General features: G+C 37.6%; 3 protein-coding genes and 2 long non-coding RNA genes across 14 annotated transcripts in view; 3 read left to right on the top strand and 2 right to left on the bottom strand.

Moving 5' to 3' along the window:
- The first annotated feature begins 23,672 nt into the window (after positions 1-23,672).
- Positions 23,673-26,522, top strand: LOC111091771. The gene is made up of 3 exons (XR_005376078.1): positions 23,673-23,900; positions 24,293-24,409; positions 26,324-26,522. It is a non-coding gene; the product is annotated as an uncharacterized LOC111091771 (long non-coding RNA).
- Positions 26,523-32,377: 5,855 nt separating this feature from the next.
- NALCN (sodium leak channel, non-selective) lies at positions 32,378-354,317 on the bottom strand. Its single transcript, XM_038569986.1, is given in 45 exon segments — positions 32,378-34,070; positions 34,614-34,731; positions 36,153-36,302; positions 38,235-38,385; positions 41,753-41,910; positions 43,818-43,933; positions 44,602-44,734; positions 46,382-46,475; positions 47,564-47,712; positions 48,597-48,665; positions 51,891-52,010; positions 52,773-52,847; positions 53,057-53,163; positions 53,674-53,767; positions 59,282-59,380; positions 59,466-59,586; positions 66,397-66,503; positions 70,068-70,172; positions 71,868-72,035; positions 72,973-73,104; positions 73,200-73,320; positions 73,554-73,610; positions 77,271-77,393; positions 77,482-77,573; positions 80,321-80,390; positions 80,826-80,927; positions 100,518-100,591; positions 117,771-117,912; positions 119,691-119,827; positions 145,467-145,541; positions 159,847-159,984; positions 186,748-186,939; positions 197,243-197,410; positions 212,635-212,766; positions 230,216-230,302; positions 235,771-235,875; positions 236,007-236,132; positions 236,134-236,150; positions 289,885-290,039; positions 306,219-306,347; positions 306,430-306,569; positions 307,731-307,814; positions 331,394-331,576; positions 334,549-334,695; positions 353,882-354,317. Coding segments are annotated over 45 exon segments (5,331 nt in total). The 5' UTR covers positions 353,957-354,317; the 3' UTR covers positions 32,378-33,876.
- On the top strand, positions 352,596-359,896 carry LOC102156120. 3 transcript variants are annotated; one of them, XR_005376543.1, is made up of 6 exons: positions 352,596-352,640; positions 354,242-354,762; positions 354,844-355,030; positions 355,879-356,049; positions 356,796-356,895; positions 358,358-359,896. It is a non-coding gene; the product is annotated as an uncharacterized LOC102156120 (long non-coding RNA). The 3 variants fall into 3 exon arrangements; XR_005376544.1 differs by lacking the exon at positions 355,879-356,049; XR_005376542.1 differs by lacking the exons at positions 355,879-356,049; positions 356,796-356,895; positions 358,358-359,896 and having other exon boundaries at positions 354,844-355,095.
- A 10,234-nt stretch (positions 359,897-370,130) lies between these two features.
- On the top strand, positions 370,131-583,058 carry ITGBL1 (integrin subunit beta like 1). Its single transcript, XM_038569987.1, has 11 exons — positions 370,131-370,603; positions 371,566-371,783; positions 455,715-455,861; positions 464,684-464,806; positions 468,901-469,041; positions 471,905-472,045; positions 482,173-482,319; positions 556,928-557,044; positions 572,774-572,920; positions 579,752-579,865; positions 580,303-583,058. The coding sequence occupies exons 1-11, from the start codon at positions 370,506-370,508 to the stop codon at positions 580,392-580,394; spliced, it is 1,485 nt and encodes a 494-aa protein (XP_038425915.1). The 5' UTR covers positions 370,131-370,505; the 3' UTR covers positions 580,395-583,058.
- Positions 583,059-586,462: 3,404 nt separating this feature from the next.
- The window catches only part of FGF14 (fibroblast growth factor 14), a 601,957-nt gene continuing 34,986 nt past the window's right edge, over positions 586,463-1,153,433 (bottom strand). For 2 of the 8 annotated variants that reach the window (XM_038569992.1, XM_038569990.1), the window contains exons 3-8: positions 964,761-964,947; positions 961,719-961,849; positions 707,184-707,294; positions 701,117-701,220; positions 590,691-590,889; positions 586,463-587,610 (exon numbers count right to left, since the gene is read on the bottom strand). In XM_038569992.1, the coding sequence (XP_038425920.1) occupies positions 587,474-587,610; positions 590,691-590,889; positions 701,117-701,220; positions 707,184-707,294; positions 961,719-961,839 (672 nt within the window). In that variant the 5' untranslated portion in view covers positions 961,840-961,849; positions 964,761-964,947 and the 3' untranslated portion in view covers positions 586,463-587,473. Of the gene's footprint in view, positions 587,611-590,690; positions 590,890-701,116; positions 701,221-707,183; positions 707,295-753,043; positions 753,249-867,549; positions 868,053-961,718; positions 961,850-964,760; positions 964,948-965,287; positions 965,445-1,153,433 lie in introns of those variants that run through there. The other 6 variants (XM_038569988.1, XM_038569994.1, XM_038569991.1 and 3 more) reach the window with 5 other exon arrangements.

A 1,153,433-nucleotide genomic window follows, 5' to 3' on the forward strand; every position in this document is an offset into this window, starting at 1 on the left:
AAAACTTTATTTATGGACAATGAAATTGAATTTCATACAATTTTATGTTTCATGAAATATTATTCTTCTTTTGATCTTTCCCCATCCACTTGAAAGCATATAAACCATCCCTCTTGTGGGCTATATCAAAGCAGGCAGCAGGTCAGATTTGCTGACCTTCTACTACCACCTCCTCCCTTCCTAACTCACCTACTTACTGCATGGTTTGGTCATCATGGACTCATCATGACTGATTCTGTTGCAGTCATTGTGACTGCATTCTGGACAAAAGTAAAGAGGAAGGGGAAGAAAGGAGAAGTGGTACCTAGATCAGCTCATCAGAAGCCTTCCAGAATCCCTCAGCTTATATCTCAATGGGAAGAACTGTGTCACCTTATTTTAGCTGGGTGCACTGGAAACCTGACCAAATATGGGGTTCTGTCAGTAAGAAAAAAGAGAAAGAATGGATATTAGAAGGGCAAACAGCAGAGTGTGCCAAGGCCGAGCTTTTGCTTTTCCTTCTCATATGTGATCCAGAGGCAATATCCAAGTGTATATTTTGTATGATAGCATAGACCTCTTGAAGCCTGGTTATACAAAATACTACTTCCCAATATTTCAGTGGTAATTCATGTTATATCAGGGCCCATTGATGAGCTTCAAACATGTTGATAAGCAAGTGTTTCACAAATTTGGCTCCTGATTTTTATTATTGCCCACCAAGTTTGCAATGCATAGATGTATCACCAGGATCCAGTTAATGGGCATATTTAAATTATAGACACAGCACTAGCTGGTGTATGCAGAATGATTCTTTCCTTGGACAGCTTGTTAGGGCTCTTTTTACCAAAGTAGCAACCAAAATGCTTGCTGCAGTAGTTTGGAGTTCTTTCCCATTTTGAGTCCTTAACTTTAACAGGTTCCTTTGAAATGGATTGCAAGTTGGGAATTGAAATATTTCGTTTTTGTTGTTAGATTTTGTGCAAGCTCCACAATAGTATCTGTTTTAGGAAAGCCTTGGAGACACTGACTAACCCCACAAGAGATGGGGCAGTTAGCCTTGCTCTCACCCTGTGGATGGCTAGAAAGAAATCACAGAATCTCTTCCTGTTGGCATGGTCTACATGTGAACAGAACACCAGATTCTGTGGTCTGTAACTAGGACACTTTCTAGAAAGGAGAAACCTTAGGTGGCATTTTAAAAGTGATGGCCCTGTCACATTTACTGGGATTTGGACATTTAAAGATAAAACCTATGAATAAGATAGCATGACAAGTGTGATAATCATTGCAATACAGCTGTTGCCTTCTGGCTCTCTGACTAGCTGTGGAACTCAGACAAGCAGGTTTTCTGCTCCCATCTAGCCTTAAGATTCTATAACATAATGCATAGGTTTTGGCATCACACAAACTTGGGTTCAAGTTTTGGCTCTGCCACTTTCAACCTGGGTGAGCTTGGACACGTTGCTTGATCACCAGGAGCCTGAAGTCCTCCTACTATAAAATGGGACTAACGATCAATTTCCTACTTTATTTTCAGAATAAAATGGGAAAAATATATGTAATGCTCTTAGTATAGTACTTGACAGCTAGAAAGAACTCAAAAATTTGTCACCTACTTGGAGTCTTTTTGTAGAAGTATATAATTCTTTTACTTAATATTTACTAAGTTGCTTTATGTAACACTCTGTATATAAAACTCTGTGTTGAAGTCTTTGATCTGAGAGTTCACTTCATTAGACAAGCCTAGTCAGTCTGTGAGATATTTTAGAATTCCTTTTCCAAAGAATAGCTAACACTTATTGAGTGCTTATGATGAGCCAGGCACAGCTTTAAGCACTTTACGTGTATTATTTTATTAAATCCTTACAATTACCACATAAAGAAAAGAGTATTATTATTATATTAAACATTTGTTTGTTTATTTGAGAGAGAGAGCACACACAAGTGGGAGGGGCAGAGAAAGGAAGAAAAAATCTTAAGCAGACTCTGCCCTGAACACAGAGCCCAATGTGGGGTTTGATGTCAGGACCCTGAGATCATCAGCTGAGTCAAAAATCAAGAGATGCTTAACTGACAGTGCTACCCAGGTGCCCCAAGAAAGGAGTAGTACTAATTCCAACGTTAGGAAGGAGAGACTAGGGCACCCTGAGGTCACCTTGTCTGAGGTTATTCAGCTGGTAAGCGGTAGAATGGCAGGACCATAGGCCAGTGGTTCACAAGTGGCAGGGGGCAGTGATCTCCATCTTGACCCTCCCCATGGGATATTTAGCCACATTTTCACAGGTGTCCCCATGGGCAGGAGGGTGCTATAGCCCCCAGACCGGAATTATCCAGCACAAATATCAATAGTGCTGAGGCTGAGAAATGTTTCCTGGGCTTATTCCTAAAGTTCACGGTCCCAGCAACTTTTAATCCCATTTCCATGTATTTTTGACAGACCTACAGATCAAATAGAGGCAATTTAAAGACAAAGTGATCACACATGGGTCTCCCCAGGTTTTATATGCCAAACTTTAGGCCTGAGTAAATCTCTGAGAACGGTTATGATTTGGTTTTTCAAAGCAGTTCATTGTAGAATGAAGACTGTTAGAGATCCAAATGTCATAGAGTACCAGAAACACACAAGAAATGTACCCCCCTCCCCCAATTAGGAAAGAGCAAGTTTCTGTGAGCACATTTTGAAAAGCAACGCTGAAGTGATGCTTCAGCAAAATTGCAAAATACTCAGGGAGGTGGCCCGGTGGGCGGTGACAGTGACACAAACAGAGGCTTGCCTGCCAGCTGTCTCCTGAAGCCTGAAGAGCTAGCCAACAGGTAACAGAATTAGTAACGTCCTGGAAAAAAAAGCCAAAAACACCTTTGAAATGGAGGCATGAGAGCCAAAGAGAAGGAAAGGGAGAGCTAAGTAAGGTTCCTCCTTCATGGGGCCGATGCTTTCAGATGAGAGAATATAAACAGATGAGCGAGTAAACAAATACTTTGATATCTGATAGTGACAAATGCTAGGAAGGAAATCATAGCAGAGGAAGGTGTTACAGGATGGGAGGCTGGTACCATTTTTGGCAGGGTCTCTGGAAAGCCCTTTCTGGGAAGATGGCATTTGAGTAGAGACCCAAATCAACTGAGGAAATGAGCCACCCAATAGCATAGGGACAGATGTTCCAGAAAGTGATGCAGTCTGGGGACAGGAAAGACTAGTTTTTTTCCCTCCAGGAAGAGCATGAAGCCTCATGTGGCAAAGAGAAGTTAGCAAGGAGAGCTTGAAGCAGGGGAAGATCTGAAGGACCAGGCCAGCAGGGTCTGCAGGTGCTGGTGAGAGCTGAGGCCGTATTCTGGGTGAGGGAATAGGGGGTGGAAGGCGGTGAGCAGGGATGTGAACAAATGTGTGATTTTGCAAAAGAATCACTTTGGCTGCGCTGTGGAGAACCAGCAGGAGGGGTCAATAGTGGAAGTATGGTGATTAGTGAGAGAAATTGTTTGGTTACAGTTATTACATGGGATCCTTCTTTCATCATTAGAGGGAAAAGGCATGATGAAGATGGACTTCAGTTGCCCCTCAATCCTGGTTCTGAATCTTGGCTCTGTCATCCCACCTTGCCTACCATCTCTGAGACTTATTTTCCTCATGCAATGCGGACATGGATAGTTATCTCACATAACTATTCAGAGAATTGATAGGGAAATGTTATGGAGAGCATGTATACCACATTTCCTGGCATGTAATGTCATAGGTGTTTATTAAATGTTCATTCCCTTCCTGCATGTCTCCCCTCAGAATCCATATGTTGAAGCCTTAATCTCCAATGTGATGGTATTTGGAGATGAGGCGTTTGGGAGGTGAGTAGGTGAATAGGTCATAGTAGGTCATGAATAGGACTAGGCCTTTATCTTTATCTTTATCTTTATCCAGAGAGACCCCTTGCCCTTTCCACCTCCTGGGGACACAGTGAAAAAACTGCTGTCTATGAACCGGGACACAGCTTCTCACCAGTTACTGAATCTGCCTTCATCTTAGACTTGTAGCCTCCAGAACTGTGAGAAATAAATTTGTTGCTTAAGCCACCCACTTCATGGTATTTTTGTAATAGCAGCCTAAAAATCTTAAGATAGTCATTTTGACCAGAGAGGACATCTCTCACCATAAAATGACAACAGCATCCACTCAACACCAGGTGCCCCAAAGCTACCTCACTTGACTCTGTTTCTCTCTAAGCCCCATCAGGAATGGAGCATCATGAAGGTGAGGACTTGTTTCCTTGGTCACTGCTTTCCTACCACCTACAGTGGTGTTTGGCATAAATATTTATGCCTCAACTGATATCTGATGAGTGAAAAAAATATGAATGCATTTAGGTATATTTAAAGATGAAGACCTTGGACTTGAATCCTTGGTAGCTCCAAATGTTGACCACATCAAAAGCTTCAGTTACCACCCCAGTAAGTAGTCCAGGTTAATTGGACCAATGGGCATGATTCAGCGAGAGGCTTTCTTATTTATTCATTACTCCAGTTATATCTTTCCCAAATCTGAATGGTCCAGCAGGGTAGATGATCTTGCCTGTAGATTGTTCTTCAAACTAAAATAGACAAGAAGATTTGTCCTCTTTTTAGAATCTCTGAAAATATTTTGAAGAGAGATTTTAGATGAGTTAAAAAAAAACTACCCTCCATCCTTTATTGTCTGATATGTGAATTTGGGCTCAGAAATTGATAATCAGAATCAATTTCTGCCAATCAACCTGACAAGAGAAAGTTCAGGAAAAGAGAGATAAGCAGATGCTGGAAGTGACATTCTCACAGGACTTTATAACATCACATCTCCCCGGATCCCTCATTTGCTGATAATAATAGAAAGCAATATTTCTTGGAGTGCATTAACAAATAAGATAAATATTATTAATTATTTATCTTATTTAAGATTATTATTATTATTTTCCTCTTTTCCTGAAAAAGAGGGTATTAATAAACTTGAGGACTGAGGTTATCACATGGTTAACGATGCTCTTTCCCCCCATCTTCTTGATAGGTCATCTTTACCATTAGTAACTAGAACAAGAGTTAAAATGCACGTGGCATTTCACAATGCCATTTCTCGTTGAAAGGTTAGTACCATAATGAAGTTTCAGGGAAATATCAGGCCATATCTCTTGTTTTCTGGTAAGTATGTTAGACAAAAGGCTTGTCAACTAAGCCAAAGATTATATGATTCCAATGTTAGCAAAAGCTTGGTTTCTAAACCTTCAGTGAGATGATAGGTTAACTATCATGAATGGTTAGGGTGTTGGGAGGATGGGTTATTCTTTTTACATATGCATTCTGACTGTAGGGAGCCTCTTATTTAAGATCTATGTAGAGTGGTTTCATGGCAATTGACATAATTCTCTTTAAATTTCAAATGTATGTCAAAATATCATAAAGTTCAACACCTGAGGTATGTGATAAAAGTAAACTATTCTCATCAAGAAAAATTTTGCATGGAATAAGGGGAAAGTCCCTAAAATATTTCCTTTGACTATGAAGAACTTATTATAGAAACTATGTTTACCTGAAATTGGAAGAGGATGAAATAATTGGATTTGAAGCATCACAAAGTGGCTGATGGGACCAGCCACCTGTCATAACTGAATCAAAGTTTGAGGTTATTGCCATTTTATTTTAATGGCACACCTTCACCAACAATTATAAAGAATTAAGAAGGAATAAAATGTATAGAATGTATGAAGCACTGAGCAACGGCATATGAAATGTAGATGTTTAGCACTTTTTACTTTACAAAGTCCTTCATATCTTTTAGCTTATCAAACACTCAAAGCAACCCTCAGAGTTGATGTTTCTCTTCGACTTGTTTTACAGGTGCTCAGGTCTACTAAGGAAAGTATTCCAAACATTACTCTTAAGTGGCAGAGCCTGGAATCTCTGCATTTTTCCTACCATGTTGTGCTGAATATTTAAGTCTGGCAAGCTCTTTGCTTTGCATAAATGTCAGCTGTTTAAAGCTAGCTATTGCAGATGTGTAAATGAAGATGGCAGAAAACACTCACCTTATCACCTCAAGGAGGTGATAAAATAAATGTTTTAAAAATAATTTGGAAAACTACTATAAGGAATGAGTTCTGCCCCAAATGCTGAAGAGCAATTTGGATACAATCCTGTGTCATTTTGACACAATCCTGTGTCAGAACTTCCTTCTAGGCTAAAGTGGGCATATGCCACCTACATTTTAAAAATCATTTATTCTGAAGGCAGCTAAAAAACAAGAGAGTATAGAGGGCTTGTCATGAAAAGTAGTAATTCCTGTCACAGTTTTCTCTATATCCTCCCCTGCCTTGACCTCCTGATTTTCGGAGCTCTGCATTTACTTGGATCTTGCCAACTTGCTGACATTCACAGCCTGGGTCTTAACAGTGGTTAAGTCTTCGTGCCTTGGATACAGAATGCTTAAAAAACAAGAAAGTGCAGTAGCTTCCTAACTGTCCTGTCTGCTCCCACCTCTGCCCCTTCCAGTCTGTTCTTGATGTCACAGCCTGAATGATCATGTCACTCATTTGGCCCCATTCCCTGCCGGGGCCCCATTTACCAGGGGTGAAAGACAGAGTCATTTCAAGGGCCTAGAAAGCTAGACACAACTGCCCACCTCTCTCAGCCCAACTCCCTGCCCACCTTCCAGCACTTTTTCTCTCCGCATTTGCTCAGGATCAGCCACCGTGGCCTTTTTGCTGGGCAAGAAAGCCTAGGCATCAGAGGTTTATTTCTCACCAGATTCAGACCTTCTTCAAATGACATCTTAATATGCAGTTTGCTTTATGATCCACACTCTATCCCTTATAGCCTGATCTTTCCTTTCCCCAGTACATGTCTCATTGTCTCAATGACGACCTAAATATGTTATCCGTCTCCCCTAGGATGTACATCATACGAATGAAGCTCACAAAGAGAAGGCTCATTTGTTTTGTTTTCTTTCTTGTTTGCTGGTCTAGCCCATGTGCCCAGAGGATGCCTGGCACTTGGCAGATAGTTAACAAATGTTGGTTGAATGAACAAGTAGAATTTCTATCATTATGATCATATTAACATTGTTTATTGAGAACTGAGAATCTTCTGATTACATTTCCTTCTTTGGGTTCCAATGTCATTACCTCCATGCAACTTAAGGAAAAACATTCAAATTAATTCTGCTTTCTTGTTTTCTTATGAAGCAAGCAAATAGAATAGAAGGAGTCATGGTCCAAATAGGAGACAGTTTGAAGGTGGCATGATCTCAAGCAATTGTTCTTTTTTCATAGTATCTCTCCTTTATTGTAAAATGTCTTTAATCCAAGCTATTTTCTGACAGAGCTTGGGTATGTCCTGCAGACCCTTCCATTCTGAACAGTGCTATGGAGGCTCTCATGACATTCTTGAGGCAAGAAGTATAAGGAAAGAATATTAGCTACCCGCTTTTAGGTACCTACTACGGGCAAGATTCTCTGTATATGTAAACAAGTCTTTGTGACCCCTTCCATTTACTACATGGCAGTCGAGTGTGAACTCCTGTCCCAAATGACTGAGAAGTCACCCTCTCTCCCTATGATCTTTGGACGGTCTTCACACCTGGCTTGCATTCTATGAGCTCCCAGTGCCTTACTAGTCCAGCTCCTGGTTCTCTCTGGTCACCAGCAGCTTTCTCACCATGCCCATTGGACACTCAAGAGTGGTATAAGGAAATTAGAAACGGAAAAGAAAAGAAAGCTCTTGGTATCGTATATCATTGCATCTCAAGTCAATACACCATATTCCCACACGCATTTTCTTTTGCTAGTTCAGGCCGAAGCTCTTGCTGAATGAACCCCTTTTCCTTATGCTCTCTCCTGGGGGGACCTGGACACTCCAGCTGTGATCCTCCCTGTCTCTGTCAAATGCCTGTTTCAAATTTTTTTTGGTCTGGTTTTCCATTAGTTATCTGTCTTTTTCTTTGTAAGGAGGAGAGGGAGTGAGTTATAGGACCCCCTATTCTCCAATCTCAGACAATCAACATTTATAGGATAAATAGAACTACTAGAAGAAATTAGAAGCAATATAGCAGATATTCAAAATAACTGTTTGGCTTTAGTTTGCAATGAAGGAGAACTGGCGGGTGTAAAGCAGGCTGTACCTTCAACTTTCTCTGTTCTGTACATACTTCAGGTATATATTGCTCCTAATGTTAACTTCTGAGGAGTTAAGATACTATAGAAGTTTAGAGCTAATTGCATCATGTTGTATAATTTAAACTAATTTAATTCTTTTTCATTAGACTAATTTTCAGCTTCATAATACTGCTTAAAATGGAACTGTGTGGAGGAACATATACAAGGCGTATCAGAAAATAGCTTTAATTAAGAGCATCCTATGACACAGAAGTGATTTCTACTTGTATTTACTATTTCCCTCTGAAACCAATATGGGAATGTCATTAGTCTGCAGTTGTAGAAATCTACCCTGTTTTAAATATGGAAACATAGTGGCCATGCATTCTTTTTAAAAATAAAATTAATTCAAGTACAGTATGCATATAGAAAAAATAAAAGCACACAGTTTGATGTATTTTCATAACACATTCGTGTGTACACAATTTATATAAAGAAATAGAACATTAGCAACCAGAAGGTCTCTTCATGCTCCTTTTTAGTTATTATTTTCCCAGAGGTAACCACCATTCTGACTTGTAACATCAAGGATAATTTTGCTTGTTTTTGCCCTTGATATAAATGGAATCCTATAATATATAATTTTTGTGTGTATGTCTACTTTTGTTTTTGAGCTCAATAGAGGTAAATGCAGCATGTTTTCACTGCTGTATACTACTCTACTGAATGACTATGCCACAATTTAAAAATTAATTCTAATATGGATGGAAATGTCTTCTGTTGCACATGTGGATACAATTCTCTTGAGCATATGTACACTTTAAGCTTCAGTAGGTACTACCTAAAAGCTTACAAAAGCACTTGTATTATAGACTCCCCCCAGCATGAAATGATAGTTGTAATTGCTCTATAGTCTTGCTGACATTTGTTAGTCTTATAAAATTTTACTGATAATAACAAGTATGTAGTGGTGCCTCATTGTAGTTTTATTTTTTTTTTAATTTTTAAAAAAGATTTTATTTATTTATTCATGAAAGACACACAGAGAGGCACAGACATAGGCAGAGAGAGAAGCAGGCTCACCATGGGGAACCTGATGTGGAACTCGATCCCAGGACACTGGGATCATGCCCTGAGCCAAAGGCAGATGCTCAATCACTGAGCCACCCAGGCATCCCTGTAGTTTTAATTTTCATTTTCTGATGATTAGTAAGGTTGTTTATTGCCAATTTAGATGCTCTCTTTTGTGACGTGCCTATTGAAGTCTTACATGCAATGTTCTATTATTTATCTGTTTTTCTTTGTAAGAATATTTTAAATGGACAGGATTTAAGTCTTTTGCCAATTTATATGTATTACAAATATCTTCTCCCGCTTGTATTTTGTCTCTTCATATACTTAATGTTGATTTTTTACTTACAGAAGTTGCTAATTTTAATGAAGTCAAATTTATCAATAATTTCCCTTTAGAGTTAGTGGTTTAAGCACTTGTTAAGAACTTCTGGTTAGTCCAACATCATAAATATATCTCCTACAATATTTTCTACAACTTTGAAATTGTACTTTTCAAATTTGGCTCTACAATGAATGTAATAGGAACTTGATTTTTGTTTATGGTGTGAGGCAGGGGTCAAAATATTTTCTTCTATGTGGTATCCAATTGACTACTTAGCATAATATGCTTGACTGATAACAGTAGATTGGTAACAATTATGATGAGAGTTGAGAATTCGCAGGATGAAACTCGGAAGACTATATCACAATAAAAACAAAACAAAATAAAAAAGTCCAGCAAAGAGCAAAGACTGGGTGGTTGGCTATGAATGAAGACCATGTTAGGGTATATGATAACATATCTTCAAAATTATTCCCTATGTGGCTGGGAAATGAACAGAAAAATATCCTTTTGAAAAATAACCTGGCTTCTAAATTCATCACACTTGGTATCCCTGTGAACATGGCATTCACACAGACATTCAGAATTCTTAACCATATATAGAGCTTATTTCCTTCCTTCATTATGTTCTTTTACATCATATGATATCTTGTACATTCATGTAATATTAATTCTCTATTTCCAAGCTGCATGTAGAATCACATAATTTATCATTCTTCATATCCTATGGTCGGAGGTGAAGGCAAAAAAAAAACATCTTACACAAAAATTCACAAAGAAAAAACCTTTAAATTCTATTTTGCCAATTAGTTCAAGAGAGTCTATCTACTTTTCTTTTTTATTGAATTTTGGATTGCTATTGTGTAGTACAATAGACCCCCTTTAACCACAGGATATACCTTCCAAGATCCCTAGTGGATGCCTGAAACCATGGATAGTACTGAACCCTAAATATATACTATGTTTCTTCTTATACATATTTTCCTATGGTAAGTTTAATTTATAAATTAGGCACAGTAAGAGGTTTACAGCAATAATAATAAAATAGAGCAATTAAAACTATATACTGTAATAAAAGTTGTGTGAATGTAGGCTTTCTCATATCTTACCATACTGTACTCACCCTTCTTTTTGTGATGTTGTAAGATGATAAAGTGCCCATATGATGAGATGAATGACATAGGTATCATCATGTAGTGTTAGGCTATGACTGATCTTCTGATGATTCACCAAAAGGTTCTTCTACTTCTGGGCCACAGTTTACCATGGGCAATTGAAACCTTGGCAAATGAAACTACGAATAAGTGGAGGACTACTGTGCATGTAAATCCCCCAGCATATTATTAGGACAGTCTATTAAATTGTGCTTCTATGAGATGTAGCCATCCTTTTGCATATGAATATTATGTAAAACTATGGTCATGCATTTCATTTGCTCACCACAGTGTGACTTGTGGGGGTACAGTTTGTCTCTGAGCATTTAAAAACTAGTTACAGGCTAGTGGATCAGATCAGAGAACAAAACATTTGATAACTTGTTACTTTTTATTAAGGCTAATAAATGTAAATGCATGTTTCAAAAGTATTAAAGACTGCTATCTTCATGATTTCTATTTATCAAGGGACTAGAGGAAGCTTACATAGAATTTAAAACAAGAACCATTTATTGACTTTATAGGAAGTGTCCTTTTGGGGGTGGTGAGGGGGTTGGTGTGTGGTTGTGTGGTGCTATGCGATGGAGCGAGAGGGACTGGGTAGCCCCAGTAGAGTAGGGGGTGTAGAGCTTTAGCCCCACTCTAAGTTAAGCTGAGCTACACATGATAAAAAAAAATTATCTGTGGCTTTTCCCTTCCAGTGATTCTTCAGTGACCTTAGGAAACCTGCCCACTGGACAGATTTCAGGCATTAATTAACAGAAAGACCAAAAAAGGAGCTTATAAAAGAGGTGTGAGAATTAGATAGGAGGGAGGATCTTGTTTCTTGAGAGATTTGAGGAGATGTGTTTCTGTTGAATGGCATGTACTGAATTTAATTTAGTTTTTCTGCCGCCTTTGTTGGAGCAGACATCAACACAGAGTGTAAAATTAGGGATGACATTGGTCTTGGACTTGGCCTCATATATACATCAACCATAAACTCTACTGCCTACCACAAACAGATCTCCAACTAAAAGCAAATAAAAAATTAACTCTGTCCAGCAAGTCTTTTCTATAATCCATGACCTGTAGTTTGATCTGGCCAATGAAATATTCAAGTATTTGGTTCTTTCAAAGTCCTATTTTGTGTTTGAATTTCCTTTTACCTTCTTAAAAATTCTTACCTTGATCATACTTCTCTTTGCATCTGTGACTCGTTCTCCAGTTGACTTCCAATTTATTAAAAAGAAAAAAAAAAAAAGAAGCAATTCCCCCAAGAGTCCTGTATATTTCCCAATGTACCTTTGCTTTCTTTTTGCTTAATTTATATTTGTCCTACTTTTCAGCAGGACATACAACTCTAGGTGTAGCTAGATTTCTCTTTTCATGTAGAATTGTGATCTGACAGATGTTTTCCATAGTATTAAGTTTCACAATTGCTTTTTCAACTGTTCCCTTGCTTTATAGTATCTTCATGTGAAGCCCCAAATTCTTCTGCTAGCATTTCACATATAATTATTTTAGCTGTCCCTGAAATACTATGCCTGGAGTGAGCATCCCTTGGCCTCTTAGAATATGTATACAAATCTATTTTTTGAGGTCCATGCCTAAAAAAACTGCAGCTCGCTCTCTCTCTTGCACTCTCTCTCTCTCTCTCTCTCTCTCTCTCACTTAGGAGAAGGAAGAGACAACAGTTCTTTAGTAAGAGATATTATTACTCAGGAATAAAAATATCCAAACAACTTTGTTACCTGTATTCAAAATATGGCAATGCTGACAGAGCCTTTAGACAATGTTTGCAGGGTAAAGAACTTCTATTCCTGAGAATTGAAAAGAAAATCAGGAAAGTGGGGGCTTTCTATTGCTCTCTCCCTGAATGAGACCTCTGAAGACATGAAAGTACTTTGCAAGGACACTAACTCTGTTTGTGAATTGAGAGTCACTGAATCAACTGCTAGTAGGAATGTATTTCATGATATAAATCTATGAAGGTGTCATCTTGTGATTGAATGATAACAGCAATAACTCCCAGGGAAGACTCAAATCAGACAATTAAAACAGCTTCTGTAAGTTTCTCTGTGTTTTCCTTTCAAAGAAAAGGGGTATTTATGTTGTACTATGTATTTTTTTTTTTTACATTCTTCATTGTTGAGACCAAAACTATGGCCCCAAATAAATTGGCCACTCCCCACTGTCTCTAACAATAGAAGGGTCCGGCTATAACCGAACCCCAATGCTATTTCCCAAAAGGATTTCATATTGTCCATCAGCAGGAACTATGTGACAGGAAGCTAGCTTGCTGATGGATATCTTGGAATATTTAAATTCCTGCTTCTCAAGGGGGCAGGGGAAGAGAGTTAGTGAAACAACAACAAAAAGCTGCTGACCTCTGTCACCCCTTTGCAATTAACCTCTCAAACTCTGACGAGGCCTCCTGATCTCCCAAGTGAAGTTAGGATAGAGGACTTGCCCTTGGGTTTACCTTCCCAGAGCCTCTGTGTGGGCTGCATCTCACTGGACTGCTGGCCATTAGCAAGAGGGGATTCAATGTTCCTCTCATCTTAGGATGGGTGGGAAGAAACATGAAAATGCTGGGTGCTGGTGGCAAAATGAGGAGATGGCTAAAAACCAAAATAATCTAGCAGATGATAAGTGGCATAGAGCAGTAACATAATCTTGTTAAGGAATTTGTTCATCAGTGTGATGGGCATTCTAGGTGAGGGCTGGAAAATTCCTCTTGAGGATAGAAATGGAGGTGATGTCTCCAAGGGAGGTGGCCATGTTCCTACAGCAAATGAGCTGCAGCAGCAGTGTGGGGTGTCTGAGATTGGCTTAGGACGAAGGAGTGGAGGACATCAGCTTGCCCAAGGAACCCTACCTCTTGTGGAAGTTGGAATAATACACCAAACACCAGGAGGCACAACTATTGAGGACTGTCTTGCAACAGAAATGAGTACTGGCTGCATCCTTTTAGATATCTTATGGTTTCCTCTAGGACATTACACTTTCTCTCCCCAGATCATTCAGTTGTGTTCTATCTTCAAATAAAAAGGACAAACTGCCTCCCAGAATCCAGAGCGACCACTGTGACCACAGGATTGCTGTGGCCTCTCTTTGGCCCAGAGAAAAGGCCCACTCAGACAGCATTGGGTTGGAAGAGGAAGACTTCACTGGAAGGTCCACTACATCCTGGAAAGTCCAACTATCTCCACTTATAAGAATCTTAGGTATCTCAATAAGGTTTGGTAAGATGTCCACAATACCTACCTAGTTTTCTTCTGGTTGAGAGAATTAGGAAGTTTTGTTGTGTGAACCTAAGGGCTTGTGTAAGCCTCAAAACTTCCAGAGGTTTAGAAACCATCATGCCCAAGCAGTTATGAGGAAGCCTGTTGTCCACATTCCTTGATATTGAAGGACAAAGGTTATGTTTGCTGGAGCTTGATGGATGGAGACATTGCCTACTACTGAGAGATGTAGTGAAGTTTGGTGGGGGAATGGGGCACATTCAGGATTTCAATCTTATTGCAGTGGTCACCAATAATACAAAAAAACAGGAAGGATTCAAGGGTGATGTGGAGATTTCTAGCTTACTGAAGTGAGTAATGATGGTGCTTCTTTCCCATCAGAGGAAGATAGAGTGTGTGAGTACTTTTAGCTGCTTGGTTGCACGGACGAAGCAGGCTGATGTGCAGCTGGTTTGGGTGCGATGGCTGTAGAGGTTATGGAAATACTAACATATTTCCATGGCGAATAGCTTCCATTAAATGCCCCCATTCCATTCAATGTCATTGAAGCCTCCCAACACTGTTGTTTCCTCTGGGGTTCCTTGATTTACTTACCATTTATTAATAGGTGAATCTGTTTTGGTTGAGTAGTGCTCATGTTATGACAGTTTTAAAATATTTTGGACATTACCCTTGGTTCCAGGGGATGAGGGCATTGTGGGGAGGATGTCCATGGCTGGTATAGGAGAAAAAAAAGAAAAAAATAGAAATCTGTGTCTTAGAAGGGTGTCAAGGTGCATTAGTCTGCTTGGGCTGCCATAACAAAGTCCCACAGACTGAGTAACTTAAAAAACAGGATTTTAATTTCTCATAGTTTTGGAGACTAGACACCTAGAATCAAGGCATCGGCAGAATTGGCTTCATTCTGAGATCTCTTTCTTTAGCTTGTAGATAGCTGTCTTCTCCCTGTATCTTCAGGTGGTCTTCCCTCTGTGGGTGTCTGCATCCTAATCTTTTCTTCCTATAAGGATATGTCCTATTGAATTAGGGTCCACCCCAATGACTTCATTTAATCTTAATTACCTCTAAAATAAAGTCACATTCTGAGGTCCTGGGGGTTAGGACTTCAACATATAAATTTAGAAGGGGGGACAAGGCAAAAGACTAGAATGTAAATTCAAAAAACATTGGCAAAAACAGGTTCAAAATAAAAATACAGTATCAGGAAAGATGAGAAGGTCAGTAGGGGCTATGAAAGGGTGGCCAGGAGGAGTTTAGGAGCTAGAGTGCCAGGTAGAGTGCCAGACCCTAAATAGTTTCCTTGATTGTAGGTAATCAAGAACTATTTGAACATAGAGCAACTGAGGAACCAGGCTTGGTGGCTCTGGATTCTGTTAAGGGAAAGGTATCTTTAGGATTTGCAGTTGGAGATTTTCAGAAAGCTGTTGGAGGTCAGAGTTTGAGCTGATATTCCCCAGAGTGCAGATAAAGAATTCAGCCACACTCAGATGTTTCTGGATCTTACTCCTACCTCCGAGAGTGTGGGGGGCCTGTCTCAGGGAAATGGGCTGCTTCTGGCTTGCTTTGTGGGCTCTCATCAGCTGCCATAAATATTATGCTTATTGAGGGCTCATTGTCAGTCAGTTGATGTCACCTTGAAATAACAAGCTGGGCTTCCTGTGAGTCAGCTATAGCCATTCAACTCAGAGATGCTGCCTGAAGGGTCTAAATTCAGAACCATTAATTAATTAATTCCTTCCCAGTGTCCAGGGCATGGGGAGCTCAAGTCCTCCCATTTCCCCTTACTGCTGCTGGCTGGGTAATGTCATGCAGGTCTCCCTTTTAATTTGTCTTATTTGACAAGCATCTAGATCACCCTTACCCTGTTTTCTTGAGCAAAAGAGAGAAAACAAGAGATCAAGGCACTGATGCATCAGCCCTGCAGAAAAATGGCAAAGATTACAATATGTTATATTTAGATCCACAATTTACTTAAGGAAGATAATTGGGAAATTAAGTTGCCTGATTGGGAAGTCAGCAGTCCTTCTGTTTTTGTCTGGCTGTGCAGTCTTGTAAATACTCAGGGCTTTAATACCTTCAGGCATTTATAATTAATTTTAAAAATTGGAAGATTCTGTGTATAAACTGCCTGATTTAATGAGATAAGTCAAAAGGGAAATGGGGGGGGGTTAGTTTCTTGCAGTAATTGGTTGTTACATTTTCCACATTGCCTTTCTAATCTATTTTGTTGCAAAATGTTAGGTTTTCAGATTGTAGAAGTTGGTGGAAACAAGTGCTACTTAAGACAAAGAGACAGAAGTTTCTACAGCACCCAAGGAGTTTCCTGGGAGGTCAGCAGCCTCTTAGCCTGCCTGGTTTTGTGGGAGAGAGAATCTGCCTCCTAGAGAAGAGTTCCCAATGGCAGACCTGAGGGTGTGGAGTCATGGACTAGGGAGGGAAGTCTTAATTGGAAGTTTCCAATATTAGATTTTTCTGGGGACTCCATTTTCAGCCAACCCTTCAACGGGGAAACCAATCCTTCCTTGTACACAAATGAATTAGAAAAGAAACATCCTGTCAAATACCATCTCTGAATTGGAGAAGCCCTAGGATCATGAAGTGTGATAGTTTGTAAGGGCTGCCCTTGACAGTGTACCCAGGCTGGGGGGCTTCAACAACAGAAATTCATTTCCTCATACTTCTGGAGGCTGAGATCAGGGTGTGGGCAGAGTTAGTTTTCTCTGAAGCCTCCTGCCTTGGCTCATAGACGGCCGTCTTCTCCTTGTATCCTCACAGGGTCTTTCTTCCATGCATGTGTTTCCTAATCTCTCCTTGTAAGGATTAGGCCCACCCTTGTGACATTACTTGACCTTAATGACCTCTTTAAAGACCTTATCTCTAAATACAGTCACATTCTGAGGTGCTGACGGTTAGGACTTCAACATCTGAATTTTGGAGGATACCATAAGGGAGAGATGTGTATCTTATTTTCCAAAATAAAATTACAGAGACATTTCCTTTTGCACCTTATTCCCTTTTTCACCATTTCTGCATTTCCTGTGCAATTATAATTCAAATCTTCAGCTCTTTTTCTTCCTCCCAATTTCTTACACACACACACACACACACACACACACACAGTCTTTCTCCCTCTAAGCCATTTCTGATTATAGAAAGCAAAAATTCATTCTTCTTTCATGTACACCTTCCTACCATTTCTCTTTGGGTTCTGGAATCAAAGATGTGCCAAACAACTCTATTAGGTCATGCCTAAATAAAGAAAAATCCTTAAGTTCCATAAAAGATCTCTTTTGTTACCTCCTTTAGGATATTTCACAGAGAGAGGCCCTGGCGGAGGCTGTGGCCCCCCATCAATGATAAAGGTAGCCTGGCCATAGGTTACTGCAAGAACAAGTGACAATTTAATCAGATGCTCCTATTACTCCTTCGTCGGGGTCTGTATAAAGTTGAGGACAACATTTACCAGTTGGCCAGGTATTTCTGATGTCAACCCAAGCCTATTCTTGCAGATAGACTCTGTTAGGGCTTCACTAGGCTTGTTGATGTGGAAGTGGAGTAACCATCAGCTGCCTGGTGGTCTGTCTGATGTACATTTTAGTGTTGTCTGTCCATAGATGCCAGTTGAAGTATAGACAAACATGAAAGTTTCTCTGGGGAGAACACTTGGGATGAAAGGAAACAGAGGGCAGCCCGGGTGGCTCAGTGGTTTAGCGCCACCTTCAGCCCAGGGCCTGATCCTGGAGACCTGGGATTGAGTCCCACGTCGGGCTCCCAGCATGGAGCCTGCTTCTCCCTCTGCCTCTCTCTACCTCTCTCTCTCTCTCTCTCTCTCTCTCTCTCTCTCTGTGTGTCTCTCATGAATTAATAAATAAAATATTAAAAAAAAGAAAGGAAACAATATTGCCGGGGGAACACCAACATTTCAGATTCAGAAAAGGGGCTTACCAAACAGCTAGGAAAGCAGAAGCCAGAGAGCTAGGAGGAGCCATGGAGGTCCAGTGTAGAACAAGGTTTTCAGGGAGGGAGTGGCCAAGGGTGACCAGAGCTGCTGAGAAGTCAAGTCTGTGATTCCTGAGTAGCTAGGACCAGGCAAAGATCTCTAGAATGCTTCATCTAGTTTTCTCTGGCCTCATTTCCTGGGGACGTTCCTAAGGGCTCCCCTTAGGGGGGCCTTTTCCTGATGCTTTCATCTTGTAGTTGGCTCATGGGGAATGATGACCCTCTGGACCTCATCTTGTATTTTGGCCACTGTAGGGCAACCTATTGTGTACCAGTTCCAGCCACCTTCCAGCAGATACAGCCTGACCATCCTCACACATGGCTCTTGCTTTGGGCCTTACACTTCTCTGTTGTTCTAGCATGTGATGGAGCCATAACTCCCCAGCTGAGTTAACTCAGTGCACAGGAGTGATCTCCTTGTGGGGATCCTCTGATCAGAGCAGGGTGGAAAGCAGCCAATGGATAAATGCTTCCTCCTTTCTTTCCCTGAGACAAGAGTCCTGCAGAATTAAGCCAGCAGTTTCCTATAGTGGTGGCCAACTCCAACTCTAAAAATTCATCTTTATGTTGATTCACCTCTTTTGTGCATTGCTTGCTCTCCGCTGGCTTCTTGGATCATCCTCTCCAGTAAAATTCTTGCAACAGTTCTGGGGAGAATTTGAGACTAAGAGAGTCAGTCTGGGAAGAGTGGGATTTCTCAAGTCAGACAGCAATAAGGATAAGAGGTGATAAGAGGAGGGATGATCATCCTTGGTGGGCAATAGTTCCACATTCCAAGGGCTCTCACCTTCCCCTTAGTGTAGCTGAATGAGATGTGCTACAGATGGAAGGTGAAGCACTGGCTTAGCTCAGGGGTCATCAAATCATAACCTATGGCTTACATTTGTATGGCCTGGGAGCCAAGAATGATTTTCATATTTTTACAGTGTTATGAAAAATAAAGAATTTGGAACAGAAACTGTGGTGTGTATCCCACGAATCCTAAAATATTTACTACCTTGTCATTACAGACAAAGTTTGCTGATCCTCAGCTTAGGAGATACTGTGCCACCTGAACAATGAGAAAGTGAAAACGGCCATGGTGGCTAGTTCCTGACGTTACCAATGAAGATAAACAACACTCACAGAATACGAACCATATTTAGACAAGGCCACTCAGCTCTGTAGAACAGGACAGAGGCAAGAGCACTCCAGGACCATATAGAAATAACATAGAGACAAGGACACTCTGCAACTTACACCAAACAAGTAAATATTCCACTCTTCCAACTAACATGAAAGGCTTGGTCTTCCAACTAACATGATTGTTACTTGGTCCCTGCTTACAAATTAAAAATTACCAAGGTGCCCGGTCATTGAATTGTACACCTTCCTGTTAGCATTCAGGCTCAAACCACCTTTGCTTCCTTTTTAGAATCCTCCAGCAATGGGAAAATCTTAAAAGAAGCCTGTCTCAATTTCCCATCAATAAGATTCCCCATGGGTCTGTGGAAATAAACCACGATCACCCAAACAAGGACAAGCATGGGCTGTTTATCCAGAACCTCTGATAGCAGGAAGGCAGACACCATCACTGGCATTTGGCAGAATCAATGGGAGGCAGGGGAGTGGTCCATAGGCTGCATTGTGCCAACATCTGTCTTAAGTAATCATTCAGTCTCTCCGATTTCATTTCTACCCTGAGAGAATGAGAGTATTGCTCTCAGGCAATGCTTCTCACACTTAAGCAATCATCAGGATCATCTGGAAAGCTAGTGAAAGCACAGATTCTTGCACACTCCTCCTAGAGATTCTGATTTGAAGAGTCTGGAGAGGACGTAATGTAATTCCTGATGAAGCTGATGCTGCTGATCCAGAGACTTCCAGGTAGTGAAGGTCTGAGACAATACTTGTCATCTTTGGCTGCAGAGGAGATTTTCTTTAAGAACTGATGCCTTTGCTCTCTCTACCTGAGACAAATTCAGTTAGAAGTAGAATCAAGCTTCTGACCATTTTGGAAGTCCTCCAAAAGATTCCAATGTGTAGTCAGGGTTGAGATCCACTGGTGGAATGGAGTTCCAAAGCTCTGCACTCCTCATGTGGCTCCCCAACTAGCAGCATCAGCATCATCTGGAATTTGTTAGAAATGCAGAATCCCAGGCCTCTCCTTGACCAACTGAATGTGAGTTTGCATTTTAACGAGATCCCCAGCTATTTCATGTACATATTAATGTTTGAGAAATGGGTTCTAAAGGAAAGGATAAACTTAACATTTACAAGTTCCTTTTCTCCTGCTATGTGTCCAGCACTGGACAGGCTTCTTACCTCATTTTTTCCTAAACTTGTCTTAGTTTTCTACTGCTGCCCTAACAAGTTACGACTTAATAGCTAAGTCGTACCATACCCTCTTATTATCTCACAGTTCTGTAGGTAAGAAGTCTGGCAGAGGCAGCTGAGCTCTTTGTTTAGGGTCTCCCAGGCCCAAATTACGGTGTTGGTGGGCTGGCTCTGGGGAAGAAGCCATTTCCAATCTCATCCCAGCTGTTGGCAGAATCCAGATCCTTGTGGATATAGGACAGGGGTCCCTATTCTCTTGTGGACTGTTGGCCAGGGGTTGTTCTCAGCTTCTTGAGACCACTCTGAGTTCCTTTTCGCATTGTCCCCCTCCCCTTCCAAGATAGCAAACATGCATCAAATTCCTTCTCATGTTTCCAGTTTCTCTGATTTCCCCTTCTACTACCAGCTAGAGAAAACTCCCTGCTTAAATTTAATGAGCTTACATGGTCAGATTAAGTTCCCCTGGATAACTTTCATTTTCACTAACTCAAAGTCAACTGATTAGTAAGCTTAATATCTCCAAAATCCCTTTTGTCATGGGCATGATATTCCACTATAGTCCCCCAGTCCTGAGGGCTAGGGCTAAACATCTGGGGGCCATTGAACAATTTTGCCTTCCACACTGCCCAGACCACATGGCTTACAAGTAAGTCTTAAGAGACAGAGTTTGAATCTAGGTTTGTCTGACCCCCAAACCCACAGTAATACCACATTATAACTTGTCTTTCAGTGGGGAAAACAAATGTGTTACAGAGAACTTTATAGTTATCAATGACCATTCCCATCTATTGTATGGTTGGCTTCATAAGAAAGTCCTTAAAAGGCACTGCTATTCCTTTTTGTGGATGATGAGACCAGGGTTTGAGAATGTTTGTTTGTTCAAGATGCTAAAGGCAGAAAAAAGGAAATTGAGGACTGAAGAACAGCTCTCGGATTCCAAATCCCCTACTTTTCTCTTTAAATCATCACAATCACTTAATTTTTTGTTTAGATCATTCTCATTATCCAATTGGGAAACAAATTTACTGGTAAAGAATAAAGAAAGTAGCAAAGCACTTTCCAATTGGATGCAATGTTTGAATGCTATAGTGAATCTTTTGCAGAAAAATGGGCCCACCTGTTATGCTAATTGAAGATGAATTCTACCCAAATGCAGAGAAATACTTCATTCAAGTCCTAAAACTTATTGTTCTTAAGATAGTCAATGAGTTCTCAGACATAATTTAGAAAACAACCAATTCATGAAACAAAAACTTTTAACTGAAATTGCAAGTCAATCAAGCAATTGTTTTTGAGAAGTGACAGGGTCTTGGATATATCTACTTTGTGATTAGGGAGTTAGCCCCTCCACAGATAAAGCTTAAGAGGAGATCATGGAAACATCTTATTGCCAGTGACTCTTTTCAGTTCATTCCCTTGTTTCTATTGCAGAGAAAACAGGGTAGCCTGAAAAAATGTACCTACAGTTAAAATGCTAGGGTTCTTTTGGAGGTCAGAAGGATGGCTACGTGTTAAGCTTTTCTGGGCATGGCCAAATAGGATGCAGGCCTACAGAGTATCTCTCACCTGAACCCCCATATACTTTAATCATTTTTTCATCTCCTCTTGGGGCAAAAGTTGTATCTAGTGAAAAACTATCCTTCCACTGCCAGTTCAGAAGTTATTTTATGTTTAAAGCATGACCAATCATTTGTTCAAATAAAGAAGGCTAGGAATTCAATCGTATCCTGGGCCAATTTTCTTGTCATCATTTATAGATGTAAGGAGCTCTGTCACAATCTGAGATGCAGTCTATGACTTAAGCAAATTAAGGAAAGAATTAGGCCTCAGTCAGGTCAATTTTGTTCAAAGCCTTCAGATCTTGGAGGATCAATGAAGTAAGAGAAAGTTTAACCCCAAGGGCTCCTGGTTGGTGAGCAAACACATCAAAGGGGGAATCACCTTGTTCCCTTGGCCAACTTCTGATGTTGCTATATTCAGTTGATTTCAAGAGACTTGGAATGATAAACATGAACAGGTTACAAACATGGGACTCTTTCCTTATTTCCATTTAGATGAGACTTTTATCCCCCCCCCCCTTTTTTTTTAATAAAGTAGGGTTATTTTTAACAGTAAATGCTGGTAACAACAGTCAATACCCAATGTGTCATTTACAATACAATCTTTCCTAAGAGGATATTTCTAGCATATTTGATAGAAAGCACTATCTGTCCATCATTTTGATAGACTACTGTGGTCTCCCAGGCAGAAAAATAGGTATATAAAAGGAAGAACAGGTGGAAAAAGTAACTTTTGGCTCTTCATTTGATCTGAGAGCGCCTGGTCTTTTCTAACCATTTTTTTGGAGGGAGAATTAGTTGTGAGAACAATGTGGATGTTGATGGAGAAATAGAAGGTGGGCCAGAGTGGTCAGTAGTCTATGTGACAAATGGTGAAATGGATGTCATTATCTGAGAATGAGAGAATTCATGCCTAGTAATGCACACGCAAAGATAATTAGGACATGATACCCTCCATCAATAATATAATACTGATGGATTAACATTCTAGAATTAATATTTTAGATTTGATAATTTAGGGAAGGCCGTATATATCTCCAGCACAATCATTTAAACAACTGGATAAAATGGATCTTCCCTCTAGGGTATTTCTGATGAAATTGCTTCTGAAGGATGCAAATTGGTGCTCAAAACCCTACTGAAAAACAAATTTGGGCATTTCATTCAGGAAATTAAATGTAAAAGCTGTCATATTTATTTGGGTTTTATTTATAGCAGGGAGAAGAATTAATAAACTGACATTGCATTTGTTCCAAATCTAAACTCGATGTCTCATTTTTGGAAGATCTCTGTCAGCTTCACTCTGATAAATCAGAAAAAAACAGAGACAAAAAAAATATTAGCCCAGATACCAGTAGTGGCCCATGAACCAGTGGCCAGTCAATACAAGAATCAGCTGGCTCTTCCTCTTCCTGAGTCAGTCCTCCCCCTTCCAACCAGAGATTTTTAGGTTTCAATCTCTTGAGTCAATTGCTTTGAGAGGCAGGGATCTTCAAATTCCATTCCATAACATTCATTTCCCTTTTGTATAGATTTTTCTCTCCTCTCCCTTCCAGAGACATTGATTTTCTTCCTTGGATTTCTGAGAAAGTTTTGCTCCCCAGGCATCTTTATCCTAGCTTGCTGACTGAAGCATTATTCACATTTTCCCAAGGCCATGAGGATGTGACACTTGCTTCTAGGGGCTCCAGGCTCCTCCCTCTGAAAGACAGGGGCCATGAGAAGCCTTTGAGGGAAAGTGAGTTAAGAGCTCCGATTTCTGAGGGTGTAAAGACTCTCACCCCTGCTTGCTTTACTCGCCACTGCCTTTTAGAAGGCATCTTCTGTGAGGTTCTAAATTATTCATAATTCTTTGCAGACTGGGAATGGGCTCAGAGGGGAAAATGTGTCCCACCTCCCTCATTGTGAGGTAGACCAAGGGGCCCTCAGCATGTCCCACCATGACTTTCCACATAGCAAACTTATTACCTCTCTCTGTGAGGAACGGAGAATGTCATGAATGTCATGACAGCGAGGGTGATCTCTGAAACTCATTGTGAGCGTGGAGCTCAATGGCTGTTATCAGAGATAACAATAGCTGGCATTATTCATATGGGCTTTACAGGCTGAAAAACATACTCAGCAACACATCTCATTGGATTCTCACTCTTGATGAGAGGCAGGTAAGGCATATATCATTCTAATCTCATTTTACAGAAGAGGAAAGAGAAACCCTGGGGAAATGAGGCAGTTAGGGTGACACCTCCCTTGCGCTCCTGGAAAACAGGGGTGCTCCAGAATCCTCACCCTCTTGTGTTCTGGAAAACAGACCAAAAAGAGCCATCCTTCCTATGTGACTTATACATGACTCACAAGTGTCTCCTTGTTTCCCCTGTGAAGGGTCCAGACACAGACCCTCTACCTCCCTGTTGTTGCCTCATAAGGGATTAGCTGTTTGACCAACTGAGACAAAAATACCTGCTAATTTGACTTGGTCAAACTCTTACCAGACGTCCCTCTTTCCTGGATTTGACTTCTGAACATTGATATCTCCTCTCTCTTCCCCCCACCCCAGAGGTTGAGCCAGCATCAGGATGTGGACCAGCTGCTCCCCGTAAGAACAGGCTGACTTCAGGAAAAGACATTCCTTGATCAGCTATCTGATCAAGCCACCCAGTCATCTCACTTTCTGGTACTTCTAACCTAGCTTACCCCTCTCCAGAAAAGAAAATTGCTTTTTGCCTGGCCTTTGAGAGGATCTTGGGTGAGAGTGTTCTTCTGTCACAATTGTCACTTTGAGGGAAGTCCCTCCTCATCTACATCTTTGTATGTGATGGGGTGCAGGCTAAAGATCCAAGGTGGCCTCCTGTCACCCAGCCTTGGTCATTCTCATGGTCTACTTGCTGGGGTGAGTGGTTGAATAGTGGCCCTGCCTATTTCAGACTTGGTTCTCTTGGCTCACTTGGGGGTCCTTGCAGCATTGTGCTCTGTAGAGGTCTCTGGAATAAAACCCTTTCACAAGAAATGAAGAGCAATCTCAAAGGACACTGGTGCTTCAGGGAATGCTCATGTTGCTGTGTCTTACCTGAACCTGAGAATAAGCTGTCTATATCCCACAAATAAGTGAGTTAAAAGGAAGAATGGACAGGAATTTGGTATGGAAAAGTGGGTCATCTTCCCGGGGGTTGTATTTTGTTGAGGACGAATGCCAGGGGTGTCAGACATTCTTTTTGGAGGTGAGTTTAAAAACAATCCAAAGCAGCACCATTCTGTTCAGCTCAAAGAGCAGAGCCGAGAACCACATGTGTGCCAACATGTCATTTAGAGATGCTGGAGGTACAGGGATGGACAGGTCATCCTTTTCCTCAAAGGTTTTATGGTCTCCTTGAGGATTCATACACATGACCCGGACTGGGGAAGCAAGTGCAGAATTACCTGCAAAGTGGGAAACCAGCATTTTGGTACTTGGCTTCAGGTCTCATAGCTGTACAGCTTGTTGGCCACTTCATACATTTTTCTTTTCCATAGTGCCAACTATAGTGGAAGGCTTTCATGTGGAAATTCTGAGTTTCATCATTGTATCACTTTATAATAAGGATAATTTATGGACATTGCAGCCAGTATTTCTGTAGCTTGTTGATTCACATGTGTGGCTATGGGTTACCACTCGTTCTATACTCTCAAGTGTGCTCTGGAGAAAGCTTCTCAATGTGCCACCTGCAACATTACCTGCTTTTGTAGCTGGATTCCTCAAAATCCAATATATTCTGAAGGATGTGATCAATAAGCAGATGGTTCAAGCCCATACACATGCCAAGAAATGAGGCATCTAATTAGCAGTTAGACCAGGGTGTGAGGCAGTTGCAGAAGGGGAGTGGAACCCCTGCCTGGGCTGGGAGACCCCTGGATAAGACAATCAGGGCTAGTGGTGTGACGTGTCAACACAAGGTAGTTGTTGGAAGTGAGAACACAGCCTGGACCTTCAGGCTGTGCTCATTAGGACTTCACAGAATTCCCAATTATCTTTTGACCTGGCCCTAAGCTAGGCCCTTTCATTGCCCTGAAAAAGGAGTCAATGGATCAAAAAGAACACCCAATTTGAAATTCTACATGGGTTTGGCTCTGAAGCTAGGTTGGTAGAACACAGGAAAGTGGCATTCTCTGTGGCCAGTTGACAGCCATGGGAAGGATGAGAGGCAAGATGGAGGCAGAGGCAGGCTTCTGTAGGGGGGGCGGGCAGTTCTGTGCCCTGCACAAATGCCAGGGAGGAGACAGTTTAGGGGAAGAGGCCAACATACTCCCTGCAATGAATCACTGAGGGATGTTTCACTTAATCTTTTAGTCCCACTAATCATGTCAGGAGAGTGGTTACTCCTTCCCATTCCCATCCCCCTGTCTCTTGGCTCAGACAGGAACAGAAGGGGGCTTTTCTCTCTTCAGTACCTGGGAGAACCCACTGCTGAGTGTCCCCTGGCACCAGAAGAAGGAACTGAGCTCCCTATGACAGTACTTCCTGTGATGGGTATAGAAGACACCATCAACCCATTGCCAGCCTGTTGTTCCCTGGTTGACTGTTTTCTTATGCTTCTAATGTTTTCCTGGGTAGGACCTACATGATGTCTGTAATATGAAATGCAGATTCTGAAAGAGAAGACAGTGCCTGGAGTCTGGTCTATCCTAAGACAACTGTCCTGAATACTCCTGGGGCCAATTAAGACAGAGGAGGTCAAGGCTGTATCTGTGGGAAGTGACGTCTCTCTCAAGTCCATTGACGCAGTTTTATGAATTAGAGTTAGCACCCTGACAACGAGTAAACATATTAAAAACAACATCAGTATGACTTTTCTCTTTCTCAGTCTGCTTTCCCTTCTTCTCAGTTAGGCAAGAAGCTGAGAGAATAAAATCAACATTCTTTGCTGCTTGTTCTGGGAGAAAAAAGACAATCAGTTGGATTCTGTAGGCAGACAAGTGAGTAGACCTAAGGTTGCCCTAACCAACTATGGGTAGCAAAATGATATTCATTATCATGTTTAAATTTATGTGTGTCAACTTGGCAAGGCTATAGTGCCCAGTTGTTTGGTCAAACCCTAGTCTAGACATTGCCATGAAGGCATCTTTTAGATGTGATTAACACTTAAATCTCTAGGCTTTGAGTAAAGCCAGTTACCCTCCATAATATGTGTGAGTCTTATCCAGTCAGTTGAAGACCTTAAGAGCAAAGACTGAGGTTTCCAGAAGAAGGAATTCTACCTCAAAACTGTAAACATAGAAATCTTGCTTGAATTTCTAGTTTGTAGATTTTGGATCAACATTACTACATCAATTCTTGCCTGCATTTCAAATCTGGTAGCCTGCTGTATAGACTTTGGACTTGTCATCATCCCACAAAATCACATTAGCCAGTTCCATAAAATCAGTACCTCTCTCCTTCCATGTATCTCTCTATCTCTCTATCATCTATCCTATTGTGTCTATACCTCTGAAGGACTCTCATTTTAATACACTCATTTTGTGTATTCTAGATGAAGTGCTCTCCCTGGAGAGCTAAAATTCTAGTCTAGTTGCCTACAGACATGAGATAATATTTCCAAGAATAAAGGGTTAGAATAGAGATGACATTCCCCTCCCCCATCTTCCTGTTGCCCTATCTTCTGTCCTTATTTTGATCTTTCCAGCCTACTCTTATACAACAAGAGTGTTACCTGCATTATACTCTTATCTTTCCAAAATTAAATACAGAGTTCCTAAGAATATTCAGATAATTCAAATCAAAACAGCTAACTTTCATGGCTGTAATTAATGGGTACAACTCTCTTCCTTGAGATCTTTACTAAAGAAGACTTTTCTGGAAAATGTTACTCTGCCATTCCTGGCAGTCCTTGGTCAAATTGCTGACTTATTATTTTTAGATGGTTTTGACATGGCTTGGAATGTAAAAGAACCATTTTTTAAAATGTATTTATTTGCAGAGAACCCACGGGCTTTCGCCCATTTCTGCATGTACAATAGTGTTTGCTCTCGTTTAAATGCTAAACATCTTGGTGGCAGTCAGGCGTTGGGAATACTGTAACGGATGATGCAGCAAAACAAGTGGTTCCATTTAGTGTGATTTGGGCTTACTAGCCACACTGTAGAGGAAATGGAGTGGTAGATACCCATTTGTGAAAGGAACACAATAAAAACTACATAATTCCTCTTGTAGGTTGGTTGGTTCTGTAACCAAGCCTTAAAATTGACAGTGTCATTGAATCATTGCCCACAAAGGGAGAATGAGAAACCACTTCAAATCTGTCTCTAACAAACCATCCATAACTTAGTCCAACGGCCAGTGTGCCAGCCCTCTAAATATTCAAATGGGATTCAGATATTTACTAGGCATACTACAGGCAGATTTTTTTTAATTGAATGAGTGATATGAAGCATTTGGGATATAATTTAATATAAAATACTATATTTAAACCAGGTATACTGGTCAAATACAGAAAGCAAGTAGATATGGAAACATAATTTAAGCATGGCATTGAAAGTGCTTTGCTATTTCAATTGGGTCATTTAACTTTTGGGATCAGCTTTTCAAATTTATTTTTATTTTTGATAAAATGCATATAACATAAAATTTACCATTTAACCATCTTTAAATGTACACTTTAATAGTGTTAGTGTATTCACATTGCTATGTAAATCTCCAGAATTTTTTCATCTTGCAAAACTGAAACTCTATACCTATTGCACAACAATTTCCCTCCCTCCAGCTTCTGGCAACCCCCATTCTACTTTCTGTTTCTATGAGTTATACTACTCTTGATATCTCATATAGTGGCATCTTACAGTACTTGTCTTTTTGTGACTAGCTTATTTTACTTAGCATAATGCCCTCAAGGTTCATCAAATTGTTCCCGATATCAGAATTTCTTTCCTTTTTAAGACTGAGTAATATTCCATTGTATGCATGTACATTTTTAAAATCCACCCATCTATTGAGGGATATTTTGGGGGCTTTCACTCTTGACTATTGTGAATGATGCTGCCATAAACAGGGGCATAAAAAAAATATCTCTTTGAGACTCTGCATTCATTTCTTTTGTATATATACCCAGAAGTGGTAATGCTGGAACCAAATAGTGATTCTATTTTTAATTTTTGGAGGAACTATTATACTGCTCTCCACAGCGGCTGCACCATTTTACATCCCTGACCGTGTTCAAGGGTTCCACTTTGTCCACATCCTCATGAACATGTTATAAATTTTCTGTTTTGTTTGTTCATTTTGGGTAGCAGCCATCCTAACGAGTGTGAGGTCAAAACATACTTTTTGGAGGTAGTGATCTTTCATGAAAGTAAGTTGCTGAGCTGGGGTGGCTGGAGATGTTTTCTAGCTGTGAGCTTCCAGGCTGCAAACTATAATTTAAGGTAACAATATTTGTGGTGCCTGTTTCCTTCCTTCCTTCCTTCCTTCCTTCCTTCCTTCCTTCCTTCCTTCCTTCCTTCCTTCCTTCCTTCCTTCCTTCCACAAGCTGATTCAGAAAAGTGGACCTCCCTGAAACTCTGGATGCATGGCTGTTGTGTGTTTCTGAGCTTTGAGAAGGAAGAATACTCAGAATTGATTGTCTTGGTTAGGGTTCAGGCAGGCACAGGGCTCACCATTACTGTTCTATGAAAGGTTATTCTACAACGCCCCTGTACCAGGGAGACAGACTGTTATGGGCGGGATTGGGTCCCCCTAAAATTCATGTTGAAGTCCTAACTCCTGGTACCCAAAAAAGAGACTGTATTTGGAGGTAGGGCCTTTAAACAGGTTACTAAGGTAAAATCAGGTCATCGGGGTACACCCCGATCCAATATGACTGGTGTCCTTATAATAAGAGATTAAGATGCAGGCACACACAGGAGGAAGATGTTGTGAAGACAAAGGAAGACTGCCATCTATAAGCTAAGGAGAGGAAACTAATCCTTGCTGATGCCTTGACATTGGACATCCAGCCTCCAGAACTCTGAGAACATAAATTCTGGTTCCTTAAGCTTCCCAGAATTTGTTATGGTACTTTGTTATGGCAGCCCTGGAAGACTCCTACAGACCCTCAGACTTCCTTTCTTTGCTATGGTGCCTCCTTAGGTAATCGCATCCAGTCTAGGGATTTAAATACCATCTCTATGCTGACACTCCTAGATGTGAATCCCTCTCTGTGACCTCCAGCTTTGTCTATTCAACAGCCCAATCTACATTCTCCCCCCAGAAGTGTAAGAGACATCTTCTGTTTAATGCTTGTAACTTGTATATCTAACAAGCCTAACTCAGGCCATAGTTAAAACAGATGTCACTTTTAGTTTTCTACTATCCCTTTAAAATTTATTCAGTAACCTTCCCTTAGTCCCAAATATGAACCCCAACCCACCCTGCAACTTTTCTGGTCATCCTCATATATTAGAAACGTTCAGTAGTCACCTTACATAGCAGTACAGTCTTGAATCAGAAATTAGAATGATCCAACTTGAACTTGATTTAATGTCAGATCTTTTCTCTTCCAGAGACTCAGGCCTGCTGCAGGCTGGAAATCTGCAGTGGTAGACAGAAAAAGTGGCTGGCTAGACAACTGGCCAATTGGGGATTCTGGTTGGGAGGTCAGACAGCTACTTAATGATTTGGAGTATGATGCACATGTGCTCAGAGTAGGCCCACACAGAAGATTTCATGAAACTGTTAGGTAAATTAAGTGAATAAATTCACCTCTCCTGCCCCCTTTTTCTCTCCTGCCTTTTTTTTAAAAAGCAAGAGGCTAAGTTTTGGCCCTGATAGAATATGAAACTCATCAGAGATTGCATAAGGAATAACCAGTAAATCCAGGACTTGAAACATCTATCAAACTACAAACTCAGGATTTTTGATCTGTACTAGTGTTTTTCCAATTAGGTTCTTGGGAGTACTAGGATGGTTCAGGTCGTCTTTGGGGTTCAGTAGGTTTGGGGGTGTATTACTTTTGTAGGGCTGCTACAACAAAATACTACAAACTGGGTGACTTACAATGACAAAAATGTATCATCTCAGTTCTAGTTCTGGAGGTTAGAAATCCAAAATCAAGGTGTTGGCAGGACCGCGCTCCCTCTAATGCCTCTAGCAGAGGATCCTTTGTGGCCTTTTGCAGTTTCTTGGGGCTCTAGATGTTCCTTGGCTTGTATCAACATCACTCCAATCTCTGCCTCTGTCTTCACATGGCCATCTTACCTCAGTGTTGTCTTCACATGGCATTCTCTTCCCTGGTGATTCTCTCTTCTTATAAGGACAGCAGTTCATATTGGATTACAGGTCCCCCTCCTCTAGTATGACCTCAGCTCGACTAATTACATCTGCAAAGACTCTTTCCCCCACAAAGATCACATTTACAGGTAGGTACCGGGTGTTAGGATTTTAATGTACCTTGCGGGGCGGGGCACAATTCAATTAATACCAGGTGGTGAAAAGACACCATGTGAGTGGGATTCTCATCTTCATCCTAATTTCAATTAGGGACGCCCTGGTTTTGCCTGGTTAATATCTTAGGAACTTTTGAAGGACTCTGAGAACGAGTGCCACTGCCAACTAATCTATTGAAAGCCACCTATCTAGAGTATGCCACTTCCTACAAAGAAGCAGGCAAACACATCAATCAACTGGCTTTGAAAATGATTTTGCTTAGGGCTTTATAACTGGTTTTTCTTTTACATGCCCTTATCTTATTCATCTTGGACAGGGCACAAATGGCCAGTCGCTGAAGATGGGTGCTACTCTCAATTGACCACTGAGAATAGAGTGAATGGCATCGGTCTGGCCATTCTCTCCATCCCTGTTCCCTTTGAGTCCCCTTGAATTGCCATATGTGCAATGCATGTGTGGTCTATGCCCACTGGGGGCTCTGTGTCAACTATTCTGCCCCTTATGCTTTCTGGTGAGCTTGGAACCAACAGCGTCCTTTAATTAAAGGCAGTGGGTGGCATGATGACAGGATTAGTATCAGTGTCTGGCTCCCTAAGGACCAGGGAACATTGTGGCTGAAGTTTTCCCATCTGCATAACCGGACTGTTTGTATGTTGATGAAAAAAATCTAAGAAGGGTAGCACTTATCTTCTCGGCTTGCTGTCCTCTCTACTGGCTTCAGGAACTAGTAGAGATGGGTCCCCACAGGAATTGCTTGGCTGTCTCACTTAATTGAAAATGTAGGGTGCTATGACTTTAAATGCATTGCTATTTGGCCCTTTGCTTCACTGCAGAATGAACAACAATGATGTTCTGCTGAACACCAGTTAACAGACGTTGTAGGAAGGGCTCAGCAGTTTTGTGAGAATGAAGCTGTATTACTCAAGTGTAATGAGCCAAAAAAATAAAATCTCGTTTTCATGCAGCATGAGTACAGGCTCATGCCCCAGCCATGTAAGAGCTTTTTCTGTTTTATTGTGGGTTTGGAAGGTATTCACCCAGCCTTACGGGCACACACGTGAAAGGAACATTCTGGTTTAGGAACTGAACTGAAATGAGTATCAGGGACAGAGCTTTTGCCAACTAATTATAGACAGAATATTCAAATACAGAGTTTGCAAAGTGCCTGATTCCTAATGATCCCACTCCCCAAACCCCCTTTCTTCCTTCCACACATGAGAAAGGGTTTAGAAATGACCATCAACTCAAGAGTAAATTCTTTTACAAAGTCAATATTTATTTGATTTTCTTATGTACAAAAAGTAAACTCCAATGGAACATAAAACCAAATAAAATCCTTTTGGCTGCACTGACTTCAATTACCCATTATCCTAGACTCACAATTAATCCTATAAACAATAGATCGCACCACAATGTTAACGTTATACAGAAAGGATTCGGCTATTTTAAGAATGTTAAATACAGAAAAAAAAAGGATCATAAAGTAACCTGGGGTGTCAAAGGACTCAGAGATAATCACCCCATTAAAAGAAATCATTTAAAGAGCAAATCTCCAATCAAAAATATTGTATTTAGGGGCCTGGATGCACTTTTCCTTGGTTGATCCAGCATAAGAGGCTGAGGAACTTTGTAATCACTTTGCATTTTTATTTTCCAGAGCATGTGGTGTGTGAAACAAATATAGCTGAGTCCTGGGGTCCCTACACTGTGAGTTCCAAGCAGGATTTTACAGGGTTACCGTTATTCCCACAGGAGTCTGGCAGCAGGGAGTCAATTTGAATTGAATAGGGTACAGGTGTGTTGGGATCTACTCATAATATATCTGCCGACTTTATGGCAAAATGAACATACATACCCTGGGTAAGAAATGAACCCAATGATACCATCACACACGTGAAGATTTCTTTCATAAGCTGAATCATATAGTTTTATTCTTTTTGCTACACTTAGTTATTAAAAGGCTTTGAAAGATAAAAGAAACTCAACATCTCTATGTAACCACATCCCTGAAGCGATCTACTTTACATATTTGTTTTAAACCAGTTGGCTCCGTGGGCCCATTTCTCTGCCTGGTCCCTGCACACAGAGTTCTCTAGGAAGCAGGCAATGGTTTCATTAGAGTGACTGAAGACAGACATTGACTTGTTCTGACTTCTAAATATCTTGTGCATATTTTTAAGAATAACATGAGAAAAAGAACATACTTTTAAAAATTCGGAATCTGTAGTTTGTAAAACCACTATTATTTTAGTTATGAGCTCAGTGCTGACCTTTGCAGATCAATCATAAATAATAAATTTTCCCGAGGGAAGTATTTCTAGTGGAAGTGGGAAAAACATGAACTAAAGCTATAGCTTCTGTACCATAAATATCAGCCACTTTAGGCTTAGCACTCTTTCAGGGGGTGGTAATACTGCAGAAGAGCATATAGGAATACACACCTTAGTTTCCATAGACAGGATATATGAAATGTCTGAAAGATCTACATCTGGTATCGGGTAATATTACAAATACTGCCATGACGCACATTTCTCAAACACAGATTAACAACCCCTCATGTGTACAACTGCGACAGATCAAGTTTTACGCCTTCCTATGGCAGGACAAAAATCCACTTAAAAAAAATCTTGTGACAAGGTGGCCTTAAATGACGTCTCAAGTACGGACGGCTCACCAGTGGATGTGAGACCGTAGGAAAAAATGTGGGAAAGCAGCGTTCCCCGTTAGACCTCGCTCTGCGCCGAGTCCACCTAAATATCCAGGAGGTCATCGCCACTTTCGTCGCTTTCCACTGTCAGCTGCCGCGTCCACCACTTCTTAACCTCTGAACCACACGACGCCGTGTCGGTCATGGGGTTCATTTTGCACACTACGGATTTCATTGTTGTGCGCCCTGCAAATCGTAAGTTGACCGAAGACACTGAGTGGCTTATTGGTTTTGGTGCTGTGGAATTGACAAGAGTCCTATGAGCATTGCGGAGCTGTTCACCCCTTTGCAAGCCATTCCTCAAAAGCTCTGATATTCCCAGCAGTAACAATTAGACAAGTCCTACTGCATGCGTCCTACCCATAGATGTTCGGTATGAAACCTTTCCAGCTCTTGGATCTTTATATTCACAAACTTTATATTCACAGACTTCAAAATTATGTTCACGGACAACTAGGGATGCCATTTGAAAAAAAGCTATTTGCCCGCTGCCACACTTTGAGATAATCACAAACACTTAACAACAACCACAACACAACAAAATCACTGAATGTTCCAATCCATAGAAGTGTCATAGAAATATGGGTGAGTAGGTGTTCATGGGTATATTCAAAGAAAGAAAAAACAACAAAGTTAAAGGGCAGATGGTGTGAGCAATAATGAAGGGGGTCTAACTAACTTTAGAGGCAGACCTGAATTTGGAATCTGAGACCCAAAACCCGCAGAGTGTAGATGCGCCTAGGACGCCTGACTCAATGGAGAAAGGACTCGGGCACACACCTGAGGGCAGCCGCCACTGTCCGATCTTCCTCTGGGGCTTCCCGGGGTCCGCGGAGTCCTGCCGGCCGCCCCCCCTGTCCGACAGCGTGGGGCTGAGAAGCTGCTGCTGGCTGCTGGTCTGCGTGGGCGACAGGGCAGCGTGAGGCTCCTCCTGACCGCGGGGCGCCCCTCAACCCTCTGCACCTGTCCGCCCTCTCATTTTATTTTAAGAAAGCAAGAAAACGCCATCGGAAAACAAGTGGCAGAAACAGTATCAGAGCCACAGAGTCCACAAGGGGGAAGGGAGAAGAGAAATGGGTTCAGAGGGTCCAGGAAAGTGAGAGTCACCACTGCACACGGTGAGGAGAGGGGGCCCAGGTCTCCAGGTAGCACCTCCTCCTGGCATCCCTCCAGGATTCCTCCCCCCTCCCAGGGCCACTTCCTCCTTCATGGACTTTTTCTTTTCTTTCTTTCTTTCTTTTTTTTTTTTTTTTTTTTTCTACCTAAAACCAGAGAGCTCTGCAATCATTGCTTTGCCAACCTCATCAGCCCTGCCTGGCTGGCTGTCCTGGTCTTACCCCGCTCTACCCATCTTCACGGCAGGCAGACAGGTGGCAGGGCCATTGTAGAAGCCTCTATGTCCCTCCTCCCTTTGGTGACTGTCCCAGCACAAGTTCCTGTTGTCGGTGGCAAGTGATTCCTATGTGTTGGGGAGCCAACCACATGAAATCCACCCCTAACTGGGCTGTGGAGCAAGAGGTCCCCTTGGAGCATCCCGCTGGGCTGTGGAGCCTCAGGCTTCATTATTTACCACTGACCCCTGACTGTGTCACTACACACCACGAAGGCTGATGCTGCCAGGGGGCTCATGTCAGAATGCTGATCAACTCCAGCTGGTCCACACTGCACCCTCATAAAGGGCAGGACCTCCTGCCAGCTGCTGGTCACAGCACAAGGCTCTCTGGGATGCCTGTGCCTCTCTCTGCATTTTTATGGACATGCACATTCAATCTGGAAATGGAAATAAGCTAAGTCCTAGTAAAAAGAAGGTCCTCAGGCTAATCTTCCTGAATTCCATATGCTCTTCCCAGCTATGGAAGGACAAATCCTTAATGAGTCTGACTATAAGGAGGTTAGTGGCCAATTACAAACACTTTCACTTCTACAGCAAGTCCCTATGACTTGGTAGAAGAAAGCATTTAGGGCAGAGCTTCAAGCAAACCATGTTCTTCATTAGTACTGGACTCTGATTAAACCGTAGAGATGCAGTGTTAACTCTTTAGACAAACCCCCACAGAACTAGTGAGTTCAGGGCATTCACTTTTTTTTAGTATTCATACAACTCGGAATCAGAATCTTTTGAAATAACCCCAAAAGATTCCAAGTTGCAAAGATCCGAACATAGTCTGGATCAACATGTTCCAATTTTTTTAAGCTAAAAACTTCCAATTAGAAATACTGGCACCTTGGTTGAAATGGCTGTGTGAACAGTACCAATTTATTTTTTATTTTTAAAAATGCATGTACTATCCTTGGAGGAAGGACACCTCATACCCATACCTCAGGTTGCATATTATTATCCTGACTGTTAGCGTTCATGTCCTCACTGGGCTGGGTGGTCTCGATACTGGGAGGATTCAGGAAGCGGCTCAGCTCCTGCTGTTGGCTCTCCCTCAGGCTGTGGATGATGCTGCAGGACTGCTGCTGTTTCTATGGAAATATGATTATTCTCTGGGTAACAGAAAAATAAGCCCAATGTGCTCCTGTCCCCCACCGTTCAAATCATATTTTCTTTTCTCCTCTCCACAGCACCTGTATGCTTGGTGACCTCTTAGGAGCTTCCAAATAAGGATGCTTAACTAATTTCCCTAGTAAGTATCACACTGCTACTAAGGAGGGCCTAGAGACTTCCCAACCCATAGCATTTGCCTAACAAAGGGAATAAGTAGGTCCATTGATACAGCTTGTATTGTATTTAAAATAGAATTTTTAAACTGATAATGTAGGTATTCTATTTTTTCCCTTCTTATTTTGCTCTGTGTTCATTAAGCCAACATGGATCTCCATTTTACTCTGGGTTGTTGAAGGCAGAGAGCCTTGGGTGGATGAGTAGAACTCGTGCTCTTGCCTTTGGTTCTTGGATAGGAGCAGGCCAATCTGTCTTGTGACAGAGCATATACTCAGGAGCACGGTCTGGTGCTGATTCAGCAAATCCAGGCCTCTTGGGGCCTGTCGGGGGCAGGCTGGATCCCCAGAGCGAGCAGGGCTATGATGGGTCAGCTGTGGCTATTGCCTTGCTATAGGAGTTTGGGCTGTTTTGTTTCTCTGGGGACTTTCTCTCCTCCAATAGAAAGACATGTTTCTGCAGCTGATGTTCTGAGAAACAGGATTTTAAGAATCTGTTAAATATAAATATTTAGTGATTAATTTGATTTTTTCCTCTTGTGTGAAGCATAAGTCAAAAACATTCATAAAAGGAATTATCTAGTAGAAGTGCCTATTGTAAACACAGCCTATGCCAACATACTACATGTTCATTGATTTATGAGTCAGAGAATCTTATAAACTTATAGTTCTAATGGCAGCAGACAGATCATTAACCTCCCAGGAGAGGTGGCCTTTGGTAAAGACCAAACAACATTATCAACAGTATGGTGGAATTTTTATGAACAATTTAAAAGTACTTCTGTAAATTCAGTTGCCACTCAATATGTGGCATTTTGAACAGTTGAGTTTGATAAATGGAGATCACAAATATTTTAATATCAAGAGACTGCTTTTTTTTTTTTTTTGAGAGAGAGAGAGAGAGAGAGAGAGTGCATGAGAGAGAAGAGAGAGCATCTTAAGCAGGCTCCATGCCCAATGCAGAGCCCAACATGGGGCTCTCTCACAATCCTGACCTGAGCTGAAATCAAGTCGATGCTTAACTGACTGAGCCACCCAGGTGCTCCTCAACAAAGTGCTTTTAAAACATTTTAAACATTTATAACAAAGTGCTTACTATAAAAATGTGATTCAATGGGAACATCTATGGACTCTGCTCAAGAGGGCACATCTGGGTCTGGCTGGAGCTAAGGTTTCAATCATATGGCCATCAGAGGGATGAAGCTGATGGAGTTGAAGGGCCACAAGTTTAATCACAGGAAGGATCACATTCCATTGCTCATGATGCTCTTTCTTTCTTTCTTTCTTTCTTTCTTTCTTTCTTTCTTTCTTTCTTTCTTTCTTTCTTTCTTTCTTTTCTTTCTCTTTCTTTCTTTCTTTCTTTCTTTCTTTCTTTCTTTCTTTCTTTCTTTCTTTCTTTCTTTCTTCTTTCTCTTTCTTTCTTTCTTTCTTTCTTTCTTTCTTTCTTTCTTTCTTTCTTTCTAAGATTTTATTTATTTGGGGGGGGGGAGAGACAGAAATGAGTAGACAGGAGGGGCAGAGGGAAAGGGAGAAAGAATCTCAAGCAGACTCCCTGCTGAGCAGGGAGCCTGATGCCGCGTTGAGCCCAGGACCCAAAGATCATGACCTGAGGTGATGGCTGATGCTTAACTGACTGAGCCACCTGGGCACCCTCATGAAGCTCTTCTCTTTTGTTCCTCTTCCTTCTTTTCCTTTGAGAGGAGGAAATAAAAACCCAGACATTTGCAGTTCACTCACAGCTCTAATGCGCTTTAAGCACTTCTTCAGCCACATGCGGATGGTCTGCTTGGCCACCTCCTCCTCGATGGTGTACTCCAGCTGCTCCCTGGCCAGCAGCTCCTCCAACTGCAAACTCTTCCGGATGTCAACTGACCGGTAAGAGAGCATGCTGGTGGCGGGGACAGAAAAGTATTCCAGGTCTGACTCAGCTGGAGTTCTGGGCAGCAGAGATCTCAAACTCCAGACAGGACATCACTCAGTCCAACCAAGGTAGTGTCCCTATGCCACTGGACTAGTTGAGGGACCTGGGCTAGTTATGTCACCTCCTCTGTAAGATGTGGATAGTCACGGTACCCACCTTATTAAGTGATTGAGCTAATACTTGTGAGGTGCTTACAACAGTAAGTGCCATGTAAGTGTCTGTAAAACAAAAGATCCAGGCAGGGCCCTGATCTACATTCTCAGCTGCTTAAGGCTCTGGAACTTTCCCCATAGAAGGAAGAGTGCTCTCTCTATACTTTTGTCAGGTTCAGTTCTAATTGGGGATGGTTAGTATGCTTGGCCAAAGGTCATGTTTCCTGCTCCTTCCCCTCCCCACATTTCCCTCTCCACTGATCTCATAATTCTGGCGGATGTGAAGTCAGGGTACAATATTCACTCCCATTCTGACCTTGGCATAGCAGGTGTAGTCAGTGGCAAATAAAACCAACACAGCCGATGGGTTTGCCTCCTCAGGGCCCTGGGGTAATAAGATACTCTTTCTGTATCTGGGTTGAGAGGTCCACAGTTAAAGGAGAATGCAGCCCTTTCTGTGGCTCTGTGCTCCCTGCTGCCCCCATGGGACCCCAGGTTAGCACTCAGCCCCTGCCTGCCCCGTCTGTGAGCCCAGTACCTACCTCCACAGCCTATATCCTGGCATAGAGGTGCTGGGGGGTGCTCCCCATGCAGCACTGGTAGTTGACCTTCTCTTCTTTGCCAAGGCTCTTCTCACTATGGAGGAAGGAAATGTGTTGGCTCTTCCTTTTGTCCCTGCCTCATCCAGAATCTCATTATTGCTGAATTGTTTCTATCATTCACTGAGCAATAGGGACAGGGAGGGGCAACCAGTGCCCCCGTTGGCTTTAGCCCAGGTCCATTTTATTAAGATGTTTCACTGGGTTCTAGAGAGGCTGAGGGATAACTGCTAAGGACGGCTGTTTGTCTAGGTGCTTCACTTTCAGCCCCCCAATTTTTGTCACCAGGAGGAATGACTTGGTGACATTCTGCTAGAGATGGCATCCTTTGCTAATCATACATATTTTATGCCTCTTCCTTTTCTGCACTTTAGCCTGCTCCTGGAAGAAGTGAATAGTGGGAAGGAAAACAATTAACTTGAGAGAACATCTCCCAGGTCCTTCCTGTTCTGATCGCTTTTCAAATTTCAGTCACAAGTGTATTTCTGTATACTTGAGTGCTTCTGAATGTGTGCCACTGTACCAACACTGAACCTGTCAAGTACCTGCAACCTGACGGAAACAGGTACCGCTAGAGAAGGGCCTTGACTTCTCCTGAGGACAGACCTCTCTGAGAGCCTACGGGACTTTTCACAGAAGAACGTTTAAAATGCATAAAATAAAATATGCATTATTACAAAGGAAACCAATTGTATTGAGGTATACAGTTTTCATATTATTTTCTTTATAAAGGTGATGATAGAATGGGCAAAGAGGATGATATATATATATATATATATATTATATCACACACAATAGTTCTCAGCCATAAAAAAATAATGAGGTCTTGCTATTTGTGACAACACGGATGAACCTAGAGGGTATTATGCTAAGTGAAATAAACCAGACAGAGAAAGACAAATACCATATGATTTCACTGACATGTGGAACCTAAAAAAAAAAATAAATAAAGCAGAGACAGACACAGAGAATAAACTGGTGGTTATCAGAGGGGAGGATGGTGGGGAGATGGGCAAAATGGGTGAAGTGGAGGGGGAGGTACAGGCTTCCAGGTTTGGAATGAGTAAGTCAGAGGGATGAAAAGTATAACATAAGAAATACAGCCAATGATGCTGCAATAGTGTTGTTTGGTAACTCATGTTATCTATTCTTGTGGAGATCATAGCATAATATAGGGAGCTGTTGAGTCACTGTGTTGTACACCTGAAACTAATGTAATATTGTGTGTCAACTCTACTTCAATAAAAGAAAATTAATTTTAGAAAAAATTTAAAAAGATGATGACATAGTAACATAAATGCTTCTTTATTGTTGCATTAAATAATAACATCTAGTAGCTCAAATGACCACTATAACTTAGAAGTACTGGTAAGTATAGAGGATATTTAAATTACCAGCCACATCAGTGATGGGCTCTGAAAATATCCGTGATTTCTGTTGGTGACAAAGATGCACGTATTGTTAATACCACTGTGGTTTGCTACTCGCATTCATCACTGTAGAAAATGCAATATTTCAGAGAGTGATTTATGAAAATAAAGATGTAACTGTTTCCAAGTCCACAGGCCTCTGGATTTGATCCACGGATTCCTGTTTAAACAGCTGCTATGGACTGAATTGTTTTCCTCCTAAAAACTAGATGTTGGGGTCATAACCCCCAGTACCTCAAAATGTGTTCTTATTCGGAAATAGGTCACTGCAGATGTGATTAGTTGAGATGAGGTCATATCAGAACGGGGTGGGTCCCTAATCCAATATGAATAGTGTCCTTCTAAAAGAAGATCTGGACACACACACACACACACACGCACACATGCGCACATGCATACACAAACACACATGCACGCACACGGGGAGACTGACACGTGAAGATGAAGGCAGAGATGGGGGGATGTTTCTATAAAGATCACCAGCAAAACCCCAGAGGCTGGAACGGATTCCCCCTCCCAGCCTCAGAAGGAACCAGTCCTGCCCACCCTTTGAATTCAAACTTCCAGCCTCCAGGACTATGAGACGGTAAACTTGTTTAAACCACTTAGTTTATAGTATTTTGTTGCTTTTGTCCTGACTAGGTGCCCACTGAATGGAAAATGTGGTTTGCCACCCAAGCAGGGGCAACCATCACAGAGAGAGGCCCCATGAGTAGGAAGACTGGACGTTAGCCCCAGCTGGACCACTGAGGCTGTGTCACTGAGTGGGTCTCTTGACTCTGCCGGGCCAGCTCCTTCCTCACAAAACAAGGGGTGGCCACGCTCCCTGAGGGCCCCCTAACTGCCCCCCACCTCTTCCTGTCAGCAGCTCCCCAGTCAGTAAGGGAGACTCCTCCTGGGGATGTCAGGCCGCTGCTTCTCCCCCGCTCCTGTGTGAGGCCTGCACCCAGACACCGTCCTTATGAGACAGCGACAAAGGCCACTGGAGCCCGAGCAGTGAGACGGCACCACCTAACCTCAGTGGATGTGGCGGCTGGCAACAAACCTCCTGGCGGGTGCTACTTCGCAAGGCCCTGCACATGGCCCTGCACATGGCCTCAGGCTCTGGACGCAATGGGCTCTGGGACACACAGTTGGGAAAACCCCCTCATACCTGAGCACGTCATGGAAAGTGACATCGCCGCCATTATGCAGCCTCTCCATTTCATAGCACATGTGCTTAAACAGGAGCTTGTCTTTGTCTAGATCCACCTCCAGCCTCCCCCGCAGCAGCCTCAGCAGGAACTTTACCCGGAATGTTGGAATCACCCCCTGCGAGGCAGAGCACAGTGACTGGTAAATCATCTTGAGGCCATAACGACTGGCTTGGGATTCTGTTTTCACAGAAAAAAAAAAAAAAAAAACCCCACCCAAACCTGAAACATCAGATCTTTTTCTCAAAAGGTAGCATAATTAGCACTGGGCAGCAAGGAAGTTGTTCGCCTCCCTGGAGCCTGGGTGTGGTGTGGGCACTGAGAGCATCACACATGGAAGGCTGAGCACACTTGCATTTTCTGCTGGTGTTTCTCTGGCTCTGTGGGACCTCATAACCTGGCAGTACTGGGAGCCTAGGAGGGTACAGAGCAGGCCCTCTGCCTCCCTGGCCTCAACCCTCGCTTTACCAGGCTACTCTCCTCCTGGCCTGTTTCACTGACTCAGCCCCTGCTCATCAATTTCTCTAAAACACATGCTGAGTGGGCTGGTAATGCGTTACCACAAAAAGTAGAACATTCACATGTACGGGATCCTCCTCTTCACTTAGCCTGGATGCTACAAACTTCTAAATGTTCATGATAAGTGGTTCTTCTAAGGAATGATCACTCCCGTTTCAGCTCTTCTCCACGATCAGAACAATTACACACAAGAGAATCTGCTCAGAGCAGCCCCAGGTTCTGAAAATCAAATACACGTTGCTCCCTTATGGGCAACACCACCTAGCGTCTTTGAATGAAGGCCCCGGGCAAGAGGCAGGCACAGGAGCAACCCATGAATTCCTGTCACTTACTAACTCCTTAACATGTGACCGCTGTGGTGCTGTCTACTATTGACATGTACGTCCAAGGAAAGCCGGTTCCTACAGGCAGCAGTCTTGGAGATGCAGGTGGATCGAAATGGGAAGAGCTAGGCCAAAGGCCACATGTGTAGGTCACTGTCTCAGAGAAAGCCCCCAGGGACTGGTGCCTGGGAAAGTGGGGTGTGTTAGGGAGAGGGGGACAGAGGGAGTGGGGAAAGCCAGGCATTACTGTGCTGGCCTAGCTCGGCATGCCCCTTTCCTCAGCCTGTTCTGGCTGCTTGGTCTTCATGCCCTCTGTGAACTCTTCCTATAGCTATTTTTGGATCTTCCCCCCAGATTTCTCCACAGCAGAACTTGCCTTGTTTTTCAGATGTGGGGTCTATCAGTACCTCCTCAGCCAGACCATCAGGGCCACCCCACCAAACTAGCCTGCCCCCCAAGGTCCAATGAGTCTCTACCATATTGCCTTCTGCAAAGTACTTATAGCATCTTGAGATAGTAATCATTATTATAATTATTATTTGATTTTTTTTATTAGAACAGAGGCTCAGTGAGTATGGGGGCCTTTCCATTGTGCTCATCACTCTATCCCCAGCACCCAGAACTGGGCCTGAGTGTTTGCTAGGATGAAGAAGGATCAAGAAGAGGAGCAGCAGAAGAAGGTGCTGGAGCTTTGGCTAATTCTAGGAAATCTTGGGTAAGCTGTAGGATGAAAGCATTCAAATAATAAGTCCAAAATAATGAAAAATCATAACTTTCAGAAACCTCTAAATAACTCCTTTGCACTTGTAATCAGGCTTGCTTTTTGGTGGCTGCCTGTGGCTTTGTGTTATACCATTGCTCTGGTGATCTGAATTTCACTCCTCCTGCCCCCAGCCCAGGGCTGGTTTCTTCAGAGCTCCTTGGTTTCCTTTCCTTGGTGACTTTAAGAATGTCCAAAGAAAAGGACATCCATGGTTGGACAGGACACAAGGGCAACCATTCTGTCCCTTTCTCCTCCCAGCATATTCTGCTGAACGGCCAATGGTGGCTTTCTACAATTCACCCATGGCTGTTCCAAATTCAGTAGATGTCCACTGGTGACCAAAAGCCTGCTTAAATATCTGAGGGAGGGCAATGAGTCTCTTTGGGAGGGTGGGCATGAGGCAGCAGCCCCCTTTCCTACCTCTCGTTTATCATCCACCATATTCCATATGATTTGAAAGTGGCGGAGATCATTGTAACTTAGGAGCTGGTCCTCCTCCGTGGAATAAAACAAGGAGAAATTCTCCACAATGATGGCTAAGAAAAGAAAAAAGAAAAATGGAGAATTTAGATAATTATGCTAATCTGTCATTTTTTAGAAAAAATAAAATATCTATTATAAACAATGGATTTTATCACCTATATTATAAGCCAAATTTTTAAAGTGCTTTTAGTGTGTTTTCCAAGTTGGCATATCTTACATTTGGACTAAGCTATTTATCCAGCTCCTGCCTTTCCAAAACATGAGGGTCATGGGCATAAACAGACATTCTGTGTGTAGAGATATCCATGCCAGCTGGCTTTCACTCCTAGTTGACAGTTCCAAGGCAGTTTTTAAAGGTCAGATTGGGTTCTGGGTGGCCCCACACCTGGGTGAACACTGTGTATCTTTCAAAAACACAACTGTGATCTTTTGAGGCCATAAAGGTAGCCCTCCCTGAGATTTGTTCAACTCAATCCGTGTGAAGAGCTCTTTCGAAATTAATGATCATAATTAATAGGACAACTCTTGAAATTGCAATCAACTGTCATTTACATGCCTTTCAAAGGTCTTTTCAGCTTCTGGATTGAGAGGCAACAATTTATAATTAATGCCGTGAAACACCCACCCCAAGCAATCTGGGGTAATTACTTGCAAATTGTACATAATTATCTAAGTACCTGAGCTTAAGGATATTAAAACATATTTAGCAAACGTCACTTACCTACAAGCAGATTTAGCATGATGTAGGCAATGATGACATAAAATGAACAGAAATACATAAGCGCCCCGGCATAATTTCCACAGTCTGTTGCCCAGTATGTGAATTCATCTGGTGTGCAAAAGGGAGGCTGGACCTACAGGGTCATGAGGGAGGGGCAGCAGGGGTAAGAGTGAACAATACAAATTTCTGTGTGCCCACTGTAGTTAGTGAACTATTCCTCTGCATAGAAAACAGAATTTCAGTGTAGTCTCTCAGAAGCCACATACATCGAGGACACCATCCATGGCAAAAATCAAAGAGAATATTTCATTTATTCTATACTCCCAACCCTGTGGAATCCCAGGTTCATTGCCATTTTAGAAGCATAATGAAAATGAACCGGTTTCTTGCAAGAGACATTCTTTCAGCCACCTCTCCTAGTCTTAAGTGACTAGTCAGACTATGGTGAGTAGTCGCTCTAATGGGAACTACAGAAAGTCAATAAGGCATTTACAAATCTTCTCCAACCTAACTAATGGGTTAAGATTTATGAAGATTTGTTATATGCAGCACAGTCACATTCGAATTGTGTAAGAAGAAACCAGTAATCCCCCTTCCTGGGACACCTTTATGGGACATTACAGAAGAGCATATAAGGCTCAGGTTATCAAAAGCCTCCCCATCTTCAGGGGCCCCAATAAAATGCCAACACTTTTCAGAGACCTGGTTTCTTTCAGCCAGAGAGACTAGCTCTTTCTTCTACATTCCCATAGCACTCTGCTTGTTCTTTATTTAGAATTTATTTAATTCTGCCTTATATTATATCTGATTTGGTAAATTCGTGCATAGGGTTCTTTAGCTCCTACTATGTGCTAGATTTCTACCCAGTGTTAGAGACAGACAAGTCTAAGCAAGACATACTCTGTGGCTCCTTCATGTTGCTGACAGTCTAGAGCTCTACAGGAGCCATGGCCTGCAGGTGGCTATTAAAATGTAAATGTCTGTTAATGAACACCAAACACTGTTAGATAAAATTTAGAATTCAGTTGCTCAGTGTACTAGTCACATTTCAAATGCTCAGTAACCACATATGGCTATTGAATTGGACAGAGCAGATTGTCAGCATTGCAGACATTGTTTTTGGACAGCATTGTTCTTGAGGTTGTGAAAATGGAAATAGAGATGAAATAATCAAGCCAGTAACTCACTGCAGTTGGGCTATACACTACAAAGGAGAAATACGGAGTGCTGTAGGCAACATATCACTGCAGTCTTAGTGTGAGGCGGGACTCCTGATGGAGCCTATGTTGTAAGGGAGATGGGGTGGGGGCACAGTGAGGAGACGAGGGGAACCTAAGGGAGGGTGTAGCTCAGAGCCTGGCTCTAACCTCCTTGAGAATGCCCTGGAATCACGGGAGACCTAGCATCTGGCATATGGCCCAGGATAAACCAGGTGCTCAGTGAATATCTATTGAATAAGTTCAGGTAAAGAAGCAGGGGACACCTGGTTGTACTTGACTGCCAAAATGTTACAGGTGGGAGGGAAAGACCAATGCCCACATAATGTATATCCGCCAAATGGAACTGCAGTAGCTCAAGCTGGGTTCACTGGATATTCTTCCTGCATATGGCCATACTCCGTAATGCAAAAGAATGCAGTTTTATGAACTAAACAGCCAGGATATGTATTTTGTACACAAAGTCTTGATGCTAACAAGGATGACGCTGCTAATATTGCATTGCAAGGAGTTTCATTCAGTTCTAAGTTGAGGCACTGTTAGTGATGAAAAGAAAAGTTTACCATACAGTCATGCATAATCTTATTCCAGTCTTCGCCTGTGACAATTCGGAACAGTACGGTGATGGCTTTGCCAGCTGAAGAAAAGTTGGCATGCCTAATTAAGGAAGAAAAACCAGAATGTGGGTAATATAGTTTGTCAAGAAGTAGTAAGGTGTCACCACTAAAACAGGTAGCTTTTGGAGAAAATTTGGCTGCTAGGTTACCATGTCTAAAGGCTATACCTTCTTAATTTGTTATTCATACTTGCCCTCAAGCATAGCTGTCTGAATAACCCAAGCCTAGCATGATGCCACCAATTTATGGCCATGCATCTTGAATGACTGAGGGTTTTAGCTTTGACAAGTAAGAGTGATTCCTTCTTTCACATGGAGTTTGCTATAAAAAATAGAGCTGCCATGAATCAATTAAGTCATCTCTGGAACAAGACACATTTGTATTTAATTTGTTGTGTAATTACTTTCTCAAAAATTTTTGTAATTTTTTATTTTTTATCTTTTTAAAAATATTTTATTTATTTATTCATGAGAGACACACACAGAGAGAGAGGCAGAGACACAAGCAGAGAGAGAAGCAGGTTCCATGCAGGGAGCCTGATGTGGGACTTGATCCTGGGACTCTAGGATCATTCGCTGGGCCAAAGGCCAGCATTCAACCACTGAGCCACCCAGGCAACCCTGTTATTACTTTTTTAAAAAAGACTTTTGCTTCCAAATTTTATCTTAAAATTTAAGATAATCTTTGAAAAATGTTTTTCATATATAGTAACCATTTTGGGAGTTATAACTTCCCATGTTTTATTTAAAAAAAAAAAAAACAAAGGAGAACCCAAAGTCATCTTAAAGTGTAATTAAATAAAGAATATATTGTTTTTTGGCAGTAGATGGATAGAAATTCACCAGGATATTTAGAAGTGGTTATTCCTGCATGATGGTAGATTTGGAATTATGGATTCATGTTTCATTATGGGAATATTATGGAAATAGTTTTCTAAAGTCAATATGTAGTCTGTTTTTAGTTAGAAAAATATCATTTAAAACTTGGACATTTTATTTCATTTCAGTTTCCAACTGATCACTTCCCCTTTCCATCTTTAATAGGTAAAAGCCATTCGGATTTTTATTCATGATTTCATGACTAAAAAAGTTTGCTTGACAATGAATAAAAAGATAAATGTACACCGACCTGTTAATGTTCTCTCCATATTTCACAGTACCAAATAAAACAACTCCAGCAAAAGCATAACACAAGAGCAAAAGGAACATCCCTACTATGATGAAGAAGCTTTTATACATGCTGACAACCACTGTCAGGAGGAGCATCTTTAGCGTTACCTATATGGAGATGAAAGTGGAGAGGAGAAAATAAATATTTGTTTTGTTAACCAGGGAAGTGAATGACAAGTATGCAGATTGGTACAAGATAGTTTGCACCCTCATTTGACAACTGCTTTAAAGGGGATTAAATCTATTATTCAAAAAAGACATTAGAGAGAAATTTAACTTGTATTTCAAACTATTCAGCCCTTTTAGCCAAAATAAAAGCCTAAAATTCTGTTTTCTCTTGCTGCCTTAGTCTCTATAAGGAGAGCTGTACACTTTTGGCCTGTACCACCAAGTAGACTCAGGATTCTTCCACAGACAGATGTTTACCAAAACAAGCCTAAACCATGACAAAATACTAAATAGTATCAAACGTTGAATGTACTGAATATGAGCATTTATGAAATGTATATGAAATAATATCAGTCATGAAAAAGGGAGCAACTTTAAGAAACGAAAAAAATATGCAGAGTATATGCATGAACAAAAAAAGAATATAAAGAAATCTGGGATCACAGAATCATGAAGCTTCATTAAAGATTATTTTTCTTTGGAGCAAAGGAACTTTACTACAAATAACAACAATGAAAATAAAGAAGTGTTAAGAAAGACCATTGTTTTTGCTTTTATGCCCGATGTTATCTTATTTGATGATTGAGTTCAGTTAGCAAGTATGAAGAATAAATAAAACAACATAAATGTCAGGAAACATATTACAAGATAACTAAGCTACCGGATTCCTTTTAATATTTAATATTTGCTCATTTGGACTTTGGATGACCAGCAATTTGTTAACTTCCACCCTGAAAACCCAGAAGGACAGCTGGTCAATTGGGCATCGCTCCTTTCTTCTGTACAGGTGTAAGCTTTGATAGTATCCTTCACGACGTACTCACATGCTTTCCACAGATAGAGAAAAACCGGAAGACAATCACGCAGGCACCCATCATGTAGGTATATGCGTTCTGAAATTTAAACAGAAGAGAGCTGCTCATAATGTGCACAGAAGATCTTGTTACAGTTCCACTTTTCATTTTAAGTCTTCTGTGAAGTCTACTGAGTAATTAGTTTAATAAAATGTGAAAATTCTTATAAGAAATTTATCTTTAAAAGGTGCTGAAAAGGTCACTGCCAAAACTCATGAATAAATATTAGCTATAAAATCAAATCTTAAATGAAACTTCACTCCCTGTTTTGCTCAGCTGAATTCTGTATTTTAAAACTTATTTTACATAAAAATAGTGACCGGCTCCTTTGAGGAGCAAGAAAAACTCAGGGTAACAATGCAACACAAGGAAGTCAAGTGAGACAGGAAATGCAGGAATCCTGGCCAAGAAGGAGGTCTGGTGTTGGAAGAGATGGAGGGAGGCCAGTTTCCCCCTCTCTGAAGAAGGACTGCAGAGACTCTGGAGACCAGCTGGCCACATTCCTGTAAGCTGACTTCAGAAATGTCTATCCCACCCAGAAACACATCCAGCTCATTCTTCAAGGGTGTGATCAGCAGCAAGAGATGACTGGGTGAGTTTTATGACTAAGAAAGCTTCATCTCAGAAACAGAGATCCTAGCAGCTAGAACTGCAATAACAACTGTGGCATTAAACTCGTGCCAAAGCATGATTTTTCACGAGGAGCCTTGCCTCGCCAAATGACAATAGTCACATATGGGCCCCCAGGAAGGGGTCTGGTGATATCCTTGAGGTACAGGGAAATGAATGTGTCTGCACAGAAATAACTTGGGATAGGAGCAAGGACTGCATCTGCCTTCACAATAGACCCCTGCAAAATAGAGTGGAAGTCGAGCGTCCTTCCAGGACTGGGGGTTCTTGGAGGGGAACATCAGCAGTCAGGCAGTAGAGGCAAGTTGATTTTTTCAGTGTGAAATGTCCTCTCTGTGACATCCGGAATTAGGAAGCCTGCTCTACTCTTCTGCTTGGACTAAGTAGCTTTTGACTCCATTTGTCTAGAGAAAGATAAGAAACATGGACCTTGCAGTTTCTTTCTGCATTAGTTCCAATCTGTTATAGATGACTTCTCACTTTGCATTCTGGAAATGACGACCCCCAGTAGTTTCTAGGAGCATGATCCCCATCCTTTGCCTGGTGCTGAGAGGTCCCATCCAGATTTTGTTCCATGTCCCCCTCTGTCCTTCTACTCCAGAACTGTTTCCTTCCTGCAGCGTTCCATCACAGGGACAGCTGCCGACATGTCCCTCCTCCTACAGACTAAACCAAGCCATCACTTCCACAGGGACCCTTTCCAGGACCTCTCTGATGAGCCACCTTCCACTATTTCATGTCATTGTAGGAATGTGTGTCTCTCTGCCTCATTCTGGCTGTAACCCTCATTGTTGTGGGAGCACTCCATGAATGCCTGCCTGCAGCAGTCTCAAATTCTCCTCAACCTCTTGGATCAAGATTAAATATTCTGGCTTACACTTTAAAATAAGACAAAACACCAACTTTCCAGGCTGTGATGTCCATGAGAGTGGTGAATGCCTTTGTTTGGTTCATTGTATTCTTCTCAATTCCCAGCATGATGACTTACACATCTTTAGTGCTCAAAACCATTTGTTGTGGAAGAAAATGGATGAGGGTGACTGAGAGCCCACCTAGGCTTGGCACAGCCCCTGATGCTGAAGGTGACAGTTATTTTAGGAAGGACATTCAACGCCTACCTGCCTGAGCATGGCAATTTCATACTGAAGCCCTCTGTGATGTGTAAATGGGTTCTCTGTGTGATGGATCTTTTCCGGCATGACTCTAACATTGGAGAGGATCGAAGGATGGATAGAAGAGTGCAGGGAGATCTGATAATATTACTTTTGTCTGTGATCAAAGAAGATTAACCAAAAAAGGGAAGGTACTTATAATAACATACCATGGGTTTGTGTACTCTTTACAGTTAGAAGAACTTCATATGATCTCTATGATGCCCATATGGAATGGACAGATTATGAAGTTATATCCCCCAGTTCAGAGCAGGGAACAAAGGATCACCAAAGATAAATAACTCAATCAAGACTGGAAAATGGTGGAGCCCAGAGTAGGGGCCTCTAGAATTGTGTTGTCCAGTATGGCAGCCACCAGCCACCTGTGATTACTGAACACTTGGAATGTGGTGAGTCTAAATTAAGATGTGCTGTAAATGTAAAATACACAAAGATTTAGTACCAATAAAAATATAAATTCCTTAATAATTTTTATATTGGTGACATGCTAAAATGATAATATTGTGGCTATGGTAGGATAAAATACATTACTAAGTTAATATCATCTGTTCCTTTTTTAGTTTTTTTTTTTTTTGTATTTTTTTTATTGGAGTTCAATTTGCCAACATATAGCATAACACCCAGTGCTCATCCTGTCAAGCGCCCCCTTCAGTGCCCGTCACCCAGTCACCCCATCCCCCTGCCCACCGCCCTTTCCACTACCCCTTGTTGCCTTGTTGGTTTCCCAGAGTTAGGTGTCTGTCATGTTCTTTCACCCTCACTGATATTTTCCCACTCATTTTCTCTCCTTTCCCCTTTACTCCCTTACACTATTTATATTCCCCAAATGAATGAGACCATATAATGTTTGTCCTTCTCCAATTTCCTTTTTTAGTTTTTTAATTCAGCTCCTAGAAAATTTGAAATTACACCCGTGGCCACATTTTGTTCTAACTGGACAACAGAGTTCATTTTAAGCAAACTGGTGAAAACTCAGACACTGGGAATGACAGGCTTTAGAGAAATGACAGCTGGACATCTAGTAGGAAATAAGGCAGCAAAAGTGCCTGAGAATCCCACTGTGAAATACTACTGACTATAACGGAGTGACATGAATGCTACACTTCAGTTCAGAAAATTGGGTTTGAGTCTTCAGCTACCTGCTTGTATGTGAAGTTAGGCAGGTTTTAGCCTCTGTTTCCATTGTTCTTTCTCTTATTTTTATCCTTTGGAAAAATGAGAATTAAACTAGAGATCTTTAAGGTTCTGATTCACATACTCTAGGACACCAAGGGGCCAGATCTTGTCTGTGTGAAGACTGTGGGGGTACAGAAGCACAGCTGAGGGCCTGTCATGGTCAAGGCTGGATGTAGGGAAGTTAATCTGACACCTGAGGGTAGGCTGCATGCACTGAAATGAGTCTGGAAACAGGGTTACCTGAACCCAAGTTCTCAATTAAAATACACTCTAATTACATGCATACCAGGAGGGCAAAGTGAAGTACCACCCAGACCACACCAAGTGACGTCACCAGCAGGTCGTATCGGTTTCTTCTGCTTTGCCAGAAGCCGGCGGGCGACATGGCTATGATCTTCATTGTAACCTGGGGGAAGATATTGAAGGCAGTAAATAGAGGCTTAGTGTTTAGCATATATTTAAATGTGCAAACTCGAGGCATATTTTTTAAAGGATGTAGAACCCAAACGGAAGATTTTATTACCAAGGGATAGATACATAGATAGATACAGATCTAGAGATCTAGATCTAGATTGATCTATTTAAATTCTAAAGCTGGGGAGGTTACAAATCTATATTCTCCATGCTCTTTTCTCTTTGTTTTATGACTAGTTCTGTTGGCAGGATGTTTTTCTTCCTCAAGGAAAAGACCATAGATTTTGGGAAACATCAACCAGTACAGGGTGAAATAAAAATCTGCTTGTATCTCAAAGAAGATTACGCTGGAAAATGATATTATACAGACCGTATATTAAAATAATCTTGTCTGGGCTAACTCCCTCGGCCACTACATTGCAATTTGAGTTCCTGAATTACAGTGGTTTGTGTAGTTCAGTCAAAATATTTGAACTCACAAAACCAGACAGGCCAACATTCAGATACAATAATCAACAGCAGTTAGCAATTTCCGCAGTTAGAAAAAGCTGAAATAGCAAGTGAAATCTTTGTTCAAGTAAAGCACAACGGCCTACAAAGGGAACTGTCCTATGAGCATGCCAACCCTCGCCCCTAAAAAAGGTTTCAAAAACAACAGAACACAGAGCTGAAGGTGGGTGCCATCAACGGAGGACCCTGCTCTACTGTACGATGCCCACCACAGCCCCCAGAGCCAGCTGGCTCGTTACCATACCTCTAGAACAAAGATGAAGGTGAAAACAACTGACATGGTTGCCAAAGGGACAGTCACTGGGTCCTCCACGTCCCACTGGAAGAGAAACAGCACACTGGTCTTTGTCCGCACCCATCAGACACATCAGGACCTTCCCCTCTTTCTCTCATTAGAACATGACTATGAATTTTAATTTTTTACACTAAGGGACGTAGACTGTAAATGGATACGGCCCCTTGCGATGTTCTTGGAGGCCCCAATGAACAAACAAGTCCTTCCCACAGTTTTGGTGTGAAAGAATGTACCTTGACGGACAGCAGCACCGACTGGGCCAAAACAAGCAATGCGATTGTCCTCTTAAAGAACGGATGCTGGGTGATGTCATACATCTTAGCTCTAAAACCATCATTATCTGCAAAAGAGAGGTGGAGGCAAGGGCATTTTGGACATAGGTCACATTTACTTTCTTGTCTTTCATTTCCTTTAATGCTCATTTTAAAACTCATTACTTTTTTTTCCTCCTATAGTTCCATCTATTGTGTGGTGTTTTGCAGGAATGGCTGGTTCTGAATATTTAAAACAACGGGGCATGACGCCGTCCGTATTGGAAGGAGAACCGTATCATTCAATTTCTGTCATTTTAATACATTCCGCTCATAGGTTTAAAAGGCCAGCACAAATATATTTTATTTAAAAATTCATTTTTTCATTAGGGCTTATCCTGAGAGCACTGAAGCACAGCCTTTGGGTGGTTGATTTTAATAGCCTATGGAGAGATCTGTAGTTTGGAGCCTGTTTCTATATTAACTTATGCACAACCGCCTAGTGGTCTCCCGATTATTATTTTAATTGAAATCTTAGACTCCTGGGGAATCACGAACACTGGTGCCCAACATGAATAAAATCAGAGCATCTTTGATACCCGGGCGAGGTGGGAGATGAAGAGGCTGGGCTATCTTCAATCGGCTCTTCAGATCTTCCCATCTTCTCTGATCTACAGTCAGCAGAGCTGTCCCCTTCATAAACAAAGGAAAGCAGAAAAAGGCCTTATGTCGTCTACTCCACACCAAGGACATTGCAAATGGGGTGGTAATACCAACAGGGCTAATTTGGGGATGTAAAATAAAGATATTCTTCGAATACCATCATGGTTCGACAGACATGGTCAGACTTCTCAAATTTGGTTTTGAGAGGAGGCCCAAAAAGGGTGGCCTTCAACTGGCATCTTTGAACATGTATAATATTCGGGTTTGGAAAAAATCTAAAGAAGCTTCTCTACACAATCAAATTTTCAAAAGGGGATACCCACTCTAATAGTGGTTAGTTTGCTTTTATTTCATAGTGGGAAACACTGCAACAAAATTATAGGTTGTCAACCTGCTGCTTCTGGTTAAGGGGATTGTGTCTTTTTAAAAAAAATATTCTGATATATAATCATAAAACTATTTTCAAGTGGTATGAAATCACAGAATTTGAATCTTTAAGAATTAATGCTGTGACAAATGGCTAAATGAGATCAGATATTCTTTATTATATATATTTACAGTACTTCATTAAAATGCATATAAATATATTACATGACATTTAATTACACTGTATTATAAAGGCAGACCAGGAAAAAAAAAAACACACTCACTCTTCCCTCCCATTCTTCCTTTCTTTCCACAGAGCTAATTACTGTTCTTGAAGAAGCGTGTCTTTCTCACTATGTTTTCAGACTTTTGCTGTTGGTGTATGTATCAATACATAAGAACATGTTTGTTTTGAATTAAAAGAATGTATATAAATGGTATCCAATCTGTGCTTATTTATGCAGTTTGTTTTTATCTTCTTTGAGTACTATGTTTTGCATATAACTAAAAAGTAAGCCTAATTGGTTTAACTGCTCATAGAATATCCCACTGCACAAATGTATCAGAAGTTATTTGTTTTAGGTTTATGTACTATAAAAATGCTGCAATAAGCAAACATGTACTGTCTCATCTTGAAAGCCAATCTCTAGGAGAGGAATTGCTGGAGTTAGGAATTTATACATCTTTATGTTGGCCAGATATTGTGAAGTTGCTGTCCAAAGAGGAATAACTAAGAAAATTCACTGCTAGCAATCTTCAAGTGTTTCCATGTCCTAATATTCTTGCCAATACTTGACATTATCAGACATTTTAATTTGGCCATGATGGGTGGGAAATATATCTAATTTAGTTTTAATATCAATGAGGTGAAACATTTTTTATGTGTGTGAATGAGGAGGCAACTCCTGTATCTTCCTATGTGAATTGCCTGTTCATATTCTTTGCTCATTTTTGTATTTGGATATTTACCTTTAGATGTTTTGTAGAAATTTTTGAAATATTCTGGGTATTAATCTGTCAGTTATGTGAGTTGTAAATATTTTCTTTTAGCTTGCTTTTTAAAAAAATTTGCTTATCATTACTCTTGTCTTTCAGAAGCTTTTCATTTTAATGTAATCTAACCTGTAAATTTCTTTATGGATTCTACTTTGTGGCTAAAGTCAAGAAATCCACAACTACTCCAAGATGAAACATAAATCCTACATGGTTGAACAGTGGTTTTATCATAGCTAGGTCTTTCATTCTTCTGGAATTCATTTCTGAGTATGCTGTAAGGTAGAGATCTCTGTTTAGTTTCTCATATCCAGACACTCAATGACCCCAGTGCTACTTATTTATGGTCTCATCTCTTCCACTAATTTGTTGCACTACTTCTTTTTTATATATACCTGGTCCCTCATGAGGTTTTTGGTTCTGTTCTGTAAGTCTGACTTTCTGTCCCTGTATCATTACCCACCCTTTTGACTCACTATAGCTTGTTTATTTTCCTTCTCCACATTTTTGGTCATGCTCAACCTTGAAAAAGGTTTATTAATTTAATTTTTTAAAGCATCTGTTTTTGTCATTCTTAAATCTTTTGTAGTATCTTTGCTTTCTATATCATTAATTTTTGTCCTTAACTTTGTTATGTTCTTCCACTTTACTTTGTTGTTCTTATTATAATTTATTGATTTGGATATTTGACTTATTACTAAATGATTAATCTTTATACACTTAAAGTTGTAAATTTCTCTTTACTGAGTTATCTTTATCTTGTGACCTTTCATATATGATTTTTATAAATGATTTATCTAAATGTCTTGTGATTTTCTACTCTGATTTCTTCTGTAACTCAAATTATTTAGAATGTCGTCTTAACATCTTCAACTTATGAGGGATTTTTGTTATTTTTTATTATTAAGAGAACATGTTCTGTGCAGTATCGATTTTTTCTGCATTATCGATTTTATCAATTTTTTGTAACTATTATTTTATGACCTTGAGGGTACATTTTATACTTGAAAATTGTTGGGGTCAGGGTTCTTTTTATGTCAAGTAGGTCAAATGTTTTTACTGCATCAAATTTCATATTTTCTTTTTTTTTCTACGTGTTTCTTGGAGAAATATGTTAATATATTTCACTATGATTTTGGACTTGCTAGCTTTTAAGAATAATTTGGTTAATTTTTGCTTCATATATCTTATGGTTCTGGAGTTTGCTACTTTGCTACTTTGGTTAGTTTCTTTTGCAATTATTTAATTACTCTGTTTATTCCTAATAATGGTATTTGTCTTGAATTAATTTTTCTGATATTAATATTGTGAAATCATTTTTCTTACTAACTGCAAAAATCTACTTTGGGTTCTCTGGGTGCTATATACATTCATATTATGACTTTATTATACAAAACCAATTATTTTAGAATGCTGAACTCTGAAATGATCTAAAAGAATACTAAGCATAGTGGTATCATGTGATCATTAATATTTGAAAACCTCTGAAAGTTTATTATTGTGAAACTAAGTTTATTAATCAAACTGTTACCTCATAATTGAGATTTAAAAATATATATATTAGTAGTACATACTTTGAACTTTTTAGACAGGGTTCCATCTTCTAGGGAAAACATAATTTTGCATAATTCTGAATTGTGAAAAAGTTGCCTATTGCCTATATATTTGGAAATCTACTTACATACCTTTGGGTATGACCATTAGAATGTGAGCTCCATGAGGACAGAAATCTGTATGTGTTTAGTGTTTCATTTGTGTATTTAACTCCTTGTGTTCCCAGGGTCAAGAGCAGTGTCTGGCACCAGTAAGTGCTCAAAGAAATCTGCTGAATGACTGAATGATAAAAGAAATAAATGCTGTTATACAGCAGCTCATGTGCTACCATCTGAAAAACTTATGGAAAAAAACCCCAAAACCTCTTCTAAATGGATCTCAAATTTGGATCTCTAAACAATCAAGCTTTTAATGTTTGATAACATGATTTCTTCTACTTTTCCTCTTTCTCTAAGCATCCACTTGAGCTTATGTCCACGTTCCCTTACTCAGGCCAAGATGGTTCTTTCTTCCCTCAGACCATAAATACAAGCAGTACTGTGAGTAGACCTTCTGCCACGCTGTTTACTTCACCCATTCCTCTAAGAGCTGTGATTGATTATATATTTACCTCTAGTTGTTGAACATTTTATGTTGTTCATTTAAGTCACTGATTTGATCCTCCTGAAATTGGGTGTTTGCTCAGAGGGCCAAGCATGGTGTTGTATTTTTAATTATTTATTTTTTAAGATTTTATTTATTCATTTGAGACAGAGAGATAGAGTGAGAAAGAGAGAGCGTGAGCGCAGGGGGAGAGGGGGAGGGAAAGGGAGAAGCAGACTCCCTGCTGAGCCAGGAGCCCTATGTGGAGCTCAATCTCAGGACACTGAGATCCTGATCTGAGCCAAAAGCAGATGCTCAACCAACCAAGCCACCCAGGCACCCCCTAGCATGGTGTTCTGAGTGAGCAGAGCCCAAGCTCTCTGTTAACTGACTGATTAGCTTCTGCCCTTGCTCAGGAACTTCCAGTGTCTGCTCCATGGTGAGGCTCAAAGGCATCTATAGAGACCCATCTTCCTCCTTCTGCTTGGTATTAAATTGAACACACTATAGAGCTTAGAGACACTCATTTATGAATGTATTCTATAGTAAAATAGGGGGCTGGGCAATATGATCTCACTATCCTTCTTTTTTACTCTCAAATACTATTTCTGTGGGTTGGAGTAGTGTTGGGGCCCAAAGGGGGGATTTTTAAATCACACCCTTTGAAAGCCCAGATGAAGTGACATCCTCATTGGGTACAGATCAAAGGTGGCAACTGATTGAGTAGCTGGAACCACACATTGGGAAGCCTAGTGGGGTGGGGGACAGGAATGATACAGTCACATGCACAGCCACCCTAGCCAGCAGGCTCTGACGTGCATGTGTGTGATTTGGTCCCAGCCCTGAACACAGAAGCAGCACATCTAGCTTTAATTCAATGCAGAACAACGGTGGACATTTTTATACTCTTGAACTGAAAGACTCTCAGACTGCAGAGGAGGCACCACTTCTGAATTCTGGCCCTGGTTTGTTATACTTTAAAAGCCCCAGACAGGGGGCTGTGCCTGGGTGGCTCAGTCTGTTCAGCATCTGCCTCAGGTCATGACCTTAGGCTCCTGGGATCGAGTCCAGCATTGGGCTCCATGCTCAGTGGGAAGCCTGCCTCTTCCTCTGCCTCTCCCCACTGCTTCTGCTCTCTTGCTCATGTGCGCTCTCTCTCTCTCTCTCAAATAAACAAACAAATACATAAATAAAACCTCTTTTAAAAAAAAGCCCCGGACAAGTTATGTCACATCTGTAAGCTGTTTTTTCTTTCACTGTGCATTTCAGAATCATGAGATGTGAAAGTAGCATATATGAAACTTAGTGCACCCAAGTGCTCAAAAGCTGTATGCATCTCCATTATTAGGATTCCAGAACACTGACCCTTACATAACAGAAGGCATATCAGCCATGTCCAGAAGAATGACATAGAATATTCTCCCCCAAACTCACTTTTTGACAGGAAACTAGGCTTGGCTGGAACATAGTTCGTACTATGTGAGTTCTTGTACTGATCATTAGAGCTGTCATGATCTTAGCATGCTGCCTGAGTTCATAAAATATGTAAAGTTTTTACATGAAGTTAGAAAACCTTCTTTTTATTCAGTGAATTAGGATAGAAAATTTTCTACTGCACCTCCAACCTCATCAAAATTCTGAGTTCAAAAAAAAAAAAATTCTGAGTTCACCTCTGGAGTTACAAAGAAGCATCCAATTTACATTGTGTGCAAGTAATGTTACCTACAATCAGCACATCCCTTAGTTCAGCCATTGTATTTTCATAACTTGCTGCACCTCCTCTCTGTTTGAACAATAGGAGATGTGCTTTTCAGTTGTCAGAGAATTAATGACACCATTACCAAGAGGGGAAATTTAGCAAGAGAACTGTGCTCTTAAATAATGTGCTGGGAAGGCAGTGATAAGATCGCTTATAAAATAGTTATAGAGATTATTTACACCAGTCACATTATGGTTTAATGTGACTTCATGCCGTGGGAGAGAAAGAGAGCTCAAAGCAAGTGGCTGGAACAGAATAAACTCTGTGGTATTCAAACCAAGAAAGCTTACCTTGTTTTCATTGAAATTAGCAATAACTACTCCAACAAAAAGGGTCAGTCCAATCATGCAACCCAGGAATACAAAAACATGAATATAGATCCCATGCATCTGTATAAATGAAAAATATGGTTATTCATCAAAGCAAAGGAAAGCAGCTGTTGAAGCATTCAGAGGATTCCATGTGCTTGCTTACCGGCCCCACACGATGAATGATAACATCCCTCACTTCCACCCAGCCTTTCAGGGACAGCACTTCAAATAATGCCAGCATAGCATTTCCCACATTGTCAAAATTAAAATTCCTAGGATTTGCCCTGCAAGTCAGAAAGAGGAATGCTCTGTGAAATTCGGAGCAGAAACACCCTAGGGCAAATATCTGTAGATCTGTAACTCTTTCCCCTCTTGGGTGGGAGGTATGTTTACCACTTGGATGGTGGGCTAGATGGCATTTGTTTGCTCAATCATAAAAATGCATGAATATGTTATAATTTTTTAAAATGTAATTAATTATTAGGTAATAATGGGGTATTCTTAGCAGAAGACAATAAAAGGCAACACAACTTCTAACTCTGGATGTCTTGGCTCGTCCTGACTATACTGAGGGTTGGAAACCACTTCCTAGTTATAAACTGCATGGGAACTTCTCACAAAAGGGTGCTGGAGTTTGGGTGTGAATTTTTCTTTTTTTGAGATTTATTTAGTTATTTTAGGGAAGGGGGAGGAGCAGAGGGAGAGAGAGACTCTCCAGCAGACTCCCCGCTGAGCATGGAGCCTGACATGGGGCTTGAACACACAACCCTGAGATCACAACCTGAACTGAAACCAAGAATCCAAGGCTCAACTGACTGAGCCTCCCAGGCGCCCCTGGGTGTGACTTTTGTAATAATTTTATAATCGAAAACTCTTCTAAAGGTGTAAATTACAATTCCTGATGTTAATATAGAAAGCGTAAAGAGTAGAATCTGGCCGCTTTCCTTAATTCTGTGACATCATGGGATTATCACATTATAAAGTAGTGATGCATTTAGAGGTCACTGAGTGGCAAGAAATGTTTGCTTATAGCCTAGATGTTTCCAGAACATTCTCTCAAGTGGGATTTTTTTCTTTCATTACCTCTGGGTGTTCTCAATAGAGACTTCTTGTAGAACCCAACATTGCAATATGCTGTCTACACCCACAGTTGATTCATGGTTTCTAAAACACTTTGGCTTCACTGTTAATTTTTTTGGAGGGGGATGTCTCATTTCTTGTTTTTCTGACGTATTTTTACCTTTTTCTTCCCACAAACAAAAGTGATCTTCTCTACCATATTATATTCCCTTAGTCATTATGGGTCTTAGCTAAAATTTTTGTTGTAAGTAGAAAGATTTCTGAGTTTTTCTCTTTTTCCTCTCACTAGACTATTGAAAATAATTAAAAGATCTAGACAACTATGCACTGGAAAGTCATGACTATCACTGTATTTCTGGAATTTGATGGAGAACTGGCCCTGGGACTACTATAAAGAGTAGGCCTACAGAAGCATAGCCACATTATATTTTGATCATTTTTTCCTGCTAGCTCATTTATCAAAATTTAACCTTCACAAAAGGCGACACTCTGGGGAAATCTGGGTTAGTGTTTTTCTACCACCTTATATATATATTTTTAAAATCATAGAAATAATCATTCAATGCACCTTTATAAGTTTTCTTTTTTAAATACTAAATAAATGAGGACCTAATAAGAAACCATATAACTAAACCAACTTCCTCCTAAAGGTTTCAGGCTGATTGGTAGAAACGTTTTCCATAGAGTGCAAAAGCCCCACTCAGAAATTCCTATTTTGGGATTCTGATTTATATTTTTTAAGTATGAAAGTACGAGAATATTCTTTTGGATATTTCCCACATCCTTTCCTTTGGGGGTTTCCATTAAATTTAATATATTTTACAGCAGACAGAAGCTGCAAGAATTCTGCAGATGCCACAGTTTTCTCAAATAAGGGTTTTTTTTTAAGCCAAGCGAGCAAGCTCTCAGATCTGATGTTGAACTTTCTTACCCATCCCTTTCTTTATGTAAAAGTGCTTTTTTAGCTGAATTTGCAGCAACCCGAAGTACTTTCATATTCCACATCCTTTAGAAGTTAGAATATGTTAAAAATACACTTTTAGGTTAAACCAAGAAAAATAAAATTGAGGATTACAGAGACTTAAATAGTTGGAGGAGCACATCACATTAAAAAAATAGGCATCAGTTTTAATCATCTATAATGTTTGTTTATGCCTTGTTAATGTTACTAAAATTGTAAAGTTTTAAGCTTAGGCATAACCATAGATGACTTCAGTAAATCCCAACACAGTCCATTGTTGTCAGCTTTCTTGTTGCCCTTCCTTGATCTGGAAGTCTGTTTAAATATAATCTTTTCTGGTTAATTTAAAAAATATTATAATCTTGTCCATCCAATTCAGAATACTAAGACATGGGTTCTAACCTCACAATTTCATTAATCTTCTATCTTCCAGTAAAAGTGGTCCAAGGTCCCAAGGTCATGATAAGGAGGGTTGCTCCTCCTCTGGGAAGAGCTGGAGCTCCAGAAAGGGAGGAGCTCAGGCTGTGCCCTTGGATGGAGGCACTCCCCACATGGTCCTCCAAGACCCTGGGTCATGTTTCTGTTAGACTTAAAAAAGTAAGGAAGAGGCGCCTGGGTAGTGCCCTGTTGGTTAAGCATCTGTCTCTTAATTTTGGCTCAGGTCATGATCTCAGGGTCCTGAGATCAAGCCCCCCACATTGGGCTCCTCGCTCAGCAGGGAGTCGCTTGTCTCTCTCTCCCTCTTTCTTCCCCCTGCTCTTGTGCTCTCTCTCTCTCTTAAATGAAGGGGTAAATCTAAAAAACAAAACCAAAACCAAGAAACAGAAGAAAGATAGATTTATGTTCTTTTCCTTAAAGAGCATACTCAAATTGAGCTATAGACTACAAAGATCTCATCTCCTTCTGCCAGAATTTATTATAGTATAACTTAAAATTACCTAGGGGTAAACTCCAGGAAAGCTTCTGGTGAGGTTAGGGGCTTATTTATGTAGCATCAAAGCCTTTATCATATTATATTACATTATCTGTAATATTAATGTCTGTTCTCCAATATACTTCAAGCTCCTAGGGTTTGGGGGTCATAGCTTGTCCCCAGTGACAGCATAATGTCTGAAGATCAGTAAGCACTCAATAAATATATTTGTTGAAACTGAGTGCCTTTTTTATTTTTTTTTTAATTTTTTATTTATCTACGATAGTCACACAGAGATAGAGAGGCAGAGACACAGGCAGAGGGAGAAGCAGGCTCCATGCAGGGAGCCCGACGTGGGACTAGATCTCGGGACTCCAGGATCGCGCCCTGGGCCAAAGGCAGGCGCCAAACCGCTGCGCCACCCAGGGATCCCCCGAGTGCCTTTTTTAAAAAAAAAATATTTCAAAAAAAAATATTTCTCGGGATCCCTGGGTGGCGCAGCGGTTTGGCGCCTGCCTTTGGCCCAGGGCGCGATCCTGGAGTCCCGGTATCGAGTCCCACGTCGGGCTCCCTGCATGGAGCCTGCTTCTCCCTCTGCCTGTGTCTCTGCCTCTCTCTCTCTGTGTGTGTGTGACTATCATAAAAAAAAAAAAATTAAAAAAATATTTCTCTCATCGTTCTATGTCCTAGGCCTCTGCTTAAACAAAACACACAATATTTACAATACATATATTTTATACTTTTTACCAAGGTAATTTTTATCTCATCAAGTCTGAGTGATTCAGAAGAAAATGAATGTATTTATCCGAACAGAAATATAGAAGCCTGTCTCCTGAATTAGGTGGTGCATATTTATGTCTTTCCTAATTATAATTATCAAAGTATTCTCCAATGCCAGTTCCCTAGCTATAAGTTATTTTCTTAATCATAAATTTGCCAATATAAAATTATAACATTTTGGCTGCTGTTGATGAGCTTACTAAAGAAGGAAAATGTGAAAATTATCATGGTTATAGTCGACATTCATTTGACAGAAGATTTTTATTTTCCCAAAACTAACCCAAGTCACAATATTCTGAACAAATGGACAAGCCCTATTGTAATGGTGTTCAAGTGACGCCCCTCTATCAGCTTATGCTTTTAAAGTGCCGTCAAACTTGAAACCCTTAATAATAACTTACATGAAACACTGCGTTTCAGTTCATTTCAATTTTTAAAATCACAGGTAGCTGGTTTTATGGAACAGGCTGAATGCCAGGGATATGGTTGGAAACAGGTTTACTTTTCTCCCAACACTGCCTTCCAGTGGGTCCTAGCTCCTTTCCTGACATCTTGGAGATCCCAAAGCCTCTTGGTCACTTTCAGTTCTATTAGATGAGTTTCATTCTAAAAAGCCCACTCTGTTCTACATCAGACCTTTGTTCTCATAACCTGTACAAGAACCCCATCCTTAGCCACTCAGCCCGATCCGAGACGAGGAGGGAAGAGTGCTGGCCACTCTGTTCCCTCCTCCCCTTCAGGCCACCATCTGATTCTTACAAGGTGGGGATGTGATGCAACTGGACTTAGAAATGGAGTTCAAGTCCAGGTATCTTACATTGGTGAAAGCTGGCCACTGCTGCTCTGATCACAAAAGCTATTCTTTTCATGGAGTACATTGTCTGCCATGTTCTTAGCTTCTGTAAACTTGATAATTTAACATCTGTCCTACAAGCATACATACGGTGGACACACTTTGTTCTGGACAACTTGATAAAGTGCCGGAATCACCCTGCTTTGGCCTCCTACCTTCCTATCACCCTCCCACCTCCTTGGGAAGTGTTTTTAGGGCTTGCTTTTCAAACACAGACCCAGAGTCCACAGCCCCAACTACCTCTTTTTTTTTTTTTTTTTAAGATTTTTAAAAGATTTATTCATGAAAGAGAGAGAGAGGCAGAGACACAGGCAGAGAGAGAAACAGGCTCCCTGCAGGGAGCCTGATGTGGGACTCAATCCCGGGACTCCAGGATCAAGCCTTGGGCAGAAGTCAGGGGCTAAACTGCTGAGCCACCCAGGGATCCCCCCCCAACTACCTCTTTTATCAGGTTTCCACACTCTAGCCCATCATCCACCTGCCCTAATCACCAGTTACCAGACCACTGGGGATAGCTCCTGTGTCCCAGAGCCCACTGAAGTTACTCAACGAGCCAATACTAAACCTGGTTGCCTGGACTCATCAATCCCAACTCAGGGAAACCACAATAAAGGCTCTTGCCCACAGTAACTGGTGATTGACTCTGGTGCTTCCCTCTGTGGCCTCCCCATTCTCTTGGGAACGATGAGTAACAAACTAGCTCTTCAATGGTAATTGTCTCAATCTGTTGGCTTTACTATACCTGAAATTTTCTATTAATACACTATATTTTGAAACATCCCTCAGCATGAGGGTGCCTCATTGTGTCATTCCTGCTAAGGATAGTCTTTGGCTGATTCCTCAGTTCTCATTCCTGGAAACAACCCCATAGCCCCTCCAGTAGGAGCACCCTCTCCCCAGCCATAGCCCTTTGCAGCAGAGTTCCATCAAGATGGCTCAGAACAGGTGGCCCTAGGCAGTGATGACTTGGAGCTTCCACGAACACCCAATAACTCTGCCCTGCCAGATGGTGAAGAGCCGTTTGCCTACATGAGCATCTCTTCTTGCCTTGCCAGACTCTGACAGTCCCTGTGGGGGACCTCACTTGGCTGGGAAGACAAGCACCCCTGATCTCCTCCCATAGTGAAGGGAGAGATGCCACAGCACTGCCTACTGAATTCATTTACTTCTATGACCCTGTCTTTGAGAGTAGTGTTTCTTTTACAAGAGCGGGGTGATGGGGGTGGATAACCTTTTAGTCAATGCTGCTGGGACTGGGATGTTGCTCTCTTCTGAATATAATCAAATTCATCTCCTAGTGACCTTAGCTTTGAGGCTTTTTTTTTTTTTTCATTTTAGCTTTGAGGCTTTTTGCCAAAATTCCAAAACAGTAGGAAAAAAAATCTCATTTGATGTCTTGATATGAATAAATTATTTAAGGTGTAATAATGCATTTTCACCTCACAAAAATAAACTTTATATGCTTTAATATTTTATTTTAATGTAAATTAGATTGCTTTTCTAGTTTAGCACTAAAGATTTCTCCATGTGTTATGTACTTCCTTCTCCAGGTCAAGTCACACATCCAAATTCATCTTTTTTTCTCATAGTTCTTTGGTATTAAAAAATTAAAACCCAGTAAAAATTGTACTGAATTGTTTATAAAAGTGAATTTCACTTTAGAGAAATGCCAAAGCTAGTAACAATGAGTCCTAAGGGTACAACTGGGTGAAATGCAATTTCTTTGAAAGAGTTTTGACATTTAATAGAGCACACCAATTGTGACAAGAGCAGAGTCATTGCCATAGTTCACTTGTTATTCTAAGAGGTAAAATGAAATAAAAAGAAAACAGATGACTATTTAAAAGGATGAACGAAGTTAATAGGACACTCCGTTCATCAATGAAGCCTACTGAGAGATTTCATTCATGGTCATTAATAAAATGGATGAGAAAGAAGGTACTAGACACTTCTAGCTTTGAGGTAAATGCTTTGAAAACTCATTTTCAAGAAAAATGAATTTTAAAGGGGAAGTTAGATATTATCATTTGTGTTACTGATTATTCCTTTCCAGCGTTTCAATAATGGAAATCCTTCAATGTAAATGAGTTTTAAAATTGAAACAGCTTTATGATTTGGGCTCCTCTACAACTGTTTTGAGGATATCAGATTCTCCCTTAAATATAGAAACTCAGGACGAGTTTAGTTTTAATTTGATAGAAAATCTTTGTCTTTTAAGCCTCACTAATTTTTAATGCCATGTGAATCGAGATACATACTTCAAAGTATTAGAAAAATACTGGGGTGATAATCCATTAGTTTCATGAAGCAACACGGGACTCAGTGTACCACTTGCTTGCTCATTTACTGTATTTTTGCATCCTGTGGTAATTCAGTGCTTTGCCTTGTATTACTTAAAATAATCTTGGCACCTCTAGCAAAATTACTTTTCATGCCATATTATATTGATTTAAAACCTTATACTGACAAATATAGCGTTCTTCAGGATCTTTTTCTGATATGCTTACCAAACACGGGGCACCCAAAATCCAGGCTTTTTCTCTCCAGGTCTTAATTTTAAATTTAAGTTCTTGGACACACTTACATTAATTCTGAATATGCCGTTACAATCTTCCTAAAATAGGGAAAAAAATACAAGGAGGGGGAAGCCTGGTCAGACTGTGAACTCCTAAAAGATAAAAGATAAACACTTTTAGCCTAGGATAGCAAAGATTTTTATGTGACAACAGCGATGTGGATAGCTACCCAGCAAACAGGGACAAGAAGTGCAGAGATGAGCAGTGAAAGTTCACACTGGGAACATTTGCAAGTAGGCAGAGGATCCAAAGAACCATTCCTCCCAAGAAGACAAACAAATGGCCGATGAGCACATAAAAGATGCTCAGCATCATTAGTCAGCCAAGAAATGCAAAGCAAACCCATGATGGGATACCACATTCCATCCACTAAGAAGGCAATATACAAAAAGTTAAATAATGAGCTTTGGCAAGGATGTGCATAAATTGGAATCCCCTCTCTACCCTTACCCCCCCCTGACATCCCCATTCCTCTCATGCTGCTGGTGGGATGGTGTAGTCACTTTGGAAAATAGTATGACAGGTCTTCAAATGATTAAACAAAGCATTTCCAGAGGACCCAGCAGTTCCACCCCTAAGGTTTTTACTCAAGAGAAATGAACACAGATTTCTACATGGAAACCTGTTCATGAGTGTTTATGTCATTATCATTGTAAATAGCATTAATCATAATGGTCAAAAGATGGAAACAATTCAAGTGCCCATCAATGGACAAATACCTAAATAAAATGTGGTGCAGCCATGCAATGGGATATTATTCAGCTCTGACACTTGCTACAACATGGGTGAACCTTGAAATCACTGTGCTAAATGAAAGAAGCCAGCCAGTAATGACCACATGTTATATGATTCCATTCATATAAAAGTTCAATAGGGTCTACAGAAAGTAGAATCGTGGTTGTTTGGGGGTGGGGGTGCAAGGGGGATAAGGGTATAGAGGGGACAAGTTTAAAAGACAGTGTTTCTTTTTGAGGTGATAAAAATATTCTAAGACTGACTATTATACAACTCTGAATACACTAAAAACTACTGAATTGCATACTTCCAGTGGGTGAATTGTGTAGTAGGTGAATTCTATCTCCAATAACATTGTTTTAAAAATATTTTAAAACAGGAGTAAGAAGTTTTTCACTCATTTTTTGTCTTTATTCTCCTTTTTGTCTTATCTTTTTTTTTTTTTTTTTTTTTGTATCTTTGGCTGTCCGTGATTGTTGTATTTTGAACCTAAACACCTTTCCTGGGTATAATATGTACATACTTGGATATTTCAACAGAACTTCAAATTTTAGCCTGGTTAAAATCACCTTCAACCTTTAACCTTGTTTCCTCCCACCTTTTCCATTGCTGTCCATGAACCAGTACTTTGTCAACTCCGGCATAAAGATCTCAGAGTTGTCTATGGCTTTCCCCTATCCTGCTTGGGTCTCCTCTCCATTCTTATTTTCACAGGTTTTGTTAATGCCAACATCATTTCTGTTTGGATTACCAATAAAATCCATTAAAACAAAAGCCTTCTTACACAAATAATAACCCTTTAATGTAAAAGGCATAGACAAACTTACCCAAGGACAACACAGTTGTCTTACCAAAGACAAACACAGTTAACATTTTGGTGAATATCCTTCCAGTCTTTTTTCTACACATATATGGAATGGTACAGTTTTTACTCTTCCAAAGGCCACTTTTGCGGTTAAAATATATTGCAGTTATCGTTTCATAGTAACTTTACACGTTCATCTACGACATTATTCCTATTGATTGTGTTGTGGTGGATCAAATAGAGGCCCCATGATATACTTGGCCTTATGGCCTCTCCCAGCTTGTCTTTCTGAGCCCAGCAGGAGCCCACCTTTGATTGGGTGAGGCATCCTGGCATCCCGGTTAAAAGCATGGACGATAAGGCCAGGCTGCCTAGACATGAATCATAGCTTCCCACTTATTTTGGGGTAACCTTGGATAAGTTATTTAACCTTTGTACCTCTATCTTTAGCATGGTCTGGGTATGAGTAGATAGTATAAAATCACAATGTGCTTAGGTCATTATTAATATACTGAGTTCTGTAAGATTCCTTCTGGGCTTCATCTTGAAATGTTGTTCTCATCTTCCTGGCCTCTATTCAGTATGAATGCAAAATAACTCCTCTTTCCTTACTAGAGCTTGTGGATTAATGCACCAGCTCTTTATCACCTCCCTTGTTAGCTGATCAGTACACATGACCTTTATACCATGTTCCTTGTTCTGTCTTCTAAGGTTTATGGAAGTTCCCCAAACCTCAGGCAATACAGGTGCTGCCCAACCTAGTATGTCCCTTCTGCTCTGCCACTTCCTAAAATCCTCACTATTAACATAACTGATAATGTGTTTGACTGGACAAAGGTGTTATCTGTATTTTATAACCATCAGGGAACAAATAATTTTTATAATCAATAGCCCTAAAAATGTAGAAATTTTCATGCCAATGAAAAATCAATATTCAAGAGCCATATTTTCTGGAAATAGAAATATGTATTATAGTTAAGCTCTATTAGACCTTTTGGGTACATGCGTTTTAATGGACTTAAGGTGTTATTTTATTTGGATGAAAGAGGAAATGTTTTTGCTGTTTGTACATAAGCAGTGCTTGGCTCACTTCATTAATCTACATGAAACATGAGGAAGAATCCTAAGAGAAAGGGCACTGGATAGTGTAGCAGTGGTGGCTAATTGTGACCACACTTTCCCCGTTTTTCTGCAGGATACATCACTGAGCTACCTATTGCATTCTCCCATCTGGCCTTTGGAAGCCAAGCTCTTTCCGGTGAAATTGGCTGAAGTGAGGGTGCTCCTTCTAGGCTCAGCCCGTAACCCTCAAAACACAGGTGGTTCTGTGCTCTTATCTGCCAGCTAAATGGAGAAGACTTTGAAGACATCAAAGGGTTAGACAAGGGAGGAAGACAAAAGGAATTTTGAGTCTCCTAGAGGTCATTTGGAGGAGAACTGTTCACCTTGTCCAAGATGCAATGTGCTCATTTCATTATGTTCAGCTACCAAAACACTGGGCTTGTCCAAGAGCTGGCCTCCTCTTACTAACATTGCCTGAAGAAAGATAAGGTAAAGGACAGTGGCAGAAGTAGTCAAGCTTAGGTCTTTGTTAGCTCTCTTAGTGGGGAAGATTCGAGACTTGCCCATGGAGAGAACTGCTGAAGTGGAGAAGCAATGAACAGTGCTATGACAGTCAAACTTTGTTTCTTGTCCTTTCTGGGTGGTGGTGGTGGTGGTGGTTGCTGATAGGAGTCTTCTGTGACAACAGAGGCAGGATTAAGTTAGGGGAGGCCCAAAGGGAGAGTGTCTGAGGCTCACAGCTACGAGCATCTGGAATTTCAGGTGGCTCTGCCAGAGGTGTCAACAGAGGTTCACACTGGAACAGTAGGAGAAAGCAGAATAACCTGTGCTAGCCAGAAGAGACACATTGCCTGCCTTAAGCCAAAGGAATTGGTGGGAAGAGAATTCTTAGTTTTGTGAAGGGTTTCTCAAAGTAGTCTCACCATGTGCTGACCAGGGAGGAAAGAGGTGGCGAACCTACCCCAATTTTAATCCCAAAACACAGAAAGCAGTATCTTACCCTTCTAATAATGTTGGGATCGTTGCACTTTGCCAGTTTCCCCGCAAAAAGCTGAACTCCAAAGCTTGCAAATACAAGCATTAATGTCAACAAAAGAATGGAGACCTGGAAAAAATTGGTGAGCCATCACATGTCTTGGTAAGAAATTCTACGTAGGCTTGATTTGAACAGTGACAGGGACATGACTTTTCAGATAACATGGTATGAAATCTGTGTTCTTTTCATGATATCGTCTTTTTCACCACAGGTCATTCAATTTAGCCTTGCTGGGATGTTAAGAGAAGAGAATTAACAACCGGTTTTGAATATTTAAGAATAGAAACATATGACTTTCATGTAAGAAAATGGGCTAAGGTGTTTTTAATATGACTTGGGTTTTTCTGGTTTTGAAATCGACACGTTAATGGAACAAAAGAAAAATGCTTGAATAATTATATTTTCCCCATTGTCTCCAAATGGATTCCTATCTATATCAGCAAAGCATAAATGGTTTTGGTTTCTTGTGAGCAATGAGGGCAAACCAAAGTGCTGCACACAGAGGAGGTGAGATCATTTAGTCCTAAAAAGCAAGTCTGTGAATTGACTGGTGCTCCCTCTGCTGGACGGTGCTTTGGTCTCAGCAGAGAAAAATGGCAAAGGGTAAAAAACACGGACCCAAACCACTGGTCTGTGCTGGTTGAATAATCTAAATGTCTGCCTTAAATATACCAAAACCACAGAAACACCATCAGGAGAAAGGCACAAATAGATTTCTCTGCTAAATTCTATCATGGCTCCAAGATGCATACACATTAGCTGTCAGGTGATACCCTTTTTCCCTTCAGTTCCAGCTGTGTGAAAAACCACCGTGTTATGGCTTTAGCACAAAGAAAATATGGGATTTCAAATACGTCTTTAGAAAAATATTAGCAACTCTGTGCCTATAGAAACATCACAACCTGTCTTTAAAAATACCCTTGAATCAACAGCAACTACTGCTGTTCTTTCCCCATAGGTATGTTTCTAGAAAGCAAGATATAAAATAAGCTTATGTAAATTAATTCGTGTTTTCCATGCATGAGCAGAACTCATCAATAATAAAAAGAATCCTTTGATCACTCCTTTGTAAGGCACAGATCCTTCTGTAATGATTGTGAGCAATGGGCTTCCTACTCATCGTTTTTCTGCAACCCTGGTCTTGGAAAACCCTAAATCAGGATCGTCTAACTATAAAGAATGTTTTTGCCCCATTTCCAAGTATTCATTACTGTATCCTGAGGCTACTTAAAGTGGGCTTTACCTGTATGTTAGTTTTTTTTTTTTAAGTTATTTTATGTTAACGCTCCAAAGATCAGAGACAAGGTCTATGCTGTAAGAAACTGAGGACATACAAAATGAAATAATGAGTCCAAATGTATTAACTGCTAATATTTGTGAGGTATTGCAAAGTATTGTGAAGTATTGTGAAGGTGTTGCTGAACCTTATCTTTGATTTCTAGATAAGGAAACTAAAACCCAGAATAAAAATTAGGGTCATGAGTTAGGAATGGGAAGTGTTAGCAAATAGGACCTCTTGGGCTCTTCCTTTCATCTTACTTTTACTAAAAATGTTCAGTTGAATTAGATATTCTGACAAGTCAGGGCATCCATCGGTAAAAGTTTCCAAATGTGTATTGTGTTTTCTTAGCATCTTTATAGTCCTCTGGCAATAAATAAGATTGGGGACTTACCCGTGGCAATCAAGACTCCCTGTACCCCCTTGTTAGCTTCATCACAGAGTGGGGCTGTATGAACCAGAAGCAGAGGGTAAGTGTAACATACCAAGAAAATTTCCTTGAAGCCACTGAAAAGTTCTCGAACAACTTTCCTCATCTGGGGCACCAGTTTGAATATTCGCAGAGGTCTCAGGCACCGCAGAACCATTAAAAGCTGAGCTCCAGATTCAGCAGGCACATTTTGAGGCATCCAACAAAGAAATATCAAGCTTACCTAGCAAGTGAAAAAAAAAATCTCTAGAATTTATATAATTTATCCTTCACTATCTACACTTGTCTAAGAGCCAACTGCAGACAACTTTCCTTGAGAGATTCCAAATGGTCTATAGAACTAGGATTCACAAGCTATATATGCAATCTCTTAACTCTGAACCCAATCTAGACCTGCCAGTGGTGCCAAAGGAAAAGTCATCAGCTGTTTGCAGAAATGAAGTGGGAGTGCCCACATCGTGTGTATGTGTACCCCAGTGCATTCTCCTCCTTATTTTAACATATACGCTGGAGGCTCAGATTGAAATTCCTTTGATCAAGGATGCTCACCCTCATGCTTGACCTGATTCTCACTATTTTATTGACGATCTAATCTTACATGTTAATGGTCACAATTCTCCTTCTTAAGTTGGAAAAGACATTGATTTTATGCCTTCTTGGACATATAGAAAAAATGAAATTTCTTCAAGTCCCTTCCTATAGTTTCCCAATTTAGTTTAACTGAACAGTTGAATGGTCACCTTGTCTAGCCAGGTATTTTGTATATTGGAATTGAAAGACAGGTCCAACCACTCTCATGTTAGGTTGGTTTTTAGCAATGAGGAGCTCATCAATCAATTATGATGTAGGTTTTGTTTTTGTTTTTTAGTATGGGAGCCACAGGATTGTGAGGTGTGAATGAGATTTCTATCTTAGGCCTTATTAATGTATGTCTTACGTGGATAGGAATGTGGTTGATGTATGTGAAGCATATCCATGGAATTTCTTAATGCTTTTTATTTAGGTTTTTTGTGCATGCCTTCATTTGCCTGTAGTAGACTACCTGCGACTCAGTAATGGCATCTAAACCTCTGATACTCACATATCTTTCTCCTGGACTGAGAAAGGCGGAGAGTTCACAAAACCACAGTGTCTCACATTTAGGAAAAACAGAGACTCACAAGATATATAAATATGTCCATGACTCCACCAAAGTCTCTGATGACAGCAGTTGGAGTGAAAAATAAGCCATCTGCCATAATCTTCAGATTAAGCTCGATGCTCATGAATATCACAAACACGTACTCGGCAATCTGAAATGGGCAAGAGGCAGTTGGGTCACCAAGAAGGGACAAACTGCAGCCCAGTGTTTTCTGCTGAGCTGTGGGCTGAGATTTGGCAGCCATACCTGCAAAGTTGGGGCGTGCATGACTCTTCGAAAGGGGGACTCAAACATCATGGAAATGCAGGAACAGATGGTTACGATGATCATGACCCAGTCCAGGTAAGTCACCAAGCCCAGCAAATCACTGCCAGAGACCAAACAAGATTGAGAAACGAAGGCTCCAGGGAAGGCCATGCATGTCAGAGATGACCCTTCTGTGATTCTAGAAATGTGACTGGCATTTTTTTTAATCCCCAATTGTCTATTTCATAGCATGATATGGCAAGAAAATAAAGAGAATCTTTACATTTTTATGCAGCATAAAGCAGTACATGGAGATTTCAAATGTGCATGGAAAACGGACTTTGTAATGCTTACTAAAGTTGATGGTACTTTGTATTTTTCACAGCTCCTGTGACGGGATCTGTTTTAGATCTGGAAGAGAGAACAAACACAAAATTCTGCAACATAGCAAGCGTGTTATCACTTGGCAGCATGGGATTTATAAACATCTTATCTACCTAAAATCTCTTTTATATCCTCTATAAAATTACATTTCCAGGAACTGTGTGACTTTCAAAGGCAGAGAACATTAGGTGACAGAAAAATCCAAAGAGGTTGCGGCTGATGTTTGTGAAAGTAAAGTTTAAAATTTCTCAAAATCCTTGATTTTAGAATACATGACTCCATTCAACAATTTTTGACATGCATGTGACAAAATTCAGACTCCCATTTAAAAACACTCAGTTAAAGACCCTGCCCTAGCAGTTCAAGAATTTCCCTCAGAAAAGACCCCGAATAGCCAGGGGAGTTTTAAAAAAGAAAACCATAGCTGGGGGCATCACAATGCCAGATTTCAGGTTGTACTACAAAGCTGTGGTCATCAAGACAGTGTGGTACTGGTACAAAACCAGACACATAGATCAATGGAACAGAATAGAGAACCCAGAAGTGGACCCTGAACTTTATGGTCAACTAATATTCGATAAAGGAGGAAAGACTATCCATTGGAAGAAAGACAGTCTCTTCAATAAATGGTGCTGGGAAAATTGGACATCCACATGCAGAAGAATGAAACTAGACCACTCTCTTGCACCATACACAAAGAAACTCAAAATGGATGAAAGATCTAAATGTGAGACAAGATTCCATCAAAATCCTAGAGGAGAACACAGGCAACACCCTTTTTGAACTTGGCCACAGTAACTTCTTGCAAGATACATCCACGAAGGCAAAAGAAACAAAAGCAAAAATGAACTATTGGGACTTCATCAAGATAAGAAGCTTTTGCACAGCAAAGGATACAGTCAACAAAACTAAAAGACAACCTACAGAATGGGAGAAGATATTTGCAAATGACATATCAGATAAAGGGCTAGTTTCCAAGATCTATAAAGAACTTAGTAAACTCAACAGCAAAGAAACAAACAATCCAATCATGAAACGGGCAAAAGACATGAAGAGAAATCTCACAGAGGAAGACATGGACATGGCCAACACGCACATGAGAAAATGCTCTGCATCGCTTGCCATCAGGGAAATACAAATCAAAACCACAATGAGATACCACCTCACACCAGTGAGAATGCGGCAAATTAACAAGGCAGGAAACCACAAATGTTGGAGAGGATGCGGAGAAAAGGGAACCCTCCTGCACTGTTGGTGGGAGTGTGAACTGGTGCAGCCACTCTGGAAACTGTGTGGAGGTTCCTCAAAGAGTTAAAAATAGACCTGCCCTACGACCCAGCAATTGCACTGTTGGGGATTTACCCCAAAGATACAGATGCAATGAAACGCCGGGACACCTGCACCCCAATGTTTATAGCAGCAATGGCCACAGTAGCCAAACTGTGGAAGGAGCCTCGGTGTCCATCGAAAGAGGAATGGATAAAGAAGATGTGGTTTATGTATACAATGGAATATTCCTCAGCCATTAGAAACGACAAATACCCACCATTTGCTTTGACGTGGATGGAACTGGAGGGTATTATGGTGAGTGAAATGAGTCAATCGGAGAAGGACAAACATTATATGGTCTCATTCATTTGGGGAATATAGATAGTAGTGAAAGGGAAATAAGGGAAGGGAGAAGAAATGTTTGGGAAATATCAGAAAGGGAGACAGAACATGAAGACTCCTAACTCTGGGAAACGAACTAGGGGTGTTGGAAGGGGAGGAGGGCGGGGGGTTGGGGTGAATGGGTGACGGGCATTGAGGGGGGCACTTGATGGGATGAGCACTGGGTGTTATTCTGTATGTTGGCAAATTGAACACCAATAAAAAATAAATTTATTTAAAAAAAAAAAAGAATTTCCCTCATGATTATTCAGTTAAATTTCCAGAAATTAGATGGAGCTCTTTCCCCTGTGTTGAACCATGATCTTGAGTGATTTATATAGAATTTCTTGTCCTCCTGCCCACATTGTAAGTTTTGCTTTCAGGAAGCCGGTGCCCAAGCTTCAGTGAAGCTCCTGATGGTCTGGATGTGTGTGTGTTCCCAATTACAGTAAAGTCTTCCTCTATCCACATCAGCTGCAGAGCTGACAAAAGGAGGCTAAGTCCACACTAAATGAGGTGGAGAATTAGCAATTAGATGTTAGCATGGAGGCAGCCAACAGGATAAATCCACATGAAACACTCACTTGGGGAATTGATCAAATAAACTCTAAACTACCTGCTTCTTTCTTTCACTTTGTGAAAACTCAGGGAGGTTTTTAATCATTAGGACTCAGGTGCCTTAAATTGGGAGGGTCTTTCCAGAACGGCTGAGAGAACACTAGACTGCCAGTCAGAGAGAGCCATGCACTAGTTGGGGTCTCTGAGCAGAGCCAGGCCCTTAACCTCTGCTAATTTAAATGTTCTCCTTTGTTGGGGGTTGAGAGCAGAGGGGGAGGACATACAAATGACACCAAATAGTTTGCCAGGTGTCCTCCAACCCTGAATATTACCATGCTATCGTAACAAAGTAGCATAGACCAAGGAGCTTAAACATCAGAAACATTTTCTCTGAGTCCTGGAGGGAGAAGTCCGAGATGAAGGTGTGGGCAGGGTTGGTTCCTTCTGGGGGCCGTGAAGGAAGGATCTATTCTAGGTCTCCCTCCTTGGTTTGTAGATGGCCGTCTTCTCCCTATGTCTTCACACTGTCTGCCCTCTATAGGTGTCTGTGTCCACATGTCCTCCTCTTCTTAGGACAGTAGTCCTAAGGATAGTAGTGGATTAGGGCACACCTCAATCACCTCATCTTAATTTAATTAACTCTTGAAAGAGGATATTTCCAAATAAAGTCACATTCTGAGGTACTAGGGGTTAAGGCTTCAACATACGATTTTTTTTGGGCAGGGGGACACACATAGTTCAGTCCAAAACACATAGTGATGATCATATGCTACTAATAACAGCATCGAGGAAGATCCAACTGCTTAGATGGAAAGCTTTCACACTTCCTCCAGGACTCTTAAGGTCTTCAGGATGTTTACTAAAGTTATGCAGCACAAAAACTCCATTTTATCCACTGGTTGCCTTCTAAAATTGACTTGGGTCATCACAAATGCTGCATCCTCCTGGTCGACCAGACTGCCTGCCTCTTACACATGTCTTCCACATGGGTAGGGAAGAGACACTGGCCAGTGGGTTTATTCTCATAATAGTAATGGAAGCACTAGTCAACTTTATTTTTATTTTCCATTATTCTAGAATAAACCAATTAGGGTATTTTAGCCACAAAGAAACTCAAGAAGATGTAGGCAATGACCTTCCCTATGTCATTCAGTCTATGCTTGGTTCAGTATTTCCAAAACAAAACGTGGAGTTAGTAACACTGACAGAAATGTATTTGGTGACTGTTATAATGAGCACGTAAAGGTGGCTGTTCAGTGGTTCATAAACGTGAGTTTTATATAAATGTTAACGACTTGCAACCTTTGTTTGTTTTCCACCTGGTCGGCCACTCGGCAAAGAGGAGCAGCATGATTAATTAGCCCACGGTTTATTTTGTGACCCCATTAGGATTACATGCTCCTTCTCCCTCCTATGACAACCTCTCCTGCTGTTTGTACGACTCAGGCCAAACACCTGGCTGAAATGGAGTGTACTTACGCATTGAAGCGTGCCCGGACCACCACCCGGCAGAAGTTTCTGAACCTGTGCTCCCGTCCAACTATGAACAGTGGCTTGTCGAAGTATGGGTGATTCTCTCTCAGCTCCTCTTCCTGCACTTTCCTGGAAGTGGAAATTTATGTACAGTAATGCTGAGGGAAAGGCTGTCATTCCAGCACGAGGGCCCAGAAACAACTGTAGCACTCCGTACCTTTTCATTTCTGCTTGCTCCTTTTTTTCCTGGATCATCTTGATTTCACTGTCTTCTCTCTGTGCATTTCTGTATCTCACTGTATTGGAGTGCTAGAAATACAATAAAAGGAAGACTTTTTTGAAGGCCCAGAAAGATCATTTTTAAAAAAACTGAAGTTAATATCTTTATTTTAACATATATTTTAAATGGCCACATTCATCTTAGCAAGGGCATTTTTTTTTCCTTGTATAGGGTATTTTTTTTTTTTAATTTGTTGAGGACCTATTATGTGCCAGGCACTTTTGCAATGCTGGGGATATGGCAAAAAAGCAAAAATAGAGGATGAAATCCTGCTCTTGTGGGGCTGACATCCTAGTCAGGAGAGACAGATAAAAATTCAATCATAATATGGGATGCTGTTAGAAGATATTCAGTGCTATGTTATCAACAAAGTGGATAGAGAGTGCTAGAAGGCTCCAAGTTTGAACAGACTGGTCACAGCAGGCCTCAATAAGAAGCTGTTATTTGAGCAAAGATGAGAAGGATCTGCAGGCCGCTAGGTATCTGCAGAAATGTGCTTTTCCAGAGGAAGGGAAGTCCTCATGTGCAGGGAACAGCTGCGTGCACCTGGAACAGCCAAGATGCCCTGTGGGTGGAGTCAAGAGGGCAAGCACCAGTAGACATGAGGCCAGAGGCAAGGGAGGGGTCTGATGATGCACGACTCCGACTCTGGTTTTCACTCCATGGGACATGGACAGCTGTTGCTCAAATAACCTGATAGATATTATCAAGGATTCTTTTGATTTCATTATCTGTATCTTCTGTCATTGGAGTGAGACAGATGAAACTCTCTATTTTAGATTGCTTCTGTTATGGAGAAAAAGACATCAGGAGTGATTTCTTAGGAAATTAGCAGAGCCTCATCACCTTTTGCTATGGAGAAGATAGCACACCTCAATCACACATTTATTATATGTCTGTGTAATAAATAGAGTAAAAAAATCTTTGGGGGAGCCTGGGTGGCTCAGTCAGTTAAATATATGCCTTTGGCTCAGGTCATGATCCAATGGTCCTGGAATCGAGCCCTGCATTGGGCTCCCTGCTCGGCGGGGAGCCTGCTTCTCCCTCTTCCTCTACCTGCTGCTCCAGTTGACTGTGCTCTCTCTCTCTCTGTGTGTGTGTCAAATAATTAAAAAAAAAAGTCTTTGAAGAAGAACTAAGCCTCTGGAATTGAGACTATTCAGGTAAGGCCTTTTGTTGTGTATATTTAAACACATATTTTCAAAGCCATGTTCTAATTTGGTTCTTAAGTAGGCTATGTGTTCCTAGCCAATCACACTGAAGGAAAGTGCTTTGAACTAGTGTTGCCTCTCTGAATTTGCTTCTAGAAATTTTCTCCACACAACATGCCTGGCCCCCAGATTATACGTACTTAGGCCATATGTACTGATCACAATTCCACGTAGACCATGTGGTAGATCATATCAGACAGACCTCTGGCTTAAAAATCATGGCACTAACAGATGTGTGCACCAATGAGAACCCAGTAAAATGGGTAATGATGGTATCAGGTGTTCTCATCACCAACTTCTTCTGTTGTCAGTTGTGCCTGGAACACTTAGGATAGTTTACTCTAAGATAGCAGTTTCTACAGACTGAAAGCAGTTGGATTATTCTGGCAACTCCAGAAACTCTTAAGAAATATGAGGAAAAAGTAGTGAAAAAGACAAACAAAAACCCCAAAACCCTAAGGCTTGCTACTTTTCTTTTGCTAGGCCTCATTTCTCAAACGCCATCCTTGGCTCTGAACATTCGAGACTCTGTTTTCTTAATGAATTTAGCCAGACTTAACTGAAGACCTCTATTTTAATGAGGGTGTCACTAATGTTAATTATTTAATATGCACTTTGTAAGTCTCTTAGATACCTCAGCATGACACAGCTGCTGGTGAGTCTAACTCAGAGGCTAGACTTCTGCCTCCATGGGTTTCCCTGGGTTCTCAGGTGGCTTGTTTCTTCTCTTCGTTTGAGTCTATGGTCTAATACAGATGTGTGAACACTATCTTCTCAAACACTTCCTGCCTCCAAATCTACATCTTTGATTTCTTAACATCATTTTTGTTTTCTTTATAATGCAGAGCAAAACTGTCACAGCAATGGACACATGATGTAGAATAAGTAAAAAAACACTTCCAGAAATGATTATATATTTGTTTCCTTGCTTAGTCTTTGATCTCTTTTACTAACATCTAAGTTCCTGGAAGGCAGAGTTTTTGTCTTGTTTCCCTACTGCTCCTCATCACTTAGAACAGGGCCTGGAACATAATAAACACTTGGTAAATATTTTTTGAGTCAGTTAATAAATCAATGAATGACCTGGAGTCTAAAAGCAAAGAAATTCTTGGGAAATAGTATGCAGTCTTTGATGGAAAAATTCTTCTAGAAATAGGATTTTATTTCCTAGTATGTAAAGCCTTAAAGTTATCTAGATCTACTGGATCTAGATTCTAGAATATTTGGAAATTAATAAAGGCTTAAAGTTAATGATACAAATCAATTCTATAAAATGCTTTAAATATCTTGAACATCAATCAAAGGCAAATGACATATCACTTTTTTGTTGCTATCTTAATGAAGACATGTGCTTTGTGGAATATCTGGATTTTTGAAAGGTTAATGATCACTCTTCTGTACTGGCCATCTAATTTGCTTCCGGAGTTTCCTGATTCCCTCTGGTATAAAGTCTTATGGAGACAGGACAATGTTACAGAAGGACCCATGCTGTAGAATAGTCTAAGCAGCTATATAAATGCATTTTCATAATGTTTCCCAAATCCAAAGCATTGCTTAGAACTTACGTCTTGAGTCAGGGTTTCAAGAGATTTGCCCCTGCTGATCCTCTGGCTGTTGGATCCATGTCTCAGTGACCTAAAACAACCACAACCAACTGCTCATTACATCCAAGACCAAGTCTTTTTTTTTTTCCAAGACCAAATCTTAACTTTTAAGCAATGACCATTATAAGTCCAAAATAAAGTAACTTTTCTGATGCCGTCTCAAATGCTTATTATTTCTTTTCATAGTGAAAGCTTTCATGTATTCAAATGTCTTTGTTCTCACCTAACAAATTTCAGAATTTTCCTTTCTGATTTTAAAACAATTTGGTCATCACCAAGGAAGAAGTTTTTGAAAGAATTTTTGAATCTTTGACTCTGATTGTGAGTTTTGTTATCATTGCCATCAGCAAATAGAACAAAGTTCCTCACACACCCCTGTCTGCTAACTGGGGCTGTGCACGGAGAGCATTTCCTGTAAATCTCCTTTCCTTGGTTTCTCTGCAGCTTTGTCTCCTGGTGTATTTACCTGCGCTCCTGGCGGATATGATGCTGCACACTGAGAATTGACCTTTCCTTTGCTGGCTGCCCCTCAAATGATCCGCTCAGCATGCGCTGTCGAGTGCAAGCTCTAGGAAAAAAAAGGAGCCCGAGATAAATGCCTGATCGGTACACTTGGGATGAATAATACACAACTGCTCATTATTCTTATTATTTTTAAGGAAACAGCAATGATAGGGCAAAACACAGCAAATGACACATAACCATAAAGGAAAATGGGCTTGAGGCTCTGTGTCAAGAACACTTACAAAGCAGAACTGTCACAGCTACGGGCAGTGCTGGAAAATAAACGGAAAGCTCCTGCCTGCCACGACTTGCTTGCCCCCACCCAAGGAGAGAGCTCCCATCAGGATTCTGCAAGCAGTAGGGCTAGCCTAACCCTAGGTAAGTATGATGTTCGTTTTGAATTTAGACGAGGAGGTTTCTAAGAACAGCCCTTTGGGGAAGGATTTGTCTACCCAGGCCTCTGGGATGATAGAGTATATGTTCCAAAGAGATTTTGCGGAACTCCAGGCAAATAGGAGAACATAAAACTAGGAGCAAAACGTGTAAAGAGAAGTAATTAAAGCTGAGATTAATAACTAGAGGAACCTCAGTCCGAAGCCTGTGGATTACAGGTAACCAGTTACCACTTTTTTTGCAACCACAAAACTCTGAAGACTTTTTAAAACGTGCCCACTTGAAACCATATGTGGGCTGCTATAGTTTCAGATTTGCTAATGAGGGAAGATAATTGGGTGACTCAACACCTGGGGTGTGAATGATTGGAAGAGAAAACAAAACTCCTCTTCCAGAAAGCTCTCTCCAACTGGAAATGACAGCAATTCCCTTGATGTAGTAGTCAAGTGGAAAGAAAATAATACAGAGGCCCAGAGATCTGTGTTCCACAGGCGACACTGTCACAGACTAGGTGAGGGGCCTTTGGGCTCAGTTTTCTTATTGGTAAAGTGAGGACAAGACCTTGATCTCAAGGAAAACTCACAGACTTAAAATGCAATGATTTTACAATATGCAAATCCTATGATGCTGTATTTGTTCAATGAATCAATGATTTGTTCAGAACACATGACTTCTGTCATTGCCTTAGATAGATCTTTCATACTTATGTTTCCTAAAACACATCTCTAGACTGGCTTTGAATTAGATTTCACTGTCTGTCTTGGAGTTAAGATCTTAAAAAAGAGATCCACATCTATTTAGCATACTTTGAAGCAGTTCTTATGATATCACCTGTATATTCAAGTAGTTAAAAATGCTTTTGATGCCAATGAAGATAATTACGGTACCTATGTAAATCATGCAAATTCAATGAATGTAAATGTATTACAGGAAGCAATCCCTCGTTCCCCAAATCACTCTTCTTAGTTTAATAAGCACCATGGATCATTTCGAGATGAAATCCAAAGTCAAAATTTTATGAAATACCAAGGATTCATGGCATGATATTATTTCCAGGACTAGAATGGCATCCCACAGGAAGACACATTTATAAGTTAGGCTGAGTTCACAAAGGTTTAGCACGATCATGTACGATGTATGTATATTAAGAATTGTTCTTTAGACCAAGGACTGCAAATCACGAAGCATCCGGAGAACATCTATTTGTGTGTGTGTGTGTGTTTAGGATTTTATTGATTTATTCATGAGAGACACACAGAGAGGCAGAGACATAGGCAGAGGGAGAAGCAGGCACCCCATGGGGAGCTTTATGCAAGACTTGACCTCAGGACCCCAGGCTCATGACTTGAGCCAAAGGCAGATGCTTAATCACTGAGCCAACCAGGCATCCTTGGAGAACACCTATTTGGAGAACAGTGTTATCCTGGCACAGATGGAGAGATCTCTGCCATTTGTGTAAACGTCAAGGCTTAACCTTTGGCCACTCTCTTAGTAACCTTTATTTTTTGTCACAAGACTCCCCCCAAAGTAGTTGAGCCCCTAGGCCTTACATACAAAACACATACAAATCAATTACAGTACATCTTTTTGAGCTGGCTGTCCCTGCTCTGTTTGAAATGGAAGAATATCACTGACTTTGAGCTGCCTGTGATAAAGGTCTGTTGGAAGTTGCCTGAGAGCTCATGCTGAGCATGCCCCACCATTCTTGCTGGGGAAGAGTCAGGACTGCATCTATGGATTGCAGAACCTCATGGATGTCCCAGCAGCCAAGTCATTTTAACACACCCACACCCACTGGGGTGGCTCTGCGGATCCTGTTGAGACTCCCTCCTCTGGCTGAACAGGGAAGGTCTCCAAGGTGGGTGGAGGCAGATCCACTATTGGTAAGACTCCACATCCTGTGGCATCTCTTCTAATCACCTCCACCATCAACATGGCTGAAGTGTGGTGAGAACGCAACCCTTTTTCCTCTTTGGCTCAAGATCAGCCCTTTCTTTCCCGTTGGGGTCTAGAAAATTCAGAACATAACAGTAAAAGGAGCTGGAGTTTCAGCTATATATGGGACATATGAATCTTTGTTCTCTGTATGAGAAGGCAGGGTGATAGGGTTTTTAGCTCTACCCTGCAATCAGAAAATGTGTTTAATCAGACTGAGATGGCCACTCCTATGTGCATAATATATAAAACCATTGGCTTTATTTTTTTAAAAGATTATTTATTTATTTATTCACGAGACACACAGAGAGAGGCAGAGACATCGGCAGAGGGAGAAGCAGACTCTGGCAGGAGCCTGATGCAGGACTCGATCCCAGGACCCTGGGATCAAGACCTGAGCCAAAGGCAGGCACTCAACCACTGAGCCACCTAGGCATCCCAAAAGCACTGGCTTTCATTTCCTTTTCCTATCACTTTCTCCTGTGGATATAACAGTGCTAGTAAAATTTCAAATCAGAGAATGATGAGAAAAAGTTAAATCATGTAACAAATGACTTCAGAGTTCTGCTCCAGCCAAGCATACATCTTAGTGGTCTTCAACTCCTTACTGAGGGGACCTGCCAGAGCCTGTGTTCTCTGAGCAGAGGCTGCTTACCCACCACCTCTTTCCGTGGAATTCCAAAGATACCCACATAACCTGAGCAAAGTGAAGTCAGGCAGATGTGGCCCCTTCCCTCAGTGCCATGAGGTCACCTTTGGCCTCAGGCTCGGTGTGATGTCTCTAAGCTCCTATGCCAGCCCCACACCCCAGTGCTGCTCTTATATCTGTTCTAGAACAATGGTCAACAACCATCTCCATCTTCATTAGCAGCTCAACTCTTGCTGAGTCTCTTCTTAGACCAAATGCTCTGATATCTCACTCTTTCCTTTGAGTGTCCAATGGTTTTTGAAGTAGGAAATTCTCTAGGTATGTGCTAGAGTTTCTTAGCTGAAAACTAGGGGCAACATTCATCTAGCAAATTGCTAAATAAACATTTGGGTGAAGGCAATTTGCAGAGATTGGGGTGGGTGGGGGGCACATGAAGGGCAGCTCATTTGAAGGCTCCTGCAGGCTTTATTTCCCCTACTGAGGACAGTGGTGGATCTTACTAAAATTAAAACTCAAAATTCTCTTCTAGGCACTGTATCTATTATGGTTAATAACTAGCTATTTATCTATAATAGTTTTCACACAAAAACAACAGGTAATGGTATAAGAGAAACATCTTTTCTACAGATACATAAATCTGTCTGAAAAAACCTATGGGCAGGATACCTATGGCAGGATACCTGGGTGGTTGAGCGTCTGCCTTTGGCTCAGGGCATGATCCCGGGGTCCTGGGATTGAGTCCCGCATTGGGGTTCCTATGAGGAGCCTGCTTCTCCCTCAGCCTAGGTCTCTGCCTCTCTTTCTGTGTCTCTCATGAATAAATAAATAGAATCTTAAAAAAAAAACCTATGGGAAAAACCTAATTACATTATACAAAAGAACTATGAGTTTCCTTTGGATGAAGGCAGGAACTCAATGGAAGGACATAAATCTGGGGTGGGAGGGGGGATGCAGGGAGCAAGGGAAGGAAGCTGCAAAATACTTCTGCCCTGAGGATACCTGGACATGAAGCAGGTATAGAAAGAAGGCCACATTAGGACATTTCTGCATAAATAAAACAGCCTTATACAGAAGCCATTGTCACATTCTTTGATAACATAAAATATTTTGCTACTTTGGAAAATAACAGGCTTGGTAGAAAATTATTCACTTCAATCAGGCACAACTGGATTCCATGAAGAGGTCACATATTCTTTAATACAATGTGCCAAGGCTCACATGAAAGTATGGTAAACATTTGCTTGCTTGCTTGCTTATTTATTTATTTTTAAAGATTTTATTTATTTATTCATGAGAGACACAGAGAGAGAGGCAGAGACACAGGCAGAGGGAGAAGCAAGCTCCATGCAGGGAGCCCGATGTGGAACTCGATCCCAGGTCTCCAGGATCACGCCCTGGGCCGAAGGTGGCACTAAACCACTGAGCCACCCAGGCTGCCCCTGCTCTATTATTTTTAAAAGGAAATATAATTTTATTATATACAAGTATATATTGTAATCCAAACTGTGAACTGTGAACTAGTATTTCCAACATGTATAACAGAATTACACACTTTGACACAAATGGGTTCGGAGAAGTAAAATAAAGTGAGAAATGAATATTCACCTACGTGAAAGCACAGACAAATGTTTTATGTCCCATGTTCCTACAGCATGGAGCCAAAGTTGTTCAATGCTTATGGCATTTTGTCATCATTGGTCACCCGCCTCATTAGACGGCAAGTTCTTTAGGCACCATGTAATTGCTCATCCTTGTGTTCCCAGGAAGTGCAGCTCCTGGCATACTCCCAGGTAGAGCGATGGCCAGGAGGAGTAGGTGCTAGGTGGAGAGGAAGAAGGAGACGGACAACATAGGAGGCTGAGGGAGGTATGGGGCTGGATCTGGAACTTGCTAGTCTCAAAGTTCAAACAGCACATTAGGTTAGTACTTTCATACCCAGCAGCATAGCTCAGATACAAAGTTCTGCCTTCAACTGGATGCCTAAGGTGAAGTCAGTTTGAGAACACACGAGGTTCAGAATCATGCAATTCCAACCTCAGCTTTTGCTTGGTTGTGGGACCTCTGTCAGGTGACGAGCATTCATTCCCTGAGCCTCTGTGTCCCATATGTAAGATGGGTAACGATAGCACCTTTTCCACCAACTTCATAGGGAGTAGGGAAGATCAACTATGATTATGAATGTGCCAGTCTTTGGAAACACCGACACTTCGTTTACATTTTAGTTGCTATTATTTACTTTTCTATCTTGTCCCATACCATGGTTGGTAATAAAACATTCTACAGAGGGTGGAAGACAGAAGAGCAACTGTGACACAAGGTCATGTAGGAAGGTAAGTCTTCTCTGTTCTGAACCTGATCAACAGCGATATATGCCATGGACTACAGCTGCCATCTCTTAACCTGTCTCCATGTAGCCACTCTCAATAAACGTGGTACGTTATTATCCCCAGCAAAGTGATCTCTGAAATGAACTCCTGCAATGCTACCGTGCAGGTGTTTCTAAGATGGCCCCCAATGATCCTGCCTCCTGGTATTCATGCTTTGGCATAACCCAAGAATGTGTGCAGGACTTAATGACGTGCTCTTAACAAATATAAGGTAAATAAATGGGATAGGATAGGATCACAAAACAAATGCATTCCATCTTCCTCACTTGCTGGTTCCTCCGAAACAAGCTGCCATGTTGTCCCATGTCACAGTTGGTATTAAAACATTCTACAGAGGGTGGGGGACTCTCTGTGGAATGAAGAGATCCACTCTTTAAGGAATGACAAGGGTGGACTTCTGCTAACAGTGCACGAGGAAGGAATGGAAGCATTAATCTAACCGCTCACGGGGAGCTAAATCTTATTAAGACCAGGACAGTGATCTAGGTAGGGGGTTCCTCCCGAGTAAGTCAAAATGCCTGCAGCCCAGGGAGAGACCCAGCCAAGCCACACCCAGGTCCCCGACTGAGACTCTGAGATTAATCTGCATTGTTTCAATCACCAAGCTTTGGAGTAACTTGTTACCGGGCAATTTAAGAGTGATGATAACTAATACCGTTATCATTGCTGTCTTAAAATCTTCAACATCTTATTGCTCCTCAGAGAAAGATTAAGACTAGAAGCTCAGCACGGCATCAAAGTCCTGTAGGGTCCACCTCATCTTTCAATCGTTAGGGTAAAAGACCAAAGAGGGTGACAGCACTCCCACTGTGTCACTCTCCTTGGTCTTTTGGTTCCTTATAGGTGTCTCTCTCCAAAGAGCTCCAGGAGAGCAGGGCTTGACTTACTCATTGCTCAATTATTACTTCACCTTGCACACAGTAGGTGCTCAATAAATTTTGTGAAACCAGTAAACCTTGAAATTTTGTGAAGATCAAATATTTTATTTTTTAAAAAATATTTTATTTATTTATTCATGACAGACACAGAGTGAGAGAGAGGCAGAGACACAGGCAGAGGGAGAAGCAGGCTCCACGCAGGGAGCCCGACGTGGGACTTGATCCTGGGACTCCAGGATCACATCCTGGGCTGAAAGCAACGCTAAGCCACTGAATCACCGGGGCTGCCCAAGATCAAATATTTTAATGTCTCTTTTGATCACTTAAGGCTTATGAAGTGCGGAAATAGCATGTGTTCAAAATATGCTTTTTAAAAATTAAAACATTTTAAAAGATTTTATTTATTTATTCATGAGAGACACAGAGATAGGCAGAGACACAGGCAGGGGGAGAAGAAGCAGGCTCCCTGCAGGGAGCCTGATGTGGGACTGGATCCTAGGATCCTGGGATCAGGACCTGAGTCAAAGGCAGACTCTCAACCACTGAGCCATCCAGGTGCCCCTGAAATATGTTTTTTAAAGGGGACGTTGATCTTAATTTTATCTCCAGTTAGAACACTATGCTATGCCACTCAAAAAGTGGGCTGCACACCTATAGGAGATGAGACAGTAATAAAAAATCAGACATTGCTTCTTGCAAACCGAAAATGTACAAATCTTTATCTATATACTATGTTAAGCTATAAAGGGAAACCTGCAAGTCGATATGAAGCAGAGCTGAATTCATTTAAATTTCTTAAATGGGGGATCTGACCTGTCACTTGGAAGGAACATGGTCTTTATATATGGTGCCTTATAGGAATCTACTACTGCGCTGAAATAGTAAGTAAGGAATTTGAGGCTTTTACTAATATACCAATAAGAAGTGAGGTGTACATTTCATGAAAGTTACTCAGTGACAGACCTAGTCAGAAGGAAGAGTATTTGGATATTCAATGTTATATTTTGCCACTTGAAATTTTTTTTATTAGAATGTAGATGCTTTTTGATCTCACCTGAAGACGAATACATTTGCAGGACGAAAACATTAAAACATTCATTTATTTGCTGCCTAGAGAAAAAGTGAAGCTGCTAATATTGAAAACACACACTATGAACTTCAGGCACAGTCTGGCTTTTCTTAGGGGCCAGACCAGAGAGTCCTGATGTTAAGGTTTTAACAATGTCTTTTCCATATCTCTTGTTAATGGCAAGTACTAGAAGGCCAGTTTTTTTAGAAACTCCACCTAGTGGTTTAGTAGAGAAAATTGCTCTGCCTGCTTGTCTTCTTGAACTGAGAGGCACAAGGCTTCAAGTGTCTGGTGAAAAATAATGAAGTCTTTTGTCTTGTCTGAGTGAGGAAATTCTCCATTATGCAGGCATATGTAATCCCTTTATTCCTGCTCCCTGGAGGGGAATTACAGTGAGGCACTTTCCTTTTCCCAGTTGGGGTTAATGTTATGCCCTCTCTACCTTTGAAAGTAAAACAAGACTAGGACCCCTGATGATGATTCAAATGTGGGAATATTCTTCAGCAAACACACATTCCCAGTTGCAAAAATATTACCCCTGGTTTCTTGCCAAGCCTTTGAAAAAAACATATGAAAGATTGATTCTTTTTTTTTCTTCTCCTTCTCTCTGCATTGCCTTTGTGCTGTGGAATTTCAATTGCCCCTTATATGACAGCCATATATATATATATATATAATCTTTTATGGAGGTTGAGGGAAGAGAATCAGGTCTTAAGAAATTGTCTCTATTTTTCTTGACATTCCTCCATCTAAAATATTTTAAAATTGGCCCAAAGATTATGGTTATAAGAGAGATCTTTGGAGCTTTATTAGCCTTTAAACACCACTAGTTGTTTATAGAAATAGTAGCAGGGGGTCCTCGGTTTCTTTCTTCTTTCACTCTCTCCATATCTTCTTTCTTAATGTTCCAGAACAAGGGTGTGGGAAAAGCCTGTACATTCTGTAATGAAAGAGAGGCCTATGAGTCTTCAAATTATTTTCATTCATTATAGAAAAGTTAGATTGCATGAAACCATCTGGTATTAAACATAATTACCGTCTAAAGGAACTTCAATGTGACTTTGCAGAGCGTTAAATTTGAGGAATTTTACTCAAATCTTGAGCTCCACAAGGTTACACATTGCAAAGTATTACTGAATGTTGGTTAATATAATGTAATCACACCAACAGAAAACAGGAAAATAGTCCTTCGGTGGTAATTACATGAAACTATGGCTGTAGAACGGTGTAAGGGAATGGGGGTAATGAGTATTTCCTGGGAAGGCAGGGCTCTTACCTGACTCCAGGAAAGTGACAATGAGATCCTCCAAAGGGGAGACAACAGCAGATGCTAATAGGTGAGCTCCTCTGTAATGGCCTCTTGCTGAGATGAGGAAAAAGCTGCATTTTTATCGTAGTGAATACCCAACTCCTTTGTGAATCAACCCAGTCCTGAGTAAATGGATATAGCTCTTTACTATTAAGCGACATCCGATTTATTCTTTTCAATCTTGCGCTATTCATCAAAATGTTGTCATAAATACACATGTAAATACACGGGCAACCAGAACCTCATTGTAGATTGAAACATAAAGGAAGCCTTAATGTATTATATCATAAGTAGGTAAGATAAATAAAAAAGGAAATCAGCTCATGGGAAATCTCTGCCTTTAGTACATCTATTATAATTCAGGAAATAGAATGTCTGAAACTGCACACCACATTTGGGATTTAAAATTTAGTAATGCTCCATCTGACTCAGAAAAACATAAATTACAGTGCAAAGATTGAACTATTTATTATAACAAAAGTGAAATTTTGCAGATGTTGCATAAACCATATGAACCAATTTTTATACAGATACGGATTTTCTTATACTACTTATTACCTTATGCTCCAACGATAAAATAATAAAAGAAAAATCCTGTTCAAATATATTGCTGCATCTGTTAGGCAAAATTAATAGTAGCTCTCCTGATTCGTAGCACTATTACAGTCACTTTGTAATAATGTACAAATCATGTACAATCTCAATGTAATACAACATTTTGATTACCGCAAATCCGGAAATACTTAGGAAAACATCTTTAGATATATTATTTTACTATGTGTGGTGACAGATGTTAACTAGGTGTAAGTTTAATGATCAGTTCACAATATGCACAAATTCCCTTGAATTATGTTGTATACCTGAAATCAATATAATGCTATATGTAAATTGCATCTCAATAAAAAAATTTAAGAAAAGTTCAAGGAAAGAAAGTTTGGTTTTAAAAAAGCAAAAGATATATATTATTTTGCTTAAATTAAGTTACATTTTGCCTCTTTGAAATGTTCACCTTTTACGTTTTATACAAATGCTTACATCCACAGATATTCTTACTGCTCTCTGAATACACTTACTTTCCATATATTTACTTAGTCTGTTTCTGCAAGTGTCTTTCAATTAATCTATAAGAGTTTTTAAATGTTATGAATAAGAGAAACCAAAAACTAGGCAGCCTAAATAGAATCACAGATAAATATTTATGACATCTAATATTTGATTACATATTTGATCAATATTTAATGTTTAGATGGTAATATACTCAATATTAATAATTAGTATTCAATATATTACCATCTATAAATACATGATACATGTTAACAAATATCTTTAATAAATCAGATGTTAATAGTTATTTTATTAATGTTGAGTATATTAACACCCGATACTCTGTTTTTTGAAGACTTCAGGTTATTCTTGCCAAATGCTTGTCATGAAAAATGGCTGCTATGTCAGGAGACTGACCCAAACCCAGCTTTAGGGGTATCTGCTTCTTCTCATCCACAGGGTCTTTCCGGGTCCCCTCCCCTCCCGCAGCTGGAGCACATAATGCTGAGCAGTTGGCAAGTCTAATCCGCAGGTCTGTGAGAGGCTGCAAGGCACTCAGGTCCTCTGGGTGGGGCTGAGTGCATCTTACTAGTCGTGCCCAGAATATGGAGCTGCAGAGAACTCAGATGACCTTCTCCAAAGCTGCTGAATTGAGAGGCTAAATGATGAAACAAGAATTTGAAAAGGAGAGCTTGTCAAATGGGAAGGAGCACCCCGGGTAAGATGCTAATGCTGTGCATTATTAAGCTCTCTTAGATTTCCATTTAATAGGTCCTGCTTCAGAGAACTGGAAGCTCTGGGTCTAGACAGAAGAGAACAGAATAGGAATGAAGGAGCTGCTTGTCCTTTCCTCACATTTCCCTTGTCCTATAGCTAATGATGTGCACAGGAGCAGGTGGCCTCTTAGCATCATGGGGGTTTAATTTGAATTCCTTCCTCTAGAACACTCCATGATCTCCTTAGTCTCTGCAAAATTAGGCTCATCTGTCTTCCAGAGGAGTGTGGCCTAGATGTTTATGTTCTAGAAAGAGCTCAGGTGTCAGTTCACCTGTCCTGCGCCCTGGGAAGGTGGAGCTGGGACAAAAGGGACCTGGAAGAGGCCGCAGGGCAAAAACAAACTCCTGTAGCCTACAGCCCATGGAAAAGCACCCCTGGCTAAGTCCTCACCCACCCAGAAGTTACAGGGCTCTGAAGTGAGGTGCACACCATGTTCCAGGTAGGTGGTTACAACCCACACAGAAGACAGTGCCATGCTTGTCTCAGCCACACTAGCCATTGCTGTTCTGCGGGCGGTGCCTCTGATCGCAGGTACAGATTCTCTTCCAGCTGGTCCTTGGGCCCTGATCAAGGACCTGATCAAGCCCCTCCTCCCCAGTGATCTTGATTTAACTCCTGCTCCAACCACTTCCACCTGCCAGGTCAATCAGGCTCACCTTTGCCAACATCTGTGAGCATGCCCACACCTCTCCCTTTGGTCTTGCAACATGCTGGTCTCTAGCTGTTTGGCTAGGTCTCCTAATTCTGAGATATGACCAATTTTTCCTGGTCCATCCAAGCAGAATGGAAAACATCACAGATGCACTTCAGGTATTTCAAAGATCATGGGTTTCCATTCCCAGGACTTTCTCCTAAACCGACACAACATACTCTATATGACTGTCTGGACCTGAACAGAAATGAGGTGACCTTTGTAGGCCAGTGTCAAGGCCAATTGTCACACAATTTCAGTCCAGGTATGAACTTTCTTGACTGGCTTTTCCATCACGGTTTGGGGTTTGAGTTGTGACAAATGTCCAGCAAAAGATTTTCCATGAAGACACTTCTATTACCCCCAAGATAATTCAGAGCTGGCTCCCCTCTACAATGGGAATTTTTATGGAGGGTGTGGAGGGAGAAGGAAGAGACCAGAGAGAGTTATGGTTCTAAAGATTTAGGCTGCCCCAGAGAGCAAGGATGCTAGTAGCACCTTCGCATAAATTGGAAAAGGATGCCTCTTCCTCTTGAGGGATGTAGTCCTATGCCAGGGACACTGCCTGGCAATGAAGGTGTGTCTTAGCAGGGAAAGTACAGGCTAGATTTCAGTTTCTAATTGCCCCTTGACTTGGCAACTTTGTATGATGCATAATCTGTATGTGTACCCTGAGAAGCAATAAGAATGAGGGATCCTCTATAATTTGAAAGCATAGAGTCATAGTTAATAAACGGGTTTTGGAATTACACAGACCAGGGTTTGATTCCTGGTTCCTTGGCTCCTTGACTCACTAGACAGGGTGACTTTAGGTAATTCATCTAAGCTTCCTGAGCCTTAAGTTTCTTCATCTCAAAAACAGAGTTAATAATCACTGTCTATCAGGGGTTGCTAAGAGGACCTAGTGAGACAGAGCTGGTAAAGGAGTCCAGTGTTGAGCACACAGTCACCCTCCAGTAGATGGGAGAACTTAGTTGCATAAGTTGTTGGGGATACATAAATATGGCTGCCAAATTGGGAAATCAGGTTGTAGATGATGTCTGAGACCCAAAACCATTTCTATGGTATGTGATCTTGGGAAAAAGTACTCACCTGGTCCAAGACCCAGTTTTGTCATACATACCATGGGGGTAATAATAATATTTTTTCCTGCATAGGTGTGTTGTACAGATAGGCTGAGATAATATGCATTAAGACCTTAGCATCATACGTGGGTCTTCATAAATACTCATTATTCATTCTTTTCCCATCTCCCTTTTCCTACTCCTATCTTCATGTTGGAAAAGCATTTTCATAGCATAATGGAAATAAGTTTAAGGTAGAAAACACTTTGTTTTATGAAACATTTCAGGTAAATTATTTTAATTATCAAAGTCACTCAGTAAGGGAACTGTGACTATGCTCGGTATGAATTTTCTTGTCACAGTTGTGTTCAGAGAACTAGAGGTATTATTGAAGGTATTATTCACACCTGACTGTGTCATAAGCATGTTCTCAGAGCAAACATGAACTCCTTGAGGGAATAATCTATGTGTTTCAGATTCTCAGAAAATGCCTGGCACATAGAAGATGCTACAGAAGTATTTCTTGGATAAATGAGTCCTTTCAGGAAGAAAATCCAGCTAATGCTATTTAGGAATCTGTATCTTAAGAAATACATTCTGATTTTATTTATATTTAAGTGGTATCCAAATTGTATTTCTAATCAATAAAAAATGATTCTTGCAGAGAAAAACTACCCCCCATATCATTAATTATATTTAATTCTTTGTAGTAAGTGGCAGTCAACTAATGACCATTCCTTAGACTTTAAAAAATTATTAATACGAGTGTGCGGCAAGGAAAATTTCATCATGGATCCAAATATCAGAATCCAATCCAAATATCAGAATGCAAATATCATCCTAGACCAATCATTCAAAAAGGCTATTAAGATACTTCCTAGCTAGCGAGGTACTGATGGCAAAGGATGGAATTTTCCAAAGTAATGTAAAACGTTTAATTATTTTATTTTGACATTTCTCTATGCATTCAGCCTGGTAGGAATGATAATGCATTCGTGCTGAATTTCAGGGCTCTGAATGGGAGAAATCTCAGTAGAGGCAGCGAGGCTGCTGAAAGCACATTGCTATTTGTTTTGATTCTTCCTGATGTAGTGAAAAGGTCACTGCCTTTTGAAGGAAGCTTTCTTTAGTGGAGCTGAACAGTGTAGGCCATGTCAAAATGAGAGTGAATTTAATAGCAACCCTGGAGTTTACAATTTAGGTGGTGGAACATCCTCCTTCTTACAGTCCTCTCCAGATAAGTCTTGAAGAAAACAATACAGATGCCCATTTGTGCCAACTGAATCCCTTACAGGCAAGCATGTGACTGTATTCTCAAGTTCTGTCGAAATGCCCCACTTTTGTTTCTATCAGAGTTCCCAAATAGATGGAGAAGTTCATTTCTGTTTTGCAGAGCACGGATTAATTTTTTAAAAAAAGCGCTATGTAGAAGAACACAAATGAACAAATTAAAGATGATTATGTATAGAAGTCACTGGTGACTCCAGTGATTCAAATACCTCAGACTCTAGGCCTCTTTCTTTCTGACTTTTTCCTTTGTCGGCTTGAATTTCCTGTTCATAGTAAAGGTATATGGCATACTCTTTTCTGGAATAACGTTGATCCTGTTTCAAATGGAAATGTGGATCCCCTGAGGACTGAGACCCCAGGCAGCCCTGCCACTTAATTAGTACTAAGAACTCAGACCCCTCCATCAATATGACTTTACTATTCATTCCAGGAAATTCCTGTCCAAGAATTTAAGGCTCTTAACCAATAAGTGATCTCATCATTAGCTTTAGGAAGTTTCTGAAAAACCACTTATCTGAATTATAGACTGAGGGACTGTCTATAGATAATATGTCTCTAGACATATATGTCTAGATAATATGTCATTCAACTGGTCAAACCAATCACCTAAAAATGATTGGTTCTCATCAAGACTCAGGCCAAGACCCTGCCCAGTTCAGTCCATCAATCCTAAACACTTTTTTAAAATTTTGTTTTGTTTTCTTTTTTTTTTTTTAAGATTTTATTTATTTATTTGACAGAGATAGAAAAGCGAGAGTGCGCACAAGCAGGGGGAAGGGCAGAGGGAGAAGCAGGCTCCTTCCTGAGCAGGAGCCTGGATGCAGGACTTGATCCCAGGACCCTAGGATCATGACCTGAACTAAAGGCAGACACTTAACCAACTGAGCCAACCAGGTGCCCCTAAATGATGTTTCTAAAAATTAGTTGTAATTTATTTTTAAAGGCAATGCACGTACATGGTTAAAAATTCAAGAGAGAAGAGAATAGATGTCTAGAGTGAAGATGACAACAGAAAGTCACCCCGCATCAGGAAGGAAATTAAAAAACAGATGTGCAGACTCCCTTGGAACAACTGACAATCGAAATGTGGAGCCAAATCAGGTGGAAAGAACACTGGGGGCACAGGGAGGCAAAGGGGTGTCCCCTCTACTGTGCCCCCACCCTCAGGGCTGCCCCCCCAGCACAGTAATGGTTACCTGTCCATAACAGCTGCTTATGACTTGTGTATCCCTGAGAGTCCTCAACTATTTATTTATTTATTTATTTATTTATTTATTTATTTATTTATTTAAATTCAACTTGCCAGCATATCATCATGAGTTTCAGAGGTAGTTTTCAATAATTCATCAGCTGCATTGAACACCCGGCGCTCACCCCATCATGTGCCCTCCTTAAAATTGAGCTATAATTGACGTGTAACACTATTAGCTTCAGGTATACAACAAAATGATTCGATGTTTGTATATATTGTGAAATGATCTAAACTCTTACATCAAGAATTCTGCTCAATCTCAGTCACTGAAAACACTTAAACCTAAACCCCAAACATTATAAATATCCACTCCTGATCTATCCTTTTTGAGATGTTAGTAAGAGTGCTGAGGTGGTGGCCTCCCTCACTGTGACAAGTATTAAATTTCACTCTGATTAATCAACAGATTACTCAGACAACCAAGCTAGGCAGTCTACACTGCAAAGGCACGTAAGGGAGTTGCTTAAGGTTAGAGAGGAACAGAGTCAGATGCTGACACCAAGTTCAGTAGATTGTGTTAGACTAGGGGGGACCCTGAGGATCACCTCTTCCAATCTTTAAATTCTTAGAAAACTGAGGATTTAAATAATTTGCCTGTTGACACAGCCAGGTCTCTAGATACGTTAGATCAGAGATTTGTTTTGTATCCTTTCCCCCAAATATTTGTTATTTTTAAAAGTTATTTCTAAGACACTAATATTTCATATTATCTTCCTCATATCACATTGGATTTCAAGTTTATGTGACTTATCTCTATCTGCACCCAATTCAAAACACATGCTCACCTGTGACGTACTTGCTAAAATGGTTCAGCTGAGATCTTCTTTCTATGCCTTCCCATAATGCTCTTGCCTGCCTCCCTGGGGAGGAACCTCTTAGGTGAAATTAAGGACAGTAAATACTTGGGACTATGAAAATAAAAGACTAAGGAAAATCAAGAGTGATACAGCGCTACAGCAAGTCTCTGGTGGACTTCCATTCTTCCATAACAAGGCAGACCCATCCACGAAGATACATAATCTGTACCTCCTTGTCTTTTTAAAAAATATTTTATTTATTTATTCATGATAGACACACACACACACACACACAGAGAAAGAGAGAGAGGGAGAGAGAGGGAGAGAGAGAGAGAGAGGCAGAGACACAGGCAGAGGGAGAAGCAGGCTCCACGCAGGGAGCCTGATGTGGGACTCAATCCCAGGACTCCAGCATCACGCCCTGGGCTGAAGGCAGGCACTAAACCACTGAGCCACTCAGGGATCCCCCCTGTACCTCCTTGTCTTAAAGTTCTTTTCAAAATCTCTCTTTCAAAATGCAAATAGTCATGGGAGAGGCCATTCTTTCCCCAGCTTTACTGAAGGATAACTGATTAACAGTGTTGTGTAAATATAAGGTGTAAAGCATGATTTGAGGCATGTATATGTTTTTTTTTTAAGATTTATTTTTTTTTAGAGAGAGAGAGAGAGAGAGCACTAATGGGAGGGGCAGAGGGAGAGAGAGAGAGCCTCAAGCAGACTCCACCCTGAGCTCGGAGCCCTATCTCACGATCCTGAGATCATGACCTGAGCCAAAACCAAGAGTCCGATGCTGAACCAACTGAGCCACCCAGGCACACACCCTCATGTGTGTATGTATTGTAAAAAGACACCACAATGATGGTAGTTAACGCATTCATCACTTCCCATAATTATGATTCTGTGTATGTATGTGGTGAGAATATTTATGATTCACTCTTCTTAGCAAGTGTCAACTATACAACACAGTATTATTAACAAGAGTCACCAGACTGTTACATTAGATCCCTGAACCCATTCAGCTTAAAACTAGAAATATGTATTCTTTGACCACTATCTCCCTATTTGCCCCCCATCCCCACCTCTTGGCAATCCCCAATCTACTGTTTCTATGAGTTTGACTTTTTTAGATTCTGCATGTAATTGCCATCATGGAGCATTTGTCTTTCTACTTCTAACTTACCCAGGAACACTGCAGCTTAACGAACAAAGAGATAAGGCTGAGCCTAGGGGAGGAGTCTCTCCCCAGGGAGTAAGAAGACCCTGAGAGAATGTTAGAAACTTCTCCTTCTTTCCTATTTTGGCCTGAGGTGACTGTAACTGTAAATGTTTTCCTTTTTTTTTTTTTTTAATTTCTCTTATCTGTTCTTTCCTTCTCTTTTCCTTGTCTTGTTGTTACTCCTTGGAAAACAGCATGAAAAATGCCCATGGATCCAATCTATTCTTGACCTTTTTACTTACAGGTTACATTATAATGCAGGTATAATATTATTATATTATTATTATTGCTACTACTATATTATGAGTGAAAAGAGATAAGCCTACCCAAAGAAACTCTCAGTTTGACATCCTATTCTTAGTTCTTACAGAGACTAATGTAGCACCAACAAGGAAACCATTTTCACAGGAGAAAAGAGTTAAATGGGCTTTTCTAAAGATTAAACTTATATTCTTAAAAAATCTTAATTTTTTTTTCTCATTGTAGCCTTGTATTTCCTGAGATTGACTGGCTAACAGCTCCAGCACCCCCAGAGAGCTGCCTCTCATTTTGTGGTGTGCTGGGCTGTCGTAAAGTGAAAATGGCTCCGAGTGTCCCTGAAACTACACAATTATTGGGCAAGTCTGAGGGTGTCTCTATCCCCTGATGGTCTTAAAAATTTGGCTCAGAAAAAAAAAATGGCTCAGGTACCCTTACAAATTCTCTCTCTCTCTCTCTCTCTTTCTTAAACAAATTTTCTCTTTTTCAAAACATTTCTGTACATTTGAAAATCAACAGCTCAATTTCCCCCTTACAGTGTTAATTAGCAGTAAAGGATGTGATTCCTAGCATTATCATCTGTGCTTCAGTATGACTTTGAGAAAACACTGGCGAGTCTTCTCCATCTAACGCATTTACGTTTATGACTTTGGGCATCATGAAGTCAGCCTTCAGTGTCATGTGGATAAGCCAAATCTGCCAGAAAAAGCCTGACTTTATGTTCTAAATCTAGTAACACGTTAACACAAGCCCATGTGACATCTGCATTATTTCTAAGGCCTATCCCTAAGGTGGATGAATTCCTGGAAGGAGGTTTTCCAAAAACTTGTCACTTGGATAGACAATAAGACAGTAAGATGCCACCCAGTGGGATCCTCCTTCTGGAAAGCACTGTATGGGAATGGTCCCTGTGTTTGGCAACCCAGATCAACACACACCATAGTTTCACCTTCCTGTGTGTGTGGATGAGAGTCCTCACCTTTCTTTTGTAAACTAGGAGCAGATGACTAAGGAAGAGTTGGTGAAAAAGGAAAACCAGGAGACCAAATTTAAGAAGAGTTCATAGGTAAGTGAGGCTCCGGAAATAGCTTCTTGCAAGTATCCCTGTCTGTCTCTGCTCAGAGGTCCCTGGTGTACATTCAGGAAGGTAGTTATTCTGCGTAGGTGGGTAATGTCATCGTGGTGCCTAATTTGGCAGGTAGACTCTGAATACAGGCCAGTGCATTACAATCCCCTCATGGATCATGGTGCATTTGAGGCTGAATTCTCTTCCCTCTGAGTGCAGGGGCACTCTTGCAGGGCTGGACCTGCACAGGGTCTGTCTTACATGAACAGGGGAGTGTCTTTAAGATGCTAGGGATTGGCACTACCAGAAATTTGTCTAGGATAGTAGTTACAGCTTGATAAAGACCCTGGAATACCACATAGTGCTCAAGGCCAGCCCCATAATATCTGTTGGCAGTGCCAGGATGGAGCCAGCTGGAAGCACACCAAAATTCAGATACAGGTTACAAATTTCCTGAGAAGTTTTCCTTCCTCTATTAAACCAGACCTTTTAGGATTATCTTATCATACTTTGTGGTAATAACATACAAGCCCCAGAAATGTTTCTTTTCTTCTCAGGAAAGGTATTCTGGTGCATACTCCTATCTACGCATGAACTGTCAGCCGAGGAAATAATGAATACGCAAAATACTGTCTTGACCAGTTAGGAGCACTTTTGGCTTATGAATTTCAGGTACTGGTATAAACTCAAAATAGATTCTCAAGTCCATTATATTAGTCTTATTTCCTCATTACAGTTACCCAGGTTATAGCGATATACACTCTGGCAAAAACTCTTTAATGACTATTCTTGGAACAGAGGTAGAGTAGAAGAGAGTTTAACTCCTCCTCTTCGGCACAAGAGTGGAGGGAGGCTTCCCAGTATAAATTCATCCATTTACCTTGTCAGCCATTCTCCTTTCAGCCTCCTAGTATTTAGTTGTATCATTACACGTCTGTGGAATATGTGCACCGATAAATTACATTCCAAATGCTTATACGTTTTCAGAAAGATCATGTTACTTCATATTATGCCAGTCTTATAAAATACTCCTAAGTAGCTAGCTTGTTTTTCCTTTGATACTTCATGAAGGCAGGTTTAAGAAAGTAGCATTAAAATGACATATTTTCTTTTTTAATGACATTTTCATAAGCATTTTAAAAGGGATATGATTTTGATTCTTACAGATTTTAAATACATTTATTCTTCATAGATTAATAAATGATAATAACTTCTAAAAAGCTTACCCTTTTACTATTTCCCCCTTAGATTGTGATTTGTCCTTTAGGTATCACAAAAGACATAAAACATGGAAGAATAAAAGTAAGTTATTTTCATCTAAATGCTTATACTTACAATTTATGTGTAAGTACTTGAAAACAAATGCACAACTGATTTAATAAAACATTACTTTTCTCAGGAAAGATATTAATGATATATTTGGCATTATTTATAAATATATAGTTACCCAAACCTACTTTCTAGCAGAAAGAATATATATTTATATTCAGAAAATTAGTTCATTAAAAAGAAAGAGCCCTTCTTTGCTTAATACAAACCCGCTTGTGTTTACATATGTACTAATGTTTAATGGTGTTACCTTAAGATTTTAGTGACTGCAGTCTCCTTCTCTAGAAGATTCCTTGCCCTGATGCTGAAAACAGACTTGCGAAGCTGAAAAATTAGAAGCGTGACTTTAGTTTTGTAATGTAAAGGGATAATATATTGACAAATCATTATATACATTACATAGATAACACTATTAAAACATTAAACATGATTTTTTCACTAAAACATCACTATATGATTGATACTATAATTTATTTTTTTAAAGATTTATCTATTTATTTGAGAGAGAGAGAGAGAACAAGTGGGAGGGTTAGAGAGAGGTAGAGAGGATCTTAAGCAGTCTCTGAGCTCAGCATGGAGCCCAATGCAGGGCTCCATCTGAGAACCCCAAGATCACGACCTGAGCCAAAACCAAGAGTCAGATGCTTAATGGACCATACCACCCAGGCACCCTGATTCTATCATTTAATTTTATCTTTTATTTTTACTTTTATTTGAGCAGAAATGTAAACAAGCTTGTGGGGCCATATGGCAGTGATACATTGGCTATGTTTACCAGTAATAAATAACATCTTACTCTAAACAGGCTTTTCAGTGTTCATGGAATTTAACATTAAATAAGACATTAAAACAAATGTTGGACTCCTTCTTGCTATTGTCCAATAAAACGTTCTCTAATCCACTTTACAACTGTTGCAGGTTCTTGGCCTATGACGCAATACTAATCTGATGGATGAGTTCAAGAGTTGTTTTGCCTACAGGCATGGAGACAAATGAGATGAACTTTCAAGGCTGCTTCGTAGTTAAGAAGGGTGAAATTATTCCAAGGAAAAGCACTAAGGAAAACAAAATCCTGGAGGCTGCCTACAAACCAGAAGATTCTCCAAACTCAGCCCTGTCCTGCTAAATAGTTGCAGAAGTCAGAGGGGTGACAGGTGTACAGAGAACCAAAATGAGCAAGAACAGGACAGAAAGAACAGGGAAGCATGTCATCCTTAGAAGATTCACAAATTACTAGATTACTAGAAAGTGTAACTCCAGTAGTCAGACCAAAGATAATACTTGGACAACAACCTGCTCATCTTGATTAATAGATTAGGTTACTAAGTGCTTAGTATATTAGTGGCTATTAGATATATGGGTTAACTAGGATTAATTCAGAATTCTTGCTTATCAGAATTGAAAAGCGTAGTTACAAAGGCAGGGCTATGACGCATGACATTACCAGTAAAAAGTAGATAGTAAAGTGCTGGATGATATTTTCTAGTAGGAAAGATAAGAAGGCTATAGGACCTCAGGTGCGGAGAGAAATAGGTGTGTCTGAAATAGCAAAGATGTCATTAAAGAAGGAGAAGTCGCACTGAGACTTTAAGAATGGTTAAGATTTTTCATAGCAAAGGAGTACATGGGCAAAGGACTGCAGTTGGAAATGCTTGTATGGGGCAAAGTAATCTGGTGAAGACTATTTGCATAAGTGCTGAGCTAGGTGGAGGAAATACTGTCAGGCATAATGTGTTCCAAACAGATCTGAGGGATAAGCAAGAGACAGAACAACTCTGTGTTCACTAAAAATAGATCATTCAGTTTCTTTTAAACAAGTTAGTGACTTCAGGTGCAAAGTCACAGAGCTCCGATCTACAAACAAGCCTATAAACAACTGCTGTACTGTCAACTAGTACGTCCACATGGCCACAGCTGGAGAGGAAGTGGTGAACAAAACTGGCCTTTTCAGGCACACTTGATGACCTAGATAACATCATAACCAGCAATATAACTCATTTTTTACAGTAGATCTGCAATGAAGGGAAAGATCATTGAACACATTGGCAATTTTCCTCATAAGAGGAAAGATGGTAAACTCTTATTTTTTCAATAATGAAAAGCTGAACTGGTTTCATTATTCACCAGAACTCTTGGAAGAATAAACTAATGCATAGACAAGGAGCTAAAAGTGGGTGTAATTTTTCCAGAAACTATATTGTCAGGGTTGTATAAGAAAGGCTGTTTACTGTGATGTATCATGAAACTTTCTTAAATCTCCTCCCCTGCCCTGAAGAGGTGACTTTTGGCATTGATTTGACCTCCTAGAGCTGGCAGCCTGTGTTCCAAGGAATGTTATTTAAAGTCATTTTCAGAGACAGAAGACTCAGCTGCAGGGTCCCATCATGATGGTGCTTCTGCCTTTTGATACCTAGGCACATGCATGGTCATGGGAGAGGTCCAGGCTATGGGGGCCCTGAGACAGCAGGTTTTGGGAGAGGACTGGACCCCATCGCTCTTATTTCATCCTTTTTTAAAAAAAGATTTTATTTATTTATTCATGAGAGACACAGAAAGAGAGGCAGAGACACAGGCAGAGGGAGAAGCAGGCTCCCTGTGGGGATCCTGATGTGGGACTTGATCCCAGGACCCCGGGATCACGACCTGAGCCAAAGGCAGACTCTGTTCAATCACTGAGCCACCCAGATGCCTTAGGATGTTTTAAAAGAAGAAATATCTACATTATCTATCTATCTATCTATCTATCTATCTATCTATCTATCTATCATCTATCTATCTATCATCTATCTATCATCTATCTATATCTATGCATATTTGATAGCCTTGATATGTATTTAGATAGTTATATATTTTAACTGTTCTTCTTCACCCAGTAAATAAAGAAGGCCTATAGTGGTTATCTATTATTCTTCCAGTTTTTATTTCCACAGTAAAGCTTTGCACATTTTTTTCCAAAAAGGACACTGTCTGCTAGTCCCAAGGACTCAGAGCTACGCTGCTCTGCAGTGCTCTCTTGTGGCTCTCAAAGATACTGACAGTAATCAGAGATGATCAAAACAAGGAATACAGAAATCAATTTCAGGATAAGTAATTTTAGATCTGAAGTTTTCGATTACAGCTAAGGAAGCAATTGTTTCTTCTGGTTCTAAACATGTCAGACATGCAGGACTTAAAAGGAGGAGTATGGGTGACATCATAGGGAGTTCTTCTGGTGGTTTTATTTTGTTTCTAAAACTAATACATCCAACTACAGAAGATAACCATTCTCTGGCTGAATATCAAAAAATAAGTTTAAATGTTCAAACAATAGAGAGATGTTTTCTTTGGTCTTAAAATTTCAATTTGAAAGGTGTTTCTAAAAAAAAATGTTTCTAGAACTGTGCCCTTTAACGTGAAATTCAGGAGGTTCAAATTTGCAGTTATTTGTGGTTGAATAACTTGGAGCTGAAGGGCACAGCAACGGATGGATCTTGATGATTTTCTGGCAATTTCTTTAACATCTTTTAATCTACAGTCCCCCGTCCACCCTAAATTGAAGGACCTGGGCCATATGACCTGTACTTTCCAAGAGTCTGGATTTTCCCAAGTGCACATTCATGGCACACTTCACATGTTTCTCTGTCTTCTGTACTTCCTGCAAACTGGCAGCCGGACCCAGAGCCTCATCAGGCTCACACTTAATCGCTTTGGTAAGGCCATAGGTGGTGGTATCTTTCATTGCAAGGCATATAATGCCAGATGGTTCCTCTTTTTGTGATGTTAGTAGTATTGATATTCGTTGCTTAGATCATTGATTCATTCAGTTTGTAAAATTGCCACTTCTTTCTCACCTGCTAGTTGGAATACTTTTTATAATAAGAGACTTTCTTTCATGTACTATTTGGTTAATCAGTAATATAGTTCATATGGAAAAGGTAAGATAAATGATTCTTTACCTTTACTTATTCATTTTTATATAATTAATTGATTTTCTATCATCTTCTGAAGGCGACCAGTTACTAGTTTAAAAATGCCATTATGAACTCAAGGATTATATTTGGTTTCAATCCATTACAATCATTATCCTCATGTTAGGTCAAAGCATCCCAACTGTGCTCATTGGGAGTTTTCTCAAGATGGCCCATGGATTCTTTTGCCCTGACTCTATTGTCTAGGTTTCTTTGTTAGATATGGCAAGATATCCCACGCTTATCTTATATATGCTTCCTATTCCAAATTAACAATTTTCTCCAAAAACCCCTGGTTTATTTATTGAGAAATGGGTTTCAAGAACATAATTTAGATGCCAGTGATTCTCATTGCTACTGAGTTGTCACTGTTCTGAAGACTTTGCCTGAGTTTATTCTGATATTTTCAATTTAAATTCAGGGCATAGGGTTTTTACCTCATTTCTTCCATATGACATCTGTATCTCTTCTGTATCTGTATCCCTCCACCCTACATCTTGATTTTTCAAGTACATAGAGGATGACAGACATTAGATTGTCTGATAATAACTCATTTTTATTTCATATTTCATGGACAGGAGTCTTAGAATTACAAAACCTGTTCTAACACAATACAATTCGTGGATATTTAAAAAGCGTTTGCATATATTCTTTCCATTTTCCTCTCATTTGTACACTTGTACTGTACTCATATTAGTAGAGAAAATAGCTATTACATATTTTTCTCTTCATTGTAATCCTCATAAGTCATAGTTATACATAGTTTAAGAATGTTCAGCACCTGTTCTTTTGTCATTGTCATAGAGTCATATTTGGAATTCACTGGGGTTGTCTGAAACATGTGTTCTAGAAGTTTCCTCAGGAAAGGCTCATAGGAACAACATACATCCTTACATCTTAATAGCAGTTGTTTTTAATTCCCTCCTTAGACTTGAGAGTCAGTTTTCCTGGGTATAAAAACAACCTGGCTCACATATTCTCTCTGGATATCCCATATATGTAACTCTAATTTCTTCTGACATAAAGCATTCCTTCTTTCCTTTGTAAGACTTTTGTTTATTTTGAGCTGAATACTTATTTATTTTCTTTTATTATTATTTTTTGTTTTCAAGTTTTTGCTTAAATTCCGGTTAGTTAACATATAGCGTGATACTGGTTTCAGGAGTAGAATTTAGTGACTCATCACTTACACAGAAAACCCAGTACTCAACACGACAAGTGCCCTCCTTAATGCCCATCACTCATTTAATCCATCCCCCATGCACCTCCCTGTTAGGAACTCTCAGTTTTTTCTCTATTGTTAAGAGTGATAGCCTTTTAAATATACATTTATATTTAAAGTCCTGTAATTTGTCTGGAATATGTCTTATTTTTTGTCATTCGTGATTGATATTTTCCGTTACATGGCATGTACTTTCAATATGCAGCTTCAAATCTTATATTTCAGAAAAGTTTAATGCTTGTTCCATGCTATTGCTTTGGTTTTCTTCTTTTAGGCTCTCTATAACTTAGATGCTGGACCTTCTTTGGATTTCTTCAATTTGTCATTTTCTTTAAAATCATTTTCATCTTTCTTCATATCTTAAAATTTTCTCTTCTTCACTTTCTAGTTTTCTTTAGGTATCATCTGATGTATGTGATCACTTTATGTTCTTTCCAGTTTAGTCTTCATTGCTTTTATTTATACAGTTGGCCCTTGATCAATGCAGGGGTTAGGAGCACTGACACCCCATTCAGTTGAAAATGCACATATAGCTTTTGACCCTCCCCAAAAAACCCCTTGACTACTAAGGGGCTACTATTGACTGAATGCCTTACTGATAATATAGTAAATTAACACATATTTTGTACATCATAAGTATTATATACTGTATTCTTATAATAAAGTAAGCTAGAGAAAAGAAAATGTTACTAAGAAAATCATAGGGAAGAGAAAATACATTTATAGTGCTGTATTTTTTGTATTTATCAAAAAATCTGCACATAAGTGGATGCGCACAGCTCAAACTCATGTTGTTCAAGAGTCAACTGTACTTCTTTCCTGAGTTCTATCACCTTATGTACGAATTTATTACTTTTGTTGTTATTCTAGTCTTATGCAATCTGTATGTTTTTTAACTCGTTTTGCCATTGTATGCTACAATTTGAGCCATTTGTGAGTATGCTTTTATGGTAAGCTTTCACTGTCTATTGTGATGGTATTCTGCTCCTACTCTTTTTTTCTTACAACTTTTGTAGGAAATTTGACTTTGATAAATTTCTGTTGCTCACTTTTATGCACAGTTTTTCTGAACAGTTCAGTATTTCTTGCTAGCTTCAGAGATTCTTCTGTTGTTTTGACATAGTGGTCCATATGGCAGCCTTCTTTCTGAGATTTCCTGGCTCTGTTATGGATAACAGACACCACTGATTTTGTCTGGATCTACTTTTCCCTTCATCACTCTTGTTGCTGGCCTGTTCAATTTTGATTTCATTCCTGGATGTTTTTTTCAGTGTGGATGGAGCTAGGCAGGTGTTTTCCTGTTCTCAAAGGCATTACATGTCCTGTAACTAACCTTAGCTTCTTTCCCACAGGCACCAATACCATGTTTTATACCCCCAAATTCATATGTTGAAACTCTAGCCCTCCAAAGAGTAGATATTAGGAGGTGGGCCTCTGGCAGGTAATTACATTTAAAGGAGGTCCTGAAGATAGAGCTCCCATGATGGCAATTGTACCCTCATAAGAAGAGGAAACCAGAGCCCTTCCTCTTTCTGCTATAGGAGCACACAACAAGAAGGAAGCCATCTGTGAGCCAGGAAGAGGAACCAGACACTCAATCTGCCAGCACCTAGGTCTGAGATTTTCCAGCCTCCCAAACTCTGAGAGATAAATGCTTATTGTTTGAGTCATCCAGCCTGTCGTATTTGTTATAGCAACCCAAACAGACTAAATTACCATGCAAATCATGGGGTTATTTGTTTTGTCTATACCTGCTTTGACTTGTGGTTTGTGAATTATCTAGTTTTGTTTTAAATGTTGTCTATCGATTTTGGTTACTATCTAAGTATTGTTTACTTTCATGTGGGAATTCAAGATTAAAAAACTATGCCAATGCCTCTGTCATCATTCCAGAAGACTCCTTATTTTTTTCTTGAATTTTGATGTAGATTTATCATTTTTTATAAAGATTTTATTTATTTATTCATGAGGGACAGAGAGAGAGAGAGAGAGAGAGAGAGAGAGAGAGAGAGAGAGATACAGAGAGGCAGAGACACAGGCAGAGGAAGAAACAGGCTCCATGCAGGGAGCCCAACATGGGACTCGATCCTGGGTCTCCAGGATCCCACCCTGGGCTGAAGGCGGCACAAAACTGCTGAGCCACCCAGGCTGCCCAGACTTATCATTTTTTATTTGTTCTTTCAAAGAACAAACTTTTAGTTTTACTGATATTACTTATTGCTTCTTTTTTCCCCATTTGATTAGTATCTACTTTTATCTCTTTTTTTCTTCTGCTGTCTTAATGTTTTCTTGGTTAGTGTTTCTATAAATTCTTGAGTTTAATATTTGGACAATTTATGTTAGCCTTTATTCCTTTATTAAATATACATTCAAGGCTATAGTTTTCCCTCTGAAGATGCCTTTAGCTGCTTCTCACAAGTTTGAGCTACATCGTATTTATTAGTTTTCAGTTCTAGAAACTTTTTATTTCCATGCAGTTTCTTCTATGCTTCCTAAATTATTTAGAAGTGATTTTTAGATTTTGAAATGTGTTGGTGTTTTGTGGTTGTTATTTAGTTTCTAATTTTATTACACTTTTGTCAAATAATGTCTTCTTTAGGATACTGCTTTGGTTTATATTTAGAATTCCTTTGTGGTACATAAGTGGCCATATTTTGTAAATTATTTAGGTGTCCCTCAACCAGAATGTGCATTCTCTAGTCACTGAATGAAGGCTGGTCAAATCTTCTAAATCCTTATTAATTTTCTTGGTTTCTGTATTTCAAATCTTCTAAATCCTTAATTAATTTTCTTGGTTCTTTGATCACATGCTGAGGTATTATACACATTTTAAATTGAGTTTTCAAATTAATCCTCATTAGGTACATGCTATTCTTTTTTTACAGGTGAGAAATCTGATATTCATAGAAATTATGTTGTCTTGGCCTCCCAAATTGCAAACTGAAGAACACAATTAGAAGTCTAGACGTATACCTGCAGTGTTCAAATCTTGTTACTAAACATAATGTTCATGTCAAATGTCATTAGACCCAACAATAAAAAAAAAAGCATTTTCCAAACTATATCATGATGCAACATTTTTTGCTTGAACTCAAATTTGGTTCCTCCATAGAATTTGCTCTTATCCCAAATCCTGATACAAAATCTAAACTAGCTATGTTTTTCCTTTGTTCTATATATGCATACCTGATTTTCAGAATAATGACCCTGAAGCACTAAAGGAGATAGATAACTTTTCTAACCTATTAATGTCAGTATGATAAGAGTATTTACATTTTATATCTACTGATTCCTTGAAATCTGGGATCTATCACTACTTACAATTAAGCAGAATATTAATTCAATTTATTCAACAGCCTGCGAGTCACCCTAGAGCTAGCAAGGAATACTCGCTTCCTCTGGGATGCTGCAATGCTGGTCTGAAGAGTAATAGTTTCACTCGGATACCCTCCTTCAAAATGAAGGCATTAGAATTTACTTGAGACAGAAAACCATACATATTCTAAATATTTGAATAACTTTTTCTGATTTGGAGTTGTTAACAATGTATTTCTGTTTATAAATGAGAATAAGTTTGGGAGCCATATTTTTCTTTTTTCATTTTGAAAATATTAACAGGTTAAATATTAAATATAATAAATGGAAACACATTTATAAAAACATATGGCCATAACGCACAAAACTATGGTCCAATGAATAGGGCTTGATGAATGTCATTTCTTCTAGAAAGGTGTAGTGTAATTATTGTAATTAGCTGCCTTATTGAGTAAGTCTCCCACATAAAATGTCATAATTGGAAATAAGCAATTACTTAAAATTACATAGATTGAAGGTGGCAGGTACGTCATTCAAGTGTATTTTAATTTTTCATGCACCTATGAACTGAAAACTAACCTTAAAGTGCATATGATAGATCTTGTGTATAGCAAGATGTTTCTATAAAATAAACTTTTTATAAAATTGACATTATGCTTGGAAAGAAATAATTTTAAGAGGTGATTAGTGGCAGCAAAATTAAAATAGTCACTTACAATGTATAAAAAGGTGAATATCATTATAACAGCATGTTACAGAGCTTTGAAATTGTCTTAGAATGTAAATTGTGAAAAGGGAGTTTTAGATGATGGGTCAAGATTTTTGATCTTGTTATTTCAACATTATAAATTCTGAACCCTGAAAATACACCAGTCATAAAAGTCAAAAAATATATAAATACGTATGTAGGTGTGCATGCCTACACACACAGAGTCTTCCTTTGGGCTCCAGGGCACCCTACATGTTGTTTTCTGCTCTGTGTATGAAACAACTTATTATTTCTCTGTGAATTTCAGTAGATCATTAGCTCCATATGAGAAGGGTGGTATACTCCTTATCTACTATATTTTCCTCCACTATCCAGTACTGCCTATAACGTGTTAGTGAATATATTTAAAGAATGAATTCATTACTTAATATTAAAGATAACTTTTCTCTGTTCTAATTTTTTTCCCCTTATGAAGTGAATCCTTGAAATAACAAATGTGAATCAAGTAAAAATTACAAAGGAGGACTAATCACTTTTGAAACGCATCAATACACTTGATATATAGGACAATCTTGTGAAACTAGAAATTAAATGATTGGAAACTTAATTGGCTTGACTTTTTTGGAATTAAATTGCCCAACAATGCTTTAGTCACTAAGGTTTGTGTTGGCGATTTGGCCAAATATCCAACAACTCAGACATCAGCTAGCCTAGTGTAATGATGCCAAGGATGCAAAAGATGAAGGAAAAGCAGTATCTTCACAGATATGCTAAATATCCAGTGCTCACTGGTAAGAAGCTATGATATCCGCTGTAATATATATTTAGCATAAAACTTCATGATTATAGCTCACATAAACAGAAAGACAAAAGCTGAAACTTGTAGAGATTAAAAAAAAGATGAGTGGATTATGATTCTGGGAGAAAATACCAGATGCTTATAACCATGCAGCTGTTTGTGAATTTAAAATCCATGCCCCTCAGATAATACAAGGGAATAGGGCTTGCTCTCCAATTGATTCAACGGTATTTGGACTTTAGATCCAAATAACAAGAACAGAGCAGCCCCGGTGGCCTAGTGGTTTAGTGCCATCTTCAGCCCCGGGGTGTGATCCTGGAGACCCGGGATCAAGTCCCACATTGGGCTCCCTGCATGGAGCCTGCTTCTCCCTCTGCCTGTGTCTCTGCCTTTCTCTCTCTGTGTCTGTCATGAATAAATAAATAGAATCTTTTTTAAAAAAAACACAAAAAACGAATAACAAGAACACCAGCCCCAGCAACAACTGTAACACATTGAGATTGGCACTACACTTAATGGAAAGTAAAACTTATGAGTACAAGTATACTCCAAAGAGAAGAATGTGGAAACAGTAGAGCAAAGTGTAAATTTCACAGATAGTATTAGCTGCAAGCTCAGCGCTCTGATACCTGTTTTGGAGACAGTGAAGAAAAATTGTGGTTAAAAGCTTTCTGTGTTACTTATAGAAGATCTCTATCCTAAGACACATTTACTTTTGACTTTCAGTGGATGTACACTGAAGGAATCCAAGAAAATTATTCATAATCCCAAACCAAGAGTGATTACTCAACTAAATATGCAAATAAAATGCAAAAAAAAATCATTGATAGGGAATTAAAGCAGCAGAGTGCACTTTTTACCCAGACCCCTGCACACTGTTTGCATATAAAGGCCTTCAAGAAATAAATGTCAAATGATAAAATGTGCACTGGAACTCAGCTGTATTTTGATCTGAGCTCAAACAAATACTGCAAAGATCAATAAACATGTAAGAAAAAGTTTTCACTTGTATTTTGTATCTTTTTGTTTCCTCTCTATTATCGTGAGTAGATCAATTATCCACCAGAGCATTTCTAAGCTTTTTGAGAGTACATAGGTTTTCACATTTGGTCTGATGAACACCGTTTCTTCCCTCCCCTGGACCACACTGTCTGTAACTCTGCCAATCCAGCCCCTCTGAGTGGTGGCACCGTGTAACCTCCCACTCTTCTCCTACAGAGACATCTTGAATGGCCCTGGAGAGATGCTAAGCTATTATTTTAGAAAATTCTTTCAGAAGAGCAAAAGCCCTAAAGATGAAAATAGGCTGGTTTCTCTTTCTCAGTCTCTCTCTCTCTCTCTCTCTCTCTCTCTCTCTCTCTGTTTTGGTGAGTAGACGTTTATCCTGGAAATTATAGATCAGTAACTTGCTATGTACAGAGTTACTGAAGCAAATCATCAAACACTCTATAATCACATAGAAAAATACAAAATGCTGTCTGGCAATCAACAAGGCTTTGTGAAGAAGACATCTTTCCAGAGAAATTTAATTTACTTCGTGAGAGCCTAAGACACTATGGCAATGGGGGTAGTTACTAAAATATAAAAAAAATGAAAATAAAAAAATCAGACTCATGAACAATAAGGAAAATAAATCAGTAATTAATATACTGTGCTTAACTAGACTGTTACAATCAAAGGTTAATTTGTTTAAGTAAAAGTCCTTCATCTTGATTGATGAATATAAGTCTATTTGCTGAGTCTGAACTCATAGTCTCAACTATGGTTCAGAATCAGTATCCTATCTTACTTAGTATTAGAGGCACATAACATACATTATGCCTAGTGCAATGGGAGGCATTTAACATATATAATTTAATCCTCATAGCAAGCGGTGAAAATAAGAGTTATTTCTACTTCATAGATGAGGATCGGAACCGTGCATCACTTATCACTATGACTGGTCATAATCACTATTCTGCTTCTCACGACGAACAGTTAGGTCAAGCATCTTCTGCGTCCTGCACTTTTCTGCATGTCTCACTCTGCCTGGAGCACCTTTCCTCCTACACTGCTCAAGCTTTCTGCTCCTATAAGGGGGCCTACGGGAGTCCTGTCTCAGGTTCCTGTAACACATTTTACTTTCATGCATTTACTCATGGTCCTCTCCATTAGTCTAAAAGCTTCTAAAGGGCACCACTCACATCTTGCTCATTGTTGAAATCCCATGGCCCCGAAGAGTGCCAGATGAATAACAGGTGTTCCATAGACGTTTGTTGAATGACTGAGTGAACGTGAAGACTTATAGAAATGGGAAGAGTAAAGAAAACCTTCTATCACTTTCCTCCTTTTGTACATTTGTTAGCTGACTACGGTGAAGGCTTCCTGTGGAACTTGCTATATGCTTGGCAGAAAGGAGGCAGGTGAGAAAGCGGACAGACATTGCCCTGCTGTCAGAGAAATACTTCCTGCTCTTCATCATATGGGTTTTGAAACTATACTAGGAAGTGCACAGGGCACAAGGGGGTGGCTGGGACAGACCTTGTCCCTCTGTCTCAGGCTGATGTGACTGTGTGGTACCCTCATGTTTTTCAGACACTGTGAGGTTCTGACCCCTGAAACGGCACAGCAGACAAGACAGCAGGGCAGAAATATTGAGGAGCTCAGCTGAAAAGCAGTGAGAGTCCCCAGATCCAACCACAGCAGGGGGGACACTCTGACTTTGCTAAGATGATTCACTTGTGAGGACTGAGTGGGCTGCTTTCATTACCACGGTTACTGGAAAAGTAAGTTTACATCTCAATTTACTGACAAGCATGCTACTTAAGAAAACTCAGGGTTTAATTTCAATAATATGGACCAAAAATGAGTAGAAAGCCATTGCCTTCTGCTTGGAAACTAGAAAAACTCCTCTCAAGGGATACAGGCTTGGGGCTCCTGAGGGGCTCAGTGGTTGAGCGTCTGCCTTTGGCTCAGGCTGTGATCCTGGGGCCCTGGGATGGTGTGCCCCACAGGGAGCCCGCTTCTCCCTCTGCCTGTGTTGTTGTCTCTCTCTCTCTCTGTGTCTCTCTCATGAATAAATAAAATCTTAAGAAAACGAGAGAGAGAGAGAGAGAGAGAGAGATATGCAGGCTTGTCCTGTAATCAGGAGGAGAGGGAACTCCTGGCTGATGCCCCAAGTAGGGAGAGCAGGAGGAGAAAGGGACGGGGAATTAGCCTTGGGAATGACATTTCTATGGAGTCACGAAGGGCAGCCATTCACTCTAAGGAAGAAGTTTGAAAGCACTATTTCCTGCCTTTTTCCTTTAGGATCTACAACAACAACTTAAAGATTTTATGTTTTTGTTTGCTTGTTTTTTATGGGGAGAAGGACAGGTATTTTAAACTACGCGATAAAGATACCTATTTTGGACCTATTTTTAAGAACGTGGTTTCCGCAAAGTGAGGTTGCTATGGAGTTCCTTATGGTTGTTGGAACCTAGGGTGATGACTGGGAGAAAATCCTGCCTGACAGGTGCTTATTTGAGTTTTCACATTTCCTGCATTGCCTACTCAAAAACACCCTCACCTTCTGTTGTCAGGTTGTTGCCGTTTTTTAAAATCCCTTTTTAAAAATCCCTTTAAAATCCCTTATGATCTTCAAGTTCCTGGGCACTCAGCATTTTCCTTGGCAAGGGTAAGGGATTCCCTCTAGTGTAGTGGGAGTCAGAAGTTTCTCCTTACAGGAAATCATTAAGGGAAAAGCTTTATTTTAGTATTCTTTTCTTTCATGTCATGGAAATCACTGATAAGTCAGACTCTCATTTTCCTTTTATTTCTTACTACTCTTTGAGGAGCAACAGCCTCAATTTGTGTTGTAGAGTGCTGGGAGTGTTTCTTCACATCAAGTGAAAAACCTTGCTGTCCACTTGACCCTGCGGGGCATTTCCAAAGGCAGCTGGAGCTCTATAAGAAATTTCTAAGTGCTCGCTGAAAAATACTTTCTCAGAGGAGCTAAGAGGGGGTATGGTCTTTGTTCGGGATTTTTGTTGTGTGTTTATATAATTTTACATGGCTTTGGGGTTTCTTAATAAAAATATAAAAGGCTTGGCATATTTAAAAATACAAATACCAGATTGCTTCCTCTTCAATTTCTGCTCCCCTTATATATCCTCGGGCTGAAATTCGTGAAGTGAGTTTCTCGGTTTTGGGGTTTTCTGGCTAATGGTACTCAACAAAGACAAGTTCCAAGTATTTATGAAGAATGCCAGGAACTGATGGCAGCGGAGGCTGGAGACACTGGGAACTTGAAAAGAGTGAAGGTGACTTTCTCAGAGGCCTAAATATAGACAAAGCTTTAAGAAGGAATGGTAGCACATAACAAGTCTTCTTGCTGCTGCCATGCCAGGGCAGTGGCTACTGAGATGAAAAGAAAATATGTTCTCTACATCCCACTTTCCCAACTGGAGTGTGGACCCAGAGAATGAAGCTCATAGGGGGATAAATAATATTATCCCAATTGTAGGGTACCTACATATTGGCTAATGAGGCTTGCAGTGGATGAAGGATAGCCTACCCATCATGGATAATTTTCTTCATGTAACATCACATACGGTTTGTTGGAATCAATGAAACTTATAGTGTGGGGACTGCCTGCAGTCTTCAGAAAATTCTAGTCTCTTAAGATGTTGAATGACTTGGATGCACTGAGGAGCAGTGTCTTTGCTAGTTCATTATATTTTAGGAGACGATCAGAAAGGCTCAATTATAAGATTACAGAATAAAACCATACTGTTATCTTCCTTTCAGTTAGTAAGAAACAACTGTCAAAGGAGAAGGTAGAAAGAAGCCACAAAATATAAGGACATTAAAGAAATCAGAAATGGCATTTGAAGTTCTCCGACTGTGACTTAGCACAGGGATTGCTGCAGGAGGGACGATGGGGGGCATCCAGAGGGGAGCACTGGGTATGCCAAATTCTCCTCAGACCACTCCTCAATCCCCATGTGCCTTCCAAGAACCTTTTTAATTTTTTTCCATATCAACTTCAAAATATTCTGTTCAGGAAGTATGAGAGACATCACTTTGGTTTCAGACAGAAAATAAATGTTCATAAGCTAATTTTGTGTTTCCAGTGGGATGTTATTAGGGATTTAAAAAAGCATGCTGTAGACTTACACCCACTTTGGGCATAAGTGCTACCAGCTCTTGGCACTCTTCCTAGAGATAGCTGGTCAGAACCACAGCCTAGACTGGGGGCTCATTCTACACATCTGGCTTAAAGTCTGCTTTTGAAATAAATTTTGAAAATAAACAATCTGCATTCTGGTATGTAAACTGCATTTCGGGCTGATTGGCTGAAATCAGGCCATTATCTTCCCACTTGATTATCGACCAACAAACACATGCACTTTCATGTCCATGCCTTGTACATAGTAGAATGAAATATAACTGTGGACAACAAATGTGACAAATTTAATAATAAATTTTTTAAAAATAGTGAAAGTTCTTAAAGGAGGGTTAAGAATACTGCATGCCTATGCACACATTTTGTGATTCTCTACTCAAAATTTAAAAGCAAAGGAAGCTCTCAGTTGAGATCAGTTTAGTGATTTGGAAAATCAAGTAAAACAAATATTTCAAAGCACAGAAGAAAGATAGAGATGGCAATCATAAAGGAATTGAATAAGTAATAAACAAAAATTTCCTTGACAATATCTCAGTCTGCAAATTGAAGACTCCCCAGTTAGGCAGTTCCTTTTTTTTTTTTTTTAATTAAGATTTTTAAATTTATTTGAGAAAGAGAGAGAGTGAGAGAGAGCACAAGCAGGGGGAGGGGCAAAGGGAGCGGGAGAAGCAGATTCCCTGCTGAGCAGGGAGCCTGACATGGGGCTTGATCCCAGGACCCAGAGATCATGACCTGAGCCAAAAGCAGACACTTAACCAACTGAACCACCCAGGGACCCTTAGGTCAGTTCTGAGGAGAAAAAACATACAAAGTATATCCTGGTAAGGTTTCTGAACAACCAGGACAGTGGAGAGTTTCAAAAGCTTCCCCAAACCAGAAAACCTACCAACCAACCAACCATCAAACAAACACCTAATTACATTCAAATGAAGAAAAAAAAATGACACTGGCATCAGACTTGTCCTCTACAATGTTGGAGAAGAGAGAGAAATTACATCTGAAGAAAATAAATAAATGGAAACCCTTGAAGGAGAAGAGATACACTATAAGGGAATCATCATGATCATAGCTGAGAACAAAATCATGGAACTGCAGCAGAAGACCAGATGCTGGGGAGAGGAATGGGGTGATGGAAGGAGGTAAGAGAAAAGAAGCAGAGGAGAGAGGCACAGATAGAGCGAAAGCCTAATCTTTGTGTGGTGTGGGGAACAGAGAATCTTGAAGGATGAAGGAACTGGTATTTTATTTTCCATGATAATAAAAAAATACATATTTGATCATAAGCAACAGAAAAAGGGAAGCCATAATTCAAAAGAATAAAAAATAAACTAGGACTTCCAAAGTAAAACACTTGCATGTAAATTAGATGCTTTTGCAAACTCTAACATTCAAGATCTTTTACAAATTCTGCTATTGATCTTTCATTTTCATTTTCTTTTTTTTTTTTAAGAGGGGGAGAGAGAAAGGGTGGGAGAAGGGCAGAGTGAGAGGGAGACAGAGAATCCTAGGCAGGCTCCATGCCCAGCATGGAACCCCACACGGGACTGGATCTCACAACACTGAGATCATGACCTGAACCAAGATCAAGAGTCGGATGTTTAATCAACTGAGCCACCCAGATGCCCTAATCTTTCATTCTCTAACTGTGAAATCTGAGGGAACACATTCACTATCTGCTCTTCAATGATAAATAGATAAATCACAACATAAGACAACATACATAGAGATAATTCCTGCCACATACTAAACACTTAATAAGTGATATTTTGACTGATTTTAGAGAAACCTGCTCTGGGTTTTCTCCCCAGAGAAAATGGTCTCTTGCAAAAGGTATCATACAGGCCACTATTAAGCCGTGGCTGAATGTCAGCAACCAGAGTCCTTCTGCATGTGAGGAAATGCAGTGTTGGGAGGTTGTCTACCTATCGAAGTCACAGGGCTGATACCTGCTATGGCTCAAAAGCGGACGTGTACAGAGGCTAAATTTAAATTCATAACTGCAAATGTTAGGTTTCATGATTTCTTCTACAAACAAAATTAGTTTCTTCATTATTCTCCTGAGACATCAGATTTCAGGACCCCCCATAACCCTGCAGTTACATAGTTCTTTTCTCTAACATATATGTTTACGAAAACTTTGGCCATTTAAAGCAGTGATTCTTACTTTCTTTTAATTGAAATTTTGTTAGTTAACATAAAGAGCAATCTTCATTTCTGGAGTGGAATTCAGTGATTCACCACTTACTTACAACACCCAGGGCTCATTACAGCAAATGTCTTCTTTAATACCCATCCCCCATCTAGCCCATCCTCCACCCTCTCCCTCCACATCCCTCAGTTTGTTCTCTACTGTTAAGATTCTTACTTTTTGGTCAATGTATTTGTTGTCTTCAATTGCAGACCGTTTGGAGTGATCACACGATGAAGAAGAGGTGGACGGAAGGCTTCGTAAGAGGCAGCAGGTGTCCTGTTGCTGGCGATCAATAAACTGCTTCATGAAACTTTCCCTTTGCAAATGAAGTAGACACATATGCATCAAGCATTGTTAATAAACCAGAGCAAGTCATGGCATTTTACACTGACAGAAGTGCTTGAGCTCCGATAAACGGTAACAGAAAAGAAGTTCACAGAAAATAAGACCCATCATGCTAAGAGTGGTGTTTAGATTTAATGAGCAGAACAATGAACTTAGAGAAAGCTTCCTGAATTTTCAGTTTTGTTTAAAAAAAGTAATGTCCCTGAAATAACTTTTAAGAAATAATATTCAGTCATTGATGGTATTTCTTTGAATCTCATTGTGGTAATACTTTTTTTTTTCCCTCTAAGACTTAGAGGGATTAGTTCATCTCTCTGACTTCTACTCATCATAAGAATCCTCAAGAGATAATTTTACATTTAAGGACTCAAAATAACTCAAAAGAAACTTGTTTCATCTGATCTCTGAAGCATGGTGAGAATTCAAATAACAGCTTTTCAAATAACCCCTAATCTTGAATCTAATTTGTGGCTCTTTTATACTTCCTATTTTTAAGTTAAAATTTTTTTAAAATCAGAAATGCAAATATATTTCCATTTGAATTTTAAATATTATGGCACCATAACCAGTCTCATATTTTTATAACCCCCCCCCCCACAGAATTGTTTTTAGAACTGGTTACATAAAAATGTCATATTGTGGGGCACTTGGAATTCTCAGTTGGTTAAGCGGCTGACTCTAGATTTCGACTCAGGTCATGATCTCAAGGTTGTGGGATAGAGTCCCAACCCCATTGGAGTCCACTGCGCCTTCTCTCCCTGCCTTCCTCCACCCCTCCCCCCACTAGCACATGTGTTCTCTCTCTTTCTTTCAAGTGAATAAACAAAATCTTTTAAAAATGGCATATTTCAACTATTTTGGTTCTCTTTGTAATTTTGAGCTACAACTGAAATAGTGTCTTTTAATTTTTAAAAATAAATGTTTTAAAGCATCTTTTATGCAAATGCTCAACTGAAGGGCAAAGTGGTAGAAAATCAAATTAGTATATGTGGCAAATGCCATGTTTCTTCTTATAAAAGTGGAAGACAAGGAGCCATCAGAGCCGGAGGTGAGAGTATTGAGCAAACCCTTTCACCAGGGTTTTCCAAGGATGTATCCATGCTAAATTAAGAACAAGCTAAAGATGAGAAGGAACAAGGTACCATTCTCCCCGGATTGGTTATGTTGGTTTATGATGCATAAAGAAACAATGACAACAGACTTAACATGCTTTTAAGCAAGTCTTTATAATGCAACACTTGTTCTTTGTCTAAATGCATTAAAGAATTTTTAAACTTCAAAATAAGGTAGAAGACAAATGATACTGTAATTAGACAGACATTCTAAACAAGCACAGTAGTGCAGAAACCTGGCTGGTGGCATTTCTCTATTTACTTGACAATAAAAGGCCTCAAAAGGCAAGTTTATCCTTATAGGGTTGAAGGTCAGAGTTTGGTGTCTACTGCAACCTTGAGTACCTGTGACAGTTATCTGGGGATCCAATTCCTGAGGGGCATCTCAGGGAGAAGCAGGGGGAAGCAGCCTTCTTGCCTCAGCTTAATGCCGCTGTCGAATGACCATTCTGAATATACCACTTAAAGGGGTGAATGGTTTTTAAAATAGATAAAGAGAGTAGAAATATACATAACTTAAAAATAGAAGAAATATACCCTTCTTTGAAACACGAATTTGAAAAAAGGGCTGAATCAGATTTAAGAGAAATCGTTGACTGTGTCTGTGATATATACGATGAAAGAAATACGTTAATACCTGATTTTAGGAACTGTAAAATCTGAAGGAAGCTTTGAGATTTTCACCATTTGCGGTCTGTTTGGAAATTTTTCAAAGATTCGAAGTCGCAAGGGGAGCTTTTCTTTGGTGTCCGCATTCGCTTCACTTTGTTTTAACTAAAGAAAAAATAGAAAGAAGGAAAGGGGGGAACTTATTATACTATCAAGTCATAGACTGGATTTTTGGAATCAGAAAAACAAGGAGTTGGTACGTGGCGAACGGTAGATGGCAGCAGAGCCCCATCGAGTGCACTTTGTCACCTGGCATCTATGCTCCGTGTGTGCTCGAACTTTAACCACTCGGAAAACAAAACCACAACTAAACCAAGCAAAAAACTAAAGCAGAAAAAATTAGAAGAAAAATTTATGTTCTTTTATTCCCAAATACAAACCCCCTTTCATAACAAACGTTATTTTTGTTTGCTTATTTATCACTAGCATGTATAATAACGTAACAATAAAATCTGTTTTATGTGTGCTAGAATACAAAATCAAAAAGAATAAAAAGAAATGAAACTCCTGAGTGGTAATATTTGCAAAGAGGGAAAATGTCAGGAAAACAGGTCATTTATTCTAGCAGATTAAAGAGAAAAGCTCAAAATGGAAACAACACATTTGGTACCTACAGGAAGAGTTCTTTATTCAGTTGTAAGATGAATTATTACATTATATGCCATAACATATCTTTGCAAGAAATGACAAGCAAATGGAATTCATCATCTATGTATCATCTATCTACAAGGGTTTTGTATATATTTTATATATATTTTATAGTTCTACAAATTAGATTTCAGGGAAAGAAACTTGACAACATAAACTGGAACCGGTGCTTAGCTAAGGAGCCATCATAAGGATGGATTTGGCCTGAAAAATGAAGTAGGGTGCTTCTATCCCTTCTCACTCCACCTTCTTTCCTGTCCAAGGCTGACTTCTCTTGCAGACCTTCCTTATGTCTCTTTACTACTCCCTCCTCTCAGAGCTCTCTATAGACAGGATAACCTCTCCATATCCACCTATCTCCTGTTCTGCTCTCTAGCCTGCACCTCTAACCACTGAACCCGTTCAAAGAGTCCACCAAATTCAGACAGCCTCTCTGGTGGAGTTAGGGAAGTGTGTTTCAAAAACCAGCAGCTTCTTATTCCTTGCTGGGTATGCTCTTACTTTCTAATTACAACCTGTCTCTGGTTTGTGAAAAGATTAGCATGGGAGGCTGAGAATATTTTTATAACTTTTATAACAGGAAGGAGGGTGGCAATTCTTCCCTCCTCCCCAAGTAGGGGTATCCAAACCAGCCAGAGAGAACATGACCGTTGCATTTGGGGGAACATCCAATTTCAATATAATATATGGCTCAGTTGTCCAGTTGGTGTGAGCTCATAGTGAGATTATAGGTCTTATTTCTAGTTCAGAAAATGTGCCTCATTTTTCATAAAACTCAGAAACTGTTCTTAAATTCTTGTTTTATATAATATAAATATTTTACTGTAGCCATCTGTATGTCTTATTTAATTTGGGGGCTTGTCTGTGGATTTCTGACTTAGACAGTGACCTCATAAGAAGGGTTGACTGTCGTTCATTGCCTTCCTGTCTCCCCAAGTGGAATACAACACAACACGCTCCCAATCATTTGATGGCTGTGATGGTGACAGTGATGAAGACTTAGCTCCCAAGATGCAAAACTCCTAGCTTTTCCATGAGATGCAAGCAATCAAAAAATGGCTGCAGGGGTGCCTGGGTGGCTCCATTGCTTTAGTGTCTAACTCTTGGTTTTGGCTTATGTCATTATCTCAGGGTCCTGAGATCAAGCTCTGTGTTGGGCTCTGTGCTTGGCAGGGAATCTGCTTGGGATTTTCTCTCTCCCTCTGCTCCTCCCCAGCATGTGTACTCTCTCTCTCTCTCTCTCACTTTCTTTCTTTCAAATAAATAAATAAATCTTAAAAAAAGAAAAATGGCTCCATATATAAACAAAGAAATTCATGAGGAAGAGACTTGTTTTCTAAAAATTTATTGGCATAACTTGTAAAAAGATATTTGTCAGTAATAAGGAGAGCACACAGAAAAAGAAAAGGTGGTTTGTTTAGTCAGACTAGAGAGAAAGGCAATTATATAAGGCCAAAGACAGGCCAAGAAGATAGAGCAGAAATGAAGGATTTAATTCATGACTTTGCTGACTCATTTACTTATGTATTGGTGTAGTCACTTATAAATCAAATCCCAGAGACCAGATTCCCTGCAAAGTTCTGGGAATATAAAAATAACTAAGACACAGTATTTGCTCTCATGGAGCCCACGTTGTAATGGATAGATCGGTCCGTAAACAGATAATGACAAATAAATAGCTATTGTAGCTGAGATACAAACAAAGTGCTGGGAGCTCAAGGTGAGGAGCAAAGGGAGAAAATTAAAAAAAAAATGATGGTGCTACTTTTATTTCTAGAGACTTCTTCCAGTATCATGGAGGCTGAAAGCCCTAAATCAAAGTATCAGCAGCACCATGCTCTCTCTACAGGCTCTAGGAAAGAGTTCTTCCTTGACTCAATTTCTTGGCAATGTTCGTGTTCCTTAACCTGTAGTTCCATCACTGTGTCATCTGCCTCCGAAATCACAAGGCCTTCTTCCCTGTGTGTTTCTGTGTCTGAGTCTCCCTCACTTTTCTCTTACAAAGACATCAATAATTTAAATTAGGGCCCACCCTAAAGCAGTATGATCTTAACTGATCATATCTGAAAAAATCTAATTTCAAATAACATCCCATTCTGAGGTTCCAGGTAGACATGAATTTTGGGGCCATACTATTAAATCCACTACATAGAGTATATGAAATTCCAGCATATGGTAACTTGGACACTGTTTCTCTCCCCCCACCCACCCTTGAGACTGTCAACACTAGGAGGACAAGGATCCTTGCAGGGGTTGGGTGGGTTTCATTATTCATATTCAGAGCCTGACATACTATTTGACACAAAGTAAGCTAAACAAACATATGTTGAATGAATAATTACATAATAATCGGCAGAACTAAACTCTTTAGCAGATAACTTGGAAATAAAGGAAAGGATTTTTAGTATATTCTTAAAGGTAGAGAGAGAAGCAGAAAATACCCATTTACTGATTGAATATATTTGTTGGCATGGAGTGTAAGTATCCCTGGATTCACAGAATAGAATATAAATAGACTCTATGGCACTTAACCTGAACTTAACATCTACCATTGGTGAACTGAGTGAACTGAGAAATGTTTAGAAAAGGTTTAGACATAAAATTTTGTAATATTTATTTATTTAAAGATTTTATTTATTTATTCATGAGAGTCACAGAGAGAGAGGCAGAGACATAGGCAGAGGGAGAAGTAGGCTCCCTGTGGGGAGCCCAATGTGAGACTTGATCCCAGGACCCTGGGATCATGACCTGAGCCAAAGGCAACCACTGAGCCATCCAGGCATTCCAAAATTTTGTAATATTTTATCAAATATCCTAGAATATGATGTTAACATTGGTCGGTTACCAATATTAAAATATAGTTCCCTTGCCTTTATGTCTTTAAAATGGAGCTCATCTCATTCTACTTTGTGTTAGAGTTATTTATACCTCCTCAAACTACTCAGGGGCAAGATTCTGTTTTTAATTCACTTTCATAGTCCTTTCCAGAGAGCAGAAATATAATAGCTGTTCGTAAATAAATGAATTAGAATTCATAATGAACTGATCATGGAACTTTAAAACTATAAACAGCAAACTAGAAGCTCTTTTTGATGACACAGAAGTTTCTTGAAGATGCTGCAAATCCTCTCAGACATCAGGTGTCAAGGCTCCACATATGTGCAGAAGGGCCAGTTAAACCAGACAAAGATGAGTGGATGCATGGGTGGCAGATATATTGATCTCACTATGGAGGCACTGGATAGAATCTTCTACAAGCAGGAAGGGGCCTCTTTGTGAACGGCAGCTGCCAAGTGCTCTTTCTGCTGTTCACAGTTAAGCAGCATTGACTACAGATGAACATGTACACATCCAGTAGCCCAGCAAACCCTCTCTCAGGCACACACCCACCAGAAACATGCCCGCATGCACACCACAGCCTCGCATGCCCACAGCTGTGCAAAACGGTACTCTCCTCAAATGCCCACTGGCAGCTGGATGGAGAAGTAAACCGTGGTATATTTATGAATTTGAGTCAATAAACTCCATCCAAGCACAAGAATTAGGGTGAATTTTACAAACTAATGTTGAATGAATGAATCCTGACAATGCAAACAAATACATCCCAAATAATTCCATTTATATAAAGTTAAAAAGCAGGCAACACTACTCTATCCTGCTTATGTCTGGAGAGTGGTCATCCTGGGGTGGGGTGAAGCATCATGACCCAGAGGGCATATGGGGAAGGGCTTTTGAGGAACAGCTGGTATTCCTTTGGGTAATGGGTGTGTTCAATCAGTAAAAGTTTAGCAAAATGCCTTTTTCTATATGGAAGATAGAATCCAGTAAAAAGTTAAAAAGAAAAAAGGACAGATGATGGAGTTAAGCAAAATCATCAAATTCTTACTCCACTGCTATTAATCACCTTAACGAGAACCAATTCTCCTTCCCTGGTCTATGATTTTGGCCAAGATACAAAATGAGGGGAAAAAGGCCAAAGAGCAAGACGGGACTGGAGTGTGTGTGTAGGATGAAGATGAGGCAGCCAGGGTAAAGAAAAGTACTGCCTGGTACTTGGAAGCCACTGTTCAAGTACTTAATACACGATAAACCCTATTGTACCTTTTATCCAAATTCTTTCCCCTTCTTGCATTTAAGCACAGATTGTCCCAAGATTAAATGTACTGTGATGCAAGTGATGCAGTGTAATATGGGTTACACTGAATATACAGGATAATAATTTAAGATCATTATATTATGCCACAAAAGCAGACTTTCTAATGCATAGCAATTGTATTTGTAAATATTCACTTAAAAATCATTTCAAAGATCAAATCTCTTGAATGGAAGGCACCTAGTGTAGTGAACCCAAGATTTTAGTCTTTATGTTGAAAAAGCTAATGTAAAGAAGAGCACAAAGGAAAGTCTATAATGGCTTCAGCGGAGCACAAAGTCTGGCTGCAATGGATGGATCAGATGATAGATTTGTAACAGACTCAAATGGTTAAAAAAAAAACCACATTTGCAAAAAAGAAGTCAGAATCAAAGAGAAAAATTCAAACCTTGAGCTTTAAAATATATAAATCATCTAAGCTCAGTGCTATTCTATGGCTCAGCATCTGTCTTGTGGAGATACCATTACACATTGGGCGGCTGAAAGCCTTTTGCTTTCCTTGTGCTTCTCAAGAGAGTTAGGTGTAATTGCTCTGCATGACACATACCCTGTTCTGCCTCATTGCTTACACCTTCCATCTTCCAGCCTGTGTTCTCTTCTGTTAAAATATTCCAACATTATTCAGTTTTCCCTTGCTAAACACTGCAACAAATAAGTGAATTGAAGGATTATGTTAAATAATTTTTTTTCGGTAATTTTTGGTGGGACTTTGGAAAAGAAAACAATTTAAAAAGCATTCAGATGGGGGAAAGATTCTCGTTTTAAAATCTAGTCCATGCTGTTTGAAAAATGTGCACAGACCTATAGGTTAATGTGTCTGAAGAGTATTTTTTTGGCAGAGTTCGATATATGAAAAATGGCCACATTATGTGCAATTTGGGGAAAGAAGTTCCTCTTTGTCACCTGAGTAAATTAAGGCTGAATTCTCTTTGCTTCTTTATACAAGGGTATTATCCAGCTTTTCTGGATCTATATATGACACAGTAATTTAGAACGGAGACTCCTCCTAAAGCATGAACTATTATTTTTCAAGCAAGTTTCTCTTGCTATTTTGCACCTGTGATTTTACAACCCCAAATGCATGGTGTCTGGGTGAAGACAGACTGGATAACTGGAGTAATGATCAGACTGTTGGTCTTTATTAATATCCATGTCCCTGTGTTACTATAAAACCTTGATAAGAAATATAAAGAATATGCCTCACTAGGCTGTTGAGTCCAAGCAAGAATTTCTTAGAAGGGAGGATATTTTCTTTTTTTGCTCTGGGCAAAAGGCCGTCAGCCACATGACTGAATGTAAGACAGCTCTATTATATACTTTTAAAAATGTGTCCCTAAAAAGTGTTCAAGTTGCCAGTTCTCCCCCCTTTTACAGAAAGTCTGGAATACATCCAGCACTGCCAAGGTCACATCCAGGTTTTACTACTACAAACTGAAGGACTCTATTTCTTGGCTTGTGGGCCATAAAAGATACATTGTAATATAACAGCTGGAACCCCAAAGTATTTGTTCAAAGTAACTTTATAACATCAGTTGATTAATGGCAGGTGGTTTTCTTTTCCTACATCTCTCAATAGATTCAGAGGTGTTCCTCATTCATCCTTACAGCATGCCCCTGAAGAAAATAGGGAGAAGAGGTGTATTCTTGGAGGAGCTGGTGCCCTGGGGAATTAAGTGGCTGTTCTGTGCTTCCTGATTTGGGAGACTAGCAGGGCACTTATGAAGGGCTCTTACTCTTACCTCACCTTATGACATCTCTAAAATGTACATAGCATGGAACTTAAGATCTTACAGCTTGAAATGTCCTTCAGAAGGTTACTTTGTGACACAATGTGAATAGCAGTTACAAGGCTTAGACTACAGGAAAATGCTAACAAGTTAGTAAGAGGAAAAGAAACTATTCAAAACAAGAATACCAAATTACATTGAATGGGTAGGTTTTCCTTATATGATTGTCCCTTGAAATCCCATTAATGGACTTAATGATTTCTTAGAGACAATTGTAATGAACACAGTTTGCTTTTGTATGTTTTGGGTTTTGGGTGTTTTTTTTTTTTTTTTTTTTTTTGCCTAGGTCCCTCTATTTTACATTATATTTCTCTTGTGTTATTCAACTGAGACACAGTTGTTTCCATTAGGAAACTTACTGAATCATAGAAACATGTTCATTATGATAAAAAAATGCATTTTTTTTGCTCTACCTCAGATGAGATTATATTAGAATTCCATGTAAACTAGATAGTTGGCTCTTGTTAGGAGACGGATATTCAGTAAGTAATAGGAAAAGGCCACACCAAAGGGAATTTAGAATATGTATACTGGATGTATATGTATGTATATATATGAGTGTGTGTGTGCGTGTATACATATATTTATACTCCCATAATTGTCCTCCCTGTTTTGATTCAGAAAACACAGGAGAAAACATAGTCTAAAAAAAAGTAAGAAGATGTGGATTTCAATTTTTGTTCAGTTTTATAATCCCTTAACCACTTTGGATTTCAGTGTTCTCAAATGAGAAATGAGGATCTTCCTTCCTTCATATAAATGCCAGATAGATAAGTGAGATAGCATATTGTCTGTAATTTGAATTCCTCAAGGGAAAATGTGCTATAAAATCCAGAGCTCTCACTATGCCACCATAGCTGCTGGCCCTGCATGGAGATGCTCTCATCTCAGCCAGTGGGGAGAAGTGCAGAGGATGCTCACATGCTGTCCTGTCCAGCGCCTCTCCTCCATCCACTGTGGGACTCCCTCAACCTTTGCCACTCCCTACCTTCTGCCCCTTTGCAGTGTTGTTTGATTTATTTTCTTAAGACTCTTGATTTAAATAGAGAGTGGCGAACATTACTCCTGATCTAGTGTTTTTCCCTCTCTCTTTCCCTTTTCAAACTTTCTTCTCACAAGAGTTGCCTGCACTCGCCATGGACCATGCATGCTGCTCCTCTGCACTAACTCTCTGCTCATCTTCCATCCTCTCCCGGCGGCGGCACCGAGGGGCTGCTCTCACCAGCCACCCATATTTCCCACACTGCTGAAGTCAGCAGCTCCCCCACCCCATGCATCCTGGTTTTATCTCACTGCCACTCCTGAACTGGGTTCTATCCTCCCTAACTGCGTTTCCATCTTAGTCTTGCTCCTTGAATCCCAGTTTTCTTTTCAGAACACTCGAAAAAGAAACATAATCATGTTCCTGGTCCTTAAAGTAATTCAAGGGTGGTCAATTGTGTACATAAGAAATTTGAATCTTCTTAGCATGGCAGAAATGATACCCCCCCACCAACCTCCACCCCATGCCTTCCTTGCTCTTTACACTCCAACAATATTGGCTTGCCGGCCCCTCCCACAGTCTTTCTTGATGTGATGTATGTGTGCCTCCAAACATACAAACGTGTTGTCCTCCCACAATGCTTGCAACACACTTCCCTTTTACATTTGGTTAACTCCCTTAAAAGTCATCCCTGCTAGGAAGATTTCTCGGAATAACAATAACTGGTCGTTACTAAACATGAGTGCTAGACACTAGGCTGAACACTTTGCATCGCTAAGACTACTCAATCCCCCAGTTTGGCCCTGGATGTTGCTCCATACTCTAGCATGTTACAGATATGGAAACTGAGGTCACAGGAGCTTAAAACAGCTGCCCAAGGTCACATGGCTGGAAGTGGTAGCACTGCGGTGTGACTCCAACGTTTCTGATTCCAGAGCTTGAGCTTTTACAAACTGTTTTATACTGTCTCATCAAAACAACATTTTCAAGCAATAGATGCATTTTTCCTTCTGCAATTTTGTACCTGCCATTTCTTAAATATGGAATATTTTCTCCCACTTTGCTAACAACATTAAATTCATCATTTTCAGACACATCTTCCTTACCTGCCTCCCATCTGAATTGGGCATGACTTCCGCACCATTTCTTGCAATTTCTTCAGCCTTAGTGCTCAGGGCTTTATGCCATCATCTCCTAATTATGCATATCTGTCTCCTATTGAGGTGACACATTCTAAATTAAGAGCAGGACTCTGTGCCCTGTGGCCTCACACTGTACATTTACACACACACAGGACAAAGATAACACAATGGTGATGAGATGAATAAAAAAAGTGGCATCGGTGGAGTCCCATGAACGGGACAAAGTGGCCCATTTGTGAAGTTTCTCCTCATTTTATTATCCTCTTCTTAGGCTCTTTACAAGGTGGAAGAAGCCATATTAACCAGCACAAACAAGTCTCCCAATTTCAGATGGGTTATTTTACTGATCAAGAGGAAGAAAGAGAAATGACAAGTCTCATCAGCTTTTGCATTAGAAATAAAATCATAAAAAGTGTTTGGCTCCTGATGAGATGTATGCCCTCAGCTTTTTAAGATCAAAACATCATAATTAACTATAAATTCTATATGACATATTCACAGTATAAAGGTTCACAGATGTATATGTCTTTGAACAGGGCCACACAGCAGACAATTTATACATATATGTTGTGTTATTGGAGTTTACCATAGAAAATTCTTACCCCACTAAAAAAAAATAACACTTTATGTGGAAATCATTTTGCACTTACATAAGATTGCAAAGATAGTACAGAGAGTTCCTGGATGCCCTTGACCCAGCTTTTTCTTATGTCTGCATCTTATATAACCATAGAACATTTATTAAAACTAAGAAGTTAACCTTGGTCAAATACTTTTAACTAAAGTGGAGAACATATTTGGGATTCCCTGGTTTTTGTGTCAGCATCATTTTAAAGAGTCAATACAGGGTGCCACATTATATTTCATTGTCATGTATTTTGAGGCTGTGAATTTCTCCATCTTCCTTATTTGTGAATGACCCTGACAGTTTTAAGGAGTACTGGGCAGGTCCCTTGTAGAGTGAGGGCAATTTGGGATTGTCTGATGTTTTCTCATGACTTGACTGTGGTTATGGATTTGGGGGGGAAGAATATCAGGGAGATTATGGGCTTATCTCATCATATCAGGGGGAACATGACACCAATAGTCTTAATGTTGGTGATGGTAACAAGGGTAAGGTGTGTCTTCTGGGTTTCTCTAATGTTATAGTGTCCTCATACTACTCTTTCTTTAAACCATGAGGTAGAAGCAAGTCACCAACTCCTGCACACAGCTAAGGAGAGAAGACTTAAGGTTCTTCTCTCAGGAAGGAGGAGCATCAACGAATTTGTAGACACATATCAAAACCATCAGAATAATTTAAAAAAACAAGTTTTGAAGGGAGAACTTGGAGGTCATGCAAATATCCTATTTCTTCTTCAAGTTTAACACTAATTTCAGCATCCATCAGTAGATCCCACCTGCCACAATTATAATTGTAATGTTTTAATGGTGATTTTCTATTTCCCTCATTTATTATTCTATTATTTCTATTTCTATTTACTTGCCACTATTCTGTGAGGAAGAGTTGCCACTTCTCTAGTTTTAAATTCAATCATTTATTTATACACAAGTGTGAGTTTTGGTTGTTTATTTCACTCTCTGGATCAATAATCGAATACTATCATTATTTATTTTATTGCTCAAATTGCTCTTGCTTTGGCTATTGGGGGCTTTTTCAGTTGGCTTCTCCACTATTCTAATATACCTTTTTATTTTCCTTTCTTTTTAAAAGGTTCTTCCTTACTTTCTGGGCTCCACAAAATACTTAAGTCTTATCTTGTGTTTTCAGACTGAGCTTGACAATCAGCTATTTCTCCACAAAGAGTCCTGATTTTCTTTCCTGGAGTATGGCATTTAGAAATGAAAATCTTGGCACTGGGTTTGCTTGTTGCCACTGGTATGTCACTGCTCCTAGGCTTACTCAAAGTAAAGAAAGAGCTAGTAAATACATGTATGTATATAAAATGATGTTATACAAACATATTTATACCCAACAACTATGTATGGATGGATGGTCTTATGTAACCTTAGATCATATATATGAATCCATCCATGTATCTATATATCTGTCTATGTATCTATGTATCCATCCATCCATCTTCTATCTTAAACTGAGTTCATACTGATACTCCTACTCCAATCTGATGCTTTAGGGCTCATCTGGCATCTCCCCTTTGCTTATCTGTAACTTCTTTCTCCGACAGTGTGACATGATCTGCAGTAAATTTCCTTATTTGTTCCACCTTAGTGCATATATAACTAGTATCAGGAATGGTATTTGTCATAAAATAAATACCACACATTAAATTGGAGGTATGGAAGACACATATATTGTAGTCCCCACGTTGGGGTCTTGAACCTCAGCTGTGCTCTGTTTCCTTGGCAATTCATGCATTTTCCAAGTACCATTCCTGAATATGCTTATGGAAGATTGTAGAGTTATTCAATTTTGCAGACTTTGATAAAAAGGGCTTATTAGATGCACTATGAAAATTCACGTTAATCAACATATTTTATGCAAAGCAAAATGGAAATAGGAATAACATCAAACCAAATAGCATGCATGTATATTTCTCATTTCCTAGAAATAATTTAAGTCATTCTTTTGTTAATATCGGAGTAAAAAATATTCGATAGTCATATGGCTGTGTGAGAATGCCAGACATGCTCCACCTCTCACTGTACCTACTATTGAGCAAGCACACTGAGCGGAATGTAAAGAAAGGATAAGATGAACTCATTAACCCTCAAGTATGTGGAAGCAGAATCATGAATAAATCAAAAGAAGATGGTTGCTGCTTTTAGACAAATTCCATAACTTTCTGGCCACCTTTTATTAAAAATTAGTTCAGTTCGATCTAGTCTCCTAGGTCTTCTGGTTCAAATCTTCCCCTGACCCCTACTCCACAGAGCTACAAGTATGACTTCTGCTCTAGAACTAGGGAAGGAACGCAGTCCCATCCTTTACAGCTCCACATCTCCTTTTAGGTCTAGTTTCTCAGAGCAGAGGCCAGGGTGGAGAGTTAGGAGAATAGATTGCCTTAGGAAACCAGCCACAGTTCAGGGTGGCCCTCTTTGTGGTTTGGTCTAGATATGGACCTGTTGAAAGATGATGGTTTTCTGTATGGATGACAAGCATTGTAAGCAGTCAGGGACATGAAATTCTGGCCTAGAAGGAATAAGGCTGACTAGCTGGACCAATCAGATCTTCTCTTGTTGGGAGCTTGAACTTGAGACAGAGAGAGCGTTGATTATTTGTAACAAAACCATAAGCCAAACTGACATGGAGAAAATCGGAGAGAGATTATTTGTGCTGCCTTAATGGCAAATCACTTGGAGTTATTAAACATTTTTTTACAAGGTTATAGTATCTCTTTTCTTTCCACTCTATACAATCTCACCAGATTCACAATTTTCACTATTTTGTCTATACAGAGAACATCACTAAGACTGAAGAAGAATCAGAGAGGGTGAGGACTTTTGGCTGGTTTCTTCAATGACATAGCCCACATGCCTAGGACAGTGCCTGGCACATGGTAGGCATTGGGTATGTGAAGATTTCATTGACCATCCATGTTTGTATCTCTAGCCAGCCAGCCCTCACTCCTGAACTCTAGATGTGCATATGCAGCCATTAGGTGTCTGTCTCTGCTTAGGCCCAAACTCATCACAACATGCCCAAGGAGGAGTTGTCAATCTTTTCCTTCAGATAGGGCTCTGTGCTAATGTTTCCTGCTTCAGTGAATGTTACCATCATTCATCCAAGAGTTACCCCCAAGACTCTCTCATTTATGTTCTTAAATCCAAACTCTCACCATGTCCCTGCTGATTTTACTTCCCAAACAGCTCTCTAATTTACTATCACCTCCCACCTTCAAGCCTTCTGAGGCTTCCCATGTTCTTAGGTCAAATGTAAAATTCTTTGCATGTTTCTCAGAGTGCTGCATGGTATATGACCTGTTTGCTTTTCCATATTCACTTTAAACCACTTCACCCTGAACTTTCTATGTTCTGGTCATGCCGAACGCTCTTCTTTCTCTCTGCAATGTTCTCCTCTCCTCTCTCCCTGTCAACACCTTTATGAAATCACTGCTGCTCATCCTTTATAACTTAGCTCAAGTGTTTCTTTCTCCTTCCTCACTGCTCTCACTCCCATGTGGGTCAGTGTCCTCTATGAACTTCTCACTCAAATGGTGTTCTTTTCTGAAGAATGTTCATCTCAGTTTGTAAATATTTATTCACTACTTTGGTTATTTGATTTATGTACAACTCCTCCATTAAACCATAAGGTCCAGGAGAGCAGAGAATTTAACTGCTTATTATTGTCTCTTTAGTACCCAGCCCGGGTACTTTTGAACAATGTAGGGATTCAAAGATTTGAGAAACAAATGAATAGGCAGATAATAATGCTTTGGAAAGAATGGAAAAGTATATAGGCTGAGACTCAGAACAAAGAACAGATGGACTGTGTTAAACCTAAGTCCAAAAGGAGTTGAGGCAATGACAACCCTTCCAGTGTACTCAGATTTGAGTTTAGGTACATATCGGGTAACACTCGTTATAGTCTCCACTCCTTATAGTCCTAACATAGCTACAAAAGAATCCCTTTGCAATTCATGAAACTGAAAACCAATTGTCTGTCATGCTTTTTCCTGAAAACTGTAACAATCCAGTTTCCATACTGTGAAAGGGTCTAAAGAAAAAAAATTGCTGTTCATTAAAAAAATTTTGTTCTCTTGATTACAAAAAGCAAACAAGATAGAGTCCACACAGCTAAACAATAGGACTAAGGCTGGGTGTGCTGAATTTGGGCAGACTGAAGGGGGAGCTTCTCCTCCAGTTTGGGCATGTTTTCCCTACAAACCTTCCCATTTTCAAACTTGAGGGGTTGCCTTGTAGAGTGCTATAGAAAAAAATGTAATGAAAGTAATTTTGTGTTAGCATAATTGTAGAATGGTACAACCAACAACTCATCAATATAGGCAAGTCATTTCATATTTGTTTAAAGGCAAGAGAGCCTTAAGGTAATTCATAAAAAGTTCCAAGTGCCAGTGGAATGAGACAAAGATCAAGGTTTCTAAAAGTGATCTGGTTTGGGTCAATCATTCACAGAATGAAAGTCTGAAAAAGCTTAGAAGAACTCTTCTTCCAAGAAAGTCTCAAGCTCATAAAGCTCACTTTTTATGGACTTATTTGATTAAGGGTGAAGGTAAAGATTCCAACTGCTGAGAATGCTGCTCTTGGCTGGTGACAGCTGGTCTGTGTCCTGAGGAGTACCCGCTACCCCCCATTGTGCCATGCTCTCAGCTACTTACGTCCTAGCACCAAAAAGGAAACACTTCTTGAGGCCAGAGAACAAGGCTCTGGTGGTTGTGTTAGTTTCTGAGGGCTGTTGTAGCAAAGTACCAAAACTGGGTGGCTTAAAACAACAGAAGTTTATTGTCTCATAGTTCTAGGGGGCTGGGAGTCCAAAATCAAGGTGTATGGGGGCTTGGTGCCCTGTGGGGGTTCTGAGGGTCTGCCTATTCTGTGCCTCTCTCTTAGCTTCTGGTGATGGTCAGCAATCCTTGATGCTCCCTAGTTTGTGGACACCTCACAGTGTCTGTCTCTGTCATCACTTTGGTGTTCCCATCTGTTTGTCTCTTCTTTTCATATCAGGACACCAGTCATAGGGGATTCAGGTTCACCCTAAAGACCTCATCTTAACTTGATTACATTTGCAAATACCCCATTTCTAAATAAGGTCACCCTCTCACATACTAAAGATTCGGGCTTCAACATACCTTTTTGAGGTACACAACTGAATGCACAACCATAGGACATACATTCTAAGACATACCTTCTCTGTCTGATGCTCTGATCCCTAGCTATCATTGGTTTAACTCCAAAATTCTGGTCAGCTGTTTCCCCTTTTTGCATTGACTTCTGGATTTCTAGGCCATGTCTAATGCTGATAATTAATACCCCCAAATTCTGAGCCTCTGTTGTGACCTATTGGTTTGAACTCTGAACAGTTTGCAGCCTTAGTCACTTCATCTCTTTGAATTGATTTTACTGCTGTTCATGTCTTTCTTGACATAAGAATTTATTATTAAACAAAGGCCTAGCAATGAAGCAATTTCAGAAATAGCAGAGCAAATACTATGTAAGATGACCTCCTGAAATTTAAATTACAGAAAATTATGGGGAGCAATATGTAAATTGATGACTGTAGAGTCATTTCTGACCAAAAGATGGAGAGTGGCTTCAAGTGGAGTTACGTAACCTCAAAGGTTTCCAGGAAAGACCATTTCCCAACCCCCAGTTGCTAATGATTTGTAGCTTCTTGAGGGGATTGATCCTCTGGCTCCTGGGCAGCTCAGTGTTTCCTGGAGCAGCAGGAATTCTGGATATCTGATGCCTCCAACTGCCTGGGATTCCCAATGGTTGACCTTGTGAGTTGGGCAAACATCACTCTCCATGCATGCCACATGGAAAAGAAGGTTGCGTAGCCCTATGGTAAACAGTGTTGACATAACTAAAAACATTGGCCAATAATGAGTGGTCTGTCTGGAAGCATTGAGGATGACAAGTCGAAGAAGAAAGGATTGGTAATCAGTCTTCACTTCCTTAGCTGTCATACATTGCTCATCTCCTAGAACCCAACTTCCACTCAAGTGCCTGAGCTTGCTGTCTTCACTGTCACTTACCAACTCCTTACTGCTAATATGGTTGCTATTTTTTCATTAATTTTTTTTAAAGTTGTGATCAAAAGTTCAGTAGTGTTACAGCAAGTACATTCATCTTGTTGTGCAAAAGACCTTCAGGACTTTTTCATATTGCAGAACTAAAACTCTGTAGACATTGAATTCCCCTCTGCCTCCTCCCATTGCCCCCCCCCCCCCCGCCCCCGCCCCAGCTCCCGGCTCTCAGCAGCCACCATTTTACTGTTTCTACAAACCAGATTCTTCTAGAAACCTCACGGAAGTGGAATCATATGGTACTGGCTTATATTAGTGACCACAATATCCTCAAGATTCACCCATGCTGTAGCATGTGTCAGAATCTCCTTCTTTTTTAAGGCTGAATAATAATCCATTGTATGCCTACACATTTTCTTCATCCATTCACCTGCTAATGGACATCTGAGTTGCTTCCACCTCTTGGCTATTGTGAATAATGCTGCAACAAACATGGGTTTGCAAATATCTCTTCAAGACCCTTTTCTTTTGCATATATACCCAGAAGTGGTATTACTGGATCATATCCATTTTTAATTTTTTGAGGACCTTCATACTATTTTTCATGGTGGCTGCACATTACCGGCAATAATGCACAAGTATTCCAATTTCTCCATATCCTTGCCAATACTTTTTATTTCCTAGTTTTTTAATAGCGGCCATAATAATGACTGTGAGGTTGTATCTCATTGTGGTTTTAATGATTAGTGATGCTGAGCATCTTTTCATATGGTTCTTGGACATTCTTTTATTTTCTTTGGAAAAATGTCTTTTCAAGTCTTTCACGACTTGTTTTTTGTTGCTGTTGAGTTGTAGGATTCTTTATATATTCAGATATTAACCCCTTATCAGATAAATGATTTGTAAATATTTTCTACCATTACATAGATTGTCTTTTCATTATGTTGATTGTTTCCTTTGATGCACAGATGCTTTTAAGTTTGATATAGTCCCATTTGTCAATTTTTTTGCCTTTGTTATGTTTGATGTCATATCCAAGAAGTCATTGCCAATTTCAATGTCATGAAACTTTTTTGGAATGTTTTCTTCTTGGAGTTTTATAGTTGTAAGTCTTACATTAAGTTCTTTAATCCATTTTGAGTTAGTTTTTGTATAGAGTTTAAGGTAAGGGTCCCTCCCATATGCATGTGGACATCCAGTTTCCCAGCATCACTTATTAAAGAGACTTTCCTTTTCCCCTTGTGTGGTTTTGACATCCTTATTGAAGATCATGACATGAAGGTTTATTTCTGGGCTTTCTTCTGTTCTGGGCTTTCTTCTGATCTACAAGTCTGTCTTTATGTTAGTACTATGCTGTTTAGTTATTGTAGCTTTGTGGTATGTTTTGAGATTAGAGAACGTGAGGCCTCAACTTAGTTTGTTTTTTCAATCAAACAAAATTGTTTGTTTGTTTGTTTGTTTTGGCTATTTGGGGACTGTTGAGATTCAACATGAATTTTAGTTTTTTTGTTTGTTTGTTTGTTTCTGTTTCTGCAAAAAAGTACATTAGAGTTTTGATAGGGATTGCACTGAACCTATGGATCACTTTGGGTAGTATGGACCTTTTAACAATATTAATTCTTCTAGTTCATGAACACAGAACTTTCTGTTTACTTGTGTCTTTTGTAATTTCTTTCAGCAATATTTTGTCAGTTTTAGTGTAGAAATCTTTTACATCCTTGGTTAAGGTTACTGCTCAGTATTTCATCCTTCTTGATATTATTATAAATAGAAGTGTTTTCTATGGTGACATTTTTTTCACCTCTCTGAAGTCTTTGAGATTGTTGACCAGTTTCCTTCTTGAAACACTTTTACCTTTGGATTTGATGACAAACACATTCTGAACTTTTCTCCTACGCTTGGGCTGTGACTTCTCATCCATATTTCAAGCTCCTCCTCATGGCTTATATGATTCATTTGTTGTTCCTCAGGAGCCAGGGTAAACTTAGGAATTCTAAAGGCTTAAATTACCACCTGCATGTTGACTTTTGCTCCTCCGTAATATCTATTTCAGCTCCAACACTCTGCCTAAGCTTTCAACCTTCTATCTACCCACTGACCTTGTCTCATAAATATATCCCAGGCATCTCATGGTAAACATGGACAGCTTCCCCCCTGTCCTCCTGCTGCCAAAATAAAACATACCAAACTTCTCTTTGTTCCTTCTCTTGTGCTCTCTGTCTTGGCACACCTCGGGCAATCCAGAAACCTGAGTAATACCCTGGTCTCCTGCCTTTGCTCTTCTCTTACTTCCAACTGGTCACCAAATCTTACCCTCTGTATTCCCTTCTCTATATTCCACCACCCCTGTATATTCTCTTGTCTCAGTTTCCTTTAGTTGAGGCTGTGATCACCATCTGGCTCAGGACTGATGCTCTTATCATCAGTGTAGGGCTCCTTCAGTCTATTTTCTGTTCTGAGGCTGGAATATAGGGAACATGATGTCACTCTTGGGCTTAAATGCCCTTAGAATAATATCTAAATTCTCAGCACTGCTCATAACTTTTCACCTGTAGTTCCCTGCTCATTTTTCCAACACGCCATTTCTCCTTTGCTGAACACCTGAGTCACAGTGAACTTCTAAAGGAAGACATTTCTTGCCTAAGTTCATACAGTTTGTAGGTGCCTAAGTTGGAATAACATGGGCTCTCTGACTTGAATCCAATGTCCTCGCCAAAGAACATCATGGTATCAGTGCAGAGAACCAGTTCCTTCATTCATAGTGGTCTCCAAATAACCACTATGCTTTTTCTTGCCAAAAGTAGAAGCTTGCTGTTCTCTTGGTCCTGAATATCCTCCCTTATGCCATTTTCTTCTAATGCCTTTCACTCAGATAGGCATTACTTCAGATTTCAGTCTACACCATACTTGTGAGAAAACACCTCTGATTTCATCCTCAAAGTTGGTTGTGTCTCCTATGTGCTCCCAAGCCCCTATATTATCTGTTTATGTATCACTTTCTCCCACCACCTTATACGTAACTTAAGGCAGGAACAGTATCTTGGTAATCATTATGTCCCTTACCCCTAACTTGGTCATCATTATGTCCCTTACCCCTTCAGACCCACAATATCTGAAGCACAGTAGATAAACAGTCAGACTCCCAGATTATGAAACAGATCTAGTTTCTGAGCAGTAACATCCTATCTATGAAAGGGATACCTCATATGACCTTAGCCTGATGCTATTACATATTTGAATCATGCAGCCCTCCTCTCTCCACCCTCCCCCCCCCCGATTCCTGGCGCACTACGCTATATTCTGATTATAATTTGACCTTCAGTCTTACATCCACAGGAAGAAAATATGCTAATCTGCAAATGTAAGCACATCATCCAACCTACTTTCTAGACACGCATCTCATAATGAATGAAGGAACTGGTTCTCTGCACAGGCATCGTGATGTCCTTTGGTGAGGACACTGGATTCGAGTCAGAGAGCCTGTGTTATTCCAACTTAGGTATCTACAAACTATACAAACTTGGGCAAGAAATGTCCTTTGAGTGTTAGTTTCTGTGTCTTTAATATTCAGCATAAAATCCAATAATTTAACATGTGGTGCCTTGCATGAGGTAGTTTTCGATGGGTGGTATTTACTATCACAGAGTTACATCACTTATGTTACACTAAGTTGAATGAATTCACTCATGGGCAAAATGCTGGGAAGACTGAAGGCTTGACCCAGATCAGGAGACAGCAATCAGGGCTAAGCTGAATGGCACAATCCCCAACCATGTGTCTCTGTGCAACTGTTCTCCATCTGGAAACACCTCAATATAGACACAGAGCAGAGATGAAAACAAAAGCTCCCAGGTAAGGCTGAAGAGAAACATTCCCCTAGAGCTCATATTTTAAAAGGAATATAATTTAAAAAAACAAAGGCCTAAGAGAGAAAAGCTCCTTTACATGTTCATCCTCACTATGCAGTGGATACTACCAAAGACCAAACATCATCAAATTTGAACCAGGATTCAAATGAGACTTGTTACAGCATTGGGGAGACAGTTTTAATTTCAGAGTTTTGAATGTAATCTAAATAGACATCTATACTTCCCCTTTCAATGATTCTTTCCCCAAGGCATCTCTGTGGGGTTTTTTCCCTTAGTTTAATGAATTTTATACTGCTTGAAAGAAGACCCTTTATAGCTGTCTTGCACTGAATTTGCAAAAATAATTAAAGCTGTGAGGATTTTCTTCATTTTCAAAGTTTGCAAAACCCTACCTACATTCTCTAGTGTCTTTGCAAGGTCATTGTCACTGTTCAGAGGACAGCACTGGGTCAAGGAAATTTTTAGCTTGTATGCAAACTGATTTGGCTTCTCAGTAGCCAAATTACACATTCACAGACAACCTCATTTCTGGTCAATTTTTTTATCTTATGTAGAAAATCATTACTTGCCTGTATCTTTATTTATATCTATACTTGTGTCTATGTCTATCTCCATTTCCAGAGCCAGTGTTGGGTTTAGGGTGGTGAAAAGAGAAGCAAGATCTCTATTTAATTAGCTATGGGAGCCGTGAAAGTAATGCTACTGCTATATTGCTGCCAGGAACCAGTTGTGTCTTATATGCAACACACCCAGAAAGCAAAAGATGAATTTTACATGGAGTATCATTGGCATGGTTTTTTTAGAACATTGTTTATTTTGAAGAGTGACAAAAGAAAAGCTACCTTAGTGGCTATTAAGGCATGACACTGGTGATACCATGGGGGTGGTGGTGGTGGTAGTGCTGGTGGGAACAGGTACTTTAGAACCTCTCAAAATGTGTCCCCAAGGAGCCCTTTTAGTAAGCCCCTCTGAATCCTATTTTTTTAAAAACACTTTTCTCCTTCAAAATGCCTTTATTAAGCAATAAATAATTCAATGTTTCTTTTTTCCCTTACAAGAAGGCATATATGAAGAGACTTCAAAGCTTTGGCATAAGGGAAGTTACACTGCCACCTAGAATTTGCAGATTTCCAGCTAAAAGTTTTAAAGTTGGCATTTGAGTTGGCACACCTGGCCTGACATTGGGTGCACGGATGATTTCTTCTAGGCTTCCTGGAGTGTTAAAAAAAAAAAAAAAAAAAAAAAAAAAAAAAACAAGGCAGCTGGCTCCATACTTTCGCTTGAAGAGTTCTGCAGATCAGCAGTCCTCAGGTGGAAACCACTGTCTCAGAGGCCAAGGATGTGGCCAGAAAGTGATGGGGAAAAGATGTGCAGCATGCTGGTACTTAAGAAGAATGTGATTCCAGGATTCCACCAACAATTGATCATGCAGACTGCACCGGCCCTCAGGGAGCTTCTCCCTGGAGGGCTCTGGTGTCCTTTGCCATCTGGCAGCCTTGACTTTATTATTTTCCTAACTCTGGATTTGGTCCCTCTGCTCCCCCTCCATCACTGGGTTATGGTCATAAGTGCTCTTTCCTTTAATTTCCAATTTTGAACGCTTTCCTAGTGTCCTACTTCACTCTTGTTGCTTCTTATCCGTTCTAGTTTCTTCACTGTACCTTTTAGCTCTCTCCTATCCCACTCATCTTCAGGATATTTCCTCCTCTGCCAAGTGTGACAACAGACTTTCTCTAACAGCTTTGTGTAATGTTTCGTATTTAACCCCTCCATTTTAGAGGTGACTCGCACTGGCTTCTATTACTCTTGAAAAATGTCTATGAACCAAACATTTATATTTTAACACAACTGGTTTTTACCACAATCGTAATAAAATACATTAAAAGTCTCCGGAGGCCTCACTGAAATGTAGTATATTGCAAGCGTATTGGGTCTGTGTCTAAAGAGGCTCCTTGCTCCAGAAAGTCACTGAGAGAAGAGGTGCCTTGGGCAGCATCTGCCATCATGTGGAGTGTATGGTAAGCCTCTGAGCTCTCACCTGCTGCAAAAGTCCTAACTCCAGTGGCTCTGATTAAATCCTCTGCTTTTGCAGGGGAAACAAAGAACTATTTGGGATAATTTTAGTGATTGAGTTGCTTAATTCACCTTCATTCCTCAGAAAACTGCCCCTCACATCACCAGTTATTTCATGAATATAATGATGTTTCTGTTATCTAAAATATGATTATTTTTAGACGGGTAATTGACAGTCCTATGAGTGAGCCTCCACAATAGGCATGACTTATGTTTGGCATTTTCACAACTTTATTGTGACTCAATAATAGATCCTAGGCTTTAGGTCCGAATTACCTCCCTTCGAATCCTAACTTGGCTGCGTATTAGCTTTGTGACCTAAGATAAGTTACTTAACTTCTCTGTGCCTTGGTTTCCTCATCTGTAAGATGGATATATTAATAATACCTACATCACATGTTTGCTGTGAAATTTAAATAAGTAAAAATAACACAGCACCTGGCACTGAACGGGTCTGACAAATGTTACTGCATCTATAAGAACCTACAGATTAGTTGGTGAAAGGATAAAAGATGAAAAAAAGTTTGTACTGAATAAAGACATATTATGAAATATATAGTGTTGTCTGGAACTTAAAATGTTAAGAAAATCAAATCACTTTTACGTCTTCCCCATTCTATTTTCTATCTGGGAGTAAAAATAGAGTATATGCATTTAAATCCTTAAGGGCTGAGCCTGCACACAGAAAACTAAAAAGTATTTCGGGTCATATTTTTATTGGAGGTCTGCAAGAAGCTGTGAAAAACAGGCTGAAGTTTCAGGTATTCACACAGTTATATGCATATGTGTATGAAAATGCATATGTGTGTGTATGTGTGTGTGTGGGGTGTATTCTTGAAACTATGTAAATGAGACTCACCTCAAAAGCCAAGATCACTGGAAATAAGGGGGGATATAAAAAAAATGACACAGTTTGTAAAAACTCATGAAACAAAATATTCTTATACAAAATGGAAGAAAATGAATAGGACATTTTTTTTTTTTGAATAGGACATTTTAATTTAGTATGATAATATTTGGTGAGTTTCAAGTATGAATTAGTAAGTGATTTAATAGATAGGTAGTGCTAGTCTAATCATGACCAAAGAACAATGTGAAAAGTACTAATGAAAATAAATTTGCTGTTTTATTTATGGTTGAAATTTTCAATGTTCAAATATCTCTAAATATTCAAAGAAGATATTTCAACTTGTAGGCTGACATAATTCAATAATCAGCTCTGGTATAAAGGATTTTCAGAAATACAAAGCATCTCTAATATATAGCAAGTGATTAAACAAAAGCCATTTTATAACTAATGACAGATGCTTAAAGCAAAGCTCATATATTAAAACTATATAGCTCAGAATAAAGTCATGTCAATTAAAGTCTTGGTTTTTTTAATTGTTGGTTTTTCACTGGGGTTAGATAAAAAATATATATGTTATGTATATATTACATATAATATCAAATATTAGTACATTTGAATTCATAAACTTGAAAAGAAATTGCCATATAGATTTATTTTACTTCTTTCTAGTGGAAAAACTATTTTACAAATGTGGGCTGGAATGACATGGAATTTTAATTGGCCAATGTTTATTTAAAACCATACAGAACCTGGTCGGGATCCCTGGGTGGCACAGCGGTTTGGCGCCTGCCTTTGGCCCAGGGCGCGATCCTGGAGACCCAGGATCGAATCCCACATCGGGCTCCCGGTGCATGGAGCCTGCTTCTCCCTCTGCCTGTGTCTCTGCCTCTCTCTCTCTCTCTCTGTGACTATCATAAATAAATAAAAATTAAAAAAAAAAAGAACCTGGTTGTATCACCAGTTTAAAAAAATAGAATATTTTTCATTTTATCCATAGAATGCACATTTTAATGACCTCTTTCAGGGGATATTAAAATATCTATGCACAATAAACATGGTATACAGGAAAATCCACATCTAAATACCAAATTAGTAAGGCAAAGACTAAGGTAGTTTGCACAACAGATTTTTATTAGTTATGTCTAATGATATGGTTGGTCAGTTTCAATTTTGAACTCCCTAATTACGTATTTCTGTAACTAGAAGCTGCATAAAGCATTGCATCAATGGCATAAAAGAAGTTCCCAAATCTCATTTGAAAAACCTGTCACTGTTGCTGCAAACTGAAAAGATCTGGAAGAAATCATTTCTACTATGCCCAGAGGGCCATTTTGCCTGTGTAGCTAAACGACAGGAAAGCACTTAAATCCTTCCTTGATATGCTCACAGTGGGCATCCTTTTTATCAAATATATATTTTTTCTTTCATTGACTACCCTTGGTTAAAAGCACAGACTTTGGAGATAAACAAAAGTACAAAGATGAAATGCCTAAAGTGACTTTAAGATATGCAAATGACAACAAAACCATTTAAATAGGTTATGTCTTTGCTTTCATTAAAAAAGAAAACTCATATGCAATTTGAAAATTCTGAATGTGTAGGGTCTTCCTAGAATTCTAGGTAAGACTTGTTTTATAGCCTTCATTCTTTGTTAACATCCTAATTGTTAGTGATGGGGAGGGTGATCCAAGAATATCTTATCCCCCTTCTCAGGCAAGGGAAGCAAAAGCAAAGATAAGCTATCGGAACTATATCAAACTAAAAAGCTTCTGTATGGCAAAGGAAATCATCAACAAAATGAAAAGGCAACCAACTGAATGGTAGAAGATATTTGCAAATGATGTGTCCACTAAGAGGTTAAATATGAAATATTCAAAGAACTACTAAACATCCCCCAAACCCAAACAGTATGGTTAAAATAAGGGCAGAGAAACTGAACAGATATTTTCCCAAAGACATTTATATGGCAAACAGACAGATGAAAAGATGCCCAACATCACTCATCATCAAGGTCATGCAAATCAAAACCACAATGAGATATCACCTCACACCTGGCAGAATGGCCGAAGTAAAAAACACAACAAACAAGTATTGGCAAAGATGTCAAGAAAAAGAAATCCTTGTGCACTGTTGGTGGGAATGCAAACTGGTGTAGCCACTGTGGAAAATACTATGAAGCCTCAAAAAATTAAAAATAGGATTGCCATATGATCCAGTAATTCCACTACTGAGTATTTCCCCAAAGAAAACAAAAACACTAACTTGAAAGGATATATGTGCTCCTATGTTTACTGGAGCACTTACAAAAGTTAAAATATGGAAGCAACCCAAGTGTCCATCCATAAATGAATGGATAAAGAAAAGGTCACACACACACACACACACACACACACACACACACACAGTGGAATATTACTTGGGCATATAAAGGATGAGATCTTGCCATTTGTGACAACATGGATGGAGCTAGAGGATATAATGCCAAGTGAAATCTGTCAGACAGGGAATGACAAACACCATATAATTTCACTTATATGTGAAAGCTAATAAACAAAACAAATAAAAAAACCAGAAACAGACTCATACAGAGTACAAACTGATGGTTGCCAAGGAGGAGGTAGGGAAAGGCAAAATAGGTGAAGGAAATTAAGAGGTACAAATTTTCAGTTATAAAATAAGCCATGAGGATGAAAGGCAGAGTCTAGGGAATATAGTCAATAATATTGTAATAACTATGTGTGGTGACAGATAGAGAGTACACATATGGTGAGCATTGCATAATATATAGAATCGTTGAACCACTATGTTGAACACCTGAAGCTAATATAACATTGAATGTCAATTATATTTTAATAAAAAAGAATATCTTATCCAGTGTCCTTTTCTCACACCAACTCTACCTTTCAAAGGGTCTCTAACTCTTTGATAGAGCCAAATACTTAAGCCAAGTATCTTCCATGCAACAGAAACTATGAGAATGGTCCATCATGCCTGTATTGTTCTGCCATCAGTCATATAACCTACACACATTTTCATTTCCATTTTTTTGGATATGATTATCAATGCTATAATATCCAATCTGTTTTCATGCATAACTGGGCACACACAGTTGATCATTTATTCTATTCAATTTCTTATAATGACTATGGGCACCAAGACTAAATTCTCTTTTAGTGTCTAGAGGTCAGGCAAGTTGATGCTTAATATTTTTATGATGATGATCAAAAGTATTACACATAATTATGCAAAATGGCAATCAGGCCCTGAGGCATTTTATTTTCAAACAACCTTCACATAATGGCAGAAGAATAGTCACCAATCCAATTTCCTGTCATATGTCCATCTTATTTTTATTCAAAATAGTAATATGAAAATATTCCTAAGATAAGTATAGAGCAATAGAAAATTTTCTTTGTTGATAATGGACAAAAGTTAAAAAATTTTGCCAACTTAGACTGCCTTAATTTCTTAAAATCTATTTTTTTACTTTGAAGCTCTCTTTTAACAGTATCTGTAAGCATGTTTTACCCTTATTTTTTTTAAATGGAGATTTAAGGAATTCCCCACACATTACTTACTTGTTTAAGCTTCTTTAGATCTTCATCAAGTTCTAAGTTGTCCAAAATAACCGCAACAAACAAACTCAGGAGGATCTATAAAATGGTTAAATAACAATGAAAAAACCCACATGCCGTAAATATCAAAATATTATATAGATATGATATAGAATATCTACCTAAAATATATACTATATAGAATGCATTAAATAAAAAAATGAACCTATAGTTGTGAAGCATTGCATAGGGATTTTAAGGTATTTATCACAAATATGTTAAAGGAAATGCATATGTTACCTGAAATAAACATATAAAATATTAATTTGCTTTATGTAACCGATGTAAAATGGAAATTAAGAAAAATTTTTAATAGCTCAACAGTCCCACTTATGAGACTATATCCATAGAAAATAATTTAGGTAGTAAAAGGCTTTATATACAAAGGTGCTTGATAGTTATTTGTAATAATGAAATATTAGAAGTAACGTCTAACCTTACATAAATATATAACACAGTATGCAGATCTCGATAATAAAATTCACACAGCCATTAAAGATTCCCATTGTGGTAGCTAGTCTCCAAGAGGAGACTTGGTGTTCACACTCTTGTGAGCCTCCTCCCAAATTGAATACAGCTTGGTCTGTGTAATTGGTTACGGAAATGATTGTGGGTGACTCATGAGGCTAGGTGATAAAGACATTGTGGCTTTCAGTTGGCTGTCTTGGATCACCCACCCTGGTGGAAGCCCGGTGCCATGTTATGAGGACACACAAGTGCCCTAGGGAGAGGTCCCTATGGTGATGAACCAAGGTCTCCCACCCTGTGAATTTGGGTCCATCTTAAAAATGGATCCTCCCGCCCTTGTCAAGCCTTCAGCTGACTGCAATCCCGCCAACATCTTGACTGCAAACTCATGAGACATTCTGAGTTAGAAACACCCAGCTCAGCCTGTCCCAGATTCCTGACCCGCAGAAAATATGTGAGAAATAAATGTTTATCGTTGTAAGCTCTTATTGTCCACAATTTGTTATACAGCTAAATAACTAATGCACTCATGAATTTTAATAGTATTAAGAAAACGCTCACATTGCAATATTAAATAAGAGTGTACATGGTGGAAGTGCAAGGGGGTACAAAAAAGAAAAATAGAGAAATGCTAGAAGGAGGTACTTTGGAAATGTTAATGGAGCCTGCCTTTGTGGAAAACAGACTTCTCCCCTTTTGTATTTCACCACATTTCACAATTAAAAAAAAAAAAAAGGCTTAGGCTTCTCTCAGAATGGGTAAAAAAGGGTAAAAGAAAGCAAGCAACAAAAAAGTAGAATTAAAAAATATTTAATTTTAGTCCCTTTTCTTTTTTTACATTTTTTAATTTAAATTCAATTTGCCAACATATACTATAACACCCAGTTCTCATCCCCATCAAGTGCCCTCCTCAGTGCCTGTGAGGTTTGAATTTCCTAAGGTTCCACATTCATTGGATAAATCTTTTTCATTCTGAACTTAGGTTCCTCCTTTCAATTTCCCTCTTAAGAAATTATTCCTATTTGTTAATATTATATGGTTAAGCATGAAGGTAAGAAAGTTAAGGCAATTTAGTCATGACTTTTAAGTACCAGAGAGATTTATTATGCAAAAGTAAATAGCCAGCACTTTTCCAAACTCAATGAGTAGATAATAAAGGGAAAATGAGCCACCAAATATTATTATTTGACTTTGACAATATATGCTTGCCTTGGGACAAGTGCCAGTACCCTTCTATTTAAAAGCCAGGTCCTCTGGGATCCTACCAGGACTTAAAGAAGATACAGAATGGTCTAGATGACAGATTTTTACTGATGTCACCATGTCTGCCACAGCATGGACATCTAGGCACAGATCTATTCAGCATTCCTCTAACCAGACTTTATTCTCAACAGGACCATTCACAGTCCACCTTGCATGACCTTGATATTCTCATCAGCAGCAGTAGCAGAAGAAGAGTGTACCTTCCCCTATAGTCTCACCCCAAATTCAGATGTCCACCTGAAGGTCTCCTGCCTGGAGTAAGTGCTGTTGTAGACCATTTCCATCACTCATCGGGTATTGACCAGGCAATACTCTGTCCTAATTTAACCAATTTTCCTATCTTCCCAATAAAGGATACATACAAATCTATCTATCTATCTATCTATCTATCTATCTATCTATCTATCTATCTATCATCTATCATCTATCTATCTCTGATAAGAGGGAAAGTGATGATTCCTTCCTTTTCTTAGAGCATTTTCTTTAGAAAACTTGTCTTCTTTTGCAAATTCTTCCTTTGCCTCTTTGAGATCTTTTTAAAAGTAAAATAAGGGCAGCCCTGGTGGCGCAGCGGTTTAGCGCCACCTGCAGCCCAGGGTGTAGTCTTGGGGACCTGGGATCGAGTCCCATGTCGGGCTTCCTGCATGGAGCCTGCTTCTCCCTCTGCCTGTGTCTCTGCCTCTCTCTTGCTCTCTCTGAATGAATAAATAAATAAATCTTTAAAAAAATAAAAGCAAAATAAGTCTCACTTATTTTACAACCCAGGAATGGTTTTCTGGGGGGGGGGGGTGCAATGTCTTTGACATATGAATGTCTGGCAGACAGCACCCTATCTATTTCCCTTTTACCCTGCTCATGGAGGGAGGGGAGTGTCACTTAGCAACCTGGCGCCATGTTGCAAAACTACCCACTTGTCTTGAAGAGATCAGTTTCCTTTTTCTTCTGGATAAAAGGTAATTAGCTATCACAGATGGCCACCCCAATTACCAGGTGAATTTAGGGGGAACTCTAACAAATGGTGCTGTCAAGCCTTCTTATGTGAGGCCTAGTTATTTTCATCTTGAGGCCACAGATGTAACATGGCGATATGTATACAAGGTGAGACTGCTTTGTCTTTGCGGTCTCTTTAGCGGGTTGCCTGTGATGCCCACTGCAGTCTGGGTTAGTGCTGATTCAATAATAAAACTATTTTTTTTTCCTCATCTACCATGGTGGAGAGGTTTTCTGGGTTGGCAGGATATTTTATTTTTAATTATTTTCCCAACACCAGACAGATGGCAGGCTACTTAAGGACAGTGAGGTTATGTTATTCGATTAAATTCGACAGGCAGTTGATTGGGCTCCATCGATGTGTCAGACACTGACTGGTCAGGAGCACAAATAAGATATTGGGCTCACTGCTATGAAGTTTACAATCAAATTGAGCAGCCGTTGGTTGGCAGCTGGGAAGAAAGAATGCCATGGTGGGAGACTTCAGTTAGCCACCAGACACTGAGTTTTGGGGTCCTCGTCTGTGAAATATTATGGATAATAACAACAAGAGCTGAGTGAATTGCAGTTTATCCCCTTTATCATTTAATCTTCTGACAACCCTGTGGTGTGGTACAGCCTGTATGAAGATATACAGACATAAATTTAGATATGCAAAACTAACATAATTTTCTTGGTATTTCTACAAATGGATTTAATTTAGTCCATAAATCCTCCATTTGCTTGATGGCTGAAAACTGAATCTTGCTATATCAATTCAATTTAGTCCTTTCAAACTCAGTTACATTTGAATAAATGCTCCTTTTGCTGGCCAAAGGTCAAGGGTGTGCTTGTCATCAGTGTCTGGTCCACTGGGCCATGTGACCTGTCCTCTGTCCCCCATCACGGGCAGTGACGCTGCCTGTTTTGGGGCCTCCCTGACTTGATCACCAATTCAGCTGCTGCAGCTCCTGCTAAGATCTGATTCACAGTGACACCCTCTGTGTTAGTTTCCTAGGGCTGATATAGTGAACTGCACAGGCTTGGTGGCTGGAAACAATAGAAATGTATTCTATGATAACTCTGGAAGTGAGCTGTCCAAAATTGGGTTTGTCAGGACGACCATGCTCCTTCAAGAGGCTCCAGGGGAGGATCAACTTTGCCTCTTCCAGCTTCCAGAGGCCCTAGGTTGTCATTGGCATGTGGTGGCATCCCTGCAGCCTCTGCCTCTGTCTTCACATGGCCTTCTCTTGCTTCCCATGTCTTGTCTTCATCTATTGCCTATAAGGACACTTGCCATTGGATTTAGGGCTCACTTAGATAATTCAAGGATGTCTCATTTCAAAGAACCTTAATTAAAACACATCTGGAAAGACCTTTATTCCAAAGAAGGTCAAATTCACAGGTGTGGGGGTTAAGAAGTAGACACATCTTTTTTGGGCTCCTCATTCAAATCCCTCTACTCTCCATCTGGTCTCTAGCTTGGGCCATTGTTCTCACTCTAGTGTTGTTCCTACACACTGGCTCTCAACATTCAGGGAAGTCAGAAAGTTCTGCCATGCCAAGTGGGAATGGAGACAGACTTGTTCTTGAGCATCTTTCAGGCCCCTTTCTCTTAGAACTTTATAGACCTTCAACTCTGCGCAGGCCAACCCTCATCCATGTGGGGCCTCCAGCAGGGCTACTTCCCCTCAAAGTTCTGATGTGAAATGGTGTCAAGTCATAGATGTGGAACACACCCAGGTTGGCACCAATACTTCTGCTGCTCTAAGTGTGGCTGCCCCCCTACCTGGGACACACACTGTACCTGCCCTGCTTCCCTCAAGTTCTATCCTAGAAAATGTTATTTCTTATCAGAAAGGAAGAATGTGAAGGGAACCTGGAGTGGGGGCTGAGAGAGAGGCTCACACGAGTATGAAGACTGGCAACCAGAAAGTCAACCCAATCAGAGTTATCAACACATTTAGTCCTGTGCCACCTGAGCACTTAGACTTCTGAGAGCTGATCGGGGCCAATGGGCCCAAGTGTGTCTTCTGAATGCTACTTATTTAAGATGGTGAGGCATTGATAAAGTCCAACCATGCACTACCAAGTTATCAAGATACCAAGGAGAAAGGTGATTTTGGCAGGAAGAGAATTATAAGAAAGGATTTCCAGGTGGCACATGTGATGACAAGACCTTGGAAGCATGTGGCTTCTTAGGGGCCTGGTGGGTGGTTAAGTACCACAGAGCTCAGCTCCCAGAGACCAGAGACGTAGGCCAGAGGCATGGCAGTTTACCCCAAAGCCACGGAGCTTGGGAGGTGTGAGAGTGATTCACTAATAATCACTAAGTAATGACATTAGCTTCCTCTCTGTTAATTTTTTCCTTCCAAGTGTAATTTTTTAATGCATAATGTAGTTATTTGAAATTGGCTCACTGAAACAGTGTCTAGACAGTATAAAGTACAGTTTGACAAAGGGCTATTAAATAAATAAGGTTTTGTTACTTAAGAGAAAAAACAGTCATTTGATACATTCTTCCCAGAGGAGAGAGAAAGAAAAGATCCTCTCAGAGCAGGACAGAGAGACAGACAGACATAGGATGCTCCCTACAGTTTCTACTTCCCAGGCAGATAGGAGTTTAGTTTTCAGGGTAGAAAGAAGGCAAGTCACAAAAAGGAAAAGTTTTGGCTTTGCTAGGAAAAATGTGGAAGGGGTTGTGTGGTTTGAAAGCCTTGCATCTACAGAATGAAGCAGGTGGGAGGGAGTCTGGGTAACACAGTCACTAAGTGAATATAAGAGAAAGTTCAAAGTTTGCTTTTCATCATCATTAAACTTGAGTTCGTTCAACAAATATCTTTGCATGTTTAGGCATCACTGCTTAATTAACCTGACAACGTGATGGCACACACGTGAAGCCGTATTTAAAAATCTGTGTGGAGCTGGCATTTCCTCTGGGAACTCCACTTGGACAAGGACTTTTAGCTTGGTCCCCGTCACCGAGCATCGTGATACAGCGGCGACTTAGCACTCAGAGTGAGAGGTGAACCAGGTCTGGGTCTTTGCCTATTTGGAATGGAAATAGGGGGTGCAGGAGAGGCAGGATTAGCTGCTGCGATTGAGAAGAGGTGAGAATTACTTTGTAGTTCTTTCACAGACTCTAATAAGGTGGCAGTAACTACTGTGATGAAGAAACAGAAGTGAAGGGAGGCTGACAGGTCCACTCCTGTCTTACTTAATTTACAGTGTCAATGAGACATTCTTTTCCTACAGACCTAGTGCTGTGCATATTGGGCAGAGGGTGCGTGCTGGTCTGGGTGTTGGCCACTTCTCCCCCAGAAGTCATAGAACTGGGGGACGAGTCTTAGTTCTGAAAGCAAGAACTGTTCTCCGATTCCTTCGATTTTTTTTTTTTTGCATTTGTTGGTTCTGTTTTTATAGAAAGCTGAAATAATGGTCATGAATATTCTGAACCCATTACATTGACTCCTGAATCTTACTTCCAGTGTTTATTTACAGGTGGTACATGTACCACAAGGTTTATCACAGCCATTACATGTGATTCACAGGTTTATATTAAAATGTGATTGATATAATAAATACTTTCTATAGGGACTCACCACACTGAGTCATAAGAGCTTCATCATTTCCATAAAACACTCTTTTTACCTTTACACTTGGCCAATTCTAAATTATGCAGTCAACTTGCTCTGCTTTATTTATTTTTTTAAAATTTAGATTTACATAATACTTGAATTTATAATGTGGCACAGAATACTACATCACAATTTTTTAAATGGTGCATTTTCAGGGGGGAAAGAGGCTAATGGTATAGCTCTTCATTTCCTCTTGAGCTTTGTTAAGGCACATATAGACTTTCAATGCAGTGGTATTTAATTTCTGCAATGCCTTAATTTTTTTTTCTGCAATGTCTTAAAAAAGAAGTTCATATATATTTATGCTTTGGCTACCAGCCACTTTTAATAGGTCTATAACATTCCATTATATTAATATGCAACACAAGTATTTGTTCTACCATTTTGCAGATAGTTCTACCATCATAATAGTGATGTAATACAACTACTTTCTTATTTTATGAGCAATATTGATACATAGTGAATCACCAGTTTCAAAGAAAAACTGTAGAATAATGATTAAAATATCACAGATGTCTAATTCTTCTACTTTGCTCAGATTATAATGTTCATTCTCAAGATATTTTTAGTATTGACAATGAATTTAGTGGGGGAAATGGCACATATTAAGTCTCTGGAAGCCTGGCAAATCTTGTTCCTAGAATTTTTATGAATGACATATCAATATATTGGTGGTATTCTGACCTTCTAGCTGAGTGAATTTCAAAGCATCCATTTCCAGGTTCTATATGGCTCCTGCCCCAGTGTCGGTATTTGGCCACCACAAAATCTTATGACTGCTCTTTCCTTCTGACTGCTCCTCTCCTTCCTTAGACTCTACTGAAAAAGCCAGATTCTCTTGAACTAAGGGTTTGCTAGGTATTTGCTATTTTTAAAGTTTTATACATTCAGCTATAGACAATCTGTCTTCCTTCTTTTTTTTTTTAAAGAATTTATTTATTTATTCATGATAGACACAGAGAGAGAGAGAGAGAGACAGGCAGAGACCCAGGCAGAGGGAGAAGCAGGCTCCATGCAGGGAGCCTGATGTGGGCCTCAATCCCGGGGACCCCAGGACTGCACCCTGGGCCAAAGGCAGGCGCCAAACCGCTAAGCCATCCAGGGATCCCCTGTCTTCTTTCTTTTTACCCAGAATACATTTCAGCACAGTTTGTTAAATTACACAATGCAGAAGCAGGTGTGTTCCTAGTTTCATTAATCCCTCCAGTTTGGTTATGAAATAACTATTCTGCTCACCAGGGTTCTCATCCTCTCTACCTAACACTCAACTTTTGGGTCAGCATGACTCAGGCTGATGAAAGTCACAGTTTATTTTGATTGAAAGAGGGTGACCTTACCATTTTAGACTGGGTTTTCTTGGCTGAGAACCTCTACCTCTGTTTTGCATTCTCTCTAACTCTGCATACAGTCATCTCCTTGTCTTATACATCTTCCCCTTTCCCTTCCCACTTCTTTAAAGTTTACTTTTACTACTTTTTTTTCCCTTATGATACAGCTTAACGACAGCCCATTAGCTGAAATGTCACCTTTAGTTTCATCTCTCTCTACAGTGAACTTTATTAATACTTCCTTCATAAAAATTATTTTCAAGCAAACAATAGAAGCACAGCAGGCATCTGTGGTCAACACCCTGTAATCCGGTTTTTCTTTTTCCTTCTTACCATTTAGAATCACACTATCCTAAGTTGTCTTGTGAGCTGGAGTTGGAAACAATCTCACTTTTTACACAGGTCAACAAAAAGTCAAATGTAATCAGAGCAATGTAAAACGGGGTATGTTCAACACAGATGCACTTTTAAATGAATTCTATAAAATCAAGTTATTTAATTTACACTTTGGAGTGCCCATTTTTTGTCAGCAAAATATGACTATTCTCAGAAATCTGTCACCACAGAAGCAAAATCAAGAGATTGCTGTGTTAATTCAAGCACTTCAAAGGTAACAAAAAGACTATCCACAATGAACGGTTAATTACATTTTCACTCTTTCAGTATTCACATCACAGGGCTTTCCTTTGAAACAATAATAAAGGGAAAAACACTGAGGGAAAAAAATAGAGTCTTTCAACTGGATAAGTAAGTCTTCCATAGTCCTTATCCCCTAATCATAGGCAAAGTGGGGGAAAAGACGAATTTCACAAACACTCTGCAAACTGCAATCAGGACTGAAATACACAATACGTACCTGGCGGATGAGGGAGATATTTTAAAGAGACAATAGATAATGGTTATGAATATGCATTTGCTATACACTTAAGCTTGATTTTCATTGTGGGCTGACAAATTGGTGCCCCCAGGGGGCGATGGAATAGCCCGCTGTTTTTTATTCCAGAACAAACTGCAGCCAAACATGTTTTTTTTTTTTTTTTTTTTTTTTCTTGTTTTGCTGCTTGGCATATGCCTGTCCTTGAAAAGACTAAATCAGGAGCTCCCTGGGTTGTGCGGCACCACTGGGCCAGCATGGATAAAAACAAAGCAGAGCTTGTATATTCATGTGGACTGTTTTTCCTTTTTCTTTCTTTGGCTTAGAATGCTTTGTAGTATTTTGCAAAAAGAAGCATACAATTTAAGAAAAATGCTCATTTTAATTAAGTTCAAGCCTAAAGACAGGCTTATGGAACAGAGATTTTAACTTTTAAGTGTTCAGTTTTGTTTTGTTTTAGATTTTATTTATTTATTTGACAGAGATAGAGCACAAGCAGGGGAAGCAGCAGGTAGAGGGAGAGGGAGAAGCAGACTCCTCACTGAGCAGGGAGCCAGTGCTGGGCTCAATCCCAGGCGCCTGAGATCATGGCCTGAGCCGAAGGCAGACACTCAACCAATTGAGCCACCTAGCTGCCCCTAGTGTTCAATTTTTAAGAGAATGTGATGCATATGTCTCACAGGCCTAGGGCCTCCATCCACATATTTATATGTCAATCCACAAACGGTCTCCAGATCTTTTACCATCAGTATTTTAACTATTTCAGAGCAGGTAGGACTGGATGAGTGAGAATCAGAAGTTTACTATGTGGGCACTGATCACACAGCAATCCGTAGCCTTTTAACACTTGCATCATTTGGTTTTGAATGATAGGTTTTATTTGTTGGTTGGTTGGTTTGTGTTTACTAGTCCTATTTCTGTATTGGTTGTAGGCTCAGAAAGGGCAGGGATTAAGCTCTTGCCTAATCTGGCCAGGTTGTATGTTAGTACTTAGATACGGCAGTTGAGACTCAGGAAAACTGGGTTGAATCAGATTGAGCTAACTTGATCAGCTCAGGATAGTGAATGTGGTTTGGAAGATGTCAGGAAAAACACAGCAACTGCTGATTATGCTTAAAGCAAAATTTCCAGGGTACTGGGAAGTGACCTCAGTCCAAAGACTTTTTGGGCAGTATAGTATAGAGGTGGAAATACCAGATTTAATTTAGTTATGTTGAACATTTTCTTTCACTGAATTAGTTCTCATTAAAAAAAATCACTTATAAATTAAAAAATCTGTGTAGTTGACCTTTTGGCTTTGGTTATCACAATTGGTGAACCCAACTAAGTATCTCAAAACTTAAAAAAATTTCACATAAATCTGGTTAAGAAAAACCAACTTGAGTTTTAATGCAACAGTGTATTCTATCTGTCTCACACTACATACAAATAGTATGTTATGATTCCTTAAAGACCTAATGGTGAAAGGTAGAAATTTAAAACAGTTAGGGAAAGACAGAGGAGAACATTTTTACTACCTCAGGGTGGGAAATAATTTCTTAAGCATGAATCCAGAACAAATACTGAACGTAACTGAAAAACTCATCATTTTGACCACATCAAAATATAATGTCAAAAGCCCTCACAGACACACTGAAATAGCAAAATGCTGCCTAAGGGAGGAGATTTGTAACACCTATAGTAGTCATGGGATTACTACCCAGAGGATAATAGGTAAAGCCTATTGGGAAAATAGGTAAAGCCTACAATACAATTGGGTGAGTCACAAAGATGGCCAGTAAACTTATGAAGAAGTGCTCCCTTATTAATAATGATTGAAATTCAAAAATGCAAGTATAAGGCCAAGTGATACTACCGTCCTACTCATCAGACTGTCAAAATCTTAAGTCTAACGATATCAACTATAAGTGAGAATGTAAGAACACAGGGATTCTCAAGTGTTGCACTTGAGAGGGTGAATTAGTGCAGCTCATGCAAAGAACTAGGATAGGGATATAAGATCCAGACAGTAAATATTTTAGGCTTTGACGGCCAAGAGGCAACACTGATGAAATTCTGTGCATACATACATAGTAATTTAAAAGCGTGCAAACCATCTCTTGCTCACAGGATATATATATATATATATATATATATATATATATATATATATATATATATATATATATAAAGCTTGCGGGCCAGATTTGATATATGGGCTTGCAGACCCATGCCACAGAGCCATCTGGACCGGATCCAGGATCCTGAATTCTACTTTCTGGCCTATATCCTAGAGAAACTCTCACACAAGTGGACACAAGTTACAACAAACATATTTGTTGCAACATTATGAGAGCAAAACATTGGAGGACAACCTAAGTATCCACTAAGAAGGCCCAATGAACAAATATGGCATAGTTGGTCATATTCTATATATTCATGGCTATATGTACTAAAGACCAAATGAATTTTATGTGTCTTAAGATAAAAAGATTTCAAAAACAGTATTTGGTCGTGGGATCCCTGGGTGGTGCAGCAGTTTGGCGCCTGCCTTTGGCCAAGGGTGCGATCCTGGAGACCTGGGATCGAATCTCACATTGGGCTCCCGGTGCATGGAGCCTGCTTCTCCCTCTGCCTATGTCTCTGCCTCTCTCTCTCTCTTTCTCTCTGTGACTATCATAAATAAATAAAAATTAAAAAAATAAAGATAAAAAACAGTATTTGGTCGTAAACTTAGCTGAGAATGTATGTAGAGTTTGATACCATTTATTCTGAAAATGGCTGCTACTAATGATCTGAGGGAAGGAAACAATGATCACATATAAATTGGCCTCAGAATGGTATGTGGTCATAGCAGCGAAAGAAGTGTACAAGGACATCTCCCCCAGGGATTACCATCAGGGCACTGGAGCAGAGCTTCTCAAACTAGAAAATTAATATGAATCTTAAAAGCTAATGGTATAAAATGTTTGTCGATCATAATCTTAAACTTAAAGCACTATATGTGTTGGATGGATACATAAATATGTGGGAAACTAATGCACTTCATTGATTTTAAGACATTCATCTTCAAATTTTAACAACTCTGAAACTGGTATGCAACTTCTCATCTATGTGTCTGGTTATTTGTTGTTTTTTCTTAATGTCAAACAAAAGAAATCTTCCTATAGTTGATAGCATGTTAAATTCAGTAAAATACTTAAAACTGGTAGCTTCAGACCAAATGCACCCTAATCGTTGTCTGGGAGAAGGGGTGTCGGGAAAGAAGGAAAGATTAAGGCAGCGAAGGCCTTGGTCCAGGAAGGGGCATCATTGACAGTTTAAACTGATCAATAATCCTTTGTTTCTAGAAATTAAAAGCATCTAAACTAACATAGTAAAATTTTGACATTTATTAATGTATGCCTTTAAATGCACACACCATCTTATTTAAACTCAGTGTTGGGGAGAGCTGTGATCATCCTCACATTCCACGGCTAATACATCCTCAAAAATACAGCTCACATGTAGATGGCAATCTTGGAAAATAGGCATGTGAGGCATTATTATCCTCATTTTCAGATACAACCCGACAGAGAGGTAAGAGAAGTTGTCTGAATCTTCCAAAGTCACACATCTCGTGACCAGCAGAGCTAGAGGCTGACTCCAGACTTTGAACACCACAGCTATGCTCCTCCTTATTTACCAAAGTGCCCTTGTTGCTTTACAGATTTGGAAAAGACTATGAATAACAGAAGAAATTATTTCAATTTATAAGTTTTTGGGCAGCCCGGGTACTCAGCGGTTTAGCGCCACCTTCAGCCCAGGGCCTGATCCTGGAGACCTGGAATTGAGTCCCATGTCAGGCTCCCTGCATGGAGCCTGCTTTTCCCTCTGCCTGTGTCTCTGCCTTTCTCTCTTTTTGTGTCTCTCATGAATAAATAAGTGAAATCTTTTAAAAAAAATAATAAGTTTTAACTTAGAACCACTCTTTGAAAATCATGGTGAAAAAATTACAATAATTTTTTTGGGAAGATACTTGAATCAGTAGAATGAAAGGCACAATTACATATGGGGTTTCCAGATGTGCTCTGCGGATTCCTAGGTGTGCAGGTGAGCCCCTGGGGGTCCTTGGAAGTGCTTCAGTATTCCATGTTTTTGGCCCTATAAGGAAAATTTAGACTGCCCAAGAAGTCAAAGTACCAGATTTGATATTTTATTTCATCATATTAGTGATCTCTGTAGAAGTTCTCCTGAAAAAAAAAATTGCTTTAGTAAACAGTTTACTAGCCTGAATCATTTTCCTTCTCGCTTTCATTTTGTGTGAGACTCACTAAAGGATCAAATCTATGTGGATTCTTTTCGGCCATGAGGATTAGCAAACAAGTATACTGTTTTAATAGAAACATAATTAGATAGGTTATAACCATACATAGATGATTTCATTTAAATCTATTTTACCTTTAACCCATGATCAGTAGTTAAGCTATTCCATAGTTTTAAAGGAACTTAAACACATAGTAGATGCTTAGTAAACATTAGTTGAGTTCACAAATGAGTGAATGAATGAATGAATGAATGAATGACATAGACTTAAAGGTTCTGGAAGGGAGGAGGCAAAGCCCTCGGGGGCCACGTGTCACACAGCGCAGGCAGATCTGGCTCTGGAAGCTGGGCCTCCATTCCCTCTGTTGAATGTTCTTTCCTTTTGTGCATATTTTAAAAGTCATTCCATGTAAAAAAATGCCAAAACTACTACTTCCAGGTGATTCTACTGCTTGACTCTAAAACTTTGCACCACATTACAATGCATCCCCATATACTTCTTGACGATGAATCTCAGTTTTGAAAGAAAGGCTCTGCCTATAGCAAACGCAACCTCAAACACATCTAGTTTATGAAGCACTTATTTAATTCATATTTAGAATTGGAAGAGCCCTTAATGCTCATTTGTAATCTGTTTTATTTCATTGACTCTTGGCCAGAGGTTTGACTCCATGAAGACAATTTTCAGCAATAGTACTAGACTTCACAATCTAAGGAAACAGCAACTTAGCTGAATGGCCCACAGGCTATAAGACCAGGAAGATGTGGAACATTCTGGCTCTAGCATTTACACTCCACATGGCATTGGGCAGATTTCTTAACTCCTCTGAGCCTCAGTTTCATTATCTGTAAAGTGGGAACATTACTACCTTGGTTGTTTCAAATACTAGGAATAAAATTATAAAACATTTTGCTTTTCAATGAAGAACAGCAGGTTTTTGTTTTTTTCAATTTCATGTCTCTCTGATACAGGATAACATTTTGAATTCTTATGTTGGAACTTTTAATATAATAGCCCTTAAGTCTGCTTCTTAAACACACCACACACACATTTATTGTAAAGGAATACTGAGCTGACTTCTAACTGTGCCCTGGGATCACTTTGTCTTCAGTTTAGTCTCAGTTTGGAAAAGGAAGTGGTGACACTAAAGAATGTGTCTCTACATGATCAATAATAATAACAGCAGCAATAATAATAATGTAGTCCGGCTGGATCCTTAGATTATCTAGAGTGGGAAATGCTTAGAGATAGTTAAACAGGTACACAAATGTGTTTCCATTTTGTCTTGACTTGTTTTCTCCTATGCAGACATCTGACAGAGCCACCTTCCTTATATCTGAAATCTAGTTCCTCAAGGAGCTTGATTCATAGGAGTTGAGATTGGCAGGGACCTCATCTGGCCAGACTCTATATGGGTTCTCCCGTTCTTGCTCTGAAATGGAAACTAGGCCACAGAAACCGGCTGATGCTCACCCCATTATGGTTTTAAGATAGAATTGAAAATAAGTGCTAAACTCACCAGAGTGGCAAAGAGATGGTACAAAATGAAATAGATGGCCACCACAGGTGCCCACATGTGTCCCACAGCATTCAAGGTTTGGTCCATCACGTCTACCCATCCTTCCTGGGTGAGGATCTGGAACATGGACATAAATGCCTGGGGAGGAAGACAAGGGAAGTGTGAAACACCAGCTCAGGCGTGCATGTGCATCCAGTTTAAAACTAGTATGTAATGTTGGAGGACTCTGATCTCAATATTATTGATCTTTATCTGACTCTTGGGGAAGAACAGCCTTAATTCAACAGATGGGAAAGAGCTGAGAACTAAAGATCCTAAAAGTCTGATATCTAACTTTTCAGTGTGGAAAACTAAAATAATCACCCCGAATTAACATTAGCCTTGTGGGTGGGTAAATACTACTAAGTAAATTAAAAAAAAACATGAGGACCTTTTTTTATTTGACTTTCTTTTCTTTTCTTTCCTCTAAGCAAGCTAACGATTTAACATTTCCAACAGATAACTGTATTTTTATTTTGCTGCTAAGTGCAACTTATTTTTATAGTGAATTCCATTTGACTGTCTAAAGGCATATGAGAATAATAGCCTTAATTTTACTTTTATAGTACCCATCTATCAAATTATTTCAGTTATATTAAAAACACTAGACTCTTTAAGAAAGAAATATTTCTTTTCTTTTTTTAATAGAGAGAGAGGGGGGCACAGGGAGAGGCAGAGAGAGAATCTGAAGCAGCCTCTGTGCCCAGAGCAAGCAGGACTTGGGGCTTGATCTCATGACCCTGAGATCATGACCTGAGCTGAAATCAGGAGTGGGGGCCTTAAGGAACAGAGCCACCCAGGCACCCCAAGAAAGAAAGATTTCTAAACATGTTTTTCATAATTTTTTCTGTTTTATTTTCAAGGCACAGAGTCAAGACCATGAAAGGGGCCAAGACGTAAGTAAGTAAGTAAGTAAGTAAGTAAGTAAATAACTACATACAGAGCATGCCAACAAAATCCAGCCAAGCTAAAAGACTCATACTTTCTCTGCCAAGATCTTTGGTTAGTTCCATTCTTACACATTTTTCTTATTAAATATGGGGATGTATAGCTTTGATTCGTGCATACATTAGTGGTCATTATATGTTCCTTAATGAGAATTTATTACGATGATGATGTCTGAAGAAAGTGACAACTGGAATCTAGTGACTCTCTGAAAATGTCTTTATAGGCCTTAGTACAATGAAGATGTAAATTGGACTCTCAGATTCCAAGAAATAAGGTCGAGGATAATACGAAATGGATAGAACCCAAGATAAGAGCCCTGTTACACTGATAGAATTTTAGAGACAAATGCACACTACAGACAATCTACTCTGACTCTTTTATTTTTGAAGATAAGGAAAATGAGGCTTAGAGATGATAAGGTGATCAGGCCAAAGTCACTCTACTAATGTGTACACTGACAGGTAGCACTGAGGCATTATGACTCTGAAGTAAGTCCTTTTCCAAGTATTGCATTCTATCTGCAGTAAGGTCTTGAAACCACTGCTTTCCAGGCTGCACCCCACACAGTAAACTCTCTTAGCAGTTAGCTTTGCTAGGGGCATTTAAATGAACTGTTTTGGAAGTACAACGTTAAATGCCTAGCGCATAGTGGGCCCATTTGAACAAAGGAGCAATTAATTGTTAAATGATTCTTGTGCTAGGTTTTCCACTTATCTTTTGTCTTTGTCAGAAACACTTAACATCTCTTTGAGTTAATTTTTCTATAATCCCATTACCCTACAATGTGTTTTGTTCATGAAAGTACGAAGTAGGCTGTTATTGATGCTTGAACTCAGCATTGCCAAGGACAATATAATGCTTTCGTTGCCAGGATGCCTAAGAGAATATTAGCTCTAACTCATCCTAAAAATGCTTCAGAAGATTTTGCAACACATCATTTAACTTCATAAGTATGCCAGCACTTATCATTGATGGCAATTATTTTTTTCTGTGTTTTTTTTTTCTAATATGTATTACATCCAAAGACAAGTTCCAAAGACAATTCATATAAAAATATCAAACTGCTGTATTTTCTTCAATGAAGATGTCACCAGTGTGAAAGTGTGTGTAAATCCTAAAGGCTCAACAGCAATAGGGGAAGATCAGAACACCCACCAGTATAAAGGGAATTTTACCTAACATGGATTCTTTCCCCCAAAATGACAGGCAATCTTGTGATTAAATCCAACATTTATTCTTAGTATCTAGAGACCAAAAAAATGCAGGTGTACCTTTCAACTGCCTTGGGCACTAACCAAATTAATTTTTTTTTCATCCACTGCATTAGCTTTCATGAATACTCAGCTATTACACATTCAGTAAATGCTTGGGAACATGGAACTATGGGATTGTAACCTGTTGCTGGCAGATAAGCAATGTGGGCAAGAACACTGGGGTTATTTTCTACTCTTTTCAGAGTCTCAGAAGAAAAAAAAATCTCATTTCTGCACAGCTTAGCCACCTGAAAGTGCATGTTGTAAGATGCCATGAATTATATTTGAGAGCAATGCTTTGTTAACAATGTGAATGTTTCTACCTGCTTATGTGGATAAACCAATGAAAGGTAACGCCATGAAATACTTCTATTATAGGCCAAAAATTAATTTGTGCCTTGCCTGAAGGCTGCTATGTCAGGTTTGTTGAGATTTTATCCAGAAATTTAAATCCCAAAGATTGAGCTGTAACTCAAGTACACTTATATTTATATTGTCCAGAGAATGTGTGTCCCTTGGAGTCTGCTTAGCTTATTTATTTAAACGTGGATTATTAGTGGTTTCTGGAGGCTTGATGTGTCAGGAGTTGAGATGAGGAAGACATGGTTTCCTCTACTAAGAAATTTATAATCAAGAGTGATAGGAAAGGATGAAAATGACCAATTCTAGGAAAAGGCAAAATGGAAACTATGGTGTATAAGAGTACTATTGGTAAAGCCATCAAGGAGCAAGTTAGAAGTACCAATGTATCCCTTTTGGGTGAGGCAAGAACTGTTTGGGGAAAATTATGGCAAGTAATTATCATGATAAAAATGAAGAGAAGTATATGATGGAGAAGAGGGCAAGGAAAAAAGGCCTGGAGGAAGTCGTCTCTTTTCTCTGAGCTACCTATTCTTACATAATGCCAATTTCCTATCCTGTTGACCTTTCTCTATTGGTTTCCACCAGCTCTTTATAAATTAAGAAACCTAATCTTTTATCTGTCATATATATTTAAGGTATATTCCTCTATCCATTTCTGGTATTTTTTTGCAAACATGAATTTTAATTTCTTTGTGGTCTAATATGCTTTTTTCTTTTATCTAAGATTAAAAAACTTCTCTCACTGGAAGATTAGACTTAAATGTACTCATACTTTTATGAAGTAGTTATAGTTTCTTTCTCTTATTATGTTTAACATGCTGAACCAAAAGTCACTATTTAAATCCATCTAAATCTGGAATTTATTTTAGTATAAGAAGTGAGATAAGGAATTTATTTTTTCAAATAGGTGATCAGCTGACTCAGCACAAAATAATTGAAAAAAAAAATCTATCTTTTCACTAATTTGGAATACCGCCTTTATTAAATACTGAATACTCATATAATTTCAGCTCCAGGGATCCCTGGGTGGCCCTGCGGTTTGGTGCCTGCCTTTGGCCCAGGGCGTGATCCTGGAGTCCCGGGATCGAGTCCCATGTCCGGCTCCCTGCATGGAGCCTGCTTCTCCCTCTGCCTGTGTCTCTGTCTATCTCTCTTTCTCTCTCTCTCTCTCTCTTTCTCCTAGTCTCATGAATAAATGAATAAAATCTTAAAAAATATTTCAGCTCCATTTCTAAATGTCTATTCTTTTCCATTAATCTATCTCATGTCCAGATTGCCTAACAATTGTACATTCATTTTAATAACTGGTAGGATTCCTAGCTGCTTTTCATAATATTTTGAACTCTTTATTAATTTTAAATATTAATTCCTCAAAACATCTCTTTATTAGAACTCTATTAATTTTAAATATTAATTCCTCAAAACATCTTGTTTTATTTGTTGAGATCACATTAATCTAAGAAAAATTGATATTTCTTATTCTCCAATCTCACAGGAATGTTTACCTTTCCATTTATTAAGTTTTTATTCATGATTCTGAACAAATATCTTTTTTTATATAGTTTCCACATATTTCTGGTTAAGATGATTAATATTACTTTTCAAATTTAATCAAGGTGATACCATCTCATTAAAATGTTGCATAGTAAAGAAACTTGATGATTGGTTTCTTAATGAATGATAAGCAACAGCTGTATGCCTAAGCATGTTTTTCACTCCTAATTGGTCTTTCATGCTTGTCAATACATTGTTAATCAACAGATTGATAGTCAATCTGTAGACTATGAAAATATTGTTCACTGTTGAATCCAGTTTTGTTCCCAGATCATACTTCCTCCTCCAGTGCTCCAATGTATGACCACTATGGCAGAGGGAAAATGTTCCAGGTCGAGTGGCTCTCTTTCTCACTTTCTGCTAATTACTCAGAAGTCATGCTCAGTTTCATGTTTATTTTAATCTTTGTTTTCTTACATGATTTTCAGTTTAGTTTAGTTTTGGTTGAGATTTTCTGATTGTTTTTCACACATTTCATTCAGAAAAGAAATAGATACTATTTTTCTCTTCTACTTCTTATAGCTTCCAGTTTCTTCTGGTTTTTATCTACTGTTTGGAATAAATTCCACTGTTACACTCCTATAGCTGTTCTTCACTTTTTTTTTTTAAGATTTTATTTATTTATTCCTGAGAGACAGAGAGAGAGAGAGAGAGAGAGAGAGAGAGAGAGAGGCAGAGACACAGGCAGAAAGAGAAGCAGGCTCCATGCAGGGAGCCCGACGCGGGACTTGATCCCAGGTCTCCAGGATCAGGCCCTGGACTGAAGGTGGCGCCAAACTGCTGAGCCACCTGGGCCGCCCCTATAGCTGTTCTTCCTAAAGCTTTTGATTACCCCAAAACCATTTGATTCTTACTCTCAGGTATTTTTCTTTGGGAGTCTTATCAATTGTTTTAATCTGGACTAATTGCTTTCTAGATCTGCTCCACAGATGTCAGAATCTTCATTTTTAGCTTTCTTATCTAGATCTTTTGTTCTCTCTATTGTAGTGTCAGAAAGTGATCCCAGAATCTCATCCCCCCTTAATACTTTGCAGAGACAGAAGTATTAGCTGGGGCTATGGGAAGTTATGCTTGGAATATCAAATTTCAGGCATTTCTTCAATTCAGATAGGTCCCAGAAATGTTTATTGCTGCCAGACCTATCAGTCCCTAGGTGTTGGCATCCTCTGATTCACCAGTGCTTCCAGCCATCTCCAAGGTAGGGTAGACAGGCTCATTCTGCTGGTTTTGGTTCTCCGTGTGGAGGGAGAGGACAAGAGGGGCTCTCCTTACCACCCTGCCCCCAGGGCCACCTGTCCCCTCTTGGCTTCTGTTTTCTTCTTTCCTCTGCATACTTGCATTGTGCTAACTTTCTGTTTATTGTGAGAGACAATTCATTTTTGGAAGTTAGGATTATTTTGCTTTCACTCTCAAGCTTTCTTCCTAGCTGGGAAAAATAAAATGGTGAGATCTAGCATTTTATTTTGCCTCTGGTAAAACAGCTGGAACAAGTCACTTCTACACTTGGGGATTTCTCATTGTCTTTTTTCCAGGCCTGTCATGCTCCCATGGCCCGGTCTCCTTAAATTGAGGGAGATGAGTACATGTTTATGATTTGCTTTTCCAATTTTATTTTCTTTTCAACATCTGGAAAACAGGCTTGAGGCATGAGCCTAGAGAGTTCATCCTCTCTCTATGATATTTTTCTTTCTCTCCCCCTTGCCTCCCTCCTTTCAAGTAGCTGCTATTCAAAGATAATGGTATGAAATTGTGGCCTTGCCTCTGTGTGGTTATTACTGGTGTAATTTTTTTCTGGCTGATAATTAGCTGTTTTATTTATTTATTTTTATTAGAGTTAGGTGAAAGCAAAGCAAGAGTATTACCCTATACTGAAATAAATAGGCTATGTCTTTGTCTAGGCCTTGCAAAGCAATTCATAACCCTTTAAAAAAGATATCATGGATGTCCTTTGGTAACTTGATGCCCCAATGTATATTTTGGGTTTTGAGTATGTGTGGGTATCAGTCTAGGTTAAAAAAATAATTAAATAATTTTAAAAAGTAGGATGGGTAAGTACCTCAAGTTTTGGTCAACATATAGTGAGCAGAATACACAGTATGATCTCATACGTAATATACAAATCTAGATGTTTTCTTGTGTGCCTTAAAATGATTGAAAGCCTATAAAATAAACTTCTTAGTACTTTGGAGACTGGAATGAGGAGGACTGAAGAACCAGGAAAGGGGTAAATATTCTCCTTTGAACTTTTCAAAGTAATATCTTTACTGAGATATATTCTACATATCATAAAATTCATCATTTAAACTGTACAATTAAGTGTTGGGCTGCTGGGTGGCTCAATCAGTTAGGCAACTGACTCTTGATTTCAGCTCAGGTCATGATCTCAGAGTCCTGAGATCGAGCCCTGTGTTGAGTTCCTCACTCAGTGGGGAGTCTGTTGGAGATTCTCTCTCTTCCTCTCTCTCTGCCCCTTCCCCACTAAAATAAATAAACAAATCTTAAAAAAAAAAGTCTACTATTATGTGCTTTTAGTTTATTTGTGGAGTTGTACAACATTACTCAATCTAATTTAAGAACATTATTTCCCTTTTCCCTCAAAAACTATGTACCCATTGGCAGTCACTCCCCATTCCTCCCTCCTGCAGCCTTCAGCAACCAATATTCTTTCTGTCTCTATGGATCTGCTCATTCTGCACATCTCCTATAAATGGAGTCATACAGTCTGTGGTCAGGGTTCATCCATGTTGTAGTGTGTTATCAGCACTTTACTACCAACTGATATTTCACTGTAAGGATATACCACATTTTATCTATTCATCAGTTGATGGGTGCTTGTGTTGTTTCCACTTTTTGACTATTGTGAGTAATGCTGCTCTGAACATTCTCATGCAGGTTTCTGTGTGGACATAAAAATTCCCTTTGACTTGATATACCTTTCACTTTTTGTGTTCAAATATATGTTAAAACAGATACTTATTTTATTTTGAAAAAGATACACATCAAACATTTTAAAACTTGGAGAAGAATACCACCCATTTATTTTATCTATCTTTATCTGGTTTCAAGAACTCTTTCTCTATAATAGGTTTGCTTTTGAAATGAAATACACTTGACAGCTTATATAGTGGCTCAACCTTTTTATGGGGAGTGTCCCTGCTGTGTCTTACTACCAGTCAGCCCTAAAATAGAAGACTTGACTTGATGGTATTCACTGAGCATAAAAGTGACACCTCCTTTCGTTTTAATTGCCTTAATTAGTCACCTACTCAATGTCCTTGTTCCTTTTTTCCCCACTCAAACGGCAGTCATATGTTGGGGAGTTTTATCCTCTGAAAAACTCACTAACATCATGATCCTCTAATATTTTGTTTTATATTTTATTTAAAACTTGCTCAACAACTCAAAGCTGTAATATATTTTCAAAAGATTTATTTATTTATTTATTTTAGAAAGAGTGTATGAATGGGGTGGGAGGGGCAGAGAGAGGGAGAGAGAATCTGAAGCAGTCTCTGCTCAGCACACAGCCTGACATGGGGCTCATCCCACAACCATGAGACTATGACCTGAGCCAAAACAAGAGTCAGATGCTCAACTGACTGAGCCACCCAGGTGCTCCTAAAATCTGTAATGTTTAAAATGAAATCAAGAAATAGTAAATGTTGGACTTACCTAATGTTGGCTGGCAAAATCATGACTGACAAGATCAAGGTCTTACGGAGAATTGTGGGGGTGGGGGTGGAAAAAAACAATAAAAATGACACTTCTAATGTATTTTAAAATCTACAGTAAATAAAGCTCTAAGAGCAACACTTACTGTGGCTAAACTAAGTTATTCATAAATAAAAACTCTGTGGATTTGAAATCTGGAGTGAAGATATAGCGCTGTAATGTCAAAGCCATTGACAGTAGCCATTTCTTTACTTCAGATTCCTCCTTAATGGTCAAGACAGAATTCTGTAGTTCATCAATTTAGTTACACTTTTCCCAGTTCCCCATACTCCATTGCTCTGGTTTTTGGCAGGAAAAATGGCAGCTCCAAGGTGATGTCTGACTCCTCATGGCTGTGTCCACCCTTCTGGCTGCTCTAAGGAGAGAGTTACCCCTAGGAAAACAGGATCCCCTCCCCCTGGGGTATTGGTGCCTCAATACCATTCAGGAAGCCTTTCCCCTTTGTTTCGGTGATTCTGTTACTAGCCACAAGCTTTTCAAAACTTCTTGTCATCTGTCATCTAACTTCATCCATCTCATCTTTGCCCTCACTCTCAAGAGATAACCTTCCCAGAGGGGAGAGCTAAGAGTGTCGTTTAAAATAGAAGTTGAATGAGCTGAGTATAAGACCTCGACCTGCTCTTGGTGGCAGAGCAGTAAGGCAAAGAACCAAATGTTCAGCTCTGCAGTCACAGGGCCTGTGTGTGAGATTAAATTGCCGACCAGTTTAGTGTCTCTGGGTGAAACACCTAGCCATCCTGACACTGAGCTTCCTCCAATGTGTGATAGCATCACTCTAAAGACTGTTTTGAGAATCAAAATATGTGTGAGTACTTTATAATCATGAAAGCACCATACAAGTAATATTTTTAATAAAAATAAATCTTTCCCAAATGGGATGCCTGGGTGGCTCAGTGGTTGAGAGTCTGCCTTTGGCTCAGGTTATGATCTTGGGTTCCTGGGATCGAATCCTGCATTGGGCTCCCTACCGGGAGATTGTTTCTCCCTCTGCCTGTCTCTACCTCTCTCTCTGTCTCTCATGAATAAATAAATAAAATCTTTAAAAAAATCTCTCCCATGGAAAAACAACTTTAATAACCCTTCTTTGGATTTCAGAACTCGCATATAGTTTCTAGGACTCTTATGTTACAATGTGATTCCATTTGTATAAAGTTCAAAATTACATTGGATAAGCTACGTTTTTAAGAATATATGTCCTTTTAGATATGTGATTTTGAAAGTATGACTGTTTGGATGGCATCATTTTATTTCATCTTTGAACTTAATGATTCCCTGGATATCCTCAATAGCTATAAATGTCTCTGTTTTATGATCTATTAATTGGAACTGGCAGTCAATTTGAAAACTTTGTTTTAACACAGTATATTTTCTAGTCCAGCTTCCCAGACTATATTTTACCTATAAATTACAGAAAAAGGCTACAGTAAGTGTTTTGTTACTAATAGAGCTGATAAATTGCCTTTTGGTGCTGCTAATTCATCCATGTATTTATTGAGTAAACAGTAAAAATCATGTTGTTAGCAAATGGACTGATAACAGACCGCTAAATAAAATAGGAGCTGTTATCACATACATGGAGATCTTGAAGTTATCACATACATGGAGATCTGAAAACACAATGGGACACTGACTGGGTTTTGTTGCAGGGCCCTGTTATGGAGAGTTTTGTTACCACTGACTTTTAAATGGTAAAGGTTTTAGACCTTGTAGGTCTCTCTTTTTACGAACTCTTTTGGAATTTGAGATTTGTTGAAACCAGTTACCTTTGTTTAATAGAAGTGAAATATTTAAGACATTAATCTCTCTGTAAAATGGTTATGCCTTATTCCTTGTCATTGAGAAAGAAATAAAAATTAAAACAAGGTTTTAATTAATTCTGTGACTGCCTTTTATATTGACAAAAAAAGGTCAAGCAGCTATTTGCTTTTTTCCAAAATGAACCCACATTATTTATTTCACTTCTATAATTCCTAAAATGTGCTTGTTGCCAAGCATTCCATTTAAATGAATAAAAAGGGAGGGAGGGAGAAAAAGCCTGTTATTGGTCAAATTTTAGACCACTATGGAAAAGCCTTACTGAATCGAGACTAAGGTAATTGGCCTTAAATGTCAAAATGAGCTTGAATGTAATTAGAAGCAAAGCAGACATCAGAACGTTATGCCTACTCCGGCAGCAAATTACTTTAAGTAGAGCCTACACTTAAATATAATTTCAAGAGTAAAAGGAAGGATGGCAAAAACTCATTTGCAAAAGCCTGTGAATATTTTTCTAGTCTTAAAAGTGTCTGTAGGTGTATCCAAACATCTCTCTTCTTTCAAATGGCCATGCCTGAGTTCACTTTTACACATAATACCATAAATGACAAAGGAGACAAAATCACAGATTTGTAGTCTCCTGGGATTTCTTTCAGGATAAGATCAAAATGACATAAGGAGAGACACTGAACCATGACTAGCATTTACATGGTGCTTTACAGCTCCTGAAGCAGTTAATTGTCCATTATGCAGAGTAACTTGTACAATAACCCTGTGAATTATTATTACTGTACATATTGTAGCCCCCACTGAAGAGCAGAGCCTTACTGATTGACCTAGGCCTGCAGGGAGCAAATGGTGGTGGTAGCTCTCTAGGCTGGGATCTGTTGCTTTTAAATTCCTGCTGTCCTTTTGAGCACTGCAGGTCCAAGACATCTTAAGCTCTAATAATTGATTTCCTTTCATAACTGAAATTACTAAACCAAACAATGTAATATTTAAAACTTTTACCTTATTTGTCTAACATAGTACTGGGTACATGTCTAAAACTCCATATTATGCTCGATTGATGAATGAAACATAGGATCTTCTATTCCTTGCTAAAAATAGCTCCACTCATTAACATTTTTCCATATGGAAAGGACATAATGTTTTCCTTTTCATGAGAATCTAAAATCATAGAATTTTAATTTGTTTTAATAATAAAAATATATTAATCATTTATTATTTAAATGTTAAAGTTCCTATATTAGGAGCATTTATCTTAAGGAAAAAAATATTAAGATGAACTGAGTGAACTTAAATTTTTCCCCTAACAATCTTTCTTGCAGAGTATGATATTTTTAGTCGAAAGGTATACTTCCCACCGATTATGTTAAAATAATTTTGAAATGCAACCATCTAGCTGACAGAACAAACAGCTGTGAAAATGAGACCTGGAGGTTTATGCAAATAGGAAACTTCTGAATTAATTTTCTTCATAGAACAGACTGTCAAGTTTCTGGGAGTATTTATGCCCTATTTCTTAATTAGTGATTTTGCTAATGTCAGTCATATTAAATTTTCATGATATAAATGATGCGTTTCATTGGCAAATATGTGCTACAAAATTGCAGATGAAAGCTGACATTTTACTTTTGGTGCAAAAAAGATTTAGGAATGTATACAAAAGAAACAGGGCTCCTGAAAGGGCTGATGTGTGTCCTGTTGTTAAATAAGCTGGAGATTTATTAAGAAAACTTCTGTAAAGAAAATACCACGGAGCCTACACAGGAAGTTTCAGTGTTTTCTAGCTGTTGGTTTGTATACTAATGCTCAAGAACAAGGTTTTTCTATTTGGCCTTGAATAGAAATCAACTATGGTAAGAAAAAGCTTCTAGTTTTGCATTAAAAAAAAAAAAAAAAAAAACCCAAACCCTATACTTTAGAAGGACTTTGCCATTGTTTGGCTCTCTTTGACTGGGCTTCGATTTCCCATTTTTCTTCACTAAATTCACAAATAATGGGCTTTACTGCAAATTATATTGTCTCTTCTTCTCTATCACAAACACAGATTTCAAAGCCTTGCTTTTTTCCAGATAGTATTGTTTAGTACTCTGATACCTTCTAAATAGATTTGATAGTTGTTCATAAGTAAATGTTTAATTGAAATGATCTGACTTTAATAAAGCTGATTTTACAAGTCATGAACTAAAATTAGTCTTATTATATAACTAAAATTAGTCTTATTATATGACTAAAATTAGTCTTATTCAACCATAAGGCTCTGGTAAGAATAGATATATAAAGGGGTACATTATCTTTTTTTCTGGGCATTTATGTGTATTTGAAATAAAACTGAATTCAGCTATAAACATAATTTTTATTATGCTTTTTTGCTTAATGTTTTATCATCATCATTAGCATCACGTATGGTTTATCTCATAAGTTAGTCTGTAAAAATGTAGTTTTGATAACTGTATGACATGCCACCATATTTAAAACTTTAGATATTGCATGGTGATTGGACATTAAAGTTGTCTCAAATTTTTCACAATGGTAAATCATGTTACAAAGAGCATTTTTTTGGAGATCAATCTTTGTATGCATCTTTGGTTATTTTCTTGAAGTAGATTTCTAGAAATGCAATCACTAGATCAAAGAGAAAAAATGCTTTTTGGTGTCTTCATATATAATGAAAAACGGATTCCCAGAAGAGTTACACAAATGTTCACTGCCACGTGCAATATGTAAGAGGACTTTCTGCCAGCAGTGCACATCACCATTAGCCAAAAAAGAAAAAAACAAAAAACAAAAAACAGATCTTGTCCATTCAACACTTTCTTCCTGACATGCATTATAAATTAACGTTGTATCATCATGTTTTCCTTTGTTCTTAAAAATTATTTACGGACATTATTTTTGACTTGCTTGAAAAGTTAAATTTGTTCTTCTTTTAGGCCTAGAAAGTTCTTGACCATCCAAGGTGAAAGATGATATTTTCTCTTTGTTTTTCACATTTTCACACTTCAAATACCCTTGCTCTAATTCATCTGGAAGGTATTTTGATACATAGTACCAGGAGATTCTTGTATTCCCAATATTGCTTGTTTGATAATAATTAGTCTTGTAAGCATTCATTGGGATACATTCTTTGCCAAAGGTCTTTTTAGTGCATGTTTGCCTATTCATTTGTATGTTAACCCTAAATAACACTCTTTATTATTGTAGCCTGATACATTTTCTTGTTGGTTCTCACCAATTTTTGATGATGCTCCTCACTGCTTTTTCTTTATTTTATAACATCTATAATGTGGGGAAAATACTTCCTTAATAGGGTGTTTGGGGGATTATATTAGATATATGTGGATATCTATGTGTGTACATGTGTACGTCTTGCTCTCTCTTTTTTTTTAAGATTTTATTTATTTATTCATGAGAGACACAGAGAGAGAGACGCAGAGACATAGGCAGAGGTAGAAGCAGGCTCCATGTAGGGAGCCTGATGCGGGACTGATCCCGGGATTCTGGGATCACACCCTGAGCCAAAGGCAGACACTCAACCGCTGAGCTACCCAGATGTCCCTCTTGCTCTCTCTTTATGAAAACTTATTGTCAGAAGGCATCAAATGTAAAAAGTCGCATAGACAATTATTACTATTGATAATATTGATAATTTTTTATCACTATTACTATTATCACTATTGATAATAGTGACTATTTTAAAATTATTATTATTACTATTATTATTACTATTGATAACAATGACTCCAGGGGAAATGTCTTTCTTAACTTAATCAGGAATAATAATGTTTCTCTACAAAGTAGTTTGTTTTTACTTCATAATCATTTTTTGTCTACCTAAGTCTATATTTGCTAGAAAAACAGGAGTCCCACTTGTACATGAACTCCAGCAAACATGAACGTCCTCGTGGTGCACATCTGTGTTTGGGTTTCGTTTCTGGGTTCACTGTAACTTTGTTTTTATTTTCCTTTTAGATTAATTCTCTTAAATTTGGCTTAAATTTATTTGACCTGGCTATAATCCTTAATGGATACATCATGTTCTTTTTGGAATACGGCAAAATACAATAAACATTTCTTTGCATGTCTTGTTGAAATGGCAGCAATTTTAAGACTACTTTAATAATTTTTATATAGTTGAATAATGCAGAAATATATCTTTTCTTATATTCCAATACAGTGTCCCCTTTTTTTATTTTGCCATGTCTTTTTATAAGCCCCATTGGTTTTACTATCTCTTTTCACTCAGCCTGGAAAATGTGGCTTATCCAGAGAAAGAATATGTGGTATTGTCTACACTTTTTTGGTCATTTATATTAATATGCGTACTTTTCATCAAATTTCTAGTTTTTCTTACAGAAATGTATCCAGTACATCTCATTGGTTTGAAGTGTGATTTTTGTCCTTTGCCCACTGCTTTTTTCCTGGGGTTCTGAATTGAATTAAATGCATATGGAAAACTAAAATAACAACAACAAGAAAATGGAAGCAATATGACAGACCTAAGCCTGAACTAGCTTTCTATATCTAGTCCCTGTCTGGCCTATATTATTTTTCCCATTATATATTGCATAATACAAGATAACAAGATGTAAGCTATTTACTTTCATTTGTCTAATACAGCTGCCCTCATCTCTTCAGTCCTCAGTCTGCACACACATGTACTCGGCTCACTCACATGCATATGTAAACTTTATCCCATCATGTTTCCTGAAAATTCAGGGTTTTAAAAATTGATTTATAAAGATGTTCAATAAGGCTGGAGAGAGTCATCTGCAAGGGTAGACACCTCGCTCAGGGCTCATTAACATGCTGGGTGTTATACCCAAAGGGTGGGCAGTGAGGAAGAGTGGATCTAGGTATCACATTAAGTGGTCCTGGATTTAATCTCTTATGGAATAGTTAATTATAAGTGATTTCAGATGCTGGCAATAATTTGGCAGTTCGTTGTATCTCTCTGATATGTGTGTATCTGTGTATTACATATATATACTTATTTGTGTTTTTGTGTAGAGTACTAAGAAGAATATTTAAAATCGCAATTGGGGCTACTATCAAGATCAGGAGAAGTAGCTGACATTCCACATACATAGAAACAAACACAAAGTTAGTCAAAGAAGGTAGAGGAATATGTCTTAAATGAAAGATCAAGACAAAATCACAGCAAAAGAGATAAATGAACAGAGATAAGCAATATGCCTAATAAAGAATTCAAAGTAATGATCATAAAGATATTCACTGGATTTGAGAAAAGATGGAAGATTTCACAGAGACCTTCAAAAAAGAAAGATAGAAAATATAAAAAAATGAACCAGTTAGAGATGAAGACTCAATAACAGAAATAAAAAATATACTAGAGAGAATCACTAGCAGATTAGAGGATGTAGAAGAACAGATCAGTAATCTGGAAGACAGGGTAATGGAAAGTAACCAAGCTGAAGAGCAAAAAGAAAAAATAATAAAAAAATGAGAATAGACTTAGGGAACTCAGTGACATCATCATGCATAATAATATTTACATTATTGGGATTTTGGAAGAAGAGAAAGAGAAGGGGGCAGAAATCTTACTTGGAAAAAATAATTACTGAAATTTCCCCTAATTTGGGGAAGGAAACAGATATCTACATCCAGGAAGTACAGAGAGTTTCTAACAAGATTAATGCAAGAAGACACACAAGACACATAATAATTAAAATAGCAAAAAGTAGTGATAAAGAGAGAATTTTAAAAGCAGTAAGAGAAACCTCATAAGGCTATCAACTGATTTTTCAGCAGGAACTTTGCAATCAAGAAGAGACATGATATATTCAAAGCATTGAAAGGATGAAATTTGCAACAAGTAATCTCTACCCAGTAAAGTTATAATTCAGAATAGGAGAGATAAAGAGTTTCTCTTTGTTTAGGCAAACAAAAGTTAAAGAATTTCATCACCACTAACCCAGCCTCACAAGAAACATTAAAGGAAGTTCTTTGAGTGAAAGAAAAGGCTATAATTAGAAGCAAGAATATTATGAAAGGAAAAAAAAAAACCCTCACAGGTAAATGCTAACATATATAAATGTAGCCGATTAATCACGAATAAAACCACTATGGAGGTGAAAACACAAAAGCAGTAAAATAAATTATACTTATGAAAATCAATCAAGGAATTCACAAAATAAAAGGGGCCCATTTTTAAACTTTCTGTGCAATAAAGAAAACTGAGTACTTAGTGTTCATTTTCTAAAGCACCCTTGTACATCGGGCTATCTGATTACTGCTAGGTATTTAGTGTGTCATGATAAGAAGTTTGGTTTTCATGACATTTAAGAACACCCTGACTATACTACTTGTTGACTGCCTATTACATTACAGCTTATTCTTTAAAATATGTACTATTAGTCTTAGTCTATTTTTACTTATGGGGAATTGTAAGTAGTCATGAGAGGACAGTTGAAATGTCTAATTGTAAACTGTGTTTTTTTGTAGGCAAGGCTCAACAAAGTATTTGATAATAAAATCACCTTTTCATCAGAAAATATCCTTATAGAAGTTCATCCTGAGGCAAATGTTCCTCATTAATGGCTCTCGTTTATTTTCGAAGTTGGTGGAATGCAGTCAATTGATTATTAAAATAATATTAATGTAACATGGCAATGAATAGTTGGAAAACTGCAAATGAGAAGATTGTTAGAAAAACAAAACATGATGAGGTACAAAAAAGGTACTCTCCAAGAAGTGCTCATCTAGGATTCAGGGTTGGAATATGAGGATGCGTTATTCAAGGAATAATTCTGATAACTGCGGTTCAGTGGGCCAATGATGTCAACACACAACAGGAAAGACAGTCATCTCTGTGTGATTCATGCTGCATTAAAATTGCCCTTTATTTATTTTTTTTAAATCGTCTTTTAAAAGAAAGTGCACTGAATATTAATTTATCACTATGCCACTGATGAATCACTCACAAAAAGAAATTCAACTAGGAGAGAAAATAGCAATAAAACCCAAACAAAAAACAAATGAAAAATCTTCCAACCAACCCCTCTGATGTTACAGTGGAAAGAGAATAAAGTTAATTTTACAGTTTTGATGGTGAGATGGTTACATTAAGCTATATCACTAAATTACTTTAAATTGTAAAGCAGAGTGCTAGATTCTATGACAGATCCAGATCCAGACAAGGATGGATTTGGCCTAAAGCCTTAGATGGAACCAACTTTACGAGATTGTAGGAGACTTGACACACTAACACCCACACAAAAAAATAAAAAATTACCTCCCTTCCTCCCCTGATGGCACTGCAAATTCCTCAATTATAAATTTTTTATCTTTGGTCAATAAAAATGAATGTTGTTCATTGAAAATAACTACTCAGAGAAGTAACATTTTTTCCAGTGTAGCCCTCCTTAAAATAGCTCTTCTTTTATCCTCAGTAAGAAAATAAGAGAGTGAAATCTTCAACAGCTCCCCTGTGTCACAATCCCAACCTCTGAAAACACCTTACTGTCTGGCTCCAAACCAACACCGTGGTTCCTTTCTCATCCATCCTTCCAGGCCCTGTGATTCTCCCCGTCTCTGATTTACTCATTCTGTCTTCCTGATAAAGGATACCTCATCTAATGCCATTACCCAAATTCTTATCTGTTGAAACCATATGCAGCCCTAAAGACCACTCTTCATAAAGCTTTGCAAACCTCCATCCTTGAAGCAAACTCTTCCTTTTATTAAAATGAGGTGATATTTGTAAGCTCAGTGATTATCACACAGTAGGGTCTCAGAATTTTAAAATTCTCCATAACATCTTTGATATCATATTTCACCTTCTGGCTTATCTGAGTTCTTTCTTATGTGTCTACTGTGGGATAAGTGGACTTCTTCCTTCCACTCTTGACTATGTTACAAGTTAAAGAGGGCAGTTAGTATGTTTGTTTATGTGTGTATGCCTCATGGTTCCATCACACAGAGGATGTGGGCTGAATTATAAACAACAAAACACATACAATTTACCTAGGATTCATTGTGAATGGATCCATCTGATAGTTTGTGGAAAATGGATTTCAATGGTGTAGCAGATTAGAGGAGCATCAACAGGAAGTTACAAGAATCAAGAGGAGATAATATCTGTATGCAAACAAATATGAGGTTGCAGATGGTGAAAGCTGATGTTGGGATGGCCTAGCCTCAGGCTGCACCTCTAGGAAAAAAAGAAATCTATCCATCTCAAAGACAGTCAATGTAATGACTTTTTTTATTCTCAAAAATATATTAGTGAACCTCAGTGTTTGATCATATATAAGAAAAAACTGATTTTAAAAAACCGTCCAAATTTTGGTTAAAATGCAACAAATGCATTTGGTTAAAATGCATCCTTTAAGGGCCTAGTTAAGATCTCAAAGAAATAATGGAAACCCTAGGATCAAAAGCTAATAAGCAGTTTGGGTCAAAAAAAGGCAATCTTAGGGGGAATCCATGGTCTCTACTAGATTTCAGTTTTTCATATACTGTCAGGCACAAGGGGCAAAGTCACAGACCCTTGAAAGCTGGAGGCTGCTAACTGAGATACTTGAGTAAGGGTGGATATTCACTGGGCTTCATCAGAGATTGACCAAAAGAATTTCCATGGCAAAAGGAGATCAAAAAGTTTTTATGTCTTGATCAGGACACACACATATGGAATTCTATTCTGACATACTCAGCACAGGAGAACCATGGGGAATGGATAGACTAGTCAATAAATGATACTGCGACAATGGGTTATCCAAAGGAAATAAAATAAGATTGTTCCCTATCTCATAGCAACCACAAAAATCAATTTAGGTTAAATGAAGAGCTAAATGTTGAAAGCAAAACACAGCCTGACAAAACCAAATGTTGCTGAGTTGTGAAGCAGAGAACATTCTCATGTACTGCTGATAGCAGATATATTGAAGAAATTACACTGGAATGCAAGATTATCAATACCTGCTAAAGTTTAGTTATCTTTATTCTAAGACTCAGTGATTCTATGATTAGCTACATATCCCCCCAAAACATCCACTTGTGCAGAATTTCACATGTGTACAGCTTAATTTGTAATGTTCAGAGGAGCACTATTTGGAGTTACAAAATATTATGAGCAGCCATCCAAAACCTGCATGCATTAGTTTTTATATTTCTGTGTTACAAATTATCACAAATTCAGCACATTAAAACAATAGTCATTTATTATTTGCAGTTTCTGTAGGTTGAGATGGGGGCACAATATAACTGGGTTCTCTGATCAGAATCTCAGAAGTCAAAATCAAGGTATAGGCTGGGGTGTGGTCTCATTTGGAATTTCTTCAACCCCCATTCAGATTGTTCTCAAAATTCAATTCCTATGGTTGTAGGACTGAGGATCCTGCATTCTTGAAGCACACAGCCCCTAAAGGCTCAAGTCCTAGTCACATGGCCTTTTAACATGAAAGCTTACATCATCAAAGCCAACAAGAGACTCTTGCATCAATGCCTCTTCCAAGAGCCCCGTCCCTCTGAGTGGGTCAGGCACATCAAGATAATGGACTTTTTGATGGACTCCAAATTAACTGATTAGTAGCCTATTCACAGAAGTGAAATTCCTTTTTTTTTAAAGATTTTATTTATTCATGAGAGACACAGAGAGAGAAGCAGAGAAAGGCAAGGGAGAGGTAGGCTTCCTGAGTGGAGTCTGATTTGGTACTTGATCCCAGGACCCCAGGATCATGATCTGAGCCAAAGGCAGACGCTCAACCACTAAGCCACCCAGGTACCCCAAAGAAGTGAAATTCCACCATATCCATAAGTCCTACTGAAACCCACAGGGAGGGATCCCTGGGTGGCGCAGAGGTTTAGCGCCTGCCTTTGGCCCAGGGCACGATCCTAGAGACCCGGGATCGAATCCCACGTCGGGCTCCCGGTGCATGGAGCCTGCTTCTCCCTCTGCCTGTGTCTCTGCCTCTCTCTCTCTCTCTGTGTGACTATCATAAATAAATAAAAATTAAAAAAAAAACTTTGAAACCCACAGGGAGTACACCTACCACATAGAAGAATGGGGAAACTAATTGTGAAGGGATTATATTAATAGTGCATTATAAATATAATGCAATATATAGTTGCATATTAAACTACAAGGGAAAGAAAAACATGCAGTATAAGTACTCGTTGGTAAAAGTCACAAACATAGTGTTGAAGAAAAAAAGCAATTAGCAGAAGAAACATTACAGGATGACACCATATAAGGCAGGTTTAAATTATGCAAAAAGATGTGATTTTCAGTTGATGCCACTATATGCACTAAAAACATAAAGGAATGCACTAAGAATATTAACATCAAATGCAGAAAAGTGTTTCTCCATGGACAAAGGAAGGGAGGATGAAGAAGGGACACTCAAGGACTTCAGATCACTACTAGCATGCTTATCAAGTTGTGTGTGTCCACAGAAAAATACATTTCATTATTATTTACATACCTTTGCATTTCTGAAATATTCTATGAAAAATTAAAAATACATGAAAAGAATAAAACAAAAATTAATAAAGATTGAGCTAATAACTATAACTCATAACTAACTTTTGAAGATAAAATATACCTTGAATTTATTTGAAATATAATCAGACTATCTGGCAAAAAATAAAAAAAATTAAGGAGCAAGTTGTTTCTTTCAGTTTCTCAGTAATTCTTTCAGTACAACTAAAGGCACGATTAGCCATTTTGGCGGTGAGAGGAGACAGGAAAATTAATTTGTAATTAAGTGTTTTATAGCATTTACTGCTTATATTGTATAACTGTTTTGGGCATGATTTTATAAGTGAAAATTCAACAGAGCAAGTAATTAGCATTTAGAGAATGCAAATTAAGAAAACATATGAAATACATAATATATTAAAATTCAAGTACCTGTTCTTACAAAGGGTAATGTATTGCTTATGAATTAAAAACTTCCCATTTGTAGAACTGGGGAACAAAAGAGGCCTGTACATTACTACTTTAGTGGGAGATTTAAAGGAATAAAGATTTTGAGCTGGTGAAAGATGTAGAGTGGATGTTTACTGCACATGTTGTAGTAACTTAGAGGCAAGTTATCTGTACAATAAGTGGAGGGATCAACTAAACAAAGCCTTAGTGAAATTGCATGCATAAGCTTTTGCCAGCCAACTACGAGAAACATGCAATTTGCTTTTGTCTTGTTAAAGAAAGATTGGTGGCTCTTGCTTATGTCAACTAGTCCTTATGACCTGTACAAGCTGTAAAAGTTCATCTAATTATCCTCCTTGTAACACAAGCTATTAGTCCCCACAAAACAAAAACTGGGGGATATCTTGCCTCACAGTGGGGCTTGATCTTCCTTGGGATTTGTCTTAGCAGGGAAGTGTCTGTTTGGTCCAAATTCTGAGAGGAAGTTCTTGGTTGAGATAACAAAGCTGTTTTGTTAAATTCTATCAATATATCTTCCTTCGCTCCCCCCGCCCAATAACAAATTTCAAGCTTCTCTTCCCCAACTCACAGGACTGTATGCTGAGGTTCCACTCATTGTTTCTGCCCTGACTACTTCCTGATGCTTTGGATCCCATGGCATTGGCATCCTGGTTAATGCTTTGAGAGAGGAGAGCACAAAGCTGATACCCTCAAGTTCTCGTGGTCTTGTGGAGGCAAAAGAAGCTTGCATAAATGTTGATGGCGGGTGGTGTAACAGAAAGTGACCTCTGCCACAAAAGAGGGAGAGCAGGAATCCACTCTGTTCCAGGCCCTTTGCTGGCTGCTCTGCAGGTACTATGTGGACAAAGAGCTGGGGCCCAGATGCCTCTGTTAGGAGAGATTAAACACCAGCCCTCCTCCTAACACACGTCTATTTACACACTCTGTTTGCACCAGATGTATAAAAGCTTTGGAGATGAAAGATGCGAGAGAGAAATTTTGTCCAAACTCTGGGTCTGACCATTGTAGTGATTTTGTGCTTGTTTCTCCAACAGCCATTCCTTCCCACATGATTAAGCTAAGCCAATCCTGTTGACTCTGGCCATCTGGTCAATGATTCCTTTAGAAATGACCAAGTTACCTGATCCTGTCAGTGAGTGATGACAGCAAATTTGCTGGGGCAAGTGGAAAATGGTACTGGGAAAGGTGTCCTTGCTCCTAAGAAGGAGACCTGGGTGGAGATGACCCTCTTTTTCCTCGAGATTTTCTCAAAAATTCTGGAAATGTTGCATCTGTTTTGCTAACACTGTTAGCATCTGTTTTGTGTTGAAGACAACACACCAAGAAAGCAACTGTGGTAGTTTGCTTGGACTGCCTTTGACAAAGCACCAAAACTGCGTGGCTTAACACAAGGGAATTTATCATGTCACAGCTCAGGAGGGTGAGGTCAGAGTGTTGGCAAGACCATGCTCCCTCTGAAGGATTCTCATAGCCTCTTTTAGCTTCAGGCAATTGCCAGCAATCATGGGAGGTCCTTGGTTTGCAGATGCCACTCCAATCACAGGCTGTCTTCTCCATGTGTGTCTTCACATCATCCCCCCTCCATGTCTATCTGTGTCTAGTACCAAATTTCCTCTCTTCATAGACAATCAGTCATGTTGGATCAGGGACCACCCTAATGACCTCATTTTAACTTTATCACCTCTATTTCCAAATAAGGTCACATTTGGGGTACTTCGACATATCTTTGGGGGGCACATAATTTAACCCACAACTGAGAGAATTTTGGTGAAAGATTCAGAGTCGTGGCTTTCTGTCTCATCTACCTAATCTACCTAATCTCAAATTTTGTGAGAAATTTCCTAATTGTTCAAGTCAGTTGAACTCAAGATTTCTGCTACTTCCTGTCAAAGCTCTCTGACAGAATTATAAAGACATTTCAGATGGGCTAAGGGTTAGGGCGATGGTGGGTAGGATGGTTCCTGGAGGAGGGGAAGAGCAGTGTAAGAACAAATCTGGGATGCTGACCTTGATGCAGTGTGGAAGGATCAGGGAACTCTGCTTTGGTCTCCAGCTGTTATTCATTCCTCAATGAAAGCCTATTCACTAGCAAATGCTGTGCTAAGTGAGGGGGGATTTACTGAGCAAGATAGGTGCCCTCTCTGCCTTTGAAAGATGTGGTGGGGGAAATCCTGAAATAGGAGGTCAAAGAGTTAACTGGAGATGGAGAAAAAAAAGATACAGAAAACCATATTAATGTTTGTTATCTTGAGGGAGAGGAGGACCTTGAAACATCTTAAACAGGAGGGTGCCATGAGACAGTTTAATTTCTGCTGCAAATGGAGAATGGTTGAAGAGCAGCTACCTGAGACAGGAAGGCTCAGTAAAGAACTTGTGGAATAATGCAAGTGAAAGATCCTTTAGGATCTCATCACCTTCAAGTATTTCAGAAATTAGCTGGGAACTTTCACTGTGGCTGGAGCAGTGGGCAGGCACTTAATATGCCCACGCTGCTATTTCCTCTTCCTCTCTGCACTCCTCTTACGGAATGTGGGTTGGGAAACCATCTCCATGTGTCCATGTCAGGTCCTCTTAGAGGATTTCACAGTGGGTTGTTGGGCCCAGGATGCAATCAAGTCCAAACAGTGTTCGGTTTCATACCCGTCCTATTTCTCTAGGGAGCCTATGCCACCTGCATGGCTGAGTCAGGATCTGGTTCAAGAAAGAGTGACAGAAAAATTCTCCCCTGGGCAGAGACTGAGGCTGTTTTGCCAAGTGAGGCTGGCCCTACCTCTGCTGGACTCCTTTCTTCATGGTGGGTGCTCTCCCAGCATCTCTCAAGTGTGCACACAGTTTACTCTCCTGCATCCCATAGCTCTAAGTAGTGTAAAATAAGGTCACATGATGCGTCCCAAAGTAAAATGGGAACTTGAAAAATCAGCACTCGTTTCTATCATCTTTACTTGAGTCTGGGCCATCTTGGAGGCTGGCTCCCACCACTGATGTGCTGTGTACTCTAGCCAATACCATAGTTAACAAACCCACTTCAATATCCAACCACTGGGTAACGAGGGAGATGTCCTATAAAAAGCGAAGGGGGTAAGCCCCTCAGATGATTGCTCTAACATAAATCTAGGATCAACTGTCAGGTGTTTTTAACCATCTTCTCTGATGATTTCCTATCAGGCAAGTAGCACGAAGAATGGTGCTTTATGTGACTGGGAATGATAATGACTACTTATTTGTAGCTGCAATGCTTTTAACATTTCTTGCAAAATTTGATTATTTTTCAGGGATTTAACTCATAATTACGTTCATGTGCAAAGAAAAATCTACTCCTAGTCATTTCATACATTTAGGCTGTCAACCCTGTCAGCTGTAGAATCACTGATTAGGGGGCCCCATAGTCGCTGGGCTGCTTTCATTAAGATGGTCAAAGTAATCAGGCAGAAAGGCACAATTGAGTAATTGGAGACCTGAAAACATAATGCTACTTGATTACTATTATGGCTGGAAAATAGAGCAAATCCCAAGGGCCTAAGTTGGATGGCTTTGAAGCAGCCTGGTCTTTCACTTGGAATCTAATATACTGACTTCAAAAGTATTACATAGATTATAACATTTTAAAAATGCTTTAGAAGCTCAGAGTTGGGTCAGTTTAGTATACTATTCAACACACACACAATGCTATGAGGAAAATACTATTTTACCTAGATTTTTGATGTGACAAAATAAAAGCTTAAAGACTAATTTGGCCAGTGTCATACAGCTACATAGTGAGGGAGCAGTGATAAGAAATCAGATCTGTAAGACCAAATGTGCAGATTATCTGCAATACCTTCTTATACATGTCACAGCCCTTATTCACAACTTTGATATTAAAAAGTTCTTGAAAATACCTAAAATTAATTTCTTTTTCTTTCTTTCTTTCTTTTTCTTTCTTTCTTTCTTTTTCTTTCTTTCTTTCTTTCTTTCTTTCTTTCTTTCTTTCTTTCTTTCTTTCTTTCTTTCTTTCTTTCTTTCTTTCTTTCTTTCTTTCGCTCAGTTAGTGGCTGAAATCCAATCTGACCTAAGACTTCTTTATTGTCCTTACTTATCTTTCTTTGTCCAAAGGTTGATGTTTTGCTAAAGAAACATTAATGGGTTAATTACAGGGTGCTGGCTCAAACAATGCAGATCAACAAGGGGGTGATATCACCCTTATAACATCTGGAATATTATGAACTCCAAAAGCCATCTGGCTCAAAGAGGTTCTGGTAAGAGATATAAAATCAGTGACATGAGATTATCAGAGATGGTAAAAGATGAAGGTAAGATTAGAAATTAAGAGAAGACTGTGGACATAAAGAAGGGGACTGAGGGTGCTTTTCTTTTTAGGATCCCCTGTTGCTAGAACAAGGGCTGACCCTTAGTGGGCTTTCAATACTGTGTGAATTAACCTGGCTTCAGAGATAGATTGTGACAATGACAGTCTTGTGGCATTCTGAAAGTGGCGCTCTTCAATTTTCATTTCCCCTGTGAAGGGGCAGACTAGAGACTTAGTGACATCACTGTCCTCTCTGCTTTCATCCCCTCATCCTTGCAGGAAGAGCTGAGCCTCCTGTTGAAGACTCTGGCTCCAGGCCCACAGCATCCCATGTGGCCTGACCACTGGCACTGGTGAGGCTTTGCCTGGAGGGCTCACCGGGGAGGCTGCCATCCCCACACCTGACTTGGTGCACAGTCAATGCAGGGTCCTCTCTGGAGGAAGTTGCAGGCAGAAACTCAGCACCCTCCATTCCAGGACGCCAAATTCCTGGCCCAGGTGTTTTTACTCCAAGGGTGCATCACCTGGGAGCCTCAACTAAGGCACTTTTCTCTATTTTTCTCACCACATCTATGACCCACTTGACACTCACCCAGTGCTGTTTAGTGGGGAACATGGAATGCTGGGAGCTTGTGCTTATTTCTGCCTGCTGCTTGCACTGTGGCAGTGAGTGAACAAAGACTCCTTATGACTTTCAGTTTGGCTTGCTGTCCTACATCACCACCTGAACAAAGGACAGGTCAATATCTATCTATGGCCAGTCTTTATGCCTGGGCTCTGGACAGCCCGTTTGGGAACCTTTTGCTCCTGTCCTCTGTGTCTGATAACATCTTCAACCGTGCCCTCTACTCACTCTCTCTCAAAAGCATTTAAACCCAATCACACTTTCACCCAACTTAAAACATTCTTGGTTTTATGTCCTCCTCTCACATTGACCTTTCTTTCTTCTTTAGGTTCTGGAACAAGAATAGCTCACCTCAAACCTTTAGCATATGCTGGTCCCAAACCTGGTCCACCATGTTCCCCTACTTAGCTATGTACAAGTTCTTTAGTAACTGCCTGTTTCAAGAAGTTTTCTTGGATTTTTCCATTCCTGGTTATAGACCTTACCTCTGGGTTCCCAGAGCACCTTGTACTTGCCTTTATCTTGAAGACTAGAAACAGGTGTGGTTCTGTCTTAAGATCACCAAAACTGCCTGGCTCTTTATATGCACTCAAAAAATGCTTGGTGATATGTAACAAACTTAGCACAAGATTTAAAAAAATAACCAGGCTTCATTAGTCTACCAGTATAGACATTTTTTTTTTTTGCTCTCAAAGCTTATTTTTTAAAAATGTATTATATCCTACTATTACCCTAAAATTATCCTCCCCATATAATAGGCCTTACTATTTCAGCTTATGGTAAAAAATATATTTTCCATCTTGGTCATTATGTTTTTTCATGTTTCTAAATCCACACAGAGTTAAGTTTCAGAATCTTTGATTAGGGCTATGTTTTCTACATGAGTTCTGCTTATGAATTGATTGATTTTTAACTTCCTTTTTAGCCTAAGTGAATTCTAATGATAATGCAGAGGCATGAACTAGATAATCTTCTAAAGGCATTTCAAATCTGAAGAGTTTATGAATTTTATTACATGGAAAATCAAAAACCCCTTCTAGATTATGCTTGACATAAAATATATGAACTATATAAAACAGATTTTAAAATGATAACTCTCACAGACACAAAAAAATGATTTAAAAATTCTGCTATATTTTCATCTATAGGTGCTAAGAGCCCTAGCTTTCATCTTGTCTGGTTTCAGCATCTCATTCTATTAGACTATCCAGAATTTTAGAATTGATGTATAATCGGACAATGCTGACAATGTGTTCAAATGCCTGCCCCCTGCAGAAGAGAGCATTTTACATATCAAAACTGAATTATTCCAAGTTCTCAAAAATATAGCTATATTTTTGAACCACTGTTTAAAAGGGAAATTATTTTGATGTTAACCATTATTATTAAAATAGCAAGAAGGAATTAAATTGACTGCATTTTTTATTCTTACCCTTGGAAACGTTGTAAACCTGTCCAGTTCTTCGACAAAGCAGAACATCTGCAGACTAATTGCTGACATAACAATCAAGAGGCTGGCAGTAAATACAACCAAACTCCCAAGCTTTTTTCCAGGACCAAATATCTTGTACACAAAGTCTTCTAGTGCAGGTGAGATCTTAATAAGTCGAACTACCCGAAGAACCTGTTGTGAGACAGAAAAACATACATACTTGATCATTTTTTTTACACTGAATCTTATGTAAGTTCACACGAAAACCTAATTTTTCACAGGACTTCATAAATCGCACTTTTCCATTTGAGCAGCTATAGAAAAACAGAAAAACAGTGGTCTGGGCATATATAAAATACGCTAAGTACAAATGGCTGTCTATGCCAGGTTGGTAAGAGCTCAAGCTGTCTGTGAAATCTTCTCAGGAGAAGAAAAATGAATTGTCCATTTTCAATCCAGTAAAGAACAGGAAATGATTTAGAATCTAGATTTTAATTTTTACACAGATAAAATAACATCTTTGGATTTTTACAGCATCCTTAGCTTCCTACTCTTCCTGATTTTCCTTTGGCAAATTATTCCAGCTCCATTCTTGGTCTGTGAGGTCCCAAAGGGACTCCATGATGCCCACGATCCACACCTGGAAGTATTCACAACAACCTAGTTATCCTCAGAACTTTTGTTGGGCCTGTAAGACATGTGTCATTTTTTATTCCCAGTGGGCATTACTGTAAGGACCACAGAAGTCTCGAGCTTCCAGGAGCCATCTTTGCCACTGCATGGAGAAAGTCAGCTTAAGAATAATACAGACACAGAAGAAAGGTGAGTGAACATACAGATTGAGACCTTATGATACCATTTTGGCTTCTGCATCATGCCATGCCTGAAGCCACTTTTACTCCCCTAGAACTTGAATTAACAGCAAATACTGATGGTGAACCTTATCATTCCTATTGTCTACAGAATGCAAATGTAACCACGTGTCTAGTAAACTAAAGAACAAATGTTGAAAGAATTGAGAAAATGCATATTTCCTAGTAGTTAATTTTAATTTCTTCATGCAATATTGAAAAAAAGAAAATTTACTTGAAAAATTATGTTGTTCCAAGTAAGCATCATGCTATGGTTAAACCACCAGTCTTCCTGTTAGAAATTACATGTTCCCAAATCAGAACATATTACACTCAGGTCATCTTTCCAAATAATAAGTGAATAACTTTATCATGTGAGCTATTAAAATATTAAGATTCATATTAATATACAGGATAATAACATGGAAAGATTTCACATTCTTATCAGATTTGTTATTCTCAGACACAAATGATTCGGTATCTAATTAACAGCTGAGTCCAGGTACATTTAAAGGAACAATTTAACTGGCTTATAGCTCAACTTTCAATATAGCAGGTTTCCTCCACTTGTATTAAAATCATATTTAAAAGATTGTCTAAGTAATTTTGAATTCTATCTCAAATTATAATAAAACAGCCTCTGCACATCTGTGCAATTTTGATAAATTAATATTTCATTAGCTGGAAGAAGCAGAACTTACCACGATTCCTACATGGCCAATTTGATCAACATTTTCAAAGGGGTAAGCCTGCATCTCTGGAAAGGCAAAATCCTTATCAATGACTCTAGTTATACCTTTTCATTTGGTTGGGGATAAATATGCTTTTCACTCTGTTTAAACAGTTTTTTAAAAATTTTTTTTAATTTATTTATGATATTCACAGAGAGAGAGAGAGAGGCAGAGACATAGGCAGAGGGAGAAGCAGGCTCCATGCACCAGGAGCCTGACGCGGGATTTGATCCCGGGTCTCCAGGATCGCGCCCTGGGCCAAAGGCAGGCGCTAAACCGCTGCACCACCCAGGGATCCCTGCTTTTCACTCTGTTTATCCAATAAAGCCTTTTGATTTTGTGTTCCTGCAGATATGGAATAAAGTAAACCATATTCTCAAAGATAAGCACTGTAGAACATTTTGTGGTTGCTTCCAAAGCTCATTCTCCTGGTCATATTTCTAAGTCTGTCTCTTTAGGATCACTCTGTTAATTACAAGTGAGATACTTTAGAAATTGCATGGCTAAGAATATAGATATGAAATTGAACTTCTTAGTAATGAGTTTCCACCACTTGCCAGTTATGTGGTCTTAGGCAAGTCATCAAATGTCTTGGGACCTCAGTTTGCATGGATACTCTCTGTCTCCCAGGATTGTGGTAAGTAATGAACAGCACAAGGCACTTAGCACAGTGCCTGGCATGTGGCAAACACAATAAATACCACCCAACATCATCATGATTACCTGGGTGTTACAGTTGTAGCATTTTGTGAAACTATTTCTTCCTATAAGACAATGGTGCTCTTTGTTCATTCCAGTCCAGCCACATCGAAAACAAGCATGTTTTCACCTCAGGACAGGTGCCATGAGGTTTTCTTGGCTTGCCCCTTCACTTCTCTTAGTCTCTGCTCAAAAATGACCTCTCTGGAGAGGGCTGCCATGATGAGCAATGGATCTAAACTAGCATCCCCCCCCCCCACATCTATCCCTTTTACTCTTGTTTCTCCTTTATAACGTTTCTACCACTTTATTCCACATTCTTATGTGTACTTGTTTGTGAACTGTTTGCCCTCAAGAATGGAAGCTTACCGAGGTGGGGTTTTCCTCTGTTTGTTCATCTCTGTCCTCTGCATCTGAAACTGGGCCTGGCATATAGTAGGTGCTCAGTAAATATCAATTTGAATAAATAGATGAATTACACGAATAATTGTTCTCAGAGATAACTGATACTATAAATGGAGTCATTTTGTACTAAACTGTTGACTTCACCTAAATATGAAAATGTGAAATTCATGCCATGTTGCCAACATAATGAGAAACGGCCAAGTCAGATGAGAAGTTGAGGACTCACAAGGGAGACCAAAGTGGGCCCAAGAATAGCCATTGTGTTCAGAACAGTGGGTTCTTATCTGTGAATCTGCTAAAATCCTTGTGACACTTGAACTTCTTCAGAGATGGATATTTTAGCCATATAATAACTGAGGTAGTATTTAATTATCTCATTAGAAAAATATAAACATGGTTATGTATAGGGAAATGCAAATGAAAATCACTTAACCATTAACATAAATTAAACTATTATAGATTATAATCCAGGATCAAAGATAATGCTGAAATTACAAACTTCATTGATGACGTATTATTTGACCATACCTCTCTATATATAAAATCATTAGAACCATGAATATCAATTTTAGATATTTTGTGAAACATAGACCAGTAGAAAAAAAAACTAGAGACAATGAATCATGTCTCTAAGTAATCACAAATTCATGATAGTCATTATTTTTATGGTCAAATTTGCATATGACTTGTGAAGCTATTCCTCAAATGTTCACCATTTTAAAAGTTCTCATTTTTCTTTCACAAACAATTCCAGAATAAATAGATTTGTATTCAAAATTGTAATCTATATCTTTTTTACTAGAAAATTATCTGTGAGAAACTATAGGAATTTTAAAGGCCTGAATATATATTTTTTTTTTATTGGTGTTCAATTTACTAACATACAGAATAACACCCAGTGCCCGTCACCCATTCACTCCCACCCCCCGCCCTCCTCCCCTTCTACCACCCCTAGTTCGTTTCCCAGAGTTAGCAGTCTTTACGTTCTGTCTCCCTTTCTGATATTTCCCACACATTTCTTCTCCCTTCCCTTATTTTCCCTTTCACTATTATTTATATTCCCCAAATGAATGAGAACATATAATATTTGTCCTTCTCCGACTGACTTACTTCACTCAGCATAATACCCTCCAGTTCCATCCACGTTGAAGCAAATGGTGGGTATTTGTCATTTCTAATAGCCGAGTAATATTCCATTGTATACATAAACCACATCTTCTTTATCCATTCATCTTTCGTTGGACACCGAGGCTCCTTCCACAGTTTGGCTATCGTGGCCATTGCTGCTATAAACATCGGGGTGCAGGTGTCCCGGCGTTTCATTGCATTTGTATCTTTGGGGTAAATCCCCAACAGTGCAATTGCTGGGTCGTAGGGCAGGTATATTTTTAACTGTTTGAGGAACCTCCACACAGTTTTCCAGAGTGGCTGCACCAGTTCACATTCCCACCAACAGTGTAAGAGGGTTCCCTTTTCTCCGCATCCTCTCCAACATTTGTTGTTTCCTGCCTTGTTAATTTTCCCCATTCTCACTGGTGTGAGGTGGTATCTCATTGTAGTTTTGATTTGTATTTCCCTGATGGCAAGTGATGCAGAGCATTTTCTCATATGCATGTTGGCCATGTCTATGTCTTCCTCTGTGAGATTTCTGTTCATGTCTTTTGCCCATTTCATGATTGGATTGTTTGTTTCTTTGGTGTTGAGTTTAAGAAGTTCTTTATAGATCTTGGAAACTAGCCCTTTATCTGATATGTCATTTGCAAATATCTTCTCCCATTCTGTAGGTTGTCTTTGAGTTTTGTTGACTGTATCCTTTGCTGTGCAAAAGCTTCTTATCTTGATGAAGTCCCAATAGTTCATTTTTGCTTTTGTTTCTTTTGCCTTCGTGGATGTATCTTGCAAGAAGTTACTATGGCCGAGTTCAAAAAGGGTGTTGCCTGTGTTCTTCTCTAGGATTTTGATGGAATCTTGTCTCACATTTAGATCTTTCATCCATTTTGAGTTTATCTTTGTGTATGGTGAAAGAGAGTGGTCTAGTTTCATTCTTCTGCATGTGGATGTCCAATTTTCCCAGCACCATTTATTGAAGAGACTGTCTTTCTTCCAATGGATAGTCTTTCCTCCTTTATCGAATATTAGTTGCCCATAAAGTTCAGGGTCCACTTCTGGATTCTCTATTCTGTTCCACTGATCTATGTGTCTGTTTTTGTGCCAGTACCACACTGTCTTGATGACCACAGCTTTGTAGTACAACCTGAAATCTGGCATTGTGATGCCCCCAGATATGGTTTTCTTTTTTAAAATTCCCCTGGCTATTCGGGGTCTTTTCTGATTCCACACAAATCTTAAAATAATTTGTTCTAACTCTCTGAAGAAAGTCCATGGTATTTTGATAGGGATTGCATTAAACGTGTATATTGCCCTGGGTAACATTGACATTTTCACAATATTAATTCTGCCAATCCATGAGCATGGAATATTTTTCCATCTCTTTGTGTCTTCCTCAATTTCTTTCAGAAGTGTTTTGTAGTTTTGAGGGTATAGATCCTTTACATCTTTGGTGAGGTTTATTCCTAGGTATCTTATGCTTTTGGGTGCAATTGTAAATGGGATTGACTCCTTAATTTCTCTTTCTTCAGTCTCATTGTTTGTGTATAGAAATGCCACTGACTTCTGGGCATTGATTTTGTATCCTGCCACGCTACCGAATTGCTGTATGAGTTCTAGCAATCTTGGGGTGGAGACTTTTGGGTTTTCTATGTAGAGTATCATGTCATCGGCGAAGAGGGAGAGTTTGACTTCTTCTTTGCCAATTTGAATGCCTTTAATGTCTTTTTGTTGTCTGATTGCTGAGGCTAGGACTTCCAGTACTATGTTGAATAGCAGTGGTGAGAGTGGACATCCCTGTCTTGTTCCTGATCTTAGGGGAAAGGCTCCCAGTGCTTCCCCATTGAGAATGATATTTGCTGTGGGCTTTTCATAGATGGCTTTTAAGATGTCGAGGAATGTTCCCTCTATCCCTACACTCTGAAGAGTTTTGATCAGGAATGGATGCTGTATTTTGTCAAATGCTTTCTCTGCATCCAATGAGAGGATCATATGGTTCTTGGTTTTTCTCTTGCTGATATGATGAATCACATTGATTGTTTTACGGGTGTTGAACCAGCCTTGTGTCCCAGGGATAAATCCTACTTGGTCATGGTGAATAATTTTCTTAATGTACTGTTGGATCCTATTGGCCAGTATCTTGTTGAGAATTTTTGCATCCATGTTCATCAGGGATATTGGTCTGTAATTCTCCTTTTTGGCGGGGTCTTTGTCTGGCTTTGGAATTAAGGTGATGCTGGCTTCATAGAACGAATTTGGAAGTACTCCATCTCTTTCTATCTTTCCAAACAGCTTTAGGAGAATAGGTATGATTTCTTCTTTAAACGTTTGATAAAATTCTCCTGGGAAGCCATCTGGCCCTGGACTCTTGTGTCTTGGGAGGTTTTTGATGACTGCTTCAATTTCCTCCCTGGTTATTGGCCTGTTCAGGTTTTCTATTTCTTCCTGTTCCAGTTTTGGTAGTTTGTGGCTTTCCAGGAATGCGTCCATTTCTTCTAGATTGCCTAATTTATTGGCGTATAGCTGTTCATAATATGTTTTTAAAATCGTTTGTATTTCCTTGGTGTTGGTAGTGATCTCTCCTTTCTCATTCATGATTTTATTAATTTGAGTCTTCTCTCTCTTCTTTTTAATAAGGCTGGCTAATGGTTTATCTATCTTATTAATTCTTTCAAAGAACCAACTCCTGGTTCTGTTGATCTGTTCCACAGTTCTTCTGGTCTCGATTTCGTTGAGTTCTGCTCGAATCTTTATTAGCTCTCTTCTTCTCTTGGGTGTAGGATCTATTTGCTGTTTTTTCTCTAGCTCCTTTATGTGTAAGGTTAGCTTTTGTATTTGAGTTCTTTCCAGTTTTTGAATGGATGCTTGTATTGCGATGTATTTCCCCCTTAGGACTGCTTTTGCTGCATCCCAAAGATTTTGAACGGTTGTATCTTCATTCTCATTAGTTTCCATGAATCTTTTTAATTCTTCCTTAATTTCCTGGTTGACCCTTTTATCTTTTAGCAGGATGGTCCTTAACCTCCATGTGTTTGAGGTCCTTCCAAACTTCTTGTTGTGATTTAGTTCTAATTTCAAGGCATTATGGTCCGAGAATATGCAGGGGACAATCCCAATCTTTTGGTATCGGTTCAGACCCGATTTGTGACCCAATATGTGGTCTATTCTGGAGAAAGTTCCATGTGCGCTTGAGAAGAATGTGTATTCAGTTGAGTTTGGATGTAAAGTTCTGTAGATATCTGTGAAATCCATCTGGTCCAGTGTATCATTTAAAGCTCTCGTTTCTTTGGAGATGTTTTGCTTAGAAGACCTATCGAGTATAGAAAGAGCTAGATTGAAGTCACCAAGTATAAGTGTATTATTATCTAAGTATTTCTTCACTTTGGTTAATAATTGATTTATATATTTGGCAGCTCCCACATTCGGAGCATATATATTGAGGATTGTTAAGTCCTCTTGTTGAATAGATCCTTTAAGTATGAGATAGTGTCCCTCTTCATCTCTCACTACAGTCTTTGGGGTAAATTTTAGTTTATCTGATATAAGGATGGCTACCCCTGCTTTCTTTTGAGGACCATTCGAATGGTAAATGGTTCTCCAACCTTTTATTTTCAGGCTGTAGGTGTCCTTCTGTCTAAAATGAGTCTCTTGTAGACAGCAAATAGATGGGTCCTGCTTTTTTATCCAGTCTGAAACCCTGCGCCTTTTGATGGGGTCATTAAGCCCGTTCACATTCAGAGTTACTATTGAGAGATATGAGTTTAGTGTCATCATGATATCTATTCAGTCTTTGTTTTTGTGGACTGTTCCACTGAACTTCTTCTTAAAGGGGAATTTTAAGAGGCCCCCTTAAAATTTCTTGCAGAGCTGGTTTGGAGGTCACATATTCTTTTAGTTGCTGCCTGTCTTGGAAGCTCTTTATCTCTCCTTCCATTTTGAATGAGAGCCTTGCTGGATAAAGTATTCTTGGTTGCATGTTCTTTTCATTTAGGACCCTGAATATATCCTGCCAGCCCTTTCTGGCCTGCCAGGTCTCTGTGGAGAGGTCTGCTGTTACCCTAATACTCCTCCCCATAAAAGTCAGGGATTTCTTGTCTCTTGCTGCTTTAAGGATCTTCTCCTTATCTTTGGAATTTGCAAGCTTCACAATTAAATGTCGAGGTGTTGAACGGTTTTTATTGATTTTAGGGGGGGATCTCTCTATTTCCTGGATCTGAATGCCTGTTTCCCTTCCCAGATTAGGAAAGTTTTCAGCTAGAATTTGTTCAAATACATATTCTGGCCCTCTGTCCCTTTCGGGCCCTCGGGAACCCCAATTAAACGTAGGTTTTTCTTCCTCAGGCTGTCGTTTATTTCCCTTAATCTATCTTCATGGTCTTTTAATTGTTTGTCTCTTTTTTCCTCAGTTTCCCTCTTTGCTATCAACTTGTCTTCTATGTCACTCACTCGTTCTTCCACCTCGTTAACCCTCGTCGTTAGGACTTCTAGTTTGGATTGCATCTCATTCAATTGATTTTTAATTTCTGCCTGATTAGCTCTAAATTCTGCAGTCATGAAGTCTCTTGAGTCCTTTATACTTTTTTCTAGAGCCACCAGTAGGTGTATAATAGTGCTTCTGAATTGGCTTTCTGACATTGAATTGTAATCCAGATTTTGTAACTCTGTGGGAGAGAGGGCTGTTTCTGATTCTTTCTTTTGAGGTGAGGTTTTCCTTCTAGTCATTTTGCTCAGTGCAGAGTGGCCAAAAGCAAGTTGTATTGGGAAAAAGAGAAAAAGAGGAGAGAAAGAAGGAAAGAAAAGAGAAAGAGAAAAAAAAAAGGGAAGAAAAAGAAAAAAAAAACGAAAAAAAAAAAGAAGAAAAAGAGAAAGAAAAAGAAAGGAGAAAAAAAGGGGGTGGGGGAAGGAAACAAATCAAAAAGCAAAACAAAACAAAAACAAAAACAAAAACAAAAACAAACAAACAAAAAAGAACCACCGGGGAGTATCTTCTGATTCTGTGTACTTTAAGTCCCTTGGCTTCTCCTGGAAGTTGTCCGTCAGCTGGTGTTCTGGGGGAGGGGCCTGTTGTGCTGATTTTCAGGTGTTAGCAGTTGGGGGAGCTGCTGTGCCCCTGCCTGGTGCAGGGCTCAGTGGGGGGTGTTTACCCCGTGAGGCCGCAGGAGGAACAGCCCCAGTGGCGGGGCAGCTCTGGAAACCTGGATTCAGCTCCGGCAGGAACTCCGTCTGCAGGGCCTGGAGGCTCCGGGGCGGGGCCGCTGATGTGCTCAGCTGGGGCAGGAGCGTCCTCGCTGTCCTGGGCCCTCCCGGCCTCTGCCTGTCCCGGGGGGAGGCCGGATCCTGGGCTGTGTCCCGGCGCCCTGTGCTCCGGAGCCTGCGCTGGTGGATTCGCGCTCCCGGGCCGCGCAGCCCCCTCCGCGGAGCCGCCGCCCGAGCCCCTCCGAGCTGCTCCTGGAACCGCGCAGCCCCCTCCGCACGGAGCCTCTTCCTCTGCCCGAGCCCGGCCGAGCCTGCGCTGGTGGATTCGCGCTCCCGGGCCGCGCAGCCCCCTCCGCGGAGCCGCCCCCGAGCCCCTCCAGCTGCTCCGGGTCCCGCCGGGTCCCGCCGTGCGCGCTGCAGCCCTTAGGGAGCTCGGCGCACTCTCCTGGGCGCGCAGTTGCTGTTACTGTCCCCGGGAGCCCGAGGGCATCCCCGCCCTCCTGGGTCCTGCTCCAACTCCCCGCGAGCCCCTTTACCCCGGGAAGGTCGGTGCAGCTCCTGCGTCTCCGGGACGGGGCTCTCCTGTCCTGGGGACACTCGCCCCGGCCTCAGCCCGGCTCCTCGCGGGGCCCCTTCCCCTTGGAGGCTAAAGGCCTGAATATATTTTGCATATGTATTCTTGTTGAAATGGCCATCAATATTTTTCTTAATTTGGTAGACTTCATAGGTTTATAAAAGATATCTTGTTGTTTTGCTTATCAGGCATATTTTCTATAATTATGTACAATGATTCTCAAATGTAAGTACTAAATGCTCATGTTGATTTTGTAAATCTAGACAGCAGCACCCAAGAACATACAATGGCATGACTGGGAAGTGCATTTTGTATCAAGAGTTTTAAATGTGTGTATATCTCTTACCCCAGCCACCTCACTTATGATAACCAAGACTAAAGATATAACCCAACAAATGACAAGGGATTTATGTCCAAAAATGTTGATATACTGAAAGCTTGAACCACGATATCCTCTGTGATTTCAATATGTTTGGCAGTGATTACTAGAGCTCAGCTTTTCACTTATATATGCAGGACATTTGTTATCATTTTTGTGAATTATATTCTCAGGTCCTTTCCCAAGGTATTAGAAACAGAGTCTCAAGTTGTAATCTGGCAGCTGAAGTTAAAATTGCTCTGAAAACAACAGCTTTGGAATCACCAATAAATAAAATTAGTGAAGTTCAAATGCACTTTATTTTTTTATCTCAGAAAGTTACACCTAAAACATCTCCATTTATTACTGTGCATTTTCAGAGTTTTCATTAACTCAGTAATGAATTATGAATGAATTTTTGGTACTGAAGATGTCATTGAGCGTATCTCAAGTTTGTGTTTATTGTATAATAATTATATATAAGTACTTAATATAATTCTGTGTAGTTGTTATAGTGTTACTGCTATTTTCTCTGGAAGAAAAAAATTCTACAAATAGACATTATTCATATTACCTGAAAGTATGTGAACTGAGAATGATAAAGATCTGGATATACATGAAGAGTAGTTCCAATTACGAGTAGTAGTTCAAATTTGTGGAGAGAAGAGCTGATATATCCAGTAAATCCTAAACACCATATCTTCAGAAGTGCTTCCAAATCAAAAAGTACTGTGAAAGCCACCTGGAGGAACAAAGAGACAGTGAAACTAAAACCTAAAACTATAATTTATTTCAAAATATTTCATACACGTGTTAATGTGTGAATTTCAGCTGCTATTATATAAAATGAGAAGCCCACAAGGATCTAGAATGACATGCTATAAAAAAATGGTTTTGAAAAACACCAACTAGAGTATAACAGGTCAAATACATCTTAAGCAAGTAGCAAAATTTGTTAAAATCTTAAGTGTTTGTAAGTGGTATTTCTTTATTATTCACTTTTTGGTATTATCTAGAAGTCACCGTCATTCTTTGAATATTATATACACAGAAAGGCTGCATTTTCCCATAATTTGGATTTTCTGAAGATAGTTTCTATAATTCCCATGGTATATTATAAAATGATTTGCATATTACTAAGCATCATTAAACTAAAATAAGAAAGTGTAGATCTCATTTATGCTTTGGGCCACATAAACAAGCAAAGAAATATGGATTCTATATCAAGCAATTTATGTGTGTGTATATATACAATAATTAAGAAATTTAATAATAATTAAGAAAATTAACAATGAATATTACTATATTAATGAGTACAACCTTTTAATCTATCACATTAATTCTATGAATTTACTATTACAAATACCAATGTTATAAAATACACTTATAAACACAGCATGTTATTTTTCCTTTACTTGTCCTATGGGTTAGAAAATGCATTCTATAAAGAAGTTTGCAACTGGAATTCAGTTGTAATACATAAGATTAACTTTGAATTAAAGAGCATAAGAATGAGGGCTGGAATTAGTCAAACAAATCCCTCTGAGAAGATATCAGATGATTTAATGGAAAACAGTAATAGAGGAGAGCTTCCCTCTTTTCTTCTAGGACAACATAGAGTATCAGAAGGGATTTTTTCCTCCAATCATATTACATAATAAAGGCCATATTTGAAAAAACCTACAGGTAACATCATACTCAATGGTGAAAAACTGAGAATTATTCCCCTAAAATCACTAACAAGACAACAATGTTCGTTCTCATCACTTTTACTCAAAATAGTACTGTAAATACAAGCCAAGCAATCAGACAAGCAAAAGAAATAAAAGGCATCCAAATTGGTAAGAAATAAGTAAAAGAACTAGGACAAACAATCTTAAAATTTATATGGAACCACAAAAGACCCAGAATAGCCAAAGCAATCTTGAAAAAGAAGAAAATGGGAGGTATCAGAATGCCAGATTTCAAGATACTCTACAAAGCTGTAGTAAGCAAAACAGTATGACACTGGCTCAAAAATTAGCATATAGATCAATGGAACAGAAGAGGGAGCCCAGAAATAAACCCATGCTTATTTGCTCAATTAATCTATGAGAAAAGAGGCAAGAATATCAAATGGGAAAAAGTCTCTTTTCAATAACCCCACTGGTGTTGGGAAAATTGGACAGCTCCCATTTTGGGTGCAATATTTACAATGGTTATATCTTCTTGTTGGATTGTTCCCTTTATGATTATATTGGGTACTTCTATGTCTCTTGGTACAGTCTTTGCTTTAAAATCTATTTTGTCTGATATAAATTTTGCTACCCTAGCTTTCTTTTCACCTCCATTTGCATGATGTGCTTTTCCATCCCTTTACTTAATGTACATTAAGTCTGAAATAAGTCTCTTATAGGCAGTATATAGATGGGTCTTTTTTTTTTTTATCCATTCTCTCATGCTATGTCTTTTGATTGGAGCATTTATTCCATTTTCATTCAGGGTAATTACTGATAGGAATGTACTTATTGCCATTTTGTTTCTTGTTTTATGGTTATTTTTGTATTTCTTCTTGGTTCCTTTCTTGCTCTCTTCTCTCACAGTTTGCTGGTTTTCCTTATTGACATATTTGGAGCCCTTTCTCTTTATTTTTTGCATATATAGTACTGGTTTTTGACTTTTGGTTATCATTAGGTTTGTATCTAACATCTTATGCATATAACAGTCTATATTAAGTTGATGGTTGCTTAAATTTGAATCTATTCTTTACTCCTCTCCCCTCCATGTTTTTAGGTATATGGTGTCATACTTTATATCCTTTTATTTTATGAATCCCTTGACTGATTTTTATAGATGTTCTTAATTTTACTGTCTTTGTGTTTCCTGCTTTTCTTACTCTTACTTGTGGTCTTACTTTTCCTTCCTTCTAACACTTCTTGTAGAGCTATCATTTAATGGTCACGGATTCCTTTAGCTTTTGTTTGTCTAGGGAACTCTTTATCTCTCCTTCATTTCTGAATGATAGCCTTACTGGATAAAGTATTCTTGGCTGCAGGGTTTTTTCAGTACTTTAAATATATTATGACTCTCCCTTTTGGCCTGAAAAGTTTCTGCTGAAAAATCATCTGATAGCTGTATGGGGTTTTCCTTTTATGTAACTGCTTTCTTTTTTCTTGCTGATTTTAAAATTCTCAATTTTTCACTACTTTTTGCCATGCAGGGCAATGTCCCCTGTTCACCAGTACTTGGTGCTTCAAGGGTATCTCCTATGTATGTTGTGTGTGTCCTAGTATTATGGCTAAGCCATTTCTGCCTTCAGTCTAGTCATCTGGAATCACTCTCTTTGCCTGTTTTGGGCAGGGTTTGGTCCCTGTGTTGTTAGTGGGTTGCTCTGGGGCTACCCTGGGCTTGAGTTGAATCATATCAGGCATTTTCTAGAGATACAGTAGCACCAAACTGTAGGGTTCCCTGTGTTGTCCCCTGAGAAACTTTTGTTGGTGGTTGGGGCCAGTAGTCAGACCAGATGTCTGTCCCCAAACCACTGCTGGAACTAGCTGACTGGTGTGTGTGGTTATCTTCCCTTTTCTCCAAGGTAAGAGTCACTTGGGGTGGTGCTACCCCTATTGGGGCTGCTTAAGTACTGCCAGGCTTGTGGCACTGCTTTGGATGGGTTCCAGCCAATGGTGTACTGAAGGGGCAGATCTGCAGGAAAACTTATGGATGGGACATGCTGTTAGCATATTAGGTGGAGAATGTTTTCCCCATTCTGGTTCCCACAGTGTCTTGGCTAGGGGGTAGGGGAGGGAAATTGCACCTGTCATCTCTTTTATTCTTGAAGTCTCCCAAGGACCTTTGCTCCTCTAGCACATGCTCTATGATTAATAAACAAATCTCCCTTCCATAAACTCAGTTGCTTTTCAAATTGCTGCTTCTATGCTGTATCTCCCTGGGGCTGTTTTTGTGCTGTCTCTTTAAGGGTGGGGACTCAGTTTCCTATTGTCCTCTAAGCTCTCCCAGAGCAAAACCTGCTGGTTTTTAAAGTTCCAGGTTTTAAGCCCCAGTGATTGTAAGAACTCCTGAAATTACACCCCTCTGGTTTTCTTTTCTTTTTTTTTTTTTTTAAAGATTTTATTTATTATTTATTCATGAGAGAGAGAGAGAGAGAGAGAGAGAGAGACGGGCAGAAGGAGAAGCAGGCTCCATGCAGGGAGCCCAACGTGGGACTCGATCCCGGGACTCCAGGATTGCGCCCTGGGCTGAAGGCAGGTGCCAAACCGCTGAGCCACCCAGGGATCCCCCCCCGCCCTGGTTTTCAAAGTTAAATTATGGGGATTTGTTTTCCTTATGTGAGCTTCCTGTACCTCTGGTGTCTGGCATGAAGACACTTTCTCCACGCTCAGGCATCCCTCCCTCCCATGAACAGTCCCTCAGATTCATTTAGCTCTCTGCCCTTCCTACTGTCTTCAATGTGACTTCTTCTCTCCATTTAGTTGTGGAGAGCCTGTTCTGCTAGTCTTCTGGTTGTTTTCTGGATTATTTACACTGATGTGGGTGTTACCTACTCGTATCTGTGGGACAAGCTGAGCTTAGAGTCCTCCTACTCTGCCATCTTTACCCAGAAGTCTTCAGTGTTTATTTAATTCGACATTTTCTTTACTGATTTAATGAAGGGTACTACTTCCTTGATAGGGAATCATCAGGGGAAAATGATTAAGCATTTCACTACTTCTAAAACAAGACTACACCAACTATCTTTATGTAATATTGGTATTTTATTGGGCTTTTATATGTACACATACATTTTCAAAGCTGGCATTATTGGAGCAAAAGACAGTTTTGCATGTTTTAAATTTTAGGCAATATTAAGGGATTACTTTCAAGATATTATAGTAAGTTTTTTGCCTTCTAGCAAGGTAGGAAAGGGTTTCTTGTCCTAAATCTGTACTACCACCAGATGTAATCAAACTTAATCAAACCTTTACTTATCTGTTCATATATGTATTGATCATTTAGATTTTTCTTTTAATACAATTTTCCTGTTCATAACCTTGCCAATTTTCTATGGTGGCATTTTATCTTTCTTATCAGTTTTCAGAGCTGCTGATATTAAGGACATTAATCTTTGTCTGCTATATGAACTGCAAATATTTTTTTCCCTAGTCAATAGTTTGATTTTTAAATTTGGTGGCATTAGCTCTACAAGTACTTTAGATTTTATATGGTCACATATTTCTATCTTTATCTTTTCAAATTTTTTCTTTACCTTTTAAAACAAAATAGGACTTTAGAAGGACTACTACCGAGTAGTTCTATCCAAAACCACAGTTTTTCTATTTATTTTGGACTATGTTCTTTAATAAAAATTTCCCCCATTAAGATGTTATTGTTTGCTTGTGAAATTTATTTCTATGAATTTATTATCATGATAACTAATGTAAATGCATTTTTAAATTTTTTTTATTTTATTTTTTTTACCATTTCTGCCTAGTTAGTTCCAGTGGAGAAAAAAGCTATCGATTTATCTATATTGATTTTCTATAACCGCCTTACTAGATTCTTCTAATTCTAATATTTTAAATAATACCTCCTGAGTTTTATAGAAATATGTATATTTCATCTGCAAATGAAGATAAGATTTTTAAAGACTTATTTTGGCATTAATTGTATTAATTCATTAGCTATAATGCTGCATCTGTATTGTGATACTCACTTCTGATTAAGTGGCAGTAAGAAGGATCCATAATTTACTCCTATTTTCAAAGGAAGTTTTCCAGCATTCATGTATAATGGTTGCAATGGGTTTTGGTAATTAATTGCTACCATGTTTAAGGACATTCTTCTTCTTCCTATTCTACTTACAGGATTTTAGCTCTTAATTCATTGAGGCAATGAAATATATCACAAGGGTCTTTGATGTTGACCATTTATATATTCCTGGGAATAAGTCTTTAGATGGTAATGCTAACCTGCTGGATTTTGTTGAATAGCATGTTATTTATACTATTTGTAGTAATTGTCATATATGAAATTGGTCTATAATTTTACTTGTACTACCATTATCAGCTTTTGATTAAGCTTATGCTAGCTTTCTCAAACTTACTGTGGAGTTTTCCACCTTTTGCATGATCTGCAATTTCTTAAATAAGAATCATCTTATCTTTGGGATGCCTGGGTGGCTCATGGCTGAATGTCTGCCTTTGGCTCAGGGCGTGATCCTAGGGTCCTGGAATCCAGTCCTGCATTAGGCTCCCTGTGAGGAGCCTGCCTCTCCCTCTGCCTTTGCCTCTTTCTCTCTCTCACGAATAAATACATTAAAAAGGAATGTTTTTTAACCATTAAAAAAAGGAATTATCTCATCTTTGAGAGTAGGTACAATCCATGGGAAATCCAACCCCATGTGAGGGCAGGCTTGTGTTGACACATTTTCAGTAAATCTTACTCTTTATCTATCCATCTGTAGTCAAAGTCAAGACTGAAGCTTTCCTCATCATATTCTTCTGAGAGTGGACTTTTTCCTTCTTTCATTGAAGTACAGACCTTAGGTGTCCTATGTGATGCAGGGGTCTCTGTCCTGGCACCTCACCTTCACAGCCTCTTTTATCTTGATTATAGCTCTTAAAATGGAAAGTTTTATGTGACAAATGTTCTCAGGTAGCTGTAGTGTTAGTGCCTACCTCATATTCTGCACTCATATCACATTTAACTTTTGTCCTTGAGAATATTCCTTAATCTTTTGCATGTTCTGCTAAGCATTTTAAAGTGTTTTAATATTTTAGGTGTCACTTTTACTTGTTTCATTGAGAGATGATTTTCAGTCACCTTTTGGGGCCATCCTGTATGTGTTTCCTATGATCAATATATTTGAGTTTGTGTTTAAGCATAATCAGATTTCTATGTCATTTGAGAGGAAAATTCAACCTGTACATATTTAATGTACCATAATTAGATTTGGTCTTGGTTCCAGTTTTTTGTGTGTCATTGTTATTTCATCTTTTAATGTTTTCTTGTCTTTTCTGATGTGGTCGAACTGTTGTTGATTTCTCCTCCTTCCCTCCTCTCCCCACTAATTTCGACATTTTACTCTGCTTTTCTAATCCCCCAGTTCAATTCCCAATGGTCATAAATCAATCTATCCTTTTTTAAAATTATTGCATTGAAGTGGAATAGTAATAAGCTCCTCTCCCATACAAAGTTGCTTGCTCACCCATCCCTCACATACTTGCCATCTACAAATTTAGCAGCATGTTTATCTATTACCCCATGCTTCATGGGTGTCATGCCTCTTCTTAAATCCTGATTTTAAAAAGTTGTTTACACATTTACTTCTAGTTTCTTGAACCATAACTATCTGTTTTTCCCAAGGATTTTGTGTGACATTTTTATTGTCATCTTTCATTTGGATCTGACACCCATCTCTTTTCTTTCCTTGTCAGCCTCTATGTCTGCTTTTCCTTTGCTACTTCTCTAATATACTTACAATTAGCATACTTTGGAGTGGTTTGCTCAGATAAATATTACAGGTTGTATACTCTCTTAAACCTTCCCTATCCAAAATGCATTTTCCCCCAAATTTTTATTTTAATTCTAGTTAACATATAGTGTAATACTGATTTCAGGAGTAGAATTTAGTGATTCATCATTTACATATAACACCAAGTGCTCATCATATCAAGTGCCCTCCTTAACACCCATTACCCACCAAAATGCATTTTTAACATGGACATGACTATCCTGACTGCATACAGATTCTTTCCTCTCAATGGTCTGTGCATATATTGACTCATCGTTTTCTACCTTTTAATATTGTAGATGAACAGTATATTTATTTTGTTTTTGCAGATTATTTACGCCTGTTCAGAGGCTTAATAATTTTTTTTTATGCTTGTAACCAAGGAAGGTCACCAGGATATGCCTAGGAATGTACTTTTTTTTTTCATTTAATCTCTCTGAGATTTATTGTCTCCTTTCAATCTACTGATTTATGCTTTTCCTCAATTTAGAAACACTTCTCTCTCTCTCATTCATTATTACTTTTCTTCTATCCATTCTTTTTCCTTCAGGGCCTTGTATTGGTCACATCAGAGTGGCTAGTCTCTTTTGCTTTTTCCCCTCATGATTTCTGCCATTTCTTTGAGGTTTTCTTTCCCCACCTGATCTCCCATATTATCATTCTTTCTCAACAATAATCATCCCCTTTTTCAGTTCATTTTTTGAAAATTTTAACCAAAGCTTCAGAAAATTTGTTTTGTGCCTTAATTGCCTATGCTTGAGATATTAAAAACAAACAAACAAACAAACAAAACAAACCCTACTATATCTTCCATCAATTGTACTCGGTTGGGAAACTCTTGTACTCATTCATCTTCGTTTTCTGAGTTTCATCCTCAATTTCTGGGTCCCTTTGTAGGAGAATACTTTTTCTTTACTTATTTACCATTTTTATGGTAAGTGACCTATTAACTCAAGGTCTATCTGCTGGGCACCCACGGGAGGGAGCTGCTCCATGTCAAGGCTCCTCTTAGGCTGGTGAAATCCATTTCCAACTGCCTCTACCTAGAAGTAATTCAGCTTCTAGTAATGCTCCCTTCCTGGCTCATCAAGATCAGTGGGATTCTTTTGGTTTTCTCTGGACCACAAGCAACCACTGAGCAGGTGTAACTCCTTTGCAGGGTCAGCCCCAGACATCCAGGGGATCTAAATCTCTGCCATAGTCCTAACAAAGAGGCAAGTTTTCTCTAGCCCTGGCTTCTTAGTCCAGGTCTCATAACAATATGAAAGAAGTCCTCCAGACATTGGAGATCTCTGGAGTAACTGAAAACACAGATGGGTTCTAAAGGTCTAACCTGCAGCCTGACCTGGATGTCATATTAGCAGAGGGAGCAATGACAGGCACCTACACATCCATTTCTAGTCTTCACCTGTAGTTTCAAACTTGCATTCCAGAGGAAAGAATGAAATCCATATCAAAGTGTCTTTTTGTTTTTAAAGTTGGGAACTACTAATAAATACCTGAAATATATCCAAATAGATCATCAAATTATATATAAATACAACTAATTACTTTGCTAACTTTGCATCCGCTATCAAAAAGACAGATGGAATTATCTCTTTAAAGGATTATAATTCATGATTAAATATGCAGCTGGATCCATTTGCATTATTATTTGCTCAGTGGGAAAACCTATATGCTTTTCAAACCCTCTTATGGCCACTATAAAAGGATTTAGCAAACTGTTATGTGATTATATGTAAATACCATATTTCCACTCATATTCCTCCTGGAGTTTCTGATTCTAGTACTTGTGGGAAACAATACCTCATTTTTAACATAATTAATTACTAATTATAAGCTAATAGTCTAGTTCTCTGAGAAACTATAATCCCAAAGTGGTAAAATTTTATGAAAAATGTTATATATGGCAATATATGTAACTTACTTATCCTACGGGTTACTTTGGGGTAAGGAAGAACTATGTCAGGAATTAAAGTTGGGATTTAGGAAAATTAAATTAGCTTACTGCTCATCAGGTATTTTAGTGGAGGCTAGAAGGTTTAGTGCAGGATTTCAGTTTAGAAGGAGAGGAGAGGAGCAGTTAAGGGGGAAGCTAAAGCAACACTTCTCAGTGGGTGGCTCCAGCTTGTGTCAGCGAAATGAGCCTTGACAATAGCTGGACAGAGAGGAACTTGCCAGGGTTGTGCTGTTGGCCATACAAAAGGGAGAAGACCCCAGGGCTGCCTGCAGAACCTCAATACTTAGAAGGACTGCTCAGAAGAATCATCTGGAAATGTGTCCAGTCTTGGGCTTTCCACAAATCCCAGGCAGATGGCCTGGGAGTGCATGTGCCATTGCTGTGCTTCCTCGCGTCGCAGCCCGCCACATGGACAAGATGCCCTAGGATGTTTCCTCTGTCTCTCATCTTTGCAGCACATTATGCTATGTGTGAGTGCTTACAAGTTGAAACTCATCTTTTCAAGAGCAAAGATAAGATTTGTAAAGGGTTTTTTTTTTTGTTTTTTGTTTTTTGTTTTTTTAATTTGACAGAAAGAGAGAGTGCACAGAAGCATGGGGAATGGTAGACAGAGGGAGGAGAAGCAGACTCCCCCCTGAGCAGGGAGCCTGGCACAGGTCTTGATCCCAGGACCCCTAGATCATGACCTGAGCCAAAGGCAGAGGCTTAACTGACTGAGCCACCCAGGCGCCCTGAAGGCAAGATCTGTAAGTGTGATAAACTCTCCATAAATATTGTCACATTATTTGAAATAACTTGGAAACAGTACACAAATATTTCTCTCAAAATGTTCTCATTCATTTGGGGAATATAAATAATAGTGAAAGGGAATATAAGGGAAGGGAGAAGAAATGTGTGGGAAATTTCAGAAAGGGAGACAGAACCTAAAGACTCCTAACTCTGGGAAATGAACTAGGGGTGGTGGAAGGGGAGGAGGGCGGGGGGTGGGGGTGAATGGGTGACGGGCACTGAGGGGGGCACTTGATGGGATGAGCACTGGGTGTTATTCTGTATGTTGGTAAATTGAACACCAATAAAAAAAGAAATTTATTAAAAAAATTTTCCTATCAGTGTTTTCCAATCTTTTTTTTTTTTTTTTTAGATCACCCCCTCCTTCCCAACCAGGAGTCTTTTTAGATATTTTGTTCCTAACACCATGCCATATGGAATCTTAATACCAAAGATATTTTATATATCTGTTTATATACTTCACATATCTATTTCTACTCTATAAATAGAGCAAAAATTGGTTCTTAAGGAGGCAAAAAATCTTGAAATAGTAAGATTTTTTTTTTTGCCTCCCTAAGAACCAATTTTTACCCCTTTATAGGTGTTTTACTCCCTGTTGAAAATGCATACTTTATAGATGTATCTGGTTTAATGTCACCATAGCAAAGTTAAATATTTTCAGGAATGCAGGCTATAGGAGTTCTTCAAGCACTATATTCTATTATTTCTTTTCCACATTTTTAATTTTATAATAATACTTATGTCATTTAATATATACCATAACGTACTCTCTTGTCCTCAAGAAAATTACCAATAATGGAATATATATCTAAAAATTAAAGGAGGTATTCCAAAAAACAGTTTTAGATTTGTTTCCAGAAAAGCGCATCACTCGTGAAAATAATTTTTTAGAGTGCAAAGCATGAGAAATTAATTTAAAATGCTTGTTTTCTAAAAGAACTTGCAATTGGATTTGTGATGTGAACAGGTAAAACAGTAAGATGATTGCCAAATTTCTGACACTAAGGAGAAAAATAAGCAAATGGAAAATGACATGCATAATGTAAATATAACAATAGAAATCGTTCTGCCCTTTTAAATCAATGAATAATGTATGAACATTTATAGGTGACAAATTATAAATGAGCTGATTGTGCCATGCAGGTCTGAGAAGATAAAATGGTAGAAGTGCTGCCCAAATGTAGGAAAGATATTTGAAATGTATAATCCAAGATTTGTGTTGTGGTCTCTATCTCATATTTGCCAAGAAACACAATGGATATTATGAGAAAATGAATGCATATTTGTCACAAAAGAAGATCATAGTACAAAAGTCACAAGAAATCTAATTCAGGTAACCCTATTTTCCTAAATGAAATTCAGATTAAATTACACCAAAGTAAATGACTATCTGAACCACTCTAGAGGTGTCTGTAAATCACTTGTTCTTTATCTATACTGTACTGTCCATATTCTACATTAACAGCAAACCTTTGAAATGGATCACTGAATAGTTGAAAATGTCATTATTATATGATTTTTCACATAACACGGTACTGTCCAAGTCCTTTAGAAGAAAGGACTAAAAATGTTATTGTCAGAAAAAACTTATTTAATGAAAAATTTCCAAAAATGATATTAAACTTAATGATAATATGAAAGATTGCTGCTATGGTAAATGAGTCACTTTCTTAATTTGGTCGTTTCTTGTGATAATGAGGTGAAATATAGGTGTCAGATTTTGTTGGAAGTAAAATAAACGGGTCTTTCATTTAATTTCATTTTAGCAAATATCATAAAGCCAAATGTCTTCAGAGGGACACAGAAACTACTTTTCTAGAAAAGATGACTTTCTGAAAGATGGCAAACAGTCCAGACTTTACAAAGGCCTTTCTGCTTCAAACACACAGCTGTCATAGAAAAACAGGAAACCGAAGAGACATCCTAAAAAAGGTAAACCTCTCTCTTCACCAGAAATGCTGTTCTTCATTGCTTGCTTCATTGTGCTAGCTCTCCCATCAATTCGTGACTTTCTTAAAAGAGGAATTTTGTTGAAATTGTTAATCTTCTGTGCATAACACTGTGCTGATAAGTTTCTGTTAAACATACAGTCTTATGGGGATACACTTATATATTTATATATTTTTATATAATGGTAGAAAAGTACTGTTCAAGTTTTATTACTAAGAAAATGAGAGTATCTATTTTAACATATAATTATGTTCATTATAAAATTGATTTTATGTATAATATTAATGTATTATCTAAGATCAGAATTAAAAATTCTTTAAAAAGAAAGTAAATTTACCTTTTTATGTTTATACATAACCTAAAAAAGCAAAGAAATGTTTTTCCTTTTTCTTACTAATTTTAAATTTAGGTTCGTCCAGAGAAGCAAAACTGGTCTCCTTATACAACAGAAGCTAAGCAGCTTAATTTATGCTTAAAGGATGTGTTTTAGACTGCAAGTTGATTCTAATGGGTAGAGTGGTTTATTCTGAATTTTTGAAATTATCCTGGAATATGCGGGAACTCAAGAAATTACTTCTCTGAAAGCTCAGGGCTATTTGTGATCTATTTTTAAAATAAAGTTACTAAAATATTGTATTATGCTATTGCCTTAAATATTGAATCATTATAGCCCATACACTTGAATTTGTTATTACAGTTATTTTAAGAATTAAATGGGATAATGAAATCCTTTAAAAGTACTTGCAACATAATAGAATCTCCCCCAAATGGCAGCTATTATTGTTTAGTATTAGTCTATTTGAATTTAACATATAAAGATGTTAGTTGACATACTCTCTGTTTCTATAGTTTAACCCAAGGTTGAGCCCACTGCTTATTTTTGTAAATACAGTATTATTGGAACACCATCATTCTCAGCCCACACTCATTTTTGTACAACAGTGGTAGAGTTGAGTAGTTGAGACAAAAAGCCTGTGGCCTGAAAAGCCAACAATGTTTGTTAATCTGGTTCTCCAAGAAAAAGTTTGTTGACCCTGACTTAAAGCTCAAAATGTCCTTGTAAACTTTTAAAAAAGAGAGTATTTTATAAAAGAGTAAGTGTGATTAGAATAACTTAAGAATACTCATTTGGAACAAATTACCTGGATTCATTTACAAGTTTCTGATATACAGCAGTGATAATGCTATTGCATAAGGGCCAAATGTGCTTTGGGAAGCTCAGATACTCAAAATCAGTCAGTAGAAGTGAAATGAATTCTGAATGCTTCAGTAGTTCAAGAATAAAGCAATGTCCACATGGTTTTGAAAGTGAAGAAATTATCGCTACTTATTTTACTAAAATCAAATTTATTTTCAGTGTTTGGGAAGGAGCAATGATTTGTAGACACATAACAAATGTTAGATTCTGCTGTAGAATCCTGTCTGGTTGGCTTTTTGCTTTATTTTTTTAATTGTTTAATACTATACACAAAAAGCAAATGATAAGGATTTATCAACTACACCTGGATTCTCCTAAGGCATTTAGAGTATCAGCGAACTCTATAGTATTAAATTATTTGAAATTTTGTTGGCATTGCATGATCATAAGTTAGGTAACATACATAAACACAGTAAGAAAGAGATCAATTTTATATGTGAAAAAATTAGGTGAAATTTGCCAGAGGATTCTGTTTTCTGTGTTCCCAGTGGATGGCCCTGTGTTTATTCTACAGGACTGATTTAGTATCACTGAGTTCCCACCTTGGGCAGGGCTACAGAAGAAATGTTAATGTAATCTCCAATATCCAGGACTCCTTCACCAGCAGATACAACTCACTCCAGAGAGATTAGCATAATCCCAATCACCAATAGCCATTTCCGTTCTGATTTCCAGGCATTTTGTTATCAACCCTTTAACCTCTGGTCCTAATACTATAATTCTTCTGCCTTATGTATCTTCCTATCTCTCTCCACCCAGAGCCTTTAACTAATCTTGAGTCTGGTTCCATGTTAAGTAATTTCTTCTACATTCTCTTATTCCTATTCACTTAATCTTCCTCCTAAGTCCTTGCCTCAGCTGCTTCTGTTCCAAATGTATGGCTTCCACCACAGTCCTTTCCAGAAGATGATGCTCATGCTCCAGTTTCCTATATGGCCCATGTAGGATAGCACATGGATGAGGAAGAGATGCCCTACCCATTGCTCCTCAACACTCCTTTGAGGTATATTCCATCAGGGTTAGATGTCCTCTCACCTGACTCTCCCTGTGGCTGCCATCCCATTATGCAAGCATTAGAAATTCACCTGCAAATATCATTATTGGTCCATGTTTCCCTGTGTTTTTAATGACAATCTAATCTTTGTGTGCTAGATCTGCAGCAAAATTATACCCATTTTTCAAGTGTCAGGCTGGATATAATTTCTTCATGAGCTCCAGTCATTGGTACCCCACAGCATAAAACACTTATTGTTTACTATCTGTATTTCTTGCTAAACTGTAAGCTCCACATACCACGTAGCAATTAGGCAGCATCAAATCACGGTAAACGTTTAATATAATTGATATTTTGTTACAGGCAACAAACTTCTATGAAGAGGGGAATTCATAAGTGACTCCTTAAAACTTTCTTGTTAACATTCAATAGGTATATCCCATCAGTTCTTTTTCTAAAAAGTTTATGTGTGGGTGGATTGAATTTTTATGAACCAAATCCATTTTTAAATGTACTGGAGGAATTCTGGATATCTTAGAGAACTCAACTATATGGCAAATTGGATTTTTTACATGGAAGATGCTTTTATAATAAAAATAGTCAAATTACTGTTTTTCTGTTTTTTAAGTTTGTTTTTTCATATTTTGCGTTTCTTAAAGTGTCCTTCAGCTATATATGCTTACCTCACTTAAAAGAAAAATGGGTTTCTAAAGAGTTATATGTAAATAAGCTTTTCCATAAAAATGTCACCAGTGAATTCTGAGCTGTATTTTAGAAATAATTTTTCACAATTAAAAAAGTGGTCTCTAGATGTCATTAAATTATTTAAGAATCAGGGATACCTGGGTAGCTCAGTGGTTGAGCATCTGCCTCTGGCTCAGGGCATGATCCCAGGGTCCTGCATCGGGAGGGAGTCTGTTTCTCCCTCTGTCTATATCTGCCTATCTCTCTGTGTCTCTCATGAGTAATTAAAATCTTTTAAAAATATTTAAGAATCAACTATTAACAAAATGAGTCAATTGATAAGAAGTACTATTCCCAAACTCTAGTATGGTATGTAGGGTGCTAGAAGATGCTTGTTTAATCACTAAACCTACCTGCTCCTGACTTGGTATCTTTAGTGTAGGTGGTCACACCTCAGTTTCTAGTACAGAAATTATTGTGTTATCTGTTTCAATTTCCTTCCTGCCCTCTCCTTGGTATTACTGAGATGACTTCCTTATTTACAATCTTCTGAATCTGTGCTTGCTCATCCTTAGCAGGAAACAGACTAAACACAACTTGAGAAAGGAGAGAAAATGTGAGGTGGATAGGAAAATAACAAGCTCAAAAGAGTAAGAGCAGGGGCTGGGGGTGGGGGTTACCTTGGCAACATGACATGGTGGGGAAGTCACTCAGTCTGAGAGTTACGAAAATGAAGCAGGCAACACAGTGGCCAAAGAAACACTTCAGAAGTAGATAATGAATCAGCTTCAGTCAAAGTCAGGTAATTAAGCAATTGATATCAATTTTCATGTTTACAAAAGGCCCCATCTGAGGTTCACCTCTACCTTGAATGGTGATCTGCATCTGAGTGGGCTGCTTACCTCTGCAAGATAGAACTCATCGTACTGCCTTCTGAAGCTTTCTCCTTTGTGGTAGTTGCTTGCAGCCACTATCACATCCACAGTCACCATGCTCAGAATGAACATGTGGAAAACTGATGACCGCATCATTTGCTGAGGAGGCAAAACAGATAGACTCTTAACAAAAGCCACTGTGGGAAATTACCCCCATTTTATGGAGATGAAAACTGAGGCTCTGCGAAGTAAAATAACCTTCCCACTGTCACACAAATATTGCAGGTGGAGTTGCAATTTAACCCCAACACTACTGCCTACTCTGGGGTGAAATAATCAACCATCCAAAAATTGACTATTATTGTGATTGCTGACATGTATTCAATGCTTATGATGTTCCAGGCCATACTTTAAGTATGTTATTTATTTATCTTTTTTAATCTTCACCATAGCTCTACACAGCAGGATGTATTGCTCACTTTTTCCAGTGAGTTCAGAGATTAAGTCATTTGTCCAAGATCACACAGCAAGGACACAATAGAAGGAGGCTCCAGATCCAAGTCTGTTTAAAGTCCATTCTGGGATCCACCACCCATGGTGGGGTATACAATGTATAAAAGGAGAGAGAGTACAGGCTGAAGGCCTTGGGCAGCAAAAAAAGGAGAGAGAAGCTAACCTACTGAATGGACCTGAGCACATAACAACAAACCACGAAATCACATCCCTTGGTGCTAACTGCCCAGAGACTAGCACCATCACATGTTGAGGCCTTTTTTCTTCTCGGCACATAGGAGCACCCATCCTCACACTTGATCTGACCTGAGAATTCTTCAATTTTTGCAGTGAAAAGCACCTGACTAAAGCAGAACCTGGGGATGGGAAAAGAGAAACAGGGTTGCCTCTTCTGAGCTGCTGTCATATGCATCTACGCATGTAACTGCACATGGCCCTCAGTACCCGGCACTTATTAAGGATGTGGGCTCAGAGCCAAATTGCACGGAGTAGAGATTCCAACACATACAGATTCTGCAGTCCTGGGAAAGTTAGCTAAGCCTCTGTGAGCCTCCGTTTTCTCATCAGTAAAGTAGAGATAACAATGGCCACTCCAAAGGTGTCATCATTTTAAATGAGTCAATTTTTGTAAAATGTGTAGAACAGTGCTTGCATATTATAAGTGTTCTATAAAGATTGCAATTGCAATAAAAATAAATGCAATTTTGTGATCAGGCATATTTTTTTCTGTCCAGGAAGGGGAAATTAATTGCCCAAGGTCAAAGAATTAATTATGTTGTATATCTGACTGAGTCCAGAACCAAGGGAGATAAATAAAAGTGATAAGATCTAATAATTTGGGAGATGTCAGAGCTATTGGAAAAGCAAATATTTAGTAAGGTTCTGTGTCACTGTGGCTATGGAGGTATTACATTTACGTGCCTTTGACCTTATTTTATAGGTAATACAAAATCAAATTCCAGGACTGCCAATCAACATATTTAAATGCAAATCAATTTGTGTGCAGGAACCACTGACCTTCATAACACAGATAAGCAAATCAGTTGGCAAGTTTCTATACTTATTAGAATTTTTATTGTTATTTGGTCATTCTTGAATTGTGAGAGTTACATTCCATAATGATTATTCCTTTTATATACTCTTTTCCACATAATGTTCTATTAAAAACATTTCAAATGCTTTCTACTTTATCTGCATGACAGAAAAACCACAACTCTCTCTATTTTCCTTGGCTGTGGATTTGTGTCTTAAGTAAACTGTTATTACTGAAAGATCCAAACAAAGCTTTTAGCCATGGCTGTCAAAAAACTTTTAAATTGGTTTTGTAACTGTCACAGCTTCACTTTGGTGCTGTCATTATAATTAGGTTGTTTTTTGTCTGGATGTCTATGTGTCCCTGTTGGTACAGAGTCATTAAAATAATCACTTACAATGGATTTTGATACACTATAATCACCATTTCTTAGCTGACTTTATCCAAAGTAATAACTTTCAAATATCAAATAAGAATTAAGGTGATCAGTATGTGTAGTAGCTAAATCTGAATATGAGACCTAGAACTCTAGCTTTGAAGTGAGAGCTGGTGACATGGTCTACTTCAGCTCAACTCAATCCAAGTGATGTTGGCTGGCTGTCAGTTTCTTTAATGTGGAGGGCTAAAAATGTTACATTTAGACCCATGCTTATCTGTAGGACATTACAAATTTATACCCTTTAATTTTTTATTTTCTTATAAGAATTAATGTAAAGGGAAATGTTAAAGTTGAGTCAGTTCCATAAAATACTATATAACTTGAGATTTTTCAGAATTATTTAACATGGATGTGGATATATATATATACCTATAAACACACATATGCATGTATATATATATATTTTATACACATATGTATATATTTCTATATATAATATAAAACTCTGAATCTTGCATACATATTCAACTTTTTAAGGTTCCCTTCAATTGCAATGTCACTTTGGTTTGTATCTTTAAAAAAATCAGACAAGTTTTACATATATTTTTAGTTTGGCTTTGATCCAAGAAATAACAATTGTATTTGACAGTGGGAATTACCAAAATACAAATAAAAGACTATAGCAGAACCATCTCCAAGGTGGCAGTATCTGTCAGGAATGATCAGGAGACTTACTACTCAAAGTGTGGTCCCTGAATCAGGAGTTTCCTGGGAATATATTAGAAATGCAGGTTCTCAGGCCCTATCCCTGAGACCTACTGAATCAGAATCTGCATTTTTAACAAGGTCACTGATAAATTAATGTGCATATTAAAGTGTGAGAGGCTATGTTGTAGTGGATACTCCTTGAATGGTAGTTTAAACTGGGTGACCTACAAATTTTTTCAGAAATTCACAATTTCATGACTCTAAAAGTCTATAATCACTGAACAGATTAGAACAATACCTACTGGAATATTATGGTAATATGTTAGGATATATCATCACAAAATTAATGCTTATCTTCCCCCACTCTCCCAGATTAAAACCCAGATAAACTAGGTTCATGAAGACAAAAGTATGTGTTGACTTTTCAGTCATTGTTGGGTGGGGGGAGGATTATGAAGACCACCCCAGACTCTTTCATAAGGTTTAGGAATGCAGGTACTGTCTAGAATCTTGAAAAGGCAAGAAAATAGTTTCTTCCCTATATCTCCAGAAGTAATACAGCCTTCCTGATATATTCATTTTAGCCAGCTGAAACGCATTTTGGAGTTCTGACCTACAGAACTATATGTAATGTATTGTTGTAAGTCAATAAGTTTGTGGTAATGTGTTACAGCTGAATAGGAATCTAATACAAATATTATTTGTGATTTTGACATATATCAGTTCAAAACATCTCCTATGAAACCTGACTGTATACAAGCTTCAGTAATACAAAATTCTACCTTTTGGGTTCCACCCAACGTGATATGCCAGTAGGAGTCTCTGTAAATTTTCTAATTACAAATGTAAACTCATTAGGACAACCAAGGTTTGCATCTTACTTTGTTTCAGAATGTGTGATGAGACAATGGGTCTGCAGCATGATACTGAGCCCTACCTCAAGCAGAAAAAACGAGAAAGGTCCCTTTTCTTTATATTATTTCTGAGTCCTACCATGAAAGGAATGTTCTCAAGAGACTGTGGAGTCTACACCAAATATGGATAGGGATCCTCACTCAATTTAAATTGACAGTAAGACATATTATCAAAATAAGAGCTACTATTTGAGTGCTTGGTTTGTGACAAGTTTCATTCCAAGCATATTGCGTGCTGATATAAAAATTTCATTTAATGAACAACCCTGCGTGATAGATATTTTGTTATCCCCTTTCACATATGGAAAAAAGACAAGGTAAGGACAAGTGGACTTAGAGTTAGAAAGAGTTAAGAAGTAGTCGAACTAAAGTAGTTTTGAGTCCAAAATAGGCGCTCTCTTGCCTTCTAACAGGCAGTCAAAATGTGTCTGATGCTATTCTATGTATTAAAGAAAAGGGAACAGCAGCTCCTTCATTAAGTGTTTGTGAGTAGATAGAGGGAACAAGTTTGTGAAGCTTGTATTTGAAAGCTGAAGATGATCTGTTCTTTACAGAGGGGGTAAGATCTCCCGGGTGGGAAAAAAAATCTCAACTTTGAAGATAGGCTGAGCTGAATTCGAATATGGACTCTGTGCATGATTTAACCTCCTTGTCACTCAGTTTTCATATATGAGAAAGGGATGTCAAAGCACCTACACCTCTAGGTTGCAACATGAATATAAAGAGTCTAGCCCAAAGCTGGCATCTTGCACTCAGGACTCTTATTATTATTATTACTACAATATTTGAGAACACTCTAAGCATTTAAAGGTAGAGATACCATCAGTTGCTTGTGAGGAAGGTAAGGAGGTACAACAGGAGAAATCACACGGAAGAGATAACCAATCTTGAGAGGGACCGTGAGGGTGTATAGATTTTTGGGAAGATCCTATGCTACCCTATTTTTAGCTTGAGTGCTTTATATGAGCTATTTTTATTAATTGGTTCAGTAATTTTGCCTTTAAGATAGTGCCTTAAAGATTCTGAAGACTCTGCAGGCAAACATCCAACAAATCAAAACTGTGGCCTTGGAGGGCACAATGAGGATAAATTAGGATAATGAATAGTACGGCTCAGAGATTAAATCTTTCTTTAAATTGTTAATTGAGAGAATAAAATATCCTACCTTGGTAAACAAGTTTCATGCGCTGAAGATTGTATCATCCATGTACTAAAAACTGTGTTTTAATTAGACCTCAACATAAACATATTTGGAGAATGATGCAATTACAAGATGATATTCTCAGAAACCATCTTGCATATGCAGCCATGAGCATCAGAACAAGAACATAATGTAAAAGACCAAGTATGTAAAACCTAAAATAAATCTCTCATGTGTAACTGGAGCATTTTTTATTTCCTGCATTTAGAAGACATCTGGGTATACGTTACTTCTACAATCAATATATAAAATAATGCTGTCTGATATAGAGAATCGAGTTAAAAAAGCAAATATATTTATATCAAGACTGAAAACAGAACCAATAGATGTCCTTGGAAACTCTGCCTTTCCCATCTGCCTGCCCCTGGAGATCCAGAGGGGAGAAAGAAATCCACAAGTGGTTTCCCTCAAAGGTACTGAGATTCTGTGATACCCTTGAATAGGTCAAGTCCTGACTGGACTGCTCTCTTTCCTGGGCAGTAAGCTGGATGGCTTCCCAAAGATGGAAAACAAATTGTAGAAAGAAGGAAGAGGAGGTTAGTGACATGCCCTTCCACTCTGACTCTGGACTTAGCCACGTGACTTGTTTTGGTAGCAAGACAATAGCAGAGATAATGTGAACAGAGACACAGAAAATAGTTGTGGGTTGAGACTTCTTAAAGCTCCTGGAGCCATCACACTGACATTCCAGGCAGGCTTGCCACATGATGCCCATGGGCCCTGTAATCCCTTTTACCCCAAGAGTCAGCCATGCCCCAGAAGCAGAGAGGCTAGCTGATGAGCTAGCTAAGGATGCTGGCTGACTGCACATACAAGACAAGCCCGGCCATGATCAGTGGAGACCAGCTCAACTAGCTGCTGAGCCACAAATTCACGAGCAAAAATTAGTCTCTGTTTTATAAGCTGTTAAGTTTTAGGGGTGACTTGTTGCTTAACCAATACACCCACCAAGCCTGTTTTCTCACCCTGGGCACAGAGCAAAATGATATTGCTTAGCCTATAAGCACTGAAATGGGACAATTTTAAGTGTTTCTTCTCACCGGAATGAAAATGGAAGTGGTGTGTCATTCTAAAAGGGGCAATTAAGAAAGGGCATGCCTTCTCCAAGATTTCTCTCTCTTCCCCTCTCTAGTGACCTTGGAAACTAGGTACTTCAGATGAGATCATCAAAAATTTTACTACACACACACACACACAGACACATATCTCTCTGATTGAAGGTGGTGGGGAAACACAGTTGGCCCCATCTGTGGTGTGCTGGAGCTGCTAATGTGTACATCTCTCCCTAACTTCATGTTCAATGTCATGTTGTTAACTAGAGATTGGCCATAGTGGGAAAGCCATGTTAATTGGCAAATGTTACCAGTCAGGACTCTCCTACTTCAAGATGGTTACTAAACATTTTAAACTTTTGCAAGCACACCACTGCCCCACACCCAGCTGTCCCAGCTCTCTGGTATCTTCCTGTTACTCTAGCCTGGATGAAATATATATATATATCTATCTCATCTCATTCTGATACTTACAGACCCATCATTCCCCACAATGCCAAGGACACTCACATAGACCTTCTCACTCTTGATGCTAATTTTTTAGGTGTATTAATGCAAAGTATGTAAAAAAAATTAGGACATTGAAGTTCATGTAATATAATCTTTTTGTTGTTGTTGTTAGAGGGAGGAGGAGGAGGGGCACAGAGAGGGGGAGAGAGAGAATCTCCAGTAGGGTCCGTGCCCCATGCAGAGCCCAATGCGGGGCTCAATTTCACAATTGAGATCATGCCCTGAGCCAAAAATCACAAGTAGGATGCTTAACCGACTGAGCCACTCAGGTGCCCTTTAAGTAATATCATCTTCTATTTGCATATTCCAAGGACCTGCACCATTTATCCCTGGACACAAAAGGACCCAGAGTGATGACTGCCTTAGGAGGCCAGTGTACATATTCCAGCAATAAGCGTCCTTTAGTGACCGTCCCTTCCTCACAGCCCTCTGATTCTGACTTACAGTCAATTATAAGTGAAATGCCAGAGTGCAAGCGCTAACATTTTCTACATTCTCACTAGCACTCCACAGGTCATAGAGTTACAAGCTAGTCTCACCAGATTTTGACAAAAGGTGTTTCCTTAACCTGAGTTATCAGTATTGTGAATTCTTCTTAGTCTTCATGAGTACTTTAATGAAAAGTCAGGAAGGTCCAAACCAAGGCTGCTAGACAGGGAACACTTAAACTATGATGATATTAAGGTCTTTGGACACTTCAATTGACATTCCCAAAGCTAATTAAAATTTCTATATGTAGAATCACTTCAGATTTACTTCTATATGTTTATTTTTATTTTTAGTATTAAATGGTGGGCAGGTGAACATAAAACATTTTTTTTAATTCAAGAGGGAAATCACAAAAAAAGAGGGAAATAAATTAAAAAATGAAGTTAAATGGCAGTCATTTTAAACAAATTGTAGATCTGACACAATAAAGGACTGAGGTTGTTACATTTGATGAATGTAGAGTTAAGCAAGAATTTTTGAGTATCTCAAAGTGGGAGATTCATTTTGAGATACTTAAATTATTTAAGAAAGAGAGAAAAACAAATTTGAGGGATTGAAAAAAAATATGCAAGAACTATGCCAACTAGGAAATGACAAGTATTTTTGTACTCTATGCAAACCTGTTGTCAGCCGTAGGGCATGGTGGGGGTCACACTGCTCCTCCAAACCCTTCATCCACACTAATTGTGCTGAACGCTGAGAAAAAAATACCTAGCGATTTCAAACCATGGCTAGAGACTTGAAGGACGGCTGCATATTTAACCTCAGAAATCAGATTTGGAAGAGAAGCAAAGTATCCTTCATTTTTTCCAAAGGTGACAATGTAACAAATATCTGATGGAAATTTGTCTCCAAAGACTATATTACAAATGCCTGGCATAAGTTAGTAAATGTCTCCTGATTAATATAAATGTTAATATCAAAGAGTCATGAGACTTATGCAAACTGGAAGGTGAAAATATGCAACAATATAGGAATTTAGTTTGGGATAACCTGAAACGCAAAGACTTTTAAGATGTTCTGAGTATTTCTTTCTTCCAGAGAGGCTTAAAAATCAAAGACACAAAACCATTTAATCAACAAAAATAGTATTAATTTTATCTTATTTTTTTATTTTTTATGTCTGGTCTCTATTCTAAAAATTATTATTATTTGAAATACATATATATTCTATTTATATATATATATACAAACATGTTGAATATTTAAATATATATGTAATATTTATAATTGAAAATTTATACAATCAGCTCCTCTCTTTAGTTAATTTAGCCCTAACTGGTTTCAAGACTGTTAACAGGTCTCTTTCAATTAACTTTTTAACTACCTTCTTACACCTTTTGTTTATGCTCTTTGCCTTTAGCTATTTTATTCTTCCTATTCTTAATTCTCATTCCAGGTTCTTATAGAATACTATTTATTCCTTTTAATCCCCCAGAACTTTTCCTCCTGTACAACGGGAGGGTAAGAATTTGTGCTGCTGTGTGTGAGATTGTGTAGTTCTGTACATGAAAGCATGTATATGTGTACACTTAGATATAATCCCCCAAACATCTGCCAAGTGTTTATCAAGTGAAAGCAATAATGGAAGCAACTGGAAGTAGGGAGGAAAGTGACCAAACTGAGCTGAGGAGTCAGAGATCACTGTATTGAGGCAGTTTTGTTTGACCTGATTTGAATCTTTCTGATTCAAAGAAACCAAAAAGAATGAATTCATGACAGAATTGTGGACAAGTCAGTTTTTGGGGGGGACCTGATGGTGCCTCATAGTTTCTGGAGAGGCTGGAAAAGCCTGGTTTCTGCAAGGGAATGGGTCAGGGAGAGGTATGTTTGGTTTTCAAGAAGAGAGGGGCGTTGTGCTCATGACAAGTGGGCGCATGCCTGTTGGACTCTTACAGATGCTCCTAAGAAGGAGAAACAGGGCTGGAACAAGGCTGTGATGTCACAGGACCACATATAGGCATAAGCCTGGGCTCCCTACAAGTGTACAGAGTAGTCTGAGACAGGGAACAGTTAGAGGAGTGTGTTCACAGTAATGACAGTAATTTCTATGACCTTGTGACCACTGCATCCCACACACCACATTAGACATTTTATGTACATCATTTCCAATCCTTACAAACCCCTGAGGGATTTTATTATCCCCATTTTTCAAGTCAGCAAACCAAGGCTCTGAGAGATTTAGCAAATCATCCCAGGTACTCCAGGGTCAGTCTCAGCTGAGCCATACCATCTTGCTGTCTTGGTCTGCAAACATAGCAGAGACCTGGTTGTGGATGGAAGCTACAGTCTCTTGGGTTCAATCAGTTCTTGAGATTGTTTGCCAGTTTCTGAGAAGGTTCATTAAGAAGACAGATGTCTGAAAAGTGCCTCAGATGTCACTTTATCACTTGAAACACACATATCGCACAGTCCACCTCCCCCAATCTTTGCCTTCATTGGAAATTTTCTCAAAGAGCATTAAAACACTAGAGTAATAATTTTGCCACCGTTTGACCTACTTATGGTAAGAGCCTATTATCTCTGTTCTTTACAGATGGAGGCACACGATGTTACCAGAGCAAAACTGAGCTCGAGCATGCCAGGTCTCATGCATACTTTCATTTTCTTGTCAGTGACTTTCTTCACGGTAATAAATCACTGGGTGTGTTTTGGAAGATGGCTCAACTGTGCAGCCAAATCTGTCAATCGTCAAGAGATGAAAACTCCTACCTGAGAGGCAGGAGAGAAACTGCTTGTCACAGTGGCAGCTGAGGACCGAGGTTCCAATTTAACAGAACTTTCTACCATGCATTAGAGTTACCTCTTTGTAAAGCTGTTGCTTATGCTAAAACAGAGTTTAAACAGCTAAGTAGCTGGTTGATGTTAAAAGACTCAACTATACCTTTTCACTTTTCTGAGATGCACATGAAGAACACATTGAAGAAACTTTCTAGATAGTTTCGGTAACACCGCATAACAGAACCACACTATTGCCTTAAGAGGGTAGAGGTGTAAAACGTGCATTCAGATGCCATTAGAAGTATCTTTCTAATACTTCAGTGTCTTCTCAGATAGAAGTGATCTGCCCTTTAGAACTGCATGGAACTTCTGAAAATTGTTTGAAAAAAAATCAACACATAAATGGGTGTATCTATGGAATGAATAAGCAATCTACAGAAAATGTAAGTGGCCTATGAATCTAGACAAAAAAAATGCTCAATGTTCACAGACTAATCGGGGAGATCTAAATTTAATGTGATATCTTCACACCATCAGGTGTAAAAGTCTGATAGTAACAGCTGTGGACAAGGATGCTAAATACTGAGAATTCTTACAAGTTGCCACTAGGGGTAAAAAGTGGCACTAGAAACTGGGGAGCCATGATGCAATGTCTCAGAAAGTCTAAGGTTGTTTCTCTATTCCAACAAGTGCTCTCTGAACTACATAGGCTCAAATACTTCTCACATATGTGCACAAAAAGACATGGACAGGCAGTGGCCTCGAATTTGTGCAAGAGTGAAACAATAAAAACCATCCTCAGTGAACATCAATCAATAGGAGAATGAATAAATGGACGAACAAATTGTGGTATATTTTTATAGGAGGATGATACACCTTGTGGAAATGAAGTAGTTAAAAAATACGAGGTAGACTGCATGGGTCAAGTCCCCAGTCAGTAACCAGCTGTGTGACCTTCACCAATTACTTAAGTTCTCTGGGTCTCCATCTCATGTGTTCCACAGAGGTCACAGCAGCATCTACATCTGTGGCATTGCTATAAACATGAAATCATTTAATACCTCGAACACACAGTGTGGCTGACACATAGGGAGAGGTCCATAAATGGGAGCTGTTATTATTTCTAATGGTGGATACATAGGTAATCTTCCCATCTGTGTCCCTACGTTACTTCCTAATATTTTTAATGCAAGGAAGTGACTGAATATTATCCTGTGAAATGGTTCTGATTTACAAACTATTCACTTGTAAACATATGGAAACAAGGTGGTGTTTTTTCAAAGAAATTATCCTATGGAGAGTGATTTGAACTCCAGGTCAGACCATAATGGTCTGTGGGCCCTTAAAAGATTTCCCAAGTCCTGCAAAACTTAAAAGTTTAATAGGAAACCTACCCCTGAATAATAACTCCTGAAGTCAAGTCCCACTACTCATATGGCCAAAAAGTTATGTCCCTCCTCCACCTGTTCCATGAAGCTCACAGGGGTGTTGAGGAGTGGCTCTTATAGGCAGAGACTAGGCAAAATACTCAGAAGCCATCAAGAAGGGAAAATAACTTTGGGTTCCTCCTGTAGGAATACTTTGCTTAAGCGGACTGGCTGCTTCCTTTCCATTCCCATGATCAGCTGCCTCTGGCCTATCTCCCATTTTGGGAAACCAAAAGTCTCCCAGCTTCCAACCCATCTTTGCATATTTTCTTGGTGAGTCTCTAGAGCTATTGAATGAGAGGTCACAAAACTCAGCTGCAAACAGACACATTTGTACACTGTGCAAGAAACAGAATAAGGCCAGTCTTCAAGGAGAAAAACGGATAGATGCACAGACCAAACAAGATGAGAAACTATGTGTCTTCCCAGAGAGAGAGAGAGACAAAGACAAAGAAAGCAGAGCTGCCTGGCAGATCTGACTAGATGCAAAGGCTCCCTGTGAAGCATAAGATCCATTCTTTGCAACCAATTCTTGAGTAGGACATAAATTCTCACTTATTCCTCACAGCAGAGGAAGGAGGCACTATTCCTATTTTGCAGAAATATGCCCACGATCATACTAATAAATAGCAGAACCGAAATATGTCTGTCTCCAGAGCCTACTCTCAAAGAGACTACAACAGGGTGATTTATTCTCCCTCAGGAACAATGCTGTACTGGGTGTTACTTCATGGAGTGAAGGAAAGGTGTCTGTAGCTGGGGAGACAAGGGTGAGAGGGAAGGGGGTCAGAAGCCACGTGCTAGAGGCAGTTGTAGCACAAAAATAAAAGGAAACCGGGTCTTGGGCTTGGCTAATCCCTATTCTCAGGCTTTTTCTTGTCACTTCCACCCATCTTGTTCCCATAATAAGGACCAATGGCAGGAAGGAGCGGGACCCCAGAATGAAGAGCATATTAGCAGTGCACAGAGAAGTAAAGAAAGAAGCAAAAAGACACTCTAGACAGGGCCGAGGCAGAGAGGGGGTGTTTTAGGGGTATAGGAGATTCATTTATTTGTCCTTAGCTTAGGAATGAATTTATAAAGAATTGCATAGATTTCCTTAGTAAACGTGGTATGAATTTCATTAATAACTGGCTAAACATGAAAAACACCCTAGCAAAATTAAGTTAATGAAGTTTACACTAAGTTAATCAACTAAACATTTTAACAAATGTTACCATAGGCCTCACCACTCATAACCTAGATAGTCTTGCTCTGAACTAGTGGTTTTGCAATTAAATTTAAGAGCATATGCCTTTTCATTTATTATGAAACCAGAAAAGACCACCCTAAGGATGCCAAATTGAATCCTTTCCCTGCATGTCTATATAGGACTCTTGTTATGGTTATAATTATAGCTATGATTACACTTAAAAATTCGTGTCTCAGAACACAGTGTGGAATTTGTAGAGTTTCTAGTTGCAGACCAAAGGTGCCTAGTTTTTCTTCTACAAATGGCTCTATAGTGTCTAATATTCTGCAGAAGAGTAAGAAGACCTCTAAGTTTCCTAACTCATTTGATAGCTCCATAATCAATATATGCAAAGAGGAAGTGGAGATACTATGATTGTAACATTGGAAATGAGGTAAAATATGTGTGTGTGTGTGTGTGTGTGTGTGTGTGCAGCAATGTAGGGAAATGATAAAAAAAAAAAAAAATCCTGTTGCTCAGATCCTATCACTGCTCAGTGGAATATTTATTTCTGCAATGTAAAAAAAGTATATATACACACATACATATATACATGCATATATATTTTTACACTGCAGAAATACATAGTACATTTACATATACACATATATTTATCTTTTAGATACATGCATAAATACATACAGAGAGAGAAAAATACATCAAATACCCAGAATCACAGAAACATCAGTCCACCACATATTTAGTTTATCAGTAAGAGGGAGATTAAGCCACATCAGTCAATCTTATTTTATTAAATTAATTTCTTATGGTTGGCAGAAAAGACATGTAGATGTTTGTACCAATAAATTAGACTAGGATACAGAAAACAGAATAGAAAGTAAAAATATAAGAAGTAATACCAATGAAGAAAGTAAGCAAATCAAAGCAATGTCACCTGAAACAAGGACAGAGATGATTTTTAAATGCCCTTCACTTACAAAGGCATTCAAGCCAATCTCCATTTATTTTGAGTTGGTGGTTTTAAAATTTTGAAATTTTGAAAACATAAAATTTATGGAAAGACTATTTTGAAACAATTGAAATTTATGCATGACTTACTATTATACTATCTTTGTGAACTAATGTTATATTGTAATGTATTTCATGGATTACCTATTTTATCAAAGCAGTAAGATATATGGGTTTTTGGGTAAAATATTCTGTTTTAAACCTGGGGTCAAATTTTAAAACGAAACAGTAGGATATATGGGTTTTTGGGTAAAATATTCTGTTTTAAACCTGGGGTCAAATTTTAAAACGAAGCAGTAGGATATATGGGTTTTTGGGTAAAATATTGTTTTAAACCTGAGGTCAAATTTTAAAACGAAGTTCCACTCTCAGGACAAAATCAACAGTTCCTTTAATACCCAAATGGGGACTCTGGGTGACCAGTTTGCCAACTCTCAAATATTTATTGATACCTAATTTTTCTGATTTATTTCAATGATGGCAAAATTATTAAGTCAATTTAATTACAGCTATTCATACGTTTCATTCCAATAAATTCCACCTTTTTTTGTTAAGATAGGAATTGGCTCTGGTTCTTTTCAACTGTTATTCCTGACCGAATCTTCTTTTCTAAATTTTGATCTATTTATTTCATATGCTGGAAAGATAAAAAAAAATTCAGAAGGCTGAGGGAAATAACAGAAGTCAGGCTAGGATCTGTCAAGGCTCTGCCACCATATTGGAAAAAAGACACGCTAGCAAAAGCATCCAATGTTATCCAGCTATGACGGGTATTTTCTACAAACTCCCTATGTACTGCTTGTTTTAGACTTAGAAATAAATTCTTGTATAGAAATAATGTTATTGTCATCATCCACTCAATTTCTGGTTGCTAGAAAGAAGACCAAGAGGACAGATGGAGCTGCTTCTAAATGAGAAGCCCAATGAATACTTGCACAAGCCAAGAAGGTTCTACATCCTTCTTTCACTTTTTCTATTGTTTGGTAAACACCAACTGAGCCTCTTCCATGTGTCAGGAATACTTCTGGCAGTGATCACGACCATTGTCGCTCCTATTGCCATGGAGTTTCCTCTAAACAGACTTTAAATAATGAATTATACTATTTTAATTTATTTTATTAAAGTTATTATAAACACAAAAGATCCCTGGGTGGCTCAGCGATTTAGCACCTGCCTTCGGCCCAGGGCGTGATGCTGGAGTCTTGGGATTGAGTCCCCACATCAGGGCTCTCTGCATGGAGCCTGCTTCTCCCTCTGCCTGTGTCTCTGCTTCTCTCTCTCTCTCTGTGTCTCTCATGAATAAATAAATAAAATCTTTAAAAAGAATAAAAAATAAACACAAAAGAATGGGAAATATACAACCAGGGTAGCTGATAATCTTCTTTGAGGATGAGGAAGGCTTCCTTACGGAAGTGACTTTTGAGCTGAATTCTGAGTGGGAGAGGAAGTGTTCTAGAAAGAAGAAACATGAAAAAATGACAGTGCCTCGTGGAAGCAGAAATGCTGGTTTATAAGAGATATACAGTGTAAATGCAGGAGTAATGGGTCTTAGAAAACCTGGTTCTTACTGTTAACCTCCAGGTTACCTCTGGGAGAGGATGAGGGAGGATAAATTGGGAGGAATTAAAGTAAATACTTATTTTTAAATGTTATTTCTATAGTTTAATACATATTTTAGGAGAATGTGATGTCACATTTTGCTCATTTTAAAAAACAGAAGTGATACATTCTACTGTTTGTTCTTGAGGGTGAGAGATCATTATAGTTCTAGACAGAAGTGAGCAGATGATTCATATAAAATCTCCTTGTTACCTAGTTTTAGATGGCATTAGTCATTAGTAAAAGCCAACGAGCATTCCATGCTATTTTATTTTAAATATTTTTCTTTACTTAATTCTTTTTCTTTCTCTTTTAATTAACTGATGAATGGTTAATCAATTTTTCACTAAGACATGGAAATGTACTCTCTCTCTCTATTCATAGTTCATGCCCACTGCAAACAGATTGATCCCTTAGCCATTCCACTTTGCATTTGTACTCCTTCAAATGGGCTCTTCTGGAAAGCTTGATTTAGGGCCAAACATGGAAAGCTGAGTTAAATGGAACTATCTTCATGCTGAAATGTCAGACTTTATTTACCTTCATTTCAAACCATATGTATCATCATCCATGAAATTTATCAAGCATGCTGCCATAGTCACAAAAGTGTCTAATATGCAGGTCTCTTGGATGCCACATTGCATACTTCTAGCCTAACATCTACCCACCTCTCCACTGAACTTTATTTTCCTATATCCCTGTACGGTTCTGTCTCCTCATTGCACTCCCCTGGCCATTTATCTCTTGTCATCTCAAATCTGTGATAAAGAGGTTAACTTGCTTTCTAATTCCAGACTGCAACCCTGAGGCATCTATTCACAAGCATCTAATACATTTATTAAAGATTTTTTCTATTTATTCATTTGAGAGAAAAAGACTGAGAGCATGAGCAGAGGGTAAGGTCAGAGGAAGAGGGAGAAGCAAATTCCCCACTGAGCAGGGGGCTCTACTCGAGGCTTCATCCCAGGACCCTGAGATCATGACCTGAGCAAAAGGCAGACATTTAACTGACTGAGCCACCCAGGTGCCTTTTAAATGAATACATTTAAAGCAATGTATTCAGGGCCCCAGTAAGACTGATTTGATACTCATAGCTGGCCTGATTTTTTCTATTACAAACTTATTTCCTTGATACATATTTTTCCACTGGATAAAGCACAGGATTAGGAACCAGAAGACCCAGGTATAGGTTCTAGCTTCTCCATTTGGTTGAGATGCAACTTTAGGAGCTCACCCAGACCTTCTGGATCTCCAACTCCACATCTATGAAGGCTGAGGGGGAGCATGCCTGTCTCTCTCCATCACTGGGCTATACCGAGTGAGGGCCTTCCCTGACCTCTCAGAGAAGAAGTAAGGACTCCAAAATGTATATTCCCATAGCATCCTGCATTACTTCTTTAAAATCCTCATTAATTTTGTAATTGCTAGTTCGATGCTGGTTTTTCTCCACCCACCCTGAAGGACCCTTCAGTAAGCTCTGTAAGGGCAGAAGGGCTTTGTTTGTTTTGTTCTGGGCTCTCTTAGTATCAGCAAATATCAGATGACGGATTACTGAGTAACTTAAATGAAAGTGCTTTTTAGGCAAGAAGCTACAATTGCTGTCATTCTTTCTACTGTCAGTAGCAACGGTGATACTATGGGTAATTTTAAGAGTTAATTATTAGCACTGTCACTATCCAATATAAAACAGAAAGAGAGCCACAAAATAACATTAGATATCATCAATATTCTTGTAAACTCTTCTTCTTTTCCTTTCCATTCTTTTAACTGATAGAAACAAGTAACTATATGATTAAGTGGCCATATGAACGTACCCCCCCCCCAGTAATGGTTCAGAGTAAAATATTTTGCTTCTTATGTATCAATCCTTGAAATGCACCCTGAGCCCTCACCTAGAGAACGACCCTAAAGAAAGAAGGAAGGCATGTTCTTATCCTGAAACAGATGACAAAGCCTTCGCAAATTATGGGAAGAGATATAAAGAACAATAAAATCAGCCCTTAATGAGAAGAGGATTTGTAACTGAAAATCAAAGAGTGTGAAGAAAATAAAATTATCTGAGAGGGTCAGTTCTCAGTCCCCATGATGGCATGGCTTGACTTTTCACCCTTAAAGAATATGGAAATGGACAGAGTGAAAATGCAGTGGGGCAATAGGGATGCTGCTTCTGGAAAAGTGACATAGCTTTGAATAAGTATTACTAATATTTAGGGGCAGGCACGGGGCACAAAGCAAGAGAAGGTGTCAGTGTAGTCCACCAAAGAAAAAAAAGAGTTTATTGGGCTTTAAGTAGAGCTGAGGGAAGAATATAAGTCCAAAAAAGTCCACTGGCCCGAAACCCGATGGGACAATCCCTGATCACTTCCCAGGACCAATGCGCAATCCCATGACTTTGTATTTGCTGCAGGTGTGCTTGGTAAGGAAGCATCTTTATTATGTCATATTGTTCAGACAGCTTGCAGATGCAGAACAGACTACCTATTAAAGATGTGCTCTCCCAGGTACTTGGTAAGGTACTTAATTAAGTGAATTATGATTGTGACTGCCCCCCCCTTAAATAATTCAGGCCTTTGTGGAAGACTACTTTTATGACATTTAATATGACAACAAAATTCTTCACTGATTTAACAGTTGGCATGCCATTTTTACTTGTGTGCCTTCATGCACTTGAAATTGACCAGATCTTTGCTGCATGTCTAAAAAAAGTAAAAGGTAGGTCCTGGGAATACGGGATGGAGTAAAATATTGTCCCTGACTCCTGGACCATAAATTTAGACAGACCTAGAGTTTGGAGAGCGGTGGATTTCCTTGTATAAAATAAATTTTTAAAAATTTTAAATTAAAAATGATATTGTACTGCACCTGGAGGCAGGCTGGGGCGCGTCCCTGGGGCTTGTTGACATCCACAGCTACCAGCTGCCATCCGCCGGCAGCGTCTTCATGAAACATCTTCAAGACAAAGAGGGAGATGAGTCAGAGACACTTAATAAGGAACATCGAGAACTCCTACTTTATGTCTCCAGCTTTTACAGTCTTCATGCTATCAAAAATTTGTCTTTTTATGGATTTATATTTAGAACATGAGTCATTCCAATTATGTTCATTTGAAGACCAAAAACTTAAGTGAATAATAATCATAACAAGAATAATGGCAATTGCTAGCCTGCATTTATTGAGCACTTGCTATGCATCAGGTCCTTTCTGCTTTACATGTGCTTTGCATATAATTGCCCAAATATTCTTCTCAACAAGACTTTAAAGGAGGTATTTTATCCTTATTATGTTGGTAATTGATTATTACATATCAGACCTGGAAAAAAATGAAAATTAGAATTCTAAAGCATTATTTCTGGTGTGTTTTTAACCAGGAGTGGTACATTTTTATCATTATTTAGTGGACATTCCTCACTGAGCCAACAGAAAAGTATTCTCAGGATAAATTATATAAGAAGTGTGCATGTGGCACAAGGAAAAAGACTGGTGTTATTCTAATGGTAGGAGATTGACATATCACGTAGTAGACTCTGTGAAATTATTTTAATTGGGCCAACTTAATCTGCTCAGCAAAAATTTTTTTAAGATTTTATTTATTTATGAGAGAGAGAGAGAGAGAGAGAGAGAGAATGAGAGAGGCAGAGACATAGGTAGAGGGAGAAGCAGGCTCCATGCAGGAAGCCTGATGTGGGATTCAATCTCAGGACTCCGGGATCACGCCCTGAGCCAAAGACAGTGCTAAACTACTGAGCCACCCAGGCATCCCATAAATTTTATGTACATATTTATGAAGGCAAAAGTAGCTTTTTTTGTCTTAAAATATATGTGATGAAATTCAGAATGATATAGGATACTAAAATCTGATATTCATTGAATTGGATAACTGCATTGTTGGGTGCCTGGATTATTATTTTACTACATACTCTACCCACCTCAAAAATTAGTCATCCATCAATATTACACTAGTATATTTTCATTCCAATTCCTTAGGGGTTTGTGTGTGTAGGGGGAGGGGTGAGTTGGTAGTAAGATAAGGTGAAATTAAGGATTTTTTTTTATTTTTCTAAGACACTAACTGTAAGCTAGCTTTATTCCTGTCCAAGGCCATAATTTCATACACATAAGTAAACATTTTCTTTGCCATACTTATTCACGTCCTCATATTAGTCTGTGTTCAAAAGGGTAATTATTGATGGAAAATATGGGATGATGCAAAAATCCCATACCTAGAATTCCTGGGAAGAGAGGTAGTAGATCATTTGAAGAAAGAGAACTTGCCTTCAATAAAATAAGTGGGGTGATGAGGGACAAGTGCCAAAATTCACAGACCATAATATGTATTTTTTTATTTAGAAAACATTTTTTAGTAGTTAAATTGAGAGTTCTCAACAATGCTACCTACAAAAATCCATTCAAAAATGGTATATCAGATGTTTATGTGTCCTAGAATCAATACCTTTCAAAGATTGCACTAAGGGCTCCTTGCCAAGTATGCTACTTATTTCATACTTTCAAACATATACAGAGAGCACCTATTATATGGCATCCTACAAAATACTCTTACACATCTGCTCAATTTAATTATCCCATGAAGCATTATCATGATTTATTTTTACATTATTCTGTGCTCACCCCAACTGTAGCTCCCATCTGTCCATATACCATGTAAATATTTTTAAATGACAAAATAGAGGTACACATTTACCCATAGATTCTTTGATCAAAGATGCCAATTACAAATTGTTTTATTCAGGTGCCCACACGCAGGATTCTAATTCCCTTTAGAATGAATTTTGACAGGTATTCTTAGTGGTAGAATCAAGCACATCCCCATGAATAGGCTCATTCTGAGAATCCATACACTGGTTGAAATGCAAACCTTTTCAAGTGTCTTTTAAAGTTCCTGTCAAAATTCTGTGTGTCTCCTTAAGGAGAAATGACAAAAGCATCCCTGTCAGTCACTAGCTACAAATCTTCTGGACATGCATCCTATACTTTCTCATCATAGTACAGAGGATCCCTGGGGCATATATTTGCTTTGATCAGTAGCAGACTAATTTTCTCTGTCAAATTATTTTTTCCAGTTGACCAAAATCAAATGAATCAATTTAATTGTTAGTAAAAGTGTTCTCTCAAGGTCATTCCTTTGTATAAAATGAAGTGAAGGAAATGCAGAAATGTTCAATGTCCAGTTTCTCTTTAGTCCTCTGAATTACAAGACAGCATTTAGATTGGTTAATGTCATGGTTTATGTGAGGTAGACAACAGGATAGTCAAAGCCAGGACTATCCTCAGGGCTCAAATCCTGAGCTGCCAGTTGTCCCTCCACATTCCTTGATAGGACCCTACTGGACCATAATCAGTACATAAAGTTAAATCTGCATTGATTGCCAGAGCCTGCCCTGAGTCTCATATCAGCATACCTAACATAAACGTAGACTCTGTGGCCCTAAAGTTTAACAATCCTTTCAGTTCTTCTCCAGGCAAAGTGGAATCCCCACCGTGAGTCAGTGTGGATGGGAAGACCACATGCCTGGTGACAAATGTCTGTGGGGAAGTATCTAAGGAGTGAGAATAAAGGTCTGCGCTAGAAAGATGTTGAGTCCAGGACGTCTTCTACTAGCACGTCTGTGCATCCCAACATCTAGCTCTGGGGCAATCCCCCTACACACTTGTGGCATGGGCAGTCCTATGGTTGAGTGATGCAGGTGCCATTGTATCACAGATGCGTGAGTATCTTGGCCTTTAACCCGATATATAACTGAGCAGGTGGCGACAGTGACCCACGGCTAATAATTATGCAGGCAAGAAAGCCACTCTCGCCACCGGAGCTCAGGCAAACTGATGATGACTGCTCTGAAATTTTCCACTTCACTTTCTCTTTGTTTTCCTGTTACATGTTGTATTATGAACTCCACAAGTCCTTTGGCATTAATTTTTTTCTGTAATTTGTTTCTATGCTGTGAGTCAAAGGCGGGTTGCTTTGTTATTATTATTATTATTTTTTAAAAACCCACCCAGTTCTCATCACTGGTTCTCTTTTGCCTCTGAACAGTCCATATCAGAGACAATTCCTTTTAAACTGCCTAAGATATCAGAAAGCCTTTGACTTATCTGATTAATATGTATAATCTTCTCTCTAAACATACAGCCCTCTTGGAAAATCCATAGACCTCAAGACACCAACAAGTTCCACCAAGCCTGGGACCCTCCTAGCTCGTGGTGAAGATAACACAGAACAATTGCAAATGTGCCACCTGCTGAAGAATGGCCAGAAATGACTCCATTTCTGAAAAACCATGTGCTTTGCAATATAACCCCATCACTGTTTTATTTCCTTAATGCTTTATCTGTTTTATTACAAGTAGAAACTAATGATTTAGTGTTTTAAGCTATTCAACTAGAGGCCCTTGGGCCCAGAGTTCTCTCAGATTTTACAAATGTAACAAAATCACAGGAGACGATGCCCCCCTCCTTTCCCCAGACACAAAAGCCTCTGGGCCACTTGTCTGGTGGCTGGCAACCGGCTGGGCGGGGCCTGTTGCCAGGCAGCCCAAGTGCTGTTCTGTGGCAGGAGCTTCAGTTGCCTAGCAACTGGATCATCAGCCACAGCATTTTTCTTAATGAAGGTTTTTCATGATTCTCTGTGTGATTACCTCTGCTGAATACCTAGACGCATTACCTCTGAATTACCAACTTATTCCTCCTGATTAAGTATAATTTTGCATCAAAACCATTTTGCACAACTTTGTTGAAAGTCCCCTTCACATTTCACTTTCTATTAGAACTGCTGGCTGATTTGGTGGAGCTTCCAAACACTACTTTTACAGCTGTGGCTTTATAAATAAGAGTTACTTAATAAGCATGATGTGGTTTTAAAAACATTTTAGGTCATCTCTCAGGAACATTGAACATAAATTCTGTGCTGAGTTCATAGATCTATGCTCCATTTAGTTCTCAAAGTCTAAAGCAGAAGACACACCTTCCAGAGGTTGTCACCTGACTTAAAAGACATGCCAGAATGGATCTGGAATTTTATTATTTCTCATAGTTCACTAGATGAGATGACAGAAGAAATAAAAACTAGATGTGTTTTTTTTAACACGTCATCTGTGACATAACTTACATAACTTAAAAAACTCTCATAAAAGGTTGAATAGGTGCTTGCCAAAATTGAATAATATTAATGCTATTTCATCTATCATGAGCTGGCTAGACAATTCAAACCTTCACAACACCATAAAGATGCTGCATAGGGCTTTTTCAAATATTAGCATGTTTAATAGCATTTTAGCATTTAGTTAACAAAAGTTCAATTTGAAGATTTTCAGGGTAAAATTTTTGCCTTGGATCTTTCACAAATATCTTTGTCAACAGACTACTATTTATGAAGTTACATTAAAATATTTACAAAGTTATATTACATTTCACTTAAAAATGAATATTAAAATAATAGTCACAAGCATTAAAATTATTTCATTCTTGATTTCAGGAATTTTTTTCTCTCTCACTTATAAAGATTAAAACTAGACTAAGATATATAAACCTACCTTTCCTCTTTCTAAACACAGAAACAGAACCTCCCCCCCAAAACAAACTCAAAACAAAACCAAAATTAAAAACAAAGACATGGGATCTGGACTGCCCTCCTATGTAACAACTGCCCTGATACTTATAATTAAATTCTAGGGAAATCTCAATTACTTGGAAGCATTAGGGCCACCCTTCCGAATGTGTAGTGATTCCTCAAAAATCACAGGTATGCATTATGGAGTCTTCTTCATGATTTACTATATCGTGATGAGTTCGTGCTGAATGAAATATACTTTCTCTTTTTTTTAAGATTTACTTTTATTTATATATGATAGAGAGAGAGAGAGAGAGGCAGAGACACAGGCAGAGGGAGAAGCAGGCCCCATGCCAGGAGCCCAACACAGGACTCGATCCCGGGACTCCAGGATCGCGCCCTGGGCCAAAGGCAGGCGCGAAACCGCTGAGCCACCCAGGGATCCCCCTGAAATATACTTTCTATTCCAAAAATAATTCTAATCCTATACATAAAGGCCATTATATTGTTTTTCAGTTACATGAATAAGTATTTATAAAAATGGGAAATTCTACAGTTTCCATTTTTATCTGCAAGCCTTTTAAAGACTTAAAAAGGCCAAATCAAATCAAAAGTACATAGCAAATGTGGTGACAATCTTGGTTTTTATCAAATCTACCCTATCACTCAGAAAGGCTAACTTGATTGTTTTGGCCTTAGGCCCTTGCACCAGCATTTCTCAATACCTCCCTCTGCGGGTATAATTGTAGAAGGCCTTTCTCAGAGGGCATTCCCAAGTTCTATCAAGGCCTTTTGAGGGTTAGGCCTGATATGACTGTCTTCTGATGGGAAAGAACATCATCTTCCCATATGGTACCTGCGTCGTGGCCGTTGACGTAGTATTGCTTCTCGATCCCCACATTTGTTGAAACTGCACCCTGATTTCTGCAAATGTTTCAATGATGACAGCGATAAATACATTCTGAAAGAAAATCACAAACCACGTTTACTCAAGACTGGGGATGAGGAAGCTGTGCGCAATAGAAAGGAAACAAGAGATCTGCAGAGACTGCCAGAAAACACAGATTTTATTAGGAGGAGCTTCTGCAGTACCTTAACGAGCCAGGCCAGGAAGAAGATAAGAGTGATGAAGTAGAAGTAGGAGCGCCAGCGGGGAAAGCTGTCAATAGCTCTGTACATGAGGAACACCCAGCCTTCCTGGGACGCGGCCTCATAGACCGGTGAAGATGCTGGTGCCTGTCGGGACACAGGAGAGCAGACTGAGTTACAGGAGACTCTGCAAATGGGGCAACGCTTCTCAGAAAAACAATCACTATTCATCCATGCTCATTTTCTCAATTACAAAAACTCTTTTAAAGGGACAAAAATCATATGCAAAATTTAGTGTTCTCATTCTTAAGATTTTTGATAAAGTTGTTTCTGACTTAAAAAAAAAGTTGTTTCTGACTTCAAGCCAGGGCAATTTCACGAGCAATAAAAGAACTTTATGTTCTATCTTTAGCTGTTAAATGCATCTAAGAGCTTGGAAAAGGAAACGAACATTCAAACCAAGCTATAATAAAAAATAATGCGTACAGTCTAAGCTTGCCACTGGGGCTTAACACTTTGAGTGTGCTGAAAGCCCTTGGTATAGTTTTAGCCAGAATGAAATAAATTTGAGACCTGGGTTTTGTTTGAGGTGACTTTCCCATAGGGACACTAAAGTTCCTTAGGCTCCAAAAATTAATATGACGGAGCCTGTCTTCAGATTCTATGGTGTTTACTGAACACTGAAACATAAGACAGTAAATCATTCAATAGCACTTTGTATTGTCTGGGAGAACTGTCTCATTGAAAATGCTACTACTGATGACAGAAAGAAAGAAAAGCAAAATATATGCAGACAGGTTTTTTATATAGTTCAGAGAACCTAAAATGCCAGTCAGGAGAAAGACAGTTGTTCAATTCCCATGACATTATGAGGGATAGGTTATTATTTCCCCATTTTATAGATGGGAAAATTTAAGCATATATAAGTAATTTATCTAAAAATATACAGATAATAATAGGGGAAGTAGAATTAACCCAGCCATTCTGGAAAGAGGCCCTGCATATTTAACTATGATGATATCCTGTCTCCTAGACATCATTTCTGTGGTTTGTTTTTCCCATCTGTAAAATGGGTAAATAATATCTCACAGAGCTGTAAAGATTAAATAATTTCATTTCTGTAAAGCATTGACACAGAGTACTGAAAAAATTTTAAGTACTATTATTGTAAAAAATGAAAATATTTGCTTAATGTTATTTTGTGAGGGAAAACATAAATAAAAAGTATAGTGTTGAATTAAAGTTGTTTGCAAGAGAAATATGATACATATTGTTATTCACAAAACTATAAACATTCACACTGCAATAGATTCCATTGCTATTAAGGGGTCATTACAGGATATAAAACTAATATCCACCTATCTATGTTCTAATCACACAGAAATTAATATTGTGAAAATGTCCATGCTACCCAGGGCAATTTACACATTTAATGCAATCCCTTTCAAAATACCATGGATTTTCTTCAGAGAGTTGGAACAAATTATCTTAAGATTTGTGCGGAATCAGAAGAGACCTTGAATAGCCAGGGGAATATTAAAAAATTAAACCATAGCTGGGGGCATCACAATGCCAGATTTCAGGTTGTAGTACAAAGCTGTGGTCATCAAGACAGTGTGGTACTGGCACAAAAACAGACACATAGATCAATGGAACAGAATAGAGAATCCAGAAGTGGACCTTCAACTTTATGGACAACTAATATTTGACAAAGCGGGAAAGACTATCCACTGGAAAAAAAGACAGTCTCTTCAATAAATGGTGCTGGGAAAATTGGACATCCACATGCAGAAGAATGAAACTAGACCATTCTCTTACACCATACACAAAGATAAACTTAAAATGGATGAAAGATCTAAATGTGAACAAGATTCCATCAAAATCCTAGAGGAGAACACAGGCAACACCCTTTTTGAACTTGGCCACAGTAACTTCTTGTAAGATACATTCATGAAGGCAAGAGAAACAAAAGCAAAAATGAATTATTGGGACTTTATCAAGATAAGAAGCTTCTGCACAGCAAAAGAAACAGTCAACAAAACTAAAAGACAACCTACAGAATGGGAGAAGATACCTGCAAATGACGTATCAGATAAAGGGCTAGTTTCCAAGATCTATAAAGAACTTATTAAACTCAACAGCAAAGAAACAAACAATCCAATCATGAAATGGGCAAAAGACATGAACAGAAATCTCACAGAGGAAGACATAGACATGGCCAACAAGCACATGAGAAAATGCTCCACATCACTTGCCGTCAGGGAAATACAAATCAAAACCACAATGAGATACCACCTCACACCAGTGAGAATGGGGAAAATTAACAAGGCAGGAAACAACAAATGTTGGAGAGGATGCGGAGAAAGGGGAACCCTCCTGCACTGTTGGTGGGAGTGTGAACTGGTGCAGCCACTCTGGAAACTGTGTGGAGGTTCCTCAAAGAGTTAAAAATAGACCTGCCCTACGACCCAGCAATTGCCCTGCTGGGGATTTACCCCAAAGATACAAATGTAGTGAAACACCGGGACACCTGCACCCCGATGTTTATAGCAGCAATGTCCACAATAGCTGAACTGTGGAAGGAGCCTTGGTGTCCATCGAAAGATGAATGGATAAAGAAGCTGTGGTTTATGTATACAATTGAATATTACTCAGCCATTAGAAATGACAAATAGCCACTATTTGCTTTGACATGGAGGGACCTGGAGGGTATTATATGCTGAATGAAATAAGTCATCGGAAAAGGACAAACATTATATTATCTCATTCATTTGGGGAATATAAAAATTAGTGAAAGGGAATAAAGGGAAAGGAGAGAAAATGAGTGGGAAGTATCAGTGAGGGTGACAAAACATGAGAGACACCTAACTGGGAAATGAACAATGGGTAGTGGAAGGGGAAGTGGGTGCGGGGTTGGGGTGACTGGGTGATGGGCAATGAGGGGGGCACTTGGCAGGATTGGCATTGGGTGTTATGCTATATGTTGGCAAATTGAACTCCAATAAAAAATTTAAAAAAAAAATAAAACTAGAATATGCATACAATCAGATGTCCAAACTAAGAAGAGGGTTACTTAAGTTGGCTGATGACCAGCTGCCTCTCTGAGTCTGTGGATGCAGGAAGAATAATTAGAACATCAATGAACCAAAGTGTGCAGAACAGTAGAAAATCCTAGCAGTAAATGGGGACAAATGGGACATAGAGCAGCCTTGAAAGAAAAGCTGAGAAAGAAGGAAAGCATATTCTCATTTAGCGAATGATAAGTACTGTATATGAATTGTAACTTCATACAATCATATTTTGTACTTTGGAAAGACGTTGCCATAACAACTAGTATTTGTAAATCATATTTGGTTTCAAGGCTCTTTTACATATTTAATGCTAAGGAAACCTCTAATTAGGCAGGTTGATGGGTACGGGTGTATAAGAGCACGTATATTATCCAGCACATCCTGTTACAAAAGAGCAAAAGTGAAGGTCACTAGTTAATGAATTTGCCTGGGATGGAAAGTGTTAGAACCAGAAACTGAACCCACACCATCAGGTTCCAAGTCTTAAACTCCTTTTTCCTTTACCATCTTCCTCTTATTTTCTCTTGTTTGAGGATAGGACTTTCAAAAGAGCATATTTTCTCCTACTATCCTTAGTTGAAATGAAGTCCATTTTTTTTTCCCTGAAGGACTAGGGTGGCTAAGGATATAGCATACTGAGAAACTCATACAAGGAGATGACTTTGAAGGGAAAGATTCAGGAAGAAGAGCACGCACAAAAAATAAAATGCCAAGAGAAAACAGAAACGACTCTTTTCATTAATGATTCATATGTACTAAAAATGTCCAATGTTTTGCTTTTGTGGACTGCATACGAAAGATAATTTTCACACAAAAGAAGTAACTTATGTTCCTTATTTTCTTCTAGTTATTTGGACTAAATCAGAAATGTGAAAAAAAAAAAAAAGAAATGTGGCTACAGAAATCCATGATGAATAACTATTAAAGCTTAATCATTTCACCAATTGAGCATTTACAGGTAAAATATGAGCACTGTCAATGTAAGGTTAAATTTGAGAGGAACATGGAATTATCCTTCCAATATTTGTTCTGGTCCTTCTTTATTAAATATACAGGGAAGATGCCATTGGGAGTAAGTAAAAAAAAAAAATAGTACATTCTGATCTTAAAGAGTTTCCTTCATTTTTCCTATTGTGACACACACAGAAAAGGTAAGAAGTAGAAACCCACCATGTGGCTCAAAGAGCAGGGTCTGTTGATACAAAGAGATGAGACATTTGTGAAAATGTAACCAAATAACTCCCGGAGCAATGCTGACTCCTGAAGGAAGTGCTTCCAGAACTCTCTGTCAGCTATCCTGGATCAAAGGCTGTGAGGCAGCTACCAAGAGTTGTAGGAGCAAAGGCAACTGGATGAGACTTTCCTCATCACTTTTTGGCTCCTGACTTTGCAAAGTGTGTGAAAAGAAAATCTCTCTTGAAAAGATTTCCCAATTATTCACCAACATTTAAACTGACAAAAATCAAGCTTATGATCATCTTATTTTCTTTGGAAGTGGACAAGGCTGATGAAGGAAACTAGAGCGGGTTGCATGACTTTGCACAAACTGCTGTCTTGTTTGGCGCCTGCCCTGGTGCTTCTCTCTGGTCCACATAGCTGAATCCTGGTCAGTGAGGCAGCCCTGATCACCTCCGTTGCCCTCAAGCAACACTAGGTTCTCAAACCTCCCTGGGAGCCCGGCACCCATCTGTGTCACTTCACTTACCCTGTGTCCTGGTGTGTCATTTATCTCCCTTGCTGGCACTAATTAGCTAACTTGGTAAGCACTCAAAGTTAAAACTATCTTTCATGTCTGTACCTGGCTTTGAGAGCACTCAAGAACTGTTGATAAACTAAATAATTGTCATAGTACTAAGACATATGAAGGCTTTTCTCAAATACCTGTCTTTTTTTTTTTTTAAGCAATTCTTCTTCATTGTGAATATTGCACCAATTATTTGGAAGCCATGGTAATAATTTTATAATTGACTTTATGTTTTGCTGACTTTCAAAATTCATTTAAAACACAGACACGTATTTCAAAGTGCACACTAAATACAGACTGGAAAGTCTTCCTTTATTGTTTGATCCACTGTGGGAAGCTCCAGAAAATAGTATATATTGTACATACAAAATATTTTTCTAGATGCACTCAAGAATACTTTTGGTCCATTTTATTATAGAACTAAAAAAGATTACATTTTGTTAAATGAATACTGATTCTACAATAGCATGTGGGGATAGAAAACATTCTCTTACTACAGAACAATGTAGCTTGCTCCAAAAATATCTCTGTGAAGCTACTGGAATTATAGCATGTTCTTGGACCCCAAATCCTCAAAGCACAAATTCAAGTTGTATAGGAAACAAAATCACAATGACATCTCATCAATTCTCCTAATTCCATTCATCCTTCCTGACCTCTCCCATTGGTAGTTTGAATTCAGTGGATAAATAGACCCATTAGTCTACATCTAGAAAATAAATACTTTGGAACTTTCCACAGGCTGTATGTATTGAGACATAGTAGCAGATTTTTTTATAGCTCTGAACAAAATTATATTTCCATTGTTTTGACATCTTTAGTAACACACTTATTGCTTGGCTATCTTTGCTCTTTTTCCATAAAAAAAGTGATAAATTGTGTTCTGGGAATATTCCCTATTGTTTCTTCTAGTCATAGGTTACACAACACCACTGAGTCATTCAACTTTCAAAAACAGGGCCACAAGATTGTGGTGATAACTAATAATAAGCTACTAACCTGGGGTCCCACCATCAGACTCCTCTTCAAACACAAAATATATGTGGTGCTATTCTAATGATGGTGATACTCAATCTATTGTGGAAAAAACTTGGACAGTTAGAGCTGGTGATATACGTAAGTATATCAGGCCTTAGTATGGACAATAACGTTTACCCCCATGCTCAGAATTCCCAATAGAACCATGAAGGTTCCTTTTAGGACCATCCATTCCATCTTCTCTCTCAATATTAGGATCTTTGGGGCAACATTCCTGAACTTTAATCCCTCCACTGATATGGAACACATAACTCTTGAGGCAGCCCCATTTCAGATCAGGCAACCCATTCCATTGGATATTGGCTCTGGTTCTGTCCTTCTGGAATTTGCTCTTGGCTTTGTAAAGCATAGCATGCTACAAGAGTCTGGAAGTGGTCCCTATACTTCTAGAGTATGTCATCCCTCTTCATGTAGGTCATCCTACTACAGATATGTCTCTTCCTTTTCCCCTTCCTTTTCCCCTTCTTTCTCCTCCTCCTCCTCCCCCTCCTCCTCCCTCTCCTCGTTTTCTTATCTGGTCCTCAACCTTCTCAACTTGCTGTACCTTTCATGAAATAGATCGGATTGTCTGGCTTCACTTCCTACCAGGGCACAGATTCTCACTTAGGAGGGTATAATGACTGTATTCTTGCTACTCAAGAATATCAGTTTCCTTCAAACTTTTCTAAGTTGCTTTTTCTGTTCTTCTGGCTAACTTTAATTGGATCCCACCCTTTTTAGAGAATCAGCTCATTGGCTTTTCCTCTACTACATTCCAGTTTGAGCATCCCCCTCAGCTGGAAGGGAAAAAAAAGTGACATGTTTCTCTACCATTCTCCATGAATGGCTGTGATCTAAAAGTGCCTCAATAAACTGCACTTAACCGGTATATTTTACTGTGGAAGGATATAATCCTCATCCTAGTCTCCAAATGGATGCTTATTTTAGCGACTATGGTTGCAATGATCAAATACTAGGTCCTGAAAGGGGCTCAAATAAGAGAACACATGTAAAGAGCTTAATCTTCGCATGTTTCCATTACTAGAAATACAACTTGTTCAAGATAGGATGGGTTGTGCTTCATTGCTGTTCATTTGTTTTGTCATGTTTGCATTTATATAACTTGCTCTCCAACTAAATCTTATTTTTAAACTTTAGAACTGCTTCACAGAGCAATATTCTTATGAAACCACAAAACTAATAGGAAAAGAAGAGCTCTGCATACTTTCAGGGGGAAATTCACTGAAGCCACTGAAAGATAAGTTGTCTTGTCAGTTTGGATTTATGTAGAATTCACTGTTATTTAAATCCTGAAATATTACTATCTTGGATGATGCTCTAAACCAGGGTTCCTCAACTTTGGCACTAGTGACATTTGGGGCTAAATAACGCTTTGTTGTGGGGGCCTGTTCTGTGCACTGTAGCATCCCTGACTCCTACCAACTAGACTCCAATAGCACTTGCACCTCCCAAGTGCTGGAAGGTGTTTTTACTCCCAAGTAGTAAAAACCAGAAATGCTTGTAAACCTTACCCAGTATCACCTGATAGGCAAAATCACCCCTGGTTGAGAATCACTTTTCTAACTTGGCAATCTTTCTGATTCTGTAGCTCTACGCTGCGGTGCCTACCTAGCTCAGGGCCTCACATGATTTGTCTTTATTAAGTATTTTGAACTGAATTGAATTTCCTTTCTCGACACAGGGGAAAAAGGAACAGTTGTGGGATTTCTCAAATTTTCTCCTTAGACTTATTATGACAGTTTGGAGGTTAAACAATTTTAGGCCAAAGGAGAGACCTAAAAATACATTTCAGGACTATATTTACAATAGTCTACATTTGAATTTTATATTTTATTCATCTCTAAAGATTTTTGGAGGCTAACAGCCTAGATCCTAAGACACCATTTGTTTATAAAAGTATTTGCCACATAGTAGATAGCTCAGTGGTACCATAATATTAATATTTATGAATTTTGTTGGAAGAAAAATCTTATTTGTTTTTACTTCCTGTAATTTTACAAGATGACTGTGCACACATGCATCCCAGGTTGGGGGGAATTAGTTTGCAGAATGATATATTACAAGATATTACGTTTTAAAAATAAAAATCACATATTTTGAATGAAATAAATCGAACAAAAATTTTCTTCATCAAAAATTAGAGTGACATTTTCTGAATTATTCCAAGACAAACCACAAACACATGTTTTACAAATTTTGCATTGGAATCAAAAGGAGGAATTTGCTATAATCAAGGACAAACACAGAAAAAAATGGATTCATCTGTGGTCCATGCTCACAACTCAGGGCTGCTGGGACTGTGAAGCAGAGTGTGGAAAAGAAGGTTTTTGAACAGTGCCTGACACACGTGGGTCTAAGTCTCAACAGTGGAATCTGAGCAGCCAAGACTGAATTTCTAATAGCATGGTGGCTTCTCTGATTCAACCACAACTCATAGCTTGGGGTCACTTCTGGCAATTTCCCCACTCTCTGGTGTAAACTTTTTCCCACACATTTTAACCACATATTTCAGCTATTTTGGCCAATCGTCACTTGTGAGGTTCACTGTAACTTTCTATAATATGTCCTTCTCCCACCAAACTGCCCCACACCACCTCATCATTTACCTTTTCACGTGAACTGCACACGCAAACCCTAAGAGTTGGATCTGTGGTGGTATACATGATTCTTGGGATCATGTTTGATTTTACTAAAATGTATATGCAAAATAATTAATTCAAGTACTTTGCCTGATAGACAGTGATGTAATCTTATGATTATAATAATTTACATAGAACTTGTCTACATGCTCATATAATCTACACATACTCAGCCTGAGAATTGTCATGTGGCCATGAAAAGAACAAAACAAAACAACACATTTTATTTGCTATTCCAGAACATGGAACAAACACAAAAGGACTTCTTTTATTCTAAATGTTTTTTTAATTCTAAATATTTTAAAATGTATTTATAAAAACTTAAGTTTTTGATTGAAAAATTTTAGCTTAGTTTTTTGTTGTTGTTGTTGTTGTTTGGTTATTTTGTTTTGTTTTTATGGTTAAGCACTCTTTTGGCACCACGTTGCCTCACTGGTGAAATCACTTTATTACCTTAATCCTCACTCATAGCACTAAAGTTTTGCAGTAGATCAAAGGCCCTATAGGAAAAAGCATGTGTATGTTCCATCCATTTTCTAAGTTAAACATTTTAAATAAGTAATAAAGACTCTTGGTTGAAGTGTATTTTTTTCAGATGAAGAAAGTTTCTAAACTTCTAAGTTCTAAATATAAAGTACTTCTAGAAAAGGAGAGGTGAAAGCTTTAACTACAGTATTCACAAATGGAAAAAGAAGTGTTGACAAGGCCGGATGCTGACATTGGCAGGAAGGTTGAGGTATTAAAGTAGAACGGCTCCAAGGACGCTGAGCCCACATGCCAATGAAAACACTCTGCCTCTGGCGCTGGGCTGTTTCCATGTAGGCTGGGAATGAAAGCAGCAAAGAAGAGGTCACAACAGATACCTGTTACCCTCTGCCTTTGAGAAGCCTTGACTTCAGATCTAAAGAAATTCTTGGAAATTTGCTTTTAGTTGACTTAAAAAAAACAAAAAAAACCCTACAGTTAGCCACAATTAGCTTTTAGTTACCTTCCCTAACATTCCATTTGTCTGCTACTTCTTATCTATTGATACTGGGCCTGCCAATTAACCATTCTGAGCCTCAGCTCTCCATAGATTGAATATAGCAATGCTGATATGTGCTAGTCACCAACAATATACTAAAGGTTATTTAGTAGCCTTTTAATTTTCTCAAAAAGCAAGTAATACATATAATGCCAAAAATATGGTTTATCTTAGAGTGTTTTAGCTTTGTCACCCATCTTTGAAAAATTTATTGGAAACTACAATCAAAAGAAATGAAGGCAAAAAGGCCAGAATTTCATGTAATTTTTAGAGAGTTAATAGATATGACATTAGAATTTCATAATAATGAAAAATTAGAACCAAGTATTTGGAAAAAAGGACTAAGAGTTTCTTGTCTAGATATTTTGAGACACATATAGTCACATCTCTGTATCATCAAGCATAAGCAATGAAAAATAAGAATTAACTCTAAGGTAAACCTGGTCCATCTACCTCAGAATAGCCACAATAGTGAAAATTTGTTTTAATCTTAATAGGAAGGCTGACTGACTCAGTGATTGGCACAGGATCAGAAGATCAACCAAAATTAGAAACAAATAATTTGACATTCTTGTTCACAGAGGCATGTTAAAACTGAATCAGGTCTAAGTGGGAAGGAAGAAAGATAGCTGAGTGATATTAACCAAATGTAATTTACAATAAATATGAGTATAAATAACATATGGCTTTAACTAAAAATAAAGTTCTTATTTGTGTTATGATAAATATAAAATTCCATGATTTACAATAAAAAGATTTAAAAATTTAGATGGTAATATAAAACTAAAAACAAGATGTTGGTGAATTCTACCAAACATTTAACAAGAGTTAATACTTATTTTTCTCAAACTATTCAAAAAAATAGAAAAGGAATGAAAACTTCCAAATTCATTGTATGAGACCAACATTACCCTGACATCAAGACCAGATAAAGACACTATAAAAAGAGAGAACTGTAGGCCAATATCTGATGAACTCATATGTAAAAATTCTCAACAAAATACTAGTAAATTGAATTCAATAACACATTAGAAGAATCATTCATCAAAATCAAGTGGAATTTATTACTGGGTTGCCAGGGTCCATTTTTATTCAACATGATACTGGAAGTCCTAGCCATAGCAGTCAGGCAATAAAAAGAAATAAAAGGCATCCAACTCGGTAAAGAAGAATTAATACTTCCACTATCTGCAGATGGTGTGATACTCTCTATAGAAAACTCAAAAGACTCCATCAAATAACTGCTAGAACTGATAAATTCAGTAAAGTCACAGGACAAAATCAATGTACAGAAATCTGTTGCATTTTTATACACTAATAATGAAGCAGTAGAAAGAAATTAAGAAAACAATCTCCTTTACAATTACACCAAAAATAATAAGAGGCCTAGGGACAAACCTAACAAAAGAGATGAAAGAGCTGTACTCTGAAAACTATAAAACACTGATGAAAGGAATTGAAAACAATACAAAGAAATGGAAAGACATCTCATGCTCATAGACTGATAGAACAAATATTGTTAAGATGTCTATATTACCCAAAGCAATCTACAAATGCAATGCCACTCCTATCAAAATAGCAACAGCATTTTCCACAGAACTAGAATAAACAATCCTAAAATTTGTATGGAACCACAAAAGACTCTGAACAGCTAAAGCAATCTTGAAAACAAGAGCAAAATCTTCAAGTTACATTATAAAGCTGTATTAATCAAAACAGTATGGTACTGGCACAAAAATAGACACCTAGAACAATAGGACAGAATAAAAATCCCAGAAATAAAGCCATAATAATAGGTCAATTAATCTTCCACAAAGCAAGAAAGAATATCCAATGGGAAAAAGATAGTCTCTTCAACAAATGTTGGGATAATTGGACAGCAAATGCAGAAGAATGAAACTGAACCACTTTCTTATACCCCACACAAAAATAAAATGGATTAGAGACCTAAAAATGCCAAATATAATAATTAGGCAGTACTAACTAAAGCACAAGCAGGCAGTAACTTCCCTGACATTGGCTGTCACAACTTTTTGTAGCAACTTTTGTATATAGGTTCCCTGAAGCAAGGGAAACAAAAGCAAAAATACATTATTAGGACTACATCAAAATAAAAAGCTTCTGCACACCAAAAGAAGAAATAAACAAAACTAAAAGGCAACCTACATAATGAGAGAAAATATTTGCAAATGACATATCTAATAAAGGGTTAGTATCCAAAATATATAAAGAACTTATAAAACTCAACACCCAAAAAAAAAAAAAACTCAACACCCAGAAAACAAATGGGCAGAAGATATGAAGAGACATTTCTCCAAAGAAGACATACAGATGGTCAATAAACATATGAAAAGATACTCATCATCATTATCAGGGAAATGCAAATAAAAACTACAGTAAGATATCACCTCACACCTGTTAGAATGGCTATACTCAGCAACACAAGACACAAAATATGTTGGCAAGGATGTAGAGAAAAAGGAACACTTGTGTACTCTTAGTGGAAATGCAAATTGGTGTGACCACTGTGGAAAACAATATGTAGGTTCCTCCAAAAGTTAAAAATAGATTACCTTATGATCCAGCAATTGCACTATTAGGTATTTACCCAAAGAATACAAAAACACTAATTGAGGGATGCCTGGGTGGCTCAGTGGTTGAGTGTCTGCCTTCAGCTCAGGGTGTGATCCCAGAGTCCCGGAATCAAGTCCCATATCGGGCTTCTTGCATGGAGCCTGCTTCTCTTGTCTCTGCCTCTCTCTCTCTGCCTCTCTGTATCTCTCATCAATAAGTAAATAAAATCTTAAAAAAAAAACACTAATTGAAAAGGATATATGAACCCTTATGCTTATTGCAGCATTATTTACAATAGCCAAGATAGGGAAGCAGCTCAAGTGTCCATCAATAGATGACTGGATAAAGAAGAAGTGATACACACACGCACACACACACACACAGAACAGAATATTAAAAAAGAATTAAATCTTGGACATGGATGAGCTAGAGAGTATAATACTAAGTGAAATTAGTCAGAGAAAGACAAATACCATATAATTTCATTCATATGTGGAATTTAAAAGATAAAACGAATAAGGAAAAAGTGTGTGTGTGTGTTTGTGTGTGTGTGTGTGTGTGTGTGTGAGAGAGAGAGAGAGAGAGAGAGAGAAGCCAAGAAACAAACTCTTAATTATAGAGAACAAACTGATGGTTACCAGAGGGGAAATGGGTGGCGGGGGTGGGGGAGGGGGGGCGGGATGGGTGAAATAGGTGATGGGGATTAAGGACTGCACTTGTCATGATGAGCACCAGGTGATGTATGGAATTGTTGAATCACTGTTTGTACACCTAAAACTAATTTAACACTGGATGCTAACTATACTGGAATTAAAATAAATTTTAAAAAAACAAGAAGATGCTCTAATATTATATGCTCTAATAATATAATATTATATTAGCATCAATTATTAGTAATTGTACTAATAATATTATTAGTAATATCCATACTAATATTATAGTTGAATAGTTACAACTTAACTAATTATTAAAAATTTAAAACTAGACATGGGGAATTTTTTTGCAAAATATCTTCACATTAAAAAATATCTTCACATTGATGTATGTGCACAAAAATATTCACAACATTTTTCTTGTATTTGCTGTCTACTTTCTTCCATAAATTCTTAAGGCTAAAAACATTTTTTAAAAAATGGAGTTTTTCAACTGGGTTAGGTTTATTATTTGGATATGTCACAGATACAGTTTTAGATTTATTAAGATTATACTAAAATTGAGAAATATTTTTCATGCATTAAAAGTTGTGCTACTAAGGGATCCCTGGGTGGCGCAGCGGTTTGGCGCCTGCCTTTGGCCCAGGGCGCGATCCTGGAGACCCAGGATCGAGTCCCACATCGGGCTCCCGGTGCATGGAGCCTGCTTCTCCCTTTGCTTGTGTCTCTGCCTCTCTCTCTCTCTCTGTGGCTATCATGAATAAATAAATAAAATCTTAAAAAAAAAAAAATAAAAATAAAAATAAAAAAAATAAAAGTTGTGCTACTAAGAAAGCAAGAGCTACATATTCCTAGTTGGCCAGCATTTCTAATGTAAACCGGAACTCTGTAGGTGAGATAAGGATGTGAATAAATAGTAATAAGTTAACTATAAAACATTTAATAGGCTTCATTTACTTATAATTAGTTTTCAGTAGTTCAGGCTTACTGAAAAATTGAGTAGAGAGCATAGAGAATTCTTATTTATCCCCTCCCCCTGCACACTATCCCCTATTATTAACAAGTTCCATTAGTGGGATACATTTGTTACAACTGATGAGCCAATGTTGTTATTATTAATTCAAGTCCATAGTTTACATTAGGGTTAATTCTTTGTATTTTACAGTTAGATGGGTCTTGAAAAATACATAATTTGTATCCATCATTACAGAATCATACAGTTTAGATTCACCATGCTAAGACTCCATTATGCTCCACCTATTTGGCCCTCACCCCTTCTCATGAGCCCCTGGCAACCACTCATCTCTTCACTATCTCTACAGTTTTGCCTTTTCCAAAATGCCATATAGTTGGAAACATACAGTATATGCATAGCCTTTCAGAGTGGCTTCTCTCATTTAGAAATATGCATTTACTGCTCCTCTGTCTCCCTTGGTGGCTTGACAACTCATTTATTTTGTTTTTTGTTTTTTTGTTTTTTTTTTTTTGTTTTTCTTTTTCTTTTTTTTTTAATTTATTTTTTATTGGTGTTCAATTTACTAACATACAGAATAACACCCAGTGCCCGTCACCCATTCACTCCCACCCCCCGCCCTCCTCCCCTTCTACCACCCCTAGTTCGTTTCCCAGAGTTAGTCTTTACAGTCTTTACGTTCTGTCTCCCTTTCTGATATTTCCCACACATTTCTTCTCCCTTCCCTTATATTCCCTTTCACTATTATTTATATTCCCCAAATGAATGAGAACATATAATGTTTGTCCTTCTCCGACTGACTTACTTCACTCAGCATAATAGTTTCTTCACCTATTTTTTCACAGCTTATGTGATAGATACAGGAAAGCCAGAGGGGGCTCCAGTCGTCCACCTGCTTTCCTTCTAGATCAGACAAAACTCTGAAAAAGTAGATGTCCTTAAGAGCACGGCTTTATCATGGAGAACAGAAGGCTCTGGGTTTACTTCAGCATGGTCACTGTGCCTCTCCCCCTGTGGGAAGCATGGGGGAGAATTCATCTGATCTTCACCATAAGAACCTGGCAGGGCTCCTGATGGTAAAAGTCATGAAAATGTGCTCCCCACCTCCAAGACTGGAGGGATTTTTAACTCAAGTTAGACTATATTCAGCCTTCAGCAATTAGTCAATTATAGTATAAGTGTCTCTGGCTCTAGTGGCTTCTCCTCCTGGAGAACTATGATTCCCTGTTTTGGCTGTCTCTTCAAACTTCAAGGCAGTGCTTTGCCCTGTGACCCTAGTTCTCTATTAGACCTAAGAAGCATTGTTGATTTTCAGAATTATTGATTTTCAGTTTGTTTTGCTTGCTTTCTTGTGAAAACAGGATTGGCAAATTTGAAGCTCTTTACATGCTGGAGCAGAAACCAGAAGCTGTTGTTAACTAACTTCTTTTTGATTTAAGATATGGGTCAGAAATAGCATGGATAAATGAACATGTTTGATTAAAATGAGAATTCTAAATTAGTGTGTGCAGAGGCATGATTCTCTACTTATACGCAAGCTAGTCCACTTGATCACAATTTGACGCATATACTAGTATCAGCTTAGGAATGAAAAGGCCATTATTAGCACAAAGTTAGACTAGGTTGTGATAATTAAGCCTCCCTGGCTGGCCTCAAGTCACTATGTCAGAATCTTGCTGTGCCATGTGTCATTTCCTTCACTAATAGTTGTTTCTCTTACACCTTAACATCTGCCTGTTTTTCTGCTTGATTTTAACAACAAACTTGGGCAACATTAAACACAGACAACATAGTGATAATAAGACAGTGGAGAAAGAGGAAGGAAAAAACAGTCACTCATGGGATGTGGTTCAAGTATCCATTATATAATAGCACAACAAACTTAACCAAAGCCAAAAAGCTTTGGCCTGCTTATGCCTGGAATGAAGTCTCTCTATGCTCTCATTAGGCACACTGGCAAGACTGCTGTACCAGGCTAGAGTTCCTATGGCCAGGAATCATTCCTTTCTAGCAAGCATCTGGGCTCAGGACATTAAAAGAGCAATCAGACATTTGCACTGCGGCTGAAGGGGTGAACTTTTCATCCCTAGTCAGGAGAACTGCAGAAAAATCACCCCTGGAAATACTACTTAGTATCTAATACCCAGCAAAATATGTCTGGAGTATGGAGTATTATTTAAAGCTTTAATAATCTTTCAACTGATTATTTAGCAGGTGTATAAGCACACTCTTCCATAAGTCATTCATTATTGTTATTATCATTATTTGTTGATACAACCTGGCATTATACAATTGATAGAAGTTTTTAATGAACTTCCATCATGGATTAATTCAACAACACTGGATGTTTTATTCAACTCTCTTATCTGACTGACACCATGACTCTGCCTTTCCCATTAATGGTGATTCTTTATGGGCTTGGGAATAAGTATCTACCCATGTTAGCTGTGTTTTTATAATTGTCTTAAACTTGAATAAATTTGCTATTGTCTTCATGGACTAATAATATCACATTTCCAGCACAAATTACTAAAGTTTTTTTAAAAAGATTTTATTTATTTATTCATGAGAAACACAGAGAGGGGAGAGAGAGAGAGAGGCAGAGACACAGGCAGAGGAAGAAGCAGGCTCCATGCAGGGAGCCCGACGTGGGACTTGATCCCGGATCTCTAGGATCATGCCCTGAGCTGAAGGTGGCACTAAACCACTGAGCCACCTGAGCTGCCCAAATTACTAAAGTTTAAAGGAGTATAAGGACTTCTATCAGCGACATAGCTACTTTGATAAAAAGGCTCTTTCATTTGGCCCATTTAATCTTTCTAGCCTTTAAACCCCTGCATTTTGACTTAGAATTCTTGAATACCTCTTACTTTAAAAAGAGACAAGAGTCAAAAGACTGATATTCAAGTTCAGTCTTATTTGCATGAAAAATTCACCCCCAGAAATCTTTTGCTTTTTTTCTCCCCAAAAGCTTTGATTTTAAGGGATGCATTAATCAATCCTCTGCAATGTTGAACATACTACTATTTACCTTATTCTATGAGTAGAATGTAGTCTTTTTAAAAGTCTCTCCAAGTTTTACAGTTTAATGTTTACTTTCCCTCACCCTGTGGACTGCAAGCACGAGAGTAGTGATTTTGTCTTGCTCACCATCATGTTCCTAGAGCTCAGAGTCTGGGACATAATGTAAAGATAAACATGAAAGTAATGAAGCAGAGAGTAGGTTAGGTCAGGAAGAGGGGTTTGTGGAAACCATCAAAGAGGAAACAGGCATAAGAGGGATGGGTGTGTTGGACAATGAGAAAATAGCAATTACAGAGGTCAGCAGACTTTGAGAGCTGGCCAGGCTACTCATTTGCCATCTTGGAGGGGATCCAGATGTGGACCATTTGCATTAATTTCTAGGAAGAGATGGTGCCCAGGACCAACTGGTCACCCACAACAGCCACCAGGGCTCCCAATATTGGGACAGAAGACTTGCTTTGTCTGCCAAAGGATGCTCCGTGGCCCTTACTTAACCAGAGTGGCTGCCCATTCCCAACCCCCCTCCCATTGAGCATCACTCTAGCTTAGCAGGTCTACTTCTTCCCTGCAAGACCTTCATTTTATTGCCTCATTTGACCCTTTCCCTGGAAGGGTCTTCTGTGAGATGCAAAAATCCATCATCCTTCTCTCCGCATTGGTAAATCCTTGAGGACAGGTATTGCTGGTGCTCACAGATCTGCATCCCCCACCTTGGATTCCAAACATTACAATATGTCTTTATTCACTGACAAGGCTGATCCCTGTGACAAGTTAGCACAGGTTAGGCTTCAGTTCATTTACTCCTCACAGCCTTGTTAGTTAGTACTATTAATAACATTTTACATAGAAGAAATTGGGGCAGAGACAAGTTAAGTCATCTGCCCAAAGTAGTGTGGCTAGGCAATGGCAGGGTGGGATTTGTACACACGATCTTCAGTCCATCCTCTCCACCTGGTGGTGCCTGCCTTGATCTACACAAGTGCTGCTCAAGTACATTTTCTTGACCTTTAAGAATTCAGGCTGCTCCCTGACATTTGTGGGGTTAAAAAAGTGGGGTTTTGAAGAGATATCTCCAGTTGCTGGAAGAATTAAGTATGGGCCAGGCGGGATCCCTGGGTGGCTCAGCGGTTTAGCGCCGTCTTCAGCCCGTCTTGTGATCCTGGAGACCCGAGATTGAGTCCCATATCAGGCTCCCTGCATGGAGCCTACTTCTCCCTCTGCCTGTGTCTGTGCCTCTCTCTCTCCCTCTCTCTCTCTCTCTCTCTCTCTGTGTGTGTGTATGTCTCTCATAAATAAATAAATAAAGTCTTAAAAAAAAAAAAGTATGGGCCAGGCATGCAGCCCATGAACAAGGTTGTTCCATAAATATTGGTGGCAATAAGCAGGCATGAGCTGTCTATTCTGGGCCTTCACTACCACAAACTTCTCAGCCAGAACAAGGCCTCGGCTCCACTTTCTTGTGCCATTACGGAGATCTCTGGTTGCCTAGCTCCCCTCTGTCTCATGGGGAAAAAACCCCATGGCTCAGGATGGTTAGGCTCTCAGAAGAATGCTGATAGCCTGAGCTGCATGAGACAGCTCTTCCCAGGGAAACCAAAGATGATTCCCGGCCACAAAGCCAGAGGGACAGTAAGTTCCCTGGGACTTTCACAGACACAGGTGGAGAGAACCATCCTGCTACATGGTAGGCCTTTTATATGGTTTAATTCTATGTCAACACACTGCCATGTTCATTCTTATTGCCCCCACTTCATTAATGGGGAGAATGTGACTCAGTGAGACTAAGAAGCTTGCCCAAGTTCCCTCAGAAGTGACGGTCTGAAGCAGTATTCCCATGCTTTCCTCCAACTATGTTCTTTCCACTCTGCCACACATGTCTGAACTTTCTGAAAATTTTCTTGGCTTGGTTTTGAGGAATTTGAACAAATTCCTGTCTGGTATACTTTGTGAAAGCAAAATTCTGCTTTTAAAATTAAACAGACTAGCCCAAGGAAAAGGAAGGGAGGGGAGATGAAAATTCTTCCCTGTGTCTTTGGGTTCATAGTCGCTCTTTCATATTTGTTTGGGGTAAGAAAAGAGCATTCATTCGCCATCTCTCCACACCCACCTTGTTCTTCATATTGTCTGACAAGAGTAGATGGAGAAAGTTTCTCACTCTATATTAAACACTGAGAATTGAGCACAGTTATTCCCACATACCTAGAAAATCTATTAGATAAATCAAAATGACACAAAATTTAAAAGTGACTCATGTAGTTTTGGGGTGTACCTGCTGGCCATTTAGCTGTGCTAGCTGAAATTCTATAACTGTTCTGTGGTGCAAATATAATCATTTGAGAAGTAGAGCAGAAAATAGAGAAATGATTTACATAAAAAATAGATTTGTTTTTACTTCAATTAAATGGCTAATTTTAGAAGATATTTATAATCGACTGGGCATTTTGTCCCTTGCATATTTAAGCCTGTGGCAGATACTGCTGTCATTCCTCCAGACTCATTCTCCCCAGGCTGCTCAGCTGGAGAATATATTTCCTGGAATTTCCTGCAAGGGGGTGTGGCCCTGTGACAAAGTTCTCTCTGATGTGGGCAACTGCCAAGCCATCTACAAAAACCTTTTGCTGGACTCATTTTTCCCTTTCCTTTTATCAGCTATAAATTGAGAAGCCACAGGAAAATGTGTGTTGAGGATGGCAAGGCTTCCCCACATGCTGTCCTTTGGGATGACCTCGTGAGATAGAGCTCACCTACTCAGCCACCCAGGACTATGACTTGAGAAAGAAATGAACTTGTATTTTACTTGCACCATTGCATTTTTGAGTTCTCTTTCTCGTAAGCTTACTTTACCCCAACTATCACACAGACTAAAATTCAAAGTAGTTTATTTCATGAGCACTGTTCTCAGAAATGGCTCATGTCTGGGGGACTGTCTGTCTGGAAAAATACGGTATCTAAAACTTAATATACAGACATTTCAGGATCTCATACAAATATGTGAAGCAGATTTGATTGTTCAGGGAACTAAAACAAGGCAAAGTTCAGAAAGGCTTTCCATAAAACAGCTCTATTTTCCCCCACAAAAACCACTCTATTAACCCTGCCCTAAATTACTGGCATGCTGAACCACAGGAATCCATACTCTACATATACTCCTGGCCCAAGAATGAATTCTAACCACTGATCTTAAATAACAAGGTAAAATTAACAATTTAATGTCACATAAAGACTTGCTTAAAATTCTTTAAAATGTTCAAAGGAGATTTAAACTTTAAACATGAGATTGTTACTTTTTAAATATAGGGTTTTGGTTTCACTAAATGGTATGATTCAACAATATGAAGCAATACATTATTTCTCAAGAATAAGAATTATACTTTATCTCATTTCAGTGCTCTAAAATACTTGCCAATGGAGTGTTATTTCTTGCTGAAAGATGTTAAGATATTGGCAAAGTCCAAAGAATAACACACACACACACATACACACACACACACTGCAACATTTCTAATGTTAGTCACACCCACAGAAATTCACTTACTTGAAAGAACCATTAGTCTAAACCTTATTCATCTAGGCAAAGAAATATAAGAAACCTTTAGTACTGGAACAGGATGTATTTTGGCAAACCATCAAAAGTATTTTGAGCTCACAACTGATGATAGTAATGATGGCCATCTCTGTGAGATAAAAAACTGCTTAGGAGCTTGAACAATCACCCTACATAGTGTGATTCCCTTAACTGTCAATCACAACCTACTCATTGGCTACTTTAGCACATGAACCAACCTATATTCATTTTATCTATTAGCACAGAATTCTTAAGCAGTATTTTTGATGATTTTAGCAAGACTTGAGAATAATGTCATGTGGCTTAAGTGAAATTTGAATCATGCAGCCAAGCTTTTGCAAATCTGATCATCTTATTTTATAGGGAATATGCTCATCTCAGCCATTGTTGACTTTATTTGCCCAAGATTGAACAAGTCTCACTGGATCATTGGACAGTCAAGAATTTACGTTTTTAAGATTTAATCAGGTGCATTTTTTTTAATCAGGTGCATTTTTAATTATTTAGTCAAGGCCTCTGTTTTAAAATAGAAAAGGTAATTGAAGGAATTCTACTAGCTGTTACATTATCAATCTACTCAAATCCCTCAAATTTAAGATGTGACAAAGCTGAAATCCTCATCTCCCCTAGCACACATGTTCTTCTGGAAGTTAACAGCAACTCTATTTAATCACTCACTCTGAAAACCCAGGAGTGATCTTTCCTTTTTAATACTCAGTCTGTCAGTAAATCTTATTAACTCAATCAGCACCCAGAACCCTCCCCACAATCCCACTGCTACTACACTAGTCCAGGTCACCACCACCTCTCATGTGGATTATTACAACAGTCTCCTGACTGGTCCCCTCCTTTGCTGTTGTCAACCCAGTAACCCAGTAAGAGTGTGTTTCTCATCAGCTTCAGTATTTACCCCTGCTCAGAATTGCTCCTGTGGCTTCCCATCTTGCTTAAGAATAAAAGCCAAATGCATTGCATTGACCTGGGCGCAAGGGGTTCTACATGATCTGCCCCTTGTTGCAGTTCTGATCAGATTCTCATTTTTCTCTCAAGACACAAGCTTCTTCATATCAAGAGAAAATATAGAGCATGCTCTCCTCTCAGGGTCTTTGCACTGAAAGTTCCTGCCTGCTTTGCACATTCCTCCTCACGAGAGCCACGTGTGTGGTCCTTCCCATCTATCACATTTTTATTTAAAGGTAGCCTTCATGGTTACCTTATCCAAAATTGCAATCCCATCTCACAGCATCCCCTCTCCTTCTTCATCTGCTTTTCCTTTTCTTCTTGCCACCATTTAATGCACTGCTTATTTTACTTCTTTATCTTGATTGTTTCCTGTTTCCTCTTGCAGAATTTGTAAGCTGAACAAAGGCAAATACTTTTTGTCTCTTTTGTTCACTATATCAAAGCAGGTCCCCAACAAATAATTGTTGAATATTGAATGAATAGAACTACTTTCTCAGATAACTAATTGGCCAGGAAGGGAACTCAGAAGAATAGTAAATAAACACATCCACATCCACTGGAAAGAAAATAAGATCAGCACTGAACCAGATAATAGAATATGGAATGTGTAAAAATCTCATTAGTCATTAAGTAGCTGGATGAATCAGAGAAATAGAAAAAAAGCCCCCCAAACCATGGGAGTCCATGTGAAATTGTGAGGCAGGGGCCAGACTAATGTAAGAACAGGAGGCATTTTCCTAATGCAGGAGGCATGTGTTCTCTCTATGGCAGATGGTGTCTATAGTTTATAGCCCACATCGTTCTATCACTGAGTTTTCTAGTGACTAGTGAAATAAAACCACGCCAGGGGCAGCCACACTACAGCACATCTCTTTCCTCCATCACCCATATATGCCCAGGAATCACTCAGTTCTCTATTCTCTCCATTTGGACAAATGCATTTCAACTGAATACTTATCACAAATTATACTGATCAAAGTGAATCACCTAAGTCACAAATGCACTAACATGACAGGGACCCATCATTTAAATTCCATGAACACCAGAGCAGCAGGATCCCATATAAAGGCAGGTGAATAGATCTTTGCATTTAATGTGTCATTTCAACGCCTTTGAGATCTGTTGGGTTGTCTGATCCTTAAGATCTCATCCCACGGTATACCTGTTAGTCCCTCACACTTCCCACTGGTGGGTAGGGTACAGCACAGGGGAGGCCCAAAACCTTTGCTTCCTAGAAATCATCTCCAATGAAAACCTAAGGAAGAGATTTTCAAATATAGAGAAGAGCTTTTCAAATGAAAAGGCTGGGAGTTGGGGGGGAGACAGAGTGGGGTTTCTAGGAGTAACTCCTAGTCAATACAAAAACAAATGATCCCAATAAAGAAGCTGAAGAAATTCCTAAATAAACCAAGTTAACTACCTAGAGACTATCTGAGGAGCTCATATGTCATAAGTAAGATGTACTAATGGCAAAAGGCTGGGTATGTAACCAAAAATAAATACATTAGGTTGGCAAATGAGGTTGCAATTTGCAAAATTTCTAATAATGGTTTCTAGCAATGTGGAGCATGAATGGGGAGAAAAAAGGGAGTGATCAATCTACTGCTTCGAGAAGACCATCATCAACCTGGATAGGACACAGCCAAAAGGGAATGACTGATTAAGGGACATGATGGATACAAAAGGTATCCTAACCACATGAGTTCAAGAGCACTATGTAATAGCAAATAAATCACCAGTAAATAAATGAGTTGTAATCCTTAAGAATATTGATGAAAAGGAGAAGTATTCCTAAATACAGCAAAAAGTCGATGAGACATTGATATTGAGAAAGAAAAATGGTCAATATGAAAATAACCATGAATACTAGAAAGTCTAGACATGCTACAAACTTTTCCAAAGAGAAAATGGAACCTATCAACAAACTCACCAAGAGGACATTGATTCCAATCTTGTTTACTTTCCTTTTAAAAACTGTATTTATGTATGTATTGATTGATTAATTGTTGATAGGATTATTAGATTAGCTCTGGTAGCACCTAATTTCTTTTTTTTTAAAGATTAATTATTTATTTATTCATGAGAGACAGAGAGAGAGAGAGAGAGAAAGAGAGGCAGAGACACAGGCAGAGGGAGAAGCAGGCTCCTACTCAGCCATTAAAAACGACAAATACCCACCATTTGCTTCAACGTGGATGGAACTGGAGGGTATTATGCTGAGTGAAGTAAGTCAGTCGGAGAAGGACAAACATTATATGTTCTCATTCATTTGGGGAATATAAATAATAGTGAAAGGGAATATAAGGGAAGGGAGAAGAAATGTGTGGGAAATATCAGAAAGGGAGACAGAACATAGAGACTCCTAACTCTGGGAAACGAACTAGGGGTGGTGGAAGGGGAGGAGGGCGGGGGGGTGGGGTGAATGGGTGATGGGCACCGAGGGGGGCACTTGATGGTATGAGCACTGGGTGTTATTCTGTATGTTGCCAAAGTGAACACCAATAAAAAATAAATTTATTATAAAAAAAAAAAAGAAGAAGAAGAAGCAGGCTCCATGCAAGGAGCCCAACGCGGGACTCAACCCCGGTCTCCAGGATCACACCCTGGTCTGCAGGAGGCGCTAAACCACTGAGCCACTTGGGCTGCCCAGGTAGCACCTAATTTCAATGCCGTTTCACATTTCTATCCTTCAGAAAATACTGACAAATTCTCTTGAATGATAGATAGTAGGGCTGGCTGGATTCAGAGCTGATATTCTTTTTTATACTAAGTTTCCATACAGAAATTACATGAGAAATTCTGTGTTAAGATAAAACAGAGGAAAACAGCCCTAATAAGAATTTGCACACCATCTCATAAATATACAGCCTTTCAAAAAAGCCATTAAAATTAATTTGCTCTTACATTGATTTCTAGTGATGATTAATCAATAATAAATAGTACCAAGTCATCACTAATTTCAGTTAATCTAATGATAATGTTTCTCAATGATAATAAATGCAGATACTAGAAAGAATATACTTAGAACTGCCAATGTAGATTCGTTCTAAGCGGGGGAGAAAAATAATAATCTCTGTAGAGGTAGGTGCTCAGAGTTGGCAAGACTTGACTCCTCCTTTTAAAACTGCCAATCTTAAAATAAATAAATAAATAAATAAATAAATAAATAAATAAATAAATCTGCCAACTTGTTTTTCCTTCTTACCAACTACACTCCTATGTAGCCCAAATCCCAGCACTTCTTCTGAAATAACTGATGGACAGACAGGGTTTATTACCTTTTCCTTTGCTTTCTTTGCATGTCATTCAGTGTGGTTAAATGGCATGATAACCTAAGCCACCCAATACTCAATTTGAAACCATAACTCTGACACTAAAAAAAATGAATTATACTTTTTTAGTTGATGTATGGATATTAAGAATAACAAGTGAGGATATTTAGATTATGTGTGGAAAGGCACTATAAAGTGTAGTTGCTACCCAGTCATGTTTCTCTCATCAGAAGGTATATATCCCATCCTGTTCCTCTCCTACACAGAGGTAGATGATAATGGTCAAAATCATCATACTAGTTAGCAAGTAGATCAAATTGTATCCTTCCAAGTTCAAATGGCCCCTAATCTAATTGAACTACACAGATTCCATCAAGGAGCTCCTAGGGAAGTACCCAGGCATTTCATTTGAACCAATGAGAGAAAAACTGGTTAGAGAGTCTTCCAGGGATTCCAGATTTATTCTCCGTCTACACACCTAATTGGACAGATATTTCTTGTGATTTCTCAAAATTACCTGTTTATGTCATGTTTTCAAGAACACCTTATTTCCACATTCATCTTTCCTGACTTTCAATAGGCACTGAAAATATTATGTGAAGCCCAGCAAAGAAATTTTCCGTTTTCTGAAGCTCAAGCACTAAATTTTTCTTGGATGGAAATTTAAGCCATCTGTCAGCACTATGGTTTCTTGTAAAGAATGTACTCTTTTATACCTGTACCCTGGAAAATCCTTGTTTTAATTTTTTGTATGCATCACATGAGAAAAAACAAACAACATTAAGTTTATATGGTCCCTTTCTAAAATTCTGAAAAGTTGGGACAAAATGATCAGGATAGCCCCTACTGATTTTTAAAACTTATATAGATTTTTAAAAATTATATACAGAATACATTTATGATAAAAATTGCTTCACTGGCACATGCAGATAATTAGGTAATTTTATGCTGCTAAACATAAAATATTTGATGTAATTTTAGATTGTTTAAGGTCTTTTCATTTTTAAAATAAGTGTTATAACTACCTACCATAATTAACCTAAATGTTTCTTGTTATTCTTAAACATTTAATTGAGGTACACAATATTCGATATAATTCCTCCTGGTATCCTCACTTTAGGACTTTCTATGCATTTCCAAAGTCAAATGTAGTTTGGGTGAACTTAAAGAGCTTTCTATTACCTGAATTTGTTTAGCCAAATATTTAGAAAGGCTGTTCTGGATATGGTAAATTTGTTTCCACTTACTTTATTTTACAAAAGACTTTTTAAAGAAAACATAATGTGATGTAAATAACAATGTTGGATATGGAAAATATTTATAAGTAAGGATAATTTTATGAGATGAAGGCAAGAAATTTTAAGCATGAATTAAATATCCTCTGGAGACGCTACAGGATCAGTTGAGAATTTTGGTCTGATTCAGCCCGGTTAAGCACTAGCTCACTAATCTACGTGTGAAAAATGAAGACCAGGGCCATTGTTTGGAAGACCTGATCTCTCTCACCCATGGGAGTGCCCTTGATTTAAACCCATATGATATGGTCTAGTTAGCTCTGGTAATCAGTGTTGCTCCCTGATTACTATTTCACTACTCAGCATGGGCCTCCATGTCCACCTAGCTGGTCTATAAGATCCTATATCACTCAAGATTTCCTATGATAAAACTGATGAAACCAATTACTTAAGAGTCTTATGCTGTAATTTCTGTTGTTGTGTTATCCCCAAAATATGGAATGTGCTTAATTCTCTTTTGATCTTTCACACTTTCTCCTGGAATAGTCATCTCTATTTGGGCCATGGGCCACCCTAGGAATTTCAAGACTTTAGGAAGGTTGTATTTTAAGTTGGGTTGATGAGGTACACCTGGGTGGCAGTAGTTGAGCATCTGCCTTTGGCTCAGGTCGTGATGCTGGGGTCCAGTCTTCCCATGGGGAGCCTGCGTCTACCTCTGCCCATGTCTCTGCCTCTCTCTTTCTCTCTGTCTCTCATGAATAAATAAGTAAAAATCTTTTAAAAAATAAGTTGGGTTGATGGGTTAACCAGTGTTTATTTTTCTTTATCTTTATGCTTACATAAGCATATATGCTGCTTATGTGGACTTTTTATATGTATGAATTGTTCCATATTTTTTTGAAAAAGCTAAAGAATTCTCTACTCTCTTTTTAGACACTCACTAAAATGTCATTTCTTCTGGGATGACCCTGTGATAGTGAAGGGGAGAAAAATGCTCCTTTCTTGGTCCTTTTGTAGCACACAGAAGTACATAATTTACAAATCTATTGGCCTAAGGAGATTGCAAATTCTTTCATCTGCTCTATCCCATCCTCTTAGTCTATGTCTAATAAGAGAAGTGAAGAAAGACTCTATCCCCAGACAGACTATATACCTCAAGAGCAAGATGAGATTATGTTGGTATCAAAAACAGAAAATGATCATCCTACTGTTCCATTTGCTCTTTCTGAAGAAATTAAGACTCCCTTATCAAGGCCCTCGTTAGGTGAACACAGTGAAGCTGGTGTGTTTGGCATTTTCCACTGTCATCAGAGAATAATGTTTCTGGTTAGGGAAATCTAATTATGTGAAGAAGCATCTAGCATTCTTAGTTAGGGAGATATATCCGACATCAATTTTTTTTAATGACTTGGCTCCTAAGCAAAAAAATGCCATTAAATTCAAGATCTGTGTACTTGATGCCCATTTTACCAGTAGCAGGATGGAGGCAAGAATTATATGGAACTAAGGAAGTCCAGATCAGAAATTCCTTAAGAAAACACTACCATTTTTGGTAACTTACCAATAAGAGATCCCTAAAATTCAAAATTAATGTTTAAATTTTTAAAAAAGCCTTGTGGGTATAACTAAAATAACCCATTTGTAGAATAACTATGACACTGGGCAAGATTGTTGTCATACATAGTGGTCTTCCTCAAAGCTGACAGATGACCCATAAAAACAAATCTCCAACTACCCTTCAAACTCAATAAACTTGAACCAAAGTAAGAACCAAATGCACACCCAACTGTGGGTAAAGTGTGACCAAATGTTACCATGAGTTATATAGACTGGGAATCATAACCTGGCTCTACTTAGGGGGAAGTACCTGCAGACTTAATGCATCTCAAGCTGGATGTGAATGTGAAATAATGAAGCTGTCAGGGGAGGCTCTTAGCAGGTGAGTGGAGGCAACCCCCAAGTGTGCAGCCAGACATGAGAAGTGTTCAGAAACTCTTTTCTTTGCTGGCAGTTGGACTTTTTCACTCCTAAGCTGCTATATTCAGCAAACCTCATCATGAGGATCTTTCCGTTCCTCCAACCTCTCCTGTCTGTTCTTCTCAGCCCCCTCTGGTTTGAGCCTCACTTCACCCTGTGCCAGACCTGTGATGGTATCAGGACTGATTTGACTCAATCATACAGGCCCTCCAGACCCTCTTAAAGATCAAATGTTCTGCTTTAAATGGTGAAATGCTCAGGAAGTGTATTACCTCCAGAATCAAAGAGATTTAATCACGTTCAGAATACTGGACTAAAATATATTTTATTATATTTCATTTTTGGAAAATATATAAACCTTGCTTCCAAAAGGATTTCTTTTTGTTACACACCTTTATTTTACACTTTCAAACATTCCTAGGATATATATTTTACTCTTGTTATGAGACAAACATTTTAAATCAAGCAGCCGTGTATATTTTCTGTACACATTAGCACTCATTTAGTTAGAAAATACTCACTTGTGTAAACAAAGGATTTTCTTGTATATATAAGAAGCAAACAAGGCTGCATTTAGATGCCTTTTAAAATGTGGACTCTACTAATATTAGGAAATATATCTAGTTATAATTTTACTTTTATATTATAGTCCAATGCTATGAAAATTTATCAATATAAAATATACTTTCTTAAAAATAGTTATATATTCCCTGAGAATCTATGTATTTGTAAACAAGCATTTTTCTTTTGAAACCAATCTCAAGGCCATAACCCCTGAAATCAAATTCTTTTTATGTTTCCCTTGATAGTGACTGTCTCCCGTTCTCCCTGCCTATCTCATTTCTCATTCCTGTGTGAGATCTTTTATGGGCATCCAGATAAGTTCTATCTTCTACCCTTTTGTGCTTGTTTGTATTGCATATATGCTAGGTTATTCAGTATACTTTAGGTATTCAGCTTACAACAAGAACAAATAAGGTCTTACCTATATGTGGAGCAGCTTCTCAGTTATGAAGAATTTTATAAGACTTTACCAGCTTCCTCAAATTACAAGTCACTGAAATTAATAGAACATGAGGAAATTAGGAGTTCCCAATGTTCATAAATAAAATATGTGTTAGAAAACCTCTGGCTGTCATTTTAGGTTTGATTTTAGATTAAAGTTGGGTTCTTTCCCCCTCTGTATTTGTTTTAAAAGTAAAATCACAAATCCTGGTACATTTTCTGTGCTTAAGTCATTTGGTTTTTGGCTTTGTACCTTTTTGACACTTGAGATGCTCAATAATGCCACATAGCATAGTTCTTGCTGTGTGCTATTATTTCCAGCACCATATAAAGTTAGCTTTTTATAGGAGAATATTAGGGTGGAGGAAGAAAAAAAGGCTCTACTTTTATATCCCATTAGACAGTTTACTGCCTTTTAAGACACTGATTGTAAGGAATGGGCCATTACCAGTCTTTCATGTTCTTGAATCTGTCTCAAAGGCTTTTTGTTACCGATGGCAGTTAGCTTTCAGAGCTCCATCCTTGTTCCCAACAGATGCCCAAGATGAACTTATTCAGTATTATTTCTTATGCTATCAAATCTGCCTCTCTTGCTACGTCTATTTCTCCTTTTTTAAAATTCTTTTTTTAAAGATGTATTTGAGTGAGAGAGAGAGAGCAGGGGGAGGAGCAGAGGGAGAGGGAAAGAGAGAATCCTGAAGTAGACTCCCCACTCAGCTGAGTGCAGAGCCTGAGGTGGGGCTTGATCCCAGGTCCCTGAGACCATGACCTGAGCTCAAATCAAGAGCGGGCTACTCAACCAAATAAGCCACCCAGGCACCCCCTTTTTTTATTCTAACATCCTCTTAATATCATCTTTTGCCACATAACTTTTTCTACTCTGGCAATACTTCCCCAGGGTTAGAAGAAAGTAGTAATGGGATTTGCCAGTCTATGGAGCAGCCCTGTTGGTTTTTTTCTCAATCAGGATACAGGTGACAATATCATTCTATGGTGCTCTTACTATGACAAAATCATTACTGATTCTGCATTGCCCATTTGTGCTAAGTCTTTCATCTATGATACTTCATGTTCTTTTCTTTCCTTTCTTCCCACCAGCCAAATCCTTATTTAGAACAAGGCTTCTGCTTAGAACCCCTTGTACATTTCTGTGTTCTAGGCTTCTAGCATTTTATACTTTCATAACTGTAAAGTACTACAGCCTGAAAACAAATGACAAAGTCAAGTATCCAGAACATATATAAGAATAGGGCAAACAACCCAGGAGAAAAATGGGCAAAGTATATGAACTGGCAATTTATAGAAGAAGAAATCTGATTGGTCAATAAACATAGGAGAAGATGCTACTTGATAAAAAACCTCACCAATTACTAAAAAGGTATAGAAATATCTTTTCACACTCATTTGAGTGGCTAAAATTTAAAAGTTCGAGATCATGAAATATAGACATGTTAGAAGGAAAACATACTCAAGAATGATAATGGAAATTTATAGGACCAATTTAGAAGTATCTATAAAAAGTAAAAACATACATACCTAACACTTCTATTTCCACATATCTTTTATACAAGAAGAATCATGCAAAAATATTTAGTGCTCCAATGTTAGTAATCACACTCAAGAGAAAAAGACATCCCTCAGTTGTAGAATGACCAAATAAAATGTTTGACAGTCTTAGAACAAAAGATTACGTAGGTGCTAAACTAAATGAAGAAAATGCATATTTATTCATGAGAATAATATGGAAACAGCACTATGTATAACTTATGAAAACATACTTATGCAGATCCATATGCAGATGAATTTAAAGTCTGAAAGGATACAGTTCAAACTCATAATAATGTTATCTTAGAGATACTGGAAAGGGAAACAAAATTGGACGTAGTCATCAAAAAAGACCACTGTTTTAACATTTTTTAAAAAGAATGAAATTATTTCTTATGTAATTGAATTTTTTAAAGTTAAAGAAACATATGGATTATAAAGCAGACTCTAAAGTTTTATAGAACTCCTTCACTTTACAAGTCAAACACGTTGAAAAAATGCAATATCTATTCATATATCACTATCAGGACAACCATATGCTTATAGGATTTTTTTCCAGTCAATTAATCTTTTCAATGATACTGCCTTTGTATGTATTACCTGGATCTAGTTTTATGGAGTATGTTTGTATATGCATGTGAATGTATACTTGCATGTGGGATATACAGAATCCACACAAATGTATTTATAATTATATACCTTGATTCTCCCTATTATGCAAATCAGTTGACAATGCACAAATATACAAAGTAAAAAAGTCCAGATGATAAAAATGTGCAAATAATAGTGTGTAAATTACTTGACAGTGTACACAATACATTTTACAACATGTCACATATACAACTGCTAGATTCAAAAGTATGTAACTTCATCAGTATCAGTGTAAAATTCCTTACTTTGATGTATGATTTTATACCAACCTCAAAGAACAAGAATTTTAAAAATATTTTCAATCCATTAATTTAGTATGTTTAAATAGACTCTCAAAGAAATCATCTGTTCCATGTTTGATGTGCCTTTAATTTGAAGTCTATATCCTAGCAGAAAATCAGAGTCAATGATCTAACATAGTTTCCTCCCTCATTTCTATCGTATGTGATTTATGCAGGAATCATTTGCTTAAACAGCTATAAAATTATTGAAAATAATTTAAACATGTCTGAGTGTATATATTTTAAAGATAAGTCTGTTTTGTTGAACGAATCTTTAAAAATTCTAAAACTGTATTCCAACAAAATAACAATCATAATTCACCATCTTTCTTAACAGTTTCTTATAACATAGTAACATTGTGATTTCATTTAATACATGCTTACTTAACATAAAACAGCTGTTAATCATATCAATATACCAAACATTAGTCAAGAAATAATTAACTTGGGATAGTAGGCAGTACACCAAGATTTATTAATAATGAGCTTGCCGAATCTTAGCAGATGACAAGGCTTAAATAACTCAAATTTTTATGCGTCACTTGTCACAGCCACTTGTCCTAAATAGAATAAATATCCCTGAGTTGTCAAGATTTGCCAAACAAATTACAAATTTAATGCTATAATCTGTTGACATCACCAACCAATCTGTACTCCACAATTCTGGATGTGAACAATGCAGTGCAACCTTACTGATTCAGCAGAAGTTCTCAGATTCTATTTCCACAGGCCCCTTGTTACTATTCCATCTTTTCAAAAATTATTTCTAAGATTGTGTTTCCTGAGTCCATGGTGATTGCACTCATTTAAATCAGTTTTTTAAAATAGCCTTATACTGTAGTCATTTGGATATATATATATATATATATCACAGTGCACACCTGAAACTTACACAATGTTATATGTCAATAAAGCTGGAGAAAAAGCTAAAGACTAAAAAATACACCTGAAAGTATTTGTCTGATTTAAAGGGTAGAACAAAAAGTCTCACATGTAAATATTATCATCTGCCTATAGCCTCAGCAGGCTCAGCTCAATTATTGGTTACTATTCACAACCTATAAAAACAGAGCTTTGGGATCCCTGGGTGGCGCAGTGGTTTGGCGCCTGCCTTTGGCCCAGGGCGCGATCCTGGGGACCCCAGATCGAATCCCACGTCGGGCTCCCGGTGCATGGAGCCTGCTTCTCCCTCTGCCTGTGTCTCTGCCTCTCTCTCTCTCTCTGTGACTATCATAAATAAATAAAAATTAAAAAAAAACAAACAGAGCTTTTATAATGGACTCTAGATGGGAAGGAAAAATCAGCCTCAAATTTGCCATGAATCTGGGAGGTGAGATAAATGAGGGGTGTAGTCATATGTACTAACATGCAACTCATGAATCTATGTATTCTCATGTGATCCTTTTCCTAGGATGCTCACTTTGTGGATGGCCTATGTACATACTCACTGTCTGAAGATCTGTCTTTGGTAAGATATGGTATTTTCCCCAATCCTTATTTTTGTGTTCTGCCATTTTGCTGTGCAATATCACACCAAAGGCACGTGTCTGTACTGAATAAAAAGTGTAACGCTGAGTTCATCAAAATGCCTCATCACCCAGAGATCTAAGGGAAATGAAACTTACTCTATTAATAACTTTGTATATTAACATTGTGGGAATATACTTATCAATATAATTGTATTAATTATGCAATCAGAGGGTCAAATTTTTACTATCAGGGAAAAAATCGCTTATATACTTCACAATTCTCTTTGGGTTACTATCAATTAAAATAATTTGAGTACTCATCACACATCTCAACGTGCTTGTAGCGGAGTAAATTATGATGACATTACTTATACTACCACACAGCAAATATTCAACTCAGTAAATAAAAATGATATCAATAACATTTTAGTGGGCTTCCCTTCTGCAAAAAGAAAAGGAACCATTAAAACTTAGTAATACCGGAATTTAAAATATTTTACCAGGTTATGTAATAAATACACTTTAAGAACATTTTTTTATCCAGCAGCTCTTTTTTCCCCCCTGACAATCACCTTTACGCACGCTATATTTTTCTTCAAAGGATTAAGCTTCTGCACAAGACAGTCCCTAGCAACCCTAACACCTTGCTGTCTGTCCAGAGCCTCACGATGGCTCTGTATCAGACTAACCAATTTAGAATGGTATCAAAAGGTATGCATCTTCCACATGAAACAGTACAGACTACAGATAAGAAATGAACAATTAGGTTGATTTTATGAAATGTGTTGAACAAATGTAAAAACAGAGATGGCCAGAGGCACTTCCACCTGTCAGGCTACACTTTGACCCGTAGAAGCTAACACACGGAAGGGCTGCTTTGCACACCAGCTTAGCTGACTGACTAGGTGAAAGCACCTCTTGTGGTACTTGGCACAATGTAGGCACTGAATAAATGCTAATATCTCTTCCCTTACTAACGTGGATAATGGTCGCTGGTACAACACAACTTGTAAGTCCCCTTGAATGTCGCTCCTCAACACAAAACAGCCAGCTGCTGCCCCTTGATTCCAGGCTGTCTGCCATCAAGACTTTGCTCCCAGGTTCCATTTCCAGGGGCCTAGGGCCTCTCAACCCCTCTGTAAAAGGTCTCAGCCAACTGTGTGTTTCCCTACCAGCTGCTGCCTTCCTTTGTTCATCTTCCAGACCAGTACCAGCGGCTTTCTTGTGGCTGATTTTCTTTTTAGTCTTTGCAGACTAATCGCGGACAGCTGCAAGCTAATGAATCCCTCCAGGTGTCTGCCCTTAGGTTAGAATGTGGCGCGGCCAGAAACAAGACAGTAAGAGCAGTAAGATGTGCCATCCATTATTTTGACTCAATTTCTGTTCATTCTGGCCTCATTTTACAGAGCTTTATAAAATTCAATTCACCCCCACCACCAAAAATGAGCACAAGGCATTTCTTTTAAACTGACTGAAAGAAGAAAATAGTTTCATTTTAGAAAATTGCTTGAGACTTGAGACTTTACCAAACTCTGCTAATGCCTAAATGACCTTGTTTTATTAAATAACATGAGTTTAGATTTTATTTGTTGTTTTGGCCTACAAGTTTCCTCTTTTAAAAAAAAAAATTCAATGAAAATCCTGTTCGGCAATTTATTTCTTGAAATCAAGCGCTATCCTTAGGCTAGCCAAAAAAATTAAATACACAATTGGAGTACCAAAGCCTGAAACAAGTAATCTTTTCATGAGGAAATTAACTTACAGGCAAGAATGAATTTTTAAAAAGGTTTTATTTATTTATTCATGATAGACACACAGAGAGAGGCAGAGACATTGAGGGAGAAGCAGGCTCCCTTTGGGAGCCCCATGTGGAACTCGATCCCAGGACCCCAGAATCACGACCTGAGTCAAGGGTAGACGTTCAACCACTGAGCCACCCAGGCGTCCCAAGAATGAATTTTTAATAAAATGAAAATATAATGCCATCCATCTGTGGTTCTGTATTAGCGCTTACTTGGTGCCTTAAAGTAGCGAACATAGTACCTAACATGTAGTAGGTTCTCAATAAATATGTGCTGAATCAATAAGGAATGAATGACTATCAGAAGACTATCTGAGTGAAATGAGTCAGAGAAAGACAACTACCATATGATTTCACTCATGTGGAATTTAAGAAACAAAACAGAAGACCATAGGGGAAGGGAACAAAAAATAAAATAAGACAAAAATCAGAGAGGGAGACAAATCATAAGAGACTCCTAACCATAGGAAACAAACTGACGGTTGCTGGGGGGTGGTGGTAAGGGGATGGGCATTAAGGAGCGCATGTGATGTGATGAGTGCTGGGAGTGATATGCAACTGATGAATCACTGAATTCTACCCCTGTCACTAATAATACAGAATATGTTAACTAAATTTAACTTAAATTTAACTTTCAAAAATAATTTGAAAAAAAGAAGCCTACAATCCTCACTTGAATCATTGCTCAGAAATGGTGACCGTCCATGTCAAGTCTTTCAGACATTCCTGAGTTCAAAAACCCCAGTAAGTGCAACATAGCAATGAGCAAATTACATCTCCCAGACAAACTGTCTTCAGAAATTCTATTTTATGTTGTTTTTATTGGTCTTTTGTAAATATAATAATCTTTTCCCCTTCTTTTACTCATTTTCAGTAACTTTTTCTGGCTAGAATGAGGCACTGGGGAATAACAGTATTTTGATTCTGAGTTTCAAAGCAGATTTCTTTAACCATTAGGACTTCTCCCCATATTAAGAATACCCATCTGATTAAATCCAATCAAGATTCATTGGATTTTATATCTAGTGTGTCACCTATTCTTCAAAAATTCCTTTCTTAACACCAATCACAGATTCAGTAGCCTGTTTATTTATGAGACCACAGAGAGGAGGTGACTTTCAGAGTTATATACAACCAGGATAACCTTTCTTTGCAAATCTCCTGTTTAGAGTTTAAGGAACTTTGATTAGGGGAAGGAAGGCCAGTATTGGACTCTCATGAACCTAGACAAAATCACAGATGTGTTATGATCTCTGGCTTTCTAAATCCAAGGGATATAAGAAGAGGCAAACATGAAGATTGTCAAGGAGTCTAGGCAGCTGTGGGAAGATATAATAGATGTAATAAAAAAGAAGCATGAGGGGGCGCCTAGGTGGCTCAGTCAGTTAAGTGTCTGCCGTTGGCTCAGGTCATGATCCCAGTGTCCTGGGATTGAGCCCCGAGTCAGGCTCTGCTGCAATCAGTAAGGTGTATGCTTCTCCCTCTCCCTCCGCTATTCCTCCTGCTTATGTTCTCTTGCTCTGTCAAATAAATAAATAAAATCTTTTTTTTTTTAAGCATGACATGAGCACTTTTTCCTACCTTTAGTCTAGTCTAGGGGTTGGCAAACTTCCTCTGTAAAGATCAGATGGTAAATATTGTAGGCTCTGGGGGCCATAGGATTTCTGTTGGAACTGTAGAAACCTGTGTAGCATCATAAAGCAGCCATGGACCATAGATAAACAAATAGGCATGGAGTTGCATTAAACTTTATTTACAAAGTCAGGCAGTAAGCAGGATTTGGCCCACCAGCCATGGTTTGCTGATTCCTGCTCTAGTCAACGGCAAACATTCAACTTCAGCACTGCTTTAACTCTTTAGAAGCTTAGCAAAGACAAAGCATCTCAGCTTTGAATGGGCTTTACTGGCAGCATCTGAGTTCAGGAAATAGGAAAATATTTCTTTTTCTTTAAGATTTTATACACAGAGAGAGAGAGAGGCAGAGACACAGGCAGAGGGAGAAGCAGGCTCCATGCAGGGAGCCCGATGTGGGACTTGATCCTGGGACTCCAGGATCACGCCCTGGGTCAAGGGCAGGGTCAAGGGCAGGTGCTAGCCACCCAGGGGTCCCTAGGAAAGTATTTAACATTTTATTTCCAGAGAAAATTCCAGAAAAATGCACATGGAGGAAAGAATATACCAGTAAATGCGGCATACACTAGCACAATAAAATGTGAATATATTGTTAAATTATGTTGTATGAGCCTAAGTGTTTTGCCAAGACTAAAAGAAGGTAAGCTGGTATCTTAGAAAGAATATAGATATTGGATGATTTTCCTCTCACTTTCTAACTTGTGTGATCTTAGAATAGTGTATTTTATAATTCACTCATTCATTTACTTGATAACATATCTAATAAAAATGATAATCATGACTATAGTTAAATTTTACTGTGGGCTCTTAGGCATGAACATGAGAATAATAGAATCTACTAGTCTCTGAGATATGTATAATTATTACCCTGATTTTGCAGACAGAGGGAGGTTAAATAACTTGTCCTATGTCACCCACTACTGAGTTACAGATTGTATCCTGAAACTGAGTCCTTCTCTTATCCCCACCTGAGCACCCACAGGATGCCCACATCTGTAGCTTTATACTGGAGACTAGGAATGCAGACTTTCCCCTCATCCCCCAGGAAAGAAGTTCTTTCCTTCTCTGCATCTCAGCATTGGTTAGGTGGAGTTAATGTCATGCATGTGGTGATAGGACGAGGAGGTGATATTCCTCACCTGTGATACTTAGCCCCAAGTAGTCTTTTTTTTTTTTTTTTTTTTTATGATAGTCACACACACACAGAGAGAGAGAGAGAGGCAGAGACATAGGCAGAGGGAGAAGCAGGCTCCATGCACCGGGAGCCCAACGTGGGATTCGATCCCGGGTCTCCAGTATCGCGCCCTGGGCCAAAGGCAGGCGCCAAACCGCTGTGCCACCCAGGGATCCCCCAAGTAGTCTTTACTTAAAATTAGTCTCCTTCAGTTCAACTTCAATTTGGTGTCAAGATTTGTAGTCACTAGTAGTTTCAAAATAAAGTAATATAACTCCCTGGGCAAATATAGCTTATCTTCTATTAGACACACATGAGTAAGAATTGCCTAAGAACCTTTATTTGTTTTATATTTAGGTAAATCCCGATTAGGCTTTTTTATTTTATTTTCATTTATTTTATTTTTTTTTACTTACTTGCTAAAGCACTGACATGGTGGGAGAAGGCATATGAATATTTGCTGCAATTAATATGAAGATTAAGAACCCCAGTTTCAAACCATCAGGATTTAATTAACCTCAGTGCTCAATCCCTACTGTTGCTTATTTGCAGTCCCCACTCTCCCCCTCATAGATTTTGTCTTTACATAGCAAGTGCAGAGAGATAGTTTTACCAGGCTGCACAGAGATTAGTATAAAAATTCAAAGGCAAAAAAGAACAATGATACTGACATAGAATTTTGTAAAAATTAAAAATTCTTGTACATACTTACCAAATTTTAAGAATTCATGCTGAAAATGCATAAAGTATATTTTTGAATATAAAAATAGGTGTGCATGATCATATCAGAGAAAGAAAAACTGCATAATTATGAAAATTATCATATACATCATATATAAAATAAGGCTTCATGTCAATTTGCTGGACTATGTTTATTTAGAAACTTCCTTCCTTCATCCTCTTGACCCCGTGCCCAACCAACACAAGGAAACAGATGAATAAAGCAAAATAATTTTGGAGTGCATAAATAAGCCCAAAAGCAAGCCCAATATCCAGCGGGCAGAGAGTGTGATAGAACACAGAATGAGAGCCATGAGCAGAAGCTGAAGTCTAGATGGGTCACAGATATATACTCAGAGTCAATATGACCCTAAGGGCTGGGGGCTGGGCTTCTGCTGCTATTGGAGGACAGGAGGCTGATGCTGAGCTGAGGTGTGTCTGAAAAGCTGGAAGTTCCACAAAGGCTGCTCTGCATTTTAAATGGAGACCAGAAGAACACTGCTTTCCTGGTCAGGCAAGCAGAAAGTTGCTGGACTTCTGTCCAGATCCACACAGAGGCCAAGAGTCTCCTAAGAGACACTAGGACCCCAAACCTGAGCCAATCAAAGTGTATATTCCAAATTTACACTGTCCTCTACACTACAGTAGCTCAAGGGTCTCTCCTCTCTCCTCCCACAAGCCACAAAGGTAACATAAGGACTAGTCCAGAATTGGTTACTAATCCTGGAATTCCAGCAACACTGACCTCAGATAGAAAGAAAACTTCACTGGAATTGCACTAGAGCCAAACACACTACAAACCATTGAAGAAAATCAACTATTACAATGGATAATTAGAAGATGGGGAAGAATCATAAAGAAATTCTAAAGAAGGAGCCTCAGTGTCCATCAAAAGATGAATGGATAAGGAACATGTAGTCTATATATACAATGGAATATTACTCAGCCATCAGAAAGGACGAATACCCACCATTTGCTTCGACATAGATGGAACTGGAGGGTATAATGCTGAGTGGAGTAAGTTAATCAGAGAAAGACAATCATTATATGGTTTCACTCATACGGGGAATATAAAAAATAGTGAAAGGGATCATAGGGGAAAGGAGGGAAAATGAGTGGGAAAAATTAGAGAGGGTGACAAAACACGAGAGACTCCTAACTCTGGGAAATGAACAGGGGTAGTGGAAGGGGAGGCGGGCAGGGGGATAGAGTGACCGGGTGACAGGAACTGAGGAGGGCACCTGACAGGATGAGCACTGGGTGTCATACTACACGTTGGCAAATCAAACCTCAATAAAAATATATATATATATTTAAAAAATAAACATGTTTAAAACGTTTAAAGAGATAAATGGTTAGAAAGAAAATGGTTAAGAACAGAGCTATGACATAAAATAACAGCCATATCTGAAAACGTTAAACAGAAAATCTAGATAAACAGGTTGTAGATGTTGGGACAAAGAGTCCCATGAATAAGGTGGATAGCAGAGCAGACACACTGAGGAAGAAAATTATCCAGAGTTCAGCAAAGAAGTTGAGGAGGAAAATATGTAAAAAACTTTATGAGATATGGAAATGATACAAAAAGATGTCTAATGGAAGGGTAGAGAAGACAAATGCACTAAGTAGAGAGAAGTTAGAAGTTAGAAAGTTAGAAGACAGAAGTTAGTAAGCAAAATCTACAACATGGGAAATGGAAGAAGGTTTAACAAGCTGTAATCAGTATTCTAGAAAATAAAGAATAGAGAGAATGAAGAACAATACACCAGGATTTGTAAAGATAATACCCAAAAATCTCCAGGAAAAAAAGGCATGAGTCTCCTAGACAAAAACAAAAACAAAAACAAACAAACAAAAAAAAAAACCCCTACTAGAAAAAAGATAAAGAGCCTGCCTAAATGTAAGTAAGGCCATAACATTGCAAAGACAAGCAGTAAATCTTAAAAACTATCAAAGAAAAAACACAGATATGTTAACAACAACAACAATAACAACAACATAAAAACAAAAACACTAAAGTACTACAATTAGACTCACAGGAGGGTTGTATTCCAGAATACAAGGGAATGATGTCAAAGTTTGGGGAGAAACTAATTACCAACTAAGAGTTCTCTACTCAGTCAAGCTATTAGTAAAAAATAAGATAAAGACATTCTCAGAAAAGTGGATAAGAAGGAGGCATATCTGACCAGGAATAAAAGGATGGCAGTACACTTAATCTATGTCATTAAAAACCTTCTTTAACAAAAGCTAAAATAAAAACTTAATTCTCAAGCCAGCATTTTCGATCATCAGACATAACAAAAGCTTTGGTCTCAGAGGTTAGGCAGATTGTATAAATGTGAGAAATGTTGGATACAAGGCAAGTGGGGGGTGAAGGAGAGGATAAGACTTGCAGCAAATTAGAGCATTCATGCTTCATTTTCTTGTACTCATCCTCAACAAAGATGTGTGGGCACGCACACCGGGGCATGCGCTCTTGTACCTGGCCCATAGCTGCAAGATCTACCACAGTTAAACACCAACCCTTTCTCCCAGCTTTACTTCACCTTCATTTCTCATTTTATTTTAACATCTCATTTGGGGGAAGGAATTCGGTTATAGTGACTTACATCATTATATTTCAGGCCCTGGATGCCTGGCCTAAATACATAACAAATGTTCGTTGAGTATCTTATTTATGAAAACATCTCCTTTTCTATCTATTATGAGAATGTATTCACCAAAAATTCTCATACTTTCATGAAAATGGGAACACATCCCACTTTTTCCGTATTATCTAGAAATGAATCTGATCAACAATAATTTTCGTAATGGCAACTGTGGTAGTTATCTTTGTTCTAATAGTGGCGACTAATATTTATTAGGCATTTAAAACTTATTTTTTATATATTTATTTCTATTTTATTTGGTATCTTTATCTTGGTATATTAAGTATGTTTTAGTATCTTCAGGTTCATCCCTGAATCCCAAGGCCTAGGGGCATGGGAGCTGAGGAGTCCAGGAGCATAAAGGGGAAGAGAGGGAAGAGACTTCTTGTCTCCACAATCCAGTGGCCTCCCTCAGGGTAGACACCAACTACTTTCCCACAGCCCTGTGTGGCTCAGGGTAGAAACCCATTTTTAAGGGCCACAGAGTTTTCCCCTCAGAGGAGGAGGCTCTGCACTTGTCAACACAGTTTTGCTAAGCAGGGCTCAGGTATTAGAACATGCAACCCCAGGAGAGGTAGGAGTCAGCCCTCCTATGACCTCATTGGCCTTGAGGGAAGAGCTGGGTAGGGCTTTCCTACATGGCATTATTCCTTTTTAGTCTAGCTGATTAGTTGGTGAAATTAATTTAATTTCATAGACTGTCAAGGGAATTCTGTTCCACTGACTGCCATGACCAGCAGGGAGAGTGTCTTTGACTGTCAACACAAGACTTCTGTGCTAGTCTGTTCACATTTGTTTCATGTGAATATCTGGCATAAGGCAGATGCCGTTTAATTTCAAATGAGGAATGAACTTAAAAGCCAGGAGTTGTATCTGAATTTTATTTAAATTTTCTATCACTAAGTTGCCATAGAATGACTTAAAAAGGCAGTGTATGTAATATAAAATTCATATACGATCAATATATGATCAACCTGTCCTTGAGTATATAAAGGGCTCATTGAGCATTAGAAAGTACATTCCAAGAAGTACAGGGAGCTTTGTTCCTGCTTGAGGCTTCTGGGATCTGATGAGTTAATTGGGAAGAAAAGGGTAAAATGCAAACAGACACACACACAGGCACACAGACACACACACCAGATGTGGGAACCAAACAGAATGAAGCATTAACTTCCATGGACAAACTGTCACAGTTCAGAGAGAGGAGGGGCAAGTGTTGCTGAGGTATGGGAAGCTGCATGAACACAGGTCCTGCAGGGTGGGTCATGTATTGGTAGGAGGAGGCATTCCAGGGAAAAAGGGGAGGAAGGAATGTAAGGAAAAGAAAATGAGCAGCTGGTGTTCAGAAGAGGACAAAATACAATATGGCATCTGCTACTTCTTTTTACTTCAATATGTTTGCATATCAAAAGAGAATCCTTTATGCTTTTTAAAATTCACTCTCATACAATAAGATATTAATTCTCATAATCTTTTTGAGAAATAAAGATAGGGGCACCTGTGTGGCTTAGTGGTTGAGCATCTGCCTTCAGCCCAGGGTGTGATCCCGGGGTCCTGGGATCAAGTCCCACATTGGGCTCCCTGCATGGAGCCTGCTTCTCCCTCTGCCTGTGTCTCTGTCTCTCTGTCTCTGTCTCTCTCTCTCTCTCTGTCTCTCTGTATCTCTCATGAATAAATAAATAAAATCATAAAAAAATATGCATATCCTTCGACCTAGAAATTGTCCTAGGAACCTATTTTAAAAAATACAACACATGCACACAAGATATATATGTGTGTATGTGTGTGTGAGCATGTGTTCAACACAATTAATCACTGTAGTCAAAAACTGAAAATCATGTAAATGTCTATTAGCAGGGAGACAGTTAAAAGCATTTTATTAAAAACCATGAAACTGATAAAGATGAAAGAAGGAAGGAAGAAAGGAGAAAGAAGGGAGGGAATTATCTGTGGCAGAATTTATTACTTTCATTAAAACCTCTTATGCTATTTGGAGTATTATTTTTGTCATCTACAAATATTTAAAATGTAACTATAAACATGCTGATTTCTCGGAAACCACTAAATATTTCCAAAGAATATTGTCTTCCATGTTCAGTGTAAAAAAAAAAATCATGACTTCTGCCCTCAAAATCCACTTTTAAAATCCCTTCTTTCACTGTGCAATGGCAAATCCCTCCCCAGCTGTCTCTTCTAAATCCATTCAAAAAGAACTCCTAAGTACCTGCTGGACGCCAGACTATGGATATCCTTAAAAATCACGTCTGCAATTTCTATCTTTAGACCCCCTGCCTTCCTAATATTCTGAATAGTATCTGCATATCTAATTTCAGTTTAAGTAAGTCTGTGACCCTGTTTGAGAATCTAATGAAGCCTTAGTTCCTTTAGAAATCCTCAAGCACAAGGGGGCTTGGGTGGCTCAGTGGTTGACCATCTGCCTTCAGCCCAGGGTGTGATCCCAGGTCTTGGGATCAAGTCCCACATCAGGCTTCCTTTGGGGAGCCTGCTTCTCCCTCTGTCTGTGTCTCTGCCTCTCTCTCTGTGTCTCTCATGAATATATAAATAAAATCTTATTAAAAAAAAAAGAAATCTTCAAGCACAGATCTTTGCACATAGCCTGAGAGCATTTACTGATGCCTGGACCCAGGGATAAAACCTCTGTACTTGACCAAAAGCTTTCACAACTATTCCTCTTGTTGAAGCCTCATGATTTTGTCCATTATTTAACAAAAATATATCAGGTCTTCCTTGTCCTGTGACAAATGAATTCCTTCAGAGGGCAAGTATAGAATTGTCAAGGATTCAGGTAAGCACTTTTGGTTGAATTCTGTTACTCTAGCTCTCTCTTCAATATGTGTTTTCATAAAAATCAATAAGTAATTCCAAGAGCAACACTGCACATAAAGATTAATGCAGGGAAAACAGGTCTTTGGTGCTTTTCCACAAAGTATTATAAATCTCAATTACATATATTACAAATTAGTCTTTGCTGTGTCTTTTTGTAACTGCAATAAAAATGTACATTCTGCAATAAATCATACTTATAGATAAATAACGACTTCCTTTCTCTATTCATTTGTAAAGTTTTCTTCTGATATCACGTACTGCAGAATGAAATACAGTTTAACATCATTTAAATCTATGAATCAATTTTTAGCAGCATCATCAGCAAAGTTCAATTCACATTCTTCTATGATTGGAGTAAAAGTCATTTTCTTTCATCACATTTTATGGCCATATTTAATATCAGATTTACAGGAGACAATTATGAAAGTAATGGAATGCCAATAGAAAAAAATGGGGGAATTTTAAAGTAAAGCAAATCCTGTATTAAAACTGAAACATTAGGTCAGAATAGGTGGCTTTATGAGCAATCCCATTTCAGCAAGAAATGGGGTAGTTTCGAGCACAGAACACTACGAGTGAGGAAAGAAACCACTGATGCTATTTCTCATCAATATTTGATAAAACTGATTTATGACTCATACAGAGAGCTTAATCTGTACCTTGTCGTCAATACCACCCAAAGTCAAATAAGGAAAATACCACAAAGTGGATAACAGCTAAAATATATTTTCTGTTGGAAAAAAATATCAGTCCCAAATTCCAGTATCAATAATAGGCTTCTTCAGAAGTGACTTGGGAGTATATGAGAATCTGGCAGACTACAGTCACTGTGAATTTTTTTTTTCATTTTATTAAAAGAATATCATCACCTATCATCAAAAAATATAAAATATAAAAAATATAAAAGAATATCATCACCTATCATCAAAAAATATAAAATATAAAAAATATAAAAGAATATCATCACCTATCATCAAAAAATTTTTCAAAGATTATGAGTCATCACCTTAAATTTGTATATGCATCCCAAATCCACATAGTGACTTCTGTGATCCTAATGACCTGTAGTTATAAAGGCCTAATAATATTTTAAAGAAAGCATATAAGGAAAGCTTTATGATTTTATTAATAGAAAGGACCAATAAGGTAAATAATTTTTACATCATATACCTAATAAAGGAATTAATATGCATTTTCGAAATCACTTTAAGTAAACTTGTTGGTTAATTTGCAGTATTTAACAAGCAAAATTGATGGAACTCCTGGGTGGCTTGGCGGTTGAGCATCTATCTGCCTTTGGCTCTGGGCGTGATCCAGTTCCAGGATCAAGTCCCACATCGGGCTCCCTGTGGGGAGCCTGCTTCTCCCTCTGCCTATGTCTATGTCTCTCATGAATAAATAAAGTCTTAAAAAAATAAAAAGCAATATTAAATCTCAGAAAGAAAGTTAATTAATGCACACAGCTATAAAGTACATATAGAAAGCACATAAATCATAATGGAACTTTAAATTTACCTCAAATAAGTGTGAACCTGATTGCAATATACCAAATACCATATTTCTTATTTCTTTTTTTTAAAGATTTTTTATTCATTTATTCATGAGAGATACAGAGAGAGGCAGAGACATAGGCAGAGGGAGAAGCAGGCTCCCTGTGGGGAGCCTGATGCAGACTGATCCCAGGACTCCAGGATTACAACCTGAGCCGAAGGCAGACATTCAACCACTGAGTCACCCAGGTGCCCCATTTTTCTTGATTTCGATGTTCTCTCCCACATCTCTAGCATCTGTGTCTATCATCTCATTTTGCATCAAAAGCATACTTGCTATTTTTGCTGCCACTGCCTTGAATCTTTGCCCAAATGTTGATAACTCGGTAAATTATCTTGTAAAACTGCACTGTCTCGGGCAGCTGGGTGGCTCAGTGGTTGAGCATCTGCTTTTGGCTCAGGTTGTGATCCCGGGGTCCTGGAATCGAGTCCCACATCGGGCTCCTTGCAGGGAGCCTGCTTCTCCCTCTGCCTATTTCTCTGCCTCTGTATGTCTCTCATAAATAAATAAATAAAATCTTTAAAAAAAAACTGCACTGTCTCCCAGGTATATTCTTTCATATGTCAATTCTTACATAGAAATCAGATTTATAATGTGCCAACTCTGTCATATAGTATGCCAGGAGGGCGGGGAGAGGACAGATGGCAAGCCAGAGACCTGCACTGAGTGGTCCTCAGTTTGCCCAAGGCATCACCATCACCCTCCTCCACACTTATCCTTCTGTCCCAGAGACGTGGTGATGGGAGGGGAAAGCAGCATGTCTGGTGGATTGTCATGCTGGAGGACATGTCCCTTCCTCTATCATAATGAGACCCTCTAATGAACCAGCTGTCCTGAAAAGCCATGAGGAATGGCAGTGGCCCACTGCTGACTTCACAGATCATGCAGGCTTTGACCTTAGCACTTGGGCAGCAAGACTTGGCTCCCAACTGTGGCCCATGTGTGACTTTGGGCGAATCAGTTCTTTCTCATCTTATTCTCCTCACTTTTAATTGAGGATAATGACACCTTACGGGTTTATTGTGAGGATGAAAAACCTCAGATAGCAAACGTTTTGCCTGGTGCTAGATACATAATAAGTAATCGATAAATGATAGCTGTGCTTGTCCTAAGTTATGACAGTAATTACAATAATAAACATCATCTGTGGGTAATTATTCACCATAAGAACATAGTGTTTGTTATTTCCTGGCTTTACCTTTGACTACTGCATATAAAGAATAGGGAAAACAGTCCACTACATTCAGTCCAGGTAGCATTAAAATCATGTATAACTCTTTTTTTCTATTAGTTATTTTCAGAATGTCCTGTTTATGGTTTGATTTTGCTAATGGACTTCCTCTATCTATATTAATTATTTCAATCAGATTTAGTTTATTATAGATTTTTACAACTTTGGGCTTCTGTGTTTTCTTCATGTGATTCTGAAGGTTAATGACAAGAAATGTCTGATATCTATTTACCTCCTAAGTGACTTCTCAGGATGAATTTTATCCTTATATGTCATTTCCTGGGTTGTTCTATCAAAACTAAACCTGTTTTGATCACTTGGGTGTATACAAATCTCGAATTGTAAAGCTGTACACCTGAAATTTACATAATAAAAATAAAAATAACAAAGAAATAAGTAAAAGAAGACAGTCAACTTCTCTTCCCTCTTGGAAGCCACACATTATGGAACAAGTCTGATCATAACTTCATTCCAATTATGAGAAAACACCAGATAGAACCAAATTGAGAGACATTCTACATAGTGCTTCTGAAAGCATAGTCATGAAAGACAAAGCTGACAAACTTACAGATTGGAAGAGATTAGGGAATTAACAACTAAGTACAATGTGGGATTCTGGGTAGGATCTGAGATAGAAGAAGATCATCAGTGGATCAACTGGTGAAATTTAATAGGATGTATACTATAGTTAATAGCACTGTGTCACATTAATGTCTTAGCTGTAATGAGGTAGTACAGTTGTATAAGAAGTTACCATTCTGAGAACCCGGGTAATGTGTAAAAAGGAACTCTCTGTGCTATTTTGTCACTTTTATGTGCATCTAAAATTAGTTCAAAATAAAAAGTTTAAAAAAATAAGTAAAGACAGGAAAAAAAAACCAACAAAAAACTCTGAACATGTTTTGTTTTTACCTGACTGTTCAATGAATGGAGAGTTCAAACCTGAATAGATTTGTACTCATCTGCTGTACCCAATTTCTTACCTCTCTTGAAAGATCATGACAAGTAAATTGCCAGTTTAATGGCATTTGCTGTGATTTCCTTCCCACGTGTGATAGATGTGTTGTTGCTTTTTTTTCTAACTGGCATATCACATCTGTTGGGATAGTTTCTTCTGTACCTACTGTCTTACCAAAGATGAGTGATGCTAACCTTCTACTACAAAATTAAGATTACAACTAACTTCGCAAGGTATTCTTTTAGCTTTATTCTTAATTAAACATTGATCTAAACTGTAAAAAGTTTGCAGGAAATGGTAAGTTTTAGTGGGAGTCTATGAATCAGGAGAAGTGAGTTTAGCCCTGCCTCTGTGAGGAATTCTCTAGAACTCTGACCTTGTTCACTCTGACGCTCAGTGGCCCTCTCAATAAAACTGTGTGGGTGAACCAAATGACTACTATCTTTTCTAGTCAAAATTCCTCTAGTTTCAACTTTCAGTGCCATTGCAGAAAATCACAATTTCTTAGACTGCATACCTCCCATGTTGATAAGCATGTGGAAACAGAGAGGAAAGGAGACACTGCCTGAAAGAGGGTTTAGTACTCAGAAAATGGAAGGAAGTAAGACACATTTTCAAAACCAGATACTTTAATGTAGTGTTTTGGTTTCACCTGTAGAGTATAGTGGTTTTGGGTCTCATCTGTCCCCAAACCTTTTTACCATGTGCTTCACCCCAACCCCCACTCTCACTGCAATCACAAAATGTGAAAGTCTGCTAAACAGATTCTGTGATCTCCAAATATGTCCTTCCAATAATGTATATTCCTCCACAGGTTTGGAATGTGGGGAATATGTGATGTCTCAAGTAAACAGGCAAACATCCTGGAAAGGATTGCATTAGTTGAGGGTCTAAGAGTGGGTTGCAGGAAAGGTGCCCAGAAATAAAGATGGAAACGTATTTAAATGGAAGAGAGGGCCAGAAAAGCAAGCAGCATCTCCGTCACCATTTGGTACAGGGATTTACGGAAGGACAGAAAGTAAACCACAGAGTGACGAGGACGATGCAGGAAATAGCATGGCAGTGGCTTTTGTTCAGTGAGCCAAGGGATGCTTTTCTGAGGTCTACAGAAGGAGGGCCTATTGGCAATCTGCCTAAAGACAGGGAGTGGCTCAATGTGAGCTTGAAAACTCAAAGGCACAGGGATAAATGAAAGTATAGGCATGGAGCTCAATGACACTATAGAAAATTCCATGGCATGGCTAAGTATGGATGAGATTCTAATGAGAGAAAGGACAAAAGGAAATATATTTCTAAGAATAACAAGAGAAGAATAATTGATTAATGCAGACCAAATACTGCCAAAAATTGGCCCTCTGGAATTCTGTACATTGATCAGACTGAGATAAAATGTGGGCTGTCAGTTAATAGGAACATAAAACAAGGTGAAGTACATCTTGTCTCCATCCCCCTCTTGCTCTGAGCAATCTGAGTAGGCATAAGGGAATAACATGAGACATGGCTATGCGAATCCGAAAGCATGGTGCTCTGCTCTCTTATTAAAGTTGTCTTTTCTTCCTCAAATAAGAGATGCATTCCTATTTTGTTAGTGCAGCTCAATTTCTGGCTCATCGTGTGCTCATTCTGTGCCAAGTGTTCTAAGCACAATGTCTCAGTCACTTCTAACATCAATCCTACAAGAGAGGTATATCCTTTACGCCATCTTACAGATAAAGACATTGAGGCAGGAAGAGGTTAATTACTTTTCCAAGGTCACCACATTACTATATAGTATGACCAAACCCCAAGGTCATTATCTTGAGCTTTGAATTTTTTCTAAAATAGGTGATTTTTTACTTTGTAAGGCATTCTTGTGCAAGTGCACATATACCTCTATTATATGATTCAGATGTTGCACTAAATGATACACTTTTTATTGCTGAGTCTAAGGACACTAACATTACTACACTACCTCTCATGATCTTCTTGTCTCTCCTATGCGACAGTAAGTTTCAATATTTAGATTATACCCTGTAAATACTGAAGTTGTATTAGCTTTGGTTTTTATGGTGAGTAGATACCAGAGACTAGGTTTGATTGGTCGAGTGTCTTCATGTAAAATGAAGTTCTCTGAATTCTTGGCTTCTTCAACAGTAACTCAAATGAGCTGGACACATTATTTCTCTGAGGGCTCTGTGAGCCCTGTGTCCTCATAGCCTAGACTTGAGTTCTGACACAATTTCAGTTGTCTCTGATGGCTTCCCTTAGAACTGACTGGAGATCCTGGGTTCCCCTGGGGCTACTCCTGTTTGAGCGTTGCTCGGCAAAAAAAGAAAAGGAACCTGACTCGATAATTTTTCCTGGATGCCCATTGGATGCTTTCTTTAACTCTGAATTCCAGAAACTTTAGTAAGAAATGCCTCAGTGTTGATTGTCCTCTGCTCATTTACTGAGACAGTTGTGCCCTTTAAATCCATTTATTTAGGTTGTCTTTTTCTGCAATTTTAAAGATTATATCTCTTGCATATTTTTTCAGTTTTAAACATACTGAAAAATGCATTTCTATAGACATGGTTTTCATTCTTTTTGATTGTTACTCACCTGTGAAATCAATTTTAGAGGGCCAGGTATTTGTTAGGTAGCACTGTGGGAGAGAGAAAGGAGGTTTTTGTTTTGTTTTGTTTTGTTTTGTTTTGTTTTTCTAAGATAGGTGTGTTTGTGTGTGTACCAACCACAGCTGTCTCAGTCCAGGTGCTCATAACTGTGCATGCACATTAGAACACCTTTGAGCTCCTAAAAACCAGCTATGCCTTGGATCCTTCCAAGGTTTTCATTTAACAGGTTTGGGTGTGGTGCTTGAGAATTGGAGTGTTTTAAAAGACTCCCCAGGTCATCCTAAGGTGTAGGGTGCCTTGTATTCATCAAGGTTGGTGAGGTGCCTTGTATTGCAATTGTGCCTTGTATTCATCAACACGGGTCAGCATCATCAGGGTCCCTCAGACTGAGGGTCTATCTTCTTCTTTACTTCTCTACCAATTGCTTGTAGGAACAGGGGCCTCCACTTTGAGGTGCCACATGGAGTCCAGGAAGGTCATCCACACGCTGATTCCCGGACTCAAACAGAGGACTGTTCTGATCCTCTGGGAATATTCTTTATTTTAGAATGTCAGCATTCTGCTGGCTCTGCCTGAGGTCCCCAGTAGCCAGAACCCTTTCAGGAAGTATTCTGTTAGACACCTGGTCTTCTGCGATGTGTGGTTTATTAGTTACAGATTTTTCAGAGTCCTTGAATATGAAAATTGCATTTCTGTTTCTCAGTCTCCTTGATGTTTGATGATTTTAGAGATGTTAAGGTGTCTTTACTTTGCTATTTTATGATTGGAGCTCTGTGTAATTTTTCTACTTTAATGGCTCTAGGTTTTAATATATTTTGAAAATTCAGCTTCTCAACATCATCAATATTAAATTTTAGTGAGACACAAAGCAACTTATAAATGAACTTTTATAAGTGAATTAAAATTCAATATATTGTATGACAATTTGATTAGTAAGAAGAGGAAATGTGCTCCTTTTAAATTAAACATGCTTACTTAGATATAAAGTACATTGGTCAAATATATATCCACAATTAGGCTATAATTATTTTAAATTCAACTGCATGCAAAAAGAGATAATCATGTATGTCTAAGAGAATAATTTCTTTTCCTCATTTTTTGGGGAAAATTTTATTTTGTTTTCATAAAGCCTTTAAAGATGATCTAAAATATCACAATTTGTGTATCTACAGAGATGCATTTCAGCCTGAACTATAGTGACCATTTAAAATTTTTTTGATTATAGTACAAAGTTAACATTTCATTATGTAACCGTTAGTCATACAATGGCACTGAACTCAAGCATCATTTGAGAAAAAGAAGCAAACAGATCAAATTAAGCTTGTATAGAAAAGCAAGTCATGAGGAATAGTGAGTATTGCCAACAAAAAGAGACAAAATGGGGAGAAAGAACAACAAGAAAACAACTTAATTCTCTATTATGGCTCTATATCCTAACACAAACATGACTGGTCACCATTAAATTCAAAAGGACATATACTTTGTTCAGTCCATTAGTAAATATTTATAGAGGCTGGCAGTGCACCAGGCCCTGAAGACATGAAGATGAAAAGATGTACTTCCTGTTTTCAAGGAGCTTAAATCCTTGGGAGATAAATGTGCAAATAAACAGTAAGATTATTGCCTTAGTGGGGGCCTGCTGCCCCCAGGGAGGTTCTCTCTCTGAGTTAGGCTTCTCAAGCCAACACACTCTATGAGGAAACTCTCCCGTAATGAGAGTACCCTACATTGGTTGAAGTGGTTATAAGTCATAGCAAAGAAAGTTGAATCAACTTGAATATAATGCAGCATTTTGAATTGAGACACAATTGCTGCATTCAAAATGGCCAGGAAGTGATTTGGTTAAGAAACATGCTTCGAAAGGACTGGACGTTTTTGTGCAAGGGCAGCCTCACTACTGAATGCTGGCCACCCTCCATCTAAGACATGAGGACACCCAGTTAGCCCCTAAGAGAAAGAGTTAGAGGCTCTAACAAGCCATGCATTCTAGCTGCACCTCAGCTATTAGGATTCCTGGAGCTTGTTCCATCAGTTTACCAAATCTATATATCCCATCTCCTATTCTACACCTGTGATTTCCTGCTCATCCCTGAAAGTCATTGGTATAATGCATAAAAGTCCTCTGCTCGTAGGAGCCGAGGGGAAGAATATAAGATTGATTACAAAGCCAGATAAGTTTAAGAGAGTACAGCAAATTGAAATGCTTCCACATCTGTTGGCTTCGAAATTTTTTGACATTAAGAAATTATATCATTGGCCAAAGGGATGAAAGATTATCCGTCTAAATTCAATGCTGGAAATCCACCTCTGAGGGATATTAAAATATAAGAATAACAATTTAAGAATGTTATTTGCAAAACTCATTTTTTCAAGTACCAACTACTTGTTTTTCAGTATTCTCTTCTATCCAAAGGCTGTAGCTTTGTGGTTTAGTTCATATACCAGAAAAGCATTCAATCAGTGCAAGACCTTCACATATTCTTTCTGAAACTCCAGTACTTGGCCCAGAGCTCATTATGCCATCCTGCATGACACCATCTGGGAACTGCTATGACTGAGGCCAGGGTGAGAGGAAGATTTATTAGCCACTGTTTCTGATGTGCAAAGATTGATTGGCTAGGTTCATAGCAGTTGCCATCAGAGTTGACAGGAACTCATGCTCTCTTCCCAGGCCATGAAATCCTTCATTGTACAGCTGCCCACTGAGATATGAAACCACACCAAAAGTCACAAAATAGATTTGGCTTCCAAAGGAGTATAGCTATCACCCTGTTACACACTGAGATTTTTCTCTAAGACCCTGGCTTAAAGTGTCTAGAACTCTCTTAAATGCATCTGGGCCTTGAAACTTTAAGGAAAAATTGTTTGTTTTTTTCAAATGATTCTGATAACAATTCTGTTATGGACTTAATGTTTGTGATCCCCCCAATCCCAAATCCACATGTTGAAGTCCTAACTGCCAGGGCCATAGTATTAGAAAATGGGGCCTTTGGAAGGTTGATTCAATTTAGATAAAGTCATGAAAGTGAGACTCTCATGATGAGATTATTTCCCTTACAAGAAGAGGCCAGAGGGTCTTCTCCCTCTTCCTCCCTCCCTCCCTTCTTCCCATTCTCTTTCTCTCCACTCCCACCACCATGTAAGAACATGGTGAGAAGACAGCCATGTTCAAGCAAGGATAGGGGCCTCACCAGAACCAACCATGTTGGCACCCTGATCTTGGGACTTCCAGACTCCAGACTGGAGAAATGAATTTATGTTATTCACACCACCTGGGCTATGTTATTTTGGTATGGCAGCCTGAGCTGGCCAAGACAAATACTCAAAGCATAAAACAATTGTTTAGAATTCCATGTTCTTTTGTTTCAATAATGAAATTTGTGCAACTTGCATGGAGTTGTAATAAATGTAATGATATCAAATAAACAGCATATGCTACGTACTTTCATTACTATATATAATGGCACATTTCAGGACTTCACAGGACAAACCAGAAACAAATGCATACATTTGAGAACATCATATCCATGTGTAAGCACTTCCCACACATCTATTATACAGTTGATGGATATTCATTAAGTATTTCCTTAGCTGTCTTCTATTCCAGAAAGCTCTTATGCATTCTTCAATGGCTACTTTTTCAGAGATGTAAAACTTACCTTGCCTACTGGGGTACAGTTACATGTGGAAGGAAACCCAAGTCTTATTTATCTTTGAATCAACAAGTTCTGAACCTTGCTCAATGAAGTATTTCTAAGTACTATAATTAGGAATCAAAATAATCTAAAATCAGGGATCTTTAACTCTATACAAACACTGCTGAGTAACCATCCAGATAAGCAGGGTGTACTCTGCAGACTGCAGGGTGGAATATATTACCATCTAGGAGCACGATTAAAATCTTTAATGCTATATAGCCAATCTTAACAGAAAATATCAATCATATAAGTATTCTCTCCATTTCACAAACATTGTAAAATAGAAACTGAAAATGTGTTTTAGCGGTAAGACAGACAGACCTATCTCATTAAAGCCACTGTAGCCCAGCTCTTGCCTGCTAAGTCCCAGGTCTTCCAGGTCCATGCATTTAAATCCTGGGGGGCACTGGTAGCCCTCCTCCAGCTCTGGTGAGCAGTGCGTATCTGGGATAGCTAAGCTATTCCAGGTTACGTTTCTGTGGACAAATTACAAAAAGGTTAGTCAATTTCGACAATTGTAAATGTTGATTAAAATGAATAATGTAATCGCCCTTCACAAATAGCTGCTTCATATGGACACAGATGTAAGGTTCCTGATTACGAATGGTATTCATAGCATTGATGAGTGGTAAACATCCTCAAATGTTATCGATTCATCCTCACAATAGCACTTTATAAGACTACTATTGCCAATATTGCTTTTGTCATTAAGGATCAAGACCCAGATAAACAAAGTAAGTTTGTAAATTTGTAAGGAATGTTAATATGCTTGGGGCTTCCTTGTTATTCACAAAATGCTTAACCTAACTGTGGGCACATATTTTACTTCTCCACTTCTAAGCAATAGTAAATGATGACAGTCATTTTCCATCTGGTACGACTACTATGAATCTCATAAATGACACTAGGCCTTCTTCTGTGTTGGCAGATGTGCAGTTGAGAAAGGAAACCAGACAAAAAGGATGAGACTGAAGGAACCAAAGGGATAGCATTGGAAAAAGAGAGATTATGGGGTGATTTAGTGACAGCTCCAGGAACATGAAGGTCTTTTAGGTGGATGATGATAATCCCTGTTTCATCATTCTGGAGGGCAAGGTGGAGATTAAATTGACGTACAAGGATTTAGATAAGTAATGGCTTTCTTGGGAGCGAGTACTGGTCATCAGTGGAATGATGATTGTGGAATCTCATTCTGGGCTGACCTTTAACTGAATGGCTGAATAGCTGCTGTCTGAGGCAATTCACATGGCTTGTGCACTGGCCGAAGCTTAGGCTAGACAACTTCACAAGCCTTCTAAATCCATGATTTTATTAAAAGTCATTTCCCACTACTTCAACATTTCTAGGCATTTCCTAAGTAGGGACCATCCTCAAGACAATCTCAGGCCCTCAGCTTATGACTAAATCGAGGCAGACGAGTTGGGTCATATTTCTTCTTTAATACTCTCTTATATTCAATTGGCCACTTCTTTCCCTATACATAATATGCTTTCTCTAGAGTCTGAAACCAAACTCTCTGCGACTCCTTACCTGCTTGAGGCCACCATGCACACACACATTCCAAGCTCTACATGCACATACTCCAGGCCTGGTGACACCTCACCCACTTCTGTCTCAGTCATAAACAAAGTTCTAAAAGCCTCACCCACATTTCAGATATCCCAAGTGTATTCCTTCAGGATTCTGTTAGAGGCAAGGACATAATCTACTGGCTTAGGGAAGAAGTATTTAAAGAATTGTTCCCTCTAGTCATATGTTAAGCTTCTCTTTTGGCCTCACATTCAAAACTCAAGGGGAAAGTTCTCACTTGGAAATTACCACTTGGCTACATCAGAAAGACATGATTTTAGGCAGGTACATCATTTATATGCTCCTCATTTCACCATTTTATATACAGGTCAAGTAAGTATCCATCTTTGCTTACATCTGATCTCTTTCTCATGTGAAACCCACACATTACGGCAAAGTGGTAAGGGGACTGGACTTCAGGGTTTCAGAACAAGGTTTTCTGGGTTTGATCCCAAGATCTGCCAATTACTGGTTGTGTAATTTTTTTTTTAAGATTTTAAAAATTTATTTGTTAGAGATGGGGGGGGGGGCAGGCAGGGGGGGGGGGCAGAGAGAGAAGCAGGCTCCATGCAGGGAGCCCGACAAGGGACTTGATCCTGGGTCTCCAGGATCAGGCCCTGGGCTGAAGGCAGTGCTAAACGGCTGAGCCACCCGGGCTGCCCAGGTTGTGTGATTTGAATAAAGTTCTAAGTGTTTCTTCAGTTTCTTCGTCTGTCAGCTAGGCAAAGTAACCATATTTAGAAGCAAAGCCTTGTGTGAAGATTAAATACAGGAAACCAAGGAATGCACTTCAGCCTAGCACCCAGCATGTACAAAAAAGAAATGCTCAATAATAACAATAATGCTCAATAAAGGCTTAACATAAACAATGTAAGCAATCATTACAATAATAAAATGATGTAGCATACAATTCAAACACATGTAAAAACACAACAATAAAGATGTGTTAAAAGAACAGGAGGGCAGCCCCGGTGGTTCAGCAGTTTAGCACCACCTTCAGCCCAGGGCCTGATGCTGGAGACCCGGGATCAAGCCCCGCGTCAGGCTCCCTGCATGGAGCCTGCTTCTACCTCTTCCTGTGTCTCTGCCTCTCTCTCTCTCTCTCTCTCTCTGTCATAAATAAATAAATAAAATCTTAAAAAAAAAAAAAAAAGAACAGAAGGAACTCAGGCACATGATGCCAACAGTATTTTGTTCACAGGATTCCACAGGTGAAAGAAACTTTATAAATCACCCAAGTCTCAAGGAAGGTTAAGGTGCAGTTCAGAGAGGGAAGCCCATCAAAATCAATATTTTTTTTCATTTCTCAGACTTTAAAAAGACAACAGCAACAAGATCTCAGAAAATACTGTCTACATGAAAAAGTTTCAGAAAACATCACCTTTCAGGTATTTGGGTAGGAAACTGGATTCTAGGGCCAGTCTGCTGGAAGTGAATTCTAGCTTAGCCTTTACTCCATGTGTGATCTCCCCTATCTGTACCTCAGTTTCTTCCCCAGGCGATGGCAGGAAAATGCCTATCTCTATCTCCCAGGGCTCTGGCAAACCAGTAGTGACTTACATTTGTAAGGTACTCAAATTGGGCACTCAGTAGACACTAAGTGTGAGATGTTACCCATTGCTGAAACTTGTAGACTGCTTAGATTGGAGTCCTGGTGTGTGCTGTCTCAGTTTCCGTATTTCTAAGCCAGGGATAGCCTTTGCATCTACTTGTAGGAGCGTCTTTTTTTTTTTTTTTTTTTAAGATTTATTTATTCATTTTAGAGAGAGAGAGAGAGAGTCCAGAAGCAGAGGAGGAGAGGAAGAGGTCAGATAGAGAGGGGAAACAGATTCTCCACTGAGCACAGAGCCTGAGTGTGTGTGTGGGGCTTGATCCCAGGACCCTGAGATCATGACCTCAGCTGAAACCAGGAGTCAGACACTTCACCGACTGAGCCACCCAGGTGCCCCTGTAGGAGTGTCTTAATGATTAAATGAGCTAGGGTACAACTCTCAGAATAGCACTGGGAAAAAGTTAATCACTCAACAACTGTTAACAGTTATGCTTATGCTTTTACTGGTTTATAAGTATTACAGTATTTTTTCCTTTTTATTCCATTTATTTATTTTTCTTTTGTATTAACACTGATTCTCATTTCAAGCACAACCCTCACCAACACAGATACAATGTTGAAATCTTTTGGCTTCAGAGGCAGCTGATTTGAAACATATTATTTTTGCCAACATCAAGCTATTAGCAAATGCTTGTTAGAGACACATTTATTAGCTGATTAATTGCCCTGGAACTCATGTATCTAAAACCACATGATGATTACTCTTTTTAAAAGTGGAAATAAACATCAAAGTTTCAGAATGTATATTTGCTATTTATCTTAGTTTCATTGTCACACTTAACAAGATTCTTCTAGATTTTATTCTTATTTGTTAATGTTAATTATTTCCTTGTTCATCTTCCCTCAGATATTCATGATAAAACAAGAGGCTCTCTGGAATCAGGGAGGCTAGAATTCTTGCTACAACCAGCCAAACTCTAAATATAGACAATGATTCTTCCAGCCCTAATAAATATTCACTCATGCTTAAGTGAGTTTCAAGACCTGCATTCCTTACTCCCAGTTGGATCTCTTGAAAAAATTATCTACTTATAATCCCCCTGATTTAATTTTTAGCCTATTTTCATGATCTCTAATCCACTGAACTTGCTTTTGTTTATTTCCATGTGCCACATCCAACTGGAACATTTTCAGTTTTTATCTTCTGTGATTTCTGAGCAGCATTCCACATAGTTGTTTTGGTGGTAGCCAGAATAACAGCCCCATAAAGATATCCTGCATCCTAGTCTCTGGAACACGTGAATATATTACGTTATAGGTGTGAACAAGGCTAAAAATCTTGAGCTTGGGTGATTATCCTGGATTATGTGAGTGGGCCCAACCTAATCACATGAGTCCTTGAAAACAGAAAACCTTTCCCAGTTGTGGTTAGGGAGAGAGATGCAATGTTGCTGACTTGGAAGATGCTAGTTTTGTCCCCATTTCTCAGGTCATTCTCATTTTCCATCTTCTCCTCTAACTGGCCCTCAGTCCTGAGTTACTCTGAGCTTAGTCCTTAGCCTCTTCTCTTTTTTCATGATGTTCTCTTCCTATGCAGACAAATCCATTTTCGTAGTTTCAATTCTCTCTCATTCAAGGTGTCTTTTAGAGTCTCAGAGCTATGAGTCCAACTACCTATTAGATGTCTCCACCCAGCTACACTCCATGTGTCTCCAACTCTACACCTCTTACTGAGCACAGACTCCTTCATCAACATTCCTTCATAACAAATAGCATCATGAGACTTCATTCAAAGTACTGAGTAAGCTTGAGATTGTGGAATCTCCTTGATATCTAACTTCTCCTTTAACTCCCATAACTGGTTGTCATGTGTCTCTAAATATCCTCCAAAATATCTTTTGAGCTCATTCAGCTCCCACCATCTCCACCTCCACCTGCACCACTATCTAGTCCCATAACTGGTCGTCCTGTAGCCACTCTTAGCACCTTCTGATCTGTTAGTCACAGAGCATATAGACAGACTTTTCATAATCTCAGACGTACCTGAGGTCTGTCTTGTGCCAAATTTCATCCATAAGATCCTGAAGGATCTAGCTCCTCCCCTTTCAAGTGTCCTAGCATCCAACCATGGTGGCCTTCTCCCAGTTCTTGGCATGCTCCTCCTACTTCAGGACTTTTTCCTCTGCTCAGACATCTCTCTGGCCATCTTAGCTTGGTTAACCCACCTTTCAGCTTTTGGACCCCAGCCTGAAGGTCAGTTTCTTAGGGAGAGCCACTCCAAGTCCCTCAGACTGGGTTAGGCTTCTCGCCATAATTTATTATACTTTTCATTTCTGGCATTTGAGAAGTGTGTAATTCATGTTTGAGTGGCCAGCTGTTCATTGGATGTCTTCCAAACTCAACTGTTCCCTAGTGTAACTTCCAATTCCATATATTCCCTAATACATAGTCTGTGATGGTTAAATTATGAGTGAATTTGGCTAGATTATGGTACCAGTTGTTTGGTCAAACACCATGTAAATGTTGCTGAGAAGGTATGTTTTTAGATATGATTAACATTTAAATCAAATGATTTTGAGTAAAGCAGATTATTCTACATCATGTAGGTGGACCTTATCTAATCAATTGATGGCCTTAAGAAAAAACACTGAGGTGTTCTGAAAAGAATCCTGCCTCCAAACTGCCTTTGGATTCCAGACTGCAACAATAGCTCATTCTGAAATTTCCAGCTTGCTGGCCTGCTCTGAAGATTTTGGTCTTGCTAGCTCCCACAATCACATGAGCCAAATGAATCTCATTGGAGTGTCTGGATGACTCAGTTGGTTGAGTGTCTGACTCTTAGTTTTGGCTCAGGTCATGGTTTTGGGGACCTGGGATCAAGCCCCATGGCAGGCTCTGTGCTCAGTGCAGAGTCTGCTAGAGATTCTCTTTCTCTCTCTCTAAAATAAATAAAATCTTAATAAATAAATAAATAAATAAATAAATAAATAAATAAATAAAGAATCTCATTGCTTTCTATATACACATCCTATTGGTTCTGTTTCTCTAAGATCCTTGAGTAATACACAGTAGATGCTATCATAATTACTTTTTTGGCTAACTGAAGGAATGTGCCTTTCCACCATTATTTAAACCTATGGCAAATCTATTTATATGTTTGTTTGCTTGTAAAGTAACTACAGAGGAAATTCTTCAACAATTGGATCCTGTTGTTTTTATACAATTTTTAAGTGTGATATCTGAAAATTGGCATGGATTTTCCATTTTTTTAAACTCTGGCTTTAGTAGTTTCCACGTTTCAAAATGAATGCTGGAATGCTTTGTAGCAGTTAATTATTTTTCAAAAGACATTATCTGCTTGGCATATGCTTTAATTTTTTTTTTAATAGAGGCCAGGGGACAGGGGCAGAACGACAGAAAGAGAATCTTAAGGAGCTCCGAGCTGAGTGTGGAGCCTGATTCAAGGCTTGATCTCATGACCCTGAGATCATGACCTGAGCCAAAATCAAGAGTCAGAGGCTTAACCAATTGAGCCACCCAGGCACCCCTCTTTTTTAATTCCTAACAAAATATCCTATTTATAAATAACATTATGTAGGAGTTTGAGATCTAAGAAAATATGTTTTGAACTTGTTGCTAATATTGTATATTACAGTCCCAAACAATACCTCAGTACTTAAGAGTTGTATGGTTTCCAGTTAATCATTACTCCTGCCAGTAGAGAACACTGATTGAGCTGTGTATCAGAACACAAAGATTATCATCTCAGTTCAGTGATTAACCAACTTAATTACCTTAGGCAATTCACTTCGATCATCTGAGCCTCCGTTTCTTCATTTGTAAAATGAGAAACTTTTCAGCTATTATTAAAAAGCAATTCCCACAATGACTTCATATTCACACCTTCCTATTTTTTAAAAAAGGTAATAATTAGAGGGAACCATGTGCCCATTGTGTTCTGTTCTCAGCTATCCACAGGACTCATCAATGCCAAATGCAATAGCTTAAGACATTGTGTTTAAATTGTTCTCTCCATTACTTGCAATGTCATCTCTCTCTACTAATATCAAACTGCTGTCACTGCTTGCTGCAACACACTTAGTTTCGGCCTTTTGAACTACTGTCACTTATGAACATAAATATGCTTATCATTACTTAGCCCCTTTTCAGGAAGTGTTTTCCCCATATTCTTACTTTATTTCATTTGTCCATCCATTCATTCAAAATGATTAAATCTGAAAGATCTATTCTATGCCACACAACATGTTAAGAATGGAGATGACCAAAAAGATAATCCCAAATCAGAGCCTTTACTAGCTAGGAAAGTAATGACAACAGTAAAGCATAATGAGCACTCTCAGAGCCAGCTACCAGCTCCTAGCATTACAAGAGCATCAAGTAGAAACATCACACATAAAACTGCAGGTGGTAGATGATGAGCACGGGGAAGAGCTTCCAAAGGGGTCATTGTTTGGAGTGACCACTAAAGGATCAACAGAACTCGATTTAGGGCGGATACACGCCCTGGCATCCTGGAAAGTAGAAATGCCAGAGCCCATGTTGTATGTGCACAGGAGAGAGAGAGAATAATGTTTTTACCCTTTCATTGGTAGGTGTAGCTATTCACAGCATTTTCTCAGGGGCTGTAAACAAGCACCTGTTACCATACCAAACAATTTTCAAACTACATTTTCAGTGATTGGCATATTGGGGAAAAGACAAAAATCTGTGCTACCCCCAAACTGACACAGTGAGTCTGCTATACTTTGAACTGACTACAATCTGTCCCTCGTCTGAGAGACTGGCTAAAAGGTCAAAAACACTAACTTACAAAAGAAGTCATTACTTAAGTTATTTGCAAGATTTTCACAAAATATACTTATGATAATTTATAGTTAGATAGATATATGGATTTTTAATTATATATGTATATTTTTACTGTTTTCCCTTGAAGAACTGAACATAAGCAGAACAATGAGTTCTTGTAGCAAAATTTGGTCCATTTGGTTTAGAAAATATTCATAGAGGCTCAGCTACAACAAATGTTGTTTCTGAAGTTTGCATTCCATGAGGAGACTGTCAGTGATGCAAAGAAGGAGGTACGCAGCATAGCAAATCTATATGCAACAGATAACACTGTACACCTAAGAGCATTTTGTTATTTACTACTTCAGTAAGTTTCTCTCCTATTTATATTGTATGTTCTCAGGAAAAGTCATAGAGGAATGCATTTCTAGTTAAACCCATGGAGTGAATCTCTCTCTCTCTCTCTCTCTCTCTCTCTCACACACACACACACACACACACACACACACACACACAGAGTTTTTGCACCCTTGATACCTTAGGGCATTGCTTGCTTCATTCTTAGTGGCAGGCAGAAAAACAAGGCTCGTTTTCTTGCTAAAAGCTTAGACCTGCATTTAGAGGTGGTCCGTTTCCTGTGCTGACAATGAACCTGTTCTGGCGGCTACCCGCCTCTTGGGTTCATTCCAGAGTATCATCTGGCTTCATTTTCACTCCTATTTGGCCTCTGCTTTCAGGATTAATTAAAAGCTCTTACGAATTGGCCTGGCTACTGCTACTGCTGGATGCTTTGGAATTCTTACCCCCACCCTGGAATTTGCAGAGAAGAGACTATTGATTTTTTTTTTTAAACTTTTACTTGCTCTGTCTAGACTTTTACAGTGACTACAAAACAAGACAAATAGTCTGAGGCAGGAAATAATATTGACATCACACTACTTTCTATAAACAAGTAAATCTGGCACATTTTCTAAGAATTTCCCCTTACTACTAAGTTGAGAGTATTTTAATATGATTTTCCATTCCTTAATCCATTCCTTAATGGCTAAATAGACAATGCCACACCATAAAGAACTGAATTCATTGTGCATCAAATGGTAAAACTAAATATTTTTTTTAAAATAGTGTATGTAACTTAATTGACAAAACATTATTTTCTTTTGAAAACAAATATTTTAAATGGTCACCATACCTAAATAGTCATATCCAAATAGTTCTTTAATTATATATTTGCCCCAACTTTTTTCCCTTAATTATATCACTCACTACTTTGCTGATGCGCATAAGGGACAGCACGTGTGACAGGGATCTAGGCAAGGATTAAGCAATGAGAAGTACATGAATGTATTTCAAAGAGCATCAGAAAAATAAAGTACCAGGACACAGAGGTTGCACTGATCAGTTCCAAACTGGAAATGTGAAAACTGTTTTGAAGTCATAAGATAAAGACTACTGCCCTTGATGTTGTGAATCTAGTCCTTAAGTAGTAAATCTTTTCCCCTTTGCTTGAGAAACTACAAGATCCAGGGTGAGAAGTTATCTGTAAGGAGTCAGTAGGCATGGCAGAGAATGGCCAAACAGAATTTGGGGCTAAGATTATAGATTTTCAGTCGGTGATTTTGCCAATTAATTAATATGTGGCAAGGAGTTCTTTCCTCTTCTCTTTTATACAGCTCATCATGCCCAACTTATGTGACCACATTATGAATTAGCAACCAGGAATACAAAGTGCCTCATACATATGAGAAGCTCCAGGGACGCCTGGGTGGCTCAGTGATTCAGCGTCTGCCTTTAGCTCAGGGCGTGACCCTGGGGTCCCTGCAAGAAACCTGCTTATCCCTCTGCCTGTATCTCTGCCTCTCTCTGTCTCTCATGAATAAATAAATAACATCTTTAAAAAAGGAGAAGCTCCAAATATGTTCATGTTTTCTGGCCATGGTTTGGCTGAGGTGTATAGCTGGGGAGCAGCAGTTCTTCCCACCCCAACAGGGTTCCATCCTTTGGGGTCAAATGATGTCAGGATTCCATGGTGCTAAGAACATGGAGCTACCTTAAAAGTGAGGACCAGGGAAGGATGTAGAAAGTGCCAGAGTCCCAGTCCTCAGATACCCTCAACCACAAAGTACACCTCCCAGCGTAGTCGCTAGACCTAAGGGGGTAAGAGTCACTGAATCAGTAAAATTGAGATGACTGTCCTGCAGATCCCAGAACATATGGACAACTTGCTTCCTTGCAAGAATGACAAGAGTCTCTGATTACCTCTGGTGCTTCTTAGTCATTTCCACAGAAACAGCCTTCAGGGAAAGAAAACTCAAGTTCTCCACAGGTAGAGGTGTAGCAGCTAAAAGCTGAGCATTTCTTTGAAGACTCCAGATTTATCTTTGAAGAAGCCATGCAAAATTTGTGTTATATAGAACACATCTTTGGGAGATTTAATGTAAAACTAAGGTTTTACAGCACTGGTTTCTAACCCAATGGATTTTGAGAATCTAAGTCCTGCTATAAACATGAATCCATGGATGTGGCTGTGAGTTTGTATTTTTACAAAGCTCACCAGGTAATTCTCCCTATCAGAGAGATCGCAGCCTGGAAATGAATTGTATGCTAGTGCTATTATTATGGTCACTACACGTGACTGTGGTTTCTATTGGAGGGAAAGTAGACTGGTCAGGTTAAATCTGAGCTATCAAAATGATGCTAGGTATGATTTCTACACAGGCAACTACAGTGAATGCTGTCTGCGAGGGGCTGAATTGGCAGTGCTCCTCATTTCCCATTAATATAATATGATCAGGAGTCCCAGGACAGAATTCAGTCCTAATACAAGCCGTCCTAGCCACATACTCATCCACCCTGTTCATAACTTGTCTCCTAAGCATGTACGCCTTGTAGCCAAAGGGAAACTAGACATTTTTTTCAAATATTCTGGACACACATGCATGTTGAAGATCATCTCGTATACTGACCAAGGTATAGATATGAATGTTTAAAAGCATAGAAATCACTGTCAGGGAGAACTGGGTTTCAACCCTACTTCTGCCACTTACACATTGTTTCATCTTAAATGTCTTAAGTTAACTTCCCTAAGGCTCTATCTCTTTGGCTAAAATACAGAGTGTAGAAACAGAATATGACATAATAACAGGTCGATGCAGGTATTAAATGAGAAGATAACAGGTATCAATTGCTCAGTAAAAGTCATTTACTACTAGTAATAAGTAAGAGTTTTATGACATATGTTATTACATTCTCTTCTTTTGGTAAGTAAGGTCAAAAGAATTGCTATAGTATAACTGATCAAAAGAAATAACTCAATTTCTTTAAGACCCTTTCTCAAAATGGAGGATTTTCTTTGTTTTTTTATGCTAGAGACACAGACATATTTTTTCTGTTCTGGTGAAAATCACTTTTGTATTAATTTTCATACGAGAATTCAGTTTATTCCGAAATATTTACTTATGTTTAATTTCTTAAAAATTCATAGCATATGAAAGGTTGATTTAATTGGTGGCTCAGGTGGGCCACATCCTTGAGATGGATATGCACAATGATTTAAAAAGAGAGGCAATACAGTAATATAAATATATGGCATGCCACTATTTCAGATTTGAATGGGACACAATCCCCTGTATCAGAACTTCTACCAGGGATAGAAAGAAACCAGATATCACATGGACTTTCATTTTCTCTCTGCCATAGAAAGAGTTTATGCATATGGATGTGGATCTATATGTGCACATAGATTTATGAATATGGGATTATAATATGTAGAAGTTGCTCAAATCATAGATAAGCATGGGCTAGGAAGTCGGACTTGACTTCAATTCCTGGTGCTCTCACTTACCTACCAGATGAACATATTATTTGATCTCTTTGGGACTGTGTCTTCATCTGCAAAATGGGGGAAATAGTCCCTTTCAGGCTGCTCTAAATATTAGTTATAGAAGCAAAATATGTAAGATGTAATAGGTGCTGCACAAATGTTGCTATTAATTTAGTTAAAAATCTACATGCACCCATCAGAGTATTTTCATTTCTTATTTAAATATTTTAAAGAGGGGATCCCTGAGTGGTTTAGCACCTGCCTTTGGCCCAGGGCATGATCCTGGAGTACCGGGGATCGAGTTTCACGTCGGGCTCCCGGCATGGAGCCTGCTTCTCCCTCCTCCTGTGTCTCTGCCTATCTCTCTCTCTCTCTCTCTATCATAAATAAATAAATCTTAAAAAATAAATAAATATTTTAAAGAAAATCTTTCCAACATGCATTTATCCAAATTTGTTCTTGCATCTCCCACCCAGCAGACATCTCTGCATGAATTCTGTTAAGTTAAACATAGCCGTCTGTCTTCATCCTTCAAAAAAGGTTTAAATATAAATCAAGAAGACTTCAAAGACCTTTGCATGAATTTGAGGCAGTTATGATTTTACATATGCTACAAAATTCCCTCTTGATAAAGTCCACAGAAGTTAAAAATTAGTATTTTAAGTTCCACTGCATTTCAATTTTTAATTCTTCTGACCTTTCCATTCAAAATACTTCATTATGTTATGAACAGAATTCATAAGCCAATAATTCATTTATTTTCCAAGTACCCTAAAGCATAATCGTCAATAATATTTAGGATAGGCAATAGAAAACTAACCCAAATCCAACTCTATATTGTCTGTAGGCTAAGTGGTACCACTGAGTCCTACAAGCTGCCCTGGGTGGGATGACCATCCTGAAACTCCTCCCGTGGAAAAGAAAGCTATTAGTAATGACTCTGCCACAGCAGGGACATACTAGGATTGTCCTGAGTATCTGTGACATACTGTCTCCTACCTACACATCTCAGAACCAATGGCTCAGCCATTATAAGTATTTACTGGAAGCCCAGATTGAACCCTGTTCTCCATACAGGAAACTTCCATATACTTAATGCTTACATTTACTTACTTTAGAGTTTTTCTAATTATCTCACTCTTGGGAAGAAGATTTCATTATTTGATACTAAGCTAGGAATAAATTTCTCTCCTTTCTCAGAAATGGTAATAAGGTGGCAGAAAAGTCTTCATCTTTTCTATTTCACCTACCAGATCATTTTTACATGCTCATCTTACAGCTTCTAGGAGATTTCTGCCATCACATTTGGCATTTTGCAACACCTGTTTCTGCCATAGGCCATTGGTCTTCTCATATTTCTTTAGGATATGAAGTGCTTTGCTTAGTTAAATGACATTACCTGTTTCATAATTGCCTTATGTCGCCATTCATTATCTGAGAAGAATCCAAAGCTTTACTAGCAATGCTACCATGAACAAAGCTAAGACTCCCTTCTTTCTTCTTTAAAAGAAACCAGCTCCATCTAAAAGCAAGACTGTGTGTATTGAGTTGCTTCCTTATTTATCCTGTTTTCTTAACAGATTATACATAATCAATTCCAGGGATCAGCCTTGAAAGCAGGAGATACAGGTTCCTGAACAGACATAGCTCTGCCTGAAAGCTCTCCCATTATTAGGCTATAGCACATGCAAATCAATTAAGCAGAAATCGGACAATTGTAAAGGACAATTAAGAGAAATGAGGTCATGACAGTGACAGGCAACTCTGATTGCTGGAAACTCTGCCATCATACTGTGGCTTGATATCTGATCCAGAGATGTTTATAATAAATTCCCAGTTCAGAAGCAACAAAAGGAAGCAAAAAGGTTGGACATTTTTTTAGTTGGGACTTGTATGCATTTTATTTTGACTCTGGACAGTTTTTAAATCTCTAAAAATAAATTAATGTCTGGCTAGAACTAATGGTAAAATGGCATCAACAATTTTTCTGCTTCTAAGTAAGATGTTAAAATTGAGTTTACTGACTGAAAAGTAAAAGAAAAATGGAACAAGTGATTGGTCCTTGAAATGAATCATCAAACCTACGAAAATTGTTATTATGAGCAACATTACTACCCTGTGGCTAGTTACCTATTTTCCTCTCAAAGAGCAATTGCCACATAAAAGGAAGGCAAAATATATGTGTATGTACATAAAGCTAATGGGCAGGTTTTATAAATATGGGAAAGAGAAAATGAAATGCAGACCTTCCTCCATAACTGCTGTGTCTAGAGTAACTGAAAATTCTGCCAAATTGTATGTGATTCTTCACAGAGAACTCCATTTTTAGGATAAAATAATGAGCTGGAGCTAATATTCACAATACAAGAGGACTTTTAATATTTTTTTCAAAGCCATTCATGTCCTAGTACTGGGTATGGTAAGGAGATGGCAAAGAGCAGTTTCTGAAGTGATGCAAGGGCCCTGAGGTCAGAGGCACTCCTTTACCTCTTCCCTGTTTTGTACTGTACTTTATGCGTCACTGTTAAGTTTGCCAGCAGGATGCCTGATCTTCCAGCTAGTTTTACACTTCTAACAAGCTTTAGAATTCTCACATTCCGACTTGATTTTTAATAAAATGGAAACTTTAAATCAGCTTCCTGTGCTCGAAGCTATTAGAACACAGCAGCTTTCTCCCTTCTTCGCTTCTATTCTATTGTTTCCCGCCCACACAATATCTTTTCCTCACCTGGGTATTCATTCATGGAACAATCTAGACAGATTTTATAGCCTACACACACTTAAAAAAAAAAAAAAAAAACAACTGCCTACAGGTTTTCTTCCACGCATGTGTCTCTTCCCTCACCCACACAGGCAACCAACCTCCTTACTCACCTCTTCCTTCAACTTCCCCATTCTGTGTGTGCTAGCTTGCTGTTTCTCTCTACTTTTAGCAGTGCTTTTCTATTTTTTAACCATTTCTCCATCATCCCATTCAGCAGCTCTTCTCCCTTTGTTTTTTAAATTTCCTCTTCTATATCCATTTGTCACAATGTTACTATCATCTGTCTAAATATAATATACCATGCACTATGCCTCCAACATATCATTACTAAGTACTTACTCTGTGCTAGAAGGAGGCACCCGCCCTAAGAAGAATCTTCTTCACCCTTCCCCTTCACAATGTAATGACAACAATAGGGGGGAAATTAGCTATGAGTACCAGAGGGCTAGTTCTGGCAAACTGAGCTATATTAAATTCAACCCTTTCCATTACAAACAACTAGATCTATTGGATAAATGGTAACATTTAAAAAGGCATATCTGGGCTTACAAGAAAGAAAAACAGGTCCCCAAAGGTCAAAAGGTAAGAGAGAACTACAAATAGAGGGAGGGAAGTACATGAATTGACAAAATAGTGGTATGAATGGGGGCTAAGTGTCCAGTAGCTAAGAGCTTGAGTTTTCATGCGCACAAGAGGCAGAAAACCCTCTGGATCCTTCCAGAGCTTATGTAAGGCAGAAGCTAGAAAGTGACCCCATGCCTACAACCATGTTATAATCTAGATAAATTCCGGAGTGTAATATTGGTGAAGGGATAGCCAAAGAGATCGATTATGCACAACAGAGACAACAGGTACAAACCCAAATATGGACAGGGAATTAGTAAATGAGAAAAGTAGCATTAAATTTAGTGCATAACAGCACACAATAAATAGTGTTGGAACAACTGTTTAAATGTATGAAGAAATTTAGATTTATGCTTTACACTAAAACATTTCTAAGCTGTTTTTGTAAGATATACTTGACATACAATAAATTGCACCTATTAAAATCTACAGCTTGATAAATGTTAACATGTGCACAGAACTGCAATCAAGATAATGAACATATTACTAAAAAAAAAAAAAGATAATGAACATATTGATTAACCCCAAAGGTTTCCTTTATTTATTTTTAAGATTTTATTTATTTGAGAGAAAGAAAGAGTACGAGCAGGGGGAGGGGCAAAGGGAGACAGAAAAGCAGATTCCCACTGAGCAGGGAGCCCAATGCAGGGGTCTATTCTGGAATCAGGACCCAGATGTCTAACTGACGGAGCTACTGAGGCACTCTAACCCCTAAAGTTTCCTAATGCCTCCGGTAACCCTTTATTCTTCTCCCAACCTTATTCCCAGGCAGTCGCTGTTTTCCTTTTTGTTGTTACAGATAAGCTTGCATTTTCTAGAATTTTGTATGCACAGAATCACAGAATATGTAATCTTTTTCATCTGGCTTCATTTGCTCAGCATAATTATTTTGAGATCCATCCAAGATGTTGTATATATCAATTTCTCATACTTTTTTATTGCTAAACAGTATTCATCATATGGATATACCACTATTTGTTTATTCATTTATCTGTTGGTGGAAATTTGGGTTTTTAGCAGTTTGGGCTATTACAAATACAGTCACTATGTAAAAGTCTATTTTATGGGCATATGTTTTTATTTCCCCTGGTTAGATACCTGGAATGGAATGAATGGGATATATGGAAGGTGTCTGTTTAACTTTCTAAGAAACTGCCTAACTGTTTTTCCAAGTAGTTCTACCATTTCTCATTTCCATCTTATTTAAATAAGAAATGGAAATACTCAGATGGTATTATGATAGCACACTCCTCATTCTGTCACACTGAGGAAAATCTCCAAATGCACATTTTGAATTTGCTTAGTCTACTTTCCCATGAGGTTACATTTTTCAGTCTGACTTGCGTTGAATACTTGTCTTAAAAAAAATCAGAAAAAAACTTTGAGGAAATAGAGGATATAAAACAGTGTACATAAATACTTTTTTTTGTTCAATTTAGACAAAGTTTTCTCATAAAAACTGCAGAAACTTTCTTGTTAATCATGTAGATTATAATGCAGTTGGTGGATAAACTTACCCTGGTTTCGTGTCATTTACTACACAGTGATAGGTAAATGTTCCAAACATCTGAACTCCTAAAATTCCATAAAGAAGTAGAAAGAAAAGTAGGAAAATTGAAACGCTCCATATTTGTTCTCCTGATCGCCTAGGGGGAAAAAAAGTAGGCAAAACTTAACAAAAATGTCATAAGTTTTTTTTCCTTAACTTATAATAAAAGCAGCACTTACTTTAAAATGTTTGTAATTCTGGTCCTTGGTAGCTCAAATCGGAAATAAATCCGGAATGCCCGAATCATAATTAGTGGCCGTGGGATCCGCAACATGCCCCAAGGTGACATCTGGTCAACTATATCAGCAATTTCAAATACCTGTAAATTAAGAGGTAAGAATAAACAAGCTCAGAGCTTCCCTTAGCTTTGCCAGTAGTTATGACAAACTCAGATGGCATCAGGAGGTTCACCCTGCACTCTGAACTCTGCCCTGTATTATTTTCCACTGAAATAAATTCTCTTTTGAGCCCATCTTGAAGCTATAGCTATCTTCAGAGAAATGAATACATAAACTAATGTAAATGCTATCACTCTTATTCATCTTCCATATAATCCATTGAAGCACACTTTTTATTACAAAAACTAGTGCCAATTTAGAATAAGTATGCAGAGTCTTCCTAATGAATAATGTTCTTTGGTGGAACTTTTTAAATAGCTAGGTCATAAAGTCATGGAAAAAGGGTTAAGATTATTATAAAAAATAAAAGGGAATTGTACCATTTACTAACAGAGGCAAAATGATAATTAGAAAATGTTTTGTCAATCATATAACAGCTATTAAATGGAAAAGAACACATTAATATGCAGGATGAAATCAGATTGTTGGAGAGGTGAGCTTTATAAAAATAAGGAGAGCTCATCAATAAGCATTAAGATGACTTTGCAGGATGGACTGTGAATTTATTCTATTCTAAATTTTTTAATGAATATGGCAACTTGAGTTTAATTAAATGCAAAAATCAAGTCTGAATGAATGCATGGAAATGAATTCTATTATCTAGTAAAATCCCACCTTTAGGCCTTTTTAATATATGTTCCCATCTTGCATAGTAAGGCATTTTCTATTTGTAATATGGTATTTTATGTTCATCCAAATATATCTATATTTGCCAGCTGTTTTTAGTGAGGACTCAGTCACATAAATGACTGGAATTTTCATTTTTAAATTCATTTTTTTATTCTACAGATACATAAATATTACCATGTTCTGTCCTTTATTTCAATAAATATGTTCTTACATCTTTTTAATAAGAATAATTTGCTCTAGTATTAACTCATGTCTGATTGAGAAATAATTCATAGATGTGACTGACAATGATTAAATGTTTTTAAAGTTATAAACATTTAAAATAATGTAATGTTATAGAAAGTTTCACCATCACATCTGACATATATTCATTACTATTTTTACTTAGATTTTCAATGCAAAACAGTGCACAGTTTGGAAAATACCCCCTTGTAACTTAAAGTTTTAATTACCTGTAACACCAATGAAACCCAAAGGCAGAAGACCATAAATCCATCAAAAACACACCAGCGATCTTTCACATAGGAACTATCCCCCTAAAAATAAATTTCACATGGAATTATCATGCAAAATTAATAATTTCAAAAAACATCTGTGGAAAGAAGGATCAAGTGCTAATTGAGTATAAGCTATTCATAATTTTTGTATCATAATTGAAGAGATTTTTCAAAAGGAACACCTTTAGCATTTTAAATGGCATTTTATATGAAGAAAATAATTTATAAAACACAAGTAACTGCAGAGCTATGCATGGAAAATTTTACATTCACACAAACATAAAATATCACTATTTCTTCTCTTAGTCACATAGATACTACCATTTTAAGAAACCAGAGGTCATCCCACTCAGTAGGCAGGTAAAGTCCTAACCCAGCTTTCTTCCTACAAGAACCAAGAACAATAACGGTCAGCATGAAGGCCTTTCAACCTGTGGATCAACCACCATTAGTAGGAAATTAACCACAAATTCACCACAAGCTAAGTTAAAATGAAGGAGAAACTTGCCTTCATTATCAAATATGTCAAACATATATTGACTTAAGACATATTACTTTCATCTTTTAATAATGAATCTACTCTGACATTAGAATGCATATTTTCATCAGTGGGGATTTTAGGAAAAAAAAATCCTTTCAGATATCAAAATGGAAACCCTCATTAGATTAGAATTGGAACCCTAATTAGGAAGTCTTTTGCTTTATTGGGACTTCCCCATCAAGTCACTAACTCCATCATAATCCATGAAACTCAATTTTGAATTCAGTGACATCTATCATTACCAGCTCTTAATGAAGCAGCTTAGAGAATAAAAATGGTAACAGAAAGCCAAGATTTCAATTTCAAATAAAATGATGAAATCTGTTGTAGGATATTTAGGAAAATAAAATAATTTCCAGAATCATCTATCTTTAGTAATAAATAGGCTATCAAAAAGATTCATTGAGAAATTTTCAGGAATAGTTTATATTATTAAAAAAACTAACAGTATGATAAACCATTTAATGAACATTATCTGACCCAGATGTGAAGTATAAATTCAACTAAGTAACACTGAGGACTCGTCTACTTTACACGAGAGGATATATATATAATGCCTCCTGAAACACACACACCACACACAAACACACACAAATCCTCCGTGGAAAAAGTGATATTATACATCCAACTAATGCATAAGATGGAATAATTTATAATAAATCTATAAACAGTGATAGACAAGATAGGGAGATTAATTATATGAAGAGTTTAGAGAAAAAAATGCTAGTTCCCAAATGCCTAGTAGTAAGAGGATCAACCAAATTTGGTAATTCATATATTGGAGAAGTCACAGAAGAGATATGAAAGCAAGCCCTGAGGCTTGGAGTCTGAGTAACTAAGAGGACGATGACTCTGTTAAGTGTTATGATCATCATATGGTGATTTAAGCCTCATGAAGAGAAAAACTGCACTCGGGGTACCACTGGTTCTGAGTGTGTGTGTGCATGCAAAACATGCCTGCACACACACACACACACACACACACAAAATCACATATGAATAAATAATTTAAGGATATGATGGTTGTCCTCAAAACCTCACAAAACATCTTTTACTACAAGCATCATATTTGCCTTGTATATTTCATAGTTAGCTGAAAATAGAAATTTTTTTTCTTTTTTTTTTGAAAATAGAAATTAATTAGAATCTGAATATAGAATACGGCCAATATAAAATTGAATTTTCTCTGAGCCTAATTTTAATGGATATCCCACAAGATAATGAATACAAATTATTTAAGGTTACACTTTAAATATTCCCTTGAGTTTCTTAATATACCAAGCAAATGTTCTCTTCATTCATTCATTCACTCAATGTATAGAATACCTTCATGATCTTGACAGTGTTTAAGGCAATAATGCTACAGGAGTGAAAAGAGAAACAAAAACTCCTGCCCTTATGTGATTTACATTCTCAGTTTAAAAAATGTTAAATATACAATATATATTGATAAGTATTATGAAGAAAAATAAATGTAGTTTCAAATTGACTTTTAATAAAAAATATACTTTTTTACTGGAATGTTAGGCAGAAAGAGAAAAATATCACTTGATCGTTAAGAATTAGGCATAGCTGTGATTGTTTTTAAAAATGCAAAGAATTCCAAACACAAAAACTGAGATTTTTACGGGACTCAGCAGAGAACTCTTTTAGAGTAGTTCTATTTTTAACTTTTTGAGGAACCTCCATATTGTCTTCCTGAGTGGCTGTACCAGTTTGTACTCCCACCAACAGTATAGAAGATTCCCCTTTCTCAAATTCCTCACCACCCTGTGATCCCGCAATTGCACTACTGGGTATTCACCCAAAGAATACAAAAATACTAATTCAAAGGGATACGTGCACTTGATGTTTACAGCAGCATTATCTACAAGAGCCAAATTATTAGAGAGCCCAAGTGTCCATCAACTGATGAATGGTGTGTATACATATATACACACATATAAGATTTAAGATACAAAATAAACAATAATAGGGGAAAAAAGAGGAAAACCAAGAAACAGGCCCTTAACTAAAGAGAACACACTGATGATCACCAGAGGGGAGGTGAGTGGGGGGGGGGGGGGGCGGATGGAGGAAATAGGAGATGGGGATTCAGGAGTGCACTTGGGATGAGCACTGGGTGTTATATAGAAGTTGTATTTCAGGTAGAAATTGTACACCTGAAACTAATATTACACTACGTTAACTAACTGGAATTTAAAAACTTTAAAAAAGAAAAGAAATAAAAACAGAAAAGACCAAAAAAGAAACTATTTTAAAAATAGGAATGATTAAAAGTAAATGTTAGGCAGAAAAAGGATCACTGGGATCACTGGGTACACAGACCCCTAACAGGATGAGTTTATATGGTATTTTCCCCAAACAGTATTATTTTATTTCTTTTCTGTCATTAAAAATTATTATACATAGTATCACTATAATTAACCTCCTTTGTTCCTCATAACTTGCTTTAGTAACAAATTACATTCAGTAAGATACAGGATGAGATCTCATTATATTTAGGATTATTTAAACTGTAAAAGTGAGAATAAACAATGATAGTTCTTGTGAAAGAAAATTCACATTATACCTGTATATGTCTTTAACTGATGTTCAAATATTATGTTTTTTAAAATAGATTCTCAAAATTAAACTTATAAAAGATTTAACAGGGATCCCTGGGTGGTGCAGCGGTTTGGCGCCTGCCTTTGGCCCAGGGCGCGATTCTGGAGACCCAGGATCGAATCCCACATCGGGCTCCCGGTGCATGGAGCCTGCTTCTCCCTCTGCCTGTGTCTCTGCCCCTCTCTCTCTCTCTCTCTCTCTCTCTCTCTGTGTGACTATCATAAATAAATAAAAATTAAAAAAAAAAAAAGATTTAACATTTTAGCTTTAACAAAACTTGCCCTTAAGTTGGCACAAATAAAGTCAATTTTTCAAATTGGGGCCCCACAAATTTAGAATATAAAGCTATCAAAATAGAGTTGACTGAACTTTTATTTCTTACTTACTTTATATATTTGTTTACTAAGGAAATTGATGTTGCCACAATGACCTAAAGTATATTATAAGCTATATAAAAGGTTAGGTTATTTAAAATCACTTTAAAAGCCCTGGTGGGGATCACAAATAAAGTATGCAAACAAAGTGCTAACTCAAATGAGCTCACATTATATAAACTGGCTTAGCAAAACTTCCACTATGTAACACAGAAAACTATTTCTGAATTAGGAAGTCATTTCACAGGATGCCTGGGTGGCCCGGTGGTTGAACATCTGTCTTTGACTCAGATCGTGATCCGGGAGGTCCTGAGATCAAGTCCCAAATCAGGCTCCCTATGGGGAGCCTCCTTCTCCCTCTGCCTATGTCTCTGCCTCTCTGTGCGTGTCTTCCATGAATAAGTAAGTTAAATCTTTAGAAAAGGAAGACATTTCAGTTGCATTGTTTGGAATGTGCTCTGCTTTAGACTTTCCAGGAATTCATTGTGGCATTTACCTGTTGCCAACAAGACCACCACACACTAGATGGTATGTAATAGTTAATTAGAACTGGCTTCTTTCCACTTGTGAAATAAACCACTGGGCATAAGTTTTGTATATTACTTTTTGGCTCATGTTCCCAAGAGGCATTTAATATTATAAAAACCTTTAATAAGCAGTGGTATAGCGAGCTAGGACACAAAAACCAGTAACACTCAGATTCTCACCCCCCCACTTTAATTTTTAAGTTTTGCTTTTTAGTGTTCATTATTCTTTTTTAAAAAGAATAATTATTTTTACTTTTACTTATTTATGACAGAGAGGGAGAGAGCAGGGAGTGAGCAGAGGGAGAACGACAAGCAGACTCCTCTCTGAGCTACCAGCCTGACATGGGCTCCACCTCACAACTCTGAGATCTCGACCTGAGCTGAAACCAACAGTTGGATGCTTCACCCACTGAGCCACCCAGTCTGTGCTCATTATTCTTCATGCTTGTCTGTCTTCCTGAAAAATTCTCCCAAGTCGGTGCCAACTTTTTCCTCCAGACTCTGATCTGGCCATAGCCTAGGCTGATTAATGCTTTAGCTCACACATAATGCAACAAGCAGCCACTCAGCTCATGTGTATAAAAACTGTTCCTATTGTGTAACTTATAGAATTGTCCTTTGTAATTCCCACCTGTTGTTGAATGAATTATAGTTTACTCCCTCCCGTTTATCAATTCCAGTTGTGAAGTTTGGGTTTCCCACTTAAATCTTCTGTAAACATACTCTCTGGTGCTACATTAAAAAAAATAGTCTGTCCCCATCATAAATATTTGAGTCTTTTCTGAAGATTCGTAACAACTTGAGACTAGACAATTTCAGGCTCCTAGCACAGAGTGTGACATATAGCAGATGTTAAATGAATGAATTAGGTAAGAATTTGTACAATATCTCAGAGAGTTTCTGCAGATTACAATGTATATAGTAAGAAGTCCATTCATATGCCTCTTGAATGCATCCCATCACACATCCATTCATTGAAATTAGTATTGTTCCTTAAAAGAAATGATTCTTTGATTCCTGGCAAAGATAGAAAGATATATTATTATCTTTCTGGGTAATATGTTAAAGTTAAGACTTTTTCCCTGTATTATCATGAAAAACCACAGATGAAATTAACTTTTGGATATTTCCTGGATGCGTACCGTTTGACTACACAGAGCTGACATGCCAAGCAAACAGGAATTGGGTCTAGGCATACATAATTTGTGCACTATAATGTAATTGTAAACATGACTGAATTGAAATTTATATCATGTTAATCATTACTGAGAATCACTAAGGCTTCATAAGTCTAAATAACTTTAAATAAATAAAATATAGACTTTGAACCTGACGCTTTGAAATATAATCTCATAATATATTTTGTGTCTCACACATTTACCAAATTCTCTTTTTGATTGTTTGTTAAAAACTTTTAACCATAATTGGTGAAGTATGTCTATATTCTTTTAAAATCCTACTGTATTAATACCTGAGTTATATAATATTTGCAAATAATAAGCTGATCCTTTTCTCTACTTCCAAAATATGTAACCAAACCCTCATACACATGGTACTCAAGAAATTTTAACACCTAAATATGACAGAAAGGTTTTAATTTGCTTGTTCCATCAACAAAAATGGAGAGAATGCTAGAGCTATAAGCAGAAATCAGCATGCTGGTGGCTGAGGAGTTATTCAAGAGCTGTCTGTCAATTTTTACAAAGGTAAACACTCAGAGGCTGCCAATCAATTATGCAGTATAAGAGAGTCACTTAAATTGCCATGCAAGTATTTAATAAGCAGAGAAACCAAACACATTTATCTGAAGACATTTATAGGGATATAGTTTGCATTTACAAAATGATATGCCCTGGTATAGTTTTCCAAGCACATGATTTATTGTTCCCAGTTCCCAGGGCCCATCTGTCACTGTGCCTTAGCATTATTATTTATCACTTCAACAGTGCTCAGAGCATGCATGTTACTTTTACCTAGGTATATTGCCAGATGAAAAATAGACAACTGATAATTGTCTGCAGATTTTGCAGTCTGCAATACATGGAATGCCCTACAATACCACAAACATCTATCACTCAAATGGTTTATTTTTGTCTCCAGGGACCTGGTGAGCTAGAATGCTTCTCAGAATAGGAATTAATGGGGAGGTAATTAGAAACAAATTATTAGGGAATGGGAATGAATTGGCAGATACCTTCAAGCATGGGGAACATTATAAAGGATGTGAAATCTTTCAAACAATACGTCTTCCGGTAAGAACTGTCTTTAAAATTTTTTGAAGTCCCAAATCACTATGTAACTAGAAGAACCATGATAAAGAATCAGCGTGTGTGTTAGTGGAAACACTGAAGCTGCCCATAAATCCTGTAAGAAGGTACAGTGTACAATGCATGTATAGCTCTGTTGTTCTTTTGAGCTCAATCTTGTGCTGGCATTGATCATCCACTTAACAATAGGTAAGTGTCAAGTGCATCACGATCTTCCTTTTCCCTATCTTCCCTGAGAAGGTTAGTTTTTCACAGGACCTAAGACTGGAGTCTCCCAACTCAGTCACTTGATCTTATTTCATCAATTTTAAGACACACTACCCTCCCATCCCACCCCAACATAGTTTAACATTTCTAAATTTAGGATATATCTTGTAATCAATGCATCAATTACAATCTTACATCTTACAATCAAAGTATAATTAGCAGAACTTTTTCTTTCATAAGAAGTGTAAAGTGATGCCTCATCTTACTACTGATGACCACATAGATTCAATCAAATATGGTAGGTAGTCCTTTCATATACTATTTATTTGCTTATTTATTAAGTTCACACGCTCCCGCTTTCATTTGGTGCATACAAAACACCCACTTCTGAATTTAATATGTACAAATAATTGAGTGATAGGTGTTTTAAATGCTGTTTATTATACAGAAATGTACAAGTGGATTGTTATCTTGTGTTAGAGAGTGATTTAGTGACATTTAGAGAAGTTGGTTGGGGTTTCTGTAATGCATTATTAGTTTTCCTATTTAAATTGATGGAATATAGGCTCAAGTTTTCTGAAAATATGCTGAAATATATTTGCTGGAATAGATCAGACACAGATAATGTGGAGTGCTTATTTGTGCTTTATAGGTCTGATCCATAAAGTGGCCCAGCCATTCTCTGAGGACAGGGCTCTGCTCTTTGTCTCTTTGAGGGTGGTGAGCTCATTATAATAAGTCTTCCAATCAATGTCTGAATGATTAAAGGGAAACTTGGCAACTGTACTTGGGTTTGAGAACATAACTCTTATATTTCTATTATATCTTAAGTATCTTAAATTTATATTTATGCATATTTTAATATATTAGGCAAAACACGAGGTCAATAAAATTAGTGGGCAATACTAGAAAGTCATAGCTGCACTATGTTTGTTTTTTTGTTTGTTTGTTTTTTACTACGTTTGTTTTGAAAAACAAAGTTTCTTGGTTTGGTTTGCTATAGATGCTTCTACAAGCTAAGTTATTATTAGATCACATTACCTTAAGCATTAGGTATGAATTTCAGGTGTGCCATAACGTTGCTAAAGCAGACTAGGTATGCTGTTAGAGCACTGTATATGATTATAAGCAACAATACACTGGTTTGCTTTTATAAGCATTTTCTATGGATTAACATAGTTTTATCCATTGAAAACATTCTTTCAAAAATAAAAAACAAGCATTCCCCAAATCTCTGACATATATTTACATCGACTGACATGTTGTCTTCCATAGAAGTCATATGACATACCAGTGTTACTCACTGAATAACTAAATCTGACTGTTCCACAGAAATATATTAGTTGGAAATCAGTGCATATATTATGATTTCCATTCAAAATAATTGTACAGCTGTGTTACAAACAATGTGAAAACTTGTTAAGAAAAGTACAACCTGATGCTTAAAACACAAGATATGTGTGTATATGTGTATATATATATATATATATATATATATATATATATATTCAAAATGAGCCCATATATGTATGGGAAAAACACAGAAGTCCTACAAGTGAACAAACACAGCACGTATTTGCAAAATTTCTGGGTAAAGACACTAAAAAGTTGAATGAGTGGTAACTGTAGTACTATTGGAAAATGAATTAAGGTGGAAACCATATGGAAATATTTTATGAAAAATAAGTTTTTTAGCAGACAGGTGCTTCATAAATGTTTAAAAATATATAGTAGGGTTAACTGAGGAGAGCATAGTAATTCAAAGTTGAGTAACATGAGATCCTCTAAAAAATTATCATACAGCCCCTATACAGGCTGTTATGTTTTATTATGGAGTAACTTAAATGCCTACACTTTTCTCATGCAACTGTAAACCAAAACAAATATACAAATACAAAAATATGGAGTCAAAAAATTAAATTAGCAACACAAATGTACTGTAACAGATGCTATTTTTCTAAAACTAAGCCTTTATGAAAAGTTTATGGTTTGCTTCCAGCTTTAGTATATAATCCAAAATTGTAAGTCATATAGTATTAAGGTGTACAACTTGTTTTTTTAAAGGTATGCCACTTTATTTTTTTTAAAGATTTTATTTATTTATTCATGAGAGACACACAGAGAGAGAGAGAGAGAGAGAGGCAGAGACACAGGCAGAGAGAGGGAGAAGCAGGCTTCATGCCACGAAGCCTGACATGGGACTCGATCCCAGGTCTCCAGGATCACAACCTGGACTGAAGGCGGCGCTAAACCGCTGAGCCACCCGGGCTGCCCGAGGTGTATGACTTAGTTTTTGGTGTATGTTTACAACTCAATAGCAAAAAGAGATAAACAACTTGATTTTAAAAGGGCAAAGGACCTCAACAGACATTTCTCTAAAAAAGACATTTAGATGGTTAAGAAGTATATGAAAAGGCACTTGACTTCACTAACAATCAGGAAAATGAAAATCAAAACCACAATAAGATATCACTTCAAATGTTAGGATTTATCAAAAAGACAACAGATAACAAATGTTGGGGAGGATGTGGAAAAAAGGGAACCCTTGTGCACTGTTGCAGAGAATGTAAATTGGTACACTCATTCTAAATTATGAAGTTCCTAAAAAATTAAAAACAGAACTACCTTATAATCCAGAATTCCCACTTCTAAGTATATATCCAAAGGAAAGTAAGTTAAGTTTTAAATACAAGAATGTAATCTCAAGTCCAATATACTCTGGTCTGTGTCTGCCATAACATGCATGTTTGCAGAAATGTATATCATAAAAATGAGAACAAATTCATGACCTGGGACGGGGGGGGCCCCAAGGGTGAAAATTCAATAATATGATAAATTTAAAGCCTGGTTCAGGATAATAAGACTTCCTATTTAATTATATTTAACTCAAATCTGAGATGGCATTTGAACACTGAATATTAGTTTTAATAAGATATGAGGCTGCAATGATTATTTCCAGATAATGTTAGCATGACAGTATTACTAAAATCTGCATTATATTTGTGTTTAATCCAAGAATTCCTAAATTAAAAACAGAAAAACTGTATTTGATGTTAATTTTCAATTTTAAATTCTTACAGATTGAAAATTAAAACAACACTTTTAGTTTTAGTCAACAGCTCATCATCCAAATATTGATGGAAATCAGAAAATACTAGACGGGACTAAGAGTGTTTCAAAAACAACCTGGTCATAAATCAAATATTTTATTATTTAATGATTGCTGCAACTTTTAATATTTGAACTTTTAAAACCTTTGTTCATTTGGTGCTCAGTTCACTTGGTATGAATATATTCAGTCCACCTCTGTTCTCTTCATCATTAGACTCTGATATTGCAATGTCTACTGTCATGCTCATGATGTGAAATCCAAGTCTTAATTTATTAAATAACTTCAGAAAACAAAACTATTATTCTAGGAAATGTCATGCTTTTGTTCATTCAAGTTGGAATCTCAAATCAACACATGGTGATTTATAATCCCAATGAATATTCAAAGATTGCCATTGCCTGAATGACCAATACACACAAGCCCTGGGGTCATCCAAGGCCCTCTGGAGAATCATAGAATTCAAAACAGGGCTAGGACTGTGCTGAGAGTGAAGTTACAGTGGCATAAAGACACCTCTGGCACCTTCACAAAACCTCAAGTCCCCTGAGCTGACCTCCTGGTTTAGCTATCAATTTGGGGCACCTTGACATATCTAAACCTAATGCTCAGAGTATCTGATCTAGCAATTTTGTGAAAGACCTAGATTATCTTCAAATTACAACTGAAATCTACTGGATGAGGCATGGAAGGTGCCCACTGCACCCATAAATCAACATCTTTTCCTAGTGGGCTGTGGATCACATACTACGGCCATGCTGCCTTTCCTGGGGCCCATGCTTACTGTACTCACAATAGGCTCTCGGTGTTTCTCTGAGTTTACTTGTTTCTTGGCAAATACATTAAGATTACTGTGGCTTTGATGGTTTCTTTCAAGTTCAAATCCTGAACTGAATCTCTCTTTTGTATTTCTACCCCAATTTTCTGTGAATTACCATATAAACTTCAGAAAGTTTTTTTCAAAGCTTCTTATAAAATCTGACAATAGCAACCAGCTGGCTGGTCAAGCGGCTAGCTGAAACTAAGTCTGCAGTGAGTTGAACAGTGTGCCCCCCAAATCCATGTCCAATCAGAACCTCAGAATGTGACCTTATATGGAAATAAGGCCTTTCGAAGATGCAATTAGTTATGATGAGGTCATGCTAAATTAGGGTAAGCCCTAAATCCAATGACTAGTATCCTTAAAAGAGGAGGAGAGGATACACAGGGAAACAAGAAGTTCATGTGAAGACAGGAGCAGAAACTGAAGCAATACAGCTACAAGCTGAGGAATGTCAAAAACTGCTAGGGGCCATCTAAAGTGAGGAAGACCAAGGAGAGGTTTGTTTTCCCCTTTCCCCTAGAATCTTCAGAAAGATCATGGGTCTGCTGACATTCTAGTTTTGGACCTGTGGCCTCCAGAACTGTGAGACAATAAATTTCTGTTGTTTTAAGCCCTTGTTTGTTGTTAGTATGGAAGAAGTAGGATAACTAATACAAACTCCAAAGTATTTGTGATCTCTGTTTAAAAGCCACCTATGACAATGAAATCAGAGGACAAGAAGTCAGGCAATAACAAATTCTTTGAGAGCAGCGCTCGAGAAATTAATAAATGCATCCGCAGACAAACTTCCAAGCTCACTCCTGTCCTTTATCTCTTCACTATCAGGTGCATCGAACTGCATTTCCTCCCAAGACTTCTCCTCCAGATCCTAATGTAATCTGGCCAATCAGATATGCACTCTCAGAACTATGAACATTGACTTCTAAGGAGAAAGACAGAGATGGCCTGGAGCAATGTCCACAGTGTCAGCAGTGGTAGTATGTGGACCACACTGTTCACAGGTGTGACCTGAGCTGAGGTCATTGCAGCCCTGAGTGCAGAGCTTCCTGGAGTACACTTTTGAAGCTCAATTTCTCAGTGCCTCATTCACTCAATGTACCCAGGAGGTGTCCCTACCACTTTCTCAAAAAAAAAAAAAAAAAAAGTACAGCCAGAATTTGTTTTTTTGCATGTGTGTGTTTTGTTTTTTGTTTTTTGTTTTTTTGGGGTTTTTTTTTGTTTTGTTTTTTTGGTCATAATGTGTCTAACACAAAGTATATGCTAAATAAACTACTATAAAGGTTAAGCAGTTGACTTTAATTTGGGTAAGATCACGATGGGAGTTTTTTTGAATTTCCCAAATTTCCTAAGAAAACAAAGCAAGTGAGATAGCATAGAGAAACATATCCACAGACATAGTCTTGAATAAAACTAACTGATAATGTGTTCCAAAATGAAGATCAAACTATTGACAATAGTAATACCTACTCAAGACCCCAGTTTGGGGAAGGTGTAGAGGGAAATCATGCAGGGAAGTTGTGGCTGATCCAAGATTTTCACAGCACCAAAACTACTAACAAATACTAGCAAAACACTTAGTGGAAGTCTCAGAGAGTGAACCTGAGAATAAATGGTAAAATTCTTAGAAATGTAACATAGCAGTCTACAAAGAATATCCTAATCTTCCAATATCCTAATTCTTCCAAAGAATATCCTAATCTTCCAAGATCTAATAAAAACTCCTTTCTAGGAGACCAGAGACCCAAGCTAAAGAAAAAATTCCTGGAGTAGAATCCAAATTGGCTAGGGCAGGAATGAGAGGGACAGAGGAGATCAAGGGTTTGATAAGAGGGCCAGCTGTCCAGAGGAGGCACAGCCCAGACCTGGGATGGTTGCTATAAAGAGAAGCTATATATTTTACACTTCATGGTAACAACAGAGGAAGGAACCCTCAAACTGATAATGTATGGAAGTTACTCTACCCATTAAGCAGGAGAAACTCCATTTCAAATGAACAATAGCAAGAAAGGTAATAAAACAAAAGGATTATGAGCAAGTCCTTATGAACATATCATAATCATATATTATGATTATATATAATATGTATGATCAAGTCCATATAAATATGTAGAAGAACCCAATAACATATAAAAATATAAGACACACAAAAAAGTAAACATACAAAGCAGATAAAAACTGTAGTAGAATATAACAAAGTTATCAAAAAGAAATTAAAAATAGATGCTACAAAAGTGCCACAAAACTGGAAACAGGGAAGCAAAGAAATGATGTCTAAATAACAGGAGACTAGGAAAAAAAGACAGAGAAGTGTTCAGGAGATCATCAGAATTAGAAAGAAATGGAAAAAAAATCATTTTAGATGGAGAAGTAAACTCAAAGGAACACAAGATTGAAAAGACAGCATGGGGAGTACATACAGTAAGGGAAACAGAATACAGAAGAAATAAAATGGAAAAAAATAAAAAACACATTAAGAAAATGATGGAAATAAATGACTAAAACATGATCTGGTGTAACTGGACTATAAAAGAAATCCTGAAGAACAATGAAGCAGAATAAAATAAAATAAATATCATGTGATGAGTATATCCCATAACAGTCAACAAAAGACACATTCTCATAATTCTGCTGAGTTCACTAATAAATGTAAAGACTCTCAATATTTAAGAGAAAAGATCACATCACATAGAAGGAAAAAAACATTCTCACAGCCAGATTTATACCAAAAACGATGAAGTAACATATTTAAGAACCTCAAGAAATGAAAATGTGAAACACCTTAAGAAATCTAGAAATAGACTGAAAAAAGTAGACTAAATAAATAAAAAAGAAAGAAAGAAAGGTAAAAGCAAAAATTAATGAGTGAGAATGAATGAATAAGCTAGTACTTTTTAAAAATCAGTAAGATAAGTAAAACAATTGGCTAATCTAAAATAAAATGAAGGTTATCTGGGCGGTTCAGTTGATTAAGTGTCTGCTTTTGGTTCAGGTCATGATCTTTGGGTTCTGGGATGGAGCCCTGAATGTCGAGTTCCTTGCTCTGTGAGGAGTCTGCTTCTCCCTCTCCCTCTACTGGCCCCACCATGCTCTCTCTCAAATAAACGAATAAAATCTTTAAAAAAAATAAAGCAAAATGAAACAAAACAAAACAAACAATGCTAGCCAAGCCAGCTAAAAGAAAGTCTAATCTCACAAAAAATTCAAAATTCAGAGAAAATACAAACCAGAGAAATTAAAATTATTGTAAGCAATCTTCTGTTAATAAATGAAACAAACTAAATAGTGGATAACTTCCTAAGAAAGTATACTTCACCAAAGAGACTCCACAGACCAAGCAAGTCTCAACAGAACAACTTCCATAGAAGACACAGAAACAGAAAGGAGTCCTACCAAAAAAAAAGCACTAGGACCAGATGGTTTCATAGGAGATTTATACCAAACTTTTAAAGTTATAACAATTTAAAGATGATTCAGACTATTTTAGAGCATAGGAGTATATGCACACATGGAAAATCTAATATCAAAACCTGACGAAGATTAGACAAAATTAAAACAAGGAACAAAATAACAAATATCATCAAATAGCACATTAAACTAGAATAAAACTGTCATGACTCAACTCAGAGTTTTCTAGGAATGTAAGGATGGTTCAATATTAGGAAATCTACCCTATTATAAGAGCTTAAAAGAAAAATAATCAACAAATTTTAAAAGCTATTCATGATACAAAATTCAAAAATTGGAATATTCTCTTAATCTGATAAAATATACATTATTCAAACCCTAATCCTTCAAATTACTTAATAAGGAAATATTAGAGATGTTCTAATAAGCCCCAGGTTAAACAAAGATGTTCACTGCCTCTAATACTATTTGAAATTGAGCTGACCCAATTAAATAAGTGAAAGCAATTATAGGCATCTGAATTGAAAATAAAAAGACAAATCTGTATTTATTTCTATATGCTATAAAGATATGGAAATACCAAAAATATTAATGGAAAAACTACTATAAGTAATATAAGAATTTAGTAAATTTAGAAAAGTAGCAGGAAATAATATTAACATATAAAAGTCAAAAGTCTTCATTTAAAATAATAACAGCAAATTAGAATACTTAATAGAAGATAAGACTCCATATTGACAGCAAAAAGATGAAATAAATACCAAAATATAACATTACAAAAAATGTGTAAAATGCATATAAGGAGAAGTATCAAACAGTCCTGTAAGACTCAACAGAATGGAAAGACAGCTTATGATTTGGAATAGGAAGAAGTGTGTGTGACCAAAAAAGCCATGAGCAAAGAAAAGTGATAAATGCTTAAAGTAAATGCAATTTATGTCACAAAGAACTAATATTCCCAACACAAAAATTGCCTAAAACTTGAGTGAAAAATAGTAACAATTTGAAAATGGTCTTTGTATGCCATCAGGTTCAACCTCACTCTGAAAAGGGAAATTTAAAACTACACCGTGTTACCATTTCTCAACCATCAGATTGGCAAATATCCAAAAGTTTTACAAACTATTTTGTGGTGACCATTTGGGGAAAGAGGACACCTGTGTACATCACTGGTCAAAGTCAAAATGGTTCAGAGAATATAGAGTATACATAAACTAATAACAGAACTACCAGGAAGCAATTAGCTATATCTAGAATGTAGAATGTTCTACAAGACTCATTTTCCCAATGGATCCAAAAAAAAATTTTTTTTTTTTGCAGGATATGTGGGGCTGAGAACTAACTGGCATAAAGAGATTTAAACAGAATTTAAAAATATAACAAACACACTTTGTGAAGCTTGTTTGAATCCTGATTCAAAGAAGCTACCTTAATATAAAAAGAAATGTTTGAGACAATTGGGGAAATACCTCTATGACTTGGGTACTGGCATATATTAAGAAATTGTTAATTTTGCTAGATGCAATAATGGCATGATGGTTATGTTAAAAAGAATGTTTATCGCTCAGTAATGCATAAGGAGTTACTTCTGACATTTCAAATCTGAATTTTTCAGATTTGCTCTAAAATGAAAAGAACTGGCCACTACTGATAACTGTTGATACTGAGTTACAGGGATTCATGACAACTATAACCTCTACTTCTGTGTAAACTTAAAATTTTCCATGATAAAAAGGATTTTAGGAGGGAGGGGGAGGATGGCAGAAGAGTAGGGGTCCTCAACTCACCTGGTCCCACAAACTAGATACTAGTTACCTAGATAGCTTTTAAAACATCCTGAACACCAATGAATTCGATCTGAGATTTAAAGAGAGAACAGCTAGAATGCTATAGAGAGAAAAGTTTTCACTTCTAACAAGGGAAGAAGGTGAAAAAAAATAAAAAGAATAAAGTGGGCAGTGCGAGGAGCAGGGCTAAAGCAGGGGCAGTGAAAAGCCTCCAGGGCAGGAAAGCCCAGCCCTGGAGAAGTGGGAACTTTAAAAATCCACGCTGGAGTTTTCCCTGCCAGAAAAGTGCTCAGCAGGGAAATCGGGCACAGGACAGTGAGAACTCTCCTGTCACTGGGCGCCCCCAAGCTGTGCAGGTCAGCACTCCTGCGCCTCTGTCCCCCACCCCCCTACTGAGAGTCAGGCCAGTGTGGACTGGGAGACTGTGGTTAGTTACTCTCGGGGAGCTGACTCCAGAGCTGGAGAGCTGGCCGCTGCAATTTTTTTCCTCTTTGTTTCACCTTGCACCTGGGAGAGGCAGGCTGCTAGGGAACAGAGGCCTTCATGAGGTAAACAGCACACACACCTGAGAGCACAGCAGGCCCTCCCCCAGAAGACCAGCTGGAAGAACAGGGGAAGAGCAAGTACTTGACCAATAAGCCCTGGAAAGCTCCAGAACTGAGGGAAAATCAAGGGAAAATAGTATATAGACCTAGAGCGTCCCTTATTTTTCTTTTTTTGTTTCCTTTTCCATTATGACTTGTTTTTATATCTGACTAAAAATTTCCAATATTTTTGTCTTTTCCCACCTTAACTACAATATTTTATCAGCTCTTCATTTTTAATTTTTTTTCCTTTTTGACTTTCATTTTTCTACAATTACATGTCTTAGATATATTTTTCACTTCTGGATTCCCTTCAATGGATTCAGTTTAATTCTGGTACATATACGAAATATGGGCATTTGTTTTTTGGTTTTTGGTTTTCCTGCCTTGTTTTGTTTTACAATGGTGGAAGTTAGTACCCTCTAAAACACAACCAACATGCATTCAGAACCAAGTGGAATAATGTGTTGGTTCATTCTGTGAGATAATATTCTCTCTTCCTTCCTATTCTGCCCCCCTCTTTTATCTTGTTTATGTTTTTGTGTTCAGTATTGAGGCTTTATATAAGTATTGCTGGTTTATATAAATTTGGGATTGAGCATCTTCTAATATACAAAACAAAACACACTCAGAACTTAGAGGATCAAAAAATTAAAAAAAGAACCAAGAGGATCATCTTCTAGGACACCCCAGGTAGACTACATTCCCTCTCCACTACCACTTCCTCACTACCACCATCCCCCCTTTTTCCTCTTTTCTTTTTTCTTCTTATTTGTTTTTGTGTTTTGTGTTTTTATTTTTATTACTTTGTTTTAAAATTTGTTTTTCACTTTAGCAGTCCTTTTATTTTGCTCTGTTCTTTTTCTTTTATTTTCTGGTCTCTAACCTCTTTGGAATCATCTAGGGTGTATTTTATTTAGGTTGTGGTTGATATTTTTGACTCAGACCGCTCATACAGCCACTCTGCACTGAACAAAATGGCTAGAAGGAAGAATTTATCACAAAAGAAAAAAACCGAAAACAATACTCTCTGCCACAGAGTTACAGAATTTGGATTTAAATACAATGTCAGACATTCAATTCAGAAGTACAATTATAAAGCTACTGGTGGCTCTGGAAAAAAGTGTAAAGGACTCTAGAGACTTTGTTACTGCGGAATTAAGATCTAATCAGACTGAAATTAAAAATAAATTAAACGAGATGCAATCCAAACTGGATGTCCTAACTGCTAGGGTTAATGAGGTGGAAGAGAGAGTGAGTGACATAGAAGAGAAGTTGATGGTAAGGAAGGAAGCTGAGGAAAAAAGAGAAAAACAATAAAAGCCCAAGAGAAAAGGCTTAGAGAAATAAGTGATAGCTGGAGAAGGAAGAATATATGTCTAATTGGGATTCCAGAAGAGGCTGAGAGAGAGAGAGAGGACCACAAAGTGTATTTAAACAAATCATAGCTGAGAACTTCCCAAATTGGGGGAAGGAAACAAGCATTCAGGTCCAAGAGATAGAGAGGACCCCCCAAAAAAATTCATAAAAACCATTCAACACCTCGACATTTAATAGTGAAACTTGCAAATTTCAAAGGTAAAGAAAAAAATTCTTTTTTTTTTTTTTTTTTTTTTATTTATGATAGTCACACACAGAGAGAGAGAGAGAGGCAGAGACACAGGCAGAGGGAGAAGCAGGCTCCATGCACCGGGAGCCCGACGTGGGATTCGATCCCGGGTCTCCAGGATCGCGCCCTGGGCCAAAGGAAGGCGCCAAACCGCTGCGCCACCCAGGGATCCCAAGAAAAAATTCTTAAAGCAATGTGAAACAAGAGATCCTTAACTTATATGGGGAGAAATATAACATTAACATCAGACCTCTCCACAGAGACCTGGCAGGCCAGAAAGGGCTGGCATGATATATTCAGGGTCCTAAATGAGAAGAACATGAAGCCAAGAATACTTTATCCAGCAAGGCTCTCATTCAGAATAGAAGGAGAGATAAAGCGCTTCCACGATAGGCAGAAACTGAAAAAAAAACTGGATCTGCAAGAAATATTAAGGGGGACTATGTATAAGAAAGAGGGAGCCCAAAGAAACAATCCACAAAAACAGGGACTGAATAGGTAATATGATTGCACTAAATTCATATCTTTCAATAGTTACTCTGAGTAGTTACTCTGAACGTGAATGGGCTAAATGATCCCATCAAAAGACGGAGGGTATCAGACTGGATAAAAAAGCAAGACCCATCTATATGCTATTTACAAGAGACTCATTTTAGTCTTAAGGACACCTCCAGCCTGAAAATGAAGGGGTGGAGAACCATTTACCATTCAAATGGTCCTTAAAAGAAAGCTGGGGGTAGCAATCCTCATATCAGATAAATTAAAGTTTATCCCAAAGACTGTAGTAAGAGATGAAGAGGGACACTATATCATACTTAAAGGATCTATCCAACAAGAGGACCTAACAATTATGAATATTTATGCCCCTAATATGGGAGCTGCCAAGTATATCAATTAATAACCAAAGTAAAGACATACTTAAATAATAATACACTAATAGTAGGAGACCTCAAACGGCACTTTCAACAAATGACAGATATTCTAAGCAGAACATTACTAAAAAAAAACAAGGGCCTTAAATGATACACTGGACAAAATAGATTTCACAGATATATACAGAATTTTCCATCCAAATGCAACTGAATACACATTCTTCTCAAATGCACATAGAACTTTCTCCATAATAGACTACATAGTGGGTCACAAATCAGGTCTCAACTGATACCAAAAGATTGGGATTGTCCCCTGCATATTCTCAGACCACAATGATTTGAAACTTGAACTCAATCACAAGAAGAAATTTGGAAGAAACTCAAACACATGGAGGTTAAAGAGGCATCCTACTAAAAGATGAATGGGTCAACCAGGAAATTAGAGAAGAATTAAAAAGATTCATGGATGCTAATGAAAATGAAAATACAACTGTTAAAAACCTTTGGGATATAGCAAAAGCAGTCCTAAGAGGGAAATACATTGCAATACAAGCCTCCCTCAAAAGATTGGAAAAAACTCAAATACACAAGCTAACCTTGCACCTAAAGGAACTGGAGAAAGAACAGGCAAGTAAAGTCTACACCAAGCAGAAGAAGAGATAATAAAGATTTGAGCAGAACTCAATGAACCAGAGACCAGAATAACTGTAGAATAGATCAACAAAACCAGGAGTTGGTTCTTTGAAAGAATTAATAAGATAGATAAACCCCTAGCCGGCCTTATTAAAATGAAAAAAGACTCAATTTAATAAAATCACAAATGAAAGAGGAGAGTCACAGCCAATACCAAGGAAATATAAACAGTTTTTAAAATGTATTATGAGCAGCTATATGCCAACAAATTAGGCAATCTAGAAGAAATGAATGCATTTCTGGAAAACCACAAATTACCAAAACTAGAACAGGAAAAAATAGAAAACCTGAACAGATGAATAAACAGCGAGGAAATTGAAGCAGTCATCAAAAACTTCCCAAGACACAAAAGTCAGGGCCAGATGGCTTCCCAGGGGAATTCCATCAAATGTTGGCAAATTGAACACCAATAAAAAATAAATTTATTATTAAAAAAAGAAGAAACAATACTTATTCTACTAAAGCTGTTTTGAAAGATAGAAAGGGACAGAATACTTCCAAACTCATTTTATGAGGGCAGCATCACCTTAATTCCAAAACCAGACAAAGACTCCACCAAAAAGGAGAATTATGGAATAATATCCCTGATGAACACAGATGCAAAAATTCTCAACAAGATACTAGCCAATAGGATCCAACAGTACATTAAGAATATTATTCACCATGACCAAGTAGGATTTATCCCCCGGATGCAAGGGTGATTCAACACTTGTAAAATAATCAACATGATAGATCACATCAAGAAGAGAAAAAAACAAGAACCATATGATCCTCTCAATAGATACAGAGAAAGCACTTGACAAAATACAGCATCCATTCCTGATTAAAACTCTTCAAAGTGTAGGGATGGAGGGAACATTCCTTAGTATCTTAAAAGCCATTTATGAAAAGCCCACAGTGAGTATCACTCTCAATGGGGAAAAACTGAGAGCCTTTCCCCTAAGATCAAGAACATGGTAGGGATGTCATTCTCACCACTGTTATTCAACCTAGTGCTAGAAGCCCTACCCTCCACAATCAGAAAACAAAAAGCAATAAAAGGCATTCAAATTGGCAAAGAAGTCAAACTCTCCCTCTTCGCAGATGACATGATACTCTACATAGAAAACCTAAAAGACTCCACCCCAAGATTGCTAGAACTCATACAGCAATTCAGCAACATGGCAGGATACAAGACCAATGCCCAGAAATCAGTTCCATTTCTATACACCAACAATGAGACTGAAGAAAGAGAAATTAAGGAGTCAATCCCATTTACAATTGCATCTAAAAGCATAAGATACCTAGGAATAAACCTAACCAAAGAGGTAAAGGATCTATACCCTACAGAACACTTCTGGAAGAAATTGAGGAAGACACAAAGAGATGGGAAAACATTCCATGCATATGCATTGGAAGAATAAATATTGTGAAAATGTCTATGCTACCCAGGGCAATTTACAGGTTCAATGCAATCCCTATCAAAATACCATGGACTTTCTTCACAGAGTTGGAACAAATAATCTAAAGATTTGTGTGGAATCAGAAAAGACCCCTAATAGCCAGGGGAATATTGAAAAAGAAAACCAATGCCGGGGGTATCACAATGCCAGATTTCAAGCTGTATTACACAGCTGTGATCATCAAGACAGTATGGTACGGACAGAAAAACAGATGCATAGGTCCATGGAACAGAATAGAGAACCCAGATATGGGCCCTCAACTCTATGGTTAATATTTGACAAAGCAGGAAAGAATATTCACTGGAAAAAGGACAGTCTATTCAATTAATGATGCTGGGAAAACTAGACATCCACAAACAGAAGAATGAAACTAGACCATTCTCTTATACCAGACACAAAGATAAATTCAAAATGGATGAAAGATCTAAATGTGAGGCAAGCATCCATCAAAATCCTAGAGGAGAACACAGGCAATAACCTTTTTGAACTTGGCCACAGTAACTTCTTGCAAGATATATCTATGAAGGCAAGGGAAACAAAAGCAAAAATGAACTATTAGGACTTAATCAGGATAAAAAGGTTCTGCACAACAAAAGAAAGCATCAACAAAAATAACAGACAACCTACAGAATGGGAGAAGATACCTGCAAATGACATATCAGATAAAGGGCTAGTATCCCAGATCTATAAAGATCTATAAAGAACTTATTAAACTCAACAGCAAAGAAACAAACAATCCATTCATGAAATGGGCAAAAGACATATGAACAGAAATGTCACAGAGGAAAACCTAGACATGGCCAACAAGCACATGAGAAAATGGCTCTGCATCACTTGCCATCAGGGAAATACAAATCAAAACCACCATGAGATACCACCTCACGCCAGTGAGAATGGTGAAAAGTAACAAGACAGCAAACAACAAATGTTGGAGAGGATGTGGAGAAAGGGGAACCCTCTTGCACTGTTGGTGGGAATGTGAACTGGTGCAGCCACTCTGGAAAACTGTGTGGAGGTTCCTCAAAGAGTTAAAAATAGACCTGCCCTATGACCCAGCAATTGCACTGCTGGGGATTTACCCCAAAAATACAGATGCAGTGAAACGCCGGGACACCTGCACTCCAGTGTTTATAGCAGCAATCGCCACAATAGCCAAACTGTGGAAGGAGCCACGATGTCCTTCAACAGATAAATGGTTAAAGATGTGATATATAGAGCAGCCTGGGTGGCTCAGCAGTTTAGCGCCGCCTTCAGCCCAGGGTGTGATCCTGGAGACCCGGGATCGAGTTCCACGTTGGGCTCCCTGAGTGGAGCCTGCTTCTCCTTTTGCCTGTGTCTCTGCATCTCTCTCTCTCTCCTCTCTGTGTATTCTCATGAATAAATGAATAAAATATTAAAAAATATGTGATATATATATATATAGGAATATTAAGTCAGCCATCAGAAGAGACAAATACCCACCATTTGCTTTGATGTGGATAGAACTGGAGGGCATTATGCTGAGTGAAATAAGTCAATTGGAGAAGGACAATCATATGGTTTCACTCATATGTGGAATATAAGAAATAGTGAAAGGGACTATAAGGGAAAGGCGGGGAACCGAGTGGGAAAAATTAGAAAGGGAGACAAACCATGAGATACTCCTAACTCTGGGGAACAAACAAAGGGTTGGAAGGGGAGGTCAGTGGGGGATTGGGGTAACTGGGTGATGGGCACTGAGGAGGGTACTTGATGATATGAGCACTGGGTGTTATACTATATGTTGGCCAACTGAACTTAATAAAAAATGAAAAATAAATAAATTTTAAGAATAAAAAAATAAAAAGATTTTTAAAAGGTAAAAATGAAAAGAGTAATGCATTGACTGTGATCCCTCTCTTTTAAGAATAACACACAATGAATTACATATAAACAAAATCACTGAGCCATGAGTAACTTCATGTTATGCATCATCTCATTAGATTCTTAAAATCCTAGTACAAAATAAAGCCCTTTACCACCAAAATTATGTAACTAGAGATGCTGATACAGCCAGTAAAGGAAAGCTAAGATTTGAGTCAAATCTATCATTTGTAAACCCTTATATCCATACTGCTATTTCCTTATACCAATGGCTCCCTAAATAGCATAATTTCAAATACTTTAGAGAGACAGTATCATCTATATATTTTTATCCTCTGTGTGAAGGTTAGTAGTATATAGAAGGGATATCCTCTGACAGAACTTTTCTTCCTTTGCTTTTTCCTTCTTTTCCTTTTTCTTGTTATTTCTTATCTCTCCATAGTGCCAATTGCATGCCATACCTTCCTCTTCTTATACTCCTGCTTTCCACATCATGTCCTTTCTTTTCACTCCTTTATATCTTTAGAACACTTCAGGTTAATGACATCCTGAATATCGTCACATTGCAATTTGATCATATAACATTTATTCTGCATCCCATAAATTCCACAGGTGCCAAGCTTGGGCCAACCACAGTGCCAGGGCCATGAGTTCACCTGTAGGTGACATAACTGACCCTACTCTGGCCATGAAGCTGGCCAGTCGGACTATCTTCCTCCTTCCTGGATATCCCAAGGCTTTGTGTCTTACACAATTTATTTGATGTTTTAAATATTCTTATACATCATATTTTCACCAATTCTGGAGTTATGCCCTATTTTTAAAAACCTCAGTATGGATAAAGAGATGTTTTGTTTTGTTGAAATTAATATGAAAATATTATTAAACTAATTTAGATTTTTAGTGCATTTTGTTTACAGGACACTCACCTTGACAATACCCCGGATGTGCATTTTTGCTATCATCTCTGCTGTGTAGAGAAACATCAGTAAAGTATCCAGAGTAAAAGTCACATACTGAAGAGGGGGGTAGTGTTCGAACGTCATGGGTGTGTTCATACAGACAGAAATGACACTGATGATGGCACAGATGCGCAGCAAAGAGTGAACCCACTGAAAAAAAAATGGTCCAAAGTTATCCTTTGACACAATAAAATGAGATCTTAAACTTGTGTTATAAACCACTCTATTTGGAAAATGTGATATTGAAATTAAAATATCTCACCGGCATGGAGAAGGGAAAGTAGGAAACTTATGTCTGTTAAGTGCATACAACGTGCTAAATATTTTCACATATTTTACATCATTTAATACTGAAAGCAGCCTAATTTCCACATGAACACACTAAAATGGGAAGGTTAAAAGTCTCTTAAGACTTTTCTGTGCTCCTGGAGTTATTGAGAGCCAGGGCCTTGTTGTGAACTTAGGCAGGCTACTGCAATGCCTCTGATCTCTCCAAGGCATCGGACCACAACATAAGGAGATTCTGATCCCATTAAAACAGGAGAGTCAGTACCTTACTTATATAGAAATGTTATGTGCTATTTATTACTTTTATACTTTTTATATATTGGGTGCACCTAGAATTGGAAACTTATACTTACCATAACTTCCCTGGTAGCTAGCACAGTGGCCTATCCTCGTGGATTGCCCATGTTTTTAAGAATGACTTGATATATAGCACTTCCCATGTGTCAGGCTTTCTTTCCATTTGTATGTTATATGTAGCATTCTCAAATAAAACAACATACTTCAAAAATCTGACCACATTCCACATTCTCAAAAGATAATAAATGGACTTTCTTCCACATTTTAGAGAACATTTTGTAGAAATTTAGCCCTGATAGCTTTTCTAAAATCCCAAAAAGTGTTTGTGCAGTTCTAAGAGTGCACATGTTGTCTGAAGATTTTCCTTAACTTCAACATAAAGATAAACATGTATAGGCATGTGTTTGTGTGTGTGCATATACGTGTGTATGTGCAGGAAATACGATCCCTCATGTAGAATATTTTATTATAAAAACTAACACCTAAGCTAAAAAATTAGTAAATGGCATCTGCATGCTACCCCCACAAAATTTATATTACTAGTTAATTAGAACACAATTCTTAAACATAATTTATTTTTTTCTTAAACATAATTTAAATGTGTTATTTATTGATTATGCTGGATATATCTGCAGTCGTATTAATCCTCTAACATTATACTCCCCCTGAAAGAGATGTCACAGTTTCATGGTATATGTCTTCTCAGCTGTGCAAGCTAGAAGCATTCATGATGAAAAATTGAAGACTGTCAAGAACTTTGAGGAGATTCAGACACTTGTAGGCTAGTGAGTGGGTTATAATATTAATCTGACAGTTATAATATTTGCATGAAGACATAATGTCATTAATTCTATACCATGTAAGTCACTGATGACTCAATTCATTTTAAGGGTTGATGCACTTTTCATGCAATTTGGAAGACCTTCAATAAAGTGCAAATTTAGCTTGATCTGGATCTCCAACACAAAGGATCTAATTACACAAAAGAGCTTCAAAAGATGGGCTCTTCCACAACAAATCTATTTTGAATTTAAAGAAAGAATCCTAATTAAACATTAATCATTTTAGTTACTGCTTCCATGGCTATATCTATAATGGTACCTCTTGGAGGTTCTCAGAAAGCCTTATATTTGGTGGGCACTCAGAAAAAGTTAGTGAATGCTTTATTTTCCATCTTGATCCATTTTCTAAACATGAATGACAGACCTACTATGGGTAAGAAATTATGTAGGGCTCTGGGGCCACAAATATGTTAAATATGCTTCTGACTCATCACTACTTAGCAGTCTGATATGCATAATATACATTTATATTTATATGTAACAGATTTTTACTTACATACAAATGTAAAAATAGGAAAAGTGGAAAGAGAAGAGGTTCATTCTGCATGTTGTGGAGAGGGTTAAATGAGGAACCATTCAGAGGCTGACAGGAGTGGGCTGACATTTGAGCCAGCCCTTAATGGGTCAGGAGGACTTGACTCATCAGAGGCTGGGGAAGGCCTCTGGGCAGGGAAGCAACGTGAACTGGCTGGATGTCTTGGAGGAACGGGAAGACGCTGATGAGGCTCAAGTGGCCAGTGTGCAGATCCAGGAAAGCACAGTTGCTCTGCTGGCGGTTAGAGCCAGATTATAAAAAGTCCTCATTGTACTGCTAACACATTTTAATTTGCAATGTAGGTAAGAGAGATGTTTCAATGACTGTACAGAAGGGCAATGTGAACAGAAACGGGAATGCAGGAAGAAATGTGAGCATGCTGGACACATAGTGTGAAAGGCAGAATGGATGGAGAAGACCGCAAAGGGCCAGGAACATGGGCAGGTGATCTTTATCCTGGTCAAGGGAAAGACCATGAGTGTGAGGGTAGCAGTTCATTTCCTTACTTCAGCCTCTGCTGTGTGTTCGGTCCTGAAGTGGAGCCCATCCGCTGTGGTAGGGCTGAGCTTCCAAGACCTGTGGACATGCCATCTCACCTTCTGGCTGCTACGCTCTCTGTTCAGTGATACTGTCCTAGATGTTCGCCTCAAGTTCTCATTAGCTTCATCAGGCAGAGAAGGTGCCAGAATTCTTCAGAGACACTATCCACTATCTCATTAACTTTTACTTTTACTCAAACCTTGTGACTCAGGAGGTGACCTTTCATTCCAAACATTTGATTATCGCCTCACACATTTGTGCATGCTCAGATCTCTAAGTAAAGGAAACATGATAGAACAGATTACTCATCTGGGACTCCAGCTTTGGATCAGTCTGCGAAGTGGCATTATCACTGCATGGCATGACTCTGAGAACAGCATGTGCAGTGGGGGGAAGGAGGGAGCAGACCACCTAGCAGACCTTCCTATGTGAATAACTCCCGGTGGTACCTCTTTATTTCATCTGAATTATTCTCCACTTCCAGACTCTGAGACTCATCCATATTCTACTGCACCTCAAACAGTCATTTCAAAGCCAAAGGGATGTGATTTTTGAATTATATGTATCAAATTTCCTTTATATCAGCATGTGCTTCTCCACTCTTCAAAAAAGAAACTTACTGGCTTATTAATCCAGAGTATGTCAGCGTTGTCGGACAGAGATTCGTCGGGACCAAAGTCAGTAACTGGCTGGGCCTCCACCCTGGAGCTCTGCTTCCTTTTGAGCATGCTGAAGTTAGCTTTGGTGAGCAAGTACAAAACTGCAGTCTGGAGGAAGAAAGGCAGTTCTGTTAGTCACCTAAACCATCTTTACCCTGAGCACTTCAAAAACGGAGTCCCCCGTGTATCCATATGCATTCATTAATTATACACATGTTCTACTACACAGAATATAATAAACGCATGCAAGAAGAAATTATAAAAGGGTAAGATAAAAATATCAATCCAAGTTGAGCTTTTTTTCCTCTCAACCCAATGGATCATCCTGTGCACTGCCTAAACAGTTTGCCTGCCCGTGTAGAGAGCACTAGTCTAGTCTAACTGGGGTAGAATAGCTTTGCCTTTTTGAATATATATATTAGTAGAACATTTTTTGAGTCCTAGAGCCGTCTCTACTTAGAGGCGGTCTGTGCCAGGTTACCGATCCACTTGAAATACTAGGATCTTCCCTCAGAATTTCCCCCAGGGTTAATTCAATGTGACACTCACAAATGTCTATTTCCAATGATAGTTTCAAACAGAATTGCCAATTTTGTCCTTGACGTAGAGGATATGGGGCAGAACCTGTTCTAAATGTTTTTTTTTTCTTTTTTTTTTTTCTTTTATAAATGCTGGGGTTGCTCCAGTTCTTCCAGTTACCTTGAAGTAAATCTAAATCTCACCAGAGAGATAAGATGCCTGCTTGTGATATAATGGAGAAGAGACACAAAGGCAGGTGGCTCTGGTTACCCTGAGTCCACAGACAGATTTAGTTGACTAACACCTGGATTAGTCTCAAAGGAAAGGAGCAAGGCTACAGTTTTTTGGGTATATACTATATCTGGGACACTTAGCAATGGTATTTTACGTAAATCTTTACCACTGACAATAGACAGGAAAACATCTTGTCTTTTCCTGCCAGCTGAGAAATTCCAGCCTCAGGGTGGTTAAGAACTCAACCAAGGCTACTCCAGCAAACTTGAATCATAAAAGAATCTATATCTGACTACAAAGTCTAAGCTTTTGCCAGGGACCAAACGGATTCTGAGGACTGATCAGAATTTCACAAGGCAGATAAAGAGAAGGAAGAGGTCCGGGCAGCTCACTGCTGTGGAAATGCCAAGTCAGGAAAACACAGTAGTTTTGCCACCATGAAGGTGCACTGGCTCTCCTACCTGAGGCTACTTGGGGCTAGACACCGAACTCTAACCAAAGGACAATGAGGACCATTCAGTTCTCAAAGGAATGCAAGAACTAGAATGTGTTTGTAGTATCTGTAAATTTATGCAGGTGCAATTTTCACCGGGAAAGAGAACAAGCCCCAGCAGCTCAGAACAAATCAGCTTGGACTTTGATTCTCTGTGTTTGGGTGCCTCCTTCTATGTCCAGGCTCTCCTTGAGGTACCTAGGTAGGTGTGTCTGCCCAGCCCTCTGATTCCCAGAAGAAATCAAGCTAATTGGCTTTAAGATGTGGTAGGTGTTTCTACACTATCTTACCCAGAATATTGGATTTGAATATGGGCTTTGCAGTAGGCTGCACTAATTAATTTTATTTTACATAATTGGAGTTAGGGACTCTTGACATCGATATGTAAATATATGCAGAATATTCAAATTATGCTTATTCTCTGATTTACTATGGAGGGAAACATCTGGTGGCCTCAATTTGGGATGCTTCTTGAATGACAGTCTCCTATGTATATGAAAATGGGATACAGAATCTTTTAGAAATCCTTCAAAAATGATACAATACAAAGGAAATAAAGACTGGTTGTACAAAGTTGTTCAAAGATGATACAAGGACATTTTATAGACCTAGCCACCAACCATAATACCTTTTTCGCTGTGCCAGTGAAGAGACTCATCAATGGCCATTTATTGCTCTTATGATCTGGCCATAAGTTATAGTCTGAAAAATTTTTGATATATGAATGTTATACCTTCATATATGAATCCCATGCCCCTTTTATTATAAACATCCCAATTGAAGCAAAGCCGATTTTTGATTATGGTTTTGTTTATCTAAAGAAGTAGACATCCAGAATTATTTTTTATTAAATCCCTATGCTAGCTATTTTGACCCACCAAAATCACACATGATGAATAATATTGTCATACACTTTGACCCTAATTTTACCTACTGTGAAAATGCCACCAAATTAAACAGTGCCCAAGAAAACTATGTGTTCAAACTTCCATGGAACCTAGTTAATACACACATACACTAAAACTCAACAACTTGCTCCTGAATCACTGAAATCTTGGCTGATTCAATAATATTAAACATTATGTTAAGCACCCAAGTAGTAAAGTAAATTCAAATTACATATGAAGAACTCAAAATTAATTTGAGGCAGTTGATTATAAAAATTTTCCTTTCTACACAGAAATATGATTTTACACATTCATTCATGTTGAATCAATAAAACTGAGTACAGCAAACCTATTATTCCCCTGATAAAGACTAGCAGGGATATTTAAGTATCCTAGGAAAGCTGACTATTTTGATAGGAAATTGCTTCTGTGTATCGTAGCCTTATCACTATGATGTATTTATAACCCAATATATTTTTTTTCTGTTTACAGAAGTGCGCTTCATAAGGCAGTACACTAAATTTAAAAAGCAAGGCTTCCAGTAGTTTTTCCACCCTTATTTAAAGTAGTTGCTATTTAAATGGCTCAATAATGGGAGAAGGCTACACAGTTATAGTATATTCATTGATAAATCTTTTACTTGGAAACAGCTAATGGCAACGCCAAGAGAAAAGATATTTTGGTTCACTGCTCCCTTTTATATGGTTACAATCCAGTTTTATACTCTGTGATAGCAACGTTTTACTTCTATCAGCATACACTTTCCTTAGGACATTCCAGTTCTCACTTGACCAACTGCAATTAATATACTCAGTTTTCTTTAATTGCGAAGTGCTTGCAACACTTAGGGTCATTTCTTCTCCTTGTAACCCTCTTGGGTTTGCATTAAACTCTTTTGAATCTTCTATCTTCTAAATGATGGTTTACAGTATGTCCTTTACCTGTTGTCCCTTGGGTCTGTCCTCTGTACTTAATCCCTTAAATGAGCATCTGTTCCTACAGTTTCCATCACCATCTGTTGGCGTCTGGCTCCTGACTTGTCCATCAACACTGCTGCTTCACCCTCAGATACAGGCCGTACCAGCACCATCACCACTTGAAACTCAACAGGACAGGTGGTTATCAGTCCGGCATTCTCCTTCACCCTTTCCTCTCAATTCTCAGATCCTACTGCCCTGAGCTCTTCGGGTCCTTGAGTGCAGATGCTCACATGTGCAGAAGGACTACATAGATTCTGTGTCCTCATGAACATGGCCTTCTGCCTAAGCCCCCATTACTAGAATCCTTGCTCAGCCATGGACTTCGGGTCTGGATTGCCACCAACATCAAGCTTTCTAATATGTCCTGTCCTTTTTATCAGAAATCAACTTCCCAGAACATTGATCTGATCTCTCCTATAACACAGAAAACTTCAGCCTATCCCTTCGTTTATCATTCATTCATTCACACAGAAGAGACGGCATATCTACTTCGGTATTAGGCATTGTGACATATGCTGGGTACACACCAGGAATAGCAAAGGCATTTGGAACTCACAGACTGCCTGCCTTTGTGACTTTGTGTTGTAAAGACACTCTGCCCTACCCAGTTTTACTTGGATTTCCAGTCATACTCAAACCTACACGCTCCACTTGAACTAGCTAAGCGTCCCATCACCCCCTTACACAATTTCTCGGTAACTTCCGATCCTTTATTCCAGCTGTGTCCTCTTCGTGGTCTGCTACCAATCCCACATCAGTTCTTTATATCCCCTAGCTTAACTCATGCAGAGTTTTTAAAAGGAAATTAAGAAAACAAAATGTTCAATACTATCCTTTGGGCTCCTCACCCCAAGCTTTATTGTCAGGTCTTTGGAAGAGGAGCCTTCGTTGATAGCAGAAGTTTCTCATTCATCCATGCTTGCATAACATGCATTCATTCAAAAAAAATTGATCCAACTATTGTGTTAGTTGATATGAATTTAGCAGTAACAAAACATACTTGGTCTCTTTTCTCCTAGAATTCCAAAGCCCTGTGCTCTTGACACAGGCAACAACATGTTTAATTAAAGGCAGAACAGCTGATTAATTAAAGAGAACCTCTCGCCAATGCATACTCATCCTTCAAATCCCATCTAATGGTATTCTTATTTTTTCACTACTTACTGCTAGTTCTACACTACCTCCCTGGGCAAGGGGTATTTATTTAACAGTTGATTCCCAACATGCACCTGTATATGCACTGTCAGACATGATGAGATTCACGTGACAAGCCAGGACAGCTGACTACTGGTCTCTTCCTAGATCTCATATACCTACATCTTAAATTAAATGAAAAAAATTATTTTATTTTCATTACACAAGCAATGCAGGATAATTATGAAAAAAAAAACATAAAAACAAAATGAGGAACAAAGTGAAAGCCATCCGGAATTCCACTTCTAAGAACTCAATTGTTTTTGCAAAGTATCTGTTGAGTGCATATATTGTGGTAGCCCCAGGGCAAAGTGCTGCAGACAGAGCAATAATCGAATATACTCCCTCTCCTCATGACACTTCTTTAGCTGGGGCACTTATTCTCCAATGGCATATGGACGGTACCTCTACTATTTTCTTTTCCATATATATTTTTCCATGCATATATTTATTTTAAAATGGCTGCATAAACACTGTCTTGTAACCAGCTGGTTTTTTCCTTCATTTAGGAGTAGCTTATGAACATCTTACTCTGTCAATAAATATGCATGCATAAAAAATCCTAACTGTAAATAAACACTACCTTCAAACATCTGCCTTTCCTTGTCTTTCTTGTCTCTTAAGTTCATTTACATCATTATATGTGCAAGGCCTTGCCAGGTAAACAGATAAAAACACATCTTTCTAGATTAGGTATCAACATTGAATTTGCAGGTGAGAAAGGTATCACCACATATTTTGGAAGACAACTGAATTTGATGTTATCAAAATTTTTGAGCATTACAATCTTATTTCTTATTTCAAGTATCTCTATTTCTCTTTTTTGTTGTTGTTTTGTTTAAATGGCTGCAGAACCCGAAACAACAAACCACTGATATCCATATTTGAACAAGTTTTCTGCCTTTTTCCATATGCATATTTAAATATTCCGTTGTACTTCAGCACATCATAATAACAGTTTGAAGACAAAGGGGATGTTTATTCCTGATGCTGGAACTGCCAAATGCCATTATTTCTGTAAATACAGACTCTACATTTTGGCTGGCCAAATTTCCTTCCCAACAGAAGGGGTCCATTCAGAACAAATGAATATAGCATCACGCATTTTATGCCATGCTTGAATTAGGGAACAAACCCCGCTATTTTGGTCTTTTTTTTTTCTGTGATCCAAAATCTGCCCTGCCTCATGCTTATCCACCCTGTCCACTCATCCTTCCTCTGATCCCAGGACACAGTGGAGCCCCACTGCACCTCCTCTGCCAGCTGAGTGTCCTCTCATTCCATCTTGAATGGCTGAAACTCCTCCCTAGTTCAGCAAGCCCAGAACTAGGTTCTTGGTTCTCTGCTTTGGGAAACAAAGGTCAAAGATCAGTGTTCTGGACTGTCTCAGCAATCCACGGCCACCTCTGTGAGCTCACCCCTTATAGCCTCTGTAGCCTCATACGTAGCACTTTCCCACCCATACTCCAACGGCCCAGCATCCCTTGCTTAGTGGTGCTCAATAATTGCCTTTGATCTTAATAATCAAAACTGTTTCAGGAAAAGTATTACAGACATAATTTGATATGAAGCTGAATGTATACTTTCCAGTCTGAATGCTTTACAAAGAAGAAAACAATCCTCAAACACACATATATACATACATACATACACACACACACACAGAAATCTACAGGAAAAAAAAACCCCACAATAGTGTGATGAAATGATTTGGAAGATAAGGATTATGAGGTCATCAGTAGATTTCCTCTCAAAATCCATCAACTGCCATGTAAAAACAGACTCCTTCCAACAATGTTTACTGAGGGTTTGCCAGGTAGCAGGCCTTGTTCTAAGTACATCGTGCATCATGTCATTCCATTCTTACAAGGACCATTTCACAGATGAGGGAGTTTAGGCACAGAGGTGAGTCAGGGATAGATATTAACCAAGACAATGTGGCTTACAGAACTATTAAATTTAAAATTAACTGTAAGAGTGGTAATAAAAAGAAAACTACTTTTTCAACATAGTCTCATCATACAACCTAGTGATTATAAACTCTCTTGGCATCAATTATTTTTTGTGAAAATAGTGCAGACATTTCTATTTTTTCTATTTCTATTTTCTTAATCCATTTGTATTATATGATTCATTTTATGGTTCATTCGAGTCACACGTTTATAAAAATGTGGGGTTTTTTTTTTTCCTGGCAAGAATTTTAAAAAGTCTCATTGAATCTATCTAAATGTCATTTTCAGGTTTCTGAAGTCATTATTCATTATCCAGTCTTTTTCCTCGAGGGTGATTTCTAGAAATGTTCTATTATGTTTTTATCATCTTTTCTCTAAATTTCAAAAAAAAATGAGAAAAAAAGCATTTACCAACTCTCATTTGATAATCTTACATCTCATAGGAAACAGACAGCTGTCTTAATTTCCTACAGATGGCAGATTTCTTAATTTCCCTAGAGTTTAAGTCTTATAAATTCTTTTTTCTTTTCTTTTGTTTAGAGAGTGAGCACATACCCATCTGAGTGCAATGAGGGGAGGGGCAGAGGGAGTGAGAGAATCTCAAGTAGACTGCACACCCAGCACAAGCGGGATTCAGGGCTCAATTTCATGACCCTGAAAATCATGACCTGAGCTGAAATCAACAGTTGGAGACTTAACCAACTGAGCCACCCAGGCACCCCTAGTCTCATGAATTAGTTGACTGAATATGCTAAGAATGTGAAAATAGAAACTAGATCCCACTAATGACACCTGGGCAAAAGAGTAAATGCATTCTGCAGAGAATACACTTCTTAAATGAAGTCCTTCTGCCATACTCAAAATCCACAACTCAGAACACAATCAAGGTTGTGATATTGTTTTGTAGTGGTTGTTCTTGCAGCAAGGAAAATCCAAACTAAATGGAAGCTATCAATCAGAAGTTAGCAAGTAGTAGCTGTTTAATCTGAAAGTTTCTAATAATAATCCATTGGACCATCCTGAGAGGTGGCTGGCTGCTGTATGGATGTTCTCAGAGAGCATTACTACATTTTGTGAAGTTTGCAGATAGGATTCTTGCACCATCTGGAGTTGCAATACATTCCATCCCAAGAAACTTCCAATAACAAAATCTATTCTCACACTCTTGACGCAGCTCCTAATTTTATGCATGTGATCAATTCTTAGGGTAGGGTCATAGTCCATAAACCACTGTATATAATATTAGAAAAGAATCAAGCCTTAAGCATTCGGTATTCTCTTTTGTTCTCTCCACTTGAAAGATGAAATCAAATATTTATGGAAAGTTGGCTCTGTGCCAGGCACAATTCCAAGGCCTTAAAGTTTCTCTGAAGTAGTTTTTCGTATTATCTCCATTGTACAGATTACAAAGTCTGAGGCAAACTTGCCAAATCCATATGAGTTGGAAACAAGTTTGAATCTAGGCAATCTGAACTTCAAGAACTTTTGTAAATTTCAAACGTTTTGTAACAGTGATAAAATTCATTTGTGACTTCTTTAAAATAATACAATGTGAAAATAATTAATTGTGAAGTGTGCACAAATTACACCAAACATTTGTTGAGAGTTATGATGTTATGATGTGTGAGGCTAAGAGCTTTGCATGGATTATCTTGCCTACTTCTTGCCCTGCCCCAGTAAGGCAGGTGTTCTGTTACTCCTATTTAATAGGTTAAACTGAGAGAGATGGTGGAAGTGCCCTGCCCAAGGTCACTTTCTGATCTTTACCCCCATGATCTTCAGCTCTCTTTCAGTCTGACTTTTCCAAGGCTTGGTGACTAGAATCATCTTTCCCAGAGATCAAGGATGGAGATTCTCCAATTCTTGCCTCCTCCATGTCTGAGTAGTGAAACCAAATTTGAGCATGGCTGCCCCTAGAGCTGCAAGGTCAGTCATCACAGGCCACTCTCAAGCAAGCCTGTCATCAGTCCCCTTTGCTCATGCATTTTATGGGCCAGTCACATCTTTCCCTCTAATAGGGCTTCTGCTTGCAGAAAAGGCAGGTGGCTCTGTTGTCTCCTCTCTCAAAGTAGCCTGAGTTTTATGTCTGATCCAGCAGTCAGCAGAGCACATCACTTTAGCAGGAGAGCTAAGCCATCATTGAAATGTTGACTGCTGGGGTCACAGCAGCAAGCTCTCTCGGACTCTCTCCAAATGCACTTTTCATTTGGGTGCTTACTCATCTACAACTTGGCCTTTGCTAAATCAGGATGTAGCCCTGTAAAAACAGAGTGTTATATGCATGGTCCAGTCTCAGCAGGACTGCAGGGGCCACCCAAGTTGGGACACCAAGCAGAGGAAGTGAAACATTTCAAAAGGCCACCTCTAAACCCAGCTCTTTCTTTCTCTGTTCCTTTTGTCAGCGCACTGATTAAAACCAGAAAATGGTGCCCCACTTTTTATACTGACTCTGCTCCCCAAATCCCAAAGAAAAACAGCATATTACTTTTTTTTCTGGTTCTTTCTACGAATGCTTCAAAACTCTCATGACTTCACTAAGAATAAGAATTCTGTTTTGTTTCATTTTTAATTGTGACAATTGCATTTTCTTTGACCTTTAAAGATCACTGGATTTGGAAAGCAATTCAGGATAGACTAGGATGACCCAGCACCCCTTTGCTGTTATACCCTGCATCCCAAACTAAACTGGCCCAGCAACAGGAGAGGATGCAAGGCTGTATTTGTGTCACCTAATCACTGTATTATAAAAATTGAGGCAATAAGCCTCTCTCCAGCCTTTACTCAGAAAATCCAATCAATGCTCTTAACAAGTCCTTGCCATTCACTCCAACTTTAGAAAGGATATACATTTATAATTTTGTGACTTATTCTAGGTACGGTATAGGTATAAGAAAATTTTAGTAAAAGAATGTCAGAGTTAGAAACACCTGAGGGGGACACCGGGTGGCCCAGCCCATTAAGAGTCTGCCTTAGGCTTAGGTCACCATCCCAGGTTCTAGGATCAAGTCCCACATTGGGCTCCCTGCTCAACGGGGAGCTTGCTTACCCCTCACCCTCTGCGCCTTCCCTTGCTTGTGTTCTCTATCTCTAATAAATAAATAAAATCTTCAAACAAAAAAAAAAAAAAAGAGAGAGAGAGAAAGAAATCACCAAAGAAAGAAATCACCACTACGAGAAGGTCACATTTCTTAATCTCCAAATAGTCCTAAAGAGGTTCTCTCATTCTCCACATGGCGGCAGGGCTCTGGGTGTTTTCATCTACCAAGAGTTCAGTGACAGGCATTTAATTTTGATAAACTGCTATTATCATTTAAATATTATGAAAAATCAGAAAAGGAGATTATCTATCTTTATTGTGGTTGCTTATGCTTAATCTTGTAATGAATCTGCAAAGGACAAAGAAAATGGATGGTTTAAAATAGTGGTTTTCAAAACTTTACCATACTGTTCTTAAAGAGGATGGCAGTTCAAAAGGAGTTACCTATTTTTTTTGTTTGTGGTTATTTGATTTGATAATAAAAATCTATAAAGTTTGGACAAAGAAGGTGAAAGGTTTCCACATAGTAGTTTCCAAAGACTTCTGAGCCTTTGAATCATCCAGGGAGGTTCTTAAACATTCTACATCCCAGGCATCCTTCACATCAGGCATACTAAGTCAGAACCTTTTGGGGTGTTCTATGGGGAAATGGTATTTAAAAAAAAAAAAACCCTTCCCAGACAATTCTAACACACTCTCCCATAAGTGGTCCCAATTAGTGATGAGGTCACTGATCTAGAGGCTCAGAAGAGCATTTTAACACCTCCAGAGTTTATAGTTCAGAGTCAAGACTGGTTGCTTGGGGATAAAAATAAGAGAGACTAGTTCTAAAAAGTGGAGGCAAAATAGAATTCTGAGACAAAAATTTTGATTTATAACTATGTACACCCAGTATATTCGATTCTTAAGTTTTCCTCAGAGACCTTCAGAATTTACTAGAAAAATAACTATATGGAATATACTTTATATACAAGAATAGGATTTTGGTTTTTGTCTTACGAGAACATAACTAAGAAATCTTTTACTTGGCTTTTCTCCTACAATGTTCTAGTCTAGGATATACGTTGAAAATGGCTATTCATTTCTAGAAACAAAGAAAGCAAAACCAATTGTCTAGTTCAACTAATTGAGTTTTTAAATTTCTTTGATTTTTACTTAATAAACAGAAAATTGTTTTGAGCTTCCCCGGGGTTTAATATATTTTTCTTTATGAAGTATTGACATACCAAATTGAGAGAAATGTAAAGACTCATTCAGCAAAAGGTGTTTCCAAATCCAACAAGGCCTATTTCTAAAAATTTAAATCCCCTATTCACAATATTCGTCTTAATCTCTGTGTTCTAGCTACTGGGAGGCATAGCTAAGTAAGTTTCCTTAACTTCCTTAACTATTTGAGGATTCTTCTTCCAATTTTACACTAGCCAGGATTTTTTAACCTCAACTTTTGTGATATATATTTAATAGTATCTAAAGCCATCACTGACTTGTATGTTGTCTGATATAGGCTTCTGTAATTATCCTTTTTAGAAATAGTAATTTTTAAAAATCCTTTCTCTACTCTGGAAGTGATCCATGAAGCTGACCTATGGATTTCATAATTACAAGATAGAAGAGCAGATTTAAAAAAATAATGAAGCAAATGATTTAACCAATAGATACTGCTCCCTGAAAGATAAAGAAGTAATTAGTTCTCTGAAGGCGTAGTAAATACAAACAAATACGCCCCCAGTCAATCACATGAGCTTGAAATCCTGGATTTGTTTTCCACCTGCACCCTCCCCAGACCTCTCCCTTTCCTTCTGTTGGCTTGATCACCAGGATCTGTTAGCATTTGTTCATGTTGATAAATCTACCATTCACTTCTCAGCTTCCACCATGATAGTCTGGTTCCAGTCACTCATCCTTAGGATTGCACACCCAATTTCTCCAACACTCTCCTTCACTGATCCTCAGTGTTATTTTTCTCCTTCTTCTTGATCTCATTCTTCAGTCCGAGCTATCCACAGGTGGATGAATAAGCCTCAAAGACTGGAACACTATGGCTCTTAAGTTTTTATCTATCACGTCTAAAGCTTTCCTATTTTATAATGAATTCACCCACGATTTTTTCAATGCTAGCCTCCTCCTTCCTGTCCTCTCTAGTTCTGTTGGGTTCTTTTCTTTATTTCCTAAGCTGACATCATGATTTTCATCCCATTGTAGGTCACAGAACCCTTGAGAAAACACTGCATCTAGGGACCATGTCTCCTAAAATAGACACACATAAGAATACTTTGGGGTAAAATGATTATATTGCTGTTATCACTGGTATCGCCAGACGACTTGAAATTATAACCTTATTAAAGATACTAACTTTTATTGCTTCAAGGTCCTTTATTCTCATCTAATCACTTTTCAAACAACTGTTATTTACATTCTTCTCTTTCACCTTTTCTTTCACTTGCCTAATATGTATGCCTTCATCTTTTTTTTCTATTTCATTTCTGAGCCACATTTAATATCTTATGAGAATTGTATTCTGGTATTTTTCAGAATTATACAATTTCAGGGTATTATTTTACTGCTTGCCACTTGATTTAATTTTGGAAAGAGTATAGGAGGGCAATCTAAATGTTCCCTTTGTAGGTAGATAAACATTTGTATTTCTTTTTTCTTTTTGTTGTAATGATCACCACACTAAGTCTAGTTAACATCCATCAACATAGTTTACAATTTTTTTCTAGTCATGGGAACTTTTAAGATCTTACTGAGGAACTTTCAAATATGCAACACAGTATTATTAACTACAGTCACCATGCTGTACGTTACATCCCATGAGTTATTTATTTCACAACTGAAAGTTTATACATCTGACCCCCTTCACCCATTTTGCCCACCAGGTCTTGATTGGAATACTGATGGGATGTTTTTCCTATTTCAGTTTTTCAGATGCAAAGTGTTCACTAGGCTATAACAACATGTTAGCTACTTTCTGTTAGTCTTTCCTGGTGCATTATAACCCATCTCTATCTGCATATTTGGGTTATTTGTTTTCATCTAAAAGAAAACAGTGATTATATTTCACTTAGAATGTGGCTTGTGCTCCATTTGCTCTGATCTCCCTGTCAGGAAGAGCATTTCTTTGTGTGTCTCTGTTGGCTGTCTTCCAGACATATCATCCTGCTCCAAATAAAGTCTTTCCTCCTCTTTCCTTTGCATAATTGGAGAGAAGTCCCACTCTTGGTCTCTGCAGACTCGCTTTCCTTGGCCATGGTATGTTGATCTTTGGTCTTCTCAACTCCTGACTCTCTCCCTGGAAGCCCCAGTCCTGTGCCTTCTCTAGACAATGGGGTCAGTCCCTGTCCTTGGAACATATTCCATCGGGTATGGCTGTGCTTGCCCCAGGGTCTCATGGAGATGGTGCTTTAGAAGTCAACTTTAGACTTCACTCCTTCAGATGAAGGAGTTCTGCCTGGAGCTCTGTTCCTTATTTCTTACACAAGTAGAACGGGGACTGTGGCCTCAACCTTAACTCTGCCCATCCATCCCATCTGTCCAGTTCCATCTGTGCTGAATCTACCAGAAATGCCTCGGAGTCCACACCCCATAAGCAAATGGACTTCTCTTCCCTGTGCTTGTGGGGTACAGGTTTCTAACTATATAAAGCCCTTTGATCATTTATTTGAAGTCTGCTACTGAAGCAAAAACCAGAATTAGACTCCTGGGCTCAAAAATCATTATTCCTAAAAGACCTTGCCTTTACTTACTTCCCCCCCCCCACACTTAACCACTTTTATAACATTCTTATTTTAGTTTTACACCAAGAAGTGTATTTTATCATCTTGATTTTAGATGAATTTGTTAAAGGTCAAGTCTTTACATACTGCAAAGGTTATATGTCCAAGATATCATTTTATCGTCCTTTATTCCTGTAAAAGAGGGAAAGTAATCCACAAATACTAAAAAGAAGGCAGATTTACTGCAGAAAGCAGATAAAACATCTTACTCAAATTTATATCTTTGGAAAATTAACTCGAATATTATTTTTTGTGGAACTCAGCATATCCATAATAATTTTGAGATTCTATTTAATTTTGATTATCAAATATTTTTGATAACCCAGGAATATCATTGTCTGGAATCTATTATGAACAAAATAACATCAATAAAAATAAATCCCTATACCCTATCTACCAGGACATTATTTGTAATGATGAAAAACTGAAAATCACAAATGTCCAATGACCAGAGGTACGGCCATAGAAGTGAGGCTATATTCATGGGCATAGTCGTATACAGCTATTTCAAATTTTTTAAGTAAGAATACTGTATAGAATGAAAAAATGTTTATGCTAAGTATTAAATGGGAAGACCAGTATAAAAATTGTACAATAGCATGATTCCAACTATACAAAGTCATGTAGTTTTAAAAATACTATAGCAAATACATAGATATTATAATCATTTGTATTCAGTTATTAGGACTATGGATGTTTATTCTCTTTTGTCTATCATCTCTGTCATTGCTATCATGTCTGATTATTTTAAAATTCAAAGGATAAATTTTTAAAGGTTTGATGTTTGCATATGAAGACTTCTGAGGTGTAAAAGCTTCTTGTGTGGGTCTTTGAAGAAAGTAAAAACCATAGCCATGATAGTTAACCTTTAAAATGTTGATACCATTTTGGGGGGACAATTCATCATTTTTTTAAGTTCAAGGTCATATTTTCCAAACCCAAACCACCAAATAAGACATCTCCTTGTCTATCCAGTGATTACATATTTGTCTTTCCTGATAGATTTTAGGGTCTGGCTCTCTTTTCCTCACTGAACCCCCTGCTCCTGGCCCAATGCCTGGCTTACAAGGACGATATAATGTTGTGGATAAATGTATTTTCTTCACAAACTCGAAATCCACATGTGACTCTTCCCCTGAGATAAATTTACACAGCCATGAAAATTCTGAAATTATAGCAGCATCATTGATAAATGACAAGACAAATATGTATGTGCATGCCCAGGTGTGTGCACACACGTGCACGTGCACACATAATGAATACAGGAAAGAGAAGGAAATGGAACACACTTCAAAGCAATACCACCCTCAAAGAAGAAGAAAATGCAACTCAAACCTTCAGGTCTTTAAACTGCAAGGAAATTATATAATGTTGAGGAAGATTTTTTTTTTCTTTTTAGAGTACATCTTTCCTCTTTTGAATATCTTTCAAGTCATATCTAACGTTGTAACTATACGACCGCCACTTCACAAGACATGACCGGTCTTCAGTTTTTAGAGGTTCTAGCATGGTCCTTCTCGGGGACAGCACATCTGTTTTGCCACGATGTCGTGTCTTCTGTGAACAGGAAAGGGGTGCAAGGAGCCTGTTCACTTTTTAATTTTCTCCCAAGCCTGATTGTTCCTTCACTTCATTTGGTTTTAGCCACAGCTGAGTCAAAATGATACCACAGAAGAATAAGAATCCAAACTAGAGAGGCCCACTGCACAAAACCCCACCAATTAGGAGACAGGATTTTGTTGTAGAGATGGAGGAAGCTATGATTGTTATTTAGAACTGCTGAAACTCGGTCTCTGAATGTAAAAAGCCACTGCTGCTTTCTACTTGCCTTGGGAATAACCACCAGAGTCCACCCTGTCCTTTCCTACTTAATTTCCAATCAAATCACAGTTGTAGCTATGAAAATGGGAATCAGAAAACTGTCAAAGTATAGCCACCTGTTAATTTCTGATCCCTGCTAGTCTCCTCCATCCTTGGCCTTTTTCAAACAGTCACTGGTATCCAACTCCCATTTCAGCACCAGGGAAATCTGGGCCTAGCTGATGACTACACACACACACACACACACACACACATACACACACACGAGATGAAGACTATATACTCTTAACAGGGGCCTAAACCTGCGTGTGCACAAGTAGGCGTCCTTGATAACACATTCCCTGACAATTATGCGCGAAACTGAAAGATTGATCCTATGGTATCTCAAGAATCATAAGGACCCGAGTTCAGAGTTATCAGCCATCCTTAGGGAAAAAATTCTGAATCAGAGGGACACCCTCTTCCTTGTTCAGGGCCCTGGGCCCATCTTAAGATCCGAGCCAGCTCTTAAGGGCTCAGTGACAAAACGCTGTTGCTTTGGCAGAACACTGCTTTGCTGCCTGTGTGGCCACCCTAATGACAGCTGCTCAACCAGGCCCATTAATAAAATGAGGGCTCCGAAGCACAGAGCAAGCCGCAGGAGCGGGGTGGGGTGGGCAAGGCCCCGGCCCCCCGGGGGGACCTGCGGGAGCAGGGCTGCCTCCCCCCCCCCCCCCCCCCCCGCCGCGTGGCCCGCCCTCACGTGCCGAGAGGCCGCCGCATCCCGGGCCACCTGCCCCCGGTGCCCAGCGGGGCAGGCCCGCACCCCGCGGCCCTGGCTCGGGCGCCCACCCGAGCGCTGCCCAGGGCCCGGGCGGGGAAGGCGCATCCCGCCGCAGGGACGCAGAGGCGCCTCGCGGCCGCCCGGCCCCCGCCCATCTCCCCCTCCCCGCGGCCGCAGGAGCGCCCCGTCCGCCCCCCGCCCCCGCCCGGCGAGGGCCACCGGCGCGCGCCCGGGCCTCGGGCGGCCGCGACCAACCTGTAACCCCAGATGCTCGCAGCGGTCATGGTGCCGCGGGCGCGGCGGAGGCGGCGGCGGCGGCGGGCCAGGCGCGGCGCCCACCCGCGGGTACGCGGTCCCTCACCTCCCGCGCTCCCTCGGCGCGCGCCACCGGCCGGGGCCGCGGCTCTGCGCTCTGCGCTCGGCGTGCAGGTGCGCGCTGCTGCCGGCCGGGCGCGGGGCCTGCGGGCCACCGCTGGGGATCGGGGCTTTTTGGCTCTCGGCTTTTTTTTTTTCTTTTCTGTCTTTTTTGCTCCTTATTTTCTTTCTTTCTTTTTTTTTTTTTTTTCTTTTATTTCTCTCTCTTTTTTTTTTTTTTTTTTTTAAATCAGAGTTGCAGCCGGCTGGAGGGAGGAAATGGCAAAGCAGGCCTGAGCTGCCCTTGGAGGGGAGCGGGAGGGTCAGTGCTGGCAGGTGCCTTCCCCCCGGCTGCCACCTGCGGTGAGTCTCCCAGCAACAGCTAATTCTCCTCCGCAGGCTCCTCTTGTGGTCTTGGCCTGAGTGCACTGGAGCTGGGCACCCGCGGGGCACAGGCGGGGCTCGTGTGCGTGCGTGTGTGAGCGCGTGCGGTTGTGAGTGACCTGGTCTTCCTGGACATAGCTTCTGAGGACGCGGACTACTGTTCACCCTTGAGGATGAAATTGCAAAATAATGAGTGTATGGGTGACATTTATCATAGTCTTCTCTTTTTTTTATATAATAAATTTATTTTTTATCGGTGTTCAATTTGCCAACATACAGAATAACACCCAGTGCTCATCCCGTCAAGTGCCCCCCTCAGTGCCCATCACCCCATTCACCCCCACCCCCCGGCCTCCTCCCCTTCCACCACCCCTAGTTCGTTTCCCGGAGTTAGGGGTCTTTATATCATAGTCTTCTAAACATGATAGCATTTCCCCTTAAAATATTTCGCTATGTGGCTCAGGCGCCGATGTCCATCCAAAAATCGATGGTTACTTCCATGCACGGTAAGTGACCGGGACAAGAAGCCTCATCTGATGTCTTCTGAGGCTTCCAGCTGACCAGGTTTAGGGAAATCTTGGAATCTTCAACACCATACTGAGGCCCAGGTGACATCTCTCTGGGCTGCACTCTCTGAAAAGTTCAATCAGGGGCTGGCATCTTGCCTTGCAATGAGATAATAAACCCACCAAGGAACCCTTGAGGAGTGATTTAAACATCATACACACAGACGCATAAATAGAAGGAGAGAGAAAACGGAATGAAATCAGAACTCCTAAACAACAACAACAAAAAAATCGCCTATCAGAAAATATTATAGCCCGGGGGATGGAAGTAAAGTCACAAGCACACAGTTTTAAAATGTATTTTCTCGCTATGTATATTTAATTAAGTTACATCTAGAAAAGAAACCTAGGCACAACCCATTCACTTTAGGCCAATATTAGCACTTTATTTTTTAAAGGAAATTTAAAAATAATTGGCATTTCATGTAGAATAATTTTTTTCAAATATCTGAAAATTTCAGAAAGAACAACTATATAAAAATCTAAGTTCCCAATAAATGATGAAACCATGTGGAAATAGTCTTCACAACACAATATGGAAAGTAATTTAAACAACAATAAATCCATAAACAATTTGTTTAGAAAAACTAACAACTTGTTTAATCATCTTAAAACACGGCTCTCAATTGTTTGATTTAATGCTAGTTTATTTCAGTTTGTATCTCTAAAATATATAGCTGTGCATATTTTTTTTAGAATTCATCAAGTCAGAACAGTTAAAAAATCCTATTAATGAAATAATTAAAGATCAAGATTTACAAATGTGAATGAAGTAATAAAGGCATCAATTTTACTGATCTTAGCACCACTCCTCACCAATCAGGCGTTACACACCTTTCTCTGTCGCTGATTAAATTACGGCTGTGTAAGTATCTATAATTCACCAATAGGTGCCAAACAATCCCACGAAAGGTGTAAAAGGTTTTGGGAAACCCATGGACTGCAATGAAGTAGTAATAGAAAAGCTGACCTCAGGCCTCCTGGAATCTGTAGGAAGTCAGCATATATGGAAGTTGACATCATAGAAGGCAAATACTTAATGTTCCAAAATCACTTTATCCCTCTACCTGCTCATCATCCCTTGGGTTTTTTTGTAAGTAAAATTAGGGAAAGCCAACAGGCTCTGTACTATATTTATTGCTGTAATTCAGTGAAAATGATTTGCTATTCTCTGAGTTCAATATAATTCACAGATGTGTGTTGTTTGACTTGCAAAACAATTTTGACAAATTAAAATCAATTACTGACATTGAAAACCATGAGGTTTTTAGTTTGTCCTGAAAAATAGGAAGATCTGGCTGGGTCAGGTATACATTTCCATATGGCAAAGAGCCACTGGAGATGTCCTGTGTCTCCTTTACAGAGGCACATTCCTCCCATTTGCTCCTACCCCCGAGCCTGTTTCAATGCCTGGCCCCAGGAGGCATTTGAGTGTGAGAGCCTGTACAGTTAAATCTGTATTCAACAGTATGAGATCAGGGAAGGGACCCTGTCAACAGAGAACTGTCAAACACAGGGAACTTTACAATCCAGAGGATGAAGCCAGGCTAATGTACTACCAAGACAGTAAACTATGAATTGGAGAAAATTGTGTTCATAGTCTGGCAAGGGCTTTGGAATGGCAGTAACTATGAAACTCAAGATAGTAAGAATGTAATGAAAATGAGTTATTTTCTTCTCACTAACTCATCTGTCCCTACTGCTTATTTCCACCTAAAATTAGTATCCCACTTGACACCATAGTGAGTAGCTGAGAAAATAATAACAATTGCTAAAAGAGAAATTTAAATATCCATAGGGGATCAGGCTCCTGGGTGGCTCAGTTAAGGGCTGGACTCTGGATCTCAGCTCAGGTCTTGATATTAGGGTTGTGAGTTCAAGTCCCGCACTGGGCACCAAGCTGGATGTGGAGCCTACTTATCTAAACATAAATTAAAAAAAAAAATACTTAAAAAATAAAAATAAACATCCATGGAGGGAATGCCATGTGCTTTATGGGAATATAGGAACTTATTTGACTCCAGGATTCTGTTAGATTTATGTGTAGATGACACTGAGGTTAAGATTGATTCTAGTCTGTACACATTTGTTTATATTGTGTGATTTCAGGGTTCACGTATGGCCCACTTGCCACTAAATTTTGATATGATTAAATTTTCTCTGTTAAAGACACTTTGGGCAGGGAAATGGATGGTCCAAAAGACCTACTTTAAAAATATAAACAGGCTAAGCAGGAGGCATCTAGTGCTTGCTAACTCATAGATTAGCATGTTCAGAATTTAGTTTAGGCAGAATAGATGCATTTTGATAATAGAAAGCCTGAGGGAGGCTTACCGCAGTGTGGTTCCTAGATGTGCCAGCAGGAAGCATGATATTGAGTGTCTCTGGGGGGTCGTCTTGTCTCCTCATGAATCAGCTTCCAGGCAACCACGAAACATTCATTCACCACTTAAATATTGCAAGGCTTTGGAAGACACCTTAGATGTTACTTTTTCCTTAAGGCAATATTTCAAAACCTTTCTTGATAATAAGGATCACTAGGGTGATCTTAAATATTTCCATGGAAATTCTGCTTAAGGATCTCTGGAATGAGTCTTGCAACTATGGAGAATCTGTCTTAATCAAACAAGAATCCCTTTGAGCAAGGTCATTCCGGTAGTTGGCACTGATCTCTGATCATTTCTTTCTTAATAGACCAAAATGGACTTGCCCACTCTCTTCCCTTTCCTGTAAGCCCCATGAATCTCCATCATCATATGGACACTGGACAAGTTCTGGAATCCTGACATCATCATCATATGGGCACTGGACAAGTTCTGGAATCCTGACAGACCAACCCTGAACTTAAGTTGTAGCTATGTTATCTGAAGCACTGAAAAACATGTGAGTGCAACTAGGTGGTCAAGAACCATCTGCTGAGTCAGATTTGAGGTCTTTCCAAGATCATGAGGCCATTTACTGTTTCAAGAAGTTCCCATTTGCATTTATAAATCAGTCATAGATAGGGGGTAGGCTTATCACATGGCTCAACAGCAACTACAAGAAGGAAAGATGACATTAAACTTCAAACAGATAGAAGCTATAACTCTTAAAATGGGCTGAAATATGCTGGAGGAAGAAATTTAATCAATTAGTCTTATGAGAAGATAAGCTGCCTAATCATGGAGGACGGATTCCAGAGGACAAGCTGGAATTGGAGAATCATACAGCAAAAAGTAAGTGTGGTCCTCACATTATGCTTACTTTACAGATTAATTTTAAAAAGACTCAAAACTCACCATGTTGTTCTACTTTAGACTATGTTTTCAAGAGAAAAGACTGTGAAATAAGATATAAACAATAATACCTGTGAAGCACTTATTGGGGGAACAGAGCAGAGGTCGCCTTGTCCTGAGTGGTAACTGAGCCAATCGCCCAGAGAAGCTGGTAGATTCCTGAAAACAAAGGTCCTGCTTCAGGAGAGTCACTTGGTAATGAAATGATGTATGTACTATTTCATAATAAAAACTTCTACCAGAGAGAACTAAATCTTTCAGTTCTGAAAATAACCTTGAAGGTCTTATTTATTGTATAAAATATCTTGTAAGTTTGTGGTAACCAGGGGCCCAGGAACCACCCCCAGGTTGGTGGGCTAGGGCACTTTGCAAGGCAAGCCACCCAAAGGTCCTAGCCCACAAGTGAGGGATCTGGAAGGAGTGAGAGATAAGAGGGCTGTTGAGCATCACTTATGAGCTCTGTGGTGAGCTGCAACAGTAGGCGCTGCTCATCTTGATAATCTTCTCTGGTAAACTGTCCAGGAAATGGAACCAACTAGAATCCCAGAGAAACTGTTCCTGGATGGAATAAACAATACGAGAAGCATATAGATCTGAATGAAGAACACAGAGAAGACAAGGGAGACAGGTGCTAGATCCCACAGATGCCACACCCAAGCCTCTCTAACAGGCCAGGGCACCCATCCACAGCTGCCGTTAGGATTAGTGCGGACTTCTCATAGCTGCCCCCTTATTCAGAGAATGGTGCTCTTTCGAATGGGGGATGACTTCACTTGGAAGATGTGCCTCCGCTGCCTCCCTGGCAGCAGCAGCCTGAAGCCAAAGACAAATGGATAGGTTTGCACCAAGACCCAGCCTCTTGCTTCCAAGAGGACCAACTCTGGTATCATTCATTCCCAGAGCTCCCCACTGGTCCTGGCAGAAACCAGTGTCCATCTGATGCCTGCATCTTTCCTTGGCTCCTTCCCCTGCTCATTTGAGTTGGTCCTGGCACTTGGAGGCTCCTCGCCTCCTACCCTGTCCTAGGAATGTACATTCTGTCCACCATTCCCACAGTGAGAACCATTTTCCGGGACGCAGTCTTAAGAAAGCAAAGCATTGCTGAGACCATCTGGATAGTATACATGACTGCAACCAAAGAAGGCCTCTATTTAACCTTGTAAGATTCTGGCAAGAGGGTGTGGAGATCCACTCATCTTGTGGCCACCCAGACAAGCTTCTGGATAAGTAAGTTCCCTTGTTTATTGCCTGCCACCTACTGTTCTGGAGCGGCCTTCCTTCACTCCTGCTTTGTTCTCTGTGCTGGAGCCCATTCCACATTTCACCTGGCAACTCCTGAGGTTTCAAACCAACACATATACCAGGCCCTACTGGTATAAATAAAATTCAGGTTTTATTCTTCCCAAAACTTTGGAAACAAACAGCTGATAAAATTACGAAAATAATTATTGCTAGGTTTATCAAATGGAGAACACACGGGCATGGTTTTTATACATTTTGTTACGATTCTTGGTGTTCAAGACACAGAAGGGATACATGTTAATAATGCTACCAGCTCTGGACTTCTTATTTCACAAATGACAGCTGCTCCAAGATTCAAGTGTATTTTTTTTTTTTAAACATGATAACCTAGTTGTACAGCTTGGGTTCAGGTGAGCAAAGGTAGGAATGACGCAATCTGTTTTTTCCCTAGGTCATAGTGCAGCCTAGTGAGTAATATGGTTATCTTCAAGCTCAGTGCAATAGTAGCAATGCTCCTTGTGAAGGTTTATTTATTTTACATCACATTATTTCTACAAGTATTAACATATACATATATTAATATACACATATTTATACACACATATATATGTGTACATATATCTGTTTTGGCTGAAATTAAAAAATACAATTTAACAAGATAAAGTCAGGTTTATGCTACTTTTTAAAGTCAGTGAGTCTTGGGATAACACAGATTTCTTAATATTTTGTAGTCCTTCTATTTATGGAAGATACCCACCAAGTGAGAAAGAGAAATGAGAAAATATATCATTGGGAGGGAAAAAATGACAAAGCCATTTGGAACCAGATTAGGTAAATAAAAAGATTCTTTAAGAAATGTGCATAGTTTGTCTCCCAAACTATTCCACCTCACTAACCCTAGTGGCAACCTGCAAACTTGGTGTTGAGATGTTTACATCTGGAATCTATCAAAATACAACTATTTCTTAAAGAGTATAAGTAGCTGAGGGAAATTTGTTAAAGATACAGGAAATATATTCACCTGATAGGTTATTCTACATTAATATTTACAAAGGATGAATTGAGCCTATTCTTCTTTTTCTCCAGTCTTTTTATTAAAATTGTTTATAAACATGTATCTTGCCACTTAGATTTTAAGACACTTAGAGAAAGTAATCTAATTTTATAAGCCTCTGCATCCCTATTTTTCCTTGTTTAGTATGTTTTTTACCTGGTAAGGTATTTAATCAGTATTTATTTAATGAATTAACAAAATGCCAATTAGTTCACAGATTCAATTGTTGAAGATTTTAATGCTTTGTATGAATAATTTCCCTTGGATGCAATAGGTATTTTTAGTGAGGCAGTAGAATATTTTTATATTAGGAGCTGAAAATTTTCCATTCTCTGACCAGAAACCAATCTCAAAACACAGCCGTGATAATGTCTAATTACTGAACCACCAGGGAACCGAAGCTTCCTATTTTAGTGTGAAAATAAAATAGAGGATGATGTTGAATAAGTATGTCCTCATTAGTCTTCAAAACATTCTCACATTGTGAGACTGGAAAGAGCCTTCGGAGGCCATTGGACTCAGCATCCATATCTAGGCAGGATGGTAACTAAATTATACCAAAAACACTGTTGCTTTCTTATATAAGAATCTCCTTGGAAAAAATTTATAAAGTTTTCCCAATGTTATATAGCAAAATAAAAATTACAGATGTGATCTGTTTGCTGTGTTTTTATTACATCAAGCCATTGGTGTAATGGGTCTTTATAACTAAATTTGAGGACTCAAGCAATGGTTTTCTTGTTATCAAGAGTCTTCCCCAAATCCAATGATTGAAGAGTTAATTAATTTTCCCAAATAAGTCATCAGAAATCAAATTCTTTGACTGAAGCCTATTTCCTGCCTTTGTCATATTACAAGTGGATATAAAATGATTGCTTGACATGAATTCTGCTATGTATTTGAGTATATGTTTATGTATTATTATTATGTGTACATGATTTTTTAATTGACAAAGGAAGTCACTGAAGTTAGCCTAATCTACTTTTTCTCCAAATTAAGTAATTCATTTCCTCTTGATGAATTATTCAATATGGAGCCACAACTCGTAGATCACTGGAAATGATTACCTTTTTTGGTCATAAACAGTTGAATAATAGTAATTGCTTATGGTTTAAATTAACATATCCCACAGAATGTTAGGTGCTACATGTAGTACACAGAAAACATATATGTTATCTTAGTCTGAATTTCTCAGAAGCAGACGTTGGAATGAATATTTATGTGCAATTAATTTTAAAGCAAGTGCTCCCAGAGGAGATTGACATGGAAGTGGAGGAAGCAGCACAGCAAGAGGAAGAAGGCAGACAACTGTACAATTTTAGACAAAAGACCCACAGAGAATAAGGTTTATCATGATTACACAAAGGGATACTGGCTTTAACTTTTGCCTCAGAGTTGTCTAAATCAGGCAAATTTGCTGGGCTTTTCCCCAACTGGTTTCAGGTGAGTAAGCAAGGTCGTGGGAAGAAAGATGGTGAGGGAATAAAAATGAACAGCAGGCACTTCTGGCTGCAGGCACCTGTTGGCAGAGTGGCCCCAACAGTCCAAGGGCGGTGGCCAGAAGAATATCTGCAGGTGCTATTCTTTGAAGGTACACTAAAGGGGCTCCATCCACACTAATAAAAGTTTCGAATCTAAGGGAACCTGGGCAGGACAGCTCTGCTACTTGTAATAGATGCCATTAGGATGTTGAGAAAATGTAACCGACACATATAAGGCAGTCATATTACAACATAAAAAGTAAATAACTGTCACTGTAAGTCCAACATAAATTGAGATCATGGAGATTTTTTACATGGGCTGAAGGAGATTGAACAGACTTGTTTGTGGAAGACGTTGACGTCATATAGATTTCCAAAAAGCCAGAAGATTTAACTGCATGGAAGAGAAGAGAGGGCCTTTTTGAGTGGATGAAAAAGCAAAATTTTGCAGATGGGAAAGCACACATTGGGAAGGCATGAGGAGTCCAGAAATTTTGTTAGGGAGGAACTCCTGGGAAAAGGAAAGGCAGATAGCCGTCAGACTACTCTGCCAACCTGACATTGCTCTTTGCTAGTCCCACAGGAAGCTCTTGCGCAGTGATCATCCCTTAGAGCTTACTGTATGGGCAGAAATGGCTGCGCTTCTTACCTCATCCTTATCCAGTCAGTGATACGCTATCTCAACAAAAGCATGACCTTGGCTAGAAAGCTAAGGATTCTAAGCAAAGGTTATGATTGAATGCAAGGTGTGAGAAGTTGTGGGAGCGTGTGACACAATATCCTTGACCTGTAGGGATGGAATAGGAACCACATTTGTAATCATGAGAAATATTAGAAATTGTGAGAAACATTCCTTGGATCTGTCCTCTTTGTTGATATTTGTTCTTGGATCTCAATCCTGGTATCATTCTTGATGGCACTTAATAAATGAACACTAAATGTGTTTCTTTTGAATGAATAGCTGAATGATCACAGGCAGTGAATGTTTCTACAGCAAGGGTATGGAATGTTCCAGTGTTCAAGGTGAATCAAAGACTACTGACTTGCCTGTGGACAAGTGACAGGGAAGCAAAAGTGGCTAAAATGGAAAATGGAAGAGTGCGGGACAAATCTCACCTGCTTTGTCATTTGACCTAAGACTAATTCTGTTCCAAAAGAAGCAACTGACTTTATGCACATATGACTTATCTATAATTAACTAACATTGTCATCTTGGTTTATTTGCCTGACTTTTGTGAGCAACATATTTCCACCATATGAAGTTGTAAGAATTAAGATAAAATATCAATCTTGTTGATCCTCAGAGGCAAATATTTTTTTTCAAAATATGAAAAAATTTGGGATGCCTGGGTGGCTCAGGGCGTGGTCTGGGGGTTCTGAGATCAAGTTCCACATTCGGTTCCCTTTGAGGAGCCTGCTTCTCCCCATGCCTGTGTTCCTACCTCTCTTTCTGTGTCTCTTGTGAATAAATAAATAAAACCTTTAAAAAAGTATGAAAAAATTTTGGGGACGCCTAAGTGGCTCAGTAGGTTAAATGCCTGACTCTTGATTTTGGTTCAAGTCATGATTTCAGGGTTGTGAGATCGAGCCCCATATCGAACTCCACCCTAGGCATGGAGGCTGCTTAAGATTCTCTCTCTCTCTCTCTCTCTCTCTCTCTCTCTCTCTCTCCTTCAATACCCACCTCCAAAACTATGAATTTTTTTTCACATTTAAGAAAAATCTGAAATCAGATCAATGGCAATTGATTGCATCTTGCAGTATCTGTTGGCCAAGGCAGTCACGATAATGCACAGATGTCAAAAGCTCTAACCTTGAAATTTGCAAATGTGGTGTCAGTCTCCTGGAATAAAATCCCAGAGACAGTAGCAGAGCAATCTTGGAACCAAATGGGGGTGGTGACCAGGTATGGACCACAGTGATTCAGAATAGCTTAGCAAGATTTTGGAAGCTGGAACCGAAATTTGGCTAGCTATACAAATATGCTAATAAGCTTAGCACCAAAGAGGTTTGATTTCTTTGATAGATTGTTTTCAGCAGAATCGCATAGTCAATACTAATGATACAGAGGATGATGTAGTATAAAAAATACAGTCATACAATTCTAAGTTGAATAGTGAATGGTTGGATTTTGCAAAGGAGTTTTAGGAATATCTCAACCAATTTATTTCACTTGTGTTTTCTCTTTTATTTATAGAATACAGAGATATGATAAAAATAAATGCACTTCTAAATAAGCCTAAAAGATCTCTTTCAATAAGTATAAAATAAAACAGCTAACTGATAAGAACACATGTCACAGTTTAGTTGGCCACATTTTATCTTTCTGTATGGTACATGAAATGATGATGGATCTTGAATGGATAGCGTGGGAAGTGACAGACACATCATAGGTTCTCAATGAAAGTAAATGGACTTGAGCTTTCAATTATTTGTTACTTTCGCCAATCCTAAAGAATTCAGGTATTTAAGCCATTGCAATAAAGCTTTGGAAGAACTAACACAATAAAAATGAAAATACACTAGTTAAATCATCAAATTAAGGTTTTATTGCTTCACTTTATAGTTTTATCATCAAATGAAAGAAGTCTAGGCTACCCTTCTAACCACAGCTATAGCCAATCAACTGTAAGTAGACTTAGGAAGAAAGTTAATTAAAAATACCATAATTATGAAACAATGAACTCAATTTTCTATTTGTGTTCAATATCCTTTCCATACACCAGGAACTATTAAAGACATTTAGGTTTTCAGTTGTTGAATATGAAGCTTCATTTGGTTCTATAATGCCAAAGCAATTGATGTAGGGGGAGAATTAACTAAGGAACCTAGTTGTTTGACCATTGCAGCCAGAATTTGAAAGGCCAGTGTAATTTATAGTGTTGCTGTACACAAGGGGAAAGCAGAAGGTGGGAGGAGAAGTAGTCATCCACTGAGTTACTCAGACAAGATAATGAGCTGCTCACTCTTGAAAAACTGGCTTATCATTCCAGTTCTTACTCAGCTACTTGTTTTTTCTTCTTTTTAGTTATTGGCCTCATTTACCCCTCTCCCTTTCCCTAAAGCAATTTAATTGGTATTTACAGTAATTTATCTGTGTTGATTACCAGGCCTGTATCAATTGAAATGGTTAAGACTGAAATTCGTCATTATTTATGCAAAGAAAAGGTTTTGCTGACAATTTTCTTCACCATAGGAAAATGCTTATATGTTGTTTGGTCAAACAAATTATATCAAAGTTCACAAAATGTTTTTTAGACCTATCCTTTCAGATTATAAGTTGCATATTACTGTGGGAAAAAGTTCAGCTCTTATACAGGATCTTATACTGCTGTTATTATTCTCTCAGTACTTATCACTGCCTCAGATAACATACTCAAGGCACGACACCTGGCTCAGGAACAAGCTCACAACCTGCCAAGCATCTCTCTCTCTCTCTCTCTCTCTCTCTCTTTTTAAATTGGAGTTCAATTTGCCAACATATATCACATCACCCAGTGCTCATCCTGTCAAGTGCCCCCCTCAGTGCCCGTCACCCAGTCACCCCAACCCCGCGCCCACCTCCCCTTCCACTACACCTTGTTCGTTTCCCAGAGTTAGGAGTCTCTCATGTTCTGTCTCCCTCTCTGATATTTTCACTCATTTTCTCTCCTTTCCCCTTTATTCACTTTCACTATTTTTACCTAGGTAATCTCGTAGGTAATGCCCCTTTAGTCTGTTTATTTTTTCCTGATTGATGTAGAATGGGTCCTAGTTACATTGGAATGATAGTGAAGATAATGGAAGCACTAATGTGGATAACAGTTTTAAAAGACGGTACCCTCAGGTATACACTGCATGAAACCCCGGAGTATTGCTACAGCGAGGAAGAAACCAAGAGGTTAATGCTACTGAGCAGCTTTGTAAACCAGCCCACAAAGTGGAAAGGGCCCTGGCACAGAGTTCAAGTAAAACTACACATAAATGAAATATTTTTAACTTCTGGAGACTTCGCTATATAAACCAGCTCTATACAAAAACCCATTATCAGAAAACTAGGTACTAGTTTCTATTATTTCCATCTCTGAGGTATGTATAATTGTAAGCAAATATATATAAATATAATATATAAATATTCATATAAAATATGTGTTATTTAAATATTATTTATATTTTATATAATATGATATTATATAAATATGATATTTATATAATAATATATATTTGCTTACATATATATGTATATACATCTATATTCCTATTCCTCTTTATTCCTGGAAGGTTCTGGACAAATATATAAAGAAAATATAGTCACAGAAATTTACAATTGGAGAGAACCAACACTTCCCTTAATCATGCCACTTTGGAAACCGAAATTCATCAGGCTAAGGAAGCCAGCCAAGATCAGACAGCTACTTGATGAAAACACCAGCATCAGAAACCCTTCACTGAACAAATAGTCCAGTGTTCTCTTGACTTGTCCACCCCTGATCATATGCCCCCAGTTGTTATTAATTGATTAACAGCTGAGCATGACTTTAAGAACTGAGAGTCTATTCGTAGGGATTAAATAATATTGAAATGAGAAATTTCTTTCCCCCTAAAGTCAATGAAAACAACCTCTAGATTTTTCTTTTCCTAAAATTTCCCTTTAGCATCAATTAGAACTGCAAAAATACTCAGAAGCTGTAAGATCATTTCTTATCCCAAGGGCTCCTGATATTTCCAGGTGTTTTTACTACGTGGGAGGAAAAAAAATGCCTTCTGGTTCTGCACTAATGTCTGGAAAAGATGTTAACTAAACACCTTTTCATTCCACAGCTCTGGCCCAGCTGAAAAGTTCTTTTTCTTGGAAATTTAAACTTATTTTTATTGCTGTCCGGGAATATTTAGCCTTCTTAAGCTTTGGTGTACCTTTTACCATTTGAAAACCTGGAACCCTCCTTTTGACTAAAAATATTACCCAAGTGGGTTTTGAGTGAAAATGAGGTTATTTTTTACTTCACACTTGACTCTAAGTGATTCAACAATTAGCTTGCATACATACAGTAGGAGCTGTTCTTTATCTGACTCTAGATTACTGTTCTTGATTATTTTCATGACATATAATTTTCTTTCTGATATTTATAGTTCACTTGCCTAAACTCATCTCTTCACAACGTACTGATTCTTTCTTTCCATTAAACCCAAAATTCTCTCTTTTAGTTCAAATTGTTGAATTTAATCAAGATGTATCAAACTTCTGTAAATCATTCATTGGTTCATTCGATCGTTCTCTAAGCAAATATTTGTTGAGATTCTACTCTGCAGAGTACAGGAGTTATAGCAAAGGATGAGAGAGCAAAGATCCTTGTTCTCATGGAGTTTGCATTTAAATGGGAAGTGGTACTTGCCATCAGGGAAATACAAATCAAAACTACAATGAGATACAACCTCACACCTGTGAAAATGGCTAAAATTAACATGACAGGAAAAAACAAATGTTGAAGAGGATGTGGAGAAAGGGGAAGCCTCTTGCATTTTTGGTGGGAATGCAAATTGATACAGCTACTCTGGAAAACAGTGTGGAAGGTGCTCAAGAAGTTAAAAATAGAGCTGCCCTATTTTTAGAGATGGGGCAACTGGGTGACGAGCACTAAGGAGGGCACTTGATAGGATGAGCACTGGGTGTTAGACTATATGTTGGCAAACTGAATTTAAATAAAAATTTTAAAAAATAAATGGAGAGTGGTAGATTATACACAGTGGGTAAATAAATGGGAAAACATAATGTTAGGCCCTGGTAAAAGCCGCCAAGAAAATAAAAGATGCTTGGTCAGGAGAGCAGTTTTAGACAGGAGGGAAGGAGGGAAGAAGGGAGGAAGGATTGTAGGAAGAAAAGGAAGGAAAGGAGGTAGGGAATAATACATACATATATACATATGTGCATATTTCTAAAAATTTTTCTCATTCAGCCTAGCATCTCACATACCTTACCTTACTGCCTTCAGTTTTTGAGTGTCTCTGCCTTGTTGACATGAAGCACAGTGATGGAGCTCTACAATACCCATACGAGGGCTGTAAGGATGTCAATACTGTTACAAGTGGGGATTAGGAGACTGTCTTGTGTCTGAGTGATCAGCCTTAGTGAAGGCTGTTCCTGAAGCCTAGGGCAATTCCCAGTGGGAGGTGCAGCTGTGAGCTATCAGCTGTGGATACTGCCATCAGCCAGGGGATGTGTGTATGGGCGCTAGAGCGGGCATTTGGGTTGAGCATTCACTATAGAGATAGTCAGAATCCAAACGTAGAGTGTTTTGTGTAAAATTATAGAGTACTTAAGTTTTATGCTAATACCCAATGGAGAGCTATCAAAACATTCTTCAATAAGAAAAAAAATATTTTTCAATAAGAAAAGGAGATGATAAAATTTGTATATTAGAAGGATGTCCTAGGGAGTTGGCTAAGAGTAGACAGGAAAGATGAGACTTGATATATCCAGGCCAGCTGGGAAGCTATGGCATTGGTGCTTAAGAGAAAAACAAAAAGACAGTAAAGATGTTGAAGTGGGAGGTTGGATTACTAAGAGGAGGAATCCACATGAACTGTAGAGAGGAATCAAAGATAACAGAATTATGGCTGTAGGAATTAGGCAAAGAAATGATATAATTACTAAACCTAAGAATATAAGAAAAGAAGCTGGTGTTATTTGGATTCATGTTATATCTACATGATGTCAAGAGCTCAGAAATGTCATTTGACAACTGATCCAGAAGCCACTATATCCTCTGCATCATTGTTGGCTCGTAGATCTAGTATTCATGTTTTGCATCTTTTAATATGTTCCTGCCTCACATAGATTCAGGTGTTGGCAGAAAAGGTAGTGAAAACCCAAGTTTTCAGGGGTAAACTAAGATTAGTAACACAATTGATGGGATCTTATATATCATTCTTGTGATGAACGAAATAAAGACATGGACTGATGGTAGACAACTCTGTAACCTGGTAAGAAGATGGACTGCCTGTTCAATATATAATAATTAGGGGACTGCTATTGTCTTGAAGAACGGTCTTGCTTATGTTTGACGGTCCTCTGGCTACTTTTTTTCAACTACCTTATTAATTCTGTGGTTGAAGATGGAGGAAGTGTTCTCATCATGTTTACTTTTAAAAGGATGAGAGAAATATGAAAACAGTATCCATAATGATTTTGGATAAAATCTGATTAAAAGTGGGACACCTGGGTGGCTCAGCGGTTGAGCGTCTGCCTTTGGCTCATGGCGTGATCCCAGAGTCCTGGGATCGAGTCCCACATCGGGCTCCCTGCATGGAGCCTGCTTCTCCCTCTGCCTGTGTCTCTGCCTCTCTCTCTCTCTCTCTCTCTGTCTGTCTCTCATGAATAAATAAATAAATAAATAAATAAATAAATAAATAAATAAAATCTTAAAAAAAAAATCTGGTTAAAAGAGCTGAGCCCAGGTAAAACTTAACAAAGTAAATATCAACTTGTATTTGGGGGGAATATACTTGTACAAGCACATGATTGGAATAATGAGACAGTCAAGAAGCTAATCTTCAGCTTATTAGTAGAAACATATGAAGGAAAAATGCTGAAAGCACCAACATGTTCCTATTGGAAGAGGCCTCGGTGAAGACGTGGCAGCCGGGAGACCCACGAGCTAACTGCAGGCAATCAGAGGCTTATCACCCCCTCTCCTGTCCTTGAAATGTACGTTCTGCTCACTCTTCCCACAGTGGGAATCATTTCTGAGGACACAGCCTTGAGAGAGCCATGTGCTGTTGAGACCATCTGGATGGTGTACGTGACTGAACCCAGCTAAGGCCTCCATATCAACACTTAAGTTTCTGGCAGGCATGTGTGGAGATCTGTGTGTCTTGCAGCTGCCCAAGGCAGGCCTTGTAAGTAAGTTCTTCTGCTTATTACACCTGCTGCCTACCAATCTGGAGTGGCCTGCCTGTTTCTCAGGCTCTACTTGCCCTCTATGTTTGGGGGCCTTTTATGAAACAAAAGTTGCCCACACATCAGACCACACCTCCGCTATGGTTTCACTTGTGCATGTCACAATTTACATCTGCACCAGATACTGCAAAAAACCCCAAGAAATCAGGGTTTTGAAGGCTTGAAGTTGTACTTCTTGAAGAAGAGGTGATGGAAATGAGAATGTTTATCCCGAGAAGTGTAGAATTATTGGGGGGTGTATGTAGATAGGTAGTGGGACTGGGAAATACACACATTATATCTTAAAATATTTTAAGCAAGCCTCGTGGCCAGCATGTTATTTTATGACCATTAGGAGTGGATTTGAAGCCAAGGGGTGAGAATGTCAGAACTGTTCTCAAAGAGAAACGTGCTCCCTTTAATTTTTGTAGTCTTCTGAATCTACCTAATCATTCATCAGGTATGTTGTACATTGTAAAAAAATAATTAATTTTGGACCAATACAACCTTCGATAAAAAAGTCCCTTGAACCCTGAGATTCTATGATTTTGTGACCCGAGGACTCAAAACTAAGATGTTTTCAATTCCTAGGAACTTGATTCCAGATGCCGGGAGTCCTCCCTCCCAACATCCAATCCAAACCACTGCCTTTTCCCTGGCGCTGCCCCGAGGTCTGCAAGGTCAGTGAGAACCTCAGGGCTTTCCAGGCAGAAACTGGGCTCTGCATCCACCCTCATTAGGATGCACGTCCTTGAGGTTTCTGCACACGGGGAGAGAGGAAAAGTAGGCACTTCTAAGGCATTTAGTACTTTGGCAGAAAAAAAATAAAATAGAAGTTTGCTAAAAGGAGAAAATTTGAAGCTATTCTTTTTATTTTGATAGAGTTTCTGTGTATCCGAGACTTTCTACTGAGTCACCAAGCCAGCCATGATAGTACTATTTCAACTTATTGGGAGTATTATTTTTGAGTCACAGTAATATAATGATTTGAACATTTAAATGCTTTCTGTTACCTAGGACGTCCGATCTTTACTTCACAGCTGCACACTCATAATGATGAGATTCCAAGTTGCACACCACACTGTATGAAAATATCACAGGGTAAAAAAAAAAATTGTTCTAGTTCATGGAAGAAACGTTCAAACATCAGGTCCCTATTTCACAGCGATTCCTTTTTTCCCCTCAGAAAATACGCAAAAAGTAAGTAAGATATGACTCATTTGTTACAAGTCCCATGTTTTCACTGCAAATTCCTTGTCAGGCTTTGGAATTCATGCTTCCCTTCTACTCTTCCCATATTCTCTGAGTCACCAAGGTTTTTAGATGTTGGCAGAAGAGTGTGTTCCTATGTCTTCACAGGGTTCCACGTGGCTGGGAAAGGATAAATACCGGAAGTTAAACTAGGAGTGAGTGTAAGTATCACCCTTAGATCTGGGCATCTGTGGCCCCCGCTCCAGGCTCTGTGCTTTGCAAGGCTTCTTCTCAAATCATGATGTGCAAGTGGATTTCTTAGGATATTGTTAAAGGCACCCTGTGACTCAGTAGGTCTGGGGTTGGGCCTGAGAACTTGCATTTCTTTCTTTCTTTCTTTCTTTCTTTCTTTCTTTCTTTCTTTCTTTCTTTCTTTCTTTCTTTCTTTCTTTCTTTCTCTTTCTTTCTTCTTTTTTAAGATTTTATTTATTCATGAGAAACACACATAGAGAGAGACAGAGACATAGGCAGAGGGAAAAGCAGGCTCCTTGCAGGGATCCTGAATCAGGACTTGATCCCAGGACCGTGGGATCATGACCTGAGCTGAAGGCAGATGTTCAGCCACTGAGCCACCCAGGTATCCCCAGAACTTGCATTTCTAACAAGTTCGCAGGTGCTGCACGTGCTGCAGGTGCTGCTGGTTCACAGATTATACTTTGAGAATAGCTGGTTTAGTGACTCCTTCTGTCTACCTTCCAGAAACCCTCCCCCCACCCCCAGGATGAGTAGTTCATGTGACCCAGGGAACTTGCCGACCCAGAGACTATGTCACTCCCTCTCAACCACACTCCAAGTATCTGGGACTCCAGAATTCTGTCTAGACTACTTTCTGGCCAGTGCACACCCTTCTCCAGTCTGTCTTCCTGATGGCAATTCCCTCAACAACATGTCCGTGAAGGCTTAAGAGTTGACAAAGGGTCAACTGTACGGGCTCAGCTGTGTGGGCTAGGATGTGGCCCACATCCCCCTTGGTATAAATGGAGATTGAAGAAGCAGGAGAAAAGGAGGGGGCTCTATACAGAGGACCTTTTTGTACCTTCTTGCCTCTCAAGGCAAAAGCTGGGGTTAGTCTTATGTCTGTTTGTGTAAGTAGCAGGAAGAAATAACATCCTGTTACAGCTTATCCAGATGTTAAAACCACAGAACTGCAGCCTGGATGGTTCTAGCTGGTGAGGAACTATTGCATCTAAGGTGCTTAGAGGAAAGAAAAAATGTTTTCTATCCTTTCATGCTACCCTCCCCCTCCAGGTGATCACTTAGTGTATGGGGCTTTGAGGTCCCACAGACTTCAGCAGAAACCCCACTCTAACTTCTTGCACAAATTGGAGCAAGGCAGTCACTTTTGAGCAAGAGGTCATTCCACCCCTTCCCTAGATCCACCCAGACTACTTGTCTTCATCCCCCATTTGTAGCTCAAACGTCATCACCTTGACTGGATCAGGTACCTCCAGCTACTCTGGAAGTAACTGCATTCCTCTTTCTTGGCATTTTGTCCTTGTGTGTGTGTGTGTGTGTGTGTGTGTGTGTGTGTGTTTTAAAGATTTTATTTATTCATGAGAGATACACAGAGAGAGGCAGAGACATAGGCAGAGGGAGGAGCAGGCTCTCCATGGCGAGGCTGATGCGGAACTCAATCCCAGGACCCTGGGATCACGACCTGAGCCAAAGGCAGATGCTAACCACTGAGCCACAGATGCGGCCCTTATATTTGTGTTTTTGATTGATGTCCACTAGCCCACTGGATTCCAAGGGCAGGGATCATGTCTCTTTAATTCTCTAGTTGTGTCCTCTCTTATCTTGGCACACAGCCTGGTACCTGACAGACGCAAAACCCGTGTTTGCCAAATGAGTAAATGAATGTGTAGTTATTGTTAATATTAGAGATAAAATATACCAGATGACTGGCACATAGTAGGTGCTTAATCAATGACAGCGATGATTTTTCAGTGTAGTCAACACTATAATCAGATGTTTTACTTTGTTTCTCCATATTTTGTTCACGGGAGGGAGAATGGGGTGAATCTGGGACTCCTACATTTGAACTATCCAAGACAAGAGGAAAACGTGGTGTGATATACCACTGGCCCAAACAACCAGAAGCATGACATACTTTTCAAAGGCTTAAGAAATGAATGATTCATCATTTAAAACAAAAAGTTCAAGAAAAAGTTGTACTTGTCGATTGCGTTGGCCCCACACAACTCATACCCCAAATTGTGCACCTTCCTGAAAAGCCTCTGGTGAAAGTAATTCCCCGCCCAAGTGTCCTCGCTGACGTCACCATCCGCCGGCCCTTTCGTATCTAGGGAATTACTTTATCTGTCTCTTTGATATCAACTATCCCAAATATTCCCTTGTCAAATATTTCTGGGGCTTGCATTGCAGAAAGAAACGATTTTCCCAAATCTGTGAACAGGACATTTTTTTTTTTTAATGTCAAAATAAACCATCTGCTTGTACAACTGTTTCTAATTACTTCCCTGCCTAGACTCTGCACTTGAGGGGTTTGGTACCAGCACCCCGCCCAAAGCAGTGCCTCTGCCCAAATCCTCGCAGGCAGCTCCTCAAGGCACTCCCGGCTCCGGAGAGAGGCCGGACCCGCCCGCTCTGGTGTCCGTGGGTCGGTCTGGGTCTGCAGGCGGTCTGCTGGTGGCACCGCTCCCTGCCACCCCCCCAGGCCCCCACCGGGAGCCCCACCCAACAGGAGCGCAGCTCGACTGCAGGGCCCCAGGAGCTCAGCATGCGTCCCGCAGGCTTCAGGAACTTCTTGCTGCTGGTGTCCTCTGTTCTCATTGTGGGGCTGTCAGCTGTTCCTCAGAGCTTCTCACCATCCCTGAGGTAAGTTTGGTTTGTTATTTTTGAGAAGGATCTGCCCTGCTTTGCGTGGCAGGGCTCAAGTTTGCAGGATGGCTGCCCTAAGCCAAGAGCACTTAGGGAGTTGGACGCGGGATAAACTGTTTTCAACCTGTTCCTGTTCCTTTCCTTATATCTGCACTGTGTGTTGCTTCGTGTCTGTCCTTTTACTTTTCCTCCGGAAAAAGACAGTGAATAAATAAAAACATGTCATTTCCCCGTATTTTAATCCACCCCAAGAGGAGCTTCTGCCCTGAGGCTAAGGTAGTGCTATGTGTACCTGTGTGTGTGCTCATAGCCTAACAGACTCATTTCACAGGGTCTGTATTACATTAATGGGTTGCATTTTGAAAGAGACTTTGAGACACACAATCATAGCTAAACTTTTAAAAAATATAGTTTATAAGCACTGCTTGATGCAACTTTTAAAAATAATATGCCCCAGACTATGGTCCTCCATATTCATCTCTTCTTTTTCTTTTCTTTTTTTTTTTCTTCTTCTTTTTCTTAAAACGGCTGCCCCTGGCCATCAGATAGCAATGGGACTCTTTAAAGAGCACCGAAACGTCAGCCAAATGTCATCCTTTGCATCTATTTGCATTTAATCTAAATGTGCGCATAAGATTCAGCGGCGAGCCACCAAGAGGCTGGGCAGGATCACCTCTGTACACCTGGGAGGCGGTCCTACGCCTGGGCGTGCAGGTGTATGACCCCTCCGACACTTTGGTCTGAGTCAGGGTCATTTCCCTTGCGGTGGCCAACGGGGCCGGGCGGGGCGGGGGGGGGGGGTGCGCGGTGGCAGAGAGATGTGGAACCGCACGCTCCCTTCCGACTAGGCAGTTGCATGTCGCCGTGGGGGTGGGCACCGGGTGCAGGCGGGGACTCCGAGCAAATGCCGTAGAGTCTGCCCTTGACCGTGGCCCTGCTGTGGTTTGTCGCCCCCGCAGGAGTGGGACTGGCGCCCCGTGCAGGCTGTCCCGCGCCGAGTCTGAGCGCCGCTGCCGGGCGCCCGGGCAGCCTCCGGGGAGCGCTCTGTGCCACGGCCGCGGCCGGTGCGACTGCGGAGTCTGCATCTGTCACGTGAGCGAGCCCGGCGTGTACTTCGGGCCCCTGTGTGAGTGCCACGAGTGGGTGTGTGAGACCTACGACGGGAGCACCTGCGCAGGTAAGGGGCAGCTGGCGCACGCGGGCGCATCCCTCCCGGGGCCGCCCCGCCCCCCGCCGGGGCTCCCGGGCCCTGGAATCACCTGTTGCAATACTTGCCTCCGCCCCAGGCCCACGCGGGGAGCGGAAGCCACGCTGGTACGTTTCACCCACTTAAATTCTGACCCTCCTTATTGTGGACGGAACCTCCCGGCTTCCCCCCAAACGGACTCCATCCGGTGGGCTCTTCTGCCCCAGTCACGAATTTCAAGCATCTTTTTTGCAGAACGTAAGCCTGTATTTTCTTTTCTTTTTTTCTTTTTTCTTTTTCTTTTTTCTTTTTTTGCCAAGGAAACGCAGGAAAATATCATTTTCCTAAATGTCCCCAAAAGGGGCCCAGGTCGTGTCTTTGAATTCTGATTTCCCTTCTTATTCTAGAGTTCACAGGTAGAAGAAGCGCGTGTCCGGAAACTGTGACAAGGACAACATAAGCCAAGCGATTGCTTTTGCATTGGTTGTAGCTGCCCTGAAGTTTTCAGCTGCAGTGAAACTTGGTATTTTTTTTGTGTGTGTGTGAGGGTGGAGTAAAAAGAAACTCGTTTCTCTTGGACATTTTTAAGGAGTGATTCAGGTTGTGATACTGGAATAGGTCAAGATATTTCTTGGGAGAGAACACCCTTCTTCTTAACCACTTTCACCAGAACATGCCATTTACTTAAGGCCAGAATTTCTGTTAGGTCGCTGTGAATGAATGGTGCAGGCCCTCCCTTAGTAAAAGGACAACACAATGCATTCCAACCAGGGTTTGGCAGATTTGTAGGGGGAAAAATAATCACTTCCTTTACCCACAATGTAGTTAAGAGGAGTCCAACACTAACAGAGATGAAGAACAGGTTTGTAGCAAAATGGTTTTTTCTTGGCACCTGGGCCCGAAAATGCATAGTGAGAGGAGAGTACTTAATATGCACACTGCTTGGCCTTGGAAAAGTAGCCGTGTCAGTAATTTGGAGGGGCACAGGTGCTTCTCTGTGGTTTGTTTACCCTGTAAAGACTGTAGCTCACCCCTAATGCCACAGCTTGTTATTTTAAAGTTGTCAGTCTCATGACAAGGTGCAGTATTATTAAGGGCAGCCCTTTGGAATGAAAGCTAAGTATTGTCTAATATTTCATTCCAGACTTGACTGTTACCTGGCTTCTTTGGCTTGTACTGCCTCTGGCAAGGTCTCTTCAATATCATGAGTTCTGAACACATTTTTTTCAGGACATTTTTGAATTGTTCTTTCACTGGAAAAAGTAAGAAGTATGACACAGTCTTCAACTGGTGAAACCAGTTATGGGTGCCATCAGATAAAACTTGCCTGTTGAAGAAGTTTATCTGGTTCCTTTCTGTAAAAGCGATGCAGAGGGAATGCTATGGCCTATGGTGGTCTTGTTTATCTCCAGTGGAAAGTGATTTGCTGTTTACCCCTAACATCTTAGTCACTGCATTCTTTCCTCTTGATACAAATGCAGCACTAAGTCATGCATGGTTTTGTCTGCATATGGATACAATCCCATAGAAGGCAAAATGCTTCTTTTTACTCCAAGGCTGAATGAAATAACTGTGTGCATTTCCCATTCTCATCTTTGTGAATGATGCCAATTGGGGCCTGCACTACTGGGCCTGGTGCAGGATCTGCCCCTGCAAATTCTCTGATGGCCTTTGCCAGGCCAGTGACACCTTTATGCACAGCACTGTTGTCTGGCTACCTTGCCAGCTTGCCTGCTTGTACATTTTGAATGTAGCTTCTCAGTTCCTCTTCAAAAAGTTTGTATATTGTAGCTAAGGTAGAAACATAGCAAGTTGTCTTTGATGTTTTTATGTGCACCTGGGCCTTTACCTCTATGGTGCTTTCTAGAAATAGAGTAGCTCTCAGAAGCCTCCCCATCTTTTTGAAGAACACAGAATCCTGCTCTGATAGTGTATCAGAGAGTGGTTAATACTCTGGACTCTGGGGGGGGGGGGAATCTCAAGGAGTCAAATCCCAGCCCCACCGCTTAACAGCTGTGTTAACTTGGGCAATTAAACTTTCTGAGTCTTGATTTCTTCATCTGTAAAATAAGAATAACAAAATACCTATCTTATAGGATTGGTATGTTTTTTTTTTTTTAACACATGTAAAACATTTAGTGTTTCACAAAGTGCTCAATACATATAAATATGTGTATAAGCATATAACATTATAGTGATGCACAAAGGTGAGCTAGTATGTATGGATGAATAAATAGATAGCCTGGCTTTGTATTTGTTGGACATTTGATACAGTGAGAGCAATTTAGTTTTCTTAATGTAGCTTGGGCCTGCTATTGATCCAAAGCTCAAAAGGTCGAGCAAGGATAACTGTTTTGGCCCAGCCTTAGAGCAGCTGTATTAGATACACCATGCCCTTTTAAAGTTAAGTCCATTGGGATTCTTACACTGTGAATCATAAGAAAGATACTTATTTTAGTCTGAGGCTGTTTGAAAGTGATTACATATATATTAATGTATAACTAATGTATAATCCAGTGTCCACTTGTTCATGGCACACGAATCTTCTTCCTTGAACTTCTGTAAAGTAAAGGTCTGGCCCAGAAACTATTCCTGTGTGTGTGTGTGTGGGGGGGGGTATCAAATGAGAAGTCAACTAATTTGGGTGGAATATTTCTTCGAGAAAAGTGTTTGGTTACATAAAACAAACTTTCAGCTAATATTTCAAGAGGTCCCTGAATCTACCCCGTGAACAGATATGCTTACACTTAAATTAAATGTTGTCTTTTTAAAATCTTTTCTAATCACTTTTGAAATATATCACTTAGAAGAGTTTTAGTTTTAGTAACCAGGAAGAGCTAATTGAATTAAATTGAACAAATATTTATGAGGTGTTGTATATTTACTAGACCCTGTGCTGTTGAAGGGGACATAAAGATGAGGAAATGAGAATTTCCCCTTGAGTAGGGAGATGAAAATACCAAATGCCTGTAATGCAATGCAGAATATAATTTCTACAACTTTTCATTGTATGATATCAGTGTAAGATTCGTTTATAGTTTGAGTTGGCTAGACAAAACAGTATGGATGATCTAAGACTATGAGAGTTTTATCGAGGCAGAGATTAAATATTGTGGTTAAAATTCTTGAGAAAGAGGTAGCTTTTGCCATACATCTTTATGCATTGGGAGGTTTTTGGTCCAAATGGGGGACTGTTGGAATTCTGAGGGAAGAAAAAAATCCAAGCAGTGGTTTAGAGGCAGAAAGGCATGTGGGACAAGTGAAGTATTCTAGGTTTGGCTTGGCTGGATCTTAGGGCTGTGGGGAAAGTAGTAGAAGGTATTTTGAGTTACAGTTGGACATACTGTTGAGAGCTCTGAACCTGAATGGGAATTTTATGCTTATAGGGGCCATGGTGAGATTTGAATGTGAGAGCCATGGTTAGTACTCTGAGTCATGAAAAGTACCAGGGTAGGGTGCTGGACAGCATGGCAGGTTGAAGTAGACATCTGATGGGGAGGAGCTCAGTTTAAATGCTATTTAAATGGTAGTCCAGGAGATAGAGAATAAGATGGAACTATGATGAATTTTAAACATTGTTGAAGGTACAACCAACATGCTTTAGTACACGGATGAATAAGATGTTAAATCAGTGCCTGGGTGTATGATAGAACTGATGGAATCAGAGTCAGGAGAAAGAACCAGGTAACTCCTAATCAATGGCTAAAAACCTTTACTAAAGAAAAAATGCTTATTTTTAATCTGAAATTGCTGTAAAATGAAGAACTATGGCTAGCAGAATGAGTCCAGACTCGACTGGCAGTGGATCTAGATGGATCACGTCTGAACTGTCAACTTGGGTTCAGTTGTTTGAATCCTTAACCTTGAGCCAGTCATGATTTCTTTGAAACTTAGATTCTTTTTTTTGGACCATCTTTATGGATATAAAGAACCTTGCATCCTGCATTGTATTATTCAGAATAATTTTTATGTTTATGTATAAATATATTTAATATCCATATAATTATGCATTTATACATTTATTCAGACTATGTATAAAACATTCTTATAAACATTAATTTATGTACATAAACACACATAATATAAAAATAATTAAAATACATGGAAATACCCCTTATATATCAATATTAATTTTTTTCTTGCAGATATTTCTGACTCTTATACTGCTAAATAAATGGTAGGAGAATTGTATGTAATTCTTCATGAGAACTGGACTTACTGGGGATGCCTGGGTGGCTCAGCGGTTGAGTGCCCAACCCAGGGTGTGATCCTGGAATCCCAGGATTGAGTCTCATATCAGGCTTCCTGCATGGAGCCTGCTTCTCTCTCTCTCTCTCTCTCTCTCTCTCTGTCTCACTCTCTCTCTCTCTCTGTTTCTCATGAATAAATAAATAAAATTTTTTTATTTTTTAAAAAGAACTGGACTTTCTTGTTCTTTATAGTCTATCTTAGGACTGATTTGCTTTTCCTCACAGTTGCATTTTTCTTAGATAGTTGGGTAATTCCCTCCTAGCCTATTTTGTGGAATCGCTCTTTGGTTTTGCCTTAGTTATTTTCCATTTTTCACCCTCTCTTCCTTCCTTCAAACCATATTCTATTTTACTTGCCCACTCTTTTAACTCTGTCCAGCTACCCTGGGTACTGGGGTACTGCTACATCCTTGCTTCTTCTTTATATTCCCTCTGCGCCCCTGCGCGGGACACTGGGCACGTAAGAGCATTGTCTGTTTTTTAACATCCCATCCAATCAATGATTGTGTTGAACAGACAGACTCCAGTTTCCACATGTGTTTTCATCATGGTCTTAAAGTGTCCATAATTTTGGAGAATACACTTAGGGGTTACCCACCACTAGCTCACCTGCATGCAGGCCTCTTTTCTTTTTTTTTTTTTTAATTTTTATTTATTTATGATAGTCACAGAGAGAGAAAGAGAGAGAGGCAGAGACATAGGCAGAGGGAGAAGCAGGCTCCATGCACCGGAAGCCCGATGTGGGATTCGATCCCGGGTCTCCAGGATCGCGCCCTGGGCCAAAGGCAGGCGCCAAACCGCTGCGCCACCCAGGGATCCCACAGGCCTCTTTTCTTTGTGAATTCTGTACTTGTAGGTTGATCCATTTTGGATAAATGCATCCTGTCTTACCTCAAGTGACACAACCATTATAGATTTTCTTTAAAAAAAATTATTTACTTATTCATGAGAGACACAGAGAGAAAAGCAGAGACATAGGCAAAGAGAGAAGCAGGCTCCCTGTGGAGAGCCTGATCCAGAACTCTGTCCCAGGACCCGGGGATTGCAACCTGAGCTGAAGGCAGATACTCAACCACTGAGCCACCCAGGTGCCCCCAGAATGAAAGATTTTCATCTTCATTTTCTCTCAACTGTACTGCTTTATTTGGATCCGGTCCTCTGCAGTTCTACTGTGGAGAAACTGAGATACCTTGTCTTTGGACTGGGTCATCCCCATACTTTTTTTTTTTTTAAGATTTTATTTATTTTTTCATGAGAGACACACAGAGAGAGGCAGAGACACAGGCAGAGGGAGAAGCAAGCTCCATGCAGGGAGCCTGATGTGGGACCCAATCCCAGGTCTCCAGGATCACACCCCTGGCTGAAGGTGGCGCTAAACCACTGAGCCACCCGGGCTGCCCATCCCCATACTTTGATAATCTAGAGGAGCATATTTATAACATTAGGGTGTTTAGATCAAATAGTGTCAATATGTGAAGTTCAGTGGTTATTTTTCAGTAGAATTTTCCCAGAGAGAGAAGGGAACATATGGGAGCAAATTTATTTATGTTACAAATCTTAAATTGGCAAAGTAAAAACCTCCTTCATAGGGTTCTCAGAAGTCTTTCATATATTTTGAGATGTGATACTAAAACTGACATCCCATGTCTCTTAGTATCATAACCCCAGGTCTCTGGGCCCCAGACATAGGCTGTGAAATCTGACCTTTGAAGGAGTCATGTGATTAGATTGGATCCTATCAGATAATCCAGAATAATCTTCCCATTTCAAGATCTATAATCTTAATCACACTGGCAAGATTCCTTTTGGCATGTCATTTACAGGTTTCAGGAGCAAGGATGTGGACATCTCTGGAGGCCGTTAGTCTTTTTATCCTTCCTTTTCTTCCTCCCATCCTTCTGTGAAGTACCAGAGGAATGCTATGTATGTGTACTTGCTAAGTACATGTGTGATGCTATGCTAGGAATGTGTATGAATGGCAAGAGAGAGTGGTTCCAACTCCATTAGTACCTGGCTGTTCTTACCCTTCGTCTAGGATGCAAGTAGTGAGTCTTTTCTTTCCTTTCAGAGCTCATCTTCATAATCTAATTTCCCTGACCCTAGTCTTTCCTACACCACTGCTGATAAGGAACACCAGGCTTCTGGTCCAAGTTATGAAGAGTGATTTAGAGCCCAGCAGTGTCCTACATTCAATGCTTGATGTTATCACTTGCCAATCGTGGAGCTCTGGGCAAGTTACTCAAACATTTGCCTCTTCTGTCTCCTTATTTATGAGACAGGGGTAAGTAATAATGTTATCAATGAGGATAATAATTATGCAAAAACTCATGAGTGATTACAAAGTCATTGGAGTTATGGGCTTACTTATGTCAGATGCTTCTCTTTTATCCTAGTGTGATACTTGGTCCTAAGATATTAACTCTTCCAAAATTATTTTCTTTTTTTTTTTAAAGATTTTATTTATTTATTTGAGAGAGATAGAGGGAGCACAAGCAGTAGGGGGGAATGAGGGCAGGCTCCCTACTGAGCAAGGAATCCGACACAGGGCCGACATAGTCCAGACCCCTGGGACTATGACCTGAGCTGAAGGCAGATGCTTAACTGACTGAGCCACCCAGGTGTCCCAAGAATTGATTTTCTTTCCACAATATATCCTCCTCTGGGTTCAAGCCTATGTTTGCTTTTTCTCCTTTGACTGTGAATTTTTGGAACTGTCTCACCCCAAACAACATGTCTGCTCCACAGTGTCATGGCTGGGTGAGCTTTCAGCCATGGCCATCTCAAGCCTGATTCTCAATGGGTGATGTTCCAGCTCACTGGATGTCTAAGATTCTGACCCTAGTTTCTGTCTTTGTCTTAGGAACTTGACTTTTGTGTTCTTGTCCCTGAAATCTTCACTCTGATTTATGGTTCTAGAGTCATGCCCTAAATGGTGTGTGGCTAGTCTTTGAATCTGGAGGTTTTAGTCACTTTCTTTACTGGAAACCCTAAGATTTCTGCACATTTGCAGAGTTTACACTCAGTGTAACTGCTTCTGATTCTTACCTCCACTGAGATGTCTGTATTTCCTGACTGTTCCTTCATCTCCTCTAAAGCATTAATCTCAAGTGGGTTGATCCCAGAGCCCACTCCTTCAACTTACAAAAGTAAGAAAAGCAGTACATTACAAAACAAAATCAAAACAACTCACCTTTGCAGAGTTTTTGAGTATTCAATAAATGTTACTGAATATTCTGGAAACAGAGGAGATGGGGTAGTTTAATCACAGATATATAAACAACTTAATATTGAATAGTAATCATTCTGGTTCTTAAAACTCCTGGTTTTTGAAACCACTCCTCCTTCATAGAGCTAAGTGTGGACATGTGATGAAATTCTGGTTACAGAGATGTAAGCGGAGGTGTTGTAGATGAATTCAAAGGGAGCTGACTTTCAGGGAGGTATGTGTTTTGCCCATCTACCTTTTTTACTGCCTAGAATGTACCTACTTCTAACTGCCCCTTGGGATCAAGAGATGAATGTGGTGGCCATCTATGAGGATGACTCACTCACAAGATAGGAATCTGGCCTTCTGGAGACACCATGGAACTGCCACACCAGTCTTGGACTGCCTGCCTCTGGATTGCTTTTACACATAAAAATAACAAACTTTTGCTTAAGCTCTTGTCATTTTGGGGTTTTCTGGCAGCTGTAATATCACCTTTTGTGAAACAACAGTTTTATTCAAAAAGTTCAAGTTTATTAAAACAGGGCAAGGGTAGCATTTGTAAGGGGTTGAGAGCTTGAGCTTGTGACACCGGTAGGGCTGGGTTCCACACTGTTTTACCTGGTATGTGGACTCCAGCAGTTTTGGTAAATTCTGTAAGACTCAGTTTGCTCATCTCTAAAGTGGGATACAATTAACACTCTGGGGTGGAGTTATTGCAGAATTTAAGTGAGAAAATACACATGAGGCATCTAATAAAATAGCTGACATAATTGTCACTCTAAATGAGAGTTGTTATTACTATTATTAATCCTAGAATCTCTGAGGGGATTATGCTAAGGCAAAAGGAAATATGTCTTTGCTAGTAATTGAGTGACCAGTGATGGACGCATATTCCTTGTACCAGTTAATATATTCAACATATACTGCTTTTTTGCCTACCTATCTTCTATGAGACGATGTAAGTTTTCAAAATCTGGTAAGCAGAATTAGATTACCAGAGAGAACACAAACATTGTTTATGTATTTAAATATTTTTTTTACATTTTCCATTTATTTATCTGAACTTAACATTCATCAAAACATCACGCATGTCTGCTACAGACACTCACACAATATGTAAACGCATGGATAAAAATCAGTACAGTGGGGTTGCATTTTACGCAGAGATGAGAGTCTACATCAGCACAAAATCAAACATATGAAGTTTAAACTTACCCTGACAAATCTCCAAGGAAAGCTGTTTGTTTCCAGTCCATGACACCCTCTCTCAGTCTAGCCTGGTAAACACTAGGAAATGAATGTTTACTCCTTGGCTGGTTCTGTGTTTACTCCATTTTTAGCTTTTGGTTGGATTTGAGAGGAGTAGTAGCTGGATTGTTCTTGGGGCTCCTCAGTGGGTGGGATGCTTACCAGGAGACACAGCAAGAACATCAGCCCATGGAAGCCCCCATCTCTTTCACTTCTTCTTTGCCCCTACTTGGGGTTTCCACTCACTGAATGGAATGACAGAAGCTTACATTATTTAAATTATTGTGCTACCTTCCTTTATCACCAAGTATTAGCCTTCACTGCGTAAGCATGTGTAAAAGAATTCAGGTGAGTCAAATGTGTGTGCACTGAGACTCCTCTTTAGTATGATTTTCAGCATAACCTCTGGAGTTAATATCAAATGTAGGGTGTACTTGCCTATTTTCCCATGGTTATAATGTGTTATAAACATGTGAACACACACTCTCTGAGGCCTATTTCTCTCCCTCTCTTGCTTTTTTTTCCCCTTAAGAAAATATCACAGCTCTCATTCTAGCTTACTATAGATGATTAAGAATTTTAATATGTGTATGATGTCTTAGAGTACAGATATTTTGCTTTATTAAACAGTTTGCCTAAGTGAACATTCTGATTGCTTCCAGTTTTATTTTTTGATGTAGGAGGACTTTAAGCAGTATTTTCAAACTCCAATTTAAAATTGTGCACACGTTTGTACACATATGTGCACACAGTTCTGCAGCCCCCCTCATTCTTGCATGTACACAAAGACATTTCCACTAGAGTGAGCTGGGTCCCCGTACATGCATGAGGGACTCATCAGCCAACAGGACTGTTAATAAAAGTGTCTTCATGCATTGCTGATCTTGGCGCAGGGAGACTTCAAATCAGGTGGAACTGGGAGATCTGAAGCCTTTGTCCTTAGGGAAATTTAGATTCCAAGCATGGTGTGGAATTCAAGGTCAAGAGTCACATCTAAGAAAGAGGAGAAATAGGGTACAGCAAGGACTAAGAATGCCAAGGGGATTTACCAGGGTGTTTTTAGGCCCCCTGCACAGGTAAATTCTCAAGCTATTTTCCATTAACTCTTAAATTGATAAAGATAGAAAGCTGCAAGGAGATTGCAAATCTCATTTTCTTTGGAAAAGAGTGCTTTGTCTTTTTGAGGATCACATTTCCTGGCAAATAAGAAACTATATTTTGTAATAGAACTCATTCTTCTGTCTACTCTAAATCATCTTACTTAAGGCTGGGTAGAAGAATGATGGCTTTATAAAGGGAAAAGAAAAATAAGACCTTTATAAGGATGCTCACTGGCTTGACCTTGTGTCACCTCGGTCCTAACTCATACCGTAAGACAAGTTTCTCTGCCAAGAGCCCTATCATCCTAATTGGATATAGTCACTAGTTCAAGCATCAAATTATTCCAAATGAATCATTACCCACTCTAGTTTTCTGTTTTACTATTTTATCCGAATACTTCCTGGGGGAAAGGCAGACCAAAACCCCTCTTTTTTAAAAAAAGAGGTCAATGAATTTTGATATTGCTTATTAGAAACTTCTTTTATGGGAAGGCCTTAACTGTAAATCATGATTTAGTCAATGGGAGAGAGTAAGGAGCCAAAATCAGACAATCAAAACATGGTAAATGTATTTCCTTATTGGCCATTATCGTTCTTTCAAAGCTATCATTTTCTGCTGTGCAAAATAGTTAGATAAAACTAGTTATTTTTCTAAACAAAATGACTTGGCCACTTATGCCTTTTCCTCTCCAAAATAAAAAAAGGCGAGTTACAGACTTTTTTTTTTCTTGGTCAACATCATTAGTTATATAAGCTCTAAGAATCATCCTGACATGAAATAATTCATTTGTTTTAAGAGGGAAAATATTTGATTCTAGCTGTGTCCTGGATAGACTTCAATTGCCTGCTTGGATGGATTTGAGCTTTAAAATTAATGCTGTGTTAGTAATACACAAGAATAATGGGAAAATATCTATTTCTATTTGAGTATGCTTTGCTGGAAAATAGTTTTGTACATATGAATTTATTCAATTCTCATATAAGTTTTAAGGGGTAGTCAAAATTATTCTTCTCCAGCTATCATATTAGGGAACCCTGAAAAATATTTGCCCCCTAAATCAGTAGGAGGCTTCTCCTCAAGCATGTTAAAGTTGTCCTGAAACCACATATTTAAGGAAAATATTTTCATGAACTTGGAGTCCTGAAATAACAATTTTGAAGGACTCAAAAATGAGTCCTTCATTTTTATATTTAAAAATATATCTTATGTTGATTTTTTTCTTAGAAGAGCTGTTTTAATTCTCATTTCTACCTTGTGCCAGAGATAAGACACTGACAAGCTCCAATACGGGGCAGAAGAACACCTTATTCAGTTAGTATCAAAAGAAGTCTGTGTAGCAGAAAGCATTGGGACCAAATGTCATAGCAACAAAGAGTATTTCTCTCTGCTGTAAGTGATATTCTTAGAATGATTGTGTTTAGCACCAACCCTTATCAAAATAAGGGTTCCCCAGAGTCAGCAAGGGGAGAAATTTTTCTATAATCTTTGATTTTCCTGGTCTGTAAGAGCAAAAGAAAATGTAGAGAGGAGAGTTGAATATTTGTTACTTTCATGGACATTAACTAGTTTTATTTTGGCTATTAAGAATAAATCACTTTTTTGGGGTGCCTAGGTAGCTCAGTCTGTTGAGTGTCCAACCATTGATTTTAGCTTTGGTCATGAACTTGGTGTTTTGGGATTGAGCACCATATTGGGGTCTGTGCTTGGTGGGGAGTCTGCTTAAGATTCTCTCTCCTTTTCCCTCTGCTGTCCTCTACCCTATGTTCACTCCCTCTCAAATAAATAAATAAATCTTTTTAAAAAAGGAATACATCATATTTAAGATTATCTTTTGCTCTTTTAAAATTACTCATAATATGAAATCCAGACATTCAAATAACATGCAATTTTTTGATATAATATATAAAAATATACATGTTATACACACACACTATATTAGTAGGAATGCACAGTGAGGGAAGACAAGTGTCTATAGAAATATGGACATTTTTGACTGGATTGTCATGAGGGTGGACTTTACTCTTTGAAGGTGAGTATGTCACTTATCAGTATGCCAAGGATTCTTGAAATTCTATTTCTTTATTTCATCCCTGCTAATAAGCTAGATGTAGGATTTTAAGACTTAGGAGTGGCAATGCATTGGTCTGTTAATAATATAGTCTCTATTGAAGTTAGTAATCTTTCCTTTGGGAAAGCTAAGTGAGCAGGTTTGGATAGGTTGGAAATGCAAAGGGAACTGCTCTGGAAAGTGCCTGGGAATTGGAATTAAAAAGTAAAACAAACTATTCTTTCTCCACTGTTGTTACTTATTGTCCTTGTGTAATTCACTTGACTTCTCTGAGCTTTAGTGAAGTTGAATTCAACAAGAATTTAATAAACATCTCCAGAAAGATGACTAGCAGAAGGCAGGGCATTGGGAGCTGGAAGATTGGAGCATCAGAAAGCAGCAGGTGCTGAGTCCAGTGTCCTCTGTTTCAGGAAAGGGATGGAAAGATTTTCATTTCGGACAGTTGACCACTACAGAGAGATGTCCTATTACCTTCAGGTTACCTTGAAAGCTTTACTTTCTGAGAATTTTAAGAACTCTCACTTTCACAAATTATTTAATGAGTGTCCAATGCCTATGATACCTGCATGATATTGTAATATAGGCATTAACATTCTATTAAGTAGATTTGGTGTTTGTTAAATTCCCAACTATTGGCACATAGCCTATTAATATAAAATAAAAGAATATTTGTGCACATCTTGAAATATACCCCCCCAAATAAATATCAAAAACCATGTCAAAACCATAATAGTCAAGCCAAAAACCATGACAGTTTCTGATGCCCTTGACATGGAAGAATACTAGTCAAACTAGCAAGAGAACCAAGCATGAGGTAGAAGAATAACTGAAGGATGTTTACGGGGTCAGTTGGAGGAATTAATAATGGTTTGGAAAATAATTCCTTTCTTTTCTTTTTTTTTAAAATAATTCCTTTCTAAAAGGTCAATGTTATATGGGATACACTTTAAGAAACATCTGTTTAATTGTAATAATGTACCTCATAGTGTTATTATGGAATTGAAATAAGGTAATGATAACACAGTTACTATTTATTTAGAATTTGCTATATGCCTCTTTGTTAAATTCTCACAGTAAACCTACTGGGTGGATTGTCTTGCCTTTTTGAAGACAAAGAGCTGAGCCTGAGAAAGATTAAATGGAATGTTTAAGATTGTGTTTTGTCAGACACAAAAAACTATGCCATCAATCACCCTTGTATCAACTTATTCCATTTAGCACAATGCCACCAGGTGACAGATGCCCAAGAATATTTAAATTTCTTCAATGCCCAGAAGTCAGTGGCATTTCTATACACTAACAATGAGACTGAAGAAAGAGAAATTAAGGAGTCAATCCCATTTACAATTGCACCCAAAAGCATAAGATACCTAGGAATAAACCTAACCAAAGATGTAAAGGATCTATACCCTCAAAACTATAGAACACTTCTGAAAGAAATTGAGGAAGACACAAAGAGATGGAAAAATATTCCATGCTCATGGATTGGCAGAATTAATATTGTGAAAATGTCAATGTTACCCAGGGCAATATACACGTTTAATGCAATCCCTATCAAAATACCATGGACTTTCTTCAGAGAGTTAGAACAAATTATTTTAAGATTTGTGTGGAATCAGAAAAGACCCCGAATAGCCAGGGGAATTTTAAAAAAGAAAACCATATCTGGGGGCATCACAATGCCAGATTTCAGGTTGTACTACAAAGCTGTGGTCATCAAGACAGTGTGGTACTGGCACAAAAACAGACACATAGATCAGTGGAACAGAATAGAGAATCCAGAAGTGGACCCTGAACTTTATGGGCAACTAATATTCGATAAAGGAGGAAAGACTATCCATTGGAAGAAAGACAGTCTCTTCAATAAATGGTGCTGGGAAAATTGGACATCCACATGCAGAAGAATGAAACTAGACCACTCTCTTTCACCATACACAAAGATAAACTCAAAATGGATGAAAGATCTAAATGTGAGACAAGATTCCGTCAAAATCCTAGAGAAGAACACAGGCAACACCCTTTTTGAACTCGGCCATAGTAACTTCTTGCAAGATACATCCACGAAGGCAAAAGAAACAAAAGCAAAAATGAACTATTGGGACTTCATCAAGATAAGAAGCTTTTGCACAGCAAAGGATACAGTCAACAAAACTCAAAGACAACCTACAGAATGGGAGAAGATATTTGCAAATGACATATCAGATAAAGGGCTAGTTTCCAAGATCTATAAAGAACTTATTAAACTCAACACCAAAGAAACAAACAATCCAATCATGAAATGGGCAAAAGACATGAACAGAAATCTCACAGAGGAAGACATAGACATGGCCAACATGCATATGAGAAAATGTTCTGCATCACTTGCCATCAGGGAAATACAAATCAAAACTACAATGAGATACCACCTCACACCAGTGAGAATGGGGAAAATTAACAAGGCAGGAAACCACAAATGTTGGAGAGGATGCGGAGAAAAGGGAACCCTCTTACACTGTTGGTGGGAATGTGAACTGGTGCAGCCACTCTGGAAAACTGTGTGGAGGTTCCTCAAACACTTTTCTGCAATTTCCGATGAGTGTATGTGGTATTAATCTGCAATAATTAAATGCTTTTTCTACGTGTGAAGCTGTGAGAAGCAGAACGGTATTGAAGGAGAAGAACTGATGTAGGTTCAAAATTGACTCTGCCCATTATGAACCACATGATGTTGGGCAGTTAATAAACTTTCTCATGACTGTTTCCTCATCTCATACTGTTATTGTGAGAGTAAGGATTCAAGAAAATCCCTGGCTTATCGTAATCGCTCATCAGCAGCTACTCTTACTGTTTTTATTGATCTTATCATCAAGCCATTCCCATATCACTGCAATCAAATTATGCCCTTTTCAAAGGCAGTAGTGAATTTTCTCTAATATTATGTCTTAGGACTTTATTGTTATTGCTGCAAGAATGCTGCAAATTATCCCAAACTATCCCAAACTCAGTGGCTTACCAGAAAACACCAAAAATGATCTTTATTTCTCCTACTTGGGTGTGTAGTTCAGCTACGACTCAGCTAGGCAAGGCTGAATTCCAGGGTGCAGACTGAGCCCCAAGTTATTCTTATGCTGTTGGGGTATGCTTTGTCATGGTGGGTCACAGGAGCACTAGAGGATAAAAGGAAATAAAGGGTGTTCCTTAAGGCCTTGAGTCACTTGGACATTATGTCCACATACTGTTGGGCAAAAGGCGTGATAGTCAAGCCCTGTATCTGTGCTCTGCATTCTCCTGGACTCTGCAAGGTGACATGGCAAGAGAGGCTTCAGTTGTTGACAGCCCGTATTCTATCAGCCACAAGATTTAACATAGATAGGTATTCTGATATCGTGGCTCCTTAGTGAAATTAGTTGATTGATGTGGTTATAAATATCTGATATTTAAATTTAATTTGGAGGTAAATATGTTTCAGTTTAAAATGTAACCATATTAATTATACAGTAAATTATATAGAGTTTTCTGAAGAGGTAAGAAAATTAAAAAGAGAAAAGCAAAAATATATCCAGAGGCTAATCTTTAGTGAGGAAATTCATATCAACCTCATAAAAATGAATTCCCTAAATATAGACTTAATGTCCTATGAGTCAAAGGGTAAGTGTTTCTTTCCACTGTACTTAAATATACACAATCTGTCATTTTATGACATCTTCCAATGGGTCTTTGCATAAATGCATGCTCCAAATACTATAAAACAGTGATTTGATGATAACCAGAATATTGATATGTCATGAGGCAGGTTCAGTAGTTGTCTTTTTCATATGCACACTTAGTAAGCCACGTACCTACTTTTTGCTAAATTACTTCAATTTTCACACATTTTCTACTTTAAAAGAATGTTTTATGTAGAATAATGTGTTTGGTTACTTGAATATACTGTTTTTGGAATTTATCTTCTGAGAACTTCAAAAGTGCGATGGAATCAGTCAACATATTTGGTATTACTCAGATTTTTTGTTTTTCAGATTTTAAACAACAATAGAATTCATTTATTTAAGAAGGAGAATGTAAAAAGTTTTAGATTGTGTGAGCTGTCCCACAACTATTGATTGGTCAGTCAACCATTGTAAACTGACAACACTGTTAGGTGGATCGTTAACTTACTGAAGAATATATTTCCTATTCCTAATGAGGAACTGTAGGTCCTTTAGGGACTAATTTTTTGTAAACTTTGATTGATTTTGAAATTTAAAACAGTTTTATTGGAAGTCCATATGATTATAAATATCTTTGATAAAAATTTGTGTGTAATTATTAGAAAGTGTACCCGTATAAATTAGTCACTATCTTTGAGAGTTGAAACTCTGGGGGCACCTGGGTGGCTCAGTTGGTTAAGCATCTGACTCTTGATTTCAGCTCAGCTCATGATCTCAAAGTCAAGATAAAGCCCCACGTTGGGCTCTGGGCTCAGGGTAGAGTCTGCTTGACATTCTCTCTCCTCTTCTCCTTCTGCCCCTTCTACGCCACAAATAAATAAATAAAATCTGAAAAAAAAAATGAATTGAAGCTCTGAAAGTGGGCTGCTTCCTCATAAATAAAGTTCCAAGAATTTATCCAGAGATATGAAACAGAAGATGTAAATATTAGTGTTGTATGTATATAATTATTATGTCACTTTTATATTCAATTACCAAGTATTTTTTAAGCAATTACTATGAATTAGTCTCTGCATTGGTAGCTATAGGGGCTATAGACATGAAAAGATAGGAGTCTTTTTCTTAGAAAATGTAGTGGTAGGTTTGAAATCTACTATAATACAGTATTAAAAAGGCACAAAGTAGGGGATCCCTGGGTGGCTCAACGGTTTAGCACCTGCCTTTGGCTCAGGGCGTGATCCTGGTGTCCCGGGACCGAGTCCCACGTAGGGCTCCCTGCATGGAGCCTGCTTCTCCCTCTGCCTATGTCTCTGACCTTCTCTCTCTTTCTCTCTCTCTCTCTCTCTTTTTCCCTGTGTCTTTCATGAATAAATAAAATAAAAATCTTTAAAAAAATAAACTAAAAAGGCACAAAGTAACATGCATATGAAGAATTTAAGCTATTTTGAAAATAAGAAAGATATTAGCTAGTGGCTATGGGAGGATTGGCATTTCCGCCAGAGGGAGGAAATATGCAGAATCTAAAGCTGGAAAGTATCATGGACACTTGCTCACTTTGGTCAATGGGTGCTTTCAGAAGGGTTGTCAAGGGAAAAATCTGCAGAGATGATTGGGAGCCGCTCACAGGGAGCCTTTCAGTACCAAACCAATGATGTGTATAGCCCATGGCCTGTAATAGTGAACAGAGACTTGTCTTTTCCAGGTGGCAATTTCAGGGACATTGATCTTAGGATAAATGAAAAGAGAAAAGTCTTAAGATGGACAGAACGATAAGAAAGGTGCTAATGGTGAAAACTAATGATATTCTGAATTATGATAGTGACCATAGAAAGAAAAGGGAAAGGAAGGTGGAGATGCTAAGTAGACTGATGTGATGGAATTGGCAGGAATTGAGGGTTGAGCTGGGAGGTGGGGGCAAGACTTATTGGTAAATGTAAAATGTTGTGGTCATATCAGTTTCCAAATATTCCAAGTCCTGCAGCCTCCCTCTCCACCTCCCCCAGAGACACCTGGGCCTCTTCCTAATTGGAAATTAAAGGGTTATGTCTTGGTCTCCTGGAGAACTCCTCCCCTGCTATGGTGCTAAGCACTAATACTTCTTTCTCACCCTGGTTAAATACTTCATATATCTGCCACCTGGAAGAGTAGAAGGGGCTCCTTCTGGGCCATACATAGGAAATTGAGAAGGCAATGTTTTGAGGGCAAAAGGAGCGGAATAATGGTTTGTAGAACAGCCATCTGAAGGTGGGCATGGTGGCCAAAGGGTACATCCACTCCCAAAGATTGCAGTTTATCACAGAATGAATGGGTACTAAGACCCAGAAGACTAAAAATTTAAGGACTCCTGCACAAATGATTATATACAGATATATTTCTTGTTGCTTAATATGTATTCCTATTTTGGGGTGTCTAGGACACTTTGACTTTTTAGACATAGATAACCATATCTCTCATTAGGATTGCAAAAGATGAATGAGAAATAAAATTATAGGTTGTATGTTAAACAAACCCTAGTTGCAACTTGTTTAAGTGTAGTATTCTTACTCTATCCAAAGTAAAGTCAGCTCTGTCTTGGTAATTATATTTTTCATGCAAAAATGGCTTCAATTTAAGTTCATCAAAATAAAATTCTGAAAATATCAGAAACTTTTTGTTATACAGAAAAGAAAATCTAAGTATTAGTTTTTGTGTACCTCTAATATTTGATCACAAGATGGTATGAAATTTCATCATAACATAGAATGAATATAATATTCATAATATTAAATATATTATAAAATGTATGTTAGTCTGTGTAGTAATTGCCTTATGAGTTTCCTTCATAGGCTTTTAATGTATAAACTCTAAGATGAAGTAATTCAGGCTTATTTAGGGGGCAGGTGTCTTCCAGATACTCATAGATGTATCAGGTAGGATATCTTTTTGGGGTCCAAGTAATAGAAAACCCAACCCAAACATGCTTAAGAAAAAAAATTACAATTTACCAGCACTTAAATGAAATACCTAGACAGTGTTTCTCAAATTATGTTCTTGAGCCAGCACCAACTGGGTACTTGTTAGAAATGCAAATTCTAAGTTCTGCCCCACCCCCTTCCTGGTTTACTGAATCAGAAACTGACTGTGAAGCTCAGTCATCTCTCTGCTTTAACAAGCCCTTTAACTTATACATTGTAAAATCTGAGAAACAGTGGTCTAGAACTAAATCTATCTTTGGGTACAACTCAAAGGATACCACCAGGATCTACCTGCAGGCTCTCCCTCCCCTGGGATAGGCTTCATAGTATGACCATTGACAGCTTTTGCTACCCATCATCGCAACACCCTCTCCAGTAGACAAGAGAAATTATTTCACCTCGAACTGAGTCTTTGCTACTAGATAGAAATCTGGATTGTAACTACATGGACCAATAAAGATAATATATTTTTTATTTTATTCAGATCTCCTTAAAAGAGATAGAGGGAGAGGCATGTGATTGCAAAGAAGACCAAAAAAAAAAAAAAAAAAAAAAAGTGGTGGTGGCAAGGAGACATGGAGAAAAGCAGGAGATTAAGTGACTAGGAATAAAGACTATGTGAGAAATGAAAGATAATGGTAAATAGTGCAGATCTGCAACATAGGTTTTAATATGTTAAAAGTCTGGACCCCCTTGCAGCTTTAAAACCCTCATGAGCTATTTAATATCATGTTTGATATTGTAGAATAATACTGTAATCATTCATGCTAATTGCTATTCTCTCTGGCTCTGTTACTATTCCTTTATTTAATCATTGTGTGTTTAACACTGTAAGGGACATAAGCACACATCCACTGTTCCACATTTTACTTAGGCTCATTTTACACACAAAAAAATGGCCATTCTGCAGATTTCCAGAGTCATCTTTATTTGTTTTTGTTTTTTTTAAATGCTCTCTAAGTTGCAAATGGGGAAGAATATATATAAAATATGTAAAGAACTACCTAAATACATTCTTAAGGTCACTACTTATAATAAAATATTATTTATGATATATTTTTGTAATATCTTGCTTCAAAGTATTCCCAGTGATTTTGATAACCCATTTTACTTTTTGTGACTATATCTTTAACAGACAAATGTGCAAGTTTAGCACATTACCTGAACACATTAAATTTCATAAGAGAAATGTGTAGTTATAGCTGCAGGGCAGGTGTTGTGATCCTGTCAAATTGCTCGAGCTAATTTTGAGCCATGTCAGGTCAGTTGCTGGGAAACGTCTGAGGAGCACAGGAAATTATATGGAGCCTGTTGATAACAGCTTGTCCTTGTACTGTGACCTAAAATAATACCAAACCTGCCACATTACCAACCCTCTTGCTAAAATAGAGGACCTGCATTGGTGGTTTGCACCAACATCACTAAAAAAGAGGAAATTAGGATTTAAAAATATGGTTGTAATTGTTGAAAAGTTGGCAGGGAAAATATAAAGTTGGCAATTATAATCATATTTGCAAAAAAATTCTTTTAAAAATATATTTGATGAATAGTTAAATTATTTCAGTAGTTTTCCAAGCCCGGGTGACCCTAAGTATTAGCTGTGGTGTTTTTCTGTCATCAGTTCCTAAATCCTTCTAGAGAAGTATATTTCATAAAATGTGTCTATTGAACCAGTGTTCCGGGTAATCGTCATGCTCAGATAAAGCACTAGCCTAAATAAAGTAAGGAATTTGTGTACTTTTCAAGGAAGTGAATGTGGGAAACTTAAAAATATGTCCAAATCAACTTACACATTTTATTTCCTTCCAGTTCATTCAGGTCAGAAAGAAGGGTTAACCTCCCTAACTCAAGTAGTACCTAGAGAGATGAATAGTTAACTAAATTTATGTTCAGTGGGCAGTTGGCATAGGAGGAGCTGCCTACAACCATACAGAAAGGTCGAGACCAAGGGGGTGGTGATAATAGAAATCCTGGAGTTTCGAGGAGGAAATCAAGTGGGCCTTGGCTGGGATAGGAGAGGGGATACTGAGGAAGAAATTTATTGGGGGCCCCAAGAAATGCAGATACTGACATTTGGATTACACCACCCATGCCTTTCAAACCAGGGAGCCAGCCTGTGCACTGGCATGTGGGAGAGTACGTAATTCCAAATGAGGCTCGAGTCAAATGAGCAATAGCTTTCTGTATTATAAGGTATGGTCTTTTTCAGAGCAAACTGCTCATTCTTTTGTGTCGTTTTAAAGGGAGTATAGTTCTTAGCTTCATATACATTCAACAGACTCTACATTTTTTTTTCAGACTCTACATTTTGACTTAAAAGAGTGGATGGTATTTCAGTGTTCATTCCTTTACTTTTAAGTAGGGAGGGGCAGAGGGAGAGAGAATCTCAAACAGACCCCATGCTCAGTGTGGAGCCCAACACAAGGCTTGATCCTACAACCCTGAGGTCATGACCTGAGCCAAAATCAAGAGTCTGACACTCAACTGACTGAGTCAACCAGGCACTTCTAGGTTAAATGCTTTGTAACCAGGAAGACTTAAGCTCACTCTCAACTCTACCTTGTAAGATCTTTGTCAGGATGCAAAAGTTTCTAAACCTGCTTGACAACTTTCCTTGTCTGTAAACTGAAGAATAGGACATTTTAATAGAAGGTGCTATTTGTTGCACATATGCTACGTACCCAGACATTATGCTAGGTACCTAGCATACCATATCGCTGTTCTGACAGCAGTGATAATGTTTCTTCCTTACAAGCAATAATTAATGACACTTGGCAAACAAACAAAAATCATGTTCCAAAGTAAGGATCAAATTCCACTTCTTTTCAGACACAAACTATATACAGCTTTGAGATGACAGGTTTTTCCCCCCAACTGCCACCCATTAAATTTTTATGGAACCATTCCTCATCTATTAACACATGGCATATATATTTCAATATATTTCAGTTCCCCTTCAGTGCTTTGGCATGTGACTTGGAAAGACCAGATGGTGTAGTTGAATATTTATGGGCTTCAGGGTTAGAAAACACTGGATATATAGAATCTTGTCTATCTTGGATTGGCTTTGCAACACTGAGCAGGTTATTTTACCTCTTCTAAGCCTATTTCTCATGGGAAGAATGGAAATTATCTCACCGTATCCATATGAAGATTAAGTGAAATAATGTAAGGTGCCCCGTCATGGGAATTAATAAACATTGGATATTTTAAATGAAATATACTTGAGCGACAATGTGCAGAATAATTGTTTGTAAATGGAAATCTGCATCTGTAGCAGAAAGATTAGTTTTCTGAAAAATGTGAATGGAAATAATGTTAGAGTAGTCTACTTTCGAGGGATATCTGGCAAGATCCTTTTTGAACAAAGGGAGTTGGTGAACCTTTGTTTTATTTTTTTTACATTAAAAGAAAAAAACCTGAATGCACTGCTGGGTAAGAGGTCAGTGGCATCAAAGGACACTGAAATACTGAAGCACACAGATAAAATAACATTCAGTTTGTCTGACTCTGGTGAAAAAATAGAAACCAGTCAGAGGTGAACTAAAAGGTCTTGGTGTATAGATTGCTAGCTTTTAGAACAAGTGAAAAACAAATGTTCTCATTTTAGATTTTGTCTCAAGCACTTATTTACAGTGATGGGAGTATTTAATCAGGTAAATATGTTTAGTTCAACTTAGCATTTTATTATGGATTGAAAGTTTGTGTTCCCTCGAAATTCATGTTAAAACCTTAACAATCAATATGATGGTATTGGGAGTATGGGCCTTTAGAAGGTGAATAGATTATGAGGTACATCCCCCATGATGACATTAGTGCCCTTATGAGAAGAGAAAGACACTAGAGCTCTCTTTCTTCACCGTGTAAAGATACAGTAAGAAGGCAGCTATTTCTGGGCTGGGAAGAGGACCCTCCCCAAGAGACAAAGCTTGGGTGGACCTCTCAGCCTCTAAACTGTGAAAAATAAATTTCTGTTGCTTAAGCCACCCAGGCTGTGCTATGTTGTTATAGCAGCCTGTGCTTACTAAGACACACTTACAGAGCTGCTGTTACACACAGAGTCCTCTTAAGCAAAAAGAAAGTCTAACCCTGAAGCTCGTGAAGCTGAGACTGATTAAAATAATGCTGTTAAGAGAGGTGTGAGTAATTTGTTGTCCATGTACAGTGCAAGAGATCATTCTGGCTGGGGTTATTGTGCGGGAGTACTATTTGAGCAGGGCTTGAAGAATGAGAGGGATTTGTATCTCTGGGATGTGATAGTTTCAGAGGTGTAGGAACATGTAAATGAGTGCAGAGGAGCGACCCTACAAAAAAATACATTGACAAAATACAACAAACCTAAGATGCAATAGCTCTGACTCTGTTTATCTTCTTGCTTCAGATTTCAGTCTGACAGATTTGCAGAGAAAGTGAGCAGAGTTTCTTGGTCATTAGAGAAAGGATCATCAAGTAACATGTTCTTCTGTTGATAAGCTGGGAGTCCCTTAGTGTTCCCATCATCAGCATTGCCCAAAAGCAAAAGACATTTATTGACATTTAGTAAAGATCTTTAAAGTTTCTTTTCACACTGGCTCCATTGTTAATGAGTGGTGTACGAGTGTATTGCAGGTTTAAGATCTTTCTCCATTTCTGGCTGAAGAGTCTATAGGGATGATCTAAAGACTTTTTTGCTCAATCATTTGTACACACTTATGTATCTTCAACTTCTAACTATGTTAAAATCATTGTGAGTTAAAAGTGTTTGAATTTTGCCATTAAGGAATCTCTGTCTGGTTCTCTGTCTCTAAAGAATGTAAATAAAATGCACTGGGCTCCTTCACAGCCATTCTCCTCTGCCAGGTCAGCAGGATGGTGGAATTCTTTGGGGCCTGTCTCGACAAGCATCTTCTCCTGTTTCCTTAGACCATCTTACAGTCCCCATTATAGCACCTATTACCTTACAATGCTGAGACCTTCCAATTAACTCACTTTTTTTTTCTTTCTCATCATGAGAAGGTTTATATAAGCAGGTATAAGCTGTGAAGTTTTGTTCAAATTGTTGCATTTGAAGGGAAGTTTAGACAAACTGGTAGGGGACCCATGTCTGGACACGCATTCTAACAACTTCCACTCATCATACATTGGCATTTTCTTAGGTTTCACGTGACTTTGATGATTTTAAATATTACACTTGGACTTCAAGTGATTTATAAGATGACATGCCGAGTCACCAGGATAAACAATTTTCTTATCGAAGAATCTGATATGTACACAATGCCTTCTTTTTGAAATTCACCTGCTTCAAATACAGGACTATATTTGTGGTCATGCTCAATAGTTATTAATTTAGGATGTGATTTTGCTATTGTTTGAGAAAAGGGGAATCTACTTCCTCTATCTTGCCTTCTCTGGTCCTGCTTTTCTTTGCCTTTCTTTTCCCAGCATTCCTCAGAGCTTGAAAGCATTAGATTCTATTTTACTTCCCCTTCCAGTGCTCCTGGGAAATCCATTATATAAAACACTAGGATTAAGTCACCAGCCTCAGATGTTGGTAGGTTAAAAAGTGGCCTCCAAAAGAATGTAGAGAAGCCATTATTCAGAGCCCTGCTCCGAAGTATGTTGTCCAACCATGCAATCTTCTGAACTTCAGAGGCTAAATATTAATTCCTTTTTTCTCTTTACATCGCTTCTCTAATAATCCTAAAATTCTTCCTTCTCTTTTACCTTCCACGTTCAGATGGAGAAGCCTAAGGCTGCCTAAGGATAAATGCATTGATGAAGAAAACAATAATCCCTCTACACAGGCATTTTCTGGGAGTAAATCCTTTGCAAACACATAATAGGTGCTCTATAAAGTTTATTGCACAGTAAGTGGATAAATACATAAGCGAATGAATTAGTAGCGGGATGGATGGATTTTGTGGAATGAATAGGTTTCCAATCATCCTTAGAATTTTCAAACTTTGATTCATAGGAGTTGATATCTTGAACTAAGAGAACATATAGTAGTTCATAAATAGAGGGCTATTTGAATTCTGTTCTTTAGCTAATAACAATGGAGCTCTTGACTTTGGATCTTTTGTCCACCATCCAATGATTTGATTAAGGGTGGTTAATCTAATGAAGGCTGGGAAACTTTAAGAAGATACCAAGTTTCACTTCCTTTTTCAAAAGACAAAAATTAATAAAAAAAGAAAATAAAATAAAAAAAGAAAAAAGAAAAAAATAGGCTATGTCCCATGAAATCATTTTAATATGCCTCGCGTCATGTACTGTTACGATTCTCGACACTGCAATAATTTGTGTTTTGAGAGTCTTTGGCTAAAACTTAAATTTTTCTTTCACTTATATGGTCTGGGGTGGTTCTGACCTGTGAGCGGGGAAGTGACATCCTCACACTCTCCTCTTTGTCCAGGACAAGCTTCAACCACACAGCAACACTCCTCCAGAGTCATATGTGAGTTGGGCCTTCATCACCTGCTGCTCCTGCCAATGTATTTTCCACATCTGTCCTCCCAGTCACCCAAAGATTTATTCTACATGCCTGATGGCAAATTGTCCTTGCACCTGGGGGACTGAAGTCCATAGAGCATCAATCTCATCTTCTTCCTTTGACATGAGTCCATTAGCTTCATCTGTCTTAAGGACAGTCCCGGCTAAGAGCCTATCTGATTTGCTTCTTTGGGGACCTTTCAAAATCTCAAGGTTATAGAGAAATTGGCTTTGTGAGAAACATGCTGCCATCTGTTGCTGGTTTCTAATCTCAGATCCATTAAAGAGATTTGCCAGGCTAGATTTATATAGACATTTTAACTGATTATGTTTCTATTTAACCCAAGAGCACATATTTAGGTTTCTCTTTCAGTATCATTCACCTAAATATCTCACGATTCAGCTATTTTAGGAGGACATAGTGTTTATGTACCATCCATGGTGAGAAGATGTAACATACAACATGTGTGTATTTGGTAGTCCTAAATGAATGAATAAAGAGCAGGAAAGCAAACAAGGGATTTAGAGATTCTTCTTTTGTTTTGTTTGTTTCTGTTTTAACTGAGAAAAATGAAATCTAGCGAGCTTATGTGGCTTTCTATCAAGGTTTCAAAATTAGCTTTATGTTTCAGATGAAGTTTGTCTTCAATTTCTAAATCAGTCATCACACTGAAGTTTTGGTGACTATTCATCTATTTCTCAGATTTTGTTTTCTTCCTTGATTAGTAAGTGATTATTGAAAAAGTTATGATCATTATTTTCTAGTAAAAATTTGAAAGGGATCAAAAAATAAAACGCTTTAGTCAGAGTGTGTCACTGTATCACTCTCTACACACATACCTGTATATTGATACACACATGCCTCTACACAAATAAATTGTGTTTACAAATTTGTATTATGTTTTATGTTGCTATATTACATATGCTTCATATACACTTTCCCACATACAGAGCGCTAACTTTAGAGCCAAAAAAACTCTATTTGGGAAATTTATCCTAAGGAAATAACCCAGAAGAGGGAAAATGCTATATACATAAAGACATTTAATGCATTGATGCCTGAAATAGTGAAAGTTGTAGACAAATTATTTATCCAATGGTATAAAATAAATTATAGCACAATTGCATAGGGTGATAATAGTCATTAAAATGATAATATTTATCATCATCATATTGATGACTTTGTATGTGTACATGTGAAATCAACTCTAAAAAGCTCAAACTACTATTGTATGTCTACTCAACACTCAACTATGGGAAAGGTATGTATGCACACATGTAAACTTGAAAAATTCTGTGAAATACTAACTAGGTGGAATTGGTAAAATTATAAGTGCTTTTTTCCTACTTTATAATTTTCCTGTAATTTAATATTGGTTTATAATGCAAGATAATTACAACAGTATGATACATACTCTCAGGAAATAAGAACATGTTAGTTAAAGAGGGATGACAAGGACACAAGGCAAGTGCTATCCTTCCTCTAGTACCCATGACACCATTTCTAGTTGGTCAGGGAGGGTTTTGAACCCTCACTTGGGCCTTTGGGTCCATAAATTGATCAGGGAAGCATGGAAGGTTCTGACTATTTTTAATTCTAAATCATATATTCCAAATAAATTAATTTTTTTTGAGAGAGAATGTGCATGACCCAGGGATGGGGAGATGCAGAAGGAGAAGGAGAGAGAGCGAGAATCTTAAGGAGATAGGCTCCAAGCCCAGTGAGAAGCCTGACTTGGGCTTGATCTCAGGACCCTGATTTCATGCCGTGAGCTGAACTCAAGAGTCAGACACTTAACCGACTGAGCCACCCAAATGTCCCAAATAAATTAATATTTTAGGAAGACTATTGAATCTAAAATATTTAAATAGCAGGAATGATGATGAGGATAAAATCCCCTGGAGTCCATTCCTTAGAAATATGTGATACTGAAGGCATAGGGATGGTAGGGACTGAGTCGCTATTGACATAACTGTGAAATAGCTCACATTTGCTTCCAGCCCCCACACAGGTAATGCCCTCTCTGTATGCCAGCAGACATAAACATAGTCCTCTCTTCCCCAGGCTTCTAGAGTCCTCTCATCAAAATGTACCTGTCCTCATTCTGTCCTCTCAGGGATCCTCAGGACTTAATCTGTGTATGGATGGCACTCCTCAATGGCACTGCTGCTATTGAATATCAATCTTCTGGCTTCCTGCCCCCCTTTTTTTTCTGAAAAAAAGAAGTAATTTGCAGAAGGAAGACTTTTTTTCAAGCAAATGTTTTTTGGTACTTTTCACATCCTACTGCACTGGGAGCCTGCCTACCCCCATAGGGTGGATCTGAGACAGGGATGTCGAAAAGGGTCTGTACTTGGAGCTACTAGGGTTGTGTGGGATTTCATGGTTACTGTCTGGGACATGATTAGGAAGAAGCTTTCCCCTTTGGATAGGTAAATTTATACAAGTTACACAAAGGGCATAATGTCCCTTTATCTTGAGACAATGACTCTAGATTAAAAGGAACTCCTTGAAATAAGTTAATATCTTTTATCTTACAGTGTGTATTTTGTAATGGAGGAGAACATTTTCAAAAGCTCTCTTTGTCTTCTTTGGTTTTCTTAATGCTCTTTAATTTTCCCACCAGCATGTTTCCAGAACTTCTATCCATGCAGATACCTTTGCCCTAAATCTCTATTTCCCAGTCTGTAATACTCTAGAGTTACTATTTCTCACAGAAGATTTCTACTGGAATGATTTGCTAATATCTAAAAATTAACATGTTGAAGTCAGGGTTCAAAACCTATTTCTCTTGCAAAATAACAGATAGTACTCAGTATGAAATCTCACACTCTTAACAAATCCTATTTGCTTCAAATGTAGATAAACTCCCAGGCAGGGCAGTGGCCAATAGGAATGGAGCCCTGGGCTGGGGTTCCCTTTGAGCACTGCTCTGGGAGCCAGAAAATCATTTAACTTCTCACTTCAGATTCCCTGTCTGTGAAAGGAATGGCTTGACCTATGTGTGATCCCGAAAGCTTCGTCAAGCTTAAAGATCCTGGTTCTATGATTTTAATATTGAACAATACACATAACTGTGCTTGTGCTGCAGGATAATTAGCCATGAATGATAAACGGCTTACCATGAATGGCTATGATTAGTTATAATCTACGGAGAAGAAATGTATTTTTCAGTCTCTCCTCTTCTTGTTTTATTGGGTTTTCCAATATCAATAACCAGTGTCAATGGCATTTGATTTTTCCCTGAAATCTTGCATCCTCAACTTCTTTCTGTCCATTATTTTCATTAGCATGGTGGTAATCACCCATAGACATACATGTCAAAGACCATTATGTTGAATATTATATTCCCCACACAACAAATTCTCCCTCTTCTGAGTCTATGGAGGTGGATGGTAGGTGGTCCTCACCTATGTCCTCACTCTCAGCCAATGAAGATATGTTAGTGGTAGCTTCTTGCCCTATCCTGAACAAAGGTGTCCTTAAAAGCCTAGAGAGGAACGTGGGGGGATGAAGGAAACAGGATCTATACAAAAGAGTGGACACTCTGGGGGGTTAGAGTCTCAAGCATTTGGGTCACCACAGCCAGGGAGTTCCAGAAAGTCAAGGCAGCCTCAGGGAACCTGGAAGAGGGTAACATCCAGAGTAGGAAAGGCTCTGTAACCTGCCTTCCCAATGGGAGATCTGATGTGGAGGGTAAAGAGAGGAAAGTAGCCTTACAAGATGGAAGAATCTAGAACTGAGGCTGTGTAAAGTGGTCTTCTGAGTCTGTAAGTAAATTTACCTGACAAGCATCATATTCATTATTATAACTAACATTAATTGACCACAAATATGCAAGGACTAAGGTAAGTACTATAAAAGAATTTTTTTTTTATTCCTCACATTTTGTCTTTTAGTTAAAGTCTTTTTAAATTCCTAAGTCATAGGTCAGGAATCTAAAGCCTAGAGAGTTTTAGGAAACTAAGGTGTGGGCATATGGGTAGCATTTGACAGAACCAGCTTTAGGAAATGGATGTTTTAGGCACAAGGAGAAGACATTTGCTTTCCCCTTCTGCTTTCCTCACCTATACCATCCCCAAAGTGTATACTGGCTATGTCTAATTTTCCTTTTGGGGTGGGCCAGGACCTTTAAACCAGGAAGGCACTAAGACTCCAAAAGTTCTATGTAATTGAGCAAACTAGTCATAGAGCGAAGCTGTAAATGAAAGAAAAACTTTGATTCTGCTTGGTGCATTTTCACTTAAATTGGCCGTGTGAAAGTCCTGCTCAAAGATGCTCAATGTCCCACGTGGCCTGGCCCTTGTCTTCCTGAGCTGGGAGAGCACATGGTGTCCTTATTTCCCCCTGTGGCCATGTAGTTCCCCTTAGGGGCGGTCCCTTTGGATGACGACTGAGTGGTCTCTAGAGAAATTACCTGGGAATTGATTCTGATGTTAAAGAGTCCTTGAGAGAAATAAGGTTCCTCTCTTTTTTCAAAGTAATTCAGCTGAGATGGATTTTCCTTTCAGGCAGCTGCAAAATTCCTTGCTGTCAGGTTCAAAACCGAGTGTTCCTTATGTAGGGTTTAATACTTTGACAGTCTCAGTAGAGGTGGGAGAGATTTTGATGCCAACCTCTGATTGGAATGTTTTTCCAACAGCATCTGGTTCTGTTGTAGGATTTCAGTCAGTAAGATTTTCCATTTAGTCATGTGATTTGGTACTCTCAATATTCACATCCTAATTTAGTTTATCTGATCCAACACTTAAAATTTTTCTTGCACTTCTTTTAATTTAGTACTGAAAAAAATGTTCTCTACCTGAGAATATGACTTAGAATAGAATATGACTTCTATTGGGAATGGTTTCCACTTTCAACTTACATTTCTTTCGAAATTCCACTGGCTGGCCTTAGTTTCCACATATGTGATGAGAATTCTCTTGTACAAAGTGTGGTCATTGTATTTCCTTTACAGATCTAAGTGTGCTTTTAAAAAATTTCTCAAATAGAATGCATAGCCAAGACTGTTAAAATATTATGTAAGGTGTGTCTTAGGGTGGAAATATGACACATATTTTTGTATAAAGGTATAGATGACTATTATTCTTTTGTATTTCATTTAATACCAGTGAAATACCTTTATACATTGGTGTGCTTTTCCAGGACATTTGGGAAGGGGTGCAATTTGTCTTGGTTTATGCCTAGAGATATGTAGTGAAGCATTCAGTGAGATTCATTTAGAATTCAAGTAATTTGGTTCATCATGGATTTAGGATTTTACAAAAATAAGAGAATTCATTAAAAGGTGGAACATCATCCTCTTTAGAAATATACAGGTGATCTTGGGCATCTGGGTGACTTAGTTAAGCAAGAGTCTAACTCTTGATTGCAACTAAGGTCATGATCTCAGGGTCATGTGAGATTGAGCCTTGAGTTGGGCTCTGAGCTGGGCATGGAAGGAGCCTACTTAAGATTCTCTCTTTCCCTTTTCTTCTGTTCCTCACACATTCTCTCTCTCTCTCTCTCTCTCTATCTCTCTCTCTCTGTAAAAAGAGAAATATATAGATAATATAAATAATGTATTCAGATGTGTACTTGTATGCATGGCTATGAAGTATGAGTCAGCTTTCTAAACTTCCAGTCTTACCTCCTTGAGCTTCAGATGGGGATTTCGCCTTGGTTCTGGAATGTCCTCCCCCAGCACAATCTTACTTTGTGTTGTTTGTGTCTTGAACTACATTCTGGTCATTCCCTGGCTATCTGCAAAATTAAGAACTTCAGACTCCTTTTGCATTTACCCCATACCTCTTATTGTGGTATACAACCTCTACTCCATGAATTAAAGAACAGCCATTGCTGGATATTGCACCTGTTATTGCTACTGTACTTTTAATTCTATGCTATGCCTTTGCACCAGCAATTACATAGGCATCTGGCACAAAATTTATCATATCAACAGTATATAAGGCTCCAGCAGTGACTACTTTACAGTGGAAGGCTGTCCAGTGTTTTATGTTTTTAACTGGGGCAGGAAGGAAGACTTTGCTAGCACTGAAATATTCTTTCCTTTATGTTCATATTTTCCCTTTCATTTTCTTTTTTTTACCTTTTCAAGATTTTATTTATTTATTTATTTATTTATTTATTTATTTATTTATTTATGAGAGAGAGCATGAATAGGGGAGAGGAAGGGGCAGGGAGAGAGGGAGAGGCAGGGATGCTAGGAAGGGAGCCCTGACCACACAAAGCTCCATCCCAGGATCCTGGAATGAGACCTCAGCAGAAGGCAGACACTTCTGCTGAGCCACCTAGGCACTCCTCTCTGTCACTTTCATTATAAAATGGTTTGGCTGAATTTTGGAACTAGATCAGAGAGAACAAGGGAAGTCATCTAGGGTTACCACTTCCACTTGGACAGTAAATTTCTCATGTTGTCCCTATCCCCTTAATGTGAGTTACATATAAATAAACAGGCTTTGGCAGTTGATTTTTCTACTTGTAATGCTTGTAGGGATTGTTCATGGATGACCCTGAAAAAGGAAAAAAGTATATGTGTGTTTAGAGTTTTTCATAAAAGTAGTTGGGGAAAAGAAGAAGAGACAAGAGGTGGTTCAAGGCTTGGTGTCTGTGGTGTCTGTGTAGTTTAATTTGCTTCTCAGATGGAACCTTGTGCCTGGAACACATTTCCACCTTCTGCTGTTTCAGACCTCCATCCCCTCACTTTGGCTTTCCCAGTGGCCTCCCTGGCACCACTCCCTACCTCTGATGCCATCTCTAGACTACAGGCTTATCCTGGCAGCACCTCCACTCACCAAAAGTGGCCTACTAAATACTCAAATTCTCTGTGGTCTCTCAGGATATAACCATAAGGATAAAGAAAGTAGATTCAAAGTAGCCTTTATTTAATCAGTCATGGTGAGGATAATTTTTCACCACCGTCTGCAGGCTTCAACAAACTAGCATAAAGTCCAATAAAATGTATCATGAAATATCTCTTTATAAATTGCTTTCTTGAATAGTTGTGACCAGAGCCCTTTGGATTCCTATTTATAATAGTGTGTTTAATGTAGTGAAATTCCTGCTGACCAATATTGGAAATGAAAGTTTCATTTATAAGGATGCAATTAAATAAAACATTGCCAAGTTAAAAATGTCATGTTGTTCTTTGTCAATCAGGTTCATTATGCTATATTATTATATTGTGTGGATCTTTTCTTCTGGGGAGCTTAATGTTCTCTCTGAATATTAAACAACTGTCATGAAATCCTTGTGAGGTTATTATTCTTCCAAATTACATAAAATTTAAAAATAACTTACTAATTAATTTTTCTGAATATCTCACAAGTAGGGAGAACTTGAGTAGATTTACCTATTGGAAAAGGAGGTCCCCTTTCCCACTGTTGAGTTGGTCAGAGCATCCCCCACACTTACCTTTCATTTCAATTAGTCATAGGTGCAAAAGAGGCATCCTGGTGGCAAACAGCCTTTTCCAAAGAAATAATAATCAGAACTACTTGGGCACATGTATAAATCCTCTGGGAGCTCTGTGTCTAGTGGAGAGATTTGAATTGGCTCCAATATCCAATCTGGAAGTGCCTTGGATTTTTTTCGGACAAAAGCAAATAAAGCATGGAATCCTACTCCACTCGTTACCTGGTTGAAATTGCTCACAATTTAACTTAATTTCTCTTCCTGCTTCTTCTTGACAGTGAATAAAATAATAATGAAAAGTTATTTTTAAACAGCAAAGTGGTATATATCTCAGTGGTTATTATTGTGATTATTAACAGGTGCCTCTGGTTCTGTTTCAAGGCAGAGACAGAGTTTGATTTGACTTGAGTTCACCTCTCAGCTCCTGCCATTTGGTTTGATGTCTTCAGCCTTCCTACCTCACTTGTATTGTAGGTCCTAGAGTCTGATCTAGGAAGCATTCAAATGTCCTGAATTTGATTACTCTTTTGGAGGGAAAGCAGATGAAACAGGGAGATGATAGGAAGTACTTTCACAGTTCCTGGTCTTTCTGTGACAGCTCAGCCTTCTGGAAACTAATTCTTCTCTACTGAGTACTCACCACAGTGGTTGACCATGGTGGAGGGAGTTGTCAGGCTGTCCCTGCCATCCATAGCTAGTGCTTCCAATCATACTTTGCCAGCTCATCCTCTAGATCTCAGGGTCCTGATGGATGTGACTCTGTGGCATGTGGTGTCCTATCATTCTTCTAGTGATTCAGTTTCTAGGCAAAACTGAGGAAGCATTTTCCCATTGAGAGTCCAGATGCCTGACACTGACACCCTCTCTTGAAATAGACTGATCGTAGGAGAGCAAAATGAAATCTTGTGCAAAGACAAATGACTCTTAGATATTAACCATCAAGTGTTCCAGAGAATTGGATTACCCCCCAATGGCCCCTAAAGTTACTCTTCACTTATGATTTCTGGTTGAAAGATCTGTAAGTGCTGTATGACCTTGGGCTCCACCTTCTATTGGGGTTGGTTTCATCCATAAAATACATTGTACTGTTCATTGTTGGGCTTCCGTGAGGTCAAGATTTCTCCAAGGTCTCGTGGACAAGCTTTTAGATGGGTGGTGAGCCAACTATGGCTTGGGGGGGGTGGCATATGTTACCTTACCAGTTTCCTGAGTACCTCATGATCTAATTTTTGGAAATCCCTTACCATAAAGATGAAGAAATTGAGGACCTACGATTAGATGTGAGCCAGTTATGTTCTGCTTACTTTGTGTATATCCTTTTCCCCAAGAGCTCCAGTGATCTGCCTGACCAGAAGGGATTACTTGGATTAGTCCCATTAGTGGAGTCAAGTGGATGTGGGCAAAGCAAAGTAAGACTGTGGACTGGCCCCCAAGGGGACACCATAGTGTAAGGATTGATTGGATTTCATAAGCATACACTTCAAAAAAAATTGCTGCTCTTTGACAGATGGTCGTATGTAAGATAAATACTAAAGCTTTGAACAGTCTTTAACTTTTATGTAAATTAGTATTTTTATTCTCCAATTTAAAAAATGTGTTGTTAAATAAAGAACAGATTAAGAAAATCAGACAAAACCATGTATGGCATAATGCATTATTAGAAGGTTCAGCTCTTAGGTGAAGAAATTGAAGTCTGAAGCCACACCAGAAACCATCCCAAATTTGACCTCACTCTCTTGCTTCAAAAGTAACCAACGTCTTCCTGCTCATTCTGTCATTCATTTATTCATGATCTGGCAAGCATTTATAGGGTACCGAGCATACATCAGCCCTTTCTCTTCCATTTGAAACATTTAGAATGGCATTTTAGGTTTCTAAGACATAGTTGTAATTATACTTACTTCTCGTGACCTAGAAACTCATTCCTAAGAAATGCTACTTTTATGGCTGATTTGATTATTTGGGCATAGATAGGCCAGTTTACCTATTTACTAATCAAATACATTTTTATTGATAAGTTTTAATATTCAGTGCCTTGTGTTGACAATTATGAGAGAGACAAATAAGAATAAATCAAAATATTTGTTTCTACAGTCCCTATACTGTAGGCCAGAAGACATAATGCAAAGAGAATGTTACTAGTAAAAATGTCAGAAGTTTTTTTCCCCCAAATTCTCGTATGCCTGGTTACAGCATTTGAAACAGAAGGAAAAAGCAAAATGATTTGGGATATTTCTTTTCTCCACCAGCCATTCCCTGGGAGAGGAGAGAGAATGAGGTGAAATGAATTGGATTGTTCCTCAGTCTTTTTCCATTATACCTCTCCATCTACAGATTATATCCTTTAACAATTTCCTTTCCCTGATTTAAATGCAGTGCTCCTGGGAACTTATTTTATGTGTACCCAATAAAACAGCATTAATCTCATAGTGGTTTGTTCAGACTGGCACAAAATTGGAAGCAAGTGCTATTTTCAACCTGCCAGATGTCATATTTGGTAAAAGAAATATGGGATAATCAATTTTAGAGTCTTCAGGGTCTGACTTTACTGAAAAATTTAGGGAGGTAAAAATCAGGATTTCAGCAAAAGGATCCAGAATACCAGAAGAAATAAAGTTAGCTCCATGCACTTTTTTCTCTAAATTTGTGAACCTACTGTTTTTTAAGACTTCGTATTGATGGTCAGGGGTGGGAGGCTTTCATCTGTATAACCATTTCAGATACTAGGATTTATTAGGGGTTCACCAGGTACCTGCTTCCCAGAAGGGGCTCTTGGACCGGTGAAACAGTGTGAAATGAATTTGAGCTGGAAATCAGGGCTCAGGAAATGGGAAGTGATATCTGAAATAATGAAGGAAAACATACCATGTTCCTACTATGGGGTCTGGGACCAAGGATAGAACTCTGAGTGAGTTGAGAACTCAACATGTCTATTTATGGTTAGTAGAGAGCATGCCTTTGAATATGACATGGATGGGCAGCCCTGAAATGACCTCCGATATGGCCGTGGGGGTATGTATCTCATATTTATTTTAAAAAATTAGGAACCACTAGAAACAGAGAACTAGTATCTTTTCTAGGGGAGGGGGTTTAATTCCTGGTGGGGAAAATCCTCCCTTCTACAACTAAAACCATGGGGAGATGACAAATGACAGTGCTGAGACTGTCCTCTTTTGCTGTTAAAGGTGACAGAATAGAGTCTTTGGGCAGCACAACAACCAGAAATTAAACAGCAGCACGTAGTAGATGGTTACTGAGAAGAAGAGGAGTATTCAAATCTGGGTATCTGTAAATCCTGGTTATTGCAACATTAGTGGTGATATTAGCCTACTGTGACCTGGTAAAGCAAGGATTATGTGGAAAGCTTAGGTTAGAGCTAAAAATATGGGCATTTTTTCAACTTGTAAAAGATACAGCCAATTAAAAAAAAAACATTGTAAAAGAAAACATATTTTTCGCTGAATGTTGGAATAATTATTAAAAACATTTTGCTTTATAAAGATATATTCCCAGGAGAGCTGTCAAAAGCATTATGGTTAGGATAGATAAATTTTTTAAAAAGATCTATTTTTGTTATAAAACTGCTCATCCTTTCAGTACTTGATGGGGTTACTGGAGGCACAAAGCAGATGGAAAGAATCATGGCATCCAATATCTTAACTATCATTTTGTATTAAATCTCAGGGGAGTTTTTTGAAAATTAAATGCAGTAATAAGAGTGCATTGTAACATTATACACAAGTGAAATACCATTAAGGAATAAAATGAGTATTTTGTGCATTTCCTTAAAAACTGCATTAATGTATTCATCAAGAACATCGAAATGCTCTTATCCTTACATATTAGTGTTTATAATCAACATTTTCACAAATTTATTTTAGAAATACAAATCTAAACACATCCTGTATATACATTTTATGTGAGGGGAGAGAACTAAAATAAATACTGAAATTAAATATGTTGCTTGAACGTTCCACCTTAGCCAGGAGCCTTTTGTACCTATTTTGCAGGCAGGGAATTTGAAGAAGCCAAAGTAGTATATGGCAGATGATGGCTGACTGGCTGACTCATTGCTTTAACTTGCTTTGGTAGCTGCTGCTTCTATCTTGTGTGTTTTTAAGGGGAAAATATACCTGACAAATTTCTCTAATGTGCACTGCACTATACTTGCAGAAAATGACACATTCACATAATGCCAAAGAAAAAACAGCATCACACAGCCTTTTTGTACAATTAAGGATAATTCTCTGTAAGTGGAAGAAGGTGAGGGCAAAATAGAATGTTCAGCAGGTCATCTCTCCATGAAGTGTTTAATACGGAGACATTTTGGGTGTCCATGCTGTGCTTTAAGCTGTTACCAACTCTCAAGCCTGCCTACTTATTTATTATAAACATTTAAAGCTGAGACCTTCACAAAAGGCCAAAATTAACAGTGAGTGCATTCACACAAAGAAAATGTATTTGAATGAGATGTCTCCACTGTTAGATGGACTGTCAGCAGAATTGTCTAAAAGGGTATTTGTACTTTTCTCCAAGTCATTTGGCTTTGACAGTCAAGAACATGAAGATTCCTGTGGTGGGAGTATGCACATAAGTGGCATTTTTATCAATTTCATGAACACTTTTTGAGTACCTACTATGTACTAGATGTGTATGTTTTTGAAGAGCTCATAGTCTAGCAAAAGATACAAATAAGTGAATGAATATATAGAGTACAATGTGATGAAATATTTGAGAGAAAGAAGTGTTCCTAATGCCCTAGAGACCCTATGTAGGTGTGTCTAGCTCTACCTGGAAGATTTAGGGGAGTGATAAGGACTAAAATAATGAATATCAAAATAATATTCTAATAGTATCATTATTTTATTCAATCTTTACTGAGTGCTTTGGTGTACGTTAGGCCCTGTATTTGATGCTGGGAATACACTGGTGACAAAATATAACAGTGTCAAGAACAGAAAGGAGCTGAGGCTTTTGCTTCCTTGCAAGCTAACAAGTGAGCCTGGTAGTTTTATGGGTGTTGACAGAAGACAGGAGGTTCCTGGATCAGAGACAAAGAATTTTTATTATTACTCCTATTACAGCAGGAAGCACACATTTCATGTTCATATCGGTTTCTTTTGTTCCCTAGATCTTATAGGGAATTGCAGTGTGGGTCCAGTTGATGCTGAGCACACAAGTGTGAATTTATATTTTCTGCTTCTTAAGTAAATCTTATGAATTTGCACTCTACCTCAAAATTGCTTGTACATTAAAACTTTCATTTTAAAATTGTGTTACCATTGAATTACTTTATAGCTCTTTATTAGTGGTAAAAATGTCTTAATCTGCATTTTTAATTTTCAACAATAATTTTATTTTATATGATCTTAGTTTTTTCTTCATAAATATCTGAGTTTTACTCTTCCTTTGGTTGGTTATATTTTTTTTGGTTGGTTATATTTTAAATAAAATAACATTATTGAATGTATTGATCAATTTTACTAATTTTCATCAATTTATTTTCCTTATATTTGTGTTTTCTTCTGATTTTATTAAGGCTTTGTGTTATATTTTCGTTTTTAAATTTAGAGCTTTGCTGGGTTTCTATTCTTTTAATTCATAATTATTGAACACTATGGATCTTATTGTTTACTGATTTGTTACCATGGATATTAGGCCCCAAGGGTTTATATAAAACATCTGGCAGACATTTATGTACCCAAACAAAGAAGTTTAAACCTCTGAGTGCTTAGAATGGAATTTCTATCCTGCCTTTTGTCCTGATAAGTAGGCTTTTGTGATTGGGGAAATGACCTGCTTCTTTGCCCAGAAAGGTGATTCTCAATAAAAGGGATTTTAAGAGAATATAATAAATTGAAAAATATATGGTGTATAAAATATTTTTATTTTTGTACAGACCTTCCTCAAATTATGATGGGGTTGCATCCTGATAAACCCATTGTAAATGGAGAATACATTTAATACATGTAACAGACATAGCTGAGCCAGGCCTACCTTGTTGGGCAAAATCATCTACAGAAAGCCTATTTTATAATAAAGGATTGACTATCTCATGTAATGTATTGGATGCTGTACTGAAAGTGAATGACTATATGGGTACAGAAGGGTTGTCACTGTATAGGTTGCTTACTCCCAAGATCCTGTGGCTGACTGGGAGCTGAGGCTCAGTGCAGCTGCCCAGCGAGGATTGTACTACCTATCACTAGCCTGGGAAAAGATAAAAATCCAAAAATCCAAGTATGGTTTCTACTGAATGCATATTGCTTTTGCACCATTGTTAAGTCCAACCATTGTAAGCTGGGCACCATCTGTATTTTTTTTTAATACGACATCTCTAGGTCATTCTTATAAAATGGAATACAGTAGTATATAAAGGAAAAAAGTAAGTATTCCCCCTCTGTGTTCCCAGACCCACAGTAGTAAACCATATTCTTAATTCCGTTATCTCCCATGACCATCTGATGCCGACTAAAGGTCTGATGGGTATGAAGGACTGTCAGTAAGTAGCTGGCTTTCCCATTCTCTTCCTGCTTGCTAACACTCGAAGAAGCCATGATACCACTGTTTCACCCAACCACCAAACACATGGTCAAGGGCACTTTCAGGAGGCAGCGATCCAGTTCTTCAGAGATGATTAAACTGATGGCAGAAAAAAAGTGGGCTTGCTGAGACTCCGTCTGCAGGTTTGAAAGTTGTTTCTGCAGCAGCAGAGCACTGGTGTCTGAATTCCTTTTCCTGGCTCCTGCCAGCCCCAGGATGACAGTGCCGTGGGTACATGAGAGAGATCTGTTACCAAGAGACACAGCTACTTCTGAAGAGGTGGGTTTTCCTACCAAGTGAATATTCTTTTGATGATGGGCTGACTGCAATGTGCTCAATATGGAGCTAACCTGAGGACATTTGAGAATACTTCACATGTCCTGAAATGTGATAATGCACCGCTGAGCTAAACAAGACATTCCTGATGTGTTGGATTTTACTCCTTGGTTTGATTCAGGACAAAATACCAGGAGGCATGCCTTTCTACTTTTATATAATGTCTGTGACATTGAAGATAAGAAAAAAAAATTTTTAGTTGATTGTTAAAGAGAAAACTAAAATATGTCAACTACAATGCCATATTGTCTTCATTTTGTTTATTTTGAGATAATTTTGTAGAGTCATATGTGGCGGAATAACACTGGGATTTTGGTAGTAGGCATTCTTTTCCATAGCCAACTGTGAAAGACCACATGCAGCAGAGTTTTGGGATACTTGGAAGATGTGCCAAATATTCAGGGTGAAGGAGCAGGTGCATAAATGGGCAAGCAGGGCACATTCAGATAGGCAGTGCCGATGTGTCCCTGTTCTACCTCCTTGCTCTTTACCTACCCTTTGCCTCAGGCTTCACAAAACATCTCCAAACCGGAAAACAAGACTCTTCTTACTAAGACAAAATTTGCTTCAGGTTCAAGAGTTTCTTTTTTTTTTTTTTTTTTTTTTGGCCTATGACTTACATTTGATTTGTGATTTCCTTTGAAATCACTTGTGTGACATGTAGGATTCTTGTCTCCTGAGACCTATCTTGACTCTGAACTGATTACTCAGTGTGACATGAAAACATGACAGGCTTTCAATATGTAAGGATTTTGGATTTTATTTTTTTTTATTTTTTTTATTTTTTGGATTTTGGATTTTAAAGAGAGTCATTTGTTTGTTTGTAGAGAACATGGGTTTGAAGATATAATTGGGAGAACTAAGATTTCTTTACAAGGAAAGGAAATATAAAGACGCCCCTGGCTGGGATGGGAGATTGAGAGCAGGGGTGGGGGGTGGCGGTGGCAGGCAATTAGGAAGGCAGGGAGCAGGGGGCTGTTTGCAGATTTTGGAGAAGAGACTACTATCCATGTTGGAGAAGAGGAAATGAAGAAAGCCTGGTGGCTAAAGGATATGTTTGAAGTCTGTGCCTTCTCTATGCCCTGGTTGGCTTCCCACATAGTGTACAGAGCAAACCCTTTCCTTCTTGACCTCATGAAATCTTTAGGAGGACACTGGTTTCTCATCAATCTGATGTGAAGTCAGAGCTATTTGCTTATTTTCTGCTTTTTGCACAAGAAGTTCCATGAAGGAAGGACACTTTGTTTTGGTCTCTGCTTTAACCCCAACACCAAGGACAGTGCTTAGCACAGAGTGAACACTCCGAAAATACTTGTTGAATAAATAAATGACTTATTTATTCAGAAATATATTTATTGATATGATTATATTTATTGATATAATTATTTATTTATATGCTTCTGTTGAACAGATAAACTATTTTTTCCTTATCATCCCACCACAAGTAATATCTATTTCTAGTACATGCACTTTTCAAATCTTTCCTTATGATAAAAAAATATAAAAATCCTCTAATATTTTTTTTAATTTTTTTTCCTTTATTTATGATAGTCACACAGAGAGAGAGAGAGAGGCAGAGACACAGGCAGAGGGAGAAGCAGGCTCCATGCACCGGTAGCCCGACGTGGGATTCGATCCCGGGTCTCCAGGATCGCGCCCTGGGCCAAAGGCAGGCACCAAACCGCTGCGCCACCCGGGGATCCCAAAAATCCTCTAATGTTTTTAAAATACAGAAAAATGTGAGGCAGGGAAAGCACAATTTACATCTTCCTTAGGAGACCATTAGTTCTTTGACTTACATCTTTCTAGTCATCTTCATATATGTTTTGATATAGCTGACGTTAACTACAGCATCATTCCTATAATTAATCACAGTATTTTAAGGAGACATGGGTATAGCAAGCTCACAGAATCATTGACACAACTAAGCTTTTGGAAAAAAGTTCCTCTTGATCCTATTGTTTTTTTAAATCTGCTTCGTAAAACAGGTCACCTGTGAGGCATTGCTTGCGAGGGTATCTGAGAAATGTAGTTTTAATACATCAAACTCTTAAGTGTGTATTGGCCGTTGTACTTTTTATTTCATTTGTATACAACGCTCTTCCTGGTGCTGTTCACAAAACTGACCCATTGGCACATTTCAAATTTAGTTCAAAATCACCCTTGCAGAGAGACCTCATCTGCCCAAAGAGTCACAGGTGGCTTCTCTGTTTCTCTGTTTCTGGGTCCCACCACCCAGTTCATTTTCTTTCTAGCATTTCTGACAATCTAATTATTCACTTGCCTCTCTTGGCTCTCTCCCCCACTGGGAAAGCTTCTTGAGATCAGGAACTTTGTTTCATTAATTGCTATATCCACAGGACCCAGCATTTTCCAGAGGTTTAATGTTTTATACACATTTGTTATGTGATAGATTCACCCAAAGCTGTGCCTTTAATTTCCTTCCAATTTACCAGCATATGAGTTGCAGTGATGCATACATCTCTTTGCACAAAAATTTCTGTCTACCTTTCTGATAATTTCCTTGTATCAATTAATAAAAGAGGAGAGATCTGATGATCAAGTATGGAATGTTATACATTGGCCAAAGTGCTTTCTAGGAATACTGTTCCAGTTCACTTTTCTGCCAGGAATTGTGAGAGCTTCCATTTTATCACATCATCACTGGAATTGAATATTTTCATGTTTAAATCTTTTCTAATATTTTGCCAGTGAATTTTAGAGATTTGTTTCTTATAACTATTTTTTAAGTTTCAGTACATTAAGGATACTCCCTCTTGGTCATATTTTTTGAAATAAAATTTACGCTGTTGTGTTCTATGCTAGAAGTTTTAAATGTCTGTGTAGTTGAACTGATTGATTTTACCTTAGTGATTTCTTTCATTGATAAGAAAGTTCTTGGCCAAAGACCAGATGAACACTATATTTTTAATCCATTGATGTCTTCAAGATTTCAATTCTTTGAGACACTTCCTTTATCAAATTTATTTTACAAACTATGTTTTGAGGGCTTTTAAAATTATCTTCTTTATCAAATTTGAAAGTGGCTCATATTAGTAGGTAATAAAACACATCACAGGCAAAAATATAGACCATAAAACTAAGGGGTTTTTGTCTTATATACTTGGCTATTTTTGTACCAGTGTTCAGCAAGTATGAAAATCATATTCAAGCACACATCCTTCGTTTTAACTGTATTCACAAATCTAATTATGCCCCTGTTATAAATGGAATGGTGTCATCAAACCTGGTTTGCGTAGAACAATGTTGTGATTTTTTCAATATTAATTATTATTAAATATTATTGTTATTCATATTAGATGGTAAGATTTGTACATGGACCTGATTGTAGGTTTGGAACTGATCACAGGGACTTCTCATAGACAAGGATGGATGAGGGGAAATTTGACTTTTACAATGCAGGAAGCCAGTTGTCCTCAGTGTCTGACCCTACAGTGAATGGAGGTAACATGCACTCCTGTAAATCCTTCAAAATGCTAACATATTCCTTAGCTGAAGCTCTTAGAGTAATCTTTTTGAAAAGTACTCTTCTCGAGTTTCCTTTTGCTAACTTCAGGTCAAAGTGAAATCACCAATGTTTTGTAACTGTGATTAATTACTATGATAATTAATTTAATTTAACAATGGGCCTGCCTAGACATAGATTACCCAGTGACCTGGGAAGAACAAAGAATACTAGAGAAATTAAATCTACCCTGTGTTGATTTCTTAGTTTTTCTCACTTTTTGCCTTTTTTAAAAATAGTCATTCTCTTGTATTCTATTAAAAAAAAAACTCCAGGAATAGAATGGAAGATGATTTTAGGTTTCAGAAATTATGAGTTTATCTATTTAGGCATTATAAATGAGAACTCTAGAAGGAAGTATAAAGGAAGAGTAAGTGAGTGTAAAGTAGCATGGCAGATATACCCTAAAGGAACCCCTATGACTCACATCCTCACATAATCCATCCTCCTTGAGTGGAACCTGGGAGTTGCCTTTAACAGGTAGAATATTACAAAGATGATGTCGCTTCAATGATTATATTAATGACCAAGGCAAAGGTGAAAGATTTTACTGATGTATTTGTTCCCATTTTGTTGTCTTTGAAATTGTACTAAGGCAGATTTTACTAAATAGAAGTCACCTAATCAAATTAGTCCTTTAAAGGAAGGTCCAGACCTTCTCTGAAGTTAAAGATTCAGAGTAGCTAAGCTTTCTACCTCCTTGATTGGCTTTGAAGAAGCAGATGTCATAAATCCCACAGCCACAGGAAAATAAATTTCACCAAAACCTGAGGGAGCTTGCAGGTGGACTCTTCCCTATTTGAGCCACTAGATGAGAACACAGCCTGACGTATACCTTCATGCCAGCTTTCTGAAACTGGTAGCAAAGAACTCAGCTAAGCAGTGTCCACACTTCCAATCTGCATAGAAAATGTGAGATAGGGACACCTGGGTGGCTCAGCAGTTGAGCATCTGCCTTTGGCTCAGGGTGTGATCCCAGGTTTGGGGATCAAGATCCCGGTCTGGGAATTGAGTCCCTCATCGGGCTCCCTGCATGGAACCTGCTTCTCCCTCTGCCTATGCCTTTGCCCCTCTTTCTGTGTCTCATGAATAAATAAATAAAATCTTTTTTAAAAAAAGAAATTGTGAGATAATAAATGTGTGTTAAGTCTGTTTGTGGGAATTTGTTATGCAATAACAGAAAATTAGAGCAAAGAGACTCCTCGAAGGCATCAGCTAAAGGAGAAATCTTTCACTCAGACACCAAAATGAGCAATGCCTCTTTAAATTTACAGGTTAATTTAAATGTTGCTGTACTAATCTGAAATTATGTCCGTGTCTGCAGAACTGATCTGGTACTGCTGCTTCTTTCTTTATAGACTGTTTTTATTAAGGGGTGCTGATGAAAACACCAAAGAGAATATTCTTGACATAATACCCCCTCTGATTAATGCTAGCACTTACTGCTGGGAATTTTGAGTTTCCCTACAATTTAATCTAACTTAAATTTATTATTATTTTCTTCTTTTAAAGTTTTTTTTTAATAAATTTATTTTTTATTGGTGTTCAATTTACCAACATACAGAATAACACCCAGTGCTCATCCCATCAAGTGCCCCCCTCAGTGCCCGTCAGCCATTCACCCCCACCCCCTGCCCTCCTCCCCTTCCACCACCCCTAGTTCGTTTCCCAGAGTTAGGAGTCTTTATGTTCTGTCTCCCTTTCTGATATTTCCCACGCATTTCTTCTCCCTTCCCTTCTATTCCCTTTCACTATTATTTATATTCCCCAAATGAATGAGAACATACACTTTGTCCTTCTCCGATTGACTTACTTCACTCAGCATCATACCCTCCAGTTCCATCCACGTTGAAGCAAATGGTGGGTATTTGTCGTTTCTAATGGCTGAGTAATATTCCATTGTATACATAAACCACATCTTCTTTATCCACTCATCTTTCGATGGACACCGAGGCTCCTTCCACAGTTTGGCTACTGTGGCCATTGCTGCTATAAACATCGGGGTGCAGGTGTCCCGGCGTTTCATTGCATCTGTATCTTTGGGGTAAATCCCCAACAGTGCAATTGCTGGGTCGTAGGGCAGGTCTATTTTTAACTCTTTGAGGAACCTCCACACAGTTTTCCAGAGTGGCTGCACCAGTTCACATTCCCACCAACAGTGCAGGAGGGTTCCCTTTTCTCCGCATCCTCTCCAACATTTGTGGTTTCCTGCCTTGTTAATTTTCCCCACTCACTGGTGTGAGGTGGTATCTCATTGTGGTTTTGATTTGTATTTCCCTGATGGCAAGTGATGCAGAGCATTTTCTCATGTGCGTGTTGGCCATGTCTATGTCTTCCTCTGTGAGATTTCTGTTCATGTCTTTTGCCCATTTCATGATTGGATTGTTTGTTTCTTTGGTGTTGAGTTTAATAAGTTCTTTATAGATCTTGGAAATAATCTAACTTAAATTTAATTGGACTAGATGACCTTTGAGAAATTCTATGAGCCCTGAAATGTACGATTTTGTGACCTATGCTTAAGGACTAAGATGTTTTCAGTTTTGTATTTCCCGAGTGATTCTGCATTTCCCTCTCACTTCTATCTGGTGCTTATTCCAGTCTGGGTTCCTCTAATTCCTCTTTCCATTCCTATTCTGGATCCACTCCGGATCTTGGTGTCTTCCCTATGCCACTCAGCATCCAAGACATTTTCGTCTCCTTTTCTCTTTAAAATTTACCTCCATTTAAGAATTTATATTTTCTGCTTGACAAGTTTCAAATTCGGAAGTGTTAGCTAGGCCTGTTCCTTTGTGAGATTCCTGTTTCATGTTTATTTTCCTTGAGAAGAAGTGAATAAATGCACATGCCACTCTGAGTGAGCTGTGTCCTCATTGGATGCAGATCACATATCAACATCTTGCAGGAGCTATAGAACTTTGGGACTATTATTAAAAGTCTGTGAGCAAGCATAAAGGTCATTCCTAGCAGATGAACCATCTTTAAAGGGCCACAGGCATTGCAGGGAAAGGTGGTTATTCTTTGACCACTTAACTTAATGTTTCTATCCTCCAAAATTCATGTGTTGAAGTCTTAATCCCCAGTATGATAGTATTTGGAGATGGGACCCTTGGGAGGTGATTAGGTCATAAGGATAGAGTCCCCATGAATGGGATTAGTGCCCTTATAAAGGAGATCCCAGAGTGCAACCTTCCTCCTTCCAACACATGAAGACACACAAAAATGCCAGCCATCTGTGAATCAAGAAGTGGGTCTTTACTAGACACCAAAGCTGCTGGCACATTGAGTTCAGACTTTCTAACCTCCAGAACTACAAAAATAAGTTTTTGTTGTTTATAAACTACTGTTTTGTGGTGCTTCTGTTATAACAGTCTGAACAGACTATGACAACCTCTGTTCTGTTCTGAATGTTCTGAGGTATGTGGCTTCTCATCTATGATTACCTTCCCTGAAGCTGATCTACATGCCAGGGTCCCTCGCAGTCCCCACATCTGTGCCTCATTCTCTGAATCTAGCATTCAGAAAATATTACAACTGAATATGTTATAAGAATTGCTTAGGCATTTCCTGCACCAGGATATAACAGTGGTTTGGTGTCCTGCCCATGTGTGTGGCAGGAAATCCTTTCATTTGTGCTGCTGAATTCATTTTGTCTGGGATTTCTTCCTTCCCTAAAAATCTCGCTGTCTTTCACTTAACAACAGGTAGTGAGTAATGATGATATTCCAGGGAGTGTTCAAAGGGCTATGGAAGGTATAAAGATGATAAAGAGTTGCCTTTATCCTGCCAGCTGTAACAAATGTGAAATACTCTGGGAAGGTGACACTAATGTCTGGTGGGTACACATCTGCTGTGACATAAGGCTGGCACGACATACGACTTGCTAATAAGTAAGAATTTCTGGGTAAGGAGTCTGGAGACCCGGGAAGCCTCCCATGTGATTCTTGTGTATACGAAAGTGTAAGACCATTATTACCCAGTGTCCAAATAATATCATGGTTCATGATGATGATGATACCAAAATTCCCCTAATTTTTTAATATGTCTTTAAGAAAATATTATCATTTTGATTAAAGGGAAATTATATACTCCTTAAAATTATTTTTATTAACTAAAATTAGCATTTGGGTTAGGGCTAGAATTTCTGTGCCTTTCTAATTCTCTTATATTTGTAAGTCTAAGGCTTTTAATGCAGGCTTTCATAATTGTACTTCAGCGTAATGGAGAACCATTGACCCTGTGAAATCAAGTTCTGAAATTGACCTACAAGTAATGAATTTTTAATCAGGATGTATTATTCACATCTGCAGTAATTATTTTAGACTAACAATATTCTAGATTAAAATAATCTTGGAAAATGTCTCACATGCAACACTTCCTGATCTCAAAGCACAACTTTATAGTGAATAATGCAGTTATTTTTATTTTTCTGCAGTAACTGGGAATAAGATACTGCCCTGAGCATATATATTTTTAACATTCGTTTGTTTGAATTTAATTACATGAAATTAATACCCTAAATTGCAATACTTTCTGCATTATTACTTATTGCTTCGTATCATGAGATTTTAAACATTTCTAAGGCTTAATATATGTTGGGTTTTCATGTGATGATATATATAAAAAAGGACACTTATGAAATTAGAAGCAACATAGCCTGTATCTAAATATCCCTTCCTATGTATCCTCCATCTTTCTGTGTTATATAGAGAGATGTGCTGATTGGTTTATATGAGCTTAATAATTAAATATACATTTATTTCTGGATTGAAGATAAAGGGAAATGTGCATCTGAAAGTGGCCAAAACATTGTTGACATCTGTTAAAAACATGCTTGGTTTCATCATTGAAATTACCATGACTTAATATCCTCCAGTGAATAAATGTCTCCCATGGAAAAAAACTCATCACTTTTGGAAGTACATTCATTCCTCCATGTCACCAAGGTGCTCCTTAATGAATCATATCTAGTCAGTAGTAGTATTTTTTATTTAGGAGTCATTTTTAGGAGTTAATTTCTAGTCTCCCATTTTTTTATTTTGATGTCATTTGTCTAGTGAGAGAAATATTTACAAGTGATAATAAATATAAAAACAAATTAATTATAACTATTAATATTATGAAATCTTCCATTTTTTTCTCTGTAGCTGTTGCCAAAATCACCTGCATTCAGTATTTGAATTTCAATTTCTCTGATATACTTTTTATGTGAAAGTTTAACCTCAAGTCTGAAACAACCCTTGAAAATATTATCTTAGAAATGTGAAGACATGTGAGCACACTCTTATGTACCTGAACTTGGTTGACTTAAGTTCCTTGCACCCAACTTTCCTCCTGCTGCCCCAGGCCAGGGGAATCTGGGTTGTACTAATGAGTCCATTAATATTGGCCACCAGAGGGCTCCCATATTCCTTCCAAGTACAAAAATACAAAATGCAACCAACATAAAGTTCACCATCAAATAAAAAGTATTGTGGGATTTTAGGATATTGTTATCTATAGAGAACTGTCCCAAACCCACTGTTCTTATGCAAAATTATTTTAACGAACAAACGAGAAACTAAACACTTTCACTAGAATGAAGTGATTAAATTGTGTACATGATTGTGTTTTTGTTTCTGAAGGCCATGATGAAGACTTAAAATACTTAATATTCAGTGATTCCACATAAGAAATAATGATATCAATCAATTTGGGTATAAATCCATTGGGTATTTATGAATGATATAAAGCTGATTCTAGTCACTGGAGTATAGTTTTTTGGTCACACACAAGCTGTATACATTATTCTGAGATAAAACTGTGGGTATTTTTGTTAGCCTAGCTTTTGATAGTACACAAAATTATAGAACAAATGGTTGGGTTTCTTTGGGTGGGCGTTAGTAGTAGAATAATGTTATGAGTTGTGGATATTTTCCGCGGAGAAGGAGGAAAGGATTGCTTCCCTTGAGGACCCTTCCACTGGTTCTTGGTGAGTCGTGTTAGCCGAAAACCAGTCCCAGGAGCTGATGCTTACCAGGATGACTCTCTGGGTTTCTAGCAGTAGATACATTTGTCATGTCTCTCTTTTGCTATGGTCATGTGTCTGGCCCTGACCACCTGGATGCTGTCCCTAGATGTATGCAGGCACATTTCTGCATTCAGTGGAGGGTAGAGTTTGCAGTTAATGGAAATGTTGCAATCTGCAGCAGAACAAACTTGGAAAGCAGCATCTTTAGGAGCTCTTTGAATGCAGGTGAAGCATTTCCCATGAGTCATCAGGTTGGTCTTCTCTGATGTTTTTAAATCACAGTTCATTTACCATCAGTCCCTGAAAATGCAGTTTAACCATTCTACTTTTTTTCAGTTCCTTTTTTTCTAGAATACATTAGTTATTACTGCTGCACTTAAATGTGCATCAAAGAGAATAACATGGAAGGCTTGATTAGCTCAATTATACACCCACACCTAGATGCTGTCTTTTTGACTGTAAGACTGAAATATTGTTGCAGAAGGAAATAAAACAATCTGTTCCCCCTCTTTTCCATCATGTTCTTCTGGTCTAAGAATTATTTTGCTTTTTATTTAGAGAAAGAATTAACAAAATAGAGCTAATTTGGGTTTATCTTGTACTTCTTGAAATAGTTTAAACAGTGTTATGAATTCTGTTTTAATCTGGAAATTTGATGATATTTCTCTAGCCAAGCTTTTTCTACATTCTCCTCTTTCTCTGCACAAGACAATGGTGATAAACAAAACAAAACAAAACAAAACAAAACAAAACAAAACAAAACACTGTACTCCTCAGGCTTAGATTACCATGTCTAAATGAGACATAGACATGAAAGTATCAGAGTATAAAGTCTATTTTGGAAATTCAAATAGAGTTAGTGGTATTTACAACTGCAGAGTAACCAATCTAGTCCAGCTCATCTCTATGATTCACCGGATTTGGAGTTGACTCCATTTCTGCTCAAGGAAACCCACAATATTGCAGCTGGTAATTAACTACATTTTTGAGACTAATCTTTGTCTCAGAATAGGCAAAAGCAAAAGAAAAGATGAAAAACTTCTTTTGATAATCACTGGATATCACAATAACCCACAAGCTAATTATACTATGTTTTATGTTCCTCATGGAAGTCTTTGAATTAAAAATCAAGGAAATTTTTCTGGGTTTAGGTAGCTTTCATTCAAAAAAGTTTTGGCAATTAATTGTCATACTACTTCTAACTTTCTATTATTTAGGCATAAAAGATATCTGGAAATATTTTAATTAATATGCCCAAACTGTTCCACATAAACTGGTTGGTTCCTAGGTTTCCTGAAAGATCACTTAATTGCTGAAATTCAGCATGTTTAGATATTGCTCCAATTATAGGTATTTTCCTTTTAGAAAGAAAGTTTGTTCTACTCTCTACTATGTGAAATAAAATTGGCATAAAATGAGCTTTGACTCAAAAGCTTCTCCTGACATTTATTTGCAAAAGTTTCTATGGCCAGTACTCCTGTAGCCAAGGTGACATTAAGCCTTGTTGGTCATCAGGGAGAAATGCGGCTTTTCACTTCACTCGTTCTGGGTGTGAGAAGAAAGGAACTACTTGTTGATATACCAAACTCAATTTGCCTCTTTCTGCCCCTAGCAATACTTGATATTTACATTTCAGGCAAAAGACTTCAAGAAAACTGAATTCCCAGCATAGGGAGACGGCGTCAGAGAGACAACCTGCATTGCCCAGCTCTTAAAACCTATAGAAGTAGCTCTTCTTCTTCTTTTTTTTTTTTTAATAATAAATGTATTTTTTATTGGTGTTCTTAAAGCCACTAATGGTACCTAGAGGCCTTCTTTTTTCAAGCTGTTGATGCGTGTCTTTATCTTCTCAGGATTTGAGGATCTCTGTAATGAAAAATAAAATATAAACGTTACGTTAGAACATTGGTGGCTCAACCTTGGCTGTTCATGCCTGTCAACCACCTGAGAGTGCTTTTAATTCCTAAATCTCCAGCTGCATCACCAACCGACTAAATCAGAATGTCTGTGGGTTGGAAAGAGGCATCAGGATCGTAAATCCTTGGGTGACTACAATATGGAGCCAAGGTCAAGAATCACTGTCTTATAAACCAATACTGCTTAATGATATCATAATCATATATCTGGATGTGTGTAGTGGGCAAGGATCTTAGTCCCAGACTCAGATGTTCCAAAAACACAGGTTATCTCCTTACGACCTAATTTCATTTTGATTATGAGTTGCATACCAACTCCTTTAATTCAGCCAGTGTGGTAGAAGGTTGATCCTGGCCCATTTAGGATTCTTTCCTGGGATTGCAAATGAACCCCAAGGGGGCTTGCATGGTACTAAAATGTTTGCATGGCTGTAGGCCTAGAGAGGGTTCTGTTCTGGATTGCTACTGAAGCATACACCAGCACTGTCCCATGATGGATCAGTGGTCTGCTGGGTTTCCTCAGCACAGCCCTCCCACCCTGTTCCATCCTTTTCTTTCTCCTGCACCAGGTCCTGGTATGAGGCACTGAGGTTAGCTGGCTGGAGTCTGCCTTGAAACACCAATAACATTTTCTCTTCCCCCATCTCCCTACATTTGGGGAAATGGCTGTGCCTTTGCTGTTTCTAAGGGACTGAGCATGATGTTAAATGAAAATGTTAAGAAAGGAACCAATATTAAACTGGACCTTCTGGTCAGCAAAACTAGTGTCTCCTTCTTTTATATATATTTTTCAAAGATTTTATTTATTTACTAAGAGGAAAGAGAGAGAGGGGAGAGGAGCTTGGGGAGGGGCAGAAGGAGAGAGAGAATCCCAAGTGGACTGCTCAGTTTGATCAAAGCAGGCTCAATCCCACAACCCAGAGATCATAACCTGAACTGAAATCAAGAGTCAGATGCTTAACTGAACCACCCAGGCATTCTCAGTGTGTCTTCTTTAGGTAAAAGCCTATATGTTTCTTTTAGTTGTTGGTTATATAGGTTCTTTTTAGAAACCATGAAATTGTGCCCCTTATCTTGAAGGAACTTTTTTCAGCATGGGAATTGTTTGGTTAAAAATTATCACTAATGAGGATATTAACATAAACATTCAACTCCAAATTATTTTGCTAGATAAATCTAATTTGTCTGTCTTCCTCAGGTAATTTTGTCATCTGTCTAAACAGTATGAATCACCTTTAAAATTGTATCAACTGGTGCTGCTTCTGGCAGAACAGGGCCGACTTGTCTTAATCCTATCAGTGCTGTGTCTCTTGTCATTTAGAACCTCTCCTTAATTATTGGTTTAGTTTAATTACTTCAATTTAGTTAACATTTGAAGCCCATTCAAGGGGAGAAGAACAGTTTATTGGTTAGCACCATTGTTAAGTACCTATTCCCAGTTTGTCTGACTCAGAAACCTGCAGGTGTGTATCACCTTGGTCTTAAGAAAATATGCCTCTCCCTTACAAAGGCCAAGTCAAACAGTCATAGAGAGAATTTATGTTACTATTATTGTAACAAGAATATCCATTAGTTGTGTGCCTATATATGTGGGAACCATGTGTAGACCTTATAAACAATCTCTTGTTTAATATGACAGTCTCCATTTTGTGGATTAGGAAACTGTTCAACCACCTTGTTTAGTTCACTCAGCTAGTTAATTGAGGTTACAACTTGCTTCACCCTCTTAACCAGTATACTTAGACATACAGATGTTTTTTTCTTTTTTTCAAGTTTTAAAAAAATTAATTCCATTATAGTGAACATACAGTGTTATATTAGTTTCAGGTGTCCAGTATAGTGATTCAGCACTTCCATACAATATGAAGACAGTTTGTGATGTTTGAAGCTCGCTGTTGTAATCCTCTCCGCCATGCACACATAATAAGACATTCCTTTGCCTAGAAAGTAATAAACATAGAAAATAAAATTAGTGGCATGCACTAATACTAAATACGTTCAAATTCATAATGGATTACAAAGAGGAGCTTGGAAATATTTTGGGATAAACTTTTTGAAGGTAATGTGATGGTTGCTACCCAGACCCCTGCAAAAAGTACTGTGATACCTGCATGTCTGATACAGGGTGCTGTGCTAAGGGGAGCATGGTCTACCCATAGCTGCCTGATACATATGCAGTGATGGGTATTTATTGACACTGTCCAATATAGTATCCTATTGACTGCTCTCTCTCTTTCTCTTTCTCTTTCTTTTGAATAAAGGGAATAAATATAAGCTTTGCAGTCAGACAAATATAAGTTTAATTCCTAGCAGTAATCTGAGTAAATAACTGAGTTTTCCTTCCTAAATGCAAACAGTAAAAAACAACATGTATTTATATGGTTATTTTTAGGATGAATGGGATGATCCTGTAAAGCTTCTACTAGTGTCCCTGTCATAAATCATCTCTTGATGATGCTTTGATTATGATGATAGTAATACTGATGCTAATGGTGTGTCCATTTAGTAGAAGGGATGAAAGTGTCATCTGTGTCTCATGTGCTAAGTTGTGTATTTCTTCATTAATATAGGACTGTCTCATGAGTGTATGTCATGTGTATATACAGTGGTTTATGACTATGAAGTAATTTGTCATCCATGAGCATGTGCATGTGCATGCACATCTTGAGATAAGGGTTGAAATATTAGGCTTATTTTCCTAGTGATAACATCAAAGCCTAGAAAGAGAAGGATTTGCGATAGATGATGTAGAACTTGCACTCAAATTCTCAATTTCTGTGTTCACCTACTTTTCTCCCTTTACTATCATATTGCCTCTTATAACATGGAAGACTCTAAGACTTGAAAAATATAAATGTTTGTGGGACTTCATTAAAACTTTCTAATATGAAAGAAGACAATCATGTTAGAATCAGTGCTTTAGTATGATCAAAATTTCACATGAAATGATTTTTCAGAAATGTCCTCTATGTTCTGATAGACCATTAGCTGTGCTTTCTAGAAGATAGCTTTATTTTGTGTTAATCTTACAATTGGAGGGTTTCAGCCCTAGCCCTTGAAATGAGCTAATAGTGGCATGTGGTAGAGGAAATCCAATGTTCTTAGGGGATTAAAAATTAAAGAAGAAATCTTTTGGCAGGAAAACACACCAAGTCATGTGTAAGCTTCCACCTTATACCATTGTCATAGCTCCATGGAGGAGACAGCATCTAATCGTGTTCTTAAAGGATAATCACTGTCCTGTTCAGGATGTCCTGCTGACTCCATGGGGATGCTAGCAGGATGTGAGAGACATCACAAGGCTGACTCACTGGAACCAAGGGATTTAGCAAATGCAGGAAAGGAGAGCAAGTTTAAGCTGAGAATGTAAGTAACTTGCTGAGAAGCCAGAGCAACAGAGAAAACCTTTCTTCACAAGTGTGCCCAACACATTTAAAACAGTTCTGGCCATTAGAAATGTTTTTCTTTTATTAAGCTGAAATATATTCAAGTGATGAGGCTCTTAAATGGGATATTGGTGGGGGTTTATTCAGTCAGCAATTATTTATTGAATATCTACCTATGCGCTGGTATCTTCTGCATCCCATCTACGTAGTTCTGGGTGCCAGGAACAAGTCAAGACTCCTTGCGCTCATGATGTTTACATTTAGTGAAAATAACAAAAAAGTCAGATTTTGAAAAGCTTTAAATGCAGACACAGAAAGACGTTGTTTGGTCTAGGCAGGCAAGTGGCAAAGAAGAGCAGTGACAACATTTTAGGAAAATGAAGCAACGTCTTCAAAGGAAGAGAGCAGTTGGTTGTCCAGCTGCAGGCAAAATAGTGCTAGTGGACACATCCCAACACATATTTATTTCTCATCCAAAGATTTCACGTAGGGATTTTTTTTCCTTTTGTGTAAACTAAATGGAAGTTGTGATGCTCTATGAAAATCTACTCTTTACCTTTCTAGAACATATCTGTTCTGTGAAACAAAGTGATTGATTGCTCACCCTAGTTCCTTTGTCCTTGAAATAAATATTTGGACCTACATCCAAGATTTTTTAGGAAATTGACTTAAGTGCTGGAACTGTTTCAGTAATCTGTGAATGACCCTAAATTACCTATTCATAAGAAGAGAAGGCCAGGGCGGGATGGCAAACAAAGTAGCCTTTTCATTCGTCCCATGACTTCCTCTCTTTGGCAGACCATCCCGGTCCTCTTTGCAGGAGCCCGGGCCGGCTCCCTGCCTTTCTGGCGGACGAACAACATTGGTTCAGAAGATGGCCTGGAGTGCGCAGCGTGCCACCCACTGTATTGGAAGCTGAAAGTGTTTTTGCTAGCTGAATGTCAAGTTAATGAGGTTTTACTATCTAGATAGTGTATATTGACAAGAGTACCAGGTACTTTTATTGACAGCAAACCTCTTGGTCTGGATTAATGCTAATCCAAGATTGCTTGTTTTTCATGATAGGAAACCATAGACTTGTTATTAATGCAGGTGACTTCTCAAATGTCAAAAATGAAACACTTTGCTTATTCACAGGAGGAGTATGTGTTGTTCGTGTTCAGGGTCACTTATTTGTATTCTCTTGACAACATTTTGAACTGAAAACGGTTGTGTATCAGCCATCTGTGGCTGTAAAAGAAAATAAAGCCATGTGCTCATGTGCTGCTCCATTATAGAGATCTTCTTTTTTGTCTTAGAACCAGTATGTGTCACTCCCAGTGATTCAGGACCAGCTTGTGGGAGGGACAGCCATTCCACACTGTTGTGAGCAATTGCTGCGGGACTATGATGACTTTCCCAAAAGCTTTCCTCACTGCTCCTCAGATGGGTCTGTGTGGTGGAGGCGAAATGCAAGGGCTGAGAATTATAGACTGTGGGCCAAATGAGTTGTCACTCCCTAGTGCAATGTGGGCCAGAGGGGGGAAGAAGGTGACAGAACCATTTTTACTGCAGTTAAGTGTGATTAATCTATGCCTTTCTAATGAGATTAAGAAAAAAAAAAAACTTTGTTTGTTTGTTTGTTTTTGCCTGCTCTTCTCTACTCTGGGAGTTAATTTAACGCATTCAGCAGGAGCTATATGGCAGGAACAGTTGCTCCCTTGCTGGAAATTCTCCCAATCAAGAGCATAGCCTATCTTTAAAAAAACAAAACAAAAACACACACACGCAAATACTATTGATGATATGCTTTAGATTATATATAAACATCTCACATTACCCCTATTATAATTTACTTTTTAAAGAAAGATATATTTATTTATTTTACTGGGGGAACAGACTCCCTGCTGAGTGTGAAGCCTGACTCAGGATTCTGTCTTACAACTCATACAATCATGATCACGCCCTGAACCAAAACTAAGAGTTGGATGCTTAACTGACTGAACCACACAGATGCCCCCATCATTTACTTTTTTTTTAAAGGAAATAATTCAGTTCTTTCATTGGTGAGAGATAGAAATGGGTTGGAACAGTCGATATTTTCTTACTCATTCTTTTTCCAACTATTTTTCAATCAAAAACTTAAAATAAGACATTAGAGCTTGATACCTAAAGTAGGGAATGTCAAAAAAATGAAGCCATCTCATGTTTGAGAAGGATGTTGATGGTCATTTGGCCAACTGATGTATTCATATGGTATCACCACTGGTGTGATTTTACATGGGTTTGTGTAGCTATTTGATTGATATCTGTCTTTTCTACTAAAGTATGAGGTGGTATATGAAGATTCATCGACATATGGACTTGCCACCTCTTTCAGAGCATCTAACACTGACCTTGGTGCAGACTTGGCTTGGCTCTCTGCTTAAATGTCCGTTGAATTAAAGAATGAATGAATGAATTAACTACTTACGATTAGAGTTTTACAGATTTCTTTTAAAAATGCTTGTCTAGTTTTTTTTTAACACCTTTAGCAACAGAGGTAGGTACCTTTGTTCACAAGGGTACCCAATGCATTTTCAACAGTTTTGGCTGTTAGAAAGTTTTCTCTTTTATTAGGATGAAATATGTTCACGTATAGACTTTACTATTCAAAAATAGAATCGGGTACGTGTAGAGTAGAATGACGAGTAGTAAGGGATAATCTTCTTTATATCCCGATCTATGTGCTTTTATTGCTTGTTATTCCTTTCTTTCATTTAAGCATTGTTCACAAAGCTTGTATAGTTATTAATTACAATTAGCTGAAACTTCTAAGAAAGGATTTTGTTGGGGGAAAAATACAGGTCCTATATAAAAGACAGTTGGGGTCATCCTGTCCATTTAATTTAATTAAAATGAAATTGACACAGACCTACATTTTCTTAAGCTCCTTTTTCTACCTGTTTCCTGGGCACCTTATTTTGTCCTGAGGCTACTATTCTGCAATATAGTGGTTCGTAGTTTCATATCTGGGAAAAAATTAGGTCTCTTTCTTACTCCTCCATCATTTCAAATGTATTAAGTTTTATTTGATTTTCAAAGTATTAAGTATTGTGATGAATATGTGTCACTTCTTTAGAAGGCAGAAGTGGCTGCAATCTGCTGTGTTTTACTTGTATAATTTCTTTTTGCTCTATGTAGAGATAGGTGATATGTGCGTGTGCACACATGAAATTGTGCACATTTCGAACTAAATTCAAACTAAGATTTATTGAGTACCTACTATGTACTAGACACTGTTCTAGGGACTAGAATATAGCAATGTGTTGAGTTCCTGCTTTCATCAAGCTTATATTCTAGATTAGGAGGACAAAGAATAAATAAGAAACTAAGTAAAGTGATTTCAGAGAATGACACTTCTGAAAGGGATGCCTAAGAGAAATTTCATGACAAAGATGTGACTGGCAAGATCTACTTCCAAGTGACTGGTTAGAGCAGGTTTCCCTGAAGCGATACTATTTTTACTGGAAAATAAATTGTGAAAATGAGCCAACATGCTAAAGTCTTTGGAAGGAGTAAGTGCAGGCAAAAAGAACAGTAAAATTGGAGACCCTGATGCATGCCTAACTTAAAAGAGTGTTTGAGGAATAGAAAAAAGGACAGTAGGGCAGAAGCAAGGGAGAATTAGTAAAATAGGAAATCAGAGAATCCAACAGAGCCCAGTCGCCTCTGTCAAGATAGGAAGTTTGTGTCACATCACAAGAATAATGGGAGGCTTTTAAAGGATTTTAAGCAAGAATGTGTCGTTATAGATCTAATTTGTTTTAAATTTATCACTCTAGCTTTGGTGTAGAGAATGGAATCTATGAGATAAGAGATAAGAATGAATTGTTCTTGCTTATTTGTCAAAATCAATGACCATATATTTGTGAATTTATTTCAAGCGTCTATGCTGCTTTATTGATCTGTGTTTCTTTCCTTTCACCAATACCACACTATTTTGGTTAAGGTACCTTTATGGTAAATGTTGTAATTATGTAATGAAATTTATCCTGGTGGTATTTTGTAATTTCTAGCATACATGCATTTAGTATTTCATGTTTTTGGATATTATTCTAAATGTATTGTGTTATTTCATTTTCCAATATGTTGTTCGTAGTACATGGAAATATATCTGATTTTTATGCATTGACCATTATCCTGCAAATGTGCTAAATTCACTTAGTTTTAAGAGTTTTTTTTTTTTAAACTGAAGATTCCTTAGGATGTGACTACATAAACAATCATGCTGTCTGCAAAGAAACATTTTTCATTTTTACCTTCCAATCTGGATGCTTTTTAATCCTATTTCTTGCCTCATTACACTGGCTAGGACCCCAGCATAATGCTGAACTGAAGTGGTGAATAGATAGCCTTGCCTTGTTCTCTGTCTTGCACAATGATGCTTAATGTTAGCTACAGGTTTTTGTAGATGACTTTTATCAGGTTTGGGAAGTTCCCTTCTGTTACTATGATCTTGAAAGCTTATAAATATGTGTGGACTTTTTGTCACATGATCTTTCTGCATGTATTGTGTAGTATATGTTTTTCCCTTATTCTGTTAACATGGTGAATTATCTAGTTATATCTTTGATTATTAAATCAAGTTACATTCCTGGGATAAACCACAGTTTATTATTATGTATTATTCTTTTAAAATATGTATAGAATCAATCTGCTAATATTTTTTCATGAAAGATTAGTCTGGAGTTTTTTATTCTTGTATATTTGGTATTGTTATCGGTGTTGCTAGCTTCATAAAATCAGCTGTTAAGTATTCTTTCCTCCTCTATAAATCTGAAAGAGTTTGTATAGGAGTCTTGCTTCTTAGATTTTTGATAGACCACCAGTGAAGCTGCTAGGTCTGGTGTTTCTTTCATGAAAAAGTACTTAATTATAAATGTAGTGTTTTAGCAGATATAGGGTTATAAAGATTTTTCCTCTTTTGTCAGATTCTGTTATTTCTGTCTTTCAATGAACTTGTTCTTTTCATCTACATTTTCAATTATGGACATAGAGCTGTTCATAATATTCTCTTATTTTCCTTTGCAACATTCAAGAAATCTGTAATTAAGCCCACTATAATTCCTAAACATTTTAATCTGCATCTTCTTTTTAGCAGTGTATGTTGTTTATCAATTTCATTGATCTTTCCAAAAAACTAGCTTTTGGTTTCATTGATTTTCCCTATAGTTGGTTTTTTAATTTACTTTAGCTCTTATATTTATTAATTTATCTGTGCTACTTTATACTCTTCCTAGCTTCCTAAAAGAAATGTTTATTATAGATTTTTTTATTTTCAGAATTTTATTTTGTTTTGTGATTATTATTTTGCTACAAATATTTCTAATTTCTTTGTGATTTCTTATTGACCCATGGTTTGTTTAGATATAAACTGTTTATTTTCCAGATATTAAATTTATATCATGAACATTTTCTGACATCATTAAGTAGTTTTTATTTTTTTACTTTTAGTTTAAAATTTTTGAAGATATTAATTATTTGTGTGTGTGTGTGAGAGAGAGAGAGAGAGAGAGAGAGAGAGCACAGCAGGGGGAGGGGCAAAGGGAGATGGAGAAGCAGACTCCCTGTTGAGCAGGGAGCCTGACTTGAAGCTCAATCCCAGAACCCTGTGATAATGACCCAAGCCAAAGTTAGGGGCTTAACCAACTGAGCCACCAGGCACCCTTAAGTAGTTTTTAAAATGAAAAGAGCAGAAGAGCGATCTCTGTTAAGGTAGCAAAGATATTCTGAACTTAAAATTTATGGAAAAAGTAACTTTCTATAAAAATTGAGACCAAATCTCATAGCAAGATATTGTAGAAAAAAGGAGAATAAGGAGATAAATAACATCCTAGATGTAATTAAGAACATGTCAAATGAAAGAAATCAAAATGATAAGTTTATACTTCAAGACTACATTTAGAAAGTAATGCAAGACATGGAATAACATCATAAAATAGAAGTAGAAAACCCAGAAGTTAGGTGCTAGGACACAGGAAAAAAATAGAAATTAAAAAACAAAAACAAAAACAAAAACAAACCCAATATTTTAGAAATGAAGACTTAACCTGTAGTACCACCAGAACAGATAAACACATGGATAAAGCCCTAAGAGAAATCTGAGGTGAAAAGTAGGAAAATTTTAAAAATGAGAAAGAAATGAGGGAAGAGATAAAAAAGAATTTGAGAAAAAGTGATAAATACTGAAGAAGGATAAAGTTCTGAAATAAGAAATCCCTAAAGAAGAAAATGAAAGTGAGGGACAGAACAGATTCTGAAAAATTATCATTCAAGGAAAAATTTCTGTAGTGGAAAAAAGAAAGAAAAAAATTTAAAATATACCTTGAAAGAACATACCAAGTATCTGAGATTATTGATCTAAATCAACCAAGACCAAGATAATGTTTTAATGTAACTATTGAAGTACTGAAGAAAAAGAAAATTCTTTGGTTATTTAGGAAAAAAATGACATAAGGAAATGAAAATATGATTATAATCAGAATTTTGACTTCTGTGTTTTATTCTAGAATAAGGTAATATAGTTAAGATAATCAAGGAAAAAAACACATCACCCAATAATTTTATATCCAGCAAAACTTTCCAATATCTAAAGCACAGACTGTTCTACATAAGCAAAAACTCAAGGAATATTTTCTCATGCATACTTCTTGAATAATAAAATAGAGAGTGAACCTCAGACAACCAAAATGACAGAAAGGAAAATTGATAGATGGTGAGCTTTACATTTATAGTTACTTATGTTGGACAAGCCTTATTGTCATATTAAGACTAAATTAGAACACGTCCTAGTGTAGAAGGATGACTAAATGAGGTTCAAAAGAAAAAAGTATGCTATTTAATGGCTATATATTTAGATAACGTATTGCCAGAGAATCAAATGGCATTTATAATTCTTTTTTTAGAATATTATAAAGTAATGACTATTAGTAGATCTTATACTTCTTAAAGAGTAATTTCAATAATATTAATAATTATATGCCTGTTTTGGGGAATGACTTTCTAATCATAATGGAATTCCATGTATCATGGTGATCTTTCTTACCCTTGTTTCCACACAGGAATTCATTTAGATAGGTTCTCACCTAATATTGTTTTTGTCACTATTTCCTAGCTTTCAGAACCTTCTCTTCTGATGGGGGATCTCCAAAACCAGGACTGAAAGTAAAATTTGTTTATACTTTTTTTTTAATTTGAGAGACACAGAGAAAGAGAGGCAGAGACATAGGCAGAGGGAGAAGCAGGCTCCCTGCAAAGGAGCTCAATGTGGGACTCGATCTTGGACCCCGGAATCACACCCCAAGCCAAAGACAGATGGTCAACCACTGAGCCACCCAGGTGTCCCTGTAATTGAAATCAATATTATTTTCTATTTTATGTCCTGGTATTTTTAAATATTTTGTTTAAAATTGTTTGTATATGTTTAATAATTTCATATATAGCTCTCAGTTTACAAAAAAAAATTAACACAAGAATGGAATCTAATTTATTCTCTAAATTTCAACTGGTTTGTAACTCAGAATATATGATGAATATTTAGCAGCTACATGATTTCACAAATGCTGTTGAGCAATTCTTTAGAAAGTTAGGTATGGGTCTGTGGAATATACTGATGAGATTTTTGACTCATTAAGGTGGTAAATGACCTAAAAACACATTTCTGGAACATGTGGTATGTGAGCAGCAATAGTTTCCAGTGAGCTTTTTGGACTGACCATATATTCCAAGTTCTTGAACACACCTATGATAGTGTTTGGTTGGGTCTGAGATCATGTCAAAATAATGACTAAGAAAAGTAACGTCAGATGTTTGAAACACCCTGAAGATTTATTTTTCTTCTTTCTTTCTTCTTTATTTCATTCTTTATCTTGTTTTTTGCAGTATGGAAACTACTAGAGGAGTTCCAATCCATTCTAAAAAGATATATTACAGGAAAATTTTACTGATTTTCAAAACTTTTGGAGGCATATGGGATAAACTTTAAATGATGGCCAAGTTCATTAAATTCAACTGAAATATCTGAACTATATATTTAGCTTCAGTTAATTAAAATTTATTATACTAATCTGTTTAAATCAGAGCTCTTTAATATTACTTCATACAATTAAAAAGTAACTAAAAGATTTTTTTAGGAAACATAAATAATTACTTACATGTTAAGATTTCAGGGCTTGATATTTCTGCTAGTCCACTACTAGACTGAAATTCCTTCTTGTAGCTTAGATTTTCAATGTTAGCTTTCCATAATCATTACTATTCATTCACTTATTCAGTTGTTAAGTATTTATCCAGGTCCTCCTATTTTCTTGGGATAGATACTATATTTCTTTTTAAATTTTATTGAAATATAATTGATATATAATGTTATATCATTTTCAGGTGTGAAACATAATGATTCAATATATGTATGTGTTGCAAAATTATCACCAAGTCTAGTTAACAGATACTGAGATATTTTAAAGCAATAAACTGAAAGGAATAAAAATTAGCCATCAACATTATCATGTAAAGTCAAACTCACTGAGTAGGTTTTGAGAGAATTGGAAGGGTAATGCATATGGATAAACAGGGATTGTTGGTGTCTGCGATACCCATTTACTTTGTAGTTTTGCTGAGAATTTACCTTATCTATTAAGTAATGTAGGCACTTCATAAGTGATTTGGACTTTTCTCAAAGGTTTTATACTTTTTAATTTGCTCTTAAAGATTGAAGACAAGGTGTACACCTGAAAATAAGGTATACACCTCTATTTAAAGAACCAATATTTTCAAATTATCCCCTGGCTGTAAGCTATTTATATGAAGAAGAAATGTTAACTTTTAAAAAATTATTTGGGTACCATTAAGTGCATTTTTAAAAACAAAAGCTATAAATAAGCACAAAAAATCATTTGTGGTAATTCTCTACTTATCTGGGAAGCTAATTTCTATTTTAAGAACATACAGAGTAAATATTAAATATGTTATCTGACAAGTAGTGCATTTATTCATGGCAAATTAAAAATCAAGTTCACAATTGTTCAGTTTAATAGATACTTAGGTATATTTTAATAGATTCCGAGTATATGTTAATGTATATTTTTGGAATTCAGTGTTAGTATATTTTGTGCTGATTGCATATTAATCTTTGCTTCTCTCTAAATTGTTAGCTCAATAGATTACAAACAGCATCCCTGTTGCAGATTTTCTAAATAGTGTTTCTCCTTAGAAAGTCCTCTTCAGTCCCCATACTTAAGATTAGAAAGAGGAAAGGAAAATAGTTGAACATATGAAATTCTTCTCTGAATATGAAGTTATAGTGAGAATGTATTGATGTAAAACAATTTCAGACTATTGCCTTGCAAAATGTTTTGTTTTCTATAACACTGATTTAATAAAATGGACAGATTGATCAAAGTAATGAATCTAAATAATAGTGTTTCATTATCAAAAAGATGATTATAGTTATCAGTGGAAGTCTAGAAATATTAGGTCCTAACTCCTAACATTAGGTCCAGTTTTTATTACATGGTTATTTGAACACATGTAATTAAAGTAACCTAGGATAATTTGGAATAGAAAATAAAAAACTCCTTTTGGAAGCAGTGTTAACAATACATAATTGAGGTACCATATTCTCAATGACTGTGTGTTAATATCAACATTCAACTGAGTTTAAGCCAGAGCTGAATACCATCACTATAGAACAAACTTATAAAATTACAAGAACATATCTAAAACCTGACTAATTAAAACTAAAATATTAATTTTAATTATTAAAAGTTTAATGGTCAAATTTCAAAAGACATCCTGTTCAGATTAATTTAATTTGAACTTTTAGTCTCTTCCCAAACATCCTTGAACCCCTATGAAAATCACAACTACAGAAATTTTTCTCAACTTTCTTGACTTGCTGGAATCTAGGCTAACTCAGAACATGTGTCTGTGGAAACTATCTAAACTTTATGTGGATCTAGACTCATTCCTTAAGAGCAAGTTGACAGCTCTCCTGAGATCTATCCAGAACTGAAAACAAGTTGACAAAATTGTCATAATCTTCACAAATGAGAGCGGCCACAACAAGAATAAAAGCAAAATATGTCTCAGGATGTCCTTAAGCTCTTTGAAGACAATTTGGCTTCTCAAAATTTAGGTAGAGAGAATTACAAAAACATTTTCCTTGTGAGATTTCCCATTTCAAAGCTTTTCTTAATAATCATGCTTCTAAAAGTTCAAGCTGAATCATTTTGTATGACTCTTAGGAGTTGTAAATCAGACATTGACAGTAGGCTTAATTTTGCTGGGATGGAGTTTCTGAAGTATGTTTTTCATGGATAGTTCTGTATTTTAGCTTATTTTTTTAAAAGATTTTATTTATTTATTCATGAGAGACACAGAGGCAGAGACACAGGGAGAGGGAGAAGCAGGCTCCTCAAGGGGAGCTTGATGCAGGACTTGATCCCAGGACCCCAGGATCACACCCTGAGCTGAAGTCAGATGCTCAACCACTGAGGCACCCAGGCATCCCATGTATTTTAGTCTTGACAAAGATTTTGCATTTGGCCTTCTGTTTATTCCCTGGTTCTTACATGTGGATACCTGGGGAAGGTTGGTGATCCTAAATTTAAAAAGATTTTGCCTTAGCAAATTATCAGAAGACAAAGCTACACTTCCTTTAAGATCAATATTAACTACCCTTCTTTACCCAAAGTCAAGAATACTACTAGTACAAGGTTGTATTCTTCTTTTTTTTTTTAAACTTCTGGAACCATGAAGTTTCCAAAAAAGGAAATACATAAAACCACATTCATTTTCTCTAGCAAACAATCAAGGTAAGATTATATAACACAATTTCTATACAGATAAAATTCTTTTTAAATTAATTTAAAAATTTTTACTTAAATTCACTTTGCCAACATATAGTAAAACACTGAGTGCTCATCTCATTATGTACCCTCCTTAGTGCCTGTGACCCAGTTACCCCATCTCTCCAACTACCTCTTCTTCTGCAACCCTTTGTCTGTTTCCCAGAGTTAGGAGTCTCTCATGGTTTGTCTTCTTCTCTAATTTTTCCCCACTCAGTTTCCCCCCTTTTCCTTATGATCCCTTTCACTATTTCTTATATTCCACATGAGTGAAACTGTATAATTGTCTTTCTCTGATTGACTTATTTCACTCTGCAAAATACCCTCCAGTTCCATCCACATTGATGTAAGTGGTAGGTATTCATCCTTTCTGATGGCTGACTAATATTCCATTGTATATAAACACCACATATTCTTTATCCATCCATCAAAGGACATCATGGTTTCTTCCACAGTTTGGCTATTGTGGACATTGATGTTATGAACACTGGGGTGCAGGTTTCCCAATGTTTTGCTACATTAAACAGAGCTAATTCTAAAGTAATTAGTCATGGAGGTATGTGTATTCCTCAAAGTTATGCTGAAAGAGGCAAAACTGAGAGTGATTGTTGAAGGAAGGAAATGTGGTAGAAAAGACAAAATCGTGGATATTGGGTTTGAATCAGATTGTATGATTTGAGAAAAGCTAGTTGATCTCTCTGAGCCTATATGTTGTCACTCTTTTTCTTAATCCATAAGGTTGTAAGTAATTCACTGTACTAACAAATGGGAACAACCTAGTGTTGGGCTTTGTATATCTTTGGTACTCAGTGAAAGTTAGCACTCTCCTATCTTACCGTTTGTTTTGTTTTATTTTAACTTATCTGTCACATGAAAATTTCTAAATAAATTGATACAAGCCCTCTATTATTTTCCTGTATGGTCATTCACTAGCAAAATCATCTTAAACACCCTTGACCAGGGTGATTTCTGGTCAAATTAACTTATTACAATCTCTTGTTAATAATTGTTCCCTGAAAAGTGTTTAGGACAAATGATATTTGTGTATATTCAAGAAACTAATGACACTTAAACCTTTAATGTATAAGCCTTTCTTTATCTTCATCACCTATGAACAGAAGTGGATATTTTTATCTATGATGAATATAATCTACATTTTCAACACATTATTTCCTAAACCTATTTTAGCATCTAGGGTCTTTCTCCCTCAGTGTGATTACACATATTACTAGGATAGTGAGCATATAGAGATGACAATGTTAAAGTGGTATCTCCTTGTTGTATTCCACGATCAGTCTCCTGAATCATGACATTCACAAGATTCTAATCAAATTGAGTATAAACAACCTTGACTATAGAAAAATTATATCAGTTCTGACTGCTGGAAAGCAAATCTTAGAAGTCAGAGACTAGCTTCCCAGGCTATTCTGACTCTTTATTTGAGAAGGACAAGAACAAACAAATTTTGGCCAAGTAACTTAGGTAATATTTAAAATAGAATATATACCTTAAGGGGGATAGAATTATATTTAGATTAAAATAATTTTACATACAACTTAGTCTTTAGAGATATATAACATTTTAAAGAAAAGCTTTGAGTTTAGCTATTAAGGCTAACAATATGTGGCATTTAGGGCATGTGGTTGCCATGATGTGACTTTGGCAAAAATTAAATTGAAGTATAAATTTTGACAACTGGACAATTTATTTCATTCAATTGGCAGTAATATGATAATTTCACTGAACTTCCTAGATTCAAGGTTGATTCCATGATTCTAATTAGGCAAAAATATTGATTTCAAACTATGCATTTTTTTCATGTAATGATTACAGAACAGTAATCTTCCTCTTGTGTCTGGAAGAATTAAAATTGTCCTATGGATCACAAACTATTGAATTAGTATAATCACTTCCAGGCATTTTACTTTAGAATGGGCTCTAAATATAGTCTACATCCTCATTTGAAAAGGAAGTAAGAGATTCTATAAGATTGCACAAGAAGCAATTGAGTTTTAGCTATAATTATCTATAGTTGGTTAGTTACAGCTTAATTAAAAATTATTATGCAATACTTTTATGAGAGTTTATTAATTTCAAATCAAACTTTGGCTACACAGATAGAAACTATATTTGATCCAAGCTTTAAAATCTCATATGAATTAAAGTGTATTTTAATATCTATGCAAACCATATACCATTATTTTATCAGTGTTTGAATGAATAAGGATCATTTGCAAGAGTCACTTGAAGAATAATTATGCTTTCAAGTATGTGAAACAGGTTTTCGACCTAGAATTAAGTCCTTTAATTTATACTGATATAGCTAAGGAGAGTTATAGTTTTATGACTCGGAGGGGAAAAACTGGATTCATATTCTACTTTTACTATTTACAAGTGGTGTGAACCTGGACAGTAATTTTATGCAGCCTTCACCATTTGTGTATTTATTAAGCATTTTGTAGGGGCAATTACTATATGCCAGAAACTTGGATAGGAACCAAGAATATAAAATTAATATGATAGAGTACTAATCCTAAAAAAGTTAATAGTTTAGTGGAGAGAGAGCCATGTAAGGGAATAATTATGGGTTTGTGAAGTAATAGATATATATGTGGTATAGTGGGAGCCGGGAAAACATTCCTGTCCCAATTGTGAGTCAGGGAGCTTTTCAAGCAGAAGGAAAGCATACACAATGCAAGGCGAGAAGAAGCACTGACTTACAATTATTGGCAGAAACAAAAGTTGGTAGAAAATAATATAGCCATATCTATTCAACTTACATATTCACGTAACATTTAGTTCATCAAATTTACCTTTAGAACTAATAATAAAATATTTACACATATGTGCCAAGCAATATTTATAGAAAAGTTTACTTATCTGGTTCCTTTCCACATTATCCTTTCACAATTTATTCCAGGAAAAATCTCTCTCATTCAGTGATGAATAATAATTAGGAAATTGGCATATGGCTGTGAAAAAAATACAAGAAATACAGAATGTGAACATAACAAACCAAAATAGGTAATAAATCAACACCTGAAAGATAATTGTACTATGGAATTGATAAAAAATATGAATAATTTTTCATGTTATGAAATTAAAAAGAAAGTCTTCTTTATAAGCAGCTAATGGTTGCTTCTAGGCAACAAGAGCTCAAAGGAGAGATGCAAGTACTCAAGGATAAAATTGCAATAAAACAGTTTTTTTTTTTAAAGATTTAACAAATGGTTACACAGTGTTTTATTATGTGACAGGCACTGTCCTCAGCACTTTACAGTTGTCATATTATTCCATATAAAAGCCCTGAAATGCAAATATTTTTCCCATTTTACAGCTGAATATTCTGAGATACACAGAGAGATTAAATAACTTGCTCAAGTTCACACCATAATTATTGAGTAGAAATTTGTACACCTACAGTACCATTACAGAGTTTGACTATTTCCATCATGCTGCCTCTGAAAAAGTAAAGTGAACTGATGGTGGTGGGTATGTGGGGGGGATATAGGAGGAAGAAAAAGTCATAAGAAGGAACATAGAGGAAAAAAGGACAGACACTTCTCAGGCGAATTAGGAATAAAGAAAATTTTAAAAACAATAAAAAATAGCCAAGTGTTATACCAATGATTAGAGAGAAAATCATATATGCAGGAGGGTAAAAGGATACCCAGTATAACCATACTTAGTGTACCTATAGAAGACAAAAAACATAGGCTAGGATGCTTTTCAATTATATAATTCAGGAGTACTTTGTTGAAACTACGGGTTTTCATTTTATTTTATTTTATTTGAGTTTTCATTTTAATCTGTAATAAGGGAACAGCATGTCCCAGAAAAAAACTATGGATCAACCCACAATAAAATATAATGTGGTGAAGTTATTGGGCTGAGAGATAAAGAATTTAAAGGGAGAACTAGGCTAAATACAAATAAGCAAACACACCGACTTGTTCAGGAACATTTATATAGCAAATATAGTTCAGATATGTATATGACAAAAGACAGATATTTTCAAACATCAAAAATAAGAGAATATATACTCAGCATTTCTTGGAGAATGTACCAGAGAAAGAAATTCTATCAAGGATAGGTAAGAGGGCAGCCCTTGTGGCTCAACGGTTTAGTGCCACCTTCAGGCCCCGGCGCGATCCTGGAGACCTGGGATCGAGTCCCACGTTGGGCTCCCTGCATGGAGCCTGCTTCTCCCTCTGCCTGTGTCTCTGCCTCTCTCTCTGTGTCTCTCATGAGTAAATAAACAAAATCTTAAAAAAAAAAAAAAAAGGACAGGTAAGAATTTTTAATAAGTACTTTTCCTAGACACTGTAGATACAGTAATGAACATGATAAAACTTTCTTGATTCTCATTGAGCCAACACTTGAGTTCTGTGATGGTATAGAGAAGAAGAATCAAAGCAGAGGAGTTCTGCAGTATGTTCAAGAATGTTTACAGTCTGAGTAATATTCAGATGGTCTGTGTTGATTACATTATAACCGTAGTTAATATTGAAATACTTCTCTAGCAGTTGGTGAAAAGATTTCTTAAGATCCTCTGTCTTTCTGTCCACTGCAGGCTTTCCCCTGGGATCTCTCTAAGATCTAGGATCTGTCTGTTATCCAACAACTGAAGAGTGCAGCCAGAGGCTAGCAGGGAGCTTCTGGGTTGGCCTGTGTCCCGATGGGTTATTTCTAGTTGTTAAAAATCTCAAATATTTCATCTGCTTATAGTCAGTCATGTTATTGGTATTGACAGCCACTGGAAACAAACCCAAAATCCAACAGCATATGAAAGCATATTTTAAAAAAATAATCATGTAATGAGATATATTAAATGAAATTGAGTTAAATACAACTATGTGAGACAAAATGGATGACTCTTATAAACATTATACGGAGTAAAAAGTTATGTTATAAAATTCTTACATTGAGTGACAGAGTCGATACAGTTTGATCCTTTTATAAAAATTAGAAAATACTTGAAGTTAAACCATTGTTTATGCATGTATACAACTGCAATAAAATTGTAAAGAAAAGCAAAGAAATCAAAGACAAAATTCAAGCTGGTGCAGTTGTAGTAGGGTATTATAAGGAGTTCATTACTCACTGTGATCTTATTCTTCTTATCTGAGTGGTGAGTACAACGGCTTTTATTTCATTGGCAGATGTTAAACCATATGTAGTTCTTATACCCTTTTATATTTATGATATTGTGTAACAAACAGTTCATATAGCAAAAATAAAACAACAGAAACAAACTAAAATTTTAAGTCCCCAAAGTAAGGAAAAGAATAACATAATAAACTCAAAAAAGCAAAAGAGAAAGTGAATAAAATAGAAAACAAATAAAAATAGTAGACAGCACACAGCAAGCCCAATATTAAGTTTATGAAACTAGATACTTAAAGCACGCTTAATGAAGGAAAACAAAAAAACAAGCAAAGTAATAAAAAAATGAAAAAAAACCCCAAAGAAACAAAAAAATAAAAACATGTTATGAATGAAAATACATACATTACCTGCAGATTTAGCATCGTTTTAAAAATATAGTGAACAATGATTATCCAGCAAGATAGCTGAATCTATCAATTTCCAGAAATATATAGTTTATCAGTCTGATTAAAAAATAAATAGAAAATTGTTCACTATCAAGAATGAGATGAGGATGTTCACAACATAGTTCTACTCAGTATTTAACTGAAGGTGCCAGCAAGTGACATAAGAAAAAAAAAGTATAAAAATTTGAAAGAAAATTAATTCTGAAATAATATTAGAGTAGTAGTTCTTTATAATTTTAAAAATAAAATTCAATCTAGATCAAATAAAACACAAAACAAGACATTGTTGTTTATAGATTTTAAAACTCTCACTTGAGGGGATCCCTGGGTGGCTCAGCAGTTTAGCACCGCCTTCAGCCCAGGGCCTGATCCTGGAGACCCTGGATAGAGTCCCACATCAGGATCCCTGCATGGAGCCTGCTTCTCCCTCTGCCTGTGTCTCTGCCTCTCTCTCTCTCTCTGTGTGTGTGTGTCCCTGATGAATAAATAAGTAAAATCTTTATAAATAAATAATAAAATAAATCTCTCACTTGAAAACTTTGTAAGAAAAGGAAAATAACCCAAAACTTCAGACTACTAAGACTATAACAATCAAAATACTCAGTATCAGTATTTTGCATATGTATAATCTATTTATGTTATGTACATATTCAGTGATTTACTTTTCTCAGAATTTGTTACTAACTTTTCCTTTTTCCTTATTATATTCTGTGAACATCTGTCTTCCATATTTTTGTACTTATCATGATAGCTAATGGCTTCGCCTTTTCATTATTAATTATCTCACTTGTTTGCATGACTTTTCTAATTTATTAATTTCTACTTTCATCTTTAATGGGTCCTTCCTGATTCTTTCCTAAGAATTGTTATTTTATGACTTCTTTTTTAGAGTAAAAGCTTAATTTGTTTCTGTTCTTTTTTGTTCATTCAGTGTTAAAGATATTAAAAAAGTTAAGTTTTCCCTTTAATATTTCTTTAGATATATAGAAAAGAATTTGATAGTGTAAAACAAAATAATCTTTGTGCATATAAATTTTAAAGCCTAAATGAAAAAAATAACTAAACATAAAAAATAGTTATTTTTACTTTACTAACATTAATTTGATTCAGATCTTATATATTTAAAACAAGACAAGACAAAATAACCATCTGAAAAATTATTCTGATGAGAAATATAGTAGTTAGTTCAAATCAACATTCCATTTTATATTATACATTTGTGTATATCTGTGAATTTATCCTATATTAATCTTTATATTTAATGTAATTAGTTCCTTTCTCCAAAAAAAAATGATTCTGTTTATAAAACAAAAATTGATTTATAAACCAATGAAAAGGTATTAAATTCATCCACAGTTGACAGATGACAACAAAATATCCACTCCACCCTCCAACCATATGATCAAGTTCAATAGCCCCCACAATGGGGCCACCTAACATAATGCGCCCACCTCAGGAGGAGATGCAATAACCACCCATGTTGTGTTCTCCCCCAAAATGCCTAACCTGTGTCAGATCATGAAGAGACGACAAGACAACAAATCCAGAAAGAGAGACCCTCCACAACACAACTGTCCTGACTCTCCAAAAGAGTCATTGTTATTAATTTGGCTTTTCTAAATCTTGAGACTAAAAAGAAATAACAACTAAGTGCAAAGTTCAAATCTTGGTTGGATCCTGGAAACAAGGAGTAAGGTGGAGATGAGGTAGAGAGGCTCAGGAAGGAAGCGGGTGCTAGAGATGGGTTGAGGGTGGAGACAAGCATTAGCTCTGGGCTGAGTAGTCAGGGAAGGTCCCCAGCTCAGGAGTAAAAGAAAAAAAAAAGAAAGAAAGAAAAAGAAAAAAATAATAATTTTTAATGCTCAGATTGATACAGGTTATTTGATAATATTCTTTGTTATGTGTTGGCAGGTGTATCCTCACACATTGTTAGTGGGAATGTATTTAATAGAGTTTTGGAAACAAATGTATATATCTATTAAAATTTTAATGACAAGATAAAGATTTAAATGTCAATTGAATTAAGGAGTGAAAGCTTAGTAGTCATCTCAGTTGGAAAAATGTCAATAAATGGGATTGAAATCTGAATGTGCAAAAAAGTGAGATTGGGAGAGAAACATCTTTTTGGAGATTGGAATAAGAAAGTGAGAATGGACTGGAATAGAGATTAAAATTAAAATAGAGGTTAATAGAGGCAGTATTGATTACATTTTGTAAAGGAGACACTTTTCCAATTTTATAGTATAAAGGGAAGGTGTTAACTAATGAAGTTGAAGTTAAAATAAAGTAGGGAAAGGAAATAGGTGTCCAAAGAACCAGAAGGCAAAGAAATCAAGGCTCCCTGAAAAGGAATGGACTTTGATGTGGCCTCTAGGGCCAAGAGAGAAAGGCAAGGTAGATGAGAGTGAGGTAGGATAAAGAGGACAGGAAATCTGGGAAATCATTTCACTCTCGCTCCTGAGTTTGAGGGCACCCAAACTAAGTGGGAACCTTGAGAGCTTGTTAAACATTTGGAGGAATCGTTTAAAGATGTTAACCAAGAACTTCCCCTTCTATAACTGAAGGTGGTAATACTTGGTTTCTATTTTTCATGCCATTTTGATAATCAAGATAATATGAATAAAGTGATTTGTCACTCAGGAGTTTAATATATATTTGTTATTATGCATTATAATATACCTTGGTAAAGCTATTTTCTAAAGTAAATATCTGTATGCCAATGCCAAAAGGAGGACAAGATACATCATCTAGAATGATTAAAAATGGGATACTTTGTAAATTTAATAAGTGAAGCTTATCTATCATGAATTATAATAACCAGACTTTCAGAATGGGGAATGACATGGCTCATGGTCAAGAACAGGGAGGGCATTCTGGACTGGGGTGGGTCAGCTTTGAACTTAATCATATCTTTACATGAAGATATTCCTTTTCTTTGGAACAATGGCCACCACTGTTGTCACACTCTTTTCTCTCTCTCCAGATGGTTTAGCTTGAAATGGTTTCAAAACAACTGAGTGAACTGGCTGTTATAGCAACCTTTCCTTTCCTTTTTGCACACCTCAGTACAGTTTGCCTCTTCACTAATATTCATAGATTTCTAGAAGAACTCTACCTTGTCAAATGAGCCATGTCCAGTTTTTACTCCTCAACAAACGAGGTAGGGATAATCCAATAGAGTAACAAAGTATTATATCCTTTAAAAAATTGCTTACCCTATGACTCTATTTCCAATTTAATTTTTCGTCTACTGATCTAGGTTTTCAAACATTTTTTTAAGGAAATCTAAATCTAAAATCTAAACATTTTTTAAACATTTTTTAAACTCATGTTAAAGTATTTCTTACCTTGTCCATGAATTGCTTTTCAAATTGTATAAAATACTTCATGAGTTACTGAAGAATTTTAAAAATAATTAGTAATGAGTTCAATTTAGTCTCCATGCCAACTACTGATATGTATTTTCCTGGTGACTGATCTTTATTTTGTAGAAAATGCATGATTTAATGTCCTTTTACCTGCTTGGAAGAGAATGATTTCATTTTTTTCCAGTTAACTCAACCAAATTGTCAACGACTTTTATTAACTACCTACTTTGTAACAGCTTAGAGCAGAAGTACCCTAGGGAGTTACTGAGTTAATAGAAAAGGAAATTATTGCAATTAGTGGATTTATAGTAAAGTTAACTGAATATATAAATGTTTGTTAATTTTTGAACTGAGAAGGAAATAAAAAAATAAATTGTTGCCATCTGCTGCTTTTTAGTTGGATGAGGAGAAAATAACATTCCAAAGAATTACTTGATAAAAACGTTTGAAGATTATGAGGTGATCATAGATAATCTTTGTTTGAGCCCTTGCACAGACTTATTTATGGAGCAATAAAAGAGTTCTTTATTAAAAAATAGATTTTATAAAAAGTAGACTTTACAAAAACTCTTTATAAAAGTTCAGACTTTTTATGAGGTCTACTTCTTGGGCATAGTTTGAAAGCTTTAGGGGAGGATTTGCATAGCCCCCAAGAATTTAGTAATGCAATGGAGCTAACAGGAGACATGTGGTATTCTTTTCAGGTTAAGGAAGTGGTGTTATTTTCTAGAAAACAGAGTTTGGGGACTGGAAGAATTTCAAGTAGAATGATGAGAGCGATAAGCCATGAAGAGTCATTTGGCCTGTTTCTCAGTGATTGCCTAAGCAGGGTGTTTCATTAGATGGGGGACTTCTACAGCTTTTCTTTCCCTAATGACTTTAGACACAAGTTAGCAAAGAACTATATATACTTCTGTTCAGAGATTTTTGACTTCTTCTGTAACCTTTAGGATGGTCCTGGGTATGGTAGGCACAACATTCAGGTAAACCTCAGCTATTATTTGGGGCGTCATCTCTGAAGCATATTGATTAAAATGTGCTGAATAGGTCAGTGGGTGGCAATTACTTTTTCAAACCATAAACTCAGACATGTAAAATGATAAACCTTTATTTTTCTAAAATTCTTCTAGACAATACCTTGAGCTCCTGTATTAATTTGTTAGGGCTGCCATAACCAAGTACCACAAACTGGATAATTTAAAATACAGGCATCTTTTTTGTCTCCTAGTTCTGGGGGCTAAAAGTTTCAGATCAAGGTATCAGCACAGTTATGAAGGGGAATCTGTTTTATGTCTCTCTCCTGGGCTTCTGGAGGTTTTCTGGCCATCTTTGGTGATCCTTGCCTTGTAGAAGCCTCATTCCAGTCTCAATATCTGTCTTCATCTTCACATGATGTTCTCTGTATCCAGATTTCCCATTTCTAGAAGGACACTCATCATATTAAATTAAGGACTCACATACTCCAGTGAGAGCATCTTAACTAATTACATCTGCAATGACTAATGACATCTGCCCAAATAAGAACACATTCTGTGATACTAGGGTTAGGACTTCCACCTGTGGATTTGTGGGGGAGACACAATTCAACCTGTAACAGCTCCCAAGCTACCAATGATAAAAACTTTATTTAATATGATTCTGGGTATACTCAGTCATTTGAGGTTTTTTCCCTGGAGTGAAAGTGACAAGGTCAATGGAGGTAGAGGGTCTTCGGGGATCAACTGCTCATGGCCCTCAGGGCACTGCCTTTGGCTCCTTATCCCTGCTCCTGTCTTGTTCTGTGGTTGCTGGCTTCTATCCCGCCTGCCATTTACTACATCTGTGCTTTTCATTTGATCTCTGGTTGGCAGTCTTTGAAATTCCATCAACGCATTTTTACTACAAGCACTTGTTAGGTACTGACCTTACTTCTCCAAAAAATTGTGATTGCCCTCCTGCACCATCCCGGGTTAGCAGGATGATTGGTGGCCTGTGTCAGGTACTTGCAGCTTTTACAGACATTTCTGTTCTACTGAAGCTGTTCTAAGCTGATCTAGAGAAAATGTACAAGTCTTCTCCAGGGGTGTGCAGTGGGATCTCTCCTCTGGTTCCCTCTGTCCCATACTTCACCCCCACTGGAGCGGGTAGGGGGCAGGAAACAGAGCTTCCTGGAGACCCTTTCGTGGCTCTTCTCTGCACCAGACACATTAGCTCAGCATATAGCCTCTGATGATAGTGTCTTCCCATTCAGATAACCAAGCACACTCTACCCAACTCTTCATAGACCTTCCCATTGGAAAGATGAATAGTACTCTGTCTCCTTGGTGCAGTGTCTAATGACTATGAGTAAGGATTCTCACATCTTCTGAATGCCCCTACAGTCCCAAACCATACTCTAACATTATCACTTATAGGAGTATTGCTTCTAACAGATATGTTTTTTCTTTTTAGATTTTCGAGTAAAATATTATGTAAAATGTAAAAGATTAAATGGATATGATGCCTCCATTATCTAGCTTAAGAAATAAAATCTTTCTTATATTTTTACAAGCCTATTGCTTAAATAAGTTGTTTCAAAACTCTTGAACATATCTCAAAAAGTTGAATTTACCCATATACATGTGCTCTGAGGCCCTGTGTTACCCTACCTTGTCAGGGAGACAGAGTTCCTTGTTCATCACCAAGTTGATGCACAGTTCCTTAATGGCTATGGGAATAATGGCATATGTAGAGTTTGCTCTATAGACAATTAGTAGAACTTGAGATGAAGGAACTTAACAATAACAGATGGAGAAAGTTATTAATTTTTATTGAAGATACACATACAACACACTTGGAAAAAAATCTCAATATTGTGAAGGATGCCAAATACCATCTCATCATCCAGTGTTTCATATTAAAAGACAAAACTTAGAGTCTTGCTAAGTCCTATATATACACTTATATACATATATGAACATGTGTATGTATTAATAAGCACGGATATCTACATACACGTACATACATCTCTGCTAACCAGATTCCTTGGAACATACACTTACTTGTAATAGGAAAGGGACAATGGTGAGTGTGGAGCTTCATTTCTTCATAAGTAAAACTGAGGAGACTTCACTGGTTTCAGGTCTCCTGTTCTGGTTACAACATTTTGAGGTGATTCATTTCATTCCAACTGACTAAGAGATATTGGTGGATGTTAAGTTTCTAAGGCCTGAGTGACTTCTGTCCTTTGGTATAATTGATACTAAGAGACACTTCTGAATAGAATACCCCAACATAGGGCAAAATGCCAAGGCTGAAACTAAAGAAAGTTAGGCTTTATTTATTTATTTATTTATTTATTTATTTATTCCCTTTTTTTTTTTTAATTGCAGAAGAAAGTGAAGAAATCTCTGTAAAGATCTCTGATGAATAGCATGTTAGGGGTGGAAACTGGAAGGAGGAAAAGAGAAGAGAAAACCCCCCTCATCTTGTCCAGAGGCCTTTTCCTTCTGTCTTTCCCTCTCTAGACACCTGAGAAATACAGCACAAGTTCTTACTGTCACGGAGTTACAGGTAGAGAAGAACACCAGCTTCCTGGGAAGTGTAGATGAAGCAGGGAGGGAAGACAGTTTCACTAGTGCCCCCTAAAGAGACATACCCTGCGTCCCTTGAGAAATACTGGGTTCACGTACATTCAACATACCAAACCAAAAACAGAGAACCAGGCCAGAAAAATTCAAAGACTAGTCTCCTGAAGGTCATAAGGCCAGAATCTATACTAACAGCTAGGATTCCTGAATCCCCAAAATTGTGTGTGTGTGTGTGTGTGTGTGTGTGATTTGAAATAACTTATGTAACTATTTCTTTGAATTTATGAAATTGACGACCTAAGATCCAACCAAAATACTGTGTCTTGCTTTGCTATAATTTATATTTCATCCCTCAGTCTCAAGTTACCAGAATTCTCATTTTAAATCTCCTGATTATATCAATATGTAACCCAAATTCACTTTAAAAATACACATATTAGTATAATCCGTAGTATTTTAATGGATGCTCTGAATAACAAATAGAATTCTGTGTCGTAATTGTTTTCAGTAGCAAACAAGATTTGTTTTAATATGCTGAGTGCTCCATTTGAAGAAGGTACTTTGCCTCATTATGAGAAAAAAAATAATTTAGGCTATAGTGTGGATTTTTTTCAGATGAAAGGAATGTAAGGATTATGTCGTCCAATCTCTTAGTTCTGCTGCTGAGAATGGAGGTCTAGAGAAATTAGGTGACTGAATGCCTGAATTCTTTTTCTACCAACTTTAGCATTATGTAATTTTAAGTAGTAAAATCTGATAATTTTACTGGTAGAGTTCTTTCACCAAGGGTTACCAATAATCCAATTTGGAGCATGTGAATTCCAAAAGGAAACAGCAAAATAAACAAAAACAAAAACAAAAACAAAAAAAACAAAAAACAGTACTGTCAAGCCATCAATCCAAGGCTTTTACTGACACAACTTTTCCCAAAACAGAAAACGTCCTTTCAAGTCTTTTGTACCGCAACTACACAGACAATGTTGGCTGTAATGGAAAAAACACAGCTTTTCAGCTTATAAACTATGTGACCTTGAGCAAGCTAATTATACTTTAGTCCTCTTATTTGTAAAACTGGGGAACAAAAATCTATCTCACTGGCTCCTTCTAGAAATAAAGCAGACTAGCCTGTATAAAGTACTCATCATGGTACCTGGAAGACAATAATTACTGGTGTTCCTTTCTTCTCTTCTATTTCCCTGATCAAGGTCACGTGGCTTATTAGTGGCTAGACTTTATATTTTCTAGGGCAAAGCTTTCTTCTTCACAGGATTCTTCCATTGTTCACATCATAATGCTCTCAGGAATGGGAAGGAGAAATATCCAAGAAGCCATTTTTTGTTAGCCTGAGAATCAAGCCAGGGACTGGTGCCCTGTCTTGAAAGTGCCAAGTTTCTATTGCAAATTGTGACATAACTGTAATAGTAGATATAGGATCCTTTCACACTCTTTTCTTAGAATTCTAGATGTGGCATAGTTAGTTATTTTGTTTCTTATACATGAGAAGGTGATGGAATTTATAGTGGCTCAGAAAGAATAGGAGAAAACTTGAGTATGTCTCTTATTAAGTGAGCTCATTTGCGCTGGAAAATAGGACACAATGCAAATTATGGGAATTTACATATTTGACCGAAGCAAATAGATTCATAGGGCCAATTGAGTGCTCAAATTAAAATATCTGTTTCAAGGTTATCAAGGTTACCATGAGGCTCTAGAATGCCACTAGCTTATTTGACCCCCAGAAAGAATCATTTTTTAACGTCTAGATGTTACAAATAAATGATAAGATTCATGAAATAATAATTAATAATCAGGATTTTTTGTTTTGTTGTGATATAATTGACACACAGTACAGTGTAAGTTTGGTGCATGATGTCTTGACTTACATCCATTGGGAAATGATGACCATCCATCATCTTATATAGGTACAAAAACAATGGTTTTTTTCCTCTTGTAATGAGAACTCTTAGGATTCATTCTCAACAATTTTCACATATACCATACAGCAGTGCCAACTATAGTCCTTGTGTTGTACGTTATACACCAAGTACTTATTCTAACTAGAACTTTGTACCTATTGATGTCACCTTCCTCTGACTCCCTCCCTGAGCCCCTGCCTCTGGAAACCACAAACCAGATCTCTTTTTTTGTGTGTGCTTGCGTTTTTTTTGTTTGTTTAGTTGGGCTTTTTTTTTTTTTTAAGATTCCTACATAGAAGTGAGATCATACAGTTTTTGTCTTTCTCTTTCTGCTTTAGCATAATGCCCTCAAGAGCCATCCTTATTGTCCCAAACAGCAGGGTTTCCTTCTTTCTGGTGACTAACATTTCGTTGAATACATATACCACATCTTCTTTATTCATTCATCTTATACCTATTACCTGCCTACCTATACATCTATTATCTATTTTTTACCTTTTAAGACTTGAAACCAAAGATGTATAGCTAATCTGATGGGCATATTCGTTTTGGGAGTTTGTTTTTATCCAAAGTATCCAAAGATATCCAAGGTATCCAAAGTATCTGTAGACTTGGAGGAGAGTTTGGTGCTGACCACTTTGTTTTTATTAGTATTTTACTTATTTGGAAAAGAAAAGTACAATTATTTTTCATTAGTATATACAAATGGTTAATTGACTTTTTAAAAAGTTCTTCAATATTGGTCAAGTATTTCCATTTGTTTACAGATTTATTTATTTATTCATTCATTCATTCATGAGACACACACAGAGAGAGAGAGAGAGAGAGAGAGAGAGGCAGAGACACAGGCAGAGGGAGAAGCAGGCTCCATGCAGGGAGCCCGAAGTGGGACTTGATCCCGGGTCTCCAGGATCGCGCCCGGGGCTGAAGGCGGCGCTAAACCGCTGAGCCACCCTGGCTGCCCTACAGTTTGTTTTAATTAAAAAATAAATAAAATAAAAAATAAAAATAAAAGCATCAACTTCTCCTTCGTGCACTAATTAATTCATCACCACTGCCTGTGGATAAGTTAGAGCTTTTGCATTTTTTTTCTTCTGGTTGCTTTATTTTTATTTTTTAATAATAAATTTATTTTTTATTGGTGTTCAATTTGCCAACATACAGAATAACACCCAGTGCTCATCCCGTCAAGTGCCCTCCTTGCATTCCTAAGGTAAAAGGGATCTGGAAGTAACGGTGGAGCTGGTGATGGGGTTAAAAAATCACAAAACCCAGTTTCGTTCTGTCTTTGCTGGGATACCTCTCCTTTATTGGCGGAGATCAAGGCAAGGCTTTGCTCACCTCTGGGAAGGAGTGTGGAAAGCCGCCAGGCATCCATATGCTTCCCCTGAACTGGAGATCAACTAAATACTAGATTTTACCTTCCTCTATAGCCCGTCTTTCCTTTCTAGTGACTGGCTATACCACTGACAATCCTGGAAGCAACAAGAATAGCCATTTACTTTTTTTTCCTTATTACTTTGGTAGGAATTGTTTTGGCATTTCTTTGACATACTTGTTTTAAGTGTGTGTTTTCTCCTGGTTCCTTGGGAACTTATTTGAAGGGCAATAGATTTATTGCCAGCATGTTGGATTGTTCATTTTAAGGCCACATTTTGTAAGTGAGGAAATTGAGTTATCTTGAGAAGAAACAACTGGACAGTTGAATGGTGACAGCTTGGAATGGTAAATGCTTTGCTGGGTAGGATTTCATGTAGCAGCAAAGACCATCCTTCGACCTTGGGCAATCAGAGCCTCTTATGGGCCTCATGATTCGGGAGTTTTGCTGTCATTCTCTTGGGCCATCTATTCCCAACAGCTAAATTATTTTGACAAATGGAATGTTTTTTGAAGCCATATTTGTGACCATGAAGATGAACTATACGAGTACAATAATGTAGCAAATGAGCTCTACTCAAGAAATTACTAACTGTAGAGAAAGAGTAAAAATAGTCTGAAAATTTTCTATCTTAAAAATAGTTATATATTTACCTCCAAACTAGGTTGGTTAGGGTATTACTTGATAATTCTTGACAGTAAAAAAATTGATTTCTATTAATTTTCCTAAATGGGCAAAAGTGAATCAAGGAGGCCTTTATTGGGTATAAAGTTTAGCAACAATATAAAGGCAGATGACTCTGTCCTACACTAGCTGTCATCTTCACCTCTAACCAGATGCTAAATGAAAAGCTAAAAGCACATTGTCTAATACAGTGTTTGTCTAAGTGTGGTGTAGGAAATCCATATAGGTTATAAGAAAAAGAGGCTTCCTAGTAAGAAATACTGTGTATTCTGAGTAAAACTTAAATAGCTTTTTCACAACAGGATATGAAGAAAATTCAGTGTGCTAGTTTATATTATGATTAAAAGAAGAATATAGTGGTTCTCTTCCCCATGTTTATTTTACCTCAGAACCTTTTATGGAAGGAGTTTTTGAACCTGGGCCTCCATGAGCTAACTTTGGGTTATGAGCACCTTAGAATATTACTTCTACTAATGCTTCATTGGGTCAGTCTGAGATAGAGGAGTCTCTTCCTTTCATCTGTACATTTCTTTATTTCCCCCTTATTTATAAGATTTACCCCCTCCCATAAAAAATATGTAACCTTTGGCCTACCCACCATTACCCATTATTTCTGTTATATATACCTTCAGCCAGGGTCTGAGATGTCCCATCCAATATAAAAGAAGTGTCAAGTATTCTTTTATTATTCTAGATTCAGCAAATAATTACTACTGCATTTCATTATCTTCTAAATTACTTTTATTTTCTTTTCAATAGGTATGAAGCCACATTTTATTGGGATGGACTATAAGAAATAGCTGATATTAAACTAATAACAGTGGTGATCCATGTGGTTCAAGCTAATACACTAATATTATTGAAGTGTAATTATAGTTACCAAGATACTTCTTTACAAAAAGAGACTTAGCTACTTCAAGAATTTTTGCTTAATACTTTTATAAATAGACTGGATGGTTGGCAGGAGAGATCACTTATGCTTGTAAATGATACCAAGTTGGCCGAGATTGACAGTATCAGGTAGGGCCAGACAAGAATGCAAAATGATACAATCGATTTGACAGTAATGTGCACTGGATAAAATGAATTACAATTAGGGTGCATGCAAGGTTTTGTTTGCAAAATAGAATAATTACTTTGAAAAATGCAACAGGAATAGAAATATTCTCATGGACTGGGCAATATTCAGAGGAGTTTAAAGTCACAACCAATCATAGAGTCAGGCTTTGCTGAACATGCCCAAATGGGACACCTCTGAGCCATTCATTCTGACCAACCATCTGGACCTCATCATGTAGATTTTGGCTGCCACACTGAATGACTATTGGCACTAAATCAATGATTCCATTCCATTGTGGTCTGTGAACTTCAGGAATTGGGACATAGCATTATTATTTTGAGTAATACAAGAATACTCTCCTTGCAGCCCAAACTCTGCTCACCTTTCCAGGCGCAGTTAAAGGTTAAGGAAGTTCAGAGGGTCTCTCCCCTTTTATTTCTGTAGGAGACATACTGCTCAACACAGGGTATAACAAACATTTCTGGCTGAAGATAGCACCATCTTGTTTATATATTGACCTCAACTTTGAACTTTTTAAGTTACTTCAGTCAAGTATTGTACATGTACTGCACTTTGCTAGGACTAGTGTGTAGTTAATAAGAACATTAGTAGGATTCATCAACTAAAACTTAATAAAGTTAATTGTCACAACAATAAAAATAGCACAGTGTTGATTTGAGAACATGAAAAATTGAGAAACTTCTGTGGATGTAGATGCCTATGGCTCTTATTGTTTTGATTCTTGAACCAACTTTTCTCATTAAGAAAGAAAATATGTATTTATTTTTTGTGTCATTCATATTCCAAGATGATATTTCATATATCCATTAAACTTTACTACATTCTAAATTCCAATAAATCTAAGCTAATGTTTGGTTTAGTGGAGTTTCATGTAAAATTGTTATTCGGAGTTGATGGTTTTATGTGTTATAAAATATAGTTAGGGCAGCCCCGGTGGCGCAGCGGTTTGGTGCCGCCTGCCGCCCGAGGTGTGATCCTGGAGACTCGGGATCGAGTCCCACATCAGGCTCCCTGCATGGTGCCTGCTTCTCCCTCTGCCTGTGTCTCTGCCTCTCTCTCTCTAGCTGTGTCTCTATGAATAAATAAATAAAATCTTAAAAAATAAAATAAAATAAAATATAGTTAAGTGGAAATAATTGTTATTGGGCTTTTGTATCTTAAATGTAGAGATGCTTAATAGATTTTTTTTTAGTCTAAATTATCTGACCAAGTGTACAATTAAACTTCTGGTTTATTATTTATTTTTGTGTCTCTATAAATTAATGGGTTTAGAATGATTTATCAACTTTGATTATTAAAATAAAATCCACATACTTCATTATACTGTCTACAGTAGCATTACCCTCAACCCCGTGTTTGAATTTATTATAGTTCAATCCTGAGCCAATGTCACTCTTAAGACTTTCAGTTACAGTAATGGATTTTTCTGGAAAATAATTCGAGTCTAACTGGATGTTGTTAAATCCTCAGGCCATGGTAAGTGTGACTGTGGCAAGTGCAAATGTCAGGAAGGTTGGTTTGGGGATGCGTGCCAGTACCCAATTCACTGTGACCTGACAAAGAAGAAGAGTAACCAGATGTGCAAGAATTCTCAAGATGTCATCTGCTCTAATGCAGGTAAGGATTCTATTCTATGAAAATTCTTAAATAATCACATTTTGGTTTTTCATGGAAATAGGTAGGCGTTGAGAAATGCAGAACCTCTGGGAGAGACTGCTTTTGAGTATATTTTTCTGAAATGAAATGCAGATAAATCAATAGGGGAAAATGTCATCTTGCTGAGACTGGCAAGTTTGATGCTCTCCAGCTGTTCCAAATGCCTTCTTCAAGCAGGATATTCACGGGAAACAACACCCCGACAACATTTTATGTAAATTGTGAGCCATGATTTTGAATGCTGGATTAAATCTTTTAAACAGGATTTATATAAGCTGACTTAATTATTTTCTATTACAGATCAAGGGTGCTTTGGAATTTATACCTTAGCATCAAATAGAACCAAACCTTTTTAATTTGGTAGAAGCTTTAGATGCACTAGATATGAAACTCACGGGAAAATATAGTGACATCAAGATTTTATGTTTGGCCAAAATATTTTTACATCTTATAGAAGTTATTTAAAAATATTTTTTGGGGGGCAGCCCTGGTGACTCAGCGGTTTAGTGCTGCCTTCAGCCTGGGGCGTGATCCTGGAGATCTGGGATCGAGTCCCATGTGAGGCTCCCTGCATGGGGTCTCTGCTTCTCCCTCTGCCTGTGTCTCTGACTCTCTGTGTGTGTGTGTCTCTCATGAATAAATAAATACCTTTAAAAAGTGTTTTTTAGAAATTTATTGTAAAACTGTTAAGATTAACTACCCAGTCCATATAAAACAAAGCAACTGGCTTTGTTTTCAATAATGCTTAGTTGGCATTACTATATTTAAATACTCCTTTCATATTTGGGGACATGGAGCCTCAAAAGTCCACTTTTCTTAAGGCTGGTTGAACTTAAGAATGCTCTGTCCCAAGGTAGAAGGTCTGATGGAGTTATTTAGGTGAGTGTGGTCTGGGCTGCAGTGGGTTTTTAAAGCTCTCCCAGAAATTCTTTTGGAGAGCCTTGTGTGGGAGCCATTGTTTTGCATGCTAAAAGCAAGTATTTGACTACAAGAGCATCTTTCCTCTGGGAGCTCCCATTGTAGATAGAGTCCTTTGTTGTTCAGAGCTACGATCTTTCCACAATCTTTGATCTCAGTGAATTGCTCTGTGAAGATTAAGTGTAGTAAGAGTGTTTTGCTAGTGGGAAGCAAGGTCATACTCAAAGCAAGATATGAGTGGATAGATTGGGAAGCATGACAAATTGGTCTTAATAGTTGGTTACTTTCTGTGTTCACTGATATTCTTCTTGCTTCTTTCCAGCACCTTAGTCTTTTCTGTCTGTAGGATTTTTCTGCCTTTGGTTCTTAACACCCACCTCTCCATGCACACTTATACACACACACACACACACACACACACATGCTTACCATATATAGCCTCATTCTTTTGAAAATGTCAGGTTTTCTAAATTTCTATAAGTAATAAAGCTTGAATTCTGCTTTTTTTTTTTGTTCTTTATTTTTGGCTTTATTTATTGTTTATTTTTCAAATCAAATCCAGAGGCGTTTTTTTTTCTTTTTAGTAATACATTATAACCAATAGGGATTAATTTAGGAACACAAATGTTTGAACATTAAGTAAAAGAACATGGGATTTGCTGTAGTAATGTACCTTAAAGGAAAAATTTACAGAATCATTTCAGGAGATGATGAAACATATTTGATAAAAATAAAGCACAATTTTAAGATATCTGAGCCTCTGCCTTCTTTTTAAGATTGGTATAATAATTTTATGTAATCTACCATCCATATTCCAGTTTCATTTATTGACCAAACAATGTCCTTTACATCATTCCCCCACCTCTGTAGGATCCAGTCTAGAGCAGAGTTATATTTAGCTGTTATCTCTGGTTAACCTCCTTTAATCTGGACTATTTCCACACTCTATGGTATTATAGCATAGCAAATTTTGAAGAAAACTGTCTCCAACCTTTCTTTTTTTTTTTAATAGAATATTACGCATTTGGCTTTGTCCAATGTGTCCTCATGATTAGATTCATGTCATACATTCTTAGTTGAATTGCCAAATAGATGATTTTGTGTACTCAGGATGTGTCATCTGGAAATCCATGATATCCATCTGCTCTCACTGGTGAGGTTAATTTTGATCACATGGTCAAGGTGTTGTCTGTTGGCTCAGCTCTGTAATTACTGATTTTGCCCTTGTAACAAATGAGCAGTCTGTTGGGAAACTCTTAGAAATTATAAGACATTACATCCTCATCAGAATTACTCCTGATAGGGATGCCTGAGTGGCTCAGCGGTTTAGTGCCTGCCTTCAGCCCAGAGTATGATCCTGGAGTCCCAGGATTGAGTCCCACATTGGACTCCCTGCATGGAGCCTGCTTCTCCCCCTGCCTGTGTCTCTGCCTCTCTCTCTCTCTCTCTCTCTCTCTGTGTCTCTCATGAATAAATAAATAAAATCTTTAAAAAAATTAGCCCTGATTTACCATCCATTGATGATTTACACCTGATCCATTATTTATACTAGCGATGGAAAAATGATGATTTCTCAATTCCAACCTTCTCTCCATATTTACTGGTTGGTACTCAACATTCTATTACAACAACAATTACTGGATATTTCATTTACTTAGTGATTTATTGTCCATTCAGAATCACAGTTCCTATTATTTCAATGGATTATTATTCATTACTACACTTATTCTGGTGCTCAGATAGTCCCAGATGAGGTTGTTGGAGCCCCTTCAAGCTAGCTTTTCAGTCCTTGTGACATGCCTCCATTGTTTTGTTTTGTTTTATTTCAGCAATCCTTTCTTTTCTGGCATAACAAAATATTCCAGGGTCATGTTGTACCTGATTTGCTACAGCTTTGGAATCAACCATTTCTCTAAAGAGCCTTGGTTCCTTTAGGTGAAGAATGGTATTAGAATAAAAATTGTGTCAGGTTTGATCCCATCAGTAGTGAAGTGGAACAGAGAGGCCAGGCAAAAGTTGGTCGAAAACAGCTTTTTTTTTTTTTTTTAAGATTTTATTTATTAGAGACACACAGAGAGAGAGAGAGATGCAGAGACACAGGCAGAGGGAGAAGCAGGCTCCATGAAGGGAGCCGGACATGGGACTTGATCCTGGGTCTCCAGGATCAGGCCCTGGGCTGAAGGCGGCGCTGAACCGCTGAGCCACCCAGGCTGCCCGAAACCGGCTTTTATTTTTTTAGTTTATTTTATTTTTACTAAATTTATTTTTTATTGGTGTTCAATTTGCCAACATACAGAATAACACCCAGTGCTCATCCCATCAAGTGCCCCCTCAGTGCCCATCACCCAGTCACCCCCACCCCCCGCCCACCTCCCCTTCCACCACCCCTAGTTCGTTTCCCAGAGTTAGGAGTCTTCATGTTCTGTCTCCCTTTCTGACATTTCCCACTTAGTTTTTCTCCTTTCCCCTCTATTCCCTTTCACTATTTTTTATATTCCCCAAATGAATGAGACCATATAATGTGTGTCCTTCTCCAAAGCTGTGGTCTCTGTACACAATGGAATATCACTCAGCCATCAGAAGAGACAAATACCCCCCATTTGCTTCCAGGTGGACGGAACTGGAGGGTGTTATGCTGAGTGAAGTGAGTCAATCCGAGGACGAAACCGGCTTTTAATGGGGCGCCCCTCAGCGGGGTCCGGGCCCGCAGGGGAGGGAGAGAGCGAGGAAGTAGCGGGCGGGGAGGTTCGCGCCCAGGCTAACCGCAGGGGGGTCTATAAAGAGTTTTCGGTGGGAAGATGGGGGCAGGGCGGCATTCCATTAGGGCAAGGGTTACAGGTCACTGTAGGCTAAGTTAGGGTAGGGCGGCAAGGCAGCGTTATTGGGAGGTTGCTGGCCTGGGGTGGGCCGCTTTGAGGTTCCCAGTCTCGCCGGCCCAACAGTGAGCACTAGGGATGTTTATTTCTACTGGGATGAATTTGTTTCTTGACCCTTTCTATAAATAGGCTAGTAAACATGCATGAACATATATATACATGTGCATGCACATAGATACAAAGACATATTTTAGAAATCAGGATTTCATGTCAGTACATCCAACTCCAGTCCACCCCCACAAGGTTATCTCCTACTTTTTCCCTTCCATATTTGCTTATTTTTCACAGTGAGAAATATGGCTCCCAACGTCATGGATGTATTTACTCATTTGCTCAATCCTATACTACATCTAAAATCGATTTTAGAATTGCTTCATGCATACAAGTCTATCAAAACATGTTGGGATTTGTTTGCAATTGACTCCCTCTCCTACTTCCATCCCACCCAAGCCATGCTCAAGATTGGGATACTTAGTTAATTGCTGTGCTTGTAAGTTCTTTGGATTTCTTTCTTTTTGTCTCCCTTTAGTGCAGTTATTGTACTCATTTGAAATACAATTCAGCTTATTTACTTCATGTTGTTTTCAGTTTTAGGGATTTTTTTTCCTTCCTTTCCATCCTTATTGATTTTATTTTACTTTGCAATATGTAGAACATGAACATGCCACCAAAAGTCAAAACTATATAAAAAAGCATAGTGAATCATCATTCTCTTCCTAAATTTTCTCTCCTGAGGGGTAACCAACTTCATGGCTGCTTTATCTGTGTGTTAATTTTTTGTAGAGAAAAATAGATGTATGTGTTTTTTGTTTTTTTGTTTTTGTTTTTTCATTTGTTCCCTACACAAAAGGTAACATGCTATATATGCTCTTTTTTTTTTTAAAGATTTTTATTTATTTATGAGAGACACAGAGAGAGAGGCAGAGATACAGGCAGAGGGAGAAGCAGGCTCCATGCAGGGAGCCTGACATGGGACTCCATCCCATCCCGGGTCTTCAGGATCAGACCCTGGGCTGAAGGCGGTGCTAAACCGCTGAGCCACCCAGGCTGTCCTGTATATGCTCTTTTGTACTCTGCCTTTGCCACCTTAGCATCCCTTGGAATTCACTCCATATCAGTAGTACATAGAAATATTGCTCATTCTTTTTTCAGATGCATAGGACTCAGCTCTATACAGGTGACATAATTTATTCAGTCAGTCTCCTATGATTGGGCACTTAGGCACTTTCTAATATTTTGAAATTACAAATATTAATGCAGAAAATGAACTGGTGCATATGTATTTTCATATTTTTGGAGGTGTATCTTCAGGAAAAATTACTATATGTGAGATTGGTGCACCAAAAGGTAAATTCATACTCAGTGTTACACTTAATCTTTTCACTCTTACTCTCTACTCAGTATGAAAGCCTTTCAAGTTGAATTTAGCAATCTCATTCTCACATGGCTTCTTTTAATGTCTATTTTTACTAGCCTATCTGGACTATTCCCCTGAAACTGCATTAGGCTCTGAGTTCTCTCTACTAATCCTTCCCCCTTCCTATCATGATGTGGTTTTCTGGAAGCAGCTTGGGGCAGAAGGAGAGGAGGAGGGAATTGGACTGGGGCATTAAGACTGCAGGGTGGGATGAGATGGATCTGGGGACTGAAGGTGTTCCAGAAGCTGACTCTGTAGGGGTGCAGAAGGCAAGGCATAGCCTGCAGAGCAACGTGGGGCTCCACTGCCATTGCAAAAGAGTATGGGTGGTGTTCAAGACAAGGAAGACTTCCTAGAGAGAGATAGCTTTATTAGTTAGGATGAAAAGTCAGAGTAAAAATAATCTAGCATAAAGCAGAAGACCAGTTCTAAAGACTGAGCTCACTGGCAACTAAGAGAAGTAGTATGATATAACATGAGCACAGGAGTCTGTCACTTTTGCCTGGGCTTCCATCTGCCATATCTTGGAGCCTCAGTTGTGAATTCTACTTGGTGGATGAGACAGGAAGTCTCTAAGCTGTTGTAAACGTCCCACATTAGCCAGATATGGTTCAGATGTGTGGCTGGGAGTGAGTGAGCCTGTCTGTCACAGTGTCAGTGAGAAGTTGTAGAATTTAGAGGTAGAGTCTGTTCCTTTCCATCTTTCCTGAAAACAGCTCCTGCGTACTCTGCTCTGACGATGTTACACCTCGCTTCCAAACCATGACAGGCCCCTGGTATTCTAACAGATAAATTCTAGAGTCTTTAGCCAACATTCTTGATCCTCTACTCTCTGCCTTCAACTGATCCTTTTCTCCGAACTCAAGCTAAACTCTGCACTGTTCTTTAATTCCACATCCTTATCCCTTAGCTGAGGCTTCTTTCTCAACATTGAAAGCCTTTTCTCCATCTCCACCTGTTGAAATTCGTTCCATATATCAAGTGCCAACTCAAGAACTTGCTCCTTTATTGTGCCTTTCCTCCTTCACAGAGCCAGACTGAGGTTTATACTTTCTATACAGTATTTGTCACAGATCTATTGCAAATGACTTTACATCATCTGGTCTCATGTATGTGTAACAATTATTGATCATCTAAGCTTTTAATTCCTAGTCTGTGATTTACTTAGTTTTAAATTGTATTCATTTTATTATCTCCTATAGCACCTGGTACTTTGCCAACAATATAATAGGCAGCAAGAAAATTTAATGAATAGATGTTTGGATGGTTGTAAGACAGCATGAATAAACGTGAAAATGAAAAAGAAGGGTGATAATTAGAGAAAAAAATGAGATGAGGCAGTACCATGAATTGTAGTTTTCAATTTGACATGAACTTTTATAAATTAAATATTTTGGGGAAAAAAACACACACACACAAGAAAGGGAAAATTAATAAACATAAAATTCATATGAGTATTCTCAAGGAAGAAAAAGAATTAGCTCAAATTCTGCAGAATCACCATTTCTATGTGACTGTGAGAAAAAAAAAAAAACACAACTCTTTGAAGATAATAGCTAATTGTGAATGACCTGGCTAATAGAATCATGCAGAGGGCATGAAGATAGGACATTATGGGGTCAATATACAGAGAATCTGGAGGAAATGTTTGGGAACATGACTACATGCTTAGTATCTTCATGGGAGGAGATGAAGAACCCAAAGTTTTCTGAAAGCCTATGATGTAACTGCACAAACTGTTTTCAGAAAGATGGCTGGGTGATCTGTTTACCATTGGGCTCTTGTAGCAGCTCAGTGAGGTTGATATTATTTGCAGAGCAGCAACTTGAGAGTTAGAGATGGACATAATGACCTCAAAAATGTATAGCTACTGGCTATACAATGTATAATACTAGCTACTAAAACCTGGATTTGGCTACAAATCCACCTTCGTCTAAAATCCACACCCTTTCTGGGCCATCACATACAAAACTGCCAGTATCCAGGAGCTCAATTCAAACATCAGTATCATCTTTGGATCTTCCCAATCCTTCACCACACTTAGGCAGTCCCTGAGTTATCTGTTCTTTTTCCTGAAAATACCCCTGACAGTCTCTGCTTCCTTCTAGCCATTCCACTGCCATCACCCTGGTCAGCCTCTATCTTCTTTCCTGCAGACAAATGTAATAACCTGTCCTCATATCCACTGCGCTTCATTTCACTTCATTATGCATGTGACAACTAGTGTAATCTGGTAAAATGCATATCTGATCACCTGACTCACTGGCTGAAAGTATTTCTATGGCTTCTCGTTATTCTTGTATTAAAGTTGGAAATCTTTAACGTGACCTGTAGGACTTCTGGAAACTGCACCTCAAGGTGCCTTATTAATTTCATGCCACTTTCCACATCATTTTCTATGTTCCAGCTGTCTTTGACTTTTTCTTCTTACTTCCTTTTTTTACCACAGAGCCTTTGCTGGTGTCTCTTGCAGGAAGTGGGCCTCCCCAACATCTCACTTCTCTTGCCTATTATTTTTACTTTGCTCTCAGTATGTCGTTTTGGAGCTACTTCCCCAGGGAAGCTCTGTGTCTGACCATCAGGTTTCAGTTAAATCCCCTGCTAAGCTCTTCTGCAACACTTTGCACTTCTCCATTTATTTTATCACATTGGTTTACTCATATAAAACTCTGAGAGGAAGATTATGGCTGACTTGATCTCCCGCTGTGTTTCCAAAGTCTAGGATGGTATCTGCTGAGTGGTAAGTTTCAGTTTATATCTGCTGGCTTCTATGATGATCAATTAAAAATGGAAAAATGAGTATTCAAAAGGAAGTTCCTTAAATGGATGTTCTGCCTCTCATGATCATTTGAATGCTGTTTTCCTCTCAGTGAAATCCCTCTCAGCAGTTGCAGTCAAATCCTCAACCTTGGCAGAATCTATGGTGTGTGGTTGACCAGGTGACTCCAGTGCCTCTGTGTCACTCTGAGCCACCCTGTGGTTTGGGCGAGGCCCCAGGCTCTATACCTAAGAAAACTTGCTCTGGTCCCACTGTCATAAGGATGTGTGGATTAGTTTAACACCGTGGAGGTGACATTATTAGGAGATTCTAGGTTTTTCATTTATGCATTTGATGAATTCCACAAATATTTATTATATGAATAGTATGCTCAAATATTGTGCAAAGCATTGAATAAATACTGGTGAGGAAGATAAGTAAGGCTACTTCCCTCACAAAGCTTAGAATTTTCTGCTTTAGTTCACTTCAGACCCAGGTATAATCACAAGATAGTCACTCATCCATTGATCACATAGCCATGTATAAAGTAGCTCTGTACTTAGGGAGGTCAAATTTACATTCATGAAACTATTAGAAGTCAATCATAATAGCTCTGTGCCATAAAATATGATCGCTGTACTATAATCATCAAGAAAGAATGTTGTTATCTATCTCATCCTACCCACAGAATTACAAAATTGGAATAATAAATTGACTTGAATTGTCTCTGGCTCTGAAAGAAATAGATTAAAAATTATCAGTGATCATTTATATGCATTTAACAAATCCTTTTTGCTTTGTTTTCATGGTTTAGGTACATGCCACTGTGGCAGGTGTAAGTGTGATAATCCAGATGGAAATGGCCTCGTTTATGGTAAATTTTGTGAGTGTGACGATAGAGAATGCATAGATGATGAAACAGAAGAAATATGTGGAGGTAGGTACACTAACTGCACAGAAATTAGTAAATAACTTGATTTTCACCTGTTTTATTGTACTTTTGTCTCTGTATACATTTCTACACTAAGTTTACTCATTTAATCTGAATTTATGCTTATTCAGAAAACCCCTTATATAAGACATTTAGGATAGACTAGTACTTTTTAAATGCAAAATCGGACTCTTCCCAGAGAGGAGCCAGGTCATTATGGCAACAGACCAGCTGTGTGATTCCACAGTGATCCTACCAGTACTTCAACTTCCCTGCTTACCACGGCCACTTTGATTTTGTCACTTTTCTCCTGATCTCTCAATTGCATGTGTTAACTTCATTCTATTTCCCTTTCTAAATCAGAAGCCTTTAAATTGTTTCATGTCCTATTGGAGACTTTGAGGCCAAAAAGGTTACTAGCCTACAATCTATCCCTCCCCTTCACATACTTAGATAACATTTTTCATGATCTTTTCTATATTTCTAGGGTATTCCTAACACCATTGCTCAATCCATTTTTCTGTTGAACTATTTATTGCATGTGCCACACTTCCTGGTGCCAAGCATTGCAATAAGTTCTTCACAGACATTGGGTAATGTACCCAGGGTCATTCCGGCAATTGTGGAATTTAGACTCTTGTCTGTCTGAAACCAAAGACTGTGCTGTTGACACCCGCTACTGCCCCCACCCCTTGGAGAATTGTTATTAGTGCCTGAAATTTGGAGCTTCATGAGAAGAACCCCTCCTCATCACCCAGAGTGTCCTTCTCTTCGGCTTACCTATCTGGAGGCCTGTTCCCAGAGTTTATATTTGCAACCGTGGCTAGCACGGGTTAGTAGGAAAGTAGACAGCAGTGAGAACCCCTCCAGTTTAAATAAATGTAAACGTTTCAGCCTGGTTACCTCTGGCTTCATCTCTCCATTAATAAATAATTGTTTATTTCATTTATCTTTGACAGGACTCCAATGCATGGACTCCTATTCTGCATGCAGGGTGGGTGATTTCAGAAGAGTATTTTTCCCTGGCAGGATAAGGGGCAAATGGGACAGGAGAAACCAGAGAGCCATAAAGTGTCACTAACTTAGGACAAGCTGTCCCTCTGTCTACAAAAGCAAATTGCAGCTTCAATTCTTGTGGTCATCCAGACCCTTGTATTTTAGGTCTGCTTCGTTACCTCTGGTTTCCTTGTGCAATCCACCAAGATAAAACAGACAAACACAAACATTTACGTTTTTCAAAGCAATGACCTAAGCTAGAGGCTACTCAGACAATTCTGTTAATGGGCTTAATACAGAATAATCAGAACAATTAGATAAATCCACCCACAAATACTATGTTTCCTCCTGATATTATCCTCCTGATATTTCATTTCCAGTAATTATGGATCAAAAAAGAATCAGGAACATGCTTGGGGCTAGTGTGTTCCGATGCATACCACCAATGCAAAGTCTATTTGCGTGTGTAAATATAACCATTTAACTCAAAGCAATACAACAGGAAATGTTTGACTCCCAACCTTGTCACTAGTACCATTTCCATTTGTTTGAGGCTTAAGCAATTTCATGGTGCAAAGTCTCTGAACCACAGACACCAGCAGTCCAGTAAATATCCTCTGGGGGTGACTTTGACTGGGATTGTCACTCTTTCTACATGTCATTTGTGTGAAACCAGTCTGTTGAGAGGTGATTCTGCAGCCCATCAGTGAAACTATTTATTTATTTATTTTTAAATATTTTATTATTTATTCATGACACACACACACACACACAGAGAGAAAGAGAGAGAGAGGCAGAGACATAGGCAAAGAGAGAAGCAGGCTTATGCAGGGTGCCCGATGTGGGACTCGATCCTGGGTCTCCGGGATCACGCCTTGAGCTGAAGGCAGACCCTCAACTAAAAGGAGATTTTCTTTCTCCATCAGTTTACACAAAGCAAAGAATTATATTTATTGTCTGGAATGTATATTTTATCTCAATTATCCAGATGTGGCTTATTAACATTATTTTCATTTGGGTTGTGAGGATATCTGCTTAATTTTTCATACCTACAAACAAATGTATTTTTACGTGATTTTTCTTTCCTTTTTTTTTTAAAAAAAAAGATTTTATTTATTTATTCATCAGAGAGAGAGAGAGAGAGAGAAACACAGGCAGAGGGAGAAGCAGGCTCCATGCAGGGAGCCCAACACAGGACTTGATCCCGGGTCCCCAGGATCATGCCCTGGGCTGGAGGCAGTGCTAAACCACTGAGCCACCAGGGTTGCCCTGATTCTTCTTTCCTTATTTGCCTGTATCTCAATGATTTTTTAGTAAAACCCTATTTCAATTCTGAATTTTATAAATATACAAGGAAATTGGATGCAAAGAATGTAGATTTGGGATTATTTAATGTTGTGGTAATCCTTATGTATGTAGCACCTTACATAAATTTCCTAAAATTACAGGGAAATAAATTCTAGTTTAAGAAGTTTATCAAATCTTTAAAAAAACCAGACTTCTAGAAAAGCTTTTAGTACGCAGTTGTCTTACTATTTTCCAGTGTAAGTTCCTGAGGAGATAGCACTGGGATGTGATATTTTGTGTGGGTACATGAGAGATATTTTTGAGTTCATAAATAACATGTATAGCTTTTATATTTTATCACTGGTGAAATCATTGATGGTCCTTACATTTGCCTAAGTGAACGAATTAAAATGAAAATTTGTTGTATAGATGATCATTGACTTTTAGGTTAATAGGAAGTTTTCCATAGAAATTCAAATTACAGTTCATTTAGATAGAGAACTTGGCATCCTGTGTTTAGGTCCCTGCCTCTTCTTATATTGCATTCTAGCTCTCTCTCTCTCTCTCTCTCTCTCTCTCATTCTCTCCCTTTATCTCTCTGATGTATGTTTGCATTTCCTCATCTCATGGATGAGACTAGCAAAAGAGACCAGAATCTTCTATCTTATTTCCCCCTTCTTGTGTGATTCCAAAGGCCCTACTGATACTCCTGCAATGAGCCAGAAATGCCTTAATGTTTAGAAAGAAAGATGGCCTGACGATCAGTTTCCCATGGGCCCTCTGCGATTATGGCTGCAGGAGAAGAGAGAGGGAAGAACAAAAACTTTAGCTGTAGACTCTGATAAAACATACATTTCTATGACACAAAAAGAATAGACTCAGCAAAATTCAGCATGACCCTCATCTTTACAAGAACAAACACACGTTCATGGATGGGTGGCATAACTACAGAAAGGGAGGACCTAAGAAGTGACTTGAGGTTAATAGAATTGCACTTTCTGGGAACTTGTAGGATTGCTAGGTATGGATGTAGTAAGTGAGGATATGACAGTTCATTAGGGGTTGCTTGGAAGTAGGTACAAATGAACAGGGTAAATTTTAATAGGAGGCAGGAGCCAAAGGGAGTGTGGTGACATCAGAACACAAAATGATGGGACGTCCTTACCTATCATTTCTGTCCCATTGACAAATAGGAGAGGAATTTAATTGTGAGGTCAAGGGTCAATGGTATTTTATTGGCTTAAAGGAGTAATAAACACTGATTTAGCCGAAAAACTCTTTTCCACGTGGCAGAACACAACAGCATGTGGGAAACGGTTGAATGGAAAGATGAAATATTTCCTCCAGTTTCAGAAATGGTTCAGTCATTAATAATGGGCATCCAAGTAAATGTCTATCACTGGCTTTTCAGTGGTTGATTTCAAATGAAATACTTGGATGACCAGTTCCAGAAATGCCCTTAGAATGAATACTTACATACGTTTGACTTTGATGCGTACTTTTGAGATCAGAAGGTAGTAGACAAGCTTTCACAGTCTTTCATGTCCTTTCTTGAAATTTCTTTCATTTTAATGAGTTATTTGGTGAGGACAAGTTAGAGGACACTTTGGCTTGCTTTGTGTGTGTAATTATGTAGGTATATGTGCAAATATGATGTTTTAGGGGCAAATGTGTAACTTCATTATTTTAAGCAAAGACCATAGAGCAGGTACATTGTATTTCAAAAGGCAAAAATGATCACCAAGAGGTAGAAAGTTAATTTTGCTTTTAAAAGTTGCATTTTTTTCCTCACTCTATAAAATTCATTTTGGGTAAAGGCCATGGAAAGTGTTACTGTGGAAACTGTTACTGCGGGTCTGGTTGGCATGGAGATAAATGTGAATTCCAGTGTGATATCACCCCCTGGGAGAGCAAGCGAAGATGCACGTCTCCAGATGGCAAAATCTGCAGTAATAGAGGTGTGTCATTCAATCACATTACTACGGATTGGGGGAGGGAACAAAGCTCTTAATTGTTAACACCTCTTTTCTCTGGATTTCCTTTGGGGTGGGAGGAAATCATCTTTCATGGTGTTTGACTTTGATGTGAGTCCCCATTTGCCACACCAATAATCTTCTTTTTTTAATTTTTTCTTGAGTAACAAAGCAGAAATATAAAAAAGTTACTGTATAGTTCTTTAAGCTCCACTGACCAAATAGTTAATGTAGGGACTGTAATTTCTTTGGCGGCCATCCAGAAATAGCATGGGGCAGCTAAAAGGCGATTCTTGTAGATACTTTTTTTAAACATCTCTTGACTAACAGAACCATTTCCAGCATGAGCATCTAATTATCTAGAGAGTATTCAAGAAACTCTCTTATCTTAATTATGAGTAAATCGAAGGCTTGGTTGTTATTCAGAATTGATCTGGAGTTGCTTTACTTTTATTTACAGTAATAAAAATGATATTGAACAGATACAGAAACCACATGTCAGGTAGCCATCAAAAATTTAGGCTGACCTCTGACATGAATGTTAAGAATATATTAGTGTTACCAAAATGTAATGTAAAGTGAGTTAATTGTTGATATCAAATCAAATCAGTTGTAAACACTTTTTAAAAAGTCCTTGAAAATACTTATCTTTTTTCCCCTTATTAGCTGTTCTGGTAAATAAAAGAGGGCTGTGTGAGACTGTTCTTTGCCAACCTGATGACATAAATAAGTGACCATTTTTCCTTCTATAAAATTATAAAAATCTAGGAAGTTGGAAAACTATATATTTTTTTCATTTCTGTAAATGAATGGTGCTTTTGAATAGGTAACACCTACATGGAGAACCTTAACACATAACCAATTTTATCTTTAGAAAAAAAAAAGATGTTATTTATTTATTCATGAGAGGCAGAGAGAGAGAGAGAGAGAGAGAGGCAGAGACACAGGCAGAGGGAGAAGCAGGCTCCATGCAGGGATCCTGATGTGGGACTCGATCCAGGGTCTCCAGGATCAGGCCCTGGGCTGAAGGCGGCACTAAATCGCTGGGCCACCAGGGCTGCCCAGATTTTATATTTTTACAAATTGGCATTAAAATATTGATACAGAAGTAAAATGGGTCATATTTCCGCACATAGGGAAAGGAAAGCAAAAGGCCTGACTTTGGAGCAAAAATAATAAAGAGACAAAAAATCATAAAGAAAAGTCTTTTTAATGTATGCAGAATTGGTCTGACTATACATCATACCAATTCGTGTTATGTTTTCTTTTACTATATAAGGATATATTGTGCCTGAGGCCTTTATCTTAATATAATAGGGTGAGTAGTCACCATGAGGATGTCAGCGCCTGCAGCTTGTGCTGTGTTCCCATGGGGAGTAACCATATAGGTGTTGCAAAAGAGAGAGGAGAAAAGTGGAAAAGGTTGGACCATGGCATACACAGGGCCGTGGTGCAGGGCCAGGTTCTGCAGCAGGTGGGCTCTGAGACTGGTGTCCTTCAGAAACACACACTACGTGCCCCCTCTCTGCAGTTTTGCCTCCTACCTCCCCTTTCCCATGAACTGTCCAATGTGGAGATCTGCCAACAGCCAAACAAGAAGCAGCCTGCCCAAATAAGGCTGGGTAGTAGTGAGACTCAGGGGTTCCTGGAGATGAGCTGGGGGTAGTACTGCCAGGAGTCCTTTTTTCTCAAAAGGTACTGGCCATGTCTCCCTTAATACTCTTCCCCATCATTGCTTCCTGGGCAGGAAAGAGGCCCCAATCCCTGCACAAACCTACCTCATCTTTGTTAGCATATCTCCAAGGCCAAAACACCTGTTATAGACACAGCTAATCAGGGGTGGGATATATGTCTTGCAGTGCCATGGTTTTATTCTGGACTCACTTTAGCATATACCCATCCTCATCCCTGCTCCTGCATCAATTATTCTATATGAGAGCCACATGTATTCAATGTTTAAAATACAGATAAGGGTGTTTTAAAATACATTTTAAACATCCAGGTATAACAACACTTTACATTTTTGTACCTGACCCTACAGCCTTTCATTGCTTTCTTTTTGTTGAATAGATAGCAAGTTTCTTGAGGACAAGGATTCTAACTCATGTTCATTGTTTTGATATTATTTTATTTTATTTTATTTTTTATTTATTTTATTTTATTTATTTTATTTTTTTAAATAATAAATTTATTTTTTATTGGTGCTCAATTTGCCAACATACAGAATAACACCCAGTGCTCATCCCGTCAAGGGCCCCCGTCAGTGCCTGTCACCCATTCACTCCCACCCCCCGCCCTCCTCCCCTTCCACCACCCCTAGTTTGTTTCCCAGAGTTAGGAGTCTTTATGTTCTGTCTCCCTTTCTGATATTTCCCACACATTTCTTCTCCCTTCCCTTTCTATTCCCTTTCTCATTCAAATGAATGAGACCATATAATGTTTGTCCTTCTCTGATTGACTTACTTCACTCAGCATAATACCCTCCAGTTCCATCCACGTTGAAGCAAATGGTGGGTATTTGTCATTTCTAATGGCTGAGTAATATTCCATTGTATACATAAACCACATCTTCTTTATCTATTCTGTTTTAATATTATTTTAGAGAGAAATCAGTACTGTGCTAAAGACACATCCCACACAATTATAGACAGAGATACAGACTTTTGTTTATTAAAAAATATCTACTGTCCACTTTAGATGGTATTTTTCCTTGATAGAATTTTTTCTCTAATATATGTATTTCCTAAATATACAGTAAACAAAGATTTTAAAAAGCAATATGTCAGATGCTTTCTTCCATGATTTTTCTTCACTAAAACCATATACAATTTTTTTTTTTCCCATCCAGGGACTTGTGTGTGTGGTGAGTGTTCTTGCCACGATGTTGACCCAACTGGAGACTGGGGAGATATCCACGGGGACACCTGTGAATGTGACGAGAGGGACTGTAGGGCTGTCTATGACAGATACTCCGATGACTTCTGTTCAGGTACGTTGTTCTCCTCATTCTTGTTTTTAAGTAAAAAGGAAAAAATTTGTTTCCCTATTTTCAAACTTCATTCTGATTCTCACAGAAACTGTAAGAGAACTGAGTCTGTGGAGTGGCCTGGGTGACTCAATCTGTTAAGCGTATGATTCTTGACTCAGGTAGTAATCTCGGGGTAGTGAGATCAAGTCCAGTGTCAGACCCTGTGCTGGGCGTGGACCTTGCTTGGGATTCTGTTTCTCTCTCTCTCTGCCCCTAATCCCCTGCTCATGTTCTCTCTCTCTCTCTCTCACGCAAAACAAAACAAAACAAAAACAAAACATGAACAGATGAATGAATGAACTGAATATGTGCATTGGAAAGCATTTGATTGTCACAGAGCTCCTGTGAGTACCTTGGAAAACCTTCAGAGAAGTTACACATTGGGTGAAGATGAGAGATGAAAGGACTTTCTTAAAACTAGTCTAACTCCTCACCAAAGAGAACCACCTCCTCCAGGTATCTGTTGCTCATCTCTGAGCATACAAACCCAGCAGACTGGATGACAGTGTCCATGATGGGGACCATCCGAACAGCTGTGCTCATATATTACAGAACTTCATATAATACAGTTCTTGTGGATATTTTCATGCATGAATTCCTTGACATAATTTATATACTCAAGTTATTCTGCAGATTAGTGTAGGATTAAATACCAATAAGTGGGGACGCCTGGGTGGCTCAGTGGTTGAGCACTTGCCTTTGGCTCAGGGTGTGATCCCAGGACCCTGAGATCAAGTCTCACACTGGGCTTCACACAGGGAGCCTGCTTCTCCCTCTGCCTGTGTCTCTCTGCCTCTCTCTCTCTCTCTCTCTCTCTCTCTCTCTGTATCTCTCATGAATAAATAAATAAAATTTTGAAAAAAAAAATACCAATAAGTGGATTCAAAAATTTTATCTCATAAACATTTATAGAGCAGATACCAGGGTACCCTGTTTGCCAGAGTCTGGACAGTGTCTGGGCTACTGGTTCCAGCAGTGCAGGAGGGAAACATGATCTTTGACTTTAGGGAGCTTGCAATTTTAAGAGCAAAGGAAAAGCACACCTTGCCAGAAATTCTCAAGGCACAAAGAGAAAAAGAAGATAGTCAAATTGACCTGAAAAAGTGTCAGTGAGCAAAAAATGGAGTTACAGATTTTCAGTACGGTTATATTTGACAATCCAGGAATTAGAAACATATACATATACATCTTTTTGAACCTGACTGCTTAATTGGTGTGCAAGTAGATAGGAAACTCCACTGTCTCCTGCAGGTTTGCCGACAAAGGGAGATGAAAGAGCTGCCCTATTTAATCATGATTATGCAGCTGCAGAAGCTTCTCTGGCCCTGCTGAGGAGAGCCTGCTGCTAGAACTTCCCACAGCAGAAGGGCTTCCCTCTTCTGATTATCCCTCATGCTCAGGAGAATTTCCTAAATGTTTTGTGAACACCATTCTCTTGAGGGAAGGCCCTTTTCACATTTTTCTGTTATTCATTATATATGAGCGTTCTTTATTAACACCATTATCTACTCAGTGGAAATGTGACAGCCAGCAAATCTTGAGTAGCTCTCTATGCCAGACACTGTGATAAGCACTTTCCAGATTGTGGCATTTACTTTTTGTAGAAGTCTATGAGGTAGGGAATATATTCCTGCTTGTTTTACAAACAGGGGTACTGAGGTTCAGGAAAGCTCCATAACCTGCTGAAGGTCTCACAGCTAAGAGACAGAATGAAAATGTTAAGAAGGTCTATGAATCTCAAGAAATGTAAAGGTTCTTTCTTTACTGAAAAAAATGTTTGTTTAAACTTCAATTTAATATGACAAATATTTATCAAGAGCTAACTGTGCTAGAGGCACTATATAAGATATTAGGGTATAAAGATACAAAAATTCATAGGGATGCCTGGGTGGCTTAGTGGTTGAGCGTCTGTCTTTGGCTCAGGGTGCGATTCTGGGGCCCCGGGATCGAGTCCCACATCAGGCTCCCCGCGAAGAGCCTGCCTCTTCCTCTGCCTATGTCTCTGCACCTCTTTCTCTGTCATGAATAAATAAAATCTTAAAAAAAAAAAAACTAAACTAAATACAGAAACTTACAGGTTCTACCCTCAGAAAATTCAGTTTAGTGGGCAGCCTCGGTGGCTCAGTGGTTTAGCGCCACCTTCAGCCCAGTGCCTGATCCTGGAGACCCAGGATCGAGTCCCACATCCGGCTCCCTGCATGGAGCCTGCTTCTCCCTCTGCCTGTGTCTCTGCCTCTCTCTCTCTCTCTCTCTGTGTCTCTCATAAATAAATAAAATCTTTTTTAAAAAAAAGAAAATTCAGTTTAGCAAAACAAAACACAAAAAAACAAACAAAAAACCACCCCAAAACCAAAACAAAACAACAGTGACAGTACTGCCACATGAACATGAAATTTTCATATACTGTGGTATGGGAGAGTTGCATAGTCTCATTGGTTGCTCATCTGGCCATGATGCTGGGGAAATAGCAGTGAACACAACAGATCAAATCCTTCCTCTCATGGAGTTTACATCATATGGGGCTAGAGAGGCAACAAACAAACTGAATAGACTCTGTAAGGAATGTTAGGTGTGGGCTTCTTTGACATTTTACTTAGGTGATGAGGTTCTTCACAGAGGCAACATATGGCTAATGCATTGCTGATGTTTTCAAACACCATGTACATAGTCTACCCCTACCCAACCTAGAAGGTAGGCTTGCAGATACAAAGAGATGAGAAACATGTCCTAGGCAAAGAGAATAGAAGTGAAGTATGTGACCTGTGCAGGGGGCTAGAATCAGTTTAGTTATCACCAGAATGCACAAGTGACAAAAGGTAAAACTGGCGAGAAACAACTGGAGGTCTTTTTACCTTGTTGCAGAACTGGACTCTATTCTAAGGGTAATGGGGCGCTAATGATGGTTTTAGGCAGCGAAGTGGTACACTCACAGGTCTCCAGTCTGGTTGTTTGGGTAAATGTGTGCCATTTACTGAAATGGGGAATATAGAAAGAAGTTGTCCAATTCATTTCTAGACACACTGGGCCTAAAGAACCAATGGCAAAACAAAGTTGATATATTTTTTTTCAACCTACTGAATATATGAGTGTGAAGGGTCAGAGTTGAACATGAGAAGTTAGAGCCTTAGAGTAAGTAATTGAAACTCTATTAGAGTTCAGGAAATGTCATTTAATAATGCCATTTTAAAGTTGTTTGTGAGGTAAAACATGAATTCATACAATTTTAAGTGGGAAATGAAAGGAGATAATCAGGCTATATATAAAAATTAAAAGTTTGTGACTTTCTGATATAACTTTTTTCTGTTTTTTAATTAATTAATTAGTTAATTAATTAATTCATTTTTACATAGGGTATGTTCTTCCTTGATAAACTCTTGGTTTTGGTGTGGGGTTGAAAAATTCAGAATAGCTACAAAATAGTGACCACTCTGGGTCTTGTGTGCTATACTGTCTCACTGTGAGAGAGAGAGGTCATGGGTGAAGATGGGCAATGAAGATTCAGTTGACACTTCAGTTATTTCATAAGATCACAATTCCTACTGCATGTCATTTAGGCTCAGAGTTACCATTATAGGTTGGGCAGGTGAAGGTCATCAGGAGGCTTCTTTGGAATCTGAAATTCTCCATTTCATCTCTTCCTTCTGCCCTATTTTCCAATTTCTCATATTTTCTGTCCATCCCTATCCTAGAAGATTTCAGGGAAAGTGAAGCAGTTGGGCAGTTATGGCTGTGGTTGGTCAGGTTTATTGTAGGAGTTGCTTAGGAAAGAAAGAATAGTTTAACTCTACATGTGGTCTCCATGCTGTGGGGGTGGACCCATGGCTGTGGGGAGAAGGGATGGGGCAAGAGGCTGTGGTTCAGACAACAAGACATCCAGTCTGTAATTGCGATCTTATCCCTTTGTGGCAGTGAGTGGTGTATGGCCAATGTTCCCAAGCCTGCCTCCCACACTTAAAAGGAGGAATTTAGGGAAGAAGAAACTCATTTTAACAGAGACTCCACTCTTTTAGTCCATTTCACACACCTCATTCCAACTTATGTTCACCCTAACTCGGGAGGAGACATTATTACCTGCATTTTAATAGGGGAAGAAACTTCAGGTTCAGAAAAATGAAGTAACTTGACATAGTTCACGTGGGCATTAAGTGTCGTCTGGAAACACATACAGCACCTAAGTACTCATGTAATTGAATCTCCAAGTGATACAAACAAACTTCTTCAATTTTATTTTACTTTGGTAAGGAAGAACTGTCTTCTGGATGCTCAAAATTCTTATAAGCCCGAGCTTCTCTGAATGATGTTATGATCTGGGGCAGGCACCCATTACCCATCTCCAGCATTTTTTCATTCTCAGTAAATCTGTCAAATTCTACACTTTCTGTTTAGTGAATTATCGGTTTTCACAATTTTCCTAATTGCCCATCTGAGTTGCACCATAGTAAGGATGCCAGCAGCTGACTCTTGGGGATGTTAGCGCCTCTGTGTTGGGAGACAGAGGTAACCCAACTATGGCAGTATTCTCTAGTGATTTATGCAAGGCTGGGATATAAGAAGGCTCAGATAAAATGCAGCTTTATTTTTAGCTCCTATTCTTGCCATCCTCAAGGTGTTTGTCTTATTTGAGTCCCAGGGAAATCTCCCGGTGGGTTGGTTGAAGTTGCTCTTTTAATTGACAGTCTTATTGTATTCATTCATTCCTACCGAATTAATTTATCTATTCAATAATGCGTTGAAATGTAAACATTTTGTGCCTACTACATTGTAAATTCAGAGAAGACAAGTATTTTAAAACCTGCTCTCTGTTCTTAAATGTTTTTTTTATTTTTTCTTTCACTCCTATTTGTTGTTATCATTCATATAGTATGTGTGTGTATGTAAGTATCAATTAATTTGTATACTGATATAATTCATGTGTACACTCAGATACACACACATACACGACACCTCAGAGACATTAACTATTGGAGTGTAACTAAAATGACCAGGGCATGACCAGCCATCCTGAAGTGTACCAACTGTTCTCTGTGTTACTGCAGTTCTGTGAGCTGCTCCACTGAGTTTACCTCCTGATTCTGAAATAACTTTTATTCCCAATGACTGCTTACACTCTGGTCTATTTCCCCAAATACTGTAATTGCTAAAATACGCCACAGTGTGACCTTAAACTCAATTTTTCAATTTTGCCTGCCTATCAAAATGATGAAAATAGAAGGTTAGTCCTGGCTTAGCTTTCCTTTTATTTGGAAAATGGAATCATTTGATAGAACTCTATTGTGTGGGGAAATTTATCATTGTGGATTACCAAAGCATTATGGAAAAAAACTGAAAGACATGATTAAGTATATTCAGTTTGCATTGCCTTGAAAGAAAATCAAATACATTAAATGGACTTGTTTTTTTAAATAACAAGTACTAGTTAGAACTAATTTATTCCCCCCAAACTTTTCCTATCAGTGGTCTTCATATTCCTTTGTAAGAAGCTAATTGCAAAAGTCAGATTCCAGTTCATGAGTGGTTTTGATCATTTTAAAAGAAAGAAATATCTTCTACAGCAGGAGAATGTTTGTCTGGAATGGATGCCACTACATTTGTCCTGGACTGATATTTCTGAGATGACTTCACTCAAAAGAGCACAATGATTAAAAAAATAAATAAGTTTTGGTGTCAACACCATCTCCTACATGTCCAGCATGGCAATCATACCAACTGCCTGCACATGTGTATGGATTGGGCTGCGATCCCATTACAGTGGACACCATGTTGTTCTTCCATTGCTCTCTGTGTGTGTGTGTGTGTGTGTGTGTGTGTTTAATTCACGTCATAGGACTTCTGAAAGCCATTCTCTAATGTGTGTTCTTTACATGTTTCATAGCAGGGCTAAAAAATATTCTGTATTTGTTGATCCTCTGCCTACAGATTTTAAAGTAACACTTGTAAAAAAAATTAAAAAGATAAATAAAGTAACACTTGTTAGAAGCAATAAAATGAATTCCTGGAGGCCAAATCTATCTATCTATCTATCTATCTATCTATCTATCTATCTATCTATCATCTATCTATCTATCTATATCTATCTATCTACTATTTGACAAGCTAGCACGGAAGTATGAAATTTCAGTGTGGTAATAAAATTCACTTCTTCTAATTATGTCATCTTAAAGATAAAATGAAATGAGGGCCAGAAAGGTTGACAGTGACTTTAGACTGAAGGCAGAGATCTCCTAATTTCTTCTTTGATATGTCTTTCACTATTTATCTAGAGAAGGCTTGCTATATATGGCACATATATTATGGCAGTCAAAAGGATTTTCATGCTAAACAGATATCATTTATAAACTCTTTTTTATATATCAAAACCGAGCATTTTCATCATCTTCATTTTATCCCTATAAAATGATCCCTTCTCTCTCTCTTTGGCATAACTTTCATACTGAAATTGAGGAACTAGTAACTCCAGGGGAGAAATTAAAATTTCATTTTATGATTTCTTGTCTTCTCTGAAAGGTTCAATACCAGCTTCAGAATCTGATATCAATACCATGCATTTTTAAGTGATTTCCTAACTCGACTGATGCAATATCATAAAGGATTTTATAGAAAAAGTACAGTTTCATTTAAAGTGAGATCCATGATGTTCTGAAATATACTTGAACAGCATGTGATTTTGAGTTATAAAAGATATAGAATATAATCTTTGTTACCATAAAAGTTATGTTTATGCTTTAAGCCCATCTCTAATAAACATTTAGATCAGCAAAACTACTGTCAATATAATTTTTCATCCTATTAGACTAGATTTAAACCTTACTTTATTACTTCCACATTTGCTTCTCTGTGATCCTCATTGGGACATTTGATTTAGATATTTCTATTTTCCCAAAATAATTAAACCCTTAAGAAACATTCTATATCCCTGCTATCACCATTTAGAATGGTTGCCATGAATTCATTGACTCTTAGGAATTTCATTGATTATGAATGGTCGACTTAGGTCATTCATATTTTAATAACCCTTCTTTCCTCAGCCCAAATTTGTTCAATTGATGTAGACTTCAGATGCCATAGTATAGAGGAGACTCCTGAGTAGGTGATTTGAAGAGGAGCGGTGGCCATTCTGAACCAGATAATATGCTCCCACTGTGATATTTTCCTATTTAGAGGCAAAATCTTTCATTCTACAGCCAATCATAATGACACTGTCACATCAATTTATTCCAGTGTGTAAGCAATGAACTACAGTGGGGTTATGGAGACTTTGATGGGGTGAAGGCTAAGGCTGAGGTGGAAGGCACATGAGCTTAGGGCTCATCACACATGTGGCAAAAGTGCACATTGTGTGTGTTCTTCCCAGCTGTGCTTGGGGCTGGCGATGCATGGGGGTGATACACAAATGTATAAGACTCATTTTTTGAGAATGTTCATGAGGCTGCACGAATGCACAGGAAATAGAGATATAGGACTGCATAGGCTACTTTCCCCCCTCATGATTGTATCAGAACACAGAAATAGTGAAGAGATAAAAATAAGGCATAACTTTATGGAGGAAAACATTGAGATTAAAAACCAAGCGAGGAAAACAGTGCAATAGAAAATAGAAAGTGAATTTGGAGCATCCTGGTGAAAGACTTTCAGAGATTTCTTCTTCTAGGCCTAGAGCAGCTACACTTTTTTTTTTCAAAATATGTCAATGCATCCCCAGTTCATCTGACTTCTTTTGTTATTAATTGGACCAGATCTTAACTCTAAAAATCTCTTATTTGTAACTGCTAACCGTCTTCATGAATTCATTTCATTCTACCACCAGCTTTGTTTTAAATGTTGACATGTGAGTGAACCTGAGATAGAAACTAATTGCTGCTCTGAAGCCTATATTCCAGCCACAGAACTTGGGAACGTTCTGCCCTCAATCACAGCTCTCCCTTTACACAGGCTCTTGCTTCATTTGACGCCTAGGGACCGGGACTGCAGCTGGGTGTGTGTGTGTGGTGGCGGTGTTCTGGGTAGTTGGGGACTGCCTGGCATCTTTGCTTACTGAATATTTTCGTCTAACATTCACAGCTATTTTAAACTTTTCAAAGTGAAGCTTTCTTTCCCCCTTTCAATATAACTGTTTTCACTGTTATTGTTAAAGTGTCAACTAGTCTCTCAAAAATGGCAGCATGTTCTGTACTTTGTCCAATATCCTTGTAGCAGATCTGTCCTAGGAATGAGACCTCTTGTCTCCAAGAATTTCAAAGCCATTGGCTTCTATAAACAGCAGAATTAATCATACTTGAAATGTTAAAATCTGTTTTAGAATTGTTATTTACCTACCCATTTGCAATTAACTCTGGAAATTTTGTTCTAAATTTCATGAGGACGGGTAAGAAGAGTAGGAACTTCTGGGAAAACAACAAAAAAACCACAAAGTCCAACAATCTCTGAAACATAATTGCCAATAAATTAAACTATTAGAAGGGAAACTCTTATATTTAAAGATTTAAATGATCACATTGACGTATCATATGTATTTATTAACCGTCACAATTTTCTTTTCCTTTAAAATGGTGAGCCCAAAGGCAGAGTATTAATGGTGATAGGGATTTATTGTTTAGACCCTGTTACATAATAAGTGATCAATAAATGTATGTTGAATTGAGTATAGCATTAAATGAAAAATTTGGACTCACTGATCCCTAATATCTCATTCCACTTTGACCTATGATTTTATGATCTATTCCAAGAAGAACCAGGTTAATAGATGGTGAAAAGTTTCCTATATGTAGATTGTCCAATTCTTCCAACTCAAAAGATAAATATCTTCCCACAAACCTTATGGACTCTTGATAAAACAGGCTAGTCCTCACTGAAGAACAGTTTCCATATTGTATGATTTCTATTAATATCAGGTGCCAAAGACAAGATAGTATAGATTTTCATCCATTAGCATCATATTCATTTTACTTAAAGAAAATATAATTCTAAAAAAAAAGAAAATATAATTCTACTTCCTTTACAAATTTTCGTGCATTTTTGGGATGCCTGGGAGGCTCAGTCAGTTGAGTATCCAACTTTTGATCTCAGCTCATGTCTTGACCCTCAGGGTTGTCAGTTTGGGCCTGCATTGGGTGTCATGTTTGGCATGGAGCCTACTTATAATTTTTAAAAATCATGCATTTTTCAGCAATTTTAGAAATCCACAGTGTTCTGCATCTGTGATAATGAGTATCTGAATATTGATTAGGAATTAATAAAAGCTCATGCTTTTTCTTTCTCGCTTTTCTTTCTTTTCCTACTTGTTTACACATGTGGACTCAAAAATAACAATAGCTCGCTTTTATATAGCAGTTTAAGATATATTATGTACTTCCTGATACATGTGGATAGATTATGTATTATCTTATTTAAAAATGAAGAAACTAAACCTCAGAGAGGTTGACATTTGACCAGCTCTATTCTGTAGATAGCAGGATCAGGATTTGGACTCACTTATTTGATTGAATACATAGGCCATTTTTTACTGTACCATACCACTACTCATCGCAATTCATTACAGGCTCTCTGACCATGTGTAAAGAAATTTAATATCTTTCCTGACCTCTTTTGTGTATACTACATTATCCATAGGGAATGTGAACTCCAGAGAGGTTATTGGTTTTAGGCTAAGAGTCTCTAGGCTGAGCATGTAGTGTGTAGAAAAAAAAAGGTAATAAAAATTATGGGGTTCTCCACAAGATAACACATGTTTCAGCAGCAAATTGTTTTCAATTTCCTGTCTCTTCTCCACATGAATTAATTACTAAATCCATCAAATACTCCACTTAGGCCCTGGCAGACCAATACAATCACATACACCTGGATTTTGATGGATTCGTTTATAGCCCTATGAACCCGTTTATCTTATTGAGAGTAGTTGATTTTCTTTACCCCTCATGATCAATCAATGTAAATCAAATATTTAAGAACTTGAGAAAAATGTGCCTTTGCTTTAGTATTTAATATGGTGTTAATTAAGATCCTGGCTCATTTGTGATATTCACTGTTGAAATGAAAACTAATTCTGACTTCATTGTCTATTTTTTCATATTTTTTACACTCTCATTGTGAAGGTCATGGACAGTGTAACTGTGGAAGATGTGACTGCAAAGTAGGCTGGTATGGGAAAAAGTGTGAGCACCCACGTTCCTGCCCACTGTCAGCAGAGGAGAGTATCAGGAAGTGCCAAGGAAGCTCTGATCTGCCTTGCTCTGGAAGGGGTAAGTGAAGGTTCTCAGGATTTGTCACCACCTCCTGATCCTATGAATCAAATACATTCAGCTTACATATATCTTATTTAACAGATAGTTGAGATCCCTCAATAAGGAAAGATTAGTCTTTTCAGAATTAATAGTATATCCAGTTTCCATTACTGAAAGTACACGGAGAAATATAATCTCTTTCTTCCTCTCTGTCACATGCATGCACACACACACTATCTCTCTTACACCATCAGTTTATCTTTGAGGTCAGTTCAGTTTCAGTTTAGTTCAGGTCATTTCAATGCTACATTTAAAAAACTGAACAATGAAACATTTGAAGAAAACAAATGAAACAAAAAGGTAACCTACTGAATGGGAGAAGATATTTGCAAATGATATATCTAGAGGGGGTTAGTATTCAAAATATATAAAGAACTTATATGTCTCAATGCCAAAAAAACAACCCCACAAGCAAATAGTTAGGTTAAAAAATGGGTAGAGTATCTGAATAGACATTTTTTTCAAAGAAGATAAACAAATGGCCAACAGACATATGAAAAGATGCTCGACATCACTCATCATCAGGGAAATACAAATCAAAACCACAGTGTTTTACACCTAGCATAACAGAATAAAAAAAGACAAGAAATAACAAATGTAGGCAAGGAAACTTTGTGTACTATTGATGAGAATGCAGATTGGTATCACCACTGTAGAAAACAGAAATGCAATTAAAAAATTAAAAATGGAATTATCATATGATCCAGTAATTCCACTAGTAGGTATTTACTCAAAGAATATGAAAACATTAATTTGAAAAGATGTAAGCATGCCTATCTTTATTGCAGCATTATTTGTAATAGCCAAGATACGAAAGCAACCTTAGCATTCATCAGTAGATGAATGAATAAAGAAGATGTGGCATATGTACACAATGGAATATTACTCAGCCATAAAAAAGAATGAGATCTTGCCATTTGCAACAACATGGATGCATCTAGAGGGTATAGTGCTAAATAAATCAGACAGAGAAAGACAAATACCATGTGATTTTACTTATCTGTGGAATTTAAGAAACAAAAACAAATGACAAAAAAAGAGAGACAAAGAATAAAACAGACTCTTACTGAGGACAAACTGGTGGTTGCCAAAGGGCAGGTGGTGGAGGGATGAGTGAAATAGATAAATGAGATTAAGAGTATACTTTGTAAAGAAAAAAATTAGATACTTGCTTAAAACTTTCTGAATGAGGGGCACCTGAGTGGCTCAGTGGTTGATTATCTGCCTTTGGCTCAGGTCGTGATCCTAGAGTCCTGGGATCAAGTCCCACATCAGGCTCCCCACAGGGAGCCTGCTTCTCCCTCTGCCTGTGTCTCTGCCTCTCTCTGTGTCTCTCATGAATAAATAATAAAATCTTTTAAAAAAAACTTTCTGAATGAGACCTTTTTTTAAAAAATTTATTCATGACACACACACACACACACACACACACACACACACAGAGGCAGAGACACAGGCAGAGGGAGAAGCAGGCTCCATGCAGGGAGCCTGACATGGGACTTGGTCCCAGGTCTCCAGGATCAGGCCCTGGACTGAAGGTGGCGCTAAACCGTTGAGCCACCTGGGCTGCCCTGAATGAGACCATTTAATTGCTGACATTTCTGAAATTCATTAACATTGCATTGGGGAGATTGTTGGCTTTTGAAAAAGCATTGCGCAAACAGATAGCTTTGAATAAGCCTATGTTGTTTTAGAAGGCATGTAGCCTCGGGTGTGCTCTTGCTTCCAGATCAGTACAAATTGGAAGAGAAGGAAGAATTCATCTAGAGGAAAGCTGGTTCCATTATTTTTGATTTATCAAAATAAGAAATGCATTTTTACCTCCCACATGGAAATGGCAAAGTTAATATGAAATATGCCTTTGGAGGAACTGGTAATTGAAATTATTACATATTTTGCTCATGAAAGAGGAAAAAGAGAAAGACTTCCTTTTACCTGAATGTTAGATCAGAAATTTATGTTGCAGTTTTCTCTTTGAAAAATGTATCTTTTATTGAGATATGATTCAGATACCATAAAATTCACTCTTTTAAAGTATACAACTTAGTGGTTTTTAATATATTTATAGAATTATGCAACCATCACCACTATCTCATCACAGAACATTTTCATCACCACTAAAAGAAATCCTGTGCGCCTTACCAGTTACTCCCCATTTCCCTCTCCTGTCAACCCCTAGAAACCACTGATCTACTTCTTGTCCCTGTGGATTGCCTAATCTGGATATTTTATATAAATGGAATAATAAAATATGTGACCTTTTTGTTTCTGGCTTTTTTTTCACTTAGCATATGTTGTCAAGATTTATCCATGTACTTCATTCCTTATGACAGCTAGCTAATACTCATCTGTATAGATATACCACATATATTTATCCATTCATCTGTTAGTGGACATTTGGACATTCTACTTTTTGACCATCATGAATAATGTTCTATGAACATTCATGTATAAACTTTTGTGTGGGTATGTGTTTTAATTTCCCTTGGGGTTATATGTGGAATTGCTGAGTCGTATGTAAGTCTGTTTAACTTTTTGAAGTAGAGCTGAACTGCCTTTTTTTTTTTTTTTTAAGATTTTATTCATTCATTCATGAGAGACTCAGAGAGAGAGGCAGAGACATAGGCAGAGGGAGAAGCAGGCTCCATGCAGGAGCCCAATATGGGACTTGATCCCAGGACTCCAGGATCACGCCCTGGGCCGAAGGCAGGCACTCAACCGCTGAGCCACCCAGGCATCCTTGAACTGCCTTTAAAGTGGGGATACCATCTTACATTCCCACCAGCAGTTCATAATAAGGGTTCCAGTTTCCTTACATCCAAATAACAGCATTTGTTGTCATTTGTCTTTTTGACTACTTAGAGTTTTCTTTATGTAGAAAACAAAGTCCCCAAGATTATTTGTACCATGGGTATTTCCCCATACTCTGTTATGTATCCCTACTGATTATAAGTAGAAGGGTAGGAATTGGGTAGAAGGAAATTTTAATTTCATAAATTTTATTTCTGACTTGAGCCCTTTTCACCAACAACCCCAAACAAGAACTACTGTTCTACCTGCGTTAATAAAATATCGGCAGAGGGCTTGAGTAAGCCTGTCATGCTTTTAAAGGAACAAAGGTTAAAAATTAGTGTCCTTCAGACTACTGTTATTCATTCATTCATTCATTGTTTAAAAATAACAAATTATATGATGGAAAAATAAGAAAAGCATATAAGGTATCTCTCAAACATAGAAAATCACTATATATTACCAGTTGTTTTTCATTTGTCCCTAAGTTTTTAAATATGGTGTTAGTGTAAGAAAATTATGGTGGATTTTAATTATTGTGGATATTAGTCTTTGTTGACTCTGACAAACACATATTTGTCTCTTATCTTTCCAGGGATGCTCTAATGTTTTAGTCACCATTTTTAAACAATAACACATATTTAAAGTTTATTTTGTTAAAAAGATGTTGAATATATGTATAGAGTTACAAGACTTTTTATAATTTTATGATTCATTTAAGCTTTTTAAAATACTTTAGAGAGAAATAATAAGCTTCTCCAGTTTCCTCACAGGGAAATGGAGGTATTGATGAGTGGAGTGATATCCCAGGGAACCATAACAAAATGTGAGAATTTTGAGAATGAAGACCAAGGATTTATGAGAGATATTCCAGTGCTCGGACCAGTGGCCAGAGACCCTTCCTTTCTCACTGAGCTACCTCTGCAAACTCATTGGCATTGGGTGTTTTAAAGCAAATGGCCAATATGAAAACTTATAAAGGATTAGCTTTGCCATTTATGAATGACAGCTGCAGCTGTGCTTACATGAGTGAGGAAAGCAATTACAAGGCCCATCGGTTCTCAAGTCGTAGATCCTCAGCTGTTCGCTAGCTGGGGCCAAGAAAAAAAATTCTCCTGGTAGAATGTATTGAAGTTCCTCAGTGCAGCCCACCTCAGGGGCCAGATGAAGGCATTTGTACACTGGAAATTAAATTAGATTACTTGCTTCTGCTGGTGATGACTAAATGTGATCATTATGTCTTGAAAGAGGGGAATAATTTAGGTAATCTCTTAAACTCTTTATTAATCCTGTGGCTCCTTGATTTCTATTCCTTATTGCCTATAAATATCCTTTTACTTAATTAGGTGACACTCATCAGTCGATATGGACACACAGTTATTCATCCTAATTTCTGCCCTCCAGGTATTGGCTAGGGGACAACTTTGTCTAGTCTCATATCAACATTCTGCTCAAAACTTGAAATGGCTTATGATAGGCTACACATTAGCTTTAAATTCTTTTTGGCTTAAGAATATATTTTTATTTTTATTGAGCTTCTCCTTCTGAGTATGTGTCTGGCTTTGGAAAAAAATGTGAAGCAAAATTGGTGTACATCACTTTGAAGCAGAAGCTTAAGAGGCAGTGAGAGATTTGCCATCTTTCTTGTCCCCAAATAGGGGTTTGCAGTACATGAGATGGTGGCTGATCCATTAGCCTGGGTGTCTGAATGAGGATGATTGGAGAAACCTCTGCTGACCCACCAAGGACCTGTAACACTAGTGAAAAATAAAATTTTGTTTTTTAAGAAGCTGAGATATTAGAGTTGTTATTGTAGCAGAACCCCTGATTCAGACTCTTCTCCACGTAAAAAATTTAGGGAATGCAGTTAAAGCAAACCAAAAAGCAAACACACATACACACACAAAACCATACTTAAACCCAAAGAGAGAAGGAAAAAAACAGTTGAGGTTTATAACTATATGCGTATCTTAGTAGTATCAATAAACATGTATATATTTTACAAGTGATGTATTTATGCTAGTCTAGCAACAGCATTTTTTTTAAGATTTTATTTATTTATTCATGATAGAGATAGAGAGAGAGAGAGAGAGAGAGAGGCAAAGACACAGGCAGAGGGAGAAGCAGGCTCCATGCCAGGAGCCCAATGTAGGACTCAATCCTGGGATTCCAGGATCACACCCTGGACCAAAGGCAGGCGCCAAACCACTGAGCCACCCAGGGATCCCCTAGCAACAGCATTTATGTGCAGTTGTTCAACAGGTAAAATGCTAAGAACATTGAATGTATTATCCCTTTTTTTTTAATATCCCCCAAACACAATGAGATAGCAAGTATACTCATTCTTCTTTTTCCAGAAAAAGAAATTGGAAATTTGAATAGTCATCTTGCATAGTAAATGCCAGAGGTAAAAGCTTTTATACAGATTTTTTTCAGGTCATCCAACTCCAGAGCTGTTGTTTTAGATCATTTACTCATTCTTTTAACATGCCAATTTGTTAAGCAAAATGTAATAACTAGATTTCCTTGTTAAAAACATTTTTAAATCATTGATATTGCTGCATAGTATTCCATAGTATAATTGTAGCAAATTTAATCAGTCATCCTCTATTAGACATCTAAATCATCTCTTAATTTATTCGAGTTCTAAATGCTATCATTTACATTCTTGCAGCAGAAAATTTATACAAATCTTTCTTAGATGTGGAATGTATAAAATATGTTAAAGCTTTTCAATAAAATTTGTGCAAAAATAATCATATTCTCTAGAAAAAGTGTACCGGTATACCCTCCTACCAGGAACATAACAGGAGTTCCTTTCACCCACCAATAGTGACAATTTCAGTGCTCAGCTTTTCTTGATACATTTTGCTTTTAGCGTTATGAGCTTACCATTTGTCAAACTCCTTTCATTGACTTCTGTAATCATCAAACAAATGATTTATCTGTAGGCATTATTATTCAGAGGCTTGTGTTCGCTGTATTTGCCTTCTTTGATCATCATTTGTCCTTGTGTCTAAGTCATTTTTTGTTTGGTCTGCAATCTCACATGCTTTTGTTACCTGTCCTCTGTGCCCTTTGGTTTTCTTTTATCAGACTTGTTCTAAGAGATATTGCGTATGTTTTAGTCCTTAAGCACACATAAGCATGCACTCCCACAAGGGAAGGTGGGAAGTGGAGGAAGAATGATAAATTGAGGCTAATTATTTAATATTGCAGCTTTTAGAAAATAGAAACTATGTCCTCATTTTTATCAATTAGTACATTTTAATTAATGAATTAAGCAAGTTGGTTCAATTCCCTCAGCTAGGAACATACTTTCAAAGAATAATAGCATGCCAAATTCCCACCATCTGGAGATTTTTCAAGTTAAACCACAATTTATCTCTTTTACTGGCATTGCACATCTTTAGATTTTCTTGTTTTATTTATCAGAAAAGATTCCCATGATGCATGTATTTTCTTTAACCTATGTGATTTTTACTCTTATTTTTGACAATTGAATCATTATTTTTCTTATTTATGTACCATGGAAATGTTTTTATTTGAAACAGAGAAAAAGCATTTAAAAAATGGAAGTTCTCCAGTGTATTTTAAAAACTTTGGGAGGAGAAGATCTTCACTCCTTTTTTTTTTTTTTTTTTTTTTTTGAAGATTTATTTATTTTCTTTTAGGGAAAGAGAATGAGAGAGCAAGCACATGAGCAGGGGGAGAGGCAGAGAAAGAGAAGCAGGCTCCCCATTGAACACAGAGCACAATCTGGGGCTCCATCTCAGGAACGTGGAATCATAACTTGAGCCAAAACCAAGAATCACACTTAACTAAGTCACCCAGGTGCCCCAAGGATCTTTCTATATTTTTACGAATTATTTTTACAGCTTTATTGAAGTATAACTGATAAACCAAAAAACTGCACATATTTAATGTATACAATTTGGTGAGTTTGGACATATGTGTACACCCATGATGCCATCACCACAATCAAGGTTATGAGCATATCCATGCTTCCAGATATGTCCTTGTGTCTCTTTCCTTGTGTGTGTGTGTGTGTGTGTGTGTGTGTGTGTGTGTTAGGGACACTTAACATGAGAGGTGTTTAAAATAGTCAAATTTATAGAAACAGGAAATAGACTGGTGGTTGCCAGAGGATGGGAAAAGGTAATGGGGACTTGTTCAATGTGTACAAAGTTATAGCTATACAAGACGAATAAGTTCTAGAGATAATGCTGTACTACATAGTGCCCATAGCAAACAATATAGTAATGTAGACACCAAAATTTGTTAAGAGCAGATCTCTAAACATTTAAATTAAGCACCATATCACCTATTGTGATTTTGATTATATTTTTAAAATTCTCAGTGGGCTAATTAAATATCTTATTTTAAGCTAGCTGCTGTGGGAAATGCATGAAGCTTTCAAGTGACAAGGGAGCCCAGTGTGTTCTTCCCTGCAGTATTTTGACACAGCAAGTAGGATTTAGATTTACTCTATTCTAAGTATATCTTAGATCTACTACATCCATCAGTGCTCAAGGACTCTGGAAACGTCATGCCCTAAACTATGGCATTTCAAACATAGTTGTAAAGGATCACAGCCAAAGAAGATGAAAAAATGATCCTGTAAAATTAACTTCTTATTCCTCCTTATCTAGATGGAATGATGATGCTTTTAGTGATACACCAAATGGGGAAATTACTGGTGAATTGGTAAATCATGCCAGAAACAAAATTCTGCATTTCATCATATTAAATGATGAAAAATCAGTTTGTGATCTTCCACAGGCGGTCTGCCATGGATCTCTGAGCACACTTTGAACTTATAGTGCTCTCTGCCATGGATTTTATTTGTTCTACCGTCATGGAATGGCCCACTATAGTGGTATGGTCCCTGGGAGGAGAAAAGCCTGTTTATTATGTGCTTTCTTTGTACTCAGAAAAACTTACTAGAACGTCTTAAATTGTATATGCATCCTACATTTCACAAAACCCCAGGAATATAAATGTTATTTATTATGACTTTCCAAAAGATAGTGTGGAAACAAAAGGTTTGGGATCCAGATAGAATGAAATATGGTGCCTCCAGCATCCTTTCTCTATGTCCTCCTGAGGTGCTGGATTCTCTGTGTTGGGACTTTCTATCCTCAAGGAGGCCAAAGGTGCAGGTGCCCAGAACTGTGGCTTACTGGAAAGTCCTGGTTAAATTTAGTGTTAAATCTTTCATTCATATGAGGAAGCAGCATTTGCTAAACTAAAGGCATAATTTGCATGTATTGAAGAGAATTGCTTAAAAAAAAATTGAAAACAGCCAAATTCAATAGAAATGGTAATCTCATACAAGGTGACGATTCAGGGACTCCTTTGTCCAGTGGGTAAATCATTGTCCTTGTTTCTTATTCCTCCTTCTTTATTTTATCTTGCCTTTCTTGCCATTTTTATATTCAGTAAAATCTAGAGGAGAAGAAGAAATTCAGGAGCTGAAATGAATAATTTTGTATGTCTTTTGAAAAGATAGTAGAAGACATTTCAGGGGAAAATAACACTTAGCATTTTTAAAATCACGTGAGGTTTTTCTAACCTGTAGTCCAGAAAACTGTATCACTTCCAAGACAGAGTGAATATTTTTTGCATGTGTTGCAGTCAACAATCTTGCTTAAATGTTTTTATCTTTGTTTTTTTTTTTAAGATTTTATTTATTTATTCATGAGAGACACACAGAGAGAGAGAGAGAGAGGCAGAGACAGGGGCAGAGGGAGAAGCAGGCTCTATGCAGGGAGCCCAAAATTGGACTCAATCCTGGGACTCCAGGATCATGCCCTGAGCTGAAGGCAGATGCTTTAACCGCTGAGCCACACAGGGATTCCCCCCAAATGCTTTATCTTTGGCAACAGAACATTTTGTGTCAAAGATAGGAATAGATCCAAATAAATAGACAATTTCTATTACATTTTGCATAATTTTTGTGTGGTAAATTGAAAACCAGTGAAATTCTTTGGCTAAGAAAACTTCCTAGTAAAAGCTGCAACAAATATTGTCAAAATCTATTTGAAATGAAAATAGAAAATTGGACATGAATTCAATCCCAATTTCTTTAAGTGAGCTTAAAATGAAATGTGTGACAACTATGACAATTTTGTTACTGCAATTATATATTTATTTCTAGTAAAACACTAAACACATAGTGAAGGAGGTAGTGTGGTGCTCTAGCAGTTATTTACTTGATTTTATTCAATATAAAAACACAAACCAGATACTTTTAATGGGAAACAATCTGGTCTGGCTATCGGCCATAATCTTCATGGAACTGTATACCCTGCAGACTTTCTCTTTAATAGAAAACCAATGAGGCAGAATGGCATCATTTTGTCTAAACTTTAAGGTCATATAGCTGGTCAGAGCCCTATGGTTCCCCTCTTGGACATATTTCATTAAAAATTGATAGGGCTGGCCATTGTGCTAGACTCGTAATGGATGTATTCAGTATATAACCATATGATAGCATATAGCTAATTAAATATGTTCCTTAGTGGTGTTTATAAAATTTCATTAACCTGGTATTTACTAACCACCCTACCATGTATCTCTGTGCTAAGCCAGGGGTCAGGAAACAGGCTGCGTTCTGTTTCTGCAGATGAAGTTTTATTAGAACACAGCCAAGCTCATTTACATGCATATGGCTGCTTTCTTGCTATAATGGCAGAGTTAAATAGCTGCCACAGAGTGTATGGCACACAGAGCCTAAAATACTCACTATTTAGCCCTTTGTAGAAAAAGTTTGCTGCACCCTGCACCAAGGATTTATGGTAAATGTGACAAATGTGGTGGGAAAGAAGACTCAGTATCTTGAGAGTGAGAAGAGGAAGATACTGTTTTCTAAACAATCTCGGATATAAGTATGGCTTCATGAAGTGAGTGGAGCTGGAGCTGAGCCCACAGGGATGAGTAGCATTGGACAGATAATGATTTCAAAAAAAGTGTATTCTAGGTAGAGGGAATCACATGAAGAGAAACATTGAGTTAACCAGAGGATAACTTTTGCAGGGAACAAGAAACAAATTCACTTTTGATGATAAATGAAGAATAAGAAAATAGTGGGAGACAGGTCTGGGGGCAAATGTCATCTTTCCCACCCTTCATCACTTCTCCCCATGTTGTGATGGGTTTGAGACAGAAAAAGCAACTTATTCATAGAGCTCTTGTTCTCATAGTTGTTTTTGAAGTTCATTGTTCATAAGAAGGACACTTATAGTAAGCACGGATTATAAATATGCTAAAATGATGTCATATCATTTAACCTGGCTCAGGGCCCACTCCACTGTGTCATTGCTGAAATACCAAACTTAATGTAACTAAAGTTACCAAGATTCAAATATTTCCATGAATAGGTTGAATATGTTAGCATCTTTCATGTGCCTTTCTCTCTCCTTCTGGCACCTCAGATCATGTTTACTTATTTATTGATAGAATACAAAAAGACAAATATAAAGTGGCTGTTAATATTATTAAGATTCATTCATATTAGCAAAGTAGTCAAATGACAAGAGTTTAGCAGTTTAGTATCTCAAGGGTCACTTTATCTGTGTTGGCTATGTGTACACATACCCATGTGTTTTACTTTATTTTTTGTTAGGTTTTCATTTAAATTCCAGTTAGTTAACATACAATGTAGTATTAGTTTCAAGTGTTCAGTGTAGTGATTTAGCACTTCCATACATCACCCAGTGCTCATCATGACAAGTGCAATTTGTAATTCCCATCACCTATTTCCCAAATCCCCTACCCATCTCCCCTCTGGTAACCATCAATGTGTTCTCCAGAGTTAATATCCTGTTTCTTGGTTTGCCTCTCTGTTCCTTTCTACCCCCCACCATACTCCTTTATTTTGTTTTTGTCTTTCTCTGACTGGCTGATTTTGCTTAGCATAGTATACTCTGGCTCCATCCATGTCACTGCAAATGGTAAGATTTCATTATACACACACACACACACACACACACACAGACCACATCATCTTTATCCATTCATCACATACCCTTATGTTTTAAATGGCAAAGGGACATCATATCATGAAGCAAGATAGTGGATTTTTGATGGAAATGAGTGACTCTATACTTAGTCTGGGTTCTGCCACAGGCTAAGTGTTAGGGACAGCAAGTCATAGCTAAATTGGCACCCTAATGGTGACTGTGAACTTAACTTCTTTAGGCTACTTTCCCTGTCCTTTGCTTCTCTCTATAGTAAGTGAACTTGACTGTGTTCTGATTCATTTAGACCTTAAATTTTCTGTTTACTCTCATGGGATCCATGCCTTTGATTTCTGACTCAGCTTCACCAGACTCTCTTTCTGGTTTTGCATAGCTAACTAGACAGAGCTGACTATTCTTCAGGAAAATCAGGTAATTAGCTAAGCTGTTCTTCTAGACTCTGCTTTTTACTAAGTGATTATTTTGGGTATGGAATAATTTATTCTACAGTTATTGCATCCTTTCATTTGGAATGTAACAGTTAAGATGGATAAGATTTGGTTATCCATAAATATTTATTTCTCATGTGATGCCTTTTATTTGGATAAAGGAGGAAAAGCAGGATTCTTTGGCTTCTTATTTAAGTTTCTAAATAATTCTGGCCTCTTTGCTGCTCAAAATATCCATGCCATGTGGATGCTTGTAAATAGTACCAAATGGCCTGGCATGGTACAGTTGTGAGCCATTTAAGGTTTGAATGGTCTCAAGGATGAAACAGCAAATATTTGAGGTCATATGTAAAGTCCTTTACAAGGACATTAAAGTCTTTGCTAGAATTTCTTTCTCTGGATTTCTTCCTAAGGCCTTGTATTGCACAATAGTTACCTGAAGGAGCTTAACAGAAATATTAAAGAAAAAAAAAGTGCAAGCAGATACAAAGTATAAGGTGACTGGAAAGTCTCTTATACTTCTTCATTTAATTAATTTGCTAAAAGTCTGGGTATGATTAATGCTACTATTCAATTATAGTCACAATGGTGAGACAGACTCATGCAACTTGATGCTCTTGAGTATAGTTTATTATAATTATGAAAGAGTCAGTAGCAAAACCCAAGTGGCATAACTAATGTTGGATTCTAGATGCATTCTTCTGGATGATTCTACTACATAAAGAGAAAAATCCAGAGGTATTGTTGGAAAATGAGATCTGTTGTTTTAGGTTGTGTTAGGAGCTTGAGGTCCTGTGGCTGCACAAGAGTGGGGCAGGATTTCTACAGGCTGACATTGGTTAACTCTGTTCCCAAATATTACTATGGACAGACATTGATTTGTTTGGGTGGAGAGGCTCACATTCACTGCCAATATTATGCTTTCTCTCTGTATCTTATGCAGTCAGCCACTTCCCTTGTAAGGACATGTGCCCCTATGGGGACAACAATTAAAGAGATGGTCAGATGACACCCTTACAGGGCAGATGTGCTCAGGCTATCTGTTGTTTGTGTGCCCCTGGAGCACTTTTTCTGTCTTTATGGACCCTCACTTATGTTATCTGTAAAAACAGTATTATAACTGCTCCATTTCCTCTAAAATGTTGTGAGGAATAATTAAGATAGTACATATGAGATTATTTGTTAACTTCAAAACTAATACACAATGCACAATGGTAAGGGATTACAAGGGTTGAACTAGATGACATAGCAGATGAACTTAAGGGCATAGAATTTAGTTTTTAAAAATATTTACTTATTTTGGAGAGAGAGGGAGATAGCATGCACCTGTGAGTGGGGGAGGGTCAGAGGGAGAAACTCTTAAACAGACTCCCCTGAGTGCAGAGCCTGACACAGGGCTCACTGGAGTCAAAACCAATCATCTGATGCTCAACTAATTGAACCACCCAGGCACTCCAAGGGCACAAAATTTAATAGAGAAAACAAGATCACTATTCACTCACTCATCCATTCATTAATTCAGTCATACATCCAACATATATTTATTGGTATCCTACTATGTCCCTAGGTACTGAGGAAAGAATAATAAATAAGACAATGTCAGGGCTCTCATAGAGCTTCTAGTGAGTTTGGTTGGAGAACTTAAATAAGAAACCAAATAATTTCAATTAGGGCTAGAAGAAAGAAGTCAAGATAATACAGAGAGTGTCTGGTATGGAATTTGGGGGTTGCTCCAGATAAGGTGGCCAGGGATCTTCTCTGAAGAGGTCCTCTTTGGTCAGATCTGCATATTGAAAAGGGGCCGAATGAGAACTGAGGGAAGATGGCCAGAAAACAGAAAAACAATGGTTTATACAAAATTTCAGACTCAGATGATGAAGATTTCCTGGAAGTGATGCAAGTCAGGTGGACTTTGTCCTTAAAGAATCCACAGAGGAGACTGAGAGCTTGTTGAAGAAGAATTTTAAAAATACCAAGCTCCTACCTAATTTAATTTGTTCCTAATGTGGCCTGGGCATCAGGGATTTTAAGTGCTCCCTGGTGATTCTACTATGCAGTCACATTAAGAATTGCTGCTCTGCAGAGTGTCTAATGGACATAGTCCTGCAGCAAAGGATGGACATTTTTGCTTTTGCCCTACTTCCCACAAAGCAAACAGGGCTTCAGGGAGTGCTAAGAGTTGCAGAAAAATTACCATCGTGTGGGGTCTTTTCCTGATGCTCTGTTGAATAGGTGAGAAGGCAATGAGGCAGAAGTGTGTGGGGGGTGGGGGCGGGGGAGGGTATGCCCTTGGAGAAAGTGGGAAAATAGTTTCCAAAACAGAAAATCTCCTTAGGAGGTACAGAAATATGAAAGAATATGGTATGTTTGTTCAAGGACTTGCTCCGCCTAGTTTTTGTGTATCTGAGGTGGAGGTGAGAATCTGTATTTTTAAATAGATTTACAGTGTAATTATGAAGCATGTGGGTATGAATGCTGGGGGTATATCTCTTTCACAAAAATAGCCTTCCATGGTCCTCAATTGTTCAGAACCTTTAGATCTGCTCTCCAACTTCATAGATTGTTTTCTGAGAACTAATCTGTGGCGTTTCCTTGACCTGAATAATTTTTTTTTAATAATTTGTATTGTAATGAGGGCTTCTTGGAATTCTTTATCAAGGGATTCTTAACGTGGAATTCATGCAACTCTGGAGATTTATGGTTGAGTATCAAGGCAATAAGAACCTCTTAAAATAGCGCAAGTAGGTTGTATGTACCTTCTTCTATTTTTACGAAGAGAATCATAGCTTCTTTTCCCAGATTCTAAATGGGCTGTGTAATATCAGCAAAGATGGCAGTGATTTAGAAATCACTGCATAAAACCAAAATAAACACTTTTAGAGAGATATCACAGCATACTTTTAAGGAACATTTTTTGGGCTAGCTGTGCCTTAACTATATACTTATAGTTTAGTAATTAAATTAGTAAATTATACTACTAGTGGTCAAATATAGAAATACTTTGTGATATATAGTTGTATATATAACCTATGATTTGACTTATTTTTTTCTGAAATGTGTTCATAAGATATAAGTTTGAAATAAAGGTACACCAAGCCCAAAACCATTTTTTTCGAAATCATGATAATTTGTCACTGAAGTTTCTTATTAGGGTAATTGAAAACACAGGCAGAAGTTCAAGCAGAGAAAAAAGTAATCCCATTGCTGTTTTTCTGTCAGACCAGAATAACATTTCTTCTATAATGCTTTAGGTTTTACTCTGTACCCATGAGAGGTGTCCATTCTGATTAATAAATGTTTTAAGTATTAGATAGTTATAAGAGTACAACCTGGCATTCTAGAAATAACAGGAGTATGTGAATAAGAACAGAAGGAAATTTAATTTATATGCTAATCAAGTTTCATTAGGAATTGTTTTAAGGAGACCCATCTCATTATGTAAAAATAAAATCTTTTATTAACAAATATAAAAAATTTAATAAAGAAATATAATTGCTGTTTTGCAATTCCTACATGGCTCCAAACTAAGATTTAGTGATTCTATAAAGTTATTTCCAATCAATGTTCAACCACATTATTGTTGTAACTTTGGCTAGCTAACGTCCTTATGAATATTGGAAATGTGTAGAATAGAGCTAAATTATCAAAGAAAATCCCAAGCATTGGGACAGAGCATATAACCTAAGGAAACAGTGAAGCAGATGGATGAACAGGTCATAAAGCAGCAATAACTTTTGGTTGTTAATATTGAATGACCCAAGACCTACTTTCTGGGCTTGTATCTGTTCATCACACATCCATTCATATATTTATTTATTTATTCAGTGCAGTTAATTACACTGGCAATATAAAATGACAAGGAGCATCTTACCTTAATAACACAATTCGGGTAGCTGTTATTTTACTTCTGATGTTGCTTTTAGCTTCTGGTTGAATCCAAAGGCTTTATTTTTATGTTATGTACTGGTTATACTAGGGAAAATATGTTTAATGAGAATATTTGTTATTTGTTCAATATAAGCAATATATATGGAGAGTGTTCAAGAAACTGTAGCTGATGTTTACTATAGATGAAAGATTGTCAGGAACACAATGGTGTAGCATTATTGCTACCAGATCACACTTAAGAGCAAGCACCCATTTTAGCTATCCAAAGAGTTGTTTGGTTTTTACATCCTGAAAGAAATCTGGATTTCTTGATCATGTTTTTAATTCCTTTGTCATTAATTACAGCGCTGAAGTTATAACAAAATTACACAGCATCGATTCTAATTAAGAGTCTTTTGGGTGCAAATGGCACAATCCCAATTGAACCAGAAACAAACAAATGAATTATGTACTCACGTAACTAAGAACAGAAGTAAGGATGGAAAAGAGACTTAGACAGCCTCACATCAATCTCTCTCTCTTTCTGCCCCCTCACCCACCAGCACACAGATTTCTGCTTTTGTCAGGAGTTTGGTTTTAATTTTGCTACTATAGGTAAAGAGTTTTCTCCATGTAGGAGGGACACGGATTTTAACATCACCTGAGGTCATGTTTTTACTATGCCCTGACCAAAGAAGATAAAAGAGTCTTCCCTGGAAATTCAAAAAAATCTCAGGAAAAAAACTCTGATAGTCTTAGTCTGGAACCATGATCAGTTTCAAACCTAGATCCATGTCCAAACAGAGGGATGATGGAGTATTAAACATGACCCACCTTAGAGGCAACTCTGAGGCGTGATCAGGTGTAGATTGTAAGACTTTAAGAGCTGTTCTGAACAGACAAAGCGGTTTTTGCTGGCTATGACTGCATTTTAGATTGATATTGACCTTGAGAATCTTTGATTACATGTAGAGTCTTTGTGTAGAAAGGATGATAGCATATTTTCAGATGCATAACCAAAGGACAGCACTGCATTACAAGGCAATTCATTAATGGTTGTGGCAGACGGAATACTGGTCCACAGAAACATTCATGTCCCGGTCCCTAGAAGCTGTGGATATGTTAGATTATGTAGCAGAAGGGAGAAGTTGAACACAGAAGTAAGATTGCTAATCAGGAGACTATTGTGAATTATCTGGGTGATCCCAGTATATTCCCAAGGGTCCTTACAAGTGGAAAAGCAGACAGAAAAGGATTCAGAATCAGTGATTCAATCTGAAAAGGACCTAACCTGCTATTATTGACTTTGAGAATAGGAGAATGAGGCCAAGAGCCAGGGACTGTGGTCAGCCTCTGGAAATGAAAATGCAAGAGATCATTTGCCCCTGGGGCCTTCAGAAGGAATGCGGTTCTGCTGTCACCTTTATATCAGCCTAGTGAAATTCATTTAGACTTCCCCATTCCAGAAATATCAGATAATAACTTTGTGTCATTTTGAGCCACGAAGGTGTGGTAATTTGTTATAACAGTAATAGGAAATATGCAGTAATCTATGGAATATTTTTTGCTATAGGTAATAGAGTATATGTCAGAATCTTTTGCTGAGAAAATTGTGTATTCCTGTGAATTGTTTTAGACTTTGCAGAGAACCCAAGAAAGAATAATGTTAAAAAGATTATCTCTTTTACTGCTAGTACTTCATCTGTCAGCATAAACCTAAAAAGATTAGCTAAGGTATAATTTCCTTGTTGACTTTGCTTTTGCATTATTTTAAAATAAGGGAAGCTAGTTTTCAATACAACTTTATATCATACTTTCTGCACTTCTATGAGATGTTACAGTTTATTTCTTGTTGTAATACAGTGTGGATACATTGTTTTAATTGCTATATACTGTGTTAAGGTATCCTGAGCAAACATAATATGCATCTTTATTCCATTATTTAATCCTTTATTCTACTTAAACAGCCCATGAACACAATGACAGGATTTTAATATTATGGTCTGAATTTTTTTTCCTGTTTCTACATTGAAATTCTACACTGTAATTCTGGATGTACATCATTATCAAGAGTAAATACGTAGGTCCAGGTTTTGCAGGACCCACATTTTGGGAGCCTTTCATAATAAAAAGAATTCAAAATTACAAGCACAAAATTAGTTAAGGTGAATATTTGTTTAGGATGAAAAGGAAATCAACATACATTTTTAAAAGCGAACGAATACCACAAACATTCTGAAATTCAGAACATGATGTAATTACGATTTTATTCATCTATTGTAAATGGCTCTGTATCCTTCAAAACCTGTTTCTTTTCTTTCAACTTCCCAAGTGTGGGTTGGGCTTAATAAAAAGCATTCAGTAGTATGACGTGGTCTTTGGCCTTACGCTGTCATGAGCCAGTTATAATAGGAGTATTCCTAGAAGCCATTCCTACACCCTAAAAAGCCATGAAAGTGACTATATCCTACTAATCCCAAAGTAAATGTATCCTTGGGGTGCCTGCAGTTATTCTAGTGCCACATGACATGAGGACAAGTATGGCTAAGTGGAAGTGGGAATAGAGAGCATTAGTCTTAATTGAGTTAAAAAGTCTTATTTTTGGAAATTTTCAAAAATATATATCACCTATTGCCAGGGTCCTTCCCAGCATCCTGGAAGGGACCTCCACAAGTAAAGAAATCTGTGGATTAATTAGCTCCATGGTCAATGTGCCTCTGACTCTTGATAGTTGACACTCAAGAACCGCCCTCAGGATTGTAGCCAAAGTAGAGAACAGTGAGTTTCTATGTCTTGTCATGACTTCCTGTGCTTTCCTCTCCAAAAGAATAATAAGCAAATCATTTGCTAAAAGCATCTATTTAGATGGACAGCTGTGTACATGTGGATGCCTCCAGTTCAGGCATCTTTCTGTTCCCTGAGCATGTGTGGAGTTAGAAGTATTTGTCACATTATCAGCTTCCAAATACATTAAGAAAACAAAAACAAAAACAAAAACAAACAAACAAAAAACCTGGAAGTGGATAACCTGGGGCTTCTGTGTCTCTATTTTTGTTTATTTGTCACACAGGATGTCACTTCTTGAACCCATTGCAGACGTCAAGGTCTTCCTGCAAAATGTAATCATGACCTTGGGTCTTAGTTTCATGCTCCATAAAAAGCTAGATTTTAGGTGATAGAAATTCAGAGCCAGCGCCCTCCTATTTTTTCCCCTTACTGAAAAAGAGATAAGGAAGCTGATCCGCCCCAGATTGATGCTAAGCCTAAAAAGAGCTTTGCATACTCATTGAAAAGTGTTCCTACATGCTACAGTCTTTATTCTCCCTTTTAAAATGTGCTTGGTCATCTATTCACAAGACTTTGGAGACAGGAGATTTTCAGAGTCTTAATGCATTGATATGAAGAGGAACAAAAAGAAAAGCTTTTTCAGAACTTTTTCTACTCTCTGCGACTTCTCTCTGGGAAAAGGCAGACCTTTAGTTTAGTCCAAAGGGAATAGGACTATTCGAAATGACAAATTAAGGTTTTGGGGGATAACTGAAATAAAGAAGTGGAAAAGTTTGGTGGATTATCCCCAAAGCCTGGATCAGACAAGGAAATAAACCGGAGGCAGCCCAGATTTAAGTGAAGATGTGCGCTCTCAGGTCAAGGGCCTGCACTGGTTGGTTGGCAGCGAAGAGATAGAACAAAAAGAAATGAGAGGAAATGTTTTAATAGAAGGAAGTCAGAGGTGTGTGTACATAAGCAGGGCTTCTGCAGGCTGAGGGTATGTTTTTTACTTCTTTTGTTTCTTTTGCCTGTGCAGAGCCTAGGGGCTTATGTGCTGATTGAATTAACCTTTCTGTATATGCAAAAACCCGTATGATTAAACTTTTGTTCTTAGGCAGTGCTTCTAATATCAGATTGAAGATTTAGGGGGGCAATAATAGTTAACATTTAATAAGTATTTACTATATGCTAGGCACTGCGCTACATTAAATGATACATCTCATTTAATACTCTCTTGACCTTGCAATGGTGGTATCATGATTATCCCTACACAGTTAAGCAACACCTGTCTCTCTTTCTCTATCAATTCTGTCGTTTCTGTTCCCATCCATTCTAATCTAGTCCAAGGTCATGGGTGTGTCTTCTGTGCCGAGGATATCCACTGGCACATTATGTGCTGGGCTAAATGAAACATCACATCCTTCATTGTACAGCTAAACCTGTGTACACTTTCATTTCTGCATATATGCGACTATAATATGATTTTTTTGTTTATGTTCTTGCCCTGTTTTTGGCTTCATGAGTAGTGGTGGTGATCTTTGTATTTCTAGATTCTAGCATTGATCAAGTACTTGGCTGAGGGTAAAGAGCAATAATTACTGGTGAAGCGCATGACTAAGTGAGTGCCCAGATGAATCCATTGCTTCCTCTTTTAAGTAAATGATCATATACAAGTAATGGAAGAACTGGTTCTTAGCATGGGTTCCTAAGTACTTTTAGACCTCTGAGTGGAAAATCCTCATTTCAGTGAATAAGAATCTCATTCCCATGGGTCTAGTTGTGTATTCTCTTGCAGTGATCTGGAAGGGGAGGGGAAAATTGAACCCGGAATGAGGTTGGTGTGTGTATTTTCCTGTACTTGTGACTTAATTCCAAAGTCAGTTATATTTCCCAGTATTTATACTTTTTTTCTTTAATTGAGAGTATATTTTTACAGACACATGAACAAAATTATAATTCATTAATAATATGTAATTTCCACAAATCACTGACAATTGTTAACATTAAGATGGATATTATTCTTCATATAAATTATTATGTTTTAATCTTTCCTGTTAAAAATAATTCACCAGAAATTTGAAGAAAAATTTTAGAATGAATACAATAATGCAACCTATTGTTTATTAATTTAGTTTGATCCTGTGATAGAATGATCTAGTAATTAGTGTATGATCAGCAACCTGTAAGAAATTTTTAGAGGTTATCTCTTCTGTTACTCTGGAGTAATGACTTTAAAAGTAAAAAAAAAAAAAAAAATGTTGAATGAGTTGAGTCTCTTATTTTCTTATTCTGAAATGATTTTCTTATTTCGATGCAAATACCTAATGTGTAATTGTTTTATTTCTCATTCTACATTGAGAAACGTCACGTCATTATCTTCAGGAGAGGCATATCAGTACATTTAGTTACTCTTCCACGTGTGGCTCTGTAGAGATTTCTGACAAAATTATAAAACCCAGATCTCCAGCTGACTTTCATCTGAGGACAGATAATGAAGTTCATCCATGCAGTCATTGTAGTTCCAAAGATGTAAAGAAATTTCTTGCAATCACAGGTAACCTTCACATACAATGGATTTAAGGGGAAATGCAAGATTTTAAAATGGGCAATTAACATAAGAACGTTTTCTTTCACCATGGATGAGATTATCAGGGCACTTTAGCTAATAGTCTGATGATAAAGCATTTTTAAAAAATGAAATTGTATTTTTTGAATATATATACTCTATAGACTTTTGAAGCTGTTTTAAATCTCATTTCAAAATACCCCATAAAATAACTAAAAGAACCAGTTTTTAAGTATTCCATTAGACTGGTTGAACATGCCCCTCTGCAGTCTATTGACTGCACTATATACAGGCCCTTGTATTCATGCAGAGAAGTGATTTGTGCAGGGCGACCCAGGGCCCCAGGGTTCACAGAATGGTTACTTTGGAGAGAGAAAAATCTGGGTCTGTTGCACTTTGCTCACCACTACCCCTTGCATTTTCCAGGAAATTTCATTTATTTATGTATTATTTAGCAAGGATCTTTTCATGATTTCACTTAGAATACAATGTTTCTTCTGGTTTCCTGTTATTGCCCTTCAAATGTGAAAACCCTTGCTTTCGTGAAAGGAGACACCATTGCTTCTGGAGTCACAGCTCAGCTCGGAGCAAAATTTATTTATTTATTTATTTATTTTTATTTTTATTTTTTTAATTTTTATTTATGATAGTCACACAGAGAGAGAGAGAGAGAGAGAGGCAGAGACACAGGCAGAGGGAGAGGCAGGCTCCATGCACCGGGAGCCCGATGTGGGACTCGATCCCGGGTCTCCAGGATCGCGCCCTGGGCCAAAGGCAGGCGCTAAACCGCTGCGCCACCCAGGGATCCCAAAATTTATATTCTATGATCCCATAACTACAATACTTTTAATTTTCTCTGCTCTGAGCCTTTAAGTATTCACCTGAAAGCATTTAAAAATAGCCTGTCACTCCAAAAGGAGGTGAACTAAGTGTCCAAGGCAGGGAGGTGGGCAGGGCTCAGGACTACAGGTTTACCTGGGGTTAGACATAGATGGAGACCAACAGAAAAGACGAGATAGAATAACACCAGGGAAGAATGAGCAGCTGTCCCTTCTGTTTGTCCAGTCGGGACACGTGGCTCGCAGCCACTCTGCACTTTAGTCCTGTTAAATCAGTGATTTCACAGAGAACCAGGGGGAGAGCCCGGCATCAAGGATTTCCTCTGCCTTCAGATCCTGGTCGCTGCCACCAGCTGGAGCCACCCACAGATTCCCTTTGTTGATAAGTGGTTCTGAAAGGTAAGGGAAGCCCTCCCCATTGGTAGGCTGCAAATGAACAGAACTGCAGCCCAAAATACAACGTGACTAGCATTTACCCTCATTTTTGTAGGGGGTGGGGAAGGTATTTTTTTATAGTAATAAAGTGCAATCTGTAAATCCTGCCATGTACCAAATTAAAAGAGCTTCTGCCGGTACAGCAATCCGTGGAGAGAAGAAACAGGTAATTATTCAGAGACAAGGCTTCTGCAACAGAATGTTGTCACCACATAATGGTCCCCTGCTGATAGATAAATGTAGAGGCAGAGGCAGTGTACTTATTTTTTAAAGCAAGAGACATTTTTTCTTTGACACAATTGCAGCTCTTGTGATTACCTTTGCTGTTTTACCAAATGAAACGTTGTAGATTTTAATCATCATGCTTGATGGAGGGCTGATGTCACAAAGTGACAGTACTGAGCCCAGTGACAATAGCCTGCTGTGTGCATATTGACTTGGTAAACACTCTTGGCACAGACTTTAGCCACCGAAGAACTACTTAGTTATAAATAGGTAGATTCTTGATTATTAGTTATGTTCCTGCCAGTTAAGACTTAATATGCCTTTACTTTGTCAATGAAAAGTCAGCTGGCCCGTAACATAAGAGATGACAGTTTTAATTTGATTTCAGGGAGCCGCTTTGTTTCATCTGTAGGTTGAGGGGTCTATGTAGTGGCTAGAGAGTTCTAAAACTGTCCCGTACTGCAAGAACTCAGGTGGCCCAACTCTGTATTTATATCCAATAATAGTAATAGCCAGCTTTTACTGAGCACTTATGATATGTTAGACACTATTCTAAGAACTTCACATTGAAGTTTCATTACTCTTACAAGATTTGCACATCTCTAGAGTATTTTATTTAGGTCAACGCATTGGAGAAGGTTGGTGATGTGGTCACAGATGCAGTGGGAAGCAGATGATGCAGGGCTAGGTCCTGTTAAGGATTTTTGCTTTGCTTTGGAGTTATTTGAGAAGTCGTTTAAAGGTTGAGAGCATGAGTGCTATGAACAATTAGTTCTAGCAGACCATGCTGGCTATCATGTAGACAAAACACAAAACTTCTGCAGTGACAAAAGTGGACAAGGATGTCAGTTAGGAATCTATTGCGATAGTCCAAGTCCTAGGGGACTGTGGCTTGACTAAGTTTATGGCATTTCAAGTGATGAGGGTATGTTGGGTTCTAGAATTTTTCTGAAACTAATACCAATAGGATTTTCTGGCAGAACATTTATGAAATATGAAATAAAGAGATCACAAATGGATCAATATTTCTACCAAGGCCCTAAGCAAATGGAAAACGGAGATGTAATTAACTGAAAAACAACAACAACAACCCATACAGTAGATATTCTCATTTTACCCAGGAAGAAATTAGAACTCAGGGGAAATAATAGTTTTTCATCATGGGGTAGTATTTTAACTCATTGTTTTGAACAGACCTTGAAGAAACATAATAGTGTGTGTTTTTAAATATCAGAAGCTGAAAACACTAAGTGCAAAGCCTGGAAAATAAGCCTAATTATTTTTCTCGTATTTCCTAATATTACTTTTATTGTTAACTCTAATTATTTGAACATTCAGTAGAAATGAAACTGATCTATCAGACTCTGTGATGCTTGTTAGCCTTAATATCCCTACCCTAATAAAATAAATTTGAGTTAGAGTGTTCAATGAAATAACCACAAATTGAAATGCTGAGAACAGGTAGAAATGGATGGAGATCAATTTCTGATTACAGTTGTCTCGAAAGGGGGTGCTGTATATAGTGTGCCAACATGCCTGACAGAAATGATTTCCTAGAGTTAAGACGTTCAGTGATGACTGATAAAGCTCACTGATGACTGGCAACACTTGAATCAGGTTCAGGGTGAGAACACTATATATAAAATGTCCACATTAAAAAAATCAAAATAGCAAATATTTATCAATTTAGTATCTGCAAAAAATTAAAATTTAACCTAAAATTTTTTCAGATAGTGTCCACAAATTCTTCAGAAACTTTTTTGCTGTCTTAAAATGTGCATTGCTGCAACCCGTAATATTTTATGACCTTTACCATAATTCTTAATCTATTAAGCATTTTGAAAATGGCATTCCAATTTTGTGGCACAAAAAGGGAATAACAGAGTTTTGTAGGCATTTCAATTAATGAATGTAATTATAAATGAATAATAATTTTCTCCAAGATAAGCAGCTTACTATAAAAGTTATTTCACACTGATTGGTGTTAGTACCGGGGTGATGGTCCTTTTGAAGAATCAGTCACATCTCTTGCCTAGCTTTAAAAAAGTGCCATGTACTTCAGGGAACTTGGCACTTTTTACTGTTTTTTGTTTGTTTGTTTGTTTGTTTTTTTACATTTTATTTATTTATTCATGAGAGTCACAGAGAGAGAGGCAGAGACATAAGCAGAGGGAGAAGTAGGCTCCCTGTGGGCAGCCTGATGTGGGACTCGATCCCAGGACCCCGGGATCACTCCCTGAACCGAAGGCAGATGCTCAACCACTGAGCCACCCAGGTGCCCCTCTTTTTATTGTTTTTAACTGAGTTGATTTTGCTGTGCCTATTTAGTCTTTTGCAGGTACAATAACTATCTTGTGTTTCATTGCTTTGTAAAGATATTTTAAATTCAAATGAAGGATTTGAATTTAAATTAAAATCCAACAGCACGTCCTTAATAAAGTTAATAATTCCGTTGAGGAGAGATTTTAATCAGTAGATATTTTCCATTAATGTCCATTTGCCTATTCTCAGGCAATGAAAATTCATCATTTTTCTTTTAAGAAACCATTTTAAGATTCATCCTAATTTCATAAACCTTAAAATATGAAAAAATATTTTGGAATCAAAGGGCTGGCTACTTAAATGCTTTACAATTATGATCTTAGTTGTTGCATAGAAAGTGCATGGAGTATCTTGAAAATCACCCTGGTCTAGGAGACAATACCTGGGTTAAGGTCCTGTTTTGGACACTTTTAGGCTATATAACTTGGCAGAGGTCACTGAACCTTGCTGAATCTCCTTTATCTTGTTACAAATAAGGATAAAGGTTTTGTGAGGATTCAATGAGGATGAAATGGTGGAGTTTTCTATTTCACTAATCTCTGTGACAGACTGTATGCTTTACCTTCTCCTGCTTCTCAAACCCTAGTTTGAATCCTAGGACCTCTCTTCTGTTTACTTTTGGTTTTGGCCATTTCTTCTGGCCTTATTGTATTATGATCACAGAATATAGCTTGGAGAAACCATGTTTGGGAATAGTCCACTGACTTTTATGTGATACGGTGTATGATGTATGTAACCAGTTTTGGTAAACGTTCTATGGATAATTTAAAGAAAATTGACATACTTAATAAATTCGCCCTATTGATTATTTTGTCTAGATCCTATTTAGATTTAATATACCCAAGATGGAAGGAAGAGTACTACAAATTCCCACACCAATAATCAATTTTTCTTATTTTGTTTCTAGCAGCTTTTATGTCATATATACTGGTAATGCATGATATGGATAAACAGTTCATGACTTTACATATTCATTAACATTGAAATGTTAAAAGAACAAAACATACAGCCTTCTTGTTTAATTTAGTTGTTTTGTATTAAATTCTGCTGGGTCTGAATTATATTTTACCATCTGTTTTTTCTGTGTGCTTGATAAATTTTTGCCAGTGCTTTTCCTTTTGTTCTTCACTCTTTTGAGACAGATTTGTCCCTTGTGAACATCACACACTTAGATTTATTATTTTGTTTTTAAACCTAATATGTAAATGTCCTCGATAGGGGCATTAACTATTGGAGGCTGGAGATTAACTGTTGGAACTCATGATCCTTACTGATATATTTGATTTGATTCCTGTCAACTTGTTTTATCTTTTCTTCATGTCAGTTTTTTTTCTGTGTTTTGTTTCAGTTCCTGTATGAAACACATTTTATGTTTCAATTTCCAGTGCTTTGCATGTAAATAGATCTGTTTTTATTTCTCCTAATAATAATATTATTGAGAAACATTGTCAGTGTTAATTTTGTAAGGGTCTCAAATTAAATGGCATCACTTTTCCTTCATCTATTTAAAATGAAAGATTTAGAATTTTTTTATTTTCCTCTCATCTTTATTCACTTGAAATTATTACTGTAACTTTGGATTTTAGAACTAGGTAAATAAAATTAAATGATGAATTTTATTGTGTTTTTGTTTTAAGCACTATTTTTGACATTTTCATTGAGTGATATAACCCTATTCATAATTGTCATTAAATCCAAATACTGTAGTTAATGACTATAGTGCTTATAATTAGTCCTATTTTCCACTTCTCCTTTTACTTATATTTGTTTTTTATGCATTTGGAAGTAAATTCTTAAGATATATTATCTGGACAGTTTATTTTCCAAAACCATGAATACCTAAGATTTTTTAAATTAATTTATTTTTTAAACTCCAGTAGAATTGACATACAGTGTTAAATTAGTTTCAGGTGTATAATATAGTGATTCAACTATTCTATACATACTCAGTGCTCATCATGATCACCTATTCCACCTTCCCTCCACCCACCTCCATTCTAGTAACCACCAGTCTTTCTCTGTATTTGAGTCTGATTTTCTTGTCTCTTTTTTGCTTTATTTGTTTTGTTTCTTAAATTCCACATATGAGTGAAATCACATGATATTTATCTTTCTCTGCCTGACTTACTTCATTTAGCATTATACCCTCTAGATCCATCCATGCTGTTCCAAGTGGCAAGATTTCATTCTTCTTTATGGCTGAGTAATATTCCATTGTCCATATGTATATACTGCCTCTTTTTTATCCATTCATCTATGGATGAACATTTGGGCTGCTTTCATATTTCAGTTACTGTAAATAATGCTACAATAAACATAGGGGTGCATATATCTTTTCAAATAGTGTTTTCATATTCTTTGGGTAAATACCCAGGAATGGAATAACTGGATCATATGGTACTTCTGTTTTTAATTTTTTGAGAAATCTTGATGTTGTTTTCCATAGTGGCTGTACCAGTTTTCATTCCCATCAATGGTACACAAGGATTCTTTCTTCTTCACATACTTGCCAACACTTATTCCTTCTTGTGTTTTTTATTTTAGCCATTCTGACAGGTAGGTGATATTTCATTGTGGTTTTGATTTGCAGTTCCCTGGTGATGAGTGAGACTGAGCATCGTTTCACGTGTCTATTGGCCATCTATCTGTGTGTCTTCTTTGGAGAAATGTCTGTTCATGTCTTCTGCCCATTTTAAATTGGATTTCTTTTTGATGTTGAGTTGTATAAATTCTTTATATATCTTGGATACTAACCCATTATTGAATAGATAATTTGCAAATACCTTCTCCAAACTAGTAGGTTGTCTTTTTGTTGTTGTTGACTGTTGCCTTTGCTGTGCAGAAGCTGTTTATTCTGATGTAGTCCCAGTAGTTTATAATTGCTTTTGTTTCCCTTGCCTTAGGAGATATATGTAGAAAAATGTTACTAGACATCAGATGATATCGATGTCAGAGAAATGACTGCCTGTGTTCTCTTCTAGATTTCTACATTTCTGGTCTCACATTTAGGTCTTTAACCCATTTTGCGTTTAATTTTGTATATAGTGTAAGAAAATGATCCAGTTTCATTCTTTTGTATGTAGCTGTCCAGTTTCCCAATATCATTTCTTGAACAGACTTTTTTTTATTACGTTACATATTCTTGTTTCTTTTGTTGAAGATTAATTGACCAAATAATCATGGGTTTATTTCTAGGATCTCTATTCTATTCCATTGATCTATGTGCCTATTTTTATGCCAATATCATACTGTTTTTATTAATAAAGCTTTGTAGCATATCTTGAAATCTGGGATTGTGATACCTCCAGTTTTGTTCTTCTTTTTTCAAGATTGATTTGGCTATTTGGCATCTTTTCTGGTTCCGTACAAATTCTAAGATTGTTTGCTATAGTTCTGTGAAAAATGCTGCTGGTATTTTGATAAGAATTGCATTAAATCTGTAGATTGCTTTGGGTACTATATACATTTTAACAATCTATATTCTTTCAATCCATGAGCATGGAATGTTTTTCCATTTATTTGAGTCATCTTCAGTTTCTTTCATCAATGTTTTAGAGTTTTCAGAATACAGGTCTTTCCTTGTTTAAGTCTGTTTCTAGGTATTTTATTATTTTTGTGGAGTTGTAAATGGGATCATTTTCTTATTTCTTTTTATGCTGCTTCATTATTAGTTTATATTTGTATACCGATTTTGTATCCTAATCAGATACAATGTACTGAATTCATTTGTGAGTTCTAGTAGTTTTTTGGTGGAGTTTTTAGGTTTTTCTATATATAGTATCATAACATCTACAAATAGTGAAATTTTTACTTCTTCTTTACTGATTTGGATGCCGTTTTCTTTTTTTCCTTTATTTTGGGGGTCTGATTATTGTGGCTAAGACTTCCAGTACTATATTGAATAAGTGGTGAGAAAATACATCCTTGTCTTGTTCTTGATCTTAGGGGGAAAGCTTTTAATTTTTCACCATTAAATATGATATTAGCTATAAGTTTTTCATATATGGCCTTTATTTTATTGAGGTATGTTCCCTCTAAATCTACTTTGTCGAGGGTTTTCATCATGAATGAATGTTGTACTTTGTCAAATTCTTTTTCTGCATCTGTTGAGACGATCATTTGGTTTTAACCTGCCTCTTGATGTGATGTATCAATATCGATTGATTTGTGAATATTGAACCAGCACTTGCACCCCAAGAATAAATCCCACTTGATTGTGGTAAATGACTTTGTTTATTGTTGGATTCAGTTTGCTAATATTTTGTTGAGGACTTTTGCATCTATGTTCATCAGAGATATTGGCCTATAGTTCTCTTTCTCTCTCTCTCTCGTAGTGTCTTTATCTGACTTTCATATCAGAGTAATGCTGTCCTCATGGAATGAATTTGGAAGCTTTCCTTCCTCTCCTATTTTTGGGGATAGTTTGGTAAGAATAGGTATTAACTCTTCTTTAAATGTTTGGCAGAATTCACCTGTGAAGCCATCTAGTCCTGGACTTTTGTTTCTTGGGAGGCTTTTGATTACTGATTCAGTTTTGTTGCTGGTCGAAGATTATTTTTTCTGTTGCTCTCAAACCTGAATATCAGTTTACCTTTAAAAATCAACATCTTTAATGATAATATTATATCTCTAAATACTTCATTTCTTTTGATGTTTTGTTTATAAAAAATCTAATCCTTTTTACATGATCTTCATTTTTTTCCACCTATATATTTAAACCCTGCTATTATTATATGAATCTCTTTTAAGCGATCTTTCATGGATCATGGTAAATGGGTCTTAGCTTCATCCCGAAATCTTATTTTATTTTATTTTTTTATTTATTTTTTACAAAATCTTATTTTAAATTCAAACTCTATTCTTCAACGATTTCTTCAGTATCACTTGTGGTACTGTTGTGCTTGACTGTTCCTAGGGAAGACTCATGCTTCTTAGATGGGTACTTCTACACTTAGCATTATCTTACAATAATTTTGTTTTTAGTCATTGCTTTTGCATTTTTGGAAAATTCCTCTTGTAAGTGCTGTTATTCATTGTTTTCAGTGGAGAATTTGATGTTACAAAGATGTTTTACCTTCTTTGCTTTGCTGCCTTTCTCACCCTGCTTCCTTCTTAATCTTAGTTCACTTTCCTGTATGACTTTTCTTTTTTAAATTGAAACTATATCTTCTTACTGCACTCAGTTAAAGACAAAAATACCTTTTAGTGCTAAAACAGTTTTTAGAAGTATGTGTTTTCTTGATTTGACTTGTTCCTTTGCTTATTCTCTCCCCCATATGTTGATTACTCTGTCTTCTTGGAAATACACAATATTCATCAGTTTGTTAAAGGCACTGATACATTCCATTGTAAAAAAACTCTTTAACTCTGCCCAACCCAACATCTCCTAAAATTAATCATCCCAGAACACTTCTTTCATGAAATACCTCACAGAACTAGTGTTTCATGAAATTATAGTTGACCACAAACAGCTAAAAATATGTCCTTTTATAATTTGTAGATATTATGAGAAATCCTTTGACTGCTGTAATTACCCCCTACTACTTATTTCACTTCAAGGCCAATACACTATGAATTTATATTTAGTTATGATTTCTTTACAAATGAAAATAAATGGTGCTACAATTTCCCAATGTTTCTTCTTGTTGTGTAAAAACAATATGTAGATGTTAAGTATATATCTTATAACTCATTTAATGAGGTTTTTATAGACATAATTCAGACACCCACATAGAGAAACTGCTGAAGAAAATTACAAACATTTATCACTTATATTGTACTGTAAGTCATATTGAAATATTGCAAAAAAATGCTAAAAGGTGTCAAAATTAATTAATTTCAGGATGTGAACTCATGGTTTTGCCTATATTTTTCTATTGAACAGCTCTGTATGTGGAGAGGGAGCATTGCAAATTGCCAACAACTTAATTTTTGCATATCAAAAAATCATGCTGTATTATTTTATAGCTACATAGACTATGAAAGAGGTTTACCCAAAAGTATATAAAAAATAAAAATGAAGAGAATCTCCACAGCTGCAGTGAGTCACCATGGCAGACTAATGTGGACAGGGAACCTTTGCAACAAATGGTACTAGAACAATGAAATAAATTTAAAAAAAAGAATGAATGGACCCCTTCTATGCACTGACATAACCAAATGTGGAAGCTAAAACAAGTTTCTAGATGAAAATAGGAAACAATATTCTTGTGACCCTGCATGAGATGGAGATTTTTATAGGAGACATAGGAAACACAAGTCATAAAATATTGATAAATTGAACTGCCTTATAATTAAAGCAATGAACTCTAGTTATCAAAAGACACTATTAATGAAATGAAAGAAAGTCATACATAAGATAAAATGTTCTCAATACATATATCTGACAATAACTTACTTGTACCTGAAATATATAAACAACTTTTATTACTCAGTAATAAAAATCAAATGACCCAATTACATAGGAAAAAGACTTGATTTGACCTCAAAAGAAGACATGTGCTTGCCATAACCATATGGAAAGGTGCTCCATGACATTACCAGGGAAATGTAAATGAAAACCCCAGTGAGTTACTCCTGTAAAACCAACAGAATTGATAAAATTAAAAACACTAAAGCACCAGGTGTGAAGCCCGGGACTCCATACATTGCTTTTGGTAGTATAAAATGGAATACCTACTTTGGAAAAAATATGCTCTATTCTATGACCCAGCAACTGCCACTTAGGTATTGTCCTAAGAGAAATGTCTGCAAAAAATACTAACAGGTAAATGAGTGATGATACTTAATAAATGAAAGATTACTAAGCAGTAAAAGGGAATACTCAATATACCCCGAAATATGAATTCTGTGGAAGATGAACTTAATTATATTCATCCATTTATATGGCTTTCACTGATCTCTACTCATCAAAAATAATTTTGGGAGGAAGATACGTTATTTTTTTCTTTACCTGAGTTTTCCTTAATAGACATTATCAGGTTTTCGAATTTGGAAGTAAGAATGCTGCTCTTCTAAATCATCTATTCAGAAAAGGGGAACTCCTGAATCACAAAATTCAGCCTTTAGTCTAATTTTACCTAGTAATAGTGTTTTTATTTGACCATTGCTGTTAATGACAAAGCAGTGGTTCTCCAACTGTAATGTACACCAGAATCACTTGTAGTTTCAGATTCAGCAGGTCAGGGGAGGGACCTGAGAATTTTCATTTTTAGCAAGTTCCCAGACAGTGCTTATACCGCTGGTCTCAGAACAACTGGATAATGGGTTTTCTCCTTAATGGGTTAAGAGCTTAGAGTAGTTAACTTTCAAGTTTGTATTTCAAAGAGTACATGAATATCAGCGTATGGTGGGAGTACCTGTGGAGTGCTGCCCTTCAAGTATATCATTGATCTGACTACTGTGTGAGTTCTGATAAGCTACTTAGGGCACACTCATAATGAATGTATCTACTTTTGGTCAGAACTTACTGTTTTCATATCTACTTGATATGGGAAGAAGCACTTGTGAAATGTTATTAAGGCATGTCATTGATTTATTGAAGAAGGTGGGATAGTGTGGTAGATTTCATTACTGTACCCAATTCTTCCTTCCATGAATGTTGCCATGTGACTTAACATAAATATTGCTGTTTTTAGGGGAGATACATGGAAAGGATGTTTTCCCATCTGTCACCTAGTCACATGAATTGTCTTGGCCAACAAAAAGTGAGTGGAATGTATGGTTATGAGTAGGAGTTTTGAGGTTCTCCTGTGATTTTTCAACTGGTTTTTGCCCCTCTGCTGTAAGAATGGTGTATCACAGACAGCAGCTGCTCCTTTGGCCAGAATTAGAAAAACACATGCAAAAGAGCTTCAGCCAACATGTAACCTGAGCAAGAAAAAATAATGTTAGTGTATATTTGTGAGATTTGGGGACTATTAGTATATTAAGATCTAGAGAAAATTGAGTACTCCATATCTCCTACTTGATGTTGGGTATTGTTCTGGGCTGATTATGTACATTATTTTCATTTTAGTTACCACAATCAACCTGTTAGTTAGATATTCTTCCTCAAATTATAAGGAAGAGAATAAAGCTTACAGAGGCTACACTAATTTTGGTAAGAGAATTCTTTCAATTATACCATGACATGATAATGCATAAAATGGTGAAATAAAAGTAAATAAGATTATGGATTATGTGCAAAGACAGTAAAAGAGAGTATTAAGAAATATTATTAGTTTAGCCTTCCTAATCTCAATATCTTAGTCAATGGGCAGAGTTAATGCAACTACAGAAAATAGCAGAACCTTGCCCATTAGAATCGGTTTTTCCATTTAAAGTTGGTGAAATAAATGTTTTTAACCCCTCAAAATGATACCTCTAGCTAAAAATATTCACTCTTCGAAACTTATTTGTTGGGTTTTTTTTTTTGGAAGTAGATGGGCTAAGATTTTGATGTTTGAAAGTAGAAGGTAGACCCCAATAAAGTGAATGGATGGGAAGACATTTACCTATTTAAGAAGCATGTATTTGAGTAAATAAACGTAACTTGAAAGATTGATCATTAGTGAAGCAGTAAATGAGGAATTCAAAAGAAAGATGACAGGGTTGCCTGAGTGGCTCAGTGAGTTAAACATCTGACACTCAGGTCATGATCTCAGGGTCTTGAGATCGAGTGGCACTCCCAGCTGGAAGCTCAGTGTGGAGGCGGCTTGGGTTTTTCTTTCCCCTCTCCTTCTGCCCCCCCCACCACCACTCCAGCCCCCTGCACTCACTCTCTTTATCTCAAATAAATAAATCTTAAAAACAACAACAACAACAACAACAACAACAACAAAGGAGAGGTTATAAAGACCCTGGGAATCCAAGTTTTGGGCTTCGCAGATCGGTGTGAATGAAGAGTCTAAGCTTAGGGATATACAAGGCAAGGTACGGGAAAGACTGCGTTGTAGATATTTTATGATTAAAGAAACAACTGGGCTAGTCATTTGGGACTAGCTTTCTCAAATGTTTCATTTATTCATTCTTTAAATAGAGTTTATGGTGCACCTGCTCTCTGCCAAGTGTGCTAGATGTGGATTGTAGGCAGTGAACAGGAAATAAACCTGGACTCACAGATCTCTTATGGTCCAATGAGGGAAACAAAGACACAGAAGGATTAATCTTTGGAAATTGTAAAAGCCATGGAGAGACTGATGAAGGAAGAGAAGATTGGGTGGGAGCATTTGTAGGAGGAAGAGGAGCAGGTGCGATGGAGAAAAAAAGGACTCTGATGAGAACCTGATGTTTGAAGTTCAGCTAGAGAAGGGTCTAGGGCAAGTATGAACCCAGGCAGTACCAATAGGGTCATGTCTTAAGGCAGCATTCAGGGCTTGAGATTCTGCAGTATCAACAAGGCCAATGTCTCCTACATTTAAAAGCATATATAGATATAGCATCTATATAGAGATAATAGATATGTATTCTTTTGAATATAAGGTTGTGTGTGTATAGCTGTTGTTGGACTCCTTTATAATAATTAGTTTTATAGGCAAATATGCTCAATTTCTATTTTAATTTCTTTTTTTTCTTTTTTAGTTTCATAGGCATATCCTAACTAACAGCTATATTGGGACATGTTAAATTGTATATTACATAGAAAGAAAATGAAAATATACAATTATCTGGGAAGTTTCATATCACTTGTATTAACTTTTGAAAAATAATTTTAGTTGCCCAAATTATCCATGCTGCTTCTGCAAATAAGAGTTCCTCAAGCTTTTATGTCACAAAATATTCTATAGAGCAAAAGATTTAGTCACCAGGCTATTTCTACCCCTGATACCTCTCAAAAAGAAAACGACAACAACAACAAAAAACAAAAAACAAAAAAAAAAATAAACTAAAAGACAAAACCAAAAAAAATCCTCAAACAAAAGAAAATGAAACATATGTTAAATATGTGTATAAATAAGCTAAATAAAAGAACCAAAAATAACTTCTATTTCAATGGAATTAATATGAATATCATCTCTTTGAAATAAACTGCAATTTAGTCCTAAGCAAATTATGTTAGTCACAACAATACTATTCCATGTTATATAGCTATATGAGGTAAAAAGAAATCTGTCTCAGAGCTTATTAAAGGAAATATGATTGTGTTATTAAGTGTAAAGGGTTAGAAATACATAAAATCTGGCTGCATTTCAATTAATTCTGTTGTATAAAAACTTTGCTCGTGCCCATGGTGGGGACAGAAGAAGACACATTCCTTAATCTGAATGCACTCAGGTAGAGAAAATTAAATGTGCAACTCTTTGTGTGTTTTGGATTAGCTCCAATAACTAATGTAAACTTGAACTCTATAGACAATAGTGATTGTATATGAATAAAGATGAGCATATTAAGCCTTTCCAAATACTTTAAATAGTCCTTGGATTAGTTCTCCATTCTGATATGAGGATATGAACTGAAGAAAATCTAAACTAAAAATGCTTCACTACTTATATTTATAAGGACTTAATTTTGGCATAATTCAGTCAATATCTAAAAAAAAAGAAAAAGAAAAAACAATTATTGTTGATCTAACCATCAACACCAAAACACAAAGCTATTAAGTGACATATTTTTTGATGAACTGTTAAAAAATATAGAGCATATAGAACTCTAAGAATTCCTTTACAATGATGAGATTGAATGTTTCTTCCAGTGGATTAAGAGAAGATGTTTTTGGTGCTTTTCCGTCCATTTTATTCTTTTATGTAATACATTTAAAGCTTTCAGAATGTGTTTCCTTTTCAGATGGTCCCTAATGTTAGCCAAGAGATTCTCAATGGTGATTCAAATTAAACATTTATTTTTTTAAAGACTTTATTTATTTATTTGTTTATTTATTTATTTATTCATTCATTCATTCATTCATGAGACACACAGAGAGAGAGGCAGAGACATAGGCAGAGAAAGAAGCAGGCTCCTTGCAGGGATCCTGAATGAGGATCATGATCTGAGCCAAAGGCAGATAGATGCTCAACCGCTGAGCCACCCAGGCGTCCCTCAAATTAGAACATTTAAATCTAGAAATATTCTTTTGGGTGTCAGAACATTTTACAGATGCTTCTTAGGGAGAAAGGCAATTTTCTAATTAGCCAATGGCAAGTCCTTAAGTTTACGATCTTAGTGTTGCCTTAAGTTTACGATCATTTAATCTTATGATTCATTTTCAAGCTGAATGAGTCAGAGACTTGGGTGACCTGGTGTTTAGTGGACGACGAACAGGAGGAGCTAGCACATCGTTCTCTCTATAAATATAGAATCTGTATTTGATTAGAAGTCTCTTCAAACATTTACAGACCACAGGCTTGTAGATATACTACTTACATTTCCTCAGTGTTTTTTATAACAGGAAATTACTTAAAAATTAATTGGAATCTTTTCATTGACTCTCTTTGGAGACACTGAGTTCTAATCCTTGATTAGCGGAGTATTTTTAAGTGCATTGAGCTACTTAAAAATATCTTTAACTTGTGCTCTGCAGAGGTGGGAAGGAGAGGTTATAGCAGATAATTATTCCTCCCTTTCACTGTGTAATAAACTGGCCATGATGAGTTTTAATACCTCAGAGTGCTACAGGACTTCTGAATTTTCTAGTATTATCATTGCTGTGTCTTGTACTAGAAATAACAAGCCTTTGTATTTGTTTGGATGCCAAAGATGCACTCTACTGCTTTGCTAAATTTTGTCCTAGCTCATTACATGAAGTATGAAGTATGAAGGAATTTAATTAGAGTATTTATAGATGATGTAATTAAATTATCGTATCCCACTTAATTCTGAAACTAACTCCTTACACAGGCTAAGGTTTGAATCTGCAAAGTTTCGACAATTCCATGGATACTAAATAGAAAATTTCCTCTTCACAGTCATAAAGAGTTTTTTATATTGATTACCAAAAATAACAAGATAGGAAAAATGCTTCAGAAGTTGTTTAGAGCAAGCTTTGCTAAACCTGGATTGTCTGTACACACTGGCATTTTCAATGACTTACTGGTGATGTTTTCAAATACAATTTAAACCTTTAATTCAATATGTGTTGTATGCATGCATAAATATATGTCTAAAAAAATAAATAAATATATGTCTATATGTAAGTATATGTGTGTGTGCATACATTGGCTTTGAAACCAAATCAGTGATGGGGGAAGCAAAGTCAAAACACTTGGAACATTTTTAAGACCAACAATTATCGTTGTATAGGTTGCATCACACAAACAGAAATATTCCCATTAGTAGATGCCAAGTACTTCTTCTACCCTTAATCGACATTGAAATCCCATATCTAACTATAGGAATAGTTTCCTAGGAATTGGTAGTACACTGTCCCTCTGTCCGACACTGTCCAACTCTTAAGCTAATCTGACACCATTTAGCAGTTCATGATGGAGCTGAGTTGATTTTGTACAGGAAGGCTTAGTTTTATAACAAAAGCAAATCCTCAGTTACTTGTATGGTCCCACTTAATTATAATTGAATGGAAACTATTAATAAAAGAAGGCCCTTTAAAAGGAATATTCCTATTGCCAAATATTAATGTAAATTTAGAAGGGAAGGCTCTATAATGAAAAAATAAATCAGAAAATGTGTTTGCCTGCCATTATACACAATTTCAAGGTATTTTGAGAGGTTCTGATGAAAGTGTATTTCTCATCTTTGGAAGCTCATCTCCTCTTCATAGGAAGTCAGTGGCATTATTTTGTAGATTACTTGATAGGAATGAAATGTAACTTAAAAACAAAAGCAGAATATTTGTAATTACTGCATGGTGTGTGTGTTACAGTTTCTGCTGCCCTTAGAAGCTAGCATTTTGAAGTACAAAGAGAAGAGAATACTGTTACATCTTAGCGTGATTCAGTGAACTAGCACACAGCTTCCATGTATTTAATTTAATATCTGTTTATTTTCTTACTCAATAAAGTCAACCATTGTTTGAAATAATTATTATGAAATGCAAAATGAGCCAAACTGCAAATCATTCACAGTAATTTCTTTTGGAGTAAAAAAATGTTTGTGTCTTTTAATAATGAATGATCAGGGTGCCTGGGTGGCTCAGTCAGTTAATCATCTGACTTTGGCTCAGGTCATGATCTCAGGGTCCTGGGATCTAGCCCTGCATCAGGCTCCCTGCTCAGAGGGGAGTCTGCTTCTTCCTCTGCCTCTGCTGTTCCCCCTGCTTATGCTCTCTCTGTGGAATCTTTAAAATAAATTTAAAAATAATGAATGTTCATAATGTTGCACGTTTAACTTAATTGTTCGCATTTATTAATAATTTTTGAAGCATTAAAAAAACTGACTAGGACAAAAGAGAATGGAAGTGAATGTAGTAGCAAATCCAAATAGATGATTTAGTTTTTCCTCTGAGGTCCAGCCCGTGTCTCCCATCTGAGAACCCACCACTAGGAACCCACATCTAAAGATTAAGCCCCCCTTCCTGAAATCAATACCTAAAATAGCTGTTTACACTTGGGAGATAGTATTATAAGTATTCTGTTAACCTTATCTTGAAATGAAAAAAGAAACCTTTTTTTTTAAAGTTCAGACATCTTAGATTTTTCTATACCATGTTTTCCACTCATGGCCAGTGTTCTCCTAAGATAAATTTTTCTTTTGCTCAGAGATTCATGGGATAAAATTGCTTGAACAAGTTAACAATATTTTAAGGCACTGATGTATGTTTCACAAGAAGTAAAAATGCACATATCTGATTGTCCCTGAGGGTCGGGTGAGTCATCTTCAAAGTATTTGAAATGAAATATGATCAAGTCAGTTACTTAAAGTACAGCCTACAGATATTCCTAAAATCGCTATCCTATATTTTTAAAGAAATTAAATATTTACTTTTAATATTTATTCTAAAACAAATATTTTACTACATTGAAGAGATGCAAGATTTCAATTTGGATTTTTAGGTATAAAGAGGGTTTTTCTCCCTGGATTTTTAAAGTTTTATGTAAGTATTCTGCATTTCATGCACAATCTTTGTGCATTTCTAATTACAAGATATCATTTTGTTGAATTCTTTCTGCCTTTTGCAGCATTTTGTTTTTGTTTTTGAAATACGTGTGGTTGCCTCCTCTCTAAAATGCATTAATGCAATTTCATTTAAACTTCAGATCATCCAATTATCAGAATAGCACTATGTAGACAACACACGAAGAAATGAGTCATTCACCCATTTCCCGTCTTTTGTTTCCTTTCCTGATTGAAGGGTTCAATAAATTGCTTCGGCTCATAATGACTATGAAAGTCACATACTATTTTTATCCATTCAGCTGGATTTTAAATACAGCGTGTGGACCTATCATTCTGCCATGGGCAGAAGCTCTAGAAATTCTTGACAGCTTATAATCTTCCTTGTTCATATTCACAAGTGAAAATGATTATACTTAAAAACAGGAACTTTACACACTAATTTTTGAATCAACTTTGAGAAAAGCAACCACCCTATGAAAATTGGTGCACTCTTGCTTTTGAGAAAGTTCTTATCTTGGAGAACAAAGCATTCGGGGTTTAAGGATTAAATTTATTACTTGTTTGTTATAATTTAAAGAATAATATATATGAAATCTAATTACTCATGACAACACTTGATTTACCTATATGCAAATGTTTTACCTATATGTAAATATGTAAATGTAAGATTAAAGTTGAGTCAAACATTCGGGAATCTATTTGATAGGAAACATTTCCACATTAGGAGCAGAATACAAAATTCTGGCCCACTTAATCTAATCTAACTTGCAGGAGGCTCTTTCTGTTTATTTGTTGCACTGGTATATATCTTTCTAGCACTTTTTACTACCAGAAAATCATGTATCTTTTGTTTATTTCTGGAAATCTATTTAACCCATTAGAATAGAAATTACAAAAGAGTGTATACTTCCTGTTACTCTGAAGTCTTTAGCCCTAGACTAGTACAAGAGCTATGGTGTCCCAAGGGGCACCTGGGTGGCTGAGTTGGTTAAGAATTCGACTCTTGATTTCAGCTTAGGTCTTGATCTCAGGGTTGTGAGTTCAAGCCCTGTGTTGGGTGGAACCAACTTAAAGGAAAAAAGAAAAAAAGAACTGTGGTATCCCAGTAAATAGCTGATAACTGCCTGAATGAATGAGAAAAATCTATTACTTAGTTTATTTAGTAGGAATGTCCATTTTGCTACCAAGTACTTTTCCTACGTAGCATCTATGAGTGAAGGTTTTAAAATCATCACTGCTGGACTTCACCACGGATCTTTATGTCAGTGTATTTTCTTATGCCTGTTTTCTTTGTCTAATTACTCCTTAGTTGTTTTATATATCTTATATATGTAATATATATGTGAATATATGTGTATATATTCATATATATATGAATCTTTCTTCTCAACCAGAATATAAACATGCTGAAGGCAGGAACTTGCAAATATCTTCATCTTATGAGTTCTGTAATGTCTGACATGGAGTAAATAATCAATGATTAGTGTGCATCTGGGTACATGGTAGCTGTCAAATGATTATTGTTGAATAAATGCATTGCTTCAATGATAACCCATCAGCTCACAAAGTAATAATCTTTCTGCGTCTACATATGTGTGGTATGTATTTTATAGATATATTTTTATTATAAAAAGAATGTATAGGGGATCCCTGGGTGGCTCAGCGGTTTAGCGCCTGCCTTTGGCCCAGGGATCCTGGAGTCCCGGGATCGAGTTCCGTGTCAGGCTCCCGGCATGGAGCCTGCTTCTCCCTCCTCCTGTGTCTCTGCCTCTCTCTCTCTCTCTCTGTCTATCATAAATAAATAAATAAATCTTTTTTTTTAAAGAATATATATAGTTTTTATTGCCTCTTTATATATTTTTCATTTCCTCTTCATCTGTATAATAGAGTAAAATAGATATTTCCTAAACCCCCTTCAGTTTTTCCCATCATTTATCATTTATCTCATTATTTATGTAATTCTGCTTTTTATTCCCAGTTTTACCTAGAACTCCCTCACACCTTCATATGTATTTCCCCATTTCATCACTATGCTCTTTCAAGTCTAAGGTTTCATTTTCTCACAGGTGAGTTTTAGCCACTAGTGAAAATGAGCTGCATTCATGTCCCCAGATCCTTGGTACTGGGTGACAAGGGGCCCTTTGAGATCTACCATATAGCTTGGAGAAGTCACTTGATCTCTTCAGGCCTCTATTCCCTCAAAACCCAAGACATTAATGTCTACCATCTCTGTCCTCTCATGTGAAAATCAGAGACATTGGTGTCTTCAATGGTGATAGGCAGCTTTGTGGCCCTGTGATCTGTAAAATCATCCATTTCCCCACTCCCAGAAGAATTGGTTTAATGCTCTGCTATCACTATCTTACAATTCTTAATACATTTTGAATAGTAGGTTTTGCGTTTTCATTTTGTATCAGGCCCTGCAAATTAAGCAGTCTCTCCTTCAGCAGGATGTTTTAAAGATTAATTTCAATTAATTTTTATTAAATAATATATTGCAAAATATTTAGAGTAGTATTTCATTAACAATATAGTCTCTAATTTCACTTATTTTCCTCTTTATTTCCTAAAATGTATAGATTTGTGTATTTCTATAGAATATTCAATAATCCAATGACCAACGGTTATGTAAAATAATAATCATGGACTGTATATAATTCATTCCTCAATGATTTTGATAGCTTTCAATGTGGGAAAACAGCATTCTTGTATAATTCAGTTAGGTACTTAGAGTTGTGCAAAGGGCCAGTTTTTTTTCCTCTTGTCTGTTATTAAAAGAACTGCAGAGAAACAATATTTAACTTTCCTTTCTTCCTTTCCTTTCTAAATGTGGTTAGGTTTAACTCTTCATTTCATTGCATTTGGAGGCTGAATGATATTCATGGAGAGGACAAGGAGATTAAATAATAATAGTGCCTAATATTTACTACAGACAATAGTAATAGCAAGCACTTGTGGCATATATAGATACAGATGTAGCATCAAAAATATTAAATAGAGGAGGTCCCTGGGTGGCTCAGTGGTTTGGGACCTGCCTTCGGCACAGGGTGTGATCCTGGAGTCCCGGGATCGAGTCCCACATCGGGCTCCCTGCATGGAGCCTGCTTCTCCCTCTGCATGTGTCTCTGCCTCTCTCTCTCTCTCTCTGTGTGTGTCTTTAATGAATAAATAAATAAAATCTTAAAAAAATATGTTAAGTAGAATATTCTCAGATTTCTAACTATACCCACCATGAGATTACATCAGAAAAAATAAAATTTACCAGCCCACATTGAAAAGACCATTTTAAACCTAAATCTGCCAGACAAAGATTCAAATTTGTCTTTTAGGGATTCAGCAGTTACTTAGTAAGCAAAGTCATATTTGTATGTAAGTTGGTTATAGTGGGGAAACATAACCTTACAGTTTATGAAAGGATCAGTTACTATTATATCTTCTGGCTGTCTTGCTGATTATAACACCAGTTTATTCTACATTTTTTTCCCCTTTCCTGAATTAACCATGCCTCGCATTTTCTACTTAATAAAAATCCAGTAACTTTTTTTCAGATGACTAATAAGTGTTTATTCAATTATGTAAATAAGCGATTGATAAAGGAACAAGTTAGATTATGTGAAGTGCCTGATGAAAATATTAGACTATTTAAGTAAGAAGGATTTCTGAATCATGTGATTGATGCATTAAGCACTAGATTCTAGGAGAGAATATTTAGTCAGTTGTAGAAGGAAGGACATTAAGTAGAACAAAAATGTAATCAAGCCATAGAGAGGACAGAGAAAAATAGAGATGAAGTAGTTAAATGAGTATTTGGATAATTGCATCCGTCAGAAATAACTTTTGGCTCTGATTAACAGATAGCCCTCCTCTCTATCAAATGGTAGCTTGACCAAATTTGAGGGAGGTCTCATTTTAAAGAAGTCTGAGGGTAGGTGGTGTTGGGATAGTATGACAGGTCTATAAAATCATTGGGGGTCCACGCTTGCTTTAGTTCTGTGATTCTTAGGGTGGGACCACCCAGGCCCTCATGGTCTCAGCGTGTTTGTTGCAATTCCAGAAATCATGTCTGTGTCTCAGGATGAAGATAAAATGCCAAGAGCAAAAAAGTTGCTTGCCAACTTAACTTTTTTAAAGGAGCTTTCTCTGGAGCCTACCCAGAAGGTTCTGCTTATATGTCATTCTATTATATCTCATTGGTGTGCATTTCTTTAGAAAGGATGCTAGCCATGCCTAGCTACAAGTGAGCCTTGGAATAGAGCTTTTTATTTAGGCATCTTGCAAAACATAAATAAAGTAGGAGTTTTGCCAGTAAGAAATTTTTAGGGGATCACATTTCTCTCATTCAGGAAAATTAATAATAGTACCTTGATGCATAGGGAGAGTTGGCAGGATCTTTACAAGAACTTTATCTGGTTGAACCTGGCAGTAGCCATGTGAGTGAGTCCGAATATGCAGGCCCTTAGACAGGAAGCTCAGGAATGGGTTGTAGCATGACTACCTCAAGATACAGACCCTGGGACTGCTTCTTGCAGGAGGGACACATGGTCTTTTCTGATGTGTATAAAGACATTGAATTTTGACAAGGGAATATTGCTAGTGAATCTTTCATTTTCCATATTTTCTTTGCTGGAGGTTTCATTTTTTGGGAAAATGAAGTGGGAGGAAAGTTTAGTATGTAGCTTTTGATGTTACAGTTTTCTCTTTTCTTCCAACTGAATCTCTCATCCACCTGACTCCAGGGGCAGGGTCTAATTTTGCTGCAGGAGCAGCATAATGCTGTTCTTTCCTAATGAAAGCAGCTAATAATGATTAATGCCAGTGAGTGTGTGCTCAGTGGGAGGAACAGAACTGTTGGATACTGTCCTCAGCTGTCCATTGGATTGATGTGTTTCCATTGGCTTTAACCCTCCATTTCCTTACCTCTACAACAGCATGAACTTTATTTTTATTTATTTATTTATTTTTTAACAGCATGAACTTTAAACACTGTATTGAGAATAAGATGCCTTTTGTTGTAGAGCACCAATTTAGCATGTATCCTACCACTCTACTGAGTGTTTCCATGAACAAAGCACTATTATGGTAATTGGTATAATTACTTTCCCTGGTGGGAGTTCAGTAGGAAAAAAAATGTTATTCTTAATATGAAAAAGCCTAAATATTACATGGAAAATACAAATTACACAAAAAAGAATAGTCAAAGGACTTAACTTACCCAACAGAAAAAATAAGCTTAATGAAAAGTGTATGTGTAAAAGTTACTTTGAATTGGAATTTTGAACTTTTTTACATGTAAATTAGAAGAGTGTTTTTGGATATCCAGTGTTGATAAGGCTTCACCAAGAGAACATGCTCTGGCCTCAAGGTTCTTAGGGTAATTTGCTAGTGTGCATTAAAGAGCCTTCAAAATCCATATGCCTTGGCCCAATAGCCCAATAGTTTTATTCTGAAGGATTACCTACGCAAATACCCCCACATGCAGAAATGTGTATATATGGAAATAGTCTTTGCAGTTTTATTTCAATAGTGAGAAAAGAAAAATAATCTAAAAATTGAATAATGGGTTCAAATGGTTGAATGCAGTAGAATTCAGAGCCAAACTAAAAAACAATAGTTTTCAAAGGATAATTGAAAGACATGAACAATGGTCATGGTATAATAAGTAAAATAAGCAAGGTTCAAAATACATTTTAAGTTTTATAATATTACATATTATATATAATCTGTTTAGAAGAATAGAAACAAAAATAAATAAATAAAAGGATAGAAATCCAAAAATGTAAAAGTGGTCAGTTCTGAGTGGCAGATTTAAAAGTTATGACTAATTTTTAATTTGTAAGTTTATATTCACTCAGTAATTAAAATATGATTAAATATCTTATTTAGCATGATGTTTATTATTCACTGAACTATTACAAGACATTTTCTAGAACCAATGATGGCAAGAATGCTACATGGTTATGAGAATAGCTTTTTAAACCTCTATTTGCCAAAGTTATAGAAATCAATTAATATCAAGCAAATGTTTCAGTAGTAATAGAAATTGTTACGTAATTTAATATTTTCCAGTTTCAAAATCCTCTGTGTTGAAAAAAATAATGTCTGTAATTTATTTGTAATGAAATATAAGCTTTTGTGTGGCAAAAATTCACTATATATTTTAAGAAATAATAAGTTTTATTTCTCACTGTGATGGAATAGTTTTAATAGACCAATGCTGTGGCAAAAGATAACAGGAAAAGCTGGATAAATACCCCAGAAAGTCTATTGGAATGCTGTTAAGAAGCTGGGATCTCAAAGAGAAGAGAAACCAATTTAGATGTGAAAACTGTATTCTTGTTTGCTGATTTTACCGGCCACAGGGAAGGAGGGTAAGAAGCCAGCAGAGGGCTTGGGTATAAGAAGACAGATCTTCCTGGAATCTTAAAAGGATGGATACAAAATATATAAGGTAGAAGCTCCCAAGACAGCCAGGACTTGGGGGTTCAAATTATTGGAGATAAGGGAGGTGCAGAAAAAGTGAGCCAAATACTCCACCCTATTTTTCTTTCCAAGGCATTTGTCAATTCATGAGCAGTGAAAGAATAGGGACTAAGAAGCCAAGAAGAAAGCAACTGACAAGCTTATTAGAACTTTAGAGAATCATGGTATTTTGGGAAACAAACCTCATATTTCAGGTCCACTGGGAACATGGATCCCCATGTTCTCACAGAAACCTGAAAGTATTGGTGAATCAGAGACAGATCAAATCGACCAAGGATTAAATGTAATTGGACTCAGTCAGTCTCTGTTTGGGATTGGGAGATCTACCTCCAATGTTGATGCCTGCTAGAGAATAAGATAAATTATCTCAGGAGAAATATTACTCTGTTCAGAGCCTCTTCAATGTCCAGCATACTCAGTAAAACTATGTCCATGCAAACAAAACAAACAACAACCAATTAGGACCATTTGGGAATGTAAATGATAGGAACAGACCCATAGGTGACACTGGAATGGCAGGTATATGTCATCTGTGTTTACAAAGAGCAATGACAAGATGTAGAGTTTCAGCATATGTTTCGAATCAGTATAGGAATACAGTTACTAATAATGAGAGCTCAAATTGTATTCTAAGCAGCAGATTGGGCATAACCGAAGAGAAGATTAGTCCAAAAGAATGAAAAACAGGTATTTAATGGTCAAATTTTAAAGCTTGTCCCCTGAGATTGGGAAGAAGACAGGAGGCCTGATACTACCACTTGTATTCATCACTGTTTTGGTGAACCTAGTCAGTATATAAGGGAAAGAAAATTATAAAAAGATGGGAATGGAAAAGAAATAAAAGCATCATTGTTCACCAGTGACATGAATATGAATATATATAGCAATATCTATCTATATATCCAAAATAATTTCAGGGGAACCATTAAAATTATTAAATAATTTTGGAAAGTCTTCCAAGAAAACAAGAATATAAGGAAAAAATCAGTTGTATCATTTTATTGCAGCAACAGTGGTAGACACAAAAGGATGTATTCCATATGATCCATTTACTCAAATTTTAAAAAGCTGATCTATAGTAATAGAAGATAGATTAGTGGTTATGTCTGGGGGATGATGAGGAAGGCAGAAGTGGAATATCTGAAGTGTAGATAATGTTTTATTTCTTCATTCAGGAGTGATAATGGGTCTGTTCACTTTATTCATTGAGCCATACATTGATGATTTGTGTACTTTTCTGTATGTATAATATAATGATTCTGGAATTAATACACCACAAATATGAGATACCTACATGAAATTTTAAAGATTGAAAAGAAGAGCCATAATTAAAATTGTGGCTAACAGCTAACACATCTTTTTAATAAAGAGGAGTATACATATGAATCAAAAAAATGGATAATTTTAGTTTTAGAATCTTGTTAGCTTTTGAACATCTGCTCACTTTTGTTGTTCACAGGTTTTTAATTTTTATTGAAATTCAAATGTGAAAACACATCTGTTTCTCTGATTCATATTTTTATGGTGAATTCTGAAATGAGACAATTGTTGTGAACCAAGAAATCATTCAAAACACAAGTGATGTGTCTTCTTATTATTTATGGGGAAGAAGCACACAATAAAGTCCTGAAATCAGCAACTTGTATGCTGACTTGTTTACATGAGAATTTATATTAAATATTTACTTTTCTACTTGTATATTTCTTAGTTTCTCATTGAGAGTATAAGACCAATGTAAGTAGGGTCCCTAAATAAAAGTGAAAAAAAAATGAAAGCATGAAGAGCCGGGTTATCTTTCAAATTAGAAATAGATTTTTTAAATAGTTTAATATATTGGACTTGTGGATGATAACATCTCCTCTGGGAATTTTATACTTGTTTGGACATCCTCGTTTCCAGTCCAGTGAAGAAATATCCAATCCCCTGAATACCGCTGTCATAACCTTGGCACGGATCATCATCTCTGAGATTGTCGCTCTGAGAACCTGACCCCTGATTCCTTTGATATTTGTCTCGTGCACTTTGATTTATGTTTTCTCCATACTGCTGTCAAGGCAATCTTGCCAGAATCCATGTTTAATCTTCTAATTTTCTGGTTTAAAGTGTATTAAGCCTTTAGGAAAAGTCCAGACTCTTTTCCTCCCTAACACCTGCTTAGACTGACTCGAGAACTCACTGCAGGTGCCACTGTTTCCAAGAAGCCACCCAGATCTCTGTCCCCCCAGCTGCTTTTGCGACATTCTTATCATACCATGCTGCAACAGGTAAACTTCTTGATGTGCTCAGCCCAATAAAGTGTGACATACCTGAAGAGTAGAGAAACGAGGTTGGGAAAGCAAGGGACTGGGAGATGTGATTGCCTGTTTTCCTAAAAGTGTATGGCTCTCTTGGGTTCACAGTGCTGGTGGGCCTTGGTTTTCTCATCGGTTCCTCAACCACCCAGGCTGTTTGTGATTAAGGTAAATACAATTTATGCCTCACACCATGGTTTCATATTTTGTCAGATATATACTAACAGCATTAGGGATGTGCCTTATATTCTTTAAGAAGAAACAATAATGCAGGTGGAGGGATGGGCGAAATAGATAAAGGGAATTAAGAGGCACAGACTTCTAGTTATAAAATAAATAAGTCTTGAAGATAAGTATAGCATAAAGAATATAGGCAGTAATGTTGTAATAACATTGTATGGTGACTGCACTTATCATAATAAGTACTGAAAAATGTAAAGAATTGTTGAGTTACTACTGTGTTGTACACCTGAAACTAATGCTACATCACATGCCTATATGCTTCAATAATAATAATAAAAAAGTGTAGAATGAATAGGTTAGTATGTTTCTAAAATGAACAAAATGATTTGCAAATGTGTTTGTAAGGACATGGGATAAAGCTTTTGTTCTATACCTGATAGATATTTGGATATTTGTATTAGATGTTTTCCTAGTACCTCCCTTTGCATTGAGAGTGATTTTTATATCATGACCCTTATTTCCTTTTGAAAAACAAGAAATATATTCTATATCACTACTATTAATTACTTATTTTGAACATTTGTCCAAAATAAAGTATAGGTATAACCTAGTGATTTAAAAAATATTTTTGGGGCAGCCCTGGTGGCTCAGCAGTTTAGCGCCGCCTTAAGCCCAGGGCCTGATCCTGGAGACCCGGGATCGAGTCTCACATTGGGCTCTCTGCATGGAACCTGCCTCTCCCTCTGCCTGTATCTCTGCCTCTCTCTTTCTGTGTGTCTTTCACGAATAAATAAATAAAAAATCTTTAAATAAAGTAAAATAAAATATATATTTTTGAATAAGCCAGATATTAGAATGAATCCTGGCTTCACCATTTACCGACTGCATGACTTTGAGTAAATTACCTAAACCCTCTAAGTCATATGCCTCATCTGCATAAAGGGGATAAAATCAGGGTCTTATTCCATGGGGTCATAGTTGAAAAGAAACAGTGGGCAGAGTATTTAGTGGAATGTCAAGAAACTGTTCACATGATCATAGTCACACAAATTCCTTGGGATAGGACTATGTTCCTGCAGACATGGAGTCTAAGACATTTTTAGCAGTTTTAATCCCAGAACTGATATGTGGAAAAAAAACATTTGTCTAAAGTCAATGAAGGTCTCAGTGAATGCCCACACTCCTACAATTGCTTTGTTATGATTATTTAAATGCATCAGCTTCTCGATGAAAAAAAACGGAAGAAGGTTCCAGAAGTGTTCCCTGGGAAACACATAGAAAATATGAGAAGGAAATGGGCATTCCAGAATTGCCACTTTGATTGATGGCATACAATAGGTGTTTGGTTTATCTGTTCTCTATTTTCTCATGTGGGAGGAATGGACATATTGCAAAAAGCAGTTGTTAGACATGCATATTTAAATGAAGTAAAAAGCGAGCTGGTAGACAAGATAAATTTAATCAAATTAATGCACTAATAATTTATCCTCAAAAATGCAAATCCCCATGATAGTTCTCCTGTTCCTACAAATGCGATTAAACATTGGTAAAGCAGAAAAACCACAGAACCGGAATTGAAAGCAATCTGGTCTATAAGGAAAGAAGCATTGAAAATTTTGGTTCCCTCTCCTCTGCTTCTTAATTAATATTTCTGTATGTAAATTCTATGAAGTTTGTACGAAACTAATTTCCCTTTCTATGAAACTAATCGATAGATCTTATGTCTCTACCTATGATGAAAACATCCACTATTACCTCTAAAATTCATTTGCTTCTCCATTAAATCAGACGGTCACAACCTCTAATGGATGTGCCACATTGTGGTACTTGAGCTGACTGGTTTGGTGGCAATTCTTGTTATGGTGGCCATGCCTTTTCGCATTGATTGCCACAAGTGGTAATTGACAGTGCCCTTAAGCAGTTGGAAACCTTACTATCCAGAAAATGTGATGTATATTCATAGAGGAATGAAAGGATCTACTTTTCAGAATGTACTCATATTCTAATTTGTTTGTAATAGTCGACAACATTTTCCTTTCTTTTATGAAGAACTAACCCTCAACCTTATTGAGTATGCTCTTTGAGTAGCTTAATATTTTTATTGCAGCTCCACATCTACATAATCATCTATTTTCACATCCTCCTTATTTATTTCCCCCCTTTTGTCAATAAAATAGATCTTAGACATATATTCAGGCTACTCCTTAGTTCAAATAGTGTTAAGTTGCTTAGACTATGTTTCTAGTATTGTTACTGGTGGAAAACTAGCCCAAGTGCAGAAAGGAAAGTGCCTTGTCTTGGCCTCAGACATAATAATGAAACTGATATAATGCCGATTGCATTTGAACTTTGCATATGAATATAATTGATATATTTTTATTTTATCAAATCAGTGGGCTTTAAAAATTATGCTTAGCTTGGTGTATCTTCAGTTTTTTAATTTTTCATTTAAATTACATGAAAATTTGCCATTTTGTTTCTTAACAAAATTATTTATTATTAACATTTAATTTAATTCATTGTTTTTTTAATCAGATGTGCCCCCGTCTGCTGATCTGATGATGTACTGACCCTGGCCAAACAGTCTAATTGAGCACATATACCAAGTCTAAAAACAATGTCTAACCCATAAAACCAAGGGTGTGATTCTATCTTCCTTCTCACCTGCTCATCACATGTAAAATAAAAATTGTAAAAAAGCATCCTATGATACATTCTTCTCCCCATTCCACGTGTTACTTTTTTTCACTTTGATTTGTTTTACTATATAGGACTCCCCTTACACATTAGCTAAATTTATTCAAACCATAGTAGTGGTTTTCTTTACAGTTACAAAATATTTTGAGTTTTGTTTAGTTCTGTGGAAATTGGAATTCATACTGGACGGTATCTTTCTCCTCCTTGGGGCCATCAATCTTTCTGGAGTCATCAGCTTGATTTAGAGTTTGGACATTTTTCCGCCATATTCTGTACAGCATCTGGAATGCTGTCCATATATTTGAATATTAATGATTGTCTTGACAGATAATAAAGCAGAGTTCTCTGGTAAGTGATCTGCATTAGAATAGTCCCGAGTGAAGGGAGCAAGGGTTCCCCAGGCCCCTAAATCTCTTTTTATCCCTTAGATAGTACCAAGATAAAGAAGCTCATTTGTGAAAGTTCAGGGGCAATTTTAAAAGAGTAGTGTAAAAGATGATTTTTTTTTTCTCTTAGAGATGGCCTACTTACCGCTTTAAGTGTCTAAATCAGCGGTCTCTCTCCACTGGGAGTGAATACCCAATTAGTCAAGCTTTAAGTAAATTAATCTACACTTGAAATTCTGTCAGCAGAGGGGAATTCAGATGTATGCAACAGAGGTTTTGGCTGGTGTTAGATATATCTGCTCTGTTACAAAAAAATAATACCATATTTTGGGACTAGGTCCAGCCATAGTTAGGTCATGAAAAGGAAGAATGATCTTAATTAAAATGAATGCTTTTCAAAGTACTCCTAAAATATTTGTTATAATTTTTTATAAAATTATATTGCATTGTTTACTCACATATGTACTCACATATGTAAAAACAGGTGTAGGTGAAAGACTAGGAGGTTCATTGCAGCATTAACAGTATCACCCCCTGGAGCTGAGTTTAACAGCGATGTTACTGCCTTCTGTGTAGGTATATTCTCATTATTTACATTGATCCTTTATGGATTTATGATTAGGTATTGCTTTGATAATAGTATATTTTAGACCATTTGAATTCTAATTTAAAAAGTAAAAGGCGGGCAGCCCAGGTGGCTCAGCGGCTTAGTGCGCCTTCCTTCAGCCCAGGGCATGATCCTGGAGACCTGGGATGGAGTCCCACGTGGGGCTCCCTGCATGGAGCCTGCTTCTCCTGTGTCTCTGCCTTTCTCTCTCTCTCTCTCTCTCTCTCTGTGTGTGTGTGTCTCATGAATAAATAAATAAAACCTTTAAATAAAAGTAAAAGGCACTCAGTATTTTAATACATGTATATGTGTGTATATATAATATTTTTTGAAAGAGTAAAAGTGATGTTTTAAATAGGAGACAATGGGAGTATACATTAAAAAATATAGTGAATGGGAGTCTTAGGTAGGGGCATAGAAATGATAATGACTTGCATAATCACGGAATTCAAGATGCAAATAAGCAGTGGAGATTAAAAAATTATAAAACAGCCTTTAGCACCATGGAGCACAGTTTAGATCAGTCAGTATCTGTTAGCCCAGAGCCCTACCAAGGTTCTATTTAAAACATTTTAGTTGGGACACCTAAGTGGCTCAGCTGTTGAGCCTCTGCCTTTGGCTCAGGGTGTGATCTCGTTGGGGATTGAATTTATACTTTATATTTTAGTGATACCTAAATCAAGCCTTAAGTAGTGATCAAATGCAGGGTCAAGGGAGTGGCAGACAGTGCTTTTTAGAGGGAAAAATGATTGGTCTTAAAGGGCGAAATGTAGACTTGGATGAAGTTGTTTTCAAGTGAGCAGGTATATGTATATGTATGTGTGTGCATGATCACAGATGCCAGTGTGTTGGCAGTTCTTGAGAGGGGAGTGGTAAACAAGGGATGGGTAATGGAACTCAGCCTCAGGTGAGCTCGATCCCTAAATAGATTAAGGAGATCTGCCTCACTTAATTTAGCAGCACTGTGAACAATTTGGTCTGGATGATTCTTTGTTATGAGTACTGTTCTGTGCTTTGTAAGATGTTTAGCAGCCTCTCTGGTCTCTACCCACTAAGATACTAGTAGTGCCTCCAACTCATAATTACACCGAAAAATGTCTCCAGACATTTGTCCCTAGGGATAAGTTACATCACTCTATCTGCCTCTAAGAACTTAACTATTTCTGGGGAAAAGACTATCATCCAGAGGTTCTGTAACTTTTGCATATACAATTTGATATTCAGCCAAAGAAATAAGAAACAGAACTAAGGAAATAAACAACAGGCAACAAAAACAGATGCATAAATGTCCTGGTTATTGGGATTATCAGATACAGGTATTAGAATAACTATAACAAATATATTCACAAAAGAACATAGCAAGATGCGTAATTAGACAGTATGAAGTTTGTAGCACAAACCTAAAAAAAAATTGGTATTTTTTTGTTTTTATTTTTGTTTGTTGTTTTTACTTTCACTCATGGTGGTTTGTTTCCTTGTGTGTACATGTACTGGTCTTCAGTCGTGTGGTTGTACATGGTTAACCCTAATTTCTGGAAAATCTTGAATCCTAAATCAGGACACTTCTTCAGTAAAGATCTGTGTTAGTTTCTCACAGGATATGACTGATACTTGGTCTCTTTATCCCTCTTTTCACAGTACTTAGGTTACTCAAGGAATCTCAAGTTCAGCTTCTCTACTTTTGTTGCTCAGAGTGCTGATACCTGCTTTTGAGTTTCTTAGAAAATTACATTACTTCCCAAAAGCCCAGTAATAGAACAAACACTGTTTTAAGTACAATATATGATTTACTGCTCATATTGCTGGAAACAAAGCCCATATACTATGTACTTCATTGTAATATATTTTTGTAATGCTCTTTCAGAAAGTGAAAATAAACCTCACACTTAAAATCACACTTCCTCAACAAAACATAAATAAAGTTGAAAACTAAGTGGAGGAGAAACAAGAAACTAGATTTGGAATAGATTGAGTTTCAAATGTTTATTAACTATACTTTGCACAAAGCAGTTGTCATTTTCTTGCAAAAGTAAAAAGGAATATGCAAATTAAAATTTCCAGTGGAATTAATGCACTACCTCATTACATAACACATCATGGGCAAACAATCAATCCTTTGGACTCTCAGGCAATCAGATATATTGAAGCCAAAGATGACTCAAGACAGAAATAATCAGGGTTCCTCCAGCACTGCTTTTTGTACGATGTATCATTGTTTAAAGCATCTAATCGCTTAGGCTTTGTTCTCTTTTATTACCTCATTTCATTCCCTGAATAGCTTGAGCAGTAATGATGTTAACTATTATTGCTAGGACTGATTGAATAGTCTATTTCTTTTGAAACTTCAGGTGAAAGCAAAAGTCATTTCACTGCAGAGCTGATATTGCAATTTCCTGGTACTTCAAAAAAGACATTGCTTTCAAACAATGGCATGAGTGTTTTTGACAATTAGCAATTACATGTGATTTTGTTTTGTTTTGTTTTTATTATCCTGTATTCACTTCTTTGATTTTATTGAAGATTTGAATGAGAGAGACATATAAGCATGGTTTAACTCATAATGTGAAGGGATTCAAAGTAAGCTCAGTTTCTATTTCAAACAAATGACTATTTATCCTACATTTTCTATAGTCAGAGAGATGTGAAGGCCTGCATTTCAAATGTGTTTATTTTCTGACATTTTCTCCATTACTAATATAAACAGGTACACATGTAATTTGAGCATTCTTTTTTCTCAAAGCCTTCTTTTTCTCTTCCCCTTCCCTTAATTAAAAGCATATTTCCCTCTCTTCCTCCATGCCATCTGTACTCTACCCCTTTGATATTCTTACCAAATTGAGTGATTCCACTTATTTGGTTGAATCCCAATGGCCAAAAATTGCATGGCCATCCTGCAATTTTTCTAGGCAGCCAAATTAAGCTATGGAAGACTCCATGGTCTCTCGAAAGAATGGAAAAGATGGTTAAGCAATTTTTTTTCTCATGTCTTTCCTCAGTCTCTGAACTGTTTCCATGACTTTTAACTACATTTTTTTTTCCTTTACAGGCAATAATTTGAGAATTTCTGTTTCCATAGATCTGAATCACTTATGGCCCCAATAAGTTCCATCATTTGGAATTATTTTCTATACTTAACTACTTTTACTTCATAGCCAGTAATAGGAAGTCTTCCTCAATCTTAGTTTCTCTAGAAAAGATATTGAATTGAAGGGAGTCAGAAGCAGTTTGCTTTCTATTTGTGATGGAAGGCAACAATTTTAATATCTAAATATAAGTTGAATAAATTAATATGATTTTATATGTGCATTGCATAGTGATATTCTTGGAGGAAAAAATTACAAGTAATACCAGGGTAACTGCCATTAGAGTCTAAGATATTATGCAGCCTGAACAGACATATTTGGAACATTCAACTAGAAAATAGGACTCACATCTACAATTGATAAAGTTTTGTGAGTGAAATTCTATAGTTACACCCGAGACACTTTGGAAATCATTTACTCTAATAGCTGTGCATAGAGAACAAGAAACTGACTTTGTGAAAAGTCAAAGTGACTAGTCCAGGCTAGATAAAAACATTTATTGAAAAATCAAAGTTTTCCAACTGCACTGTAATGTTACCTCTGTTATAAATCAAGTGGCCTTATGTTTCATAGGTCTTTTTTCCAGTGTTTTAATTTTGTTCATTTGTCTAACTTCTTATCAGCAATATGCTTTTAAATATTGTAGCTATATAGTATGTCTAAAATTCAGTATTGTAAATTTCTTGACCCATTTTTCTTTACAACAGTGCTTTGGCAATTTTCACCCTTTTGTATTTATATACCATTAATGATACCTGAATACTTGGTGATGTATTAAATCTATACATCAATCATTAGAGAATTAACACTGCTAAGGTCTTAATTTATTAACCTGGCATACCATTCCCCCATTTATATATTCTTTAATTTCACTTGGTAGTTTATAGTTTTCAATATAGAGGTCTTGACATCTTTCACAAGTATTCCCATTTTATGTTTTTTTAATGTTATTAAAAATTAAACCCTTAAAGAAATTTCAGATTCTAAATGTTTGTTCTTGCTGTATTAAAGTGCAACTAAATTTTTAAATGTTAACCACATGTGTCTTATGACCTTGCTAAATTTCCTTCTTAGTTTTAATGGTTTGTATGTAGTTTTTAAAAATTTTCTACTAACATAATCATGCCCTAAGTGAATAATGACAGTGTTATTTCATCCTCTTTTTATGCTTAATTCTTTTTCTTGCCTTAGCGCACTACGTAAGATGTCTATATGACATTGATTAGAAATAGAGATAGTGGATATTTTTGTCTTGTTCCCAATCTTTGAAAAAACATTTTCAATATTTTATTTCCAAATGTGATGTTTGCTACAGATTCATACACTCATCAAAATAAGAAATTTCCTTTTATTCCTTTATTTCTTTTTTTTTTTTTTGCTTGTAGGAGTTTTGGATATTATCAAAAGTTTAATATGCATCTATTTAGATGATAATGTTCTTTTCTATTAATATGATGAAAGATTTTGATTGATTTTTAAATTTCAAATCAACTCTTTAATTCTAGAATAAACCTGTTTGGATATGAATCTTTTTGAAAATGGTTGAATTCAAATTTCATGAGAGAGATTGATTTGTAACATCCTTTTCCTATAATATCCTTGTGTAATTTTATTACACAATAAAGGTTATTCTAGCATCATGAAATTTAAATTCTAGACCTTGACCTTTATAAGACATTATTTTAATTCTATAGACTTCTTTTAACTTATACTCATCCTATATTTACCTTCTAAACTAGAGGCTATATGTCCAAGATCAAAGTGTCATCAAGGTTGGTTTCTTCTGAGGGCCTCTTTCCTCAGCCTTTACATGACCATATTCTCTCTGTGCCTTACATGATCTTCCCTTGGTGCATCTGTTCTAATCTTCTCTTTTATCAAATCAACAAGATTGAGGGTCACTTGAATGGCCTCATTTAACCTTAATTCTCTCTTTAAGGATTTGTCTCCAAATTTAGTCACATTCCAAGGTACTGGGGATTAGGAATTCAACATATGAATTTTGAGGGGACACAATTCAGCCAATGACAGCACTATTATCTCTTAAAATATTACTTCTGCCTCATTCTGTTTTTTCTTTCTGGGAACCAATGAGATGCATAAGATATTATTTCATGTCCAGAAGGTCTCTTTACATTCTTTTTCCTCATTCGTTTTGTTTTCTATGCTTCAGTCTGGGTATTTTCTACTGACCTACTTCCAGTTTACTAATCCTCTCTTCTTCTGTGTCTAATCTACCACTGAATAAATCGCTTTATTTAGGTTTTAATTTCATTTACTATGTTTTTTAATTCAGAATTTCCATTTGATTTCATTACATATAATTCTCTAGTGAATTCCTCCTTTTAGTAATAGAGTTTCTTTAATATATTAATCATAGTTATTTTAAAGTCCATTACTGACAATTCCAGTTTAGCCACTTGTATCATTTTTGGATCTCTTTCTGTTGTCTATTTTTGATTTTTCTTTTTTGGTCATTCTGGCCTATCTCTTGGCATATCTGTCTGTTATTTTTTTTATTAAACAGAAATACAGTTTAATAAAATTGATAGAATTTTGTGAGTGATATTATCTTTCTTGCAGAGGTGTTTTTTTTTTTTTTTTCTCCTGGCAGGCATGTTGAACATGGGATATTTGTGTGATGTTTATCAATGCCCTCCTTTTAAGGTCCCTGAACTCCAATTACTGTTTTTCTAGCTAGATGAAAAAGTCAAAAGCTCTGTTTAGTTTATTTATCTTTTAGATGTTGCTTTCTTCTTGCCCTAAGAAGTTTTAGATAAAATTTGACAAATGTAGGAAGGGGACTATTTGCATTAAAGGTAGATTTATTTTCCTATGGTTTCTTCTTCTTTAGGCTCTTGGCCACTTAAATTGGGCTATCTGGGCAGCTTTTGACTTAATCTTATATATTGAATTTTTGCTAGTGAAAAATTATCACTGGAGACAAAATGGAGATAGGAATTTCAAGTGCAATAGAAATTTATTGAAAAGTAATGTCAATATAAAATACCTTTTAAAGAAGTAGCATTACTTAATATAGAAACCATGAATTATCTGAAACATTGTTGGTAGAAAAAAAATAAAGTAGAATTTCATACTGAGGCAAAAATATATTAGCAGTGAAAAATGGAATACGACTTCCAATTATATAAGAAATGTATAACATTGGGGCACTTGCGTGTCTCAGTGGTTGAGCATCTGCCTTTGGCTCAGGTTATGATCCTGAGGTCCTGGGATCAAGTGCCGCACTGGGCTTCCCGCAGGGAACCTGCTTCTCCCTCTGCCTTTGTCTCTGCCTTCTCTCTCTGTGTCTTTCATGAACAAATAAATAAAATCTTTAAAAATATATATATATTTAACATTAATATATGTAGGTCTATTTGTGGAAGCCTTTTACTCTTTAAGTTATATGTTTATTTATTTAAAAATATTAAACATTGTGCCACAAACAAATATCATAGTGGTACTTAGGAAATACAAACTATTAGTAATACTTACAAATAGATATATAAATCAGTATTTTTAGAGTTACTTATTTTTTTAGAGTTACTTATTAAATATTTCCAATTTTGAAAATTTTAAAATTAATAGGTTAAGTTATTCCCTAAATTATAGAGCATTTAAGTGGTCAATATTACATTCTGTTTTAGGTCTTTCTGAGTCCAGAGCACAAACTCTTAACTCTAATCAAAGGTTCCTTTCTTAGGGAGCTTACACCTTGACATGGCAGTGCATTTCAGATGGACCATTCTGATGGGTAGAATGTTATTTATCATGGTATATTAAGCTCTTCTTTCTTGCTACTCTTATCTATTAATCCTGATTATGCTAACTGTGCTATAAAATACCAAAGTTAAAGTAAGTTTACTATTTTTATAAATTTTACGTTTATTGAATTTCTGACATTTTTGGCTGTGCAATTCTCAGGCTCTGCATACGTTTGACACTGCTTTATTGAAAAAAAATTGGCTGAAATCCTGAATATGATGTTAAAAAAATTTCCCAAAACTGTATGTAAAAATGCGTGGGTAGGTATATGCATAATTACTGATAAGACTTTATTTCTTTTAATATATCTACATAGATACATTATGTCTATAGTTTTACTTACATATGTTTAAATTTTAAAATATTTTTATTTTTAAATAATTTCAAACTTAGAAGACTTAAGAATAGTGTAAAAAGCTTTTTTACATGAACCATTTGAGGATAAACTGCTCACATGGAGTTCTGTTACCCTCAAATTTAAATGTACTTTACATACACATTCTCATATATGTACACACACATCTGTGTGTACTACATACACACAGATATACATACATTCATTTTTTCTAATGTTTTATGACTTGTGGAAATCAGCATTAGTAAATATAGAAGCAAAAATAATAAAACTAAGTTATCAGTAGAATATACTTCCTTTTGTTTTATTTTTTCTTAATTTTTAAAGCCTACCTTGTTATTGATCAAAGATGTATTATGTAATGTGTATTGTGTAATGTGATTCATTGTTCAATTTGTTAAATAAATTTCCTAATTATCCCTGATGTGGGAATAAATTTCACACTTAATTTCAAATCAATTTAATTAATACTCCTGAAATGTGTATTAAGGAAGTGATATATTCACTCATATTTTTGAATACTTTTGAAGATGACAAAAATGAAGAGTTTAAAAGTGACTGTGGCCTGTACAATGTACCCTTCCATTGTCCAAATAAAATTTATTTTTGAGAGACTTTCCATAAAAACATTTCTCTGTTTCTATCAACCACAGCACTCATACTTGTGAATGGCATTTGTTGCCTGTGACTGTCTTAAGACATTTGTCCCATAGAGTCTTTCATGGTGAATTATGGTTGTATGTGTTTACTTCTGACCTAGAATGGAAAAATTAAAGTCAGTACCAAGAATAGGCCCGAATGTGATAGAATTTATGTTTGCAGAATCCCTAAATCTTGTTTCTGAAACAAAGTACTGTCCATTGTCTAGTCAATGGATTCACCAGCTAGGAAGGAGATTCTTATTTTAATTGATATTGGCCACTTCATGATGGGCCACACTGATCAGTTACTTAAGCTCCACATTTCCTAACCTCAGTCATTCAGTCATTCACGACTCTTTTTTTTTTTTTTTTTTTTTAGTCATTCACGACTCTTTAACCTTGGACCTGCTGTTTGGTTTCTGAGTTACATTGGGAAACAAGTGTGATATTGCTCCCTAATTTATAGATATTTTGTTAGAAAAAAATGAATGAATCTTGAGTAATTGTTATTTAAGAAACTATCTTACGGTTGAAATAATGAGATAATCTAATTTAGAGGTCTAGAAGACGTCCTCTGTAATGCTTTGCTGGATACATTGGAAAATCTTTAGAAAAAAGTGACACTTGGTACACCAATTTCCCATTTGCAATTTTAGATGCTCTAGGGCAGACAACAGAAAATTATATTAGTGCTACACTTGCTTAAATGTCTTTTATTCCTCACATAGTCCATGATTGATTACTTTAATCCTTGTGTACTAAGAAAGTACAAATAGGAGAATTGACATTTATCCATGTTTTTAAAAGTCATGAGCAACTCTTCCTTGGCTTGTAATTGTGATGTCAGTGTGGCTTGAAATATAAGAGGTCCCATTACCCATTTTGAAATGGGAGGTGAGAGGTACCACTTCACTTTAAATGTCTGATGGAAGATTACTTGATTCGCACACACACAAATATTTGTACTTAGATGAAATGGTACAGAATATTATAGTTCTCAAGTGTTTAATTCCTTCTCATAGAAATTTCAGGAGAACTTAGGATGTATTTGGCAGGAGTTTTTCTAGTGCAATCAGGTTGCTATGGTAAACCTATTATTTTAGGCAAAGGAGGACTGTGTTAGTAAAGTGCTAATCTCTTTTCTGTTTTATGTGAGCCTCTAATTACTATCTAGCTATTGAATGTGTACTGTGAGTGTGGTTTTTACCATTTTAAAAAGTGAAAGAAAATAAGGTCATAGAGAGTGTGCCTGCCATTACTACATTGGCAGGTGCATTTGATAATACAGTGGTCTTCTTAGTTAATCTCATTGTGGATCAGGAAATTCAGGTTTTTGTTTGTTTGTTTAGAGAAATGGAATAGGGAAGGAACAGATTTTATACAAGTAATTGAGATTCAAGCCTCCCAACTTGTTTTCTATTGTAAAAATGTAAATAATAATATCTGTTGTTTATCAAGCACTTACCATATGTCAGGCCCTGTCTTATGTACTTTGTATGCATTACAGCATTTAGCCTTTACAATAACCTTGTTATTAGCTTTATTATTATTCTCATCACACTACCATTATAAATTAGGTTTAACTTATTCTTCTAAGGAATTACATTTAGCAACGGACATACCAAAATTGAATCTAGATTTATTGAACGTCAGAGCCCATGCTTTTAGTTGTATTGGTGTCATAAAATGTATTTCCCTTTCTCTTTACCTTACTGACATTTAAGAAACACTTGGAGATTCATTGCCAGGTCACCTTTACCAGGTACTTTTTCTAACCCTGCCAGGTGTGTATGCTCATGTGTTTTACCTTTATTCCCTCCACTATTAAAATTTTTAAATGTCCTTAATTTTGTATATTCAGGATCTAGTGTAATACTTAATCCATAGTTGATATTCAAAATGTGTTTGTTGAGTGAATGATTGAGTGAGTGATCAAATTGATTCAGATATTCAAGGCTTATGAGCCCAGTTGAATTTATTCTTGAGCAAGAATATGTGTTTTCTATGTGGTATAGTTTGAAGGAGATGAGAATCAGTCTTCACCTAAACACCTCAAATGTGAGCGTAAGGGGTTGAAATGATTTGTGTGTGTGGTTGTGTGTTGTGTTTTCAGTTATGGTTTCTGGAGATGTCTCAGTCTCCAACAGTACTCTTCAAGTCCATACATCTGCCATGTGGTATCTGAAAATTTCAGATTTGTACTCTTTCACAAATGCACAAACATATTACTGGTGGTAATGGAGAAGATACAATTGGTCATTAACACCTAATGAAGTATGAATTTACCCAATTAGAAAAATAGGAAGAGATATAGGCTGAGAAACAAATGTCACCTTCACAATTTTACTTTGTTAGCCTTATATTAGTTTTGGAAAATCCACTTCTACCAGAGATGAACAACTTTCCTTCAGGCAATGCTTGCAGATACCTCTCCATTTTCATAAGAAGAGTCACCCAAGCATTCTTAACTATTGAAAGGAAATTCAGGGTCACCTGGGTGGCTCAGTGGTTGAGCGTCTACTTTTGGCTCAGGGCATGATCCTGGGGTCCTGGGATCGAGTCCTGCATCGGGTTCCTTGTGGGGAGCCTGCTTATCCCTCTGCCTGTGTCTCTGCCTCTGTGTCTCTCATAAATAAATAAATAAAATCTTTAAAAAAATAAAAACTAAAAGGAAATTCAACAATAGTTCTAGAAATGACTGAAGAATGAGCTATCCTTTCCATCCCCTCACTCACCCTGTGACCTTGAGAGACAACCTATGGATTCATTTTCACTGTGTGACCTTGAGAAAGTCAAATATTATACCAGTCTCAGAGATTCATTTTCCTCATTTGTACATTGTAGGGTTAGTTGGACTTGATTGTCCTCCATGATTTTCCATCTCTAACAATCTCCAATTTTATGAAATAATTAAATGAATATTTCTACTGTAACTGTGCTCTGGTGGTTAATAAGGATAAAAACTAGTGAAATTAATAAAAAGGTTGGTTTTGTTTTGGTTTCAAATTTTTATTTAGATTCCAGTTAGTTAACATACAGTGCAATATTAGTTTCAGATGTACAAACCTTCAGTTTGTTCTCTATAGTTAAGAGTCTGTTTTATGGTTTGCCTCCCTCTTTTTTTTCCTCCTATGTTCCTTTGTTTAGTTTCTTAAATTTCACATATGAAAGAAATAATGGCATTTGTCTTTCTCTGACTGACTTATTTCACTTTGTATTATATGCTCTAGCTTCATCCACGTCATTGCAGATGGCACGATTTCATTCTTGTTGATGGTTGGGTCATGTTCCATTGTATATACCTATCACTTCTTTATCCATTGATCAGCCAGTGGACACTTGGGCTCTTTCTGTAATTTGGCTATTGTTGATAATGCTGCTATAGACACCAGGGTAAATAAATAAAGTTTTAATCTTTCAATTTCTAAAAACATAAATGAGGTGTTATACCTTTTTATAAAGGTATCAAGCTGCTCTTTTATTCCATCTTATAATTTAGTGGTACAGTTACTCTATATGTAGAATGAAAGTCCATCTTAGTCCTACTTCTCAGTATTAAAATAATGTTATTTTACTTGCATATGCCTTGAAGCATCTTATGTGCAAGATCCAAAACACCATAAATGGTTTCTCTGAATTTATGGGTAAAATCTTATTAACCTAAAAATTTCAGAATTTTCAAGTATTTTAGTGAACAGGTAACTTCCTTTCAAAGTATAATTATTTTAAATTTGCAGTTTATTTCCATGAGATCTACTAAGAGATATAAATAATTTACTGTTGATAATGATCTTTATGTGTTATTTCTATTGTGAATGATCTATTTTTGTCCTTGGTCTATTTTTCTTGTGGGTGTACATTATTGGTTATAAATGAGCTCATATATATATAGTCATTTTTTATTATCTGTTTTATTTGTGCAAATATTTTGTCTCAGTTTATTGTTTGTCAGTTATGCTTATGTTATTTGTTGTTTAAAGTATTGTATACAATCAAATTTGTCAATTTTTTTTATTTCTGGTTTATTGTCATGTTTTGAATGGTCTTTCCTACCCAAAAGTTATGAAAACTCCCACCTGTATTCCTGTCCAGTATTTTATGTTTTAAACTTTTACATTTAAATGTTGAATAAGTTGGCAGTTTATTGAGTTGTAACAAATGAGTTAATAAAGGGACTGAGTTCTTTTGCAACATAGCTCACCAGTTATATCAACCTTGTTTCATGAATAATCAATCTACTATGCCCAGGAAAGTATGTACCATATTAATTTATAACTTGAATTATTGTAAAGTAATCACATGCCAAACCTTAGCCCAAGTGCAAAAATTGAATAATGCCAGGATCCCAAGAACTCCCACTTGCTCCTCCTCAATTACCACATATACCCTCTTCTGAAAAGATAACCATCATTCCCATTTTTAAGGTGCTCTATGCCTTTCTTTAAAGTTTTCCACCTGAATATATATGCCCAAACACTGTGGTGTTCAGACTTGTGTATTTTGAAATATTTCAAAAACTATGTGTCATTTTGTGGCTGATTTCTTATACTCTACATTATGTTTTCAAGATTCGGTGTGATGTGGCAAGTAGCAGCACTCTCTTTATTTTAATTGTTGTACAGTGCTCCACTTATGAATAGAATTGACATTTATATATTCTGTTATTGATGAATACTTGAGTCTCCTTTGAGACTATTAGAAATAGTGTTGCTGTGATTGTTCTGGAACATCTCTTGGTACTTTCTTCATCAAATATGACCAAGAATTGAGTTGCTGGTGCATAGATTATGCATATTGACTTTACTAGATAATGCTAAGCAGTATTCCAAAATATTCTACCAATTTATATTTTCACCAGCTGTGAAATATACACCCTGTGTTTCCAGACCATTTCCAAAAATTATTACAGTCAGTTCTTAAATGTTTGCTAATCTTATTGGTTTGGGATAGAATGTCATTGTGGTTTTAGTTTGCATTTCCCATATCATTAAGAAAAGAGCATCTTTACAAATGTCTACAGACCATATGAATTTTCTATTAAAATAAATATTAAAAATATTAGACCTTTCAATTTCATAATAATAATGGTAAATTTTGTCAGTAATTTTCAAAATAGTTAAGTTTGTGATATTTGGAAATATAATTCTCTAACACTTTTATTTGGAATTGATGCCTAATGAAATGAAATAAGCCATGTGAGATAGCAGAAATTGTAGACTTAAAACATAACTCTTGTTTATAATTGCATTCCTATATGTCATCAAGTGCTTTGCACAAAACAGATTCTTCATATTTGCTGATTTTCACATGAGAAATATTGGAGTAAGTACATTAGGGTTTTAAATTTTAACATAAAACTTATGGAAAAATGTACTCCAAAGCAGACATACGCACGTGTTAGAAAGATGTTTAGCTCTCGTAGTGAGTATAAGAAAGTTTAAATTAAAGATGATATTTAAAATGAGGTATGTTTTATTAAAATGGGTAGTTGTGCATAGCACTATAAACTGCATTTTGTTAGTCTTAGAGTAATTTTTCTATATTTTATGGAAGTGTCAAATTTGAAATGTTTAAGTATAATCTTTTAAAATCAGAACTTCTAGGTATCTGCCTTATTTCATTATTCTTTGCTAATATATAACCTTAAAATACAATTTATAGAAATTGCAGTCCCTTTAATGATATAATTGGACTGACTTTTTGTGTGTGCTCAACGATTATCTGCTTTTTAAAAATTTGATGACAGAGTTTAAAGTTCATGTAAGTTTTAATCAGATGATATTAATGATGCTGACTGAATTAATTTCTTAGATAGTTATTTCTATCCTTTTCATCTGTTCCTGAATTATCTTTTTAAAAAATTACTTGGTCTGCCACAGAGTTACAGAATTTGGATTACAATTTGATGTCATAAAGCCAATTCAGAAGCACAATTATAAAGCTACTGGTGGCTCTGGAAAAAAGCATAAAGGAATCAAGATACTTCATGACTACAGAATTTAGATCTAATCAGGCCGAAATTAAAAATCAATTAAATGAGATGCAATCCAAACTGGAGGTCCTAATGACAAGGGTTTATGAGGTAGAAGAAAGAGTGAGTGACATAGAAGACAAGTTGATGGCAAGGAAGGAAGCTGAGGAAAAAAGAGAAAAACAATTAAAACACCCTGAGGAAAGGTTAAGGGATATAAATGACAGCCTCAGAAGGAAAAATCTACATATAATTGGGGTTCCAGAGGGCGTCAAGAGGGCCAGAGGGCCAGAAAGCATATTTGAACGAATCATAGCTGAGAACTTCCCTAATTTGAGAAGGAAAACAGGCATTCAGATCCAGGAGATAGAGAGGTCCCCCCTAATATCAATAAAAACCATTCAACACCTCAACATTTAATAGTGAAACTTGCAAATTCCAAAGATAAAGAGAAAATCCTTAAAGCAGCAAGAGACAAGAGATCCCTACCTTATATGGGGAGAAATATTATTATTATTATTGTTATTATTATTATTATATAACAGCAGACCTCTCCACAGAGACCTAGCAGGCCAGAAGGGGCTGGTAGGATATATTCAGGGTCCAAAATGAGAAGAGCATGCAGCCGAGAATACTTTTTCCAGATAGGCTGTCATTCAGAATAGAAAGAGAGATGAAGAGTTTCCAAGATAGGCAGAAACTGAAAGAATATGTGACCACCAAACCAGCTCTGCAAGAAATATTAAGGGGGAGTCGTAAAAGAAACAGGAAGCCCAAAGAAATAATCCACAAAAACAGGGACTGAATAGGTATTACGATGACACTAAATTCATATCTTTCAATAGTAACTCTGAATGTGAATGGGCTAAATGATCCCATCAAAAGACGCAGGGTTTCAGACTGGATAAAAAAGCAAGATCCACCTATTTGCTGTCTACAAGAGTCTCATTTTAGACCTAAGGACACCTCCAGCCTGAAAATGAAAGGTTGGAGAACCATTTACCATTCAAATGGTTCTCAAAAGAAACCTGGGGTAGCAATCCTCATATCAGATAAATTAAAGTTTATCCCAAAGACTGTAGTAAGAGATGAAGAGGGACACTATATTGTACTTAAAGGATCTATCCAACAAGAGGACCTAACAATCATGAATATTTATGCCCCTAATGTGGGAGCTGCCAAGTATATCAATCAATTAATAACCAAAGTTAAGACATACTTAGATAATAACACACTAATACTGGGAGACTTCAACACGGCACTTTCAACAAATGACAGATTTCCAAGCAGAACATCACCAAAGAAACAAGAGCTTTAAATGATACACTGGACCAGATGGATTTCACAGGTATTTACAAAACTTTACATCTGAACGCAACTGAATACACATTCTTCTCAAGTGCACATGGAACCTTCTCCAGAATAGACTACATACTGGGTCACAAATCAGGTCTCAACTGATACCAAAAGATTGGGATTGTCCACTGCATATTTTTAGACCACAATGCTTTGAAACTTGAACTCAATCACAAGAAGAAATTCGGAAGAAACTCAAACACATGGAGTTTAAAGAGCATCCTGCTAAAAGATGAAAGGGTCAACTAGGAAATTAGAGAAGAATTAAAAAGATTCATGGAAACTAATGAGAATGAAGATACAACTGTTCAAAATATTTGGGATACAGCAAAAGCAGTCCTAAGAGGGAAATACATCCCAATACAAGCCTCCCTGAAAAAATTGGAAAAAACTCAAATACACAAGCTAACCTTGCACCTAAAGGGACTGGAAAAAGAACAGCAAGTGAAGCCTACACCAAGGAGAAGAAGAGAGGTAATAAATATTCAAGCAGAAAAAATAAATAAATAAATATTCAAGCAGAACTCAATGAAATGGAGACCAGAAGAACCGTAGAACAGATCAACAAAACCGGAGTTGGTTCTTTGAAAAAATTAATAAGATAGATAAACCATTAGCCAGCCTTATTAAAAACAAAGGAGAAAAGACTCAAATTAATAAAATCACGAATGAAAAAGGAGAGATCACAACCAATACCAAGGAAATACAAACGATTTTAAAAAACATTATGAGCAGCTATACGCCAATAAATTAGGCAATCTAGAAGAAATGGATGCATTTCTGGAAAACCACAAACTACCAAAACTGGAACAGGAAGAAATAGAAAACCTCAACAGGCCAATAAACAGGGAAGAAATTGAAGCAGTCATCAATAACCTCCCAAGACACAAAAGTCCAGGGCCAGATGGCTTCCCAGGGGAATTCTATCAAAGAATAAGAATTTAAAGAAGAAACAATACCTGTTCTACTAAAGCTGTTCCAAAAGATAGAAAGGAACAGAATACTTCCAAACTCGTTCTGAGGCCAGTATCACCTTAATTCCAAAACCAGACAAAGACTCCACCAAAAAGGAGAATTACAGACCAATATCCCTGATGAACACAGATGCAAAAATTCTCAACAAGATACTAGCCAATAGAATCCAACAATACATTAAGAATATTATTCACCATGACCAAGTAGGATTTATCCCCAGGATGCAAGGCTGGTTCAACACTCAAAAAGCAATCAACGTGATAGATCATATCAGCAAGAGTAAAAACAAGAACCATATGATCCTCTCAATAGATGCAGAGAAAGCATTTGACAAAATACAGCATCTGTCCTGATCAAAACTCTTCTGTAGGGACAGAGGGAACATTCCTCAGCATCTTAAAAGCCATCCACGAAAAGCCCACAACAAATATAATTCTCAATGGGGAAAAGCTGAGAGCCTTTCCCCTAAGATCGGGAACACGACAGGGATGTCCACACTCACCACTGCTATTCAACATAGTACTGGAAGTCCTAGCCTCAGCAATCAGGCAACAAAAAGAAATAAAAGGCATTCAAATTGGCAAAGAAGAAGTCAAACTCTCCCTCTTTGCAGATGACATGATACTGTACATAGAAAACCCAAAAGATTCCATCCCGAGATTGCTAGAACTCATACAGCAATTCGGTAGTGTGGCAGGATACAAAATCAATGCCCAGAAATCAGTGGCATTTCTATACACTAACAATGAGACTGAAGAAAGAGAAATTAAGGAAATCTGTCCCATTTACAATTGCACCCAAAATCATAAGATACCTAGGAATAAACCTAATCAAAGAGGTAAAGAATCTATACCCTAAAAGCTACAGAAACTTCTGAAAGAAATTGATGAAGACACAAAGAGATGGAAAAATATTCCATGCTCATGGATTGGAAGAATTAATTTTGTGAAAATGTCAATGCTACCCAGGGAAATTTACACATTTAATGCAATCCCTATCAAAATATCATGGACTTTCTTCAGAGAGTTGGAACAAATAATTTTAAGATTTTGTGGAATCAGAAAAGACCCTGAATAGCCAGGGGAATATTGAAAAATAAAACCAGAGCTGGGTTTTTTTGTTGTTGTTGTTGTTGTCTTTTGGTTTGTTTGTTTTATATGTGCTATAAGGGAAATGGTTAGGGTGAAGTAATTGAGAGGGATTAACCAGAGGCCACTTTGAACAAGATGGTTGGGGTGGGGTGGGGTAGGGCTCACTGAGAAAGTGGCATTTGAGCTGAAACATGAAGGTAAAAGAGCCTGCCCCAGGCAACAGTAGGGACAGACCCTGAAAGCATTAAGCTGAGTGTAAGAAGCCAGTCACAAGAGGCCACACAGCACGTGGTTCCATTTGTAGGAAATGTCCCAAATAGACAAATATACAGAGACAGCAGATGAGTAGTTGGGAGTGAAGATGGGAATAGGGAGGGTACAAGCTTGTTTTCTTGGGTGATAACAATATTCTAAAATGTTATCTAAAATATGCCAGATATCAAGTTGTACTACAAAGCTGTGATCATCAAGACAGCATGGTACTGGCACAAAAACAGACACATAGATCAATGGAACAGAATAGAGAACCCAGAAATGGGCCCTCAACTCTATGGTCAACTAATATTCAACAAAGCAGGAAAGACTATCCACTGGAAAAAGGACAGTCTCTTTAATAAATGGTGCCGAGGAGATTGGACAGCCACATGCAGAAGAATGAAACTAGACCATTCTCTTACACCATACACAAAGATAAACTCAAAATGGATGAAAGATCTAAATGTGAAACAAGCATCCATCAAAATCCTAGAGGAGAACACAGGGAACATCGTTTTTGAAGTTGGCCACAGCAACTTCTTGCAAGACACATCATGAAGGCAAGGGAAACAAAAGCAAAAATGAACTATTGGAACTTAATCAAGATAAAAGCTTCTGCACAGCAAAAGAAACAGTCAACAAAACTAAAAGACAACCTACAGAATGGGAGAAGATATTTGCAAATGACCTATCAGATAAAGAGCTAGTATCCAAGATCTATAAACAACTTATTCAACTCAACAGCAAAGAAACAAACAATCCAATCATGAAATGGGCAAAAGACATGAGCAGAAATTTCACCAAAGAAGACATACACATGACCAACAAGCACATGCGGAAATGCTCCGCATCACTGGCCATCAGGGAAATACAAATCAAAACCACAATGAGATACCACCTCACACCAGTGAGAATGGGGAAAATTAACAAGGCAGGAAACCACAAATGTTGGAGAGGATGCGGAGAAAGGGGAACCCTCCTGCACTGTTGGTAGGAATGTGAACTGGTGCAGCCACTCTGGAAAACTGTGGAGGCTCCTCAAAGAGTTAAAATAGATCTGCCCTATGACCCAGCAATTGCCCTGCTGGGGATTTACCCCAAAGATACAGATGCAGTGAAAGACCAAGACACCTGCATCCTGATGTTTATAGGAGCAATGTCCACAATAGCCAAACTGTGGAAGGAGCCTCGGGGTCCATTGAAAGATGAATGGATAAAGAAGCTGTGGTCTATGTATACAATGGAATATTACTCAGCCATCAGAAAGGATAAATATCCACCATTTGCTCAATGTGGATGGAACTGGAGGGCATTATGCTGAGTGAAGTAAATCAGTCAGGAAGGACAAACATTATATGGTCTCATTCATTTGGGGAATATAAAAAATAGTGAATGGGATTATAGGGGAAAGGAGAGAAAATGAGTGGGAAATATCAGAAAGGGAGACAGAACATGAGAGACTCCTACCTCTGGGAAATGAACAAGGAGTAGTGGAAGGGGAGGTGGGCAGGGGGATGGGGTGACTGGGTGACGGGCACTGAGGAGGGCACTTGATGGGATGAGCACTGGGTGTTATGCTATATGTTGGCAAATTGAACTCCAATAAAAAATATACAAAAAAATTAAGAACAAACAAAAAAATTACTTGGCTTATTTGTGTTTCTTTGAGTATATCTTTCTTCAGATTTTCCTCTCTGTTTTGTAATATAAAATGGCACTTATTAATGCTAGGCATGCAAACTTCCATTATCCTTTTTTAAAAAAAAAAATTATTTATTTTATGTTAGACACAGAGAGAGAGAGAGGCAGAGACACAGGAGTAGGGAGAAGCAGGCTCCATGCAGGGAGCCCTATGCAGGACTTGATCCCGGGACTCCAGGATCGCACCCTGGGCCAAAGGCAGGCGCCAAACCGCTGAGCCACCCAGGGATCCCCCCATTATCCTTTATTCTTACTTATGCAAATATTGATAGGTGTTTGAGAAGCCACATTTATAGCTCCACAACACTAAAACAGTCATTGAAATAATATCATTTAGCAAATAAAGAGAATTGACTCAATATCTTATTTTTAAAAAAAGACAATAAATTCTTATCTCAGTGTTTCCTATTCCATCAACAGAGAACTTTGCAGGCTACCAATAGGACACAAATCTCACTGTCAGCCTGCACCAAGAACAATTCAGTATTTGTGGTCAGATTCAAGTACGTGCTTATTCAATTTAAAGTTTGCATTCAGTGATCTTCTAATGGTGTGAACAAATTGCTGTGAGATCAGAAAGAAAGAACAAGTGTTCTAGGTAACCAAATAGGGATGACAAGGAGGTTGCATAGAAGAGAGGAGATGTGGGCTAGCTATTGAAAAGTGACTTGGATTGTACAGAGAAAGTGGTAGAGCTCACAACAGTAAGAAGAAATGAATCAAAAAGCGAAGTTTCTGAACATGGGTACTGTGAACATTGAATACATGCTTCAAAAGGTGAGTTGGACCTGGATGGAGAGCTCTGTGAGGAATTTGATCTCTACCTTGAAGGTCTATGTGGGACTATCATGTGAAAGGCAATTACATAATCATAAGCATGTTTTAAGAAAGTGGATCTTGGGAAGAAGGTTGAGTGGGTAACTCAGTGATGAACATTACGGAAGCCATGTGATGTAATGAGCACGGGGTGTTATATAAGACTGATGAATCACTGAACTCTACCTCTGAAACTTATAATACACTATATGTTAATTGAATTTAAATTTTATAAAAGAGGATCTCATGAAATTTCAAATTGGAAGGAGGAGAATAGCTCATCAAGTGGAGGAAGGAATCAGCTTTGTCATCAGGTGTTTTTAAGATTTGGTGACAGATCAAACGGTGTTTATCTTCTCCTGGTAACAGGACAATTTACAGGAGAAATAAATTTGTGAATAAAGATGATGAGCTTGCTGTGGACATATTTCATTGACGCAACTGTGGGAGATACAAATGAAGGCTTTCTGGCAATTGGAAAGGTGTATGTATTCTGGGAAAGACATCTTACTCTAAATTCAAGTTCTACCATTAAACCTCATGTGTTGTGGGAATACTATTACTAAGCCATTTACATGTGATTATTGTTTAGTGCATCTGTTCAGTAAATATTGATTCAAACATCATGAGCATACATGAGGAAGCAGCTGATTCTGCTGTATTTGTGAAGGTATGTGAGTAGGAGGGTGCAAGTATCATGGGTTTGGTGAAATTTACTTTGAATCTTGAAAGATGAGTAGAAGTTTACCTGGCAAGTATATGTCTTGGTAGTGACTAGACTAATGTTGTGAACTAAGGCAGCAAAATAATGCACTTTAAAATGTGGGCTGCATAAACAATTTACTCTTCTTTACCTTTCTACCTGTAATACGTTAACCTGTCTTGATTTATGATTTTTTGCCTTTCCATCTGAAGCTCCTATATCCTATAAACTGTATTAAGGCTAGATCTATGAAGTAATTTAGGTAATAGTTGGCTTAATAGAGCTTTATAACTCCAACAGATACATGACCACACACACACAAAAAAGCCACACCAAGAGTTGCAAAGTGGTTAATTATTCTCTGATGTTTGAAAAAGATGCATGAGTTACAATCTACTAGGGAGGGAAATGGACCTAGGACCAATTAGGACACTTTGTAGAAGAAACACAAGACAAACTATCCATAAGGAAAACAATGGAAGGAAACAAATATCAATAGATATTTGAACACATATGCCACTTTTATCTGTCATCTATCATCTATCTATCTATCTATCTATCTATCTATCTATCTATCTATCTATCTATCTAGTTGAGAGAGAGAGGGAACATGAGGGTAAGCAGCAGGGAGAAAGAGAATCCCAAGCAGACTCCACACTCAGCACTGAGGCTGATGTGGGGCTCAATCTCACGACTCTGAGATCATGACCTGAGCTGAAACCAAGAGTTGGTTGCTTAACTGACTGCACCACCCAGGCGCCCCCATATGCCATTATTTCGATCTTTTCCAGAGTCACAGAATCTAATAATACCTATCCAGGAAACTTCCTGAATACCTTAAAGTGTTAATAAAATTCTTACCATAAACAGATATGCCCTCAAACAGAAACATTTATGTTGACTTGATCATTAGGACTGTGTTCCTAGGATGCAGGAATTATGTGGTTGATGTTTTCCATATATGTCCAAGAAGGACTAGTCAGCTGTATGTGGTTGCACTGCTGATGGTATATAGTTAGCCTCTTTATCTCCACAGTCCTGATTTTTATTGTTATTCACACACACAGCATGGAAAGTGTATGTTTATGTGCACCAGAAGGTCACTGGGGCTCAAGAAAAAAAAGTGTGTCCTAGCACCAACCCTGCTAGTGTCTACTTTGCTGTCCTTAGACAGATCATTTAGCCTCAGCTTGGTTGGGTTTCCTCATCTATTAAATTGTGGGAAGTCATGGATCCTCTTGACATTTTATAAAAAAAAAAAAAAATGTGTGCTGGTATATTTTTCCATGGAGAGATCTGAGGTCTACCTGTTAGAGTTCTTTTCTGTGAACAATAGAAAGCAACTTCATGAACTGGAAAGGAGAAGGAGTTTATGAGAAGGGTGTAGGTACAGAGTGCAAGCTTGGACGACCAGCTCATGCACCCCAGGGGAGCAAGACCCTACCAAGAACTAGCCCTGGTCACCAATACTTTTGAACTGTGTGCTGATCTCCTCCTCTCCTGGACACTCATTGCTGTGCCGTTGCTCTTGCTACTCCGCCACGGACCCTGTGTCTTTGCATTCACTCTCAAGAATCAACTGTGGCCACCCCTGGCCAAAGGTGTCCGCTGTGTCCCTCTTCTGTCTACCAGGGCATGGGAAGAGGGAACATCACTGGAGAAGGAGAGGGACTCTGCCTCCCCCTGAACCTGAGCCTGTCTTCAAATAGGAAGAGAGACCGGTTGAAGAGCAGTCAGGACAACACTCTCTATTGCACTATCTTTCACCAGATTCTCAGAAGGACAATGACCCTACTGCTTCTGCCAGAAAAGATTATGAATCACTGCATTAGATTATCTTTAATTACAGCTCTAAAATTATATGATTCTAAATACTAATTTTCCTTTCTTCCATCATCTACCAACTCAGAATTTCTTTAACAAGATACAAATGCAGCACCAGAATAACTAACAACATTGCAGGGTCAGCCCCTAGGCATCTTATGATCATTTCAGTGGGTGTGTAATTACGCTGGTCGAGCTAATGACAGAGAGTAACAGATGTCTCCGGGTAGTCACCCGGCTGAATTTCTGCCAATCTAGCACCAATTCCTCAGGCAAAAGGAATTTTCTTTCTCATAGCCTCGTGGTGCTGCGTTGGGCATATTAAGATGTGGTATGGCTTCATGGTTAAGGGCACAAACTTTAAGATTCATAAGAATAGGTATAAATTTGGAATCTATTCCTTATGAGCCGATTCACCATGGAAAGAACTTGGCTTCAGTACGCCTCTGTTTCCTGTTTAGTAAAATGATAGTGATAATGCTAGTCAGCGTGTGGAATGATGAAAACAAAATAATGGAATTCAAAGAATTATAGTGTTTGACACATAGTTGCAGCTCAAGAAATAATGACAACAGCCATAATGATAATAGTTGAGGAATTCCTGTGAATCAGCCTCATTCCAAAAAAGAAAAATGTTTAGACAAGAATAGTAAATTTTAAGTCAAGAATGGTAAAGGGATTTGGGTCATGCACTTTGACACGTGTTCCGTGCTAAAATGAGTTCTATCAATTACAAAATCGGTGTCTAGAAATAGTCATAACAGAGCACCTTGAAATGTCCCTGTGAGCATTCTTTTCTTATGTGGCAGATAGACCCAAAATAAAAATATATAAAAATATACTGTAAATGACATTATACTAAATGCTGTCAAAATAGATAACATTTGGTATCATCAAACCAAGTTGAATATGAAATACCCAGTGTTTCCTAACTGGATTAGTCTTCAAAAATTAATGAAACAGAAGTGTCGCTTCAGCTCCCCCTGACTCGCCAGCTTCTGTGGCACTTGTGCTTGGTTTTAGGCTTCCCATAGGCAGGTAAGAAAAGTGATTTGCAGACCTATGACCAGGCTCAGAGTGGAACAGGTTTCCCGATGTGCTTCTGGAGTGGAAAGCCCGACTGATTCTGTGACTTTCCTAACCTGTGGGCTCTCCCCGTGCGTTTACGCAGGTAAATGTGAATGTGGCAAGTGCACCTGCTACCCTCCCGGAGACCGCAGGGTGTACGGCAAGACGTGCGAGTGTGACGACCGCCGCTGTGAAGGCCTGGACGGCACTGTCTGTGGGGGTGAGTGCTCCTTGCAGCCTCAGCTGCCTGCCTTTTTCACCCTACTTCTTTTTTTAAAAAGGAAACTCTGAGGCACCTGGGTAGCTCGATTGGTTGGGTCTCTGACTCTTGGTTTTAGCTCAGGTCATGATCTCAAGGTTGGGAGTTCAAGTGCTGCATTGGGCTTTGCACTCAGTGTGGAATCTGGTAGGGATTCTCTCTATCTCTCTCTCTGCCTCTCCTCCTCACACCTGAGTGCTCTATCTTCTCTCAAATAAATAAATAATAAAATCTTAAAAAAATAAATAGAAAGGAAACTCTGTTAAAAATAAGGTAAACTTAAAGCAATATCCAGGGGTACTTGGTGGTTCAGTGGGTTAAGCATCTGTCCTTGGCTTGGGTCATGGTCCCCGAGTTCCAGGGTCAAGCCCCATGTGGAGCTCCTTGCTCAGCAGGGAGTGTGATACTCCCCTGTCCCTTTGCTCCTCCCCACTGCTCGTACTCTCTCTCTCTCTCAAATAAGTAAATAAAATCTTTAAAAAAATAAAGCAATATTCAGTAAGACCTCAAAGCATTATACAATTAGATTTGTAATGATTTTTATCTTCTTGGACCCTTGATTTAGAGCTGTGTGAAAACACATAGTATGCTGGTGACAAAAGGCCATTGAGATTATAGTAGGTCCTATGAAGATAGTGACAGACTTTGCTGCACCTGATCAGCTGAAAATGATGTTTATTATTCTGCTAATAAAACCTGGTAGGAGAAGGACATATTATCTACCAATGTGGGGGGAAAAAGCAGTATGATGGCACTCTTAAGTTTACTTACAAAAGCACAAAAGGTAGACATTCCATTTCCATGATAGCTCAGAGACCCAACAGGATGGCCACCATCATTCTTCTATTTCAGTCTCAAAAGACTTCCTGTGGTCGAGGTGATGCATGCTGACTGCAGATCTCCAGTATAGTCCAGATGAACTGGATGTGCAAGCCTCCTGAAAGACTCTATCTCTCTTCGAATAGTAACCGTAATGTTATTGGAAAAAATCCAAAATGCACATACTACTTATGGAAGGCGGGGACACTATCTGTCTCACATAAACATGTGTCTCTCTGTTCTCTCTGTATCCAATGGCGATTTGAAGCAAACATATTTTCTTCTTTCCTTTATCTGTGACCGAGGGAAAAGGCCTCATTTTTAAAAATAGGTCTTGTGCAGAGTGATCATTCCCGCAGCCCTGAGAGATTGCTCCTGCTTTCTTCAGCTCACAGATGGAACAGGGGATAAGGTTGGAGGTATTAAAGTCCAATAATTAAAAAGTGGCAGACCCAGGATTTGAGCTCTGATGTTCAATTCACAGATTTTTCCCGGTACCATGGTTTTCCCCAGACTGACATCAAACTGTTTGAACTTTTTGTCAATATTGGTTTTGGTTTGGATTTTTTTCTTTACTGGTATTGGTTACCAGAAATATATAAGTAGATTATAGACTTTTTTTTTTTCCAGTAAGAGACTTTATGTTTACCAACTCACTTAATTCTTACAATGATATCTAAAGCCCGCCTGATACCTAGAAAGAACCACATTTGTGCCCTTGCTCTTATGCACATCATCATGACATGGAGCGTCTACCTCACGTGGGTCTCCTTACCTGTCTACCTTAGTAATTTTGTTGAAATGGTTGATATTGTAGAAACCTGTTACATCTACATAATTATTAAATTATATACACCCTACCCCCAGTCAATCTCTTTCTCTCTCTCTTTCTCTGACTTTGGGGAGGAACTCAAAGATCACAACAAATCTATACAGCTCTGTGCTAGATGAGATTAAACACTTACTAGGTAAGTGAGAGAATATCCCACAAAGTAATAATTTTTTTAAACTAATTCTTGACTCTGCTTGTTTACCCTCTGTGTTTTGTCCATTTACCCAGTTACTGGTGCCCTGGTAAAAGACCAATGTATAAACCAGGAAACCAGTTATTTGACATACAATGAGAAATATAATTGTACCAGAGACTAGAACCATTTGTAGAGAAACTGTGGGAAGTAAGATTCTGAGAAAAGGATTTGAATGCAAGTAATTTATTGGGAAGGTGAAGGAGATTTTGGTGGGAGAGTGGGAAAGTGAAGGTAGTCAGTTAAGATTGTGCTATCAATCCTATCACTGCTGTGGTCAACTAGAGCTTCATCTGAGGACAGGAGATGAAACTCTGGGAGCCCAAGTAAAGCATACAATTCTTATTTATCCACCAGTCCTTGGTTGAGGACTGCTTTTAGGAGGCATTAGCTCCCCTGTCACATGCAGCAGGCCTCAAAGGAACACCTATGATCTCAGAGCAGGCTTCTCTGGCTGGAGAAGAGTTGGGTCCAAGAACTCCAGGGGGCATAAAGGGGCCCTCACTGTCCTTGACACAGTGAGGATGGTAGGTTGGCACAATATATATCTGCCAAAGGAATATAATTCTCATACCAGGTGGTCTGAGTATCTTTTCTGGATATGGAGCAGACATACCAGCACAGTCTTATTCTTTATTTTTATTTTTTTTTTAATTTTTATTTATTTATGATAGTCACAGAGAGAGAAAGAGAGGCAGAGACACAGGCAGAGAGAAGCAGGCTCCATGCACCAGGAGCCCGACGTGGGAATCGATCCCGGGTCTCCAGGATCGCGCCCTGGGCCAAAGGCAGGCACCAAACCGCTGCGCCACCCAGGGATCCCTTATTCTTTAATATTGTCTAGATTTTGCCAACCATCCAGTTCAAATTTTCTTTGTACAGGATGTAACACAGTAGATTACATGATAGCTATAGACATGCTGACATACCTTATCCTCCTGCTGTAGCCTTGGTTACAATTTGGAAGATTCTTCTCACACAGTGAGAAATTAGTTCTTAGGTGGTTGATCTTATGGAATGGAAACGGTACCATGGAACTTAATTATCAGAGGACAAAGGCATTTTTCAAGTTTGGGGAGAACTTTGCTGCTGCTTCTGTGTGCTCAAGGAAGGGCACAGCCCTGCCAGCAGTGGACAAATAGCAGCCAAATATACAAAGCATCTTTGATCACTAAAACTGGATGTATTCTCTCAGTGCTTTTTCTTAAATTTTAGCAACTAGCTCCAAAAAAATCACCTATGCATTCAATTTCTTATTTCAAATTTTACTGAAAACATTTTATTGGCCAAAGAGTTCTGAATATTTTCCAAGTATGTGAAGGGAAAAAATCCTGAAAATTTTCCTAAAAAATGTTTTATGTTATTCATAATTTCACTCTAATAGTTGAATAATGACCTTGAGAGATTTAGGGTTAAGATGATACTAGTATTTTAAAAGATTGTCTATAGGTAACAATTTGTTTCTCTTTCCTTCTTGTTTCATCAAAGCTCCTTGAGCTGATCAGCCCAGGTGACCGTGCAGAGCATTAAATCCTGCCATCTGTTCTTCTCTAGGGCCTATGCATGCATCTTTACACATTTTAGTCAGTGTGTTTTTTGCTTTTCTTGCCATTTACTTGTGAATCTTTACCCCTGATGGTCAATCCTATTGCTTGGAGTGGGAGATGTCCCCATCAATGGCCTACTCATGTTTATCCTAAATAACATATGGTTAGAAAAGCTACATATAACTAAGAGTCCACATACACACACTGTGTTCACTATTCCTCAACAAGACACTGTCTGTTCTTATTCATGGTAACTACAGCCTATAAAGCTGCTGTGAACACTGAATTAGCGAATACTGAATCGTTTTTCCTAAGAGAAATATGGGGCCACATTCCTACCTCTAGTCAGAGGATTTTCATCTAAGATCAATACATACCCTTGTATTATATATGTTTCTGTTTAAAGACACCTTGTGTAATATATGGTTGGTCTGTTAATATTGAACTCATGGCCGACAGCTCCATAACTCATACCTGAATGGAGATTGTGTAGCAGATGATTTCCCTGTAAGGCGTGTTACAGCCTTTTTGCACTTGGGTGCACAAGACAGTGCTTCAACACTATACTTAGGGGCCATCTTAAAAATCAAAATCATCAACAAAAAGCAAAAAATGTGAAAAGCCATGGCACTATGTGTACTGCAGAAAGGACACTTGTTTACAGTGTAAGAGCTGAAACAAGAGGCAGAGTGTGATCTTCTGTGACCTTAGCTGGGAGTGGGAACCATCCTGCCTGTGTGCCCCAATGACCTGGAAAACTTTAATGAGTATTGATTTCAGGGATACAAATACATTTTAGTGAGTAAGCAAATTCTCAAATACAGAATTTGCAAATAATGAGAATCAGCTGTAATTCATGTTCCCACTGGGAACATTACCTCCCACCGTAGCTTCGCACTTGGTCTCAAAGTGTTATTTCTTTAGGACAGCTAATAGAGGACTGTAATTGTAATGTCTTTATTTTCTGATCTCTGCTGTAAGGAAGGAATTACTCGAGCCTTGCTTATTATAGTCTTGAATTTCATCTATGTCTCAGCTGTTCTCTGGAAAGAAAATACAAGAGACATGCCATCAATTAACATGTTTGGATTTAGGGATCCCTGGGTGGCGCAGCGGTTTGGCGCCTGCCTTTGGCCCGGGGCGCGATCCTGGGGGCCTGGGATCGAGTCCCACGTCGGGCTCCCGGTGCATGGAGCCTGCTTCTCCCTCTGCCTGTGTCTCTGCCTCTCTGTCTCTCTCTGTGTAACTATCATGAATAAATAAATAAAATCTTTAAAAAAAAAAAAAAAACATGTTTGGATTTATAGTAACGTTCGTACTAAAGTATACAGCATACTAAACCAATTGATGAAGAGATCACAAGTACCTGTGCTTCTCATGAACCTTTATGTAAATGTACTTTAATATTTAGAAATACATATAGCACAGTAGTTAAGACTACAGTTGGGAGGGTTTTCTTTTTTCCCCTAACTGCGGCTTTGCCACTTTCTGACATTATTTGAGACAGTTTACATAACCTCCATTTCTCATCTATAAAATGATGATCATAATATACCTGTCTTATAGGGTTACTATAAGATTAGATGAGTTAATGCATATAAAATACCCAGCATAAAAGTGTCACATACAGAAGACATACACACTTTAGATATTATTGTTACTGGTATTATATACATATAAAGAGAATGACAGACACGACAAACTCAGGCAGAATTTTATTCTGTGGACTATTGTAAATCCTGTGGGATATATAACAGGGTTCCATGTTTGCTAGTTCCTTTTGTAACAAAAGCTTATTATTCAGAACTTTGACTCTCTGGTGTTCAGTTCTAGATGGAATGAGTGTTTTCTCCTGTTTACTTTTTGCATAAGGCAGTTCTTTCTCCTCACACTTGACAGTGAGCTACCAAATCACAGTGGCAGCCGCACATATCAAAAGTACTTTGAGTGGCTCTTAATCAGCATTGCACCTTCTGTGGGGGAGCTTCTTGTAGATTCCCCCAAGCATGGAAGAGCACAATTAAGAAGACACTGGCCAGTGGGGTTCCTCCAGGCACAGTGTGCATTGCCAAATTTCTGTATTTCTCAGTGTATCTAAAAATATCCATGATCATTAGAAAATCCCTCTTCTTAGTAATACCTTGTCATGTATATAGCACATAATTAAATCACCAAATACTCATTGCATACTTATTGCATGTAAAGCTCTACTCTGCCTTTCAGGCACACACGTACCCTTAAATATTTTTCTTCTTGATGCCATTCTCTCCAGCCTCTATGCTTATTATAGTATTCCTCTTGGTTCAGTGCTAAGCCCATGGAAATTAGCTCTACCTCCAGCCGTTCCACATAACTGATTCTCTCTGAGGTTATTGATAAATCCTAGTTTCCCAAATCCTGGGAGATTTTCAGTTGTCATCCTGGATGACCACATTAAAACATAGGAGTTGTAATTATTCTCAACCCCCCATGAAATGGTCTCCCCTCTGGGCCTCAGAAACACCTGTCCACCTGTTTTCTTCTCCCACTTCTCTTACAACCACTTCGTTTCTTTTCCTTGTTCCTCTCCCAGAGCCTACAAGTAAATCTTAGTATTTCTCTTGAAATGGCTTTTGGATGTCTCTCTCGTGTTTGTGGCCCTCCTTCCATCTCAGCCGCTCCCACAGTCATTGTCAAGATCAGTCTCTCAAGATGATTTCTTAGCTCCATTCTCCTTATCAGCCTCTTCTTTTCAAATTCTAATTAACTATTTTCATATGGAAATTTTTCCAACTTCTGCTTGGTTGAAACTGAAGTTATCATTTATTTCTTCATTAATTCAGCAAATATTTATTGGACCTCCAATCTTTGCCAGCAATGGAGATTCAGTGGTGAATCTGCTGGAGCTTATAATTACACTTGAAGAGCAGACATTGACAAAGGAATGCCAATGAGCTGGGTGTGCTGAAAGGAGACCCACTAGTTCAATGGGAACATACATAATTGGAGAATTTAACCTAGACTCTAATGCCTCCATATCTGGGTAACATTACATGATGCATAATATGTGCTTTGCATGTATTAATCAGCTGAACATGACCATACTTGGTGACAATAGGATGCATAGAACTCACCCAGGTGCAGTGGTGGATTTGACACAGCCGTCACAGAGAACAGTGTGTGCGAGGCATCTGTGGGAAGATGAGAGTGACATGTTCCAGGAACATTTGAGAACTAGAAACTCTGGCTGGTTGGAGATTGAAGAGCAAATGAGAGAAGGATGTGACATGTTTTCAAACCCACGTTAATGATTTGAGGTTTTCCTCAAAGAATGATAGGAACCCATAGAAGGGGTTTACATGAGGCAATAATATGATCCCTGTGGTGACAAATTACGTCTGATTGCAGGGTGAAGTAGGCATTGCTGGGAGGAGTTTGTTGGTAAAGCTGGTGGGTGAATATGGATGTCTGGAAAGGAGTCCTGGTGAGAGGTAAAGGTGGTTCAGTAAGATAGAAGACAGTACAGTTGGAAAAACTTGGATGTGCTAGTAATAGTATTACCAACAACATGGACAACAGGCTAACAAAACCCTTACCTTGCTGTCGGAGACTCTGAACCTCTGTTAAACTCCCAGCTCCAGTTCCCTGGGAACAGATGAAGATGGTATACACCAGCGTTACCAGACAGCATTGCTCACGGTAATAGTGATCTGTGATCATTACACTTCAACTAAATTGGGAGGGATTATGACTGAATTATGAATGTGTGATGGGAATGCCATGCCCTGGTGGGGTTTCTTGGATATTTTTAAGGAATCATTAGGAGAGATTTTGGCTCCTCTGGGGCATAAGGCTTCCTGTAAGCCAGGGAAGCCTCAACATCTGTGCAGTATGGATCTCCCGCCATCTGGGCTGTGTTATTGCAAGAGATCTTCCCCATACCACTATATTGAGCTGTTATCCTCATGAATTGCTGCAAGGATTCACATGGAAAGGAAAGCCTGGTACCATCCTGTTGCCAGAATGTGGTTCCAGCCTCCTTTTCTTCCAGGAAGATTAGTTCCAAGTGTCAGCCCAAAGGCTTATTAGCAGGGTCTCCACTGCCCAAGGAGTAAGAGCAGCATTTACAGAAATCCATGATTAAGAGGTAAGTGAAGGGTGGAGTGGGTTAAAGGATGAGTCCCAAGTTTCCGATTTGAGTAATTGGATGTAGGAGACCCTGCTTTGTGGCTGGCATCAATTGTCTCCATCTTTTTAAAAAATCATTTCTTCATAGAGGGCCATGGAGTGGAGAAATTTGGATGTGTTATGACTTTGTCATTTTTACCTGTCACTGTATTCCTTATCTTCACTTCTCCTTGAATAATTCATTATTTTTCTATTCTATTAGTCTTCCAAATTATCTCTTTTAGGGAGCCTTTCTGAAATTATTCTGTACTTCCTCCATACTGCAATACCTTCATCATAACATCGTGCCATTTACTCTGAGTGTTCTTATCTCTTTTCTTCAGATCTGTACACTTATTGTGGATACAATAAAGTCTCTCTCTCTCTCTCTCTCATTGTATTCTCAAACTTAGGTTAAGGATTGATCTTGAGAAGTTTTTTTTTTTCTCTGAATAAATTTGAAATTAAGAGAGCCACAAATATGGGGATGGAGGAACAGAGAAAGAGAGAGAGAGAGAGAGAGAGAGAGAGAGAAGCAAAGATCCCAGTTTGGAATCAGAGAATTCTTCAAGTGGGAATGAACATTTGACCTGGACTTTGAACAGCTAATATATAGATGTGTGGAGCTTAGGTGTGATGAACACTTTGCATCTGGAAGAGCTAAGCAAAGGCACGGAGATGAAAAAATATTTGATATGTTGAAGGAATGTATTTGTTCATTTTCTTCCATCAGAGATCTTTCTCAGCTGCCTTTGAATACATCCTTGGGAAGGATTTTTTTCAAACTACTCATTTATCATTTATGATAAACACTATTGCACTTATTTTATTTTGCTCACCTATAGATATTTGGACATTATATTTTACATTGCTTTTTAAATTTTTAACATTTAAAACAACTGAAACATAAAAAGGACAAAATGAAAATCCCTCATAAATCCATCATTTGAAAATAATATCTGGTGATTTTTTATTATATTTCTTCCTACATATTTTGAGGGACTGAACTTTTTAAAAAAAATCTTGGTTTATGAATCTTCTGTGGGTATTTTGCTATTTTGTCTAGGGAAAGTCCACATTTTATGTGTGTGTGTGCACTCTGCTGCATTCTTTCAGAGACGATTTAAGTGAATAGAAGTTATATTTTCCTTGTAAGCTAAGTGAGCAGTGCCACACAGCAAAATGAATGTGAACCAGGATTTGGATTCTGGCTCCATTTCCTACTAGTTGCAGTCACTTGCACAGGTTATTTGGTCTCTCTGCCCTGGTACACCCATCTGTGCAGTAAGGATCATAATGCCCACCAATTTTCTTTGCGGTGAGAAGGAGGCATAAGGAATGAAACGTGTATGGTACTGCCAGCCAAGTGGGTATCCATGCATGCCCTGTGCATGTAATGAGAAGCAAAAGATTGAAGTGTCCATCTTCAGAACAGGACAACACAATGCATCTGTCTTGGATATCTTAAAGCATTAGCTGCGGAGTTTTTGGAAGGAAGTTAACATCATATGAATCCACAATTCTGTGCCTCAGAGCAGTGGCAGCTCTTCCTACAAAGCATTTAGTCTCCTCCTCACCTGGCAGCCAGGGGTTAACAAATCTTAACTACTATGAGTGTGTGGGACACATTAACATCATCCTTCCAATCTGGCTTCAGAGGTGAACAAACTGAGAGTCACTAATTAGATCATTTCCTCAGTTCACCACCGAGACACTTAGCCATGGTTTGTGTGGTCTTTCACCTGGAGAGATGACCTGGAACCCTATGCAGCCAGCGTGTGGCCAGAGAGCAAACCAGGAACTGCCAGAGTGTTTTAGCAGACAAAGAATAAGTAAGACCAAACATCCATAAACTTACTTATCAGTAGGCACATGAGAAATAATAACTAACACTGTTTATCCCCTCCTCACCGTAATGTTGAAGATGATTAAACCAGTTCTGGTACGCTGGGGGTAAATTAGCAATTGTACCTGAAGGTGAATGTAAATAATTACATAATTCTAAGCAGTTCAGTTTTGATTACACTAAAATTACAACCTGAAAATGAGAGTCATGAAAATGACTGGCAAACAGGAAAACGGTATGAAGTAAGACCATTCTAACTTTAATTAAATTATTGGTGAGTCATGTTCAATGATTGTAGACCACATGTGGACCTTCTCAAAACATCTATATTAACAATAAAAATTGTACGTGATCTGTAAGTGCATGAATTTTTTTAATCGAATAAGTCACTACTGGAAAAACATGTTCTGTCCAGAGTGAAAATCCCTAAGAACTACTCAATTTTTAGTGGTATATGATTTTAAGATTTCATAAAGAAAATATATCCACATGTTGGCTCATGTGTATTTAATTGTTTTAGTTTAATATAAACTTAATCAGAGACATCCCTCCTTTATTCCATTTACCCAGGATAGAAATAAGAAATGGACTGCTTATTGCTTTTCTTCTTTCCTCTGTGTTCCTGGATTAGCTGCTGCCCACGAGTCCAATTGAAGAAACAAGAAGGGATAATGTAGAGCCACCTCTTAATTACACAATCAGTTCACATTTCTTCAGGGAGTTCTTTAGTTCATAGCTGCAAATTGAAGGAGAACAATCCAGGTGCTGCTGGATTGTTCATATTGACAAAGGCCCCCAACCACTGACTCAAGCCCAGCCTTTCTTAGCTTGGATAGCAGGGGGATTGTCTCCAGATTACATCTTAAGTCACAGACCTCTTTTTCTGAGTTCATAAGTGTACCAGTCAGGACTGGAGGTAATTTACAGAATCTGCAGGTTGTCACTCCAGGGGTGGATGGTGAGGTGACTACCTGAGAGCCATCAGTGTGTCCAGGGTGATTTTTATAGTCAGTGTGTCTATCTTCTAGAGAAGACAAAAGAAGAGAGAAAAGGGAAAAGAGCAAAGGGCACATCATGGCTGAACTGTCTCATTTTGGGGGGAAGACAGTAGCTTTCCTGGAAACCTCACCCAAGATTTTCTCTTATATCTCATTTATTAGAGCTGCTATGTCTAGGTCAAAAGGAGCCTGGGTAATCCAACATTTTCAGATGTGTATATAATCACCTCCCTGAAAAAAATGAGTGCCCTCCTAATATTAACAAGGGGAAAAGAATATTGGGCAGGTGATATGTAGTATCTGATACAATTAGATTTACTCATGGGTCAGTTTCCTATTTAAGAAACATCATTTCAGTATTTTAAGGAGATGTGTCTGAGAGTCCATGAATTTCACTGGCAAAGGTGTTTGTCTAGAGCAGCACTGTCCAGTAGAATTTATCAAAGATAATTGGAGTGTTCTGGATCTGCATCATTCAACACAGGAGCCACTGGCCACACGTGGCTATCAGGCACTTGAAATGGGTCTAGTGTAGCTAAGAAACTGCATTTTACATTTTATTTAATTTTAATGAATTCAAATAGTCATGTGTGCCCAGTGACTACTATATTGGGCAACATAGATCCAGAGCATCCTTGGTGAATATTTTGGTGTGGGAGAAGGGAAGAGAATAGGAAGAAAGAGCAAGGATGGGGACACCAGATGCAAGGAGTAAGTATCTGAAGAAGTGAGTGGCTCTGGAAGAGAAAATTGGATGGAAAATTACTCACCAGTGTGAAGACTTGGGAAGTCAAGCAAAGGCCAATTTAGCGTACTTCAGATGGTTCATTAGGCTGGATCTTTCTAAAGTTCATTCTAGAATGATCTGTTGCACACTTATGATATGAAAATAACTTATCACTATGGATTCTGTCTCTGAGCAGACATGTTTTTACTGAATGATATATGTGCTTGATACTCCAATAGTTGTGCCACCCCGGGTGTTTCATTCACAGGCCTTAAGTGACAGCATAGTAGAGTTGGTCTGGCAAAAGCTGACACTACTCTTATGGTCTTTTTTTTTTTTTCTCCAATTTTCAGGAACATTCCACTCAGTAGGCTGCCTTTATGGAATAGGCCTCCCTTGTCATTTTAGAAAATTGTCTCATTTTCTTCCTTCTTTACTAGATGTTCCTACTTATCTGGCTTCTCCTCCTCTACCCTAGCCCTAAATATTAGAGCTCCCTAAGACTAATTTCTCCCTCAGTGGGCTCATTCTCTTCCAAATGCTTCAAATGTTATCTGTTTTTGGAAATTCCAGCATGTATAACCTATCCCTAACCTGTGAGCACCAGATTTGTGTCCTCTACGTATGTGACCCATCTAATTGGTTGTCTTAAGAGTACCTCAGACACACAAGATTCAAAACAGAGCTGACTTTCTGCTCTCAATTGCTCCCTCCTGGAGCTTCCATATCTAACAAATAACATCATTATTTATAATATTTCTCTAACTAGAAAACTATTTCTCACTCGCCGTGTCCATTCCAACACCGGGTCCTATAGGCACTACCACCAAAGCAGATCTCCGTCTACTCTCCATCATTTGTGCCACCATCTCTGTCACCTTCCACTGGGACTCCTGCAGTTCTCTCGTTTTCCCCATGCTCAGGGCCTCCCAACACACCTTAATCTCTCCCACCCAGCTGCCAAACTGAATTTGCAAATTGTAGATTATACCGTATCACTCTCTTGCATAACACCCTTTTATGATTTTTCATTCCTCTTAGAATAAAATTGAGACTCCTTACCACGAATAAACAACTTCCTATGTTCTCATTCCTGAATATTTATCTGGCTTTGTTATTTATTCCATTTTTCTCTTACTCAATTTTCTTTGAACACATTGACCTTTTCTTCATTGCCTGTATCATGCCAAGCTCTTTCTTATTCCAAGAACTTTTCATTAGCTTTCCTAGAACATTGGCTGTCTGGCTTCTCCTTATCCCTTGGGCGTCACGGAACTCTTCTCTGATTACTCCGGTTAGCAGTATTCTCACTGTTGAATATACCAGTACCCTCTTGAGTTCTTCCAAAGCTCAAGTGCATTTTTGTGCTTGTTGGTCCTTGTTTTCTACCCTTGTGGACTATAAGAGGCTGAGAGTAGAGCTAGTATGATGCCTGGTGCACAATATATAGTCTCTTGAATGGATGCCCATATTATTAAAGTTTATTAAAAAAAGATTGTATTAAAATCTATTTAAAATTTTTAAGTAAAGAAAAGCCATGTAAATGGCAAAGCAAAACATTTAAATACCAGTGCATTTTGACCATTGTCTAGGCTAGATGCCAATTTAATTTTGTGAAAGGATGTGATGAATGAGCTAATAAATGAAAAACAATTTCCTATTTCCTTGAATATAAATTTTATATTACATTACTTGCTGTGAGGAGCCACTTAGTTATTCTCAATGATATCCTAAGCCAAAGGGAGAATGGTTTTTTCTGCAATAGAGATTAAATGATTCCAATTATATCAAATTGATGGTAATTCTTATTAGCCAGGGTCAGTAGAAACATGAACACTTGGAAAGTCCTGAGCTTTATGTCACTGGTGCATAGAAGCTCTTTCTTACTATTTTGTGTCCCAGATTATCTGCCTCCAAAGATGGACAATTGTTTTAACATCTTAAGTAAACCTCACGCTCAGTGAATTTTTGTTTTGTTGGAGAAATCAAGATATAATTGATATAACTATATCAATTAAATTGATATAGCAATCAATTTAATAACAATTTTTTTGTTTGTAGCTCTTAGGGGACACTGACTCTAACTTAAGCCTACCAAAATACAAAAATAAAACAGAGCCATCCAAGAACTGTCCATTGTCCTTTAGTGACAATGCATTAACCAGATGACCTGTAAACATGCCCTGGATTCAGTTTTTGGTTCTTTGTAAGGATTTGCGGAGAAAAAAAAATGAGTAGAATTTTATTTAAAAAAAAAAAAACGATTTCAATCTATGAGTGTTTTTTTGAGGATCCAATATGTCTAAGGCAGTGTGCTTGGCACTCTGGAAGACTACAGTGATGAATCAGAAGTGATTCCTACTCTCAAGGAATTCACAGTCAAGTAATGGGTATATTTGATATGTAACTAGATACCACAAAGTACAAGATAAAGTTCCACAATAGAAGTGAAAAATAAGGTAGTATAGAAATTCAAAGGAGGAGAAGATGAATTTCACTTGGAGATATTAGAAATATTCACAGAGGTGTTAGTCACGTTCCCTGAGCCTTGAAAATTATCAGGACCAGGCTGTGTAGGGTAGGGACAATGGATTTCTATCTTAGCAAAGGCACAAAGTCAGAAAAGCCTGGGAAATGTACACAGAGCAATGAATAGATCAGTTTAAGTCAAGAAGTATGTGAAAGGGTAGAAGAGAAGAGAGGGAGTGAGGTTGTAAAAGTAGGACAGGGGTGTATTTCAGGAACCTAAAATGTAAGCAAGGCTATGTAGGTGAACTTCATCCCATAAGCATTAGGGAGCCACACGGGGCTAGCGCTCAAGGCTGTATGTAAGTGGAGTCATGCTATGGGAAGTGGTGAGCACAAATGTTGGAAAAAGACCAGACAGAAGGTCTCTCAAAGGTTTATGATGGCGACACTGGTGGACATTCTGGAAGTAGTTTCAACAGGTTCTGGCAACTCTTTAGCAAAGAGGAGTAGGAGAGGTTCACACGTGATTCAAAATATTTTGATCTGGATGAGTGGAAGGATAGTTGTGCCATTAAAAGAAATGGGCAATACAGAAGAGAAGCTGTGGGAAGGAAAACTGTATACACAGGTGTAGAAGTGTCAGTTTGGATGCTAGTAGAATACAAAGTATGCAATCAAGGAAATGGACTTCAGGAGAAATTTAGAGGCTGGAGATTTAGTCCTGTGATCATTGCCATTCTCTGAAAGCCTGTGATTTATGAATTTTTCAAAAGAGAGATTATAGAGAGATAAAAGAAGATTAAGAATAGACAATGAGGGAACACCTGCCTTCATCGGGTCAAAAAAAAAAAAAAGTAGAAAAATAGACAAAAGAGGAGTGTTGGAAGGAGGAAGGTCCCATGTCCTGAAAACCTCTTAGGAGAGACTTTTCAAGAAGAAAGTGCCCATGAATGCCAACTGTATACCTTTAAACTATGTGGCAGTTAAAACTACCTATCATGTCTGTCCTGCTTGATTTTTGTAGCCCCTGGTGCCTAGCAAAATTCTCTAATCATAATCAGTAAAATTTTACCAAACAATTTTTGATTGTTCTGTTTGGAGAGATCTGGCTGTAAGGTAATGAACGTACAGGTGAAAGAATAAAGCATTGGTTGAAAAATAAGAAATTAAAGTGAAAGATGAGACAGTGTAATGGGATATTGGTGGCAAGCAATTAGATGGACTTCTATGCTGGTGCGTAACTGTCATAAATACAATGTCATATATACACCAGAAGATAAACATCCCCAGAACCAGGTTCCAATGGCAAAAACAAAAGGAGGAAAAGAAGTCCCAGATATGAGTCTAAGCCTTATGCTGTTTTTAACATCTATACAATAAATCTACTTAAACTTATATCCGTTCTTATTATTAAGGGGAGGAGTACACAGATAAAGTAATATATCATTCCTATGGAAGTTAGCCTTTTGGTTTTTTTATTAGTAAACAATAGGAGAGCAATCAATAAATTCAGCAAGCCATGGTAACGTGACTAGCCTTGCAGGCTGGTCTGGATGTCATGGTGTGTACAATGAGGAAGCGCCCTAAGACTTCATGCTGATAAAAATGCAAATATGGAAGTACTTTGTATCAAGCAAGGATGATAAAATTGTATTTTATTTTGTTTTTAAAGATTTTATTTATTTATTCATGAGAGACACAGAGAGAGAGAGGCAGAGACACAGGAAGAGGGAGAAGCAGGCTCCATGCCGGGAGCCCACTGTGGGATTCGATCCCGGGTCTCCAGGATCACACCCTGGGCTGAAGGTGGCGCTAGACTGCTAAGCTACCAGGGCTGCCCCTAAAATTGTATTTTAAATTGTTGCAAGATTTCTTTATTTCTAAGACCATCTCCTATGCTACATTTGAATGTAGTATATTAATCTGGAACTCGATTGTGAAATCCTCTTAAGTAATTATATGCCAAATTGTAGAAGGGAAAGCATGTTTGCTTGATAGGAAATGAAGGCTTATGGTTTACATATTTCTTAAGAGCCGTGATTCAGCTGGATATTTATCCATCTTCCCTTCTCACTGCCCCTGTCCACCCCCCAACCCTGTGATTGCTTCGCAGGCCATGGCACATGTTCCTGTGGTCACTGCGTGTGTGAGACAGGTTGGTTCGGGAAGCTCTGCCAGCACCCACGGAAGTGTAACATGACGGAAGAACAAAGCAAGAGTTTGTGTGAATCAGCAGATGGCATATTGTGCTCCGGGAAGGGTGAGTATCTCTGCCGGAGCTTGGCCTGGGTCCCTGTTCTGACACATTCTTTGTACAGCAGCATGTACAACCTTTTACAGACTGCACTTTGCAGGAATGAAAACTGTGCTGTCCTCTGCTTGTACTAGATTTCAGACTTGAGTGTTAACCACATGAAGTTTGGGATCTAAGAAAATGAGATGCTAGGGAAGGATTGGCTGAAGAAAGGTCCTCAGCAACTTGCATGCATCGTCATTGCTGAGTGACATGTAATGAATAATCATATAAAGAAGAAAAGACAACAAGATATAATGGGCAATGAATGGATCCCAAAAAAGACAAAGGAGTAATTGTTGAGTTTACATGTGAAATAGCACACCCCAGAACTGCAGAAAAGTGATCACAAGTATCTGGACTGTCAATAAGCATAGTTTGGGGCATTTCAGAGGCCAGATCATGTATGTAGATGGATGTGGGGAGGAGGGGAGGGTAGAAGGTAGGAGAAGGACATAAAGAGAAACTAGATGTTTTGTTTCATAAAAAAAGAAAGGAGTATATGGGTCCCAAAGTTCGTTCTGGCATCATTTTCTTTGGCCTAAAAATCACCATTTCCCCAACCAAATGTGTAACCTAAAAAAATTTAGGCCTGCAACATGTTTATAATTTTCAAGTTGATTGAATAGGAACTACCATCTCAATCAAACATTTGCCACAGGAGCAAATTCTAGAAGAAAAGCAGTCCTACCCACTGTCCCCTTAACTCCCCCAGAAAAGCAGAACAGATTTCCTCTGAGAAAGGATATGATAGATTAAATGTCAGATACCTTGATGTTGATATTCTTGTATTAATTCTTGAAGAGACTTTAAAATCCTGTTCTCATAGTGCATATGGGCTCATCTAGGAGGCTGTCATGTTCCTCCTGGCTGGTGCCTAGGAAAACACCAGGAAGGCTCTGGAAGCTCACCAGATTCTCAGTAATGTTCCGGAGCTACCTTTTGTGAAACTAGATGGCACGGAGTGCCCAGACTCTCTTCTTCAGCACAGCAGCTTCCTTGCCCAGCAGACAGCCCCCTCCCCTTTTCAGATTAGGCACAGCTACAGGTGAAGCTATACTGTTTTCCCTCAGACACCTACCCTGTGTCCGGATTAGCACATAAATATCTTTCTGAAGAAGACACAGTGAAGCAAAGTGAATGGCTGCATAGTGATGAGGGAGGTTTTAGAAATAGGATGTGCCCCTACACAGTGGCTCTTCCTTTACCTATCCCCAAAGGCAACCCCCATTAGGCTCAAAGAGGCTTTTAGGCATAAATGCAAAGATAAAATCAGATGGAATGCTGGGACCCCATGTAATGCCAGGAAGAAGGTGGAAAATTGAAACATGCTCACTATCCACAGACAACAATTTTTGTCCTTGGTTTCCAGGAATACCGTGTTTGAGACTCTGTGTTTACTGTGCTGTGCCAAGGAGGACATGCCTTCAAGCTAATACAATGACAGCCGTCAGGTGGCAGTCGAATGAGTTTAAAGCAACCACTTTGTTCCCTGTTTGTTCTCTTATTAAATTTATTCTCATTCCAACTTCCAGATGAATCTAGCGCCAGTCTGGCCATCAGGGGCTCTCAACTCCTGGAAACTCTTGCTTTAGGTTCAAGCTCTGTTGGGAGAGCCAAAAAGGGTGAAGGAATTGTGGAGGAGGAGATTAACAAGGAAAACAGGAAAGGAGGTAGAGATGGATTTACCTTCCAGGGGGAAGCAGAAGAGGAGAAAAGAAATGTTATCTGATTCGAAGGCAGTATCCTGCAAATAACAAAGCAGTGAGAATGATGAACCTGTCTGAATTAGATCTCTTCTTTCTGAGTGTAGCTCCAAACACAGAGCCCTAAAGGTTAGATTTTTTTTTAGTTGGTTTTCCATAATGGAATTATCATTGGAATAAGGATAGTAACTTTTCACAGAAACTCTACAGAATGATGATGCCCAGTCACATTAAAACATTAGTGTGCTCATTTCAATTTGTTTACTTTAAAAAGCAGCTACTTTGGGACTGTGTGTGCACGTGTGTGTGTGTGTGTGTGTATTTATTAGACCCACTATTGAATCGTTAACCTTTTCCACAAGCAGGCCTTGGTTAAGTCATGTTCAGTTGTAGGTATAGGAAGAAAACACAAAGCCGTGCTCACCCATGTAGCAAATACCAGTCTGTCATTTCCTACACGGAATTTCATACAAAAAGGAGCCGTTTCTTTGGAAGAAATGAACATTCCTTTTAAAGCCATTACTTTCTGAGGAGAGTCTTATTTTTCAGCATCATAAATGTAGAAAATGCAAAAAAAAAAAAATAAGTTGACTAAATATTGCCCCAAAGACATTTCCTCAAAACAAAACAGAACAAGGAATCTCTCTCTAGTTAATGCCTTTTCGAATTGTTTGCTTTGGGTGATGGAAATATATCCAAAGATCAATGTAGAGTTGAAAGTATATTTGTCTAAGCTGTTTATCCTTCTGTGAGTAGAGAGTTTTAGAGTCATTAAACTTAGAATGTAAAAGCTGCTTGGAGGCTGTACTTTTTAAGGCTGGTGTTAGTGGCGACGGTGGGCATTCCTACTGTTGGCAGCAGCTGGCTGTGGCTTCTTTCCTTCTGTTCTAATCAGTGCTGGATTATAGAGGAAGAAAGGAGCTAAAACCAAGATCATGAAACTGTAGGCCCAGAAGAGAGCAGGGGTGCCACAGTTCTTCCTGTCCCCATGGAGGGTACCACTCCACCCCCACCCAAAAACCACAGGAAAAGTAGTCCAGAAAGTAGACTAATGGTCTTCTAACATGGTGGTGGCATGTTAGAGAAGTCTGTGCCAGGGGACTTGACTAGGACCAGGTATTTCTTGATCTCATGGGCTTGGCAGAGTTCCATAAACTTTTTCTCAAATTTGCAAAAGAAAACCCTGCCCCCTGATGATCACAGAAGAAGTTGGAGCCTTTCTCTTTCTCCAAATATGAGACAGGCGTGAGCAATAAGCCTGAGGTCACATGGATGCTGGGTAGTGGCCCAAACTGCCAGCTAAATGTTTCCACCAGAAAGACAAGTCTGGAACATGTACTTCCCGTGAGCTGTGAATAAAGTTGTCACCTCAGGAGACGATGAAGAAATAGCGTTTTATTTCTTTACAAATTGATAGCCAAGACAATAAATCACTCCATAGAAAAATTTAAAACAAGATACATTGTTGTGACCTTCATAACAGATGGAGTAGTTAGTACAATAGTGAAAACTGCCTGCTGGGATGTCAGGTTGCAGCATTTTGTCAGGCTTGATGAACGAAAAAGAAAGTCCAACTTTATTAATGGGGCAGCTAACAAAGGTGCCTCGCCCTTAAAATCAAATTGTTTCTGTGAATAACCAGAGGGATGAGCTTAGAGCCAGGTCTCCCCTGAGTTTAGCCACCTTTGCGGAATACGTGACATGGTTCATAGGCTTTGTTCATAGGTTCATTTGTTTATCCGGATTTTACCTTCATAACTTCAACTTAGATCCAGGTTGTCACCTGTAATCCTCTTAAAGATGCTGTAGTGTGACAATGACTGTAGTTGTGTATCACTGGATGCCTCCCTAAACTCTCTCAAGGATACATGCAGAGTCTCGCATCAGCCATGGAAGTCACAGTGGGCATGCCCACCCGTCATCCCCTTTCACCCGGGCTAATTGTCTTCCATCCCTAGGAAAGGGAAAGGGTACTAGTTGCGCTTCAAAACCTGGCTATAGCCCAGCATTCTAGTTCCTTCACCCGATGTGGCTATCCTGTCAGAGCTGTGAGAACATAACAATTCATTTTTTGAAACTATATGAAAGTTTTTCCTGTGAGAGGCATGATGGATAGGTAGGTAGGTAGACAAAGAACAGACTGAATCTGAATGAAATCTTGGGATAACTTATTTCTGATCCATGTGGCCCTGGGCAGCTCCCTTATCCCGTTGGTACTTCCATTTTCTCCTCTTTCAAGAAGGCAGAAGAATTTCATTTCTTTCCCTTTCTTAAGTCCTAAGGATGCTTTGAAGACAAATGAGAAAATGTGGCTGGCTCCCCAGGAATGGAAGCCAATAAGAAGCAAAGAAGGGAGATCAGAGCTTTCTTGGGGGTCCTTATACTGAGAAAGCAAGTAAGTGGGTTAGTGATGTTGTGGTCCTGGTCCTGAGCTTACTACCTGAGAACTCCTGCCAAGATCAGCCAGCTGCTCCCAATGGCTGGACTGGTCTCATGGGTATGAGTGGCTCCTGGCCAGCTGAGCTAAACAGTTGGTCACCTTTTGGCTGTCGTGAACCCTATGTCTGTGGGATAGAATCCTTTCCCTCAGTTTTTCCCTTTACAGAGACAGGCAGTTTGACCTCTTGTTATCAATGAAAACAGCCAGACCACTCTACAACAAAGGCTATAAAGGTCCTAATAACTATCCCACTGTGTTATTATTACACGCATGGCTATTCCTAGTTTCACAAGCCACAGAAGAATTTCCGACCTCTAAGATACACTGGGAATTGGCAAACAGGAAGGAACAACACAGCTGGGGGAAGATGCTGACCAAGAAAAGCTAGTTTTCACAGCACATACAAAAATCAATCCGCATTTTTCATTCTAGGTCTTTCAGTAACTAGTAGACTTTTGAGAACTGGAATTGACTTGTCAAATGGTCTGTCAATGTATACCATATTAACTTCAGCTGAGCTTATCAGTTTTAGGAAAATACTTTGATATGGCCTGAAGCTAAGCATTTCAGAAGCTAGAGCAGTGATTAGAATAGTTTCAGAGCCAGGTGGATACGTTTAAAAATGAAGTGTAAGATCTTTTCACGAATTGCGACAAAATAAAAAAAGATATGCTAGGTGTGATACACAAATATCATGGACATATAAAGACATTTGCATCTGCTTCTTTGTAGAAATAATTTTGCAGTGTGAGGGAGGCACTATTTTAGAAACAACTAAAAACACTCAAATTCCTCAAATAATTAATCTTCCTCTATTCATGGAAATACGGCGCTGAATATGGTGCCTTCTGAGGAAATTGCAATAAAGGGTCAATGAAATGCCCCAAGTTTTCTCTGTTGTAGATATATCGTTAACCATTTGCTAATGAGTAGTATGTTGAACATTTCTGTGCTTAAGAAAAAGGAAAGAAAATCTATAAAGCCAAGATAAATAGATTTCTAAACTAAGGAAGAACTGTACCTGCAAGTGGCCAAGAAGGAGCCACCATCCCTCACAGACTGACCAGGAGGCTCAGCTCACAGGTCCTATGCAGCCTTCCAGCCACTCATCAGAAGCGAAAGTTGTCTAGATTGTGCTCAAGAGCGTGTAGATCATTCTAGACCCTCAGGAAAAGCATCAAGACTAAATGAAATCATGCTGTAGTTAAGCAAGAACTTAATCAGTGAAAACACAGTTGTCAGCCTATCACTAATTCTGACTACTCCCTTACCTTGAGAAGGGTGACAAGGCATTTCACACATTTAATTTGGCCGTTGGGGATTCTTGTAGCTAAAAGCACATGCCAGTTTCCACATGAAATATCACAAAGTGACTAAGGGATGAGACCCATTTATTTGAATCCTTTCATGATATCTATGACAAATATAATATTCCTTTCTCTAGCTACTTTTATCTCCTGGCTTGCTAACTTATTTTTCATCATTGTGTTTCACATAGGCACTAAGTAATGATCGACCCCTACCCCCCTCCCAATCCATCTTGCATTAGCCAGTCTAGAATTTTGTTAAATTATCACAATACTTTTTCTACCTCACATTCTCTTAAGGTGATATTTGACCTGAAAAATTTAGTGATACCCCTCATGTAGTAAAAGGAAATCACGTTGGGAAGGAACAACCAAGCCAAGGAAATAGAAGAAGGGGAAGTCCTTTTTATGTGTTTCTTTTTTAGTTTTAAAGTTGTCTTTACTGCCGCTATAGAAGTAATTTTGCCATGTGAGGGTTTTTTAGCCTGTCATGTCGGGACATGGAGGGTTTATTCTTTTTGTGAGACCATTTAATTCATGTGTTTTCTTTTCTTTTAAATATACCACTCATAAAATTGGTTTTCAGTATACCAAAATATTTTTAATAGCAGAAGAGGAAGTTTTTTATTAGGTAGGAAGTAAAAGGAGGAGAAATGGGTGAAGTATTGAGGAAGTTGGTTACACCCAGAGCCTCATAGAAGATAAACTTCTGGGGGGAGATTAGAGCTCTCCTTGACCATGGCAGGGGGGTCCCGAGAGTGAGGTCCCGTAAGTCAAATACCTACGAGTGGTCATGTGTGCATTTCAAGCACTTTAACGAGCCATCCAATATGCACATGTGCCCCCCCCCCTTTAAGAAATCATGTAGACAAAATTCCAAAACTAGAAGCACAATAATGTAGTAGTAATTTTGGTTATAAAATGCATCTTTATTTAATAGAACTTACCGTTCAGTTCCTTTAAAGAGCAGATGCTTTTAAAACATGATTCAATTCAGGGGGAAAAAAAGAGAAAAAAAGCATCTGTTTTTGAACACCTTTTTGGAAGGCCATCTATAAGAATCAGCACACTCTGCTCTTACTGACATTTCAATGAGACTGGGCCACGGAACATTTGCTAAGGCTAATTGCAACTGTCTAGATCCATAATGAAGCCTTTCCTGGATGACCTTTATGAATTGTGGTAAGTAAAGCTCCCCTCTGAGCAACAGGCTCTTCGATAAACTTTTACCTTTGAAAGATGGGTTTTTTAGAAGCCTGTTGTCTGTGCTCGTTGACGGTGTACTACTCTAGACAGAAACCTTTAGTTATGCGGTGACAGCAAGTAATGCCCTTTGTGATTGCAGGTTCTTGCCACTGTGGAAAGTGCATTTGCTCTGCCGAAGAGTGGTATATTTCGGGAGAACTCTGTGACTGTGATGACAGGGACTGTGACAAGCACGACGGCCTCATTTGCACAGGTGCGCTGTGACCTGTGCGGGTTGCTCTGCACCTCGTCCCGGCCCCCGTTTGTGAGAAAGTCCAACAGCACCGGTGGCTGTGTAGAAGGTGCTATTCTCCCAATTACTGAGTCCTGGGAAGTGGTTCTAAAGTACATGTGCTCAACATGTTACAGGGGAAATAGAGATGCAGACAAAGCCCAGCTGGAATGAGACAGGGCGGTCACTACTGAATGGATACAACTTAGTTGGTGGCACCAAGTAGCTGCCAGGAATGGTTTGAAAGATCAGATTTCCCATAGCTGTTTAATGAGATAATACTGAGGTGGCTGCACCATAAAATCTGCAGAAGATGAATGGAATGGCTTTTGATTATGAACGGCTAGGGTTGATAATAACATATTTTAACTTGGTGCGCTTTGATCATAATGATGACTCCTTTGTGTATTTTCTTGCAGGGAATGGAATATGCAGCTGTGGGAACTGTGAATGCTGGGATGGATGGAATGGAAATGCATGTGAAATCTGGCTTGGCACAGAGTATCCTTAACAATTCCATGGGAGAGGACTGGAGTCTTACTTTTCTAGGCCATTAGAACATATAAATGCAAAGGAAACCATGTATAATCACCACTAGGACAGGTCAAACAGACTATTGTATGTTTTTCTGTCTCTGAATGCCTGCATGAAGTCTGGGTACCCATTAAAAAAAATGAGTTAAGCAAAGTCTGATGTAAATAACGCCAGAAAGAATTTTTCTTCCAGAATTTACATCAGTGGTTCTCAACAAGGGTGACTTTGCCACCCGGAAGACACTGGGCAAGGTCTACAGACAATTTTGATTGTCACACTGGGTGGGGTGGGAGGATGTGCTTACAGGCCTCTAATGGGCAGAGGCCAGGGATGCTGCTAAACATCCTACGTGCACAGGACGGCCTCCATGACAGAAGGTTATCTGACTCCAAGTGTCACTGGTGCCAGAGTTGAGAAACGCTGAATTACATGGTTGTTAGACCTGCAGAGTCCTCACAAAAAAAAAAAAGACCATGTTAGAATCTAAGGAAATGACCCCACATAAAGCCATTGATCATATTTTTTTCAGGATTCCCTGTCACTCAGCATTTCCATATGGAGCAATAAAGACAGACTACACAGAAGGGGCAATGTCAGGGCGCAGGAGGCCAGATCTTTCTTTTTAAAGAAAAAGACTGGTCAGTGTTAGCCAGTAAGTCATTCATCTGGTCTCACTTTAAATTCACAGAACACGATCCTCTTAGGAAGGAAGTATGAAAAGTGTACAATTTAACATTTTTAATAAATAGTGACAGAAGTTGCTTACAATCTGTGTCAATATGTATTTACCTACTGCTAATTAAAAACAAAAAAATAAATTGGTAGTCAGGGGCATCTCCTGTTATGAGTTTTTTAACTGGGCAGGGGTTTAGGTGTACAAGGAATCTGATTTTTCACTATTTAAATTACTCCATGGTAACTTGCCTTTTAAAAAGACAGTATCTAATTGGATCTAGGTTGGACCTGAAATATGCATTCGTTTCCCTTAAAAGACTTTTATTTCTAAGGATACATTACTTGCTGCAAAAGTAGGGTCATGCAAAGAAGTCAAGAAGAGATACTGTGATCAAATGATACCAGTCTCAAAGCTTGGAGGATAAAAACAACATCTAGAAATGTCTTAAGTAGAAATTACAAATATTGACTCAGCGATAGGAACAAAATGTTTATTTTCTTAATGGTGAAATTTTGTTCTGTATGAAATTCACATTGAATTATGAAAATGTACAATAATTAGGACTTCCCTTACATATTTACAGTTAAATCTACTTACACACATTAGTTTAGGCAACCTTTAATTATTTGGAGCTAAAAAAACCCACTTTTTTTCTAAATGTGAATTATATTTTGTAAAATCCTACAATAATGTAACAAAACCATTTCCGCATTGTTTAAGATGAAAATTTTTACTTGGAAATTTTACTTAATGATGTAAATATTCTAGAGTCATGGCTTGGACTTTATAAGTCAAATCACCAAAAATAAGGAAAATATGCATCTGCCGAGTTACTTAAAAATTTAATATTGAAAATTATTTAAGAGAAAGTTTATTTGATGCTGACTTTTATTGTACTAATAGTGTTCTCACACTTTAATAGGTTTATAAAATTGTTATCTCTATCCTGAGATTATGGAGTGCAACCATATTAGTTGTATCTCTATTGTTGAGTATGTCCATTGATATATCAGTTTTGTAAAATGAGGGAAATATAAGCAGTTAAGAAATAATATAGATTATATTCTTTCCTCCTCTGTAATCATTTTAAGCCTTAAACAAACCTGGTATAATAGATCAGTAGCACTTTTGATGACTTGATGATGCACCATCATCAGAACTCACTTCATATCTAGCCATTTAATACAAATGACATTCAGCTTCTCCTCCTGCAGAACTCTGCTTTCTATAAAGGACCAGAGAGTAAATATTTTAGACTTTGTGGGCCACATACATCTCTGTTGCATCTTCTTCTCTGTTTTTAATACTTTATAAAAAGGGTAAATAGCAAACAAATTTGGAGCTCTTGGGCTATACAAAAACAGTCTGTCCTGGACTTGGCTCCCAGCAAAGCAGTACTCTATCAACCTGTGCTCTACTGGAGCTCCCCTTAATTTCCTCTGTCTTATCAAGTAATCCTGGGTGTGTCTCATTTTTCTTGTGGTTCTCTACATTTGTTATCTCTTTTATTAATAGCTACAACAAAAGGGCTTCTCTTTCAATATTTTCATAAAAGAAAATTGTCTTCAGCATTTATGTTTTTTTAAGAAAAAGTTTCTAGATGGAGAAATTATTATACTAGAAAGTTCCAAATGTGATTTGTTCAAATTTTTGGACAAGGCTGAAAATATATTACAGTCAGCTATCTTCTGGGTTCATTTAGCTACAAATTATTGAACTGAAACTGAGTTATAGTGTAAGTCAACTGGTACCTAATCTCTAATGAATATTTTTCTTTTAAAACAGAAATAATTTCTTTCTACTTCTTTCTGTCTGCTATATTTCATATGTGTGTATATGATTTTGACTCTAGCAATGCAATTATCAGTAGACCTATTAAGAAGTTATTTAATTTACATGTTTAAGTTGGAAAAAATAAAATACAGTTACATGTAAAGACATAAATCTTACTCTTTTTCACTGTGACTTTGTATTTTGACTTTTAATTCCCTTACTAAGATAAAAACTCCTCTTTCAAAAAAAAAAAAAAAAAAAAGGTAGGGCAGGACCAAACTTGTAAGAGGGGAAGGGTAAATATGCAAAGCTCATTGGCTTGTTTGAGTTTGTGTGAAGTTACTGGGAGATTAACGTTGGGAAGGATGAGACATGTTTGCAGCTGGTGTTGGCACTCACCCTGCTTGTTGGCAAACCATTACTGAGGAATTCTTCCACAAGGACTTTTCAATAAAATTCGACTAAGGTCCTAAGACCCAAAAGGATAATAATTATATCCCATTTTCTTCCTGTACCCCTTGAGCTAATCTAGATTCCTGTAGCACCTTGAAAGGAATGGCCTCCACCACTTCAAATGCAAACACAATCTCTGTTAGCAAACATCAGGATTAGACTAAATGATACAGAAAACCAAGAAAAAATAAAAAATCACAACTCAGCCTTCATTTACAGACTCACTATCAAAACTCTGAAGCCCACCCAGTACCCAAGAGTCAACAGGCCCTGTATGCCCCCTTGTAAACTAAAAAACTTAAGCTAGGAAATATATTTTACTCCAAGGTAATAGTTTGCATCTGAAAGTGGGTATGTCTGCATTTAGCCAATTGCTTTCCCTGGAAATAGTCTTGTTCTGAAACAAAATTGAAAATAGGTTTCAATTATTTTGTTTCCTTCTAAAATGGATTTATTAGCCAATCCAGTCTGTCCTTCAAACATTAGTTCTCCCTGTAATGTTAGGAATAAAACCTTGAATGAAATGATATGTGGCTAACATAAAGAACAAGAAATTTTGTTGTTGTTGTTTTGTTTTATGAAAGAAAATCAAATCTACTATTTGTTATCTCAAAAACATCTGTTTTAGTCATTGAGCAACTGGCTGAGTGTGTTAAAAATATTTACTTTGCTCACTCTCCAAAAGGTAAGCAATTAGAAGCACTGTAGCAGGAGTCTTGTAGGCCTATTGTGGGGCTTCTAAAGCCACCTCTTGTCCCCACTCAGGGCAGGCAAACATTTAGAGCAAGAATCTCTAAATTCTGCAGGATTTGGAATGAAATGTTGCTCAGTACCATTTTACTCTTTACATAGGGTGCACCATCTGCATCTCTTCTCTAATATTTTCCAAGTAAAGTTGTAGCAAAACATTTTAGAAAGCAAACTTAAAAGTGGTGTCACCTGGAATATCAAAACAACAAACATTCCCGAGCATTGCTGAGTAATGGGTGAAGCCATCAGCTACGGTAACAAATCAGTAGAAATCATCCTCCCCTACCAGATATGCATGCAAAAGGAATGTGACATTAGAGACTCGATGCAACTGACATATGTACATGGAGGTACAAAACACACGGTCTGTAGATACAAATGAATTCCATCAGATTTACTATACAGAACACCAATGATGACAGATTGCACTGCTTAACAACAGCAAACTTAATTGTTGAGGGGGGAAAATGTGGAGTCTTATCCCAGAAAAAGAGCAAGAGAGGTATCATCAAAGAGCTAAAATTTTCTTTGGCATGGTAAAGGGGGACATTGAGTGTACCAACTTATTTACATGACATTTCTCTATATTTGTGGATGAAGCAATGCCATTTTGTTACATAAAGTTGTTTGATGTTTTGTAATATGCCTTCATATCAATATTTTATTCAATATGTTGTATTTGTGAATACAACAAATGGTATTAAACACAGAAACTGTACAATGCAGACAAACTCTTTGTATGTAAATTGAATAGTACATACCAACAGTTCTTGATACACAGGTCCCTACTACATGCAGTTCATCGGTGCTGTCCTCGTCCCATGCAACAGGTGAGACCAGACACAAAGGAAACGATCTAATTTACAAATAACAAGGACCCGTCTGCAATATGTCTAAACATATATTAGAAGAAAGTATTTGACATCCATTCATAGGGATAAATGCCCTCAGAGACAACTCATATAAAAGAAACAAAACAGAGGTGCACATTTACATAAATCTCATTTACAAAAATAAATCTTGTCTTCATTTTAACCAATAAACAGCCTTGCAAGGAGGGGAAAAAAAAAAACAAAAACAAAAAGTGAGTAGGGCTGATTGCCAAAAACAAATACGTGGGGTTGTTTGATGTGTGTGTGTGCGTGTGTGTGTGTGTGTGTGTGTGTGTTGGGGCAAGCAGTGTCTATAAGCCCATCTAATTGGAATGTCAAGTTAAATAATTCAGTTTGCCATAGACTATAGAATACATGTCTTTCCTAAATAATTGGTTAGTGAAATTCATCTAATGGTTTTTAACTCACCCTGTTGAAAACGATAGGCTTTAAAATGCTGTCACAAGAAATCAAGAATGGTCGAAGGAATCATTTTGTTGTATTCATACTTTAGCATTATTGACAATAAATCTACTCAAACATTATGCTAACTTTTTATTTATTAAAATGAAATCCAATATGAAAATGAAATAAGCATAAACAGTTAAATTTATACTAAATCTTTAATCAGCTAAGCAGGCCAAAATTTTTTAATGCCGGGCAAGGGCTGTCATGGAGACTTAGGAACGCAGTGGCAAAATAATTTCCCAGGAAATAACAGTGCAGATGGGGCGGGGGGGGGGGGGGGGGGGGCTGGCGACTGGGTCAGCCTTCTGCATGGAAATAATCATAAGAGGCCAGTACATGATCCCACATATAGTTTTCTATAAATGAGGTTCAGTTTGGTCTCAGTTAACTCTTCTGAGGAGGAAACATTGAATTTTATTAAGTTATACACAGAGTTAACAAATATATTTCCAAACAGTTTCGTCTTAAACATTTTGAAACTCTCCGTATCCCATAGCGAACGTTTTGCATGGTTTCTTCCTTGTGCAATCAACGATTCATGGCCTTTCTTAGCGGTTGTCTTCCCTAAGCTCGGACTTAGGCAAAAGGAAATTAAGAAAGCAAAATCAAACAAAAGCAAATCGATGGCGTGGACCAAAAACCTGATGTTTGAACGTGTTGGTTTGCCTTTAATTTGATCCAGGAGAATTCAACAGACTGCATTCTGAGCTCATGGCAAGGCACCTCTACCCCAGCTACTGGGCAACCGGGGCCCCAAGAAGCTGAGTTACAGGTATGGAGTGGTGAGATACACAGTACCTGACTCAGCATGCTGAGCTAAAAAAAATAGTTTTTCCTAATATGTCCAGTTTAAAAACTTGTCATTAAACACCAAAAATATTAAAGTCTAATTTTATAACTAACGTTTGCATTGCTGCTGCAGAAAAGAACACAACAGCCGCCTTGCCCATGCTCTGCTGAGTATGAGTGGAACGCAGCCAAAACCGGGGATGGCATTCAGTTCGGTTCATTAAAAACAGGTAGGATTATATCTGAAATGGATTTAGGTAGCGCAACTCTTGTAGGTTGTAATCATTGAATTTTCTTTTCTTTTTTTTTTTCTTTTTTCCAAATAATGAGGATCAGTAGATGAAAAATGAACCTTAATCAGGCCTACAAGGCCTACAGAGTTCTTTGGACCCACTTTCTCAAAAACCAGTGGGTCTTGCTCGCTGGGCAAGGCAAATGTTACCATTACCAGTAAGCTTGTGATATGTATAAAACACACACACACACAAAGAAACTATAGGGGGGTGTCAAACACGTATCGTAGAGAGCTTCCCCCCTGGGACTGTGTTTGACCCATTTCTCACCCCGGCAACGCCAACCTCAGGAGCACGGTATCTGCTACTGGATAGATCGTATATGTGTGTTTAATCGATAGTGGGAGCCGGAGACAACACTCTTAAATCTTTATAGATGCAATTTGTAATAATAGGTTTAGAAGGCTTCCTGATTCCCTGATCGCTCTCCGAACTAGGCCAACTGCAACATTTAAGATTTAGAGGAATACAATTCCTGCAAAAGGTCACAGACAGTGGCGCGAGCAGCCCTGTAAAAACGGGGAGAAGAGAAATCCATAATAGCACAGGTTTACAGCGTCTAACTAGAAATTACTCAATAGTATTCGTGTGCTACAAAATTGAACTTAAACACATGGATTTCGCTGAAACAGGACTCAAAAAGGATTATGGGTAGCTGTCAGCAGGCAAGGTATCGAGTGTACTTGTGAAGTATGTCATTCACATGAAGTGTCACGGTCACAGAAAAGATATTAAAAAGGCATTCCATATCTGGTAGGGCATTCCATGGTCTGAGTTTAGCTGGTTATCCAGGTGTCTTCTTGTTCTGGGGGTGCAACAGGTTGAGATTTATCCACTTGCAACCAAGAAGTTCGAGACAGCCAAGAGCAAGCATGGGCTTACTTCCAGCTGCTCCTCAGCCACAGGAGCAGGAATGTCTGGCAAGGATAAATCACTCAACTGTGCTCAGGACGAGTAAGTCACAACACCTGTGAGGATCTGGCTATGTCGTCTTACTTTTGTTGACTGGTTTGCCTCCATTCATTATTGCAGACGCACTTGTGCTTTTACTCGGCGTCACCCCGGCCTTCGGGACCGTTTCTCCAACGTCATGCAAAGATGGTTCTCGGTACATGGCAACTGAGGACGGGCAGGAGGGCATGAAGAAAGGAGAGAAGGAGACATTACGTGGTTAGGTTCAAGGATGGCCTGTCCTTATACACCTGTCCTGTCTTCCCCGGAGTAGAGTGACCCCGTGTAGAGGGAATTCCTGCATTAATGCAATAATTTCCCACCCCCCGGCCCCCAATGGAAATCACTTCCTTCACATTCTCTGGTTTATAGAACTAAAATATGTACATGGGTGTGGGTGGGTTTTTGTCTAAGAGAGAAGGTTTAAATAGGAGCTACGGCCTCTTTGTGGGCCTCGGATATGAAGCATGCATGTGCATGCACGCACACACACACACAGTGTGGGGGACTCAGCTCTTAACCTAGTTCTTTGGACAGGCTAGGAAAATTCAGACTTCCTTTCCAGGGCACACTGAAATCAACCCCTGAACCTCATCTTTTCATCCCCATCCATCTTTTCGAGTTTGGGTATGTACACTCTGGATCATTACATTAGTTTTCTCACAAGTGGTTCAAAAGCAACATAATCACACTACTGTCAACTTCAAAGCTATCCCAAGCAAAGACCAAGAACTCACTTTCTTTAAACCAGGGCCTCCTGGACCTCACTCCTTAGATCTCCTCTCCCTCAGTCTTGGAAACTGAAGGCATGTGTGGGGCATTTTGTATTCTTATGGATAATTTTCTGATAGATTGTTAAAAAATAAGGCAGAAGCACAAAATGGCAAGAGGGCAAGTGGGATGGAGGTCCAGGTGAGCGCTGAGGGGTTGCCTGAGTAGCATCTGGCGGCACAGTTAATCACAACAGTTCGTGTGGCTTTTTGGAAAAGGACTCCAGGGAATCCTGTGCAAGGACACGTAAGACAAACTGATGCTTGGGGGAAATTAGGTAAGTTAGAATCATCTGCCATCAGGAATGCTAGTTAATTAGAGTTGTCTAACCTGCTTTTTAGGCTTCAGAGTGTTTTATTTATAGGCTATTTTATGAGGAGACTCTATGTCTCGCCATGGTCAGGTGGGCGGACCTCTCCATGCCCTCTCCATGGTCAGGGTAGTAGAACTCTACCTTGCGCATCGGCGCAGCATGTGGATTTTCAGGAGCACACAGGTTTGAAAGTGCATGTGTACAGCAGACCTGTAGGAAATGACTCCGCAAGGTACTAAAAGGGATTAGTCCAAATCCTCCAAGCGCTTTCCAATCTCTCACTCCCACTACTAATTCAATTAGGAGACAATAGCATCCGAGCATTAACCTTGACTATCCATGTGGTGAAGTTGTGTAAGAGATATGAATGCCCCAGAGCATCGATAATTAATCAAGTACCTAATTTGCCCTAATGTTTCCAATCATATAATTTACATCCTGTATGGGTTTTGAAAGTTTGAAATTAATCTTCTTCTATAAATTACGCTAGGTGATAACCCCCATCATTATAATACCCCCTTAGGTGTTTTTAGGGTGCTTCCATCTGCTAATTATTTGAAAATACTGTTTCTCTCTGCCTGTTAAAGTCCATGAATGCACAACACACACATACACACAACTGTTCAGTGTATGATTCAAACACCACGTGATATTATTACACATATCTCAGTCTCTGATATTTCCTGCTAGATAAACAAAAATAGCTGGTCTCCAGATTTTGCCTCAGTTAAGAGACAAAACGGCCCTTTTGGTTCTCATTATGTTTATGCAATTAGGAGATAAGATTTTAGAATTTAGTTAGTTCATATCTGTTCACATTCAAAACCAAAGTTAATGTAAAGAGACAGAGCAAGGTGGCAAATAAACAAGATTTTTATAGTACTGCTAAGGACTTAGTTTTCAAATGTTTCACTTGCATTTGAATATTGATGAGTCTGATGGTCTCAATGCCTGTAAAAGAGTAAGGTCAAATCACAGAGGTGTTATTTTGGAAGAACATCGAAACCCTCTCCTTTCTTATTTCTCCTCTAACTGCCTTATGATCTAATGTATGATGAGAATTATTCACCATATTTCAGATTCTGGCATAATTTTTCCTTTCTTAGATAGGCCCCGGTGGCTAACTACATAGGTTTCAATGGCTTGTTTTATAGGCAAATTTAGTTAGGGGGTAATAAATCACTATTGTTGAAATTAGAAAGATGCTGTTAACCAACAAGAGTGGTTTTCCAAACATAGGTAAACTGAAAGCTGAATTTAAAATCCACAAATAACTAACAATCAACCTTTAATATTTTGAATATCTTATTCCTATATAGAGAAGATGGATTATAAAACCAATACACATTTTCTCTTGATGGCTAAACCTTTCCTCTAGGAAGAAAAAAACAAAAAGAAATCAAACTAAGTTAGATGAAAGTATTATAGATCTGCTTTCCCGTAGAAGGTAAACAAAAGTATTTGAATAGACAACACTTTTGAAATGCCTCAATATTAATTTTTTATATTCTCGAATATTACATAGATAAAGTAAATGGCACTTCTGGCTTCTGAAACCTTAGTGAGAAAGGTGAAGTTTCTGATTAATTAGCAACACTTTATAGCCTGCTCTCTGGGAATCCGATCAAAGTGAAAGTGAAAGCTTCATTGTTTACAGATGAATATAAAAGACGGTAGTGCCACACCTAAGTTTATAAACAAATATACAGCTGGAAGGGAGATAATGTGACATCAACAAGCTCTTTAAAGGCCAATCAATTAACTCTTCATTTTCTGTAATTAGAATAATTCACAAGTATGGGATTACTTTCAGCTAGATATCATCAAAATGGGCAAATACTTGTATTCCATAATTTTCAAAACTTAGCTATATATGTATATATGTGACATATTTATATAGTCCATCAGTCTGTGTATATGTATATGGGGGTACATAATAGGCATATGTATGTGTATATATTTATAAACACACATATACATATACGGTAAAGTGTACAAATCTTAAATTCATAACTAAAGTAGACATCTGTGTGACAACCACCCAGATCAAGATATGGAAATTTTCCAGCATTCCATAAGGGTTCCTTGTGGTCAATGTAGAGTTAGCAGTGGGGAAAATAAATGTGGAATAAACTGAAAGAGATGTTGTTCACATAACACTCACCTTCCAATGGCTTGGGTAGAAAATGAGCTGCTGGTTTGGTTTTCTTTACTCTGTTTCCTTTCATTACTTGCCCTTCCTTATTCAATCCCAAAAACCAGGCTCTACCAGATTCCTGTTGTCTGTATAGCATAGACGAGTAGATTACATAATAGTTTTCAAAAACAGATTCTTTAAACTTGCATTCAGGGGTAAAAAGTTCCTGTCGAGAAAAGAGGAAGAAAAGACAGTTAGAGAAAAGAATGGGAGTTTCCTTGAACTTTTTCTTTCTTCTTCCAGAAACTTGTCTGCCAGGCTCAATGAGTCAGCCCTTGGGCAGTGATGACCAGCTGCACCTCATCCTGCATGCAGTATTTGTGCACTTTTTTTTTTTTCAATATACAACAAGTATAGAAGAATCTGATACTACCCACAATATACACATAGGCAAAAGTATGCATGCCCTTTAGTAAGAAGATAAGAGACATGCGCACTTAGAACTGTCTTGTTGAAAAAGAATACAGTTCAAGCAGAGTATAACCAGAAAAAGCACAACAAAGTAGCATCTTATATTCACCATAGGCTAAACAAAAATAAAATATATGCTTATGGTACTTGCTCACCTATTTTCAATATTTCCGTAGGAGTAATTCTATGCTACCCTGATAGCTGCTAGCCATGCTCCGGATCACTGATATGATAGGGCAATATATTTTACCTACAAAGAGGCAAACCAAAACCCCAAACTAAAACCATGAGGATCAGCTGGCACACAAGCTAGCCACCGCTGCAGCTGAGGCTGGATGTTGTGTTAGCTGGTTGTAGTGACAGGATCTGGAAATAATGACCTAATTCCATGCTTTGGAGCCCCACTGGAATTCTTGAAGAGAAACATCAAAAGCTGCCCTGACTGCAATCCATCCGGCTTTTCTGGAAAGGGCAACGTGAAATAAGTGCCGTGGCACTCAATGACAGGATCCCCAGTGAGGAGCAGCACACAGCTTACTACTTTATGATTATCATTAATGACATAAATATTCATAGGTGACTTTAACAGACTTCTAAACTTTACCTGACAAAGGCATTTCTGACAGACTTCTATTAAAAGTAATTTAAAAATTCACCCTACCTGGTTATAGATATGGAGGCCACTTGTCTTTGTGGCTATTTAAATAGTTCAATATTGTACTATCATATATATACAAAATACGGATGCAAAACAGAGCTTTCTTGTCACCGATCTTCTAAAAGAAGGACAGTACTTGAAAAAAATTTCACCTTAATAGATCTTTATGACTACAGGAAATAACCTGCTTTTTCCCCTTTTAAAATATTATTTTCTATACACATTCTGAAAAACACATCATTTAGGGACTAAAAATAAAACTTGTCAGAGTTAAAGTTATGCTAACCGTAATAAGGAATGTGACATTATTGCATGTAGAAAGGTTCTTTCAGTATTTCCCATGAGAGTCTGAATTATCAAATGATGTCTCTTGCAAGATGCAATTTATTCAGAGTGCCCCATTGCTTTAATTCACTGAGAGCTAATAGTTTTCCAAGGGGAACAGGTTTTGTTAATGGCAGACACTTCTCATGAAAAAGATAACAGATCCAGTGATTAATTTGATGAGATCAAAAGTAGCCAAAAGATGGGCTTAAACACTCCCAATGGAATTTATGTGGGCCTTCATTTCTTCTAGATGATGCTAGCTCAGGTTTGAAGATCCCATCTAAATAAATGTTCTGGCTTTCCACTAAATCCTATTTTTCCAAATATCTTTCCATTACTTCTCTTACTAATAAACAACAGTCTCAGTGAGTTAATCAGGCCATGCCTCAGAGGGAAGATTCACTAAAGGGTGCATGTTCACACATTTGTGGCAAGGAAAATAGAGTGGAATGCTATAAATCTGACTTGTCCTCAAAAGACTAATAAATATATTGTTTGAATGTGCACTTCTATGACAAACAGATGAGACTTCAGTGTGTCACTTGTCTTTTATTGAGACAGGCCAAGGCATCCAAGCATATTATTTACCAGTTAAAATTCATCTCAGAACCAGCTGGGAGTGGACTGTAAAAAAGCTGACCTGGTAGGTCACTGCAGGGTCAGAGGAGCTGGCACCTGCCTTCTGGGATAGCAGGTCTCTGCCCAGAGCCTGGCTCACCATATTGAGGGGATCATTGACTGACCTTTACCTAGGGACACCAGGGCCTCTGGCTCTGGAAAAGCAGTTCTACAGAGTAGTCAAGCCTTATTCCCATCTGATCCCCATGTAGGAGACATGAAGAATGCTGCTGGCACTACTGTCAGCAAATGGGACATGCATGGTCTTTTCTCTGAATGGCAGATGAAAGAGAATGAAGACCCTAGGTGTGGAAGGACATCTGACACAAAGTCTTTTTAGATAAAATATCTGCCTCTCGGGACCCTGAGGAAGCCATCCCACATCCCCCTTCTGGGAGCTGGGCCAGTGACTTCACAGTTGCATGGATAGGAAGGTAGATTGGAGAAATGTGAAAGGGTCTTGGACTCTCTGCTAATCACATAGACTTCTTATGAACAAGAGGTAGACATGCAGACCTCCCTTCTTGAAAAAAAGGGAATAATGCCATAGCCCAATTGGTATTTTACAGACACATACCTGTTGTCAATGCAGAGCCTGGTTCTGAGGCATTAGTAACACTTATACACTGATGTATTGAAGCCCAATTGCTTGCAAAATGAACCAGAAAATTGTACAACATACATACATATGTGTTCACTTTAGGAAATAGTATTAATATAATTATCAAGGACACACAAAGTAAGGAGAGAAATATCACCAGAATTATGACATGTTGTTAAATTGAGTTCTGAGCCTCCTGGTAGCCCAGATGGAAATAGAAAGAGTATATGTGGGGATCCCTGGGTGGCTCAGCGGTTTCGTGCCTGCCTTTGGCCCAGGGCACGATCCTGGAGTCCCGGGATCGAGTCCCGCATCAGGCTCCCAGCATGGAGCCTGTTTCTCCCTCTGCCTGTGTCTCTGTCTCTGTCTCTCTCTCTCATAAATAAATAAAAATAAATCTTTAAAAAAAATAAAATGCTAAATTTATAAAAAAAAAAAGAGAGAAAGAATATATGTTCTAAAAATTATAGAAGAGAGTAAATCTTTTCTTTTTCTCAGGACTAACTTCTAAAAGGTATTTCCTTGCAAGGAAAAAGTGTCATTGAGCAAATGAACAAAACATAACACATAAATTTCCATGCTCTTGATAATAACTGTACTGTTAACATGGTCAGAGTTTTGTGTCTGAATCCCACAATATGTTTCAGGGCGACAGAGTAAAAAGTCCTCTGGGTGAACATTGTCATTGATGAGATTCCCTAGGGGACATGTGCCCAGCATGGGTCACAAAACTCAATGCCTCTACTGACCAGGTGGACTCAAGAGTGAGGCAGGTTGCTATGTTCATGGCACCATTATGAGGCTAAATGTCCTCTCCCTCCTCAGGCTCAGTGTTGATGAGAGACAGTTTTAGAAAAGAAAAGCCTTAGGTCTTTAGACAAGTCTGGTTTTCCAAAGGGAATAAGGAAATCAGGTTTCTTATAAAATTTCCTTTTAATGGAGGCAACCACTTCTTAGTTCTTTGTTTTTGATGTTGTGTAGACCGAGGGCCAGAGATGGGGCCCCTGAGCCTGCAGTTTGAGACCTCCAACGTTGAAGGAGCCAAAGTACTAAAGAAAGAAGGAACCCCAGGTGGCTTAGCAACGCAGCCCTAACCTACCGTATGGTTTTGATACATTTGAGTAATATGATGAGTGTGCCAGTGAAATGCTCTAAAACCGGCAGTGATAATATGAGAATGCTTATTTAAATTTAAGCTTAAATATAAACTCTCAGAAACTGGCAAAATCAAATAGATATGGAGTTTCATGTGTCTTTTCCTTGGCTTGCCTGCCTATATTTAGAACCCCTGATACCACAACAAAACAACAGTTGAGTTCCAGCAGAAGCTTCGATATTAATTTGTATCATTGCCAGACTAAATAAACCACTCACAGAATAGAAAAAACAGAACAATTAGACAAAAATTTCATATCTCCTTTTATCTTGTGGTGGTTCTGAATTAAAAGCACCATCTGTGGTTTAACAGTAGGGGCAGCATTCTTTTTCTGAGGGAAATGCCTTTGTTTAGGAAAATAATCTGATGGGCCATTTGCACGTACAAAGTAAGGTTTCTGGGTTCAGGTGGAAAGTAGAGGATGGAGGGAAGGGAAGGCCCATGTTCCCTAATCCATAACTAGTGAATAGCTACAAATCCAGATGATTCACGATAACCTAACCTAAAAATGAAGAGTGACCCTGAGGATCTAGGTCAGTGGTCCAGCAAACTATATACACTAAGGGCCAGAGAGAACTGCTGACCTGTTCTTGTAGCTCGCGCTCCAAAGTTCAGGGCGGAATTGTTGAGACAGAGGTTGTATGGCCTACAAAGACTGCAATGTTTGCTCTATGGTGATTTGCCAAAAAATTTGGCCAACTCTGATCTAAGGTAAATTTTGAGGACTTCCCAACCTAGATAAATAGAGAGGGGCTGCTCATCTAATTTCAAATTACTAAAGAGCTAAGTATTCCCAAATTGAACTTGGATCGTACTTATTTTCATGTATACAAATGTGAACGATTTGAATCAGAATTTCATGAGTTTCATCCCTGGAAATGTCCATACTGTGTGTTACGAGCCAGAGTTTCTGATAAGGATACACAAGTAGTAACCTGCAAATTCCTTTAGTCCTGGAATCATCTAGGACTAAATGAAAATTTACATTTTGGTTAATGGTTTGCCTACCACCACCACCACCACCATTGTTTCAAAAGGAAAATATAAAAGCAAGAATTCCAGATAAATTTACAGCATTTATTAGAATATAAAGCAAACCTAAAATAGATTAAAAAGGGAGGGTAGAGAAATATTCAACATATACTAGCACATAGCATACAACAAATGCACAATAAGTAATTGCTGTTAATATTATATTAACCTCTATATTTCAGAGTCATCAAAAAGCTCAGTCCCCTCCCATTAACATCTCAGTAATGATTCTGATGCTGAACTTTGGAGTATCTCTCCCCAGGCTCAAACTGAGAGAAGGAGGAGCCTTAGATTTCAAGTTCTTCCTTGAAGAACAGTAACAAATCATAAAGGTTTCTGCAAAACTCAGAGAAGATAATAGAGTTGCAAAATGATTTGTAAGCTATACATTGAGTTGTAGATTATAGTTATATTGATAGCTATATGTATAAGCTATACATAGAATTGCAAAGTGCAACTGGGATGTTCACTGTTATTATGGACAGGGAAGTAGTGATGTAATTATTCCTTCCAGGTTTCAACTTAATAGACATTCCTATGTACAGGAATCCCAAAGACCCATTTAACCTGAATTCTCAGTTTTTTTTTTTTTTTCCTTTTGTACTCTTCAGAGATGTTATCTACTAGAATTTATCCTGAGGTCAGCCTCTGCTGACCCACTATCTCATTCTCCTTCACCTTCTATAGTTTCAAAATCAATGATATGCTTTAATGATACTGCTCTGATGCTACCCAGCTATTTAAAAAGAAATGCAGAACACCCTTAAGATTACATATAAGGGAAAAATATTCTGACCTTTTAGAAGAATTAATAGTCGTGAATTTGAGGACAAAACAGAATTTGTATTTAACACTCAAAAGCAGGCAATTGAGTTGACTAATGTATTTATCTGAAACTCTTCATAATCAAATATTCATAATATATTCATAATATTAGACTATGACTGGTGCCCACAGGAAGAAAAAATTAGCCAATTGTTTGTGCATGTGCTTCAAACTAAAGCATAATTATATTTGTGTTTAAGAGACAGCTTTGATTTGATTACAGGACCCAGTAGTTTGAAGTACATTCTCACTGACAAAGCAGTGTCTCCAGTACTTATATTTATAGGTCCAGAAGCTGTTACCTAAGTAGTTTCTGAACTACAGAAAAAAACCATAAATGAATACATTTTCTTTTTTCTTTTTTTTGCCAGGAAAGATACTGTTTGACATTTAGAGATACTATAAATAAATAAAGAGATTTATCTTTAGATATAGTAATTGGTTTATTTATTAAATATATTTTAAAATTTATATTATATTGAATAAATATTTTCTTTTTAAGACTCATTGACATACTTCTTTAGAATTATGGCAAGAACATTATTTATTGTAATGATTAAATATTAAATAATTTGATCATTTATTATATAACTATGTATTTTTATATATTTTCATATATATTATATATACATATGTAAGAATCTTTAACCATACAAAGGGGGAATATATGTATCTCCTTGCTATTCAAGGACTGAATAGCAACTTATTCACCTGGGAATTTGTCAGAGAGGCAGAATCCAGGCCCCATTGCAGACCTACTAAATCAGAATTTGCATTTTAATAAGACTCCAGGAGATCTATATGTACTTTAGAGCTCAGGAAGCATTGGAATATGTTCCTATTACCATTGATAAATTAATAAATAATCACAAAATTTTAGATAACATCAAACTGATATTAATCACAGGCTTGTTACCATTTCTTAACATTAATATAAAATTTATTAAATCAAGAAAATGGAAACAAAAACATGAAGTATTTACAGCACATCTTTAAGTAAGAAATTTTGAGATTATAAATAAAAATATGTGCCTAACTGGTTCTATAATGTTAAGTCTGTTTTCTCTAGAATATAGACATGGATAAATTTCTAAAATAATAATGCTTATAACATGAACAGATGGTATCACTGCTATAAATATTAGCAAAAACCTTACAAAATAAATATGCTTAAGAAAGTATTGATACAACCATTCACCATCCTCACACATCTGTCAGTACACAACAGTGAAATCTTCAACATAATAAGGATGACTAATAATAATGTTAATAACTTTTGCTAATACTTAAATTATATATACTCTGCACCAGGCACTGTGCTATACATTTTACATAATCAATTAATTTAATCCTCACTATAATTCTATGGGATTGGTGCTATTATTATCTTCATGTTAGAAATGAAGTAATTGATCATAGAGAGTTAGTTTGCCCAGATACATTTATTTTCATCAGGTAAATACATTTAATGATTCCTACTCATCATATTACTCAGCTGAAAATATTTACTGTCTTAGATATGTAACTAATTGTAAAAATGGCCTGTATTCTTCACCCTCTCCTAGACCTTTAGTATGTAATTTGACATGTCCTCCCACTATGGACCAAGGTGAGGAAAGCAGAGTTTTGACAAACACTTGTGCACCTGGGCTTGCCTTTTCCACCTCCTGCATAGCCATGGCAGCATGCTTAGGCTAGCCTGCTTGAGGAGAGACATAGGGGAGAAAAAGTCAGCTGTTTCAACCTAAGGTAGCCTATTTCCAGACACACGATCAAGTCCCGCCTGAGATCTACAGAGCTATTTAGTTAAATTCCACCTGACTCCACACACACTTAACTGTTACATGCCACATTATCTCTTGTGGGTGTTTGTTATGTGGTTACAGAAAGGCAATTGATAACTGATACAGATAATTGCTAATTCAGCTGAATTACTACTTCCACTAAAACACAGAAAATATGTGTCTTATCTGCTGAACTTTATATCTATGCCTACATATGGAAGAAAATAAAATGGAAAACCGTAATGAATGATATATGCTATCATACTGGCATAGGTGACACATATCTCTATATAATTGTGAGGGAATTGTAAATTCTTAAGAGTGTTAAAAAAAAAAAAGTAAACATAGGTATTCAAAATGAATCTCTTCTCCCCTTCACCCAGCCTGTATACAACTTTTTCCCCCATTGATCAATTAAAGAAATATTGAACAAAACAGAAATTGGGTTGGCTGCCATCTGTTGCTAATCATCCCCCTAGAAAAACACAATCCATGGCTGTTGAAAATTCCCCAGGAAAGGGTTGGAATGAGATGAAGGGTGTTATAGTGGGCGGTGCTGTTGAGTAAAACCTGAGCTCTCAGATCTAGTGTGTTCTGCTGTTTTGTCACACATGAGCTTCCCAATGGTGCACTTCTCCAAGATACGTAGGGTCAAATGCTAACTGTACTGAACTCTGGTTAAATGGGAAATGTAAAACTGATACTGTTTTATGTGAAGGGAATCAGACTGAATTATGTCATCAAATCCAGAAAAAGTGCTGCTACAAGTTTTAAAAATTTTCCTGGATGATCTGAGTGAATGAAGTCAACGGATAACACATGCACACAGTGATATATGCAAGTTTCTTGGTCTGACAAATACTAAGAGGCTTCACCAAAACTGAGATTAGTGACGTCTCTAAGTCAGATTATTGGAGCTGCTTCATCCTCCGTTTTAAGGATTTTACAAATGCAGTTAGTGATTTGTACTTTGGTTACAGGAGAAAGATCAAATGAAGCCCATGTTATAGATACATAAATTATGATGACAATGTCAGTGAACGTTTTAGAACATTTTAAAAATAGTGTTATCTGATTCGAAAGTTAAATAATAGAATATGTTATATAGTCTCCACCATAATACATGGTTCAGGACCCTGTGCCCAACTACAAATTGTTTATTCCCTGTCTGCAACAAAACAAGTACAGAAATTGAACAAAAACATTTATTAGCCTCTGCAGCAATTTAAGAGTATTTTTAAATACCTTTTGGTTGTAAAAACTAAAAATCCTGAACTTTTGTTTTGTCTTTTAAAAAAAGGTTTTCTAGTAATTTAATGTTCTTATATTTTGTGAAAGTATCTCTCCGCAAAAGATTGAAAATTAAAAGAAAACGATTGTTCTTACCACAGATGTCTAGGGAATCTTGCTTTATTATAGATTGGGTTAGATGTGAATAGAAATCTAATTAAAGGAAAACTAAAGTGCATCTGAGTAATAATTAACATTTATTTATTTATCAATGTATGCCAGTCACAATGCTAAATGCTTTTACATGCATGATCTCATTTTATTCCTTTTAGCAAAGGATGGCATTAAATTTAAGCATCTTCTTTTTTTAAAAAAAGATTTTATTTATTTATTCATGAGAGGCACAGAGAGAGAGAGAGGCAGAGACACAGGCAGAGGGAGAAGCAGGCTCCATGCAGGGAGCCCAACGTGGGACTTGATCTCAGGTCTCCAGGATCAGGCCCTGGGCTGAAGGCGGCGCTAAGCCGCTGAGCCACCTGGGCTGTCCTAAAGTTAAGCATCTTGGTAAGAGTTTATGCAGAGTAGGGTTTCATCCTCAGCTGTCTCAGTCACCACTAGTTATGCCACTGGTCAACCCAATATAGTTCTAAAAGGGAATTAAGGAAAGAAATGTGACTTGATAACAAATAGAGCAACCACAAGGCAAGTTAAGACAGTTTCAGAACAAATTTTCTCCTTCAATGAATGACCCTCAAGAAAGGACTAGAAAAGATTATTGAGTACATTTAGATAAATTACTTAAAAATTATCAGCTGTAACACTTATTTTATTCTTAACTTATTTCATTACTTTTCCCTAATGTTTCCACAGTGTTACGATTTAACTGGGACTTGGGCCTGCTCTGGTCCTGCAGGTATCATATATACCTGAAAGAGAATAAAGAAATACATAGAGGTAGCATTTAAGAAATAATATTGCACAATTAAGGGCTTCCAAGATAACAGGGGGGTGGGGTGGGACAAACAACAAAACCTGTGTTCCCAGAGTCAGGGTACCACTGGCCAGGGTGAGGGTGTGGGTCAGGGAAGGAGTGCAACAAAGATATCCCTGAATCAGACAAAAGCTGTGGAAGATACTCAGCTCTTTTACATTCAACTAGACAAAGATATTATCACTGATGGTAGCAAATATTTTCAACTCATTGCACTAGAATTTTTGTTAGACAAAAGCAAAATTTGCTGTGCAAAATTAATTTTTAAGTTGATGTAGTTAGAATAGAGGTATTCAGTATTTTGTCATGTCATACTAAACCCTACCTGGTTGCTTTACCTTCCTTCATCATCATGTTCTTTCAACTCCATGTCCTTGTTTTCACCAGTTTTTCTTCTGCTTAACTCCCTGAACTGTATTTTAATACTATTTCTATGACTCTACAAGCTTCTCTCTTTAGGCTAAATTCTACATGCATCTGCAAGTTTTTTCTACTTTCCTTTCTTTAAACCCCATTTAAATGCTTAAATTAGACCTTTCCATTGAACTTTTTTTGGTATTAAGTGTATGTGTTGTAGACATTTCCTAATAAAATATCCTAGTCAGAACCACTTACTTATATAAACTAAAAAGCAAAGTAAATCAAACAATCAAGAGTACTGGTTTATACAACCTTTAAAATGCAAGCTTCCATAGAAAAATGAAGGAACTATAAGCAGGTTTACAATATTCCTAAAATGCCATATTTACTGAATAACAATTTATATTGAGCTTTATGATTTTCAAAGACCATTCACACATCCTTTGTTTGATTCAATAATGCTGTTAAAAATGCTGTCAGAAGAAAAAATAGCATTATTTCATGTCACAGATGATGATTTTGAGTCTCAGAGAGCACAAGTCCCAATAAGCAATGGATGAGATGTATTTCTCTCCATCCAGGTGATAATTTAAGTACATCATGCTGCTACTTAGCAAATATTCATTAATAATAACAATGTTAAAAATACAGAGCAAATTGAAAGGATTTATTTTTTTCTCCAGAGTATCCAATGAATCATCTTACTGGAGTAAGACAGAAGTCAGGATCTGATTAGGAGTCACCAACACTGAATGCATAGAACACAGAATAAGCCCACATTGTTCTAAGATGAAAACCTGAGGATTCTTTTCTCTTGATTTTGTTTAAGTAGCTAGTAATGCCGCAGATATGATTTCCCAGATTCTGCTAACAACTTGTTCAATGATTCCAAAGGTTAAAGGGTGAGGACAAACATCAAAAAACAAAGAGAGACACCAGAAAGGTAAGAAGAGAGACAGTATCTTCCAGGGAAGCAGAGGACCCAAGGAAACTCAACTTATGACTAACTTACTCTACCTAGATGAAGTGGGCCTACCAAAGTGGGCCTGCTATCCATTTAATTCTAAATTAGCACTGAATTATTTTCATGTAGTATCATGAAATGTTACAGGCATTAGTGAATTACACTCTCTTATTTTCTAGGTTGTTGGTTGAGAATATAACACTATGAAATGGGAACAATTATATATGGCAAAAAAATATCTACCATTATAAATCTTAAATTTCCTGTTTCAGCTATGAGCTAATAGATTTGAAAATCTGTGTATTGTGAACACATGGAAATAAGTTTCCATTATTCAACACTTAATGATACCCAAAAATCATGCATCCATTTATCCTATGAAAATTTAGTGAGTTTCTAGTATTTACCAATCACTGTTCTTAATCTTGAGACATAACAATGAGCAAAAATTGGTATAGTCTGTCTTCTCGTGGAGGATACAGTCTAGTAGAGGAGATCCAATAGTTGCACTAATTATTATGTCATCATAAAATAAGACAAGTTCTTATAAAAAAAAAAAGGATGATTTCTCTGAGAACATATAACAAGTCAAATCTGACCTTGCTTGTGTTGGTAATACCAGAAAAACATTACACTCTGAGCTTAAATCTGAAACATCATTATGAGTTAACTAGGTTTAGAGCAAAGTGAAGAATATTCCCAGAAAGGGTAATATCATGTGCAAAGCTCTGGGGCAGGAGCAGAGACAGATCATTTGAAGGATAAAATGAAAACCGTGAAATTGGAAGGCAGAGTGTGAAGGAGACAGCAGGAAAAGTTAAAATCTGGGGGCTAGGCATGAACCAAACCAGATGGTCATGGTCAGGTTTTGGTCTTTCTCCCTAAACTATGGGAAGATATTAACAATTTGAATGCAAGAGCATGCCACAGTCACTTAGGCATTTGGATAGACCACTCAGGCCAAAGTCTGAAGAATGGAAAAGAACAGAGTCGTTTTGGATACAAAAATGCTGAATTGTCTACTGCAGTTCCAGGAAAGGCCATCGCCAGTGGAGAGAAAAGGGCAGATTTGAGAAGTTTTTAGGAGGTCAAACAGCCAGTACTCTGTGATTGTACATGGCAACGAAGGGAGAAAGAGTGTCAAGCACAATGTTCAGGTTTCTTGCTTGTGGAACTGGCTGACATTTGGTGTGTGTTCTTGCTGCTTCTGAAAGGTCAGACATTCCAGTTTTGTATTCTTGGGGAAAAATTAAGTTTATGTGTATAACATAAGTTTACATAGTGCTTTGTCCTTTTATGGACTATTATTTCTAATATTTATTGAGAAATTTTCCACAATGTTGTGTTTTAAGTTTTTTCTAAAGTAGCCCGCACGCGTGTGTGCGTGTGTGTGTGTGTGTGCAGGTGTGTGTATGTGTTTTCAATTCCAGATTACTTTACAAAACTTAATGCATTCCTAAAGCAAAGAGAAATCACAGTTGAGGAACTATTATTAGTTTCAGAGCAAATGGAATTGGACGAGACAGATTGAAATTTGCAGGCGACAGTCCCTTAAATTTTTTACAGTTTTATTTCTTTTTAAAAAGTCCCAGTCAACAAACAAAATGGTTCCCAGATTACCACTAAAACAAAGAGGATGATGGCCATCATAGACTTCCAGGTCAAGGGCGGAAACATTTACAAAAGGTTTATCTCATAAGTTTCCTGTGGTGGAAAACTATTCTATTCCCAGTGAATTTAATATATAAGGATGACCCAAAAATTGCCAAAGGAAGTTAAATTTGTGACTTTTTCAGGTTACTATGAAATACAGTTATTCTTACCAATGTTGGGGCAGGCTTGTTCCCTTAGTAGCTGTTATTTATCAATCATTCATGAAGTCACATAACTCTTTTTAAAATGATTTTCATCTTTATGTGGTGTTACAGTAAAACAACAACAACAGAAATTCCATCAGTGTATCCTCCTGCCTTCATTAATCTATATGCTTGATAGTATACTTGCCACATTTATCTCTCTAGATTGAACTGGATAAGCTTTTAGGCCTGGTTTCATAGATTAGTTCTTCCATTCACTCAATCAGACTATTGGCTGTTGCAACTAAAAAAGCCAAGCAAATGGTAGGCCCTCTGAGGAGGAAAATTGAAAATAAATTAACAAGTATCACTATACCTTGTTACAAAGCCCCCATGAGCCTGACCCTGGGGGAGTGTGTGCTCCCTGAGTCATTACTCAGGGAGCACAGTATAAACATACAATATAAACATAGAAAGATAATTTAATTGATTAAGCATTAAGGAAGTGGTTTGAATCAGATCAATAAATTTGAATGTAGGTGCACTGAAGTCATTGAGAGAGAAAAGTACAGATGAAAGCCCAGTGATTGTTGTGCACAGACTCCCTAAGTATAGCAGGGGTTAAGGTCAAGGATTTGGAAACTGAATAAACCTGGGTTAGTTCCTACCCTGGCCTCTTAAGTATCTTGGAATCTTGGAAAAGTCACTGAACCTCCAAAATAAAATACTTACCTCTATGGAATTATTAAATTGGAAACAAAATCAGCATAGTTTTGGGGCAAAGTATATACTCAATAAGTGCTAACTACGGCTTTTATAAAAAGACTAAGGATGAAGAGAATTGTAATAATGTCTAGCAGAATTCATAGAACTCTGAGGGAGATGAAAAAAAAAACAAATTCAGATCTGTTTATCAATCATGGAATTGTGCAAATGGAAACAACGAGCTCATTGTTGAAAGAGGAAATTTCAAGGCACTCTTTGGCTCTGCTAGACAGCCCACAAATGGAATACATAACCACACTTAAAAATAATTGAGATGGTAAATTTTATGTTATGTGCTTTTTTTAACCACAATCAAACAAATTTTTTTAAAGATATAAAAGAAAAAAGAAATTTTATCGTACTATCTCAGTGAACAATATCCAGTGAATTCTCATACTGGTAGGGTCAAATTGCATACATTTGTGTTTTGTCCATGTAAATATACACAATAAAGAGTTGCAGTGTGACAGATGTGTCTGAAAACCTTTATGACTTTTCAAAGTAGAGTTATACTTGTCCTTACTTCACAGAGACATTTGAAAATATGGTCCAACTAGGAGCTTCCTAACAGATTTTTAAAAGAGATTTTATTTATTTATTCATGAGAAAGAGAGACAGAGAGAGGCAGAGACACAGGCAGAGGGAGAAGCAGGCTCCATGCAGGGAGCCTGACGTGGGACTTGATCCTGGGTCTCCAGGATCACGCCCTGGGCTCAGGCGATGCTAAACCGCTGAGCCACCCAGGCTGCCTGCTTCCTATCAGATTTTTTAAAAATTAAAAAAATAAAAAATAAAAAATTATGAACTGGTGTGAAATAATTAAAAGATGAATACTGAGGTTGATATCTATGGACAGAGAACAAACAATATGTAGAGATTTTTATGCTCACCTTGTCTTGAGTACATTATGTAGCTAAACCCATAATTGCCAGCGTGGAAGATTTCAAAATCCTTGCTGATATATAGCATCTGACTGTCTTTAACTATATAATATATACAGAATAGCAAAAACTCCAGGATGAGCTTACATTTTCCTTCAAAGATGAAAACAAATGGCAAATTACAAAAAAAAAATTAAGAAATAAGACATAAATGAACATACATATTTCAAGGGAAGGTTCAGATTTTGAGGGATGGGTTTTGAATATGAAGAGTGACTGTATGATACCAAGAAGGAGACTAAACGGAAAAACTAGCTGGGGTGAGAGGGGACCAGAGGAAGTGGGGGTCACTGGCAGGAAATGCCAGAGGCAGGTCAGTATCAGGAAGGGAGCAGCAATTTCAGGGCAGTCTTGAAACTGGTGAGTGCTGGAGGAGTAGATGGTTCCATGGGCATCATTATGATTAAAGTAAAGAGCACTGTGCAAATAAAATCAAAAGATGCTCCTGAGAAACTGGTGAGACTTGGTCTCTGTCACTGATTCCACCCTAGAAAGGACAGTGAAGGGAGAGGGTGGCAGAAGGAGTATAAACGATCTTGGAGGAGTACATTGCAGTCCAATTGGCTACTACGATTGCAGTTAATGAGGCAAAGACCATTTGTGTTTAAATTTCTTATAACTTTGACTTTGTGTCCACATCCCAGGTAACTCTAGCCTAAGCCAGTCATTGTGCATGAGAGATGGAATGCATATCCTGTGATTTGTCATATCCTGTGATTTGCCAGGGGGGCAACAGACAGGACACTAATAGCATGGTCAGCTGGAAGTTCAATGCGGGTCAACTCAGCAGTATTGTTACTATCTATGTACACAAGATGAACATTCTTAATATGAAACTGACTCAAAGAAGTACAGGGAGAATTATATAGGGAATATTAGGGGCCCTATTTTTGTTTCTGTTTTTCCAATGCTATCCAAATCTTTCATTTAGTCAACAAACATTTGATTGCCTCTTCTGCACAACTCACATACTAGTTGCTGGGGGTGGAAGAACAGGTGAGATAGAGACCTTGTCCTCTTGGAGTTTCAGTTTTAGTTTCATAGAGGGAATCAATACTACATTAGCCATAACAACAGAGCTGAAGACACCAGGGCTAGAGTCTACAGAAAGGAAAAGTTGTTTCTGATTAGAAGGGGAAAAGCTTCTAAATTGAAGTGCTCATTAGCAAGGTCTTAAAAGGTGATTAGGAGTTTGTCAGGTGAAGGAGAAAGAGAAAGGCATTCCACTGAAAGAAAAAGAGCTGCCTTCTGGAAATTATAATTAATAAGAACTGTCTGAGATAGGAGCCTTGGACAGTGTGGTGGAAGCTTGAAATCCCAGAGAATTTCAAGCAAAGGGATGATGAAGTTGTATTTTATTTTATTTTCTGTGTAGAAAGCATCTTTATTTTTTAATGTAAATTCAAGTAGCCAACATATAGCACATCATTAGTTTCAGATGCAGAGTTCAATAATTCATCAGTTGTGTGCAACACCCAGTGCTCATCATATCACTTGACATGGTGGTTTTTGAGCCACAATAGTAGTTGATTAGTAGCAGTTGAGACCATAGACCTACAAAACTACAACATTCATCTGGCCCTTTTACAGAAACAGTTTGCCAACCCCTGTGCTAGACCCTCTTTGGGACTAGCTGAGTATAGCTTTCATGGGATTCCCTCATTCTAGAATAAATAATTTGGAGATACATAAAGCTTCTCTGGAAAAACAGAAGAAAAAGAAACAACTCTATCTGTGGACAGATCTCTTTGAGAATATGTGAGATTTGGATATTTGATTCTGGAGATTTTCCAATCTGATCTATAGAGGTAGCATAGAATTCATGCTGATTCATTCAATAGCCCAATTATGAAACAGATGGAGAAGCTTTCTACCTATATTTTACTTGTATTTTAGTTACTTCATGGATACACTTTAATTCCTATCAGTAAAATTATACAGGCATATTTCTAATGAAATCTGTAATTAAAGAAGTTTCAATAATTAAAGAGGAGAACAGAAATATGAAGTATTGTTTTTGCTTAACCAGAAACAACATTCAAAAAATAGATTTATAGATGTTTATCCTCTCAACGGTCTCTTGCACAGTTGATTAGAGGAGTGAAAATTTAGAATTTGCTGTAAATAAATTTTAAAGATTTTCAATACAAATTTTAATCAGCTGCATGAGGTACAAAAGAAAAATAATTTCTGTGTGTAAAATATGAAACAAGTCTTACTATTACGAGCAATGATATAAAAATGATCACTTATATGAATGACTAAAAGTACTTGGTAAAGACAGTATTTATATCATTTCAAAATTCAGCTATAAGGAATGGACTCTAATCTTAGGCACTTAAAGAGTAAGTAGTTGAGCTTCTGTTGCATAATGTCTCTAGATGTTAGTACTTCTAACATGGGATCAGTGCCTCTGATGGCAACAAGTTCCTTTCTGCCGTCCTAAGTACAGCAGATTTTTCTCTACAAAACAATTGCTAGCTCCAACCATCATGTTTTGCTTTTGTAGAACCACATCCCACTTAAGATGGAAGAGGGCAGGGGGAAGAAAGTGCTCTTTTTTTTTTTGAGGGAGAAAAGACTTTTTCAGAAGCTCTCTAATAGAGCCTATTGCTTATTTTATTGGTCAGAATAGGGGTACATACCCATACCTGGGGTAGTTGCTAGCTAAGAGGACTGAAGCCTCTATGAGGAATGTGAAATTTAAGCCATATAAACTAAGCATGAGTAAGTTCTTGGATTAGAGCATAGGGCCATTCAAATAGAAGTGGGATTGTGTTAGGGAGGAAAAAGAAATTATTTTGGAACTGATGCCACATTAAAGTAAACTAAACTTTATTTTTCTCTTACAATATCTTAAATATGAGTAATACGTATTTAGTAGCACAATTTCATTATATCTGACCCAATTTTAAACATATGATTGTGAATGTAACTCAGTTATCATAAGTATGTGCAAACATACATCTTACATATATGTCACACCTGTATATTATATATTTGCACATACATAATATACGGTATTATATATATGGTCTATACAGTCTATAATTTGAACTGTGATCAAAAGGGATCTTGGTCTCATTTTATTTCTATCTTAAAATCTTAAAACATTTCATTTCTAAATATGGCTTTTGTTTTCTTCAATTTTGTGATTTGCAAGTTTTTATGGTTGTTGAAAATTTAATTAAAAACTCCTACTAGTAGTTAAAGGATGCTAATTCCTAAGAGATTCTGTGCAATTTGACAACATGAATCACTCTTTCTGGGTGCTATACTTAATTTCATTCACAAGAAAGATACAAATAGGAAGGATTTTGTTATGGAGTTAAAATCAGAACCACTCATACATACACTTCTGCAAAACTTATAACAAGTGTCCTTCAGTGAAAGAAATGAAAATAAAGCTTTTTAAAAATAAACAATCTAATTATTGCATTGGTATTTCAAATGAATTTTCCTTTCTCCAATACATTGGAAAATAATGCCATTGAATAATACATGGAACTCATCAGGATGGTAGACATTAATAAACTAAGAAGTTAAGAGACCCAGAACAAAAATAAAGGAAAGTCACTTAGATCATTCATTTTAGAAGTTGGCCAACTTTTTTCCCATAAAGGACCAGGTAGTAAGTATTTTAGGCTCTGTGCCCCTCATAGATTCTGTTGGAATGATCCAACTTGACTATAGCAATAAAAGTTCACAGACAATACTTAAATAAGTAGGTGTGGCTGAGTTCCAACATAATTTTATTTATGGACACTGAAATTTGAATTTTATATAATCTTAAGTAACTCAAAATACTGTCCTTCTTTTGATTTTTACAACCATTTGAAAACTTAGAAACATTCTTAGCCTGCACAAAGGTGCACAAAAACGGAGAGGGGACTATAGTTTGCTGACCTTTCATCCAGGAAGTCATATCAGAAGGACCTAATATGTCACTAATTTGGGTTTGGAATACATGTGGAGTTCACACCATCTATAATTTTTACTCCCACCACCCTGCTAGTGATTCCTGACAAATGCTCAGGAATCACAAACTCATGTTTGTACTCTCCCCTTGCCTTTCTGACCTCACCTTCTGCTACTTGTGCCCATCTTCACCCCTGCCAGCCATGCTGGCTCCCTGGTTCTCCTCATGCAGGTCAGATGTTCTCATACATGAGGATCTTGTTATTCCCTGCTTGGAATGGTCTTCTCTAGATGTGTGGATGGCTCACTCCCACCTTCTTCAAGTCTTTGCTCTAATTTCAATCTCAAAGAGGCCTACCCTGACTAGTCCATTTTATGTTGCAACCTGCTCACTGCTTCCCCAGCACACCCCACTCTCCTGTTTTCCTTCCTCTCCTTACACTTTTTGCATATTTTCCACTAGAATATTACCTCTCTGAGGGATAAGATTTTTTTTAAAAAATCCCTGGACATATCCTAAGTGTGTAGGAGTTCTTGCCACACAGTAATAGCTCAATAAACATCCCTGGAAACATTAGGAGGGAGTGTGACTGGGAGGCCTATATTGGAGAACCTAACAGAACATACATGCCACTGCCTGGAATAATCTTTTTTCTTTGCCTTTCATACCAGGTAGGTTACTTGTACTCTTAAAAAATGCCCCAGCTTGAGCATGAATACTGTGATCATCCCAGCTTACAGATACCTCATGTTAGCCATAAGTCAGGTAAAATAAATAAGTAGAAAAAGGCTCTTCTTCATTGACATTCATTGAAACAGAGTTCTTCCCAGGGGGTATCTTTTATGCTGCCCTCTCCTTTTTAGTATTTTTAATGCTTTGGGGCCATATAGTTAGAGTACAACTTTATGGAAGATAAAAATTAAGTTGCCTCTTAAAAAAATCAGACATTGCCTGTGATTTCCACTTTATAAACCGAGAAACAGACAATCTCAAATATCACCAATAATAATGAAGAAGAAGAGGATAGTTCTTGAACCTGGTGAAAAATCAGTGGCCAGGACTCTTCATTTAACTATAAACTAAAGTGAAAAATGTGAAGTGGAATACCCTCCTCCAGAGAAACGGACTTTTCAGTAAAGTACTAAAAAGGTGTATATGCCACATCAGCATTGTCGGAAGAAAACAGGGAAAAATAAATATCCAAGTAGCTACATATAAACCTCCGCAAATACCACTGAGCCATTACTACTTACAGAAATCATTTTTTTAAAAGTTTGGAAACATCAGCAGTTGAAATTATTTCTGAGTTTTGTCCACAAAGAATGCAGACGAGATATTCTACTGAACATTTGGAAAGGCTCACGTTTGTACATTTTCTCACAATGATGAACATTGTGAAAGCGAAATGAGAGGACAAACTTCACCCCACACTACTCATCCTCCTCCCCCTCACACAGTCTCCTCTGGTAGCTTTGTGTACACCTGTCAGCCTCCTACACTGCACTGGAAAAAAAGGAAGAATCCAAACAAGTGGCTGAAAATAAATAAATGAAGCCTTAAACTTCCAAGGAATTCAGACATGTTGGGGCAATCTCATTTTCCAGTGAGGAGAGAAGCAAAGAGCCTGCCTGATTAGTTGCTCTCTGTAGGCACAGGCAAGAACAGCCAGGTGGGCGTGTTAGTCATACAGTTCAGTCACCATTCACAATTGAAAGGAAGGTTTGAGGGCCATCAGCATGAAGTAATAAAATGGCATGTCCCTCTTCCAACTCTAATTTGCAAACCAGAGTCTAACTCCATGTCATCCATAAACTGGCGCAGTTGCAAGCTTACGCACTTATACATCACCCCATTGGCAGGAAGGTCTTCTCTTGGTTTACAGTGGGGATTATTTAATTAATGAAAAAATACCTCATGGTAAACACAGGGATACACATTCACAGATAAAAAATGTGTTAACTAGAGAGAATTGTAAAAGTTATTGGAGTAGTTCATACCAATTCTGTATGAAAACATACACAATTGTACGTAGATACTATTTTAGTATGAAAGCACAGCAGGCTTATTTTTCTGGAAAAAGGTTTCAATTAAGGCTGTGATCTGTTCCCTCAAGAATATAATAATAATAAAACCACTTGTCCTTCAAAGAGAGACTTACTTCTTCCCAAAGGCAACCTCTACTCATGAACTTAGATGCAAGTAAAAGTTAATTGAGACTAATAATGCGTGCCACAGAAAAGTTTCTTTGTTTTTTAATAGATCTGCATTTTGTATGACAGTCTTCTTCTGGTTTACAGAGGTGGATAAAAATGAAAATCAGTTTTATCTAAGAACCCAGGCTAATTACTGCAGTCTTCTTTTTACATGAGGTTTTTTGATTTTCTTGTTGGCAGAACAGCTATCCGGTATTCTAGAAACATTCTTTACAATACTCTGAGAAAAGAAAAAGAAAAGCACAACCTACATATTTTAATTCAGTTGGCACTATCCTATGCTAAGCTTTCTTTTCTTGTTAAAAACTATTAAAAATCAAGGTAGAAAAAATCAAGTTATTATGTCAAGTATCCAGAATATATAAATATTATTTGAATTCATAGTGTTGAAAGAGTTGAGTTAATTTTACACACTACAAAGAGCTGTTTATTGAGATGGTTTTTAAAATAACATTGAACTTTGGTGTCTAAATGAGAGATTTTTAGCAGAGTAATTATTATAACACAAATATTTTACTTCTTAAATATAAACTATGAAAGGGAACCCAAATCCATTGTTCAATACTAATTTCTTAGGGTTTGATCTAAACTGTGCTCTCTGATCATGGCCTGAACATCCTGATCATGCCTTTTCTTGTTCTTTGGTATCTAGAGAATCTGTTTGTCTTATTTTTAAATCATTCAATGGAAATTAATGAAAGCCTACAGCCTTTTCTGTTCTATTTTGTTTCCAAAAACAAAGAAAGAGTTGTATTTTTCATATCTTCAGTTATGATTTTTTTCTGAGGGTGGGGAAGAGAGGCATTTAAGAAAAAGAATTAAAACAAGTAAAGAATTTTAAAATTCATGCATGCATTTATTAGTCAAGAATTTGCCCTAAAACACAAACTGAGATCATGCAACAACTCAGGTCTGAATGTCCCTGGCAAACTCCTGGGTTATTTAGAAATGGGCAGATGCTCAGGTCTGAGTCAGCCTGACATGGTACCCTGGGCCTCTCCCTCATCTTGAATAAAACAGCAGCACAATCTAATCTGGAGGTGGCTGCAGAGCCTATCCTTAGTTTACCCACATTCTGATTTAGACAAAGGTCACCCTCTAGTGGGGTTGACACGAATTTCAATCTCAATCCCCTCTCTTGGGAGGAGAAATGTCACTTACCATGCATTTGAGTCACAAATTGATGCATTTTGAAAACTGAATGCAAGTCCAGAGTCAGAGATTTTTATCTGGGTGAAATGGATGAAGATGTAGAGATTATTGTGGAGAGTATTGCCCCTACAAACTGGTCTCACCTGGGATTAAGAAATTTAACTGAGCCTTGTTAGTGCTATATTAAAGTCATCTGTGAACATCTTATAATGGCTTTTAATAACAGTAGAAAAGGGGATAGGCCGGGCCTTATTTTAAAAATGAGGAATAAAAAAAAAACCTCATTTCCCTTGTGAAGTACTATAACTTTACAGCATCTGGATCCCTTCCATAACTTTTATATGTGCTTCTAATGTGACCACATATTATACACAACCTATGGATTTCCTAGAAATTAAGCAATTAGAAAGTTGCAGTGACTTTAAAAAATTAAATATAGACTCAATGATATTCTTTCTATGTATCAAACACTTTTTTGGCAAGGTGATTTTTTTGTATGCTAGCTTAGTTTTACAATAGAAAATAATATACATGATAACTGTGAGGCATAAATTATTATTATTTTTACAGTACAGATAAGGAGGCTTAGAGCAGAAGTCTTCAAACTTTGGCATGCATCAGAATCACCTAGAAAGCTAGTTGAGACAGAAGTCTGGGGAGACTTTGTATTTTTACAGGTTCCCAGGTGATGCTGTTGATTCTTGCCTGGGGACCACACTTTGGAAATCTAAATTTAATGACAGCAAAATAATCTAATAAACTCTTAACAACCAAGTTAGCGTGCAAAGAATTTCTATTGAAAAAGTCAGCTTTTTTCAATAGAAATTCCTTCAGCACAGATATATGATGGGTGTATAGTAGAGGCTTAATATATTTTATATTTTAAGTTTTCTTTCTTGCAAAGCAGAAAGACATAATAACTATAAAGATCGAGTAATTACAAAGATAGTAACTAAATCATCACAGGGAGTTTGCACACAGAAATCTAAAGCTAACACTTTCCCCCATTTCTAGACCTAGTTGCTGAACTTTTTAGTTCTCTATGTGAATGACAACAAGGTAGGGGAGTTAATGAAAGGATATAGCACCTTACCAAAACATAGATATTGGGCTCTGAGTAAATCAATGGCTCTCAAAAATAGTGTCTAGGCCCCACGGATTTTGATTCAACAGTTCTAGGTTGGGATAAGGTATCTGCTATCATAAGTATCCAGATGATTCTTATATAGGCAGTATTTCCCAACATGCTTTGAGACACTCTGGCTTACAGGCTTAGCAGGTGTATGGTTGCATCTGACATAAGAAAAATAATAACAGTGACAATAATCACAAAATCACCATTTTTGTCAGGGCTGCACATCTGAGCCGATCTTGGTTCGCCTACCCATGTGACTACTTTCTGTGCCACATGCAAAAGAGAGGTACACCAGAAATCTACAGAGCTGAATTGTGTACCAGTTGTTATAACTACTCCAAACCTGGGAAAAATCTCAAGGTAGGCAAGGGGCAGAGACTTATCTGCTCTCCTCCTCTACCACCCTGCCCCCTTCTCCCAGCCCTCACCACTAAGTCATTGCTTATGAGCTATGGTGGCCAGTTTGAGGCTGTCCCATAGAAGGGAATGAGGCACATGCCCAGTGGGAGCCTGGGTGGAGTAAAGATTGTAGTGGTGAATCAGAAAGTGATCAGGGTGGCTAAGGACCATAATGGCACCAGCGGACAGCAAGTGGTCAGCAGAAATGGCATCAATTTTACCTCTACGCAGACTGCCTCTGGCTGGACTGTGCTTCTCTTGGCTCCCATCAGAGCTTGGCTATCTGAGTGCCTGATGTCCTGCCAAAACATTTCTATAATTCTTAACCTCTGATCCCAAGTTTATGAGGCAGGTTTGCATCATTTACTATTTTTTTCTTTTTTAAAAAATTTTTTACATTTAATTTCAATTTGTCAACGTATAGCGTTATATCTAGTGCTCATCACATCATGTGCCCTCCTCAATGCCCATCACCCAATTTGCATCATTTAATGAACGATTTGTCTTACCTATTTTAATTTTACGTAGGACCTTTCTGCTAGTGTTTCATTGGGGGAAATAATTTAATCTTTTGTTCGGCTATACAATTAATAAGGACTCGATGATCTCTAAGATGTATCCCAGTCCTCAAGATTCCATCCTATTTGATCTTAGAAAAATGCGCTTGGGCAGGAGCTATAACCATGGAGGAAAGAGGATCAGATTTATTATCTGGCTCTTTTCTGCAGAAGTCGAAATGGAATTTAGATAAATGAAAGGATCAGCCTGGAAGTTTCAACGGCTGCTTCCACCTCTTCTTTTAAGCTAAACTTAGTGGCTGCTAAATAACCTAATAAACTCCTAAGAGGAGAAAGGATTTCCCAACTGACAGGGAAATCTCCCGTCTCTTCATCTAATACCAACCCCCAAGCCTACCCAAAATAGGGGTGGCAAGAATGGTTCTTTTTGCACATGTGGCACTAGCAACTCAGGGGAAAAATCTTTTTTAGTCAAGGTAGAGTAACAAAGTGTCCTTGGATGAAACTATTTTTGACAGAGATAAATCTGAGTGAAATATGAGCCAGTACCTAGAATGAAAGGCAAGACTATGCCAATTAAATTCTTTGGAACCACTTCAGTCCCTGGAACCAGGGAAATAAAATATATCTCTTTGGGGCTTATTACTCTATGTTCGCTGCCTGTCTCCCTTCTATCTTTTCTTAAAACAACCTTTGTCTACGATCTCAGGTCCTCTGGTGACTTAATATTCTATCAACACCTATTGTCAACTGTTGCCTATTCACATGTTAATTTTCATAAAGACTCACAAGGAGAGTTAAAGTGGTAAGAAAATCTATGAGAAGTAAGCACAAAGTGCATTTTTTAAATGTCTCAGGTGCTCAAAGCATTGTTCCTGCTGCTCCCTTGATTAAAAGCCATCAGTGGCTCCCTGCACCATCAAATACAAACTCTAAATTTCTCTTGACATATGATACAGAGAATTTCCCTTAACAAACCATCTCATCCATCCATGTATTCGTTCAAATGCTAACAGGTAGCTATGGAGCATCTATTGTGTGCTCACTGCCTGGTAAGACTATTATTATTTTTATTCCTTCTACCTCACCCCCCATCACATGACACATTCTTATTACCATGTTTCCCTACACCCAAAAGTTCTTAATTCAACAACTGCAACACTCCAAGCCTCACATCATGCCACCCACTCCACAAATCCCTCTACAGTGTCCAAACTATATTGAAAAATTCTGAGTTTTCCTGATAATGGTCCTATAATTGGATTATAATAACAATGCCATGTTCTGAGTTGTGCCATATTTACTATGACATATGTTTTATCCCTAAATATGGATACACACTCTTGGTTTACAAAGAAAATATCTAGTACTTATATATGGTAAATTACAAAATCAATTTCATTTCTGGGTGTCCTGAAAAATAATTTCTTTTGAGGCTACAATTAATTACATAAATTGTAGCTCTATAACCAATTTTATACTTTCTTGTATATTAACTCCCTCAATATGCACAATACAACCTTATCTTCTGGTTTTTTACCTTCTGTTAAAATAGAGATAGTATTGGAATTATAGTCCCAATTCCAAAAAAATTTATTATTTTAAAAAGTTATGACTACTGTCTAGGCAATAATAGATCACACTCGCTATTCAAAACAAACACTAAAAAAATCAAGGTCATAGAAAATCAAGGCCCTACTAATTCACTTTCTGTTAAAACAATTGCTTGAACAAACTTTAGGAATTCCCTTGAAAATTCTAATAACTTTAAATGACAAGTGACAACATGAAGTTAAATTTCATTTAGTATGTTAGCGATGTGATTCCTAGTTTCTTACTATTAAATTTTGAAGGTCACCCAGGAAAAAATTAAAATCCAACAAATACTAGAGTTTAGTTATCAACAGCTTTCAATTTTACCAGAAAAAAACAACTTACCCTCCATCACTGGTCTTTGGGGATCTGTGGAAATTGATGGTAGCACTGGAAAATCAAGATTGTTCTACATTTCAAAATGAGAAAAAAATGGATTTTTAGCTATATGCCAAGTTATGTCAATGTATAATCGGAGCAAAAAAATCTAAAATTTATTATCAAAAGATATGTTTGTGAGTAAATGAAAATAGTCAATATCCATAAAACCTAGAGATGTACACTAGAAGAAATTATTTGAGACTCTCATAATTTCTTTCAAGAAGATTGCCAGATTGTGAGTAAGACTTGTGAGGCAGGTATAGCATGAGACCTCTGATTAGAGAATGTATCTGCTGGAAGTGAACAATGGCTTGCATGATTACATCTGAAGATCCTGAATCTGTATCAGCATGAGCAGGGTTGATAACGGCCTGACATAAAGCTCCATCTTTTTAATTCAATCTTCTTTAACGTTTTTCCTAGAGAATATGAGATATTGAGCAAATCAAAGATATCATGAGGCTAAAGTTTCAGTAAATTTATTGAATGATATAGAATCTAGATCTAAAAAGATTCTAAGAAGTTGGAGTGATAGGTTAGATGTAATAAAATGAGATTCACAGAGAATAAAAGTGAAGTCCTTCCCCCTAGGTCCAAGTTCACTCTTCACAAGTACTTCATGGGACACTAATGGAGAAGAAGGTCTGAAACACATCAGAGGTGTGTAAGCCGACAGTAGGCTCAATGACTGAACAGAAGGATATGACTGCCCAGCCTAGAAAATTCAACCTTAGGCTCTACTTGTAAGAAGTACCGTTAAAACAGCACTTTTCTGAGCACTCAATAACTAGATGACCTACTTGGGAAGTAGATCGACAACTGTAATGTTGGCTGAGCCTGCCTGGCTCAGAAATCTCTTCTGAATAACACCTAAAATTGTTCCTAACTCAACTCGCTCATGACTTCATGAGGATAGCACTGAGTCCAATGACAAGAATAAAACATTTATTTGCAATTAATGCTCTTTGTGTCCTAATGGATAATTTTAATCTGCATGTATCTTATCTGTCATTAGGCAAATGTGAAAAGAATAACTCCATTCAGTTCTTCACAAATCAATCCAATCCACACCTATCTTTATGCCTTCAGTTTTTGGTTCATCACTCTGAGATGTTAGATGATGTGAAAATAACATTGGAATAAGAGAAAAGATAGAATTCTCATTTTACATAGGTCCATAAGGCTTCAACAGCAAGGGCCAATAAATAAAACTAATCATGTAACAAAGTTTGGCCTAATATAAGAAGGAATTTTCTATCATCTGTCTGAGATGGAGTGTGTAGTCAAAGAAGTTCATCATCAGAAGGGAGAAAAACGTGTCATTAATGTGGTAGAAAAGAGAGGTCAAGCATTGTAGTCATTGTAGGTGATATTATGGGCTGAATGCTTGTGCCCTCCTTCAGTTAATAGATTGAAGTCCTAATTCCCAATGTGATGTTATTTGGAGGTGAAGCCTTTGGAAGGTAATTAGGTTTAGGTGAAGACATCCCCTCATGATGGGATTAGTGTCCTTGAAACAGGAGGAAAAGACATGAGAACTCTCCATGCACAATACTGAGGAAAGGTCATGGTAGGACACACTGAGAGGGAAGCCATCTGCCAGCCGGGAGGAGAGGTCTCACCAGAAACCAGCCATGCTGGCATGCTGATTTTGGACTTCCAGACTCAAGAACTCTGAGAGATAAATATCCGTTGTTTGAATCACAGAGGCTATGGTAGTAATTTCTTTCTTTCTTTCTTTTTTTTTTTTTTTAACAAGTTCCCCAGATAATCCTTAGGTATACCCAATTTTTTTTTTAATTTTTATTTATTTATGATAGTCACAGAGAGAGAGAGAGAGAGAGAGGCAGAGACACAGGCAGAGGAAGAAGCAGGCTCCATGCACCGGGAGCCCGACGTGGGATTCGATCCCAGGTCTCCAGGATCGCGCCCTGGGCCAAAGGCAGGCGCCAAACTGCTGCGCCACCCAGGGATCCCTATGGTAGTAATTTCTTATAGCAGCCCGAGCTAAGACATGTGGCTCTCTTCTATCATTTTAATATTGACAGAAGCAAAAACATGCCTATTTTTTTTAACAAAATGCCACTAAGAATTTATTTCATCTTTAAATGTTAGGCTTTGATTGTATTATAATAATTTTGAACTACTCCATGAACTATTTTATAAGCTTAATTTTACTTCAACTGCTAAAAAACTTCATTAACTTCCAATTCACTAGAAATTAATATAAAGTTCTAGGTGATCTAGATTTCTCCATGAACCAAGTCCTCCTTTCTTAGCCCACTAGAACCATGTTGGCCTCCCAAGTTCAAAGGCCTCCTTGTATTTCTTCATCCTTTCCAAAGACTTCCCTACCACAGGGCCTTTGTATGTATCATTACTCTGAATGCTCTTCCTCTCTTCCACAAGACCCACACTACTTCATGTTCTTTATGTCTGTGCTCAAATATCCCCTAAGTAGGCTTTCAGAATCACCATTTATAAAAAATACCCTTCCTCTCACCACTGACATGCTCTATCTTGTTTATATTGCTTTATTTTTCTCTTGTCAGTATTCACTGTTTGTGTTTCTTTTGATTTATTATCTGTCTCCCCCCCACTAGAATTTAAACTTTAGGATAGCAGTGATTTTTATTTGTTCACCTGTATCCTAAGCACCTAGAATAATCTTTAGCTAGTATTTGAAGAGCATTTGTTGAACAAATTAAAAAGTATTTAAAAGTTCAAAGTCAGCATGTTTGGTACTTTGTAGAATTAATTATTGTCTTGAAAGACAAAAGATATCATTACTTCACCCAAACCCCCTATTAAGAATTTATGTCTTATAATTTTAATATAGTAATCCTACCTTTCAGACCAAAATATAAAGTACGTACATTCCTTCTGCAACACTATTTATAAACAAAGATTATAAAGCTGGAGGCCTTAAATCAGGGACATTTGTTACATGAAAACAACAAAATAATTCTGTGCATTTAATTTACGTTAAAAATAATTTCTAACTGAAATAAATACATTTTGTGAATCTCCAAATAAATCACAGAACATGTAGGAAAAAACATAAACCAAACTCCCCACTCTAATTTATATAATGCTTAAAAATGAAACCAAACTCCCCACCCTAACTTATGCTTTAAAAATGAATAGAAAAAAACCTGCACAAGATCATGGCATATATAGAGATTTTCTGGCTAGTCGATAAAAGGTATAGTCACACCACAAACTCTGTTGTACTTGGCATAGTTTAAAGACCCAAGTGACTAGTGTCTGTCACTGGGCCAGCCAGGGGAAAGACCAGAGCTTGGAACCCACCAGAGCATGGGTTGCCTCTATCAAGAGCTGTTCAGTGTTCTGAGCCCCACAGGAAAGCCAATGGCAGACATGCTTACATAGGTCTCTTGGTCAAGTTCACAGCAATGAAGAACCTCTCCATTCTTCACTGGCAGCAAACAGGTGGGCAAGTCTCTGTAAATACTCAATTCACAACCCAATGGCTTGAAATCACAGTTAAAGTCTCCCATCTCTGGGAAAATACACCAACACAAGAGTTACTGAGACAGCTTACAGAAGAGTTAGCATTGGGGAAAATCTGTTAACTCCTGTCCTTCTGATTCTGCTGATGGCATACGATGCCGAACACAAAACAGTATGCACTGTCGATCTGTGTAGAAGCAATATGAGGTACTGTACTGTAGATCATTCCATAGCTACAAGACTTGAATAAACTCAAGGAAAAACCAAATCCAAATGGTAGGGTCATTTCGTTTGATTCCTAATAGCTCTCTTAAATATGCTTTGAAAAAGTTTGTAGAGACATGTGCTTAATTTGAGAGAGTCAAGATACATAATGCTGCATTAAATCTCACCCAGTAGTGCAATTTTTTGAAATGGCATGCCTTAAATAGGAGATTGGTGATATTTGCCTTCAGCTGGATAAATCTTCAGGGGATGAATCTTCAAATCCCATTGTGGAAAATCCTGATGTTTTGAGTGAGTTTGAGATTCCAAACAATAAATTCACTAATTTATTACAAAAAAAGATAGCTTTTGTTAGAAGCATTGCACTCAAGAAAAGTATAAGGCAGGCACCGTTGCCTTCTCCACTCCACATATTTTAGCTATGTATTCAAAGACTAATAAGAGATACAACCTTAGGTAACATATATAAATATAATGTCAACTGAGTCAGCTGTTGTTCATCTGTGTGGTTATGGGGAACACAGCTGAAGACATTTTAAAAATGGCAAAATTTAAACAGCTTGACCCATAAGACACCATTGTAAATGCTTTCCTAGTTAGATGCAGATAACTAGTGTAATCAACATAATTTTAATACGTTTTTTACACTTCAATACCCGTATACTTTCTATACACTTAAATACCTGTTGGAACTCTGCAATGCTCCAGTTTTCATTGAATTGCAAGGTATTAGCAATCGTCTCGTTTCATCTTCCCAAATCTGTATCATATCAAATCCTACCTCCTGCCTCGCATTATTTTTCCTCTTTCCCTGAGGAATATTTTCATGCTAGTCAACGAGTTGTACTTTGGCAGGCTGCTGACACAGCCATGGGGAATATCTCTTAGTGCTGTGCCAAACACATACCCCGACTCCAGCCTCTAGCCTTCTGTCCCTTCATGAAAAGGTCAGGGGTTGTCTCTCAGACTACCAACTGTCATTTCTCCTTCCCATCACAAGGAGAGTCAAATATAGGGCAACTGGGTATGTGGGAAATCTGCAAAATGCACAGAAATGAGAGCATTTGGCCTCATGAGTTTTGTGGGGTTGGAATATGAAAGAGCAATAGGCAGGGACATGGAAGGCACAGCACATGGACCTGTGATTACAATTATAGCACACTGGTTGACCTGTGACAAAACATAAGACATAACATTTCCCAGCCAGTCATTCCCAGCTGTGGCAAGGCCAGCAGAAAGTCAGGAAGAACTTTCGTTTATCACCAATTGGAATAAAAAAGTTAGTTGACTCAGCTGGACTCAATATACCAATATTAATATGTAATCTGCCCAACCTATTGGATTTAATAGTATTTTTTTAAAAAGATGTTATTTATTTGAGAGAGAGAGCAAGTGAGCGAGTGAGAGGGAGCATGAGCAGGGGGAGGGGCAGAGAGAGAGAGAGGGAGAAGCAGACTCCTCAATAATCAGGGAGCCCAATGTGGGGCTCAATCCTGGGACTCCAGGATCATGACCTAAGCCGAAGGCAGATGCTCAACCAACTGAGTCACTCAGGAGCCCCTGGATTTAATAGCATTTTTTAAAAAATATTTATTTATTTATTTGAGAGAGAGAGGGAGGGAGAACAAGCACAAGCAGGGAGGAGGAGAGAGACTCTCAAGCAGATTCCCACTGAGCACGGACCCATCTCAGGGCTTAATCTCATTACTCTAAGATCATAACCCTGAGATCATGATCTGAGCCAAAGCTAAGAATTGAACACTCAACCAACTGAACCACCCAGGCACCCCAGGATTTAATAGTATTGTAAGAGCCTACTTTTTTCCCTAAAGTAGTATGATACTTCACTTATGAACTTTAAACTGGAATGGTGCAAGAGGAGCCTGTGTATAGAGACTACAGGTATGAAATTTGGTCCTACCTCTATGCATCCCCATTTCCTCTCCAGTTTTAATTTAGGATGATGTACTTATCTTCCCAAAGGAGGGGCAGACCAAGGTGGGAGGTCTAGTAAGAGTGTGTCTCATCAGAAATTGTGTTTCATCACTGACATCGTTTAGAATGGTAGTAAAAAGCAGAGTGAATTTTAATTGGCTTTATTATTGTTATTTCTTACACCTCTACAGACAAGGGACTATCCTCTTGCCTGAGCCCAGGAGCCACTTCCACTGACCTGCTTCCTCTTTGTAGTGGGTCTCAAAGCTGCTCCACACTTCAGGGCTTTAATTTGCATGTGACAATTTCAGTACCTGTTCCTACTACCTCCCAGAGTTGTGAAGATGAATGTGATAATGGTGAAAAAGTGTTTGTTAATTGTCAAGCAAATTGCAATAGTTAAGTTCTTGATTATATTGGGGTGTGGAGCAGTGAATGTGAAGGAAAACTGCAACTTGCCTTCAGGTTCTAACCCTATCTTTGCACCTGGTTTAGAATAGTCCTCTAAACAATAAGTGAGTAACAGATGACATGAGACTGACTAGTTTGAGAGCCAACTTCTTCATTCCCTGTGCTTATTCTAAAACAGAGTATCTCAGGGATGCCTGGGTGGCTCAGCAGTTGGGTATGTGCCTTTGGCTCAGGGCATGATCCCAGGGTCCCAATATCGAGTCCCGCATCGGGCTCCCTGCATGGAGCCTGCTTCTACCTCTGCCTATGTCTCTTCCTCTCTCTGTGTCTCTCATGAATAAATGAATAAAATCTTTAAAAATAATAATAATAAAAATAAAACAGAGTATCTCAACTTGGAACCACTAACATTGTGGACCAAATAATTCTTTGCCATAGGGGCCATACTCTGCACTGAAAGATGTTTAGCAGCGTCCCTGGCTTCTACCCATGAGATGCCATCAGCATCCCTGTCTTGAGTTGTATCAAATAAGGTGTCTCCAAATATTGCTTTAAGTTCCCTTGGGCAGGGGAAGCAAAATTATCCCAGGTTACTAACTGCTCTAAAGCAATGTCACTATTTAGGAACAAGATGTGAAAAGGTGAAGTAAAGGAAATTAGAAGTTTTTTGAAATTTTTATTTCCCAAGAATCTCAAACTTACTTTTTTTTTAGGCAAATAATTGTACATTTTCAAACTGCTTATGTGGAGTTTAATTTGACCTTGAGTGAGAATTAGCATTTTAATATGCCAAAGTGATAGAGGTAACCCTGGGTTCAATATAATTACTCATGGACAATAATTTCCCCCATCTAGATTCTCCATGTATCTGCCATAACGCGATGCTTCATGCATACAATATATGACTGGCATGTTGTGAGCCAACAGCTCTCTTTGTTCCATTTTGATTGAGTTCATAATTCTACAATATGTATGAAGGCAGTAGCAAGGAGTGGATTAGATCAGTAGGATTAAACAGTAGACCAGATGATATGACTCTGCTTCTGGCATATGTATTCCTTCCATTAATTCTATTGTTTTCCCTTCCTTTTTCATAGCTCAGTCATAGGGAATATGAGTTAATGAATTAATAAAGTTTGAATTGGCTATCAAAAAACTCAGACAAAAGAAAAAACAGAAATAAGTTTAAAAATCCCCTGTATATGCCAATTATGTACAAAACCTTATTTGGCCAAAAGCTGTAAATCCATGGAGCCTCTAAATGGCACGATCCAACAACTGAAAATGTTGATCACTGGGATCACTCCCACAGATTATGATGATAGCAGTAAAAGAAAACTCTGCTGTCAACTTTCAACATACACAGTGGGGAGGAGGCCATGTGAAGACAGAGACAGAGATTGAGGTGCTGAATCCATAAGCCAAGGAATGCCAAGGATTGCCACCAACCACCAGAAGCCAGGAGAGAGGTTTGAGGCAGATTCTTCCTAGAACTTCCAGAAAGAACCAACCATGCAGATACCTGGATTTTAGATTTATGGCCTCCAGAAGTGTGAGGCAGTAAATTCCTGTTGCTTTAAGCCCCACCATGTGTGGTAATATTTTACAGCAGACTAAGGAAACCAAACACTAGAACTGAAATAAGCTTTTTCTCTAGTATCCTATTTAGGTATATCCTTAACAAAAAGGAGAATTTCCCTATCTCAAACATGACAGTCCTTACTTTACTGAGCCAGAAATGCAATTTATTACTCTCCTGGAATTTTTGTGTTTATCCTCTCATTTCATATCCACAAGAGATAAAATGAGAGCTCTTCTCAAGTGCCCTAAATTATTTCACGCTTTACATCTCTCTTTGTTCCAAATCTTTTTCTAGCCACCTATGTGATGCTGAATTAATACAGACTATGATTCCTATTTATAAGGAAGCCGCTTGTTCTATTGTAAGGAGACATGACAGGCCACCATCACTGCATTTGATAATCACCTGGAGTGCTGTTTTAAATACCTAGACCAGGATTTTGGCCCCGGGAGATTCTGATTTAATTGGTCTGGTGTGATACTAGGTCATACTTAAAAAAAAAAAAAAAAAGACTTTCCAGGGTTTCAGAAGTGTAGCCCCAGGCTGAGAACCACCAATATAGAGCAAGACTTTACTAGAAGCAGATAAGCTGAAACAAAGACTATTAAATGATCCCCTGAAGGCACTAAATTGAAAATACAAATAAAATCCAAGAATGAGCTCTAAATTTACTGAATCTATCATAAACTCATGCAATATTTTGCCCCAAAATGATTTCGAAAGAAACAGGGTAAATAAAAGATCATACAATGCAACCTGGATCTGAGAGTTAGCAGTATCATTGACTTGGGGCCACAGTTGAGAGGAGAGGGACTTGTCCTCTCAGAGTGTTAGAAATAATGGGTAAGGACTTAAAGACCATAAAATCACTATCATTATGCTACCCTTTGAGGATCCTTTGGGGTCAAACCTCTCCAAAATAACCAACCAAACAGAAGAGAAAAATAGTCACTTTTGTTATCAAGTGCATTCTTCTAGAAATGATTGTACTGCCTTTTTTACATTTTTAAGTGTGGATTTAAATTTAAGTATCTTGTTATACAAATGAGGTACTTTTAAATACAAAGTTGAGACTATATCTTCACAGTCTAAAATATCTTTCTCATTTCCTCCTTGATGCCCACATTTATATTTTATTGCTTATGCAATTTAGAAGAAAACACTGTTGTTTCTGAGATGAACATAAAAGGAAACCATAAAAGTCAACAAGTAGACATTTTGGTGTGAGCAGGGAGGTCTCTAATTGCACATAAGAAAAATATGTTATTTTTAGAACCATGCATCTTTAAAAAACATTTTACTCCAAAAAGAGTAAATCAAGCATTAAAAAAAGTGAATATCCACATAAAAAGAATTTTTTTTAAAGATTTTATTTATTTATCCATGAGAGACAAAGAGAGAGAGAGAGACAGAGACACAGACAGAGGGAAAAGCAGGCTCCATGCAGGGAGCCCGATGTGGGACTTGATCCCTGGACTCCAGGATCACGCCCTGGGCCAAAGGCAGATGCTAAACCACTGAGCCACCCAGGTGTCCCAAAAGAAAGTGTTTTTAAAGGTACATTTGAGGTTTTTATTCCTGTGAATTTTCCTACATTTGTGATGGCAGCATCCTTTATAAATGTTGAATCTGATCAGTACTTTTGTCCAAACCATTCACATGGACTAATGTATGTTGACATATTCAGAATAAATGATATCAGTAATTTGCATTTTGCTATAAATGTATATTTCCATCTTATCACAGTGCATATTAATAAAACTTGAAGGTACTCAAGTTTTTTAACTGGAATGTTAAGTTTTGTTTTATAAGTGGGTCTTAGTAAAACAAAAGTTGAGGGGCAGCTGGGTGACACAGTCAAGCATCTGACTCTTGGTTTCTGGCTCAGATCATTAGCTCAGGGTCGTGAGATTGAACTCTGTGTTGGGCTCTGCACTTAGTTGGAGTCTGCTTGAGATTCTCTCTCCCTATGCCCACCCCACTCATGCTCTTCCTCTCTCTCTCTAAAATAAATGGATAGATCTTTAAAGAAACAAACATTTGAATAATACATGACAGGTTAAATTGTACTTGATAATTAAAAAATAAATGTTACATTTTAAAAAGAATTAGCCTGAAATATTGGTATTAGTCCTATTGTCTAACCTGAGAGTTGAGAATAATTATTAATAAGACAAACCATATCCCCTAATTATTTTCTTATATGAAGTTTCTGTAACTACAAGAAAGCATGTAAATTATATGTTGATTGGGCAGCCGGGGTGGCTCAGCAGTTTAACGCCGCCTTCAGCTCAGGGCGTGATCCTGGAGACCTGAGATCGAGTCCCACGTCAGGCTCCCTGCATGCAGCCTGCTTCTCCCTCTGCCTGTCTCTCTTTCTCTATCTCTCATGAATAAATAAATAAAATCTTTAAAAAATTATATGCTGATAAGTAATTATTATTAAATTGCATAGTGTAAAATATCAGTAAGATGCTAAAAAATCTAAAATGACTTAATAGGATATTAAGATATCAAATACGATGCTTTATTTTTGTTGTTGTTGGTTCAGAGAATGTGGATCCAATTAGTAGTATTCAAATATTTCAGTGTGCCAGGAACATAATCTGGAATCAAATAATGATATAGAACTGACTATCAAGGAAATTACTGGGTATATACACAACAAACAGTAAAAAACAGAAAGATTTAAAACCAAATGAAAATAAAAACAATGCATCAAAAGTATTTTTCAACTGCCAGTATACAGGTTTCCCCTGCTGTCTGAAGGTAGGGTGATGTCAAGAAACCTTTCCTATGCCAAAATGTTGTAACATAAGGAAATGGTTGCCGCTAATGTACATGGAAAAGTTTTTAAGCATTCCCAGACCCAAAATATCACCTCTCCTAGGCTTCTTGATACTTTAGGACACATCTTGCTAACAGATGCACAAACAAACAAACAAACAACAACAACAACAAAACCCAGATCCTCACAGATACAGTAAAAGCTCTGGTTGGGATGCATGCTGCCTCTACAATGGTTTACTATAAAACGAAGCCTGAATGTTATCTATTTTTGCCTTTTTTCATAAAAGTGAAAATTCTCTTTCAATTTCTTTAGTGAAAGCAGCTACTAATGTAGGTCTTCCATAAAAGCGGCATACTGGAGGGTATTATGCTGAGTGAAATAAGTCAACCGGAGAAGGACAAACATATGGTCTCATTCATTTGGGGAATATAAATAATAGTGAAATGGAATAGAAGGAAAGGGAGAAGAAATGGGTAGGAAATATCAGAAAGGGAGACAGAACATGAAGACTCCTAACTCTGGGAAACGAACTAGGGGTGGTGGAAGGGGAGGAGGGTGGGGGGGTGGGGGTGAATGGGTGACGGGCACTGAGGGGGGAGCACTTGACGGGATGAGCACTGGGTGTTATTCTGTATGTTGGCAAATTGAACACCAGTTAAAAAAAAAGTGATGTAAACAAACTTTTGAAAAGTCGAGATATTGTAATACATATCAGGTCTAAGGATTTTTAGAGGATGCTTAGAAGTGCATGAGTATCTTAACTTATCTACAGTGCAGAGGGATGTTTTGGGGCAATCATTGTGGATCTTCATACTTCCCCACCAGGTTGAAAGAGTCCTCTCAACAGGCTCAGCTTCAGTGGGTATGTCATTAGCGTGCTTTGGCATTCTATAGCTACATGCAGATTGTATACGGAAGGTGTAGAGAAACCTCAGCAAATACATCGAGGCTAGTAAGACACACGAGAAAAAGGTTAATGTAGTGTGCAGCAACGTTTTAATTATTTCATGTGATAAGTGACCCTTTATTCTTTCAAATATTGACCTGAGAGAAAAGTTCTTTCGTTATGGCTAGGGCTAAAAATCAACATTAGAGCATTAGTGGATAATTACCGTTTATGTGGACCAATTTTACTAAACAGTAAGTCTACTCAAATGAACAAAATGAAAACTTTGAACATGACATAGGGACCTTCTGTGAAATTATATTTACTCAGAATTTTAGACTTATGTATCTTTTTTACTCAATCAGGGATGTTGTAATACTGAGTATTTACTTGGTCCCCAATATATAATATATCGTCCAATTCTCTGATCTATGAATTTAAATAATGGATTGACAGACATTGGTAAAACTCTCAAGTTTTCAACTTGAGTTTTGAGAACTCTAGGTGTTCCACATATTTGATTTTGACTTCTTTCCAAAACATACTTTAATGACTTTCAAAATAAAAATCTAAATAAATAACTTAAAGGGAACTTTTAAAAAATTCTTAAATTGGGATGCCTGGGTGGCTCAGCAGTTTGAGCATCTGCCTCCAGCTCAGGGCATGATCCCGGGTCTGGGGATCGAGTCCAGCATCAGGTCAGGCTTGCCTGCATGGATCCTGCTTCTCACTCTGCCTCTCTCTTTGTGTCTCTCATGAATAAATAAACAAAATCTTAAAAAAAAATAAAATAAAATAAATAAAATAAAAAATTATTAAATTGTTAAGGATTTGTACCACTTTGATTTGAATAGACATGTATTTAAAAATAATGCTTTCAAAAAGATGCTTGCCTTTGATGCATTTCAATAAATAAATAAATAAATAAATAAATAGTTAAAATATGGCAGCACATTCACATTCACAGGGAAGAAGAGGTGTTGTTGAGATAGGGCATGGATTATTGTGTTGATAGAGACACAGGGATACTCCCTAGACCAGAGACAGTTGCCTGTACCACAAAAAACCTTCAGAGAAGTAAGGAATGTAAAGTGTCAAAACTGCAAAATCAAAAAGCTGACTCACTGTTATTAATTAATCCACCACAGTTTCATATAATTAACACAGTCATCTTTGAATGGAGAAACAAAAATTTTCCAATATTGCTCCACATAGATATGTCTTCTGAAGAGCCTATCTTTAAGACACTGTATGAGAACAGAACTTTTCATGCAGAGGAAACTCAACATCACATTTTGGGGTTAGTGCTCTCTTTTCTCTTAGGGTGGAAAGCCTTCAATTTTCTTATTGAAAACTACATCTGAAACTAATGATGTATTATGTTGGCTAATTGAATTTAAATAAAAAAAAAGGAAAGACTTTGGTTTCTATAATTCCCATTTATCCTTAGTTGAAAGTGGGCAAGATTTTCTAATTAAATTTGAATTCTAATTGGCAAGTTTAAGACAATGACAAGAATAAATAGTATATTGCACCCAAAATAAGGTTGACATATCTGTAAATATGTAAATATATCTGTAAAACAGATATGTCACTTAATGAAGCAATATTAAGAAAAAGGAATCCACAAATCACTCAAGTTAAAAGCATAAATAAATTGTACATTACACAAGTTAGAAAATAAGACTCTCTTTTATTGGACACATGTTTGAAAAAAGCCTGGAAGGGGTATTGCTTGTAGAATTGAAGATAATTTTCTTGTTTAGAAGAGGCAAAGGAGAGATCCCTGGTGGCTCAGTGGTTTGGTGCCCGCCTTTTGCCCAGGGCGTGATCCCGGAGTCCCGAGATCGAGTCCCGTGTCCCACGTCGGGCTCCCTGCATGGAGCCTGCTTCTCCCCCTGCCTATGTCTCTGCCTCTCTCTCTCTCTCTCTGTGTGTCTCTCATGAATAAATAAATAAAATCTTAAAAAAAAAAGAGGCAAAATGGACTGACTGAAGAATTGAAATAACAGACTATTTCTAAATAATGAATTTGGCTTAGTTCTCTTTTTTTTTTTAAAGACTTTATTTATTTATTCATGAGAGATGCAGAGAGTGAGGCAGAGACAGAGGCAGAGGGAGAAACAGGCTCCCTGCATGGAGCCTGATGTGGAACTCAATTCCGGGACTCCAGGATCACGACCTGGGCCAAAGGCAGGTGCTCAACCGCTGAGCCACCCAGGCATCCCAGCCTAGTTCTTTATAATCAGTCTATTCACTATTGGTTTCTACACATTTAAAAAACTACATTGCAGAAGAGACTTCATGAAGCCATTGTCTTAGATAAAGGCATGTTCTGACAACTGTTCAACTTTATTTTTTATTTTTATTTTTTTAAAGATTTTTATTTATTTATTTATTCATGAGAGACACAGAGAGAGAGGCAGAGATGGGCAGAGGGAGAAGCAGGCCCTCCCCCCTGGGAGCCTAATGTGGAACTCCAACCCAGGACCCCCGGATCACGCCCTGAGCCAAAGGGAGACGCTCAACCACTGAGCCACCCAAGTGTCCCAACTGTTCAACTGTAATGGGCCATTTTGTATGGCTTTTGGACTGGTATTTGATGATTTGCTTCCTTCCATGAGTGAATGAGGAGGGTTAAAGCACTGGTTTATACCAGTGGATGTTCTGCATTTCCTTCTCTGCACATCTAGAAGAAAAGGATTTTTAAAACTCAGCATAATGCTTTCAAACATATTGGATCATAAAACTTTTAATGCAGAGAAATTTCTTTGAAATTCAGGAACTTAAAGGAAAGTTTTAGTTGGTAGAGCATGTGACTCTTAATCTTGGGGTTGTGAGTTCAAGCCCCATGTTGAACATTGAGATTTCTTAACAATAAAATCTTTTTTAAACAGGGGTTCAAAGAAATGCTAGCAGGTTAGAATGACGGGAGAAAATGGCAAAAAAATAAAAATAAAAATTGAGGAACACGGATGTGAAATTTTCCTTTAAGTTGACCGTACACATGTAGACTCTCACAGTTCTATGGTTGCAGAATGGAGAAGGTCAAGCTTAAGAAAAGCTCATGATAAAACAACTGATTGCCAGAAAGACTAGTTTAACTGGATCACATTAATACAGGTGAATGTCTTGATGTGAGCAATGGTTCTACTGCATTTGTTTTGAAATTGAAACCAATAGACTTGTGCTAAAATTCTGTTACACTTATGAGTATTATCTAAGTATCACCTGTAACGATTTTTAACTGTATGCCAACTCCACTAGATTAAAAAAGATACATCTTACTTATCTTGTTCCCTCCAGCATTCCAGGATTTTGCTCTGAGCGTGGCACGTAGTAGGCCCTCAATCAGTAACTGTTGAATCAATTAGTAAGGTATGTGGCTTACCCTCTCTGGGCCTGGGCTTCTCATTTGTAAAATCAAGAACCTGAAGTTGCTGTGTGTCTAAAATAAGACAGTGTGTGGAAGTGCTTTGGAAACTCCAAAGTGCAATAGATAACTAAGAAATTGCTACTATTATCAATAAACACTACCAATGAGGCTTAAGGAAACAGACAATTTATCCCAAAAAAGCTAAGATTAGTGAAATGTTATAGTTGTTTATTTGCAGAAGTATTGTATTAAACAGATTGGACCCACTTTATATATTGCTCCAGAGGGTGGGCCAAGGGCCATTGGCCAAACAGATGTGTCTTAAAGTAAGGACAATCTGTCATTAGTGTATTCTATAATGCTATATCAGTGAAAATCAGTGAAGATTCCAGAATTTCTCAGTGTAGGGATTTAAAGGGTAAAGCAGTCTGGTGGTAGAGTGGGGTAAGGGTGAGCGATCCATCTGGAAGCAAGTCCAGTAAGCACAATGTTTCATTCAGCTTTCATATGTGTTTACCATGGCCAAAGGGACTGAAGGAGATTATGTTGGTTCTGAAGTCCTGCCTACCCCCACCTCCATTCCCATCTCTGGCCACAGCTGGACACCACCATTGGTGGAAATGTTTAAACAGAGCCTAATATGGATAATAAAGCAAATCCTGAACTGGACAAGAGGGGACCTTGGAACTCTAAGGTCACATCCAACTGTAAGTCTCTGGATATAAGCTAGAGAGAGTAAAATTTTTGAATTTGGTAGGAATAAATGAGCCTTAAAAAAACTGGAAAGAAGGGCTATAAGCTCCTCTTTTAGTTGCCCTGTAATAGAGAAAACAGAATTCAAGTAACAATTTATATTGGTTACACCTCCCACCTTCCTAAAAAAAAAAAAAAAAAACTCACTATATAAAATTCTATATAGGAAATAATATGGGACGCCTGGGTGGCTCAGTGGTTGAGTGTCTGCCTTTGGCTCAGGGCAAGATCCTAGAGTTCCACATCGGGCTTCCTGCATGGAGCCTGTTTCTCCCTCTGCCTATGTCTCTGCCTCTCTCTCTGTGTCTCTCACGAGTAAATAAATAAAATCTTAAAAAAAAAAGAAATAATATAATTTTGAATTAAGATATAAACATGACTTTTTGTAGATATAATACATATACATGGAAAACCAAACACATTTAACACAATTGAAAAACCAAACACATTTAACACAGGACAGCTCTCTAAGTCACGTATTTTATTTCAACATTTATGTGCAACTTAGTTGTCAAATGCATTTAACCCACAGAAAACCCTGAGTGATTTGATGATCCTTAAATCCACTGAGAATCTGTCTTCTCAAAAAAAAAAAAAAAGTGCATGTTTTTAGAAAACCATTTGGCCCAAAGATAATATAAGGGAAAGCTTTTCCCATTTAAATAGCTGCTATTTTTATAAATGGAACCAAATCAACTTCTCCATAAGGAGAAAACACACTCTTGGGAAGAGCTGAGAAATTCTGAGAGGTGAGGGGAGGGGAGGTGTTAGGGTTGCCAAGGAGTTTTCTCTTATATTCCAGCAATGCATCTTCACATCTTCTGGAAGAAAAGAGATGCATGAGACTTATTTCCTATATCCTAGCCACTGAACAGAACCCCTGTGTAGGTTAGTATAGCAAAGAGAGAAGTCTTAAGGGAGGGAGGGGATACTAAGGGAAAAGTGCCTGAAGAGTTTCATCGAAGTCGACAGGTAATGTAAAATGTAATTGGAAAGATGAAGAGGCTGGTCTCCTTGATGCCAGTATATGCTCTCCTTTGATATTAACGGCCCTGGAGCCAATGAGAAAAAGCATCTTTACCCTTCACAATTATTAATTGCTACCAATTGTACACACAGGCTAGAATGCTCCAGCCACATACACAGACTTCTCCACTGGAAATAATGTTGTTTCTAAGAGTAATTATAAAATATGTCACATGACAGTATTTTTCCAGGACGAAGAAATTCATGAAAACATTATATAGCTCCCCCAAACTAAATACCAGCCCAGTGGACAGGGACTACTTCCTGAGGTTTCACTTTCATATTCACAGGACACATTTAGTGGCCCCATTAACATAGGTGAAAATTATCCCAGAAAAGATGTCCCTGCCCTCAATGCTTCCCATTCTTATCAGTGGAAGTAGGGGGCAAGCATCTGGCCCTCCGCACCACATCTGTCTCTGAGTGAAAGCTTGCCATTTGACTGCATCTGTCCCTTTGTCAGCCAGATGTGAATCTCTGTGAGATTTCTGTTCATGTCTTTTGCCCATTTCATGATTGGATTGTTTGTTTCTTTGCTGTTGAGTTTAATAAGTTCTTTATAGATCTTGGATACTAGCCCTTTATCTGATACGATATTTGCAAATATCTTCTCCCATTCTGTAGGTTGTCTTTTAGTACTAGAAGTCCTAGCCTCGGCAATCAGACAACAAAAAGAAATAAAAGGCATTCAAATAGGCAGAGAAGTCAAACTCTCCCTCTTCCCAGATGACATGATACTCTACATAGAAAAACCCAAAAGACTCCACCCCAAGATTGCTAGAACTCATACAGCAATTTGGCAGTGTGGCAGGGTACAAAAATCAATGCCCAGAAGTCAGTGACATTTCTATACACTAACAATGAGACTGAAGAAAGAGAAATTAAGGAGTCAATCCTATTTACAATTGCACCCCAAAGCATAAGATACCTAGGAATAAATCTAACCAAAGAGGTAAAGGATCTATACCCTAAAAACTATAGAACACTTCTGAAAGAAATTGAGGAAGACACAAAGAGATGGAAAAATATTCCATGCTCATGGATTGGCAGAATTAATATTGTGAAAATGTCAATGTTACCCAAAGCAATTTACTTTTACTTTGAATGCAATCCCTATCAAAATACCATGGACTTTCTTCAGAGAGTTGGAACAAATTATTTTAAGATTTGTGTGGAAGCAGAAAAGACCCTGAATAGCCAGGGTAATATTAAAAAAGAAAACCATAGCTGGGGGCATCACAATGCCAGATTTCAGGTTGTACTACAAAGCTATGGTCATCAAGGCAGTGTGGTACTGGCACAAAAACAGACACATAGATCAATGGAACAGAATAGAGAATCCAGAAGTGGACCCTCAACTTTATGGTCAACTAATATTCAACAAAGGAGGAAAGACTATCCACTGGAAGAAAGACAGTCTCTTCAATAAATGGTTCTGGGAAAATTGGACATCCACATGCAGAAGAATGAAACTAGATCACTCTCTTGCACCATACACAAATATAAACTCAAAATGGATGAAAGATCTAAATGTGAGACAAGATTCCTTCAAAATCCTAGAGGAGAACACAGGCAACACCCTTTTTGAACTTGGCCACAGTAACTTCTTGCAAGATACATCTATGAAGGCAAGAGAAACAAAAGCAAAATGAACTATTGGGACTTCATCAAGATAAGAAGCTTTTGTACACCAAGAGTGCCACTGTCTTAAGGCCCTCTTTCACTGAGATTCTCTAGATGAGAGTCAAAGAAAACCTGGTTTGCTGCAAAAAGGGTTTGTTCTGCCCTAGCGAACGAAAGAGGAACAGTCACAAAGAGTGGTCATTTGTTAAGACGCTGGTCTTTGTGACAATGTCTTTGTAATATCATAATTGGCAAAATTCAGAAATTGATGTGAGACCTAGCATAACCTTGTTACACTCCAAGCCTGTCACCAAAGAGGCAGGTTGACATCTGAATTTAACTGACACTGTTTGCTTGCTTTGAGGCTGCCTCTCCATCTTGTGTGTAGCTGCAAATGAGAATGATTCCCTGAGAGAAGCCTTTGGGATCGCAAATGCATAAACATCTGGGATTCAAATCTCTTTCAATTACATTAATGATCTACTGCGTGCAGGAGAAAGTTTTGAGTCTAAAATAACATTAATTCAATCTCAAGGTTAGAGAGAGAGATCTTAAACTTTTTCTAAACCCCAAATGCCCTTTAAAAGCCCAGAGGGGAAAAATCTATCTGCGCTCTGTAATGAGACTGTGATGAGACCTGTGAAGGGAAACATATCCTTGAGCTTCTTGGTGAGAGTAACGGATAAATCAAATGGCTGTGATTCTTGTTTCCATAAATCAGACAAAGAAAAGTCTAGGCTGCCAAATTATTTATTTAAGATGTGGTCATAATATGTCATTCAACCCGATAGCGATTATTTGTCTACACTAGCTTACTGCTCTAATACAGTTCAGTTCTGCTGGTCTTGCCTTTGAAATCTCACTTTTTATTTTTCTGATCTAATGGTGTCCCTGGTCAGCAGCTAAGCCAACCTCTTGTCCACTTCTTGCCAATACTACTCACAACCATGTGACTGTTAGAGTGCCACTTCCAGCAGGTCCTTCTATACAAACAGTTCACCTATCAGAGCAAGCTTAGACCTTCATCAGCCAGCCTCATCCTGCAACCAATGCTCCTTCATGTTCACCAGGCAGCTGGTCTCCTTGCTGGCTCCTTGACATTGACATGCAACACACTCACTGACTTGCATCTTTGCATCTACCTATTCTATGCCTTTCTCCTCCCCTGCTCTCCATTATCCAATGCTCTTACTTCTCAAGGCCCCATTCATGTTCTACTCTATCTCTGACCCCTGGCTCTTTCGATCCACACAAACCCTCCCCTTCTCTGTACAGTGTCGGTAGACTATACTGTGGGTTTTAACTGTGGTTGGGTGTGTTTGTGAACATGTGTAAACACATGCCTATTTATAGAGAGACATAGGTTGTAATTTGTTAAAGAAAGCAGCCTCTAGTTTTGTTTCTTTCAAAATATCTGGGACCAATTTGTGAACTCTTCTGTCTTTATAAAACAAGCCTGACAACCATGGGTTAGTTATACTCAACTACTAATAATTAATAAAAATAAGTGACTAAAAAGGTAATAGAAGATGTCAGAGTACCATCCCTTCTTCCCCTGGCCTCCTACACCTGTTACCTGCCTTAGTTATCTCACCCCTTTTTTTATGTGATATTAAAGGATTCTTTCAAAAAGCTAGAGACTACAGCTAGTGCCAAAAGTCAATGGACAACAATGTCATTTGTACATACTAATGACAACAGAACTTCCTTCCCAATTTAGAAATCAGAACATGGGCTCACTACAATAAAAAATTAAAACTAACTCTTAAGCCTTAGAGAGGTTCAATCTCTCAGTGTTTCAATCTGTTTCAGAGACTAATAAAACTTTCAAAGAAATCTCAATTGAGAGGAAAATGTACCTTGACAATACTTTTGATGGCAAACAGTGTTTCAATTAATATTAATTCCATTTTGAAGTATTTCCCAAGTGTTTCTTACATATGTAAAAAACACTGAACATAAAAGGCATGTAAATCAGTTAATTTGCATATACCTAATATAAAGCTGTTAAATATTTGGGTTTGAACTTTGATCTCAATATTCTATGGAAAGAACTTCTGTCATTACTGTTTTAATATGCCAATTTAATGTCCAACAGTAATCGGCTTATTTAATAGGCTCTAATGGTAATTTGATTTGACTATAATCTTTACAAAAAGAAAAACTAGCACCTCCCTTTCTAGGAAATAATAATGTTATGGCAGAGGAAGGAGATAAACTGGATAAACTATGTGCTTCTCCAATAAAATATTTGGAGGGATAAATATAAAGTAGCATCCCTTTATTCTCAATAAGTATAATGACCTAGGAAACCTCCCCATGCTGCTGTTCTATGTGAGGTAGCAAGGGAACAGACTGTGGATGTAGCTGCACTGAGTGTTGGGTGTTGGGCCATTTACTTAAGATCCCGGAGCATCTGTTTTCAAATTTGGAATGGACAGAGTGGCAGTGGTTCCACATTTACTATTTAAAGTTAAGATAAAGCTCAGATAAGGCATTGCTAAAAGGCTGTCCTAGTCAGTTGATTTATAGAATTACCATTGCTAGTCAGGGGAAACCGTTGTAAAATGCCCCAAACTGTGTGAAGCTATAAAGGATCCACTTCCTTTGTTACCCTGTATCTTTTGGAAGTTGGTGTTCTCACAGCATCTCAGCAGCCAGAAATATTGTTGCTGATTTTGTGGTTTTCCAGCAGGCACTTGTGAAACAGCATATGCTCTAATTTTTTTCTAAGACTTTCCTGCAACATTAAAAAAAATGGATTCATTATGTGAATGCCAATGTACAACTTAGAGTTCTGCTACTTTTGTTCTTAAACATGAAGTCAAACTCTTTATTTGTCATTAATTTATAATGACTGATGTCTTTGTCTAAATAATAAAACTGCGTGTAATGACTGGGCTTTTCTTATCCTTTGAAGTAGGGCAGGGAAAAGGAAAATTTGATTTTTCTTTTTTTATTAAAAGAAATCAAGCCTTCCTAAACCTTTTAAGATCATGTTTTCTCCCCTCCCTTCAGACTTGGAAGGATCTTGGCTGTAGTTCATCAGGAACACAACTCAAAGCACAACGCTGACAGGCTCAGGGGTAGTAGAAGAAATAAGAGATTTAGAGAAGCACAACACAGAGGCTTATTAAGTATTTCTCTAACTGAATTTAGAAACTCTAATGTTCCTCCAAAGCAGATGGTATTATCTTCTTGCCCTAAAATCTCTCATGGCTTCCAATCACTGTTAGCAAAAATGCAAACTCCTTCTTCCCGCTCAGGTGATCTACATGATCTTACCCTACCGAGACCTCCAACCTCCATCCCTTGCCCACAGTCACTCCAGCTACAAGGACCTGCCCTTATATTTGCCACCCAACACCACCTCATGGACCATGCACTTACCAATGTGCATACTTCTCTCCCCAATCATCTTGCCATGGATGGCACTCTCTCTCATTTCAGTTTTGTGCCCCTTGAGTGTCACATTGAAAATAGAGCCACCCCACACAAATCTCGTCATTCTTTTATGCTGTCGTATTTTACAGTAGAGAGTTTATCACTGCCTGAAGTTACAGTATACATTTTTTTTTAGTTTACTTGTTTATTTTCTCTTTCTTCCACTAGTCTATAATCCTCAAGAAGACTACATTCTGTCTCTTTGATGTATCCTTCACATCTGGAACATAGCTGATCAACAGAGAAACTCAAAAACTAGCTGCATAAATGCATGAATGAGTGTTATACATAAAGTATTGACTAGTGGCCTTTTACTGCATTTTCTAAGAAAGTAATGGAAAATCGGAAAGTAACACTATCCACTATCACATTTAATTACTTATATTAAAAAAAACACATTGTATTTTTCACTCTCATTTTATAGCTGAAGCCTCAGATTTTGGAATTCACAAAACTTGTCCAAGTGCACCTACTTAGCAAGTGATTGTCAGGATTTGAGTCTTAGTTTTTAGATTCCAAATAATTTTGGGATTGTACCAGATAATTTTGTCTCTATGTGGCACAGATGTAAAAGTAAGTTTTAAAGATACTTGGAGAGCTTGATAGACTTCATTAATTTTTAGTTAAATGTTAGTATTACAAAGTTAGTAGTATTACAAAGTATCACAAAGAAACTCTGATTTAGAAACTGGGATGAGAGAAAAATAAGTAAATGGATGTTTATATAAGCAATGAACCAAAGCAGCAAGGGAATCAATAAAACCTACTATTTCTCATTCATCTCTGGATCTCCTTTCCAATTTCCCTCAAATATACACATCCCTTTAAATTTACCATGTGTTCTTTTCAATCTCTAGTCTTTCCTTTAGGGATCTCATGTTTTCTTATGGCTTTATAACCATAATTCTGCATTTCAAAGACTGACCTTTCATTTAAACTCCAGCCGTACATCCGAATATCCAGTGAACATTCTCATTTTTGGTTCTACCCATCATGTCCCCAAAGTCAATATTTCTCCATGTCCCCAGTTGGCTTCTTGCTGTGGATTTCTCTACTAATGGCATTGTAGTCTAGTCATTAAGGATTAATGATATTTAACTATTTAACCAAAGAGTAGTCAGAACCTATCAATTCTTATTTAATCATGTCTATGCCTTGAGTTCATCTCAGTTTTGCTATGCTCACTGCCAATATCATATTTCAAAGCCACGTGGACTCACCTGTATTATAAAATACTTTCTTAATTGATGTTTCCTGTGTCACATTATTAGAATTTATCCTGTATATCACTGCCAAATTACATCCCTTACAGTTTTCTCAAAAAGTCATTGCCTACAGTTCAAAGTTTGCACAGTGTAGCTTGGAAGTAGCCATCTACAATGTGGTTGGTCCCAATATGCCTTTTCTTCTTAACTCCTACTATTCCTTAATATCCTCCACTTCTGGAATATTTACCAAATATGCCCTGCTCATATTTGTTGTCTAGACTTTTCCCACACTCTGGCCACTACTTGGAAGTGCAATCCCTTCTTCTCCCCATTTATTCAGATCCATGCAGCTTATGACTCCTTATCATGGAGTCATGATGGATTTTCTGATTGGGTTGCACATAGCTCAACTCCAGAAGACATTTTACATATTTGTGTTCTAGGATGTGCATTTTTCTTTCACTTTTGGATATTAGCTTCTCTTCCTTTAGCCTTTAATCTTATGGAATGCTTCGTTGATGTTATTCTGATTAATCATTTCAATGTTTGCAATGTACCACATCCTGATCATGACCTCCCCTCTTTGTTCAGTCTCATCTAATCTTTCTTTTCTTCCATTTTTCAATTCCTGCCCTAGCTTTTGGAGGGTCAGCATTTATCTATTAAACACTTGATGCTCATCTTGGATTGTTTAAGGCAGTGGGGATACAGCATTGAGCAAATCAGACTGATCTTTGCTTTGGAGTGAAAAAGGCATCACTCATCTCACTATTCATTACACATGCAGTCAACAGGACTGGGTACTGAAAGGGAGGAGTACTCAGTGCTAGAGGGGCTGAACACTGAGCTGGTGGAGTCCCAAAAAATTTCGGTTGGGCCTTAGCCATCTATTTCACACAGAGCTCTCAGGATCACCTCTAGCTCTCTTTACTGTTCCCCATAAAGAGGGAGTGGCAAACTTCACATCTGCCAAAACTTGTCCATTCTCCCTCATTGCCCTCTAGATGATCGTTCTATTTGAGCAGATGAGAAGTACAATCATTACATCTTCCACATAAAAATACACCTCTCCCCAATATACAAATGCAATGTGCACATGAATGTAACCTTGACATATCCTTAGTTTTAATTTTTTTTGAATTATATATAGATATGTAAACTACTCAAAGGCGAGGAGCATAGCTTCTCTCGGCTTTGGAAGGCACATTTGCAATGGGGGTCAGCAACCCTAGCTGATGAGGACAGCCTCTATTTAAATATTCAAAGTTTTGAAGGCCAGCTTCCCTCACAGGCTAAAAGAAAGAAAAATAAGTCAGTCAAAAGTATAAAGTAAAACAATACTATTTCTGAGTGCTTGGCAATTTGACATATATGTTTTTGCAGCTTTAAGTGTCATTTTAAGCCATTCTTAGCATTAGTTTAGTAATTGGGCAATGTGACTGAGCATACCTGTTTTTAAACTATAATGCATTATATACTGCAGCCTTATCCCATTACTAAAGTACCTGGCTTGATAGGACTATATGTGTTAAAATGCTCTCTTCCTCTTAAATTGTTTCTGGGTCTTTTTCAGGTAGCAGAAATAATCGAGTGTAAGGAGCATTGAAGATTAAGGTAATTTTTAGTACTTTATTTACTTATTTTTTTGGCTATATGTTAATTTTTAGTACTTTTATTTATTCACTTTTTTTTTGGCTATCAATATATATGTAACTTTCTAATAGTAACACCATGAGAATCCTACTGCCCGTGCTTGAGAACATACACCAATCACAACTTTTTGCTGAAGTTTCATTATTACCTACCATAGAAGTGTAATGTATGTAAAATTGATCTGTGCTCCCAAAGACCATGGCCATTTCTACCATCTGGCATACTCTGTTAGCTGGTATCCAGGAGCTTGGCTGATACAACCAGCTGCTGGATGTCACTCTTACTCTACACCCACCAGACAGGACTGGCTGCTGTCACATGCTCATCACTGATCTGATATTCCAGTACCAAAGCCTTTGACTTTTCACACCATACATTTCACCCCATTTCACAGAATTATGAAAGCACTAGTATTCATTAAGTCTCACGAACTGTCTATTCCTGTTTGTTTCAATCACTTATCTATAAGAATAGGGACTTAGGCAATGACAATTTGCATATGAAGAGTTCCATTGATTCTAACTGTGAAGAGAGACTGTCTAGTTTGCTAGAGCTATCATAACAGAGTACCACAAATTAGGGGGGGTTAACCAATGGAAATTTATCTCCTTAGAGTTCTGGTGGCCTGAAGTGTAGGTGTAGTTGATCTCATCTGAAGCCTCTTTCCTTGGCTAACTTCTCCATGTCTTCCTATGGTCTTCCCTCTTCCCTCCCTCTTTCCTCTTGTTAACCATTAGGGAGATTAGGTCCTAATCTCCTCTTTTTTTAAGGATACCTGTTGTATTGGATTGGAGCTTTTCCCAGTGACCTCATTTTAACTTAATTACTTCTTTAAAGGCCATATATCGAGATATAGTCACAATCTGAGGTAGTGGGGGTTAGGGTTTCAACCTATGAATTTAGGTGAGGACACAATTCAGTGGAACACTTTCTTCTTCCAATTTGTCTGATTCTTAGGTTTCCTCCTATGGTTGCTATTAAAGCAAATAGCATTTATATAGGCTGCGAGAAGGTGGATGGGGTGACTTTTAAGAAACTTAAATGAAATCAGCTGTCTCCATGATGGATTTTGTATATATATATATATATATTCTAAACAGAGAATAAATAGTATGGAAAAACCACTGGACAGAAAATGTGACATCATCCATGTCACTAATCAATGGTGTATCCTTCAACATATTGTTCAAGAGTACATTGCAAAACTAAACCAACAGTACTTTCCCCCAACTTTCTAACACTGTTCTAACAAAGAAAGTTAGAATCTATAGGAAATCCTTTAAAAGCCATAAAGCACTATCTAACATATTGGATAGCTATTATTATCCCTTTTTGTGATTATTACTGTATGAGTGAATGGATGACCCACTGTTTTTATACATGAAACTCAGTCATTTGCTACCCACTCCCTCCCTGCCATGTATTTCCATAACTCTCTCCTTTCACCTTATTATAATACTCATTATACTATGTTTTAATTGTGAATTCACTGATCTTTTTTCCCCACTGGATTATAAATGCTTGAGGGAAAAGATCTTGTCTACAAGCAGTTGTACTTCCTTAATGCACAACCTTACATGGTTCTCAGTAGAAGCTCACTGTGCTGCTTTCTGGTTACTGACTGCATTCCCTAGGAGCACATCAGCTGGATTTTCATTCTGGGTAGCAAACATCCTGTCCTCTTTCCATCCTCTTCCCCAGACAGCTCACAGCCTCCATCTATGAGCAGTGGCTGTCTAGGCACACTTCCAACCCTCTTGTTCTGTCACCCCACAGTGTGTAGGATTGTAATTGGGTTTGGTGTTTGTTTTCACCCCGTTGCTCACCTCTGCCCACTGAGAAGATTAAATCATACAGAAATGCCTAGCTGTTCCCAATTACCTTTCTTTTTCTTTTTTTCTAAAATCACCAGGGCAGTTCTTGCTGATACGCAGAACGTACAGAATGCAGGCACACTAGCATTGGGTGCCTCAATGATTTGGGAAAACCACACAGTTAATTTGAGGTTGCTGAGATGCCTGCCTTCTGATTTCCCCATCCAGGCCGCCACTGTCAATTTAGAGCAATTAAGTGGTAATTACGACTCTGAATGGGAAAATTAATTTGGGGGACTGTAATCACTGTCCTCCCTCCAGGAAATCTACACATGTGTGTATGCGCTGAAGAAAAATCTGAAATATCTGCTGAGGTAATATAAAGCAGTAAACTTGAGAAAGAATACTTGATTAATGAACTTATCATAAACCCAAAGCATGTAGTTTTCGGAGAGACATAATGGATTCTTTTAATGTGACTTGGACATTACATGCTTGCCTTCCCTGCTTTGAGTGTGATCAAGTTAAAAACCAAATACAGAGAGGAGAAGGCATAGATATTTAATTGTTTTTTTCAGAGTGCATTTTCCAAGTAATTGCCTCTTCTTGTGTTAGTCATATAAACCAGAAGGATTTGCTTTTCAGTTCTAGAAGTATCAATAGCCTCTCCTGTCTAGGGTTTTGGATATTTCTTCACCTTTTTTTCCTTCCAGGATGTTCCCTAATTTAAGGCAAATCCTACCCCTTCATTGTTCTTTGTGCCTGTCTATCCATTTTTTTTTTAAAGTTTTATTTATTTATGATAGTCACACAGAGAGAGAGAGAGGCAGAGACACAGGCAGAGAGAGAAGCAGGCTCCATGCACCGGGAGCCCGACGTGGGATTCGATCCCGGGTCTCCAGGATCGCGCCCTGGGCCAAAGGCAGGCGCCAAACCGCTGCGCCACCCAGGGATCCCTGTCTATCCATTTTTTAAATCTACATAGTCATTGTAGGATCTTTAATCCTGTAGAAGAATCCATGATTTGGTTTGTATTCCCCTCTATATACACCCTCCAGTAGGGGTTTATTCACTAGCACCTTTTCAATCACTATGACTCACAAATTATCTCTAATTTCAGCTCTTCTTACTTCTCCTTTACTGTGCTGAATGTGCCTGGGACTTTTTCCACTTCAATGTTTCAGGGACTAAGATTAAGTGTGTTTGGAATGGAGTTCTCTTCTTAAAGGGATCACTTCTAATTTTTATGTTTTGCATCACTTACATTGTTCTTTCAGGTCACCAAACCTGTAATTCTGGAATCCATTGGGAGTTCTTCTCCCTGCCTATCTCTGACTCTCAACAGGCACCAAGGACCAAATATTATTTTCTTCCAATTTCCAACATTATCAGCTTTTTAGAGTTTCGCAGGTGCTCTTATGCTCCAGTTTCTGATCAGACTTTGTTGGTCTTGTAAGGCACTGTATTCATTTCCCACCTCAAATTGTAACTTGTGACCCACTTAACCACATTCTTTACTCTCCATCCAATCAGATCTGCTCTTCAAATCTGCCATGGATTTCCCTGCCATCATGAAGGCGATTCATCTATGTATTGTGAACTTCTCTCTAGTCATTTAGATAACTCCAAAATTTAAAGCACTGACTCTCCTTCATTTGAGATTCTTTTGTTCTCTAATTTTAAAATATTCCAGTAAAATTCTGAGGATCATAGGAACTCAAGATACCATGGAAAACTGGAGTGAAAACAATACTTTTGGGAATAAACATATGAAAGTTATTTTAGATATTATTAGTTTCCTGAGATGGAACAATAAAGAGTACATTAAATTAAAATAACATGTGACATTGTTTGCATCTCAAATTAATAAAAATAACTACTTAACTCTATTAAGAGGTGTTTACCATTCTTTGATTCCTCCCCTTAATGTTTCAATGAAACATTTATCTTTTTGGCTTTATTACAAATAACATAGTGTTAGGTCTTGCTTTCCCTGCTTTTAGCCCTCAACCAGATGTTAAATGTCATTCTGACCTTATGATCTTATGACCCTTCCATTTTTGCCTCCTAGCTCCATTTCCGTTATCTACTCTTCTGAGTATCTCAGCTTCCATGGATAAAGGTCTAATTTTAACATTTCCCCCCATCATTTCCCTTTAGTTTTACTTCTCATTTTTACTGAGCTTTATTTTATTTTTCACAATAGCTTCCTTTCACTCTGCTGTCCACTTCACCTCTCCTTTTTTCTATTTGTAATTCAGGAGTTCCATCCTTTTTCTAGTTATATCCAGTAGAAGTTACTGTAATAAATGTGTGAGAATTAATCTGCTCCTAATGTCTAGAGAGTATAGTCAACTGCATTTGGGTGAGGGGGACTAGAACTTGGGTAGTGTTATTGGTGGACTTAATTTGTTTTCTTGTAAATATCTATATTTACTCCAGAACTAAGTGCCAATTCCCCCTAACACATGAAACACCTAAATTTCAGAAGCTACCTATTTTTCTCAGACTTCAGTGTGCTTCATCTTTTGGTTCAGTGGACCCACCACAGAGATGTTGGTTAAATAGTTTTGGGCTTATGCTTGCAAATAAATATGTTAACTAAGGATCCAAAGTGATTTTCGTCCAACTTGATTTTGGATCATATTATGATGAACACCGAAGAAAGATAGAAAAGAACAATTAATTGCACATCTTTAGAGTATCAGCAATCTTTCATATTTGTTTTCATTATATTAAAACTATTGTGGATTTTGGTATGGATATTTGTACCCCAAATTCCCAAGTTCTTTGCATTTGAAAGCACATACTAGTTTTTCTTTTGCTCAGTCAAGAAGCCAAATGAAGTAAGGATTAGCAGTGTTGATGGAAAATATCTTCTGTGACTAACACACAGGTTAGCTATTCCACAGGGTGGCTGTGAAGGAACATCAGGTATGCATAGAAATCCTGTGCTTTTTTCTGGCCCCTTTCCTAGCTAGGTGACCTTTGATAAACACAGAATCTCTCAAAACTTGCTTCCCCTCTGAGTGTAACACGGGAATGTCACCACTTACTTCAAGTGTTGTTGTAAGGATTAAACAAGAATGTCCTATGAACAGGAAACAAACATTAGGAAGCATTAATATTTCAGAATGTAAAGCATTGGGAGACATAATATAGCATATGAGATACTCTGGCCTTTAGGAACTGATAATTTCACTCTCACATTCCCCTCCCTTCCTTTAAATTACAATTTTTAAAAGTTCAGAAAACTCATCATACTCCTTAGAAACTCTGAAATATAGCAGTCTATAGATTCTAAAAGTTTCAAGTGAGTAATTTTACAAGCATATCTATTCTTCAGTAAATATCTTTTGATGTAGTATATTCAACTCCTTTCTCCAATACCTCCTTATCAGAAAAGGTATTATTTTTAGGGAGTCTATCACAACATTTTGCAATTGCTCAAACACAATAAAATGGCAGATTTCTAGCAGTCTAAGTTTCAGTCAAGAGCCTTGATTTTACTACCCTGCATTCCAGCCATTTGTGTTAAATTTTAACATTTTCATGACCAGTTTCAGTTAAGTTGATAAATATCTACTGAAACCCACAATTTTAAAAGTTGTCCAAAAATTTAGGATTTGTTTCCTTTAAATAAGTACACGTCTGGGCACCTGGGTGGGTCAGTTGATTAAGCATTTGCCTTTGGCTCAGGTCATGATTTCAGGGTCCTGAGATGGGGCCCTATGTCATCAGACTCCCTGCTCAGTGGGAAGTCTGCTTTGCCCTCTCCCTCTGTCCCTCCCCCTGCTTGTGCTCTCTCTCTCTCAAAAAAAATAAATAAATAAAAATAAAAAAATGTACACATCTGAGTCTAACTCAGTCATTTAGAAAGTAAAATTCCCTGGATGTCAAAGGACAAGCTGGATATGTTTGTATGTTGGCATTTAAAAATAAAATGAACATAGTATTAAGTCTTCTTAGGGAATGAGGATAATTAATTATAGCACCTGATAAGGGTAAATAAAAAATATTTTTTAAGTCTTACTTGGTCTTTTCTTATTTGGCCTTTGTAACAAATGAGAAAATAAACAGTCAAAATGGTTAGAGAGAAAAAAGATCTGAAATTGTCACAGGGAATAATATTAAAACCAGAAGCCATTTTGCTAACAATGCAGAGTTTAAGAAGAATTCAGGTAGAATAAGTAAAACGAAAGAAAAACAGAAACAGAATTGGCAAGGGTGATCTAAAGATGAACAATTAGAGTGAATGTAAGATACTTTCCTATTGTCAGAGTTAGATCAGAGGTAAAGAGCCCTGGTTCACGCACATATACCACCATCCTTCGGATCCTTGAAATAGGAAATCCTTTTCAGGAAATAAAGCAAAAAAAATTTCTGGTATAAAATTACAGCTTTTCATTTTAGTGTTACTTGGGTTGACAATTGTTATACAGGACAAATGTCACAACTCATCATTGCCTATCTTGCAGATATGAGCCTTGGAAGTTTCCAGCAAAAAATGAAAATTCCAAACAACACAGTGAAATCCTATTTCATGAGATGAGCTCAGAACAAGGTCATTTGGTGAAGGAAAAAAAATCATAGAAAATAGTTATTGATTTAGGCCCCAGACTGCCATCACAAGAAGGCCATCAAAATTTAGCACGTTAGTTGTTAGTTATAAATCCAATAGCATAAAATAAAGCTTTTGCACAGATATTTTCTTTGCCTCATATTTTTTTTAACCAATTGAACTTATGTTTGAAAATCAGAACACACATAAAATTGAGTTTTCTAACTTCTTTTGAAGAATCAGATTTAGTGACACAGGCTACATATATACATATATATATATTATATATAATGCTTTTAACACACAATCAGAAAAGAGCTGAATGGAAACTGCCTCCATCTGCTGCCACCAATGCCTGTTGCTTCCTGCTCTTAGACTGACTTGACATTTACCTGCCTGAGCTCTTAGACACTTCAGTATGAAATCCTTTGCTAAACCATAAATAGGGTTGTTTTCTGATTAATTTCCTCTACATTGTATTATGAAAATGATAATTAGCTGTACTTACTAGTGAGACTGTAATGTTAGCAGCTCTGTTGACTTCAAGTGATAAGGCTTATTGCAAGGACACATGGAGATACGATAGGTAAATACACTGAAGGGAAACCAGAAAGCTCCCTATGTCACACACACACACACACACACACACACACACACACACACTCCTCCAATGTCATATCAGCAACTCAAGCAGTTGTCTGCCTAGAAATGAGTGTAGTTTGCCTCTGATCACCTTCACCATCATTCTTACGACTTAATTTCTTTCCTTGCTTCACCATTTCTACTTTATTTGCTCTTCCTTCTTTCCCTCTTCCTCCCCATTCTCCCCCTCTGTATTTCCCTTTCCTGCTAACAACTACCAAGACCCTGTATGTCTCTGGCCATTCTAGCCACTTTGCAGTCTGTCCTTCTTCCGTCTAGCTCTTACCTCTCCAGGGGAATCATCTGCTTTGGTCAGCAGTCCGGCCTGACACAGTGTTGAGTGTTCCTGTTAGGCAGAGTTCTCATAGTAAGTAGCTCAGCTACCAATTCCTGGTCCCAATCAGGAGTGACTAGGATAGATGGCCACATGGTGCAAAGCATGACAATTTAGGTATAAAGAATTGCCTGTGGCTCCTTTTTCCTTGTTCCAAAGAGCAAGCATTTTGACATACGTCCATTTAATACATGGATATGGTTTCTGTGTTTTATCAGCAGCTCAAGGCCTGAAATTTCTCTTTCTGGTTCTCATGTTTGAACCCCTGGCACCTTCCTAGCAGCAGGAAAGTAAAAATTAAACAACAACAAAACTGTGTTGTATTCAAGTGGATATTCTTTTTTTTTTTAATTTCTGCTTTATTGGGGTATAATGGACAAATAAAATTGTAAGACATTTAAAGTGCACATTGTGGTGATATGATATACACATACATTGTGAAAGGATTCCCTCTCATCTAGTTAATTAACAATCTATTACCTTATTTATTTAGTGAGAACATTTAATTTCTATTCTCATAAATTTCAATGATATAGCACAGTGTCATCAGCTAAAGTTGGTCTGTTTTACATTAGATCCTCAGATCTTATTCATCTTATTGATAAAAATATGTACCCTTTCATCAGCCTCTCCCTATTTTCTGCATCCCTCAGCCCCAGGCAACCACTTTTCTACTCTATGTTATACTTTTTTTTCTAAAAGATACCACATATAAGTGGTATCTTTATATGTGGATACCATGAAGTATTTGTCTTTGTCCTCTGCTTCACTTACCTCATGTCCCATAATGCCCTCAAGGTCCATTCCTATTGTCACAAATGGAAAGATTTCCTTGCTTTTCATAGTTGAATAAAGCTTCATTGTATGTATATACCATATATTCTTTATCCATTTTTCCACCCATGAAGGTTGTTTCTGCTTCCTGGTTAAAGTTTGTTATTCCACTCACCAGCAAATGGTGTGAAAGTGTTTGCTGGTAATTGGAATAACAAACATAAACAATAATCAAGTTTCTAGTACAGTCTCTACTAAATAAGCTGTGAGCTGGAGGATGGGAAAGAGATGCTACAAAAGCTGCTGAGCAAATATTTATCGGTAGATGATTAATCAAGAGGGAGTACATCACATTTGCTGGTAGACCACGCCTGGATTTCAGCCTTTGATTTTTAACGTTATGCACCTGCTTTGAAGATAAATTATACTCCACTTCCTCATTTTTAAAAATGTGTTACCGGGCAGCCCGGGTGGCTCAGCGGTTTAGCGCCTGCCTTTGGCCCAGGACATGATCCTGGAGTCCCGGGATCGAGTCCCACGTTGGGCTCCCTGCATGGAACCTGATTCTCTGCCTCTCTCTCTGTATCTCTCATGAATAAATAAATAAAAATCTTTAAAAAATAAAAATAAAAATGTGTTACCTAACCATAGAGAATGACTATTATCAACCTCAGGTATAAACTAAAGCAACTGTTATGAGTTGGATGTATGTGCGTATGTGGGGGTGTGTGTATTCAAACTCAGTGTATTTAAACTCGATGTTTAAAGTCAGCAAGGAAAAAATCTTGGAAATGATAAGTATCCAAAAACAAAATAATCTTAGCCTCTGATCTGAAAAAATATCCCATGATAAGATAGCTTGACATAAAAAGAACTCGAATTATGTTGATTCATAAACAGTTGATTTTATAGGCATTGTAACTCATATGACAATTTGTTCAGAAAATAATAATAGATGAGAGAAAAATCCAAGCTAAAGTTTGAATAATACTATTCCACAACTCAGATGTCTAATTGGTCTCTGAGAAGAAAATGGTGGTCAAAATTGAAGATGGCTATAGGCCAATGAACAATCTTTCTATGAATAGGCTAATACAAATTTTAAATCTTAGACATCCTCCAAGTTATCATTTTAAGTGTTGTGTGGTGTTTTCCTGTGTCTAAGGGAAGGCTGTGCAAATATGTGCCTATATAAATAACTAAATATGGGATTAGATAGAGGTGTGTGTGTGTGTGTTACATTTATAACTGTGTAGTTTGGAGTGGGTGGAAAGAAATTATGCACAACCATGACATTGGCATGACTTTTGTAAAATATTGAGTTAACTTTAATTTTAAAGTATTATATCCTAAAACTAGTTACAGTATTCTGCTATTAGAGGTATGGTTAATTAGAGCATTAATCACTTGGCAATGAGTTGATCTGAGGCAAAGATTATCTGGTATAGATAGGGTAAACACAAAATAACTATTTGCTGGATATGAAAGACTTCAGTGAATTTTTAATGCATCATGATTGTGCAGAATTGTTACGCATGTACTCAAATCTTGATGCTATTTGGCTTTTTCTTGAACTCAAGTCCATTTGGGGATGGAAGGTTGGAGACATTTTTTTCCCTGTCTGATCTTTCTCATTTCACATTCAAGCTGTTCTTTCTGATATCCCTTTTGTCTTTCAAATCTGAGGTTTCTTAGAATATATGAGCCCAAAGGATAGAGAAGTCATGTCAATGCCTTGGTGTGACATTGATGTGATGTCTCGTAAGCCTCCTTTCTCTCCTTTTCAGACTCAGCTGTTGTTCTCTTGATAAGCAAGGGAGTGCCTGCAAGCAGTGAAGGCAAATGCACTTTGAGGCATTTTGCTACAGCAAATATCTCTTTTCAGTTTAGTACTGGGGGAAAAAAAAGATTTAGAGCAGAGAAACATGGTTTAAGGTCAATCTGAATAATGTGCAGCACTGATAGACATACTAAGCAGTCAAATGTTTGTGGGGAAATTAGTAAGTAGATAGTGTGTATGTATTATTTTGGAATAGTACTTACTTTTTCTCACCATCTCAATTTCAGAATTTTGATTCTGTTCTACCTGGCAGACACTTCCCACTCCCTTCCCCAAGTGAGCTATTCTTAAGCTAACAGGCTACCCCAAAACAGTGAGAATACAGTAGTATAATAAAACATAAAAAATTAAGGCCTTTATAAAAATGATTAAAGAGAATAATTCAAGGCGGTAGAAGACACCTAAACACTGCTTTCAGAATTGTTAACAGTAATTATTTCATGGAAGCTCCATGGGAATTATAAGATAATGTATATAGGAAACATGCATATGGGCACTAATAGTCTTATTATCTAGTGTGAGCAAGGAAAATGCCTTGTAGGTAAACTTTAAATAGAATGTCTATTTTTCAGGATGTTCTTTGCCTAGCCCTCCTCCACAGAGACATTGAAACAGTGCCATGAGATAATAAGCTCTTATTTTAATGAGTTAGTATTTTAGAATTTGCAGACAAAAAGGGTGTCTTGAATAAAAATTGAGTATCTCAAAAATCACCATTGGCAGCATGTCAGCTGAAAATTTATTTTACTTTCCTATGAGACTGCCCTCTCCTTTATTATTAAATGGTTTTCAAAATGATTTATAACTCCAGATTATTTCATCTCCTCAAAAATGATTCAGAAATATAAAATATAAAAACCAATGAGAATTGATACCTATTCTTCAAATTTAACTACCTAATATAATAATAATAAATTTACATATGTAATTATGTAATAATGTAGGTAGATAGTAATAACAGCATATATTATAATAATCATAAAGTGTATCCAAATCTAAAAAGACTTCTTCAACTATTGTTTCTAGTAGTGTAGAAAGCTGGTCCTTAATTATCCCTCAATCAGGACAACTGATCATAATTCTTCTCTTGACCATAATATAAAAAATGTTTCCATCTATAAAATAGATACCTACTTCACCAAAATGAAGCCAAATTTATTGGCAATGTTTTTATTCTGAGTGTCTGTTCACTTCCAACTGGCATATTTTGGTGAAGTAGATGGCAAGAAAATTTGACAAAGTGTAGCTTGGCTGTATCGTGTATAAGCTTCTACCCCCTTCTGGAGAGCTTTATACAGAATTAGCATCCTAGTAGGACACCTCTTACAACCTTAATCAAAACGTAGAACATCTCAGACCTTCAAAAATATTTACTTCTGACAAAACTGCATGAAAGATGGTCCATTAAACTGCTTTAGAAAATCTGACATAATACTCTGGCATAATTCCCTTAAAAGGAACATCAAAACTGGGTGTCAGCACATGTCTGAGTGAGGGACAGTGTCTAAGTCCTCTAGGGTGCCTTATTAAAGACAGATTTATTTCTTACACTTCTGGAGCCTGGAAAGTCCAAGATCAAGGCAGATTTGGTATCTACTGAGGGCCTATTTCCTGGTTCATAGATGGCCATCTTCTTGTGGTGTCCTCACAGGGCATAAGGGGCTCAGAGGCTCTCTAGGTTCTCTTCTATAAGGGCACTGATCCCCATTCATGAAGGCTCCACCTCATGACCTAATCACCTCCCAAAGACTTTACCTCTAAATATCATCATGTTGTATGTTATTTTTGGAGAGGGATTCAAACATTCAGTTTATACTAGACAGAAGCTGGCCCTAAAAGAGAACATGTAAGAAAGCTACTTCAAATAACTTTTTGGTCCCTGTTATCACTAATGCTAAATGCATAATTCTTTTCCTCACATGGTTGAGCTCTGGACAGAACACGGAGTCTGAACTAAACACGAGGTCTTTGTCTAAAGAAAAATGACAAAGTCCATGTAGAGTCTATGCAGCAAAGAGGCCTATCCTATATTCAGAGCACAGAATACCCAATATTTCATTAAATATTTATTACATATTTAATATTATTGAATGTAGAAGTCAGCAAACATTTTTCACTAAAGATATAGTAAATATTTTAGGTTTTACAAGGCATAAAGTCTCTTTGACAACCGTTCAACTCTGTTGCTATAACATGAAATCAGCCATTGATAATACACAAGCAAAGGAGTGTGGTTGCTTTCCAATATCTTTATTGATAACACCTGAGGACTTTCTAAATTTGGCCCAATAATCATATCTTGCAGAACTTGCTCTAAGGTATCAAATAAATAGAGGTAACAATATTATGAGATTTGGATGTTCTTGAAAGCTTGCTCTGGCTGACCTTTCTGGAGCACCTGAGAAAACAGTTAAGGACTAATTTGCAATAGACACCCTACCAAGAGCAGAGGCTGACTTGGACAGGCTACCTTGTTGATGCAGAAATGGAGAATAGTTGATAGATTTAAGAGCTATGTAGGTGGTAAAATATATAGAACTCGGTAACCAGTTGGCTATATGATCTGCAGAGGTGTCCTGGATGGCACTCAGGCTTCTGGCATGAGGAATTGGGCAGATTTTGCCTCATTTACTGAGCCAGGAAACACTGGAGGAAGCCAGGTTTGGGGCAGAGAACATGACTGCGGTCTAACACATATTACATTTCAGATGCATATGAGGCATCAATGTGGAACTTCTGAGTAGGCAGTTGAATTAGTATATAAGTTTGGAGCTCAGTAGAGAGATCTAAACTATAAATATAAATATAGAAGCCATTGGCATTGAGATGGAGATTTCAACCATGGAAGTAGACGAGTAATATTGGAAGGAGCCTAATACTAAGCTCTAAGGAATCACAGTATCTAAAATTAACTGGAAGAGGAGCCACCAAGAAAGCCAGAAGAGAGAGAGGTACATGGAGGGGTATGATGCTGTGGGGGTCATCAACGTGGCTCAGGTGGAGAATGAATGATCTACATCTAAGGCTGTTGAAGAGTCAACTATGATGAATACTTAGCAACTTGCAGTCTACAGGAACTTTTTAAGAATGGTTTCCAAACTGCTTTTTGCATGTTAGCTGGGTAGGTAAGGAGACAGAGAGATAAGATTCAAGTGGGTGTATAGATAGAAAGCAAAGAATGAGGTAGGAGAAGAAACATCTACAACAGTGGTAATTCTGACGGATGGCAATGCACCCCAGAAACATATTGGAAATTGGTTGGTGTGCAGACGTGAAGTGTTGCTTGCATTCAATATGTAGGGGCCATGAATACTATGCCCTATAGTGAGTGAGGCAGTTCATATGACAAGAGGGATTATTCTGCATCCTACATAACTGATAACTGTTCAATATCTTATGGGACATTTGTGCATATGAGAAACCTATTTATAAATATCTGTCTTTAAATCACAACTCCATTTCACACAGACATACTCACACATATTCACCTCTTTAGGGTGATTTATTCTCCTTTCACTGGAATAAAATGCCAGTTCTAGCTTTCCATGTGAGCTTCCATCCAACTTAAGATAGCCCACTAAATTCAGAAAGAGGAAGAGGCAGAGAAGATTACAAAGAAAAGAAAACTGGCAGGTATGGTGCAAGGAAAAGAGTCAAGAAAAACATTATTCTAAATTCACTCCAGACAGCATATCTCATTTAGTGGACTGGCCTCTAATGCTGAACATAAAATATTTTTTCATCATTTCCTAGGACATACCACTACTCATTCCCATCGCAGTTATTGAGGAAACTAGCAATGAATTTTAACTTATTTCTTGAGCAAACCCATAAACTGATAAATGCCCCTCAGTTGCCAACCCTGCTGAGCAGAATCACTTTCTACTTCAGTATAGAAAGTTAGTAGGCTCACTGGCTTCATAACATTATGATTTTTCTTAGAATTAGATGATTACTCACCCTAAGTGCTCTCTCTGAAAGCTAAGAGGTATCAAAGCAATAATCTTCATATTCATGTATTATGTCCTATTAAGCAGACTTCTTTTTTCTTTTTTAGTACTATACATGCATTTTTCTGTGTGAGCTGTGAATTAAAGCACTGTATTTCTGCTCTAGTATTTTATAATTTGGAACAAATACAAGAAGAAGAATGTGCTGTGGGTAGGCACACAAGACTCATAGACTGGGAAAAATAATTGCTGAATACACATAATTTTTAAAGCTGAAGAAGTATATCTATTTTATTTCACCTACAAACAATGGAGTGAAAAAGGAGAAGCTGGGATCACAGATTTAAACAGAGGGTGGCTGGGAGAGATTGTTACTTGTTGCCAAGTTGAGGAATACTTCAATTATTTTGAGCTTGCTTGTTTTTTATAACTTTCACAATAATATATCATGGAATTAAGAAAAATAATGACTCCCAGGCCCTCAGTTGGGTGTTATCTGGTACAGATTTTATTTTTTATTTTCAGAAAACATGATTAAAAACCCTTAACCATGTGCTTTTTGACTGATGACCATTACCATCACAGCAGTCAATGGCCTCAAGTCATATATGTAGATGTCATCACATGGACACCTAGTTATTCCAGGTCTAAGTTCTGAAGAGTTTATCATAAAATCTAAAAACAAAGAAACCCACAAAAGTGAAAGAGGACTTCATTTGTCTTCTCTAATTCAGTTATATAAATTATCTTACAAAAGAACACAGAGGGCTGTCTTCAGTTGTCATGAACCAAACCAGCAAAATGAAACAGGTCAAGGGGACTTAGACCAATGAAGCCATAGTGCAGGACAATTTCATACTCTGGATCTAGTGTCAAGAATTCCTTCAAGGTGCATGATAGACTAAAGGATTTTAATATAACAGAGTGTGAAAAGTTCATTCAGAGTTGTAGGATTCTAAACTTTGCATTCCCTTATATGCAGATTAACTCTTGGTTAAATAGATCTTGGTGTAAATAGCTGCAATCCACAAATGGGCCTCATATCCAATAAACTCATGTCAGGCTCATCACAGTTTTGCAAGGTGTTTCCATTATGATCTGTAATTTGTAGAGGAAGAGACTCTCTAAGGCCACATAGCTACTTTATCAGTTAATGAATTGGCAGAGTTTGTATTTGAAATAAGAGTTTGACCTCTTAACTAATTCATACTGTAAGTTTCTTGAAAACATAATCCATATTTGATTCACTTTTGTATTCCTATAGTATTTACAAATCATGAGGCCTTTGGTTATTGTATGCAATTGTACTAAAACACAATTTCAAATGTCCCACTTCATCACTACCTTGTACATATTCTGAGTCTCAGCTTCATCCTTTCCAACATTTGTATCAGGTGGATGACATCATCATTGATATCACATGCTGAGCAATCTAATGACACAGATGTCCATAACTGCTCCTGCCCTGCTCTGCAGTTTAGGAAACTTCTGCTCAGCCACGCTGGGGTACTCTCTCTTTAGCAAGAGTCCATACCACTTCAGCTCTCTCATCCTGGTTCTCTTCAGTATCTGACTTACATATTTCTCCTCCCATTCCAAATGTGCTTAGACTGCATGGATATCAACAACCAACCCCCAAGGGGGGCTCTTTCTTTAGGCTGGTTCACTATCTGTTCCTACAGACATGGAGGCTTATTTTATGGTTGCCCAAATATCCTGTTCTCAAATATTTCTGACTTCCTTGGATTTACATAGAAATCTATAAATCCTGTCCTTCCCATGATGAAATGCTGATTGGCAAAATCAGAAGAGCCTAGGTCATCTCCCAACTGTGTGACCTTGAGCATGACACTTAATCTCTATGAGCTTCATTTTTTCATTCACAAATGAAAGGATTGACCTAAATATTTCAGCTTATCTTTAAGGTTTAAAGTTTGAAGGTCTCTAACAAGTGATTTTGTTAATGTTTGAATAATATATTGAAAGACAAACAAGCAAATTCTAGTTATTTAATTTCCTAAATTGAAGGATGATGTAAAAAAAGAGAGTCCCAGAGATGGTCAGGTCTGGTTCCAAAGCATTTATCACTAACCAGTTGTATGACTTCTGCTAAGCTACTTCAGCTTTATCTAAATTCCCTCATCTACAATAAAATAAATTAAAAGACACTGTATTTCCCCAGGAGGGTTGTTCTTTGGAAAATATGTGACAGCATTCTAAATTATTTAACCACATTACATGATGGAAACTCTTTAAATTAGTGCTCAAGTCATCATCAGCTAATTGCTATATTTTAGATGTTGGAGAGCTTCCAGGCAAGATATTCTTAATCCAGGACCACAGACTCCCAAGCAATGAACAAGCAGAGTTCAGAGGATTTGCAAACTAAAGTGGAAATTATTGCATCTTTGCTTTCATTAGCCTTTACTGAGCTTTAGCATTTTCTCCCAATATGAACACAAGCAGTAAACCACAGCAGTATTGTTAATACCTAATATTTTGCCATAAATAGAAATTATTGGTATTTTAATTTTAAATTTAGTTGCAGAGATCTTGAAGTATTTATCCTCATCACTACTTAGATTTGCTAAAAGATCTTATTTAATTTGTTAATTTATATATCACTACATCATTTTTTATATTTTGAAAACTGTATTTCAGTATAATTGCTTTCCTTACCAATCCTATCCACTTGTATTTTATGCATTTCAAAATGCTTTTTCTTAGGAGGGGCTTCAGTAGACTGCTAAGGGGGAGAGATCCATGGCAAAAACATTTCTACTTTACAGGTAAAGAAAGATGTTGTGCCATCCTCACAGTAGCACATACAGACAACAGCAGAACATCGACCTGTACCTAGATCTCCTTAATCAGACTGGTATTCTTTGGGCCATGTCAAGCCTTTTCTCTAAGTCACCATTACTATGCCCTTGGCCTTTGAACCCTAAACACTATTTGGTCAAAAAAAAAAAAAAAGAATTCAAATTGACTCTGTATAAAGTTTTTGGAAACAAACATATTTAAAATAAAGCTTTCAGGTATTTTCAATTACATTACCTCTAATAGAAAAGTGTAGTAGGTGAGCTGCTCTTTCAGAACTTTGTTCTCAGAGACTCTCGTTCCTAAAATAGTCTAATAAGAGGTCTTTGATGAGGAATCAGAGGAACTAAGATCGTCTTGGGCTTAATTTCAATGGTCAATGAGAGCAGTACAAGGCAGCAACAAATATTTTAGAGGTTAAAGGATCTAATAGCAACATAGCTAAAGAACTTATCATCAAACAGGTTCTTTCCATATGGTAAATTGTCATTTTTGCTATCATGGAAATAAAGTAAACCTACAGGCCAAGAAAGTGGAGAGACATCTAAACACATCCTACAAAAATGTGGTCCCCAGACCAAAACCATGGGCATCACCTGGGAGCTTGCAGAAATGCAAAATCTCAGCTCCCACCCCAGAATCTTGATTTGCATTTCAGCAAGATCCCCTGGTGAATCATATGCACATAAAAGTTCAAGAAAGATTGTCCAAAGAACACTGTGAGAGGGAAGGGAGATATTTTGCTGAAAAAAAATTGTAAAATGGAACTATGCAGAAGCATGGTTTTGAAGGACTTCAAATAATGTATTTCCACAATTTTAACAGTTTGGTTAAAGCAGAATTTTTATAGCATATGATTTAGCCTTTAAGAGTGCAATTCAATGAGTTTTTGTAAATTTAAACAATTATGCAATGATAACCACAATTTAGTTTTAGAATACTTCCATTATCCCCATAAGTTCCTTATGCCTCTTTGCAATGAGTCCTCTCTGCCTCTAGATAACTATAGATCTGCTTTTGGGGACTATAATTTTGTCTTTTGTAGACATTTCATATCAATAGAGTCATACATTATTTGGGGGTTTTGGTCTGACTTCTTTCACCTAGTATGATATTGTCAAGGTTCACCTAGGAATTAGTATTATGTTCCTTTTTACTTTATATCTTTATATGTATATTCCACATCCATCACCAGTTGATAGTTGTTTCCAGTTTAGGGCTTGCTATAAATTATCATGTAATGAACATTCACACATAAGTTTTTGTGTCTTCACAATGGTTTTGCTAACTATCAATGACCAATCCAATGTACAAGGGATGAGCAAGTAAAATATAAATATAAATATAAATATAAATATAAATATAAATATAAATATAAATATAAATATATATTCAGACTTGCTAGTCTCTGACAGTTATTTTTACAATAACAATTTGTGCCAACAAAGTGGACATCTAATGTGGAGAGAGTCAAAGATATCAATTGGAGAAAGAATGGCATCATCTTGTGTAACTCTCTAAGAGGGCTAGAGAAAGATTGGCTTTGCTACCAGATATGGATATGAATATTTTGGCTGGTGGAAAGGGGGCAAAAGTGGAGTCTATATTAAGCAGTCATGTTTGTGGGAAAGTCCAATTAGATTGATGTGGTTGGTAAGGTGGTGAAAGTGTGGAGTGAATCATAAGTCTGGAAAACAAAGGACAGATATTTGTGAAGGGCAGCAGAGGAAAGGTACTCAGGAGGTCATTTTAAGATAAAAGGTGGGTTTCCTAAAAGTGTCCAAGCCTTGTGTCTTTTGAGAATGCTTACTGACTGAACCTTATGGCACCCCCAAGAAGCTAATCATGGAGAACCTCCATGGGCTCATTGATGCTCACCTGGGATTCTTTCATGACACTGCAGCTACCAAGGAGATTTCTTGAGGTTCTTTTTTTTTTTTTTTTTTTTTTTTTTTTTTTTTTTTATTTCTTGAGGTTCTTGAGGCTCCCCTTAACCTCATATTTTCAGAAGTACTGAAGACAGGGGAAGAACCAATTGAAGACACTGGGAGAAGCAGATGATGAGGCCAACGAAGGACATCACATTGTTAGTCCCTTCCCCTATTGACTTGAAAAGGATGTGTCTGTTAAGCAGTTCACCCAAGATGCTAACCCGTTGCAACTGGAAGAAGAGGATGATGGAGCCATCAGGCTAGTACTCCCTTATGCATATTTCTCCTAAGTACTTTTCAAGGAAAAAAAAATGGGTCTCAGCTGGGATGAAAAGGTTCCTGGTACTTGTGTGTGCAAGTCAAGGAAGACCTGAGAAACTAAGCAGTGTAGTGCTAATCAGTGGGCAGTCAGTTGTTAGCAAGAGAAGGGATAAGTTCTCTTAGCCACAGACAAGAACATGCTTCAAATTTTACACAGGTGAATTCAAATTCTGATTATCCCAGCTGTATTGTGAAGACTATAAAATGGTTGGCTTCCTGAAATATAAGAGGAGGTTTAAAGATTACAAGTTTTGTTTGACATTTACGTCTTTGACTTGTAGAACTTCTTGCTGTCCCTTCCCTATCTGATGTGGTGAAACAGAGGAATTAAAAATCCATATAAAAATGAAATAACATAATTGACTAACAAATAGCATAATATCAATTTATTCCCTGAAATATAATTACACGGGCCACAATTTTGATCTAAGCCATTTATTAAAACAAAATTATGTAAAAAGCCTTACAGCTAAGAGATCTAAAAAAAAATTACAGAGCACAAACAACAGTACTTTAGTTTGACTGGATTGAAGAAAATCAGTTTATCTCAGCATGATTTTTGCATATTTTGGTAAGAAAAAATATGCTATTTTTGTATTTCATTAACCTTCTAAAACCTTCATGTAGAAGTGTCATTCTATTGTATAGATGTCTCATTATAAAACTCTAGGTTAGAACATAGGGGAAGCCAACATGTTATTAATAATATTTTTTATCAGAAAATAAAAGTTATTCATATTCTGTATTCACATATATAAAGTGTATTTATAAATGATACTTATTTGTATAACATAAAGATAACCACAAGTAGTAAAATCTCTCTATTGTGATGTTCAGCATAATTGTTACTTTGCTAAACATAACTTCTTTGTCAATTTTTGACTAAATGGGCAGGTTTTGAAAACTATGTAAAATCATTATCTTTTTTCAAAAGAAATGTGTTTAAGGCCACATTTCACCTGCCTCTTCCTCTCATCTTTAAAGAATTTTGTAAGAAGATGAATAGAGCATTCTTGTTAGATTTTTCTGAGAACTTAAATAAATGTCTATTTCCAAAAATGTACATGAGTTAACCTATGGTTGTAATCTCCTCTCAGGATCACAGGCCTGGATTCCATGAGAATCTGGAATACTGGCAATGTTCAGGCCACATCCACTTCATGTAATAATCTAGTTTCACTACCCCCACCAGTCCATTTTTCTAGTTCTTTCTTTCAATAAATGGATGTGAAGTTTTCTTTCCAATTAGTTAATTAACCAATGAATCTTTCAGGTACCTGAAAATAAAGAAGGAAGGAAAAAAACACTAAATGAATTTTATAAACAAAATGTTTTCTAAAGTGTAAATCATGGCTACTTATTTGGGATTCCTCTAAATATAAAAAGACAAATGACATGTTATCCAGAAGAGTAAGTCACAGTCAAGCTATGCTCAGGCTTTCTGTCCATCAAATAAAGATTTAAGTACACAATTTGATCATTACAAATGCTATTACTTGATTTGGCAGTATCATCTTTGAAGAGGCACTGAAATTAATATTTTATTTTTCATTTAAATTCATTTTTTTTCCATTTTGCTGGCAAGGAGAAATAAGAGGTTTAGCTCAGCCTCTGAAGTTCTGGGTAAGGGTGTTCTATAAAGTTACACTGCCTGCCTTTCTTCCTGTAAATTAATCAGCATCCTGGATACTATCAGATTCAGCTGCCACATGAGCATGAGTTTATATAAAGTAGAGAAAATGAGTAAAATTTGCCTGGCAAATAGCCTGTGAAACACCTTTACTCTCTGATCTCATAGAGGACTGGCAACTATGGTTTTGGTGATTGAAGCAACAAAAGAGATAACCAGAGATTGTAAAAATATTAGTTATCATGCACAAGTGTACAGAATGTAGATGGTCTAAACAAATTATAGGTCATCCTTATTATTGTTCACTCACTTGCTTATTCACTCACCTAGACAAGATGCATTTATTGGGCACTTATTGTACATTAGTTACTGTATTCAAGGCTTTTGGAAAGTCAAAGTTACCAAGACATGAGCCATGACTTGAAGATGCTCTTGTTCTTAGCTCCAGGCAAAAGCCTTTTGTCTTGGGGAAAGTTGCCATTGACAATGAAACCTTCAAAAACTCAATGAAGCCTGAATCCACTAAGAATACTGTCAGTCTGTCAGGAATGGAAGATTAGTTTTTACTTCTTTTGTTATTTTTTTTAAAAACTTCTTTAGATGGAAATATTTCTGGACCAAGCCCAAAGTCAGTAATTGTGATAAAGAAATCATTCCCAACCAAACTATTCATTTTTCCATCAGCTTTAGCTCTTCGAAGCAAAGGATTTTAGCTTGGATGCCTGCCAAGGCAGATCCTTCCTCTGCAGGATATTTTGGATAATACACTACATCCTAGCTTCTGTTAATCCCCCATCTTTCTTATAATGGTGAAAGGTCATTGAAAAAAGAGGTGTGTGTGTGTGTATGTGTGCGTAATGGTCAACCCAAAAAAAGGGAAACTAATGTGGAGTCCCTGCCACAACCATAATATTAATTTAAAATACTCTTAGTGGAACGCCTGGGTGGCTCAGCAGTTAAGCGTCTGTCTGCCTTCAGCTCAGGTCATGGTCCCGGAGTCCCAGAATCGAGTCCCATATTGGGCTCCCTGCATGGAGCCTGCTTCTCTCTCTGCCTGTGTCTCTGCCTCTCTCTCTTTCTCTGTGTCTCTCATGAATAAATAAATAAAATCTTTTAAAAAATACTCTTGGCTTTCTCAGGGAATTACAACTATACTCTTACATCTTTGGTTTGGAGAGCTTTATCAATACTTATTAATAGGGGTCTAAGGCAAAACTGTAATCCACCAATAACATTTTCCAATAAATTATATTTCTAACTATTCCAAAAACAGTTTGTAAGCTTTCAGAGAATAACAACTTAATTTAAGATAAACAAAGGTCTAGTTTATCAAAGAAAGCACAACATGAACCTTTAAAACATAATGATCCCTATGTAGAGCTAAGCCTACCAGATTTGTTTTCATTTCATAGGATTTCCAGTGTACCCATCTCTCCCAGCCTTGGCTTGGCTAGGCATTATCGATCTCTTACTCCAAAGAAATAACTTCTTCATTTTTTTAGCTCCCTTCCTGTGAAGCTTACTACCAAATCATTTTGAGAGGCTATCAGTTAAAAAAATATATGATATAGCCATTGTTGAGTACTTACCTTACACCAAGTGTTTTGTTTCCATTTATTCCTCATCATAAGCCTATGAGGATGAAAGTATTTATCCCAAATTGAGAAGGGAGGAAACCAAAGTTCAGAGACCTCTGATTAATCAGAGACAAATTAACTTGTTTAGAGAAGGGCAACAAGAAAAGGAAGAGGGGAAATAATGGAGAGAGAAACGTTGAGATCCTTCCTTGACAGGGAATCATTTTTCTTACAAAAATAAAATAGGCTTAATTGAAAGACCAGAAGGTGGGATGAATTAGCCCAGATGTCCACTATGAAAGCCACATGCAGTAGTGGGAAGGCTTGCATTAAAACTGTGTCCAAAGTGTCATGGTGAAAAGGAGAGAAATCTGTGTTTTCATAAATAAATAACTATCTTCTTATCATTATATTCTACCTATCAATAACTAGAAAGTTAACCTATATTACAGGTAAATAGGGGGAAAACTTATAGTATAATTCTGGTACTCAAAATAAGAAAGTGAAATTGAATCTTTCAAGTGATAACTGCACTACACATTATTGGTTGAATTTTAATTCTGGCATCAAAAACAATGCTGGTATCTATCTTTTCTAGTACTGTCCCCCATTCATTCCTCAAACCATCATAAAATAGATTTTTAGAATTTTCATGAAGATACACGATAGACCACAGATCTTACGAGAGAGATAACATGCCTTTACATCTCCTATTTCAGGACTTGAAACCTTCCCTTTGGTAAAATTCCCCTTTCCCTCTGATGCGAAAGGGACCCTCCAAGATGAGTGACTGATGGTGATGCTGGACAGCGCATGATCTGTATAATTAAAGAAAAGGAGAGTACTCAAGCCTCAAGTGGACACTCATCATTTTTTTCATCTAAGATCCACAAGCTTTGGGCAAATCAGCTTTCTTAGCTAGTTCTTGGCCAACAGCAGGTGAAAAGATTTAAGATGAGAATTAACTACACTGATATAAAGCCACCAAGGGACATACCAATGAGAGATGTTTATTGGCCCCAGAGGATATAAATAGAGAAACAGCCGCAGGGATAGATCAGGGAACGCCTGTTTCCGATTCTTGACAGAATACATATCAATAAAAGATGCGTGTTCTATAATGAGATTGTATAAGAAAAGAAAACACTAGCACTACTTTTTACTAGATAAACCATTCAAAACAACAAGGTGTCTTTATGTACAGTACCGATGATAAATAGATGAATCCTACATAATGTTAATATTTTTGCTATAAGAAATGAGGGGAAATAGATTAAATTTTTCAAAAAATTGATTCACAATAAAGTCAAGATTATGAAACAAGAACCAAAATTAATATATCTAAGGGGAAGTTTAAGACTTCAGGTTTAGTTGGTGCTTCTGAGTTGGACTATTACAACCAAGTTATAGTTAACATGGAAGAAAGGTTAAAGCTGAATTTTGAAAAAATAAACTGTATCTCCAATATCAGAGCTCATCAAAATACCATCCTGTCATTTTATTTTTCATGTTAAGTGAAGAAAGAATTTATGGCAATGCAAGAATGATTGTGAAAAGGAGCCCTGAAAGTGCTTTGTAGCCACACTTATACCCTCTTTCCTCTGTTCTATTCAGGTATAAACTACATGTATTAAAGCATCCAAATATGAAGTTTGCCTCTACAGCTACATTATACCCATAAATACAAACAACACATACACACATAGACACACATGCACACAGATATCAGATCAAGATATAAAGCACTTTTAGTACCTCACTTGTGCTTCCTCCTAATCAATAATCTCTCCCCAAAGGTAACCACCATGCTGACCTCTACCATTAAAGACTAGATTTGCCTGTTTTTAAATTTCGTCTATTATTTCATATTTTTCATATGTTATTTCATATTGTTTACATTCAAATTATTTCATATATGTAATCATTTAGCATCTACCCTTGAGTGTCTGGCTTCTTTTCCTCCTGATTGTATCTGTAAGATCCAGCCATGCATATTCCAGTGTGTCGAGTTTGATTGCTATATAGCATTCTATAATATAAATATAATTATAGATATAATTATATAAATATTATATAAATTATATAAATATAATTAAATTAAATTATATAAATATAATTGTAATAATATAAATATATTGCACTTTATCCATTCTACTATTGATGGATGTTTAATTTGTTCCATTTTGGGGCTATTATTAAAAACACTATTAATATTGTCATACATGTCTTTTTAGTAGAAATAAACATAACTTTCCCCAGGAGTGTCACTGTTATTCTTGAAGATGATTTATTTAACATTAGTAGACCTTCTGAAAAAGTGTACCAATTGGCATCCCAGAAGCAATATATGAAAGTTTGTTTGTTTTGTTTTGTTTTGTACTATATAATTGCCAACTCTAGGTATTCTCAATTATTTTAATTTTACCCATTCTGGTCAGAGCCTAGGGGCACCACTTTGGCATTTTATTTTACGTTGTTCTGATGAGTAATGATGCTGAGAGTCTTTTCATAAACTTTTTGGCTATTTAAATACCCTCTTTCATCAAATGCTATTCACTTCATTTGCCCATTGTTAAGTAAAAGATGTCATCTTTTAAAAATAGATCTTGGGGATACCTGGGTGGCTCAGCAGTTGAGCGGCTGCCTTTGGCTCAGGGCGTGATCCTGGGGTCCTGTGATGAGTCCCACATCAAGTTCCCTGGGAGGAACTTGCTTATTCCTCTGCCTATGTCTCTGCCTCTCTCTATGTGTCTCTCATGAATAAATAAATAAAATCTTTTAAAAAGTAAAATAGTAAAAAAAAAAAGTAAAAATAGATTTTGCATAGTACTAGAAAATGTCTTTCTTTACATTTAAAATGCACATGATGCATTGATATTGATGACTGTCAAGCGAATACAAATAATAAAAATTCAACTCATAATTAAGAATAATAAAATGTTATGTCAACCTCTGTTTCTGTTATTTGGCATTCCAAATTAAATGTGTTTTTATATTTTAAATATATTATTATATATTATGTATATTAATAGCCATCTCAGACTTGTTTTCTATAAACTCTCTTACAAGTACTTTCTACACTTTCATTCATCTCCAAAAAGACTAAATCTCTTCATAAGATATTATCTGAAAAATATCTGTGAAATTATGAAGTTCATTATTCCAATTATATTTGTGTAGTTTATTTATAAAGAAAGCTTTGGACAACGAAAACAGTATATTTAACCTGGGCTGTTTTTTGTTTTTTGTTTTTGTTTTTGTTTTTTTTAACCTGGGCTGTTTTGTAATCCAGATTGCCTTTCAGTTTAAGTGGTAACTGTAATTACACAATATAAAAATAGTCACTGCTCACTTACTTGCAGTAAAACCAAGGTACAATGTTTTACTTTAGTTTCATTAACTGAATCAAGAAAATATAGGTCTTTACTACTTTAAGCACCTTCAAATGCTTAGAGACATGAACTTGAATCATTATAGGTAAACTTAAGTGAATTACCTGCTAATTGGGGTAATTACTAAAAAAAAAAAAAAGTGATACTATGGCATGTTGACTCTAGGAATGTCAAGATATGCATTTTAGTGTCATGTCTGAATTACTATGAAATCTACTCCTTTATTTCCCTATCCTAAATATAACTCATTCAAATAAATTATTTATATGTTACAGATAAAATAGCATATGCACATATATATTAAAATGCACATATATATCTCATATATGTAGATTATTCTGAATATTTTTAAAAGGATAAAAGCCATAATGAGATGATTTACAACTGATTTAATGTAGTAATTACATTCCCTACTATATGTCCATGGTGGACACAAAGTGTCCAAAAAGCCAACAGTTTTGCTTCTACATGACTGATTCAAGCACAATACAGTAAATCATTTCCATAAGACTGATCTGAAAGCTGTTCACTGAGAACTGAATATCCTCATGAGATCCTTCAAGACATTTATGATGAACATACTCATCCCTGCTGTTTCTGTCACTATATGCTCATTCATTAACTGTTGAATGTTTCCCAGAGCTAATTCAAAGAATTTAAAAATCAAATAGACTTTTTGAGGGGTGGTAAGGATTTGAGAGAAAGCATTCCTCATAATAACTATTTCTGAGTTCACCTGGTAATCAGTGTCATTATGAAGTTTCCAAATTGAGGACTGAAAGGATGTCCAATATCCTTAGCATTCAGCACAGTGCACTGAGTTCCACATGGCCAACACTGATTTTTTAGATTGGATCCATAATAACCATGCTATCCCAAATGGGTGGGTTTAATCCATGGATTAATTCAATTCCTTACATGCTCTAATTTTATTCCAATTATGCTTGCTGGGTTGTGATAAAAATATCTCTGGCTTTAAAGAAGGAAGAACACATTTTAAAGAAATCGTTACTGATTTGCTTTTGTTGCATTTATTTTTATATACACTCTCAGAAAGGAAAAGCAGCATGGGACCCCACCCTGGCTCTCATGCGTTTCCTGTCCTTGTTAGAAACTCATTACCAGTGTCACACTGGGCAACAGAAACTCAGGACAAACTAAGTCAAAGTGAAGGAAATTCATTTGTGGTCTCTGCCCATCAGGGTCTACAATTCTATGTTTCTGGTGCTTCCAACTTCAAACCTTTTCTATTTATCCCTAGGCTGAGATATAGATCTAATTGCATGTGAGCACTGACAACCAGGACGAAAGCAGAACCAAGGAATAACATTTTCCCCATACAAAGTCTTTACAGAAAGTGCAAATGAAGTAAGTCTCAAAAAGAACCAGCTAAGCCAGCTCACAGCCAGGCTGGTTTTTATATATCCTTGTGGGGGAAGCACCTTTAAAATGCAGGTGAGAAATCAAAGAGCAGGACAACAGCATCAACTTTGATTGAATCTGTGTGAAATCAGTTCTACTCAATACCATAAGGTGTTATCACAGGATTCTCCCATGTTTAATTTATAATGAAATGTCAGCCACAATAAAAGAGGGAATAGAAATTATATAATTACAAATAATGAAAGCCTGAAAACAAGGGGTTTATAGTGGTTTAAAAGGTAGTGAATTACATTTCTTGGGCCAATTCAGAATACATTAAACAGTCAGCATTGCCAAACACTTGTCAAACTGTTCCACTCTCCAATTGTTCTGGAGGCATTAGGAACAAATGAGCGTCTGTCTTATTTAAATCCATTTCCAGCATCATTAAAAAAAAAAATCATTATGGGAACTGATGACACAGGGCTGAAGCAAACACCAGGATCACTTTTGGCTGGAAGAATTTCATAAATAATTGTCTTGGCTGAACGACCCCATAACTAACCCAGAGTAGACCCATCCTCTAGAGGATAAAATTTCAAAAGTTACTAACATCCAGTTACTATCTATTATGAGGCAAGCATTTTTAGCACATTATCCTATTTAATTCTCATAACAAATATATGAGGTGGGATCTTTATTTTCAGTTTGCCTTTAAATTAGGCTTTACTGATTAAGTCATGTGTCCATGATATTTTGCTAGTAAGTAATATGAATTAGAATTGAACTGGCCAGGACACCTGGGTGGCTCAGTGGTTGAGCATCTACCTTTGGTTTAGGTCCCAGGGTCCTGGGATTGAGTCCTATATCGGGTTTCCCATGGGGAGCCTGTTTCTCCCTCTGCCTATATCCCTGCCTTTCTCTGTGTGTCTCTCATGAATGAATAAATAAAATCTTTTTTCAAAAAAGAAACTGGCCGACAGACTTCAAAACCTTTGTCTTTTTCACTGTAGCAGAAGGTATTGGGTCAAGGAAACAAGGTGGCCCTGTGACCACCTCTTAGTCCTGGGGGATTTTAGGCAAGCTACTAAATCTCCCTGAGCATCGGTTCTCTCCCATATAGTCTATAAAATAAGAACCGAATATTCCTGCCTATCATATAAAACCATGGTGCCCAGAATAAAATATTGGCTGTAGTTGAAACCTAAAAAAGCAAAACTTGGCTCTTTAGAAGTACAGTCTCACCATTTAATTTTTCTTCCACATCATTATAATAATTTTGGAAGAGGTTCCTGTAGGTATCTAGGGTATAGGAAGGAGGGAGCAGTAAGAGTGAGACCACCATGATGAAGGAGAGAAGGGGAAGAGGAGCAGAGATTTTATGTCAGCAGCACTAAATAGAAGTAGATGGCTCAATATTTGCCAGGTTCCCTGGGAGGCGAAGGTCCCTGGTAGGCCTCAGTTGTTCCTGATTCGCAGCTCTCCAGACCCTTGGAATTTCCTAAGTGTTGAGAGTGATAAAGTGTCTTTTGTTATATTAATGATGACTGTCAGGTTCCTCCCAAGAGTAGGGGCTGGTTGCCAGAAAACCCACCATACTAGTATAGAGTTGGGACTTTCAGCTCCAGCTCCACCTTCTCCCAACCCCAAACTCAAGGGAGGAGAGAGGGGCTGGAGGTTGGATTAGCTAATAATTTAGTCAGTCATGACTGTGTAAAGAAGCCTCCATCAAAATCCAAAAGGACTGGGCTCAGAGAGCTTGTAGGTGGGTGAATGTGTGGCAATACTGAAAGAGTGGTGGCCTGGAAAGGTCCCAGAAGCCTAGGCCCTTTCCTCATTCTTCGCCCTATGTAACTTTTCATCTTGTTGTTGATTTGGATCCTTTATCCTACCCTTTAATAAACTGGCAAGTGTTTCCCTGAGTTTGGTGAGCTGCTCTAGCAAATTAAAAGACCTAGGGAGGGAATAGTTGGAGTCTATAGCTGGTGAGTCAGAAACACATATAACAGCCTGGGGTATGGATCTGGAGTTTCAGGTAGGGGGTGGAGGAGCAGTCTTGAAGGACTGGGCCCTTAACCTGCAGAATCTGATGCCACCTCTGATGCCATCCTCTGGGTGGATAGTGTCAGAATTGGTCTTGTGTGAGGGGAACCCACCCCTCAGCACCACCACACTGGAATTGGGTCCCGGAACCTTGAAAGACTTGGTGTCAGTAGAGAGTCACAAGAGTTCCTGAGGGAAGGTTGTAGGAGTAGTGGGATGAGCTTATATCACAAAAATTAGTATGAGGGAAAACTGTTCATAAAAGGATTTGGAATCTACATGCTTATAAGGAAGTTCTCAATATTGCTGTTCTCCTGAGGTTTTCTCATAAATTCTGGTTAATTCTTTTTTTAAAATATTTTATTTATTTATTCATGAGGGACACACAGAGAGAGGCAGAGACATAGGCAGAGGGAGAAGCAGGCTCCTTGCAGGGAGCCCAATGTGGGACTCGATTCCAGGACTCCAGGATCATGCCCTGAGCCAAAGGCAAATGCTCAACCACTGAGCCACCCAAGTTTCCCAAATTCTGGTCAATTCTATGTAAGTAAATGGACTATTACTTTGCCTGATCTTATTGACACCATTGCCAGAAAGGAACCAGAAAAGCAGTAGTTCACCGTCCTGGAAGTAGACAGAAGTCTAGCTTAGAAATCTGGGTTCATTTTGCTGTGAGTAGCAATCTAGCCTAGTAGCTTAGCTTCACTTTCCTGGGAGTAGGGATCTAGCCTAGTAACCTAAATTCACTGTCGTGAGAATAGGAGTCTAGCCTGGAGAATGGAGTTCACTGTCCTGGAAGTGTGGATTTAGCCTGGTAACCTGGCTTCACTGTCCTGAGAGTAGAGGTCTAGCTTGGTAACCCATAACAGAGGCTATTTTCCAATCCTTGCTATCACTGAGGATGGCTGTGTCAGGCCAGTTTGAGAAGGATGTAGAATCCTTACACATAGGACACAAACCCTGTTCTATCTTTCCAAACAGGCATTAAAAGCTTATTTGCTTTTAAAGTAAAAACACAACCATGATTCTAAAGTACTTTTATAAAAAATACTTTTCAGAATGGCAAGCTTTTGTGTGATAAGTGCCTATAAAAGACAGATATTGAGCAAATCCACTGCTCTTTTATATACATTTTTCCTTTTAACTTGTGATGGAAATGAAGCAGGACTCCCACTTAAGAAACATTTTCAACTGTACTGACTGTATAGTTACTATGGACATAAACTTCACAATGGTTGGAGAGACAGATATGAAGAAACAGAGTTCTTATTCTCCTAAAAAAAAAAAAAAAGTATCATCTCTAAGTTCAGTTAATTTATATCTAGACAACTAGAAGACTAGCTCCTGGAAGTTGCTCAAGGACACAGAATAGTTGCATTTTTAAAAGGACTATTATAAATACTTCTATCTATTTATATAGAGAGATATAACCCAATAGAGAAAGCCATTGGCTATTTGCTTTATGTTGGCTAGTCCACACACAGTTTAAATCTGTAAGTAATTCATCATCTCTACTGGTTTAATTACAATTCAGCGTCTTGCCAATTGCCATTAAAATTCAAAGCCTGTTGTTGTGTCTTGTTGCTTAATTGTAGACTTCGGCTAACTAAACTTAATGCTGAATGCAGAAGTTAGCAAACCTCCTAAGCTGATAAATGCACTTTGTTATATCCTGACATAAATCCAAGAAATTTAACGGAATGTTCTACCCAAACAAGATCATAGTCCTAATTCATACATAGTGCTATTCAAAAGAGAACACCACAGCTATTTTATTTCCGAAACCAATAATGCATTCCCCTAGTGATCAAACAATTGTCTCCAAGTGAGTGTATGACACATGTAAAAAGATGTAAAACATCAGAACTCAGACTGAAATGCTAAGGTATTCCTAGAACATTTTGATTGGTGGGTAGCACATTTCTATTTGATACCCAATCTCTCTCTAATTGTTACAAAATTCATTCATCCTGTTTAGCAATGGCCTGTTATCCTATCATGTGTTAATCTCCAGGTACTTTCCACATTTGCATCAAAGAGTTGTTACGATCTAAGCATTTGGGAATGTGGGTACCTTGAAGATGTCTCCTTTCACAGAAAGTGAGACGTTCCAAATCAATAAGCAAAGAGATGACAAATATATGGTGGTCCACAGCTATAGAGAGGCACCATCTGGAAAAAGATAACAGGCTTTTCATTAATTTAGCACTGATTTTATTAAATGAAGTCAAAGGTTTTGCAAACACCCACTTACGTGTACAAAGTGACAGGTAGTATTCATTGTTATTTTTGGCACTCAAAAAAGAATACTATCATTCATGTTAAAGCAGGACTTCAAAGAAAGATCCAAAAACAGAACCAAATACTTTTCAATCTCTGTTCTCAACGGAACATGTGGGATATAATTCTTTCTTTTCATTACAGACAATTCAATACAAAACAAGCATCGAAACATTGTAGAAGACAGTTAGCCACTGAAAACTTCCTAGAGGTCCATGATGCTAAGTCCCAGATGAATATGTAAGAATGAGAGTCCATAATTTTACCAGCACAAGAGTCATATATGACCTATATACACTGGTTAAGATACCACGGCACCATAACTTTCTTGCTAATATATAACATTTCTGTAAATAGTTCTCATATTTACACATGAACTAGACAGAAAATATTTGTTGCTTCTTCCACAAGGAGAATCAAAGTTTAACTATAATGGCATATAGACACTTGGAGCCACAAGAAAGAATCTTGTTAACTGTGACAAAGAATCACATTTGAAATCATTTATGATAAATCTATACTCGGCTTCTGTTTTCTTTCAAATAAGAAAACTTCAAATTTGCTTTGTAGATGGGATGCACTGGGATAGGCAACAAACTTTTCTGACAATAAATGGAGAATGTTGCATCTACTCAGCTTTCCTAGGGGTGTGTGTGGGTGTGTGTATGATTTATTCTTTTTCTTTTTCAATATCCTCAATGTTGAAACAAACTGCTTCTAAATTAACCCAGTCAGATCAATTTAGACAACAAACCTTTTGGTTCCAGGAGAATCATAAAGCATTGCAAAACCAAATATGACTATAGAGACATATTAAAGTCTTCCAAATTTGTAAAAAAACAAAGGGGCTGGGGACATAGAAAATTAGACTATAAAAGGAGTAAAAAATATACAGCACATTATTCCAGCATATCATATGTCATAAACCAGCTGCACTGGTGATAAACTGTACAGCTTGGAGTCTAATCTTTCTTTGGATTGCCCTCTCTCCCCCTCCCTCCATGCACACCTCTACGCATACCGATGGGGTCATAAGGATAGTGTCGTATGCTCCTTATTCTGGTTACCACTGTACCCTCAACTCTAGGAAAAGTGTCTGACACATAGTAATTACATAAATATATAAAATAGAAATAAGTAATCATTTGGTGAATAAATGAAGGAATACATTTCTCTGTATAAAGTCATGAATTTGAACATGAAATTACACATGTTGATTTTTAGATATATATGTTCATTGGGGTTGACTCCATAAAAGAGGCAATAACTTACCCTGACTTGTTTAACTAACACAGACGAAGCCTCAAAAGTTTAAAAAATTTTCCCCCTTTGGTATACACTTAATGGTATGGAGTTGACTTTTTAAAAAGTATATTCAGGTGAATATTGCTTGTCTGAATAGTCATTTAGGAACATAATGGTTTAATTCTGATCTTGCTACCACTAATAAAAATATTTAAAATCTCTCTCTCCCTCTTCTTTGTTTGACCCTCTCCCTCTTTCTTCCCTTCCCTCTCTCCCACCCTCGATCCCTCTTCCTCCCTCTCTGTCTCTCTCTCATCTTTGTGTAGGTGATTTTGAAGATACTCATCCAGTCCTGTCCTCTATCTGACCTTCTATTTCTCATTCTCTCTGCTTATAGGGAAAGGGGGTGCTGTGTTGGTGCATCCTAAATATAAGCATTGCCAAAAAGAAAGCATATTCTGGAAATCCCATGAATATTTATGGTTAGCCAAGTACAGGTTATTCATAATCTTAACTCAGTCTTAATTAGCAACTAAGTCAAAATGTTTGACAAGTAACCAAGTTCTCTATTTATTCTATGTCTATCTATCTAGGTATTTATTCTATTTGAATAGATCAGGTATATCAAATAGCTCTTATGTAAAATACTGAACAGTAGCATTTCTGGGGATTATATGAACTTTTATATGTTTCATAACAGAAGAATCTTACATTTGAATAGGAAGAACCCATAAAGATCCAACAAACCTTTTATTGTTGGTTCATCAATTTCTTTATGCTAAGATAAAATATCTGAGCTTACATTATTTATCAATAAAAAAATCACACTCCATATGAAAAAAACATGCAGTGAAGGTCAATACTGGCCTTTACAACTACACTATAAACCACCACAGTAATTAGCGATCTAAGGAATATTCCCCAATTATTGCCAGCTGGGACCAAAAATTCTTCTAGGTTCCAAACATGTATCAGCCTCACATTTCAGAAAAATTTGCAGCAAAATGTTAAGCTATAGCCTGCCAGCATTCTTTGTGAAAATAAGCAGTTTAGCTCTTTACCATATTTTAAAAGGAAAAGAGATTATTTCATCATTACATACTTCAAAACAAATACAAACAGTAATACTATATAAAACTCAATCCAAGCTATCCCATTTAATCAGCCATCCTTTTTCTCAGCAATATATATTTTACTAGGAATTGTCTTAAAGCACCAAGTGCTTTCAAAATATCCTTCTAACCATTTTCCCAGCTGCAAAAGATGACCAATTTGCAGAAAGGCTGATGAAAAGGGAATAAAAAGAAATTTCCCCACTCCTCTCACCAAAACAAAGAACCACATACACACATATTTAAAAAACAAGGAAACATGGGAAGAAATACAAAATTCCTAATGCTGGATCAAAGATTCACGCTAAATTATTTTGATTTTCTTCATTTCTGAATTTCTTCATTCTCCTGAATTAATTAATCACTGTAAACTAGAAAAATTTTTAAAAAACACATTTTGGGCACCTTCTACATAAAAACTCTTTGTGGAGATACAAATAGTGCTTTGGACATATTTAACTGAAAACCCACAGATTTTGAAATGAAAATGACCTTGTAAATGAATGTTCTTAATTTGCAAACATATAAGTAGCCATACCAAAAATTTGCATAGCGCTTTACAAATAACATAGTTCTAGCACTTATTGCCTTCCCAAATCACAGCTCTAAAAGATGGATATTAAAAACTACCATGTCAGTTGTGCCTGGGTGGCTCAGATGGTTAAGCATCAGACTCTTGATTTCTGCTCAGATCATGATCTCAGAGTTGTGAGATCAAGCCCTGCATTTGGCTCTACACTGGACGTGGAGTCTGCTTCAGATCCTCTCTCTCTTCCTGCCTTTCCTCCTCTCTCTAAAAAACAAACAAAAAAACCCTACCATTTCACAAAGGAAGAAAGCTCAGTTGAGACGCCTACCCAAGGCCAGATAGACAGTAATTGTCAGACTTCATCTTTCTGAGATAGTTTAAGAAGCAGCTTATCTCTGGGATCCCTGGGTGGCACAGCGGTTTGGCGCCTGCCCCCCACATCGGGCTCCCAGTGCATGGAGCCTGCTTCTCCCTCTGCCTGTGTCTCTGCCTCTCTCTCTCTCTGTGTGTGACTATCATAAATAAATAAAAATTTAAAAAAAAAAGAAGCTTATCTCTACATCTCAGAAATTGATTAAATACTGCCAAGCTATTTATTAGCATATGCAAAATTATAAAACACTTCTGCTCCATCATATTACCTTAATCCAAATGGAGAGGTAAGTGGCATCAAGAATGCCTAGTATGTGCCTGAACCTACACATGATGAATAAACACAGATGGTGGTTAAACGAGAAAAAAAAATAACACCATAAGTATTTATACCTAAAACATGAATCATAGAAGCAGGACAAAATAGTCTAACAATAGAGTCAACATTTCTTAGAAGAAAATATCATACAGGAAAACCAGTGGTTACCAAATTTTTGTGTAAGTATCTGAAGTGATTCTTATAAAATGCAAACTACAAGATTATACACTCATCCAGAGATTCTGATATAATAAATTGGGTAAGATATAACTCAATGGTCTCTACATCTTGCTGTATGTGAGAATTATCTGCTTGCTTTTAAAGATTCCCAATGCCCAGGCTGCACTCCAGAGCAGTTAAAGCAGAATGCTAAGGAATAGGAACCACGCATCAGTATTTTTAAAGTAATTTTCTCATGGATTAAAAAGAATTAGTGTATATGTATTCATTTTGAACAAAAATGAGAAAATTTTATTTCAAAATATATTCTAATTGTCCTCAACAGGAAGTTCATCCTAACCCTGTTCATATTTCCCGCAAAATGCAAATCTATGAACCTGCAACTTTTTTCTGCGCTTGAGGGTTTTGTTCGATTATGTTTTACTTCTCTAAGGAGACCTAGAGCCAGAGGGCTCCCTGGTGTTCCTGCCGCTCCTTCATATGCTCTGCTCTATCCTTGACAAAGATTCTGCTCCAGGCACAGTGATTCATCCTGAAGCCTGAAGCCAAAATGCACATGGAAATCATTTTTCGAAGATTAAAATTTATATTTGAAAGAGAAATGCCAGTAGAACGAATGAGTGCTTATGCAAAGAAATTTGGTTGCTTGGCAATCACATAACCTTTGAAAGAACCCTTCAGAGATAAAAGAACATTTTACCCTTCTGCTCTTGTAAGGATCTAAAGTAAACAGGCAAAAGGTTGTGGTACTATGCAAAGTAGACCTAAAATAAAGTCCTCACATAAATACACTTTGGCATAATACAAACTTTAACTAAGCAAGCAACGCAGAAACAGCACACTTATTCAGAAAGAGAAGCAGCAGCAAGGTGCAAATGATTTCCACCTGGTTAGCACTCCCCACAGCATTCCCCCCAAATGAAAAAGATAAAAAACTCCCCGGGTAAAAGTTCCAACAGGCATGTATGATCAGTGGGGAAGGAACTTCTATTTTCCAACTGTTCTCTAAGAGGGTTTTTTGTTTGTTTGTTTGGTTGGTTGGTTGGTTGGTTTTGGTTTATGTTTTGACTTGTCTACTGTTCGAGCCCTAGGCAGAGCCTATTAGAATTATCTAGGGAGCTCTCAAAACGATCAGCACAAATGCATGTACTATTTCTCAAACCAGTTATATCATCTTCTCAGGTGATGCAACCAGACACTGATATATTTTAAAAGTTGCTCAAGGGGTAGCCAAGGCTGAAATTCAGTTTTAGATTAATCTGAAAATATGATAATACTGACAATGGTATATATCTGTTAAATAAACTTTAACATTTGTATGTTTCTCTGTACAGTGCACTTTGATGAAATCTACAATTTTAATGGAGTATTTCAATAGCTTTATAAGAACTTTAAATTGAATGCAAATTTATGTTCTCTTTAATTCATTGTAGCAATAATGGCCCATGAAATACCATGTGAAATTTAATTTGTAGCCCCTGTACAAATATGATTCTGAGAAAAGCTTTAGCTTTTCACTTTGAAGAAAAAACTTAAGTATATGGAGAGGATATTTAGAAATAAAGAGAAAGATAAATTATGACTCTCATAAAAAAAGATAGGATCAAAGTAAAACCTAACTATCAGTGCTACCAGCTTGATAAAGGCCTACCACAAACTGAAAGATGAGTTTGGGATAGTCTCAAAAAACATAATTTGAATATAAGGCTTCACCATTTGTCCACTGTGTCTTCCCAATGGCTCTTTTACTGTTTAAACTGAATCATAGATCATGCAATATTAAAGAAAGTGCTACGTAAATGACACATCATTTAGAATACCACTCCATGTGTATAGGCTCAAAATGAAGAAAATGTGCAGTCCTTCTTCACTATAGGGATGTTTTCACCTAGAGAAATAAGATGAAAACCTGTTCTCCTAAACAAAGCTGGGAGAAGTCAATTCTACTCAGGAATGATGGCTGATATGTTTTTGTGTCCCCTTAACACTGATAGTTTAATAAATACTAGTGATTCAATGAAGACATTATTGAAGGAAAACTACACCTCAATATCTTCTTGGGTAATGAGAAGTAAGCGTTCGGAAATGTAAATACCAGTTCAATTAATGCCAATATAAAATGGATACCTGCTATTGTAAATCTGCATTTATAGAAGAAATTTTGTCTATTTTAAAAAGATTCTAAATTGGTTTTAAATTGGGGGATAATTTTCAGTTCCTCTAGTTAATTCTTCAATTCACAAAAATTAATGTGATCATTTTATATATGTATTTTAAAACACATATAGAGAAGCAATTCCTAATACCTTATATTTGTAGTTGAAGACAACTTTTCCTTATTTCTCAATTACTTAAAAGAGGTATCTTAAGGGACGCCTGGGTGGCTCAATGGTTGAGTGTCTGCCTTTGGCTCAAGACGTGATCCCAGGGTTTGGGATCGAGTTCCATCCACATCAGGCTTCTTGCTTAGAGCCTGCTTCTCCCTCTGCCTGTGTTTCTGCCTTTCTCTCTCTCTTTCTGTGTCTCTCATGAATAAATAAATAAAATCTTAAAAAAAACAATGTATCTTAATTATTTAATTTCTATCACAATGTAAAATTATTTATGAATGTCTGTTCAGTGATGTGCAATAATACCTACCCACTAATAAAATGCATTCTCTAGTAAGGTGACAGGGTCCATGATGTAAATAAAGATGCACATTTATAAACTGATAGAAGATGCACAGATGGATATTATCGAAGTAATGTTGAAAGAATCGTAAGTCAAAGCGAAATAATTTGTCACCTATATTTAAATATATTTCATGCAAAGTAGCAAATGCAGTGTTTTGTACATGTGTAACAACCAAATAGCTAAATACATAGGTAATTACACACATAAAACTGAGCATTTTTTTCTGAAATGTCTTATACATTTCTGTTATTGTAACCTTAATTATTCAAATCTATCTACATCCAGAGATAGTCAAGAATGTGTGCTTTTATGCTTTAATAAATATACTAACCATAGTTTAATAGTTTAAAATTTTTGATCTCTAGATAAAAGATGAACTGATACAAAGATATTATCAGGGCAATTATCATCTGGATCTCCTTGTAATAAGGAGTTTATACTTTCTTTTAAAAAAATATTTTATTTACTTATTTGAAGGAGAGTGTGAGTGAGAGAGCTTGAAGGAGGGGGGAGAGAGAGGGAGAGGGAGAAGCAGATGTCCCCGCAGAGACGGGAGCCCAATGCTGGACTGCATCCCAGGACCCCTGGACCATGACCTGAGCTGAAGGCAGACGCTTAACTGAATGAGCCACCCAGGCGCCCTAGGAGTTTATACTTTAAGTGTGGGGCTCAAACAGAAAAGTCCTCCTGGTTAAATATAATGAATTAACTATATTTTCCAATATGGACATAATGCATCTCATTGGAATTTGGTATCTATGACACTAGCAATAACCATCCTTTGATTTAAAACAAAACAAAAATAGTTTTATATGGTATATAAAATAAGGACTAATAACAAAAGAACATTTATATTGCTTATTGTTTTGTCCCTTTGCATGATGTCACCCACTCAGAATACAATGTGAACATGGTCTATGGGGATAATGGTTTACCAGGAAATACCCTAGTAGGCCACTAATGATAATGAATAAGATTATCTCATTTACTCATACTAGTTTCAAGAAATTAAAGGTCTGTGTGGATTTTTTTTCAGAATTTAAACTGCTTTCCAAGCCAGAGAGATTATAAATTGGCCCATTTCAAACTAGAATTTGTAACCAATAGATTTGTTTTGTAGTATAATGTACTATTAAACATATATACTATTTACTTTTAAGCATACAAAATACAAAATCCCATCATGTTAAGCTCAAATAAATAGAGCATCTTCCCATGAAGCCATGAAATCTGAGACTAGTAGAAAGATAAGTGTCCAGAGAGGGAAAGCAGGGGTCAGTATTAATTGACCACTGGAATGGTAAGTAGTGTTCCTAGACTTAGTAGCTGGGAAATCAATGGTAACTCTATAGCAGTTGTAGGGTAGCCAGTTTCTCACGACTCCTCTTCCTGTAGGACACACAAACTTTCATTTCTGCCAATTCTCTGAATCATACCTCAGACCTTCTTTTGGTCCAGTGAATATTTGATCATCTGAGTGCCCCTGAATCCCAAATGCAAGAATTTCTGCTTCTTCCAGACCTCTTCTGCCCCTCTTACAACAGGCTCCAGAAATTGTACTTTTTTTGCATTATAGCGAAAATAATTCTCACTATAGCCTTTTATGTGAACCACTTGATTACTAGGCAGGATACAACCAAGTATGCATATAATTAAATATATATTAATATTTAAATATTTCAGGTTTTCTTTCATAATATTATGATGTGTTTATGGCGACTCAGCTATAGAGTTTGTTGCTCACTTGATGTAGTTTTAGGTTTATATCTAACACTCCTGAGGAACGTCAGATGCAAATGCAAAAAACAAGCAAGGAAGTTCTACAGGATGCCAAATTTCCCCCTCCTCCTTCCAATGTTCCTCTCTGCCCTCAGCAGATGGGCCTGTGTGATCCTTCTGCAGTCCTCTTCTCCTCTTTATGTCTTCGCTCTATATATACTCCATCTTAATAACATATCTGGGACGTTGCCTCCCTTCTTATCAGCACATTATTACCTATTCTTTTAAAAGGAATTCTTTTATAAGGTTAAGCTTCACTTGTCAATGCTATTACCTGTAAAATATTAGTTTTACAAATGGCAAATGTAGCAATAAAGATTTTGCTGGACACTGAACTCCACAGGGAAAGAATACTGATAGGCTCAATAGGTCAGATTCAGACCCAGAATTGAGGATGGGTGAACAAATGTCAGAACCCATTCTGGAGGCCAAAGGGTAAGTGCTGCTGGATGACTGGGTAGGAGATGTCTAAAGTGTTTAAAGTGGAAATAAAAGTGCTGTAAAGGAGTGTTATCTCAACATGAAATATAATGGTGTTCCTCTCTCCACCATGTAAGGAAAAGGAGGGAGCTGACAAGAGGGAAAAGGCAGAGGTCAATTAGGCAGATCTTGACCAGTGTGGCTTGAAGTGCAATGAACATCCCTGGCAAGTCTTACCACATCTTTGAATGGAAACATTGTTTATTCCTACCACATCATGCATGCCAGTACTCAAATTAATTACAGAAATAATTTCAATATAATTATAGTGAGGGTAACACCCTCTACACTGGGACACCTTTAAGAATGAAAGAGGGCATTATTAATGTTTATACTGAAACAACTTGTGTGCAACAGAACTGTCCTGGTTAGACCAAGACAAATGGATATCCTAATTACTATTCTTCAACATGGACACACAACCATCACTAAGGCCTCCAGTAACAGATATGTATTCTACATCTGTCATATGCTGGGTGCACAACAGAGTTAAATCTAGGGGTGATAAAGTTTAAAAATTGGCAAGTAAGGCAGAAATTAAATTTAATCAAAATTATTCTTAAGCACTTCTTAAGGCTATAACAACTTTGGAGATTAACACAGAATCTTGATATATTCAGTCAAGGCAGTTTTCCTCCAGCATGTAAACCAGTCACTCTGCCGCCCTCCTCAGTGTGCCGTGGGAGGCTTGCATTTAGGAGCCAATGTATATTAAAGTTTCCCATTGTTGCATATATAATAGAGTGAATTAGAGGCACTGGACAGATACTTGCAATATGAGTGTTCACTGAGCTGAATCCAACAGAAGGAAAGCAGGCCAACATCTCCTGTCTACACTCAGTCTGGGCACCACAGCAGTTCCCACACCACTTGTTAGGATTCTAGGTCCGCATGGATGGCAGTCTTTGCTTAAGTTATATATAACGTGGTACTACTCACAAAGTTGAATAATACATACTTGAGTCGTGCAAGTCTAGTTATAGGAGGAGATGGCATGGTAAACAAATCCTTATGATAAAATATGACAAGGAATGAAGGGATTGCACATCTAGATATAAGAGAATAAGGAAGAAATAATGACTGAACAGGCTTCAGCAAATTGAAGGAAGGGGCCCTTTGCCCCAGTTGGTGACCAATGAATGGAAGTTTTTCTGAAGAGTGAATGAGTGGCAGCTTGGGGAGGGGTCAAGAGTGGGAAGTATTGAGAGAGTAAATTTATGTAAGAAGGAGCCCTTTCAAACTCCATGAGACTTACAATAAAAGCATGGGACATAAAAATGAAACAAATAATATCAGTTATCAACATAATTTTAAAATTATGAGAAAAGAAGGACCTTAATATGAGACTTAGAAAATTAACTTATAGTGTCCTCTTGTATAAGCTTGCCTTGGACAAGGTAAGAAAATAATTTAAATCAAATGAGTGTAAAGGAACAGTGAGTTTCAGAGGCATGGCCATTTTAACTATGAAAGCACTACTGTATGTTTGCTAAGTCTAGCTACTACCACACATATCAGGACACAAATTAAAGCCATTAAATAAGATATTCTTAAAACCATGATAAATAAGTGATGGAAAGAAGATCCTTTCATTGCTGACAATTATGGGCATTTGCTAGAGCTAAGAAGGCCAGATACATAGAAAGCCTAGTGTCATCAGTGATTTTGACATTATGTCACTCCTACATAGACTTACTATCCCAAAACAGTGTTCTCTGCATTCTCATCCTCACTAAAAAAACATCATTCCTTGAAACTGGCTTGAATAATATGCATGAGAACATTCCCTTCTATAGAAACTTTTTTGCTTTGGAACCCTAGTGAATAAAGGACTTACATTTAAAGCCCATTTATTATTGCAGCCACATATTTACAGGCTCTAGGCCTTTTTATTCCTCACATTTCACAGTTCTCTTACCATATGGTGGAGTTGCTTTTGTTTTTTTAATCTTTACCCCATAGCAGAACAGAATTGCCCATTTTAAAATGTATGGTACCCTAGACTTAGCATATGCAGTACCTTTGTGAGTCTCCCTTTTGTAATTGCGAAACATTCAGTGATAAAATGCAACACTGCTTAATATGCATTCTTAATATGCATTCTTATTGACTTCTGTTGTTGGAAGAATATAATTTCCCTAAATCATGTACTGCTATCTGTTTGGGAGATATTCCACAGAAGGGCACATGTATTCTTGAACACACCCTGGCAAGTCCAAAACAACTAATTCAGAGCACGGAGTTACGATGTTGGAAATCTGAAAGATTGTACTGTATGTGTCAGAAGATCAATGCTTCCTGTTAATGGTCGAAATTAACAGGAATGGATTTAGGTCCATAGAATCCTTCATTCGGGTTAGTTTTCTCTGTATTTAGTAGAATAGTGGCAAATCCCATGATATCCTTAAAATATGAACTCCCAGCCAGCAAGTACTTGTCCTATGAGGTACCTGTCACCACACATCTGCTAGGACTTTGTAAATGCCATGTGAGGACAGCAATACAGAAAATGGTCAGAAAATGATGTATGCTTACAAAGAAAATCCTTATGCAATAGCAAATATGATATTTTAGAGTTTAGTGATATTTTTAAATGTATGGGATATGGAAAGTCACTATAGCCCTTGTAGCTAACACAACCTTAATTTGTGAAAGCAAAGTGTCTTTAAAAATTTAATGTTGGCCAAAATTTAGAAATGTGACACATTTTTCAATAGTCATCTTTCAACAGCTTTCATGGCCTGTTGCATGTGGGAAGCATTTTTAATCTAAGGCTTTGAATGTTTACTGAATAAATCTGTATGTGCACACAACTTGCAAAACAACAAATAACGACTCTAATGTGATAGAAAAACTTGGGAAGCCATTCTAGGAATTATAAGAGCTGGAGAGGGAGAATTGCTGCTGGCGTGGAAGAGAATAGACTCCTACAGTGGCCATTTATAAAGATACATGTAAAGGCTAATGATCAACTTGAAAGTATCCAGGTCAGAAACTAATTATGACATGAGGGTAGTGGTGAAGGTCACCACGTACAGACAGGAAGACAGAGAAATCACAGTGCAGGCACGCTGAGGGAGAGAGAAATCAAGGATGAGAAAAAGAGGTGATTATGGAAATGGGTAACAAGGAAGAATGTGAAGCTTATAAACAAATGTCTATAAGCAAAGGAAGAATGGCATCAGAGCTATTGATGAGGTATGAGTAACATATTGTGGGTGTTTAAAGAAGAAAGAAAAATCAATCCTTCTTGTGAGATGTGATGAGGGTAGGGGCAATGATCAGGGAAGATTTCACAGTGTAGGTGGGCAGAAAGCTTTGTATTCCTGGGACAGAATCCTGAGTGCATGTATATAATTATAACAGTGTGACTAGTGAATGCTTCTGGTCAATGTGCCAACAATCTGGTCACCATGCAACTATGTATGTAATTCCAACATTTTCTCACACTGCTCTGTGCTGCTCGCCTGAAATTCCATGGACAGTGTCTTTATCCAATCAGAGTTGTGTCTAATTAACTTGCCAAGTGTATACAATTCACTAGCAGTGCTATCACGATACCTAAGAGAGAGGTAGAAGTCCAAAAAAAGAATACTAGAAATAAACTATACCTTCCAAGAAGAATGATATAAAACTACACAATCTGAAGTGGCGCTTTATTTTTCCTGCACTTATCATGATCATCCTGACCATGTATCTGAAATTGAAGCATCACTAATAAAAATTATAAGTAAAAATTTGCACATGGGTTAAGTGCATGATAAGTACTAACCTCATAAAGGGCTTTGGCAGGAAGGAAAATGGAACTGGATCGAAATATTATTATCTGGGTGCCTACTCCCTTTAAACTTTTAGGGAGTTTAGCTAAACTAAGTAGGTGTTTTCCCCCTTAATATTTTCCAGCATCTTTTACAAAGAAAACTAACATTTCAATCATCCTGATTGTTTTGTATACATTAAATAGGCTGAAAGTAATTATACACTCCTTCATTATGGCAGGATTACAAGTGTTACATGGGAAATATATTGAAACCAACAACACAGCTAAATATGGATAAAATACTTTCCTCATAATTCATATACACCAGCAACTTGAATACTAGTATATTCTTTGCAACATCATTATTTCTCTTATGCAAATACAGATAGAAATATGGTAAACTTTTTAATAGATGATCACTCTTAGGGAGACCCAGAGATGTATCACAATTAAATAAATTATATTTTCAAAATATCAGTGTGATAAAAAATACATTTATCTTTCCGGGATAAGTTGGTCATCTCCAAATGAGGTGATAAAATGGCATCTTAAGGGTATGACATAAGATACATATTATCACCATTTGAAATAAATTTGTACTGAAGTCATTATCAATATGAAGTAATACCCTATCTTCAAAATCTTAAAAACCACACAATGAATTAATTTAATTAGTTTTCAAGTCAATATATTAACAAAAGTAGTAACAAGTTCCCCTTAGAATCATGCACAGACTTTTAGCTTTATTATACACTTACTTATACTATATTGACATTTTTATCTAGTTTCAGGACAAAAATGTATGGCATTAAAATGTTATTTTATGGGATATACTTTCACAAGACTGTTTCTAGGTCATTTCAGTGACAGAGTGAAAGCCATTTGATACTAACAGCAAGGTAGTAATAACAGTTGCAGGCACGAGATAAAGAAACCCTCAGGTCTACCAATGAAGTGAACGGAGTTGTAAAGTGTATGAAAGAAAGAAAGAAGAAAGAAAGGAAAGAAAGAAAGAAAGAAAGAAAGAAAGAAAGAAAGAAAGAAAGAAAGAAAGAGAGAAAAAGAAAGAGAGAGAAAAAAAGAAAGAGAGAGAAAAAAGAAAAAATAAAGATTTTTTACATTAAATTTCCAGAATTTCTTTCTTATGAGCTTAGGTTTAATAACTGGAATACTACACAAGAAAGGCTATTTCATTTCTTCTGAAAACTCATTACATTTTATGAAACTTAGAAAAATGTAGAAAACCATCACATCTGCAGCTCTCTTACAAGTATTCAAACTTGTGTGAGCACTAATTTGAAGGACTGCATATTTGAATATCACCTTTACTCTATTGGGGATTATACCAAATATGTGTATACACCCATGGAGAAAGAGAAATTCCCTTTGCAATTATCATAATTTTAGTCTTCCTAAAATTTTGTGAGGCGGATCCCGGGATAGACCAGAGAGGAGAAATAGCATGCCCTCATTTCCTGCTACCCTAGTTTTTCAACACTAGGCTTGCTTCATGGCAGAAGTGTCAGAGAGATTACTGCTACTGGCACTGTGCCCACCAGGCCAACCGCACAGCTGGGGAATTCTGACTTGTTCTTAATATGTATGTGATAGGCATGGCGATGTTCGCTGACCTAATGTAATTAATTGCCATCATTCTGCCAGAACATAATCACAATATCAGAAGATTAAAGGAAACATAATTGTTTCATCTATTCCTAGGAAAGCATTTTAAATGTCATCCGTGTGCTATAAAAAGTCATTCGGAAATCTCAAGGTCACTCAGAATGTCCTAAATGCTTAAATTAGTGCTTGTGGCATTGCCAGTTTTCATTTAGTCTTCTGAGTTGGGTCTTTTCTCCTCCCACTATACCTGTCCACCTATCAATCCCACTCTGTTGTCCATCTAAGAAATGCATTATAGAAGGCATTTTCCTTTGAAGAATTAAAAATATCAGAAGATCTTACACAATCTCCCTAAAGGTGGATTTTCATGGTACTTCACAAATAAGTATGCAGAAAAATATCTAAGTGATAATGAAGAGAAAAATAAGTGTGTATATAGTAGAATATGAATTTCTATGTGTGTGCCATTTTCTTTGGGTGGGAAAAAGTATGTCTTGCTGGTACACCACACAGAGCACATGGTAAAATAATTCTACTTTTTCCCAGTGGTTACATAGTCAGGTTCTCTGCATTCACCCCTTCAGTTACTGAATTACCCTTAACAAACTCACTTTAAAGTGGAATTCATAAGGATAATTAATTAATACATTAAAATGACTCTGACCTTCCCATTCTCTACATTTGTGAACTTGGGCATTATGTTTCTTCCCCTATTGTATTTCTATTCTCACCACCACCTTCTCAAATGTAAATCACAAGTAGCCAATATTGCAAACTACCACTCTTCCAGAGCAAAAAGTTATTTTAAAGCACCAATTGCTTCTAGGTAGAACACTTACATCAGTAGAAAATACAAATAAGTATTGAACAGAATGGTTAAGGTAGTTTTATCATGCTACTACTGGATGGATTAGTACACACAATTAAATAAATAATTTAATTATTATTATAAAATAAATAGTCATTTGCCAGATATGCAGTGTTTCAGCAGACCCTTGGGCAAGTCTCTTGTTAATAAAATGATTGGAATATTAGATAATTGAAATTAACTGCTACAGCATGCCGCACTTCATAGTTTTCCACAGTCATATTAGAAATGTAAAATATAATGAAGTTGTTATTCATAAAAATTTTTAAATAACATGATATTTTGGTCCTGGCAGTTCATGATATAACGAGTCTAAGGAATTTCCAATTGGTCCCAAAGACTGACCATCAGGAATAAAATAAAGTCAGGACTGGATTTTGTGGCTCAGAAAACTAAAGTCTGACTAAATACCATGTGCTTTTTAAATGATCACATATTACTGACATGGTTTCTTTCTACCTTTCTTTCTCTCTTTCTTTTTGGTTATTGTTTCTCTATGAATGATACATAAAAAATAAGAACTTTGTCTGCATTTAAGTTCCTACAAGGTGTTATTTGATTTTTTTTTAAACACAGAAGAACTATTGCCCAAGGTCATTCTTCCCATTTCAATGTGTGAGTCTTCTCATGTAATATAATTTTAAATTAAATAAAGGTTCACTGCCAATTCTTCTGGGTATATACTTGGCTTTGCTTAGTCTATAAAAGTCTTTCAAAAGCCTCATACTGCATTAGAAAAACAGCATGGCACCTGTGGACCAATCTCTTCCTCCTTTATTTTAATATGATATTTCACATTAGAGTTTATTTCTCCATGGACATTAGGAGAATGCCTCTTACCTCGCTCCAACTAAAAGCTGTCTAGAGAACTTCTGAACAGTTTGAAAGTTGATTCTTCTGTTATCAATTTCTAGTAATATAGAATTCTGACTGGTCTTAGAATAAAAATAATGTAGGAGTTAGGCATCCTGGCCACCTTTAAATGGTAGTTGAATTTATCCAAATTGCAAATTCTTGATACAAAAACAATTTTCCGTGGCTTCTTTTGATAACATTAATTTATAATTACAGGATAAAAAGCAAAATGTTACATCACAATATTTAAATAATAACGCAGTAGATGTCATGATTTCTTCCAAAGTTATATGACTTTTTCACCATCATTTTACCATTTAACACAATAGCAAAAATAATGAGTAATAAGTCTTGAACATAGAGGAGGTACTTGTAAATGAATTTGTATCTTTGCATTGTGAGCAAAATTAGGGCAAATTTAACAGAACATTAAATAATGTCCCTGCTAATAAAAACCATTGTTTCTCATACCACAATAGGCAATTCTCAAAGTAATTATCTTTATGTTATAATTTTACTCTTTATTACCCACAAGCAAGAAAGATATTGATCTTTTTCTTTTTTTTAAGATTTTATTTATTTATTCATGAGAAACAGAGAGAGAGAGAGAGAGGCAGAGACAGGCAGAGAGAGAAGCAGGCTCCGTGCAGGGAGCCCAATGTGGGACTCGATCCTGGGACTCCAGGATCATCTACCAAAGGTAGATGCTTAACCAGTGAGCCACCCAGGCATCCCCAATATTGATCTTTTTCAAAGCTGTGTCTAACAGCCCAGGAAACCAAAACTCCTGAACCATAACAGAGTATTGCTCACCATAGAAAATAATTTGCAATGACAAGGATCTCATGCACTGAGTCTAAGGTTTAGATAGTAGAAACAAAGTTATAAAGGGTTCATAGTTGAAAGATAGACGCGTTAATTGGAGAAGTTAAATTAACAGGGAGTCATTGACAATTAATGCTTGTCCTTATGCCTTGGTGAAGCGGATTCACAGTTAATTCATTAAATAACATGAGTAGAAGCTCCTCCCATGACATAAATCAATACTCATCATTTGTCAGGTTAGTGCTTTTAGGCACTAGTTGTACCAGCTTAAAAGGAAAGTAGAATGTTCCCTGCTTGCTCACATAACCATTTCTGCTAAACGGTGGCCTAGGTCTAGGATTATGGACCAAATAAAATATTTCCACCTTGTTAGAGATGTAGCAATTCCAAAAATATCTTGTTCCCATTCAGTCTCTGCCTCTATTGGGACAGCAAATAGCAACCAATTATGATGCTTTTGCATGGGTTGGGACATGCCTATTAAAAGTGATTTATCTCTCTTCACTTCATATAGTCATAATACCTTAAAACCAATACCTAACTGCAAATAAAACTTTTAAGAGATCTACTAAGTCCTTGCTTGGAAATGTATTATGTACCTTTCCGTAAACTAGCCTTCCAAACTGAATACATTACCTTAAGACAAATAGCCAATATTCAGTGAAACCCGAAGTAGCTCAGGGCACAAAACACACTTCCAGAATCCAAGGAAATCTTTCAAAGTGAAAATGCACTGTACATGGAACTCACATCTTAGAAACTGTAAGTTCCATGAGGCCAGGGGTTGTTTCTGCCTTTTTCACCATATTTCTCTTGATTCAGGAATGTGTTGCATCAATATTGGTTGACAGGTAATATCAAAATGGAAACGTGGCCAATATTTTCAGTCAAATAACTGATCATCATTCTTTTGATAATACTATAATTCTAAAACTAGGGGAAACAAGAAATAAAACAGGTAAACATAGAGGAAGGGAAGAAAAGATAAAATAAGATAAAAACAAAGAGGGAGACAAACCACAAGAGACTCTTAACTCTAAGGAACAAACTGAGGGTTGCTGGAGAGTAGGTGAGGGGGAGATGGGGTAACTGGGTGATGGGCATTAAGGAGGGCACATGATGTAATGAGCACTGGTGTTCTTTGCAACTGATGAATTACTTAACTCTACATCTGAAACTAATAATACACTATATGGGAACTACTTTGAATTTAAATAAAAAGTTTAAAAAAGATTAAACTCCAAAAAAAATTGAAAAATAAATAAAACTAGTGGAAACAGAGAATGTAAAGAAGAGGTAACAAGGAAAATGATCACCAAAGGAATGATTTTGTCAGTTATTAGTATATAACATATGGAGAAGAACAACAGCCAGTTTGGTTTAAAAAAAGTGATTTTAGTTCTTTCTCAGGAAAAAATAAAAGTATAGTTTTTCATATTGCTATAAATTATTTCATAAATTATCTTTTGTTTTAGTCCCAAGTGACTAAAAATGAGATATAAACTGCACTGAGGAAACTGAGAGAAACTCCTTTTTAAAAAAGAGATTGTATTTATTTAGTTGACTCAGAGAGAGAGTACAAGCAGGAGGAGCAGCAGAGGAAGGAGAAACAGGCTCCCTGCTCAGCAGGGATTGATCCCAGGACCCTGGGATCATGACTTAAACAGAAGGCAGATGCTTAACCAGCTGAGCCACCCAGGCACCCCAAACTGAGAGAAATTCCTATCCCAAGCCCACCATGAACTTGGTGGTTCATGAAATCTCAGAATTCTGAGAGTCTCAGGCAGGTAGCTCACATGCCAGAAGTAAGAAGAATCCTTATAAAGTAAAATAATCAGAAAGAAAACCCAACAACTCAACTTGGGTGGATAATGTGTAACAATTTCAATCATGAGCTTCCCACATATGCAAACAATTTTTCAAAAAGCAGAGTTTTGCCCTCAACTTTATTAGCTATTAACTGTTGTTTTACTGTTAGAGCTGATTTGCTATCCACTGTATGGAATATGGGCCTTGGCATTTATATAGGGGGTTTTGTTTGTCTTTTTTTTCATTATATAGAAAATGAAAAAAGAGAGTTCATTTTCAAATATTGTTTATCATTTTAAGTAGATACTGTTTATCATTTCTCAGGTAGTCTTTAAAGTTTTCTCTGCAAAAATTTCTTCCATTATGTATTACCAATTATTTGCACTCTATGAATATGGGATTTTAAAAAATTGAAACACTTCAATCAAACCTTTTGTTACTCTTTATAGTATTTCATAGTTTTCACCCTGGAGAAAAATCAGAATAAAATGGCAAACTGCAATGGTATTTTTTTCTTTGACACTAAAAGGAAATAAAAAACCAAGTACTTGATGTCATTTCATGAACATACTGAAATAATAAAATCCTTTCTCTAATTCTCTTTATGCATGTGCTTGCTTTAAAATGTTCAAGTTTAGGGGCACTTGGGTGGCTCAGCTGGTTAAGAATCTGCCTTTTGCTCAGGTCATGATCCTAGGGTTCTGTGATCTAGCCAGGCTCCCTGCTCATCGGGAGTCTGCTTCTTCCTCTCCCTTTGCCCCTCCCCCTGCTTCTGCTCTCTCTCTCTCTCTCTCTGTCAAATAAATAAGTAAAATCTTAAAAAAAAAGTTCAAGTTTAAATGGTAGCAGCATTTACCAGAAATCAGGCTTTAGTTTTTTTGCTCCAAGCTTCCCTCATAAGGTGAAGACATTACCACTCACTTCATTAATGCAAATATAACCATGTTAGAATGCAGACATTGCATATCTAAGTTCTGTCTCTGTGGGTTTATCAAGCTCGTTCAGGAAAGGAATGTGTAAATAGTGCTTTTCTGCAATTCTAACTTCAGAAATAAACAGACTCCTATATTCTTTGCTGATGCTTCATGTTTTCCAGTGGGGAAAAAGATAAGTGTCATGCATAATAAATATCATGAATAGAAGGGCACTTGAGGAATAAATTAGTAAAATTTGCTGGTGACATTTATTCTGCCTTAACCATAATCAATCAGGAACTACACATTAAGACTTCCTACATATCCATGACTAATGAAGGACTGATAGAAAATGTACAATCAGGGAATCATAGGTTCTGAGTCAAGATAGAGCCTTAGAATTCATCGAGTCAAGATGTATGTCCTATCCATTGGGTGCTCAGGATCCTTTGTTGTTTTTAAATCAGGAATTTTTCACTTATCTTTGAAGCCCTAGTACATATAGTACATTAGCTGTCAGTGGAAGGCATATAAGAGTCTTTCTTGACGGAGTGAATAAATAAAATCGTGACTATAGACATCCCCACCAAGTATGTGACCCTTTAGCCTACATTGAAGCATTGAGTAATTATATTGAGTAGAAGTAGTTTCCATATATTTCTTGCAGACCCTTTTGTTATTGGACATACAAGTTTATTTTTTGTAAGGTAGGTATTGCAGGCTTTGTGTAGTTAAGGAATCTGTATAATGATGGATCCATGTAGGATCAGCCCTTTCTCTATACAGGGCCTGGGAAAGGAACTCAAAGGTGGGCCAAGCACAAGAACAAGCAGTGTTCTTAGAAACCTGCTCTGACAGGATGCTGATGGCCTGAGCCCTTTAACTCAGCAGGTGCCCCATGGCCCCCCAGTCAACTGTCTCAGGCCAATTTCTCCCCTGACCTTTACATAGTGGAGACCCCTTTTCCTTTTCAGAACTGTGCTCTTGGTTTGAAATCCAATGTCTTATTTTGTTTCTTTTTTGTTGATTCTAAGCAAAATTCCTGTCTCTTCACACATCATCTTGAAGTTCAGGGACACATCTCTTGTCCTATTCTTTCCCAGACTGAGCAGAGCAATCACAGACAAGGCTTTCCTCTATGTTTGCTGACAGGCTGGCTCACCTGGTCAACAGGAAAGGTTAGCATTCCTTATGACCAGGTCATTCTGCTTACTGCAAGGGCCTGACCTGGACCGTGAATTTGTAATCATCATCAACAACAGTGGTAAATATAAAATCATTTAATCTCAATGTCTGGGTCTGGAGACAGTGATGTAGACCCATGTTTATCAAAATGCGCTTCTTCAGGCACCTGCACTGGAAATGCCTGGGATGCATATTCAAAATTCTGATTCTTGAGACATTTGGATTCACTGAATTGGAATCTTTCAGGCTAATGTCCTGGGATCTGGTTATTTACACTGCTATCTGAAAAAGTCTTATGTATGTTGAGGTTTGTGAACCACTATGAGAATATCTGAAGAACTGATAGTCCCTTCCCATATCATTAGCATCATTTTTACACAAACTACAAATTTAACTTGGCTAGTCTGCTTTTATTACCCAGTATCCCAAATTGCCTCTACTGGTTCTTTATACTTAGGAATTAAGGAAAATACATGAGAAAGCTTCCTCAAGTAGTCATGTTATTTTATAAAGTTCTTTCTAATATCTAAATTCACTTATGCTGAAGCAGACTCCCCACAATTTCTTCATCATTTGTCTTACATTCAGGAAGAAAAGGAAAATACTCACCATCCATCACAGAGCAATTCTTTATCTGCACATCATTCTTAAGATAGCCCCTAGACATGGCTCTTTCAGGGTAAAGAAGCTTTGTTATCATCCAGTAGTGGTCCAGTGGGATTATAACCCACCTGGATATTGTGGAGGTAAACTGAGCACGTCCCAAACTCAATGTGGCAGGTTCCTCCACCCATGCCTCCTTCTGGGTTTTGTTTTCTCAGTAAGAAGCACCACAGACCACCAGGTTCTGAGTCAGTCCTTCCAGAGCCAGCTCTGACTCTGTCACCTCTGTACCCAGACCACCATGGACTTCTTTCTACATCTCCTCAGAAACACTTCACTATCTCCCATCCTTTCCAGTCCCTTAAAATCAGGTGCTACCAATACCATTGTCTCCAGACCCAGAAACAAAGTTAAGATGTGCATTATCTTCCTTTAAAAAATTCAGGAGAGGTTGTCATTATGGTTAAAATGTAGCCTGTAGAGCGCATGTGCCATCAGATCACAGAGAGCACACGTGTGTGCACTTATGCAGTCCAAACAAAACAAATGTTTGTAAGTTTGCAAGCCCTATTTGGGTGTCTCTCTCTTTCTCTCCCCCCTGCCCATTTCCCCTACCTCCCTGGCTGTGGTGAACACTATTCAAGTCTCTGCTTCTATGTATTTGATTTGTTTAGATTCCACAAGTAAGATCACGCAGGTTTTTTATGTGTCTGACTTATTTTACTTACTATACCATCCTCTAGGTCCACCTATGTTGCTGCAAATGACAGAATCATCCTTCTTAAGGCTGAATATTTTCCTATTGTATGTACTTAGCATCCCTCACGTGGCCTGTTGCAGCATGGACGCACTGTCATTAGTGCCTTTCCACTAATCCTCACCATCACGGGTATAATCCTTTGGAAGCCAAATCTGGCCATACTGTTTCCTTGCTTAGAGAATAACATTAACCAGGCACAGCCAGCATTCTGGAAAGGAGGCTAAGGGAAAGAGAAATAGGGGAAAATGGTCATGGGGTTGGAGCAGAGATGGTATTTTGGGTATGGTTGGAAAGCCCAGACTGGGCTGCAAGAGGGAGGGTCTTGTTTTCTCCATCCCAGAGGGGGAAGCTGGAGCCAGGAGTCAGCTGGGGGCAGGGGGTTCCCAGGAAGGTGATGGAGTGAGCTGAAGACATGGCCTTCCCTCTTGCTTTTCCTTCTGAGGTGTCTCCCCTCTTTCTTTCCCTTTGCCATCTGCTCCTCCCATCCCTCTCTCTTTCTTATCTTTCCTTCTTCCCTAATGCTGCCTAATGAATCTCCCTACTGCTTATTTGTGATCTTCTTTCCATGTTCCTTTTTCCTTCTTCTCCCTCTTAAGCTTCAGTATCTTCTCCCCATGAATCCCAGTCTCCGCCTTTGTACTGCATAAAGTGGCGCTGAAACTTGGATAGCCTAAAAATACATTTATTCCTTTTTATTGCCTACTCTCAACCTAACATGGAGTGTTTCACATTTTTCTTTTGCCCAAAAGGCTACTTAAAATTAGTTACATGCGACCTACCATTTGCATTTGTTTCTCCATTGTTTTTTCCTTCTGGCAAGTAACCCTAAGTAGAATGACAGCATCCTTGCCTTTGTCATAATCAATTATATTCTGTGCATCAGTGTTCAGCATCGTAGGAATTACATGAATACTGGAGGGAAATTAACTGAAGTGCCATACTTGCTTCCTCATTTCTATAAATTATCTTAGCCAAAATACCAAGAAAGGATAATAGCCGTTTTCAAGTTGGGCGATATATCCAACTGAGTCATAATGTGGGAGAAACCACAGGGAAACTTAATGAAAAAAGAAATATTTTTTAAGCAGAGCAAGTAAAGCTTTAAAATATGTGTAAACTTAAGAACTATTATTTAACATTTCATAAAAAGAAATAAAAACACTCTGATCAAAGGTATAATCACGTGAATAAGTGTGTGTATAATTAGAGCACAATATATAATTCCAATGAAACACACACAAATATATGTATATACAAATTGTATATATGTATATATAGTCTCAAAAGGTGTTAGATATTGTTTGTACAAAAGAAAATGCATGTAGAGTTATAGATTATTAGAATAACAGATATTAATAATCATCTCAAATTTAATACACTTTTTAAAATAAAGAAACTGACCCATTCAGAGAGTCAGGACTGAAGGATGAAAGGTGGAAAAATGTCCATTCTGAAAGGAGCACCTCTGTAACCAGATGAACTCAGACTCATGATTGGTTATAGTTTTGCCTCCCTGCTCCCAGGGGTCAGAGTATGAAAGGCTGGTCCCCAGGTGAGCAGTCTTCAGATGCTACTGAAGACTTGGTTTAACATCAGATGTTAATAATGGCCAATGGTGGTCACTGTGGTTCAGGTGACTTGATTAACCCCATGGACTACCTAGTAACTAAAGAAAAAAAAAAGCCAGGAGGCATGGACAGATACCCAAGCAGCACTAGGATACACGGTGAGCAGTTTCTTGAGAATGGATGTCCCTAGTGCTATTGGGAGATAGGACGAGTATCAAGGATGGCTAAAAGACTCACATAACACTCCATGAGGATAGAGATTCAGGTAAATAAATGATTGTGTGTTCCTTTATATAAGTAACTCTCAGGGAAGAGTAGAAAATTTTGAAGGAAATTAGGCATCATACTGTGTTAAAAACAAGTTGGTTCCACTTCTGAACCACAAACTTGAGCAATGATCAGGCGAACAATATCAAGAGGAAAATAGCATTGTTCCATCCCATTTTGTTAGAGCTATCAACCCAAAAGGAAGGCATGTGACTGATGGTAAAGGAGGCAGGGACTCTGGGGCTTTCCTGTCTGAGAGGCCTTGGGAAGCTGAAGCAACACAAATTAAGACACATAAAAGATGCTTACTGGCACAGAGGGGGGAAGGCACAATCTCCTTTGTAGAAGCTCATGAAAAATTTCTGAAAGATGTGAGTACAATATAGGAAAACTACTGCATGTAAAGTAGGTAAGACTTTGAAGTTCTTGAACATGCTTTGTCCAGAATATGCAGCATTTACCTTGTTTTCCTAAATTAAAGATCATTTCATCCCTCCTCCTGGCTCATGTTCATTGTGTATTGAGAGTCTGGTTGCTGCAGTAGTGAAGAAGAGTGCAGATACTGCTTCACATTTCCATAGATTCCAATTTTGGGGCAGAGGAAGTTAGGAAAACCAAGTATTTTATTTGCCTCAGTGTTGGGTTCTGTGCCTAGGTAGTCTATCTAACAACCCTACTCTTACTACCTTGGTCTAAAGCTACCATCATCTCTCCCACTAGCCATTGCAATAATGCTTGCTGTGTGGTTGCTGATTGTTGGGCTATCAGCTTTTGACTCACCTACCAGTGGGCAGGTAGGGGCAATAGGGAGATCCTTATTAAACTATAGATTCCTGGGGCTCCCACAAGATCTATTGAATTGAAATATCTGGAGTCTGATCCAAGGAATCTACCTTTTCCCTCCTCTTCCCAGGTGATTCTTCTGAGTCCAAATATTTACAAACCACAGTAGCAGTGTACTTTTTTTATTCGTTTAAAAAACCTACATGAAAAAGGATTGTCTTTCTCTCTGCTGTATCACTGGGTTAAGAAAATCAGATGAAATATTGATCTTGGGAGCACACCAGGGCTGACTGCAGCCCCAGATGCCTGCATGTGGGTAACAGAAACATTTACAGCACCATTTGGGATATAATATTCTCATAAATGCCAGCCTTTTATAAGACAGCAATAATGGATCTTTGTACATTTTATGTATGTCATATACCTCATCATTCAGAAAAATCAATCAGACTAAAACTAGAAGTTTAACTCCCAAATTAACTTTAAGCATCCAGGCAAACTTTTTAATTTTACAGATGAGAAACTTGAGATGCAGAGACTGGGGCATGACAACACAGGTCTTAGCTGGATCTGGGATCCAGGTGATCCAGAAAAGCCCAGAGCTCTACCCACCATCAATCTCTTTTCCTTCTTCCCTCCTCTTCTTTTTCTTTTCTCCTATCAAAACTACATTCTGATTTCAACTCATCTTTATCTCTGCCTAAATGATGAATAATACCCTTTCCCTTTCATCCTAAGTTTTTCTTCAGTGTTCCAAATTTACATTCAAACCATGTCTCTCTATGAAGGATTTTCTTAGTGTTTCAATGTCACAGGTTGTTTGAAAAAAAAGTGGACTGCTCCTCACAGCTCAATAGACAGTTTATAATCAGTCAAAATACACTTTTCCCAAACATCATATTGAACAAATTCTTTAACATAAGTATTTCCTTGTCAGTTTCTGTTCTATGACCTTGTAGCCTTTGTTCTACCTTTGAGCAAACTGTTTATATCTGACATTAGATCTCTTGATATACACCTTCAAGGAATATATTATGATCATTATGACCACAAAAGAAATGACTATTGTCATATCAAAGAAAGACTGCACGGGGAACATGTTCCTTCAGCATCAGAAATGTGGCTATTTACATTTCAGACAAGATACATTTTTGCCCCCCCAGGTGAAATTATCTAACAAATTGAATATCGTTATTTGGATGGCAGGGGCTTATAAGAGTTATCCTCACTGCAAATAGAGAAATATGCACCACAAGTCAAAATACTAGTGTGTTTTTCACTCAACAGAATTCATTTTTGAAAGATTTGAGCATTTTATTTCCTATCTTCTAAACCTACAGATCTTCAAGAAAATTGCTCTCTAATAGGCACTAGTTTACACCATGCAAACATTAAGTTGATCTTTTGAAAGTGGGTATAAGCTTAAAACAGATTGCTTCATTTCCAAAACTTTAATCTTTATTATTTTTTTCTTTAAACCTGAGGTCGACTGAAGGTTTCCTTTTATAACACCTACCTAACTTACTTCAAAACTTTTTAGTTGAGTTAACCATGTTTGGCATGGTTTTTTAAATTTAAATTTCAAATGTTACATGTAATAAATTTTCAGAATCTTAAACATTCAGTAAATAATATCAAACTTTTTCCAGATAGATGTAATTTTCTACGATTTTTTTTTAAATTTGAGAATCTCCAAAGGAAACGGATTATGTCTCAAATTATACTTTTTAATAATTGAAATGAAGTTTGTTCCCTAAGTAACAATTCCCTAAAGGTTTTCATCACATCATCATGCGTTTATACCTTCTTGTTAGAATAGGTGCCAGATCATATGATGAAAAATGTCTGGCACATGGAAGTAGTATAGTGAAACAGTAAGCTAATGAGTCAGACTAATAATGCTCACATCCTGTCTTCTTTATTTACTACCTGGGAGACTGAACAGATTCTTTTTTTTTTTCCAGATTTTACTTATTTATTTGAGGGAGAGAGACAGAGATAATGGAGAGCACAAGCAAGGAGGAGAGGGAGAAACAGGTTCCCCACTGAACAGGGACCCCAACTAGGGGCTAGATCCTAGTACCCTGGGACCATGACTTGAGCTGAAGACAGATGCTTAACTGACTGAGCCACCCAGGCACCCCTATTCTTGAACTCTCTGTATATCAATATGATCATTTTAACAGTGTTTGCTTAATAGGATTAGATAAGGTAAAACTGTGCAGTGCTTGGAACAGGGTTGGGCAGATGTACTATATAAATACTAGCCATTATTATTATTATATAAGTAGACTTATTATTTATATAGTATGGCAATTGTTAAATGGTATTATGCTATATTATTATTTTAGCAGATACTCACTGTGAAATAAATGATTGACTACGGAAATATATTCTTTTTACTGAAATATTTGTAGTTCACATTTCATTATATTGAAATAAACAGAGCACTTGAACTATAGAGTATTAGTAAAGATTGGGAATCACATTTGGTTTGTATCTAAGTCCTTTTCCTACAAGATAGCTGAAGATTGTAAGGGCCTGGCCTAGGCAGTGGGGATCTCTCAGGGTAGGGGATGGGCAAATAGAGTGCCTTTTAGTAGATTCTGGATTCAAAGCAAAGAGTCAAAATGGGAAGATGGGAAGAGAAGAAAGCCAACATCTGTAAATCAGAGAACCAAGCCACCAAAAGGGAGCATCAGATGCCCAGGAACTGGAAAACCAGGGAGGTGAGAGTAGTGAATAATTATTCAATAATAATCCTGAAGCTGTCATTGAGACAAATCCTGGGGTAGATGCTGTCACCCATAGCTAGCTTATGAGACCTGATTCCTGGGCTGCAGGCTTCACAGACTGGGTATTAGTGCCTTCCTCACTTCTATTCCTATTGTACTCCTTTGACTGCACTAAACATAACCTGTACTTGTATTTTTCGGCAAAGACACACACTCAAGATGATTTTCCTTCCTTAAAAAAAAAAAAAAAAAAAGGTATACATGTGCAACCTCATCACAAAAAAATAGAAAATACCTCCCTCAGTAGCAAAAAGATAAAATAAACATTCACATGTCCCCTGATATCAACACATGTATCAAAGCATAACAAACAATGTAATAAAATCTTCAATAGGAACAGACAACTAGAGGCTATGGCAGATGCTGCAGCTAATAATTTTTAGGCATCTCAAAGATTACCTGCGGGAAAAGAAAGAAACAAAAATAACAGAACAAATGTCAAATCAATAAAATTGAGTTGTATCTGAATGAAAGCATCTCCAGAAAGTAATCTTTGTCTGAATCATATTTTTCCTAAAGTGGGGGACAGGGAATTCTAGCTGAATCTTGGTCTCGGAATGTTGAATATTCATCTTATGCAACAGAATGCGATTTGCATAATGTAGGGCCCAGGTCTATGTGCAGGAACACCCTTCAGGGGACTCAGATGAAGCTTCCAGAATAACAAGAACATTTTCCAGCTCACCGCAGAGGGAATCCGCAACTCAATTTCATTTTATTTGACAGGATTTCCCAGATTTGCTCCAGAAAATGCCCCAGAGAATATTTCTGCTTAAGTTGCGCGCGTGTGTGTGTGTGTGTGTGTGTGAGTCTGTATATACGTTTACATTTAGTTTTTTGATGGTAATATTTAGCAACAACAGAGTTTTTAAAAAATTATATGAAGATGACATGCAAACCCAGATAAGAGCATTTTTCTCTGAGGCACCATGAATTTAACCTGGCAATTTCTGCTCAGAGGACAGTGAAAAGAAATACTTCCATCTAGGTCCCTATTGCTTGGTCCTGTGGCAGAAATTACTTCTAACTACACTATAATATATAGATATAACACATCTGAGTGTGAATTATTTGTAAATAGTAAATATTCCAGAATATGTCATATGGCTAAAAAGGTACTCAACTTCTAGTACACATTAACACACAACAAAGAAGACTTGCTTAGATTTAAATACAATATACATTTTATATTAGAAGTATTTTCCCCAGTAAAACATTAATACAACTTGAATTTCTATTTTTAAAAGAACTACACTCTTTAAATTTTCTTTTTTAGAATTCATGTTATTCTGCTTCTTTTTACAAAATAATCTTCTACTATAAACTCTCTAAGACAAGTACATTTCTAAAGAGAAATAAAAAACATATTAACATCAATTCTTTTGAAATTACTCAATTTTCTACAAACTAGTTCATTTTTTAAAAATATGCAAATGCACAACTTTAAGAAGTAATATTACTTTTCTCTTTGATATACTGATATTATCAAATGTTGATGAATAATGAATAAACAGCCCATATAGCATCGTAGTAGAGATCAAATATTAAAGCAAAAATGGCAGAATCAATAGATACAGATTCTTTTCATTTTTGTTGTTGCTGCTACTGGTATTTTGCAAACATTGAATGAATAACCAATATCTTTGGCATGTTACTTACTGATGGGTAGAGGTAACCTTCTCCATTCATGGCTATATACAACCCTGTCTTCACTCCCTGGATGGCAACAACGCGCAGTCCCACTGGTATGAGGTTGAACAGTGCTGTAAAGATAAACATGGCCTGTCATGAATGGGCAGAGAGAAGCAAAAACCTTGCCATCACTTTTCCCTCCCTCATTTCTTTTATTTAAAAAAATAATAATCTTTGTTACAAACTTCTGAGAAGTTCCAATTAATTAACTTTTATTTCTCTCTTTATAATTAAAATGTTTCTATAATGGGTAAAATTAACACTTGAGCTTCATTTTGTACATCTTAACGGTCTGCTTATACCATTCTGAAGAACTGATAGAATAATAAACAGAATCAGGCCTGTAATCATGATTCCCATATCACAGTCTCTGACATCAATTGATACCAAAAGAAATCAGCTCTGAAGATTCTCAAAGAGTGGAATTTTTAAAAGTCCAAGTTGAATGCTTACTCTGGTCTTTCATGCAGAAAGTATGCTTTATCACTGCAATGTAGGACAGGCCAGAAGTTAAAAAGGTAATTCCAAAACGGAATTACTCTTGCTGAACCAATATGAGATGCCAGCAGAGCCCAGAAAAGATGTGCACCTGCCAATGTGCTCAATTTAGAAAGAACTAATCATACTGAATGGCATGCACATTTTAGAGAGACATTGTCTTTACTAATATCTCATAAAACTATAAAAATAAAAGAGGGAAAAGTGTTCAATTTACCTCATCTAAGGGATATACCCCATCTATAAATATACTCATTTATATTTCCACGTTTCATCTCTTTCTTTATTGACAAGGAATGTATTTTTATATTTTTCACATAGTACAGAAAGCAATGTTATCATTGATGTTCTGAAAAACCTTAACATCCCCGTAACAGGTTTCCATGCCAAGGTTATATGTTGGCTCTTCAGTAAGTATTCTAGCACCATTCTTAGTAATAACTATTGATGGTTTGGGGGACTTTATTATGGATGCACTTATAAGAGGACTGTTAATTATCCACAGTGTGGTTATCTGTTTCCATTCAAGGTCTTAATGGAAGATTAATTCCAAGCAACTGGACCAGCCCAGCACAGGCAACAACAGTACTGAAATGCTGAAGTAAACAAGTCAACAAAATACCTGAGGTCAAGTTCTTAACTATATTCCAAAAAAGATAAATAATTGTAAAAACATAGGCAACATTGACTTCAATTTATGGGTCTACTAAGAACATAATTAAAAATGGGATCTATAAATTAGTTTCTATTTAATTCTGAGGCACCATATGTTTTCTCAGAATGAGGGGGGCCATTATTCCCTCTCTTTCAATTATTACATGCTACTGATCCCAAGATCTCAAGATGTTTCTGATGAAAGGACATGGTGGCCATGGATGTAGATAATTATTCCTACAGGAATATTCAAGGAATGTATATGGTTAGGTGGATATTAGCTTTCACAATGCAAAATAACACTGGACCATCTTCCATGGGATTTTAGGGGCTCATGTTATGGAAGAATGAGGCTTATGCTTGCTCACTTCTATTACTTGAATAGTAAACATAAGTGGGAGTCATTGAGCAGTATGAGGTACTTGTGTCATTGTAACTCAGTATTCCTTCTTCATGGGAAAGGGCCATTGACCATTGCATTCTTAGCCAGAACACCTAAACTGTCCCATCTCCCTTATATTTTGAAAAGATGGGCACTATAGAACAATGCCTGATTGGTGTGCAAAAGTTTTGGAGGAAAAACATAATTGTACGCCTCTCCTTGAAAACTATTCTAACTTAACCCTCTGAAACTTAATTATTCTAATCTTTATATACTCTTAATGGTATTTGTAGGTGCTGTATATTTGATATAGGCCAGTTGTTATACTTCTAGAAAGTAAGAACATCATGAAATCACCAAAATAATGTGATATGGAAAACAGAAAAATTATAGATGATAGTTTAAAATGACCATAAAAAAATTCTGGTTTTTTTTCCCTAAGATTTTTGTTGGGACCTGAATTATAAAATGTTAGAATTTTATACAATGACAATACAAAGTGAATCCATATAACCACTGTCATGTGGGAGGTCATTCAGAGCTGACCATAATGAATCCATGGTGTTAATTATAACTACAGATATCCACATTAATTGAGACATCATTATATTTTTCCATTCCTTTTGTATTTTATATAATTATAAAGCAATGTTTACAAAGCCTAGGGGAGTTAGAATAATAAGATGTACATGCTACTTTATTTGTGGAATACTCTAGTTTTCCATATAATAGTGATTTTCAACCCTGGCTATACTTTAAAACTAGCTGTATTCATAAAAGAGGACAGCCATGCCCAACCACAGACTGACTAAATTAAATAAGAATCTCTGGAGGTGGGGTTAGGGTTTAGAGAATAAGGATTTTTTTTTTAAGTTCCTCAAATGACCCAGAAGTACAGCTGAAGTGAAAACCACCATCCCAAGATGGTGCAGAAGTGATCAATGTGAGTGGTGGGCAATTTTTTACACATTAGATTATCAGGCCTGGAATTTCTAAGGTGAGAGGAACTGGTTCATGTGAAATTTTAATATTGCTATAGTTACTAGCATATTGATATTTCTATAGTCCTATTCTGCTCGTAGCATTTATTAAGACTGGTAATGGAAGTATTGAGTTTAAGAGCACAGGAAAACCTCATGGCATCCCCAAAAGCCAATTGGGGGAAAAGAAAACCACCTCTTAATCAAATGCCATAGTTCATAGTAATGGTAACATTTAGTAGGTAGATGGGAAGCTCGAATAATTTTAAACAAGTAACACCCTTGAAAATACGTATGATGATGAAGTAATCTGGATACTCACTTCTTCTTGTTAAAGATCTTTCCAGAAAACATGGAAACCAATAAACACTCAAGTTGCTACAGTATCTTCTCTATTAGAACCAATCATCCATTATCAACCATCGTCTTGCCATCTTTCCTCCCAGAGATTTCTAAATCTGAGGCTAGAAAGCCCTGGGAAGACTTTAGTATGTCAGGTTCACCTGCCTGTTGGCCATACCCTCTCTTTTCAACTCATCTGAAAATTTTGGCAAAGGCAACTTAGTTGGGTGGTTCTGACTTTACCTAGTTCTAAATAAGCTCGTGTTTAGTTGTGGGAGATGTATACAACTCAAATCACAAAGATTTGAAGGTTCAAGCCTCAGTTTTGTCATTTGGTAATTTTTAGGGGGGCATCATGGTGACTTTTAGGTTATTTCTCATTTCCCCTACTTACAGATGATTAATCTTTGTTTTATATTCAAAGAATTATCAAAAATCTGCAATGCATCTGTGAATTGCTACATCACACACTTCCTCAAATGAAAGGACTGTGCTCCCATTAGGACTTGCCTGCCGGCACCTCTAGTGCTCCCTCCCTTTTTATAGAATACTATTCACAGCTTATGATTTTCTCAAGATTCCTAAGACTGCTGTAATGAACCAAAGAAAAGGAAATAATCTTAAGTTCTACCTAAAAACAGTGTGGTTTTCATTTACGAATGTGATGGCAACAAAAGTAGTGTTAATTAGTAATTTCCCATTGCTTTTATAAAGCAAGTCCTGCCAAGTTTTATTAAATTTTATGGTCATACAATTTTTATAGCCTTTTGAGGAGAGAATCTTTATCATACCCCATTTTGCTCTCTTCTGCTATGTCTTTGCAAATGTTGAAATGCTAACAAAACTAACCTAACTAGTTAAACATGAACATAAAATGCCAACAGAACTTGTAAGTAAAGAAGCTATGGGCCAGTTATTGCACAGGAATGCAAGCCCCAAGAGTGTGGGTGCTATGACTTGGTTCTGGTTTGCTTGTACACAGGAACTCCTCATTCCTCATCAGCACATAGGGGGATTAGAGAGGATTTCAAGTGTTGCCCCAAGATTCTTGTTTCTTCTAATGCAGCTATGCAGCAGGAGAAAAGCTTCACACATTTATAAAACAGAAGATTGTGTATCTTTTAGTGTCTCAGCTTTCCAGTTTAGTGTTAAATATTCTTCAGATAACCAGATATAATTACGTGTGTGCATTTAATGCCTACATCTGCACTTTCACAGTGTAGAAAATATCGTGCTGCTTATTGAGTTCTGAAGTAATATGCTATAAAAGATGGTGTCTACCTAACAATTCTTAATTCAATATTGATTTCCATCATTAAAACAACTAACTTGTTTGGCATTACAAAAACCAAAGAAGACAGGAAAAAATACATAAAAACTTTGAAGGAAATTATTTGTTCTGAGAAGTTCAACTAAACATCATTTTCATATAGCTATGGTTTATTTCCTTTCTTAAAAACCTGGTCATAAGGCATGGCCTCAACTTCTAAGTCAGAATGTCTTAATTTTACAATGATCAGAGTTATGGAAAACTAGTGCTCATGCTCCACTGGACTTTGTTGAAGGAAATCAGAGAATATTGAAGACACCAGCACTTACAAGTCTCAAGAGTCCATGACCCCCACAAGAATAAGACATAAACGAAAGAGAGTGCCTTTTGTCAAAGAATGGGTAGGAGTTAAAGATAGGGAGAAGAAAATGAGCAGACATGCATGTATTAGCTTGAACTAGAAGAAACTGACATCTTTTATAGATCAAAGATAGTCAAGGACTTATACTTTTAAAAAGTTCAACCTAATAGCAAAATCCCAACAACTAAACAATGGTTGACCTCAGTCTTATGAGTAAAAATAACTTCTCTTTCTTCCTTGTGTTTGAACTGCTTTACCTTCTCTTCTTCTAAATAGAAGAAGGAAATAAACAACAATGACAGAGAATCAGTGAACAAATATGATAGGGAAAAGTTTAAAAGGACAAAAGGACAACATAATAGACACAAAGGGAGAAAAAGATTAGAAATTTAAAAGGAGGAAATGCAAACAGAAAAATTTTTAAATTGAAAGAAAAATTTAAAATGAAGCAAATTCCAAAATCTAAAAAGTAAATGCAATGGCTGGAAAAATATTGACATTTCACATAGTAACACCAAATGCAAAAACAGTCTCCTTTATTAGCTATTCTCAGTGCTATTGAAAATTTGATTACTAAAATTTGAAACAGAAAGTACCTATAATTTGGTCTTGTGTATTCAAATCCTCCCTTCTTTTCATGGAATGATGCTCTATATATGAAGGGTAAATGTTAAATGGATGAAAAAATTCATATCCATTCCTGATCCACTAGTAATATGTGAATAAATATGTCCAATAAAATCAGTTTTTGCTTTTCATTAATTCTCCTGAGAAGTAGAGAGTGTCTATTTTAGAACTGATGTGCTAAATTAAAAGGAATCCAGTATTAGTATAAATAGAAAATGGGAAAGGAAAAAAGCAGACAATTGGATAAGGAGGGACACTAAAATGAAAATATGAAGAAAAGATATATATTTAAAAACAGTAAAATGAAGAGACACGAATACAACCAGGGTCAGTGGCTTTTCAATTTAAGACAAGTCATCACAGACCCAATTCTGTAAAGTAGTTAAACATTTTGTACAATGTATTTAAAGGCATAGAGCCTTCATGTCCTCTCTTTTAAAAAGAGATACTAACTTTTCCTGTTGAATGCGAAGAATTTGAAAAATTACATTTCTGTGATTTGAAACAACTAATCCTTATAGCTCTTGAATTTCCACAGTTACCATTAAAAACCTACAGGCCTAATAAAAATATCTCCAAAGGAAACATGGATTCATCTTTCATCTAAATGCACTAGTGTACTTACTTTATTTTTATGAGATAAAAGTAACAAGAATGCTGAGTCTGATGATTGTTTTAAGAAAAAAAAAAAAAGAAAGAAAGAGAAACTAATTATCTTACAACAACAGGCTTCTGGTGTTGCTCTGTTCCTGTTTTCATCCATGTGGTCTAAGTAAAATTATGACTGGCCTTCTAGCGTGTAACATTTGTAAAAATGAACCAACGTAACAAATACTTGTAAATGTAGTTTAAAAAGTCATTTTTGTAGCAGCGTATCTTCTACCAACTGTGTTAGCGGGTGGCCTGAGGTTGTCACTTACTAGAATTAGTGCTGTCATCCTTGGTTCCATCGAGAGCTCCATCGGGGTGCATTTGCAAGTAGTAGCCTTGCCTGCAATATAACCTGGTCACTATACCCTTGAGCTGGGGATCTGAAAGGCAAACATAGTTATCATAAGCCTCACAACGTGTCACAATAGAGTTTTTTATTTCTTTTTCTGATTCTTTTCTTTCTTTTTCAGAAGAGGGCATTTGATAGAAGTAGCACCTTTTATTCTATGTCTCCCAGATTCCTCTGTACTTCTCAAACCTGGTGCATACTAATCATAGAAGGTCATAAGCTGCATTTGGCAGCTGCAGAAAATGGGTCATTTTATAAAACTAATGTGAGGATTTCAATGATTAATCAAAAACAATTAAGCTCCTTGATCTATTGGTTTAATTATTAGTTAAGTCCTAAACTAATTGGTTTAATAGTTTAATATCATTCAGGATGAATGTACAAGAGTTTTTGCACACTTCTGGCTCTAAGAAACGTTATTAAAGGCTTTAAAATGGATTTTTCTTTTTACTTAATTTGACAAGTAATCCCAAAAGGTGAAAAACCTATATTTTTTAAATCAAACTAATATTTTGATATGCATTCTTAGAAAAAGCCCTCTTGTGGAGAGTGTTTCTTTGATGTCTAAAGGGTTACTCTAATGGGTATGGAAGCATCTGGTACTCATGCATGACCCATAGGAAAATGGAAAAGTTGATTTCTGAGCTCAGGGTAAGGCACAATAACAAACCTATGCTGTGAGGTCAGTTCTGTGGCCATAATCCAGACAAATTAGACATATTAAACAGATTTCTATCTAAAAAGGAGAATGAAATTATAAAATATGGATTTGATTCTTAACCAAAAAGGCAAAAGATAGAGGACAGTGGAAGTTTATTAAAAAAAAAAAAAGGGAAATATGGTAACAGACTTCTCATCTGATGATTCATTGAAAAGATAACCATTCAAGTGACCCAGGCTTCGCAAAGGACCAACAGTTGTACCTTTGAATATAAATATTTATATGTGGCTTTTCAAAGGCCATCCCCATCTCATGACTAGATTTGATGTTGGACATCATAGTTCTTGCCATGGCAACTGGCACCTCTCTAGAACTGCTGAATGAGACATGCAAATGCAATCAGATCATACTAACAAAACATTAGAATGGTATAGAATGATGAAGGCTACTACCTAGTAATTGACAGAAAATTTGTGGATTTGCCAACAGGTGAACACACACAAAAAATACATATACATATGCCAAAAAAAAAAAAAAGCTGTTCCAAACCAGAATACCCTTAGCTTTTTGTTTAATGCTCAAAAATTTAAAAGAAAATGCCAATATCTATTGTTTTGTACATATGCTATAACCAATCATTTGAAAAGTGAATTTATGGTACACAGATTTTCTTCAAAGATTGAATGAGAGTGAAAAAATCTGGGGAATAATGCATGAACACCACAGTGTCACATCAATGTGACTAAATATAATAGAGTGTAGATGCTTCTAGAAGACTAGGATAAAAAAGAATCTAAGTGATTATTGGGATTGTCTGACATATGTTCCTTATTCTGTAGTATACACCTTTAAAAATTAGTATACAATTCTAAGATATGCTTTAGTGGAAAAATTACTCTTGCATCTTAGTCTGCCCATCACTCAGTAAAATTTGACTGGGCTACCAACCCTCTAAAGTATTGAGGATTTCTTTAATTATTTATGCTGCATTGTACTTCTACTCATCACTGAAGATAAATAGCATAGAAAAGAAGAGGACAAAGGTAAAAAGGTGGGTTCTTAATTGCCATGAAGACATACAGAGGATTTCAGGGATTGACAATTCTTCTGCAAAACCTTTATGTTCTGAATTATTTATCTTTAATAATTTTACATTTTAGCTTACTACATCTTCTGGACTTGAATTAAGTAGGTCAGGCAAGGCAGTACAAGACACACAACCCCCACAAACTCCCTCACACTTAAAGAGAACACTTCTTTTTTTTTTCTTTTCCTATGACCAAAAAGACAAGGGATAGTAAGTATTGATAATGATGTGAAGAAGGAACCCTCTTAACTGTTGGTGGGAATGCAAACTGATGCAGCCACTATGGAAAACAGCATGGAACTTCCTCAAAAAATTAAAAATTCGACTACCAACTCAATCGATCCAGCAATCCCACTTCTGGGTACATAGCCAAAGGAAATGAAATCAGGGTCTTGAAGAGATATCTGCACCCACATATTCATTTCAGCATTATTCACATTAGCCAAGATATGGAAACAATCTAGGTTCCCATCAGTGAGTGAATGGATGAGGAAAATGAGTATCTATACACAACAGAATATTATTCAGCCTTCAAAAAGAGGGAAATTATGTCATTTGTGACAACATGGATGAAACTAGAGGTCATAAGGCCAAGTGAACCCTTCCTGCCCACATTCTCGTTTCTAATAAGGAAGTATAAAGAAAACAACGGAACTGTGTTTTTGAGTTCTCGCTTAATTTCAAAGAAATGAAACCAAATTGGTTTCTATGTACCTAGTTTCACATTATTTGATGTTTTCTTTTTAGAAACCATAATAACATTGATTGTGCTTTTCTCAGGTGCCAGGCACTGTTCTAAGTACCTTGCAGGATTAACTCATTAAACTCACCACAACTTACTTAATGGGAAGCCTGCTTTGTAGCTGAGCAAGTGGAGACAGAGCAATGGAGTAATTGACAAAAAGCACAGAACTGACAAGCGTCCAGTTGAGAGTTCCAACATGATCCTCCCCGGCTAACAAGTAAACTACATGGCTTTTGGAAGTTGAACAATTGACCTAAACTATCTTAAAAACCTAAAATAAAATGCAAAGACAATCTTCTTTTTTCTCTTTTAAACTAAGTTTTTAAGGATTAATCACAATTATATATAAACCCAAATCCTGCATACTTGGAGCTGAATCTGTGATTTAAAACAATAACATGAAGCTAGAATCAAAATGCTTGAAAATCTCTTCTATGATCTGCCCTACTTTGCCACTGGCCACATCTCCAATAAATCTGCACCTGTGAAACCCTCACCAAAGTTGCAGATCTAATACGGTAGTCTTCAACTCATCTAGTGTCATTCTCCTTCCTTGTACTTGTACCCCTGACTTCATGACTCATGTGAACTGTCTCAGCCGCTCAAGATCACCACTGTGCTTGCCTTTGTCATTCCACTTAAACAGTTGCCCGCTTCCTGCAGATGCTGTCTTCACAATCTTGCTCACTTTCTATTTTCACTGCTGGCAGCACTTCAGCCCCTTGTAACCTCTCTTAGGTAGTTATCCCACCTACCGTGTGCCTGTTCCAATCTAGCAGAAAAGGAAACATGCAGTGGCTCTGGCCATCCACTGAACTATGCACATGCCCTGCAGCAGTGGGCCCCATCTTATCTGCCCAGCTTTGTTTTCCACGCCATCCCCTGCACATAGGCCAGGCTGGGTCACTGCTGGCTGCCTACAAATATCCCATAATCCCCCACATTTATCCCATCCCCTTAACCTTCTCTGTCTCAGATATTCTCACCTGCATAAAGATGTTTCCTTGTGCACACATCCACATGCATAAATCTTTGCATATTTTACTCTTTTTCCTCCTTCTCAATTTCAGCTCCATCAACTTTTCCTCTGGGGCATTTTCCTGACACCTCAGATAAATTCAGACTCCTCCCTTGAACACTTTTATGGCAGCATTCTTCATAGGCATTACTCATTTTTAAAACATCAAAATTATTTCATTTTGAAATGTTTTTAATACATTTAAAGTTACAAGAACTAATTCAACCTATATCTATGTACCCACCATGGAGGTTAACAAGTGTTAGTACTTTGCTTTATAATTCATGGTTTGAATTTCACATTTATTTGTGCAATTGTATGATTGATCTCTTTCTCCAAACTGTATTGTAAGTTTCATGAAGGAAATAGAAATGTATAATATTGCTTATCATTACATTCCTGGGGTCTAAATAAATAGGACCTGGGCAATATATATATATATTTTAATGAATGCTGACTGGGTTAGAGTGTAATTTATCTAGTAATCTCATATATTGCTAATAAGAGTGACAATCAGAACAACAACATGAAATCCAGGATGGTAGTAAAGCCTAAAAAGTGTCCAAAACTTTTTTTAGTTGTGCCTTCCAGACTTCTAACTCAAAAATAAATCTTTGGTGTTATAAACTTTTTTGTAATGACATGTGTGTATATAAATAAAATGAGTATGACTATTTGAAAAATACTATAAAAATACATGGGAAAGAATACACCAAAATGTGAAATATAAATATCCTTTTCTGGTTACTAGAATACATATTTTTCAACATTTTATTATTTTAAAAATTTCCTAAATTTCATAATGAAAATGCAGATTTAATATCTGCATCAAAAGGCACTAGCCTTTTGACAAAAGATGTGTAAAAATAACATTTCAACATGCAAATAATATTGCATACATATATACAAATATCCTAAATGCATATTACTGTTGTAGATTAACTGATGCCCCAAATTTTCAAGGATTCCACTTATTAGTTTCTCTTTGTGCTTAGTCACATATCCATAAAACCTTCACTATAATCCTCACTTATAAAATTGGCTATTGTGCAATGAGGCCATTTATAGCTCGAGGTCACTTTCAAATAATTAAAAAAGAAGACAAAAAAAAAAAAAAAACTTTCCTCAAAGGCCAAGAGTACAAAGCCAAATAATCATAACAGATACAAAACAAAAGAAAATGAGACAATTTTCCTGAGAAAACAACCACATCAATTGTATGTGGTCAGGCAATGGTATGATTAATTTTCTAGATCTACTGTGTAGAGGAGAAAAACCCTACATATTCTCACCCTACAGCAAGTCTCAACTTCAGCCTAATATGTGCTGGACAGCTCACTTACACATATTGATATCAGTAAGATATCTCACATGACTGCCGGAATGGACAGGACCCTGTCTGGGCAGCTGCAAGAGAAGCACTAGTCTCTCAAAAAAGAACATCTACAGTGGGCTGTCTCACCCCAAAGAGGAGGGAAAGGCAATGGATTGCAGTATGTGAAGATCCAATACTGGAACTTCCTGTTTAATCGTCATCTCCAAAAACGAAAAACAAAACAAAACAAAACAAATGTGTGGGAAATATCAGAAAGGGAGACAGAACGTGAAGACTGCTAACTCTGGGAAACGAACTAGGGGTGGTAGAAGGGGAGGAGGGCGGGGGGTGGGAGTGAATGGGTGACGGGCACTGGGGGTTATTCTGTATGTTAGTAAATTGAACACCAATAAAAAATAAATTAAAAAAAAAACAACTAAGCTTTGTAAATACTTAACATGAGCTGACTTGGGAATCTTCAGGGTCACATATCATATGAGGTCCTTGAAGTACCTGAGGCAGGTTGGGCACCCTATAATTCTGAGGGGTTGGCACCATGACCTTGGCTGCAGTCATTGTTTCCAATGAGTGATTTGCAATATGCTGAAGTTTATACCTTCTAGGTTAAGAAGGTATATAAATTACATTATCTAGTTTAACTAATGTTGATATATTTTAGGGGGAAAAATCCAACAGACAGTATGGATTAATGGTGATACTCAAAGAAGAAAACTTAACACCAAAAAAAACCCCAGCAAAGATGACAAATCCTCTACATGGGTTATAGGGTTAAAAACAAGTACACAAATATGGAACAAAAGCAATGATGACCTCCTTATCTATTCAGATCTAACATGAAGTCAGCCAAAAGTGTTTGAAAATGTTAGGACATCTACTGTGATAAAAATAGAACATCACCCCAAATGAATAGTATGCCTTGAGATATAAAACAGTTAAAAAATTACATATATGAAACAAGCTTATAATGAGGTACATGTTCTTTTTTTCACTAAACTAATAGGATAAGAGGGTTTGGTGACATTCTTCTAATGAATGTTAAATAGAAGCCAAGGATTTTGTTTTTAGTACTGATATATATGAAACCACTACAACCTCAACTGTCAATTAATAACTAAAGAAAAATAAATACCTGAAATCCCACACCTACAGTTTAGCTAGCTAGCCATGTAAAAAAATGCAAAAATATTTTTCAACCCATAAAACTGTTAGAGTTTCTTATTCTTTTCTAAAGTACTTATGAATTCAGAATATTTACTCTGCTTAAGAAAATATGAAAACTATGTCTTAATTATCCTTTTTCCTTCTGTTTTCTCTTTCATTATACTTACCCTATAACACATTTTACTCGAATGTTTTACTAAAAATGTTTTGAGGGTACTCCTTGTCTGGAACTCCATACTAACCATACACTCTGACATTAATTAAAATAGAAATAATGAAAGCTAATGTGCATGTGTTTCAAGAAAAAAATGTTTCATAATATATTAGCCTCAACACTCGAAACTGAAAGAAATGCAAATCAGTTCAACTGCCTTCAGATACAAGGAAAAAAATATCCAACATTTTTAATTAAAACAATCACTCTCTCAGAAGCGGGTTCATTTAAATCAATCACTGTCACAAATTGTTTTCATGCAATGTGCAGACTGACAAAAGAGAAATCAAGATAATCCTTAGAGTGATGGAGATATTTTTAATCATTATTTAAATTGAAAAATGCACAATATGGCATGTGTTTTTATATAGCAACTATAAAATTGTAGATACATCACACACACCATGTTTGTTTACACATAAATCTCGGTACTAGTTGGTTATCAGTGAAGGTTCTTAAATGTCACTCCTCTATTAGCTATGGAAAAAAATCACATGTTATTTACAGGGTAGAAAGCAACTTTTGGAATAGACATTTTTGTGGCAGAACTAATGAGATTTTGGCACTCCTAGTTGCAGAAAATAGCATTGTGAATAATTTACCCAAAGCCATAAATTATCATATAATTCAGCCATAAAAATAAACCATATCCAGGAGCTCTTCCAAAGGGCTGAGAAAAAAGGTGGGGTGGGACATTAGGAAAATGATAAATAAACTAAAGTTATGAAAAAACCTCTATATCTTTTTGTTAGTGCTTTACCTAGGATGACATTCAATTTCCCCTGGAAATTGCCCCCATGCTACGTCGAGGGTCCATCCCTCTAGAAAGCGTGTTTCAGCTAGTTCAGAGTGGTACCAATCCACCATCCCAATCCAATGCATTACTATTTCTGTTCAATTTTAACTGTTGATTCTACAGCCTAAAACAGCCTATCTCTAGTGCCTAACATAATCTTATGCCTATATGCACTAGAGATATAATTTTGCATTAAAAAAAACCCAAAAAACAAAAAAACAGTTCTTGTCCTCAAAGAGCTTGCTATCTACTGAGAGGGATAAGAAAGAATGTATGATATGGTTTTATGCCAGTTAGTCATGTGTGGAATTATTGGGTTTATGTGTATTCCTGCCCAGCAAATACTAAAGGGATTATAAATCCCTTGATAATTTGCATCGTATATTATTCAAAGTAGCCTATTACTCTGCTTTGCACATAGCAGCTGTTCAACAAATATCTAATACTGAATCTATTCTTTGAAAGAATCTATATGTAAGCCCTAAATGGCATTCAAGGCAAGATGCATTTTTGTATCCTTTTTTTTTTTAAAGATTTTATTTATTTATTCATGAGACACACAGAGACACAGGTGGAGGGAGAAGCAGGCTCCCTGCAGGGAGCCGGATGTGGGACTCGATCCTGGGACTCCAAGACCACGACCTGAGCTGAAGGCAGGTGCTCAACCACTGAGCCACCCAGGTGTCCCGCATTTTTGTATCCTATTTAAGAATTGGAGGAGCAGAACATGCCCTGATAAAGATAAACGTAGGTTTTGAAATGGAAACACCAATAATTAAAAAAAAAATTTTTTCCAAAACTGTCTTGGTAAAAAAAAAAAAAAAATCCCTCTTAGTAAAGTATATTAAGGAAACAACAGTGAGTAGAATCTCTTCTCGAGGAAAATACCTGAAAGGATGACTAAAGGGAAGGCATCCCATAATATCCTGTTCAATATTTGACCCACAGCTCCAAAAAACAGACAGATCTAATAAGATTCCTGGAATTCCTAATGCAGGGTTGAACTCTCACTAGCTTTCTGAATATTCAGTGTCTACAAGCTCCTAAAGGAAACACATCTTTAGAGCTCAGTTAAAAGCAACTCCTTCCAATAGTATTTTCCAATGAGGTTCTCTAATGGCAAGATTCTAACATATTAGAAACACATTGGAAGTCCTGTAGCCCCAACATAATTCAGCGTTGGACAATAAAATGGCAAAAAAGTTGGATCTACTGTTTCCCTTTATTTATTCATAGCTTATAAAGATGAATAATTATAAAACATTGTGTTTGTTGGTTTGCTAACTTACTCCTTCTAAATTGCAATTACATATATATAAAAATAAATTATCAATGTTAATTATATAGCTGCAAAAGACAATATTAAAAATTCTTGTGCATATTTAAATAAGAAGAATATGTGGGATGCTTGGATGGCTCAGTCAGTTGGGCATCTGACTCTTGATTTTGGCTCATGATCTCATGGTTGTGAAGTCAAGCCTCGAGTTGGACTCTGCACTGGGTATGGGGACTGCTGAAGACTCTCTTTCTCCCTCTCCCTCTGCCTCTCCCCCCTTGCATGTTCTTCCTTTTATCTCTAAAAAAAATGAAAAGGAAAAAAAAATGTGTGCCCTTCAATGATGCTCGGGATTCAAGCCAATCATTATTACTATTACATCTAAAGAAAGTTTTGCTAATAATATATCCTGTCACAGATTCCTAATTTATGAATTACTTCATTTCCTCCTGGCCAGAACACATACATGCATATGCAAAGAAGCAGTTTGCTCTGTCTCATTCAGTGTGCTGATGTGTCATTCGGTGTGGCATCTGCAACACTTATCAATATGAACACATGATTCATGTTCAGATTCTTCATCAATGATATCAAATACTGAAAGAAACTTAACACTGCTTTGAGGATATTTTGTACCAACTTCTTTTTGTTAGTGTAAGTGTCAGGATCCACCATGCTGCTAGCTGACTGAAGGTATAATATTTCCTCAATTGTTGAGCAAATAGCTGAGTATTCTACTTAATTTTTCAAATGCTATTGTCATAGGAAGAGTGGAATCTGAGATCCTTCATTTTAGTTGCTATCTAAATGATACTTCCTTTTTTAAGTCTAAATATACATTTTATTATTTGTGTTCCTAATGGTGTTCTCAGATAAGTATCTCAAAAGAGTGTTCAAAATCCTTGCAATATTTTTGCAACTAGTACAATTACTAAGTATTTCTAGTTAAATTTCCAGAATATTCCAAGCTTATTCAGTTAGTGTCCAAATGTTCAATGATAACTTTTTATTTCTTAATTAAAAGATTTTTTTAAATTAAGAAAACCATGATTGACAATAACTGCTAAAAACCTCCTTTGGAATTCTGAAATAACTCACTGCCATCTTGAAATATTGACAGGTTGTAAGTTGAACTTATGATACTTTGTTCACAATAAAAAGACACACACACACACACACACACACACACACACACGCCAATACGCAAAGCATGGGGGAAAAAAGTTTTACTTTGCCATTTAAATGGACAAAATCACGTTCTTTAATTTTGATAATCCTTTCACTTTATGCTACTCAACCAAAAAGCCATTTTATACTTACTATGAGATAAAATACAATTGCATTATTATAAATATTAATCATGCCTCTCACTATATTCTTTTTTTTCACTATGTTCTTCATAAAGTTAGAGGCTAATCAAATGTAACCAAATGGCTTGAGGAACATAGGCCCAAGAGTACTCTTAACATTTGCTAATATTTTATAATCAAATACTATCATAATGAACAAATTTCAATGCTGGAATTATAACTGAAAAAGAATATGAATGTTACATGAACCATATGCCATAATCTGAGAGAGCTTAATAATTCTTTAAACTGAAAGGTCTCAGACTTTTTAAAAAGTGACTTCAACATCTGACCAAGATAAACAGGGATGCAATAAAAAAATTGACATATTGAATTCTGCAAGATACTGGACAGCCCCTGAGTTATGAGAAAGAAAAGAGGTGAGTCCTAATTCCTGAGAAATATTCCAGGGCATGGTGAAGGGAGGAGAGCTCAGTGGACTTTCTAAATTGAGGAGATTGAGCTGAGAGTCCAGAAAGACCAAAGTAGATGGTATATAGTGTATTAGAGAAGAGAGAGCTGCTGAAAGAGAAACTTCCAAGATCTGCAGAAAGTTTCCATGAGAATTCAGCTCTGTGCTTGTCAGCATTTTATGTAAGGAAGCTATCCCAGGCTGAGGAAAACCATCTGAGAAGATTGGAAGTAGTATTGCTTCAAAAGCACACAGGACTGGAAATATTACCTCAGTCAGCTGTGCAAAGACTTGAAGTGACAATATGTATGTTTAATTGGCATCTCCAGAAGTTAGTATCAAGACAAGCGGGAAAAAAATTTGAAGAAACAATGGTTGAGAAATTCCCAAATTGTTAAGAAGTATAAAACCAAAGATCCAAAGAGTTTAATAAACTCTAAAGACAGGAAAAATGACAAAAACTACATCAAGGCACATCTTACTAAAAGTACTCAAAGAATGATAAAGAAACAATCTCTTTTTCTCCCAGAGGTAGGAAAAACGCATTATATACAGAAAGGGCAAGAAAGACAGCAGATATTTTATTTGTAACAATTCAAGGAAAAAGACAGTGGAGCAATAGCTTCAATGCACTGAAAGAAAAAAAATATCCTAAAACCCTAAAACAGTGAACATATCTTTCAAAAACAAAGGAAAAATAAAGATGTTTTTGGACATACAGAATAGGAGTGTATCATCAGATGGATTTCATTGCAAAAAATGTTGAGAGAAGGTCTTCAGAGACAAAGAAAATGATACCAGATAGAAATAAGGACCTTCTCTAAGGAATAATAAGCATTATTGATGGTAATACACTACTGACGGTCAATACATATATATTTTTTGTTATTTATATCTCTTTAAGAGATAATTGACTGTTTAGGCAAAAATAATAATACAATGTGGGGTTTATAACATGTAAAAGTGAAACATATGATGACAAGCGGGAGAAATGGAAAAACACTATACGTATTTGAATATACAACATATATGCTATTAGAAAGACCCCATATTTGGTTTAATGCTCTGATAATACCATCTTGAAATTATCAATAATTTTTTAACCATAGGCCCTGCATTTTCATTTTACCCTGAGCTCCTGAATGATATACCATATTCTGATATTAGACACCAAAAGCATGATCCATTGAAGAAAACATTGATAAAGTGAACTGCATAAAAATTCAAAAACTTCTTTAAAATAAACTGTTAAAAGACCTAAAGACAAGTTACAGATAGGGTGAAAAGATTTGCATATTTTACCCTGAATAAAGGCTTGTATCCACCAATACATAAAGACTTAAAACTCAATAATAATAAAACAAATGCACAAAACTATATATCATTTTATCAGAAAATATTTGTGGATGAAAAAGAAGTTCACAAAAAGATAAGCAACATCACCAGTCATTGGGGAAATGAAAATGAAAACCATAATGGATTAGAGTTACACATAGTAGAAGATTAAAATTAAATTTAAAAATACCAGACAGGGATCCCTGGGTGGCGCAGCGGTTTAGCGCCTGCCTTTGGCCCAGGGCGCGATCCTGGAGACCCGGGATCGAATCCCACGTCGGGCTTCCGGTGCATGGAGCCTGCTTCTCCCTCTGAATATGTCTCTGCCTCTCTCTCTCTCTCTCTGTGTGACTATCATAAATAAATAAAAAATTTAAAAAAGAAATAAAATAAAATAAAATAAAAAAATAAAAATACCAGACAAATTGTTGGCAAAGATGTGAATACACTGAAACTTACATATACTAATGGGAGGAATAGTAAGTGCTCCAATCAATTTAGAGAGCTGTTTGCAGATTCTTAAAATGTTCAATATAAACCTGCCAACATAATCTAGCCATTCCACTCCTAGATATTTATCTAATAGAAGTAAAAGCATATGTCCATACAAATCACATATGTGAATGTTCGTTTGTAATTATTTGTAATTGTCTCAAACTGGAAACAACTCAAATGTTTGTTCGATTGATGAATGGATAAACGAACTGTGGGATAGCTATACAATGGAATACTACTCAGCAAAAAATGGGAATGGCCTATTGATAAATGCAACAAAATAGATGGATTCCAAAATAATTGTGTTGTATAAAAGTCATAGGATTCCATCTGTATAATATTCTATAAAATTTAAAGAAATATAAAATGACAAAAACGATCTGTGACTTAGGAGATTGGTCAAAGACAGAGAATAGCAGGAGCTCAGGAGTGCCAAGAGGCATAAAGAAACTTTTGGAACAATGGACATATTCATAATCTTGAGTGTGACTCTGTTTTCCTATGTCAAATTCATAAAATTATACACTTTAAATATATACAGATTATTTTATGACAATTATACCCTAGTATAGCTACTAAAACTAAAAACAGGGCAGCCCAGGTGGCTCAGCGGTTTAGTGCTGCCTTCAGCCCAGAGCCTGATTCTGGAGACCTGGGATGGAGTCCCACATTGGGCTTCCTGCATGGAGCCTGCTTCTCCCTCTGCCTGTGTCTCTGCCTCTCTCTCTGTGTGTGTCTCTCATGAATAAATAAAATCTTTAAATAAATAAATAAATAAATAAATAAATAAATAAATAAATAAATAATAAACAAAAGGATAAAAAGCATCAATCAATATTAATAAAGGATAAAAGAGGTTTCAGGGTAAAGAATCTTACAGTGGATATAGATGGATTATTTCATAATGATTAAGGAGTTAGTTCATTAAGGATACACAAGAATTCTGAATGTTTATGCATCGACTGATAGAGTTTCAACTACATGAAGCACAAATCAATGGAGCTTCAAGGAGAAATAGAAAAATATAAATTTTTGTCAGAAATTTCAGCTCTATTCTCAAAAATGTATGTAACAAACATACAAGAAATCAGTAAGGATATAGAGGAGGAGAAGTCTAAGGCTTGAGGGTCACATGTTAAATTTAATATATTCAGTTAAATCACTACAAACTATGATGTACTTTTCAGAAACTAGAAATGGGATTTTCTAAATGTAAGGAATCTGAAAACTACTATTTGACTCATTCATGGAATTTTCACAGCCAGTCAGACCTATAGCAGGTCATATTAATTTGCTCTCCAGCTGTTACTACATTATCTAAAATTGACGATTAGCATTACAAAGAGTATGATGTTAAGGAATCAAGGGCATCTGTTGAAATTAAAGTATCCAAAGGTTCTCAGTGAAAATTATATTGCAAACAATATATGGTATTGCATTAACTATGTAAATAAGAATTATGGTAGATGCATAGTTTTATTAGCTTTCTTAAGAGAAATTGTAGAGGAGTAAACTGGGAACTTTGCACACACAAAAAAATCTTTTTAGCATATATTTGCTTCAGGGTCAGGAAGCATTTCCCTAAATGTACTATGCTAAGAAAATAATTAGGGCAGTAGTTGAATTTAAGAAAATCACCGCACATGACAAGGATCAATACCTTCTCCAGAGTTGAGGCTCATACATTTGAGAAATAGTATTTCAAAGCAGGTATAATCCCATTTTGCCTGTTCAGATCTAGACCTACACAGAAACCTCCACCCAAAGAGCAGAGCTATCTGTATGAATCATTGAAAGTTGTACCGATAAACCCTGTAAGGCTGCTTCCATTTAAGGAAGGCACAGATATTGGAGCTATGCCCCCTTCTAAGTTTCTGCTTTAGACATTTGTCCTCCAGCTGCTTCTAGGAGATGACAGTCATAAACTCTTTTGTAAGCCAAGGCCACTCTGACCAGAACCTCTGAAGCAGCAGGGTAGGGAGCAGGAAGAAGGCATTGAAAGATACCTATTCATCACTATTGACATGGACACTTTCAACTAGAGAGGAAAAACATTTAAACCAAAGGTCATGAAAAGAAAAGAAAGGAAAACAAAACAAAACAAAACTCCTGGAAATCAATGTGGAAGTTCCATAAAGGATGATGCAGAATTTAGCCTTGGATTTAGAGTTCAGTTGTGACAAGGTCTATGTATATTGAAAACCCAAACCTTCTGCATAATTTATTAGGAAGTGGCGCCTCTTACCATTTTTATTTATTAAGGATTAAAATAAATGGCATTTCATAACAATTTCTTCAAAGAATCTTTAATGGCACATTAATTGCCAATACTCCACAATATAGCTACAGGAATAGATCAAATTCACCTTGGAAAAGAAAAGAAGAAATCCTTCCCATGTTATGTTTAAGTGTATTTTCAAAAGCCAAAATATTTAACTGGCTCATTCAGCAGACATTTCTAGAACATCTACTTTAGTCCAGGCTCTCTGCTAGGAGCTGAGAGGAACTTGCAGCCAAAGCAGATTGCCATCCGTAATCCCCAGCATCAGTAAACCGACATATGATGTGAGTCCTGAAATAATGAGGTCGCACCAACAGAAAGGGCCATGGCTAATTGTAATAGCAGGAAGAATAACAGTGGTCACCTCCTGAGCACATACTTTGGGCTAGGAAATACTCTAAGTGCCTTATCTGTATTGACTCATTGATCCTATAGCAACCGAGCTAGGTGGTATTATTATTCTCACTTTACACATGAACAATTGAGGCACAGAGGAATATGTGTCTCACGCAAGATAACACAAGGATATGATGGAGCTGGCACTCAAGACTCTTTGGCATAAGTAGAGTGATGCCAAGATTGAGCCTAAGCAAAGGTGGTGACTGTCATCTCTGTGATCACTACTATATTCCAGGTGTTTGGAAGAGTGCCTGTCCTATACTAGGCGCTCAATAAATAAATGATTAATAAAGGAATAAGTGAATTCATGAGGGTGTAGAAATGTAGCTGTCCAGTGACAGAACAAATCAACTCTCCTACAAAGTAACAGCTTCCCTGGCGCTGAAGTGTTCAAGAAGAGAATAGATGGTTGCCTCTCCAGGGAACCAGGGAGAGAATTACTGCTTTGTATACCCTAATTCAGGCCTACTTTGAAAAAAAAAAATCATTCATCTGAAGATACAAAACAAATATGAGAAAAAGGCAACTTTATTTAAAAAAAAAAAATGGAAGCCATCATCATTGGCAAAGAACCAGTTTAGGACTACGGCCCCTCCCTTCACACACACAAATAAGTATGGCAAGCTCTACCCTTTTCCTCTCCCAAGGGTTTGGATTATGGACAATTAGGAATTGAGGTAGAGTTGGCACTAGTGAGGAGGTGGGGAGAGAAAAGGAAATTATTTCTAACTAAGTTGTTAAAGGAAAACAGACAGATCTCGCTTATTAGAGCAAAGGTTTGGAAGACAGAAATCTATAGCAGTTGAAAGATTGAGAATATTTTGATATAACATAAAGTGAGCTGTTGGGTGCACAGCTGTAGATGAGCCAGGCATATTTTAACAGAAATAAAACCTACTCAAGTCTGGGAGAAAATCTGCAGATTATGGATTCAATTTTCTTTTTTTTTTTTTTTTTTTGCGTGTTTCAAGTTTCTTTCACTTTTACTTTAGTTCATAAATACATAGTCACTGAATGCTCACTCAACCAATTCCACTACTTAGACAAGTTTTGGGGTGCAGAGTGGTCAGGAGGAAGCAAAGTGGGGTTGCTGGTTGAGGATTCAATCCTCCTCCCGCCTTCCTCATTCCTTCCGAGTGTACACTTAAGTCCTAAGTTTTGACTTTTAAGTCCTTTGCTTAAATTGGATTTATGGTTTGGAGCTTTGGCATTAGATCCATACTTTGATTTCTAAAAAAAGAAAAACAATGCTGGGAAAGGCACCGCTCAGGGAGCACTGCTCCATTTAGTACATGAAGTTCCTCTTTGCCCAAAAACCTTTCTGACTTGTAACTGATCCAGAATGGGCCCCTGAAAAAAATCACAATGTCCCAGAGAAGAACCAGAAGAGCTGGAGCCTCAGAGGAGGATGGGATCTAGAAGGTTTGCAGTCATACCTCAGTGAGGCCAGTCTCAAATAATAAAGAATAGCACAGGCAAAATGAAAAACAAAACTTTGAAACACTACACTGAGAAACACCACTTACTTTTGTGCATGCCCATGCCTATTATTTGCTCTTTTTTTTTTACAATATAACTTTTTAGGAAATAGAAATTCCAACATTCTTACTATTTTTCAAATATTGGTTCAGTCCTTTAGCACACAAGCACATAACCGGATTTAAAACTCCTTCAGTTCCATCTCCACACAAAAGACCCAAGTGCCCTAGGAAATTTACAACTTTATGTGGACTTCAAGTTGAACGGGATAGAAAACAGATTAACTCTAATAAATGACTTAAATGTTCATTCAGAGAATACCACCAGCCAAAGATGAAATCCTTCATAATGAACTGAAACACATGTGATGTAGACATAACTACTAAGGGCTGGTCATTCTAGTCCAGGTGGTCAGTGGAAAGCCTCAGAGGGAGTGTGATGTGTGAACAGAGTCAGAGATGGCCAGGATGTAGAAGGTGGACTGAGGCAGGGGCTTTCCAGGTAGGGGGAATGTGGAGAAGCAGTTTCTGAAGCCATGTTGATAGACAGGACAGGTTTAGAGGGTTTGGAGATAATGGCACACCAGGCTGATGGCAATCTGCGGGCAGCTCTGGGCACACAGGAAGCTCAACCTGCACAGCACATAAACAGTGCAGAGACAGGAAGATGTGTCTGGTTTTGCTTAATTGAGAAACGATCTTATGTTGTGACATTTTAGAAAACATTATCCACCATAGACCACTACTCCACACACAATGAATGCTCAGTAAAATAAAGATTTAACCTGAGAAGCTCATTTGATTATGTTTTTAAATTTTCAAATCTAAAATTCTGAGCTTTGCTGTAGAGAATGTTAGCTATGTGTGTGTCCACATGTATGTGTAATGAAACTTAAAGATTGGTCATGTTAAATGCTATGACTTCAGGTCTTTATGTCATTCACGATTATTCCTACTGGAATTTCCACAGGGGGTTAACTTAAATAATACTTTAAGCAAGCTTACTCTCTTGCTTCACGATGACCAATAGGCAACCAGACCATTAATAGAAAAAAAAAAAAAAAAGCTTTAAATCTCTATCAGTATTCCTCTGAAATGTGCTCATGTAGCTAAACAAATTGCTGTAATATCTTCCCAATCAACTCAAAGACAGCTTTAAAAGGCCACATCTTCTTTTTGAGATTACCTTCTGATAAAAAAAAAAAAAGCAGCAACATAAAAGATACTTCTTAAAAGGTATATTTCTACTTACTTATATACAATCATGAGAAAGCCTCAAAGGGAGTATCAATTAGAAATAAAGTTTAACTATCATTTAGTGTGAAAACAGATTCAGTGTAAAAACAGATGAGAAAAAAAATCTGAGCTGCCGTTTCCACCTCCCTGGATAGCTATTGTCTTTATTCATGTACTTTATGTACTTTATATTTGTATGTATTTATGTACTTTATATTTGTACTTGTACATGTATTTATGTACTTTATATTTGAAGAAATCAATTTAATGTAAATTTTGTGTCACAACATCAGGACTGTAATATATTTTCTGCAGTTTAAAGATGAAAGGAGTTATAGAATTATTCTATGCCTGAAAATTTAATCATGGGATGCAGAAATTAAGAGAAAAAACACTGAATATGTTTACAAAACCATATTTGGAGAAATTCCCCCATTTCCATCTTGGGAAACAAACAGCAAATCATTGATAAAAAGTAAAATGTCAAGGCGATGTTTTATCATATGAAAGTGAAATAAAGCTTATCTGACAGAAATTTTAATGCACACTAATTTCAATCTTTAGCTTATGTATTATGCATGTAACATATATAAGAAAATTTGAATTTGAGAACATACATCAGTTGCCTATTACTGCTCAGTTAGTAAGGGATGACATTGATTCTAAATGTGACATGTGTTGGGCTTTGAAAGTGTCCTCGCTTTGTGGTACTATTATGGTTACACATCCGCATATTTACCATACACATATGTATCCAAACTAATTCCTCTGCCTCTACACCTGTCAAAATATTACCCTGTATCAAGGCCTCACCTGGGTATCCCCTGTTGTAAAATGGTCTCTTTTCTCCCAGTGGGGAAATAGTCTTTATTTCCTTAATTCAGATATTTTATGAAGCCATCTTTGTTGAGTTTTAAAACTCAGCTTATTTAGACAAAAACAAAACATAGTTTCTCTGTAATGAAAAATATTAAAATTAACTTCTGATATAAATCTTGACTCATGCCAAGGCCTGAACACAAACAAGGTAAGAAGTGCTTATGTGCAGATTTCAGAGTCTTTCTTGGGAGGAGGTTTGGAATTCATGCTTCTGTTCTCATCAGCTCACATCTGTGGAAAACCAGTAAGTTCCATTTGCAAAAAAGCATTTCCTGGCTCATCTGAGAAAACATTGATCTTGTGAAACAGTCTAATTCCAACTTCTCAGGACTCCTTTATGAAAGCTTTATGTCTGCTTTGCTCTGCAGTGTGCCAGGGAGAGCCATTTGGTGACTGCTGTTCATTTAAGTCCCTCCATTAAAATGAGATCTGTAGTTCATAAGGTCATCCCAGAAAGACAAAGCTTTAAATAAAATTGGAACTAAAAAAAGAACCCTCAAATCTCAGAGAGGACAGCATAAAATAGGTTATAACAATATGGGTTGTAACAACAATGCTCTACTCCCACACAGCCTACATGCTGGAACAAAATGTTTCCCAGTCAGAGAACAGAATTTATGCCTCTACACATTCATGAAAGCAGACAAGATCACGGGGAACCCTGTAACTACCCTGGTGATACCATGCACAGCAAAACATCCAGTCAGATAGTTGCATGTGCTGTCACCAGCCGGCTGCTCAGATGTCTGCAGGACCAACTGCAGATTGGATGGGACTTGGGGCAAAGGTGGAGCCAGTTCCTCTCTCGCCAGATTGGTGAACTGGATAAGCAACTAACCTTTCAGAGCCTGTTTTCTCATCTGTATGAACACAAGTGAGATAATGTCTACCAATCAGTTAGGACCACTAATGACATCAGGTATGTATAGGCTTGAGAACTGTAGCTGGCACTTAGGAGAGGGTAAATGGAGTTAAATTTTCCTCCTCTTTCGCCAAGTATTGTCATTGCTTCTTTTATGGGAATTTAAACTGGAATTTGGATCTAATATCCAAATCTTTGGTGAAATTGGAAACAATAATACAGAGAGGTGGTAGTTTGTAGAGAGAGCCTCTACCCTCTGCTCTGCACCTCTTCCCTTATGAGAGCCACACCATCACCATGGTCTAGATGCCTGGACCCTTACAGTGCTCTTGTCCATCCCTGTCTTCAGAGGTGTAAAAAAATCACCTGATTCTAGATGCTTCCCAGATCGTCTCCTGTCTCCCATCATTCAGATAGGAGCATCCTAAGGGAACTTTTCAGAGCAGCCTCTTTCCAAAAAGCACCCTCATGCCTAAAGATACCAGGATGCATTCTTGTCCCTCTCCACCTCTCCTTGCTTCCAACATGGAGGGAAGGGCCCTCATAGGAAATTGTAGGAGTGTTGGTAATAGTAGTAACTATAATAACGATAACCATCACTTTGTCATTACTCAGTAGAATTGTATAAACATTACTTAACATGATCTTTAGAAAACCATACAAATTGATTTCTTTTACTCTAATTTTATTTACTTAAGTCCATTTGTATAATTTGAGACTTAACCAGATGAGGAATTTAACAATGTTCACACAGTACATTGTAAATCTAGGTTTTGATCTCTGTTTTCAAAGCTGCTGGATATAGTAGTAAATAATTAGAAAGTTTTCACTTATTCCATGCCAGTCACAGAGCTATCTTCTGATGTAGACTTCTGATCTAGACAAGAGATGGGGGAGGAGATGCAGAATAGAGGTTATAAGCACAGAGCATGAGTGATAATGTCACAGGCAAAGAGATTAAGCCATGGACAAAGAAAAGTCATCCAATTATTTGATAGGACTTACAGTATTAATGGCTAAGGTTTTACTATATCCAGAGTTTGCACAGCAGGGAAGAGAAAATAATAAGGAAATGGACATCTCGCTGTCAATACAAAGATACAAAAGATACAGCTTCTGTTTTAGATTTATTTGCTGTTTTTAAAAATGTATCCCTTATTCAAAGTCATCATTTCCCTCTAAAGAAAAGTGCCATGTATTACAGAGTGACTTTTGAGATGAAGATTTCCATATAAGTTCTCTTTGTACATTCTTCAAAAATTGTTTTAGAAACAAAGGAAAATGGTCCTAACCCTAATTATTTACCATTTAGCCACATATATTATCTGGGGAATCAGAAAAGGCTTAGTAAAAGCTAATTAAGATCAAGACATTCTTAACTTGATAATTCTCTTAACAGCAGAGAGGAAGTGTCTATGCTTTGCAATTATGTGGGCCATTGAACACGTGAAGTAAAAGGAATTAAACTTGTTATGACTCACTACCATGCCCCCAAAATACCCCAATCCCAGTGTTATCTGGTTTAAGGGAAAATGAATTTGCAGGAAACAATGAGGTACTTGTCCCCAAATCCCTGGGATCTCCAGGAAAAAAATCAGTTTGAAAGTACACTGGCCCTACCACAGCACAGTGGGAGGACCACTGGGATGTCAGCCTGTGTTGGCTGTCTGGTTAAGTCATAAGTCACAGCCTCCCAAATCTTTCTGTGAAGTGGGCCAACCAACATTACAGGATGCTTATATGAAACTCATACATTGTTTTAAAGGAGTAAGAAGCAAAATCAAGAAATGAGGCTGAAATGGGTAAGTGTCTAAATCTTATGTCAAAAATGAATTTTATCCTGAGACTCTATAGGTCAATAAATTAAAGCAGGTAAGTGGCAAGATCCTATGCAGATGCTTAAAGTATTGCTCTGGTCACCACACTGTTGGATATGATACATGCAGTTAAAATACCATCTCTGTGACCTTGCCATCAGTGGCCTTTTTCTCAAATGACAGCAGTGGGATGGTGACAAATGCACAGATGTGAGAGGTGTGGAAGAGGCAGAAATAATAGGATAAATTCCAACAGCAGCTTGCTGTCTGCCCTGGCTGCCTGCTGTTTAAAACTGACCTCTGTATCTTTTCTGATGGCTATTTCCTGTTCACCATCATCACCTCTCTATCCAGTACCTCCTTTTGCAGGTACTTCCTGATCCCTGCACCCAGAGCTGTATGAGGTTAGCTTGCTTTATGCTCTCAAAATACCTTATGGCCAAGTGCTGCTGTTGCATTGACTGTGTTGTGTTGTGATTATCTGTTCATGGGATTGTCTTGCTGTGATCGACAGAATAGTGGTTCCCCAAAGATTTCCACATCCTACTCCCTGAAATCTGTGAAGATGTTGCCTTATTTGGCAAAAGACACTTTGCATAAAAGGTTCAGTTAAAACCCTTACCGTAGTGAGATTATCCTGGATAATTTGGGTGGATCCAGTGTAATTAAAAGGGCCTTTATAAGAAAAGTAAAAGGAAGATATGACTATGGAAAAATTATCAGACAGATGCAATGTTGTTGACTTTAAGGATGGAAGAACAGCCATGTGGCAAGGAACCCAGATGACCTCTAGACCTTGGAGAAGGCAAAGAAATGGATTCTCCTCTAGAGTCTCTTGAAAGGAATGCAGCCCTACTGACAGCTAGATTCTAGCCCCTTGAGACCCATGTCAGAATTCTAACCTACAGAATCATATAATAAATTTGTATTGGTTGAAGCATTTTAGCTAGTTTGTTACAATAGCAATACTAAGAGAATGCTTGCATTGTTAGCATCTCAGGGGGAAGGCCATATCTTTGATCTCTTGAGGCCTATAGGTAGGCCCTCTGTGTTTGTGAAAACACTTTCATTAACTACCACAGCCTCCCCCTACCTTTTCTGCCCTTTTAAGAATCATTTTCCCTCTTGTAGAGATATGGAAAAATAATTAAGAAAGAGTGTTTACAAGAACAGGCTTTGGCTTTCTTTGCATTTGGAATAGCCCTGGAGCATTTTAAAAGTGCCTTCATACATCTTAACTCAATGGAGATTTACTATCTCCAGCTAAGATTGGATGGTATCCACAGGTTGATTAAAATAATGTACAAATATGGTAGGGAATATAAAAAATTAAAATGGTTGTGTTGCGTGAGAAAGTAAAGCTTTAAATTTGCTTTTGTGTGATTATTGTAATGATACTTTTGTTGCCAGTACTGCTATTGAAGGAACACCACCTGCATGGGCCTTAGGTTTATAAAACAGTCCTAGTGGACACTATCTTATGGATTCCCTATTACTGCAGTGAACTCCCCAACTTTCAGAGGAACTGAGACCCATCTTTGTCTGAAGTACAAGGAAGCAAGATCAGAGCTTCTAGTCGGAAGCTGTGAGTAGGAAACGTCCACTGTCATTTACTGCCTATGCTGAGATGCTCTTTATAGCACATTATACTGCTTGCCACATAATTGCTGACAGATTCTGTCATTGATTAACTTAGAATGGGTATTGGTTGGGAAATCAAGCTTCTCAAACTTCCTATAATGGTTTTGCATATTTAATGTTTTCTCTTCACTTTAAGATTTAAAAAAAAAAGAAGGAAGACATGGAGGGATTCTAGGGATTCTAGTCAGTAACAATGGCAGCAGTCATGGAGACTCAAATGTATTTGCACTTTCAATTTTGCCTTTCTGGCACAATTTGCATTTGCATCATTGAGAGCCTTGTATGGAAAAAGAAAAAAAACATATTAATTCTATTGTAACCTGAGACAACAAAGTAAAATACATGATAAAACTTCTTTTTTTTTTCTCATTTAGGGCCATATAAAGAATATTAATTTATCCAACACAATTTTTTTTCAAATCATTAAATCCGGGACTTTTAAAATAAATTATTCTTTAATATATCTTTGATATTTCAACATTAGAGACTAAGTTAATATTAGTACTTATCTCTGGATTTTCTTAAGTCTAAGCATACTTCCTTTTGTCAGAGATTTGATGTGGGTACACACTTCAGAGATCTTACACACCGTTAATCTCCAAATGACTGCTTGGGAAGGATCATTTTGCTTTTTCCAAATTATAGTAAGTCATATTTTTGAAGAAGTCATTGGATTGTCAATGGTTTTCAAAGTCTGATAATTTTATTTCCTTTCAAATGCCTTGAATCCTTTACAAATACAAAGTGAAGGTCATCAATTTCGGTACATAGTTTTGTCAGGTGAAAGGCTTCATGCACTTCTCTACTTCCCCCTTTATTTCTTCCCCATCTTCATTCACTCAGAGTTGGTTTTGCACAGTACAAATGCCTTATTCTTATCCTGGACATGAATATCACACATTCTTTCACATTAAGCAAATAATCATTCAAATATGTGAAAACTTTTAAAGGCAGATAAAAAACAATTGCTCTCATTAAATGGGGCACTGAAGTACAAACACAGCTGTCCGAGAGAAGTAACTCCAGCAAATTAAAATGTAGAAGGTAAGAATGCATCAATACACAAAGAATCAACTTCCTATACTTTGCATAAGGAATTAGAAAGGGCAACATCTGCTGTCTGGTAGTCAAAAGGCCAAAACATAGAGGGAGGGATTTATGAGCACCATCTGAGGTACCTAGGCATATTTTATACCACAAATGCTCTAGGGATGCTCAAATATTTTTACTTAAATATTATTTTCTTACTAGTCTACATTCCACATTCCAGAGCTCCCCTTACATTTTCAACAACCTGTGCGTTTCACCTCTGCTCATCTAGCATAACTCTCCAGGCATCACAGCATTCCTCAACAATTGTATGGGTCCCATTCACAAACTTTGGGTTCTAATAGTCAGATTTTCTCATGGTGTGATGAAGCAACAAAAGATTCCAGCCAGAAGATATTAATGCCCCACCAGAGGGGTATATGAATGGAAAAGAAATCTGCTTTGAAATAGAGAAAGAGATAAGAAATGAAGTCAGATCCTTTCTTACAGCTTGAGGGAAGTTACTATTTTTCCTATGTATATGGGGTATACACAGGAAGACCCATGTGTGTATCCCTACATTTTATATCTGAAATGGTGCAATGCTGTGTCATATGCATCAACACAATGAATTAAGAGAATCCTTATTATCTAACCCTGGCAATGACTAACCATGAGACCATAATAGGGGAATTCACATGTTGAGGTACTTGTGGGTTAATTACATTAGCTATAAAATAAGATGATTGAACTGGTTGACTTTTGAATTTTCATCTAGGCAAGATGTAGAAAAAGACACGATAGCACAAATAAAAGATAAGAAAGTAAATAACCAACAACCTTTACCTTTTCCTCCCAGTCTAGATTTTCAAATTTATTTCTAATAATATTCTTATGAATGAAATTAGATGAAACCAGAGTGTATTATGCTGAGTGAAATAAGTCAATCAGAGAAGGACAATCATCATATGGTTCCACTTGTATGTGGAATATAAGAAATAGTGAAAGGGATTATAAGGGAAAGGAGGGAAACAGAGTGGGGAAAATTTTGAGAGGAAGACAAACGATGAGAGATTCTTAACTCTGGGAAACAAAGGGTTGTGGAAAGGGAAGAGTGGGAGGATGAGGTGACTGGGTGACGGGCACTAAGGAGGGCACTTGATGGGATGAGCACTGGGTATTATACTATATGTTGGCAAACAATTTAAGTAAAAAATTTTTTAAAAGGATGAAATTAGAAACATGCTGGGAGATGTGTTGTTATGTGTATAGAAGAGAAGGGCTCTGATGAAATAGGTATGTTGAAAGCCTTTACCAGGTCCAGGGTTTACCCCTCACTATGTGTGTGAAGTTTGATAATTTACAAAGCACTCTTATGTGCATTATCTCAGCTGAGTCTTACTTGTAAGGCAAGTAAAATAGACATAATTGCAATAACTTGTTTTACAGATAAGTACCTAAGGTTAAAATGACCGAGTCATTTCTTCAGAAATGACTTACACAATTGTAAGCCAAAGGAACTCTTCAAGACCAAGGCAGTTTGGGATGGGGCCTCCACTAACACCAGCATCAAAATGTGCCATAGAATTCATTGGAAGTTCTCTGATTTCTTGTCAAGACTATCCTAGCCTCTCCAGAGTATTTGTCAGTATCAGTAAACCTGATGCCGAGTATTTATAGTAGCCTGGAGCATGGGAGTTGCCATTTCATCTTTCCTGTAGACTTTAAGAACTTAGCCAAAAATAGGACAACACACACATCTTTATATTATTCTTTGTGAGGTAAACCCACATATTTTTTTTAACATTCTGGAAGGTGGTTTGATAATCTATAATTTTGTTGCTGTTCGCAACTGTTGGGAATGAATTTGGAGAATGAAATAACCCAATTTTTACAATAGAATGCAAAAGTCTTAAAATAATTCCAGCTGGCAGTATTAGCAATATAATAGCATGGCACATATGATTTACAAAAGATGTATATCCAGAAACAATTATTGACAAAAATATCCGTCTTTGTCCCAGATTTTATTAGAAATTAGAACCGAAAATAAATTTTAGTCAGTAATGTTTCAAAAACACAATCAAATCAAAAGCTGGTCAAGAATTTTCTTCCAACAATTTCTTCCAAATTACTTACAAAAAAATTGGAACTGATGATTCAATCATACCTATAAATTACAAAATCTCTCTCAACTTCTGTCAAGATACCGATTTTCTTTCTATATTAAGGATATGGTGATTTAAAAAGAAGATATTTCCTAATTTCCAGTTTCTCTGAGAGCTAGGATTTAAAATTTAGAAAGCAATTTCATTGCTTCTTATGATAAACTAACCAGTATATGATCAACTCTTATACCAAATATGAAAGCTAAGTAATTAAAAAAATAAAATAAATAAATTTGATTAAAGATCCAGAAAGCTTCCTACCCAAGGAAGGATGAGGGGCCAGCATCTCAAAGAAAAGAAAACATATGGAGGTGAATACAGTATATCACTCTTCCACTCAAGAATTCGCTGCTTTAGCAGTAGAGGAAGGAAAAAACGTTGAAAATCAGAGTAAAGATTTTGGCAGTCCACAATGATGGAGACAAAAATGGGAGACAAGATTGGGAGATTAAATTGGAGCTCCAGTGCCTTTGGTAAATATCCAGGATTTCAAATGGAACCCATTCAAAGCTATCCCTTAGCCAAAAAACAAACTAGAAATAGACAAGTTCACACACACACACCCTACCCACACAGGAAAGCCAACATCAGATATATTTCATACTAGAATGAATTGAGGTTTTCTGGCCCTATTCTAATTACCTACACACACACAAAAACTCCTCTCCAAGGAAAATAAAATCATAGATAGTCTCTACAGATTTCTATCCAAAATGTTCAACACAAAAACTGCCAAAATTATGAAAGAATATACAAAAAGATCCAAGAGAAAAACAGAAAATAAAAACAGATGCTCAGATTGTCCAGATAGGATTTAACAGACTTAGACTTTGACATTCTGTGATTAATATGTTTAAGAAAATAGGATCCATGATGGAGACCTAAACAGAGAACTAAAGTAATCAAATGGAACTTGCAAAAGGAGAAAAAATATATATATAATAGAAAAAATCAGTAGATGAGTTTAATATCAAAGGGGATTTAATTAATTTCAGTTTAATTTCAGTAAATATCTGAAAACTAACTCAAATTAAAATATCCAGATTAAAGAACAAATATATGAAATCTAGAAAATAGAGTAAGAATGTGGGAGATGTAATGAAAAGTACTGAGATAAATGCAGTTGAAGTCCCAGAAAGACAAGTGAGAGAATGGTGAAGAAATATTTGAAGTGTTGAATATAATAAAAAGAATTCTGAAGCTAACATGAAATTTCATATCCCAGATTCAGAACATGTTGCAAACCTCATGCAAATAAATACAAAGTGACACCTAGGCAATCATGATAAAATTACTGAAATTAAAAACAAGAGGAAAATGAGAACATATGCCCTTCAAATGAGAAAGGATAAGATGACAGTGGAATTTTCAATAGGAAATAATGGAAGCCTGAAGACAACAGGTAATCATCAAAATGATGGGGAAAAAAAACCCTTCAAATCTAGAATTCTATATCCAGTAAAAATACCACTCAAAGATTAATGAAATGTTCACTCAAACAAAACTGACAGAATTTATGACAAGTGAACTGCACTAAAATTATGACTATAATAATAAAAGAGATGTTTAGGTCAGAATAAAAAGTGTTTCCTGGGTGAAAACACAAAAAGGTAGGAAAGAATAAAGAGCAAAGATAAATATTTTAATAAATATTGAGTCTATTACACAATAAAAAAAATTTCTTATGAGTTTTACATATAGAGAGAAATAAAAGCATGACAAGAAACAGACAAAAAAAAAAAACCTTAGAGACAAAATGATAAACTATGCTAAGGTCCTAATATTAAATGTAGCAAGTACTCAAACTCATATCAAACTTCACTAAGTCAACATTAAATATAAGATCCAAGGCAACTACTAAAATATATGGTAATGAATTTATAATCCTCAGGATAATCATGGTGGAAAATGGAATAATAAATAATATTATTTTTTAAATATTTTATTTATTTATTCATGAAAGACACACAGAAACAGGCAGAGGGAGAAGCAGGTTCTGTGCAAGGAGCCCAATACAAGACTTGATCCAGATCCATGATCCAGATCCCTGGATCATGCCCTGAGCCAAAGGCAGATGCTCAATCACTGGGCCACCAAGGTGTCCCAATTAATAATATTCCTGACACATTAAAGAATATAAGAAAATTAAGAAGCAGGTAAATAATAGATTGGACAAATAGAAAACAAATGTTAAATGTTACTGTATCAGTAATTTCATTAAATGTAAATAGACTGGATATTCTAATTAAAAGTCAGATATTATCAGAGTATATTTATCTTTCAAGAAGATTTTATTTATTTATTTGAGACAGACAGAGCACAAGCAGAAGGAGCAGCAGAAAGAGAGGGAGAAGTAGACTCCCCACTGAGCAGGGAGTCTGATGTGGGTCTCCATCCCAGGACCCTGAGATCTCGACCTTAGCTGAAGGCAGATGCTTAACTGTCTGAGCCACCCAGGCACCCCAAGTTAGAGTGTATTTAAAACAAAAACTAAAGCAAAACAAAAATAAATTCATACTTATAAGATGCCCACCTTAATTATAAGAATATAGAAAAGTTAAAAGTGTGAACAGTAACTACCATGCAAACACTAAATCAGAGAAGGCTGATGTAGTTGTTATGCTAATAGTAAGCAAAGTAAATATTAGAGCAAAAAGCAAGACAGTATGATGAAAAGGTATGTCTACCAGTGAGATATAATCATTTCATACTAACCGATAAAGAAGGCAAAGACTGACATATCTAAATGAGATACAGAAAAATCAACAATCATAATGGGAGATTTTTAACATAGCTGTCACAGTAACTGACAAAAGTGGAGACATGAATGAAAATTGATTTTTAAAAGAGAAATTTGAATTGCACAATTAACAAACAATGTCACTGATGTACATTAAATGTTTCATTTGGCTACTGAAAAAATTGTGCTTTCAATCCTCATGTTTCATTTGTTCTCATATTATGTTGGATTTAACTTACAAATCTAGTGATTTATTTTTATAAAAAAGATAACTAGACAATCCCCTAAATATTTGAAAATTAAATGAGAACTTCTAAATAATCATGACTAAAGGAATAAATCACAATGGGATTAGAAAATATTTTACTAGGGTAGTCTGGGTGGCTCAGTTGGTTAAGCTTGATTTCTTGATTTCTGCTCAGGTCTCTATCTCTGGGTAGTGAGTTCAAGCCCCTTATTGCACTCCACTCTCTCTCCCTCTCCCTCTGCTCCTCCCCTTCCCACCCCTACCACTTATACATTACCAAATGCAAACTAAAACACAGCACAGTACAACCTGTGCAATGCAGCAAAAGGTAAATGCTTACAGGTGCCATGCTTACAGATAAATTTACAGTATAAAATTTAAGCACCCTTAAAGCCCTAAAATTAATAAGCTTACACTTTATACTCTCAAGCAGTTTTTTATTTTTTTTATTTTTTTAAAGATTTTATTTATTTATTCATGAGAGACACAGAGAGCGAGCGAGAGAGAGAGAGAGGCAGAGACACAGGCAGAGGGAGAGGCAGTCTCTATGCAGGGAGGCTGACGTGAGACTAGATCCCAGGTCTCCAGGATCAGGCCCTGGGCTGAAGGTGGTGCTAAACTGCTGAGCCATGCAGGCTGCCCTTAAGCAGTATTTTTTAAAAAAGCAAATTTAATCCAAAGAAAATGATAGTTAAGAATGGAAATTAATAAAACACAAAAATTGAAAATAGAAAAAATCAACTGAGCTAAAGTGGCTTCTTTATGAGACTGACGCGCTGCCTACTGCGCTAACGAGGCACCTTAAAGTGGCTTCTTTAAAAAAGATGGATAAATTTAATACATCTTAACAAAACTGTCGCAGAAAAAAAAGTGAAAAGGAAAAATTATCAGTATCAGGAAAAAAAACAATAAATTGATACAGATGTGATGAACAACTCTCAGAGATAACATTAATTAATCTCCAAACACTGTTAAGCCAGACACACAAAAAAAGCACATACTAAATGATATCATTTACATAGTTTGTTGTGGTTGTTGTTGTTTTAGAGAAAGAGAGTGAATGTGGGGGCGGGGAGAATGGAAGAGGGAAAGGGAGAGACGGAGAATCTTAAGCACACTCCACATCCAGTGAGGTCCCCCATAAGGGGCTTGATCCCAGGACCCTGAAATCATGACCTGAGCTGAAATCAAGAGTTGGCCACTTAAGCAGCTGAGCCACCCGGGGGCCCCTATATAAAATTTTGAAACAAGCAAAACTAATATATTGTGTTGGAAGTCAAGACAGTACCAATCATTAGGGCTTACTGATTGGAAATGCCTGTGTGTGGGATCTCTGGGACATTGTTGTGTTCTTGATCCAAGGAGTACTTTTGCAAATGCATTCATGTGTGAAAATTCATTAAGTTATATGTGATATGTGCACTTTTCAAGGCACATATTATAGCTTAATAAAATGTTTTAAAATTGAGATAGCATTGTGAACTTAAGAACTACTATAAAGTTTGTGAAATAGAATTAGACATACATGTCTTCTTCAAGCTATATGTCATTTGACAAACCTGTTGAGTGTTCACACCAGGAATTTTTTACACCTTCAAGTGTAGTCTTGCATGAGAAATACCAACCAAATTTTCTAAAATCAACAGAAAAACAAATACCTTCTTTAAAAAAAGGAATGCTAGGGATGGACAAAAAAGAGTTATAATGTTTCCCAAAAGTTGGGGAAGAACACTTAATATGTTAGGTTGTCTCCTGGATTTTATAGTCTTTGAAATTTAACGAACAATAAAGAGGAAAGAGTCCTTTTGAAAAAAAAATGGAGTGAAATGGCCCATAATTAAATAGAAGCATGTCAGAGAAAGAAGATGTGGGAGCAGATAAACTAAAGCCATAATTCTTAGCATCTCCCTCCCACTTCCCAATGGGTAACCTCCAACTCCTACTAGGAAGAATGTTCTCAAAACTTGCAACTTCTTCCATACTTGAAAAGTATGTTCTCTACACATCTTTCTCATTCATTATCAAAGAAACTTCAGGGGAGATGGTAAGTGTATCATAAGGGGGCAGCCCTCACAGTAGAAATCTCAAAATACAGGGTTGTAATCCTATTACATACCACTATAGTACAGACTATATGACCCAGGAAAAATTACTAATATCCATGCATTTCCATTCTTTCACTTGAAAAATAGCCAAACTATGGAAAGAGCCTAGATGTCCATCGACAGATGAATGGATAAAGAAGATATGGCATGTCTATACAATGGAATACTACTCAGACATCAAAAAGTGAAATCTTACCATTTGCAATGAATGGATGGAACTAGAGGGTATTATGTTAAGTGAAATAAGTCAGAGAAAGTAAATTATCATATGATTTCACTCATATGTGGAACTTAAGAAACGAAACAGAGGATCATCGGGGAGGGAGGGAAAAATAAAATAAGACAAAATGAGAGAGGAAGACAAACCACAAAAGACTCTTAACTTTAGGAAGCAAATTGAGGGTTGCTGGAAGGGAGGAGGGTAGGGGAATGGAGTAACTGGGTGATGGACACCAAGGAGGGCATGTGATGTGATGTTACATGCAGCTGATGAATCATTGGACTCTACTTCTGAAACTAATAATATACCATATGGTAATTAATTGAATTCAAATAAAATAAGAAAGAAAAAGAGGGAGGAAAGAAGAAAAGAAAGAAGAAATAAGAAAGAAGAAAGAAAAGAAAGAAAGAAAGAGAAAGAAAGATGTTACATGCAGCTGATGAATCATTGGACTCTACTTCTGAAACTAATAATATACCATATGGTAATTAATTGAATTCAAATAAAATAAGAAAGAAAAAGAGGGAGGAAAGAAGAAAAGAAAGAAGAAAGAAGAAAGAAGAAAGAAAAGAAAGAGAAAGAAAGAAAGAAAGAAAGAAAGAAAGCAAGCAAGCTAGGCATAAAGTTGTCTATCTTAAAGAGTTTTTGTGAGGTTCAATGTGGATGACGGTAAAATTTGGGATGAGCTAAGAAATTTGTTCCCTTATGTTTACTTGCAATAATAAGAGTATCTCAGGTCTATCAGCTTAGCAACCCCATTAGATTATTCAAAGTAACAGATCCTTAAAGAGGAGTAGACACATACAGCCACTTTGCTGGAGAAATACCTACAAGAGCATACAAGGTCCCAGCATAAATTCTGCTTGCTGACTGCACTTTCTATATGTTAGGGGTTTTTCCCTCTTTTTCTCTCTCTTGATATTTTTTCTATCTTCTTGTTCCTCTTTTTAGCCTCCTGATAGTAAGTAAGTGCTTTAAGGTTTTCTTTATGGAGTTCAGAGGTACTTGAATGAAAGGGGCTCATGTATTTCTTAAGAATAAACCCAATAAACGGATATCAAAAATTCCTTGCTGTTTACAGTTTCTTCACTGCAGTTTGAAACCCCGTATCAGGATATGCTGTATACGGCTCGTCTACATTTTTCCCCCCATGAAATAAGATGCTTGCAGCCAATATTGATATGGCAGCCATGAAACCTGTATGTTTAATCAAACAACTTGTGTGTAATGCACTCTTTAAATGGAATCACCTTGGATCAAGTGCTAATAACCAGAGAATAACCAATTCCCTGAAGCATAAAGGAATCCTCTTGACTCATAATTATTTTCTGCACTAGGAAAATTACTATTTGCTGAGATTTTTACCAAATAATGTTTTCCCTGTTCCAAACCCTGTCACTGTGTTTGAGACTCCGAAGCTCCACTGGCTGGTCGCTAATCAGAAGCACATCAGTCTGACCTACTTTCAAAACCAACACTTTTGATACAAATCCAATAGCTTTAGTCCTATGTTTGATTAATTCAGCTTCTTAAAATTGAGGAGCTCACTTACTTAGTGTTTCTCCTTCTCTTCCAAAGAAGCTGACTGCTGCTGTCAATCCCAACTGGTTAATATCCAATGGTTTTATTTTTCTCTTCCATCCAATGCTGCCAATCTAGATTACTTTTCAATTTTCCGTTTGATTTCTTTTTCTTATTTTTTTAATCACTTTCTTTAAATGCATTCTAGTTGCTATTTAGGGGCACGGAATGCTTTTCTTTAAGAATATGTTCAATATTGAGATGCCTGGGTGGCTCAGTGATTGAACGTCTGCCTTTGGTTCAAGTCATGATCCTGGGGTCCTGGGATGTAATGCCACATCAGGCTCACTTCGGGGAGCCTGCTTCTCCCTCTGCCCAGGTCTGTGCCTCTCTTTGTGTGTCTCTCATGAGTAGATAAATTTTTTTAAAAGAGTATCTTCAATATTACTTAACAGAACTTAAAAATGAAGATTGAAGTTCCTATTCGCACCTTGACATTCATTTATGTTGCAGGTCATGGTTGTGGGGATGATGATTGTGGGGTGTGTTTATTTGTGCTGGTGTGTATGTGTGTAGTCATTCATTTCAGTTATTCCTTTCCTTCTAGGCTTGTCACTGTTTCTATATTTCCTCACTGAAACTTTAATCCCTTCAAATGGGCTTTAGCTTAGCTGCTAGTATGACTGTGTCTGATATGTCAAAGCTGCAAAAACAAAAACAAAAAACAAATTATGTGGGATCCCTGGGTGGCGCAGCGGTTTGGCGCCTGCCTTTGGCCCAGGGCGCGATCCTGGAGACCCAGGATCGAATCCCACGTCGGGCTCCCGGTGCGTGGAGCCTGCTTCTCCCTCTGCCTATGTCTCTGCCTCTCTCTCTCTCTCTCTGTGACTATCATAAAAAAAAAAAAATTATGTGCAGATGACAACCCCGGAAGAATATAATGAGGTTTGTCAAGGTAAAATAAACAAAGGTATTTCAAAGAATTGAGTTCTAGAAGTTACTGGGAGGGATTTAACTGACTTTTACTGGAGACCTGAGTAGGTTTCTTTCTTATTTTCTGTCTTAATACTTGCATTTGCGAATCCAGGAGAATGATAGCTTATATCTGCCTAAAGATGGAGTGTTATCACAACAGGGGTGGGTATGGGGAGCTGAGAACACCAATTTTTAAAATATATACAAATTTGGAACTAAATATACTTAGTTCTGTTTTTATGAGTCATGTTGTATCTGCATCACACAGCATTCTTCACGTTAATCTTATTTACACACATACATACTTTGTCACACACAAACACACATACAGTGAGAGAGGAAAGCACTCTTAGCTGCAATTGTCTCAAACTTAACAGATAGATTGTAATTGTTCGAATTTTAAGTCATAAGAGGTAGAACAAATAGAGTATACAGAAATAATTAGCCAATTCTTTACAGGCTGTATTTAGTAAATAGCTGACAGGAAGCATGGGACTGAAGTAAGTTAGGAGGTACAGGGGTTGGGGAAGCATGGGGATGGGTGGGATTTGGAGGCAGGGGCAGATGGGCAACAGAAACTGCGAAGGGACCATTGAGAGGATGATTCCGCTCTTCAGATGGCCTCTTAATGTACGCACAGACCTGTGCAAAGGAATCTCTCTTTCTGCCTTGGTTTTCTAAGGCTGAGCCCATGTGGGCTTCTAAACAAGTAAGCAAAGGAATTTAAAGCTAAGTGATGTCTTCCAAATTGTCTGGTGCAAGCTGCTCATTGCATGGAGGTCTCTGCATATTCACAGACTTGTCTGAGTTGCTCAGCCTGTGGTAGAAGGCAGATGCCCACACTCTCCCCATTTCCCCCAGGGCACCACAGAGCTGGTGTTGTGTGGAAAGGGCTGGGCGGTATAGGGATAGCGGTAAATAATAGCAATAGAAATGGAAAGATGTAGTGCAGGTGAGATTTGGGGTATTTACTTGCATTCACTTTTTAAGAAAAAAAAATCAATAAGCCTGCCTCAAATGCCTCAGACAACAGGGCATTTTGTGTGTGGCAGGGGGCGGAGGGGGCATAGGGAACAACGGTATGAAGTGAGTCAACAATGAATAACATCTTGGTGAATGGTTAACAGCTGTTATGTCGCAAAAGATGCTGTGGTTGCCTTTAAAAAAAAGTGAACAAATAGGAATATAGGAATATGATAGACTAATGAATTTAGGGAGATGGTGCTGAAATAATCTTTGTTCTTATTGTCATGGGGCAAAAGAAAAACCCAGGCAGAAATGAAAACTTTACCTTTAGGCTGATTTATTGGTGTAGAAGTTGCAAAAAGTGCTTAATATTGTACTATGAGTCTCAGTTTCACTTGACCACACAACAATAAACCATCCAGAAAGTAAAATGAAAACAGTCATGGGAGCATTTGGATACCAGGGACATTTCTAATGATTAAAAATTGTGTTAGCTCAGCAGCAGCAGCAGAGGAAGAGGACAACTTTGCCTATTAATTCCTTAGTCTCAAAACTTCAGCAACTTTTATTACTTTTTATAATTTTGCAAAATGCAAAGCCTGAGGGATGAAGAATATCAAAGTTGACAGACATGAAATGTTCCAAACCTTATAGGAAAACTTCAACATTGCCACACAATCTGTGATGGCTCACTCTGGAAAGAAAGTCTAAGAGACTTCGGAATGAATGTGTCTGAGTTCCACTGTTCTGCACAGTATTGACCTGGCATCCCAAGCATCAGACCGAAATGGGTAAGTAGAGGCAGAACCAGCAGCACACTTTCGTAATGAGGTGATTCTCATATGGACAACACCGCTGGCCACAGCAGCTGCTGGAGCACCATGTTCTCTCATATGGAGCTTGTAAGAAGGAACCAAGGCAATCCTTGTGTTTGACATTCTAGCCATTCGAGGGGTAAATCTAGGATGACACAGGGATACAACACTGAATATTATTATTATCTAAGATCTACTGGGTTAATTCTAAAAACATACACCTTGCATCAGTTAGACCTGAACAGCATTCAAATACTACTTCTCCCAAGTACAAATCTCTAGAAAAATTACTTCATTTCCTCTCACCCATGAAAATGAAAATAATACTCCCTATTTCCTATGGCTGGGAGAAGTAAGAGATGTGGCTTATAATGCTTCTAATACTAGTAGATGCAGTAAAGATGTCTGATTACTTTCCCTGCTTTTTCCTTTAATTTGTCAGGCATGAAGCCAAGACAAATTCTTCTGTCTTGTGTAGACTTGTCCAATTTGCTCATCCCTCCATTCAAGTCAGAGCCTGGCCCCAGCAAAAAGGGAGACAGCAGATGCAATCTTCTCTGCACCAGGGTTGGCCTCAGCATGAAATTCTCTTCATGAAAACAGCAACCATCTCGTTGCTGGAATAAGAATGAGGTAATTATTGAACAATCTAAGCCACAGAAATGATTAAGGTGCTAGTGGCATTTACTTATGCAGAAAGATTAATAGAGTTAAACAATTTTAAGTTGGCCAAATGGTAAGGAGGATAAAAAGCCACGAACAAATATTTAAAGGGCATGATGTAGCCAAGGCAAGGCAGGAATTATTTACATAAATTTAAAGAGATAAAATGAGGCATGTAGAGGAATAAAAAGACATCAAGCCATGAAATTCTGACTATTTTGAAGACCTTTTCAAAAGGGAGAAAAATGTTGGATTCTGAAGAAAATGAACAATTGCTCATCAAACATTCAAGAGTGTCCTGAGCAAAGATACTGTATTCATGTTGTAGATTCTGAACTCAGTGGTTACACATTGTCCTGGATAACCTAACGAGAAGAGACAATAGAACCCTATCAAATTATTCCTAAACTCTAATTGTCCACCCTTTTTCATTTCTCATATCTCCAAAGCTGTTTGTCATTCCGACAGAAGATTTTTAAAAATGCTAATATAAAAAAGTACTTTAACTCTGTCACCAGATCTCATAACTGTGTATCTACATGTAATAGGTAGAAGTGTAAGAGGATCCATTAGCGTTACTTAAAATCAAATATACCACTGAAAACATTTCATATACAGAAAATAAACTGTTAAATGCTCCTTCTTACATTTATAACTATTTTGCTGTGTATGATACTTGAATCTGAATGATGCTTATTATTAATCAAATTAACCAAATATTTTAATTTACCAATTACTACTGGCTATGCTAGAAATTAAAGAGTTTTCAAATCAGTGATTACTTAGTCACAAATCTATTATGTCTGCCCAGAAAAATATTAAAAGACTAACTCTTAGAAAGACCATTCAAATTCCCTTTTATGAAGACAAGTTGTTCAGGTCCAATGCAAATATATGTGATGAAAAGAGCATCCAGGGGCAGCCCAGGTGGCTCAGCGGTTTAGCGCCACCTTCAGCCCAGGGCGTGATCCTGGAGACCCAGGATCCAGTCCCGCGTCGGGCTCCCTGCATGGAGCCTGCTTCTCCCTCTGCCTGTGTCTCTGCCTCTGTATGTGTGTGTGTGTGTGTGTGTGTGTGTGTGTGTGTCTCATTAATAAATAAATAAAATCTTAAAATAAAACAACAGAAAATAGTATTCTTCCTAAGTAAAGAAACATCAAGCACTACCTTCTAATGGTACCTGAGTACCACCTGAGTACTAATAGTGTTTGGCAGGGCATCATGTTGCATGATGGCAATAGTTAACACATTAATAATTAATCCAGACATAACTATGAAAATATGATCACCATGAATGGTTTTAATGGAGTAAACAGTAAGTTAAAAGCAGTTTGATGCTAATTTTACCTATATTGTAGCAAAAAGTACAAATTTACTTACAAATAATGAAAAGTTGAATTCCAGAGGCTATACAAATAGGACTAAGGGCTAAAGGATTAAACCCTTAGGTCTGACCACTTGCCGGTCATTGGTGACCTTGACAAGAACAGATTATTGGTGGGAGCAAAAACCTGATTTAGAAAGGGTTCAAGAGAAAATAGGAGGAGAAAAATTGGAGATCTATTTTTCAAGGAGTTTTGCTGACAAAAGACCATTGGCTTAGTAGTTAGAGAAGAATGCACCATCATGAGGAGATTACTTTTTAAGTTGGGATATATCACACCATATTTATATTTTGATGAAAATAAGATAGTAGGATATGAAGATTATATTATGCAGAAGAGAGAGGGAAATTATTGGATTATGTCCCTGAGTAGGAAAAAGGATTTATCCCTCAACTGGAGGAGGTCTTAACCTTAAATATAAGTGCTAAGAGTTCATCCGCAAGTTCAGGAGGAAAAAGAGCAATAAATGGATAGATATGCAGATCGACTTGTAAAAACAGTAGTGGAATATGTGAAAATTTATTTTTTATTATTTCTGTTTTCTCAGGGAAATAGAAGTAACATAGTTGAGAGTGTGTAGGAGGGAATAGGTATAAGAGGTTTAAAGAGAAGGAAGGCAAAAAAATCATCTAGTTAAATAGAAATAGACTTTTTTAAAAAAAATGTACTGGGGCCCAGTTGATGTAATTGACTACAAAATCAAAGTAGGAACAACCCATGTGCATGTATGTTTTCTCCTCAGCTGAAGTATGTGCTGGTAACAAAATAGGCTGACCAGTGGATTACCCAGTTAGTTTTACCATGTAAGTAAAGTGAACAAGAAAATAAAAGCCAGGCAGTGTAAGTCAATAAAATATCCAAGTAACATATAACTAGATCTGAAAGCTTGTCTTGGAGTTCAATATTCATCTGTGTGCAATTGTTATAAAGTGCATAATACAATTTACACATGACTTCCATTTGACTACATTATGTTCTTCTGGTATCAGTATTAAGAACAAGATCTAAGAACTCACTAGGCAAGAACTGTGAACCAATGTGTTAATTCAAAAGCAGCATACAACACCTAGTATCTAGTTTTCCAATAGTCTGCATTTTCATGATCAATTTTTGACTCTAAAACCTTAGTGGTTTGCTTCAATTTATCATGTACAATAAGGCCAATAAGGAATGTAACCAATAAAACATCTTATTAGAAATGAGAAATGTCTAAAATATATAATCTAGGAAAATTAATAAAAATTAATGAAAGACTTGACATAAAATTCATTACATGCTAATGAAAGTACTCCAAATAAATCCTTTTCAGAGTTTCAGGTCAATGATGCAATTCATCAAGGAGATAGCATCAACAAGTGTCACATCCAGATACCGGTTAGAAAATCAAAGTTACATCCCTACATGAAAACATGGCTTGGGGGATCCCTGGGTGGCGCAGGGGTTTAGCGCCTGCCTCTGGCCCAGGGCGCGATCCTGGAAACCCGGGATCGAATCCCGCGTCAGGCTCCCGGTGCATGGAGCCTGCTTCTCCCTCTGCCTATGTCTCTGCCTCTCTCTCTCTCTCTCTCTGTGACTATCATGAATAATAAAAATTAAAAAAAAAAAAAAAAGAAAACATGGCTTGGTAAAATAAGGCCCTTTTTTTGGTGTCTTTTGTCAAAGCCCACAAATGGGTCTCTACTTCCAGGCAAACTTTCTTACACCTTTGTTTTAAAAAGTTAATAATACACCTTTACATGTATCCAATCAACAGATATAACATTGAACATCTACTACATACCTTAAAGTAAGGTGTCTTCCATTAATTGACAAGTTCACAATGTCATAAAGAACTGGAAGTGTAAATAGTGGGGAGAATAGAGGATTTAAGTACAGGCAGATTTATTTTTGAATTCTGCTTGTGTTCCTTGCTCAGGAGAAAGCCTTCTGGCAAAATATAAACTCTCCGAGTCCCAGTTTTCTTTGCTATGAAATGCTGATGTATCTCAACTAATTGAGATAATGAAATAAAGTATGTGACAATTGAGAATTGCCATTTGTTAAGAGCAGGGACTCTGGTGTCAGCCTGGCAACCTGGGTTTCAACCTCAGCCTCACTCTTTGAAGATATACAAGCTTGGTCAATTATTTGTTTGTTTCAGTATCCTCATATATAAAATAGATGGGTAAATGATATTAGTGTATCATCCATTAACAGATAATTCAGTGTATCAATTGATAGATAATGTAATGTACCAACCATATAGATTTGTTGTGGGGATGAACTAGTACTCCATGGTTCAGTGCCTGACACAGAGTGCCATGTAGGCAGTTGAGAAACAAATTAATAAATGCCCAGTGGCCACGGCACACAGCGGTCACTCTATGCCAAATGTAAATCCTAAGAAATACACAGTTTTTCATTTATTCAACAAATGCTTGTGCAAGTGTTCGTCATATGCCAGGCACTGATGAGACACTGACTTTTAAGTGGCAGTACCCCATTATACATACCGTATGACCCTATCATATCCTAAAAATCCCTGTCAAACCTGATAGCCAAGAACTTTGAAAGCATAGAGTGAAATACATTTTCCACACACATAAAAATATTTCACACAATATAGCTCTAGAAAAGAGCCTTCTCCCTGAATGACAAAGTAATAACTATCATAAAATGGTTTTTTAAAAAGGCTTCTAGGTTTCTACTACCACTTCCTACTGCGCTCCTCCCAGTAAACAGTAACATATTCATGTAGTCCAAGTTTCTTAAAATGGACATTGGAATCTGTAGGTAAAATTACTAAATTAATTGCTTCTTAGTCATGCCAACACAGTGTGATTGACTTTTAAATGGCATCAGCCTTGTTAAAATTGTTAAAACTCAAAAAACGTTTGAGTTTCTATTATGCTTTTATTTTTGTGTTTTTAGCCCTTGAGTGCTAATGACATTTAAAACATCATATTCAAATTTATATTACTGAGATATCATAGTCTGTTTTGGCTAAAATTTCTCAACACTGGGGGAAAAATTAATATAAAGTATATACAGAAAGAACACTAAATTCCCAAAACTAAATAGGTAAATTGAAAAATATGTCAGTCACCTTTTCCTTGACATTATTTTTAAGTTAAGCAAATCAAACTTAAAAGACATCATTTTACATTAAAGAGAGGGGAGGGGAGGTTCATGTCTACTTGAAAATGAGTTTCTTACAGTAACATTATATAGAATAAAACTGTTAACAAAAAAAAAAAAACCAGAATTTTGGGGCTAAACATAGAACTACACTAATAAGTCTAGTAATCTGAAATGTAAAGTGAAACCTGTAACTGATAATGGTAACCTGGTGGGGGATTTGGGGTGGAGTGGTGCTTCTGAAATCTTATACTATGAACTGTCAAAGGATTTCTTCACCAGTGAACAGTATTATTTTCTCAATACATATAAACTCAATGCATATACCTAACTCAACCTAAAGCAAATCATCTTACTCAACCTTACATCTTACCTAAACTACTATGCTATATTACCCTTCGCTTACTATACTACTTCTTAGTTTATTGTACCACCATGGTAGCAACCATTTTCAGAAGCCTAGAGGAAATGTAGAATGTTGAAATCACAATAATTAAGGCACAGGAAAAATGCATAAACAAGCAAGGTCAACTTTAAAAAAAATCTCTAACATTGTTTGGTTTACCAATTCAGAAATCTTCCTATAAAAGCTTTCACTTAGGAAGCCTACATTTGACAAAATATCCTTTTTGAAAAATTAGACATTTCAATTTAGAAAAACTATGATTTTAATCTTACTGTTATACAAGTAACAAATAATGAAATTCTGATTATCAACCAGTTAGCAACAGGTATTATCAAAAGATAAGTAGGAAGACTCCCGCGTGCATGGCCTTAGAAAACTAAAAAGAAATACACTCCTCAAAGAAAAGAAGGACGATACTTAGGGGGAAAAAATGTTCGCTTGTTTTATTCTGACCTCAACAGCCAATATAAGCAGGTGGTTTATATTTTCATATGGTAATGGCTCTGAAGCAGTAGCACAAAGGATGGTGATTTTTTGATAACTCTTTGCTCTTGATTATTTATTTCCTGAGAAGGTAGACACATCTTTCCTTACATGATACCTCATAAGAAGGAAGACGACTTTTCCTAGGATAACTGATGAGTTTCATTATCACACTGGAGCAAAGCGGTTCTGTTGATATAGAAATACATATATTTCTGTTTTCTATATTACAGAACAACTTGGAAACAAATTTTAAGTAGCTCATTTTTCTTTCTCTGTTTCTTATGACATCCTGTAATTTATTTCAGATAAAATGTGCCAGTAAGAAACCCACACAACCACTGATTAAAACATACATGACACATGATCCCATGGCTCCCATGACAGTAGCCAAAAAAAGTAGACTACAGGGAATAATTGCATTAGCCACACTAAAAAAATTGGAAGGTCATTGTCTTACAAGCAATAAAGATTCTTGTTTTGGTTTAAAAGTTAATAAGGAAAACATAACAACACTTTTAGGATAGAACATCTTTGCTTGCAGTTTCTAGTTTAGTTTTTCATTTTTTACAAAAAAGTTATGATTCCAAATAAAACTATTTGCAAACCACCGGTTTCCTTGTGCCCTCTTCTTTATTTAGCTAAATTAACAGACATCCTAAATATCTATTTTCATAAGCTAGTTAAGCTCTAAAGTGAGGTTGGTTATATGCAATCACCCTCTAGTCCCTTCAAAAAGGGATAAGTTATATATGTATATAATATATTATATATATGGAAAGTAAAAAAAGATATAAAAACTTGAAAAGTATATATACTTTTTAAATGGTCTATTTAGAGTGCTGTGGTTCAAGGACACTCTTTTAACTTTGGACCTGTTGACCTAATTTATTATATTATTCAATTCAAGGGCAATGCCAAGTATCCAGGGCATGGCAAACACTCTATTAAGATTTGAGAGTTTATGAAAGTACAGGAAACACAGACTTTGCCCTTAATGACAATTAATTACATCTTGGGGTGTAGCACAATTAATTACTATCAGGCATAAACAATGATAGTGAGGTATAAAATGCCACAGGAGGATTATTCTTACTTCTCTGCAATGAGGGAAGACTTCCTAGAGGCAATGGCATTTTCTCCAAGCTTTAAGAAATAGGGACAATTTTAACAGGTGAAGATAGAAGACAGAAGATTCCATACATGGAATAAAGCACAAAGAAAAGAATAGGGGTTTGAAAGCATGTGGCTAATTTTAGGAACTCTGTTCTCTGGAGTCGTTGGAGGTAAGGAAGGGAAAGAAAGATGAATCTGGAAAGGTGAGAGAGTCATGGTGCCCACACAATCCCTCAAGCCATCTTGCAGATTCCTGTCCTTTACAAGAAGACGAAATGGTACAACTTCTCAACTGGTGCAAAAATCACCCTTCTATGAGGGGAGAAGCTGATCAGAGTGGGGGATAGGGCTCCATCCAAAAGCACAAAAGTAAATATAAGCCATACCCTTTATATTAAATAAATTACTAATTAAAGAAGTATTAAAAAGGAAAAAACACCCTACATTTAAGAAATGTCTGTTACTCTTCCCCCCGTCACAAAATGTGGAGCTGTTCTTTATTCTGTTTGCCAACATGTCATATTTATTTGAATTCACTTGTCAAAATGTAAACTTCAGCCAAAATGGACTATGGTACGAGATGACAATATACTGCATTTCTATATCTGCTTTGCTTCTCTCAACAGTTTAAGATTTTTCCCACCTCAGGGGCTTTCATTGTCCTTCTCAGATGTCAACTCTCCACCTGGATTTCTCCGTGTGGCCCCTCTCTGCATATCTGATCTAATTGGGTTTCTTTCCCGTGATCCTTGACCCTGCAACCTCCACCTCAGCCCTCTTGTCTTTACAAGACTTTGAGTTTCCTAATTTCTTATTTTGTTCCTTTCCATATGCATTGACTTTTACCCCATATTTGTAACCCCCTTGATGGAAGGGACTTCATTGGTTCTATTCACTGCTCTAATACTTAACACCTGGCAACAGCACCTGACAGAGTAGGAAGATCCAGTAACCCTTTGTCAAATTAATGACGTTCAAATATGAAGATATTTAAAATTGTCATGCCTAAAAGTTGTATCTTTAAATGAACAAATCGGATTTTTAAAATTTCCTGAGGGCAGTTCCTCCTATGCAAAGAGTGAGTCTGGAGGTAAAGGTAACTATGCTTAAAAATATTTCCTTAAAGAGCATTCAATTAAATAATGAAAGAATTATATGCATAGCTATAGGTAATATAAAACCATATAGTCATATATCAATGTATAACTTATATAATATAAAGTTTTAATATTAATTTTGCATAAATTAGTAATATAATGTCTGATGCTCCAGAGTAGATGTATATTTTTCTTCACAAAGGAATATATTTCTTTATATATGATAAATATAAGGAGAATAAAAGGAAAGGTTCTGGTGAAATTTCCTTTTAGCCTATCATCTGTTTGGAAAATAAGGGAGCAGAGGTGACCTCAAATATATTTTTCTTACAGACCACTGATGCACGCGTTAATACCGAGAGAACAGTTAGGGTTGCAAATGGTATAATAGACTATATCTGGGGGGGAAAGAAGGTATATCCTCATGTTAAAATACAGAAGTGTAAAGCACACCTTCCTTCATTATGCAATATGACAAAACATTTATTGTCTGTATTTATAAAATAATCTACTGGTTGCATATTTAAAGAAGACACACAGTAAGTTTTAGTCATTGTTTATATTAGTGTAATCTCATCTAGAAGAGAACAGGCTTATTTATTTCAAGTAGATGCAAATTTGGAGCTTTACCTGGTGAAAACTGTTCTAAAAGATCATCCGATTTTAAAAAGGGGGAGAAGCAAACACTCTAAGTCAAGATAATGTGACACTCCATGGATCAACAATGTTTAGAGCGACTGAGTTGTTCTTATAATACAAAGGTTTGCTGGATAAGGCTCTAGGCTAAAGCGGAAAATTAAGACCCATTTTTTCTTAATAGCTTCCACACTCATCTGAAAATATTAATATTTTCTCCAAATACTTCATCAAGAGGCATTATATCTATGCAACTAGGTATTATATTTATATAATTTTATCTTCCTTAGAACTGCCACTCTTAATCTTTCTACGGTGTTTGCCTTTTAAGTCTGATTCTAAGAGCAAATAATCTCCAATTTCTAATGTGACAATAAGCTACTGTCCTTTATGAAAACTATTTAGCTACAGCCTTACAAAAAAAAAAAAAAAACCACCAGCATTAAAACTTTTGGTCATAAATCTGTAAATGTGTAGAACACACACACACTCACGTAGATGCACATGTATAGCCTATGCTTCTCTCCCCTGTCTTTGGAACAACAGGGTATTTAAAACAAATACAGCTGGGCAGCAAGAATATAATGTGCTGGGCAAACATATACTCCTATTAATGTAAATATATTCTTCGATGTTTCCTGCCAAGCCCACTTAGTTATGAAAAGCCAGCAATCCCCATTTCTCCCACGGAACACCCCACATAGTCTCAAAACAATCGCCCTTAGCAACTGGATGTGGAAGCAAGCAGAGATGAACAAAAGCAGTTGGGCTCGGGCTCCTAAGTTGCCTTCCCAGACCCTGACATTTTACATCAGCAAAAGCAGGTCATGCTGGGCACTAGTTATTGCTCCAAAAAAAAAAAAAAAATGTATAGTAAGGCAACTATTCTAGTCACCTGCTTGTAGTAAGTCCTTGTTTTGCCTCCTGTCATTCGCGAGCCCTTGAATTTGAATTGGCACCGGCTGGGGATGTGCACCTCGCCTAACCCCAATCCGGACTCATCCTCCCTCACTCTGCGCCCTCTGCGCATCCCAGGCCGGGACCTCGGGCTTCGGCGGGCTCAGCTCTGGCGAATCCCCTTGGTTCGCACGCACCCTCCACTGCTCTGACCCCGGCCCCGTGGAGGGCCCGGGGCGGGGTTGGGGGCCGGGAAGCGCGGTGGGGGCGGGGGGGGTCACCACATTTCGCCAAGGTCTGGGAGCCAAGGAGGTTCCAGAGACCTGGGAGGCCAAGTGAGGCCAGACGCACAGAAATTCTTGCCCCTCCGGCCGGACCGGGAGCAGCCGCCGAGCCCCCGAGGGCTGTGCGGGGCCCGGGGACGCACAGGGGTGCGGGGTGGTCAGGGGTTCTCCCGGGAAGCCCGCGTGAGACTCGGGGAGCCGAGCGGGCCAACTCGGCGGCTCCGGGCGGGGCAGGCGCCAGCGGCCACAGGTGCCCGGGAGCAGGCTGCCAGGGCCGGCCGCGCTCGGGGCGCTCGGGGCGCTCGGCGGGAGCCTGGGGCGGGGGGGGGGGGGAGCCGGGCCCGAGGGCGGGAGAGGGCAGCCCGCGGAGGCCCGGGCGGGCGGGGCACGGGAGGGGTCGGGGCGCGCCTCCCAACACCGACCCACACAGACCTTGGCGCCGCAACCTGCGCTTCTTGAGGCCGAAGATGCGCACTTTGGAGAAGATATCCACCAGGTTGCCGTTGCAGAGCCCGCGGGTCTTGCTGGGGCTGCTCCGCCTCCTGCTGGCGGACGGCCGGTCCCAGTGCTGCTCCCGCGCCTGCCGCTTCTGGCGGATCAAGCCGCTGGCGATGGCCGCAGCCATGGTGGCCCCGGGAATGGGTCCGGGGCGGGAGGGGACGGCGGCAGGGGGAGCCGGGGACGCGGGGGAGGGAGGCAGGGGCGGCGCAGGCGGCGGCTCGGCCCGGAGGAGGCGGGGGCAGCAGGCCCGCGGGGCTCAGGGCAGCGGGGGGCGCGCTCAGTCCCGACTAGGACCCATGGCCCTCCCGGCGGGGCGCGGGGCGGGGCGCGCGGGCCGCGGGGCGCGGGATGCAGGGCAGGTCCCGGCCGGGCTCGGCGCGGGCGCGGGCGCGTCCGGGGCAGACGAGGCGGGACTCAGCGCCGGGCTGCAGCCGCCCCCCGGCCGGTGCAGCCGCCGCCGCCCGCTCGCGGGCTCTGCCGGTGATTGCCAAGTGCCTTGGAAATCAGCATCTGGGGAGAGCAATCTTCCCCCCGGAGATCTCTAATCAAAGTGCTTCGTCCCCACCCCACTGGACCTCCCTCCTGTTCCCCTTCTATGTCTCCCTTCAGAAGGAAAGGGGGGGAAAATATATATATATAGTAATGATCACAAATATTAATAGTAATAATAATAATTTTTTAAAAAAAGCAAGAAAGCTAAAATGGATTCCAGGGGGTGGGGTGCTAAGAGGCTGAGCCAAAGCAGGTGGGGTTGAAGCAATATCGGAGCGCCTTTTCTCGGATGAAAGTCGCAGGTTTCCGAGGCTTCCGCGGCTTGGCCAGGGCTTCGGAATCCTAACGAGTCTCCCGGTCCCCAGAAACTCTCGGCTGCGGTTGGAGGGCGAGGTGGTTTCCGCCCTCCCTGCTAATCCCTTCAGCGCCAAAGCCCCTCCACCCCGGGAAGCGGGAGGAGGAGGAGGGAGGGAGGGAGGGAGGAGAGTGTGTCCCGAGGAGGGAGGCGCCTGCACTCCTTACCGGGTCCACCCAAACTTGCGGACTCTCCCTCTTGTCATTTGGAAACCATTACACCGAGCAAAAAAAGGAGAGAGGAGGGGAAGGTGAGAAGCTATGCTAAGGCTGCATGTATGGAAAGACACCGCCCCCAAATTTGCTCTCTGGCCCTTGGAGGAGGAGATGCCAGTGGCTGTAGCAGCTGGATAGGATAACTGCCCAACTGAATACTGAAGAAGTCGCCGCAGAGATATTAAGGGCGGGGAGGGTGTCACAGAGGGTGTCACAGTATTCCAGGGACAACAAAAAGCAGCCAGACTGAGGGACCTTCCAATCTGAGCTGTCTTTGGCGTCCCTGGGTAGAGAAGCTCTGTCAGGGAGCAAAGCCATATGAACTGTGTCTGAAATTCAAATACAACAGCTGCTGCCTCCTCCCCTTGACTTCCTGTCTGTGCCCTGGCAGTGTTCTGTCTTGGATAACTGAAAATATAAAGGTCCAAGAGGAAGGGAGCAAGGGGAGGGCACCCTAGGAAAGAAGGTAGAGAGAGAAACACTTCATGCTTGGATGAATACAGATCTGCGGTTTCTAGGATACACTCCGAGTGACAGAACCAAGTGTAGATTTTGCTCCTATGGTTTTATACCTTTTCCTCTTCCCTTGAAGCTGTCTGGCTTATCATTACAGGAAGGTAAAGAAAAGAATCGCAAAAACTAGGCTTCTCCCAATCCGGTGTGCAGGATGAAGGAAAGAAGATTCATTTGGTAATCAAGAGACTTTTAACAATCACTTCTCTGGTGACTGCTTTAGAGCTGGAAAGACAAGAGAAGAGGCACACTCTGCAAGCCAGTCCTGGGAACAGTTCTGAACCAAGACACACTTTCACTTTTGTCTCAGGAATAGTCAGTTAAGTACTACAAACAAAGACTTGCAACCCAGCAAGTGGGAAAAGCTCAGCCCACGGTTGATTACAGGGAGGCTAGACACCTTGTACTCTATAGAACTTATCCACAGTCTCTCCATGTAAATAAACAACTTCTCATCTGCAAGTCATTGACTTTACTCCATATTTACTAGCAAGTTTTCTTTGTGGAAGAATATTTAAAGAAAGTGTGTAGATTTGGGTCCAGTGCAATTACCACTGGCTTTAGGATGACATATATTTTACTTGACATTTAAGAACATACTCTGTAAGCTTATTTTCCACACCTTGCTGTGTTATCATACATACAAAATAATCACAATTATTAAAAGAAATAAGCAGAACTAATTTTGCCAGAAATTTGTAATCCCTAGTAACCAATGATATGGTAAAAGTGAGGAAAAGGGGTGTGTTAACTATTTTTGCTCTATTTCTACCACTTTCTTTTCTTTTTTAATGTCTTTGTTCTTATATTTTTTACTAAGCATGTATTTAGGTTATGTTTCCATGCTCCTGCTAAAAAATGAAAGCCCATTTTGTAGGGATGGCTGTTTAATTGTGTCTTTTTAAAAACTCACTGAAACAAATCACAATGAACATAAGAGTAGCCACTGCTACCTTCCATTATTGAAGAGAGGACATTTGGACATTTCAGACTTTATAGATTCGAATTTCCAAATGACTTTATAATTAAAACACATTTATCAAAAGCTGGTAGTGAGTTTCTCAAAAAGCCAAACGTTAAGGATAGTGACCTCTTAAATCTAGTACAACTACCCCAATCAACATAACCTAGTTAGCCTTGAAAGGTTTTTTTTATCCTATGACACATGTGTCTACTGTATTAATTTGAACAGATTGAGATTAAGCATATTATTATAGCTGTGTTCATTATTTTCTTTCCAGACATTTTTTCTTATAGTGCAATCTTTTCCCCAATGCCTCAGATGGGATAAATGGGAGGTCGGGTTTTTTGGCTCCTTCAGACCCCTTCCATCATTGTTCAGTACCCTCCAGATGAGGCTGAGGTTCAGGACCGAGGACAGGGATCCTCCCCAGAGGTAGCTCTCCCGGCAAAAATCAAGCTCCCCCGACTGTGGAGCGCTGGCTGCGAGTCTCTGATACTCCCCTCCCTTAAAAGCACCTTTCCACCTTTTTTTTTTTTTTCCCCCAAGGTGGAAAGGAAATTAATCCTCACAGCTTCCACTAACATTAATAACGCTCCTCTTAGCATCAAGCCTTTCAGCTCTTTGATAAAGAGAAATACTCTTTCTTTCCTGATACATTCCGACCCCTGGCGCAGCGCGGGGAACCGCGGAGTCCTAGACTCAAGGCGTCTATTCAGACTGCGAATTTGACAAGCCTTAAGCAGTCCTTCCTATTTTATGTGATTTCCTATTTTAAGGGCCGTTGGAGTGGAGGCAGCATTGGGATAATCAAGGTCCTTTAGCTTGATGCCTGTGTTTTCCTTTTACCTTCCCAAAACGCTGTTTAGTTGTTTACGGATCGAGGAGGTAAGCGAAAGAAAACGCAAGAGAGCCATCTGCTGTTTTAAGCTGTGATAAAAGTGTGTGCAAAAGTAGGGTGCAATTTGTATTCTCTTGTTCAGGGCGGGTGAATGCAAATCCATACCTTGCTGTAATTCAGAAAATAATTCCTCACTTATGAGAACCCCCCCCCCCCACCCGCCCAGAGTTATTAATTTCACCTTTGACTTTGTAAAAAACAAACAATAGAGTACTGCCTAGGTAGAGTGGCTCCTGAACTCTGATTTTACAGTGTTGGTTGGTTTCTTAACTCTGCTACTACCTGGCTGTAGAATGAGTGCCCGTAAGTTGCCTTAGTCTCTCTCAACCTCAATTTCCTCATCTTTAAAATTGAAATAAGAGAATATCCTTTTCAACTCTTGTGAGGTCAAATTTACTAAATGAATGTAAAGATCCTCGTACAGTGTCTGGCACCTCCTAAGTGCTGAAAAATGACAGCTGTTAATACTACAATTATTATTATTTTCCAGATCACTTGTTCCTATCTTGTAAATTCTTTTCCAGTTTCCATGTTTTTTTCAATATCAAAATATATGTATTCTCGTGTATTTTTTTATGTCCTAAATGGATTTAAGGTAAGATTTAAGGTATTCAGTAATCTAAAAAAATATTTCTTTTTCTTAATTTTGGAGACCGAAGTCTGAATTCAAACCTTAGTTTATAATTGACTAAATTTGTGAACTTGGCCTTGTAAAGCTATTTCCTACCCACTGAACACTGATAATAAAATCATTTCCCTCCCTCATAGAGAATGTGTCTTTAAGAAAATAATTCCAAAACTATAAAGAATCATAAAGAATTCATTCTTGGAAGGTAATTATTCAAATATCTTCCCTGTGATTGCAGTTCTCCTGATGATCCCATGCTCCCCTTCACATCTCTACTTTGCATACATTGTTCCCTCTGCCTGGAATACAATATAAAACAGTTGCTAAAACCACAATTGGAGTAAGGCTAACATAGGCTTGACTGTCTGTCGTTGAGCAATTCATTTAAGCCTAAGTGTCACTTCCCATTTTTGTCATAATAATACAATAAAATTATTAGAATTACATGATAAACAGCAATTTGGCAGTGTAGCAGGATACAAAATCAATGCCCAGAAATCAGTGGCATTTCTATACACTAACAATGAGACTGAAGAAAGAGAAATTAAGGAGTCAATCCCATTTACAATTGCACCCAAAACCATAAGATACCTAGGAATAAACCTAACCAAGGAGGTAAAGGATCTATACCCTAAAAACTATAGAACCTTTGTGAAAGAAATTGAGGAAGACACAAAGAGATGGAAAAATATTCCATGCTCATGGATTGGCAGAATTAATATTGTGAAAATGTCAATGTTACCCAGGGCAATATACACGTTTAATGCAATCCCTATCAAAATACCATGGACTTTATTCAGAGAGTTAGAACAAATTATTTTAAGATTTGTGTGGAATCAAAAAAGATCCGAATAGCCAGGGGAATTAAAAAAAAAAAAAAACCATAGCTGGGGGCATCACAATGCCAGATTTCAGGTTGTACTACAAAGCTGTGATCATCAAGACAGTGTGGTACTGGCACAAAAACAGACACATAGATCAATGGAACAGAATAGAGAACCCAGAAGTGGACCCTCAACTCTATGGTCAACTAATATTTGATAAAGAAGGAAAGACTATCCACTGGAAGAAAGACAGTGTCTTCAATAAATGGCGCTGGGAAAATTGGACATCCACATGCAGAAGAATGAAACTAGACCACTCTCTTGCACCATACACAAAGATAAACTCAAAATGGATGAAAGATCTAAATGTGAGACAAGATTCCATCAAAATCCTAGAGGAGAACACAGGCAACACCCTTTTTGAACTCGGCCACAGGAACTTCTTGCAAGATACATCTATGAAGGCAAAAGAAACAAAAGCAAAAATGAACTATTGGGACTTCATCAAGATAAGAAGCTTTTGCACAGCAAAGGATACAGTCAACAAAACTAAAAGACAACCTACAGAATGGGAGAAGATATTTGCAAATGACATATCAGATAAAGGGCTAGTTTCCAAGATCTATAAAGAACTTATTAAACTCAACATCAAAGAAACAAACAATCCAATCATGAAATGGGCAAAAGACACGAACAGAAATCTCACAGAGGAAGACATAGACATGGCCAACAAGCACATGAGAAAATGCTCCGCATCACTTGCCATCAGGGAAATACAAATCAAAACCACAATGAAAAAAAAAAAAAACCACAATGAGATACCACCTCACACCAGTGAGAATGGGGAAAATTAACAAGACAGGAAACCACAAGTGTTGGAGAGGATGCGGAGAAAAGGGAACCCTCTTACACTGTTGGTGGGAATGTGAGCTGGTGCAGCCACTCTGGAAAACTGTATGGAGGTTCCTCAAAGAGTTAAAAATAGACCTGCCCTACGACCCAGCAATTGCACTGCTGGGGATTTACCCCAAAGATACAGATGCAATGAAATGCCGGGACACCTGCACCCCGATGTTTATAGCAGCAATGTCCACAATAGCCAAACTGTAGAAGGAGCCTCGGTGTCCATCGAAAGACGAATGGATAAAGAAGATGTGGTCTATGTATACAATGGAATATTCCTCAGCCATTAGAAATGACAAATACCCAACATTTGCTTTGACGTGGATGGAACTGGAGGGTATCATGCTGAGTGAAATAAGTCAATCGGAGAAGGACAAACATTATATGGTCTAATTCATTTGGGGAATATAAATAATAGTGAAAGGGAATAGAAGGGAAGGGAGAAGAAATGGGTGGGAAATGTCAGAAAGGGAGACAGAACATGAAGACTCCTAACGCTGGGAAGCGAACTGGGGGTGGTGGAAGGGGAGGAGGGCAGGGGTGGGGGTGAATGGGTGATGGGCACTGAGGGGGGTACTTGATGGGATAAGCACTGGATGTTATTCTGCATGTTGGCAAATTGAACACCAATAAAAAATAAATTTATTATTTAAAAAAAGAATTACATGATAACATTATGTAAAAACACTTAAAGCAGTGCTTGTCACATTGGAAACTCAACCTAAGTAACTATTGGTAATAACTATTCATCACTCTGTTCTTCATCTATTCCACCTTTATGAAGATGTCTCACAGGCATTTCATGCTTAACATGGCCAAAATTAAACTCTTATTCCTCCTTCTCAAACTTGTTCTTCTCCAATCTTTGCTACCCATGGAATGACAACTCCATTCTTCTTGTTCCACAGGTCAAAACGTTTAGCATCATACTAATCCCGTTTCTTTCTTTCATATCCCATATGTAACTTCTCAGCCTATCTTCAAACTATATCCAAAATATTATCACTTCTCTTATCCTATCGCTATTTCCACTACTACCTACCATCATCATCTTTTGGACTATTATAAAAACAGCCTAACTGGTCCCCTGGGATCCAAGCTCTTCTTTGATATGCCCTTAACACTGTGGCCGAAGTGTTGAAAATATAAATAAGATTTCATCACACCCCTGTTCAAAATCTTAACCTTCAATAGAAACTAAAGACCTTATGGTGCCTACAGTGTCCTTTAGGATTTGTATCCACATCTGCTTTCATTTGTACTTTTTACTTCTTTTTCTTCATTCACCAGTTGCAGTTCCTGAAACCACCTATCATGTTCCTATCCTGTAGGAAGTATTTCATATTTGTTCTTCCATCTGACTCTTTAACCTTTCAATTCTTCACTCATATATTACCTTCTCACATGAGATCTTATCTTACAAATCTATCTACAGTTGCAACCCCTAAACATAGTCCATTCCTTCTTCCTTCCCTGCTTTGTGGTTCTACATAGCACTTATAACTTTTACAAATTCTGTATGCTTCCTTATTTATCTGGACTGTCTTGCTACTTTGAATATATGAGAGAACATATTTGGTTTCATTTGTCTATTGCCACATTACCCAGTGCTTAAAATGTTACCAGAGTAGGCACTTGACAAATATTTGTTTATTAAAAGAATAAAGAAGTTGGATACACAGACAGATAGTTATTACCAAATAAAAGGAACAGAAAATCATGCTTAGCCCATTCTGTCAAGGACGAATTAACCCATGATGCCTGATTTCTTTAAGCACACCAAGGCACCTGAAATTCTATTTGGATTACATATAATTTCAACCCCATAAATGGGATATTAAGAGGGTATTTTAACCTTTGCTTGATGATTTAGCCTTAATCTATGATGACATGTAGTTTGAAGTCTGAATTCCAACAGGGATACCTGTGGGCCTTACTGAAAGACGTGAGACTGATTCTATTGGCATCAGTGAGAACTCTTCCATTATCTTTTTTAAATTCCAGTATAATTAACAGTATTTCAGGTGTATAATATAGTGATTCATTAAGTCTGTATATTACTCAGTGCTCATCACAAGTCTACTCTTAATCCCCTTCACCTATTTCACCCACTACCCCACCCACCTCCCTCTGGCAACCACCAGTTTGTTCTCTATATTTAAGAATCTGGGGTTGTTTATTTATTTGTCTCTTTTTTTTTATTTTGTTTCTTAAATTCCAGATATTTAGTCAAATCATATGGTATTTGTCTTTCTCTGATTTATTTTACTTAGCATAATATACTCTAGCTCCAACCATGTTGTTGCAAATTACAAACACTAATTCAAAATGGAATATTCACCCTTCTGCTTATTTCAGCGTTATTTACAATAGCCAAGATATGGAAGTAACCCAAGTGTCCATCCATAGAGGAATGGATAAAAAAGATGTGTTATATATATACATATATATAATGGAATATTATTCAGCCATAAAGAATGTGCTATTGTTCTTTGTGACTCATCCCCTCATACCCTATTTTCTTCTTCACTTTCACATTGCCAGCTGACAATGTGCACTTCTTAAAACATGATACATCTAATCTATTGTAAATTGGAAACACTGATGGACATATTTGCCAGAAGTATCTATAAAGTAAATGAATTCTACTGGAGGAATGCACACAAACAGCCTTATTCGTGTTAATTTCATTATCAAAGATGCTTTCTTCTCCCTTGACTTCTGAGTTTTTGCTGTGCTGAGGTGATTTTGTTGTGTAGACTGCTTATGTTTCAAGTTGATAAGATTTTTATGGTTTACTAAAAAAAAAAGTACCTAATTTTTGTGTTTGTTTCAACTTTAAATAAACAAAAAAGGTCCAAGGTATATATTTTTATGATCTTGACGTCTACTTTAGATGCTATTTTCACAAAGTAACAAATTTCCTGTTTTTCTTTCATTTCTGCCATTGCCACAGTGATTATTTCAACTTAACCAAATTCATCAAACCTACAAAACCATTGATTTTAGGATGCGTTATTATTTTACATATGATAACAAAAGAAACTTTACTAAACTATGTCATGACATAGATTAAAAATGTACACCAATTTCAAAGATGTTTATACATATAGTATATTTGCATTTTATAATCAATGAAATATGGTACAATTGCACCACATAAGGCTATAAATGGGAGTTGTACTTTTATAACCTGTTACACTCTATATTTTACTTAGACATAACACATCTTCTGGTTAAAAAAGATTTTAAGTGCTACAGAGCACTTGCAGCCTAAAATGTCTTTGGTTTCATTGTTGTTGTTCTTTGTGTAGTTTCTTTGTTTCCCAGTGTGTTTGAATTGAAGGGATATACAGGATGGAAAAAAATATTCCCCAAACACTTGCTAGTTACTTTTTTGATTATCTGTATACAGTGAATGACTCACTCCATTTTGTAACATGGTTTCCTTTGTGAATCAATCATTTTGAACATTTTAAATATCTCCTAAATTAAGGATAAAATATGAAGATCCAACATTTTCTCACAAATAAATTACTGTAAACTAATTTGAGATGAGCGGAAGTGGGGTTAAAAAGAATACATTGGCATTTATGTTTTCCTCCTTTTTTTTCCTGGATAAAGGGTTCCATTTGAAAATGTATAAGATAACTGGTAATGTAGTCAATACTGATGTCCCTTTTCCTTTTTTACTCACTTGGAAGAACATCAAAAAGTAATGTTAAGATGCATTTGGGACACATTTTCAGCTAGTTAATTAAGATTGAATATCTATTCATTACGTATAAGTTCAAAATCATATTTTTTCCATGATAGTTTTATTGACCTTTATTTTAGATTCAAGGGATAATCTAAGTGAATGGTAAAGCATTTTAAAATAAATTTTCAAGAAATAAGTGATTGTATAACTGTTACAACAATCTTGGAGATGTATTTTGCTGGATACACTTATTTCTAGTAGGCAACAGATTTCCATCTATTAAAAAAATCTGGAAGGAATTTTATTGTTACTTAATATTTTGATTCAATAAAGAAAAAGTGAAAACTATTGGTACCAAAAACTTGTGAAAATTTTTTCCTATAGAAGCAATACCAGATTGATACTAGCAGATGGCTTAACTTTACAAATCTAGTGCATTTTTTTAATCTGAATAATACATTGGAAAAAATATTCTCAGTGGCTTCCAGCCTTCTGTATTAAAATAAACCCCAAATGTGCATAGCATTCATTTCAGAGCTATGAATATTGATGTATCTTTCCTTACTCTAAATCGGCAGTGAGAGATGATAATTACACTAATTTTAATGATGTATCTGTTCATTGTTTTTTTTTAAAGACAAATATCTTAACAGAAAAAATACTAGTCAATCTCCAAAAAATTGAGATACAAACATTCATTTATAATCTCAATGCAAAGATTCTGTGTGCACATAATATATAATGTTACATATTTTATACATGGTAAACAATATCTATTCAATGATTACTAGCATGGCCAGTTTCACAGTGATTAATTGCTCTAGACTGATTATGTTCTTTCTGTTTGGCATATATAGGTTAAACATATATATAAACACGTGTGTCTGCACACACATGTATACATACACAGATACACACATGTGCATATGTGCCAAAACACATAACTAAATTCCTCACTATGTATGGCTAAAGTAATAGTAAACCATTAGTGATCTCCAAAGGAAAGCGACTTGCAAACTTTCTAAATTCAAGACTTTAGAAAACTATTTTTGTTACCACCTTAAGAATGTGTAATACCGGGGATCCCTGGGAGGCTCAGTGGTTCGCCTGCCTTTGGCCCAGAGTGCGATCCTGGAGTCCCGGGATTGAGTCCTGCGTCAGGCTCCCGGCATGGAGCCTGCTTCTCCCTCCTCCTGTGTGTGTCTCTGCCTCTCTCTCTCTCTCTCTCTCTCTCTCTCTGTCTATCATGAATAAATAAATAAAATCTTTAAAAAAAAAAAGAATGTGTAATACCTCTCTAAATTTACTTTTGAATTTTTCTTGAAAATGGTTAAGTGGAAATTAGGAATACACTAGAGTATAGATTTTAGTCATAATTCTTTACATATAAACTAAGAGTATGTCTCTCTCATTTTATAAAACACCTAAATAATATGTGTTTAATAGTCAGTGAAGAGCTTTAGCATTTTTGTTGTTGTTGTTGGCAGTGCCAAGGGAGCTGTGCTTGAAGAGCTTTAGCATTTTTGGAGTGTCCTGATCCTCATTTAACAGAAAAGAAAATTAAGCCCCCAAAATGTTAAATGTTACACTGCTAGGGAGTGGAGGAGTCAGATCTTAAGCTCCTGCTTTTTCTACCACTCTATGTCCACCACCTAGCACTCAGCTATTTAGTGTAACCAGTTGTCACAGCACCAAGTCTAGAAGATGGACTCATATGGGATTCAAGGACTCCCAGAAGTTTCATGGATGGGTTTTGGATCATGTGTGATTCCCCTGAAATTATACTAAAGGGAAAATGATGGTGTGCAGGTGGACATTTATGCACTTTGACTCACAGTGTTTATCCAATTCTTAGAGATCTCCGTCCAAAGCAAAAATAAGAACCACAAGTGTAGAAGGAGGAAAAAAAAAAAAAAAGAATGAGCACATAACACCCAGTGTTAGGCCTTCTGACTATAAAAGCTACACATGTTCATTGACAAATAATTGCAATATAAAAATAAATGATAAATAAAAACCAATTCTAATCCTATCATTAAAACTTGTTGTTGTATTTTTTCCACTTTAAAAAAAAATCATTTTACGAGTCTCACTGGGTTTAAGTCAAGAGGGTTACAGAGCTGGTTCCTCCTGGGAGCTCCAGGGAAAGAGTCTGAACACTGGCTTTTTTATCTTCTAGGGGCCAATTCCATTCCATGGTTCACACTACCTTCCTTGCATCATTCCACCCTCTTGCTTCTTGTCACATCCCCTGCTGTTGATTCTGATCCTCTTGCCTCCCTCTTATGAAGATTACAGTGGGCCCACCCAGATAACCTGGAATAACTTCTATCTCAAATCTTTAACCACATTTGCAAAGTTTCTTTTATTATGTAAATTAACAGAGCCACCGGTTGCATGAATTAGGATTTAGATATCTTTGGGGGACTATTATTCAGTGTACCAAACCTTTCCTATATCTACAGAACATGGAAATAGAGCCCTGCCTAGTATTTGACAGTCACCCATCCAACCCAACTACTATGGACAAAATAAATACTCCAGAACGACAGTTTTTAAATTATAGTTCTGCTTCCTACAAACATATACAAATATGTTTGGATATTTATATATTAAATATCTATCTATCTATATATTTAAATATCAGCTATTTGCTTGATTGAATTTCTAACTACTATCTGCTTATCTTTGTTGCTTTACTCCTTGCTCAGAATGATGTTTTATTATTGGCTGGACCCCTCTGATACCACAGGCATTCTGAATTTCTTATGACTTTAATTATTGTATCTCTCAGGAAAAGAATGTACAGCAGTTCTCTGCATTTATGGAAACAGAACCACTGTGCTCCCTTGTGGGTCATGAGGATACATTTTCTGAGTCCCACATAAATCCATGAAAAATTTAATTTCTTGAGTTTATATCATGCCTTTCATGAGATTTAAGGCCATGGAATCGAGCTGAATAAAACTAAGGCCAGATGAGTGATGTACAGGATGAGATTTGGAGCTTAAGGCTATCACCAAGTGAAGGAAATAGATTCTGAAAGTCTTTTTTCCCCATTCCATTTTCATTTTTATGTAGCTGTAGGGGTGGTAGATAATTGCTGTTTCCTTTCAGAAATTTAGACTAGCTCCTTAACTGTAGATTTGACACTGACTACAAATGAAAGGTATCCTTCAAGTCAAAGGTTTTTAAAGGAATCAAATATTTGCCTGAACTTGATGTAGACAGAGGAAGAGGAATCTCAGAAAAAAAAGAATAATTTCAGGAAAACATTGTGGAGATTTTTAAACAAAATTTTAGGGCCCTAGTCTCTAAATTTCTCTTTGTTTACTCCTTCAACCGTTTTCCCCTATGTTGTCACTTGCTTTACCTTCCTGTGAGTCCCTCTGAGCTTTGAAACTGGTTCCCAGAGATGAAATACACAACAGTTGCAAGAAACCTTTAGCTGTGAGTCAAAAACAGTAGCTATTCTACCTTGCAGGTGTCATACCTTTACACATAATTGGAAACACTTAGACATACCAGTAAATGGATCTCTCCCTGATGGGCAGGGATAAACTGTCCAAACAGAATTATTTTTCTGCAGTTGGCTGGGCTGAGGAGAAGACAGCTCTGGCCATACTCACAGGCTCACGTACATCTCTCCATAAAATAGGCTTAGAGGTCCTCTCAAGAGATTTTATCCATCAGGACAAGTCACAGATTAGTTTATGCCAGACATTTTTGGACTACAAACAGGAGACCGCAATTTAACATATTTAATGTTTCGATTATGGTGCCCAGCTGCAAGAATCAGAGCAGATACTCAAATGCTACTTTCTACTTTTCAGGTTTGCTTTGGCAGAAATAAACCAGGTGTCCTAGTTCTCTGACATTTGATGTAGCTTCATGACTGTAAAGTGCCCCTTGACATGCCTTTTGAAGGGGCACTTGACCTTTGCTCAGTAAATTCATGCCCACTGGTCATAGGGATAAAAGCTACAGCAAAGGGAGTATGGTCAATGGTACCGTAATAATGTTGTCTGGTGGACAGATGGTAGCTACACTTGTGGTGAGCAGAGTATAACATATAGACTCGTCAAATCATGTTGCTGTACACTGGAAACTAAACTAATGTAACATTGTGTGTCAACTATACTTCAATAGAAGAAAAAAGTTACTGCCTATAGCTCCTAGCTTCTCAAACCCCAGGGATGATCTCCTGGCTCCCCAAGCACTCCCAACCTTCCCACTGCAGAGCTCCTGAGTTCAGAGCCTTGCACATGTCTGCACACAACAGGTACTCCATCAGTGATAGTCAAAGGGAGGAAGAGAATAAGAAAGGGATTGCCTTGCGTTGTAGACTTTTGGTCCCATTCCCCCATTCTCATTGTCTCATGCCACATAACACGGAAACTTTTTAGAAATAACCTTCTCTAAAGGAAGCTACTCTTATTCATGAAGCACTAAAAGAAGACCAAGGGACCAAGGCTCCCTTAATTTTTGCTAATCTCAACAAACAGGGAAAATCACTATTTGTGCCTCAGAATCATATCTTATATCTCAGTTCTAATCAATTATGGATTTGAACTGAAATCTTAATCTGTTATATTACATCCTTATTTCCCACCTTTAAAAGTTAGAATAAGGAGTAACTTCAGTGATGATCTAATTTAATAACCACATTTTACTAATAAGCAATACACTCAGGCCCAAGCAGATTAATTTACTAAATTAAATAATGAGTTATTTAATAAGCTAACTGGAAGCAGCTCCAGGCCTGGACTCTACACTTCTTGATGTTGTGTGCAAGGGCTTCTCCTTTGCACCTTGCTAATTCTTCCAAGAGCTTGGCTTCACTGGAGAAAAGTGCCCATCAAGCTGTCTCCATAGCACTTCTAGAACACAACTGGCCTCTCTTGCTTCTTGCTAAGCAACAGCCCATTATATTTTTTCTGTCCAGGTACATATATGATTCTTAAATATCCTGAGCTGTCTATGAATTACAGTTGACCCTTGAACAACTTAGGATTTGGGGTGCCATACAATCGAAATAACTTTTGACATAAACATTTTGTGTGTGTGTGTATAACTTTCAACTCTCCTCAAACTTAACTACTAATGGCCGGCCTACTGTTGGCTGGAAGCCTTATCAATAACATAGCAATCGATTAACACATACTTTGCCATATGTATTATAGACTATATAAAATAAAAAATAAGCCAGAGAAAAGAAAATATTAGGGAAATAATAAAAGAGAAAAAATACATTTATAATTATTTACTGTATTTATCAAAAAATCCACCTATAAGTGGACCTGTGCAGTTCAAACCCACGTTGTGCAAGGGTTAACTGTATTATATTTGACATTTGCAAAATAAGCTCCTGTTGGTTAATATATTCATAAAAAGATAATTTTTATAAAGGTATATATCTTTATTTAGATAATCAACCTACATTCATGCAGCCATTCATCAATTCCCCTATTAACAAAATCGTCTGCGTACTAATCCTCCATCACTATGCTTGACCCGGTATTCAGACAGTGGTAAAAAGGGAGTCCACTCTCAAGCAGCTCAGAGTATAGTGGAAGTTGGCAGCATATGTCTGTGGGACCCAGTGTTACAGATGCTGTGTGTTAAGTTCGTGTAAGAAGAGTGGAAAGAAAAGTCATTTCTACCAGTGTGGGCCCGAAAGGATATTCTGAAAACAGTAATACTGAGTTTTAAAAGATGAGTCTTAAAAAAATAAAAAAAATAAAAAAAAATAAAAGATGAGTCTTAAAAAATGGGAGGTATTCATCAGAGATGGAGGGGAGGGCATGGTATTCCAGAGAAAGATGTCAAATGAGAGAAACCTCAAGTTAAGACAGCTTAATGTGTGAAGACAGGTGCAACAGTTGTGTGCACTTCAAGTACCCAATCCGTGTTGGGAGAAGGGTTAAAAAGGGTCTCAGCTGGTGACCATATTAGAAGTCACGTGTCATTGGGAGAAATTTGCATCAGCTGTAGAACCAGCTGAGCAAATAAGTATTATAGAATAAGCCACAGAGAAACGCTTTTCCATATAGGCTTGTGATAGGAGCCACAGATTCACCTGGGTATTTTCGTGTAATTTCACTCTTCTTACACTGAGTTTTCTTCATATTTTTCTGTTAATCTGAGAGGCAGTTAAAATGTACACAACTTAGGATACATGTGTGATATGTCATTCAGCACATTGTGTACATGCATAAAAATAGAATGAAATATAAACAGGTTTATCAGTGTGTTTGGGGTAGAGCTATTTATTTATTTTTATTCTTTATACATTCCTGCCTAATTTTTCAAGGGAGCAGGTGCTACCTTCATAATCATAAAAGGTTGCCTTTTTAAAACAGAGATGTTGATTTGGAAAAAGTAGGAGGACAACACATACATAAAGAAGAAAGTCATGTTTAGCTGAGGAGCTAGCTGTGGATATCCATCAGCTGATCAGATTATTCTTTCTTTAAAGTTTCAGATAATCCTGTTCCTCCTTTTAATGTGAGGGTGTCTTCTATTTTTCTATTTATATGGTATCTAAAACCTTGCATTTAGAATTCTTAAACATCAATTTTTTTCCCTTTCCCTACCTGCTTGCAGAGATGTCAAATATTACTGTTCCAATAAGATCATCCTAAATAAACAAATAAAAAAAAACAAGAAAAAAACCCTATCTTTCCTTGAAAAATCAAGGTGGCCATCTTTAAGACAGCCTTCAATATGGCTTTTTAGGATATGAGTAATATAATTTATGGGTTGAGAGTATTTACAAGATCTGGTGTCATAAAGAGTAAGTTTAATTTCCTGCAATAAAACACTGCTCTCTTTATGGCCATACCTTGGCTCCTGGATAAATAGACCTGACTTTATTTATAGCACACTCATGTCCTCATATTCCACTATTAATGTTACACCAATAAACACAGAAATAATCTCTGTCACCAGGACACTTGCATCTCATGATGCCCTCTGTGTGGTTATACAATCACATAGATTCCTTTTATTTTACCTGAGAGGAATGTGGTCACTTGCAAACTTTCCATCAACTTTTCTGGCTAGTTGGTGTCAACAGTTCAATTTTATTTTCTTCACAAAAGTAAATTATTTAATACCGTGACAGTCCTTGTTCATTTGGTTTAGATTCACACACAGAGACACACAGACACATAGATAAATACTGTTAAACACTCTGAGTCTGTGAAGGAAAATAAAACTAACTGCTTCCACAGAGAGTTCCAGAGACTAGTTTGTTAAATTCCCATTTACTCTTCTGCTCAGAATTTCCTAAGAAGAGGTCTTACAATCATCTAGTCCTATTTCGTTCTCACGATCCCCTCAAGAGGTCGTGATTTCCATTTGAACTCTCTAATGACTTATGACCCAACGGCTCAAGAGCCACCTCTCTGTTTTCAGATGCCCTGAATTTTAGAATGCTCTTCTCAGGATTGGGCCCAAAGTCCAATTCTGTATTGCCCACTGGAACGAAATACTGTTCCCTCTCCCACATGACAGTCTGTAAGTACTTTATCACAATGCAAGCCACCTGTATTGCTATCCCTCTAGTTTCAGTACGACCATTTAAATGACATTGACCCACCCATGAAAACTACCACTAAGGTGACAGGTGGTTTCCCACTTGTCTCTAGAGTTCAAATAAAGCCTTTCACTCTTGTCTTCTCTTCTTTCCTGGGCTTGGCTTCCTAAGTCCTTATATCCTATACTTACTGCTATCTCCATTCCAAGTCTTAAGACCTATTGTTTCTCTAGGCCTTTCAGGGACATAGTAGTGTATACTCACTGTCCTTGGCACTTCAAAATACACATTTTGATGTTCTCTTTAGTTGCAAACACCAAGACCTCAAAAGGAGGCTGTATATATCTTAATTTTCTTAAAAACATTGAAGTGGATGCCAACCTCTCTCCTCCTCCATCATGTTTGAAAGATGAGAGAGAGTCTCAGCTTCCCTAAGTCTTCTCTGTTTTGTTCACTGCTCATACAATGTACCCCCAGAGCCTAGAGTCATGCTTGGCCCCAGAAGCGATTCAGTGACTGACTGTTGCATAATTTTGAAAGGTTTCTTTCCTCTGGATAAGCTGGACAGGGTGCTGATGGCCATGGTAAACCCTCAGATCAGAACTGTATACTACAGAGTTGAGCAGGGTAATCTGCAGTGGGTCTGCACCCATCACTGTGTCCAATGACTGGAGGAGATGGTTGGCCCATCCTGAACCTTCCCACTGCATCCTCAGTATTCTTCATATCACTTCATATTATAAATTTGTTTATAATTTTAGTGCAATAGAGCTCCACGGCTGCTGCCCATGAGAATAACATAGAAAATTCATCAAAATAACCTCTGGGGATGGGTGGCCCCGAAGCATAAAAACCATATCTAAAAGCTCTCTGAGATCAATTTTAAATACTAAAATATTATGTAAATGATCAGAACATTCCATTATCATTTAGGGTACATTTTTTTTCAAAGGCGTTTTGAAAATATTTCTTTCATGTGCTGACCTGTAGCCTTGCTCTGTAATTTTTGTTAGCATATGGAAAACAAAGTCCTTTAATGGAAGACAGTCTGACACTTATTTTGAACCCACTGCAAAGGTGCATGCTGCTCTCTTTACCACTTTTAAAAAGGAAATCATAATGTAAAATAGAAAATGTCATACAGAATTTCATGGGGACAGTTCTCAAACTGGTTCTTGGGTCTCACGTATCTAGTGGCCGAGCTGAATTAAGCTACCAGCAATCTGTCTAAAATGAAGTGGATTTTGGTTTTATTTTATATTTTTAAAAGATGTCTTTGTTTGACAGGGAAGTGGAGGGGAAGAGAGAGAGAGAAAACCCTCCCACAGACTGCGCTCAGTGTAGAATGTGCATGGGCCTCGATCTCACAGCCCTGAGATCATGACCTGAGCTGAAACCAGAGTCGGCCACTTAACTGACTGTGCCATGGAGGCACTCTTGATTTTTTTTTTAATAAATAAAGTTGTCAATCAATTGTCTTTACCCACTTCACTTTTGCTCTCTCCTTTTTTGTTGTTGTTGTATTTGTTTTGTTTTTTAAAGCTACAGGAAATTACATTTAAAAAGATAAAGCACTTGGGAAGAACTTTTAGGGCAAGAAGCAGGCTCCAAAATTCTAGGCCAAGACATTTTTTGCCTCAGTGTTTAGCATAAGAGACAAATTTAGAGAGACGATAAAACTCCAATCAGATGTTTCTGAGGTCAAATTTGGTGAAGTGGATGTTAAAATCCAAGGGTAAGAAAGGACCATCTAACTAGCCATAGTGACAACCTTAAGTCTTGTTTTTGGTCACTTGTTTTGTTTTTTTGTGTTTTCCTTTCTTAAAATAATCTTTTTTTTTTTTTTACTCTAATTCTTCAATCTATCCATCCATTTTGTGTTCTTCAAAATACAACAGAAGGAAACAACACAAGTGTCCAACAATTAAAAAATAGAAAACAAACTGTGGTATAGTCATACATTTTAGTACATTAAAAAAAAAAAAATACCAGGCACCTGGGTGGCTCAGTCGGTTAAGCATCTGCTTTTGGCTCAGGTCATGATCCCAGGGTCCTGGGATCAAGGACCGCATTGGGCTCCCTGCTCCATGGGGAGCCTGCTTCTCCCTCTCTCTCTGCTACTCTCCCTGCTTGTGCTCTCTGTCAAATAAATAAATAAAATCTTTAGAAAAAAAAAAAGTCACCACGACAAGCAATTACAGAATAAACATCAAAAAACATGTTGAGAAGTTAAAGAAAGTAGATAGAAACAAGTACAATTGTGACTCCATTGAGAAAGTGGAATCTGATAATTTTAGACATCAGAGTCTTTGTCTGCAGTGGGATTGGCTGGAAAGGGGCAGGGAAACTTTCTGGGTTGTTGGAAATATTTTCTCTCTTAATTTGGGTAATGCTTATAGGGATGTATGCATTTACCAAAATTCATTGATCTGTTCACCTAAAATATTTGCATTTTACTTTGTGTATGTTATATTGCAATAAAGTATTATTAGAAGACAACAAAAACAACAAATCACTCATTCAAATGAGCTGGTAGCTTTGAGCACAATTACAGCACCTGGAGATTTTCTGGAAGTCCAAGTAACTCCATATTCTACACCATTATCTACATTACAGGTCTTCTGACTGCGGGTGGAGATTGGGAGGATGTAACGTCCCCCTGCCACAGACTCTCCTCTGGCTGGGTAATTCCATGTCTAAACTGTCACAAAGAAAGCTCAGATCTGGCTTTTGTTTTAGACTCACAAAGCTACAAAAGCACATTATAGAACTGTAGGTACAGTAAGTTGATATCAAAGAGAAGAAAAGAAAGGAAAAGAAAAGGCAACTATGAAGAATACATTTTAATAAAACATTTCCTGCTGAAGTTTAAATGATAACAGAAAGCTCATCACTTTTCATAATTGGGATAGGCAAATTGTGACTGAGTTGATAAAAAACAAATATCCTCCTTTCAACCCCTTCAGGGCTACATCCAGCAGTCCCTGGGTCCCCTGACACCCATTGCTGAGTGCCTACTGACCAGGTAAAGTTGACCACTCACATCCTACTGGATGCTTCTTGGTCTTCATACCCAAACTTCCCCCAACCTCAACTCCAGCATGCACATACATATGCAAAATCCAAAATGCACACAGATGTCTGCCAACAAATTGTCCCTCTTTCCCCCCAGGGCTTTTTAGTTGCCAAATAGTTTTTGTGGTCAGTTAATCTGGGAATTCATTCAATGTATTTCCTTTCCCTGCTCAGCTAAGACACTTTAATTCCTTTTTTTTTTTTTTTTTTTTTTAATTTTGAGAGAAAGAGAAAGAGAGTGCACTTGGGAGGTGGTTATGGGCAGAGGGAGAGAGAATCCCAAGGAGGCTCCATATCTAGTGCAGAGCTTATACCAGCTCCATCTCACAACCCTGATATCATGACCTGAGCCAAGTTGGACACTTTAATGGGCAGAGTCACCCAGGTACCCCAAGATGTTTTAATTTTTAATAAGAGATTTTAAATAGTGTGTATAATCTCTCAAGAGTAAAATATTGGTAGTCAATGAAGGAAGTTTTGAGGGCTAGATGGTAGTGGTTGAAAGGGTCTTTCCATGGTTTCAAATAACCTGCATAACCTAATATTGATTAAGTGCCAAGTGAAGACATTAGCAGACTCTTAATACAGATCATCTCTTTTAATCCTTGAGATAACCTTAAAAAGAAAGTCTCTCTTCCGTTTCCTAGATGAGGGAGCAAGTATGCTGCAAGGTCACAGCATCTGTAGTTTTCTGAGACCAGATCAAAACTGCTTTGTAATGCCCTAACCAGGAAGGTTATGGGCATTTGTGTGGCAAAGGAATGAAAAGAACTTCACAGTATATTTGTTTAGGATACTTCCAGTAGTGATTACTGAGAAGAGTTGAGTTTTAAGGAATGCACTAATCCTGCCACTTGCCCCCAGGGTCCTTAAGGCCATGCTTCAGGCCATATCCATTCCCTGACACAGTGACAATACAGTCACCACAGTTTCCAGAACCCAAGTCAGGAACATCAATCACCCACATCATCCTTCTAAATATGGGAGGCAGACAACTGTGGATAGCAAAATGTTGGCATCTCAGGAGCATTTTAACTGTGGAAACCATGGGATGGATTAATGTCTACTACAGGGGACCTAGAACCTAGGGCTACCATGCCAAATCAGCACCAGAGATGTATCCTTGGGGGGCTTAGATCTCCTGTCTTATTTCTCCTATTTTCCAGAGCAGAATGAGTCATGTTGTTTACCACTGTTTCCCCAATACTTAGTACATGCAGACTGTCCCTAGTATTTGTTGGGAGAATAAACAAATGATTGAATGAATGAGAATACACCCATAACCCTGACTGACTCAGTTGCTCCAAAGCCTCAATCTACCCTCCACGAGATGTTTGCAAATGCATGTTCTTTATCTAGAGTATAGAACAGTATATCAGCTCAGAAAGGTCAGATAAATGGAGTGGGATGGGGGTTCCTGGAACACCAGCAGAAGGAAAGCTGTTTTATACAACTCATGTCTCTGTGAAATACCTGTGGACTCCTTTCGCTAAAAAGGATGGCAGTCACATTTGTCACAGCACCTCCAAAGCCTGCTTCAGCCCTGAATAACGTGCTTTGAAAATATTTTAAATCCACCGTCACTGTGGATAAAATTCTCTCTCTCTGAATCTATCTCTCTGTATGGATTAATGGAATTAATTGGGGATAATGAATATATTAGAATAACTTCTCATGTAAATAATATTAACATGCAAGCCCTTTGTTACAGCCTGACTTCTGTTCCTCTAAAATTCATATGTTGAAGACCTAACCCCCAGTACCTCAGAATGTGGCTGTTATAGGAACTAGGGCCTTTACAGTGGTGATTAAATTGAAATAAGGCCCTTAGTGTGGGCCTTAATCCAATCTGACTGGATATTTTAACACAAAGAGAGACAGTAAATGCACACGCAGAAGCAGGGCCATGTGAGGACACAGCAGGAAGGTGCTGTCTGCAAGCCAAGGGGAGAAGCCTCAAAAGAAATCAACCCAGCCAACATCTTGATATTGGACTCCTGGCTTTCAGAACTGTGAGATAATTACTTCCTGTGGTTTTAGCCACCCAGTCAGTGGCACTGTGCTATGGAAGCCCTAGCAAACTAATATACTATTTGAAAATAAACTCACTCTTCTTTGAAAAGGAAAAACTCTAAAGTAAGAAAGGCCGCCTTCATATTTATGGCACAGCTTAGATCTGTGATTGCTTTTCACAGGTTTTCAGACAAGGGGCCCCTGAAGCTGGGCCTTTCACAGGTTCTGCTAGCAACGTACTGACTGTTGTTGCTATGGCTGTAAGAATAGGCAACTCATCAAGTTTTCATTTGTGACTTCACAGTTTGGTCTTGGAAACAAAATCTGTTTGTGGACATAAAGCACCATCCCCTTCCAGAGACCACTTTCAGCTCTTTGCCGAATGCAGAATAATGAAACTCATTGGCATACAGTGTATTTACCAGAAATTATTTTTCTTAATCAAGCATTGTTACAATTAGTTATGATGAATATCTAGTGAAGAATGTCTTTATGAAATTAATGTTTACAATGATTCCTTCTGCTCTTATCTCTTGGGTTGATAGTAGATAAAAACATAGGAAGAACATTTATTTAGTTCCTAATAAAAATTTTTACTAAAAATAATATCATGGCCTGTTTCTCTGGATATAATCCAGACAGAAAAGAAAACCTCACTCAAATAAAATTAGTATATATTTTCCTTTTATCAGTCAACACAAATTATATAACTTATTTTCCTTTTAAATGTGTCCCCTTGGATTCTCAAAGTTAAATTCATTCTTTGAATATAATTGCTATCTTCAGCTTAGATTTCTCTCTCTCAATTTCTCAATATTTCATTTAATCTTCAGTCAGTAAACTGACAAATATGCCAAATTATATTTTTCCCCATAAGCTTCCTCAAGTCCTTTTCTAGAATTAGAAAGGACACAATAATGAATAAGAATTATCTTTCTGAGAATACTGAAGATCTTCTTCTAGGAGAAGTGGTTTTCTGTTGGGACAGGTTTGCCCCTGGGGGCATATTTGGCAAAGTCTGGAGACATTTTTAATTGTCAAAACTGGAAGTGATGTGTTCTGTGAGCATCTAGAAGGTAAAGGACAGAAGTGCTACTGAGCATTGTAGAGTACTTCCACAAGAACAAGTTATCCACCCAAAATGCCAACAGTGCCAAGGCTGAGATGCCATGGAGCTAGCTTGTTTGTAACATCAGAAGAGCTTGGTAAGGCCATCATTCAACATTGAATGTTTGATGAATGAATAAAGTCTGATGAGTTTCAGGTTCTTCATTGATTTCTAATTTTTATGATGTTATGCTTTGTAATTCCAGACAAATGATTGCTCAGTACAGTCCCGTGCATTTTACAGACTTTCTACCCTTGGCCTCTTTTTCCCTAAGTATTGGAAGCAGGGCTTCTCCAGCCCTGTTGGCAATAGCTTTAATGTTATTAAGAGCACGAGTACATAAATTCATGGAATGATCATTAGAAATGGCTGAAAGCTGTAGCCAGCCTACAAAACAATCTCAGTCCATCCTCTATTTTTGTATGATTTCCCATGATCCCAAGAGCTAAAGCACATTTTTTTTCTGTACATTATCCCTGACTGTAATCCCAACTCCTACCTTGAGTAAGATTGAGTGAAGAACTTAAGAATTAGGCCCAGAAAGCCCCAGGGACTTAACATAAGACCCTTGAATACAGCACTAGTCGCAGATGGAGTTGCATATTGAGTAATAAAGCTTTGTGAAAATCTTGTTGCCATGCACTAATGAGACACAGACTTCCATCTTCTTCCTAATTTCTGATTCACAGACAGCAAATGCCAATTGGTTTTGTATGACTGCACTCTCCAGCTTAAATAGTCTCAGCGTGAGGAAGATTCGATGTGTGCGTAGCCTTACTGTTCTTATTCCATCTAGCTTATAGGAAAAAAAAACCCTGTAGGTCTAAATGTTCCTATCAAATGGAGGCAGAACAAAGAACGGGCATGCTTTGGAAGGAAATAATATGAAGGGAAGGGTCAGAGAGCAAAAGATCCACAAGATCCAAGAGAACAGGGGGAAAGGTGGTGGGAGGAGAGAAATAGAATGTGGCAAAGGGATATATTATAGCAGACAGAATGGGTAAGTCAAAGAGTTCTGGAGCAGGATGCAGAATTCCTGGGTTCTTTTCCTCCTTAAATTGACAAAATGGTCTTGTCCAAGTCACATAACCTTTGTGGACCTGCAAAATAGAGGACTTATGTTGAATGATCTTGATCAAAGTCTTTTTAGGCAATAAATATCTATCCATGCCTTGGGTTGGCTAGCAAGAAATTCAGCAATGCAGCATGCTTTCACTGCATCTATCATATAGATAAAGTGCAAAGGGCTAGTTTCAAAGTGTGTCTGGAAGATAAGAGGAAGTCATCTCTTCCTCTGGAAGTCTGTAGGGAAGCAGTGGTTAAGGAGACAGGAGGGGAGGCACAGAGATTCAATGGAGCCATGATCCTCCAGTGGAAGATGAATGACAAAAGTATTCCCTGCGCTCACCTGTCCTTTCAAGGTGAAAAGGAAAACAGTACAGGGAGAGAGAGTGGCCTACTTTCTATTCTTTAAACATGCAAAGCTTGAGGCTTCGGCACAAATTGCTCTTTTGTATCTGAAATACTTGGTGGAACCTGTCCTTTCCCATCATTCAGATCTTCACTCCAATATCACCTCCTGAGAGAGATCTTCCCAGTCCATCCAATCTAAGTAACTATCTGTACTCTTTTGATCTCATCCTGTTTACTTTATCTGCAGAAATCTATTTTCAGTGTGATAGCTCCTTTTGATTTTTGTCTTTAAGCACTCCTGATTTTTCTCCCTCCATGAGAACAGAGGTCTCGTAGCAGGTTTTGTTCATTGCTCTGGTCCCAGGCCCTGGCACAGAGTAAAATTCAATAAATATTTGTTGAATGAGTAAATGCTTAGAAAAAGCTGCAAATAAAATGTTCTTGTAGGAAGATATGGAAGATAGAAAATGGAAACAGAATAGGGTAATCATAAAGTTCCAAGGGAGATGATATTCCCAGTGGGCGACACCAATAAGATGTAGGGGAGGACAAAGCTTGATCCCGCAAGTCAAGTGAGACCCAAAGAGTCAAGAAAGAATAGCCTCATGAACTTAAAGCAGCAAAATCATGCAGAGATTGATATAATTAGCCTGCCTAGTTCTGATGCCTAAAGACTAACAGCTTCAAATCCCCAAAAGGGGGATTTATAGGGCACCTGGGTGGCTCAGTGGGTTGTGTCTGCCTTAGGCTCAGGTCATGATCTCCAGTCGGGTCCAGGCTTCCTGCTCATCAGGGAGTCTGCTTCTCTCTCTCCTGCTGCCCCTGCTTGTGCTCTCTCTTTTAAATAAATAAATAAACTCTTTAAAAAAAACCCTGGGATTTATCACAAAGCAAAAAGAGAGAGAACAGGGACAAGGCTGCAACATTTTCATATAATTTAACATTCTTCATTAATGTATATAGTTTTCACTGAGGGCTTGTGGTTCCTCTTCTAGCTGTAGCTATGCAATTTTGAAGCAAATAAATACTGAAATTCTACAGTACCTGTTAACTATCCAAGCAAGATTTTTATCATTAAGATAAATTGCTATTTATTTCCCAAAATTATACCAACATGATAAAACTGTTTTATTCATGCTCCTAATATTTTTTTCTTTCAAAAGCAAAAATCAAAAACAAAAACCCACCTCCGGCTTTTACCGTATACAAGCACACATTTTAAGGAGGAATTTAAAAGAGGAGCAAATGTTTGTCCTCTGTTTCTGCAAGTCTCCTGATAGGTAAAATTTGCTGGGCCCTCTGCTGCCTGTCTTTGGCATTGAAACCCAAGAAGCCTTTCTAAAACTAGAAATCTTGGAAAAGAAACCATCTCTCGTTAGGCTTTTATCCAACTGTCCAGTTAAATAGATTAAGTCCTTAAATTACAAAATGTGCTTCAGAGACTTAAACTGAATTGCCTTTTAAGATTTTGAACAAATTACTGGGGGAAAACTCCCATTTCAATAGTCTTCTTTTCCTCTTCCAAATCTATGATGAATGTACTTAAAAGGGTAAATCTGGGTATATTTTTCGTGAATTATTGCTTGAAATGGTCAAAAAAAAAAAAAAGAGTTCACCATAAAGTCAGAATTGGCTTTCCTTATTGGCTAACATTAAGTACAAAGTTTTTTTGTATAAAATTATATTTTCTACTCTCTTAACATATTAAACTTCAATTAGCTTAAAATGGAAATGGTTACTCTGTTGTATTCTTAGATTTATAGAGCCAAATAATTAATTGATTATTGGAATAATAGAAAACTAACTTTTTTTTAAACCACAGAGGTATCCTTTCAGAATATACGTGTTAAAAACCTTACGTGAAATTGCATCCTGGTGGAGGTAAAATATTCCTTACACACAGTAACTGTACAAAGTACAAACTATGGTGCAATTATCTGATTTGCCAGTAGTGGACACTGTTACTCTACTTATCACCACGGAATGACTAGGGAAAACCTGGTTTAATAGCTCAGAAAGTGCCTGCTCTTTATTTCTTTAAACAGATTAGAGTCTGTAACATCGGTGACTATTCTGGAAAAAATAATAAAATAAACTTCAGGAAAAAAATACCAGTTTTGTTCTTGGACATCCAAACATTAAGAAATAAATCTGTACATTTGAAGATAGAGTTCTCATTTGATTTTGTTTTTTAACTTATGGAACATATCTATTGGCCGCAAATGATCCAATCATTATCATTCCCAAGTATATCTTATGCATCTACAAAAGATCTCCATCCAAGAAAATGTTGACGAGAGGTCTAAGAAACAAACTAAACTGATAGAAGCCGAAGTGTCTGTCCTGGGTTCCCACAAACTAGCTTTGCAACCCTAAACAGATCAACCCCGTCCCTCCAATGTTGGTCATCTCCTGTCTGTAAAGGAAGTATCTAAACTAGCAAATTGCCAAAATCTCCTACCCTGATATCTGTGTTTCTGGGAGTCTCTCAGGGCAGACTAGGGCAAAAAGCTTTCACTACAATTGTGTAATCCAGTAAGATGTTGTTTATTTAATTTCCACCCCCCAAAAAATACCATTATAAAACAGCTATTCATTCTGCAATGAGGCCAGAAACATAAACTCCAGGACTCAGGGCAAGTATAATGAAAATCAACCTGCAGAGCTAATGAAAATCAGGCAGTGGGCTCAAAATAGAAGCCTCTTCCTCTTCACTTTCTACCCTGCTCAGCAGAGTCCAGCTTGCCATGATCAGGGAGCTTACGTTGTGCCAAATCAGTATTATTAGTATTCCCATTTTATAGATGAGGAAACTGAGGCACAGAAAATTAATATCTAGTCCATGGAGAATGGCTTGTAAGTGTTGAATCTGAATCTTGAATCTAGGCAATCTAGGTGGGAAGCCTATGCTTTTAAAACCACTCCATTCTGCTCTATTGGGTTCCAAGCTGACTCTTAGTACAACACTCTACATACACCCCTTGCCATGTACTAGATTGTGAATTGCTTCAGGATAGGAAAAAAAGCAGCACTGTGGAAAGACATGGATACAGACCAGAGGCTCTCCACCCTGTGTGATATCTCCCTCCTCTCAAGGCACATCTGGTGATATCATTTTTGGTTGTTACAATGGAGGGAGAAGTGCTACTGGGCATCTAGTAGGCAGGAGGCAGGGATGCTGCTACACATTCTATAATGTTGAAGACAGCCCCCACAACAAAGAATTACCCAGGCCAAATTGTCAAGGATATTGAGGTTGGGAAACACTGCTTTGTAGTGAGAGAAGCTGGGTTTGAATCCTTGCTCTGTCAATTACCAGTTGAGTGAACTTGCAGCATTTGTGAACTTACTCCTTGAACCTCTCAGTCTCTTCCTTTAAAAATGGTAGAAAAAAAATCTACCTGGCAATTATGGTTGTGGGAAGGACTTACTGCTTTTTAGCTATGAAACTGTTTATATATTTTCGAAGATAGTGCTACAGAATATAAAGAGCAGAGGTTTTGGAGTCAAAGGGGCACAAGTTCTCTAACCTTGCGAGCCAGTTTCCTTCATCTACTAAAAGAAGGGGAAGCGAATTTCTTCTGATGGCTTTTTCCTCAGGATTAAATAATATAATGCAAAGACCTTCTCATAACATTTCATGCATAGCATATCCCTAAAAGTGATGATTTCCACCTTCCAAAATAAGTATGTATATATTACTTTTGTCTAACGTGTATGCTGGCTTCCTTCCCAAACCAAATCCAGTTGTGTTTAGGTATCTTCCTCAGCTCAAGGCAGCCAATTGCCTCAGGAAATGACCCCACACCTAAAATTCAGAAATAAACCCTCATTGAATTGATGCAAGGTGAATCCAGGGCACTTCACAGGTGACAGAATCAGTATCAGCCATGAGACCTAGTTCTGGCCAATGAACTCAGGGGACTGGAGAAGGTAGTTTTCATTCCTAAGGAGTCCTAGAAGAGACAACCTTATTTTCCCCCTAGAAGTTGTTTCTGTTTATGGTGCCTGGAACTGCTACAGTCACTTTGCCACCAAGCTGAGAAGGAAACCCACTTCGCTAATGGCAGAAAAGTGGAACGGGCAGTTCTGCACCATGCGATCTGAGAATATAGTTGAACTACCAGTCAGCCACATAAACTGCATTCCCTTTGGACTTACTGCAATATCTAAGACTAAATTTCCATACTGTTCAAGTCAGTTTGATTCGGGGTTTTTGTTACTTGAAGTCAAAAACATCCAAACTGGTACAGGTGGAGCCTAGGACCTTGCCACCGTGCCATCCACCTGCACCACTGTTGGAGAATAGATGTCCCTCAATTCCCTGCAATAAATGTGTGCAGCCAACTAGCCTAACAGTCATGATAAAACAGAATTGGAATTGAGCTTTTTGTGAGGGGCTTTTTGACCTTTTATTCACTATTTTTAAAATGATGGTAAAATACATGTAAAATAAAATTCACCATTTAACCATTTTTAAGTGTACAGTGTAAAGGCATTAAGTATATTCACACAGTCCAAACATCACTACAATCCATCTCTAGATTTTTTTCATCTTGTAAGACTGAAACTCTGTGCCCATTAAACATAATTCCCTATTCCCCCTCCTCGAGTCCTGGGCAACCATCCTTCTGTTCTCTGTCTCCAGGAACCTGACTCTCTGGGCACCTCGTTTAAGTGGGATCATACAGAATTTGCCCTTTTGTGATTGGCTTATCTCACTTATCATAATGTCTTCAAGGTCATTCATGGTGTAGAATGTCAAAATCTCCTTTGGTTTTTTTTTTTTTAAGATTTATTTATTTATTAGAGAGAGAGAGTGTGTGTGTGTGTGTGTGTATGAGCGGGAGGGGCAGAGGTAGAGAGAGAGAGAATCTCAGTCAGACTGTTGAGAGCAGAGCCTGGTGCAGGGCTCAATCCCATGACCCTGACATCATGACCTGAGCAGAAACCAGGAGTCAGAGGCTTAACCCACATGCCACTGAGGCGCCCCACAGTCCCCTTCCTTTTTAAGACTGAATAATATTCCATTGTATATGTACACTACATTTTGTGTATCCATTCACCCATTGATGGACACTTGCTTTCACTCTTTGGTTATTGTGAATAATGCTGCTATAAACATAGGTACAAATAGCAAGTTTTAATATGACAATCCATTTTTAAACTTTTTAATGTATACTTGATAGTCTAAATTAGGGGTTGGCAAATTATGACCCTTAAGTATAATCTGGCCTGATAACTGTTTTTATAAATAAAGTTTTATTGGAATGCAGCCATGGCCATTTGTTCACATATTGTCTAAGGCAGCTTTCCCATCACAGCACAAAGTGGAGTAATTATGACCATGACCATGTGGACCGTGAGGTCTAACACAGTTACTCTGAGGACTTTTACAAAGCTTTGCTGGACCTCTGGTCTAAATGGTATTTGATGAATGACACTTCGAACTGATCTTTTGCCTCCCTTATTGTTCACCCATCTTTCCTACCCCCAGTGCATCATCTGTAAGACTAACAAAGTTTTCTAAAATGAAAATCCTACTCTATTAATCTTTTAGATTAATCATTAGATTAATCATTAACCTAATGAAGCTTTTAGAACTTCACTAGGATTGAGTCACCTGCAGAGCTGGAGCCACAGCTCCTTGGGACATGATCTATGATACCCATGACCCCACCCCATCTACCTCTCTCTGCCTCTATGCAACTTAACTCTATCTCAAATGCATCACTGCCTCTAACAAAGCTTTCCTTAATCCTCAAGACCCTTGCCTTGCACAAGCTAGTTGTGTGGTCAATATTTATTAAATAAACGAATTAATTATTTTTTTTTACCATATGACAGCTGCCTCTTGGAGATGTTTGCTTTTTGTTTTTATCTTTTTGTTACTCTGGTGTCTGAATGATTGTCCAAGTCTGCTGAACATACCAGGCAGAATGCGCAAAAAAGACTAGGGCACTACTGATGGGCTTCATCATCCTTAAGGTCCTTAAAATTTAGAATGGTTGCTTAGAACAAATCTTTTAGAGATGGTTAGACCACACATGGTTGATAATCACCTTACATACAAATGTTTGTGTTTTAAATTATATGTTCTCAAAAAAATAATAATAAATTATATGTTCTCAATCCAAGTAGTAAGTATTACACAAGCGTTTGTTCTACTTTGAATTCTACTCATAGACCTGAAAAGTAAATAGCTGTACAATATTAGAAATTACTGGCATATCATGTCAATTAAACACCATATCATATTTACTCCCATGAAATGCACTTGATGCAAATCTATGCTATATATCACTTCCCATAAACAGCATGATACTGTTTGTTATTTATGGTTGTTAAAATACTACTATATGATCTAAAGAGTTAGCTTTTACAATTTTTAAAATACTACTATATGATCTAAAGAGTTAACTTTTACAAATTTTTTATATTGAACCTAGTTAGGTTAACATGTATTACATCTAGAAGGAGAATTCTTTAGTTCCCAGAATTTTTAATCACTTAATGCTGAGATTTTTTTGAAGATTTTATTTTATTTATTTATTCATGAGAGACACACACAGAGAGAGAGAGAGGCAGAGACATAGGCAGAGGGAGAAGCAGGTTTCATGTGATGAGCATGATGCAGGACTCGATCCTAGGACCCAAAGATCACAACCTGAGCCAACGGCAGACACTCAACCTGATCCACCCAGGTGTCCCAATGTTGAGATTTTCTAATAAAGCAGTTCTAGAAATAAACTTTTCTTTAAAATGAGTTGTCTTCAACAATAAAAGTAATACATAAAAGCAATAATCTAGCAATTTAATGGTGGGAAAAAAAGACCTCTTAAAATAGGGCAGTTCTTTCAGGGCAATTAAAGGATATTAATTCAAATAAAACTTTAAAACTTCACTTTGAAGGAAAGGAAAATTTTGTTGAGAGGCAATGATGTCCAAGTAGGCCATTCATATGTATTTCCAATACAATTCTGCCTTTTGTCAACTCAGAGCTGTATTTAAGAGGTCCTTCCAACTTTGCTAAAAGTTAGCAGTGATGGATAGTAAAAGTCAAGATGCAGCAAAGACATAGTGTCATATTTTGGGAAGGTATGTTATATTATTACTGGAGATTATTTGTCATTACCAGTAGTTATTAGTCATCAAAATAAATTTTAAAATATCTCTGGTTTCATTGTTCAATATATAGCATACCAAATGCACAAAGAGAATTAGCATTGTCAAGCAAGTATATAGGAATGACTGAGAAAAGTGAGAGCGAGAGAGAGAAAGCAGCATAACATTTGCACTGTCAAAGGGGTAGACTTCTAGATTTCTCTAATGAAGTCAGCTTAATTAAAAACACAGATATTAAAATGACTTCCTTTGCAGTGATATTAAATAAATTCCCAGTGCACAAGCCTTATTAATGACAAAGAAGCAGGTGGTAAAGGGTTTTTCTCTGTTTTTTTAAAAAAGGAGAAATAAAAGGAGTTTGACATAGAGTTTTCACATTTGCATACGTTTTAAAAATACAATCACCAAACATTTCTAGAATAGGACACCAGCTCTAATTCACCAAGAAAGTTTGAAATACAAACATCATCTTTCTGCAAATTTGCAACAATTTTTTTTTTTTTTGGACTCAGTGTTCCATACATTCAATTCAAGTGGCTGTGATGATCTCATTTGCAAGAATTTGAAGACACTGATTTCCTTTCTCTTTTCATTGTGTGTATGTGTGTGTGTGTGTGTGGGGGGCATTACAAGAATTATATGATGGACCAGAAGATAAAAGTACTGCTCCTATCTCATCAATGGTTGCACTATCTTACATTTAGATTAAGATTTTTGTGCCTGTTTCCCTTCTTCGAAATGGCCCATGGACTTTCTGTTCAGAAGATTGCATTTTGGCCATAAATTGAGAAGGCAATTTAACATCTACCTCTCCCAGGAAACTGCCCTAGTAATAACCCGGAACTCCATCCTACTCCTGAATGCAATCACAGCACAGTATGGAGTTCCATAATGACACAGTCTGATGACTACTAGTTGGCAGTCCTGTGTATCTACAATTTCTTTAATATTCTTCCCTAGTGCCTGTTACAGCTGCTCAACTGTAGGCCTGCAGACACCTGAGGGACTTGGCATATAGTTCTTTGGGGCCCCTGGGGTACGATTTAGCAAATGAATGCCATTTACAGATACTATTAATTTGGTGAGTGCTGAAAAGTAAACAGAAAACTATTCAGTAAAGGCACATTGGTGCTTAGAAATGCATGCCCTTTAGTTATTGTACCACAGGGAATTAATTCATGCACTTCCCCGAATGCCTCAATTTTCTCCCAGAAAGATGTTAACTTCAAAAGGTTTTGAATTGCTTGGTGTAGGAGACACAAAGTTTTCACCAAAGAGTATCCCACTCATTTTTGTTAGAAATAATCCTGATTTTGTTCAGTGTGCAATATGCTCAGCCTCAAGGCATGAAACCGAGTTTCTCAAAGCCAGTTATGGCCAGCTCACTTCCCTCTTCTAGAAACTCATTTCCTCAGCTTTCTTTGGAGAAATGTGCAGCTATAAATTTATGTTCAGATGCATGTGATAGAACATTGTTACACTAGTAAACGGGTATTATTACAAAATGGAGTAAAAGTTAAGAGGGTTTATCAGTCTAAAAAGAGAGGATGAAAGTCCAAACATAGACCATAGCAGTGGATATAGGAAAAGAACAAATTTAACTGCTTTTGTTTATTTTCCCAGCACCCAATTATAATCTCTAAATTGAACAATTTCAGAAATTATTTTAGTAAACAAATCATGGTTTGTATATATTAAATGGAGTCTAGGAGCTTGGAAACATAAGGAATGGAATAGCAGAATTAGACTTGACATATATTTCCCAAGAAGATGGATATCCTATTTCTTTAAAAGAGACGGATTTCAATATTTAATAATCTTTTTATGAATGCTCAAACTTGGTGATTTTCAAACTAGTTAATTACAAACCTTCAGATTTCACCAATATACAATTTGACATCATCCTTAGATAATCAGGATTTTAATAAGAATTCTGATGTGGAATTCAACTGATTAGCATGTGATTTTGTCCTCACAGCAGTATGGTGAATTGTCATCATTATTCACTTATCATTATTGCTGTTACTAATAACATTAAAAATCCAGACTATTCTAATCCTTTCGATTCATCTTTAAAGTCCTTACTACCTGAAGGAGAATAATATGTCTTATTAAATTTCGTTGAATCATTTATTAAATATTTGACAATGGCCAATATATCAGATTTACTACCAGAGTTTTCCAATTATATCAATAAAACTGCTCTACTTTGTTTGATAACTTGTGCTTCATAAATTTGATACAATTATTTAATTAAATCCAGTCAACATACATGAAGGGCCTACTATGTTAAACAATGGATGATACTTTCTGCACATTTTTCTTTTTCTAAAATAAGCATATAAACTCTATGTTATTATTGTACTTCATTAGTAAGAAAATTAAAATAACTTGTCCATAATCTTATAATAGTCTGTAGTAGAGCTGACTTCTAAGTCATTTCACTGCAAATTCAATGTTAGTTTGTCATACTACATTGTCATCAGATATTTCCCTAGTTTTATACCATGAAGCCAGATTTGAAAGGTGGGGCTTCTCTACATCATTCTTTAATGCATTTTTCCTCCTGTCTTCATAACTTCTCCTTTATCCCCATTTGCCTTTCTTTTCTGCCTCCGTTGTCTGAAAGGAACAAAGTACCAAGCAAAAAAATAAAATTTGTCCTAGATTTTTTAGTCAACAGTAGAAGAATAATACATTTGAATGATGAAATGACATAATTGGCAAAAATAACTCCCATGGTTGTTGCTATAGATAGCTATGGGTATTATGTTGAGAACCTGCCTCCATATAGCTGTGGCTGTCTTTTATTTCCTAACATCCCAAAGAGCACTCAGGTTCCTTGGAGCAGTCAGAAGTCACACAGCCTCTCCTAGATTTTCAGTCCCTGAGATTCATACAATGCAGCCAAAGATAAGGAATCAGTAGAATAATCTTTTTTTTTTTTTTTTTTTTTTTTTTTTTTAGTAGAATAATCTTAATTAACAATGCAGAAAAGTCATTGCAAAGATGTTTGGTTGATCATGGTTTAGAATTCACTGAAATAGCCACCATTTTTATTTATCTCATTATTTGTCTATTTTATGACACTGCCCCTTTTACATGTCATTATTTTAAAATCTATCCTTTATCATGAATAGGTAACCAGTTTTAAGAAGAATAAAATATAGTCCTGTACAATACTGTGAGTACTGGAATGTGTATATTTCCTTTCAGCTGGTGCACCTGGAGTAGTGACTTAACAGTAAGCTTTCCCAGCTGAACTAGAGATCAGTTCAGCTCATCCTCACCAGGGAATGGCACACTGCATCACTGTCATCAAAAAGAATGCATTTCTCCATAAATCCAATCTTAGTAAATGATGGCAAATGACTATCACCAAGGGAACCCAGCACTAAAATAAACTTTATCCAGGCTATTCATAAACTGATTTCTGATGAATAAGGCAAAATATTTTTTTTAAATGTGGGGGATTTTGCAGACAATCCTTTTGCAATATTTCTGTTTGAGTTGGCTAGTGTCCACAGCATTCTAAATCACTTTGAGAAGTTTGTCATCATCTCAGATTTCCCTTCCTTATCTTTACCTTTGTTATGTTTCCATAAATTGAAAACTATCTTTTCTTTAGACTCATAAGTGCACAGTTTTATATTCTTCTGACTCTTTTTTCTATTCACTTTTTACTTTTTGATTCATTCCTGTACCTACACATAGTTGTCAACTCTCTCTATTCAAGCAGGATGATGAACTAAATATCCTGAGTGTCTGCTTCATCCAGCAGGAAATCTCAGTGTTGTCCTGGTCCAGCAGAGATGAATGAACTTGACAGCAAAGTGACAGATGACTCCACTCATGAACTTCAACTAGGTAATGTCACACTCATTCCTGGATACCCCCTGCCTGTCTAAAGGCTCCATTCACTGCTCTAGATGCCATGAGATGTTGGTTGGCCAATTGTTAGCTTGCTAGATTTTACCCACCTGTTACTACACATTTTTTAGGTCAAGACATCTATCATTCTCCACGTCTCAACCAGAAAAGACTATTTAGTTTGTGTGAACAACTAGAGATTGTTCTGATAGTTTTTACTCCCAAAGTTCTTTCCATTGTAGTTCTGTGGGATTTCAGAAGACAGGCATCTCCTAACTTCTTGAAGAAACAGGTAAAAGCAAGACTGGATTAGGTTTTATTGCCAGGTCAGTGTTGAGAGCATTCCTATAGAACTGAATGTGTCATCTAATCATTAGGAAAGCAAATCACGTCAGATCAAATCTCTTTGGACCATGGAAAACCTGACCAGGCCTGACCTTCAGCTGCTCTGCTCAGTAAAATTAATCTGTCTATAAAATAAACATTTATTGGCAGGAGAAACAATTTCAAGCTATAATTTATGCTTTTAAGAAAATGAAAATGAAGATATGAAATATATTAATGGTTTCTACACTTATCTGTAGACCACTTTCTTCAATAAAAAGTTAGAGGAGAGTCCTATAAGACAGAGACTGAGCTTTGTTTCCATAGCCCCCATGTGACTTAGCAGAACAGTTTAGAATTCACTGAAAGTGTGCATATGCACAGGAGTGTTTGTACACACACAGTCTATAAGACAAGCAAATATTACATGTAACAAGAACAGTGGTACAAACTCTAATGGCTGTGAAAGCTCAGAGACTAGAAAAAAATCAGTATTGAAAATGGCTATCAGGCTTTTCAGCTACATGACATTTGGCCTGAGTCTGGAAAATTGCTCAGGATTTGAATAGATTTAGCTTTGGAGGAGAGTGGTTTAGGCAGGAGGAACAGAGTTAGATAATTTGGTCTCTATTGACTAATCACCTCCAACTCCTGAAATTAAATGTGAAATAAGGACTCTTTCCAAAATACACATTTTTCAGACAATCTTGCTGTGGTTTTTACCAACTGTTGGCTAAAATTTCTCATTTCCTTCCTTTGAAGAAAACTGAGCTCTTAATAGTGTTGATTGAGGCATCCCCAGTTGGAGGCCAGATTTAGCAATCTCAGAGATCATGGCACCCTGATCACTCTTGTTTTAGATGTCTGAAATTTCAGCAATGCTGTAAAGTTGTTTTCTGCATAGAACTCACTTATTGGGCATGTTCTTGAACCAATGAGCAACTGCCTACAAACTAGTCAACACTGCCTTGATTTGGCCTTTAAAATGCAAATCTAACATGGCTCCAATGATCCTCTAAGCCAATGGGTTCTCCGAGCATAACCTTTTCATGGCTGTAACTATGCTCGATGGCTTGCTGTCTCAGCCATGGACAAGATGGCTTCTTGTGAAACTACAGAGGGATACAAATTTTAGGCAAGGAAATCCATTAAGACATTGAAATTAGCTTTCAAAAGGATTCATTCTACTGCTTCAGGTCAATAAAATGAGAAATGGCTTAAAATGTCATAAAATGCATATATTTTTAGATGTCAAAGTTATACATGTTTTAATGATGGATAGAATATGCATTGAATATTGAATATGCATTACACATCACCTTCACATTCAAGACTCTTGAGAAGAAGAAAGAGTCATTAGTGGCCAATATTGAGCAGAAACTATGTGGATGATTCATTTCATAGCATTTTCTATGGTAAAAATTCCTGTAATGGCATATGCATTTCTGAAAGGATTGCTTCAGAATTAAGGTTTTGTGTTTTTTTGTTTGTTTGTTTGTTTGTTTTTGTTTTTGGCTTCCAAATAGTAGGAAAGAAATTTGATTTACAAACACTTGTATGGATATTTGCTAGAGCTATATGCCATCAAAGTTAACTTTATCCCAAAATTTAAGTTTTACACAAAATTAAACCTCAGATTAACATTTAAACCAAAGCTAGCTACTGCCTGGGACTACTCATAGGAAGCAGAGAGTAAAGAAGCAATTCTCACATTTTCATTTTTGTTTTTCCTTCATATACCTGGCAAATGGATTCATTGGTGATGATCCAGAGGAAAATATAAGGAAGAAATTAAGTATAGCCTGTAATAATATTATAACTTCAGCATTTAAAACCACTTCATCTCTGCTTTGTAACCCCTGCAAATCCCTCAGGAAACAAGCCAATTTCACCAGTCTCCCAGACATAAAAGAAATACTCTAAAAGAAAAATCTTTACCCAGGTAAAGCAAATAGCCCATTGGTTTACAAATTCAATTTATATATTATATTGTTAAGATGAATATTGAATCTCAGATAGATATAGATTTTATTATCTTAACATCTCTCTTTACACACACATTTCTATAGTATTTCATAATATTGTGTAACTCTTCTTTAATTTTAGATTACACAATTATATTACAGTAGTAATATTGTACTAGAGTAATGGATATCTTTTAAAGCAAATAGAGGAAATCTGAATTTGTCCAAGAACTTTATTAGGAAGCAATCATTACACACAAAGGAATGTACAAGGCTTGGGATTTATGGGGAGACTGGCAGTTTATTGCTGGCTTCCCCATTCACTAGATATATTATCTCAAGGAATTCACCTTAGTTTTGACTTCAATTCTCTATAAAATACAAACGAGGCCCAACCTATATATCTGCTAGAGATGATGAGATTAAAAAATATAACAACCACATGCTGTTGAAATAGTAAAACTTCATATAGAAAAACTATTATAATTATCATTTGATTTGCAAAAGGAACCACGATTTGTGAGTGGTCTTTAAGTGTAAAGATCCTTGATGCACTTCATATATTATTCCATTTACCAAAAAGAAAAAAAGAAAGAAAATAAGAAGTATTTTTAACACCAATATTTAAGACTGTAAAGAAATGGGCTGCTGAGAGGCTCTCACAAAAGAAGAAAAAGAAATAAAATATTCTTCTCTGTTCTTGTGCACTCTCTCTCTCTCTCTGTCTCTCTCTGTTATAAATTTCATTATTCCATTTTAGACATAGAAAATTAAATGCTTGCTACAATAACACATTTGATTGTGAAACTAATGAGACCATAGCTAAATGTAATCAAAATTCAAGAGAATCAAGATAATATGTAGGTATATAATCAAGAATCTGCTTCATGAATGCAGATTGTTTCCAAGCTATAATGACAACGTAAATCCCAAGAAGGGCCTATATGCTCAGTGTTTCTTTCCAGGTACTCAAATTTGCATTTTGATATGATAATTAGAATATAAAAAAAATATAAGCAAAAGAGATATGAATCAATATCCCTCAAATGCTATATCTATCTTGTTTAATTTCAAAACTTAGGCTTGCTTCTTAAATGAAGTACAAAAGTCAATGGGTTCACTAAGGTTATCCTTTGTGGGCAAAGAAAGCAGAGATGAGAGTGAAAGACAGGAGTAACGAGACACCATATATGTCACATAGGCAGAGGACACAAGAAAAGAAAATACAGAACCATAGGAGAAACTGAAAGAGAGCTCATAGAGTATTAGATTATCAACAAACTAAGTGCAAAACAAACTTGTGCAAAAACAAACTTGAGCCTTGCCACTGTGAGTGTAGTCCCCAGACTGGCAGTATCGCATCACTTAGTAACTTGTTAGAAACACAGCAGTTCAGCCCGTACTCAATCTATCAAATTAGAATCTGCATTTTAAGATATTCAAGTGACTCACATGCAGGTTTGCATTTGAGAAGCCCTAGAACAGAGCATCCTTCTTGATTGTTATGATTGAGAACTATCCCATTGTTTCATAATCAGATAACCACTCCCCATAGGCAATCTTTATGCATTTATGCAGGCCTATGATTGATTATATGCAAACACTTATGAGGCTCAATTCTAAAGTAGGATGTGTGGCATGGCTTAAGGAAACGATTTTCACTCCTTGATCCATATCATATGACTACATGTATGTTCACAGAGGGTCATTTCCCTCCATCCATCTGACTATGACAAGAAAAAAAACAAAACTGGCAAGGATATAGAGCAGACATAGACCGAAGCCCCAATTCATCCAAAATTCAAATGTCCAATGAATTAAGATATAATAAATAAAACCATGCTTGTGGCAAACCTGTTAACACCCCAGAGCAACTTTCATCTGAATACCTTTTAAGTGGGAATTATGCTTTCTTCTACCCAGCTCTCAAAGAAAATAAAACTTCTCTGGAGCTTCAACATCTGTTAGGTTGGCAATCTTTAAAGAAGGTGTTTCTATTGCTTCAGAAGCAATGCTCAGAATCAACTTCAAGAAGAGAGGTTAACCAAAAGTAAGCCATGATCAGCAACTCCTAATGTTGGTGGGGATTTGAGGATGTTTAGTATGTAAGAGTGCTACCAGTCACTGGTCAAATTGTGAATTAGTGCCATCACACCCTTTACCTCTCCTTCTTCCTGCCCTGCTTCAGAGTCCAAGGCCCTAGTGGGTTCTCCTGGACTCCAGTGGATTTATTGTACATTCAGTCTGGTTTCACCTTATTTCTTGTGTGGACTAATATTACTCATTTCCTGGCCACATATCTCACTTGCAACTCTCTGAGGCAAAATGTAGTCAGTAGGTACTAATCCTTAGCTCCTAAATTTTCCATAACTCTTTCTACCTGTAGAATGCCATTATAAGTCTTGACAATGAAAAAAAAAAAAGCATCCCTGACACTTGGAAGCTAGCCTGGCACTCAGAGCTAGGCCATGGTATTCCCTTGTACATAAAGAATCTCACAGAATACCACCTCAGAAAATGGTTATTCTGAGACCACAATACACTAATACAAAGGGGTCTTCATAATTTTTCATAAGCACTGACAAAAAACAAGCCACTGTGCCACCCCGAAAACACCAAACACCATCTCTTGTGGCCAAAATGAGCCCCTACTGCTACTTCTCCAATTTTTTCCCCATCTTCATTTTAGTCTCCCCTCCCTATAGAAAAGACTTATTGAGATAGCCAATCACAGATCTGCTCCCACTTTCTGATAACACCCAATCCTTAGCACACACCTGATTACTTAGACTTCCCCCTAAATCACCCAATGGAAGCCCAAATCCTCTAATGGGTTCCTTCAAGAGTCCTCCTATGGAAATGCCCCTATAGCTCCCCATTTTGCATGTTCTTTCTCAATGCAACATGAAATAATGCAGCTTGTTTATATATAGAGGTGTTCCTGGTGTTCTTTGGCTGAAGAGCATCAAGAGTTTGAGTGAGACATTAAATGCTCTCCCTGACTTGGTTTTAAACTACTACTCTCTGGTCTCACATCATCTCATTAGACTACTTGTGTTTCCCTCAACACACAATTATTTTTCACATCTCTGTGCTGAGCTATTATTTCAATTTGGAGTTTTCTTCCTCTAACTCTTAACAATTGCAACCTTGCTTTATTTTATCAGGTTAAGCTCTACGAACAAGTTTCTCTAATTTCCCATCAAAACATCACTTTCTCCTCAGTGTCGCATTCATATTTCATTTTTGAAATTTACTCTATCTTGTCATTTAGTTATTTATGTACTTCTTTTCTTCTTCACCAGGTTTGGAAGCTCCTGGAGAATTCTAATTATGTCTTATCCATCTTTCTTTTCCCTAAGTATATCCCAGATCTCTACCTGGTGTATAATATAATTTTAATAAATATTGGCTGAATTAGATCTGTAATTAAAGTTTCAAATATCTCAGTTAAAGTTGAAAATTCTGAGAGGTAGATATACATTCCTATAAGAATCTCAAATGCTATCTTTATAAAAAAGGAAAATTTGGGCACAGAGACAAATACATATTCAAGCAAAACATTATATGTAGATGAAGGCAAAGATCAGGTGGTGATTTATAAGACAAGGGACGCTAAAGATTGCCAGTAATCAACAGGTACCTCCAGAAACCACTTCCAATGAGGCAAGGGAAAATTCTTCCATTCAAAAAAGAGAATAGCCCTGCCGATGCCTTGATTTTGGATTTCTAGGCTCCTGAACTGTGAGAGAATAAATTTTTGTTGGTTACGCCACTCATTTGTGATACTTTGTTAGGGAAGCCCTACAGAATGCATACAGAAAGATTAGGAGACAGCTAGTTATTATTTGCAAATGGCATCAGGAATCCTGATCAGATAAGGGACTTCAGAATTCAAAAAAAATAAAGAGAGTAGTGGTGGTTGCCAGGGACTGAGATGTGGGGGACCCGAAGAGATGCTGGCCCAAGGGTACAAACTTCTAAATATAAGGTAAATAAATTCTAGGTATCTAAAGTGACTATAATAAACACTACTATATTTTATAATAGGAAGTTGTGAGGAGAGCAGATCTCTTCTTTCCCCCAGCTTTATTGAGGTACGATAGACAAAATTGTAAGATATTCAAGGTGTACAACATTGATACACATATACATTGTGAAAAGATCCCTTCCTGCATGGCATTAATTACAAATTCATCATCTCACCTATTTACAGTTTTGTGTTTATTTTGAGAACATTTAAGTTCTGTTCTCTTAGCCAATTTCAATTACACAATCCAGTTCTATTGAATATAATCACAGTGTTTTTACATTAGACCCTCAGACCTTATTTTTCTTAAAAAAATGTATACTCTTTTACCAACCTCTATATTTCCTCCCACCTTCTGATGGGAGTTAAGGGATTGATAGGTAGTCAGGAAACTGGGCTTAAGCAAGTTCGTACAAACACCTATAGGAAATATCTGCAGGTTACGCTTTACATGCCTAAGACCCGACAAAGAGCCACTGAACAAAGAATCCCCCAAGGGGTTTAAAAAATATAAAAAAGTTGAAAATAGACTCTGTAAGGCTAAACAGTAGGCCTGGATAAGAGCAAGCTAGTACATAGCACTATGCCCACCAAGTTCTTGGCACCATAGCCTTATATAGAAAAAAATCTTTCTCTGATACGTCATTTGCAAATATCTTCTCCCATTCTGTAGGCTGTCTTTTAGTTTTGTTGACTGTATCCTTTGCTGTGCAAAAGCTTCTTATCTTGATGAAGTCCCAATAGTTCATTTTTGCTTTTGTTTCTTTTGCCTTTGTGGATGTATCTTGCAAGAAGTTACTGTGGCCGAGTTCAAAAAGGGCTGTGGCCTGTGTTCTCCTCTAGGATTTTGATGGATTCTTGTCTCACATTAACTTATTAATGTGAGAACTTATTAAACTCAACATCAAAGAAACAAACAATCCAATCATGAAATGGGCAAAAGACACGAACAGAAATCTCACAGAGGAAGACATAGACATGGCCAACATGCACATGAGAAAATGCTCTGCATCACTTGCCATCAGGGAAATACAAATCAAAACCACAATGAGATACCACCTCACACCAGTGAGAATGGGGCAAATTAACAAGGCAGGAAACAACAAATGTTGGAGAGGATGCAGAGAAAAGGAAACCCTCTTACACTGTTGGTGGGAATGTGAAATGGTGCAGCCACTCTGGAAAACTGTGTGGAGGTTCCTCAAAGAGTTAAAAATAGACCTGCCCTACGACCCAGCAATTGCACTGCTGGGGATTTACCCCAAAGATACAGATGCAATGAAATGCCAAGACACCTGCACCCCGATGTTTATAGCAGCAATGTCCACAATAGCCAAACTGTGGAAGGAGCCTCGGTGTCCATCGAAAGATGAATGGATTAAGAAGATGTGGTTTATGTATACATGGAATATTCTTCAGCCATTAGAAACAACAAATACCCACCATTTGCTTCAACGTGGATGGAACTGGAGGGTATCATGCTGAGTGAAATAAGTCAATCGGAGAAGGACAAACATTATATGTTCTCATTCATTTGGGGAATATAAATAATAGTGAAAGGGAATAGAAGGGGAGGGAGAAGAAATGGGTAGGAAATATCAGAAAGGGAGACAGAATACAAAGACTCCTAACTCTGGGAAACAAACTATAGGGGTGGTGGAAGGGGAGGAGGGTGGAGGGTGGGGGTGAATGGGTGACAGGCACTGAGGGGGGCACTTGACGGGATGAGCACTGGGTGTTATTCTGCATGTTGGCAAATTGAACACCAATAAAAAATAAATTTATTATTTAAAAAAAAATCTTTCAACTGACCAATGGGAAACCTGTTACTAGGAGCCCACAAACTCTGCCCCTTGCCCAGATAAAACTCGCAAAAAACCCTAGAGAATGCCATTGTGAAGCCTTAGCAACCTTAAGCAGGAGTCTCTTTCTGCTCAATAAAGCTTTTGCTTCTCACCCTCTTTTTTGCCTTGTCTGGGACTCTCATTCTTCCAGTGCTCCCAGACATAAATCTGGGAAACACCAAACACCAGTAACACTTCCTGCCCCTGGTAATCACTTGTTTACTCTTTCTATGAGTTTGATTTTTTTTTATATTTCATATATAAGTTATATCATGAAGTATTTGTTTTTCTGGGTCTGGCTTATTTCACTTAGCATAATGCCCTCCAGATCCATCCATGTTATTGCAAGTGACAAGATTTCCTTATTTTTTAAGGTTGAATACTATTCCATATATATATGTATATATGTGTATAAAATGCAATATATATATATCACATTTTGGTTATCTATCCATCTGTCAATGGGCACTTAGGTTATTACCATGTATTGGCTATTGTGAATAGCCATTGGCTGTGTTCAATGAACACGAGAATCTCTTTGAGAGGATGGTTTTGTTTTCTTTGGATGTATATTCACAAGTAGAATTGTTCAATCAAGAGAGCACATCTTAAAACGTATCACCCCCCCCCCAAACATATACACACAATGGTAATTATGTGAAGGGTTGGAAGTATTAACTAACCTTATTGTGGTAATCATTTTTCAATACATATATGTACCAAATCATCATATTGTATACCTTAAGCATACATATGTTATATGCCAATAACGAAGTCAGAAAAAATAAAATGAAATTTTAAAAAGGAAAGAAGGCTTGAAGGGATGCTTAAGAAAATTATTTGAGAAATGTATGAGTTTGCCTAATCAGTTTAAACTCACATCCATAGTTAATGAACCCCCCCCCAAAAAAAGTTAATGAACCCAGTCTTACAATAAAAACCAAGCATCGGCACAATACTATAACGTTTAGTTCTTTGAAAAACAGCACCAAGCTAGCATTTCTGTGACATTCACTAGGTTTTTTTCTATAGCAGAACATTTCCACCTATGACTTCCTTTATCAAAGTCACATAGAATGACCTTTAAATTTCATATTTCCAATGTTCATCCAAGACCTACTGAATCAGATAGAATACCTGAGGGAAGGGTGGGGTGTTTTATTGAATGAATAAGAATGTGTGAATTAAATAAGAATGTGTGAGGGTGGGGTGTTTTATTAAATCAGAGTGTCTGAAGGTATTTTTAATTACTCTGAGATAATCCTTGTGCCCATTAAGTTTGAGAGCCAGTGTTCTATATTTTCCTTGACTGTTTCTGTAATGTTTCCCTCTGACTACGCTAAAGTCAAAATGTGTGCCAATATCAGTTTCTGTAAACAGGCAAAACATGATCATTTCAAGGTCATGAGACAGGAAATTTTATGCTATATGGGAGAAACTTCTTATTCCCTCTCGTGAACAACTTAAATTGCAAGAAAAGCGATGGAAACATTAGAAATTATAAGTAGCAAATACATCCTTTAAATGTTCTTCCTTCATAGCCTCTTCTAAATCAGGGTTGTTTCTTCAAAGATCTTCACATGGTGTTGTTTATGCACCTGTGTTTCCCCTTCTTTAGGACACTGTCTTGTTGGGGAGTAGGAATCACGTCTTGCTTGTGATGTCTTTGTGTCACCTTTGAATCCTCCACAAAATCTATCACATGCTTGAGACACATGAAGAGCCCAATAAATACCTGCTGCCTAATTGGTAGGAGGAAATCTGATAAATTAATACTATTGGGATAAAGTGGGGCGCTGCCTCTGACACGCTGGTGACAGAAGATGACACTATCTTTTTCTGAAGCTCACCTACGACTGTAGTGAAGATGAGTCACTGAGTCAATGGTCATATTGTGAATTTGTAGCTCTCTGCCAACACTTCAGGATGAGTTTTAAAACTCATCTTCTGCATTTATTAGCTAAGATTGATGACTTGTAGGGGAAACTATAATTGATTACACACCACGATCTGTCTCTGTTACTCAAACAAGTGAAAGAGTAGCTATAAGTAGATAAATATTATCTCAGAAATGAAGATAAGTGAATAAAGTTGAAATTGTGATGTAATGGCTATGCCTCATTTATTAAGAGTGTTGTAATAAATCTAACAAGAAGTCTGAAAAATATGTCTTGCAATTAGTTTCACAACCTACCAAAATGTAACATATCATTCCAACTGTTCAATGTATAAAGTCCTGTTTCCTTTTGACAGCTCCTGGACACATTTTGTTTTTAAGATTTATATAAAAAAAAGAAGAAAACATTTAGGAAGATCCCGCAACTCAAGATTTCTAGTATTTAATATTTAAGAATACCCCATTGGCAAAAGAGTCATAGCAAATAGCTGCTAAACTAAGTTTCCCCCACTGCTCCTTTGTGTCTCTTCTCATGCATTCTTTAATCATTCATTCATTCCTTCATTCCATCAGCAGACTTTATTTCTTGATCTGGGCACTCAGTTGAATAGAGATAGGAATTTGAAAGTTGTGAGGGTACTTTCAGGGAAATGGATTTCTATAACCAGGTTGCTTTTCATTCACAATTTCAACCTACAATCTCTTTGGTTTGGACAGAAGAGGACATGCCTGCAGTGAAGTTACCGGAGAACTCACCAGTTTTGGCAGGTACAAAAACTGCTCCGGGAAGAGTGGGTGACATTTGGCTTATGAACTCCATGATTGGATCCTCTTTTGCAAAGGGATGGACTGCTTAGGTCTTCTTAACTACCTTTCCAAATACCTACCTTATAGCTGACACTCATAATGTGTTGGTAAGTTAGAAACTAAACTACATGAACTAAAACAAGTTGATTTGGTCCCATGACTCTGGCTGAAGGATAAGAAACAGTATAGCTTAGTGCTTCTGGCTGCCCTTATTTGGACACTCATGGGTAAATCCCCTGCCATTGAATATTTCTGGTGCCTGTAAATGATTCTTTTTCAATGCAGCAAAAGAATGGGGATTTAAATAAATTATGTGTGGAATGCAATAAGCTCCTGGTACCCCCTTCATTCCTTACATCACCACACAAAGTCCACATGGCTGTTTTATTACTATTTTTCACTCCAGATTAAACTCAAAACTGGCATATTTCCACCTATTTTAAATTTTGGCTTAGGTTAGTTTTTATATGAAAGATTTGCTGCCTAAAGTAGAAAAGCAGCATCCAAGTATGCACACAAGAAAAAAGAAGGAATCCTTATTTGATAGGGTGCTGGGTTGTGATGACTGGTAATGGGAGTATAGGTTGGGCAGAGGTGTTCCTTTGTTCTAGTGCACAAAACACCCTACATCCTGACAAAGCCTCAACTCAAAGGGCCAAAGCAGAATGTTCTTTTTTGTTTCATTATTCATGCATACAACAGACATTTATTGTTTATGGGTCAGGACACTTTGGATGCTTTTTCCCCTGGTTTTATCATTAATTTGCCACATAACAATCTCTTAACATCTCTTGACTCTCTTTTATTCTATTCAAAATGAATACAGGGTAAAAGAGTTTTCTAACTGATTGTATTGGCTGTCAATTCTGGAGGACCATTTGGGTCTCATATTTTGAAGATGAGGGAAATGGGGTTCACAGAAGCTACATATTTGCCAATGCTTATGGTAATAATACATATATCTAGACCTTAAACTCGCATCCTTTGTTTCTTATTTCTATATTCGGTACAGCCAGAAAACGTCTCTTCAATTCAATGTATTTTCAGTATGTGTTTGAAAGTACTTCTTCCCCCTACACATCATATATTTTACTCTTTGCATATAGTCCCTTGTACAAAAGTATTTTTATATTCTCTTGTAAATTTGCCCTGCATAGAGGATCCTGAGTGACATTTAAGGACTTCAGATTAATCAAATATGCAAATACTGGAATCCCAGATGAAAAAATCACAAAACATTGATTTTATAGTTTTCTCCAGTGATGTCTCCAGTTACTTAATGGAGCACATAGAAATTTTCTATGCAAAATTAGATTTTAGTTCAGTTAAGTGTTTTTAAAGCTGTATAGCACTTTCAGGCTTAGAGGAAATGTTTGTCAAGAAGATTTAACACAAAACCTTATTTTAATTTTAAAGTGGCTTCTCTTTTGAAACCATGTTATCTTTGACAATACAGTACAATAACAGGTGAATATACGGTTATATACGCTTCAAATAAAAATAAGCATGCTTTCAGCAGTGCTCTGTTCTTCTGTGGGTATGGCACATAGATTTCTTCAATCTTGTTTCATTCACACTCTCAATGTCAGAATATATGCTGGCACAGTGGCAGCTGTTCATGAGACACCCATGAACACCAGCTGGACTCAGGATGTTTCAAAGTCACCAACTGGAAATATTAGAGCAAATTCAAAAGTCTCATTGTTAGTCATGTGAGGATCAGCAACCAATTTAATGGCTATTTTTGCCTGAGGCTGCAATAGTTCGGTATAAAGAAGGCAGAATTAGGAAGCCAGGCTGTAACTACCTCGTTTATAGGATTGACTACCTTGAAAATTTTAACTTCAGAATGTTCTGGAGTGAAAGTGCCCTGAGAGATTATAAAATCCAGCTTTCTCTTTTCACAATTCCAGGGGTGGGGCGGAGGTGGGGGAGGAGATTCTTCTTTCACCCTTATAATTTATTGCAATCTATTGGCAAACTCTTTCAAAGTTTTTTTGGGGGTGTTTTTTTGGAGGAAGGGTAGTCAAGCCCAAGAATAATGGCAAAGGGATTCCTTTGCTGGAGGGGAGATTCAATTGTGATGAGAAAGAACAGAGTTGTTGAGTAAGTTTTGGCAAAGTAAATGATAAAGAGGAGATCTGAAACTTATTTTCAGAAATACTGGCAATGTGCTCAGTGGGTTTAGGCAAATAACCTTTTAGCATGGTAGTAATTTCTCACCCTTTAAAAAGGGAAAATTATCTTCACCTTCCTCATACGTACTTTCCTCAGCTAACAGAACGCATCAGAAAGCACACTTCATTTTACTTTATTTCTGTTTTTAAAGTTCTTGAGAAAACATTTAACCAGCTGGTTTGGTACATAATGTGAACTGAATGATACACATGCGTGTTTAAAAAAAGTTATACCCTTCCTCCGGAGGTCGTAGTCATAGAAACCTTGTAATACCTTTAAATAAAATAAGGCCATTCTTTGAAAGGAAAACTTTAACATCATTTACAAAGATAAATACTTTCTTTTCTTTCTTTCTTTCTTTCTTTCTTTCTTTCTTTCTTTCTTTCTTTTCTTTCTTTCTTTTCTTTTCTTTTGAGGGAGGGAGAAAGCACACTGGTGAGCAGGGGAGGGCAGAGGGAGAGGGCTAGCGAGAATCTTAAGTAAGCTCCACACCCAGCATGGAGCCCAACATGGGGCTCCATCTCACAACCCTGAGTTCATGACCTGAGCCTAAATCAAGAGTCAGACACTCAACGGACTGAGCCACCCAGGGGCTCCAAAATAAGTACTTTCTGAAATAATTCAGGTTGGCTTGGAAATATTCTCCTTTGCCACAGTAACTATTTTCCCTTCCATTTTATATTTGACAAAGAAGCAATTTGGTGGTGGTGGTTGTTCAATTTAGCTAATTACCACTATCCTTGCTTCCTTAGATATTCTTTTAAAGGTTTGAATTTTTATTTTTATGTATTAGTATAAAAATCTCATTCAACATCACTTATTGCTATCACTCAATGCTGTGCTCATGACAACCCTAAAGTCTAGCTACTAAATAATGCGTGTCTCATTAACCCATTTTGACATGTTATAGCATCCACTTTATAGCCAAGAGAGAATGTGACTATCCCAAGACTCTGGGAGCACTCTCAGGACTCGTATATGGTTCTTAATCTTCACAAGAAATTTCAGTTATTTATTATGTTCTCCATTTTGCAAAAGAAGATGTTGAGGCCCAGAAAGGTTGAAGTAACTTGTTCAAGGTCACACAGCTAGTGAGTGGCAGAACCAGGCTTTCCTAGGACTATTTGACTCTAAAGTTTACTATACAGCATGTTTCTCAGATTGCAGTCAAATATGTGGTACATATATGCATAAACTAGTTTTAATGACAGGGGAATCCACATAAGAAAATTCAGTGCTGCATACCTATGTTTGTAAATATCAATTACCGTAAAACAACATACTTCAGCTTTCTGAAACAGTCACCACATTGCACAACTCCAGGGCATTCATTAATATCATATTCCATAGGAATGACCCCTGTTGGATTCATGCATTCCAGACCCTGATAGCCACTCATGACAGCCCGGATGATAAAGTCTTCCTGACTGACTGGTTAAAAAAACAATCCAATGGGCAGTAGGGGAAACAGCGGATAACAACTAATACCACAAAAATAATTTACTTTTGGTAATTCTCAAGCCAAAGACCCAAATAATGTATTGTACAGATATTCAATAAATTCCTGTTGAATGAATGTATGTCCAGGCCCTGACGAGAAATAAGAGATTTCTCATTGAGAGCTGATGACTAAATAGGCCAGATTTCTTGGGGTAAAAGCAGAGAAGCATAGGAGAAAGTGTCAGGCACATAAATGTAGGTACAGAAAAAGAGATAATGACAAGGAGAGAGATAAAGGATAAAGGAGATAATGAGAAGCATAAAAGTTTAGACAGAAGAGAGGGATGAGTTCTAGCTTCCTTTTCTGGATGTTCCCTCCAGAAGACTGAAGCCTCCTCAGCTCTGCTTAAACTCTTCAACTACAAACTTAAACCTAGCTTCCAAAAAATAATAATTAACAGCTACTACATCTTTCCTCAGTTGTATTCCCAGCCTCATGTCAAGTTACTCTGCTCACCTCCCTACCCTGTCCCTGCATTAACCACTGCATATTGCAGTTGCTTTTGCCACCATGTGGGCTTGGCCTGCTTGTCACATCTGCTCTCCCTCAGCTGCAAGCACTTACTAACTCTCTTCCTTCCCCATCAAGTGGCTTCAACTCACCTTCACCTGGTGAAGTCCATTCCTACCTCAAGCCCCACTATGGGTATCATCTCCCCCAAGGAGCATTCTCCATTCACTTCAGTCATCCTTTGATCTTCTCTCCTCTCATTACACTTAAAACCTGTATCCAACCACCCTCCACTTACTGCCTTAATCATTTAGCCATGCTCCAGCTCCCTTTATTACATCTTTTAGCATCTTAAAACCAGAGTTGTATTTTAATTGTGGTTTTAGGCTCCAGAGGATTGAGCATAGATCAGACACATGGTAACTATATTATAAATACTTGCACTGACACTGTCTTAAATGCCTGTCATCTGCCAGCCTTCTTGCAAAGTCACATTGAAACATAGACCTTCTTGGCCTCCTTTTACAATTGAGATGCTGAGTTTCAGAGAGGTAACTAATAAAACCAAAAGGTGAGTAGAGGCCTGTCGAAAGCCCATGACTCTTCCATTCTTTTATCCTATTTTTCTGACAGGAGGAAAAAAAAGCCAGTGATATAAAGTAGAAAACTGCTAGCATTAGCCTAAAATATATACATGTTAATAGCCCCCCAAAGCCATATTGGGGTCCTTAGACCTACAATGTCCAGCATGGTTCCAGGGTGAAGCATCTGCAACCTGTATTGAAGTCAGGAGTAATGTTTGGTATTTAGAATGATGAATCTGGATTATCATAAGAATGTTTCACCTGTTAAATATGCTCTAGTTCAGAAGGCTGAGAATTTTATAATTCTGATCTTCTTACTCATTAATTTGTTGAACAGATTGCACAGTAGTCAAACAGTGGAAGCTAGTCTCCCAACCCCAAAATAATGATAATCCAGTGATTCTCAAACTCCTAAGTGTTTGAGGTATGTATCTTGGTATTTTTTTCATTATATTCTAGGCCAAAAGAAAAATCTGTCACATTTATTAAGTAATTAGATCCAAATAACTTAATAAGCATTGATGTCCTAACAATTTAGTAGCTAAGTGAAAAGAAATAATACAATTGTATTTATATTTAATTCTTTGATAGCCACAATGACTAATGGGATATGTGCTCCTGTTGGGCACTGCACAACTTCTTAAACCTTGGAATCAGACTAGACACCAAGACACCCTCATCACCTTCCCTGATTTTTTCATGCGGTGCTTGCATTTTAAAAGCAACTTTCGACAAACCAGACTTTCAAAGACAACATATTATTGAAATGAAGATAGCATGATCTACTTACTGCAGAAGTTCTAAACTACCCCAAGCTAGTAGTTGACAGTGTTCAGTAGAACACTGTTGCATATTACTAGGTTTCATTCAAAATTTGAAAATAGTCCATGGCATCACTATGAATTTTCTGGGGCATCCTGGGGGTACTTCCATGCATTGTTTTAGAACCTTGGTATGGTCATTAGATTTCATGTAAGCTATTTTATAGAAATAACTTTACAATCTTTTCTATTCCAAGTTTAAGTTTGTATTTAAACTATTTATGAAAACCTACTTAATACAGAAAGGTATAAAAATCATGATTATACAGCTAAATAAATTTTCAAAAGTGAACACACCCATGAAACCCCTACCCAAATAGGGGGATAGGACATTAACAATAGCCCATAGGAATGGAATCCCTCATGCTCCAAATCCAGTCATTACTCCCCTTCTCCCTACAGGTAATCACTACCCTGGCTTCTAACACCATAACTGAGACTTGCCTACTTACGAATACAAAGTACTTTTTTGAAATGTAACCATTTTTGAATTTCAGTGAAAAACATGGTTACTTCTCAGTGGTTTTCCCCACCTTTTCCCCAAGTTTAAGAAACCATGAATATTAACCCCAAATTGTCCTAAAGGCTCAAGAATAGACTTCTTACCTGCACCAAAACCAATCACCCAATCACATTCCCTGCCTAAGTTGGGAAAGTGACCTAACATGACCCAATCAAAGAAAGGTCCCAGGATTTCCCTCTCTTCTCTTCTTCCTTCTTTTCCTTCCTCCTTTCTTTTTAAAGTGATACTTTCTCTGTTTAAGCTGGACAAGGAAGTAGGTGACCCCTGGAACTTTTAGCGGCAATCTTGCAAGTGGAAATCGAGCTTGCTTCTAACCAGAGTCAAAATCCCAGAAAGCAGATTGGAGAAAAAAACAAATCCATAAAAACAAAACGTGTTCCCTGGTATCATTTTAGAGCCATTGAGTCACAACTGGACTTTATGTTTATGTGAGTCAATAGATTCTCGTTTTGTGTAAGTCAGTTCAAGTTTGAGTTTTCTTTAACTCACATGCTTAACAAATCATAAGATCGGCTAGATATCAGCCAACTGGAAATTTCAATAATGCAAAACAACTCAATTCCTAATGTAGACAAATTAGAATATAATTTTCCCAACAGGAAAGAAAATGTTAGTGAACTAAAATTTCCCTTTAAGAGAAAAATCCACCAAGGTGCTGTTTGCTATAATAATTACTTTGTCTATCTAGAGCTCAATGATTAACCCTCCACTCATCCCTCTTGCAAAAGAGAGAGACTTAAATATTAAGTAAAATTAGGATACTTTTTGATAGGTTTAATTATTCTGTTTAGGGCAACTTTCCAGCTGCAATAGACAAATCTCCTCTTTTAACAGAGCTACATTTTCAAGGCAGAAACTCCTTGCTGTCCTTATCTGGCTAGTGAAGTTTTCCCCTTACATATAATCTGTGTAGAGTAGGAATATTTGATGTGGCATTGACATTCCTATCCTACTACAATCACACTCCTTAATTGGTCTGTCTCATCTGCATAGTAGAGTGACACCTCATCCTAGTTTCTGATTTTAATCATAATTCCATGGAGCCAGAAATGTCACCAAATAACATCCAGAAAACACTATTATCAAAGACATTTTCCCATTGCTTTACAAAGCTAAAGCAAACTATAATTTTCTAAAAAAAAAAAAAAATGTCATTTGTATATGTGGCAAAAAATCATGACTTTTAAATTAAATACCAAATAAGTTAGCTGAGCATTAAAATAGGATACCTGTCAGACCAGGCCCAGGCTAGAATGCATCTCTTAAATTATGGGGCTGATAATGTCATCTGAATTCATTAGGTTTTTGTGGAAAACAATGGTAATTCTAGTAAATGCCAGATCTACTCCCAGAATATCTCTGTCAAATAAATAACCTCTGTCAGGCCACTAAGAAGTACTGATTCTAGAAGCAAGACATTACCTCTAATGGGTGAGCCCTCCCTTGAGGAGGACAATTCACTCTCCCTCGCTCTACAAAGGCCAGCTGTTGCTATACGTTATTCCATATCTGCCACAAAGTGATGTGGAGACTTTTCTGGAAAAATGGACAATATGTGATAGGATTAGTAGCCAAGGAAGTACCCACAGGAAAATCCTCATACAAGAAAAGTGAAACTCTGTTTTCTTGAATAGGGAATAAAGAGAAGGCACGAGTGCAAAAAGGGGTCATCATGTGGTTAGGATCATGACCTCCATAGCCAGGACCTCCTAGCCCAGATCCCACTTGGGACCATCACTAGCTAGCTGTATGGCCTTCAACATGATATTTGACTGTTTAGTGATTCAATTTTCTCAAGCATAAAAAGAGAAAAAATGACAGTACCTATTCCTTAGGAGTGGTTATGAGAATTAAATTAGTTAATATTAATAGAGTACTTCCAACACTAGTATATATTATATACATGTTTTGTAAATAAATAAACTAGAGGGATCCCTGGGTGGCGCAGCGGTTTGGCGCCTACCTTTGGCCCAGGGCGCGATCCTGGAGACCCGGGATCGAATCCCACATCAGGTGCATGGAGCCTGCTTCTCCCTCTGCATATGTCTCTGCCTCTCTCTCTCTCTCTCTCGACTATCATAAGTAAATAAAAATTAAAAAAATATTTTTTTAAATAAATAAATAATAAACTAGAAAGTAGGGCTAACATTTACTGTGGCTTTTTACTGTAGTTTTACCTTTTAATTGCTCCCACAAAGGGGAAAGGAGTGAAAATGTCTTGAATTTATTTAGTGAAACAGATATTTTCTTCTGTCTGATAAAATTCCTCTTAACAAATTTCAAAATAGGCATTATTATTCCTATTTTACAGAAGAGATAAATGAGGACAGAGAGTTTAAGCAACTCTTTCCAGAGCATTACAATTTGTATCCAAGTCTACATGGCTCTAAAACCTGACTTGTTTTTCCCTTGCAGAATCTTACTTCTGGAAGCTAGTGTAACATTGTGAAGACCTGAAACTGAAATATAGGGGGGATAAACAAAGTGAAGCATATAAAGACAAATACTAAATAGATTGAAGGCAAAAGAGGATGGTCTCTCACTTCTATTGCCACAATCATAGTATGCCCCATGGGATAACAAAGAAAACATCTTTATTGTAGAGCTGATTAATGATGAAGAAAAGATGCCAAAAAGAAATTGAGGCAAGAAAAATATAGAATTTCACTTTGATGACAATGCAGAACCATTTGAAAGAAGCAAAAGGCAAAGTATAACCACAGAAACATCAAAAGTGCCGAGACTTCCAGATCCTCATCTAAACTATTACAGTCAACATTTAATTGTTGACGGCAAAGAAAGCTGCTGCCCACCATCAGTAGTAAATCAATCAAGGCTATTTTAAAGGACTTTACCTGCAAGTGCCAAGACTCATGGTGATACTTATAGCATTTATAAAGAATAAAAAGATTAATGATCTACAAGTAATGCCAGCTTATTACTTCAGCATTCTGTAAGGGGGAGTAAAAAAACCACATTATTGTTTCATAAACAGATAAATGGGTAATAAAGCCTGATTTAATTAAGCAAAATTGCAAAAAGACAGATAGCTATTTCTAATAATTTAAGTTACCTAAACAAAAGGTATAGATAAAATAAAACCGAGGATACTTATTTTGACTTATGGAGATTTAGGAGTTAGTTTTATAATATTACTTGTTAGAAAAAAATGACAACAAAGCAAGAAGACATTCTAAGGTTTTCTACTATGGGAGTGTTTTGAAAGTCTCTGCACATATGAGAATGTAAAGAAGTCTACTGAAAGTGGGAAATGATAAAACTGAATCTAGAACATCATAATGATTTTTTAAACTTTGGTACTGGGAAGTAGTTGATAAGGGAATAATTTCCAAGTATGGATTAATTTGATTTTTTTATTTTAAAGATTTTTATTTATTTATTTGAGAAAGAGAAAGAGCACAAGCAGAGGGATCAGCAGAAGGAAAGTGAGAAGCAGACTCCCCGCTGAACAGGAAGCCTGACTTTGAGCTTGCTCCATCTCAGGACCTGAGATCATGACCTGAGCATCAGCAGATGCTTAACTGACTAAACCACCTGGACGCCCCTATATTTGATTTGTCAAAGAATTTCAGAGCCTTAGAAGAATTGGCTATCTTCTCAAAAATATCTCTTCTGGATTCCAAAATATTCAAATACATTTGTTGCAATGGATCAATCAGTTTCTACAGAAAATATCCCTCTCCTATCAAATGCCACCACAGCACCAGGGAGCATTACCACACTCATGCATAAGCCCTAATGTCACACCTAAGTTCCATAGCACAGGGCAAGGCTCAGAATGAATGGGGGTAAAGACGAAGATGCTTTGGGAACAAACTAATTCAGGACATGGGATAGATATAGAAAACTCAGGTGAGGTCCAACCAACAACACCCTAATAAAGCAAACACTGCAAGGACTATAGGTTTAGAAAAGATCAGAGGCTAAAAACCATAGGAAAGAAAGTTGCAATAATGAAAAAGATAAACTCAAAATTATGTTTTGAGAGAGGGAACTGATCTCAACTTCAGTTCAAGTTAAGGTATTCAGAGGCCCACTGAAGAAGAGGAAGCCTCCTCAAAAAGAAACACATAGTCCTCAGACAAATGGACAAAAGATGAAACATATCAGCCCCTCCATCAGCTACAGTAGCAAGAGGGATGCTGGTGAAAGGCATCAGGCCAAGTCAACAATGCCAGCCTTTGAAGGAGCCCATCTTGAGTTCCACAGACTTAGCAAACATGTTATTTCTACTTCCTGTTTGTGGAATCTCAGGGAAGGAAAGAGGACTGAGAAAGAGGTAGAGTGGCCTTGGGAACAAACAAGCCTCCTCATTGTCCAGGATAGTCACTGGATGACAGATGGGTGGCAACCACTGAATTCCTCTAATTTTACCAGTTAGTAGAGTGACCATAAAACTTGGCATTCAGAGAATGCCTTATTTCCCGTGGAAATAAGGGGCATAAAACAAATTGGACTAACTTCTAATTGTAATGCTTATTTGATGCATTGTTCTACCATAGGTACAGAGCACATAAATAGGTATTTCAAATGGACACATAGTTTTCAATTGTCTCTCTATTTTACACAGCAGGTTTTGATCTAAAAGTCTTTGTTATAAAATTAAATTTAAAAAAATTAAATCCATCTTCAAAAATTAAGGTTTGGCACTTTGAGCTCTTTAAAAAATGTGCTACAACATAAGACAGAATTTCAAGAGATTTCCAACAAGGCTTAGAATACTACAATACACTGAAATAAGGCTGTACACATACTGCCACCCTGCAAAGTGATGGATTAAGAGGCCGTATTTTTATATAGATGTCTAACTTGTAGAATACTTTCTAAAAAATAGATCACAACAATTCATATATTACCTAAAGTGCACATTTGCATTTTAAATATGTCTGAGAGCTAGACATGCTGAATCTCACAGAAACTTAAGGAATACGTTACAGAGACAAAAAGCCCTATTATTCATGTTATCAAAGATACTCTGTAAATTTAGGTGGCCTTCTCTGGCCTAGAGAACAGGAAGAAAAACTGAAGAAAAATGAAATTTATTGTCTGATCTAAATTTTCTGTCTTTGTAATTCTTCAGTTTTTCTTAAGTTATTTTACCCAAGCAAATCTTCCAGTAAACAGATGGTAAAACTAGAAGGAATATCCTCCTGTATAAACCTATATTATTTAAGAGGCATGATATAATTGTTTAGGTGCAGTAATGCTGTGTAGAAGCTCCTCTTTAAACTTTCTACCTAAAAGTTATGGATATAATCAGTGCAGATGCCCATGCAAAAGCTTATCAATTGATTACTGCCAACCAGTTATATGAGTTGTTATTTGTACTATAGTGTCTCTTTAGAGTTACAGATAAATGAATTGATAAGAGTCTTTCAGAACCATCCTGTTATGATGCAAATAAACTTTTGTGTAGCTATTACCCAGAATTATTCATAATTCCATATCCCCCTAATGCTGTGTCATAATTCAAGCAATTATAATTCAATAATTAAACACTAATTAAAACTAATCAATTCTCAAACACTAATTAAAAACTAATATTAATACACAAAGTAATATGGTTCTTATTAGGAAGAGGATAAAATAATCAGTAATACATTCAAATCAAAAAAGACAAAAAAAAAAAGAAAAATATTTTCATGTCTTTTACTATTAGCCCTGGATCCACTCAGTAAGGTAGAAATTCAGGCTTTTGGACAGTTTATAGTTTTCCGGCCCTAAGATTCCTCATTGGTTAGAAAACATTATTTCAGTGACCTGAGGAGTTAACTCTCATACTTCCCCAGATGACCACGAAGCAGCATTGACAAAGGAAACATTTCAAAAGACTCAAACCCAGAGGGGTGTTAGGATACTTCTGGGAAGACATCAATGACTGGCTAGGATAAGGATTGGGCCCTCCCTGTCCACCTTTTCCACCCTGCCATGGAACTGCCTCACCAACTGGGTTGTCCATTAGAGGAGAGCTTGACAGCAAGTGGCCACCCAGGTGATGGCATTTCCCCATGATCTGGGTTTACTGCTTGGTCATAGTTGTCCATCTACACTTTGGAGTCAGTGGCATCTGAATTTAATTGTTACTACTTCTTATTCTTGTGAAGTCAGATAAATTACTTAACTTCTCATTTAGCCTGTTTATCCATCTTAATAATGGATACAATGCCTCCTCATGGCATTGTATGTGAGTCAAACAAGATAATACATGTAAAGTAACAGGGCCTCAAAAATATGACTGTCTTTTATATTGATTTTACAAAGGCCTGGTAAATAAATCCCAGGTTTGGCATTGATGCTTTTCAGTTTTGTATCTTTCCCATAAGCATTTCACACCCCAAATATAGGGGGAAATACTGCATCTAAAAGCCATTTTTGCATCATACATTTTCTAAGAACCGAGTGGAATTCAATCTATCATCTGTCACCATGAACATTAAAAACTATAGACAAATCAAGATTAAAAACTCCCTTTTCTTCATTTATCTAGTACTTTCTTTGCAGTCTCTTCAATCAAATAGAGAATCTGCTGGAATTAGTATTCTTCGATAGTCATTCAAATGTAATAAATAAAATGGATTATACCAAAACTCATTTGCAACTACAATTTTTAAGAATACTTGAAGAATGGATTCATTCAATTCTATATTATTCAACTAAGTCTAATCAATGTTATATTTTAAGGTCATCAGAATCACCAACTCCTATAAAATGCAGCACTTTCATAGGTGGGGGTCTGCTTTAGAGACAATCAGAATCTATATTCCTCATAGACACACACACGAATTGAGAAACAAATCATGACAACTACATTATATTAAAGACATGTGTTCACAAAAATTTAAGAAAAGTAATGTTTTGGAGGAAGCAAACCTGAGTTGTAAGAGTATTATAATTATACATATGCAGGCAGCATCATAAGAATTTGGATAATCTGTAGCAAGAAAAGCACAAAGATATTTTTTTTAATATAAATTTTTATAAAACTCAGTTGAGCAATGGATCAAACCCTGTCATTTTACTGATTAGGAAAGATAAACAGTTAAAATGTGAAAAATAATTACATCAGTCAGCCATTTTAGTAGTCATGAGTGTCCAAGAACTAATCATGAATTCAAGATTTTCAGCACAACAACAAAATCATCTCAGGAGTTCATTCTAGGAAACAGTTTTTCTAGTTTCTATACATGCAGACCATCAGGTTACTTCTAAAAGGACTTAACCCAGAGCAGAGCTTAAAGTATGGAGGGAGTTCCCAGTATACTAGCAATTTTTAAGTTAACCTAAGTAAACTAGTTGAATACCCAAATGTGCATGTGATTTCTATCTAGAAAAAGAGGAGTTAGATTTCTGTGTTTGTTTTATATTTTCATAGAACTCATCCTCATGTTAAATAACTTCTAGAAATAAAAAAATAACACACTCATAAATATCTCATGGACCATGTTAAGTTGATTGCATTTGTAAAATGCAGAAAAATCCCATTATTTCAGTATCTTGCTGTGTTTCACTAAATCATCAGCATTAATCATAGATGACATATTCCTAATGCATTAGTGCTGTCCTTCATGGTGTGAGAACATCTACCATGGAAATAGCTTTTTCTTTGTTGAAAAAAGAAACCCCATGGTTCAAGTGAAGAAACTTGAAAATATGTGTTTTTCATCTTTATCTCTGCCTCGTTTTGTAGCTCCAAATGACATTCTCTAAAATGCTATGCATAGATTTTTGAGGTTATTACTATTCAGTTCACAATAAAAATTACTCAAAATATAAGCTGAATAAGCACAGAGACTTTGATGCAGCTTAAATATTTAAAAGTAGAATAAAATGGTATGCCAAATTCTCATTTCCTCCCAAGTTTTGCCCAAATAGCTACTTCTTAGGCTCTGGCATTTTCACCATTCCTGCCAAGTCTGCAAGGATTCAAAAGACATTCGACTCCTATCCATGCCCAGGGTTACATCCGTGATTCTTAATGACTGATCTATGTGCACACAGAAGACTGATGAAGCAGAGAAAATCCAATTTCAAGGTTAAGAAATTAATTTTGCATCTCCCTCCCCTACCCTGACTCTAATCTGTCAGGAAATTCTGTGAGCTTTGCCTTCCTAATACAGGACCTAATCACTCCCTGCTACTTCAACTTCGACCACATTTGTCCAAGCCATTACTACCTCTGGTTTAGATGATTGGGAAAGACCTCTAACTTTTGACCCTAATTCCACTCTTGTCACCTACACTTTTGTCTGCAGTCTGATCTCCATGTATATCTTTGAGAACATAATTCAGATAGTTTCCCGTCCCACTCAGGATAAAATCTCACATTCTTGCACTGACTACCATTATGACCTTGTCTCCTACCCACCTTCTAGTTCCAGCTTAGCACCTCCTGCCCCTCAACTCCCCTGAGGATTCTGCTCAAACATCGGAGACACTACTGCTGACCACCATATATTTTAAAAGTCTGTCTCATCACTCTCTTCCCTCCTTCCTGACTTTAATTCTTTTCATAGCAACTTTCAGATCTGAATTTTACAGATTTGTCTCTTTATTAGTTCTTTGTTACTCTCATTTTCCCTCTACAAGAACATTGAATCAATTAAAGCATGATTTTGTCTGCTTTTTCTTTTTTAGTTATCCACGGTACCTAGAACAACACTTCACATATGGATGCTGAATTAATCAATGTGAACCCAATGTTTAATATATTTTCACAAAGAAGTATCTATGGAGCCTTTAAATGTTTCATTAGTATTTTTACAGGCAAAAATCACAGTAGACATTATTTGAGTCACTGATTAAACAATCATCTCTCTCCATTATAGCATAAGGTCCATAAGAACAGAAAGAGATTTTATCCTGTTTGTTGCTATATCACCAGTGCCTACAACTGGTCCTGGCACATTTGTTAAATGTCGAGTGTATAGCTATGATTTATTTTCATTCCCATTCTAGAACCATAAATGAAATGCATACAAAACAATATTTTTCACAAGAAGTCATAAGTAAATTTCTTAGACATAATTTAGTTTAAATGGGGAAATACAACAATTCAGATTTGGGAAGCTGAGATGAATCCTGAGTCATTAACAAAGACAGATGATGAATCAGGGTCTTAGATGGTTGTAGTGATATGGAAACAAATAGCGACTGTATTAACAAGGGCTATCCTAGTGCTGATGAACAAACCAAGAGGACGGTGTAACTGCAGAGATGGTGACCACAACCAGGGAGACACACACAGAAGCTGGCAAATTGAAGCACAAGTTAGTAGCTGGGCAGTAAAATATAGCTCAGAAAAAAGAAATGAAGACAGAGTAATTAATAAATGTCATGGATGGTGCTAAAAAAATTGAATTCATTCAAAACATTTAACCTCACACAAATAAATGCTTTTGATCAGCAGAGAGTCAATGTGTACCTGAAGACTCTAATCCCCCTAAGATAAAGCTTCATTGCTTTCAAAGGATCTGAGTGTGTCACATTGAATCTGACTCCCCAATAACAGGCAAAGCCTGAATTTCACTGATTGCTTGAGAAATGCATCTTAGATCACTCTTATCAGTCTCCCTTGGTCCTTCAATTCCTCGGACACTACAGTGTTTTAAAAAGAATTTTTTGATAATCACTTCACATCAAATGTACTTTTTCCAAAGAGTTATATATGCTTGAGAGAGTTAACGGGCTTTAAAATAATCTTGTAATTTCCTGTTATCTCTGGTTATTTGTAAATTTCACTGTGTTAAATGAATGAAAAGTTGAAAATTTTAACTTGTAATTATTAAAATCTCCAATTAACAAAAATTTTCAGGTGGATTTATATGTCTTCCATCTTAACTCCTCCCTACAAAACAAATACCCATAAATTTTTGCTTTTCTGAAGGATTATAGAGAATTCTCTGAAGATTATAAAGATGGCTATTGGATATGGTACATTTGGATTCCTACATTATAGCATTTCCTTCTACTTTATAAATACTGGATTATTCTAGTTTCACAATGGCTATTTTCTAAATTCATTAGACAAGAATAAGTAACTAGTGATCATCTACAGCTATTCCTTATAAACAAAGCTTTCATAGACCATGCCATATAAGCACATATGTACTTATGTGTATGTAAATATATAATTCTTGGTTTGAAGCTTACAGACACATCAACTGGGATCATTTTTCATAGGTTCAATGACATTTTTTAATTAAGAGATGTATTTTAGTCTTAAACTGTTTGGTAAACAAGTAGGCATAGAATTTCCCTCCTAATACCATTTACGAGCTTTAAATGGGTTTTCTAGCATGAGTCCTCCTGTAAAAGTTAATTAGTTATCTCACTGCACCTATTGTTTTTCATCCTTTTGGACATCATCCTGAAGTTATTTCACTATGAAATTCTAACGATAATTTCTTGCCAACTTCTCTCTCTTAGTCATTCCAAACACAAGCCAGATTTATTATAAGATTAATAAATTAGTCCCTAAGAAATCTCTAACAGTTTCTTCCAAATACATTTTGTTGACTTTTTATTTTAGAATAACTTTTCAAAATTATATGAGTTGTGGTGCTCATAAAATTTTATGAGTCCAACCTCAGAACACTCAAGTTGAATCTACATCCACATTTCAAAATTGGTGGCCTTGCTCAGCACAGGGCTGGCAAATACAGGATTTGAGTGCTGACTCTTCTCAATCCACAGACATGGTCCATCAATTGTAAACCTCTTCTGGCCTGACAATCCTTCTTCACACAGAACCACAGACAGCTGCTACAGATTGATTCAATCGATTCACACACTAGGTGATTCTTACTTGCTATCCCTGAACTAGCAGATTCAGAGCTTAGTGGTACTGCCCTATGTGGTTAAGAAAGAACATGCTTTTCAACAATAATTGAAGATGGGTAGGTAACAAAATTCTTGTATATGTTTACTCTTGATTTTGTCCTAATTAAATGTTATTCATATCTACAGCCATTTCTGTATTTACATCTCAGTTTACTGTACACCTCAAAGACATTTGGCATTTAAGAGTGATTGTACTTCAGGTGTGACATGACTGAGAGACCAAAAGGGAACAGTCCTTGGTACTGCCTTAGTGTGGGGCTCATGGTGCCTCTCTCTACTGGACTGGCTATTCATAGGTATCAGGGGATGCTACCTTACATAACTAGGATTATAGGAGTGAGAGAGGGACAGCATAATAAAGTAACTACAAATAACATTATAATCTGAGAATATGGTTAAAATCAATCCCAGCTCATCAGAAGCCACACAGTCTTAATTATACTATTCTTAGCATCTCAGTTTTTCACATGTAGCATTAAGATAATAAAACATACTTCACAAAGTCATTATGATAATCAAGAAAGATAGTTTAAGTGAAATCAGCAGAGCTCCTAGCACAACTGAATCTAAATTTAAGGGACAAGACATTAACTGATGCACTTATACAGATACTAACGGACTTCCTTCACTATGGAATTACAAAACTTTATTTTGCATCTTTCACAGAAGGTTAATTCATCAAGATTAATCACATACCCAATACATACTTTTTGAAAGAACTTTATTGAGACAATCCACATGCCATAAAATTCACCCAAAGCATACAAATCAACGGTTACTAGTAATTCACAGACTTGTGTAACCATCACCAGCCAAAATGCAATATACTCTTGAGTTTCTTTGCAACATCACCAAAGGATGTCCCCACCATGAGGAAACAATCTGACAAAATCATGATGTAAAGCTTCTTTTTAAAGATGTTTTAAAATTTATTTATTCATGAGAGACACAGAGGCATAGACAGAGGGAGAAGCAGGCTCCTCACAGGGTACCTGATGTGGGACTCAGTTCCTGGACCCAGGATCACACCCTGAGCCAAAGGCAAAAATTCAACCGCTGAGCTACCCAGGCATCCTTGAGGTAAAACTTCTATAATGCAATCAGCAATGACATTTTTAAAGAAGTTTGGGTTCAGTTGAATAGTTTCTATATTAAGGTGGCTACATGAGCATAATAACACTGATTGGTTCCTGGGTCACACAAAAAGAAGTTATGGACTTCCTATTTCTAATCTGACATGCAAAATGCTTGGAAGTTGTTATTCTCACCCTTACAATAAGAAAAAGTTGAACAAACTGTTAATCAACAACCCTTCTTATATCTATCAGAGCACGGAGATCACAGGACAAACTGCTTCCCTGAAAACTGGAGACAGAGGTGTGTACAGAAAATCATATATTACCAGGAGAAGCAGCCCAGGACTAGAAGTACACAAATAGACCCAGTACTGATAGGATTATGTAAGCTGTAATTGATGACTTGCTGGAGGCTCTGTGTGGACTAGTGTAAGAGTTAAACTAGAGTTAAACTCTAGGAAGTGGGGGAAATACTTTCTTGGGTTTTACTTCCAAAAGTTCCACCTGGTTCTCAGAGAAAGAAATTCTCCTTCAAGGAGTTACAGGGAAAGTAACCATTCTGAAAGGAGGGTTAAAGCTGAAGGAACTGCAATCTATTTAAGAGAAGGTCTCTCAGGAAGTCCAACAACATCTAGGGAGACAAAAACAAGGATAGTAGAAGAAAATTTAACCCCTGACAACATAGCTATCTATAGAAAACTGTAAACAAGCCTAAATCCTAGGCAGAAAAACAGAAAACCCCACACTAAATGTCTATGGGCTTCAGTTCCTTTCACTTGTTGCATCATGTCTGGTTTCAACAAAAATTACAAGGCATGCTAAAAGGCAGTACGAAGAGACAAAGCATCAGGATAAGACTCAGATATAGTAGAGAACTTAAAATGACCAGACAAGAAATTTGAAATGTGATTAATATGCTAAGGGCTCTAATAGAAAAAGTGAACAACATGCAAGAATATGCAAGAACAGATGGGAAATGCAGGTAAATGGAAACTCTAAGAAAGGATTGGAAGGAAATAGTAGAAATAATAATAAAAAAAAAACTGAAATCCAAATGAAGAATGCCTTTCATGGGCTCAGACTCATCATCAAACTGGACATGGCCAAGGAAAGAACAGTGAGACTGAAGATAGGTCAATAGAAAGCTCCCAAACTATAAGACAAAGAGAAAAAAAAGGATGAAAAAAAATGGAACAGAAAAAAAATGGAACAGAATATCCAAGAACTATGATACAATTACAAAAGGTATATAACACATACATTTTTGGAATACCAAAAGGAAAAGAGAAAGAGAAAGGAATAAAATAGATATTTGAAATAATACTAAGAATTTTCCAAAATCTAATGGCTATCAAATCATATAACCAAGAATCTTAAAGAACACCAAGCAGAATAAATACCTCCAAACAGTCTACACCTGGGCAATTCAAACTACAGAAAATGAAAGACAAAGAGAAAATCTTGAAAAATACCGAGCAGAGAGGAAACCTCACTTATAGGGAAGCATAAATAAAAATTGCATCAGACTTCTCTTTAGAAATCGTGCAAGTCAGAGAGTGGAGTGAAATATTTAAGTGTTGAAAGAAAAAAAAGTTAACTTAGAAATCTGCATCCTGCAAAAGTATCCTTCAAACATGTAGGAGAAATAAGACTCTTAAGTAAAAATTGAGGTACTCTGTTGCTAGTAAACCTGCCTTGTAATCTATATTGAATGGGCTTCTTCAAAGAGAAGGGAAATAATATAGATGAAAAGCTCAGACTACATAGTGGACAAGAGTTGAAAAAGTAATAAATAAAAGTAAAAGAAAGAATTTGATTTTTTTTGTATTTTAACTGAAATTTGTTAAAAAAATTATTAGCTAAAATTTGTTCAAAATATTATTAGCAACATCTTATAGAGGGATTACAGTTTATAGATTGGTGAGATGAATGATAGCAATGCAATTAGGGAGGGGAGAGACGGACTACTTTATTGTACTTGCACTCTACATGAAGCAGTATAATGTTATTTGAAAGTGGATTTACATTAACTGTAAATATATATCACAAACTGCGCAACCACGAACATTTTAAAAACAGAAGTCTAATGGACAAAGAGAAGAGAAAAACTGGAATTGTATAAAATGCTCAGTTAAAAATCTGAAAAGGCAGTAAGAGTCAAGGAAAAAAGAAAAAGGAAAGAAAATGTATGAAAGAAATTTTTAGAATAGTTGGAAAAATATGTATATGGGCTGGGTACTAGAGAATAATAAGGAATTATGTCACTTCTTACATGTGACATGGTATTGTGGTTACATAAGAATAAGGCCTTATTCTGAGAAGATACATGGCGATGTATTTAGGAATGAAATGCCATCCTGATGTCTGGAACTCACTCTCAAATGATTCACGTGTGTGTGTGTGTGTGTGTGTGTGTGTGTATTTATGCACAAAAAAAGAGATAAAGAAAATTAGGAGATTCCAATAATTGTGGAATCTAGGTGATGGTTACATAGCCGTTAGTGTACAGTTCCTTCAACTTTTCTGTATGTTCAAAAATGAGTAAAAATCATTTAATAGGGCAGCCTGGGTGGCTCAGTGGTTTAGCGCCGCCTTCAGTCCAGGGCATGATCCTGGAGACCTGGGATCTAGTCCCATGTCAGGCTCCTTGCATGGAGCCTGCTTCTCCCTCTGCCTGTGTCTCTGCCTGTCTCTCTCTCTCTCTCTCTCTCTTTCTATCTGTCTCTCATGAATAAATAAAATATTTTTTTAAAAAATCGTTTAATAAATGAAAAAAATAAATGAATGGATTAATTAATACCAATATAGACCTCTTGCATTTGTTTTAGAACAGGCTTTACAGCAAAGATCTTGATAAAAATCCACATTTTAACTTTTATGATATCTTTGAGGAATCTCAAGGCAGAGGATTTATTGTTGATGAGCTTGATGAATTCTACCCTTCAAATTTACAAATAACAAGATCTTTTGTGTGTGATGCTGCTGCTTAGTTTTACTCTAATTTTCAGAGAAATTGTTTTGGGCCACAAGAGATTATCAAATCATTGGCTACAGGTCACTTAAACCCACAAATCACAAGTTGTGCAATTTTTATTTTACTTCCTAAGTAATATAATTGTATAATGAGAAGTAATCTGAGGTTTATAGGAATTGCAGGAAATAAAATTAGTAGCATGTGAAATTAAAAATGAGCTAATAAACACATTTTGCTAAATTTACAATTATATCATGCTACTCCTCATGGAAAAACTTACTGCCTCTTGAGTCAATTGCCTTGTTATTCGAAATATGCCTTGCAATTCTATAGCACATTCTTACCATGATTAAAAGACCAGTAACAGCATTATCATGAATTGTGTTATGTAATTAGGCATGACACATTAATATATGGCTAATAAAACTGCAAGACCATTATAAACATCTATCTTTCTACTTTAAATTCTTTATACTAGTATCATAACCACAAGATAAAAAATAATTATAGCAATTTGAAGTGAACATCTGCTAGTTAAAGGATCATAGTATCTGTTACCAACTATTATGTGTAAGAGGTCAAAAAAATCTGAAGGGCAGTAATTCAATCTAACAATGAATTGAAATCTTCATTTAGCTTTTCGCTTTCCCATCATCTTTCAAAAGAAATATACTTGCATGTATTCTTTGTGTATATGCTACTCAATTAAAATGGATTATGTGAGGAATTTCTCTGAACAGCATGACCCTAAACCAAAAGGAATTATCTTTTAAGAGAAAAAAAAGTTCTCAGTAAGTAGAAATTCAGAAATATGAATGTAATGTTGTTCAGGAAAAAGAAAATTGTTTTCCAGCTTTGGTGGAATAGGAGTGTGGCAGTACATCAAATACCCTGCTTAAGGAAGAGCTAAATCATGTTTTTGTTTTATAACATACAGCACATCAACTTCCAATACTTAATGGGATTCATTTTAACAAGTACTTACATGCTAAGATTTGGAGTGATATAAAAACGACTAAAATTGGTTGCTTACTCTAAAATAAGTCTAATCCAATTAGGATAATAGATCAGCACGTAACTGTAAAGCAAAACAAGTACGGAATAGAAGAAAAAGCCAACTTGTCACAGTAGACCAGAGAACAACCTCTTTATTTGGGAAACCAGGGAATCCTTCATGGAGGAAATGGCATTTGATCTATGTCTTGAAGTAAAAAAGGGATATTGATTGGGACATCTGGGAGGCTCAGTGGTTGAGTGTCTGTCTTCAGCTCAGGGCGTGTTCCTGGAGTCCTAGGATCGAGTCCCACATTGGGCTTCCTGCATACAGTGGGTTTCTCTCTCTGCCTATGTCTCTGCCTCTCTCTGTGTGTGTGTCTCTCATGAATGAATAAATAAAATCTTTAAGAAAAAGGGGATATTGAAAACTGTATAAGAAAAGGATGGCTTATTTGGACTTTTAACTGGTATAAATTGTAGGACAGGTAAGAAATGAGAGTGAAAATTAGTTTGAGGCCAATTATAGGAAGTCTTGACTTTGGGAGTGAAGAGATTGGACCGGAGTATTGTGTCAATGGAGAAACTTTCTGAGGAGGGTTGTGACTAACACCCATATTTTTGGATTCTAACTCCAGTAGGTAATGAACTAGGTGATGAACTAGAGTAGGCTGGAAGCAGGGACATTAGTTAGGGGACTGTTTGAACAACCCTGGTGAAAATGATGAGAGAGAAAAGGGAAGACGTAGTCATAGAAACATCCAGAAGATACAACTGATGAACTCAGGTCAGACTAGAGGGAAAGGGAAAAAGAAAAGATGTCAGATTAAAGACAACTCAGGGTTTGGAGTGGTTGAAATCTTGTGCTGAAATGGAGCAGAGATCTGAGAACAAAGAACTGAGCTTTATGAATTCATACTGCAACCATCACCTCCAAATCTAGTTTGTATGTAACTTAGGGATCAGTGGTCAATAAATAAAAGGCACTCCTGATGCTCTAGGCTGTCTTCTCTTAGGTGTCTTTTGTTCTTACTTCCAAAGTTATGAGTGACAAAAAGTGAAGCTGGTCTACAAAATTACTATTGCATGGGACAATTTTTTCCACCTCCCAAACACAGACTGACAGAACCCACCAGCATCCTAACTATAAAACAATGCAGGAAGATTCTGACGTCTCACACATTCCTGCCCCTAGGGATTTGCCTCTGCAATGCCCTCTGTCTGGGACACCAGCAGGAACACCTAGCTCTCTCCTTACTCCATTTAAATGCCTTCTATCAGGGCCTTCTGCAGCCAGCTGAATTAGCAGTGGTCCCCCCACCCATGGTACTCTGCATCCTGTGACTCAACTACACAGTGCTTCATAGTACCCCTCAACACTGATCTTGACACTATAGACTACTCAACATGGATGCATTTGATCTGTGTCTGTTGTCTCCTGGTAGGAAAAAAACAAAAAAATGTTCCATGAGAGTAGGGCTCTGGGTTTGGTCTACAACTACTACATCTTCAGCTTCTAGAATGGTACCCATTATGCAGGAGGTTCTGCATAAAAATTAATTGAATGAACGTTGCTTTTATTTTGACGTTGGAGCTATCAGACATCCTAGTATCAAGAGTTCTCAAGATGATTAATTACCACATGTGCAATTCTCGATCAACTGCACATATCATAAGGCAACTATGTTTATTTTTATTTACTCAATTTAGATACAATTATTTTACACACGCTATACTACTAGTTTACTCCAAGAGACTCCTGATTTGACAGTTGCCTGGCATTATAGCAGGGGTTCTCAGACCTGAGCATGCTTCAAAATCACTTGTTGAAGCAAATCATTGGCCTCAGTCCTAGAGATTATGATTCAGTGAGTCTGGGCTGGGTCCAACAAGCTCCTGGGTGATGTAGATTTTGCTGGCCAAGGGTCCACACTTTAAAAATGACTGTATTACCAACTATAACATAATTTCAGTAGAAGCATGAGAGAAGTCTACAAAAACCAAGGAGTCGAGATGTTTCTGTGTCCTGGTAATGGAAGAGTGGGTCCCCAGGAGAAGAGATCACTGCTTATCTGTTTGCAATGCTTGAAGCTTTCTAACCTACTTTAAAAATACCTCGAAAGCCTTTTTGCTTTCCTAATTGGATTAAAATGTTACACTTCATTTCATTTGGTTGCATTATACTTCTCAAAAGAACTAAATTCATATTAAAGAGCATTGAGGATGTAATAAACAATGAAAGTCATTGTTAGAAGGAGAAGGCCTCGTATGACTTCCAGTTACTATCAAGATGAGGACAACATCAAAGCCTATTAGATGTCTTCGTGCAATTATGCGTTGAGAATTAATGTCATCTCTTGAACCCTTGTTGATTTCTGATCTAAGACCATACAGATTTTAATAAATAAAGACCAATACAATAGAAAATAGAGACCAATACAATAGAAAAATCACATTATTTATTGCACAAACCAGGGTACTTTGAAGAGAATGGGTGCTATTAATTTCACTGGGTTCACAGCTATCAAACAGGACTATGGCAGGGGTACGATCATCCTAAATATGTAAGGAAATTGTACAAAATGAAAATTGGATTATAAAAATTAATTTGTTGTGTATGGCTGGTTTTTATTTGATCAATCTGAAGGATTTCTGGAATTCATTTACAGTTGCTATGCAAGACATTCAGAAAGTCTTCTCTTCTATTCTCACACCCTGCAAATCTTCAGATGTGTGCACAAGTTGCAGCTTTCCACTGGTGTATGCATATAATCATAGTGCAACAGAAAGAACTTTGAATTTAAACAAAACACAGTTTACATCCCAGCTCTGCTGTATGGCCTTGGACCTCTCTTCCACCCTTGTTTCCTTAAGGGTTAATGAGGACAATGATACCTATACCACAGAATTACCTGTGTTGACAGCATGAATCCCCTAGATCTATGGCTAGCTAAACACCCTGCTTAGTAAGCATTCATTTCTTTTTTTCCCGAAATATATATAAGGCAAAAATTTAATCTTGCTATCCTAAGTATGAGATTTCAACTATGCCTCTCAGAATATTTGAGCACAAGGAATTGAAATGGAGAGGGCATCATTTAGAAAGTAACTTATGAGGAAACCTCAAATTTGCTATTGAAACAGCTGCGGTATTTACAATATGAGATTTTATAAAAGGAGAATGTAAGATTTTTAAAAATCAAAACCTATGTTTTATTGAAGTGTAATTAGCATACAATGTTATATTAGTTTTAGGTGTACAAGAATTCTATACATTACTCAGTGGTCGCAATAGCAAGGTATAAGCTTTTAAATCTTCATCACAGGCAACATGGGTTTATAAGTGATAAGAAATACTAATACAAATCAATATATGGTTTGTGGAGTTTCTAGATACATTTCAAAGAAAATGAAGAGAATCTATCAATGTGAAGGGCATCATTTAGAGGCCAAAGAGCCATAGTGTGGTAAGCAGGTCACCCACAGTATCATCTAACATAAACTAGTTTTACTTTTTACACCTTCTTTTTTTTTCAAAGATTTTATTTATTTATTTGACATACACAGAGAGAAAGAGAGAGAGCACAAGGAAGAGGAGCAGCGGGGGGGGGGGGGGGGGGGGGGGGGGGAGCAGCAGACTCCTCATCGAGCAGGGAGCCTGACATGAGGCTCAATCCCAAGACCCCAGGATCATCACTTGAGCCAAAGGCAGATGCTCAATGGGCTGAGCTACCCAGGTACCCCTGCACCTCCTTTATTCCATTCTCCTCTTGACACACAGATTCTGTAAAATCACCAAACTAATTTTAAAGTGGCTCTTCAGGATGCCTGGGTGGCTCAGCGGTTGAGCATCTGCCTTTGGCTCAGGGCGTGATCCCAGGATCCAGGATCGAGTCCCACATTGGGCTCCTGTGGGAAGCCTGCTTCTCCCTCTGCCTCTGTCTCTGCCTCTGTATGTGTGTCTCTCATGAATAAATAAATAAAATCTTTAAAAAAATAAAGTGGGGAGGAGGGGACAAGATGGCAGAAGAGTAGAGTCCCCAAGTCACCTGTCCCTAACAAAATACCTAGATAACTTTCAAATCATCCTGAAAACCTACGAATTCGGCCTGAGATTTAAAGAGAGAACAGCTGGAATGCTACAGTGAGAAGAGTTCGTGCTTCTATCAAGGTAGGAAGACGAGGGGAAAAAAAATAAAAGGCATAAAAGAAATAAAAGGCATCCAAGGGGGAGGGACCCCGCGAGGAGCCAGGCTAAGGCCGGGGCAAGCGCCCCCAGGACAGGAGAGCCTTGTGGGGAGAAGCAGGAGCTGCACCAATCTTCCCGGGCAGAAAGGCGCCCACAGGGAGTTGGAGCAGGATCCCAGGAGGGGCGGGGATGCCCTCAGGCTCCCTGGGACACTAACAGACACCTGCCCCCCGGGGAGAGTGGCCACACCCCGCGGCTGAGCTCCCTAAAGGGCTGCAGCGCGTCCCGCGGGGCCTGGGAGCAGCTGGGAGGCGGCTCGGGCGGAGGCTCCGCCGGAGGGGGCTGCGCGGCCCTGGGAGCGCAAATCCAGCAGCGCAGGCCCCAGAGCCCAGGGCGCCGGGGACACAGCCCAGGATCCGGCCTCCCCCCGGGACAGGTGGAGGCCGGGAGCGCACAGGACAGCAAGGCCGCTCCTGCCTCCCGGCGCCCCGAGCTGTGCAGATCCCTGGCTCCGCCCCCGGAGCATCCAGGCCTTTGCGGACTGGGAGCTGTGGGAGTTACTGCGGGAGCTGACTCCAGGGCTGGGGAGCTGGCCGCTGCCACTGTGGTTGTTCCTCGTGGGGCCTCACAGGATAAACAACCCCCACTGAGCCTCACAGTGGCCTCACAGGATAAAGAGGATAAACAACTTTCACTGAGCAGTGCACCTGGCAAGGGGCTGGGCAGCTCCCCCAGGTGCACACACCTGATAATCAGCACAGCAGGCCCCTCCCCCAGAAGACCAGCTAGAAGGACAGGGAAAAGCAAGTTACTGACCAAGCAGCACTGGAAAGTTCCAGGGGAAGTCGAGGGATTTACAGTACATAGAATCAGAGGATACTCCCCCTTGTTTTTTGTTCTCTGTCCCCCCCCCTTTTTTTCTTCTTTTTTTTTCTTCCTTTTTTTTGTCTTTTCTTTTTTCTCTTCTCTCTTTTTCTCATTTTCACAATAGAACTTGTTTTTGGCCACTCTGCACTGAGCAAAATGACTAGAAGGAAAAACTCACCTCAAAAGAAAGAATCAGAAACAGTCCTCTCTCCCACAGAGTTACAAAATTTGGATTACAATTCAATGTCAGAAAGCCAATTCAGAAGCACAATTATAAAGCTACTGGTGGCTCTAGAAAAAAGCATAAAGGACTCAATAGACTTCATGACTGCAGAATTCAGATCTAATATGGCAGAAATTAAAAATCAATTAAATGAGATGCAAACCAAACTAGAAGTCCTAACGACCAGGGTTAATGAGGAAGAAGAACTAGTGAGTGACACAGAAGATAAGTTGATGGCAAAGAGGGAAACTGAGGAAAAAAGAGAAAAACAATTAAAAGATCATGAGGATAGGTTAAGGTAAATAAATGACAGCCTCAGAAAGAAAAATCTATGTTTAATTGGGGTTCCAGAGGTCCGGAATATGCATTTGAACAAATCATAGCTGAAAACTTTCCTACTCAGGGAAGAGAAACAGGCATTCAGATCCAGGAAATAGAGAGATCCCCTCCTTAAAATCAGTAAAAACCGCTCAACATCTCAACATTTAATAGTGAAGCTTGCAAATTCCAAAGATAAAGAGAAAATCCTTAAAGCAGCAAGAGACAGGAAATCTCTAACTTTTATGGGGAGAAATACAAGATTAACAGCAGACCTCTCCATAGAGACCTGGCAGGCCAGAAAGGGCTGGCAGGATATATTCAGGGTCCTAAATGAGAAGAGCATGCAGCCAAGAATACTTTATCCAGCAAGGCTCTCATTCAGAATAGAAGGTGAGATAAAGAGCTTCCAAGATAGGCAGAAACTGAAAGAATATGTGACCACCAAACCAGTTCTCCAAGAAATACTAAGGGGAACTCTGTAAAAGAAAGAGGAAGTCCAAGGGAACAATCCACAAAAACAGGGACTATTCAGGTATCATGATGACACTAAATTCATATCTTTCAATAATAACTCTGAAGGTGAATGGGCTTAATGACCCCATCAAAAGGCGCACGGTTTCAGACTGGATAAAAAAGCAAGACCCATCTATTTGCTGTCTACAAGAGACTCATTTTAGACTTCAGGACACCTCCAGCCTGAAAATGAAAGGGCGGAGAACCATTTTCATTCAAACGGTCCTCAAAAGAAAGCTGGGGTAGCAATTTTCATATCAGATAAATTAAAGTTTATCCCAAAGACTGTAGTAAGAGATGAAGAGGGACACTATATCATACTTAAAGGATCTATCCAACAAGAGGACCTAACAATCATAAATGTTTATGCCCTGAAGGTGGGAGCTGCCAAGTATATCAATCAATTAATAACCAAAGTTAAGACATACTTAGTTAATAATACACTTATACTTGGTGACTTGAATGTAGCACTTTCTACAATCAACAGGTATTCTAAGCACAACATCTCCAAAGAAACAAGAGCTTTAAATGATACACTGGACCAGATAGGTTTCACAGATATTCACAGAACTTTACATCCAAACTCAACTGAATACACATTCTTCTCAAGTGCACATGGAACTTTCTCCAGAATAGACCACATACTGGGTCATAAATCAGGTCTCAACTGATACCAAAAGATTGGGATCCTCCCCTGCATATTTCCAGACCATAATGCTTTGAAATTAGAACTAAATCACAAGAAGAAGTTTGGAAGGATTTCAAACACATGGAGGTTAAGGACCATCCTGCTAAAAGATGAAAGGGTCAACCAGGAAATTAGAGAAGAATTAAAAAGATTCATGGAAACTAATGAGAATGAAGATACAACTGTTCAAAATCTTTGGGATACAGCAAAAGCAGTCCTGAGGGGGAAATACATCACAATACAAGCAGCCATCCAAAAACTGGAAAGAACTCGAATACAAAAGCTAACCTTGCACCTAAAGGAGCTGGAGAAAAAAATAGCAAATAGATCCTACACCCAGCAGAAGAAGAGAGTTAATAAAGATTCAAGCAGAACTCAATGAAATAGAGACCAGAAGAATTGTGGAACAGATCAACAAAACCAGGAGTTGGTTCTTTGAAAGAATTAATAAGATAGATAAACCATTAGCCAGCCTTATTAAGAAGAAGAGAGAAAAGACTCAAATTAATAAAATCATGAATGAGAAAGGAGAAATCACCACCAACACCAAGGAAATAAAAACAATTTTTTTTTTAATTTTTAAAGACTTTATTTATTCATGAGAGGAGAGAGGGAGAGAGAGAGACAGAGAGGCAGAGATAGAGGGAGAAGCAGGCTCCATGCAAGGAGCCCGATGCGGGACTTGATCTCGGGTCTTCAAGATCACACCCTGGGCTGACGGTGGCACTAAACCGCGGAGCCACCTGGGCTGCCCGAAATACAAACAATTTTAAAAACATATTATGAGCAGGTATATGCCAATAAATTAGGCAATCTAGAAGAAATGGACACATTTCTGGAAAACCACAACTTAACAAAACTGGAACAGGAAGAAATAGAAAACCTGAACAGGCCAATAACCAGGGAGGCAATTGAAGAAGTCATCAAAAACCTCCCAAGACACGAAAGTCCAGGCCCAGATGGCTTCCCAAGGGAATTCTATCAGACGTTTAAAGAAGAAACCGTACCTATTCTACTAAAGCTGTTCGGAAAGATAGAAAGGGACAGAACACTTCCAAACTCATTCTATGAGGCCAGCATCACCTTAATTCCAAAACCAGACAAAGACCCCACCAAAAAGGAGAATTATAGACCAATATCCCTGATGAACACAGATGCAAAAATTCTCAACAAGATACTAGCCAATAGGATCCAACAATACATTAAGAAGATTATTCACCATAACCAAGTGGGATTTATCCCCAGGATGCAAGGCTGGTTCAACACTCGTAAATCAATGTGATTGATCATATCAGCAAGAGAAAAAACAAGAACCATATGATCCTCTCAATAGATGCAGAGAAAGCATTTGACAAAATACAGCATCTGTCCTGATCAAAACTCTTCAGAGTGTAGGGATAGAGGGAACATTCCTCAGCGTCTTAAAAGCCATCTACGAAAAGCCCACAGCAAATATCATTCTCAATGGGGAAACACTGGGAGCCTTTCCCCTAAGATTGGGAATAAGACAGGGATGTCCACCCTTACCACTGCTATTCAACATAGTACTGGAAGTCCTAGCCTCAGCAATCAGACAACAAAAAGAAATAAAAGGCATTCAAATTGGCAAAGAAGAAGTCAAACTCTCCCTCTTTGCAGATGACATGATAGTATACATAGAAAACCCAAAAGACTCCCCCCAAGATTGCTAGAACTCATAAAGCAATTTGGCAGTGTGGCAGGGTACAAAATCAATGCTCAGAAGTCAGTGGCATTTCTATACACCAACAATGAGACTGAAGAAAGAGAAATTAAGGAGTCAATCCCATTTACAATTGCATCCAAAGCATAAGATACCTAGGAATAAACCACTGGAAAAAAGTCTCTTCAATAAATGGTGCTGGGAAAATTGGACATCCACATGCAGAAGAATGAAACTAGACCATTCTCTTACACAATACACAAAGATAAATTCAAAATGGATGAAAGATCTAAATGTGAGACAAGATTCCATCAAAATCTTAGAGGAGAACACAGGCAACACCCTTTTTGAACTCGGCCACAGGAACTTCTTGAAAGATACATCCATGAAGGAAAGAGAAACAAAAGCAAAACTGAACTATTGGGACTTCATCAAGATAAGAAGCTTTTGCACAGCAAAAGAAACAGTCAACAAAACTCAAAGACAACCTACAGAATGGGAGAAGATATTTGCAAATGATGTATCAGATAAAGGGCTAGTTTCCAAGATCTATAAAGAACTTATTAAACTCAACAGCAAAGAAACAAACAATCCAATCATGAAATGAGCAAAAGACATGAACAGAAATCTCACAGAGGAAGACATAGACATGGCCAACACGCACATGAGAAAATGCTCCGCATCACTGGCCATCAGGGAAATACAAATCAAAACCACAATGAGATACCACCTCACACCAGTGAGAATGGAGAAAATTAAGGCAGGAAACAACAAATGTTGGAGAGGATGTGGAGAAAGGGGAATCCTCTTGCACTGTTGGTGGGAATGTGAACTGGTGCAGCCACTCTGGAAAACTGTGTGGAGGTTCCCCAAAGAGTTAAAAATAGACCTGCCCTACGACCCAGCACTTGCCCTGCTGGAGATTTATCCCAAAGATACAGATGCAGTGAAACGCCGGGACACCTGCACCCCGATGTTTCTAGCAGCAATGTCCACAATAGCCAAACTGTGGAAGGAGCCTCGGTGTCCATCGAAAGATGAATGGATGAAGAAGATGTGGTCTATGTATACAATGGAATATTCCTCAGCCATTAGAAATGACAAATACACACCATTTGCTTCGAAATGGATGGAACTGGAGTGTATTATGCTGAGTGAAATAAGTCAATCAGAGAAGGACAAACATTATATGGTCTCATTCATTTGGGGAATATAAAAAATAGCGAAAGGGAATAAAGGGGAAAGGAGAAAAAATGAGTGGGAAATATCAGAAAGGGAGACAGAACATGAGAGACTCCTAACTCTGGGAAACGAACTAGGGGTGGTAGCAGGGGAGGTGGGCGGGGGGTGGGGGTGACTGGGTGATGGGCCCTGAGGGGGCACTTGATGGGATGTGCACTGGGTGTTATGCTATATGTTGGCAAATTGAACTCCAATAAAAAATTAAATTAAAATTAAAAAATTAAAAAAATAATAAATAAATAAAGTGGCTCTTCTTAGAGGAAGCACCTGCCTGCCAAAGGAGTTGGGAGAACAACAGAATTCGTTAATGGGTGGTGCTTGGTAAGTGGGACAATCTTTCTTCTCATTCCAGGATCTTTGCCCCAAGTTCCATATCTCTGGGCTTCCATCAGAATTCCAAACTACATAGCCAATTCTTCCTCATGCATTATCCTCAGTCACATAGAATTTTAAAGTGCCAGACCTGAAAGCACCTAACAAGTAAACTAACCCAAGATTCTAACTTTATAGATGAAGAAAACCAGCCCAGAGATGTGCAGTAACTTATCCAAAATAATATAAATGATAAGTAAAGTGCTAGGCCTGGAAGCCCATATCTGTGTCTTTTCAGTGGATCACACTCCCTCTCCACGTTAGCCATTAAAGACCAACTCAAAGGGGGTCACTCAAATGGTCCTTGGATTTAATAAAAGTCACTCTTAAATGACTTAGACTTCCAACAATAAGGAATTTGCTAAATAAATTATGTAAAACATATATGCTAAACCAGTTGACCCATAAAAAATTATATTCTAGACTATTTCACAGCATGTGAAGATGTTAATGATATCTTGTTTAAAAATCAGGTTACAATAGGTGGTTATGTTTTGCTGTAAATATTTGTAAATATAAAAGAGAGAGTATGGGAGGTTATATACCAAAATACTAACAACCATTAACTCTAGGTGTTCATACTGCAGGTAAATTTTTAGTTTGCTATGATTTCCATATGATCTTCAAAAGTGTGTGTTATTTTTATAACTATGAGAGAGGAAATAACAGTTGGATGGCAAGTAAGTATTTCTGCAAGTAAATATTCTGAGCCTTTTCTGATCCTTTGTTCTTGGCTTTCTCCCTTTTTCCTTGACACTGATATCTCCCCAGATTTTTATCCCTGAATCCCCTGATAAGTGTTTTCCATGTTTCTGAATACAAAATGCAAACGCTTATACTGACCATCAGCTTAGCCGCATACACCTCTGACCTCAGAGGAGCACAGTGTTCCATTATGTATCCTTATAATCTGACTGCGCCAGAACATTTCAGTGGAAGTGTCATACACAACTGAAACTATGAGCGCGTGTAGCTAGGGCTGAAGATGAAGGCTGCTGGTAGGTCACCAATGTGCAGAGAATAGCAAAAGCCAAGGAATTCTTAGAGGGCCAAGAGACTAGAACACATATTCAAGGCTGGAATTTAGGAAGAGAGCCATCATTTGGGGATGGGATTAAAATTGAATCAGGAAACAAAGAGAAAAACCAGCAAAAAGTGTACTTATGAGAACCAAGAAGAAAGATCATCAGTACTTAAGGCTGCTTATTTACATATAGTAGCAGAATCAAGACAATTAAAAAATAAGTTGAAAACAGTTAAAAGGAATGATGGCCAAAACACTGTTTTGATCATTTAAGAACATATAAGAGAAATTCCAGGGATAAGGACACACTGAAAAATTTCCATGTGTTGTCTTTATGATTACAAATGGGGCTCTTCACCCTCAATGTAATACCTGATTCCAGAAGAAGGATAAAATCCAAGAAAGAAATTCTGTCTTTCATGGATGTTCATCAAGGAAGCCTTTGACAGGAAAAGTAGTAAGCATTAAGCTCAAAGAGTCATTTGGAAACCTGTCTGTTGGATTATGGATATTCCAAGGCCAGAAATTTCATTGTAGAGATCAGTCCTAAGGATAACGGGAGACTATGGAAATACAATGATAGGCTAAGAACATTCATAGTTTGAGACCACAGACCACAATGTAAGCTTTGTTACATCAAAGATGTCATAACCAAGTGGCTGTTTTTCATTGCAAAAGTTGGCTTTCTTGTGTTAATATGATAATAGGGACACCTGGAAACAGTAACAATTAGAACATAGAAAACACCCTAGTTTCTAAGAAATACTTGAAGGAACAAGACATGACTTTTCTTGTGCCAGCTTTCTTCTGTTTCAAAAATGTCAACTGCTAGCTGAGACCAGTGGATTTGTTAAATGTTTCTAATGCACATGTGCAGAGCCAAAATATACATTACACTCAACAAAGAAACTGAAGTCACCATCACTACTAGTGACCAAGTGGAGAACAGAGCTCAGCCTTTCAACTCACTGCCTGGTGCTTTTGTTGTCCCAGTGTCTCCTTTGATTCGTTGTTTCTCTCCCTAGAGAGTTCACTGTGTGTTACCCAACTGACAGAATAGTGCCAACTTGAATCAAGCACACTGAGTCTCAGACTTCATCAGGGAATTTGTAGGCCTTGCTTCTGGCATTATTTGAGTAAAGGTGTCTGTGAAATGTATTTGCTTATCAAGTTAGAAGATAAAGCATCCAGTGTCTTCAGCAAGGGGAAAGGGATTATACTTGGAAAGGAACTAGGTCTATTCCAGACATTTTCTAGGAGTCTAGTTATGCTTCGGGAGAGAAAAGAGATGAGTCACTTCAGACTGTTATGTTTATGTGATTCAACACAGGAGTCAAACATAATTGTTCCATCAGATCAGATATGGATATGTCAAGTGTGCCAATGTACAGACTAAGTCCTCGCATTTACAGATGCTTGACCTGGAATCTCCTTTCAGAAGCAGTGACCCTTTGGCCAAAGCATCCCCTAATTTCCATCTGAAGGCCTGTCAACTTTAGCAGTGTTCTCCCTCCTTGACAAAGTATCTATCTGTATTCATGGCCCTCCCTGAATTGATTAACCTCATTAACTCAGGACTTGAGGTTGTCTCAGCCCTCAGTAACAATCTTGGCTGATTTGCCTTTGGAGAAACCAGCATTTATATGGACGCATCAATTCCTTTCCAAAGAAGATACTGCATTAGAACATCAGGCAGTGAATGATGTTTTGGCTTTTGGACATTTGATTTCATTTATTCCTGGGATTTATTCTAAGGAAGCAATCCAAAATTTAATGCAAATTGGGCATGTTTTGCTTTACAATCTATTTTCCACAGAGAGGACTTCTTTTTAGTTCTTATATCCATTTTGGGACTCTGTTATAAAAATCTCCACATAGATACATAATCAGGTGCAAAGAAGCTTAAGAAATGATGATTTTGCTTTTGAATTACAGAATTCTCTATGCAAATAGTAGCTTTTAAACTCACACAGAGCTTTCTCTGTTTAATGCCGACACCATACAAAATATCTTAATGTGGCCTAAACTTCAAGATTTTTTTCTTATCATCTTTTTCTTTATACATAGCAGGAACACTATCAGCCTCCCAATCTTTCCAATATGCTGTGTGCATGTTTTTTCTGATTGGTTTTTGAAGGACAGTACACATCAATACATGCTCTATCCAGGTGATGTGGGTAAAGACAATATTTACAAAGATGACTCCTACCTAAGAATTCCAAAGCCGCTAGAAAAGGTCATTAGGTGGCACACCTTTGCCATAGCTTCTCATCACTAACCAAACTTGAAAAGTTGTGAATTATTATCTTAAAAGCTAATAAAATGCATTATGCAAATATAGCATATGAGACAAATGTCAATCTTTCTTAAGAGATTATTCTTGCTATGACTGTAATCAATTTGAAGGAATGCATCAATTTTTATCTCTCAAAGTTTTAGATAAAACCTTTGCATACTAAAGCCACCATTATAATCACCTAGAAGATAAATGGTAGCCTGTTCCTGAAATTGCAATTCTATTGGATTTTTGTATTATATTTGTAAAAATTACACTCTTGTTATGTATAAATTATAAATTAGCTAAAACATGCCTCTCCAATTGTCCGTCTACCCTCAACTTACTGATACCCAATGAGTAAGTACAAGGTACAAGTCCTTAGTGCTAAGAGAGGTTCTAGAAAAAAATGAGACATATTCCGCCAACAGAATTGGGGAAAATGCAATGAGGGAAGCAGAGGAAAGTGCACACAGAATTCTCTGTACTATCTTTGTAACTTTTAGGTAACTCTGAACTTATTTCCTAATAAAGAGTTTATCAAAAAAATCCTATTGGAGGGATAAAATACTGGTTTTCCCCACTATTCAGAAGTAGAGTGTTCCCATGAAACCTTTCATAAGCTGAAACATTATAAAGTGAAGAAGCAATTACCATTTTGTAAAAGCAAAAATCCTCTTTGGATTTCTTTTGGTGAGCCAAAACAGGTATTAATGTAGGTCTTTCATAAAAGTGAAGCGGCATAACATGAACTTTCAAAAAGAAAGGTATTATATGCAATTACAAAAAGATAGGGACAGAAAGACAGCTGAGGAAGGTTAATAGAAGGTGACTCTACCTAACTGATTAATCAATTACATTGGCAGTGGGTGCTGGCAAAGCTTGGCGCAGGTCAGCCAGTGAAGCACATGGTAGATTTTTATTATTAGATTATTAGATTATTTTATTATTAGACTTTAGTAGTAACTTTTTATTTGGGAATAAGTTCAGCTTTACAGAAAGGTTTCAAAACTTCACCATGTGAGGGCATCTATTTTCAATTCATTATAATTGTGTCATGGAACTCTGAAAGAAAATCAGTTTTACTAACCACAAGTTATAAACATTTTATAGAAGTTCTCCACCTTTTCTAAAAGGTGGTTTCCCCCTTATTTTACCTAAGTGCAGAAACAAACAAACCAAAAGTAGCCACACTGAATTTTGCAATTTATAGAACTTCTAATATCTGAAATCAGCCCAAATAAACCATCAAAAGCCTTGGAAAATACCAAGATCTGAAATATGAGTCACAAAATCTTACTTCTGCGAAGTGGACAAGTACCATTAGGTTAAATAGAAATTAATTTCCTAAAAAACTTAGGATACTTAAAGTGTTTTCAGCTATAATTCCCAGTGCAGCTATTTCAGCTAGCAAAACCTTTTCAATGTGTTTTAGAGGAAACAAAAAACAAGAAAGGAAGAAGGGTTCTCATGAATAAAGATGACCTCAGATTTCCCGCTCTCTGAGTCCCAAGATCGTCAAAACTGGCTACAATGTATAGGGTCAATGTATGTGTTCAAGTACTTCTGAGGCATTATTAATAAGTTTCACTTGGAGGCAAATGTGAAAAGCCATGAATGTGTTTATAATATAATATAGATGTAAGAAATAAGATGTAGATAAAGAAAAAAAAAAGACGTAGATAAGGATAGGTCAACTGTGAAGCTATGAGCATGTTTCTGAACTAGTAGTGAGTGAATAATAAGGCACCTATCATGGTTGGATGGTGACAGGTGAGTCCCAACACTGCTCTAATGTTATCCAACAGGTAGGGACATTCAATGGCTCAGTGACTTTATTTCTTTATCTATCAAACAGGGTTAATCAAACTCTTCCTATCAATCAAATTGTGCTGCAGTGAAATGCCAAAGAGTAGGCAGGTCACACTCTAAAGAGGTAAGACCTGGGAAATTGCCTATGATTTTTGTGATTCTTTTCATAATAATGACAGAAAGTTACTTATCTTTTACTCCTTATTTTTATATTCCAAGGATGTTATCCTCCAGGTAAAGTACCTGAGTTAATATAATAACAAGAAAGCTGTAATGATGTCCTATTGTAAAGTACCTGAGTTAATATAATAACAAGAAAGCTGTAATGATGTCCTATTGTACTTTTAATACCTCTCATTATCTGTTAGAATAAACTGGGGCAGAAGAAGAAAAAAGAAATCAGGGAATCAGGATATAAAACAATGAACACTGGATCCCACTTAGGATCAAGTTAGAGAAGAGACCAGACTACAAGTCACAAGTGAGTCATCCTATCTCACTGCATCTGTGCTCATAATTTATGTGGAAATTACCACAACAATAAAGAAATCAATTTTCTAGAAGTTTAGAACCCTCCAATTCCATTTTATGAGACAACACTCTTATGACCACCAAGAAAAAAATTATAAGAAAATCATATTACCAATTGTCATCTAATTGGTGTGTATGTGCTGGGTATGCACTAGTTTCTGGGGAGTCTAGTACAAATCTTTGATTAGTGAAAGCTATGGAATGGTCTTATGATCTATCTATCTTGAAAACATATTGATCCATTCCTCACAGCCCAAAGTTACTGAATTTCTTATTATTTCCCAAGGTAGGGAAGACCTCTTCAAATCACTCCATCATTTATTAAAATCATTTCTGGTGAATATCCATTTGATGAACAGGCCTAAGTGCTGAATGTGCACTTCCTGATTCTGCACTTCCCGAGGTATTATTTTTATTTTGACATTATATATGTCTTGCCATTAATCTGTGCATATTTTAGTAAAAACGCAGGAAAGTCCGCCATCTTACACTAGGGAAATACAACAATGCTGATGCTTACTCATATAAATGTTGCATTGCCTTTAGGTCACACACTAGCACAATAGACTGCCTTTCATTAGCAAGATGATTGACATATTTCTCAGCCCTTTCCATATGATTATTTGATTGGCCTATTGACCAAAGGAAATATGAATATGTAAATGTTAGTATTTGGTAGAATATGAACAAATGTTCTCTTGGATCGTTATGGAAACTCACCTATTTAATATAAATCAAATACATTTTCAGTAGAGAGATTTGAGACCAGTGAAACCGATATGCAATCACAACCTAATTCAGTTGTTGGGCAGAAAAGATGTAAAGTCATTTATCAGTTTTCTCTGTTCTAGGGTTTAATTTTACAAATTCTAGATCTATATTATGGTATCAATGAATATCAAATATATCCACTCTGATTTGCAGAAAACTAATTGGAAATTTAGACCAATTTGACTATTTGTTAGCTGTGAGGACAGAATTACCAAGAAAAAAAAGTCCTTCCTTAGCACAAAAGCCATATGTGTTCTTTGAAATAAAAGTGGAAAGGATAGATTAATGAGAAAAAAAAAACCATAGTTCCAGATATATTATATTTTTAACACCTTGTTGTAGATTCTTTCATACCTTTACCACATATACTTGTGGTTGTATAAGATCATACTGAATATTCTATTTTAACCCCCTTTTAATAATATATTGTAAGCATCTTTCCATGTAAACAACTTAGATGATAGATAGATGATAGATAGATGATAGATAGATAGATAGATAGATAGATAGATAGATAGATAGATAGAACATAATTTTTGTTGGCTAAAAAGCATTCTCTTCTATTGGTTAATTTTCTAGCCAATTTTCTATGGTCAATTAATTGAAGTTTATTTTGTATGAGTTTGATGTTCATGATTTTGTGTTTTCATGGGCATTGCTCTAGTTACATTGTATACATGTTCCAAATTATTTCTTTAGGATATGATTTTGGAAATAAAAACTGTGGTCCAAATAGATGTTCTTTTAAATATTTTTATAGAGATTCCAAAATCAACCTTCAAAAAGTTTCCACCAATTTACACATCTATCATCAGAATAAGATCTTTTAAAACTAGTTATAGCTTACTTTAAGATTCTAATACATTAATAATTTTAATAATAAAAGATTCAACTTGTTTATAATTAAATGTACTATTAACTGATTACCAGATTTGTAAGGGAAGTGATCTAAACAAATGCATACCCTGTCTTCTCTTTTCCTCTCCTTCCCCAAAACATATACTACAGTAAGATAAAGCCTATGAGTCAAGTTTTCCAAAGCCAGACAGAGGACACTGATCCTTTCCAATTCTTTACAGAAATGCTGCCAAAGTTGACCACAAAATTTGAAAATCTAAAAGTTTTTAAATTTTTAGTGATTAAAAAATATACCCAGAGTGAGAGGAAAGAGTCAAGAAGCTCTAAAATTAAGCAGCATAGAGTAGAGAAAAAAGGAGATGGTACGGCTGCTACCTCAGGGCCCTATTTAGTTACTTTCACACTTTAAATGAACCATCTCTTTTTACTAAATACATGGTTGAAATAGCATAACTCCTCACTTCAGTTTAGAAACAGAACATTCTCTCACAGTGAGTTCATATTATATAACAGGTTAGAAACAAAATAAAATTAATGTGAAGCCATTAAACCGAACAGTTAAAATGGAAGCGGATGGCACCAGGCATGAAGGCAGGGCCATTTCTACAAAGAGGGAAAGAGTCTTGAGGACAACTTCAGCCTGGTTCAGTCTACATTTCAGAGCACAGAGATGTACATATTTCACAGAACACAAATGGGTCTAATCAACAAGTGCTCTGCCCAGAATCTATTTCTTCTCAGGTGTAAACTTAGAGAAGAAAAGGAAAGTGTGTTTATGTTTTATAAACAAAGAGTTTAATTTGTTTATTTATTTATATAATAAGCATTTACTAAGCACTTTTTTATGTTTCCAGTGCAGAAAGAGAGCCTGAGGAAGCATCACATCTCAGTGTGTGGAAGAAGCAAGGCTTTAAAATTAACAACAACAATAACAACAACACAACAACAAAACTAAGTCCAAAACTTGGTTCTACCATTTACCAATCGTAATACTTGCATATGTTAACTTCTCTCAATTTCAACTTTCTCTGTGGCAAAATAACAATGATAATAACAATGCTTTCCTTGCAGAATTACTATATTATAGATAATGCATCCAGCACAGGGTAACAATAGTGAAAGGAAATAATGAGACAGCATATCAGAGTGACAACCACTTGCTGAATTTCCATCATCTGTGGGCAGGGATGAAGGATAAGAAAATGTGGAGAAAAGCATACTTAAGAAAATCAAAATGGGTTTTTGTTCTCTTAACATTGCATATATAAATCAGAATATGCTAAATTTAAGAAGCAAATATACTTAGATTAGGTTTTCTATTTTAATAACGTCATTCTTCATTTTCGTATATTATTTTGGTGATGTGCCCTTTACAAGAAGCTGAGAGTCCTATCTCCATGGGAACACGATTTAAAAACTTGAAGACGTCATCTTTATTACAGTGTATTCTTTGGAAATCATTTAGAATGGCATTATTATAAAAACATTTTATTAATTGCTTAATTGTTTGTTATATTTTCCTAAATACTATATGGAGAGAATTACTATGATAACATACCTTGATATTTCTTTCAAGGAGCATCCAGTTAGATTTACCTAACACATTAAAAAACCCTTACCTACAATCCACACTTATTCCTTCTTAGCTTCTCAATAACTAGGAGAGAGATGAGACTTAGATATGGTTGCCTCACACTGCATGAGTATTTAGCTTAGTCACAGAAATTAAAGACCAGCCCAAACAAACATGGGCAAGATTACTTCAGGATGCTTTTTAAAAGATGTTTTGCTCTCCAGATAGTGGGAATCATAAAACACTGTTTCTGGAAAGACCAGAGTAGTGCGAAGTCTTCAACTGCCTAGCTTTCAGAGCATTTTCGGAGGCAATATGACTGGGCACACTGATCCTATAAATACCCATCTCCAATTCACCATCTGCCAAGGAAATATATTTCCTGCACCTGAATTAAATGGAGAATAATCTCCCTAAAAGAAATGGATGTAGCAAATCATTTATCTTCATCTGTCGCTCACAATTTTGTTCATGAATGGTAATTCATGGCAATATATTTACTTTTTCTTGCCTCCAAAACCAAATATTGTTCGTAGAGATTTTTCTAGGTTTAGTTTAGAGACAAAATCAGGAACAGGGGTAAAATAGTCATGATAGCTTATGCTTCTGTAGGGGAGAAAAGTTTGCCACCCCAAAACATGACTTTTTGACATGAGAATTACTTTAAGCTAATTATTTTTAAGAAACAGATGAATCAAGATGCGTTTCTTTTTGCCTCTCCCACAACTGTCTAAAAGAATTTAGATAGAGGACCTGTTTCAGGAAGGGAGCTATCACTATAGATAGCTGTAGTATAATACAAACTAGGTGAGGTAGAAAGGGAGGAATTCAGCAAAGTCTGTTAAAATTCCTGTCTATGTCCTATTGTTTCTGGATGGCTCAGCAAACATTTATTTACTACACAAATACTCTTCCCATTCTTCCGGTAAATTGCCTTCCTTTGCACCATAGCCCCAGACCCTTACCCACTTCTCCTTAACCCAGAAAGACATATATATCTCATTTTGCCTGTCTTTTGGACTCTCTCTTGTTTATGTGGATTCCCTATATATATGTAATTACCGTTGATTTTCTCTTGTTCATCTATTTCATGTCAGTTTAACTCTTAGACCAACCAGAACCTTAAAGAGTAGAGAAAAAATTATCCTCCCCAACACTGCCACTAGAAGAAATATCACATTAAGACTTGAACAATGTTTAACCACTTAATGTAAATTAACTCATCAGTTTCCGTATCTACTGATCTGTCAATGATCTGTGGAACTGGACAGGAGACAGGATGTAAAGATAAGGAAAAGACCACGGCCTCAGCTACACAATGCCATGAATACTATAAAAATTAATATTTCATTATAATCACAATATTTCTCACTCTTTGTACTTGAGTTTGGAAAGAGAAACTGTGGTCATTGATGCTAATATGACAAGTAGTTCTACTATCATAATACTTTAGATCTCTTTGCAGAACTCTTTGCTGTTATTTCTTGGCCTCTAGGAAACTTTTCTCTAGATTATTTTATCCTCATGTGGAGAGTTCGTACACACCTTTCTGCCAAAGCTAGTGATCCAGAAGGAAGTAGTTGTAGTTGCTGTCAGGCTATCACAAGACAAACATAAACAGTTTATTAGATGGGAGGGACATAATATCAAATTGTTTCATAGTATTTTGGAATTTGCAGTGAAATAAAATTGTCTATGGGCAAATAAAATAAAGCAAGTTAAATAGATTAAAAATAAAGTTGTGTTAACATAATAGCCTGGGTTTTCAGAACTCAACAAAGTTATGATGCTAAGAGAAAGAAAAGGAAGCACTCCTGATTTGTGGTTCATGAGGACATAGAGAAGCTCATCTGTATGCCATCTCCCTTTCAATTTCCAGCCTCTCTGTCCTGGGCCCCATTTCTGCCTTCTGCATGAGATCTGCCCCATTCCATGTAGTAAGTCCTCTCTGTTTGTTCTCCCAAAGCAATGCCAAGTAACCAACTATTGATTTCATACAAGTTGAGATGATAAGGTGAGAAGAATCACTCTTCAAAGTATCTTATCATTCCTTTCAGAGGAAGAATATACATATTAAAACAGAATCACTTGGAAACACATCCACCCAAAAACTTGCATATGGATATACAGCAGCTTTATTCATAACTGCCAAAACCTGGAAGCAACTAAGATGTCCTTCAGTAGGCAAATGGATAAACTATGGTACATTCAGACAATGGAATATCATTCAGTGTTAAAATTAAATGATCATGGAAGGAAACTTAAATGTGTATTACTAGGTGAAAGAAGCCTATCATAAAAGCCTATGTATGTATGATTCCAACTATACGAAATTGTAAAAAAGACAAAATTATGGAGACAGTAAAAAGTCAAAGGTTTCCTTGGGTTTCCAGGGAGATAGAATGAATAGATAGAACACAGAGGACTTCTAGGGCAGTGAAAATACTCTGCATGATACCATAATGATGGATACATGTCATTAAACATTTGAGTAGGGATCCCTGGATGGCGCAGTGGTTTAGCACCTGCCTTTGGCCCGGGGCGTGATCCTGGAGACCCAGGATCGAATCCCACGTCAGACTCCCGGTGCATGGAGCCTGCTTCTCCCTCTGCCTGTGTCTCTGCCTCTCTCTCTCTCTCTGTGTGTGACTATCACAAATAAAAAAAATAATAAAATAAAAAAATAAACATTTGTCTAAATCCACAGACTATGCAGCACCAAAAGTGAATCCTAATGTAAGCTATGGACTTTGGATGATTATATGTGTCAACGTAGGTTTGTCAATTTTAACAAACGTGCTACTGTGGTGAGGAATGTTGATAATGTATGTGTGGGGGCAGAGAGTATATAAGAAATCTCTGTACATTCTGCTCAGTTTTGCTGTGAACCTAAAACTTCTCACAAAAGATAAAATCTTAATAAAATGGAAGAAGGAGGAAGAGGAGAAGGAAAGAAAAGAAAGGAGAAAAATATTAAAATTTTATTAGCCCTCCATTTCTGGAATTTCCAATTCAGTTGTGCGAAACTTTAATCTTTACAAATTGACTAATCATAAGTTTTTCTGAGAAAACTATTGGAAAAATGTCAAAAATGCAGGTACTTCAAGAAATATTACTGATTGCATCTATCACAGCTTTTCTAAGGATCATCTTCTTGGAAAGACTTTCAAATGGCACTTTAAGTTTCTGTCACAAATTTTGATATGCTCACAAACTCTGCTATCCTGCTATGGAGCTGTTTGAAATTTTCCACTGAAATGAATTTATAAATAAACAGGTTCTTAGACCCAAAGGAATTGTGCAATTCTTGAATTATGGATTCCACCAACCACATAATTTGACAATTTAAATGCAATGAGCTTAGATTTAGCCATCTTTTCTCCTAATCCCACTGCAGAAATGCAAATTTGCTTGGAAGGATTTATTTTTGACATCTTTTTATTTCATATTTTTGTTCATCCTTTGTTCCCTACTACATCCCAGGCATTGTTGTATCATATATGCCACTTTATTTTGTCCTTAGGACAATTGTGCCAGATCAAAATGTGATGAGACTTGTTTAGAGTTTAATACTTAATCAGGTTTAGTGAAGGGGTCTCCCAACAAAAAGGGCATAAAGGAAGATCAATAGCTAATATTTGAGTGCCTTCTATATGTCAGGTACTTTTAATGTAATCATGATTTTAATCTTCACAACAATTTTTTTTGTTTTATTTTTTAGGGTGCAGGGATTGACCAGCAAAAGTAGAATGCAAAAAGCAACTTTTAATTTTCCAAATGAAACATTTCTTTCACCAGTTTAACAACTTTATAAAATCTAGTGTAAAAAAAAAAAAAAAATCTAGTGTAATCTGGCATCTGGGTGGCTCAGTGGTTGAGCGTCTGCCTTTGGCTCAGGTCGTGATCCTGGAGTCCTGGGATCGAGTCCCACATCAGGATCCTCTCTGAGAACCTTCTTCTCCCTCTGCTTATATCTCTGCCTCTCTCTCTGTTTCTCTCATGAATAAATAAATAAAATCTTTAAAAAAATGTAGTGTAATTTTAGTTATGTATAGATTGATCATCCCAATAATGCATTTAAAAAATTTGAAAAGCCTAGGAAAGAGTCCTTTCTAGCAGTGCAAGGAGTCGGCAAGAGAGGATCTGTCAGATTCAGTGGCAAGCATGCTTTTTGCAGACATGTCTTGTAAACTGGAAAGTGTTGTGTTCCAGTACGAGTGCTCACATGCCGTGTGCCTTTAATGCCACTTTCTCCTCGAATTTGAGTGTATGGTCTACAAAGTGGGAATCCTAATGTTATATGACTGTTCAGAGGACAAATGAGATCATATATTCAAATGTACTTCAAGAACCATAATATACAATAAAAATATGAAACATTGCTATAAGTATTAACATTGTTGCCTATAATGTCTTTAGCATTCTCATAAGGACAGATAATAATAACCAGCCCTGACAGAAGCTGGAAATATAGCTAATCTCTCTTACAAAGTTGTTCTATTAGACAAGAACTTCAGATTAGAAGTTGTAAATATGGTTATATTATCTGTTCCAGGTATTAAACTCTAAGTAAATCATGGATTAGGAGAATATGTATAGATACAAAATCTATAAATCATGGAATAAGGAGAAAATGTATAAACACAAAATCTCTAATTTATACAAAAAACATAACACCTATTCACTGAAAATGTGATAATGCTTTAAACAAAAATAATTTCTACAAATTCCAGGAGTTTTCAAACTCATTAATATGTGAATATGCATTGTGAATCAGAATGGAGTGGGGAGAAGAGAGAGAAGAAGGAATGAGGAGGAGGAGGAGGAGAGAAAAAGGAATGGGGTAGGCTAGGTAAAAGAAACTGATATGGTGTACACAATTTCTCAAATGTAACATGATGGTTGCTCAGAGAACCATGTCTCTCCATTAGCAATGAACATTGTGAAGGAGCATTATATCTACGTAGCTAAGTATAAAAACTAGCCAAAAAGTCATGAAGGATGTGTCCATACAAGATATATAGATAGATAGATAGATAGATAGATAGATAGATAGATAGATAGATAGAGATATAGATAGAGATAGAGATAGAGATAGAGATAGATAGAGATAGAGATAGAGATACAGAGAGAGAGACTGATCATTAAAAAGTAATTTATATTTAATTCAATCAAGAGCTACATTCTTCACCTCTTTTCTCAGTATATTAGTTGGTGATTTGAGTTATACAAGAATATGTAATTTGAATTTTAAAATATATAAAATGCCTGTTGAAGATTCAAAAATGTAAAATATTTTCTCTTGTATGACAATTCATTTTACAGTCATGATTATATCATAAGAAGAACAGCCAAAGAACACAATAAATAAAATATTATGATCTTGTTTTTATTTAAGATTTTATTTTTAAGTAATCTCTACACCCAACATGGAGATCAAACTCTCAACCCAGATACCAAGAGTCATATGCTATACTGACTGAGCCAGCCAGGTGCCCCTCACAAGCTTCTTTCTGTAAAATCAAAATCGCAATTGCCATGATTCTTTGTAGCAAAATATTGAAAGATGTCAGAATTAAGAAAAGTCAGTATATGTAAAATAAAGTTGAAATACAGATCCACTTAGAAAAGAAAAAGAAAGAAAAAGTTATCTTTTTTCCTCCTAAACATCATAATGAGGAACACCAGCAAAATTTGGTGTTTGTTTATATTTCAAACCACTTTTATTCACCAAATATTTATTCATTCCGTACTTTGTGATAAACAGTAAAGATTTCTTCTTTGGTATTATCCTAAGAATATTTTTAACCCATAAACTTGCATTGATCATCACTAATCCCATATTACAAATACTTGGATTCCAGAAGATTCACAGTGGAAGAATAAATTCAAAAGCAATTACCTTTAAGCCTAGCAATAAAAATGTGTGTTATCAATTATATATTAATAGGTCTGCTTTGTCATAGTTCTTATGCACAGAAGATATTTAAAATACATTGTTTTGAAGAGAATTTGTGATAGGCTGTTTTTAAGTGTTCTGTCCCTGGATGTGGCATATGGGCTGATTACCACAGATTTCTTCATGCCCATCCAACATGGAAGCAATATACATCCAGGTCATAAACATCCTGTGGAGTCAGAGCTTGGAGTATGGTATGATAGGAATATCAATGTCTAGTTCTGTGCTACTTTCCAAAGGACCTGAAATAGCATTCCAAATAAAATTAAAAGCTCAGTGCATGCTGTTATCTGAATGGAAACAAATTTGACTAAGAAACACAATTTGCATTTCTCCTCACAAAGACTGAAAATAGTCTTAGTTCAAGTTTATGTTTTCAGCTTCAATAGCAATCTCAGCAAGAGGTGTACTATCTTTTCAAAATAATTCACCAAAACAAATAGAAACAGTCTTTCAAATTTATTAGTTCATTAGTCCTCAAAACTGAGCTGTTAGAATGTAGAACTATTAGTTCCTCATTCCAAAGCTCCCTCTAAAAGAGAGTTATATGGATTTTGGCATAAATAATACCTTTTCTCAGTAAAATAAAATGAAATCCATTATTGTAATGAATAACAACTAGCATTTGAGTGGCCAAGATAAGTCAAGGCTGCACTTTAAGTATTTAAGTGAATTAGTTCATTTCATCATAAAAATGACCCTAAGAGTTAGTTCAGTTTTAACCTATATAGTTCCCATTTTATAGTTGACAGAAGTGAGGTGTAAGGATAAGGAATTCTGTGTTTTCTCTTTCCACATCATAATGTGTATGACTACACCTACTGAGAAATTTTAACTAACCTACCCCTAGGATAATTTGAAAATGCTTTGAAATTTTAATCATGATACAAAATAAACATGTTAAAGCTGACAAGTTGAACAAGGCCTCCTAGAAGAAATGGGGAGCCATGTAAGAGGACTGACATTAATTATTCCCACAGCTAGTTCCTAGGTCCACCTGGAATTTTTATTGTTGGACCAAAATCTATACACACCCATAAGACTAAATAATAGCATGATCTATATTGCACAGGTTTAAGAGCCAGATAAAAGTATGAATTATTTTCAAATACAGCAGCCCTTTCTAGAAGTGGTACATCTGAATCAATTGTGGAATATACAATATACAGACTCCCAAGTAATATTTTTGATATACAAACTCCCAAGTAATATTCTTGATGTGCTGAATCAGAACCTCAAAGAATGGGGCTTACACATGTACAAATGTACAAATACCCCAAATGAGTTTTATCCTCAAAGCAGATAATATTTATCATTTTAATTTACCACATTCAAATGCTTCCTTATGTACCAGTCCTCTACAAATGCAAGATGCTAAGAGAATAACACTAAGTTCTGACTCAATGAAGGCACTTTGCAAGGCATCACAACCATATGCTTAGCTCTGCAATGAGCCAAACTGACACAGCCATGATAATTTTGAGACTATGATTATAATGAAGTGGTCAAATCCTCTCCTCCTATCCTAACCCTTTTCAGGTCTTCAACTTGAGCTCCAAGTTAATTAGAAGCCACATGAGAGGACATCAGTAACTCTTACCCTATCACCCAGTAGGATTTATGATTCATTTCTGCTGTTCCATGAATTTGAGGAATATGGCTCTGCTGATCGTCCTTCCAGGCATGACACGACATTCCATGTGCCTAAATATCCACCTTCCTCTGCTGGTTAAGGCTTTCAGGAGCCTGGATTCCTTTCTGTAAAGTCTTTTGTGCTAGCCTAGTGCCTGCCTCCCTGATTCCTATGAGATAAACACTCACTCCATCTTTCCCTCGTGGTCCTGCCTCTCCTTTGGAGAAGTTATAACTTGCTTAAATTCTTATGAGGAATAAATTACAGAGCAGGTATGCAAATTCAGGTCTCTGATTCTAAAAGTCATATTCTTTCAACTTCTATACCATTCTGATTAGATGTTTATCTTAAAAATGAGATGTTTTAATAAAGCCTGTGACAGCTGTTGAATCCCAAGACATTCATAATTAAATTTTCTCTATGTTGTACTTTGCAGGTATGCTTTCTTGGTATATAAGAACTGCCCACTTTAAATGCCAGAGCAAGGAGAGGCAGAACTGTCCTTCTGTCAGAAAAAGGATAAAAGCTGGATTTGTATTCGTGCCCAGAAGAAGGGTCATCTCACTTGAGCCTCAGATTTAGACATTGCAAATGTTTTCAGTTAAAGATATTTAGTTTAAAAAGAAGAATGATTTTATTTTTGTCAAGTACTTGCCTACAACAAATAAAAACATGAAAGATTGTATTATGTAAAAAATATTTAGGAAAAACATACACACTTAATCTTATTAATTTATAGAAAGTGTCATTTGATGATTATGATGTTGGTGATGATGAACAGTATTAACACAGTAGTGTAAGTTTTTTTGAGAAGGCATGGAATGGACTTATTGGAGGGACTATCTTCAGTAGTGAAAACTTGAGAGCATTTATTATTTAAATTTTCTCTAGGAATTAGGAGAGTTTAACAGAGGATAGTGGAAAGGGCCAGATATCTTTGCTAAAGAGTAGCAAAGTAAGACAACTAGAGAAATGCAGCAGGATTTTGGGTAGTGATGAGAGTGCAATTAAAGTTGGTTGTAATGAATTTATATTTTCTAGTGTTTGGGATTTTATCTAATAGCGTTTGCCATTTAGTTCCTGGAGTGCTGGAACACTGCAAATGGACAATTGGGGTGCATCAGAGTTGGAGTGATGCCTGACAAGGACAATGAGTATTTAGCATCAAGTGGGTTTAGGGCATTAGCATAAGAATCATCAAAATCAAGAATCATCAAAATGGTGTATGGGAGGGAGATGTCAATGAACATGGTAATTCAAACAAGGTTGAAGAATGGTCCCAAGGGAGAAGAGGAACAAAACCTGCAGGGAGCGTATTATGGTGAGAACCTGTGATATTTGAATTAGTGGTTTTGGAGGTGGGTAGTTTTTAATGATCATAATGTTTGGTTGTAACCACTGGGTGTGTATGGTTTAAGAGGAGTGGAAATGACATTGGGGATGAGGGATTCAAAGAACTGAAAGTCAAAAACAGGATGGATTATATACCATTAAAGATGAAGCAGAACTTTGAGTTAAGAAGACTGTGAGTTTGGTGCCAAAATGTTGGATAACTGAACAGCAGAAAATGGATAGTCTGTAGGTCTGGGAATAGGAGAGGAAAATGATGATGCACTCATACTGCAGTGTTCTTGAAGGAGCAGAGGGTTTTAAAAGAGGCTGAGGTGGTAATGGTCTGGTGGCAGGGGAGTTCAGGGTGAATGTCAATTCACCTCCTGCTTCCAAAGGAATATGATGGGGAGAGAAAGAGCCATTGAGAGATCTGCAGGGGAACTCAGCTTTTCTAAATCTCATCCTTTTGTGGTTCAGTCCTCTTGTGAATAGCTGTGCACTGTGTCTCACTCAGCAGCAGCCCTGAGTCACAAAAGAGACACCAGGCACTCTGACATAGTTGAACCTAAGGGAAGGACAATCAGTAGAAGAGGTGAAAAATTGGTGTGCTCTAGACCAAGCAGGGGCAACTGCTGATCTAGCAATTTCAACAGATATTTACCAAAAGATTACCTTGGCAAAGAATCCGCAGATGGGACCATTCATATCCACTTCCAGAAATGCTGAATTTTTCCCAGAGCCCATCATCCACAGAGTCTAATGCACTGGTCTGATACACAAGGCAGCATGTTCTCTTAGATTCCACAAGGGGAGGGACCAGGAGCTATGACTCCAATCATTGGTTCTTCTATTGATCATCAGACATTGAGCAAACAGTCACATTTCTAGAGCCCCTGACTCCCCACCTACAAAATGAGTCATAATTGACTAGGAAATAAGTAATTACCTTTCCAGTTACACGATTTGACTTCTGCTTTGGCAACTACCCTGGTTGACTTCCACCTAGTCCACAGATCCTTTCCCACAAATATCCAGAGTCCCACTGGCTGGGGCCCTCCTCACTTAGTGGTCTTGGCCACACAGTGAAATAGAGCCTGTTATATCATGAGGTAGGGAAACCTCTCTATTATTTAAAGGACAAATCAGGTTACCTTGTCGCACTTTAAAAATTGACAAAATAGCAACACACATTTCTAGGGCCAGAAATAATCTGTTTAAATAAAAAGAAGAGAAGGGAGAAATGTAAGAGCAATTGGGAGATTTCCCAACAGGCCTTAAAAAGTCCCACAAAGATAGGTGGTCTTTTCAGATCATAAGAGCAAGGAGACCCACCAAATGAAGATGAGGAGCTAAACTCTCTCAAACTTGATTGAGATTGATATTAATCAATTGATACTAATATCAATCTCTCTTTTATGTTGCTGTTTCTCACCCCTGACTCCATTGGCCCAGAGGAGTGTATCTTCTTCCTGGCTTGGCATAAAGATTGCTGAATTAAAAATAAATGGGAGGAAGTTCAGGGGAGATAAAGAGATAGGGGACACAGTCTCAGCCAATAATTTTGCCTTTACTCAAGTTAACACTCAAATGAAAGGCAAAGAAGTCTCTCATTTAATATGTTTTAAATGCTAAGAAGTATATCGTAAAATAGTATTAAAATATATGTTAAGTTCCATTTTAAATTAGAAAACAAAAAAAGTCTTTGGATATAAATTTGGATATTAATTTTGGATTCTATGTAAATGCTTTATGCATCACTTTTCACAATCACATTCAAAGTGTACCTGCTTCCATCATAGCATTTTAAGCAAATTTCTCATCTATTAACAAATCAGAACAACAATTTTGTGTGAAACCCTGTACTAGACTCCATAGAAAATAGGAAAGAACACAAGGCAGGAACTCTGATCTAAAGTAACTTATAGTCTAGAAACTGTACAAACACAGTAAATGTTTTCAAACATGCACACATAAGTGCCCATGCAAATACAGGTTGCATGGTTGAAATGGCCAGGTAGTCCTTTACTGATTGCCAGATGACTAGTAAAGAAAGTAAAAGTGTATTTCAGAGATGGGATAGATCAAATTAGTGGAAAACTTTCTCAGAGAAAGTTTAAAAAAATTATACCAATTAACCAATGACCTTTTTCAGTTAGTAGCCACTATGTGCCAAGACTAAGATAGATGATGATGATGATAGATAGATGATAGATAGATAGATAGATAGATAGATAGACAGGTTGATATATATGTGGATTCTAATTTACTCTTAAAATTAGCCTTCCAAAACTCATTGATTTCATTAGTAAATTAATTCTCCAGGTCATATACCTGGTAAGAAGGAAGCCAATATTTGAACTTATAGTCAAATTTGATCTTCTTTTCACTGTGCTGTGTCACCAATGTAGTTTTGGATAATGAAAAGGACTTGCTTGTTAAAAAATATATATTAGCGTTAAACTGGTTTTAAATTTCTTAGTAAATTATTTTTATAATTTTATAATGTTTTGGGGAGATATAAATCACATTTTTTTAAAGATTGTATTTATTTATTCATGAGAGATAGAGAGAGAGGGAGGCAGAGACATAGGCAGAGGGAGAAGCAGGCTCCCTGTGGGGAGCCTGTTAGGGGAGCCTAATAAGGGACTGGATCCCAGGACCCCTGGATCATGCCCTGAGCCAAATGCAGACACTCAATGACTGAGCCACTCAAGTGTCCCCAAACTCACATTTTTAAAAATCATCTTTTTAAAGCACAATTCAGAGGCCTTGAGTATATTCACAGTTGTGCAACCATGATCACTCTCTGATTTTACATAATTTACATCATTACAAAAAGAAACCTTATGCTCATTAGCAGTCACTCCCCACTTTTTGTTTTCCTTAGCCCCTGCAAAGCACTAATCCACTTTCTTTCTCTATGAATTTGCCAGTAAACCATTCAATATGCTTAATGTTCAAAGCAGGCTGTATCTTTGTTCCACTTTCCTTGTTATTTCCAAAGTCAAGAGTGGATCTAAAGTCAGACTTTCAAATAAGAGTAACCAGTAAACCAACATCCTAATTAACACTAATTCACTCAATTTAAGAATTAAAAGGAACACACACACAGACAGGCATATAGACGTATATCGAGTACACACACACATACTTATAAAATAGGATAAGTGTGACCTACATAGAGTTATGAGAGTCCAGCAGGGGAATATATTTTTCATTCTTGCTTTAAATCACAAATATTCTTTTTCTTTTAGAATAAACCAAGATTAATGAAGAAAAGGAGATAGTAAGCAAATCTTCTAATCTATCTTTATTAATATCCTAAATAATTAATAGGAACGATGATTCTAATGATACTTCACATATTCACCATCTTCCAAAGGTTGTAAATATATTGAATCTTTTCAATTTTCTTATTTTACACATAAAAAGAAAAGTAAAAATGGCAGGTAAATTGTCCTAAATCTGTGAAAAATGCCAAATATATACTAGAAGTTTAGGTACTTTTTAGCATGTGGCTATCTCATTTTTTAAAAAGATTTTATTTATTTATTCATGAGATACAAAGAGAGAGGCAGATACATAGGCAGAGGGAGAAGCAGGCTCTTTGCGGGGAGCCCGATGTGGGACTTGATCCCAGGACAGCGGGATCACGCTCTGACTGAAGGCAGATGCTCAACCACTGAGCGACTCAGGCATCCCTGGCTATCTCATTTAAACTACCCATCCTTGCTTGAACTAGTATTACCTGATTTGCCAACTGCAGCCTTTTAGAGAGTAGTTTAGATAGACATGGAATATGTGTGTGTATGTGAGTGTGCATGTGTGTGTCTGTGTTTGACTTAAGTTATTGGGTTATCCCCCTCAAAACTTGTATTTGTTAATTCTGGGCCAAGCTATAGGTATTTCTATAGCGACATCTCTCAATGGTTATTGTCTTTTGAGTCATCAAATAAGGTGACAATCTTTGGGATGCTCTTTCTTTCAGTAAAGAAACCAATAGAAATAGTTAGGGCAGCCCCCGTGTTGCAGCGGTTTAGCGCTGCCTGCAGCCTGAGGTGTGATCCTGGAGACCCAGGATCGAGTCCCACATTGGGCTCCCTGCATGGAGCCTGCTTCTCCCTCTCCCTCTGCCTGTGTCTCTGCCTCTCTCTCTGTGTCTATGAATAAATAAATAAAATATTTTTTAAAAAAAGAAGTAGTTATGTTTTCTGATTATTCATCACTCTTTATTTGGAAAAAAGCTCTGGGTTTTGATTTGGTATCACTTGACCCCAGGCACACCTAAATTTCTATCCTACCTATTCTCTATGATACAACACAACTCTGTCAACTGTGTTAGTAGATCATTCCCAAAAGAGGAAGGAAAAGGGAGGAAGGCAAAGGAAGCGTATCTTTCAAAAGACAGTTTTGTCGATGCCTTTTCTCCCTTCCTTCCTTCTTCCAGCATTCACCAAATGTTTACTATGTAAAAGCAAATGCTCCATGTATGAAGAAGGTATGGGAAAAACAGCCATTTTTCTGGCCCTCGACTCTTGACAGTAGTATCTCCTGCTTTTGTAAGTTTTAAATAACAGAAGCCCTTCTTATTTTAGAATAATTGCAGATTGAAGAAGGAGAAATCTGAAGGTATAAACAAAGTTCACCTAATGAACTATTTTACCTAAAACCCTCTGTGACTATTAATCCTGTGGACAGTGTCCAGGTCTCCCAGGCTTTGCATGCCTCCTGTTTTGTTGGCTCTAGGTTGTAGGAAACAGGAAGGAAACTTTTCTCCCCACAGGAGAAGGAACACTCAGCTGGAGACAAGGCTCAGCAGTATGCACCCCCTGAACACAATAGAAATCCACAGCTCATCAGTGCAGAAATCAAACATGTCTGATTTATATACAAACAATGGTGACATGATTGTCACAGCACACATGGTGATTTCACTGGCTTGGGAAATTATCCAAAAATCAACTAACAAGCACTTCAAAAAGGGGGGCAGAATAGGACTCTTTTGTTGCCTGCCATGTGTGTCTTTCTTCAAAGTCAAGTGGCCAGATCTACTCAGAACAGATATTCCTTTTTTTTTTTTTTTTTTTTTTAAGATTTATTTACTTAAGAGAAAGAGAGCATAACTGGGGGAAGGAAAGAGGGAGAGAATCCTCAACCAGACTCCCCACTGAGCACAGAGCTTGCCACAGGGCTCGACCTCAGGACTCTGAGGTCACGACCTGAGCTGAAATCAAGAGTTGGACTCTTAATCGACTTAGCCATGCAGATGTCTCTAGAACAGATGTTCTTTTGTCTAAAAAGGGAGATTTGGTTAATCCAGTGCTATATCTTTCTTTTTATAATAGCATGACTTAGTATACACAACTGTCTTCATCTCATCCTCATTAACTAGATCCCCTGTCTACAATCTGCCCTCTTAAGGTTTTTTCTGACCATAGTCATTCATTTGTAGAATAAATCAATAAAATGACAAAAGCATTCATTATGAGTTCTTGTAGAGCTCAGTTGATTCCTGTAACATTTGGATCCAGCAGGGAAAGAGTTCAGTTGCTGTATTATAAAAATCTCTAGGGCATAGGAGGAAAGTAATCAGTTTAAAACATTCATTCCTCAGGTGCCTGGGTGGCTCAGTTGGTTAAGCATCTGCCTTCAGCTCAGGTTGTGATCCCAGGGTCCTGAGATCAAGTCCCACATCAGGTTCTCTGCTCAGTAGGAAGCCTTCTTCTCCCTCGCCCTCTGCTGCTCCCCCTGCTTGTGCTTTCTCTCTTTCTGTCAAATAAATAAAAACTTTTTTTAAAAAAAATTAATTCCTCATTCAATCTTATGATCATTATAAATTTCTGGAAATGAGAAATAATACTGTCTATTTTGATATTTATTTTTGAAAAACTGAGTAAAGAAGCAACACAGAAAGATTTCATCTACTGATCAGTTACATCACAAATATTTTATCTTATACTAGATGAGATGAAATATGGTGTACTTGACACATAACACTTCTTTCTTGCCCCCCTAACAAGAACATATATATTAACTTGTTTGATATAATCAAATGAACAAACTATTTTGAAATAAATAAATTTGAGAAAATAAACAATCTGAGTCACCATAGCATCACGTGTGTAGACTGACACAAATTGTGTCATTACAAATAATGCTGAGCTTCAGTAACATAAATCATTGCTAATGCCCAGTGAAATGCTTCATTGTATGGTATAAAGAACTTAGCCCAGAGTAGAAAGCTCCAGAAATATTTGACTTTGAAATTTTACAAGAGGAAAAAAAGAAGTGAAAATCTTTGAAAGAGTATGACAAATATGATTTATCATAATATTTATCTCTCTACTCTCATCATTTATCCACATAGAACAATGACTAAAATGGAAATAGCACTAATGCGGTTTTTTTGGGAGTCAGCACAACTATTCACTAATAACAATGGGAAAAGGCTCTGGATTGTTCAGTTTGTTAGATGATTTATCATATATTAAGCATTCTATTCTAGGCTCAATGATAACTACTAAGAATATAGGACTAAACAAGAGAAATGATTTTTGGGGGGTCTCCAAGGAGCTTATGATCTTGTGTGGGAGACAGTCAATAAACAAGGGAACATATTTATACATTATGAACTCTCCTTGTTAGAAGGCAGAAAGAGGCATTATGTGTTAAGTACACAGTATAATTTTTTAAAATACTAGATCAACTATATGAAAGATTTCCATGTGTATTACCATTATTTATTGAGGCCCCAAATAAGAATAAATAACATACTTTAATAAAAGTAATATATCTTTGTCTATGAGTAATTTGTTTTCACACAAACTTACTGGAAGCAAAAAAAAAAAAAATGTACTTTGACTTTGTAAAGTCTCGTGGGTGGTAAAAATAAATGTGCCAATTTAATTGATCTCCCCAGGTTCCAGAGATCAATGTTCCAGGGAGGACATACCACCACATGCCTTCAAAGATGAAGCAAGGAGAACAAGAAGATGGTTTGTGTAGATGTGGCTGTGAACAACAACAACCTATCAGTCAATCTTCATTCAACAGGGCCACCAAGGCACCGGTGGAGAGAGGCTAGCTAGGGAAGGTCACAGGCAATGAGAGAGGGCTGAAGGGAATGTGTCCAGGGGAAAGATTAACATAAACTTTGTGGTTCCAGACCAGAAAGAGTCCTTAGAATAGTTTCTGATCCATTTCTATGCAAAATTTTAAACTCTAAGAATCCATTGCCAAGAAGAGCTCAGGCATCCAACTTCACTGATGCCTTTGGTAGATCCCTGTCTTGCCAGTGTCACATGTCAGACTGAGTACTGGACAGGGACTTTGGGGAAGTTTGGAGGAAAGGTGACCAGGTAGAAATAGATACAAAATTCCCCCCAGCTTCCCTTCAAATTCTCTCCTGTCCCAGTGACTGCCATGCCCTTGCGTCCACAACAATCTAGGCTCCTGAAGTTATTCTCAATTGAAAATATGTTTTAAGTGAACATCCAGTGTGAGTTTCAGTGGGATCACATCACAATTCTGTTATTACAGGGGAAAATTAAGATCTGAGTTACACAGAAATGCACTAGACATTACTATCTCCATGTGAAGCATGACTTAAGCTCAGGGCGTTTGGCAACAGCTTTATAACATAAGTCAAAATAAAATTGGTTTCCATGCCTCCCATATAGTTACATAAAAATCATAAGTAGCAAAAATGTTCATGCTTTATATTTATGGCTTTTACCAAGCCTTTGTGCATTGTCTTATTATGTAACCACTCACAATGAATATATAAACTGGTTAGCTTTCTCCCCTTCTATATACTTCTTTACATCTTTTATAACTGGGATCTGACTGAAAAAGAACCAAGCATAGAATATTTTCTGTAGTGAAAAATGAAATTTAAGTTCTGCTTAATTAGAATGAGATGGCTATGACTTACAGTTGGCAATGCATAGCACACCATTTATTACTCACAATGAGATAGTTATTATGCACTGATGATACTTAAAGCTCAAAAATGCTAAGTAATTACCCACATTTGTATATCTAGTTCTGGAACTAGAACTCAGATCTGAGGTACCATGAAGCTTCCTCACTAAAAAGTCTTCTTTTTCCTAATTTATTAATAGTTTTCCAAGTTTGGCATATTCATCTCTTGTTATTAAATTCATACAGATACAATGAAAGCACAAAACAGAAAAAAAAAAAGTACAACAATATCAACATTCTCCATTTTGGACCTTGGAATGGCTTTGAGTTCATCAATGGGTTTCAAAACATCTTAAGAATTCCTTAAGTCAAAAAAAATAAAAATAAAAAAATAAAAAAAATAAAATTAAAAAAATTAAAAAAAAAAAGAATTCCTTAAGTCTAAAAGAGTACATACATATAGTCCACAACAAATATCTACAGCTGAATCAATTCATATGAATATTTAATAAAGCATTTTATGAAGAAATGAAACATTAATTTAAAGAATCATGGTGATGAGGTTTCTACTCATTTACTCATCAAGGTTTTCTAAGAGTAACAATAAAATTAACGTAGTTTGTTGTATGTTTCTAAAACTACAAATCTATTAACTTCCTAAAAACAGGATCATGAAAATGATGGGCAACGGGAGCTTGAATTCATAACATCAGTATGAAGACTATTAATCTGTCACTCTTGATATTCTACACAAAGGAGATGAGTGCCAGATTCCATAGCTGGCAACACAAGCATCCTGCCACTGGGAGTTTGTATTAAAATGAAATTAAAATTCTATCAGCCTTTCCTCCTCCCTGCCCATTAGATATGATTTCTGTGTGGCTTTATTCATTTTCTTCCTTCTCCTCCCTTCCAGGAAGTGTCCTGGTTTGTCTGCATGGTTGTTGTGTCCTGTGACTGAATCAGAAAGAAACAGGAAGAAAAAGGAAAACAAGTCAGGCCAAAGGATGAGGACTGGTGGAATTTTACAGAAAGAGAAAAAAACTTGGAAGTAAAGAAAGATAGCAGCCACAGCGCATGGAGGCAGTTGATGGGAGAGAAAAGAGAATAGACCTTAAGATATTTTGAGAAACTATACATTCATTCACTTCATAGTATTTGAGAGATTCAGTATGGATCTTGAGTCATCTTGAAATATATTTTCTTTGCATCTGCTGTGTTCCTTAATGTTCTACCCCTGCCTCTTCCCGTCCCACTGAGAGCTGCACTATATGAGTTGCTGGTGGTTAAGTGTTGAGCAGTTTGGGTTGTGGGGAGTCAGGCATGGGGACAGATGTTGAACAATATTCTGCTACTCTCCAGGAGCAGTGCTGTCCTCAGAGTTGCTTTTTTATAGCCATATCAGGATGGCATCATACTGAAACACATCATCAACAAGAAAGTCCCAAAGGAAAACATCAGTATTCCTGGATGTGTTCTACTCATGCCCTCCTTAATATTCTACTCTTACCAGCCAAGATTTTATTTCCTGGGAATGTCCTTTATGATACTTACCTGAGAAGGAACAGTGACTAATTGCTTGGCAGCTAATTTTGGTCCAAGACTCTTCAGAAGAATAAATCTGATGACAGTATTCAAGACTTCACTTAACCCAAACTATGGATTTACTTTCTGGAATTTCCTCATACTCAAGAAAAATGCATTGCAATTAAAACAAAAATCTTTGAATACTCTACTCACAGATTTTAAAAGCTGGAATCTCCATGAAAACACACGCTAGTCTTCATAGTATCTTGGTAAACACTGTTATATTTTAATTGCATTTCAAACATTCTCCAGGTTATAGTTTATTTGAGTCACATCTGACTATAACTAACCATACAAAACCGCAAAGTGTGCCAAATGTCACATAATAGAACACAAATGAAATAAAATAGTTCTATAATAGGGTCATCGTGAGAAAGTGGTTAGTGGAGTACTTAACAAGAACTAGGTTTAGGTTGGATCCAATCCTGGCAGAAAAAATGGCATTATATATTTTAAAAGAATGCTCAGTTTAACCGACCCACCCAAATCAATATTTTAGCTTACCCACCCCCTACCCCCACCACATATACATGTGCACGGAGCCACCATAAAATTCAAAGGGAACTTGAAAGGCTTATGCACTTAGGCTGGTCACATTGGCATTACCTTCTCTTGGTTTGTAAAGCCCCTTTCGAAACATGGGTAGCTCAAGATCTGAGCTACCCATGCTGAAATATATGTACAAGGAAGGGGAGGAGCCCTGGTACTCAGGCCATACTAAGATGCAATGTCTACTCAATAAGAATCCTCACTGTTTGTAAGGCATTTATGCCAATTTTAAGGTTTATATACAAAGAATATTTTGGTTTCAGCAAAACACAGACACTGAAACAATTTCACAATTGCAATTCAATTCACTTGAAACCCACACTTCTTATTAGCTCTGTTCACTCATGTGGAGATGTATGTGCCTTATGGGGACGTGGGGCCTGTTATTGTAGGGTATCAGCATGCCATTCACCTAGAAAGCAAAATGCTGCATCTCAGGAGAACGAGCCTACTACAGTGAGGCCCCACATCAGAGGAAAAGGTGAGCTTTGCTTTTGCTGTGATTTCCACAGCTGTGCCTCCCTTCTTTCTGGGATCGATGCACTCTTTTATCTAACAGCAGGAAAGGAGATGATTGTCTAATGTGGCAGCAGATACAAAAGGAGAGAATGTTAATGCAAGGCTACAACTAAACTGCCCTAGAGACCATACCCTCCAGGAGCCCAGGACTCCAGGATCCGACAGAAAGAGAGAGCTGGCACAATCAAGCGCGACAAATCATCACATTATAAGTCAGCTGGAACCTCTGATGGAGTCACAGTGTTTTCTGGTTGCTAGGGAGAGGATGGCGAATGAGAAGCTCTTCAGAGTTAGAAGTGTAGCTATGAGGCAGGTGATTTGTACAGATGACTCTTTCATAATGTTGGCTGTTGAGGCAATCAAAGGGCAACAGTGGCAACACTAGTTATGTATCAGGACTTTCTGTCTGAAATAAGGAAAACATCCTTTCTCCTGCCTATCCCTCTGACAAGGGCAGGATAATTGTGAGGTGTGTGAAGCATTAATTAGCTCCATGCACAACATTTAAGGGGTTGCCAGAACACTAAGGATCAAGGTAATATTCCAATATTTTTAAATGGAAATTAGTGCAGAGATATTCATGATAAACAAAATATCACATCTTTAATTAAAAAGAGGGTACTATTCTGTTTGTGTACCACTGAACTCACCTGGCTCACCCTAGATTGGCTGTGTTCTTAAATGAGCATTAAATGATAGAAGTTCCACAAAGAAAGATTACTATTACCCTTGAGCACCTGCCAAGATCCAAGCTTAAGCCTACTAGGTTCCTTTTTTTGTTTTTGTTTCTGTTTTGTTTTTGTTTTTGTTTTTGTTTTGTTAACTAGGCTCAAGACTGGGTGTGGAGCCCAACAAAGGACTTGAACTCACGACCCCGAGATCAAGACCTGAGCTGAGATCAAGATTTGGATGCTTAACTGAGAGAGACATCCAGGCACCCCCTACTAGGCCCTTTGTAAACTATTCCATTCCATCCTTGGAAACTTTTGAAGTCTTCTTTACTGTTCCATTTGACAGATGATGAAACTAAGGTTCTCATTAAGTCATGTTTCTGGACCAGGACTTCACCCTGGGTGCCCAACTCCATCTCCTGTGCTCTTTCCACACATCATCATTATCCACCAATAATGAGACTTCTACTGAAGCTTGTTTGATGCATTATAAAGACTTGAAATAATACAGACAGGGTAGGGCTTTCGGATGTCTGAGTTGATAAACAACTGAATACTCCCTGTCTCCCTCTCCCTCCACCTAGTGCCATTAAGTGAGCCTGTCAGCAAAATCCATGTCAGAAACAAAGTTATAAGAAGACTCAAGGGTGGAATCTAAGCTGGGAAAGAAAGAGAAGGTAGAAAATAACATAGGACTTCTTTTTCAGGTTTGTTTATTTTTTCTTTTGCAGCAACGTCTTTGGATAAAGATTCCTTCAAAGAAAGCGCATAGCTTTATGTAAATGTGAAAACTTTCCAGAAGGGCCTAGTCATCCCTTGCCCTTTCTGTCCCATCCTGAAATACTTTCTAATACATTTAGCAATTTCTGATCTAGTTCTATACTGGGCTAGCTCTTGGGTTGTAGACTGCATGTGGGTGAAGAGTGCCACATGACTGGGGAACACATGTGAGCACTGCCACCCAAGAGGTGGACATTCTTATGGCCAGTGCTCTAATAGCCACTGTGCCAGGACTACTGGCTGACTCAGGACAGTCAGTAAATCAAACATCTGTCCCTGGATCTCTGCCTAACATTTTCACATGCATGGAATTGCTAACTTTCATTTCTCACTGCTAGAGCTATTCCTAGCCTCTCTCAGTCTCATGGAGAAAGAAGCTAGGTTTTTGTAATAACATTTTAATGTTTTTTAGCACTTTACAACCATTTCAATTCTTTCAGTCCACTATCCTTCTGTTGAGTCAGGGAATGAATACTCCTCTCCCCATCTGTGTCCTAGGTGAAAAGGCTCTCTACACATGGAAATTTGCAACATGTGACCTGAGAGTCACTTTGTCCTTCTAGTTCTAAAGTTCTGTGTCTACATATCAAGGAAGACATACTAAGGACAAAGATAACAGAAGCAAAAATTGGAGCACATAAAGGGGAAATTAATCAGAAAGAACAGCCTGGGGGAGAAGATTAAATTAAGAGAAATAACCTCCAGTGTCAAAAATTAAGGGCAGAAGGATGAATTTTTCATAGGAGCAGAAAAGTAACAGCTGCCAGGCTGTAACCTGGGCTGGGGGGTTAGGGGGAGTTAGGTAGACAGAGGAAGAGAGACTATTTTAGATATTACAGATACAAGTAATGATTTTTAACAAGCCCTTCCAATGCCTTCTTAAGAGATACTTCCATTAAAGTACATGTGCCAAAACCAAAGCAATTATTATCAGGGAAGTCAGGGAGCTTTAGGGTAAAGGTAAGAGTACAGTTAGGGTTCTTGGCAAATGGTTGTGACAGCTAATTTGCATACTCATTTCACAAATGTCTCTAAGAATGTGGTAAGCATGCTATGCCTCCTGTTATCTTGATGATTAGATGCGCAACTACTGATCTGTCCCAGGACTGACACTGTAGCCAAAAGGAAGGACAAAGTTTACCTCTGTTTGGGGACATCCCTGAAAGAGGGAGGAAGGGAAGCAGCTCAGGCTCAGTCTTGGTTGGCTGTGATGAGAGGTAGGAATTTTGCAAACAACATCATATTATGCTACTACTAGCACTGACCAATGCTGTGTTTATTATAATTTATGAATTTATCATAAATCCCTAAAGAAATGAGGAAATGATAATAAACTAAAAGTTTGGATCAAATTAAAGAAAGAAAAGGAGAAGAAAACTGTGTTCTCATGATTCTATACTGAACAACAAGTATAAAAACTCGTCATGCCTTGGGTCAAAAGTATGGGCTTCAATGTTCAGCTTCTGAGACATGCAGAACACAATCTCACAAACACAATTAAGAGCACTGAAGAATATTAACTTGAAAAAAGAAAACAAAATGCCAATGTTTGCTCTTAAATTTTAATAATTTTGGAAAGATAAGATTGAGAAATAAAGGAGACATCCTTCCCTCTTACTAATCACAAAATTTGAGAGTGGCCACATCAAAATTACATAGAAGCAAATTTCCAGAGGGGCTTACTCTTCATGCTGCTGAGTGATTGTATTGATCGGGTAGCATTTTGGAAAAGGCATCTCTTGAGTCCTTAAGAGTTTACTTGTGATGTATTATTATTATGGATCAAAACAAAAACTTTATAGCTTTTTACTAGTTTTTATTATTAAACTATGTCCTGCAGCCTTACTCTGAGCATTCATTTCCTGTTGCTGCTGTAACAAATTACCACAAACTTAGTGTCCTGAAACCACATGATTTTTTTATCTCCTAGTTCTGTATGTCCGAAGTCTAATGGAGATGTCACTGGGCTTAAATCAAGGTGTGGACAGTGCTGGGTTTCTTTCTGAAGAAAGAAAGAAGGCTGAAGGGGACAATCTGTTTCCTTGTCCTTTCTAGCTTCTTGTGGCTGCCCACATTCTTTGGCTCATGCCCTTTCTTTCCATCATCAAAGCCAGAAACATTGTACCTTTCTGTGTTTTTCTTCTAAAGTCACCCCTCCCTCTCTGACCATCATTGGGAAAGGTCATCCACTTGTAAGGACCTGTGTGATTAGATTGAGCCCCTTTAATAATCTGGGATAATCTCTTTATATCAACAGTCCTTTACATCTGTAAAATCCTTTTTGCCATGGGAGGTATCATATTTACAGGTTAACAGGTTCCAGGGATTAGGGAATGGATGCCTTTGCAGATGGGGCAAAGGGGAAACACATTATTCAGCTGACCACATAGGACTGCTTTTATTCACAACAGATGACACATTCAACTATTATTGGTCGTGAGTATAATGCTTTAAAACCCCAAAATGTTTAAAATTATAATTTCCTAAATAATTCTATCCTGAAATTAAAAATAGAGAGGTTGAAGACAGAGCATTTATGAAGAGATAGGAGGAAATAAGAGAATGGGGAAAAGATCATAATAACTACAACTACCAACACTGAATAAGTAGCTAGTGTGTGCTAGATTACTTGTAAGTCAAAAGTCAGTGTTCTGATAAACTGATTTAGAATAAAAACGTGTTCTAAACAGGCTACATAAAAACTAACTAAAGATCAGTTACATATTACAAACCAACATTCAATGAATTGAGGTTCTCAACGCATTCATGTTCTTGAATCAATGCTTGATTCACACTTCTGGTCATCCACCGAAGAGCAAGTAACTCCCTGACTCAGAGAAAGATCTCTTCTTTTATATCAAACACTTACTGTTCCTCTGCATTATGCTTCCAAGATAAACAAGCAAACAAGCAACAAAAGAAAGATAATGCAAATGAGGCAGAAACATGAACAAACCTGATTTTCTGCAGCAGTCTCAGAGTGAGGTATATAAGGGCATAGTCGAGAGAGAGAGAGAGGACTGAGAAGCTGCCTGAACATTTCTTGGCTAGGGCCCCATTGTATACTCTTATCATTTTGCATGAAATATTGCAACACTCAAGTTCAGAAATGCCCATATTGAGTTGTATATTCACAAATTCATACGAAAGTCCAAATACCAATGGGTTGGGGTCAGCCATCATTTAAAGTATCCTAACTTCCTTTATTCCAAAATGGAACCATACTACTCAATGTTATAAAGCTTGTTTCAGAATACATGTGATTAGTAAGCACAGCCATTTCAAGAAATGATGACATTGCTCTACACTAGAATTATACATTCAAAAGTAGAGCAGGTTGCCAGAAGCCCTACTCCTGGTTCATGCAAAACTGGAAAAATCAATGAGAGGACATTTGTCAGTGAGCAGTTGAGAATAGTTATATTAGCTCTCTAATTTCCTCAATGCTTTAAATTCCCAAGTGTCACACTGTGAATCATGAATTTCCATTTCATTTACCACAGATAACTTGTATTCAACAAACTTATTTAGTAAGGATTTGTGGAACTCCCAGGCATACAAATAATTTCTTCTTATTTTTAATTTACTCTTTACCCTATTAGTCTTTAGCTGACTAGTTTTCTACCTCTGCATGGGAGTGCCTGAATAGACAGATCCACAGGCCTTCCCGTCATTTATAGAGCAAAGGCAATGCCTTTTAACCCAGTAGAAAATGTTTAATATTATATCTCCAAGTGATTCAGTGAAATGTACATTTTACAATAATTTTATCTATTAATACTTATTCTTAGGAAATTAAATACTTTTTAAAAATATTACATTAACAGAAGTCGGATTATAATGCCTTTATAAACACTGCTTTAAATTTGAAAGTCATTTCTCCTTCCAAGTGTATAATGTATTTTACACAGAACATTCAAGTGAACTAATTCATGTTCATATAAACTCTTTCTCCATGGTATTTACAGCATTAAAACAAACAAAGGAGCAAGGATAGAATAAATAGCTATCTTTCTCCAAGAGTGATCACTAGACCAGCAGCAACAGCAGTGTCACCTGGGATATGTGAGAATGTAAATCTCCAGCCCTTGAGACATCTCTGTAGAATCAGTGATTGGTTTCTAAGGGTAACACCTCTGACTTCATTTATTTATTCATACTTTTGGGACTATCTTATCTTTTTCTGACAGTGTGTGTTTTAGTGATCCTTGGGCCTGTGGGAACATCAGAATCACTGGAAGATTTTGTGAAAATACAGATTGCAGGGCTCACCTCCTGAGTTCCTAATTAGGCAGGGAGCTCTGTATCAAGTAGACTCCGTGTGTACAGTAAGTGATGGCTCCCTCTTCCAGATCTTTCCCCCTTTTCTTCTTGCTGAGGGACCCAGAACCATTATGGCATTGCTATTATTGTCTTATCACTATGGTTTTAGAATCTGCTCCTGCAGTTCAGACCTAGTGCTACTGCTTGGTTGTGTACGCCTGCATTGTTTTTAAGCCTAAAGGCAGAAACCATCGAGAATCTGAGTTTTTTATACCTCTTTTCTACATCTTTTTGTAAATGGAAATGATTCAGGCCATAGAAAACTTCCTTCCAATGTGGCTAAAATTCCCTGAAGGTAGCCAGATAAGAAGTTTCATGGACGTGACCAATCTTTAGAAAGCAACTCAAAAAATTAAAATGTTTGGGGCACCTGGGTGGCTCAGTCACTTAAGCATCCAATTCTTGATTTCAGCACAGGTCATGAACACAGGGTCATGGAATCAAGCCCCACCTGGGGCTTCACGATCAGCAGGGAGTCTGCTTGAGATTCTCCCTCCCTCTCCCTTTGCTCCTCCCGCTTGTGCACACTCTCTCTCTAATATAAATAAATAAATCTTTAAAAGAAAATTAAAAAGCTTATGTGTACCAAAAAAGCCTCACAGTACAACCAGCATGAGTTAAGGGGGCGGTCATACCACTAGTACGGGACTAAAAAGTAGTTATTTATCCTAGAAGAGTAGGTTTACCAAAAATGTCTGGAACCTCTAATGAACATTTCCATACAAAGAATTCTTTGTCCCCAAACTACCCCTCAGCACTTGGCAAAACACTCCCAATAAGGAGTAGTTTCAGCCACAAAGCCACAGGCTGAGGTGGCTGAGCTCAGATCTGGGCTTCTGAGTTCTGCGTGCAATGGGAAAGGGGGAGTCAAACTCAGCATCTAACCATGCACAAGTCCTGCTCATTATAGAGTATATCTCCTTGAAAAGCCCACTTTAATCTGTGCGTTACTAACAGTGGGTGTCCACAGATCAAAACAGCCAGACAGGGAGGAGTGATTGGCAACAGATGGGGACCCACATAAGGAGGTGAAAGATAGAATTCCATCAGACACAGAGAGGCAGTCACAGGTAGAGTGTATCTAGAAAATAAATCCAGCCCAAAACACAGCAGAAGATATTCACAGAAATGATGGAACCTCATCACCTGCCCCTGCCTCGGCCAGAAGAAGGATGGGAGCCAAGGGCTGTGCCTAGCAAAAGGTGATACCTCACCCTGGCATCTATACTTTAAATCAAACCAGCCAGAATTTGCACGTCTGTCCCCTAGCGAGTCTTTCAAGGCCCTATTGCTTTCACCTGAGCTCCTCCTCTCTCATCAATAGGATTTCTGCTCAAGAAACATTAAACCATAAGCAACCCCAGCTCACAGTTGTTGCATATTCCATATCAGGTGTCGTGCTCATGTTTATGTGGTTGACCTGTTTCCATCCTCACACAGCAGCAACTTGAGATAGGGCCAGTTATCTTTATGATTCAGGAGAGAAGGGAACTGAGGTGTGAATAAAGGACACAGACAGCTCTTTTAGGTGGTAAAGTAGCAAAGCTGGAACTTGAATTCAAGTCCATCTGGTTTCAGAGTCCATCCTCTGACCCTCACAATAAGATACTTTCACTCTGTTTTGGTCATTCTCGGTAAGTAAGGGAAGCTTTCTGAGCCACTCTGATTTTCCCTCTGGTTCTGCTGTTTCAAAGCAATGTTTCTTTCAAAAAACAGAAAAAAAAAAAAAAAAAGACCAAATCCATGAACAGTAGCTTACCCTGGGAGGAGAAGATGCCCACAGGTGCTTTATTGGCTTCCTAGGACTGTTATAAGAAGTGCCACAACTGGGTGGCTTAGAAGAGCAGAAACTTAGCTCACAGTTCAGAAGGTTGGAAGCTTGAAATCAAGGCATCAGCCAAGTCAGTTCCTCCTGGAGGCTCTGAGGGAAGGTCTACCCCATGACTCTCTTGGCTTCGGGTAGTTGTTGGCATTCCTTGGCATTCCCTGGCTTACACAGCCTCACTCCAATTTCTGCCTCTGCCTCCCATGGTGTCCTCAATGTGTCCATGTCAATTAAGTCAATTTCCCCTCTTCTTTTAAGGACACCAGTCATATTGCATTAGTGCCTACCAATAGGACTTCCTCTTAATCTGATTACATCTTGCGAAGACTCGATTGCCCAATAAGATCACTTCCATAGGCGCTAGAGGTTAGGACATCAATATATCTTTTGAGGGGACAAAATTCAATCCACAACAATTTCTTACTGCCTAGAAAGATAATGAAGTTCTATTTGATTTTACTCCTTTTGCTGGCTTTACCAGCCACAGAAAAGAATCCTCTGCATGGATTCTAGAATTCTAGAATGTTACTCTGCAGCTGAAAACCTTCATCAGTGATCCTTTTCCTCTTCTGGCAAGTCTTTCATTCCAGGATTTCCAACGTCAAACCAAACTACTGCTCTTTTGAAAATTTCACCTGGGATTTGTTGCCTCACTCTTGTCGAAATCCTGCCCATTTTAAAAGCCCTTTTAAGATTGTGATACTTTTTATCCTAAAATTTTCTTTTTTGCTTCTCCACTTCCTGGTGTATTGTTTTCTCTGTGATGTTGAAGTTTTTCTTTACTGCCCCAAATTTCTTTGATCAAGTCTTTCTTCCTTACTATCTTATGTTTTCCTTATACTCATGACAGGGATGAGTAATCACGTTTGTCTTTGTATCTCTTACATTCCTGATATATAATACCTTTCACACAGTGGGTGCTGATGAATTGTTGGATGAGTTGACAGATATACTGTCAAGAATTTCAGAAAATTTTGCATTTCCACAAAGATAGTTGCTATTGAAAGAGTAATGAAGAATCTAATGTCATTTTACAGCTTTGAAAACTGACTTTCAAATCCACAAAATATAGATAACAATATCTACTCCACATGGAGGTGACAAATATCAAGTGAAACACTGGTGAAATTTCCTCATAGAATGCATCACACGTGGTAGATACTGAACAAATATTTGTTGGCTGTTGATTGTTAATTTCTTGATTCTATTACAGTTTGTTAAGCCCTGAAAATTCTTGAATCTTGATAGAGGCATATCAATGAAAACCTACAGAATGCATTCGGGTTACTTACTCTTCCTTCTAGGCAATCAAGGCATTTGGACTTGGAAAAATAAAAATTCTTGCCCCTTGTTTCTGTAGGATTTATTGGTTATTCATTTTATTAATTTACTCTCTTGATTCATTTTCATAAAGTCTGTGAGGTACTGGCTATGCATTAAGATTTAAGGCCAGCCAGCATCCTTGGTATCATAAAGCCTTTTATCTCTGATTAGGAGGTAATATAATTTCCCATACCAGATTGGTATGCTTGCTGAGGGTAGAGACAACGTTTACTTAGCCATACTACTACACCCAGCAGGTGCTCAGTAAATGATGAATTGCATTGAATCTCTCCAGCAAAGGCTTTGGTTCCTAACCTAGCAGCCCCAGCATCTCCTTTTAAAAACCAATATTTTGTATTGTACCTATTTGCTGACCTGAAGTAAAATTCATAAAACTTTCCCTCACACATAATTTTTAAATTCAATATAATGCCCTAACTATAATATAAAGGAGCAATAGAAGGATTATTACTTTAAATGAAACAAATCTCTCTCTCTCTCTCTCTCTCTCTCTCTCTATATATATATATGTATGTATATATATACACACATATATATAAATAGATATATAAATAGATATCTCAGGAAATAATAGAAGAATCTTAAATTATATGTTCTGAGGTAAAAGAACTTAATTTAGAAAATTAGGAGTGAGATTAGAGCCCTCTGATCTATTTGGAGAATCCCAATGACTGTAACAGTTATAAATTGAAGCCACTACACATATATTTTATTTGTGCAGCCATTCATAATAAGATTTCCCAAAATGGTGAACAATTGTTGGTAAGGTTCTCAACAAAAATAGGATGATCTTCTTCTGATTTACATGGCAGATGTGTTCCTGAAAATTTCAGCTCATGTTAAAACCATGCAAAAATTACTTCATGTTTACAATTTAAAAAAAAAAGGGTTAGGGGCAAGCAAACCAATTTTTTAAAAGATTTTATTTACTTGAAAGACAAAGAAAGCTAGCATAAATAGGGGGAGAGGAAGAGGGAAAAGCAGATTCCCCACTGAGCAATTCCCTGTGCCCCCCTCCCCTACACACATACATACTAGGATCATCACTTGAGCCAAAGGCAGACACTTAACTGAATGAGCCACCGAAGCACCCCAAACAACCTGATTTTTAAAATGAGCTAAATACTTTAACAAACACCTCACCAAAGGAAATGAACAGATGGCAGAAAAACACCTGAGAAGATTTTCCATATCATATGTCATCAGGGAAATGCAAACTAAAATAATAAGATACCACCACACACCTATTAGAATGGCAAAAATCCAGAACACTAACAATACCAAATGCCAGTGAGGATGTGAGGCAACAGGAACCCTCTTCCACTGCTGGTAGGAATGCAAAATGGTACATTCACTTTAGAAGACAGATAGTACTTTCATATAAAACTAAAATAACCTTACCATATGATCCAACAATATTGATAATTGGTATTTACCCAAAGGAGTTCAAAACATATCTACACAAAAACCTGCACATAAATATTTATAAAAGTTTTCTTCGTAATTGCCAAAACTCAGAAGCAACTAAAATATTCTTTAGTAGGTGAATGGACAAGTAAACTGTGGTACATCCAAACAATGGAATGTTATTCAGCAATAAAAAGAAATGAGTTATCAAACCATGAAAAGACAGGGAGGAACCTTAAATGCATATTACTAAATGAAAGAAGCGAATATGAAAAAGCTTTACTCTGTATGATTCCAACTATATAACATTGAGAAAAAAGGTAAAACTATAGAGACAATAAAAAGAGCAGTGGTGTCCAGGGGTGAGGAAGGTGGAAGGGAAGAACAGGATGAGCATAGGGGGCTTTTAAGGCCGTGAAATTACTCCATATAATACTACAATGGTAAGTACATTTGTTTAAATTCATAGAATGTACAACAACAAGAGTAAACCCTAATTTAAACTATGGGCTTTGTATGGTTATGACACGCCAATGGACATTCATACTTGTAACAAATATACCATGTTGTTGGGGGATGCCGATGGTGGTGGAGATTAGGCATGTGCAGGGCCTGGGGGATATGGGAAATCTCTGTATCTCCCTTTCACTTTTCCTGTGGACCTAAAACCACTCTAAGAAACAAAGTACATTTTTTAAAAAAGGTTAGGTTATTACTATTAATATTTCCCCTATTTAAAGTATAACAGGAAATTTGAAAGTCAGAATATGCAGAGCAATTAATTCATCAGTGCAGTGCGTAGGATTGTGATCCACCTTAAAGACAATTTGGGAGTGGGGGGTCCTTAACTCTGTTAAAGGCCAGAAGTCCTTCCCATGTTTCCTGTCAAATGTTAGGGGTGGTAGTGCCCCCATAGAGAATCAACAGCCACATTCCTTCAGACTCTTGCTGTGTGATTTCCTAACCTATCATCCCTATCCAAGTGCAAGTCACTGATTTCTTTCCCATCTCTTCCAAAGTCCTGTTATTGAGGATGCTTATCCTAATACCCTGACAGACCAACCAAATCTCAGTGATAGAACTTATCTTGACGTCCAACACAACAAAATCTATGACAAAAAAATTGAACATACCTAGGAGAAACCTTCTCTTCTTGAGTCATTTCCTTTTGCATAAAATAATTTTCTAAAACAGGGAATCAGTTTTCACATATGAGATCTGGTTCACACATTATCTAGCACACAGTAGGACCCATATGTTGAATAAAGGATGACAGTGAGTTTGTTCACATCTGAATGACAGCTATCTTACGGCATGCAATTAAAAATACAGTATTTCTCAGTAAAACAGGTGCATCCATGTATGACACAAAACTACAAAATGTGTGATAATTCATCTCATTTTCAATGAATTAGTGCAATGTCCCATTTTTTCTCACTTGTTAGTCACAGTGGTCTAGCTCAGTAAATTTAAAAGATCAAAATTACTGTTCTTTTGTGACCTTGTCTATTATCACCCTTTGACATTAACTCTAAGAAGTATAGTAAGAAATTCTGGGATGCCTGAGTGGCTCAGTGGTTGAGCATCTGCCTTCAGTTCAGGATGATCCCAGGTTCCTGGGATTGAGTCCCACATCAGGCTCCCCTGCAGGGAGCCCGCTTCTCTCTCTGCCTATGTCTTTGCCTCTTTCTGTGTGTCTCTCATGAATAAATAAATAAAAATCTTTTAAAAAATAATACTCCACCCACTAGAATAAATTCTAATAAGACAAGGTTTTTGGTCATCTCTATCCAGTGATATATCCCAAAATCTAGAAGGAAACTGAAATGAAATAGATGTTTAAAAAAATGTTTGGGATGAATGATGAATGAACAAGTGAATATTGTGATCAACATGTGTGAAGTACCATGATAAAGTACAAAGAGAAAAACAAAAACTCTCAGCCCTCAAGGGACTCTCTGTCAACTGGGGAAATAGACTCCTAATATTAATGACATGCATGCCAATACATGTTGTGTACCTTCCTAAGATAATATCAAGAAGAGAGAACTAATATTTCCTGTGCATCAAGAAACACTTGATAAAATTTTATTCAGATTAAATCAAGGTATTTTACCCTCAGAGTAATTGATATTTGGGGCTAGATAATCTTTGTTGCAGGAGGCTGTGTCATGTACTATAGAATGTTTAGTGTCATTTCTCATCTCTACCCAGCAGATGCCAGTAGCAGGCCCCCAACTGTGACAACCAAAAATATCTGGAAACCAATGTTTCCTCAGACAAGAAACACTGGTTTAAAAATATGGGCTAACCGGACAGAGGAAAGGAAGAGGAGAAAATCATGAGCTTCTGGTTAACAACGTCTGGATTGTATTTATCTCTGACATTGACCAAATAGCTTTGAATTGATAATAAAAAGAATAAACACCTTGTACTTTTGTTGTTCTTATAATATATGAAATCCGGGAACCCTGGGTGGCGCAGCAGTTTGGCGCCTGCCTTTGGCCCAGGGCTCGATCCTGGAGACCCGGGATCGAATCCCACGTCGGGCTCCCGGTGCATGGAGCCTGCTTCTCCCTCTGCCTATGTCTGACTCTCAATCTCTCTCTCTCTTTCTCTCTCTCTCTCTCTGACTATCATAAATAAATAAAGATTTAAAAAAATAATATATGAAATCCATTCATGCATGTGTGATCCTTACAAACAACCTTGTGAGAACACAGGTTGGATATTTATTTCTTTTTAAATGAAAACATAGTTAAGTTAAATGAGGTGCCCAAAGTCGATCTTAGTTTCAGTGATCTTTGTCTTTTTCAAATTTCTCCTTCAATACTTATTGAATTTTGAGGCACACTAACCATTCAGATTACTTAATCTTCCAATCTGTATCTGTCCACATTAAATCACAATAACTTAATAACTTCAACCAACAGACTTTAGCTATTCCACAGGTTGACTCTATGCTAGACACTTTGCTTAATGCTGCAGTTAAAACTCTGAGCATTTCCTTTAGAATGGCAAATCCCTGATGCAGTGTTAAAAGTGGGTAATATTCCCCTCGTGGAAATATACTGAATGATATCCTAATAGTGTTGCATAGTGTTGCATAGTGGCGGAGGGTGAGCACAACATCTACGTCTAGACTTATTGAATCATTATGTGGTATACCTGAAACTAACGTAACATTGTGTGTCACCTATACTCAAAAAGACCAAAACAAAAACAAAAACAAAAACAAAACTGTGAACTGAAAGAAAGGTCTTAGAGCTCTAAAAATTAGGTTTTGGGGAAAAATAAAAAAGAAAAGGAATGCATTTTGGCACAGAAAATTGAGATACTTCCCAAATCCAGCCAGCAAGTACACAGCAGGATAAAAATAACCTGATCAAAAATGACCCATGTAAGAAATGGGCTTGATGGGGGACTTGGAAAGTCAGCTTCTTCTCCAGTTGCTACACTATTTAAGCTGTTTATCTTAAGCAAGTCATTTGCCATTTTTGGGTCTCATTCCAGAGTATCGAGACTCCTAACTCTCAGATAGTTTAACTGACATGGGTTTGTAATGTCAGTGCAATACCCACAGGCTACCTAGCTGTTGGGCTGATGTCACTGCTGCTTCATTGGCCTTGTCCAGTGAAGCAACTGGAAGGACCTCTAAGCTCACAGTTTCAAGTTCTTTTAAGCTTTGACTTGGGGAAGTTATGAGTGGGTTGCCTAGAAATGATACTGTAATGTGAAAACCGAAATTCAAGGCAGAGTGGCTCCAGCCAGCTGTGCTAATTGATCTTGAAACCTATTTGCACAGGCTACATTTCCAGAACAATTGTGCCTCCCCGACTGAGTCTCACCTGGGGTCAAGATCAGGATGGCCAATTGATATCCAAGTGACTCTACAGGGAGTCGCAATTGAAAGTACTTTCTAATTGGATTCTCCACTTACACAGATACTCTCCTCTTCCTGGCAGGCTCTTCTCTAATTGCCAATTATCCAAGAGAAGATTCCTCTCGTCTTTCTGCTTTCCCACCCCAATTGCAAAAAGAGATTAAAATTCTGAAAGCTACTTTCTTTAAGTAAATTATATGAATGTTCTATTTTGGGGGGAAAAGGAAATATGTAAATAAACTAACATGTCCATAAAAAACATATTCTACATATTTATTGTAGAATGAAATTGTTCTTCAGATCATTGATCCTGTTGAGAAACGGATTTAAAAAAAGGCATATGAACCAAAGTTTGTGTCACTTCTAGGTGATACAGTTATACTCTGAAGCACTGAGTTAAATCCAGTTTCAAAAGCTGCATTGGCTAGTATAAATAATGCTGCCAAGATATGGAAGCAACTCAAGTGTCTATGGACAGAAGAATGGGATAGAGAAGATGTATATATGTCATGGAATATTATGCAGCCACGAAAAAGATTAGATCTTGCCATTTGTGACAACATCAATGGATCTTGAGAGTATTATGTTAAGTGAGGTAAGTCAAAGACAGATGGTAACTAGACTTATTATGGAGATCATTTTATAAGATATAAGATATTGAATCACTATGATATACACCTGAAATTAATAGGATGTTGTATGTAAATTATACTTCAATATAAATAAATAGAAACAAAAAGTGCTGCCTTGAAGTGACTAAAATGTTCATTATTTCTAAATCCATGATCCCTGAAAGCTATTTCAATGTCGCACAAGGCACCTGAGATTACTCTTCACCATTCCAGAGGAGAGAAATATAACTCTCCCACATCAAATACCAAACACATTATCTGACCAGATACATGTAGATCACTTTCAGTTTAATGAAAATATTGATAAAACATGTCAAGCAAAGAATTCCAGATTTACTGAAGAAATGTTATTGATGCTCTCTAGCTCCCCACAGTGTCCTGCAAATTGGGGTATTTTCTCATCATCATGCTTCACAAGAATAGAATAGCAACAGTGACCAAATATGTGGCTGTACCTCACTGACATTCCACATCCATGTCAGTTAAGCTGTTCTCAGAGTCTGAGGTTATCTGTTGGCTTTTGTTCATCTGATAATCTTATGTTTCATTTGAGTAGTTAAAATGTGCACTGGAGGGTGAAGTTCCAAGAACTGTCTCAGATGTTTCCATTCAAGCACCTGGGTGAGCATAGGTAGACCGAGAATGTCACATTAGCTAAATATGCATCCTTTAGAAATGATTTAAGGGAAAATTGTCGTGCAGATAATAGAAGGCTGTAACACAGATGGAAATATATGTCAATACACAGAGAAGTTTCAATTGCACAGGATGCCTGAAACAGGAATATTGGATATCTTCCACAAACATGAAGTTTTTAGAATTTCACAGTGATGAAAATATGCAAAGTGGCATGAAAGGCTGAGACAGGAGAACTCAATTATGATAAAAAAGAAACCTTCAGCATAACTCATTTTTCTGATGCAGATTACTATGCAGCTCTGTGATATCTATCATGATATCTACCATGCAAATTTCTTAAAAAGCTAGAAAAGAAAAGAAAGGAGCATGCAGGTGCTGGATAATAGGTCTGTAGCATACCTTATATTGTTTATAAGGACCACGTGGAAGAAAGAACCACAAATCTCATGTGTCTTATTGGTAATCATACTGATCCTTGATACAATTTAGAGAAGTGCAATGTGTACATCTTTTTCTACTTGATTTCTGGTTGTAAGTTTTGTTTTTTTAAAGATTTTATTCATTTATTTGAGAGAGACAGACAGAAAGAGTGATAGAGAGACCGCACAAGCAGGGAGCGGGACAGAGGGACAGGGAGAGGCAGACTCCCACCAAGCAGGGAGCCTGATATGGGGCTCAACCTCAGGACCCTGAGATCATGACCTGAGCTGAAGACAGACATTTAACCGACTGAGCCACCCAGGAATTCCCTGACTGTATGTTTTAAATTGGACAAATAAATTGCATGTTTCAAATACCTTAATTTAGTCTGAAAACCTTTGCTCCTTGAACTCCAGATAGCCTCTCTGGTAGCTACGTGGAGACTACAAAACATGAAGATTGTACAGAGGTCCATATCTGACATTCAGTAAGGATAAGAAGAGTGGAACACCTAGGTTCCTCATCAATATGTCCTCACAAGTATGCCCACTTAGTAATTGCTAAATAACTACCATCTTTTCCCTTCCCACCAGCAGTCTCTGCTGATGTGTTAAAATCACCTGTATGACCTCTGCTCAATACCCCCCACCACACACACACACACACACACACACACACACTCAAAATGTGCCTTTTATCCTTACACCGATCAAAATGCCCTGATTGTCCAGCCATACAACCCATAACTCCTTTTTCCAGTCTCTCTCTAGTCTCTACCTGATTTCTACAATGATATTCAGAAAAAAAAATTATTAATATAAAAATGATATATCAATACAATTACAAACACAAATGGATTGTCTTTAGCTATACCCACAAATACACATTATCAACATTAAAATTTGTCCACAATGACTGAGAAAAATTTATTCATATTGCCAGGAAGTATTTTTGAGTTTTATTAATATAAAGAACACCAATATAACAGCTCTCACAGGTTATTACTACTTTATAAGAACATGAATTAAATATGAAGAACCACAAAGGGTGGTAGCATAATAATACAGCAGATATGAAAAGTGAGTATAGATGCTCAGGCCTAAATTTAGGATCTCAATCATCAAGCTTTAATTGACCATGTAACTTGTTGTATTCAACTACCATTTTGCTTTCCTTGATCCTCCCTCAAATGGCACAATTAATAAATTGTGAGTACTGTCTTTGACACCCAATAAAAGGTGGAATATCCTGAAAAGGCTTATTAAAATTACTTTATCTCATCTTCACACAATTGTTGAAAAGCACAAGATTGTGTTATTAGATTGAAAAGCTTAATTTATTTTCTACCATCAGCAAGTGAGAATTTTAAAAAAATGTAAATGCACAGATTTGCTAGACTGGAAATATGGTTTTCACATTGATAAATTTGTTCAGAATAAATGTTGCTATCCCGCTAATTCAGGTTCTCTCCATGACCATCAATTACTTCCACATTTACTTCAGAAAAAAATATCAATTGAGTCACAAAGCCATCTTATCAGATGGATCTTTTTGGAGAGGTACCAGGTTAGTGTCACATTTCAGCATTAAACTATTAAGAATGTGTTACTTAACATATGCAACTCTGGCTATGAATTAGAGAACTATATTCAGAATGCAAAATTTGTGTATCAAAATAAGTAAATATTACATTACATTCTTCTTGTTTGTAGCCTCAACAAGAAGATAATGATAAGATATTTAAATGAGAAATTTAAAAGTGAAATACATCCAGACATCATGAAAGATCATCCAAAGGTTATTTTTCCTATAGTAAATTAGGTAGTTCATACACCTCCACTCCTCTTTCTCTCTCTCTCTCTTGCTCTCTCTCTCTCTCTCTCTCTCTCTCTCTCTCTCTCACACACACACACACACACACACAAATACACACACCTTGGCAGTGTCAAACTTTTGGTTTATTTTAGGAATATTTTAGGTGAAAGATTCTTATTGTAATCATTTCTTCTCTTGAGAAATTTGTAGAGATATCCACTTCTTATCACTGCCTTGTTGAGGACAGGAAGGATATGGATTGAAATGTTTTAAATGTCTTCAAAGTTTTGTTTTTGTTTTTGTTTTTTTTTGTTAACATTAAGAAGAAATTAAAACCCATCATTTTTATGCCTTCTCTTCAGAAGTAAAAAAATATATATATTTTTATAAGAAAAGAGAATGAGTTTCTTTAGTTGATATGGTGACATTTCTTTGAAATGAGACTTTTTTAAGCCTGGTTTATTATTTTAATTGTTAAAAGAAGCAATACTGATAAAAAGTTCTCCTTTTTAACCAAAGTTTACCCAGAAAAGATAAGAAGAGTTTCTAGTCCATGAAATGACTTGCTCTAGGCTCATAAAGCCAGATTTTTTTTCTGGGATGGCCTAGTATAAACTGCTTAATAATATGGAAAAATGGGAAAAGATAAGGCTTTAATGACAAACTCTGGTTCTGCCACTATAAGCTGTTCTGACCTTAGGAAAAATATTCAGTCTTATTTTTCTCTTATGAAAAATAGAGGTTATAATAAATTTCTACATTGTATGGTTGCTGTAAAAATCTTACAGGATAATGAGCATGTATAAAACAATTAGCAGAATGCCTGACATATTATAGATTAATATATGGCAATTACCATTGTTTGGTCATATTTCCCAGTATGGTTTCCCATGTTTTATGCTCCAACAACACTAAGAGATAGATTATAATCTCCATTTTTTTTATAATCTCCATTTTAAAGCTCAAAGCTTAGAGGTCCACTGACTTTCCTATTGTTACATAGGACTCCACTGCAAGTCTTCTGATTCCAAATTCAGAATATATTTTCCCTGACTCTTCCTGCAAGTAAGTACATTGGACTGTACCTTACACCAGGTAAGTGTTATCCAGGGACAATGATGTGCTTCTGTGTGACAAGGGGCTGACACATTTGGTAACTAATTTCATGGAAAGACATCACTAGGCATTGGCCATGGGAAACCCACAGTAGCCAGAGCATAAGTCCAAATACAGACTTGATGTTGTCCTTATTCAGGCACATTTATAATATTAATTGGTCTTTGCTTTACTAGCTATGGAGGAAAAGCAAATTCATTACTCTGGATTCCAACTCCTATTCCTAAGATGCTGCACACTAATTATTTAGATCTGAATAACTTCCTGCCCGGAAATAGAGGTCTTTGACTTTGGCATCTTTGAGCTGATAATGTGAGAAATAAGTTGAAAGACTTGACGGAAAAGGCAAAAAATTATGATACAAAATTTAAAAAATAAACCTCTGTCTCTTGAGAAAACAACATACAAATCAATAATCAAAGCAACCCTAGTCAGTCACACAAGAAGAAAACTTTAGAAGACAAATGCAATCCATACAAGTCTGAGACAATATTAATCTAAAACATGCCAGAAAATCCGTATAGGCCATAAATAATTTATAATAAAAGACACAAAAGGTGACTTGCACAATCCAATGCTCTTTACTTTAGCTTCACATTCTTGAGTCTAATGAATCAATAAACGTGTTCTTTCTCCATCTAAACGAATCACAAAATCCAATTCCTTTTTGACTCTAAAACCACTGTTCCAGGACAGAGCACCCAGACTACACACATTGTCAAAGGACCTTGCTATCACTGTGAGCCCTTAATGCTTTAGATGGAATTCATAATTTTGAGCCTTCTAATAATTTGTTCAGTTCCAAACAAAAAGCTACTTGGAGACATAATCAGTTCTTAAAAATCCAAACCATCATAAATATCCATTGTTTGCCTGCCTGAGTGTTATGATAAGAATCATGTCTCTCCAAGATGCACATGATGAAGTCTTAACCCTCAATTTCTAATGTAACCTTCATTAGAAATTGGATTGTTGCAGATGGATAGTAAGAGAAGGTTAAAATAAATAAATAAATAAATAAATAAATAGATAGATAAATAGATAAATAAACAAACAAACAAATAAATAGGTCATACTGGAGGACAGTAGACCCCTCATCCAGTATGACTGGTGTTCTTGTAGAAAGGAGAAATTTGGATACAAATACACAGTTAAGGGGAATGTCATTCAAACACGAATGGAAAGATTGAAGAGCGGCATCTAGAAGTCAAAGAACATGGCAGATTGACAGAAAACCACCAGAAGCTAGAGGAAAAGCATAAAACATATTTTCCTTCACATCCTCAGAAGGAATAAACCCCTCTGACACATTGGTCTTGGACTCCCAGCCTCCAGAACTGTGAGACAACAGATCCTGTTGTTTAAACCCCCAATCTGTGGTACTTTGCTTACAACAGCCCTCCTAGCAAACTAGTAAATGCAAGTTGTTTTGGTCACAGACTTCTGAGACTTGGTGTTCTGATCTCCAGTTTACAAAACTTTAGATATACATGGAAAACCCAGATAAAATCCAATATTGTTTATTTCCTTATAGGGCTAAGTGGATGATTCAAACGTGTTAAGAGGGAAATAAATGAGAAATTCCTAGATGTACTTATTTCTTCTTCCTGCATCAGAAGCCACTGTAAGTCAATAAATTAATAAACTCATATACTAAAGGCTTTCTGTAACATACACATCAAACCGCCTTGTGAGTTGAGGGAAACTCATAAGCAAAGAAACAAAACAATGTAGTTTTGAAACCATACTTCTTGGTGATTATACCACAATCATATAACCACTGACTTTTACAGATCACTGTAAAACTTGTAAAAATTGTACCTACACCCAGCACACAATAGACATTCATTAGCAATTCATATACCCACACTCATCTTAAAAAATAGATTGATATTTTGACCAATTGTGGGGATTAGGAAATAAACTGAGTTGGTAAATCCACCTATTCTTTAAGAGTCAGTGTGTTATACAGATTATGATATAACATTTCATCTTTTCAAAACATATCATCTTTTCAAAAAGGTATCATACAAAATGCTTCCTTTAAAGATTAATTTTAGAGCAATTTGAAAAATTTCCAATCAAAACCTGGTTGAAATATTTTATCAATGGATATCTGGTTCTTTCTAAAGTGAATTATTATTTAAAAATCAAATTTAGTGAATGATTATTTAAAAATCAAATATACTCAAAAATGAAGCCCTATGTTGTAGTCTCCTCAGCGATATTTTTTAAAAAGATTTTATCTATTTATTTGACAGAGAGAGAGAGAGCACAAGCAGCGGGGGAGCAACAGGCAGAGAGAGAGAAAGAAGCAGGGTCTCTGCTGAGCAGGGAGCCCGATGCAAGGCTTGATCCCAGGACCCAGGGATCATGATCTGAACGGAAGGCAGATGCTTCACCGACTGAGCCACCCAGGTGCCCTTCCTCAGTGATATTTTAGATAATGACAGATCATTCCATAACCTGCGATATTAACTGTTTTTCCTAAGATATTTGAAAACCTAACGTTTATTTTTTTAACATATCTGGTGACAAAATCTAATTTGAACAGATGTGTTGCTCTTTACAGCTTATTTATTCCACTTAGTATAACCAATCATAGTTCGCAAACTGCAGAGATACTGAAGTGTTGGGTTTTGGGGTGCTGACCAGACCCCACTGGTTATAGACAGTGTCTGCTACACTATATATAGTGTATGGCAATATATATAGATATGATATGACAGATACATACTTTTTTTTCTTTTTTTTCATACTTTTTTTTTTCAATTGTAATCTTAAAGCATATCTTTCTGCCTCAAGGATTTGGGATAAGGGATCATGAATTTTACGATCTCTTTACACTCTCCACCTCACATCAATAAAATAAGCAAATTCTTATTGGATATCTATTGTGTTCTAGATTCTGCAAATAAGACAGAATCTTAACTAAAAGTTTATAATCTAATTGAGGTAATGATACATAAATCTATTAAAGAAAAGCCATGCTATAAATGGCAAATGTCACAGATTGTCCTAGATTAACTACCAAACCAGAGCTGCCAAATCTCTTTCTCTGTCCCTTGTCCATGGCAGCCATCGTTCTTCCCTCTGAAAAAGAATTGCCTAAAAGTATTCCTAAACTAAACAATCTTACTTTGCACATAAGAAGAAACTATTTTGTCACTTTTAGGCAACTAAATGTAGAGAATAAGGTTATCCATTCAAAACACAATAAGTATTAGGCTGAACAAAGTTCAGCCAAGCCCCAGAAAGATCATACAGTACTTAGTGCAAGCTTCCCCCACTCTGCCCTCTCCCCCAATGAAGCAATATTTATTCTAGCATTTTCTAAGTGTCAGATACTTGCTCAGTGATTTAGAAATGTTATATCATTTAATTGTCACAGAGCCCTGGGGTAGATATAAATTATAACCATTTCCCAGAGGATAAATTTCAAAGTTAAGCAGCACATGCAAATGGCCAAGAACTCTATAGAGTTGGGATTTGGAAATGGATTGATACATCTGACTCCGAAATTTATACTCTTTCTGCCAATTTCCCTTATAGGTAATAGTCAAAGTGTATTACAGGGAAAGAGACAGGAAGGGTCCACTTTACAGAGTTATACTTGGAAACTCTGATCTTAAACTTACCCCACTTTACAAAATCTCCTCTACCTTTATTTAATAATTATGTCTTTCTATACAAAACAGAATTTCAGTTCTATTTTTTGCTACGTTCCATTTCCTTTGTTTTTACCAGATCGCAAATCACATGAGAATAGAGGCTCCCCAACACTGAACACAGTACCTGGCACATAGTACTCACTCAGCAAATTTTAAATGAAAGAGATTTCACTGTTCAAATTCCTTTAGACTGCAGGCATGTGGACAATATTTACTTAATCGCTGATATATATGTCTCCATAGCTATGGACATTAACTCATGCTTTTTTGCAGCCTCCTTTGGAACAAGGCAAGACAAAATGAACTAAATTTAAAGCAGGAAAAGCCAATCTGTTGTCACTTATGCAAGAGAATACTGAGTTACTTTTTAAAAATGTAACTTAAAGTGTAAGATTACATTTTGAGAAATAATAGTTCACTGTATTAGAAGACTGCAAATTTTGAACACACTTTTTTGGTATAGGATATCATACTAATAATTTTCTTACAAAAATAAAGTTTTAAAAATCAGTGCTTAGAGATTTTCCCTCCTGGTATCTTAGCATCCCCTTTATAATGGGTATCACTTATAGGCTATACATTTAAACTACTACACTTAACTAAATACCAGCCATTCTGTAATGTGAGGGAGAGGCTTAACCAAATCCTCTGAAACAATGGATGAGACACAGTGAGCTGCAAAATTACTCCCAGGATTAAAAATTATTCATTTTTTTAATATCCTCCCCTCAAAACATCCCTTATTGGTTGGTGTTAACCAGACAGCCATTCTTTGTCCTCTCCTTGGTCTTGTGACTTTCCCTGTTTCTTCTCAGCCTTTTTGATGGCATCAGCTGCTACCACTCTCTGCTAATTTCCTCAGATTTCTACATCCTTAACCTTAGCGTTCTGCAGAACATTGCACCTGGATGTCCTCTCTTCCATCACCGCCACCAAATTCAACTCCAGTGTCCAAACCATAAGTTACCGTGTTTCTCCCCTCTTGCCACCACAGAACAAGGTGTCACTCCTTCTACACTCCCTAGGTAGTTGTCGGAGCCATGCCTCCTTTTAACACATGCTCAGCATAAAACCAGTCATCAAATCCCATCAGAGTTCTTTCTGAAATATCTCCTGAAATTAACTTCCCCTCTATTCCTACAATCCTGGCTTCACCTTCTATTTAAATGATTGCACAAGCAGGAAACCAGTGTCTCCTGTTCCAGTCCAAAGCCCACACTGCAGCCCCAGTTCTCTATCAAAAAATAAAATCTGGGCTTTCCCACTGAAAGGCTTTGCCAGTCCTGATTTTCTCCTTCCAGTGGCTCATTCATAGTATAAACTAGAGAGTTTTCTTTCATGCATGGAAGGATTTTCTAGCCACTTTAAATTTTTTTAATCAACTCTAATATTTGCTGAGCTTTGCACTTACTTTTCCCTGTGCCTGAAATACTTCTCCCTTCATCAGTGTTTGGCAAAATCCAACAGCCTTTGTGACCGAGATCATTTGTCATCCGCTCTGTGAAATGTTTGCTGATTTCCCCTGGAAAGACTAATCTCTATTGTCTTTTTCTTTCTGTGCTTTCACAGTACTTCATTCATTCCCCAAACAGCAGTCGTGGGACCTCTTTGAAACATAACGAAGACTGTAACACATTCCTGTTGATACCCTGCAATGGTTCTTTACCCTACCTAGAATAAAATCTAAAATCCTTTTCTTGACCTACTGGAGAGTCCCTTAGAATTAGGCAGTGGAAAAATAAATAAATAAAATAAATAAAAATAAATTAAAAAAAAAGAATTAGGCAGTGGGTGAGTGGGTGGGGGCAGCTGGGTGGCTCAGTTAAGCATATCCACCTTCAGATCAGTAATGATCTCAGGGGTCCTGGGATCAAGCCCTGAGTCAGTCAGGCTCCCCTGCTCAGTGAGAAGTCTGCTTTTCCTCCTCCCTTTGCCCATCCCCCTGTTTCTGCATTCACATGCTCTTTCTTTCTCTGACCCTCATTCTTGCTGTCTCTCTCTCAAATAAATAAAATCTTTAAGGAAAAAAAAGAAAAAGAATTAGGCAGTGGGGCCTCTGCCTTAATCCCACAGTCAGCACATCAAAAATATGCTCATAGTGTATTTATTTAAGAACACATGGGTGCCTCTGTCACTTGAGATCTGGAGTTCAGAGATGGCACAGCCACCACATCCATTCATAGCTGCTTTTGCACTACAACCACAGCATTAACTAACTGATACAAATTCTATGGCTCAAAAAGCCACAAATATTTGGCCCTTTACAGAAAAATCTGCCGGCACCTGGTTGACTCTGTAACTCTGTGACTACCAACATTTCAGGCCCCCAGAAACACTTCCCAGTATCTGTCTACCTTTGCCTTCAAAACAAAGGCTACTTTTTGTCCAAGTGTGCAAAGATCTGTAGGTTGTGCAGTCACCATCATCAGCAATGAACACTTCTTTGGGGATCAGAGAGGATTTGAATGCTTTGGAGAGAAGACTCATTTATTATCTTGTCAAAGCCTTCCTCTAAGAGAATACAGATGCAATAGATACTTACATAATAAAATATTATTTCCCCAAGTGCTAAGTGTCCATTTTCTTACTTTGCTTCATGATCTTATTTGTGATTCCAGAGGTACTCACAGTTTAGTACATTATTTGCAATAATCATACACAGTAGCCAAGAAATATTTTGTAATATTAAAACATTCATTTTTGTCTTCAATTTAAATATAAGTTAGCCTAGATGTAACATGCGTGAAGCATGATCCTAATTCTTTGGTCTCATAGCCATTCAACAGTAAATACCAGCATTGTATGTATTTATAAAATACAATATAGACATAATACTAAAATGGACATAATTTATACTTATGTAAAATACAATTACATTTTAAATAAATAATTTTGATATACATGTATTATAACTAGTACTTTCCCTTTTCTTATAACAGGTAATTCTGGATATTTTAAAAAAACACTTTTGAAAATATACGTAAATATTTTTCCAACTTTTTCAATTTGCATCAACTTGCATTTTTGGTGACATATTTAAATTTTGTACATTTTTAATATAATTGTATTTTATTTCTAATTCTTTAGATGATTGCTGCCAATAAAATATTATGTGGCTATTTTTTATTTAAGGTTGCTTAATTAGTGATTCTGCCAAAATAAAAGCAAGAAAAAAATCTAAGGAGCAATGATCTAATTGCTTAGAAATTATGAATGTTTTTATTACCTTATGAGTACAAGATCACTGACCCATTTATAGAACATCCAAAAATAATTAATAATAATGAAATTTGGTCATCTTGAATCTTTTTTTTTTTTTTTTTAAATTTTTTTTTTTTAATTTTATTTATTTATGATAGTCACATAGAGAGAGAGAGAGAGAGGCAGAGACATAGGCAGAGGGAGAAGCAGGCTCCATGCACCGGGAGCCTGACGTGGGATTCGATCCGGGGTCTCCAGGATCGCGCCCTGGGCCAAAGGCAGGCGCCAAACCGCTGCGCCACCCAGGGATCCCGGTCATCTTGAATCTTTTGCTAATACTGAGTCATACAAATCTTAGTTTTATGAGAATTTTTAAATCTTGTCTCTGTGAAGGCATTTTTGTCAAGGTAGAAGAGGAGAACACAGTTCAATCAACTGTGTATGATTATGATCTGTAACACTAGCTCTTTAGGGCTATAGCAGGTGGATCTCCACTGGCATTCCTGGCCTGAGCTCCACAATTAGAAGGTGTGGATCTGTCCATGGGGCTCATGTTTGGCCCCTGACCACCTTTCAACCTTCTCTGTAGGTTTCTGTCACAGTCCTAGCTGTTTTCACCTTGGAGCATTTGTACCACCGTTCCTTCTACTGGAAGTATAGAAAGTCTTGAGGGTGGCTTTGTTTGATATTCAAACCACAGGTTAAGAATCAGCCTCAACTTTCTGGAACCAAAGGGAGTTCCCTAGATTCCCTATTATATCAGTCGTCTGCTTTGTTTTCCTGATAGCACCACAGCAATCTGGTATTTCCTTATTAATTTATTAACTTAATGCCTGACTCCTCCAGATAGATATCTATCTTGAGACCTTATCTATCTTGTAAAAGTGTATTCACAGTAGCCAGTACTGTATTAGACATATAGGAAGTATACAATAAATATTTGTTGAGTAAATACCTCTTTGTAGCATGAAAATGTAATTATCTGTGGCCATGAATTTCTCTTGGTCGGCAGCAAGTACTGTCATTGACAGCAAGTCAGCATAATGCAGTGCTGACTCAAAAATACTTCTTGAATGAATGAAGGAGTAGTTAAATGGACTAATGATTTAATATATTCATGAATTATAGAGTATATTCCCAATTCAATTAATGAAGTATTTTAGACCTTGGGTTAATTCTTTCAGTACCATAGTTTCTCCATGTACTGAATTTTGGAATCACTCTCATCATCAAGCATATTTTTAACTTAATTTGTGTAAGCCCATGAAACTCCTCTAGTGACAATCATATAACTTTATTATTGTTGTGTCTCGGCCACCAGCTCAGAACACATCATTTGCCAAGAACATGTTCAAAGCAGATGGATGTTAAATCTGTGAAGCTTTTATTATTTTTATTAGCACTTGTTACAAAGGACATAAGCCTCTATAATCAAACATTGCTTACAGAGAGCTTGTGGTTCACTGACAGCCACAGCCACAACACCAAACCTGCTTGTATGAGTTTGGTTGCTAGTAATACAAGCAGAGATTTTAGTTGAATGCAGAAAAATAAGGACTATTTTACTAACAATTTCCTGGCTTTTTAAGAATGTCCTTGACATATATGTATGAATTGAATAACATGAAAATAAAAATCTAGACATGCTTAGAGGACATATGTATTGATTTTCTCAGTAACTCCAACTCATTTTTATCAGACATAGATCAAAAGTTTCTCTGCATGTTCCTCTTCCTTCTTTGAGGAAAATTAGCTACTTATCTTTCATCAGGGGGTTTACATGGGACCATGAAGTCAAAAAAATATATCATTTTTTTCTTTTGAAAAATAACACTGGTATCTCATTATTTAAAAAGTAGTTACATGCACAATATAGAAAATAGATACAGAAAAGGGATAAATTGAAGCTATCACCTCTTCATTTACAGATGGCCACTATCACATCTCAGGATATGATTCCCAATAAACACACCCAGGCATATGCAGCTTTTTCAAAATAAGATAATACAATACATAGATTTTGTAATTTTTTTCAGCTAAGGAGGTCTATATCTCCTTTTCAATAAATTCTCACATCATTTAATACCCAGCCTTACTTAAGTTTTTCAATTTACTCCCAATTTCTGTTAGTGCTAATATGTTTAAATTGGGATCCAACGCAGGATCATACATTGTTTCTTCTAGTTGTCATGCCTGTTAAGTGCTTTTTAATCTAGAGTAGTCAAATTTTTTATGATATTGAATTGCTAAGGAGATCAGAAATGTCTCCTCTCTTAACTCAGAAGAAAATAGAGGATTATTAGGATAGGTAACTATGTGACCACAAGTAGATAACACTGTCTCATCAAATTCCTGATGAAATAACCAACAGGATTCCCCAAAACAGATGAGACCTCTCTATGTTCTAGAAACTTAATGCTAAATGCTACTTTCCATGCCAGAACCAATTAAGAATTTCTTCTAGACATAATGTAGATTGGGATTGAAGGAATGCATGCCCTCCAAAAGTCTTATGTTGAGATAAACGAGATGCTGTGGTCCTATAACCCATTGGAGCTAGACATGGAGACATTCCTCAGCATGGTAGTGGCACCCAATTTGTCATGTCTTTTGCCTCTACATATCAGTAGCCTGTGGAGTGCACCAGTCACACTGGAGAATAGAGAACTCACTTCTGTGTGCCCACACCAAGCAGAGGTCAAAGCATGAATCTCTAAAGGGAAAATACAGTGACTCCAAAGGTATGCAAAAACCAAGTTATTGTATGGCAACGTAGAAAGCAACAAAATAAACACTTATGCAAGCACTTAGAACATGCACCACCTATGAATGCTTCCTAAATAATCCAAGTGATGATTTTATACCAGGAAAATAAATGAAATCAAGTCAGTAAAGGAAGAATGAAGAAATAAAGTTATCAAGGAATTATAAGGAGCATGAAACCAGTTAAGTATAGAGAAATAAATCCTCTCAAGTGTTCTAAATAGTGTTACAAAATTAATGCCTCACAATGTTTTGATAAGATCAACTGTTTTTTTTTTTTTAGTTTTTATCACTTTATATTAAATTAATGACAACTGAACAAAAAAAAATCAGGAAAAACCCTAATATTCCAAAAAGAAGACAAAAAATTAGTGGATTTTAGTCATTTTATAGATGGGTAATATATGTTTTAAGAATGTTTCTGTAACCATTAGTAATAATCTAATGCCTATCATGGCAGACTGTATTTTCCAAAAACGGTCACAAAAATACATTTCCTATCCCACATGCTCTTCTAGAACCTGGTGGGCCTTTTAGATCACATCAGCTAAAAGAATAAGATGAAAGTGACATTAGGTGACTTCCAATGAGAGGTCACAAAAGGCAACACTGCATAGTTCCTCCTGTCTTCCTCTCAGGACACTTGGTCTTCGACCCAGGCACAGTTCTGTGAAAAAGCCCAGGGCACAAACAGAGGTCATGTAGAACCCTGATGTGGTTCAGCTAACATCCAGTAACATCTGCCAGACAAATGAAGGAAGCACTTGAGAACTCTCCAGCCTCAGCCACTGACTGCAGCCTCCTGAATACCCAGCATAACCATGTGGCTGAGATAGTCAACCCACTGGATCATGAGACATAATGATAATCAACAATTGTTATGTTTTGTTTCACACTGTGGTGGTTTGTCATGTGGCAATAAATAATCATACAACAGCTAACAAAGAGTCTGTACATAAAATAGAGTGAATCAGAAGCAGCACAGAGTGGAACCTGGGTGGCTCAGTGGTTGAGCATCTGCCTTTGGCACAGGTCATGATCCCAGGGTCCTGAGATCGATCCTGCATTGGGCTCCCCACAGGGAGTCTGCTTCTCCCTCTGTCTGTGTCTCTGCCTCTCTCTCTATCTCTCATGAATAAATAAATAAAATGTTTTTTAAAAAGCAAAGAAACTATAGAAACCATAAAAACCATAAATCATGATACAACTAATACAATATTTATAATAAATGCAAATGGTCTAAACATTCTTATCACCTGGAAAAGATATGCAGATTGAGTTAAAATAGGAAATTCAGTTATCTGCTACTACTAACCTGCTGCCCCATAATTATGAAAAGATTTTTAAAAATGATAAAATATAGGTGCCTGGCTGGCTCAGTACGCGGAGCATGCAACTCTTCACCTCAGAGTCATAAGTTTGAGCCCTACGTTGGGAGTAGAGTTTACATAAAAAAAAAAAAAAAAAACAATAAAATATGAATTAAACTCAAGAAGAAATAATTTGGATTTTTGTTGTTTTTGAACTGAAGAACTTCTGAGTCTGTAATAAAATAAGGTACATTATGAATCTTCAACAGTATAGAAATCTGTGTTTTCCAAAATTTCTTTACTATAAAATGATTTGTTCACAGAATACTAGCAATGTGCTATAAAACAGTGGAATAAAGGACTGTAGGGCACAGTTTAGGAAATGCTACAATAAGCCAATTCTACTTTGAACATAGATACAAAATATGTAAACTCAAGAAGTTAACAATGATATATTTCTATTCATAACATCTAAAAAGTATACCAGAAATGGTTACTTCTATTATAAACTATTATAATATACTTCTGTTACAAAGTGGCAACATCACTTAGTGCTAAAACATTACACACAATACCATTAAAACAAACAAAATAAGGATGTCTATTTTCACAAATATTTTATTTTGATCTAAAGATTAAGTTAATGTAATAAGAATCATGAATAAGATATATAGATTATTAGAAAAGAGGGATAAATGGATCAAAACTTGCAGGTGAAATCCCTATATTCTTCCTCAAAAGCAAGAATCTCAACTGAAAAGTAGAATGAAAATATCCTGCCAATGATGAAGCTGATACACACATGTGATAGACTACAATGCAAGCACTGGAAATAATGTTTTTGAAGAATCTTTGACATTCTCATTTAAGTTTAAAAAAAATGATTAGGAAACTAATTGCTCTAATTATAAGTTTCTCTTTCAAAAACAAAAGACAAAGAAGATACAATCAATGGTGATCATCTAGTTCATGAAGTTATAGACAATTTTAACTTTATTCTTCATGCTTTTCTATATTTTTCATATTTTCTAAAAGAAGCATACACTACCAGGAAATCCAACTTTTATTGTATTTTTATTTTTACAAATATTTTAATTTAGCTCTTTATTATATCTAACAACCCCTTAAGTGTAGTATCTTCTATGGATCTTTCCTTGATCTTTTGCTCACCTCACTATATGTTTAAGGTAGCTTTTTCCAAATCTATACCTTCAAATACCATCTGATGGTCTACTTATGACACATCCAAATATTTTTAACTTCTTACTAAATATCTTCACTTTGTCGATGTGGTAGAATCTTAAACAAATAATCTATGTCCAAAATTGAAACCATTTTTCTTCCAGAAGTCATTCTACTTTTCTAAGGTTAACTATTTTAGTGAAGGACATTTTGTTTACCTAGATACCCAGGCTAGCAAAAGGAGGTTAAGGAATCATGGTGTTATTTGAATGAAAGATGGCTTTAAAAACGAAATGATATTTGAAATGGATCTGAAAAAATGATGCAAGTACCCCCAGGGGTAAAACCGGGACATGATTTGCTCATGAAAAAAAATTACGCTGTCTTATTAGAGGTCTAAGTAAAAAGTGAATCATGGCAGAGATAATGCATCTTTAATTTGAAATATCCGAAGACAGAGACGATTGGCTTCAGATGAGTTCCTACTTAGAGCACACTGAGCTGATCACCTAAAGCAGTTGAAAAATTATTTTGTTTGTGCTCTTAAGATACAAAGTGCAAAGGGAGCCCCTCCTGAGAGTGGTCTGAAGAGATCCTGACCTACACGTTTTCTTCCAGCAGTGAAGCAGTGTGCTTCATGCAAGCCTTACAAGGAGTTTAAATAAGGAGATTTATTGCTTAGGTTCACTTCAAGGACATTACACATGAATACTTGGATTTTGATGTCAGAAAATACTCATTTTATGTTGCACTTGCTTGCATCACATTTAATATAAATCGAGGATCCTCTTCAAGATGGTTTCTAAGCAGTTCAAAAGAAGTAAAATCTATTGCCTCTATTATGCAAATTTCAAGAAACAAAAAGATGCATACCTAATGTAAAAAAAAATAAAATAAAAATAAAAGGTATCCTTTAAAATCAAGGTATTCATATAGCATAAAATTCAAACACATATAATTGTTTTTTTAACAAGCTATAAAACATAAAATGACAATTGAATGTTAATTTCTAGCACATATGTCAGGTGATATTATAATATGACTCTCTTTTCAAAACTGAAATATTTCCAAGAAAATTTCAGAAGTTTAAAAACTGTCCTTTGCTCCAAATATCATTAGTATTGAGACAACTGATCAGTTTCAGTTCAGGGTACAGATTAATCATCATCTGTTACAGTTGGACAGACTTCATGTGAAGGAGAAAGGAAACTGGATTTCTAGAAGTTTTCAGCACAGAAATACCCTTTCTTCAGAAATATCTATTATCACACAGAAGGTTTACAATGTCTAACTCATGGCTCAAGACAAATCATTGGTATATGACAGACTGTGCTCTGTTACTAGTAACTGAAGTCAAATGTAGCCCAGTACCCTTGATTCCTCAGATCATAACTTATTTCAATCAACAACAAAGTTAGAGAGTATCTGAATATGTAGCAATAGAGTTTAAAACACTCCTTCAAAAGATTTCTTCTACATTAGCTTCTCTGAAATTATAAAAATTCATTCCAGAAGCAAAAGAAAGATAACATAGTTTAAAATATATAAAAGAGCAATAAATAACACAAGTGTGGATGAAAAAAATAAATATACATAATAAAAAGGTCACTTTGATTCCACGAGGGATTTATCAAATCATCAAATAAATTAATGACAAACTATCCATCATTTTAAATAGTTATATGTGGGTATCTAATCTAATAAAAGACTATTCAGGCAGTTCTGTGTTCAACAGGTTAAAAGTCATTTTTCTGATGGAGATTTTGAGTATAGGAGAATGTAGCTCTTGGCTCTATTTAACTATATATCAGATGTAGCTGGTTAGGAATGCCAGTGCCCAAGAATACACTTAAGTAATATATTAATAATAACATTTGGCTTAAAATATACTCTAACTTTAAGCGGGTGATTATTAATATATTATGAATCCATACTAATCATCATGGTAGAATGCCCAGAATTTTAAATTGGAGGCTAATTCATAATAGTAATTTTTATTTTTAAAAAAGTAAGCTTAGTTCAATGTCTAATAAGTGCCTTACTATGTACTGAACATTCATTATCAGTGGTACTGTAGCACATGATTTGAGAACATCTTAAAAAGCTACTGCTTATTCTGACATCTAATTTGCATCAGGTTCTTAATTTCCAGCTGGAAACCAATTAGATACTCAGAAACAGAAGAACCAGTGAAATTATCAGTAATGATGCTATTTTACCAAAGGCAATAAAGACACGGAAAGGCATGAGCTTTCCACCATCAAATATATTTTACTCTTTTAAGTTCATGTTTACAAAGTTTCCATCAAAAAAAAAAACTTATGGGGCCAGAAAAAAACATACGATGCTTATTCCCTTCAATATACTTCTGAATTGCCAGGTGATATATTCAAACTGTGTTTCCAAAGTTTCCAGATGGAAATATTCCTCTTCACACACATTTCTCTCCATATTCTATGAGTACTAAGTCCTAGAGACCTTCTCTAATTATGGTTTACTTAATTACTGAATCTTAGTTATGCTGCTGTTAAAATCTCTCTTGCATCTGCAGAATACCTGCCTCCTCTTGGTCTAAGGGCTTATTACATTATATCTAGACTATTGCAGAAACCTCCAGTCTTCTGTTCCTGTCTTGTTCCTTCCCATCCAAACCACCCCTAAATTTATGCCTGAATCATAAATATGCCTGCTCAAACCCTGCATGGGTCCCCGTGGCTTGCAGTGGAATATGTATACTCAAAGCTCTCCACAGTCTGACACAAACATGCCTTCTGACCGTATCTCCTACTCTCTCTCATTTCTCTCCTTGTAGCCATGCCTCTAGAGCATACCTTTAGCCTACTCTGAAGTCACAGATTTTCTTGGGCCTCTAACAGAAGTTTGCTCAAACAAGCAATACGTACACAAAGTTTGTTTCCATCCCAAGTCATAGGATCATCACATTTCCACCCTGAGAAGCCCACGTGAAACTGTCTGGTTCAATTCTCTCATTTTATAAATATGACTACTGAACTGTGGTATAATTAATTAAGTAACTTGTACATGGACAGCCAGCCAGATATTGATAAATCAAACCCAGAATTCTCCCTCCCAGATAATTACTCTTTTTGCTAATAATTTAGAAACATTGCTAATGGTGATGGGTATGGTGTAATGGCATACTTTCATTGTCCATTGAAAAACTGTTGAGACCTTGTTGTCTCAACTCCCAATGCCTATATTTGAACTGTTATACAGAAAATGTTTCCACTTACACTGTAAGAGCAATATTTTGACAAAGGAATTGAAATATACAGTGAGTTTTCATGGAATATAAGACAACTGTAAGATATCAGTTTAAATACAATATGATTTTAAACAGGATTTAATTTTTTAAAAGACCTGTTTTCATATCTTGTCCTTATAATAATGCCATAAAATCAAAACCCCAGACAAATGTTAACTTCAGTTGGTAACTGGTTCTCTTAGAACTGCAATCTTACTGGCCAGAAAAAAGAAAAAAAAATGATCAATGAAAAGTTCTCTAAGCAAATCTGAGAAAAAAAGCATACGAATCACATAACTTCCAACCGTAATGTCAAAATAAGTGAGAGCTCATACCAACAACAAATTCAGTTGACTTCGTTTCTGTCTAAGTCATAGGTAAAAATCACAGGAGAAGAAAAAGAAGTCAAAAGGTAGGAGTTATTTCCTGCCATTGGAAGCTCTTGTGTGTCAAGAGTAGGTGGCAAAATAATACCAAAACAACAGTAAAAAAATAAAAGTGAGAACCGGATAGGTTAGTAGGGGGAGGTTTAAGTACAGTGTCTTTGTAGATAAGCAAAGAGAAACTACCAAAGCAATTCTTCCATTACCCACATAAATCATAGTAAAAGGTGTCGCAGGGAAGCTTGGGGTTGGTGACCTGATGCTCCAGCTACTCAGTTTTAAATTAATGACCATAATCTATCTTATATATGACTTGCCTCCTTTTTATTTTCTACTGGTCTCCCTCTGTTTACCATGAGTTCCACTTTTCCTCTATCTTCTTAATATTTTTATAAGTATCATGACAAAACTCAACAGTAAAGCACTCTCTCAAAAGTAACAGTAAACTGAGATGCATTCATCATTGTTTTGTGTGTGTGTGTGTGTGTGTGTGTGTAGATTTGTATGCATGGTTTTCTCAGATGTAATAAAAAAGGATCAATTTATTTTCCCCCTTTCTGCATCCAATCTTTGTGTTTTGTATACCAATACTAGATTACTTGATCCAGGTTCATCCTATCTTTCTGTATCATTTATCTCTCTCTAAAAGATACCTACTGAGATAATATGGTGGCAATAGTTTCCATTTTCCATCATTGAAGTAAAACTGGAATTCGAGGAGATCTGGACAATAGGGATAGGAGGAAGTCCTGAAAAAATGATAACAGAGGAAAGCCTGCTGTGGAAGGGATGGGAACTGCCCCCTTTTAAACAGACTTACTACTGGAAAAATGTAAATGGGCAAAGAGTAGCATTAACCCTTGGGCAAGTCCAATCAGAGATATAGAGGACAACCTACAGAACCGTTCCTAGAAGTTACGGAAAAGAAACATTGATTTGTGAACAATAAAGCAGAGGGGTCTGAAAAAATAAAGGGTGGAGAGCAAACTCTCACTCTCAGGATTATAGGATTACTCGGTATCAGCAAGAATGGAAACAATAATTAAAAGCCTTATGAAAGAAGTGTTTTCTAAATGATAGAAGTCATTTGTATACAGGACTCCATGAGCTCTGAACAGAATTAATAACATCCCCCTCCCAAAATCCCTCCAGCATTATCAACCAGCTAATATGGAACAACGGGGCAACATCGTACAGAGCTTCAAGACAAAGCTTTTGCAACTCGGTGATTTTACACACAGCTGAGTTGCTTTATTGTGTGAGGAAAACAGAAAGCCATTTTTAGATAAGCAAAAACCGGACAGCATATCACTCATTTACACTTCTGGAAAAGATTACCTGAAACCTCACTTTAATGATAGAAAAATAGAAGCAAGGCACTTAGGGAATAGGGAAATAGAGTTGTAAATTGAGGTTTCAAAAGCAAACGTCTTACTGGAAGAGCTCAGATAATATAAATGTGCAAATTGGCTGCTGCAAAGCCAGAGAAGTAATGGTATTTAGTCAAACTGGAAATCTCATGCCCTACCTAAAGTCATGAAATGCAAATGCTGCAAGTGCATTTACTGCCTTTTTCTAGCCAAAGGAGCATAATTTTTTGACCTCTGATGTGAGGACACACTTGCGTTTTCCCTCTGCGGGTTCACATCCCAAATGCAGTGGTCCGCTTGGATTATCAGGACTATTTTTAAAGCCACCGGTAACCCTTGGCCCTGCAGTATTTCCCCAGTATTTCCCAGTTCCCTTTCCATCCCTCTGATCCTATCTGACCTGCATCACATCCTTTACCGTGCAATTTTTTTAATTTATTTTTTATTGGTGTTCAATTTACCAACATACAGAATAACCCCCAGTGCCCGTCACCCATTTATGAGGGCTTTAGTACCACCTTTGATGATGGTTAAAATAATCACAGGTTTTGCTCTATGACGGCACTAGCTAAAAAGCCTAACATTTATATGATTTGGACACTCTGCCAAGAAACTTAAAAGATACTTGACAAAACATATTTCCCGCCCTTTTAAGCTGCATAGAGAAATATTATTGCCAATTTCACAAGAAATTTCACAAGAAATTTTTGTGATACATTCAAAATCAGTGTTTCATTGGTTTCTTAAAGCTTATATTGATTGGCTAATCCTTCCATGTTAATTGGGACTAGCAGTAATTATCAAGTGGAAGATCTCCATTGTTGCGTAATATTTTATACCAAAGGCCTGATTTTACCTGCATTAATCATGTTTAAAAATCCATACTGTTAAACTTGAACTATGTAAAAATTAAGGGGAAAAAGAAAGACTAAGACAATATAGCAAAGTATCTATTTTATAAGATTCTAGGTTATTTTCTATATTAGTATATCTATATCCAAAATTTTTTGCATTTGTGTTTTATTTGTAAAACAAATTAATATTGTTGAGTATTATTCTAAAATTCTGACAATGAATATGGCTTCTCTTAAAATGGGGAATTATCTCTTAATAGCTTTTTTATAATAACTTATTGTAAAACATAATAAAATAAAGTTCTAATCTAGTCATTGGACATGTGGACACACCATTTTTTCTCAGAATATGCTGACTTGAATTAACAGCATAACTGCGCATTCTGAATATTCTAAGCGCTAATTAACAGTCAAGGGGTGATTGTTCCAAATTATTTTCTGAAAGGCCACCAGTGAAAAAGAAAAGGTGAGGCCTTGCCTCAAGCCTTTTGCAAAAATAAATTCTAAATTGTGAAAAAGGTAAATGTTAAAATAAATTAAGGTTAAGTAAGAAAGAGCTTATCAGTAAATATATGTATGTGATCACATTATGCATTCTCAACGGAAACCAAAGGTAAAGGACAGAGAGCAAAAATATCGACAGATTGAACCACAAATGTGACAAATTCTACTGTCAGTGTTAGATAAAAGTCTTTAAAAATCCATAAGATATACCCTACAATAGAAAAACATAGAAAAGACATAAAAACAAATTCAGATGGTCAGCAGTTCAAAACTTGAGTTATACAATGCCCTTTTAAACTTTTTTTTCCCTAGAAAATTGGCAAAGGAATTTTAAAATCTTAGTATTTTATTCTGATAACTATACAGGGAGTTTGATCAGCATCTGTTCTACTGAGACAGAGTAAATTGCTATGTTTATGAAACCGATCCGGCATTAAGGGTCTCAGATTTTCTTTGGGTTAGGGACACAATCAAATCTTTACCTCTACAGCTGTCTTTCTCTCTCTCTCCTTCTAAAAGGATGTTCGTTGCAGCTTTATACACAGTTTATGTAACTAAAAATCACATAATAACATAATAAATTCATTTTGATAGCCCATATTTTAAAACAGTATGCAGCCACCAAAATCATGTTTTCAAAAATAATTGAATAATAGGAAAATCCTCATTGTAAAATGTTAAGAAAAAAAGTGTATGTACAATGTGGTTTTAATTATATAAGCATATACATCAAAATTTCCATCATGGTTATCTCTAGGTAATGATTTGCTAGAAAATTATTTTTCTGTTTTTTTTGTATTCTTAAATATTGTATGATAAGCATACCCAACTTCCATAATTATAGGCAATCTTTCTTTCGTGGGGTAGATCTTTTCATTCATTCACTCATTTTCATTCAAAAAATATTCACTGAGGGCAGCCCAGGTGGCTCAGCGGTTTAGCACTGCCTTTGGTCCAGGGCGTGATCCTGGAGACCCAGGATCGAGTCCCACGTCAGGCTCCCTGCATGAAGCCTGCTTCTCCCTCTGCCTGTGTCTCTGCCTCTCTCTCCTCTCTGTGTCTCTCATGAGTGAATAAATAAAATCTTTAAAAAAAATAATAATTCACTGAATGCTAGGTAGAATTTAACACCAAGTTCATTATTCTGTGTCTCTAAATTAAATATCACTAAATAGCAAACTTAATCATGACACAATGAGTCCAAATTTAAAAGCATCAAACCTTTGTTATTATGATCCAATCATACAATCGAATGCCACTCAATAATAAAAGTGAGAGAACAAACCACTGAAACTTGCAACAACATCAATGAATCTAGCTCTGGGCACTTTTAATATTTCCTTCAATCAAAATTATTCTGACAGTAACATCAATGCCATGGGGGGAAAAATATTGTTTGGAATAAGCTGATTTTAAAAAAAAATAATGGACCACAGGATCTCTTAGTTTTAGTAGTTTTGCACATTTTAAAATGTATCCTTGGCCATGGAAGATGCTTACTAATAGAACTTCCAGGGCTCATAAAAATGGCCAAGGGACAACAGTTTCAGAGGCTCTGGAAATAGATGAATCATATAGCTCATCTGCCTGGTCTTTTCTTCAATTAGAGTAAACTATTGGAAAATATGTGAAATCCTGCAGAGATTTGCCGGCTTTGTCATGGTGAACTTTCAGGACACAGAGCAGGAACTCCTTTGTCCATGGGTGTTGGTCCAGATCAGGGCTCATAAAGCAAACAGTGGTGGGCATATGGCAAGCCAGAGGATAAACTCTGGGGCTGCTGCCTGGAGTGAGAATTTTACTCAGATATAAATAATTTAGGATATTTTAGAGTCATACCAAAATGGATATATTATAAAGTATAATTCAAATTCCATGCATGTTATTAGAATAGAATATAAGTTTTCAGATACCTACTTGGACTTTCTATCCCGGTCCTGGAAAAAAACATTTCTTTCTTTTTCATCAGCCACTGGCGATATATGCAGAGGAGAAGGTAGGAATCACTCTCTGCAAGAGGATGTCTTCCGTGATATGAGGGAATCTAAAGGCCTACCTACCACATTTGATGTTCTGAATGGGGCATAGAGTCACTCTGGGGAAGCCACACAGTGCTCAGGTGCCCAAGCCAGCTGTAGGTAGCCTCAGACTTGGTGTGTGTGTGTGTGTGTGTGTGTGTGTGCGCACACATGCATGTGCTGTGTGTGACCCTGTGCATGTGTGTGTCACATGGACATACCGCAATGAACAGCCTTTGACAGTGTCAGTTTAGAGTCTGCCAAGTGCTAAGGCTGGATAAATTCCCAGGGACAGCCAACTTCCCTGTTCCTTGATACTTGGCTTTCTGAAAACAAAAGATCTGTCTGCAAGGGTGTGGTAATGTGGCACAGGAATATCACATGACTGACTAAAACTGCTTTTGGGGGTGGGTACCCATTTAGGAGATGTGATAGCACTTAGAGTTTTCCGATGGCTTTATTTTTTTTCAAATAAAACTACAATTACAAATTACAATTTTTTTTACCTTATTAGAGAACATCAACCTTGCAACATATTTCAAACTTTAGGCAACCAAATTCATGTAATTTTGGCCAGTCACAACTTTGACAATTACAACCTTCTTACTGGAAGTTGCATAGTAGGGAGTTTGGGTTAAGCCTCAGCCGTGGCAAAGGAGGAAGACACAAGGTCCTCCTCGTGCATCCCTCACTCCTGCTGTGTGTGTGGCCTGACATGGGAGTCATAGGAACTTTGAAGTACTATACAGCGCTTCCCATGGGCCTTGTATGACTTCATATTTGGGGTCTCTCTTGGCTGCTTGAGGCCAGTGCCTAAGTGCACTCACATTATACCTGTGTCTAACCAAGTAGGATGTCTAGATAAAATAGAGGATGCTCAGTAAGATTTGGATAACAGATAAACAATGCATAATTTTTAGTGTAAATATGTCTCCAATGGTATCCTGGTGACCCTATCAAGTGGCATCTCCAAGACACGTAGAGGACCTTGACAGAGAGGAGAATCACTGGTTCTCAGATCTCCAGGAAAAAGCTCAAGGTTGACTTTCACCAGGTACACTTTGCTCCCCTATAGATGGAGTGCTTGGAATTGCAAGAAGCAGCTGTGTGCAGTGGATCCAGGACTGTATCAAATCCTTGCTCATCTCCAGTCCCTACAAAAATATTTGATGGCCCAGTGCATATGCCTCTCCAGCCATGGCTCTTGGTCAGTAGGCACAGGACCAACACCCTTGTAGAATCATTCTCTATTAGCCAAAGGTCCACACATTTGTTTCTAGTAGGGAAAGTCATTTTTTACCCAACTCCCTACCTGGGGATATTCTCCTACACTGTAAATGGCAGATATTGACATGTGGGGAAACAAAACCAGTCATTCAAGTCTTGAATATATGGTAGGCATTGTGTTAGAAACTGAAAATACTGTAAACAAGGCAAATTTAGACCATAACTTCAAGAAACATAGTACAGAAGAAACACCAAAATGTAAACATGTAACTATAATACCAGGTGATATGTGCACTCTGTTTTGTAATGCAGGATGCTACTAGACTCTGATAAAGATGTCCAGCTCAGTCAAGCTGGTATCAGGGAAGGCTTCTTATCCAGGCTGAGATGCAAAATATGAACAGAGTGATTCAGTGTTCCAGAAAATAAGATTTGAGGCTGCAGAGGGATCAATGTTGGTAAAAGCCCAGCAGTCTGAGAGAATATGGCTCATCCAAAGAATGTGAAAAGCTGGAAGAATAGTGAGCCATAAAGTCAGAAACCTATTAAGTGTATTAAGAACTTGAACTTTTGGGGTGCGTGGGTGGTTCAATTTGTTGAGCATTTGCCTTCAGCTCAGGTCATTATCCCAGGGTCCTAAGATCAAACCCTACACCGGGCTCCCTGCTGAGCAGAGTCTGCTTCTCTCTCCCTCTGCCCCATCCCACTGCTCATTCTCTTTCCCTCTCTCTCTCAAATAAATAAAATCTTAAAAAAAAAAAAAGAACTTGAACTTTATTCTCAGATTAAAAGGGGGAGCTAGTAGAGTTGTAACTAAGGACATGATGTGATCACATTCACATTTTAGAAAGAGTTCTTCAGCCCTGGTAACAAGGAAGAGAAGGAAATTTGAAATTTTGGAAATCTGGTGGTCAGAATCTGTATGAGATCCCATGGACAATGGGAAGTAACAAGGAGAATAAAGAGAACAGAAAAGACCGCAGAAACACTTAGGAAGGAAACCTGACAGAGTGTGGTTCTTGTGACACCATTGGATCTGGGTGGTGGTCAGAGCTGTCCCTACTCTTCTCCTGATTTGATGTCTTTTCTGACAGTCCCCTGGAGGGCCCTCGGGTAGCTCATCTCAGCATCTCTTCCCCAGAGACACACAGGAACTCTGCCATTGGCTCCTGTCTTGTCATGTTCTCCTTTCTGTTAAAGTCTTCCTTCTTTAGCACCTCGTGTCTCTCAAAAGTCACTGTTTAAAATTTATGAATATAATTTAGTCTGAAATTTCAAGAAGCCATTGGAAAAGGGGATTAGCATGTTTTCTTTCCCAGAGGGAATCATATTAAGGATAAAAGTAAGTTATTCATTGATCTTCTCATAAATAATTATTAAGAGTCTATTATATGCCAGGCACTGTTCTGAGTGCTGGGGAGCAGGAGGGAACAAAACAGAAAGAGCCTACTCCCATAGAGCTTATGTTCTCTAGGGGAGAAACACAGTATAAATATATATATATATATATATATATATATATATATATATAAAATATGTATACATGTATAATTGTATATATGTAATATGCCAATATATAGTGTGGCAGGTAGTGATAAGAGGGGAGGTGTTGCTATAGAGTATCAGGGAAAACCTGATTGTGAAGGTGACTTTTGCACAGATACCAGGAAGTGAGAGCAGAAATACACAGATATCTGAGAGAAAAATAATCTAGAAACTGAATCAATAAGAGGTAATCTGCCTCGCATGTGTGAGAAATGACCAGAGGATCATTATAGCTGGAGAAGAGTAAGCAAGAGGGAAGAGGCCAGGAGATGAGTTTAGCACAGCAGCAGATGGGGTGGACAGAGAGCTGGTCATAAGGACTTAGGTTCGAATTCTTCTTGACTTGGGAAGCTTCTGGAGTCTTTTGAACAGAAACGGGATGCCATCTGAACTGGGTTTTAACAAGCTCCATCTGGCTTCTGGACAGAGAATAGATCGTGGAAAGAGAAGAGTTAAGGCAGAAACACTACTTAGGAAGCTTTTATGTAATCTAGGGGAGGATGCTGGCTTGAGCTAGAGTTCTCACAGTGGTGGCAGTCAGAAGTTGTCACCTTCCAAATATGTTCTGAAGTGTCCACAGACTTTGCTGAAAAAACCAAGGTGGTGAGTGAGAGAAAGGAGTCAAGGACGATTCCAAGGCTTGGTGCTGCAGTCATCTCAGAGTCTTTAGACAAGTCTGCCTTCCTCAATTTCTCCAAACATGCTTTCTCACACTGCAAATGCTGGTCCCCTGCTAGCCCTTTTTTTCTCTTTCAAGACGAACAAATATGAACATCACTTTTTCAAACATCTACCCCAATCCCATCTTCTTCCAAAATCAATGTCTACATTCTAAATGCATACAATTTTTAGAAAGGTTAAGCTATCTTTAAAAGTGTTATAAGTGATTAGGACCTAAAATGATAAATGTTGATGTTTTGCCTGCACACAGTCCCTTTCTTCCTTTCAGAACTAATTCTCAATATGGAGACAATAGACTAGGGAATTAGCTTGGCCCTAAAAGAGTTAAAGGTAAGGATCCTATTTACCCACATTTTTTAAAAGTTCATTTACTTGAGATATCATATTGTGCTATCAAATCAAAGACCAAATACAACTTGCCTCTTGGTAAAAATCTAGGAAAGCAGAAAGCATCGGGAGACCACCTGAAGAAAGTCATTAGGAAACCAAGTAAGAGAAAACCTGGTTGTTCTTCCAGCTTAGAGGCAATGACCTATTGCTTTGGATGAGGATGCTCTGACAAATTTATTCTGCCCGAAAACTTCTCTCCAGGACCATTAAAAACACTTTAAAGAGAAGACGGAAATAGCAGGAGGGAAAATGGTAACTAACTTATGTAAAAAAAATAAACCATTAAAACAAAACCCTGAATTAATGTACATGAGGATAAGAAGGCCCCATATGCTATTTAGCCAAAGTCAAGTTGTTGATTCTCTTTCCCATCATTCAGCCAAGCATAACCCTTAAAACAGGCAAAAGAGACAATTTTTTTTTTTTTTGGTACCTTTAGAGGTCCACAGATTCTTTCAAGTTCTTGGCCGAGGTCTTACATGCTCAAGTATGTACCAAAGAGTTCAAGTAAAGCAGTGAGATAAAATTTTGGCATCAACCGATGAGGAAGAATTTTAGGGGATCCCAAGGAATCTCCAAGACATTGTACGTTTTCTTTGCCTTCACACAGACTGTGATTTTTTTTGCTCAATTCAACTCAGCATTCCTCAGCTCTGTGCAATTGCTCATCCCAATGATCCTACTAACATTTGTGGAAATATTCCCAGCCATATTTCCTACCACCTTCCATAATCTCTGACCAAATGCAACTTTCCATCTCTTTACTCCTTGTCCATTACAACCTAATTATTAATTTGAAAACTGATCATGTAGCAATTTTTATGATTATAACAATGTCACACTGTTATCATATAAGTATTGTATAATTTTGTTCTTATATAAATTACTGTGAATATAGGCCCTGCTTCCATGTGACACCACAAGCTCTTTATATGTGGGGATAATACCTGATCACTAATATGTGTCAAAACTCTCAGGTAGTGTCATATAGACCTACATATTAATTGCAAACAGAAATGGTAAAAATTGTCAAAGCAAAAACCAGAATGAGTTTCCAAGTGTAAAATTATAATGTTCGGACTTAGTATCTATTGGCAGAATTATATGTATATTACAATGATTTATTTCAATTGAAATCTCTAAAATAACAATTGTTTTTTTTAATTGGCTATAATTGTTCAAGCAACCAAAACAAATAGAGAAACCAAAACTTTTATTTGAAGATATTTGAATTTACCCATCCTGTTATTACTATACAGGGACTATAATTAAAATTGCCACCAAGAAATTTATGATATGAATTCAAAATAGAAAAGGAAGAAACAAAATTAAGACCATAACATCTTATCAACAGCTCTCTAAAGAGATCGCAGTACAGATAAATGTGAAAAATTATTGTGAAACTATTGTCTGAGAGAAGGCACTTAAAACGAAAAACACTAATAGAGTATACTTCATTTCAGGGAATCCAGCAAGCCCTCCCACAAAGCTATTCCTTAGCATTATTAAACACACACACACACACAGCAATAACAATGGATAAACAGCTACTTAAATGATGGGCTCTGGACTCTGTTCAATCAAAACCTGAGAGATGGGGAAATGTTAAAAATGAAAACTTATGCATAAATTCTTGTGCCTTGGTAAGTAAAATATTTTAAACTCAAATTATTAATCTCTTGGAATACACCTCAGCAATTTATTTAATAATTTAAATGAGCCTATTTTCCTATAAATTCACTTCACTTGGTTCCTTTATCCAGTTTCAACAACCCTCCATGTATTGAAGCCAAGAAACCTGGATTCAAGCTTGATGCCTCCCTATCTCTCAACCCTACACCTAATTCAGCAGCAAATTTTGTCTAGTCTATCTTCAAATATACCAGAGCTACTTAACCTTCACCCCAAGGATATTCCTCTGGTCCCAGCTTCTACCATCTTGTATCTGGGTTACTAAAGAAGCTTCCTTTTTCTACCTTATTCTCCTTTGTCTTTTCTCAACCCTGTAGCTTTTCAACAGCTAAGGAGTTTGTCAGTTTTTTGTTTGAAACCATGTCATGGATGATATAGTTTTCCATTTGACTCCACATAAAAGTCAGTTCCTACAACGGCCCTAAAGGCCCTGTAAGATTAGTGTGTCTTAGTCTCATAGGTCAAATCCTACTTCTCTACCTCTCTTTTCTCCAGTAACTGTCCTCATGGTACAACTCATGTCCCATTTTGAAGCCTCTGCTTAGGAAATTCTCTCATCCTAGACTGTTCCTTCCTCTTGCCCACAAAGTAGACTCTTTGAGACCTTCGAATGTTCACTCAAATACCATCTTCCCAGTAAAGCATATCCTATTGAAAACTGCAACTTCCCCACACATTTCCCAGCTCCTTGCTCTGCTCCATTTTTTCCCCTTTCCACTCATCATCTTTAGATATATTCTATGCTTTTATTTATTGTGACTATTCTTGCCCTGTTAGACTATAAATGCCTTGTTGGTAGGATGTTTTGGTCTATCTGGGTTCAGATATATCCTTAGCATCAAGAATTACTTGTCAGTGTTTGTTGAAGAAATAACTCAGTGGAAAAATGAATATTATTTTTCTTTCTTTCTTCCATTTAACTGTCCTACTAGCAAGCATTTTTAGTTCCATACTTTCATGTTCTAATAGGTATTTAGGAAGAAAAAATTATAGACTAGTAATTAAAATGACTCGTGTTACCTGCTGATTATTTCAAGAGAGGGCATGAAATTAAGGCTGGCTCAAACACTGAGCAGAGAATATCATCATAATAATGGTGGGTGTTATATATAGTCAAAGGAAGCAGGAAGTTTTTGAGGCAATCATAGAAAAAAATGGCAACAGGAAGGACTTTGAAGATGTATTCCCCAGATAGCGTACAATCAAAATCAACACTAGAGAAATGCATTTTTAAGGAGAGCCTCCTTGCCCAGGTGTGAATTCTCTCATTAGCATGCTGGCCCCAGATTGCTTTTTAAGTGAAATGATTATGTCACTCCTTACTACATACAAAGTGCTAGGCTGTCAGAAATGGCTTCCCCATACACTCATTAACATTGATTCCCAATGCCTCCTAACAATTTCTGGTCTTTATTCTTTAAATGTAAAGTTCCCACAAATCTTTCAACATTTATCCTGTAACTACACTCGAAATTCTCACAGGAAATACCCAATATGAAACAAAGCAAAGTGAAACAGATGAAGTAGTGTGATTGGCTTTGCTTAACCTCTCCCACTTTCCTTGGCACACTTTGTCGTGCACATTTTGCATGACATTTTGTATCAGTTAAATGCATTCTATTTGAATTAAAACTAATTTTCTCTCTCTCTTGTTCCTCCCCCCACTCCAAAGGCATGTGTGAGTGTGCACGTGTGCGTGTAGAGTATGTGTTCCAGCAAGGAAGACCTGAGCTACCATTTACCAAGCTCTTTGTATGTACAAGAATCACACTTAATCCAAGTTTATTTAATCTGAAAATGATCCCGAAACAGGAGTTCCTTTGCCCATAATCCTTTAACCGATAAGTGCTGGAAAACCTTCTTGGTCTGTTTTGCACTTTTCTATTTTACAGAAGTGATTTTTCCAAACCACTTTACCATTTTAGTTAGAACAATAAGGGTGATATTAGCCTATTTTCTTGTTAATTATTAAGAAGAGAACATTGAGGAAATAAACAGTGACTATGACAACATTTAGGGATGGAAGACATATCAAAATAATTTGATATTCAGTACAATAAAAATGAGCTTACTAGTTCCTCTGATGATGTATATTCCTGGGGACCTAACTTATTTTTATTAAGGTAAGAAGATATGTCCTCGGATGGGCTGAATAGCTGGGCATCCAGAGTGCAATGAAACCGACTACCTAACTTCTTTGGCTATTGGAAGCCCAGAGGTGCCAAAATAAGACTTTCTCAACTAAACCTGAAGGTAGTTGTAGATTGAAAATTTTGAAAGGAAAATCACTCTACCTCATATAGAGGACAAGCCGAAGGCGAGGTAAAAACAGATAAGAGAGCACTTTTATCTATTTATCTATCCTCTATTTTTAAGAAAGTATCTTTAATTTCTACTCCTGGAATTTTATTTTAGGAGCTGTCTTGATAATTAAGCCTCTGATATTTTCGCAGCTCTATTAAATCAGAGCTAAAAACAAATGGTTGTTTCATATGCATGTACTCTCCAAGGTCCCTGGAGCCAGCAGAGGACAACTTACTGTTTGGACACTCCGTATAGAGATTAATCAATAGTCAGTCGGGCTCTGACTATGGAGCTGTGCTGATGACAAGTCTTGAATAAAGGCTAAAGACAATGCTTTTCTTAAACCTGATTTTCACGGGCTGTGGTTGATACTAACTTTAACTTGCTAGTTAATTTCAACTCAAATTAAATATTAGATCTTAGACTTGAGAGGTACTTCAGTCCTTATTTCATCAAATCTATTTATTTTACAATGAAAATGTATATAACTTATGTATATAACTTTTTTAAAAAAGATTTTATCTATTTATTCATGAGAGACACAGAGAGAGTGGCAGAGAGAGACACAGGCAGAGGGAGAAGCAGGCTCCATGCAGGGAGCCCGATGGGGGACCAATCTCAGGTCTGCGGGATCATGCCCTGAGCCAAAGGCAGACACTCAACTGCTGAGCCACTCAGGCATCCTAATGTATATAACTTTTTAAAGAAAATTTAAAAACAACAAAATTAAGCAAATATATTTTCTTAAAATCAGACTTTGAAGATCACATATGCCTGGATTGCTGGATATTAGATAAAGAATTGGATTTTTGTTCTTCCTTTTCTGATTCCAGACCAAATAATCTATCCAATTTGATTGAAATTCAACATGTACAACTGTAACTATCTTTGAAGATGGGTTGACATACATGCATCTGTGCATTAAGTTTTTTTTTAAACTTTCCAGAGGTATGTAAGCTGAGTAAAAGCAGTTAGACAGGAGGTGGTCTAATGACCTTAGGTGAATTGGCAGTCAGAGCAACCCCCAAAGTCTACAGTTGCTGACCTTCTGTATTACCTAGAAACTCTTCTACAAGCCTGACTTGTAAAATCTGAGGCAGAATGAACCAGTCTTTAGGAAGCAAACGTGCCATTTGTCAGGGGGAGCACATGCATTCAAAAATAGCCCTGCCATAATTTAGTTCATCGGAGTAGTTGGATCAGGAAATAGGACACAGGACTGGTACACGTTGACAGGACTGGAGTTAGAGAAGGTGATGGTGCATTTCTGGAGATGATTTACTGTCGTGGGTCCCAAAGTGTAAAGATGGGTGCAACCCAAAATCGACACAGTGCTGAGAAGGTGACACTTCAAAGAAGGAAGAGAAGAATGAAAGCAAGGAGGGCTTCCCAGAAGTGTGACGTGGGGCAAATCTCATGTCATCCTTGCCCGAATGTAATAAGGATTAAAGATTGCAACTCTGAGCACAGGGCCTGCCACAGAGCAGATAGCATTAGAAGGTGTCAGATTTTTGCATCTGCCCTTCACCTTCTCTGCACCAGACACTGCACTAGGCATTTTGCACTCAAACTCATTTAATACAACAACCATCTTACAGATGGAAATGTAAATTTCAGAAACAAGTATAGAAGCTAATATTTGGACAGATGTTTGTCTGATTTAAAAACCCCATTTCTCTATATGCATGTAAAAATAATAGAGAATTAACTTACACAAAGCACTTACTTTGTGATTAGACCTCTCATGAACATATCTAACTGATAACTTTGAAACTATTATTCACATTTTACATAAGAGAAACTACAGTGTGCAGAGGCTGGGTCACATGCCCAAAGTCACACTTTCATAAGTAGGTTAGTTTTCCACTCTTGTTTGGGTTCATTCCTTCATGACACTCCACTAACACAAGTATCCAGCTGTCAATCTGAAATGAGCCAGAGACCAAGTTTCTCCTCTTACTTCGTCAAGGTTTAGAAATGCTATATTTTAGTGAAGGCTCCTTTAAAAAACTCTGAGTTAGGAGAAATAACAAAAATTATCAGTTTAATAATCAGAATTCTTCATTTAGTATTAATAAAAATGGAGGTCAAGTATATCATATATATACATATATACCACAAATTTAAAAACAAGTTAGTGGTAAAATGTCCAGCTTGCAAAACAGACACTTATTGAATTAAATACACCCAATGAACTGTTCTTTTACTCCTCAAAGTATGAAATACTTTTTAGATTATAAATAGTGTATGATGTCAAGCTTTATGATAAAGATGTTCTGCTATAATATTTCCTTCTTGAGGAATCAAAGTCAATCCATAAGATAGTTGACATATATGAATGGAAAATATAAACATGGCTTAATTGGAATCATCTGAAGATTTGAAATTCTGTAGTCTAACATTTAGAAATACATATTTTTAATTAAAATAATTGTTTTCATACTTAGATACTTCATGTTAAATGAAAAAACTTGTTTGTCATAAAACTCTTACCAGAGCAAACATGGTAGAAAAACGTTAACCATAGGTCAAGTACAAAGATAAGTGCTTCATGCATAAATTCATTTAATCCTTATAATTACCTTTTAAAGTAGATAAGGTTTTTTTTTTAATTTATATTTCCAGCCTCAGAAACTGAGACAGTAAACCAGAATTTGGATCCAAGTCAGCATGATGTCAAAGATCATGCTTCCATGGATAAAAGGCTAATGGTCAAACCTCTTTTGGTTCAGCTCTGGCTATATATACTTGAAACATTTGTTCACAGTGGTTTGAATATGATGGGTATTTGTGCTCACAACAAAACCAAATTGTATTCTCTTATCAATTGTTCCTACTTTCAGAGGTGAAGAAGAAATTGTTTAGTCCATATGTAAAAAAGGCAGAGAATTTCTGTAAATGTATTGTATTCTATCCAGAAGAGGGCACTGGCAGACATTCAACCCAATATCTGATATTTCAGAAGGAGGAAAGAAAACAAAGCTCAAATATAATAAGTGCGTATTTCAGCAAGATGTGCTTCCTTTTATGCCCTGCAATGCGACTGTAAGGAACATTAATACATCTGGATAAAATGATGTTTTGAAAACCGACGCTAGTATTTTTAGTGGCAAGTTAATTTTAACAGCCAGAAAAACAGTGTGATCTTAGTCAGTGTTACTGCCTAAGGGTTCCACATTTTCCCCAAGCTTTACTTTCCAGGAAGTTTACATTTAGCATTCAGTTACAAAAGTCCTTTCTATTCATAACAACACAGTATTATGTAATGTGGATATAACAAAATGTACATCATGATACCCAGGCTTCAAAAATGATTCCATTTCATCAGAGCTAAGAATATACAGAAATAAAAAACAATGGTGGTTCTGATAGGTCTGGTTTCTTGAGTGGCTGAGACAAGTGATTTATCAATCACATAATTGCTTCAGTTCATTTTAATTAATGCATTTGTCTTTTAAGCAATTCTCTTCTTTTCTGCACTGTATAGATATGGAAGAACTCATTATTTTGAGTCCAAGGTTTATACTTGGAAACTCTGTGGGAATAACTGTCATTTTTAGGGCCTTGTCTCTTCTCTTATTTTGCAAAATTCCACTGCCATACCTGAAGCTCATATAATGGGACCCCCTGCTAAAGAACTGTCTTCTAGTATTGATTGGGTGGTAAGCTTTACTATGTGCATCTGGCCTTTTAGAAAAATTAGATAGCTAATTCGCTCAAGGTCAAAATGGATCAACTTGAAAACTCTCATTACAAAGAATATTTTTTTGTCAATATATTCCTACATTCAACATATGTCTACTGAAGTTCTAATATGTATCAGGCGTTTATATTATGGATTTATTGAATCTTTCAGTTGAATAGTATCAATTAACCTGTCAAGTAATTGTACTGTTTGCAAAAAAAAATTGTACGTTAAGTGTACCCTAACACTTAACGGCTTTGTGTCCTGTGTTAGGACTCAGGAGGCAGAGCGGAAACGGGTTATAAGTTCTAGGAAACAGGCAGAGTGGAGCTGGCTTCTCTCACTTGCCAGATGTGCAGTCTTAGGCAAGTCCCAAGGTCTCTGCAGCCAATTACCACACCTGTAAAATGGGGACAATATTTACTACTTAGAAATTGTTGTGGGTCAATACATTGTGTTTATAACTCCTACTACAGCTCCAACTGCTATAGAAGCTCGACACCTGTTTACAATTGTTTTTAGATATAATTTTCACGAGAAGTCTAGGCCTTGACTGTAATGGGCAGTCAGCATCCTGCCACTGAAACAGCAGAGGTGGCAGCCGTAGAGAATGTCACTTACCCCACTGGCCCTCATAGCATTTAAAAGTGGCACTGAAAAGCTAAGGACAAGTGGGATGATGGCTGGGATTCACATTCCCATTAATGCATGCCCACTCCAAAAAGAAAAGATCAATGTATGCCAACTGTGAAATAGTGTCTTCAGTGCAGTGAGAATCTAAAAGCACATGAGGTCCTTTTCGTATCCAAGCCTTATAGCTGAGATCAGATGGCACAGTCATTCTGAGTTGGTGCAGAGCCAATAGTCCAAAGTCTAAATGTATATTACACCATCTGAACCAATGAGGGTTCTCGATCCTACCAGACTCAATACCCATTTTTTGTAACAAATAGTTTGTAATGTCTCCTTTGCTATCTGAAATGAAATTACTAATTCACTCTAAACATAATTTTTTTTTAGATTTTATTTATTTATTCATGAGAGATATATATAGAGAGAAGCAGAGACACAGGCAGAGGGAGAAGCAGGCTCCATGCAGGGAGCCCGACGTGGGACTCGATCCTGGGACTCCAGGATCACGCCCCGGGCCGAAGGCAGGCGCTAAACTGCTAAGCCACCCAGGGATTCCCCTAAACATAACTTTAAATTGAGGTAATGAGCTCCTTGTAATATAAAAGAATAAGAAACTGACACATGAAAGTATAATATATATTATAATATGCAAATGCCTAGGCACAACGATCCTAGGTGATGGGGTTATGAGTAAGTCTGGATTTAGTAAATGTAAGCCAACAGCCAAATGTGCCAGTTATGTACTCATTGTCTCCCAGCTCCAAACTTACTCTCCCATATCCTGCTTCATGATGCCGAGCCCAAAATCAACCCTGTAAACTACATTTCTGCTTTTGCCAAATTTCTCACTGTTAGGATCTGCCAGTAGAGGCACTGCTATAGAAAGAAGCAGCAGCTTGCTCCCTCTCATCTGCCTCAGGGAGCCTCGTGCCCTCTTGTAGCTCCTGTGAGCATCATCCCAGGATGCTTCATCACAGCTACAGCAGCAATCCTTCTCATGGCAGTTCCCAAGTACAGTTTGTGGTGTTGGACGAAACACTTGGAGAAACAGCTTCATTGGCCCCTCCCTCAGACACCAGAAGGCCATTGCTCCTTCCTCAGTGGTCTGGATCCTAGTTTCATGGCTCCTCCTTTGAGTTCAGACACACCAGCACCAGCCAAGCTGCCCTACTCCCAAGAGGTTTGAGTTTTATATAAGGTTCACAAGGTCTTGCCTCAAAGTTTCTAAGTTTTCCCCTTTTTCCCCTCAACCTTAGTAGTGGCAGCTGCTTCTTGAAATTGCTACTTCCGTGATACTTCAGAGTTTCTTTTTTACCTTTTAAATTACCAGCTGACAGCTTTTTTGTTAATTAAGAATTCTTTTTTTAAAGATTTTATTTATTTATTCGACACAGGAGAGAGAGAGAGTGCGAGCACAGCAGGGGCAGCGGCAGAGGGAGACGGAACAGCAGGCTCCCTGCTGAGTGCGGGACCCTTAGCAAGTGACTTGGGACTCCATCCCCAGACCCTGGGATCATGACCTGAGCCAAAGGCAGGTGCTAACCAACTGAGCCACCCAGGCACCCCAATTAAGAATTCTTTATATTAATTCTTTATATTAAATTTTATCTGTTCAAATAACAGGTATCATTTCTCTTCCTTGACCAGACTGTGACTGCTACATCTACTGAAGATTGTCAATATTATTTCTTTTTATTTTGAACATCTGAAATAAGGACCAAAAAGTAGATCTATATGTATGCATAAAATGATAATAAATTCAAGTGCAACCGATATTGGCTGATACAGGGATGACACACTGGCAATTGATAAGCCACTAATAGCACCGGCATGGATGTTGCCACTTTCAAAGGTGATGAACAGCTCTTGACAATGCTCTGAGCAAAACAAATCATATTCTTCCCCTGATTACAGTGAACTTTCATTCTTGGGAAATTCAGCACATTTATTAAAACAGTGGGGGGAGAAAAGCTTTGTATTTATATGTAAAACATGGTCACGTGGGATATGGAAAAATTTATTGTGCAGGACAGTCACGAATTGCTGTACATCTATAAAGATTCTGACTCCCCAACACTAAGTGCTGGCGTAATTCTCTCAGCTGTGGGCAACCATAACTGCCCCCACAACCTCTGGAAACACCTCTAGGAGTCATACTACATCTGTTAAGAAATGAAATGGCAGTAACAGACAGGTAAGAAAATTCCCTTTATGAATTGAGTTGAGGGGCAGCTCACCCCAATGTCCTTCCACGTGGACAAACACCCTGTGGTATTTCTTTCCATGTGACTCATTCCTGTGTGAGTTAAAATGAAGTTGTTTTCCTAGGAGGGATATAGCATACTAAAATAAATCATTAACTATCTATAAACATATTTTAAAATCAGTTTTCACATATTAATTTCAATAGGAGGGAAATAAAACCACTACAAAAATAATATTAATACATTAATATTGTTATTATGAATATTATATCAATAATAATATTAATGTAGCATTGGTAATATTAATTAATATTAATGCAGAATAATAGTGTAATGTGGAAATACCTTGGCACAATTATATTTGATTCTGAGAGTGAAGGTGCTGACCAGTCTAGCTGTCCTGGAGGGCCCTAACACAGAACACCAGAAAGGTAATTATGGTTTGAGAAGAGATAGAAAAAAGAAAGGTAATAATAGTTCAAAGTCTTAGCAAAAATTACTATGCAAAGTGTTATGAATAGGAGGCAGCAATAAAGCATAAGGTTGGGTTAGGGGTTCCTAAAAACAAGGGTGGAGTTGAGTGAGAGCACACACAAGAGCATGTGCATACATGTGCATTTTCACTCTGGAAATCTATTCATGTGGACAGAGATATATACATACAGAATACAAATTGCACATATATCATTACTCCTTTGGCATACACAGGATATCATTTCTTGTAACTTATTCAAAATTGTTAGAGTTGGGATCTATCACCTGGTTTATCCAGTATATCAAATATATGAAAGTGGAACTTCACTCCATTAGGACAGAATAGAAATAAAGATGGATTTTAGCAAAGGTCAGCTCATGAAATAAATATCTGTTAAGACCAGGAATAAATGACAAGTTATAAAGGAAGGATAGTAAAATGAAAAGAAACACAATTGTAAATGCTAATGTTCAAATTAAACTGCTGTCCAGATGATCAGCAAGAGATAGTTAATGGTGAAGTACTAAATCTCATTTCGACACTAGAGTTAGAGACTAGACCTCCTCCTCCTGTGAATAGTGACCAAAGTCCTGGTATGCCAACAACAGTCCTGATTTATGCCCATCTTCCTGGTATTTATTAATTTTCATTCTAAGAAAAAAATCTAAATGATGGTTACTTGTGCTTGAAAATTTAGAGACATTAATTTTAATAAGAATAAGTAACGTTTATTGAAAACCTAAGATGACCTGGGGATTGTACGCTGAGATTTTCACCTGTGATCTTACTTACTCATTAAAACAACCAAGAAAGGAGGTGTTTTTACCCGTTTTACATCTCAGGACTCAGAGAGGCTACCTGACTTTTCCAAGGACACACAGTTTCCAACTGTTAGAGGCAGGATTCCACCCCAAAGCCATTGAACTTCAAGCTGCCACTTAACATGCCTGGATTATTCTTTCTAAGCAAAGGATGGATGCCGAAGACAACTAACCAAGAAATGCAGGCCAAAAGGGAAGAAACCGGACCTGAAGAGTCAATACGCTTATTAATCTAGTTGTCTTAGAGGTCTCTAACAGAGGATACCAGAAAAGTCATTATGATCTGAGAAGAGAGAGAGAAACATCAAGACTTTATCTGAATAACGAGAAATTTTAAAAATTAAAAAACCACCCACAAGATACATTTTAAGCCAGGCTAATTCATGCCACTGCCAGCACCTGTGATTTCCTGTTTCTATTTGTAGTACGCGTTATCCACAGGGGATACCTTCCAAGACCCAGTGAATTCCTAAAACCCCAGATAGCACAGAAGCCTACAGACATTTTTTCCTATACATACATGCCTATGATAATATTTAATTTAGAAGTTAGATACAGTAAGAGATTAACAATTACTAATAGTAAAATAGAACGATCATAACAATATACTGTAATAAAAGTTCTGTGAATGCAGTCTCTTTCTCTCCCTCCCAAATATCTAATTGTAGTAGACTCACCCTTCTTTCTGTGATGACGTAAGATGATAAAATGCCCACATCAGGAGCCCAAGTGGGGGCATGACGTCAGCATTGACACAGCTTCTGGCTGATACTGGTGAGGAGGATCATCTGCTTCTGACCTCCCACTATCAGCAGGTAACTGAACCCAAAAGGGAAACCGGGAAGGGGACTCCTGTACAGGCAAGTGGATATGAGCACATGAGTATATAGAGTCTGTGCTTGTAGTAAAATGGCTTCTGTCTGCCCCAGGCAAACAACCAGAGAGCATAATGTTTTCACTGACTATGGCATTGGGTCATAAGGGCAAAGAAGCTGTGTTCTTGAAGAGATTCCTCCCAGGTAGAACTCCAAAATCCCAGGAGGTCGCAGCAAAATGCCTAAGACAAACTTCCATTGCTTTGCAATTTGACTATGTCAAATCCATAGATGGCCAGCGTACTCCTTTGGAAATACAGTCATGCCCTGCCTGTTCTAAAATGGCTAATGCTTTTAGAACAGAAAGATTCAAAACTGAGTATTTTCCCAAATTTCCATAGATAGTAAGAAAGTGTTAGAAATCTACTATTGTTTGGTGAATCTGTTTAGGATAGTCTTCCAACATGCTTCTAGACAAATTTATGGGGAGCCTAATGAATTCTTTTATCTGCCAAATCAGATATATTTATCATATCTCCTTTTAGTAAGCAGCCAAATAGACTTGGCTGACACTTTGCCATCTTCTTTATGATGCAAGTTATTCCTAGTCCAGTATCTGAGACCAAACCTATGGCCCTCTGATACACAAAAGTAACTTTGGAGCGGAGGGCCAAACTGTTGACATCAAAAACTCCCTGGGATGTAAAATGATTGAAAGGCTTTGCCATCTTCCCCTTTCCAAATTACCAACCTCACCTCCTTCACAGGCAAACCATTTCTGTCCTAGAGCACATCTGTCAAACAATTCCCCAAGGAGTGTTTGAAGCCACTGTGTGTGAAAGAAGCAAAAGCAAGTGGAAAATATTAGCTGCTGGTGTGTGGACTCATTACTGACTGACGTCTAGGTCCAGACCACAGGCTAAGAGCCCTGCCTCCACTCGTCACAATGAGCAATGGACCCAAAGAAAAGCCCAAGTCTGGGAGACCAGTTCCTTATTGGAAAGCGTTCTAGCTCCCAGCACAGCCTAAATTGCCTCATGAGAGCCCGTGTTGCCCCCTCCCTCTTCAGGATGAGGACTGACTCCCATCTCCACCATGACCTGTGCTTCCACCCTAATTCTGTACGTTTGATGAAAGTGCCTTGAAACCCCACTAGCTAGCTCTGTGCACCATCATCAGTAACAAATAAGAGCTTCCTTCTACCCCACACACCTTGAGGACGTGCAGACAACAAGCAGGCAGTCTGTCACCGATTTGCTTTTTTATTTAATATCCTATTTCCAGAAAGACATGTGGCTGGACATTCACACTTAGAATGATAAAATGATTGATTTGTTTCTTACAAACAATGGAGATAATCGGGTTTCTTTCTGAGCAAATTGCAGCATTATGTGTGGATTTTTTTCAGCAATTTACATGTAACTTTCATGTTCGTGTGCTGAGGCAGAATGTGACAGTTCAGAAATGTTCCATTTATAGTAATTACTAATTTACTCTTGCTACATTTCATTGAAATATTTATACAAATATACTGTGCATAATTAGCCTGATTAGGTTTAGATATTGAACCACGAAACAAGCAAGAACGTATTCAGGAAGCAGGAGATGTTAAAAATGTTGCTGTTATTAATAATGACTCAAACTGGGGATTCCTGGGTGGTTCAGTCAGTTAAACATCTGCCCTTTGGCTCAGTTCATGATCCCAGGATCCTGGGATCAAGATCCACATCAGGCTCCCTGCTCAGCGGGAGTCTGCTTCTCTCTCTCCCTCTGCTCTTCTGCTCCCCACCCCGCAGCCCGTTCATGCTCTCCACATCCACTCACACTCTCAACCTCTCTCATAAATAAATAAATAAATAAATAAATAAATAAATAAATAAAATCCTAAAAAAAAAAAAAAAACATTCAAACTTGTGGAGGTCAGAAGCAGCATATGAGCTGAATGCTCATTCTGAGGTATGTATGCTCAACATGTTCCCTTTGCACCTGCGATCTGGAGCTGACCTATCATTGGACATCAGTTAGCATGCTTTTAGGACAGAAAAGAATACCTTGGTGGCCAAGTGACCTCCAGCGGATCAGATGTGCCTAAAATTATTTAACAAGTGGCAAAGCCTTTACACCAAATTAAACTAGAATTCAAAATATAAATACCCCGAGGAGAAGAAACATATTGACTTGAATCCACATTACAATGTAAAGGGGAAAAAGTATCTTTTTTCTCAGTTTTGATAGAAGTGGGATGGTAAGTGTAAGCTACTGAGTATAAATCAGAAAGGAGACTGCTAGAAAAAGACAAGGATATTACATTGAGGGGCAAGGCTCCAGAAGCAGCTACCTCAAAGTTTAGCCAAGGGGAAGGCAATTATCCCTCTGCCACTACCAGTTGTCAGCTAAGTAAGGGTCTTTTCCAATTACTCACATACTATGTGTACATGCTCTTGAAAGTTACATTTTTTGCAGGAAGAATAAGAATGGAGAAAGAGGGAAGATACATGGAGTGGAAAAGACAAGGATTGCATGAGCTTTTATAAGGGCCAAAGCTAGTGGAAAGAGGACAAAAATGACAGGATGCTTATAAAACAGGGTACCTACGTACCAGGAAACACCACAACACCACTGACCAGTGTCTGCTACATGGTTTCCACATCTCACCTTCTCTAGTCCTCAGCCACCTGCCTCTTAACCACACATGATTTCTTAGGACTAGATTGTCAGTGATAAATGAAAATAGATCCAATTCATTAAGTGGCTATTATGGAACAGATACTGTATGAGGACCTTCATACAGTTACATCACCTAATTGTTACAACAGTATTATTGATTCACTTTCCCAAGTTTAAAAATGTATACCTTAAATTTACACAATGTTATACGTCAAATATATTCAATTAAGAATTATTAGATAGCTTACTTGAAGTCATAATTAGGGAGTTGCCAGCAGGGATTCAAGCCCAGCTTTCTCTAGTTCCAAAGCCAAAGTTCTTTTCCATTCATCATACATACCTCCATGACGCAATCTCTTATCTGTTAAAAAGATGTACTATTTGCTATTAGATTATTTGTTAAATACAGATGGAATTTTACTCATCCATAAAAAGAATGAAATCTTGCCATTTCCAATTACATGGAAGGAGCTATAATATAATGCTAAGTGAAATAAGTCAGTCAGAGAAAGACAAATACCATATGATTTCACTATATCTGGAATTTAAGAAACAAACCAGCAAAGAAGGGGGGGGAAGAGAGAGATAAACCAAGAAACAGACTCCTAACTCTAGAGAACACATTGATGGTCATCAGAGGGGTGCTGGGTAGGGGAATGGGTGAACTAGGTGATGGGGATTCATGAGTGCACTTGTCATGATCAGCACTGGGTATTGTGTGGAAATGTTGAATCACCATATTATATACCAGAAATTAATATAACACTGTATGTTAACTAAATGGAATTAAAATAAGAACTTTAAAAAAGGACTTAAAATTATTTGTTAATAAATACCTGTGTTTACTATTATTTTATTCACTGATAAAATTTTAATAAATAATACTTATTTATAAAATTATCAATTAAATGATGATGATGATACATGTTATTATTTGTATTTGATATTCAGATATGTCCAGGGGCATTCCTCTAAAATATTTACATCTACAGATTTATATAAAGGCTGAGGAGCCTTTTGAAAAAAGTGAAACTGCAACTCATATCTTCAATTGAGGCTTAGGCTTATCTAGGCATGCTTCATGTACTCAGGTGAGCTTAGGAGGGGAAGATAAAAGCCAGGTTTTATTTATCCCAGGAAAAAGAATTCATCCTAAGAGAACAGTGTGACATGATAAGCCAAATTCAACACCAAAGGCTAAGAATCAAAGGAACAGATGAGCCAAGTCAGGTAGAAGATAGCAGATGCCATGTATCACCTATGACCAAGTCATGAAGGCAGGCTGTATATCTCGGAGACAAAAGATTATATATGTAAACCAAAAAAATCTATCTTTCCAAAATCTGTAGATTGGGTCACAAGCAGTGCTGCTGTGGGACCCTCCCTCTAACAGTGTACCACAAGGGGAGAGCCAGTTCTTTCCCAACCTTCGACAAACTGCCAAGCTGCCCACTGCCCCCACCATGATATAGAAAAGATGCTTGATTGCTCTGGGCCACAGCAGATTGCCTAGCTTTGCAGAGCTGAAGGTGGTGCTTCCAAACCTCCTATCCAGCTAACACTGTCAAGCGGAGAGAGAGGGCTTGTTGGAAGTGACAAGGACATCAGACACTGATGATGATAACTGTCTGAGCACCAGGAACACACTGCTCGGGAAATCTGATACTTCAGGGAGAGCAAGAGACAGGTTGGGTATTGGGGCTCCAACAATTTAGATTCCAATTTAGAGTAGCCTCCTTTGTGCATATCTAGGCAGGAGCTCCTGGATTATTTATGTGCATTAGGTCATGACAATCTGCAATAATTCTTTAATGACATCCTATCATCCATATCTTGAGTAATCTGAAGTTTAAGAAGGTAAAATGACTTGCCTAAATTCAAGAAGCTTGTCTTCTATAACATATGGTTAATATGTTATTCTATGACCCTTCTACTTCTGTATCTTATAACCTTTCATGACCCTTCTACTTAGACTCTGGCCTTCTAGCAATAACCTATACAGAAAATAGTTATTTAGGGACATGTCCTTTCCCTATAATTGCATGCTTAATCAACAGAATATAATATGATAAACAGAAAAACCTGAAGGTAAAGATGAGCAAACAGACACACTGTGGACACACTGAGAAAAGGGCATGTCGTGTGTAGCCTAAATTCACTATTTACATCATTTTTAATTTCTTTTTTTTTCATTTTTAATTTCTACCAAATATAAATATTATGGTATAGTTTTAGTATATGTGCTGCTGAAGCGAGCACTATGGTATAGTTTTAGAAAGGCCACAAAGAACATTCCCTCTCAATCTCAAACATCCTTTGTGGATTTTTTTCTAAAGCAAAGTGCATAGATGAGTAAGAATCAGGTGAACAATATAAATTCCTTAGGAATAGTAACTATTGACATTCTTGCAGTTTTCTTTGTGAAAGACAACCTCCAACACAAGTAAGATGACAAATATTTACTGTACAGATCATCCATTCATGGGACAAAAGGCAAACTCCGCTGAAATCCAATCTCATCAACTGGCCATGAGTGATTTATTTTGCAAAAATGATCACATATGTTTGGGCTATTTCCTAAATGCTCCTAGTTAAACCATTTTAAGGGAATGCTAAACCAAAAGTAGCAGAACAAAATGCAAGGAGAAATGGCAGTCAAGTGTCTTTTGTTGCCAAAAGCCTCCAAGATATTTAATGGAGTTAGAAGTGTGCTCCTTCCCTCCAGGATGGCTGCTGAGCTGACACCTCACAAACTGCTTGTGGTATCTGACAAGCGCCGGTAATAGGCTCTTCCTCAGCTCCATCCTGACAGTAGGGAAACTTTGTGCTTATTTGTGTGGTGAGCAGCACAGCTAGGGGGAGCTTTTTTCTCAGGGACTGGAGACAAGGGCCAGCTCCCAACCTTGCAAATTCACATTCTAGTACACTGCCAGGTGGAAAGAAATGCAGAAAAAGGTCTCAGTCACAAAAAAAATCGCTGTGAAATCTTGCCTGGCAAAATATTATTTCTCCAAAAGTCCATTTGCCAAGATGATACTGAAGGTCTGTTTGCCATCCTTAAAAATCAGATGAAATTTGCTGAGGGCCACCAAGGAGATGGCCGGTAAAGATCCCTGATTCCACTCTCTGTAAGGGAAGCAAGTGAGAGACTGAACATTCGGTAGTGAATCATGGGCTCACAGTTCAAGAACTGCTAAAAATATCTCTGCTCTGCAAGAAAATGAAAGTTCTTGAAGCAAAGACACATCAACTTTTTCACAGTGTAATGCAAATAGCCACATTGTTTTAGATCACAAGCCTTACAGGATAGAAGGAAAAGGCTTACCTTATGACAGACTCATAGGTATCTTGACTATTTACATGAGACCAAGATGCTTGGTACTTTATTGCTCTGTGAGGACGTTAATAAGGCTTTATTTGTTATGAACTGAATCTATGCTCTTTTTTGACTAAAGGTTCAAAGAGCCTCCATTTATGAGTAAAATCATATTTCTGTTCCCTTCCAGAATTGATTTGCTTCTGTTAACAAATAATCAGCATTTTAGGTGTGCTCGCTGAAAGTGTGGTCCTCACATAGCATCAGCATCACCTGGGAACTTGCTAGAAATGCCAACTATTGGTCTCCACCCTAATCTGCTCAATGAGAATTTGCATTTTAACATCTTTAGGTGGTTTGGATGCACCATACATTGGAAAAGCACTATTTTGGAGATCCTTTACCACTAGGCACAATCCTCCATCCTTACGTGCCCTGCTGTAGACTCTCCCATTTTCAGCCCTAGAATAATACAGAAGTCACCAACCATCAGAGAATCAAGGATAATTAGCTCTGTAAAGATCCTTCTGCATTATCAGGATCTGGGAACATTTACCCTGACTAGACAGTTCATGATAGGGGCTGAAGTTCAATGTTATTTCCCCCATTCCCTAATTCAGGGATCTTCCCTTTATCTCTTTATTGTTTGCCCTTGCTAGAATATCCATCCCCCCACTAACCCCCTCCCCCAAATACTGTTTTACAGCCCAAACTGCGAAATAATGCATTTATCTTCAGTATACCCAAGGACTAGGGATCCTCCTGGTACCATTCTTTCCCTAAACTGGTCATCAGTGCCACTGTCACAGTTATGCTTGCAGACAAGATTTTATCATGATCTGAAGTTGCAAAGAAGTTTCAGTAAGAATGAAGGTCAGGGTAACCAACATCTAGTAAGCACACAATGTTTACCAGTCACTGAGCTAAGCTCCTTCCTCATTTAATCCTGACGTTGGCTCCATCAATAAGAACTCACAAGGGGCACCTGGGTGCCTCAGTGGTTGAGCACCTGCCTTCGGTTCAGTTCATGATCCTGGGGTCTTGTGACTGAGTCCCACATCAGAGTCCCCTCAAAGAGCCTGCTTCTCCCTCTGCCTATGTCTCTGCTTCTCCTGAGTCTCTCATGAATAAATAAATAAAATCTTAAAAAAAAAATAAGAGTGAATTCTCTCCTTATTATATTTTACAGGTAGGAAAACTGGAGGTAGAAAACTGAAGTCACTTGCCCTAGGTCACACAATCAGTGACATCTACTCATTTATCCCTTGCTGGAAGTGACTGGTAATTTAGAAGCTCTCTCCCAAAGGCATTTGCATTCGAACAACATTAAAAACCTTAAAAGACATGTTGAAATTTCAGCAGCTACCAGCCCCTAGGCCACCTTCTGCCACTGAAATCACAAGCCCTGCCCAGGGCCCAATGTACAAACACAAAGGGGTTAAATCAAGAGTAAAACTCATTTCCAGGAATCCAAATAAGATGATAGCAAGGATTGTATCCTTTAGGATACCAAGTCTATGATGGGTAGCAAGATAGAACTTACAACACAAGGAAAATATCAATTTTCTAATCTAAGGAGGTACTGCTCCATCACTCTGTTGCCATGTGGTTTTGCTAGAGAGGACATTTGCTAAGGAACTCAGAAAAATGAGGCAAGTAGCTCATCTCTTAATGTCAGTAAACTAACTAACGATAATGTCTGAAGGCAGTCTATGATGATCTGCTGCTAGAAGTGAAAATTTCACATTTTGACTGAAAAGGAAGTATTTTTCCATTGTTTCATGCAGTCTTTATTTTTTTTTTCCAAGAGAAAAGAAGAAAATCGCTGCCAGTATTAAGTAGGTCTAGAGGAATAATTAGGTATTTCCCCTGATCATTTAATTGACTATGCTTGACCTCTATTGGAGCCAATTAAATTTCTTTCATGAGGAACCACTGACCTATTTTATTGCATTTTCATGTTTCCCAATATTTGACAAGACAGTGAAAAAAAATCCAATTTGATTCTAAATGTTTATGAATCTTTAATTGCTAGAGATTCTAAGATATCTCCAGGCATTTTTACCACTGATAATCACTAGCTTTGATGGAGAATTTTTCTGCATTATTGGAGAGTAGATTTCTAAAAGCATGAAATATTACAATGTTAAATATAGCTAACTGGGACATTTATTTTGTTTTTCCAACAGGGCTTGGCTGACACATTGTTCTTACAATACACTCCGTGATCCAGAACCAGTAGTTTAAGTGGAAAAATTAAATGGGAACTGCCTGTTATTTTGCAAACTCAATTTTCAGAGCATTTCAGTGCACTCAACCAGATGAATTAGGTAGTCAGAATATCATGAGATACTGGATTAAACATAGAATGTATATAATTTTAAATGATCGATGTCATCATCTATTAAAAATGTTCAAAGGCCAACATATATTGCCACATATTGTAATCAATATTTTGCATATTTAATGAACATTCACTTAAGATGGTAATGAATACCAGACTGTAGTAAATACATTGATTACAGGGTTTCTACCTATAGTGTGTTTTATTTAGACAGATCAGCAGTTTTTGCATTAGATCACAGAATTACTGCTGAGAAACACTTTAAAAAATGATTCCACTTCAAAAAAAATTTTTCTAGAGAAATAAAAACTTCTTTTATATAAAACACTTAGCTTGAATATTTTTATGCTCAGTGAACCCATGCAGTACAGAGTGATTGATGCCAAGATACACAAACCGCTAAGAATAAAAAGATCTAACATTAAGTCACTCTCAATAACTGGAAAAGCTTTATCCCTAAAGAACATGATCAAAAGGTAAATAGCTATGTGCAAACATTTCTATTTGTGTTTATAAATAGTAGCTTCACCTATTTCCAACAGGACTGATTTAAGAGAAAATATGCCTTACTTACATTCCTGTAAACATAGGGGAAACACATTATGGCTTTTGGTTAATAAATAAAATAGTTACCTGCATACTCAGTTCCTCTTTATTTATACTAAAATCATATATAACTAAAGTAAATATAAGTTGTTAGCGAGGAAAATAAATCAAATGGCCATACCTGTACTGAGAATAATCTGAAAAGTACGTTGAACCATGTTAGGAAATGCAACCATGATGTGGACTATTTCAGAATATAAGCAAGATAAAAAACACATATATAAGCAAGATACATTAATGTTCTGTTGATTAGGCTCTAGAGTGCCTTGTAACAAAACGTTCTGAAACTCTAGCTGAGGGGCACTCAGGTTTCTCAGTCCGTTAAGCGTCTTCCTTCAGCTCAGGTCATGATCCCAGGGTCCTAGGATAGAGTCCCACATCAGGTCCCTGCTCAGCAGGAGATCTGCTTCTCCCTTTGTGCCTCCCTCTGCTCGTGCTCACTCTCCCTCTCTCTCTCTCAAAAATAAATAAATAAAAATATTTTAAAAAGAGAGAAAGAAATTCTGGCCAATTTTATCCTCTCTTGAACTTCATTTTGATGACTCCTAGTTGTATTTTGTATAAAAGACAAAATTTAGGGACAACTTTCATAAAAATTGGTCTGAAACACAGTTGGATACAGAACTTTATCAAAGTTCTAGTTTCTGACCCTTTTGAAATCCAGTCTCCTGGTATTGCCATTAAGTTGTTTCAATATTTAAATAAATGGTACCATACTTAAATTTCAAGTCAGAACTAATATAAACATGATGAAAAAGGTGGCTTGAATGTTAAGGAAAGATACATGAAGACTTGCCAAGTCTCTTTGGTTTGATTTACCCAGTTGCATCTTGACAGTTACATTTTTAATAGTAAAATTCAATTCAATGCACATTTTCAGCACCATAGGATGTTCAAAGATAAGGAAAACACAGTGACTGATCTCTAAGGAAGAGAATAAGAGAATGAAGATAAGGAAAGTGCTATATTTATTGAGCACTTACTATGCCCTAGAAACTTCCAAGCACTTGTTCTGATTTAATATATAAAAAGAGGTGTAACTTAACAAGTATTTGTTTATAGTTGGTGCAAGAGGGAGGAGTAGTAATGTCTTAAGAAGTAACTAGTATTCAGACTTAACTTTAGAGATGAGGTATGATTTCAGAAGTAGAAGAAAAGATGGCATTCTAGGAGAATGAAACTATATGAGTAATGGCAGACACACAGCAAAAATTACAGGACATTCTCAAGAAACAGAGTCCTATGGTTTGACTATGTTGTTGACATGCTGGGGCAAAAGGAGAATTCTTGCCTTCCTTAGCACCAAAGATAGTTATCTTGTATGGTAATCAAAAAGACATCTAATCTCATTTGGGAATTCAGTATATATAAAATATTCCCAATGACTTTAATAGATTAAATGAATATATTTCATTAAATGAATATATGAAATATATTTTCATAGAATTTATTTGGGACATTTGTAAATTATTTAGACTAAATGATATAAAATTGAATTGCATTAATAGTAATTCATTAAATATTTAATATGAATTCATTAAATTTGAATTACATAATTTACGTGATGATCTTCGAAAATGGTCAAAATGATTTTTGTGCTCTGAATTTATTTTTTTTTAATTTTATCTATTGCATCAGTCTTGGGGAAAGTCAGTACGTGTTTCCCTATTTTCTTTCCACACTGTAAACTCGTGTTACACATGTAATTTCCTTCTTTATGAACCACCCAAATTGTCCTACTTATTACAACAAGAGATGTGGTTAGTCTATTATTTCAGTTGTCATCTGCTGACTTCTCAGAAGATTGCCCCAGAAAACTGTGTCTTCCACATATTTGTACTCCTAATACTATATCTAGAAGACACAGAACTATCCAGTAGTAGATATTGGCCAAATGAGCAAAGGATTAGAAATATTTGCTGGATTGGAAATATTCGCTAAAAAGAGAATTGTGTTCAAAAAGTCAAGTCTGGAATCAGACTGGATATCTCTGAGCCATGCTAAGACATTGTGTCAACTCAACACACACATGTCCATTGACAGAGCTAGGTCTGAGCTCCCATTCTCTTACCCATTGTATTTAAGTTTCTCAGAGCAGAAATTGTATCTCATGCCCCTTCAGATCCTCAAATCTTAGCAGAGTGCCTTGGGCAGAGTTAAGTGTAAAATACATTTTTACTTGTGGTGAATAGTAATAATAATACTAGTGATTATTGAACACTTACTATATACCAAGACTGTATCATATATAAAGGATTTCACAGGCCCAACAAAAAAACAAACAAACAAACAAAAAAAATCCAAACCTCCAGAAGCTTATAGTCAGTCAGCTTGGAACATAACAGTAACCATAAATTAAAATGAAACCAGCACAAAGAAATATATCATCAAGCCCAAAGTGTTTTGGACTTCATGTTTTGAGAAGAAAGAATGAGTGATCAGAGCAAGATGAATTTAGTCAGCAAAGAATTTGGTGGAAAAAGCAAAAAGGGTGATCAATATGGACTTAGGAGAAATTAAATGAAAATATCCATAGTAAAAAAGGGGAGGGTGGATTCTAATGAACTCCCAAATCAGGAAGGAACCGTCAACCACTAACTGAATTAGTCAGGATGTCCTTACCGAAACCTTACCTCTGCATATACCAAAACTCTTGAAATGACAGGGATTTGTGCATTTTATCATCCATTTCATCTCATAGGTCCTCACAGTCCTACCTAACCCCAAACAATGACTTTGACCATTCTGCTTGGAATCATCACCTTAGCCCCCAGAGAAGATCTCCCACTTTTCTCCTACTTACCAATTCTTGAGGAACTCTTGCTAGCCAGACTGAGGCCTTGGTCATTTTCTCACTGTGCCAACAGTTTGCCTCAGTTCCCAAAGTCTCTTCCAGCCATTTGGAGCTTCTTGCCTGTTTCTCTACCTACCTAGCCTACCTTTTAGGTTTCTACAGGTTTTCCATTGCAGATAGTTGGCTTGGTCTTTGCAGGGGTTACCTGCTTTCCACTTTTGAGTTTTCCAAATTTCTTGTCTCTTCACTTGGCTTCTTCCCTTTATCTGCCTTCAACTCTGCACTTCATGTGGCACAACTCCAACCTGGACCCTTTCCCCAGCTACTACAAGGCTTCATGCCTTTAGTATATGGAATGCAAACATCTCATGGTTCCAGGCAGCTAGCCTTTATTCCAGAAATGCTCAGCCCAGCTTTGCAGTGGAATCACCTGGAGAACTTTTAAATACTGATGCTAAGAGTAGAAATATACCTTGAAGATATAGTTTCAAAAGCAATGTGGAGAACAGTGTATGTAATATGCTACTTTTTGTAAAGGGAAGATAAACTAAGAAAGATGGTGTGTCTGTGTATGCGTGTGCATGTTTCTTTATTTTTGCAAAGAGAAATAGTGCAGTAAAAATCCGAACTAATCAAATGGTTACTAATGAGGAAGCAGGAATATGGTAGAGCCAATAGAGAAAGAAAGAATTCTATGTGTGGATCTTTTCATATAATTTTGACTTTAAGTCACATAGAGGTATTACATATTCAAAATATAAATTATAAAAATGAAAATAACTATCCCAAATTGATAGCTAATTGCAAGAGGAAATAATTATTTCAAGTGACTTTTTAACACAGAATTCTGAACATATATTCAAGACAAAAGATAATCTAATGTGAAATATTAACATTTTTATTGTTTGTGGTAATTCTGAAATTGTAATTTTGAAATTATTGTATTTATATCATAAACTAATTAAGTAAGTGGGGAGTGCCTGGGTGGCTCAGTCGGTTAAGTGGTTAAGCGTCTACCTTCAGCTCAGGGTTCTGGGATCAAGCCCCATATTGGCTCCCTGCTCAGCAGGGAATCTGCTTCTCCCTCTGCCCCCTTCCCCCACTCATGTTCTCTCTCTCAAATAAATAAAATCCTTAAAAAGAAGAAGAATTAAGTAAATATCATGTTATTAGGAATCAAGGTTGTAAATATTTTAAAAAGAGAAACAAAGTTAAGAAAAAATTATAATATTGAAGTATATAACTTTTTATTTAAAAACAAATTTTTCAACTCTGACAACTAAAAGGACTAGATGATTATGATTTATACACCTCAGTATCACATGTAGTTTTACAGGGAGGAGATCTAGCAGAGGGATTCAGAAGCTGAGATTCGGGAGAACAGAGAGAATAAGTGGATATACTTAGTCCAGTAATAGTGCTTTTGCCAGAAGGAAAAATAACTTTGGAAGCAGCACAGTTGCATGCTGTGGATTCCCAGATAATCTGCCTCGCTCACATCCCACAAAGGCTTCATGCAGAACCCTGGTGAAAGGAGGCTTTTCGAATAATTAGTTAATAGTTCACAACCTGTAAGAAATTTGACAATGAAACATGGTTTTGCCTTGTGGCTTCTTACCACAGAGAAGTGATCTTTAAATTAGGAAATACCCTGGGGCAAACCTTCCCAAGTCACTCAGGGCATAGATGTTTTAAGGGAATCCGATTCTGAATCCTTAGCCTCCAAAAGAACTCTTTTCTAAAATTCACCTGCCTGAGAGCATCTGCCTTGGAGGTCTCATGCTGCTTTTCATCTGCTTGCCCACTGCTCCCCTCCCACACACAGGCTCCCCCCACTGCACAGAGGAAAAGCATACCTCTGTCTGACCAGGAATCTTATTGTGGTGCATCACCTTGAGGTAGAAAATCTGGTTAAGGCCCAATTCAAAACAGTGGTGTTGCCAAGTGTCCTTCACCATGCCACCCTCTTCCAAGCTAGGAAGATATGCATACCTAAAAATGTTATATTTTCTATTTAGTAATTACCAATATTTTTGGAAAATAAAAGACTATTTTGAGTCATTATTTACTACTAATAAATGTAATGAGAACTCAGTAAAGATTTAATCTTTGGAACCTTATTTCCCCAGAAAATGTTTAAATTCAGTTGTTATTTTATTGCTCAGAACTATATGTTATCGGCTCATTCGTATTTGGGTGGGAATATTTGCTTATATTAATCTATACACCTTTGCATTTTACTCTGAAAACATTCTTTAAAAAAAAAAACAAAAAAAAAAACAAAAAAAAAACATTCTTAAGTGTATTTCTTTAAAAAAAAAATTCTTAAGTGTATAAATTGCACATACCCAAACACTCCTCAGTATTTGTTAGGCTGTCTTTGATTTGAGAGTGGGAATGTAATGGAACCACTTTTGCTTTATAAAGTGTGTTGAGCACACAGCTAATGGGGTGTGAATGTCATCAAGCTCCTAATCAAAGGTCTGTCTTGTCTTGCTTAAAGGCAACTAAACATCAAATTCAAGATATCTAACACAAACAAAACTATCAGTACAGCTGGCTTTGGGGGGTGCTTAAGAAAACCTTTCTCTGCCAGAAGAACGTTATTTTGGCATTTAAGAGTTGTTTCAATTGGATGAAGTGAAATGTAAATTGACCGGGACAAAATGAGAAGCCCTTAAAAGCTGAAATTGTTTGTAGTCACAACAAATCCAAAGGCTGTATTAGAGTCACAGAGTTTTGTTCTTCTGGGCTGTTTTTGCACTAAAAAGCAACAGATTAAAAAGCAACTTATTTTATTCACAAGCTCACTGGAGCAAATGTCATCCAACACACTGAGGACTTCTATATATTCTAGAAGTTTTTGGTTTCCCAGTATTCTATCAGCCTGCTATTTCTATACTCAGCCCACACGTTAGTAGTAGGACTCCTGATCTTTGCTGTCATGGCTCCTGTTATCCTCTATGTCTCATCCACTATCTCTTCCACCTTCCAACCTGTCACAACCCCAGCCCTCAGACTCACAGCAGCCACCTCCCCCTTCTACCTTGTGACTTCCTGACAATAAGCCCCTAGTATTCATTTGTCCACATCCATCACTACTTCTTCTACAGATATAGTGATAGCAGATGCTTTCTGTAAATGGTGATGCTTTTCCTATGTTCCCTGGGAAAAGCCCTGTTCACCTCTTAAGGGACCCTTCCCTCTTTCAAAATTGGTAGTCTTTACCTTAGTGTGAAATCCAATGGCTATTTTTCAGGCTTTAGGAACCCTGACTATTGAGTTAGGGATAATGGAGCTAGGCAGGGCTAGGTAGGGGACCGGGGAAGCAGGCTCACAAAAATCCCAGTAATGCTGAGTTGTAAGGAAACCAGAGATAAAGGAACAAGCCAGACCACCCTGCCCTAGGTGTGGGCAGGGAGGGTGTCTTTTTTATGACAGTTATCTGTGACCAACAAAGAATAAGCAGACCTCAAAGAAAAAGTAAGCCATTAAAGATGTTATCACAAAAAAAATAAATAAATAAATAAATAAAATAAAAATAAAGATGTTATCACTAGTCCTTACTCAGTGGTGATATCAATAGATAATGTTAAAAGGATTTAGGTTCCCTGGTTGGCTTTCAATAAAAGACTAACCCTACAAGCCCTGTAGCAACCCTATCAGGACCTCTCTCACTCCTGAGAGCTTTCTGTGTATCTTTGCTCAACAAAGTTCTATGCTTTACTCTCTGAGACCCCTTCCCACCTCCAAGGTATTACCTCGATTGCATTTATTCTGGCAGAAAAGTAAACCATTTAGTATTAGAAATATTATTGAAAATAATTTTGAAATAAATATTTTCAGTTAAAAAATAATAATAGCAAATATTGATCAAGGACTTAAATGTCCCAAGGACTATTATACATGCTTCATATTTATTAATGCATTTGATCCCAAAATAACTCTATGAGATAGGTACTCATATTTTCTCCATTTCACAGGAGCTAAAGAGAAAATTTAATTAAATTGATCAAGGCCATATAGGTGGCTTGAACTCAGGCTGCCTAGCTCCAGAGCCTGCTCTCCTACCCACCAAATGATGTTGTCAACAACAAACTTCACTTGACCAGAAGGTTTCATGCCCCAAGCAATCATGTTAATTGGGATTTGGTTGTAAGGTATACAGCATCTAAAAAATTTACATAAAGACAATCAGGGAGAGAAAGAAGAAGGAAAGGGAGCAGAGGAGGTAAGACCGTAGAAAGAAAGGGAGGGAGGAAGGGAGGGAGGAAAAAAAGGGAGGGAGGGAAAGGAAGGAGCCTGGTAAGAATGAACTAATGAAGAAGCACTTCTGCGTCAAGTAGCTTACCAGTAGTAAGTAGACTGAAACCAAAGCACAGAAAGAGTAAAGAATTTGCTGAAGGTCATAAAATCAAGTCTGCATCAGAGTTTTCTAGGTCAAATGCAGCCAACCATGCCTGCTACTTAGATTGGGAAGAACCAACATTTTCTTTTAAGCACTTTGCTAAGTAAAATTACAGAGATTGTTGGAGGAAAATGAAAGTTTAATCAATAATTAGATTAGGTTAGAAAATGAACTTTTGCTTAAGAATAAGATATTTGGGGAAAGCATGAAGGCAAGTAAATTAAAATGCATATAATGTTGTTGCTATAGTAATTTAGTCCAGAGAGGAGGATTAAGAAAATAATTGATTTTTCTGGAGAGACACTAACATTCAGATCATCGAGGGATACACAAAGAAACAATGGTGATAAATTCTTTAAAACCAAATGATCAAAGTTTTGCTTAATTTTCCAAATTCAAACAATGGGAAGCTTTCAAAGTCTCTACATTTGGTCCTTCCATTCACATTGGCCCTTCATTTCTTTCATATTGCTCTACATCTTAAAAGGAGCTTTCCTTGTAGCTGATATCACCAACAGTTATAAAGGTGAGTGATTTTTGTTAGGTCTCATTCCCCCACCCCCACTCCCAACCAGATTTTAAGCTCTTGGCACCCTGAGACTTGGTTTGGATTCATTTTAAAGAGCTACATCAAGCTCTGCACAAAACAGGCAAGAAATGAGAAGGGCAACAGTCATTTATGTGAATTTAATAATTTAAAGTGAAAGTGTCTGGACATAAAGTAAGTGACCTTAGTCCACGGAAACACCTTGCTTCAGCATTTCTCTAGAATGCAAGTTACATTTAAACACAGATAGTATGAGTGAGAGACACAGATTTACACGCAGAGCAGGGATGCTCTCTGGCTTATTCTCTAAAATTCAGGGAATAGCAGTGGGGCAGGGATAGGAAAGAATGGTGACCAAAAAAAAAAAAAAAAAATCTTAGAATAAAAGCAAGAATGAAAACTGATAGGTAAATTCTGGGGAACAAGGTCTGTGCCATTAAGGGAGGGAAGAATAGAAAGTAGTATTAATTAACAGTTACTAAAAATTAGAAAGCTGCCCCATTTGAAAGTATTAACTGGGTTGCTAAAAGAAGCCTGGAAAAATTACTGTGAGCTGTGAAGTGTGGATCTGGGACAACAGAGAGTATAGGAAAATGTAATTTATAGAATAGAAAGCTAGATGGGAGTTTTTTAAAAGAATATTCATTTTGACCACCAAGATGGAGATGATTATACTCTCAAGAAGGGAGAAATGTTGGGGCACCTCGGTGGCTCAGTGGTTGAGCGTCTGTCTTAGGCTCAGGTTATTATCCCAAGGTCCTGGGGTCAAGTCCCACATCAGGCTCCCCGTAGGGAGCCTGCTTCTCCCTCTGCCTAGTCTCTTTCTCTCTGTGTGTGTGTATCTCTCATGAATAAATAATTTTTTTTAAAAAAAGAGAGAAATGTTGAGTTGTAGTCGCGTCGGGGTTTTGTCACAGCAAAATAGAAGACAATGGAACAATTCAGCTGTTAAATTAGGGAGGAAAGGCTAATTTTCTATCATAGATTTATTTGGTATTTGCTGAAATTGAGGAGATTTAAAGCAAAAGAGAAATCGTACTCTCTTACACTTATACATGGAATTAGATTTAGAAACATTCTGTAGTGCTCATCTGTTCAATCCTCTGATATGCTGGGCAGATTTTTGTCTCTTCTCACCCAAGAGCAAGACAGCTAGCCTCTTCCTTGCTTTTACCAATCCGATATTTCCTTTTGTCCTCTTCTACCATGACTAGCTTCCTTGTGAGCCCATTTGTTTTTGCTCCATTTTCTGTGTTTATCTATATTCATTAAAGAAGTCATTCAGCATCCATTTTACCAATAAAAAGTTTATGATGGTAAATAACAATGTTATCATTACCTTTTCTTTCTTTATATTTAAAAGTAATAATGTCTTTACCCTTGACTCTTAGAAATACTATTTTACTACTTTGCTATTGAGAACGTCTCAATGCCTCCACATGGTTCCTGAAGTTCAGCAAACTCTATGAAATTCTAATAACTGAATATAACAAACATACATACAGTTCCATAGATTTTGCTATTGTTTTTTAGCTTATCTCTTTCTTAAAATTTTAAACTACTGACACTTCCTCTTTTGTTAAATAAAACTCTCAGATATTACTGTTTAATATGTAAACTTGATCAAACTTGCCCCATATTGTATTCCCATCAATAACTTTTATTATTTTTTTTGCTAAGGTTGTCAAGCTAGTTCTCCAATACACTAGTCAGTTAGATTTCTTTATGGTTGCCAAATTGGAAAGTCTTATAGACTTTTCTTATTATATTTGTGTTTATAAGACAATACATTATCATAGAAAAACTGTTTAAAAATCTAGAACAATATAAGAAAGTCATTTATAATACTTTAACCTATAAATAGCCATTGTTGACATTCTGCTGTGCATCATCACTTCAAATCACAGCACTACTTCTCAAAGAGTAATAGACAAAACACTTCACTCACATACAAAGACTAGTCCTTGAATTAGGAAAATGTTGGTTCATGATAACTGTTGATGCATGCATGTCTTGACCAGCATTTGGACACTAGCCACTCTGGCTCAAGAGATCTTCCCTTAGGAAGCTCTAGATGGCTAGATGGCAGGACAAGAAAGCCATTTTTGACTTTTGACATTTTTGGCTATTTTGACCAATAAAGCAATCAGCAGTTAAAAAAAAAAAAAAAAACTATTTGCCTGTTTGCTCTTACATTCTATTATAGATTTATTTATTTATTTATTTATTTATTTATTTATTTATTTATTTATTCATGAGAGACACACAAAGAGAGAGGCAGAGACACAGGCAGAGGGAGAAGCAGGCTCCATGCAGGGAGCCTGACGTGGGACTCCATCCTGGATCCTGGGTCTCCATCCTGAGTCTCCAAGGCTGGGCTGAAGGCAACGCTAAACCGCTGAGCCAACTGGGCTGCCCAAATTGCCTCTTTTTAGAATAGATTTTGCATAGTATAACATGGTGCAATACACACAACAGTACTTTAACAAATATTTATTGTCTAACTTTCCTTTCAGCAAAGGTTGATGTGGATTTGACACAAGTGAATACAAAGTTTTATCTTTTTATCAAGAGTTCGGACATTATGCAATTGCATGATTGTTCCCAGCTCTCTGGGGGAAGTCCTGCATGGGGATTAGGCTATTCTCACTCAAATCTGCTCTACTCTCTCAATTCCCTGCTGCAGTGATTAGCACCATCCATTCACCTGGTTACCTATGCCAGAGAGGCCTTGACACTTCCCTCTCTCTCCATCCCAAAATCTGTCTTGTGTACTCACGTCACTTCTTTGGGTCATATCCACTCCTCTCTTGCAATATCTGGGCACTGTGTTTGAGCGATGACCATCTCATGCAAAAGTCCTCACTGCTGCTTCTCTGCCTTGGTCTGTTCTTTCTCCAAAAAGAATCTAGAAATAGATTTATGATCTGTCCCCACTCTGATCATGTTACTATGGCTTAATGCTTGTCACTGCCTCCTCATTCATTGCTCTGCTCAATATTAATTCCAAACTCCTTAGCAAGGGACCACAGCCCTTTACTATCTAACCCCCATTCACCCCCTATACTTTTCTGTTTCCACCCTCTAGCCTTGCCTGTCCTACTCCAGCCTTATTAACAAACTTAGGTCCCTGGAATGCAGACTTTTGTTGATGATTTTGCTTCTGCCTTCAGCACTTCCCCTTTCCTCTTGCCACCCCCCCCCCCCCATGTGTGTCCTGCTTTGCTTTGCTAATTCAATATCATGCTCAAGATCTGTATTTAGACATCAGTCTTCTGGGAAGGCTGCTCTGACCCCTGTAGTCTAGAGACCTGTGCTCTTGTAATCCCCTGACTCTATCCATACTGCTATTTACTTGACCATCCCCTCCCAGGACAGAAGCTCCTTGAGCACACAGACTGAAATGTTACCTACAACCTTTCACTCAGCACAGTGTTGTGCTAATAGTAAGATAATAAATATAAGTAAATTAATTAAAATTATTCCATTTCCATCCAATATCACTTTTATTATTCATCAGGATCACAATCTCTAATTAGCCAGGAGGCATTTCAGTTGAATACAAAAGAGATGGGTATTGCAGTCAAAAAAGTCCTTCTACCACTGTGCTGAGTGATCAATGGCTCATTACTCAACCTACCCAAATTGTATTTCCTATAAAATGGGGAAAACTAATGCCCACTGCATAGAACCAGTTGGAGAATCAAGTGAGACAATGAAGTAGAAGCCCCCCTTTCTTGCCTGAATTATAATTTAGATGTAAACTATGCTGTCCCTAGTACACCCTCCCACCCCAAATCATGTACACACATGAGATAAAGTTAAATAATTGCCAGAATCTGCTGTTTCTGAGTGGTAGATGGTTGGTGTTTATTGTTCTACTTTCAATAGTTTTCTGTACATTTGAAGTTTTCAATAAATAAAATAGCTTTTAAAAACCAGTAAAATCACTCAAAACAGAATATAGGAGCTACAGAGACATTCAGCATTCTTAGAAGCAAGATGCAAAGGGACTTTGTATGAAATGGCAACTATTCATCCTTCCAATTGATGGGATTGAAAATAAAACTACCAACATTGGGCCTGTTAGGTCAAACACATAGTTTAAATCTCTGTCTTACCATTAAACATAATTTTTGTGTCTTACATGTGCTAATATTTTTCAGAGATTAAAATAGAATAATCAAACAGCCCGATTAATATATTTTATATTTGTATAAATTTAAATAAAATAGATATTGGTAGTTCTACTACATGCTAGGTAATGGTACAGAAATAACTTGTGTATATAAATACTCTTATATTTCACATATTATATATTATATTTCATATAATATATATTATATTTCACATATATATATTATATATTGACTTCATACTAAGTCACGATGTCTTTTAAAGCAAAAGTGAATTATCTTGGAATATTTGTATGTCTTAACAAAATATATATTTTAATGTTTTGTCACATTTCTTTTTTATTGTAGTAAAATACATATAACATAAAAATTGCCTCTTTAACCATTTTTAAGTGTACAATTTAAGTGTACAATTAAAGTGTACAATTCAGTGGCATTAAACACATCTTAATATTGTGCAACCATCACCACTGTCTATTTCCTAAAGGAAGCCATCTCAGATACAAACTCTGTAACATTAAATTCCCAATTCCTCTCTCCCTCCTGGCTCTGGTAATGTCTAACCTACTTAAGTCTCCATGACTTGCCTATTCTAGTGACCTCATATACATGGAATCTTTTGTGTCTAACTTATTTCACTGAGCATAATGTTTTCAAGGTCCATCCATGTTGTAGTATGTATCACAATTTCATGTATTTTTATGACTTGGATAAAATTCCATTGTATGTTCGAAACACATTTTCTTTATTTGTTCATCTGCTGATGGACACTTGTTTCTATCCTTTGGCTGTTGTGAGCAATTCTGCTATGAACTCTGGCATACAAGTATCTGCTCAAGTCTTTGGGTATACATCTAGAAATGAAGTTGCCAGATCATATGGTAATTCTATGCTTAAGTTTTTGAGGAACTGTCAAACTGTTCTCAAGCATCTTCACAACCATACTCCAATATAATGTGATAACAATTTAACAATAGTAGAAGCAATTGCAATCATGGTCATTAGAATACCAAACTTTTATAGAGCACCTCCTCTATGCCAGCACCTTATCTAATTTTTTCAACAACTTTGTGTCATAGTTATTAACCTTAAGCCCACTTTACCAATGAGGGAACTGAAGCTAACAATATCAAGCCATTTGCTTTTGTGGTACTGAAATTAGAATGTAAATCCTAACTCTGTGAAACCCCTAAAGAAAATCTGCTGATATCATATAGGTAGACTCAGAGCCCTAGTGACTAAAATGATTTGCTCAAAGTACTACAGTTTCTACACTATGACTCATTGTTTGGTGACTTATTCAATGCTTTCCATTGCTGCCTGCCCAAACCAGGCTGCCTGCCCAAACATTCCTCAAATATATAACATTATGATATTATATTTATAAATTTATATTTTCTTTTAAATAAAGTTCTGTGCATCTCATCAGGAGAGAGATTAGTAAAAATTAGGACCAAAATTAATAAAATAATGAACATCTACTTATTGAGGAATGTCTTTGTACTAAGCTACAGACCAAGTTTTTCATACATATTATCTCTTATTTTAACTTCAAACCTCTGAGCTAAGTATTATCATTTTTGCTTTTCAGGTTACAGTGAAGTCTCAGAAAAGTCAAAGAACTTACCCAAGGGCACATAGCTACTAAGTTGTGAAGCAAGATTTTGATTCCCAGTTTGCCCAAATTTAAAGTCCATTATGTTAACTCTTATTCTGTGATACTTCTCCATCATAAAGGAAATCAGATGAAACATCATAAGTATAAATTTTCTTTACATTCAAAACAAGAAACAATGAATCAGAATCACTAAGCTTATGGTTTTATTATTTAAAAACATTTAATTTCTTAAAGTTCTATTTTTTTTTTTTTTTTTTTTTTTGGTCACAACTGTCAAACTCATGAAACGTTTGTTGACCCAGATTCCTTCTGGGCAAGGCAAAATGGGAGAAATTCCCATACCACTGAGCAGTGCCAATGACTTGCATGAAGGAGAGACTAAAGAAATAAAGAATGATGCTTACAGTAGGATTGCCAGCAGAGCTACGAGTAAACAGTAATAACTATTTTCCTGACCTGTTACATTTTGTGGTCTCACTTTTCTTCTGCCATGTGTCTATTACTATAAACGACAGAACAAACAAGCATGGCTAACCTGTTTGCTTTTCTAGTGTTTATTCCTCCACCTCCCTCTGCAATGATGAGGAAGCACTTGATTCCCTCACCAAGAGAGAAGGGTTGCATTGTGAACACTGCCCACCTCAGCTGTCCTAGAGAGGCCATCCATGAGAGGCCACTACTCATCATGTAGTGATCAATAGTGTGGTCTTTACTCACACCACTAAATAGGAAATCCGGACTCCACTGCTTACAAACAAGGGAAATTGGATAAGTTGCTTGACTTCTCTGTACTTTGGTTTTCTCATCTGTAAAAAGGATAATTATGAGATCACCTGACCTAATAAGGTTGTTAAGAGGGAGATCCTTGGAATAGTAGCCTATAGTAGGAGCTCAACAGCTGTTAGCAATTATTATTATTATTATTATTATTATTATTACCCCTTACTATCTTACAGAGAAAGTCAGCCTATCATAAACTCTGGCTTCTGTAAGAAGTTGGTCAAATATGACCATGTCTGACAAGAGAGCTGGCCAAGTGGGAGACAGGAGGCCCTTAGTCTCCAAAGCATTGCTGTTAATAGAAAACTAAAGAGAATTTTATAATCCTCATTTGACTTTGACTCTGAATTCAAGTTTCATAGAAAGGAACTTTGAATTAGTTCTAGTAAATCACTCTTACTAGACTTATTAACAAAGATGGGCCACATGACTCACTTTAAGGTGACTGCTGATTGTGGAAAAGCCCTTTCTCACCACCCATAAACACTTGATAACATCTCAATTTTGCAGAGTCGAAGGCAAACAGAAAACTTAAATCTATTCTCAAGATCACTGGTCAATGTGTGTGGAAAGAAAAATAGGTGCTCACTTCTAAAAAGAAGTGACTTAGGTTGGAAGACATTAATGATATTCTCTCTGGCCCTAGGCAGGCTTTTATTAATGTTGAGTCCTCTTAAAATTTGAAAATTACAACCCCTCCCTTTAAGGAATCTGTATAATCCACATTGAACTAATTTCTGAATATTGAGCTTCCTTAATAATGTCATTGTGATGTAGTTTTGTATCTGCTTAGAAAAACTCCAGAATGGAGAAACTATTAACCAGGCATAAATCATCTCCTTTTACCAAAACATGGAGAAAGTCCATCATGATTACTATAGATTTCTATCTCTGTCACCAGTGAAGAAATGTATATTACATAAATATTTCCATTCATCAATTCCTTATAAAGTATATCTGCTAACCATTCTCTTTGGGAAGACAATAGCACAATATGTATAATAACACATTATTCTTATTATGAATTCTTACTAACAATGGATTAAGGGACAATCTGGCAAGCTGAAGTTCTCCATTTCAAATATATTATTAGGCTACAACATATTTCTTTGGTCCCCCCAAAAAGTAATAAAGTATTGTATTAGTTTTCTGTTGCTCATTTACTAAATTACCACAAATATAGCAGCTTAAAACCACACATATTTATTATTTGACAATTCTGCAGGAAAGAAGTACAAAATAAGTCTCATTGGACATAGTCAAAGTGTCAGTAGATCTCTGTTCCTTTTCATGCTCTAGAGAAGAGGAGGTTTCCTTGGCTTTTCAAGCTTCTAGAGGCTGCTTGCATTCCTTAGCTGTGTCCCTCCTCCACCTTTGCCAGAAATGATGAGTCAAATTGTGTATACATCACATTACTCTGACCTCCTTATCTGCCTGTCTCCCACTTTTAAGAACATTTGTGGTTCGTTTGAGCCTACTTAGGTAATCCAGGATAATATCCTCACTTTTTCAGAAAAGATTTATCGACTTATTTTAGGAGGGAAGGGGTAGAAGGAGAAGGGAAAGAGAATCTCAAGCAGAATCCTTGCTGAGCATAGAGCTCCATGTAGGGATCTATGCAGGGCTCAATCCCATGACCATGAGATCATGACCTGAGCCAAAATGAAGAGTCAGAGGCTTAACTCACTGAGCTACCAGGTGCCCCTAATCTTCTTATTTTAAAGTCAGCAGATTAGCAACTTTAATTCTATCTACATATTTAATTCCCTTTGCCATGTAATCAAACATATTCATAGGTTTTGAGAACTAGGACAAGGATATATTTGGGAATATTATTCTACCTACCACAGTATAAAGGAAATGGGAGTAAAAACAAGGGAAAATCAAATGCCCTTAAATGACACTTGCAAACATCATGCCCACCTGTCTTGACCTAAATTGTTAAAGCACTCAAAAAGCTGGGTGCATATATGTGTAAGCTTCTGTGAGGAAAGGCTAGGCCCTCGTTAGGCTGCAGGATGAAATCCACTATACCTGTAAACTATAATTACAGAGCAAATGCTTAGGGATTTTATTCTGAAAGGTTGTGGAAAAGGTCAATGGTGTCCCAGAACAATGAAATATGTTTGCCCCTGTTTCCTGCTTGATTAGATAGAATTTACACAAAATGAATATATGCATAGTAAAATGAGCTGCATTCTTGCATTGTGGAGAGTCAACACATTCAAAGAGGGCAATTTAGAACTAACTGAAATTACAAACAAAATCTCTAACTGATGTGTTTCTGATGGCCTCATTTAGACAGGCATCCTTTCCTTTGTCCACCTTATATTTCTGCCTAGAGCAACAGGTACAGAAGGCTAAGTTATCTCTGAAAGTGAGGAGTTACAAATTGGTTTATATTGCTGGCATACTTGCTACTTGTGAAACATCCCCTATCCCTGAGGAAACGCATCACAGAACTAGTTGTTTTTCAAACCTGGGAGGAAAAGCAAATTTCTATTAATTTTATGCCTTCACGTGAAGAAACCACACTAGCTTCCATTGTTTAACATACTTAGTTGAAAACAAAGCTTTCAATTCCCTCAATCACATGCCTCTTTCCTCCTACTTGGGATTCCCTCATGATGCCTCCTACCCTAGTCCTCTACTCTCCTGCCTGTCTGCTCACCTTCCCAGACACACACTCATTCTCATCTTCATGATCTCATTCTTGTTATTTGGCCTGTAATTAGTTTCTTTTCTCAAAACCATTGCAACATCCAGATCCATTTTTCTATAGGAAGTCTTGATCAAATACTACCATATGGATTAATCTCATACTCCCAAATCCTGGAATATTTAAAGCCACAGGGATTGTTAATTTGTTATATGCATTTCTGCTAATCCTCAAGCATGTTCTAGGCTTTATTAGATTAGATCCCACATCTTGTTTTATATTTCTCCCAGTACTTAAGACAGAACTGAATACTCTAACTCACTAGTAATCACAGAAACACAAACTACAACAGTGAAAGATAAGGACACATTACATTCATCAAAACAATAGGATTTAGAAAAGTTGATATTATCAGCTATTATTAGAGATATGAAAAGTCAAGAACACTTATGCATGTGTGGCTATAAAGTTGGGCAGCCATTTGGGAAACCAAATTGGCAGGATTTATGAAATGAGGAATCTGTTTGCCTTAAGGTACAGCAATCTTACTCCTGGCTATGTATGCCAAAAGTATGTGAGATATCACAAATTTCATCAGGGACATGGATGAATATGTTCACCCTGGCCTTTATGTGGGAATGGGGAGCTGGCCCTGGGGTCTACTGTGAGGGGGCTGAACAGCAGGAAGTAGTGAAAGCACACTTTACAACAGTGTGTAGCAGAAAGGCAGGGAGAGCAACATGGCAAGATAGTAAACCATAACATTGGGAGGGGACGGCAGAAATGTGTAGCCTAATACTACTTCTTAAATTTAAAACATATACACACAGAATATTACATATTGGTATATGTAAGGGCAATGAATGCGTGTATTAGGAGAAAATAAGTAGGTAGATGATAGGTAGATCAGATAAATAAGATAAATGAGGGACCTTGCAAAGACAATTTTTAATATACAGCTATTAAACTCAGAGCATGATTAACTAAATCTGAGGTCCAAACTACAGTAGGCAACACACAGACGGGTACAGATACACAGGCTCCAGGAACCTCTTTATTTAAAAGTTACAAGCAGTTTTCTGTCCCTTAGAGGGTTTACTTTTGACTAAAGATAACATTATGTACCTTTTATATAAATCTAAAAGCAACCAATGAAACATTTTGTAGAACTGTTAAAAAAGACTTTCAGGTGTTTTGTTGACCTAAATATATTTCCATTTGAGCAGTCACATTTATCCCTGAAAACATAGCCAGCAGGGAGCTTTGAAACATCTGCTATCAAAACCATCAAAACAGAAGGCCTTTCTCTTCTATCTCCTACAATTACATTGAAATGAATTGCTGGCCATTATTTCCTACCCTCAACGTGTTATTTTTCACCAACTATTTCCCACAAGTATAGCACAATGCTATTTTAATGGAAGAGTTCGTTTAAAATAATTGTTTTTATTTGCGATTCTATGTCTGCACTGCTTTTAATCTGACAAACTATTTCAATAGTTCTTTGTTAATAGTTATTATATAAAATTTGGAATAACATGACCAGGTTGGAATTGCTTCTCCTAATTAAACAAGCATGCATTGAAAAGGTATATAGGGAACATTAGCTTATGCTTTTTTTTTTTTTTTTTAGCTTATGCTTTAAAAAATAAAAGAGAATCACAGACTTATTAAATGGACTATTAATGTAGGCCATGCCAAATCAGTTTTCTATAATATTTATGTATAAGAGTATATATATATATATTATAGCACTATATATCTACATATCCATATTTGCTACAGAAGACTATACATGTGTTAAAAGACTTCTCTATAGAGGTCTATATAAAGTAAAAGAAACACAAGAAATGGAAATTGAGAAAGAAGGCAGCATTTCCCAAGGAAAGAGAAAAAAATTCATTCTAATCTATCAATCATGATTCACGGAATTCAACATCTCATGAAAATAGTCCCAATATTCTCTGATCAGTTGTTAACTGACAATTGACTTGAACGGGAAGCAGGATTAACTAGTTAAAACTTTCATTTGGTTTCACTGAAAGCATATTTTTAGTTTTGTTTGCCTCCAGCAGTGTTGGCCAGAGGATACCTTGTTGGGAGTTCCCTGGTTTGTGCATGGAGGGTTAATACCCATGCCATGTGCACGGGGGATAGACTGTCTACAGGATTCCTTACTATCTATTAAGGGAAATCAGACATACTTCACTTTCCTTGATTTCTTTCTGAAAAAGCATAAATTAAGCAAATGTCTGAAGCATCAAAAAAAACAAAACAAAACAAAACAAAAATAAAAACCAAAAAAACCTAAAAGCAATGAACAATAAACCAGTTTATTTTGTCATCCTTTTTCTCCCGGTGCAATATCAATTATATTAAAACTCTCACGTTGTCTGTGTGATTGAACAAGGCACTGGGCTAGCTATTGCATATCAAACACAAATAAGACACATCCTTGCCTGGGGAAGATTAAAATCTCATCAGAAAAAAAGCAAGCGTGATGCATTCCAAAGAGGAGACAGGAGGCTAGACAGGAGGCTATATAAACATGAAGTCAAGCTCTGCATTGTTGCAGTCCTGGCTTCCATGCCTCCTTACTCTTTCTCATGCTTAGGAAGGAAGACCCCAAGGAGCATCATCTGACCAGATCTGTGAGCTTCCCTTGAATGTGTTCTATGGCACAGGAATGCATGTGCCACTTGGCAAAAATCAAGTCTAGTAGACAAAACAATACCTATGATGGGCATCTCTGTAAGACACAAATCTATGCTCCCTTTGGAAACTCAGTAATTAAAGTGATTATGGGCATCAAATATTATTTAGCCTGTCTTAGGACATAGGCCTTTGCAGACAGCATAGTTAATAATCACAATCACCTCAGAGTAGGAATTGTGAGAACCAGCTCACAGAGTAACCTGGCAAAGAGGTCTCCTCTCCAGTGACAAGCTGGGCTCAGTGGTAGTGGCTGTCTGGAGGCCCGTGCTGAAGCTCAGCAGTATAAAGTCATGAATGTTCTTAGTAATGACGGAAATGGCATCTGAAATGAGGTAACTCAATATCAAGAATTTGAGCTTATCTTTTACAAAGTTGCTGAAATTGAGAATTTTTAACATTAAATGAAACAAATACCTACCTCTGCTGGCACAAATGTTTCCTGGACATAGCTAAATCCTTCAGCTCAAACCTCTTCATGTATGCTTAGGCCAAGTTTCTCTGAACTAACAAAGCACAGGAAAAAAAAATTCCTAGAAACTGTTTGCATACATGCTAAAAAAAATAAGTGACAATTGTCTCATCTTAGAATCCTCGCTCCCACCTGACCCAACTGATATCTGGTATCAAGCCACTCATCTAAAACCAAGTCCACTGCACCATTAAAAAGCTCAACAGCATTTAGTTTCTACATGTCTCACATGGACACATACCACATTTGCAGGAAAGCAATTACAAGAAAACTTTAAGCTATATTCTGAATTCTCATTAAAAACTCCTTTAACTGGTTGTTTTTTATTACAAGTAGCATAAAGAGAGATAAAAATGAGGAAGATACTAGAACTTTGGATGGCAGGTCTATAATGGGGTCTATGATATTTGGAAAACTGCCTGTAAACAGTATTTTTCTACATGCGGGATTCGAAGCTCAATTTCAGTGAAATTTTAAATAAGTCTGGTTGTAATTCTTTTCTCTTATTTTAGATGATGATGATGATGATGTCTCAATGCATTTGCATTGCAGAGCTGTGTTCCTCAAAAGTAAGATCTCCAAAAGTGAAATATATCATAACTCAGAACTCTCTAGCCAATGATAGTTTTTTAAAATTCAACTCCCATATCAACAGCTATCATTTTATATCTCAAAAATAAAAATATAAAAAATAAAAAACATAAAAAATAAAAATATCACTCATATCTGGAATGCAAACACCACCAACTAACATTTGTCAAGCATTTTATGAGACTCCAAACACTGCACTAACCATTATATGTCTTTTATATCATACAATTCTCACAGCAACCCTATGAAGCAGGTTCTATCATTATCTTCATTGTGTCTGTTTTATAAATGAGGAAACTAAGAAACAGAAAGTTCAAGTAGCATGTCCATGGTCATTATGTGGCAGAACTAAAGACTGAACTCAGGTAATCTCATTTCAAGCTTAAGCTCATGACTGTTATGCTTATACACCTCCCCCCACTCCACTAATAACAACAATGACAAAAATCCAAAAAAATAATCAGTTCCAATATGCCCATGGCATTGCTTTGAAAATAGGCCCCTTTATTCAGAAAGCTTTGATTGTAAAAAGTACTATAGCAACAAGAATGGTCCTGCTGGAAGAATTAGTTTTCCTAGGATCAACATAACCTAACTATAAAGCCTAACTATAAAGCAGCCCACAGATTAAATAAATAAATTCTAAGAAAAAAAAGCCAAGATTTATAAAATGAATCCACAGGCTTGAACACATGAAATAATACAAAGTAAGAATGACTGATATGAATATGAAAATTTACTATGTCCAGTTATTGAACCCTCCCACACATATAAAAACTACCCAAAAAGTAACTTTTTTTCTCCATAACTGTTATCATGTCTCATATATTTTTGGTTTATGGGAGAATAAAATAAAACAATGATCCAGCGACATTTCCTTCTTGTCTCCCATACTTGGCTTCAGACAAGCTAGGAGTCTTTGATAAGGCAAGGATAAATACTTGGACATTAGGTTACAGAGGCCTCCCCTCATCCACTAGGATGCATTCCAAAACCCAGTGTGGATGCCTGAAATTGCAATTACTCCCAAGCCCTGCATATACTGTTTGTCCCATATTATGGCACATATTATGATAAAGTTTCATTTGTAAAGTAGGTACAGTAAGAAGGTAACAACAATAACTAAAAATAAAATAGAACAACTATAACAATATACCATAACAAAAGTTATGTGAATATGATGTCTCTCTCAGAATATATTGTACTGTACTCTCCATCTTCTTGTAATGATGTGAGATGTTCAAATGCCTATGTGATGAGATGAAGTGAAGTGAATAATGTAGATATTGTGACAGTGTTAGGGTACTATTAACTTTCAGGTGATAGGACAGAAGGAGGATCATCTGCTTCTAGACCATGGAAAATGAAACCACGGATAAGGGGAACTACTGTACCTATGCAAAGAACACTTACAGAATTCATGACAATGATAAGAATCTGAAACTAGGCCACTCTCCCATTATATTTTAGAAATAACAATGAGGTCACTTCTAAACTCTGGTAAATTTTGGATGCTAATGTAGTGCCCTTGCTTCACTGTGTGGTTTATATAACCATACAATCACTCCTTCAGTACCTGCTATCTATCTGCCACTTTTTAGTAAGTGATTTTAACTGTTTTTCCAATGGTCTCTATGTATTTGTGTTGAAGCCAAGTCATCTCAGACATCTCTCTCTCTTGACAATCAAATCAAGATAATTGAGAACGGTTAAAAGCCAAAATTTACAACCAAATAGTGTTTTCTATCTTCACAAATTAACTGCAATTTTGTCCTCTGGAAACATATTCTGGATAAATAAAATTATTTGAGCAAGAAAATTTGGAGGCTACATATAGGTGTCTAGACTTTGGATTATTCCATTATAATAAAATAATATGCAACCAAGGTATTTGTTCATATGTTTGATATGTCCTGGATAAGACTAGACTCTAGTTGGGATGCCTGGGTGGCTCAGCAGTTTGGCGCCTGCCTTTGGCCCAGGGTGGGATCCTGGAGACCCGGGATCAAGTCCCAAGTTGGGCTCCCTGCATGGAGCCTGCTTCTCCCTCTGCCTCTCTCTCTCTGTCTCTGATGAATAAATAAATAAAATCTTAAAAAAAAAAAAAAAAAAGACTAGACTCCAGTACTTTTTAACACTGGAGGAGGAGTTCTTGGGAAGGAACAGTCTTAAGCTTGTGCAACCTCACTTTTCTGAGCTAACACCCTAGATTTGTAGGCTGATGCATATACCCCAGTTTTTGTTTGCTGTCCTGGCATAGCTAATAATATCCCTTACTTTATTCTCAAATGTCTTGATTTGGGGGATAAATTGTATAGTCATCGCACATCAGTACCCTTCAGATCTGAGAACCAAACCTTGACAATTGTACAGATGTTGTACTATTGTGCTTTGTATTAGTAGGGCCATAGTTCAGGTTACATTCATCAGGTGAGATGAGGCTTTGTCTGAAAGCAATGGATGGTCTCATTGTCCATCAATGAAAGGTGTGAGGCCTGGGATAAGATAGGGTGGCATAGCAGATAGGGTGGCATACCTTAGACTAGGGTACCAAGGGAGAAAAGTACTGGCCCTAGGATTGGGACTTCTGGTTGGCCAGACACTGAAGTACTGGGAACCTCTTATGGTGGAAAGCCACATGGAGCTTATCCCAAATTGAGAAAGGAAGCATGGCACATCAAAAGCTGTGCATTATTCCTTTGGTGATCCTTCTGTCCCTATTATCATGAGACTCTTCCATAATTTCTCATTGTTAGTTTTAATGTGGGAATTAAGGAAAAGAGCCTTAGATGTTTACATGGAAAAAAGTATTAAGCCAGATGCTTGCCATCCAAGGCTAGAGTGGTAACATTGGGAATGGTCACCAATAGAGGACTGGGTACATCAATGCCTCCAGCATTTCATTAACTGAGGTAGCCCTCCAGCGGTAGGACACAGGGAAAGATGCCAGACATTAGTTCCTGAATACAGTGGGCAGGCATACTTCAAATGTAACTAATTTCTAGCAATAAATCCAAGGCACTTGTTCCCATACTCAGTTCTAGTTTCAGAAACTCCAGGGGAGGATCCTAGTTGGTTTGTCTTGGTTTCGATAGAGTCCATTCATGGACCAATCCACTTTGGCCACGTAAGAAAATGGACATCCCAAATGAAAGCAGTGGCATTTCAGGAAGAGAAAAACAAACTTGGCATTAATCCAGTATAAGTCTACTAAAGCCATGAGGCCAGGATCTACTTCCATCTGGGTATTTTCTACCAGAGTCAATTCTTGTTATGTTAAGTAAGACAGTTTCTTTTATCATGGAGTTCTCTAACGATACTCATCAATACAAAAATAAGAAATGATTTCTGGATTAATGCACCAATTTAAGAGAGTTTTCCTATAGCGGATTCCAAAAAGATAAAAAGGCATTTGTGAAAAGTGTGCTTACTTTTTTTTTTCAAAGAATCACAGCATTTTGCTGGACAAATGGACCATAAAAATCATTAGGAAATAGACTTTTGTGACCCAAGAACTTTCTCTAGTCAGATAAGTAGTGGGCTTATTTTTTAAATACACAATTTTGATACATTTTAAAAATACATGAAGTTCAATTACATAAGATTTTTCTCTCAGTATGTGTATGGGTTAATATTAGTATTTAGCTATTTGGATGCTGATTCATTATGCACTGAAAAGAAAAAAAAAAGTCAGCTTTCTCTAACTTCCTGCATAAATTTATGTATCCACCACTAGAGGGCACAAATAAGGCTGCTTTCTGGGAAACCGGTTTTGAAAATGACAAAATGCCATATTTGGAACAGTGACTGAGTTAAGATATAAAGATATTGCATGTTTTCTTTAAATCTCAGAAGAAAAATCAAAACATATGCACATTTAAACATAGACCATTTTGTTCTATTCTCTCTCTCTTTCTCAAAAAAAATAGATGCGAGGAGAATAAGAAATACCAATGGTTCACAGAAATTTAGACTTACATAAAATTATTGAAGTGAAATGGTTATCAAAACATAAACTAAGATAAAATTACTGCTACAGCAACATAGCAAAATGCCACAAATTGACAAAAGTTTTCATAGCTGTCTAAATCACACTGTGAGCCTTTGAGGTAATTCTCAAAATCATCAAGCATAATACAGTTCACAAAACTGACTCTAAATCTTATAAATATCAGGTATATATTGCATCTCTTCTTAGCTAATGTGGTACTGTGGTAAAAATAGGGTATGATCTGGTTGCTGTCTTCACACAATAATGTGCTTGAGTCATGCTTGCTGAATACCTCCATCTTCAACAGCTGTTTTGCTCCTTAAAAAAAGAGAGGAAACCTAACTTCACCAGAAAAAAAAGCAAACGCTCCCTAATCTTGTCACCCTAGATATTTGACAAGTATTAATCACTATGGTTAGATTTGATGTCTCTCTTGATTTGTGTTTTCGGGTATTTTACAAGGAAGAAGACCTTTCTAGTAGCCAATGATTCCGCTGGAAATAAAGGAGAGCCTACAGAACAAAGTTTGCTAAGACACCTTCAGGCGGAGAAAGGGGAGTGAGGTGAATGGAAGGATGATATGACTTCTGTGATAAAAGTCAAAGCGTTGTAGTGAATCGGATCAAAGTAATGGGTGTGTAGTTTCTTTGCCTTTTACATCTTGATTTGCTCCCTGATACATTTCAAATCACTAATTTCAAGAATGTATCTAAATACAGGTTACCTTTGTTTTATTGAAATTTGTCTAAAACACAGAGTTTAAATGTTATAAACAAGGACTTTTAATGATTTTTCCTAAAATTCCTCAGCTTGTTCACTCCTAATGTTACCTTTTCAAAAAGCATATTCTAAATTATTTTTTTTAAGGTCTCATTCCACACACAACAGATCTGATACCTTCTTCAAATGTTTTCCTCTCCTCCAGCGCTGTTTCCTTTCCTACTCTGGATTTTGTCACTTTCCGCCTGATTCCAACTTGAGATGCCACCTCAATTTGTCCCCCCAACATAGACAGATGCACAGGAAAGAGCAGTAATGACACAGATGCCCACTTACCCTCCCGTTAATGTGCATCCAAGAAGCAGTAAATAAGTAGCATGTTTCAGAAACAGCTTTTCTCCAAATCTGAACCCAAGGGTAGAGTTTCCTCCACCAAATGAATTAAAATATTTTGTTCTATGGAGGGCACAGTGTGTGTGTGTGTGAGTGTGTGTGTGTATAATACATAATATATATAATAATGTTAATAATACTGTGTTTTATATATATATATATGACATATATATGCCAGTAAGCTATAGATAAGTAGGTGTGTGTATATATGTACACACACACAGAGCACAAGCATAGTGGGGCAGCAAGATTCCCTCCAGAGCCTTAAGTATCTGCCTGGAGGATTCTTGTATTTCCTGTCTTGGCTATTGAACATGGAGTATCTGAATTTATGTATTCCATACGATTACCCAGTTCCTCTAAGATAGCAATATTTATTAGAAACTAGTTTCCTACAAAGAAGAGGTCCAGATTATCACGAGAAATCCCTCAAGTCTTAAAACCGAAATATTATGCATCGTGTACCCTATGTTTAAGGAATAATCATATGTTACAATTTAGTTTCTGATAGGTTCTATTGTGCCATAATTCTCCATGATCTTCTTTCTAAAACATTTGGTTAGGGGTACCTGGGTGGCTCAGTGGTTGAGTATCTGCCTTCAGCTCAGGGTGTGATCCAGGGTTCCTGGGATCAAGTCCCACATCAGGTTTCCAGTGGGGAGCCTGCTTCTGCCTCTGTCTATGTCTCTGCCTCTCTCTGTATCTCTCATGAATAAATAAATAAAATCTTAAATAAATAAATAAACACTTGGTTAGATCACCATATATATATATGCACATATATGCACATATATATACTATAAAATACAAACTATATAAATATAAAAACTATATATATGTGTATATATGTATATATGTATGTGTATATATATGTATATAGTTATACACTGTTTATTCAATGAAACATAAATATAAGTCCAGGAAATAAAATTATTAAAGTGGCATTTTATTAATATAAATTTATTATGTGTATATATATTTATGATGGCTATTTACAAAATATGTAAATGAGAACAGGATTCATATTTGCAAGAAAATTTGAAATACCTGTAGCCTTCCTTCTGTCTATTCTTCCAGTTTATTTCTGGATTGTATCTTAGTTGTAGAGAGTTACAAAAAAACCTGAATTATTCAAGTAAGTAGCTGTAAGTGGTAATAGTTTTCTAACAGTTTGCCTTGTAATTGGAAAATTCTTCAATTTTACTGACTCAGGAACCTCTTAGGAGAATACTGGGAAATGTTCTGTCTAAAAATGGAATCATTACAGTATCTATCATCTAAAGTAATTTTTTACCATTTGCTATGGAGTGAATGTTTGTATCTCCACAAAATTTTTGTGTTGAAGCCCTAACCTCCAATATGATGATATTTCAAGACTTTCAGGAGGTTATTAGGATTAGGTGAAGTCAGGAGGGTTGGGCTGTCGTGATGAGATTACTGACCTTTGAAGAAGAGACACCAAAGAGCTCTTGCTTGTGCTTTCTCCCTTTCTCTCTCCCTCTCCCTCTTCTCCTCCCTCCCTGTCTCTCTCCCCCCACCCCACCATATGAGCACACATCAAGAAGTCGGCCATCTACAAACCAGTAAAAGGGCTAACACCAGAACCCAATCATGTAAGCACTCTGAGCTCAGACTTCCAGCCTCCAAAACTCTGAGAAAATAAATTTGTTAAGTTTCCCAGTCTATGGTATTCTGTTATAGAAGCCCCAGGAGACTACTACATCATCAGAAATACAAAAGACAAGTACAGTACTCAAGCCTTAACTATGCACATAGCCACCTAAATTATAGTAATTTCATAATGTGTGCATGGGCTATGACACAGAGTACCTAAGGCTTGCCTGGCATTGGATTAAACAGGGTGTACATAAATTGTAGTAGCAACTGTACCATTATACACACATGATAAGTGCAAGTCTAAATTAAGAAGAGTGAGGCCACAGTAGAATCACAAATTTTGTAATTAATACCAGTATAAGAAAATCAGTTATATGCAGTTATGTCTGGAGTCATTCATTAATTGCTTTGCTCACCAAAATAATTTAACTGGCAGCACAAGTTCATGGTCTCCACCATGCTAAAATTTGATATATTACTGTGCGGTATTTGTTATGGTTTTAAATACACTTTAAGATGCACTTCAAAATAAGTTCAAATACAATATTAGCAAGATCTCTGAAGCATCTCCTCTGAGTTGTATTATTTCTTGAAGCACAATTTGAAAACCTTTAGGTGAAATTATAAGTGTCACCACGGAATGATACCAATTTCTATTTCCATTATTCTCTGCCCACCCAACCACCCTAGCTAAGCCACATGTATTCATAAGTGCAGTATTCATCAGTAAGTCCCAATAACACCCTCTAACTTCAGTGCATTCCCCAATCCAGCACACTTTGCCCTCTCCTCTTTTTTAAGATCTTATTAGTTTGTTTGAGAAAGAGAAAAAGCACATGAGTTGGGTTGGGGGGCAGAGGGAGAAAGAGAAGCAGACTCCTTACCGAGCAGGGAGCCTGATGTGGGGCTCCATCCCAGGACTCTGGGACCATGATCTGAGCCCAAGGCAGATGCTTAATGGACTCAGCCACCCAGGTGCTCCTGTCCTCTACTCTTGATCTTATGCAACTCAAACCTTAAGTCACCAACACCGAAGGTAAAGGTACTTTAAACAATTTTCATCTGAATAAACATCATGCAAGCATAAATGGAAAAGGAATTCTAAAATTATTATCTAAATTAGAAGAAGTTAAACCATTTTAACTATGAACATTTATCATCCACCTATTTCTTTTTAAGTAAAATGAAAATATGACTACAAAGCAATTCAGTAATATATTATATGAAAGTTCCAAAATAAGCATTTCTGGACTTTGTTATGCTCTTTGACTAGTGTAACAGATGATCCTAATGGCCAAGAGCTACTGTTACCTTTTTTCGATTCTAACAGAACCTCAACCTTGTTTCAAGGTATTATGAATAGGGATACGAATTGTGCCACTGAGAGGAGACAGCCCTTTTTAGTGTTACTATGTGAATCCTAATTAAGGTAAAGCAATGACTGATTTAGGAATTGGCCTGAGACACACTTTTGGCCAGTAAGCTATGTGAGAAGTCCTACTGTAGAGAGAGGGTGTTTGGGACATTGTTAGGTGACATCAGGATCTGCTGCAGCCAATATGCAATCATGAAAGAAGAAGCCAATCCACTCATGTAGCAGAGTAGAAAGATGGAAAAAACAGATCCCAGTGAATGTCATTTTGCTGCTGAATTAACCAACTCCAGAACTTCTCTACCTCCAGACTTCTTATTTATATGTAAGCAAATTTTAGTTGTTTTTTTTTATTTTGTTTTGAAAACATGTTAAGTCATACAACCCATGTCTGTTCTACATATGACATTCCCTTCAATGGACAGTTATAACTCTCTGAACAGCAGAAGTGATAAACTTCTCCCCAGAACTACATTACACCCAAAAACCTCTTCAGGAATCATTGGTACATTAATAAAAATAACCATTGTACTTGGTTGCCCTAATACATTTTTAGAACAGAAAATCCTGCCAAAAGAAAGGGAGAGTATTTAGAGAAGTACATAAACATTATTTTATTTGAGTGCAAGACATACCAAACCCATTTATTGTTAATGAAACAAACCAGAAAGCACCCTTGCAAAATCATTCCTATTTATTTTTCAGTAATGTTCTACTCAGGCTCCAAAGATTGTGCATCAGGGAAAAATAGCAGGTGTGTCATTAAAGAACAAGTCCAACCTAGCACTCTGATAAGCCATGAAAATTACTGAATTCAATTACACAGGAACTTTTATATTCTGCAAGTCTTGTTTTTGTGAGTCATCAAAGACTTCCCGGTTGCTTATCCAAAGTCATGTCATGTTGACTATCAATGTCAATGGGAAAAAAAAGAGTTTTGTTCTGTTTCACTTTAGTCTTTACAGTGTCACATGTAATTTATATTCAGTACATGATAGTTTAGATTGATTCTAGTAGCTCTTGATAGGGCCTTGAAGTATTAACTAGCTAATGAAAGGAAGTGTTGATTTTGGTGGTTGACAAGGCATTTTGTGAGGTGGGCATCCAAGTCATATTATTTCTAACATAAGCATAATAGGGCATGATAGCACTATTTGCAAACTAACACCAAAAGGTGGCCCTTTGTCTCTCACATGTGCTAGAGAACCCACATGCAGAAATGTTTCATTAATTTCCCAGTTCATTCAATGAATACTTCTGAAACAGCCTCTATGATAGGATTACAGAGGAAAAACGATCAAGGTGAGAAAATACACTTTTCCAAGTTCCTTATAAGTGGAAAAATGGAGGCCCAATGAGGTGAAAGATTGATAAGAGTACAGCAATATAGTGACAGCATCGGGACTCAATGCTAAAACTCTTACCTTCCAGGCCCCAGTTCTTCAAACCACACCACACTGCTTCAACAATAATAAAAATCCTCCAAATGACTGCCTATGCTCAACCACAACTAAACAAAACATGAGCTTCAAAGAAAAAGAATTTAAAAATATGTTTTCAAACCAGCCCTAATGATACGACTCATTCATGAAGAACACTAATGAAAAAAATGGATGTGTCCGGGACACAAGAAAGGCCATCACACAAAATAATGGTCGCCAGGAAGGAAAAGAACATGTCCAAAGTGCTGAGGGAAACTTAAATTACAAATCCTTCCTTCCATTTAAGCTTCTGCCAGTGGTTTGTGGCTTAAACTCTGACACCAAAAGAGTTAACAATGATGCTCATAGACCAAACCTGGGTGATGAGTAGAGAGCATCCATTGTGACCCCCAAGAATAAATTATGCTATAATTTAGTGGCTATAAAGCACTTTGCTGAATTATTTTAGATCACATTTAGATAAACATTTATTGAAAAGCATCGTATTCATGTCCAGTCAAGACTCTTTACTAGCAGTTGGAGAAAATGAGAATCAGAGAGGTGACTGACCAAAAGTGAGCCAGGAAGCAACTGATAGGATTCCATTTTGAGTTTTCTGAACTCTAGGTCACATTTCCTTCTGCCCTGAGTTTGACTAGGTAAGATTCATGGACTTATTGTGAAAGCAGGCCAGGCTTTATAAATATGCAGATGTATACGTTTAGATTGCAATCCACTTATTCAGCGTTTCCATGTGCCAGACACTGGTCAGGTGTGTGACACAAAGATGAATAAGGTAGGGTCTGGTCTACTTTCAAGGAGTTTATGTGACAGAAAGGGAGAGAGAAACACATAAGCAGGTACTTTGTTATCATGTGCTAAATATTAGAGGAGTGAGCTCAAAGATGATCAAAAGGGCTTTTTAAAACCACATTTCCTACATGTGCCAAAAATAGTATCATCAAAAATATCACTCTTTTGTACTAATCATTGGTGTACCCATTGAGACTTTTAAAATGCAAATAGTTCTGCATGAGAGCCCAGAGTATTTGGGGCTGAGGGTCCTGCTCTGCCCAGTTCCCTGGAAGGGTAGGGGTCCCAGAAAGTCAGAAAAGAATAAGGCAGTCAAAGGTCATTTAATTTACCTTTCTGTTTGATCTCATGCTTGCCCCCATTGGGAGGCTGTGCATGTCAAAACTGGTTCTCTTGTTGAATTTTAGGCGAAAAAAATATGCAGATTTTAGTTTATTCTGTATGCCAGACCATGATTTTAGAGAATTGCTGTGCTCACACACAATATAAGTAATAATTACTCTTCAAAATTGGCAAATGCCCAAAACTCAGGAATTCTCCCAGACCTGGAAGGTGTGTGATTTTTAGCAAAATCTTTATTTAATAAATCTGAATTAAAATGTTTTGCCAAGCATAGTGCCTCCAAGATTATAATGGATAATGTGTCAATGGTGCTTGCATCGAAATGTAAGTTTTATCATACATAAAAATGCTCATTTGTCTTCTATTCAATTACTTTCTAAAATCCTATGTTAATACTCAATATAATTTAGAAGGGAAAACAAGTTATTTTAAAACTTCCAACTGAAAATTTGAATGATCAGAATTATTTTTGCAAAAAAAAAATGATTATAAAATCACAGGAGTTCTCTTAGTAATTATAAGCAAGAAGAATTTTTGAATCTGATTTTATATTATACTTTCTTACTATGTGTTTTTAATTTCCTTGTAATTTGGGTCAATATTGCTCTTTATAAAAAAATTTTAAAAAATCATAATAACGTATAGAGTGGGGACTCAAGTGTGTGTTAGGAATAGCGTTTTGAAGAAAAGCCTCATAAGGCACAATTTGCTCTGTAGGCCTACATTCCATTTTCATGATAATATTTTGAACAAATAAATATTTATTGGTTATCTGGACTAGATTCTAAATTGGATCTAAATGGTGATGAACTTCGCAGCACTAACCAGCACATACCTTGAACATGCAGTTGGTGCTGCATTGTCACACACATGTGCACGTGTGTATGTGCACACGCACAGTAATATATGCATTAAGATATGATAAGTTGATCATGAAAACAGATATATTGCAGTTATTACAAGTAATACTCCACATTTATCGAGTACCAACTATGTGTCAGGTTGTGTGTTAAGTCCCTTTCCTGTATTATCTCATTATTGAGAATATAATTTGGTCAAAATAAAAATTCTAAGGCCACTTGTCATTAAAAACAATTGACTTACAAATAGATGTTTGAAACATTTGTTTTTTTATATTTCTAAAGATTTTATTTATTCATTTGACAGAAAGAGAGAGCATAAGCAGGGGGGACTGGCAGAGGGAGAGGAAGATGTGGTGCTCTATCCCAGGATCCTGGGATCCAGACTTGAGCTGAAGGCAGACACTTAACTGACTGAGCCACCCAGGTGCCCAAAAACATTTATTAATATAAAATGATGTCTCCTATACTAGATCCTAAGAAACACTAGTTTCTTTGACTACTACTAAATATGACTATTTTTAAAAACTGTTATGACAGTTAATTTTATGTGTCAACTGGACCAGGGTAAGAGATGCCCACGTAGCTCGTAAAGCATTGTTTCTGGGGGTGTCTGTGAGGGTGTTTCTGGAAGAGATTAGCATTAAAATCAGTAGATTGAATAAAGAAGATCCACCCTCTCCAATGTGAGAAGGTATTATCCAAAATCCATTAAAGGCCCAAATAGAACAAAAAAACAGAAGAATGAATTCTTTCTCTCTTCTTGAGTCGGGACTTGCTTCTTCTCCTACCTTTGGACATCAAAGTTCCTAGTTCTCAGACCTCTGGACTCCAGGATGTAAACCAGGGATCACTCCCCTCCCCATCCACACCATCCACTCCCTTGGTTCTCAGGCCTTCTGACTCAGATTAAATTATACCACCAGCCTTCCTTGTTCTCTGGCTTTCAGACAGCATATGGTGAGATTTCTCAGCCTCCATAATCACATGGGCCAATTCCCATAATAAATCTATATCTATATATCTATAATAGATATATATATCATATACCTACATATTTATATTTGTAGATATAGGTAGAAATCCTAATGGTTCTGTTCCTCAGGAGAACTCTAATACAGATGGCAAATAGGTTTGAGAAAAAAATAAGGTAAAGTGAGTCAGAGACATCTCTATACCACAACACTTCTTAAGGCCTTTATTATACAACTGCATATGGAACCCTGTGAAAGAGAGAGACCGTAGCCCCTGATGTGCACACTTGGGCCAACGTACACACTACATCACAGAGCATCTCCAACCTGGTTCCACAGAGAAAACTTTGGGAAACATTAACACACAAACTCAAAGTGCAACATCATGTCAGGGTCCAGTGGGCAGGGCATGCTCAGGAAGGAGATTAAATTTGAAAATTTAAAGGAGACTTTCAATCTGATTGATGGAAGGAAAGGGGAATGACAAGGACAAAGACACAAGTGGCCAGGCAGGACAAGGTAGATAAATGGAAATAAGACAGCAAAAGCAGACCAGGTCAGATCCAGGAAGGCCTTGTAAATCAAATTAAGGATTGAAGTAATAAAGAAAACTCTATTCTGTTATGTTCCTTTAAACCATCTCCTTTCCTTTACTGGAAATGGCAGAGAATTATAGGCCCTGTTCAACAGCTTCTACTTAGTGGTAAAAAGCACAGGTCTCTTTATTGAAAAGTCTATAAATCAACTCTGAGACAAAAATCATCGTTTACTCATACACTTGTAGAAGAACCAGTCTCCATGAGTTGTATGTCTGCCATTATCTTAGACTGTGAATTGAAGGGAAGAAGCTGCCTAACTTCAGCAGTACAAGATGGCAGAAAGAGCACTGACCAAAGATGGTGGAATGGAGAAATTTGTGCTGGTCGTGGCTCAACCATGTGGGTGACCCCAAGCCAAGTCCCTTAGCATCACTGAACCTCATGGGTCTCATTAAGAAAAATTGAGATTTTGGTGAGCTGGTCTGCCATCTTATGGTGCCCTAACAGTCTATGCTTTCCAGAGTGTCTTTTGTTTATTTTTCAAATAGCAGCAGTAAATATTATGATATGAAATGAGAAAGATAATACCTACCTGGAAGAAGTCCTACATGTGCTATTTAATGTAAAAGATGAACAACATCATGTAAACTGCTCCATTATTTCTCTGGGGCAGTTAGCTTGTGCACTGGCTTTTCCATGTGCCCACTAATGCCACTTACAGTCTTCCTTCCATGCTCTGGGGTCACGCCTGCCCCATCTGTCTCCATCACACTTGCCTCCCTTAAACATGACATGTTGAGGAATAAGGCATTAGGGAAGAAAGACAGCACTGGATGGGGAGGAGGACTCAAGGGGCAAATACAGAGTATTTCTTATTCTGTTCATCTCCTCAAATTCTTCTCCGGGGCTTCTCAAAGCATCACTCCCTTGATCGAGACAATGGCTCTCAATTGTGGGTGAATTTTTCCCTCCAGGGGACATTCAGTGATTTCTGGAGACATTTTTGGCTGTCACAGCAAGAAGGGGAAGGTGTTCTAGCACTCAATAGGTGGACAAGGGGTGCTGCTAAACACCCTGCAAAGCAGAGGGCAGCCCCCACAACCAATTGTCCAGCCCCAAATGCAGTGGTGCCAAGGCTGAGAAACTGTCTAGTTATACTGTGCAATTTAGCAAAGCAAGGACTTTGTGTTGAACATATAAAGAAAAAGGATACACTAGCAGTAGGTAACAGACTTGTAAGGATTATATCTTATTTTTTTTCCTATTTAGCTCTTTTACACCTAAAAAAAGTTTCTTGATGAACTATTTTAAAAAATTTCCCCCTACGATATGGAGGAGCAGAGAAATAAATACTATTCAAAAACTCTATTGCCTTTTGTGGTTTTTCTGTTAGAGCACCAAGAGACAGGTCACCAGGATGCTGATTTCCAAACTCTTGTATTCTTTTCCACTCTAAGAAGCAATATAGTTCATGGAGTAATCTCTAAATCCAAACAGAAATGGCAGCTGTGGGCCATGTGGATTATGTGATGCTGGGGGGCCCAGCACATCCAGAGCAAGGTTATGAACCCCATGTTCTCTCCCCTTTTCTGGGACCTTTCCACCATCTTAAACCTTTTCCAAAAAGTTAAAAAAAAAAAAAAAAAAAAAGAGGGTATCTAACATCCACACTACCATTAAATCATATGCCGAAGATAAGCTAAGTTTCAGATGCCTTCAGTTCTACTTTCACTGTCAAGCAAAGGGTCCATGTGAAATAATGACTCACATTATTATATAATACTTATATAACATTTACATTTATATAACTTTATCATTGACATGGTGCAGTTTTCATTGTCATTAGCTCACTTATTTCTCGCAACAACCTTACAATACATTATTAGCCCATTTTACTCTAAGGAGAAAACATCTAGGAGTTCAGGTTCACACAGTATTTATATTTAAGCAAATCCTGATTCCCAAGCCAGAGGCTATGTTTTCACACTGCCCGACATAAAGCATAAATGTGCTGATAGGTATGATATTCTATCGTACTGTACATTGAGGGACACAGATTGGTTTCCTACCCTTGAAAATGGGTAGGAATTCTTGTTTTCTACCTTTGAATATAAAAATAGTGGTTTTCTTCACCAAAGCTAGATGAGTGTTAACTACCAACAACCTTTCGTCATCATGTCACTGGAAATTTAAGACCTAAAAAAACTTGCAGACACCACGACCAAGGCTTCTGGTCACTAGTTGTCTTTGTTTGCTGGGGCTGCCATAACAAAGTACCACAACTAGGGGGCTTAAAGAACAGAAATTTATTTCTCACAGTTCCTGAGGCTGGAAGTCCAAGAACAAGGTGTCAGCAGGTTTGGTTTCTTCTGAGACCTCCCTCACTGGCTTGTAAACAGCCATTTTCTTCCTATGTCTTCACATCACCTTCCCTCTGTGTGTGCATCTGTATCTTAATCTTCTCTTCTTATAAGGATACCAATTATATTGGGTTAGGGTTGATGCCAATGACCTCATTTTAACTTAATGACCTCTTTAAAAATTCTCTGTCCAACGCAGTCACATTCTGAGGTACTAGGGGTTAGGGCTTGAATATATGAACTTAACTGGGGACTCAAATCAGCCTGTAACATTGGTGTCAGAGGATTTTTTCGAGCTCAGATCTGGGTCTCATGCATGAATAGCTAAAAACCTCAATTCCAAAATAGAAAGATCTTTTTAGAGTTATGCCATGTTCTGCTTTCACCTATAATTTTTTTAATCTGTTAAAAAATACCTAAACAGTGCATTTTATTCTTAGAGCTTAGCTTTGTGCAGTGATGTGGAAAATGTATTGACATGTTAATCTACTAATGTTTCAAGTTCTGCTGAACATTTAATTTTAAAAGATATGAGGGGGTTGTTCAAGAGGTCTGTTTTTGGCTGCTTGGGAAACCACTTTTTGACTTTCTATATGACTTCTCTCCCTCCCACACGTACACTGTGGCAGCCCTGGGTCCTTACTAATGTCAGGCAGTGCCTAGCTTCAGTGGAGCTGCTGTGAGCAAAGAGGTCCCTGCTCTCCTTGCTCCCAGCTATATTAACCTGAGGTTCTCCTCTATAATGAAGTGATTATCTGAATTCAGAATTATCTCAAATAAAACAAAGCTTTTCTAAACATACCTGACATTTTCTCAAATTTTGAGGCTGGAAGAGAGAGAAAGAACATCATAGGGAACTGCTCTGTTGATGGAGAATGAAGAAGAACTAGAATTTCATATGTAACACCTCCTGATAGACACATGCATTTTTCACTGAAATAAAGAAGATGGTAATTGATATGTAGAATAATAGTACATTGTAGAAATAGAAGGAACCTAATTTGGGGATCTTAAAGTCTGGATTAGATCCCCAGAGATCTGCCTTTTGCTTCTTCTATGCCCTTGGGCAAATCGTTATCCTTCTTTGAAGTTCCCTTTTTTAATCTACAATTGAGTGGTTAATAATCTTAGTGCTGCCTATTTTACAGTTTTTATATGGATCAAATGAGGTACTGTATGTGAAATGCTAATGTAAACTATCTCCACTTTAAGAATGTTAGTGAGCAATATATTTCTGGAAAGAGTAAATTCATTTTCTACAGCATTTTGTCGTTTTCTTGAAGACAAATTCTGCCTTAAGTAGCTAAACATACTGCAAGATTTTAAGCATCAGCTCAACCCCAAATGTAGGCTAAAGTTTAAATGAAGCTGGCGTTTTCAAAATAGAATGATATGAATATTTGGGACTCTTTTAAGGAACAAATTTACTGCTATACAGATTAGGATTTTTTATCCTGCAATGACTTCCAGTTTTCTTCTCCACTGAGGGCACCAGAAGTATGGGGAGAAAGGGGCATTAATACAAGTTTGCACACCAAGCACATCAATGAACCTACTTCTTCCTCCATTAGAAATCCATAAAATCTCATAGAATGAGAGAGAAGAGGAATCATATATAATCTTAAGAGGGGTTATAAAAAGTAATACTTAATCTCTTACTATGTCCAAACACTGAATTAAGCAATTTATAAACATTGCCTTATCCAGTCCTCACAAAAAATCTTTTGAGGTAAGCATCATTCTTCTACTTTTCTAGCTCTGAAGGAACTAAACTAATGTTTAAAGAGGTAATAGTCAAACATAGGATTTGTTGACTTCACATCCTTGCTTTTAGCTCTTACTAAAAGTAGGTGTTCATGAAGAATAATAAGAATATAAATATAGCTAAACCTTTGAAATCAAACAGTGACTCCATTTTAGGGATACCAAAATTGGATTTGTGGATCTACAAATTGATTTATAAGTCAGAGTTAATAGATTTGGAAACTACCATAAAATTATTTAATGCCAATCCAAATTGTATTATTTCCCATTATTAACAAAATTCAAGTTCACACATGTTTTCATATGATATGCAAAAAACTAGCCATAATAGAATATGGTAAATTTAATAATTAGTGCTATGAACAAAAAATATTATGAGGCATTAATTGAATCTGGCACTATCAAGAAAAAGATCATCGGACTGGCACTTCAGGTGAGCCTCAAAGGAGAAATAGGTCTTCTTCAAATGGGGAATGTGCAGCAGGAAGAAATTAACATCAGTTCAGAGTATGGACCTGAGAGATGGATGGCATAATTCCTTATTAATTATAGTTTAAATAGTTCCCAAAAGAAGATAACAGATCTTCTCCATTATTCTTCAGTGGGTTTTCAGGAAACCAAGCTACAATGGAATTCTAGATCTTTAGAAGTCATATGAATAATAAAATCAGAGCTATAGCTCATTGTTCACTTCTTTGTTATAGCACGCATCAAACTGTGGCATAACTATGTGCTTATTACTTTATAAGATCCTATTTTATTTATCTTTGTATGTCAAGCACCCTGCACAGTACCTGACCCACAGTAGAATTTAATACACATTTGATTAATTAAGTGCCAACTGCAATATATAGTCAGTATTGACTGAATTTCTATTAGGAATTCATTTCCTTTTTTGAATTTGTACCATAAGAAACCTTACAATTAAAAGTTTTCTCTGTCAGATACCAAGAAAATTAGCATTTGTCACCAGTTTACTGAAGTGTCTCATCTCGGTAAGGTGTACCCTTGAGTTTTGTATTTTCCTATTTAATATTCCTAAATGTGATATGTCAAATCCTCCTCCTACTGAGCAGAATATTCGGTTATTAAAACTTCATCCAGGTCAGTTTAAAACTTCAGTGTCCTTTTTGATTCAAAGTGCTCCCTCTCCCTGCACAGCACACTCTGCCTTGGCATGCATACTTCCTCTTCAGTTTTCTATGCTTCACTACTGGGCCTCCAAAAAGAAAAGGGGGAATGGCATATTTGGGGGTCCTTCTTTTTTTAATTTTTATTTATTTATGATAGGCACACAGTGAGAGAGAGAGGCAGAGACATAGGCAGAGGGAGAAGCAGGCTCCATGCACCAGGAGCCCGACGTGGGACTCGATCCCGGGTCTCCAGGATCGCGCCCTGGGCCAAAGGCAGGCGCCAAACCGCTGCACCACCCAGGGATCCCAGGGGTCCTTCTTTATTAATCCTTGCACATTGTGCTTCCCCAGTGTTCCCCACCCTTGTGTTTCTGCTACGTGGGGTCCACCCATTGTTTCTTGATGCTATGGTCTCTTCTTTTAGGGGGACAGTCCCCTAGATATTCTCATGGTGAAATGGTTCTAGCCTGGCTACAGTCCATACCATCCAGCTCACCCCGAGACTCAGCATCCTCGCCATGACACATGTAGCAGGAGAGGGCTACTTCTCCATACTGCACCTTCTCTATGCCCATTTCCCTCCACATTCAGCTTTCTTTCCACCACTCACCACCTAAGGGAGATCTAGAGATACATGAACTGGTCTCTGCTCAAACAGATGTCCAACTAGGGAAAGAGATGTCTCCCCTTATTGGCAGATATCCTACACTCCACAAAGTTTCTCTAGGAGTCCCTCTCACCTGGCTTTGGGAATATGAAAACATCCCATCAAGGGAGGGGAGGTACTTCTCTTTCATTACAAACACAACAGTTCTCTCAAGATCAGCAATCTCAAAGTCACTAGAATAGGAGAAAGGAGAATTCTAGAGAGTGCAGGGCTTGGAGAAGAAGCTTGAATGCTCACTGCTGGGCATGGCAAGGAGGTGATTTGAAGCATATGAACTTACCAATTTTGGTGGGGAAAAAATGTTTATAAAGGTGGTAAAACGGCTAGTAAAGAGCCTCTTCCAACCTTTAGATCCAGTTGTAGCTCAAAGTATGTTGTTGCATTTTGACACAATAGAGAAACTTAAAACTAAGCTTCAGTGCTGCAGTTGGATAGTCTCCAAAACCCCATCAGATCATATGTGCGTTCTGCTTGGAAGACATTAAAAGTAATATTAATAGTTACAATCAGCATAGAAAAAATACGAGGAAAATACACAGAGGGAGGATATTCGTGAGAGAGAGAGAAAGAAAAGATGGAGGAAAGCAGAATGTAAAGGAGAAATTGTTCTTCAAAATTCAAATGCAGAATTAATGCAAAAATGTCTTCTACAACTTATGAGGCATTAAGTAAATGTTTTGAAGGATGTATGAGTAAAATAAAAATAAAAAGGAGGGGGAAAGAAGGAGGAAAGCAAGAGTGGATGCCATAATTCCACATCTGTTTTTCTATGGAAGATTTTCCTCACTCTCAATAAGGAATTATTACCGTTCTGGAGGGAAAGTTGAGCCTGTTGTTAGAGTTTCCACTTGTGTCACTGATCATCTTGTCACCACTATATCCCTGGTATCCATCTAGCTAAAAAGCTGGGAAGGCAGCAAATACATTCTTCCAGGGAGAAAGGCTACAGTGACATGGTCAACATCACCATGTCTTCACAAATGAAAAGAAAGGAAGGAAAACAAGGGGACACTTTTCAGAAGTCTTTTATATTTAATAATATTTTAGTTGTAAATATCAATATTTTGCAACCAACTTTCCATTAGTCATATCATTCCAAGAACAAGAATATGGATTATAGAAAATTATTTAAGAATTCCTCAGTGAGGCCGTAAACTTTCTGATGGCTGGGACTGTATAATTAATTCCTGTATTACTAGCAGGGTGCACCTAGAAGATACTAAAAAAATATATATTTGGAGAATGAATAAATGCATGAATAATATTGCTCATTCTGGACATTGACTTTAATTTTCTTATCAGAACAAATCTTAATTTTGCACTTTTCCTTCATCCCAAAGGTAAGCTGTAGTGGTTCAAGACACACCTCTATGAGTATTTCTGATTCATACTCCTCTATAACTTAATGTAAATGTAAAAACTAAATGGCAAAACAAAAGTCTGACACATGTAAAACATCTTGGTTATACACGCCTTTAAGTATGTTATCTCTCAGTTTAAGAGCTATTAAGAGAAGGAAATAGAATCAGTTGCAGGTTTCTTAATTGGAGTTAAGTGACAGCTAGTTAATAGCTTTCAAACAATGCTATTCTAAATGGCAACTGAAGTTTCAGCAAAAAATAGAATCCCTTGGTCAGAGACTGAACAAGACTTCTATTTTAGGCGTTTTGTGATAAATTGTAAGAATGGATCACAGGAATAAATTTACTGGAAAGCAATTGAAGAGAAAGCTTTTAGAAAAACAGATTTTTGGCAAAAGCAACCATCAGCTATTCTAGTCTTTGGCATTATGAAGCCCATAGAGCAAATTTCCAAAGTAATTAATATAAGTGAACACTACATTTTAAAAAATCAATTCTTTTATAGGAAATGCAAGGATATTGAGACTATAATCTAGTCCTACAAATGAGCATTTTGCATCATTATAAGTACCACAAAGACTTGAACCAAAAGAGTCTATCAAGTTTATAATATTAGTAATACTGCAAGCTTCACTGGCTAGATGCACCAATATTCCAAAATAACCGGTAAAGTTTCTGGCATTTCTCAATGTAACACAGGACTCTGTTATGTATTAATTGAGAGTGAACTTTAATCTAAAAATGGAAATTATAGAGACAAGAAATTATCTGGGAAGCCATAGCTATGGTTCTCTGGGTTTCTCTTGTGGGTAGAAAGCTGTAAAAAATGTACACCTGCATGAATTGTGTTTGTGTCTCAGCCTTGTGTGTGAGGAGGTGCCCAGCATCTTTCTATTTTAAGTTCAATAAACCTTTTCTGGGAAGATGTTATGAGTCTATGTAACTTTCCTCTGGTCAGTAGCAGTGGGTAGTAGTGTCCCTCTCATTTGTATGTAGGTTAGTGGTAAAGACATAAAGGATAATGTGAATAATATTTCCAATTCTTAGAGAAACATACTTGCTTTGAAAATGTCCCTAAATAAATAACTATGCTATAAGCATACATCCATATATTTCATATGGAGGGATTCATAAAAGTTTCCTGGAATACGTGAAACATTTGATTTCCCTCTTTAAAAAAAATCTCATCATGTTGCCAACCATATAACCAAGGCTTCCAGTAAATGTAAATACTTTTAAAAACTTTCTTTCCAATTCCATTAATGACCTTTCATAGACAAATTATATCTGTGGTGACAAATAAGAGCATGCTGGATAGTTTATGGATATCATACCAATTCTGCTTTAATTTTATAAATTATCCTCTTGCAAAGAGATATTATACACCAGTTGTATAATCTTGCGTAATATGTCATGTTTTACTGGTAAGACGTTTTTGCTAGTTCATTTTCCATAGAGGAAATATATATGAAGCATCTTCTGTGATAGATACCATACTAGGCACTAAGCTTACAATATGAGTAAATTAGTGTCAAGGCTACATGGCTAAGAGACTGGAGTAAATGGAAGGACAGCTAAACACACAAAGAAATGCTATAATTTCAGAAACACTATAACAAAAGGTATCTCTTACAGAAGCACCAATGACGGTTCAATTCTCTCTGCAGAGCTGCTGGCAATAATTCTCTAGAGGTCATTTTGGGCTAGGTCTCTGCAGGATGGTTATCAGGGATCAGTATTCTAGTAGGTGATCTAACTGGTTCCAAAGTCGGGTGATTCAGAGGCAAAAAACCATAGGGTATACAGTGCAAACATGACCAAAGGGAGGCTGGATTATGAAAAGTCACAAGTACCATGCTTAGGAGTTTAAGGTTTTTATATATGAAATGGGAAATGTTCCAAAACTTTTGTGCAGAGTGATGAAATTATCATATTTGCACACCTGGAAAACATTCTGGAGGCTACTTAAAGAAGAGTAGGGAGAGATGTAGAGAGATGAATTAATGAAGCTATGCCAGAAATAGGGGGCAAATGGTGAAAGCCTAACTAAAAAATCTGAGTTCTGTTGTAGATTGTTACTTTTTACCAACTGTTCTGATATCTCCAAGCAGGAAGGTCATTCCCTCTCTGTTGACCCAGCAGTGGAGTGTCACTTACAGGCACAGGTTTTAAGAGGCTGACCAATCAGCAAAGACCCTGTGATAGAGTCATTGCCAAGTCACAATGACATTAGGGCATGAGCAAGAAATAAATCTTTGTCTTTGTACACTGCTGAGATCTAAGGGTGTTTATGTTCCTAGCCTACACTGACTTCTACAAACCCCAAATAGCATACATTTTTATTTTCTTGCACTGCAAAGCACTGCTGACAATCATTTAATATAAATCTATTGGGTATCTATTTGAACATCAGTCACCACATTTACTGCTGACCATTTTTCACCCTTAGAGACTTTGCAGTCATGTTAGGAAGAGATGACATTAAACAAAATAATGTCTTTGGGAATTTAAAAGCATACAAATCCCCTCCATCTGGATGGGATGGGTCATGGATGGTTTGGTTTCCTTTTTGGTGCAATGTGAATAAGGAGAAATAAAGATGATTGGTGATAAAGACCAGGATGGGGAACAGAGAGATGATGAAGTTATATAGGCAAAGGCAAGAACGAAGAAATTTGTAAGTCATCTCTGGGACAGAATGAACAGACCATTCTTAATAGGCAGCTAATGTCTGTGCCAAACATGTTGCCTGGTGTCAGAGTCCAACTAGCTGTAACACTTAGCAGTTCCTCAGTCATGTCAGCATGGTTCAAGTGCTCAACAGACCAAGGTAGCTAGTGCAGTGAAGATACAGAACATTTTTGCCACCAGAAAAAGTTCTGGTGGATGGCACTGGTTTAGAAGAAGTGAACTACAGAATGAGAAAAAATGTAGAACCGAGAGCCCTTGAATGCCAGGATAATATTTAATTTGAAAAATCTAAAATTTGGGAGGGACAGTGACAACAGAAAACTAATTGAAAAGATAAGTGGTAGCAAAAAGGGAGAATAAACAAGAGATAGGATTGGAGGGAGAGAAGAACGAAATGTTTTTGCAGCAACCCAGAATTTCGTGACAAGGATGCAGGTCAGAGTGGTGATGGTAAGGATAGAAAAAACAAGCAATACAGTCGATTCTCAGTATTTGAAGATCCTGTGTTTGCAAATTTACCCAGTCACTAAAATTTATTTGTAACCACCAAATCAATACTTGCTATGCTTTCATGGTCATTCATAGACTGGTGCAGAGTGGAGAAAAATGAAATTGCTTAGTAGCTATGTACTTTTCCAGCGGTAGTTGAACAAAGCAATGTTCTGCTTTCTTGTTCCAGCTCATACGGTAAACAAATGTCCCCTTTGTGGTCTATTTAGTGGCATACTTTGTGCATTTCTGTGCTTTTTCTGGCCCCCAGGTATAATGCCGCAGTGCTGTTGGGTGTTCCTATGCCCAAGAAGGTGGTGATGTGCCTTGTGAAGAAAACACTGGATAAGCTCCAGGCAGGCATGAGTTATGTTGCTGTTGGCCATGAGTTCAATGTTAATTAATCAGTATATTGGATATAATCTGAGAATACTGGGAACTCTGTGGAAAGGATGCTACAAAAGACGCTGTGACCGAAGTTGAGCACTAGGAGGTTGACAAAGAACAAATCAATGGACACGTCAGGTTGTATGTATTTAAAGCAAGTCCAGACCAGAATTTTCCATCAAGTAAAGCATAAGATTTTCTCACACTCACTAGAAAGAAGCCACTCATGACCAGCATTTTGGCATGCATACTCAGACTACTCTTCAAATCTATTACTACTGACAACCCAAGAACACATTTAATAGTTTACTTTTAAACTTAAAAAAAAAAAATTGGGTCTGGGACTTCTAACTTCCAAGTCTCTATATGAATAATTCCCTGTCTTAATTTTTACACTATTTCTCTATATGAATAGTTAGCAAATAGAAGTTTGAGAAGTAAATTATATGCTGAACCCATTGAGCTAACAAGTATATACCCACGGGATTTTAGTTCTAAAAAGTCTTGAGCTTTGAAAAATCTATAAGAGAATCCTCATTAAAATATTGAAACTGAAATACCAGATTTTTTTTTTCAAAATATGACTTGGAAGAAGCTGGACATATTAAAAAGGAATCAATTTGTAAGAGAAACAAAGGCCAAGAATTGTAATCCCTTAGGTGATGGATCAATGTTATTAAATAAATATAAAAGTCAGGTTACTATGTGCCCCAAAAAATCTGTAATTTAAATTTCTTGTCTTTATTCCATGGCCTTTTACTGTATGTAGCCATTGAATCCCTTTCAATAAAATTATATCTTCAAAAATCCTGAGCCAAAAATTCAGTTTCTTTACATAGACCATGAGTAAAAATATGAAGCAAATCACTGACAGCCTACCCTCAAACACCCTCACTGCTCTTCAATAAAGCTGAAAGTTTATGTCTGCATAGTGCTACTAATTCTTTTTTTTTTATAATTTTTTTTTTTTATTTATTCACGATAGTCACAGAGAGAGAGAGAGAGAGGCAGAGACACAGGCAGAGGGAGAAGCAGGCTCCATGTAGGGAGCCCGACGTGGGATTCGATCCCGGGTCTCCAGGATCGCGCCCTGGGCCAAAGGCAGGCGCCAAACCGCTGCGCCACCCAGGGATCCCCCAGTGCTACTAATTCTAAAACAATAAAAATACATGCTTCTCCAGTGTAAACAATTCCTATAGAATGAAGAAAAATTACATGGGATGGGGTTGGGGGGCAAAGATGACAAATACCTGGTAGCTCATCAAATTACACTCATTCTTTAATATCTGTGCCTAACCCAAGACTTTGTTGACTGGCCTGTCACCATGTCATTTACAGCTCCCTGGAATCACCCTTCAGGTTTCTCACAACTACTTGAAATTTTAAAGTTGTGTATCTATGTAATTAATAACTCTCTCCCTAGTAGATATTAAGACCCTACCAGCAGAGATATTTTGCTCACCACTGCATCGTCAGTACCTAGCTGAGGATCTGTACACAGTAAGTGCTTGCTCAAGGAAACGACTGTTCAATGAATGAGTCAGTAAGTCAATGAATTTCTGCACTTTTCATATAATCTCTGCACCTCTCCCTTAGGTTCTCATTGAGGAAACAAAACAACATAAAGGACATGCCTGGTATGATCAGAGTTACAAAAAAGCAGGGTTGAACCTTAAACTTCCTTTGTGTGGCCTCTTCTCCTCCACTCAGTACAGTGCAGAGGTCTCAGTAAATGGTGCAGACATTTCTATTTATGATAGCCGTTTCCTAGAACTCTGATGAACACTCATATTCAAAAATGCCCTAACTTTCTGAGCTGGCTTCCATCCCTCACACCCAAGAATAAGCTTTCTAGTTGAAACTTGCCTTTTTTTTTTTTCTCCCTGGAAAAGAAAATATGGTTTTTAATCACTGGGGAGCATTAACCTAACTAGTGTAGCAAAACAGCCAAGCACAATTGAGTAGATGATACATAGTAGTCACTTAGAGCTAAGACACTTGTTTCTATGTGTCAGGCTGGAAGTGCTCAAGGTTCAAATTTAGGTCTCAACAGATAAAAGATCATAGATCGTGAGGTCACAGTCAAAATGCACAGCAGTCACAAATTTAATTCTTCAAATGCTAAGGGTCTTCTTCTATATACATCATCTTAAAAGGGCAATTATCTGTCCCTTATTCTATAAATGGTCTTCTGATTTTAACGACACATGCCACATTTCCAAGTGCACCAGACCAGATAATTTAAGATATAAATAGCATTGACCTCTTACTCAGCTATTAGCACTTACAATGAGGATTATGCCGGTCCTCTTCTCCCTCTGTCGAAATTCTTAAGGAATTGCCATTCATATGTCCCTACCTTTGACATTTCTGCTAATTCTGACCAGTTTAGATATGCTGTGAGCAGAGATAAGGCTTTTTCCTTTTTCTTTTTTTTAATATGACCCAAATTTCCATAGTCTACTATTTTTCCTTTTGTAGAACTGTGCCTTTAGTGTTGAATTAGAGGCTTCAGCTCTAATAATCAATATTGTTCTCTCCTACGAGAATAACACTGCTAATGAAGGACTTTGTACCCAGAGGGACTTGTGGAAAACATATTCTGAAAATCTGGGTACTTAATCTGGCAGCAGAAACATTCATAACTGAAAATCAACCTGAATAATAAGTAGTTATTACCCTACTGCTGAACTAAGATAGGCCAGATGAGAGACAGAAAAAAAAAAAAAAAGAAAAATAAGATATATTTAGTTTCATGGGGAAAAAAGCAGCTGCCTTCTTTATCATACACAAAAAGAAAGAAAATTGAGTAAAAGGGAGCCAGAAACTGCTTTCAGTATTATTTTTGGAAACAATGAGCACATTTGTGAGAAGCCCTCCAAAGTATGGGGGAAATACAGCATCAAAGTCATTAATTCTTTCCTTGGTGCTGCATCAATGTAGACTACTAGAGGTCTTCTTCTATATACATCATCTAAACAGTGGGTTTCAGAGCACAGGTACCCTTTGTTAATGTGGCAAAATAATCCATAAGAACTGGGAAACACTTTCTTAGAAAGCCTTATACAAATCCAATGCACAGAGCTCAGTAATAGTTGGATTTCTTATAGAGGGTCTTGAGCTATTTTACCCATGGACTTGAGGATTTCAGGGTGTGCTCTCTTGACTTCTGACTGTGGCTGACAGCATCAACAAGATATGAATTTGCTGAAGGCAGGCCCTTGCTACCCACAGCTGAGTCAGGGTACGGAGGCTTCTGGATGGGCAAAGGGAGGTCAACCAAACCAGTGAATAGGCTTCAGAGCTTCCATAGGAAAAAAAATTGTGGAGATTCCCAGGAGAGAACAACCCCTGGCACAAATGTCTACTCCCCTTCTGAACCGCTTCAGTCAACAAACACACACTTGAAGATCAGGCCTGAGCTAAGTACAAGCTACTGATCTTTAGCTTAAGATACCACATTATAGTTAAGAAAATAACAGAATTGTACACAGGCTCAATTGTATCTGGAATAATGCAGAGAGAAGAAAAAATACACACTCACAGCCTACTCATGCCCTCCTCCGACACTGGATTACTGATCTTTCATCCTAGGTCCTCTCTTTGGATTTAAGGAAAATGTGTAATCTTTAGACAAGAAGATTATGCCAAGGGGTCTCTGCCTTTAAGCTAGCAAGTCTCCTCTCATAGGCTCGGGTCCTGCACAGACTTGCTGCTGGAGCTATTTTGCCCATGGTTTTGTCTCACCACATTTTCCCGATGTGCTCAGTCCAAGAGCTCTTGCTTCCTGCTGTCTCCAGTGTCCCACCCAACACCTGTCATCCCTCTCCACCTCCCTGAGACACCTGTCCTTGGTTCTGATGCCAGTGTCACTCAGGCCCCTGAGGACAAGTTGCAGACCAGATCATCAGACCAAGTTTTGCATGTTTCTTAACTGAATCAAGTGCAAATGAAATAATAAGCCCCAAATGGGAAGTTATAAAATGAGAGGCAATCATCATTAAGCATCATCCCAGTAAGACATTTCAGAAAGCAAAAGGAATAACAAAGGCCCCTCTGCAGAGAAAAGAAATCATCCCATTCTTTTTTCTTTTTAAGATTTATTTTATTTATTCTAGAGAGAGCCCCTCTCCAGGAAAAATAAATCAACCCATTCTTTTTTAAAAAATTTATTTTATTTATTCTAGAGAGATAGTGTACATGCAAGCAGGAGGAAGGGCATAGGGAGAGAGAGAGAAAGAGAGAGAGAGAGAGAGAATCCTCAAGCAGACTCCTCACTGACCATAGAGCACAATGCGGGGCTCAATCTCAGGACCCCAAGATCATGACCTGGGACGGTTGCTCAACCAACTGAGCCACACAGGTACCCAAAAACCATCCCATTCTTTAGGTTTACATGACCAAATTTGCAAATTCACACTGCTGCTAAAAGATGTGCAAATTAAAAAAAAAAAAAGTTTTCATGTTTCCTATTAACTGATTTAGCCCTGCTTAGAAGCCTCAATCAAAAGTAATTTAATTGGGTGATATCTCAAGAACTCAACTTTCTCATGGAAGCTTTAGACCAGTGCAGTCCAGTAGAGCCTCTGATGAAGGAAATGTGATAGAGCTGCACCATCCAACACAGAATCCACCCGCCACACGTGGCTATTGATCACTTGAAAAGTGACTAGCAAGACTGAATTTTTAAAATTAACTTAAATTTATATTGTCACATAGGACAGAGGTACAAATTTTAGTCATTAGGATATAGATGATATTTAAAACAATGAAAAAATACATAGATTGAATTATTCAAGGGATTCTGTGAATAGTTAGGTGTTTTGAGACATTCTTTCACTATCCTATTTATCTGATACCATAATAATGGACCATTTGCTCAGGAAAACAAAATTAATAATGTAATTAACTAATTAATTAATATAGCCATGTGTGACTAGTGACTGCCAACAGACCAACATGGCTACAGAACATAAATGCTCATGTGGGTGTGTGGCTGACACAATGTCATAGGGTGGGCTGTGCCCTTGTTCCCATTCATCCTAGAACAGTGGGTTAGACCACAGCAGGCAGCTAGGACTTCCCATCCTTTCTTTGGCATAGCCTTGATCACTGAGAATCTGGTAAACCTGTAGGATAGAGTTATCTCCTGGTAGGTTATAGGAGGAAGTCAAGGTATTTATACTATAGTTTTCTTTTTTTGATAGATCCTGGCTGTCATGCCTGTTATCTTGATGAGAACACAAAAAGCCTATTATAGGAAATATCAGCTCTTCTTTTTCCCGGTCTCTTTTTAAATTGAGGTCTAATTAACATTTAACACATTAGTTTCAGGTGTACAACATAGTGATTCAATATTTGTATACACTGTGAAATGATCATCACAGTAACTCAAATCCCCATTCATTACCATATGAAGCTACAGAGTTTTTTTCTTTTGAGAAGAACTTTCCATTTTTACTCCCAGCAATTTTTAAATATTCACTACAATATTATTGACTAAGTCACCATGTTTATATCGTTCTCCCCCTCCTCCATCTCCTCTCCCTCCCCTCCCTATTCCTCCTCCCCTGCTCCTCCCCTTTTATTTTAAAAGAATTTTTAATTTAAATTCAATTTAGTTAACATATAGTGCATTTTTAGTTTCAGGGGCAGAATTTAGTGATCCATAAGTTACACATAACACCCAGTGTTCATGACATCACATGCCCTCCTTAATCCCCATCACTCAACTACCCCATCCCCTCACCCCATTCCCCTCCAGCAACCCTCACTTTGTTTCAGAGTCCAGCATCTCTTAGAGTTTGCCTCCCTTTCTGTTTTCATTTTTTTTCTTTCCCTTCCCCTATGTTTCATATGTTTTGTTTCTTAAATTCCACATATGAGTGACATCATACGGTATTTGTCTTTTTCTTACTTATTTTGCTTAACATAACACCCTCTAGTTCCATCCACGTCGTTGCAAATGGCAAGATTCCATTATTTGATGACTATATTCTATTGTGTGTGTGCGTTTTATATACATATATATATATATATATATATATATACACACACATATATATATACACACATACACATCATTGTTATATGCTCCTCCCCTTTTAGAGCAATGCTACTACTTCTGCCCCACACCCAAGCAGATGGCTGTCCTGGTCTAACTCACAGAGAAAGCCATTTATAAACAAATACAGCAGAAGCAGCAAGATATGGTATTTCTAAACACATCTACCATAAAAGCACTTATTCTATAATTAGTTCAGTGTTGTAGTTCAACAAAAGGCGTTATAATGACCAAGAACATAAGGTAAATTTTGTTATCATAAAACTATAGGTAAGTCGAGGCGTTCTTTAGCAACTGTTTGTTTTAAAGCAAAACAAAACAAAACAAGAAACCTTCAGTGAAATTCATATCGGTTATATTTTTCAGACAGTACAAACTAAAGATAAGCCTTTGTAATGGCAGAGAGTATGAACCATTGAGCTTAAAGCACTAAAATTATTCAGAAATGACAAAAGGTAACATTACTTTTAACATCAGACTCTTCATCTGGATATAAAAGGAAGTTTCTTCTTTTGACTTCATTTTTCCTTAATTGGAAAATCTTTTCAGAGAGAGATAAAAAAAAAATCTATTCTTTTTTTAGTATACAAATAAGCAAAGAAAATAAAAATAGAAAGTCTTAATGTCTTTTATTTCTCATTTTAATCTTGTGGAAAAGTATTTAATTTGTACCAAAAAATGAGTATAATCATTGCAAGCAGCAATAGGTATGCAAAGGAAAGTTTCTCTTTTTAATTCTGAAAATAATTATGTGTTACTGAATTTAAAAATCCATGTTGGAAAATACTTATGTTGCCAGTCAGTAAGATATTTTGTAATGACAATTTTTTATAACATTTGTTATCCTCTTAAGAAGCATCTCAAGAAAATAAAAGAAGAAGCACCTCAAGATACTCTCATGTATTGATGACTAAACATGCTTGCCCTCCAATTATTCTTCAGTAAATATTTTTTAAAATTTTTCAGATTTGTTTCATTGCTGCACTGCTTATTTTAAGGGATTTCAAAATAAATTCTGCAAAAAAATAACTATATTTACCTTTTAAAATTAAACCTATATGTTTTGAAGATATTATCAAAAAATACTTTATTAAAGTTCAGGAAGAAAAAAAATGTCAATATTAAATCAATTCTTAGTAGTGATTTAAAGCTAGCTGTTCTACTCAAATAACCTAGCCTCTCCCTAGTCTAGCTTGGAATGATCTGCCTTCACTACTATTTTTTTAGGGTGCCCTGGCACATGAATCAAAATCGACTGGAAAACTTTGGTCAGTCATTCTGGAAAAATGTTCCAAAGCCTCCTAATATGACTTTGTTTAATCTTTCAGACACGTGTCTTCCTGAATCTATTCATCCTTTCAGGCCAGCATGTGGTTGCTACCCTGCCAGCTTATCCACTGTCACAATTCTCTGCAAAGTGTGTACCTATAACTAAAGAGCATCAGTCTGAAAGGCCCTTTCTTGTTCATGTAAGACATTTTCTCCATCAATACCACTTGTACATTTTGCCTGGAGATCATCTTGCAAACATACAGCAAAATCAGAGAGGCTCTGAACTCAGGTGCACAGCCGGGTAACCTAGCAGGTAATCTGAAAGTACCACTCAGCAAGTACCATCAGAAGTATCACTGGACTTTGTTGTCAGTTACCAAGCACAGGTGACCCTCAGTATGTTTTCCAACACAGTCACAGAAACCAGTCAGGTCTGCTGCTGCCATGAATTACTAGGATGGCTAAACTGGGGCATATCAGCTGCACACCAGCATGGAACAATACTTTATCTACTTGTATCCACCTAATCCAAAGCACCCTGTAGCTCAAAAACAAGCATAAACTGGGAGGGAGTAAAAAATGTATCATATTTGAGGCATCATGGATATGAATTTTTTAAATACTTCCACAAATCTTTTATTTTTAAGATTTTATTTATTTATTCATAAGAGACACAGAGAGAGGCAGAGACATAGGCAGAGGCTCCCGCAGGGAGCCTGATGTGGAACTCAATCCCAGGATCCCAGAATCACGACCTGAGCCAAAGGCGATACTCAACCACTGAGCCACCTAGGCGCCCTACTTCCACAAATCTTAATCTATTAATCGTCCCCTCATTTTTAGTGCTCACCATGTGCTGTTTCTGTGTCCGTTTTTAAAAAGGGAAAGTCATCTGTGAGCAAAGCATTTACTGCTGCATAACAACAGTCCTGAATTGATGGATGAATGACTATATGGTGAAGTGAAGATCCAGTGCTTGGGTCTACTTACCTCAAATCCAAAGCACAACCATTGGTTTCTTAGCAAGGGACTGATCTACTGGGAACTCTGTCCTTCTGGAGCTTAGAGTTCCATGATAAAACAAATTAAGTTGAAAGATTCAAGCTTTCTGGAAAACTGATATTTTTTTCTTCATTCATCATGTAGAGAACATAGTGAGTCCTTGAGTCTAGAGAGCTAGACTGCTCAGCCAGCTGCACACAGTCTGATCAGAATCAAGCTAAATTCAAATCATGTCCAGCGATTTCAGTTCTGGTGTCCTTTCTACTGACTCCTGATGTGTGTGACACTCTCCAGACTGCAGGCTCCTTGTTTTTTACTCAAAGAATAATGCTCCATGCTCCTTTCTTTTTTTCAAGGAAAACCATTAGCTTTTTAAATTAATATGTGTCACAGTGACTACTGCTTTTTGGAAATACTATTCATTTTCTGCATTTCCTTTTCTTCCCAATTTCACATCTGCTGATGTCTGTGTACTGAATCGATCCTAAACTGTTTTGTCAGCAAGTTATTTTCAGAAAAAAAAAAAAATGCAAAAATCCCAAAGTCTGCTTGAATGATTTCTCAGAAACCTTGTGGCTCACTGAAATCCTGCATTCGTACAAAGGAGAGTTTATTACCAAGAGCAATTCAAGGCAAGGGTGACACTGAAGAATTTATAAAGAAAATAAAATCCCATGGTATAACAAAAGTGTCTTTCATTTCATAATCAACATAAAAGCTGATACTACTAGACTCCTTTAAATCTATTGCTAAAGAAAACAGATGAACTTTAAGTCATATCTGAGCAAGCATAAATTAAAATAATACAAGCCAGGATCATGGTCCATCACTTCCAACACATGGCACTTCTGTCTCTCAGCTCATGCCCCATGCCTCCCCTGAATACAGGACACATAGCACCTCACATGGACATCCTAAACCATCAATCTCCAAACATCACACTCTCACCTCCAGCACAAAGATAGGGACAACACCTCCTTGAGCAGCTTCCCCAGTTTCACTAATGTCTTGACTGACCCATTCCCTTTCCCTTGTCAGGAGTCCAAACTTCTAGAATGCCCAAAGCCCAGTGCCCTTACTCTGCTTCGGTAGCTTGACAAAAGAGTACAGTAAAGATTGTGGAAAGATAAGAAATTTCCAGTGGGGATTTCAGAAAGACTATTATGGCCCAGATGGTTACAAAAACAAAATTCTGCAAACTGAATCATAATCCTCCCATTGTGTAAAACATGACCCCAGTGCCTACTAATAATCAACTATTGATTTAAGTCACCAATTTCACTCAAATCCCCCAGCTTTCCAATATAACTACTGAATAATCACCCATTTGTTATTTTAACTTTAATTTTAAATTAAATTTACCATTATAACTTAAATTCAAAAATTTTATCTAATTCACTTTTTTATCATGGAGCCATGTATCCCTTGGGGATTAGATATTGTGGAAACAGTAAGCAGTGATGAGGAAAAGATATTAAGAAAATCATGTTATGGGAGGACAGGAAAAGAAAAGAAAGAAGGAATGAAAGCTGAAAGAAATCCCAAGGGTAGCCTGCAGGATGGAATTCAGTATATGGCAATAATGTAACTACATATCAAATAAGATAGAAGTGGGTCTATAACATGAAGTACTCACTCTCTCCTGGGCTTCCTACAGCAAGTGGTAAAGAAGTGGGAATATCATGGAGAAATACCCGGTTTAACCCAGTAATCAGTGTTAACCCCTGTAACTGCAGATGATGGCCCAATCTCTGACTCCTCCACCACCCAGCATGCTTCTGGTCCCCATAACAGTCCTAACAACCACTTGACCTGATTAAGGTTATGGACTGTTATGGAGTTGAATCATGTCCCCAAAAAGATACATTGAAGTCCTAATCCCCATTACCTGTGAATGTGACATTATTTGGAAATAGGGTTTTTGCACATGTAATCAAGTTAAGATGAGGCCTTTAGGGTGAGCCCTTAATCCAAGATGACTAATATCCTTATAAGAAGCCAGATGAGACAAAGACACAGGAGGGCAGAAGCCCATGTCATGACAGGAGCAGAGATTGGAGTGATATAGCTACAAGCCAAGGAACTCCAAGGACTGATAGACAGAAGCTAGGAAGAGGAAAGGGAGAATCCCTTCCCCCCACACCCCTCAGAGGGACCATGGCCTGCTAACATCTTGATTTTGGACTTAGAGATTCAACAACTGGGCAAACAAATTTTGGTTGCTTAAAGCCATCCATTTTTGGCAGTTTGTTAGAGCAGCCCAAGAAAACTAACTCATGGACTTTAGGATGGGAGGATTGTGCTGGATTATCTAAGTGGGCCCAAGATAATCACATGGATCCTTACAGGTGGGGAACCTTTCCAGGCATGATAAGAAGAAGAAATGTGATGGTAGAGCAGAATTAGAGAGATACTATGTTGCCAGCCTTGGAGATGGAAGAAGGTAGCCATGAATTAATAACAGAGGCAGCCTCTAAACTGGAAAAGGCAAGGAAGGAGACTCTATAGCAGGGTCTCCAGGAGGAATGCGGCCCTATCAACATCTTGCTTTTAGCTGACTGAGATCCATGTTGGGCCACTGATCTCCAGAACAGTAAGATAATAAATTTGATAGTTTAAGCCACCAAGTACGTGATAATTTTTTATGGTTGTGATAGAAAATTAATACGATAGGCCTCTATTACAAAAACAGTGTACTCAATTATCATTATTATTGTTATTATTTGAATTTCATCACATTTTGTGGAAATCTGTCTTCTCTTTTGTTATGTAAGTACCTAATTAATGTCCTCAATTTTTCCCATTGGCTCACAAAGCCTAAAATGTTCTCCATCTGGCTCTTTACAGACAAAGTTTGCTGATCCCTACTTTTGAGCATTAACAAGTTTCAGTTTGGTTAAAAGGAAAATACTTAAAATGTAGATCTTTCACTTCTCAGTATTTCTTGCTGTATAGTTTACTAAAGTTCAGATTAGAGAATGAAGATTTATTGTAAAGAGCTGTATAATTGTAGCTCTCAGCAAAATTATAACAAATATACTCACTAGAATTATATTGATTCATTTTTAAAATCCATTTGGGCAGTCTGTGATGTGCCACCATGGTGTCCTTGGTACAGCAAACATACGAATCAAGAGTCAGAAGGAGGGTAGCCCGGGTGGCCCAGTGGTTTAGTGCTGCCTTCAGCCTAGGGTGTGATCCTGGAGACCTGGGATCGAGTCCCAGGTCAGGCTCCCTGCGTGGAGCCTGCTTCTCCCTCTGCCTGTGTCTCTGCCTCTCTCTCTCTCATGAATAAATAAATAAAATCTTTAAAAAAAAAAAAAAAGAGTCAGAAGGAGGTACTAAACAAACTTGAACAAAGAAAAAAAAAAAAAAAAAGATAAGTTCTGGCTTCTATTTCCAGAGACCCATGCAAGCCCATTCATCCCAGACAGATGGATAAGGTACCATTCCAATCTACAGGTGGTGTTGTAGCACTGGCAGTGGGCTAGCTCTTTATAAAAAGCCAAGTGTTTGATAAGAATGTGCAAGATTGAAAAAATCATAAAAACTTTTCAACTTGAAAAATGAGATTTACCTAAAATATGTTCAGAATCCATTCTCCTAAGGATTTCTTCAGAATTCAGAAATTCCAAATGAGATAATCAGTAAAGTTAAATAAAATGGCTGTTCTTGCTTATTAATCATCTGTTCAAAGAGTTCAAAACTTATTCATCTGAATCACACCATTTTGAGCTTGATACCCTCATTTGGAAGAACTGGAAGCTAAGAGGGTGTAAATGGCTTGCTGAAGACAGGCTGAGTCATTAAGAAAAGTGATTAGCACTGCCAGATTGTCACTACCCTACAGACTAGTTAATCCCTGCTCTTTTTTGAGAGAAGATGGTAGCTTAATGAAAAGCATCTTTTATTCAGTAATAACAAATAGTTGTTTAGTGGCTACCATGTGCCAGGAACATGAAAGCCAGACTCGCCCCAGCTCATCAGTGAACTTGGTCTTTTGCTATTAGACCAGTATGTGTGTTTAACATTTGCCTCCCTCACACCTCACCACACCTGACTCTACCCCACATGAATTGGTCTGTGTGCCACTCTACCAGACAAGAGGCACAAGCGGAAATATCTCCACCATTGCCAGATAGCCCAAGAACTACAGCAGAGAGGCCATACATGGACTTCAGGGTCAGTCAAACTTAGGTTCAAATCCACTCTCTTTATTAGCTGTGTGACAGTGGGAAAATAGTCTAACAGATGGGCCACAGTTTTCAGAGCTCAGATGTAAAATAAGAAGCATAGCATGTCCTTCATGGTGAGCTATGAGGACACAGAAGCTCATCCAGCTGGCTACCATAGAAGGTCTTCAGTAAAATTTAACCACCATGAATGCCTTTGAAGGAGATAAAGCAAATGTATGGAACACTTCAGCCTTCTTTGAATAATTCTGTAGAACTCTTGTTCACTAACTTTCTGTCTCAAAGGCGCCTCAGTAAAGTAGCCCCTGCTATGTGTGTAGGCACCTCACACATACAGATGGTAGAACCGTCCTGAGATGGTGACAATGTGCAAGGGAAGGGCATAATGGCACATTAGACAACTCAGAACAAAGGCAAAGTATTGACTTTTATTTCCAGAGATACACATAAGCCTACCGATCCCAGTACAATATAAGGACGTCGACAATTTTATATTGAGGAGAGAACAAAAGAGTAAGAGATGCATGGAAGGGAGGAAAAGGTGACAGTTGTGGGGGGGCACAAAGGTAGGCAGGAGGTAGACTGATACACATCCATCCATCTGCACTTGCGTGTACCATGAGCAGAGGCACACACGTGTACGGTGAGTGGGGGACATGCTCACTTTGGCTCTAAAGCTCTGTGATTGAAATTATTCCATTCTTTGGAGGTTGAGCGCTGATAAATGATGATAGAAAGGTAAGAAGGTGATTTAGACAGGTTTCAAAAAAGATAAATGGCTGGAAAATATGAGCAAAACAAATTATCTATCTTTTTTTAATAATGCATATTAAATCAGTGTGATGCAATGCTCACCTATCAAATGAACAAAGAATTAAAAAGCAGATGAGGGCACAAGGAAATAGATGCATTCAGACATTGCTGTCAGAAATGCAAATTGATGTAAGAGTTTGAAAAGTAATTTGGTGATATTTACCAAAATAATTTAGAATGTTTGTATCTTTTGACTTACTAATTCTTCTTAGAAACAATCATACGGGGACCCCTGGGTGGCTCAGTGGGTTAACGCCTGCCTTCGGCCCAGGGCGTGATCCTGAAGTCCCGGGATCGAGTCCCACATCGGGCTTCCTGTGGAGAGCCTGCTTCTCCCTCTGCCTGTGTCTCTCCCTCTCTCTCTCTCTGTGCCTCTCATGAATAAATAAATAAAGTCTTTTAAAAAAAAGAAGAAACAATCATACTGTAGTTATAAGGAGATATGCCAAAATGCTCACAAAAAGTTATATACAGAAGTGAGGCACAACAGAGAAAATTGGAAATCCCCCAAGTGTTCAATATTAACTGGATGCTTTAAAAAGCCAGAACATATCCATATGCTGGGATACTTTGTAGCCATTAAAAATAAAGGCTTTTCAATAACATGAGGAAATTTAATAACATTAAAAATGTCAAGTAAAGAAAGCATATGTTCTCACATAAGCTAAAAATGCATTGAGAAAAATACACAAGAAATTAATATTGCTAGAATTATGAACACATATTTCCTGATTCTTCATATTTTTTCAAATTTTCAACAGTAGGGTGTTCAACTGACTGAGTCACCCAGGTACCCCAGGTGGCAACATAAATTCTTGAAACGGGAGCTGCTCCTAGGAGAAGAAATTTCCTGGACTTCTCTCCAAAATACATGCCACATAATGTGGCACTTTTCATTTCCATTTTCCAGACTTATTTTGATTAAATAGTTACGCAGTAGAACTAAAGCTTTAGTATATACCTAGGCTACAGTCTTCCTAGATGCTTTCTAAAGTCATTTCACTGCTAATAAATTTCTGAGAAGTTAGGGAAAGAAAAGTTTCTCTCTGCAAAATTCTTAAGAGTTCCATTGCGTTCAACTGTGATATTCTTAACTTTTACAGCAGAGACCTTTTAAAGCACTTCTTTTCTCCTATCTTCTGCCTCTGTTACTTACCTTTTGTATTTTAATCTGAGTTAAAGGAGCTACCATACAATACTGTTTTATCTAAATCCTTTTTGGTTATATATGTATATGTATATGTGTATAGCATATATATATATAGTATATATAATTACATATATACCATATTATATATGATATATTATTTATTTAATATATAATAACAATCATGAGAATAATGATGTGAACTGGACATATTGTGGTGATTGTTCCACTATATATATATATATATATATATATATATATATATATATATTTCTCTCTGCGAAATTCTTAAGAGTTATATATCTCATATATATTATATATAAATATAGTTTATATAGAGTTATATATATAAATATATATCTCAAGTATTTCTGTTGTGCACTTAAAACTAACAATGTTGTATGTCAATTATACCTCAATAGAAATATATATGTAGCAATAATAAACCATAACAGATGCAGAATAAGAAACTTATAAAGATATCCATATGAATTAATACTACACCTTCCCTTAAAAATCCAATTTGTAAAAAAAAAAAAAAATCCAATTTGTATGCCAAAATTAGTTTAAATCTTATTTAGACAAATCACATGATATAGCAAAAGGAGCCCAAAGTTGAAGCCCAAACATTCATATTCAGAGTGAAAGCCCCAGGTTTCTGATAAAGACAAATCATTCAACCCCTCGTCGCACACATTTGTTTTCTGTTGAGTGGAAATGATACAGTTCTATGGCAACATGAGACAGTATAGGTAGAAGGGAGTATAAATTGTGAAGTTAGTATTTTAACTCCTTCACATCAAAAAGGAGAAAAGGCTTTTTACAGGGCTTCTTCACTCAATTTACATGCCATATTTATTCAATGAGGGAAAGATTTTTAAAAAAAAATTGTTGACCCACTCTAGAAGATGTTCTTAGCCTGGACCTATTACCTTGAATGGAGCCTCAAAAATTTGCTGGTATTAATGTGGTATAATTTTTACTAGGTAAAAGAAAATATGTAAATATATCAATAAGTAAAACTGACAATTTACAAAACAGAGATTGCAGCTATTGCATAGTAAATGAAAGATTGCTATTAAACTTTAATATTTATCTGGGTAACATAACCATTATTTTCTCTAAAATAGCTCAGATTAGGATGTACATGCACTTCAGAATAGAATGGTATAGTGTTTTGCCAACTGAGTAATGTAAAGATCTCCTTTAAAGGAAAAGATCCTCTCAATTACAAATGTTGACAGATGACGTGTATAACAATATTAGTATATAAAACTCAGTATAATCTGTCTGCTTTATCTGACTTGTTTACCATTATAAAACTAAAAATTAGTTTATAAATTAACAGCAAACAAAACTACAAAAAAGTATGAAAAACTGTAACATTAATGTGACAGACTCTGTTGTTTGCTAAAACTAAATAACTATCTCAATGTGAATTTGATAATACACATGCACATTTAAAGTTTGATATATCTATATACACAATTTTCCCAACATTTTTCTCTGTTCTAACTTCTATAAATCTCCACTGGTATGGAACACATCTGAGTTATACATACAGGGCATATATAGGCACATACCTGGCTTGTACATGGAATGTGCATAGAGAGCACACAGGAACACACTGGAGTCATGCATGCAGTACACACAAGAAGCATGTATAGGCACATGCCTGAGCTACATGTAGAGGACAATTCCAGTCTTTCCCCATTACCCTAGGAATAAATAAGTTGCAGTCCTCATGCTAATCAGATGATCAATCCAACCCCAAATATGAGTAATAAAACTGTATAACTGAAGTCCATTAGGAGCCCCAGGTAATCTGGAGCATGCTTATATCACCTTTTTTAGACTATAATCAAAACAGAATTACAAAATTAATCATTTTCTTAAGGAACACACAGGCACTGGGAAAAGTTTATATACTCCTGTTTAAGGAACTCAAGTATCTATATCATGACTTAAATCTAAATATTTTGAACAGCTTTTTTATTCAATAGAATCCTAGAATTACTGAATTGAATAAAATTTCTGGGGTGCCCGAGTCTGGCCAGATCTGAGTTATTGATTTTTGTTGCTGACTCAGACCAACAGCATCAGCAACAGCATCCCTGGGTTGGGAGCTCAGGCATCTGATTTAGCCTAGTCTCCATCCTTCCCAGTTATCTTGTCTTAACTTCTCTCTTTTCCAGCTTAGTGCCCTGTTCTTGCTCTTCTTAAATACCACATTCATTGGGGACAAGCAAAATAGACACATCATTGAAACAGATTTGTTTTCATACTGACAGCCCATAAAATAACTCCTCTGTGGAAGGAAAGCCGCAGTTAGAGTAGGTTGCATAGCTAGAAATTCCAAATTCCCCTGCAAGTATTTAAGACTGAGGCCTTTTCTTTGTTAACCACAAAAAAATAGACCTCTAGGCCTGCTAGCCTGCATAGGTTAACACAGAAAGTAATGGACATTCCACATATATTTGGTAGAAGCTTACATAGCCTGCTCTTGCACATATAGCTGTGGTTTCCTAAGGGAAGTATAAAGAGAAACAGACACCCAGTAAGCTGATCCACTGAATTTTCACCAATTCATTCAATTTAACAAATGCTTAAGTGCCTGTAATCTGAAAAATATTGTGCAGTTTTGAGTTTTCTCTTTATATCAATGATGAACTAAAAGAACAAGATACCTAGGATCCAAATTTTATTCATCCATCTCCTTTATTTAAAACATATATTGATCATTTATCATGATGTACTAGGCATTGTGCTGTATTCAGTAAGAGATTAAAGAGAGGAAAGATTGTTTCTCAACTGAAGGACAGAAACACATGTTATGGATGAACTGGCATGTAGCTTTAGACTAGCAGACATCAGAACTGTAACAGAGAGACAAGAAGAGGAAGAATAAAGGGAAGCAAAGAGGGGCATCTGGGTGGCTTAGTCAGTTCAGCATCTAAATCCTGATTTGGGCTCCGGTCATGATCTCACAGTCTTGAGATCAAGCCCTGCATCCAGCTCTGCACTGGTGTGGAGTCTGCTTAGGATTCTCTCTTTCTCTCTCTGCCCCTCCTTCCCACCCCCTACTCATACCTTCTCTCTCTCTCTCTCTCTCTGCTCCCCCCTCAAAAAATAAAAAAATAAATAAAATAAAGAAGAGCAAAAAGAAAACAATATAGTATTGTGGTTAAGAACAAGAATATGGTCAACTACAAAGATCCAAGTTAATGCTCCAGTTTTTTCATTTACTATCTGTGTAATCTTGGCAAATTCACTTTACCTCTTCAAGCCATAGTTTCTTCTTATGTGCCAGAAGGCTAAACAGAAGTACTTAACAAATTGTTCCATTTTATTTTTGTTTTAAAGAATTAAATGAGATAAAGTACAATCTCTGGCACAGGATTAGTGCTCAGTTAAGGCTACCTATTTTCATTATAATTGTTATTTCTCTTAAAAAGAAAGAAAGAAATACTAACAGGAGCCTTCCAGACTAAAATGAAAGGAAACTAGACAACAAATAGAATCCATGTGTAGAAATATTAAAAGTACCAGTAAAGGCAACCATACAGGTAAATACAAAAGATAAAATAAAGGTCCTTTTGGTTTGTAACTTTTCTCCTATTTGAAAGATAACTGCATAAACCAACAATTATAAAACTGTATTGATAGACTTATAACATACAAATATTTGTACTTATAATGTACAAGAGCACAAAGAAGGGAAGAGGGAATGGAGTTGCATAGCAGTAAAGTTTTTATGATATTGACATTGAGTTGGTATTACCCAAGCTAGATCTTGAAGATAAGATATTCATTGTAATCCCTGGAGTAAATATTAAGAAAATAACTTTAAAATTGAGTAAAAAGCAATAGAGGAATTAAAATGATAAACTAGAAAAGATTTATTTAACACAAAAGAAGACAGTAATGGCAAAATAAAGAGAAAAATGGCATATAATACAAGTAGAAAAATGGCAGATGTAAAATCTACCTTATCAGTAATTATATTAAATGTGAATAGAATAAACACTCCAATCTAAGGCAGAGATTGACAGAATAAGCAAATATGACTCAATTATATAATGTACTAGAAATACATCTTCAATTTAAGTCACACATAGTTTAAATATTAAAAGATTGAAAAAGATTTACTATGTGAACTTACAAAAAGACAGCTAAAGTGACTATATTACTAACAGACAAAATACACTTTAAGACAAAAATTGTTATTAGAGACAAAGGACATTTTATTTTTTTTAATTTTTATTTATTTATGATAGTCACACAGAGAGAGAGGCAGAGACATAGGCAGAGGGAGAAGCAGGCTCCATGCTCCAGGAGCCCTGACATGGGATTCGATCCTGGGTCTCCAGGATCACGCCCTGGGCCAAAGGCAGGCGCCAAACCACTGTGCCACCCAGGTATCCCCAAAGGACATTTTATAAGAATAAAATTGTCCCATCAAGAAGACATAAAAATTATAGGTACATATGTACCTAACAACAGATCCTGAAAATACATGAAGCAAAACCTGACAGAATTTAAGGGAGAAATAGACAATTCAGCAATGATAGTTGCTGATTTCAATAATGGAACAAATTGGCAATAAAGCAAAAAGTAAATAAAAGACTTGAATAACACTATAAAACAGCTAGACCCAACAGGCATTCATAGAACAGTCCTTTTAAAAACATCAAAATAAAAAATTTTCTCAGGTGCACAAAGAACTTTCTGCAGGATAGATCACATATTAGGTCATATATGTAGTATTAGGCCATAAATGTAGTGTATATGCATATGATGGAATACTATTCAACCATAAAAAAGGAATGAAATATATACATGCTAACACATGTTAGCAACATGGATGAACCTTAAAAACATTATGCTAAGTGAAAGACTCAGACATAAAAAGACCACATATTCCATGATTTCATTTATATGTAATGTCTTTTGCAGGCAAATCCAGACAGAAAGCAGATTTCTGTTTTGTCAGGGCTAAGGGAATAAGCAGGAGAATAAAGGATGACTGCTCACAGAGAAAGCATTTCTTTTTGCAATGATGAAAATTTTCTGGAATTAGGATGTTCACATGGCTTCATGAATATAATAAATGCTCCTGAATTACAGACTTTTGAAAGGGTAAATTTTATGGTATGCACATTATATCTCAAGTTAAAAAATACTGGGAGGAACCAAAAGGTTGTTTGATAAAATATTAATTTGTTTACAGAAAAAAAAATTGTGTGTTTTACAATGGCAATAAGGACATGAATATGATGATGATGGCTAAGATTAATTAACCTATACAAAATTCTATGAAGCAAATACTCTTTTTACCCCCAATTTTCAGATAAAGAAAATAAAATGTAAGGATCCCTGGGTGGCGCAGCGGTTTGGCGCCTGCCTTTGGCCCAGGGCGCGATCCTGGAGACCCGGAATCGAATCCCACGTCGGGCTCCCGGTGCATGGAGCCTGCTTCTTCCTCTGCCTGTGTCTCTGCCTCTCTCTCTCTCTCTCTCTCTCTCTGTGTGTGTGACTATCATAAATAAATAAAAATTTATTTAAAAAAATAAATAAAATGTAGAGAGTAATGAAAATGGAATTCAATCCCAGCTCCTTACCCACTAGCAGTGATGATGTCCCTATACTTGAGATCACATTTTAGTGGCAGAAACAGACAAGTAGACATATAATAGTCATCAAATGAAAAGAAATCTGTAATGGTAAAAATGAATGGTGGCAACACAAAAGATGGTTCTGAGTTTCTCAGGCAGAAAGGACAAGAACACTCCTGGCAGATAACTAGAGAAACCAGAGTCCTACGACAAAGGTTTCAGACATTTTCTTGATGACTTTTGGCATCTGTTCTCCCTCTCTACTGCCTTAACTAACTGCACTTGCCCTACACACACACACACACACACACACACACACACACACACAGAAGCATGGCATAGGCAGTTTAGATATTAGCTGAGCTTATAACTATATAATCAGCAGACACACGCATTATAAGGTGAATTGGTTTCTTACTCAGTTTGGTTTAAAGGCCATGCTTACATACTACGCAGACAAGCCTTTAGGTACAGAGGCCTATCTCCTGAGAATTTGAACACTTTCAAGTTCCTGTTTGAAGAGTTAATTGAAACTCAGTTTTACACACGATTATTAGTAGCCTATGCAATAAACTACCTTATCCCAAACAAAATATTTGTAAACTGCTATTAACCACCCAAAAGGAACAGCACCAAGAGTCTACAGAGGCAATAGGCACTGTCTCAAGCACAGAAAGAACAACGTATTTAGATAATGATATTTCTAATTAAATTTGTTGCAGACAGACAGAATTAGATCAGTAGTGAGTTTACAGAGAAGCATTAATGATGAGAAAGGAATTGAATCCATAAATGTCACTTTGGAGAGAGGAAGCAGGATGTATATGTCCTCTCTTAATAGATTAATTAGGATAAACTAAACAGCATGTTCAGAAAGTTTATAGGATTGGCAAATAATGTTTTGGTAAGGTCATTATAAGCCATTCGATGGCTATTATGATGGTAATTTACAGCCGTGACAATTGCCTAGACAAGAGAATTAAGACATTACTGGTTCCAATTTTAATTTGAAACAAAGCTAACCATATCATATTAACTGTCCTGGTCTTGGGGCCTCTAGCCACCGGCTGCAAATGTTAAACTCATTTGCTGTTTTTCCCAGAATAGCTAACAGGACTGGGCAGAGGCAGGAGAAAAAAAAAATGAGTCAATTGTAAAGATCTTTGGATTCAAGAAAAAAGACTCAGGGAAGAAGAAAGATCCTTCCTGCACAGCAATGTTATCCTAACAGCAGGGTTCTCAGATTGCCTGATAGTAAAAGACATCCCATAAACAGCCCCCAGTAAAGAGAGGGGTAGGTGTTTCTCTTTGAAAAGAGTCTATAGCTGAACCAAGACTCTGTTTCTCCTGCCCTCACAACTTAACCTTAAAGCAATGTGAAGGGATATCAATGAATAAGAGAGAAAAGAGAAGACCCATTATTTTGAATGGGATCTGGTAGGACAATTCCTGAGGATCACAGTTAGGGGTAAAAGATCCTTAGACCTGCTATTCGTTTGCATTTGATAGTAAGTCAACCTCATGTAGTTTTCCTATGGAGTTTTATTCCACTTTCTAAGGCAATTACTTCTTAACATTTCTCTACTGTCCTTATACCGTGGATATCAGGTCAGAGTTAGAGGTGGAACATTTCAGAATCATTCTTAGGGTATGTTGTCAAGATCCACCCATAGCCTTACTCGTCCACAGTGCCAGACTCCAGGGCTATACTGGAGGGTTTCCTGGCTTGGATTGAGCAACGTGAGATTTAGACAGGGCTGTGTCTTTTCCTAAGACCTTGACCAAGTCACTCTATTCTGCTGGCCCTCAATTTCTTTATCTGTAGAAGGAGGAAAGTAAACCTCAAGTTTCTGTGGTTTTAGATGCCCCTTCCATGTGAAATCAATTCTTCAATAAAATCAATCAATTAATAAATAAAATATAAATATATATTTATGGGTACTTATGTATTCATCTATAAATACATATAACAAAAGAATATGTTTATATATAATAAGAGCATACCACACACAGATATACTATATTCACAAAATATATTCTCATAGGGTGTTTTCAAACAGTCTCTAAGCAGTCCACACAAAATAGTTTTAGGTCAGTACAGAATTATTTTTGTTTTCTCAGAATCAAAAGACAGAAAAGCTTCCTGGCACACAGTAGCCCACTCCTGACTCAGACTGGTATTTAGCCATGGGAAACATCTGACTGAATAGGAACCAACATCTGAAACATGCTATCTCCGCAGACAAGGCCTCAGACATGGCAGTGAGATAAAGTAGGTTTTCTCCCACTTGTCCACCTTAGCCTATTCTTTCTTAGGTACCAATTCATACCTGCTTCCCCAGCCTTCCTGGCCACCCACAGGCCCTGACTCAGAGCTGCCATCTTCTGATTCTCAACCACACTCTCTTCCAAGAACTTTCTTCTTCTATCTCACGCATTTAAAGTTGACCAAGGCAGTGGCAAACCACGGTGCTTTCATTAGACACCAACAGAAGCCAAGGATAATACTAGATAAGAATCAAAGTAATAAGCAATCTTCTGAGGCTGAGGGTCTGTCGTTCCAACTGGAAGAGGAATCGAGACTACAGTGGTAGGTGCAATATCTTCCAAATATCTAAGCCTAGGACAAATCAATCCACACTGATGCAAAATACAACACATATAAAATTCAATCATAGCCCTCTAGGGAAAAATTCAGATAGTGGATATTTCAGGCATGTGGGCTTTTCTGCTTCCACTGACATTATATTCTCTTGGCAGTTGCCTGTGCCTCAAATTGCCTTTAGGAAGCCATAGGAGACTGAACTGCAATATGCATCCAGGCTATTCATGCTGAAATTGAACAGAGCCTACTTCTGAGTGGGGAAATGGGGGTGTGACAATTTCAGTTCCTCCTTCTGAAGACGAGAGAAGATTTCTGCTCCGCCTAGCAAATTTTATATCCTTTTGGACTTCTTAATATTGCTCCTGGAATTGACTGTCATTTATATATTGAGAGGAAAATCTGCCAAAGTGATTCTTTAAAGAATCATTAAAATACTGACCCTGTGGGATGAGAGGAGCCTCCCCACCCTTACTTGATGCCTTCCTCCTGCAGTCTTGATACGGCTAATAGACATCCTCAGCCTTTCCACAGGGACTAGATGTTTGAACTCACTGAGCACATGGAAAGCACTTACTCTTCACTCTTTGCCAAACTCTAAATCTAAAGTTACCTTGGTGAAGCCCCAAATTACCCTCTTAAGGTCTAAATGTCGCAAGAGTGACCAAGGTCTTGAAATATACAAGGAACTGGCTCAAGAAGAGAAACACTATTATTCCACTACTACCTTATGATACCTACAAATCTCTTAAGATTTGTAAAGATGTGTAGGTAGTTATCTGTTTTATAACCTTTGCATCCACTCAAATTAAAATAAATCTCATCCATAGAAAAGGCTAGAAGGTTAGAATAGTGTAGTACCTTCCTTTATTAGAGTATTGTTCCTTCACCAAAACATAATAGTAATTATGATTTGGTGAAGATAAAAAACTGGTTCAGGTCACAAAGCTGGTTAGTAGTAGAGCTAGAATCCAGATCCTTAACACTAGACTAACTGATGGATTACCAGTCCTTCAAAAGTGTCCTTATTACCCAGCCTTATTTTTTTTCTACCTTTGCCCATTGGCATTTTACACCTGGAGGACCCAGAAGTCTGACAAGGCATCTCTCTGACTTCATGATGTAACCTATTTCACAGTCTCTCCCAATCCTCCTAAAGTGTTGACTTCATCCTGCACCATATTATACTCACTCATGTAACCCAATCCTTCAGAAAGAACCTAAACTCACACACTTCACATTCAGACCCCCATTCTGAAACAAAAGATCTTACTATTTCCCTGTAAAAACACTTAGTAAGCTCCTTTCTTCTTTCCCAAAATCACATTCTAGACCCTAGTGCACATTCCTCTTCTTGCTTGAGATCCCCTTCCTTCTGCACTGGACAAGGTTCTCAAGGCCCACTTCCTCCAAGCAGCCTTCCACATAATTTAGTAGTTATATTACACTTTGGGGATTCATCTTTATACTAGCCTAGGAAAATAATTTCTGCTTCAATAGAAAGACCACAGGGGCTTGGAATCCAGGGTCTTGGATTCTTGAAACCCTAGTATTCATGATATTACTTAATATCATGTAGCCTCAGGGTTTGCATTTATGATGTGGAGTCCTTATTCTGTGTCATGAGTTTGCTATAAGATTATAATGAAATCATAAATACATACATATATATGTGTGTGTATTATATATATATATGACTTACACATGAATATATATATATATATATATATATATATATATATATACTTTTGAACACACACAAATAATAGTTTTGAAAGCTATAAATTGCTCTAAGGAGGTAAAGATGTATTCCTTGTCTTAACTGGTATGTAGAGATAGAAAGAGAGTGAGAGATTAGAAATCTAAGATCCTAGAGGGTAGCAACCTTTTTTGTTGATATCCTTCTCAGGTTCTAGCAAAAGGCTATATGTAATCAAGAATGCTCAGCAAATACTTGAATAAGAATTATTCTAAGACCCTAGGGAGAAATCACTATTCCCATATTACACTTTAGAACTATGTAAAGGCTAGAGAAACACATCAGTGACCAGCCAACTAGTCCATAGAAAATGTAGATTTAATTCTCATTTGAGATTTTTTTTTTCAACCAGGCTCTTCTGTCAGCTTTTTTCTTGATGAATCGGACTTCATTTTTACTAATGACATTCAGAGAATGTACTTGCTGTTTGTGGATAGCACCAAGTGGGTGGAGTGTCAACTACATTTGGAGGATGTCACAGCAATTCAAAACAATCCTGACAACTTGAAGATGTGGGCAGATATAAACAACAGCATTGAGAAGACCACAGAGTTAAAAAAAAAAAAAAAAAAAAAAGGAAGAAGAAGATCAATGTCTTCTTTATTGAGTCTCCTCAAAAATGTTAAAATGGGAACACTGAAATTTCAGATGTAGCAGACAATATCTCCCATGTTAGTAAATATTACTTAGGAACCTTTGACTCCATGTCTAGTTTAAGATCCTCCAACTTGACAAACACAGAGAATTCAAAGAGGTTTGGAAGACATAATGGATTAGTAAACTATGTTGTAAAACATATGCAGTTCACAGGAAAGTAAGAGAAAAGGTCTAATTGCACAAAAAAAGAAAGGCAGCTATAATCTTTTTCATATCCTTTCAGAAGAATCTCTGAGGTATAATTCCACTATCTTTTTAAAGTATTTTCTAAGATGTTATTTATTTATTTGAGAGAGAGAGAGAGATCAAGCAAGCATGAGAAGGAGAAGAGGCAGAGGGAGAGGGAGAAGCAGACTCCTTGCTGAGCAGGGAGCTCTACTGGTGGTTTGATCAGGGGCCTCGATCCCAGAGCCCTGAGATTATGACCTGAACCACCCAGGTGCCCCTAATTCCACGGTTTTAAATCCTCAGTTTTATCATTGAACATCCCTTTCAGGGCAGACAATGAAATCTCTTTTGAACACATGTACCTAATTGTTTAGCAAGAGTTTAGAAGATGTTACATGGATGGATGGTCCAGAGGTGGAATAATGAGTGATTGAGCGTGATTCATTAGACAAAGTAGAGAAGAAAGCGGGAAGGAGGGAAACCTTAAAAAAAATATTAAGCTGGCATGGTTGTAATCCTGAAGCTGAAGAGAGTATTGGGGGACAAGTATCCAGAGAGAGGTGAGGATTGGAAACTAAACTGTAGCACTTCACCTATGAAGAAAGGAGTCTCGTTAGCAAGAAGCAAGGTTATGATGTTTCATATGGGTTTTAGGAGTGTGATTTTTTTTTTTCAACCAGGGGGCAGAAGGAGGAATTGCAAAAGTTCTAGAATCAACACTAGCCTCTTGTTAATACTACATAAAAACATTCTTTCTATATCACACTGTATTCTGCTGTATTGGAAAAATAATCCTTCCTAGCTATTTCCCAGAATTAAACTTTATCATCCTAGCAGTGTGGCTGTTGCTGACTTCACAACCTTCCTAGTAAGAATGAACTCATCTTGGAAAAGGTCTGACCTCAGTGTTTTTAGAGTTACTGTTTTTCACTTGTAATCCCCATGCTATCCCTTAAGCAATAGGTGATTTGGCAAAATCTCCATTTCTGAGTTCATGGAACTACCCTGCCCACTGTCAACAAAAGGGCTTAGAGTCAGAATACTGCAATGCTGGTATTTTTTTTTTCATGCTCTGCCCCAAATTATCTGAGAGGAGGGGAATGAAGAAAAGAGCCGAAGGGCCTCTTTTCAGAGCTTTGGAGGCAGTACTCACCTAGATGTTACCACAGACCTTCCTGAATGCCTTCAATCTCACTATAGCTAATTAACAACCAGATAAGGATTTCCCTAAGTGTATCCAAGACTGAGATACAGCAGGTAACATAGGAGGCCCTCTTTCACCATACTTACAAAGAGCTGCAACTAAATGATCCTAAGCACAGAGCAAATTGTACTTCAGTTTGACATTGTAATATAACATGCATTTTCCTTTGCTTTGATAGCAGTATATTTGCCTTCTCAATTGTTTTATGTAAGTGAGTACTTTAAAAAATCAGTTTGCATTTCCCAAGAATGTATCAACAACTAATGAAGTGAGGCAGCCCCCAAAAGGTCTGGGTGGTGACCAAAAAAAAATATTTTACATACATATTTATAAATCCCAAATTGAATGATGTATATGCAAATTTTGGGTAATTTTCATAAGAAAAAAATAAAATCTTGAATAACTCTGGGAAGATCTCAAAAGAACTAGAGAGTCATTGCCTCTGGAGAAAGGCACTGGGTGACTCCTCCCGCATTCTTGAGTTTCGATTTATTAGCATGCCTCTATTACCTCCAAAAATATATAACTCATTGATTTGCATTAAGAATGAAACCAATAAGAGAACATTAATGGAATTAAATCATATTTATTATACTTCTCAAATCTGGGATGCTTAAATTAAAAAATAAAACTCCACTGAAACAATTCATTTTAAACATTTTTCCACTTTGCTATTAAGTGTACTTCATGGAGCCTAATTTTTTTCTTGTGGAATTAGGTTACAATTCGTTATTTTTTCCCAATTAACACAAGTTTTGATGTCAGTTTGTAAATACAATTTAATTCAATGTGACCATCTGCACCTCCCCCATCAAGTTTTATACAATTGGAAACAACTGCTAATTAAAGCTTAATTGTTACCTACTGTGCACTTTTCACTTAATTAGATAGGTAGCTTCCATCAGAACAACCAGTTTAAACTGTGCTCAGTGGAAGAGACCACATGGTCAGGTACTATATAAGGATGAACCCTGCAGAACATGGGTTTTGGTTGTGTGCTCCAGTTAAAACCTTTCGATTAGAACATGGCAAATTGAATAAATGGCAACAGTAACCAAAAGTGTGATTGGACCCAGCTTTCAAATTTGGTCAGTTCTATAGGACTGAGGTAAAGTAGGGAGGTAGGTACCTTTTGTGCTTAGTACTCCCTCCCCTGTGGCAAGACCTTACAGTTGTCCGCAGTTTTTTCTTAGGCCATTTAGTTGCATTTTCTCAGGAATTATGCATCCTCCCCTCCATCTCAAATATCTTGGTTAAGAACCGGGCTGGATGAACTGAACAACCTCACCTCCCACCCAGCACAACCACCCCCTCCCTCACTGGGCCATGCCTCACTTTTGGTGGTCAGGGAAACACAGGAATATAGGGATCAGGATAGAACAAGTTGGGCATGGCACCAACCACTTGGTTGGTACAGACTCAAGTATTTTTATTCATCTGGGAGAGAGGTGTCTTTATAATAAAAATGAAGGCAGGAAAGGGATGAATGTATTTTTAGCATAACAAAGCCACCAGTTGTATCAATTCAAGTCATATTAACATGAGGCAATAAAGTAGATAATGTAGGCATGTTCTACAAAAAAACAATTAAATGTTTAGGTACAAGGTAGGTTGGTTTTTCACTTCACAGATTAACTGATGCAAATCAGATTGGAAGGATTCACCTCTGCACACATGGACTCCAGCCCTATTGTGAAGACAGGAACAGAATAGCTTTCTTCACTTCTGCTTATGGAGCCAGCAGAAGCTGAGAGAAAGGCTTTGGCTTATGGCACTGGTCTACATGTATGTGTGTGCACACAAGCGTACATGTGCTGACTTAAGCTAATTGACCTCCGTGAGCCTTACTTTTCCCATCTATAAAATGGGAATTATTTCTAATAGAGACCTTACAGACTGACGGAATGACTAAATGAGATGCTGTGCCTGAAACACTTGGCAGAAAACATAAACACTCTCAGTAGTAACTGTTACTATTATCACAGTCAATGAAAAGTACCTAGGGGTATTACACATAGACATTAGACATTATATATGTATAACATACTATGCTGTGAGAGATACAAAGTATAATATATGGTCCCTGATCTCAATTTGCCTTCAAAGTGTAGAGGGGAAGGAATTTATAAGACATGGGAATAAATTGGTGACTTGGCTTTATTTTCTGTAAAGAAAGAGACCCCCAAATGGGTGATACTGGACTAGACAATGGTCTTCAGAAAGAAAGTGCAACAGGAGAGCATAGTACCATCTCTTCCACAAGTAAGTTGAGAGACATAAAGAAACCTTCAGAAACAATCCACTGAAAGTTCTTCCATGATCCAGTGAGTTTATAAAAAAAAAAACCAAAGGAGCATATCCAAAATGAGAAGTGGGAAGTGGGTATCTAGCAAGCTGAGACTAGTATACTCATGTTGGAGGTAGTAAGGATTGTCCCACTAGGCTACCTTGCTGAAGATCCATGGACCACTTCCTCAGACTTTGCTTCCCTCAGATAGTAGCTGAAGAACCTACCTGTGATCACTACAAAGGTTACAGCATAAACTCATTCAGGTGTTAGAATGAAAATAAGGCATTTAACTAATTCACACCAGTAAAAATTCAAGATACAGAGACACACAAACACAGACACACACATGACTATCTGGTGTTTACTTTTTCAAACAGGAAGTTGTTAGGCCAAAAGTATTTGGTCTAGAAATACCAGAAATACCATTAGTATTTTCTGTGATTTCAGGCAGTGTGGAAGAAATATTTGGGGCATTGTCTCATCTTAAATTGCACCACAAACTACCTAAATGTCAATAATTCATTAAAGCTGTATATGGTAAAATGTTCAGAAACAAATCTTTTCCAATACTTTGGATTCACATTATCCTAATTCAGTTTATGTGAAGACTTCTAAGAAGCTCTCTTATACATCTTAAATCTCTAAACTCAGGAAAATTATCAGAAGGCCATCGCATCATCAAAGAAAGCAAACAAACTGACCTCTTTCCAGACTACTATGCTTATCCAAAATATGGGGGGAAGCAGGCTTCAAATTGTTTTAGTATAACCTTCTCAAAAAGAAACAGAAAATCAAAATAACTGGAAAACATTTGGACTGGATTTAAAATAACAGGGGCAACAATAACAATTTTGGCAATATTCTTCCTTAAGAAAGAAAAGAGAGTCAAGTTTTATAAAAATGTAGATAGTTCTCATAGACCTAGGACAAAATTTTCTTTGGTGGGATTGTGCCTTTGCTTTACAGAGAAGGAAAATGTCTTTTTCTGTTGTCCCTTCTAAGGACTCTCACTTCACTAAAACTTAATTTCTGAGATAAGTTCCAAGGTTGAGTATAGCACTTGAACAACATGAAAGCAATTCCTCTTCACTCAGCTGAGTCAACAGATAGCCACTGAAAAGCAATGCTGGTGGACTGTCAATAGGAGAAAGACAAAATCACTGCACTCCAATACTTTCTCCTTGTTCACCATCCAACACGCATCAGAAACCATGGCTGGCAAGCACTCTGAGATCCTGGAACTGGTAAGACACGAATCAAGTTATCACTCACTTAAAAATAAAATGCCTGGATGCGCAAAAGTGTCTTTATTTTTTATGTGCTATTTTCTTTTCTAATTCTCATATCCCTGGAGTCAGTACATGACGTCATTCGTCCATAAAAACAGTCATTAAAGCTTTTAAAAATATACATATTAGCAGATCACACACTCCTATCAGTTTATCTTGTGAATATCGTAAATATCATGCCTACAACAGATGGAAATGGCATAAACAGCAAAATTCTGCATTATTCATGGACTGTAGTTAGCTTTTCCCTAGGCTCCATGCTGCTGAGGAATAAGTGTATGTGTGTATATGTTCTTTGTTAGAAATGGAATCTTTAACAACATAGCTTTTATTGGGGCATTTTACATTTATGGTTTATTAAATTATTAAGTTTGAGTATATAGTACACTCCAGTTTGTTCTACTTCTCACATCAGAATGAAAACATAATCCAAGACATAACCAAAATACTTTTTTGGTCATTAGGAAAACATCAAGGGTGCATTTATTAGGGTGGCTCATATTTTCGAAGCTGTCCCTCTACTGGATATAGATATTTCATACCACAAACACAAGACAGATAGATACTACCAGAAATAACCACAATAAGTGAAATAAGCCCATTGTATCATTTCCACCCAAAACAGAGTGATTTTTTTACTTCCTTCTGCAGAATCACACTCTTGAAGTGCAAGTTAATGCGTGTATGTTCTACGACGGGTTTCCTGGAAACAGATTTGGAGATGGAGAGAGGCAAGTAGAGCTGGAGCAGTGCTCCCAGAAGTACACCTGCAAGGATAGGAGAAAGGCAGGAATGGGCAGAAAGAAAAGCAAGCTCCCCATATAGCTACTCCAAAAGCCTCAGGCCACCTCTACAGGGAGGTCTGGAGCTGAGATGACACTGTAGATCTGCCCCAGGTGAAGTATGACAGGCTTAACTTTGGGCCAGTCAATTCCCAGGGGTTGACGACAACTCCCACTGAGGGGTACAGCCATGAGCCATCAGTGGCCATGTTGCCAGCAGCTGAGAATGGTACTTCTAACCTGCAGAAGTGATCTAAAAAATCAGTACAGTATCATCTATGAAGGGGATTTTTCATTGTAATAAACACCATCACATCAGACTTCAAACTATAGCAATATTGATTCAGACTTTTAAGACCTAAGATACTTTTTGAGGATGCCTAGCCAGTGACCAAGAGTCACTGAGGAGTAACTAAAAGAGATAAATCTTTTTTATCAGTTTATATGAACAAGTGTTCTCAGCACTTAAAACTATAAAAACAAGAATTGACACTGAACCTTTTCTCATTCTAGCAATAAATAATATTTGCCCCAGACACAGGAACTGATTGAGATTTTGTAAGGCCCCATCCATTTCATTGAGACGTGCATTTTAATATAACTTTAGTTTTTATGTTTACTAATCATCAAATCTATAAATTATGTTGTTTTGATCAATAATTCTAATGAGAACTCAATTTAGAAAAATTTATCTTTTGAGTGATATTATTATTACAGAAAGCTATGAAAGGCTGAAAAATATGAGAGTTTCAAACATGGATGTGTCACTTTATGTTCTGCAAGGGAAGTTAAATGGAAATATGAGTTTATGGAGGAAAGAAATGGAAAATTTCTATATGTCAAAGCTGAGCTTGTTCATATATGTTTTAAATGGAAAATGGTGATTAACAAATCACTAGTTTCAAGGTATGATCATTACTCTAAAAGGAGTATTGTACTTTTATCTTAAAATGAAAATACTTAAAATATATTTAAAATTACATACTTTACAACTATGATAGAAAATTTAGGCTTCATTGTAAAATGTGCAAGGAACAAACAGATTTTCAAAACTTCTGAGGTGAGCAGTATGGAAGCAAAAGAACATAGAGTCTCTCCCAACTTTTGATTACTCATAATTATTTCCCCACAGGCCTCAAACTATTACTTAATTATGTAGCACCTCAGAACTACAAAACATAAACATGTTTAATTAAATGTCCAGGAGCATTTTAAGAATACTCAGCATAGTAAAGGATTGAAAACTGATCACATCAAAAACAATCTAGGAGAAATTGTCACTGAAAAATGAACACTTTGCGAGGTAGACAAAAATCCAACTGGTCTACATCAAGAAGGCGAAATGGTGCATTTTATTGGGTTCAAACAATCATACTCAGCTTGTCAACTGTGTTGTAAGTCTAGTTTGGATTTTTTTATTGTCATCAGGCAACTCTTGCTTTAGAAGGTGAAGAGCCTCTTGGGGAAACAATGGAGGCCCTGATTGATCTTGCCATGGGTAAACCCAAGCTTCCACACAGCTAGCTACCCTTGCTTAGAATCTTACCATCCTTCCTCTATTTTCTTCTTTTCCTTCTTATTCTGTTTCCTCCTCCTCCCCTTCCTCCTCTTTCTCTCATGCTCTCCCAAGACTCATATTTTGTTAAAAAAGAAAAGATTATGATTTTAATGCCAAATGAGCAACATAAAAATTACTCTATTTTGCCAACAGATTGGCCAAAATAACTATACAACAAGAAAGGATATATCAACATGCCCTGACAAGTTTCTTAGATCCTTACACAAACCTATCCCTCAAAAAACTAATTACATATAAACAATATGTGGTGTACCCCCAGCCTTACCTAATAAAACATTCTAAATGTACCTTCCCTTATTGCATACCTGTGTGTTCCCGTCATTCTAATCAGAACTTCTATGTTAATAGGACTCCTTTAAATTATTTTCCAAGATTGTTTTGGTGCCTGCCATTTTAGCTTGATACTAGTCAGATTTGTAATTCAATTACTTCCAATATTTTTTGAAATCAGAATTAGGAAGAACCCACAATGTTTTGCCCTGCTTAGTACCTGTTTTGCCACTTGGATGCAGGAAGCCATGCTGAGCCCACCTTGTGCCAGGCACCTGCTAGGCCCAGAGGAAGTGAGGCTTGCAAATCTACTTTAAAATCTACTTTAAAATTTACTTTTGCTAAAAAAAAAAAAAAAAAAAAAAAAAAAATATTACTTTTGTTTAGTAACTTTTCCAGTGAAATTTGCTTCCTCTTTTAAACTCTGATACCAACAGTGTTTCAGATCAGTGATGTTACACAGGACTGTTCTGACTCCAGAACAATTTATCAAATGATGTCAAGAAGCTGGAAGAGAGCAGCTCAGGTGGTCATCAGCTGGGGGTGCATTTTAGACTGTTTTTCATAAAAAGGTCTTCAATTTTGAGACTTACTTTTGTTATTAATGCTTCTTAGTTCAATTTAGAGTACATGTGATTTTTGCCCTATTTTTCCTACTTCAATCCTAAATTCCTGTTCCATTAAGTCAAAAACTCTGACTTTGCTTAGATTTCCTTTTCACAAGTGCTCAGATGTTTTCTGAGTGAGCATTTAGGCCCTTTAATTTACACATTTTCTCTTATTAGAGGACATCAGGGGTGAACAGATGGCCCTGACTCTAATTCCCTATCTGACTCCATGATGCGCCTTCCCAAAGATCATCCTTTCTGCATTTTATTCCACGCCAGTTCCCACTGACTTTCTTCTCCGGAGTTACAAGCCTGCTCCAAAGCTGTCATTGTTGTTTATTTAATATCATGTGCTTTTCTTAAACCACTAATGGAGGTCAATCTGTTTCCCAAGCCAGAGGCAAATGGAAAGAGAGTCTGTGGCCCACACAGATTCATTGCACAGTCAAGCCTAAAATGCAATAGCCCTGGGGCATCTGGGTGGCTCAGTGGTTGAGCATCTGCCTTTCTCTCAGGTCGTGATCCCAGGATCCTGGGATCGAGTCCCGTGTCGATCTTCTCCCTCTGCCTGTGTTTCTGCCTCTGTGTCTCTCATGAATAAATAAATAAAATCTTTAAAAATAATAATAAATAATAAAAAAATGAAAATAATTAAAATGCAATAGCCTTGAAATTTACCAAAGGGAGCTAAACACATTAACATAGTTGAAGCAGGATAGGCTTGCGCCAGTACTGGTGACAAGGCTCTCAAAAAGCTGTGCCCAGGTAGAAGTCTTTATTCTAAACAGGTAGAACCCAGGGGATGCCTGGGTGGCTCAGTGGCTGAGCGTCTGTCTGCCTTGGGCTCAGGTCATGATCCCCAGGTCCTGGGATCAAGTACTACAGCAGGCTTCCTGTGGGCTCCCTGTGGGGAACCTGCTTCTCCTTCTGCCTATGTCTCTGCCTCTCTCTGTGTGTCTCTCATGAATAAATAAATAAAAATCTTGAAAAAAAAAAAGAAACCCAAATAAAATCTGAACCTCCACTCCCCCCCCCCACCCCACTGTGCAAAACACTCTGAGCTTTCCATGAAAGGGATAGAAAAGTAAGCTGCATACTGCCAGCTGTCAGCTTTCTTTTTTTTTAAAACATATTATTGCAACTGCCACTTTTAAAATTATTCAACACTTTGAAGGAAATAGTGACAGAGATGGAGATTTCTTAGAAAAGCACTCTGAAGTAGCCTAAGCAGGCAGCTCCGACCTGCAGCCAGCGTTTACCAGCCTGCTTTGCAATTTAAGGATCAGTATACATTAAATGAAGTGAACTGCCTGGGGAATTCAGCCATTACCTTTTTTTTTACAAACAGCATAAATATTAACAGAGCTTTACTTCATTTCCATTCAAGAGTACTACATGTTAATACAGAAATCACACTGGGGAAAATATGCACGGAAGTGTTTAGAAACTTGTGTTTAAAAAAATAACACCATTCCTTCTAGAACGTTCTTTTCACTTGTGGATCTTAAAGCACTGTGCATTCCCCAGCTACTGGAAGGGCCAGGAATAGGATCAAAATAGCATTTACATGGTAGGTAAAAGAAATGTTGTGGAGCATATACATCAAGTTGGTTTCCAGGAGTCTGTGAATAGATTCATCAAGTGATTTTAAAGTGAAGAATCTATTGCAGTAACTGCCAATAAATCAGGGACCAAAGGAGAGAGTCCCTTGGAAACCCTGAAATATCGTTCACATTCAATAATTATTGTTGTTGTCAATGCTAATGAAAAGAGCAAAAAATCAGGACAGCATTAATGAGTGAAAATAGACTCAACAATTTAAATGGAATCATTCCTATTTGCCTTCCCAAATAAGCAACCTGCCAGACAGCCAAGCCAACTCAGAGAACACTCCTGTCTCCAAATAAATTTGTAGGTAATTGAGCTTCTTTAGACTATACTAATGAAGAACAGCCAATAGTCTTCCCATCTCCTTGAATTAGAATTAGATTTCAGGCTATGGAGCCAATTGGCATTATTTAGAATGCCCCAGCCTCAGAAAGGGTGGTAGCCTTTCACCTGAAAAAGCCTGCAGATGAGAATTCACAGCACTACTCAGAATCAGGTCCTATAGACGAGATGCCCCTCTCCTGAAATGACTCATAAACTGGGAAACAAGCAATGAGTCCATTAAGGGTGGAATGGTCTTTAGCCTTGACCTAGCCTTTGCCTTCACTGTCTTAAATTGCACTGCATAACCTCTAAATTTGGACTTAGTTGCACTTGGCAAGATTAACAATGTGTCCCTATTGTTGCTTCCTTGGAAAGACCCTTCCACTTTCTCCACTTGCTCATTAATTCCCTTCCTTTGCCATTAATTATTTACTATCTAATGATGAAATACTGTCATTAGAAAAGGTGTTGTTTATTCTGAATTTGCAATTGAGAGTCATTTCATTGTCTCTATCTTATTCTTAATTTGAGGATCTGATCCACCTTTTAAGATTCAGAAGCTTAAAAAAGTTAGGTTTCCCTTCCTATGAATAAGTCATCAGGTAGCCCCAAGATGGGTCCACAATCTTCCATAAAATTATGAGGACAAGTTGGTCATCATCCAGCAAACATGACAAAACACCCATTATGTTCATTAAGTTCATCCTTCACACTCTCTGAATATCATTTAGTTTGAGCCCTCGGCACTCCCTGGCAAAGTCAGGTAGCCATCTGGAATGGTCTCCTCCCACTAAGTTTGTTGCTAAGTTCACTATTTATAATCCATTATTTCTAGATCAGGAGTTCTCAGCTGGGAGTGTCTTTGCTCCTTTTTCCCCAGGGAACATTTGGCTACTGCTGAAGACACCTTTGATTGTCACAAATCGAGGAACTGCTATCGGCAAGTAATGCATAGAGGCCAGGAATGCTGCTCAACATCCTACAATGCACAGGACAGCCCCTAAACAAAGAGTTCTTTAGACCAAAATGTCAATAGTGTCAAGGTTAAGAAAGCCCATTCTAGATATTATCTCCTGCCTTCCTTGTTCATATTTGTTGTGAAAAGACTATTTTACTCATCAGCCCAAAGAGTTCCCATAAATCCTGAAAGAATGACTCACTTATAAATAAAGGAGTGGGAAACAGATACACTCTGTGGTGGGAACTGAATGTCACCACCCACATTCTGTGAAGGAGAGGAATATCACTATTCACTCTTCTAGGAAAATTAAGTTTAAAATTTCACAATTTACTTCTTTTCAGTTCATATGCAAATTATAATGTACTAAAAATGGGAGACGCTGACAGGTTAATTGCTCCCACTCCTCTCGTCCAGATGTACAGAACTGATGCTAAGGAATCATAGAGCAAGAAAAGGGCATCTGACAGGGTCAGCGTGTTCTGTGCGGGTGGGTGCCTCACTGGCACCTTGCGCATTGAGTTAGAATGACTGATAATATAACACACGTACTTAACCTTCACTGATTTGATTCCAGCTCTTTAAAATAGTCTTTTTAAGAAGCTGGTACTGCTTTTATTCCTTCATTTTTCCCCTGTAATTCTTAAAGATAAAATATAAATCCAACATATGTTTTAGGCAAATTGGCTCAGAACTCCAAAAAAGGTAAAAAGAACTCTCCCAGACAGCCAGTGCTCTCAAATAAAAATTATCTCCAGTCCCCGGGCCTGCACTGAGCCTTTCTAGTTACACGGTATTTGGCCTTGGTACCGAGATGAAACCACCACACATTTATCTTAGCCCTGAGTCCCTTCCTCATGGCCAGCAACATATTTATTATCATCCACGCTACCATGTGTGTTTAGGCTATTTACATAATTCTGATTAGAACAAAGCAAACTGAGTTTTGGGATCATCTCAAACTCTGCTTTTTCAAGCACAGGGTTATATATACAATACTCAACACATATTGGTTAATCATTTTTATTTCTGAGTGGAAAGGCAATAGGGATGCTATGTACATCATTTTAACCACATGCCTCCCCATCGAAAAGCACTGTTCTTATTCATGACTGAGTCTGAGTTGATACTGTAACATGCAAGTGCTTGATATAGTTGGAAAGAGAAGGAAAAGTGAGAGATGGAGGTGTGGTTTCCAGATAGATCCAGACCTGTGAACGGAAGGCACAAGAGAAGATGAGCTGAGCAGAAGAATATTTATGGAAAGGATCCAAGACACTAAATAGTGCATAAAGTTAAGGGGTAGGAAGGAGATAGAAACCATAAAACCTATGCAAGTTGGCTGAAGAGGAAAGAGGTATTTGCAAGGCTTGGAGATACACAGTATTTTCAGGTGCCATGTCAATCTCTTGATACAGACCCCAAATCTACAATGTGCTTCATTCTAGGCTCTCAGCATAGCTTGGAGGGGAAGCAGAATGAAGTTGAAGAAAATGATAACCGTTAAACCAGCAAACAGACACCAAGAGCTGTACCAACTGCTAGTTGCATAACTTCAAACAAGTCACTCAAATCTCCCCAAACTCGATTTCTTCATCCTTAAAATGGGCAATTGTGATTATATAACAGGGTTGAGGTGACGTGTGTAAATAATCGGGTGCATTAGCAAATGCTCTGTGGAGTGCTTTATCATCACGACACACAATACTGCAAGTACCTAATGCAAAACATTAGGTGTTTTGCTGTTAGTGACAGCAAAGGAAAAATCGGGTTATAAACATTCTTAATCCAATGGCAATTTAAAACTTCATGGGCTAACCACTAACTCCCAGAGGAGAAAACAGTTTCTGAAGACTTCAAAGCACTAAAATCATGGATATAAATAATATATATAATTATATATATAAAAATATTTATATTACATACATATATGAGAAAAACTCTTTTCCTGTTGTTTTCTTCCAGGGAAGAAGAGCAAAGCACTCTTAAAACCATCATAGCAGGACTCTACAAATGCAGGATCAATTCCTGGAGGAAATCAATTGCAGCTTGAAGTAAGATGGCTCATCAGATCCCCATTTTTCTCCTTAATGCTAGAGCTCTACATGAATAAAAATCATGGGGCACAAAGCAGGATTTTGTCCCATACGGTTTTTTCAGCAAATAGACTGAGAGATAGAGCTCTGACCACATCAGAATGGCTCCTGACCAAGGGAGAGGGGGCCACATTCAGGCATGTGAAATTGGAATTGGAAGTTAAAGAGGAGTTTTTGATTTGGAAATTGTAACTGGAAAATGTAGAATTCCTAGTTGAGTTTCAAAGAGCTCAGCATTTTCTGGGTAGTGCAAGAAAATTTAAAGGAAAGAAAGTATTATATATTAAGGGAACAATCAAATCACTCAGAGCTTACATTTATTTTGTGTTTAAAAGGCATCGAGTTAAGCTGGAGTGCTAATAATGCCCAGCCTTCATCTTTTTTCTTCCCTCATACCCATAGCACCCAGTACCTCCTCTCCACCCATCGCCAATTACCATCTTGTGTGTTTCCATCCACACCTTTATAGTGCTCATAAAATAATATCCTGGCATATAAGTATGTAGAAATATAAATATGTAGAATGTTTTTTCTCTTTATTTTGCAACCTGAGATTATAAATTGGTCTTTTCAATCATGAGCACATTTGTGAGTAACTCATTATTTCATTACTGCATAATATTCCAGTTACTCTTCTTTTTTTGAATTCTCTCCTGCTTCAAAGTAAATGTACTGGTTAGATAAAAGACCATTCCCCTCTACTGTCTTTGTCATTGAGTGTTGCTCTATAGACTGTCCATGTCCAGCACTTCAAAAGTCTTTCCGTTGTCTGGAGACATGAAGACATATTCCTTCACAGTAACTCTTAGCATTGCTCCCTGCATGCAGCCAACAGACCAGAGACAGAAAAAAGAATTATTATCTTAGGCCCAGATGCTGATGATTAGGCTTCTACTGTCAAATGAGATTGCTCCATGTCAAGTCTTATTAAAATTTATTGTAGACTTGAACCTTCTGAACTTGTGGAGGTTGATCAAGAACTTGGATGTATGATATGTCCTCAATCATGAAAGAAAAAGGTAATATGTTTCTGGTAAGAATTTATATGTTTATTTTTTAATTTCTTCCTGGAACGGGAAGGCTGTATTACCATTTTGGTGTGTACTACTTAGCTGTTGAAAGTGATATTAAAATACCTACAATTTATATATCTCAAGCCCCAATTCACAAATCACAGCTCCAGATTCTATAAAGTAACTCTAGAACCATGATCAAAATACAGCCAAGAATGGCAATTAAAAAGCAAAAGATTTCCTTTTTGCTAACCCTGAACCATGTTCAGAGCATCTCAAGAAATATTTATTTGTCAAACCTAATTCTGGGATATTACTTGTACTTTATAGCTTGGAGATAGCTTAATTTAATTTTTTAACAATACCATTGCTATAAATAATAATCATACAAAAACTATGAATGTATAACTTCTGGCAACTGACCTTACCATACTGGGTTTTCACTTTCTTTTCTATAAAATTTAAAACTTTGATAAGAATCAAATTTGTAAAATCTCTTCATATTCTGTCTTTTTTATCTAAATTTCTAATTTTTTTTTAATTTTTATTTATTTATGATAGTCACAGAGAGAGAGAGAGAGAGGCAGAGACACAGGCAGAGGGAGAAGCAGGCTCCATGCACCGGGAGCCTGACGTGGGATTCGATCCCGGGTCTCCAAGATCGCGCCCTGGGCCAAAGGCAGGCGCTAAACCACTGCGCCACCCAGGGATCCCTTTATCTAAATTTCTAAGATCGTGAGGCACCTGGGTGGCTCAGTAGTTGAGCATTTGCCTTTGGCTCAGGTCCTGATCCCAGGATCCTGGGATCAAGTCCCCCATCAGCTCCCGGAGGGGAGCTTGCTTCTCCTTCTGCCTATGTCTCTGCCTCTCATTCTGTGTCTCTCGTGAGTAAATAAATCAAATAAATGAATGAATGAATGAATGAATGAATGAATAAATAAATAAATAAATAAATAAATAAAATAAACTTTAAGATCGTGTAACCCAGCACAGCATAAAGATGTCTTCACCTGCAGAGTAATTGTAATAATTCTCCTAACAAAAATGAAGCTCTGTTTGTCATTTAACAAGGTAAAGTGTATTCAAACAATTCAGAATCAAGATAGATTCCAAAGAAAAAACTCTAAATAAACCCCAGTTTCAGCCATCAACAGGATCAACTCTAGATCTACACATGAAATCCAACATTGGGTATTCTATGTAGTCCTTACTAAAAAACAGACACAGAAATATAAGAGAGAGCTAAATATCTGGGAGTTTCAAGACATTAAATGTATTTTTACTTATGGTATTTGCCAAACACACAGTTTAAGTTGCTAAACATGGTTAATATATTGCTATATTCCTCCTGTTTAGGCTTCCCAGCATAACGCACAAAAGTAAAATATTTGATTATATTTTTGTTCTAAAACAGAGCAGAATTTTTCAAGGTATTAGGTATATTCTTCAAAAGCACATTTTGTAGGTTGCTGTAACTTGGCACTCAGAAGCATGTCACACAATGTTTGCAGCCACCATTTACTAACATGCTTCCTCTACTGAATTCAGGGCATGTGCACATGCCACAGCATGAGGGTATACATGCCAACATCACAGTTTATGCATGGAGTAAGAGGGAGCCCAGAGCTGAAACCTGCTTGCTGGTCTCTCAGCTCAAACCCCGTTAGCCGTATAATCTCAGATGAATCACTTAATCTCTCTGACATTTCTATCTCTTCTGTAAAATTAGGAAATGCACAGGCATATGGGTATTGAGGAATAGCAGTAAAAGTGAAAACAGTTTAAGAAGTCTCTGTAAGTGGGTTACAGCATCATTAACATGCACCATGCTAGGAAGAGAGAATGCATGTGGCAGATTCTGTGAAAATTTTCCTTTAAATCCTTAGTCTTTAATGTCTAACTGACTCTAGATAATCCAGTAGTGCAAATAATTAAAGAACAGATTTCTACAAATGCATCCATATGATTTTAACCAAAATCACATCACAGAGACAATTATTATCAGAAGAGAACTAAGTCTGGAGATAAAATTATTTTTTTTCAGGTGGAAATTTTATAAAATCAATCAGAACTCACAATCACCTTCACCTAATGAGCCCAAACCCACCAATAACAAAGGACAAATGTTAATTTTTTTAAAATGTAGTTCTTACAAGTAAAAGAACAAGTTTGTTGAGAGGATAACTCTAAAATCATTGCCTACCACTGCTCTGAGCACTGTTCCCAAAGGAACAAGCTAGAACCCTCTTCTCAGGAAACTGAGAATCTAAACAGGAAGGGCACAAAATTCATCAACGAGTCAATGGAAGATTGACTGTATGTCACAGAAAGTGATGCATGACTATTTCAACCTTTCAGCATCTATCCTTTGGTGCTAGGTTGATGGGGATGATGTCTCATGGAGATAATCCATGGAGAAAATGTATTATAAATGAAAATGTAATCACACATTCTTTGAATTAACATGTAATTTGTAATGCAGTGGGTTGAAAGTCATAATGGAAGTACAACTGCAAGGGTAGAATTGCAGGGTAGTAAAGAATTGTTAACTTTTTCAACTATTATTTATCTCATACCATTGTTGACTTTTCCAACTAGACCATAAGATTCCTGAAGGTAGCTTGTTCTTTGTACCCCACTTATTAACTAGAACATATTTGGCATCTAATAAATGTTGACTGTCTATCCTAATAGCTTTATTGTGGAAGCAGTAGGAAATTTTATCACTGACTCTGAGATGATTAGGAGGCAGAAACGGCTTGTCTTCATCTTTAAGAATAATGCTTTTTTGATGCTCAACCACAAGCAGAAAAATTATAGAGTTGATTGCAGATTTCCAAAGCCTTCCCACCCCATACCAACAGTCTCTGGGGACTACAAAGTTCAGTTACACTCTGAGCACAGGACATAGTAAAAATTCCTATTGGTAACATGGTAAGTATATAACAAATATTCGATGACTTCATTAACTGCCATTCCCTGGGTCTCCCTGGGACTTCATCCACACTGAGGTAAAGACCCTGGGACTTTTGTTATTACACTACTTTTACCATTTCATAGTTAGTCTTATACATGTCATTTCCCCCACTTAGGTTGCTAGACCTTCTGGCAGGTCCATTTTATATTCACTACTTCATTTTATGGTGCTAGAACAGTGTGCGGCATTACACATTGTCAGCAAATACTTGTTCAGCAAAGTATACAATTTTGAAAGGGGAAAGTATTGTTTAAAAAGCTACACATTGCCACCTGCTACCCAATTAAGAAATTCTAACCAACAGTTTGCCAACCCCAATTTAAATGCCTCCGGCAGCCATAACCTCCTGAGACAGCCCTCCCTGGCTGTTGGAGAATTCTCTTCTGAGCTAAAATTGTTCTCCTCGTACCTCCTGCCCTACTCACTCTAACTCTTTGTTAAGAGAAAGACTGAATAGCTTCCTCTACTACTTCTGGAGGATGTTCTTTTTGAAATATAGGTCAGCAAGATGTTTCTTCCCCAGAGTAAATGCTCAGTTTCCCTGAGTAGTCCTTGTGGTATGTGGTCTCTCGATCAATGACCAACTCGGTCACCTCTCCAAACACTCCTTGACTCAATGTCCTTCCTGAAATACAACATCAGAAAGGAACACTGTCCTCTTCTAGGTACTGATTACATACCAAAGTCCAGACACAGGTCCTCCATTAACACAGCCCAAGACCCCACTTAGGAGAAATGGAAGAAATTGATTTAAACCATATTTTAGTAGGTGATTTAGAAATCAGCCTTTGATAATGTCTTTTATCATCTATTGGGATGCTATCTGGGTCAATTAAACTATCCTGGAGTATACTAGCTTTCACTTTATTTAAAACCTCATTTCCTACAGTTCCAAATATAGGTTTTAAATTATCTAGAGAAAAACCACCCTAGAAAAATGCTAAAGCCACACATTACACCTTTACCAAAATTCAGAATAGGTGAGGGTAAGAGTACATGTGTGACCACTTTACTAAAAGGTGATTGGACTCAGAGCAGGCAATATCAGTGACTAGATAGAGAGATTAATATTTATTTGGCTGGGAGCAGAGGGCAGTGCACGGAGACAGGGGCTTGTCAATGCAAGAGTGACAACTGTCACAGCTATTGGAGATCCAGAAGGAACCAGAACTATAAACAGTTTTTATAGCTTCCAAATTAAATCTGCTTTCAATGCTGACCCTGAGACCAGAGTAAGTACTCTTGACAGCTTTGTGGTTTAAATATTTTTAAGAAGAACTAGAAATTTGTTAGGACCTCTCATCTAAATTGGATAAAATAATTTTATTCTGCTTTTTTCTTCTGCAGAGTAGCAGTCATCTATAATGGCTATGGCTTTCAAAAGAGTTTTCCTCTATTCTTAAAATATTTTTAAATCATCAGGGTCTTGCCCTATCTCTTTAATCTAGTCATAATCATATATATCCTGTTTGAATCTCCATCAACATCTATCCTACATTTTGCTTTTATAGTTCACCAGCCTAACATATAAAATGTTCTACTTTTGAATATATTATAATAAATTTTCTGATTTTTCATTATATTATAAATGATAGAATAATATAATGATAATGAGAACTTGCACTGAGCCTTCAGGTCCAATCAGTATGGTAACAGGTGAGGTTCCAGTATTGAAAGGACACTTCAATTTTATCATTTGGCTTCTCTTTTCTTTCATATATAAACATATTGAAATTATATTGAAATAATAAAAATATTTGGTTACAAAATGTTATGAAAATTATTTTCATCTTGTAACTTCACCCCATTATTATTTAACAGAAAAAAAAAACTAGAAGATAGGAAATATATCTCCAAAAACATTTTCAGGCATTAGTGTGCATTCAAAAGACCTTGAATTGAAAGAAGCTCTCTCCTAGGTCATACTAATGGGCTCGAGACAGCTTGCAGGGAAATTTCAAGTTAAAGGTTTTTAGTATTATGGAAATATGATTTCAGAATCACTTCTATGATAGTATCTCCATAGGAGAGTTCATTATCTAAATAAGAAATTATTTTAATTGTGCTGTGTTAAAGGTTTTGGGGTGTTAATTCTCTCAAGCACCATTATATGATACTCAATTGTTGCTATGAGTTAATAGATTACATTTATCATTTCCACAGTCTGTCCCAGGAAAAAGAGAAAGTAACATTCAGGGTCCTTCCCAATTGAAATGGAGACAAAAACAATCTTTAAAAAGCACCAAGAATTGCTGAAGGCAGTATTTCTAGATGGCACCTTATGTTATGTATACCAAATAGATTTTAAGCTATTAGGTAAGCTGCTTTAAATATCCTCACATCTCTGAGTCTAACCAAATGGTACTATGCAATACATTTCCATCAAATATAAGACTTAACATGAGTACTCAAAAACTAGCTATAGTTTTATCCCTTTGAGTAAAGATACCTTGATGATCCATAATCATGGCTATCTTAAAGATGCTGTGGGGAGGAAGTATTTTAGCTCAATTTTGGCACATTCTCCATCTCCTAGTTATGACTTTTTATGCTATATTCCATGTCTTCAGTTACTTATAACTGAACGTGTATAGCTTCCATTGATTCCCACTCCCCAATGTCCATAGAGAAAAATAACATTCTCATCTAAGCTGATGCTTTAGATCTGCAACTTGGTCCTTAATGCTGAGCAGCAAACATTTCCCTCTCTAATTATCCTTTTTCTTCACAGAAATGTTCCTAATCTCTTTCTGCTTCCCAGTCCAAATTCAGTCCCAATTCCCAGCAGAAGATCTGGCTCACACCTGGTCCTCACTGGGGAGAAAGAAGCCCTTCTGAGGGTACCAGTGACAGTATCCTCAATCACACACTTCCCAGTATCTGTTGACTTTCCTCTTGACTCCGGAAGCCGTCCTCAGCCGGCACTTCAAGGAGGCCTCCCTAAAGAGTCTTCCTGCAACCCTGTCTCCCACTGAATCCCCAGTACCTCAGTCTCCAGCTCTTCAATGTTACAGTTCTAGATGCAGTAACTGTGCGCTCATTCAGGGATGGACCAGATGTGTAAGCACCCTGGACCAGGTAACAATTTCATGCCCTTTTAGGTCACCATTTCCAGAGGAGACAATTTCCCATTCATGCAAGCTGCATGACTCTCTTTCAGTTCAAAATAAGAGATGCCTTCCACACACTCAACCTATGCTACTGTTAACTGATTCAGAAGTGTCTTTCATCTGGCACTTTCTCAATCCCCTCTAACATTAGTCTCTTAGAGTACACACTAAGGATAGAGGTAAATTACAGGTTAAAAGACTGATTCCAAAAAAGTCTAAAATTTCTTTTTAACTTTGAGGTCAGCGAAGTATGTCCTTCCTTTGGTTTTTTTCTTACTGTTTTACAAACTGGACTACTTCTTGGAGGCATACTAAAGAAGTTAATGCTTAGATAATAAAAGTAAATCATGCTTTTCTAGAAAACATTTTGCCATGCATTTGTTTGGTTACAGAACTTACAAATTTGACTAGCAACTCATGTCAGCTGTCACCAGGACAGTCTATGAGTTGGGGCTGGAGCCCCATATTTACACCTTCCAGCTTGGGGCAGTAATCCTGGAAGAGTGCTATTACATGGCCACTTGAAGTACTGTGGACTTCCACAGATTAGGGCCAACTGGCCTCTTGTCGATTATGCAAGGGCTCATATGTCCTTCAGTTTTCCCTAAATGATAATACATCTGGAAGCCACCTGGCTGGCCCACCCCCTTGCCACACCTTCACACACTACATCTGACTACACGTCCTAGATCACTTAAGTTGGTAGGTAAAAGCTGTGCTCTGCAGCCAGACAGTTGCAGAGTGGACTTTCATCATAACTTAGTCACTTATTGGTTATTTGATTTGATGATTTAATGAAGTTGTTCAACTTTTCCATGTCTCAGTTTGCTCAACTGAAAAAATGGGTTAATGATGAATCCTATCTCACTGGTATCTTATAAGGATTAGAGTCAATGCCCCAGACACCAAGGAAGGGCTCAATTGAATAATAACTAGTTTTGCTACTTTTAAATTCATTATCCTGCTTATCTGTGAAAACTATTCTTGTTATTGTTTGTGGAATGTCCATTCTGATATTCCCTTATTCCTTATCCTATTCAATCTGTTTTACAACATGTTGTATTTTGGAATGTGGTATTTTTTGAAATGTCTTTTTTTTTCTTTTTTTTTTTTTTTTGAAATGTCTTTTAACATTTCTGCTTTGATACTTCAGCACTAATACTTCTACCTGGTTTTTCTCCTTCTGCAAGTTCTATCTTCATCCCTAAATGTACTTATTCCTTAAATTTTTGTTCTTGCCCTTTCCCTTCTCTTTGTACATGAGCCGATCCCTTTAGGCAAAATCATCTACTCTCCAGTTTATAATTACTGCTGGGATTCAAATAATTCTCAAACCTATGTCTACCAGCCAGCCCACTTAAACCAAATCTTTATTTCTAACACTTAGAGAACATTTCCTCATAAATGGCTACCAGAATTAAATTTATAATTTTAGCTAAACATCTTACCTTCAATCCTCTAGCCCTCCTCTTTTTGCATCCCCTGTCTTGGTTAGTGGAACCAATTTTCGCCCTAGATACCCAAGCCAGGAACATGAAGATCCTATTTAACTCTATATTGTCACTGATGCTTACTTCCCCAATATGCACTTCATAGCCATTTCTCTCTCTCTGCATTCCCAGACTTTACCATTTCAAGTTCTTGGAGTTTGCTTTCCCACCTTATGTTCTGTATCTTCCTAAAATTAAGCTCTGATCATTCTCTACTCCCCCGCCTAATAACACTTAACAGATTGCCATTTTTCTCAAAAAAAAAAAAAAAGTCCTTATTAATACAATGCAATTCAAGGTCTCCCACTATCTCCTTCTACCTCTGCTCTGTCCACCACACAACCCACATGAGGATCCCACCAGGCTACTCCTTAAAGATTATCACATACTCACCTCATAGAACTTTGCTTTTTCTTTTTGTCAGCTTGGCATGTTCTCATTTGTCCACCTGCAAGGGGAGATCCACCTATTCATTCCTCAATGCACTGGTCAAATGTCTAGTTTCTGGTAAATTTCTCCTCCAGCCAAAATTAATCACAGAGACTTGAGGTGTTTGCCAGTTTTTGTATTTTCCATATGGTGTCTTCTTCCACTACCTTGAAATCTCTTTGAGAGCAAAAATAAACCCTATATGCTTTTGTCTCCCCTGCCCCTCTTCCCAACATCTATCATGATGTCTGATAGGTAGTCAGTATTCATGTTTGGCACACATAATCACTAATTCATGCCACCATGATTACTGGTCTGCATCACACAAATCTAACCATGTCAGTCATTCATCTGCCTCTAACCAAAAAGTTTTACTAATCCTTGTCTATTTATAAAATTACATTATTTATCTTCTGCCTCCCAGAAAGGACTTGCTACAACTTATAATAGATATCAATAATTTTAAAACATTAAATATTAAAAATAAGAAAAAAGGATTTACAAAAGAGTCATCAATCAAGGGGATGTGAAAATCTAGGATTCTGCCCATTGTGCTTCCAGAGTAACAGGTGGGTGCTTTCTCGTCTTGGGTGCCATTCAATCAAGCATACATACCATCTGGCGTCTTGTCTGCTGAGCTACGTAAACTACCCGCCTTTGTTTTACATCATATAGTGCATGTACCACAATTTTCATCACAGACACTTCCAGATTTCTTTATTTGAAATATGCTCACAAAGGGAAACTTTGCATATGACACTCTCCATTGCTCGTTGAGTAACAGCCAACTTTTCTTATTGAGTGTTTCTGTTGACCAACATTCTCATTCACGTTACTAACTGTAAAATGAAAAGATGGAAACACACTTTTTTTGTTGTTCCTTCCTCATGGCAGTTTTTCTTATTTCAAAGATTTGTTTTCATCAAAAATATATAATGTTGACTTTATCCTACTGTAGTTATCCTCAAGTGTGTTAGGCAATTTTACTTCTTTACTAACACAAATGTGTCTTCTAGTTGTTCAACAGGAGCTTTAAAAATTAATATTTAAAAGTGAGATTTAATACCAAGTAGCAGGCGTGCCACTTAGGAAATCGTGAAGGTGAAATAAACAGAATTCTAAGTTGCTCAAAGTCCCAGTAGCTTCCTTTCTATTCTGACACTGATAGTGGCTGTTTTACTCAAAGGTATTAATTGTATGATTTATGTGATTAAGGAACATTAGGACTAGAATTGCCTAATTAACACTGGATATCTATTTTCCTGAGATTGAAAACAATCTCTATCTAACTATTCATCTATCCATCCATCATATTCTATTATCCCGACAATATCGATAGTGGTTTATCTTTTCCTATGTACCAGGTTAAGATTTTTGCTAATATTACTCAATTTAATCATAAAGTAGCCCAGTATGTTAGCTATCATAACTCCCACTTTACACATAAGAAAACTGAGGCTTGGCTAAGTTAAGAAACTTCCCATGATCATATAGTCAATATATCCACTGGGTTGGAGATTTCTACCTCAAGATTTACTGACTCTAAAAGTGTGCTCTGAAGCTCTGAATAGCTCTGCTCTACTGCCTTCTAAACATAGCACACCTCTGTCCTGTGCATGCCAAATATTAAAATATAAAACCTCCTCCTCTGTCATTAAGTGTATCTTTAAGAACAGTCTCAAACATATTATGGGTTGATTTTAAAAATTATATTCTCAAGAATGTGACGTTGAATTTGATCTCTCCTCTACCAGCTTCCTTCTCATATCTCTTTATTTCCTACCCTTCTTGTCTTTGAAGGGAGAAAAAAAACTGCTTCTCTTGTTTCCACCCTGAATGGTTCTACATTCCAGGTGAGAGCCAATCCTGAAGCCCAGAGGACCTAGGAGCCCATGCTCCTGGAGTTCTCATTCCGGCCGGCTTAGTGGGTTTTATGGATGTTCTTTGCTAGAGACAAAAATCAGAATGATATGAAGGTCTATTGCACTAATTGCAGTGGAAATACACAGCCAACAAAAGTACTAGTAACTAACATTTACTTAGCACGGACAATGTGCAGGGCTCTGCGCAGGCCATTTCATACAACTTTTATAACTTCATCCCAGTGACAAGCTAATGGCTTAGGAATGACAATTCTCCTCCTTTCACAGATGGAGTGAAGCTAAGGGAAGTTAGGTGTGAAGAGGTTGTGAGCTGGTACTTTGTAGTCTCTGTCCGGATTCCTTCCACTTGGTAATGGTTGCTACAAAAGATTCTAAAGCTGTGATTGATCAGGAGTTACCGACATGCCACTCTCTTTTCCTAAAAACACATGGCGCTCTCAGCACGGGAGACACCACTCCCCTGGTTTTCCTCCTCTCTCTCCAGTCACTGCTTTTCAGCCTCCTTTTCTGGATTCTCTATCTTTATCTAATTCTGGGGCTCCTCAGAATATGGTCATAGTGTAATATCATAAGCTTTTCACTCCCCACATCTACATGTGTGGTTGCAAATGGCCCTGATAGGAGACTTTGGGCTAAATAAAGACTAGGAGCCTTAATTCCCCAATGGCCAGATGAACTTTGGGTTTTGCCAATGGACAGATAGGAGGCAAATTTGGGTGTATTGTTTGCATATGCTGTGAATGAGTTAATCATGGAAGAAAAATGTTGAGTAATCTTCAGTTATTCAATAGTGTTTACCTATCTGTTCTAGACATTATACTAATCACTAATAAATCAAGATCACTGAGATACAACCTTTGTCTTTAAAAAAAGTTACAGTCTAATAGAGGATAAAATCAAGTAAACATACAATTACGAATCGAAATAGAAAGAATCCAATAATAAAGCTATAATAAAGGCATATTGGGAGCACAAAAGACAAAATGGTTCATTTACAAAAACCCCAGCCCCAGCCCCAGCCCCAGCCAGCGCAGCCTCTGCTGTGGGGGAGTCAAAAAGAAAGGGGGGTGTGTGCACTTCATTAATATTTCTATTATAGGGTTACTTAGTCTAGAAGCAGTTTATGTCAGTTATTCCTGAAAGCCTTTAACTTATCTTTTGAGTTCTGAGTAGATGGAAGCAATCAGAGCATTTATTTGCAATCCACTATAATACTTGCAGAGAGCACTGAAAAAAAAATGCAGTAATATAAGCTGAAGCTAATTTTAAAAATGTATAGAGATAGCTAAAGACAGATTATAGAAATTTACTGACATTCAAACCAAATGGGGGAAAAGGGTATCCCTATTCAGCTGGGGAAGAAACAGACTTAGAAAGGTAGAGTGACTTACTAAAGGTCTCAGAGGCATTAAGTGGCTGGAATCTGACATTGGGTATCTTGATTAAAAATATATGCTTTCAGCTAAATTATTTCCCTTCTTCTTTTGCTCCAAAACAGCATATTCTGAGGTCTGCCGATCAGTGAACCAACTTGCCACTAAATGAATTTGTCTCAATCTTCTGCTCTCAGCTGCAAGTATAATGGAACCCTCTTGAAAAGTCTTGAATTTTAAGTTGATGGCCAAAGAATTGTTTACATGGAATGGTAGACTGCAAATCAACAGTTTACCAAGGTCAAGTTTTCTTTGTAAAACAAGCAGTCTACTTGGCATGCATCTAAAGAAACAGATGAAAATTTCTTTAAAAAGTAATCTTCCCTGGCTCTTTGGCATACTGTGAAACTAGAAAAATATCCTCCATGAACAGCAGTGCCAGGAGGTGAGCTGGCTACAAGCAGAAGATAGAAATGTTTAGAAATGAGAATTTAAAGCCAGAGCAGAAGGCAGAGTTTAAGTCTGGGGTAGAGGGGGTTGGGGTGGAGAAAGAGAACATCTCCATATACAAAGGTAAAGAACTATAATACATAATGCTTGAGGTTTATAGATATCCTAATTATGCTGCTGTAGAATTATGTTGCTCCTTAAATATTCAATAACTAACAATCCAGACAAAGTATGTCCTTCTCCCTGCTATGATTTAGTCCAAGGGCTATTTCATGACTGATGAGAATCTGCTGAAGAAAGAGCATGAAGTACGGTTTCTTCAATACAGTAAAGTTAAGAGGACAGACTCTGAATTCATATATCCAGCTCCACCTCTTTCTGGCTGTAAACCACTGAGCAGATGACCTAAGTTCCACCTAAACTCTGTTCTTCCATCTGCAAGGCAGTGAATATGACAGCAGTTCCTGACTCACAGGATAATTGCAAGGATGAAATAAAAGAATGCATGCAAAAACACCAGCACATAATAAATGTTCAATATGCATTATGATTGTAATTAGTTGTTACTAATTGTGATTGAAAACCATGCCCTGAGATTAACATGTAAACTATGTCCAACTGAAGTGGGCTATGATCTATATGGGAACTCATTTATTTTTTCCTAATCCTTTCCTGCCTCTCCTTGATAATCAATAGAGAGAGGCAAACTACTGTCAATGTGAGATTGAAGAAACGAAGCCCACGACCTAACCTCTAAGTATCCAGAAGTCACGTATTACAACTAAATGGAACAAAGCTCATGAGGGTTAACACTAACTGCTTAAAATGTTTTTATTTTAGCCATTAAATGATTAAAAGTAACAAGAAAAGATCAAACTGCTATTGAGCTACCAGCTAATAAGGAACATGAAAATTAAACATTTTTTTCATATTCACATCAATATCAACTTTACCTAAATAGTTAAGTTGCAATTTTATATATCAAGATATCACAGAAATTTAAAACTAAGTAATACTAGGTGAACACTCTACAAGAATTATATCTAATTAGCCTTTATTGGAATAAAAACCACCATAGCCATGATGTGTTATTTTCAGAGAGTGTTTGCAAATATCAATCTGAACCCTTATCTTTTATTTTGACATATAGAAATAAAACAAAATTATGAATAATGAGCAAGTTGATTTTATATGCAAAAATATAAGAATTCCAAGTCCCTAGTCATGAGAGCAATTTGACCTACTCCTGATTCCCTAATGCACGCAATCTGTATTTTAACATATATTTAGTCACAAAAATGGACATGATACAACGTCCTTTTAATTTCTTAATTATGTTTTTCTTTTATGATCACTTTATTTCCTTTTTAAGGAGGGGAGGGGCAGCAGGAGAGAAAGAATCTTAATCGGGCTTCAAGCCCAGCTCCATTTAATGACCCTGAGATCATGACCTGAGCAGAAATCAAGCGTCAAATGCTTACCCGACTGAGCCACCCAGGTACCCCTATAATTACGTTAAAGTTAAGCAATATGCAACACACAGAAGATGGGAAAAGGTCAAAAATTGCCTTCACATACAAATATTTAGGAAACATTGAATGAAAAAATCACTTTTATAATTGATGGTAATAAAAAATAGTTGTTTTACTTAAAAATGTGTTTAACATATACCAAGTGAAACAGGGGAGGCTTTAATCAAATTATACATTAATGTAAATGGGGTCATTGACTCACAAAAGCTTAAGAGACTCTACCTACAAGTTATTCCAGAGAAGTACCAGATTGAGGAGAGAGTTGTGTGTCTGCCTCTGCAGGTAAAGGATGCCATGCCCAGGACTGGGAACCCATTTATCTGAAGACAACAGAAAGAACTGAGAAATGCTTATATCTGCAATGAAATCCAAGTCTTTGCTTGGTTTCTAGGATACCATATCCTCCTGGCTCTCCTTCCTGACTTTTCTCTCCTTCTCCTTTGCAGATTCCTCTCCACCATATCCTCCTGGCTCTCCTTCCTGACTTTTCTCTCCTTCTCCTTTGCAGATTCCTCTCCATCAACACACTCTTCTGAGACCTCTTTAAGCTTCCCCCAACCCCAGTGCCCTAGGGCTGTCCTTGACCACATCATCTCTTTTCTATCCATAATTACTCCCTTCTTGGTTATCTCTCCAATGGATTTAAATACCCTCCACCCTTGTGGCCAGTCTGGCCTTCTCCTGAAAACAGCAGACTCATTCTTGGTATACCTATCTACCTCTTATCTCTACCTATACATCCAGTAGACTTAACAATCTTAACAAAACTCTGGATTTTCCCTCTCATACCTGTTCTTCTATAGTCCTCCCCATTTTAGTATATGAAAGCTCTACCCTTCTAGCGGCTCAGGCCAAAACTGCAGACTTAGCTTTCTAAGCTTTAGGCAACTTCTGCAGCCATTACCTTCAAACCATGGTCCATTCCTTCTATCACTGCCATTCTGGTCCAGGCCACTGAATTTAGATCAACTGAAACTCTGCAGCAACTTCCTGACCTCTGCTTTTGCCTCCTTCAGCAACCAGTGACTCTTCTAAAACATAAGCCAGATGGAGTCACTAGTCTGCTAAGAACACTTCCAAGGCTCCTGCCTCATTTCAAGTAGCAGCCAAATTCCATAAAACTGACTACAAGAGGGCACTAGGGTGGCTCAGTCAGGCAAGCATCCAACTCCTAATTTCGACTCAGGTCATGATCTCAGGGTCCTGAGACTGAGCCCTGAGTGGGGCTCTGCACCAGGCTGGGTATAGAACCTGCTTAAAATTCTCCCTCTACCCACCTCCTCTCAATACACACACATTCCCATTCTCTCTCTCTCTCTAAAAAAAAAAAAAAAAAATTACTACAAGGTGCTCTAACCTTCTGTTACCTCTCCAATCTTAGCACCTCCCTCTCTCTTCTCACTCTCGATTCTGGCCCCAATATTGTTCTTGCTGCTTCTGGCCTGTGCCAGGATACCCCACCTCAGAGCTCTTATATCTGCTGTTCCTCCCACTGAAGACATCCACACAGCCCCTGTCTTCCTTTCCCTGAAGTTTTAACCCATTTCACCTTTGCTGGTCCCACTTCATACCATCCTCTTCCCTTTCCTTCATTGTTTACTGAAGCATTCTCACCATCTAATATATGGTATCATTTATAAAATTTGGCTTACTTTTTGTCTAGCTTCTGCCACTAGAATGAAAGTTCCCTGAGGACAGGGCTCTTTTTCTGTTCTTTTCACAGCTGTACCCCTAGTCCCTATAACAGAGCCTGGCTGAATGAAGAGTTCAAATTAAATTGCTGGACTGATGAATAAGCTTAGAAGATTATCTCTGATTCAACCCCCTTGAATTCCCTCTAGCTGAAGGGAGAGGCAGATGTGAGAGTCTTCTAGGACATCATTCTGCTTCCACAATTATTAGAAAGCCTAGCAACTTCAACACAACACTTATTGTTATTGACATGCAAAAGTATAAAGTCCATGAGAACTGGGGTTTGGCATCTTTGTTTTGCATCATTCTGACTTTAATGGATTTTTTGGTTTCCTGTCAAGTTTTTAAACATCTGTACTCAACATTAAATAAACTATGTACTTCCATACTTGACTACAAAGTAGTAAACAACTTTCCACTTGTATGAGACACCAAGGATAGTCAAACTCAATGAGACAAAAATAAAATGGTGGTTGCCAGAGGCTGAAGGTGTGGTGGAGGTGGGGAGAGACAGGAAGTTGTTGTTGAATGGGGACAGATTTTCAGTTTGCAAGATTTTGGAAGCATTCCGGAGAGAGATGGTAGTAATGGTTGCACAGCAATGTGACTGTACACATAAAAATTATTAAGATGGTAAATTTTATGTTATGTGCACTTTAACACCATTAAATATAAAAAAGTAGGTGTTTTTCAGTAGTTTTCGGAATGGCTAGCTATTAAAGAGCTCAGAATTATTCTCTCAAGTTCTATACACATTTTATTGATACACACATATATATGTATGTCAGACATATTAAATGCATATTATTCATAAGTTATATCTGACCTTATGAAAGTTGGTGGTTTGATATCTCCCCTGTGGTGTACATAAGTTATAATACACTGAAACTTGGAATCACATTTACTTTCTGTAGATAAATAGTGTATACAAGAGACTGAGAGCCAGTGAAGATTTAAAACATTGTTGAAGGGCACCTGGGTGGCTTAGTTGGTTAAGTATCTAACTAGATTTCAGCTCAGGTCATGGTCTCAGGGTTCTGAGATCAAGCCTCAAGTGAGGCTCCTAGCTCAGCTGGGAGTCTGCTTCAGGATTCTCTCTCTTCCTCCCTGTGCCTCTCCCCTGCTCACACACTCTTTCTCTGTCTCACTCTCAAATAAATAAATCTTTAAAAAAATAAATAGAAGTGTTGAGTGAGAGAAATCAAAATCTTGATTTTGACCAAAATTAAATTACAAAGATCAAAAGTTTTTGATTCTCATTTTTCATGTGTATCTATGTCAATAAATTAAACATACAGATACTGCCCACATTAATACTTAAAGAACCCCAAAGAAGGAGATGTCTCCTGTCTAGTCAAAACCATGTAAATTTGATAATTATCTGACCCATAAATTTAGTTTATGCACAAATTCTATTGTGCATAGATATATATATTCCCAGAAAATTTCTGAAACAGAAGTCAAAAAAATATTTAGCAGCATTTATTCCTTTGGAAATTATATTTCTGAATTTATTTATATTTCTTGTAATATTTAATCATGCCAAATAATAACATTTATTAATCATGTAAGATAACATTAAAATTCAAGCATGTCATTAAAGTTTTACAAATGAATAAATTAAAAATCATGAATAATTCATAAATCGAATCTCTACTCAGCTAGCAATATAACTAAATAATCACCATTGTTACTCATAGCTTGGTCTAGGGGCCAACAGGACCCAGGTAACCTGGGATATTTGTTAGATTTAGAGAATCTCAGGCTCCCCCAGACTTCATTTAACAAGAAACCCCATGAGATTTGTGTATACTTTGAAGTTTAAAAAGGACCACCCTAGGGAAATATAAAGACATATAATGAAACATTTATTTTTATGTTTTCAAGATTTTATTTATTTACTCATGAGAGACACAGAGAGAGAAAGAGAGAGGCAGAGACACAGGCAGAGGGAGAACCAGGCTCCATGCAGGAAGCCCAAAGTGGGACTCGATCCCGGATCTCCAGGATCAGGCCCTGGGCTGAAGGTGGCACTAAACTGCTGAGCCATCCGAACTGCCTGAAATTTTTATTTTTTTAAAGTGGTCTCCTTACCAAATTTGTGGCCACAGAGGATGTGATTCAAGAAAGAACCTTTGTTTACTTTTCTGATATCTTGATCTCTTATTTCTTAGCTAGTAAAACACACTTTCTAGAGAAAAATGTGTCTGTTTAGGACAACTCAATATATGTAGGATCCTTGTCTTTAAACTTTGGGATCACTGGGTCAGAGATGAGAATAGGGAGAAATAATGGGAATGGCCTAAAATAAAGGCTTCCTCAGAAAAAAATGCTTTAAGAGTCCCAGGAAGAATTCTGCATATAGCATTTAATCCATCAATACTTGTTGACCATCTTCTTTTCCCACCCTTGTAGTAAGCATACAAAAAGCCTGATCCAATTGGTTCAAAGAGTAACAATTCTGGCAGGAATAGGTCAAAGGGTATTGCCCTGGGAAGCCAGACAGTACTGTGAGAGCTTTAAAATAAATAGAGGTCTCCTGGGGAGTGGGAAGAAGAGCTTCATTTCTAGACGGTGCTCGGCTTCTGCCAGCATGAACCATGGTATCCACAGCAACCATGTCACCTGCTTAGCCCTGGGCTAACCTCCTCTAGGAAAGAAGCCCTGTCAGGGTTAAAAGTGCACCTGGTTTCCAGCGCAGACACTGAACAAAAAGAAAGCTAGACAGTAAGAGCATTTTCTTTCATTCTACCTGTATCAATGGGTATGTAGCATGTCAACATGGAGATAGATCCAGAACCCTTACTTGGACTGCCTGTCTGCAGCAGACCTAGGGACACTTCCTTTATTCTGCCAGACCAAGTCCATCAGAGAGATAAAAGAAGACTGGCCCAGTGGATGCTGAGTGCTCAGAGGGCCCCCCACTCACTGTGCCTCCATGCTGAACAGACATGGGAAAATGGAAGAGCTCCAAGTACACAGGTCCACAGGGCTGGGGGAGCTTGGGATGGTGGTGGCCTGTTCTCCTTCCCCTGTGCTGCTCTGTGATTGGGATTCTCCTGTGCGACCTTACTCTTCCCAAATAAGCACAGAAGTGCTGCAGGCTGCACTCTTATTGCGTGTGCACCCCAAAAGGAAGACTTTTCTCATACTCACTCCCCTAACACCTTCCCAAAACTGTTTACCCATAATTAGGGATCCTAGAGACTCATGCTGTCCTTTCTCTAGCATATTCAAAAAAAAAAAAAAAAATGAAGGGGATGCCTCCATAAAGGCCAGTAAAACACAGGCGGGCGGAAGTTCCCTACAGAGGGCCCCCAGGGTCTTTCTCCAGCACCAAGAAAAATCCTGGAGGGATACTGCAAGAGAATAAGTCCAAGGGAATACTGGTCATTCCTTATCTGCAAGCAAGGCACTGCCATGCCCTTGAGAAGTGGCAAGTGTCGCACTGTAACTTATGTTGAAAGGGAGATACAACCAGCTGGAGCTAACTGTATTTCAATAGAACTAGTATCTGCACCTATTTCTAAACCATCTGGGATTTTTCCCTTTTAGAAAGGATTCCAAACCTGACTCAAATCAAACAAAACAAAACAAAAAAAAGTAATATTACCAACAATATTTAAGTCATCTAAGCCATAAATTGAATATATTTTTTAATTGTCTTCAGGCTTTTCAGGTAAAAATTGCACAGTGAAGAATTAGCACCCGAAAACTCTAACCTTCTGCAAATTAACAAACAGTCACAAATCTAAAATAATAAATCTAAAATATCTCTTAAAAGAAAAGTGTCGAATTTAATAGTGAAGTGATTTGATTTACAATTACAGATTCATATGCCAAGTTTTGTGCCACATGTATTGAGAAATCAGTGTGTAGGCATCCACTCTGAACTAGTATTAGGGACATATATCACCTGAATAATCAGGTTTTTAAGATCTACTTAAATTTTAATTATGCAGCCATTTATACTCCTCCCAGATCTAGTTAATTACCATTTATGTGCCTGGCTTGTGCATAATGGGCAACGTTTTCTTTATCATCATTAAATTTGTCTCTTAACAAAATTGACATGCTTACTTAATGAAATAATTGGGACTTAAGAAATTCATATTGTAAGACTGCACCAGGTCAAAACACTGTTAAAAATATTGAAGAGATTATTCAACAAGAAAATATGACAGCTTTAAGAAGATGAAATAAAGGTTAATCCGATGACTAACAAATGCCAAAATTCAAAATAAAACAGGTTGCAGGCACTTTTCTAGAGACAACTAAAAACATGTAGAATATAAAGAATATTTCCATCTTCCATACTGTCTGGTAAATCCTGTCTTTCTACCTTCATATAAGTCACAGAGATATTTTCTTTTTGGATTGTTATTCTAAACTACAAAAGATGCACATTTCATCAGCAGGCCTGGCACTAGATCTTTTTCAGTGAAAATTCATTTGCATATCTCATATCTAAATCAAGTGATATTTAAGAAAGAAGCTTAAATTCTCTTTCCCTTTTACTAAGATACTCTTATGGACATAGTTTATAATAATGTAAATACTCAAAATGTGTCAGCCTCATACCTTCACCAGAAGTTCCCCCATCTTGTTATAGCCAGGAAGTCGGATTAGAAATAGACATGGGTGAGATAGCCAACAGCCAGGGTCATTGGTTCCTTTTTAAAGCAGGTGGGCAAAATATTTTATTGGAAACTTATTAATGTAACTTAAACTATTAAAATAACCTCAGAATACTTAGGGGGTGCCTGGGTAGCTTAGTCGCTTAAGCGTCTGCCTGCAGCTCTGGTCATGATCCCCAGGGTCCTGGGGTCCAGCCCCAGGTGGAGCTCCCTGCTCAGCAAGGAGTCTGTTTCTCCCTCTCCCTCTGCAACTCTCACTTGTTCTTGCTTGTTTGCTCTCTGTCTCTCTCTCTCATAATTAAATAAAATCTTTAAAAAAAAACTGAAAATGCTTTTACACAGATTTTCCCTTAGCTCAGTTACATATCTGTGTGTCTGGTTTCTGTCTGTACTTAGAATAAATGTAGGGGATCCCTGGGCGGCTTGGCAGTTCAGCACCTGCCTTTGGCCCAGGGCATGATCCTGGAGTCCCGGGATAGGGTCCTGCGTCGGGCTCCCTGCATGGAGCCTGCTTCTCCCTCGGCCTGTGTCTCTGCCTCTCTGTCTCTGTCTCTCTCTCTCTCTGTTTATGATGAATAAATAACTAAAATCTTTTTTAAAAAAGAATGTAAGTTATTGAAAAGAATATCTGGCTGAATATAACTTGTACACACATGAACTATTTTGCTCATCAACTTGGCATAGCAGAAAGCAGTGGGATCAAAAGACTATAGAACTGAACATTTCAGCTGAGGGTGGAGAAAAGGTTAAACCAACTTCCTGGTGAAGAAACCAGTAAATCATAACACCATGATTTCAGCCCAGGTTTGTCAGGCTGCAAAGCCCTGGGTCAGTTATTGCAATGAATACATTTCTATTACCTGGTTTCTGTGGATTCTTCCCTTTCATTATATTCTGGCAAAGAAGGGCTTTTTTTTGTTTGTTTGTTTTATCTTCAGTACATCAGGACATATTTGATGTATTATTTTCCAAATGAACTAAAGATAATAGACATTAAGATTCAAGTTAACGTCTATGGTCTTTGGTCTATTGGTGATGCAGAACATTGTTTCTCAAACATTAATCCTGTAAAAAACATGCAGATGCTGATTCACTAGGTCTAGAGTGGAGCCATCCCAGCAAGCTCTCAGGCGATGCTGATGCTGCTGGTCCATGGAAGACTACAACCAATTTTCTGCTTTGGGATTTGAATGAGGTTAACTTAAAGTGCTAAATTAGGTGTATGCATTTGTGGCATTAGCTGCACAACTGACTAACACAGCAATCACCTGTAAGCTGAAAAAGAGATGGAGGTTATGAAATAAGGTTTTTATCTAAGAAGGGCTCCTTTGGCATCTGGAAGTACTCCAGACAAATGGAGCCACTAAATGACCAAGAAACTCTGGAAACAGATCTTACTGGGGTCTATGACTTATTATTTACTTTTCTTACGTGATTCCTCCAACATTTTCTTAATTATTTTTTTCTTTTTCACCCACTCAGAATAGGCTACCTTCCAAAAGGAGAAAAAGAAACTCCTTTCCTCCAACACAAAGTTTAAGAAAATATACCTTTGAAAAAAATGCCAGTGGAAGCAGGAAAGTCTTCCAAAAGCACACCATTAGGTTTGAATAATCAAGAATATAATTTCACAGGGAGAACACAAAGAATATATTAGTATTTTAATCTGAATAGAAAAAGACCCTTACTTTCAAAGAAACACTCCTGAAATGTGCTATTTACAATGGAAACTTATACATAATGCGTTTACCACTTCATGGCATAGCCTATCTCAAGGATATTACCAGAAACTCTGGGGTCTTTCTTGCACTTGCATTATGTTTTTATCGACATCAAGGGAAGAAAATCCTTCTTACAGATGACGTACGTAACTTTCAGTAAGATTGTGAACAGGCGCTCAGAGGTTACAGATAAAATCTCTCTATGTATAGCGATCTTAAGACGGAATATAAAGCATATGGCCAACCAAATGCAGTCATTCTGTTATCTCTGCTACTCCCTGCTCCATAAAATCATGCTTTCCTTGGCTCACACATTATATAATAAAGGCTTGTCTTCACACTGAGAAACACATCTTCCCTTCTTACCTGTCCTATATAACATCACCCAACAAAAATAAACATTTTCAGCAAATTTAAGAGTGGATATTTGCATCTTTTAGAAATAATAGGCTGATGTTCTGTGTTTCCCACTACCTCCCATTCTCAGTCTCTTCTGTCACAAAGTAGCTTCATAGGAAACACACAGCCTTTAGGTCCAGCAATGGCAGCCCCACCTCTCCCCAGCTAAGGACCATTCTTTAAGTGTTTCTGGGCAAACAGCTATATGGAAGGCAGATGAGGAAGAGAAGTTATCCCTGCCACAGAAGAACATTTGTAAATTCCAGAAGGACTGAAAATTCAAATATCAATGGAAAAAAATAAAATTAGGAGAAACAGTATACCAGAATAACATTTACCCTCTTACTAAGGAAAGTATTACCAAAAAATATAGGAGTAAAATATTTAAAATCTATAACAGAAAAAGCACTCACTTTTCCACAAATCATTAAGAGAAAGATAAACAACGCAACGTTAAAATGAGCAAAAGTTGTGAAAAGATAATTCCCAGGGGGAAAAAAAGAAATGCAAAGGTCTGGCAAATAGGACTAAAGATTTTCAGTCTTATCAAGAATTGGGAAAATACAAATTAAAAGAATTGAAGACCATATTTCCCACCAGATTGATAATAACTGGGTTGGTGGTTGCAGAGAAAGGGACATTCTTGCACCTCCTGGCTAGAAGACTGTCTTTCTTGCAGTGCAATGCCTGTTTTTATCCTTTGCATAGAAAGCACTGGCGACATACATGGTGAGCCACCCTGCAAAAAAGGAAACGTGATTCCAAATTCCCTATGCCTTTAAACAAGAAATTCCAGGGGTCGCTTGATACCTTCGCTTTCCCAGGATTGTCCTGGAACTGTGCCCGGTACAACCTAGGCAGCCAAACATGGCACCCCTGTTCTTTCCTCACCATTAAAGGCCTCTTTAGAAGAAACAACAATCAAGTTAAAAGATGCAGATTTCTTTGTTGAGTGTCAGTCAAAAGGATCTGGGACAACCAACAAAGACAGCCCAGAATCCCCTGGAGTTAGGCTAGAGAGAAAATATCTGTCCACCTGCTTTGCTAATTTGAGCTCAAGAACTTCGACATGAAGATGGTCTATTTTTTTCAGATTATTAAAAAAGTTCTTTCCATGAGTAGCGGCCAACCTGTCCTCCCATTACCTACGGAACAATCCACTTAATGAAGAAGGAAAGTGTTTGTTTGGAGTACAATGAGGATAGATAAACCACTGGAGACAAGCTTTTGCCAATGAGAAGGCCTAAAACTCTGATCCAGCAAATAGCTCCTGCCAGGAAGTCGTATTTTTAGTTAGGAAATAATTTTCTACAAGCCATGCAAGTTTTGCTTATTTTGTATTTAAGATTTAAAGAATCTTTATTCCTGGCAAACTGAAATTGGAAAGTAAACTGAATGCTATCTTCAGGCCCTGAGACCCCAAAGTGGTACAGTGACTTTTGATGGCAGGAAAGCAAATCTTTCCTCCTTCCATTCAGTGGTCTTAATTTCAAGTCTAAAGCATTTGTGTAAGGGGCATTATCAGAATAACATAATTTGAGAGACTAAAATAAAGTGAAATACATGTAAAAGATTTGTAAAACTAAATAAATAACTTTTGAGCTCAAAGAGGCCTCCCACCACCCCCTCTTTCTCTAGTATTCCTCAGGCAATAAGGGAAATATTACATTTAAATGTTATATTTAAATTTCTATTTATATGTTAAACATATTTAACATTTAATACTAAAAGGTGCTTAAATCTGTAACTTTGACAAAAAGAACCTGGCAAGTAGGAAGAACCAACCCCTGGCATATACCACAAAGCAACAGGGCAGTGTATCCTCTGGGCATATCCACTTGGCATATTTAGCCTTTGCCCTTTTCCCAGTATTTTGCTTGGAAATGTATTTGTTCAGCCAATCTTATCTTTTTTGGAGTAATTTCCCTTCCAATGTGTGGCAGACTGCTAGCTTTCCCACAGAATCAGCTCTCTGCTTTTGCCCTGGACATGTGACTTCATAGCTAGAGATGGTACCTCCCAGCCTCCTTTGCTGTTGGGCACATTGTGACTAATTTCTCATTAGTGGAAGTGAGTGGAAATCTATGTCACTTCCACATCTTGGCCATAAGACGTGGGGCATGCAACCCACCATATAAGTGGGATATAACCATGACCAAGCTCTAACCATGAGTATCAAGGTAGATCCCAGAGGAGCTAAAGCAACAATATACTAAGAACCTGGGCCTATGGATGAACCAACCAAAGCAGTGCTAAGCAGTCACAGGAAATTGGATGGACTATTACGAAGAAGTTAATTTCTGTGTGACTATCACTTGAAGTCTTTTCATCATAGCAGCCTCTCTTTTACATTAACAAAATGGGTGGTAAAATGGGACCATGGTTTAAATTTAAGCTCTCGCAAATACTAGGCATGCTCCTTAACTTCCCTGAGTCTTGATGTAATGCATGTAACACAAGATGAGACCATCCAGTACAGGAAATTGTAGTGTTTATCCTGGAGACTGGTAGGTAGCAGACAGTCAGCAAGGGTGTAGCTACTAGCAGCAGCCCTTTAGTTAATGACCACACCCATATACAACAGCTGTAAACAGTCCTTGTCACTGCAACACTAGTAAAATCCTATGACAACCCTGTTGATGGGAAATCTTTCATTTCAAGTCCCACTGTGGCTCCTCTTTTTGAGTCATCTAGACTCAGCTAATGCTACTGAGTACCTCTCATTCCCATTCATACCATTTGCACTGGGGTGTTTCCTTCCCCATAGAAGCCCCTCACTATTTAGAAAATGCTAATTCTTTACCTGCAATTGCTTCAAAGATTCCCCTAGGTTCTAGGTGTTTAGCAAGAGTACTGTTAAAGGACATTTACATCCTCCATGGGTCCTGTGAAATCTAACCTGATATTTGGTATGCATGGGCTGGATTTTCTCGGGATTTGTGGAGCACTGTAGATCTACACTGGATCCGAATCCTGCTGCCTTTTGAGTTATGTATTTGGTCATGAGTTCTTCTTTTATATGAAAAGCATAATGCACAGTTTGGGTATGAAGTAAAGACCTATCCACAGGGACGCTGGGGTGGCTCAGAGGTTGAGAGCCTCCCTTTGGCCCAAGGTGTGATCCTGGAGTCCTGGGATCAAGTCCCATGTCGGGCTTCCTGCATGGAGCCTGCTTCTTCCCCCTCTGCCTGTGTCTCTGTCTCTGTCTCTGTCTCTGTCTCTCTCTGGATCTCTCATGAATGAATGAATGAATGAATGAATGAATAAATAAATAAATAAATAAATAAATAAATAAATAAATAAATAAAATCTTAAAAAAAAAAAAGACCTATTCACAATGCACAGGAATTGGGAGGCAATGGCCCCTTCTAGGCAGCTCTCACATCTACTGTGGTTTCTCAGAGTTTACTCTTTGACCCAATTCACACACACAAAATTGTACGACCTTCAAAAAAAATGATTCAGTATTTTAAATGAAGGAAAAAGAGTTCTCCCTTAAAATTATAATATTATTGAACTAAAAAGTTTTGAAGCTTTTTGCAGAAACAACAGATGAGAGAGTTGAGCATAAAAACATCAGGGGAATCTATATAAGTTATCTTAAGTCCTTTAGATTTATGCGCTATGGCATGCAACCAGCTGAATCTTTTAATTGAGTACAAATTAGGAGTGCCCTTTGATCATTCATTGATTACTTGATCACAAATGGTTTTAGGAAGTAAATAGATCTTCTGATAAAATAAAAGATATTGAAAATAACAGTGAAATGTGCCTGATCCCATGCGGTGGAGGAAACTATGCCCCAGTCCAGGTAGAGGCTGTGTGGAGGAGTCCTCTACTACAAATATCCTGGGATAGTAGAATACCCTTTTTAAAGAGATAACGCATATGTTTCTATGAACACACATAAGTGAGCAAGGAAAAAAACGTTAAATGTATCTGGACCAGGGAATGAAATAACCTCACAATGATAGCCCTTCAAACCAATTTGTTCTTATTACAAGAAATGTGGAAACTACCAACTATGTCTAATCAATGTCTCCAAAGAAAAGCTGTTGCTTCCCCCCTTAAGGAATGGCACAAAGACATTTATTTTTCTTCAGAATCCTCAACCAGTAGGCAAATCACATGTGCCCTTTCTTTCAATGATCCAGTCCTTTTGACTGCCTGTCTGAGCTTGGTTGAGTTACTTAATCATATCTGAAAAACAGACATGATCTGACTTGAACTGCCGCTCTTAAAGGTTTCTATAGGAATTATTCCAGAAGAGTAACTGAGGTGTGTCTTACCAAGCTCACAGCATGTTGACTGTTCTTAACACAACAGAACAATCAAAGAAAAAAAAGAAACTGTTAGAAAACACAGAGAATAATTATCAGAACTTTCTTTGAAGTGTCTCTGGTGAGTCTTCACAATATGTAGACGGTTTCACCAGGGAAAGGATCATGTTGGTCAAATCCATGTTTGGATGATGAGGGCTTAGTAGAGGGCCCAACACACAGCAGGCATTCAGTAGAATGATTCCTAGATGAAGGAATGATTTGGACACAGAAAAAAAATTACTCATAATCTGTAACTCAACTACCATTAATATTTTGATCATTTTTTAGCTTTTATTCCAATAGGGCCCTAATGAAATAAATATATACATACTTATATATATACTTATATATATGTATATATATAATAGGATAGTAATAACACTTATTGAACACACACTATTCACTAGAGTAAATCAATAACTGATAGCATTACCTCATTTAATAAACACAGGTGTTTAGTAAACTGTACGTGTTAGGCTCTCTTTTATTCTCAAAAAAACAAAATGGGAATTGAGATACAGATTTACAGTGTTATTTGATGCCCCAAATGTGATCTCTGTTCAATATTCCAGGATAAACCTATGTGCAGGAGAGATCCATTGTATCCTATTTGAAAGTGTAATAAAGGAAACATTAATTTAGCAGCTTATAACTGATTAAAGCTACATGTCTTTATTTTTCCTACTTACTACTTGAAAAGCTACCGGCAGCTGGACATGATATGTAAAACATAGTAAATATTTTGTTTTATTCCTTTCTTTTTCTTTTTAAAGTATTATGTAATAGGTGGCCATTTTCATTTTCCTTCCTCTTAGTAAAGAAGCGAGGCACAGAAAGTTCATGTAACCTTGCCAAGATATGTAGCAGGTGTAAGGGAGAGTTATTTCCAGAATTCATCTTTCCTTAACTTCTAAACCACTGCTTTTGTACATGACCTTTCAAAAACGTTAACAATGATCGTAATAAATATGAGCACTGAAAAAAGCAAAAGACCAACCATGTGCATGTTATAAAGTTGCTATGCTACCTTGCAGTCATGATAATGTTGTCAGGATTTCCAAATACCAATTAGTCCTCAAATGCTGAACTAACATAGCAAAGCAAACAATACTTCACAAATGTATGTGTCAACTTTTTAAACCAAAATGAGTTGGCAAACACTCCTGTTAATCCACGTACATGCAGAAGCACTTGAAAGACATGAAGGTGGCACCGGCAGAGAAGGCAGGGCAAATTTGGATACAGAGAAACCCAAATCCCGGTTACCCTTGGGGAACAGTGAAGACGTGTCCCATTCAAGTTTGTGATACAATTTATGACTGGCTCTCTCATGCTTCAATCCATCAATATTAAATTAGTATATATCCCATTTGCAAGGAACTGTATTCAGCATTATGGGATATATATAAAGAAGTAGAAAACACTCTCCCTACATTTCCGAATCTTAGCACTTCTTTACTAACTAAAATACAATGAGGAAATGGCACAGATGGACACTGTTACAGAAGTTTTAAAGTACATGTACTTTCTTTTTTTTTTTTTAAGATTTTATTTATTTATTCATGAGACACACAGAGAGAGAGAGAGAGAGAGAGAGAGAGAGAATGAGGCAGAGACACAGGCAGAGGGAGAAGCAGGCTCCATGCAGGAAGCCCAATGTGGGACTCAATCCCAGGACTCTAGGATCACGTCCTGGGCCGAAAGCAGGCACCAAACTCTGAGCCACCCAGGGATCCCCTGTATATGTACTTTCTTTAAGATATTCAAGATTCAAATCAGAGGAGAGGGGTGGGGAATAGAGTTGATGTGTTCAGAATGGAAATGTGGAGGCAGGTCTGAATCTAGTCATGATCAGATAACCAGATGGAGGAGAGAGAGAGCGCGCACCCTCTCCGTGTCCCCCATCCCCTAAGCAGAATTTAGGAAGAGAACCGTCCTGGGAAGCTCCTCCACATCTCTTCAACTCCTTGGTGAAAGTAAAGATAACAAAGGATCTCTTCAGAGTTAGAATGCAGTAGCATTTCCCTTTTCTCCCACGAAACACCTGAAGTGGGTCCTAGCACTGATTACCCTGGGCTGAGAGAAGGACTCATCAGGTCTTTTGAAGGCAGACCCAGAGTGACCTGAGCTCCCAGACTTGTAAAGGGAAGGAGGCATAAGTGTTACCCCCAGATCAGATATAAGCCAGGCAGGAGACCAAGCATGCCTGCTTGGTCTCATCCACATAGGCCTCCTTCTGGAAGAGGCAGGAGCTACTGTTACCCAAACTTTGGGAAGAGATCAACTCAGGTAGAAAGAAGCATGTGTTCTGGGTCAGCAGAAATGGGGGAGAGGAAGCCTTTGAAAGCACCAGAAGGAGAGAAGGTAAGACTTAATTAATATGAGCTGAGATGAGAGAAAAAGCAGCAGAGCTGGGCCACAGCTGCCTTACTTACTCCCTTACCTCCACCCTCACCCTGTCAGGACATTAAGTGGCAGCTGCCAATAGTGCTGCTGAGCAATAAGAGGACAGCCACCACGTTCCTGAGACTTAGGCATCCAACCTGAGCCACATTTATCCTAGGAGAAATCCAAGACTGAGTTACTGTATTTGTTTAGAAGTTTAATTATACGTAGTATACTTTGCATATGCTTTCTGAAATGTCTGTTTTCATTGATACAAGAATTCTGGCACCTGAGAGTGATCAAACATTAGGGCATCCAATACCATCCAAATTTCCACCCAAAGGAAGAGGAGATCGTCTCCACCAGATATGTAAAGAGATGAAGAAGCAAAGTAGAGATGAGTTTTGATCATGAGTTTATACAAGTGGGAGATGTTCATATTATGTTCTCCTCAAAGCAACAGGCATGTTAACATCTTACAAACCCGGAAAAGTCCCCAGCAAAGAAGTATGCTTACTTTGTTAATCCTAATATTTCCCAAATTCATTTATCCAAGGAATCTTTTTTTTTTTTCAAGCAACTCTAATTAGCATCCTCATAATCTAATAACACACTGACTAGAGCTTAAAAAACATTGTTCTGGACATTTGGCATGTGACTACCTCTCTAACTCCAAAATGTATTTTGGAATATTTAATTATTTAATGATTCATTCTAAAGAATGACTTATGCCATGTTATTCCATTGCTTATAAATATTACAACAAAGTGATAGTTATTCTACTTTACTCTGTCATCCTTTGTTTAGCTAATCTCAAGAGATTAAATATCCTGAGAGAATTTTCCCAGTAACTAGAACTTACTCCTACACATGTCAACATTTTAAAATGTCAACCATGAAAAAGAAAACCTCTGAAAATAATTCAATGTTTTGATTACTCAGGGTTGTCATTAAAAACACAAATGTTATATATGGTCATTTCTTGGTATAGTATCTCCTCCCTTCGAGACTGTGAAGATGAAGGTAAAAGGCTCACTCAGGCTGCTGCTTCTGATGGCTCGGGTATCTGTCTTAAATTTTCTTGTCTCCTCTCTTGCCATCAACTGGTCAGCTGTTACTTACAGTCAGTAGGCTCTAAATGAAGGCTATTGGCATTTATGACCCTCTAAGAGCCTGGCTTTTGTGAAAGAAAACTTTATTGGTTACCTAAGAACCTTTTCTGTTGACCTGTTGGTTTTTGTTTTAACTCATTTCCAGATTCAATCTCTTTAAAATGTTGGGAAACAAGATCTCACGACAAAAAGTATTTCTTTAGTCTTCAGGGCTGCTGCATATAGCATACAGTTCACCCACTGCATTAAGGGCAGAGGCCAGGAGTGAGTGGGAGGAACACCTAGCAGGGGGCCAGCCCTGGAGTCCTGAGCATGTGGAACTTTCTTCCTGATTGAGCTCTGCATGCACAGAACTACACTGGCACGAGGACACTTTGTCCAGTTCACCCAGAGGCACCCTACAGACTGGAGGCAGGGGTGCAGGGTGGAGCAGAAGCAACCCTAGTAGTGCTGGGGCTTCAGTCCGTAGTAGGTGCCACTCCCTTTACATGAGTATTTTTAGACTTCTCTTCCAGCATCCTCCGAATGAGGTCACCAAAAGAGTCCTTCTGTTACAGGATTTGTATCCCCTTTGTGCCCAGGTTCTTGGTCACACTGCCTCGAAGAATGAAGAGGTGGACCAGACAAAGAGTGGTGGGCAGCAAAGCAAAGTTCCTTGACCTGAGTATAAAGCTCCTTGACAGTAAGAGGGGCCCGAGTGGGTTACCCTTGGAGTTTCTAAGTTTAGGGGGTTTTATGAACTCTTGCAGAACTATCTTAAGCAATCAGGGTGTGCGGAGTTGTGCCAATAAGGGCTTTGATGACATATCTGTCTGCCTATTAGGTTAATGTCCACATGCTGATGGTCTCCTTTTGCTGACATCTAGGAGCTTTGGTCTTAACTGTCCCTTGCCTGTGATACTGATAAATGATTTTGTGGTTGTCTTTTTTTTTAAGATTTTATTTATTTATTTGACAGAGAGAGAGAGAGCACAAGCAGGCATGGCGGCAGGCAGGCAGAGGCAGAACAAGAAGCAGGCTCCCGGCTGAGCAGGGAGCCCTACACAAGGCTCCATTCCAGGACCCTGGGATCATGACCTGAGCCAAAGGCAGATGCTTAGCCAACTGAGCCACCCAGGCATCCCTGTGGTTATTCGACTTATTTTAGGGCGTTTTGCAGAAGTCATTTTTGCAACAGCTGCAAAGCAGAATGTCAGTGCTGTCCTTTCTAAGATGAAGAACAGGATGTCAGTGCTGCTTTATTTTAGCTATCCTGACTCCATATTGTCTTGTGGGGACCCTGGCCCTGACTATCTAACTGTCCAACTAACTCCTAACACTTCTACCAAGCCACATCGAATCCTCAAACAATACCTCCTTTATTAGCAAAAGTACACTATTACCTAAACATTGCTGATAAATTACAGCTGAAATATACCCATCAACAAAACCCACTTTACTTGCTCTTCTGCATCTCAGCCTGTATGGATTATGACCAAATGGATAAAATTAAGTCAACATAATGCTAGACTGGCCCAGCTACAACTTATTACTGATCCAGACACCTGAACATTTATGAGGCTAGTCCAATCTGTCGGGACCATGTTAAAAAAGAAGGGAGCTAGCATTATGCACAATGGCAACCAAATAGAAAAGATTAACCACTTGCCAAATGCAGGTTGCATTGAGAAGCACTAAAGGAGGATACATTCTAAGGATTGACATGCACTTTTATAGAGGATGCCACCATGGTGAGGTCTAGCTCTGCTGCAGTAGGAAATTCACTAGTTTCAGAAGGAAAAAAGCAGCAATAAAGATTTCTACCACCAGCAATAGCAACCAAGGGTGAACATGTTGCTGATGGTGAATTTTTCCATTATTTAGAAAAAATTCTAATTATATTAATGGCCCCCAATCAATCCAAAAGCTTCCAAAAATATGTCATGGATAGCTGCCTTTATAAAGTTAATCTAGTAAATATTGTTGTTAGTGAATCTGATGGTGGTTGCACATGACACAAACCCAGAAACTTTGGAGTATGTGGGAGGGTTCTAGAGTTGCCTAAAATTCAGGAGAAAGGCAAAGTCATTAGGGGGGATCTACCAGAGCTCTGGATTAGTCCTGAGGTGACAGCTGAGTATCAGTCACCTAAACCAGAATCTTAAAACTCCTCAGCATTAGGTTTATAAGAGATGCCATAAGAACTCCAGAACCCTAAATAAGAAATCACTCCCCAAACCAAACCCTACAAGTAGTTTTCTATTTTATTAAAATTCCCAAAAAGCAGTAATGGTCACAATTCTCCAGAAGGTCTCTATCTGATTCAAGTAGATACCTAACATCTGGTCATAGCTGTTGATATCACTCAGAGTTTCTCAACAGCAGCACTATTGATATTTGGGACCAGATAATTCTCTCTGGTGGGTGGCCATCCTGTGCACAGTAGGATATTTAGCAATATTCCTGGCCTCTACCCACTAGAGGCCTGTAGCACTATTCCCCCAATTATGACAACAACTAAAAATGTCTGCAGACATTGCCAAATGTCCCCTAAGGAGCAAAATGGCTCCCAGTTGAGAACCACCAGAGTAGCAAAGTCCTGGAGAAAACACAGTAGAGACTGCATGCTACTGACCAACCTGCTTTATTTTTTAATTCATTGTTAATAGGCTATTTCAGGAAATGGCTGAAATGGCACCTCTAACTCACTGATCATCTGAGATAGTTCCATTTAAATTTACCAAAATAGCTCTAGCTTTGGAACAAGAGTTCAAATTCTAACCCCTTTTATTCTGGTCATTGTTCTCAGTGCTCTCTTTCCATCAATTAGAACAGAATCATTTTGTTCTTGTCAATCAGAAATACGGTGTAGGCCACCCAGAATTTCCTTCTCTCATTGCTGCATTCCCAAGAGAGCAAATGATTCTCCTGTAATCTGTAACTCCTTTGGCCATTTATTCTGATTAAATTTTAGCCAAATTTGAACTTGAAAGATACTGAATGAAAAACTAAGACCAAGAGCAAATACAAAGGCCCAACCATCATTCATTATTAAATAGAGTGATAGGAAAACTTTCTGAGCTACTTTCAGGCAATTAAACACACACACACAAACACACAACAGAGACAAAAGAAATGAAGCAGAGTAAACAGGGAAGCAATCCATTGAAGGAAGTAAATTAGAATTATAAAACAGGAAGGAAAACAGACTACCATGTACAGTCAGTTGTCTTACTAACCCACAGGTAAGGAAATAATCAGAAAGGTCTGATGGGAGCAGATTTACCCTTGCTTGTAAAAGAGACAAGATTACAAAGTAATGTAATTTCCTGGATAAGCTGTGAATAAATAATTATCTCATCAAGGAATTCTGCTTCTGGAGGGCAATTAGATGAAGAAACATAGCTTTTTCTCTGTCTCAAAAGTTCTACTGGGAGACCAGTACTGCCTGGTATACTATGTGTCTATTTAGGTTAAAACCACATGACTGCAGAGAGGAAAAATACCACCCACCATCACCTAATTTCTAAAGACTTTGTCTTGTGACTGAGCATGTTCATCTAGGACCATAATTCTTGGTACATCAATGCAAACCTCCTCTAAACTTTTCCACAGCATATTTATTATGGGACAGATTCTGGCAGAGTAGGTAGGTTTTAGAAAATAAAATGGGAATGACAATGAAATATATGTATATTTATATATATATTTATATAATAAACATATATTTATATATATGCATTGATTAGAAAAGTATCTAAGACCACTCAGCCTGCCACCTGAAATGAGAACTCAGGTTGGGCATGGTACTCACCGAAACTCCAAGTTATTACTGACTGGTATTTTGATTTGAGAAGATGATGGGATGGTACGAATTGATGGAAAAGAGTTAGAAATGAAAAGACAGAACCTAGTTCACACATATCCAAGAGGTCTTTTTTTTTTAATTTTTTATTTATTTATGATAGTCACACAGAGAGAGAGAGAGGCAGAGACACAGGCAGAGGGAGAAGCAGGCTCCATGCACCGGGAGCCTGACGTGGGATTCGATCCTGGGTCTCCAGGATCGTGCCCTGGGCCAAAGGCAGGTGCCAAACCGCTGCGCCACCCAGGGGTCCCATATCCAAGAGGTCTTTAAAGAGTAACTGAAGTACAAACCAAAACAGAGGTGTCAGGCAGCTCATAAAATTTTGTTGGAATGATGTCCAAACTTCTCTTCGGAACTACTGTTTTGGACACTCTAAAGAGTTGTCACATCTGGAAGTTCCCACATCTTAAGCAGAAATTACGTCCTCCACAAGATCCACAAGACCTGGTATAAGTGACTATATAAGTAAGTTACTAGCAATTGCTCATGCTAGAGTATAAGAGAAGCTTAATAAATGAGTGGCATTGCTTGATTTAAAATTAAGAGTTGATGCTAATAATAGAATAATATGAGTTGATATAGAGTATCATTTGACTTTAAGTTACATTCATGCGATATCAGGGTTCTAAATTAAATTTAGGTAGTCTGAAATAAAATAATAGAACATAAAACCAAAAATCTGTTGAAAAGATATATGGTATTTTTTCCCAGCAAAATAACATATATTTGCTTTTACTTTTTAAATGGATTAATACATTTCTATCTAAATTTAATGTTTTTTTTTAATGAACTTGTTTTCTAATATATAAGGAAAAGGGAGGATTGGCTCGCATAATAATTGGCATAATAAAGACAGTAAGATTAGTGCATTATTAAGCATTGGCTGGCTTAAAATATTGTTTCATGACAATAGTATCTGACTAAATTATGATGGATACATGCAGCTTACCCAATAGAAAAAAATGCCCATCAACAGATAGAAATTAAGTCTTCAGAATAAAATCATTTTTCTGGAAGTAGATTCTTTCAATAGTTTACTGATAGTACTGCTTTTTTTAATTTTTTTTCCTTTTCATGGGCATGTGCATTTCAAATCAATAGACCCCCCCAACTACCCATCTTGGATCTAATGTGTACTTTTTCCATCTAAACTTCTATTTTTCAGGATTCCTGGGTGGCTCAGTAGTTAAGCGTCTGCCTTTGGCTCAGGGCATGATCCTGGAGTTCCAGGATCGAGTCCCACATCCGGCTCCCTGCATGGATCCTGTTTCTCCCTCTGCCTATGTCTCTGCCTCTCTCTTTCTGTGTCTCTCATGAATAAATAAAATCTTTAAAAAAATAAAGATGAACTTCTATTTTTCATAATCTCTTCCACTAGGCCACGAGGAACAAGTAGAGCTTCCTACAAGAAATATAGGATTGGTGAGGGGGCACCTGTGTGGCTCAGTGAGTTAAGCATCCAGCTCTTGATTGCATCTCAGGTCATGGTCTCAGGGTCATGAGATATAGCCCCATGTTGGGCTCTGTCCTCAGTAGAGAGTCTGCTTAGGATTCTCTCCTCTCCTTCTTCCCCTCCAAATAAATAAATAAATAAATAAATCTTTAAAAAAATGCAATACAGGATTTTGCCAATGTTACCAGTCTGCAGTGTTTCTAGAGGGGCCACTTTTAGTCTTCTCGTTTCCTTTTCTTTCTCCTTGCTCTTCAAGAGGAGTTACCTGATGTGCCTCCCTGCTCCAATTACTCAACCAGTGATGCCTACAACTAAGTCCACAGCCACAACTTCAGCCTGTGTACAGACCAAGGGGTAGTAATGCACTTCTTCTGTACCCTCCCAGAGGTGGGGTTAGGAAGCAGGGCAGCCATGAACCCTGCTTGCTTTTCACACCCTTCCACCCCACCACCATCCCACTGCTCCCACTTCACCCCTATTTATCCAGTGTGCTGTTTCCTTAAATAATGTTCTCAGCCCTGTCTGTCTTAACTCCCTTTTAGGACTGCACTCTTACCCTAAACACTGGCCTGCTCATCTACTAACAGCTTGCTTACTGCTTGCTGAGCCCCTACTTTTGTGGACATCTCCTGCTCCCTTGTATCCTCATTCTGCAGTGAGGAGTGGGAGCATATGGAAAGAGTATGTCAGCATATGGCAGCAGTTAATGACTCCAGCATGCCCTGAGCCTGAGCCCCTAGAGTGACAGCTGTCTCAATGAATTATTTATTCCACCTATTTTATGCTGTGGATAATGTCAGAGGGCCTACATATGAACTCGTGAGAAATGTGCTCCTGGTTTCATTAACTGAATGGAGAACATGAAAGATAACATAAAATTTCAGGATCCATTAAGCATGTTTGGGACAAATCCCACTGAAGTAATAGAAAGCCAAATACAGAATGTTTACATGGAGAGTTCATCCACTGTGATCAATGGATGGGCTTTAGGGGGTCTCTATGAATCCTGCAACAATATAGGTATAATTTTACCTGTAGACATATTTTTTTGGAGATAATTTCAATATTCTCAGAAGACAACATGATCTGAAAAAGAAGTCATTCTCCTCACTCATCTGATCATTTTATAAATTTTGCTTCCAAGGCACAAAGAGATTGTCCTGAAATGTAAATATAATTATCCCACTCCCCTATTGAAAAGATTTCAATAGCTCCCTGAATCCAAAGCTTCTAAAGCATGACACACTCAGCCTGTGTGGGGATCTGGCCTCAGCCCCTTCTCCACATTCATGCCTGCCACTTATCAACATGCATGCTTTTTGCAAACAGACCAAATACCTACAGTTCCACCTCTTTGTGAGCAGCTCCCCACCTCCATCTAGGTGACTTTAATGGTTCATTGTAGGCTCACCAAGCATCCCTTCCTTTGTAAAACCTTCCTGTGGTCTCAAAGCTCCAGTGTCTTAGGTAACAGTGCTTTTTGTTTTGGGAGTAGCCTGTGCATACGTCTCTCATAGCACATATCCCATCCCACTATTAATGTGCATTTTCTTAACTCTGAAGTTATCACTCCTGTGGAAGCCCTACTCACCACTCAGCTCTTTGAAGAATTTTTCTGCCTCACATTCCCCAGACCTAACACAGCTCCTGGAACATTCTAGGTTCTCCACAAATGTTTGTTATACAAATGAATAAATAAATGAATAAAAACTTAATTACAGAATATAAAAGGTAAAGCATTGAGTATCTTACACAGTCCAACTATTATATTCTATAAATAGACCAGCTCACCCAAGATGCCCTGGCACTAGACAGAGCCAGAACAAGGAACCTACTTCTGATTCCAATGATATTTTTATATTTGGTGTCCTAGTGCTTTATGTCTTTGCTCCGAAAAAAAATTAGGAGCATTTTTTTACCTGCATCTTTTAAAAACATAAAATGTGACTACTGCCTCAGCAGACCTCACTAGACATTGACAGCTCTTTCTCACCTTCTCTACAAGGATTACTCTATGCTTGACCCCTTTTCAGGGATCACTAATTTGAAAATTGGTTCAGAGTGAGCACATCAGTTGAAAAGCCCTTGATCTTCAGTGGAGAGAGAGATAGGTTGAAGAAGTAAGAGAATAGGAAGGAGAAGAGGAAGAGGAGGGAAAGGGGAGGAGGGTGAGAGGGAGGAAAGGGAGGTAGAAGAAGGAGGAAGAAGAGAGAAGAAACAAGGAAGAGAAGGGTGAGAGGAGGAAACAGGAAATGAGAGGACAGAATATCTTTAAATTTTCTTGAAGACACCAGTTGAAGCCTAATTACCTTTTATATGGGAATTGACATGCAAATCCTCAGTTATTTATATCTCAAGTGAAAATTCAATCTCAAGTTGTCTCAAGTACAAAGTAAGTTGGATCACCATTGATCATGGTAACCCAACCCTACTTTCTGAAGAAAAGAAAGTTTATTTCAGTATCAAGTGAAGACTGAGCAAGTGTAGAGTAAAGTGCTACCCTATGGGCATGGAGATGGCCACAGGCCAGTGTGCTAGACTGTCCTGAGCTACTCTGCACTGAGCTTTAATAACAGTCCCAATGGGAGTATCACCAGTCCTACTATGTTTTCATTCCCTCTACAGACTTTCAATTGCTTCTCTTCTTTAATTCACTACAACATATCAATAGGGCAAGTAGGGATCAAAATGTTCTTCTCCCTCTGTCACACTGACTGTAGTTTACTGCACTACAAGATGCAAAGCAGTAGAATGGACACCAGAACTGAGAGGACAATAACTGGCCCTATTTGAAGACATTCTGTGAATGCACTGGATTCTTACTCAGAATTTTGCAGTATCCTCGATGCTTTCATTTCCCTGTGTTTAGGTGTACAGATCCCTTTTCTTACAGTGCTCTTCCCTGCCCCATGCCCCTTCTCTGAATAACATTGATTTGACCTTATGTCTCTGCAGTGAAGTTACTTCCCCAGGAAGCCTCTTCTAACTCCTCAGGAGAAGTGAGAAACAACCCTCCCCTCCAAGCCAGGTGCTTCCATAATGCCCACTATGGCACTTGCCTCTTACCACATCTCTCTCCCAATACATTGTCAGTTACTTGGGAGCAGAGACTAGCAGAGACTATGTTCACAGGAAACACTCAAAAAATCTGAAAACTAGATCATTTAGACTGACAAAAGTCATGCAATTTTTTTTATTTTAGATGAGTATCTAGAGAAATGGCATCACCTCTCAGGAAAAGGGAAGAAGATCCAGCAACACTCTTAGGAGAGGCTACATCTAAGCACCAGAAACAAAGCAAACATTCTGCAAGACACAGGGGATTTCTGAGAAACATTTAAGAACTTTACCTTTAGCTTCTTGACTGGTTTAATAAGTTTTAATTCAGCTGGCTGCAGGTTGTAGAGAAAAATCTTTGAGATATTTAAACTCAGAGCAGTGATCCCAGTTATAAAGAAATGAAAATGGAAAAAAAATAAAGTAAATGAAAACCAATATGAATGCAAGCATCTTTAAAGAATAATAAATTAGCTGGGAACAGCATCCAAATAGCAAGTTCCCAAGATGTCACTATGTAATTATAGCTCATCAGCGTATGTGTTGCATATTCCAAAATAACCCGTTACACTACCCTCTTTTCTCCCCAATTGGGGAAGGAAAGGTGGCAGCAGGCCTCAGAAACAATAGCTATATGGTTCCTTACTAATAAGGGAGGCTATCAGCTTTGAGTGTCCAATATTTTCTATAAATACATCACACACAAAGAAATCTGAAAGCATATTCCTAGAATCCAAATTACCCCTAGATAATTTTCTAGGATTTTCCTAATGCTTTAGAGACAAAATGATTTTTCCTGTTGAATTTCAAATAAAGAAGAGATTATTACTCTAAAAATAAAGGGTAAAGAACAAGAATTGGGAATATGGAGTAGTCTTTCTGCCCATCACCTCTTTGATATGATTATCCAAAGTGATTCTTAAATCATCCAAAATGAATGGCTTCAATAGTGAACAGTACCAGGAGCCATCGAGGGTGGATGCCCATTTCAGTCCCCTGGTATTCAATTGCCTGATTATCCCTAGAGCAGCAGGCTCATGTGTTTACTTGCGATCATCTATGGCCTATGTACGTTCTGCTGGACAAACAGATCACCACATTATAAAGCAAATGCTGATCATCAGTATCAGATAGTTGGGAAAAACTGTTCTTCATGGACAGTGCAAGAAATATCACAGTATTTTTAATATTTCATTTTATTATTTATTTTTTTAGAGAGAGAGAGAGAGAGCAGGTAGGTGGGCAGAGGGAGAAGGAGACAGAATACCAAGCAGGCTCCATGCCCAGTGCAGAGCTGTCCGAGGCACTCAATCTCATAACCCTGGGATCATGACCTCAGCTGAGATCAAGAGTGGGACATCCAATTGATTGAGCCACCCAGGTGCCCCTGTTTTGTTTTGTTTTTAAGATTTTATTTATTTATTTGAGAGACAGAGATAGCAACAGAGATAGTGAGAGAGAGCAAGAGCAGGGAGGAGAAGGAGAAGCAGACTCCCCACTGAGCAGGGAGCCCAACGTGCGATTTAATCCCAGAACCCTGGGATCATGACCTGAGCTGAAGACAGATGCTTAATGGAATGAGCCACCCAAGCATCCCCATTTTAAGGTTTCTATATTAAAAAATAAACAATTTTAGGGCTTAGGATGAAATATTTAGGTTAAATCCTCTAAATCTTTTCAGAAGTAATCATTTACCATCTAAAATGGAGACAAAAATTAAAAATCATTATTTTCTACCTATTATTGCTTGCTTTGCTCTCTCAAGGGATGAAACTCAAAAAAAGTTTTACTTTGTATTCCATGTTCATTCTGTCCCTGTGAGGAGCTATAGAAAAGGGAAATGGTGCTATCATCTCCACTGTGAGAACCTTCTATCCTTGCTGTTCCTGCATGGGAAGTTGTTTATTTTAGATAGTCTTCCTAGAATGCCCAACAGGCGTGATTGCTTACAACAGATGTTTTATGTAAATGTAGCTCTAAGAAAGCTTCATGCCCCCTTTTATTAAATAAAGCATGTACTAATGATCCAATATAGCCAAGTACAGCCAAAAGTATAGCACCTACCAAGAAGTAGACATTTGTTAGGCACTGGATACTCAGAAATAACACATTTTCATTGGAATTTTTATAAACCTCCAATTTACCCTGTATTATATTGATGTTTTTGTTCCACGCCATTTTAGGAATCAGTGACTTATTTTTAAACAACAGATTTGAGAGATACTCCTATGAGATTAAGTAGGGTGGACTCATCTTCGTTTTAAAGATGGGGAAGTGGAGCATGAGCATTGAAAACTTACATGGTATTATGATTTGATGAGCATAATAAGATTCAGTCCCAAGTGCTTCTGTAATATCATGTTTTCCTCTTCACACCTCAAAAAACATGAGGCACTCAAAATAGTGATAATATTCATTGTGCATGAAGATTAGAGAGATTCTAAGATTACTGAATGTCAATATTCTAATTTATGTCAATTTTTATTAAAACCTACACTTAACAGCTCTTTTTTTTCACTTTTATTAGTATTGATAATTTAGAGTCAGTGTATTTTCATGGAATATGAAATAGTCTGTTTTAGATAACAAATATTAGAAGAGATAAAAATATTTCTAGTAGAGTACCTCAGAATGTAATAATGCCTTGAATTCATACACTATTGCTAAAATTTAGATTTTTTGTAAAAGGTAGTTTAGAGGGAACATCGGAATAAACACTCCTACACAGTGAAATAAATAATTTACTCTCTGATATATGCCTCTGTTTAAAGTTATAGCAGAATGTTCAAATTAAAGAACCAGAAAAGAAAAGTTTGGTGTCATTTAAGAGCAGAACCAATAGGAAGCTTTAGCTCAGTTTTCCCAAATTTGTCTGCATATCATAACTGCCTGGCAGGGCGGGGAGGCAGGCTAATAAAAATATAACCACAGGCTGCACATCTAGAGTTTTTTTTTCAGCATTTCTGGGGTGGTCTTGGCCATCCAAATTTTTAGAGCTCCCTATGTATTTCTTAGGGATAGCCAGCCTGGGGACCCAACTTTTGGTAGATTGAGATCAAAAATGTTTGAATCCTCGTTCTGCCATTTACCAGTTGTGAGACATTGGAACAGGTAACTTAGACTGTCATTATACTCATTCATAAAATGAAGGGAAAAATATCTTTCTTGCAAGAGTCTCACTAGGATTCCATAGGCTAATGTAACATGAGCACTGATACGAACACAAAATTGATGTACAAAAGACGTTTACATCCTTTCCACTTTTTGCTTAAAATTAGCATCCACTATTGACATTGAGACATCCTGTTCTCTAATTTGATGAAATAATATTATGTAGACTCCATTTAAAGCATGAAAGTTGACCAAAACCAAATATGCTGCCATTTCAGCTGGTTGGGGTATATGGCCACCAAGCCATATGTGTTTGTTCTAGGGGAATTCTAGACACCATAAAAATATAAACCACAGTTCAAGGACCTCACACAACCCAGCATCAGAAGTCCAGCAAAAAACAATACACTTATGCTGGGTAATTTGAGAAGAAGATTTATAAAAGAATTGTTTACAGGAGCCCGGGCAGGATATACAAAAACCACAATGGAGTAGTACCCTGGAACTAAAGATGGGGGTCAGAGGGCTGCAACCACACCTGAGCTAAAAGGGTGAGGCAGGACATGGTTATTCAAACTCGGAGTCACAGGAGCCCCCTATGTGGCTTTGGTCAAGGCACACAGCTAGCTCGTGGTGACCATTCAGCATGACAATGTGAGGAATAATAGGTCCCTGACCTTGCTCTCTCCCTTCTGCTCCCTGCTTGCTAATGTTCCCCAATGGTCAAAAGTCAGGATCAGCATCCCAGAACAGGGTGAAGAGTTGAGCATGAATTGAAGAAAAGCAGAAAAGGGAATCCCATGTAAGTTCTAAGTCAGTAAAAATACTCATCATATTTACTTGTAGCCTTTGAAAACATTAAAAGAAATCTAACTAATAACCAAAAACACAAATTAAAATGTTTTTTCTCTCTTCCTCTCCATTCATGTTTTCCATCAAAATCTCCCTCCAAAATAGCGCCCTCACCACCTTTTATTTGTCTATTGCTTTTTCCTGTAAATAAATGCTGGCTCCTTCTGGTACAAACCCCCCAACCCCACTTCAGTTTCCCCCATCCCCAGTTCTACTTTGCAAATGCTCAGAAACAGAACTGGTGGGTTCATTATCTCTTTCAGCAGACAGAGAAGGTGAGCTTCAAGGGAGAATCACTGCAAGCACAGACACGTTGGTATGTACTTTGTCTCTGTCGTACTTAGAAAAAAAATAGGAGCTTATTTGGAGACAGCACAGGAAAAAGGCAAATCTATCATGGTCCTCTGTAAGCCCCGACTTGGGTTTTCTTCCCAAGAAGGAATAGTAATGTACCTATTAACTGTACCCGATATTTGTACTAAAACTAGTAGCATTAAAAACTTTCACATGTTTTACTGTATTTGATCCTCACAAAATAGTTCTGTGAGGTAAGTAGGAACTTGTATCCCCTTAAGACTGAGGAAAGCTAAATTACCAAATAGAAGAATCACAGCTGGTAAAGGAAATACTAGAATTCAAGGCAGACAAATGTTTTATATATATATACATTTGTCCCTATGAATACCCCCTCATATATATGTATGAAAACACTTGTTTTTATTTTTTTATTTAAAACATACATATAGATTTAAGATATATATTTAGCTTTAAAATCAAAATAATTTTATTTAAAAAATACTATGTAGGAGTGCCTGGGTGGCTCAGTGGGTTAAATATCAGACTCTGATTTCAGCTCAGGTCATGATCTCAGGGTTGTGAGACAGAGCCCTGCATTAGGCTCCATGCTGGGAGTATGGAGCCTGAGCCTGCTTCAGATTCTCCCTCTCCCTCTTCCCCCTTCTCTCTCTCACTCTCTAAAAAAATTAAAAAGTAAATAAAATAAACCATATATGTAGATTTTTGGGGTGCCTAGGTGGCTCAGTTGGTTAGGCTTGTGCCAGGCTCTGTGCTCAGATGGGAGTCTCCTTGTCCATCTGCCCCTCTCCCTCCCCCTGCTTATGCTCTCTTTCTCTCTCTCTCTCTCTCTCTCTCAAATAAATGAATAAATAAAATCTTTTTAAAAATACATATATGTAGTTTTTAACCAGTACAAATTATTTCAACTACCTACTTTCGAGCATACCAATGGGGATTTCTTGGAAAAACAAGAACAAAAATATCTGTTTACTCCCTGCATTCCCACTCACAAACCTTAGTGGAAATAATTTAAAAATAAAATCAAATTATAAGTACAACAAAATCACGAAGCTTATGACAACCCCATAAGAAAGACTAAGAAGACAAGTACAAAATACAATAGAATTGAGACAAAATGAGAAAAGGACTCATGGGCAATTTATATTTCTCCAGATCTTGACCAAAATGAGTATTTCTTAAAAGTAACTGGTAAGTTCAAAAGGCCTAATTAGCGATCCTTTAGTTGGAGTAAGGAAGACCTGGGTCAGCTTCTACTTCCCAGAACAGCACAAGAGGCTGGGCTAAAAGTGTACAATACATACTGACCACCTAGATTTTTCTCCCGCTAAGACCCCTAACATCAAGGAACTGTCCAAGAGGGAGCTGGGAGGGCTGAAGAGAGAGGATCATCCCTTGAGGTGTCAACCAGATTCACCAGATGAATAATGAATACTAAATTACAAAAAAAAAAAATTTTAATGTGATTTATATATTCAATAACAACAAAACTAATCTTTTGAGTGGATGATCTGCTCATCCCAAAGAAAGAATATAAGACATAAACAGAGGCAAAGATCAGATAAATACTACATTTCAGGAAAGAACTGCCACCAATAGAAGCAAATCTAAATCAAATGATACTCTTAATGAATCTAAAGAGAATGTGGATCCTGGGCAAAGAACTTAATAAAGATATAAAAGAGATACAAGAGAATCAGAGGTAACCAACCAAGATAAATGAGATGACTGACTTCAGAAAAGAAATGGAAAATTTCAGCACAGCCTTTTTCTTGTGAAATCTATATTTGAAACAGCAGAGTAGAATATATACTTGTGAAACCATTAAGAAACACAAAGAATAATCTTTAAAAGCCAATTACATAAAACAAAAATAAAAGAATGAAAGTATAAATTCATTGGAGAGAAAAAAATACAGAAGACAGGGGAAAAAAAGAAAGTCCAAATGTGCAAAACTAATATTCCTGAAGAAAAATTATGGAACAGAAAAATTCAAAGATTTAATGCAAGATATCTTTCTTAAAATAAAGGCTGACTTAAAGATTAAACAGTCATGCTATACTTACAAAGAAATTATGCAGAAATGTTAAGATTAAATATTCTGGCAAAGTTACTGGATGTCAATGCAAAAGGTTAAGTTTCTATTCAAAACTATTGGTTAGAATGATATCCATAAGCCAGACAATTGATTTGGAACTTGACCTAGTATCGGAGCTTCTCAAAGAGTCCGAGATTTTTTTTCATCCTCCAGCACTTCATACACTTCATATGTGCCTGGCACAGTGTAATATAGGAAAAAAAATAAAGCTCATTTCAGACAAGCCTTAGGCATTTCTACTTGAACTACCAATGACCAACTCAGTGACCAACTTCAAAGTTACAAGAGAAAAAAATATGATTCCCAAATTTAATACTCAACCACGACTTTGAGTCATATATATATAGAGAGAGAAAAATTAATTTTTAAACTTCCAAAGACATAAATAATCTATTGGTGATTCTTTAAAATATATATATACATAAATAATAAATATATTACACACATAAATATATCTAAGTGATTAAATAATGTGTACCATATGAAAGATTAGTGCTAGATCAATATACATGAAAAAAACTAAACCTATATGAATAGGGGATTTACATTTAGAATAGAATGTGAATTATAATCCTTGATAACATAAAAATAATAACATAAAACATTAAAATTAGGAAGTAAAGGAAAATATAGCAATCTCTCATTTTTCAAGGCAGGCAAAACTTATATTAAGTTAATAAATGACTATTCAAATTTATTGTTGAAGAATATTTTAAAAGTCACTGAAAGAAATGGGTTAGTTCAGCTGATATTTTTTATGCCTCAAAAAGTACAAAGAAAAATAGTCAATTTAGCTAAAAATAGATAAGAAGTAAAGAAATAAATTATGAAACACAGCATTCTAAGATATCAGAAGACCAAACACAGTTATGAAGTCAATAGATATAAATGGAATAAAATCAGTTCTTTAAAAAAATGTTGTAATAGTGAAAAACTGAACGCAATATAAATGTTCACTCTTAAGGGCACAAAAATGTGAACACTGAGGATAGAGATCTTGTCTGTCTTGCTAATTACTGTATCCCTAGAACCTAGCATATTTCCAGGCATATTGCAGGAACCCAACATCACTGACTAACTGTATTCATAACAATCCATGCAAAAGAATAACATGCAGCGATAAGAAAGTCTAAAGATCTAAGAAAGATCTACAAGTTACTGATGTGAAAAGTTTTGTGTGATATTGTATTAAGTGAAAAAAAGAATACTGCAGAACAATATTACACTATGACCTCCTTAGTGAAAAAACAAAATATACAGATATTATATAAAAGTTACATAAGTCATCATACAGTATGCATACATATATTGTTTATTCAGGAAAAGTCTAGAATATAAAAATATATATATGAAAATTTCAATAGAGTTGCTGATGAAAGAAACAGGAATAATAGGGATGAGAGAAGAATTTCACATTTTGTTTCTGACTCATCTGTTATGTTTTAACTTTTTTTGATGAACATATTAATTTTATAATTTCAATCATTAAGATTAAAAATAAAATCCACAAATGTCATCTGGAAATGTCTACCACTAATCTTTAGATCATAAAACATATGGAGAAAACACATTGCTTATTCAAGTAGAGACAAACTAAGAAAAATATTTACATCCAAAGTCTAATGATAAGTCTAAAGATAAACTCACTGTGGTAACCAATTTTATCTACTTTTGTAACAAAAAGATGGCTCATCAGTCACTGAGAAGACAGAGATGTCATTTATGCTGGTGAGATAAGATTTATATCTTATACCATATCACCTAATAGGACAATCTGGAGAATTAGAACCTTCTCAATAAGTGTCCAAATCATACTGAGAAAAAACATAATTAGAGCTTAATGTTTGGTTGATATGGAAAAGGTGGTCTGAAACAGGCAGTAAAAGATTTGTCAGACACAAATATGCATAAAAATGAAAAATGATTCATCAGGAAAAGTAAAAGCCCCATGGTACTAGGTGAAATCCAATTAGACATATGTTCAGTCAATAGGTAAGACAATTTCCATAAATATATCACGAACTGCATGGATCAGCAATTGACTAGAACAGTAAAAGTCCTTATTAGCTCTGAAAATGTCTCTCAATATACATAACATAGGCAGGTTTTTTGGAGAATGTGAATTACATTACATACTTTTCATAGTAGGTGGATTACTATATAAAGAATGGTAATCAACTTTTCATTGTCTCTTATGAAGATAGTATTAGAACAGTGTGTTTAAACTATATAGTAGAGGATTTTATTCAGATATAAATAGGGAGGTGTTGAGTTTCTTAGGTAAGTCAAATCACCCTGGCAATCTCTGAAAAATGGATGGATATCATCTGTTTAGCACTCTTGGGTTATAAGAATGTCCATGAGCTAGGAGCCTGACCAGGGGCTTTGTACCTGGCCACACCCGAGTCTGGGAGCTCCTCAAGGACAAGGACCAAGTTTTGTCCATCATTGGCCACCAGCATCTAGCACAATGCCTCAACAAGTACAAAAATAATTCTTTGGTGTTAAATTCCTACAGTTATAGGATTATTATAATATTAATACTAAGAATATTAACATATTAATATTGATATAAAATATATTGATCAATAACATTAGTTATAATATTAATAATCCTATCATCAGATTTAGGATATAATTAATCTGACAAGAGAGATGTAAAATACCAGATAACATTAGATGTTATACAATTATTTGTTACTTGAAGAAAATATGGAATATTTCAGGGAGAAAAAAATGACTCATGTCTCTACCTTTAAACAACCACATACTAAATGTCTTTCATTTTATTCTCTCTGCTTAATGTATTTCATATATTTTAAACATAATTTTTACCTGATTTTTTACCTTATTTTCTATTAGAAGCATTTTCCATGTTATTACATTTTTCATGAATCTTATTTGAAAATCCATATCACATTACATGAAATAACTTTACTGCTAATTCCCAAAACATTTCCCCATAGTTGGAAGTTTAAGCTGTTTCCCATTCTTTATGGTTTACTTAGGTTCATTAACTTAGAATAGGTTCCCTGAAACAGAATTACTTAGCAAATATATAAAAACTTTTGAGGATCTTTATACATATCATCAAATTGCTAAGAAGTTAATTTAATAAGCAATACAAGTTGAATTTTACCTCACACACTTTCAACTAAAAGTTAATTATATAAACATATATTATACATTATTATATCATAATACATTACATGGTGAGTCTTAACCATATGTTGTTCTTTCCTTTCTTTTAAATTGTCCAAACTCTTTGCTCATTTGTCTTAATGTTTTTGACCATGTATTGCTATGGATTCACCATGCAGTAAATATATTAGTCATATTGTAGCAATTAATGTCTGTTTATATATTTTGTGTAAAGCGATTTCAAAATGGTTGTGTTAAAAAAATTTTATATAATGCCAGGATTATTATTCCTGTTATTATTGAATAAACACACTAAAGTATTACTTTCATGCTTAGGCTGTTTGTTAAAAGAATTGAGTGAGTGAATAAACTTTTGTACCAGTAGTCGGCTTAACTTAAAGTGAACAAATTTTTTGTATTCATATTAATTAACACTGCATGCCCTACAAAAGAACACTATCAATTTTATTCTGTTCTATAGAGGTGTGATTTGGTCAATTGCCTTGGCTGTGCAGTAAATTCTCACCAGAATTAAAATGAAGATACGTAGCTATTGGCTCACTTGGTATTCAGTGAATTTTTTTTCTCAGATTAAATTCTAAATCTTTGTCAAAGTTTTGTGTATATATATATATTTATATATATGTCATGTTCTTTGCTAATTCCTCAACACTTTCTTCCCTACAAAATAAAACTATCATACTCAACTTTCTCTTAATTCTCTCTTTTGTCCATTTGGCACATTGTAGTCATATTAGTCAATGTACTTTTCCCCAAATACACCATGAATGTTCATAATTCTAGATCATGCTCCTCTATTCTCTATCCAGAGTGCATTTTTTCATTCCTCAACAATGGCAAACCCCAAACTATCACTTGAAGCTACAATCGAGTACCATCTCTTCAGTGAGTTCTTGTGGACAGCTCCAGACAAGTGAGTTGAGTACCAGTGCCTTTTATTCATACTCACCGAAATCATTATCACATTGTATCATACTAGTTTTAATGTGTCCATCTTCCATAACAGACTAAAAGTTTAAATCTCCAGTATCTACCACAACATCTGGGTGTTCAATAAATATGTGATGGATTATGAACGCCTTCGTCAAATACTTTTGGGTGCCTGTGATACGTGGTCAAGTAGAAGGCATGGCATAAAAATAATTCCAAAACTTTAACTGGAATCTTTTCTTTCCATCTCAATTCGGACTTCCTTAGATCAGGTCGCCTTCATTCCTCACCTGGGTACACATTAGTGGCATCTTATCAGGTCTCTGCTTCTTTGTTTGCTACAGCCTAGTAGACTATTTAGTCTACTCTCCACTCACAACTCAGAAGAATAATTTTCAAACATATTGTGCTCAGTCTCTCCTCTCTAATGGCTTTCGGATGCACTTAAGTAAAATTCATATTCCTTATCCTGGCCTGATGGCTCTCAATGAGCTGACCATGGCCAGCCATTTGACTCTCTCCCTTTTGCCCACTCCCTCCAGCGATTCCCTCCCCCATAAAAAAAAAAAAAAATGTTTTTCCCAATTACATTTTCTTGTCTTGATTTTTTAATACAATAAAATTTTACTTTAAATGTCACAGGCTCAGAAACTAATGAGTTCCCCATGTTTCACTCATATCACCTCATGTTAACTGATGCATTTCTCATTGTTTGTTTGATTTTGTTTTTTGCTTATATATTCTTATTTATTGCCTCTTTACTAACAGAATGTAAACTCTAGAATAGCAGAGACCTTGTCTATGTTTTTCATCATTGCAAGCCCAGTGGTTGGCACAAACTAGGAACACAGTAAATGTCCTAAAGGGATACATATTAACAGTAGAGGCAGTAGTAACAGTAGCTAACACTTACTGAATAGATACTACATACAAAGTACTGTTCTAAATATTTCATACATGTTAGCCCACTTATTTCACACACAAATACATACAAAACAAAACTACCCACTAGAAAAGGTAGTCGTTGTCATGCCCCATTTTAGAGATGTGAAAACTGAAAAACAGAAATGTTAAGAAACAGCCAAAGTCACACAGCTATGGAAAGATAGAGCCAGAATTTGAATTATATCACACTGACAGGGAATACTACTCTCTCAACCATTGTGCTATATGCATAAAATTAAAAAAACAAATTGGCAAATTCATCCAAAAGATTTTTATACCCTATTTTTAAATCTATTTTGATTTAACTGAAATATGTATCTGACAAGTTTAAAGAAGAACATTTTTAAAAATAAAGCAGATTAGGTGATTGCTGTTGAAATCATATCTTAGGACCTGCCATAAGACAAACAAAAACCAGTGACAGAAGAACTAAATCTGAGGTCTGTCCTTAGAAAAAAGGCAGACCTTCTTTCCCCGAAAGAAAGCTGAAGGGAATACATGGGACTTTGCTGGGCTCCATTATCTTGACAAAAATGTAGCAACCTGGACATATGGTGTGGCTCAAACCCGTGCTGAGTAACTTTTGGACAGGGACACTAAAAAATATACCTAACCTGGTTAATAATAGCAAATCACTGATCCGTCAACTAATGGTGTTTATAGGAAATAGAATTCACGAGAAAAAGAAATAGCAGCATGAGACAATTAATCCACAACATGCAATTTCCTTCTCTGTGCATGGCCTTCACCAAGAGGAAATCTGAAGATTCACCACCTGTTCAGATGTGCCTTTTGTAAGATTTAAAATGGCCTCCCGCCAAAATGACTAAAGGCATTCATTTATACCACATAATTAAAATAAACATTGTGTTTGCCGAAAAGTAAATTTTGTGATCTAAAGAAGAATGAAGTAAAAAATAGTAACATTCTCAATTCTCAATCTCCTAATTTTAGTAACAGATATTTACTAACTGAGAACAACTGAAATTTAGTATACAAACAGTAGTGACTTCTAATGCATTTGTCATGACCAGGTTGTATTCCCAATTCACAGTAAATACTTTACTCATCTTAAAAACCTTCAGTTTTCCTTTCATTTTTTGTACAGGTCCAATTTGAGTACCTCCTTCAACTAAATATCTTTCTCTGCTCTTTTCCTCCCTCTTCGGTTCTCTCATTCATTCCTGATAACTACCCACTCTCCATAAAACTAAATCCGGTCAATGTGAATTGGGCAATGTGAATTGGATCCAAATCCAGTTACCGCCACTTCTAATCGCATAACCATAAGCAAATTACCCAATTTCTCAGGCTTCATTTTCTCATATGAACAATAGTGAAAATTATGCTTACTTCATGGGGTTAAGAATGGCACATACTATATGAAAAGCATCTGGCACGTAGTTAATGCTCAATAGTGTATCTGTCCTTGTTATTGGCCATACCTGTCTCCATGGTGGGCATCCCACTTCATGCTGCAATCCCTACTAACATATAATCTCCTCAAACATTCTTTGAGGGGGGAGGGTACTTAATACAATACAATGACACCATAATTGCTTTAACACACTGAATCTCATCTTGGGGTACCTGAACCTCTGGGAGTCAGAAGCATCTGTTTTAATTCTAAAGAAAAGCTACATATATTTGGGGAAACTTGCACAAGCCAACTAAAGCCTCAAGTTCCTTTATAGTAAGTCTGGAATTTTTATCAATTGAACAACTATTTCTACCACCACCATCCCTCCCCCGGAAACACTCACACACCAACTATAATATTTGTGGAATTCATTTACTCTATCTAGTAAAATGCAGGTGATCAATGGGTAAAATATAAAATGCCAGTTTTCTAATGCTGCTCAGAAGTCCTGATTAACACCTGTATCTAATACATTATTTTAAGAATGCAATTTGTTCAGAGGCTAAAAACCTGTCCAAAGATCCAAACACACACACACACACACACACACACATGCACACACTAACTGGAGAACTTCATGGAGGAAATGTTGAAAACCACTAACCTAGTCCTGGTTATATCTGACACGGCACATCTTTAAGTCTCAGCTACAGAGAACCATGTCTGTACACTCTGTGCCCCATGCAGAGATTTTTGTTTTATTTTTATTCATCATTATTAAATAAATTATTTAGATAATGGTGATAACAGCATTCAGCTTGTAAATAACTGAATCTAATAATTTTATTTAATTAATAATCTTGCTGTAATAAATTACTGTGAAATCCACAATAATTAAATGTACGTCAATTTTATAGAAATACATCAAGATTATATGTCACCTGCAACAGGATCTTAGCATACACTTGAAGCGTTTTCTCCAGAGTGATTTTGGTTATGTCCTTCTTCCTTTGTATCAGATGACAAAGCTTAACTCTTTATCTTCATGGGTAAAACTTTCTGTAATATCACACAGAAGCCACTCACCCGCCTCTTGAGATACCTTTCTTTTGTCACTCTAAAATTACAAATGGTTCATCTTTGGTCTTTTGTATAAATTAAAAGATATGCAAAAATATACTGCTTTATGAAGAATTAAGTCATGATGTCTGGACTAGAAGCGTTCTTTTTTTTAATAATCTCTGAAAAAAAATTGCATTTAAAACTGGAAGAATTTCTCTCCTAATCCTTAAATTAAAAATAGCTTTTGAAATATTTGAAAAGTAAAGAAGGTAAAAATGAATTTGTGAGTAACGAGCTAAGCATTCAAACATGGAGTCACTCCACTGAGAAATACCTTGTTGATAATCCCAATGGCTTATGGGGGTCCCTGCAAAGAACATCAGATATAGAATCTGGGTCTCAGACTTTTGTGATTGATAAATTCCCAGAATTTAGAGCAGAAATGGTATTTTAAAGTGCTGTCCTATGATGAGAGTCCAAATTCTGGATCCTCAAAGGAGATTTCCCTTCCCAGTGCTTAGCCTGAGAAACTACTGTGCCTCCAACTTAACTCCCTCTATTTTAAATGATTTTTTCCATATTAAATTTCAAGTATTCTAAATTCACTTTGCAAAGTGAATTGAACAGATATGATCCCAGGCATGTACGATTTGCTCATTAACCCAGATGATAATGTCCAGGATAGGCATAGTAAGGATGACAGAAGGACATCACTGAAAAGTCATGAGTAAAAATAACACATTCTCAAATTGGATTTAAAAGCAATAATTAGTAAAATCAAACAAACAAGCAAGAACCTTGCATCATACCCACCTCTCAAGCTACTGTCTTGCTACTATGGAAATGAAATGTACGATTATGAAGAAAGAAGCACCATGGGATATGAAACAGCTATGAGCCTCCCAGTCAGACTCAGAATGGTTTTCAGCAAATTATTCAATATGAGATTTAGTTTTTGTCACTAAAAACTAACATGGAGATGCCAGGTTGTCTTGAGGACTGCATGGGATGGTGTGAGGGAACACCACTGCATAATGAGGTCTCAATATTTGTGTTTTTACCTTAACTACTGAGTTATACTAACTAGGGTTTTCTGGGAATTTCTGGCTGCCTACCTTGGAAGTTGATACTTAGAAGTATTATGTACTCTTTAATTCTAGCCACTGCACTGAACAGTATTGCAGTTACTATAAGACATAGCTTTACAGAGGAAATGTATGGCTTTTGTTTTTTATTTATTCAGTATAGAAGTTTCTGTGTCTTATTTAAATGAAATTATTAGTAAAACAAAAAATATATAAATTATAAGTTTATTAAATTATAAATTTATAAATTATATTTAACAATACATAATATACTTATTACAGTATTTATACATATTATTAGTTCATGATCATTAAATAAAAAGCACTTCAGCAAAGATCTCAGACTCCTCTCTAAACTACTGACATATTTCGACTACGGAGCCTTTCTTACAGTTTATTACATTCACTATAGGCCATCAAACAAAAATTCTGCAGCTCTGAAAAGACCATTTGTTCACTGTCAGTTCAAAGAATTCTTTACCCTTTTAAGAGTTTTGAAGGCTTGGGTGTGTTATTCAAGTTGCCTGAAAAAACACAAAACTGTCATGGCATAAAACAGTCTTCTTTCTGAAACACTGAATTTTTCTTTGGAGAATTTTTTATTTAAGCAATATCTTATATAAGCAACTAGAAACACATGAATGATGTGTTTAGTTACTAACATGACATTTTAAAGTTGACAGTAAATGATGCTAAAAATGAGAGGTTGCAGGGTCTTACTGTTGCCATTAATAACAGGAGAATGTGATTTTGACTAATTTGGTGGTGTGTCTATGGGTATCTTTGCTGATGACAGTCACCCTTACAAAACTAATGGAAACTGAGATGTATAGATTGTGAAGTCAAGGATGCTTGCAAAAGGTATATCAGAGATGATGCAATGGTTAAAGCTTTGACTGTTTTATTTTTCGTTTTTAATTTCAAATATTTTATCTGTAGATTAATTATATCAACTGCCACACTAGCAGAATATGGCCAATTTTACCAACCTTATATTTTTTACCAACCTTATTTTTAAACAGATGCTAGACAACAGAGAGATTGTAGTTGATGAAATTCTATTTTAGAATGCCTGTCAAGAAAATCTATTTAGAATTCATTATTGACTTTATATTCCTATTTTAAACAACTGCAATGTCACTTTGCCTTAAATTTATACATTCCTATTTAATTCTAAAGTTGTGCTTAAGCTGAAAGTTAACCAAAACTTGGAAAAGCCACCACTCATAATCATAAAGGAACGACTGCCCTGTAACTGCTTCCAGTCTCAGACTCCCCCTCCTCCCCTCCAAATGGGAGCAGCATTTGGGCCCATGCCATGCCTACAGGATCACTTAGAAGATTCCTCATAAGCTTAACTCACCAGTCCAGGTTGTGCCCTGCGGACACGGTCTTCTATTTCCCAGGGGGGAGGGACTGGGAAGGGCTCCAGGCAGGATCAGGAGGCCAGCCCCAGGCTCTGCTCTGCTGCCCTCCATTATCCTGCTGGAAAGCATCCCACACCAGGAGGATCCCAGAGAGGGAAGACATTCTATAACCTCAGTCATTTACCAAATAATCTCACCAAGGGGAAAAGGGAACAAAGTCGAATGCTGAATACCCTTTTTCACAAATTTTACAGCTGTGCAAACTCTTCTCTGACACGTGTTCTCATCAGCTAAAGTGAACCCACAGAGGTGCTCATGCACTCAGTGACTTCTTAGCTGGCTTATGTAATTGATCTAATTTAAGGCATGTATTTTTAAAATTTACATCCTTACTACCCCTGGTCCAGGTCATTATTATCTGAGTTAGACTGGAAATGATACATGGCTGAGATCACAGCTGTTCAGTTCACTTCGCAAGATTATTGGCCCAGAAGCAAACATGACCATTAGACTAGATGCTTCTCTCAGGCTGAAAGTGGTCTTTGAAGGGCCCCTTTAAGACCTGCAAAAAGGTGGGGTCCCACCCATGCCTCAGCTAAGTGTCTCTGCTACCAGGTTCTATAACTGAATTCTAATGAAACAGCACAAATGCAGCTGAAGTCCTTCAGGCTATCCTACTAACATCTACAGCACAGGAAAAGAGGCTTCCAGGTCACAGGCTAAGATTTCTGAAGGGTCCTTCACTTCACAGAGGAAGACAGGGAGGCGCTAGAGGTCTAAAATGGTTTGTGCAGAATTGCACAGCTAATTGGCAGCTGTCTCCTGAGGCTTAAGGAGTCTGCCCCTCAGGGAATAAGCAGTGGACAAGTAAAAATGCTAGAAAAGTAGCTTCTAAGGGTGAACAAAATATCCATATACATTGACATTGCCTCTTAGCCATTCCTAAAGTTACTATTTTATGACCTGAAGCATTTAATTAGCATTCTGGGTAGTTAGCAGAGTGGCTGGGAATAGGTTCAAAATGTATCTTTCCTTCAGAAAACAAAACCAAGATATTCTAAAATGCAGAATTTTTAACCCCCAGAAATAAGCGTCACTTTACATATACTTTGTGTGCAAAAAAAAAAAAAAAAGGTTTCATTAAACTCTAGGGTATATGCTACTCTGTGAAATTCCTCCCAGCCACTATCATAATGTGTGTTTGTTAATTTTCAAAATAAATGACTGAAAGCAAACAGCAATTGTGAAAGAGGGAATCACATTCCACCAAATACAGAAGGTCTGGCACCATCTGCTCTGGGGTGTAAAGATGAAGAGCACTGTGATCCCAGCTGTAAACACAGAGGGTATCTGAAGCCCCTCCTGCAGTAGCTTGCACAAAGAGTCTAGGGAAGGAAGATGGAGTGACAATACCATATATTTTGTGACTTATGCACCAACTGAGCTTTTTTTTAATTTTATTTTATTTCAATGGTTTTTCATGACATAAAAGTACTGAGAACTTATGGAAGAAAATTGGAAGAAAAAAATAAACTACCTGTAATTGCCTTATTGAGAAATGACTATTTTTTTAATAGTTTTTTTTTTAAGATTTTATTTATTTATTTATTCATGAAAGACTGAGAGACAGAGAGAGAGAGAGAGCGCCAGAGACAAAGGCAGAGGGAGAAGCAGGCTCCATGCACCGGTAGCCTGATGTGGGATTCGATCCCGGGTCTCCAGGATCGCGCCCTGGGCCAAAGGCAGGCGCTAAACCGCTGCGCCACCCAGGGATCCCAAGAAATGACTATTTTTTAAAGATTTATTTATTTATTTGAGAGAGAGAGAGAACAGGGGAGGAGCAGGGAGACAAACAGACTTCTTGCTGAGCATGGAGCCTGACCATAGGCCCAATCCCAGGACCCTGGGACGGTGGCCTGAGCCAAAATCAAGAGTTAAACTGCCTAACACACTAAGCCACCCAGGAGCCCAAGAAATGACTATTGTTAACTTACAGCTGTATTTCCTTCCAGACTTTTATATGCGTATGTATGGACAGATAAATAGATAAGATTTATTAATGTTCACACAATGTTTTAATCCTGTTCCACACAATATATTTATTTTACTAGCTACCATGATATATAAGCTTATGTGCTTAACTATTTCTTTACTATTAGAGGTTTGGGTTATTTCTACCTTTTGGTTATTAAAATAACACTACAATTAGCAATACTTCAACAAAACGTACATGTTATATTTAATCAGTTTGGTTGCCAGAGTGTTCTTCTTAATATTCTAATTGTGAGCTATGTATTATATGAGTGTCTTTATTACTATTGTCTATTGTTCCTCATTAACGTACAATACTATTAAACTTGCTGATCCTTTGCTATATATACCAAACACTGTCCTAAGCACTTTCCACACATTTGCACATTTTAATCTTCAAAATAACTTTATAAAATAGGACTCTTCTTATATTTTATCATTTTTAAAGAAAAGAGGAAACTGAACCACAGAGAGGACACTCTGCAACTTCCCTAAAGTCACACAGTTAACATGAGATAATCGGGCATTCGAACCCACGAGTCTCAGTGCCAGGCCCTGTTCTGAATCATGAAAGTATACCACCTCTCTAAAGAACAAGATCACATGTTTATTAAGCATGCTACTCTAACATATTTCCCATTTTGAAAAGTACCATGTAAGAACAGGAATATTCGTGTATTTGGATAACGACTAGTGTTTGAAGAAAAAACAAACAAACAAACAAAAAAAACACTTGGGAGGAAAATAGTCCAGTGACTCCACTTGTTCATTTAAACAGTTTTATCCTCCCTACAACTGACATTTGCTTTGTCTTACTCCTCCTCTTGCAGAATCACAATCCACAATCTCTCATGTTCTTTGAGACAAAGAACAGAAATATAAAGTTTGAAATTCAAGAAATGAATAATGGAACATTGTGATTTCCATATTTGGGACTATCCTGGCAAGTTGGAGCTGAGATGAAATTCTAAGTTGACCCTTTACAGATGCAATCATACAGGGGATACTTATCTCTCTAAGTGCCATGCTTCTAATCTGAAAACCGGGACGTTAACCTCTCCCTTGGTACAGCTGTGAGGATTAAATCAAATACCACAAATAAAGCAGCTGGCACAGTGGCTAATGTATACTAAGTGATTTTTTTTTTCTCTCTTCTGCCTTGCTCCCTCCAACAAAGCAAATAAAAATTAAAAACAAAAAAACCTTTATCAGAAACAACACAGTTTAAAGTCTAAGCTTTTATAACATAACTATTAATGTCTTGTTCAGAATTACAAGAATTCCATTTGAATTTTTTCAAATGGAAAAATTTGAAAATGAATTTTCAAATTCATTTGAAAATGACTCCCCTGAGAAATAGCCAAGCATCCCTGCTCTCACTGAATACACAGGATGCCTTCAGAGCTCTCTCCCAAATGTTTTACTGTTTGCAGAGTTTACATCTCACTGGAAACAGATGGACTCAGAGACGTGATACTCAGGGACCAGGCCTAAACCTCTACTCTGTGCATGATTCAACATATTAGGGAGGAAGCTCTCTCACATGGTAAATTCCCATTACAAGTATCGTTATTTGAGTATATTGTGGCTGCAGCTCTGTATGTATTAAATAGTTATTATTATTTCTTTTATTCAGTCTGTTCAAATAACAGTCCCCACTTAGACCACATGCTGCAGGAGAAATAGGCAATTATTTCAGCATGTCTCCAGACATGTCAACCACTGAAGAATAAATAACATTATTTATCTTTAAAAAATTATGTAGCAGGTTGAAAAAATGTCATGTTAACAGCTGGCACCAAAATTCCCCTAAGGGAGAGAATGGTCTTTGTTTAAGAAAATACCTGGATAGATGGCTTTATGCAAAGGACCTGAGGGAATGCTTTATGTGAAGACAACAAAGCCAAGTGATAGTTTGACTGCTCCACCAGACATTAACAGAATCTGGAGGGTGAAGGAGGCATCTAGAGAGGAGAGTGGGCAAGTCATCAGTGAGACTGGAAGAGAGGGAGTAGAAAGCAGTGTTAACAGAAAGGTTTGATCATGCAGAAAAAGAAGTCAGGAAAAAAAATTCCAAGTGGCAGGGAAGTCAGGGCACTGAGTTATTAACTAATCAGAGTTTGGGTCTGCAAGGCAAACTATCTTCATCACTGCGAACCTTCAGTAAAGCCATGATACATACCAATGTCTTGTTTGAATTGTGATTTTGGTTTTACTTCTGAGCATGCATAAGACAAAAAAGTAAGAAGAGCTGCAGCAGCTGAGATAAAAATCATTATCTAGAGTCCAGCAAAAATAGGAACACACATCTAGGGTATACCTGAGAACATGAGCCCCCTGGGAAATGATCTGGCCTCATCTCATCTCTCTCTTCACAGTCATCCATTCTCCAAAGCAAAGCAACCAAATCCCCACCCCTCCCATTCCTCTACCCTCACCTACTCCACCATGCTCACCAACAACCTCCTAATTTTGCAAACTTACCTTGAATCCTTTGTCTTCATTCCTCAGTCCCAGAACATTGACCATAGGCTTGTCATTAGACTATTCACCCTACCTTGGAATCCTTAACTCTTTTTTTCCTGTGCATTCCATTATTACTCTGATCCTAACTTCTCAGTCATGATGAGGTTCTTCTTCCACCACAAGGCCTGAAATGGTTCATGATTCCCAGATCCTATCTTTCATTTTATTTGCTTATTCCACATGCATGCTGTGTTTCACCTCATTGAGATACCTCTCCAGATATCTTATCTCTCCCAGCTTCTAACCTCTACTTCCAATATCTACTTCCCAAAAGCATGCTGCACATGTCCCTCTAGGTATCTCACCAGATAACTCAGGATCTTCATGTCCCCACCAATGGAGACAAGGGATGCCTTGCCAGGATTTAGCTTTCCTCCACCAGGCATCTCTCACAGCTATACCAAGGAAACAAAATCAGTTATTAGCCCTGCAAATATGGTATCTTCTTCTAATCATATAATAACTGATAATACCACTCCCATATAAGTTCAGAAGATGCTAGAGATTCCAATCTTGCTCCTCCTCCTGTCCCTATCTCATTATAAATCATCACCTAAGCAACCACCTGAACCACCTCTTTTTAAATTTAAATTCCACTTAGTTACCATACAGTGTAATATTAGTTTCAGGTGTACAATGTAGTGATTCAACACTTCAATACAACACCCGGTGTTCATCACCCAATTAACCCATCCTCCCTCTGATCTCCCCTCTGGTAACAAGCAGTTTGTTCTTTACAGTTTAAGAGTCTGTTTCTTGTGTTCTCTTTCTCTCTCTCTCTCTCTTTCCCTTTGATCATTTGTCTTGTTCTTTAATTCCACATATGAGTGAAATCATATGGTATTTGTCTTTCTCTGACTTATTTCACCTAGTATAGTACTCTCTAGCTCCATCCATGGCATTGCAAATGATAAGGTTTTATTATTTTTTATGGCTGAATAATATTGCATTGTGTATATATACCACATTTTCTTTATTCATTCATCGGTCGATGGACTGGTAGGCTGCTTCCGTAGTTTGACTATTGTAGATAATGCTTCTATAAACATTGGGGCATTTGAACTAGTATTTTGTATTCTTTAGGTAAATACCTAGTAGTGCAATTGCTGGATCATAGGGCCACCTCTTATTTAGAAATCATTTATCTATCTTAACATCATAATTAGCTGAGTAACAATAATTGATTTCCCTTTTTTTCTAGAGAAATATATCTGTATCTCCAAAACACTTGGCGCTCCATAAGAATATGTTAACTAGAATAGCTCTGTAGACCAAAATTTCCTTGTGCCCACATCTACTCTCAATGTACCATCCTCAACATTTATCTTAGGCTCAGCCACTAAGAGTTTTCCAACATTGTGTCTCTAAAAGTTGCAGTTCTCAAAATGCATTCCACATACGTAAGTCCATAGGGTGCCCCATTTAAAAATGATCTTCATAACCAAAAAAATTTAGAAATTCTGCATAACCCCTCTTCAAAATTTATGCCAAACGCTCATACAATATGAGCTCTAAAAAGTCTTGCAATTAAAAAAAACTTTCTACTTTTTTATGTGAATGTTGCCAAATGGTCTTATCTACAGATCCCTTAAGTCATACTTATTAATATCTGAAAAAGTTAAGATAAAACTCGTCAACGTAAAAATACATAGTGGCTTCAACAAGGTAGAAACTGATCTCTTTCTCCATGGAAGATAAGCAACCCAAAACTGGCATGGTGGATCCATGGCATGAGGGACCAGGCTCCTTTTTATCTTGTTGTTCTGTGGTCCTCAGCAAGCAACATTCCATATCCTGACTGCTCCAATTCCTGCCATCGCTTTCACACTCCATCCAATGGCGTTGAGGGGGAGAGAGAAAAGTGAATATACTATTCCTTCTATTTTCAGCAAATGCCTTGGAAATTGTTCATCCCATTTTCATTCGTATTCCCTTGGGTGTGGTTTGATCACATGACCACAACTAGCTGCAAAAGAGGCTGGGAAATAGTCTTTAGGGACATGGCCACATACTTAGCTAAAATATCTATTGCTATAAAAGAGGAGAAGAGAGAGTGAAGGAGAACTAGTAATTTCTGCTACAATATCTATAGAACCCATTTGGGGAGATGTTGGCTTAGAGGCCTGATGAACATGAATAAGATTATGGGAAACATATATTAAGCAAACTAGAAGGGAGTGCTTTACCTAGCATTATCCAAAAGTTCACAGTGAAAAATAGTGTTATGCCATAAATTCTAATTTTCCATATCCTTCAGATTTAGTGTAGATTCTGACCATTCTTGGAAAACAGAAGTATTTTCAAAGATTTATATTGACATATTTTCTGTGAACTCATTATCCATCTCAACCATTCTACATGAAAAGATGCCATTAGGGCAGCCCCTGTGGCGCAGTGGTTTAGCGTTGCCTGCAGCCTGGGGTGTGATCCTGGGGACCCAGGATTGAGTCCTATGTCAGGCTCCCTGCGTGGAGCCTGCTTCTTCCTCTGCCTGTGTCTCTGCCTCTCTCTTGCTCTGTGTGTGTGTGTGTGTGTGTGTGTGTGTGTGTGTGTCTCATGAATAAATAAATAAAATATTTTTAAAAAATGAGCAAGTGGGACTTTATCATAAGCTGATACCTCCAGCAAGGTCTCAAACTAGGAAATAGCTCTTACGCACACACAAGTGTATTTTACGCAGCCCTCATGAAGGTCTCCAAATTTTAACTGTTTTACAAAGAGCAATCATAAAACTTCCTAAGACTGTCTAGATCTACTCAGAGCTTCCATGAAGTCTATAGGAAGTGAGTCCTCAACAAAATTTGTTGGCTAAGGGAATGACTGAGTGTGTCTGGATAAATGAAAAGCCTAATAAGGATAAATATGGCAAAGTCCTAAGAAAAAACTGATTAGCAAATTATATTTTGCCTAAAGTTTAACCTTAGCATAATACAAACATCAGGAAATAAACAGTGTAAATATCCCTCATTAAAATTCCTCATTAAAAAAAAAAGCAATTAGACTAGAAGCTCCGTAAGATATGTTGCTGCTCTAAAGTTCAAAAGTGAAGTTGCTATGCTAATTTCAATGTGAGTTTTTTAAATTAAATACTACTATGGATTTATTACAAGTAACCAGGACCCCACTTGAGTTTCTGCATCAGCTTTAAAATGTTAGAAACATAAAATTAAAGCATTTCAATGGCTATTTCAAAAACAAATGCTTATTCATGGTTTTTCAAATTTCTTTATTGTTAGTTTTAATGGAAACTATCCTACCTAAAAATTTTAAATGATATTTCTTACTAACTTATGAGTATGGAAGACTCTAAATAATTAATATGATCATTGTTTATTGCAAACAGCGTTTACAGATCTTTACTGCTCTTGCTCTCTGTGTGTGTGTGTCTCACCACTTTGTCTGAGCTGTATATATTATATATTTTGTAAAAAGGCAAAGTAAAGTCATCAAAGGCATAAAACAAAGAAGAAATCTTAGAGGAACATTAATTGAATATGTATATTCATTTGGAAATTTTAGGTACAAACTTGTACCCTCCTGATGTCAGAGAAAATTTTTCACAGAGCAAAGGATAATATTCAAAACCCCAAAAGGATTCCCTTTGGTGACTTGATGAATGTTTTTGCTACCCAGATTAGAACAATTCTTTCAGTTATGAATATTGCTGCAAGGGCTATTTCACTACTTTATTAAGAAGAATATCCAGAAGAAAGGTGAGCTAACCATTGGTGGGGATAAGTGCTCATTTGTACTTTTATCAGATCAGTAATAAAATTGGTTTCTGAATAACTTGGAAAGTTACACTAAGAATTAATATCACACAATCTTTGCCCAGAATTTTACTCTATTGCTATTAAACTATTTGAGAATATACTATATCCCGATATTTCTAATGATATCTTTCATAAACTCCTCACTCTTTCAGGCTTGTGTTTAGTCAGGGAATAGATAAGCCAAATCTTTATAAACTAGCCAAAATAATACTTTGATAATTTTTTGTACTTTATATTGCTTAGTAAGTCCCAAGCCCTCTTGCATATGCTCTTAACACTTTATAACTTCCAATGAGGTGGGAATTATTTTTATTCCCAGTTTATAAAAGATAAAATGGAAGCAAAAAAAAAAAGGGGGGGGGGGTAAGTAGTTTGCCCGAAGTTACAACAGCCAGTAACTCAAGCTCATGAAGCCAAGGTAGAAACTTCAAGGTAAACAGTGGTATAGTTGCAGAACTGAAGTGTGAGCCACAGTAGGGAGTTGGTAACAAGGACCCTTCATGGACCGTGGTTCAACAGCAAAGCAACAGCAGAAAGAAAAAAAGAAACCAACTAGACTATCTCTGAACCATGGATTAGAGATTCATAGACCATTCTCTGACTAAGGGCAAAACTGGTCTCATTGTTTATTTAGGGCAGGCTCCAAACTTATAGATGGAGTTTACTAACCTCACTTGTGTATGTTTTAATTTAAGGAACCAAGGACTGGACAATCACTGATTATTCTAATCAGTGATCTCTTCAGAATGCATTATGAGCATTTCCTTCCCAACACCACACCTGCTTATTCCATTCTCCCTATCACTGCTCCTATGTCCCCCTTGAAAGAAATTCCCTGTTCCTCTAAGTGTCCCCACACACAGAAACTAATCAAGTTGCTTCTCTTCCATAAAATCCCTCTTTTTTTTTCCAAAGGCTGAAATAGGCACTATATTTATTATCTGCATATTATACACAGTCATATATTTCATTGAAATATTTTGTTTTTCTGCATGTGTAAGTTGCCTGGCAATTTTCTGTGGCCAAAAACCATGTAGGATTACTTCCCTCTATCACTCATAATGCTCATTAGTGTGGATGGCTCGGTACAAAATGCCTAATGGAAATTTATTAAATGAATGTACTAATGAAAGCCACAATTTATGTGTTACTCCACTTCTAAAATCATCAACTCATTCATTTGTGGTCCACAAAAAGTGCTCAATAAATCTTTATTGATTAATTAACTACTTCACTGTTGAGTCAGAAATTGTGGAATTAACAACAAAAGATTATTATTAAAATCTGGTATTTGTTATTTAAATGGATAATATTTAATAATATAAAGTGCTTGAAGCTATTTGTGTAATTCACAGAAGCCACGCTATGAACACTACCCCTGGAATTCATTTCTAAAGAAGACCAACATTTTCTTCCTTCCTTCATGCCTGGTGAGGACACATGGCATACGTTTTGTTCCTAGTCAGCCTTCCCTATCTCTGACACATAGTTGACAACAGTCCATAAATTTGAGTTTTATTTTATTTTATTTTTTAAATTTGAGTTTTAATAGTGATAGCAATTGGGAAGAAGGCTTGTAACTCAAGGCTACCAAGTCCCTTGCATAAATATATTCTGGGTTTGCGCTGACCTTTCTAAAAATGTTGCATATATATGCTGAATGTTTGCATGTGCTCTGTTTGGCATTACACTGAGAGTGTGAAGTTAAATGTCACTGGACCTAGATATCCAAGCCACCTTAGTTTATGACATTACTTGTAATGTAATCACAATGAACAAATCTGTTCCATAGGAACTGTTTAAAAGATAGACATGTAAATTGTTTGGTAATTCTTTATGAAAACATCTCCATTGATGTCATGTCCCATTTTTTTCTTCTCCTTCCCCAAATAATTTTTAAATTATTATTTAATTTATTTAATTATTTAAATTTCAAACCAGAACTGTAGGGCAGATCACATAACAATTTATGTCTCTATAGTGAGAAAATACCTTAATCAAACGTCTAATACTGAATGCTTAATTTTAAAAATTGATTTAAAAATTTGCTTTCTATGTATATGGCCAAGATGACATGAAAAGACACCAAGTAGAATTTTAAAGATGAGAAACTGAAAAATTATTGTTACTATGCATAAAATATTAGTCCTTTTACTTCCCCATTAAAACTTTTGCCCCCTACACAATTTTTTCTTTAGGAGAACAATCCTGGTTGCTGAAGTTCCATTTTTCTCCCTCTGTTTTTCTGTACTTGAGCATGCTAGAAACTCTTTAATCATCATCTATGCCAAGCATCAGTCACAGTGCCTGGCACACTGTAGGCACTCAATAATTGTTTTATCAGTGAATAAATGAGAGTCCTTTGAAGTTACACAAATGAACTAAAATCCTTTGAGGAGGGGTGATAAAAAAAAGTTTGCATCAAAGAATAAAGTAGTCTTTGAAGCTGAATCTGTCTACGAATCTAAAAATTCAAAGGCTCTTCTACATTACCCTGGCATTTTATTTTATATCCATATCACTTTGAAACAATAATTTTATTTTATCTAGCTTTTTAATTTCCTTCAATCGCAATCAGGAAAGACTGAGAAAGTGGTCTACATTCATGTAAGCCTGCAAACTATAGTCTGTTACAAACTCACAAAACAATCTGCCATAATTAGGGCGGTCTTATTCTCACATATCCTCTTATTCTCAATAATTAGGAGGAAAACTGATTCAAAGTTCAAAGCTGAATTCAAACTGATTCAGCTTTGTATGAAGTCTAAGGGCATACCAACATATTTACTTTGTTTTTTTTACCATTCCATAATAACATTTAGAGAATCAAAAGTACTTCAAATCCCTCAGAAGAAAAATACTATTCTCATAAATTTTAAATAGTCATCACATAACATAGTAATAAGCACTTTTTGCTTATTTATGAAGAAAAAATATATTTCTATCATTTCATATATTTGAACAGGTGGTGTCTTTTCTCATTTTTAAAAATGTGTACCCTTCAGCATTTTTCCCTCTATTCTGAATTCTTCAGTTTTCTTTTTCTACTATAGTGTCAATAATTGCCAAAGTCAGCCACATGGCACAATACTAACACTGCCACAGGCGTTCCCCTGCCAACTCAGCCTTTGGATGCAGTAGTCCCCAACCCCTGAAGTTCAGAGGAACAGCCCAGCCCGTCTTTCACTCTCTGGACCTGATCAACTTTGTTCTGGTGCCAACTGCCAATTTTTCCATTGAATTCTACTGCTGTGCCTGAATCCAGCCTCAATGTGGCATCCTGTTTCTCTGTATATGCAAGACTTGGCTGAGTCTTGAACTTATGTCTGGAGTGAGTGATAGGGTACAATCCCTGAGCTACATCCAAAGCCATGTCACTCTTCCTTAGGAGACTAACTGCCTTGTCCCTCCCCATCCTTCTGTCAAATCACATCATTGTTTCACCCTACATAGCTGTCACCAGCCCTTGCCAGGTCTGTGTGCCCTAGAGATGACATGGCAACAGTAGGGAGCCACCCTATCAGTGGTAGCTGCTCAATAGACCTATGCAAATCTATATAGTTTGTAATTATCTGTTAGTGGAACACACAATGTTAAAGAAATCAAATAGAAGTTATATAACCAATACCATTTCAGAAAACATCATTCTTTTTCACTTTGTATCACTTTCACATAAAAGTTTTATGCATCATTCTTACATAGGGGCCATGATAATCTCTGCATCCTTCCAATGTTAGTATATATGCTGCCAAAGTTAGCACTCACATAAAAATTTTTAAAAATCAAAACATAGGGCAGGCCCTGTGACGCAGAGGTTTAGCGCCGCCTGCAGCCTGAGGCGCTAGGATCGAGTCCCACGTCAGGCTCCCTGCATGGATCCTGCTTCTCCCTCTGCCTGTGTCTCTGCCTCTCTCTCTCTCTCTGTGTCTCTATGAATAAATAAATAAAATCTTTAAAAAAAAATCAAAACACAGGGTGGAAATAGAGCAATATTATTTTTTAGTAAGCTGAATGTTTTCTTAGATATGATTCTAAAAGCAGTAAGAAGATGCTCTTGCTAAAAAGGGTGACTGATAGAGATTCTTTAACTTTTCAGCTACAAACTGTTGAAAGTACCTATCAATTCATTAACTCAAAATAACCTTATGGATTTCTTTCATTCCTATGTGAATTATCATTTAAAAGTTAAAACTAAGCAGTTTCTTCTTTTGGAATTTACATATTTCTGGGCATTTTATACCTTAAGCTTCATCCTATCTTCAGAGCAAAGAAACCATTTTCAGAGCTCCTCGTGGAATACACAATAAGGAACTTGCTAGCGTGTTCAAAAAGTTTGGGCGAAAAATGTGAAGAAGATTGCACAGTGTTCCTGAGAGAAACCTAGTGGAGCTAATTTCTCACCTGTCTCAAGAATCTGTTACCTACTCACCAAAATACATAAATATAAATTAAAATAGATGGATTGATAAATAAAACTTTTCTAGAACCAGATCATCATCAACCACCAAGCTAAGGAGCCTCACATGACATCAAGCTATACTGGAAAAACTGAGGCCCAAATTTCAAGAATCTAACGTGAATAAAATGGGATCCTAAGAATGAGGCTGGTAAGAAAGACAGAGCTCAGAAGCTGGAGGCTACAGTGTACCTGGAAAGATTCCACAGGTTCTGGAGCAGGTGTCCCTCCACACTCTGGTATTGACCACCATGATGACCAGTGTAGTACCCAAGCCACCCCTCATGCTTGCCCATTTAGCCTTCTCTGTACACAACTTAGAGGCACTTGAAAGAGCGGAGAGATGCTTTGGAGTCATTGCAATGAGTCAGCACATTAATGCTGACTGTAGAGTTATCTGATTTAGAGCCAGCCTGGCTTGTGACCCCGGGTCACCCAAACCTAACCACTGCAGATAGACCAGCTGAGCAGAGCAAGACTAAGCCTGTTCTGGTTTGCATTTATTTAGTCCACATGAACCAGTGGTCAATACGAAACAAGCCCTCCCATTCTTAAGTCTTTGGTCATGCTGGAAATCTACCAATAAGTTTTTTAAAATGACTTGATAAAATGTCACTAACAGCATCCTAAATTTTGTGAGGCTGCGTTATTGTTACTAAAAGGTCTGTTTTCATGAATTTAAATGAACTGACAACAACTCATGGAGTTTAAAAGAAGTCAAATTTTTTCTTGCCAAATATTTCCTAATATACACTCCAGAGCAAAATAAATATGGAAATTTCTGTCTTTTCAAAGCAGAAGATTCAAATGTATTATTCTTCTTGAAGGTAAATCTTTCACATTATTATCTTCCAGAATTTCAAACATAACAGGAAAACATGGGATCGGTATCTCAAGCCTCTTCCATAGATAAGATTAGATTATTACCTTTTTTAAAAGATCAGCACATCAGCTTGTTTTCGGCTTCCATATCTAGAGTATTTACTACAACGTCAACTACATGCTAGCTACTCAATAAACGAATTCTCAGCTTTTCCTTTAAGCCTTGTGTAAGACTCTGTGATTTCCAACTCAAAAGTTAGCCAAACATACACCTGATAGGAGAAATTATTGCACCTACAGCAATGGCTTGAGAATTAGAGGGAAAGGAAACATCTCTATATGAATACATTCTTAAAAATATGGAGTCAACCAATACAATGAATAGCGAGGCAGGTCAAGTGGAAGACCACACTGAGAGCTAAGGGTGGTTCTGGCACCTCTTTGGAACACAGCAGACCAGTGACAGCCCTGATTTCCTCAGCGGACATGTGTGACATTGGCCCTCCCTGGGAGACTGAGGTCCTAGCACTTTGAGCAGGAGCCACAGATTTCAGGGGCCTTTGGTATGTATTCATCAAGCTGAGATGAAAATGACCTTTGTCTAGCTCCAACCCTTTGCTCATGGTCTTCCTAGGGTCAGGGAAAAATGGAGGCAAAGTTATTACTCTCCAGTTTTTCAGCCAGTAGAAAAGGAATCTACAAATTGCAGTTCACCGACAATCTCACTTTTCTGTCCTCAAACCCAGTCAATGGACCCCATGCTTCTTCCTCCAGAAGACAGTGCAAGTGAGAGGTCAGACGCTCAAAACTGCTACTGAAAGGCTCCCTTTTCTCTGCCATGACATTTTCTGGCATCTTGTCAGTTGGCTGCTGAGTCTCGGTGTTCACTTTGTAAAATGAATTAGTATATAAGAAATTTGCTGATTATTGCAAGTTCAGCACTCTTAATATTAGAAAATGACAAAACTTACTCATTGAATTTGTGTTTTTAATTGTCCTCCTTTAGAGAAGAAAGTCTTCCATGCCTCCCATCCCCCTTGTTGCTACCACAAGGACTGCATTTGTTCTGACTGGCCTATTCGCATAAAGGAGCCATATCAAAGGCAAATGTAGGTGCTCATCTCATTTCATGGTTCCCTGATGAGGGTATTGCTTTCCTCCAGACCTGTAAATAGTTTGCACCTTAATGAAATCAAACACTGAAAAAAAGATACCACTTGAAAAAACATTTGGGACAAGAGAAAAGAAGAAGGACAAGGCTTCTGAGGTGTTATCTATAACGCAGTGCCGAATTTCACATGACCTTCATAAATGATGAATCGTATGTTTTACAACATTTTACCAAGGCATTATTTTCTAATAAATCTCCTTTGGTGTTGCATTCTTTTTGCTTTTAATATGCAAAAAAGAAAAGCACAATGGCTGGAAATTCTCTCTGTGATCTGAAGTGCTCTCACTTGCATGCTGAGAAGTGTTATAATGAATATTTTTGGCATCAGCTGCTGATAGCAGCTTGGTACTAGCAGCACTTGATTCAAAATGTCATATGATACAATAACACACAAATTGAGTGCACAGAGGGGTAAAACATCATGCAACCTGTCATAGGTACAGCAATTTCTCATGAGTATTCAGGGAGAGAAATGTAGAAGTAGAAATCTGAAGTCTGAAAAAAAAATAAACACTCAACACCCACAAACACCAGAAAAAAAAAATTAACAAATGAAACATAGCAATTTTTTTTGTACTCATGCCACCAGTGATTTCTTTCTTCAAAACTTGATGGCATTCTTGCATGACTGATCTGGTATGATAGAAGTGTTGGAGTCAATGAGAAATCATATCTACTTAGTATGATCAAATGCATTTCCTTGTTGTGTTTGAACAGTTGAATAGTTACTGGTACCGGAAGGTCAGTTTATGTTAGCCACTCCTCTTTTTTTATTTCCACTATCTTTCTTATTGTTCAGATAGCTATCTTTTCCTTGAGTAGATTAGTGACATCTTCCCAACGTACTTTTTGTTTAATATTTATAGTTTGATTGCCTTGGTCCAAGTCCTGGCTCCCCAAAACCAGCTGTGGGGAACTCAGACTGGTGATTTTTTCCCTCTGTACCTCAGTTCCCTTGTCATTCTAGGCTACGGTGAGGACTAATGAGATAGCGTGGCACTTAGGACCACATCTGGCACACAAGGAGTTCTGTGTTCCTGTTTACGCCTTGAAAGTGGAAATTTTTTAAATATGAATACATATTATTCAAAGTATTTTAATATATCCACTTTTATTTGTTTCTCCCCCATTGGTCTACAGATTACTTCACTTTAAACAATTGGTTTGATATTTTAAGTTGGCCATCCATAGAATTTCAAAACTACGAAGAATCCTAAAAATCATGTTATCCAACTTGCATTTTCTATAGCACATTCCTAATCATCATGGTTATTGTCATCAGGCTTTTGTGAAACAACCAATTATACTTCTCAGAGACTCTGATGCTATTGAAGTGCATTTGTAATCCAAATTTTGTGCAAGGAAATGTCCTCAACAATATCAACAAATTCACTCTCTTCTCTGTCCTTCCAATTCACTTTTTTTAATAGCAGAAATCTTCACCACACTCAGTTGGTCAAGCAGCTGCCTTTGGTTCAGGTCATGATCTCAGGGTCCTGGGTTCGAGCTCTGCATCTGGCTCCCTGCTCTGTAGGGGGCCTGCTTCTCCTCCTTCTTCTGGCACTTCCCCCCACCCCACTTCTGCTCTCTATTTCTCAAATAAATAAATAAAATATTAGAAAAAAGGAAAGAAAAGAAATTTTCACCATACCCTGCACTGTGGTATAGGCAGAAAGGATTCCCATAGGCTTTTCCTTGCCTCTAAGCAGACTTCCACTCTTTCTTTTCCTTTGACTGTCCAGACCTCTGTGTTTATAATCCATTTGCACAATTACCATGCACTGGATTCTGAAACCACCTTTCTGAAGGTGGGGGCAGGACAGCTATAATTGTTTCCTCATTCTCCCGCAGGGAACTGGGAGTCAAAGGTTACGATCTTGCCCAGGGTCATAGCATCACAAGTGCCAGAGAGCCTGGAAAACCTGGGCCATAGGATTTCCCCTCCAAAGGTATTTTCACAGTGCCATGCTGCTTCTCCCCAAATGTTGTTTCACACCACCATATAAGTGGAGGCAAATACCTTAGCGATGGGCAGGGAACAAGACAACATGTAGAAACAAAAAATCATGCCTGAATGGGCAGTGAACTATTCACTCGTTCAGCCACTTAAAAGCAAGTTCACACTGAAGCTGTCCATGATGCAGACATGGAGGAGACAGATGCATGAGTTCCATATATAGCCAAGAAGGGATTGAAAAATAAAGTCCTTTGAGTCTATAGAAGAGAAAACATCAGAAGAATGGGCCTCAGTATTATTGACAATGTGGATCTGAGTTGAAACCTCCAGGACCAGTATTTCTCATCTTTTTTGAGGGTTAGGAAACCAGTATTGTTTAAGTAAGGTAAGTGAATTTTAATTCTAAAATGAAAAGTTTTCACATTCTCATCACAGAAATTTAAGTAAAAGGAAGTCTGTGTAATATCCTCATGATATCTCTAGGCCCAGAAAGGCAACAGATGGTCTCTGCATTTTAGAGATCTCTTTGTGTTCTATATTAAAATGTTTCCAATAGATTGACATAGTGTAGGAGTCTGATTCCTTATTAAAATATTGTTTCTCAGGTTTTATACAACTTCTGTGAAGCATGAGAGATGAGTGATTGTGCTTTGTAGCTTAGGCTGATGGCACAAAAATTCTCCCTACACCATACTGGAATGACTTTCCATCTTAGGGATGGTCTGGGAATAGGACAGTGGACTTATCAATGCTTAATGGGCCTAGTCATCCACTGAAATGCTGCAAGGTGATTATCAAATACATTTTTGCTGAATGCACTCAAGAGCAGCAGGAAAAATGTTTAATTGCCATAAAATGTTAACCACAGAATAAAGCAAAACTGAACTAAAGAATGGTAAATTTAGTCTTGAGCTTGGAATCCTGAAGCATGCAACTCCAGAAGCACTGGAGTGAAAGCTGTATGAACACAGTGCTCCATTTTCCTTCCAAACCATGGCCAAAGGCAGCCTCAGACCTATGTCCTTCCATTAGAAACTAACACCCAAAACACGTAAAATAAGACAGCAAAACCAGAATTCAGTACGTGTGCTGAGGCAACATTAAGAGTATTTCTTTCAGATAGTCACAAAATCCTCATCAAAAGGCCAAAGTGTCTAATACTATCATGAAGAGCAGCTGGTTGAAAGAATTTACTGCCCATATTCCCATTTCAGTATAGTAAACCAGCTGAGTATAAAAACCACACAGAGGCATCAGAGGAGTCGGACTACTACCTGGGCCAGGTGTGGAAGGTCAACATCAAGAACGTTCAAGTCATATTGATAGTATTGATAGGTACCCTTCAGACAATTGTGATGAAAATGATACTGTTCCTCTGGAATCTTCCTCCCCAAAACCCATAATCCTAGGCTAAACCTGTGAAAAGGTCAGACAAACCCAAACTGAGGAACACTCTACAAAACTTGACCAGTGCTCCTCAAAACTGTCAAAGCCATCAAAAATAGAAAAGTTTGCAAAACTGTCATAATGTAGAGAAGCCTGAGGAGACAGGATTAGCAAATGTAATGTGGTACCCTGGATGGGATCCCAGAACAGAAAAAGAATATGAGGTTAAAAACTGATGAAATCCAATTAAATATAGACCGGTATTAATAGTAATATATCAATATTAGTTCATCAATTGTCACAAACATATCACACTAATGAGATGCTAAGAAAGGGAAAACTGCTTTTGGTGTCTATGGGATCTTTGCAACTCTTCTGTAAATCTAAAACTATTCTGAAACAAAAGTTTTCTTACAAATAAAGATGTCACTCCTATTTTACCTGATGCAATGTCTTTGGATTGAAATAATTCAACTAACCAACTATTTTTGTATTTCTTTTGCTTTATGGAGGATTATGAGGGAAGCCATGGAAAGCTGCTCATGCAGCCAGGATGCCCTCGCAGACTGCCCCTGCCGCGGCATTCTGCTCTTACCCATACATGCCCTCAATCTTGCTTATACAAGTTGTACTTGTTATTTTAATTATGTAATTTAATTATTTTTGAAATAACAAGGATAATTGCAAAAGAAAGAGTTGCTATTTCTGTCAAAAAAATAGATTAAATGATTTGAAAAAAACGTGATAAAGACAAATGGCTAAAAATATTCCTTTGAATATGGGTGTTCTCATACCATAAAAGATTAAAAGGAAATGTCATGAAAATCAAGAAAGATTCTGCACTCAGATTGCTTCCATCCTTCAAATTCTGCTCCACTTAAGGATACCAAAATTAGAAATCAGAGATCATAGGTGTGATTTCTACAAGAACTCAAATCAGTTCAACCATAATCAAAGAAACCCCATGGGGCTCAAAGTATTGGTGAATGAGCAGTAATATAAAGCGAAATGTTTACGGCACATGTGTATCGTTTTTAATAATTGCCCTGTTTTACTGCTGTTTTTTTTTTTTTTTTTGCTAATTTATCTTTTCAATTAACCAATTACTACTGATCCCAACTGACTAACCAAGACATTCTACTGAAGATGATTTTTACTTTAATCTTTTGTGCATTAATATTTTACAGCACATTTTTGGCTGTCTTTCCTTTAACTGGTAAGTTCACATTTTTATTTTGCACCGTTTTATAATGAGCCTATGGTGCAATTCTGTCACCTTTTCCCCTGGTGGACTCTGGACACAAGGGCAATTGCCTAATTATGCTGTGCTGCGCGTAAGAAGCAAATTCGTTAAGTGCCTTCTTAGGGAAACAATGTAAATTACCAAGTGAAAGATGGAGGGAAAAAATCCCCAAGAAAAAAAGGAGCTTATATATTTTAATACAAATTCAGTGTCTGGGAAAACATATGATTTCCTCAAAATTAAGTGAGTCTATTTTCAAAGAACTCTAAGTAGGAGTGGAGCTGAATAAATGTGACGTTCTTCTCTCCTGGTTTCTAGGTAATAAATTCTGCACCAGATGATTACACTGGATGTGAATCTGTTTATGTCGGCCTGAAAGCAAGATCACTAAGACACACTTTACCTTTCCCAACAGAGTCTGTCTTTTCAATGACGGTGACAAAGCTGTTTCTACGTCAGTAGAAAACTCATTCTGATCAAAGTTGAATAGTACCAAGTGGTTAGAATTTTCTAAGCAAAAGAATAGCAAGATGCCCTAAGGATACAAAGAATGGAATTAAATGGTTATTTTCAAATCCATCTATTCATCAAATATATATCCTTTAAAAATTAGTGTGGTTCTGTCTGGAATATGCTTCAGAGGAGTAATTTTTACAATAGAGTGTTTATAAAAACACACTTGGAAAGAAATGGAGGGGAGTCAAGATGGATGCTCACTATCCCTTAGGAATATAAAGCAGTGCAGAGGATTCAGAAATCAATGTTTCTTAGGATTAAGCGTTGTGCAAGTGAAAAGGTTAGAATTTTCAGCATGCACATAGGTTTGGTTGGACTTTTTATATTTCCACTATGAACATGATTGCCAGAAATACCAGCAGGCAAGTAGGCAAGAGATCAAGAGGAAAATCAAACAGGAGGCTGCCTGGACTTCTACCCACCATCTCTCGTCTCTCCCAGTTTAGAGGTAGGGACTGACTGCAGAGAGAGTGGGTAGTGAGCCTGGAAAGGTGGTGGGTGGAGTTCTCCAGGAAGCTGGGTCTCAGGAAGGCAAAGGTTCCTCCATTCTTTCCCCTTTTTTGCTTCCCACAGGAATTAACCTCGAGACTAACAGTACAACACAAAAATGAAAGAAGTGAACAAGATGAGCTGGGAAGCACAGCAGAAGTTCCCGAGGCCCAAGGGAGGTCAGATATTGAGAACACATTTTATTATAGGGTAACACACAACGTGAGCAACCCCCTGTAACATTTTAGGAACATCAGAAGGAAACAAATCTATAAGCCAAATGCAAAAAAAAAAAAAAAGAAAAAAAATCCAATAAACTTTAAAAGTTCGCTGATCTTATCTCCAAACAAACTGCTGTTTGCCTATGTATTCCAATCTTTCAAGTGCTTAAAATTAAATTTTATTAACTGATATTTTTAGGGCTTCCTATTCTACCTTGAGAATATACTTCTTTTTCCTGCTACATTCTCATACAACTTCAAATCTGCTGTGTGAGGAAAATACAAACCTTATATTCAAGAACAAAATTAAAGTATAGTAAAGTATATCATACTGCTTGTCTTATAAATGCTGCAGCAATGAGCATCCTTCTCTTTACAGCCTGGCTCATAACTCATTTCTCCTACCAAGTTTCTTGTTACTTCCTGATGTCCTTCCTTCCTCCCTGAGCCTAAAAACAGCAGCAGCAGCAGGTATATTCTCCTTCCCACCCAATAGCCACAGGACATTTCCATACAGATGTCTGTGTGGACCCTTCAACAAGTCATACATCATTAAATCAGCGTCTTTCCCCAGACGTCTCTCTGATCTTCTGAAGTGTCCTTCTCTCACCCACCCATTCCCCACGTGTAGTCAGTTACCCAAAGCTCCCTGTTCTCTCTCCACAAGGATTCTAGTTTACGGTCCCATTGGATTTGGAACCCCAGGGTAATAAGAATTTTACTCTTTTGTTTATCTGTTTTAATTACCATAGCCCCACACCTAGCACAGAACCACCCACAAGAAGATACATATTTGTTGGCTAAAGTTATATATTACTGACCTCCAGACAATACTTTTAGATTTGTCTTCTAGGTTAGCCATAGTCACACACAGGAGGATATTTTTAGAGATCCTTTGCCATCACCAACCTCTAACCTAGCATCTTTTATACTCCATACTCTTCCCGACTCCAACAACCCTACCAATGTGCACACAATTGTAAACACATACACACATAACTTCAATAAAATTTCAAATTGATAACCATTGTAAAGATCTTATTTTCAAAAGAAAAAGGTGACTGCCTTCTGTTTTTCATCTTCTGAGCTTTCCTCAAAATAAAACAGAAAATTGGCAAGCATTAGATCCATTTGATTAAATGTACACAGGTCAAATCAAACAGTTCAGGCCAAATACCTTATTGAAATATTTCATCTCATCCATCTACTTAATTGACAAAATAATCATATTGTCAAAAGCTTAATTTACCTTAGCCATGCTGATACATCTATAATCTAAAGTAGCACTTTGGAGCAGAATAGTTCCTTATACATATTTATATGGAGTTGACTTTTTAAAAAGAATTTTCAATAAAATTTCACATAGTGTAACTGATATATGATGACTAAGAAAATATGAAAACACAATCCAATTGACAGTTATGGATATCGTACTTTGGAAGACAAAGCTGCTATAGAGTATATTGGAAACATCAAAGAATGAGGCATGGGCTCATAAGCAATTGAGGGGGCGTGGAGATAAATAGAAATTAGTAGAGGAGGTAGGTTATAGTTAATGGCAAATGGAAAAGGAAGGCTCTGATTTCTAAGCTCCCTTCTTCTTTCCTCCTGCCCGACATGTGGCCTTACCCACTTAGATTCCATGGTACGTCATCAGAGTCACCTGTCCCTACCTTACTACCCTCGCTTTGACTTTCCAACCAAAACCTACTCCACACCTGTGCCCATGCAGTGGAACATAACTGGAGAGAAACACATGGTTGCCCAGGCACCACTCCTTACAGCCCATGACTGCTAATCTCCAGTGGATGGTCAGTGATGGAAGGCAATCCTACAATATTCCCTGGAGATTATTTTATACTTCTTTCCTTCTCAGAACTCCAGTACTCTTCCTCACCCTTCCTCTCAGCTCATGGCTTTACTTGCAATGTCATTGAAAAACCATCAGGAAGAGAACCACGCATTCCCACTACCATGTCTTCCAACCATCTGTATGTGTGCCCAGACAGGCTGTCTTCCTTCTTGTTACTTTTTGTGAAGTGTCCAAACTTTGATAGAGAAACTCTACCACCTATATCCCAGACTCCTCTCCACAGTGCCTGTTAAAGAGCTTTGCCATAGCAAGTTTTCTTCTGGAGTGTCCTGTTTCCTTGTCAGCTCACGGAGAATTCAAAAAGGTTTGAAAATTAGATAGCCAGCATTTTTCATTGTTTTCTGCAAAAGGTCTAAAATGGAGTGCCTAGGTTCCCATGCTGCAGATATATTAATGGTTAATTCTCAGTCATCATCTCACTTGACGTAACAGCAGCACTGAGGGTAACTGGCTTCTCTTCTTCCATGTGGCTTCAGGAATCAAGCTTTCTTCATCCTCCTTCCTATCAGAGGTTCAAAACCATGTTTTACAAACATAGGCTCATCCTCACAGTTCTCTTCCCCATCTACACTGATTCACCAGCAATGAATTCAATCAATTACTTATAACCCCCAAACTTAAGTCTCCACCCCATGGGCTGCCCCTGAATTCCAGATTCTGAGATCCAATTCTACTTACCACTTCCCCTTAGCTGTTTCCAAAAAGCTTTTCAAATTTCTCATGTCTGAAACCAAACTCGTGATCCCAGCTCTCACACATCCTCTCACAAACTTCCCCACCCCAATAAATAATCCCATCCTTCCAGTTGCTCAGGCCAAAAAACTTGAAGTTCTCCTTGACTCCTGTCAATTCCACTTTCAATGCATGTCCAGAATCTGACCTTTCTACACCTTTCGTCAATAATGTTTCAAGCAACCGTTATTTTGTGCCTAGATCATCTCAATAGTACATATCACATTTTAACTCTGGCCCCCACAGTCCATTCCAATACAAGAGCTAGAGTGATTACTATAAAATGTCAGTCAGATCATGTTTTTCAAAACTCTCCAATTTCTTCCTTTGCCCCTAGGAGTTAAAGGCAAACTCTTCACTATGACCTACAGACCACCCACTGCCTCTCTTATGTCATTCTTACCACTGATTGACTTACTCTGCTCCATCTGAAGTGGCCCCTATAATTTACCAACGTGCCAAGTATGCCACTGCCTCCGAACTTTGCATTTGATGCCTAGAATGCCTTCCCAGATACCTGCATAAACTCTCCTTTACTTCTTTGAACTCTCTGGTCAAATGTCATTGAGTATATCCACGATGATCCTGTACAAAAGAGCATCCCCCCAGACACAGCACTTACTTTCACCTTTCTGTTTGATTTTCATCATAGAATTTGTCACCATCTTACATACTTCATACTATATTTTTGTGCTTACTTTATGGCTATAAGCACCACACCATGAGGATAGGGATCTCAGCCATTTTATTCACTTGTTCCCCAGAATCCAAAAATATACCTGGCAGATAAAACTCAATATATAGTTGTTGAATAAATGAATAAATTGAATTTTTAAAAGGATATTTATATAAGTAATAATAAATGAATGAATAATAAACCTTAAAAAAGCATTTACTAAGTGTTTACTATCAGGCATACTGAATGCTTTACAGGTACTGCCTTATAAAACCTTCACAACAATCTTTAAGGTAGACTCTTTTAATCCCCAATTTTATAGATGAGGAAATTAAGGCTTAGAAAAGTCAAAGAACTCACCCAAACTCCCAGAGCCACTACATGGTAGACTTGAGACTAATACTCAAGCCTGATTGATTCCACAGCCCCCTGTTTTTCTAAATTGACGCCGCACATCTCATAGCTGTGTTGCTGGGATGAATCTCAATAATGACCTTAGTGTGCATTAAACACAATAGATGTCAGCACTTAGTGTCATTAAAAAATCAAACTCTACACAGTAGGTAAAACACTAAATGATAACTTATCAGATTCAAATAGCTATGTAGATTGCTATGTACCATGTTTTCCAACAGAGACTGATTTATTATAACTTCATTGCCTTGTTAAATGGAGAGACGCCATCACTGTAAATTTGGAATTAGGATATCTTCAATTTAGCTCCCAAAAGCTACTTGGTTTTTGTTGATGCTAACATTCAAGTTGTTAAAATCTATTTGCCAAGGTGCTACTGAACCCAATTCCCCATCATCACATGCACAAACCAGAAAAAAATTAGATTAAATATCTCTGGTTATAAATAGCAAAATGTACTTCTTGCCCTCCTCTCCAGGACCCATCCCCCAGAGACGTGTCTTCTGATCTAACCCCACAAATTCTCTTGATCAAAAAAGGCTGCTGCCCTGAGATGTGCTTGGTTCAATACCTACTCTTTTCTGGACTTGTCTCCATGACCCAGATTCCTGCCGCTAATCTGATTCTGAATCCAGTCCTATTATCTCCAATACTGTTAACCCTATGTTCCACTAGCTCCTGACATTTACCTTACATGGGTTCTCTATTTCAGCCAAATATATTGAAGTCCTCTTTTCTAAGGTTGCAGAATTAGCAGTTACACATCCAGATAGGCTTAAGGAATAAGAAAGAGGAAGGTATGTGATAGCTGGCCTTCAATAGGACTCCAGTGATCTTGCCTCTGGGTATTCACATTCTTTCAAAGCCCCTGCCCGGGCACCTGGGTGGCTCAGTGGTCGAATGTCTGCCTGCGGCTCAGGTCGTGATCCTAGAGTCCTGGAATCAAGTTCCACATCAGGCTCCCCACAGGGAGTCTCCTTCTCCCTCTGCCTGTCTCTGCCTCTCTCTGTGTGTCTCTCATGAATAAATAAACAAAATATTTTTAAAAATAAAATAAAGCAAAGCCCCTTCCCATACTGAATACAGTAAACCCATGTGACTGGAAATAGGTCCTGAAGGGCATTGTAGGATCTGCCTTGAACTCTTAGATCATTCTCTCTGTAGGATGCCCAGCAATCATGTCATGAAGTCAGTAAAGTGGCCTTATGGAGAAGTCCATGCAGGAAGGAACTGCCAATGGCCAGCACCAACTTACTACCCACATGTATGAGCCATCTTAGAAGAAGATTCTCCAGTCCCAGTCAGATTTCAGATCACTGCCTCTTCAGCCAACATCTTAACTGCAATCCCATCAAAGAAGATCCTGAACTACTGCTTCCCAGCTAAGACACTCTTGAATTCCCGACCCATGGAAAGTGTGCAAAATGACAAATGTTTATTCTTAGTTGAAGTCTTTGAGATTTAGGTAATTTTGTTATGCAGTAAAAGTCTACACTAAAACAACATGCAAACGAAATCCATTTGTAAAGAAAGTAAGCTTAGAAAGACATGAGCTGTATAACAAGAAAAATTGTGTATAAATTCAACCCAACATTCAAAAAATATGTGGCATATAAGACAGATACAATGTCTTTTTACAAAGCTTAGAGTTTTGATTATGGGTTTAAAAAAAAGCTATTAGCTGACTTTTTCTGACCTTTAGTAGAGCCCTAAATGTCAGCATTTCAATAAATTTGTGTAATAGCACAAATAGCTTCAACTATAGAAAACAGAACTCTGAAGACTTGAAACTTTAAACTCTGAACTCTGAGAAATGTTAAGAAACATTATTTTCTGCTATTAATGCAATAACCTTGATTTAAAATATAATAATAACCAACTGAATTTAGATTGCCTAGGACAGAAACAGAAGATTAAAGACAATGGCAGGCCATAACTACAAAGAAAATATCAAGATCAGGACCAAGGTAGAAGCATTCACTCTAAGGTTGAAAGTTTGGCATTAATACCAGAAGGGCATTGTAGTTAGATCTGTATACTTATTATGCTTTCTTATATAAATATACATTTGTCTGGGGTAACTAATTAGATACGAACATAAGTCATTCCATATATGACATCGGTGATTCTTCAACTAACCCTTCTGTTGCCTGAGTTACAAGATCAGCGCTTCTTGGACTGATGTTAAAGAGTGATCTCAACAATGTGAACTCAAATTGCCAACCGCAGACAATATAAGATATTCAAGTAAGCAGATGAAATGATATGCACCCAACTTCTAGAGGCACCTAGTATTGCCCATGTTTACTCTCACCATGGTATATTACACATTACAGGAAAAGAAATTTTATAAATCTGAAATTGAAGACAGAAGACCTGAAGTAATATTCAGCTTCTGTTTTGAAGCTCTGGGAAAGCTTTCACAGATAAAAGCTAAATAATTTCAATGGCCTCTCTTGCCCTCAAATAAAGTACTTAGCATTCATCTCTTCATGGGAATGTATAACTCATTTTGTTAGAGTTGACTCTATCCTAGAAATTAGGATGCAGACCCCTAAGGTACCAGAACTGTGTTTATGATTCTGCCTCTGTTCTCAAGTTGGTACACTGTATTTGGCCAATAGATAACCGTTGAGGGACAGATTAGACAAATTCTCATCTTCTAACCAGCTCATGGAATACAACCAACCTATTTTGCATACTGATCTTCTATCAGGCACTGTATTAGGCACTCAAGATACAAAGCAGTTTAAGGAAAAATCTTATGAGTGAATGAGCTCACATTGCAGCAGGAGACCCAGACATGTACACAGATCACCACCAGAGCAGGAAAAAAATGTCACAACTGAGGGACATTGATGATAGAGGGAAAGGCAGAGAAAAATCCCAAATTCTGGAAAGAAATAAGGGATAGAACAGAGCACTACAGAACAGGACATGATGAAACAATGACCTTTGGTCTTGGTCTTTAAGCAGAAGGGCTCCTGATGGACACTTGGCTTTTCACAAGGCAAGTGTAGACAGTATGCCACAAACCTGAAGGAAGGCTCTATGAAATTAGACTGTATCCTGGAAATGTCTCTAAAAGAGTAAGCATCGGGCAGCCGGGTAGCTCAGCAGTTTAGCGCCACCTTCAGCCCAGGGCATGATCCTGGAGACCCAGGATTGAGTCCCACCTGGAGACCCAGGATTGAGTCCCACGTCTGGCTCAGGCTCCCTGCATGGAGCATGCTTCTCCCTCTGCCTGTGTCTCTGCCTCTCTCTCTCTCTCTCTCATGAATAAATAAATAAAATCTTTAAAAAAAAAAGAGAGAGAGTAAGCATCAAATAAATGTGTCTCTAAGGGCCCATGAAACCAAAAGAATGAAGAAAGAAATTAGCATGTTTTCTGGCAAGGTATTCAATAGTAAAATTTGGAGCTTATCTTATTCTTACTTTGAACTCCCCACAATTAACGAGATTAAGAGGCCAGAGTCTTTTTTTTTTTTTTGTATTCCAACTGTCTTATCCAGAATAATGCCTCCCCCCAATGATACCTACATCCTCATCTCCAGAACCTGTGCATATGTTATTATACATTGCAAAAGGACTTTGCAGATGTAATCAAGGTTAAGGACCTTGAGGAAGGAAGACCAGCCTAGATGATCCAGGTGGGCAAAATCTAATCACATGTGTCCTTTAAAGTGGAGAACATATCCTGGCCGTGGTCAGAGAAATGGCAGCATGAAATGGGATGTGTTACTCTGTTGCTAGTTCTGAGATGTAAGGGGCTCCATACAAGGAGAGAGAGAGGCCCTCACATCCCAAGAAGCAAAATCCACCAAAAAAAAAAAAAAAAAAGAACACAAGCCCCCATGCCTGCTGAGCCAATTGACAACACCATCTACAACAATCCCCAACAACATGACTGACAGGAAGGAAATAGAGGCCAGGGTCCTACAACCACATGGGAATGAACTCTGTCAAAACCTGAATGAGCCTCCAGGGAGGAATGCGACCTGCTGACTCCTTGATTTTAGCTGGATGAGCCCCATACAGGACTTCCAACCTGCTCAATTGTAAGATATTAAACTTATGTTATTTTATAGGACTCAGTTTGTGAATAATATGTTACAGCAGTAATAGAAAGCTAATACACCTACATATTCTGTTTTTATCTTAAGGAGAGAGTAACAAATACAGGCTTATAACTTGATCTACTAAAAATACATACTGTTCAAGATACAGAAATGTTACAGTAATATCACTTATTTTTATGGACCAATTCTTCTAAGGGGAAAGAAAGAGTAAAAAAAAAGAACTACTATTTATTGAGTTAATACCAGGCGCTAATCATTATACAAAGTGCTCTACTTAGCAACAGTAATCACTGATTCTTTTTAATGCACTTGTGTATGTTAATAGGGGATAGGCATTGTCCTAAGCACTTTACATGTATTAACTCATTTAATCTTCAATGAGGCAACTTCTATTATCATCCCCATTTTACAGATGAGGAAACTGAGACACAAAAAGAATGTGAGGAATACGCTAAGGTCATACAGGTAGTAATCACTTAATCCCCATAGCAGCTCTCTAATAGAAGTGAGCATCTATCAGGAACACTCTGTGTTCCGGGTACCAGGCCAAGCCAGGCCAAGCAGTTCCCATTCACTGGCACACTGCTGCCCCAATAGCACCCTGTTTGCAGATGTGGAAGCCGGAACTTACAAAGGCTCAATAACTCATTTGGTGTCTCACAACGAACAAGTAGCTAAGATTGGAAATGATCCCAGAACTGATCCCAGAACAGACCCTCTTAACCATCCAGTGTGTTCTAGAGAAGCCCAATAAGTCTGGGCCAGCAGCATAAATGTACAGCTGGCTGCTTGAGGATGTCCTTTTCTGAACAATCTTCAGAGGAGTGTTTTAGCTAAAGGCTTTCCAAACACTTGAACCAAGCCAGATCTCTCCCAAAGGACACTCAAGATCCTCTCCATTGGCAGATGGTGGGCTTCATGTATGCCAAGTCAACAACTGGGAATCTTTGTATTTAACAACAACAATAATCATCAGTCACTTTCCCACTTTTCATTCAATCTTGATTACAAAATTGATTCAATAAGTATTTACTGAGTACCTACTATGTGAAAATTAATATGATGAGCAATAAGAAACATTCAAACAGTATGATTTTTCTGAGTGTATTGATTTCAACCTTATAATTTTGAAAAGAAGTTAAAAGAGCTTCAGTAATCTGTTGGGTGACAGCCATGGCCCTGATGACGACATATCAGGGGAAATTCAATCAATTTCTCATAATCTTCTAGATAAAGTCAATGCAATTATGTCAGAAAAAGAATTGGACTAAGAGTCAACAGACCCAGGTGCTAGCTGAGAGCTGAGTGACCTTGAACAACTCATTTCACTTATCTACCTCCATGTCCTAAATTATAAGAGGATTGGTCTATAAAATATCCAATATCATCTCAGTTCTGATTTCTGACCTAGCACTAGAAGAAGGTCTAGATTCAGGCAATGTGCTAGAAAGCAGGAGAGGAGTGGACCTGGTACCTAGAGTGGTGCCAGAGACACTCATATATGAACTAGGAGGGTTTCTTATATTTAAAAATAAAAGACCCCAGAAAAAGAGCACTCCAAAGTTATCAGCAAAAAATGCAGTGAATTTTCCAAGACCTGAATTAAAAATGGGACACCAGAAATAGTAACCCTGCTAAGTAAGTAATCTCAGATGTACTTGACACTTGGTTAATGGGATTTAAAGAAAAGTAAACATGCACCCACACAAATGTATGCACACATATAATACACGCACATCCCCTTGCACAGAAATGAGTGAGTGCTTCCCACTCTCTCAAGTGGAGCAATGAGCTGCTCCAAGCATCAACATGGAGCTATTATACAAGCTTGCTGCACTGCACCAAATTCACTGAACACACAGCACGCCTAGAAATGCTACCACGTCTTCCTACAAGCACAAAGGAGGCCCTGGAACTCTTCCAAACCCGCTGGTTTTATCAGCTAGGTAAAGGCATTCATTTAACCCGCTGAAATAACCGGACTACAAGCTGGTACTTGGCAGCCCTGGGAAAGGCAGCTTCTCAGTCCACTCTGCAATCCAGGAGAAGAAAGGGGATTCTACGTGGATCCACCTGGGAATCAATCAAATGATAAAGAAAGTTGAATTTTAGTGCCCACAAATGATATTTCTTTGCACAAAAGGATTGTACAGTTTCGGCACAGAGCATGGAATCGTGAGGAGGTAAATTCAATAGGAAACTGCAGAAATAGGGAAGAACAGTGAACATTTAGCAAGCAGAAGGCTAACACTAGTGTTTCTACTGCAAAATGCTGGAGATGCTGCATGTTCATCCATTACAGGGTTTATATGAATGAAAAGTCGAAAGAAATTAAATAATCACAGTCTTCTCAGCACAGATCTCAGTTCATTCTCCACTCTGCTCCACAAATGATGTAAAAATCCTCTGAATCTTCATCATGCATTTGGCTTGCTCTTTGAAGCTCAGTTACTCTTGAACCGGTTACACTTGAATCTCATGTTCAATGGAAACTATCAATAAGGTCTTCATGACCTTCGATTTTTCACCCACACATAGATATCTTTCACAAAATATACAGGGTGCTCACTGCCCACATCTCTGGGTGACTCTAATTGTCACTCCCTCAATTTAAAGCTTATTTTTTTTACCTATAAAATGTGAAGTTTGTTTTACTTTTAGCTCTGTGATGCTTATTTTTAAATGGTGGCTTTTAAAGGGAAAACCATGGAAAGGCTTCAGATGTAACAAGTCCAGAAGATGGAAAGAAAGGGAAATGAGAGCATAGTTTTATTGTTGCCTCATTTAGTCTTGATTAAAGTGAAACACACACACACTCATCTTTTTCCCTTTCTTCACTTAGAATCTTTTTGTTTTCTATTCTTTATTTGGATTAGCAGCTATTGAAAGTAAGAATCCTAACAGGCAGAACCCTAGAATTTGAAAAAAGGGAGTAACTTTGAAGAGCACCAGAAATGAATGGAGCTGATAAATATTAGAGAAGAGAATTTACTTTTTGAAATTAGAACAAAGTCTTTCCTCTTTGAGTATGAGCTATGTTTCCATATGTGTCTTTGTTGCTTCTGTCCTCAGAGTTTGTACCCAGAAGGCACAGAAAAGTGTCTTTCTGGTCCAGGAAATAGAGGAAGGTAAGGAATAAAACTTCCTGCTTTCTCTGTTTTTTTGTTTGTTTGTTTTTGTTTTGTTTTGTTTTGTTTTTTAACTGCCAGGAAATGCCTGCTTCCTCTGTCTCTGAAGTAACAATCCCTGAGATCCCAGTGAAGGAAAGTTGGCCTTCACCAGGCCTGAGGTTCTTTCTTTCAGAGTTAACCAATCATGTGGGTCCAGATGCCAGACCAGATTGTTCCCCCTTGGGGGCGGGAAGTGACTGTCAGGGTCTTATCTTCAGGAGCTGAGAACTGCATCCAGGGCATGACCTAATTCAAGCCTGTGTCCTTCTACTATGCCAGCATTACCTCTGTTGATATTACCAGCTGTGTCCATATGGCCCACTTCCATTCATTTACACACACACACACACACACACACACACACACACCACACTTTAGAAAAGATTTGGCCAGCCATTTAAATAGGCTAGCTGCTCTGGTTGCATCTTCATTCAGTGTTCTTCCGTTCATTATGATTGGTGTGGTCCAAAGGAAGAGGTTATTTCTTAAGGGTGTGAGAAGAGATGCATTGAAAATGCATTCCTTAGGGAGAACTGAGATATTCTTCTCTAAGAAGGTCATAAACAGATCACATTGCATTAGGAGTTTCTTTTGCCCTGGTTTCTGGGCCCTGGAGAGCTGAGCTTTATGATCTACAAGGTACAGTTATCTGATTAGTGCTGAAGAAATCATCTTTTCTGTGTGAGCTCTTTAAAGCAAAACTAAGTTTTGTCAATGATTCTTCCCAGAAGAGAATGGTATCTTTAATTTGAGCTACAAAGCCCCTGCTGGCAAGCATCCATACTTTCCTATAGCTGAATCTGGCTGATTTAAAAGTCACCTCATGAATTTGGGACAGGACAGGTTGGAGGTATGGAAAAACACCACCATTACAATTGAAGGACTGTCATACTACTGATAACCAAAAATAAAGCTGTAGAAAGGAGAGGGGAGGCAAGCAGAAGAGATCAAGGGACAGGCAAAGCAGAGCATAAAAAAAAGCAGTGTATGTAACACAGGATATTTTCAACAAACAAAGCACTGAGCTATTCTAAAGCACAACTACAAACACTCTTCTGAAACACCTGTGACCAAAGATGGGACCAAGTTATGGCCTTTCTCTTCCTATTTTTTAGAAATACAGAAGACCTAGAACAACATTTACCAAATAAAACATGAGAATAAGTAGGAAACTTACCAATGTGCTTAAAAGTTTCTGTCATCTATTGAGGTAAACCAAACAGAAACAAGTATATGAATATTACCAGGGTCTCATATTTTCCAACATTTATTTAATGCAACTTACACAAAAGAGCTTTCTCCCCCAAGGTGGTGGAGATTGTCACTCCTATTTTCCAAAGTATTAACTACATTTCACTCTTTCATATTTATGGGTTAATGAAATTTGAACCTAGGAAGCAAGTGACCTGAGTTTTAGTTTAGTTAGACTGTTAAGGACCATTTGGCTTTTCATGACTTTCAGTTCTCCATCTGCTGAATAAGGACTCCAGTCTTGAGGAGGTCCTCCATGATTTACGGAAGCATCACTGTCCTCTTTTTAGGACAGGCTGCATCTCCATTAGATTACATAATGGACAATGTACTAGACCTAGCAAAGAAAGGCTAGCCTGGCTTGTTAATGTAAATGAAAGCAAGAAAACAGTATCTTAAGTGGGAGAGAACCAGTAACATCAACCTACATCTGGACAATACTAGTATTTTGTTTTAGAAGAGGCTTCATTGACATTGTATCATCTGATTCTCACAAAAGACTCTGAAGGCTAATATTCATCAATGTTTTACCAGTAGGGAAATTCAATGATTTTTATCTAAGGTCACCAGAGAAAAATCTTTTTAAAAAATGAGTAAATTGGACTGAAACTCAGGCCGATGGTTTGAAAGTCTGTATATTCCATATCAAATCAAATCCACCAGAAATTGTATTTCCCACAGACACTTACTGCCAACATTATGTCAGTTCACTATTAATCAGTACTGTTAGGTATTCCAACTACCACCTGAATAGTTTAAACAAATAAAGACCTTCAGTGCTAGCCTTAGGAAAAATATATCAGTGGTTATATATACTTGAAGGAGTTTATTTTTCTTTTCAGGGCACAGGTTTGAAAGCTGCCTACAGTAGGAAGCAATGCTGATTATTTTTGGTATCAACAATGTCCCCAAAAATGTATAGAGAATAAAGAAACTAGCTCTTGCTTAGTCTTGTTTAGCTTGTCTCTATGCATGGCATCCCTGGGCTGTGTGGAAAGAAAAACAAAGGAGTCCTCCCAATCGTTGGCCATTCAACTGCATACAGACGAGCCTGTCCCTTGTTGGGCCACAGCCACAGGAGCAAATTTATTTTATTTTTTTTAAGATTTTATTTATTTATTCATGAGAGACAGAGAGAGAGGCAGAGACACAGGCAGAGGGAGAAGCAGGCTCCATGCAGGGAGCCCGACATGGGACTCGATCCCAGGTCTCCAGGATCATGCCTAGGGCCGAAGGCAGCGCTAAACCACTGAGCCACCCTGGGCTGCCCACACAGGAGCAAATTTAGGCCTGAGGATTCTCCAAGGAGAAAGGAAGTACCAAGCAAGTCTCCACAGCAAGCTTCTCATTGATCTAGGCAATAGTAAGTTCTACAACATATTAAAGCTCAGCTGTCAACAGGGCACTATCCCTTGAAGGTGGTGGCACCAAGCAGAAAACACAATCCTGCACCCAAAAGAACTCACAGGCAGGGAAGGCTAACCCAGAAGTAGTTACAAGTATGTGCTTGGTGTCTTTGTAAATTACAACAGCAGAGATCTCAGGAACTCTCTGGGATCTGGAAGGTAACATTTGAGCTCAATCCTGAAAGATGAGGGGGAGTCTATCCTCTAAGCTGTGCAAGGGCACTGCACCTGGAGGTAAAGGCATAGAATGAAAGAATATCTGCATTTAGGAAAGAGCTTAGATTCTATAGGAAATGGGGAGAAGTTTAGTGTGGGAATTGCAGACAGTGATCCTAACAAGAGATTCTTCAGGAGTTCTCAGAAATGCACCAGTTACATTGTTGAAAACACTCTGAATCCTTGGTTTTAATTGATTTTTAAATCAATAATACAATGACATTTAAAACATCTATTTCCATCCTCAATCCAAAAATAAATATATATTTTCTTTTAATGAAAGGAGATATTTATCAAAACCTTCAGATTAAATTCTATGAAAAATCATCCATAGCCATCAATCCTTATGATTCCTTCAACAGTGCAAATGGAAGAGGAACAATATAACCTCAACACTTCCCAAATCCCTCCACGAAATCATACATGGCTGTTCAAGACAGGGAAATAAAATAAGCTTTAGAAGACAATAACTAAACAACATGGATTTACTGAATATCAATTCTTACCTCCGAAACTACCATACCTGGTTTTTATCATCACTCAGGCAGGAAATGGAGCAATTGAACAGCAGCTTTGCCAGAATGAAGCAGGAAGACACAGCCGACACACAATTACCAAAATGTTTATTTCATCTAAGAAAATGCTCCATGTGCCATGCAAGCCATAGTCATGAAGCACTACATATTGAAAAGAAATGTTCATTTTCTGAGAGGTCAACTGGGGAAAAAGAGTGGAGTTTCTTTTTGCTGTTTATACTAAAGAAAATCTATCTTGAGCCAAAGTCAATTCGCAGCACTGTGCTTTGCCTAACATGGTGACACCGTAAATTGAAATTATCAATAAAATTACCAATATCTCTACAACCAACCAACATGTATCATCACGTTTTAATCAAATGAAATAGTCCTTCTTTCCATGGATTTTCCAAAATATTTATTATTTGCACAATCAGGCAGCACACATTCCATGCTGGCTACTTATTAGTTCCGAGTATGTTCTGTTCTCAATTGTGTCATATCCATTTCCTGACGTGAGGGGGCCATGTCCATACATCTTCACAGTACAGGTCAATTCAACCAACCAAACATATCTTGAATGTCTACGTTTTCCAGATACTATTACAAGGTACGAGAATCCAACAATTAATCAGAAGCCATTTCTGCCTGTGAGAGTTGTCAGCCTCATTTTATTATCACAGTAACTCACAAAGCAATTATTCATAGTGAGCACCAAGAAATATTTGGTGAACAAACAGGTGGATGTACATGTAAGTAAATAAATGCCAATTGCTATTTCAAAAATGTTTAGAATGAGAGTTGCTGCTTTTATTCTGAAAGTTCATTTCCATTTCCATTGCCAGAAAAAAAATCACCTTGAGTGTATTGAGTCTTAGGAATTCTCCACCCAGCTCTGATCAAGCACTGGTCATGTCTGCTAGGAGGCTTTGGTGTTTATGGATATAGGAGTGAGTATACTATTCTATGGATCTCATTTCTATGAGCTTTAGCTACAAAATTATTCATATATATAATGTGCATATCAACATATATAATATATATTGTATCCAAACAGTGCATATATATGCATACACATACAAACATGTAGATACACACACACACACACACACACACACACACACACATGCCTTTTCTAAACAAATAGATCAAAGAAATCAGTGGTCAAGAGAAAATATTATAAGGCCTGCTATTCCCCCCTTGTTACAAATTTTCAGGATCTTTTCAGAAAAAAAACACATGTTGCTCTAAAAGTCAGTCCCACTTGCATAGACATAAGAAACCAATTCCAAGGTGTCTCCCAGTTTGGATCCTGCCAGAGAAGATTAGGATGATCCTCTGAAGTCTACTTCAAGTACAAGAACTGTCATTTCTGTGAACCCTCTCCTATAAACACAACTTGTAATATTTCCCTACATTCTTTGCAGTCTGTGTAACTTAACTAAGCTTCCTGAGAGCTAGTACTATGAACTGCTCACCTTTAAATGCTTACTACCCAGCACGGTCCAGGTCAGACCCCACCAGCACAGGAAAGGACACTCCGTGGTGTGTATTAAGTGTCTTAAATTAAATTTAGGGGATCCCTGGGTGGTTCAGTAGTTTAGCGCCTGCCTTCAGCCCAGGGCGTGATACTGGAGACCCAGGACTGAGTCCCGCATCGGGCTCCCTGCGTGGAGCCTGCTTCTCCCTCTGCCTGTGTCTCTGCTTCTCTCTCTCTCATGAATAAATAAAATCTTAAAAGAAAAAAACAATTAAATTTAAAAGGCATTTTCTTTTGATATATGTTGATATATGTTGTGAATCCCCCTTAAAATAGTTGAGTATCCCATAGCATACCACAAGTTTCTGTGTGAGAGACAGAGTTGGAAATTTCTGTCCCAAATATCATGCCTCTAAAATATATTAGCTTGTTCCTATGTACCTTAGGGAGAATCCCAGGCCTGAAATAAACCAGTAAGACCTCAAATACAGCAGGGCAGTGAGCCTAACACAGATTTATTAAAGCCTTAATTCCCTCTTCTTACCTTCTAGCAAATTACTCCCCTTTACAATATCCCAGGATATTAAAAAAAAAAAAAACCCTGTTGTATATTACACTCTTTCATGAATATACCAGCACCATGAAAGAGTAGAAACTAGGACATAACTAGTTTAATGCATAGTAAGTACTATGCAATCCCATAGCTACATTGTTCAAGGAAGAATAAAGCATTTGACCAGTGCAATCTAATTAAGGGGATATATGCCCTGCCAGATGCAGGGTTTCTTATTAAACCAAGGGGATTACAACATACCAGAAACGGGCAAAAAGTTTAGCCTTGTTGCCTGTGGGGAGGGGATTTAACTTTCTTGAATCCTAAATCCCTGATGCTTTAGCCACAATACTCAACCAAATCATCGCGACATGCTAGGGTGGGAGGAGGGGTGTGAAAAACAATGCTACCAGCAATGCTTATAATATTGAAGTTTACCAAAAAAAATGTATTTGTGAAAAGTTATGGTAGATTCAAAATTAGCTCTCCAATATCATTAGTGCCACTTGCATTCCAGTAGGCTTCCTTGAGTGCAGACAGGAGAGGAGGCTATAACCACATCAAGGATGGAAATTACAAAAGAGAATTCTCACACGTATGGATGCCAGGCATCATGCAAGTTCACTGTGAAATTAAACGTGTTAAAACTTTGAGAAACATTTAGAAAAATTTAAAATATATTTACAGATTGTCAGAAGTCCTCTTGTGTTTGTGTGTCTGTGTGTGTGTGTCATGGGTAAAAAACAGGGTGTCAACATTTATAATATTTTATATATACCTTTTGCTTAGATATCTCAAGCAGACCTCTTGACAAATCAGAATTTTTTTTGGAATTTTAACAAATTTTTTTCTTTTTTAATTTAAATTCAATTTGCCAACATACAGTTTAACACCCAGTGCTCATCACATCATGTGAACTAATTTTCTCTAAGGCTGATTGTAAAACCTCTGAGATACTGAAAAGTTATAGTAAAAATAATGTAGCCTTCTGTCAAAGTAATCATTATGATCACCAGTTTTATACACTAACTTCTTCCAGAATGGAAGAGATGCAAAAGGCAGCTCACCTACACAAAGTGAGCCCATAGCATTCTACTTCTTTAGGTTTAAGGCTGCTTTTCACTGTTTTTGTGGGTCATTTAAATTCATTAATTCAATTCATGCAATCACTTACTTTTCAGACACATGATATAGAGAGAGCAGCTTGCTGATTGTCAGTGTACCTGCCTCTAGTCATAGACAATTCATTTTTCCTAAATATGGATGAATTCTTACTTTCTCTATAGCTTTGAGATGTGACTTTTTCATCATATCATTATTTTTAATGTCCAACGTTTATGTGGACCAGGGCTTTCTCCTCAACTCAAGTTTATAAATTATCGATTGGCTTGTGAGGTCAATAGGGATACTTCTTCTTGTCTAATTTGGTTTCTGGGAAGACTTCATTCAGGTCCTCAGTGGTCATCTGATCAAATGGAATTATGTTCTTCATCTTCTCCAGCTCTTTTTCATATTCTTCAACCCTGGCCTTTGACAGAGACAAAAACTCAGCACAGCTTTTCACATCTTCTTTTTCCTCAGCATCCACCTGGACATTGTATTTATCCTCTAGCACAGGAAACTTCAGGGCATTAAACTTCTTCTCAAAGTCATCTACCAAGCCAGCCTTTGCCACATTGGCCTTGTAGTAAGCCCAGTCGATAGCAGGTGGTTTCTCAGGTAGAGTAGCCAACCTGGAGGTAAGCATCTCATTCCAGGATTTCAGGGAGTTGGCAATGGCCTTCTGGTTTTGGGGTATGATCTCCCCGAAAGCTACCCAGTCAATGGTTTTTAGAGCAAGTTTTCGCCCAGCCATCTTGAGATCCTTCACCGACCCCTGAAATGTGATTTTTAAACCTTGTTTACTTTTTCTACAAACTCCCCAAAATGTGGGAGTAAATTCTCAACATGCTTGGGTGACTCGGACAAGGAGCGGAAGCAGGAGAGTTGTAGATGGCTTCCTTCCCGTGCAGGACCTGCCCCTCATCGTCTACTGAGGAAGGAGCATTCCCTCACACAGGACTTCTACTGTATGCCTTGACTTGTCTGAACAGCCTCGGCTCAGCAACAGATTTCTAGTTCCACTTCCATGCTCTGCCTGGGCAGCAGCCAGCCTCTGAATTACAGTTTGACCAAGGACCCTTGCTTACTTAGTTCCTGCCAGGGCCTTCCAATAAATCCTTCTAAGTGTCTTCCCGCAACTCAGATAAGCCCTCCTCTGCCCAATCTAGCCTCCTACAATTATTTGCAAGATTGCAAATCCCTGCAAAGAGAAAGTCTAATGCTATAACTTGACCCTGCCTTTCACTCTGAATCCTTTAAAATCAAAACTGACCCCAAACATCCTTGATTTTGTTTTTTTTTTTTTTGGTTTCTTAGACTAGTGTTTCTCCATTCTTTTACTATCATGCATCACATAAAAATTGATTATAGTATTTGACATTCTCAGTAAATGGAAGAGGAAAGGGGCTCCAGCAACTCTATGTCCCTCCCGGTACCTTGAGGACTGAAAGGACAAATATCTCTGCACTCCTATAGGCCATTCAAGGCACATAGGTGGGGAAAGATCTAAACTGCTAGAAGCCAGAATTCCGTTTGGACTCCGACCACAGAGGGGGCTCTGTATGAGCTGCCAGCACCAGGGGGTTTTGAGTGTAAATCCTGAACCATCAATGTGTCTTACCCAACTCTAATGAGGCACCCAGCTGTACTAGTCCACTAGGGCGGTCCTAACAAAGTACTGTAACCCGGAGAATTTAACCACCAGAAATGTATTGTCTCGCAGTTCTGGAGGCCAGAAGGCCAAGGTCAAGGTATTAGCAGGATTGGTTCCTTCTGTGGCTTATGAGAGAGAATCTGTTTCATGCCTCTTTCCCAGCTCCTGGTGGTTTGCTAGCAATCTCTGGTGTTCCTTGGCTTGTATAAGCATCAACTCAATCTCTGCCTTCATCTTCACATGGCATCCTCCCTGTGTGTCTCTGTGCCCAAATGTCTCCTTTGTGTAAGGACACCAGTCATTTTGGATTGAGGAATCACCCAACTCCAATATGACCTCGTCTTAACTAATTACATCTGCAATGACCCTTCCATATATGGTCATATTCTGAGGTACTGGGGGTTTGGATATCAACATACGAATTTGAGGGGGATACACTCCAACTCATAACACTTGGATGATATTTATTACTACCTGTGGATTACATGAGACATGGCCTGGCACAGAGTGGGTTGGTATCCAATACATGCTAAATAAATTTGCACATGAATGCATACCTCTTGCCAAGCAAGGTTATTCATCTGGTTTGGGGTGATGAAGAAGTATCTGAATTTGGGATGATGTGGTTTTCGTGATCACTACCTGAACACTGAAGCCTACTGAAGAGAGAAGCTACTGCTGTGAGAAAGTTTCTAAGACTGTTTCCTGAAAGCTGGAGGCACTCCTAGCTGTCTGATCACAGCAGAAGGCTCTGAATTTGAAGCTCCAGTGCTATAAATAGTAGTTAATCTTATCCTTCAAAATGTCATATGTACTTATAAAGACGATTTTAGTGTCATATAAGAGTCTCTGAGTAATTTGATTTATAGGAAAAGAAGACCAGAGAGAACTAACTATATTATAATTAATTACATATGCAAATGGTAGACTAAATTTAGATGCACAATTACATGTCTAATCATAGCTGGCAAGGGTTGGGAATTGCATTGCTGGACTGAGAAGCGTGCCTCCTCCTCTGCTCAGGTGCTCACCTCACTCAAGACCACTCTGACTCTGGATGCTAAGGAGAAAACCTGGGAATGCGATCCTGGGAGTGTCCACGCTCCTGCCCTGGTGATATCACACAGTCCCTCTGGGACTCACCCAGCCCAGCCCCAGCACATGTGTGAATATCACACAGCGAGGCATCTCTGCAGTGAGGACTGACCCATGCTCCCTATAAGGAAGCGAAAGGAGGTAACTTTGCTCTCACTGCTACCAGCCAAACAGCTGTGACTGTGTGTGATTGCTTCGTAAGTGCAAACAATGTCAGGAAAGTCCTTCTGGATCTAAGAGAGCTTCCCATGCACTCAAGTCAAATGACAGGTTGCCCTGTGTCCTTCCATCAACTCTCAAACAATTAGCTCTGCAGGATTATGCTGATGGCCATTTCACATTTTTTGGAGGACAACAGCTAAAAATAGTGATTGATATATAGATATATATATGCTAAGCACTGCATGTGTGTGTGTGTATGAACAGAGAGAGAGATTGATGAAAACCACTTTGCTGATATCCCCAAACTGCCATTGTGCTATAGTTTCCAAGTTTCCAAGTCATATTGTTGGTGATTTTTCTGAGAGTACCTACCAAAGTGTATCTGTGAACAGATGCACACCTGTATGGTTTCCATATTCCAAATGTATGCATATGTCTGTGTGTGTGTGTGTGTGTGTGTGTGTGTCTCCTCCCAAAGCAACTGGAGGGTATATGGCAAAGGATAGCAGTTTGTGAGTTAATTAGGAGTCCTAAGTTGAGTCCCAGTCCTGCCACTAATGAAAAGAGGGAAGAATGATTTCCACTACCTGAACTATGGATGTGAAATGAAAGAGACTGTGTGAAAGCATGTTAATAAACTACAAAAAATAAAATGACACTCATGAGTCTTACAGGTCAGCAAAAATAAGAATCATGTAGTAAAAGTCTCAGAAGACTTTGCATTCCTCCAAATGGAGACAGGATTGACCCTTCCTGACCCTGTGGACACATCCCCAGCGTCCAATGGGTGCTGCATTGAGTGGGGTCAGGCATCTAGTTTTGTCCTGAGTGTTTGCTATGGGACTGGAGTTATTCTAGAGAAAATGGTGAATAGGCCAAGCTTCTTTTCTCCTCAATGTTTTATATCTTTCGTGCTCCTTCCCTTTTTTTTTTTTTTTTGAGATTCATTCTCTCATGCAACCAGAGAGGAGAGGGATCAGGTTTGTTCATTCACAAAACAGGCCCTCCCCTTTCCTGCAGGGGATACATTGCAAGACTCTCAGGCCCTCAGAGGATGCCTGAAACTGCAGGCAGCACTGAACCCTATATATACCGTTTTCCCTATACATACGTACCTATGATAAATTTATAGAGTAGTCACACTGAGAGATTAACAACTAATAATAAAATAGGACAATATCCTGTAATACACAATATAACAATAATTGTTATAAACAATAACATTGTTATACAATTATAACAATATACTATAATAAAGGTTATATGAATGTGGTCTCTCTCAAGATATCTCATTGTACTGTACTCATTCTTCTTGTGATGATGTGAGATGATAAAGTGACTCCATCATGAGATGAAGTGGGGGGAATGATGTAGACATTATGATGTAGCATTAGGCTAAAGGGGGATCATCTGCTTCCTGATAGCAATTGACCTTACATCAGTGAAACCATGGGTGGGGCGTGGAGGGCTACTATAAGAGTCTGGAGTCAAGGAAGTACCCCTACTCTAAGCATATGCTCTCTGAAAGGGTGTCTATGAGGACAAGCCAGGGAGCACAAGGAGAAACGCTGACCAGCATTTAGCTACTCATCTATATGGCGCATAACTATGTAACCACACCTCCTTAAATGGTGCTAAAATCTGGAAAACAGCAATGCAAGATTTAATGAAGCCATGGTGTATGTTTATTACGAACCCCATAGGTGAGACTCCTTTTCTATTGCCTTAGCTCCTTCTACCAGATTTTTAGCCAACCCTCATAAAAGAGACTCCCAGTGGAACAATTGTATTTTATCGATTATGGGCTCAATTCATAAACTGGGTGGTTAATATAGTTCTAACACATAGAACTTCAGGCCACTCAAAAGTTAAACTTTTTTATTTCTGCTTGACACACTGTAGAAGAAAGGCACCAATTTACAAGTTAGGAAGGCAGAGTGCAATCTCTCCTTGATGGCAAACAGCTGGATGACCTTGGGAAAACCCCTCCAGTGCTATGAAACACATTTTTCTTCAATCAGATGATTGAATTGACATCTATAGCTCTCATATTCTTTGATTCAGTATTAATCAGAGAAAGCAGATTCCTGCTGACTGCTAGAAAGTCAAGTGAACTGTTTTAATTTCCATAGTATGGATAAATGAGATGGTAAGGTATTTTAGTTAACTTGGAGTTACTGTGTAACAAAGACCAATTTTCAAGGAATCCTAATGCAAACAAAAATGTATTTAACAATGCAACTATAACAGCATATGATTTTTAATGCACTTGAAGTTTAATACCTCCCAGGGTCATCATAAGCACACATTTTCATTTACTGGTAAATCTTGAAGTTAATGGAAAATTTTTTATAATTTTTTGTTATTAGACTCAATATATTTTTAAAGCATGTGCATGTGCATATGAGATTATTACAGGTAAAGGTAACTGAACATTTAGACTACTGCCAAAATGTGCTCACATTTCACTAATTTTTATCAGGCCTCAATATGTTTTCTAAATTTGGGACAGGCATACTAAATACAAAATGAAATTCCACATCTGATACATAACCAGGAATAATCCAGTAGTTGGTAATTCTGTAATGAATAAAAAATCATGGCTCATCCTTATTAATTGGTTCTGATTAATTTATATACCCCCTCCTTGCCTCACATTTTAATTGTCAAAGTGACTTGAGATTTCTAAACATTTTTTCAACCCAAATGGTACCAGGAACAGACCAAATTTCCTAAGGCAGATCCAAGCCAGAGCGGTCTGACTCAGGCAAGATTGAGCCCAGGAACATCAGGATCCAAGAGAAGCACTTGGACACTGGAACACAGGGTGCCTCACCAACCACCCTCTCTTCCAGCATTCTCTGGGATGAATAGCTAATGGGTTGAAGACATGCCTTCTAGGAAGAGCTTCAGCATTACTTTTCTAAACACACCTACATATGGCTTTATAAATGTCATGCCAAGATGCACAGACTATGCCATGAACTCCTTAAGCAGTTAACTCAGTGGCTAGATACTCACAATTTAGCAACTTTAAGGTGTAATTGCTTAAAACATGCTTTACCACCAAGACTGAGGCATCACTATGGTAATGGAGGAAATCAATAAAATATACCCAGCATGGAGTACAGGAACACATTTATTACAAATGGGAAAGACCTATTAGGCCTTTCTGTCACAATGCCAATATATAATGTATCCCTGTGGCTTTGGGGATCCCATACCTGCCATGATTTTAATGGTGGTGAGTCATGGGCATTTGTGAAGATAGAATACTTCAGTGCCTATGACTGAACCCTTGAGATGCATCTAATCTAAAAAATTATCCAAAACTCTGCCTAACATTTTAAGTCTACTTTTATTTATAAATAAAGGTTTGATTTAATACCTCCTTCCCTGCCCCCTACATGATTTCCCTCAGGTGCAGTTATCATGATTAACTTTGCAAAAATAATGTAAAACAGAAGCCTACATGGAACTTTCAGAGTTTCAGAAGATTAATGCATTTGTTGTTTCATAGCAAAGTGTGTATGAATCATTCCTAAAACAGACATTGTAACATGTGTTCTAACCCCACATACAACTAATAAAGAAATAAATATACATCCATTCTCTCTGTCTGAACTGTAACTCTTCCCAATTTATCCTCAAACAAACAAATAACCAAGCAAACAGAAAACCTCAATAGGTAATATTAAAAACAAAACAAAATAAAAGCTAGGAAAGTGTTCTACTTTGACCTCTTTGGTCCTTTCTCCTCTCACAAACTGATCCTTATGCCAGCATTTCATAAACTGGCAAACAGCATAAATGTGAAATAGGACCCTTGTGGTTTCTGTCCATAACATAAATTTGGTTAGCATTGACTCCAATGATTTTTTTTCTATTTATTTTGCCCAAGTGTAAGGTTTAAAAGTTGCTGCAATGTCAATTTATGAATTATTATTAACACTGCGTCAGTATTTGACATGTTCCAGGATATAAGAACTACTGAGAAAAATTGCTACACGTCAGCCTGAGACATTTCAAGTTGCATTAGTCACATATTTCTCTAAGAATACCTGGAATTCTGAGTCTTCAAATGAAAGCAGGATCACATATAGTTACAAAGGGGTTATAAAACCATGTTTTCTATACTTCATTAACCTGTTTCTTTTTATTTTGTTTCCTGTCTTTATTATTCAAGAAGTCAGCTGAGTACAGTTAAAGAGCGCTTCATAATTTTCATATAAATTATCTAACAAAAAATACATGAAAAGCTGGTTTAACATTCATAAGGTACTCATATGACATTGGTAAGGACAAACACTTTGTCTTAGAGTCAAGCTGATATCACATTATCTGTACAGTAAATCTAGATTAAATTTACCAAGAATTTTTTTCTTTTAAAAAATTTTATCAGCTCCTTTATGGGTATATGAGCAGTAACGTCTTACCAGACATCTGGTTTTTTAAACTTTGAGCATGGAAAAAGATATGTGACCTACAATAACCAATATCCTATCAATCATTAAGAAAAAAAAAAGACTGGAATAAAATTAACCTCCTAGTAGCAATAAAATGTCTTACTTATGGAGGATTCAAATTTGGGTTCTGACATTAATTTGTGGCTCTCTCATTTGTTACATGCAAATAAAGGAAACAGATTTAGTGCAGGTCAGTGATTACTTCACTGGGCCTTCAAACTACCACTCAACAGAACCTTAAGAGAGTTCTATAGCATAGGACTCTCAAAGGATCCCAGTGCATAGCCCGTATGTGTGTGTGTGTGTGTGCGCGTGCGTGCACACACACGCTGTTGTACACAAACACATGCACATGTCCAGAGGCATTGCCATATTTATTCCTGGCTGATGCTATGCACCAAAGAGAGATGCGATAATATTTTTACATCCAAGGACAATAATAATAGCTACTAAATTCACTGTGACCAATGCCATATCTCCCTAAGATAAGGGTGGCCAGGAGGAGCTGTGCACCTAAGAGAATGGAGGGAGAGAACCCTGTCTCTGTCGGCCCACTTATGGGAGCCTACTGGCGTCACAATCAGAAACTTGGGTTCTGGGGTGGTCTGTCCAAGTTCAAAATCAGGCTCTATCATTTACCCAGTGTGTCCCCTTGGGTCATTTACAGATCATTTCTATAATCTCACCAAACATCAGTCTCTTTAGCTGTGGGATGGGCATTTCTTTTCACTCATTCAACAGATACGTATGCAGTGACTAATATGCACTGAGCTCCATCCTCCATACTGAGTGTACACAAGTGAACCATACTATTTCTTCTCTCAAGGAGCTTTTGTGCCAGTGGGCCTTGTGAGGATGCGAGTAGACCATGGATGCAAAGTTTTTATTTAGCACATTGGTTGGGACAGAGTAGGCCCTTGATAAAAGTCAGTTAATTGGGTTATTATTTTCCTGGGCACCAGACACCATGCAAGACACTCACACACATGATCTCCAGTCTGGAAAACAACTAGATGTCATGGTTATTAACCCAGCTTTACATGCGAGAAAACAAGCTAAACGAGGTGGAGTGCTTGCCCATTCCAGTTCTTTTTTTTTTTTTCTCTATAAAAGACAGATACTACACTTTTATGTGAGAAATTGTGTGTTCTAAGCACATCACAAGTATTAAGACATTTCAGTAACAGCTCATTAAAATCCACCATCTTTTTACTCTACCACATTGTCTGGTAACCATTAGTCGATATTTATCAATTTCTAAGTTGATATTTATAATTATTATAATTTGTTATTTCTGTTGATAATTTTAGAAATGTTAAAGGTGAATTTTTTAAAAACTTTCCTCATTTCCAATTCAATATCATAAACACACATACACCCAGCAGAGTCATAAATTAAAAAATAAAAAACAGGAAAATATCTTTGAAATCAAAGTACATCAAAGAGATAATGTTCAAAGAAAATGGAAAGGAACCTGAAAAAAGGAAATGGGGCCAGATTTCCACAAACAGCTCTCAAGTATCACCTACAGAAACAAAGAATAAAGTACACCAAAGGAAAGAAGCACAATATATATACACTTTCTAAGAAAAACATTACAATAAAATTATTTTTCTCTCTTGTTGACAAGACATGGTATTGACAGTCTGCACAATACTGCTGTAGGCCATTCACAGATGGATGCTTTGCTTTGATGAGCACTTTGTTACTGATCCTGTTTCCATCACCCTCTCTTCTGTCTGGTCCTTAAGCCACCCTGGCAGCCCTGGTTACTTGTTACCTGAATATGCAGTGAGACACTCTCAGGCTATTCCCTCCGCCTGGACCTTTATTTTCCAGATCCCATCCTGGTTGATGCCCTCACCTTCTTGGGAAGACCTACCCTGACCATGCTATGTGAAATTTAAAATTTGCAACTTTACCCTCACTCCAGCACTCCTAATCCCACTATGCTGCTTTACATGTTTCATAACACTGCCATCCTCTATCATACTAGATCCTACCATGTTTGTTTTACACGTTGCCTATTTCCCTCCCCACAAAAGCCTGCCCCAAATTGAATAAAGCTCAATGAAGCACAGATATTTTTGGTTTTATCCATCATTTCATTGGTGTACCCAGAGTGTAGATAAACAGCGCCTAGTATGAACAAACAAAAAATATTCAATAAATATAAAATGCCAATTTTTTTTCATACTTGCTCCAACAGCCACAGTGATGCTTGAAAGCTAAAACAAAACAAAACAAAAAAACAGTCCTTGTGCTTCTGTTCAGGCATTCTCAAGAAAAAAGGAAACCTATAGTCACTATTATTGATGAGACTGAAATGCGGAATGAATCACACTCACAGAGAGTATTGTTTAATTCAAGTTTTAGAGTATAATCTCGAATAACAAATGCAAAATGTAAAGAATAAGCCCAAAATTTCAGAAAAAATAATAAACATATCAAATGCAAATGACCAAAGAAAAGAAACTTCACTGGAATAGGGCAACCAAATATTTTTTAACATCATCTAATATGCTAGAGCCACAAACTTCAAAATGCCAAAAAAAAAAAAAAAAAAAAAAAAAAAAAAAAAAAGTCAACAACAAAACCCTATCAGTATAATCAGGCCAAACTTAGGAGGGAATTACTCTGTAGTCTAAGTTCACTGCGAATGAATCAAAACCTAAAGAAGAATATTGACCCTCTTCCTATGATTTCTTTAGCCTTGTAAGTTATTTTCTGGGGACAAGTTAATGATTAGTCAATAGATGGTGAGTAGCATATCTAGCACCATCTCCTCATCAACAACAGGAGGAAAAAGTATTCATCTATCATGACGTTGGTTATGAAACAGGCTTGGATGACAGGATGAGCAGGCACACAAGGAAACAGCCCAAAGTGATTATAAAGCATTTTAAACTTCTACATAATGCTACATAAATCCTACATTCTAAGTTAAAAGGAGAAGAACAAAAAAGACAAAGGACGTGAATATCCCTGGGTCCTAGAAATTGTGACTGAAAAAGGTTTGTAAAGACTAAAACAGATAAACTACACATCAGTAGAATAAGAATGGAACAAAAAAGTCAGGATAATAATCCTGATTATTCCTCCATGGCAGGTGGAAACTTCAAGAGAAGTTTCTGTTAAACCATAATAATAGCTCAACCTAGTATAGGATAAACATGGCAAAACCTGAAAGCTCCAGCTAAAGGAAGTTAAATAGATAATTAGCCTCCCAGCATCTATGCTCACATTTCAAGGAGTCTTCATCAAAATAAAGTTGAAGAATGCCAGGCAATTACATACCAACCAGGGAGCGGCTTTCTGGTCCTCCAAATTAAGGACCAGATTTAATTAATTAATTAATTGATTGATTAATTATTTCTTTGCTTTCAGTAACATTGATGTTAACACAAAATCATGCACATAGTCATGGCTGCCTTGTTAGAATCCAAAGGTTCATACTACTCAGGAGGAGAGGGGTAGGGAAGGGAGTGGTAGAGAAGAATATAAAAGCACTTAAAAATCAATACCAGTAATTATGGTTATCTCATAGAAGCTCTTCTATCAATCTACAGTGCAGGGCAAAGTATCCGTTAAATTACTAAGAGATGCCTCCAACTCAAATGATTTTCTTAAGTTAAATAAATATGTCCAAGTAGCAAAATCGCTTCTATAAATCTCTTGTATCTGGTAGTACAACTACACTTATCCTGAGAACAGAGAATGAGCTGATTTCCAAATAAAATAAAATAAAATAAAATAAAATAAAATAAAATAAAATAAAATAAAATAAAATAAATTATAAGCAAAAGGCAGCATAAAGGCAATTGGAAGGATCAGCAAAGAAATCTAGAAGAGCCACCGGAATGTGATCAAAGGATCTATGACCCAGGAGGAACGCCCCTTTACTGCCATGGATGAAAAATAAAGACAGAGAATGACATTTCATGAGCCTCCAATCAGAGCACACATGGGCTCCTGTCCTCCATTTCCCCTCCTGGAGTTGAAAGCAAAGGAGTTCAAAAGTTTCATTCTGTACTCAAATTTTCACATCAATAAGAAATGTTTACAATTAATTCAAGTTAATAATCTTAAAGGCTGAAGCCCTTCACAAGGGCTTTAGTAATCTATTCATCTATTCATTTATTGATCAAAAGTATTTTAAACATGTGCTATATATAAACATTGTACTAGCACTATATAGCTTCCCAAGCTGTAAAATTCTGTTAATGGTCTGACAAAAATAGGTGATTTTGTCCCCCAGATAGAATGTTCTGTCTTTCCTATTTCTAGGAAAACAGACATCTAAACATGTCCCTATCTCCTCTGTACCCCCCTGCCCCATAGAGATGATAGGTTTCTGTCATCCTTGCAGGCATTTGTTATATATTTGTTTTTGGTTTTTTTTTTTTTTTCATTGTCTTCATTTGTGAGCATAGACTGCTACATGGAAGAAATCTGCAGTTCCACAGCTGGGCATCTTCACAGATGATCAAATGATCTCCTCAGTATAAATACCTAGTATAAATTCAGAGTACACCTTAACACTGCTCATGTTCTAGGAGTTAGAAGAGCATTCCAGATATCCTGGTGCTCCAGGCAAAACTGATTCTCACCAAACCTCCAACACCATCACTTGCAGAAATAGCAGAAACCCAAATCTTACATACTCTTGACAAATCTCCCTCCCTCCTCTCACCATACCCAGCCTAATCTGGAGCCCGGTGCTCCATCAGAAGCTATCTGCCTGGAGCCCATCAGGCCTAACTTAATTTTTCACTTTTAGGAAGCCTAGGACTTCCAGTTCATTTCTTCTTTCAGACTGCCATCCCACCAGGCTCTCCACAGCCTCTTCTCTGGCTCCATCCACCACACCCAACTGTGGAAATCTTCTACTGAGTCCATCCTAGCTCAGCATCATCAGTACAATCCTCTGTCCTTCAAATCCCTCTCTGACTCCCCACCTTTAACTTCTTGCTCCAGACTAAGAGCTGGCTCTCCTCCAACAGTTCTGCTGCTTCTTCACCCTGGGAGTGAAGGATGCTTTCTTTTCTGCACCACCCAAAAAAAGGTACCAAGAACGAGGTTGGTGTCCTTCTCCTCTTTTCCAGATGATTCTCCGTTCCCTTCCTCTTCCTGAAAGACCCACAATCCTGAGGACAGCTTGTGAGCAATACTTACTGTGAGCACACTGTCCTCTCTCCCTTAAAGTGCATCGACAACTTGCTCCTTCTCACAATCATCACTGACCATGGCCATGACTCCTCCCTTGCTGGAGTTCCTTAACTTTTAATTCTCCATCAATCTCTAGAAAACCTGAAATATTTCTTGGGGACTTCCCTTTCCACATAACTGTGGTCTTCCGGGTCCCTGCCCTTTGATTTTGCCCTCTATCCTACCAGCACTGCTCAGACCCACGGTTCTAGCCCTGAGTAACCTCACTATCAAGCATCCCACTGTCAGACCACAGCCTCAGCTTTCCACCTCACTCCCTCACTCTTGGGCCCTCCAGGACTCACACTCCATTGATCTCCTCACCCTTTCCATGTCCCTCACCACACACCCTCCACATCCTTACTCCCCATATTTCCAGCTTAGATTTCATAATTATTACTTTTTTCTCTTTAAGGTGTGCATTTTATTGAACTGGTCTCAAGCCAGTGTACAGGTAAGCTCTGGCTGCCTCTGCACCTCAGCCCCACTCCCAGGGAGACCAAAAGCCTTCATACATCTCAAGTTGGGGGGACCATAATGACAGACCATTCAAAATAAAACAAAAAGAACAAGCATTAAGGCGAAGATTTTTTTAAAATTGGACTACTTAATTTACACAAAAGCAATGCCAGTTCTCTGTGTAGACTCAGGTGAGGACTGGCCTTTCTCCTCAGGGAGAAATGGGGTGGCTTTTGGGAAGGCAGAGGACTTCCTATAACAATGCCTCTCATGATCTTTGGGATGACTATTAAAAAAAGAACAATGAACAATCAAAGTCCTTCGCCACATTGTAGAGACCTCTTTATTGCACTCTTCTGGCAAAACCCTGACCACATTTTTTTAAGACTTTTTATTTATTTACTCATGAGAGACACAGAGAGAGAGAGGCAGAGACACAAGCAGAGGGAGAAGCAGGCGCCATGCAGGGAGCCTGATGTGGGACTCAATCCCGGGTCTCCAGGATCACGCCCTGGGCTGAAGGCGGCGCTAAACCGCTGAGCCACCCAGGCTGCCCAACCCTGACCATATTTAAATGCAACTTTCCACCTGCTCTATGCAACCTGATCCAGTGTAAGAAGCATGTTCACTCCCCAAAATCACACATGGAACACATGGCTGCTAACCCCAACAGGACCATTAAGCTGGAAGGCAACAAAACTGTGGAGATGTGTTCTGGTCATTCTCCCACTCAACTGGAGGACAGCTCTGTGCTGTTTCCTCCTTGGACTTCCAACACGGCCTCCCCCTGACGGCACCCTCAGCTCAAGATCTAATTTTGCCTTTTCAGTGAGAAAACAGGAGTAATCAGAAGACAATGCCCTCAACCCTCACAAGTTCATCCCTCTGCCAGACAGCACTGTGGTCCCCTCCTATTTTCCATGCTCCTGTCTAAGATCAAGCCTCCCTCTTCTGTACTAGGCCTCACCCCATCTCACCTGCTTGGAACATTGGGGTACCAATTCTCACACCTCTCTCCAGCATCATCAATCAACTTTCCTTCCCCACTAGACCATTATATTTAGAAATGAATCACACAATGATTTAAAAAAAATAATAAAGTCTTAAAAAATAAAAGATCCCATATTCTCCTGATCTAGGACCAATATTTTGGCAAGTGGCTCCAAATAGTTGTCTCTATTCATGCTCTCTGGTTCCAGTCTCTCCCTAGTTTCTCCTTAGCTCACTGCCTCCAATGGTTCCAATGCCACCACACCCCCACTTCCATTGTGCCTCTGCTCATGCCTTTGTCCAATGTTACCATCTCAGCAAGATCTTCCTGACCACCTTACTCAAAGTGGCAGCCCCACATCCATGCTCATCACTCCCTACTCCCTCCTCTTCTTTATTCTTCTCCCGGCTCCTGTGACCGTGCCTTACCATGTGATATCCTCTACATCTTAGCCATTTCTTCACTTACCTTCTCACCTGTAAGAATGACAGCTGCGTGGAGCCAGAATTCTCTGTTTTATTCTGTTTTCCTGGTATTCTGAAGAGTAATGTGCCAATAAAAATGTAATGAATGAACAGGTGGGTTCAGGAGAACTGTAGCAAAGTGATTTAGAGTAAGGCTCTGGAATCAGTCCTCAGTTTGAATAGCAGGTTTGAGTGCTTGGGCATATCATTTCACCTTTCTGCAACTGAGTTTAACTTCTGAAAATATAGATAATAAACCATTCCACAGAATTATTAGAAATGAGTAAACAAAATGTTCTATGTAAAGCAGGCAGCAAAATCCTCAGAACACAGCAGACCAGCATCCAATGAATAGCCAGTTTTACATTCTCCCAGGTCAGAAGATACAAAGCAGTTCTAATAATTATATTCTGAACTGCTCCATTTTCTAATATTTTAATAGCCTTAGGTTCCAAAAGACATAGTAGCAGTCTATGCATTTTAACATAGATACTGGCATAATCCCAATACCTTGGATCCCAAATAGAAATGTCATTCTACTCCATCACATATGTGCATCATCAGCTTGCATTTATTAGCTAAACTTTGGCCTCATTATTATACATTCACATTTTGCTAGGCCCTGAGGACAAGAACTCATGATGCTGCTGCTGTGAGCCTGCATGCACACACACCCAAAATGGCCCAGAAAATCAGGACAGTGATACGAAGCTTGGCTTGTTCGCAACATGGAACCTAAAGCAAAAATGCACTTCACTGTTCAAAATAACTGAACCCTTCCTTTGATCACTGCATCAGAGAGGGCGTGACAGCATTATTTCTCGTGCCATCTTTAAGAACAAAGTGAAGTAAAAATAAGTAAAACACAGCATGATGAACATAGTTACGTGAAATGCACAATGAAGGATGTTCAGGGTTCAAGTGTGTTTTTCATGTATAATTGATTAAAGGAGGATAACATCAAGAAAGTTTGGAGTTGGCCGCACAGCATCCTCGTTTTATAAATGAAGAGACTGAGGAGATCCACTGAGTGTATGTGAGGAGAATGGGTCCTACAAAAATGCCTCCCTGTGGAAAGAAAAGTAACTGCTATAGATCAAATCCCCCAGAGCAGACAGGCAGGTGGCATAATGGAATAGAAAGGTCACAGAAAAAGCAACCAGCACAGCACCCAGCCTAATAAATATTTGTGCGAGAACTGAACTAAGTGACCTGAATTCTGGTCACGGCTCTGCCCAAACACTCCTTGAATAAGCTCTTTCACCTTCTTTGGTTTCATCACCATCAGTAGATTCCACCAACTTACAGACAAGTTCGGTGGCTGACTTTAATTTGGAGGGGGAGGGAAAAAGAGAAGAGAAATCTTCTAAGTTTTTTGTGTGAAAACTCACAGGGCTGTTACCAGGGCCTAAAGGTCACATTCTAATTCAATAAATAGAAAATAAACAGGGGTGCCTGGCTGGCTCAGACAGTAGAGCATGTGACACTTGATCTCAGGGTTCAAGTCCCATTTGGGTGTGGAGATTACTTAAAAATAAAATATTTTTTAAAAAGAAGAGAAGAGAAAAGAAGTGAAAAGGGAAGAGAAAAGAAAACAAACATTTGAAAAAAAGGGTAAGAATGAACAGTTGACTCCCCATTTCTCCCAAAGCAAATGCACAAGAAACAGAAGTAAACCAGCCATTATTCTGAGATGCCATGTATGTTAATATTTTAAAAATATATCTTAAATCTAAGATATAATTTTTAATCATCATAGATTTTATTGACTCGTGTGTTTGTGTGTGTATGTGTGTGTGTGTGTGTGTGTGGCATTAATGAGAATCCAAAAATGCGAAATAGTGAGGATCCCTTCTGCCACGTTTGTAAAGCTGAGGGAAAATTCCATTTTCCCAGAATTTAAGGCTGCAATCCATGACTTCTCCAAAAGAGCTTTACCAACATTTTTTTTTATAAATTCAACTGCTGTGCATCATGTCCTCAAATAAATCATCCACAGATGATGACTAACTCACAGCAGACCTGTCTCTTCCCAAGGGCTGGTAGAAATGTTGCCATCCTTCTTGACAGTTCTAAGTATTTCAGTCATTAATAATTTTTACATAGAAGCTCCTTAACATTTATAAAGAAACCCCCCCCCCAAAGTCTTGCAAGTTAGACAGCTTTACTTTGCATATATATTTTAAGCATCAGTGAAGAGACATTATAAGTGATATTTCTCAAGAAATAGCTCAGTTATAACCAAATCAGAAATAAGACCGGAAGTCCTGACTTTTAAATCTATGACCTAACTGTACCATAATGCTTACAGTTAAGTAGTGAGACAACTTAAAGCAGATTACAACACAAAGGTCTTATGAAGTTATTTCTATTTATGGTATTTCTAGAAACATTACCAGTTCTATGTGTCAAGCTATGTAAAATTTAGGAATTACATTATCATACTGCACTAAGTAAGTCCTGGGATATCCAACATGCCACCCACGGGCCATATGAAGCTTTCAAATTTGAGAAGCCATATATATATATATATATATATATATATATATATATATATATATAATTCATTCCAAAAAGTAAAACTTCCCTTCTACCTTAACCCAACATGGCTCTCACATATGTGAAATGTTTATTGTTTGAAAACACATCAAGGTCCATGATTTATAACTAGAAAATCAATTTGCATCTGTGAGAATACTGCTCATAGATTTGTAAGCAAGGTAGGTGGGTCTTTTTTCCAAAAAGGAAAGCTAAGCCATAGAACATTCTAGTTCAGGGTCATTTTGTTAATATATTAATAATTGGCATTTAATCATGTGATGATGCACCAAAGCTTAAAAAATAAAAGATCCCACATTCTCCTGATCCAGTAACAATTTTTTGAGATGAGACTCTAAAAAGTTGCCTAGCTCAGGGTCAACTTGCTAATATTTGAAGATTAAGCAGGAGTTGAAGATGACATCGTTGGTCTTAAACTGAGTGCCTTGCTATATGCAGTTTCCTTTAAACTCGATGAGAATCAAAAAGACAGAAGTTACACAAGAAGAGGCCCTTCAGCCTCAGTACAGTAGGAATGCAAAGGCATTGCCAGAGCTATTCAGCATGATTCCTGTTTATGATTTCCTGTGTTCTAATGACGAGAGATGTAAACAGTTACCAACCAGTTACCAAAAATACTGAACCCAGTCACAAAGGACACGAAGAGTCTGAGAGTGAATAAACAATGCTCCCTCCAAACCTGCTGTTGTCCATTCAGTGCCAAGATTTGGTCCCGGACAAAAAATGTCCTTTATGAGACACAATTTGGCCATTTGTTATGTTAATCTCCAGTGTGTGAAGGGATCTTCCCATCAGAGAAATCACCCAACAGCCACCACAGGATGCTTCTTATTTTGATGACTGAAAGGTACATGCTGGGTCTGGAGGAGGGAGCCATTGATTTATTTTCACCACTTTCCCCTGGCTGACAGCAATTTAAAAGAGAAGGAACAAGCCAGATCACTCATCTGCCTGCTTGGCATGCCTGGTAGTCATGGGAGCCCACATCGAGGCCATCTGTTCAGGTCCCAGCCTCTCTAAACACACGCAGAAAGATGATGTTGAAAGGGGTGTGCTCCAGCCCTACTAATGAGCCACCCGAGGTAAACCAGAGGACCCAGCCTGAGCTCTCTTGGCAGTCTAGTCCAATCAAGTCAGAGATTTGAACTGGCACAATTATCTTTAAGTTGATTTGCCTAAACAAATATTAAGTTGATTCAAAGATTTCTGGCTTAGTCTTATCTCATAGACATGTTGGCAGGTAGATCCAGTGAATAAATTGAAATGCACCTTGCACACAACCTCCAAAATGAGACCAGCCTCAGAAGACATCATGCTCAGTGCTTGCCTGATGGTGTATTCGTACACTTTCAAACTCAGCTCTCACATGCCCCTAAATTACTGCAGCCAGAAAGGCTGTCTGCAACAAAGCATGCAGAAATGGCCACTCTTCGGAAATAGCAGTGTCACATAGCTCTAGAACTCAGTGAAATAAAACCAAACGAGATGTTCTCTCTTGCCTCTAACATCACCCTGTTGCACAAAGATTCATGATCTATTACAAAGAACTGCCAACTATGACAGATTAAGTTGGGATAAAAGAATGCATTAGTATAAGGTTTTTGTGATCACAATTTTAACTTCATGTTTCACGTACGGTATTTATAAACCCTAAGGGAAATAATTCATTTTTATAAAATATTTTGAATTTTGCTTTTTTGTGCCCTAAAATATGTCTTGCTTTTTAAATTATCTTAGAGATGATCATGTGAAGGATGTCCTAGATTTTTCAAAATAACTCATTATGATAACAAGCAAATTTCTGGGATCTAGGGCCATTTTGCAATCATATTGGTGGCACCCCTCCATTCCCAAGAGAATACCCATTTTTAACTCACACTGACACCTGAAGCCACCTAGATGAAGACATCTAGCAACCAACCGTGTCTGACCAGAAGCCACAGTGTTAGATGCACCATCACATCTGCTTTTTTTTTTTTTAATTCCACATACCCTTCTACCTAAACCTACTTTCCCATCTATGCCCACCCAGATCCCATTCCTCCAAGGGCCTTCCTATATCTCACTACAGAAAAAGTAATTCATGATGACATGTTAACACTTCATATCTCTCAGTTTATATAATTGCATCTCCAGCTAGCTCCCTGTTTTGCATAGCCCAATCTCTGAAGCTACTGCAGAGAGAACACCATCATAGATACACTAAGTACCATAGTGTTAGCCTTCATCTTATTATTCTTTGATAATTTCCATACACACTGTTTTGTTTAATGCACCCTGATGATACTCCTACTGGTTGGATTTTGAACTTCATGCATTTTCTAAAGTACTTGTAGTCAAGGTACCTACATATCTATATACTAATATATTCCATATATAACCATAAGACTTCTCAGTAAGGCCAATATTTTGTTAAAGATAAATAATTTTAGTAGACGTGCTCCCCCTAACCTTATTCCCACCAAGAAATGTGATGCAGCCAAAAATCTTAATAGAAAAGAAGGTAAAACCTAAGTACCTACTAAAGGAGGACTCCAATGAGAGGTACTCCAATTTCCCCTGCAGAACCTAGAAAAAGCTCAGCAGTTGGAAGCATCACTAGAAGGTAAGGATATTGAATACTGGAGTAAGAGGATTGAAAACAAGAAGATATTATGAAAGCCTCTATAAGGAATACTTATTTTCCTGTGTCCCCACCTCTAACCCAACCTATTAAATGATGACCCATCCCTCATTCCCACAGGAGTATTGAGAAATATCTTATTGAAAAATTCAGTCTAAGAATCTCAGGCCTCCACAACAGCAGGGACGCAGAAGGTAGGGGTGAGAAAACACTGAGACATCCATGCCTTCCTCCTGCCAGCTCTAGGATGTCAACAGCCAGGTTTATGCTTCCTTACAGGGAGACTGGGGGATCCTGCCCTACAGATAACAGGGAAAGATGTACACATAGTGAGTTGGTCCCCATCCAAGAATAATGTGGCTGGTCACAGAAAAGCTGAGCAATAAACAAACGCACCTTTCTCACAAAGTTTCTTATCAGTGTTTAAGCATGAACATAAGTAGACAAGCAAGAATTACCAAACATTTGAGAAAAGTCTCTAACTGGAAAAGAATAAAATAGGGGGTTAAAAAAAGAAAAATAATTTCAAATAATTGATAATTGATATCATTGAAGATATAAGACATGGATCCATGAATTAAGAACAAAATGTCATAAAAGAAAATAATAATAAAATAATAAAAAGGAGTTCTTTGAAAGCCAAAATATGAAATGAAGATTTTTTTAATCAAATAAGGGAATATTCATATCTGAAACTAATGATGTGCTATATGTTGGCTAATTAAATTTGAATTTTTAAAAAATCAAATAAGGGAGTAAAAAGATTAAAACAAGAAAATGTGTCCCAAAAAAGAACAAAGAGACAAAGAAAGGACTTATAAACAAAAAAATAGATGAATAATTTAGAAAATCCATGGAGTTCAAAATCTAACTAATAGGAGTTTCAACAAGACCAAACAACAATCGATATGGAAATTATCAAAGAAATGATATTTAAACAAACAGTTCTCAGACCTGAATGACATGAGTGTCCAAATTGAAAAGTCTTTGAATGCATTTGTAGAAAAATCAATGAGGATCCATACCATCTACTTAAAAACTCCAGGAGGTAGAGTGAGAAAGAAGTGCCCATAAGAGAATTAGGAAAATAGGCATCAGATTCCCAACATTAACTTTGGAAGCTAGAAGACAATGGAATAATGCTTTCAGAATTCTCAAGAAAAAATAATTTTCATCCTAAAAGTCTGAACCCACTAATTCATGGTGGCAAAATTATCAGTCTAGCATGAGGGTAGAATAGAGACAATTTGGGACATGCACTGCCATATATTTCATTTCTCAAGGAGTCACCAAAATAAGGGGTGGTATGAGATCCTAGAGAAAGAGGGTCCCCATCATAACATAAAGGTTAAGGAAATTTCCAACATGATAACATGGACTATATAACTCACAGTAAACAAGAATGAAAAAAGAATACACCATGTGAAGGGCATTGAGCATCTAGCACAAGTCATGTTCCATTTTTACTGGTTTGGTAGAAGGCAACTGGAGGTGGAAGTGGAGTTAAATGACACACTGAGCAAGAAAGCTGTCTACTTGGGTTTGGATAAAAGGTTAATAGAATTTCACAAACACTTTGATCAGTTTACTATTTAAAAAAAAAAGAACAGTATCTTTAGATTTCTGGTAAACATGCAAAAAGTCAACCAAACTCAGTCATTTGTCGTTCTGTCCACTGAAGCATAGCTCCGAATTTCTTTCCAATTTTATTGTTTTTATTTTCAAATTGCCCCTATCTTCATCTTTTGTTGTTGTTGTTGCTGTTTTGACAAATCCCTTAGAAGAAGTCATGTAATTTGGAATTAGAAACAATTGTACTTCATATCAAAAGTTTTGGGGGTTTTTTTCCTTAAGAGGGAGAAAAACTAAAAGAGAAAGGCATCACAGTAATAGTTTTAACCTTGAATCCTCTTCTACTTGTAGGATTATTAGCAATCCCTTGACCTCCCAATATCCTGACCTCAGTGCAAACACACATACACAAACACACACTCCAAAGAGAAGTGTTAATCCGAGAAGACCCACAAAATATGAAAGCCTTTTACCATGAATTTTGTTATGCTTCCCAAAATATCTTTCAGCAATACTCTATTACCTAGTGAGTCCTTTTGTTTATCCATCATGTTTCCTGATTCTGAAATAATAGCCCACAATTAGGATGGTCTTTTACATTTGGAAAAGAGTATAGTAACGTGTCCAACAAACAAACCTTAAAATCAATATATGGACCAAGAAGAGAGTAATAAAGATGCAAAGGACCTCTTATTGTAATAGCTAAAGCTCCTGCAAGAAGGTAATCAATTAAATTAGCATGATGAATGTGTTATTGTGGGCATTCAGAGTCCTTAATAAAATGACAATCAGATTTACTCAAAAGAGTAAGATTCTATGTCTGTCATAGTTTACTCAATTGAGTATTTATTATCTACTGTGTGCCTGGCCCTGAATTAGAGGCTGAGATTTTTTTTAAGGTACAATATATGCTATCACCTTGCCTCCTATAATAGTAGTAAGAAAAGGAAGTAAGTATTGAGTAGAAACAGGAGTGGAGTAGAATAACCTTTATGGATGAGGTGCTGTGGGAACTGCATATGAGGCAAAATTAAGAAAAGTAAAGGGGAAAGAAGGGCTGCTCAAGCCTGGAGAGGAAGAAGACTTGTGTCTGTGAAAATGGTCAATCGAAATCATCATAATTAGAGATACCACTTCTCGGTTATGTCCAGACCATAAGTAAATATTAGAAACCACCTTGGAGTATTCTTGTTTCCTCGGAATGTGTGCCAATATTCACCCTCAAAGAGTCTGAGCTAAGCTGCGCAGAATGAACAAGTCATTGGGAGGGAGAGCAGCAGGTGTGTACCACACTTGTAAGGATCTGAGCATCAGACAAGGGGAAATGGTGTGGCAGAGAGTCTGGGCCCCTTTGAAGGGGTCAATATGAGGACAGCTAGAGAGATAATAAAGGGGCTGGGTCTCACAGAAGTAGGATGGGAAGTAATCCAAAGGGAAAAGGGAATATTTTTTCTATGAGACTAGAGAAAAATAAGAGGGTGATTCTTTTATTTGTGCAAATAAAAGTGTTCCATTATGAGGAGACAAATTTATTTTAGAGATCCTTTGTGACATTCCAAATAACACAAAGTAGATAGTTGCAAAATATCTATCCATCATCTCTCTGATCCATTCCTTCCTCATTCAGTATACATCAGAAAGTGTAGATTGAGTGTTTAGCAGTATCATCAGTTTAAGGGACACAGAAATGTAGAGTTCCTTCCCTTAAAGTATTTTTGATGTATAATTAAAGGCTGTTCTCTTCCCCTCCCCCAACCCAACCCATTGTCAGCTCAAAGCAAGAAGGCTGACAAAGCTGCTATTTGAAATATATTTATGATTGAAAGGACTACCTTCCTGCAAAGCTTCCAAGGCAGGGCATTTTTCAAGAACGTTTTATGTCCTTCTAACTATGAATAAAAGGCAGGAAGCTGACACAAAGCTATGGTATTACTTTTTTTTTTTTTACTTGAAATTGCAAAATGATTAAAGCCACCTAGCAACAATAGTTGACCTATTGAGGAAGAATGCCAGTTAGGTGCCAGGCAGAGATTGGTGTGGAGCTATATTTAGAAAGGACTCCCAGAACTATTTGCATCTGTCTGTGAGGTTGTTTTCTCTCCCTTGTCTGTTATTAACCTATCCGTAGCTCCATGTTGCCACCCACGCTGACCCTGCTCAATATGGAGTCTCATAAACCATAGGGGGAGGCAACAGGCCCACTTGCCAACAGAAGTAATTACAGATTTCAAATCTTCACTCACTTGTCAAAGTTTCTGGTAATTCAAGTGAAAAACAAAACAGTGTTTTGGACACTTTTAAGGCATCCTCTTAAAGTGTATAGCCAAAAGTTATAAGGCAGTTTTGTGCTCCAATCTCTTAGTTGATTGAGGCCTAATTATTCATGTGGCACTCTTCTATATAAAAAATACATTAAAAATCAATAGAAAGTAAGCTATCCTGTAACTCCAAAGTATAGTGTAGGTTCCAAGCCTGGTACCTCCTGAGTAGTCCCTGCACTCTAGTGCCACTGGAATGGTTTTCAAATACAAAAGGCAGGAGAGGTATTTGGGAATACTTTGCATGGTGCTTCTCTGAATTTGCCATGAAATCTTAGACAAGTCACTTTAGATTCTGAGCTTCAGCTTTCTCAACTTTAAAAATAAAAGGGAGATGGGCAAAATTAACACTTTATTATTCTACCTATGCCCAGTGACAGTATCTACTTCAGATCTTTTAAGCCTGCAGACAACGGCAATGAACAACTCTATACATAATACCTAACATGCTGATCTAGGACTTTGTATCATTGAAATAACTCAGACATAACAGTAATCCAATAATCGAGATTAGTGACAGCACAAGGAACAAAATAACATAGAATCACTCTAAATAGTTAGAAATCTAGCTAAAAATGGTGATGCTTTTCCCATATTTCATCTTCTGCAAATCCTCAACCCATCCCAAACCACCAGTGGAGGACAAAGGGGGTCAATGGGCACATTCTGGAAGTGTGAAAATTAATAAGGGGAAATCTCACTAAAATGGAGTCAGGAGGTTTGGGCAGGGGGAGCCCTCATGCCCCACCACTCGTAGTCAATTGCAGGCTCAACAGGAAGTGACAGATTTGAACTTACACACACTTGTCCTTGCATGTGGATGCCACTTTACTATCCCAGTAGAAGGAAGAAATGCTTTCCTTTGGCTCCCTCCTCTCAATTGTTTGGCCAATGAGAAGCCACTATATTTCAAATTCCAGTTTACTCCAATAGACTTTTAGTTTACAACAGCCTTCTTAACTTCCACTTTCCTCCATAAAAAAGTGTACCTCTCCTTTGTTCTCCAGATCCACCTGTCATTTTGGCACAGCTTGTTTGTCCCAGATTAAAATTCTCTTTTATTCCCAAATAAACCCATTTTGGCTGGTAAAATAACTGGAAGTTTTTTATTTTTAAGGTTAACAAAAGACACATTTCCATGGCAGCTAGGGTTGGGGGGCAAAGAAATAAGATCAAAATTGAGAATTTTGCTGACTATGCTGTTTCTCTTAGCCTAAAGCATTTTCTTCTTCAGAAATATAAGTATTTGATTAAGAATTGAAATTAGAAAAAAAAAAAAAGAATTGAAATTAGAAACCTAAGCTATTGTTCTCCAATGTTTGCAACTACAACATTAAAACAAAATTAGTAAGTATGATAAATAAAAAGATCAGGAAAACATCCCAAACCAGAGACCATTTACATTATGGTTGTTGGCAAAACTTCCATGAAGAATCCTGTTTTTGAGAATAGGCATGTTCAATTTGTCTCTCAGGTATGAGTGAATCCATTCATAAATCTATTCAATCAAGTGTCATGCAGAGATAATAAGAACTAATAAGTCTAAGGAGGATGGGTAATTGCACACACAAAACGGTTAGGAGTAGGGACACCTAGGTGGCTCAGTGATTCAGTGTTTGCCTTTTGGCTCAGGTCATGATCTCGTGGGTCCTGGGATCGAGTCCTGCATTGGGTTCTTCACAGGGAGCCTGCTTCTCCTTCTGCCTATGTCTCTGCCTCTCTCTCGGTGTTTTTCATGAATAAATAAATAAAATCTTAAAAAAAAAAAAAGGATAGGAGTGGCTTGGAAGAACAATGGTGTAAAGGCAGTTGTGGTCGCAAAGGAGGGAGCTGTCAATTCTCCTGAGAGATGGACAGAGACCTAGCCTTCCAGCCAGAGAGGGATGGTTGCATAATAATAAGTAGCCAATGGCTGAGTTATTCTGGGCACTGGAAGTGGCTGCTTAGATCGCAAGCATATATTTTAAGGGTAGATATTGCAAGACCTTTTTAAGGAAGACCTATTCTGCTAAACTAAGACATCTAGATTCCACAACTAAAGGGTTTTAAACAGATGAATCACATAATCAGATTTGCCTTCAGAAGGATTACTGCACCAGCTACATGGAGAAAGGATTGGAAGGGTGTGATGTGAAAGAGTCACATGTGAAAGTGGTGGCTTTCAGACTAAATGTAAGTGACCCCTTTCTACAAATTCTACGGGTCACACTTACTAAATAATTGCTCTTATATTCTCATATTGCTTCTTTAGAAGCATAGCAAAATCTAAACATATTTTGAAGGTTAATGTGTTTTTTAATATCCTGTTAGATTTCCTTAGCTGGAAAAACAAAAGCCACTCAAGGCTGACATTAAGATACATTCCTTGAGTGGCTGTTTTGATCATTCTAACCCAGTCTTATCTCTATTGGATATATTGGATACAATGTGGTTAAGTTTCTGCGGGGGGGGGGGGGGGGGGTATTCAAATAACCTTATTCTCTGCCTTGTGTTTTTCATACTCTGTCACAGAAAGAATATGGAGTGCTTTTTAAGCTGATTATATAATTCACAGCAAGATCTGTTCCATTCTTACTTATCAGTAAAATTATTAAGTTAGCAGCTGCAATCCACATTTTTTATATTTCTACCAGAAATGAACGAAATTCATCACTTATAAAATGATCTTCCATGAATAAATTATCCTGTGGGTTTAATATTTTTAAATTCCCTCATACCTATTAAAATGTAAATTAATCAAATCACTTGGATGTCAGGATGTTTTAAAAGATATATATTGTCAAAATGCTATGATTTCTGGTAAAGATTCCTTCAACCTCTTAAGTTTTCTGAATTCAAATGGAATTTCCTCCTGAACTTTACAAACCCATTTGCCATTGAAATTGTAAAACATGTTGCTTCTGGATAAAAAATACTCATGTTTGCCCACTTGGGCAAAGCAGGAATTAGATGTATAACATGGCTATTGCTAGATCAATTATTTGAAAATTGTATTTTCAGGGCAGCCCCAGTGGCGCAGCGGTTTAGCGCCGCCTGCGGCCTGGGGTGCGATCCTGGAGACCCGGGATCGAGTCCCACGTCGGGCTTCCTGTATGGAGCCTGTGTCTCTGCCTCTCTGTCTCTCTGTGTCTCTATGAATAAATAACAAAATCTTTAAAAAAAAAAAAAGAAAATTGTATTTTCAAAAATCAAACTGAATTTCTTCCTAAGTAGAATATAATCTAGAAGTATTTATGTGTTCATTGATTTAGATTCACCCTCATATCCTATTTGGTACAGACAACCTGGCAGTTTAGCCCACTTTAACAATATTTTAGCACTCTCATTCAATGTTCAGAAAATGTATAGCACATCAAGTGCCTTGCAATGTGAAGTGTTAGGACAGCCATGGGTGAGCCCTCTCTGAAGGCTCAAATAAGGCTTCCTGGAGGAGTCTGTTACAGGTGTGAGAATCTTCCAGGTGAAGAAAGGTGTGAAGGACTCTTTATTTAGATGGACATTTATTGCCTAACACACAAAGGCATGGAGCAGCATTGATGTGGAGAAAACCCCCAGCAGCGTGCTGTTCCTGGAACATGAGCTGATGTATGTGGAACTGTGGGAGAAGAGGCTATGAGAGTAAGTGGCACCTGGATCTCAGATGTTCTAGAACCAACTACGTGAGTCTGGCTCACTATCCCAGAGTAGAAGGTGAGAAAATCCTACTAAATTTCAGGTGAGGATACTGCTAACAGAACCTCTGGTTTATGGTCTTAATTCCATTAATAATATGCTCTGAACCTCTGGGGAAAATCACTTAGTCTTTGTATATCCCTTTTCCTTTTGAGAGATACCCTACCAACTTACTGAGGTATATTAAAAAACTAAAAACTGTAAGTGAGTGCTTTACAGAGCATAACCACAATATTATTTAAAAGTATTATGTTACTCTAATAATTATTATTATGCATAGAGTGAGCCACCCCAAGTAAACAAGAAACAATAAACGCATACATTGTATAAGATGTATGGGAAGCATTTATTTATATGTATCTAGTTCTATAATGACTTTATCAAACATGGTATTACTATGTCCTGTCCTTTCCTCCTGTTTTTGAGATTCAATGCTATCCCAAGGGAAAAATAATGAAGCAAATAAAAACTCCCTCATCTTCCAACCTATCTTTTTTCTCTTTGTTTCCTTTCCCCCTCCAAAGTGTACCTCCTTCTGACCTCTCATCCCTTTCTTAAAGTAAATAGCTGCAGTGGCTGTTTCATATTTTTATGTTGGTATGGATTTGTTGTTACAGCTTTTCCTTTTCCAGAGGTATTAATGTTTTAAATCACAGGCCCATGGCCCCTATGTTATTAATAAAAAATGTCAAAATTTCAAGGAGCTAGTATGAGGTCACCAGAAGTTCATCAGACTAACCTTATCTACTTTTATGAAACTCTTACTGGACATCGTAAGAAAGCTGCAAAAATAATATACAGCCGACCTTGAACAACATGGGTTTGAACTATGCATGTCCACTTACATGTGGGGTTTTTTCATGTTTCAGTATACAAAACATATTGTAAATGTATTTTCTCTTTCTTATGTTTTCTTAGCTAATTTTTCTTTCCTACAGCTCACTTTCTTATAAGAATATAGTACTTATAACATACAAAATATGTGTTAATTGTCTGTTTATCAGTAAGGCTTCCAGTCAATAGTATGCTATTAATAGTTAAGTTTTAGGGGAGTCAAAAATTATACTCAGATTTTGGACTGGTCAGGGTTAGGTGCCCCTAACCCCTGAACTGTTCAAGGGTCAATTGTTTTTTTATTCCATTAGGGCTTCTAGCAGGATTTCTCTTGCCCTTGCTTGGGAACAGAGAAAGAAACTGATCAGGAATATACCAGTCAGTTAGAGAGATTCAACACTAAGTAACCTTAACCAAAGTCTGTTGGTTAGTGGATTCTCATCCCCAGGAAGATGCAGGAGGGTGTGGTACTACAGTAATAACAATGATGAAGCATGTAACTCTTTACCACATTACCTACATTCAATGCTTTTATCTGTAAATTGGATTAAAATGCCCATGATCAAATTTGTATATGACACATAGGTCCAAGAAATAAATACTGAAAAGTATTTTTAAATTACTCCAAAGCCTAAAAAAAAAAAAAAAATAAAAAAAAATAAATAAATAAATTACTCCAAAGCCTAAACTAGTGGGTTGAAATCAACAAGATAAAGTTTAATGACTATAAAAATATAAAATCCAGCTGTAGAATTCAAAAGTTAAATTGTAGGCTAGGGGAGACTTAATCTAAAGGTGCTGTAAGCTGGTATATCCATAAAGTGAAACATTATATAGCTTTATGGACTATATAACTATTATAAGAATAATACATGATATAACTATATAACTGAAATTCAAAAAAAAAAAAAAAAAAGTAACCCACCCTGGGTCATATAGCTAGTAAATAGTAGGGGGTGTAGAACCCAGATGCATCTGGTTTCAAATGCTGGATTCTTAACTACTATGCACATTGCTTCCCACGGCAGAACAAAATTATATTTACTGATGGGAAGAGACTTTGAAATAGATGACAAAGTACAAAGTCATATATATACAATGAACATGTGAGCTCATGATACACACATTTACAAATACATATACACACACATAACAGCTCACAGGAAACATCTTTAAGGTTATAAAATTTTAACACTGGATATTTTTTTTTCATCTGAACTTTCTAGTTTTTTTATAATGAAAGCATGTTGCTTGTATTATTAAAATGCATCATGCAAACAGCTGAGGCATTGCAGTGATCAGAATTTTAGCATTAGTCAGCAGTGTGACTCAGGTACTAAAATCATTAAAATAGCTCTGATGTGTATTACAGAAGGGCTGTGCTGAAGAAAAGGAAGAGGGCACTTCCATGTGTTTTGTGCTGATACCCAGAACACTGTTCAACTGAATATCCCAACTGGGTAGCCAAGACAGTAGGAAGTCTAGAGACCACATACTATGAAGAAAAGCTAAGGAACTGAGCAGAGTTAGGGAATGAAAACAAAGGAGAAAACACAGGGTGATCATGGACAGTCAAATGGGAAAGTTTAGAAGCAAAATTCTGTTTTTTTAAGTGTTATTCCAGAGAGCAGACAGGATGAATAGATTCACCAATCATTAAATATGGAGGTCCTTCTAGACACCAGGCCCTATGATTGACACGAGACACAGTAAGCCAAACAGACACTGCCCCTAGAGAACTCACAGGTGAGTTATGCATCATAATATCACAAATGGTTACATAAGTACATTGTGCCAAGTGTCCTGAAAGAGAAGTACAAGAGTGCCAGGAGCAAATGGCACGTGGCTTGTCCTGGATGCCATGGAAGATCTCTCTGAGGCACGGGATAATCGTGTATAAGCTGATCACCTGAAGGATGACTAGGAGTTGCGGTGACAAGATGAGGGCAATCCAAATTGCCCTGCTCATGAAACACACCTGAACAAGCATATTGCAAGATCCAGAGTAACCAAACTATCAGCTTATGATGATTCACTGGGGTCAGCTTCTTAAGTGGAATCTGGCCTAAGAAAATCAGGTGGAGCTAGAGAGGAAATAGTCTACTTTTGACCAAAAATTGGAACACGATTGAAGGGTAGCAGATATGCCACCCCAAAATATGCCATTTTGGCATACTGATTATTTTGAGTGATAGACACTTGAAAAATAGCAAATGAAGGGAGAAATTTTCTCTAAACTCCTTGTATCGCCTTAAAGACAGATTTTCCAAAAGGAACTCAATTGTCATAAATCCCCTCTCCTGCAGTTTCACCAACCAGAGAGGACTGACTCTTGCCATAGAAGAGGAGACTAGAAGTCAACACCACACTCAGGTAAGCTTTATCATAAACTATCAGACCTCCATCTATTCTTCTGAAGACTCACTCATCTTTCCCAAAAATCACTTAGTGTCTCCTAAGATGCCTACGTCCCTCTCCCCTTTCCCTATTATGATGATATTTAAATCTGAATTCTGGTCTACCTCTGGGAGTTACTAATCTCCATGTCTCCATGTACACACAAGTTATACAGGCTAATAAACTTATTTTTCTCTTGTTAATCTGTCTCTTATTACAGGGGTCTCAGCTAAGAACTCTGAAGAGTAGAGGGAAAATAATTTTTTCTCCTACAAAATCATGTGATTCTGATTTGTCATGGATAGGGAGTTCATTATTAACATGCAGCAAAGGGAATGGATACATAAAAATATAAACAGCTATGGTCTCCTGAGAGCCAATCTATATCTATTTTAAAATACAAAATATTGTAATGACTGAGGAAGGATAGGATATACTATATCACTAAGAATGCAGATAACCCTAAGTAATCTTAAATGGGTAATAAAATGCAATCTGATAGGGACATCTCAAGAGGATGTGTGAATGGGCAGGAAATTCACAGATAAGCTTTGATGCGGGCAAGTATAAAATTATACATTTATGCAAAATAATTCAAATGTCCCTCATAGAAACATGAGTTCCATGAAATCAGTTACAGCTCAGAAAAGGATCTAGAAGTCAGATATTCCTTAAAAATGTGTTACTACAATCAAAAGAGCATACCAAATGCTAAGTGATCCCAGATTTTTGACAACTGTGCATATGTAAGTAACCTATCCTTAAGGCACAGATGTCCTGAAAGATGACAACCTTGGGAGATGGTACTGGATGCAGCATGAGAGAACTGAGTCCCATGTGGTTTGAAGCAAAGAAAAAAAAAATTCTCAGTGAGAGAAGTAAAAGAAAAAGGACATTTTCCCTTCATCCATTAGTGCAGAATGTGAATTAAGAAAGACAATGTAGGACCACAAGAAGTAAACAATGCAAAGATTAAATAGAAAGAGCAAATGCAAACAAAAGAATCTAAAAGTAGTAAGCCTGAGCATGAAAAAAGTTACAGAGGTAATCAAGAACAATCTAACATGAGATAATGCCAAAAGTAGTTTATTCTAGAAAATTGGTTCTCAAAATATGGTCTCTTTGTGATGCAACAGCATCATCTGGGAACCTTTAAAAATGCAAAACCTCTCTCAAGCCCTCAGATCTACTGAGTGAGATCTATTAAATCAGAAACTCTCAGGGACCAAAAATCTGTGATTTATTAAGTCTTCCAGGTGAGTCTTCCAGGTGAGTCTTCCAGGTGATTCTGATGGACACTCAAATTTGAGAACCACTATTCTAGAAATGAAAAATACATTGAAATTTAAGAATACCCCCAACCCTCATGTCTGGATAATTACCTGGGAAGTTGGGTTTGTAGGTGGCTCCATCCATCAAAGGACCCTTCACATTCCTTTAACAAAAAAAGCTACTTCTTCCTCAACAATTTCCTCTTATTATAACCTTAAATACAGGCTTCTATCCTAACACAATGCTTCCCACAGGCTATGTCTACACCAGTGGTTCTCAATTTGGTCCATTTGCCTCTCAGGGAATGTTTAGCAAAATGAGAGGTATTTTTGGTTTTCAAAACTGGAGGAATGGGGGGGTGCTACTGGCATCTACTGGCTAAAGGCCAAGGATGCTGCTTAACATTATGACACACAGGACAGCCTCCCACAATAAAGAGTTATGTAACCCAAAATGTCAGTAGTGATGCTATTGAGAAAATCTGAGGTAGATCGGTTGTCCTGAGAATGAAACTCATACCAAACATCTATTTTCTCCTCTATTCCTCCAACCCAAATTGGTTTCACAAAAATTTGTGAAATCCTGGCTCCATTGTTATAGTCAATCTCCCTTTATACTCGAACTTCTCCATATCTGCCCTCTATCTACTCATCTTAATTATATATGGCTTTTCTCAGGTGATAGAACCCGCTTAGGAGCAACTCCCATGTCAACATTCATTCTATCACTTAAAGATTCCAAAAGAGAACTGATGTTAATGTCATTTCGTCTCACCTGACTTAAACATGTATAAACACAGAAAGATAGTTTCCATAATAATGCCACTTGGTAGGGAGTCATAAAAATCTGCAAATTTTCATTCCACAGAGATAATACAAAATGCATCTCTACAGAAACAGATTTTTTTACTTTTTTTTTAAAAAAAGATTTTATTTATTTATTTAACAGAATGAGAGAAACCAAAGAGCACAAGCAGGGGGAACAGCAGAGGAAAAGGGAGAAGTGGGCTCCACGCTGAGCAGGGAGCCCAATGTGAGGCTCGAACCTATGATCCTGGGATCATGATCTCAGCTGAAGGCAGATGCTTAACCCACTGAGCTACCCAGGCACCCTTTTTTTTTTTTAACTTTTTATCAACAGAAACTTCAAAACTAGGAAGCTGAGAGTTGGATTTTTTTAGGAATAAGGTTAAAAACCCTGAACATGTATGGTTCCTTGGTTTTTCTGGAAAAATTGATGGTTATCAAAATAGAACATACTATGAACCCATAGGTTTGGGTTAAATTCTGACTACTGTCTGGGAATTTTTGGTGCAACAAACCTATAAAGTATCTTAAAAATAGTATTTCCATTAGTCATTAGTCCCATAGAAATAATCAACCCTACTTTTCTCCTTCTGAGTGTATACCAAGTGATATTAGGGATATATATATTTCAAATTATGACCTGCTGTTTTCAGATACAAACCTGAGAAGGGAATGGAAGCAAGAGTGAATATAGACAGTGGGTGACCTATTAAAACCACATGCTTGTAAAAATGTTCATTAGCAGTGAATTAATATCACATTTACCAAAGCCCCACGTAAATAGCATACGGCAGGAAACTTAACTTTTCAGCATTTTCGTCTGAGCACAGGGGCTGCTCCCAAATGCTGCCAGAACCATCTGCAAAAATCTACCTCTCTAAAGTGCTTAAAGAAAGAAGCTATGGGCATTACTGAAATTATCTTTTGAGCTCATATGGAGCAAGGCAGATATTCATCTCTCTACATGTCCAGCCTAGGTAGAAATTCTGGCATCTCTCATTTTTAACCAACTCTATTTTCCTGTATCATATAGAAGACTTACACATCTTCCCTGGAAAATTGTAGAACTTACTGGGACACAAAGGTCCTCTTTGTATTTAGAAAAATCAAGCTAGCCTGTATACAGGACACATATAGGGGCTGATCAGTCAGCTGACAAGCATTTTCTAATACTCCAGGTATTCAGGGACAAAACAATGACATGGGAATTCAGAGGAAGCTAAGTAGGACTGACAAAGTTTACACTGAAGTAAAGAGTGGTATAACATCCAGTCATATTTCATAAGCTAGTGTTCTCCATATGTGGTCATGGCCACTGCATCTCTCACACCAACTTAAACACAAGGTTATTCCAACCTCACTTGCCTGAGAGAACAATGAATTCTCCCCTTATTAGGGTGGAAGTACAAGTGTCAACATCACCTTTATCCTTTTTCAAATGGACTTTCATTCATGCTGTTCATTCTTCTGCTCTCCTCCTACAGCCAAATGGCTTCCACCCCTTTCTCATACTTCTCTTCAACCCCTTCTCCCTTCCTACCTCTCCTCCAACTATTGCCTCAGGAAAACTATTCTTCCTCTTTCATTTCTCACTATCTTATTATAATTTTTCCATATATGAGTCAAGAAGAAAGACTATGATTTATATAAAATGTAAAAATAGTCATAAGTGTAATAAAATTATATCCAATTAAAAAAATCTAAAAAGTTACTGAACATCCCCAAAACTTCCCTTTAGAATCTAAAAACAAAACAAAGCAAAAGTCTCATCTTCTTCCTAGTCTCTCTAGTTAGATGTGCTTTTTTCCTCTCAAAAGTATATTTAAATCATATTTTTTTACACAATTCTACAATGTCTACTTGGCTTAAAATCATATTTTTAATTAGTGTTTAATTTTTAAATAGTGTTTCCTCAGAGTATTTCAGCCAATTAAGTGGGGGTTTTGGGGGTATATTCGTTATGGGTAACAAATTACTACAAAATTTAGTGGTTTCACAAGAAACACTCTTAGTTACAGAGTATAAACTGATGGTTACCAGAGGGAGGGTAGGTGGGGGGATTCTAACACCCATTGTTAGAATTGTTGAATCACTGTATTGTACACCTGAAACTAATATAACACTGGATGTTAACTATACTGGAATTTAAATGAAAAACTTAATAAAATTACTACAAAATTTAGTGCTTTAAAATAACAAACATATATTATCTGACAGTTTCTGTGGATCAGGAGTCCAGGAGTAGCTTAGCTGGGTGGTTCTGGCTTAGAGTCTCTCAAGAGGTTACAGTCAGGTTATCAACCAGCACTTTGGTCTTCTGAAGGCTTGATGGGAATAGAAAGGTCCACTTCCAAGATGGCTCATTCACAGGCTATTGGCAAGAGGCCTCCATTCCCCATCATGTGGGCCTTACCCCACACCACTTAAGTGTTCACAGGCAGCTGGCTTACCCTCAGTATGAATAATTCAGGACAAAAGGAGAAAAGGGAGCCAGGTTATCCTTTATAACCTAGTCTCTGAAGTCATATTTAGTCACTTCTGCTCTTTTTCCTATTCCTTAGAAGTCACCAAATCCAGCCCACACTGAAGGGAAAGAAAATTAGGCTCCACCATTCAAAGAAGTGTCAAAGACTCTCTGGATATATTTCAAATCACCGTAACGGTCAAGGCTTGAATCCAAGTCCCACTTCTGACAGTATTTCCCCAGGGGGAAAACATGTGCTGTAATCTACCTGCAAGCATATGTTTAAAACATAGCTTTTTTGCAAGGGTAATACACCCATCTTGTGTAACTATAGCTAGGAAGTTGCCAAATATTATAACATGTTATGGAGACTATTAAACTTGAAAACTACGAGTTTATAGTTTACACCATTACAAAATAATGAATATCTGTATCTACATATACACACACATATCCACTTTAATCCAACAATTTGAAAATTAAAGTAACTATAGAATATCAATAGGGTTCTAGAGAAAATAATAGGATTAGATGATTCAGATGAAAGTGGGAGGAAATGTTAACACCAAGGAGACAAGTTGTTTAATAGCTCATAAACCTTATCTACATTTACTCATACACTAGGACAAGTCCATCGTTAGCACATCAGTGATCACATAATCTTGGGCTTCTTTTAAGATACAGTCAGTAAAATAATGTACCTTTAGGAGAATAAAGTTTTCCTCCCAACATATCCTCTCTTATTATAGATTGCTTTAATACCCACCTCCTTCCCATTCCCTTTTTCTAACTTTCCTGTCCTGGAGCAAAGGAAAGTGTCAAACCAGAAGAGCATAGATTTACTTTCCTTCTCTATAAATGCCACATGAAAGTGTGATCCAAATTCTAAAGTGTCTTGCCTGAAACAATTGGAGTCCAGTGTCCTGTTCACAAGGAATCAAAAACTATTACATCTAAAAATAAAAGAAATATACCTGGTAAGAAGGTATATTTTACTTATGAAAAAAATATCAGACACAGCCCATGAAAGCATGAAAAACAATACATTTAGGTTGCTAATAAACTTCTTTTCCTATCTTTCCACATACCCTCTCTCAGTCTCTTGCTGGCTCTTTTTCACCATCCAGGTCTTTCACTATTGGTATTATTTAGGGTTCTACGTATGGTCCCTTCTGTATTTAAAATGCTTCCCCTGCTGGTCTTGTCAACTCCCATGGCTTTAACACCAGCTAAATGTGACCACTCCCAAAGCTAAACCCCCAGCCTCAGTCCCTCTCCTAAGCTTCTGACACAGAGATTCAACTGCCTACTGAATAGTTTCACTGAGAAGTCCCAGAAGTCCTTCAAACTCAAGATATCCTAACCTGAATGTTATCTTCTCCACATAAACTCTTCCTTAGGTACCTCCCAGGACAAATACCCTGAATCTAAGCTTCCCTCTCATAACCTCCATGCTCCCCTATATTCAATCAACCACTCTTGACTCCTCAAATCCATTCTTCACACTCCTTACTTAAAGTCTTCTGAGGCTTCCGCATTGCTATGGACTGAATGTCTGCATCCCCTCCTACCCCACCCCCCCAAATTCGTATGTTTAAGCCCTAGTCTCCAATGTGATGGTATTTGGAGGTGAGACTTTGGGAGGTAATTGGGTCATGAGGGTAGAACCCTCACGAATGGTATTAATGTCCTTATAAGAAAAGATAAAAGAGAAAAGATCTCCCTTTCGCTCTCGCTCTCACTCTCTTGCTCTCGCTCTCCTTCTCACTCTTCTTCTCTCATTCAGCCATGTGAAGATACCACAAAGAAGCAGTTGTCTATAAGCAGGCCCTCACCAGACATCAGACCTGCCAGCACCTTGATCCTGAACATCTCAGCCTCCAGAATTGTGAGAAATAAATATTTGTATCTAAGCCATCCAGTCTATGGTATTTTGTCATAGCAGCCTAAACTGACCAAGAACACACTTCAACCACCAGAGAGAGTCCAAATTCATTTTCACAGTTGTACAAAGCCTACTTTGGCCTCATTCTAATTTCTTCTTTAGGTTCCTCCAACTGCTTCCTGCCTGCTCCACACTCTGGCCACTTTTGGTGTATACACTCAAATTAATATTGTTGAAAGAATCATTTGAAGTTTCCGTCACATAACATGTTGAATACCACCTCTGTGTGCATTTTTCCTTTGGAGATGAACCCTATCTCCTCTCATTCATTTGGTATAATCTGCTCACCCTTTGAAACTTAAGAGGTACCTTATGTATAAAAATTTCCTTAACCTCTCCTTACAATCTATCCACAGCTGTGCATGCCCTTCTATATAGGTCATCACTGACCCATACTCTTAAACATATTTTCACCTTTTTCTCACTGTAGCTTTTTGCCATTTTTCCAGCCTTATGGAAAAGAAGTATTTCTTTTTCACCTTTATATTCCCAGTATCTAGGACCTATGACTTACAAGATACCCAGTAAATGTTGGGTTGAATGAGTGATAAGTGAAGTGGCATGTTTTCTAACACAGATTCTAACCAAGCATGGACTTACATAGATTGTGGGAAAGGAACAGATGTATTTGGCCTTTTAAGTCCCAATAGTATAATTTTCAATGAAATTTGCATGACAATTTATATTTCACAGGTGTTAAAACACTGTAGTCTTCTGTCCAAGGTTGCTTGGGTTCTTGTGATATATTCCAAAGAATAAGTCTGTGGGGCAAGTGCAAACTTAACAGGGTATAGCTGCACTGCTGTTGCTTCCTCCAGATGGTGATTCCTGCAAAGCTAAGTATAAAGTATACACCACTGGCTGGAAGTTGAGAGTGCTGATACAGTGGGAATGTTTGCTTAAGGCCAATTTAAAAGCCCCCACTTGTATGGGACAGGGTATGTAAAACCACTACATGAATTAACACAATCTCCACATCTTCCCAAATTTAAACAAACATGAGTATTCTATGGAAGGAATAGATTTCTAAGCAGTTCTACTCTCTAATATCACAAAATTATTATTTATTTACAGTATAAACTTCATTATAGCTTGTCTTCAGAATGCAAAAACCTTGTGCAGTACACTTTGAATACAACATATGTGAATATATTTATAATAATTCTTCCTTAAAATTAATTTTTAATAAATCACAGGAAAAGCTTGTACCCCCCATTTGACAAAATGCAATAATCTATTACCTTAAGACTAATTTAGTCCTAAGATTTTTGTTCCATCTTATGCTACTTTGTAGAGAGAGCATGTAACAGCACAGTGACCCCATCCCTCCTGGACATCAATTTTATTGCCACTTAGAGGTTACTTGCTCAGGATATAATTTTTAGAACTTTTCACAAAATAGTGTTACTACCTGAAGTAAGCTCAAAGCAGGCTTTTAAGGTAGAGAATTAGAGAAAAAAAAAGTGGTGAATATTTCAACAATGGAAGGAGATTTTTATGAGTCCTTGCTGAAAACCCATTGAAATGTCTCAGCCATCTCAGCTGAAGATAAAGCCAGACCCAGAAAACATCACTTCTTCCTTAACACAACTCTGCTACCTATAGCAGGTGAAACCTTTTAGACCCAACGATGATGCAACTTTGAGCAAGACAGATGAGTTCCTTCCAAGACAAGAATAACTGAAGCAATTAGACACAAACCTGGGTGTGAAATCCTTTTATTTGCCTGATCTTTAAAAAACACAGTATTCAGAAAGCTACTATTCACTTGACAAAAGAATAATGAAAATTAATGAGTCAATCAAACATGGAGATGTCCTTAAGTTTCCCACCACAAAGTTGTGTGTTACATGAAATCTGCCATTATTAATGAGAAACCTTGAATATAAGTCAGGTGGATAAAGACCTGGCAGTCCAAGAGCAAGAAATACACCAGTCTCAACACTTGAAGATAAGATTATACCACTTTATGCTGAATGTCCCATATCCCCTCTGTCCACTGTCTCACTGAATCACCCAATGGAAACATAATTCAATCTCCATTGGTAGGGAACTGGTTGAATTATTTTATTACTTTAAATGCTATTCATTTTTATATTTATTGCATTTCTACTAAATAGATTCCTATAATGGAAATTTGGCAACCATTTTTAAAAATGAGTCAATTCTTAATATACTGACAAGGATTTCTGAAATTGAAATATAATTATGATTAAGTGAAAAAAGAAAATTTCCTAACAAAATATAAAGTATATAAATATATAAATATAAAGTCTATAAAATGACAATATACAGGTTTATATACTCATTATAAACTAGAGAAGAGAGGGTGATTCATTTGTGTAGATACTTACTAAATATCTGGAAAGTTGCATTTTAAACTGCTAAAAGTGACTACCTCTACAAGTTGCAGAGGAATAGGGACCACTATACATTCTACATCATAAACGTCAACTGTTCCATTTTAACCAACTTGGACTACTTTCATTATGATGTTTTTTTTTAAAAAAAGAAAGTGTCCTAACTCTTAATCAAGGTAAATCCCTCAGCCACCATCAATGCCACCAGGTTGCACTCCTCCAGGATACAGCATGCCAAGTGCATCGTATTTATGTACATGTCATTCCCAGTGCACCCTGTAAAAGTTCCTCCAGAAAGGGAAGAGACACTCCTGTGCACACTCTCCAGAGCTTGCTGAGGTGGAGCCACAGAGGTCTCGTGAGAGGGCCACTCTGCTGGATGAGGTCACTGAGAAGGCCCACCAACAGCACAGTGGAGGCCCAGAAAAAAAAAAAAAAAAAAGAATACACTGTTTAATTCTGGAATTCTTATTCTTGCTGCAAAGAAAGCAAGTCAATGCAGCAGTTAAGCAGACTGTTTGAATCCTGAGCCTAATCGTTATTAGCCAAAGGACTGAGCAAACAGTTTCTCTGTGCCTTATTTTACAGCCTGTAAGCTGAGAACATTGACAGGGACATTGTGAGGTGTGGGTGAGTGAGTGAGTGAGTGAGTGAGTGAATGAGTGAATGAGTGAGTGCATAAAAAGTGCTTGGAACCGTTCCTGGAACATAATAAGTGTTCAATAAGCATCATTTTTGATAGTGTTCTTGTCTCTATACCAGTAGGTAGAGGGGGTGGTTAATATGGGCTCACCAATTGCAGCCACTTTATAAATGTCTCAGACAAGCCAACTTCAGAAAGAAACACCCACAGGAGCCCTCAAAGTCTGGCTTATTCTCTCCAGCTAGATATGCATATCTATGGGCATAGATTAAATATATCAGTAATGACATGCCAAAGAACTGTATGATCAGAGATATCAGAATGGAAAGGCTTTTCACCAACAGTAACCTGATTATTTCTATTTTGGTATTTCTATCTATATTTCTATTTTGACTTCCTCACATCAGGAAAATCTCATTTCTAATGGGCAAAGCCTGGACTTTGTACAAAGAAAATTAGACAGTGGTTATTTGCCTTTGAAAATGAGCATTTAAAGTAACCATAAATACCCTTGGTTTCTTCTAAATAGTGATTGACCATAAAATAGTTATGAATCATTAATGAAAATCTGATCCATGAATATATTCTCAGTAATATGTCATTTATGCGAAACAAAGAATTCCTCCACCATGATTATCTATAAACTTCACTAAAACTCACTTTAAATTAGTTTTTGATACTTAGTAGATCGACACCACCAAAATTATAAGGATTTTCAAATATATTATACTCTGGTGAACTTATGGGATTTCCATACCTATAGGCTTTTAGTCAATACTGTCTTGCTAGGAGGCTTGACTTTAATAATCTAAAGCTAACAAAGGTTCAAGGGGTGCAGTAGAGAGCATGTACAAGCTGTCAGGGGTCAGTTCAGCTTATGATTTGAGCATCTTTGTGTTAACATACGGTATGTGCATGTGCGTGCACATGGGCAGGTATATGTGCACACGTGTGTGTTCTTACCTGTCCACCTAAAAATACAATAGGTATGTTTTGGTACACATTTGCTTCTACTTCCATGATACAAAATTATTCTCTGAGTAGGCCACAAAAGCAGATTTCTTTACACAAATTAGAGCTCTATAATAAAGGCACTGAAAAGATGACAAAATTTCCTTTTTCGAATGCTACAAATGCTTATCTGAAATACAACAACAAATATTAGTTAAACCCTAGAAAAATCTGTTAATTGAATTCAGATAAGATTTATAACCACCAGTATATGTGCCAGGCATACTGCAAAAATAAGCTTTCACAAACTGCAGAAGAGCATATATACTGTTACACCCTAATACTCCTCGCCATTTCTTATGATTTTTAAGACATAAAGTTCTTTCCACATTTTGATAATTTAATCAAAATACCATGGAAACCTGCATTCCTATACAACTTGCTAGTTTTCACAACACACATATAGTATACACATAGAACAAACTGCATTTTGAATAAAAATGTCATTTCAATCCAAATTATATCTTTTAAAACAAAGCTGCAGAGCTATGAATACTAGAAACATCAATGACACATAAAAGAATGGATAACCCATTTGCAACTTCAGCCATCCTAATTTCACTTTTATGCAGCAATAATTAATACTACGGAAAGCAGTATCTCAGTACATGTGGTGAGAAAGGGAAGTGCTGTGTGCAAAAACCAGGTGTGAAAGGGAATTGAGATCGTGCCTTTTGTCAGCTGGTGGAGATTTTAAAAACAGGACGTATCACATTCTTTACATTAAATTACAAACTGCATGTGGATACAATTACAAGAAGACTTTCTTAGGAGCATTCTACAGATCTAAAAACTAACCCATAAAATAATTAAACTATTTGCCCCCAAAATGGGCACTACTTACACTACTCAGGGGGCAAATAAACCCAAACATTTTGGCCTAGATAAAAGTATCTTGATTTTAAATGTTTAATGTTATGGAGGTGGAGCAGGTTAAAAAGGAATGAAAGAGCTTGTCTACAACCTTTAAAAATTAGGAAGATAATTTTAAGACAAAATGGTATTCCATGCAGTACTAGTTTCTTAGTGAACTCATTATCCCAAGCAGTAGTACAAGATGAAACTAGAAATACTCAGAGTTTATATAAATCATATATTGTCAAGAAAAATTGGAGATGATAAACTGCAGACATCTTTGGAAGTCCATGTCAAAGAGGAAAAATGGCCACTCGCCCTGGCTAACCGTCTGTCTGCGAAGACCTCCTTAGATGGACTGGGTCCTCCCTTGAAATATGTTCTCATGTCTGAGCGAAGCCAGTTCCCACTGTGTACTCCACTCTAAATGTTGCACCGTGTACACACACACAACTGCATCAGCAATGGACATGTTCTATCTGACTGTGTGAAGAGCCTGTCTGTTGAATAAGTGATGCAGAAATGGGCCATGAGCACCAGGACACCGTAACCTATGGTCTCCGCACCTAGGCCATAAACCGCAAAGTGAGGCAGATATTACATTGCTGCTGCATTTGAAGGTAATTCTAAAATATCTCCTAGTCCAATTATATATCATTAGTCTGATTTATAGGATTTATAGTGGAAATAAAAACATAATGGGTTAAGACCTCCATGTGAAAATTTCAGAACAAATCATATCTCAGTGTCTTAATAATAAATTAAGGGCTAACATAAAATATTGTAGGATATCCCATTTCATGACAGTCATATTAGAGCAATCCCAAAGAAAAACAAATTTCATTGTCAACAGCATGTCAAATACTCAGCATTCTTGTCCTACAATTATCTGTGGCCCAGGAAGAGCATAAGTTGAAACATGATGGGATTTTTCTCTCTCAGGTAACAGTCCAAGCGTAAAGCCATCCAGGCTGATATGGCAGTTTCAGTGTCAGGAACCCAGGATCCTCGGGCTTGTCTCTTGAGTTCATGACTTCGAGTCTATTCCCTTGGCCACTGTTTTAGTTCAGACTTCATCTTCTCTTATTTGGACTATTATCATGGCCTTCTTTCTAGGACCATTGCTTCTGGCAGCTTCCTTACTATGTTCAGAACTGATCTAATCTGATTATTTCCAGAAGAGTCTAAATTCATTACCATGAGAACCAAAGCCCTTCAAAATTACAGCCCGGGTTCAGCATTTCACCCCCTTTTCCAGCCACTCCCTCTCACTGTCTCACCATTTCCCAAACACTTCACAAACTTTGGCTCCTTTCTGATGTTGATAAATTGGAACTTCCCTCCTCACTTCTATCCTGTCCCTCCCTCTTTGGCCCCATCATTCTTCAAGGTCCATGCTGAATGTTACCTCATTTGCTAAATGCTATCTCTTCTATGAGCTCTTCTGACTTCTGTCCACCAAACTGAATTCAATAAATATTTAATGCGCATAAAGTAAGGTAAGGCCTAGAGATACTGAAATAAATAACAATGCTTCTGTCCTATGAGGTTAAATATTTAGCAGATGAGATGGAAACTTTACTCATTATAATAAAATGTTATCAACAGGATTAGCTGCAATATGAACAGAATGATATGGGGGCACTTAATCTTGCCCACAGGCAAAATAAACTGTTCTACTTCTATGTACAATAGCATTTTGTTAACTTAGTACTTGTGTGTTCAATAAATGTATCCCTCTTCCCTGCCAAATTATTAGTTTGTTGAGAACAGAGAGCGTGCTACCCACACCACTACTTTACTCATTGCCAAAACAAATAAAATGTATTTCATTGTGACACTCACTTATAAAGTCTGCACAATTATAGGGAAAAAGTTCAAACTTTAACTATATTGCAAGGTAAAAATTTTAAAACCAGATTAAAATAATACTGAGTTATCTTTATCATGTCAGGAAGAGAAACAAAAAACTTACATGTTAATTAAATCCCAGTGGAAAGGATTACTTTTTTGAGGTATCAAAAAAAGAAAAAAAAATTTACCTTCCATAGGAAAGAAATACTAATTAAAAATAATAAGCATGTTAAGAAAACTAAACCTTTATGCACAATGCTTCTCAATCTACTACAGATTGATTTGACTTTATTATCAACATGAAATACAGTATAAATTGGTTATTTTAAGAAATACAGACATGTGAAAGACATTTAAATATCAGAGAAATTGAGATGTAGTTCTGCACCAAGCTCTTCTAATCATCTGCAAAATTAATATACTCTAAAACTCAAATAGTTAACTGACTTAGCATTTAGATCAGTAGATTGCAACCTTCTGTTATTGTTGTTGCTGATTTATTTGTAGAGAAAACATACTCTTATTTTTGAAAAAATCAGTCATTTAGGTTGGTATTAATTTCCTCATTTTGCAAGAAAAAGAAAGCAACTCTGGGAAAGGCTTAGCAATTTTCTACATTTCACATGGTAAGTCAACTGGGAAATCAGAAATAGGACTCCAGCCTATTCCATGAGATAATAAATGTTCAAAGAGCTTTATAAACTATAAAGAGCTATAAAAATGTAGGTTCTGTACAAGCTCGATTAGAATACCTTGTGTTCAAATAGACTTCAACTAAATTCTGTTACAAAAGGCTCCTTTTCCCATAGCATGATACTGCCATTAAGATGAATGTTTATTGTTAACTCCAAATGGAAAAACAACAGGCATTCCCTTGAACTGAAGAAAATATATAATTTTTTTTAATGTGAAGTTTCTATCATTGCCTTGTGACAGCTATTGGGAGCTCTTTATTTGTCCTGTTGCCATTTTGAATGGTTTGATTGATTTCCTTTCTATCCACCCCCACAGATTTATAGCCTAGATTCTTCACCCTCGTATTTAACATTAAACAGAGAGATATTTCTATTTTTCAGGAAACTGGAACTTGATGCCCTGCAGCATTCTGAGAAGAGTCTCTCGGTGGATCTTTTCTTGAAGGTCATATATATATATATATATATATATTTTTTTTTTAATTGGAGTTCAATTTGCCAACATATACTATAACACCCAGTGCTCATCCCGTCAAGTGCCCCCGTCAGTGAAGGAAGGTCTTGACTGTGATTTAGCTGCATTTGAATGTCTTAGCCCCAAAACACACTCTCAACTTCCTGGTCTCCACCTCAGATGGAGGCAGAGCTAAATCTGTGATTTCAGATCATTTGGATACCCTGGATCACAGCAGTGGACTGAAGGAAAGAATTTCATTGTTAATTTCTGATTACAGGGTAGTTTCGTAAGTGCCACTGGATTTTGGTCTAAGCTTGTTAAACTTGCTGCCAACAGCGTAAGTGTGCACCTTCATATTGATGTGATACCACTGATTTCCTAATAAACACTCAAGTGGTCAAAAACAATCATGTTGTAAGACACATTTCAGGCCATGCTTGAGGATAAAAGCAATCAGGGATGCTTTGCCCCAACACTACTTTCACATTGATTTGTTCATATAGCTTCAGAATTTTTCTAACAGGCCGAAACCTCATTCAATTTAGCCTTGGTAATTTGCTAGCGGATTCATGGTAACTCCAACCAAAGTATTCTTCTGTAGGTTCAAAGTGTTCAGCGGTTTCAGATTGCAACCCTTCAGTTCTTCCCTGTTTCACGCTGAAGTATGTTTTCTATTTACTATCGCTGAGAAGAAAGGTATCGTGCAACAGAAGGACTTAATACACATTTCTATATATTGCCAATTAAACCTAACAGTATTTCACTTGTGTGAAAATGAATCTGTTGGATCTTAGATTATAAAATGGCACAAACAGGGGTACCTGGGTGCTCAGTGGCTGAGCAACTGCCTTTGGCTCAGGGCGTGATTCCAGGGTTCTAGGATGGAGTCTGACATTGGGCTCCCCGCAGAGAGCCTGCTTCTGCCTCTGCCTGTCTCTGCCTCTGCCTGTCTCTGCCTCTCTCTCTATGTCTCTCATGAATAAATAAATTAAAACTTTAAAAAAAAAAAAAAGGCACAAACTGATCTTTGATAATCAACTCGCAGTTTGCTTTCAACAAAAGGCACCCACCCCTCTCTGGAACCAGTCCCAGCCCCACACTAGCAGTGCTCAGGAAACTAGTCCCCCAAACTTCCCTGCTCAATTTCTCCACAGTTGGTCATCAGCACTCAGCAGGTACAAAATGCAGTGTCCATGGGAGAACTGCTAGAGGGACAAGAAACCTCCTATCATATCTACTGGCAAGCTGCAAGGCCTTTGTTTAGTCACAAAATCTGTGGCCTAAGTTTTTAAGTCTGACCTATTTTCCGAACTGGGGTGTGAGCTAGTCCAACCCCAAGGAAAAGTCTCCCTTTAAAAATTTGGTCAGTTCTAACACTCTTGCTCTGTTCTCTTCCTTCCACACTCAGGAGTCTTCATGCCACTGGAACCTGCACTCTGGGAATGCACGTTTCCATGATCTAATTATTAAGCAGGACTGGCCCTCGTAGTACATCATCCTCTACTCACACTTGCCAGGCAGTCACCCAGAAGAAAGAAATTTCTGTAGCTCTGTTGTCATGACTCCTTTGAGAAGTTGAATCTCAGTCCTCTAACTCAGAAAATTCACACATACACTCAAGTTCACATGCCATCTTAGCACTTCATGGATACCCAGAAGTCCATTCAAGGACCCCAAGTAAGTTGAGCCGGTCCTTAGAAATGGAAACATCTTTAGGTTTACCTAGAGACAGAACCCCCAGATTCAAATTTCAGTTTTATTCCTTATTAACTGCAAGACTTCAAGCAAATTGATTAAAATTCTTTGCAGTTTTCTCCTTTACAAAATTCCTGCTGTCACCACCTTTCTGGGTTCTATGAACAAAAATTATTACATACAGCAAAATTTTGTAATTATATATCCCTAGGTGGGGTAAAGTATATCTTTTATTCAGAAACTTCGGAGTTATCTTTGAGTTGTTTTCATTTATGTCCTAAAATCAGTTTATGCTCCATCAGTGCATCTCTCTGACAACCTATTGTGCTCCGGTCCTTATGTCTGAACCTCAATCTTGCTTCCCAGCTGTACATTGGTAGATATGAAAAAAATAAACATAAGTACATATAATGTCTCTATGTCTCCGTATGTAAACATATAAAATTTGGAAATATAAATATATATTCATTTATCTCCCTGATTTGGCTATGTTTCTGGTAGATAACCATGTGTCCAACAATAACACATTGTTGATATAAATGATGTTCTCTCTCCTATCATTTGCCCAACTGGCACAAAATAAGCCAAGAGAGAAAATTTAGAGCATGTATAGAGAGAGCATTTGCTAATGGGGGAGGCAGGAAATGGGTATGAATAAACAATGAAGAGATTTTTGTTAGGAAATTTTCATCTCATCCAATAGAACTAAGATTCTGAAACAATGATATTAAGAAAATGTTAAATAGAATAGAATCTTGTCTTTTGCAGGGGTTCATAGACTACTGACTCTGGCAAGAGCTGAGTCATATCCAACCTTCTCCTCCCAGTATCTTGGGGAACACTGGGATCCCCTTATCTAAAAGATTGTGCAGAACATTTTCTCATGTGCTTGCTGGCTATGTCTATGTCTTCCTCTGTGAGATTTCTGTTCATGTCTTTTGCCCATTTCATGATTGGATTGTTTGTTTCTTTGGTGTTGAGTTTAAGAAGTTCTTTATAGATCTTGGAAACTAGCCCTTTATCTGATATGTCATTTGCAAATATCTTCTCCCATTCTGTAGGTTGTCTTTTAGTTTTGTTGACTGTATCCTTTGCTGTGCAAAAGCTTCTTATCTTGATGAAGTTCCAATAGTTCATTTTTGCTTTTGTTTCTTTTGCCTTAGTGGATGTATCTTGCAAGAAGTTACTGTGGCCGAGTTCAAAAAGGGTGTTGCCTGTGTTCTCCTCTAAGATTTTGATGGAATCTTATCTCACATTTAGATCTTTCATCCATTTTGAGTTTATCTTTGTGTATGGTGAAAGAGAGTCTAGTTTGTCTAGTTTCATTCTTCTGCACGTGGATGTCCAATTTTCCCAGCACCATTTATGGCCAGCAAGCACATGAGAAAATGCTCTGCATCACTTGCCATCAGGGAAATACAAATCAAAACCACAATGAGATACCACCTCACACCACTGAGAATGGGGAAAATTAACAAGACAGGAAACCACAAATGTTGGAGAGGATGCGGAAAAAGGGGAACCCTCTTGCACTGTTGGTGGGAATGTGAACTGGTGCAGCCACTCTGGGAAACTGTGTGGAGGTTCCTCAAAGAGTTAAAAATAGACCTGCCCTACGACCCAGCAATTGCACTGTTGGGGATTTACCCCCAAAGATACAGATGCAATGAAACGCCGGGACACCTGCACCCCGATGTTTATAGCAGCGATGGCCACAATAGCCAAACTGTGGAAGGAGCCTCAGTGTCCATCGAAAGATGAATGGATAAAGAAGATGTGGTCTATGTATCAGTGGAATATTACTCAGACATTAGAAACAACAAATACCCACCATTTGCTTCAACGTGGATGGAACTGGAGGGTATTATGCTGAGTGAAATAAGTCAATCGGAGAAGGACAAACATTATATGGTCTCATTCATTTGGGGAATATAAATAATAGTGAAAGGGAATAGAAGGGAAGGGAGAAGAAATGGGTAGGAAATATCAGAAAGGGAGACAGAACATGAAGACTCCTAACTCTGGGAAACGAACTAGGGGTGGTGGAAGGGGAGGAGGGTGGAGGGTGGGGGTGAATAGGTGACGGGCACTGAGAGGGGCACTTGACCGGATGAGCACTGGGTGTTATTCTGTATGTTGGCAAATTGAACACCAATAAAAAATAAATTTATTATTAAAAATAAATAAATAAAAATAAAAGATTGTACAACATTCAAGAGTAAACTATGACTGATTAAAAAACCTAAAGGCATAATATTATATATACATCCCATACCAGTGTTCAGAATGATTAATTATAACATTTCTGAAAATTATACTTCTAAGTATATCATGTTTATTGATTAATAATCTAAGTATCAACAACATATGATCACAGAAAAATGTCAAGGTATGGCATCCAGGACATAATTTAATCTGTAACCCAAGTGTCGATGTGGTGAATATTTTGGTTCATCAGTGGCACCAGGAATAATAAGGCCCACACACGGCTGCATGCCCTCCACTGCAAGATTATCCTTTTTATAAATCCTGTCCTCCTTCTACCCAGGCAGAAACCCTGAAAGTACTGAAAACTTCTACTTGCCAAAAAGCCAGCAGTTATTTCTATATTCTGTCTTCCTCCCTACAAAAAACTGTTAATAAAAACATACTAGCTTGCTCTTTCTCAAAACTTCAAAATGTGATTTAAAACAAAAAATAACCTCAACCAGCTAATATCTTAAGGCAGAAAAATACACATTTGTTGGAGAATTGCAAAAAATTCTCTCTTCTGAACTAGCATGGTGTATCATTTTTTAGTACAGACTTTTACACTAAAATTCCTAGAACTACTAGATTTGAATAACAAGACTTATTCAACTAAAATTTCTTAAGATACTATTATGTGACAATCACTGTGAAGTGTACTACTTTGTAATTCAGCTGATTTTAAAACTCACTGTCATAATAGGAAGAATCCTAGAATTGAAAGAGAAATACAACGAAAGGAAGCAATCTGAAAAGGTTCTTTATTGTTATCTATTATGGCATAACAAACCATCCCAAAACTTAGCAACTTATACTAGCAGTAGGCATTTATCATCTCACATAGTTTCTGTAGGTCAAGAATTATCTGGGAGTATCTTTAGCTGAGTGGGTCTAGGTCAGGGTCTCTCATGCAGTTGCTGTCAAGCTGTTGGTCTGGGATCAGTCATCCCATGGCTGATGGGATGACACTTCTACTTTCAAGATGGCTCATGCTCATGGACACCAAGTTGGTTCCAGGTGGCCAGAGGCTTTAGTTCCTGACTATACAAAAACTCTATAGAGCTGCTTTAATGACCTTACATTATGGCAGCTGGCTTTTCCCAGAGTGAGTAATCCAAAAGAACAAGAAGGAAACCACTGTCTTTTATAATCTAGTCCCAAAAGCCATATTTTGTCATTTCCACAAGACTATAGTTGTTATACAAATCAACCCTATTCACTGAAGGGAGGAAATTGTGCTGTATGAATACCAGCAGCCAGGACTCACTGCAACTTAGAGGTTGGCTACCACAAGGCCACATATAACTAACTATAAACTACTAAAATACTCAGTATGTTTGGGAGCGTGGAGAAAGAAGGCATAAAAATGTTCCTTGGACTGGAAGAGACCTGGTTTCAAGAACTAAGTATACTAATTATTAAGTGTGTGATTGGGGAATATGATCTAACTTCTTTGAACATCAGTTTTCTCATTTTTAAGATTGGGTTATAATATCGTAGCAGACCCAGTCACGTTCATCATAACCCACTTGCTTCTTTCTATTTCCCACCTTGCTGACTGTTAAGTGGGACCATGTACTAGCTCCCCCCAAATGGGCTTTGAGGGAAAGTAATGTGTGTAGTAACTTCCAGACTGAGGCCTTAAAAACCCATAATTAAGTCTCCTGTGATTCTTCCCTTGTCTCAACAACCACTAACTCCAGACGGTGTAACTGCAGTGTGGTAGTGTTTCCCTCAGCCTTGACTACAAGTGACCACAAGGAGAAAACTGCCTTGGAAAGTCACCTGGCACCATAGTGATTTTGGTGTGAGTCAACAATAAACCTTTATATTATTTGGCCACTGAGATTTTGGATCTCTTTGTTAATATAGTATAATCTAGCCTATTCTAGTTTACATATCTAAAATAACAAAATTAATTTTGAGAATTGAGTGAGAAAATATGTTAGGGTCCTAACACAGTAGCTAACACATGATAGGTCATTTAACATGTCAGTTCAGAAAAAAGAGGAGTAGGGATCCCTGGGTGGCGCAGCGGTTTGGCGCCTGCCTTTGGCCCAGGACGCGATCCTGGAGACCCGGGATCGAATCCCACATCGGGCTCCCGGTGCATGGAGCCTGCTTCTCCCTCTGCCTGTGTCTCTGCGCCTCTCTCTCTCTCTCTCTCTGTGACTATCATAAATAAATAAAAATTTTTAAAAAAAAAAAAAAGAAAAAAAGGAGTAATATTTACCTCACAAAAATTAAAAGAAATAAAATACCTAAAAAATTTACCACATAACAAATGAGGTAATAAACTTCAGGGACTTTTTTTCCCTTTTTTCTTCTGAATTGTGATCAGAAGTGATTCACAAGTTCTTTTTCCTCCTATCAGAACTCCTCTTCCTCTACAGTGACTTGATGTATGTCATTTCTAAACTCAATGAAGTAAAAACCTAAAGTATATAATTGGATCCTCTGGACCTAAATGAGTATGAGTACAAGACAATAATGAGAATTGTTTTCTTTAAGAGAATCCAGCCATTTGTGTGCAACAGTCATTATACCATTTCACAGGATTTGTTCCAGAGAGATCTCACCAAGAATATATTGTGAGCTCTCAATCAACAGACTAGTACAACTCATCAGTACCCTCATTGAAAAACAAGTCACATGTATCTCCCTGCAATATAAGCCAGGGGATTGTTGGACCATCTGTCGTGTGCCCAGATCACACAGCCTACCAATGGAGTGCTGGTGTCAGTAAAATGTGGCTTTCCAGCCACATGGAGGCTCAGGACACTCTGGCATTCTTCTGTCACCGTCCTTCCCTGAAAGCTCCAGGCCATGGCCAACAGACCTGCTGCAGCACAGAGAAAGTAGAACAGCATGCGTTCTGCTGCGCTCTCTCATCAGCACAAGTGAAAAAATAAACTGCTCAGGTCCACTCTGTTTTCTCCCATTGTAGCCAAAGATAAAGAGAAATGAGAGAGGACTATTGAGAATGCAGGTGCAGTATCTCAAACTATCGGTGGTGTGACAGACCAGCTTTGCTCTTCTGTGTGTTCTCTGTGCTGAGAATTCAATGTGTGAGTGGTGCTGAGTCATAGTGACACAGTATCTTACTGCAGACATTATCAAATGGGATATTACAAGGTCGCTCTCTCTCCCTACTCTGTGGCCATGTGGCTCTTTACCTGCTCAAGGTTAGGCGTCACTGCCTTAGAGTCTGAGTGTTTGAGGACCTACACGTCACCTCTTCTACTGGTGAGCTTATCTTAATGCACTGATGTAAAATTAAACTTACAGCTGAAAAGCATTAGATGTCATCTCAGTTTATATATATATATACACACACACACACAAAATAAACTACAAGAATGTATGTGTAATAATATTTAAATACTGTGTTGTTTTGTGTATAAAGCAATACACTTCGTGGAGCATGAAAGCCCTTTATTTAGCATCACTGCTTTGTCTCAAGTTTTGTGATTTAAGTGTTGAGATACAAAGCTACAACCATGAATTCAAAATCCACAATTTGGTCTGTCTCAGACTCACCTGGCACTGAACTCTTTAATTGAACAATGGGAAAAATAATTGTATTGACACATCAAAAATTAGAAGGACTGTAGACAATCACATTTTAAGGTAAATGCTGATAATTACAAAGCAGGAAACATTATAACACAAACATTGGGATCCCTGGGTGGCTCAGTGGTTTACCGCCTGCCTTCGGCTC

Source organism: Canis lupus, chromosome 22 (genome assembly GCF_011100685.1).
Source record: "Canis lupus familiaris isolate Mischka breed German Shepherd chromosome 22, alternate assembly UU_Cfam_GSD_1.0, whole genome shotgun sequence".
NCBI lineage: Eukaryota > Metazoa > Chordata > Mammalia > Carnivora > Canidae > Canis > Canis lupus.

Excerpts from the sequence above, each read along its gene's own strand:
- ITGBL1 (XM_038569987.1), top strand. The coding sequence starts at position 370,506 with ATGCGTCCCGCAGGCTTCAGGAACTTCTTGCTGCTGGTGTCCTCTGTT. Across the intron at positions 371,784-455,714 it reads CGACGGGAGCACCTGCGCAG|GCCATGGTAAGTGTGACTGT; the intron begins GTAAGGGGCAGC and ends TTAAATCCTCAG. Across the intron at positions 579,866-580,302 it reads CGACGGCCTCATTTGCACAG|GGAATGGAATATGCAGCTGT; the intron begins GTGCGCTGTGAC and ends ATTTTCTTGCAG.